This window comes from Bubalus bubalis, chromosome 8, assembly GCF_019923935.1.
Source record: "Bubalus bubalis isolate 160015118507 breed Murrah chromosome 8, NDDB_SH_1, whole genome shotgun sequence".
Lineage (NCBI taxonomy): Eukaryota > Metazoa > Chordata > Mammalia > Artiodactyla > Bovidae > Bubalus > Bubalus bubalis.
The window spans coordinates 76655979-77809411 of record NC_059164.1 but is presented as its reverse complement, the minus strand read 5'-3'; the positions used below and the strand labels follow the sequence as shown (position 1 = coordinate 77809411).

Genomic DNA, 1153433 nt, shown 5'->3' with positions numbered 1-1153433 from the left:
CACTAAGATTTGTGTAAAAAGACAAATCTTAAAAAGACTTGTGCATATTCTCTTGAGTAACTGTGTGCCTTTCAAGGTTAGACAGGCATAACATCTCTTTATTGTATGAAATCAGGACTGCAATGTAGGATATAGCATAGTACAATATAACAATGTAGGTTATAAAGCATAGGAGATTTGTTTAAGATCAAAAGATAGTAGGTTAAACAATTAGTACTGAATTTTAAAACTTCAGTGGAATAAACTAATATCTAGAAAAATACAAATCAACAACATTGACTCCGAAAGAAACAAAAATTTGAATTAAAAAAAAAAACAGGAAATCACCAAAGAACTGCCTTTATTGGTTTTACACATTTTTTCCAAATGCCAAGGTATGTTTAATCTCCATGTTATAGATTATAGAACCTATGCCTGCTCCATCCTATAGTGGAACCGCTAGCTCTATTCTCTAGGGCTTGAAATGGGGCTTGTCTGAACTGAGATGATCTGTACATATAAGTGCACATGGATTCCAAAGACTTAGGATGGAAAAAATGTAAAACATCTCAATAATTTTTATACTGATTTCATGTTGAAATGATAATAGTCTTTTATTTGAATAGGTTAAATATATGACAAAAATTGTTACCATTTCCTTTCACTTTTATAAATGTGGCTACTAGAGAACTTGAAGTTACATATGTGGTTTGCATTATATTTTTATTAGACAGTTCTGGTCTAGTAACCAACAGGGCATGCGACAAGTCACCATGGATAGCTACCATGAATGTACAAGCAATATGGAAAACGGTATTAGTGACATCTGGCATTTACTGCAATTTTACTGCGTACCAGTACTACATCCAATATTTTACATAAATGATCTCATCTCTGATCTCAAAATGACAACCAGGCAGGTAACTGCTGCATCTTTTAAAAGCATTACTGTGACCTTACCCAGGTGACATACCCAGCACGTGACAGAGCACATACTCTTCATCTTAATATCCATCCTCACCTTCATCCACCAGATGAGGGTTAGGAAGGATCGTGTGTAGTGTCATTTTCTTGAAGACAGAAGATTTCTTAAACTCTCTGCTATCGAACTTCGGGCCGGTTTTCTCATGGTCTGGGGTCAGTTCCTGGCCATGGCCAAGGAAGAGGCTGGATACCACTGCATCACCAGCTATTCGGAACATAACCCATGACATGTAACTCAGGCTGAAGAGAGAGGCAGGCAGGTCCACACTCAGGCTGCTGGGGGTTTGACCATTTGGATTTTATTTGCATTTCCTCTGTCCTCCTAGACAGGAACAGGCCTTTTCAAATGGGCTTAGCTCTCCAAATCCACTCAAAATGTCACAAAATTAAATGAATGGTTTCTTAGACACCATGGGGAGTAGAAACCCGATAGCAAAACACTAATGGTTTCCTTTGCAGGAAGCCCCTTTGAGGATAAAAGAATTCATCTAAGAGTCAGACCCCTTCCTGGCTGATGTGTCCGTCTGTCAGATGACAAGCCGTAGGGAGTCAATAGCACCCTCACCCCACTCCATCTGTGATCCCAGAGAACAAGAGAAGAGCCAGCCAGAGGGAAGCAAATCCCGATCCTGTGATTTCAATTACAGGGAGGTGAAAAATTATTTGATATCTGAGCTTGCTAAAGGCGCCCATTCCTTCTGCTCCAAAGATCTTTCCTGCTAAACTGAACAAAAGAGGAGAAAGAAGTTTCGATGCATATTGAGGGGAAGGGGTAGTGGAAAGAAAGCCAGCACAGCAGGCAGAGAGTTGATGACAATGCAGACAAAAGAATGAACTTCTTAAGATTCTTTCTAAGAAATGAAATTCACACGGCACCGGTTCTTTTATTGGAACATTTCTTGCCCTCTCCTTTGCTCTGTATCTCACACCAAGAATTAGATTTGGGTTTTTGAATCCACATTGGTAGCACAGATTTGGTTGTTACTCTCAAAGATAAAGTCACTTGACTCTCCACATCTGGGCAGTGCCAGACAACTTGTGGCAGGCCCTGGCAGGCGTCCACCTTGGTTTTCCTGGAAATGAAATCCAGCAGGGCTTTCGGCATAGCTCTCTTTTATACGTCGATGAAGAAACAAGCTCCTATTAATTGCATCCCTTGCTTAGAGAGACTTTTCAGTGGGCGGAGGCAACAGGTCTATGATTCTGATTACGGAGTCCCATGGACCAGCATTCACGCCTGCCTTGACTTCCACGTGTGTGATGGAGACCAGGGTATCTCAGCTCTCTGAGCCATAGTTTCCTCATAGGGCAAATGAAGGGAAGCAAAATTGATCTAATAGGGTTGTGTTGTGTGAGGCTGAAATACATAGAAATTCCTTGGCTCACCATAGGTACTTGGTACTTTGTATCTCTACAAATCAGCTCTTCCCTGTGTAAAGAGAAAATCATCCTCAATTAGGCTTTCTGAAGTTAAAAAATCTCTTGTTCTAAATATTTTATATTATCGCATATATGTGGAATCTAGAAAAATGGTGTATATGATCTTATTTGCAAAACAAATAGAGACACAGAAGTAGAGAGCAGACATATAGACATCAAGGGGTGTGGGGAGAACAAGGGTTTGAGATGAATTGGGAGATTTGGATTGATGTATACATACTATTAATACTATGTATAAAATAGATAACTAATGAGAATCTACTGTATAGATCAGGGAACTCTATTCAGTGCTCTGTGGTGACCTGAATAAGAAGGAAATCCAAAAAGGGGGGAATAAATGTAAGTAACAACATTGTAAAGAACTATACTCCAATAAAAATTAATTTAAAAAAATCATTTGTTCTATACAAGTTCAAATTTTAGCATCCAACAATGGTGAAAGAGATGTGCCTCCGCGCCCTGCTGCTGGTTTGGCACTTGTTAGCACTTTCTGTTAATGGCATCTCCAAGCCCTATGCACATACACTAAAAAAGTTATATCACTGTCTAGTGATCAAGGAGAAGAACCTCAGGTTATGTTTTAGCTGAGAAAAATCATGTCATTTTCACATCCCTGCCATGCCCATGTAGTTACCATAAACATGTTTCTGTGCAAAGCTGCTTAATGATAATAATAAACATGATGTAATTCGAAATCATAATATTTTAATATAGGAACACGTGAGGGAGAATTAGCCATGTAAAAATGCTGGTATGTTTCTTCTAAAAATCAAGTCACAGTACCTTAGAGTCACACATTATCAATGTAGTCTCTTCATCTAGACTGTAAACTTGCCAAAGGCAAGAACTCTTTCCAACATCTGTATATTTCCTTCAGCATCAGCTACTTTGCTTGGCCAATAGTGGTTTCCTGATGACCATTTGTTACTGGGCTGATTGATGGATTAATTAAAAACAACAACAACTTTTTGACTTGAGGCTACAGAGGCTGAAATAAAAAGGGCATGCTTCTCCTTATTTCCTGCAGACTGGCAACGCACCCTCATGTTAAGACTTTGGGTGCCATCTTTGTGCGACAGTCTCACCAAAGGACCCTCTTGCTCAGCACCCAAGAAGACCTGTTGCGAGCTGCGGACTGGAAACTAACCACCTCAGTCCAACCGCTTGCAAGTACAGACTCACCTCCTTGCCTGATTTCTCTACCAATGTGCATGAGCTTCTCATTTCAAGACTGCTGAGCAAAACTCAGACTCACATGAATCACTTGTAGGTTGACAACAGAGAAGCCCCAGGGTGGGAAGGGGAGTACTGGTCTCAGAGGTTGCCAGAAACATCAATAGATATATAGAAAGTCACTCAGTGTGTCCAACTTTTTGTGACCCTATGGACTATACAGTCCATGGAATTCTCCAGGCCAGAATACTGGAGTAGGTAGCCTTTCCCTTCTCCAGCAGATCTTCCTGACCCAGGAATTGAACCAGGGTCTCTTGACATTGCAGATGAATTGTTTACCACCTGAGCTACCAGGGGTAGGAAGTGGGGTGCTGGTCTCAGAGGTTGCCAAAAACATCAAGGAAGTTCCCAAATCTGAGTTGGTATGATGGGGAGGAAGTGGTGGCAAATTTTGAGTTTCAGGAATATGCATTTGGTTACAGGGCAGAGACTCCCCCCATTAAAGTGTAACAGAAACACTTGGCCTGTAATAACAACTGCTATTGAGCTGACTAGGCCTGGGTTCCATGAGCAGCATAGCAAACCCCGCACAGTGCTAAGTACATCTGAGGCAGCAGCAGGTCTATCTTTCCCTTTCATAAGGTCTGATGTGCCTGACAGAACTGGACATGGAACAACAGACTGGTTCCAAATAGGAAAAGGAGTACGTCAAGGCTGTATTGTATATTGTCACCCTGCTTATTTAACTTCTATGCAGAGTACATCATGAGAAACGCTGGGCTGGAGGAAGCACAAGTTGGAATCAAGATTGCCGGGAGAAATATCAATAACCTCAGATATGCAGATGACACCACCCTTATGGCAGAAAGTGAAGAGGAATTAAAAAGCCTCTTGATATTTGGCAAAACTAATACAGTTATGTAAAGTTTAAAAATAAAATAAAATTTAAAAAAAATAAATAAAAATAAAAATAAAATATTATCCAACCAAAAAAAAAAAGAAAAAGAAAAAAAAAAAAAGCCTCTTGATGAAAGTGAAAGAAGAGAGTGAAAATGTTGGCTTAAACCTCAACATTCAGAAAACTAAGATCACGATATCTGGTCCCATCACTTCATGGGAAATAGATGGTGAAACAGTGGAAACAGTGTCAGACTTTATATTTTGGGGCTCCAAAATCACTGCAGATGGTGACTGGAGCCATGAAATTAAAAGACGCTTGCTCCTTGGAAGGAAAGTTATGACCAACCTAGATAGCATATTCAAAAGCAGAGACACTACCTTGCCAACAAAGGTTCGTCTAGTCAAGGCTATGGTTTTTCCAGTAGTCATGTATGGATGTGAAATTTGGACTGTGAAGAAAGCTGAGTGCTGAAGAATTGGTGCTTTTGAACTGTGGTGTTGGAGAAGACTCTTGAGAGTCCCTTGGACTGCAAGAAGAGCCAACCAGTCCATTCTAAAGGAGATCAGTCCTGGGTGTTCTTTGGAAGGAATGATGCTAAAGCTGAAACTCCAGTGCTTTGGCCACCTCATGAGAAGAGATGCCTCATTGGAAGACTCTGATGCTGGGAGGGATTGGGGACAGGAGGAGAAGAGGACGACAGAGGATGAGATGGCTGGATGGCATCACCGACTCAATGGACGTGAGTTTGAGTGAACGCTGGGAGTTGGTGATGGACAGGGAGGCCTGGTGTGCTGCAATTCATGGGGTTGCAAAGAGTCGGACATGACTGAGCGACTGAACTGAACTGAACTGATGTTCCTGAAGTGAGTCCAGCGTGGCCCAGTTATTGAAGCGAGGCTCCCTAGAGACTATGATGGATGAAGATGGGTGGGAAGGGAGCTCAGAGGACTTACAGACATGTCGGCCTCCATCTGCATTCTTCCCCATAGCTCATAAGCGCACACCAGCCTGATTCCAACTGCCAGTGTCTGCCTGTCAGTGCCTGCCTGTCAGTGCCTAAGCTACTGGAGTCCGTGTTGCCCTCGCGGGAAGTAGATTGGAAAAAGAAAGAAAAGTGAAGTTGCTCAGTCATGTCTGACTCTTTGTGACCACGAGGACTATAGCCTACCAGGCTCCTCTGTCCATGGGATTTTCCAGGCTAGAATACTGGAGTGGGTTGCCATTTCCTTCTCCAGGAGATCTTCCTGACCCAGACATTGAAAACGGGTCTCCCGCATTATAGGCAAACGCTTTACCTTCTGAGCCACCAGGGAAGTCCATTGGCAGATGGGTATAAACCTCTGACAGGGTTTCTGCCATAAGCCAGACGAGGTCACCGCGGAACCACAGAGCAGGTAGGCTGGAAAGCCAGAGGTCAATTAACCCCTCTCACCCAGCAGCACTCCACCAATGACTGAAAGGAGCTGATGTAGAAATGCCCTAACCCTCTCTCTCAGGTGGGATAACTCTGAATCACATTATCTGCATCAGCTTCCAGAATTCCCCAGCCGGATTAAGCCTGATGTCTCCTGGGGTCACCTCCCAGGTAAGCTACTTGCACTCAAGTCCTTGATGTCAATTCTGCTCCAGCAGCTCAGCAGAATCCACCTTCACAGCTGACAAAGTTCACACAGCCATGTGGAACACAGAGGAAGAAGTAGAGGTCCTGTCTGTCTGTCACAGACCCTCCAAGATGACTATGTGCAACACATGAGGTGCTCAGAGCCAAGCAGTGGTGGGTCAGAAGCTCCCAGCCTTCCTTCCCATGTTTCGTGGGCAGAAAATATATAAGCACATAATGTGTGCTTAGTCACTTCAGTCATGTCCGACTCTCTGCTCATAATCATGTCTCATGGACCATGACATGCCAGGCTCCCCTGTCCATGGGATTCTCCAGGCAAGAATACTGGAGTGGGTTGCCATTTCCTTCTCCAAATACAATGTAATACCTTGTGACAGACACCAGGCCTTGGTAGTCCTCCAAAACTCATCACAGTCTCACACACTCATCCTTCCCCTGTTTCTAGTTCCTTACAAGAGAAGGAGAGTCCCATGGAAACTCTCTCCTTGACAAGGATGTACAGACAAAAATTACAGTCAGCCCAACAGCACTAAGGAAGACTCCATATTGGCACACAGGGTAGTGATACACCGAAAGATCAGTTCACTCGGGCAGCTGGAAAGGGCAGTGAGGTCTCAGCTGGGCTGCACAGAGGGAAGTCCTCAAAGGATCAGCATGGAGCAGTGAACCCGTGGACCTTAGGCATGCAAGCTTGCATGACAGAGTGTCTGGGTGGCTTCCTGGCTCTCAAGGGACTATCACTAGCCAGCTTGGTGGCATGGAGATACTGGAGGCCTTCAGAGTGTGTGGGGTAGTCAAATTCTGACCAGAACTAACTCTGGGCTTCATAAGTGGCCTAAAAATGGGATCAATTGGCCGGGAGATATTTATCATGCCCACCTGCCACTTTTTGGTGCTTATCTGACATGACTTTTCAACTTCCTTCCTTGTAAAAATTGACTACCTTTCAAATTCTCTCTTGGCCTTCACCACTCATGTTCATGTACACCAGACATTTTTCTGTCATCGTTTTCTGTGGGAAGTGGAGGAGCTAAAGTTCCCTTGTTTCGTAGGTGTGTCAGGATTTTTCTTCATGAGGAGAATATGTTTTACCTGATGCTTATATATTCCGGGCCTCCTCGTTGTAAGACATATAATAATCCTAATTCCACAGTGTATTCCAATCAACTAAGTTACAGTTTCTTTTTCATAAAGTCGTGAATTAAACAATTTCTGCAGGTATTGTGATATTACCATCTCTGCATGGAGTGTCTTCTCCCTGCTACTGGGTCCCAGCTTCTGCTACCTAGCCTGACCAGACCAGGTAATTGGTAAAACCTAAAGAAGGATCTCCACATAGTTCATTGCATTTCTTTTTTTTTTTAATATTTATTAACTTTATTTTTAATTCATTTTTAAAATTTTTATTGGAGTATAGTTGCTTTACAATGTGGTGTTAGTTTCTAGTGTAGAGCAAAGTGAATCAACTATATGCATACATATTTCCCATACAAGCAAAATGGCAAATGGAATAGTTGTTGGGAGGAAATGACTTATATTATAAAAGCAATGGTATTAATACATATATGTGGAATCTAAAAAAAAATTGGTAAAGAGATCTTATTTACAGAGCAGGAATAGAGACACAGAAATAGAGAACAAATGTATGGATCCTAAGGAGGGAATATATCCCCTCTTTTTTGTATTTCCTTTCCATTTCCGTGTGTGTGTGTGTGTGTGTTCAGTCGCTCAGTCATGTCTGACTCTTTGCCACCCCATGGGCTGTAGCCTGCCAGGCTCCTCTGTCCATGGGATTTTTCAGACAAGAATACTGGAGTAGGTTGCCATTTCCTACTCCAAGGGATCTTCCCGACCCATGGATCAAACACGCATCTCCTGCATCTCCTGCATTGCAGGCAGATTCTTTACCATTGAGCCACCTGAGAAGCCCCTTCCTTCTTCATTTAGGTCACCACAGAGCACTGTGGTGTTCCCTGTGCTATACAGGAGGTTCTCACTAGTTATCTATTTTATACATAGAGTCAATAATGTATATATGTCAATCCCAATCTCCCAATTCATCCCACCCCTCTTTCCCTGCTTGGTATCCATACATTTGTTCTCTATTTCTGTGTCTCTATTTCTGCTTTGTGCTGGGAAAGATTGAGGACAAGAGGAGAAGGGGGCAGCAGAGGATGAGATGGTTAGATATCACTGGCTAAATGGACATGAGTTTGAGCAGACTCCAGCAGATTGTGAAGGACAGGGAAGCCTGGAGTACTGCAGTTCAGGGGGTTGCAGAGTCGGACACAACTTAGCAACTGAAAAACAACAGCATATCAATTTTTTCAGGTTCTGCATATATGTGTTAATATCATTGCATTTCCAATATAAGTAATTTCCTTCCAACAACTATTTCACTTGTCATTTTGTTTGTGTGGAGTTAGAAATTTTCATACCAGCTGGGGGAAATAAAACAATATATAAATTATTAGCACAGCCATTCAAAACCTAGGAATTCGGAGGTGGGCTTCTCTAAATAGCTGGCAAGTGCTGTAGTGACAGAGGAGGGAAGGATGAAAAAGTCAGGGCTTGAGTCCCCACATCATGCAGAGGGAGAGAGTTTCAAAGAGCAGGCCAATTGGTTGATGTCCCCTGGAGCTCTTTTATCATTCTTTCTATCTCATCAGCTCTTCTAACCAATGAATACTCCTTCCTGGACTTATGATGCTGGAGATCTATCTGTCTTCCAGCAAGAAGGTTTAAACTGGAGTTGTGTGTGTTTAAAACCCCACTGACAAGCCTTCATTCATTTAAGTCCACCTGAAAGAGAAGTTCTCTATTGCCTCAAAGATATGAAGTCCCTGGGTTGATTGTGACTTCGACAGATGTATGACAAGTCAATGGCCTTGACTGAGAAATGTGTCAGCAGCCCCTTTATCCTCATTCATCTCATCATGTTAGAACCCAAATCAGCAGTGTGTGAGGCTGGGCCTGATTTCTCTTTCTATTTCTCAAAGCGAATTCCGGGCACAGTTTTTGGAGAATGTTGAGGGGATGTTATTCAGTTGCTGTCCCAGTTTGTTTCCTGGGACAGCAGTTTCGTTCTCTGACGGCTACTGAGTTGAAGACGAGTATGTGCTATTCTTGTAGACTACATTAAGAGCAGCCGCAAGCAGACAAGTCAGGTAAGTCTGAGGATCACTGGGGCTTGGGGTCCTATTGCTCTTTTTCTCAAACTCTGGAAGATAAATAAATTAGCACATTAATTTAAAAGTCACTAATTCTTGGGACTTCCCTAATGGTCCAGTGATTGAGAATCTGCCTTTCCACTGCAGGGGGCACGGGTTCAATCCTTGGTTGGGGAACTAAGATCTCACCAGCCTTACAGAGTGGCCTAAGTAAATAAATAAATAATCACTTAATTCTTAAAACAGTAATAAATTATGCAATTCTAGGATCGGCAAAGTGAATTAAGCTCTGCCTAAATTGCCTAAGAAAGGAGGTAAATTCACTTCTCAAGTTATTATTTTAGTGCAAAAAGTTCCAATTGGATCCACAGCATTTTACAAAGCTTAGAGTTACATTCTGCATTTTCATTCATAAACCTTTTGAAAGCACTCACCTACTTTCCAACAGCTTGTGGAACAACAACTGTAACTGCCAGTTCTGTGCACAGGTATGAACAACAAAGTGAATCAGTCATACATACACATATATCCATTCGTTTTTAGATTCTTTCTCCATACATGTCATTACAGTGTTGAGTAGAGTTCCCTGTGCTATACAGTACGTGCTTACTAGCTACCTACTTTATATGTAGTAGTTCATATATCTCAATCCAATCTCCCAATTTATTCCTTTCCTTCTTTCCCCCCAGTAACCATAAAATTGTTTGCTACATCTGCACAGATGTGATTTAAAATTAGTTTTTACCTGGATCTAGACGATATATAATTCTACCCTGTATACAAAGTGCATGAATTGAAATAGGCATATGTTTTCTGCAAACACTTTAGCAAAAACGAATCATTGATTCTGCACCTCAAATCTCTGTTGTAAAATTCCTGAAGAATTTCTGATGGCCTTGCCTCCTCACATGAAAGATATAGAGGTTATTGCTTAAATTAAGATTATTTTATTTATAAAACAAATAAATTTATTTATTACAATATCATTTATTACCATATCTAAAGTTACTTCATTGATTGTTGCCTGTCTAGAATCTCCAGAGTTTCAAAGATACATGCACCCCAGTGTTCATGGCAGCATTATTTGCAATAGCCAAAGTGTGGAAGCAACCTAAGTGTCCATTTACAGATAAATGAATAAAGAAGATGTGGCAAATAAACATACATACTGGAATATTACTCAGCTCTTAAAATACATGAAGTCTTGCAATTTGCAACAACATGGGTGGACCTAGATGATAACAAGGCAGACAGAAAAAGATAAACACTGATTTTCTTCAATTATATTTGGAATTAAAAAATAAAACAAATAAACAAATATAACAAAACAGAAGCAGGCTCATGAATAGAAAGACCTAGTGACTGCCAGAGTAGATGGGGGTGGAGAGATGGTAAAATAAGTGAAGGGGAACAAATACTATAAACCTAATCTTGACCTGCATTTAGAAATAAGAGGTAGGCAGAAGTGGCCTTATCACTTTTTGAATGCCAGGAAAAGGCTATTGAGATCATCTGTATTAGGGAAAATGGGATTGAAAATATTCAAGCCATGATTCCATGGTATGAGACTCTAAAATTTAAGTAGAAGCTGCTTAATACTTTGGAGTAGAATGTTACTCCAAAAAGCAATTATAAATAATCCAGATAAGAAGGAAAAACACTCTGAAAAAAACATAAAACTATAATAACTACATAAGGAAATCTCCCATGAGCTCAGATTTTTAGGTAATACGTTATAATGATGGGTTTGCCTTATAGAAAATATTCAAGCATCCCTTGAATGTTCTTTGAGGTCTGGGACTGATGTTATGACTTTGCAATTATTTATTTTCATAATTGTAGTTTCAAGTTGAAACAGCATCCAGGGTTTCAAAAACTCTCTTGTCTTAAATGATAATCCTGACCAAATTTCCTTGTCTTAAGAGTGTCCCCCCAGACTGCTCACTGACTCCTCATTCAATCCACACTAGATAAAAACTCAGCTCATATAAAATGAAAAACTTGGATACCTGGCTGATCTGTCAGCAAACCAAGCTCATGTTAGAAGTTTGAATTTTAAATAAAAGAAAAATGGAAAATGCTTCCATAATGTTTCAGTAATGAGAGCATCTATTCTTACAATGGAGGGTGGTGCCATGCCTCTGTGGCAGAGAATCACACTTACAAATAGATTCATGTGTTGTATTTGCCATGATGGATTTCACCAGGACTTTTTGGTTCATTCCGTTACCCCAGATTTTTCAGTAACTCATTTAGCTCATTAGTATGCCTTTTATACATACAAACACACACACACACAAATACATATATCAGATCAGATCAGATCAGTCGCTCAGTCGTGTCTGACTCTTTGCGACCCCATGAATCGCAGCACGCCAGGCCTCCCTGTCCATCACCAACTCCTGGAGTTCACCCAGACCCCCGTCCATCAAGTCAGTGATGCCATCCAGCCATCTCATCCTCTGTCATCCTCTTCTCCTCCTGCCCCCAATCCCTCCCAGCATCAGAGTCTTTTCAAATGAGTCAACTCTTCGCATGAGGTGGCCAAAATACTGGAGTTTCAGCTTTAGCATCATTCCTTCCAAAGAAATCCCAGGGCTGATCTCCTTCAGAATGGACTGGTTGGCTCTTCTTGCAGTCCAAGGGACTCTCAAGAGTCTTCTCCAACACCACAGTTCAAAAGCATCAATTCTTCGGCACTCAGCCTTCTTCACAGTGCAACTCTCTCATCCACACATGACCACAGGAAAAACCATAGCCTTGACTAGACGAAACTTTGTTGGCAAAGTAATGTCTCTGCTTTTCAATATGCTATCTAGGTTGGTCATAACTTTTCTTCCAAGGAGTAAGTGTCTTTTAATTTCATGGCTGCAGTCACCATCTGTAATGATTTTGGAGCCCCCAAAAATAAAGTCTGACACTGTTTCCACTGTTTCCCCATCTTTTTCCCATTAAGTGGTGGGACCGGATGCCATGATCTTCGTTTTCTGAATGTTGAGCTTTAAGCCAACTTTTTCACTCTCCACTTTCACTTTCATCAAGAGGCTTTTGAGTTCCTCTTCACTTTCTGCCATAAGGGTGGTGTCATCTGCATATCTGAGGTTATTGAGATTTCTCCCGGCAATCTTGATTCCAGCTTGTGTTTCTTCCAGTCCAGCGTTTCTCATGATGTACTCTGCATATAAGTTAAATAAGCAGGGTGACAATATACAGCCTTGACATACTCCTTTTCCTATTTGGAACCAGTCTGTTGTTCCATGTCCAGTTCTAACTGTTGCTTCCTGACCTGCATACACATTTCTCAAGAGGCAGATCAGGTGTTCTGGTATTCCCATCTCTTTCAGAATTTCCCACAGTTTATTGTGATCCACACAGTCAAAGGCTTTGGCATAGTCAATAAGGCAGAAATAGATGTTTTTCTGGAACTCTCTTGCTTTTTCTATGATCCAGCAGATGTTATATACACTTATATATATGATTATTAGCTATAGGCACTATGCTAAATCTCCAGAATTTATCTTCCATAAAGTTCTGTATCCTTTGACCATCATCTTCCCTAATTATATATACAAAATTGACTCAACCCCAAATCTCTCTCTATTTTCCTACCTTTGTGATCAGATTTTGATAGTGGGTGAGATTTGAGGGCCCTTTTTGCTTGAACTTAAAGTAGTTGGACACAGTGACTAAGACATGAAAGCAATTTAAATGTCCATCAATGATGAATGGATAAATAAAATGTGAGATACATGTCTCTTTATATATGAATTTACATATGAATATATGTGAATATAATTCAGGGTTTAAAGAAAGAAGAAATTCTTGCCATTTATGAAAACATGAGCAGACCTAGAGGCCATTATGTTAATAAAACAATACAGTAAGACAGATACTGTAAGATCTTACTTATATGTGGAACCTACAAGAGTTAAACTCATAGAAGCAGAGAGTAGAATGGTGGTTTCCAGAGGCTGAGAAGAGGGAGCAGTGGGGAAGTGAGGTCAAAAGGTACAAAGCTTTATATAAGATAAAGTCTGGAGATTTACAGCATAGTGCCTGTAGCTAATACTACTGTATTGCATATTTAAACTTATCCAAGAGGGTAGGTCTTTGCTAAGTGTTCTTGCCATACACACATACACATAGCACGTAGACACAAAAAGTTAATAAAAATAATAGTGAGGGGGAAGAAAACTGGAGGACGTTACGGCTATGTCTCTGTGATGGAGGAGAAATAGAGACTCAATCTAAAGAGAAAACATGATCCAAAAAATCCACTAGAACATGATTTTAAAACTGAGTTTCTGGAGGTCTATAATTTATTATTGTACATCTGGAAATTTCCCATAAAATCTGTTTCCTTAATGTTATATCATCTATGACCTACATTTTATATCATCTGTTACCTGAAGTAAATGTACCTGCTAATCATTTTGTAACTGAGTATTGCCACTATATTTCAGTGCCTACATTCCTTCTTCTATGTGCAAAATCTATTGACACAGAGTCATCACTTAAGTGATGTTATTTAAAAGACAATGCAATTGTTTTTAAACTGCGTCTTGCTGAGTCCCAGGAGTAAACGAGATCTACAATCTGTCCAGTCCCTTTTCCCTAGTCTGGCTCTATTAGCTACCTCCTGATTCCTACTCTAAAAAATCTATACTTGTAACTAGTGGCCTCATTATGTCTTTGGAGCATAGGTTTTCCCTGACTCATATCAGGGGCCCTCTTTCTTGATGGTGTTGATCAGAAATGAGAATGAGATGAGAAGAGAAATAAAGGCAGTGGTTTCTATTAGACTTTAGAGTGTCTAGCCAATTAATGGTTAGCCAAAGATCATAAAAAATAAAACACTATAATTTGAGTATTACATTTGGACTATTCCAGATAGATCTAACATCACTTCAAAACTCATTTCAAAGTACTAGAAGTTCTACTTTACATGGATAGAAGCAGTCTATGTTGTTAAAAACTAAGAAACAAAAAGGATGCATCACCTTTTTTTTTTTAATTTTATTTTATTTTTAAACTTTACAAATTTGTATTAGTTTTGCCATATGTCAAAATGAATCTGCCACAGGTACCTGCATCACCTTTTTAACTGAACAAAAATGATGAGCAAGGTAATGGCAATATACAATATACGTTTTGCTTCCAAGATCCCTTGTTACTCTGAACTTGTTTATAAAACAGAAACACAGTCACAGATGTAGAAAACAAAGTTATGGTTACCAGGTGAAAAAAAGGAGGAAGAATAAATTGGGAGATTGGATTTGACATATGAAAGTGAGAGTCACTCAGTCATGCCCAACTCTTTGCAACCCATGGGCTGTTGTCTGCCAGGCTCATCTGTCCATGGAATTCTCCAAGCAAGAATACTGGAGTGGGGAATTGTTCCTTTTTCCAGGGGATCTTCCCAACCCAGGCACTGAACCCAGGTCTCCTGCATTGCAGGCAGATTCTTTACGATCTGAGCCACCAGGGAAGCCCAGGGATTGACATACATACACTACTATACATAAAATGGGCTTCTGTGATGATTCAGTGGTAAAGAATCCTCCTACCAATGCAGGAGACCTGGGTTTGATCCCTGCGTCAGGAAGATCCCCTAGATTAGGAAATGGCAACCCACTCCAGTATTCTTGCCTGAGAAATCCCACGGACAGAGGAACCTGGCAGGCTACAGACCATGAAATAACAAAGAGTTGGACACGACTTAGCAACTGAACAACAGCAACAATATATAAAATAGATAAGTAATAAGGATATATTGTATAGCACAGAGAACTATACTTATCTATAATGACTTATATGGGAAAAGAATCTAAAAGAGTGTGTACACTTTGCTGTACAACAGAAACCAACACAACATTGTAAATCAATTATACTCCAATAAAACTTTTTTTTAAAAAGTATGTATGTGTTAACACCTCTATACTAAATGTATGACACAATGAGCTTACTTTCTAGTCTCCCTAAAATAGTCACATCAAAATATCTACCTAAGGATAAAGAAGGAAAAACAAAGCTAATATATCATGGTGCCAACTCTAGAAAAGTGACTTTGATGTGCCACTGCCTACAGAAATATGCAAACGTGCTAGGCCAAGGATACACTCAAAGTGTGGTCCAAGGACCAAAAGCATCTGCAGCACCTGGGAACTTGCTAGCAATAGAAATTCTCTTTCTGAGACATCCTGAATCCACATCTCTTTAAGTGTGAGGCTAACTCTCCATGCATTAGTATGGGAAGCAATGTTCTACATGAATGATAGTTGATACACATTAGCAGGTAAATAGAATTTGCATATGGTGGAGACCAAGCTCAGTTCGGTTCAGTTCAGTTCAGTTGCTCAGTCGTGTCCGACTCTTTGTGACCCCATGAATCACAGCACACCAGGCCTCCCTGTCCATCACCAACTCCCGGAGTTTACCCAAACTCATGTCCATCGAATCAGTAATGCCATCTAGCCATCTCATCCTCTGTTGTCCCCTTCTCCTCCTGCCCCCAATCCCTCCCAGCATCAGGGTCTTTTCCAATGAGTCAACTCTTCCCATGAGGTGGCCAAAGTATTGGAGTTTCAGCTTCAGCATCAGTCCTTCCAATGAACACCCAGGACTGATCTCCTTCAGAATGGACTGGTTGGATCTCCTTGCAGTCCAAGGGACTCTCAAGAGTCTTCCCCAACACCACTGTTCAAAAGCATCAATTCTTCAGTGCTCAGCTTTCTTCACAGTCCAACTTTCACATCCATACACGACCACTGGAAAAAACCATAGCCTTGACTAGACGGACCTTTGTTGGCAAAGTAATGTCTCTGCTTTTGAATATGCTATCTAGGTTGGTCATAACTTTCCTTCCAAGGAGTAAACGTCTTTTAATTTCATGGCTGCAATCACCATCTGCAGTGATTTTGGAGCCCCCAAAATAAAGTCTGACACCGTTTTCACTCTTTCCCCATCTCATGTGGTCACAATTCTGAATTTTAACTCAATGTATCAAGCAAGTTGTATAAGTCCATACTGCTTCTCTGCTGTTCCCTCTTTCCTCCCTGTTTGCTCACAGGACAGCATAGGACAGCAGCTTCTTTCCCTAGACTTTTGAAGGTTTAGAAGTCAAATTGAAGGGGAAGGAGAGAGTGGGACAAATAGAGAAAGTAGCATTGAAACATATATTACATACAAACATCTGTAAAACAGATAGCCAGAGGGAATTTTCTGTATGATGCAGGGAACTCAAACCCAGTGCTCCATGACTACCTAAAGGGGCGGGATGGAGTGGGAGGTGAAAGGGAGGTTCAAGAGGGAGTGGACATACCTATGCCTATGACTGATCTGTGTATGGCAGAAACTAACACAATGTTGTAAAGCAATTGTCTTCCAATTAAAAATAAATAATTTTTTTAAAAAATGAAGTCAAATTGAGGGCTGAGATGGAATAATGCTTATATTTCTCAGACTTCCCAACAGAATACATGACACATCAATAGATTTTTCCATGAATATCAATTGTATAAACTAAAATCTACCTCTGCAAAAAGAAATGGCAGATCTGCTATGCAGTCAACCATTTTGGAAAAAGTGAATCCAGGCCATGTTGGTTCTAAGATTTTTACACATTGTCATCTTCTCAGAAGCTACTGGACTCTGAACTGAAAAACACAAATAGATGGAAATTTTTCAATGAATGTATGTACATCTTCAAGGCTTTATTTTGCCATGCTGCATATGCATTACCAAAAATATTTCTAGTTTTCTTTCTAATGCCATTGACTGGTCTGGACTGGCTTAGAATTCAAGTTTGCATTTTAACAAATGCAAACAGATGTAGACACTGTTCTTTGTCCAGATCCCCTAATTCCTGGTACCAGTGTCGTGTGCACTCCTCCAGCTGCTTTGTGCTTCGATGCTAACAACTGACATCTGTAACGTGGAGGAAACTCTCCTTAAGCCGTCAGATCTGCTGTCTCTGTAGCTGGAAGTATTGATATAGTCTAGGAATTCGTGGTACCAGTAACTAACTGATGAGTAACCAGGAAAGCCCTCCACACTCAGGGCAGGACTCCCCTGTGTGCAATTTAGGGAATTTCCCTGTGGAAGCACACTAAGGATCAGGCTGAGATTGCACCCTGGCCTGGCACCCTCCAATCCCCTGTCCTGCTTCACCCACTTCCTTACTAGTGTCTCTTGGAAGTTAGTCCTTGATAAATTGGCATCATTGGTTTAGGACTGACTTCTGGGAAACCCAGTCTAAGATACTCAGGATGCCAAATCTCATCCAAATCCAACCAGCTGGAGAGATGAAAGAAAATAATTCAAATAGTATGTTGTATCCCTTTATCATCAAGACTTTTCTTTCCACACTACAGTTCCTTTTCTAAATACACAAAATGTTCTTAATGTTCTATAATATAGCTGGTGATATTTTCCTTTAGCTATAATTCTTCCCTGAAATGGGCAGTGCTCCCAGAATCTACCGACCTGTTGACTTTGGACAATTAACCAGAAATTTGAAATATCTTCCTATACTACATCATAAACGTTAGAAGCTGCATAACATGTATCTTTTATTACACAAACATAATTGGACATTTTTAAGTCTAGTATTAATCTTAGTATGTAGGAATGTATAAGCAAACATTATACTAAATCTTCACGTTTCTTCATATTTAGTGTTTTCTTCAAATTAATCAAAATCGGAAATATATATGACCTAAAGAAAGTCAACTATAATTAATTTTAACACTAGAACAACTATTAACCAAGAAAAATAATGCTGATAAAATTTAAATAAAATGGCATTTATCCTTTAAATAATCAATAAAAATGGGCATAGTCAGCACACCATAAATAATCAGACATTTTAAATAGAAGAAATTTGGGTCCTCCTGCATTCCTCTGTCATTGTTAGAATCAGAAATGTTTTTCTTTCTTGCCAAAAGCTGAAGTTTTTGGGCTCAGGCAATAATTGTAGCTTCTGATGCACATTCTGTAAACAATTGTTTACAGTATAAACAAATCATTGCTTATACTGTAGAAGACTATAAAAGATCCTCATGTGTAAGGCAATCTATTCCTGCTGCTGCTGCTAAGTCACTTCAGTCGTGTCCGACTCTGCGCGACCCCATAGACGGCAGCCCACCAGGCTCCTCCGTCCCTGGGATTCTCCAGGCAAGAACACTGGAGTGGGTTGCCATTTCCTTCTCCAAATCTATTCCTAACAGAACTGAAAGAAACTAGCACTTCTCTAGGAGTGCCTACCACATGCTACCACATACTTTTACAGGTCTTATTTCATTAACTGAGTTCTCACACTTTGAGGGAGAACACTGAGCAGACCCATCTTCAGTGATACCTAAGAGGACCAAGATGCCATGGTTTTCACAGAGTCAGTATGCACCACAAGTGCAACCGAAATCCTGCCATATTTTACACCCCAGGCCATTCTCTCTCATTCATGAAAACCTTACAAGTTTGGCACTATTGCATTTTAACTTTTAAGATAAAGAAAATGAAGCACAGAGGACCCAAGGTTGCACAACCAACCAGGAGGTGACAGAGCAAGAATTAGAATTCAGACTCTCTGCAGAGTTCACAGTATTAGCCAAGGTGTTTTCATTCCCAGTCAGGCTTTGGGTTCAAGATGGTGAACCAAGAACATGTACATACCTGTGCTCCATCCAATGAGTCCATTAAAATAATGTCTTTGTTGCATTAGAAGTCTTTATTGCTGTTTCCTTTTATAGCTATGGTAACTATTTTTTATAAAAACTTTAATAAGAAATAAGAATATTTTAACACAAAATCATAATGGAAACCACAAAAGGAAGAAAAATTAAGAACCATTAAAAGTTGTGGACTCCTGGAGATGGGGTTTGCACACACAGGCACAGAATGTTAACACCTATACTTCATTTTACATACTTCGAATTTTTGTTCCTGTGTGCAATTTCTATACATTTTTTCATTTATAGAAAAAGTAAAGGACGGAAATAAGGCAAGGAAATAGAAGGATGGGAAGAAGAAACATGCATAAATTTCCACACAATAGAGTATTTATGCACCGTCTAAAAGGTGGAGGCAGATTCATCGTCCTGGCATGGGGCAATCTTTAAAAAATATCAGTAAACAAAGAATAACCTAGGTGCAAAATAATATACATAATATAGAGTTACTTGTGTGTTACAAAATTGTCTATATGGGCATGTGCTTAGATACATGTGAAAAGAATGCACACCAAATCTAAGGTTTCCATGAGCTATAGAATTGGAACTGGAGAGAATCAACGAGGAGGATTTAACTCACTGCTTGTTAGATGTGAATATCTCTCTACTGTTTACCTCTGTCCTTCTAGACTACGATGTACAATAAATTTCATTTATATGGATAGTTATTTATAATGCTTAAAAATGAGTACAACACTGGGTGAGTTAGGTCTTCCCAGGAAGCAGACACTTCCTAAGATGCTAGTGGTCTGCTGGAGGATAAACTGGTGCGACATTAAAGGGGGGGCCAGGAAAACCGGTAGTAGGCCATGGGACACCAGGTCTTCCCAGTGACAGAGGAGGAGGAGGAAGAGGGTTTGAGTAAGGGTGCTTCAGTTCCCGAGAAACCAATGGCCACCCACTCCAGTACTCTTGTCTGGAAATCCCATGGACGGAAGAGCCTGGTAGGCTGCAGTCCATGGGGTGGCAAAGTGTAGATCTGATGACGTCATGGCCAGCTCAGTGAGAGCTTTGAAGCATAACCTGTCTGTGAGGCTACCTGGAAAGAGGTGGGCTCTCCTGGGAAGCCAAGGTAGGTCCCAAAGGTGCTAGCCTCTGGAGGCTGTCACCTATCTTGCAGCTGAACAGAAAGTTCTTTTTCTTTCTTTTTTTTTTTAATTGGGGTATAGTTGTATTACAATGTTGTGTTAGTTTCTGCTGTACAACGAAGAGAATCAGCTATATGTATATAAATATCCCCTCTCTCTTGGACCCACCCCCATCCCACCCATCTAGGTCCCCGCAGGGCACTGAGCTGGGCTCGCGGCATTATACAGCAAGTTCCCACCAGCTATCTGTTTACACATGGCAGTGCACATAGATCAAGCCCAACCTCTCAGCTCGTCTCACTCTCCCTCCCTTGTTCACATATCGGTTCCCTGCATCTGCATCTCTATGCCTGCCCTGCAAATAGGTCAGGGGACCCAAGCTGTGCACCATAAACACAAGTATTCCCTTGAAGCCCATTGTCAGAAGCTGCCTCCCACACAAGCAGACCGCCCAGGGCCAGCATCTAAGGAGGCCACACTCTCAGGTGTGTGCTGTACAGGTCAGCTCACCCCAGACTGCTCCCAGCTTGAGCCATGTTCTCTACAATGACAAAATTGAAACTGTTCATGAAAGAAAATGTTCTTTTCATGGCCTTACTTCCCAGGACTCCATGTGTCTCTCCATAAATGGACTTGAGAGGTGGGGAAAAGCCAAAGACTTTTCATACCTGAGGCAAAGGAACCTTTCCCTCTAATAAAAATCTTAAAGATTTAAAGCTAAAACTCTAGCAGCAGTGTGCTGCCATACACTCCGAGTTTTCCAAATAAAGATGATAAAAACTCATCAAGCTGCTTCTTGTGACCTGTCCCTCCCTCTTGCTCTAAAAGTTTATACCTGCATTTCTCTTTCTTCACATCTTAGTCAATAATAACAAATTTTGGCACATTTCCTCACTTCTATTACTCTCCACCTGTATCATTGACTTTTAACCATTTACATATATTTATGCATCAGCTTTTTTCCAATTATTGTTACATTATGTCAAACTTTATTGAAATATTTTCTCCCAGAAAAAAAAAAAAAAAGGAGAAAGAAAGAAAGAGGGAGAGAGAAAAAAAAGAAGGAAGGAGGGAAGGAAGATAGGAAGAAAAGCCATTCTCTTGCATTTAGTAGATAGGGCCTTAATCCTTGGTGGGATACCTTTTCTTGACTCTGCTTAGCAGTTCAAGTCCACAAGGAGTACTTCTTTAAGAGAACCAGAAGCATGCTCATTTTGGCCCACCAACAAAAAGAGCTTTCTCTTTCATAAAGACAAGCCCATGATTTAGTTTTACGTGCATGCATGAGTGCTAAGTCACTTCAGTCGTGTCTGACTCTTTGCAAATCTATGGTCTGTAGCCTGCCAGGCTCCTCTGTCCAAGGGATGCTCCAGACAAGAATACTGGAGTGGATTACCCCCAACCCAGGGGGGATCGAACCCATGTCTCCTGCAGCTCCGCATTGCAGGCAGATTCTTTACTGCTGAGCCACCAGGGAAGACCTTAGTTTTATGTACTCTGTTATGTGTCATCATAAATTCTAATGTTATTCTTTCTTTTCTACTTTAACTTGAAAGAGAATTAGAACCCACATTAACCAAAAGTGCTCAGATGATAGGGGAAAGAAAACCCTTATCATCCTGAAAAAAATATACACACTCTAAACTGTTGCCATTCATTTCATGCAGGTAGATGATATTCACATCTACATTATGGATCTTCTGGGTGAGATGGATGGGTTTTGAGCTAGAGTTCCTTCTTAAGGGTGATGTAACAAATGAATATTTCCCTTGAAAAAAATCAAAAAGGAAAGCATGTAATTTCCCAAAGTAACAGCACTTGGTCATTCAACAAATATTTATTGGGTCCTTACTATGTGCCAAGAAATATTTTATGAGCTAAGGATAAAGCAATAAAAAAAAAGGTGAAAAATTCTACTCTCATACCAAAGGCACAAATCCAAGAAAGCAAAAATTGAATGAAGTTGGACTTCATTAAAATTTAAAACTTCTGCTCTGTGAAAGACATTGTTAAGAATGAAAAGGAGAGCCACAGATTGGCAGGAAAATTTTGCAAAAAAATATCTTCTAAACAACTGTTATCCAAAATACACAAAGAACTCTTAAAATTCAGCAATAAGAAAATAAAAATCCAACTTTAAAAAATGGACAAAAGACCTGAACTGGCACCTCACCAAAGAAAATACACAGATGGCAAATAAGCACATGAAAAGATGCCCCACATCATATGACATCAGGAAAATGCAAATTAAAACAACAGTGAGATACCACTACACATCTATCAGAATGTACAAAATCCAAAAAACTGCCAACACCAAATGCTGGCAAGGATGTAGAGTAGCAGGAGCTCTCATTAATTGCTGGTGGAAATGCAAAATGGTACAGTTACTTTGGAAGACAGTTTGGCAGTGTCTTACAAAATTAAACATACTCTTACCATACGATCCAACAACTGCACCCCTTTGTATTTACCCAAATGAACTGAAAACATATGTCCACACAAAACCTATACATGAATATTTATAGCAGCATTATACATAATTGCCAAAACTTGGAAGCAACCAAGATGTCTTTCAATAGGTGAATGGATAAACAAACTGTACATAAAAAAGAAATGAGCTATCAAGTCAGGCTAAGACATGGAGGAAACTTAAATGCATATCCCTAAGTGAAATAAGCCAACTATAAAATCTATGTACTACATAATTCCAACTATATAACATTCCACAAAAGGCGAAACTATAAACAATAAAAATATCAGTGGTTACTAGGGGTTGGATTGGAGGGAAGGAAGGAGAGAAAAAAGAAGAGAAGGAGTGAGAGTAGAAGAGAGGGGAACAGGTTAAGGAGACTCTGAGAACTCTGTACTTGCCACTCAATATTTTTGTAAATCTAAAAAATAAACTCTATTGATTTTTTTTAAAGTCCTACTCTCTTGAAACTTATAGTCCAGTGGGGAAGGGGAAAGTGCAGGGTGTGTGGAACCAGTGAGGAAACAAAATAATGTAAATGAATGATATGAAATGGTAGAAGATGATAAGTGCTGTGGAAAATATAAGAAATGGAAGAGATAAAGGAAGTTCTGGGTTGGGGAGGAGCTGTATAGTGTAAAACAGAATGATGAAAGAAGAGTTCACTTGGTCGATGATATTTTAATACATTGAGGTGAGGAAGTAAAGCATAGGATATCAGAAAAAATAAAATTAGAATTTGGTCATTGTGACTAGAGTGAACTAGAATGGAGTGAAGGTCAGAGAAAGGGGAAGGGAAGTATGAGGCAAGACTTGCAGGGTGTTGGGATTTCCCTGGAAGTCCAGTGATGAAGATTTTACACTTCCAAGGCAGGGGATGCAGGTTCGATTCCTGGTCAGGGAACTAAGATCCTGTGTGCTGTACAGTACAGCCAAAAAATAAAAACTGTAAGGTGTTGAGAAAGTGAAAGTGAAGTCGCTCAGTCCTGTCTGACTCTTTGCAACCCCATGGACTGTAGCCTACCAGGTTTCTCTGTCCATGGGATTTTCCAGGCAAGGATACTGGAGTGGGTTGCTATTTCCTTCTCCAGGAGATCTTCCCAACCCAGCGATCGAACCCGGGTCTCTCGCATTGTAGGCAGATGCTTTACCATCTGAGCCACCAGGGAAGTCAAGCTGCTACTATAACTATGGTTTTACTCCAAGGGAAATGACTTGCCATAATGCCTTAAGTGAAGGAGTGACACGTTCTGACTTTTAACAGAATCACACCACTGCCACATTGAGAATAAGCATATGGAGTAAAAGGTTGAAGGACGATCCCAGTTAGGAGGCTTTATAATAATCCAAGAAAGAGGTATTGAAGGCTTGGACTAGGTTGCAGCAGCAGAGTGTCAGGGAGTGCTCATAGTCCAGATAGACAGGAATGAATAGCCCAGAGTCGCAGCACAAATTAACTTCAAAAGGCAGTTCCAGCTCTGGTAAAGAAGCCTCTAAGTGTACCCAAACTTTCTCACCAGGATTACTTATTCCATGCCTCTGAGAGATCACAGGTATCTCAAAAGGAGCATGGGCAGTGGAATCAGATAGGTCTGGACCAGGCGCTGTCTCCTCTGCTAACCAGTTTTGTGGTCATGATCAACTGACCTCTCGAACTTTGGTTTCCTTATCTAAAAACCATAGTGATATTTTACTCATAGAAATGATAAAGGGATAAGATAAATAGTATCTTGTAGGTACTTAAACAATAATTGTTTTCTCTAATGGAAAGATTCCTGTGCCAGTGTCTACTCCTGCCCCCAGAAGTAAGTTGTGACATCCTTGAAGCTGCAAGTCCAAACATAAAGGTAATGAAGGGGCCAACAAGCAGGACTCTCCCAAATCAAGGTTTAGTTGGCTACTACCACTGCATAGCATCCATGTGACAAGAACCAGGGACAACCTTAGTGTTGGGGTGTGTTGTCCATGTGATTCCAGAGAGCCTCCTCTTCAGTGAGTGCTTTTTGTTGAGGCATTGACAAGGAACACAAATATCCTTACTCTCTGCACCCAATCCAAGATGTCCATCCATGTGTCTTTTCAAAGGACTTCCTTATTATCCTCCTCAATATTGCTTTTTTTCCCAGATCACTTAGACAAGCCAGCATGGATTATATAATCAACCACAAGCCGAGAAGATCTATATATTTCCCAAATTTATAGTAACCATGTGTTGTGTGTGCTTCAATCATATCGGACTCTTTGCAACCCCATGGACTGTAGTTCACCAGGCTCCTCTGTCCAGGGATTCTCCAGGCAAGAATATTGGAGTGGAGAGCCAGGCCCTCCTCCAGAGAACCTTCCTGACCCAGGAATCAAACCTGAGTCTCTTACATCTCCTGCATTGGAAGGTGGGTTCTTTACCACTAGCGCCACTTGGGAAGCCCATAGTAACCACGCTAAGTCATTTCAGTCGTGTCCAACTCTGTGAGACCCCATAGACGGAGGCCCACCAGGCTCCGCTGTCCCTGGGATTCTCCAGGGAAGAACACTGGGGTGGGTTGCCATTTCCTTCTCCAGTGCATGAAAGTGAAAAGTGAAAGTGAAATTGCTCAGTCTTGTCCGACTCTTAGCGACCCCATGGACTGCAGCCCATCAGGAGTCTCTGTCCATGGGATTTTCCAGGCAAGAGTACTGGAGTGGGGTGCCATTGCCTTCTCCTTATAGTAGAGGCTTATTTAAGCTAGGTGATGCTGAGGAATAACCTCAAATTCTCAGTGGTTTGACACATAAGTGGCTTATTTCTTTTTGAGATGAAGCCCGCTGCAAACCCAGCCTAATCTTCAGGGCAACTGTCCTCCATCCTGTCCAAGTGGAAAGTGGTTCCACATCCTTCAGAAGCTGCAGCATCTGAAACACACAGCTTCCTTAATTATCATGGAAAACAAAGTGAGGGGAGGATATCACACTGGCAATGAAATGCTTCAGTCCAGAGGGTGACACTGACCCAGAACTAATCACAAAGCCCCATTCTACCATCAGAGATTGGGAAGGGCCATCTTCTCTGAGCTTTGAAGGAGAGAAGCAGAGCAACTCTGTGACCTGTGCTATAGCTATAATCTGATAGCTCTACCAACATTACTTCTAAATTTTACAGGAACTGTGGTTTCAAATAAAAGCAAGACTATTTAGTCACATATTTCCACTAAAAGAAAAATGACTGAGTGCTTATTGATTCAAACAAAGGTGTGAGTTCAAACACAATGTTGATGATGGAGGTTTAAGGTAATCACAATAGTTCTTACTCTGTAATTAAGAACAAGTTGCCTCTTTGGTTGGAGAAATATGACTCAGGACTAGAAAACTCTTAATAGTGAAATGACCTGAAGAGAAAGGCAATTGCCATTACTAGGATATTTGAGGTAGAATCTCTCTCAATCCACTTCCACCCTGGCACATGACTACATACTATGTTGCCGAACTTAATGGATGTTTTTATTCTTTCATTTGAATCAGCACATATTTGTGGAGTATTTGCATAGTGCTAGCTGTCTATGGGGGTCTCACAGAGTGGGACACGACTGAAGCAACTTAGCAGCAGCAGCAGACATGATACTAAGAGGCACACTATGAAACACAAAAGTCTAATTTCTGACTGCAGAACACAGATATACAAAGAATAGGTAGCAATGGAAGCTTCCATAGTGTACCTTGCAAAGTGGACAGCCCCAAGAAACTGACCTCGAAAAAAAGCTTTGAATGTAAGAGGTTTATTTCAGAGGTAGTTCTAGAATGAGTAGAGAAATGAATTATATTTCTATTACTGCCATAAAAAATTATCACAAATGTAGAGGCTTAAAACAACACTAATTTATTATTTTATAGTTATGTAGGTGAGTCTGACATGAGTCTCACTGGACTAAAATCAAGATGTCAGTAATCATTGTCTTCTCCAGATTCTAGAGGCCACCAATATTTCTTGGCTCATGACTCCCTTCTTCCACCTGAAGGAGACCATCTTCAAAGCCAAAAATTTTGCATCTCTCTGACCCTTCACCTATCATCATGTCTCTCTCACCACAATTGAGAAAGTTCCTCAACTTTCAAAGACCCAGGCCATGAGACTGAACCCATGTAAATAACCCAGAATAATTTCCCTGTCTCAAATTCCATAACTTTAATTCCATCTGCAAAGTCCCCTTTGCCACATAAGGTAACATATTCATAGATTTCAGAGACTAGAATATGAATGAATGTCTTTGGACTTTGCAGCCATTATTCTGTGCACTTGGGGAGTGTGGGAGGGAGATATTAAAGAGATGGAATTCCAAAGAGTGTGCATATACAATGGAATATTACACAGTCATAAAAAAGAAATCTTGCCATTTGCAGCAACATGGATGGACTTGGAGGGCATGATGTTAAAGTGAAATAAGTTAGACAGAGAAAAACAAATACTGTGTGATGTCACTTACATGTGGATTTGAAAATACAACAAACTAGTGAATATCACAAAAAAGAAGCAGACTCACAGGTATAGAGAACCAACTTGTGGTTACCAGTGGGAAGAGGGAAGGGGAGGGGCAATTTGGGGGCCAAAGAGAAAGGGGTACAAACTATTAGGTAGAAAGTGTGCTACAAAGACATATTACACAACATTGTGAATATAGTCAATATTTTAAATAACTATGAATGAGGCATAACCTTTAAAAATTGTGAATCACTACATTGCATAACTATAACATATAATACTGCCAATATTGGACAGCAAGGAGATCAAACCAGTCAATCTTATAGGAAATCAACCCTGAATATTCATTGGAAGGAATGAATGCTGATGCTGAAGCTGAAGCTCCAATATTTTGGCCATCTGATGTGAAGAGCCGACTCAATGGAAAAGACCCTAATGCTGGGAAAGATTTAGGGCATGAGGAGAAGAGGGAGACCGAGGATGAGATGATTGGATAGCACCATCAACTCGGTGGACATGAAACTGAGCAACTCCAGGAGAGAACAAAGGACAAGGAAACCTGGTGTGTTGCAGTCCATGGGGTCTCAAAGAGTCACACATGACTGAGTGACTGAACAACAGCAACATATAATATTTCCCAGCAACTAGACTCCAATAAAAAGAGATGGAGGGGTAAACTGGGAGGTTGGGATTGACATATACATACTACTACATATAAAATAGATAGCTAATAAGGACCTACCTATTAGCACAGGGAACTCTACTCAATACTCTGTTATAACCTATATGGAAAAAGAATCTAAACAAGAGTGGATATATGTATAACTGATTCACTTTGCTATATACCTGAAACTAACACAACCTTGTAAGTCAACTCTATTCCAATAAAATTTTTTTAAACAGAAATGCAAGCCTGTAGAATGCATGTGAATGAGCAAGTCACTACCATAAGCACTTGGGGCTCAGTCCTACTGGGGGCATCCAGAAGATGGTGTAGAACTCACCTCAGCATTCTCTCACTCTAAAGGTACAACTTAACAGCCTCAGGGCTACTCTGAGGGCATCTCCCAAAAGCCCTTGGGAGATACAGGTGCTTCCGGGAGGAAGCTGTCAGCACGGTATGCACAGGAACTGTGACTGCTGAAGAAATATGGTGAAGTGCCAAATAGCATCCCCAGAGAAAGCATTTAGCATTTGAAAGTCAATGTAAAACAATAGATAAAGCCTTTATAATCACTCTATTTCTTCACCGACTAGGAGTGGTTTAATGGGATCACATGACCAAGCACAGGAAAGCTGTGTTCATGTCTTTTATGTACCACGCAACATTGAATTATGGATTCAAACACTTGTCTGAGCTCCATTTCCAGTCTGAGAAGTTGGACCAGAGAAACTATAAAATTCCTTCCTGCTAGACATGCTGCTTTCTATGAGTTTTCAGGCCACTCACCCTGGTGATGGCTATGGCTTTCCTTAAACGTTTCATAAATGAAATCCACACCAAAGCAGGGGGGGGGCAGCTGCAAATAGGCAGTTTTTGCCAACTCAAATTTTAAATGTCAACACACAATTTACTTATTAAAAGTCACAGGAAACAAAAAAGAATGATTTAATGGAAGGGTGTAATTATAATGAATGTTGCCTGCAATTGACTTAGGATGCTAACCAAGGAAAACCGAGAACTGACTATCAGAGTTTAACCAACCACAGGGAAGTTGGGAAATTGATCAAGTATGTTAGACTACAAATGTTCTTGACCTTGGGAATAAGTTCTTAACCTTGGGAAAACTTATGAGTCAACACAAAATTTACTGGGAATTCTTGAGGTGAATTTGAAAATGCTCAGACAGACTCTGAATTTGCAAATTACTCTAGTTCAAGACTGAAGTTCACTCTCGGGAAAACAGAACTGTTTTGAATCAGTATGACGGGGTTGGGGGGAGAAGCATGTGGGAGAGCTGCCCTTCAGTCACTTGAATTGCTCTCAGCATATATGTTGCTAAACAACCAGATTCCATCTCCATCGTCATTCATACTCAAAACCTTGTAGTTCTCTGTATCAGTTGTCTTCTGTCTGTGTAAGTATTGATCTGGACATAGAATGTGGCATAATTTGCCTTTGACTCTGCTAAGCACATCTATACTATCCAGAGGAGAAGGCAGGATTTGGGGATGTCACCAGGCTGTACAGGTGACAGCTTAGTGTGTGTCCTCTAAGGAACTAGGCAAATGCTTTGTATTCAGGGTCACATCTTTTCTGTATTTTTCACCTTTATAGGAAGAAAAGTTCATCCAAGTTGAACAAATGCCATGAAATGAATATGTGGTATGCCTGAACCACTTGTTTTTAAATTTGGCCATCACGTTAATGTGGGCAGACACACACAGCACTGTAACTACATTCAGTTATAATGAGTGAGTGAGTGAGTGAAAGGCCCTCAGTCGTGTCTGACTCTTTGCAACCCCATGGACTATACAGTCCATGGAATGCTCCAGGCCAGAATACTGGAGTGGGTAGCCTTTCCCTTCTTCAGGGAATCTTCCCAACAAAGGGATCAAACCCAGGTCTCCTGCATTGCAGGCAGATTCTTTACAAGCTGAGCCACAAGGGAAGCCCCTTAATTGTAATAGTTTTAAAGTAATGACCTCATTTTTCACTTACCACATTTTCACATTTCTGGGTGAGCCTTCAGATGTTCCCCTACATTGCTTTTATACATTAAAATTGGATAGGCATTGATTTTAAATTATTTTAAATTATTCAATGTCTATTTAAGATAACAAAAAAAGAAAAGCATTTGTAACTAATTGCTGGAATAGGAGGCAGCCAAACAATTTATAGTGTGTTCAGTTTATTTTAACCTTTCAAAATAATAAGTTCTGGGACTTCCTTGAAGGTCCAGTGGTTAAGAATTCGCCTTGCAGTGCAGGGGACGCAGGTTTGATCCTAGGCTCTTCCCAGGTGACGCTACTGGTAAAGAACCTGCCTGCCAATGCGGGAGTTGTAAAAGATGCAGGTTCAATCCCTGGGTCAGGAAGATGCCCTGGAGGAGGACATGCAACCCACTCCAGTATTCTTGCCTGGAGAATCCCATGGACAGAGGAGCCTGGCAGGTTACAGTTCATAGGGTCACAAAGAGGTGGACATGACTGAAGCAACTTAGCATGCTTGCAGGCAGGGAAATAAGATCCCACATGCTGTGGAGCAACTAAGCATGTGTGCTGCGACTGCTGGGCCTGCTGGTCACAGCTAGAGAGTCCGTGCACCACAGTGAAAGATCCCCAGTTATGCAACAAGGATGGACGGGCTACAACTAAGACCTGGCACAGCCAAACAAATAAATAAATGATGATTATAAAGTGAAGATAATAAGACTGCGTGTAAGCTTGTCCTTATAAATGAATTGCTCTGGATGGTTTATTCAGCAGACTTGTATCTATTATCACATCCAGGACTCCTAACAATGCTCCCAAGTAGGAGGCAGGTGTAGGTTCATGTTGTATAGAAGGAAATTGAAGGTCAGAGTAACTAAGTCATTTGCTCAGGGCTCTTCACTTAGAGTTCAGAGGGTCCAGAGTCTAGCCCTATTCCCACCTCATCCTTACCATAAGAAGGACAGGCATCTGCTGGCTGCATTAGCCCCATAGGGCATGATGCAATGGACAAAATGTTTCCACATCTCAAACTCTCTGTCCTATGACATTTCTTTTTGACTCTTGAGGTGTCCAAATGCTCTCATGATAATCTGTTAGCAAAACCTACTCTCAAGGAGGATTTAAAATGTGTTGATATGACTATACAGCCTAGTGTTTTCTCTTCCACCAAAATCTCAATTTTAGTAGAGTTCTGGGGACTTGCCTGGCAGCCCAGTGGTTAAGATGCTGTACTTCCAATGCAAGCGGTGAGGGTTCAATCCCTAATTAGGGAACTAAGATACTATATGCCCCGCAGCAAAAAAAAAAAAAAAAGTGCCATTTTTTAACAATGTAGTTGAGCAATAAAATGTATGTATGTGTGTGTGTGTGTGTGTGTATATATATATATATATATTTAAATAGAGTTCTGGAGCTTAGGCTCTAGAAATAAAATTTTGGGGAGCTTTGAACTGAAAAAACTGTGGCAGAGGATTGAAGTTTTGTGAAAAGAAGTTGCGAGGTAGGAAAGAGGGAAGAAGACTCCTTCATAACACCAGCTCTGTTCGTTGGGCAATCAAGTCTTTCATGATTAAACCAGGCTTTTATTTTCTTTTTTCAAGGCTTCTCTACTCATGCTCCCCCTCAGTATTCCTTGTAATTTTAGAAGATTTCTTTGGAAGACTTTGTTATGAAATGGAAAATTGAGGCTTTCTTCCAAAACATGGTTTTTCAAAATTTGTTCTTTTAGAAATGAAGTGGTTTGTGTGGTTTACGTTTTCATCACTGTCTGAAACATATTTTCCAAAGTCAAGAGCCACACATGCCCGCTGGTGCCCTGCTGGCTTTGGCAGCCTGTGAAAGCATTTCTTTGGTGATTTTGGTCACCTAACACTTAGTTAACCTTGCAGACATAATATAATTATTCACAGGACTCTGCCTATGGATTTTTAAAGTAATGATGATGGTCCAAACTGTAGATTTTTAATTTTTTATTTGATTGTTATTGAAGTACTCTCTACTTGACTCCTTCATGTCACTGTTCCATTTATTCCTTGCACAAATAGAAAAAAAGCAACAAAAATTCCACTATGAAACAAAAACGGACTTACAGACATAGAGAACAGACTGTGGTTGCCAAAGGGAGAGGTAGAGAAGGGGAGGAGTGGGAATCAGAATTAACAGATGCAAACTGTTATACATGGGATGATAAAGAACAAGGTCCTATTGTACAGCACAGGGAACTATATTTGATATCCTATGATGAACCATAATGGAAAAGAATATGAAAAATGGTGTGTGTGTGTGTATATATATATGTATGTGTGTGTATATACATATAACTGAGACATTTTACTATACAACAGAAATTAAACACAACCTTGTAAATCAACTATACTTCAATAAAATTATTTTTAAAATTCCAAAGATAAAATAGACATTTAGTTACTCGGAGAGTATCTTTGCTATGCAGATACAGAGTAAATTCTTTGTGATGAAGACTCTACTCATGCTAGGAAAGAAATGCAGTAAAGGAAAGTGGAGTTTTGTTTGTGTGTGTTGAGTGGGGATTGGGGGTGGGTTGAGCAACCCCAAAGAAGATGAATAGAAGAGAAAAGACTCTGAGTGCTGAGCGTGTGATTCAGGCAGTAATTTTAGACAAGTCGTTGAACTCCACGAAGTCTCTGTTTTCTCAGCTGTAAAATGAGGGGTTGGGACAACAGTGTTTTAAGAACCCACCCAACACACTGTGCTTCCAGGAAACCCAGCCTACCAGCCACAGGAAGCAGGGAAAACAGTTAAGAAACTCCTGAAATTTCCACCCCAAAGTCTCAGGCTGAAAGCCAGCCCTCTGTTGAGGCCCGTGGGGAAGAGACTTCAATGGCTGGACCATCGACTTAATCTATAGCAGGGTCCAGAGTGGGGACCACAGACTTTCCCTATAACATATGCCCTTTTGAGGAAAATCTAAACCTAAACAAGTTTAGGGTCCTCTCCCAAACTAATCAATAAACACCATTACTTAGGGTTAATAGATTCATTTTGAATTGCTATCTGGGAAACAGACATGAAATAAATTTTTAGAGTTTCTTCCCAGAAATGACTCAGAAAGGAGGAATATCCAACAGTACTTGACTTCAATCCACTCTGTACTCAATCTGTACTTGACTACTTGGGCCAAAATTCACATACCAAACCCAATGGGACTCGTGGTATGAGGTTTGATCAATACATACTAGCACTGGACTTCATCAGATACCAGCGTTCACTGTGTCTGTAGAAGACTAGTTGGCTCCAAGTCTCAAGTTTAAAAAGATACCCAAGTATCCCAGCAAGAAAGAAAAACTAGCAAGGTCATGAATGACGACTCCACAGATGCCAGAACATTTGTACTGAGTCTAAAACCTTGCTGAGAGTAATCAGCATAAGAAAATCTACTTGAACCATTACACTCACGTGCTTGAAATTTCAACCTATAAAAATGTAGCTACATTTTCATTTACTCACTCTACTAAACACCTTATTCAAGGCAACCTCATTTATTCCAAATAGTTACTGCTGCTGCTGCTGCTGCTGCTGCTAAGTCACTTCAGTCGTGTCTGACTCTTGGCAACCCCTTGGACGGCAGCCTACCAGGCTCCTCCGTCCATGGGATTTTCCAGGCAAGAGTACTGAAGTGGGGTGCCATCGCCTTCTCTGCCAAATCGTTACTGCTGGCTACAATTGAATCATTAAGATAATCCAAGGTATCAGCTTGATCGTTTTTCTTCTTTTTCACTGACATTTGGTCCAGGGGTATTTTGTTGACCCAATGAATGTATAGGAGGGTCAATTCCAGCACCCACTGGTGGTCCTGAATGAGCAGTGATTTTGACAGGCAAGCAGTAGAGACAGCTAATTTAAACCCTAAATCCTAAAGAGGACCCAGTTTAGGGGTCATTAACCTGTAGAGCAAGGAAAGACTTCAGAGATTTGTAAAAACAAATGCAATAGTATGTGAGTATGGGCATATGTGCATTTTTTCTGAGATCATTCATAATTCTCAAAGGATTTTATGAGTTTAAGCAAATCTATGAAATCCATGTTTAAAAAAATTCTTAGTCTAGGAAGAACTTGGGAATAGGGAAAAAACTTCCAAACATAAGACACATTTGAAGTACCTGACAGAGGGTAAATCAACTGTGACATGCTGAAGTGACCCTATAGTCACATTGATTTGAGGAGAAATAATGTGGGATGGGAACTGGGATGCATGGCACCCCCAGGGGAGCGACACGTTGGTCTCAGGTTAAAATCTCAAGTACACCCCTAACATCAAGGTTGAGGTAAGTGATTTTTTCATCTAGCTGAGCAATCTTTAGAGAGCCAGGAGCTCAGAGGTAGAATGAAGAAATCTGTGAGAGCATCGGGTTCAGAGTTAAGAGGGTTGTTTTGTTTTCTGAATGACAAAAGAACTATTTAACAAAATACACATAGGCAGTATTCAGGGGCATCCACGGATTCATGGTCCAGGTAGCTGCCTTAATAAAAGACAAAGAAAGAAAAATACTCTGCTTTCCAGGGAAGAATGAAACTAACTTTGATCATAGACTGGGGATAGAATTAGAACAAACAGAAAATTTCACATGAGGATTTGGAGCTAGGGAAAGCATCAGTTGCTTTGATGATGAAGCATGAAACACTGAAATAGCCATGGAGACAGCTATGCTTATGTAGAGGTCAAGTTTGTGGGTCCAGGGTCAACCCTCACCCCACCACCCTCACTCCCCCAAGTGTCTACACATGGGTTGATGTGTACAATGGATAATTTTTTCCCTGAAATCCATGGGGAGAGGTCTGTATATGGATGCAAGAAAGGCAGAAGGGGGAAAGGATAATGTGAGATGACATAATATCTGTCTCTACTATGGACTATTTTGAGCACCTTGGAAAGGTGGATATCAGTCCATTTCTTTGAGAGAGATTTTGTGAGTTTTCAAGCATAAGCGGGGCCTTTTTTCCTCCCCTCCCCCAACTTGGCTGTGTCATGCAGTATTGCACCCAAGAGCTGCAAGGAAACAGTGGGACAGCTGCATGCCTGTGGAGAATAAGTTGGCAGCAACATGCCATTACTCTCATATTGAGACATGGTCAACCTTGCTGCTTCTTCCAATAATCGGCAGAAGCAATCCCACAAACCATCTAGAATTTCTAGAAGCTCATGAGAACATTTATGTCTGAGCCAAAGTGACCATTTCTCTAAAATTCTGAGAAATAGTAGGTGAAGATTTTGAGGAGGGGGCAGAAAGAACTTGCACTAAGAAGAAGGGGCTAACAATCTAGAAAATTCCAATATCAATGTATAAAATGAACCCTTAGACACCAAAAGGTGAGGAGGCCCTGGCTGAGATCCGCATGCACTTCCTTTCCACCCTCTTGTTCTCTTTTTTTGCTACCTCAACTACCCTTCTGCAGCATATTCCCCGCTTAGCCAGGTTCTAGATGTTTCTATGACCCACTGCTCTGAGCAGGATGGGCTGCACTAGCCACTCTTGGACTCCTGCAACTCTCTTTGCTTTGACAGCTGAGATCATCTGCTTTCCTCCCACTTACAACAGGCTTCCCAGCTCCTGCCCAAATCTTCCAGCTCTTTCTCTGGACAACCCCAAAATGTCCCACAAGATCATTCACAGCTTTTTAATTAGATATTTTGGCAAAAACTCTGTTTATGTAAGATGACACTTCTCTGTGGAGGAATTTCATCCTTGGTAAAGACTTGAGAAGGTCCTTTATTTTAGCTGTAGCCATTGAGTATGGTTATATTTTCTTCTAAATCATTTTACTGCATTTAATTTTGTCAAATGTTATTTCAGCTGTTGCCATCAGAAATAATTAGATCTCTGTGAGATTAATTCCTTCGTCGTCCAGCTGCTGCCAGGAATTATGTCAATCATTTGTGCTTATGATGTCATGGTTTGTTTCCATGGTAACACATATGCAGTCACAAGTGCCTCATTATCATTTCATTAGAGTGATGACATATTTATAGTATTCAGGAACAGCATATTGCCTTTTTAAATAATGTGTTCCTATGGCACACACAAATACCCTTCTTCCTGAATGTACATTTTATCCCTGTCTTTTGCATCATTTCCTATATATATACTGCACACTGTTTGCTTGTTTAGGAAGAAAATAAATAAAAGATTGCTTAAAAGAAGTAAGACAACATAAAAGTATTAAAACTAGTCAATCCAAGGGAGAAGAAACATTTACAATAAGAAATTCAAAGGACTATCAACTTATTATCAAAAAAAACAAGCTGTTTAAAACTTCCTACCTACCAGGATTTACCAACATGTTTATTGAAAATATTAATTCAAAAGTTGAGAGAATCAAATAATATTTTAAGTAATTTAGAGTAGTCACTCTTCATATTATAGCACTACTAATTATGAACCTGTAAAGAGACCCTCGAAATGTCGGCACTCTAATGACTTAAAACAAGTATAAAATTTTATTTCATTGAAGATGCAAGGAGCAATAAACAATGTTAAGTGACACATTTCAGATTGTTCTGTGAAGTGGTCTTTCTTCTTGCCACCACTATCCCCTTGCCTTTTCATAAATCCTATTCAGAAGTGAAACATTTATTCAGTTCAGGGAGATTCTCTCTGGAGGGGAAATAATTTTATCAGTAAGACTCCCTGGTGATGAGGCTGACTGGGGACTGCTGTTAATCAGCCTTTTTGACATGGTACCTTGAATAGCCCTTCCCATGATGCTCCATGATTCCACCTTAATCCTTTCCTTTTGAACTCACCATGACTCATACGTGTCTTTTTGTCCCTTTGTGTGTCTGAAGTTATCCCATTATTAACTTTAATTGGAAAGGTGCCTTTTGTTCCCCTAGTGGAGTCATACACTAACCACTGAACTCCCTAGGCTAAATTTCAGGGGTAGGAAAAACTTAATTTTTTTTAATAACTGAGGGGGATAAATAATGATAACTCAGATAACTTCATAGTGATTAATAGGAAGTTACTGAAAAGGAGCGTATATTTGTATACATTTCACTTTGTAAAAGTGTTTCCATTCAAAAGCTCTTATAAAAAGAAGAGAAAAAGACAGCAGGCTGGGGAAGTGGGTTCCACAGGGATGTTTGCACGAGGGTTCAAGGAGCTTCCTGGCAGACAAACGAACATGGAGAAAGAGAGGTGTAAATAGGAGCAAGGTTTCCTCATCAGTGAGGAGGAGTGATTAGAGAATGGATGGACCTCCCCTGCGAGGAGCCTATGCGTGAAAACAGAAAGAACTGTGTCCACTGGGTGTCTAGAAGACTTTGGAAGCATCAGGAAATCCTGCTTTCGACTTTGGTAGCACAAAGTTCATAAGTTCACCAGCCCCCCTGGGTGTACAGACACCAGTACCCTGGAGAGCAAGCATGAGTCACCAAAACTCAAACACCCACAAGCATCACCAAGAGCTGTGACACCTTTGTCAAGCATCCAAAGTCTAGTCCACGTAGCGGACATAAGCTTATTCACAGTGCTCAGAGACACAAATAGCCGATCTCAAAAAAACAGAAAGTAAATGGTGGCTTCAGTGTGATAGCTTAGAGGCTGCATTTGTGGGTACATCAACAGTATTATCAAAACTATAAAAATAGAAGGCTGGGGTCTTTGAGGATTATGTTAAAAGCCTACAATAGCAGTAGATGAGAGCCACAGAAATGCACTACTCTGCCCTATTATTTTGGCCCCTATTTAACTTCCAGAGTCTTGTGTTCTAAAAAAAAAAAAAAAATGGCTGCTCACTATACAGGAAGCAAACAGTTGGACTAGTACCCAGATCACACACACCAAAAAAGTCTGTGCTTAGATTTGTTCCCTTCATTATCCCAGAGATTACAGTGTTCATAATAAAATCAACAAATCAAATCATATTGACATGTTGAGCTTCAAGACTAAAAACAAGATTCATCTATTTTTGTTCTTTTCAAAGGTAATTTTAGTCTTATTTGGGGATTTGTTAATCTTACAAAGTATAGAAGGAAGCAAGTCTCTTTCAAGCAAGAGGAGAAATGGGTCACTCAAAAGAGAGGGCCATATAGACTCATCACGTTTTTAAAAATCTTACTAAAGTGACAATAAATCCTTTTATTGCTCTGTATGTAAATATACTTCTCTGTGAGAAAATGTCTGCTGGAGGGAGCAGGACATAAATTCTAGCCCCAGATATGCCTCCTTTGGGACCGTTGGCTAAGTTACCTGATTTCTCTAAACTTTAGCCCCCGTTGTATGCAAAATTACATTAATAACATTTGTCTCACCTCCTTCAGAGATGTATGGACGGCAATGATTCATGCAAAAAATGCTTTGTAAACAGTAAGGCATGTAGCAAAGATAAGATACTGCAATCTCAATCTCATTCCATCTGGCTTCCACCTCCACATGCCTTCTGAGAACTTTGTCATCTGAAATTTTTATGCCTCTCCCTCCCACTTTTGCTCCATCTCTGATATGGTCTTCAGAAAAGTGATGGCTCCTCTGAGACTTATGTGATGAAGCAATCTAGAAGTTTACAGACTTCAAATGGGATTGACTTAATATGTGACCACATCAACAAGTAATGCAGCTGCAACCCCACCTCTTCTGCAGAGTTCCCTTTCCTGGCATAGTTAAGAAGCTAGATATAGAAAAGGATAATTATCTCCTGATTCATTTTATCTATGTTGTTCTTTTGAAAATTCTTATTCCTTTTCATCCAGTCCCTTTATTTCTGCTTTCTCTCACTCCCAAGGCTCTCTTTCTAATTTTCATTCGGCATTTTTCCTAAGGTTCCTAAGACACCCTTGTAAGAATGAAAGGATGTGCAGTTTGGGGTCAGAGAGACCTGAACTTAAACTCTAGCTCTATTACTTACTAGCTGTGTGACCAAGAGGAAATTATTCATCCCTCTTTAGCCTTGACTCCTTCTCTATTAACTGTGATAATAACACCTACCATATAGAATCAAATATAATGTATATCTGCTTATATGGTAGTATAATATTATAATAATATAAATAATAAATACCTGCTGCACTTTAATTCCAGAGAAGGCAATGGCACCCCACTCAGTACTCTTGTCTGGAAAATCCCATGGATGGAGGAGCCTGGTGGGCTGCAGTCCATGGGGTTGCTAAGAGTCAGACACGACTGAGAGACTTCACTTTCACTTTTCACTTTCATGCACTGGAGAAGGAAATGGCAACCCACTCCAGTGTTCTTGCCTGGAGAATCCCAGGGACGGGGGAACCTGGAGGGCTGCCGTCTATGGGGTCGCACAGAGTCGGACACGACTGAAGCGACTTAGCAGCAGCAGCACTTTAATTCATCAAAACTTAGTAAACATCTATCAAGGACCAGACCTTACTCACACTTGGAAATGTGGTAACAAATGACAAATATAATAGGCATTAAGCACTAGTATCCACTTCTCTATTACTTCTCCCTTTTTATTACTAATAAAGGCTTCCAAAACCAAGGCCATGATTGGACTGTCAAGTTCTCATGGGATAATGGAATCTCCCTAAAGCCAAGCTCTTACAACACTACAAAATCATAGGCATCAAAAAGGAGACAAATCAACTTACCTATCCTTACTCCTTTGCCTGTACTTACATAAGACCAAGACTACTACAAATATTTCTTTTATGAAAATAGGGAAATAAACATTCTAGACCATGTGAACTAGTTTCTGAAGCCCATGCCAGAGAGGAGATTCAGGCAGGAACAGACTGCAGAAACCAGGAAAGAGAATGTTTTAATCCATTCAGGCTGCTGCTGCTAAGTCGCTTCAGTCGTGTCCAACTCTGTGCGACCCCATAGACGGCAGCCCTCCAGGCTCCCCCGTCCCTGGGATTCTCCAGGCAAGAACACTGGAGTGGGTTGCCATTTCCTTCTCCAATGCATGAAAGTGAAAAGTGAAAGTGAAGTCGCTCAGTCGTGTCTGACCCTCAGCAACTCCATGGACTGCAGCCTACCAGGCTCCTCCGTCCATGGGATTTTCCAGGCAAGAGTACTGGAGTGGGATGCCATTATAACCACCTATAATTGCTGACCCAAAAAAACATATAAGAAATTTAACATGCATCCCAACAAGAATCAAATTTTATTATATAATTATTTGTTTAATGATCTATGTAATGATCATTAATAGTGATTAATGAATCTCTATTGATTTGAATCAAGTCAGAGATTCAAAAATCAGTGATGAAATGAACAACAACAAAAAAGCTCATAAAAATGAAAAACAAGAGTTAATCAAGCTCAGTAAAGGAATTGAATTCTTTTAATCATCTCAGAAATGAACACTAAATTACAAGGTGCCTAAAGGAAAAGAGATCTGGATAAAAATGTGGTCCAGGACATTGATGAGGGGGATGCTAAGAAAACACATAATGAGGTGTTGTTTTTTTTTTTAAGATGAGAAAGAAAATTACAAAGATGATCCAACATATATTTAATTTGAATACACTTAATGCTGCAATCCAAAACAACTTTCTAAAAATGAAAGAATTGAATCTTCATACTGAAAATGCCTAGAGTATATTCATTGTTGTCAACTACAAAATGTATTGTACTAAAGTGTTTAAACTTTATTTTTTATTAAACAAAATTTAGATTTTTATTAAAAACAATCTGCAAGCACAAAAGGCCACTCACTTACAAAGGGCAGAAATTAGATGAATCTCAGACTTCTTGGCAGCAACATGTATGCAAAACAACACTGCAGAAAAATTTTTGAAAAATTCAAGATGGAAGCATAAACTCAATGATCTTACGTCCACTCAAGCTTTCCTTCAAGTGCCAAGGGTATGGAAAGTCAGTTTTAATCTGAAAGAACTCAGAGAATACTGCATTCATAGGCCCTTCCTGGCAAATCTACTTGGGAATTTAAACCAAGAGATGACTGGAGAAATTGGGGAAAAGTCTGGTAATAAGGACAAAATATATTGAATAGAGCTGAGACTTGAACAAAGATGGATGAAGAGTAGGAGATTTTTATATAAACATATGTTTTGAAAAAGTAGAAATAATTCAACTGAAAACTGGGAGAAGTAGGGAGACAGAGGCATATAGAAACAGTTTACTGACTGTGCTGCAAATAATAAGTGAAAGTCGGAGAACTGAAAGACTGCCTTCCTAAAAACCTAAGGGTGACCCTGCATACCAAGATAAGACCTTTTCAGAAGGAATAATTACTATTTGTCACTGATGTGTAATATTTTATTATTGTATTCTATGCTAACAATAGGCAATATTGTATTATTTCTCATTTTTTATATTTCTATTCACCTTGTATTACTTTATTATTTTTAAAAATGCCTCCACTACCTAAAACTGAGCCCCATTTGAGACCATAGAGATTATATACCATCCACCTGACCCTAGGGGTATTGGGTTAGACTCTGGAATTCTGGCAAATCAGTAGCCATGGAAATGACTCAGTCCAAAGGATCTGGGGCAGAGAAGCTAGATCAGGCAGGTATCAATGATAGCTTCAGGAAATGAAAGAGGCTGACCAGCTGTGTTCCTTAGCAATCTGTGATTTACTGCAAACTTAGTAGCATGACTCTACTCTGGTCAAGAGTAAAGACTTCAGAGAAAATGGAGAATATTATCCAGAGATAGATGCTACTTCAGTTCAGTTCAGTTCAGTCGCTCAGTTCATGTCCGACTCTGCGACCCCATCAATCTCAGCATGCCAGGCCTCCCTGTCCATCACCAACTCCCAGAGTTTACCCAAACTCATGTCCATCGAGTCAGTGATGCCATCCAGCCATCTTATCCTCTGTCGTCCCCTTCTCCTCTTGCCCCCAATCCCTCCCAGCCTCAGGGTCTTTTCCAATGAGTCAACTCTTTGTATGAGGTGGCCGAAGTACTGGAGTTTCAGCTTCAGCATCAGTCCTTCCAATGAACACCCAGGACTGATCTCCTTTAGGATGGACTGGTTGGATCTCCTTGCAGTCCAAGGGACTCTCAAGAGTCTTCTCCAACACCACAGTTCAAAAGCATCAATTCTTCGGCGCTCAGCTTTCTTCACAGTCCAACTCTTACATCCATACATGACGGATGTGAGATGCTACTTATACAACAGCAAATACGAACACTTTAAACAGTTAAACTCCCTCAAGTGCCTTTCTTTTCCTGGTACACCAATGTCATTCTCATAATCATTTCACTCTTCTCTGCTGAGTTCTTATGAAGTTCTTAAAGCCTGGAAAGACTCCAAAAAGAAAAGGAGTGATTTTCTCATGAAAATGACATCATGACCTCTATGACAGATCATAGGCTAAAAAGTTCAGGAGACATTCTGTTCCATGTGCTTATACTTACAAGACAAGTTAGATTACCTTGCAAACCAAGTTCTAGACTTTAGGGATAATCCCTGACAGCTGACCATTTTGAGGATCACAGAAAGACTAGGTTAAAATTCCAGTCATAAACTGGACTCTTTGTCACTATGGCTAATGAATTGTATCAGGTGGCTTCTTAACTATCTTATCACTGATGATTGATGATGATTGCTGTGTAAATGTGGTGGCATCAAACCCAGATACACCCCCTGCAGAGTTTATAAGGTCTTGTCTCTCCCCGAGGACACATCTGTCGTATCAGCAAGTGCCAGTGGAATAGGTACTTAGAACAAGGCTCTAATTTTGTTTGTGAGGAAACAACTCTGGAGCAGTAAGTTGTAGCCCAATAAGTAATAATTAACAGTAAGTATTCCAAGAGCTCTAGCAGAACAGGTTAGGAATTTCTTTGAGATTAAGAAAATAATAAGAGGAAAGGATACTGCAGAGTTACATATGGAATTGAGAAGGATCAAAACCTCAGTGAGAACTCAAGGAACCTCATCACAGCCAAGCACCTGGACCTTATAAGGACTGAAGCAGAACTCAGAGCAAAGTCCACCCAATATCCAGTTATGCTCTACTCATCAATCACAGGGTAATTAGCATAGGAATTAACTGATCAACACTATTGTGCTAGTTGTCATTGCTACAACTTGCTCATCAAAGATTCCATGGGGCAGCTCTCGCATCAATGCTTCCAGGCTTCAGCACATGAAAAATGACAATAATGATGAAAAAGATGATAATAATAATACCTGTAATTTTTTCATCTTGTACCACAGACTACATAATGTATTAAGTATTAGCCCCTTTCCCTGGTGGCTCAGATGGTAAAGAATCTGTCTGCAATGCAGGAGACTTGGGTTCAATTCCTCGGTCAGGAAGATCCCTTGCAGAAGGGAATGGCTACCCACTCCAGTATTCTTGCCTGGAGAATTCCATGGACAAAGGAGCATGGCAGGCTACAGATCCATGAACTCGCAGAGTTGGACTCAACTGAGCAATTCCACTTTCACTTACAGAAAGTGAAAGGCTTCCTAGGTAGTGCTTGTGAAAAAGAATCCACCTGCCAATGCAGAACATGTAAGAGACACAGGTTAGATCTCTGGGTAGGGAAGATCCCCTCGAGGACAGCATGGAAACCCACTCCAGTATTTTTGCTGGAGAATGGAAACCCACTCCAGTTCTGGGCATCCCATGGACAGAGCAGCCTGGTGAGCCACAGTCCACAGTATCACAAAGAGTCAGACACAACTGAAGTGATGTAACACACACAGAAAATAAAACCAAGATTTTAAGCTAGTTGATTACCCAGGTGATATGATTCCAAAGCTCATATTGTTCATGCTATAACACCTTTAGATCACAAGACCCTTTCATGGGCCCTTCCATGCCCTTCTGAACTGTGGAGCTCTGTGGAGCCTTTATGATGATTTGTGCTTAAGGACTCACCTATGGCCACTGTCCTGCACTGGTAGGTCTGAGCTGGCAGAGTCAGGGTTTAAGCCACTCAGTTCAGTTCAGTTCAGTCGCTCAGTCTTGTCCAACTCTTTGCGACCCCATGGAGTGCAGCATGCCAGGCTTTCCTGTCCAACACCAACTCCCAGAGCTTACTTAAACTCATGTCCATCAAGTTGGTGATGCCATCCAACGATTTCATCTTCCGTTTTCCCTTTCTCCTCCTGCCTTCAATCTTTTCCAGCATCAGGGTCTTTTCCAATGAGTCAGTTCTTCGCATCAGGCAGCCAAAGTATTGGAGTTTCAGCTTCAGCATCAGTCCTTCCAATGAACACCCAGGACTGATTTCCTTTAGGATGGACTGGTTGGATCTCCTTGCAGTCCAAGGGGCTCTCAAGATCCTTCTCCAACACCACAATTCAAAAGCATCAATTCTTCGGTGCTCAGCTTTGTTTATAGTCCAACTCTCACATATCCAAGCCATTCAGATGCTTCCATTTCTTGGGGTGTCTAACATACTTGCTCATAGGTTACTGATACCTCCCTCCCTACCTGCACTCAAGCCCAGTTCTCTGCTCCTTCTCAATACTGATCCTACACCTACATGTTACAATTTCCAGACTTAGAAAAAAATTTACCTCAAAAGGGTTGAATGCTTTAGGTCAATCTTAAATTGTGTAACCTTTAGGGAATTATAAAATATCTTTGTTCTTTTGATTTCAATGTTTGCTGTTTCATTCCCTCTAGGATATAATCAGGAAGCATGTGTGGGACACCAGATTACTAGGATCAAAGTTATTTTTCCTTATTATTTATTAATATGAACAACTGAACTAGGGCTATGGATATATATATATATATACACACACACACATATGTTTGTATTTTCTCCTTATTTGATTGTGTTCGTGGTTTTTTTTTTTCAGATTTGGACTATATTACTAAGGAAGACATTAGTAAGACATTTATGCAATAAATCATATATCCCTAAATTTAAGGGGCTTACTAGTAAAAGTTTATTTCTTGTTCATATCAGAGTCTGACATGGCTCTGGTGACTTTTGACACTGCTTACATCCAGAGGGTGATTCAGCAGCTCAGGCTGGTTGTATTTTATAATTCTGCCATCTTAGAGTCTTCCACTCCCAGCTGCACAGCCAAGAGAGGGTGTGTTATGTACAGTTACTCAACTGCCTCAGACTGGAAGTAGCGCATCACTTCCTTTCACATTCCCATTGGTTATAACACAGTCACTTGGTCCAACATAACTGCAAGGAAGGTTGAGAAGTGAAGTCCTATATACTCAAGAGGAAACGCTGGATGCATGAGCTTCATGTCTATCTCTGCCTTCAAATTCTATAGTCTCTGGCCCTTTAAATTCTAGATCCAATCTTGCTAATTCCACACATCCATTCACACAGGAGTTTCTCATGTCTCCACCGTCAAATATTGAGAATATAATTCTTGATCACCACCTCTACTGTGTTCATCATGGTCCCAGCCACCATCATTGATCCCATTGATGACGGCAATAGGTTCTGTACTGGCTGTGTTGTTTCCACCCTTGCCCCATACACTCTGTCCTCAAAACCAACCAGAGTAATGTTGAATATAAGTCAAATCAGGGATACCCCATTTCACTCAGAGTCAACATCACGTCAGGGTCAGCATCATTACCATGACCTACCAAGCTCTTCAAAATCTGCCCTCCCTTCATCTCTCCAACCTTATCACCTACACTTCTTCCCTTCATGCTCCTCTAGCAACCCAGTATGCTCCCACTGGAAGGTCTTGCACTGGCTGTTCCTCCCATCCAAAATGCCTTGCCCCTGGATACCAGCACAGCTAATCTCCTCTCCCCCTCCAATTCTTCATCCAACTGTCGCCCTCTCAATGGCAGCTCCCCTGGCACACTCTGCCCCCAATGCTGCTGCACTCCCCATTTCTGTTTCCTCACTTTATTTTTTCATGGTGTTTATCCTGTTCCAACATATTACATACCATATATTTATTTTGTCAATTGGCCCACAGTAGTCACTAGAATAAGTGCCATGAGCCTAGGGAATTTTGTTTGTTTGCTTCCCAAGTCCCTGGAATAGCATCTGGCACATAGCAAGAACTCAATCAATATTACCAAATAAACAAGTGAATGAATCCTGGTGTCCAATGGACCTAGTGATGGATCCCAGAATCTTCTTCAATATTTCTGCTAGAGGATGTGATGGAGGTAAATAAATCTCTTTGCCTGATATCCATGAATTCCCAAACTAAATATGTCAGCTAGAATTTTACTATCACTTTCATAAAATTCACTAAAATTTCTAAAATTCTCACTAAAATTCACTAAAATTTCATGAATTCACTAAAATTCATCAGTCATCCATGATTGTCACATTGCAAAAGTCATTTTGTAGGTTTCTGGAGTTTTCTCTTAATTTTTTTACAGGTTTCTCTTTGCCTGCCAGTATAGCATAATTAGGTATTAAGATGTTCAAGGCCAAGATTATGGCTTTCAACTTAACTGGTACATAAAGGGACTTAATATCATTCATTGCACATTAGTGCTGATTTTTCTTTTTTTACATAAACATTTAAACAATTCTCTTACCCTTTATTTCTAGGCAAATTCTCCTCTGCATATAGACCCAGGCCATCCAACCAGTCCATTCTGAAGGAGATCAGCCCTGGGATTTCTTTGGAGGGAATGATGCTGAAGCTGAAACTCCAGTACTTTGGCCACCTCATGCGAAGGGTTGACTCATTGGGAAAGACTCTGATGCTGGGAGGGATTGGGGGCAGGAGGAGATGGATGAGATGGCTGGATGGCATCACTGACTCGATGGACGTGAGTCTGAGTGAACTCCAGGAGTTGGTGATGGACAGGGAGGCCTGGTGTGCTGCGATTCATGGGGTCGCGAAGAGTCGGACACGACTGAGCGACTGAACTGAACTGAACTAAACATAAGAGGTAAGCTCAGGAAACTGGAATATTTTCTCACTCACCCAAGATCCCTTAAGGACAAGATTGGAGAATAGCTCTAGCCATACTGGGCTGCCAGAACCTAATAAATGAGCCTCCTTTTATCTGGAAGAAAGTCTGGAAAACAGACCAAAAGTTTTCAAGACCATTTCTGTCTCTTTTCCCAAGAGGCTGGGTCGCTGGTGTCTGGACACAAGCTGAGCATTACAGTCATTGTTTTACATAAGGAGTCCCTTTGATCTGGTTTAAAAACACAAACAGAAGGGCCTTTGCCCAATCTGAACTTGACATGTGTCCTTTGATTCTGTAAATAATCAAATTTGAACACAGTGTTATAACCACAACTGCAAAGTGTGGAATGAAGCAAGTTTTTATTATAAGAAGACAATTTGCATTTACTAAGCAATATTTTTCAACAATACATTCTTTTTTTCTGAACTTCTTAACATGTTCCTTCATCAGTACGATTTATTTCTTTTTTGTTTTCATTCCCATAATTCTCAACAATACAGGAAAATCTATTTAAAAGAATTCATTTTCCACAAAGAGACAAAAAAAATATTTTCAAAAGAAACCAAAAAACCAAAGTTATTCAGATCAGTTCAATCTGTGTCTTCTGGATAACTTGACTATTGAGGGTGGAATGATTAGTTTAAAGGTTTTTCATGGAGTCCAGAGGTTAGCACTGTCTGGATATCATCAGATATGTGAGACACTAGGCCCAGGGAGAGAAAAGCATTGCTTCTGTAGGAAGTTAAGAAAGTGTTTACTTTCAACCCTCTCAGTAAAGGAAATGCCAGCCAGCGAACCTACTTTCTGGGGGCTTTTGGTCTCTGGATTTGTAAGCCCCAGGGCCCAAGAGAGATTACAACTTTGGGCCCAAGTTCCCCAGAGCACCAAGGTCACTTCTAAACTTGCAGGGTGAAATGTATTTAAAGCCCTTCCCCAAAGGGAGTTGCAAAAGTTAGAAGTTGTTTCACTGTCAGGGTCAATTTAGATTCGAAAGAGTGCAGGAGATGGGGGTCTTTACCCAGGGGACTTCCTAGGAAAAACAGAATTGACCTATTTTTAAGGAGAATGAATTCCAGAACTCCTCCATCCTTGGGACCCACTCCACAACCACATCCGTTCTCTATTCTTCCAATGGAGGAGAGATTTTTCTGCAAATCACTTCTGCTAATAACAACTGTCACCCTCTGTACAAGGAACTGCCAGGGCCCCTGGCACCCTTAACCCACATCATTAACTCCAACCAGACAAATACTCTCACTGCATTCCAATGCCAAGAGTTTAAATCTCAAACATAATTATGCTTGGGGCCATGGCTGATTCATGTGTCAATGTTAGCTCCTACTATTTCTATTTTGATATTAACCTTTAAAATGTTTATGCCTTTCTAAAATGAGTGTTAGTCCAGAATAGTCATCTGACATAGCTTAGATGGAGACATTGCAGCTTTTTTTTTTTTTTTTAGCACCAGAAGTTCTGAAATGTAAAGAATTAGGCTTCCCCATAAAGGCTACAAAGTGTGAACCATGAAAGTTCAGTAAATAAGGAAACAGGACTTAACATGTTTCACCACAAAAAGATAGATCATAATTACAGAAAATATGATCCCAAATAACACAATAAATGATCACTGAACAGAGAAATAACCTAGAACCATATGGGCCTGTTACAAGTTAAATCATGCAGGAGACTTTATGGAGGTTCAGTTCAGTTTAATTAAGTCACTCAGTCATGTCGGACTCTCTGTGACCCCCTGAACTGCAGCACGCCAGGCCTCCCTGTCCATCACCAACTCCCTGAGTTTACCCAAATTCATGTCCATTGAGTTGGTGATACCATCCAACCATCTCATCCTCTGTCATCCCCTTCTCCTCCTGCCTTCAATCTTTCCCAAAGTCAGGGTCTTTTCCAATGAGTCAGCTCTTCATATCAAGTGGCCAAAGTATTGGAGTTTCAGCTTCAACATTGGTCCTTCCAATGAACATCCAGGATTGATCTCCTTTGGGATGGATTGGTTGTATCTCCTTGCAGTCCAAGGGACTCTTTAAAGTCTTCTCCAAAACCACAGTTCAAAAGCATCAATTTTTTGGCACTCAGCTTTATAGTCCAACTCTCACATCCATACAAGACCACAGGAAAAACCATAGCCTTGACTAGACGAACCTTTGTTGACAAAGTAATGTCTCTGCTTTTTAATATGCTGCATAGGTTGGTCATAACTTTCCTTCTAAGGAGTAAGTGTCTTTTAATTTCATGGCTGCAATCATCATCTGTAGTGATTTTGGAGCCCAAGAAAATAAAGTCAGCCACTGTTTTCCCATCTATTTGAAGTGATGGGACTGGATGCCATGATCTTAGTTTTCTGAATGTTGAGCTTTAAGCCAACTTTTTCAATCTCCTTTTTCACTTTTGTCAAGAGTCTCTTTAGTTCTTCTTCACTTTCTGCCATAAGGGTGGTGTCATCTGCATATCTGAGGTTATTGAGATTTCTCCCGGCAATCTTTACTCCAACTTGTGCTTCCTCCAGCCCAGCATTTCTCGTAATGTACTCTGCATATAAGTTAAATAAGCAGGGTGACAATATACAGCCTTGACATACTCCTTTTCCTATTTGGAACCAGTCTGTTGTTCCATGTCCAGTTCTAACCATTGCTTCCTGACCTGAATACAGATGTCTCAAGAGGCAGGTCAGGTGGTCTGGTATTCCCATCTCTTTCAGAATTTTCCACAGTTCATTGTGATCCACACAGTCAAAGACTTTGGCATAGTCAATAAAGCAGAAATAGATGTTTCTCTGGAACTCTCTTGCTTTTTTGATAATCCCACAAATGTTAGCCATTTGATCTGGTTCCTCTGCCTTTTCTAAAGCCAGCTTGAACATCTGGAAATTCACGGTTCATGTATTGTTGAAGCCTGGCTTGGAGAATTTTGAACATTACTTGTAAGTTTTTACATTACGTGTAAGGTGAGTGCAATTGTGCGGTAGTTTGAGCATTCTTTGGCATTGCTTTTCTTTGGGGTTGGAATGAAAACTGACCTTTTCCAGTCCTGTGGCCACTGCTGAGTTTTCCAAATTTGCTTGCATATTGAGTGCAGCACTTTCACAGCATCATCTTTCAGGATTTGAAATAGCTCAACTGGAATTCCATCACCTCCACTAGCTTTGTTCATAGTGATGCTTCCTAAGGTCCACTTGACTTCACATTCCAGGATGCCTGGCTCTAGGTGAGTGATTGCACCATCGTGATTATCTGGGTCATGAAGCTCTTTTTTGTACAGGTCTTCTGTGTATTCTTGCCACCTCTTCTTAATATCTTCTGCTTTTGTTAGGTCCATACCATTTCTGTCCTTTATTGAGCCCATCTTTCCAGGAAATATTCCCTTGGTATCTCTAATTTTCTTGAAGAGATCTCTAGTCTTTCCCATTCTATTGTTTTCCCCTGTTTCTTTGCATTGATCGCTGAGGAAGGCTTTCTTAACTCTCCTTGCTATTCTCTGGAACTCCGCATTCAAATCGGTATATCTTTCCTTTTCTCCTTTGTTTTCGCTTCTCTTCTTTTCACAGCTATTTGTAAGGCCTCCTCAGGCAGCCATTTTGCTTTTTTGCATTTCTTTTTCTTGGGGATGGTCATTGCTCCCTGTCTCCTGTACAATGTCATGAACCTCCATCCATAGTTCATCAGGAACTCTGTCTATCAGATCTAGTCCCTTGAATCTATTTCTCACTTCCATTGTAAAATCATAAGGGATTTGATTTAGGTCATACCTGAATGGTCTAGTGGTTTTCCCACTTTCTTCAATTTAAGTCTGAATTTGGCAATAAGGAATTCATGATCTGAACCACAGTCAGCTCCCAGTCTTGTTCTCACTGACTGTATAGAGCTTCTCCATCTTTGACTGCAAAGAATATAATCAATCTGATTTTGGTGTTGTCCATCTGGTGATGTCCATGTGTAGAGTCTTCTCTTGTGTTGTTGGAAGAGGGTATTTGCTATGACCAGTGTGTTCTCTTTGCAAAACTCTATTAGCCTTTGCCTTGCTTCATTCTGTACTCCAAGGCCAAATTTGCCTGTTATTCTAGGTGTTTCTTGACTTCCTACTTTTGCATTCCAGTCCCCGTAATGAAAAGGACATCTTTTTGGGTGTTAGTTCTAAAAGGTCTTGTAGGTCTTCATAGAAGCATTCAACTTCAGCTTCTTCAGCATTACTGGTCAAGGCATAGACTTGGATTACCGTGATACTGAATGGTTTGCCTTGGAAACGAACAGAGATTATGCTGTCATTTTTGAGATTGCATCCAAGTACTGCATTTCAGATTCTTCTGTTGACTATGATGGCTACCATTTTTTCTAATGGATTCTTGCCCACAGTAGTAGATATAATGGTCATCTGAGTTAAATTCACCCATTCCAGTCCATTTTAATTCACTGATTCCTACAATGTTGACATTCATTCTTGCCATCTCCTGTTTGACCACTTCCAATTTGCCTTGATTCATGGACCTAACATTCCAGGTTCCTATGCAATATTGCTCTTTACAGCATCAGACCTTGCTTCTATCATCAGTCACATCCACAACTGGGTGTTGTTTTTGCTTCAGCTCCATCCCTTCATTCTTTCTGGAGTCTTCTATGAAGAGGTAGAGGTCTTAATTCTTTACCCCATTTTGGAATTAAAAACTCATCTGAACAGCTTCAGTAGGTGTTGCTTTCTTACAAGAAAATATGTGACAATACTTCCCAAATGCTAAGTCACTTCAGTCGTGTCCGACTCTGTGCGACCCCATAGACAGCAGCCCACCAGGCTCCACCATCCCTGGGATTCTCCAGGCAAGAATACTGGAGTGGGTTGCCATTTCCTTCTCCAAACTTCCCAAATAGTAAAGACCAATCTAAATAAAAGTAAAAGAAGTCTACCCACCTCTGTTCTTTCAAGAGCTAACAAAATTTGAAGCCAGTGAAGGAATATCTCTTGCCAAGAAGGTAAATTACTATGTGCTTCTGGAAATTTTCATCAAGTTTCTGTTAAATCCTGCTGCTGCTGCTGCTGCTAAGTTGCTTCAGTCATGTCCGACTCTGTGCGACCCCATAGACGGCAGCCCATCAGGCTCCACCATCCCTGGGATTCTCCAGGCAAGAACACTGGAGTGGGTTGCCATTTCCTTCTCCATGTTAAATCCTAGGGACCCCAAATCAGCTTTGTGTTCCTGGGGATTTACTTCTATTTACATTAGAAAAACACAGTGGTCATCTGTGATACTCACCTTTTTGATCAGAAAAAGAAAACACACCATCACTGATCCTTTGAACATTTGATGGAACCCAATGCAACCCAAGTTCTAAATATATGCCTCATTTCCTTTTTAAAAATATTACATGTTCAGTACCAGAGAGCATCTTCTATGAAGGATACAGAGTGATCTCTTGAACTGTTGAAGGCATCAACCTCCCCTCTGGAATCTAGCTCTCCCCTGTGGCTCCTTAGGTGTATATACATGGAGAGTCCTTCTCTGTGACCTAAAGAGAAACTGGCATAATCTCTCTCTTTATTTTCATTGTTGATTGGCCAATCTGGATTCTAATCCCTGTTTGTCCATTAACCAACTGCATTCTGGAGCCTATGAAGTTTGCTTTTGTGGATGTCAGTTTCTGTCTCTCTGAGATAAGGAGATAGAGTCAGATGATCCTGAATAACTCCTTGGGAGCTGATGGTCTGTGGTTGTTTAGACAACTGTGTGCATGTGTAATTAATTAGTTCCTAATAAGGACATGGACCAAATTAATGGAATCCATGGTCAGTGAAGTCATCTCAGAGCTGCTGTAAAAGCATTTTTTAACAGTTTCCTGTGTAAGAAAGTAAGTAGAATGTTCATATCATCTTTCACATAGAAACTGATAATATGGAAATACATAAAATTCACAAATGATTACCTAGAAACTAATTCTGTTTTATAAATGTGGCTCAAATATTAAGTCATGGATTAGAAATGTATCCATTTGGCTAAAGGATTTATCCCATAATGAAGTAAAGATATCATGATGAGAAATAGTCATGTATTCCTTAGAATGAATAAGTTTATTAGTTCATTTTCTAAGAGAAAGTTTGGCAGGGAGGGGGAAAATAGACCTTTCTAGGTAAGAGAAAAGTCCATAGGAGCATAAAGTAGAATGACCTGGGACCAGCCTGACCTCTGCACAGTTTTTCTGAAGTTGGTTTTAATTATAGGAAAAAATCATAATTTCCTTTTGTTTCACTTTTCCTAAACTAAATGACTGTCCTGTCATTTTGTCACTAGCTCAGGGATATTAATATGCAACTTCTGATTCAAATACAGTCGAATTAACCCCAGGTTAAGGCTTGCGTGAGATTCTTAGCAAAATAACCTCTTACCCAATTAGCTGGCACATGTGAACTAATTAGAGCTTTACCCCTGCCACTAGGAAATTTGAAAACTTTGGTCCAAACATGGAAAATCTGATTTCATTTGCAGGACCTGAGATGCTGGCAATGAATGGAGGGAAAGAGATGGATTGATTCAAGTCAAATGAGAACGCTGGTGTGCCATGCTTCCATTACATCATCCATCAAGAGGGCTGAGCTGCAGACTTGACAGGTCACCTTCTCAGCATGATGAAATGGAAGAAGTGATTGGACAAAGAATTAATTGGTGCACATGTGCTTCGATATACCCTTAAATGTTTATGGAGTGTTTAGATGACATCAAGGTAGAAGCAAAGGTTTGTAGTCACATGGCTAAGCCATAGCAGAACTTGGTTGGTAGAAAAGTAATTGTGCTTTCAGACCATGAATTTTAAATCATTATAACTAGGCTCAAACACATCTTTATTAATCAAAATAGGAACCATTACAATCAAAACATTTTTGCCAATGGAAAATATGTTTATTTATTCCTGTAGCATAAAAATCCATGCTTTGGGATTTGACAAACTCTTGGAAAGCATTTTCTGCCTACTGCTGGTTGTAGAAGCATTTTCCCTGCAAAAAGTTGTCGAAATGCTTGAAGTGGTAGTCAGTTGGTGACAGATCAAGTGAATCAGGTGGGTGAGGCAAAACTTCATAGCCCAATTCATTCATCTTTTGAAGCACTGGTAGTGCAATGTGGGGTAGAGCATTGTCATGGAGAAGAATTGGGCCCTTTCTGATAACCAATGCCAGGTGTAGGAATTGCATTTTTTGGTACATCTCATTGGATTTACTGAGCATAATTCTCAGATGTAATGGCTTTGCTGGAATTCAGAAAGCTGTAGTGGATCAGATGGGCAGCAGACCACCAAACAGTGACCACAACCTCTTTTGGTGCAACTTGGGCTCTGGAAAGTGCTTTGTTTTATTTATTTATTTATTTATTTTTTGTATTTCTTTTTTTTTTTCTCTCTCTCTTTTTTTTTAATTTTATTTTATTTTTAAACTTTACATAACTGTATTAGTTTTGCCAAATATCAAAATGAATCCGCCTGGTCTAGTCACTGAGCTAATCATTGCCAGTTGCCATCTAAAATCCACTTTTCATTGCATGTGACAATCAAATTGAGAAATAGTTCACTGTTGTTACATAGAATAAGAGAATACAACACTTCAAAATGACAATTTTTTTTAATTTTTTGGTCAGCTCATGAGGCACCTACTTATTGAGCTTTTTCACCTTTCCAATTTGCTTCAAAAACCTAATGACCATAGAATGATCAATGTTAAATTATTTGGCAACTTCTTGTGTAGTTCCAGAAGAAGCAGATGATATTAAGAAGAGCTGGCAAGAATACACAGAAGAATACACTGTACAAAAAAGATCTTCACAACCCAGATAATCACGATGGTGTGATCACTCACCTAGAGCCAGACATCCTGGAATATGAAGGCAAGTGGGCCTTAGAAAGAATCACTACAAACAAAGCTAGTGGAGGTGATGGAATTCCAGTTGAGCTATTCCAAATCCTGAAAGATGATGCTGTGAAAGATGATGCTGTGAAAGTGCACTCAATATGCAAGCAAATGTGGAAAACTCAGCAGTGGCCACAGGACTGGAAAAGGTCAGTTTTCATTCCAATCCCAAAGAAAGGCAATGCAAAGAATGCTCAAACTACCCCACAATTGCACTCATCTCACACGTGAGTAAAGTAATGCTCAAAATTCTCCAAGCCAGGCTTCAGCAATATGTGAACCATGAACTTCCAGATGTTCAAGCTGGCTTTAGAAAAGGCAGAGGAACCAGAGATCAAATTGCCAATATCTTCTGGATCATCGAAAAAGCAAGAGAGTTCCAGAGAAACATCTATTTCTGCTTTATTGACTATGCCAAAGTCTTTGACTGTGTGGATCATAATGAACTGTGGAAAATTCTGAAAGAGATGGGAATACCAGACCACCTGACCTGCCTCTTGAGATATCTGTATTCAGGTCAGGAAGCAATGGTTAGAACTGGACATGGAACAACAGACTGGTTCCAAATAGGAAAAGGAGTATGTCAAGGCTGTATATTGTCACCCTGCTTATTTAACTTATATGCAGAGTATATAATGAGAAACGCTGGGCTGGAAGAAGCACAAGCTGGAATCAAGATTGCTGGGAGAAATATCAATAACCTCAGATATGCAGATGACACCACCCTTATGGCAGAAAGTGAAGAGGAACTAAAAAGCCTCTTGACAAAAGTGAAAAAGGAGATTGAAAAAGTTGGCTTAAAGCTCAACATTCAGAAAACTAAGATCTTGGCATCTGGTCCCATCACTTCACAGGAAAGAGATGGGGAAACAGTGGAAATAGTGTCAGACTTTATTTTGGGGGGCTCCAAAATCACTGCAGATGGTGACTGCAGCCATGAAATTAAAAGGCGCTTACTCCTAGGAAGGAAAGTTATGACCAACCTAGACAGCATATTAAAAAGCATAGACATTACTTTGCCAACAAAGGTTCGTCTAGTCAAGGCTCTGGTTTTTCCAGTGGTCATGTATGAATATGAGAGTTGGACTGTGAAGAAGGCTGAACGCCAAAGAATTGATGCTTTTGAACTGTGGTGTTGGAGAAGACTCTTGAGAGTCCCTTGGACTGCAAGGAGATCCAACCAGTCCGTCCTAAAGGAGATCAGTCCTGGGTGTTCATCGGAAGGACTGATGCTGAGGCTGAAACCCCAATACTTTGGCCACCTCATGCGAAGAGTTGACTCATTTGAAAAGACTCTGATGCTGGGAGGGATTGGAGGCAGGAGGAGAAGGGACAACAGAGGATGAGATGGCTGGATGGCATCACTGACTTGATGGACGTGAGTCTGAGTGAACTCTGGGAGTTGGTGATGGACAGGGAGGCCTGGCGTGCTGCGATTCATGGGGTTGCAAAGAGTCGGACACGACTGAGCGACTGAACTGAACTGAACTGTGTAGTTGTAAGAGGATCTGTTTTGATGATGGCTCTCCGTTGGTCATTGTCATCTTCCAATAGCCTGCCACTACACTCCTCACCTTCAAGGCTGTCATCTCCTGTGCAAGACTCCTTTGCAAGAACCACCACTACACTATACATTCATTAACAGTTCTTGGGCCAAATTCTTTGTTGATGTTTTGAGTTGTCTCAGCTGCTTTATGATTCATTTTAAACTAAAATAAGAAAATTGCTCAAATTTGCTTTTTGTCTAACATTGTTTCCCTAGTCTAAAATAAATACAAAATAAACAGCAAGCAATAAATCATTAGCAAAGAGAAATAAAGTGAGAAATGAGCATTAAAACAATCCATAACATAACTACATTTATTTAAGAAGTTATTCCAATATGAAATGGCAAATTTAAACAGTGAAAGAACTGTAATTACTTTTGCACCATCCTTTGACCTTTGGGGATGGAAAGGCTCTGAGCTTGTCATAAATAAAGATTATGGACAGTACATCAAGCTACACACTATAAGCACCAGAGTCCAGATATCTGGCCAAGAAGTTTCAGATCTGCCCTCTAATTCTGCCAGTCTATGTCTGACTTTGGGCAAGTTAACTTATAGTGCAAGTTTCATGTGATTATCCTGAGTCCATTGAGGCAATGAGTAAAAAGGCTTTTTCTTAGTTGTTTTTACTAATTTCATAACATGCATGTGTGTTACATAGGTTTCAAGCAATACAGAAGGTGTCAAAAGTAAAGCAAACATTACCCAAAACCTTATCATAGAGAAATGGTCAGTGTTAAAATTTGGTTAACATTCTGGGCCTATATGAACAGTTTCATTTTCTTATACTTTTTTAAATACTTATTTATCTATCTTTGGCTGCCCTGGGTCTTCATTGCTGCACATGGAATTTCTCTAGTTGCTCTGCATGGGCTCCAGGAGTTGCTCAGGAGTTCTCTAGTTGCTCTGCATAGGCTTCAGTTGTGGCTTGCTGGCTTTAGCGTGCAAGCTCAGTAGCGGCGGCACAAGGGCTTAGTTGGTTCACGGCATGTGGAATTTTCCTGGACCAAACCCCTGTCCCTTGCATTAATAAGCAGATTCTTAACCACTGGCCCACCAAGGAAGCCAGCAGCTTCATTTGTTATTCAGTGATTTAAGTTGTTAATTACTAATTCATTTCCCAGAGAAAAATGCAGCATTTGCCTTAATCTAAATTGTCTGGCTTTGTTGATCAACTTCAGAAAAGTGTTGCTAAATTGCTATCTCATATTTAGAGTAAAATCTGTTGCAATGCCTGGTGTGGTAGTTTTCAAGTAGCATCCCTGCCAATCATGAGGTTTCACAGAAATGCTTCCACAAATACTTGATCCAAATTTGACTTTTTAAACATTTTTCAATTATTTTTTTAGAACCTTCATTTTAAAAACCCAGCTTGGAGATTTACCTACCTGTTAACATTCAGGTAAGTGAACTGGATTTTCCTAAGATTGATGAATGATGTTACTTCTGTCATCACTGTTTACCTGAATGAAGAACATCCCAAGATTGAAGGTGAGCAGTTGAAACTTACAATTTTCATTACTAGTTTGTGTGAATCTAAATTCTCTCAACATTTTGCAGCCCCTCAAAATGTGACTATTTAAAGTCCTTTATGACTGCAACTTATAATCATAATATCCAAATATTAACTTTTTGTTTATTGCTATCTTTTTAAAATGATTTTATTTGTTTTTTGATGTGGACCATTTTTAAAGTGACAATATACAGCCTTGCCATACTCCTTTTCCTATTTGGAACCACTGTGTTGTTCCATGTCCAGTTTTAACTGTTGCTTCCTGGCCTGCAGGAAAAGGAGTACGTCAAGGCTGTATATTTTCACCCTGCTTATCTAACTTATATGCAGAGTACATCATGAGAAATGCTGGGCTGGATGGAGCACAAGCTGGAATCAAGATTGCTGGCAGAAATATCAATAACCTAAGATATGCAGATGACACTACCCTTATGGCAGAAAGTGAAGAAGAACTAAAAAGCCTCTTGATGAAAGTGAAAGAGGAGAGTGAAAAAGTTGGCTTAAAGCTCAACATTCAGAAAACAAAGATCATGGCATCTGGTCCCATCACTTCATGGCAAATAGAGGGAGAAACAGTGGAAACAGTGGCTGACTTTGTTTTCTTGGGTTCCAAAATCACTGCAGATGGTGACTGCACCCATGAAATTAAAAGATGCTTACTCCTTGGAAGGAAAGTTATGACCAACCTAGTATTAAAAAGCAGAGACATTACTTTATCAACAAAGGTCCATCTAGTCAAGGCTATGATTTTTCCAGTAGTCATGTGTGGATATGTGAGTTGGACTATAAAGAAAGCTGAGCACTAAAGAATGGATGTTTTTGAACTGTGGTGTTGGAGAAGATTCTTGAGAGTCCCTTGGACTGCAAGGAGATCCAATGAGTCCATTCTAAAGGAGATCAGTCCTGGGTGTTCTTTGCAAGGACTGATGCTGAAGCTGAAACTCCAATACTTTGGCCACCTCACACAAAGGAAGTGCTGACTCATTGGAAAAGGCCCTGATGCTGGGTAAGATTGAGGGCAGGAGGAGAAGGGGACGACAGAGGATGAGATGAATGGATGGCATCACCAACTCAATGGACATGAATTTAGGGAAACTCCGGGAGTTGGTGATGGACAGGGAGGCCTGGCATGCTGCAGTTCATGGGGTTGCAAAGAGTTGGACACAGTTGAGTGACTGAACTGAACTGAACTGATTTGTAAAGTCTTTATTCAATTCGTTACAATATAGTTTCTGCTTTTTTATGTTTTGATGTTTTGGCCACAAGACATGTGAGATCTTAGCTCTTCAACCTGGGGTCGAACTGCATCCCCTGCACTGGAAGGTGAACTCTTAACCGCTGAACTGCCAGGGAAGTTCCTGTTTATTGCTATCCTTGATAAATGTAATAATTCGGAAATGGTTTTAACTGTACTAAAATAAATGTGTGCTAATAAAAATTTGGCAAACATCCTTCTATATATGGCTCAAAGATAAAATGTTGGATAGATGGATGAGGGAATGATACCCCCATCATAAGCTATTTTTATGTATATGTAATATTTCATTTAATTCCCTTAAATTTAACACAAAAAAAGGGGGATCTAAAATAATTCTAAAGGAACCTCAGATAAATTTTTGAAAATGAAATGTATATGTTAATCTGTATATTTTAAAGAATTATACTATGTCAATACCCATGTGCTATCACCCAGGATAAGAAACTAAAAACTCTGTGGGGCTTCCTAGATCACTTTCCCATCACCACTATTAATTTGCAATAATCATTCCTTGTTTTACCTGGTAGTTTTACTGTATAAAGAAGCATCTCTAAATAATATTTGTTCAAGTTTGCCTGATGCATTCTAGGTGTGGAACTCATTCATATGTAAGCATCTTACTGTATTACCTTTTTCATTTCTCAGGTCTCCCGTACCTATTTAATCAGTTCCCTACATTAAACAATTTCTGTTAAAGCATCTAGTGTGGTTTCTGACTGATACCCTGCTACCTTCACCCACTTCTTTGAAGGATTTGAAACAGAATTAAAAGTGCTTCTTTTCTTCAAAGACTCAAAACTTAGTGAGGCAATAATACATATGCACAAACATCTATAATACAAATAGAAATTGATTGGTGCCATTAAAAAATCTATAAATAAAAAGCTTTAGAGATTTAGAGGAAGGAAAAAAGTGCTTCTGGCTAGGAGAAGCACATAGTCTTCATAAAGAAGGAAGGATTTTAAATCCTAAAGGGCAGTAAGTTCTTAAAAGGAACAAAAAGAGGAGGGAGCAGGAAGAGAAAAGCAAAAATGAAAACATAACAGGAAATAAGGTTTGGAAGTTAAGTATAGAGAAGAAAGAGAGTTTGGTCTCTACACCAGTGCTGTCCAATGGAAATATACTGTGAGCCACAAATCCAAGCCGCAAAAGTAGTTTTTAAATTCTCTAGTAGCCAAACTTAAAAAGTTAAATAAATAAATAAAGGAATTATAATGTGTTATTTAAATCAATATTTCTAAAATATTACCTCAATTGATAATTAACATAACAAATACTAATGAACTCTGTACATTCTTTCGCTGATAAATAAGTCTTCTATGTCCAGTGTGTTTTTACATTTAGAGCACATCTCAGTCTAGACTAGCCGCATTTCAAGTACTTATAACCACATGTGGCTTTTGGCTGCCATATTGGACAAGGTTGCTCTAAACAACAGGGAACCATGGAATATTTCTGAGCAAGGAACCACTGTAATCAGGGAAGTGCTTGGAATTTTTAGTGTGGAAAAACTGTTTATTCAGTAAGCGGACATTTATTGAGTACCTGATATCCAATAATACCAACATTAAGAGACTTACCATTTACTGCGTGCATAGCTGTGTTTAACAATCACTAAAAGCCTTTGGAATTTTTTTATAAAGAGAAATTAGATGCCCTGCTCTAACAGTGTCTTCTGATTTTTTTTAAAACATTCATTGAATTTTATAAATGTAGTGAGAAGCTTGTCAAATTTCTCAAAATAAATATGAAACCTTGAGTTTTCCAAAAAGTACTCTCCTTAGCATTAAGGTTATAAAGCTTCATTTTGGATTTATGCTTCCTGACTATTGTAGGATCTCTCTATCCTCCTACTAATCCCCTCCCCTAGGGATCTTTAATATGGTGATTACTGACATTCCTACTACAATGATAAAAATACAGGAAATGTCATTTTAATGATTGTGGGTTTTAGCCTTTCCAAGTTACAAGATTCAAATGAGAATTATTTACAAGTGGAGTGCATTTCCCCCTAGGAATTCATTTGGTTCACCTGGATTTATGGACTTAGTCTGTTTTCCATTTCATTTTATAAACGTTAAGCTAGCTATTAAGATAGGAAACACATACTGGTAATGCGTGGAGTGGGGGGAAAGCCAGCTTTGTCCATAACCAGCAATGTTCATGTCACTGATTTCATTTCATATTGGGAGATCAGTCACGAGATTCCATGTCTTATCTTTTCATATTTGCTGTTAATTACTCTACAACTGAGAAGGCAATGACACCCCACTCCAGTACTCTTGCCTGGAAAAGCCCATGGACAGAGGAGCCTGGTAGGCTGCAGTCCATGGGGTCGCTAAGAGTCAGACATGACTGAGCAATTTCACTTTCACTTTTCACTTTCATGCACTGGAGAAGGAAATGGCAACCCACTCCAGTGTTCTTGCCTGGAGAATCCCAGGGACGGGGGAGCCTGGTGGGCTGCCGTCTATGGGGTCACACAGAGTCGGACATGACTGAAGCGATTTAGCAGCAGCATTCTCCTACAAAAGGAATAGTTTGATAATTTTCCTCAAATCCTTTTTGGAATCAAGACAGGAATAAGCAATCCTCAGGCTTCCCTGGTGGCTCAAAGGTAAAGATACCGCCTGCCAATGCAGGAGACCCAGGTTCGATCTCTGGGTGGGGAAGATCCCCTGGAGAAGGAAATGGCAACCCATTCCAGTATTCTTGCCTAGGAAATCCCATGGACAGAGGAGCCTGGCAGGCTATAGTCCGTGAGGTCACAAAAAAGTTGGACATAACTTAGCAACTAAACTAAAAAAAACAAAACAAAACTCCAAACTTCTTTAAATATTAACAACAGAGTCACCCTCAGACTTTCAGTCTGTTTGAGGATTTGATAAATGTACTCTTTTCATGTTTGGGGTCAGGTCGCCTGATTGAAATAGGACTATGGAATCTGAGTTCTGGTGCAATTTCACTAACATAAGCTTTGCTAAATAACTCTGGACCTGGCCTTTATCCTTGGTGGCACAGAGAAGGGGAAGAGGAAAGGAGAATTGAAAATATTCTTAGATTGCTGAATGGTCCATATACATAAGTATCAGTTAATATCAAGTCTCTACTTTTAAGTACATTACAACCTGCCTGGGAGAAAATCATGTTTATGTGGGAGTGAGTAAGACACAGGAGGGAGACCTATTGGAGAGAGAGTATTATTGATAAGAGATTGAATAAATGCCTGTGAGAGAGCAGGATCAGCCTAAGGATAGTTGACCTTGGTACAAACTCAGCAATGGATATGATGCTGACAGAGTGTGGTGCTTCAAGGGTGACTTCTCTCTAGGTTTTCTCACTTTGGCAACTGGGTACCCATTCTCCAAGAAAGAATCATGGAGCACGAGTGAATTTTGAGTCTAGGAGTCAAGAGGGAGCATCCCATTGACATGATGGATTCAACCTTGTGCAAAGTGAGATGCCCAGGGGACTCACAGGAGGAGACCGCCACAGCCTACTGGATACATATGCCTAGAAATCAAGGAACATGTCTGGGTAGAAAACATACACTTTAAAATCAAGAACTGATAGAAGGGATGGAAGTAGCTAAGCACTCCTGCGAGGTACATGCAGAGCCAGGAGAAAATGGAGCAAGTGAAACGGAGCAGGACCCTATGGTCCTTTCCACCCACCTCCACCACAACCCCCAGTGCCCTCTGCCTGCCTTTTGTCTGTGGAAAACTTTAATGGATGAATAAGTTTAAGTAGAGAAATCAGAAAGACAGAAACAAAGGAAAACAGTCAGAGAAGACCAAATAATAATAATGTAGTTATTAAACATAGTCAAAGACTTTTAGTTCTTTCTCAAAGGCTATAGATAATATTCTGAGCCACAGCCTGTGACCTGTCTTATAGATAATAAAACACCAGGGTGCAGGAGTTAACTACATGATGACCAGACTGTGCCCACGATATCAATTCAGTTCAGTCACTCGGTCATGTCGGACTCTTTGTGACCCCATGAACTGCAGCACACCAGGCTTCCCAGTCCATCACCAACTCCCGGAGCTTGCTCAAACTCATGTCCATCGAGTCAGCGATGCCATCCAACCATCTCAACCTCTGTTGTCCCCTTCTCCTCCTGCCTTCAATCTTTCCCAGCATCAGGATCTTTTCCATTGAGTCAGTTCTTCGCATCTGGTGGCCAAAGCATTGGAGTTTCAGCTTCAGCATCAGTCCTTTCAGTGAATATTCAGGACTGATTTCCTTTAGGATTGACTGGTTGGATCTCCTTGCAATCCAAGGGACTCTCAAGAGTCTTCACCAACACCACAGTTCAAAAGTATCAGTTCTTCAATGTTCAGCTTTCTTTATGGTCCAACTCTCACATCCATACTGGAAAAGCCATAAATTTGACTATATGGACCTTTATTGGCAAAGTAATGTCTCCTTTTTAATATGCTGTCTAGGTTGGTCATAGCTTTTCTTCCAAGGAGCAAGAATCTTTTAATTTCATGGCTGCAGTCACTATCTTCAGTGATTTTGAAGCCCAAGAAAATAAAGTCTGTCATTGTTTCCATTGTTTCCCCATCTATTTGCCATGAAATGATGGGACTGGGTGCCATGATCTCAGTTTTTTGAATGTTGAGTCTTAAGCCAACATTTTCACTCTCCTCCTTCACTTTCATCTAGAGGCTCTTTACTTCTTCTTTGCTTTCTGCCATAAGGGTGGTGTCATCTGCATATCTGAGGTTATTGATATTTCTCCCAGCAATCTTGATTCCAGCTTGTGCTTAATCCAGCCCAGCATCTCATATGATATACCCTTCATATAAGTTAAGTAAGCAGGGTGACAATATACAGCCTTGACATACTCCTTTCCCAATTTGGAACCAGTCTGTTGTTCCATGCTCAGTTCTAACTGGTGCTTCTTGACCTGCATACAGATTTCTCAGGAAGCAGGTAAGGTGGTGTGGTATTCCCATCTCTTTAAGAATTTTCCACAGTTTGTTGTGATCCACATATCAAAGGCTTTAGCGTAGTCAGTGAAGCAGAAGTAGATGTTTTTCTGGAAGTCTCTTACTTTTTCTATGATCCAAAAGACATTGGCAATTTGATCTCTGGTTCCTCTGCCTTTTATAAATACAGCTTGAACATCTGGAAGTTCTCGGCTCATATACTGTTGAAGCCTAGCTTGGAGAATTTCGAGAATTACTTTGCTAGCATGTGAAATGAGTGCAATTGTGCTGTAGTTTGAATGCGCTTTGTTATTGCCTTTCTTTGGAATTGGAATGAAAACACCTTTTCCAGTCCTGTGGCCACTGCTGAGTTTTCCAAATTTGCTGGCTAATTGAGTACAGCACTTTCACAGCATCATCTTGTAGGATTTGAAATAGCTCAACTGGAATTCCATCACCTCTACTAGCTTTGTTTGTAGTGATGCTTCCTAAGGCCCGCTTGTCTTCACACTCTAGGATGTCTGACTCTAGGTGAGTGATCACACCACCATGGTTATCCAGATCATTAAGATCTGTTTTGTAGAGTACTTCTGTGTATTCTTGCCATGTCTTCTTAATATCTTCTGCTCTTGTTAGGTCCATACCGTTTCTGTCTTTTATTGTGCCCATCTTTGCATGAAATGTTTCCTTGGTATCTCTAATTTTCTTGAAGAGATCTCTAGTCTTTTCCATTCTATTCTTTTCCTCTATTTCTTTGCATTTATCACTTAAGAAGACTTTCTTATCTCTCTTTGCTGTTCTTTGGAACTCTGCATTAAGATGGATATATCTTTCCTTTTCTCCCTTACCCACGACATAAACTGTCACAATTCTGAGAACTGACTCAAAGAAATGGAAATAAAGGGAACCTGGATCTGAAGATTAACTGTACCTAAAACAACCAAGATGACACTGGTCAGAGACTACTGATTATAAATTTGTAGATGACTGTCAGAGCTGACTGTGCAGTTTCTGCATAGAGCCCCTCCTTCTGTCTATAAAAGCTCTTGCCCAACTGGTTGCCAGTGGGTGTTGGTGAGAGGGAAATCAGCCTTTGGACAGACATCCAACCTCCACCATGACCCCCAGTTGCCAGCATCTGAAATAAAACGAAGTTTCCTTTTCACCAACCTGGCCTGCTCATTGGATTTTGAGCAGCGAGCAGCCGGAACCCTTAAACCTTTCAGTAACACAAGGGCAAAACACTGGGAAACCAGCACTTGAAAAGGAAAGGAAGAGAAAGAAGAGCTCACAAAAGAATCTGAGAAGCTTGGTGCTGCCTCTTCCCCTGCCCACCCGCAGCTGGTTTATCTTCTTGCTGAGCTGACTTCTTGCCTCTCAGCCTCATTGTCTGAGAACCTACTCTGGTGTCAAGAGAACTGACTCAGCAAGCATAGATCATCTCACAGGTGCTAAGAACTTAAGGAACTCAAAGAAAGAATTCAGCTTCCTATCCTTCATAGATCAGTTCTGGCACATGTCCCACAGGCTTCATCCGAGGCTCACAGTACCCACTGCCCCAACCTGACCACTAATACACCTTTTATTAGCTTGTTCCTGTTCTGTTTCACTTTTCCCACGTCCTTGTTTGCACCTCCCAGGATCGCTTCCCAAATAAATAACCTGCATTTTCCATCCCCATCTTTCTGTCTTAGAGTCTTGGAAGGGAAAACTACGAGAGAAGGAGAGATCATATAGGTAGGGGAGCATCAATAGGGTCTTGCGTCCTAGAGGAGAAAGAGGAAGGATGGGGTTTCCTGAAGAAACTGACCAATGGTGCAAAATAGTGCAGAGACACAGAGTCCGAGAAGGATGAAAAATATGCTCTGAATTTAGCAGCTGGAAGGTGACTTTGACAGGAGCATTTTCAGTAAAGTGGTGGGAGTAGTAGGCAAATTGGGGGCACCTTTATGTGATTATGAATTCAAAAGAGGAGGAATCCATAAAAGGAGAATAAATGGTAGTGGCTAGAGGGGAACATGGGTGGGTGGGGAGAGTCTCGTTAAGTTGTTTAGGATGGTGCGGATGGAGTATGCCCAAGAATAGGGCAGTAGAAATGGTCCCAGTAGAGGAGCGTGGGTCATTAATAGAGTACAGAAGGCCCTTTGAGGGAGAGTGAAAGGCTGGAATCCAAAGTGGAAATCATCCATCTTGGACCTACCTTGTCTGCAAACACTGGACCAAATGATAGATGTACATGGAGAAACCTTATGGTAGGCAAGAAATAGAGAAAGTTCCTAACTTGACTTCTATTTTCTCAGTAAAGTAGGAAACCAGTCATCAGTCAATATCTATAGCAGAAATGATTAGAAAGGAAGCTTTGAAAACAGTGGTGAGGTTTGAAAAAGCATGTGTGGGAACTCTGTGCTACAGAATGTATAGATACACAGAAGGAAATACTAGGAAATACCAAGATCCTTGCAGGGCTAAAGACTGTGAAAGCCTGGTGGCCTCAATCCCTGAGGTTTGGTTCAGCAGCTCAGAAACAGACGCCTAGAATCTTTAAGAATGTACTTATTGAAATGAGCATAGAAGTATATGGTCATATTAGGCTTCTTCAGAGAAACAGAGCCAATAGCATATGCGTGTGTGTGTGTGTGTGTATTTCTGTGTGTATCAAAGGAGAGGAACCAAATTTTGCAGGGCAGGCAAATAGGCTAGAGACCCAGAGAAGAGTTGTTGCAGCTCCAGTCTACAGGCAATCTAGAAGCAGAATTCCTTCTTCTTCCGGAGTCCGCAGTCTTTTTCTTATAAGTCCTTCAACTGATTGGTGAGGCCCACCCACATTATGCAGGGTCATCTGCTCTACTCAGTCTGCTACTGTTTAATTGCTAAGTGCATCTAAAAAATACCTTCATAGTCAAAGGTAAGTATCATATGATATTGCTAATATGTGAAATCTAAAAAGAAAAAAGTACAAATGAATTAGACTCACAGACATAGAAAATAAATCTAGGGTTACCAAAGAAGAAAGTGGGAAGGGGTAAATTAGGAGTATGGGATTAAAATACACGTAGTACTATGTACAAAATAGATGACCAACAAGGACCTACTATATAGCACAGGGCATTATACTCAATATCTTGTTTTTTGTTTTTTTTTTTTAAATTTCTCATAAGGCAGACTATATTTATTTTTTTTTTGAGTCTTATATAGAAATTTTATTTTATTTTTTTTTATTTTTTTTTAAATTTTATTTTATTTTTAAACTTTACATAACTGTATCTTGTAATAACCTATTACGGAAAAAATCTAAAAATGAAAAAAAAAATATATATATATACAGTTGTTGTTGCTATTCATTCAGTAATTTGTGTCCGACTCTTTGCAAGCCCATGAACTGCCACACAAATGTCTTTCCTGACCTTCACTATCCCCCGAAGCTTGTTCAAATTCATGTCCATTGAATCAGTGATATCATCCAACCATCTCATCCTCTGCTGCCCCCTTCTTATTTTGCCTTCAATCCTTCCCAATATCAGGGTCTTTTCCAGTGAGCTGGCTGTTCACATCAGATGGCCAAAGTATTGGCGCTTCAGCTTCAGCTTCAGCATCAGTCCTTTCAATGAATATTCAGGGTTGATTTCCTTTAGGATTGACTGGCTTGCTATCCTTGCTGTCCGAGGGATTCTCAAGAGTCTTTTCCAGCATTACAATTCAAAAGCATCAATTCTTCGGTGCTCAGCTTTCTTTATGGGCTTCCCTGATGGCCCAGCTGATAAAGAATCTGCCTGCAATGTGGGAGACCTGGGTTCCATCCCTTGGTTGGGAAGATGCGATGGAGAAAGGAATGGCTACCCACTCCAGTATTCTGGCCTGGAGAACTCCGTGCACTGTATAGTCCATGTGGTCACAAAGAGTCAGATATGGCTGAGCGACTTCCCTGTCACTTTCATCTTTATTTATGGTCCATTTCTCACATCCATACATGACTACTGGAAAAATTATAGTTTTGATTATATGGACCTTTGTTGGCAAAGAGATGTCTCTGCTCTTTAATACATTGTCTAGGTTTGTCGTAGCTTTTCTTCCAAGGAGCAAGCGTCTTTTAATTTCATGGCTGCAGTCACTGTCCACAGTGATTTTGGAGCCCAAGAAAATAAAATCTGCCACTGTTTCCACTATTTTCCCATCTATTTGCCATGAAGCGATGGGACCAGATGCCATAACCTTAGTTTTTTCAATGTGGAGTTTTAAGCCAGCTTTTCACTCTCCTCTTTCACCCTCATCAAGAGAGTCTTTAGTTCCTCTTGGCTTTCTGCCATTAGAGTTGTATCATCTGGATATTTGAGGTTGTGGATATATATACACACTTATATGTAGATGTGTGTATAACTGAAGGCTTCCCCTTTGACTCAGCAGTAAAGAATCTGCCTGCAAAGCAGGAGCCATGGGAGATGCAGTTTCGATCCCTGGGTCAGAAAGATCCCTTCAAGGAGGGCATGCCCACACTCTCCAGTACTCTTGCCTGGAGAATCCTATGGACAGAGGAACCTGGCGGGTTACAGTCCATGGGGTTGCAGAGAGTCAGACACGACTAAAGTGACTTAGCACACTCAGGTGCACGTGTATAACTGAATCACTTTGCTGAAACTAACACAACATTGTAAATCAATTGTATTTCAATAAAAATTTTTAAAGAGAGATAACAGAAAACATTTTAAGTGATTAGAAAAAATACCTTCATAACAACATCTAGATTCATGTTTGACCAAACATCTGATTCTGTAGCCTAACCAAGTTGACACATAAAATTCACCATCACAGTGCTGGTAGTAAGAGAAAAAAAATTCAGAAAGTGAAAGTGAAGTTGCTCAGTCGTGTCCAACTCTTTGCGACCCCATGGATTGTAGCCCACAGAATTTTCCAGGCAACAGTACTGGAGTGGGTTGCCATTTCCTTCTCTAGGGGATCTTCCTGACCCAGGGATCAAACCCGGGTCTTCCACATTGCAGGCAAAGGCTTTATCTCTGAGCCACCAGGGGAGCCCCAGAGTGATTGAAATGACAGGTAAAAGCCTACACTGACTATAGGTGAAAGTGCAGCAGAAGACTGACACCCTGAGGGAAAAAACAAAGGGTTCAAGCAGTTTCTCAGAGTGGTCTGTGGGACCTCCACCAGAATCACCTAGGAGGTCTATGAGGTGCAGATTTCTAGGCACTTGTCCCATACCTAGGGGCAGGCTTTAGGGAACTGCATTTTTACATGCTCCTCAGTTGACTGTTACCATCATTAAAGTGTGAGGACTTCAGGATTAAAAGGGAATTGCTCCTAAATTTACCTAATAAGTGTGTTTGCAATAAAGGAATTTGGAGACTTTTAAAAATGAGACACTGTGTCCAAATTACAGGATGTTACTATTATGGGTTGATATGCAGTCCAGTTCCAGGATGGGGTGGTGGCTATGGGTGAAGTGAAGACTGAGTTCAATGTGGCTGCCTCGGTCACAGAAATCTGCTGCTAGGTGGTTGCTTAGGTCACGCACTGGCCATAGGAGTTGCCCTGGTTAAGGACAGGATTGAGGCTGGAGGATGGATGACCAATGCATTAGTAAAGAGAGAAGAGGAATCTAAAGGGATATATTGTAGCTACAAACACAGAAGCTGAGCTATGCCATCTTCTCTCCTGCACCCTTACTGTGCTTGATATGAGAAGGTGGGTGTCCCTGAAAAATTCCCTTGGGGAGAACGTGATGCAATGAAGAGTCAGCGGACAGAAAGGGAGTTTGTATGTCTCGGAACAGGGAGTGACAGAAGGTACCAAGGAGTGTTTGGAAGGGAGGAGGAAGTAGGAGAAGGGACTGGAAAAGGGAGTGTCTGGAGCATTCCTCCTCCTAAGTCTCTTCAGTCATGTCCGACTCTGTGCGACCCCATAGATGGCAGCCCACAAGGCTCCGCTGTCCCTGGGATTCTCCAGGCAAGAACACTGGAGTGGGTTGCCATTTCCTTCTCCAATGCATGAAAGTGAAAAGTGAAAGTGAAGTCACTCAGTCGTGTCCGACTCTTAGCGACCCCACGGACTGCAGCCTACCAGGCTCTTCCGCCCATGGGATTTTCCAGGCAAGAGTACTGGAGTGGGGTGCCATTTGGAGCATTAGGAGAAACTAAAAGGTCAGTGGGTCTTTGGGGCTGAGTATGACAGGATTGGGGGTCTGCAGGATTAACTGCAATTGCAGTTCCAAATGGAATTTGGAATTAAGAAAAGTCGGTGTCCTTGTAAACCCTCAGATTATTTTATTAAATGACAGTTATATCAAATTGGTCTTTGTTCTGGGTTCCAACTAGATGAAGCTATTTTGGTCCCTGGGGAAAGCCCTCTCCCAGATGTGCAAGTGAAGGTGCTGGTTAGTCCCCAGGACTGGTGGAGGGAGCATTGCAAGCTGGCTCCAAGAGGAAGGATAAGAGGAGAATTTCAGGGACTTCCCTGGTGATCCAGTAGTTAGGATTCCACACTTCCAATGTAGGGTTAGGGGAGCAGGTTAGATTCCTGGTCAGAGAACTAAGATCCCACATGCCGTGTGCTAAGGCCAAAAAATAAACAATAATAATAATTTTTTAAAAGAAAAGAATTTCAGATGGATAAGCAAAATAAAAAAGCATAAAAGTGAGAAAGAGCAAAGCATATTTAGACCTTGGGGCCAGATATTTGATTGTTGGCCCAGACCCTGCCATGCTTTGCCCTCATTAAATCTCCTTGTCCTCTTGGCTGGTGACTGCTGCCTGGCATAGGTGAGGTGATTCCCCCAGGACTGCATGTATACACAGAGTGCTTCAGGGCTATCCTCAGTATTCTGGGAAAGGGGGGGTAAAAGGGAGACCCCCTTTCTCTTCTGGTTTTACCTCCAAAGCCCGGAGAAGTTGAATGTGACTCTGGGGAGGCCATGCTGCCAGGACGCGGCCACATCCCCAGCAGGGACGTCTGATGGCTTTCCCAAAAGTCTTGGCTGTTTCTCAAAGCATGAGAACACCAGCGTGAGCTCATTTGAACCTGGCTGAAGGGAAATGAAGTGGAAAAGAATTTAGGAAAGTTTTCACTTCCCTTCTGCCCCAGAGACAGCAATGCTGGCATCATCAACTGTGAAAAAGAGAAATCCATTTGGGAATTATTATTCATATTCATCTCAACCAAAAAGACAGTGGAAAGGACTCATGTTGTTTTGACATTTAGTATAAAAAACTCAAAAATAGTTTTTAAAGAGTTTTCATAAATTCTTTAAATAATATATTACTATTTATTATTATTATTTTTTGTTTGTTTTCCTGTGAAGTAAAATATAAGGCACTGAATTTTAGTTCATTACACATCATCCTTTAGCTAGGATCACTTGGAACCCAGGAAAATGTTTTTAGCTTTCTCATACTGTGAAATCTGTGTTATAGGCACCTATTCAACACGCCTAAGGAACTTAGAAATGTGTGTATGTGTGTGTGCATGCACATGTGCACATATTTATACTTAAACAATTAGAGAAAATGTATTTCAACAATATTTATCATACAATTGAATGATACATTTCCTTCCAGGGACCTAAACCATACAATGACATAGGAATGTCACAATGCATCTGTGGCCCCTGGATGGACCCCAGCTCTTCACAAGGGCCGATGATGCTGACAACAGGGATATATGTATCAGTCAAAGTTTGTTAAATCAGATCATACATATGAAAGGAAGGTAATAAAGAAAGAATGTGTAAATAAATGGAAGCAGAATCAAGTGAAGATATGAGACAAGTATCTGCATAATTCTTTCCTTAAAAATAACTTTTGAAGTAGAAGGAATTTGTGAACTCAATCTGCACTAGTGGGATTATTCCAAATATAATTGCTCAGGCACTGTCTTGCTGCTACTGCTGCTAAGTCACTTCAGTCGTGTCCGACTCTGTGTGACCCCATAGACGACAGCCCACCAGGCTCCCCCGTCCCTGGGATTCTCCAGGCAAAAACACTGGAGTGGGTTGCCATTTCCTTCTCCAATGCATGAAAGTGAAAAGTGAAAGTGAAGTCGTTCAGTCATGTCCAACTCTTAGCGACCCCATGGACTGCAGCCTACCAGGCTCCTCCACCCATGGGATTTTCCAGGCAAGAGTACTGGAGTCGGGTGCCATTGCCTTCTCTGAGGCACTGTCTTAGGGGCTCCTTATTAAACACCCAGCCCCATAAAGTAAAGGAAGCACTGAATTTTAATTTAAAAATGGGCTATGTGGACAAGGAATCAGAGATGTGAGTTGTTACTAGCTATGCCAGCAACCATTCTGCAGGGCCTTGTAAATTCTCATTTATAAAAGAGACACAATGGTGTCCATTTGCCTCTGCTACAGGGTTGGTCTCAGAAATAAGAGGGATCTCTTTTAACTGCTGAAGCTCTCTGCAAGTGGAAGGGATTGCTATTATCCCATTATTGTTTGGAGTTGCAGAAAAAGGCAGTGTGCTTGAACTGAAAGGTGAAGCGGCAACCCTCCCAAGGATCTGAGCTGTTCTCGGCTTGGCCACCCTTTACCACTCCAGCAGCTAAATATAGAAGAAAAGACTCCAGTGCAGAAGGTGGAAGCAAATTGTTAGGCTCCTCTTCCAACTTCATCAAGATTCTTGGCTTCCTTCTTCATACCCATAGTTTGAATTATTAGGTAGCAGACATGCTGTCAAAAGACTGGGTAATTATCTGTCATTTTCCATGTCTGAAGGCAGCCTTCCACCTCTGCAGCTAGATGGATAATCTGTGCTTGCATTCCAAAAATTATTATATTTGGATTTTATGTGGGTGTGCATGATCCCTCAAGGGGGAAACCTCAAGAAACCTCTCTTTTCCCCACCACCTCCTCACAACCCAGCTCCCTGTGCACACACACAGAGTCCCACATTCACCTCCAATACACACATAGACACACACAGACACACACACTCCAAAGCAAGGTTCTGTGGACCAACAACTGACCTCAAAACTTTGGATATTTGTTCATTAATCTTTCAGCTATACATATATGCTTATAGTCTCATTTTCACATCATTCTCCAACTCAATCAGTGTTTGGTCATATGCAATCAGGTAGAAGAACAAAAGCCCAAATACTAATGGATCTTTTCCTTAAGCCATCATTTCTTTTTGCAAAATATTATGTTATTCCATAGAAAATATGATGGTAAAGCTTTAGAGTCGAAGATGTCTGTTAAAGAACAGTTCATTAAAGGCAAAAGTCGAAATGCTGATTCAATAGAGAATATGTTTTGACTTGCTTTTCCAGCTGTAGAAATAGATCCACAGTGATTTCTCTCTGCCTCTGGTCTAGGTCTCTTTGGGACCAGCAGCATACATTTTTAAGAAAATTAGTAGGGGCTGAAAGGAAAACTCTCCCTCACCCATTCTGAAATTCTATCCAGATAATAGGAATCAGGAAGAACAATCATGTATTTACTTAGAACAAATAATGAAGGTGTCCTCTCAACTGACTGTTGAAGGCTCACAGTGTGCTAGGCCCTGAAAAGACCCAGTTGAAAGACAAAGTCCCACATTGTCTAAGATGCATCATGGTGACTGCAGACAGCAGAGTATGGGCATGTCTCTGCTTGAGAGGACAGCAGAGGATGGGGATGGGGGAAAGGAATCTTGAAATCAGAAATTTTCCTGCAGACGCAAGATCTGCCGCTCTTACATGAAGGCATACATAAGAGCATGAGAGACTTGAGAAGTGGTGAAGAGTTCCACACGACTTGAGTATAACACTCCATTCTCTGGAGGTAGGCAGAGGTCATATCATAAAGACAGTGCATGTCACACAAGGACTTGAAACTTCCTCCTTAAGACAAGGGTTCTCAAAGCATGGTTCCTAGAGTAGCAGCACCACCTGGGATGTTGCTAGAAATGCAAAATTTAAAGGCCCATCCCAGAAGCACTGGCTCAGAAACTCTAAAGGCAGGACTCAACAATCTGTGTTTTAACAACCTTTCCAGGGAGTTCCCTAGTGGCCTAATGGTTAGGATTCTGAGCTTTCATTGCTGTGGTCTCAGTTCAATTCCTAGTTGGGGAACTGAGATCCTGCTAGTCACAAGGTACTACTGGGGAGAAAAAAAAAAAAAAAAAACCTCTCCAGTTGATTCTGATGTAATAATTTTAAGAAACACAGAGTCTGTAAAACTGGCTACACATTAGAGCTACTTGAAAAGATTTTTTTAACTGAAAAATCCCATATTTCACCTTCAACCAATTATTAACTGAGTAGGCAATGCTGGAATGGGGTCAGCTTCATGACTGGTGCAGGCATAAGGGGCCCCAGGCTCAGAAGGGCCAATGCTTATTTTAATATTCTATTATCTCAATTTTGAAATTCTTAATAATTTTTGAAGTAGGAGACCCACATTTTCATTTTTCACTGGGTCCCACAAACTGTGTAGCCAGTCCTGGGCTGGACCTTCAGTGTACTTTAAAGATTTCCCAGGTGTTCTTTTTTTTTTTTTTTTCCTTAGTTCTCTGACCTGGTTAGTCCTCTGACCAGGAGTCAAACCAGCACCCTCCTCAGCATTGGAAGGGTGGTCTTAACCACTGGACCACCAGGGAAGTCCCTCCTGGGTGATTCTAATAGTGGCCCAAAGTCCTGAGAACGGCCAGGTTAGGGAACACAGTAGAAATAATGCCATTCAACTTCAACTAGATACTTAACAAAATCGCAAGATGGCTTCACAGTCAAGATGGACAAGTGTTGAGTGAATCACATTATAGTTACACTGACTAAAAGTGAATTGATAATGAATTCAAAAAGTGACTAAAATAAACTAGTGAGAACTCAAGGAAGTCTTCCTGGGAAAGTTACAGAACTTTTTTCTATTCTGATAGAAGTGTTTATTGTAATTTAGATAAAGATATTAAAGTATTGCTTATTTGTTTATGGATGACACTATGCAGTACTATGGTTGATAGAATCAAAATACAACTCCCATCAGTAGAGTGCTGGAGCCAGCTCTCATGGGCTCATAGATTGGATTATGCATGTATCTTCCCAACAGTACTTTTGGTTACATCACAGCCTAGCCTGAGATCCACCATGATGGGAGTATTTATACAACAGAGTTTGACAAACACTCAACAGAGCCCATTGTTAACCCCTTACCTGGACACAACTGACTACCACTACTTTTTGCTCAGTCCTCATTTAATTCACAGTTGCATCATTATATAAGTCACTTATCATGAATCAAGGCAAATTGTAAGTGGTCAGACAAGAGATGGCAAGAGTGAATGTCGACATTCTGGGAATCAGCGAACTTAAATGGACTGGAATGGGTGAATTTAACTCAGATGACCATTATATCTACTACTGCGGGCAGGAATCCCTCAGAAGAAATGGAGTAGCCATCGTGGTCAACAAAAGAGTCCGAAATGCAGTACTTGGATGCAATCTCAAAAACAACAGAATGATCTCTGTTCGTTTCCAAGGCAAACCATTCAATATCACAGTAATCCAAGTCTATGCCCCAACCAGTAACACTGAAGAAGCTGAAGTTGAACAGCTCTATGAAGACCTACAAGACCTTTTAGAACTAACACCCAAAAAAGATGTCCTTTTCATTATAGGGGACTGGAATGCAAAAGTAGGAAGTCAAGAAACACCTGGAGTAACAGGCAAATTTGGCCTTGGAATACGGAATGATGCAGGGCAAAGACTAATAGAGTTTTGCCAAGAAAATGCACTGGTCATAACAAACACCCTCTTCCAACAACACAAGAGAAGACTCTATACTTGGACATCACCAGATGGTCAACACTGAAATCAGATTGATTAAATTCTTTGCAGCCAAAGATGGAGAAGCTCTATACGGTCAGGAAAAACAAGACTGGGAGCTGACTGTGGCTCAGACCATGAACTCCTTATTGCCAAATTCAGACTTAAATTGAAAAAAGTAGGGAAAACCACTAGACCATTCAGGTATGACCTAAATCAAATCCCTTATGATTATACAGTGGAAGTAAGAAATAGATTTAAGGGCCTAGATCTGATAGATAGAGTGCCTGATGAACTATGGAATGAGGTTCGTGACATTGTACAGGAGACAGGGATCAAGACCATCCCCATGGAAAAGAAATGCAAAAAAGCAAAATGGCTGTCTGGGGAGGCCTTACAAATAGCTGTGAAAAGAAGAGAAGTGAAAAGCAAAGGAGAAAAGGAAAGATATAAACATCTGAATGCAGAGTTCCAAAGAATAGCAAGAAGAGATAAGAGAGCCTTCTTCAGCAATCAATGCAAAGAAATAGAGGAAAACAAAAGAATGGGAAAGACTAGAGATCTCTTCAAGAAAATCAGATATACCAAAGGAACATTTCATGCAAAAATGGGCTCGATAAAGGACAGAAATGGTATGGACCTAACAGAAGCAGAAGATATTAAGAAGAGATGGCAAGAATACACAGAAGAACTGTACAAAAAAGATCTTCATGACCCAGATAATCACAGTGGTGCGGCCACTGACCTAGAGCCAGACATCCTGGAATGTGAAGTCAAGTGGGCCTTAGAAAGCATCACTATGAACAAAGCTAGTGGAGGTGATGGAATTCCAGTTGAGCTATTCCAAACCCTGAAAGATGATGCTGTGAAAGTGCTGCACTCAATGTGCCAGCACATTTGGAAAACTCAGCAGTGGCCACAGGACTGGAAAAGGTCAGTTTTCATTCCAATCCCAAAGAAAGGCAATGCCAAAGAATGCTCAAACTACCGCACAATTGCACTCATCTCACACGCTAGTAAAGTAATGCTCAAAATTCTCCAAGCCAGGCTTCAGCAGTACGTGAACTGTGAACTTCCTGATGTTCAAGGCGGTTTTAGAAAGGGCAGAGGAACCAGAGATCAAATTGCCAACATCCGCTGGATCATGGAAAAAGCAAGAGAGTTCCAGAAAAACATCTATTTCTGCTTTATTGACTATGCCAAAGCCTTTGACTGTGTGGATCACAATAAACTGTGGAAAATTCTAAAAGAGATGGGAATACCAGACCACCTGATCTGCCTCTTGAGAAATCTGTATGCAGGTCAGGAAGCAACAGTTAGAACTGGACATAGAACAACAGACTGGTTACAAATAGGAACAGGAGTACATCAAGGCTGTGTATTGTCACCCTGATTATTTAACTTATATGCAGAGTACATCATGAGAAACACTGGACTGGAAGAAGCACAAGCTAGAATCAAGATTGCTGGGAGAAATATCAATAACCTCACATACGCAGATGACACCACCCTTATGGCAGAAAGTGAAGAGGAACTAAAAAGCCTCTTGATGAAAATGAAAGTGGAGAGTGAAAAAGTTGGCTTAAAGCTCAACATTCAGAAAACTAAGATCATGGCATCTGGTCCCATCACTTCATGGGAAATAGATGGGGAAACAGTGGAAACAGTGTCAGACTTTATTTTTCTGGGCTCCAAAATCACTGCAGATGGTGACTGCAGCCATGAAATTAAAAGACGTTTACTCCTTGGAAGGAAAGTTATGACCAACCTAGACAGTATATTCAAAAGCAGACATTACTTCGCCAACAAAGGTTTGTCTGGTCAAGGCTATGGTTTTTCCTGTGGTCATGTATGGATGTGAGAGTTGGACTGTGAAGAAAGCTGAGTGCCGAAGAATTGATGCTTTTGAACTGTGGAGTTGGAGAAGGCGCTTGAGAGTCCCTTGGACTGGAAGGAGATCCAACCAGTCCATTGTGAAGGAGATCAGCCCTGGGATTTCTTTGGAAGGAATGATGCTAAAGCTGAAACTCCAATACTTTGGCCACCTCATGTGAAGAGTTGACTCATTGGAAAAGACTCTGATGCTGGGAGGGATTGGGGGCAAGAGGAGAAGGCGACGACAGAGGATGAGATGGCTAGATGGCATCACTGACTCGATGGAGGTGAGTCTGAGTGAACTCCGGGAGTTAGTGATGGACAGGGAGGCCTGGCATGCTGCGATTGATGGGGTCACAAAGAGTCAGACACGACTGAGCGACTGATCTGATCTGATCTGATGCAGAAGAATACTGATGGCAATTCAGGCTGAATGACTTTCCTAAGGTGAGTAAGTAAAGAGAACAAATGTCAACATAAACACTGTCTGCAAACATGATTTTTCCACAATATGTTCTATTGGTAAGGAAATCAGAATACAAAAGGCCTTTAACAGGCTTAAATAGAGTCCCTATACAATGAATCTTTAAAAAGGCTATAAATGAACTTATCAACAAAACAGAAATAGAGTTACAGATGTAGAAAATAAATTTATGGTTATTGGGGGGTATAGGGGGTGTGGGATGAATAGGGAGACTGGTATTGACATATACAAACTACTATGTATAAAATAGGTAACTAATAAGGACCTGCTGCACAGCACAGGGAACTCTATTCGATGGCATGTGATGGCCTATATGGGAAAAAAAAAATCTAGAACAGAGTGGATACATGTATACAGTTATACATGTATAACTGATTCACTTTGTTGTGCAGCAGAAACTAACACAACACTGTAATTCAACTATACTCCAATGAAAATTTTTTAAAAATATATAGTCCATATTCAACAAAATAAACACAACGCACAAGTATAAGGTTCTTGACTTGCAATTAAAAAAAAAACACACAACTGCACCAGTTGGCTTAAATATAAACTTACAAAAGGAGATTAGAGGGGTTAGTTGAGAATATACCTTGACTTGACAAAAAAAAATGTGCCGCTCATTTCAATGTGGCTTTCAACCTGGCTGACTCACTCATGAAATTATCATGTCCCAAGTGCCATGTAGCACCCAGGCATTAACAGTGGTCCTTCTCATATGTAATCATCTGTCCTCAACACTTCACACACAGCCAGTTTATTTTTTATCTATCCTCTGTGCTGTGTTCATTCCTTTGGCTTTTAAGCACTCTTTTTCAAGTGACTGGTCAATTCAAAGTTCAGACTCTCTTTTAGGCATGATTCTTCTCCAGTGGGGTTCTTCTCTACTTTTTCCTTTCACACAGCCTCAGAGAGCAAAGGAGAAGATTCTGGCCTTCATGCTGCTCTTGGTCACAAAGGTCTCCCTGATTCCCCAGGTCACTGGTCTCCTTTAACTGAAGTTTCCCAAGATGTGTCTGGTCTTTGAGATGTCCTGCTGACACCAACTGCTGGAGCCTGTAGCTCCCACCATGCCCTTTAGGAATTCAGTTCCTCCCTCAGCCTCCTCTTCCTGGGCCTTCCAGCTCACAGCTCTCTCAGCACTTCTGGGCTCTCCCTGCCCTAAACTGAACACACAAATCTGCTACCTCCCTAATCTTCTATGCTCTGGCTGTGAGTCATAAGAAAACTGTCACATTACCAGTCATTAGAAAAAATGCAAATTAAAATCACAGCATGATACTACTACACATCTAGTAGAATGGTTATAATTTAAAAGACACCATGCCAAGAGTTGGTGGGTATGCAGACTAACCAGAACTCTCCTACATGGCTGGTGGGAATGTACGATCATCACTTCCAAACATGAGCCAGCCTTTCCACTGCTAGATATTTACCAAAGAGAGATGAAAGCATAAGTCCATGCAAAGGACTGAACAGAGTGATGTCTCATCCAAGTCACCAAACACTCAAAGATTGGATGTGGCCTCCGGAAAATGACTGTGGGCCTGAGGTCATTTTTCACATGGACCCTGCCCAAGAGGACCCCTGTCACAGGATGAGGGAACATGGGGAGGCCAGGTGAGACGCAGCGTGGAAGGGGGTGCTGCCATGTCACAGGAGTAGTCCAAAGGTCCGTCAGGGAGATCTCTGAAGAAGCCAGGAGGTCTTCCTGGAGAAAATTCTCAGTTTTTAACAGCAACCAGGCCCAAAATACACAATGAGGAGAAGCCATACTCACTTTCCACACCAAAGCTTCTTGCCTGCAACCAGCTAATTAAAATCTAGTTCATAGGTTTTGAAATACACACCAGACTGGGCATCTTAATTTTCAAATGGAAAGTCCCAGGACCTTCTATGACCTAAAGCATAACAGAGAAGCCACAGGTCGTGCCGTAGAATGGGAAAAACCTTGGGACACAAAAAAACAAGTAAATATGTACTGAGAACATATCCCCAGAATAGCACCTCTTTAATGAATTGATTGTGCTTTAAAATGCCTCAGAATATAGAAAATACTTGAAAAAATCATAGTGCATCCATATGATAGACCAGTATAATTTTTATTATTTTGAAAATCATGACATAGCCTGAAAAAAATTCTAATAGTGTGTGAAAACAAGCAGAACTCAAAACTCTTTATTCCATAGTATATGATCCCAATTGTATAAAAACTTTTATAAATATCTATATATATATACAATATTATATATTAAAGTATAGCTTTAAAATATTATAAATATATAAAGAAATATTTTATATAAATATATATTTCACCAGTGGTTTTCTTTCAGTGGTGAGCTTGCTGATTACTTTTAATTTCTTATTCTTACTTTTTGCACTTTGAACATTTTCTACAATTAACCCCACAATGAATTTGGGGTTTTATTTTTGCAGGTGTAATGAAAGACTTCAGTGTGGCAGCCGAGTCTTTCCTCTGGGTCAGCTGTGCTCCCCTGGCTGACCCCTTATGGAGGGAATTTGGGGGATCCTTGAATATGCTGACCTCTCACCCACTGCAGAGTGTCAATGAAGCAACATGAGGTCCCACATGATCCAGTGATCAGGTGGCCTTCAGTGATGTGGAGTCAACAGGAAGTAGTGGAGATTTGGAAAATTCATGCAGTTCAGTACTGGGATCAAAAGAGCAAGAAAAGTTTTGGAAGCATTTTCTGTGTTTATCTGAAGCACAAATGTCTGTGATTTTCTAGGAGCTGGGAGATGTGACTTCCTGGACGGAAATAAATTTGGAACACATGTTAAGTGATGCCCAGTGAAACATCTTTCCTTACAAAAGGAAGTGATATTTTTTCTGAAAATTCTGTAGGGTTATAGTAGACTAAAAAATACAACAAAACATGCATCATCCTTCTGGTAGAAAAGGACATTAAAAAAGGATGATTAGTGAGGAAAGAACAATAATTGTTTATATTTGTAAAGCACTTTACAATTTTATGAAGTACTTATCTTTATAAGTCATTATTCAGTTCTTGAAGCAGTAGGAGCTGAATGAATGGGGGACTCAGACAAGTTGAGCAAATTTTAGTTCAAGGACACCCAACTAGAAAGAGGGTGGAGCCGAACTGGCTTAATTTGATCAGAAATATGAGATTTTGAAGGAACAAATATATTTTAAGGTCTAAGAAATATTATCAGAAGGTAGACCATCTTTCTTCTGAAAACACTACACTGTCTCCAATGTAGAGGAGAGCTTTGGTTGAAAATGTTTCCCACTTTTACAAGGAGCAAGTAGTCTATTTACACTATAAATAATTGCCATATTTCAGTTTGTATTTATCAAGTTTCAGGGTTTCTCCAATATATTGAGTTTAATTTCTTATCTGATCTATGTTAATTTCTTTTTACCAACTTGTAAAAATACTGGTGGCCTGCTGTATAGCACAGGGAACTGCATTCCACACTCTGTAATGGCCCATATGGGACACGGATCTAAAAGGGGTGGGCGTTTGGATGTGTATAACCGATTCACTGCGCTGTGCACCGGAAATGAACACAACAGTGTAAATCAAGTCAATAAAAACATTTTAAAAATAAGAAAAAGAAATTTCCCGCCTCATAGATTACTACGCCCTGGGTCACAACCTCTACAGATAAGATTACCAGATACAATCTGATCTCTAGAGGTAAGAGGAATCCCAGTTATATTTGAATTTGAGCTAAACAATGAATTTTTAAACTGATGGTATGTCCCACACAATATTTGAAATCTTATATTTTTATATGCTAAGTCCTGTAATTTTACCTAGAGACAGAGCCTGAATTTCAACCAGATAGTCTTATGCGATATTAAACTTTGGCAGCATTTAAATTCTTTCTCTGCTCTTTCAACTCATCGTTCCTTTGGAAGCAAAGTTTGAATCTTCGTGTTCCAGCCTGCTATCCTATTTCCTACTGGAGTTTCTTCCAGAAGAGTCCTGCGGTTCAGTCTTCCTGACAGGAGCACTTTGGGATACTATCCACACCTCTTGACTGGGATAATCCATAGACAGGAAAAAAACATAAAAACAAATTAGAAAACTTTTATTAACAAAATAATGCATGGAAGGATCCAGAGCAAGAGGATCAGAGTGAAAAGATTAATAAAAATTACTGCTGAAGGATATCAAGATGGTGGAGCAGCTGGAACTCCCCTGGTGGTTCAGCAGTTAAGACTCAGAGCTTCCATTGCAGGAGGCCTGGGTTCCATCACTACTCGGGGAACTAAGGTCCTACATGCTGTGGGATGTGGCCAACATTTTTAAAAATAAAGATAAATAAATAGGTTTTCTCTACTCCAAGATTTTTTTAAAAAGCAATTAAAAAAAAAAAAAGATGGTTAAGTATGAGGATGCAGAATTCAGAATTCACCTCTCCCCATATACTCATCAAAAATACATCTACAAATGGAATAACTCTCACTGAAAACTAATTGGAGACTGGGGGAAAGACTCCTGTACAATCAAGGATGTAAGAAAGTAAAACCAGGTAGGAAAGACAGAGAAGGAATCAGGTCAGGATTTGTACCTCTGGGAGGGGTCTCAGCAGAGATGGGAGATTACACAAGCAGAAATATTCACTGGGAAGTGAGATTCGAGCTACATATTGGGCACCCCAGCTGGGATTCAACACTGAGAAGACAGGTTCCCTAGGCTGGTTGGAGGGCTGGTGGAACTAACAGGAGGGCCCTGGAAAGCCTGGACTACACTTGCAAGGAGTATGCACACCTGCTCACTTACTCCCAAATAGGCAGAGAGGAAGGTCCAAAACTGGGTCACTGGCAAGTTTCCCATCACTGCAGCAAGAACGTGCACTAGCCTGAACTGAACAACCTCTCTGATCCTGGTTGCTCCACAGCTCAGCTCCAGACTGGAGTGAGACCTGCTGAGGCCTAGAAGAGAACTCAGCTGTAAGGTACAGAGGTGGCTCAGACCTGAAGTGGCAGCAGAGCAGGGAAGAGGCAGCCCTTACTGGGCTTGAACCGGCGGAGCATCAGAAGCAGTCCGGTCCCTGACTGCAGCTGAACTGCCACAGCCTGTAACCAACCCCATGCCAAGTGCCTGCAGCAGTCTTTCTTGGTCCATCCAGCACTGCTCCCCTCTGAGGCAAGGGTGCCAGTGCTGGGAAGGAGAAGAACACACACTTAGCTAGCTTAGACCAATCCTGAGGGCTTCTACTCGAGAACCTTAGAACCCACTCCCAACCCAAATAAGGCAGTGATGGCCAATGAGCAAAGGAGAAGCCCCAGCTCACACGTGGCTTTGGCCCCAGCCCCTTCCTCCCCAGGCCCAAAAGCCCCTTCTCATGCTACTAAAGGTGATCACTGCCAGCATGCCCTGGAGAAAGACATGACTTGTGTTCACGTCAAATCCAACTCTCCCACCAAAGGCACTGGTCACACACAGACTGTACAGGATGCTCTTACATAAGGACACCCCTTCAAGACCACAACAGGTAACTCACCTAATCTCACAAAACAAAGAAATTTAAGAAAGTGAGAAGACAGAGGAGTTTGTTTGTTGAAAGAACAAGAGAAAATTCCTGAAAAAAACAACTAATGAAACAGAAAAAAACAATTTTAACAGATGAAAAATTCAAACCCGTAGTAATAAGAATGTTAACTGAATTAGGGAAAAGAATACATGAACACAGAATCTTAGCAAAGAACTAGAAAGTATAAAAAAGAAACAGAACTAGAGAACATACTGTGTCCTCTGTGTGTGCTCAGCCACGTCCGACTCTTTACAACCCCATGGACTGTAGCCCACCAGGCTCCTCTGTCCATGGAATTTTTCAGGCAAGAATACTGGAGTGCATTGTCATTTCCTACTCCAGGGGATCTTTCCGACCCTGGGATCTCCTGCATTGGTAGGCAGATGCTTTTACCACAGCACCATCTGGGAAGCCCAAGGATACAGTACCTGAAGTGAAAACCACTAGAAGGTATTAATAGCAGACTAGGTGATACAGAAGAAGGCACAGGGAATCTGGAAGATGGAATAATAGAAATCATCCAATCAGAACAAAGAAAAACATTAATGAGAATGGTGTAAAAGTTCTTTAATATAACATGAAGTGTACCAACATTCAGATTATAAGAGTCCCAGAAGAAGAAGAAAGAGAAAAGGAGGTTGAAAGTATATTTGATGCAATTATGGCTGTAAACTTCCCAAACCTGAAGAAGGAAACATATCCAGGGACAGGAAGCACAGAGGATCCCAAACAAGAGGAATCCAAACAGGCCCACGCCAGGACATTCCATGAAAGTAAACAACTGGAAAAAAGCAAATGCAGAGGAGGCAGATGGAATCTCGGGTTTTCTTCATGGGCTGAATGTGAGGACATATGTAAAATTGCATCAGTGGTTCTACAGTTCAAGTCAAGTGAGATAGTCAAGAGACAGACATGGGGTCTCCATGTCTGTTGTTCTCTAGAAAACTGCAGGCTACGGAGAAGGGGCTGGGCAATTGACAAGGCTCTGGCTGGCAGGCCCTCAAAAACGCTTGCTCCATTTGAAAACAAATCTAGTTTCCCAGGCACATTCATACCAAATGGGAGGCATGGACACCACTGGGAAAACACTGTCTCTCTGCATTACAAATTTGGGGTTAGCATGAATCACTTCCTTTTCCCCCTGTTATTGTGTATATAATTTATTTTTTTATTGGAGTATAGTTGTTTTGGGTTTCCCAGTGGCTCAGTAGTAAAGAATCCACCTGCAATGCAGGAGGCACAGGACATGTGGGTTCAATCCCAGCATTGGGAAGATTCCCTGGAGGAGGGAACGGCAACCTACTCCAGTGTTTTTGCCTGGAGAATCCCATGGACAGAAGAGCCTGGAAGGTTACAGTCCAGAGGACTGCAAAGATTCAGACACTACTGAAGCAAATGAGCTCACATACTTGCTTTTCCATGTTGTGCTTGTTTCTGCTGTATAGCAAAGTGAATCAGCAATGTGTATACATATATCCCCTCTTTATTGGATTTCTTTCCCATTTAGGTCACCACAGAGCACTGAGTAGAATTCCCAGTGGATACAGTAGGTTCTCATTAGTTACCTATTTTATGCATAGTATCAACAGTGAATATATGCCAATCCCAGTCTCCCAATGAATCACTTCCCTTGCATTGCACTATCTCTGGGTAAATAGATAAATGGAGTGGAAGAGCCTGGGGCCTGAGTACCTCGCTTCCCAGACCGTGGACCATCTAGATGCTGCATGTCGAAGGCTCTGACAGATTGTCAACCTCTTTGCACCCCTTTACAGCACTCGTGCTGAGACAATTTCCTCATCTTAGGGGAAAGGGATGTTAACTTCAAGATGATGCATGGAGGAGGCTGGGAGAGTCCTATTAAATTCACCATCAGATGGATAACTTTTGGATCCTTTTGCCTCTGTAGTACAACTGCTTCTTTACAGCTCATTTTGTTGAGCTTGGAGGCTCTGCATCTGGTTTGGTCCAAATTCAGCTCATTTGATTTTCTGTTGTTCAAAGATTACATCTGCGAACTTGACATCCGCCCACCAAATGCTACTTCCAGCTCTGGGTCCTGCTAGAGACAGTGTTCCTCCTAACCAGAGCTGATGTTTTAATGGCGAGAGAAACAGGCATGGAGTATTCAACAAATCTATTCTTTGGCACCTCTTTTAGCCTTTATTAAGCCTAATGTGAATAAGTATAACATGAAGTCTTATAAATACAGAGGACAGGGAAAACTCTTGTTGGATTATAGCCAAGACTGCTTCCTTCTGTAATAGGACATTTAATTGCTCATTTATTGATTACACTGTGTGTGCCACAGTGGCCTAGCTTGCCAAGAAGATAACGTTATGTGAGTTTAGCCTTGTAAAAGAGAGCAAGGAGGGTTCAAGGAGTAATATACAAGGAAATTAAAGATATTTTCTTCAAAATCTTTCCCACCAAATGCCATTTTTCTCAATTTGGAAAACAATTTGTTTTAAACTATCTGATGTTTACCATGAATTAAACTTAGCCTTACAAGTTGGGTTTCTGGGCATGTGGTTATGGGTTTGACTATGGGTATGCATCTGTAGCATCTAATTCTTTGCTTTGATTGCTTGCCATTCTGGACACCCCTATAGATGCTTGTGGTATCTAAATAGTTCCTACTGACTTAAAGTGGAAATTGTCCTTTTAGAGCATTAAATTCCATTCAGTTCAGTTCAGTCGCTCAGTCATGTCCGACTCTTTGTGACCCCATGAATCGCAGCACACCAGGCCTCCCTGTCCATCACCAACTCCCGGAGCTCACTCAGACTCACATCCATCATGTCAGTGATGCCATCCAGCCATCTCATCCTCTCTCGTCCCCTTCTCCTCCTGCCCCCAATCCCTCCCAGCATCACAGTCTTTTCCAATGAGTCAACTCTTGGCATGAGGTGGCCAAAGTACTGGAGTTTCAGCTTTAGCATCATTCCTTCCAAAGAAATCCCAGGGCTGATCTCCTTCACAATGGACTGGTTGGATCTCCTTGCAGTCCAAGGGACTCTCAAGAGTCTTCTCCAACACCACAGTTCAAAAGCATCAATTCTTCGGCGCTCAGCCTTCTTCACAGTCCAACTCTCACATCCATACATGACCACAGGAAAAACCATAGCCTTGACTAGACGGAGCTTTGTTGGCAAATTAGCACTGGTGATTAAGAGATTCATAGGCTCTTGGTCAACTGACTTTAAGAAATCAGAGATACTCAAATTTCAGGACTATTAATAAATAAGATTAACCTCTATAAACAAATGTTCTCTTCCATAGTAAGTATTTGGAGCTTAATGATCATGTATTTATTATCCTGGTAGCTTTTAACCAACATTGAAATGATTTTGTTCAAAATGTTTGGGGCTATTTTAATACATAATTTATTTAATACAATGACACAAGCCTGTTCTCAAAAGGTATATTTTTATTCCTTCCTCAAGGCACAAAAGAAAGAGGGAGACTTGGCTGCTTTTTGCTCCAGAGACCAAAGGCGTGGACCACTGACATATAAGTTTGAAAAGACACATGGGCTTTTTGGGTATACATTTGGTTTTCATTTGCTTGAAATGGTTTTGTAGCCTAATAAAAAAAAAAGAATCTACATTTTTTTATAAGGAAGTTAACCGGCTATAGTTGAACAAAAAGACGGTTTTTCATTTTTCACTCAGTTATTTTAAGGGCATTACAGCAATAATATCCAACACTCCATCAGAGTGATAACAAAAAGCATTGAATTGACTTAGTATCTCTTTTACTCATTATCTAAAATACCAAAGGCCAACACCTACACATAGTCTCATGTCATATGTAAAAAAAAGAATCATTTTCTAGAAAGCAATGACTACTACAGTATAATGTGCCCATTCCTTATAACTAATATAATGAATATAAGTATAAGGTGGCCTTCTTTCCTTAACCAACACCTTAAACAGAAATAGCAAATGGCCATTGTTGCTTTCATGCATAAACTACCCCGATCAAATGGATGCTTGCTTAAGAATTTGGAATCTAGGGTACCTTCCACACAGAATAAACTTAAGAACCAATTTGAGTTCTTAAGAAGGGGCAGCCTACAGGTCTTGCCCACAACCTACACCTTCCAGGCTTATGTCAGTTCCTAAGAGCCAACAACTGCAGGTAACATAGGTCTAAATACTTGGACTAGACGTTAAGCTCCCTAAGTTACCAACAAATAAATACAATTAGAAGCATTTCCTTTTTTACTTGAATGGCTAGTGACTTTACCTTTAAAGCCATTAACACCAAAGTTTTGGGGTTTTTTTAATTTATTTTATTAAAGTGTAGTTGATATACAATGTGTCAATTTCTGCTGTACAGCAAAGTGATTCAGCTATAAATATATATATATATATCCTTTTTCATATTTTTCCATTATGACTTATTACAGAATATTGAATATATTTCCCTGTCCTATACAGTAGAACATTATTGCTTATCCATTCAATATTTAATAGTTTGCATCTGTTAATCCCAACATTGCTGGATCACAGAAAAAGCAAGGGAATTCCAAAAAAAAATCTACTTCTGCTTCATTGACTACACTAAAGTCTTTGACTGTGTGGATCACAGCAAACTGGAAAATTATTAAAGAGATGGGAACGTCAGACCACTTTTCCTGCCTCCTGAGAAACCTGTATGCAGGACAAGAAGCAACATTTAGAACTGAACATGGAACAATGAACTGGTTCAAAATTGGGAAAGGAGTACATCAAGACTGTATATTGTCACCCTGCTTATTTAACTTCCATGCAGAGGACATCATGTGAAATGCCAGGCTGGATGACTCACAGTCTGGAATCAAGACTGCTGGGAGAAATATCAACAACCTCAGACATGCAGATGATACCACTTTAATGGCAGAAAGTGAAGGGAAAATAAGAGCCTCTTGATGAAAGTGAAAAAGGAAAGTGAAAAAGCTGGCTTAAAACTCAGCATTCAAAAAACTAGGATCATGGCATCCAGTGCCATCACTTCATGGCAAATAGATAGGGAAAAAGTGAAAACAGTGACAGATTTTATTTTTGTGGGCTCTGAAATTACTATGGATGGCGACTGCAGCCATGAAATTAAAAGACACTTTCTCCTTAGAAGAAAAGCTATGAAAAACCTAGACAGTGTATTTAAAAGCAGAGACATCACTTTGCCAACAAAATTCTGTACAGTCAAAGCTATGGTTTTTCCAATAGTCATGCACAAATGTGAGAGTTGGCCCATAAAGAAGGCTGAGTAACTAAGAATTGATGCTTTTGAATTGTTGTACTGGAGAAGACTCTTGAGAGCCCTTGGACAGCAAGGTCAAACCAGTAAATCCTAAAGGAAATTAATACTGAATGTTCATTGGAAGGACTGATGCTGAAGCTGAGGCTCCAATAACTTTGGCCACCTAATGGCAAAAGCTGACTCACTGGAAAAGACCCTGATGCTGGGAAAGATTGAGGGCAAAAGGAGAAGGGAACAAAAGAGGATGAGATATTTGGATGGCATCACTGACTCAATGAACATGAGTTTCAGCAAACTTATGGAGATAGTGGAGCTTCCCTGGTAGCCCAGCTGGTAAAGAATCTGCCTGCAATGCAGTAGACACTGGTTTGATTCATGGGTCAGGAAGATCCCCTGGAGAAGGGACAGGCTAATCCACTCCAGTATTCTTGGGATTCCCTGGTGGCCCAGACAATAAAGAATCCACCTGTAATGAAGGAGACCTGGGTTCAATCCCTGGGTTGGGAAGATCCCCTGGAGGAAGGCATGGCAACCCACTCCAGTATTCTTGCCTGGAGAATTTCCATGGATAGAGAAACCTGGCGGGCTATAGTCCATGGGGTCACAAAGAGTTGAACATGACTGAGCAACTGAAAAACAACAATCCCAAAATCCCAGTCCATCTCTCCTCCACCCCACCTCCTCCTTGGAAATAGCAAGCCTATTCTCTGTATCTGTGAGTTTGTTCCATTATAAGTATTTCTTAATACATGAGCTCCAAATAAAACTCAGAACTTGGCATTCAGAGCCCCTTAATGCAGGTATTTAAAGGGCTCACCCCTTCTCTGCTCAATCAGACTTCATCCTTACAGATGTTTCTTTATTTGAAATAGAAAAGTTGGTGTTCAGGAGAAAGTAGATATATCAACATAGAACCATAGTGGCTTAATAACAAGAAAGTCATATTTTGCAGACCATGTGCATCTATCTAATTTGGGGGAATTGCAACAGTGTGAGTGCCTCTCCACCATCCCCTTCAGGCGAGACAACAGATTCTAACACCCTTGGAGAAAACTGTCCTACTTCCATAAAACAACAGCTATCAATGAGCACTTTGTGTGTGGTCAGGCACCCTGCCTACTGAGTCCAACCTCCACAGTGATACTGTAAGATAGCCAGTATTCCCATATTATAGGAAGACATTGAGGCTCAAAGAGGGCAAGTGACTTGCCAAGACCACATAGACTACAAAGCAGAGGATTTGTCATGCAAAGCAAAGTCAGAGAGAAAGACAAATATCATCTATTAACACATGCATATATATATGGAATCTGAAAAAAAATGGTATAGATGATCTTATTTGAAAAACAGAAATAGAGACACAGACATAGAGGACAAACAGATGGACCCCAAAAGGGAAGGGAGGGTGGGATGAATTGGGAGATTGGGATTGATAGTATGTATAAAATAAACAACTATTGAGAACCTACTGTACAGCTCAGGGAACTCTACTCAATGCTCTGTGGTGACCTAAATGGAAAGGAAATCCCTTAAAGAGGAGATACGTGTATACACATAGCTGATTCACTGTGCTGTACAGCAGAAACAAACACAACATGGTAAAGCAACTATACACCAATTAAAATGTTTTTAAAACCAGTCCACCTGAGAATGGCTCTAAATAACAATAGCAATCGTTCTCTGTGAATTTGATTCCTCTTCATGCCCGAGGAAAGGGGGACAACCCCACCTTTTATTGTCGGACCCCCCATTCCCTCTGAGACGATTTTTGTCTCCTACTAACTCTTGACCCTGCCCATGTGGCAGAAGAATAGGCCAGATGGAGCTGAGTGAGAACAGGAGTTGGGGAAGCAGACACATGAGGAGAATCTCCTCAGTCTTGGAATTCGCAAGACTACTTTGGGGAGCCCCAGGTGATTCCTCATGTGACATGATACCTTGAAATCTTCAACAGTGGTACCCAAGGAGTTCATACGCTCTCAGCCTCCTGGCCTTTTGTGAGGTTTTCTTTGAGCACAGTCCACTTGGATGACAGCTTGGGGGCTTCTGGTAGGTGCTGTCACCCACACATCTTGTGCACAACACTTTGAAATGCCAGGGTTTTTCAGGAATAGTCTCATTAACTACAAACCCTACTGGGCTTTGTGCTTCTGTGGTTTTTTTTTGGTTGTTTTTTTTTTTTTTTTTTTTTTTTTAACAAGGACCATCTTTATTGAATTCTTTACAATATTGATTCTGTTTCATGTTTTGGTTTTTTGGCCACAAGGCATGTGACATCTTAGCCCCCAGACCAAGAATCCAACCCACACCATCTGCATTGGAAAGCCAAGTCTCAACCTATTGGACTGCCTGGGACGTTCCCATGTTTCTGTTTTTATTTGGACACTATTATAATGCTACCTCTTCTTCTAAACTAGAAGGTAAGCTCTATGAGGGGCCAGTTACTGACTCTGTGTTCACACTGCATCCTCTGAACTGTACCTGACACCTCGGAGATGCTCACTACCTATTTTTGAATTCATGAATAGGTAAATGAATTTATCCCATTGATTAGCCCAGAGAGAAAGCAGGAGCCAAACTGCTTCTTCTATAAGAGGGTAATCGGTTGGATGAAGAAACAGCCCAGTGGTCAATTTTTTCTCATTTCCAACACATGGTCAGCAGGATGTTGTGCTTGTATAGTCACGAAGGGCACCAGGCAGAGGATGAGCCACCATTCCTTCTCCAGAACTCTTGTTTAGAGAGTCTGGAGCCTATGGTCAATGCTCTGACCTAGAAGCAAAACCCACCACACTTGCAGCTTGGGGGAACTGGCCAGAACTAATCATGTGACCCCACTCAAGCCTGAAGGGCCAGGACATGCAAACTACAAGACGGTTGAGAATATCTGGTGAATTACACAAAATGGAAAATAAATGAAACAGAAACTCACTAGGCATCAAAGTGCAGGATGGACATTCAGACAGAACACCATACCCGTGGACATGGAAGCAGGCAAAGATGTAAGAAGGTCAGATGGGCTGCACTTACCCCGGCTTTCTTTGTAAGCTGTGCAAAGGCAATGACGCCTCGTGGTAACAGCCCCACTATGGAGCCCAGCAACTGATACTCAAGAACAACTTGAAAGTATTAGCTGAGCGAATGAGCACATAAAACAAGTGAAGTCTGCAGATGGAGTAGAAACAGAGTAAAGTTGAAATGGTGTTGTTTCATGGGAGGCCCCGGGGGTCATGCATCAGCCACATCAGAGAGCTCATTTTCCCTGTCCCAGAGTCCAAAACTGTAGCCCCTCAAAATCACACACACACAAGGCTGCAGAAACCCAATATCCTGGATAACAATAGGCGGCAATCCCAAGTCCTGGGCTGGCTGCCAAGGGAAAACTGGCTGCCCATCTTGGAAGTTGCTCCACCTCCTGAGATGGGGGCTGGATTAGGTGCCCCCTCCCATCTCTTTCCAGCTTCAAGAAGCTGTGATTCTCTGACCCTGGTTTTGGCTCTAACACAGAGCTGTATTCTGTTGCTGAGGTCATTGTTTATCTTACCACATGGCTGTAGCAGCCTCATTTTATAAATGAAGGAACAAAGAACAAGAAAGTTCATGGAGAGTCCAATCTAACACCATAGTTTCATAACGAGGACAGGATTGGGGAAGTTAACCTGAAGTCTTATGCATTCTCTCTAAACATCAAATCACCACATGGAAGGTGCTTGTGAGAAGTCTGCACATGTGCCTCAGATCCAGAATTACACAGGTTATTCATTTGATGCACCAAGCCAGGCTTGATTTCAAGTTCAGCCAGGCTGCCTGAAAATTCCTTCTAAAGTTTTAGAAGGGAGAGACTACAGATCCACGCAGCAAATTCAGAGGCAGTTCAGTTGTGACAGAAAGCTCCCTCTGCTGGCTCAGAGTCCTTATTTTTTTGCCTGAGAAGAGTCCAATATACTCCACTTGGAGGTCTGTCTCTGCAGGCCTCTGGATCTTTAGGGTGGCAGTGTAATAGGGAAGAACAAACCTGACTCCATATTAGATCTGCTTCTTTTACTTCAACCTTTGCTTTCTGTTTCTTTTATTACAAGTTAATCACTAATATGATGTTGCCTGGGCTTCCCTGATAACTCAGTTGATAAAGAATCCACCTACAATGCAGGAGACCCTGGTTCAATTCCTGGATTCAGAAGATCCACTGGAGAAGGGATAGTCTACCCACTCCAGTATTCTTGGGCTTCCCTTGTCGCCCAGCTGGTAAAGAATCCTCCTGCAACGCAGGAGACCTGACTTCAATCCCCGGAGACCTGACTTCAATCCCCGGGTTGGGAAGATCCCTTGCAGAAGGGAAAGGCTACCCACTCCAGTATTCTGGCCTGGAGAATTCCATAAACTGTACAGTGCATGGGGTTGCAAAGAGTCAAACAGGACTGAGCAACTTTCACACTCACACTCACATAGCTATAAGCACACATAATGGCCTGTCTCAGGGAATGGCCTGCCCTCTGCTTGAATATTAAACTAAAATACCTTTGTTCAACTCTCAGGAAAATATCCTGACCCTGATCACCTGTGAATGGCTGCAGGAAAGAAGAAATTAACACATCCCCTCTCTGAGGCTAGTGAAACCAGGAGATATTTGCAAAATTTAGGGTCTCTTTATCTCCTCATCTCCCCCCTCTTTGTTTTATAAAAGAAACTAGCATCCAGGTCCAGGTAGAATGGGTGTTTGGAATATTAGTCTGCCATCTTCTCAGACTTCTGGCTTCCCAAATAAAGTTGCTATTCCTTGTCCCTACACTCTGTCTCCCAGTTTACTGGCCTGTCCTGCAATGAGCGGAAGGAGCTTAGACTCAGCAACAGCAAGTATCTGCTGGATTAGCAATCCCTGGAATGACAGGTAATGGATCAGACAGAAAAGCCAAAGGAGAAAGAAGAAGTAGACGTTGGCCAGGGAAAAATGCTACTGATGTTGCCTGAGCTGCTTCTAAAATAAAACTCTTTTTAAAAAAAGACATGATATATTTTTACAGATTTAACACTCAAATCATCTCTTCCATCCCACAACTCAGTCCAGTTGAGGTATTTTGAGCACAGATTATGTTCTCAAATAATTTTCTTATGAACTTATATTAATAGTAAATAAAAGCCCAAGATAAAGTTCATTTCGGGAATCTGTCAGCTTTACAATGTTTATCACAGTAGAGATAGTGATCCTGGCTCAGAGGTCTGGCGATGTCCAAGGGATTGGGAGGAAAACAATCTGTTTCAAAGTTGAACAGAAGACTTCCATCACCTGAACTGCTGTTTCAGCAGAGGTCAAAATCTGTCACACACAGCCACATACACACCCCACATACACACAGTTATATACACAACCCACATACATGTAGCCACATACATACCCCACACACACAGCCACATACACAATCCATACACACACAGACACATACACACACAGACACATTCATACCTCATATAAACACACACTCCACATACACACACACACCACATACTACACACACACCACAATATATTTATATTCACACCTATCATGCTCACATACTTGTACACACATGCATACCACACACACACACATACCACACATACACACATACTATATACACACACACCACAACACACTTAAATTCACACCCATCACTCATACACACTTGTACACACATGCACACCACACATACACACTCACACACAATTCAGCGCCTTTTTATTTTCCAAAGTTTTAAGTTAGCATTCTCCAATTAAAAGTTAGGCTTTAATCTGGTCATTTCTCCACACCCCATCTTTGCCCAAAGATTTTGAATTATGTCTTCTGAAAAATGTGTCACTTCTGAATAACTCACTTCTAAAGAGGTCACTCTAACCTCCACGATGGCTTGACAGGGGAGGAGGGTGCCAGAATCACTGGGGCTGGTGAAGTCAGTTTTGCAAGTAGGTGAAGAAGGGGAATAATGACTTGAGTAGAATTTCCAGAGTCCCCACAATATCTCACTCTCCTGCCTCTCCGGCTTTCTTCCTAATTTAAGCTGCACTTTTTTTACCTAAACTGATGTATCCCTTTTAAGTGTATTTTTATATTTAAAGCTGAGGAAGAAGATGGCAGAGGAGTAGGACGAGGACGGGGAGAACACTTTCTCCCCCACAAATTCATCAAAAGAGCATTTAAACGTCGAGTAAATTCCACAAAACAACTTCTGAATGCCGGCAGAGGACATCAGACACCCAGAAAAGCAACCCAACTCTTCGAAAGGAGATTTTTAATTTATGCTTCTTGGTATTTGATATCAATTTTGTACCTGTATTTTCTTTATAATTTTTGCGACACTGTTTTTGTTGGTTTGTTTGTTTTCTCTCTTTATTTTTCTTCTTCTTCTTTTTTAACATTGTATTTGTGAAATTCCAAACTCTACTCTAGATTTTTAATTTTTGCTTTTTGGTATTAGTTATCAATTTTGTACCTGTAGTTTCTTTATAATTTTCGCGGCCTTGTTTGTTTTTCTTTGTTCGTTTTTTCTCTTTCTTTTCCTTCTTCTTTTCATTAACATCGCATTTTTGAAATTCCAAACACTACTCTAGATTTTTAATTTTTGCTTTTATGTATTTGTTACCAATTTTGTACCTTTAAGAACCCAATCTTCAGGACCCGTTTTTCACTAGGGAACGAGATTACTGGCTTGACTGCTCTCTCTCCCTTTGGACTCTCCGTTTTCTCCACCAGGTCCCCTGTATCTCCTCCCTAACCCCTCTCTACTCTACCCAACTCTGTGAATTTCTGTGTGTTCCAGACGGTGGAGAACACTTAGGGAACTGATTACTGGCTGGATCTGTCTCCCTTCTTTTCATTTCCCCCTTTTATCCTTCTGGCCACCTCTGTCTCCTGCCTCCTTCTTCTCTTCTCTGTATAACTCCGTGAACATCTCTGAGCGGTCCAGTTGTGGAGTGCACATAAGGAAGTGACTACTGGCTAGCCCACTCTCTCCACTATTGATTCCACCTCATCTCATTTGGGTCACCTCTAACTCCCTCCTCCCTCTTCTCTTCTCCATGTAATGCTGTGAACCTCTCTGAGTGACCCTCACAGTAGAGAAACTTTTCATCTTTAACGTAGATGTTTTATCAATGGTGCTGTATAGAAGGAGAAGTTTTGAAACTACTGTAAAAATAAGACCGATAACTGGAAGTAGGAGGCTTAAGTCCAAACCCTGACTCCAGGGAACTCCTGACTCCAAGGAACATTAATTGACAGGAGCTCATCAAACACCTCCATACTGACACTGAAACCAAGCACCACACAAGGGCCAACAAGTTCCAGGGCAAGACATACCAAGTAAACTCTCCAGCAACAAAGGAACACAGCCCTGACTTCAAGATACAGGCTGCCCAAAGTCACCCCAAAACCATAGACATCTCATGACTCATTACTGGACATTTCATTACACTCCAGAGAGAAGAAATACAGTTCCATCCACCAGAACATCGACACAAGCTTCCCTAACCAGGAAACCTTGACAAGCCACCTGTGCAAACCCACACACAGTGAGGAAACGCCACAATAAAGAGAACTCCACAAACTGCCAGAATACAGAAAGGACACCCCAAACTCAGCAATTTAAACAAGATGAAGAGACAGAGGAATAGCCAGCAGATAAAGGAACAGGATAAATGCCCACCAAACCAAACAAAAGAGGAAGAGATAGGGAATCTACCTGATAAAGAATTCCAAATAATGATAGTGAAATTGATCCAAAATCTTGAAATTAAAATGGAATCACAGATAAATAGCCTGGAGGCAAGGATTGAGAAGATGCAAGGAAGGTTTAACAAGGACTTAGAAGAAATAAAAAAGAGTCAATATATAATGAATAATGCAATAAGTGAAATTAAAAACACTCTGGAGGCAACAAATAGTAGAATAACAGAGGCAGAAGATAGGATTAGTGAATTAGAAGATAGAATGGTAGAAATAAATGAATCAGAGAGGATAAAAGAAAAACGAATTAAAAGAAATGAGGACAAACTCAGAGACCTCCAGGACAATATTAAATGCTACAACATTCGAATCATAGGGGTCCCAGAAGAAGAAGACAAAAAGAAAGACCATGAGAAAATACTTGAGGAGATAATAGTTGAAAACTTCCCTAAAATGGGGAAGGAAATAATCACCCAAGTCCAAGAAACCCAGAGAGTCCCAAACAGGATAAACCCAAGGCGAAACACCCCAAGACACATAGTAATCAAATTAACAAAGATCAAACACAAAGAACAAATATTAAAAGCAGCAAGGGAAAAACAACAAATAACACACAAGGGAATTCCCATAAGGATAACAGCTGATCTTTCAAAAGAAACTCTTCAAGCCAGGAGGGAATGGCAAGACATACTTAAAATGATGAAAGAAAATAACCTACAGCCCAGATTATTGTACCCAGCAAGGATCTCATTCAAGTATGAAGGAGAAATCAAAAGCTTTTCAGACAAGCGAAAGCTGAGAGAATTCTGCACCACCAAACCAGCTCTCCAACAAATACTAAAGGATATTCTCTAGACAGGAAACACAAAAACAGTGTATAAATTCGAACCCAAAACAATAAAGTAAATGGCAATGGAATCATACTTATCAGTAATTACCTTAAACGTAAATGGGTTGAATGCCCCAACCAAAAGACAAAGGCTGGCTGAATGGATACAAAAACAAGACCCCTACATATGTTGTCTACAAGAGACCCACCTCAAAACAGGGGACACATACAGACTGAAAGTGAAGGGCTGGAAAAAGATTTTCCATGCAAATAGGGACCAAAAGAAAGCAGGAGTAGCAATACTCATATCAGATAAAATAGACTTTAAAACAAAGACTGTGAAAAGAGACAAAGATGGTCACTACATAATGATCAAAGGATCAATCCAAGAAGAAGATATAACAATTATAAATATATATGCACCCAACACGGGAGCACCGCAGTATGTAAGACAAATGCTAACAAGTATGAAAGGAGAAATTAACAATAACACAATAATAGTGGGAGACTTTAATACCCCATTCACACCTATGGATAGATCAACTAAACAGAAAATTAACAAGGAAACACAAACTTTAAACGATACAATAGACCAGTTAGACCTAATTGATATCTATAGGACATTTCATCCCAAAACAATGAATTTCACCTTTTTCTTAAGCACACATGGAACCTTCTCCAGGATAGATCACATCCTGGGCCATAAAGCTAGCCTTGGTAAATTCAAAAAAATAGAAATCATTCCAAGCATCTTTTCTGACCACAATGCAGTAAGATTAGATCTCAATTACAAGAGAAAAACTATTAAAAATTCCAACATATGGAGGCTGAACAACATGCTGCTGAATAACCAACAAATCACAGAAGAAATCAAAAAAGAAATCAAAATTTGCATAGAAACGAATGAAAATGAAAATACAACAACCCAAAACCTGTGGGACACGGTAAAAGCAGTCCTAAGGGGAAAGTTCATAGCAATACAGGCACACCTCAAGAAACAAGAAAAAAGTCAAATAAATAACCCAACTCTACACCTAAAGCAACTAGAAAAGGAAGAAATGAAGAACCCCAGGGTTAGTAGAAGGAAAGAAATCTTAAAACTTAAAGCAGAAATAAATGCAAAAGAAACAAAAGAGATCATAGCAAAAATCAACAAAACCAAAAGCTGGTTTTTTGAAAGGATAAATAAAATTGACAAACCATTAGCCAGACTCATCAAGAAACAAAGGGAGAAAAATCAAATCAATAAAATTAGAAATGAAAATGGAGAGATCACAACAGACAACACAGAAATACAAAGGATCATAAGAGAGTACTATCAACAATTATATGCCAATAAAATGGACAATGAGGAAGAAATGGACAAATTCTTGGAAAACTACAACTTTCCAAAACTCGACCAGGAAGAAATAGAAAATCTTAACAGACCCATCACAAGCACAGAAATTGAAACTGTAATCAAAAATCTTCCAGCAAACAAAAGCCCAGGTCCAGACGGCTTCACAGCTGAATTCTACCAAAAATTTAGAGAAGAGCTAACACCTATCCTACTCAAACTCTTCCAGAAAATTGCAGAGGATGGTAAACTTCCAAACTCATTCTATGAGGCCACCATCACCCTAATACCAAAACCTGAAAAAGATCCCACAAAAAAAGAAAACTACAGGCCAATATCACTGATGAACATAGATGCAAAAATCCTTAACAAAATTCTAGCAATCAGAATCCAACAACACATTAAAAAGATCATACACCATGACCAAGTGGGCTTTATCCCAGGGATGCAAGGATTCTTCAATATCCACAAATCAATCAATGTAATACACCACATTAACAAATTGAAAAATAAAAGCCATACAATTATCTCAATAGATGCAGAGAAAGCCTTTGACAAAATTCAACATCCATTTATGATCAAAACTCTCCAGAAAGCAGGAATAGAAGGAACATACCTCAACATAATAAAAGCTATATATGACAAACCCACAGCAAACATTATCCTCAATGGTGAAAAATTGAAAGCATTTCCTCTAAAGTCAGGAACAAGACAAGGGTGCCCACTTTCACCATTACTATTCAACATAGTTTTGGAAGTTTTGGCCACAGCAATCAGAGCAGAAAAAGAAATAAAAGGAATCCAAATTGGAAAAGAAGAAGTAAAACTCTCACTGTTCGCAGATGACATGATCCGCTACATAGAAAACCCTAAAGACTCCACCAGAAAATTACTAGAACTAATCAATGACTATAGTAAAGTTGCAGGATATAAAATCAACACACAGAAATCACTTGCATTCCTATACACTAATAATGAGAAAACAGAAAGAGAAATTAAGGAAACAATTCCATTCACCATTGCAATGGAAAGAATAAAATACTTAGGAATATATCTACCTAAAGAAACTAAAGACCTATAAAACACTGGTGAAAGAAATCAAAGAGGACACTAACAGATGGAGAAATATACCATGTTCATGGATTGTAAGAATCAATATAGTGAAAATGAGCATACTACCCAAAGCGATCTATAGATTCAATGCAATCCCTATCAAGCTATCAACAGCATTCTTCACAGAGCTAGAACAAATAATTTCACAATTTGTATGGAAATACAAAAAACCTCTAATAGCCAAAGCGATCTTGAGAAAGAAGAAGGGAACTGGAGGAATCAACCTACCTGACTTCAGGCTCTACTACAAAGCCACAGTTATCAAGACAGTATGGTACTGGCACAAAGACAGAAATATAGATCAATGGAACAAAATAGAAAGCCCAGAGATAAATCCATGCACATATGGACACCTTATCTTTGACAAAGGAGGCAAGAATATACAATGGATTAAAGACAATCTCTTTAACAAGTGGTGCTGGGAAATCTGGTCAACCACTTGTAAAAGAATAAAACTAGAACACTTTCTCACACCATACACAAAAATAAACTCAAAATGGATTAAAGATCTAAACGTAAGACCAGAAACTATAAAACTCCTAGAGGAGAACATAGGCAAAACACTCTCTGACATACATCACAGCAGGATCCTCTATGACCCACCTCCCAGAATATTGGAAATAAAAGCAAAAATAAACAAATGGGACCTAATTAACCTTAAAAGCTTCTGCACATCAAAGGAAACTATTAGCAAGGTGAAAAGACAGCCTTCAGAATGGGAGAAGATAATAGCAAATGAAGCAACTGACAAACAACTAATCTCGAGAATACACAAGCAACTCCTACAGCTCAACTCCAGAAAAATAAATGACCCAATCAAAAAATGGGCCAAAGAACTAAATAGACATTTCTCCAAAGAAGACATACAGATGGCTCACAAACACATGAAAAGATGCTCAACATCACTCATTATCAGAGAAATGCAAATCAAAACCACTATGAGGTACCATTTCACACCAGTCAGAATGGCTGCAATCCAAAAGTCTACAAGTAATAAATGCTGGAGAGGGTGTGGAGAAAAGGGAACCCTCTTCCACTGTTGGTGGGAATGCAAACTAGTACAGCCACCATGGAGAACAGTGTGGAGATTCCTTAAAAAACTGGAAATAGAACCGCCTTATGATCCAGCAATCCCACTGCTGGGCATAAACACTGAGGAAACCAGAAGGGAAAGAGACACGAGTACCCCAATGTTCATCGCAGCACTGTTTATAATAGCCAGGACATGGAAGCAACCTAGATGTCCATCAGCAGATGAATGGATAAGAAAGCTGTGGTACATATACACAGTGGAGTATTACTCAGCCATTAAAAAGAATACATTTGAATCAGTTCTAATGAGGTGGATGAAACTGGAGCCTATTATACAGAGTGAAGTAAGCCAGAAAGAAAAACACCAATACAGTATACTAACGCATATATATGGAATTTAGAAAGATGGTAACAATAACCCTGTGTACAAGACAGCAAAAGAGACACTGATGTATAGAACAGTCTTATGGACTCTGTGGGAGAGGGAGAGGGTGGGAAGATTTGGGAGAATGGCATTGAAACATGTAAAATATCATGTATGAAACGAGTTGCCAGTCCAGGTTCGATGCACGATACTGGATGCTTGGGGCTGGTGCACTGGGACGACCCAGAGGGATGGAATGGGGAGGGAGGAGGGAGGAGGGTTCAGGATGGGGAACACATGTATACCTGTGGCGGATTCATTTTGATATTTGGCAAAACTAATACAATTATGTAAAGTTTAAAAATAAAATAAAATTTAAAAAAAATTTAAATTAAATTAAAAATAAATAAATAAATAAAGCTGAGGAATTATTCATACCTAGAGCATTGAATCTTAAAGTTTGGGGCACTAAAAATCAGCTCAAGAGTTTGTTAAATGTACACACTCATATTTATAAAATAAATCACCAACAAGGACCTATTGTATAGCACAGGGAACTATACTCAATATTTTGTAATAACCTATAAGGGATAGAATATGAAAAGGAATATGAATATATATACTTATAACTGAATCACTGTGCTGGACGCCTGAAACTAACTCAATATTGTAAACCAATCATACTTTGATTAAAAATTTTAAAAATAAAATAACAATAGAAAGAAAATATTAAAAATTATAGTCTATTAAAATAAGAACCTGATCCAAGTCTTGGCTGGGGCCAGAGAGCCTCAGCTTCCCAAGCGCCCTGGATGATGTGGTTACAGGCAACCTGTGTGCTGTTGTCAAAAACAGAGCAAGAGTTAAAGCCCTGAGACTCTCTCTTAAAGGGCGGGGGCAGGAGGAGCAAGGGAACGAATGACCCTAAGATAGTGGGCATCTAATCCAAGGGGAAGCTGGGGAGGGAGCGACAACCCCAACCAAACGAGTGAAAAATTCTGGAAAAGAGAGCCATGAAATTGTTCACCAGAGCCCTGGGCCACCTTTTAGTCTTGCTGATCAAGGATGCGCTTTCATGTTGTTAATGATTAGCAGCAGCTCTTCCTTCTTCCCATTGTAGTGAGCACTGTGTCCTATGAGTTAGGTGTGTGCTAAGTTCCCAGCCACTGAATCCTCAGAGGAACGATGAATCCTGCCATCTCACAGACAGAAAAAATGAAGGTTCAGCCTCTTATCCGGGGTTAAGTACCTTTGCTCTGAGAACAAGCCTGTGCCATCTAAACGCCCTCGGTGGGGACTGCTTGGACGCCTGTGAATGGAGTCATCACAGAGTTTCCCCTGCTTTTACCACCAATGGGGGCTATTTCTGAAGAGTAAACCCGGTTTTAAACCACTGAACAATATCCCATGAGTGCCAAGGCATCCTTCTGAGGTTATCTTTAATCCCTCCTTTTAAAAATTAAGAATTCAAAACCCAGATGGGGCAAAAGACACAAAGTATCTGAGGCACCACTCTGCCCACTATGTCTTATAAAGGCTGAACCAAGAGCCAGCCCTGATATCAGGAAAGAATCTGAAATGCACACACACAGAAGACATGCATTTTCACAATTTCAGTGAGAGAATAGGCACATGTTTATAAACATAATTATTTACTTTTTATAACAAGAATGCTTATATATCAATATTTTCATTCTATTGTTTAGTTTTTTCCAATGAATACATTTGCTTATTTTGCTCACAAAAACCAGTTTTACAGTTAGAAGTTTTCAGAATCTATAAAATAGATTTGAATCATTTCTTCCCAAAAAACAATGACATTCTAAGCCAAATGGATAAGTTCCTACTCTGAATTCTTCATGAGCAATATATTGATTTAGCTCTGTCTTCAAGATTGAAGTTTTCAAAGTTGAAGGCATGCCTTTGCATAAGTAAATCAAGAAATATTCTGAGAAGCATCTACAGCCAGCACTAAAGAGTCTATTGTGAAATACATCGACTTCATAGTTGCTATTAAGAATCACTCCACTGTTTTGATCTTTCAATGGGGAAACTCATCCAGAAGTTTCTAAAAGAAGAGAGCAGAGGATGAAACACAAAAGTGTTGAAATACATTATTGTTCAAACTATTCCGTTTGATTTTTTTTTCTTTCATATGGAAAAACTTAGGCTCCTAATTCGGAGAAAGGGTATTAGTTTTCCGTCCTTCCCTAACCCATCTGCCTTCCTGTTAATTACACACTGAGAAGATTTTTGCTGTTTCTTCTAAGACTTTGTATTTGAGGCTTTGCAAGTGGGTGGGGATATCAGGCAAGAAGTTGACTAAATACCAGCCATGACACTAGTGGGCTACTGTTAACCATAGGTCCAGATTGTAGTGGGGCTTCCCAGGTGGCTAGTGGTAAAGAACCCGCCTGCCAATTCAGGAGACACAGGTTCAATCCCCAGGTTGGGAAGATCCCCTGGAGAAGGGCATGGCAACCCACTCCAGTATTCTTGCCTGGAGAATCCCCATGGACAGAGGAGCCTGGGGGGTTCCAGTCCAGAGGGTTGCACAGAGTCGGACATGACTGAAATGACTTAGCACAGATTATAGTGAGGACTTCATACTATAGTGAAGGGGTTGACAACATAGAGAACCTCTGTCTCAGATTCAAGTTTCATCTGACTGAATTCTTAGTGAAAATCTGCCACCCCATTTAAGCCACTATATCATTTAACCAAACTGTCTTTTCACAAGCTGTGAAGATCTTGAATTGACATACTTCTACATTTTTTCATAGTCTCCCTGTTGGGACTACATTACCTTTATAAATAACAAGACTATACCTAACTGAATCCTAGTTATAGTTTATTTATGAAAAACAGACTCTGTAATCAGAATTCCATGAGTTGGAATCCTAGCCCTGGCATTTCCTGGTTGGGTAACCTTGGGAAAGACACTTAGGGCCTCAGGGCCTTAGTTTTCTCATCTGTAAAAGCTATTATTGGGGTATTGTTGTGAGGCTCAAATAAGTTAATATAGAAAAAAGTCCTTAAATAGCCCCTAGAACAGAGGCAGCATCTATAAACAGAACTATGATTATTAATCTTTCCTGGATTGAAAGGCTATTCTATCAATAGAATGTCTGCCCATTTTGTGATCATAAACAATCAACCATAAGACAGGCCTGGCAAGAGTATAGGCCTTGTATATTTCTCTATTGATACTAATCTTACTTAAGTTGGTAGTGAAGAAGCAAATAATCATGTTAAAGTTATTCAGGAGAATAATCCTGCTACTACAAAAAGTTCTAATGGGCCTTTCCACTTAACCAAAGTACTATTACTCCAGGGGTAGCTGCTCCCAGGGAATTCTGAGGTTTAGGGGAGGAGTTCAGTTCAGTTCAGTTCAGTTGCTCAGTCGTGTCTGACTCTCCACCACCGCATGAATTGCAGCACGCCAGGCCTCCCTGTCCATCACTGACTCCCAGAGTTCACTCAAACTCACGTCCATAGAGTCGGTGATGCCATCCAGCCATCTCATCCTCTGTCATCCCCTTCTCCTCCTGCCCCCAATCCCTCCCTGCATCAGAGTCTTTTCCAATGAGTCAACTCTTCGCATGAGGTGGCCAAAGTACTGGAGTTTCAGCTTCAGCATCATTCCTTCCAAAGAACACCCAGGACTGATCTCCTTCAGAATGGACTGGAAGGAGTGGACCTGACATAATCTACACCCACTCCACATTCTTCTAGAGAGCTTCCTTCACTGCAGACATGAAAAACTAATCACCAGATTTCCTGAACACACTTGCAAGTAAGGTTTGGCAAATGCTTTGAGTTCCACCAATGAGACACACCCACACAGTTTGGAAGATGGCAGCCAAGATTTTCGAGCTCTGGCCCTTATTCTGCAGTGTCTGAAGCAGAGAACCAAGCACCTCCTCCTTGACGTTGTCAACATCGAAGACTCAACAATCAAAAATGTTGCTTTCTACTATAACTGAAAAAGACACATGTACCCCAATGTTCATTGCAGCACTATTCACAGTAGCCTGGACATGGAAGCAACCTAGATGTCCATGGACAGATGAATAGATAAGAAGTTGTGGCACATATACACAGTAGAAAATCGTGCGTTTGTCCTAAGTCACTTCAGTCATGTCCGACTCTTTACAATCCCATGGACTGTAGACCGCCAGGCTCCTCTATCCATGGGGATTCTCCACACAAGAATACTGGAGTGGATTACCACACCCTCCTTCGGGGTATCTTCCCAACCCAGGGATCAAACCCATGTCTCTTATGTCTCCTGCATTGGCAGGTGGGTTCTTTACCACTAGTGCCACCTAGGAAGCCCCAGTGGAATATTACTGAGTCATAAAAAATGCATTTCAGTCAGTTCTAATGAGATGAATGAACCTAGAGCCTATTTACAGAGTGAAGTAAGTCAGAAAGAAAAAATAAACATCGTATATTAACACATATATGTGGAATCTGGGCTTCCCTGGTAAAGAATGGTAAAGAAACAAATGGTAAAGAATCCACTTGCAATACAGGAGACCCAGGTTCAGTCCCTGAGTCAGGAAGATCCCTTGGGAATGGCTACCTACTCCAGTATTCTTGCCTGGAAAACCCCATGGACAGAAGAGCCTGGCGGGCTACAGTCCCTGCAGTCCCAAAGCTGCAGACATAGAGAACAGACTTATGGACACAGTGAGGGAAGGAGCGGGTGGGACAAATTGAGAGAGAAGCATGGAAACACATATATTACCACGTGTAAAATAGATAGCGGGTGGTGATTTGCTCTATGACTAAGGGAGCTCAAACCAAGACTCTGTGACAACTCAGAGGGGTGGGATAGGGTAGGAGGTGGGAGGGAGGTTCAAGAGGGAGGGTATATGTATTCCTATGGCTATACTTATGTATACCATATGTATACGTATGGCTGATTCATGTTGATGTATGGCAGAAACCAACACAATATTGTAAAGAAATTATCCTCCAATTAAAAATAAACAAAAATGTTGCTTCCTTCCTTGCTCCACTCAAAAGTTTCTTCTGTTTGTTCCCCAAGCCATGCACAGTCTAGGGCAATGGCTCTCAACCAGGGATTCCCCCAGGGGCATTTTTGATTGTCAGGAACAGCAATGGGGGTGAGAGGGAGCTGGAATATTACTGCCATCTAATGAATAGAGACCAGCGATGCTCACAAACATCCTACAAGAAGACATCCTTCTACAACGAGAATAATCCAAAAGGTTGAAAAACCACAGAACTACACAATATGCTCCATACATGCTCATGAAGTGGCTCTTCAGCTCCTTGAGTTGCTTGTATTTGACCCACGAGGAGAAGACATAACAAGTATGAAAGTGGGATTTGGTCAAGAGCATGAGAGCCTTGTAAGGAGCAGAAAAACTTACTGGGGTGTCTGTTTGTGGTTAGTTTATTGATCAGTCTGTTGGTCAATGGTATCTGTTTCTAATTTTTTATTCTAATTTTTGAATGCTATTATCAGTAGGGGGGATAAAGGAGTCTTAATTTGTTCTAAGAGAGGATCAATGGAGGATATTTCAACCTTCTTACTGATTTGTTGAAAGGTTCCCTAGACTCTCACTACTGAAGCTGTGGTCCTGAAACCAACATCATTGGTACCACCTGGGAGCATGTCAGAAATGAAGATGCCCCATTCCCTGCCTGGAGCTTTTGAATCAGAATGTGCCCCCAGGAGACTAGCATGCACTGTGAGATGCATTACAGGGACAACACCAGCAGGTGTGCATGGATTGCAGAGACAACTTTTAATTGGCAGGTCCCTAGATATTAAATTGCATGGTTTCATTCTTTAGCTCCTTAGCCAGTAAAAGGCAAAATTTCAAAATCAGACACATAAATCAGTGTAACTTCTGATCCACTTTGTTTTTATATCCGATTGCTACTTAAACACCAGTGGCCTAGAACACATCAATTATTTCTTTCTCCCTCTATTAAGTATTTAATGATCTGCAAATAAGCTCCCAAGAAGATGTCACTTAAAGGGACCCTATGGTCCTTTTGTAATGTGAGTCATTACACCCTTTGTTGTTTCAACTTGGTAAGACAGATGTTTAGAGACCAATGTTAGGTGTACTGTTCAGTAATGTAAAAGACCGTCCTGCAAGAGAAAGGTTACATCTGCCCCTCAGCAGAAATATTCCCAGCACCATCACCTACTCTACACACTCACACACACACTCACACACACACACACACACATCCTCAATACCACTCCTCACCTACCTGCCCAGTGAGATTTTGCAGGTGGTCCGTGGCAGCCCTCATAGCTCTTGGCTCCTTCAAGATCACACAGGCTGTGACTCCACAGGTCACCAAGTTACCTCTGCAAGGATTCATCAGGGATATCTTCCAAGGGGGTAAGATCACGCTAGAGGCAGATGGGTGATTTGCAAACTCTTTCGCAGAGGACTAGGGTTTCGTGGAGCTGTGTCATGGGTTGAAGGAAAACTAAGTGGTAGGGCTTACAGAACCTTCCGCTCCCACTCGAGCCAGAACACTTGTATTTGTAACTGTTCTAGAAATTGGAGTGTGCAAAATTTCTTTTGAAAAATGTATACTACTGCATATTAAAAAAATATGAATGACACTGGAGCAGATGATTGCTAAGATCTAGTCAAGATCCATCATTCTATAACCTAAAGAAACATAACTAGTTACAAATCATGAAAAAATGCTTACCCTCAACAATAATCAAAGGAAATTCCATTTTTCCCAATATCACCATAAAAATCTTTTTAAAAATAAACCATATCTCACCAAAGTGTGACTAAACATAATTCATACCATATGAGTGATGAGGCTATAAGATGATATAAAATTTTATGAGTATTTGACTATATGTGTCACCATTCATAAAAATATTCATATCCTTTTATAGAGAAATTCCACACCTTTAACTTTTTCCTAGAGAAATATTCAAAATTCATTTAAAAATTACATGTACTAACATATTTATTATAGTGCTATTTATTATATCAGAAAAACAGGAAACAATCTAAATTTCCAAAACAGTGCAATGATTTAAATATGGTTGTAATAACTATGTTGGAGAAGGAAATGGTAACCCACTCCAGTATTCTTAGCTGGAAAATTTCATAGACAGAGAGGCCTGGTGTACTACAGTCCATGGGGCACAAGAGTTAGACATGACCTAGCGACTAAACCATGCCCATAAGTGGCTCAGATGGTAAGGAATCTGCCTGCAATGCAGAAGACACAGGTTTGATCCCTGGGTCAGGAAGATTCCCTGGAAAAAAGGAATGCCTACCCACTCCAGTATTCCTGCAGAAGAATCCTGTGAACAGTGGAGTCTGGTAGGCTGCAGTCCATGGTGACGCAGAGTCAGACACAACCGAGTGACTAAACAGACACACACATAATAATTACATAACAACAAAATGTCTATGACATCATGTGAGGTTGAGAAAAACACAATACTGAAAATGTGCTAACTATACTTTCTAAAACTTCACTATGTATAGAAGGAACTAACTATTCACAGTAATTATACAGGTGATTAAATGATCATTCATCTTTTTTCTTCTCATTATTTTCTAAATTTTGTACAATTCAAGTATGTTATTGTTAAAATGAAAACAAGTCTTTTGCAAGGAATCTTAACAGATTTCAGTGACCACCATCAAAGAAAGACCACCATCTTTTAGCTTTCATGTAACACCACTGCCACTTAACATTAAAAACTAGTCCTTGCTCTCAGTTAACAAAGAATGCAGTGTGGTGAGGTAAGTGTGAACAGACATATGCATAGCAAGTGGGAGCCCCACAGTTGAGAGAACTCATTTTGACTGTTATAGTGAGTCTTAGAATATGTTATTTGCATATTGATGATGTGATAAACAAAAGTATTTCTACCAGCACTATTTCTTCCTTTGAGATCTTTGATTCCTTTTTTCAAAAGGCATAAGAGTGCTGGTCACAGGCTTAGTTTCATACAGAGATATGTATGTGAGCAATGGTCCCAGTCCTACTTCTGGGAACTTTTATGAGTATGAGAAATAGGGTCAAAAGAATGGGACTTTGGAAAGTATGGAATCACTGCACTGGGTCAAACTAGAAAGATAAAACAGAGGTGGAAGAAGGTATCCTCTAAGAGAGGAATAAACATGACCTGGCAGGAACAAAGATGGAGCCATGCTGAAGACCCTTGGAAACCTACTGGTCTCTGGTGCTCCTCCATCTGAACATGACATTTTAGCTTTATGATTATGAAATGGACCCTGGCCTGATTTCATACATTGAAGGTTTATTATTGCTTGCCATGAATTTGTTGGGAGATGAGAAGTGGGGAGGTATTTACCTTAACAAGTGTATCTAAAGACAGAAAAATTTTCAGACCTTAATCTAATGGATGATACCAGAACAGTAAACAGCTCCCCTGCTCCCTTGTTTGGACTTCTTCCTCATTGTTTATTTTCACAGCAGTGTGGTGCTTGATTTAATTAGAAGTATGGTATCTAATTACTCTCTAGGGTTAAAATGATCAAACCCAACTTACTATTTTAGGGTGTGAGATAGTAGTCTAAATTAATGTGTTTCTGGCTTTGTGCTAGGGTTATTAAGCTAGAAAAGATCATCTGTTTTAATCCCCATTAAAATGTATTAGATAGATGCTATTCATTCCATTTTACAGATTAGGAGACTGAGGCTCAAAGAGTTTAACTAACTTGGCCATAGGTCAGAGCTAGTAAGTAGCTGGCCATGACCTGGATGTAGGTTGTCAGTGAGCCAGATGCTTATGCTTCTTCCCACCATGTCAGGCACTATCTGTAGTCTATGTGGTCTCCACTGGGTTCCAAGAGGAAACAAGCGCACACAATACCTAGACTGATGAGAAGTCCCCAGTCCCTTGCTGACTGCAGTATCCCAGCAGTACTGGCTGACTCTACAAAGAAAAAGACGTGGGCAGAACAAGGCACGCTGCAGCTGGATCTTGCAACCTACAAGTAGGTGGATGATGCCCAATCTTCTCATGACTCTCAGGAGGTAAAAAGCATAAAACACCTCGCACACCCATCTTCCAGTCTTTAATATTGTTTCTCACCAAAGAAACCAGGAGTCCAAAATGATTCTGGGACACCTTACCTTACCACACAGCAAGGAAGCTCTTGTGATGACTAGGATCATGACAGAAGTCAACCTAAATAAGCCCCCACCTGGCAAAGATAACAACAACTGCAATGGGTTGAACACATGAAATATGTTTAAAATCCGTAATGATGCAACAATATAAACCTATTGGTCACCTCTGGCAGATGCTAAACTGGTCGAGAAAATTGGTAAACAAAAAGAAATCTACCATTTATCCTCTTTTCCATATGATCCAAACCTAAACAAGCCATGTGATGGATGAGGGGCACAGTGTCTCTACTGAAGTTCTTCAGCTAATAGAAAAAGAATTTGAGGATCACTACTTAGCAACTGCTCAGTAATAATGAATCCAACTGTGGTAATTTGCACCTAACCAAGCCTATTGTCACCCTGCTTGTTTAACTTCTATGCAGAGTACATCATGAGAAACACTGGGTTGGAGGAAGCACAATCTGGAATCAAGATTGCCGGGAGAAATATCAATAACCTCAGATATGCAGATGACACCACCCTTATGGCAGAAAGTGAAGAGGAACTAAAAAGCCTCTTGATGAAAGTAAAAGAGGAGAGTGAAAAAGTTGGCGTAAAGCTCAACATTCAGAAAATGAAGATCATGGCATCTGGTCCCATCACTTCATGGGAAATAGATGGGGAAACAGTGGAAACAGTGTCAGACTTTATTTTGGGGGCCTCCAAAATCACTGCAGATGGTGACTGCAGACATGAAATTAAAAGACACTTACTCCTTGGAAGGAAAGTTATGACCAACCTAGATAGCATATTCAAAAGCAGAGACATTACTTTGCCAACAAAGGTCCGTCTAATCAAGGCTATGGTTTTTCCTGTGGTCATGTATGGATGTGAGAGTTGGACTGTGAAGAAGGCTGAGCGCCGAAGAATTGATGCTTTTGAACTGTGGTGTTGGAGAAGACTCTTGAGAGTCCCTTGGACTGCAAGGAGATCCAACCAGTCCATTCTAAAGGAGATCGGTCCTGGGTGTTCTTTGGAAGGAATGATGCTGAAGCTGAAACTCCAGTACTTTGGCCACCTCATGCCAAGAATTGACTCATTGGAAAAGACTCTGATGCTGGGAGGGATTGGGGGCAGGAGGAGAAGGGGACGACAGAGGATGAGATGGCTGGATGGCATCACTGACTTGAAGGACATGAGTCTGAGTGAACTCTGGGAGTTGGTGATGGACAGGGAGGCCTGGCGTGCTGCAATTCTTGGGGTCACAAGGAGTGGGACATGGCTGAGCAACTGAACTGAACTGAAGCCTATAACTCTGAACTTCCAGTAGAAATTACAGGGGATAGGAAAACATGTGAAGTCAAGAGCAAAATCAAAACTGTGAGAAATTCTCCAGGATGAAAGAACCAGTTTATTCAACAACAACAGTAAGGACATACAGTTCATAAGAGATTTATCACAACATACGGACTCTAGCTTGATTGTGATTAAAACAAAGAATTTAAAATTTAAAAAGAAATCAGGAAACTGTTATCACTGACTAGACATTTGATATCCAGGAATATTAAGGAATTAATGTTTATTATCTGGGTAGAATAATAGTATTATGATTCTCTTACAGAGGTACACAACAAAATATTCAGATGAAATGAGAAGGTTTGGTCTGGATTTCGGTTCAAAATAACACTGAAGAAAGTGTAGCTGAAAAAAAGATTGCCCAGGTATTGATAATTACAACTGCAGAGGATTTACATGAATAAGTAATGGTCACTGTAATGTTTTCTCTGTATATGTTGGAAATTTTAATTTAAAAAAGTTTTAAAAGAGCTCAAGAACCCTTTTAAAATAGAGTCTTTTCCCCCTTCCAAACTTGGCAATAAATTCTTCTTACTGATCCTGCAAAAACAGAACATATGTAGTCTGGGACACACTTATGAATTTTCTTCAGCTTCAAAGATGACCTGTTCCATACAGGTCATTTCCACAAGGCAATCTTTGCAATGTCTGCCTTGTCTTCCTACGTATCTTTAAACTGACACTGATTTTTAGTGACACGGGCCGCTACAAATGACCAGATTTGGTGGTCTTGTCAGAAGAAGGGTCACCCATTTGGTTAAAATGTGCTTCTGGTCCTGGAGCTGCTGCCACGAGTTAGAAGAGCTGCTAGACTACGCAGAAAAGGCCTTAAGCGCCCCCGTGTGGTCAGTACAGGTGAAAACAAGTCGTGCCTTCCTGAATGCAAACAGGCGGCTAGATGTCTCCCAATATTTCTGTCCTAAAAAAGCAGTAGATACAGCCAGAGATCTTGTAAGAGAGCTCACTTTGTCAGGTCTGACACACTTTTAAATGTTCATCCAGATATCCCATCCTAATCGCAGTTAAAAATCAATTACTTCTCTTTGGAAGAGGCCAACAATGAAAAAGTCTTCAATCATGGTATTTCTAAAAGATTTGGATATTTTGGGTATTTACGGTGTTATGAGTCAGTTCCTGCAAATGTCTCAGGTGATTCCTACCTCTTTGGCATTTAAAAGAATGTCAGTACTTTTTCTCTTTTATAACATTATTTACAGGTCCAAATAGAGACGGCTTCCCCGGTGGCTCAGCAGTCAAGGATCTGCCTGCAGTGCTGGAGACTCGGGTTCCATCTCTGGGTGTGGAAGATCCCCTGGAGAAGGTAATGTCAACCCACTCCAGTATTCTTGCCTGGAGAATCCCACGGACAGAGGAGCCTGGCGGGCTACAGTCCATTGGGTCACAAAGAGTTGGACACAACTGAAGCGTCTGAACTTACACGTCAAATAAAGAAGAATCCTAAATAATCCTAAATAATAAAGGAGAGACATTACTTTGCCAACAAAGGTCTGTCTAGTCAAAGCTACAGTTTTTCCAGTAGTCATATATGGATGTGAGAGTTGGACTATAAAGAAAGCTGAGTGCAGAAGAATTGATGCTTTGAACTCTGGTGTTGGAGAAGACTCTTGAGAATCCCGTGGACTGCAAGGAGGTCCAACCAGTCCATTCTGAAAGAGATCAGCCCTGGGATTTCTTTGGAAGTAATGATGCTGAAGCTGAAACTCCAATACTTTGGCCACTGATGTGAAGAACTGACTCATTTGAAAAGACCCTGATGCTGGGAAAGATTGAAGGCAGGAGGAGAAGAGGATGACAGCGGATGAGATGGTTGGATGGCATCACCGACTCGATGGACATGAGTTTGAGTAAACTCCAGGAGCTGGTGATGGACAGGGAAGCCTGGCCCTGCTGCAGTCCATGGGTTGCAAACAGTCAGATACGAATGAGTGACTGAACTGAATTGAAAGGATCTGACTTCCTGAGAAGGCACTCCATCCGCATTAATGAATGGGACAGCCTCAGGGCAGCAGAAGGAGCCTGGGAGTCAGAAAGGGAAAGAGGGATTGACGCTCTGGACTCAGTCCCTGTGGCAGCTCCAGAGGGCCAATGTTTCTGTCTTTGTGGTCCAGAGGGGAGGTGACTCACCCAAGAACACTTGGCAGAGCAGATCTGCAAGCCCAGCCTGCCTCAACCAGTCATAGCCTTCCTGCCTCTGCTGCCTGTGAGGCCTTGGGCAGATAAGGACCACACTTGGCCTCCATTCTTTTTCTGCAAAATCAGGGCATTGGGCTACAGGATCATTCTGTTCAAAGGCTAAACCTTTATCATTTCTCTAATGATTGAAATGTAAATGTGCTCAGAATAAAATGTGCTTGAAAAAAATCTGCCTTTACACTTTACTGCCCAGCTCTGACACAAGCCTCTCTCCCTTAAACTGATGTCCTGCTTTGAGAGTAGATCACACCACTAACCAAAAAAAAGGGCACAGAGGCACAGCCCCAGTGCCCCATGTTGGTCAGTTCTGAAGCACCACCGCTGTATCAGGCTCCCCTGCCTCCGTTGTGACAGCATCGTATTTTAGCTAGTCCCTCTGTACAGCCCTCCTCCATTCACTCCCTGCAGTGCTGACCTCAAGGGCAACCCCTGAGAGACCTTTGCAGGCCCACAAACCCCCATCTCAGAGGGAGCTCCTCAAAGGCAGTACTGAGGGAAGGGAAGCCAGACCATAGGGTCCAAGGAGCCTGCTGTCCTCCTGGTCTATGTGAGACCTGTATCTCCCAGGCAGGGCCCTATATCTCTGAAGTGGTGGTTGTACTCTGGGGTAAGTTTCTCAAAACAATTAAATAGGACTGTGTTGTAAGGGATGTTGTACAGTGCCTGGCATAGGGAAAGAAACTCAATAACTTTTTTGTTCTTAATGCTATTAACATTAGGTGATGATGCCAACGATGATGATGAATGAAAGTGAGTGGCTTAATGGTCCACCTCATCGGACTCACTATCTCTGTTCTATCAAAGCTTGACTTAAACGGGTGATTTTCACACTGATGTGTAGCACAATCTCTGGGAAGGTAAAGGGGTGGGGAGGAGTTGCTTGTGACAGATGCAGATACTGGAGCCTAAATGCCTCTTTTGGTGGGTCTAGACAGCCAGGGTGAGAAACCTGCCTCTAGCACATGGTCTCCTTTGGCTGAGGCCACTCAACCCCACCTACAGACTCAACTGGCCTGAGTCTAACCCTGACCCCAGTCTGGAGGAGTCACACTGATATTCACACTGGACAACCATGGGCTCCATGCTAGAAAGTGGGCTTCCACGTGCTTCTATATAGATTGCAGGATACAGTACAGGGAAAAAGCATTTGTTGGCAGTGTAGGTAAGTATAAGGAGAGTTTACACGTTACTCGGGAGTTTATATGCTCATTCTCTGGGATCCAGGAATCCCTCTTTCAGGATATGCCCTAAGAGACTCTGATGAATCAGCTCTTAAGCACATCAGGAAATCTCAGAGTTATTTGCCATCATGGGAATTTTGAAGGTACTTAGAAGTCCATCACAAGGGAATAGATAAGGAAATAGGACACATGTACTTAGAAGCAATAAAGCAAATGTGACTAGAGCGACACAGATGTTTAAAGGAGGACTGAGTGAAAATAGGAAAGCAAGAGTTTTCGCAGAGTTTTAGTCATAGTTCCTAATAATTCAGACACACGTCGGACAGTGCAGAAGCAACCCTGAACTCTGCTCAGCCTGCTCCCTCCGTTAGAGAAGGTATATCCTCCAAGGACCCTCTGTGATAATGCCCTTGCCGCCCATCCATGCCTGTTGTTGGGGATTAGGCATGCTCAGTCCCTGGCCTAAGAGTTAACTAGTAAAAACAATACAGATCTGTTCAAATGTGCTTATTAAAAAGCATGCCACTCCCCAAGCACAATCAGGAGAAGCCTGGCTAAGAGGCGAAATAAATGACCAAACAGAAAAGCAAACAGCTCTAGATAATCTGGAGAAAGAAAGTGTAACAAAATGTGAAAAGCAGGTCAGGGCCCAGGATTGTCTCTTGTACCCCTCAGGGGCGCAGAGGGAACCCTTAAAATTATCCAGTTAAATTAGGTGCCCTTGCTTCTTGGTGACTTCTAGGGTCTTTGGGCTTCCTGGGTGTCATCAACTCCCTGATACCATAAGATCAGCTGATAAAAGCCTTTTGTCCAGTGGGACAGCCACAGGATTTGATAAAGATTAATACCAGGGACTTCCCTTGTGCTTCAGTGGTTAAGAATCCACCTTCCAAAGCAGAAGATGTGGGTTGGACCCCTGGTTGGGAAATTAAGATCCCAAATGCCTTCTAAGACCCAATGTAGCCAAATAAAGAAATAAAATTTATTAAAAAAAAAAAAAGACTAATACAAGAGAGTCCCTCTCATTGTTGTCTTGGGAGTTTTGTTTATGGCAATTCTTCACATGCTCTGGCCCTTGCCACAGATGAGACTGAATTTATAGATTTACAGTGTCAAGACCCAATAATGGGCCATGGCAACTGCCCCCTGGGGCCAGGAGGCCTGTTCTGTTGCCTCAGGAACAACCCACATTTGTGGACTTTTCAGGGCTGCTCTCCAGGCCTTTCCCAAGGTCTTACTGCTTTAGAACTTGCCTTACTCACTTCAATGTTCAAGCCAAAAACAAAATCTTGTGTTGAAATTGAGGCTCAGTTAATTCTTTTAAATTTTTCTTCTTTTTAAAAAGAAGACCTTCCTTATTTTTAAAATCATTTAGAAAGATGTACTTGAGATAATTTCTTCACACTTTTCTAGCCTCTCCTTGCAATAGCATTCATCACATTGTGGGCACTTAACAAAGAGTTATTCTCTGTTTATGCCTGATTTTGATTATTTTTCCATTTTCTATGTCTGTCTTCATTCACCTTTGCCAGTGAACCTCTTTCCCCAAAGCTATAATTTCACTACTCAGCCTTATCATCACTTGCTCCTGGCCTTCCTTTCACTCTCGAGGTAATCTGGAAATAATATAGTGTCTTGTTTAACTTTCTCTCCTACTATCCTGGTATGACATTTTCTGATACTTGGTGACACAACAGAAGGGTTGCCCATCATGCAATCTATGGTGTTGGATCTGGATAAATTTCATTACTTGGTGTTATCTGGCCCAACAGGACAATAAACACATATGAATAAGAAGGTTAAATCTGAAAAAGATAGCACATATCAGAATCTCTTAAAAACAAAATGATGTTCAGGTTGGAGGTATAAGAATCACTGAGGAGGAACCAATGTTAAAATTTCCTAAGTGCATGTATATGGTATGAGTCACTTTTTTCTAAATTTGTGAGAATTCCCATGTGTACTCAACTTCTTTTTTAAAAACATATTTATTTATTTACTATTTGGCTGGGCTGGACCTTAGCTGTGGCATGCAGGATTTCATAGTTGCAGCCTGTGAGATCTAGGTTCCCAACCAGGAATTGGACCTGGGCTGCCTGCACTGGGAGTGCAAAATATTAACCACTGAACCACCAGGGAAATTGCCTCAACAAGAATATCTCAATGCCTTGTGCCTTGCAGAATTAGCTTTTTCCTTTTGTTTTCTTTTCTTTCCTTTCACCTCCTAGAGCTGGGTGTTCCTATTGATTTGTCTATTAACTTATGTAACAAGGATTTTAATTAAGGTGATGTGGTTGGATTGTCCACACAAGACATAGATGCCCCTTGTAGATCAGTGGCTATTTGCATACCTATGGCTGTGGCTTAGCTGGTAAAGAATCCACCTGCGATGCAGGAGACCTGGGTTCAAACCCTGGGTTGGGAAGATCCCGTGGAGAAGGGAATGGCAATCCACTCCAGTTTTCTTGCCTGGAGAGTCCCAGGGACAGAGAAGCCTGGCAAGCTACAGTACATGGGGTCACAAAGAGTCAGACACGACTGAGCCACTTTCACTTTCAGTGACTTTCACTTTTCCCTCTAAAGCCCAAGAGGGTCTCCTGCCTGGCCCATACCCTGCTAACCTACCTGCACACTCAAGCCCACCCTTGCCTATCACCATCCTTACTCTTCCTTGGTTCTGACCCAGGCCAGGAGCATCTAGTCTCCTGAAAGTGTACCTGGTAGAAAGAGGGGAGAGGGAGGAAGAGAGGACATGACGAAAGGAGAGACAGAAGGGAAGCCCCGCCTTTCCTGTTCTCCAGCTCCCAGGGCTGCTGAATGGCAGCCCGAGGAAGAGAGGTGCAGGAGGAAGGCAAATGGGAATGAGAGATGCACCCCCAGAGGATTCCCTTGATCCCCAATCTCTGCAGCCCAATCTGCTTGCCCCTGACTTACACCTCTGGAGCCTGGCTCAGGCCCAACTCCCCACCAGAGTTTGGGTGTAGAAGAGCCCGCCCCTTTGCCAGGGGAAGTAGCCTCCAGCTCTCAGTGCCAATCTTCCAGCACTTTCTGCAAATGACCTTTTGGAACAAAGTGCTTTGTAAATAGGTACTACTTATATTCCACCTTGACTTTTGGTATGCATATTTTTATACTTCCATTCATATATGTATAGCTATTTGAGTCCATAAGTGCCTGTACTTGCATTTTAAGACAGGCTCCATCATTTTAACCATATTCCTGTTTTTAAAAACCAACTCTCAGGATTTCCCTGGTGGTTCAGTGGTTAAGAGTCCCAATTTCCAATGCAGGGGTTGCTGGTTGGATCCCTTCTCTGGGAACTAAGATCCCCTATGCAGCAGGTCCAAAAAATTATTTTAATTTTTTAAAAAACCAACTCTCTTTGCTATCCATATTTTTATAATAACATTTGGATAATTTTACTATTTAGTAAATAGTAAGAACGATTACTAAATAGTGCAATTACAAATGTTCAAATTACCATACATATATATATATAAAACAGTGATCTTCATGTATATGACATTTACATATAATAATTTATGTATGTTACACACAGTATATATATTTTTTATATATATAATATTAAACATCATCCCAAAAAAGGTACTAAAATGTAAACTATGGGAGTAGAATTATGGAGTATTTTTAAGTCTGTTCTACTTTTTATGGTTTCCAAAGTTCTTATTAATACACACACTACTTTTATAATTGGAAAAATAAACATAAATATTTTAATATATGAATGCCTGCTGCTGATGAAATCCTGGCTGAAACAAATAGAAAAAGGGTACTCTGAGAACAAAATTTTCCAAATTTGGATTTTCAAAACCAGAGTTATTATTACTATTACAATGTTTTTAAATATGACAGAAATCTAGAAACTGTCAGAGTAACAGAAACCTATAATTGAGACTAAAAAAAAAAAAAAGATCTCCTTCCAGGCATTATCTGTAGTAGGAAAAAAAATCTGGCCAATTCTTAGAAAAATAAACCCTTATCTAGATAGATCTCTCAAGTGACAGGAAGTGTTGCTTGGTGAAGTCTTACATTCTTGGTGAATTTCCTGATTTAAAGACACATGTGCATTTTCATCATTTCTGAAGCATATGTGATTCTAACTCAAAATCACAAGGGCTCCCATCCTACCTGGTTAAACCTATATGAAGCAGAGCTGTGTTCGCAGCAGATAGTGAAAATGAGAGTGGGCAGGAATGAATTAGGAGAGCTGGTCCTGGTCCAGCCATGGGACCAAGGACCCTGTCCCTGTAGCCTTGTCATTCACCCATCCAGAATCCCAGCTTCCTCACCTGAAAACTGAGTCCACCTAACTGACCACCTCAGTGCATTGCTGTGAGGCCCTGTTGCATGGGACCATCTGAAATGCTGACCTCTGATGTGGCTACAGCTTCTCTGTCCCTCTCCCTGAGAGGTGCACAGTTCTAGGGAAGAAGGCAGAGGCCCCGGGAGCAGACAATCCTCTCAACAAGCTACACGAAAATGTTTCAAAGCACAGAAACAAGAAGAGCCACAGAGGGTAACTATATCCGAGATAGGAGGGGCTTTGATGGACGCCAAAGAAGAGACTAGAGAAAGGAAAACTCTCCTTGAAGGAACATTTGTTGGTCTCTTTTCCCAAAGTCATGGGCAGTTGAAGGAATAAAATGACAGAATTTCACAAAGCAGTCCCTCTGAAGACCAGTGACGTGCTAGGGCAGGCCTTTGGTTTGGGGACAACCAGGACAGAGCAGTGGCCAGTAAGCCTCCCTGGTGAAGGTCTTAAAGAGGACTGCCCAGTTTCTCAGTCATGTCCGACTCTTTGTGACCCCATGGACTGTAGCCCACTCGTCCATGTAATTTTCCAGGCACGAATACTAAGTTCAGATCAGTCACTCAGTCATGTCTGACTCTTTGCAACCCCATGAACCGCAGCACGCCAGGCCTCTCTGTCCATCACCAACTCCCGGAGTTTACCCAAACTCGTGTCAGTGGGTGGTTATTTCCACCTCCAGGGATCTTCCCAACCCAGGGATCAAACCCACATCTCCTGGATTGGCAGGCCGATTCTTTACTACTGAGTCACCCAGTCAGTTCAGTCGCTCAGTCATGTCTGACTCTTTGCGACCCCGTGAATCGCAGCACGCCAGGCCTCCCTGTCCATCACCAACTCCTGGAGTTCACTCAGACTCACGTCCATCGAGTCAGTGATGCCATCCAGCCATCTCATCCTCTCTCGTCCCCTTCTCCTCCTGCCCCCAATCCCTCCCAGCATCACAGTCTTTTCCAATGAGTCAACTCTTCACATGAGGTGGCCAAAGTACTGGAGTTTCAGCTTTGGCATCGTTCCTTCCAAAGAAATCCCAGGGCTGTTCTCCTTCACAATGGACTGGTTGGATCTCCTTGCAGTCCAAGGGACTCTCAAGAGTCTTCTCCAACACCACAGCTCAAAAGCATCAATTCTTCGGCTTATGCATAAACTATTATACAGAAAATGGATAAATAACAAGCCCCTACTGTATAGCACAGGGAACAATAGTCAATGTTCTGGGATAAACCATAATGGAAAAGAATATGAAAAAGAATGTGTCTACATATATATGTGTGTGTATAACTGAATCACGTTGCTGTACAGCAGAAATTAACATAGCATTGTAAGTTAACTATACTTCAATAAAATGAGCTTAAAAATACAAAGGCCCACCCAGATCGTCCAGCCCAGCTCCTGTTTCCTCTCAGTGATTCAGAGGGGCCGTGGAACGTGATGAGAGCCTGCAGTTCAGGTACGGGTGAAGCTCCATAGTTGCTGTGCCTGGTTCGTCAGATGATCTACTAAAATACTGTGATAGGAAAGCAGCCGGTGGGGGATCCAGGATGTACGGGGTATTTTCCCAAGTGCAGAATGGGATCTGAGCAGAGAGAAATGTGAAACCCTTCCATACAGTACACATAGGGCCAGTCATTGCAGGGACATCGCCAAGCAAAGCGTTAAAAGGTTGCTGTTATGTCTACAGAGCAAGACGAATCCCCCAACAACCGAGACCCTACAGAGGGATCGTGTGCAGATTAGGGCCAAGCACACCAACAATCCTCTTTCAAAGGAAATGTAAAGTGCTCATAGACAAAATTGCCTCCCCACGTTTGCTGAATATCTAACCCAGATGGCTAATTGGTGAGCCCTTCCACAGTGCCTGTCTCTCTGCCCTTTTGACTTCCCTTTTGTTTATTTAAAGATGTCTTGAATAATCTTCCTAAGGAGGGGTTTTCTCTGTCAAAATCATCAGGATCAAGTAACAGTCTCACAGGCTAAGGATAGAATGACTGGGTTGAATAGATAACAAAACTTCAGCAAGGAAACCCAAAATGACTTTGGTAGACGATGATTCTGAATTCATTCTAAAGGAACTCTTATGGATTTTTCTCAATGCCTGTGACAAAGCAGTCTGGGATTTTTCTTCCTGTCTAGTTAAATGAAAAATAATTAATGCTCACACAAATGCTTACTTATTAATATGACAAATTTTATAGAAAACAAATGGCTACTTTGAGCCTGGCCCACAATATTTCTGAATCTTTCATGGGATTCTAAAATTTCAAGGAAAAAGAACTTATAAAATTTTCAGAAATGGGTGTCCACTGGTTCTAAAGGTGGTGATGGGGTCTGTTTTAGACAGTTTCTTGCTTTATCCTTGTCTCAGCCTTGTTCTCATAGAGATAAAAGGCAGATACACACAGTCTTTGCTTGGCATCACGAAATGATGCCAAGCTATAAAGTAAAAGATCTCTGGAAAGGCAAAAAATAAGGAAAAGGTACATTTCCATAGAAAGCAAACCAGTATTTTTTTCCTGTGAAGAAACTGGTCCTTTGGGCTAGGATGCCCAAATGCATTTTTGGAGTTGAAATGATTAATGCTCAGTTCATCTGTATTTTAATGGGGGGGGGGGTGCAGAGAGAGAAAGAAACTCCTAAACAATGTCTATAGAGTTTCCCTCTTTTGTCATGATTGTGTAGCATCTGAGATGAATATTAGAGGGATGAAAAATCAAATGGATGATAGAGAATATCCTTGAAGGTGAGACTAAGAAGATCTCATTTTACCTATGTCTGTAAAGCTTCCATTTCTGCCCACTGGACTATGTGTCTTAAAGCCGAGTGTGCCTTTGAGCCAGAGCCACTGGGCCACTTGGGTGACAGAGGTGACTGGGTCCAGCAAAGACCCAGGAAGGGTGCAGGGGCCAGAGCTCACAGCAGGATGAGCCTGCTGCCCTGGGAGCCCAATAACTGCAGTCAAGAAATGCTCTGAGCACTGGGAAGGGTCCCAACCCCAGGTGGCCTTGGAACTGTATTGGGTTGGCCAAAAACTTAATTTGGGCTTTTCTGTAACATCTTATGGACACTAGGTACAAGGAGCAGATGTCACTTTTAATGATTTTAGGGCTTTTCTAGACATAAGGAGGTCTATATAGTCAAAGTTATGGTTTTTCCAGTAGTCATGTATGGATGTGAGAGTTGGACCATAAAGAAGGCTGAACACCAAAGAATTGATGCTTTTGAACTGCAGTGTTGGTGAAGACTCTTGAGAGTCCCTTGGACTGCAAGGAGATCAAACCAGTCAACCCTAAAGGAAATCAGTCCTGAATATTCATTGGAAGGACTGATGTTGAAGCTGAAAGTTTGGCCACCTGATGTGAAGAACCGACTCATTTGAAAAGACACTGATGCTGGAAAGGATTGAAGGTGGGAGGAGAAGTGGATGACAGAGGATGAGATGGTTGGATGGCATCACTGACAAATGGACGTGAGTTTGAGTAGGCTCCGGGAGTTGGTGATGGACAGGGAAGCCTGGTGTCCTGCAGTCCATAGGGTCGCAAAGAGTCAGACACAACTGAACAACAACAATAAACACATAGGAGATATAAGAATCAGGCTCATAAAATCCTCTCCTGTAATGATGTATCTGGGAAAACAATCTAAAAGAGTGGATATATGTACTGATATATGTACAACTGATTCACTTTGCTGTACAGCAGAAAGTAACACAATATTGTAAGTCAACTATACTCCAATAAAATTTTTTTTAGAAACTCACGCCCCCCCCCAAAAAATGAATCCTCTCCTGAAAATATCTAACTATCTAAAGGCATGTTCTGCTAGTTTTTCCCAGAGCACAGAGGGCCTCATTCTTGATCTCCACCCTGAGCTCTTTTCAGGGGGTATTGAAGGTCAGCGGCTACAGCGGTTTGTGACTTAGTCCTTGTAGAGGCAGATGGCAAGTGCCAGTTTTTAGTTGGCAGCTGGCTGAAGTCACAGGCATTATGAATGAGACACAATATTAATTATCAGCTGCTGGAGCAGCATAATTCATGACAGCAATCCCTCCAGCCTGCATTTGGCGTCTCTATTATTTCTAGCTCAGCACCTGGATTGAGTTGCTTTCCAATCTGAATTTAAAATTTTCATTTCCTAGGCACCATAAACACTTTAGAGAAGCTGACATTTTCAGAGCAAATGAATGTATGTTCAAGTCCTTAGCAAAGCAGTTCTTTTATACTCTAGCAGACTTTTGGTAGCCAGACATTTTAGAGTGTATTTTGTTATGTCTATCTTGAAGTTGGAAACTTTTTTCTTTTGTATTTTCTGATATTTTTTATTGATAAGAAAATTTGTTCAATGTGATACATGCATGACTATTTGTTTATTATTGAAGTATAAGCTCCAGATCTTCATTGTATCTAAAGAATTTTTTTAAGAAAACAATGGCTTATGGCACTTGTGTTAGCTTTAGGTGTAGAGCAAAGGGATTCAGTTGCATATTATACTTTTTCTGATTCTTTTCCATTATAAGTTACTACAAGATATTGAACGTAGTTCACTGTGCTACACAGTAAATCCTTGTTGTTTATCTATTTTATATACAGTAGTGCATATGCGTTAATCCCACAATCCTAATTTATCCATTTCCACCTTGGTAAACATCAGTTTTTCTCTGTCTGTGAATCTGTTTTGTAAATAAACTCATTTGTATTTTGTTTTAGAGTCCACATAAAAGCGATATATTATTTGTCTTTCTCTGTCTGACTTACCTCACTTAGTATGATAGTTCCTAGGGTCCATCCATGTTGCGGCAAATAGCAATATTTCATTCTTTTTCCTGGCTGAGAAATATTCCATTGCATATACATACATATGTATATACATATACACACACATACATACACACATATGTATGTACGTACATACATATATACACACATATGTATACAATGTGTGTTTTATATGTATTTACATATATATGCATATATACTTATGTGTTTACATATATTTACATATTTATATTTACATGTTATATAAATATTACATATTATATGAATGTGTATTTACATATATACATGGTATATACAGGTACCACATCTTCTTTATCAATTCATCTGTTGCTGGACACCTAGGTCCCTTCCTTCATCTTTTCTGGATATGTACCCAGGAGTGAGATTGTTGAATCATGTGATAGCTCTATTTTTAGCTTCTTAAGGAACTCCCATACTGTTTTCCATAGCAGCTGTACCAATTTTATATTCCTACCAATAGTGTAGGAGGGTTCCCTTTTCTTCACATCATCTCCAGCATTTATTATTTGTAGACATTTTGGTGGTGGCCATTCTGATCCATGTGACATGATACCTCACTGTAGTTTTGATTTGCATTACTCTAATAATTACTAATGTTAAACATCTTTTTATGCAGATGTGATTTTTTTCAGGTGCAAGCAAATCCTTTCTAAAATATCTTCTTTCTCCTTGTTTTCTATGTAATGGCCTCAATTTAGGAATGGGATAAACTCAGCTGAATGAAGAAGATAATAGAGACCCAAGTTTCATTTGTTGTCGTCATTGTCATTGTTATTTTTCCGAGTTATCTCAAACTTTGCCACTCGAGAACGTTAAGTCCAGTACTTACAGAAGGAATAACTATTCCGTCTAGCTAATGCTCAACAGATGATTATACAATGGTTACAAAGCCAGATAAACATGAGGCAACTATGGATGGACCATTTGCCCTCACTCTCAGGAGACCAGTCAAGAACCAAGCCAGGATTAAAATAAATAAATTTATATTAAAAAAAAAAAAAAAAAGAAACTAGCAATGAAAAAAAAAAAAGAACCAAGCCAGGAACCGGAAGTCAGCTGCGTTACTGACCTGGATGATTGATGCTCAGAGTCCAGTGGAAACATCAACAGCCCCCCTGGGAATTCCATTCCCTATAAGCACTCTGCTTCCTGACTTTTACATGGGGAGTCCTGGTTGGCATTCCATTTTGTTTCAGTTGGCCTGTTTTTTTGTCTGTTTCCCTCTTCATTCATGTACCTTTCACAATCCAGCACTCTGCTTGGCTCCCACCCTACCACCCTTGATAAATACGGAAATAAAACCACCACTCCGCTGTAGTCAAGCCATCACCTCATTCAGCTCTCAGAAATACAAAAATGAATAGGATCCATTATTAGCATCTCCCATTTAATGTTCTTCCTGCAGAATTTTCATTAGGATTGTAACCTTGTTCTACTCTCACATTTTTTTTTCTTTTGAACTGATGTTCTATATTCTAGAAATCATGCAGAAGGAATACATATTCCCTACATCCAATACACATTGTGCAAAACACAAAGAGAAAGGGCACAGCAGAGAATGCAGACACCCTTTTAAGCAGAAATAAATTTACTTTCTGTTCTCAACTCACATTGTGCCCATTTGTCTTTTTTCATAGACCAAGACCACAAGAATCTTCAAAAGAAGAAGTGCCAAGAGGGCTAGAATCTCAGCAGATGTTGGCATTAATAATGGAGCAAATGAGAGCTGATGACAGAGACATCAAGTCTGAAAACAACACAAAGAATATAAATACTGTGAGACAGCTCCCCCAACCCTAACTCTGCCTATTGCCAAATATTTTCATTTCTTCCACATTATTCATGGTAGAGTACAGAACACGGAGCCATACATCACATCCAAAAATGCTCTGCTGGTGACCTTGTTTGTTTCAGTCCTTTTCATTGTCGATGTCTTTAGATAATAAATTGATGGTTATTAAAATCACAGAATATTTACTATGAGTTTATTTTACTTATTTACTATGAGCTTGTATCACCACTTTGAATCAAAAAAGGATTTAAGGTGTTTATAAAATGAGAAGGAAAAAGGGTAAACAAAGGCCAGAACTTTACCTAGAATCAGAACTGAAGTAGATCTTTAGGAATAAATGCCACTGTTGAGTTTTTGAATTATTTGCCATTAGCATTGACACTCAGCCCTATACAATTTATCTGCCCACAAAAATCTCAACCTCCCCACCCCCACTCCACACTCTACCCCATAAAGACACACAGGACAAGTGTCCCAAACCTGTGTGCTCTCCCCCACAGACACAGAAGATAATCCTTATTAAAACTGCTAGGATCCCTAACAATACCCACCCTGTTCAGGAACCTGTGTGGTTACGCAGTGCTATTCTCAAGGTCCTTTACTTGGCATGTCTGAATTATTGCCAGAATTACGACCAGGAGTTAAGGAAAGGCAAATAATTATTTTAGGATTCAAACAAAAATCAGAAGGAATTGGAATTTTCAAAATGGAACGCAGTTGAAATGCAAAATAATAAAGGGTCAAGTGATGCAAAATAAAGGGATCCAAAAGTCTGTGTGTGCATGCAAGCACATGTGTATAGCATATGAAGTCTATATAAATATAATTTATTCATATGTAATCCATATAAATGTATAATTTATTCCAAAAAGAAATAATCAACATGAAAATTCAAAGCAATCATATGTCAAAAAACAGAAAGTATGACAACCAGCAAGCCCTGATGGTTACTAGGCCTTATTTTGTGTCAGATACTGTTTTAAATGCTATCCATAGAGTGTCTTATTTCATATTCTTATTTTACAGATAAGGAAACTAAAGTTTGGTGAGGTTAAGTCACTTGCCCAGGGCTCACACAGAATGGCAAAATGTATCCAACCAGCTCTGCCTCCCAGGCAAGAGCTGACCATTACTGTGTGCTGCCTCCCAGTGGCCAGAGCTGGTAATTACCAAGCCTGAATTTAAAAAGTTGGCTTAAAGCTCAACATTCAGAAAACGAAGATCATGGCATCTGGTCCCATCACTTCATGGCAAATAGATGGGGAAACAGTGGCTGACTTTATTTTTTTGGCCTCCAAAATCACTGCAGATGGTGATTCCAGCCATGAAATTAAAAGACGCTTACTCCAATGGCACCCCACTCCAGTACTCTTGCCTGGAAAATCCCATGGACGGAGGAGCCTGGTAGGCTGCAGTCCATGGGGTCGCTAAGAGTCGGACATGACTGAGCGACTTCACTTTCACTTTTCTCTTTCATGCACTGGAGAAGGAAATGGCAACCCACTCCAGTATTCTTGCCTGGAGAATCCCAGGGACGGTGGAGCCTGATGGGCTGCCGTCTATGGGGTTGCAGAGAGTCGGAAATGACTGAAGCGACTTAGCATAGCATAGCATAGCACACTCCTTGGAAGGAAAGTTATGACCAACCTAGACAGCATATTAAAAACCAGAGACATTACTTTGTCAACAAAGGTCCATCTAGTTAAGGCTATGGTTTTTCCACTGGTCATGTATGGATGTGAGAGTTGGACTATAAAGAAAGCTGAGCACAGAATTGATGGTTTTGAACTGTGGTGTTGGAGAAGACTATTGAGAGTCCCTTGGACTGCAAGGAGATCCAACCAGTCCATCCTAAAGGAGATCAGTCCTGGGTGTTCTTTGGAAGGACTGATGTTGAAGCTGAAACTCCAGTACTTTGGCCACCTGATGCGAAGAGTTGACTCATTGGAAAAGACCCTGATGCTGGGAAAGATTGAGGGCAGGAGGAGAAAAGGACAACAGAGGATGAGATGGCTGGATGGCATCACTGACACAGTGGACATGACTTTGAGTGAACTCCGGGAGGTGGTGATGAACAGGGAGGCCTGGCGTGCTGCAATCCATTGGGTCGCAAGAGTCGGACATGACTGAGCGACTGAACTGAACTGATTTTCCTTAGTGAATATAGTTTTGAAAAAAATTACTTACAGTTGGGGGGTTGCGTATTTAAAGGAAGAAACCCATGCCAAATGTACACATACGTGTGTGCCATGCTGGGTCTGTGCTACAGGTGTGCATTGTGTTTGCTATACACCTCACTGGCAGATATAGTTGTCATCAAAGAAATAAAATACAGTGCTCCATTTGAAATTAATTTTAGTTTAGAATTCTATTCATTTTGCATGACTCCTTAAACCCTTCTGATGCTGTATCTGAGAGGTGAAGGAGCAAAAAAAAAAAAAAAAAAAAATTATTTCCTGGAATGAAATCTTTCAGATTAAAAGTATTTATCTCCTGGGATAATCCTAATGTCTAAACTGCAAAATCTTTCATATGAATGTCTATACCGCTTTCTTCTTAGGAAGATCCAAAGAGTCAGCCAAAACTATGGAAAGAGACTGAAAAGAATAGGTCACATCCAAAGAAGTCCTTTCAAAATACAATGATATGATAAGATAATGCCCCTAAAACCTGCATGGAGTTCATCAATGAAGAAAAACTGGGAGCGTAATTCAATTCCACACAGCAGAAATGCTCCCAGGATCAGAATCCACCACAGAATCTTTAGTATCTGATTACAAATGAGAAGAAGAGTACAAAGGATCAGAGGAGTTCTAGAGCCAAGCCTGGCAGTGGTGCATATGCCCCACCCATATTCCATGGCTGCAAGGACTTTCAGAGGAGGCTGAGAGATGTGTTTCCACTGTGTGCTCAGGAGAGAAAGGAAATAGGGTTTCATAAACATAGCAGCACTTTCCCAGTCACACACACACACACACACACAAAGGCAGACGAGAAGATTTAGCAATGCTCTATAGATAAAAGACTCATGTCCATACTATACAAAGAGTACATGTAAGTCAATAGAAAGATGGAGAAACATACTAAGAAAAACGGTCAAAAAGTATAAAGTAATTCAAAGCAAATCAAGTGTACAAATGACTTAACTGGCTGGTAGTGTATCTGGGGGCTTCCCAGGTGGCACTGGGGGTAAAGAACCAGCCTGTCAATGCAGGAGACATAAGAGACTGGGGTTCCATCCCTGGGTTGGGAAGATCCCCTGGGGGAGGGCATGGCAACCTACTCCAGTATTCTTCTCTGGAGGATTCCATGGACAGAGAAGCCTGGCAGAGTACAGTCCCTGGCATCACAAAGAGCTGGACACAACTGAACACACACACACACACAATGATTTGAGACAACTGGCGTGCAATTACCTGAATTAAGACATAGCCACAGGGCTGCAGGGCTTCACAAGGGCCCTGTCCCCAAACAGGAACAGCCAAAGTTCTCATTTTGGGCAAAGGAGGGGGAGTAACTGGAACACATCTTATACTCGAAATATTTCTACCCTACTTACAGGGTACTGTCACTTCCCTGGTGGCTCAGATGGTTAAACGTCTGTCTACAATGCGGGAGACCTGGGTTCAATCCCTGGGTAGGGAAGATGCCCTGAAGAAGGAAATGCCAACCCACTCCAGTACTATTGCCTGTAAAATCCCATGGACAGAGGAGCCTGGTAGGCTGCAGTCCATGGGGTCGCAAAGAGTCGGACACAACTGAGCAACTTCACTTTCACTTTACAGGGTACTATTTGAATTGATGTGAAATTCAGAAAACATAAAATTAACTGGCTTACATTCATAATGTTGTGTAACTACCAACTTTATCTAATTCTAAAACATTTTCATCACTGCAAATTGTTTAGGGCAGAACTGACATGATACTCCTTCATTTAGTAAACGTTTATCAAGTGTCTGTCATGTGTCAGGTACAGTTTGCCCATATTATTTTTCAGAGCAAAGAGATTATTTCGCATTTAAACATAAGCAAAACTTACCTAAAGGAGGTTAATTGGACCTGGAAATTTGGAGGAGGTCATTAACTATTTTAACAATGTTCTCAATGACTATGGGTTAAGTAGGTTTTCTAGTTCTTCTTCAATTTTAACTATTCTCTAAGTAAATAATTTTTTGGTATTTTGAAGTATCTTTTAATCAATTTATTCCAAAGACTCTCTTGGCTCCTCCAGAATCAGTCACATGGTGTTAGAAAAATAATAAACATGTGTTTTCTGAGCTGATTTAGAATTTAATGAGAGAAGACATCTCAACCTGATAGGGAGCATGGCTAACTTCTAAGCTTATTAAAATAGTATATAACTATTGTATATTTCCATATAATTAATCTTCTCCAAAGATGTTTTCTATCCTTCTTGGTCTTGTAACTCTTATGTTGTGCTTTCTGGTTTTATTGCTTCCCTCCAGAATTTTTTTTACTTGTCTTTTCTTACTATATGGACCACATTTATTCTCCACCATGGCCCCTCACTTGAAAGTGATTCAATTTGGTTTACTTTTTAGTATTGGTTGTATTTCCTATTTGACACCCAAAATTATATTGCTCTATTTTTCAATGGCATGCCATCTGACATGGCAGGCACTTGGTAAATGTCTATTCAACAAAGGAATAAGTATTAGAACAACTGCCTTGAATGGGCTTCCCCCAGTGGCTCAGTGGTAAAGAATCCACCTGTAATGCAGGGTTCGATCCTTGGGTTGGAAAGATCCCCTGGAGAGGGAAATGGCAACCCACTCCAGTATTCTTGGCTGGAAAATCCCATGGACAGAGGAGCCCGGCAGGCTGCAGTCCACGGGGGTCACAATGAATGCATGCCTTGAATGCATCTAGTGTGCAGCCATGACTATATCCCCCCATATCGCACCATCATTTTTATAATCCTATCTTTCCTTCCTTTAACTATTCCTCCACACTACAAGTTTCTGTTGTTTTCCTAAGAGACTTGATCATGACCACATCTTAAAAATCACCAGTGGCTCTCTAATGCCAAACTCTTCAGAGAACTTTGCCTGCTTTTCTAGCTTCACCTCCAGTTTTGTAGTGTCCACATGCCTGGACTCTGGCCAGAACCTCAGTCAGACTTCTGTACCTTTCCCATCCATGCCCTGTACACTTCTTGTCAAATCTCACACCCAAACCCCTCAGAGGTTACTTCCTCTCTGACTTCCTGCTCCCCACATCAAGAATTACTCCCTTTTTGTTTACACAATATTTTAAACATAATTTTCAAACATTCAGCACATTAATTATACTTCAATTGTTCACCTCCAGTCCAGACTAAGAACTCCTTAGAGCAAGGAGCAATTATTCATCTTTTGTACCAATAACTGTTATAACGCTAGGTACTTAATAGGACCAAGGTTCAACACTTTAGGACTTTAATAGGTGCTTGAGAAGGCCTAAGTTCAATTTCTAACACTAGACAATTTCTGCTGCAATGAGTTAAATCTACCTCTCTACACTAAATTGGAGTCCCAATCACAGCCATTTCCCCCTAGCAAATGTGTTTAGTAATAAAATCTCTCCCAGAGAAACATCCCATACTCTTAATTTTGCATTTCATTTCCATTGTCACAGGCCCCGACAATCAAATTTCACCTACTTAACATTGTGGCTGGAAATAAGTTTACTCACAAAATAGGGGTCGGCACAGTAGAAAAGGCCAGGCTGTGGAATCACAAAATCAAGTTCTTAACACTGGTTCCTACACTCAGCACAAGTTAATACCTCAGCTTTAAAACTCAAGTCCCAATTTTTAAAATGTCAATACATTATCTACTTTGCTAATTTGTTTTCGCTGCACATTAATAAAACACCTAGCACAATATGGTGGAGAAGGTAATGGCACCCCACTCCAGTACTCTTGCCTGGAAAATCCCATGGACAGAGGAGCCTGGTAGGCTGCAGTCCATGGGATCGCTAAGAGTCTGACAGGACTGATCGACTTCACTTTCACTTTTCACTTTCATGCATTGGAGATGGAAATGGCAACCCACTCCAGTGTTCTTGCCTGGAGAATCACAGGGACGGGGGAGCCTGGTGGGCTGCCGTCTATGTGGTCACACAGAGTCGGACACGACTGAAGTGACTTAGCAGCAGCACAATATGGACATGAAAATTTTCTTTTTAATTACAACTGTATCATGCAGCAGGCATGAAATTTCCCTGGGGCCGTTTCATGAGAGAGACATAATGGGATAATGCGCCTATCCCTTGCCACTTGCACAACAAGAATAGTATCCATAATCCAAATACTGGCCATGTGGGGGCTATTTATAAGTAAAATCGGAATTATTTTATATATTTTTCAATATATTCAAATTAACATTTAACCTTCCACATCTTAGGCGTGTAGTAGTATGATTGCTGTCTATCTTTTTACAGTGGTATTTCAAATTCATGGGACTCTTGTGATCAGACTTCACTTTGTTTCCTTCTATGTTAATGTACATAACCACCAGATTGCACCTAACAGATAGCAATCAGTATTTTTTTGTTAATAATGGCCATAATTTTGGAAATCTAAAATTATCTGTAAACAATGCCCAGGCTCAACACGTATCAAATGCTAAATCAATATAATGAAAAGCAAGCTTCAGAGGTTGCTCGATATTTAATGCAAGATGCAATGTAGCCATAGTCAAAGAGATGCGATTACCATTAGGGGAAATGGAGCCCTACTGAATCAAACAAATCAAAGTATTGTGATACAGCTACAAGCCTTACAGAGATGTATTTCTGTTCTAATTATAATGTAGCCAGTTTGATAAATAAGGTTGTCTCTTATGCTTTTTCTACTTTAGGTTATTTACTTTATAGATGAGACACACCATCAACTGATTAATAAGAGTTCTAAGTATTAATTTTACCATAGATTTTTTTTTCCAATTAAGATGGGGAGACACAGCCTTTGGTATAAATAACTTATTTCCATGACAATAAAGGATATCATTAGTGTTCGTTGTCAGTCGTGCAGTCCTTTGGTAAGGGGGTAGCTAGGGCCTCTTTGCTCTCAGTAAGTGCTCTGGGCTGATGGATAAATACACTAAACTTAACACCCTGGTTGTTGGCAGCCCTGACAAAACCACTATTGGCAGTCATTGTAATGGCTTTCAGGTTGTCTCCTGTCCCAAAAATTGTTAATGAGCGGCTGTTAATTTTGGAACTAGCCACTAGTTTCAAGGCACGCTCAGAAGGCTGGTCTGGGACCACATTAATGCGCTTAATCAGCATCGCAGCTCGCTCTCTCTCCCCGGGTCCTCCTAAGGTATCTAGAATAGACTGAAAATCCTTGACCGCAGATTCGCAAGCAAACAACTCCTTGTCCTTCATAAAGGCCTCCAGCTGTGGCAAAACCTGCTCTTTCCTCTCCTGCTCTGCTTGTTCCGTGAGCACTTTTTCTTTGAAGATAAAGTGGCAGCCTCCATAGCTGAGGGCAGAAACGTAGGTGATTAAAGTAGTAATGTCCAGGTTGACTCTTTTGCACACATCCACCTTGATTTCTGTAGGAAACGCGACACTTGCTAGGATGTTTTCTCGGTCTACCCGGGTCACCTGCAAAAGTTCAGGGCCCTCATCATCTGATTCACTCTCACTGGGCTGGAGCTCTTCAGGGTGATCTAACAGAGAATTCACTGCTACTATGTCCCCCCTCACTGATATGCCCATTTCTTTCAGCTTCTCAGCCATGGGGCTGGAGACACTATTGTAAAATGCAAAGATGATGTGAGGGTTGCTATACTGCACCGGCTGCTGGTGACTGGCCTGGAGGAAGTCTTCAGCCTGCTCAATAATGCTTTTGTCACCATACTGGCCCCTGCCCAGCCAAATATTATGCAGAGCTTCAGCCTTGCGGCCAATGGCTTTCACCCAAGTATGACCACCATTTGCAACAACATCTACCACAAGGGTCTGCTTCTCTCCAAAGGTGTCTGTGTAACCGAAGACATGGAGAACACTGACCACTTCCTCCAGGTTTTCTGCTGATTCCACGATGGCTCTGAGGTGTGTCAGGTTAGTGCTCTGCAAGTGGGACTCCTTAATAGCTACTTTCCCAGCTTCTACTTTCTGTAAGAATTTCAATTCCGCCTTCAACTTGCTGCACAGCTTGGCACCACCTTCGATGCCCCCTTTTCTTGATCTGGAAAGTGATTCTGCTCTCTTGATCAGTTCCTTGGCTATGGCGATGCGTTCACAGAGCATGGAGTGTGCTGACATGGTGACAGCATTATTCCTTTCCTAAGAAAACAAAACAAATCAACCGCAAGCATTTTTTCACTCAGGATTGTAAGATTTCAATCGGACAGCTAAGATTATGGAGGCCCTGAGATTATGAACCTGGGATTCTGGGTGTCTGGAATGACTTCCTCTTCTGAGAGATAAGGAAAGAAGACCGCTATACTTCCGAACTCCTTACCTACGCTGGTTTGCAAGACTCTTTACACTTTCATTTTTTCGGCTTGAAAGTCATGGGATCCACAATATAACCCAGGTTAGGATAAAAGGCAGCGGGCTGGCAACCTGCTACATAAGAAATTTCCTTATAAGCAGCCTTACTATTTGGCTGTCAAGAAATTTTAGAAGGCTCGGAAAGTCACGATAAAATGGTTAAAGTATCCGCATAGACTAGCTGGTTAAAAAATTGTCCAAAAAAAAAAATAAATAAATTATCCAAAACAAGAGACTCTCTCCTAAATTGAGCACTCTAAGCTTTTCATACTTGGGTCTCCTTCAACCTCCTACCTCGTGATTCCCAGGGGCATATGGTACACGCGCCAAGCAATCAAGACTGCCTGTTCCTGCCTGTGACGTCAACCCAGCCTATTTCTAAAGACCGAAGGAGCCCACCGACTTGCCTCCAGCTCCCATTCCACAAGAAAAGCCTGAAGATAAACTCTGCGGAGCAGCCCGTGGCGGCCCGAGCGGGCGGGCCTGAGGTCAGTGGGGCCTTCCAAGAGGGCGCACTCGACCCATTCGGGTCCACCTGCACGGCTGACCCCGCTGGGTGGGCTGGGGCTCCAAAAGCCCCCGCGACCACAGCCGGGTCTGCGGCGCGGGCGGAGAGGGGTTGGCGGCCCGGCGCCCACCACCCTCCTCGCGGGGCGGGGCCAGTTAAGTCCCCCCCGAGCCTCAGAAGGGGCGCCCCGTTCCCTCTCCCCTTCCCGGGTTCCTCACCGGCAGAGCCCAGAACTGCGAGCGCGAGCAGGGGACCACGTGCGCGCGAGGCCGGGACCCGCCGGGAAACCTCACCGGGCAGCCCCCACCCAACTCAGGCCTCCGCTGCTGCTCCGCCTGCGCAAGCCCTACCACCTCGGGCGCCTAACGCGTCACGTGGCCCCGCGCCGGGTGACGCCGAGTCCGCGATTCCCAGGCGGCAGCGCGGCCTCTAGAGCGGGGCTGACGCTAGCATGGCGGCCATGTTTGTTGATGGCACCGACTTTTCCTAACTGCCGCCGCGGAGCGAACCCAAGGACGCGCGGCTTCCTGGCTCCAGGGGAGGGGCAGGGGTGGAACTTTCAGGACCGCGCCTTTCCCACTGGCCACCGACCGCTCGATCCCCAGGGTGCCTGGTCGGCTGAACCTGCACCCTAGCATTTGATCTAATAGTTAAGACTTTGCCTGGGGCGGGAGTCAGTGCGTTTTGGTGGAGAAAATCTCACGGTGGCACCCAGCTCCCCTCCTCGGGCCAAGCACATCTCTTTGCCATCAAGCTCAAACCCCTAGAGTGCCAGACAACGGTTGTTGTAGGAAATGCTTGGCTCATTTTAACAGAAAACTGGCTGGAGAGGCTTGTCAGAGGTTACACAGCTGGTAAGTACTGGAGCTGAGAGTTCTGACTCCAAGCCAAAGCACTCACCACTGCATCATCATGGACTCTGCATAGTGTCATACACAGATCTTCTGCCTTTCTAAAGAAGACAAATGGTCAGTGGCTTCCGAAGGGCTGAGAAATTGACCTTAACCCTGCTACAGTGTCCAGAGTCACCCATAAAGTAGAAAGTGAAGTCTCTCAGTTGTGTCCAACTCTTTGCGACCCCATGGACTGTAGCCTACCAGGCTCTCCGTCCATGGGATTTTCCAGGCAAGAGTAGTGGAGTGGGTTGCCATTTCCTTCTTCATAGGATCTTCCCAACCCAGGGATCGAACTCGGTTCTCTTGCATTGTAGGCAAGACGCTTTACCGTCTGAGCCACCAGGGAAGTCTTTAAAGCCTCATTCTAAAAATTAGAGAACTTGAAGTTAAATTTTATCCTGTGCCTGCCTGCTCCTTTCAGTTCAGTTCAGTCGCTCAGTCGTGTCCGACTCTTTGCGACCCCATGAATTGCAGCACGCCAGGCCTCCCTGTCCATCACCAACTCCCGGAGCTCACTCAGACTCATATCTGTCGAGTCGGTGATACCATCCAGCCATCTCATCCTCTGTCATCCCCTTCTCCTCCTGCCTCCAATCCCTCCCAGCATCAGTCTTTTCCAGTGAGTCAACTCTTCGCATGAGGTGGCCAAAGTATTGGAGTTTCAGCTTTAGCATCATTCCTTCCAAAAGAACACCCAGGTCTGATCTCCTTTAGAATGGACTGGTTGGATCTCCTTGCAGTCCAAGGGACTCTCAAGAGTCTTCTCCAACACCACAGTTCAAAAGCATCAATTCTTTGGCGCTCGGCTTTCTTCACAGTCCAACTCTCACATCCATACATGACCACAGGAAAAACCATAGCCTTGACTAGACGGACCTTTGTTGGCAAAGTAATGTCTCTGCTTTTGAATATGCTGTCTAGGTTGGTCATAACTTTCCTTCCAAGGAGTAAGTGTCTTTTAATTTTATGGCTGCAATCACCATCTGCAGTGATTTTGGACCCCCCAAAAATAAGGAACAAACTCACAAAGCTAAAAAAAAAAAAAAAAAAGAAAAGACTGCACAGGAGACATGTCAGTACATTTTTGGAAGACCAAGAGCGGTGAAACTTACTCAATGCTTAACATATGGCAGGCATTGTTCTGAGTGCATTTCACATATTAATTTATTCAATCCTTTTAGCCTAAAAGATACACTTTATTTGAACCAGGAAGCCAAGCCTCTCTGCAGATGGAGTAGGTAGCATAGACAAAACTGCATCAAGTGATTCACAAAGCAGAACTCCCAGAAGGTTCTGGATACCAGGGGAGTAGTTGAGGCAGGACTGGAAATGGGCATTGCTTATGTTGTATATCCAACAGACACAGAAGTCCTCTCTCCAGTCCTGTGAAACTGGGACTGTTACCCATCCTTCCCCAGGCAGAAGTCTAGCATTTATGATGTTGAAGATAGGGGATTAGAAAGGTTCCAGACACATTACGAAGAATTCAAGTTACTATCCTGAATAGTAAAATGCTGTTGGCCCCTTTTCTGCCCCTCACAAAACAAAGGCACTCCTGTCCTACTCCCCTCATCACCCTCTCCCCCAAACCCTATTTTTCTCTGTAACAGAGCACATGAAAGACCACAGAGAAATGATTTATAGGTGATATTTGGCATCCCCCACTTGGTGGCTCAGACAGTAAAGAATCCACCTGCAAAGCAGGAGACCTGGGTTTGATTCCTGGGTTCGGAAGATGTCCTGGAGGGATGGCAACCCACTCCAGTATTCTCGCCTATAGAATCCCATGGACAGATTGGTGGGCTATGGTTGCAATGAGTCGGACATGACTGAGCAACTAATCACAGCATAGTAAGCAGGTTTGGGACTCACAAACAGCACTTACAAACATTTTTCTGTTTGGAATCTAAAGGAAACAGCAGGACAAATGTTTTAAGTATCTTTAAACTAACATTCTCAGGTGGCTCAGATGGTAAAGAATCTGCCTGCAATTCCGGAGACCTGGGTTTGATCCCTGGGGTGGGAAGATCCCCTGGAGAAGGGAATGGCTACCTACTCCAGTATTCTTGTCTGGAGAATTCCATGGACAGAAGAGCCTGGCAGGCTACAGTCCAGGGGGTGCCAAGAGTGGGACACAACTGAAGTGACTAACACTTTCACTCAGATGAATCAAGAGAATTTTTTTCTAAAGGGGAGGTAATGGAGTATAGGAAAGAGTTCTTCAAATTTAAAAGTGCTATCCCAAATCTTAAAAACATCAATAGAAAAGTAGGAAGTGTCTACTAAAAGTAGAAAAGTCTACTAAAAAGTAGAATTTAAAAAAACAGGTGAAAAATAACAGCAAAAACAAAATGATCTAGTATCCAATAAGAGATTCAATGTGGAGACAATTTTTTTTAGTCTAGAATTCTTAAACCCAGCCAGTCAAGAAAAGGGGAAGAGGATGAGATGGTTGGATGGCATCACCAACTCCATGGACGATTGTGAGCAAGCTTCAGGAGTTAGTGATAGACAGGGAAGCCTGGCATGCTGCAGTCCATGGGGTTGCAGAGTTGGACACAACTGAGCAAGAGAACTGAATCAAGAATCAGAATAGTTTCTACATACAACTAGCTTAGATTAGAGCAGGAAGAGAGGGTTCTTTCTTGGAATGGTGTGAAGGGTAGGGTGAGAATTGTTAAGATTACCTGATATCTGACCAAGAGGAAAACAGACTGAAGAAGGTTTTACAATCCTACTGGGGGGGGCGGGGCGGGGGGGGACTGGTAAGAATTAGTGAGCCACAGAAAAAAAAAAAAAAGCAAAAAAGTGAGGAAAAGCAATCACAGTACACTTGTGTGCTAAGTCACTTCAGTCATTTCCAACTCTTTGCGACCCTATGGACTATAGTATGCCAGGCTCCTATCCTTGGGATTCTCTAGGCAAGAATACTTAAGTGGATTGCCATGCCCTCCTCCAGGGGAGCTCCCCAACCCAGGGATGGAATCCATGTCTCCTGGGTTGGCAGGCAGGTTCTTTACCACTAAAGCCATCTGGGAAGCCCTCACAGTATACTTACATACCAATTAAAAAAAAACCGTTTAAGCTCAACATTGTGATCTAATTAAAGCAGAGGGGAATTGAGGGAGGTATAAGAGTTCAAAATTCTCATATTGCAGAAGAAAAATGTTTATATGGCAGTTAACTGCCGGGAGCTAGCGTGAGGAACTCTGCCCGTGGCAAAGGTCATGAGGAAGGAGGCTCAGCATACGCAAAGGCAGGATCAAGCCGCAGGAGTCCCCCTGGAAATTCTCGAGCATCTACCCCCAAAACCAGAGTCTGCCTACTTTACTGCTTTGTGCTCTCACCTACACCTCTGACTTTATGGGGGCTGTCCCCCACCACCTCTCTCTGAAAAAGAGTTAACTTACAGCTCCAGTGGATAAAGTTCCCGGGCGTGACAAGAGTGTTTCAACCTACAAACTCCTCTGAAGGTTATTCCGGCCACATGTGATTGTTCACAGCCTCCCAACCGTGAGAGGCATGAGATGTTCTAAACTGTCTAAATACAGATTCCTTTGAGCAGTTAAAAGATTGATTAGAAATTGTATTGGTGAAGGGTTTTTCACTTGTTGGGCCATATAGTTTGCTGCTAAGTTTCCATATCCCTTACCTACTGTGTCCCTGGCAGTGTATTGATTAATATAATTGGTGGTGATGGCACCCCACTCCAGTACTCTTGCCTGGAAAAATCCCATGGACAGAGGAGTCTGGTGGGCTGCAGTCCATGGGGTCACGAAGAGTCGGACACGACTGAGCGACTTCCCTTTCACTTTTCACTTTCATGCATTAGAGAAGGAAATGGCAACCCACTCCAGTGTTCTTGCCTGGAGAATCCCAGGGATTCCCGGGGGAGCCTGGTGGGCTGCTGTCTATGGGGGTCACACAGAGTCGGACACAACTGAAGTGACTTAGCATCAGCATCAGCATAGGAATGTAAGTAGTACCTTTACTGTTTGTAACCTTGGACCCTTGAGTTAATTCTTTTCTTGTTATAGCCCACCACACCTTTGCCCTATAGGAATGCAACTTTAATGCTTTTGGAGGGTGGTGCCTGACTTTAGAATAATCACCTTCAGCGAAAAATAAGTTTTCTAAAGAATGGATCTTAAAATGTTAACAGGCCTCTTGGCCAGAAGATGATGTGAATCACCTAAACTTCTGCATATGATAAGTTTGCAGGAAGAAAGCCTGGCTTCAATTAGGATCAAGGACTGCTGTCCTTGCTGACTCTACCCCTTCCCCCATTATCCTCTATGCACAACTTAAGGTATAAAAACTACTTTGGAAAATAAAGTGCGGGCCTTGTTCACCGAAACTTGGTCTCCCCATGTCGTTCTTTCTCTCATCTTCTGGCTGAATTCCTATCTGGGGCGTGAAGGCTCGTCAAGCCCACTAATTTTGCCTGGGCTTCTAAGATCTGACCAGGGAGGCCTTAGTGTCTCCTCTCCTTCGGGAGAACGGGAGGATACCCGTGGCCTACGTAGGTGACGTATATTCCTTATTTTGGAATTTTATTAGCTTTCCACGTAAACCAAGTTATTCAGCCTCTCTTCTCCACTGAATTTTCTCACTGAGCTATCCTTATTTAACCACTCTATATCTTTAATTCTATCGTATCCTGATCGCCAAAGCCATCTCCCCTTCGAATTCCCTGGATCCACCGGGGCTGGACCTTGGCAGTTAACCTTTTGGAGTCCAGAAACGACCATATAAGCCTACTGTTTTGAAATACAGGAGCACCTGATAGAGTACTTAAAAAGTGAGAAGTGATGAATGGATCAGGGACAAGGCCTTTGATCAGGGTTAGTTGTCCAACTTTAAGCTCATGCTTAGGAAGCTATCATTTGGTAGCCAAATATTGCTGGTTCTAGAAGGTCCTTTGGAGCAGAGTCATGGGAGGAGTATCAATTGAAGGACCTGTATGAAGTAATATGACATTAATACAGGAGGACCACTGGACTGGTTTCAGGAAATTAGGATTCTTAACCAAAGGACTTACTAATTCTTACATGTTCTCGGGAAGTCCACTGAATATTAGCTTGTGTTTCTTTACAACAGGGACTCAGAGCTTGCCTACATTTGTAATCAGGACTGAGAGCAGGCATTTTCAGCCATGAACATAATTGAGCAATAGATGAAAAATCCTCTGATCATACTTATCAGCTCATCAGTGCCCAGTAAATTAGCACTTGATAAAGATCCATATTACTTTTCTTCCTGATCCCCCTTTCCTTTTGAACTCCCTCCGACCCCCACGCATGTGAATTTTAAATACGTCCACATTTCACTGCTAATAATTGTTTTGCAAAAACTTGAATTCACAGTTCCGTGAGGAACTAGAAAAGAAAACAAGTGGAGGCAAATGTTTTAAGAGAAGATACCAAAAAAAAAAAAAAAAGGAAAATGTACATGAGCATTATGACACTTAAGATTTTAAAAGCTAGAATCCACAGGCTAGAAGACTGACGAGTTTGGAAAAGTGTAGGGATGCATGCAATCAGTTTCTAGACCAAAAACTTTTGAGTTTCCCAAGAACTGGGACAAAAGGGAACAACTTAAGGTCAGTGAAGAGAACAAACTGAGAACCAAGGGAGAAGTGTTCATGGAGAAGCTTCGGTTGAACTGGGCTTTGGACTTAATGGGGCAAGAAGCGGAGCTGAGACTCTGGACACAGATGTGCTTCAGCTCATTTTTCCTCCCCTTATTCCATACGATTTATTCTGTTAGCACTCCATAACAACCTCCATGTGCTTTTTGTCCTAAATAAAAATGCCTCTTCCCTTCTTTGAAGAATTTTGGCATTCCTCTGATTTCTTAATGTTGGACATTAGTGAACCTAAGCAAATTCTTTGGAGCTGAAACTAGCTGAAACTTAACCATTAACCTTGCCAGGCCTTTCACTTGCAGAATCGAGGTTAGACCTGAGAAAACCCTCTGAGATAATTACCATGTGCAGTCACTTCGGCCAGTCGAGGAGGAGAGGTGAGACCTAACTCCAAAACCATTCCTTTCAACCACTAAGTTCTCTTTTTAGCATGCTGGATTCATAATGTACTAAGAGCCAACAAGGGGAGGCTGTACTGTTAAATGAGGCTTAAGACAAACGTTCAGAAACAGGTCAAGTTGGCATCTCCCATCTCTCATCGTAACACTCCTGCCACTCTAGGGGTTACGGTGACAGTGGGGAGAACTGGGAATCCTGACAAAAATACTCCAAGATAAGTCTCTTTCCTAAGAAGGCTAAACTTAACCAAATCTTTTGAGATCTTTTGAGCCACATTTAAGTCACAGAAATCCCCATCTCTTTGTTGGTAAGAACAATGACATTCATAAACTATGTTCTGTGAGCAAGACTAATGACAGGATTTCTCTCATCCTACGATGCCTTAAAAAACAAAGCAAGCTTTAAGTGCTATGCCTTCACATATAATGGAAACAGGGTTCTGATATTCCATGATTAGCTTGCTGTTGGAAGTCTTAATGTGCAGTGAAGGTTCTGATTACAGAGGTTACATGAATGAGGGAGAGACTTAAGCCGTAATTTTGACATTTAAGTATTAGTATTTTATTTCCAGCACTCACGTTCATCCTTGAGTTAGAAAGATGTAGTAGACTCTAGGGGGCTCTTTTGAAATACATTTACGTACTTGTGATGGAAAAATCAACAGGAACTAGCACACCGTTTTTTATGTATCTACATGGTACGTCTCCTATAGGAGACTTTGGCTTAGCACTCTCGGCAGCTCCAGGGCAATCTCAAAGAACATCCTAGGTTTCACTGATCCGCACCTAATGGAGCCTGAAATACAGCTATGCTTCCTACCTTGCCTCAGAATCCATGAAAGTCTACAGATTCTCTCAGCTCCAAAAGCAGTGTTTACTGAAATCAGGATTTTGCTTTCCTGAAGCAGACAACATCTGACAGTAAAGAAGATGACAAGGTTTGACTTAACCCAAACTGTGTGAAGACTAAAGACCAATTTCACCATTCTGCTTTTCAATGTCATTTCCAGAAATCAACTGTGATGGAAAGCAGGAAATAACTATGTTAAAAGTTTACTAACTCCTAAAAAGCTGGAAGTTAATTTAAGAGTTTATTATGATTTATAAGTCTCATTTTAAAAACATCAGTCCATCAAACCATGTAGAAATAAGTATGCAAAAAGTCTGCAAAACAAAACATACTTTAAACATGTTTAAGTAGAGAAGTTATCTGAAATTCTGGATTTTCAGTCACTTCATTATTTGCATTATTATGCAATGGCAGCCAAATAATCCTTAACTTCAGTTGGGGTAAGCCTTCTAAATCCGGCTTCGTTGCAGATTCCAACTTCTATATTATCTTCTGTCATCTGCCCTTCAAAGCTTTCCTGATGAAGGAGGGGAAAAGGTCAATTTTCCAAACAGTTAATTATAAAATCACTACAAATCCAATCATTAGATATTGAACTAACCTTTAGGGTTAATATGGCTGTATGAATGGCATCTTCAAGTTCCAGATCTTCATTATATCTAAATAATTTTTTTTAAGAAAAACAATGACTTATGGCACTATTAAGATGATTCATGACAAAGAAAACACAATGATAGCAACAACATAAGATTTTTTAAACATCTAATAAGACACTCTTAAAAATATTAAGTTACAGATTAATTCTCCTAGTCTCCTCACTGAGCTGTCCCCAAAATAAGAAATTGACAATTATCGGGGGTGCATTCCTGACATCATGAAGAATGTAACCCTAACACGAGTTTACTTAAGAAATTTCCTTAAGTATAACTATTTTAATATGATCAGCGTGTGGTGGCAATATTATAACAATTTACAAAAATAAAGCCAAGAAATTAAACCTTTATTAAAATTTCATAACGTTTGGAAGACTCACCAATTAATACTTAAGAGGAAAAAGAAAGTACTTTAAGATCCTAAGATTATTTAAGCTTACCAAGTAATCCCAGGTCTAAGATTTTTAAGTAATCTTAGCATTAATATTATCTGACAATGTACTGAAAAGGTTCATTTGGTGGTTAAAATCAATTGCAGACTCCTGCCATCCAAAACATAGGACACTTTTTGGTGGGCTACAATAATGCTGAGTCTAGAATACAGCTGGAATTAAGTGCGGGCAGTCTGCTGTGCTAGGCAGAGGCAGATTTTTATGTATCATTCCACTTTTTATCAAGTACATACATCACGTCTTTTTTTAACTTATATCTGGCTGCACTGGGTCTTCGCAGCCGTGTGCGGGCTTTCTCTAGTTGAGGTGAGCAGGCACTACTGTCCTATTGAGGGGCACAGGCTCTAAGGCACACAGACTTCAGGAGTTGTAGCCCATGGGCTTAGTCGCTTTACAGCACATGGGATCCTCCCAGACCAGGGATCAAACCTGTGTCCCCTGCATTGGCAGAAGGATTCTTAACCACCGGACCACCAGGGAAGCCCCATATGGCACATCTTTAATCTATCATCAACACCAGGTATTTGGGTTCACTATATATATATATATTTTTATATTTATACACACACATATATATATATATTTTTTTTTTTTTTTTGGTAACTGTCAAAATGAAAATGATAGAGGAGCCTGGCGGACTACAGTCCATGTGGCCTCAAAGAATCAGTCACGACTGAGTAACTGAGCACACATACCAACTGTTATCATTTAAACCATTTAAAAGTTTTCTTCCCAAATTTTTTACTCCAAATCCAATGGTCTTTTTTTTTGAGATGGTAGAAGAAAATGAAGTAAAAAAAATAAAAAAACATTTAGGAAAACATGAGAATGTAGAAAGAGAAGTCCTTAAGAAATGAATATTACCACTTAATATGTTGAAGGCTGAGGAGCCCAAGTACAGACAAGTAAGTTTGTTCTATTAGTAGCTAGGCTAGAGTCATGCAACAAATTTGTTTATAGATTAATGATATTCAGAGAGCTGAAGACTGTAGAGTAAGTATGGTAATGAAGCTAGTTTTACAAATCTACCTTTTTTCAAGAAAAGTTTTCCCATTCACATAGTTCTTTCCCATTGCTGTGGCTTTCCAGGCAAAGTAAGCTCCCTAATCAGGAGAGGAAGAGGGGAAAAAAACAAAAACACACATTTTAAATCATTAATATAATTATTTATGACTCTGACATTTATTTCTCAGTTCCATAATTTGTCTCTAACTTATAAGGTTTTCAGAGTATTTATTGGAATGCAATGAGCTATGTCACAAAATAAATTAATGTGACAAAGAGGCAAGAAGAAACTTTTGGAGGTACAGCATCTTGATTGTGTTGATGATTTTCTCAGGTATTTAATACATCAAAACCCCATCAAATAGGTATAATTTACTGTACAAAATTTATGTGAAAAAAAGAAATGAGGTTAATTTAGAGCAAATAATCAAAAGTAATATTTTAACTTACTACGATTGAAAGGCTCTAAAAATCCTATCTATCTGAAAAACGGTGACCAGCTCTCCATTATCATTGGTGAACAAACTAAAAAGACAAAGCTTTGCACTAAAAATTTTCAAAGGTGTTGATATTTTTTAATCTAAAGTTATACGAAAACAGCTACATATCATATATGACTCATCTACTTAAAAAGTACATACGCACACATATACAGAAATTGAAAGCAACGGACCGTATTTTAAAAGAAAACAAGTGACTTTTAGCTATAAATAGGGGAAAGGGCAAAAGATGAAAGCTGGACCCCATGATGGTGGCTCTGCTACTCTCAGGAAAGGAAGATAAGGAGACTTGGCATCTAGCTTCAGAAGCTCACATATGGGGTAACAGACACTGCCAAAGTTCCGCAAATACTTAATTTTTCTGATTTAATTAACAACCTAAATATTTTTGCTTTTTCAGATTACAAAGCTAGAGTATAAGATGTGAATTGAGTAAACCTTGCATTACCTAATGATCTATAAACTATGAAAGATCAGTTTCTAGTAGTGAATCTTTTCTTCCGGGTCTCCTCACAGCAAACATGAGTGACAGACGTGAGACACACGTGGAGGAGTGGTGTCTTCTCCAGACACCTGCCAACCCAGACACCAATTTTCTGCTTTATACCAGACGACCCACTCATTTTGCAAAACATCAAAGTCATGACAGTAACATCAATTATTTGTGCAGAAGAGTCACTTCAAGTCAACCCCAAGATTAAACTAATTGCAAAGGCCACTGCCCACTCCCAGAAAGGTTTTAACTGAATTTAAAATTAAAATTAGCTTTAATCATAATTTTTAAAAGAATTCCACAGATTTACAGAGATTTGATAACAACTATTTCAACAAATCATTCTAAGTATGTGAAGTTAATCAGCATGCCAGAAGAACAGAGGGCAGAACCAAAGGAGGTTCCTTATCAGAAGATGAAGTTATCCACATTTTAAATGTACAAGTGGACATGTATTACTTCTAAAGCCCAAATGGAAGAGAAAATACTCTAATTTGTAAGGTTTTTATGGCTTCTATTTTTATTAGATATTCAAAGAGCACTTTAACAAACCCCTCAAATACATCTAATGGTACTTACAGATGGATCTGACTGAAATAAATATGGCCGTCCCTCATTCCAACCACAAATAAGTAAAGAAACTCCAAATGGGCGAACACCACTGAACAAAGAGAAATGAAAATTACTTGGCACCTTCATGGTGTTAAGTCAACTTAATGTAAGAAGTTATTAATACTCTCAAGTAAAGCAAGTTATCAGGTAACCGAATTAGACTTCTAAGTTCCTTAAAAAGCATTTAACACCTTTCTAAACAAATCAATTCAAAATGAATTTTCTTTATGGTACTGAGGAACAACAGTCAAATCATTTTGGTAAATAGACTGATACAAATATTGGGGTTAATAAGTGTGGGTAACACTTCACGTCCTAATAAAATAATAGATTTCAGCAAATGCAGCTTTTCCACTGGTTTTACATATCAGCAATTACCTCATCATTTTCACACCCAAACTCAAGAACACTGGAATTAAAATGAATACAGATGTGTCAGTTACTGCTTTCATCAAGTGCTTACAATCATTTCCAGCTAGAAGATAAATCTGGAAGCAGCAATGACTGCCTGCCCATAAAGAAATGTTTTAATCACTGTCAAAACGACTTTATCTAGAAGCTGCTTTCTGCTGTTACATGAACAGCAATAAAACATTCCCGCTTTCTCTTTAAGAAAATATTTCAAGTCCAGTTAAGATCAGAACTATTCATTCATAGTGGTTTTCATCACTGATTAAGGAAATACAGGAATACTAAGTCCTCTTTTTTTTTTTTTTTTTTTTCTGAAATATGTCTACTTTTACAAAGGTAAGATGATTTTTTTTTTTCCCCTAATGTATGACACATTTCAAATAATAAAATCAACTTACCCTGACTGGGTGTATTCCTGCATCACGGAAGCTACTCTCTGGACCAGCTGAGCTGTGGGAATGGGTTCTTGGTAAACGAGATAGTACTGTTGAGCTAGTTTTCGAGCTCTGTGCACAAGCACCCTGAAAAACAGAAAAGAAATAAGACTTAATTCAAATTCAGATGCTTTACATCCTCAAGACTCAGTCACCTTCTACAGGCATACAACTATAGCACAAGTTTGACATGCGTCTCTTTAATAGTAGCTCTCAGCTGTAAACCAGTCTTGTTCTTACATCCGATTACAGTTAACTTACAAGAAAATATAAGAGCGTCGCTGAAGAGCTAAACTACAGGAAATAGACAAGAATAAGACAAAAGGAAAACTATGGACTAGGGGTATCAACCAGTTTAACAGAGACAGCTTTAGTGCACAGGACAGCTTTATCTCCTGTCACGGCATCTTTAAGAGTATGCCCCCCTTACCCCAAGAGAAGGTACCTTAGCATTTTATATCTCACTCCAGGCAATACACTAATATGCACACACATGAACACACATACACACGTGTTAAGGCATCTCACTTTGCCTCAATTGTGTCCACAGACTGAACTTCAAAGAGTACCATGAAACTATTTATAATGCAAAAAATGTAAAATCTGTCAAAAGTATAACAATTAAATATATTGGCAAGACAAGCAGGATTTACCTCTACCTGCTCACGTACTACTGATCTGAGCTCCACACATTATCCCTCTGAGCAAGACTCCTGCCATGTCTGTTGATTCTGTGAGTGGTAGTGCACTGCAGCCTCCCTCCCTGCAGTGGCAACAGGTTCCACTGCAGTGAAGCCCGAGCATATGTCGGTGAACCTAGTGCTGTTGCCGACTCATGAAAGTGAAATTTTGGCTCTACCTATCTTGCTCCACATAATCAATAACCAAGTAGTAATAATCCTTTCAATTGTTGAATGACAAACATAGAAAACTGTCAATCTCTTTAAAGTTGCTGGTACCCTAATGGAACCAGATTACTCTCTTCCTGTGAATATTAAAGAAGAGACTACATAAACGTCTGGATCCTAACCGGCTGTCATAGTCTACAACTTCCAGTGGCCTTTTTGAGAATTCTGTCCTTTTGCTAAAAACAGAAATAAATACAATGAGGTTAACTCTGGATAGTATGCTTTCTTTTGCTGTCTGGTAAACTTTTCTAAAATAAAGTTTATTATAACATGTATTGCTGAGGCCTTGGATGGTAGAAGATAACAGAGGTGACAGGGGTAAGTACTGTATCCATCTCCTCTTTTAAAAAGTGAGGAGCACTGAGTTCTTCACCTTCAAGTAACCCCCAGTCTGCCTCATACTGGCAACTAACTAGCTTCAGCTGCTGTTGTTCAACCAAGCAAAAAGTAAGAAGGTAGGCGATTAAAGGAAAACATCCCTTGGTTTTTCTTCCCAAAGTATCAATTACAAGGCATTCATGTGATGGTTATACAAGGTACCTGTAATCTGGGCCCATGCCACTATACACCAAACCTATATGCTTGGTGATTGGTTCCACTTTGTGGACACTTCGCTCATCATACAGAATGGATTTCTGTTTCTTCTCAGTTGCCAAGACCACGCCATTTGCAGCTTAAAAAAAAGAAAAGAGACTTGAATGTTTAATCATTTAAACACTCTGTTTTAATAGTTTTCTAGTTACAGAAGCATTTCAGCCAAACTTCTTTATTTTCTTCTTATTTATAAAACCTTTTCTTCTGACTTTCTATATTAGAATCACCAAAGGAATGGTAAATCAGCTTTCCCTCAATGGTCATCTGTATTGCACAAGAAATCCCTGAGTTAAAGGTATTATGCAACTTTTCCTAAAGTATTCTAGGATACCTTAGAGTACATAAGTTTTAAAATTATGGAATTCTGCCTACTTGGCCTACTGTTCTTATAATTTGAAACTTAAAAACCAATGATACATTTTTGTTAAGGTATCCTTAAATTTTACAATTAACCTTTTCTAAGTTAAAAAATTTAATCATCTTCTTTGGTTCATTGCGTCTTTAAATATCAAAATACTGTAGATTAACAAATAGAACTGTTAAAAATTATGCTGCCACAACTATTTATTTTTACATTAATGGCCTATTAATCCCTAAAGAGCATTACAACTAATAATAGAAATCTGAAGTGAATGAAATATTTAATTACCTTTAATTCCCACTGAAGGAGCTCCTCCAGCTACAGCAGCCAAAGCATATTCTATCTGGACAAGTTTACCAGACGGGCTTAAAAAGAAACAAAGGTATTGCTAAATTTCACATTCTCAAATATTTATTATAGGAGCATCTCTGAGAAAAGGGCAGGCAAATAGGCCAAATCCACTAATTAAGCATCAAGGAATAGATGGGCTTTGAAAATTTATCAGAAGTTATATAGAAACCAAATTTATTAGGTGATTTGAACATATTCATAATGAAACACTAATCTCTTTCCTTTGGTTGATTTTTCTTGTCTGCCATTTAAAGCAGCATCATTATTCTTTCCTTTCACCACTCACCAATAGTTTCCTCATCTGTAAAATGGGGATAATAGTGTTACCTAGTTCAAAGGTTGTTGTGAAGATTAAATGAAATGATGCCTTTTGTTCCTGGCACAAAATTAGCACTAAGTAAACACCAAATAGTACTGTTATTAAGAACATGTATATGTCTGTTAAATACCAAATAACAGCATATATTCCATGTGGGTGGAGTTTAACATTTTATAAAGTAGACATGACCTAACACATAAGATCTAGATGTCAGTCACAACAAAATACAACAACAAAAAAACTATTTCAAGATGCTGTGAGCTGGTTATACTTAACATATCTGGTTCCATTGAGTTTGACAGTCAAATGCTAGGTCCAAACTGGCTTTTTAGGTCATATATTATTTCAATCTAGTTGTTGAGTGTTAGAACAAATACCATAAACATCACCAACCTTTCTATTTGATTGATAAAGTCTTTGAATGAAAATAATTTGCCCAGAGACACAAGCTAGGTCCACATATCCGGAAATGGCAACCCACTCCAGTCTTCTTGCCTGGAGAATCCCATGGACGTAGGAGCCTGGTGGGCTACAGTCCACAGGATCGCAAAGAGTCAGACACGACTGAGTGACTTCACTTCACTTCACTGAAAAGATAAATCTTCAGTTTCAGAAGGTCATTTGTTTCATCTTCATAGAATTATAGATACTGTCACTCAAGTCTCAACTCACACCACGCCATCGCGCTCCAGAGAACACGACTATCCTTAGAATTCAAAAAACCCCTCTGACAAGACAATCCCTGTTTGCAATGTACTTGACCACTGTCTGGTGAACTCCTTCCAAGTCATTCTCCAATCCTTAGTAGAACTGTCATTTTCTCAAGGAAAGCTGCCCTGACCACCCAGACTAGGCTGAATCCCACACACTCATACCTAAGTGTCCCATGCTTCCTCTTTGGCTCAGAGTCATCACACTTGAATTATTTTGTAACATTCACAAAGTGTAAGCTCTGTTCAATCAATACACCAAGACATAACCTATGACCAGGCTCATCTGACTGACAGAGAGACATACATCCACACCTATTTAAGGAATAAACCTAGGGGCAGCAGTCTAAAGACTGTTAAATGACAAAATTAGCTGATTTGAGCAGTGCAATTCCAAAGCACCAGGATCTCTATCAGAGATAACTGAAATAGCCCTCCAACTAGTTTTCTTATTTTCCACTCTTACTTCCATTCCCTGATCCAGAGTTACTTTTGTATCATAACATCTTCCACTTAAATCCTTTAATTTTTTTATTCATTTACAATAAAAGCTCTTTACTCTGGCCAATCTTTGGACCCAAGATTGGTCCAAACCCAGGATAACTCCCTGCTCACTATACTCTAACACATTGGACTTCTATCAATTCAGTCTTTCTCAACTTCAACACTTTCAAACATGCTTTTCCCTGTCTGCAACTCTCCCTACTTCTAAATTTTCAAATAGTTGGCTCCCTTTCATCTTCCAGTCCCCCGGAACAACCCCCAAGCATTGGTCTTTCCTGACCACCCAATCTAAAGTTACATTCCTTCTTTTGCCCTCTCTTTATAAAAATTCCTGAGTAAGGGAAAAACATTCTTCAGAGTGTATGAGTAGGCACCCATTTGTTTACCCACTGATTGTCAATGAAGTGAAAGTTAAAGTCGCTAAGTTCTGTCTGACTCTTTGCAACCCCATAGACTATATAGTCCATGGAATTCTCCAGGCCAGAATACTGGAGTAGGTAGCCTTTCCCTTCTCCAGGGGATCTTCCCAACCCAACCCGGTCTCCCGCATTGCAGGCAGCTTCTTTACCAGCTGAGCCACAAGGGAAGCCCAAGAATACTGGAATGGGTAATCTATCCCATTTCCAGCGGATCCTCCTGACCCAGGAATTGAACCCGGGTCTCCTGCATTGCAGGAGGATTCTTTACCAGCTGAGCTATGAGGGAAGCCCACTAGTTGTCAATATCCCCAACTAAATGTTATCCTCAGGAACACCTTTTCATCCTATAGTACAGTCTCTTACACGTCTACCATTAATAATTCTGATTACAACAGGCTAGAAACAATTTTTAAAATCCAAAACAGAATTGCACCATCATATTTTAAAAAAAACACAGGAGTGTGTTTAAACAAGGAAATTTACTCTATAGTAGATTCAGTCCCTGATAACATATGGTTGCTTCATGTTTCAGCTAGGATTAGGATAACACTTTCTTAAAGATAAAGGTCCAGGTTTTGTCTCCAAATACGAGCAGTAGCGACCTGTCAAACTTTGTTTCCTATCATTGTATATGAGGGGATCTTTTTTTTTAAAAGATAAATATTCTAGTATTTTAAGAAGACATTACACAGTAATGCAAAGTGTATTAATTTTGTCGTCAGAAAGAACTCAGTTTAAATATTAACCTATGACCAGGGAGGAGTTATTGAATTTGAGTTGTGGTCAGCTCATCTGTAAGATGTTTAGAAAACATGTATCACACAGGGTAGCCTAAAGAGATGAAGTAAGCTCCACCCACACAGAAAGTACTCAACAAGTTAGATGCCGCCTGTCTTTAGCTGTCAGATAATATTTTTAATTAAATAGCCCATTACTCATCTGTAGGAAAATGGCAAAATTGAATCCTTCTCCCGTCAGTAAAGCCTCTGGTGACGGTTTTCTTACACCGGGAACGATGATAGTGCATCTCTGATTTATTTTGAAAAATATGCTTACATAAATATTCTAAAGTTTAAAAGCCTACAATCTTTCTTTAAATAAACATATCCCCTTTCAAAAATAACAGCCCCAAAGCAAATACAGCCTATTTCGGAGCACACAAAGACAACGGGCTAGAAACATTACCACTTTCACTTTCAGTTCTTAAGCTTCCAGTAGGGGCACCGAAGAAATCGAAAGCGGGAAAAGGTTTCCAAAGACATCAGCGCCAAAGGGAAGCTAAGACTAGAACTGAACTGTAAAGTTGGGTCTTTCCAAGAAAAAGGAACCCCACAGAGCTGACCAAGATTCCGACTTCCAGAAGCTCCTGAATCACGACTACTTGAGTCAGGAAGGAAATCTTTTGAGTTCTGAACAGGAAATCTGGAAGCGGCTCATTCAAAATTGCCTTTTTCTCTAGTTCCAAAGCGAAAGAAAACCCCTGGGTGAGGGCCTCAACTTCCCACAGCGCCTAGATCTCCCAGGATACCCTGACTCGCGTTCCCACGGTCCCCAGGCACCAATGCTCCCCAGGCCGCGGGAAGGCCCCGCAAATGACTTGGCAAACTCGCATTTCCACCCCCATTTCCTACTAGGCCCTCAGGAAGCGCCAAGTCAGAGACCAGGAAGGTAAAAACCTGGTCGGCAGAGCTCCTGCTACCTCGGTTACGTGGAGGACCTCAGGAGTCCCTTCCGTACCTGAATGTAGTCAGCGAAAAGCTGTAACCACGCTCCGCCATCTTTACCCGAAGACCCAGCGCACATCCGCGCACCTGCGCACTGAGGCCAGTTTCGTTTCTTTTCCCCGCCCCGCGCGTTCCTTTCTAGATTTCTGATTGGAGGAAAGGCAGAGCCGCTCCAGAAGCATGCTGGGAGTTATAGTTCCAGGGGCGCGTTTGCCCGATTCTGTGTCTATGCGCATGCTCAAGGTGGGGGCGGGACCCAGAGGCCTGATGGGAGTGGCTTTCGGTCGAGGAACATGGCGCCTACCATGCTGGTGCTGATTGTTCCGCCGTTGCCCGTAGCCCGAGGACTTCTCCGGAACTGTTGGAAGCACCTGCAGCGGAAACTTCTGCAGAGCCGACCAGGTTTTCCCAGTCCTCCATGGGGTACGTAAAGAAGGCCTCCGTGGAGAAGGGTTTGGACTGGAGACCCCAGGCAGCGTGGTGAATTCTACTTGTATTTAGCCTACTCCGGTGTTCTGATGTTTGGCAGCGTGTAGGAGTCGTTGTCCGGACATTCACTTACTTAGGAACAAAGACAGCAGTTTTTGCTCCCCAGTCCCCTGCAAAAAGGAAAAGAAACGTCCTCTGACTGTCCCATTCCTACAGAGAATGGAGCCGAATTGCATTAACTTAGCATCAAGGGACACCGCTCTCTAGGTGTTCTTATCTTTTCTTTCCTGTCCAGTCCACCGCCTAAAGCAGTTTGCCTTCTATAGCATTTAAACTGTGTCAATTGACTCTTGATCCTCTATTTCCCCTGAAAACTAATTTTAAATGGAAATATCTTGGGTGTTAAAATTGTCCTGACTTTGACATTTACATTCTACTCGATTTCGAAGTTATCCTGAACATAATAATACTCAGGAGAGCCCACTAAATGTCAAGTGAAGTCGCTCAGTCGTGTCCGACCGTTTGCGACCCCATGGACCTGCGTCCATGGTATTTTCCAGGCAAGAATACTGGAGTGGGTTGCCATTTCCGTCTCCAGGGGATCTTCCCGACTCAGGGATCGAACCCGGGTCTCCCTCATTGTAGGCAGACGCTTTTACCGTCTCAGCCACCAGAAATGTCCCACTGAATATCAAAGTCAACATATATTTCGTAAGATAATCTCCACTACTATCCCTTTAGGTGTCTCCACTTTTCAACTGAAGAACTAGACTCAGAAAGGCCCCAAGGTCACACAGACCTTCCATAGCCTGTGCTGTTAACCACTGGTCTATGCTTAGCAATACTTTCAGGTATATTGAAAAGGAGTATCAGTTGTTAAGTGTTAAACAGCGTTGTATATTTTTAAGAGTTCCTAAAATCAAAAGAAATATTTACAGGCCTGAGGAATATAGCAAGGAGAGGGTAAAGAAATCTTTTTTTTTTTTAAGTTTTATTTTATTTTTAATTGAAGGATAATTACTTTACAATACTGTGTTGGTTTCTGCCATGCATCGACATGAATCGGCCATACGTACACATATGGTATACATAAGCATAGCCATAGGTATACATATGTCCTCTCCCTCTTGAACTTCCCTCCCACCTCACACTAATTTTTATAAACAGTTTAGAAAAACAAAAGTGAAACGTTGGTGCTCGCAAGAGTAAATTAGTATCCTAGAAAGAGTGATGAATTAGTTCTTTTCCTTAGAGTACTTTCCTTAGGGAACAAGACTAAATATTATGAGAACTAAGTGTCTTAAAGGGCCTATCAGATTATATGACTGAGGAGCTAACTCAGTTTGAATATAATAAAAAAAAGACAATCAGCATTTATATCTGTGCTGGTAAGAAGTGGATTTTGAAAGCTTCAAGCTTAAGATTTACTTGTAACTAGGTACTGCCCATCAAGTAGAATGTGGACAATTGAGTGAATTTTTTTTTTTTCTTTTTTGCCTTGGTTTGTTTATATTTGGTGCCTCTCACACTTTTATTCATGTTTACTACTAAACCCCTGAGTTCTGTATTTTAAGACAAGAAACTTTTGGTGGAATTTCACTGATTCATTTAAGCAAGTGCCATTAAGAAATATTCTGTTTTAAAATTATTTCAGGTATGAACTTTAAGTATATTTTAACAGCTAGTAAGGTTTCCTGTTAAATGTCTATTGAATGTAATGTTTTAAGTTACATAGGCCTGCTGATACATTACTTTTTGATTGTTAAAGAGAATGATACTTGGAAATGGTCATTTCAGAGCTAGAAACCATTCTGTATCTCCATGGTTTATTTTGTAGGACCAGCTTTAGCGGTCCAAGGTCCAGCTATATTTTCAGAACCAACAAATGATACCAGTGGAAGTACGGAGACGTCCAGCCTTTTGGATAGTATATTTTGGATGGCAGCTCCTAAAAACAGGCGCAGCATTGAAGTGAACCGGTGTAGGAGAAGAAACCCTCATAAGCTTATTAAAGTTAAGGTAATATGGTGATTTTTGTGGGTGTACTTTTTCTCATGTGCACCACTGCATAATCTCTTGATTTGTCCATATAACCTATGAGTAAATTATTTTTAGATCCTGTATGTCTACCTTTCCCTGGTCTAAATAAATACAATATTCTTGTTATATATGTATGCGTCTACTGTTCTGTAGGCTAAATACTCGGAACACAGTCAAGGAGGGAGTTCAGAGTCTGGACAGAGGACTGGGTTATAAAGAGTCTGTGACTTTTGTATTGTGAGCTGTGCCAGTCCTGAGCTGTGTGATTTTGAACTATATGTAAATAAACATTTTAACTATTGCAGAGCCTAAAATTAAAGTCAGAAGCAGTAAATCTATTCGATACGGGGTTTTATTAACCCTGACAGATTTATTCTCTTCTTTTCCTGAGTCCAATGAGATTCTGTGAAGTAAAATCCTTAGGTAAGTAGTAAAAATAGCTAATAAGTACCTATGATATATCTAAGTGCTTTACATGAATTATATTTTCAGAACAGCTCTCTGAAGTAAATATTGTTTTGATCAGTTTTAGGATGAAGAAACTGAGACAATAAGAATTCACCTATGATCCCAAACTTAAGTGGTAGAACCAGCATTTGAGCCCTGGTAGTGTCCTATTGAAGTCCTGTCTCTTGAAACTTTTTGTGTGTGTGTTCCTATCCTTGCTAAGTCACTTTAGTTGTGTCCGACTCTGTGCGACCCCATAGACGGCAGCCCACTGGGCTCTGCCGTCCCTGGAATTCTCCAGGCAAGAACACTGGAGTGGGTTGCCATTTCCTTCTCCGATGCATGAAAGTGAAAAGTCAAAGTGAAGTCGTTCAGTCGTGTCCAACACTCAGTGACCCCATGGACTGCAGCCTACCAGGCTCCTCTGTCCATGGGATTTTCCAGGCAAGAGTACTGGAGTGGGGTGCCATTGCCTTCTTCGGTTCCTATCCTTAGACAATTCTAAATCTCAGTGCTCCTTCTCCGTCTCCCCACACACCAGCACCCACCCACCATCTCCCATGGGTACACTTTCTTCATTGATCTAGTAACAAAAACTATGTGTTTATTACCTTTGATTTATTAATTTATGGTTTTAACAGCCATGATTTGAGTTCATGTTTATTCCATGGCATTCCCCAGGGCAGTGCAGATGGAACTCAAGGACAGAAAATTGACTTCCATAAGCCTCCACATTCAGTATTAAAACAAACCCTTAGAACATAAGCTCAAAAGTATTACTGAGTCATGGTTGGGACCACAGTTAAAATGTGGAACTGTAAAATACTTCATTAATTTAGACAGTTTTCTGTTAATATATAATTTGTTATGCTGAGGGCTTTGTTAGGAAAAGAGCACTTACTGACCATGAGTATTTTTTCAATTCCTCGAGTTGAATGTACAATCCAGTTTTCCACATATTTGGAGTAAGATGAGAAGTCGGTGGGTCAAATGATTTTCAAGGTTCTTTGTTCCTTTTAGGGTTTCCCTGGTAGCTTAGAAAGACTCTGCCTGCAATGCTGGAGGACCCAGGTTTGATCCCTGGGTTGGGAAGATCCCCTGGAGAAGGAATGGCAACCCACTCCAGTATTCTTGCCTGGAAAACCCAACGGGCAGAGGATCCACGGGATCACAAAGGGTTGGCCATGACTGAGAGACTAACACTTGTTTCTTTTAGAAAATGAAGTTCTTGTTGTCATCTGCCTCGTAAATGTTTGTATGTTAGTCTTCAGACATGTTTAGAGTTTCTTTGATGTTCCTGTTTACTATTTTTCTTTATATTTTAAATCTATCTTTAGAACCCATTGAAAGGACTTCTTTGGAGGTTAGAATTGTCTTATTAAAATTGGATAGATGTATAAAAACTCATTAAAATACCCTCAAATTGTAATATATCAAGAGTTTTACATTAAGAAATAATCAGTGTTCATTTATAGGAAGAAAAATCACACCCCATACCAATTATACATCATACAGGAATTTGATTGCACTGTGATAATCAGGGGAAGCCCACTTGTAATGTGTTTGTCATCTTGTTCTTCCCAGGATTGATTGAAAGGAAGAGTGAATTCCCTTTGCCTTGGTCTCTTAGTTAAGATGCTGGCTGTGTGGATCACCCATGAGCTCCTTACCAGATGTTTAGTTTTTGAGGCTGGGGGAATGGAGTACCATTTCACATAGTAAGACTGTTGTATTTAAGTAAAAATGTACCAGATTCAAAGTTGGTAAACCTGGATTCTAATTCCAGTTTTCCTGGAATTCAAATTGATTAATTCAAATCAATGTGTCCTTAGTTTCCTGATTAAAATGAGATTGAACTGGGTATTCTGTGACCTTGTGCAGGATGAATATTTCCAAAGAAGTTTAAATATAAGCCTCATCCTTGATGATGTGTGCATTTTGTTGCCTCTCATTAAATTTTCTTTGTTTCTTTCTTTTTAAAGAACAATATAGACTTTTGTCCTGAATGTGGTCACCTGAAACAGAAACATGTCCTCTGTGGCTATTGCTATGAGAAGGTGTGCAAGGAAACAGCAGAAATCAGAAGACAGATAGGGAAGCAAGAGGGGGGCCCTTTCAAGGCTCCTACTGTGGAGACGGTGGTGCTGTACTCGGGGGAGACGCCCTCCGAGCACGATCAAGGCAAGAGGATCATTGAGCGAGAGAGAAAGCGGCCATCCTGGTTCACCCAGAATTGACACCAAACATGTTTCAAGAAGATAGCTTCACATAAGACCTTTCTCCTGAAAAAGGAATATTCTTTGCTTTTACATTGGTTGTGTGCTTATTTTTAAATCATTGATGTAGCTTCAAACATCCTTTATAAGCAGTTAGTTTTTTGCAGGTAATTTGCATCAGGAGTAAAGTCTAAATGTTTCTGCAAAGGCTCATTGGATTTCTGTCTGTTTCTATTATACAGTGACGTTTCAGTAAAGATAACATTTTCAGGTCAGAGAGTTAAAACATAATTTAAAATTCATAGCCAAAATTAGGAGTCTGGGTTCTAATTTTATTTGTTTGCGACTGGTTTTTCTTACTCAAAAATACTTAAACGTATTCTTTTGTTTAAGTAACACCTGGAAATAGGTTATGTAAATTCTCAGTATCATTTTTTTAAGATTTTAGATGTAGCAGTAAGAAAAAGATTGTTCTGTTTCTTGTTTTTCTTTTGTCTTAGCAAATTAAAATTGCCTTTGTATGGCACTTTGTATGAGATACAGTATGTTGCTTTTTTCAGGTGGAACAGTTCTTGACATTTTACATTAAATCACGATAATATTCAGAATTCATTAGATGTTCATGAGATCTGTAATGAATAGTTTTGGGAGAGAGATTTTTTAAAGGAGATGTAAGTGAATTCAGTAGCACACAGAAAATGTACTGAAGGGGTTGCCCTTGCATTTTCCTTCTAATATGCCCTTTTAGTTTATTTCACATTTCATCATATTTATCTCTATAACAATGGCTTTTTTAGCAATGCAATTCCTGTTTCTCGCTCCTTCCCCCATTTCTGTGTCTACTCTGAGTCCAGAGGTTGGTGTTTCCTGCCTCATGGGAAAAAAAAATAATAGAAGTGAAATTGCTTATTAAAACACAAAGTAAAAAAATTATAGTTGAATGAAAAATCAGTAGGCAAAATAAGATAAAGCCCAGAGATATATTTAAAACAAAATGCATGCTGCGGTGTTCTGAATACTTACAAGAATTAGGCAGTGAATTCAACACTGAACTTGCTTTTGCTTGAAAAGGACATCCATACATGAGTCTCCACAAGTTGACACATGATCCAGAAGTGTACCTCTACCCTGGTATTGTAGACAAACGCCTGAGGTACATTTTGCCCCTGAAATGGCATGAGGGTTCTGTGATCCATGGTAACATGTTAACTTCCACATTAACATTCCTAAAAGCAAAATGACCAATTTCATGCAGTACAGTATGGACCAAAGGTACATTATTAGAGTGTGATTCAGTGAGAGCAAATCCTTAAATCTTCCAAAATACTGGAATCGCAGTAATTAGCTCTTTGAAGACTTAGCTGCACCTTCATGTATTTAAAAAAAAAAAAAAAAACCATTCTGAAGGAATTGGTTGAAGAAGGACTTATTCCGGCAATCCTCTGCAGATAATGATTTTTCCCTCTGACAAGCCTTAGAAGTGCCTAGTGTGAAACTTCAGGTATATATCTACTTGAGGGAGAATCATGATTCATGGTTTAGTCACTCAGTCGTGTCCAACTTTTTGTGACCCTGGCAGGACTGTAGCCTGCCAGGCTCCTCTGTTCATGGGATTTTTCCAGGCAAGAATACTGGATGGAGTGGGTTGCCATTTCCTTCTCCAGGGCATCTTCCCCACCCAGGGATTGAACCTGAGTCTCTTGCATTGCAGGCAGTTTCTTTATCAATTGATCTACCAGGAAAGCCCACATGATTCATGGAGGCTAAGGCTAATGAGGTACACACCTGAATCTTCTGCTACCTACTCAGCATCTCAGTTGACTCTCAGGTTGCAAAGTATGTCTGGGTACACATCTTCCATAAATGTGGCAGAAGGCTACAGAGCTGAACCTAGTGAGAACATGTGGTCAGGGCCACTTTTCTGTTTGCTATTCATGGGAGATGAGGATTACTAAATGCATCCCCAAATTAGCAAAACCAGATACCTAGTTCATGTCAGAAATCCATGACATAAAGGTGAGTGCCTATCACTTTTTGAAGAGGTTATCCCACAAAGTTATCTTTATAATAGATTATATCAATTTATACCTCCAGTTTTTACTATCAGAAACAAAAATCATGAGTGTGTAAAAGATTTGTTCATGTTTTGAACACTAGCAATGACTGTCATCCTTACTTGCCCCTTTCATTGAGATGAGACATTTTACTCCTGGAGGAAGGAATTGTGAGGAGGTGATGTCCTCTCTGAGCTTGGTGGCACTCTCCTCCATCTTCCTATTTTTTTTTTTTTTTTAGCTAGTTCCTAGCAGATAGCCAAGTTCTGAAAACCTAAGCATCTGACTTCATTGCATCTCCCTGCCAGTGTCCTTTGAGCCCTAAGCATCTCTTTCCTAAGCTGTTAACAATGAACTTGCAATTACTAGTTTGCAGTCTTCTCATATTTCTCATACATCTTAATAGTTTTTAAATTACAGAAATAATACTATAATTAGTGAAACAACACAGAGTATATAATGAAAAGTTAAGAATCATTTCTCTACCACCATGGAGTATATGCTTCTAAATGCCACACCGCCAAGAGGTGGTTTCTGAAACAGTTTTGATTGTATCACTCCCTGATAAAAACCAGGCTCCTAATGAAACCCTGTCTGGTATCCTCGTGATATGTCCCAGTCTTTGTGCCTACACAAAGCATGGTATGTATGTGCACATAGCACGGTACACACCCCGCCCTCAGGTGGTTGAAGTCATAAATAACCACATTGAGCAGAGCATGCATGCATCTTAGCATGCGTCACTCCTCCCACTGTCCGCTTTTGGCTCCACTCTGTGGTACACCACTGAGTCTCCCTCCCAGGCCCCATTTCTGATCCACCCACTTTCCCCAACCTCTAAAGAGAAAACAACTCCCCAGGTCCCCATCCTTGAGGCTCTCATACACTGTAGTGGCTTTAAACAGCAACTCTATCTTGACGCCTGCCAATTTGGTATTTCTTGCATGGACCTCTCCCCTGAACTCCAGATTCTTATTCAACTGTGAATTTGGCCTTCCAGTCAAATGTCTATCAGATGTCTTAACCCAGTGTCTTCACTCAGAATCTCTTCTCAGTAGGGTCCTACTGTTCCTCAGTCTTCTCCATCTCAGTTGATGCCAACTCTATTCTCCAAATGGTTCAATCATCCTTGACTCCTGAAGTCCCTCTTTCTGTGTGTGTCTCTCTGTCTCTCTCTCATAGCCAACCTATGAGCACAAATCCCACAAGTTCTACATTTAAAATATACTTAGATTCTGATCATTCATCACCACCTACACGTCTGCCATCATCTTGCCTAGAAAACCAAAGTGCCACACTAAAAGGTCTCCCTGCCACCACCTTGGTCTCTTATAGTCCATTCCCAATGCAGCACCCAGAATCCCTTCAAAGCACATCAAGTCATGTCCCTTCTCTCTTCAAATTCCTTTACTTAAAACCTTAATTCACTTCACCCTCTCCCTCCCCTCCCTCTGTGTCCATAGGTCTGTTCTCTATGTCTGTTTCTCCATTACTGCCCTGAAAATAAATTCATCACTACCGTCTTTCTGGATTTCATATATATGCATCAGTAAACGATATTTACATTTCTCTTTCTGACTTACTTCACTCTATAATAGGCTCTTGCTTCGTCCACCTGATTAGAACTGACTCAAATGCATTCCTTTTTATGGCTGAGCAGCATTCCATTGTATACCTATGGCTGATTCTTCTTAGTGTATGACAGAAAACCACAAAATTCTGTAAAGCAAATATCCTTCAATTAAAAAAATAAAGTGGCAAAAAAACCTTAACTCAGCTGAAATGTGTAGGTACATACATGAGGATTTTTGTCTTATGTTGATACACACACATATGTGTGTGTGTGTGTATGTATATATATATATATATATATATATATTCCTTGTGAGTTTTGGTAAAATCAAAAATATTTCAGGTTTACTATAGAATGACCTCTAAAGTTTTGATTAATCTTTTAAATATATGAATGACTTTTTCATAATTTGTGTGGTGTGACTTTTAAGATTTCCTGTTAAAGAAGTACAAAGAGCAGGGGTCTTTCATACATCCCTGGCGTGGGGATCACTTCAACATTCCCCTCAGAGAACTAATTCTTACCCCTACCCCCAGCCTCCCATATCCAGTTGTTATGTTTTAGAGACAGGAATAGTCCCTCAGCATTTCCAAATCTGTGTTTTGGGACTCTACTGTCTATGATTAGCGTTTCTTTTCCTGGCACACATACCAAAATAGATGCTCTGTCTTTAGCTGCAGCTGGTAAGAAGCAATGTCATCCCGTGGCCTATATCGGTGCCTAGCATCTTAATTTGTGCCTCTTGGAACAGAACGCTGTCTCTTCCCGGGCCTGGCTTCACTCATCTCGACAGCAGAGGGCAGCCGAGAGCACGTTCCTGGTGCTTTAGGGGCTAACCAGCCCACTTTTGCCCTGGCGACTTTTACTGCTTTGGAAACACTTTCCATGGTCGTGCCTCTTCCGTCACCCAGCTCCTGCTCCTCTGCTTTCCTGCTGACGTCCTGTGCCTTCCTCTTCGCCACGTTAGGGAAGTCGCTAGTGTTAAGGACGCTATTTGGAGCAAGGACGGGAGGAAAGCTAGAAGGACAACGTGTTCTGTTACTTACTCTCAGAAGCCAGCTTGACAGTTCAATCTGGAAATGCAATTCGGGATTTACCCGGCATCCCGAGCCGCCTCGCTAGGGGGCAGCAGGTCAACTGTACTGACATCTCCAGTGAAATAAAATCCCTAGGGTCCAGCAATGCTGAGAACCTGTCGTCTGTTGCTAGGAAAGCCGTCCGCATGTGGAGAGCAGACAGGATTTCTGCAGAGGGACAGGGCTTTCTGCAACATTGAGCCCAGGTGCTGGCTTCTTCCGCTGCCCTGAGCTTCAGCGACGCTCTTCCGTGGGGGCTCCCCTCCACCCTCTTTCCTTACCCCACACCCTTGCGGTGCACGCATCTTCTTGATCAAATTCTTTCCAAGAGCTTTCTGCAGGATAAAAGCTCAGAACGCCACTACTTTGTAGCTGTTTCTCCAACGTTCTCCAATATTAGCATCTCAGTGGCTAAAAAGAAGTACCATTGCCCTAATCCTGTAATTCTTAACCAGGGCCGATTCCCTCCTCGACCCCTGGAACGGGAAACGTCTAGGTGACATTTTTGGTTGTCATTACTTGGAATGGGGGAGGAGGAGAGTTACTGGTTTCTAGTGAGTAGACAGGGATGTCACTAAACAAGTCCCCATCAAACTCAATAAAACTAATTTTATTTTGAATAAAATATGTAAAAAGAAAATAGTTTTCCAGAAGTTTCACTTCCATTTGATCTTTTCCATACTTTAAACTCTCATGATGACCCTCAGGTCTAAGCTTCCAGTCTAATTTTCCTATTGATCACCAGACCTACATATCCAAATAACACCAGGGATTTCCATCAGGATGTTACCTCCCAGTCTAACAACTTCCAAATCTTTCCCTCAAAATTTGTTTCCCTGGTAACCTAGCTTGGATCATTTTTTCATCAAACATCTATTATGTCTCTTATTTCTTTCCAACTATAGCATACTTCTGCTCAGCTGATTGACATTTCCAGATTAGCTCACAGAAGGCTATTGATCACCCCTCTAGCCCATCCCCATCAGCCAAACATGTACTTGACCCAAATTTTCCCATCTTGATAAAAGTCATTGTCTCGTGAAAAGTTGTTCAAGCAAAACCCTAGTCATTCTTGATTTTTCTCTTCCCTTTTCATCAGACACACAATTCAAAAGCAACTCTTCTTGATTTTACCCCTAGGATGTATCTGAGACCTGGGGCAAATGGTTTGGAGCCAAAGGCCGGGATGCAGAGAATGATTATGGAGGGGCAAGAATGGGTCTGGGGAGACAGGCCAAGGAACTCTGGCAGTAATCTAGGTCAGAGATGATACAGCACAGGCCAGGATGGTGGCAGTGGACATAGAACAAGGGGAAGTTGAGATATATTTTAGAATCTCGGACTTAGTAATTACAGATCAAGGATGATTCCCAAGTTTCCAGCTTGGCAACACAGGAGATGGGATCAAGGAAGCATATGTGAGGTGAGGGCAGGTTATGGGGGAAACTGAAAATACGCTTTTTTGACATTTTATTTGGTATACTATTGTATATCCAAGCTGACATAGAGAGGCAGCTAATGGACATGTGAGTGTGTAAATTCAGAAATAGCAAATGGAATTTTGGGGGCAGGATCTCAGTTCCCCAACCAAGGACTGAACCCAGGCCATGGCAGTGAAAGCCCAGAATCCTAAGCACTAGGCTACCAGGGAACTCCCCCACATGGGATGTTTCTAAAGCCATGGAAATGAATGAGATTATTGAGGGCAAGTACTCAAGAGAGAGAAAGAGCCATAAACTGAGGACTTGCTGCCCTGCCACAGATCCCAAGAGAGGAAAGCATGTCAGGAAGAGGGAGCCAGCCGTTCAGTCAAATGTGCCTGAATGAAGATGGAAAAGAGCCCAACGACTGCAGCAAATGGAATTGGTTTGTGACACGACAAAAGTGATTTCATTTGTGTGTTGGTGGCAGAAGCCAGATTGGAGTGGGCTGAAGAGCAGGTGAACTGAGGAGGCGGAGGCAGAGTTCCTAGACAGTTCTTTCCAAAAGTCATCCTCTGCAGGGGAGTGCAGAAGTGAGACGATCACTAGAGGAGGGTAGGGGATGGAGGGGCCAATGGAGGGTAGGGGATGGAGGGGCCAATGTGTGTGTGTGTGTGTGTGTTGCAAACTGAGAGAGCAAATATGTATTTATGCTTATGAGAATTATCTAGTAAAAGAAACTGTTGGCAAAATGATGGAGAGAAGACAGCCAGCCATTCAAACAGATAGACAGGGATATCTTTAGTGAAGCGAGAGGACAGGTCCAAGGCTCACTTTTTTTAGAAGAGGGATGCATCCTCTAACCTAGCATCTGAAGGTTAAACCAGGAGGATGACCTGGGACAAGACTGTGCAAACTTCATATCAAGGAAATGGTTTTGCTCATTAAAAGTAATGAGTAGAACTATATACAAAATAGATAATCAACAAGGACCTACTGTATAGCACAGGGAACTCTGTTCAATATTTTGCAATAACCTATATGGGAAAAGAATCTGAAAAAGAACAGATGTATGTGTATAACTGAATCACTTTGCTGTATACCTGAAACTAATACAACATTGTAAATCAACTGTACACCAATATAAAATTTTTAAAAAATGAGTAGAGAGAGTTGTAGTATTTATGGGAAAGAACTTAAAATTGGTTTTGAAAAAGACACAATTTCAGCCTAACTCTTTTGAATCCCCAGGCTGTTAGCCAAATGTGTGATAACTTTCCTTTGGTTTTATTTTTATGCTTACAACCTTATCCCATGTTGTCAGATTAACAAAAATAATTTCTTCAATTTTTCCATGATTTTTTTTTCTTTGAAGCAAAGGGAGTTGGTGATGGACTGGGAGGCCTGGCATACTGCAGTCCATGGGGTCGCAAAGAGTCAGACACAACTGAGAGACTGAACCGAATGGAAAGCTTCAATCCATCTGGAATTAATTTTTAAAATGTATTTGTTTATATTTGGTGACTTTGAGTCTTCGTCACTACACGTGGGCTTTCTCTAGTTGCGGTGAGCGGGGACTACTCTCCATTTCAATGCACATGCTTCTCGTTGTGGTGGCTTCCCTTGTTGCAGAGCCCAGGCTCTAGGCACACAGGTTTCAGGAGCTGCAATACCTGGGCTCGGTTGTTGCAAGTTGTGGTTCCTAGACCTCGTGAGCTCCAGTAATTGTGATGCATGAATTTTAAGTTGCCTGAGGCATGTGGAATCCTCCCAGACCAGGGATCAAACCCATGTCCCCTGCATTGGTAGGCAGATTCTACTGTACCACTAAGGAAGTTCTGGAATTAATTTTGGTATGTGATATACGGACAGAATCTAACATGATTCTGTTTTTACCCTCAGGTGCATCACTGATTTCATCTTTAGAGAAATGTCTATTTGACTCCTTAGTCCATTTTGAATCAAATTGTTTGATTTTATTGTTGTTGTTGAATTGTGGGGGTTCTTTATATATTCTGGATATTAACCCCTTATAAAATATATGGTTGGCAGATATTTTCTCATGGGTTGCCTTTTCATTCTATGGATGGCATCCTTTAATGCACAAAGGATTAATACTGTTTAATGTTTACACACTTTTCTACTGTAAATTCTTCCATATGCTAGGATCTGTCTCAAGCTATTCCTTCCCATTTCTGTTCATGAACCAGGACAATGACATTTTAATTACTGCCACATTATAATGCATTTTACAGTGTGGTAAAGGAGGTATCTCCTCTTTACTCTTCTTTGTTTAAAAAAAAAAAAAAAATAGCTCTGTATTTGCCAGAGTGGACTTTATAATCATCTGGGCGAGTGTTATATTCATTAGGATTTTGCTTAGGACAATATTAACTCTAAAATTTAATGAATTTGACATATTTAGTCTTTCTACATAGCAACATTAGTATTTTTCTCTATTTGTTTCATCTTATTTCCTACCTGTAATTAAGATTATCTGGTTTTCCTCAGATAGATCCCATGCACTCTTTGCAAGGATCAGTGCCCTTGACCCAAAGCATTGGCAGCAAAGAGGGGATTGTATCCTTTTACTTAGATGGTGAGACCTCCACCTCCATCAGACACGTCCATTTACTAAAGTAGCTGGAGAAGCCAAAAGAAATCTGAGAAGCCTAATTCACTTTCATACTTTTCTGGAATAAGCCTAGAAGTCTGAGTCTCTGACTCTGCCCTCAGGACAGCCCCATCTACAATTTTCCTTTTCCCATTTTCCTGCCATTAGACTTAGATGAAGCAAGTAATTCCTTTTGGTCTGATATATTGATGATTTAATGTTATGCGTCATGTGCCATTGCAGAGGCTTAATGGTTATTTCTGCTGATACAATCTTCTAGAATATGAAGGCCAGGGACATCTAAGTGTATACTTTGAGCTAACCTAGGATGTGGTTTATAGGAGATAAAAATGAGCACTAGGAAAGATAAATTCTCAAAGCCTTTTAAAAAATATTATTTTCAGTTAACTCTATCATTCAGAAACCATATTAGTCTTTAGGGACTTCCCTGACCATCCAGGGGTTAAGACTTCACCTTCCAATGCAGGGGGTACAGGTTCCATCCCTGGTTGGGGAGCTAAGACCTCACATGCCTTAGGGCCAAAAACCCGCAACACATAAAACAGAATCAATATTGTAACAAATTCAATAAAGACTTTAAAAACAATATAATGAAATTTAAAAGATAAAATGCCTTAAAAAAAAACTAACAAAAACAGTATTAATCTTTATATTAAAATCAAAAGCATTTTGCTTCAATATGTTGGTGAACATTTACTGAATATATATTATATGTCAGGCACTTTGCATATGTTATAAATAATCTTTAAAATAACATTGAAGAACAAATATTAATTACCACAGCTATGGCCTATTGAGTGTGTACAACACATGAGGCCCAGTGCTGAATGTTTTACATAGATTATTGTATTTTTATATAGTATATATTGTTGTAAAATTCTGGGTTTTTTTCCTGTGATATTTCTTGTATCCGATCCAGAAAGCCAGATATTTTAATTTTTCAAAGATGGAAAAACAAAAAGGAACAAAAGAAAGCTTTTAAAAATCCTGGCCTTTAAGGGAGAAAGCAGAGAAATAAAGTCTTGGGGGAGGCACATGTTAGTAAATAGGACTCCTTGCCCCAAGCACTTGCTCAATGTCCTGAGCCAGAGAGTAGGAGAAAGTTCCCTGGGCCTTGCCTGTCCCACCCAGTCCCCAGTCACACTCTACCCTTGGAGGAGGGCTAGAGTCTTATTCTTTGGGTGCAGCCTCAGGGAGGCAGAAAGACTCCAGAGAAGAAGGGGCTGCATGGTATTTTTAGGTAGATGGGCCTTTTGCAGTATCATGGAGATGTGAAAAACTACAGAATGTCTGGTCCTGACAAGTCTTGCTTACAGGAGCCAAGGATGCTCCAGGTCGTGTGGATAGAAGACCAGGGGCTTCTCAGTGGACACAAAAACCCATATCTGCCCTGTCTCCTGTCTCTTGTCACCAGGTAAATCCTCCAAAATCTAAAGGGAAAAAAGGAAAGGCATCCTTGAGAAAGGTAGGGTGCTGCATATGTGTGTATGGTGGGAGCGAGTGGGACCCGTGACCCCTGAATTGGCAGCTGGGTCGGTCCCCTGATGGAATGCAGCCTCACTCTGTGAGGTAGACTCAGGTGCAGAAGTAATCCTGCCTGATGTCATACAGGGAAGGACTACAATTTGAGCCTAAACTGATTCTAAATCTGAAATCCTGGGGGTTTATTTGCAGCAACATGGATGCAACTAGAGATTATCAGACCTAGTGAAGTAAGTCAGAAAGAGAAGGACAAATGTCATACGAAATCACTTATATGTGGAATCAAAAATATGACACAAATGAATGTATCTATGAAACAGAAGCAGACTCTCAGACATAAAGAACAGACTTGTGTTTGCTCAGAGGGGAAGGCTGGGGGAGAGATGGAGTGGGAGCCTGGGATTAGCAGATGTAAGCTGTTATATATAGAATGGTTAAAAAACAAGGTCTTACTATATAGCACAGGAACTATATTCAATATCCTATGATAAACCATATGGAAAAATATAAAAAGAAGGTGTATATATGTGTGTGTCTGTGTGTAACTGAATTACTTTGCTGTACAGTTGAAATTAACACAACATTGTAAATCAACTACACTTCAAAAATAAAAAGAGAAAAAAGAGCAAAATCCTAGGGGCTTATCACTGTGATAGACCACCTTTGGGTTTACAGATGGTAAAAATGACATAAACTCACCTACAGCCTAGAGCTCACAGAGGGGAGCTGGGATCCAAGGTCGGCCTTGGCTCCTATTCCCTGAGCCTTAAGGCCTCCACAGGGTGGCCATGTGCTCATCTTAAGGCCTCTCTTTTTAATTCTATGGAGTAAATGTTGGCCAGTCTCCCAGATGGCATATGGATATACATAGTAGAATAGTTTATTTGAGCTTGAAATAACTTAGTCCAATGGCTTCATTTGGAGCTCAGGAAATTTAAGCCTAGACTTAACCCAAGATCACAAAGCCAATGAATGTTAGATGAGAGTCTAGAACTGTTTACCTGGACCATAATGCCAGCCACACTTGACTCTTTAAATGTTCATTTTTTAAGAAATAACATAAATACCAAGCATCATCAAAAATGGAGATAATGAGACATTGTCATTGTAACTTCTGGAGGTAATGATACTTCTTTCTCCATGGTTATGATACCAGTTTATACAAACAGTAGCAATTACCAGACCTGGTGATTTCCTTGTAACACTAGGGTTACCATGTTAAGAGTGCAGATGTAGAACATTTCCATCGTTTCAGAAAGGCCCATGGGACAGCACTGCTCTACAGAAAATCAATCAAGGAGTTAAATGAAGTTGATAGAGTTCACTCTAAACACTATCAATCTCCAAAATGTCCTTGGTATCAAAATGGTGGGGTTAACACATCCTGCACTCACCTCTGTATGTTATACAGAGGACAATATTAGTTAAATGAATGGCAACTTAATTTACAATTCCCCAGGCTTGCACGTAAAGATCCATCTCACTGTGACATCACCATCACTGAATACATTTTTTCACAGATGTATTTCTATTTTATGACGCTCTCTTCAAAAGAAGCAATTTTTGGACTTATAAATTTTATCCTCTTTTGCTTTTTCAATTTATTAATTCGAGTTTTGCCCTTATTTTTCAGAAATATCCATTCATCTAAACCATAATAAAACTAGTCACATCCAAGTATGTTTTTTTATCTGTTGTCTCAATCAAGGCTACGGTTTTTCCAGTGGTCATGTATGGATGTGAGAGTTGGACTGTAAAGAAAGCTGTTGCTGCTGCTAAGTCGCTTCAGTCGTGTCTGACTCTGTGTGACCCCATAGACGGCACCCCACCAGGCTCCCCCGTCCCTGGGATTCTCCAGGCAAGAACACTGGAGTAGGCTGCCATTTCCTTCTCCAATGCATGAAAGTGAAGTTGCTCAGTTGTGTCCGACTCCTATCGACCCCATGGACTGCAGCCTACCAGGCTCCTCCGTCCATAGGATTTGACAGGCAAGAGTACTGGAGTGGGTTGCCATTCCTTCTCTGAAAAGCTGAGTGCCGAAGAATTGATGCTTTTGAACTGTGGTGTTGGAGAAGGCTCTTGAGAGTCCCTTGGACTGCAAGGAGATCCAACCAGTCCATCCTAAAGGAGATCAGTCCTGGGTGTTCACTGGAAGGACTGATGCTGAAGCTGAAACTCCAATACTTTGGCTACCTCATGAGAAAAGTTGACTCATTGGAAAAGACTCTGATGCTGGGAGGGATTGGGGGCAGGAGGAGAAGGGGACGACAGAGGATGAGATGGCTGGATGGCATCACCGACTCGATGGACAAAAGTTTGGGTAAACTCCAGGAGTTGGTGATGGGCAGGGAGGCCTGGCATGCTGCAATTCATGGGGTCGCAAAAGAGTCAGACACAACTGAGCTACTGAACTGAACTGAGGAGTAATGCATTAAAACTTTCCATAACAATTGAGTTTTTGAAGTTTTCTCCTTGTATATTGAACATTAAAAGTTCCTTGTGATGATATGTTATTTTTCACATGGTAAGAAATAATACAGAGAGATCATGCATATAGTTTAACTCAATTCCCCCCAGTGGTAACATTTGTAAAACTGTAGTATAATATCACAACCAGAATATCAACAAACAATCCATGGATCTTATTCAGATTCTCCCAGTTTTACTTGTACTTGTGTATGTGACTGTGTATGTGTGTTTAGCTCTAAATAATTCTATCATAGTTAAGATACTGAACAAATCCATTACCACAAGGACCCCTCTCTTGATTTATATTTTTTCTGAGGAGTGCTTGAGTTCACATGCAACACTCTGGGGATATCTGGTTTGTGGGTTAAGGGGCAGGAGAATTCAGAAAGTGTATTTCTGAGGGGAAATAAAAGGATGTGGGTATAAGGGAAGAGAAAAAAGGAACTAAACTTCAGGCATAAACAAAGACTCAAGATTAGCCTGATATTTTGTTGCTGTTGTTCAGTAGCTACATCGTATCCAACTGTTTTCAATGCCATGGACTGCAGCACACTAGGCTTCCCTGTCCTTCACTGTCTCCCTGAGTTTGCTCAACCTCATGTCCATTGAGTCGGTGATGCTATCGAACCATCTCACCCTGTCACCCCCTTCTTCCCTTGCCCTCAATCTTCCCCAGAATCAGGGTCTTTTCCAAAGAGTTGGCCAAAGTATTAGAGCTTCAGTTTCAGCATCAGTCCTTCCAATGAATAATAGGGTTGATTTCCTTTAGGATTGACTGATTTGATCTTCTTGCATTCCTAGGGACTCCCAAGAGTCTCCTCCAGCACCGCAACTGGAAAGCCTGATACATAGATGCCAAAAGAGGCTTGGTTCACATTTTCAACATAACCTCAGTGCTAAACTTCATCTCTACCTACAGACCCAATAACCTTCTCTAAGCTAATATGTCCAAAAGACAACCCTTGATCTTTCTCCTCTGTCTGATCTTCTCTTCCTTCAGGCTTCCCTCTTTCAGTAAACACTAGCATTAATCATCTCCCATTCTTGGAGTTATCCTCTCCTACACATATCCAGTCTTTCAGCCAAACCTGTTGGCTTTACCTTCAAAGTACAGTATGAACCTGACCTTGTCTGTAGCCCCTCCTCCACCCCCATCCCGGCCCATTATCCTTCATTGTCTTATTGTGATGACTCATAACTTGTTTCCTGCTTTCTGCTGTTACCTCTATATTTAATTCTTCTCTCAGTTGGAGCAATTCTTTTGAAAAAAGGTCAGATTATGTTTCCTTTGCTCAAAACCCTCCCTTGGCATCCACATCTTATCAGAATGAAATGTAAGTTGCTATTTTGGGCCTCAAGTCCATTCCCAAGTCTGTCTATCAGCCACCTACTCTTTCAACCACTTTCCCCTTTGCTCTCTGTGCTCCAGATTTTGCATTCAGATTTTGTCCTTTCTGTTCATCAAACATGCCCAACCCTGCTCGGTCCAGGGCTCCTTGACGTGCACAGCTCCCTCTGCTTGGAAGGCTGCCTGAAGCTGTACAGCATATTCCTCAATTCATTCAGGCCTCTGCCCCAGGTCACCATCTAAGAGAGGTTTTCCTGACTACTGGGACCTCAGCTCCCTCTCTTCTGCAGGAGCCCTTTGCCTAGTGTCACCCTAGTATTACAAACATGCTTTTCATTGGTCTGTTATCCTTCTGTTACTTGCTTTTTAGCCAATTGAAAGCCAGGGTTTTTCCTATTATCTCTCTGTTGTTGCCCCTGGACCTCTCCTGGTATCTGCCACATAGAAGACAACTTAATGAACCTTGTTTGAATGGATGAATAAACGTCACTGTTTTATACCATGAACCACAGTAAATGTGAAATGATGCAAGAGAATGAAGCCTCACAATAGGTCAGCATACTAGCTATTTTTAAATTCTCTGATGGGTGTTGGAAAAATGAAAATTTCTGGATGATCAGCTGAAGCTACTGAGTGCCACTCGTCACAACTCTTGTCATAATCAACTCATTGAAGTAGGGGAGGCACACTGTTTATCTAACTGAATGAGTGTAAACCAGGAAGGTGAGGGCACAAATGTAAAGTTTGTGGGTTGAAGTTAATGCGGAAAAGTGTAGTATTAAGTAAACATAAGTGAGCAGTGACACATACTCTGCACTGACAGACCTATACACCGTTACAGGCAAGAGGAATTTCATCTCTTGCAAAAGAGAGAAAAGAATGAAATGGAGAAGGCTAGATTGGCACTATTTAAACCTATGCCTTTATGTTTTATCTCCTAATTGTGACCCAAGGTTATAAATCAAGGTAATAAAAACTGATAAATGCATTACCTTAATTTTCCCCCCAGGAGAGGTAAAGGCAGATGGAAGAAAGCATCGAAACAAAACCTCTCTGGCAGAGACTCCTCATTACTGTTCATTTTATTTCCTGGCATTCAAACACAAGAGTACAGTTTTTACTTGTCGTTGCAGAGGAGAGGGAGCCTGGGGTCAGATAATAACGGTGGAAGCCACAAGAGAGAAAGTTCCTTTTAGAGTGAGAAGTTAGAAGCGTTCTCAGTGACGCTGCAAATACTGTGCCCAGGTCCTTTGTGCTCACAACCCAAATCTGGGCTCCACGCTCGGCTCTAAGACAGAAATAAATATTCCTAACAACTTTACTTTCAGAGGTTTAGATGAAAGGGGCAGAAATTAACCAAAGTTGAAGGGAATTAATCTCTAGTTTAGCTGATTTCTTGCTCAATATCTACCTCCTGAGGTTCTACAGTCAAAAAGGAAGGCATTCTAGAGACTTAGCTTCTCCCCCTTTCTCTACTAAAGTGATAGAGAAATTTTTTTTAAAAAAAGAATAAGAATATATTCTCTACAGTATTTAAAAACGCTCCTCTATTTCCAGAGATCTCCAGAGTGTGCTGGTAAGTTACTTTTATCTCTCATGGGAAATAGGAGGCAAATGAGTAATACAGGTAATCTCTTAGAAGCCTTCAAAATAGGAAATTTGGCACTGCCCTGGAAGTCCAGTGGTTAAGATTCTGTGTTGCCACTGAACCCATTGAACCCACAGGGGGCAAGTGTTCAGTCCTTGGTTGGGGAACTAAGATTCCATATGCGTGGCAAAAAAAAGAAAAAAAGAAAATTTAATCTTCTATGAAGACAGAAATTTACTGCATAAAACTAACTTAAGAAAATAATTTCTGTCTTCAAAAGTGTCCAGAGCTTGCAATGAAGGGTAAAATCCACACCAGAGTTCTCCTTCCTTGTCCTGCCCTTGTTCCCTGAGTGAAGGTCATGGTAAAGATGGAGTAAGATGAGAAGAGGCAAATGAAGAAGCTGGGGCTTGAATAATGCACACGCTGGAGCATTCCCATGGGAGCAAGTGGGAGTGAACTGTGGCTCCCAGGTCTCTAAACAGGGATCACTCATTCATGGCCAGCAGGCTGATGGTGCTTTGAGAAGCAGGGCAGGGTGTGAACTCAATCCTGGCTCCTCCCTGTGCTTCTTAGTTCAGTGACCATGAGCCCTCAGTTACCTTGTCTGTCAATTACATAACTTTTTTAAACATTTTTTTTTATGGACCGTTTTTAAAGTCTTTATTGAATTTGCTACAATATTGCTTCTTTTTTTAATGTTGTTTTTTTTTTTTTTTACCTTGAGGCAAGTGGGATCTTAGCTCCCTGACCAGAATCAAAAATGCACCCCCTGCTTTGGAAGGTGAAATCTTAACCATTGGAATAAGAGGGATGTCCCTACATAAATTGTTAATTAAACAATGCATAAATGTACCTCCACTGGTACCTAGTGTATAGCAGGTGGTCCTAAAATGCCCATTTTCTTATCTCCTTATTACCTTTACTAAGAACAGGATGAAGGGCCCCGTACACTTGGCAAGGAGAATATACCCACAATAGATCATAAAGCACATTACTAGGTGTGCCATAAAAAGACACTAATAGAATTAGAGGAGGAGACACTAGCCAGAGGGGTCAAAGGAGCCTTCCAAAAGTAGTTTTCCAGAAATCACCTTGAGGCCCCTGTGCCTGGTCTCCTATTCACATCTACTTGCCAAATTCCAAGTTCAGCTTTCTTTTTTTTTTTTTTTGGCCTCACCATGTGGCATGTAGAACTTCTCTGATCAGGAATCAAACCCATGCCTCTTGCATTAGAAGCACAAAGTCTTAACCACTGGACCACCAAGAAAGTCTTCCGCTTTCATCTTGATCTGGCTCCACCTTTACTCCCCCAACCATTTCATTTATGGACTTTGGATTCTCTAACTACCCCATTCTCTGACTTTTCCCAGGAGGCAGTTTCCTGCTCCCAGCCCCCCACCCGGGAGACCAGCCTCACTGTGGGCAAGTGGCCCTGCTCTCACTTTTCCTCGTCTAACGGTTAGATCGAGGCAACTAGAAGTGCCAGGTTCAGCAGAACGAAACCTAGGCTTTCATTCCCATATCATGAATTTGCCTGTGTATTGGCTGCTGGGACCACATGGGTGTAAGCCCTGAAGTGTAAACGCCTTGTTAGGGATTTGAATGATTTTTATTTCCAAAACTAAATCTTAAAAATGTGATTTAACATCATCGTTGTCCTTTAAGTGCTTCTGATTTTAAAAGACATTCTATTAGCATCTGATACTATTAACTGAGGCATGAGCTTGCCTTCATCAGAGGCAGAAAAATGTCTTTGGAAGGAAATAATATCGTGACAACTCAAACATGCAAAACTGTATCAAATCAGCAATCTTTCAACTATTTCAATTTTAAATATTCTCACTACCTGTTGTTAATGAGTCTGACTCTTTGTGAGCCTGTGATGGCAACACCATGCCAATCTTCCCTGTCCTTCACTATCTCTTGGAGTTTGCTCAAACTCAAAACCTCCGAGGAAGATAAAGAAATAGAGGGTAACCTTGTCTTGAGAAGAAATTTAGATGCTCAGCTTTAGATGTGGTAGAGTAGAAAGGAAAAAACTGCCTGACTGATAAAAAAGAATGAAATTTTGCCATTTGCAACAGCATGGATGGACTTGGATGGTATCATGCTTAGTGAAATAAGTCAGGCAGAGAAAGACAAATACTGTATGATTACACTTATATTGTGATATCATATGTGGACTCTAAAAAGTAAAACAAACTAGTGAACGTAGCAAGAAAGAAATACACTCACAGGTAATAGAGAACAAACTAGTGGTTCACTACTGGGGAGAGGGAAGGGGGAAGGGGGAAGATAAGGGCAGGGGATTAAGAGGTGCAAACTACCATGTATAAAATAAATAAGCTACAGCACCGGGAATATAACGAATATCCTCTAATGCCTATAAATGGAGTATAATGTTTCAAAACTGTAAATCACTATGTTGAACACCTGAAACTTATATAATATTGTAAATCAACTATATTTTAATTAAAAAAAAACCTGCCCGGCTGAACAGTGTTAAATTATTTACTACACTGTGCTCCTGCAGTGGGAGTCTGTGAAATGCTGTGTTATTTTTAAGCCTAAATAACTTCAGTGATTACCATAAACACTTAGAAATTCTCTGTACCCAGTATCAAGAATATAACTTTCTAAATAAATCTCAATGCTGAGAATTAATTGTGCATTGAATTAAAAGCTATAGAGAAGCTTGTCTCTAGCACTATGTACTCCCACCTTCAGTTCTGTTCAGTCGCTCAGTCATGTCCAACTCTTTGTGACCCCATGGACGGTAGCACGCCATGCTTCCCTGTCCATCACCAACTCCCGGAGCTTACTCAAACTCATGTCTATCGAGCTGGTGATGCCATCAAACCATCTCATCCTCTACCATCCCCTTCACCTCCTGCCTTCAATCTCTCCCAACCATCAGGGTCTTTTCCAGTGAGTCAGTTCTTTGTATCATGTGGCCAAAGTATTGGAGCTTCAGCTTCAGCATCAGTCCTTACAATGAACATTCAGGACTGATTTCCTTTAGGATAGACTGGTTGGATCTCCTTGCAGTCCAAGGGACTCTCAAGAGTCTTCTCCAACACCACAGATCAAAAGCATCAATTCTTCAGCACTCACTTTCTTTATAGTCCAACTCTCACATCCATTCATGACTACTGGAAAAACCATAGCCTTGACTAGACAGACCTTTGTTGGCAAAGTAATGTCTCTGCTTTTTAATATGCTGTCTAGGTTTATCATAGCTTTTCTTCCAAGGAGCAAGTGTCTTTTAATTTTATGGCTGCAGTAACCATCTGCAGTGATTTTGGAGTCCAAGAAAATAAAGTCAGTCACTGTTTCCACTGTTTCCCCAACTCTTTGCCATGAAGTGATGGGACCAGATGCCATGATCTTAGTTTTTTGGGTGCTGAGTTTTAAGCCAACTTTTTCACTCTCCTCTTTCACTTTCACCAAGAGGCTTTTCAGTTCCTCTTCACTTTCCGCCATAAGGGTGGTGTCATCTGCATATCTGAGGTTATTGATATTTCTCCCAGCAATCTTGATTCCAGCTTGTGTTTCATCCAGCCTGGCATTTCACATGATGTACTCTCCTCCCACCTTCCTTTATCCTAAAATTGAATATATCCCAAATCTAGGTCTTGAATCCCTGGTCCTCTCACTAAAGCATGCTAACCTAGGATTTGCTTTATCTTTGTGGCTCCACCTTCAGACCAATCACCCTTCTGATCCGGATCAGGTTTTCCTATTGCTTTTTGGATTTGGACAGCTTACCACATTCAATGTCTACCAGTGAGAATCCTTTCCTAAAACTGCTGTTTCTTCATGGATGCTAAAATCTGCCCTCTTGCATAACACCAGAATCTTGACTCCTTTAGCATTTTAAGTAGAAAAGGAGGCACTGCTAATTTCCATCCACTTGGGAAATTCTCTCTCCCCTAAATCCCCTTTTTTCTGACCATTTCTAGGTCACACCACCAGAGGCCCCCAGAGAAAAGTTGTTGTTTAGTCCTAAGTCTTATCAGACTCTTTGTGACCCCATGGACTGTAGCCTGCCAGGCTCTACTGTCCATGGGATTTCCCAGGCAAGAATGCTGGAGTGGGTTGCCATTTCCTTTTCCAAGGAATCTGTCCCATCCAGGGATCGAATCCACATCTCCTGCATTGGCAGGCAGATTCTTTACTACTGAGCCACCAGGGAAGAACTTCCAGAGAAGAGTCATAGCCCAAACTTCTCCCTGAGTATTTAATGCCTAATTTTCAGTTCTCAAAGTATAAATAAATCTTAGAGACCTCATTTTCCCAGTAACTGCATATGATTTTGATGTCTTTTTCAAGAATTCTATTTTAAGAATTCTAAAATATACACTCGGGAATAAAAAGGCAAAAGTATTTGGGTGTGTTCCAGTAAAATATTCCCCACTATAAATTTTTGGAAGACTGAGTGCTTTCCCCTAAGTATCTTCATTTCAAAGCTCTTTTTGGTTTTCCAGGATTATTCCAATGTGGAGAAAAAGAATCAGTTCCTTTATGTCATATTTTGTTTAAGATCCAATATTTAGGTTTTTTTAAATCTCAAAGATTATATATGCTTTTCATTGTTTTCTATTTAAAGTTTACTTTTTTGGCCCTGTCTAGTTATGAACTGAACTAACATTATACGAGACTATGCACTTAAATGCTGAATTCAGCACTGGGATGAATTCCAGTAAATGAACACTTAAAACTCAGTAACTCTTAGTGTTAGATGGGAAAATGTTTTTTTAAAAAACACAGAGTTGTTAAATATATATATATATGCACAAGAAATCACAATCTAAACCCTAAGCTTTTTTTCTTTTCAACATTTTAAAATATATAAACAACTGATTGTAGGTGAATTCACTTGCTTTCATCAGTAGTAGCTGGGAATCATTTTCATTGTAAGTCAAAAAGAAGAGAACATCAAACACTGAATAAAAAAAAATGTTACTTTCGTGGCATCAAAGTTAGAAGAATTTAGGGGGGAGCTGGAGCATTGACACTTCAGTGATTTGGAGGGAAGAGGTCTTAAAGCTATTTTGAATATCAAAGAAGAAATTCCTAATAAATGTTACTTTATATTAACCCACATTTAACAAGGCTGGAGCTCCGGAAGAATGACACTGTAAGAAGATGCTGAAATTTGATTTTGATCAGCTACACACTTTCATGACTCAACTAAGACTATCTGTAGAATTAAATAGTCAAGCACATAATTTGTATTCCTAACAATTCACTCACAAGAGCACATTTCTATTGATAAGAAGCCTCCCCGGAAAGACAGTGGAATTGCCCCATGAATTATGAAGAGGCTTGTCTCCATGCGCAGCTCTTTGATAGTATCTGATGGGATCACTGCTCTGAGCACCTCCTAATGTATTTGCTACTGAATTAGTAATAGGTTTCCAACCTCAAGGCACTTTCCCCCACATTCAGCCTTTTATTGTGCAGCAGGCTGAGTTGAGATCTATAACTAACACAGCTTCCTTTTTCTTTATTTCTTTGCTTTTAAAGTGTCACCGAAAGATGCAACAAGAATATATAATATAATATCTACTTACAGTGCTTTAGCATGACAGGAAACGTTTTATTCTCCCCCAGAAATCTTACCTTGAATTTACTTTAACAACAACTAGGCTGATACAACCCTTTCACTGAACCTTGTCGTGTTCGGGTTCCTCTCCTGCCCCAGAGTTCATTTGCTTTTGAAAAATATCCAGATGAAATTTGAGAGAGAAAAGCTGGTTCTTTTGTCATTTAGAAGAAAAGTTCTGGCTAAAAACAGAACAGGCTTTTAGAGCCTTAGCATCAAATATGGTCATTAGGTAGTTCTCAGCCAACCCTGGAACAGTGCTGGAAAAGAACCCCATGGATCACCTTTGGCATTAATAGAATGTAAAAATACTTTCATCCACCTTGAGATTCTGGCTCAGGAACCACAGAATGCAGCTCAGGCATTCAACTGATGAATTTTATTTTTAAAAAGACATACAGGCTATTTCCATAAGAAAAGTTTGTTCTCCTCTCAAAAGGAAAGCTATGGGGTGACATTCTAGAACAAGGAAATATTGCTAATAGAATGGTTTGGACCAGGGTCCTCCGCCCATTGGGGTTCCCTGGTGGCTCAGATGGTAAAGAATCCGCCTGCAATGTGGGAGACCTGCGTTCGATCCCTGGGTCAGGAAGATCCCCTGGAGAAGGAAACGGCTACCCACTCCAGTATTCTTGTCTGGAGAATTCCATGGACAGAGGAGCCTGGCGGGCTACAGTTCCTGGGGTCGCAAAGAATCATACACAACTGAGCGACTTTCACTTTCCTCTGTTTATACAACTACTACTATTTATATCCAAATTAAAATTCACCTGTAAGGTGAGATACAGTCTCTTAGTGAACCTTATTTATTTACCTTTAACCTCCCTCTATTATTAAATCAACAAGCACATGTATTTAGTTTTATATTTAGGTATCCCCTATGCTGTAGGTTTGGCAATATAGACATTGTAACTAGAATCTATGCCATTTTCCCTTCTGTTCTATTTTTTCTTTCCTAGATTTAAAATACTGTTGGTTTCAGATTAGTGATCTGGAATATGTTTTTTTCTACTCTATCTAATTATGTCCCTGAACCTTCTATTACTCTGTGACTTACTGGAAAAGTTTTATAGAAAAAAATTTTTTAAAGGAGGAAGCGCTCTGTGCTAAGGGTTCAGCCACCATCACCTCTTTGTTTACTCCTGGGAAATTAGAGAAAAAGCAGATCACCCCTCAGGGTGGTAAACATCTGTGTCTTCAGGGAGTTTCTCTCTAATCCTGAGTATGATATTATTAGCAAAGTTGTGAACCTAACTAGCTGCCCAGGACTAGAGTGGACTAGTGAGTCCCAGGCCACCCGAACCTAGAGTAAATGCCTCTCGGGCTACTTCAATCTTGGTTTCAAGGAAGCGTGAAAAAGCAATGTCACTTCTCCAGAACACTGGCTCTCTCTTTTTCTATTAAATGTGTTTGCACCATAGGAAATGATATGAAAAATGTAAGAAAGTCTGGAGCTCTGAGGCCCTAAAATATTTTCCTTTGATGTTCAGCATAAGTTACCCAAAGGACATATTTCTTTTAGCCCTAAGTTTCTGAAACTGAGTGATCACCAGCCTCTTATGCATGGTCAGTCCTACGAAGAAATGAATTAGACTTCCTTACATTCATTTTATATTTCATATTTCTGTTTCCTTTTACTAAAGTTTACTTAGATCTCAGCAGGATGACTCTGATACACCTGATTGTGAAATTAATGAGAACAAAACTCAGGTTAATATTTTGAAACATCCCTCGAATAATGCAAGCTGTTTCCTTGAAAGCTTTCACTTTCTCTGTTACCCCTGGATGGGCTTCCTCGGCGAGAGCTTCATGCTGTTTGTAAAGTTCTCTGCAGGAACTCCACTCTCTTCCATCATTCCCAGTGTGTCTTTACTCTGGATGCTCTTCTGACTGTTTTTCCACGATCTCCTTGAGGCTTTTGCTCGTATTTTTGTTCCTTTTGGATCTACTTCCTCTTACATCCATATATCTAAATTAGAAATGTAAAATACCTGATCAAAATAATGCCCACGAGAGAGAAAAAAACATCTTTAATGAGAACTTTTGGAAAATATGGAAAAATCCAGAATCGGTTAGCACAAGTTATTTTTTTCTTTGTGTTTGTTCTGACTTATAAACTATGTTGATGTTTTATGTACCATTTAAGCCAGCTTAAATACATTTTAGGATGAGGTAAGAAAAAATATAGTATATAGTTATATGTATATATTGTCATTATATATAGTAAAAATATAGCATATAATTACAAGAGCAAACATTTACATAGTACTTGATACATGCCAGTTACTGACCTAAGAAATTTCTGTATAATAACTCTTCTACCTTGCTACTGCCTCATGGATTAAGTGCAATTATTATCCCTGTTTTTACAGATTAGGCAGTGGAGGCATAGAGTTTTCCATACCATGTGAATATCATCACATAACTAGTAACTGCAGAGCCAGGATTTAGACCTGAGTCATCTAGCTATGGCACTTACATTCTGACCACTGAGCCACACCCCTAATTCACAAATAAATTATTTGCTTAGTTAACATCTGAACTCCAACAGAAAGTTTTGGGTTTTTTTTTTACTTATCCTAATCCTCAACTAATAACAACATGCTTATCCCACTCCCAACTTCCTAATGATTGAACATTAAGATTTAGAACTTCCAGCCCTACAATCCTTCTTCTCTTACCCACACACTCTCATCCCCTCCTTCCATCTTTCAATACAGTTTCATACAATATTATGCATTTCATACAATTTTTGTTGTATTTTATTTTATTGTATTATTGTATTTCATACAATATTTGGTTAAAACTATGCTAGTTATTTTTCTTTCAATATTAGTTTTCTTGGTTTGGTTTGGAATATGTTTGGTTTTCCTGGGAGTTAATAATTAACTTGTTTTTTCATTTGCTTGAAATGTATACTATTGTTAAATATTTAACTATTGTTAAATCTTGCCAAAGCTCTAAAGCCTCTAGAATTCCTCAATACATTCACCAATCACCAGTTAGGAAATCTACCAAATCCAGGTTTCTTTTCCATCGTACTCCCAGGACCCTTTGTTCATCTGTCAGATCCTTTTGTGTCTCAGCACTGATGGTAACCTGGCTCTCCACTTCAGCCTCTTCCTGAAATTGCCCTCTCTCTACCATCTTGAATCCCCTCTCTTCATCAGATGACTTATCCTTCTGTACTAATTCATTTTAGGAAACATGGAGTTCAATTTCTGAGAAAGAATACAAGGAAGCAAATTGAGAGATATCACAGGTCTAAAAGTCTGTATTCTACTCTCGCACTTGATTGACATCATGGTTAAGGTAGAACTAGAAGTTGATAATAATGTTCCAGAGACTGGAAGGCTTCCAGCATTGCTGTTATTAAGCACAACAGGATTCCAATCCCTGATCCTTTACATAAGCCCATTGCATTTATTTGTTTCTAGGAAACTCATAACCTTCTCTTCACCTCTCGTGTTCTGAAATTTCACAGTAATGTGCTTCAGTATGGGCTATTTTGAAGGGGCCCTTGTGATTTAAAAAACCATGTCCTCCCATTCTGGAAACATGTTTTATTGTTTCTTTGCTAATGTGTTCCCATCTACTTTCTCTCTTTTCTGTTTTTGAATCTACTAACCATTTAATACACATCTTCAAGATTGATCCTCTGTCCTATTTATCTTCATCTCTCTATTTCTTTGTCTTTCCAGGAAATATACTAGACTTTACCCCCTGGGGGGGTGTTGATACAACGTTTTTATTTTCTAAGAAACATTTTTATTTCATGATTTTTCCTTTTTTAAATTTTTTTGAGAATTATAAAACACATGAGAATAAGTGTTGTTTTTGGTGGTGTTGTGCAGTTGCCCAGTCATTTCTAACTCTTTGTGACCCCATGGATTGCAGAACACCAGGCTTTCCTGTCCTTCACCATATCCCAAAGTCTGCTCAAAATAAGTGTATAAGTAATAAATGTGTATCTTATTGAATTACTATAAAAATAAGCCCCCATTAGCCACCAGTCTAGGTAAGAAATAGAACAATGCCAGCTGCCCAAATACCCATATCAGATCAGATCAGATCAGTCACACAGTCATGTCCGACTCTTTGCGACCCCATGAATCGCAGCACGCCAGGCCTCCCTGTCCATCACCAACTCCCGGAGTTCACTCAGACTCACGCCCATTGAGTCAGTGATGCCATCCAGCCATCTCATCCTCTATTGTCCCCTTCTCCTCCTGCCCCCAATCCCTCCCAGCATCAGAGTCTTTTCCAGTGAGTCAACTCTTCGCATGAGGTGGCCAAAGTACTGGAGTTTCAGCTTTAGCATCATTCCTTCCAAAGAAGTCCCAGGGCTGATCTCCTTCAGAATGGACTGGTTGGATCTCCTTGAAGTCCAAGGGACTCTCAAGAGTCTTCTCCAACACCACAGTTCAAAAGCATCAATTCTTCGGCGCTCAGCCTTCTTCACAGTCCAACTCTCACATCCATACATGACCACAGGAAAAACCATAGCCTTGACTAGATGGACCTTTGTTGGCAAAGTAATGTCTCTGTTTTTGAATATGCTATCTAGGTCATATTCTTGGTCATAACTTGGTCATATCTTGGTCATAACTTTCCTTCCAAGGAGTAAGCATCTTTTAATTTCATGGCTGCAGTCACCATCTGTAGTGATTTTGGAGCCCAGAAAAATAAAATCTGACACTGTTTCCACTGTTTCCCCATCTATTTCCCATGAAGTGATGGAACCGGATGCCATATGCCAAATACAATCCTTTCTCACTCCCTAAATATAACTTCTGTCTTGACCTTGGAAATGGCCATTCCTTCGCTTTGTTTACATTAATAATCACCACAAATAATGGGCCATCCCTGATGGCTAAGATGGTAAAGAATCTGCCTGCAATCCAGGAAACACAGGTTCAATCTCTGGGTCAGGAAGATCCCCTGGAGAAGGGAATGGCAACCCATTCCAGTTTTCTTCCCTGGAGAATTCCTTGGACAGAGGAGCCTGGCAGGCTACAGTTCATGGAGTCACAAAGAGTCAGACATGATGAGCAACTAACACTTTCACTTTTCATGCACTCTTAAAAACTACAGCTAAGTTTCCTTTTTTTAAAAAAAACCATGATTTAACTGGAATTATACTGTGTAAGCTATTTTTAATCTTTTGTTCAACATTATGTCTGAGAAATTCATCCATGTTGCATGTGAATTCATTTTTAGTCTTTACAGCCATCTATTGTATATATATGCTGTAATGTGTGAATCCTTTTGACTGTCGATGGATATTTATGTTAGACATATGCCTCTGAGTGGAATTTCTGGGTCATAGGGTGGGCATATCCTCACTTTAGTAAAGAAGAATAAAGTGTTTGCCCATATGTTCTCCCGATTCCCACCCCACTCAAAAGTGCGAGCCCTCCAGTTGCTCCTCACCAACTTTTAAACTTGTTTGCTTTCTAACTTTAGCCATTCTAGAAGTGGGAAATGGTAATTTAACAGCGATGTTTAGTCACTAAGTGGTGTCTGACTCTTTTGCACCCCCTTGGATTGCAACCCACCAGTCTCTTCTGTCCATAGGATTTCCCAGGCAAGACTACTGCAGTGGGTTGCCATTTCCATCTCCAGGGAGTCTTCCTGACCCAGGGATCCAACCCATGTCTCCTGCATTGGCTGGTGGATTCTTTGCCACCGAGTCACCAGGGAAGCCCTGTGGCTTTAATGTGTATTTTCTTGATCACAGATGAGATTGTGATTCATTGTTTTTTGTTCACTTCTAGGTTAAAATTCCAGAGAAGGCAATGGCACCCCACTCCAGAACTCTTGCCTGGAAAATCCCAAGGACAGAGGAACCTGGTAGGCTGCAGTCCATGGGGTCGCTAAGAGTCGGACACGACTGAGCGACTTCACTTTCACTTTTCACTTTCATGCATTGGAGAAGGAAATGGGCACCCACTCCAGTGTTCTTGCCTGGAGAATCCCAGGGAGGGGGGAACCTGGTGGCCTGACGTCTATGGGGTCACACAGATTCGGACATGACTGAAGTGACTTAGCAGCAGCATTCTTTCTCAACAAGGTGTCATTAAATTTTTGCTTAGGAGTCTTAAATACTATTTTAAAAAATTAATTCATAATAATTATTTTGATGCTATTGTCTATGATATCTTGTTAAAATTTTATTTTTTAATAAGACATTGCCAATATATGGTTTGCTATTATATATATTTTCTTCCTGAGCTGCTAGTATAAGGAATTGCAATTAATTTTTGTGTATTAGCCTTGTATCTAATAAATCTATTATTCATTCTAATAAATTTATAGATGACTTTGAATTTTCTACATGTCCAGCCATATCATTAAGTATGATATTAGCTCTAGGAATTTATAATATTTTTTTCAAACTAAGGAAGTTCTCTTCTACTTTTAATGTGCTAAAAGTGTTTATTATAACAAAATGTTGGATTTTACCAAATCCTTTTCATATAGACAATTTTATCATACTTATAAGCTTTGTCTTTTATTTGTGCTATTATTCTTTTCTATTGAATATAATGTACAATAGAATATTCAATATTTCTATCTAACAGAATATTTGAATATAATTCTATCATCTATACAATGTCTATTTTTCTCACTTATTCTATATCCTCTTGTCTCTCTTTTCTTAACTTTTATTGGATCAAAAATTGTTTCATTTTTTGGGCAGTATGGAGGACATGCACTCTTCCATTGTTTCTGCAGGTCTTCCTGAGATCACAGCATGAATCCTGACTCATCAGAGTTGAACATTACTTTTGTACTTTTACCAGCTTTCTGGGCACTACAAGGACATTAGAATACTTTAGTTCAGTTTATTCTCCTATCATCCAATTTTAATTCTGCTTACAATGTAAACTTGATAAAAATAACAGCCTACGGTCCATATTTGTTTTGATTAATCCATATATTTATTATTTTCATTTCTTTCTGCATCTTAAACTTTGTATCTGGAATAAGTTTTCTTCTGCTTGAAGAATATCCATTAGTTTTCTCTCTAGGTCAGTTCTGCTAGTGATAAGTTATTTCAGTTTTTGCTTGTTTGAAAATATATTTAATTCACCTTCATTTTGGAAGGATATTTTTGCTGCAAAATAGGATTCAGAACATTGAAGATATTATCCCATTAACTTTAGACGTCCTTGTTCCTCTGAAAGTAATTTTTCTGACAGCTTCTATTTTTTACCTTTTATTTTTCCTTCTCTCCCTACCACCCCACCCCCAGCTTCCTCCACCACCACACCCACCCCCCGACCTTGCCCATCACCACCTCCAGTGTTATTATTTTTAGCTGCAGATTTCTTTTTATTTTTCTAGCTTAGATTTTCTCTGGAATTTTTGAATTTGCAAATTGATGTTTTTCATTTGTCTTAGAAAGTTCAAAGCCATATGTACATTAGGACTTGTAACTATATTCCTGTATTTCTTATCCTCTCTTTTATGTTTTCCAAATCTTTATTTTTTGCTTTCTTCTGGGTATTTTTCTTCTGCCCTTTTATCCAAGTGACTAATTTCCTTTCAAACTTTTCTATCTTCTGTAAGCTCTAACTCTGAGTTCTTAATTTTAGTTATAGTTTAGATATTGTTCTGAAATTACATTCTTTTTAAAGATATATTATTTTTTGTTTTCTAGTTCTATGTCAATGGAACTAGAAAAATTCAACCCTGTGCCCTAGCTACTAATTCATATTAAGGGAGTTATTTTAAAATCTATGTATAATAATTGCAATGTCTGGAGCTATGGAGCTGTTTTCTGCTCTCTGTTGTTAGTGCTGGTTCACCTTCATATAGTTGTTGCTGTTCAATCACTCACTCAGGTCCAACTCTTCATGACCCCATGGACTGCAGCACACCAAGCCTTCCTGTCCTTCACCATCTCCCAGAGCTTGCTCAAACTCATGTCCATTGAGTCAGTGATGCCATCCAACCATCTCATCTTCTATCTGCTCTTCGCACCAGGTGGCCAAAGTATTGGAGTTTCAGCTTCAGCATCAGTTCTTCCAATGAATATTCAGGACTGATTTCCTTTAGGATGGACTGGTTGGATCTCCTTGTAGTCCAGGGGACTCTCAAGCGTCTTCCCCAGCACCACAGTTCAAAAACATCAATTCTTCGGTGCTCAGCCTTCTTTATGGTCCAATTCTCACATCCATACATGACTACTGGAAAAAACATAGTTTTGACTAGACGAACCTTTGTCAGCAAAGTAATGCCTCTGCTTTTTAATACACTGTCTAGGTTTGTCATAGTGTTTCTACCAAGGAACAAGTGTCATGCCTGCAGTCACCATCTGCAGTGATTTTGGAGACCAAGAAAATAAAATCTGTCACTGTTTGCATTGTTTCCCCATCTATTTGCCATGAAGTGATGAAACTGGATGCCATGATCTTTGTTATTTTCAATGTTGAGTTTTAAGTCAGCTTTTTCACTCTCCTCTTTTACTTTCATCAAGAGGCTCTTTAGTTCCTTTTCTCTTTCTGCCATAAGGATGATGTCATCTGTATATCTGAAGTTATTGATATTTTTCCCGGCAATCTTGATTCCAGCTTGTGCTTCATCCAGCCCAGCATTTTGCATGATGTTCTCTGCATATATGTTAAATAAGCAGAGTGACAATATACAGCCTTGACGTACTCCTTTCCCTATTTGGAACCAATCCGTTGTTCCATGTCCGGTTCTAACTTTTGCTTCTTGACCTGCATACAGATTTCTCAGAGGGCAGGTAAAGTGGTCTGGTATTCCTATCTCTTTTAAGTATTTTCCACAGTTTGTTGTGATCCACACAGTCAAAGGCTTGTATTGACCTCTATTGTGACTTCTTCCTTTATTTTTTTCCTAAGTGAAGGGGAATGTTCCAAGAATTGTATTGTGAAATTTGTAGAAGTAATTTGAAGCCTGGAGTCATATCATTTTCCTCCAAAGACAATTTTTATTTGTTTTTGCCATGTTCCTATAGGATCCTAGCAGTCTAAATTACATTATTTCATTTTCATAGTTCAACATTTCCTGGGCCACTCAGCTGATTTGAAGCAGGGATGCAGTGTGAATGAGAACTTTCTTCCTGTTCTCTCTCACTACTAGGGTACAATCTTTTAGGACCCAAACCCAGGACACAGGCAGTTTGCTCTTGGTCTTGAACCCTTACTTCTTCTTGAATTCTTTCTTCTCTTGGACTCCACAAGGCTGTGAAAAATGCTGATAAGATGGTCAACTACTTTTTCTAGATTGACAGTTTGCCCTGTGCAGAAATATATCCCAAATGATGGGCTCATCTTTCTAGTTTTCTGGGTTTAGTATTTTTGTTTATTTGGTTTTGGCTGCCTTCTCTGATACTCAACATAGTTATCTCTATCTTCTGGTCAGGCCTCTGATAACTTCAAGCAGATTAATTTTACTGTGGTAAACTATATATAACTTACATAAAACTTACTGTTTTAACCATGTTTAAGCATCCAGTTCAGTGGGATTAAGTTCATTCACATTGTTGTGAAACCATCACCACTCTCCATTTTCAGAATGTTATCATTCCATACTGAAACTCTGTACCCATTAAAAAGTATATTCCCATTCCCTCCTCCTTCACCATTTCACTTTCTGTCTCCGTGGATGTTACTATTTTTGGCATCTCATATAAGGGGAATCATATTTGTCCTTTTATGTCTGACATTGCATTTAGCATGGTATCTTCAAGTTTCATTCATGTTGCAGCATATATCAGAATTCCATTCCCTTTTATGCCTGAATAACGTTCCGTTGCATGTACACCACATTTTGCTCATCCATTCACCCATCCATGGACATTTCGGTTGTTTCTACCATAACAATTATGAGGTCTGCTGCTATGAACATGAGTGTGTAAATTACTCTTCGAGAACCTACTTTCAGTTCTTTTGGGAAAATACCCAGAAGTGGAATTGCTGGATCATGTAGTAGTTTTATGTGGAACTACTTACTACACATGGGAATTTGAGGAATTCCCATATTGCATCCCACAGTGACTATACCACTTTACATCTGCATTAATGATGCACAGGGATTTCAATTCCTCCACATCCTACAAGCACTTGTTTTCTGGTTTTGCTTTAAAAAAAATAATAGCCATTCTAACAGATGTGAAATGGAAGACCATTGTCATCCGCTTTTGCATTTCTCTAATGATTAATGATATTGAGCATCTTTTCAAGTGCTTATTGACCATTTGTATATCTTCTCTGGAGAAATGTCTGTTCAAGTCCTTTGCTCTTTTTTGAATTGGGCTGTTTGGTTTTTGTTGTTGCATTTTAGAAGTTCTTTATTCTGGTTACTAATTCCTTATTATATATATGACCTAGAAACATTTACTCCCATTTTGTGGTTTGCCCCCCCCCCCACCCCCAACGCCTTTTTTTTGGCTACACTGTGCTGCACATGGGATCTTAGTTTTCTGACCAGGGATCAAAACCACTGTGGCCCCTGCACTGAAAGTGTGGACTCTTAACCCTGTGGGTTGCCTTCTTACTCTATTAATTGTGTCCTTTGACACATAAACTTTTTTTTTTATTTGATGAAGTCCAATTTATCTATTTTTTCCCTTTGTTGCCTGTACTGTTGGTTCATAAGCAAGAAATCATTGCAAAATCCAGTGTTGTGATGTTTCTCCCCTATGGGTTCTTCTAAGAGTTTTATACTTTTAGCTCTTTAGATCTTTGACCCATTTGGGATATGGTGTAAAGCAAGGACCTAAAATAAAAGGTACATTTCTAAAAGAAATGAGTATTTCATTCTTTTCTATATGGATATTTAATTTTCCCAATATCATTTGTTGAAAGAACTGGGTCGTCCTTCCTTCATGCATGGCCCATGGTAACAGCCGCTGCCTGTGACCTTGTACAGAGCACTTAACTGTCCCAAGAAGTCATTTTCCATCATGGCTCATGTTACATTGCCCTCTGCTTATGTAATTCTCTTTCTGATTTTTCATATATGCCAAATTTAATGAAATTTTACATCCACTGTGCCTCTCTTAATATCAATTGTGCTGGTGTCACCGTAAGCAGATTTTCACTTAATCTTCCCGCTTGACTGTGACCCTCAGAACTACCTACTGCCGCACCTGTTGCCTCTGAGTTCTGTGCCACATGTGGTCTTTTCCTTCAAAGAGTACATTTCCCTTCTCATGCTAGGGTAGAAGTGGGGCCATCACCTGACTATGTAGGGATAGGAGTTAGAGCTATGGATCTATATTTTCCTTGAAAAGTCTCTTAATAAATCCCCCTGTGTTTAGTGGACTCCCCATTCATGCCTCCAGTTCATGGGTCTTTCTGGAGTTCTGTGACACAGTCTGCCTGCTTCTTGCCCTTCTTCAAACATACAGGATTTAACTTTCTCTCCTAGGTAGGTTGCCACTTTTTCTCCCCCTTTTTATCTTATGAAAATGTATTGATATCCCTCATCTGCTATCCTTTTCTTCCCCATTCTATTTTCCCATATGAGTTTATATGCTTTTACTCTATTGCTCCCATTTTGATGGCATCACAGGACAGAGTAGGGGTAGTGTGTGCTTAAGCTCTCAGGTTTAACCTGAAGCCCACTTTGTTCTCTCAGTAACACTAAGAATAATTATGCTAATTTTATATATGAAATTTCATGACATTCAATTAATAGAGGGTGAGGCTACACTTGGAACACATTTGTCTGGGTCGAGAAGATCCCTTGGAGAAGGAACTGGTAAACCACTCCAGTATTTTTGTCTGGAGAATGCCATGACAGAAGAGCCTGGCAGGCTACAGTCCATGAGGTCACACAGAGTCAGACAAAACTGAAGCAACTTAGCACGCAGAACATATGCTATCATGGTATACTGTGATATGCTTGCCCTAATAAGACACTTTCTCCTCTAAATAAGCAAAGATTGCATTTAAAGAGAATACATCCATTAATTTAATGCAGAACAGCCTTAGGCAAAATCAAGATGTTTTCATTTTTTTCCTGGTAAAGAAGAAAACTTTTCCCAAAGTCCTCAAGTAATTATGCACATCTCAGAAAAAAGTCTTTCAATTCACATGTGTTTTACACCTTCATTGCTGCATGTGAAAGTTATTACTCAAAACGATATCAATAATAGAAAGTACATATGTTTATTAAACTCAGGTATGCATCCCAATTTTTAAAGAGTTGATATCTTATGTAAGCGCTAATTATATTGCAACCTCTTTCTCTCTCTCTACCTACATAAACTACTACATGATTAGGTGGACTTTTTTCATTTATAAAGACTGATTATCTAAACTCTACCATCTTGGTTTTAGGGAGCAAAATCAAAGCTGGCAGTGCAATTGATGACTAATTTGCTTTTTACTCCACCAGGGGGAAAAAAAATGGTGGTCTCTTATTCTACACATTTCAAGGTAGGAAATAATAATAAACTACAGTGTGGATCACAACAAACTGTGGAAAATTCTTAAAGAGATTGGAATACCAGACCACCTGACCTGCCTCCTGAGAAATCTGTATGCAGGTCAAAAAGCAACAGTTAGGACTGGACATGAAACAACAGACTGTTTCCAAATCAGGAAAGGAGTACGTCAAGGCTGCATATTGTCATCCTGCTTATTTAACTTATATGCAGAGTACATCATGTGAAATGCCGGGCTGGATGAAGCACAAGCTGGAATCAAGATTGCCATGAGAAATATCAATAACCTCAGATATGCAGATGACACCACCCTTATGGCAGAAAGTGAAGAAGAACTAAAGAGCCTCTTGAAAGTGAAAGAGGAAAGTGAAAAAGTTGGCTTAAAGCTCAACATTCAGAAAACTAAGATCATGTCATCCGGTCCTATCACTCCATGGCAAATAGATGGGGAAACAATGCAAACAGTGAGAGACTATTTTTTTGTGGGGGGAGGGCTCCAAAATTACTACATATGGTGAGTGCAGCCATGAAATTAAAAGGCGCTTGCTCCTTGGAAGAAAAGATATAACCAACCTAGACAGCATATTAAAAAGAAGAAACATTACTTTGCCAACAAAGGTCTGTCTAGTCAAAGCTATGGTTTTTCCAATAATCATGTATGGATGTGAGAGTTGGACTATAAAGAAAGCTGAGTGCATGTTTTAATGCCATTCTCCCAAATCATCCCCACCCCCCACAGAGTCCAAAAGACTGTTCTATACATCTGTGTCTCTTTTGCTGTCTCGTATACAGGGTTGTTGTTACCATCTTTCTAAATTCCATATATATGCGTTAGTATACTGTACTGGTGTTTTTCTTTCTGGCTTACTTCACTCTGTATAATCGGCTCCAGTTTCATCCACCTCATTAGAACTGATTCAAATGTATTCTTTTTAATGGCTGAGTAATACTCCATTGTATATATGTACCACAGCTTTCTTACCCATTCATCTGCTGATGGACATCTAGGTTGCTTCCATGTCCTAGCTATTATAAACAGTGCTGTGATGAACATTGGGGTACACGTGTCTCTTTCAATTCTGGTTTCCTTGGTGTGTATGCCCAGCAGTGGGATTGCTGGGTCGTATGGCAGTTCTTTTTTTTTTTTTTTTTTTTAATATATCTTTATTTTTTTATTTTATTTTATTTTTAAACTTTACATAATTGTTATTAGTTTTGCCAAATATCAAAATGAATCCGCCACAGGTATACATGTGTTCCCCATCCTGAACCCTCCTCCCTCCTCCCTCCCCATACCATCCCTCTGGGTCATCCCAGTGCACCAGCCCCAAGCATCCAGTATCGTGCATTGAACCTGGACTGGCAACTCGTTTCATACATGATATTTTACATGTTTCAATGCCATTCTCCCAAATCTTCCCACCCTCTCCCTCTCCCACAGAGTTCATAAGACTGTTCTATACATCAGTGTCTCTTTTGCTGTCTCGTACACAGGGTTACTGTTACCATCTTTATGGCAGTTCTATTTCCAGTTTTTTAAGGAATCTCCACACTGTTCTCCATAGTGGCTGTACTAGTTTGCATTCCCACTAACAGTGTAAGAGAGTCCCCTTTTCTCCACACCCTCTCCAGCATTTATTGCTTGTAGACTTTTGGATCGCAGCCATTCTGACTGGCGTGAAATGGTACCTCATACTGGTTTTGATTTGCATTTCTCTGATAATGAGTGATGTGGAGCATCTTTTCATGTGTTTGTTAGCCATCTGTATGTCTTCTTTGGAGAAATGTCTATTTAGTTCTTTGGCCCATTTTTGATTGGGTCACTTATTTTTCTGGAATTGAGCTGCAGGAGTTGCTTGTATATTTTTGAGATTAGTTGTTTGTCAGTTGTTTCATTTGCTATTATTTTCTCCCATTCTGAAGGCTGTCTTTTCACCTTGCTTATAGCTTCTTTTGTTGTGCAGAAGCTTTTAATTTTATTTAAATCCCATTTGTTTATTTTTGCTTTTATTTCCAATATTCTGGGAGGTGGGTCATAGAGGATCCTTCTGTGTTGTATGTCGGAGAGTGTTTTGCCTATGTTCTCCTCTAAGAGTTTTATAATTTCTGGTCTTATGTTTAGATCTTTAATCCATTTTGAGTTTATTTTTGTGTATGGTGTTAGAATACAGGAAGCTTGGGGCTGGTACACTGGGATGACCCAGAGGGATGGTATGGGGAGGGAGGTGGGAGGGGGGTTCAGGATGGGGAACACGTGTACACCCATGGCGGATGCATGTTGATGTATGGCAAAACCAATATAATATTGTAAAGTAAAAAAAAATTTTTTTTTAATTAAAAAAAAAAAAAGAAAGCTGAGTGCAGAAGAATTGATGCTTTTGAACTGTGGTGTTGGAAGAGACTCTTGAGAGTCCTTTGGACTGCAAGGAGATCCAACCAGTCAATCCTAGAGGAAATCAGTCCTGAATGTTCATTAGAAGAACTGATGTTGAAAATGAAACTCCAATACTTTGGCCACCTGATGTGAAGAGCTGACTCATTGGAAAAGACCCTGATACTGGGAAAGATTGAGGGCAGGAGGCGAAGGGGATGACAGAGAATGAGATGGTTGGATGGCATCACCAACTCAATGGACATGAGTTTGAGTAGGGTCCAGGAGTTGGTGATGGACAAGGAAGCCTGGCATGCTGCAGTCCATGGGGTTGCAAAGAGTCAGACACTACAGAGCGACTGAACTGATAGTGTAGTTGTTGATTGCAAGGACTTTGGTATTTAGTGGAGCTTTGTTCAAATCCTGGGGCCCACTAGTTGTGCAGTCTTGGTGAATAATATATCTCTAAACACAGAGTTACCTTAGTTAGAAAATGTGGGCAATAAGAATAGAGTCTAAGCTACTCTCGCACATTCCTTGCTCCGCTGCTCTGAGGTAACACTGCTCTGTGTTAATCACTCTCTACTTTATCTAAAGTTTCCTGCCTATCCCTGAAAGATGTATTTTTAGATCTTCCCCATCATGATCTTCTTGCAGGACATTATGTTTCTGTGATTCATTCATGTGGCTACAATTTATTCACTTTCAGGGCTATATTCCTTGGTACAAATATATCCCAGTGTATTCTTCCAATCTGACGTTTATGGGCATCCTCACAGTTTCCACTCTTTCCTCCTATGAGCATTCTTATCCACTCCTGTATCAAACATGCAACGATGTTTCCAGGGTCCTTATAAGGAATGACTTTATGCATCAATGTTACATTAAAATGTATAAAGTACAAAATTAATTCTTCCTCCTTTCTTCACTCATCCTTAAGGAGGATGAACATTAATTGTCCATTTGTCATGGGATTTTAAAAGTAATTTCATGAGTTATTTTAGAGGGCAAGTCCCTAGATAGAAAGAATAATCAAATTTTAGAGCAAGAAGGAGCTTTAGAGATTGCTGGGGAGAATCTGCTCTGTCCATAGAGGAGGAGACCTAGGCTTAAAGATGTAAGCATTTACCCAAGTTCTGACCATGGATGTTTGGAGGTGGTTGAATTATCTGTTGATGAATCTTGAACTGAGGCAGAGGAATATTTTTCCTCATGGAAGACTAGCCGGGACAATAGCTCATACTTTCTTATGACTCTTTGACACAACTACCCATCTTCAGGCATCCTTACCTTTCTACCTGGAGTAGAAGAAGAGAAGCAACATAGCTTCCATCTGTGGTCACAAACATCTGGTCAGCCTCAAGATTTTCCAACCCATAATCCCACCCATACCCAATCAAAGTTGTTTCAAGTATTTACAGTGGACTTAATATGAAGAATTTATAATATATAAAGTGTATCTAGTACATGGTAAGTTCTATTATTTTTATTGATTTTTTCCTCTATTCTTTCACATTTCCCTTGGCCAGCAGAGCCTAAGCAACTGGGGTTCCAATGCATCCTCAAAAATTTCAGAAGGGAAATACACTTATCAACATGCAATAGATATCTATTGAGAGATCACAGAATCAAAAAAACCTATCCTAATGATGCTCCAAACCAAGTACATGTCTTGTCTTCCAATATCTACAACCTCTTATTTTTTACTGAAAAGTAAAATAAGCAATCTTGTTAATTCTTTCGGCAGATGCTTGTTCTACTTTTATCTTTGAAAAACAGTCAGTCTGACTAATGATCACAGAAAGAGAATATGATTTCTTTGATCACTTCTGGATAGAGAGGGAAACCAGCCCCCAGCTCTGCCTCTCCAAGCAGGATATGCTGTTCACAGTGCACAGGGGAGGAACTACACTTCTTTTTGTGCCTGTATTAGAGAATGAACAGGTGCCAAGCCGTGCACACATTAGCCGAATATAATAAACACAGTGCTGACTCAGCCTATGGTGCTGAGAGCAGCAGAATGAGGACAGGACCATTACGATGGATCTTACATTCAAAGAAGAGGAAGAAGAACAAGAATGTGAGGTTCTCTGCTACATTTTTCTTTTAGCTCTATAAATTTGAGTCTAATTTACTCACACATACATAACCCTATCATTAAACAATAGGAAAGCACATTTAAAAAACCCATTTCTTTAAAAGAATGATTTTTATTCTAGATCAGTCTTTCTGGTGGAACTCACCAAATCATTACTGTCAACAATGAAGGCATGTGATTGCCTCACATGAGGCCTCCTTCCGGAGAGACATTGGAAAAATGGAGCACAGAGTCTCATTGCTTCTGCCATGAGCCCCTTAAATTGACTGTGTTGATTGCTTTTTGGAAGCATGGGAAAGAAAAGAATGATTTAGGAAATAAAAGGGTTTGGCAGTGATGTTCCAGGGCCCTTTACAAACAAGAGCAGGCCACTTTGAGGGGCTGCTCACGCAACATGGTGACTTGTCAAGATCTTTGTTTCTCCCCCGCATAGTAGTGGCATGAGTCCTATTTCTTAGCACCTTTTGTTAAGATTGCCTGGCAGTCAGAGAAGAAAGAGAGAAAAAAAAAAAAGATTTTTCATCAGATAAAAATTATTACAGAATGCAACACTGAACATTGAAATTGAGAAGTTTTCTGAGCACACAGGGATTAATGAGAACTTTTCAAGTTTCCCAAGACGCATTATGAGTCTACTTAGGAAAAAAGAGTCATTAACATGAGCAAAAGAGGAAGAAATTATTTGGTACTCGTTGGAGACAAATAGATCTGGTATTTCACACAAATGTGTTCACTCTTTGCCTTCTTAATAGAGCAATGCCTAGGTCATTTTTAAAAGGAATAATTAAGATGGGTTAGAATCAAATTCTGGGAATAAAATATGAATGGTCCACCACTGTAGAGTGGGCAGGAAGGTGTGTGACATTTGTAATACTCTGCTTTTACTGCGGCTATTAGCTATACTTCCTGCTCCATTATTATAATCTAAGTTCCTTGAACACATTCTTATCTACCTTTGTATCCCTCTTAGCACAAGCGTTCTTCCTTGTACTGTGACGCCTCAATAATAATATAGTAATAATTGTGGCAACAAGTAGTTAATTAAATGAATGAATGACATATATCAACACAGTATTGTCAGGGAAAAAAAGTTCTTAACCCGTGCTGTTTTCATAAAGTAGATTTATTTACTGTTCATTACTGTTTCATTACTGGAACTTGTTTTAATGGGAAAAAAAGTTAACTCACAAAACACATTTAATTGTTAATTCCAGGCTTAGAAAAAGAAAGTGCAATAAGCAGGAAGACATTAAATAAAGAATATTGTAAATAGATTTCATAGCTAGCACTTGAAAAGGCACTTGTTTTCCAAAGCAGTTCACACTTTACCCTTCCATTAAGGACTTCACAACGGGGAGCTGTGGCATCTTTCTAACAAAGTCATCCTTGGTATTCAAGCCATTGTTGTCTAATAGCAAAGCCCTTAATCCTGCCGACCTATCTTCTAATCTTGAATGGCAATACAGTTAGTTTGTAAAGCTGGAAAGAAATCTTGCACAGTTGACTAATTATCTGGGACACCAGGGTAATTCTTAAAGGAAAGAGTGTTAATTCTCAGGCCCCTCTCAGTAAGCCTCTGTTGTTTTTCTTGCATCAAAGAAAAGAGTTCACGTATCACTATAGGGTAGAGTCTCTGAAGAAATTTTCCTTCTCAAAAGAAAAAAATGCCTTTGAAGAATTTAGGCTATATACAGTGCCATGAATGGTGTATTGCACAAAGTAATTATACCCCCAACATTATCACCTTTATAAAGAGTTTGAATATGTTTGGAATGAGGGTTACTGGTTTTTATTTTGTTTTGTTTTTAGTTACACTGAGTATTATTATGATTATTTCATGATTGAAGATAATCTTTGGATTTCACCATTTGGGCTTAATTTATTATCTTTTACATCCAAAGAACCAGTTAAAATTAAATTAGTAGGGACTTCCCTGGTGGTTCAGTGGTTAAGAATTCACTTGCAAAAGCAGGGGACACAGGTTTGATCCCTCATCGGGGAAGATCCCTCATGCCACGGGACAATTAAGCCCATGTGCCACAACTTCTGGACCCTAGAGCCCATGCTCTGCAACAAGAGAAGCCGCTGCAATGAGAAGCCCATGCACTGCATCAAAGATCCAGTGCAGCCAATAAATTAATAAATACATTTTAAAAAATTAAACTAGTAAAGCATAAGCCATTTCTATCTCAGTCCACCCCTGGTGGCTTAGTTGATAAAGAATCTGCCTGCAATGCAGGAAACCCAGGTTCAATCCCTGGGTTGGGAAGATCCCCTGGAGAAGGAAATGGTAATCCACTCCCGTATTTTTGCCTGGAGAATCCCATGGACAGAGGAGCCTGGTGGGCTACAGTCCATGGGGTCGCAAAGAGTCAGACATAACAGAGCCACTAAACAGCAACAGCAAGTCATTTCTATCTCAGTCCAGCCCTCAAGTTTGGTTAAATACAGAACCAAACCTGACAGTTAGGGATCAGAAACTCTGTCCCCAGCTACCAGGCAAGCCAGACACCTGTAAGGATTTGGCAATAGCAAAAATGGGGGGCTTCCCTGGTGGCTCAGAGGTTAAAGCATCTGCCTGCAATGCAGGAGACCTGGGTTCAATCCCTGGGTCAGGAAGATCCCCTGGAGAAGGAAATGGCAACCCACTCCAGTATTCTTGCCCAGAGAATCCCATGGACGGAGGAGCCTGGTGGGCGACAGTCCACGGGCCCACAAACAGTCGGACACCACTGAGAGACTTCACTTTCACTTTACACTTTCCAACCAAGTTTTAGCTAATTGCTAGTCATATTTGTTAGAGTATAATATTTTGTCTCATTTAACATGGCATTTTAATCAACCAGTCAATAATTAGTAGATATTCATTGAAATACTTTACTAGGCACTATAGAAAATACAAACCATAAAGACTAATTCCTGCCCTCAAGAAATTCATCTCCTGTTCTAGCCAATGCAAAACAAATTTAATACTTTGTACACTTCTGGTTCCAAATCAGATTAACAGTCTTTTGGAAACTGTAACCTGAAAAATGGTACAGATGAATCTATTTACAGGGTAGGAACAGAGACACAGAGGTGGAGAACAGTTAGGTGAACACGGTGGGAGTAGGGGAAGAAGAGGGTGGGAAGAATTGGGAGATTAGCATTGGCATATATATATATACACTGCTGCTGCTACTACTAAGTCTCTTCAGTCGTGTCCGACTCTGTGCGACCCCATAGACGGCAGGCCACTAGGTTCCTCTGTCCCTGGGATTCTCCAGGCAAGAACACTGGAGTGGGTTACCGTTTCCTTCTCCAATGTGTGAAAGTGAAGTCACTCAGTCGTGCCCAACTCTTAAGGACACCATGGACTGCAGCCTACCAGGCTCCTCCATCCATGGGATTTTCCAGGCAAGAGTACTGGAGTGGGGTGCCATTACCATGTGCAAATAGATAGCTAGTGGAAGTTACTGTATAGCACAGGGAGCTCAGCATGGTGCTGTGTGCTGATCTAGAGGGGTGGATGGTGGAGGGCAGGTCCTAGAGGGAGGGGATATATGTATACATATAGCTAATTTATGTTGCTGTACAACAGAAGCTAACACAACATTGTAAATCAATTATGCTCCAATAAAAAATGATTTTAATGGGAAAGAGAAGCTGGTTTTAGGTGACAGGGGAACATAAGCAGTTCAGTTCTGGATGCATTTATTTGAAGTGAGGGAGGTGGGGCCCTCTATATGACAATATCCCAGAAGCAGCTGATAAGAAAAGATTGGTGATCACAAGTGTATGTGAACTGGATATGTACTAATCGGGGTGAAGTGATCAAAGTGCAGGGGAAGTGCTTTCTTTCTCACTTGCTAAGTTCTGTAGCTGGTTCTATGAAATCAACTGACAACAGGCAGATGAAAAGGAGAAAAAGTATATACACTTATTAATTTTTAATATTACATGCAAGAGGCATTCCAGGGGGAGAAAGTGAATACGCAAAAAAGCTTTGAGAGTTTATATACTTGTCTCAATAGGAGACGGAGAGAAAGGATGTAGGCAATTTAGGGGAGAAGAAAGGATGATGAATGGGCCTTTAACAGAATAGATGGGAGATACAATAGTGTGTGACAAAGTGTGTCTGGGTATGGTGGCAACTTCTCATTCCTCTCCGGTGATTAGTCAATCTTCCCTAGCTGATGAAATTTCCAGGGAGGGCTTATGACAACTGAGCTCCTTTTGGAGCATCAGGTTTTAGGCAGGTGAAGGGAGTTCAGAAAAAGAAACCTCTCCCTTTGCAAAGATCATCTATAGCATGTTTCTAGATTCCATACATTTGTTTTAATACACATTTGTTCTCTTTCTGACTTATTTGCCTGTCTATGGACATCAAGAGGGAAAAGGGAAGAGGTGGGATGAATTGGGAGCTTGGGATTGACATATATACACTATTGATACTATGTATAAAATAGATAACTAATGAGAACCTAAAGTATAGCACAGGGAACTCTAGTAGATGCTCTAACCTAAATGAGAAGGAAATCCAACAAAGAGGGGATACATGTATACATACAACTGATTTGCTTTGCTATATATACGGTAGAAAGACTCTGATGCTGGGAGGGATTGGGGACAGGAGGAGAAGGGGACGACAGAGGATGAGATGGCTGGATGGCATCACTGACTCAATGGACGTGAGTCTGAGTGAACTCCGGGAGTTGGAGATGGATAGGGAGGCCTGGCGTGCTGTGATTCATGGGGTTGCAAAGAGTCGGACACGACTGAGCGACTGATCTGATCTGATCTGAGAAACTAGCACAACATTGTAAAGCAGCTCTACTCCAATAAAAATTAATTTAAAAAACAGAACGAAAGCCTCCCCATGCATTTGCTCTTTCTCAAGTGTCACCAGTTCAAAATAATCTATATACCAAAGTACCAAATTTTAGCGTGGCATGTCCTGAACTCCTTCCAAAGAAAATAAGAAAGCAAACAAGGACCTTGAGCAGCCAGGCACAGTGAGAGAAAAACAGCCCTCAAATAGGCTGCAGGGTAAGGCTGTGGCCAGGGGACAGGAAAGAAAAGAAGGCAGAGAAGTTAGAGAAAGAAGAGTTGCTTCCAAGCTGGACTCTCAATTTCCCTTGAGTTCTAATTAGTCACAGAGCCCTATGACTGTTGCCATAGTTATATAAATGGTGTTTGAGACATTCAGAAGATCAAAGGCCAAGAAGGTATCCAATTAACCTTAGCAATGAAACAAATAAAGGCTGTTGAACTAAAAGACCAAGGACTTGTCAGTTACTAACTATAGCTTTGCATCCTTCCCAGATGTTGGTTATTTCCAGGGGCAGAGGTACTAAGGAGACCATGATTAAAGATGCAATCTCTGAAAGGAATATTTACTTACAGATTATTCTCTAAGCTTCTGGTAACATGGCTATGTGGGAGCCTGGAGAAAGAGGCAGAAGAAGGAGTTCAGTACCAATTCATTTCAATTAGTAAATAAAGGATTCTTTCAAGTTTAAAGAATTCTTAGATGTTCCTTGCATGAACGTTTAGCACACTCAAACTATTGAAAGAAAAGAGCCTTCTCTGAGCGTAGGATGGCATTTTATTTTGGTGTCTATAAGCCACTAGTAATTTCAAGAAATTTACAACTCTTTCTTTAAATCTTCTAGCCTCTCATTTTCGAAGGAATAGTTCAATTTCTCAGTCTTCTTGCCTGCTTCTCCTGATTTAAAAAAAAAAAAAAAAAAACTAGGTCCCTATCAGAGTAAATATTTTCTGGGGCACTGTGGCATAATTTTGAGCAACTCAGATAAGTTAAGCCATGGCAAGCTGCAGAAAGTCATTTCAGAGGAATATGGAAATGAGAATCTGGCTAAATGCCACCACATTGCTGATGCTCCATTCAACTGTATGCGCTGCCTCTGTAGGTGATGTACACTGAGGGCCTGGCTACGTCTTTGTGCTTCACTGCTCGCTTTCAGTCCCTACTCGGTCTGCTTATCTCAGAGTACAAAACACCATGAGGATTTTACCAATTAGAAAACACTTTAATTAATCTGGAGGAAATGACAGTTTCCCAGATTGTATTTATCACTGTCAAAAGAATCAGGCAAAATATTATTTAAAAACTTTGACCCACCAATTAACATCTCTCTGAGAGAGAAAAGGACCCTTTCCGCTTTGTGCCAGTGCTCCAGTGTGGCTTTTTATGATGTTTTGAGGTTAAAAGTGAGGCTTTTGAAAAGAAGGGGCAAGGAAAGAAACTTCCGTTTTTAGCTACACACCCTGTGCTAGATGCTATTGTCGATGCCTCAGAAATGTCATTTCCCTTTATTCCATTTGTGGGGATCTTTAAGTACATTTGCAGTTGGCAGAAATTTCAATTTTCATCAGGGAAGTAATAAATGGAATTGAGGATGACCGGAAGGACAGGGTGGCATTGAAAAAGATATTTGGAACCAAGATATATTTGGCCGGCAGCAGAGAATTGATGAGTATGAGAGGCGCCTAGGTCAACATTAACAGTCATCTCTAAGAGCAAGTTTGTGCAATGAGGAAATACAATAGCAAAAGTTGGTTGGCTGGATCCTAATTAGGTAAGAGGAAACACAATTAAACCTGCATTAGAAAGGACAAGGAGGAACATCTCTGGCAGTCCAGTGGTTAAGACTTTGCCTTCCAAGGCAGGGGGTGAGGGTTTGATCTCTGGTCAGGGAGCTAAGGCTCAGCTGGTAAAGACTCCTCCTGCAGTGTGGGAGACCTGGGTTCAATCCCTGGGTTGGGAAGATCCCCTGGGGAAGGGAAAGGCTACCCACTGCAGTATGCTGGCCTGGAGAATTCCATGGATTAAGTCCATGGATTCGCAAACAGTCAGACAGGACTGAGAGACTTTCACTCACTCACTCACTTATTCAGGGAGCTAAGATCCCACATGACTCATGGCCCAAAATCCAAAAACATAAAGCAGAAGTAATATGGTAACAAATCCAACAAAGACTTAAAAAAAAATTTTAAAGATTCCATTATTACAAATCTTAAGTATTTGGCCTCAGGGTTTCCATCCCAACTGGGTCCCTGGTAGGGAAGGAAGGGCAGAGGAGCATTTTGAAGACAAGACAAGAAAAAGAGTCATGATTGTTTTAAATAATTGGAGGTCATTGGAGAAAAGAAAGTGAGCAGATATTCCAGACCCTGGAGGCTTATCCAGCCCAACTACCCCAACCCTCCCCTCCCTTATACACCCACCATGCTGACATTTGCTGTTCTAGAAAGTCATCATTTAGTGTGAACCATGCACCAGCTTTGCAGGTCTAGGAGGTAGGACACAGCTATGAACTGTAAGACTTTTGAGAAGCGAGGCGCTGTGGAAAGGTTTCTAGATTCCTTTGTGGAATTTGGCCACCCCAGGTGAATCCCATCTCTTGATACAGCTGTTGAAGACTCATGGACAAAATGCAGGGAAAAGGGAATGAGCTCAATTAAAATGTGTCAGGGAAATTATCTGTAAATGGTGAAAGGACACTTAGCTCCCTTAGACCAAGTTGGTGGGCAGAAGAAAGGTACTCCTCAAAGTGAATTTGGGATTAAATGTGTCAAATCCTTCCTAAAAGGGGACAGCCAAAGTGGATAAGGAAGCAGAGGAACTGTAACTAAGCAGGATCCTATGGAAATCAGTCCTGAATATTCACTGGAAGAATTGATGCTGAAACTGAAGCTCCAATACTTTGGCCACCTGATAAAAACACAAAAAAATAATAGAAGAAATTTTTAAGACTTCAAATTGATGAGGCTCTCAGAAGAGAGGTTTGTTTGCTTTGAAAACAAAGAAGCTTACATCTAAATGTCTTGGTGACATTTCAGATTTTTAATGATCGAGGATACAAGTAGTAAAACCAAATCAGCTTCAGGCTCTGTCTCCCATATTCTGTGTAATAGAATCATGCCAAAATAATGGAACAAAATCTACAGAATTTTGAGGGGAAAGGGAGTGGCCTGGAATTCTAAACAGAAACAATTTACCATTGCAGCACAAAGCTAAGTCACTTCAGTTGTGTCCGACTCGGTGTGATCCCATAGACGGCAGCCCACCAGACTCCCCCGTCCCTGGGATTCTCCACGCAAGAACACTGGAGTGGGTTGCCATTGCCTTCTCCAATTGCAGCAGGAGGAAATGATAAATGTATTCTGAGACATGCCATTATTTAGAAAGTGGAACATCCACATTTTATTTTTTGATTGGAGTATAATTGCTTTACAAAGTTGTGTTAGTTTCTGCTGTACAACAAAGCGAATCATCTATATGGATACATGTAATCCCTCCCTCTTGGACCTTCCTCCCACCCTCCCCCCATCTCAAATGCATGAAAAGGAGGTAAAGGAGGTGAACAATAGCAGTACAATGAAACAAAGTCCCCAGTGAATAATTATTGTTTGGATGATTGTATGTAACTCAAACATCAAAATGGTCTTGAAAGAGAAGCTACAGAGTGAAAAACCTGTTAACTTTCTAGTTTAAAAATCTGAGATCATGCTAACATAATCTGGGAGGCAGAGAAAAAAGAAAAAAATGTAAAGCAAGTTAAATTCCTCATAGGAGACACTGAGGCTTCACTGATAATATTGACAAGGCAGTAAGGTTTTACATTCTATTAATGAAAGATGCTCTTGTATAGACTATGAGTAGAATGTATAATTTCCAGATCAGTAGAAAGATAAAATAACAATACACCTCCCCCAAACTCCCACAAAACCACAGGAAAAGTAGAAAACAGAACAACAGAGAAGTATGACACACAACTGCATCAAGTGAGATAAAGTGTAAATGGGTTCAGATGTCAAATGACACTTGGAATATAAGATAGGAAAATTCTCTGTGCAATCACAGATAAACTACTTTGGCATGCATACTGTTCAAATTTTGTTGTTCTGTATAAAATAACTATGAATTGGCATGTAATTTAGAGCTATCTTAGGTCTTTTTTTAGAAAACAAAGCTGAAATTAGTGTGACCTTCTGCTTCTCTTTTCTTTTTCCATGAAATACACCTTGAACTGCCTGTCCTAGGACAATGTCCTTCTGAAAATATTTACCACTTCAAGACAATAATTTGCCAAATCAGGCACCTGTTAAATTGCAAAAACACTGTATAGAATATCAACTGTTATTGCACATGCAATGAACACTACTTACAGTCTTTCAAATATAAAATGCAAATATATAAAAATAATATATGATAAAAACTGATAAACAATCCTGGAGACTGTCAATTAGAATTATAACACATTAGAAGAAATGAACGAGTCTTTTGTTACAACTGATTGTACTCTAAGTTGGTTATTTGAAATGCAAGTTGAACTGTTCCATTTAAGAAAAAATGCACTCAGGCCAGCCCCAGAAGCTCATTTAACACACAGTTCACTGAGTCATGTCAATACATGAATGAACACAGGTTTCTGGATTTTTCTACAAGAGAACATGCTTGACTGGAGGCCAGCTGGAGAAGACTGCAGCTCTGGTGGGCTCCAGAGGGCAGGTCCTGAGAGTTCCCAAAGGCTTCTCAGGAGAGGCTGATTCTCTGCTGCAGTCTTTCCTCACCAAAAATGTTGATGCTCTGCTTTTCTCTTCCTTGTGCATGCATGCATATGTGCTAAGTCACAGTCTTGTCTGACTCTTTGCGACCCCCATGGACCATAGCCCACCAGGCTCCTCTGTCTTTGCGATTCTCCAGGCAAGAATACTGGAGAGGGCTGCCATGCTCTCCATTTTTCTCCCTCATCCCTGTCTAACTATTAGTGGCTTTTTCATGGCTCAAGATGGAAGCCACTTGTGATTGACTTCTCTTTCAATCTTTATATATATTTTAAAGATTTTTTGCTGATGTGAACCATTTTGAAAGTCTTTATTGAATTTGTTACAATATTTCTTCTTTTTTTATGTTCTTGTTTCTTGGCCGCAAGGTGTGTGGGTTCTTAGCTCCCAGACAGGGGATTGAACTTGCACCCCTTGCAGTGGAAGCTTCCAGTCTTAACCACTGGACCTCCAGGGAAGTCCCTGATCTTTATATCTTTAAAAGAAGAATAGAAGCATTCTGTTTTCTAAATGTTTATGAGGATGTTCACACATAGGTAATTCAGAATAGAATTCTGCCCAACTTTGTAATGTGTTCAAGTATACGAGGTTCATTTTTGAGAGCCCTTTCCACCTGGATGTGTAGAAAAGGAATTGAGACGCCAGCCTATCTTCAGGAAATTCAAGGGAATCCTGCATCAGGAGTTAGCCTGAATAAACATGTCTTCAAAGTAAACTTACTCAAAATGAAGCTAGATTTATGGCAAGGGACCCAGTAGCACACCTTCATGAAAACCAGGTCCTCTCCCAAGGCAGGCTCGGTTCCAGGAGAAGCCGGTCAAAATGCCATGCAGACCGGCTGCTGCGCCCTTCCTGTGGGAGGGCAGAGAAATCTCCAAGTGTCTTGCCAGCACTCTTCTGTACCTGTTTCCCAAACTCAGAAGAGATACATGCATATCCCACTCGAATCACAGTCACACTCTACAACATTGGCCCTCTTGCCAGCACCCAAGCTATTGTGTCCTTTCCCTTGAGCGTTCTTTCTATATGAATCATTTCCCTTTTGTAAGAGTCCCTATCACAGACTTGGTCACCCTTCACCTCTTCAATGTACTACATCAACATTGTACCACGTTCAGTGTTGCATTGTCTTCCTTCATACTGCGTCCTCTCTATGCTTTCTTTTTTTGGAGGAGGGGATGTGCCCTGAGACATGTGGGATCTTAGTTATCCAACTAGGGATCCAACCTACGCCCCTTGCATTGGCAACATGGAGCCTAACTCTTGGAATACCAGGGAAATCCTTGTCCCTGTCAAGCCATGTCACCTCTTTCCTCCTCTTTCATCGTAACACCTGATGGAGATAAATGTCTAAGGAAAAGATTCTAGCAATTTCTTTGTAAGAAAAGATTCTTACAAAGAGATTGCTGTATGACAGTCTCCAGGGCCATCCATGTCTCTGCAAATGGCAGAATTTTGTTCTTTTTTATGGCTGAGTTATATTCCAGTGTGTATATATGCCACGTCTTCTTTATCCATTCCTCTCTTGGTGGACATTTAGGTTGCTTCCTTGTTCCGGTTATTTTTAAGGAAATTAAAAAAAGAAAAAAGGGGATTATATATATGCAGCTGATTCACATTATTGTACAGCAGAAAATAACACAATGTTGTAAAGCATCTATACTCCAATAAAAATTAAAACAAAATAGATTGCTAACTCAAGATTGCTCTTTCTGCTTCTAAAGATAAAGGTTTTCCATTGCTGATGAGATGATCTCTTGATGCAGGTCTTCTTGACATTATCCTAATTGTTGTCTAAGTCATAGTGAAATTTGAGAACTATGCTAATCCTTGGATGGAGTTTGAAAACTGATGCATTCCTTTTATATTTTTAAAATGATATCTAAAACTTTTTCATGTTAAATAGTTTCAAAGGATGTGATTTCTGACATATTGTATGTTGACATTTTAAAATAAAACTGTTACATTGCTCTGATAAATATGGAGTACATTATAAGAAATAGACTAAAAACATGAGTTTTGATACCCAGCATTATTCATTTTAAAAATACTTGAACATTTCAACAGAAAATTTACATCAACCATTTCTCTCTTAAAATCACACTCCCCTCCCCCCACAGAATTCTGCCTTAATCTAATTTTTATGCTTAAAAATATATTTTCTTATGCCATCAGATTTCTTTGAAACAAAAATATGCTCATGAATTAAAATTTATTTTTAATATCCTGATTAAAAATCTCTAGAGTTAAAATTTCTATTTTAAGTGGAGCAGTTATTATAGATCAAAATGCCTTAATCATATAATGAATTTTGACAAATAATTTTTAAACATAAAAAAATTGTCTTAGGAAAGTAGCTTTTAATAAGATGGATTGAAGGGAGCTCATGAGACCTTTATTAAAGGTGACTTTCCTAAAAGATGTTTGTGATTGTCCCTTTGCTTGGACCCCTAGAGTCTCTATACTTTGAGCCACTGTACCTGAGCTGGATTCTAGATGGGTGAATCTTTTTTAAGGTACATGAAGGAAGTCTTGATAACGGATGCAGATGACATGGGTTCCATCCTTGGGTCGAGAAGATCCCTGGGAGAAGGGAACGGCTACCCAACCTCAGTACTCTTGCCTAGAGAATTCTATGGACAGAGGAATCTGGTGGGCTACAGTCCATGGGATTGCAGAGTTGGACACAAATGAACAACTAACACCCTGCCCCTGCACCCCACACACAAAGCTTACTTCTTAGTATGTCCTGTTTTCTGTCTCCTTCTGCTAGAGTAAGAGCTCCATGAAGATAAGGGTCTTATCTGTTTTGCTCACTGATGTGTGTCATTGCCTAGAATAGTGCCTGGCACATGGTATGCACAAACTAAGTTTCTGGTGAATGAATGAATGAGTGGGATATAGGTTAAAATCACACATAACTCATCATTTAAAGAAAAGTTTCATTGTCCTAAAAATAGGAAACACTGGTGGAAGATTTAGATTCTCACACAGCATGTGGCACTAAATTCAAGAAACTCAAAGAGCTGGCACCAGATGAGCAATAGTTTAATGTTCCCATCTCAGGTGCTCACATGGCGTACAGTTCAGCCCATCTTCCTCTACGTTAACTTAGAACAATTCATATGCAGCAACTTCCAGAATTACAGTAAAATAAAAAATCGCTCTAATTCCTCCAGTAATTGTATTAGACATCTACATATAGTAGATTTAATAGCATCACAATGCTGACCTTATTTTCAAATCAACAGATCAGCTTTCCAAGTTACTATGTGATACAGCCTCAAAATATACACTCAAGAATTGTTTGCAAGAATTTTGGTTAAACACGGGGTCTATTACTGGAAAAGTCTTGAAATTATTTAGTATCATGTGGCCAATCAAACTGATCCAAACAAACATTCTCTAAAATTAATATAATTTAGGTTAAAATATAAAATGGATTGGGCTTCCCTGGTAGGACTAGTGGTAAAGAACCTGCCTGCCAAAGCAGGAGACTTAAGACATGTGAGTTCAATCCCTAGGAAGAGAAGATTCTCCAGAGGAGGATATGACAACCCACTCAGGCTTTCTTGCCTGGAGAATCCCTTGGACAGAGGAGCCTGGTGGGCCACAGTCCATAGGGTCGCAAAGAGTCAGACACAACTGAAGTGACTTAGCACACATAAAATGGATTAATATACAACTGAAACTAATGCTACTTTTTTTTTTTTTATTAAACACCATCTTGGATGATTTAGTTTCACCAAGACAATGTTGATTATTAGTAATCATAATTTAATATGATATTTTATACTTGCTCTTAAAATTTTAGGTTCATGGTTATGAAAGAGCTGAAATCCTAGGGCATTCATACTTAATTTCACGTTTGTCATATAAACTGGATCCCAACAGTCTTCACCTGTCACCTGTCATGTTTTGGGACAAATTCCACAAATAAAAAGTTGAGTAACAGGGTTTACTGAGGAAAGGAAAAAGCTGACAAGACCAGATTAACACAAGGGAAGACGTGGGATATTTCACCTTCCCACGAGGAAAGGAAAGCCAGAGCAGCCAGTTTGGGCCCCAGTGGAAGGACCTTGCCTAGGCAGGTCCTCCTCTTTACATGGCAAGTATGGGATGCAGTCCCCTCAATGGGGATAATCAAGCCAGCACTGGGCATGCCGGTGCCTGCTGTCAGCAGGAGTGGATCTGCAAAGCTCAGCTCAGGCCCTGCTGTTGGGGGAAAGGAGCTGCCAGCCACAGGAGAGAAGAGAACACCCCTGATTCCTGCTCATTCATTGCCCAGGCAACCCAGTGTGTATATACCACAGCTCTTCTCAGTGCATCACAATGTTCGTTGTATTTTAAGTAACAGTATAATAAAAATAATATAAATCAATAATAGATATCTGTTACTTTCCTTTAATGGGTTCTATATAACACTCAAGTTTTTAAAATGTTGCCCAATAAGCAATGTCATTTAAAATAGCCTCACCCACCAAGATATTTTAGTTTAGTATTAGCAAATAATTTAAGAGACCTGACCACCATACAACACCAAATAGAACCTTGCATTCTTGGGACTGGGGGTGAGAGTACAGTAGAAGTAAGTTCTGCCTACTTCCTCCTTCAAGGCTGTGCTGTTTTCCTTGAAGAGTTCTTCTGGGGGCTTTAAGGTTTTCCAAAGATCAAACGAATGCCACTCAAGGACCTTGTCAGATAGGAATTAATTCACCTCTAACTCCATGTTCAAACATAGCCATCTTACAGTGCAGTCAGTCAAGAACTTTTTTCCCTTGTCACAAGAATTGCCATCAGCTTAACTAAAGACTAGACTTGTGTATATCATCTGCTGCATACACCTTGCACCAAACAAGGGTAATGAAATCAATGAATCTGGCAGTCTCTGAATTAAGGATTTTCTTTAAAAATTGATAACTCATCAAAAGTGCTATCTATTTACCTGACAAATGAAAATCCTAAAGGGTAATTTTATCACTTTGGTTTTCCCACTAGGTATGTTAAAAGACCATTTCAATTTCCACTAGGTAGTATACTTTTAAAGTCAAGATGACCAGTTGCTAGACCAATTAGTAAAAAGTGTTGACTCTTGACTTCCAGGAATTAGTACAACTACTGCATTTCCTGAAGGAATAGTTACTGTATCTTCTCCATTGGGGGCATATTTCTGGTTGTTCATTATTTTGATACTGCCACATCAATGAAAATCTTGTGCAATTAGCCAGAGTTCATCTGAAGTCTGTATACCTTTCTCAGGAAGCTTTATTGAAAGCTACACTTTATGATTCTGTTGCATTTTATAAGCATGAACTTTTTGATGAAGGATTTCCTTCCATCATCCTTTTGTCTGGTTAGTGTGTTTTACAATGACATGTGACTGAGTGATTGAAAGTCGCTCAGTCATGTCCAACTGTTTGTGACTGTGAACTATACAGTCCATGGAATTCTCTAGGCCAGAGTACTGAAGTGGGTAGCCTTTCCCTTCTCCAGGGGATCTTCCAATCCAAGGATCAAACCCAGATCTCCCGCACTGCAGGTGGATTCTTTACCAGCTGAGCCACAAGGGAACACCTTGTGGTTCACTCCAGAATACTGGAGTGGGTAGCCTATCCGTTCCCCAGCAGATCTTCCTAACCCAGGAATCAAACCGTGGTCTCCTGCATTGCAGGCAGATTCTTTACCAACTGAGCTATCAGGGAAGTCCCTAGAATGACATACTACAACTGAAAATGCAACCTAGCTGGCAGATTTTCTCTCGCCTTCTGGCAGAGAAGTCAACCTCAGCTCCTTCATATCCTCTCAACTCTGTGGTTGAGCATTGATCAAGGAAAGAACTCATTTTATTCGTAAAGCCCTTTGGCAGTTTACAAAGCACTTTCCCCTATAATTCAATTTGTTCTTTCCAATAGCCCTGGAAAGAATCCATTGTCATTTCTATTGAAAGGATGTAGTTAATCAAGACTTAGGGAAGTAGAAGCTTACCCTGGTAATGAGTGACAAATGAGGAATCAATGGCTTCTGATGGCCAATCCTGTGCACTTACCTTGTGTCATTTTACCTTGTGATACAACCAAGGCATAAAGTGAAGCACAAGCTTCCTACCAGCTGCTCTCCAGACACACTGGCTCATGCCTTTGATGACTCCCAGTTGGCAGAAGTCTGAAATATGCTTCAGATACACTACCATGCAGTAATGTCATAAACAAGATGATTATTGCTCTACTTAGAAAACATGTTGGAGTGAAAAATAAGGCCATTATTTAAACATACCCTGAAGGTTTATAGTGTTTGAAAAATCTATTTTAAAAAATCATTTATTTTTTTTTTATTACTAATTTATTCCAGTACTATTCAAGTCCTCCCTGAAGGATTTCTGGTGGAGAAGAAGATTGATTTACAAAGCCCCAATAAATCACATGCAAATTCATATTAAATATTGTCAATACAGTTTCTAATATACCGCAGTTTTGTAGCCCTTGGGCCATAACTACCCTCTACCAGTAGGCGGAAGATGAAAGGAAGCAAAATGAATGTCCTTAAAACCCAGCGGCTCACAGCAGGGTTTGAAGTAGGATGAGGCAAGTGATGCACTGGCCTTGGGCTCAAAGTTTAAGGGATGCTAAAAGACTCAGTAATGAAGAAAAATAATACTTAAATGCAATCTTGTGAAAAATCAAATGAATGCAAAACATCTGTGATGAATAAATATTAAAACTTTAAATAAATCCAGAATCAGCATTTCTGGTTTTCCCTTTGGCTGCAGGCTTCATTACTGCTTGACACTTGGTGAGTCAACGTACATTACTAACCCTATCTTCATTTACAATTTTGACATTTCATTCATGATGGATTTTTTTTGGTACACATTTTTGAGTTTTCAAAAATAATGTTTTAAGGACTTCCCTGGTGCTTCAGTGGTTAAAACTCTGCACTTTCAATCCAGGGGGCATGGGTTTTGATCCCTGGTTGGGGAACTAAGACTCTACATGCCATGGGGTGCAGCCAAAAATATATATAATAATGCATTGAAATTTTATTTATAATTTTGCACCCAAGGCAGGTGCTTACTTACCTTCCTCTGATCCTGCCTTTCAATATTTAAACACTTTCTCTCCCTGGATACCAACATCAGTAGTAACCTTTGGGCTGTGCAGGTCATCACGAGCATGGAGATGTTACCACCACCCCCAGCACTTTCAGCACCCCTCTTCTCACCAGAGCCCTCATTACAATCGAATCTATGTTCTGTTAGATACACAAAGTTGAGGAAAGCAAACAATCAGCACGCACATAACAAATACCCAGCCACAGATTCCCCGTGAACCACAGACAGCTTAACACAAACCTGAAGTTTCTCCTTGCTCAGCACGTATTTCTAAGACTTCATGGATGAAAATGCAAACACACTATAGACTAAGCACCTTAACTTACCTGCAGCTCTGCATACACAACAAAAAGGCCTTAAAAAAAACCAGCTGAAGTTCTACCCTTTAGAATCTCTCAGGAATACCCAACACAAACAGTGTCTCACAAAGCAAACATCTCACAGGAGAATCTCACCAGGACCTGTTATGAGCATGGCGGAGCCGTCAAGCTCGGGCCACACAGACTAACTATTATTTTTGTCTTGCTTGCCTGTTTTCCTTTGTTTCTGCATTTTCTCACTTCTCTGATTAAGTTTGCTCTTTAAAATGTGGGGAAGGTCGAGGAGGCTAAAGCTTTTCCACAAACAAGAACCAGGTGAGGGATACAGAGGGTGTCTGTCCCTGGGAAGACTCCATGGGGTCCCACTCGGTTTCAAAGATGAACGGTAGGCCAGACAAGGAGAGGGGTCTTACCACACCTGATTGCTGGACCTGAGTGACTGCAGAACACTCACTTGTCTGGGTCCAGGTGGATGGGATCTTGAGGGACTTGCTTCTTGCACTCCCCAGCCTTTTCAGACAACACTCCTTCCCACTGTTATGATCATGGGATAGCAGTGGGTATGGGAGGATGAGGTAGCATTTTGACAGATGTGCTGAAGAAAGGATAGCAAGAACACAAGACACTAGGAGGCCAAGGAGTCATGGCCCTGTCAGCTCAGACCCTGCAGCTCAGACCAGCTGCAAGGGGACTGTGCTGGAGATTTGCACCATTGGGCTGGGCAGGCTTGGGGTCAGTTAGTCTCCAGTGACTGCCAATAAAAAGGAGACCAAGACAGCAGGCTATGGTTTTTCCAGTGGTCATGTATGGATGTGAGAGTTGAACTATAAACAAAGCTAAGCACCGAAGAAGTGATGCTTTTGAACCATGGTGTTGGCGAAGACTCTTGAGAGTCCCTTGGACTGCAAGGAGATCCAACCAGTCCATCCTGAAGGAGATCAGTCCTAGGTGTTCGAAGGACCAACACCCAGGAAGGGACTGGAAGAACTGATGCTGAGGCTGAGACTCCAATACTTTGGCCACCTGAGGCGAAGAGCTGACTCATTTGAAAAGACCCTGAAGCTGGGAGAGATTGAAGACTGGAGGAGAAGGGGATGGCAGAGAATGAGATGGTTGAATGGCATCACCGACTCAATGGACATGAGTTTGGGTGAACTCCAGGAGTTGGTGATAGACAGGGAAGCCTGGCGTGCTGCTGTTCATGGGGTCACAAAGAGTTGGACACGACTGAGTGACTGAATTGAACTGAAGACACCAGGAAACATGAGAGTCTGGATAGGGAGACACAGGGTCAGCTTGTGCAGCTGCTTCATTTCTTTCCCACGGCAACTTGTAAGGCGGGAATTGTTATCCCTAAATTACAGAGAAGAAAGCAAATTCAGGAAGGTTTATCAGTTTGTCAAAAGGCATGCACTGATTAAAGAGGTAGAGGTGAGACCCAAATATAGTCTGTTTGATCTCAAAGATCATGGTCTTTTTACCATATGACAAAGCCTTCGAAACTTCTACCTCAAACACTTTCTTAAAATACAAACAGATTCTTAAAGCAGTGAAGCCATTTGAAAACAGAATTACTGTCAGCAAAGAACAACAACAAAAAATCAAGTTCCAAACTAGCAAAAGGTCAGTAAGACTCAATGACCTCAAATTAGACTGATACCATGAAGTAAAAGATACATGAGGTTTAACAATGCTTTGAATTCACACTGACCTTGTTTTCAACAATGGAAAGACACCAATTCAAAAATACTAACTCAAGATGCTTAGAGGAAGTAAAAATACTATTATGACATCCTTGAAGGCTTTCCTCTATAGTCTATATTTTACACACAATTTTGCTATAAAAGATTTTAAAGCTTTGCTCTTTTTTTTTTTTTGCAAATACATTTCATTGCCATTAGGCACCAAATATATAAACCAGAAACCGGTTTAGGTTTTGGACTGAAAAATCAGATATTTTAGGGATTTATAGTGAAGTTTCCAAAATCTAATTCTGTATAACAGAATTAACATTTTATGATTCGGGCATAAATGAGATTCCATTTTTTTTTCAACTATCAGTCAGGAAGACAAATTAAAATGGGTAATGTTATAATAAAGACATGAACAGAGCCTGTGGCAGCCATGAGAATGCCTCTCACAACCTCTAAGTACCAGAAGTCCAGTTGACCAAGAGTCCAGCTGCTTGCTCGGCAATTCATTGCCCTGTTTAAGTCAAAGCCATGCTTCTTCCCATGGGACGTTTTCAGGAAGCAAATGAGCACAGCAGGGATATGAAAGTAAGCCCAACTGGGGAAGAAATGGGAATCCCTACCCCTACACATAGTCTTGCTTCTTTATGTTGGTTGCACCGGAGTCTGGACAGAATCCCATTCAGTCTTCCTTCCCTCTCTCCTCTTCGACAGCCTTGCAATGTAATCTGATAACTCTCCCAGCTTTTCCAGTCCCCTCTCCATTTTCTGTCTATTTTATCACAAGATGAAATCTTCACAAGTTTAATCCTGTCTTGGTGTCTACATCTCAAAGGACTTGGACAAACAGAGAGCATATAAACGTGAGCAGAAACTAAGGTAACTTTTTTTTTTTTCTGCATTGATATCTAAGGTTTTAGAACTCAATATATAGTTCCTCCTGCATCATAGGTACTCCATCAAATTTGTCAAAAGTACAAATGAATGAATATTGAGATAAAAATCATATGAAGTATATGGCTTTTAATTGCTACTGATCCTTATGGAGGTCTAACAGTGTTTTATTAATAGGGAATAGTAAACGTGTCTAATGAAATCTTAGTTTTAAAAAATGTTTCTTGTACCAGCTGGAAATCAAATACATATAAGATATTAGATTAAAAAGTGTTTCAGCTCACTGCTTGAGTATTAATAATAAAAAAGAAGGAACAACTACTTCTATTCTCTTACTTTTCCTGGTCACTTGGAGTATTATCATGTCATATATAGGAGGCTTGGAAATCACCTTTCATTTCCCAAAATAGCATGAAAACATCAAATCTATGTTACCGCCAACTGAGTGGGTGCCTTGGAAACCAAGCTGGAGACTTTGCTCTCCAGTAATGATCCTTTTATTCTCATTGGCAATTCTAGGATGCTCTCAAATCCAAATGTTATCTCAATTTAGCCTAAGCAGAAAATAAAAGTCCCTTGAGAGCTTATCTTATGGTTTTTAATAAAGTGCTTTCTCACTTTCATAGAAGCTAGACAAAGTTAATTAGCTTGGATAGGAGAAGTCTTTCTCTGTCCTCTTTCCCCTCCAAGCACTAATTAATATTAATGAGTAAAGGATAAAATTACTGAGTACTCAGTATAATTGTGCTAGTGGATCATTTCCATGGGATGATTCTGAAATCCAGATAAATAGTAAATGTGGACCATTAACCAGAAGAGGGTTGGAAGTCCTTCATATCAATTTCACCAAAAAGCCAAAGAGGGCCCTCCCCACCTTGAGGGATGGATTTAAGAAGATTAGTGTCTAGGAGCTGATTGATTTACTAACACTAAAGTTCCCCTTTTCCTTTCCTTCTTACTGCTTGCTTTGATTTTTTTTTTTTTTTTTTCATTTGGCAGGGAGAAGTGGTGGGATTTGATATTCTGCCATGCAGATTGTTTTAACTCTTTCAGACACAAAGCTTTCAGGCCTTTATCCCAATACTTCAGGAGGCCAGGAAGACAAAAGACAGCACTACATTTTTTCGGTTCTTCAAAGGAGGATGTCAAAGAATGTTATCAGATGGAAAACTGCTTTGGAAATTTAGTTGTCACATCAAAATTTTTAAAATATGGGGCCTAAGTTCTTTGGGCTGCTGCTGTGGTCATCTTCTGCCAAGGTCTCAAGCTGATTTAAGAAGTTTTCAGCATATTAATTCAGCTTGCCCTGCCTTGAGACAAAGGAACCCACAGTCTCTAGGGAATTACACCACCCAGTTGTAAACCTCGACTTGCTACTTCTGGTATCTCAGGCACTGAACTATGACCCAGAAAAGTTTCATAAGGGTTAAACATTATCACTCTCTGGCCAAATATTTAAATAAGGCATTTTGTAGAAGTGCAAAATCTGAAAAATGAGAAATGCTGTAAGAAAACAAAGAGATAGGTCTCTTCTAAAGAGAAATCTATCATGTTAGAATTAAAGCAATAACAATTTGTAGTGAAATGTATACGTACTCATAAAAGCTATAATTGTATTTAGTAAGAAGCTTTATAAAGAGAGGGAAGCTCTTGTATGGATATACACCCTTAGAGGGCTTGTGTCTCTTTTTTGGTCAAAAAGATAAATAGAAATATTATATGGTTCACTGACAGAGGAAAAAGATTTTCAATTATTCTTACAATCAATTAAGAATATGGCCAGAACTCATTCAAATGGTGATGTAACAGCAGGACCTCATGGGGTCTTCCTGGGATAGGTCTTCCCCCATAGCTTCTGCTTTAGCTCCTCTCTGAAGTACCTTGGTGGAGGTAATGAAGATAATGGTGACCTCCCTCAAAAAATGCCATGATGTACTGCCACACTCAGTGCTCCCAACCCTGCAGCAGGCCATCACCGACCCACGCCTCCACAGGAGGCTCCTGGACACCCACAGGCAAGTCTGGGGCAGTCTCCTGTGGGGTCACTGCTCCTTTCTCCTGGTCCTGGTGTGCACAAGATTCTGTTGTGCCCCCCGAGAGCCTATTTCCCAGTCCTGTGTAAGTTCTGGCAGCCCTATGGTCAGGTTAATGGCGACCTCCTCCAAAAGGGCTTATGCCATACTCAAGCTGCTGCACCCAGAGCCGTTGTGCCTGCATCAGACCACCACCGACCAGTACCTCCCCAGGAGACACCCAAACACCGTTTTGTCTCAGTCTCTGTGGGGTCCCTGGGTCCAGGTGCGCAGAAGGTGTTTTTGAGCTCTCTGAGCATCTCTGGCGGGAATGGGGTTTGATTCTAAACATGATTTCGCCCCTCCTGCCATCTTTCTAGGGCTTCTCCTTTGCCCTTGGACATGGGGTATTTCCTCACTGCTGGTCCAATGAAGCCCAGCCGCTGCTCCTGACCTTGGACATGGGATATCTCCCCTCTGCCACTTGCTGATCCAGTGCCCCGCAGCCACTGCTCACCACTCCAGCAATGTTTACTCCTTGGGAGATAAGTTATGACCAACCTAGACAGCATATTAAAAAGCAGAGACATTACTTTGCCAACAAAGGTCCATCTGGTCAAGGCTATGGTTTTTCCAGTAGTCATGTATGGATGTGAGAGTTGGACTGTGAAGAAAGCTGAGCACCGAAGAATTGATGCTTTTGAACTGTGGTGTTGGAGAAGACTCTTGAGAGTCCCTTGGACTGCAAGGAGATCCAACCAGTCTACCCTAAAGGAAATCAGTCCTGAATGTTCATTGGAAGGACTGATGTTGAAGTTGAAACTCCAGTACTTTGGCCACCTGATGTGAAGAGCTGACTCATTTGAAAAGACCCTGATGCTCGAAAGATTGAAGGCAGGAGGAGAAGGGGATGACAGAAGATGAGATGGTTGGATGGCATCACCGACTCGATGGACATGAGTTTGAGCAAGCTCAGGGAGTTGGTGATGGACAGGGAAGCCTGGTGTGCTGCAGTCCATGGGGTCGTAAAGAGTCAGACACAACTGAGCAACTGAAGTGAACTGAAATACCTTGGTAATAGTATTTGATGCACATTTGCTGAGTTGTTTTGCAGATATAAAAAAACCTCCCCCTCTCCAACAAATGGAAGCTGTTAACTATTAACACTTGATGACAATGAACACATAGCCCTAGGCCTCCTGGAGCCTAGGGACAGTTGTGATATCACCCGGATACATCACCACCAAGCAATTAGAGAATTGTACACAAGTTGATCACAGACCCTGCGACCCCCTTCCCTCACTTGGCTTTTATTTTATTTTTTAAAATTAATTAATTATTTTTGGCTGTGTCTGGTCTCAGCTGCAGCATGAGGGATCTTTCATTGTGGCATGCTGGTTTCTCTTTAGTTGTGGCTCCAGGTTGCATGGGCTCAGTAGTTGCAGCTCCTGGGATCTCTAGTTGTGGTGCACAGTTTCCAGAGTGAGTGGCCTCTGAAGTTGCAGCGCTGAGGCTTTGTTGCCCCAAGGCAGGTGAGATCTTAGTTCTCTGACCAGGGATCGAACCGGCAACTTTGGAAAGTGACTCTTTACCACTGAACCACCAGGGAAGTCCCTGTGAACTGTCTTTGCTAGCAATTTAGGATGTTTGCTGCTTTGACAGTTTGTCTTGTCCTGTACTTTTTACAAAAGGTTTTATTTAGAACAAGTGGGTCAGGGAGTTAATACTTTGAATTTCTAATAATTCCCCTGGGGTCAAGATTAACAGAATAAATAACCAGCAAAAGAGAATAATTTCAGGAGCTCTAGAATTTTTTCATGTCCTATTACCCTTTAGTCCACGATTACAAACAAGATATAAAAAGTGATTATTTCTGAGAGAGAATATTAAATTCATAAAAAAAGTGAAAGTGAAGTGAAAGTCACTTAGTCATGTCTGACTCTTTGCAACCCTATGAACTGTAGCCCACTGAGCTCCTCTGTCCATGGGAATTCTCCAGGAAAGGATACTGGAGCAGGTTGCCATGCCTTCCTCCAGGGGATCTTCCCAAACCAGGATCGAGCCTGAGTCTCCTGAATTATAGGCAAATTCTTTACCTTCTGAGTCACCAGAGAAGCCCCCAAATCCATATAAGTCAATGATGAAAAGTATCCACTTTAAAAAATAAGAATATGGCAGTCCAGTGGGCAAGACTCCATGCTCCCAGTGCAGAGGGCACAGGTTCAATCCCTGGTCAGGGAACTAAGATCCCATATGCCACATGGTGCAGCCAGAAATGAAAACAAACAAACAAAATAATATGAAAAGCCCTTCATCTGCCTTCACTTTTTGGTTTGTGTTGAAATTCCCTTCCTTCCTATTGTTTCCCTGTTGAAGCCGTACACTCATTGAGGGAACTAAATGAAACCTAACCCAGTAGATCCATGTGTTTCACTCTCCTAACCATTGCTAATCTGACTTGGCCCTTGGTCCTCCAGTAAAATGACTGTGTCAGAAGTTATCATGCTCTCACTGCCAGGTCCAGGGCTTTCCATTCTGAGTGTGTCCATCTGAAACTTGGCTCTAGTGGACTCTTGGATGGCCTCTTAAAAATGATAAAAGTCTATCTTTTCTTGGTTTTAGCAATACTACTTTCCCAGGCTTCCCAAACTACCTTTGCGACAAATACTTTTATATAAGAATTTCAACTCCAAGACCCAAATTTTTAATGAAAGGAAGTCCTTGTCTGAAAGTAAGGAAAGGTGTGTGAGTGTGTGTGTGTGTGTGTGTGTAGGTAGGCACTTGTCAGTGTCAGACCAGCTATCTCAACTATTCCTCTCCCTTTCCAAAGTAAGGGAACCTAAGGGACAGGAAAAGGTCTGTTGTTTTTCAAGAAGGTCTAGAAACTAATGGGCCTGTAATTCCTAAAAGACAAGAACTTTAATGGTTGGTATTATAGTTCAGTTCAGTCGCTCAGTCATGCCTGACTCTTTGGGACTCCATGGACTGCAGCACGCCACGCTTCCCTGTCTGTCACCAACTCCTGGAGCTTGCTCAAACTTATGTCCATCGCGTCGGTGATGCCATCCAGCCATCTCATCCTCTGTCACCCTCTTCTCCTCCTGCCTTCAATATTTCCCAGCATCTACATATGTAGTTATTCATCCCCAATAATCCTCATCCTTCTTCTCCATATTCTGTCCCTCCCTAAACAATCTGCATAAGAATCTGAGGGCATCAGAGAAGCATAAATAAACAAAATTAGGAATGAAAGATGGAAGAGGGGAATAATTCCACAAACAAATTAATGCCAACACACTTTAAAATGTTCAGTTCAGTTCAGTCTCTCAGTTGTGTCAGACTCTTTGTGACTGCAGGGACGGCAGCACGCCAGGCCTCCCCGTCCATCACCAACTCCTGGCGCTCACTCAAACTCATGTCCATCGAGTCAGTGATGCCATCCAACCATCTTATCCTCTGTTGTCTGTTTCTCCTCCTGCTTTCACTCTTTCCCAGCATCAGGGTCTTTTCCAATGAGTCAGTTCTTCACATCAGGTGGCTAAGGTATTGGAGTTTCAGCTTCAGCATCAATCCTTCCAAAGAATATTCAGGACTGATTTCCCTTAGGATGGACTGGTTGAATCTCCTTGCAGTCCAAGGGACTCTCGAGAGTCTTCTCCAACACCACAGTTCAAAAGCATCAATTCTTCAGTGTTCAGCTTTCTTTATAGTCCAACTCTCATACCCATTCATGACTACTGGAAAAACCATAGCTTTGACTATACAGACCTTTGCTGGCAAAGTAATGTCTCTGCTTTTTAATATGCTATCTAGGTTGGTCATAACTTTTCTTCCAAGGAGTAAGTGTCTTTTTATTTCATGGCTGCAGTTACCATCTCTAGTGATTTTGGAGCCCAAAAAGATAAAGTCTGCCACTGTTTCCACTGTTTCTCCATCTATTTGCCACAAAGTGATGGGACCGGATGCCATGATCTTCATTTTCTGAATGTTGAGCTTTAAGCCAACTTTTTCACTCTCCTCTTTCACTTTCATCAAGAGGCTCTTTAGTTCTTCTTCACTTTCTGCCATAAGGGTGGTATCATCTGCATATCTGAGGTTATTGATATTTCTCCTGGCAATCTTGATTCCAGCTTGTGCTTCATCCAGGCTGGCGTTTCGCATGATGTGCTCTGTATATAAGTTAAATAAACAGGGTGACAATATACAACCTTGACATATCCTTTTCCGATTTTGAAAATGCAGACAAAATAAACAAATTCCTTGAGTAATATAGCTTAACCAAACAAACTCAAGGTGAAATAGAAAGCCTGAATATTTCTACAACCACTAAAAGTAATGTCTTTCTATACATACTTCAAACTCAGATGGTCTTACGGTCAAGTTCTACAAAATCTTCAAGAAACAGATCTCTTCAATCTTATACAACTTTGTAGTGAATCAAAAGAGGGAATATTTATTTACCAACAATTTTGATACCAAGTCCAGAAAATAGCACAATGAGAAAGAAAAATTTATGATCTAATATCATTTATAAATGCAAAAATTATTATAGATGCAAAAATCCTAAGTGACTAGTAGTAAATAGAATCTGCGTCGCTTCAGTCGTGTCCGACTCTGTGCGACCCCATAGACCGCAGCCCCCCAGGCTCCCCCGTCCCTGGGATTCTCCAGGCAAGAACACTGGAGTGGGTTGCCATTTCCTTCTCCAATTCATGAAAGTGAAAAGTGAAAGTGAAGTCGCTCAGTCGTGCCTGACTCCTAGCGACCCCATGGACTGCGGAGCCTACCAGGCTCCTCCGTCCATGGGATTTTCCAGGCAAGAGTACTGGAGTGGGTTGCCATTGTCTTCTCTGAATAGAATCTAGTGGTGTACATAAATAATACAACATAATCAAGTGAGGTAAATGACTCTAAGAAATGCAAGGATACCACTAAGAAGTGATTTCATGGACTATTACTCAGCCATAAAAATGAAAGATATAATGCCATTTACAGCAACATGGATAGACCTAGAGATCATCATATTAAGTCAGAGAAAAACATATCATATAAAAGATTTAGGGATTAGTGGTACATACTACTGTATATAAAACAGATAAACAAGCACCTAGTGTATAGCATGGGAAACTATATTCAATATCTTGTAATAATCTATAATAGAAAGCTACCTAAAAAAGAATACACACATATATATAAAACTGTACATCTGAAACATAAATCAACTCTACTTCAATTTAAACAAAAAAAGACCCCAGGGTCTATATTTCAAAACATTGGAAACAATCCAGATATCCACCACCAAGGGTATGAAAAAAATTGTTATAGAATAGTCACATAAAAGAGTGAAAATGAACATTTTGCAGCTAAATGAGATAAAGTGAGTGAATCAGCAATAAGTATTCAACTTAAACTGATGAGCAATGTAAATCAAATTACAGAGTACTATATTAAGTATTTGGAGAAGGAAATGGCAACCCACTCTAGTATTCTCGCCTGGAAAATCCCATGGATGGAGGAGCCTGGTAGGCTACAGTCCACAGGGTCGCAAAGAGCCGGACACAACTGAGCGACTTCACTTTCACTTTATATTAAGTATTATAACATGTTTTAAGGCTCAAAAACAAGTAAAGGTGAACAGCATCATGCTTAAAGATCTATGCATACATGAAAAAACTGTAAAGATTTCAGGATACTGGTTACAGTATCTTGATACAGGATACAGTAACTTTTCAGGATACTGGTGAGGGAGGCAAGAAGTGGGAGAGTGAAAAATCACATAGGTAACTTCAATGGTACCTGGGAAGGTCTTAGTTCATAACATGAATACTGGACCCACAGGTATTTATTTTATTATTAATATTATGCTTGTATAGCTTAAGTCAGAGAAGGCAATGGCACCCCACTCCAGTACTCTTGCCTGGAAAATTCCATGGGCAGAGGAGCCTGGTAGGCTGCTGTCCATGGGGTTGCTAAGAGTCGGACATGACTGAGCGACTTTACTTCCACTTTTCACTTGGATGCATTGGAGAAGGAAATGGCAACCCACTCCAGTGTTCTTGCCTTGAGAATCCCAGGGACGGGGGAGCCTGGTGGGCTGCTGTCTATGGGCTCACACAGAGTCGGACACGACTGAAGCAACTTAGCAGCAGCAGCAGCACAGCTTAAGTAAATGTTATCAAATTCAACTATTATATGATAAAAGTAAGTCAGTGAGAGAAAACTTTTTTTTTTAAAGAAAGGTGCCTGACTTGGAAAAGAATTGACTAATTTTTAGTTCTAAAGTATTTTGAAAAAATATTAAACACTTGAAAATTAAATTTAAATTTGCATTGTGTAAAGACAGATTTCTCGCTTTACTTAATGATTTTGCCTCTGAAGCTCTCAGTGTATATCAAGGTGAGTGAGAATTCGCAGGAGTGGATTCTTTCTGAGGCAGTATTACAGCTCTCTGAGCACTTTCACAGGGTTAGAAGTAGACGATGACTTCTTTTTGAGAGTATTAAATTGGCTGTGCTAAAACTATGGAAAACAATCTTCTATGTTCTTTTTTCTGAAGCATTGATGCTTGAGGGACATAATTATCATTCCCCTTGAGCTTCCCACTTCTTAAAATAAAGTTTTCTTTCAATAAAGATTTACCTGTTGGCCCAGATCTGTCAAATCTGGTTTAATATCCTTTTTGAATTTCTGTGAATAATACCAGCATACAAATTCATTTTTTTGCCATGATTATTATATGCACCAATGAGTCTAACAGATTAAGTGTGAAGTTCATATAAACTGTATCATCACTGAGATTTTTTTGAAAGTTATATTTCTGTGTGTTGGGTAGCAAAAGAAAAAAGCTACATGATCTGACATAAAATGTAACAATATAATTTAGATTATTAGCTATATCCTTCATAGATTTTGACACATTTTTTTCTAAATATGTTCAGTATTTTTATTTAAACCATCTGGCATCCCAGTTCCCAGCCTTACTCTTCTTTAGCCCCTATTTCCTTACCTAGATATTTAAAATACAGTTTTATCTTATTTATTGATATTATATTTGTATCATTGAGCCTCTTTTGAGATTTTAAGAAAGGAAGGAAACCTGAAACTTTACAGAGTCCTCCTCTTAAGTAGCATGGATTAAAACATGCTCTCCATACAACATTAGAGAAATGTAAAGAACACTTGAAAATTGAAGGTAACTGTACTGTACTGTGGGCTTTGCAGGTGTCACTGGTGGTAAAGAACCCGCCTACCAATGCAGGAGACATAAGAGATGTGGGTTCAACCCTGGGTTGGGAAGATCCCCTAGGGGAGGGCATGGCAACTCACTCCAGTATTCTTGCTTGGAGAATCCCATGAACAGAGAAGCCTGGCAGACTACTGTCCATGGGGTCACAGAGAGACACGATTGAAGCAACTTAGCATACACACATGTACTGTACTGTGTTAGTCTGAATAAGCAAGTAAGAAAGTAGTTGCTGTAGCCAAATCCCTGAAGCTTAGCACAACAGAGGTTTAGGTCTAGATCTGCACTGGACCCAAAGTCCAGGGCAGATCTTCTGGCTGGATAGCTCTCCTCAGGAATTTGGGCTTTTCCCAAGCATTCTGGAGACCTTCACTTCTAGCCATACAGAGGAGGAAAGAGAGTGAGCATGGGGAAGAGGGTGTTGGCCATTTCATGGCTTGGGCTGATGTTCCAATGGGTAGTCACAAGGTTACAACTTATGAGGGGTGGGGAAGGGATGCTTGCCTGAAATGTAGTTGGTTTTGTGTCCAGGAAGGAGAGAAGAACTCAATATTGGTGACCATGTCATGAGGACACACTTAAGCACTTCTGTGGAGGAGTCCCATGATGAGAAAATGAGGCATCCTGCTGGCAACCAGTCCTGACTTGTCACTGAGGCATGAGAGAGAATCATCTTGAAAGCAAATTCTCCAGCCTCGGGCTAGCTTTCAAATTACTGCAGCTCTGGGGGACAGCTTGACTATAACCTCATGAGACCTTGAGTCCGAACAGCTGCAACTTAGCCACGCCTGAATTATGGACACACTGAAACTGTAACATAATAAATGGTTATTGTTTAAGCCCCTGAAGTTTGGGTTATTTGTTGTGCAACAACAAGTAACAAATACAAAGTTAAAGCAAACAAACCTGAATGAAAGGATACATTAAACCTACTACAATGGCCACTAGCTTATCAGGAAAATGCAAACAAAAATGTGTTGTGGATGGATGTTCTTAATGTCAGTTGATGTAGATTTCAAGTCAAAAACTACAAACACCATTATCCCCTTCATATCTGAATCTGGAAAGGAGATCTAAACACCAGCTAAGTGGGGCTTAGTCCATGGTATATTGCATCATTGTCCAAGATAGGAAAATGTAACTGGAGAGAAAGAGCTGGTATTCAAATTTTCTCAGGCCTAGAAGGCTTGCTTCCTGCTGCTGCAGGGTGTTGAGTGACATATGCTCAAAGAAACTTCGGTAATATATATACTACTTGTGCAGGAGACATAAGAGATACGGGTTCAATCCCCGGGTGGGGAAGATACCCTGGAGGAGGGGATGGCAACCCACTCCAGTATTCTTGCCTGGAGAATCCCATGGACAGAGGAACCTGGCGGGCCAAAACTAATAGGGACCCAAAGATACTGACACGATTGAAGTGACTTAGCATGCACACACATGCTACTTGTTACTGGTGGTGTTTGTTTAGTTGCTAAGTCATGTATAACTCTTGTGACCCCATGGACTGTAGCCTGCCAGGCTCCTCTGTCCATAGGATTTCCCAGGCAAGAATACTGGAGTGGGTGGGTTACCATTTTCTTCTCTAGCTACTCGTTATTAGTCAGGATTAAACTGGATGGTTTCTCTTTTATAAAAACTGAAATGTACAAGGAAGCTGTAACTGTGAAGTTTGATGTGCCTAATAATATTTTGAAAAAGTATATAAAGCACAATTAGAAATACAAGGAGAACTGACAAAAAATGCAGTATTAGTGATAAACTTTGCCCAATTCAAAAGGCATTTGGAACAATCTAAAAATAGTTGGCTTGGAATGACTTACTGTTCCAACAGTTTATTAAAGGAAAGCAGCCAGCAATTGGCCATTGGCCCTCCTGAGCTTGGACCAAGACCTCGTGTTTCGGGGTCCTCTCTTCCCTGGGAGGGTGAGTCTGCTTTGTATAGACAGCTGTCTGGGCCCAAAGGTAGGTGTCTGCAAGCAACTTCAGCAGAAGAGATTTTTGGAGTTCGCCCAGCTAAGCATGAGAGAGTGCCTTCCCTTAACCACTGTTACACAGTATCTTTCCTTGTTTCCCCCTTTGGCAACTGTTTTGGTTCAATTCTTCTGTTTGGGTGAACTTGATCACCTTGCTTTAAGCATCTCAGCCAACTCCTTCTTCTGCACATCAGTGGTATTCTATAAAAATGAGTAATTATACAAAGTAATTTATGTTTGTGTGTGCATCAAGAAATTAGGGGAGGAAAGGATAAAGTTATGTCTAAATATAGAGAACTCCATAAAATATTGTCCAGGCTGAAAGTGAGTAATTTGCTCAGTTGTGTCCGACTGCGAATTTTCTAGGCCAGAATACTGGAGTGGGTAGCCTTTCACTTCTCCAGGGGATCTTCCTAATCCAGGGATTGAACCCAGCTCTCCTGCATTGCAGGTGGATTCTTTACCAGCTGAACCACAAGGGAAGCCCAAGAATACTGGAGTGGGTCGCCTATCCCTTCTTCAGCAGATCTTCCCAACCCAGGAATCAGATCAGGGTCTCCTGCATTGCAGACAGTTTCTTTACCAACTGAGTTACAGGGAAGCCTGTCTAGGATGAAAAACAACTGGGAAATCCAGATGATGAACAGATGGATTGTTCATTATACTAGCCTGCCAACACTTTTTATAGGTTTGAAATTTTTTACATAAAAGTGTGTGTGGGGGGGATGTAATTCTACATATTAAAATAAAAATCATCCAAGATATGGAGGAGTGTGGAGAAGTGAAGGTAGAGTTTAAACCAAGATTGACCTTGAACTGATAATTGTTAAAGCTCTGTGTTGGGTACATGAAAGTGCAAGTGAAAGTTGCTCAGTCGTCTCTGGCTCTTTGTAACCCCATGGTCTATACAGTCCAGAGTTCTCCAGACCAGAATACTAGAGTGGGTAGTCCTTCCCTTCTCCAGGGGATCTTCCCAACCCAGGGACTGAACCCAAGTCTCCTGCATTGCAGGCGGATTCTTTATCAGCTGAGCCACAAGGGAAGCCCAAGAATACTGGAATGGGTAGCCTATCCCTTCTCTGGAGGATCTTCCCAACCCAGGAATTGAACCAGGGTCTCCTGCATTGCAGGCAGATTCTTTACCAACTGAACTATGATAGTATCCTCTCTGTGCCTATATATGTTTGAGATTTTCCACAGTAAAACCTTAAAGGAAAAACAATTTGTTGACTGAGTATAGTAGAATTCCACATCAGTAAAAGCAAGCAAAGATACAAAGAAAGCAAATATGTTTGAAAGATTATGTATGAAGAAGGGCTAGCACATACCATGCTGTTAACACTGGTTATCTGAAAGGGATGGGTGAAGTGTCAGGGAGAGGATTAGCTTGTACATATTTTTGTAGCTATTTTTTAAAATATTTGGTTTTATTTATTTTTTCATTTGGCTGTACCAGGTCTTAGTTGCAGCATCTGGGATCTTTACTTGCATCATGTGGGATCTTTAATTGTGGCATATGGGACCTAGTTCCCTGACCAGGGATGGAACTCGGGCCCCCTGCATTGGGAGCTAGGAGTCTTAGCCACTGGATGACCAGGGAAGTCTCAACTTTGTTATACACATTTATTTATGTACATATATATATATATATAATTATATAATATATATAAATGTACTGTTTGACATTATACAACATGCATGTACTATTGTTATAATTTTCAAAGCTCAAAAAAGAATCAAAACATGGTACCATAAAGGGAAAGTCTATTTCTGAATGCTTGCAGGGTTTTAGATGATGTGAATATATGACAAGGCCTGGGAATTTGGGGAACTGTGGCAAACATGAATGAACTGGCTCAATTAAGAAGATATCCACTGTGTACATTAAAACAAACATCTCCAGTTTTCAACTCTGGACAGATGCTTTCTTGATATACCCAACACAGGTAACTTAACAAACAGTGTGACAGCCTTACCAAGCTGGAAGGGCTTCTCTTACACACCCTCTAAAAAGAATTCATTTGCAATCTCTGTCACTTATATTCATGGACCAGCAATCAGTTCTTGCTGAAAGCTCATAGCTTTTAACATACTAAATTCAACCTTTGGCATTTTCCAAATATATGGCATTGGAGACTTTAATAATAATAATGGCAATATACATATATTATATATATATTTCACATTAGTAGAATAAAGGAGACAATCCATTCAAAAATTTCTATGAATGTGGAGATGTCAACTTTTTGACTGTGTGCAGTGACCACCCAGCATCAGAACCATTTTCACATGTTTGGAGAATCCTGTACCTTGTGAGTACTGGCGTGACGTGAAGGTGAAAGTTGCTCAGTTGTGTCCCACTCTTTGTGACCCCATGGACTGCAGCCTCCCAGACACCTCTGTCCAAGAATACTGGAGTGGGTTGCCATGCTTTCCTCCAGGGGATCTTTTCAACCCAGGTCTCCCACATCGCAGGTGGATTCTTCACCATCTGAGCCACAAGGGAAACCCAAGAAGACTGGAGTGAGTAGCCTATCCCTTCTCCAGGTGATCTTCCTGGCTCAGGAATTGAACTGTGGTCTCCTGCATTGCAGGCAGATTCCTTACCAGCTGAGCTACCAGGGAAGCAGCTTCTCTGGCATCCAGGACACGAGTACACATCCTAGGATTAACCAACCACACTGACACCAGGTTTAAATCCAAATTAAGTAGGCAAAGCTAAGAAGTAGGGGCAGTGATGGTATCACGTCCCAGCTCTGGGGCTGCAGGGAAGCTGTGCTGGGGAAATCAGCTGGGTCACCTAGCATTCAACAGTGATCTCGTTGCACTGAGTCATAGAATGATTTGGTTGGTCTTCCTGGAGATGCCTCTCCCCCTCAACTTCATGAGGATTTTGCAGGCTTGGTTCCCCTCTCCCGGGCATGATCTGTGCTACACAGGAGCAGTTAGACTTAGTTTTACTTGGAACTGAGATCCTGGAGTCATAGAGGCTGAAAAAGTATTTGTAAAATTAATCATTCATCCTGATTTTAAAATAAATGCCTAAACGGAAAATTTAAGAAACCAAAATAAAAAGTGACTTGTTTAATGCAATAAATATCTACCACTCTATTGTAATTAATAGGGAAATACTGAAAACATTCCTATTAAAGTCAGGACAAAACTAAGCCTGATGTCACTGAGTTCTCAACATGTTTGAGAGGGATTAATTAATGCAATAAGAAACTGGAGGGTGAACAATGTAAATATGAAAAAAGAGGAGAAAATTATTACTACATGCAGATGATATGATTTTTATCTGAAAAAGTCAGAAAAAATAGCTAAAAAAATTAGCAAGTTCAAAAGTAAATATTGAAGTCAGTGAATTTTCCTATATATTAGTAGTCACTCAGTTCAGTTCAGTCACTCAGTCGTGTCCGATTATTTAAGACCCCATAGACTGCAGCACACCACACTTCCCTGTCCATCACCAACTCCCCGAGCTTACTCAAACTCATATCCATCGAGTCGGTGATGCCATCCAACCATCTCATCCTCTGTCTTCCCCTTCTCCTCCTGCTTCAATCTTTCCCAGCATCAGGGTCTTTTCTAATGAGTCAGTTCTTCTCATCAGGTGGCCAAAGTACTGGAGTTTCAGCTTCAACATCAGTCCTACCAATGAACACCCAGGACTGATTTCCTTTAGGATGGACTAGTTGGATCTCCTTGCAGTCCAAGGGACTCTCAAGAGTCTTCTCCAACACCACAGATCAAAAGGATCAGGGACCAGAAATACTTGGACATGGCCGGGCCACCAGGAAAACAAGCTGGGGGTTGCACCACCACACAAACTTGGGCAGTCCCTCGACGCCTGGGACGCTGGCTCCAGGCCACTCCTGGAGCCTCCCATGACCCGGCCCCTACTCCAGGCCCAGCATGCCACAGCCCCGCCGCCTGCAGTGGAGGGGACCCATAGTAGTCACTAGTTCGTGCTGCTGCTGCTAAGTCACTTCAGTCGTGTCCGACTCTGTACAACCCCAAAGACGGCAGCCCACCAGGCTCCCCTGTCCCTGGGATTCTCCAGGCAAGAACACTGGGGTGGGTTGCCATTGCCTTCTCCAATGCATGAAAGTGAAAAGTGAAAGTGAAGTCGCTCAGTCATGTCTGACTCTTAGCGACCCCATGGACTGCAGCCTACCAGGCTCCTCTGCCCATGGGATTTTCCAGGCAAGAGGACTGGAGTGGGGTGCCATTGCCTTCTCCGAGTTAGAGCTAGTAGTTACTAGTTCATGCTAAAATAGAAAAAAAAAAAAAAAAAAAACAACTTCAAATAATTCCTAGGGGGGGAAAAAGGCTAATAAGAAATATGTAAATCCATATTAAAATTTATAAATATTTATTGGAAAATGATGTAAACAATTATTGATAATTATTTATTGAGGAATGCATTGAAGAGACATATCATATTCCTGAGCATAAAAACTCAATACTGCGAGCATGTCACTTCTTCATAATCTGTATTTTTAATTCCACTCAAAACATATGTCTAATGAATTATTTTTAGAGAATCTGACAAAATTATACCCGTGAATGAGGACCCTAAAAGAGTCAAGAGAATTCTTTGCAAATATTACATAGAACAGGGCCTTGCTCTGTGAGTCATTAGATCATCTTAAAAAGGGAAGAAAAGTAAACAAGGTGAGACGGCTGCAGGATTAAACAGAAAAACAATAGGATAGCAAGTCCAGAAGCAGAATCAAGTACACAAAAGAATGTGGAAGTAAAAGTGGTGACAAAGAGGGATTCTGCTTCTAGACTAACATGGCAAATTATGACATAATAATTTGTCAAATGCAGCTAAAACTATGCTTATATAAAACTTAAATATACATGTGAGAAAAGAAGAAAGACTAGAAAACAATGATCTAAGTATTCATCTAAAGAAATTAGTAAAAAGAACATCAAAGACTGAAATGCAGACTGAAAAAATTTAATAATACAGCAAAGACTGAAAAAAATTAATAATACAGCTAAATGTAAAAAGTAATGACATAGTAGTATATTAACAATAATAATAAAATGGAGAGAACCAATAATACCAAAGGTTGATTTAAAAAGAAATACTACTAATCTCCATAAACTCCTGGCAAGCTGATCAAGAACCAAAAACCAATGATATTTACTTATATCGAGAATGAAAAAGGGACATCACTGTATATCTTGCAGACAGTAAAATGATAAAAAGAGAATATTGTAAATCAAGAGAGTAATCCCCATTTTATATTAAAAAGCCAGCCAAATTTTGTTACTATAACCTGATAAAAAAAAATCTTAGTATATATAATAACATGTAGAAAAGATAATACATTGCAAATGTGGATTTAGCTGGGGTAAGTAAGGCTGATTTAACATTACATATATCAAAATCATTATATTAATTTACAGTATAAATGACCAAATTAACAAAAATAAGAAAAATTTACTTAACAATAAGAGTGGAGAAAGCATTTGACAAAACCCATCTACTCATTGGGGGAAAAACTCTCAGTGAGTTAAGGAGAGAAGAGAATTAACTCCTTAACTTGGAATGCTTACAAAAAAAAACCTGTAGCAGATCTCTGAATGGTACACTGTTAAAATGTTAGAAGGTTTCTAATACTGGGAACCAGATAAATATTTCTGCCCACTTTATTTCTATTCAATATTATATTAGAGGTCCTAGACAGTGAAATAAAACAAGAGACAGAAATAAAAGGAAAAAGATTAAGAAGCTAGAAGTAAAATTCTCACTATTCTCAGATGATTGTATGTAATGACCTAAAAGAATCTGCTGATAACCCATTATAATTAACAAATAAATCAGCAAGATCTATGGAAACCAAATTAAGAATATCTACAGAGACAATTAGAAATTGGCAAATTTTTAAAATATGCCATTAAAATGATATCAAAACATCTGATACACAGGAATAAACATAACAAAAGGTATTCAAAAGTCCTTCACAGTATCTAAAACATTGTTGAGGCTAGTAAAGACTTAAAAAGGAAGAATATACACTTCCAACATGGTAAAAATTTCAGCATACCCTAAAATTGATGGAAGATTCAATGCAACACCAATCAAAATTCAAGCATTTTGAGAGAAGCAAAATAAGATGATTTTGTAATTTACATGGAAATGGAAGGAACCACCTTATAGTCATGGCAATCTTGAAAAATAAAGAGACCTTCCACTATTGAATATCAGGACCTATAAACCTACAGTAATTAAGATAGTGTGGGAATGATCTAAGGACTGACCGATGGACAAATCTTTCAGAAATGTCCAGAAAGAACACTTAATTGGCATTAATTTATGACTGATACTACAGAATAGTGCAAAAAGAATGTTCTGTTTAATAGTGTTCCTTTGTCAGTTAAACGTCTGTTTGGAGTGGAGTGAAATTTGACACTTTACCTTGCACAACTATTAACTGCTGATGGATGGTATATCTAAATGTGTTAGCTTCTCTAGAATATAACATAAGAGAATATCTTCATGATGGTAAGAGTAAGGGAGGAGGAAAAGACTTCTTTAAAGGGCTGCAAAAAGGAGCCAACCATGAGGGAAAAAATACAATTATGAGAATGTAGTGGTTTAATCGGAGAAGGCAATGGCACCCCACTCCAGTACTCTTGCCTGGAAAATCCCATGGATGGAGGAGCCTGGTGGGCTGCAGTCCATGGGGTCGCCAAGAGTCAGACATGACTGAGCGACTTCACTTTCACTTTTCACTTTCATGCATTGGAGAAGGAAATGGCAACCCACTCCAGTGTTCTTGCCTGGAGAATCCCAGGGACGGGGGAGCCTGGTGGGTTGCTATCTATGGGGTCACACAGAGTTGGACACGACTGAAGTGACTTAGCAGCAGCAGCAGCAGTGGTTTAATGGTATTTATTCAAATTCAGTTCACCTGGAATCCATGAATATTAACTAACTTTACATGGCAAAGATGTGATTGATTTGAAGATTTCAGGATGGGATCATCGTGCATTAGGGTGGGCCCTGAGTCCAGTGAGCTATGAGGGACCCGGGTTCAATCCCTGGGTTGGAAAGATCTCCTGGAGAAGGAAATGGCAACCCACTCCAGTATTTCTGCCTGGAGAATTCCATGGATGGAGGAGCCTGATAGGCTACAGTCCATGGGGTCGCAAAGCGTCGGACATGACTGAGCAACTTCACTTTCTTTCTTTCACTCTGAGTCCAATGATGGGAAATAAAGAAGACGAGGAACAGACATGGAGGCACAGAAGAGAGCACTTTGTAGAGACAGAGACAGTTACACAAGGGATAATGTTAATATCCCTCATAGCTCAGTCAGTAAAGAATCTGCCTGCAATGCAGGAGACCTTGGTTTGATCCCTGGGTTGGGAACATCCCCTGGAGGACGGAATGGCAACCCACTCCAGTATTCCTGGCTGGAGAATCCCATGGACAAAGGAGCCTGGCAGGCTACAATCCATGGGGTTGCAAGAGTTGGACTCGACTTAGCAATTAAACCACCACAATATTAATATGGAGTCAGAAATTGAAATGATATGTCTACAAGGAAAGTCAAAGAAAGCAAGGAACACCCGGAGTCACCAGAAACGGAATAGATTCTTCCTCAGAATCTTCAGAAGGAACCCACCTTGCCTGCACTTTGACTTTGGCCTTAATGGCCTTCAGAACTGTGAGAGAGAAAAAAAAATCTGCTGTTTCAAGCCACCAAGTCTGTGGTAGTTTGTCACATCAGACCTAGGAAACATATAAAGGGTGACAAAACTGTCACAGCATATACTAAGATATTGTGACATATATATATACATAAACACAAGGGATTTTTTTTCCAGAATGCATAAAAGTTCCAATAAACCAATAAGAAAAAGACACGGAATCCACTAAAACAGTGGGCAATAGAATTAAACATACACTTTACAAAAAACTATATCCAATGGCCAATACATCTATGAAAGTGTTCTCAACTTTATTAGTCATAAAATAAGTGAAAACTATAGCTAAATAAGTCAATACATTCACCAAAAGAGCTAAGATAAAAAGAGTAACAATAATAAATACTGCTGAAGATACTGAATACCTGAAATTCTCATGCTGAAAGTAATGCAAATTTGTATATCACCTTAAAACTGATTGGCAAAATTTTACAACATGGTCCAGCAATTTCATTCTTATGTACATGTATACTTAACAGAAACTTGTGTGTATATATATATATATATATTTTTTTTTTAATGTACAAGAATGTTTACAGTAGCAATCTAGCCCAAAGTTGGAAACAACCCAAATGTCCACCAATGGTAGAAGAGATAAATTGTGAAATATTCAAATAATAAAATACTATACAACAAAATATACATTAGCACAACTTGAATTTCACAAGTATAACTTGAAGTCGAAGAGAGCACATCACAAGAGAGTATGTGGGTTCATCTGTACATATAGCAGTAACCTTTGGTGGGGAAGAAACATGGTGACTAAGAAAAAGCCTGGCAGTGGGTGTCCTAGGTGCTGGCCGCGTTCTGGTTCTTGAGCTACTGAGGTATTTTCATGAATGTGTTCACTTAGACAACTCATTGGACTGCATTTATATGATTTATGCAGTCTCTTTGTGTATTATACTTTAATAGAAAATAATTAAAGAAAGTAGAAAAGCAATTTATCAACAGATTAAGTTATAACATCTGGTTAAGTTCTGGAAGAAAAGTTTGGATACTATTTCATAGAGTATTGTAAAAATAAATGCCAATAAATCAGATAATTAAATGTAGGTGTGGGATGATTTAAAGCCCATGAAGAAAACCTAGAACACATAACCCTGGGGGAGGAGGAAGAGGCATGGAAAGCAACTTGACATATGACCCTTAATGCACAACACTGCAAAAACAGAAAGATGTTAATGATTATATATAAAACTATGCAAATAAAAACAATAAACTGGGAAAATATTTATAATACATAAGAGAGCCAAAGAAGGGCATCCCTGGTGGTCAAGTGGGTAAAACTTCACCTTTCAATGCAGGGGGTGTGAGTTTGATCCCTGGTGGGGGAGCTAAGATCCCACATGCCTTGCATCCAAAAGAACCTCAGAACATAAAACAGAAATAATATTATATAACAAATGCAATAAAGACTTTAAAAATTATCTACATCAAAAAAAATCTTAAAAAAAAAAGATATTAAAACAGAGAGGCGGAGGTGGGGGTGAGACTGTGATCTCCCAAGAGCCCTTGCGGTTGGCTTCATCGCGAGAGTGTGGTTCATGCCGTGGTACCCACCCAGTGGACTCTGCGGTTCTGGTTTTCTGAGACGCTGGCATCCACCAGCGCAACCCTGGCATCCTCTGCTGCTTGCCTCCATCAGATCCACGCTTGCTGCCCTACACACCCCAAGCCTTGGGAGCATCCTTTGGGCTCCTGTTTGCCTTCCTCTGCCTGCCAGGACCAGGACCCGGACCGCAGGCAGCCCCCACGTTGTTCAAAGGAGATTTCCTGCTGGCGGGGCCCCTTTGAAGGGGCTGGAAGTCGACTTGGGGCGGGAATGCAAAGCCCAGAGGCTACTCTCCAGGTGAAGGACTCAGGAGTCAGCTGTGGTCTCTTGGGAAACGTTGAGACACCCCGCAGCTGTCAGGAGGAATAACAGGCCCAAGGATGCTAGTTACCAGGATTTCAGCTGCATTTCTTCAGCGTCAGCACCGGCTCCCTCCTTACTCTGTGGCTCAGGACAGACTTCACCCAGGGAGTTAAAGCCTTGTATGCAGGTAACATCTGGTTTCCCATTCTCTCATATGTTGGAGAATTATAAATACTACCTCCACCTTGACACTGGAAGTAGCCTTATATGAAAGTGGTCATTAGAGAACACAAATTTCCAAAATATCAAACACCAGGAAAATCTCTGAGCTAGTTTTAAACCTGCATCTGCTGATTTGATCCTGTGCTTTTTCTCACGTACTTTATTTACTTAATGCCTGTTTACTGTTGGGTTGTAGAGATAGCCTGAATAGCTTTCAGCATTTTATGAAGTCAGTGCCTCTTTTTACATGTGTACAATATAATACATACATGTGGGATTCTTGTAGAATATACACACATTTTTCTGTGTGTGTGGCATGTATATTGTATATATAATTCACACTTTTATCTGAAGCTTGGCTTGCAGTTAAAATACATATATGCACACCTGGAGTTTTTCATAAGGAAATTAAGAACATAGTAGACTGATTTATTTCTGATCACTTGGCTTATTATGTGTGTTGGAGTTACCATAGAAACATGGAGACACAGGCTCACACCACTCAGATTCCCAGGATATCGTGGGTGCTCAGAGTATTTGTAACTTGAGACCAATTCATAAAATTGCTGTGGTGGAAACGAGACCAGTTTTGTCTGCCACGTCATAGTGATGTGCATTAGTCCATCAGGACAATGCTCTGTTCTAATTACCAAATTGAAAAAAAAAATATGATTAGAAAGCTAGGGATTGGAAAGTCCTAAGGTTAACAATAGGACTGCTGGATAAAGCATCCTTTTTAAAAAATTCTGCAGATGTATTTATTAAATTAATTGAAGAGATATGTAGCCACTATGAATCCATCCTCACTTTCTACTACTACTACTACTAAGTCGTTTCAGTCGTGTCTGACTCTGTGCGACCCCATAGACGGCAGCCCACCAGGCTCCCCTGTCCCTGGGATTCTCCAGGCAAGAATACTGGAGTGGGTTGCCATTTCCTTCTCCAATGCATGAAAGAGAAAAGTGAAAGTGAAGTCGCTCAGTCGTGTCTGACTCTTCGGGACCCCATGGACTGCAGCCTACCAGGCTCCTCTGTCCATGGGATTTTCCAGGCAAGAGAACTGGAGTGGGGTGCCATTGCCTTCTCCTCACTTTCTAACTTGCTTAAATACCGCATTGACTCATTCTTATCTGTTTCCACTTGTCTTGACAACCTTGCAGTTGCATTGCTCTGTTGAAAGATACTTCTGGAACACAACGCGAGTTCCCAGATATTTTTTCTATGAGTTAAATATTTTTTAGGCAAACAAGGCACCAGCAAGCAGCAGCATTTCTTCTCAAAATTACACTGTACAAGAAAAAAAAAAGTTTTTCCTGAATCTGCTTCCTCCAGACAGTCATCTTTGTGATGGGCAGGTTACTCTGTGCTTCAATTACTTCCTAACAAATGATCTAACCTTTTATTCAATCACCCCCTACCTTTTGAGTTCAAGGCCTTCAACACTAAATGATAGGTGAATACTCACCTTCGGGAGAGATCACGTTGCTGTACAGAAGAAACTAACACAACATTGTAAAGCAATTATCCTCCAACTAAAATAATTATCCTCTAAAGTAATAAAATTTATAAAAAGAGAGAGTCCAAGAATTAAAATACTCACTGCCAAGTCGCTTCAGCTGTGTCCGACTCTGTGTGACCCCATGGACTGCAGCCTACCAGGCTTCTCTGTCCATGAGATTCTCCAGGCAAGAACACTGGAGTGGGTTGCCATTTCCTTCTCCAAAATACTCACTAAAAAGGTATAAATAGGAGGGATTCTTTTTTAAGAGATTCATACAAGTGAATAACAATTTCAAAAAGTTCACTGGGGAGAAGCACAAGCTGGAATCAAGATTGCCAGGAGAAATATCAATAACCTCAGATATGCAGATGACCCCACCCGTATGGCAGAAAGTGAAGAGGAACTAAAAAGCTTCTTGATGAAAGTGAAAGTGGAGAGTGAAAAAGTTGGCTTAAAGCTCAACATTCAGAAAACGAAGATCATGGCATCCGGTCCCATCACTTCATGGGAAATAGATGGGGAAACAGTGGAAACAGTGTCAGACTTTATTTTTTTGGGTTCCAAAATCATTGCAGATGGTGACTGCAACCATGAAATTAAAAGACGCTTACTCCTTGGAAGGAAAGTTATGACCAACCTAGATAGCATATTCAAAAGCAGAGACATTACCTTGCCAACAAAGGTCTGTCTAGTCAAGGCTATGGTTTTTCCAGTGGTCATGTATGGATGTGAGAGTTGGACTGTGAAGAAGGCTGAGCGCCAATGAATTGATGCTTTTGAACTGTGGTGTTGGAGAAGACTCTTGAGAGTCCCTTGGACTTCAAGGAGATCCAACCAGTCCATTCTGAAGGAGATCAGCCCTGGGATTTCTTTGGAAGGAATGATGCTAAAGCTGAAACTCCAGTACTTTGGCCACCTCATGTGAAGAGTTGACTCATTGGAAAAGACTCTGATGCTGGGAGGGATTGGGGGCAGGAGGAGAAGGGGACGACAGAGGATGAGATGGCTGGATGGCATCACTGACTCAATGGACGTGAGTCTGAGTGAACTCCGGGAGTTGGTGATGGACAGGGAGGCCTGGCGTGCTGCGATTCATGGGGTCGCAAAGAGTCGGACACGACTGAGCGACGGAACTGAACTGAACTGGGGAGGTGGAATTTTGTGTACAGTAAATTTCCTACTATAAATAAGATAGAAGTGTTCAAAACGTATGAAATAAGACACATCACTTGTGAAATGATCACGTTTATTTGTTCTTCAACCAAAAATCACAAGCCTAGTATTCAAATCAAGAAGTAGAAACTCATCTTTATGCAGCAGGGTGACCTCTCTCCACCTAACAGCCAAGGTTGGGTTGTGACTGAAGACGACAGAGACCAGATCTGGGAGCTGCGCTGGTTCTCCTCTGATGGTTCTCCTCCCTAAAGGGCAGGCAGAGTCTGTGGACCAAGGGATTGTGTCTGTGTGGTGCTCACTCAGGGCCTATCTGAAGCCCACTTCCTGGTTTGACGACCCTGCAGAGCTTCCCTCTGGGGTCCACGTGCCTTTTTTTCAGAATCTTTCCTCCCTCAGATGGGCATATAGCAGGCATGTGTCACATCTAAGCCAGAAGGGGGTTCAAGGTGGCTGTCATGAAGGCTGCACAGAACCTGAACTACGTGTGAGTGCCCTTCAGAGTGTGGGACACAGCCGGAAGTGGGAAGAGAAGGGGAGCGGGCTTGAGAGTATCTCCTCATTCTGGTTCAGAACGTTCCAGAATTTAATTCCCACTTGCTTCTCAGTTCCTCAGGCATATTTGTTCATCAGAAGGATGGGAACATATTTTACATAAGAGTTATCTTGATTTATGACTAAAATGTTTAGACACATACATTTGAGTTTCCCTTTGAACTTTGCCTTGTCCCTTATACATTACATGTGGGCAGACAGCTACCGAAAGCCCAGGGGGCAGAATGAGCTTGAGGCTAGAATTAGGGGTGCCTCTTCCATTGTCATGAGAGAGAGTTAAACAGCTATGGGTGTAAGTCAGGAAACTGTAGGTGTCAAGATAGAACTGGAGAGAGGACCTGTCTGGCATATTCTTTTCTGTTCAAGAGTTGAGAATTTTCCCTGTGGTTGAAGAAAGTGTGTAGGATAGGGTATTTGAAGAGTGATGAAGATTTGAATCGTGTTAAGAAAAGAAGCAGCTTAACTAGGGAGATGGCTTTCTCGCCTTTATCCTCCCTTAAAAATGTCACAAATATTTTTTCATATCATACATAATCTTTCTAAATTATCATTTTCAACTTCTGCACAGTAGTCCATTTTAAGAATGTGCCATCTTTTAACAAATCTACTTTTTTAGATATTGACTTTATCATTTTTTATTACAAAAAAATACTCCATTCAGCATCACCAGAGATAAGTAGTTAAATATTTCTTAGATATGTTTCCTACAAGGGAAATTTGGGGATCAAAGGATAAAACTTGGAACACATTGTCAATTTGCCTTCTACAAAATCTGAACCAACGTATCCTCCTATTCTATGCTATTAAGAAAGTGAAAAAAATGAAAGTGTTATTTGCTCAGTCATACCTGACTCTTTGCAACCCCATGGACTTTAGCCCATCAGGCTCCTCTTTCTATGGAATTCTCCAGGCAAAAATACTGGAGTGGGTAGCCATTCCCTTATCCAGGGAATCTTCCTGACCCAGGTATAGAATCCAGGTCTCCTGCATTGCAGGCAGATTCTTCACCATCTGAGTCACCAGAGAGAGTGTCAATTTATTACTCCCATCAGCAAAATCAAGTATTTTTCTTTTTACTGCACCATTAATATCAGCAAATATCTTAGGCAAAATGAATCATTATTAGTCTTAAATTTGATTATTTTAGATTGCTAGTAAGGTGAACATTTTTCATATTTTTTAGTCACTTGCAATTCTTTCATAATTAGATTATTTTTTAATGGATCACTCCTTTTTCTCATTGATTTGTAATTATTCTTTAAATATGGATTTCTCCATCATATGGGTGACCAAAAATTTGCCCAGTTTTTCTTACTATTTGCATTTTGCATTTATGCTTAACTTAAAACAATTCAGGTTGCGGGATGAAATTTGAAGGAACAAGAAGGCTTCTTGAGACTTATTTTTTCAAAAAGATAGTGAGAACATAAACTTTTCCCCCCAGATTTTAGGAAATTATGCTCTTCAGGGAAAAAAAAAGCATAGATTCCAAAATTAATCTTTGTGTGCATATTTCTAATTATAAGAGTGCTATTTAAGACACATTGCTTGTCTTCTCCACTTGACGAAGGCAACTGTTGACTATAAGTCACTTCTGAGAGCCAAAGAAAAAGAGGAGCGTGGCTTCCCAGGCAGGCTCTGCCAGCACGTTGGCAATGTATGCTCCCACTATTCCCCAGGAGAGAAAATGTGCTCTTCAATATGAAGAGAAACCAGATTGTCACAGATGGGCTTTATGTCCAAGAGGAAGCTCGGAAATCTGGATGTTTTTGAGACATGGCCAGAAAAGATGTCATGTGGATATTCTCCCAAATCTCTCTGATCCCCTATCTAGGCTTCTATTTTATACATTGTGTGTATGTAAGTATACACGTATGTGCAGAAAACATGGGAGTCCATCTATTTTGCTAGTCTGTCACTAGAGAGAGATTAAATTATGTATGGAGTCAGATATTAGGGGAAAAAAATGGGACCTTGTAGGGAACTCTGTTTTAATCCTGCAGTTAGATTTTCAAATAGCCCCTGTCCACCTCTTCACTGACATCAGTAACATTATCCCCCCTTACTTTATAGGATCAAGGAGACTCTTGGGTCCATATATGATAAGTATGATGAAGATAAAAATTATTAGCATACATTGAACACTTGTTTGTGCTATGTAGATACAGTGCTAAGTGTATTTATTTTTTTAATCATTGATCATAGACTTTTGCTCAGGACATCGTTATTATTCTCAGTTTCAAATGAAGGAAACTGAGAGAAAGGTTAAAAAACATACTCAAATACACATGAGCTACTTTGCTGGAAATAATTAGAAAAAGAACAATCTAGGCTTTGGGGCTATATCATACAGTTTGTAGCTCAGACAATAAAGAATCTGCCCACAATAGAGGAGACGGAGGTTCAATCCCTCGGTCAGGAAGATCCCCTGGAGAAGGGAGTGGCAACCCACTCCAGTATTCTTGCCTGGGAAATTCCATGGACAGAAGAGTATGGTGGGCTATAGTCCAGAGGGTTGCAAAGAGTCAGACACAACTGAAGCAGCTTAGTATGCATGCAAGGTGGTACAGTATAGTAGAATTTGAGAAGTTTTTACCTTGGGATGAATAAACCTTAACTTTAGAAGAGTATTCTTACATCGTCATAAAAGAATTGACAGACTGTACTTAAGGGCTACATCTCTGGGACTACTGAAAGATAGCAAGAAGTCATAAAATCAGGAAAAGTGTAAGAGAAAAATATTTTTAATGTTTATGGTCTCTATAGTTAATAACAAATGTTAAAAGTTGAATAGCAGCCCTTTGGGCTTGGCTGAATGGTTTGTGTGGGAAAGTTTGACAGTAAGAGTTAGCAAAAAGCTATATTGCTGTCTACAAAGGTGAGGAGAAAAACTATTTCAGTTTCTAAGGGAATCTGAGTGGGAGGAAGTAAGAAATAGAGGAATGAGACGAGTCAGTGAGATGGGGCAAACTCCTGTGACAGGATGCCCAAAAAGAATTTTAACAACAAGACTGTTAAATGTTGATTCAGGAAATGTTTTCAGTGTCATCTCCCCAACCTCCCCTCCACGCTCCTGCTACCCAACACACACACACAACCTACTCCTAGCATCCAGAAAAAATTTTGTGAGTAGTTTTTTTTTTTTTTTTTTTTTAACCTTTCTCTCTCTTTTTTTCCTTTTGGAGTATGTGATGAACAGCATCACATCTGTGTTAACAAATTGCATTATGAAAACACATGGAAAAAGTTGTCCATGGCCAGAGACAAATATGAGGATATAAGAGTACCAGTAATTTGAAGAACTCTTGAAAAGGGTTTTTAAGAAAAAGTTCTGCGAAGAACTGACTCATTGGAAAAGACCCTGATGCTGGGAAAAATTGAAGGCAGGAGAAGGGGATGACAGAGGATGAGATTGTTGGATGGCATCACTGACTTGATGGACATGAGTTTGAGCAAGCTCCGGGGTTGGTGATGGACAGGGAAGCCAGGCGTGCTGCAGTCCATGGGGTTGCAAAGTCGGACATGACTGAGTGACTGAACTGAACTAAACTGAAAAGGCTTTGTACTTTCTTAGAGTGTGGAATTAGAGTCTGAGCCAATTATGAAGATAATCAAGAATGATAATGAAGAAAGATTATAGGTGACATCTAGGTCATAAGTCATTGAATATTTAGGTGAAGATTTTGTTTTTGTTGTGCAGTCACGAAGTCATGTTCAACTCTTTGCGACCCGATAGACTATAACTGACTGGTCTCCTCTATCCATGGAGCTCTCCAGAAAAGAATACTGGAGTGAGTAGCCATTCCCTTCTCCAGGAGATCTTTCCAACCTAGAGATTGATCCTAGATCTCCTGCATTGCAGGCAGATTCGATGATGCTGTCAAACCATCTCATCCTCTGCTGCCTGCTTCTCCCTTTGCCTTCAGTCTTTCCCAGCATCAGCGAGTCTTTTCCATTGAGTTTCAGCTCTTCACATCAGGTGGTCAGAGTACTGGAGCTTCAGCTTCAGCAACAGACTTTCCAATGAATATTCAACATTGATTTCCTTTAGGATTGAACTGGTTTGGGTGAAGATTAGGGCAGTGAAAAATGATGCACACAGGTGGTGCTAGTGGTAAAGAACCTGCCTGCCAATGCAGGAGATATAAGAGATGCAGGTTCAATCCCTGGGTCTGGAAGATCCCTTGGAAGAGGGCATAGCAATCCATTCCAGTATTCTTGCCTGGAGAATCCCACAGACAGAGGAGCCTGGTGTGCTACAGTCCACAGGGTTGCAAAGAGTCGGACATGACTGAAGCAACTTACACACACACACAATTTGCAGTAAAGCAAAACAAATTTATAACCCTCTCTTTGTAGGTAAACAGGAATGATATTTATTTTTTTAACTGTACAGCATGTGAGAACTTAGTTCCCCAACCAGGGATTGAACCCATGCCTCTTGCATTGGAAGCACAGAGTCTTTAACCACTGGACCACCAGGGAAGTTGCTACTTTGGAATTCTTTAACAAACTATCTGCTTACAGCACACTTTGAAAACCAGAGTTCTCTATGACAGGGTTTTGAGAAGCCCTTAGGTCTTACAGTTACTGGCAGGCACCACTGAAAATTGGACTTAGGATCTTATTGTAAGAGAGTGTTGCAGAGGATCCTTGATAGGTCACCTATGTCAGATTTCTGATAAGAAAACAGTGGGACCCTGGGACCTGGTGACGGGATATTTGGTTGATTGATCTGAAAGTCCCAGGCCTGCCACTTTCTCTTCCTTGTTGGAAGAGAGGTGCCTCCCTCAGGTCTTGCAAAGGTTCACCTGACACAAGAGCCTAAAAGATGTTGCAAATCCTTCATCTTTTGTCCTTGTCTCCATCCAGATAAATGAGGGTCAAGTACTGATGATTACTGTCTATATTCCAGAAGGAAATAGGTTTCACACTGAAGGAATTGAGGACCTGGCTAATGTATGCTAGCAAGATCTGAGCTTTTGCAGTTAAGATATAGGAAGAAATAACCAGAGAATATTTATTTTATGGAGGCAAATGTGAGGGAATGCAAATGTATTATTATATGTGGAGTATCAAATATCTTACTTTAGATGTTCTGGAGGTTTACTTTGTAGCCTTATATGTAATCCATTTTTATAAATATTGCATGGCTGCTTAAATAAAGCACATCTGTGTAATTTTTGAAGCATTTGCTATATGTCTCCTAATTGAGTTTTTTTCCCATGATATTATTCTAACCGTATGTACTTTAAATTTTCCTGGTCCATCTGACATTGACTGGTGGAGGCATGCTAAACTCTCCTTGAAAAGATATTAGGAACACATGTGTTTAATGTTTGCTAACATTTTGATATAAGGCTATTCTCCACATTTTGACTTCTTTTAATTTAAAAATTAAAAAAAAAAGTTTTGGTTGCAGTACATGGCATGTGGGATCTTAATTCCCTGACCAGGCATTGAACCCATACCCCTGTATTAGAAGCATGGTGTCTTAACCACTGGACCACCAGGGAAGTCCCATGATTTTTAAAACTTCTTATAGATGTTTAATATCAATAGAAAATTATTCATTATGCATTGTTTTGCTTTGTTGGTATTTTTTTTAACTAATAAATCATTTACTTTATTCACCAATATGTTATCTGTAACTGCATTCTAGACAACACGTATCACACTTAGCATCATCAAAGAGAATGCTTTTTTGGCCCCTACTCTTTTTTTTTTCTTTTTAATTTATGTTTTTATTGAAGGATAATTGCTTTACAGAATTTTGTTGTTTTCTGTCAAACCTCGACATGAGTCAGCCATAGGTATACATATATCCCCTCTTTGAACCTCCCTCCCATCTCTCTCTCCATCCCACCCTTCCAGGTTGATACAGAGCCCTGTTTGAGTTTCCTGAGCTGTACAGCAAATTCCTGTTGGCTATCTATTTTACATATGGTAATGTAAGTTTCCATGTTACTCTTTCCATACATCTCACCCTCTCCTCCCCACTCCCTGTTTCCACAAGTCTATTCTCTATGTCTGTTTCTCCATTGCTGCCCTGTAAATAAGTTGTTCAGTACCATTCTTCTAGATTCCATATATGTGTTAGAATATGGTATTTATTTGATATTAATATGATATTACTATTTCTGACTCACTTCACTCTGTATAATAGATTATAGGTTCATCCATCTCATCAGAACTGACGCAAATGCATTCCTTTTTATGGCTGAGTAACATTCCATTGTGTATATGTACCACAACTTCTTTATCCATTCATCTGTCGATGGACCTCTAGGTTGCTTCCTTGTTCTAGCTATTGTAAATAGTGCTTCAGTGAACAATGGGATACATGTGTCTTTTTCAATTTTGGTTTCCTCGGGGTATATGCCTAGAAGTGGGATTCCTGGGTCATATGGTGGTTTTATTCCTAGTTTTTTAAGGCATCTCCATACTGTCTTCCATAGGCTGTATCAATTTACATGCCCACCAAAAATGCAAGAGTGTTCCCTTTTCTCCACACCCTCTCCAGCATTTGTTGTTTGTATACTTTTTGATGAGCCATTCTGACCAGTGTGAGGTGATATCTCATTGTAGTTTTGATTCGCATTTCTCTAATGATGAGATGTGTTGAGCATCTTTTCATGTGTTTGTTAGCCATCTGTATGTCTTCTTTGGAGAAATGTCTGTTTAAGTCTTTTCCCCATTTTTTGATTGGGTTGTTTGTTTTTCTGGCATTGAGTTGTATGAGCTACTTGTATATTTTGGAAATTAATCCTTTGTCAGTTGTTTCGTTTGCTATTATTTTCTGAGGGTTGTCTTTTTACCTTGCTTATAGTTTCCTTTGCCGGGTAAAAGCTTTTAAGTTTAATCAGGTCCCACTTGTTTACTTTTGTTTTTGTTTCTGTTACTCTAGGAGGTGGGCCATTGAGGATCTTTCTTTGATTTATGTCATCAAGTGTTCTGCCTATGTTTTCCTCTAAGAGTTTCAGTTTCTGGTCTTACATTTAAGTCCTTAATCCATTTTGAGTTTATCTTTGTGTGTGGTGTTAGGAAGTGTTCTAATGTCATTCTTTTACATGTAGCTGTCCAGTTTTCCCAGCACCATTTATTGAAGAGGCTGTTTTTGCCCCATTGTATATTCTTGCCTCCTTTGTCAAAAATAAGGTACCCATAGGCTCATGGATTTATTTCTGGGCTTTCTATATTGTTCCATTGGTCTATATTTCTGTTTTTGTGCCAGTACCATACTGTCTTGATGACTGTAGCTTTGTAGCATAATCTGAAGTCAGGAAGGTTTATTCCTCCAGCTCCATTCTTCTTTCTCAAGACTGCTTTGGCTATTTGGGGTCTTTTGTGTTTCCATATGAATTGTGAAATTTTTTGCTCTAGTTCTGTGAAAAATGCCATTGGTAATTTGATAGGGATCACATTGAATCTGTAGATTGCATTTGGTAGTATAGTCATTTTCACAATATTGATTCTTCCTACCCAGGAACATGGAATATATCTCCATCTGTTTATGTCATCTTTGGTTTCTTTCACTAGTGTCTTATAATTTTCTGTGTACAGTTCTTTTGTCTCCTTAGGTAAGTTTATTCCTAGGTATTTAATTCTTTTTGTTGCAGTGGTGAATGGGATTGATTCCTTAATTTCTCTTTCTGATTTTTCATTGTAAGTGTATAGAAATGCAAGTGATTTCTGTGTATTGATTTTGTATCCTGCAGCTTTGTTGGTATTTTTAAAGCTTGAATTTTGTCTTTTAACAGGGTTGCAAATGCTATTTTAATGTATTCACTTGCTTATTCTAATTTGTCTACTGTTCATTTTTCATTTCTTTATGTTAGCATTTTGAGGCTTTTAATATATGCATATATAATTTATGTGTGTGATTTAGTCTGTTGTATTTTGTTTATGAAGAATTTTAATGGGGAAATTGAGCATATCTGTTTTTCAATGGGGTAACTTCTGTCAGCCCAAAACAGTGTGCTTGACCTCAACTCTGTCAATTGCTTTATGCTATTAAAAATATGACCTATTAATTGTTTGCTTCTATCTTCTGAATTGAAGAAATGATTGAAAGTTTGTTTTAAATTCTACTATTTATATATAAAAAGTGATGTTTTAAAGTCTACATTTAAGTAGTTGAATGAATCCCTATTTTAAATTTTACTATAATTGGTCAAAAATTTTTTGATTACCTATATACTTGTCTAGTCAAGGCTATGGTTTTTCCAGTAGTCACGTGTGGATGTGAGAGTTGGACTGTGAAGAAAGCTGAGTGCCGAAGAATTGATGCTTTTGAAGTGTGGTATTGGAGAAGACTCTTAAGAGTCCCTTGGGCTGCAAGGAGATCCAACCAGTCCATTCTGAAGAGATCAGCCCTGGATTTCTTTGGAAGGAATGATGCTAAAGCTGAAACTCCAGTACTTTGGCCACCTCATGCAAAGAGTTGACTCATTGGAAAAGACTGAAGCTGGGAGGGATTGGGGGCAGGAGAAGAAGAGGACGACAGAGGGTGAGATGGCTGGATGGCATCACTGGCTCAATGGACATGAGTCTGAGTGAACTCCGGGAGTTGGTGATGGACAGGGAGGCCTGGCGTGCTGCGATTCATGGGGTCGCAAAGAGTCAGACACGACTGAGCGACTGAACTGAACTGAACTGAGTTTAAAGAGGGACACTAAGTAATTAATACATCATATCATTAAGAGCTAGATTTAGTCTGAGATCTTTCCCTTGAAAGTCTGTCTCTCTTGATTCTAAAAAAAATGAGAAAACAAAAACAAAATAAAAAATGATGCAGGCAATGGCAGGAGGTGGCATAAATTCCACAGAGGACAAGCAGATTATATTCCCTAAGCATAACCCATCATGAGAAATAATTGGGCTGGATGAGGCACAAGCTGTAATCAAGATTCCCAGGAGAAATATCAATAACCTCAGATATGCAGATGACACCACACTTATGACAAAAAGCAAAGAAGAATTAGGAGCCTCTTGATGAAAATGAAAGAGGAGAGTGAAAAAGTTGGATTAAAACTCAACATTCAGAAAACTGAGATCATGGCATCTGGTCCCATCACTTCATGGCAAATAAGTGGGGAAACAGTGGCTGACTTTATTTTTTTAGGAGGGGTTCCAAAATCACTGCAGCCATGGTGACTGCAGCCATGAAATTAAAAGATGCTTGCTCCTTGGAAGAAAAGTTGTGACCAACCTAGATAGCATATTAAAAAGTAGAGACATTACTTTGCCAACAAAGGTCCATCTAGTCAAAGAACTTCCCTGATGGCTCAAACGGTAAAGCGTCTGCCTGCAAGGCAGAAGACCTGGGTTCAATCCCTGGGTCAGGAAGATCCCCTGGAGAAGGAAATGGCAACCCACTTCAGTACTCTTGCCTGGAAAATCCCATGGACAGAGGAGCCTGGTAGGCTACAGTCCATGGGGTCGCAAAGAGTCGGACACGACTGAGTGACTTCACTTTCACTTTCAGTCAAAGCTATGATTTTTCCAGTAGTCATGTATGGATGTGAGAGTTGGACTATAAAGAAAGCTGAGTGCTGAAGAATGGATGCTTTTGAACTCTACTGTTGGAGAAGACTCCTAAGAGTCCCTTGGACTGCAAGGAGATCCAACCAGTCTATCCTAAAGGAAATCAGGCCTGAATATTCATTGGAAGGACTGATGCTGAAGCTGAAATTCCAATACTTTGGTGACCTGATGTGAAGAACTGACTCATTTGAAGACCCTGATGCTGGGAAATATTGAAGGCCGAAGAGAAGAGGATGACAGAGGATGAGATGGTTGGATGGCATCACTGATGTGATGGACATGAGTTTGAGTAGGCTCCGGCAGATGATGATGGACAGGGAAGCCTAGTGTGCTGCAGTCCATGGGGTCGCAGAGAGTCGGACACAACTGAGCGACTGAACTGAACTGAAGTATAACCCTAACAATTTTTAAGGTAAATAATATAAATAACTCAAGTTTATACATAAAGGAAAATTTAATGTAAATAATTTTAAGAACTCAGAACAAGTAAATGGTAAAATCACATTAAAAAAATTTTTTTTTGGCTACACCACATAGCATGTAGGACCAGGGATCAAACTCACATCCCCTGCATTGCAAGTGCTGAGTTTTAACCACTGAACCACCAAGGGAAGTCCATAGAATCATATTTTAAAACCATATTGTTTGAAAATCCAAACTCTTCACCACTACCCTCCTTTCCTAAATAGAGATGTTACACTTCTGAGGACAGGGCACCCAGTAACATTTGGTTTTAGTTTTTCTGTCTGGCTGTGTTTCAATGCCTAATCCATGCTATCATTAGTGAAAAATCCTTCTGGAGCATGATAAATTGTGATAAACATTCATATTTCATAATGGCCTGCCACTTTGTGCTCTTTAATAAGTTTTAAATATATGCTATGCTAAGTCACTTCAGTCGTGTCCAACTCTGTGTGATCCCATAGATGGCAGCCCACCAGGCTCCCCCGTTCCTGGGATTCTCCAGGCAAGAACACTGGAGTGGGTTGCCACTTCCTTCTCCATGGAGGAAAACAACAGAATGGTAAAGACTAGAGATCTCTTCAAGAAAATTAGAGATACCAAGGGAACATTTCATGCAAAGATGGGCTCGATAAAGGACAGAAATGGTATGGACCTCACAGAAGCAGAAGATATTAAGAAGAGGTGGCAAGAATACACAGAAGAACTGTACAAAAAAGATCTTCATGACCCAGATAATCACGATGGTGTGATCACTCACCTAGAGCCAGACATCCTGGAATGTGAAGTCAAGTGGGCCTTAGAAAGCATCACTACAAACAAAGCTAGTAGAGGTGATGGAATTCCAGTGGAGCTATTTCAAATCCTGAAAGATGATGCTGTGGAAGTGCTGCACTCAATATGCCAGCAAATTTGGAAAACTCAGCAGTGGCCACAGGACTGGAAAAGGTCAGTTTTCATTCCAATCCCAAAGAAAGGCAATGCCAAAGAATGCTCAAACTGCCGCACAATTGCACTCATCTCGCACGCTAGTAAAGTAATGCTCAAAATTCTCCAAGCCAGGCTTCAGCAATATGTGAACTGTGAACTTCCTGATGTTCAAGCTGGTTTTAGAAAAGGCAGAACCAGAGATCAAATTGCCAACATCCGCTGAATCATGGAAAAAGCAAGAGAGTTCCAGAAAAACATCTATTTCTGCTTTATTGACTATGCCAAAGCCTTAAACTGTGGAAAATTCTTCAAGTGATGGGAATACCAGACCACCTGATCTGCCTCTTGAGAAATTTGTATGCAGGTCAGGAAGCAACAGTTAGAACTGGACATGGAACAACAGACTGGTTCCAAATAGGAAAAGGAGTTCGTCAAGGCTGTATATTGTCACCCTGCTTATTTAACTTATATACAGAGTACATCATGAGAAATGCTGGACTGGAAGAAGCACAAGCTGGAATCAAGATTGCCGGGAGAAATATCAATAACCTCAGATATGCATATGACACCACCCTTATGGCAGAAAGTGAAGAAGAACTAAAGAGCCTCTTGATGAAAGTGAAAGAGGAGAGTGAAAAAGTTGGCTTAAAGCTCAACATTCAGAAAACTAAGATCATGGCATCCGGTCCCATCACTTCATGGGAAATAGATGGGGAAACAGTAGAAACAGTGTCAGACTTTATTTTTTGGGGCTCCAAAATCACTGCAGATGGTGACTGCAGCCATGAAATTAAAAGACGCTTACTCCTTGGAAGAAAAGTTATGACCAACCTAGATAGCATATTCAAAAGCAGAAATATTACTTTGCCAACAAAGGTTCATCTAGTCAAGGCTATGGTTTTTCCTGTGGTCATGTATGGATGTGAGAGTTGGACTGTGAATAAGGCTGAGCGCCAAAGAATTGATGCTTTTGAACTGTGGTGTTGGAGAAGACTCTTGAGAGTTCCTTGGACTGCAAGGAGATCCAACCAATCCATTCTGAAGGAGATCAGCCCTGGGATTTCTTTGGAAGGAATGATGCTAAAGCTGAAACTCCAGTACTTTGGCCACCTGATGCGAAGAGTTGACTCATTGGAAAAGATTCTGATGCTGGGACGGATTGGGGTCAGGAGGCCAAGGGCATGACAGAGAATGAGATGGCTGGATGGCATCACTGACTCGATGGGCGTGAGTCTGAGTGAACTCCGGGAGTTGGTGATGGACAGGGAGGCCTGGCATGCTGCAATTCATGGGGTCGCAAAGAGTCAGACACGACTGAGCGACTGAACTGAACTGAACTGAAATATATATATATTTAGCTGCTCTGGGTCTTATTTGCAGCATGTAGAATCTGTATTTTGTTGCAGCATGCAAACTCCTAGTTACGGCATGTGTAATCTAGTTCCCTGACCAGGGATTGAACCTGTGTGCCCTGTACTGGCAGTGCAGAGTCTTAGCCACTGGACAAGGGAAATGAAAGTAGCTCAGTTGTGTCCAACTCTGCGATCCTATGGACTGTAGCCTAACAGGCTTCTCTGTCCATGGAATTCTCCAGGCAAGAATACTGGTGTGGGTTGCCATTCCCTTCTCCAGGGCATCTTCCTGGCCCAGAGATCGAACCCAGGTCTCCCAGATTGTGGGCAGATTCTTTACTATCTGAGCCACCAGGGAAGCCTCCGGATCACCAGGGAAGTCCCTTTAATAAGTATTTTGATGGAAAAGTGGGCGAGGGCAAATTAGTCAACTGCCATTCTAACCTGACACTTCTGTAATCAAAACATTATAAACTTGAAGTCACAGTGAGGATTCCCAGGTGGCACAGTGGTAAAGAATCCATCTGCCAACATAGGAGACGCAGGTTTGATCCCTGGGTTAGGAAGATTCCCTGGAGCAGGAAATGGCAACCCACTCCAGTATTCTTGCCTGAGAAATCCCATGAACAGAGGCTACAGTCCACAGGGTTGCAAAGAGTCGGAATGACTGAGCAGGAGCATATTTAGATTACAAATTTTGTTATTTGACTTCCAGACTTTAAAATCTTTATGGTTCTCCATTACTTACAGACTTAATTCTAAAATCTGGAGCAAGGAATGTTTGGCCTTTTACAATCAGTCCCCAATCTTTCTTGCCAGTTATCCCGGAATCAACTCTCTCTTTTTTCCAGTTAATTTGAACTATTCAAATGTAACAGTTTTCAAGTACATTCTTCCTTCAGTCCCTATACTATTCTTGCTTCTTAGGATGCACTTCCCCATTTGTTCATTCAATGAACTCTTGTTCTTCTTTTAAAGCCTTCTTAGTGGAGGCCTCCAATTTGCCTGGCCATAATTAGCAAGCTTTCTCAGATTATAGACAGCACACCTCCATCTTAGCACTTACATCATATTGTACTTAAATATTTAACTTGACCACAAATTTGTATGCTCTCTAAGTATTATTCATCTTTAAAATGAAGCTCAGCAAAGAGTAAATATTGAATTAATTAATAACATTTAAATATACTCAAGAAATAGAAAAATAGCCAGTTAGAGAATACAAACAAACAAGAGGCATACAGATTGAAAAAGACAAAACTTCCTCAATTCACAGACAACATAATTGTCTACATTGAAAATTCCAAGAGATCTACACAAAAGCTCCTTGAACTAATAAGTGAGTTTAGCAAAATCACAGGATACAAGGTAACTATATCCCCCAAAAACTCATATTTTTCTCCATTCTAGCAATGAACAAGTCTGTGTCAATCATGTTTTCTATTTTCTATATTTCATGATGTCTTGACACCTTAGGGGACTTTAGGGGAGAGATTGCCCCTCCCAGGGCTAGCTAATTTCTACAGGCAGAAAACAACTTTCCCATGAGCACATCTTTCATATACAAACCAATTCTGAGTCCATACTCCCAGTCATCTCCTATATCTAACTCTCACACATCAAGCCAGTATCTTTCCTGCTCCACGTCACCGCTGGACCAAGTACAGAGTAACTCGGTCCCCCTAGCCCAGAGTCCACTGAAATTATTCACACCATCAAATCCGAAATTTGTTTAAATTTGCCTGCTCTGATTCCTCTACGCTTTCCTGCAAAGGACAATATAGAAACTCTCTCTGGGCTGTGCCCTCCCCTTGCCCTTGTGCCCCTGTGCTTCCCCACATGGCTTCTCATGGCTCTTGTTTCTAGGGATCTGTGAGTATAAACTTCCGTGAAAATCAGTGTTGTCTCTGCATATCTCCATGTCCCTAACTGATTAAAATAAACAGATACATTTTAATACAAGGTGAAATTCAAAATTAAAATTAGTGCCTTTTACAGGAATACCAAATAAAATAAATGCTTAGGTAACAAAATATGTGTAGAATCTGAGTGCTGAAAACTTCAAATTCTGATGAGGTCATAGAACCTAAGCAAATTCAGAAATATATTAATTTTATGGATTAGAATAAGAAGTGGGAAAATCATTAAAATATCAGTTTTTCTGAAATTTATCTATAAATTTAACATAGTCACAATCAAGACCCCAGTAGGAATTTTTTTTGTAGATACTGACAAACTAAATCTAAAATTTATAACACACGAATACATTTGTATGATAGTAAAGCACAGAATTGAGAATAGCCAAAACATTTTGAAAAGAAGAACAAAATTGGAGGACTCACACTATCTGATTTTAAGACAGTATAAATCTATATAATTAAGATAGTGCAGTGTTGGCAAAAGGATATATAGATCAGTGGTATAGAATAGAGATTCCAGAAAGAGATCAATACAAATTTGGTCATTTTATTTTTGAAAATTTTCAAAGGCAATTCAATTAAGAAAAGGTAGTCCTTTCAATAAATAATGCTGAAATAATTGGACATTTTATGTAAAACACACACACACACACAAAACCCATGACTTCACCATAAAAATAAACAAATAATGGACCAAAGACCTAATTGTAAAATTGAAAATTGTAAAACAAAACAAAAACTCTTTGTAAACTTGAGTTATTCAAAGAGTTTTCAGGTATGATGCTAAAAGCTTACTTCATCAAAGAAAAAAGTTCATCAATTTAACTCCATTAACCTTAGAATCTTTGCTCTGTGAAAGATACTACCAAGGGAATGAAAAGGCATACCATTTCCCTGGGAGGAAGTATTCAGAGGTCACAAGTCTGACAAAAAACTTGTACCTAAAAAGGACAAAACACTTTCAAAAGTCACAATATGGAAGGAAATAATCCACTTAAAAGTGGGCAAAAGTTTTAAATAAACATTTCACCAAAAATGGAAAATAAACTTTATGTGGCTGCTTATCCTCACTAGTCATTAAGAAAATACAAATTGAAATCACAAAAAGGTTCTACTCTACCTACACAACTGTCTGCATTTCAATCAGACAGAAAGTTTCTTGAATATACTACAAATGTTACTACCTATCTTCTGACCTTGCCACATTCATCTGGGATACCCTGCCTTCCTTCACTGCCAGCTCCTACTGATTCTTTAATACTCGAGTTGGACACCATTGATTCCAAGAAGTCTTCTGTTAGAACTTTAGCTTCATCCCCTTCACTTGGGTCTGGATTAGGGCCTTGATGGCCCTCCATGTGATCCATCACTTCATGCGTCAAATATATAGTACTAACTGGTTTAATGGTGACGCGACTGTAGCCATGAATTTAAAAGACGCTTGCTTCTTGAAAGAAAATCTATGACAAACCTAGACAGCATATTAAAAAGCAAAGACAGCACTTTGCCCACAAAGGTCTGTATCATCAAAGCTGTGGTTTTTCCAGTGGTCATGGGCAGATGTGAGAGTTGGACCATAAAGAAAGCTGAATGCTGAAGATGCTTTTGAATTGTGGTGCTGGAGAAGACTCTTGAGAATTCCTTGGACAGGAAGGAGATCAAACCAGTCAATCCTAAAGGAAATCAACCCTGAATATTCATTGGAAGGACTGATGCTGAAGCTGAAGCTGAAGCTACAATCTTTTGGCTACCTGATGTGAAGAGACAACTTATTAGAAGAGCCAACTCATTGGTGAAGACCCTGATGCTCAAAAGATTGTCAGGAGAAGGGGGTGACAGAGGATGAGATGGTTGGATGGCATCACCAACTCAATGGACGTGAGTTTGAACAAACTCCAGGAGATAGTGAGGGGCAGGGAAGCCTGGCATGCTACAGTCTATGGGTTGCAAAGAGTCAGACATGACTTAGCAACTGAACAACAACTGGTTTAATTAGATATTTTAATATTCTCAACTCTGATCTCCATTAAGTCAGAGATTCCATCTCTTTAATATCTCCAGAAATTAGCATATTTTAAAAATTGTTGAGTGAGTGAATAAATTTACATGAGAAAAGTTCTGTGTTCCTTCATGTAATCTCAGCCTCTGCTTGACCTCCCTGTCCTAAATCGACCCAAGATTTTCTTAACTGCCAAGACAGCCACTGACATTTTTCAGTCATGTGGAGGTATACTCACCCTTCAAAATTAAAATCCTTTTTTCCCTCATCGGAAAAGGTCTGCTTTCTCTGGGAACTTGCTCAGCTGACCAAGTCAGAAACCTGCCTTCTGAATTATTATCCTAAGCCTTTGGACCAGGGGAATCTTCAAATGCTAATTTTATATCATTGGCTAGAGTTAGTCCTGCAGAGACAGACTGTGTCAGACTTGGGAGCATTAGCACAACTCCAACAATACCACGTTTTTACTACTGACATTATGATGTAGGTCTGTTCCTTAAGGTGAAGCCCTTGGTCACCCCAAGTCATAGCTTCTTCAGCATTGTAGGCACCACTTGCTCTGTTTGCTTGTCTTTCCCTACATGTAGCCTGAGATGGGCAGGCATGCCAACCCCTCCCTGCATCCTGCTGGACCCTGAATTACAAAAGATGGAAACACAAGATTGCACCAGCATCATGATAGTACACAGAGTATGTATCAGTTCAGTTCAGTTCAGTCGCTCAGTCGTGTCCGACTCTTTGCGACCCCATGAATTGCAGCATTCCAGGCCTCCCTGTCCATCACCAACTCCCGGAGTTCACTCAAACTCAGGTCCAACGAGTCGGTGATGCCTCATCTCATCCTCTGTCATCCCCTTCTCCTCCTGCCCCCAGTCCCTCCCAGCATCAGAGTCTTTTCCAATGAGTCGACTCTTCGCATCAGGTGGCCAAAGTACTGGAGTTCCAGCTTTAGCATCAGTCCTTCCAAAGAACACCCAGGACTGATCTCCTTTAGAATGGACTGGTTGGATCTCCTTGAAGTCCAAGGGACTCTCAAGAGTCTTCTCCAACACCACAGTTCAAAAGCATCAATTCTTCGGTGCTCAGTTTTCTTCACAGTCCAACTCTTACATCCATACATGACCACTGGAAAAACCATAGCCTTGACTAGACGAACCTTTGTTGGCAAAGTAATATCTTTTCTTTGTAATATGCTATCTAGGTTGGTCATAACTTTTCCTTCCAAGGAGTAAGCGTCTTTTAATTTCATGGCTGCAATCACCATCTGCCGTGATTTTGGAGCCCAAAAAGATAAAGTCTGACACTGTTTCTACTGTTTCCCCTTCTATTTGCCATGAAGTGATGGGACTGGATGCCATGATCTTAGTTTTCTGAATGTTGAGCTTTAAGGCAACTTTTTCGCTCTCCTTTTTCACTTTCATCAAGAGTCTTTTCAGTTCCTCTTCACTTTCTGCCATAAGGGTGGTGTCATCTGCATATCTGAGTTTATTGATATTTCTCCCGGCAATCTTGATTCCTGCTTGTGCTTCTTTCAGCCCAGCATTTTTCATGATGTACTCTGCATATAAGTTAAATAAGACTTCTCCAAATACCCACATTATCTTATACCATTATGTGAGATTAGTATTGTTGGGGACATTGGGACTGTGACATTATTATTGTATTTTAACAGTTTTTGGAGTGTATTAGAGGCTTGGTAAATGTGACTAATAAATGGACGATTTTAAAATCCATGGCAAGTCGAGATTTCTCCACCAAATATGCCTCATTTAAGATTAGGGTAGCTGATTCAGCTTACTTTAGATTTGAGGTTTTCTGGGGGAAGTAAGATGGTAAGGAAATTATAGAGCCCCATGTAGCCTTGTTTTTCACGTCCATAAAGTAAGATGATGCTATTCCCAGACCATGAGAAATAAACAAGATCGTGTGAAATGAGAGATAAACAGGACAAAATACAAGCGTGTGTATGTTGCCACTGGACTTGGCGTGTAGAAGGTGCTTGACAAGGACTTTATCTATTCAACACGTGAAAATGGGAAACTTTATGTACTTTAGCCTTCAGTATAAGAAAAGAAGCTCTTCACTTCTTATAAAGCACAAATAAAGCACATCTCAGGATTGTTGCATCAGTAACTTTTATGAGAGACATAACTTGTCAATTTATCTCCTTGACAGAGAGAACAGAGAGAAGGAACTCTGAGCCAAGTTGATGCTTCATCACTGAAAGCAATGAGGTGAACATCCTGGTAATTAGTGGAGGCAAAGAATTATCCTCTTTTTTTAATTTGGGAAGAATGGTTTACTGGTTTTCTCCAAAATCTTGTCATTGGTTCTCTCTTTTAAAAAAAAATGATATAATTTTTAAAGGTTACTTTCTCTTTATAGTTATTATGAAATATTGGCTTTTATTAATTAAAGGGATTATTCTTTATTATGGTTTGGTGATCCTGTGCTAATTTAGAAATTGTGGATGCTGGTTTATGCAGAGTTCTTGTTTTTATGTAAGCTCTGTTTGGAAACATCACACAGTTGGTTGATATTGCTGTTTACTGCTGCAGCCTACATTAGTTTGTTCTTGGAGGGTTTTTTTCACCTAGGAGTAATTGAATAATTAAGTCAGTTGAGTCAATAATAACTGAACTGTAAAAGTCTTTTGGAGAAATGTATGTCCAGCTTTCTGCATGGATCTTAGCTGAGATTTGAAAATCTCAGCTTTTATCTCATCTGACTGGGAGATCTAAGGGCAACTGGCAAAGAGAGGGGCTGTCCATCAGGGAAGGGGGAGACCTGGCAGCCCCATCTCCAGGGGAATGAGGAAAGTCAAGTCCTGATGAATATGTGTGTGTCTCCTTGGAGAAAGGGGGACAGCTGGTGAAGCTGCCTTCATTATCTTCCAAGGCTTCCAGTTCTGGAAAGTTCTGGCTTTGAAAGAGAACTCAAAACCAAGAGTTGAGTTGTGAGAAGCAGCCCATCTCACAGTCTGGGACTTGGATTTCTGTCCTCTGGTGTTCAGTCAGGAGTCTGGAGTCAGGGCCTGCCTTTTGTTTAGCTTAGGGAGGATTACATTCAACACATGGGAAGAAAAAAAAAAGAAGATAACTTCTCAGAATGTGAACAACATCTAATGTAAACGATGCTGAGCTGGGAATGGGAGAAATAGAAAAGCTTTGTGAAGAATGCAGTTGGGTCAGAAAGTCAGAGTCTGGAGATTATGTCCTTCTAGTTCCAGCATTCTGACTGCGTGCAGTTCAATGTAAAACCCAGTTTGAAAGCTAGTCTTGCCCAACAATAGATTTTCCCGGGAAGAGGGCTATTTTCATCCTTTGCATTTGTAATTACCATGTTTGTTTTGTGTGTTTGCCATGCGGGTACAAGAAGGTGCCCAGGTAGGTGTGAGTGCTCACAATGATACAAAACAGGAAAGTGTGTAAGAACGAGGCCAGGAACACCTGTCATAGGGTGCCCGCTGGGGTGTCTGTACCACGTCCTTTCTGAACGCACTGTTTGCACACACACAAAAGGGTTGGGGCTGGATATGCCCAGTACGCGTGCCGAGTGTTGGAAGGATGGGGCCGGCGGTAACAAGAATCAATATATATTTACGGCAGGGGCGGGGGAGAGGGGTGCGCGGAGGCTGCAGGGCGGGGCAGCGTTAATGAGAGCAAGCCCGGCTTGTGGTTGGTTCCGGAGTCTGGTACCCACAGAGGAGCAGGCAGGGAGGGAGGGGATGCGGGCGGGAGGATAAAGCGATGAAGTGCGCTGCGTTACCGCGCATGAGGGGCGGTTGTTGGAGCAGGAATCCAGTGCGTCTCTGACCCAGCGGGCCCTCTCCTAGCGCACACACTCATCAAATCGCACGCGCCCCTCCACCGCGGCGGTGGCCGCCGCTCTCCCCCGGCACCCAGAGCGTTACGAGAGCGGGTGGGTGCCACGGTCATCACCACCGGCAGGTCCCCGGGGTCCGGCGCACCATGCAGGGCAGGAGCGCCCCCCGTCTCTAACCTGCGCGCGGATGGGAGCATGATCTGTGCCCAGGCCGGAGCTGCCAAGGTAAGCGGGCTCCGGGCGGGGACTCTGCCTACCGCCCCTTCCCCCGCCCTCCTCTGGGTGGCTTCCCAGCGGCTCCGGAGGCCCCGTCAGCGCGCCCTCCCTCCCCAGGGTCCGGGATCCACCCTCCTCCCCACCCTCTTGCTTCTCCCGCGAGGTTCAATTGTCAGCCTGGGGAGCGCCGCCACCCGGGCCGGGCAGGCATCCCCGGGTGACGACCCCGGTTTGGGTACAACTGGCACACCGGGCCCTCCTGCAGGGCACAGAGAGAAACAAAGAAGCCCCCAAGCGGGTTCGTGGCGCCTCCCCCGGCCCCCGGCGCCCTCCCAGTGGTGAGGAGGTATCAGGGGAGGGGGCGGAGAGACCTACGTAATCCCCGTTACCAGCCCACACCCACCCCTTATGAACTAGAGCTCTGGATTTGGGTTTGCCTCGGGCTCCCTTTTAGACAATTGTGTCCCAAGCAATGCCCAGGGTTAGCCAGCGAGCGCCTGCAGCCCCGCAAGCGCTTGCTCGTGCTCGCTCAGGGGGAGCGTGGCAGGTGCGGCCCTTGCTCCCCTGGGTGGTGGCAGGCGGGGAGGATGCGCGCTGTGGGTGCTGCTTCAGCGCCTCCCTGTCCCAGGCTGCTCTGCCTGGCCTGCCACCCGAGTTTTAGCGGGAGCAGCCCGTCATGTCGCCTACCGTATTGCGACCTGCACACGGGCGGGGAGGGCGCCGCCGGGAAAAACGCGTCCGGTCCATTTTTGGCTGGAGGTGCAGTTGCTCCTACCCCTACATTCCTAGTTCGTGACAATGCAGCAAAATCCGAGGGCTCAAACCCCCGTGCCTCCCATGCCTTCTGATGGCCCTGCCTTTTTGATGTCGCGGCCCCTTGGCCGAGTCGCGGAGTGTTGGGTGCGTGGTCTGCCTGCCTGTCTTGCATACAGAAGCTGGGCATCATAAGTTCTTCCTGGCGAATTTCAGCGCGTGGGGGGAGCTGGCAGGGACACAGGCTGCAGAGCTGCCCGGCTTCCTGTGATTCCGGGCACAGCGCACCCCAGTCTGCATTGGGCTGACACCAGACAGCATGTGGGGATTTTCCTAGTTGCTGAAGATATTATTTGACGTTGCTGTAGTTTTGTGCTTACTTCTCTTGGGATCTGCAATGGTGCAATTCTCCTCTTGTTTTTATCTTTTTTTCTCTTTGAAAAGATAAGGCTGTGTTCAGCAGAAATGGATACAGGAAGAGCAGCATAGTTCAAAGACTAAGGGAGGCATCTTCTCTCTTTTCCTGGAATCTTAAGGCGATTTAGGAGGGCAGATGCCCTACCCGAAAAGGCCAGCCTTTAAAGACCCCGGCAGTGTCGTGGTCCAAGGCGTCTCAAAGCAGGTGGCCAGATCTGCGTTTCTCCTCAGCGGACTCGCTCCGGCTGTGGCTATTACGGTAATTCGTTCTAGATCGGGGATTCATTTTGAAAATGTGTGTTTTCCACTAAGAAGGGATTAGAGTCCACATGTCTACCCTGGTATGGTGTGTGTGCCTGTTTGGTAGAGAAATATAATGTGTAGAATTCCCTCTTGCCCCCTTCCTTTGCTTGCCCCCTTCCTCTGCTTGCTACCTCCGCCGGAGTGTGGCATTGGGACAATATAGCATTGTTTTAATTCCTAGACCTACCTACAGGCATATTGGACTTAAGAGTTTATGCTTAATAAACTGTGTTCTGACTAATTCTGGGATCCCAGGCTAGTACAAGTTGGCAGCTCTGTGGAATGACTGTTGTTTTTGTCTGGGGTAGTTATTTCATAAAGGCAAATTGCCTAAGTTTGTTCAGATTGTGACGTTATTGACTGGATAAGGAGACTACATCCTGAGCTGAAACAGCCTATCACCGCATCAGTGTTGAGGGACTGCAGCTGCTGTGATGTGTGTATGTAGCATCACTTGGTTCCTTTCACACTTCTGGCTTTGAAAGATGGGTGTTTTCAAAGACTGCTTTAAGATTTACCTACTGTGGTACTTGCATCAGTATTACTGTTATTATGGGAAATGCTAAAAGGCCAGATGTGATCACGGGAAGGCAAGTCTCAGGCATCTCCTTCCTTATCTGTAATGTAAGTTGGACTAGCTGGTTTCTGTCCTTCTATCCAGTTCCAGTATTGTGTGATAATGGTGGAGAAGTAAGAAAAGTTACTAAATTTAGCAAGGCTAATTATAGCCCCAAACTATATGCACCAGGGATTGATGATAGAATTTATGGTTTATTTTTACACCTGCATTGTTTTTAACCCCAGCGTCTGCATATTTCCCATAAAAGAAATTAGCCAAAGACTCAAACAGGTCATTTTCTGTCCACTATATCAAGAGATTTAATAGGGATGGGGGATAGAGAAGAATGTTGGATTAACTGGATAACAGACTTTTCTCCTTGTTGTGGCTTAATTAGCAGTTCCTGCCCTGTCTTTTGTAGCTGATTTCCGATGATTGATTCTGTTTGTTTGCTCTTAATGAAAGGCTCAGGATAACTGTTTAATTCTACATAGCAATTATTAGTAGCCTGCCACTTACTTTCCCCAATCGTATTTGGTATTGCTCATAAAACTTATTAGGACTGTTGCCTGTTATAAAAATAAGGCAACAATTATTCTAAACAGGCACGCAAAGTGTTTTCAAGTTCTTATAGTAATTTTTACAGTTTAGGGATTGTTGAGATATTTGGTTATTGATTTATGCTGATCCACACAATTTTCCCCTGTGGTGTGCTCTTTTTTTTTTTTTTTTTTTAAGTTACAATCCAAATAACATCCTGGAATAATTATACCTGCCAAGCATAATGAATCACTGCCCGTCTTGTTTTCCCACAGCCTTTTCGTCCATGCCGCTAAGGCAGCACTTATCATATTGCAGTTACCTAAGTTGTGAATGGGCGCAGTCCCCCAGTCTCACTCCTTGAGGACAAGGGCATTGTTAGCTTCTTTTGTCTCATCTCTCTAACACCTCAGACTTTGCCCTGAACATGGTGTGTTCTCAGGAATATTGACTGTGGACCTCAGATCAGAAAAAAAAAAAACGCCCTCTACTTGTTTAGGCAGGAGGTAGGTGGGAATTCTTCCCTTCATGAGTCAGATAGGCAAATCAGAGGTTATGTAAGACACTGAAGGGAACCAGTGATCTGGGACTCAAATCCAGGCAGAGAGAGGCTCCAGCCCCACCCATGTAGACTGCAAGTTCAGATCCTGGAGGTTTGGGTTCTTTTTTTTCACTTGGATGACCTGGATTGTGCATGTTGAGAAAATCAAGGTGATCACTGCCCTGTTCTAGCTGTGGCCTTAGAAGGAAACATGTCCAGTACAAGCACTCTGTGCGCCCTTACCTGCACTTAGAAAGGGGAGCATCCCTCAGCCCTCCTTCTCTCCACCTCTTGGTCTCACCGCCCAGAGCTTGCTAGGATGACAGACTCATCCAGGGGAAACCACTGACCAGACCCATTGTTTGTTCAAATCACTTTTAACCACCATCAGCTGAGCTTCTGAAACAAGCCAGCAGTTAGCCCACAGACAACCCTCTTTCCTGCCCCTCTCACCCTGATGGGATCTCCCAACAGAGAGACCCCTGCTTCTCTCCCATCACTTCCTTCCTGTCCATCCTAGAAAACAGCATAGGTTATGGTTAGGAAATCCGGAATTTCAGTGCCCACGTACCATTTCTATAATCCAGTCCTGGGTATGTTTGCTGTTCAAGGACTTGTAGAGAACACAGTGTGAAATGTTCAGGGGTGTGTTTATCAAATCACTTTTCCTCTCTGAGGTTAAGTTTCTTCTTCCTCAAAAGGAGGGAGTTGAAGCAAGTAATCCCAAAGGATTAACAGCATGATTCTGTGATTGTTTTTCTTGGTTTATGCGATTTTACCAGTTGAAGGGTGAAAAATATTAATGAGAATTTAACTTCGCAATATAGAGAGTAGAGATACTTAAGGCCATGTGGGTCAGTCTCTGGGTTATCTAATAATCCCTTTAAGTTCTCTGTTAACACTGTTCTCTGTAAATACAGTAATTCTTTCTTATTTGTAAAACTGAATTTACTATATTGAAGGGAAAAGTTTGTGGCAGTTTCTGATCCCAGTGAGGAGGGCAGTGGGCCAGATATTTATAGAGTTTTAGGGATTAATGGTCAAAGGTTCCAAGAGCTACTATGAAGCATTTTTAGTTTGGTCATTGAGTGTGTCTTCCAGCTGAGTAACTCTTACACTCAAAAGTATTTCCTAAGATTCATAACAATGTACCTTTCCATTTCTGTCTGCTTCTCATTTTGCTCTTTTTGTTTGTTTTTGCCTCTTCTTTTTAACTACACTGATGTCCTGTCACATCCATAAAACATGCCTGTTAGAAGCACTTCCCACCCACTCCCACTCTACCCCACCAAATACAAGTGTCAGAGCCTCATAACTTTCCTCCTTGTCTCAGCCTTTTCATTTTTCATGAGCATTGCTTCTCAAGTGAAGACGCAAGGATGGATAGAGGCAAACCAGCTCGCCTGCTGATTTTGCTTATGGTACACATTTATGTCTCACAGACTTTCTGACCACCGACATTTGTGTCTTAAAGCCTCCTTAAATACTTGAAGAAACCATGTCCTAGATAGGAGATTTATTGGTTTGGCCAAAAAGTTTGGGTTTTCCTGCAAGATGGTATGGGAAAACCCAAACAAACTTTTTGGCCAAACCAATATATATCTCATCCCATAATGTTTGGTCATGTGGGTATTGGTAAGTGGCTGTCATGTTCTGTGACTTGAGAACTGTAGGGAAAATGATAAGTAGCCAACGTGGGATGACAGTAATGTCATCAACTCATTGGCAAGATGTCACAGGGACCACTGAGCTCCCAGGTCACTGGAGGAAGCATCTGGATTCCATGGCAGTAAGTGATGTGTGCTGCTCACAGGATGCTTTTCCTGACTTATTGGCCCCAAGTTTGATGCACAAAGAGGACTGAAAAATGAGAGTTCATGGTACACATGGGCTCTCCTGGTGTTATCAGGCATCTATTGCATTGCAGTATTTTGGGGCAAATTCAGTGGATGGAACTTAAACTGATATTGGGGGTGGGGGAAGGTGGGGAGATCTGGGAAAGGATGCCATCTGGGCCTGTGATGACGAATGCTATCATGGAGACTTCATGCGGGGTCCCTTTTATATATTTAGTAGAGCAGATTTTCCCTTTCACACTCTCTAGATCTATTTGTATTGCACAGATGTCAGGGAAATATCATGAGTGTGAAAGGAAAAAAAAAAAAAAGACTAAAATTCACATCCATGGCCAGGGATTGTAATTCAATCACTTTGTCCTTAAATTGACACCCATTTAACTTGCACAAACGTTTCCTGCTTTTGCTTTGGGGGGTTTAAGTCACAGCAGTTTCAGAAACAGAAATCTCAGTCCTACATATTGGAACTCAGAGATTTAGGTTAAAGGGAAAAACCGTGGGGAGATACATTAGACCTGGCTTGCTTACTGTCAGGACCAGAGCTAATGGACCCACCAGCCATTTGTCATCTTCCTTCCTGTAATCCACTGATCAGCCAAAAAGCTGCAGGACACAATCAATGGGTTTTTAATCCTTAAAAGGACTTTTCTTTTTCCTTACTGTTATCCCTAATGCCCTTTGCCATCAAAGCTTTTTAAAATATTTATATTTATTTATTTGGCTGCGCCAGGTCTTAGTTGCCGCGGGATCTTTGATTTTCATTGTGGCACGTGGGATCTTTAGTTGTGACGTGCAGACTCAGATGCTGCCTGTGGGATCTAGTTCTCCAACCTGGGATTGAACCTGGGCCCCCTGCATTGGGAGTGCAGAGTCTTAGCCACTGGACCACCAAAGAAATCCACCGTTGCCATTAGAACTTAAAACTACTTAATGAACAAACTTCCCCTTCTCTTCCTATCACATTTTTGTGGAAGTGAGTTTTTCAAAGTTGAGAAAAAAAATAATTGAGGGTTTTGCTGGCATTTTCTCCCCACCCCACCCCTCAGTGCCGCCTCTGTCCACAACCAGACACAGCACCTGCAGGTAGAGGGGACGATAGTTACAGACGCAGTTGGCACACAAGTGTGCTGTTAACATATTACGTTTTATAGATCCTTCCTGACTCCAGACTCCCCACCATGGATGATCTCTTTCCTCTTCTGTAACATAGCTTGAAAAGTTTTCTACACTGGGTTTCTTCACTCTCTCTGTCTTAGCCTGTAAAGACATATTTTAATGTATAATATTTGATTCAGACAGATGACACGTTTAGCACATATGTAGATGATGAATCAAAAACAAATACCCGCCATGCAGCAGAGCACTGTCAGTTCCTTTGAGACTCTCTGGTGCCCTGGCCTCATCTCTCTCTTGGCCTCTCTAGACAGCATCCTATCCAGGCTTCTGTCCCCTTCCTTCTGCTCTTCCCATGATGATCACCAGTGCTCTTTGCCCTGTACTCCTGTGTGGTCAGTTCTCCATCCCAGTGTTGTGATCTCCCAACATCTCACACCCAGGACCATTCCCTCTTTCTCATGCCCCTGGCTTCTAGGATGCTGGATTCTCCTGGTGTTTGTTTGTTTGTTTGTTTGTTTGTTTTTACTGTCTCCTTGGGTCTGCTTTCTTAGGCTCTCTTGATGGCCCCTGAGTTTTTATCCCTGCTGATGTACTGATTTTTGACCCGTACGTGATGGAATTCTCCAGAAAGGGCCTGGCTGTCAGGTCTCTTCTTACCTATGTGTTCCTTCCTTCAGTCTCAATACTGCCTTCTTGCTGATGATCTCGTTTATTTCCCCAGTCCTGACTCATTCCCAGAATGCCAGACTTACATATGCCACCAGCAGCACCACCCCTTGAATGCCACACAAAAGTTAAATCTACAGGTGCAAAACACAACTCTGGATTTTCACGCCTCAAACCCGCTTATACCCTCCCCGCCCCAGGAGTGATCTCTGTAAGGGACAACTGTCTTTCCAGTTGCTCAGGCCAAATGCCTTTGAGTCCCCGATTTCTCCCTCTCACCCCAGTCTAGCTTTCAGCAAGTCACTGTTCCTTTGCTTCACCTGCTCCATCCAGCACCACCACTCCTATCTAATCTACCATGATCACTTGCCTTTTGCACTTGACCACTAACCAGTTTCCTGCATTTCTTGTCCAAATCTCTTCTCTTACAGAAGTCCAAGTGATACTGACTAAATATCTGCTAGGTGTCAGGCATTGTTTTAGGTGCTGGCATGTAGCGTAAGCACAACACACAGCAATCACAAATCCTGTTTCAGTAAGTCCCCTGCATATGAACCTTCAAGTTAGATACTTTCAAAGATGCGAACATGTGTTCACATGTTCAATTACGTAAGTTAGTTAACGTATCTGGCATACATTGTTACGTGCACGCATCCTCTACACGTGGTTGTGCTTTTATGTACTTCACTGTACAGTATCCTATAGAGTACAGTATCTTTATTTCAAGCTCGAGATGTCCGGCAGCAAGCATAAAAGCAGCAGTGATGTATTGTACAGCCAGTTGTGTTAACTGAGTGCCTAGGCTAACTTTGTTGGATTTTCGAACAAATTGGACTTAAAATGCACTCTTGGAGTGGATCTCAATTGTATGTAGGGGACTTACTGTATTTCTTTGCCTACAATCCCCCTGCTTGCAATGAAATTCAGACCCCTTTCTTAGCTTCCCTGATAGCTCTGTTGGTAAAGAATCTGCCTGCAACGCAGGAGACACTGGTTCAATTCCAGGGTCGGGAAGATCTGCTGAAGAAGGGATAGGCTACCCACTCCAGTATTTGTGGACTTCCCTTGTGGCTCAGCTGGTAAAGAATCCACCTGCAATGTAGGAGACCTGGGCTCGATGCCTCGGTTGGGAACATCCCCTAGAGGAGGGAAAGGCTACCCACTCCAGTATTCTGGCCTAGAGAATTCCATGGACTGTATGTATAGTCCATGGGGTTGCAAAGAGTCAGACACAACTGAGTGACTTTCACTTTCACTTCTTGGCCTCCCACTCCTGCCTCACTCTCTTCTTGTCCTGTACATCGGGTCCCAGTCCCCAATCTCCTCATTCTTCCTAGAATATGTGGGGTACATTCTCATCTCACATGCTGTTCCTTCAACCTGGGAGATGTCTCCCAGTTCCCTAAGCTTGCCCCCTGTGTTAATGAAACAGCAAACTTTCCAAAAGGCTTTCCCTGACCATCTGTTTACACTGTGCTCTCTTCCATCAACTTGCCCTCTATTCTTACACCCCTTAGGACCACCTGCTTTGTTGTACATATTTTTTTAACTTATGTGTCTACTGTCCATCTCCCCTTCTAACTTACGAACTTAGATCAAGGACCCATCTCTTTGCCAGTGCCTGGAACCATGCCTGGAACATAGTGGACACTCTTTATAGGATACAAATCTCTTTATGATACGCTGGGTTGGAGTTTGGATGGTATTCTTAGGTGTCTGGATCCTCTGAGAACACTCCTTTTCTTCCCTGTTTCCCCCACTCTTCAATGTGGGGGTTGGGGTCTTTATTACTGGGCATCTGGTTGGCATGGGGTCTCCGTGTCATTTATCCTGGCTGGCACTCTCTGACCGAGCTCCAGCTTGTCTTTGCTTCCCCCTCAGCATCCAGACAAGCAGCTGCAGGTCACTCAGTTATTGTTGAATCTATGTTGTTCGCCAGGTCCGTTCTGCATTGTTCCTGTTGTTGCCAGGACTTTATAAAACTGCTCTCTGCTCTCCCGTCTCTGTCTTCTCTGGGCCACGTGACTTTGTCATCTTCAGTGTGAGCCTGTCATTCCTGTGTTCAAAACCCTGCAAGCCGCCAAATTCTATGCAACAAAGAACCAGCTACCCAGGCTAGCCTCATTGGTGTATGGGCTGTGGCCTGCTCTATGCCTGATATACCCCTTGACCTCAGGATAGACAAATGGACTTTTTTCCCCATTTCTCCAAACATGCTCTGTGCTTTCCTATATTTATGTACTTTTTCCATACATACTTTTTCTACTCTTAGATTCTCTACCCTTCTATAAATCTGCCCATTTTTAAGATCTATCCTAAATCTCAGCTTGTAACAGAAGCCATCACTCCATTTCCCAATAGATATGACTCTCCCCCACTGAGCTTCTGTGTAATGAGCATCATTTTACGTGTGTTACTAATGCTCCTACCTTTCAGCCTCCCTACTAAAAGATGACTCCTCAAGGTTAAGGACTGTGTCACCCTTATTTTTGTATCCTTATTTTGACATTTTTCCAGTATTGGCCACTGGAGGTACCATCAGATCAGATCAGATCAGATAAGTCGCTCAGTCGTGTCCGACTCTTTGCGACCCCATGAATCGCAGCACACCAGGCCTCCCTGTCCATCACCAACTCCCGGAGTTCACTCAGACTCATGTCCATTGAGTCAGTGATGCCATCCAGCCATATCATCCTCTGTCGTCCCCTTCTCCTCTTGCCCCCAATCCCTCCCAGCATCAGAGTCTTTTCCAATGAGTCAACTCTTTGCATGAGGTGGCCAAAGTACTGGAGTTTCAGCTTTAGCATCATTCCTTCCAAAGAAATCCCAGGGCTGATCTCCTTCAGAATGGACTGGTTGGATCTCCTTGCAGTCCAAGGGACTCTCAAGAGTCTTCTCCAACACCACAGTTCAAAAGCATCAATTCTTCGGTGCTCAGCCTTCTTCACAGTCCAATTCTCACATCCATACGTGACTACAGGAAAAACCATAGCCTTGACTAGACAAACCTTTGTTGGCAAAGTAATGTCTCTGCTTTTGAATATGCTATCTAGGTTGGTCATAACTTTCCTTCCAAGGAGTAAGCGTCTTTTAATTTCATGGCTGCAGTCACCATCTGCAGTGATTTTGGAGCCCAGAAAAATAAAGTCTGACACTGTTTCCACTGTTTCCCCATCTATTTCCCATGAAGTGATGGGACCGGATGCCATGATCTTCGTTTTCTGAATGTTGAGCTTTAAGCCAACTTTTTCACTCTCCACTTTCATTTTCATCAAGAGGCTTTTTAGTTCCTCTTCACTTTCTGCCATAAGGGTGGTGTAATCTGCATATCTGAGGTTATTGATATTTCTCCTGGCAATCTTGATTCCAGCTTGTGCTTCTTCCAGTACAGCGTTTCTCATGATGTACTCTGCATAGAAGTTAAATAAACAGGGTGACAATATACAGCCTCGACGTACTCCTTTTCCTATTTGGAACCAGTCTGTTGTCCCATGTCCAGTTCTAACTGTTGCTTCCTGACCTGCATACAAATTTCTCAAGCGGCAGGTCAGGTGGTCTGGTATTCCCATCTTTTTCAGAATTTTCCACAGTTTATTGTGATCCTGAATGTTAAATGAATGATGTGAGAAGGTCTGTATTTTATTTATTTTTATAATTTTATTTATTTATTTCTGGCTGTGCTGGGTCTTCCTTGCTTTTCTCTAGTTGCAGTGAGCAGGGTTCTCATTGCAGTGGTTTTTGTTGTTGGGAAGCATAGGCTCTAGGGCACTCAGACTTCAGTAGTTGTGGCAAGTAGTCTTGTAGTTGTAACTCCCAGGATCCAGAGCGCAGGCTCAGTAGTTGTTTAGCTGCTCCAAGGCATGTGGGATCCTCCCAGATCAGGGATCAAACCAGGTATCTCCTGCATTGTCAGGCAGACTCTTCACCCCTGAGCCATCAGGAAGCCCGTCTGTATTTTATTGCTTCTAGAGTGGCATTATGCACAATGTGTGCATCCATGAACTGTGTGTCATAACGGTAAGTATTGACAGAAAGGTGGGAGAGGTGAACTTCATGGGAGGGGAATTTCTATCTGCTTTGTTCACTGATTCTCCTAAGTGCCAAGAACAGTGCTCAGAAACAGAACACAGTAACTGCTCAGAAGACAACATGTTTATGTTCCTGCACTGGGTTCTCTTTCTGCTTATGTGGTCCATTCATTTTGCAAATGTAGATACCTGAGCAAATCTGGACTTTTGACTTTGGTGGGCTACTCTTGGGGATCTTGCTTAAACCTGGTGTCTGCTTGAAACAATGAGAGGTTCTCTGTTACAGAACCACTCCAATGAGAGAAATAATTGGCAGTGAAGTTATCCACTCCTAATTTAAACAGGGGTCCTATTGGTGATGCTGCTCCCATCTTTACTGAACTTTCAACGGCAACCAAGCACGATTTTTGGTGAGGTATTGCCACAGGAACTTTTCGAGCATTTGCCACCCTTTTGTTGCAAGCGAGTAAAATTTATTTTTCTTAGAAACATGCATTCACATCATGATGTGACATCCTTGAGAGAAATAGTTGAAGATCACAAATTGTTATTTTCCTCTTTTTCCCAGAATAGAGGAAAAAATATCACCATATGCATAGTGAGTGTTAAGGAGGCGTTCAGGCTTCTGACGAGAAATTTGACCAAGGGACTGTTGGACCACAAACCAAAATTTAAAAATTCATTGTATGTATGTATATGCACATTTCTATATTCAAATACATAGAAATATATTTAAGATATAGAAATATATGCATATATATTTTAAAATCCTTGTTAACTGTTTTCAAGTAATTTTCAATTGCTTATTCCCTCAGAAGACATTTCTTGAGTTTCTATTTTATGACAAGTCTTTATGTTGTGTGCGCTTTCTCTATCCAGACATAAATCTGCTTACAGCTTAGGATGAAAATGTGCAAAAGACAAAGCAGAGTTAAGTCCCTGCAGTGGAGAAACATCTAGTTTGAGAGACAAACTGAAAAAGTTGTGCCCTTTAAGAGTGATAATTTTATTTTTCACACTCTTAATGGAGAATCTATTACACACCCTGCAGTTGGTTGGGGACTGGGTTACTATGGTGAATAGGTACACAGCCACATTCTTAGAGTGAGGTCCTCAAATTTACAGTGTTGCTTCCTGTTCATTAAACAGACGTCACCCTTGTCAGGGACTTAGAACTTACTTACTGTGATATTCTTCAATTAAGCTTAATTTTATCAAAATTGAATGTTACTATCCTAGATCTTAGGCACCTTAGGGTCAAGGCACTAAGTCTTACATGAGAACTCACTGCTGTAGGAACGTGCTCCTCCTTACTTGAGGTTTTGCCACAAAATTTTTTCCACTGATCCAGAGAATCTTCTAGAGCAAGAAGCACTATTTTTTTTTTTTTTTTAATCAGACTCACCACCTGCTCAGGACACAGAGGCTCCCAAGAGCAGGTGAAGTGAATGGCCTGGCTTGGTGCACAAAAGTGTCTGAAATTCACAGACTACCCTGGACATCAGGCCCCAGCCTGCTTGCCTGCCTTATGCTGTGAAATAGTGATGCCATAGCTCTTCAGATGGGGTGGAATTCTGGTCAAGAGGGGAGAGGAGGCAAGAAGACCAAAGGCCAAACCCTTCTTTCTAGAGATCTGTGTCTTGCTCCAGGTTAGATGGTATAGATCATGCTAACCTAGCATATTTTTTAGTTTCTTGGAAAAAGCATTGAATGAATCTTCTCAGCTAGATAAAGTTAAGGATTTATGGCAAGAGAAATAAATCTATCCCGGGTGGCTCAGGGGTAAAGCATTCACCTGCCAATGAAGGAACCTCGGGTTCGATCGCTGGGTAGGGAAGATCCCTGGGAGAAAGAAATGGCAACCTACTCCAGCATTCTTGCCTGGAGAATCCCATGGACAGAGGAGCCTAGCTGCCCACAGTCCTTGGGGTCACAAAGTCAAACTCAACTTAGTAACTGAACAGCAACAGCAATAAAACCAACATTGGTATCTCTAGGTATGGGAGTGATTGGGGAGGGTAGGAATTGGGTTGAAGAAGGGTCAAGGTCACTTTCACTGTAGTTCTGTGGTCAGGACCCCTCTCTTTTTCCAGGGTTCATTTATCTCTACTGAATAATGTCATTGATGGGCTATTTTTATAGAAACATTAAGCTTTAGGGTAGGAAGTTTTTCTTCATTGTTAGAATTCTCACCTTTGAAATTTCATTTTAGAGGCGAAAGAGGGTGAATGACTTTGTTTTTTACATTTGGCTCATCTTGTTATGAATTTGCAAATGGCTTTTGAGGGATCCAGATATTTTATTTTTCAAATCTATTTTTTTTCCAAAGTGCTATTAGCAGGTTCAACTCATGACTTCAGGCATTTTCCAGGCAATGAGCTCAGTGAGATTTGAAAATTAGCTAAGCCATTTATAGATTCATAGAATGCTGGCTGGGGAAGGAACCTCAGCCACGTCCCACTTAACCCCCTAATATTCCATGTACAAAACCACCATCTCCCAGTGTCACAGTTGTTAAACCTGGGGTGGGAAGCTGTCTCTGGGCTCCTGGCTCAGTGCTCTGCAGCTCCTTTGCTAGCTCTTTTAGGGCAGGGCAGGAAACGTGGATATCTTTGGGGTCCAGGCAGATGTGGGTTTCAGAGTCGGAGGCAGGTAAGGGGACTGTACTGGAAACCAGTACTGCCAGGGCAAGTTCTTGTGCCCAATGCACAGTGAGGCCAAACAAACAAATGTTGGAGTTGGCAGCAGAGAAAGGTTTATTGCAGGGCCATGCCCTAAAAAGCCCCATGCTCCCCAAAGTGTTTCTGCAAGGCATTTTTAAAAGCCAGGTGTGGGAAGGGGATCACAAGGTAGGTGGTCAGCTTGTGCACAGTTCTCTGATTGGCTGATGGTGATGGAACAGGGTGGTGTGGGAGAGGTTAACATTATCGGTTCTTAGGCTCCAGGAAGCCTGGGGCTATGTGCTCATTATCATCCACTATTAATAGTTCAGTTCAGTTCAGTTCAGTTCAGTCGCTCAATAGTGTCCGACTCTTTGCAACCCCATGGACTGCAGCACACCAGGCCTCCCTGTCCATCACCAGCTCCTGGAGTTTACTCAAATTCATATCCATTGAGTCGGTGATGCCATCCAACCACCTCATACTCTGTGGTCTCCTTCTCCTCCTGCCTTCAATCTTTCCCAGCATCAGGATCTTTTCAAACGAGTCAGCTCTTCACATCAGCTGGCCAAAGTATTGGAGTTTCAGCTTCAACATCAGTCCTTCCAATGTACATTCAGGACTAATTTCCTTTGGGCTCCAAAATCACTGCAGATGGTGACTCCAGCCATGCAATTAAAAGATGCTTGCTCCTTGGAAGAAAAGTTATGACCAACCTAGACAGCATATTAAAAAGCAGAGACATTACTTTGCCAACAAGGGTCCGTCTAGTCAAGGCTATGGTTTTTCCTGTGGTCATGTATGGATGTGAGAGTTGGACTATATAGAAAGCTGAGAGCCAAAGAATTGATGCTTTTGAACTGTGGTGTTGGAGAAGACTCTTGAGAGTCCCTTGGACTGCAAGGGGACTCAACCAGTCCATCCTAGAGCTTCCATTTGGTGGGGGGTTTTCATATCTGCAAAACAACTCAGGAAATGTGCATCAGATACTGTTGTCTATTCTGTAGTACTTCAGAGAAGAGCTAAAGCAGAGAATAAGAGGGAAGACCCCAAAGGATCCTGCTTGGTTAGAGTGCTGGTCGTTAGTCAGCTTCAAGCTAGTGTTGACACTGGGATGGTGATCCAGTGTTGCTAGTTCATCTGATTTTTCCAAGAAAACCAAAATACTCAATATTTAAGAGAAATTCTATAATTTTAAGATGTTTTTTCATTAATTCAATCTAATGATTTTATAATACTCAATGGGCTCAACCAGGCAAAACTGTAAATATCTAGTTTGTAACTTCTGATCTAGGAAAACTGTGCTTTGAGGATTACTTAGATGGAAAGAAAGGACCATGATCATGGCTTCAAATACTTAAAATCTGAAAGGTGGCAGAGGTACTTGTTCCAAGTCTGGAACAAAAACTAGTGGGCAGAGAATTTTGGTTCAGTAATAAAAATTTTCTCTTAACTCAGAATTTTTTAAGAGGAGTGAGGTATTAGTGTGCCAGGGTGCCACTGAGTAGAGGTCACTGAGCTCTGTGTTGGGATGCTGGATAGTGGCCTGGGGTACTGGCAGTTTCCGTGGCTCCTTGGTGATAAGCTCCAGGGTTGTTCTCTAACTGGCTTTGCAGTCATCCTGGGAGCCTCCCACTGCCTCAGTATGCCCTGGGAAATGGGCCAAAAGCTTTCAGGGCAAATCCAGTGAGATGAAAGTTATGTGTATATAGTTTGCCCTCAGTCTTTCTTTTTCAAATAAAACCCCATCATTTCGATTCCTTCTTCCACCAAGGGATTCCTTTCTATCTTCCCCTCTAATGGCTCTGTTCTCTCCTATCCATAAAACACTGTGCAAGCCTTCGTCACCTTCTGCATCCCCACCCACCACTAGGAAAATTCGTCTTTTCTCAATTTTTGGCTATACCACTTAAAATTTTTGTTTTCTTTTAAATACAGCACGTATGTATCATTATTTAAAGCAAGAGTCTACAGACTAGGGCTGACTTGCCTCCAGTTTTTGTACAGTTTTTATTAGAACACAGTCACAGCCATCATTTACATGTTCTCTATGGCTATTTTCTCTACAGCAGAACCAAGAAGTGGAGACAAAGACCATAACCCTGAAAAGTCTAAAATATTTACTAACTGGCCCTTTAAGAATGTTTATTGACCCTTGATCTATATGAAAATGATTATACCAGATAGATAATCTGAAAAAAAAATGTGCAAAGGATAAAGTAACAACAATTTGCAATGACCAGATAAAATAACCATTGGCTTTTTAGTGTATTTTAATGCATATATACGTTATAAAATTAAAATCACACTAGAAACACAATTTCTTGTTTAACAACATGCATTTTCTTGATATACAACTTTTAATACTCTATTTCTATGTTATTTTAATCAGCTATATAATAATCTCTGTAATACTCCAGGTATATATCTATTATGCAATTTTTTTTTTTTTTTTTTTTTTTGCTGTTTGGCTTGCAGGATTGTAGTTCCCCGACTCCTGGGATGTTGGCAGTGAAAGAACAGAGTCCTAACCATTGGACTGGGAAGTTATAATATGGGATAGTCCCCATATTATGCGTTTGCGTGGCTGCGTGCTTAGTCCCTTCAGTTGTGTCCAACTCTTTATGACTCTATGGACTATAGCCTGCCAGGCTCCTCTGTCCATGGGATTCTCCAGGCAAGAATACTGGAGTGGGTTGGCATGCCCTCCTTCAGAGGATCTTCCTGACCCAGGGACTGAATCTGAGTCTCCTGCATTGCAGGCAGATTCTTCACCCACTGAATCATCTGGGAAGCCCCATATTATACATTAATTTTTATTGTGGTATTTGAGGTATATTTTAAATACAAAATTTTATTTAATCCTTTTAAGTGCTTATGTGGCAAATATTAATTTTACAAACGAGACATGAAGTGTTTCTGTGACTTGGCTAACTTATACAGGTAGGCTATCTGACAACCAAGCCTGTATTTTCAACCATCCAACTATTACTGAGCATTGAAGTTAATTTTATTCTTTTGTTTTTATTCTGGGGAGAGATGCCAATTAGAAATATTGCATTAATGAATATCAATATACATAAACCATTAACTGCATTTCACATTATTTCCATAGAACTCATTCCCCAAAGCAGAATTAATAAATCTAGAGATTCATTGAGGTTCCTCAGACACCCCAAAGAGTCAATGTTCAGAAAATTTGTAACAACATATGCTAACAGCCTGTGAGGGTGCCACCCTCCAAATATTCAGTACCAAGTACTATGCTTTATCCAGTCTATTTTTGTTCTTTTGTCACAGGAAGAGGGATCCTGGAGGCTGACTCTTTGTAGGTAGTTGTGACCAAGTGACTCCTCTGAGAATGACTTCTGGGAAAGATGTTCCCTGGATAAGAAAGGACAGGCTGGGTGGGCACAAGTCTTTTGCCCTTTGCCCTTACACTTCTTCTAGCAATCTTGGGACCAAGCACAGGAAGCTGCAGGCTGGGAATGGCAGGTGCGAGGAAAGGTGGATCCTTGTGGGTACCTTGTGGGAAAAATACCCCAGATTAATGAAGCCTCTGTTGCTGGGTTTCTTGATACTCAAGTAGATGCAATCCTATCCATTACCAGTGAAGGTAAAAAGGAGCAGCGAGGCTGTTTCTGTAAATTCTTTTTACCTGTATTTTGCCAATACCTCTTCCCCAGGCAAGGTTTTAGTGCTTCTTTTTCCAATTTGTATGAATCTTTATATATTATTATAGATATTAAGATACAGATATTTGAGATTGTTGTGTCTTTTAATTTTATTTATGTGACTTGCCTGTTAAGGTGATGTCTCCATCTAAAGATACACATTGTCTTCACAATTAATAACAGGGACAAACTTCTATTTCCCAATAACCTGTCACTTAATTGTTTTATCATCCATTGTTTCCTTCTCAGAATCTGTTATCCTTGGGAACTGCAAATCTGTGGCTTTCCAATGATCTAATTCCTTCCATGTTTATCAGCTGCCATTCTTCTGTGAAAAGAGCTTTCCCTGTTTTTCTGCTCTCTTCTTTTGGGAGGAATTACTGTGTCCTGATCGTCAAGAAGCAACAATTAAAACTGGACATGGAACAACAGACTGGTTCCAAATCGGGAAAGGAGTATGTCAAGGCTGTATATTGTCACCCTGCTTATTTAACTTATATGCAGAATATATCATGTGAAATGCCAGGCTGGATGAAGCACAAGCTGGAATCAAGAATCCTGTGAAAATATCAATAACCTCAGATATGCAGATAACACCACCCTTATGGCAGAAAGTGAAGAAAAACTAAAGAGCCTCTTGATGAAAGTGAAAGAGGAGAGTGAAAAAGTTGACATAAAACTCAACATTCAGAAAACTAAGATCATGGCATCCAGTCCCATCACTTCATGGCAAATAGATGGGGAAACAATGGAAACAGTGATAGACTTTATTTTTGGGGGCTCCAAAATCACTGCAGATCGTGACTGAAGCCATGCAATTAAAAGATGCTTGCTCCTTGGAAGAAAAGCTACCACCAACCTAGACAGCATATAAAAAGCACAGGCATTACGTTACCAACTAAAGTCCGTCTAGTCACAGCTATGATTTTTCCAGTAGTCCTGTGTGGATGTGAGAATTGGACTATAAGGAAAGCTAAGCACCAAAGAACTGATGTTTTTCAACTGTGGTGTTGGAGAAGATTCTTCAGAGTCCCTTTGATTGCAAGGAGATCCAACCAGTCCATCCTAAAGCAAATCAGTCCTGAATATTCATTGGAAGGACTCATACTGAAGCTGAAATTCCAATACTTTGGCCAGCTGATGCAAAGAACTGACTCATTGGAAAAGACCCTGATGCTGGGAAAGATTGAAGGCAAGAGGAGAAGGGGACGACATCTGAGATGTTGGGTGGCATCACTGAGGATGATGGTTGGATGGCATCACTGACTCAATGGACATGAATTTGAGTAAACTCCTGGAGTTGGTGATGGACAGGGAAGCCTGGCATGCTGCGGTACATGGGGTAGCAAAGATTCGGACATGATTGAGCGATTGAACTGAACTGAACTGTGTCCTTATAAATTTTTATTGATTCAGTGTGATATAATCAATTACAGTTGTGATTCTTTTTCATGTTCAAATTAACCCACTTTTGGCCAGGGGGAGCTTTTATGTTATTTCTTTTTTTTTTTTTAATTTTATTTTTTAACTTTACAGTATTGTATTGGTTTTGCCAAATATCAAAATGAATCCGCCACAGGTATACATGTGTTCCCCATCCTGAACCCTCCTCCCTCCTCCCTCCCCGTACCATCCCTCTGGGTCGTCCCAGTGCACCAGCCCCAAGCATCCAGTATCATGCATTGAACCTGGACTGGCGACTCGTTTTATATATAATATTATACATGTTTCAATGCCATTCTCCCAAATCCTCCCACCCTCTCCCTCTCCCACAGAGTCCAAAAGACTGTTCTATACATCAGTGTCTCTTTTGCTGTCTCGTATACAGGGTTATTGTTACCATCTTTCTAAATTCCATATATATGCATTAGTATACTATATTGGTGTTTTTCTTTCTGGCTTACTTCACTCTGTATAATATGTTATTTCTAACACAAGAAATTGAATGGTTACATGTCTTAAGTTTCTACCCTTTCTTCCCTCCATCCCTTCTTTCCTTTCTTTCTCTCTGGCTGTGGGTGGGAATTGTTTATAAAATTGGGTAAAACGGCAATGGCACCCCACTCCAGTACTCTTTCCTGGAAAATCCCATGGACGGAGGAGCCTGGTAGGCTGCAGTCCATGGTTTCGCTAAGAGACCTACACGACTGAGTGACTTCACTTTCACTTTCACTTTCATGTATTGTAGAAGGAAATGGTAACCCACTCCGGTGTTTTTGCCTGGAGAATCCCAGGGACGGGGGAGCCTGGTGGGTTGCCATCTATGGGGTCGCACAGAGTCAGACACGACTGAAGTGACTTAGCAGCAGCAGCAGAGCAATATGAAGTAATAGTGGTAAAAGGAGGTCTTGCCCTTGTCTTTAATTAAATTGGATTTAGTTTTCCACTATTAGATAGTAGAGGCTGTTTATTTCAGTTTAAAAAAAAGTTAGTGTTACTCTATTCCTAGTTTAGAATTATGTTATAAATATTGAATTAAAGGGGGAATTTGCTGAATTAACCAGTATGTTTTCTCCTTTAACCTAATGAAATGATCAATTACATTCATAGGTTTCTTAGTAATTAAACTATCTTTATGGTCTTCAAATGCACTAAACTCAAACATTGTTTATTATTTTTTGAATTCTGCACTGATTCAGTATGCTCAGTTTTATATATACATACATGTAATAAATATATTTACTGTATTATATATATATACACACAGTAAACTATATATATAACTACATATAGATGAATGAATGGGATTAGTTTGCATCTTTATTATACTATGTATTTGAAATTTATGAAAGTGAATCAGGAAACTGTTAAGTTCCCTTGAAAAATGTATATGATGTCAGGATTATTATTACCTAGAATTCAGAAAGCTTTATCTGTAAATCTCGTGGGCTTTAGGCCATTTTCGGGGTCAGTCTGATAAGTTAATTCATTCAACTCATGGCTATTGCACTATTTATGTTACTGAACCAAGCTGGGATCTGCTTGCCTGTGCACAGTAAAGCCAATCAACTGACAGCTGGGTTGTGGTGAAGGAAAGTGCAGTGTTTATTGCAGGGTAGCAAGCAAAGAGTACAGATAGCTAGAGTTTAAAAGGCCTCGACTCCCCAAGGCTTTCACGGATAAGTTTTTAAAGACAAAGTTGGGGGAGGGGTGGTGTATGATCAGCCTGTGGGTATTCTGATTGGTTGGTGGTGAGCTAATTGGAAGTCAGCATCTTCGGCCCTCTGCTTCCAGCAGGTCTGGGGTCTACTTGCCTGTGGAAGCATTCAGTTAACTTTTTCCACCTGGTGGGGATTTTAGTATCTGCAAAACAGCCCAAAGGACATGGCTCCGAATATTATCTGTAGCCCATGTTGTTGTTCAGTTGGTAAGTCATGTCTGACTCTTTGCAACTCCATGGGCTGCAGCACGCCAGGTTTCTCTGTCCTTCACTATCTCATGGAGTTGGCCCAAACTCATATCCATTGAGTCAGTAATGCTATCTAACCATCTCATCCTCTGTCATCCCCGCTTCTCCTGCCCTCATTTTTCCCAACATTAAGGTCTTTCCCAATAAGCTGGCTCTTCCATCAGGTGGCCAAAGAATTGGAACTTTAGCTTCAGTATCAGTCCTTCCAGTGAACATTCAGGGTTGATTTCCTTTAGGATTGACTGGTTGGATCTCATTGCTGTCCAAGGGATTCTTAAAGGTCTTCTCCATCGCCACAATTAAAAAGCATCAATTTTTTGGCACTCAGCATTCTTTATAGTCCAACTCTCACAACCGTACATGACTACTGGAAAAACCATAGCTTTGACTATATGGACCTTTGTCAGCAAGGTGATGTCTCTGCTTTTTAATATGCTACCTAGATTTGTCATAGCTTTTCTTCCAAGGAGTAAGCATCTTTTAATTTCATGGCTGCAGTCACCATCTGCAGTGATTTTGGACCCCAAGAAAATAAAATCTGCCACTATTTCCACTTTTTTCCCCATCTATTTGCCATGGAGTGATGGGACTGTATGCCATTATCTTGGTTTTTGGAATGTTGAGTTTTAAGTCAGCTTTTCACTCTCCTATTTCACCCTCATCAAGAGGCTCTTTAATTCTTCTTTGCTTTCTGCCATAGGATGCTGTCATCTGCATATCTGAGGTTGTTGATATTTCTCTCTGCAGTCTTGATTCCAGCTTAGGCATTCAGCCTGGCATTTTGCATGATGTACTCCACATAGAAGTTAGATAAGCAGGGTGACAGTATACAGCCTTGACATACTCCTTTCCCAATTTTAAACCAGTGCATTGTTCCATGTCTGGTTCTAACTGTTGCTTTTTTGTCCTGCATAAAGGGGACAGATAATGTGGACTGGTATTCCCATCTCTTTAAGAATTTTCCACAGTTTGTTGTGATCTACACAGTCAAAGGCTTTAGTGTAGTCAATGAAGCAGTAGATTTTTTTTTTGGAATTCCCTTGCTTTTTCTGTGATCCAACAGATGTTGGCAATTTGATCTCTTGTTCCTCTGCCTTTTCTAAATCTAGCTTGTACATCTGGAAGTTCTTGGTTCACATACTCTTGGAGCCTAACTTGAAGGATTTTGAGCATTACTTTGCTAGTATGTGAAATAAGCACAATTGTACAGTACTTTGAACATTCTTTGGCATTGCCTTTCTTTGAGATTGGAATGAAAACTGACCTTTTCCAGTCCTGTGGCCACTGCTGAGTTTTCCAAATATGCTGGCATATTTGGTGCAGCACTTGCACAGCATCATCTTTTAGGATTTGAAATAGCTCAGCTCGAATTCCATCATCTCCACTAGCTTTGTTTGTAGTGATGCTTCCTAAAGCCCACTTGACTTCCATTCCAGGATGTCTGGCTCTAGGTGAGTGATCACACCATCATGGTTATCTGGGTCATTAAGACCTTTTTTGTATAGTTCTTCTGTGTATTCTTGCCATCTCTTCTTAATATCTTCTGCTTCTGTTAGGTCCTTGCCATTTCTGAGGAGAAACCCTGAGCCTCTGAGAAGGAACTAAAATCTTTGTCTTTGTTTAATGGCTGAACAGTTATTATTTTGTCTTACTTGACTGGTTTCCTTTCTTTATGCATTTTCTCACTTCTCTGATTAAAGTTACCCTTTGGAATCTAGGGGTGGCCTAGGAAGATAAAGTTCTTCTACAGAGAAGTGACAGATGGAGGACGCTGGGGGTGAGGTCCATTCCGGGAAAATCTCATAGGGTCCTGCTTGGTTACAAATAGAGTTTCTACTTCCACTTGAGATAAATAAGTTCTTTTCCTAACAAATGGTCTGTTTGCCAAAATTCAAACCATTGTCTATTATTCTTTGGTAAGTTTTAAGTTGCCTGCTTATCTATGGTCTTATTTCCTTTGGGTTTCTTAAATTTTATATTTCCCTCCCTCCCTCTCTCACCCTTCTCTCTTTCTCTCTCTCCCTCTGTTCCTCATTCTGTTTTAAAAATAAGATTGGTTAGAAATTTGTCTATTTTATTTTTTAACCCAAGAACTAGTGGTGGCATTCATTTTGTTTAGCACTTTTTTATAGCTAATGTTTTCATCTGTGTATCTATTTTTAATAATGTGAGTTAATTATTTTTATATAATTATTTTTAATATTTGTGAGTCTCTTTTGCTGTTCTGTTTATGCTGTCTTGGATAAAAAGCTAACTTGTTTATTTCTGTCTCGTCATGTTAGTAATTCTAAGCCAGTCATCCTTTCCTGCTGAGCCCAGATTTGTTCTAAGAATTCTCAACATGGCCCATACACTGTTAAATGTAGGGTAGAGGGTTCTGCTCTGTCTGCCTTTGGAAAACACAACTGGTTGCAAGTCTTCTCTACTGTGTTCAATAAGCGAGTGAGCGCTCAGTCGTGTCCGACTCTTTGTGACCCCAGGGACTGTAGCCGCCAGGCTCCTCTGTCCCTAGGATTTTCCAGGCAAGAATATTGGAGTGGGTTGCCATTTCCTTTTCAAGGATACCTTCTCAACCCAGAAATTGAACCCAAGTCTCCTGTGTCTCCTGCACTTATTCTTTACCCACTGTTCAAGCTCACTCAAATTATGGTCTGTTATAGCCCATGTTTCCCATTCTGAAATTTTACAGTAAATTTATTCATATATATATATATATATATATATATATATATATATATACACACACACACACATTCTTTTTCATATTCTTTTCCCATATAGTTTATTACAAGATATTGAATACAGTTCCCTGTGCTGTGAGTACAGGGATATCTGTCCTGTTTATCTGTTTTATAGATAGTAGTCTGTATCTGCTAATCCCAAACTCCTAAATTATTCCTCTCCCACCCCCTTTCCCCTCTGGTAACCATAAGTTTGTTTTCTATGCTGTGAGTCTGTTTCTGTTTTGTAAATAAGTTCATTTATATCATTTTAGAGTCCACATATAAGTGATATCGTATTTGTCTTTCCCTTGTTATGATAACCTCTAGGTCTGACTGATTTCATTTCATATGATAACCCCTAGGTCTATCTAGAATAAATGTATTCTTAAATATGAAAAGAATGAGTTTCTTATTCATAGATTTGGAAGGAAAATATGTTTAAGCAAGGTTTTAACGTGGCTATTTTCTGATTTCTGGGGGATATTTTTCTCTTACTTTCTTTCATAAATAGGTTTTGGACTGTAACTATCATTTTTGTATAATAATTGCCTCAAGACTCTTGATATTATTTTGTGATCGTTTACTTTTGAAGATCATCGATAAGTTTGAGGATAGCCTAAATTTAAATTCTTTGTAGATAATATTTTAAAAAATTCTTGCTTGTATACTTTTAGGATTAAAAAAAATAGAATTAGAATATTTCATCAAGATATTTAGGAATGTAGGTTTTCTATTGCTATTGTTTTGATTGGACTTTACTGGAAACATGTCAAAATCTTCTGATTTGTATCAGAAGAAGTCAGCACAGGACAATTTTCATCTGTATATTTTTGTGACTTGGCTCTGCTCCTTTGTCATTTATCTCAGGAATTTTGTTATAGGCTGCTATTTGTCAACCAATATCTCCTCTCTCCTTTTTTCTTACTCATAGAACTCTGATTTAATTTTGGAATGGTCTCAGTTTAAAAGCTCTATTTCCTAGTCTTCATTGCAAAAGGTAGTCATATATCATACTTGAGGCCAGTGAGATATATTTGGAAGTCATTGGGTGGGGGCTTCTCGGAAAGCTCTTTAAGGGGAGCTGACTCATCTGGCATGCTGCATTTGCTCTCTCTTCCTCCATATTCAATCTGGAATGTGGTTATGATGGCTGGAGTGCCAGCAGCCATATTTTAAGCTGGGGAAGAAAGTGACACACTAAAAATGGTAGAGCAAGGGCTAAAAGAGTCTGAGTTCCTGGTAGGGTAGCTGCCCTATCCAGCCGAGATCTGTCATTTCTATACTTCTTGCTACAGGAGGGAAAGATAAGCTTGTCTCTTTGCTAAGCCACCATTAGTGGCTTGTTTTGGTCAATGTCTTTGAACAAAAATCCTTCTGTGATAAACAAATACTTCTTTCCCTAAGGTAAACTGTATATGGTTATCATCTTTTCATGCATTGCTTTTTCTTTTGACCCTCTCTTTTGTTTCCCTGAGTTAGGAAGATCCCCTGGAGGAGGGAATGGCTACCCTCTCCAGTATTCTTGCCTGGAGAATCCCATGGACAGAGGAGCCTGGCGGGCTGCGGTCCATGAGGTCGCAAAGGGCCAGACACAACTGAGTGACTAACACTTTTTTGTTTTCTTAGAGAGCTTTTTATTTCTTTTCTGCATCTCTAATTTGAATTTCCAGAATACTGTATTTCTATATCTATTATTACTATTATAGTCCTTACTCCCTTTTTATTTTATATATTTTTTGGCCTTGCCACATAGCACATGGAATCTTAGTTCCTCTACAAGGGATCAAAACCACAGCCCCTGCATTCGAAATATGAAGTCTTAACCCCTGGACTGCTAAGGAAGTTCGCATATTTCTATTACTGACTTTTAGTTTTTCCGACTATATTTTTGTTGTTGTTTCAACTTGGATTTCATTCAATTTCTTATCTCTGAATTTTAAGTTTCCTCTGAAATTAAGTTTCTTAAGTTTATTTGAAACTCCAATACTTTGTCCACCTCATGCGAAGAGTTGACTCATTGGAAAAGACTCTGATGCTGGGAGGGATTGGGGGCAGGAGGAAAAGGGGATGACAGAGGATGAGATGGCTGGATGGCATCACTGACTCGATGGATGTGAGTTTGAGTGAACTCCGGGGGTTGGTGATGGACAGGGAGGCCTGGCGTGCTGCGATTCACGGGGTCGCAAAGAGTCAGACTCGACTGAGCAACTGAACTGAACTGAACTGAAGTTCATTTTCACCTCATTTCTCATCTTGTCTCAAAAAGCATTTTGTTCATTTACTGCATTTATTCAAAATGCAAAATACACTCTGAAAAGTGAAAGTGTTAATTGCTCAGTGGTCTCTGACTCTTTGTGACCCCATGGATTGTAGCATCTATCCATAGAATTCTCCAGGCAAGAATACTGGAGTGGGCTGTCATGCCCTTCTCCAGGGGCTCTTCCCCACCCAGGGATGGAACCTGGGTCTCCCACGCTACAGGCAGATTCCTTACCTTCTGAACCATCAGGGAAGCCCCCAAAATGCACCCTAGACTTCCCTTTTATTTGCTGCCATTGTTGTTGTTGTTTAGTCACTAAGCTGTTTGCTCCTCTCAAAGTATGCTTTTCTCTGGATCTTTATTGCCCTACTATTCTTATGTCCTGTTTTACACTTTTGTTTTTCAGTTTATTCAACTTTGGACAGTAGAACCATCCAGGCTGGTGTTTACCAAATGATGTTTACATAGGGGCCTCTGTTCCTGTCTGTTCTCCTTGGTTCTGTGTTCTGATAGAATCAGAAGAGTCCCAGTCTTAACTAGGCATGCTGAGATACCTGTTCCAGCCAGATTTTAGTGCCTTCTTGGTATTTACGTACTGGGGCTTATCTGATGGGGCTTACTTTGAACAAGTAGCTTCCCAGAGTTGCCATATATGGTTCTCCAGTCACTGGCAGGGGGTTTGTTCTTGAAGGGCTTGTCCTCTCCCTAAGAGATGCTGACTCCCATCCTGAGCCTTGGTGATCCTGTAACCAGATGAGGCCAATACTGAAGCCCAATTCAGCTGCTTGCCATTCAAAGGCCAATACTTGGGAGAAAAGTGTCAGTGGGGAAAGTTTTTTGTTCAGGTCAGCAACCTGGGGAAATGGTGGACTGAGGTCCTAAGAACCATCTCCAAGTTTCTGGTTAGGAGACAAGGGTTTTAACGGAGCCTGAGGGAGGGGGCTACAGGGTTCATGACTAGCTCACCCATGATTCTCAGATTGGTTGGCATCAAGGCAAAGTTTCAAACGTTGCTCATCTTCCAGTTTCAACCAGTCTGCATCTACATTATTGTGGTCAGCAGCTTTCATCTGGTGGGGGATGATCTGCTTTCTGTAAAAACAGTTTGGGAGTTGTGTCATACCTTTATCTGTATCTTTCATGGAACTAGAAGTTCAGTGACTCTGCTATATGGCTGGTTGATAATCTAAATTGTAACCAGTTTCTGACAAGTTTCTACATATTCACATTTCCTTATCATTAGTTCTTGAGACAGCCTTTTGAGATTCAGGGGAGTCTTGGGAGACTAAAACTTTTCTACAAAGAAGAGGCAGGTAGAGGACATGGGGGATTGAGGCTGTCTGTCTGTCCTTGGAAGGCTACATAGGGTCATGCTAGATTACCCTCCCTTGTTGAGGAACTGCTGTCCCCTCCCTGTGACCTGTGACACCAGGTTCAGAGAACCCCTGTAGCCGAATTCCACTCATCCACCCAGTGTTACTTCCCACTGCTCTCCAAAATGAATGCTCACCTCATTATAGTTTCTTCATGTCCATGCTGTACTTAATCCTCAACCCTTAGATTATGTTCATGATGTTTTTACCTGTTTGGAATGCTTTTTGCAAGCAAGTTAGATTTTTCTCCAAGCTAGAGCTCACCTGCGTAATGATGATTCCTCAGCTGGGTAAACTATGGTGAGGAACCTCATCTCCCAAAGGATGTACAGAAAGAGTACTCAGGGAAGAGCGCCAGTAAAAACAGATGACCCAGGGAAACAATTCCTCCAGCACTGGAGGAGGCAGACACGTTCTCAGGTAGGGTGTGGCTCTTGCTTCATTTCTGAAATGGGATGGTATGCTACAGGTAGAAGCCCCCTCTCACTCCCCTGTTTTCTTCAGAGTTACCCCCTTGCAGATCACAGTTTTGTAATCCAGCTTATCCACGCTGCTCTAAGAGATATTTCTGCCAGGGAGCTGAAAATATTGGTGTCCTCAATTCCCGGGGCTGTACTTTCAGGACCATTACCCTCAATGAAAGTCCACAGTCACCTCTGTTTTGGTGGTGGCCAAATCTAGCCCAGGATTGTCCTGACCTAAGTCTGATCCCACTGAGATTTCAAGGCATTTTGTCTGAGAAATCCTCTTATCGCTTCAAGTTTAATATGTCTAAAGCCAAATTTATGACCTCCTTATAATAACATTGTAATTCTCCTAACCCTTAATACTTGACCCATGTCCAAGTCAACACGTTGGAGCTAAGCCCCAGACACAAGAAGTACCACCTTCTGCATGCCATTGAGATTGTTTCAGAATTTCACTTTCCATCCTTTCCATTCTCATTGCTGCCACTATTGTGCAGGATTTAATTACTTCATGTCTGAATCATCAGAGGAGCATTTCTGTTCATCTCCTTCCTCATGTCTCTTCACCGCTTCCCTTCCACAGGCAGATCAATTTCAGGTTGATCTTTTGTTAGGCAGAACCTCAATGATGCTACTACTTTGCAGAGGAAATGCTGTCTCCTCCCTTTGACCTGTGGGATCTGGTTCAGAGGCCTTTCATAGTTGATTTCCACTTATCCACCAAGTGTTACTTGCCACTGCTTTCCAAAATAAATACTTAAAAATAAAATGAATATTCATCTTGTTAGTCTATTCCGTACATCCCTTCTGTACTTGTCATCAGCTCTTAGATTTTACTTTGATTTATTTTTCTAGTGGAATGTTTTCTGCATTCTTTATCACCAAATTAGACCTTACTCCTATTCAGAGACCCAGCTTAAATTCAGTTGTCAGATTGGACTGACTGATACTTTAAAAAAAAAAAAAAAGTGATTCTGGTCATTATAAACTGGATAAGAGAGACATACATATTTAGAAATTATTTCTGTGGATTTCTGTATGACTCTGGGGCTTCCCTGGTAGCTCTGCTGGTAGAGAATCTGCCTGCAATGCAAGAGACCCTGGTTTGATCCCTGGGTCAGGAAGATCCCCTGGAGAAGGGATAGCTACCCACTCCAGTATTCTTGGACTTTTCTGGTGGCTCAGATGTTAAAGAATCCACTTGCAATGTGGGAAACCTGGGTTCAATCCCTGGGTTGGGAAGATCCCCTGTAGAAAGGGACACTACCCATTTCAGTATTCTTGCCTGGAGAATTCCAGGCTACAGTTCATAGGATCACAAAGAGTTGGACACAACTGAGCAACTTTCACATCACTCTCATGTATCTTATTTGTGCTATGCCTAAAAAGAATGTGCAGTAAATAGACCTTTCTCCCCCTAGCTATAAGTCAGAATAATAACCATCCGACTTTGGAAGGTAATGTAAGAAGATGTTCTTCTCTGCAGATGAAATTGTGCTGCTCAGGTTGGTAAAACCCAATTGTACAGGAACTTTTGAAATGTGAAGTCACCATTTTATATTTTATACTTTCTTGGCACATGTCTTCAATGGTTGAATCTGTGTTTAAGATTATATATCTCTTTATTAAAAACATAAATTTCTGGGGACTTCCCTGGTAGTCCAGTGGTTAAGACTTTGCACTTCTACTACAGGAAGCACTGGATGGAACTCTGGTTGGAGAACTAGGATCCCACATGCTGCATGGCAGGGCCAGGGAAAAGCAAGCTCCAAACCAAATAAAACCCCCACACATCTCTGAGTTTTTTGCTTCTGCTTTTTGTTTGTGGGTTTTGTTGTTTTAGTTTTGGTTCTTAACACAGGTGCACTGCCTGTAAATTAATCACAAAGACCCAGGTGGCTTTTCTTCTGGAAGGTGGGAGTTTAGGGTCACTTTGGTGGATTTCATCTATCATATCCTTCCCCCCATGTTTCTCTGTCCTGAATTGCTGCTGTAGGAAGCCTAACTTTTCTCTCCGCATATGTACCTGCCTACACGATATATTTGGGTTTCCCAGGTGGTGCTAGTGGTTAAAAAAACCTGCCAATGCCAGAGACATGGGTTTGATCCCTAAGTCAGGAAGATCCCCTGGAGGAGGGCATAACAACCAGTATTACCTGGAGAATCCCATGGACAGAGGAGCCTGGCAGGCCACAGTCCATAGGGTTGAAAAGAGTGGGACATGACTGAAGCAGCTTAGCATGCAGGCAGGCACAGTATATATTTACCACCCCCACAGAAGCATCGTCTTCCTGATTTATGTCTGTAACATTTGCTTTTAAGTAAATCAGATAATTCAGACAGTGGTCTGTCCATTAGTAAAAGACTATCCTCTCTCTTAGACCAAGTGACCCATTGTTAGGACAGCATTTTCAGAAGCACTTCCCATAAAACTGCTTTAGGATAAAAGCAGAGCTTATTCAAGGGGAAAAGATGGGGCTGGGGAGGGGGATTTCTAAGATCAATAAAAGGCAGTGTGAACAAAAAGAAACATGTTTCTATGCTGCAGGACTTCTCAGTACTTTTGGCAGCCTCATGCAGGCTCTGCCATGGATTGTGCCCCTGGGAGGGGCCCAGTGAGGTGACCCCAGTGGGGACTAGATCGACGTTCCAGAAGTACCTCGCATGAAGCTCTTTTTCTTAGAAGAGTATCTTTCAGAAATAGTGTGTAATGGAAAGCACAGGGTCAAACCTCAGCCTGGGCTGTTGCAATTCCTGTCATCAAAGGCAAATTGGAGCTTTAGCTTCTAGTTTGGCTCAGAAGTGCTCAAAAGACCCTCTTCACAGCATATGTGTGTTAAAACTGGCAAGTTAGTCCTTTGGACAGATCATACCGGGAGAACCCATTTCTTGTGTAGGCATTCCTGCTTTCCTATGTTATTACTGTCACATTTTCTTTTCTCTAACACTCAGTATCTCAGCTTAGAGGAGGGACCTCACAGTATTGAAATATGGACCTCTTTTGAGGAGGATTTTGTTCTGTTGGTGCTGTGAGCTTGAAGGAGGGACCCAGTGGGACTGGACTAGACTTCCCAGGAGGGAGGACTAATTGGTTACTGATGGTTCACTGACGGGAGAACGGTCAGGCTGCGTCTTCAAGTATTGGAAAAACCACAAACTGGATTCAGCTGCTGCAGAGGTGAAGCACTGATGCTACAGGTGAAAACAATTGCTAGGGTACTATGGACCCAGAACAGGAAGAAGAGGGGTGGAGCTAGTTCCTTCTTCCTCTTTTAGCTTCTGTCTTCCAGTCTGGTACCTCCTATAGGCCAAACCTGGGCAGGCCATAGGCTGCAAAGTAGAAATGAAGGGGACAGCCCCAGCTTTAGCATCACAGAGTTTAGACTAGAGGGAATGGACTCAGAAGAGAACTCAAAAACTGGCAGAGCACAATGGTGACCTAGCGAACTTTTCCCTCATTGCTCATGTGACAGGTGAAAATGCAGAACTTGTTGTAGTTTTGGTTAGCATTTTTTCTTATGGGCTGAGGTTGAATACCTTTTAACTTTTAAAATAGGTTTTCCTTTCTGTGAACTATCTTTTGATATCCTTTTTCCATCTTGTTTTCCTTTGCTTGTTGTTTTTGTTTCTTAGGCATGAAAAGAAATTAGACTTTTGAATATATTTGGAAATATTTTTTCCCAGTTTGTCATTTGACTTTTGATATATGATGGCTTTTCCATATATGTGTTTTTATTTTCACAGTGTTGAGTTTTATCAGCATTTTCTTTTGTGACTTCAGGGTTTTTGTTCACCTGTAGAAGGGCCTTTCCAACTGTGAGATGATAAAAAATGTTCTTCCTTTTTTTTTCCCCCTATAATGGGAAAAAAGTTCTATAATGGCTTTGGTTTTAAAATTTAAATATTTGATCAATTTGGAATTATTCCTATTATTATGAGATACCAATTCCCATGTGTTTCCTTCTTCCTGATTTACCATCCAGGTGTCCCAACACCATTTATTGAACAATCCATATTTTCTCCATCAATTTGAAAATTCCCCTTTATTATAATTCTTATATGGTTAAAACATATTTTTGGTCTATTTCTAAACTTTCTGATCTGTTGTGTTCCTGTGGCTGTTCATGTACTAGCACCATACTGTTTTAATTACTCTAGCTTCATATTATGGTTAAATATCTCCAACAGCATTTCTTCCTCACTAGTTTCCCCTTTAGAATCATGTTTGTTCTTGATTTTTCTTTCTCCCATAGGAATGTTAGAGTCAACTTGTCTAATTTTAAAGCCTATTGGTAGTTTCATTGAGATCATATAACAATATAGATTAAGAAAGTGCTGAAACTGTTGAGTTTTTCTATTTGAGAACATGCTATTTCATTTATGTGGTCAAATACACTGGAATTCGATCCCATTGACTGCAAGAAACCCAGCATTTGTCTGTCATCAAATATTTCTGGGAATGTCTAAAATGACAAATGTTTCCACAGATATACTCTGAACTTCATTGCCACCTCAGCTAGGCGTCTGTCTCTCATGTACTTCTCAACCATCTGCAGTTAGCATTGCTCTATCTCAAGACCAAGTATTTTCAACCTGAGCTAAATATTTCCCTGGGCATAATGGCATTCCAAGCAGTAACAGGAACAATGATTCTAGATTCTCAGTTTCCATATGTTTGCTTCCCTGAAATTAATCATCCTGAAAATATACCAATGGACTGTAGGTTCTCTCTTCCAACTTCTCCTTCCACTCTTCCTCATTTACACATTGTTAATGAAAAGCATGGGTCTCACCTATCCTAAATCTTACTATGTGCATTGACTTGGGGGTGGAAAAGCATCTGGGGAGCAACCAAGGGGGCACATGAAAATCCTAGGGCTTCTTGAGAAAGTGAATGGCTGTAGTGACTGATCACAAATCAAGTGTTTCCAATTCTTGGCTTTCATTAAAGCTGAAAAAAGACTTAAAATAACTATTTAAATTAATTTTGTTGATGATTACTATGTTTTTGTTTTGTATGTAGCTTGTAAAGAGTTAAAGAAAATAAAGGAAGTTAGCATAATAAAGATCCTTGCATTTGTACCTACTTCTATATATGAACAGTTGTGTGAAATACTTAAAGTGTAAAATTGATGATAAATTGTCTCACGTTAGTTAATGCAAAACCTTCATCTGTGTATATATAAACTCATTTCTTTTATTTAAGTATAGTTAATTTGCAATATTGTGTTAGTTTCAGGTATACAGCAAAGTGATTTAGATATATATAGATATATATATATATATATTTTTTTTTTTTCAGGTTATTTTACATTATAGGCCATTACATGGTATTGAATATGGTTCCCTGTGCTATACAGTAGGACCTTGTTGTTTATCAATTCTATATATAGTAGTGCTACTGCTAAGTCACTTCAGTCGTGTCCGACTCTGTGCAACCCCATGGACGGCAGCCCACCAGGCCCCGCCGTCCCTGGGAGTCTCCAGGCAAGAAAACTGGAGTGGGTTGCCATTTCCTCCTCCAATGCATGAAAGTGAAAAGTGAAAGTGAAGTTGCTCAGTCGTGTCCGACTCTTAGCAACCCCATGGACTTCAGCCTACCAGGCTCCTCTGTCCATGGGATTTTCCAGGCAAGAGTACTGGAGTGGGGTGCCATTGCCTTCTCCCATATATAGTACTATGTATCTGTTAACATCCCAAGTTGCTAGTTTAGCCCTTTCTGCCCCTTTCCCCTTTGGTAATCATAAGTTTGTTTTCTATGTCTGTGAATCTGCTGTTGATTTGTATATAATTTCATTTTTATTATTTTTAAAATTCCACACTTCAGCCCCTTCAGAGCAGTCAGTGGGAAGTATGGGACTTGAGGAACGGCTTCACTTCCCCCTTCATCACCTTGGATGATGCTGACATGTAAGCACCTGGGACATGACTGCCCACTCTGTCTTTCCCCTTGGCAGCTACACACTTCTCCAGTAATCTTAAGATGAGTGACCTGGTTTTGGACTTTCTACTCCTCTGTGGCTCTCTTGCTCCTCTCTGGTTACCTCAGACTTTCTTTGTCAGGTCATACGCCTCTCAGTATAGTTATGAAGTGCACAGCTGTGAAGCAGCTGTTAAAGTGGACAAATGTGAAGGGAGGTCAAGAGCATGAACTCTGCATCCATTTTTAGCTGTGGGCCTTTGGAAAATTTTAAAACTTGTTTCTTCCTCTGTAAAATTGGAATGATTCTGGCACTCATCTAGCGTTATTATTGGCTTAAATGAGAAAATATATGTAATGTGGTTAACACTGTGACTGGCCCTTTAATAGCTATTAGTAATTGTTCACTATTACTAACAGGTTCTCATTCTGCCCTCAAATTAACCTACACACAGTTGTCCTGGAGCTTCTTGGACACAGGCTGAGAAGAGGAGAAAGTGTCAGATTCAGTGGGAGACTTGGTGCTCTCTGAAGAGCTCTGAAGCTTATGTCATGGGTTTCATCTTTTATCTCCTAATAAATTAAGATTTTTATCTACTGCACCTTGAGGTTTATTTTCTAGTTCCTAATTTGAAAAGAGCTATTAATGCACTCAAGCATACATATCCTCACTCACCCCTACACACTCAAAAAACAATGACCTGCTAACTGATTGGACATGTGAATCAGAATTTGAAAAGGTGACCAGTATTTCTTAGCAAATTTATATCTTTCTAAAAAATTTCTGTAGCTTAAAACACACACACACACACACACACACACACACACACACACACCACAAAGCATACATGAGTTTGGGAGATGCAGTGTTTGGCTGAGAGTGGTGATTGATCCTGGGCTGGCCCAGTTCTGTTTTAAAGTTTAGTTTTTGATTTTTTGTTACTTTATAACTCAAAGAAAGATGCTCCTGAATTTTAAAAATTAGGAATTTGAAAAATTTCCCAGCTGTCTAACCAAAGTACAACTCATTAATTTAAATATTGTAGACCTCTACCCCCTTTCTGGAGAAGGAAAGGGCAGCCCACTCCAGTGTTCTTGCCTGGAGAATCCCAGGGAGGGGGGAGCCTGGTGGGCTGCCGTCTATGGGGTCGCACAGAGTCGGACATGACTGAAGCGACTTAGCACCCCCTTTCTGATTAGGTATTCACAACCTTGCCTTGCAAGCCTGGTTAATCTACAAAGTAGGAGAGGAGCACGTAAGGGACACATGGAGACCTTCTGTCACTGGAAGTGTTCCAGGACACTCTGAGGGCCAGTTTATTTACTCTCATTAACTCTGAGAGGGCACCATCCTAGGGCTACATATGTATGGTGTGTGGCTCATCTTTTCTTTTTTTTTTAAAGGAAGTCCTTGATGCCCAAAACTCAGACTGTGGGTACTGGTGCTGAATCAAATCTCAGAGACAAGAGTTTTGGGTGAACTAGAAAAGAATAGCTTCGTTGCTTTGCCAGTCAAAGGGAGACACTGCAGGCGCTTGACTCTCAAAACTGTGTGTCCCTATTGGTTCAAGGGTGGGGGTGCTGATAAGAATTAGGATGTGTGCAGGGCCTGCACTCGTAATGTGGTCTCAGGTAGGTCTTCTGAGGAAATTTTTGGTTCCTTTAGTCTGACCTCAGGTGGTCTTCTCTGGAATGAAGAATGATAACATCCTCCATTTGTTGGGAGGTTTTATTTCTGAAGAAGAGCTCAAAGATTTTGTAGTCTGTATCCCTTGAGGCAGAGCCAGGACCCTGCCCCAAGTCTACCCTATTGTTTCTTGGCTGCTCCTTCTTTGTCTCTGCATCCCCTCCTTTTCCTGATTAGCAACTGTTCAAATCTACCATTTGGAACTCAAGGAAAGTCATGGAGGCTGGAGTCTGTTCTCTACCAGCAAGAAATGGGGGACGCAGAAAGATTTCTGTGCCCAGGAGCCCCATAATGTCTTGCTCAGGATTACATTCAATCCTTAAGTCTTCTTCCTGTGACATCAATCAGTTCAATCACTCAGTATGACTCTTTGTGACCCCCTGGACTGCAGCACTCCAGGCTTCCCTGTCCATCACCAGCTCACGGAGCTTACGCAAACTCATGTCCATTGAGTAGGTGATGCCATCCAACCTTCTCATCCTCTGTCATCCCCTTCTCCTCGCGCCTTAATCTTTCCCAGCATCAGGGTCTTTTCCAATGAGTCAGTTCTTTGCATCAGGTGGCCAAAGTATTGGAGTTTCAGCTTTAGCATCAGTCCTTCCAATGAATATTCAGGACTGATTTTCTTTAGGATTGCCTGTGACAAAGACTCTGACAATATCTCAGACTTTCCTTGGTTTTGATTTGATGACCTTGACAGTTTTGAAGAAGACTGGTCAAGTATTTGTAGCCTGTCCCTCATGATTATTAGCCTGGGGTTATGTGTTTTGAGGTGGAGGTAAAGCACTATTTTCATCACATCATATCAAACGTACATGCTATCAATGTGACTAGTTTGTCAGTGTTGATGTTGACCTTGATCATCTGCCAGAGGTGGTGCTTGCCAGGTTTCTCCACTGTAAAGTTCCTCTTTTTTCCCCTTTCCACACAGTGCTTTTTGGAAAGAAGTCATTATTTACAGCTCACAGGCAAGGAGTGGGGAGTATGCTTGACTTTCCTTGGGGGCAGAGTACCTACATAAATTATTTAGAATTCTTCTCCATAGATTTGTTCCTTCTCCTCTACTTATTAGTTTATTCAATCATTTATTTATGTTAGTATGGACTCATGAATATTTTATACTTTAAGTTATATTCCAGCAATACATTATTTTGTTTCTCAAATTTTCCCAGCTTTGGCTATTGGGAACTCTTTCAGTTGACTCCTATGTCCTTTTGACAAGCCCATCATTGTTTGTGGTTTTTGTTTTTTGTTTTTTTTTTGAGCACTTTCTTTCTTCCTAGCACTAAAAAAGATACCCAGGCTTGTCTTAAATCTTTCTTGTTTCAGTCCTAGAATCAGCCATTTTTCCAAGGAGCTCTGCAATTTGCTGAAACTTTGTGCACTGGTGCCAAATTGAATCTTGGAAACAGAGTTTGGGGTGAAGTAGAAAATAGCTTTATTGCTTTGCCAGGGAAAGGGGGACACAGTGGGCTAATGCACTCAAAACTGTGTGTCCCCACCTCAGGGGATTTGGTGAGGAGTTTTACAGGAATGGTTCAAGGGAAGGGCTGCTGATGAGGAGAAGAAGTGAAGTTGCTCAGTCGTGACTCTTTGCGACCCCATGGACTGCAGCCTACCAGGCTCCTCTGTCCATGGGATTTTCCAGGCAAGAGTACTAGAGTGGGTTGCTATTTCCTTCTTCAGGAGATCTTCCTGACCCAGGGATCGAACTCAGGTCTCTTGCATTGTAGGAGACCCTTTACCATCTGAGACACCAGGGAAGTCAGATAAGGATCAGGGTGTGTGCATTTCTTTGATCAGGTCTCAGTTGGTCTCATGATGAGTCTTATCAAATCTCTTGAGAAATTTGTATGCAGGTCAGGAAGCAACAGTTAGAACTGGACATGGGACAACAGACTGGTTCCAAATAGGAAAAGGAGTTCGTCAAGGCTGTATATTGTCACCCTGCTTATTTAACTTATATGCAGAGTACATCATGAGAAACGCTGGGCTGGAAGAAGCACAAGCTGGAATCAAGATTGCTGGGAGAAATATCAATAACCTCAGATATGCAGATGACCCCACCCTTATGGCAGAAAGTGAAGAGGAACTAAAAGCCTCTTGATGAAAGTGAAAGATGAGAGTGAAAAAATTGGCTTAAAACTCAACATTCAGAAAACGAATATCATGGCATCTGGTCCCATCACTTCATGGGAAATAGATGGGGAAACAGTGGAAACAGTGTCAGACTTTATTTTTTTGGGCTCCCAAATCACCACAGATGGTGACTGCAGCCATGAAATTAAAAGACGCTTACTCCTTGGAAGAAAAGTTATGACCAACCTAGATAGCATATTGAAAAGCAGAGATATTACTTTGCCAACAAAGGTCTATCTAGTCAAGTCTATGGTTTTTCCTGTGGTCATGTATGGATGTGAGAGTTGGACTGTGAAGAAAGTTGAGTGCTGAAGAATTGATGCTTTTGAACTGTGGTGTTGGAGAAGACTCTTGAGAGTCCCTTGGACTGCAAGGAGATCAGCCCTGGGATTTCTTTGGAAGGAATGATGCTAAAGCTGAAACTCCAGTACTTTGGCCACCTCATGCGAAGAGTTGACTCATTGGAAAAGACTCTGATTCTGGAGGGATTGGGGGCAGGAGGAGAAGGGGACAATAGAGGATGAGATGGCTGGATGGCATCACTGACTCGATGGACGTGAGTCTGAGTGAACTCCGGGAGTTGGTGATGGACAGGGAGGCCTGGCGTGCTGCGATTCATGGGGTCGCAAAGAGTCAGACACGACTGAGCAACTGAACTAAACTGACTGAACTGAGTCTTATCAAGGCCTTATATACTTTACCAGGCCCATTCCCACAACATACATCTTGAAACTAACAATAGAAAGGTCTTACCAGACCCACTCATACAACATAAGTCTTAAGGAGATTAGTCAGAAGTTTCCTGTTAAGGAGAAACATGTCCTTAAGCAAGATATATTGTTATTATATAATCATTAGTACAGAACTTAAGGAAAAAGCATACCCTTGAGCCAGATGGTTGTTCTGTTGTGTAATCATTAGCTCTGAGCTTAAAGAAAGTTAGTCTTAAAGATTATTGTCCTAACAACTCAGAGTTTAAGAAAAAACATCTTATGTGACTAAGACAAAGCACTGTAGAAAAAAATGTTTGTCCCTTGCCTCCTCCTCAGGAGCCCCAGACCCCTTTCTCCTCCTTGAGGGACCCCTTATAAACCTACCTAATAATTAACTCTCTCACCAACCCAGGGATCAAAACTGGGTCTCCTGCAGGCGGATTCTTTACCACCTGAGTTCTGTAAAACTGTACCTCAAAGGTACTATTATGTGTATTCCTTGAGGCAAAACCAGAATCCTGTCCAAAGGCTGCACAATTGTTTCTTGACTGCTCCTTCCTTGTCTCTTCACATCTCCTCCCTTTCCTGAGTAGCTACTGTTTGAACCTGTCCTTTGGAACTGATGGTTTCATGGAGGCTGAAACCTGTTCCATTCCAACAAGAAACTGGGGACACAGAAAAGCTTCTGTGCCCAAGTTTCAGTGCTTCATTTTAGTTTCTTTTATTGGACAATGAAATTAGACACTAAAATCTGGGCCTTGGGTTTTATGGCATTTTTTGTATGTTCAATACCCAGGCAATTCAATCTTATTTAATAAAATTACCAATATTTTACTTACTTGGTTTGCAAGAAGTGCAAACTGAAGGTGCCTTCTTTCTAAGAATAGATGGATGGATGACATGAATTTAGACATAAATAATCTGCACATATGTCCTTTTATTTCTTGGCTTTATTTTTTAACATTTGAATCTTTATATGAGCTTTATTTTTGTGCATGGCATAAAGTAGGTATTCTACGTTTTTCCAAAATAAATTACTAGTTTATCCTCAATAGGATTAATTTTACACTTTTAAAGTAATTTTTTTTTTTTTTTTTTTTTTTTTTGGTCTTTAATTCTTGAGATATGGACTGATGGGATTATGGGTTAAACTGTGAACTCAATCTGATCTCAAGGGACACTGGAGAATGTGTCACTGGTAAAATCAATTGTTTTGTTCCCTCCTTTTTTCTTAGTGAACAGTTTCTAAATGCAGTGGATGCATATCTTCCTGCTGTGGGTGTCTCATCTTGTTTTAGCCACTGGGAGCTCTTTCAGTTGACTCCTCTGGAATTCCCTTCATGGAGAAGTCTGTTCTAAATTATTGCCACATTATAACTTCAAACTCTGTTGCTCAAGTATTATCAAGGTGTGACTGTGAGAAAGAGGACACATAAAACACAGGTGTATGAAAGATCTATGGTCTATCTGAAACCGACCTGGGACCCTCTGCTACAGCGCTGCAGTGCTTGTACCTAGGCAAATGTCTCCTCGAACAACAAAATACAAAGAAACTATACTGGACTAAAAATAACTGCCTGCATGCAGCAGTTTGGCAAATTCTGTATTGAAAGATGCAAAAAGACCAAAAAACCCCCACTACCACTTCTGAAGAACCAAGAGCAAAAGCTAGATGTTGGGAGCAAAAGCATAGTACTGAACATGCCCCCTGCACTCAACACCCCAAAAGGGTGGGCAGAACACCCAAGCCATCCTTCTGACCTGACCCCTGGGCACACCCCAACCCTCACCCCATGTACGGAGCCAGCTTATCCCCCACTTTGGGGAGCAAGCAAGAGGGCCTGTTATTTGTTTTCCATCCCTTCTGCAGCTGGAGCAGTAACCCCAGTAAAGCCTTGCCTGAAGTTCTTGTCTGACCTATAGTCAATTTCTGTTGATTTGGGGGAAGGCCAAGAACCCTGGTCAGTATCATATCCAACGCTGTTACCCCCAGGGGAGAACAGAGCAAAATAAAACTAAGCAGAAGTGAACTCAGGTCTTCTGCTTTTCATCCTTTGTCTTGAGTTGAATTTTGTTTCATCCTTGCACTGGGGGCTGCTATGAGAGCTAGCCTCACTGAAACATGCTTGGGTTCGTTGTTTGGTGACTTTAGGATGGAAGATGGAGTTCTCTCCATCACCACCCTGTATCTCCTTTCTGCTTGCCTTAGGAAGAATTCTTAACAGTCTTGTGAGCCAACAGAAGGTGGCTCAGACAGTAAAGCGTCTGCCTACAATGCAGGAGACCGGGGTTCGATCCCTGGGTAGGGAAGATCCTCCGGAGAAGGAAATGGCAACCCACTCCAGTATTCTTGCCTGGAAAATCCGGTGAACAGAGGATCCCGGTAGGCTACAGTCTATGGGGTTGCAAAGAGTCAGACACGACTGAGCGACTTCACTCACTTCACTAGGAAGAATTCTTATCAGTCTTGTGAGCCAACAGAAACTTCCCGAGGGTGGTTTGTGAATCATTTTTATTTTACTGATCACATGGAATTTTCCCTCTTTGGTTTGGCTGATAGGAAGCTCAGAGCCAAATTTGTGGCTCAAATATGGCAAAATAGTTGCAAGCTTCTGACTGAATTTTACTATCCTGCTGCCAAATTTTGCTTTGTCCTTATTTCCTTTTCCATTCAGTTTTTTACAATGTTGGATTTCGGGTTTCTCTACCTTGGCATCATTGACATCATGGACTTCGTGAGCCTGTTTTGTGGGGATGTGCCCTCCAGTTTGTTGGGGGTTTAGCAGTATTCCTGACCTTTGTCCACTAGTAGTAGCCCCCCACCCCCACCCCTGGTTGTAACAAGCAAAAATTTCTCCAGGTAGTTCCAGATGTTCCTTGGAGAGCAAAATCGCCCCTTCGTTGAGAACCATTGGATCATATGTGTTTATGTCATCTTTAAGGGGATCTTCCAACCCAAGGGTCAAATCCATGTTTCTTATGTCTCCTGAATTGGCAGATGAGTTCTTTACCACTAACACCTCGGAAGCTCATTCTTGGCCATAAGACAATATGTAAAATGTTAATTAATAAATAAATAATCATTAAATGGGTGGGAAAAATTGGGGAATGGAGTATTTATATATGGACCGAGAAATTAAGAGGAGCCTTGTGGGCTACAGTCCATGGGGTCTCAAGAGTTGGACACGACTCAATGACTACACCACCACCAAATGCCTCCCACATCATTGCAGCAGCTCTGACCCATTCACCTGGCAGTTGTAGAGCAGAATTTGGTGTTTTTAAAGAGAAGCTTCTGAAGCAGAGAAATAGGGGGCATGTAATGGACCAGTTCCTGTGGGTCAGGTCACTCCACTTGTTTGCAAAACAGGAAGACAAGTGGGACTGATCAGCAGCCCTCAGTGGCAGAGCACTGACCAAGCCCCATGTCTACACACTGTGAGGGGAAAACCAAGGGAGAGAACATGAGTTGATCATAAAGATGGTCAGATCAAATTGGGACACAGAACTGGGTTATTTGGCACTCTGGGCGGGGGCTTATTGCTTCTAAAGACTATTTTAAGGCTTCTTGATGTGCTAGTACAATTGTGTACCCCTTGAGGAACTTGCCTCTGGCCAGCAGTGGGTAATGGAAATTTTGTACTTTTAAAATTTTTCATGAAAGACCATTAAAGTTGTCTATCATCCAAGGAAACCTTTACTAAGCTTTCAAAGCCAGAACTCCAGAATAATAGGTAGTGCCCAGATGAACATATTAATATGCCTGTTCTGATTTTTCTCATGGTTCAGTTCAGTTCAGTCGCTCAGTCGAGTCCAACTCTGTGACCCATGGCCACAGCACACCAGGCCTCCTGTCCATCACCAACTCCCGGAGTCCGCCCAAACCCATGTCCATCAAGTCGGTGATGCCATCCAACCATCTCATCCTCTGTCATCCCCTTCTCCTCCTGCCCTCAATCTTTCCTAGCATCAGGGTCTTTTCAAATAAGTCAGCTCTTCGCATCAGGTGGTCAAAGTATTGGGGTTTCAGCTTCAAAATCAGTCCTACCAATGAACACCCAGGACTGATTTTGAGAGGATGCACTGGTTGGATCTCCTTGCAGTCCAAGCGACTCTCAAGAGTCTTCTCCAACACCACAGTTCAAAAGCATCAATTCTTTGGTGCTCAGCTTTCTTTATAGTCCAACTCTCACATCCATACATGACTACTGGAAAAACCCTAGTCTTGACTAGACAGACCTTTGTTGACAAAGTAATGTCTTTGCTTTTGAATATGCTATCTAGGTTGGTCATAACTTTCCTTCCAAGGAGTAAGGGACTTTTAATTTCATGTCTGCAATCACCATCTGCAGTGATTTTGGAGCCCAGAAAAATAAAGTCAGCCACTGTTTCCCCATCCTATTTACCATGAAGTGATGGGATGAGATGCCATGATCTTAGTTTTCTGGATGTTGAGCTTTAAGCCAACTTTGTCACTCTCCTCTTTCACTTCCATCAAGAGGCTGTTTAGTTCTTCTTCACTTTCTGCCATAAGGGTGGTGTCATCTGCATATCTGAGGTTATTGATATTTCTCCTGGCAATCTTGATTCCAGCTGTGCTTCCTCCAGCCCAGTGTTTCTCATGATGTACTCTGCATATAAGTTAAATAAGCAGGGTGACAATATACAGCCTTGACGTACTCCTTTTCCTATTTGGAACCAGTCTGTTGTTCCATGTCCAGTTCTAACCGTTGCTTCCTGACCTGCATACAGATATCTCAAGAGGCAGGTCAGGTGGTCTGGTATTCCCATCTCTTTCAGAATTTCCCACAGTTTATTGTGATCCACACAGTCAAAGGCTTTGGCATAGTCAATAAAGCAGAAATAGATGTTTTTCTGGAACTCTCTTGCTTTTTCCATGATCCAGCGTATGTTGGCAATTTGATCTCTGGTTCCTCTGTCTTTTCTAAAACCAGCTTGAACAACTGGAGGTTCACAGTTCACGTATTGCTGAAGCCTGGCTTGGAGAATTTTGAGCATTACTTTACTAGCGTGTGAGATGAGTGCAATTGTGCTGTAGTTTGAGCATTCTTTGGCATCGCCTTTCTTTGGGATAGGAATAAAATTACCATTTCTCATGGTAATGCAGATTTAATCATGTAGGAATGTTATGTGTGTGTGTATTGTAACAACATTTCAGGCTAAAAGATCTTTCATCAGAGTAAATAATCGAGGTTTACATGATTTCTACCTGTTGAGAGTGACATAGAGTGTCATTTTGACTTTCAGGTACATTCATTTGCAAAAGCAGCACAGTGTAGTTTTCCTTTTGTCATGTGGAGCAGTTGAAAGTGCAGAGAAACTTTTAAAAGTACTTTGAAAAGCAGGGCTATAAAACTCGATTTCACATTCTTTGTGACTTGGATGTCCAGTAACTTGCTGACACTTATTTCTGGACTTTTTTTTTATCAAGGGTAAGCAAAGAGTTGTTCAGGAAACAATGAGCTTCTTTAATTTAAACTCCAGTCTTGTCTTCATTTTTTTGTTTGAAAGTGAGTGGTTACCCTCTACCTCCTGACTCTAGGGTTTTCCAGTGGTGGATGGTGCTTGATGAAGCTGTATCAGGATTCTAATATTAGGGGAATTTGGATTGAGACTATACCAGCCAATGGCCACAGTAATTTTATCAAAATAGTGTTTTGGTTGATTGTACCATCTTGTTTTAGTCTTCCCTATTTAACAGCAAGCAGTGTTTTCCTGTGCTCTCTCTGCATTTCTATAACTAGCACTGTGCCAGATGCATTATAGGTATTTAATATGATTTGGGTCAATTTGCATTTAGTGTTATGGACAATATGCAAAGGTTATCCCCAAGGCATAGCAGTTCAGTTCAGTCGCTCAGTCGTGTCCGACTCTTTGCAACCCCATGGACTGCAGCATGCCAGGCCTCCCTGTCCATCACTAACTCCCAGAGTTTACTCAAACTCATGTCCATTGAGTTGGTGATGCCATCCAACCATCTCATCCTCTGTCATCCCCTTCTCCTCTCGTCTTTCCTAGTATCAGCGTCTTTTCAAATGAGTCAGCTATTCGCATCAAATGGTCAAAGTATTGGAGTTTCAACTTCAACATTAGTCCTTCCAATGAACATTCAGGACTGATTTCCTTTAGGATGGACTGGTTGCATCTCCATGCAGTCCATGGGACTCTCAAGAGTCTTCTCCAACACCCCAGTTCAAAAGCATCAATTCTTTGGCACTCAGCTTTCTTTATAGTCCAGCTCTCACATCCATACATGACTACTGCAAAAACCACAGCCTTGACTAGACGGACCTTTGTTGGCAAAGTAATGTCTCTGTTTTTTAATATGCTGTCTAGGTTGATCATAACTTTTCTTCCAAGGAATAAGCGTCTTTTTATTTCATGGCTGCAATCACCATCTGCAGTGATTTTGGAGCCCACCCCCCCCCCCCCCCCGCCAAAATAAAGTCTGCCACTGTTTCCACTGTTTCTCCATCTATTTGCCATGAAGTGATGAGACTGGATGCCATGATCTTCGTTTTCTGAATGTTGAGCTTTAAGCCAATTTTTTCACTCTCCTTTTTCACATAATAGTTGTTCCTGATTCTCAATACAGTTTTGTATTGCATGGCAATTTGAGTCCTGGAAATGGGCTGTGAAATATTTAGTATGTTTAGTCAAGAGTGCCTCTGGAGCTGAAGTGGTTGTCAGGGTTGTTCTGTGGGACCAGAATGGTTGGGCCTTTATATACTTGTCTTTGGATATGGGTCACCACTGGAGGTCATGACCTTGAATGAGGCAGCTCTCTACCACAGAGACTGACCCTGGAAGGGCTGAAGGCACCACTGAGGTTGAGTGTGGATAGCACTCCCAACAGCTGGGTCACATCAGCATGCATATCTCTTTGTCAGTCACATGCCACATGCCAGGTGCTCCCCGGATATTATCTCATCTTCCCTATTATCCCTAATTTAATATTTTCATCAATTTACAGATGTGGAAACTGAAGTTCAGAGAGGTTAACTTGCTTGCCTAAGAATGGATCGGTAGATAGGCAGATAAACAGTGTTGAATATTTAAATTCAGTTTCAAGTTTAAAGCCTGTGTGCTTTGTATTTCCTTTGGGAATGGATCAACCAAGTTAGAAGAGGAGCATGAATTGAGAGTCAGAAAACAAGTGTTGGCTGACTCTGCTAACTCAAAGCAGGACCTCAATTGTCAAGCACCTTAATAAATGTGAATGAGTTTCAAAGCACACGAATTACTCAGTCTTGTTAAAATGCAGATTCTGATCCAGTAGGTCCCAGTGGGGCCTGAGATTCTGCATTTCTAACAAGCACTCAGATGATGCCAAAGCTGCTGGCATCTGAGGTCTCAGATCTTAAGTTTCCTCTGGCTCTGAAACTCAGTGGGTGTCAAACATGTAGGGACAGCCCTTCCTTGCATAAGAATTCCAGTTGGTAAATTTTGAAGAAATTAAGGAAATAGAAAATTACCATTATAACACCCCGATAACAGTTGTTTCATGTGAGATCTGTGGATGGATGCTGAAATTAGACCATAAAAGTGTGAAGAGGAACAGGATATTTATATAGTATTGAAGCATCTCCCCCAAGGATTTATTGATCACAGAGGAAAAAGGTAAGTTTGTTGGGTTTCCTTTTCTCCTCTTCCTCCTTGTCTGGTAGAAGCAAAGATTTGAAACCACAGACCACTTGTAGCTACATACTAGAGCTTAAGCAGGAAACAGGCAGTTAAAAAATAACACAAATCAGGGAAAGGACCGCCAAAGAAGCACACAGACTTTTCTATACTTCTCTTTTTATACTCTGTTTCCTCCCTGTGGAGCCTGATTGGCTATGCCCTATGCAGAGAGGGGATGTATTGTCCCTGGGGTCTGATTGGTTTGACCCTATGCAAATAGGGGATTATACTAGCATTCACCCAATTAGTTGCACCAAGGACCAATCAGAGGAAAACAACAGAATGGGAAAGACTAGAGATTGCTTCAAGAAAATTAGAGATACCAAGGGAACATTTCATGCAAAGATGGGCTCAATAAAGGACAGAAATGGTATGGGCCTAACAGAAGCAGAAAATATTAAGAAGAGGTGGCAAGAAGACACAGAAGAACTGTACAAAAAAGATCTTCATGACCAAGATAGTGGAGGTGATGGAATTCTAGTTGAGCTATTTCAAATCCTGAAAGATGATGCTGTGAAAGTGCTGCACTCAATATGCCAGCAAATTTGGAAAACTCAGCAGTGGCCACAGGACTGGAAAAGGTCAGTTTTCATTCCAATCCCAAAGAAAGGCAGTGCCAAAGAATGCTCAAACTACCGCACAATTGCACTCATCTCACACGCTAGTAAAGTAAATTCTCCAAGCCAGGCTTCAGCAATATGTGAATGTGAACTTCCAGATGTTCAAGCTGGTTTTAGAAAAGGCAGAGGAACCAGAGATCAAATTGCCAACATCTTCTGGATCATGGAAAAAGCAAGAGAGTTCCAGAAAAACATCTATTTCTGCTTTATTGACTATGCCAAAGCCTTTGACTGTGTGGATCACAATAAACTGTGGGAAATTCTGAAAGAGATGGGAATACCAGACCACCTGGCCTGCCTCTTGAGAAACCTGTATGCAGGTCAGGAAGCAACGGTTAGAACTGGACATGGAACAACAGACTGGTTCCAAATAGGAAAAGGAGTACGTCAAGGCTGTATATTGTCACCCTGCTTGTTTAACTTATATGCAGAGTACATCATGAGAAATGCTGGGCTAGAAGCACAAGCTGGAATCAAGATTTCCGGGAGAAATATCAATAACCTCAGATATGCAGATGACACCACTCTTATGGCAGAAAGTGAAGAGGAACTAAACAACCTCTTGATGAAAGTGAAAGAGGAGAGTGACAAAGTTGGCTTAAAGCTCAGCATTCAGAAAACTAAGATCATGGCATCTAGTCCCATCACTTCATGGGAAATAGATGGGGAAACAATGTCAGACTTTATTTTTTTGGGCTCCAAAATCACTGCAGATGGTGATTGCAGCCATGAAATTAAAAGATGCTTACTCTTGGAAGGAAAGTTATGACCAACGTAGATAGCATATGGAAAAGCAGAGACATTACTTTGCCAACAAAGGTCTGTCTTCAAGGCTATGGTTTTTCCAGTGGTCATGTATGGATGTGAGAGTTGGATTGTGAAGAAAGCTGAGCGCCAAAGAATTGATGCGTTTGAACTGTGGTGTTGGAGAAGACTCTTGAGAGTCCCTTGGACTGCAAGGAGATCCAACCAGTCCATTCTAAAGGAGATCAGTCCTGGGTGTTCATTGGAAGGACTGATGCTAAAGCTGAAACTCCAGTACTTTGGCCACCTCATGTGAAAAGTTGACTCATTGGAAAAGACTCTGATGCTGGGAGCGATTGGTGGCAGGAGGAGAAGGGGATGACAGAGGATGGCGTCACCGACTCGATGGACGTGAGTTTGAGTGAACTCCAGGATTTGGTGATGGACAGGGAGGCCTGGCGTCTTGTGATTCATGGGGTCAAAGAATCAGACATGACTGAGCAACTGAACTGAACTGAACTGAGAACCAATCAGGGAAAGGGGTGTGCTTTGGGCATGTTTCCTTGCCGGAGGTTCTCACTCTGGTCCTTCACCTCCCCTTTCATGGGCCTATTTTTTTTTTTTTTTTTTTTAAACCTGCTGAGTGATTGTGCCATCTTGGACTCTCTTTTATGTTCTAACTACCTGACAAGTTTATACCCGATTTCATCTTAACCAAGTGTCCAAGTTGATATCACCACTAGTAAGATATAGAATGCACTGAGAGGCACACGTCACTAATGAGTATACTTACGCAAAACAGGGAACCTCGGTCTAATCATGAGGAAGTATTTGACCCAAATTGAAGGATGTTCTACAAGATAACTGACAAGAGTTCTGTAAAAGTATCAAGGTCATGAAAGGCAACGGAATGTTGGAGAATTGCTACAGATTAGTGGACATGACCGGAGAAGGCAATGGCACCCCACTCCAGTACTCTTGCCTGGAAAATCCCATGGATAGAGGAGCCTAGTAGGCTGCAGTCCATGGGGTCGCGAAGAGTCGGACACGACTGAGTGACTTCACTTTCACTTTTCACTTTCATGCACTGGAGAAGGAAATGGCAACCCACTCCAGTGTTCTTGCCTGGAGAATCCCAGGGGCGGGGGAGCCTGGTGGGCTGCCATCTCTGGGGTCGCACAGAGTCAGACACGACTGAAGCGACATAACAGCAGCAGCAGCAGCATACCTCTTCTCGCTGCCTCCCCACCCTACCCTAGAACTCAGTTTGAAATCATTGTGGCAATTTTAGGTATCTTCGTAACATTACTGACTCTGGAGATTTTTACAGTCAAAAATAATGATAACAAGCATTTATTTTGTTTACTGCAAACCAGGTACTGTGCTAAATGCCCTAAATACCTCATCTCATTATTCTTCCTAATAACCCTCTTATTGTGAATTTACAGGAAAGAAAATATTTAGAGAAGTAAAATAGCTCGCTCAAGTTCACAGAATAATTTGTGATGCCAGGATTTAAATTGAGGTTATTTAAGGTCAGGACCTAAGTTTTAAGTTACATTGTCTGCAACACTGCTTTAAAATATTAACAATTGATTTCAGATAGATTTATTTTTAACATGGAAGAGTATCGTCATTGAACCAACATTTTAAAGGTGAGAGCAGCAGAATGATCAAGAAATCAGTCAGTAGCTTTTGATCCTCAGCCCAGTACAGGCAAAGCAGAGAATCCCTAGAAGATGGGTGTCTTGAGCAACCCCTCAAAATCGTGGCCTTGAGCCACTGAGCTTAGGAGGGTAGGATGGGAGACGAAGGACTTTGATACTTGTCCCTGAGCATCTCCCATAGACCTCTGTAGCCTCTCTCCCATCTTCACTTGATGGACGGCTGGCTAGATAATTGGTTGTGGACCCTGGCTGACTCCCACCTGGGCAGACGTCAAGAGGTCTGCAGTGACTCTGCATATGTACAATAAATACAGAGAGGGACTTACCTACCAGTTCGGTGGTTGAGACTGTGCTTGCGCTGCAGGGAATGAGGGTTCGATCCCTATGCACAAAACTAAGATTCCCACATGCTTGCTGCATGGCCAAAAAGTTTAAAAAAAAATTAAAAATATAGTTGTACAGAAAAGAAGAAGAAAGTATGGTTCTTGTGCTCTTCCCAGACTTTCTCTAAGCACTCCCAGCTCTGACTGCACAAATGTCCCCATGGTTCCAAGCAGAGGCTGAAGGAGCGAGATTGAGGGACTGAAAGATCTCAGTAGTTTGAGCAGAATCCCTAACTCACCACAGAATCCTATATCTTTTCACCTCCAGGTGACACTCAGGGAGGATAACATTTATCTTAGATTTGGGGGATTTATAGGACAAAGTTTATATTATTTAGTACTGTGTTTAGCACACAGAATGATTTATACTTTCATTTGATAAATATGAGCAAATAATAAGAAATTTTAACTGAAGTTATCTGAAAGGAAATAGCAGGGCAGATTGGTGGGATATGGAGTGTTCAGAGAAAACACATAAAATAGAATTAATTGAAACAGAAGAGACATTTAAACACAACCCAGCTAGCAACCTCAAGGAAAGTTGAGGGGGATATTGTGCTAAGAAAGTAGACAGCTATGAAAAAGGAAATTGAAAATTTGGTTGCTGAGAGTCCTACCAATATTGGCAACAAATACCAATTAAACACTGCTAAAAATTGAAGTGGGAATTTTGAAACTAATTTGAGGAACGTTCACAGAACGTAGGGTGAAAATATAAATAAATAAAAATTATAAAAGATAAGTGAGAGGATAGACTTAGTGTATCTGACATATGTTTATTCCCCTCATCCACTCTAACATACAGCAGATGGAGAAGTGGTAATATTTAAAGATACATGAAAGAGAATTTATCTGCACTAAAGAAAGATCTGAGGTTTCTGCTGAAAAAGTCCTCCCAAGCCTCTGTAGGGTACTGAAAAAAGACAGGCACATATATGTATCCTAACAATGTTTCAATTTCACGGGTAAAGAGAAGAATCCTATAAACATTTAAATTTTTTAAAATGGAAGAGACCAGCAGTGTTGTCAGTTTGCCATGCTGCCTGATGACAAAAGGAGGTTCACCAGGATTGTGGACCTAGAGTACTGCGTAGAGACAAACCAGGATTTATACCGCACAAAAGAAATACACCCGGGACATGTCAGCACCTAGGAAATAGTCTGTCAGTGGCACTATTTCTGGAAAAAATATTCATTAAAAGCCATCGGAATGCTGAACCAATGAAAGGGAAAGTGCATGCAAGAAACAGTTATAAGCACTGAAACTGGTGATTTCATTGATAAGCCAAAATATGTTTTGAACCATATATTTGTGGAATTTTAATATAACTGTGAACAAAAAAATCCTTATATAAGACACATAAATTAACATCATAATAACAATCTGGAACTGAGGTTCCAAATGATTTTTAAAAATTATGTAGTGGAGAGACAAATATTTAATATTTACTTTTTTGAGAGCTTTAGATTACTCTTTACTGTTATTTTCATAGACTCTGATTCTTGTTTTATGGATCAATTCTCTTATGTAAAGGCATACATTATCTTTTTTGCCCGATGTTGTTAGTTTTCTTCTGCTCCTTTATGTGTTTCTTCCAAATTCTTTTAACCTACCTGTTTGTTTTGATCTCTGTGTTTCTCTGGATCAAATATCTGGTCATCCTTGGCCATCTGGTCATATTTAAGAATAAGGATTAGTCCATCAATTGGTGGGCTTCACTTCATTGGAAGACCGCCTCTAACCCTCCCATATGTAGCTGTTTCCCTTGAGCTGGTCATTTTCTCCCGGAGAAGTAGCCTCCAGACTTCCTCCTGTGACAGAATTTGACTGTAGAGTTCTGGGAGCCGAGACAGGCAGGCTCAGCATCCTCTAGTTCAGCAGTGCACCTCTCCCCGCCTCTGTGTCTAGTGCCTCGAAATTTAGAGCTGCTTTTCAAAAATTTCCTCTGAAAATAAACTATTTATTGCTGCGGTGGGGGAGAGACCAAATTTCCCTGTATGCACTTTCTCCTATTTTTGTCCCCTTGTTGGTCTCACCCTTTCAGTTCTAGAACTTTTTTTGATTCTGTGATGTGAATTGGCTTTTTCCCTGCTGATTGCCTTTTCTTTGGGCTTGTTCTTTGCTTCTTGCCTTTTAATTTAAGTCACATCTCTATACCATCCATTGTTCCAAAAAAAAAATGTGGATTATCTCTCATTCATTGTGATTATCTCTTGTATGTTTTTGTGGCTTTATGGCTTTTAAGTCTTCTACTGCCTTCTCATCAGCTTGGAAGAAAGGGGCAGAGCTAAAACAGTGCCTTCATTCCCTGTTTATGCATATCAATGAACTTAGGGGAAATGTTTCCACAAAAAAGCTATCCCCTACAGAGGAAAGTCTCCTTGGGATTTTATTTTTTTATTTTTTCTTTATTATTGGTTTTGCCATATATCAACATGAATCCATCCTTGGGATTTTAAATCTGTACATTATTTTGAGAAGAAAAGATTTCTTTTTACTATCCAGTTTTCCCGTCTGGGAACATTGATGAACCTACATTCAGTTCAAGTGTCCTCTGCAGCATCTTGCAGTTTTCTGTGTATGGGTCGTGCTGATCAAAGGATGGTAGGGAGTGAAAAGACTCTGAAGAGGCTTTGAAGAAGGACAAAGGTTCCTGACCTGACTCTGCTGAGAGCTGTGTCATCTGACAGTTTACTCAGTTGTCCTGACCTCATTTTCTGCTGGTCCCAGTGGGACATAACAGCGACCTGGTGGAGTTGTTGTGAGAATTAGAAGGAGCCTGTGTGAAAAGCATACAGAATTGAGATAAAAAGCAATAATTATTATTTACTATTTTATTAACATAATATACTTCCAGGTCCATGTGCACTTATTCTACATTTTTTGTTGTTACAGTAAATGGAAAGTTTGTGTTTAATATGTTGTGTTTTTTGATTGTTATTGAAAAGCAATTTCTCTTTGGAGGATTAGCTTTAATCCTGATATGTTACTTGACTTCCGTATCCATTCTGGTTGCATTTTTTAAAGCAATTCTTGGATTTGCATTATAATGAGGAAATTTCCAGAAAGCTCTCCATTTGAGTGCAGGCAGGTAGAAGTGTTAAGCTGTGCTGGGGTGTTTCTTAACTGAGGCTCCATAAAGGTCCGGTCATGGTCCTTCCAAAGGTCTCTGTTCTCTTACAGCTACTGTCATTGGTAGGTTCTCAGATATATTTTTGCAGAGTAATGTTTCTTACATAGTGAAACAATATTTTGTGAAATTGTTAGGACTTATCTTTTTACAATTATATAAGCTTTGAAATATAGAAAGAAGATATTTAACCTCAGAACTGGAACACTAGAACACCTCTGACCCACGAGTGGACCTGTCCCTGACCGGGATTCTTGGACTCCTTAATCAATAGAAACTGGAAAGAGATCAGATGAAAAAGTCAGCCAAGGCTTTACTGGGACTCTTGTTGCAGCACAAACAAGAAACAGGTGCCCTTGCTTGCTTCCTAATGTGAGGGGGTGTTGAGCTTGTCTCTTAAATGGAGTGAAGATAGGGGCCGATCCATGGGTCCAACTGAGGGGTGGCTTGGGTGGTCTGCTCACCCCCTTGGTGGGGCTATGTGCAAGAATCATGTGCAGAGCTTTTGTTCTGGACATCTCAGAAGTGGCAGCTGGGTTTTTGGTCTCTTTGTATCTTGTTCTTAATTTGTCCCAACTGGTGATGTACACAGTTACTTTTAGTCCCTTTTAGTTTCTTTATATTCTGTTGCTGGAGGAGACATATGTCCAAGTGCAAGCAAGAAACAAAGGGTTCCAGGCCCCAGCCTGTCACACCTGCCACCACTCTGGGTCTGGGGTTTGGATTTTGCATGTCCTTTCAAGGAGTACAGACTGCAAACCCGAGACTGTGGCTGAAGTCCTTAGTGAGCCTGCCTTTTGCTTTCAAACCTTGCAGTACATCTATGTTACCTAACAGCCCCCCGGGTGCCTGACTAGTAACATAACCTTCAAATTAACTAACCTGTGCTTCACTTTGCCTAATGAGATAACATACAGGAAAGTTCCTAAAAAGTATGGAAGTACATATCACTATAAATGTCCTTGTGAAGATGCACTATATTGCAGTCAGATTTAACAGCTCTTTCGAATGTCCTCAAAAACATAAAATTGTTTAAAATAAACAATAAAGACCACACCACGGAGATTAGGGTCCATGGCAACTGGAAACGGGAAGAGCAAAGAGGACTTTGGGGATCAAAAAAGCTTTAGAACTCAGAGACATTTTTTGTATAAAAAACAACATGTAAAGAAGAACACATAGAAAGTATAGGGTAAAATTAGAGTACAGGGACAACAATTCTATGTTATAAGAATCTAACTTTATCAAAAATGACCAGGCAATTTTATGGAAATTAACTTTTATTTTTGCCAAAGAATTGTAAATATATGTTATTTAAACATGTGAAGATCAATTTATATATGCTGGTTGATAGATTTATTTGGTATGTATTCCTATATTCATTGAATATTAAATTAATGTTTTGCTGTTGATCTATGATAATTATATTTACTGCAAGATAATAAAAATTGGCAGGCATTTATCATGGAATACAGCAAACACCTATTTTATGAAGTGGACTTGGTAGAAACCCTTGCAGTCGCCAGCTTGCTGTGCCTACATAGATCCTTCCAGCCTGTGTGCCCACTGTCATCACACAGGTGTAATGTTTGATAAATTTATGAATGAGTAGAAAAGGCATCTGCTCAATAAAGGCTTTTATTCATGGATGAAGCCACTTGAACTGGCAAGAAACAACATTTCATTTGTCGCTTTCTCATTTAAGTGTTTAAAACAATAAATCCAGAATAAACTGTATGACAGCTAGACAAGAAGAAAATTAGCAGCTGCAGATAAGTAAAAGAACATTTAATTAGAGAAAGTAAATTATACCAATTCTGAGCTCTGATGAAAAGGATAGATGATTAGAGAAGTTTTTTTAATTACTTTTTAACAAAGTTATAAAAGAAATGTGATATCAAAAGTCTAATACATGAAAAACTATCATATAAAGATGAAATTATTCATTCCAACACTCTTTTGGTGTACCTCCCTTCAGCCTGAAGCCAGACTCTGAGGCTTAGTCATTCTCATAGCCCCAGCATCTCTTAGGTATCTGGGCAAGATCAGGTCTCGATAGATGTTCACTGAATCAAGTGAATGAATTATGGGATGCCTCAAGCCATTCTTTCTTCTCTCATTTTTTTTATTGGCCATTATTAACCAATGGTTATTTCTTCTATCTTTGGAAAGATACCTATGGAAAGATATGGGAAAATGAAACTAGGGAATAAAATTTATAATAAATATGAATTTTCCACAGATGATGAAATAAAAGTAACAGATATTTCAGCAGTGATACAACTGTAATGTCACGGAGATATATAAAACTTGTCTATTTCTGTGTTTGGTTCTGTTAGTACCAAAAAAGATAAACTGACATTGTAAACCGTCACCAGTGGGGAAATATATTAACAAGTACTAACAACATCATGGTTCATTCTTAAAAACCTTTTGTGACAGACTGTAATACAGTCATCAGATACCTTTGGCTCTCCATCTGCCTTGCATGGGATAGGATTGTACTTCCCGGCCTGTGGAAATTAGGTTTGGTCATGTGATTTACACTGGCCAGAAGGACGAGTGGAAGTGATCTGCATTCTACCTAGGGTGAATTTAGGAGGCTATTCACCGCATTCTCTTTCTTTGTTCTTTCTCTCTCATTCTTTGTTCGAGAAAGCACGTTTCACTCTGAAGCTACCATCAGTGTCTATTTCTGATAAACAGACCTCCCTTGCCAACCCAGATGTGGCATGTAATGTGATTTAGAAAGGACACTTTGGTTGGATTTAGCCAGTGAGACCTGGGGTTGTGATTTGTTCCCACAGTGTAATTTAGCCTATCCTCAGTGATACACATTCATTTACAACTGATGTACACATACATAGGCAAAGGGCATTGTGCTAGCCATAGTGGAAGCCCATACTAGTAAGATATGCATCTTATTTCAGAGACGTTTACCTTCAAACAGGACAGGCAGATGCACAAAAACATACTGGTCAGCCTATATAAGCACAATAAGTACATTTACAAGATAGATTAAAAGTTGTGGGAGGTGTTGCTTTACCAGTTTCAGCACCACCCCTTATGGTTAGTTTACTTTTGTACATGGTTCCTTTTAAAAAATTTTCAAACTCCCCAATATGAATGTCCCATCTGGTTCCTCCTAGAACCCTTTATTTACACACTCAACAAGAGGTTCTCAGACTGCATTGTGCAGGCATCAGAATCACTTGGAATGTTTCTTAAAGCAAGGATTGCTGGCATAACCCTCAAATATTTGTGATTCAGTAGGTCTAGGAAGAGCCAGAGAACTTGTATTTTTTAACATGTTTTCAGATGATGCTTGCAGGGGCCACACTTTGAGAACCATTGCACTAAAATTTGTTCCATTGTGTGAATCTGACAGTTTATATCCATTTTCCTTTATCAAGTAACTCTGACATTTATATCCTTTTAACTAAATTACACTAAAATTAGTTTCCTTCAAAAATTTTCCTAAAGGTAGAGCTTGGGTCCATGTGTATGCACATTTTTTTGGCCTGTATTGCCAGATTGTCCATCAGAAGCTTTTTATAAGTTTATAATTCTACCAAAATATACACTATTAAAAGTCAACATTTCCATGTAACTTTGCAAATATAGTAGAGTATTTTATCATTCATTAAAATCCCTGCCAGTTGATAGATGAGAAAATGAAGCTGTTGTTTTACTTCAAGCTATTTTGGTAAGCAGTGAGATTAAACGTTGAAAGGACTGATGCTGAAGCTAAAACTCCAAAACTTTGGCCACCTGATGTGAAGAACTGACTCATTGGAAAAGACCTTGATGCTGGGAAAGATTGAAGGCAGGAGGAGAAGGGGATGACAGAGGATGAGATGGCTGGATGGCATTACTGACTCAATACATGAGTCTGAGTAAACTCTGGAAGTTGGTGATGGACCGGGAGGCCTGGCGTGCTGCAGCCCATGGGGTCGCAAAGAGTCAGACATGACTGAGCGACTGAACTGAACTGAGATTAAACAGTTTTGCATATACTTTTGTGAATCTGCTCTTACTGGTGGCATCTTCATGACCTTTGCCCATTTTTCTACACATCAATTTGTTGTTTTATAATTTCAGCTACTCTTTATTTGTAAAGAATACCAACCTTTTATACATGTTTTCAATATTTCACCTTATTTCTTCTTTGCCTTTAAATTTCTATGATTATTTTTCAGACAAAGAATTTTTTCCTTCTATAGTCAGACTTCTCAACTCTTCACTTTATGGTGCTGGGTTTTAGCTTTATGGTTAGAAAACAAAAGCCATGTTTACGCCCAACCAGATATAACTATCTCTGCGGCTTTTTAAAAAATAATTTTATTTATGTATTTATTTGTGGCTGTGCTGGGTCTTCACTGCTGCTTGGGCTTTTACCTGGTTGTAGGAAGTGAGGGCTACTCTCTAGTTGTGTTGGGCAAGCTTCTCATTGTGGTGGCTTCTTTTGTCGTGGAGCATGGGCTATAGGGCACAGGCTCAATAAAACGGGCTTAGCTGCTCTGCAGCATGTGGGATCCTCCTGGATCAGAGATCGAACCTGTCGCCTGCACTGGCAGGCTGATTTTTTTTACCACTGAGCCATTAGGGAAGCCCCTCTGTTTTTTAATTAATACTTTCATTGATTTCTTTTTTGTGTTTTAGTGTTTAGACCTTTAAAAATTTTATGAAGTATAGTTGATTATCAGTGTTCTGTGTATTTAGACTTTATCTTGATAAGATAGTTTTCCCTTCATAAATGTCCTAGAACCGCTTGTTGGGTAATTGATTCATGCTCCATCGTTTGAAAATGCCATTTTTATCAATTACAGTTAACACATTTAACAGTGTATTAGGGTTTGCTCTTAGCATTTTTTTGTTCCATGAGTCTATTGGCCCTTGTCCCACTTTTAATTTTACCAACATTTTAAATGCTTTTAATGCATCTCATTAATTTTGTCTCTCCCTCCTCCCCCACCACCAAACATCTTTAGCAACTATAATGACTTCCAAAGAAAATGTTATTTTGTCTCATCTCAGGCCAGTAAAATTGTGTCACATTTCACCTCAAGAGAAAATTCTTCCTTTCATGAGTTTCAGCTCTTCAACTACTTTGGCCTATATATAGTACAGCCCTTTTGTCCATTGATTTCTTTTATTTTAGTTACCTTATTGAATTGATTTACCTTATTTAGTTTTTGTAACTTATCTCTCCCTCATTTGTATAGCTGAATTATCCTTCTGAATCACCAACTTTCTTGAGGGGATGTGGCCTCCAGGTGTGTGTTTCCCCTGGACCCGCAGGGTAGGGAGTGATGCAAGGCTGGAGGGGCTGCTGGGACCTTTGAAAGCTCAGGGCCCAGGGCAGGGGTCTCTCTTGCCAGGTCCATGTGGAGCTGTGTGTCCTAACTGATTGAGAGAGAGAATCGGGAAGGAAGAGTGATAAAATAATTTGATATATTGTCACTTTTCCAAAAAGTGCTGTTACTTACTGGTTTCTATGATACTGCTTTTTTTAGATTACCTTATTTATTTTTTTTTAATGCTATTGATACAATTATTTTCTCTTTATTCTGTTTAATGGAATTCATATTGATAATGGTTTAGACTTAGCCTGAAAATGACACGAGCTGAAGGAGAGAAGACTGGCTAGATATTGTCAGATGGGCTGAAGGCCAACCTGGGTGCTTGGAGGCAAGAATAGTTGGCATGTGTTTTTCCCTGGGCTTCTCCTTGGTTCACTCTGCTCAGCTAAGCACAACCTAGTTATTTATTTTTTAAAGCACGTCCTATTTATGATCAACCTCTCCACCCAGATACTCCCTGGCCCTTTTTCCTGCTTGTCTATCCCTTGATAGACTATATGTTTTCCTAATTATTTCATTTATTGGCGCTGTCACCAACTATTTTCTGTCCTCCACCAGAATGGAAGCTGCATGAGTCTTGGGTGTTTTATTTATTTCCTTCTCTGTGTATCCTCACCATTGAAAATAGCACATTTTAAGTGGGCTCAAAAATATTTAACTAAGTGAGTGAAAGCCTGGACCCTTTCCTGCCAGAGAAGTCCTTCATTTTATATACACACACACAGACACACACACACCCTTCATCAGACTGAGACTTAACTTTAAGGACTCAGCTAATTGACCAGCTCTTACAGAAAGCTCTCTCTGTTAATTTCCTCCTTCAGGCGGGCTTCCTCTCCTCAGATAGCCTGTCGTAACTGTGTGAGCAATAGTGCAGTGTACTCATCTGCTCCCTACCTGCCTCACCCTGTGTGACTGTCTCTGAAGCCTCTAGATCCTTGGTTATTACAATGCTTGGTTCATAGGTCTGGTCACCATCTGTTCAATGAACTAATGCAAAAATTTGTAAAGTTCTTAAATCAGAACCATCACCAGTGGATAAATGATACAAGGAGATATCTTTTTATCCTGTTTTGGCTAAGAAAGCTATTTCAAAGAAAGCTTTCAGATAATGCAAACTTGTGAGGTAGTAAGGGCCCCGTTCCTAGAAGTATTCAAGCATTGGCTGGAGATCAGCTGTCAGTAGGCATCGTGGAGATGATTACTACCTTCATTCTCTTGGCAGGTGAGGTCCCTGTGTCACTAAGATCCAGTGTTTCTGTTATTCCTGGCTAATTAAGCTTATGCTTTTAATTTTTCCTTTCATTTTTATCCTCGACCTAGTTCCCTTTATTCATTTCTTTACAGAGTTCGTTTGTCATGTTGCTTGCATGCTTACGTGTCCTCTTAATGATGAGTGCAGCTACCATCCATCTCCTGATAATTCCTTGGGAAATGCTGTTGCCTTTCATCTGCTTGCTCCTTTCAGAGACCATTTGTCTTTATTTAATATGCAAATATGATGGAAGCATCTGTCACTTGCTCTGTGATCTCCTTTTTCATAAATGATGCAAGGAGAAAAAATGATTCCACATTATTAAACACCCCAAACAGTTGGATGTCCATTTCAGTGAACGTCAAGATTTATCAATTAGGATATTTACCTCTTTGTTGAATTGCTTTTTGCTAGTTTCTGTTTGTTTCATTTTGTTTTACAAAACAAATTAAAATTTTAAAATGTAAAAAATAAATCTAAGGTAATTTTAAACATGTATTTATGTGTATTGGCTTCCTGGGGCTGCCATAACAAATTACCACAAACTTGGTGGTGTAAATGACAGAAATTTATTCTCAAGGTCTGGAGGCCAAAAGTCTGAAGTCAAGGGGTTACAAAGCTGTGTCCCCTCCCAAGTCTCTGGATAAAGTCAATTCCTCCACTCACTTGTGGAGGAATGATCTCCTTGCATCATGTATCCACTGGTGATGGTTCTGATTTAAGAACTTTACAAATTTTTGCATTAGTTCATTGAACAGATGGTGACCAGACCTATGAACCAAGCATTGTAATAACCAATTACAAAGTCAGTTCCTCTTCTCACTTCTGGTGACTCGAGGAGTTCCTTAACTGGTTGCTACATGGGTCCCATCTCTGTCTCCTCCTCTTTCCTCTGTCTCTTTTCCATGTATCTCTTCTAAGGATACTTGTCACTGGATTGTGGCCCACTTGGATAATCCAGAATGTTCTTCTCATCTCAAGACCCATAACTTAATTAATTACATGTGCATACTTTCCCCAAATATGGCCACACTCATAGTTCCCGTGAATTTGGATGTGGACATATCCCCACCATGGAGGCTACCATTCATGCCATTACAGGCAGTAAACCAGGAGATCTTGTAGGCAGAAAAGGAAACTGAGTAGGATTTCACTGGTGACCCTGGGGATGCCACTTACTACTGAGCTGTTGTTTACTCACTAAGTTGTGCTCTACTCTTTTGTACCCCATGGATTGTAGCCTGCCAGGCCCCTCCCCTCATGGATATTCCCAGGCAAGAATAGTGGAGTGGGTTACCATTTCCTTCTTCAGGGGATCTTCCCAACCCAGGAATTGAACCCATGTCTCCTGCATTTTTAGGCAGATTCTTTACCTCTCAGCCACCAGGGAAGCCCACTACTGAGTTAATATATTACATATATGTTAATATATGTATCATGAGGTTACAAAATTAGAAAACATTGTCAAGGAAACTGTGCTTTTGAGGATGTGTGTGTATGTATGTGAATGATCAAAGCATCTTCTGACATCCAGCCTTCTTTCATTCATCACAGGTTATTCATCCAACTCAGTTATCCATAAAGGTGTAAGAGGTTTATTCTGTGATGTTTAGATCACTTTGAGAATATCAGAGTGTTTTTATTTTTGCTCTTTGTGCATTTGAAAGGGATGTGGATTTCCTATATAGAATTTTTTTTGCATTTCTTTGGGGTTTTTAATCCATATACAAACGTTGTAAATCTAGTTTGTTTACTGAACTTTTTTTGGTAGTGATTTCCCTGTCAGTCAATCATGTCAGCTGTTATGAAAACATACTATGAGCTGTATATTCAGACAAGTAAGTTAGAGGCTATGTCTATCAATCAGTTGTGTCAGAGGTAAGAAACCATGTTATAAGCCACTGCCATGTGTTGAAACTCTGGGTTCCAAAATGAATCTTCCCTTCTAATTCCTTGCCCATTCATCTATTTACTCAATTTTTTAACCACTGTCTATGAGTACCCACATGGTTCAAAGCACAGCTACAGTCACTGGGTCTCAAAGATGAAAGGGACACAGTTTCAGGCCTTATATTCTGGTGAAGATTGATGAGGAATCAGATGGTTTTAATATGCTAAGTGTTAAGCTAGAAGCTGCCCAAGATACAACATTATCTAGTGTGAAAGAAATACCTACTCAAACTGCAAGTCAAAGGTGGTTGAGGGAAGGTTGCCTGGAGAAGTTGACCCCTGAGCCAAATCTTTATTATTATTGATACTTTTAGCAAGGATGACAATTACATTTAAAAAAAAATTTCCCTTTGCTAAAAATATGCTAATAATTGTTTAATTCACATTGCAGATTGTATGTTTCAGGTTACATTTTATAGTTTATTATAGATAATAAGTTACTTGAGAGAAAGTGTAGTAGAAACCTTTGCCCATTAGAGAGTAATAAAAGGAATTAAGGTGAATGACCTTAATCATTCTATAGTCATTATGGTTGTTGAGTGGAGGTGTTCATTTGAATTCTTTTTTTAAATTGAAGTATTGTTGAGTTACAATATTAGTTACAGGTGTACAGCATAGTGGGTCAATACTTTTTTATAGATTGTACTCAGAGTTATTACAAGATATTGGCTATATTCCCTGTTCTACACAATATATCCTTGTAGCTTATATTCTATTTGCATCTCTTAATCCCCTATTTTGCCCTTCCACTCTTTGGTCTCCCCATTGGTAGCCACTAGTTTGTTCTTCATATCTGTGGGTCTACTTCTTTTTTGTTATATTTTATTATATCAATTCATTTTATTTTTTAGATTCCACATATGAGTGATAACATAGAGTATTTGTCTCTCTTATTTCTTACTTCTCTGAGCATTGTACCGTCCACGTCCATCCATGTTGTTGCAGATGGCAAAATTTCATTCTTTCATGTTTAGCAGTATTCTGTTGTATGTTTATACATGTATATACATAGAGTATATATCACAGCTTATTTACCCATCCATCTGTTGATGGATGCTTAGGTTGCTTCCATGTCATAGCTATTGTAAATCATACTGCTATGAACATTGGAATGCATGTATGTTTTCATTTTCTTCAGATATATACCCAGACTTCTTAATCTTAGAGAAGACTAGAAGTAATCAGATGTCAGGCTGGGTAGTGGGGCCAGGAAAGACAACCGAGAAGCGTGTCTGGTCAAGAGTGATGACAGGAGCACCTGCAGAATTCAGAAATGGCTTGATAGGAATGCCAGAGATTCTGGGCAGCCACTAACGGATGCTAGGCAGGCAAGAGGCATGATCAGAGAGGGATGTTTCAGAAAGATCCTATGTGATCACATTCTAATAGGATGGTGGGTTAGTTTCCTAGGGCTTCTATAACAAATTCAGTGTCTTAAAACAATAGGAATTTACTCTCTCACAGCTCTGGAAGCCAGAAATATTATGTCAAGATGTGGGTAGGACCATGCTCCTTCCAAAGGCTTTAGGGATGAATCCTTCTGTATTGTTGTCCAGCTTCTGGGGCCCGTAGGCATTCCTTGGTTTATGGCAGCATCACCCCAGTCTCTGCTTCTGTTTTCATATGGGTCTCTGAGGCGTTTCCCGAAGGATAGTAATTACTGGATTAAGAAGCCACTATAAATCCAGGTTGATTTCATCTGGAGATCCTTAGTTAATTCATCTACTAAGACCCTATTTCAAAATAAGGTCACAGTGTGAGGTTCCAAATAGACATAAATTTGGGGGATACATGAATCAATCCATCACAGGTGGGAATAGAGATTGGAAGAGATTCTGATAATCAGATTCCAGAGGGTCCTGCAAAAATATAGAGCAGCACCTATAAGGGGAAGGAATGAGAGCATGGATAGGCAGGTTTCAATAAGAATGTGTTTAGGTAGAGTGCAGGAAGACAGTTTAAAAAGAAGGATGTGTGCTTATGTAAAAGACTGTAAAAATACAATCTTACAAAATTTCCTTTTACACATCTAGGTGCTTTCTATCATTTAAGTCCTAGTTCATGTGCCACTTTCTTTAATAATATTTTTTATCCTTCTCCTTATGGCGAGCACTGTGCTAAGAGTGTTGCTAGCATTAGCTCATTTAATTCTTTTATAAAAATTAATTTTTATCAGAATATACCTGCTTTACAATGTTAGTTTCTACTGTACAGCAAAATGAATCAACTATACATATACATACATCCCTTCCCTTTTGGACTTCCTTCCCATTCAGGTCACCACAGTGCATTAAGTAGAGTTCTCTGTGCTAAACAGTATGTCCTTATTATTTATCCATTTTACACATAGTATCAATAGTGTATATATGTCAGTCCCAATCTCTCATTTCCTCCCAGTCCCTTCCCCGCTTGGTGTCCACATGTTTGTTCTCTACATCTGTCTCTATTTCTGCTTTGCAAATGAGATCTTTTATACCATTTTTCTCGATTTCACATATATGTGTTACTATACAATATTTGTTTTTCTCTTTTTGACTCACTTTCTAGGTCTATTCAAATATTTGTCAGAAACAGGCACTGTTGTGCTCATTCCCCATCTCTTTTTAAAGGTGAAAACATTGTCTTGGAGAGGTCGGGTGACTCGTTAGAAAAGAAATACTGTAACTGGGATTTAAACCAGGCAGCCACACTCCAGAGCCAGGGCTCCCAAATACTCACACATCACATTCCCCCACTGCCACCTCCACCAGTAAAGTTAGTCTTTCTTTCTTTGAACCTACTTACCGTGTGGTCTATATTTCTCTTTGGGCCTTTGTAAATTTCTAACTAGCTTATTTTTATTTATAGAATTGTGTACATGTCTTGAGAGCAAGATTTGGACCCTTTTCACTCTTGCCTGGTGCCTCCAGTATCTTACACTTTGCATCGCACAAAGATCATATCCATAAGTGTTCACTGAATAAGGGAAGAGCCTCGTGTGAAGCCAAAACACAATTATATGTCCAGCCTATCTAAGAGATAGATGAGGAAATGTACAATTATTGAACAGTGAGTTGTGTGTCAGGTAGAGGTGTGCATAAAGACCTTTGTATGCTGCTCAGGGGGCACTTAGCTCAGACTTATTGGGAAGAGAGGGTAGGTTCCTGGGACTGAAGCCCAAGCTGCTCCTGAGTAGGTAGGTATAAGTAGCCCAGGAGGATTCCAGATAGAGAAAGTACGGTCTATTTGGAGTCCTGCATGTGGCTTAGTTTAGCTAGAGGTAGGGATAAGATGATGGTGGCCAGAGATCAGCTTAGGCAGGTGGGCAGTGGCAAGACTATCAGAACCTTTTCTGTTATGCTGAGGAGTTACAGAGGGTTATCAGAGCAAAGGCACGTCAAAGTAACTGAAACCCCACTCAAAAATCAGTGAATTCTTTGTTTCAAACAGCAGTTTTATGTAAATCTATTTTAGGAAGATTTATATGAAAAGATGAGAATGTACATAGTCAAAATTTGTTCTGCTCGCTGAGTAACAGGCCAATGAATTAGAGATGAGGAGTTTAGGCAAGGAATGCGACTTTATTTGGAAAGCCAGAAGACCAAGAAGATGGCAGACTAATGTCTCAAAATAACCATTCTTGGGGGGTCTAGATGCCAGGTTCTTTCACTGAACAGAGAAGGGGGGGAGGTGAGAAGTAGACAGGTCATAAGTCTTATAAATATCTCCTGAAATGGCCAGCCTCAGAGAAGAGATGTGTTGATTTCTTCTTTCTTGTAGAATATTCAGGCAGAGGAGCAGGGTTCCCTGAGGCAGGCTATTAAATATGGACAGTACCCTTTTAGTGAACAAAAGCAATGGGAGGCATCAGGTAAAGAAACAGGTCCAGCATGGAGTCAGAGTCAGATTGTGTTCTTCCCTGTAACAGGGACACTTAACTAGGTCTTTCCAGTGTCCAACCACTCTTGTGAAGTCCTGTCTTTCTAATTTGCAACTTGTAGTGATTTCATCTTGGGACCTTATATTCTTTTCTGCCATGACCTTGCATGCCTGTTCATTTCATCAGACATGTCTATATAAGGCTTTAGCTTAACTGAAGGGTATGGGATTTGGCTTTTTCTTACTGAGCTTCTAGGTCTCAGGAAAGTCAAGGATTGTAGATAAATATCAATATCTGTGTCTCTGAACATTTAAAATATAATTATGTTGTTTGTCTATCCAGAGAACATAGAAATCACTGACTGTGAAAAGGATGTGGAAGGCAAAGAATGACAACAGCACAAACTTTATATGAAAATTTGAAAAAAAAAAAAAAAAAAAGAAAATTTGATGTTAACCCAAGTAATATGTTGTGGTACATATAAGTAACACTGTGTCTATCATATTAGAAGCATCCAATTAGTTAATGTTTGTCATTTTTTCTCATTTCCTTATGTGAGTAAAAGCTGGGAGACATGGTAGCAGGATTCCTACCTTGTTATATTATTACTGTCCAAATACTACTAATTTTTATGGGACTGTAAGAAGTGTGACAAATGATATTGTTGCTGCATAAATGCAAATTACTATATATAAAGTGGGAATGGAGAGAGGAAAGGGTCAAGATTGACCTATGATGGGGTCTCGGGGGAGCAGCATTTGGGAGGAGGGAACTTAATGATTTGGCTTGTGGCTTGGTGAGCTTGCAACTCTGTGCAGATATCTTAGGGGTGGCTGGGTCTTACATCCTAAACCCCCTGCATTATAGGAGCTGCTTGAATAATAGGAGGTCTGCATTCTAAAGGAATGAATTTTAGAGTTGGGAGGCAGTGTTGGGAATTACCTAGTTGGGAAGACCTTCTTAAACAAAAAAACAAAAGATATACCTTTAAGAGAAACACTTGGCAAATTTGACTTAATATTGAAAGCTTCTGTTGAAGAGAGCCTAACAAAAATAAAATACAAAGGAAGCAGATCTGGGAGAAACTACTTGCAGTATGTATGGATATAATTGTCATAGTATTTATGTGCTAATGAATAGGGATAAGGGATAAGTTTTTATCTAATGAACAGGCTATTCTCAGAGGAAATAAAAATAATCAAGGAACATATACTCAATTTCACCTGCAATTAGCAAAATGCAAGTTAAACAACAACAGATATTATTTGACTATCGATTGCTGAAATAAACAATTTAAGGAGGGCAGGAAATTTGTTATCACTACAGAAAAATACAACCAAACTGAGAATAAATTGAAATGGTTACTTCTGAGGGCAAAGGGGGCTGGTTGCTAGGGAAACTCTATTTTTATCTGTAATGTTTAAATTGTCTTACTAGGAGAATGTGTTCATGCATTTCTTGTCTATTTAAAATTAATAAAGAAATCATTATCTCCCCTCATTTTGTGTTATTGGATAATTACAAGGAATCATTGTTACTTTCACAGCAGAAAAATTAGGACTTACATTACCAATGTATCTTTCCATCACATTTTGATGGTGAGTGAGATGAAATCTGGAAATAAAGGAAATGCTAGTTTAGAGGGGGAAATATAGTGTCTAGCACAGGATTTCTCAAGAGGAAGACTATTATTTATTTTAGACCAGGCATTTCTATGTTGTTGGAGGCTGTCCTATGCAACGTAGGATGTTCAGCAGTGTCCCTGGCTTCTACCTGTTACCAAACCAAACTTGGGTCTGCTTAACTGTGCAGTAAAAGCAATCTACTGCTACTGGCCTGTGGTGAAGGAAAATGCAGTGTGTATTGCAAGCACCAAGCAAGGAGTCCAGGCAGTTAATGTTCAAAAGACAAAACTCCCTGACAGATTTCTGGGAAGAGTTTTTTAAAGCAAGATGAGGAAGGGCAGTTGCAGGGTGTGTGATAAGTTTGTGCAGTTCTCTATTGGTTCTTGGTGAGGTAAGGGGGTGAGTGAGGTGTCACAGGGGTTAACATTATCAGTTTTCAGGCTCCAGTTGGTCTGAGGGCTATGTGTTCATGGTCATCATGTAGTTAACTTCTTCCATCTGCTGGGGGTTTTATAATAGTATCTGTAAAACCAACTCAGGAATGTGAATCAGATACTATTATCTATGTCCTTCAGGGAGGAATTAAAAATCATGTGACTGCCATATGGCTGATTTACTGTTTAAATTGTTATGAGTTATTCTGGCCTGTCTGCTATTTTTTGTTACTACATATTTGTATGTTTCAGTCATTAATTTTTGAGCCAGCCTTCTGTGATTCTGGGGAGGCCTGGGAGACTAAAACTTTTCTACAAACAAGAGGCAGGAAGAAGACATATGACAGTCTGTCCCGGGAAGGTCCCATAGGGTCCTGCTCGGTTGCATACCCACCTCCAATTTGAGACAACCAAAAATGTCTCCTGACATTGGCAGATCTCCCTTGGATGACACACCCTTCCCTTCAGTAAGAACCACTGGTCTAGGGAAAGCCCCAGGAAAAGAACATAAGCATCCCACTCAGCCCAGGTCTACTTCTGCAAGAAAAAAATATAATGGACTTAATTTTTATATACAGTACTTTTCTATTGCCTAAAATGACAGCTACTGTATATTCCTTGACAAAATTATATTTAGTGCTTTTTAAAAATCTTTGTACTGTAGATACAGTCCCCACACCCAAGTAAAGGAAACTCTCCACTTTCCGAGGCTCAGCGGGTTTTGACCCTCCAGAGTAGCTCACAGCTGTGCAAGTGCAGAAAGGAAGTAGTTGTTTTGTCTGAGCATCATCAGCACCACTGTATAGACTGTCATTCCAGTGGATATACTTGCCTTCTAGCCATATATGCATTAGGGATTTGGTTGTAACAGAAACCCACACAAACTAATTTAAGCCCAAAGATGGGGTCAGTCACCATAAGATTATAGCTTGTGTATAGCTCCTCAAGGGAGAGGGCACAGGCAGAGATCAGAGAGCTGGAAAACAAAGTCAGAATGATGGCGGGGGAACTTGTCAGTATTATGGATTATGTGTGGTTTGTCCAAAGGGAAGAGAAGGTGTTAAGTCGTGGATCATCCAGGCCTAGAGGCTGGATGGGGAGTGAGAGCAGGGTGGGGAAGAAGCTATTGAGCAGATACCAGCAGCCAACGAGAAATGAAAGTTGTTCCACTGATCATGGTGTCAGTGGGGACAGAGCAAGTATGTGGATCCCAAAGAAATCAGACAATGGGTTCAGCTGGAAATAGGGCTGGATCTGTGCATGTGCAGGGCAAAGGTCCTTTTACACACAAAGAGGAAAGAAGAATATTCCTGCAAAAGATTAGGCAGCAAAGGGAACAAAGAATCCACCTGCAATGCGGGAGCCTTGGGTTTGATCCCTGGGTGGCAAGATCCCCTGGAGAAGGGAAAGGCCACCCACTCCAGTATTCTGGCCTGGAGAATTCCATGGACTGTGTAGTCCATGGGGTCGCAAAGAGTTGGATATGACTGAGCGACTTTCACTTTACTTTTTTCACTTTAACTTGGAAAAAGTGATACCTGACAGTAATAACCTGAAGTCGTGGTTTGCAGTCACGCCCACTTCGACTTTCTTGTATGGGATGAAAATTATGACTCTATAACCAAGGAGTTCTAAAACTATCCTGAGTTATGAGAAAAGTAATTCAGTCAGTGTTGAGCTGCTCAAAGTCATGAGTCACACGCATGCACGCATGCACACACACGCATGTTTAAGTTCTGGTCTCATTTTTCAAATCATATTTCTTTAGCTCATGCACAAGCTTGAGTGAACATTTAAAATTTAAGCATTATGCTTTCAGTAAACCCACTGTGCACCAGCCAGACCCCATGGAGAGTACACTTATGAGCCTCAGTCGAACAACCTAGTGGGAAATGGCAGTATCATAAAATATAAGTCAACACAATGGACTACAACAGAAATATGAGAAACACTGGAAGGAAAACGGAGGGACCTTTATGTAGCTCCTATCCTAGAAAAATCTTCAGTTCTGAAATTGTAAGAATTTCCTGTGAATAATAAGCTATCAGACTTAAAAGTGTTTAATACAGTCTTCTTCAAAGTCTCTTACCCTTCTTCCTGTTGTCAGCTACATTTCAGGAAATCATTTCCAGGAAGATGGCTCTTGTAGATAATAAAAGTAAAATGCTTTCAGGGTATTTCATCTGACAGCTTTTGAGATTAATGTTACTTGTGTGCTGTGAGCCTTAAAGTCTGATGAGTTGAATATTTGAGCAGATACAAGATTTTTACAGTTACAGAGTGCTACTCATATCCATTTTATATGAAAAATAAAAAAAACTACAGCGTTTAGTATCTTCACTATGGGCTTTAGAGACTTTTAGGATTTTTTATGAATAAATCCTTTCATATATGCCTGTGTTTGAAAGCAAACACATATATACACATTTATAGGCAGGGTCAAATCATACTTACTATTAATTAAACTGTTATTATAGGCACTTGAATATAATGTGTTCCTTAAGGTTCAATATTACTTTTATAAACATGTTTTAGGTTTGAGGAAAATAATCAAAAGAGACATGAGATGCTTAGGGTTCAGCCCTTCTTACCCTATTCCGTTCACCCAGAACTCAGAATCTTCTTAATTGGCACAGATCCCTATAGGGAACCAATGTGACAATTAGAAAGCTGCCCTCGTTATAAGAGGCTCAAAGGGATACATGATGTTGGGAAATACTCCTATTTTCTCAGTTGCATTGTAAGCAGTCGTTGGTCACAGCATGAAGAGACTCTGTAGAAAGCCATGTGTGCAGTTAAAAGGATGCCTTTTAACTCAGGATGGAACAGATGAGCAGCTCGAAGACACAAACAACTAGACCATTTCAACCTGGGCTGTTTGCTCTTGTTAAATCCCTAGCTGGGCCTTGAAGCACCCACTGTTTTGGTTTCCTAACCCTGATTCCTTCCAAGGTAGTGATTTATATTCTGTATTCGCAAAAGTCTCAGGTTCTAAAGGAGAGTTCAGACCTCCCACCCCTTATAACCAAAGGTTCCCTGGTTTTCTATTTTATATGTTTCAGTTTTGTGTAAAAATTTATCTGAAACTAGGGTTCTCTGGGGAAAAAATAAAGACAGCAAACCCTAGATTTCAGATGTAAATGACTGCCATGAGAACATTCCAGCCATACCTGGGCCACCTCAGAGTGGTCCTAAGGTTGGTGGTAAATGAGGCATGGAGCAGAGGTTCTTTCTTTAGTGAAGAAAGCAGTAAATCTTGGAACTCAAGGAGAAGAAACTAGTCTTCTTGTGGACAGTCAGACGTAAAGTCCTGATAGGATTGTCACTGTCTTGGCACCAGTGACCATATGTTGCCTTCGAGAGGATGTCCACTCCTAACCATGTATTAGGAAGACACTCTGGTAAGAGTTACCCAGGGTCTGGTTGATTCAGTATAAGCCATGACCAGCTACCTAATTCCCTGTTACTTTAAAAGAATCCCGTTAAGTGGTATTGGAAGTAGGACCGTAAAGATGGCGCAAATGTCCTTCTGCTTAGGGAGGGGGTTCGTATCCTAGTGCCTGGAACAGCTGCAGTGTCTAAGGCATCATCTTTGCCACTGAAGGATCCATGGAAATCTCTTTTTGAAGAAGCTGAAACCATGTTAATTTGGTTTCCTGAATCATGTGTAGATGGTCTCAGAGCAGTGCCCCCTCCTGTCCCAGTCCCCAAACACCCCAAACACTCTCTCTTCCTTAGCTTCTGAAACTGTTCTGTTCCTCACTCCAAACTGTGTCTTTGCTCTGCGTACTTTTGACATGACTGAGAGATGATCCCTAATTCCTGTTCTGCTTTCTCAATCTTCTCCAGTGTCAGACTGGACCAAGAAATAACTTTGCAACCCAGTCTTGAATCAGGGGTCTTGCTTCTTAGGTGCTGGAATAAGTCTTCAGTCTTTTTGCTCATAGCAAAACAGATATTCAGCTCACAATAATAAAAACACCTCCAGAGAATTTTGTTTCCTTATTCCCGGATGCACAAAAGTTTTATTTCAACCAATTGGTTGATACATGGGGAACACTGTCAAAGTGTCTCTTCTGGGCTGTCCATAGATAGCAAGCAAAATAGAATGACTTGAAATAGTTGACATTTGCTCTATTCTCAAAGCAACTCAAATGAAATACACTTTATTTCCTGTGATCATCTCATGTTGCTCCATTTAAATTTTTTATTATATAATATTTAGTAAAAAGAAATAAGTATTTTATGTATATATAAATGATGAGTTATAGTAATGAAACAAACCCATCTCAAAACTTAAGAATTAGAACACTGAAACTGTTACCAAATTCAGGTTTGGTTGCTTCTGCTTGAAAGCCAATACTTGAGAGATATGTATTCGTAGGACAGGAAAGTTTGTTTTATTCAGGAAACCAGCAACCTGGGGAGAAGGTAGACTCGTGTACACAAGTCGACTCCCTACTGTCGATTAGGGGACAAGAGCTTTTAAAAGGGAGTTCAGGAAGTGTATACGCAGAGGGAGGGGGTTATGTGCAGAACAGCACAGTTAGCTCCGACAGTCTCCTTGAAATTAATCATGCAGTGGTCTCATCGATGTCATCTTAATTGTTTTAAGTACAGATAACCTTCAGTTCCAGGGTCAGTGTATTCGCATTTTCTTGAGAACAGTTCTAGGAATTGTGTCAGGTGAAGCAGCTTATATCATAGCTACAGTTTGGTCATCATGTTCAGTTCAGCTCAGTTGTGTCCGACTCTTTGTCACCCCATGGACTACAGCACACCAGACTTCCCTGTCCATCTCCAACTCCTGAAGCTTACTCAAACTCATGTCCATCAAGTCAGTGATGCCATCCAGCCATCTTATCCTCTGTTGTCCCCTTCTCCTCCTGCCTTCAGTCTTTCCCAGCATCAGGGTCTTTTCCAATGAGTCAGTTCTTCACATCAGATGGCCAAAGTATTGGAGCTTCAGCTTCAGCATCAGTCTTTCCAGTGAATATTCAGGACTGATTTCCTGTAGGATGGACTGGTTGGATATCATTGCAGTCCAAGAGACTCTCAAGAGTCTTCTCCAATACCACAGTTCAAAAACATCAATTTTCAGCACTCAGCTTTCTTTATAGTCCAGCTCTCACAGCCATACCTGACTACTGGAAAAAACAAAGCTTTGACTAGACGGACCTTTGCTGGCAAAGTAATGTCTCTGCTTTTTAGGATGCTGTCTAGGTTGGTCATAACTTTTCTTCCAAGGAATGAGCATCTTTTAATTTCCTGGCTGCAGTCACCATCTGCAGTGATTTTAGAGCCCCAAAACCTAGATATTGGTATTGTTAACTACATGGTCATCATGTAGTTAACTGTTATCACCAGATGGGGTTTCAGTATCTGCAAACACAAAGGACATGGGTTAGAATATTATCTAGAGCCCTGGGGAAGGAGCTAAAGGTCTTTGGTTTTGCCTAATGACTGAACTGTTGTTGTTTGGTGTGATTGCTTGCCTTTGCTTCTGCATTTTCTCACTATCTGATCAAGCTTATTTTTTGGCTAAAGTTTTTCTACAGACAAAAGGCAGCTGGAAGACACTGGGAGGTCTGTCCTGGGAAGGCCTTAGAGGGTCTTGCTTCATTATACAGCTACACATGTGCTCCCCTTGCCCATCCTCCTGATTTCCTGATATTATTTCCCCAATATTTTATTAGGAAAATGTCCAAATGCACAGGAAGCTTTAAAGCATTTTAGTGTGAATATCCCCATTTTTAAAGTTAAAATTTCTTCTGAAATGTTAAAGACCGAGTTTCAGTAACAAAATAGTCTTATCAGTGCTGGTTGATACCTATTCAAGTAGGTAGGAGATTTCTTCACCTTGTAGGTTGTGAATTTTCAGATGAAAGGCCATTTATAAACATAACAAATCACTTCCAAAATGCTGCTGATTTGAAGGCAAGCAGAGTAAATCTCCTAACATTTGCCAGGTCTCCTCCGTGGTGTTAGATGCATTATTTTGGGAAAAGCATGAAGCCTTTTTTATGCTCTTATGCCCTTTTATGAAGAACTCATGGGGGCACTGGGGTGGCATTTTATTCATTTCTTTTCCATAAACTACCCATTTTATAAATTCAACTTTTCATAAAGGGTTTTTGATATTCTAGTCCTCACAGTCATTCCTTCTTTGAACAGTCTCTGAGTTCTGCTGCCTTTTCAATATCTAATTATGTCTCAAGTTTTATCTTTTTCCTTACCCCGCCAGAGCACATTACCTCTTAATATTCATAGTGGCTAATGGCCTGCTCACATTTGAGTAACCTTTTAGATGATTTTTCTCAGGGAGCCACATCATATTTTCTTGGCATGATGCTTACCTATTTTGCAAGTACTCCTCGAGGAGGAAAAATGGATTACCTGCTAGAGATGGTATTTGCAGACAGGGTGGCAAAATGGGCAATTCCTGATACATGATGGTGAACCTTCTGCACCCCAGTTTCAATTCTGGAGTCCATTGCTGTGTGCACAGTGCTTTGTGGGAAGACTGTTGGGAGACCTCAGTGTCTCTTTTTGCCCTGCCATATTTTTTTAGGAAAGAGACAGGCTACAGTCAGAAGAATTATACACTGGAGTTGTAGTAGGGGGCTGTGAAGAAGCAAAGTAATTTTGCATCTTGGGGCCCTTTTTCAGTGTGCACCTGTGATGCTCTAAAATAGGGATTCTTCTTCTGGGGTCTGGGGACCTCTTGTTGGGAATTTGCATTTTAAACAAGCTCTCCTGGCTCTCCTTTATTGTACATTGAAGTTTAAGAACCACTTCTTTAGTGGTTTAGGGTTCGAAGTTTCCTGAAATTGTATGCAAATATCCTGATGATTTGCATGTGAACATTTTTCCATGATAGTTAAAATGTTGGGAATTACTCCTGTAGAAAACTGAACTCTTGAGTCCTGAAGAAATTAATACTACTCTTTTATGATTTAGGATTGAGTGGCTTGGCTTTTGTAGTAAATGGCACCCAAAGAAGTTTAATGGCTCAGAGAATTTGGCAGAAACAAGCCCCAAGACTTGGTCCTCTAGTCCATAGGTGATGAGGATTTTCACAGTTATTCTGCCAGTTCTTAGTTCTGATCTTGTTACCTCTCATTTCAAAAATTCCCCGTGCTTTCTGCTACCTAGTCAAGGCTGTGGTTTTTCCAGTGGTCATGTATTGATGTGAGAGTTGGACTGTGAAGAAGGCTGAGTGCCGAAGAATTGATGCTTTTGAACTGTGGTGTTGGAGAAGACTCCTGAGAGTCCCTTGGACTGCAAGGAGATCCAACCAGTCCATTCTAAAGGAGATCAGCCCTGAGTGTTCTTTGGAAGGAGTGATGTTGAAGCTGAAACTCCAGTACTTTGGCCACCTCATGCGAAGAGTTGACTCATTGGAAAAGACTCTGATGCTGGGAGGGATTGGGGGCAGGAGGAGAAGGGGACGACAGAGGATGAGATGGCTGGATGGCATCACTGACTCGAGGGACGTGAGTTTGAGTGAACTCCGGGAGTTGGTGATGGACAGGGAGGCCTGGCGTGCTGCAATTCATGGGGTCGCAGAGTTAGACACGACTGAGTGACTGAACTGAACTGAACGGAACTGAATGATTTTTGTAGCTGATTCAAACAGCAGTTGAAGCTGGGCTGGTCCCTAAGCAAGTTGTTCAGTATATTCCTCCCAGCCGTCCTCCATGTGCTGTCATCCAGCCAGGGTGAACCACTCATCTTTGTATCCCCATGTATTGCAGAGTCAGACAGTCCTAAGCTCCAGCCATGGCACTGCCTTGTGTCAGCTGTATGATTCCAGGCAAGTAACTTAATCACACTGAGTCTCAATTTCATCCTTAATAACATGAGAATTATTGGGCTTCTCAGGTGGGGCAGTAGTAAAGAATCTGCCTGCTAATGCAGGAGACACAAGAGATGTGGGTCCGATCCCTGGATCAGGAAGATCCTCTGGAGTAGGAAAAGGCTACCTACTCCAGTATTTTTGCCTGGAAAATCCCATGGATGGAGGAGCCGGCAGACGATAGTCCATGGTGTTGTAAAGAGTCAGACATGCCTGAGTGATTAAGAACAGTACAATGTGAGAATAATTGCCTCAACCTCAGGAAATCTTGGTAGCCCAGTGGGTAAATAACCTGCCTGCCAATGCAGGAGATGTAGGAGACACGGGTTCCATCTCAGGGTTGGGAAGATCCCCTGGAGAAGAAAGTGGGAACCCACTCTGGTAGTCTTTCCTGGGAAATTCCACAGACAGAGGAGCCTGGTGGGCCTACAGTCCATGGGACTGCAAGGAGTCGGACATGCCTTAGCGACTAAGCAAACAGCATAGCAAATCTTTGGGGGAATTAAACTCATCAGTGCAAACGTGGAGCTTAGCATGCTGTCTGGCACCAACACTGGCACTGCTGCTCCTGTCTCCCCACTTCTCTACTCCCTGCCTATTCATCTCCTTGAAGTCTTCTTGGATCTTCCCATGACTTCCTCCTGTAGGAGGCACTCTTCTCCTCTCATTAGTACTGGTAACATTTTCTTCTTTTTTTTCTTTGGTCTTGGCCACTCCCTACTTTGTGTGACTTTTATACCTGTCTTATCTCCCTTGCTGCCTGTGGACAAGAATCTTGTCTGATTATCCCCAGGGACACAGCCAAAAGCCTTCTTGCACACAGAAGTACTCAACGGGAAGTTGTATTTTTTTTTTTTATTTTTATTGGAGTATAGTTGATTTACAATGTTATTTTCTTCTATACAGCACAGTGAATCAGTTATACATACATACATATACACACACACATACCTCCACTCTTTTTTTTAAGATTCTTTCCCCCATATAGGTCATTACAGAGTATTGAATAGAGTTTCCTGCGCTTTAATAGTAGGTTCTTATTAGTTATCTGGTTTATATTTAGTATTATGTATGTGTCAATCCTAATCTCCCAGTTTATACCTTTTCCCCTTGGTAACCATAAGATTGCTTCCTATATCTGTAACTCTATTTCTGTTTTGTAAATAAGTTTATTTCAACCATTTTTTAGATTCCACATATAAGCAATATTATACTATATTTGTCTTTGACTTATTTCACTCAGTATGACAATCTCTAGGTCCATCCATGTTGCTCCAAATGGCATTATTTCATTCTTTTTCATGGCTGAATAATATTTCGTTGCATATATGTACCACATCTTCTTTATAGATTCCTGTGTCGATGGACATTTAGGTGGAAGTTGGTTTTAATACTAGTCGTAACAGATGGGAATTTAGTGTGTCTATCATATTGCTCAGGAATTTGCTAAAGGAGGGACTTTATAACAGAAGACATTATCAAATATCAAATGATTCTCCAGTTTGACCTCCAGACAGCTTTTTCCAGTCATCTGCTTTATATTAAAGTTTTTGTTTACTGAATAGCTGTTTGGTGTTTATTGTGCACTAGTCACTCTGAAGATTTACATCATCTAATCCTCACAGTAGTCCTTTGATGTGGGTTCTCTTACACCAAATTTAAAAGCGAGAATGTGAAAGCTTAAAGGGGTAAGGAAGAGGTGCCCTGGTTCCCAGAGTTGGAGATTGTACAGCTGTTGACTGAAAAAGAAAAGCACAACCTCAAAGCTGAGAATTAGGTTTTATTTGGTAGGCTTTCTGTGAACTTAAGCCCAGGAGGCAGCCTCTCAGATAGCACTATGGGACTGCTCCAAAGAGGTAAGGGAGGAGCCGGGATATATGGGAGTTTTTGCAAATGAAAAACAGAAAGTCAGAATATCAAAGGATTACCATTAATTAACGAAAAACCTGACATCGCAAGTTAATGAATTTAGCACTTTTCTATGTATGGGAAGATGCAAGAGTCTGGGCTTTCTGAAGTCATTCCTCTGATATGCATCTCAGCTATCCCTGACCAGTATCCTGTTTGTCTCCTCCTGAATCCCATCAGGGGCAGCTGCAATGGCTGGTGGCTTGATGGCTGCAACATCCTTTGTTTACTGATATGGCAGGCGACATTCTTGGTCCACACAGCCATAGGGAGCTCATGCTTTGAACTGCTGCACCACTCTGCCCCAGCCTTGTCCTGGGCCACTCAGAAAAATCTTAGAAAGGTCCTTTGTACATTCTTTAGACAGGACACAGTGAAGTAGAAAGCTCAGCTGAAAAGCTGGTGTTTTCAGAACTCTTCCTGAAAATATCTTCTTCCTGGAGGATAATACCTGACTTAAATTAATGAAACTCTGAACATAATATTGTCTAGAGGATAAAGCCCCAGAAAATAGCAACCACTTTCTTGGAAGTGCCAGGCCTTTCACAAATATCACCAAGATAAAAGAAAGCATTTTCTCCAGAATAATTCATCCACTTTTCTCCTGCAGTGAGAAACCATCAAAATTGTTGACATTCAAGAGATATTCTTTCTTTCCCCGGGAAATAATAAATGAAAAATAGCCATCCTAGGATGCTGGAGAGAGTGGCTGACAGCTCCACCCAAGGGCTCCAGTTTGAATAAAATTGTACTATTGGTGAGACATCAGAAGTGAAGCTGAGATCTACTGCAGTGAGAGCAAAGGAGATTGTTAACATCATGTCTTACTCCCAGTCTTAGAGCTCCGAGTACAATATTAATGCCAGCCTTAGCTTGAATTATTTATACCTTGTTTCCATAGAAGTTCCTTGTGTGTAAGAGCCTAGGTGTGGTATTCAAATTGAACAGTTTTTACATTTTATTAGTACCTGAACCAGAGAAGGCAATGGCACCCCACTCCAGTACTCTTGCCTAGAAAATCCCATGGACAGAGGAGCCTGGTAGGCTGCAGTCCATGGGGTCGCTAAGAGTCGGGCATGACTGAGCAACTTCACTTTCACTTTTTACTTTCATGCATTGGAGAAGGAAATGGCAACCCACTCCAGTGTTCTTGCCTGGAGAATCCCAGGGACGGGGGAGCCTGGTGGGCTGCCGTCTATGGGGTCGCACAGAGTCAGACACGACTGAGGTGACTTAGCAGCAGCAGCAGTACCTGAACCTCTTAATGTGGTTATGTTCACTCATTAAAATGAAGACTGACGTGAAGTGAAGGTTGCTCAGTCATGTCTGACTCTTTGCGACCCCATGGACTATACAGTCCATGGAATTCTCCATGCCAGAATACTGGAGTGGGTGGCCTTTCCCTTCTCCAGGGGATCTTCTAAACCCAAGGATCAAATTCAGGTCTCCCGCATTACAGGTGGATTCTTTACTAGCTGAGCCACAAGGAAATGAAAACTGGGAGGTTATTATATATGGTTTTTTGTTTGTTTGGCTAAGAGATCAAATAAATACAAATGCAAAAATGATATTTCCAGTTTTAAGAACAGATGAGTACCAAAAAATTTTGGTTTTAATATATTTGTTATTGTATATTGTCCATATTAAATACTGCAGTGAAGGCTATGATTCCCTTATTTGTATCTTGGAGAAGCTAGGTCCAAGTTTTCTTAGTCGGAAGCTTTGGAGTTCTATAAAAGCACCTAACCAAGAGTTCATTAGCCAGAGCATGGCTGAACTTTACTTATCACCATCCAGACCAATCCTAAAAGGTTTGCTAAAGCACAAGGGATGTTAGGAGTAGTTTTTCATTTGTGACATGAGTAAAGGTCCAATTTAACCTAGAAAGTTTTACAGGCACTTTTGCTAGCAGAGGGTAATATAATCAAAGACTGGGGATATGACCAGTGTGCAGAACAGGTATATGACTGTGTGCACTTGTGGGTGATGAGCATTTGCTTCTAACTGAAAGGAGCTTTCCTGCCACTGTACCATGGCCCCTGCTACAAGCCCCTCTAGATCCGTCCCCTCTTATGGTTAGAGGCCATCCAAAGAATCCAAAGGTTTTGAGTATCCAAATCGACTTAGGCTCATTTGCACCAAGAACAGTCTTCTTTTTGTATATTTTTCAGTCATTTAAGCCTAACTTTGGCTGTAACTGTCAAGGGTACCTCCCCAGGCATCCCTGAAGTGCCTGTATGACGTCCCTGTCAGTTGTGTACAGTTCTCAGTTATAAAATGAAAGCAACTCTCACTGCATCTTTATTTTAATGCAGGTTTTTGCCAAATATTTATCAAGCATCTACCAGGCTCCGTGCCTTGTAAGGGTAGGAGCTGGGTTGTGAAGCAAAGGGTGTAAGATGTGGTATTTGTGTGTGATGCTCACCTGTCATTTACATTTGACCTCACTGCTCCAGTTACAGTTGAGGTCACAGTAAAACTGACCTCCTAAACCTTTCCCCTGTGAAAATAGCTTCTGTCACAAGCTCTCCGTCTTGCAGATCTGGATGGATCCTGTAGATCCATCAGGCTGGAGACTAGATACCTACTTCTCCTGCCTTGTTCATGCACTCCTGCTCCTGACACCAAACATAGATACCCGAACATCCCTGCCCCTCAGCACGGTCCCTGCCATACAGTGTTGGTTTATTATTAAGAAAAATAATTTACATATTGTAGGCAGCATGATTTAGTGTCAGTGGTATGCTAGTAAATGTTTAAAACCTGACTGTTCTTATAAAATGAAATATGTTCTTATAAAAATGAAACATTTTTTTAAAATTTTACTGATATAAAGGATATGTAGGCCTTTTATAAAGGATATGCATTTTACACACAGTGAAATATAGTCTTTTATGTCAGTTCTATAAAGTCAATTGATTTTCATAGCATGTTTATGTTTATTTTTGTCAATTTTTTTGTATCCATAGTCAACCTGTGGTTACAACTGACAGATGAATGAGCATTGTTTGATATTTTCATTTACTTTAACTAGAAAGACAAAAGTGAAACAGTGAAGATACATGTTAGACCCTCATTCATTCTTCCAAGGTGAATTGGATAAATCTTTTTTAATACTGGGAGAATTTGTGCTATTAAAATGTAGCCAGTATAGAAATGACACACTTCAATGTGCGTTAGTAACCTCTTCACCATTATTTTCTAAATAATAGAGAATTAAAAAAAAACAAAAGTCCTGGTTTGTAGCATTTACCAATTCCCAGGGTGTAAATTCTCCCATCATGGCTGATTTCCAGCTACCAGTGTGATCCCACTGCACAAGCAGCTGGGGAGAAGCGCACAGTGTTGGACCATTAGTCAGAATTTCTACCATATAGACTCAGTACACACAAACTACCTAATAGCATAAAGGAGTAAAATAATTAGGATGTGATGAATATTCAGTATTTATTACCTATTTCTTTAATATAGCTGATTTAATTTTATGTACTTTACTTTTTCATAATGATTTCATGGTTTTAGTTAACAACTGACATGCAGTCTTCTCTTACAAGCCAGTATGAGCTGGCTCCAGTAAGCCAGAATGGCATATGAGTTAGGTTCTATATTGAGTCCTCACACGTTTGCAGAACAGGAAGGGTCTACTCTAATTGGTAGGTCCTGGGTAAGGGACAGTTGCCAGGGCTTCTCTGCCCAAAGGTCAAGAGTAAGATCATCCTCAGAGAGTTCCTCTGGGAATTTCATGCTTTGAGATCCACTCTGTCTAGAATGAGAGGGTCCTGTTAGAACACACCTTGTTTGACTACTTTCTAATGTCTATAGATGATGTATTTGCTTACTTTAAAAATAGGTCTAACAGTTTGTGTTCATTATCCATTTCTGCTTTGCATATAACCTAAAATTTAGTAACTTAAAATAAATACTTACCTTCTCATCCAGTTTCTGAGAGTCAGATGTCTGAGGGAGGCTTAAATGAGAGGTTCTGGCTCAGTTTCTCATGAGGTTGCAGTAGAGATGTCAGGTCAAGGCTGCAGTATCTGAAGCCCTTGCTGGTCCCAGAAGAGCTGCTTCTGAGATGACTCATCACAGGGCTGCTTCCCTTGCCGTGCAGACCTTTCCATAGGGCTGCTTGGGTATCCTCACAATATAGCCACTGCTTCTGCCAGAGCCAGAGATCCCAGATAAACAAGGCAGGAGGCCCTGAATATTTCCATGACCAGGTCTGAAGTCACACACCATCACTTCAGCTTCATTCTGTTCATTAGAAGTGAGTCACAACGTTCAGCCCACTCAAAGAAAGAGAAATTAAGCCATACCTTGTGAAGAGAGCGTGAAAGAATTTATGAACTTATTTCCAACTGCCACATACCATAGTTTTAGATAACTTCAGTTCATTTTGTTATTCTAATTTATGCTTTCAAACTTTACAATTTTATTTACTTTTTAATAGCTCATTGTGTTTTGTTTTTAGTTCATTGTGGGTTTGTTGTTGTTGTTATTTTTATAGACATTATGGACTTAAAAAAATATTCACAACCTAAAAGTTGGGAGTTGTGTTTTATTCAGTGGGAATTTTTAGGACTTAAACCTGGGGGGCAGCATCTCAGGTAACCTTGAGAGAACTGCTCTGAGGTGGTGAGGGGTGGGGGGCAGGTTATATAGAAGTTTTGCAACAAAGGGTAGGTAGTCACAATATGAAAAGATGACTTTTTTAAAGAAAACCAGATATCCAAAATTAAGGAATTACACACTTTTCTAAGTATGGGAAGTTGCAAGAGTCTGGGCTCACTGAAATCATTCCTTTGATATGCACACCTCAGCTATCTAGGGTCAGTATCCTGAGTTTTCACACCCTGAGTTTTCCGAAGTCTCACTGTAGGGAGTGGCTGTAGTCTGATGGTTGCTGTATGGCAGGTATTCTTTTGCTTCCTGAGTTCCCATCAGGTCTCAACAGCTTACTTTGGAGGACTGCAGTCACTGATGACTGTGACATTGTTTACTGATATGGCAGGAAATATTTCATTTCTCAGCACTGTTATCCTTTATTCATCCTAAAGACTTGTTTGTGACTTTTGTCGCTGATATTATTCATTGATGTTGTTTATCTGAAACATTTGTTGATTTTAGGATTGAATTCAGAGTTTTCATTTGTACTTTGCCTTTTCTATTTTAACTATTATAATCTTTTAATAATTGGATTTATTTTTAACTTCCTATGCTTTCCTTGTTTATTAGCCTACTTTCTTGATTTGAAACTTAGAACTATTTTATGTTTTAACTGTTGCAAACTGACCCAATTTAACCAAACATGTTCTTATGACAATTCTCAGGTCTTTGATAATTATGGCATTATTTAGACATTTTGAGGTGAGTGGGAGCTATGGTTTCCCCACAACTGAAACTGTTGAGTGTTGTTTGGGAGATTCCAAAGAGCTCCAGTACCATACTCCTTTATGTCTCAGCACAGAAAAGATTTCAGCAAGAGGCAAAGTGATAAGAGGTGATTTGTTAGAATAGGACACTTGTGAGGACTACAAGTGGGTGGGCAGGGGGGGGTGCTGTGCCCTGAAAACTTACTGGGTTACAGTTTTATAATCAAAGGAAAAATGGGGAGGGGGAGGAGAACTTCTTTGACTTTCTTGAGTAGACGTGATATTTTCATCATTAGCTCCTCCTCCAGGTTGAGCTCGGGAGTTTTCTGTCTTCATCGTCAAGCTGGGTCCACAAATGATTGTTTTTCATGTGTGCAGAGAGCATGTCCTCAGGATCATTAACTTGCTGAGCTCACTGGGCAGGATGTGGGTCTCCTGCCACCATTGTTTTATTGTTTGGGGCATGTCTCATGCTTCTGCTGAATGGTTTTGTTGCTAAGCGAGCCTGCTTGGTTTTTGTGGTTAAGCAAACCTGCTCTCTTGAACAATCATTATCCTACTGGGGTCTTTCATATTTTTTCTACTTACAGTTGCCTAGCTGGATTAACTATTTAATCACCTACTTTGTCCCTTTACTTTGTCCCTATCATACATAGCCACACTAAAGAGTGATATGTTAGGACAAAAGAAGTCTTTGACCGCATTTGGCCATATCCTTGGTGGTAAAGATTCCCTAGAGGAGGAAATGGCAACCCACTCCAGTATTCTTGCCTGGAGAATCCCTTGGACAGAGGAGCCTGGTGGGCTACAGTCCATAGGGTTGCAAAGAGTCAGACAGGACTGAGCAAGCAGGCACAGACACAACACAGCCATGTCTTGTCTATAAACTAAATGAAGATTCCACCTGCTGCCATTTCAGCATTCTGCCACACACTTTATAGGAAAGATAGGGGAAGCACACTGACTGAAACCGCCCACCTTGGCCAGGCACCATAGTAATAACTATCTGTGTGAGTTATTTTATGACAGAAGGTTCCAGTAAGGAACACAGAACTAATAAATCACCACCAACCATAAGAGTTCAGGAAAGGTCAAAAGGAGATGCCACATGTCCTACCGCCTCCCAGAATCCTCACTGGCATCTGTCTTGGCTGAACAATGCATGTGCCACCAGGAAGGACGTTGAGTCAGAAGGATTGACTAAAGACAACCTGGAAACTAACCACATTACCGTAAAACCCGCGACTGCGAGCCAGGTGGCAGTGCAGCTCTCCTGGGTTGGCTGATGGTGAGGTACCGGGTGGTGTCACAGAGGTTAACATTATCAGTCCCTGGGCTCCAGGAGGCCTGGGGCTATGTACTCCTGGCCATCAAGTAATTAATATCTTCCATTTGTTGGAGAGGGGAGGTTTTTTTACCTCTACAAAACAACTCAGGAAATGTACATTATTATCTAGGTACTTCAGGCTCAGAGGTTAAAGCATCTGCCTCCAATGCGGGAGACCCAGGTTTGATCGCTGGGTCGGGAAGATCCCCTGGAGAAGGAAATGGCAACCCACTCCAGTATTTTTGCCTGGAGAATCCCATGGATAGGGGAGCCTGGTAGGCTACAGTCCACGGGGTCACAAAGAGTCGGACACGACTGAGCGACTTCACTTTCTACTTCATTTTCACTTTCAGTGGCAAATAGATGGGGAAACAATGGAAACAGTGAGAGACTTTATTTTCTTGGGCTCCAAAATCACTGCAGATGGTAACTGCAGCCATGAAATTAAAAGATGTTTGCTCCTTGGAAGAAAAGCTATGTAAACCTAGATAGCATATTAAAAAGCAGAGATATTACTTTGCCAATAAAGGTATGTCTAGTCAAAGCTATGGTTTTTCTAGTCATGTATGGATGTGAGAGTTGGACCATAAAGAAGGCTGAACCCCAAAGAATTGATGCTTTTGAACTGTGGTGTTGGAGAAGACTCTTGAAAGTCTGTTGGACAGCAAGGGTATCAAACCAGTCAATCCTAAAGGAAATCAATCCTGAATATTCATTGGAAGGACTGATGCTGAAGCTCCAATAGTTTTGGCCACCTGATGTGAAGAGCTGACTCATTGGAAAAGACCCTGATGCTGGGAAAGACTGAAGGCAGAAGGAGAAGGGGAGGACAGAGGAAGAGATGGTTAGATGGCATCACCGACTCAATGGACATGAGTTTGAGCAAGCTCTGGGAGATGGTGAAGGACACAGAACCCTGGCATGCTGCAGTCCATGAGTCAGACATGACTGAGCAACTGAACAACAGCAAAGTATTTCCGAGAGGAGGATATGGGGGAAGGCTTGCCTCCCAATCCAAGACCCCATGGAATCCTCCTTGGCAACAACTTTCTTTGAGGCTCCTCTTGAAGAACAACTTTTTAACAAGAAAAGGAATAAAGATTTAGATAAAAGGAGATTAATTGTGAACTTGACAGAGGTACCCACAGGGTCCTGCTCAGTTACAATAACATAAAATTTAAAGTCTTAAATTTATTTTTACCTTATATATTAATCATTTATATTATTCTCTTTATTGGGTTCTTTGTGCCTTTAACTTCTCAGTCACTTTTTTATTTAGCACATTTTTAGATTTCACATTTCCTTAATAAAGGATTTAACTACCTTTTATTTTTACTATGAGGTTGTTTTTTGTAATCATAGGCAGTGAGCATGGAGAGCGTAGTCCACGCTATAAACTGTAGTAATTTAAATATTTCTTCTTTTCTGTCTCTGTGTCTGGCTTTAGAATCTCCTTAGTGGATTTAATAAAGAGAATTAAACAGATTCTCCCACTACTGCCGCCCTCTATTTCATCCTATTTAACCGTAGAGAGTTGCAGATTTAAACATTTGTAGGCCAATAAAGATTCTCCCTTTGTCAAACACTTATTTGAATCATTGAAGTTTTATTATTTGTCATGTTTCACACCTTTTATTGTCTAAATTCTGTAATGTATGTAGTCAGGGTTCTCCAGAGAGACAGAACCAATAGGCTATATATAGATAGATGTAAGGGGAGATTTATTATAGGATTTGGCTCACACAGTTAAGAAGGCTGAGAACTTCTGTTATACAATCTGCCATCTGAAAGCCAGTGGTATGATTCAGCCCAAATCTGAGGGCCTGAGAACAAGGAGCTCCAATGTGTGAGGGCAAGAGAAGATGAAAGTCAGTTCACAGAGAGAGCAAGAATTCACCCTTCTCTGCCTTTTTGTTCTATACAGAGACCCAAGGGTTGCCTTATACCCAACCCCTTTGGTGTGGGCAGGTGTCTTTACTCAGTCTGATATTCAAATGCTGGTCTCCTCCAGAAACACATTTACAGACACCACCCAGAAACAATGATTTACCAGTGATATGGGCATCCCTTATCCCAATCAAGTTGACACATAATTAACCATCCCAGTCACCAAATTACAGGTAACTATACACTCAGGGAAAGAATACTGTCTTGGTCAGAATGGACTATATTCTGCTGCAGTAAACCCCAGAACCTCAGAATGTCAGTGGTATCTCCTTTTTGCTGAGTCCCTTTGATGCTGCTGGTCTTTTGACCAAAGGAAAAGAGAGTTCTGTGGAGGGTCTCATGCTAAACATTACATGCTCTTGCTGGAAATGACATGTGTTAGTCCTCACAACTCATTGACCCTAGGAGCCTCCTGCCCCCAGCCACAGGTGGGCCAGACAGAGCCATCTTGGCAGGTGTCTGGAAGCTGGAGAATTGGAGATGCTTGGCAAAGGCACAATGTCTACCTCGAACACCCTCCTATGGTGTCATTAGGGTTAAAAACAACTTGCAAAAATTCATTAGTGAATAGTAATTACAATGGCATATCAGTGCCGGCAGTACTGGCAAAAGGAGAAGAGGGTGGCAGAGGAGGAGACAGTTAGATAGCATTACCGACTCAATAGACATGAATTTGAGCAAACTCTGGAGATAGTGAAGAACAGGGAAGTCTGGCATGCTGCAGTTCATGGGGGTTGCAAAGAGTCAGACACAGCTTAGCAACTGAACAACAAAACTGGTGCTTTTATTTATTTATTTTTATTGGCTGCACTGTGTGGCGTGTAGGATCTTAGTTGCCTAACCAGGGATGGAAACTGCGCCTTCTGTGTTGGAAGAGCGAAGTCTTAACCACTGAACCATTGGGAAGTCCCAGTACTGGTGGTTTTAAACTGTCTACCTTTAATCTACTCTCTGAATTAATAAAAACTGTCTCCTCTGTCAAACATCCGAAATGGTGCCCACAGTGTGATGAGCCCTCAGCTAACCACACCACTCATGTCCCCTCCCACTGGGTGAGTTAAATACTTCCAAAGAGTCAGTTGTATATTCTTCCAAACTTGTTTATGCCAGTTATGCTTATTTTTTATAATTATATAATTCAGTTAAATAGTACATAATATTATAAAATATGAGGGCAGAAAGAAGCATGGATAGATCTCTTAAAAAACTGCTACTGACATATGTAAAGGCTACATCAGTGCTAATCAGATTTTAATATACATACAAATCACCCAGACATGGTGTTAGAAGGCAGATCTGATTCTGCAGGTCTGGGTGGGGCCTGAGACCTTGCATTTCCAACTGGCTCCCAGCTGACGGTGATACTGCTAGTCCACAGATGACCCTGTTAAAAGAAAATTCTGAGACAGTTACAAAAGCTGATTGGAACTTCATTAAAATCCAGAAGGATATGGCTTCCAGGTTGCTCTGTTTGTGCTTGACATTTTCTACAATCTTGCTCCACTTTAAGGAAGCTGGACATGGGGAGCATGCATGGAAGTGAAACCATTAGGCTGTGTTTTGGGGAGCTCAGAAGAGCACCAATCTTTTATGTTTCAGCATAGAAAGAATTCAGCAAGAGACAAATTGATAGATAAGAAGTGACTTATTAGAATAGGATGCTTGTGAGGCTTACAAGAGGGCCAGCTTGAGAGTGCTGCACCAAGAACTTAGTGGACTATAGTTTAATAATCAAAGAAAAAGTAGGGAGGGGGGAAGACTGCTTTCTTCCTCACTTTTGAGTAGACATCATGCTTCCATCATCACCTCTTCCTCCGTGTTGGCAGGGAGTTTTCTTGTCCCTCCATGGTCGAGCTGGAATGTCATTGGCACTATGGAAAAATTATTTCAGGTTTCAGTACAATGAGGTTCTTTCACTTTGAAATGTCACCTTCCCATAAATTATTGTTTTTTTATGTGTGCAGAGAGTGTGTCCTAAGGGTCATTAACTTACTAAGCTCCCTGGGCAGGATGTGGGTCTCATGCCACCGGTGTTTTATTGTTTTGGGGCATAACTCATTCTTGTGCTGCATGGCTTGTTGCTAAGCGAGCCTGCTTGGTTTTGTGGTTAAGCGAACCTGTTTTCTAAAGTGATCATTAACTTACAGAGGTCTTCCATATTTTTTCTTACAGTTCCCTAGTGGGATTAACTATTTAATTACCTACTTTGTCCCTTTACTCAGTTCAGTTCAGTCGCATAGTCGTGTCCGACTCTTTGCGACCCCATGAATCACGGCACGCCAGGCCTCCCTGTCCATCACCAACTCCCGGAGTTCACTCAGACTCATGTCCATCGAGTCAGTGACGCCATCCAGCCATCTCATCCTCTATTGTCCCCTTCTCCTCCTGCCCCCAATCCCTCCCAGCATCAGAGTCTTCTCCAATGAGTCAGCTCTTCTCATGAGGTGGCCAAAGTACTGGAGTTTCAGCTTTAGCATCATTCCTTCCAAAGAAATCCCAGGGTTGATCTCCTTCAGAATGGACTGGTTGGATCTCCTTGCAGAATCCAAGGGACTCTCAAGAGTCTTCTCCAACACCACAGTTCAAAAGCATCAATTCTTCAGCACTCAGCCTTCTTCACAGTCCAACTCTCACATCCATACATGACCACAGGAAAAACCATAGCCTTGACTAGACGGACCTTTTTTGGCAAAGTAATGTCTCTGCTTTTGAATATGCCATCTAGGTTGGTCATAACTTTCTGTCCGCCTCAGAAGTTGCATGAGAGTTGCAACAGAGTTGCTCAGGGTTGTAACCTGTGTCACAAAGGTTGTGTGAACCCCACTCTGGAGAAATAGTCAAAGAAAAGACCTTGACCCAGTTATGAAAAAGTAGATATTTGCTGTTAGGAATGAAAGTTTCTGGTGCTTTTTTATTGTTTTTAAGTAATTCCCTACTCAAAGCACTTTTTCCACTGACAGTTATATTGGAGAAGAAGGCTAGTTCCATAGAGTTTGTGGTTTTACAAGGCTAGTTCCATATTACAGGAATTTTTAGGACTTCAGGCCCTGGAGGCAGCATCTCAAGAAACCCTGAAAGAATTCCAAGGAGGCAAGGTGGGGAACCAGATTATATAAAAGTTTTGCAACAATGGGCAGGTAGTCTGAATGTCAAAAAATTATTGTTAATCATAGAAAACCGTATACCCCAAGTTAAGGAAGTTAGCAGTTTTCTGTATATGGGAAGATAGTGAGTCTGGACTCGCTGAAATCACTCCTTTGATGTGCACCTGCACCTCAGCTCTTATCAGGCCCAGTATCCTTTGTTTTTCACATCCTGAGTTTCCTCAGGGCTCACCTTGGGGGATGGCTGCTGTCTAAAGCTGCTCCATGGCAGGTATTCTTCGCCTTCGTGAGTTCCTTCAGGGCTCATCAGCGCCTGTTGGAGTGCTGCAACTGCTGATGATTGTGACATCCTTTGTTTACTGATATGGCAGGCAATATTCCATTTCTGTTTAGCAGTGAAAGTCACTAACACTTTTTGCAATTAACCAGGCTCCAAGCAGATGCATCTGAAAATTTCAGCCAAGGGCTACCTCATTGCTAAGTTTCTAGGATACCTTTTATATAGCATATGATAGCAGACCTGCAGCATATCTTGAACCTTGGAGTGTTTTATATATTGCTTTGTTTTCTAATGCAGGGAAGATTATTAACTGTGGTAGATATTCAACACTTCAGAATTATACTGGGGAGAGAAGCAGCTGAGCTAAGTGGATTCAAAGTAAATAATCCTCTTCACTCTGATATTGCCTTCACTCAACCATGGTCATTGGTGAGGAAATATATTTTATAGTCATAGTGGGAAAGGGGAGGGAGAATTTCTTCATGGTATGATTAAATCCTGATAAGCTTGAGTGATTTTCAAAAGAATAATGACAATGAAATATATTAGTGTGGGGGAGTCATGGGTTGAGAATTATTTCTCATAAAGTATCCAGTTGGTCAGTGATGTATTTATAACAAGAATAATTTCGGTTCCTCATCTTCTAGAGACTGTCCAAGGACCAGAGAGCTTGCAGCTGTAGGATAAATTGAGAAATGGCTCCTCTAACAGCCATCCCAACTGGGGAAGTCTCATGGTTTACAAATAAACCCATCTGTACACACAGCCTTTTCCCACAATGCTTACCCTCCATATTCTAAACTCTGCTCTACCTTGTTTAATTCCGTTAAGTTTGTAAAGGAGTATTCTACACAAACTATTTATTTATTCCTGATCTAGGTCCAGTCTTGGTTTTTGACTGCTGATAGGTTCACTGGGTGAATTAACATTAAATCTCAAACTGGAGTCTATCTCAAGTATCATTCTTTATTTTTTAAATTTTTATTGGAGTTGCTTTACAGTGTTGTGCTAGTTTCTACTGTACAGCAAAGTGAATCAGCTATATTATATCCCCTCTGTTTTTGGACTTTCTTCCCATTTAGGTCACCATGGAGCTCTGAGTAGAGTCCTCTGAGCCTTACGGTATGTTCTTATTAATTATCTGTTTTATACATAGTATCAAAAGTGTATATATGTCGATCCCAGTCTCCTATTCTTCTTGAGACCAGACTGGAATAAAACATTTCCCTTTCCATGTGCATGCTGAGTAGGACCTCCATGCAAGTACCTACCAGGCAAGACTGGAGGAGGGGGAGGAGGTGGGAAATGGGCGATTGATGTCAGGGGTGACCTAGCTGTCAGCTCTTGACTCCATCTGTCCATCCATTCCTAGCTTTGACTAACATTTACATTTGTGCCAGAAAGTTCATCTGGGTTTTTCCATAAGGTCTTACAGAAAAACCTGAATGAACTTGAACAATAATGGAACAATATATTCCATTTTCTATGTATTTTTAGCATTATGGGTTTCTAACTTACTGTCGGTATATAGCACATGCTGTGATTTTTGTCCATGCCTCGCAGGCCACTTGCTTAATCATCGTCTATACTTAATCTGCACTGAGTCTATCCAGTGCCTCACAAGCCACTTACTATGCCTTATATTGCTTATGCATGCCATCATTTTATTTGCTTTTCTTGTCTCTGTAGCTGAGTTGAATAATTTCAAAAGATACAGCAGATTCACATAATGCAGTAAAATAGGAGGACTGATGGGAAAATACAATGTGAAAAACGCATTTTTTATGGCTTAGCCTAAAATTGCTGCGGCTTTAACAAATGGTACATTACTGAAGATTCTTTTTAAAGAAGTTCTTCAACTAATTCTCCTGATTGTACATTATTCATTTTAAGAAATTGGAAAATACAGAAAAGTATAAAAAAGAAATGAAAATCATCCTTGATACCCCCACCTTGTGTTCATCAATGGCAACATTTTGGTGTGCTATATTTTTTTAGTCTTATTTTAGTAGACATCTTTCCTTAACTGTTAAGATTTTACATGTTTTTCTGTATTTTGGCTTTCCCCTAGATATTACAACATACAACATACACATCTTCCTGCCATTAATTCATTTAATGGTGCAAATAGATCTTAGAGTTTGTAACTCAGTGAATCATGTCCTTCTTTTTGGATTTATTGAGTGTTTCTATAATGTATGTAGCCCTGCCTGAATGGATTTATGCATAAGGCTTTTTCCTCTCATACTATTTACGAAGAATGGTGGTAGGATAACTATTTGAAAAGAACTAACATTTTTAAGGCTTTAGACATATGGAAAAACTAGATTCCATTAGGATTGTTTCCGCTTGTATACCCATGGTTCCTGAAGCTAGAAAGGTTGGATTGAGGATATAGTCTAATTTCTGCATTTATTGGGAATTTAGTCTTGTGTTAAGTGCTGACCTAACATGAGATTTTCTGTCTTTAAGAATTTGGGGTACTCTGTCATTCTCCGATTAGAAGCAGTATATGCTGCTGCTAAGTCGCTTCAGTCGTGTCTGACTCTGTGCGACCCCATAGACGGCAGCCCACCAGGCTCCCCCGTCCCTGGGACTCTCCAGGCAAGAACACTGGAGTGGGTTGCCATTTCCTACTCCAATGCATGAAAGTGAAAAATGGAAGTGAAGTCACGCAGTCGTGTACAACTCTTCGCGACCCCATGGACTGCAGCCTACCAGGCTCCTCCATCCATGGGATTTTCCAAGCAAGAGTACTGGAGTGGGGTGCCATTGCCTTCTCCGGAAGCAGTATATAAAACACTAATAATCCCCATGTGTGTGCTCACCTCCCCCTCTTTCCCTTGTTTCCACAAGACCTCACCAAATTTCAGAGATGCTGTCTTTCCTTGATTAGCTCCCCTCTCTTTAATTCCTTGTGGCAACCCAGCTCTGTGCATACAGCCAGGCAAATGTCTCAACAGGAGCAGAGGTGGTGTTTTAACCTATTATTACTTTCCATGAGCCAAAAGGTGGGCTGTGGCAGCAAACGTTAAGCCCTCTGCTAGCTCCTGTGAGGCAGGTTCTGAGAGAGTTTGATCTGAAGGAGACACTGAAGAGGAGGCAAGCCTATTGTTTGATGAGCAAGAGTTTTTTTCTCACAGAAATTTGTAAATCTCTCTATTCCCATTGCTGTTGCAACAGGTATAATTTGTTTTCTAGACAGAGGGACACCTAGATGATAAAACTGACTTGAAAACTATAGGGAACTGTCACTTGTTACTAATTCTACATATCTTGAAAGAAAAAGAATCGTTAATGATGTGATTATTACTGCGGTTACAGGCTTATAAGGGGGGCAGTTAACTTGGGTCACCCGAAACAGCGTGGCTGTGTTCTGTGCTTTATGTGAGAAAGCTGCACAGTCCAGGGTGAGCTCTGTTACCTTCCACGTGTTTCCTAAGAGAACTCTCAGCTTGATCACACACAGAAAGGCACCTCCACTAGGAAAGACCGGCGGGGCTGCTGGTGTACTTGGTACTTGAACCCAGGTTCCCGGGTGGAGCCAGGTCCTTCCCTCCTCTGCTTCAGAGGGCAAATCTCATGGGATGTGTTGCTTCTCAGGCTGGCACCATCAGTGTTAAGATAAATGGAAATCCTTTCTAATGACATGACTGACTGTCTTCCTTCCTCCCTGATTCTATTAGAAGATAGTCCTTTTTGTTTGTTCTTAATTTTGACATTTTGTAGGACTTCAGTTTTTTTGGTATTTAAAATTTTTTTGTTATTTTAATTCAAAAAATAGAATGTCTCTTCACCCGATTTTATGTTTTTTAAATTAATTTTTTATTGGATTATAGTTGATTTACAGAGTTCTGTTTTAGGTGTACAGCAGAAAGAATCAGTCATACGTATACATATATCCATTCTTGATTCTTTTCTCACATAGGTCATTACAGAGTATTGAGTAGAGTTTCCTGTCCTATACAAAAGTTTCTTATTAATAATAGTTATCTATTTTACATATAGTCGTGTGTAGAGTCAATTCTAATCTCCCAACTTATCCCTCCCCCTACTTCCCTCCTGGTAACCATAAGTTTGATTTTATCTTGACCCAAATGTGTCTTACTATTTCTAAGACAATTATTTTATTAAATATCTAGGGTTTAGACAGGATTGTTCACATTCAGTTGTTTTGCTTTGTAGGGAGTGAACTGCACTTTGGTGACAAACAGCCCCTGAGTGACAACCTAATCCAGCATTTGTGTTGTCCAAGGCTGGGGCTGTCGCATTTCCCAGCTATTTGGCTCTGACTCTCAGAAGGTAATTGTTTGTGCATGAAATCTCCTGCCTCCTTGGTTCAACACCCTCAGAGATGCAGCTGCCTGCTCCAGGGTCAGAGCCATCCTGAGTCGGAGATGTAACTGGGCTCAGATTGAGATGCTAGGAGTGTGAGTTCAGTGGCTTCTTTTACCATACATCTTAGCTAATAAGTCACTTCTGTTGGTTTTTAATTAAGTTTTAGAGTTAAACTGCATACCTTTATTTACTGAAAATTTAAGCCCTTGGTGGGTTTAAAACCCTAAAGAATAGTTTGTGATAAGAAAAAAAATAAATTACATATAAGAATTTTATTTTTCCTCTCCACTTGAGCTGTTTTTTTTTTCCAAGCATGTGTGCGTGCATGTTCGTGTGTCTGTATGTTCATTTCATAAAAGCCCTCATTCATTATAGGATTGTTGTTTAGTTGCTAAGTTGTGTCTGACTCTTGCAATCCTGTGGACTGTAGGCCCCCAGGCTCCTCTGTCTGTAAGGATTTCCCAGGCAAGAATACAGAAGTGGGTTGCCATTTCCTTCTACTGGAGATCTTCTGATCCAGAGATCAAACCTGTGTCTCCTGCTTGGCAGGTGGATTCTTTGCCACTGAGACACATGGGAAGCCTCATTATAGGATACCAGTGAGCTATTTTGAGGACAGGTTCATCTATCTTGAACCCACTCACATAGTCCAGTTAATTCTTAAATAAAAGGAAAATGTATTATTAATTGGAACATAAAGACATCCCCTCCCTAGTCCTAGTGTACCTTTATAAGGTGGTATAGTCAAAAGGACAACTGTTAGAAAAATATTTCTTATTCTGTGTACATTCAAGGAAACTAGGAAGGAAGAGAAAGGAAGAAAGAAAAAAGAATTTTTTTTTCTTTTGGGGGTATCAGCAAGGCTCACTGTCTTACCATGTGAGGCACTCATTAAGTGAGAGGGAAGCAGAAAGCTCCTTCCTCCTTAAACACATTTTCTGTATAATGACCTCATATGAATTAGAGAAAGGCACTGCTTCCTTAGAACTCTCTGTGGCATTTGCGGATGGCCAGTACTGCAGCCATGACATTAAAAGACAGTTGCTCCTTGGAAGAAAAGCTATGACCGACCTAGACAGCATATTAAAAAGCAGAGACATCACTTTGCCGACAAAGGTTCATCTAGTCAAAGCTATGGTTTTTCCAGTAGTCATGTATGGTTGTGAGAGTTGGACTATAAAGAAAGCTAAGTGCCAAAGAATTGATACTTTTGAACTGTGGTGTTGGAGAAGACTCTTGAGAGTCCCTTGGACTGCAAAGAGATCCAACCAGTCCATCCTAAATGAAATCAGTCCTGGATATTCATTGGAAGGACTGATGCTGAAGCTGAAACTGCAATACTTTGGCTACCTGATATGAAGAGCTGACTCATTTGAAAAGGCCCCGATACTGGGAAAGATTGAAGGTAGGAGGAGAAGGGGATGACAGAGGATGAGATGGTTGGATGGAATTACCAACTTGGACATGAGTTTGAGCAGGCTCCAGGAGTTGGTGATGGCAGGGAAGCCTGGCGTGCTGCAGTCCATGGGGTTGCAGAGAGTCGGACATAACTGAATGACTGAACTCAACTGAGTACTTATATGCTACAAAGCTGTGATATCTGCTGAGTGAATGGCTCCCCTGAAGGTATACATGGGCATCTGGACAGCTGCGGGCAGTGACCCTGCAGAGAGGGCAGAGGGGTCATGACCCAGGTGGTTGCTATGAGTCTTCTCTCTTATCTTCCCCAGCCCTGAGCCCTTTCCTGATTTCCTAAATCTATGTAAGGCTCTGTCCAGTGAAAAAACTGGTGGGACATATGCTCATCATCAGGGCTGGTGGTTATAGGGAGATGATGGAACAGGATGGGGGGTTGGGGACCCTATTATCAGGGCATCCCCTTCCAAGACTGGCTCCATAATTTATGAGGCCCAGTGAGACATGAAAATGTGGCATACCTTGTGAAAAAATTATTCAGAATTTCAAGGTGGTGATAACAGAGTGGGGTTCTTCCAAGTGCAGGTACGGGTCTCATTGCCCATGAGACTTACCCTGGACCCTAGTGGGCCCTTTCAGCTGTCAGTATCTTGTGCAGTCTGAGCAGAAAAACCCACATCTTCATGGCTCTGCCTCTGACCCTCAACACACACACACATACACACACACACAACAACAACTTCCCAGGATCACTTTGGACCACAGACAATTGTAGAATGGAACCATACTTTTCCATTATTCTTATTATGAAGACCCAACTGTGTATTGTCTTTCTAAAGGTTCTAACGGTGTGCTTCCTATTTTGTGTCTCTTCAATAATGCTACATGCATTCCTTTCCCAAGTCCAAAGCCTTGAATGGCTTCATAGTGTCTATAGAACGAAGTCCAAACATTCTACCTCAATGCTCAGAATTCTCTAGGCCTTCATTCCATTCTTCCTCTCTCTACTCCTTTATCCAGAGAAGCTAAACTGCCTCTCACTCAGGGATCATCCTCTGTGATTCCCTTCGGATATTTGGAATATTCTGTCATGCCTGCCTGTCCTTATTGCCCCCTTTGGCTCACAGATTTTTTTCAGCTTACACTGTGTATCTCTGTCCAGATAGTTGCTGCAGTAATGGTCTTCAAAGTCTTTCACACAAGTCCTACCTAAAATTATTTTTTTTAAAGTGTAGCTTTATGCACTTTTAAGTTGACATTCAAAAAATGTTCTTTATTAAGTCTAAACAGTTGCAAAGTATGCTGTGCTGTGCTTAGTAGCTCAGTTATATCCGACTCTTTGCAACCCCGTGGATGGTAGCCCTCCAGGCTTCTCTGTCCATGGGGATTCTCCAGGCAAGAATACTAGAGTGGGTCGCCATGCCCTCCTCCAGGGGTTCGTCCCAACCCAGGGATCGAACCCGGGTCTCCCACACTGCAAGCGGATTCTTTACCAGCTGAGCCACCATACCATTTCTAATTTTAGTATTGAGATTTTACAATAAAACTCTTTATTTTTTAAATATGTACCCAGTGGAATCTAAATATTATAGTACTTCAGTAGTCACCAGCATGATTGATTAAATACTCGTAAAGCTTTCCTTTAACAGTTGGACATTTGCATTACACTTTGTCCCCTGGAACTAATAGTTCTAATTTCAGTGACTTCATTGAGTTTTATTCTAATATAAATATATTATTATGCAAGCAACTCTTATTCATCATTGTGTCATATTTTGTTGCAACAAAACTATGTACATGAGTAGGAATTAAGTTTTTAAATTCCTTATGAACATTTAAGTTTTTCTATGTGTTAAAAATATGAGTCTTCATATTGTTGCAATTATGATTAGTACACAATAGATCACAACATAAATATAAGTCTTTAGCAAGAAAAATATAAAATTTTATTAGAATTGTATCTCTTAGTAGGAAGGGGCATTTATCTCTCCCATGTTCATCTACCCATGGATGAATATTATTTACTGCTAGACTAAGACAGTATTTAGTATCAATCCTGTGTATTTAAAAAAAGTCCATATTTAAAAGTCATGAGAACGGTTTTCAGCTTTAATTCTGTTCAGTTGTGGAGACATGGTTATAATAATAATCTGTGAATGAAATGGAGAAGACGTCACTTGATGTCACTCAGTTTTTTAAAACTCATTCTGGGGTCCATGGCAAAAATCACAAAAATCATTTTTAAAAAAATGATTTGAATATAGTTGGTTTACAATGTTGTGTTAGTTTCAAGTGTACAGCAGAGTGAATCGGTTATACATATATTCATTCTTATTCAGGTTCTTTTCCCATATATGTCATTACAGAGTATTGAGTAGAGTACCTTGTATGATACAGTAGCTTCTTATTAGTTGTCTATTTATATATAAAGGTGGTTCTAATAACTGGATTAGGTTCTCCTTCTATTTGTTTCTATAGGTATAGAAACCAACTGACTTTTAAAAGGACTGGATTGGCCCAGTCATCAGAGTCATTTATTTCCCCTCTTTCTGGAATGTGTAACAAAAAAGGCTTTCCTAAATGAGTATTAGTTATACCTGTCACTCACTTCAGAGGCACCTTCTATGACTTGATCTGTGTAGTTAGAAAATGTAGGATTGAAGTATTTTGAATTTAATGTGCCTCTGATAATGTGATACAATATTTTTTAATCCTACATTTTTAATGTTTTTCTCAAACTTCAGAGTTGCCAATTTTAGCTCACTTATGTTGTTCTAGGAAAAATGACATACAAGAGGATGGTCAGGTCTCAGGTCTCGAGTGAGTCCCTGGGACGGCCCACCGTGTGAGAGTCTTTGGCTTTGGGCAGGAAAAGAATTCAAGAGTGAAACACAGTAAAGTGAAAGCAGGTTTATTTACAGAGGTACATACTCTGAAGACAGAGGGTAGGCCTTCTCGGAAGGTGAGAGAGGTGGCTTCAGGGCGTGGGATAGGCTCTGAAAGTGAGAGTGGCCCTGAGATGTGGGTGTGGTTAGTTTTGAGGGGCTGGGTGATTTCGTAGGCTAACAAGTGGGAGGATTATTCCAACTGCTTTGGGGAAGTGGTGGGGATTTCCAGGAACTGGGTCACTGCCCAATTTTGGCCTCTTAGGCTCAGTCTTGGTACTATCGTAGTGCCTGCGCATGTGCCATTTAGATGCTAAAGTGTTACAGTCAGCATCTGATGGGGCTTAAGGTCTACAGGAAGTCAAATCTCCCACCATCTTGCACTTAGCAGGTTCTAACTGGTTTTGTCGAGTCATTAGTTCCATGAACTTGGGCAAACTTCAGGAGATGATGAGGGACAGAGAGACCTGGCGTGTTGCAGTCCATGGGATCAGAAAGAGCGGGACATGACTCAACAACTAAACAACAACAGCAACAACATTAGTTCCCTGTGCTGTTTTTAATGGTTATGTGACTCTTTTCATGGTTGCACCCTGCCTCCTTGCTTCCTGTTTAATTGGTGAAATAGTCACTTTTAACCAAATGTACAAATCAATTAGTCAAACCAGATTTACTCTGTGTCAGAAAATTTTATTTTTCTGTTTTTTTCTTTTAGATTCACAGTGTGTGTTAACACATGTTGCTGAGACAGCCATCTCACTTCTGAATTCTCCTTCTGAGATAATTACATAGATAAGACCCTGAGCTTTGCCACACATCTCTTGTTGATGAAATAAAGCCCTCTACCATCAATATTTTGTACAGTGCTGTTTGCTTTGCTCTTGTGGGAGTCTCCCTCAGGAGCCATGTACTACTTGCCATCAGTTGGAAAATAGGAGAGGAAGGGTCTTTATTACCAGTTAGTCTTCCCATTCGATAGTATATCTTATTACCTAGCCTGGCACTATGAGCTAAAATGCTCATTTCTGACCCTGTGTTTCCATGCTTTGCCCTTAACAAAAATTATTATAAAACTTTGCCCAAAGCACCTTGATTGAAAAAAAAAGCTTCAGGAGATGTTCACATTAGCCTTTGTTTTCCAGAAGATTTTATGTCCACAGTCAGTGTAGGATTCATGATGAGGGACAGATAGACCTTCAGTTTTTTTGAAATGTGGAAAAGAGTGCACTGGTGAAAGGGGAAGTGTGTGCAAATCCATTTTGAAAACTGAGAACATGAAGTGACAGCCTTACTCTAGGCTGATTCTTTTCTTTCTTCTGGGTTGCTTTATAAGGATAAATCCCCAGGAAGTAGATTACTAGACTTTTTTAGACAAGAGCTTTTTTGTTGCTTGCAAAAATAAAGTCATTTCAAATGGGTGACTATGTGGTCATCAGTAATGTAATGTTCTATGCATTGCTCCACAGTGTTGCAAGAGTTGGTATATTTTAATGTTAAAATCTTCAGGAAATTACCCCTACTTTATTAAGTTATATGTATTTAATATCTGACTCTCACGTAGTAATAGCTTGTATTCATAATTTGAGCTGTATATTGCTGAAAAAAGCAAAAATTGAATTATAAAACAAATCTCTTTGCCTTACTCAAAGGATTTATTTTGAAATAATTGCAAATGAAATTTTATTTAACAAGAATACCGACGGGGCTATTTAACTCAGGGGTATGAATAATTCCTGCATTTCTTGGCAGATTATGTTTAGAAAAAGTTTACCTATCCTTGCACCACAATAGATATTTTTGCTTGCTTCAATAGGAGGTGTCAAAGCAGCAGATTTTGTTGTTCTGTCATTGTGTAAGTTCATTCTTATGATGAAGAAATCATTGACAAAGGCTTGAAACTAAAGATTATTTTGAATGAATCATGCATGCATAGTTTATTGAATAAACAAGTCATCTAAGCAGTGAGATCACTCCATTTTTTAAATCAAATTTCCAGTCAATTTTGTTTAAGAAACCGTAACTCATTTTCTTTGTGAATCAGTTTGTCCAGAACTGTATTGTTTGCAAGATGGCAGTTAAAGGGAGCAAGGCATTATCAGAATCCAAGACAACAGAAAAAAAAAACCTTACACTCACTTATTCATTATACAAATATTTATTGAGTACCTTGACTCTTCTGATAACCAATTGTACAAGATAGGCATAGCCTTGCCTGGATGGAACTTACAGCCCAGCTGGGGCTGTCAAAGAAAAACAAAGGTGGCCACTAGTTAAAGGCAGTGAGACAGATTTTACTCAGTGTGAGTGCAGTAGGGGAGAGAGACTGCAGTGTAACCTTAACTCAGTTCTGCCAAAACAAAAGGAAGAAGGCCTTTGAAACCTGGGGCTGCTTAAAGAAAGGTAATAAGGATGTTAAGGGGCGGGGGGGGGTGAGGGGAGTTAGGCTGATGATTAGGTTCCCTGGGTTTGTTGGGTGATGGTTTTCTGGAGGAGAAATAACCTCATATCTTTGCATGTGTGCATGTGAAGTTGCTCAGTGGTGTCCAACTCTTTGCGACCCCATGGACTGTAGCCTACCAGGCTTCTCTGTCCATGGGATTTTCCAGGCAATAGTACTGAAGTGGATTGCCATTTCCTTCTCCAGAGGATCTTCCCGACCCAGGGATCAAACCCGGGTCTCCCGCATCATAGACAGATGCTTTACCGTCTGAGCCTGCAAATAGGAGCAAGGCAGTCATAGAAGTTAGGGTCTTACTCTTCCACAGAAGTTGGGAGACAGGAGTATCTCCCAGGTGTCCGCATCTGAGAGGTGGCTTCTAGGACCTCTAGGAGACATTTATGGGTGGTAGAAGATTTACATCTAGAAGAGGCAGGGGAAAGATTTATAATAGCAAACTCTCTAAGTGCCTTAGGCTAGAACAAACAGTTAATTCTGCAGCATTGAGTTTTCTCAGGCAGCATCATCATAGAAACACAACCTTGAGCTGATAGGAACTGTGCTAGTGTTTGTTCAGATCTCTTAGTGTTTGTGTGTGGGAGAGGATGTGGGGGGAGTGAATAAAATTATGCTGGGTGTTGCACTTCTTATAGGCCAAGGTTGAGTCCAAGTGGAGAACTGGGTTCAGGAATCTAATAACTAAAGTTTGGTCAAGAAAAGCGTCTTTGTCAGGATACAGCCAATTAAAACAAGGCTGATCATGTCAGTGCCCAGAAGGCTGTGCAAGTTGTACACTGCACAACTCTAGAGGTGCCATTTACTTCATAGTCTTCGTGAAAGACTACCTACCCATGAGTTGTGCAATGCATAGCCTACAGAACTGCATGCAAGAATCCTATGACCACAACTACTTTAGATGGTAAAAGAAATTCCCAGTTGGTTCTCTGTAGTTCCATCTTGGCCAGTGAGTAAGTTTCCTTCTATCTTATCCCGACCCATGATATGTAACTCCCTCATTCTCATTTTGGGGAGAGTAAGTCTGTTGGACTGTTTGTGATCAAAAGTTGCTGGGTAGTGGATGCATATACTGAGCAGAGCTCAGCCCCAACTTCTTTTCATCCTGTCCTTTGGTCCTACAGGGAGAAAGTTTTTATTTACTTTCCCATCCAGGACATCCTTCTGCTTGGAGACTAAAATCTCTATAAGCAGACATCATCTGACACCTACAGCTGGGCCTCCTTCCTGTCTTCTTTTACCCTTTGCACTGGGGGGAACAAATTAAAGAACACAGGAAATACACAGACAAATACATCTAGATGAGCCTCTGCCAGGAACACTTAATGGAAAAGATTTAAAGGTTCTGATGGGAACGTAAAGGAGCTCTGGAAACAAGATACCAGGGACACATCAGCCAGGCTGCAGCAGAGACACAGGAATCTTCCAGGAGGCATCAGCACTTCCCTAAACAAGGGTAGGTAGGCAAAAGGGAGGAAGACAGTGCAAAGGGAGGGCTGGATGAAAAAGCTTGCCATGCTTGTTGTTTGTCTTCCTTTATTCTTCTTGCCATTGAATCAGTCACATTTTCTTTATGGTTTTATCCCCTCTCCCAGGAAGTAATGTGTTTTGTTTCAGTTCATTTATTGGTTAACTTTACATTTTTAAGAGGCATAGTTCACTTTACAAACACTAAAACTCATTAATCTCTCCATTGTCCTCTAACAACACAAAAGCTTTAAAATGCCCAGTTCCTCCTCCCTTGTCTCCCATATTTGGCACTGCTTTTATTTCCTTCTTTTCATAAACGTTCAGTTCTGGTCATTTATCATTATTTTTACAGTCATTTCACATTTAGATGAACCAAAGTGTTCGCCAGTTTCTTTGATTGGTATGGTGTCTTAAATCCAGTTCACTTCTAGACTCAATATCCTGTATGCTAGAATAGTCTGTAAACTAGAGTGGGAGATGCTCTCAGTCTTTGTTATATCTGAAAGTTAACCCTTGCTCTTGAATTACAGACTTGCTAAGTATCTAATTCTAGGCTAGCTGCTCTATTTTTCCTTGGCACTTTGCATATATTATTACATTGTCTTCTGGAGTCTTTTGTTGCTTAGGGAAATAATGTGCTTTTGTCTAATTTGCACTTTAGAGAGTTTTTCCTTTTCCTTTTGGTGATTTTTTAAAGTATTTTTCTCTGTATATTCTGTAGATTATCTTGTACCAAGGGTCCCCAACCTCTGGGGTCTAATGCCTGATGATCTGAAGAAAAGCTGATGTAATAATAATAGAAATAAAGTGCACAATAGATGTTATGCCCTTGAATCATCCTGAAACCATTTCCCCACCCTCCAGGCCCTGGTCCATGGAAAAATTGTCTTCCATGAAACTGGTCCCTGGTGCCAAAAAGGTTGGGGACCACTGCCTTATGCTGACTGGGACTCACTGTGCTGCTGCAAATCTTAGGAATTATATTGTTCTTCATATATGGAAACTTCTCCACTGTCAGTCCTTCAAACATCACCACTCTCCCATTTTTAGTCTAAGTTTTTAGAACTCCTGTTAAGACACGGTGGACATTTTTCATTCTTCACTATTATTTAAACCCAATTTTCCATATCTTTGCTTTTTACTTCTGCTTTCTGGGTGATTTTCTCATATCTATCTTCTAATAGGCTAATTCTCTGAGTTCTCTTCAGCCTGTGTGTTGATTTATATGTTTTCATGACTATGTATTTCATATGTAGACTTTCTTTGTCTCTTTGGCAAATCAGCTTGTTCTTTTTCAGTAGGATCCTATTATTGTCTTATGAGGCTTCCCTCTTGGCTCAGAGGTGATGTGTGCCTTCCTTTATCTCTTTGAACAATTTAAAGTGATGTACTTCATTTGTTAAAAAACAATATTCAACCAAGTAAATTTGAAAATATAGTTGGCTTTATTTAATGATTTGTGAATTGGGCAACATTCTACCTAGCAAGCAGAGGACACTCCAAGGAAGAGTTCAAAATGGGAAACTTTATGGAAAGAGGATGGGGCAAGTGAATTATTAGCAAAAGAAAAGAGAGGGTTATTTGGGGCCAGGTCATCTCTTTTTTAAGGGAAGGGAATTGCAAAGGTTTTATCATACAGACATCCTCTTCTTCCTCTGGGGGATGGAGAAGGCCCCTGTGGCAGGTTACCTCATTGGTGTTAACCAGAAAATCCAACTGCTGATTAAGATTACATTTCAGAGGCAAGTCAAAACTGCAATTAGGTTAGGTATTAAATTTAGGTTTAGTATTATGGGTTTTTAGCACAAGTGATGACATTTTAGGCCCGTGGTTTTTCTCTTTAACAATTCCCCTCTTTGAACAAATCGCTCAACCTGAAGGATATGATCAAAATTTAAGACATTATTAGTGCCACTCTCAGCTAAGGTTCTCACAGAGTTGTTGATCTTTCAGGTACCCAGAGGTCATGATGTTTTTTGCTTAATTTCTATGATGTTCACTGGTTACAGTTTTAGATTCACTATCTTTGACAGTCATTCTCTCTGTTGTTTTTCTGATGTTCCAGTTTTAGGGAGATATTTGCTTGATGGTTAGCAGCTGCAAACATACATTTAAAGGTTTTGAAATAAAATAATGCAGCAGGAGGGTTATTATGATTTTAATAAACAGGATAATTTACCTCTCTTTTTTGATTCTTCTGGATGGTCTAAGAGTTAAATTGACATGAGATAGGTTAACAAGGGAAAATTAAGCAAAAATTTAACAACATGTGTAAATGGAAAGGTGCAAGAAATCTGGATACCTCACCAAAACAGCTGAAACCCTCACCTTAAATGCCATCTTCAGCTAAAGACTGACGCAATTGGCGTAGTAGTTGGGAACCTCAAAGGGGAAAGAGGCAGTTGACATGGAAATGAAAAGCAAATGTTTGGTTTAAACAAAGAAGTATTTGCTGGGCCATGCAGAGACAATGGGACACCTAGGAGTTTGACAGACTTTGCTAGTTCCCTCTTGTCTACACACCTAGTCTGTACTATAAATATCTACAAAAATAGCTCCCCTCCTGGAACAGGTCCTCCATCTGCATTCTTTTAGGCACTTGGGGGGAAAGGTTCTTCTTGAGTTTTTTGGGCCTTGTTTTTAGCTTGAAATAATCCACATATCAAAGAGACATTTTGGGGTGGCAATTTTGTTCCCATACAGAATAACTTCATAACCACAGTCCCCAGGACCAAACCAATCAAAGAAAGACCATTTTGAAGGGGTTTCCTTTTCAAGCCAAGTGGCTTGGTGAGTGATCTTGTGTAATTGTTTCAGTTTCCCCAGGTGTGTTAATCCAGATAGAGCAGGCTACCCTATTATTAAGAACAGCTTTGGCCAGAGAGTCCCATGATTTTTGCTGGCCAGCTTATGTTGTGGCTGTGGATTCTACAATACTGTCAAGAGTTAAGAATCAAGATCACATTCTCATTGTATTCATTCCTAATCAGGGAAACATGGCCCTGTCAAAGGAGGTGACACCTGAATAGTGAACACCTCTTGGTAGGTCCTTTCTAGAACAGGGAGGCGCATAGTTAGATAACCTGAGAGGCATTGTCTAGTTATGTGACAGTTATTTAGGTATTCATAGGCCCAAGGATAATGATAACTGTACAGACAATGGCTTATTAGGGCACAAACCATTTCCACAAAGATGGCACTGCTGATGGATTCATTCACAAAAATTTGTTGTATCTGCCCGTTCAAGTAAGGAGTCAGTTAGACTTTATCCTAACCCAAAGTAAGTGAAGTCACTCGGTCGTGTCTGACTCTTTGCAACCCCATGGACTGTAGCCTACCAGGCTCCTTCGTCTATGGGATTTTCCAGGCAAGAGTACTGGAGTGGGTTGCTATTTCCTTCTCCAGGGGATCTTCCTGACCCAGGGATCGAACCTGGGTCTCCCGCATTGTAGGCAGGTGCTTTACCATCTGAGCCACCAGGGAAGTCACCAACTCAAAGTAAAGTTGTTATAAATTCCAGAGGTTATCCTCCTGAGCATGCCTCAGAGGTATGGATGATGATGTTAGTTTTCCAGGTCAATGCCGAAGTAAAGAAAGAAAAGAAAATAAGTTTCATGTTAAAACTGAAGTATGAAGTCTTGATCTGTCATCTTGGGTGGAAGCAGGCTACCTCAGTGTCAACTTCTTCTTTTCCTGGTCAATTGTACTTGGAGGCCTCCAACTGTGCAGGACCAAGTGTCAGGTGGAGTCCTCTTTAGTTATGAAATGTATACTCAAGGCTCAATACTTTCTAGTTTTTCAGCAGGATCAGTGAATAGGGCTTGAGGGATGTCTTTTTTCTTAGTGATTCTAAATCAGAAGGATGGGATAAAATTGGAAATATTAATTTTGTGAATTTTAACCAGATATTTGAAGAAACTAGAAGAATTCAGGATCCAGGCAGGTTTACAGGTATATAACAAAACCTCAAAGACAATTAATAGGACTAGAATCTAACATCTACAAAGGTACAAACATAACTCTTCTCTCCACAATTACCTCCATGTTTTTACTAGAGATAATCACAGTAAAACTGATTTTTTAATATTTAAGTTCAGATCAGTCGCTCAGTCATGTCTGACTGTTTGCGACCCCATGAATCGCAGCACACCAGGCCTCCCTGTCCATCACCAACTCCCGGAGTTCACTCAGACTCACGTCCATCGAGTCAATGATGCCATCCAGCCATCTCATCCTCTGTCGTCCCCTTCTCCTCCTGCCCCCAATCCCTCCCAGCATCAGAGTCTTTTCCAATGAGTCAACTCCTCGCATGAGGTGGCCAAAGTACTGGAGTTTCAGCTTCAGCATCATTCCTTCCAAAGAAATCCCAGGGCTGATCTCCTTCAGAATGGACTGGTTGGATCTCCTTGCAGTCCAAGGGACTCTCAAGAGTCTTCTCCAACACCACAGTTCAAAAGCATCAATTCTTCGGTGCTCAGCCTTCTTCACAGTCCAACTCTCACATCCATACATGACCACAGGAAAAACCATAGCCTTGACTAGATGGACCTTTTTTGGCAAAGTAATGTGTCTGCTTTTGAATATGCTATCTAGGTTGGTCATAACTTTCCTTCCAAGGAGTAAGCTTCCACCTTGAGTCATCCTAAATGCACTGTGGCAGATGAAAGATGGCAAAAACCAAAATAGGATTTGCCAGGAAGCTGGGGAAAACCAAGTGGCTGTCTTGGGTTTCCCATAGCCCCTAACTGATTGTTTAATTTGCAGCCATTGTGTGCCTGCCTTAATTTCTCTGATTCAGTAGCAGACTGTTTCCATGTTACAAGGACATTAGGACAGCAAAAGTCTGGCAATGAGGGGCCATTCTTTGCAGAGGCAAAAAATGTCAACTTCATCCACATGTGCTGCAATCTTTAGAGATTCTGTTGCTACTGTCTCTCTGCATGAAAGTCAGCCAGGGCATTTCCCTGACACTCAGGTGCAGCCCTTTTAGTCTGAGCCTCAATTTTGATGACAGCAATCTCAAGAAGTAAAAGAATAGCAGTAAGAAAATCTGTATACTTGTTTTTCATTTTTGATTGGGGTCCCAGAGGACATAAGAAAAATGTCTTTGTTTCCATAACATCACTAAATCATAGACAACCCCAAAGGCACGTCGGTTGTCAGTATAAATCTGAACAATTTGTCTTCTGATAACTTGTATGGCTTGGGTAAGGGCATGCAGTTTTGCTTGGGTTGATTTAACTTGTGGGAAATTTCCCCTTTTGAGTAGGTCATGTTGGGTAGTAACAGCATAACCAGCTTGAAAATTCCCTTTTTTATTTCTACAGTATGACCCATAGTAAACAAGATTAAATCAGGATTGGCTAAAGGGTGTCTTGTAAATCAGGATGTAGTGTCACAGAATAGAATCTTATTACCTTGCAGTCATGGGGCTTGCCTTTTACCAGGGAGAGGTTGTAACATAGCAGGATTTAGGAATGTTGCAGTGTTGAAGATACAGATTAGAAGGTGAAAGCAGAAGGGTCTCAGAGGAGGTTGATCGCTATTGGAGAAAAGTTGAGTCAATTCAGAGTTAAGACTTTCGACAGCATAAAGAATTTGTAAACAAATGTCATTTCCTAGGAATAGTTCTGCTGAGGCTTCTCCTAAATTTGCAGTTGTAGCAATATCCTTAGATAGTCTTAAGACAGCTGGAATAGGCATGAGCCACTGAACCGAGCACAATACTGTAATAGGCAGCGTTTATGGGGGACTATGTTTATGGCCATCTTTATCACCATGCTCTTGCATGGGCACTCCCAGGGCTTGGGTATCTTTTTCATCCACAAATAACGGTTCTTGGAGTACTTGTTTTAGTCTTATAAAAGTCTGCTAATGTTTATCTTCCTAAGGGAAGGGTACAGGGGCTGAAACTTTAGTAAGTTCGTAGAAGCTAATAGGAAACTATAAAGAAGAATTAGGAACCCATATTCTGCAATAACCATCCAGATCTAGAAATCCATGAGATTGTCACTAGATATGGGTCTAGGAAATTCTTGGGTTGATACAGTTCTTTTTGGAGATAGCTGGATTTCTTTAGCACTTAGATGATGACCTAGGTAATAAACAGTGTCACGACTGAGCGACTTCACTTTCAATTTTCACTTTCATGCATTGGAGAAGGAAATGGCAACCCACTCCAGTGTTCTTGCCTGGAGAATCCCAGGGACGGGGAAGCCTGGTGGGCTGCCATCTATGGGGTCGCACAGAGTCGGACACGACTGAAGCGACTTAGCAGCAGCAGCAGCAGAGATAATATTAATTTTTCCTTAAAGACTTAGTGACATTTTACAGCTAACTGTTGCATTAAATAAATGGAATCTTTTCTGGACACCTTTTGGGTTACTGAGCACAGCATGGGATTGTCTACAAATTGTGTAAAGGCTGATTTCCCAGGGACTGGAGGGTGCTCACATCTTAGAGGAGCACATGGGACAAATAAGAAGGGGCCTCAGTGAGTGACTGAGTCATGTGTGTCCAGGTATATTGTTAATCTTTCCAAGTAAAGGGAAATAGATATTAAGTATTGGGTTCTACAGAGATGCCCAAAAATGCTGAACAAAGATTTACAGCAGTGAACCCTTTTGAGTCAGGCAGAACTTGTGATAGAAGGCTCTCCAGGTTTAGAACAACTAGAAAATGTGGGCATAACTATCTTATTAATAGCTCTCAGTTTCTGGTCAAATCTCCATTCCTATCTATTAGGTTTCTGGACCAGCAAGATCAGTGTGTTACAGGGACTAGTGCAGGTAATGATTAGTCCCTGAATGATTGTCTTACACTGTGGGTATGAGGCCTTATGTGGCCTCGGGCTTTCATGGATATTGAGGTAATTGAGGAAGAGTTCAGTCTTATATATGTGAATATAGGTTCTGAAATTTTTAAAAAACTTTTTATTTTATATTGGAGTATTGTTGATTAACAATGTGTTAGTTTCAGGTGTATAGCAAAGTGATTCAGTTATATTTATATGTATACATGTATCTATTCTTTTTCTAATTATTTTCCTTTTTAGGTTGTTACATAATGTTGAGCAGAGTTCCCTGTGCTATACAGTAGGTACTTGTTGATTTTCTATTTTAAATGTAGCAGTGTGTACATGTCAATCCCTAACTCCCTTACTATTCCTGCCCCCACCCTTACCCTCAGTAACCGTAAGTTCATTCTCTAGGTCTGTGAGTCTGTTTCTGTTTTGTAAATAAGTTTATTTGTATCATTTTTAAAAGATTTGGCATATAAGCAATATCATATGGTATTTATCTTTGTCTGATTTACTTCACTTACGGTGATAATATCTAGATCCATCCATGTTCCTACAAATGGCATTATTTCATTCTTTTTATGGCTAAGTAATATTCCATCATATATATATGTACCACATCTTCTTTATCTGTTTCTCTGTTGATGGACATTTATGTTGCTTCTGTGTCTTGGTTATTGTAAAGTGTTGCAGTAAATATTGTATGTATCCTTTCAGATATAGGTTCTGAATTTTTTACTCTCCCAATATCAGTGTTATAAGTAGCCTACAAATTTTTAGGCACCTCAGCTAAATCAGGGGACTTTTGTTGAAATCCTTCTTCTTCTATATCAAGGACAGACAGCAAGGAATATAAAAGAGCAGGTTCAAGTTGGTCAAGGGAATTCTAAAGTGAGGTCTCCATCAAAGGTAAGACACATCAGTCCTTTTAATTTAGACAGGAGACCTTTGCCTAATAGATTGTCTGGGGCTATTTCACATAGAAAGAAGGACTTTTTTTTTTTACTAAACAATCCCAAAGTCATTTGTATTGGTTGAGATACAAATTCTGTCTTAAAGTTATTAGATACCCCCAGTACGGAAACCGCCTTTTTACTCTCAAAGATTTATTGTATTTTGTTGTTCTCTGAGGGTGGGGTGGAAAGTGTAGCTCCAGTATCAACTAGAATTTGACAAAGTGATTAATTTTAATTTTGATTTCCCCTTGTCTATTTAAGGAAATTACTGGTAATAGTTTCCCAGAGATCCCCTCAGGGCCCTGTCAACTGTGGAAGGGGCCCACATGCAGGTAGATATGAGGGCATAAGAGGAGTTTGCATAGGACCTTTGAGGACAGCCTCTTTTCCAGTGACCCAGTTGATTGCAATTGAGACATCGATCTTTGGACCAGTGTTTGATGATGGCCCCTGAGGGATGCAGTGAAGGAGGCCTGGGTGTTATTTTGGGTCTCTGGCTTTGGTATCTGTTTTAGCTGTAGAGCTGTTAGCCTGGTGGATTTTTGTTTATAATCTTGCTCCAGGGTCCTTTAAAAATGCTCAAATGTAGTCACGAGCTTTGTCAGGCCCATAGCCTCCCATCCTATTTTCTGCCTTTTTATTGATCTCCTAATCTCAGGAGACAATCCATTTACAAGGAGGGCATCTAGAGCAGCCTGGGTAACCTTATTTATTTTTTTGGAACCCAGGATGCCAAAAGCAGAGGGCTTCTAAGGAACTTTTAAAGTCGGTCAGATTCATCTTTTTTTTGTTTGTTTGCATGTTTGAATAATAGATGGTCAGTGAAGTCAGGGAAGACTCTAAGAATAGCTTGTAAAAGCTACTTGCTATTTTTTGAGCCCTTTCCAGTTGAGAATCTCGAATATTATTCTCCTGGTTTTGCCATCTAGCTTTCTGCATTCATTGTGTAGGGGGGCTTCCCCAGGTCCTACCAGCGTGTGCACACATTGATAAAGATCTGGCAACCTAGGCTCATAAGCCGTGATAACAACTCTAAATTCTTCAAAAATTTTGAGGGTTCCTCCCTAGGTTTAGGAAGCTCTTTTTTAAAATTTATTTATTTGGATGCTCTGGGTCTCAGTTGTGGTACTCGAGATCTTTGATATTCATTGCGAACTCTTAGTTGTGGCATATGGGATCTAGTTCCCTGGCCAGGGGTGGAATGTGGTCCCCCCGCATTGGGACGGTGGAGTCTTAGCTACTGGCCTACCAGGGAAGTCCTAGGAAATTCTTTAACTGTGCTCTTAGTTCAGTCTTTGACCAAGGTGTGAAAAATACATGAGGAGCTTTGTCTGTAACCTCAGGTAGTTTTTTGGTTTAAATGCCAACTGTCTAATAGTCTCTTTGAAGTAGAAACAGAGTTCAGACAGAGAATTAGTAAAATGTGCATACTCTGATGAGAAGGAAGGGGAAGGAGCCGAAACAGTCATATCAGTCCTATCGTCTTTTGTATTAGCTACCTCTTGCATCTTTCATTTTTCATTAGCCTTTTGTAATGAGTCTTTTAATGAAGCCATTTTGGAAAATAGAAGGTTTTTGTAAGCCTCTGCATACCAATTAAAGCAGGAATCCCATTTTATTTGTCTAGTTTGGTATTCCTTGCTCTCAAGTACATTTCTTAGATAAACAATCCTATTTAATTGAAACATTTCCCAAGATGACTATTGTAAATCTAGGTTTTTAGTAAAATCGTGCCCTCTTGTTAGATATATGCAACTTCCAGGGCCACAGTTGTTAAACATAAAATAACCAGTTGAATCAGCAAACCTCAAAGTATGGGGACTGCAGACTGATTCCAAACAAATGGAGACCTGCAGCTGCCACCAAGAGTTCCCAATGACCTGGAATTTGGAAGAAGGATTCCCAACAAGGGGAACTATAGCAATTCCCAACATGCAATCTGGGGGTAGAATTAAGGCCTGGAATTTTCCATTCAAGGAAATTGTGGTCTAAAAAATCAGTTAGATCTGATGCTTGAATGCAAAATGAGCAGAGATCAACTGAGAGAAACTCACCAACAGCCCTTGGAAATAGCAAGAAAGACAGTGTACTTGAGGTGGGATTCAAGGGCACCCTGCCTTGATTCAGTCTGATTCAGTCTTGATCCTACTATTGAGCTGTTAAAAAACAAAATTTAAATATATTTGAAGATCTACTTGATTTTGTTTAACAATTGACAGTATCCCATATAGCGGCTGTGGAGGGGTACAGAATGGAAGATGGTTTATGGACAGGAAGCTGGGGTAAGGTAGTCATTAGCAAAGGGAAAGAAAGGGTTTTGTGGGGCCAGATCATCTTTTATCATGCAGAAACCCTTCTCTTCCTCTGGGGGATGGACAGGACCCACCTGATGGCTTACCTCACTGGTGCTGATCAGAAGATTCCAAACTGGTTGATTAAGAGTACCTTTCTGGGGAAAGCTGAACTAGTTAGGTGAGGTGTCACATGTAGGTGTGCTATCAGCGAGCCCCAGTGCTGCCATTTGGAGCCCGTGGTTTTTCATGTTAACCAAGTTAGAGGTTCTCTCAGATTGTTATGCTCTTTCTGGTTTTAGGTTTAAAGTCTCCCCCCGCCTTTTTTCTTTTAACTGATGACTGTCTCTGACAGAGCATACCATGTTTCTGGGCCACCACTGTGTCGCAGTGGGTTAGTCATGCTTACTATCCAGACCACATGCCATTCTCTGGTTCAGGGTGATTTTTTAATGGTAGTTTTTGGCTGTGTGTATTAATTTTTGATCACCTGTGTAGTAATTTTTGACAGCCCATGTCTGTTGGTGGGTTAGGTCTGGGGCATGTTTCTCTTACATAATTCCCATCACTCTTGGCCTCTTTGTTGCTTCTGTTTCCCTGGGCTGGTGTTTCTTCTCTACTTAAGCACAAGTCAGCTCTCCATGGCATCCAGCTTCTAGCATGGAACTGGGGGTCTGGACTCATCAAAAGCCATGTTCCCCACGGTTAAGACCAGCATCCAGCTCTGAATCACCGTGCTTTCCTTTGCATCCAGCTCTGAAACATCTGTGCCTACCTTTGGCTTCAGCTTTAGCCAGACTGCTCTGGCTTTTAGTTTTCTCTTCATTCTTAACATCTCTTTTGGTATTGAACTTGGATATAGACACAGATGTACAGTCTACCCTTGAACAAGGACTTCCCAGTTGGCGCTAGTGGTAAAGAACCCACCTGTCAATGCAGGAGACACAAGAAATGCAGATTCAGTCTCTGGGTTGGGAAGATCCCCTGGAAGAAGGCACGGCAACCTACTCCAGAGTCCATGAGATCACAAAGAATCAGACAGGACTGAAGCAACTTAACATGACACTTACATGACTTAACATGACAAGTGACTTAACAACTCGAGCGATATGGTGTTGACTCTACACAGTCAAAAATCCGCATATAACATATAGGTGGCCCTCCATATCTGTGGTTCAGCATCCAAGGATTCAACCAGTGAGGACTGTGTCATGTTGTAATATTTACTATTGGAAAAAGTTTACATTTAAGTGGGCCTGGGCTGTTCAAACCTATGTTCTTCAAAGGTCAGCTGTATTTGAAGCAGGTAGGAAAGCATCAAGAGTGGGAGGCAGGGACCTTTCACGTCAGCTCAACTGGCCCTGTTTCATGAAGTCTCAAGTAGTTTTATGAAGCTAGCATAACGTTGACATCAAAGCCACCAAGCCTTCCTGATAAACTTGCCTATGATCCTATGGTGATGAATGGTGTCTGGGTGGCATTGGGCCCACTGGCCCTCTGAAGATGATGCTTCCCCGTCACTCCTGTGACTCAGAAGCAGAAGACCCCTCCCAGGCAGATGTCCTCAGTCAGTGACCACGGCTGTGTGACATTCTGCAGACACAAGAGGCATCACTTTGCTTCCAGAGTAGCACCTTCTGGATTCCAGTTCTCTATTTCAGGCTGATGTGTTTTTCTTTCTCAGGGATATGTCAGCTCTCCTGTCTGCTCTGTGAAGCTCTGTAATATCTGTTAGAGAACTTCTCCCTATCTCTCCTGCCTTTTACTGATTGGAATTAGCAAGAAGGAGCCCCCACCTCATTTTTTTCCTCTGTGAGAGAAGTTTCAGGTGGAGGGTGGGTTTGCAACCAGGATACAACTGGCAAAACTTTGAGAGAGACGTGGAGGAGTGAAGCCCAGAGTATGTGTTTCTACAAGTCTGCTGAGAAAGGAAGAGAATAAACTAATTATTAGGGTGAGAGGAACATAGGAGAGGAGCCAATGTGTTTGAATGCTTATGAGAAGAAGCCAAAGTAAAATGAGGCCGGGTTTCCAGGAAAGTAAGGAGTAATTAGGGCTTCCCTGGTGGCTGAGATGGTAAAGAATGTGGAAGGCCTGCATGTGGAAGGCCTGGGTTCGATCCCTGGGTTGAGAAGATCCCCTAGAAGAGGGCATGGCAACCCACTCCAGTATTCTTGCCTGGAGAATCCCATGGACAGAGGAGCCTGGCAGGCTACAGTCCATAGGGTCACAATGAGTCAGACATGGCTGAGTGACTATCACTTTCACACTTTCAGGAATAAGGAATATCACAGAGTCACAGAGGAGAACCAGGAGTGGTGTTTTGCGATGGGGTCATCTGACATCCAGAGGCCCATGGCTTCTCCATTTAAGGTGATCTAGTGGAGGACTTCCCTCTTGCTCAGACAGTAAAGAATCTGCCTGTAGAATCTGAGCCACCAATAAAAGGTGGCCACCAATAAAGGCCTGCAATAAAATTTAAAAAAAAAAAAGAAGAAGCTTACCCATATTTAAATATAAGCACTTCTTCACATCTGTCCTCAGTTCTCACCACAAGGGCCATTGATTCCAGATGTTTCCTGAATGATCAGCATTTTCAGGCTATTAAATAAATGATCAGGCTATTAAATAAAATTCCTCAGGATAACTTTTACCTGGCTTCTTACAGATTAGCAGTATGTTTTTTTAATTAAGGCAGGCAAATCCTAGTTTTTCAAATCATATCATAGATTCTTTCTTTATAATTGTTTTTCATATTATGAAATGTTTACTATTTTTTTCCTACTACAATTAATAAAAAATAAAATTTTAATGTATCTAGCTGCTAGGTTAATTATTTTTAGCATTGTATTCTTTTCACTTTAAAAAATTTTAATAACTACATCTAATGAAATTATTGGAGTTATTTTGGATTTTTATAATACATGAGATTCATTTAATTGTCCTTCAGAAGCAAATCATATACACACAATTATAGAAGGAATGCAAAAGCTATTATCATGCTCTTCTCTTCTCAAATAACTGGTAATTTTAGCTGCAAATTACATTTCACTAGAACAAAGTAAGTAATGAGAATGATTTATTATCTTGTTTATATAAGTTACTATAAAAAAGACAAGTATTAGATTTTTTATCATTTTGACCTTACTGGAATTTTTAGTAATCTAACTTAAAAGTTGCATCTTTCACTTTATTTCTAGTCATATTTATAATACTCTTTGAAATGTGCATTAGCACATCAGTTTCAAATTTTAGAATGAGGTCAGACTTTTTTGAATCAAAAAAGTCTAATTTGGATATTTGGTTTGATAAAAAGAACTGACTTTACCATTTATATTATATGGTAGATATTTTCTACAAATAGAAATTATTAGATCTGTAGCTCCAGGATTATGACAAAAGTATATTTAAAACACAGAATGATAGAAAATAATTTTATTAAAATATTTACTGGTAAAAGTGCAATGAAATTAATAATATATAAATTTCCCTATCTTTTCATGAGTTAATTGATATACCTCTTAGTGAAAGTGTAATCCGGATTACCTGATAAATCTTGGTAAATCTTTTGTGTATACTTCCCAGAAAATGAACAACACTGAACAAATCTTTTCCAAGTCAAGTGTTCAGTTTTTTACTTTTTCCAAACTGAAGCAGAAACTAATTGATTTGTTGGCGTATGATCATTAAAAATAATTTTGAAGAAGAATGATGATGGGACTTAGAGTATAAACCTTGGAAGTAGTTCAAAGACTTGTGTAATATTGCTATAATAAAGTCATTTCCACTCATATCTATTTATATTACTAATATACCTTATTCCTTAATTCTGTAGTAATAATAATAATAATTTTTAAAAGGAATTGCATTAACTTGGAAGCCTAAATCATTCTAGCAATGTCATATTAGTCATGAATACATGAGCTACTTGAAATGACCCTATTTGTATGATTGAGAGATGCATTTCTAATAATGTTTTAATGTCAATAATTTTTAAAATCACTTTGTATTACATTTATTTGGATCAAAACTGTATCTTATTTGTTATTGTTTGTTAGAAGCATGCTTTCTTTTTAAAAATTTTTATTGGGATATAGTTGATTTACAATGCTATGTTAGTTAAAGGTGTACAGCAAAGTGAATCAGTTATATGTATACATATATCCACTTTTTTAAAAAAATTGTTATCCCATATAGGCCATTACAGAGTACTGAGTAGAGTTTCCTGTGCTATACAGTAGGTCCTTAGTAGTTACCTATTTTATATATAGCAGTATGTATATGTCAATCACAATCTCCCAATTTATCCCTCCCCTCCTTATCCCTTGGTAATTATAAGTTTGTTTTCTACATCTGTGACTCTACTTCTGTTTTGTTGCTAAGTTCATTTGTACCCTTTTTGTAGATTCCACATGTAAGAGATATCATATAATATCTGTCTTTCTGTGTCTGACTTCACTTAGTAATGACAATCTCCAGATCCATCCATATTGCTGCAAATGGTATTATTTTGCTCTTTTTATGGTTGAGTTATACTTAAAGCTCAGCATTCAGAAAACTAAGATCATGGCATCTGGTCCCATCACTTCATGGCAAATAGATGGGGCAACAGTGGAAACAGTGGCTGACTTTATTTTTCTGGGCTCCAAAATCACTGCAGCTATGAAATTAAAAGATGCTTACTCCTTGGAAGGAAAATTATGACCAACTTAGTATATTAACAAGCAGAGACATTACTTTGCCAACAAAGGCCCGTCTAGTCAAGGCTATGGTTTTTCCAGTAGTCATGTATGGATGTGAAAATTGGACCGTGAGGAAAGCTGAGTGCCGAAAAATTGATGCTTTTGAACTGTGGTGTTGGAGAAGACTCTTGAGAGTTCCTTGGACTGCAAGGAGATCCAACCAGTCTATTCTAAAGGAGATCAGTCCTGGGTGCTCTTTGGAAGGAATGATGCTAAAGCTGAAACTCCAGTACTTTGGCCACCTCATGCTAAGAGTTGACTCACTGGAAAAGACTCAGTTGCTGGGAGGCATTGGGGGCAGGAGGAGAAGGGGACAATAGAGGATGAGATGGCTGGATGGCATCACCGACTCGTTGGACGTGAGTCTGAGTGAACTCCGGGAGTTGGTGATGGACAGGGAGGCCTGGCGTGCTGCAATTTATGGGGTTGCAAAGAATCAGACACGGCTGAGCAACTGAACTGAACTGAACTGAATGATATAGTGATTTTCCCTACTTTCTTCAATTTAAGTCTGAATTTGACAGTAAGGTGTTCATAATCTGAGCCACAGTCAGCTCCCGGTCTTGCTTTTGCTAACTGTTTTTCGACTTCTCTACCTTTAGCTGCAAAGAATATAATCAATCTGATTTTGGTGTTGACCATCTGATGATATCCATGTGTAGAGTTTTCTCTTGTGTTTCTGCAAGAGGTTGTTTGCTATGACCAGTGCGTTCTTTTGGCAAAACTCTGTTAGTCTTTGCCCTGCTTCGTTTTGTACTCCAAGGCCAAATTTGCCTGTTACTCCTGGTATCTCTTGACTTCCTACTTTGTATTCCAGTCCCCGATAATGAAAAGGACATCTTTTTTGGGTGCTAGTTCTAGAAGGTCTTGTAGGTCTTCAATAGAATCATTCAACTTCAGCTTCTTCAGCATTACTGGTCAGGGCATCAACTTAAATTACAGTGATATTGAATGGTTTACCTTGGAAATGAACAGAGATTATTCTGTCTTTTTTGAGATTGCATCCAAGTGAGAGAGACTAGCTGTGGGTCAAACTGGGTCTTGCTCTGCTCTGGTGGGCAGGGCTATGCTCAGTAAATCTTTAATCCAGTTTTCTGCTGGTGGGTGGAGCTGTGTTCCCTCCCTGTAGTTTGGCCTGAGGCCAAACTATGGTAGGGGTAATGGCAGTAATGGGCTTCCCTGGTAGCTCAGATGGTAAAGCGTCTGTCTGCAATGCAGGAGACCTGGGTTCGATCCCTGAGTTGGGAAGATCCCCTGGAGAAGGAAATGGCAGCCCACTCCAGTATCCTTGCCTGGAAAATCCTATGGATGGCAGAGCCTGGTAGGCTACTGTCCATGGGGTCGCAAAAAGTCAGACACGACTGAGCGACTTCACTTCTTCACTTCAATGGCAGTACTGGTGACCTCCTTCAAAAGTACTTATGCCAGCACACTGCAGCTCCCAGGACTGTTGTAGTCAGTGCCCCTGACCCTGTGGCAGGCCACTGTCAACCCACATCTCTGCCGGAGGCTCCTGGACACTCACAGGCAAGACTGGGTCAGCCTCTTGTGTTGTCACTGCTCCTTTCTCCTGGGTCCTGTGCACACAAGTTTTTGTTGCGCCTTCCAAGAGTCTGTTTCCCTGGGGGTTCTAAGTCCTTTTGCTGGATTTCCAGGTTGAGAAATCTGTTGTGGGCCCTAAAACTTTTGCAATGGGGGAGAACTTTTTTGGTGTAAGTGTTCTCCAGTTTGTGGGTTGTCTGTCTGCTTGGTGGCTCTACAGTGGCCCTAATGGTGACCTCCTCCAAGAGGACTTATGCCACGTGCTGCACATCCCAAGTCTGCTTCAGCCAGAGCCCCTGTCCCCACAGCAGATCACTGCTGACCCGTGCCTCCTCAGGAAAGACTCAAACACATAAAGGCACGTCTGACTCAGTTTCTTGTTGGGGTTCACTGCTCCATTACCTGGGTCCTGGTGCACACAAGATTTTGTTTGCACCCTCTGAGCATCTCTGGGAGGTCTGAGGTTTGATTCTAAATGTGATTTTGCCCCTCCTACCATCTTGTTGGGGCTCCTCCTTTGCCTTTGAATGCAGGGCATCTTCTTTTGGCAGATACATTCTACCAAAACAGAGATAGGAGAACAAGATTCTCCTATTGATGGTTGTTCAACAGCTAGTGGTGATCTTGGTGTTCTCTCAGGAGAAGATTAGTGCACTTCCTTCTACTCTTCCATCTTTTTGTAAGGCCAAGACCTAATTTGTGTTAACCTCTGCTGTACAGCAAAGCAACTCAGTCATGCATATTTATATTGTTTTTCACATTCTTTCCATTATGGCTTATCACAGGATATTGGATCTAGTTTCCTGTGCTATACAGTAAGACCTTGTTGTTTATCCATACTAATTATACTAGTTTGCATCTGCTAATCCCAGACTCCCAATCCTTCCCCACCCTTACACCTTAGCAACCACAAATCTGTTCTATAAGTCCATGAGTCTGTAAGTCCATGAGTTCATTGATAAGTTCGTTTGTGTCAAATTTTATGTCCACATTTAAGTGATATCATATTGTATTTGTCTTCCTCTTTCTGACTTACTATGCTTAATATGATCATCTCTAGGTCCATTCGTGTTGCTGCAAAACACATTATTTCATTCTCTTTTATGGCTAAATAATATTCCATTGTATATTTATATACACCCCATCTTCTTTATCCATTCATCTGTTGTTGAACATTTAGGGTGCTTCTGTGTTGGCTGTTGTAAATAAGTGCTGCTCTGGACATAAGGGTGCATGTGTCTTTCTGAATTCAGGTTTTGTCTGGGTGGGTGCCCAGAAGTGGGAGTGCTGGATCGTATGGCAACTCTATTTTTAGGTTTTTGAGGAATCTTCATACTGTTTTCCATAATGGCTGCACCAATTAACATTCCCAGCAATGTAAGAGGGTTCCCTTTACTCCCTACCCTCTCCTGCATTTATTATTTGTAAACTTGTTAATGATGGCTATTTAGGTTGGTGTGAGGTGGTACCTCATTATATTTTTGACTTGGCATTTCTCTAATAATCAGTGATGTTGAGTATCTTTTCATGTTCTATTGGCCATCTGTGTGTATTTTATGGAGAAATGTCTATTTAGGTCGTCTGCCCATTTTTTGATTGGGAGGCTTTGTTTTTGAGTTACATGAGCTGTTTGTGTATTTTGGAAATTAAGCCTTTGTAGGTCTCATCATTTGAAATATTTTCTCTGAATATTTTTGTTGTCTTTATGTTTATGGTTTCCTTTGATGTACAGAAGCTTGTAAGTTTGATTAGGTCCCATTTATTCATTTTTGCTTTTATTTCTATTGCTTTGGGAGACTGACTTAAAACATTAGTATGATTTATGTCAGAGAATGTTTTGCCTGTATTCTCTTCTCAGAGTTTTATGGTGTCCTGCCTTATATTTAAGTATTTAAGCCATTTTGAGTTTATTTTATATATGGTATTAGGGTGTGTTCTAACTTCTTTGATGTACATGTAGCTGTCCAAATTTTCTGACAACACTTGCTGAAGACTGTCTTTTTTCCATTGTATATTCTTGCCTTCTTTGCAAAGTTTAATTGTCTATAGGTGTGTGGATTTATTTCTACACTCTCTATTCTGTTTCATTGATATATATGTGTTTTGTGCCAATTCCATGCTGTTTTGATTACTGTAGCTTTGTAGTATTGTCTGAAGTCTGCCATCCACTATGTTCTTCTTTCTAAGGATTGCTTTGATAATTCTGGGTCTCTTACAGCTCCATATAAATTTTAGGATTATTTGTTCTTGTTTTGTGAAAAATGTCATGGGATCTCATTAAATCTGTAAATTGCTTTGTGTAGTATGGCCATTTTTAACAATATTAATTCTTTCAATTCAAGAACATGAGATAGCTTTCCATTTATTTTCATCATCTTCAATTTCTTTATCAATGTTTTATAGTTCTGGTAAGGTTTATTCCTTAGTATTTTTGATGCCATTTTAAAAGGGATTGTTTATTTACATTCCCTTTCTCATATTTCATCGTTAGTGTAAAGAAATGGATGGTGAATTTTATCAAGTGCTTTTACTGCATCTATTGAGATGATCATGTGGTTTTGTCTTTTGTTGAAGTGGTGTATTACATTGATTGATTTGCATATATTAAACCATCCTTGTGACCCTGGGATGATTACATAGTTTTTAAAAGATGCAGATAGTGGTTATGTGATCAGAATGTTTAAAGAAAGCAAAAGATGTATAATAAAGCCCACATGGAAATAACCCTCTCATGGTTATGTTAGTGTAATGATAAACATGGTAAGTATATAGCACATATCTCAGCCAGTATGTAAGTGAAAACTTCCCAGAGTCACTGATAACTGACCTGGGACTAGAAAAAAGTGAGGAGTAGTCAACCAAAGTGGATGATGAGGAATAGAGAGTAGGACCCTTTAGGGAAGCTGAAGGTGCCTATTAAGGTGTGTACTGTATAAAGTTTATTCAGCAGCATCCTATGCATGATCATTGAGATATTTTTCAGTGTTTTGTAATTATAGTAAGACTGCAGTGGATACCCTCATGCATCTGTGTTTTCATATTCTGGAAGTGAATCTTCAGTTTACTTTCCTAGAGGTGGTATTGCCACATGGAAGACCAATGTATCCTGAAAACCATTTGCTCAGACAAAGGCTCACAAGAAATAATTGCTACTTTTTCAGGAATTTGGGGAGCCTGGTTTTAAACCGTTGATAACTTGAAATCTGAAGTAACAGGCAAATTTAGCCTTGGAGTACAGAATGAAGCAGGGCAAAGGCTAATAGAGTTTTGCCAAGAGGACGCACTGCTCAGAGCAAACACCCTCTTTCAACAACACAAGAGAAGACTCTACACATGAACATCACCAGATGGTCAATACCAAAATCAGATTGATTATATTCTTTGCAGCCAAAGTTGAAGAAGCTCTATACAGTCAGCAAAAACAAGACCAGGAGCTGACTATGGCTCAGATCATGAACACCTTATTGCCGAATTCAAACTTAAATTGAAGAAAGTAGGGAAAATCAGTAGACCATTCAGGCATGACCTAAATAAATCCCTTACGATTATACAGTGGAAGTGACAAATAGACTCAAGGGATTAGATATGATAGACAGAGTGCCTGAAGAACTATGGACAGAGGTTCATGACATTCTACCAGAGGCAGTGATCAAGACCATCCTCAAGAAAAGGAAATGCAAAAAGGCAAAATGGTTGTCCTAGGAGGACTTACAAATAGCTGAGAAAAGAAGAGAAGCTAAAGGCAAAGGAGAAAAGGAAAGATATACCCATTTGAATGCAGAGTTCCAAAGAATAGCAAGGAGAGATAAGAAAGCTTTCCTCAGTGATCAATGCAAAGAAATAGAGGAAAACAATAGAATGGGAAAGACTAGAGATCACTTCAACAAAATTAGAGATACCAAGGGACCTTTTCATGCAAAGATGGGCACAATAAAGGACAGAAATGGTATGGATCTAACAGAAGAGAAGATATTAAGAAGAGGTGGCAAGAATACACAGAAGAACTATACAAAAAGAATCTTCATGACCCAGATAATCACAATGGTGTGATCACTCACCTAAAGCCAGACATCCTGAAATGCAAGTCAAGTGGGCCTTAGGGAGCATCATGATAAACAAAGCTAGTGGGGGTGATGGAATTCCAGTTAAGCCATTTCAAATCCTGAAAGATAATGCTGTGAAAGTGCTGCACTCAATATGCCAGCACATTTTTAAAACTCAGCAGTGGCCACAGAACTGGAAAAGTTCAGTTTTCATTCTAATCCCAAAGACAGGCAATGCCGAACAATGCTCAAACTACCTCACAATTGCACTCATCTCACACACTAGGAAAGTAATGCTCAAAATTCTCCAAGCCAGGCTTCAACAGTACATGAACCATGAAATTCCAGAAGTTCAAGCTGGATTTAGAAAAGGCAGAGGAACCAGAGATCAAACTGCCAACATCTGTTGGATCATCGAAAAATCAAGAGAGCTCCAGAAAAACATCTACTTCTACTTTATTGACTACGCCAAAGCCTTTGACTGTGTGGATCACAAAAAGCTGTGGAAAATTCTTCAAGAAATGGGAATACTGGACCACCTGATCTGCCTCCTGAGAAATCTGTATGCAGGTCAAGAAACAACAGTTAGAACTGGACATGGAACAACAAACTGGTTTGAAATAGGGAAAGGAGTATGTCAAGGCTGCATATTGTCACCCTGATTATTTAACTTATATTCAGAGTACATCATGAGAAATGCTGGGCTGGATGAAGCACTAGGTGGAATCAAGATTGCAGGGAGAAATATCAATAACCTCGGATATGCAGATGACACCACACTATGGCAGAAAGCAAAGCAAAACTAAAGAGCCTCTTGATGAAAGTGAAAGAGGAGAATGAAAAAGTTGGTTTAAAGCTCAACATTCAGAAAATGAAGATCTGGTCCCATCACTTCATGGCAAATAGATAGGGAAACAGTGGAAACAGTGACAGACTTTATTTTGGGGGGCTCCAAAATCACTGCAGATCATGACTGCAGCCATGAAATTAAAAGACACTTACTCCTTGGAAGAAAAGCTATGACCACCCTAGACAGCATTAAAAGCCAGAGACATTAGTTTGCCAACACAGTTCCATCTAGTCAAAGCTATGGTTTTTCCAGTAGTCATGTATGGATGTGAGAGTTGGACTATAAAGAAAGCTGAGTGCCAAAGAATTGATGCTTTTGGACTGTGGTGTTGGAGAAGACTCTTGAGAGTCCCTTGGACTGCAAGGAGATCCAGTCAGTCCATCCTAAGGGAATCAGTCCTGAATATTCATTGGAAGGACTGATTTTGAAGCTGAAACTCCAGTACTTTGGCCACATACTGAGAAGAACTAACTCATTTGAAAAGACCCTGATGCTGGGAAAGATTGAAGGCAGGAGGAAAAGGGGACAGCAGAGGATGAGATGGTTAGATGTCATCACTGACTCAATGGACATGAGTTTGAGTAAACTCTGGGAGTTTGTAATGGACAGGGAGGCCTGGCGTGCTGTGGTACATGGGGTCACAAGAGTTGGACATGACTGAGTGACTGAGCTGAAGTGAACTTGAAATCAACATAATTGGAGAATTTACAGTCCAGAAATCAGGAAAGACCACATGCCACTCCAGAAAGCTAGTTTGTTAGCATACCACTTGGGTAAAAGAATTAAATTCCCCTCTGTTAATGGATTATGTTTCTTTAAACATATTTCTGGGTTCATTTTCTATATCTTGATTTAGAATTTTTCATCATTTACCTTAAGAATGCACAGACTCTGATTTTTGAGGAAGGAGCCTGACATAATTGTTGTTTTAGGAAACTACCTTGTACCTCCTGAATTAGAGAAATTTTGCAATAAGTGTTAATTCTTTGAGTTTATGAAATAATTTTCTGGTGAACAAAAAACACTTTAAAGTTGTTTTGAATTTCTTCCATATTTACAAGTCTCAGGAAAAGAAAAGTCTTTATGTTAGAACAGAAGTCATATTTTCAGAAAAATTAATGTTTTCATGAGGAGTTTAGAATTTATTTTACTAGCCCTTTAGATACCTTTTAAAAAATTAATCGCTTTTCATATTATTAACATTGTTTTTTCCCTCTGATTTTTCTTTTCTCAGTTTGTGTATTCTTGTATGTGTGTGTGATATTCACATATATATGCACACACATGTATTTATTTGGCTAGCATTTTCAGTCTTTCATATATATTTTTAAGTTTTTTTGGTTTTTCTAAATATATTTTATATACATATGTATAAAATTAAGGAGAATAAAGTAGACAAACAAGATGAGTGATATGAAAGGAGATTATAGCTACCCCTGATAGGGATAACAGCTTTTAAAGAATAAAAGAAAGCTATCTAAAAGTCTAGATATCATAAATAAATAACATATACCTGAAATAATATATTCAAGTATATTTCCTGAATAATGTATATTCAAAACACTAGACCAACTTGGAGTTGGGCTGTTTAATTTTCCTCCCTACATTTTCCTTTGTATTATTCTGTTATTTTTGTTGGTGCATCATCAGAGTCCCATCAGGAAATGATGCAAACTCAAAGTGGTTAGTTTGAGGAGAGTTTAGTAAAGGGACTGAAGAAAACCACTTCATGGCTGGTTGAGCATGGGAGCTAATCTGGAAGGAGAAGGGAAGGGAAGTTGCTCAGTTGTGTCCGACCCTCAGCGACCCCATGGACTGCAGCCTTCCAGGCGCCTCCATCCATGGGATTTTCCAGGCAAGAGTACTGGAGTGGGGTGCCATTGCCTTCTCCGAATCTGGAAGGAGAAGCAGTTATGAATTCAGAGCCCAGTAGAGAGGGTCTCCTGAGGGGTCTGGGGCCTCAAACAGTGAGGGGCCTTAGGGACACCCTTTAGCCTCTCATTTCTCCCTTCCTTCTGCTTCTGCTGTGCTCACAGCTGGCTAAACTCAGCTGGACCACAGAAGGTGAAGGAGAACATTAGTGCCTCCCCTGGGTCAGGAAAAGGAGATGGGACCAGAGAAGCAAACAGAATATCCCTTACATTGGTGGTCCTCCTCAATTCATTCTTCCTGGTCTCTTTGGGTTGACTTTGCTCCCTTTTATTTTTTTTGCCCCTAATTTTTAAAAATGTGAGTATTGAATGCTCAGTTCATTGTTTTACTTTTTTTTTAATCACAAAAATAATTAAACTATGCAGTATTTAATTACCAGTCCTGTATAGGAACAGACTAATCAGAATTGGAGGATTGGTAATCTCAGGGCAGTGGTGCTATTCACCAATCCACTTAAAAGTGTTCTCGTGTCTTAACAGTCAGATGGCTGAACCAGTGAGTGCTGACTGGCAATTCTATTTATGCTGCAGATTCTCCTCTTGAAAACGATTCTGTTTGTGTTCCTTTTCATTGTCATTAATTTCTAAAGTCTGTAATTGTAATTTAAAATTATTTTCTCACCAAAAAGCTATTTGGGTCCTTAGTTTTAAACTGGTTGAGTTATTCTTAAAATTCAAATTTAGATTATTAATATCTAGTGTGGTTTCTGGAGGAGGAGAAGGCAACCCACTCCAGCACTCTTGCCTGGAAAATCCCATGGGTGGAGGAGCCTGGTAGGCTACAGTCTATGGGGTCACAAAGAGTCGGACACTACTGAGCGACGTCACTTCACTCACTTCATACTTTATCACTGGAGAAGGAAATGGCAACCCACTCCAGTATTCTTGCCTGGAGAATCGCATGGACAGAGGAGCCTGGCAGGCCATGGTCCATGGGGTCGCAGAGAGTCGGAAATGACTGATGTGACTAAGCACGCAGTGTAGTTTCTTTGTGGTCAGAAAATGTCATCCATCTTGTGCTAAATTTTGTAATTTATCCAGTGTTTGTTTATGATCCTTGTATAATACTTTTTATAAATGATCCACAGATATTGGAAAATAAAATCTCCTCTTTGCTTATCACGATCTTGAAAGCTTTCCTCTTGATCTTGCTGGTCTTTGCTGACTCAAGAGGACTTGTAGGGATGGTATGGGAGATTCACGCAGAGGAAGGGGTCAGGAAGAAACCACTGTAGTTTCTTTGAAATACCTGACCCCCATGAAGGAGAAATGTTTTCCCGGTGTTTTATGGGAGTAGACTCAGGCCCTCTGAGTCAGAGAGCAGACTTGGAAGACGCATGGATGAATCTGACTGTCACTTTGTGCGATCTTGGTTTTATGAGATGAAATTTGAGTATGGTGAGATGAAACCGATTTTTGAAACCTGAAAGATCTCGGCTGTGTCAGCAAGCAGCCCCTCCAGCTTAGTCGTCAGCACTGTTGCCGTTTTCTGTTTCCCGGGCCATAATAAGCTGAAGACATCGCCTGAGACTGCTCTCCAGATGTTTTGTCAGCCCAGAGGCCAAGGTCTCAGCACACATCCTGCTTGCCTTTAGCAGAGTGACAGACGTTACTCACTTGTCACATCCTTAAAGCATTCCTGGACTAAAAGATCCTTGGACTAGCTCTCAAGGGAATGCTGCTGCTGCTGCTAAGTCACTTCAGTCATGTCCGACTCTGTGCAGCCCCATAGATGGCAGCCCACCAGGCTCTCCCATCCCTGGGATTCTCTAGGCAAGAATACTGGAGTGGGTTGCCATTTCCTTCTCCAATTAGAGTCCATTGTGGCACCTTTGAAACAGTCCTGCTCTGATTACACTGTCTTGTGTCCCACCCCTAGACCACACACATATTTAATGACATCAGCTTATTACCAATTATATTACCAAACTGGCCTCTGATCTAATAAAATGAAATTTTAAAATCTACTAGAGAAATTTGAGACTCTCTTTTATCTTTTCTCCCTATTTTGCTTCATAGACAATTTATGCCTGAAATCTGATCCTGAATCCAGTACTATAAATTATAATTGAGTCTCAGATTTGTGAAATTTATTCTTGGCTACAGCTAAATGAAGTCCCTCCCTGGGAATGCAGATAAGAAATAAGAAACATGTTTCTTCCTAGTTTAAAATGCATGAGTTCTGTTAAATAGGGTGGGCATTGGATTATGGTTGAATGTCTATATCAAATTAGATCTATTGCAGCTTCTTTCCATTTGTGGGTGAATCTCAGTGTCCTAGACAGGAAGGTATGTCTTATTCCCTCTAGAATCATGGCTTGCAAGGAAGAGAACCTATTTAAATGATGACAAAAGAAGTAGAGAAGAAGCAGTGTTGTAAAATGATAGAACAGACAGATTCACTTGCAAAATTGAGAGGGGCTTAGGTTTCTCTCCAGTTTTCTTTCTGGACTGTATTCCTTTACTTGTCCATGTCTTTACGTGGCCTGAGCTTTGGATGATCTCGTGGAAATAACATCTACCACCCACGTGTCTTGGAATCAGCAGGAAAGGATCTCTTGTTGGTCACTGTCTAGCCAGTTAGCTCCAGTAGTTGCCACATCCACCTCTGCATTGGCCCAGGAGTGCTGTTATCTAGGGCAAGCCTGGATTATAGTACTTGCTCTCGTGAAGCTAGAGGGGGAAGAAGTTTCCAGAAGAGGAAAGTCTGAGCTGGAAGGAAAGGCAAGGAGGCTTGTGTGGTGGTCAGGAGCAGAGGGGCAGAGCACAACCAAGTCCTAGAAGCAGTTTTAGCCTCCCCTTTGGAAAAGGCCATGAAAATGACCCCAAAAAGTCCATGTCAAAAAGGATTGTGAAGCTTTTAGAACAGAATTTTGTAGGTGAAAACTGATAGTTCATCTTGTATTTTTAACTTAAAAAATCAATTCCACAATGCTGGACCATTCAACTTATTTTAGATCATGATTGAATTCTTGTTTCTGAGTAGCAACATGATCTGAGAGAACAGTGAGAGAAGTCAGGAGGTGCTCGTTCTTTCTCATGCAGCAGTGCTGGGTCACCTTGAGAACTTGCTTTTAACTTCTCTGGGGCTTAGGTTATTTTGGCAACAAGAGGATAAGATGTATCATGGATTTGAAAATGACAGTGATTCAGTATAGTATGCCTGGGTGGATGGCCTTATCCTAGAAGCACCTGGGGACTGACATGTTGGAGTGGAGAAAGAGGAGGTGGGAAGGGGGTGTGGCTGGGCTCAGACGAAAGCCTGGCTGCTTGTGCCTGTGCCGCACTACACACATCTCAGTGTCCTGGGAGGCATGGCAAGCCTGGACTTGGTCTGTATTTATATCCATGGGCATTTTACTGATGGACTGTTGAAGCCTTAGTCATTCTCTGGATTGATGGTGCTTGATGAGGAAAGTTAAAGGTGAAAAAAAATGTCATCTTTATTAGTTGGGAGCAAATCCCCAGGAGGTTTGGGAGGTGTAGAGGGAAAGCTTCTTCTGGGCAGAGGACATTGATACAGCATCAATCAGTCAGGCAGCCATCCAGGGCAGTGCTGCTCAGGAAACTGAGGCGGACTCTGGCGCCAACTCCCTGGCATTGGGCCACACTTCAGAGGTTAAGGCCTCCATACATCACTACCACAAGCCCCAGGTCCTACACTTCTGGGGCCCCAAGGTCACTTACTCTTCTGACCAACTGGCTACAAATTCTGGAGTTCTTATTACCTTCCAGTTCAGTAATTCTCCAGAATGACTCAGAACACAGGAAAGTGCTATCTTTAAAATTGCAATTTTATCACAGCAAAGGATGCAAATCAGAACCAGCCCAAGGAAGAGACACAGAACCAGGTCTGAGATGGTACCTGGTACCACATTAGAGGATTAGGGAGAGTCTTTGGTTTCTGGTGCTGAGTATTCAGGTCATTTTATATTTTGATCTCTGTAGCCCAAGGATGATGTATATACAGGTCAATCAAAGAAGATACCTGAGTTGAAGTCTATTGGTCCTTCCTAACTGGTCAGAACCATGACTTTTTAATCACCGTAATCTCTGTGTCTCTTGAAGCCTCTCACGTCAAGCCTCATGCATAATAAATGTTCAGTAAATATTTGCTACATGCAATGTCTGGAGAACTAGCTTTTAATAGTTCTAGTTGACTGCATTTTATTATCATACATGGTGATGTCAAATAACTTTTGTAGAGATGATTATGGAGTATAGATCCTTGCTGTTTGAAATGTGATCCTTGGACCAGATCGTGTCCTCATCTGGGAGGTTATAGTAATGTGGAGTCTCAGGCCTCACCCAGACTTACAGAATCAGAGTCTGCCTTTTAAGTCTGTGGGAAATTCAGTATTTTTCAAAGTTCCCCAGGAAAACCAGTAGGGTAGAGTACTGTAAGTTAGGAGGAAGCAGTCCTGATCCATTTGGACAATCTGGGTTTTTTTTTGCTCTGGGAATGAAACTGTTAGGTGGCGTTTCAGGGGACTGATGGTGTTTCAGAGGACTCTGAAGAGCTCTGATCCTTTATCCTTTAGCACAGAAAGAATTTAGTGAGAGGCAGTGATAAGTGATGCATTAGAATAGGACACTTGTGAGGCTTATAAGCAGTAGGACAAGAGGGTGCTATGCCATGTGCTTAGTGGGCTACATTTTTATAATCAGAGGAAAAATTCTCAAATAGACATCATGCTTCCATCATCAGTTCCTCCTCCAGGTTGGGCAGAGAAGTGTTCTTGTCTCTACATGGTCAAGCCAGGACTGTGGATGTTGTTTCAGTTCTCTGTACAGTGAGCACCTTTCTATAAATTATTTTTGTGTGCAGAGAGCATGTCCTAGAGATCATTAGCTTGCTGAGCTCACTGGGCAAGATGCGAGTCTCATGCCACCATTGTTTCATTGTTCTGGGCCATGTCACATGCTTCTGCTGCATGGTATTGTTGCTCAGCAAGCCTGCTTGGTTTTGTGGTTAAGCAAACCTGCTTTCTTGAGTGATCATTAACTTACTGGGGTCTCCCATATTTTTTCTACTCACAATCCCCTAGTGAAATTAGCTATTTAATCCCCTACTTTGTCTCCTTATGCTGTTCCTATCAGAAATCAGACGCCACCATTGTGAACCAACTCACCTTTCTTTCTGATTCCATCTCTTTATCTTACATGTCTTATAAAATTATGGTACATTTATGTCTGGATGGTGCTTTGTGTAAGTGTTTGCACTGGGGGCATGTTTAGTATAAAATCAGCTATTTTCCTAACGTGGACTTTGAAGAAGATGGTTGAAGTGGTTTGAAGAACAGCACAAGAAAATTACAGTGCCTCTTTCTGGGGCCATGGAGAAGGAAGTGGCACCCCACTCCAATACTCTTGTCTGGAGAATCCCATGGACGAAGGAGCCTGGTGGGCTACAGTCCATGGGGTCGTTAAGAGTCGGACACGACTGAGAGACTTCCCTTTTACTTTTCACTTTCATGCATTGGAGAAGGAAATGTCAACCCACTCCAGTATTCTTGCCTAGAGAATCCCAGGGACAGAGGAGTCTGGTGGGCTGCCATCTATGGGGTCACATAGAATCGGACATGACTGAAGCAACTTGGCAGTTTCTGGGATCAAATATTTTAATTTTTTTTTTTTTTTTTTGGCTGCTGCTATTTCTGAATTAGAATCTGGAGAAATTGTTTTTCTTCTACAAAAAGCCAACTTCAGTAGGGGGCAGCTTGCACAGATGCTTCAGTTTATAAAACTAATCTGGAAACCTGATCTGTGTGAGGTTTGTGACCTTTACTTTATCTTCCCATAGCCATGGAAAGACCTTCATGGCCACCTTGACTTCTGTGTCTCCTTTGCAGGTTCTTCCTCCTTCCCCTCTACTCATAGAGGTGCCCTTGGGCTCTAGCCTTGACTTCCTCTCTTCTCTCCACTCACCACCCCAGTGATCCCATCTTTTCTTAGGACTTTCAGTTTCACCTATGTACTGCTGACTTGCAAAGTTTTATTCCCATTTCATGCCTCCCCCCTGAATGCCAGACTTGTTTTTATTGGTCTACCTGGATGTCTAATAAGCATTTTCAAACATAAAATGTCCAAAATGAAATTCTTGTTTTTCCTCTCAAACCCTGCTCCATTCCCTTTTCCATCTCAGTTCATGGCAGATCCATCCTTACAGTTTGCTCATGTCAAAAAATGGAGTCATCCATTTCTTGCATTCATACTGCATGTCCAGTCCATCAGCTGACACTTGGCTTCTGTCTTCAAGGCATGTCTAGAATCAGCAACTTTTCACCACCATCCTAGTTCAAACCACCAATATTTCTCACTGGAATTATTGCCAAGTCTCCTAGTTTGTCTCCTTCCTGTTGTTCTTGGTCACCTTCAGGGTGTTCATAGCATCACAGTCTGAGGGAGCCCATTACAACTTCTCTGCTCAAATCCCTTCCATGGCTTCCTGTCTCTTAGGAGCCAAGTCAGAGTCCTTACTGATTCATGAGCTGCCTGAATGTCTCCCTCCCTCCCTCCTGTCTCCATCTGTGTCTCCGACCTTCCTCCCCAGTCTCTGGTCAAGCTTTCCTCCAGCGCAGCGAGCTGGCATGCTTCCTCCTCTGGGCTTTTGCTCTTGCCATGACTTTTGCCTGAAAAGTGTGGCCCCTAGACAGTCACCTGTCTCCCTCCCTCCTTCCTTCCCATTTATCTTCTTCCATCGCTCCTTCTAGGATTCAGCCCTATCACAGCACCCCTACCCCAGCTGCTACCACAGTCCCTATCTCATGTCTGTGCTCACTTCTTCCCCAGAACTCACATCACTTCCTACAACACTAGATAACTCCAGTTTTGTTCATTAACTGTCTTCTCACTCTAGAATGTAAGTGCCATGATGATTTAAAAAAAAAAATGAGTTTCTACTGTTTGATTTACTTTTGTATTCCTAGCATGTAGAAAAGGCATGCAAAATGAATGAATGGAAGTATTTGCTGTTCTAAAGAAGACTGAGCCCCATTTAATGTAAAATATCATGTGTGGGTCACCCAGTATTTACCAGACCCAACACCAGTGATGTGGGTCAGTAAAACATTAGTCATGCATCTATGAGCTAGGGACAGCACCATGTGACAAGGTACATGGATAAGAAGTGTTTCTGGAATCACTGGACAGCAGGATGTGGGCAGGAGTGGCTGGAATAATCCTGAAAGGAAAAAGAGGTGTGGCCAGCCTATGGAGGGTGAGTTTATAGTACTGGCACATTTGGATTTTACTCTAAGGCAATGATGGACTTAATGATTTAAGCAAAGAAATAACATGATTATGTTGATGGCAGGTAAATACTTTTAGTGGAAGTGCAGGAGGATGAGGGAGAATGAAGGTCAACTGCTGAGAAGCTACAGCTTTGTCCGGGGCCTGGTAGTGGAATAAGGATGACCAAGGCACACAAAAGAGACATGAAAGGGTGATGGGCCTATTTTTAATACCCAGAGTCACAAATAGGAAATAAGTCATAGGCACCAGTAATATGAGAAATTAAACTTACAATGATATACTGTTTCACATCCATCCCATTAAAAACAAAGAAGGCTGACAGAGCAAGTTTGGAAGATGATAGGAATGTGGGAGCTATGCAGATGATGGGAGGATAAACTGGTTCTGCCGCTCTGGTGAGCACCAACGCTCCACCTGCGAAAGTGGGGATGAGTTGTCTTCCTGTTCAGATGAACCCATGCTGCTGCTGCTGCTAAGTCACTTCAGTCATGTCCGACTCTTTGCGACCTCATGGACTGCAGCCCACCAGGCTCCTCCAACCATGGGATTTTCCAAGCAAGAGTACTGGAGTGGGTTGCCATTGCCTTCTCCGAAATGAACCCATACCCGTGTATATCCTCGGGAACCTCTCGTACATGTGCATAATGAGTTGGAGGTAAGAAAGTGACATTGCTTGTAATAGCAAAAGAGAAAAAAAGGAAGCAAGCTAAATGCTTGTTGAAAGGAGACTAGATAAATACATTTTGGAATATGCATTAATGAGGAATTCTAGAATGATTAAACTGGAAATTGAGAGCTATTTGTTAATATAGGTAAATATTCCAAATATAAAATTGTTATTTCTAGAGCATGAAGAACTTTTTTTCTTACTAATGTGAAATCATTCATGCTACCAAAAAGCTTAGTTAAAAGCCATGCATAATAATAGAAAATTCTGTCAGTTTTTCTATGAGATCAATACAGAATACACAGGACTCCCCTGGGGGTGCAGTGGCTAAGACTCTGTGCTCCCAATGCTGGGGGCCTGTGTTCGATCCCAGGTTGGGGAAGTAGGTCCTACATGCCACAACTAAGAGTTTGCATGCTACAACTGAGAGTTAGCCCAGCCAAAAAAGAAAGAAAGAAATATTTTTGAAAAATACAGAATACTCATAGGATTCAATGATTACCAGTAGAATACACCTCTGCTTTGCATTTTAAAGTTATTCTTAGATGCTGATATGAAAAGTCAAAATGCCACTAAATAGCATATTTTTCTTTGTAAAAATATAATATTTAATAAATAATAAAAATAGCATGGTTTGTGTGGATTTAGGGAATATGGGAGTTATAGTAGAGTTTGGAATAAAAATTAAAAAGCTATAAGCACTGACCCTGGTTCTGTTTTTGTTATTATTGTAACTTTGCTCATGTCACTTCAACTCTCTAGGATTTCTGCTGTTTATCATTTGTTGTCATTTGAGGACTGGCATGCCTGCCCTGACTCTGACAGTGTGATGGTGAGCCTTTTCCCTTCAGGAAAGGGCTTGTACATTGCAAATGCCTCTCTACTTTTCCCTGTTAATTCATTCCCCAAATGCTGTTGGCTTTTTTTTTTTTAATCTCACTGAAGTAATAGATTTCAAAATAACATTGTCACTCAGTTGAAAGCTTGAATATACTCTGTATGGACCAAAACAAATCAAAACAATTTATGTCTGTGTTACTCTGGGTCCTCTGAGCAGCAGGTGCCAAGGTGGGAGGAGCCAGGAGGACTGGGCCTGGTGTGTGTGTGTGGTGGGGGGGTGATCTGGAAGGCAAAGTTGAGGGGGCCTCACAGGTACAATGCGATTCTCAGTATCATCCATCAGGGCACCTTTCCTTTCCCAGGAATGGGCCTACCCGGGCATCCCTACCATACTCAGCCTTTGGTGGGAGCCACCTATAGAGGTGAGGCCTTGGGATGGTGTGAAGGTCATGGGTTCCACCTCTAGCTGTCAGAGATATGAGAGCTATGTTTTCATGGCTGCCACAGCCATGAAACAGTGTCACGAAAACTGCCTATGATCACATTTTATGTTTGAGGACCATAATTGCTCTTATTCATAACAAAATGACATTAAAAATATATTCATCTAGGTGTTAAAAGATTGAACTTAATGTCTATTTCAAATGAATGGCCAATGGTTCAACTTTATGTTAAATATATTCCTATAACTGTCAACAACAATATAAAGTTTATTGACCACCATTTCTAGTGATTATTTAACATTGATTTGAATTTCTGGCTAATGAAGTAAGATATAGAGCAAAAGTTCTGATGCTACTATAAAAGTGAGAACAAAATGATAAATATTTTTAGGGATATGATTGTAAGCCTGTAAAATATAAGAGAAATAGCTAGTTAATTGAATTATAAAGACAGTTTACAAAGTTAATATTCAGAATATAGAATTAAAAAGTCATGTGTAAAAGCCTCCTGGTAAAGAATCCACCTGACAATGAAGGTGATGTGGGTTCGTTCCATGTGTTGGGAAGATCCCATGGAGGAGGAAATAGCAATCCACTCCAGTAATCTTGCTTGGAAAAATCCTATGGACAGAGGAACTTGGAGGGCTACATGGGGTCGAAAAGAGTTGGACACTACTAAGCAACTGAGCGTGCACCTTCATAGTGATAATAAAACATAAAATATCCACATATACTCATAAAAACCAAAGAGAGTATATCAATAAAACTCCAAAACTTTACTGAGAAACACAAGAGACTTGTTTAATCTGCCAACACCCCATATTCTTTCATGAGAAAACTAAATATTGTGAAGTTGTTGATCTGTTTCATGTTAATCCATATACTGGTCATGATGTTATAATTAAAATATACTCAATTTTTCTTTTAATTAAAATATTTTATTAATTTAAATTAATAACATTATTCCAAACTATTGTGAAAGAATCAATAGGCCAAGAGAGGTGCATTTTATGTGGGTAAAAGAGGAAGAATGAAGCGAGGTGAGCATTTCCATATTTAAAGCTTCAATAATAAATAAAATGTGGCCTCAACTTCAGAAAAAGCAATAGGCCCATGAAACTGCATAACTCAGTAGATTCGAACACATGGCAAATGTGATACATGATAAGGAGCAATAGGTATCAGCAAGGAAGAGGGATGTGATTCACATGCTCCCATGTATGTTACAAAGAGCCGAGGTTTTCTTCACATAGAGCCATAGCATGCTGCATGTGGGCAGCCGGGAGGAAATGGGAGGCTTTCTAAGGTTAAAGCATTAGAAAGAATCAGAAAGAAGAGTTTTGACCACTTGAAATTGGAAGTCTTCCATTAATATCTGAATACACAAAATTAAAAGGTAAATAATTCCCTGGATAATATTTGCAACATAGAAGTTGTACAAAAGCTAAATGTTTTAGGGTGCACAGAACTTATATTCTTAAGTTAAAAATAACAACTAGCTTCAGTAGATGAGCACTCAAAGAGCAAGATCAGACAGTTAATAAAAGGGCCATAAAAATGGTAAGAGAAGGCTGAAACTGCCATCAGGAGGTAGAACCATGAGGACTCCCAGTGTTGGTGAGTGTGTGTGGACAGCAGCACTCACGTGACTTGTTAGCTGGCCTGTCAGTTGGAGAGACCTTTGTGTAAGGCCACATGCCAATACATATCCATAGACTTTAACTCAGCTACACACACTCAGGCCATAGTTTTTCCTGCAGAAATAAAGCAAAATGCAGAAAAGATTTTTTGTGCATGCAAAATGTTTGTTCCATCATTATTAAGTAGCAGAAATATAAAAACCACCTAAGTGTCCAAAATAGAGGACGAGGAACTAAGTTATAGTATGTTTATCAAAGTTATCCATTTAGATTTATTTATGAGAAAATCTTAACAGCATTGGAAACACTTATATTTTGTTGAAAAATTAGAATGTAAAATGATATAGACTGTATGTCTTAAAAGGGAAAAACATGAATGCAAAGAATATACCAAATTGGTTAGTGGTGTTAAATTCAGGATCATGGGGGTCTTTTTTCCTTCTATTTTCTGCTTTTTATAGCATTCAAATTTTCCACAATAAAAATGACTTGTATAATTTTTAAAAAAAGAAGAACTAGCAATATTGTGTTGAAACCAGATGTGAAATGGCTGTAATTTAAACTCAAGAGGAATTGAATTCTTATTCCTTTTCTGGCAAATAAACTGCATTTCCAGTCTTCATTGTTCTCACCTTCCTCAAAATGAAGTCTTTGCAACCAGCTGACACTAGACAGGAACTCAGTTTTTACTGTATAAAGATGATTTATAATATAGTGGCATTAATGAGACTCATTATAAAATCCATTACCACGGAAGACATTTCTCAAAAGACAAAATTCAAAACATCTGTTAAGAAAGAGGCTGGGACCATCAAAACAATAACTGATTCAGGCGAAAATAATTGATGCTACAGGAAGCAGGTGAAAGTTTAAGGCATAATAATGTATTAACATAATCTCAAAGTATCTCTTCATGAGATACTTACAATTGCAAAGGATAAAGTAGTAATTTTATAGTGGAGAAATCTGGCAGAGATCACCTATCAAAGTTGACATCACGAGAAATGAAACTAGTGACAGCGTCTGCATTGGATATGGTACACAGAGAGCAAGCATGCCTTCCATGGTATTTCCAGCCAAAGCGCTTAACCTGAATTCAGACCACAAGGAAGCATCACACAAACTCAAAGTGAGGGCCATTCTTCAAAATCCCCAGCCTGTACCCTGGAAAACCAGCAGCGTCATGAAAGACAAAGAAAAGCAAAGGAACGTAACACATGCTCTGGTATCCTGGATTTTCCTTTGCCATGAGGGACCTTATAGAAAAAAAAAAGTGAACTCTGAATAAAGTCTGAGGTTAGATAATAGAACTATGTCCATGTCAATTTCCTAATTTTTATAATTGTCTTGTAGTTATATAAGGGAATTTCATATTTTTAGGCAATACATACTGAAGTTTTTAGGAGTAAAGGTACATCCTGTCTGCAGATTCCTTTTTTAAAGAAGTAATTTTTAATTTTTATTTATTTATTTCTGCTGTGTGGCACGTGGAATTTTAGTTCCCTGACTGGGGATTGGAAGTGTGGAGGCTTAACCACTGGACTGCCAGGGAAGTTCCCAGATTACTTTTGAGTGGTTCAGAAATAATTAGATATGCACACATGTGTGTGTGTATAATTATAGAGAGAAAGGAAATACAAATATAGCAAAATATTAATATTTGGAGAATTCCTTGTAATATTCTTGTAACTTTTCCAAAAGTTTGAGCAGAAAGTGGCCAGGTGTTTGCCTGCTCAGCCAAGGGTTAATATATCATTAGGACTCAGCTGGAGTATAGAGGCTCCTGTATCTTACACTTGATCCACTTTTTTCTCACTGAGTTCTCTCTGTCCTATTAAACAATAGATGCCATGTATTCTAGTGCTAGTAAGACTTTTGTCTCTATCTTTCCACTTATACCTGTTGACAGGGCTGTGGAGTGGTTACAATTATAATCTTCATGTATAAGTAAATAAACTATCATTTAGAAAGGTTAAGTAACTTGATCAAGATCCCAGAGCCAGAAATGGCAGAATGAGTTGAACTTGGGCTCCTCTACCTCCCTCTGCTCATCTGTCTATTCCATAACCAGGAATCATCTGTCTCTCCTATTACAACCCTTTCAATGCAACTCTGTGGGGGGGGGGGAGGGCGGGAGCAGTGTTTACCCATCTAAAAGCATCTGTGTGGTCCCTGCCCATGTGAATTTCCAAAACTGATTTACACTAGGATGTGCTACCGCACTTGGCTCAGCATCCCACTACTAAAATCATGTTAAAATCTTGCCCCCAAACCCCTTAAACTATTGAATTTTGGATAGGGAAAATGAAGCAGTGACCTATTCCATTAAGACTGTAGATCTGAGATCCTTTCAGCTCTTTGGCTTGACATGAGCAGTCTCTAACACACTCCAACTCTATTTTGTCAGAAGCCCCTCCTGGCCATGGTAGACAGTGAAGAGACCAGATGCTAACCTCCCCTGGCAGGTCTCCTCCCACTCGCTCCCTCCCTGTTCCAGCTGCCTTGATGTGAGGACTGCTCTTCACTCTGAAGTGTAAATGCCTCCAGGAGGACCCAGTTTAAGTCTGTTAACCTCCAATATTGTTATGGAGTTAGTGCCCTAATTCAGACTTGCTGTCTGCCAGCTGAGAGATTGAAAAGGACTCAAGACAGCAGATTCAAGGGGGAGAAGTAGCCCTTGGGTGGTGCTAGAGGTTTACTTACCCTGGTTTTCTATGCTTTGACATAAAAACCTGGTGAAAAATAAGAATTTAACTAGCAGTGCATAGCAGCAACACAGCAGTACAGCTGCAGAATTGAGTCCAGTCTTCCTCTTATGAGCAGAGAATGTTTCCTTGTGGGAAAGGAAAATGTTTCCTTGTGGAGGAGGAGATACCCTAGGGGTCCTGACCTGACAACTATTGGAAGAAATTTGACCTGGGAGTTGACAGAAACCGGGGGGAAAATGACCATAAAGAGTTTGGAATTTCAGTGAATGAGAAAAACCAGTAGACATAAAAAAGAAAAAGTAGAGGACTTGGTTGTTTGGGATGGTTTAAATGGGACACGGGCTTCCCTGATGGCTCAGTTGGTAAAGAACCTGCTTGCATTGCAGGAGACCCAGATTCGATCTTTGGCTCAGGAAGATTCCCTGGAGAGGGGAATGGCAACCCTTTCCAGTATTCTTGCCTGAAGAATTCCATGGACAGAGGAGCCTGGTGGGCTACAGCCCATGGGGTCACAAGGAATTGGATATAACTGAGTGACTAACACAAAAATGGGACACAGTAGAAAAGAAAGATGCCTCAGATTATTGCCACCTGGCAAGTCTATATTTGTACTGAAATTTCTCCCTGACTCATGAAATATAAGACTTTTCTTTCAAAGAAGGTCAGTTTAGGGATGTGCCAAGTGCTGGTTGGCATAGAAGAACCAGGATGACTCACCTCCCACTGAGCAGTGGGGTTCAGTTTAGAAGAGGGGTTGAAATGGAAGCTAGGAGTGTATTGCATTAGTCTGATTTGCTAGTTTTGTCGAGAAGCACATATCCACACAACTTTCTTTTGCTGCTTGGGCTGTGAACAAACATGTACAGGGTCTCAGTGAGTTTCTCCACAAAGGTTTATTTCTTACTCATCCCACGTTTAGGTTGTTGGTCAACCACAGTTTGCCTTCACTTTATGGGTTGAGTTCAGATGGGCTGCCTGTGTCTTCTTTCTTCTAAAATGTAGGCTGAAGGGGTAGCGCAGTCTAGAACTAGAACACTCTGTTCTTGGGGAAGGGGCAGCAAGAGCAAGAGGGTTGGTGTAAACCCATGATGTCTCTTAGAAGGCCCATGATGCTCAGAGGTAAACATTATATTTTTCTGTATATAAAAGCATATTATATGGGCAAGTCCAAAGTCTGTGAGGTGAGGGTATATACTCTCCTCATAGGCACTTCAGGCAAGTCCCATGGTGGGAGGGACGCGTGATGCCCCTGAAGAGCATGGAATGACTGATGTCTGGATTATGATGATAATGGGCCGTGTAATAGTGAATGGCCCTACTGTCACAGCCAGTTCTCCTTATATTGTTAAGTTACACATCTACTTGTATTTATTTATTGTGACAGAAAACATGAGACTTCCAGATCAGAAAACAGACTGATTACCATAGCAATCTCATTATCATTTCCCAGTCTCCCATGGGGTGAAGTGATGAGAGCTAAATATTCCCTGTACATACAGGGGTTTATGCCACAGGAGAGAAACCCTGAAGTTATGACTATCAGGGCTTATATAGGAGCTGAAGGCACATCTGGGTCTCTTCCCCTCTAGAGAGAGTGTGGAATATAAAGAAATCTTCTCTGGGGAGAGGAGGCAGAAGACTCTGGGTTTACAACCTCTGGCACGTAAACAGATGTCTCCAAAGGAGATACGACTATATCTTTCCAGAGGTCTCTATCCTTGCAGTGGCCACCAAAAATCCTTTCAGCCTAGGTGCCAGTGCCCTTTGCTCAGAAACATCAGAAACATGAAAATGTTCATAGAGCATTTTTCCTGGCCCTTGTGTATTTTAACTTTCTAACTTTTGTTGCTTAGTTTTAGCAGACCCGAGCTTTCAGCGTTGTGGAAGTGAGTCTCCCTTGGTTCACAGTTCTTGGAGGATAAATGGTCCCCTTTGGCTAATATACTGAGACCAGATCCAAAATCTAACACTCCTTCTCCCTTCCCAGCTGGTTGATGTTACGATGTTTCATATTACATCTGGAAACTTTTTACGTGTTTGAACACATCATTCTGGAAACAGAACAGTTACTGAAGAAACCATAACTTGGATATTATCATTTTTCTTGCCTCATAAGTCCTTATTACATTACCTTATTATCAAATGATTTATTTACATTTTAGCCCCCAGGACTTTTGAGATGCTATTGTGGAAAAGACAAGAGTTGGCTACACACAGTCAGGTATCTGGGTCAGTGTGTGCCCACAGATTTTTTATCTTTAATGGACTACATATTCAAAGAAAAGCTGCTATTGTTTGTTTTTCAATATCTGAGAAATTCTTTAATGTGGAGTCTGATGAGCAAGTAAGGAGGAGCAAGCATGCCTTCTCAGCCTGCAGCTTGTGCTAGACAAACAAGGTTCATTAGAGGCATTATAAATCCAGTGCAGTACAGCCTCTCCAGTAACCTCCAGCCACAGTCCTCATCAAATTCTCACCATCTCCTCTGTCCTCACCCTGTTTATGCTGTCTTTACGTCTTGCCTGGATTCTCATAAGATTTTGCAGTTTCCTCCCTTACCCTCCCTTCAGTGTGTTCTTAAACCAGCACCCAGAGACACGCTGCTCATGACCAGCCAGGTGGTGTCACTCCCTCCTCAGCTCTTTAGCCACTCCTCACCTCACTCTGTGTGGCTACAAGTCCTTCCACTGAACTAGGAAACTTACCACCAGCTAGCCCTTAATCACATATTCAGCTCTTTCCTGATATTTTCCCCTCTCTTCTTTTTGCTCTGGCCACAGTGACTTCCTTGCTGTTTCTCTGCAGAGCCAAACACTCTCTACCTTAGGACCTTTGCACTTTCTGTTTCCTTTGCCTGAAATATTCCTTCCCCAGACATCTCACTGGACACTCCCTTGTCTTCCTTCTGTTATTGACTCAAAATCTCTTCATTTTTGAGAAACCCAGTCTAAAATGTCCCTTCCTACCTACATCTTAGCACTTCATTTCTCATTTCTTTCTTCTTAAAATATCCTACTATCTACTATGTATCTTATTTATTGTGTTCTTTTGTTGTTCTCTCCCTCAAACATGAGCTCCACAGCCAGAGCTTGCAGTCTGTGGTTCACTAGCATTTGCCTCATCTCCAGGGCCAACCCCCTGCCAGATCCACAGTTTCCAAGTGTGGGCCACACCTGTCCCTGCAAGGCCCAGCCACAGCGTGCATGCCTCGGAGGACCTGGGCAAGGGTACTGCTCCATTACAGGAAGAGGTAGATCCCATCCCCCAGGCTCCTCCCTGGACAGGGGGCCCCACGGAGAACCACTGCCCCTGTTCAAGCCCTGTTTCTTCAGGGGAAGGATATTTGAGCCCTCCCTCGAGAGGGGTATGGGTGCAATTCTGCCATCCCTTTTGGTCGACTCCAGACCAGCAAACATATTAATACTTGATAAGACATGATAATAAAACACAATAATACTGTAACCAGACAGAGCCAGTATCAAACTCAAGGTCAGCTGCTCGCCACTCGAAATGCTAATATTTAAGAGAAAAGTGTTGGTGGAAAAACAAAAAGTTGCTTTATCAGGAGACCAGCAACCTGGGAAGATGGTGGACTAATGTCCTAAGACCATCTCCAAGTTACTGGTAAGGAGACAAAGGTTTTAAAGGCCATGAGAGGGTGGGGCTGAGGGTGCATGATCAGCTTGTGCACAGTTCTCAGATCGGTTGGCATCAAGGTGGAATTTCAAACATCGCTCATCTTCTGGTTTCAACCAGTTGGGTCTACATGCTTGCAGTCAGTGATATTCACCTGGCGGGGAATCTGCTTCCTCTAAAAACAACTTAGGAATTTATATCTTTCAGGGAACTGGGAGTTCAGTAACTCTGCTATGTGGCTGATTGATAGTCTAAATTATTACCAGTTTCCTTGCCCATCAAGGATTTTTTTTTTCCCTACATCTTCACATTTCTTTATCATTAACTCTTGAGTCAGCCTTTTGAGACTGAGGGGAGGTTTGCAAGTCTAAAGCAAAAACCGTTACTTCAAAGGACAGAGACCCAGGGACTTACGTGTGGTTTCAATATCTGAGGATGGGATATTAGGCTGATAAAAAGATTCTGAAAGACAAGAAAGAGTAGAGGGCCATCATTCTTTAAAAATGCAAAATAGGGAAGGTATCCTTTGGTCTAATCCCATGATAATTTTAGAAACATCTCAAATTCTTAAGAAAGAAAACATGGATACAAACTTTGTGTGACCTACATAAAGGAAGCAATGAATATTAATTTTAAAAATCAAAGTGGGAATTTAATAATAAAGAAACAGATCATGCTCCTGGATGGGATAACTTAATGCAAAAACCTTCTCACATTCATTTGTTAGTTCAATTTAATCCAACCAACAATATCCATGTGATGTTTATGTTCTAGAAAGTAGCAATTGAGTGTTAGTACTGACTTCTATTGAATGTTGGGTGGGGAGTGTGGCCAGAAGTCCCCAGGGCCAGGCTCTGAATCCTGGCTCTGCACCTTACTCTTTGGGTGACGTTGAGCACATGGCATAACCTGCCCCTGCCTCAGTTTCCTCATCTGTAAAATGTAGACAATACTAACACTGCCTTGTGGGGTCATTGTGAGGACTGAGTGAGTTACTATATGTAAAGTACTTCAAATGATGCCTGGCATGTAGGAAACTATATAAATGCTGTGCGTGCTAAGTCACTTCAGTCGTGTCCAACTCTGTGACCCTATGGACTGTAGCCCCCCAGGCTTCTCTGTCCATCAGATTCTCCAGGCAAGAATACTGGGGTAGGTTGCCATTTCCTCCTCCAGAGGGTCTTCCCGACCCAGGGATTGAACCTGCGTCTATCACGTCTTCTGCATCGGCAGGCAGGTTCTTTACCGTTAGCGCCACCTGGGAAGCCCACGTAAGTGCTAGATGTTAGCTTTAATAATATCACTGTGTTTTCCAGTGCTGAAGTGACGAATGGTCAGTACATGTTGAGTGACTCTGAGCCTGACTGCTATAGGCACCTCACTGACTGCCTCAGGGTACAAGCAGACCCCACCTCTCAAAGGCAACTGGTGACAGGCTTTGAAAATAGAGGCAGAAATGCAGTTCACCAGCCTTTTGGTTTTTCTTCTGCCACTTGGAGCATGAAAAGCACTGGACAGGACAAAGTCTGTTTGCACACCCGTGATGGGCGAGTTAAATAAGCTGTTGAATCCAGAGCAAGCAAGGCCCTAGCTGCTGAGGGCAGAGTTAAGCCCATATGTTTTGCATAATTCTGTCTCATCATCATACTGCTTTTGGTACAAGGAAAATGTTTTGATAGTCTGTCACTAAAATCTGTTTTTAATGAAAACATCCTGGGATCAGCTATTATTCTTATAAGACAGCTTTGTTGTGGAGTCAGTCAAGTATGGAGTTCTATTCTAAGTGTTTCCCCATCATAGACTTCCTACGATGCAGCATAAAGGTCAGGGAAGAGCAGAAGGCCCGAGCTGAGCAGGAGGAACTCACAGCTCAGGGAGGGAGGGGGTTGGCGGGGAGAGACCTAGATCTTGGTCGTGAACACTAACCCTAGAGGAGGACTGGCCGGGGGCTGCCCCAACCCTGCCCTCACTACCTTGGATATAGGTCTCAGCTTTGCTCCTTATCCTAGCACTGCCCCTCTGCTGGCCCAGAGTTGGGGTCTGAGGAATAAGACACTAGAAGGAGGAGGCTGCACCTCCATTTCTGTTGCCTGGTCATGGAGTTGAAACTGCCCCTCAGATGGACATCTTTGGAAACTGTTTTCCTTAGAACCAGCATGAGCATCAGGTTGGGAAGAAAATGTCAAATGGGAAGTCCTGATACTAATAATGCATTATTAGTAGTAGAGATTTAGTCAGGGGTATGCTGCAGAACTGGAGAAATATATGAATACATGAAAATTCTAAACATATTAAAATAAGATGAGTATTAAGAAAATGAATAGCTCACTGGCAATGCCAAGTCCATGCTCTTCAAGTAAAGCCTGAACTGTTTTTCAGAGCCTTTATTTATTTTTTTTTTCTTTAATTTAAGAGAGATGATCTCTAAGAATAGAGGTGGGGGGACTTCCTTTCAGGACAGTGGTGAAGACTTCGCCTTCCAACACAGGGGATGCAGGTTCAGTCCCTGGTCAGAGAGCTAAGGTCACATATAGCTCAGGCCAGAACACCCAAAACATAAAACAGAAGCAATATTGTAACAAATTCAATAAAGACTTTAAAAATGGTCCACGTAAAAAAAAGAAAAAAGAATAGAGGGGCCTAAGAAATTGGTATTGTAAGTCATTAATGACCAAAAATGATGTATTGGCTCATTAAAAGATCTCCTCCCAGGGGAACAAATTCTATGATAATATACCCTTAACACTGCATACATGCTAAGTCACATCAGTTGTGTCCGACTCTCTGCAACCCTGTGAACTGTAGCCAACCAGGCTCCTCTGTCCATGGGATTCCCAGGCAAGAATACTGGAGTGGGTTGCTGTGCCCTCCTCCAGGTAATCTTCCCAACCCAGGAACTGAACCTGCATCTCTTATGTCTCTTGCATTGGCAGGCAGGTTCTTTACCGCTAGCGCCACCTGCGAAGCCCACCCTTAAGGTTAGTTAGTTAGTTAATTCAGTCACTCAGTCGTGTCAGACTCTCTGCAGCCCCATGAATTGCAGCACGCCAGGCCTCCCTGTCCATCACCAACTCCCAGAGTTCACTCAAACCCATGTCCATCAGGGCGGTGATGCCATCCAGCAATCTCATCCGCTGTCGTCCCCTTCTCCTTCTGCCCCCAATCCCTCCCAGCATCAGGATCTTTTCCAATGAGTCAACTCTTCGCATGAGGTGGCCAAAGTATTGGAGTTTCAGCTTCAGCATCAGTCCTTCCAATGAACACCCAGGACTGATCTCCTTTAGGATGGACTGGTTGGATCTCCTTGCAGTCCAAGGGGCTCTCAAGAGTCTTCTCCAACACCACAGTTCAAAAGCATCAATTCTTTGGCACTCAGCTTTCTTCACAGTCCAACTCTCACATCCATACGTGACCACAGGAAAAACCATAGCCTTATTTGATAGTAAATCTTACCTCTCCTGAGAATTTAACTGGGATCCAGACAAAGGACTGAAAAAGATGAGCTTGAGAGGAAACAAAACTAGTCAGATGGTAAAAAAAAAACAGTAGTGCTAATAATGGATTCATGGTCACAAAGTTGGACCTCAAGATTGTCATGCTGAGTGAAGTAAGTCAGGCAGAGAAGGAGAAATATCATATGACATCCCTTATATGCGGAATCTAAAATGATACAATTGAACTTATTTATGAAACAGAAACAGACTCACAGAGAATGAACTTAGGGTTGCCGGGAGAGAAGAATGGGAGGAAGAGATAGGGAGTTTGGGATCGACATGTATACTCTGCTATACTTAATATGGATAACCATCAAGGTCCTGCTGTATAGCAGGAAATTCTGTTCAGTGTTATGTGGCAGTCTGGATGGGAGGGGAGTTGAGGGGAGAGTGGATACATGTATATGTGTATTCACCATACCAGGTGGCTTCCCTGGTAGCTCAGCTGGTAAAGAATCTGCCTGCAATGCAGGAGACCCTGGTTCGATTCCTGGGTCAGGAAGATCTGCTGGAGAAGGGATAGGCTACCCACTCCAGTATTCTTAGGCTTCCCTGGTGGTTCAGCTGGTAAAGAATCTGTCCACAATACGGGAGACCTGGGTTCGATACCTAGGTTGGAAAGTCCCCTGGAGAAGGAGACAGCTACCCACTCCAGTATTCTGGCCTAGAGAATTCCATGGACTGTATATTCCATGGAATTGCAAAGAGCTGACACGACTGAGTGACTTTCACTTCACAAAAGAAGGGTATTAGATTTTCTTGAGGGCTTGGGGCTACTGAAATGAAAACTGTAGAGATTTAAATGTCCCTACAACTTGGCATCCCTCCTTAGAATTCAGCAGATCCTAGATGTCAATTATCCATACTGAGGACAACTTAAGATGATTGATAGTCATGATGGCGGGATAATTGTAGTAGCTGAACAGGTTTCTGAGGATATGAGATACATCCACTTAAAGGCAGTGTAAATTCTCTTCCACTAGTACAAACCTCCTTTGAAGGCCAGCAACTCTGGGTCTCCTTTCCCATGATACCCACCTTCAGGCCAGTGGGACCTGTGGGGACCTGACCACCCAGGAGGTGGCACCTTGGTTAGACTTTGCTCCAACAGCTCCTCAGAACTGAAGAACCCACTGCCAATCAGAATGTCTGGCTTTCTTCAGGGGTGAGATTTTGGGTGACTTTTCATTGTATTATCTGCATGGCTTGGCTTTTTAGACAGCAAATGTACACTCTATAATTCCAAAACTGTTTTAAAATTCTGTCATCTTCTGTCATCTCACTTTTATCCATTCTGCCTCAATAATCTCCACTTATCAAATGCTGGTGGGAATGCAAACTAGTACAGCCACTGTGGAGAACAGTGTGGAGATTCCTTAAAAAACTGGAAATAGAACTGCCTTATGATCCAGCAATCCCACTGCTGGGCATACATACTGAGGAAACCAGAATTGAAAGAGACACGTGTACCCCAATGTTCATCACAGCACTGTTTATAATAGCCAGGACATGGAAGCAACCTAGATGTCCATCAACAGATGAATGGATAAGAAAGCTGTGGTACATATACACAATGGAGTATTACTGAGCCATTAAAAAGAATACATTTGACTCAGTTCTAATGAGGTGGATGAAACTGGAGCCTATTATACAGAGTGAAGTAAGCCAGAAAGAAAAACACCAATACAGTATACTAACGCATATATATGGAATTTAGAAAGATGGTAACACTAACCTTGTATACGAGACAGCAAAAGAGACACCGATGTATAGAACAGTCTTTTGGACTCTGTGGGAGAGGGAGAGGGTGGGATGATTTGGGAGAATGGCATTGAAACATGTATAATATCATATATGGAAGGAGTCGTCAGTCCAGGTTCGATGCACGATACTGGATGCTTGGGGCTGGTGCACTGGGACGACCCAGAGAGATGGTATGGGGAGGGAGGAGGGAGGAGTGTTCAGGATGGGGAACACATGTATGCCTGTGGCGGATTCATTTTGATATTAGGCAAAACCAATACAATATTGTAAAGTTTAAAAATAAAATAAAATTTTTTAAAAATGCAGACTGATTGGAAACATGAGAAAAACCAAACTAAATTTATTTTAGCACACAATAAATCACCTGTGGCTTGAAGGCCAATGTCATGCTTTCTGAATTGGGTTTTTAATCATAGCTCATTGTGATTAGAGCAGGGTTAATATTGGTCCTGGAATAATATCTTATCTGGCTTATTTGATTTTTAATGATGGTGCCTTCTACCCAGGTGGCAGTAGCAGTGACACAGTGTCCCCTCCTTCCCACATTTCACAGCTTTTGCTGCCTTCAGCCTTGACCATTAGAAGGGCGCTGTTGGAGATATTTTAACAGGGTGCTAGCGTGGATGCACTTCATTGATTATACTAAAGTCTTTGACTGTGTAGATCACAACAAACTGTGGAAAATTCTTAAAGAGATGGGTGTACCACCACCACCTTACCTGTCTCCTGAGAAACCTGTATATGAGTCAAGAAGCAACAGTTAGAACTGGACATGGAACAATGGACTGGTTCAAAATTGGGAAAAGAGTATGACAGGGCTGTATATTGTCATCCTACTTATTTAACTTATATGCAAAGTACATCATGTGAAATGCTAGGCGGAATGAATCACAAGCAGGAATCAAGATTTCCTGGAGAAATATCAACAACCTCAGATATGCAGATGATACCACTTTAAGGGCAGAAAGTGAAGAACTGGACCTCTTGATGAGGGTGAAAGAAGAGAGTGAAAAAAGCTGGCTTGAACCTCAACATTCAAAAATCTAAGATCATGGCATCTGTTCCCATCACTTCATGGCAAAGAGAAGGGGAAGAAGTGGAAGCAGTAACAGATTTTATTTTCTTGGACTCCAAAATCACTGCAGGTGGTAACTGCAGCCATGAAACTAAAAAACGCTTACTCCTTGGAAGGAAAGCTATAACAAACCTAGACAGTGTATTAAAAAGCAGAGACATCGCTTTGCTGACAAAGGTCTGTATAGTCAAAGCTATGATTTGTCCAGTAGCCATGTATGGACATGAGAGTTGGACCATAAAGAAGGCTGAGCACCGAAGATTTGACATTTTCAAGCTATGGTGCTGAAGAAGACTCTTGAGAGTCCCTTGGACAGCAAGGAGATCAAACCAGTCAATCCTAAAGGAAATTACCATGAATATTCATTTGAAGGACTGATGCTGAAGCTCCAATACCTTGGCCACCTGATGTGAAGAGTTGATTCATTTGCAAAGACCCTGTTGCTGGGAAAGATTGAGGGCAGAAGGTGAAGGGGGCTGCAGAGGATGAGATGGTTCGATAGCATCGCCGACTCAATGGACATGAATTTGAGCAAACTCTGGGACATAGTGGAGGACAGAGGAGCCTGGAGTGCTGTAGTCCATGGGGTTGCAAAGAGTCAGGCATGACTTAGCAACTGAACAACAACACATCTACTGAACAGAGTGGATACCAGGAGCTTGGAGAGCTGACACAGGGACCAGTGAAGGAACAGCTTGTCAGACACTGTCCTTGCTGTGCTGCCCATGCCCTCCTGCTGGGGCATCTACTGTAGGCACTGGTGCCAGGGTCTTCGGAGTTGTCTTTCTCACTAGACTTTCCTGCAGCCCTGTGCCCTGGGCTCCAAGAGTGTTCCCCATGGGTTTCAGCCCTTGGAGAGCAATAGAAGAAGTGGTTAAAGCTGCCTTTAAATCATGGGTACCTTTGAAGAAAGAATTGTGTAACCTCAGGTTATTTACAAGGTACAACTTTGTTGATCCCTAATACTGTCAACTGTCATTTCTCATGGGGTTTCCTGTGCTTGAATTCTTTGCGCTTATTCCTAGAAAGAGACCCTGTGGATCTGTGAAACTTAGTCTGAAAGCAGAGGGTAGAGACATATGTGGTTACTTTCATGTAGACAGGTCACTTGGTGCCCGTTTCATTCCTTAATGTCCTTCAGCTCCAGCTTATTCTCATGGAAAAGGATTCTGTCTAGGTCCTCTTTGATAAGGTGGCACAGGATTTGGGGATCAAAGGATGGATCCTTTTCTGTCTCATTCACTTTGTTTCTAAAGTCTCCACTTCTGCTCACCTCCTTGTTTGACAAAGTCAAGTTTTGCAGTTAAACAGTAAACTGTAAGAAAACAATTTACAGTAAACCGTAAAGTGAAATACTCCAGTATCCCCAGGCTAAGTACTAAATACCTAACATCTAATTTGAATGGTCTTTTTTCTTTTTTTGTTCTGCCGTCTCTTCTAATGTGTGTGTGTTTGATTAATTGGACCAGAATTTGGCTTAGGGCAGATGCAACAAAAGGCTCCTTTTACATCTTCTAAAGTCTAGACTGTGAGTTCAAGGGCATAGACAGTCCCCGATCATTTGTTCATTCATTTGTCCAATTCTCATTACATGTAGAGAACACTCCTTGTACTGCCCCAGCCCTGAGAAAGCTGGATCAACTCTGCAATACACTCATTATACAAATGATGTACCTAGTTCTTTAAAATTGTTTTCAAAACTACTAAAATAAATACAGAGTTCTGTTCCAGGGGCATCTGTTCTGACTAGAGGTGGGCAGGGGGTGGTCCCAGAATGAGTGAAAACTAAAGGTGGAGAACAAAGGCCTGAGGGAAGCATGTTTTAGATGAGGGAACATCATATGCAGCTTCCAGAAAAGGAAAAGGGAGTGCCTTGGAAGGCTGTGAAACTCCCTGAGTGGCCAGCAGGAGTGGGGATATCATTTGTGGTGGGGAGAGAGGCAGGGCCAGATCCATTTGGCCTATTTGTCTGAAGAAGTCTCAAATTGGTATTTAGAACTTTAGCCTAAAAGAAGTGTGAAGTCACTAAAGCAAGAAAGTAATACAACTGGTCAGATGTTCCCTTTTTGAGAAGCATTCTGCCTGTTGTAGAGCAGGTCTTTAAGGTGAGGATGGAGACCAGTTAGGATCAACTGAAATTCAGGAGGAAAGGGAGACTTGCACCATGATGGAAGAGGTGGAAATGGTGGGAAACAGATATCTAGAACAGCTAAGAGGAAGGAGTGAATGAATTGGTCACTTGGTTGGATGCAGAGGATGGGCTTGGGGAGAAAAAGAACCAGAGGTGGATACCCAGGTTCCCCCATGGGAGATCTGGTGGATGAGGAAGACTTACAGAGTCAGGGCTGAGGATAAATAACTCCTTTGCACTGTGTTTGGGGGGCTCTGAGAAATTCCAGTTGATGCTAGGTTTGAACTTCAGATGAGAGTGCTAAGCTGTCAAAGAAATGTGGATGTTGTCAATTTTCAGAGAGTAATAAAGTCCTTTGGTTAGAATATGAGCCCTCATATAACTATAGGAGAGTCTGGGGACCTCCAACATGGGAAAGCCTGCAGATGGAACTGAGCTGGGTCAGCCTGAGGAGTGGTCATGTCCAGGAGAGGGGCCTAGCTCCTACAGAGCTGAGGAGCACTCAGCCTGAGCTTGGCATACAGCAGGATCTTAGGACATGGAGGCTGAACTCTCTTTCCTATTCAAATCTGCTTGGACCAGGGATGGGAAGATAATCCATGCACCCAGAGTGCAAGCTTCTGACTCGCTTCTTGCACGAACACATTTGTCAGGTTTCACTAGGATTTTGGAAAGCTGACATCCCATACTGCTTTCTTCTGAAATAAGACCATACCGGTTACTCTCACCACAACTTTCCCTTCAGAGGAAGATGAGTGTAGAAAATGAGGATGAAAAACTAGTGAACCAAAGTGATAGCCAGATTAAGAAGACCCTCATAGAATATCAGCCACAGTTTTCCTGGCATCTCTCTGTTCAAATTCTAATTGTTGACATGGTTTCTCTATTTAAAGTGGTGATGGTGTGGTGCATGGCTACCATTTGGGGTGATACACTTCAAGGGAATAGGGCTTCCTCTTGAGTCTTTCACATCTGAGTAAATGTCAGCAGTTTAACTATAGATCTGGTTGCTTTGTGGTTGCAAGGATTTTACAAGTGGAGCATATCTGAGGATGCTTGTAAATAGTTTTCTCAGATAGCTGGGGGGGGGAACAGAACTCTCCCTCCCTGTAGGGCTCCCACACCAAATCTTTGTTTCCTGAAAGATTCTCACCCCTTAAACTTTAAAAATCCAGCATAAAATAATGCTGCTTGCTGTAATTGGTCCATTTTTTTTTTCTCCAAAATGAGTATAATCCGGGACTTGCCTGGCAGTCCAGTGGTTGAGACTTCACCTTTCAATGCAAGGGATATGGGTTCGATCCCTGGTCGAGGAGCTAAGATCCCACAGGTGTTGCAGACAAAAACCTAAAACGTTAAAAAGAAGCAATATTGGAACGAATTCAATAAAGACTTTAAAAAAAAATAGCCCACATAAAAAAAACTTTTTAAAAATGAGTATGAGCCTCATGTAATCTTTCCTTGTATGTGTCAGTTGCCCAAACCAGGTCTCTTGGTGGGGATGGGGCACAACATTCTTCATGGGGGGAATGTCACTGATTTTGTTTGCTTGGGATACACGCTGAGTTAACCTCGTTGGACTTTCCCCAGGAATTGATGCGCATACACGTGGTGGGTCATTATGCTGCTGCACCTGTGTAGTGTGAAGGTCAGTGTGTTTTTCTGATTATAAGAACCCATCCATGTCATTCCATTATAAACCACTCCACTCATAATGGAATGTGCCTCAGCCCAGAGCCCTTTGTGGTTGCCCCAGCCCAGGAATTCTCTCCAGTGCAGCCCTGACATTTAAGATCCATCACCCACCCCTCCCCCACTGCCTGCATCTCCCCCTCACCCCAAATTTGACTGTGCTCCATTTTGAGATGATGTTCTTTGCATGTTGCGTTCTTCTTGTGTGATGTGAATGTACGGTTGTCACAAGTGAATTTGTACCTGGAAGCGAACACTCTCTGATGCTGCTTCTGAAATGACAGCTCAGAGCTCTGCTGGGGTGTGGGTAAATACTTTGCAGTTGATACAGGCATGGAGAAGCATGCCTGGAGACCAGAGCAATGATTTCTCCTGCTGATTCTGAGTGGAACCAGCCACTGGGAGGTTACCAGCTCATTGCAGTGGGCCTCAAGCTGCTGGTGGCTCTCCCAGAGGATCCTTCTTCCAGATCCCCTCAAACTTCCCTCTAAGTCCTATGCTGCTAGGATTGCACAGTTTTATGACTTGAGGGAGCAGCCCTGGCTTGTAAAAATCACAGCTCATATTTACTTATTTGCACATATGCACGGTGCATCAGCATTTATGTTGCATACTTTTGTGAGTTCCTCTCTACTCACGACAATCTGAAGAGGTAGATATGACCATTGATGTACTAGAGAACTGGGCCAAAGAGGGCTCGGTCACTGCTCTAAGTCTCCCAGTGGGTAAGTGAGGAGCAGGGATTCAAACGCATCCAGGCTTTCTGAGCTAGCCTCCTTGTCCATGGGCCCTGGTGCTGCTCTGAGAGCATGCACTCAGCCAATCTTGAAATGAGGCTTTTGTTTACAAATAATAAAAGTTTACATCTGCACAGTGCCTCACAAATGTACTAAGCATATTCAAGTGCAGATTCAACTAATCCCTGAAATAACCGTTCAGCGAGGATAAGAACGCATGGGGATGTTCCTTAAGTGTCCCGGTGGTGCCCAGCCTGTACGAGGATGAGCAGGCCTCAAGCTCAGCCCTTCTCTTCCATCCCACCCCAGGGCACCACTTCCAGAGCACCCAGAGGGGTGCTTTCTTATTGAGTGAGTTTTGAGGAATGCATTTAGAGAATGAGCATTTTGTGTGTTATATTCAGGAAGCATTAAATTGGGACCTAGTTGTGTGCTGCTAAATGTCCAGGGGCAGTCAGAGTGTGGTGACTTTAAATGTCCTTTTCTTATGGCACATCCCAGTCTGTTGTGCTGTCAGAGTTGGTTTCTCGAAGTTCACCCGGTTACTCCCACCCCTAGTCTTCCCCATCTGGGGAACACTTGAATTTTGCTAAAAGAACATTTTTCCCAATGCATGGCACTCTCATCTGCTTATACCCTGCTGGGACTTCTGAATTTTCTCTTTGGATATAAAGATATATTCAGAAGCCTTTAAAAAATATCAAGTAGTTCCTTTGGGTGCATTTAACATTTTGGTAGAATGTCCCCCCTTTTCTCTTTCCAAGACTAACATCCTTGTAAAGTGGGGACTTCCCTGTCCTAGGGAATCTCAGCTCCTGTGCATTTTCAGATACAAACTGTTCCTTAAAATAAAACTCTCTGAATCTAGTAGCACAGTTAAGTGGGCACACACATCATCTCAGGGGATTTTATTCAGTGATCCAGGAAACACAACAGTTGAGCATCCTCCCCTAACATTTATGTGAGTGACCGCTCCCTGATTAAAAAGGAAGAGAAGACAGCGATCACAGCTGATTCTCCCAAAGGACATAATTTATGAAATGCAAACGTAACCACAACCTCTTGCATGACAATGACACTGGAAACCCGAGGGGACAGAATCAGCTGCTTTATTCCCAGTTTCCATTGCAAGTCATTGTAAAACTTCCTGTCCCCAACTCTGTAGGATAAAGGAAATCTTCTGGCCCTATAACTTTTGCCTTTGTTGATTAAATCTTCAAAATAAAAAATGATTCCAAGGTTTTCTACACCTTCCTAATATGTTCCAAGAAGATCTACCATGTTGCAAAATGAGTGTGCAGCATTACTAGCTGTTAAAAAGGTCTAATAGGCACCCCTGGCTGAGAACTGCTACAACTGGTGGAACTAAGTGTTTATGAACAAGACAATGGAGAAGGAATCTACAAGGCAGATCATTGTGCTACAAAGAGGGTCTTCTTGCTCAAAGATAGGTTTCCTGAAACCTCTCAAAGCTCCATTTTGGAAAAACAAACAAACCTTATGGCTTGTGTGTTACAATGATTAGCATCTCTGTGTTTCTTGGGTCCCTGAGGACATAGACGCTGATTGTTCATGAGAAAAGTAAAGCCTGGAAGAGAAGAGGAAGAAGAATCAGGCTGGAAGTGCAGCCTGACAGTCTCTTCCAGACCAGTGAGCTCTCAGGAGCAATGCCTGCCTGTTTTGAGACACCCATATTGGGTAGGGTTAGCCAGGCCAGTCCATGGGGTCGCTAAGAGTCGGACACGACTGAGCGACTTCACTTTCACTTTTCACTTTCATGCATTGGAGAAGGAAATGGCAACCCACTCCAGTGTTCTTGCCTGGAGAATCCCAGGGACGGGGGAGCCTGGTGGGCTGCCGTCTGTGGGGTCGCACAGAGTCGGACACGACTGAAGCGACTTAGCAGCAGCAGCAGCAGCCAGGCCTTGGTAGCCTCATGTCACTCAGAGCACCCTCAGAAGACCACATCTCAAAGGCTGAGGTGGACCTGAAGGAGTTGGGGGTTGTTAGCTGACGCCCTCCCGGAAGCTGGGCAGTGGAGTCCTTTCTTAAAGGGCTCTCTGAGAAGCTCATCTGCCACACTCTCCAGGGACTTCAGAAAATCAGTTTTTCTGGGCTTTTCAGAATTTGATCAGAAGCAGCTGGAGACAGGGAGACAGTGCTAAGATGTGATCCTTTGCCGGAATTCACAGCCTAATGTAGTGGGAGGGAGGGGAGTGGAAGAAAGAGAGCAAACTCCGGCTTATTAGGTTTCTCTCTGGGTCAGGGCGTGTGCTAGGTGAAGAGACTTAGAAGAATAGGCCTTTAAGATTCCAGGGATCTCAAAACTTCTCACACAGAAAGTGAGGCCCAGAGAGACTGTGCCCAGGATCTCCCAGAGATGGCAGGGCCCCGGGATGCCCAGGACTCAGCTCCACTCAACTTCCTGTCTGTTCCTGACCACACACCCCATAGACCTGTGTCTGCTCACAACTTCTGTTAAGTTATGGAGTGTTCCTGGTCTGTTGCTTCTTCTTGACCCCAGACTATATGATAAAGGAATGCTATGGCTCCCTGACATTTTGTGTTCTTGTTATATATTTCAAACTGAAAGTGGGCCCAAGACTTCCTATACCTTATCCCCACCCCTTTGTGTCCACGCAGGGTGAGCTCCATGTCTAGAACGAATTAGAAAACCGAGGTGTGAATCCTTGGGTGTCTGAAGTGCACAGCTGGCTCCCCTAAATTTCCACTATAGCTCTGTCTGGCTTTTCAGTTACAGTGTCATCCAGGCATAAATGGAAAATGTCATCAGAAGCCTCAGTTCCACCCTACAATTTGTCATCTTGACACCAATAGAAAGTCGGCATACCGTTATTTCTCTACACTTATTGATTTGGAAACTCAATTAAAAAGCTGACTGCTATCCTCTTCCTCCTCCTCCGATTCTCTTCTTTCCCCTCTTCCTCTTGCTCCTCCTTCCCTCTCTCTCCTCTCCTCTTTACTCTCCTTCTTCTCCCCCACCAAATAGTCTTCGGTTTCTAGAGTCCTAAGCCACGGTACTGCAGTGACTCTGTAGCTAAATCTCCCTGCATGTGAAGCCACAAGCTTTCGACTTTACCAAGTTAGGGACCACCATGGTCTCCCCTCTAGCCTTTCTCCAGTCACTGCCTTGAACTCAGTCCTCCTGGACTGGGAGAGAGAAATATTGTGATCCACATTGCTAACGGGTGAGCTGAGTCATGCCCTTGGCAGAGTCAAGGAACTATGTCAAGGAGACCAGTAGTCTTGAGTGAGTCTGGAAGGGGTCTGACCTGACAAGGGATGTCTTCTTCAGGGTCTGCTTGCCTCTGCCCAACAGGTGATGGGTGCTCCCCTAACCTTGAACTAGGATCATCTGGGGTGCCTTGGGTCTGCCTGAACCTGAGGGGAGAGCTCTGCCACCAGTATTTTCTCATTAGAAAGCAGCAGCCTCAGCACAGAGGTAAGACTGCCCTGCTGACTTGCTCACAGCCTGCCCCAATGATAGTTCTGAGCGTCATCCTGATGCAGCAGCCCCAGAGGACCAGGCCACACAGGCTCAATCGTTTCTGTTAACTACCCCCAGCAGGACCGGAGCTGCAAGCCCAGAGCAAGGCTGGGACAGTGAACAACTTCTCCGTCTGCTCTATAGAAGGTGTCTTGTTTTGAATACATAATCTGTCCTGTTCTTTCAAAGTAAGTGCTTTTATAAAAGGTCTGGACTGTCCTTTAAACATCTTTCTTTTTTTTCCCTCACTTAACAGGAAATGTATTTCTATCCTTTTGTGGACTTAACTTTAGGAAGGGAGCTTGGTGGAGGGAGGATGCTTTTGTGTGAAATTCAAAGATTGGTTTAAACTAGGGCATGCACATGGCATAGCTATTTTGTGCAGACAGCAGGTGGCAAAAACATGCATGTGTGGCTAGCTGTTTGGAGCTTTGCTTATTTGAAGTAGTGTATGATAAGTGGTTTTGTTTGAGCAAAGGACTACCAGCTTTATTTGCAGCCACAGAGGAGATGCCCTTCTTGCTGGGTAGTGCTAGATTTAGAGCCAGAATTTTCTTTTTCAGCAAGAACTAGAAGTTCCCCAGCGTTGCTTTTTATCCCCTCATGCCCATTTGTGTGCAGAATTCTTAGAGAACGCAGCATTGCTGATGTCCTGCTACACTCTCCGTACAGCACCGTGTGTCAGCAGATATGGGTCCTGGGTCTGTTTACTCAGCTCTGCTTTCTAAATGAAAGTTCTTGTTTTACACGGCTTCAGACAAGAAGTCAGGATTTTCATGATCACAGCTAAACATACACCATGAGTGAATGTGTATTTGCCTTTCTCTCTTGCAGATTTTTTTTTAGCAAAGTAGAAGCAGGATTTAGGATTTATTTTATTCTCCTTCAAATTTTTGGATAGGAATTATCCTGAGTTACCCAAAGCAGCCTCGAGAACCCCTAGAAATTGGACATCAGACTCTGGCATAAGGGCCCTATAACACAAGCTCATCCTGGGTTTGATGTTTCAGATCAAGGCATGGATCCGTCATTTATTATTCACTGGGCACCTATTAATTATGCACCTGCTATTAACCAGATAACGGCCGATGTGTGAGAGAGACAACCAAGAGAAGACAGACGAACCCCTGCCCTCATGAAGAATTCATTCTGGTTGAGGGAAGGGCCTTGTCAGAAGGTGAACATCACAAATAAGTTTGTAACATGTTGTCAGGAATGGAGAGGGGCTAAGAAGAAAGAGCAGGGTAAGCATGTGTGGGGAAGAGAGGGCCTGGAAACACCATGTTCACCTTCTCTGCTGCTGCATCCCACTTCTGGGTTCAATCTCTGAAAACCCATGCTGTTTCTGAACTTGTGTAAAAATACAGTCCCATGGTTACTACCACCTCTACACTCCCTAAAGACGTTATTTTATTTAGCTGCTAGTGGCTTTTGTTGGATATGATTTTGTTGATGACCTGTAAAAAAAAAAAAATAGGCAATTTTACAGAAAAATTGGTTTCTTTTGGGAAAAAAAGCAAAAGTTCTTGTAGCCCTGAGCTCCAGTTCTGCTTGGCAGTAGGTGGCAAGAACTGAATGTGGTCTCTGTTAGGACCTTCTGATTGTCAATGTTCCCACTTAGCTCACCTCCTACTGGCCTCTAAAGGCAGCCATGGTTCCAGCCCTTCACAAGTTCAGAGCAGTGATGTTTCCTGTATCAGAACCCTTCCTAACTAGATGGGCCCATGGAGCTTTCTCCTCCTTCCTTCCCCTTCAATCACTTTAGATAGGCTCAATGCTCTCTGCCAGCTACAAGGGGCTGTCAAGGTGCTGCCAAACTTTCACAGTTCCAGGCTAAGTTGGAGAAGCCATCTAGTTGAAGAATGAACCCTGTCCTTTTGCAGTCCCAGATTGCTTTCACATGACCCAGAAGAGCAAGCGACTCAATGCAGTTCACAACACCTAGTATATTTTCATTCTGGTTAGTTACAGGTTCTAAATAACTCAGATGTTCTTGGAGCTATAGTTTCATTACAGTTCCACCTATTTAAAATGAAAGCCCATTCTCTGGTTATTTCATCCTTTGTCCCTTAGACAAATCCATCAACCAAATCTTCCCCTGACATGAAGAACAAAATGTATTAGCCAAAGCATATGTTCCAATTACTGTTTATTTCATTTCTGTTTGACTTTTCACAGTACCATGCCATTCATCACCTGACAGGTAGGGGTGTGACCACAATGATTGTAAGAGGCGGTGTCCCCTGAGCTAGACAGGGCACGTGCCACGGGATCCTTGGCTCATGGGATCCTCCCAAGAAACTCAATGTTCAGCAGCACCCTTCTCCTTGTCCCAGCTGGTCAATCAGTGTTGACCTAGAATTCACTCACTTACACAGAATATTCCCAAAGGTATGTAACTATCATAACCATATGCTTGTAAGCCCTCTAATCAGTGTTTAAATTTGCTTAAACAAATAACCTTTCCCTACTCCATAGTAGATAATAGAGCTTTACTGGGCAATGCCTTCCATCTGTTCTTTTTCTCCTGTCAGAAGGATACCTCTGACTGTCCTCTGCAATTTTTTGCCCCACCCAATATTCCCATTGCTAGGGGGCAGTCTGATCCTCACTCATCAGGGCTGTGCTCATTCTTCTGAAGGTGGATCTCCTCATGGCCATTCTATGGCTACAGTTGCCTAGGATCCCCAGCAGCTTTAGCATCAGCTGGGAGCTTAGAAATGTTATACTGTCAAGCCCACTCCAGAAATGCTAAATTAATATATGCTTTTTAATAAGATTCCTGGGAAATTCACATAGACCTTCAAGTAGATAAAGCATATACTTTCACCACAGCCATTGGCTCTATCCACTTTGACTAACAGCCTCTTGCAAGAAAAACTCCTTCAACCCTGAATGGATATTCTCTGATCACTGGTTGTGAGTTCCCCAGTCAAACACAGACCCTCACATTTTGTGATCTTAATTTCTGGTAGTTATTATATTCAGGTAAATGCCACCATATCATTAACAGTGGGCCATGGTATAAAGTATCCTTGGGAACTAAGTCATTCATCTGAAACATCTAAATGGTCATTAAGGGAAAAGTAATCTTGCAGTATAGTTTAACAGTGGAGGTAGGATGTGGAAAATCCAATTAAAGTCATTAAAATACAGCTGTTAAATTAAATAGATTGTTATTTCCAGGCAGGCAAGACAGAAAAGTGGTTAAGCACTGACACGGGAATCAGGGACCAGCCTGGTTAGGGTCCAGCTTTGCTCCCAGCTTTGTGACCTTGGAGACGTTACTGAGCTCAGTCATTCACAAATCCACCTGCTCAAAATAACCATCTGTAGAGCTTGGAAATAAATTCACAACTGCTCTGGATCCATCAATAGAGTCTCTGCTTTAGGTTTTTTGTAAGACCGAGGCATCTGCATTTTTAAAAACCCTCAGGTTGTTTTGATATCTGAATGAGTTTGGGAACCAGTAGCAGCTTCATGGAGCTTGTAACTGAAACCATTAGGTGGCATTCCAGGGAGCTCTGAAGAGCTCCAGTCCTTTATGTCTGAAAGAATTTAGTGAGAAGCAAAGTGATAAGTGATTTATTAGAATAGGATGCTTGTGAGGCTTACAAGTAGGTGGGCAAGAAGGGGCCATGCCCTGAGAACTTACTGGGCTACAGTTTTATAATCAAAGGAAAAGTGGGGAGGGAGAGAATACCTTTATCATTCTTGAGTGGATGTCATGCTTTCATTGTTGACTTCTCCTCTGGGTTGGACAGTGGAGTTTTTTTGTCCCTACATGGTCAGGATAGGTCCACAAATTATTGTTTTTTTGTATGTGCAGAGAGCATGTCCTGACTTACTGGGTTCACTAGGCAGGATATGGGTCTCATGCCACGACTGTTCTATTGTTTTGGAGCACGCCTCATGCTTCCGTTGCATGGTTTTGTCACTAAGCAAGCCTGTTTGGTTTTGTGGTTAAGCAAACCTTTTTTGAGTAATCATTAACTTACAGGGGTCTCTCATATCTTTTCTACTTACAATCTGCTAGTGGGATTAACTATTTAATCACCTACTTTGTCCCTTTACTCTGTCCCTATCATAACCCCTTTGTTCTCAAATGAGGATAACAATGGAACAGTCTTGTGGATTTAATGGTAACATGAAGGGAAAGGTCCTGTCTCGTGCCTGAGACAGTAGTTGCTCAACATCAACAGTGATGATAACAATGATGATGGCGATGCTGATGATAATGAAGGTGGTGGTGGTAACTGATAATGCTAACGATGCAGGCTCCATTTACACATCAATTGGTATACACAGACCTACATTCTTTATTAGCTTTAATTTATAATGGGCCTCTGTATAAAGTGAAAGTGGAAATGAAAGTCCCTCAGTCGTGTCCGACTCTTTGTGACCCCATGGACTATACAGTCCATGGAATTCTTCAGGCCAGAATACTGGAGTGGGTAGACTTTCCCTTCTCCAGGGGATCTTCCCAACCCAGGAATCGAACCTGGGTCTCCTGCATTGCAAGTGGATTCTTTACCAGCTGAGCTACCAGGGAAGCCAGGCCTCTGTATAGAGGCCTATTAACATAAATTGCCAGATTAAATATGATTATTTTATTATGACTGCTGGTAGTTCTGCATCAAGCTTTGCTCCACACTTACAATAACACTGTTTTACATTTGTTTATTACTTTCAATTTTCCAAGTGCTTTAAAATCCACAACATTCCCTCCAATCTTAAGAGGTGGACAGAGCTATCACAGGAACTTGCCCACACTTGATAACTGAGGAAGCAGACTGAGAGAAGCAAGGGACTTCCTTAGAGCTGCCCCCTGAGCAACCTGGAAGAGGGCTCAAGTCTTTGCGCCCAGGATCTATGTAGAAAAACTTCTGTCTTTCAACCAAAAGCTCATATTAAGGGGGAGTTTCCTGGAAAATCTTGATTGACTATAAATAAGTCTCCACAGGTTAGATTAACAATTGTCTGGGAAATATCTTTGTTTCCTGAGTCAGTCTCAAATTTCATCTTATCTTTAGGTCTTTTCAAATCTGAGGAGACCAGTCACAGAGGATCCTTCTTTCACAGGAAAATCAATGACCACTCAGGGTAAAATAGCATAGTGAAGTAAAATAGCATAAGTGAAGGATAACACAATTTAGGTATTTGTTAGAAGTATGACATGGTCTACCAATCTTATATTGTAGCACATGTATCTGCACCTTTTCATGAATTCTCTCAAGCACTCTCACTGGAAAGTTGTGTCAAAGAGTTCAACAGAATATACTAGAAAGCACAGGATACAATCTGCTGACATCATATTCACAGGAACTCAATAAAAACTTCCTTGCCTTCTCCACCATTTTCTTCAGCAAAGGTTCAGACCTCCAGCTACCTTGGAACATGCTGTGTGAAAGTGTGCGAGGAGCCAGGCCCCTGTCAGCTCTACTTCCATTAAATCATTTCTCTCCTCCTTGACACTGGCCCTCCCTCCACCAGAAACGGTCACTCTCTACTTCCTTGAAAACCACAGAACCAGTTGTAACTGTTAGCTGTTTAAATTTGTCTTCATCAAAGTCACTTATAGCCCTAAGACCCTGAGGTGTTACTAGAATGAGGGTATTGAGTTACTTTCTCTGGGACCACTTTCCTCAGTGGGCTACCCAATGTCATCTCTGTGCACTCCATTCAGTAACCCACTTCCTTCTTCTTTATTGCAGACATGTATGGAAAAGTTCGATTACAAGTCAAGAATGGGAAACACAATGTCCTAGGGAATCAATACAATGAATTAACAATTAGAATCCCAGCTCTATATTATTAAAAATTAGGGCATCTGAAAGCTGAATGTGTGCCCAGTGGGATCCAAGTTGCTAACCCATTTGTTTTGATTCCTCATCTAGAATCGTCAGTTCAGTTCAGTTCGGTCACTCAGTCATGTCCAACTCTTTGTGACCCCATGAATCGCAGCACACCAGGCCTCCCTGCCCATCGCCAACTCCCAGAGTTCACTCAAACTCATGTGCATTGAGTCGGTGATGCCATCCATCCATTTCATCCTCTGTCATCCCCTTCTCCTCCTGCCCCCAATCCCTCCCAGCATCAGGGTCTTTTCCAATGAGTCAGCTCTTCGCATGATGTGACCAAAGTATTGCAGTTTCAGCCTCAGCATCAGTCCTTCCAATAAACACCCAGGACTGATCTCCTTTGGGATGGACTGGTAGGATCTCCTTGCGGTCCAAGGGACTCTCAAGAGTCTTCTCCAGCACCACAGTTCAAAAGCATCAATTCTTTGGCACTCAGCTTTCTTCACAGTCCAACTCTCACATCCATACATGACCACTGGAAAAACCATAGCCTTAACTAGACGGACCTTTGTTGGCAAAGTAATATCTCTGCTTTTTAATATGCTATCTAGGTTGGTCATAATTTTCCTTCCAAGGAGTAAGCATCTTTTGATTTCATGGCTGCAATCACCATCTGCAATGATTTTGGAGGCCCCAAAAATAAAGTCTGACACTGTTTCCCCATCTATTTGCCATGAAGAGATGGGACCAGATGCCATGATCTTCGTTTTCTGAATGTTGAGCTTTAAGCCAACTTTTTCACTCTCCTCTTTCACCTTCATCAAGAGGCTTTTTAGTTCCTCTTCACTTTCTGCCATAAGGGTGGTGTCATCTGCGTATCTGAGGTTATTGATATTTCTCCCGGCAATCTTGATTCCAGCTTGTGCTTCTTCCAGCCCAGCATTTCTCATGATGTAGTCTGCATATAAGTTAAATAAGCAAGGTGACAATATACAGCCTTGACGTACTCCTTTTCCTATTTAGAACCAGTCTGTTGTTCCATGTCCAGTTCTAACTGATGCTTCCTGACCTACATATAGGTTTCTCAAGAGGCAGGTCAGGTGGTCTGGTATTCCCATCTCTTTCAGAATTTTCCACAGTTTATTGTGATCCACACAGTCAAAGGCTTTCGTATAGTCAATAAAACAGAAATAGATGTTTTTCTGGAACTCTCTTGCCTTTTCAATGATCCAGCAGATGTTGGCAATTTGATCTCTGGTTCCTCTGCCTTTTCTAAAACCAGCTTGAACATCTGGAAGTTCATGGTTCATGTATTGCTGATGCATGGCTTGGAGAATTTTGAGCATCGCTTTATTAGCGTGTGAGATGAGTGCAATTGTGTGGTAGTTTGAGCATTCTTGGAGATTGCCTTTCTTTGGGATTGGAATGAAAACTGACCTTTTCCAGTCCTGTGGCCACTGCTGAGTTTTCCACATTTGCTGGCATATTGAGTGCAGCACTTTCACAGCATCATCTTTCAGGATTTGAAATTCCATCACCTCCACTAGCTTTGTTCGTAGTGATGCTTTCTAAGGCCCACTTGACTTCACATTCCAGGATGTCTGGCTCTAGGTCAGTGATCACACCATCGTGATTATCTGAGTCATGAAGATCTTTTTGTATAGTTCTTCTGTGTATCCTTGCCACCTCTTCTTAATATCTTCTGCTTCTGTTTAGTCCATACCATTTCTGTCCTTTATCGAGCCCATCTTCGCATGAGATGTTCCCTTGTTATCTCTAATTTTCTTGAAGAGGTCTCTAGTCTTTCCCATTCTGTTGTTTTGCTCTATTTCTTTGCACTGATCACTGAGGAAGGCTTTCTTATCTCTCCTTGTTATTCTTTGGAACTCTGCATTCAAATGGGAATATCTTTCCTTTTCTCCTTTGCTTTTCACTTCTCTTCTTTTCACAGCTATTTGTAAGGCCACCTCAGACAGCCGTTTTGCGTTTTTGCATTTCTTTTCCATTGGGATGGTCTTGATCCCTGTCTCCTGTACAATGTCATGAACCTCCGTCCATAGTTCATCAGGCCATCTATCAGATCTAGTCCCTTAAATCTATTTCTCACTTCCACTGTGTAAGGGATTTGATTTAGGTCATACCTGAATGGTCTAGTGGTTTTCCCTACTTTCTTCAATGTAAGTCTGAATTTGACAGTAAGGAGTTCATGATCTGAGCCACAGTCAGCTCCCAGTCTTGTTTTTGCTGACTGTATAGAGCTTCTCCATCTTTGGCTGCAAATAATATAATCAATCTGATTTCAGTGTTGACCATCTGGTGATGTCCATGTGTAGAGTCTTCTCTTGTGTTGTTGGAAGAGCATGTTTACTATGACCAGTGCGTTCTCTTGGCAAAACTCTATTAGCCTTTGCCCTGTTTCATTCCGTACTCCAAAGCCAAATTTGCCTGTTACTCCAGGTGTTTCTTGACTTCCTACTTTTGCATTCCAGTCCCCTATAATGAAAAGGACATCTTTTTGGGGTGTTAGTTCTAAAAGGTCTTGTAGGTCTTCATAGAACCATTCAACTTCAGCTTCTTCAGCGTTACTGGTTGGGGCATAGGCTTGGATTACTGTGATTTTGAATGGTTTGCCTTGAAAACAAACAGAGATCATTCTGTCATTTTTGAGATTGCATCCAAGTATTGCATTTCAGACTCTTTTGTTGACCATGATGGCTACTCCATCTCTTCTAAGGGATTCCTGCCCACAGTAATAGATATAATGGTCATCTGAGTTAAATTCACCCATTCCAGTCTATTTCAGCTCACTGATTCCTAGAATGTCGATGTTCACTCTTGCCATCTCTTGTTTGACCACTTCCTATTTGCCTTGATTCATGGACCTAACATTCCAGGTTCCTATGCAATATTGCTCTTTACAGCATCGGACCTTGCTTCTGTCACCGGTCACATCCACAACTGGGTATTGTTTTTGCTTCGGCTCCATCCCTTCATTCTTTCTGGAGTTATTTCTCCACTGATCTCCCCTAGCATATTGGGCACCTACCGACCTGGGGAGTTCCTCTTTCAGTATCCTATCATTTTGCCTTTTCATACTGTTCATGGGGTTCTCAAGGCAAGAATACAGACCTCTCCACCATGACCCGTCCGTCTTGGCTGGCTCCACACGGCATGGCTTAGTTTCTTTGAGTTAGACAAGGCTGTGGTGCATGTGATCAGATTGGCTAGTTTTCTGTGATCATGAATCCTACTTCCAAGCAAAAAGATTAGAAATAAAAACCGTTAAGGAATCAAGTACTGTTTCAGATACTGCACTACGTTGTTTTGAGAACTTCAATCACTATTGCCTATAGCAAGATTTATTCCACAAATATGTTCTGTTTAACATATTGTTTATTCATAAATATTTGTGGCCCGTTTACTCTGGACCAGATGCTGTGCTAAGTGCAGGTGATAAAATGGTGAGCAAAGCCAGCCGTGACTTTCTAGACTTTCAGTCCAGTGAAAGGAGAAACCCATTCAAATTGTAGCCAATATAGATATTACGAAGGCAAAGAACGTAGCTCTGTGAGCATAGGTAAGTGGGGAGCTTTACCTGGACTGGGATTTAGGAAGTATCCCTGAGGAAAGGATGCTTACTTGGACATGGAAACATGAACTGTAGTTGATTAGCTAAGAGAGAACAATTTATCTTCCTTATTCTAAAAATTGATGTCACCTGCTACCAAGAAAATATGATCTCATTATCTAATATGAAGAGGTATAAAAATAAGACAAGCCAGTACTTTCTAGTTGATCTTTTCTAGAACCATCTTTTTAATTTTCAAAATGTATTCCTCCTTACCTTGCACATCAGCCCCAATTATTAGATAGATAGATTTTTACTCTTCTCTGGGAAATTGCTCTTCAAGTTCTTGCACACTCTGGGTCCATAATATAGTAGGCCCTCACTGATATTTTGAGGGTTTTCAAGAAAAAGAATAATGACTTTATTTGCTTTATTATGCTACCCAAAATAGTGAATGTGAAGGGTGAGTTTATTGTGTCATAAAGCTATGTGTGGAGTAAGAGACCTACAGAGCACTGTAAAAAGGAAGAATTACAGTTCAAACCTAGTAAGAATGTAGTAGAGTAAAAGATGAGCACCAAAGTAATTCTCCCTTATTAATAATATCACAAATACTGGAATAATTAATAAGTAATACATTAGCCTAATGTCTACCAAGAGAGTGATTAGTTCAGTAAGAGACACTGCACTAAAAGCAACATTTCCTAGGAAGATTATCCTCCTCTTTATCTCCCTTCTCTGTGTGGCCCCAAAAGGAAAGAAATGTATATAGATAATATATATTCCCTTCCCCACCCCCACATAAAGGAAAGAAATGTGTATAGACAAAGTATTGTGAATCACTTGTTTGGTTCCATTTAGACTGAAGTGACTTAGCAGATACTTCATTTCGATCTGAGTCTGGTGGGCTGGTGGCTCAGACAGTAAATAATCTGCCTGTAATGCAGGAGACCTAGGTTTGATCCCTGGGTCAGGAAGCGGAAATGGCAACCCACTGCAGTATTCTTGCCTGGAGAACTCCATAGACAGAGGAGACCAGTGGGCTACAGTCCACGGGATCGCAAAGAGTCAGACACTGAGTGACTAACACTTTCACTTTCAACCTTAGTCTAAACATTTTAGTATAATTGATAGAGGAGTCAGGAAACTAAAAGGAAAAATGTCCACTCTTTTCTCCTTCCCAATTAACAATTTGTGTTACAGTGATTACTGCTAGGTATTTGCTTTCTCTTTCTATCATTCATGCAATCTGTGAGCCTTAACTGATTTCTGCTTTAAGGGCTGTGGAGCATCTAAGGGAACAGGACACAGATGTTTACATGAAGACATATATATATATTAACACTCCAAGATGAGGAATCAATAATTGTCCATAAAAGGCTTCTGTGTTCACATAAACAGGGAAACCTGGACAACCCTAGGTCAAACAAACTATATCTGATTTCTTAGCTGAAGGGACTCTCAGAATGTTTGGTATGTGATGAGAGGGAGATTCAGAAATGCAGCATTTGTATGGCATTTTTTAAACATATCATCTACTAACATGAGTCCTTGGGTACACTCCGGGGATGTTCTCCTAAGCAGTTGAGCAGGACTCTGCCTTATGGGTAAGGAGGCTGATATTAGCAGGGCAGGTTAGAGCCCTAAGCGAGAGGCATGGCGTCCAGGTCAGAGTTCTGACTCTGAGAGGGGCGTAGCAACAAGCCTCTAGTGGTAAGTTGGTGGGAAAACAAGACATCTAAAACACGGTCATCTAGACCAAGCCAACTAAATGAAGATTTACTTTATTTGCATTATTAATTTTAGTGATATTAATTATTAATAGTAAAAGCACTATGTTGAAGGTCAGTAAGTTCCAGGAATTTAAGCATGGTGAATAAATATAACTATAGGCTCTTTCTTCAGATTTTTTAGGTTTATATCCTTGTTTTACCACGACTGACTTACATGACTGAGGTAAATGACTTTGCCTCTTTAAAACTCAATTTTTTCATATCACCATGAGAATAATAATAACAGTATGAACTACAAAGAACATTGTGACATTTAAATGAGATAACATGGATGAAGCACTTAGCCTAATACCTGGCATATGGCAAGATTTCATTCAGAGCTCATTACTTATTAAATGCTCGTTAGTCCTCCCAATCCTATGAGGCAGATATTGTTTTCTCCATCTATGAGTAATGTAATTGGTTCTCAGAAAGCTTAATAAGATGCCAGTATCCCAGCTATAAAAAGCCGTGGGGCTAGCATTCAAACTCAGGTTCATTTAACTTCAAATCCCATGTCCCCATGTCTTTTCTAGTATAATGTTTTAATATGAAGCTCAGAGGGCATACAGCTACTGAGACTAATTATAGACTTTATTTTCAGGTAGATCTTGGTCAGGAATAGCTCAAAAACAGGACTAAACTAGCATAATTGAATAGGAATATAGACAGGCAGTTCAGACTCAGGCTTTTTTTTTTTTTTTTTTTTTTTTTTGATGTATTGGCCCAGAAAATCTAGAAACACTCCATTTGTCTAATAGGAGTCAAGTGTGATTGAAAATATCCTATTTGCTTGTTAAACAACCTATGCTCATAGACTTATCATTGGCATTGGTCTAACTTGTTGGCAAAAAGATTTGTGTGTGCGTGTGTTGGAACTGGCAGAGGCAAAGTTTGTGAACTAGGCAGCAGTTAAATTGTTGAGGGTAGAGAGTGGCTTCTGTAGGGTGAAAGCTAGGATAGAAAATCCATGCATCTAGCCATGGGAGATGCAGTCCAGATTTAAGCCAGCTCACCTCTTAATAAAATATGAAGGATCACTTGCTCCTCAAGTGATCATTAGGAAAGAGCTGGAACTCGAGTGGGAAAACAAATCAAAAAATAGTTCCATTGTTTTTATATGAATAATGTTTAAGAGATAATTTAGAAGATTACAAAACATGCGGGAAAGCAAGGAAATGTGATAAATCAACAAAAAAATCTATTGGTAGAAGCAGGTCCATAGATTAACCAGATATGAGAACTAAAGAGAAGGATTTTAAAACATCTATTGTGAATACCTTCAGGTATTTTCTGAAAAAGATGGCTACAGTGGATGAGTAGATGAAGAATTTCAGCAGAGAAATCGGAACCATAAGAAAAAGAACCACATAGAAATTCTAGAGTAAAATTACCTGAAATAGATTAGATGGGTATTTTAATCTGTTTGGGCTACTACAACAAAATACCGTAGAATGAGTGCCTTATAAACAGAAATATATGGCTCACAGTTTTGGAGGCTGGGAAGTTCAAGACCAAGACATGGTCAGATTTGATGTCCTGTGAGAGCCCACTTCCTGATTCTTAGGCAGCCATGTTTTACCATATATGGTGGTAACCACATATGGTAGAAATCTCTCTTGGGCCTCTTTTGTAAAGGCACTAATTTCATTTATGAGAGCTTCACCCTTATGATCTAATTGCCTCCCAAAGGCCTCATTTAATACCATCCTACTGAGGACTGTTTTTTAGCATATGAATTTTGGGGAACACAACATTCAGTCTGTGGCAGTGGGCCTAACGGAAGAACAGAAACTGTGACAGAAAAGATCAGTGAACCTGAAGACTGGTTAGTAAGTGTTCAAACTAAGACACAGAGAAAACTATTGTGAGACACTTTACGGATCATCAATTACCTGTCAAGTGGCCTAACATACATGTATTTGGAATCCCAAATTGAAAAGAAAGAGAAAGAAAATGGGCCAGAATATATATTTGAAGAAATAACACCTGGAAATTTTCAGATACTATGGAAAAATTTCAATCTACAAATCCAAGATTTCAGTGAACTCCAAATTGTAAAGGAACCTAAGCACATCACAGTCAAATTTCTGAAAACCAAAGATAGAGGAAAATATCATGCAAGCATCCACAGGAGAAAAATGACATTACATACAGGGGAACAATGACCAAAAATATCACGGCTGATTTTTTATCAAGAATAAAGTCAGAAGGCAATGAAAAGAGATCTCAAGTTGGGAAAGGTTGTGTGGAGGAAGAATATACCATGCTCTAAGGCAAATAACAAAGGGCATGACCTAGTGAAGGGTCAGGAAAGGCTTCCTCAAGGAAGTATCATCTGAGCCAAGAGCTGAAGGATGAGATGTTAAGTAGGAGAAGAGTAGAAAAGATGTTCTGGGTATGTGCAAAATTCCTGTGGCAAGAAGAAACTTGCTACATGGTAAAACTGAAAGGTTCAAAGTAGGTGAAACACAGATATCAAGTGAAAGATAGGAGCCTAGCTTTACAGGTTACAATGTGGACTTCTGCTTTCACTCTAAGAAAAAGGGGGAAATTTCAAAGAATTTTCAGCAGCAGGGACTATTTAAACAGATTTGTGTTATGAAAAACTCTTTAATCTCTGGATAAAGTAGAAGCACACCGGTGTAGCTGAGAGGAGAATAGAGGGGCATAGGAGTGATTCCAGTGAGACATGGTGGTGACATGGACTTGGGTGGTATCGGTGAAGATGAAGAGAGGTGAGGGTCCGACTCGCGAGAATATCCTCCTGACACCTACACCAACTTGTCTGTGGGAAAGTATAAAGATGATGAATTTCAGGAGACAGAGACATTCATGTGGATATATAGGCAGGGAACTCAGAAGATAGGTTTGGGCTAGAGATGAATATTTGAGAGTTATTGGCATTGAGAAGGTAGATTGTCTTGGTTGTAGATAAAATTGTCTTTTCTGCTTAAAAACCTTTTGTCTGGAGTACCAACTTTGCTGCTGGGCTCTGCATAGCATCCCAGGTATGGTCTCTGGATGGGGCAGAAGGAGCAGCCTTTATTTGAATGGCTTCTGGTTACACAGCTGTTGGTCTGCATCTGTTTGCTGCCCTCTATTGACCCTTGAAAGCTCTGCCCCAGGGGCAAGGCAGTTTAACCCCTTGTGTCCTGGCTGCTTCTCGTGGGGCCTCAGGACGTGACAGCTCTATGACTCTTGGAATATGTGGCACAGGTTACAACTTCCACCTACTTGAAGCCTTCAGTTAAACAGGAGGGATAACCACACCAGCAGCCAGAAAGTGTTTTCTTTCATGCCAGGGCTATACTTTTTTTTTTTTTAACAAGTGGCTGTTGGCAAATTAATACTCAGATTTAATGAGTTTTGGCCATATCAGTTATATCTTTATTGTGATGGTGAGGAGCCCATCACTAGTGCTTCTGTCTTTTAACAAGTAACTGGCAGATTTTTATTTTTCAGTGTTATTTGCTTATTCCTTGCCTAGACAAATTAACCAGTAAAAATCTACAAATCTAAGAAATTGATAAATGTTTGGAGCTACAAGAAAGTTAGAAAATAATAGCTATCAGTCGTTGAGTAATATCTACACATCACCTATTCTATTTTATGTGATTTAACATTCACAGCAACCAATAAGGTATCGATATCATCATTTCACCCATGAGAAAATAGATTGGGGTATGTCATGAACCTTTTCCAGGAACCCATAACTACGGAGGTGGAGGAGACTCAAGTGGACTTCAGACTCAGTCTTTGTGGGGTCCTGTTTCATATGTTATGATGTTTCCAAATGAATCTATACTTGACTCCTGAACAATGTGGAGGTTGGGGTGCAGTCAAAAACTTGTAGTTATCTCTCTATTTCTGAGGGTTCCTCCACATCTACGATTAGGTTCCTCTGTGTCTACGGTTACCCACCTGGGATTCATCCGACCATGGATCATGGAATACTTACTATTAAACAAAATCCGCGTATAAATGGGGATGCACAGTTCAAATCCATGTTGTCCAAAGATCAGTTGTATAATTATTTAGCAGTTGTTTTATCAGAACTACATTATGAAAATATAAGACCTCGTTTTCTTCTCCAAGGAGTTGTCAATCTAGTAATGAGGTTAAGGTGCATTCTACAGGGAAACAGACCATTAAAAATAATTACTTTATAGTTAAAAATGTGATTTCTGGCTTTGTTTCCTTTGCACAGCTTCTCTAAGTAGAGCAAAAAGACTGGATAAATAACTGCTTGCAGTCCTGGGAAATAAGCAGGGCCAATATCTTTGTTTTTAGTTTACATTGACCTTCTCCCCATCTCCCCACCCCAGTTCCTCCTGCCATACATTCACATCCACACCCCCAATTCAGCCTCTTACACAGTTTGACCTTGGCTAGAGGGAATCACCCCCACAGTCACATTCTATGTTTGCTGAAAAAAGCAGGTTATCCCAAACCTGCAAAAGTCTTTTGATGCATAAGTTGCACTTAAAAGACTAGATACCCAAAGTACAAGAGTGGTTATTGAGGACTGGTAGGATGCTGAATACCTTTTCTCATCTGCATGTCCTGATACTACTTACCTATGTAACAAACAGAAAACAGTACAATTTAATTTCTACATTCTAAAGAGAGAATAATTATTTTTTCCCTCAGAGAGGAAATTGCAATTTCACTAAAGCATCTAAAAACAAAAAGATCTCTGCCTCTTCAAAGAGACAAACAGGTGTGGATTTTCATTAATTTACTAATAAACACAAAGAATTATAGAAAATTGCAAATATTATTGTCAGGACTAGTACTATAGAGGACATCATCTATTGCTAAAATACTTTGAACTCTGTTACCCATAATGAAAACATAGGAAGAAATACTAGGGAAGGAGGGAGGAAGAGAAAGAGGCTCTAGGATTTATTTTATTCTTTCTAGTATTATATTTTTTAAAGTTTAAGCTCATATTTCTCTATACTTTGCATTTCTTTTTCATTATTAACCACTCATAAAATACAAAGACATGATAAAATGCATAAATCTAACAATTTTGCTCTTTGCTTTTCTTAGGACATCTGTCTTCAGTAAGAAATATTTACTATTATTAAGAAATGAATGTATCTACTGTCTGCTTTCCCTTCATGAAATTTATAAAGGTAATTAGACTAAATGACTTAGTATATTAAATTCATCCCTCCATTTTTTCTTATTTACCGTGAAAACATGAGCACGTAGAAGAAAAATTATATCATTCATATAATAAAGAAACTGGGAAAACAAAGTGGACAGAAAGTAAGTCAGGTTACAGTGAGTTATTTATGGTAACAAACAGCCCCTCCAAATCTCAGTGACTTAAACAAATATTGCGTTTACTCACTCAGTTACTAGTCCATGATTCTGCTCTGCACACGGTAGTCACTATAGGTGCTGGGTGATAGACAGCCACCATCTCCAGTGTTGCCACCTGCCATCTCAGAGGGAGGGAGAGCTCAGAAAGGTTCTGCAGAGTCATTTAAACACCTCAACATGAAAGTGGTAAACTTGCTGCATGGTTATTGGTCCAGTGGCCCTCCTAAACACAAGGGGACCAGAAATGACACCTTATCATGTGCCTGGACAGCTGAGGGAAGACGTACTTGGAGAAGGGCACAGATTTTATCATGGAAAGGAAGCACATGAGATAGAAACCCTAATATCAGATAACATGTGTTGAAATACACATAATTGCTAATATCCTACTTTGACCTACAAAAGTGGCAATCTCATAAACTCACACTAATAAGATTAAAACACCTTGTCTTTTATTCTAACACAAAGTCTGACACTGAACATGTGATTTCCCTATACCAATTCTCCAATTCTCCGATACCAACTGGGTGTCCAAAAGTTTGATTCAATTCAACACTAACTCCTAGAGAATTGTAAACTCTACAACTTAAGGCTTCAGTCCCACCTCACTGCCCCCACCTTAAATCCCACTGGCAAATGGAGTTCCCAGGCTACCCTACAGCAGACCAACTATAAGTTCTGCCCCTTGGGATTCCCACAACTTCTCTTCTCCTGGAATTTGATGATTTGATAGAATGACTTACAGAACTCCGGAAAACACTGTACCTGTTACTACAGTTTATCATAAAGGATATAAAGTGGACATCTAGAGGTACATAGGATGAAGTTCTGAAAGTCCCTAAGCATAGGAGCCTTGGTCTCTGTGGAATTGGGGTGCACCACTATCCTGGCATGTGGGTGTATTCATCATCTTGGAAGTTCCTTTAAATACTGCCATTTAGGGTTTTATTTATTTATTTATTTTCTTAATTGAAGTATAGTTCCTTTACAGTGTTATGTTAGTTTCTGCTGTACAACAAAGTGAATCAGCTATATGCGTACATATATTCCCTCCTTCATTTAGGGGTTTTTATGGAGGCTTCATTATATAGACATAAATGATTGAATCACTGGTCAACTCCAGCCCCTCTCACTTCACTGCAGTTTGAAACTTTCAACTCTTTAATCACATCTTTGGTTTTTTTGGCTGACCAGCCCTCATACCGAAGGGATCCACTGAGAGTTACTTCAATAGCATAAATTCAGGTGTGGTCAAAGGGAAGGGTGGGGGTCATTGTGAATAACAAAAGCACTCCCATCATGCAGGAAATTCCAAGGGTTTTAGTTGCTCTGTGCCAGGAATGAGGAACTATGGGCAGAGGTTCATGACACTGTACAGGAGGCAGTGATCAAGACCAGCCCCAAGAAAAGGAATTGCAAAAAGTCAAAATGGTTGTCTGAGGAGGCCTTAGAAATAGCCTCGCATCTTGCTGTGGATGCCGTTTCCTTCAGGAGGCTTCGTCTGAGACTCCAGACCTGGACACCCATTTACTGCTCTCTCTTGGCACTTCCCTACAATACACAATATTTTAAGGTTCCAAGAAGTAAACATTTGGAACATATTTGGGTTGGGAAGACACTTTCATTACAGGAGTGGATGAAACTAGAGAAGATACTTGGAGAGCTAAAAAAATAGAAAGGGCAAGATCAGCCATCTATGAATGCAACAAATCTAAAGAATAACCAGTACATAGAACGCTGGGGCATTTCTCAAGCACTTATCAGTTTAGTGGCTCAGTCGTGTCCAACTCTTTGCAACCCCATGAATGGCAGCACGCCAGGCCTCCCTGTCCATCACCAACTCCTAGAGTTCACTCAGACTCACGTCCATCGAGTCAGTGATGCCATCCAGCCATCTCATCCTCTGTCGTCCCCTTCTCCTCTTGCCCCCAATCCCTCCCAGCATCAGAGTCTTTTCCAATGAGGCAACTCTTCACATGAGGTGGCCAAAGTACTGGACTTTCAGCTTTAGCATCATTCCTTCCAAAGAAATCCCAGGGCTGATCTCCTTCAGAATGGACTGGTTGGATCTCCTTGCAGTCCAAGGGACTCTCAAGAGTCTTCTCCAACACCACAGTTCAAAAGCATCAATTCTTCGGTGCTCAGCCTTCTTCACAGTCCAACTCTCACATCCATACATGACTACTAGAAAAACCATAGCCTTGATTAGATGGACCTTTGTTGGCAAAGTAATATCTCTGCTTTTGAATATGCTATCTAGGTTGGTCATAACTTTTCTTCCAAGGAGTAAGTGTCTTTTAATTTCATGGCTGCAGTCACCATCTGCAATGATTTTGGAGCCCAAAAAAATAAAGTCTGACACTGTTTCCACTGTTTCCCCATCTATTTCCCATGAAGTGATGGGACCGGATGCCATGATGTTCATTTTCTGAATGTTGAGCTTTAAGCCAACTTTTTCACTCTCCACTTTCACTTTCATCAAGAGGCTTTTGAGTTCCTCTTCACTTTCTGCCATAAGGGTGGTGTCATCTGCATATCTGAGGTTATTGACATTTCTCCCGGCAATCTTGATTCCAGCTTGTGTTTCTTCCAGTCCAACGTTTCTCATGATGTACTCTGCCTATAAGTTAAATAAGCAGGGTGACAATATACAGCCTTGACGTACTCCTTTTCCTATTTGGAACCAGTCTGTTGTTCCATGTCCAGTTCTAACTGTTGCTTCCTGACCTGCATACAGATTTCTCAAGTGGCAGGCAGGTGGTCTGGTATTCCCATCTCTTTCAGAATTTTCCACAGTTTGTTGTGATCCACACAGTCAAAGGCTGTGGCATAGTCAATAAAGCAGAAATAGATGTTTTTCTGGAACTCTCTTGCTTTTTCCATGATCCAGCGGATGTTACCCCTCGTCCAAGGTAAGGAGCAGCGGCTGCGCTTTGCTGGAACAGCCGTGAAGAGATACCCCACACCCAAGGTAAGAGAAGCCCAAGTAAGACAACTGAGACCTAGTGCAGGCAAATAGATGATTTTAAAATTTAAATATTTTTTCAAAAAGAGAGGCATGCCATAAAAATAAGAAATCTAAGATCACATTTGAAGATGTCCAGTTGTTGAACTAAAAAACTGCAGTGATTCAACTGAAATATCATTAGAATTTAAAAATTAAATAATATGTATCAGGACACAAAATCAGTATAATAGATATCAACAGATTTCATATAAACCAGGAATATCAAGTTGGAAAATGTGAGGGAAAGAAAATTCTATTTATAAAGTACCTAGAGATAGCTTTAAAAAGAAGTATGTGGAAATTCTGAAGAAAAATATAAAATCTCACTAAGGGACATAAGATTGAGATATATTAGAGCTCTGCCAGTTGGCTGGGGTGAAAACATGAACTTTATGTAACTTCAGTTTTCCACTGAAATTTTTCACTATAACTTTCAGTTTTCATTTATACAGGTTGGCTTCAAATCTAAAGTCTAAAGGAGATAGATTAATGTGAATATAACACATATAAATGGTATGTATTTCATTAAACAAGTCCAGAAATTATCTAGAAGAATAAATGGAACCACATAACCAAGAAACTTGGGGGAAAAAAGTGTACTTGTTCAGTTTAACATTAATATGTTATAAAGTAATTGAGATGGTGTGGTTTTACTATAGTCATATAATGGAAGACCAGTGGAACCATATACATAGCCCAGAAATTGACCCTAATAAAAATTTGTAAATAATAGTAGTGGAAACAAATCTGAATATAAAACATATTACACAACAAATTACTTTGAAAAACCCCTAAATATACTTTTATTCCTTTAGCCATACACCAGTCCCTAGTAGATTTGAGTTAAATTTAAATGTGACATCATAAGTCAAAAGAAAATATGGATGAATATTGTCTTGAGTTGGATGTGTGATTTCAAGCATAAAATAACAATGATAACAATGGAAGATAAATCCAAATATTTGCCAATATAAAATTTTAAACTCTCTGTAACTTGAAAAAAAAACACAAAAATGAAAAAACAAGTACATATTGATAAATTTTGTCATATTTATTAAAAGGGATGAATATCCCCTGATAGTTCAGTTGGTAAAGAATCCACCTGCAATGCAAGAGACCCAGTTTCATTCCTGGGTTGGGAAGATCTGCCTGAGAAAGGATAGGCTACCCATGCCAGTATTTTTGGGCTTCCCTTATGGCTCAGCTGGTAAAGAATTTGCCTGCAATGTGGGAGACCTGGGTTGGGAAGATCCTCTGGAGAAGGGAAAGACTATCCACTCCAGTATTCTGGCCTGGCGAATTCCATGGGCTGTATAATCCATGGTTTTGCAGAGTTGGACATGACTGAGTGACTTTTACTTTCACATCCTAAACATAGGAGAGAAGTAGTAAAAAGTGCTTTGTGACAATAAGAAAAGCAGTAAAATCCTATTTCAAAAATAGGAAAGACATAAATCATCTCCCCATTGCTTATTCATCTGATATATATTTATCCAGCACCTATGATGTCCCAGACACTGTGATGGGTGTGAGTCATACATGTGAAAGATTATTAAACCAGTGAGAATATATTTAGCCTTACTAAGAAACAAAACAAAAATTAATGAAAAAATACTCTGCCATTTTGCCTACCAAACTGAACATTTTAAACAATACTACTCAGTGCCACTGAAGATATACTAGGTCGGGCACTCAAAAAATGCAGAGGAAGTGTACATGAGCCGAGTTCCTGTGCTTTAGCTGGCTGTTTAGCAGATCATATCAAGACTATGCTGAATCTTCAGAGAATAACTAAACAGGACAGATACTGGTACAAAGAATAAGCATTAGCTGTTTATTTGCTGTGTATTTACAATAGTGAAAAATTAGAAATATCTTACAGAATCCAGCAAAAAGATTACTTAAAGTACTGAAAGTAACATAATATGAAATGATAATAATATATAACCCTTATAAAACAGACCTCCTAAGAATATTTAATAAGACACTTCCCTGGTGGTCCAGTGGTTGGTAGACCAACCTTCCACTGTAGGGACACAGGTTTGATCCCTGGTCAGGGAATTAAGATTTAGCATACCTCTTGGTTTGGCCAAAAAGTTAAAAAAAAAAAAAATTAAGATTTAATAAAATAAAAATTGTTTCTGACATGATATAGAAGTCTAGCACAATATTATTGCTATATGCAACATAGTAATTTTCTAAAGATTCTTTTATGTGGGCCATTTAAAAAGTCTTTATTGAATTTGTTACAAAGTTGCTTCTGTTTTACATTGTAGAATCTTAGCCCCCTAATCCGTATTGAACCTGTACCTGCTGCATTGGAAGAGGAAGTCTTAACCACTGCACCACCAGGGAAGTCCCTGTAGCACAGTATTTTTGGCTTAAAAAGCACTTATACTTGCACTGAAAATAGTTGGGAAGGACATTTCTGATGTATCAGTAGTGCTTACCTTGGGGTGATGGGACTTGAGGTGGTTTTTTGTTTCTCTCTGTTTGCTTTTGTTTTGTATATTCATAACTAGCATTGTTTTTTCTATCATAAAGACTGTCAATATGGAAAAAATAGTGTTAAGTTTTTGAAAAGGCAAGAGGAGGAAGTAATGTAGATGCGAGAAGCATCTGCCCAAATGATGGAGCTGCCTTACAGCCTGGTTGGTCATTAATTCATCCCTACAGAGAAGGCAATGGCACCCCACTCCAGTACTCTTGCCTGGAAAGTCCCATGGATGGAGGAGCCTGGTGGGCTGCAGTCCATGGGGTGGGTCGCTAAGAGTCGGACAGGACTGAGAGACTTCAGTTTCACTTTTTCACTTTCATGCATTGGAGAAGGAAATGGCAACCCACTCCAGTGTTCTTGCCTGGAGAATCCCAGGGATGGGGGAGCCTGGTGGGCTGCCGTCTATGGGGTCACACAGAGTCGAACACGACTGCAGTGACTTAGCAGCAGCAACTTGATTACTCACAGTCTCTCTGGCCCCTCACTCTCTCCCTCGGATGCAAACATACACACACACACACACACACACACACACACCCCATGCCACCCTCCTGCAGCAGATCTAGTCATTGTTCTTTCACTGGATAGGCAGCTTTGCTGCTGCTGCTGCTGCTGCTAAGTCGCTTCAGTCGTGTCCGACTCTTAGTCAAATACTTTGCAGCATTTTTGCCAATATTCTGCTAATTGATCCATGGAGCTGTTTCCTCTAGTGATTTATAGCATTTTTGTGGTGTCAGCTTCTATTGAATTTCCTTAGTGGATTTTTGTCGTTACAATTGTTTCATAAATTGAGAGCTGTTGTAGTGAATGGCATTCGATACTGGTGCTGGGAGGAAACAAAGGCAATTTTCAAGAACTGATTGTGCAGAACACCCCGTGTCAAAGGGCTCACTCTAGTTCCAGCTGATGGAGGCCCCGTGGTGAGAAGTGACCCTTTATTTATCTTGTTGTCTGTAAGGATAGCAGAAACAGTGGGAAATTGTGTTACATAAAAACCATGTGGTGGACAGTTGGTTTGGGATCCATCTAACAGATTGACTGACTGCCTGGTCTGTTCTTCAGAAGTGTCTACAGGCCAGCAACATTGATCTCCACGTCAGAACTCATAAATCCTCGTACGTGCGGCTCCCCCAGAGAATTCCCCTTCTGTCTCAGCAAGTGCCTAGAGACCCTGGTGATGCTGATCCCAGTTTGTCATTGATTTTAAAAATTTAATCCTCTCACATAGTGGCTTATAGAATTTAAGTAGACGTTAAATTTTTTAAAAAAAATTCTATGTTGTCACATGCTATTTGAAATAAAATGTAAGCAGAAATTCACCTGATTATTTTTTAAAGGTTGTGATAAAGTAGCCCTTTCTCCTATACTAAGGAGAATTCCATCGTCTTTATGTCATCATCAATTATGAATCCCAATAAAATGTGGTTGGGTGGTTGGATCATACTATTTATTTTTATACAGCTAGGTGCCTTAAGCCAAACCTAGTCTTCTGGGATCAGGCCAAGAATGTGGGGAACATGTGGGAATGTCAGAACCTCTCCCAAGAACATGCCTATCCACTAACATATTTATTCCACATTTGAAGTAGACTTCAAACTGAAGCCAATTAATATTTGATAGTATATGCAGAATTAGCTCAGCTTTGCTGTCTCCTGAGGAGTGATTCCTATCTTTGGCACTTGCTCTGGTGTTCTGTTTTCTGTTTTGCTTTTCCTAAAGTGCAGTCAAGTAACCTGAGACACACAGGATGCACTTAACCCTCAGAATAGAAAGTTTGTTCAGCTGAAGCACCGATATCTCTTATCCTGCTTTGTCAGGTTCTCTTTGTCTCAGAAGACATCAGTTACTCTTCTCCGTGTCCGCCAGAAGCTTCATTTGGAGTTTCTCTTGGGCTCTCAGGATGCTCTGGGCTCTTTCTTCTCCTCCTCTTCTATCTGGCCCATCTTCCCTCTCCATATAACGTAGGAAAAAATTTTATATTTGTAAAAGAAAAACCAAGCCATTAATTAATTAAAATGTGATGATGAGTAAGTTTCCATCATCTCCTTCGCATCCTCCTACTCAGATGATAGATGACCCAGAACTCGCTTTCTTGAGACAACTGAAAGGATCAGAAAAACCTCCCTGCCTTGTATGGTGGAAAAACTACCCATGCGCCTCTCTAAACCACTTGTGCACCAGACCCTACCCTCCACCTCCTACTGATAGCACCACACAGCACCCCCTCCCTCTCTGTGATTTCGCCCTCAGCTCTCTCCTCCACATCTCCTCATCTCATCACCAATGTCCCTTGCGTCTCCCACCCATCTCCTCCTCTTCCTCATGGCAGAACTTCCTCAGTCAGGGGTCCGGACTGTCTCCAGTTCCCTTCCAGTTCTCTGCTCAAGCATCCTTAACTCGAGCTCTCGTTAGTCACCATTGGCCCCTAATTTGGAAAATCCATCGGTCAGCTTTCAGTTCTCACCTTCCTGCACTTGACATGGTTGACATGTCACAAAAGTCTGCTCTCTCCACTTCCAGGATAACATCCCTTCCTGGATTTTTTTCTGAATTTACCGATTACATCTTGAGCTTTTACCCTGACTCCCCCGAAACCTTGAACTATGGGCTGCCTCAGGGCACATAGCTTGGCCCCTTCATCCTATCTATACACACACCTCCTGCTTTGTGGTCTCATCCACTCTTATGAAAAACATTTGTGGTCTAGTGGCTTCCGCATTTATATGTCCACTGCAGACCTTTTCCCTGAACTCCAAGCTTGAATTCAACTCCTGCTTGAGATCTCCAGTAGGATGCCTAATACACACCTCATGTTCAAGTTGTCCAGCCAACATCCTCATCTGCTCACTAACCCCCTCTGCTCACAGTCGCCCTGGTGTCAGCTGATGGCACATTCTGTCCTTCCTGTTTCTCATGCCCAAAACTATAGCGTCATCCTTGCCTCATTCTTTCCTGCACCTCATATCCAAACCTCTGTCCTCAAAAATATGTTATTTCTCAGTGTGTCCACAGCTTCCCACTCTGGCCATCAGCTTTTCTCCCCTGATTACTGCAGCAGCTTCTAACTGCCCTACCTGCGTCCACCCTTGGCACATATGGCAACAAATCCACCACCATATGGCTTTTCCAACCTGATCTGGAGCATGTCACTTCTCTGGTAGAGCCTCCCATGGCTCCAGAGCCAGTTCAGTGCCCAAGCAGGCCCTACATGATCCAGTCCCCTTTCCTTGGTCACTGTGCTCCAGCCGCATGGGCCTCCTGCTGTCCCTCTTGCACTCCAGGCACTCCTGCCTGGGGGTTTCTTCTTTGGTCCCCGCTCTGTGCCAGATGCTCTTTCCCCTAATGTCCAGGCAGTTTCCTTCCTCTCCTCCTCAGACACCACCTCCAGGAGGTCTTCCCTGACCACCCCATGTAAAATTGAAGCTACCCCCACTCCCTAACACCTTTTCCTTCTTGTCTTTCTCCACAGCCCTTATCCCTTTAAATACAGTCTGTAGTGTATTTAAATGCCTCACTTACAGTTTCTCCCCCTTTAGAATTTAAGCTCTCTGAGGGCAGAGGTGTTTGTCTATTATTTGATGCATTATCTAGTGTGCCTAGCACAACAGGTACAAATAAAAGCAGTTGCATGAATGAATAAATCCAATGGTTGTCAGTGATTAAGAACAAAGACACAGGTGTAAATGCAAATATTATACCATTGAGTTGGGTCTAGGCTACATTTCCTACTCATTTTATCTCATATGCAGCCTTTAGGGTGGGCTCAAGGGACAGGTATTTGATTTGAGTTATAAATAAGGCCACTTCCTTTCCAGCCAAGGTGACGCTGTGATAGTGAACTAAGTTTCATTTTCATGAGCTCATTTTGAATAGCAGGACAGTCTTGGGCTTTTGTATTGCCATTTTTTTTTCTTTCTTTCATTTTAAATTACTACTTAATGTATAATAAGAAATTATACATTTCCAGTTCCCATCTCAGAGCCTTCACCTGTGCTCTGCTTCTGCCTAGAAAAGCATCTCCTTCTTGGTTCACTTCATTCATTTGCTCTCAAATCTCAGATGATGTATCACCTCTGCAGAGTGGTCTCTGCCATTATCTTCAAGGTAACCCTCATCTTGAGTCTCTTAGTGCAGCTGATCTTCCTCCTTCGTGGCATATTGCAATTCTTTTTTAAAAGTATTTTTATTTATTTGGTTGCACCGGGTCTTAGTTGCAACATGTGAACACTCAGTTGTGGCATGTGGGATCTTAGTTCCCTGACTGGGGATCAAATCCAGTCCCCATGCATTGCGGGTACAGAGTTTTAACCACTGACCACCAGGGAAGTCCCTGCAATTCTTAAGGATATTTTTATGTGTGTGTTTCTTTCCTTGACTGTCTTGCCTAAGCTGTAAGGTGCCTGAGGACAGGGCCGTACCTGTTGTAAACGCAGCAGCTGGGAGACAGTCACAGTGAATGCTCACTGGGCACTTTCCTGTGATCAAGGATCACCAGCACTCCCTCCACTGGGTGTGCAGAGCCCATCTGGGATGCAGAAGGGAAGAAGATCAGAGAGAGATAGGAGTGCATCAGATACAGAAGGGGAGTGGTGAGTGCGAGAAGTCTGGCTCCTGCCATGAGTCTATCCCAGATACTGGGTCAGGACCAGGAATCCTTTCATTACTCACACACACACTCATGTCCAGGGCACATATCTAGCTGACACCAGTGCAGCAGAGCCCACCCGTGCTTTCTCTTTCATTGGCGAATTATAGTTTATAGTGACTGGAGGTACAAGGAGACACGTTTCACAAATTTAACCAAGTCATATAAGAGCATACTCAAAAGTCTTTCAGGAGAAGGTGCAACGAGTTATGCGAATTCTAGCAAAATGAGAAAGCCAGCACTCTCTCTCTGGGTCATCATTTCGGTCCATGTGAGGTAATGTAATTATTTTGCATAAAATGTTATCCATGTTAATAAGTGAGTTATTATTGTTTTAATGAGTTAATATGTATACTTAAATATTTTTCAGTTTCAATTTCATTTCTAATATGACAAATATTGATAGGTATAACCCATATAAATAAAAGTCCTTTGAGTTCCTCAATAATATTTGACAATGTAAAGCAATCTTGAAACCAAAATATTTAGAGCTACAGGAATACCAATTTAAGAGTAATAGGTATTGTTTAATAATATGAATGTCCCACAGCCTCTAACCTATAAAGTCCTAAGACCTCTACGACCCTGAATTGGAACAAGAAGAGAAGTAAGAGCTCAACTTTGCTGGGAAAGGGTACTTTATTGTGCAGTAGTCTATTTTATTTATGCTTTCTGAGAGACACATTTGACAAGTTAATGAAGTCTTCTTTTCCTTTTATCCAAGCACTGCCCTGTTCAAATTCTCCCCAAAATAGAGGCTACTTCTGGGTCAGCAGTAGAACAACCACCCACCCCTTCCTGGTGCTCAGACACAGTGGCTGCCCTTTGAGTAAAGGATGAGAGGAGTGCAGGAGGGGGTATGTCTCTGGGGTCTGGGGTCCCCAGCAGCAGGGGCTGTCATGTGTTTGAGATCTGTGACTTCTCTAAAGCAGAGTCCCAAGACTTGGAGCCTTTCTTTTGGGTCTGTAGACTCTCCTCGTCACAGGTCATCTTATTCTAAGAAGTGGGAGGACTATTTCCCTGAGGATCTGAAATAATTTTCATTCTATTCTGAATAGAACAATAACTTTATAAGACAAATTCACAAGCACTATTCCACTGTCTTCCCACCTGTAAAGTCATAGTATTTACGTTTTGATGTTGCAGATGAGGAAATTGAGGAGGTTATAGATTACAAATCTAGCAAGCAGTAGAGCAAAGCCATTAGCAGGATTTATCATTCAGAATCTTAAAGAGCTCTGATCTTATTCATTTTTGTGTTTTATTCACATCTGTCTGCTTTGTATATGGGTTTTTCTTCTTGTTTTAAGGCTCTGATTTTTACTTAAATTTACTAAACTAAGTTATATGAACTTAATATAACTTTTGTTATAAAATGAGCTGGCTCTTTTTAAAAAGAGCAAGCCTTATCAATAACTGGGAATTGCTAGAAAAATATTTATAGACCTAACATAATTAATTCCTTGAACCTTCAAGGCAAAGGCAGGGGATGGGGGGTTAGGAAAGGGAAATAGGGCATTGTGAGAGCTTCCTGGTATTAGATGCTAGACAAACTGAATCAGAGTCTCACCTGTGGAGCTTTGAAAAACTGGGGTGCCCAGGACATGTGTGTGCCAAGTCGCTTCAGTTGTGTCCAACTCTTTGCTGGATTGTAGCCTTCAAGTTTCCTCTGTCCATGGGATTCTCTAGGCAAGAATACTGGAGGGGATTGCCATGCCATCCTCCAGGGAATCTTCCCAACACAGGGATCAAACATCTTTTACGTCTCTTGCATTGGTAGGTGGGCTTTTTACCATTAGTGCCACCAGGGAAGCCCCCAGGCCACACTACCAGCCAATTAAGTCCAAATCCCTGGGGATGGGAACCAGGCATGAGCTACTTCTTGTTGTTGTTCAGTTGCTAAGTCGTTTCCAAGTCTTTGTGACCCGATAGACTACAGCATGCCAGGCTTCCCTGTCCTTCACCATCTCCCAGAGATTGCTCAAACTCTTGTCCGCTGAGTCAGTGATGCCATCCAACCATCTCATCCTCTGTCGTTCCCTTCTCCTCCTGCCTTGGGCTACCAAGTGCTTCCTGAGTGATGACCAGTGGACTGAAAAATCAAGAACCAGCCCTGAAAGATCAGTGGGAATTCCTGAAGTTCTTGAATCATATGCTGCTTGGATTCTAACTATTTATGGGAGTTCAGTCAGGAATGAAGTTGCTCAGAGTCACAAAAATGAAAGGATTCAGAGTGGTCTGAGGGGAAGAAAAGCAAATAACAGCAAGCTTTCATCTCTGTACTCCCAGGAAAATGCTTAGACATGGAAGAATAGGTCATACTGAAGGCATGAGGAATCCAAGTTGAGCAAAGGTCAGTGGTCTAAATGGGAGTATTGGGCAGAAGTCTCTTAGCCTATACTTACACCTTACAAATGAATGAGAGAGCACAGAGATGGGATCACAGAGGTCTTGAACCTGTGTCCAAAAGTGAAAGGACAGACCAGGGGCAAGTACATCATTGTCTTTGGTTCCAAGGGAGAACGCTGAGGGTTGAGGAGTCATGGAAGGTAGGTAGAGAGGCAAATTGAACAGAGATAGGATGAGACATCAGCACAGTCCCAACAAGATGCACTGGGGCTGCGTGCAGCAGAAAACATGAAGCCCAGTGTTGATGCTGCCAAGAGTGACCTGTCCTGCAGTGATGGGGAGCCCTTAGGATGCCCCCCTTTAGTCTGCAGCTAGGTTGGGTTCTCTGAAGAGTGTGGCACAGCAGGAAGCATGGCTGTGGCATTCTCTGATCTTGCTTCCTTTCTCCTGATTATTTAGTTGATCATAGTTCAGTTTATACTCTGGAGAAAATAAAGTCAGTTTCATTTTATATTGTATATGATTTATACATTGATGTATTTCATTATATTTATAATTATTTAAAAGAATATTTCACAAAAATGCTGACAAATCATAAACTCTCAAAAATTGTCACTCTTGTTTTTTTCGTTACTACTCCTATTGGCAGATACACAGAGTTTCTGTTTGCCACTCTTAAAATGTTTTGTATCCAGTAGGAATCCAGACTGCCACCTCTAAAAGAAATATCTCTCACCTAGAATCCTCACCTAGAATCACACCATTTAGCTCTGCTGGAAGGTTGTGGTTACAGTTAGAAAGCAATGGAGAGGGTTCAGGAAGTTCCATGATGCTCCATAAATGCCTGCCGTGAAGCACCCTGAACTTCCCAGGGTGGTCCTTTAAGGTCTCCATACTAACTAAATGGGAAAATCAATAGATCTGCAAAGGATTTACAACCACGATGGCAGTAACAACACTCCTTTATGCACCCACTCAAAAGTTATTGAGTGATTTGCTGTGGCCCGGGCTTCAGGGAGATACAGTAGTGAACAAAACAGTCCTGACTCTCAGGAAATGTGACTTATAATGGAAGAAGATGAACAATGAACAAATGGATGCATATTTGTTGGTCACTGGTGCTAAGTGCTGTGAAGAGAGTGCAGAGGAAAGTGAACATGAGAAAAGAATGCTAATTGCTTCAAGGCAATTAGGGATGAGTAGATGAGCAGGCGATGAGTGATGTTGGAACAGAGGCCTGAGGGAAGGGAGATGGAGAGGTGGAGGAAGAGCACCTTCTTCCCCTGGAGGAAGAGCACCCTGGCCAACGGAGCACAAAGGGTAGAGGCCCTGTGGCACCACTTTGATCAGTGGACTGGAGGAATAGTTGAGGTTGTGGCTGCTGGAGCTGAAGGAGGAGGAGGAGAAAGATGGGAGCTGAGGTCAGGGAAGTAGGGCAGGAGGATGGATCAGGGAGGTCTTAAAGGTTTTGAATTTAGACTGTGTGAGAAGGAAACTATGGAGGGCTTGGCATACGATTTATATTTTTTATATTTATATTTTTTAAAGATTGCTCTGGCTGTTGAGTGGGGAATAGAATATTGGTGGAGGGAAAGAGACCCATCAGTCTGGAGGAGACTCTGGCAGCTGAAGTTAGGAAGACCACAGTGAGGGCGGGTGAGAAGTTGTCAGAGGCAGGGCCTATTTTGAAGCGAGCATTGTTGGGTTTAGGCCAAGTTGATGTGAGGTGTGAGCAGGAGAGGTAAGGATGTCTCCACGTGTACAGACTGAGTACCTGGAATAGTGGGGTCACCATCTCCTGAGATAGGGAAGAGCAGGCCAGGGGCTGGGCTGACCAGAGCTTGTTTAGACTTGCTGTGTTTGAAATGCCATTAGATGTTCATGGAGATGCAGCTGGTTGGAAGGAGAAACCCACCAGCATTAGTCATATGATTTTACTCACTCTCCCCATGTCTTTTCTCATCAGGAGCGTTATATCAACATCTTTTTCTTAGGGTTTAGCATCTTCTCCTAGAGTTTCTCTTGAACCACCAGGACTGCTTTGTTAATGAGGGGAGGAGCAGGATTAGTGGACAGACTGTGTAGCAAAGGCTGATAGATGCTGGAGTCAAAGATCTCCTGAAAATTAGATGCGTTGAGGTGACACAGTCAGAATTTGGCGGGCAGAGCAGGGAGGGAGGAACAAGGTGCCCCTATGAATTTGGGGGAAAAAAACAACGGGGAATTCTGGTAGTATTTCTCTTGTTTGATATTTTTTTCTGGGAACATTATAATAAAGTTTTCCAAATCTTATTCTTGAAGATAAAATATGTATTTGGAGTAAATAACATTTTTGCTGGGAAAGGAAATACACAGACTAGATAGAAGTCTAGGAGTTACAAGCGTGAGGTCCAAAGCTCCACTTTGCTGCCCTTTGTCTCTGGACCCCAGGCAAGTCCCCCATCAAAGCCCAGCTTCTCCTCTGATGGGGACTATGATCTGTCTCTCTGGCCACTGCCATTAAGAGGATTATGTGGCATGACAGCTGAGGAAGCCTCTTGTAATTTGACAAATGTTATGCAAAAACTTGCTATTATTATTAATCCACCTCTTCTATCAGAATTGTTTTTCTAGAAGTTTGTGTCATCCCATTATCACCCACCCTTCCTGGAGAATGTATAATGGCATGTTCTTCCCTATCTGGGATCAGATCAGATCAGTCGCTCAGTCGTGTCCGACTCGTTGCGACCCCATGAACTGCAGCACGCCAGGCCTCCCTGTCCATCACCAACTCCCGGAGTTCACTCAGACTCACATCCATCGAGTCAGTGATGCCATTGAGCCATCTCATCCTCTGTCATCCCCTTCTCCTCTTGCCCCCAATCCCCCCCAGCATCAGAGTCTTTTCCAATGAGTTAACTCTTCGAATCAGGTGGCCAAAGTACTGGACTTTCAGCTTTAGCATCATTCCTTCCAAAGAAATCCCAGGGCTGATCTCCTTCAGAATGGACTGGTTGGATCTCCTTGCAGTCCAAGAGACTCTCAAGAGTCTTCTCCAACACCACAGTTCAAAAGCATCAGTTCTTCGGTGCTCAGCCTTCTTCACAGTCCAACTCTCACATCCATACATGACCACTGGAAAAACCATAGCCTTGACTAGACGAACCTTTGTTGGCAAAGTAATGTCTCTGCTTTTCAATATGCTATCTAGGTTGGTCATAACTTTCCTTCCAAGGAGTAAGCGTCTTTTAATTTCATGGCTGCAGTCACCATCTGCAGTGATTTTGGAGCCCAGAAAAATAAAGTCTGACACTGTTTCCACTGTTTCCCCATCAATTTCCCATGAAGTGATGGGACCGGATGCCATGATCTTCGTTTTCTGAATGTTGAGCTTTAAGCCAACTTTTTCACTCTTCTCTTTCACTTTCATCAAGAGGCTTTTGAGTTCCTCTTCACTTTCTACCATAAGGGTGGTGTCATCTGCATATCTGAGGTTATTGATATTTCTCTCGGCAATCTTGATTCCAGCTTCTGTTTCTTCCAGTCCAGCGTTCCTCATGATGTACTCTGCATATAAGTTAAATAAACAGGGTGACAATATACAGCCTTGACGTACTCCTTTTCCTATTTGGAACCAGTCTGTTGTTCCATGTCCAGTTCTAACTGTTGCTTCCTGCCCTGCATACAAATTTCTCAAGAGGCAGATCAGGTGGTCTGGTATTCCCATCTCTTTCAGAATTTTCCACAGTTTGTTGTGATCCACACAGTCAAAGGCTTTGGCATAGTCAATAAAGCAGAAATAGATGCTTTTCTGGAACTCTCTTGCTTTTTCCATGATCCAGCAGATGTTGGCACTTTGATCTCTGGTACCTCTGCCTTTTCTAAAACCAGCTTGAACATCAGGAAGTTCACGGTTCACATATTGCTGAAGCCTGGCTTGGAGAATTTTGAACATTACTTTACTAGCGTGTGAGATGAGTGCAATTGTGCGGTAGTTTGAGCATTCTTTGGCATTGCCTTTCTTTGGGATTGGAATGAAAACTGACCTTTTCCAGTCCTGTGGCCACTGCTGAGTTTTCCAAATTTGTCGGCAGATTGAGTGCGGCACTTTCACAGCATCATCTTTCAGGATTTGGAATGGCTCAACTGGAATTCTATCACCTCCACTAGCTTTGTTCGTAGTGATGCTTTCTAAGGCCCACTTGACTTCACATTCCAGGATGTCTGGCTCTAGGTCAGTGATCACACCATCGTGATTATCTGAGTCATGAAGATCTTTTTTGTACAGTTCTTCTGTGTATTCTTGCCATCTCTTCTTAATATCTTCTGCTTCTGTTAGGTCCATACCATTTCTGTCCTTTATCGAGCCCATCTTTGCATGAAATGTTCCTTTTGTATCTTTGATTTTCTTGAAGAGATCCCTAGTCTTTCCCATTCTGTTGTTTTCCTCTATTCCTTTGCATTGATCACTGAAGAAGGCTTTCTTATCTCTTTTTGCTATTCTTTGGAACTCTGCATTCAGATGTTTATATCTTTCCTTTTCTCCTTTGCTTTTCACTTCTCTGTAGTAAATTCCAAAGATAAACTCCTCTGCCCACATTTGAGGCTCCCCAAACCCAGCCCCAGCCTGCCTCTCCTGCCTTATCCTCGCCTTCCAATTAGGTCAGTATTCTGGTGTGCTGGGCTTGACTGGATGCAGGCTTCATATGGGCAGGACCTTCTGGTCTCTTTAGTTCACTGGTTTGTCCCATTTTCCACAACAGTTCTGGCTGGTAGCAGGCATTCAGCAAATACTGTCCAGTGAAGGAATGCAGTGCAGACTCCTAGGACTTGCTAATGCTGTTCCTGTATAAATAGTAGCACCCCCCAACACGGTGGGCATTCTGGCCCCTTTCTTAGCCTTCCCTGATGTTCTCACTTGCCAGGAGGTCTAGAATGGAAGAGAAAGAGGACCTGGAGACAGATATTAAACCTGTTGGTGGATCAGGTGTGTACAGGATTGGCCTGGCCCACAGGTGGACAGGAGAAGTGGCTGGGATGGTCATAATGTCCAGAGCTCATACTGACAAGTGGCAGGCCCCTGCCAGCAGAGTGTCCGTGAAACCCAACAAGAAGTATCCAGTGTATGAGGCAGCAGAGGGAGTCTTGGATGCAGCATTTGGGGAGACTGGGTGTTGACATGGTGGAGACCTGAGAGCTGATGGTAGGACTGAACTGCAGGGGTAGTTTCCTGTCCAAATAGAATGGCAGGACAAGGCAGGGACCCAGTTGCAGAGGATAAAGGAGAGACATGAGGTTTCCATCAAGATAAGATGTAAGAATACTCAATAGTGAAGCTGAAACTTCAACACTTTGGCCATCTGATGTGAAGTACTGACTCATTTGAAAAAACCCTGATGCTGGGAAAGATTGAAGGTGGGAGGAAAAGGGGATGACAGAGGATGAGATGGTTGGATGGCATCACCGACTCAATGGACATGGGTTTAAGTAAGTTCTTGGAGTGGTAATGGACAGGGAAGCCTGGTGTGCTGCAGTCCATGGGGTCGCAAAGAGTCGGACACGACTGAGTGAGCTGAACGTGTACCATTGTCAAGAGCCCACCAGGGCCTGTTACCTTACCTCAGTTCTCTTCAATTCTTACAACCATCTGGGATAGTTGTCCAGCTGATGAAACTGAAGCTCAGAGGAAGGAAACATTAGGCCTTTCTGGCTGAGCATAGCTGACTTATGACTGCATCACTAATCACTGATACAGCCACTGCTTTGCATAGGAGTGTCCTGATCCAAAGCAGGTGCTCTCTCCTCCAGATCATGTGGTCCCAGGGAACCAGCCACAGTCACAGGGAGCCAAGGTAGAGATAAGTTACTAGAACAACCAAAGCCCAGCTAATAACCAAGTCACAAGGTCACAGCAGAATAGAAGCAAATTGGATTTCATGCTGCATCACCAAAGTTCCCCACTAAGGACGAAGCATAGGGGTGGTCCGGAGCCTCAGAAGAAGCTCAGGGTACCACCAGCAGTAAGAGGGGTGCTGGAGTACAGAGCTGGGCAGGTTGCTGATCTTGGACAACACCCTCCTCCACCCAGCCCTCTCCACACCACCCTGTGCTCTTCTCTGACTTTACCATGGATGCAGGAAACATCTCCCAGGGAGTTATGGTTGCTCTGCATTCAGCTCAACTCCTCTGTTAGTACAAGGTAAACTTGGGAAGTTTGTATCAAAAATGCTATATTGCCAGCATCTCCACCTTCCCAAAGTCTAGTCCTCAATCTTGAGCATCACGTGCTTTAGGGCACTCTCCAGAACTAAAATGAATTCTCTGGTGTGGCAGTGAGATTTTGTTTCTCTAAATTAGGAACAACTTTAAGTGCATTATATAACCCAACTTTAAACCCAGAGGGAAAAAGTCTAACACACATTAAAGGAGAAGCCTCTTGGTGCCAGCTGGCCAAAACATATTGCTGCATCCCCCATGTCCTCAGATGCTCGGGTACTTTCCAGATTTCCGTCATCTCTCTTTGAAAGCAACATGCACATCCACACGGGTGACCACGAGACCACAACAGGGAAAACCTTCAAGACAATGGCAGCAGTCCTACAGCCAGCCTTTCTGGGGCTTGCAAGTGGGTGGTGGGAGGGAGGATGTTTCTGAGAGAGCATTTTCTGGGCAGAGAGGAGTGAAATGACTCAGAGAAATCCTCAGTGGTTGGCTGCCACTGTTGCTGTAAAACTAGCTCCTTCCAGTCCTGTGGGAAGCAGCCTTATGTAAGGCTAAGCCAATGCAGGTTTGTCACTTCTCTAACACCTGGCTCTTTAATCCCCATCCCACTCCAGCTTTGGCTGTAGCAACCAGCCAGAGGAGGAGGAGGTCAAGTCTTATTTTGTTGGATCAGCTGAAGTTTGGAGGGTCTTCCCACGTGGCTCGGATGGTAAGGAATCTGCCTGCAATGCAGGAGACCTGGGTTCAATCCCTGGGTCAGGAATATCACCTGGAGAAGGGAATGACTACCCACTCCACTATTCTTAGAGAGAGCCAGTGATTTGTTTAGGATCACACAGCAGGTGGAAGAGTATTTAGGCCCAAGTCAGTCTGACTTCAGAAGCATTTTGCCCCAATACCTAGCCTTTATACTAACTGGGAAGGACATTCCCTTGTTCTGCCGTCTTGAATGCAGGCAGCAAGATTGACTGAGGACCATACAGACACGGCCCCTGGATCAGCCCCTTCTTGGAGGTGAGGCTTTCCATAGAATGCAGGGAAGACCAGAGGACAGAGAGGCGGCCAGAGGCAAGAGGGAGCCTGGATGATTGGTGGAGGAGGATGTCTATGTTACACATGTATTTTCCAGCCTCTCTAAAGACTTTCAGATCAACCTTTGTTTCTGTTCAATTATCTCTCCATCTCATAGCCCATAGTCAGTCAATAGTTTCTACGTCTCTCCATCTCAGTCAGTAGTTTTTGCATCACTTCGGTGAGAGAGAAACAAAGTAATAGCAAGCCTATTCATACCAGACAAACAAAAGGAGAGTCACTAAACCAGTTTTAATATTAATGGCACCTGTGATATCACCATATTGGTTTTTTAAATTAATTTTTATTGGAGTGCAGTTGTTTTACCATGTTGTCTTAGTTTCTGCTGCTGCTACTGCTGCTAAGTCACTTCAGTCATGTCCGGCTCTGTGCGACCCCATAGATGGCCTCCTACCAGGCTCCTCTGTCCCTGGGATTCTCCAGGCAAAAACTCTGGAGTGGGTTGCCATTTCTTTCTCCAATGCATGAAAGTGAAAAGTGAAAGTGAAGTCGCTCAGTTGTGTCTGACTCTTAGTGACCTCATGGACTGCAGCCTACCAGGCTCCTCTGTCCATGGGATTTTCCAGGCAAGAGTTCTGGAGTGGGGTGCCATTGCCTTCTCCGGTCTTAGTTTCTACTGTATAGCAAAATGAATCAGCTCTGCATATACATACATATTGTTTTTATGCATTTTTAAAATCCCAAATCTATAAATGAAATAATGCTTTTGACTTGAACATTTTCACTGATACATGGTCATGCCAGCTTAATAGCATTACTTATAATGGAGAAAAATTCAGTTCAGTTCAGTCACTTAGTCGTGTCCAACTCTTTGTGACCTCATGCCTCTAGGCCTCCGTGTCCATCACCAACTCCCGGAGTTTACCCAAACCCATGTCCATTGAGTCAGTGATGCCATCCAACCATCTCATCCTCTGTCATTAGAGCAATCTAAATTTCTAAAAATAGAAGTAGTGTGATGATTATTATAAATATATGTTAAAATATAACTTTGAAATTTACATGATGTATTTTTAATAAGAAGGGGAAATTCTTATATATTGTAACAGCTAAATGTAAAAACCAGAATGCAAAAATGTGTGTTCTCAACTATCTAACAAAATGCATAAATAGAAAAGGAAGGACATAATGGCAAATGACCATTCTGGTATTCTCTGTGTGGCAAAGTTAAGGGGGCATGAATTTAAAATTTTTTTAATTTTAATCTTTGCATATTTTTCAAACTTTTTAAAAAGTTCTTTAAAAATTTTTTTTAAATTAAAAAAAAAATTTTTTTGCCACATCCCTTGGCATATGGGACCTTAATTCCCCCACTAAAGACCAAATTCACGCACCTTGTATTGGAAGATGGAGTCTTAACCACTGGATCGCCGGGGTTAAGTCCCACCATGTATCTTTTTTATACTCAAAAGTCCGAACTCAGAATTTCCTCAAGTGCTTGGAATTTGCAGAATGTGGCTCAGCTTTCCTTGATGCCCAGGAAAGGCTGTGGCCGTGTCTGCCCAATGGCAAGGGCGAGGTGTTGTGGTCCTTACAAGACACACCCACATGTTTGACTTTGAGCATGTCAGCAGCACAGCTATTGACACCACGGGGCAGTTCCAGCTAAAAGAACTGCTGGAGACAGTCTCCACTGTCATCCACCACCGGTGCTGTCAGGTCCAGAGCAAACTTTCCCATGTTACTTTCACTTGACAGCTAAGGTTTGTGGCCCCTCTGACCACTCTAGGTCCAGAAATGAGGCCAGATGTGAACTAAAGCTGCTGAATCCATTTAGGAACAAACTGTTCCAAGGTTCTTCCTGGCACCTCTCAAGACACTGCAGCCCTCAGGGTGTAGTTGGCAGCCTCAGTAGCTCTGCTTCTGGCTGGAAACTGCCTCCTTCTCCATCCTTTGCTTCACCAAGTCTGACCCATGCCTTTAAGGCACTTAATGTACAGTTGTTGCTAAAATATCCCAATAGCCAGCTCCTCTTTGCAGCTTTCTGTGATCACCACCCATTAGAGATAGTGATGAATGCTTCTGGGGGGATTAAAAATACAGCTACCTGAACCCTATCCCAGTCTGCTGAATCAGAATCTCCATGAAGGTGGGTCATTTGTTTTATTTTTAATTTTGCTCATACAGTCAGCTTTTTCTGCCTCACTTGTCTTGACTTGAGTCCAGGGATCATGTCTCAAACAGCTAGCACACACTAACCAGACTACATATTCAGTGGACATTGTTAAAGAGAATTGAATTATATACAATTGAAGCAAGGGCACAGTGCAGTCCTGGTACTTAAGTCCTTGCCAAAAATGCCACAATAACTTTTGTTTGTTTATTTCTGACACTTCCTAATGGGCAGATGGAAACATGTTAATTATAGAGATTGCTTTTCATCATCTTTCAGATGGTTTTTGCATCCTGTGAAGCAGAGGCTGTGTGGAACTAGCCTTTTTGTTGTGTGTGGCTGGTATTCTCTAGGGATAGTGCTGCAGAGGCGGCCAAGAGGAGAAATGGTTCAGGTATAGTCAGAAAGAGCCAATCACTGAAATGGTTTGCAAGGCTTTCCAATCATCACCAGTCCCAGCAAGGATCCTTCTCATACCTCCTCCCCTGCATAGGTAAAAATGAAAATTGCTTCCCAGATTTTGTTGGTATCTCAAGATGGGGGAAGTGTTTTCTTAGCTACATGAGGAGCTGCATGGGGTTTGGCTCTGGCCATCCTTCTTCAATGTGTTGATAATGTGTCCACTGAGGGACTTTCCTGTTGGTGGACCAGTGGTTAAGGCTCTACACTTCCACTGCAGGGGGCATGGGTTCAATCCCTGGTTGGGGAATTAATGTCCCACATGCTGCATGGCATGACCAAAAAAATCCCACAAATATACAGTTGTGTGGTTTTTTTTAATCCAGTTTAAAAATATGTCCACTGAAGCACATATGAAATAGAGTCATTAGTTCAGTTCAGTTGCTCAGTCATGTCTGACGTTTTGCGACCCCATGAACTGCAGCATGCCAGGCTTCCCTGTCCATCACCAACTTCCAGAGTCCACCCAAACCCATGTCCATTGAGTCGGTGATGCCACCCAACCATCTCATCCTCTGTCGTCCCCTTCTCCTACTGCCCTCAATCTTTCCCAGCATCAGGGTCTTTTCAAATGAGTCAGCTCTTCGCATCAGGTAGCCAAAGTATTGGAGTTTCAGCTTCAAAATCAGTCCTACCAATGAACACCCAGGACTGATCTCCTTTAGGATGGACTTGTTGGATCTCCTTGCAGTCCAAGGGACTCTCAAGAGTCTTCTCCAACACCACAGTTCAAAAGCATCAATTCTTCGGTGCTCAGCTTTCTTTATAGTCCAACTCTCACATCCATACATGACCACTGGAAAAACCATAGCCTTGACTAGACAGACCTTTGTTGACAAAGTAATGTCTCTGCTTTTTAATATGCTGTCTAGGTTGGTCATAACTTTTCTTCCAAGCAGTAAGCATCTTTTAATTTCATGGCTGCAATCACCATCTGCAGTGATTTTGGAGCCCCCAAAAATTAAGTCTGACACTGTTTCCACTGTCTCCCCATCTATTTCCCGTGAAGTGATGGGACCAGATGACATGATCTTCGTTTTCTGAATGCTGAGCTTTAAGCCAACTTTTTCACTCTCCACTTTCACTTTCATCAAGAGGCTTTTTAGTTCCTCTTCACTTTCTGCCATAAGAGTGGTGTCATCTGCATATCTGAGGTTATTGATATTTCTCCAGGCAATCTTGATTCCAGCTTGTGTTTCTTCCAGCCCAGCATTTCTCATGATAATCCCTGCATATAAGTTAAATAAGCAGGGTGACAATATACAGTCTTGATGTACTCCTTTTCCTGTTTGGAACCAGTCTGTTGTTCCATGTCCAGTTCTAACTGTTGCTTCCTGACCTGCATATAGGTTTCTCAAGAGGCAGGTCAGGTGGTCTGGTCTCTTTCCCATCTCTTTCAGAATTTTCCACAGTTTATTGTGATCCACACAGTCAAAGGCTTTGGCATAGTCAATAAAGCAGAAATAGATGTTTTTCTGGAAAAATTAGAGTCATTAGAAAGTAGTAATGCAGTGTTTTTCTAAGAAAACTCAAACTGGGTAAGACTTAAAGTACATGTCCTAGATTCTTTATATTATGGTTGGGTAAGCACCATCTTTCTTGTCAGGAATACCCACCCAACTCCAGCCCTGAATTTGTATTCTTCTCAGTAACTCTTACTTTGGCAGTTGAGTGTGAAATATTCATAGACTATCTTGGACTGTTGTTTTTAATACGAGTGTGACCTGGTTTTCCAGGGAAGATATAAACCATAGCTTTTACTCTAATTCATATTCCAGTATTTGACATGTGCATTGGCTGACTTAATGACTAAATAAATGAAGTTTGTCTGGGAAAGGCACTCTTAGCAGTTTAAAGCCATTCTGACATGTGGCTTTAACGACCTTGGAATAATTTTATTAAAGCAAGAGTAAAATGCTGGCCTTTGACTGTGGGTCTTAATTAACCTACCAAATTGGAGTCTGTCATCTTCCCAGGACTAGTGTGGATGAGACTGGTTGTCTGCAAAGAATAAAACTAACATCTTGAAAGTATATGCACTTAAGACTCATTAGCATGTACCTGTGCCTCTTGCTTCCTCAGAACTAATGTTTCATCTTGAACAGCCTTTCAAAAACCTGAATTACTTCATTTTCTCATTTTCCTTTTAATTCTGCTGTCTCTTGGGTCTTTGCACAAAAGCTTCACGAGCAGTTTGAAGGGCAACCCAGGCAGATGACAGACTGTCTGTCGCTGCCGCCCCACCAAGTGAAGGCTGTGTCTGCCGCTCCCGCATCCCTGGAAGGATACAAAACTTTCATCTCTGATGTTTTCTGCCTACACGGTAAAATGGAAAATTAGCGATGTTATCTGAATAATTAATTCCAGCCTCAAATGAAAAAAAAAAGTTGAACTATCTAGATTGTTCAGGCTTCTGAATTTCTATTTGTCTGAGTGTAGGAGGCTTTTCTTGTGAGTAATGAAGTGGCAGTGAGGGCCCTGAATATATTACTCTATCATTGAGACTCAAAACTTCTAGGCATCAGCCTCAGAGTGAAAACTGTCTTACCCAATTGATAATCATCTAGTTTGCTTCCTGGGGATGGCTACAGAGAGTCAAATTAACTTGTATAAAATTGTATGTAAACCCATACCGTACTATTGAGCAAAGATTTCCCCATGGTCAGGAATCAGTGGAATACTCCCTGGAATTTGTCATTTCACTGTGGCAGCTGTAGCTTCTGTGGATCCAGGCACTGGTGACAGTCCCAGGCATACAAACGAAAACTACAACTATGAAAAAACCGCTCCCTTCTTCTACCCTGTAAAATGAAAAATACTCTAAATCCCAGCAGACTACAGCTCTTTCCCATGTGTTCATATTGATGGAGCTTAGAGCTGCCTCAACTGAAGCAACTTAGAACAATCAAAAAAATTAATCAATGTGACCGATTAATGTCAGAAGGGACTTTTTCTGTAAAGTCTGTTCGAGAATTTCAGTAGCAAGTGTGGTGTGAGTGTGTTTACATGGTAGTTGCTGTATTTCTTTTCTCCACTGGTTGATTTTCCTTCCTCTCACTTCAGCCGTGCCAATCATTTTATCCTAAATCGCTGAAGATAGGCCTCATTCTTTTTTAATAGGCCTGGCTCTTTCTCATTTCCTTCTTCTTCCAAAGATAACTCTTCATTTAAACCATCTCTGCTGGCCTTCCTCTTATAGCCTGGGTGCTGAGATGGTACCCAGTGGGTAAGAGAATGAGTGACAGTTGAGGACCACAGGCGAGAAATATCACAGGAGTGACCACAAGGATGACAGGAAAGAAACCTGGGAAGGAACATATCACCCAGGATGTGAGCTGGTCTCTGCCTCTCAAGGGAGGCAGAGGATGGATATGAAACAGAGAGAGAGAGACCAGATGTGTTTCATTTATATTGCCAAATCATAAATAGTTTACTGTTCATTCCTGCTCTAAGTTGTCTTCCAAAAGTGGCTTTATTGTTGCTGTTCAGTTGCTAAGTCATATCCAACTCTTTGCAACCCCATGAACTGTAACATGCCAGGCTTCCCTCGCCCTCACCGTCTCCTGGAATTTGCGCAAACTCATGAGTCAGTGGTGCTATCTAACCATCTCATCCTCTGCCACCCCCTTTTCCTCCTGCCCTCAATCTTTCCCCGCAACAGGGTCTTTTCCAGTGAGTCAGCTCCTCACATCAGGTGGCCCAAGTATTGGAGCCTCAGCTTCAGCATCAGTCCTTCCAATGAATATTCAGGGTTAATTTCCTTTAGGATTGACTGATTTGATCTCCTTGCACTCCAAGGGACTCTCAAGAGTCTTCTCCATCACCACGATTATTAACAATTGAATTTATATCAGCTCTGGATGTGTTCTTCCCAGGCATGTTGATAAGAGAAGCAAAATACCGCTTCTGGTTCTGTTCCTCTGTGTCCTGGTGACAGGCGGCCATGACTAGGTTCACAGCCCTAGTGATTGGCTCCTTTGTTAGAGCTAAAGTCCAAGATGAGGCCTTCCTATCAGAGTCCTGAAAGGTGATCTGAAAAAGCAGTGTGGACAGTCTCCTATACCCCTGAGGTGACAGCTGTATAACGTCCATCTACCTTTCTGGTAACTTCCCTTAATAGCTTGGCAGAGACTTCTGTCAAATTACTCCTGAAGGAAGTTGTTCAGTAGCATTTCACAACATTTGTGAAAGCGCAGTGGAGGTGAGCCCACTACTGTATCTTCTCCTGTCTCCAGAAGGGCTCACTCTCCCCAAAGGAAACACCCCTCTTCTTACCTTGGTGCATTTGGCCTTTAAGTCAGTCTTGTCTCTACTTCAGTTCCATCCTTCCCCACTGCTCCTGTCTCTGACACACAGGTCTGCTTCCTGTCCCCTGAATATGTGTGGGCAGTCTTTAAAGCACTCATGCCTTTGTATATGTTTATTTTGCCTAAATTAAACTTTCTCCCCTTCTCCCTGAAGTCTTAATTTCCTTCCTCATTAGACAAAACAAATAGTTCTCGTCCTGTCCTTTGATCCTTCTAGACTTATTTTTCACCCTGTACTGAAATTATTGCTTATGCATCTTTCTTACCACAAGATAGTAACCAGCCCAAAGATTACAAATACAATATGTTCCAGGAAGTCTAATTTGCTCTGTATTGATGTGTTGGGCAAGCTTTGCAAATGAAGAGTGAGAAAATCTTGAAATGTACTTCTCTTGATTAGTTCTGATGAGCAAATTATTCTGGAGCACATGCTGCTAAATGAGGCAGTGTTTTCCAACAATAAAATTAGGCACAAGTACCATGTGTCGTAGGATGCACCACATGGTACATGACACTCCTGTGCTCTGGGATGCATGTGAGATCCAAGTAGAAGCAGGCCACACAGAATACTTCTGTGGTCTCCGTAGCCGTGCCTTCAGATTGCTCTTCATTTACACACCCCCTCAAGGACCCAGGATGTACCTTGTCCGTTTCCCTCTCTTCCTCTCACAGTGAGATTCAGCACCTGCTTTGCAGATGGTACCGAGGGTTTAGACTTCAGGGACCATCTGACTGGTGGAGCTTCTCTATCCCTGTGGACTTGACTTTCAGAGTTGCTGTAGCACAGGCTTCCCCAGACACAGCAGGTTTCTTGCTCTCCTCCTCATTGCTATAGAATGATGCTTCTAAGTTGAGCAAATTGTATTATTTCCTAGATCAAATCTCTCCTGTGGCTCACCATCCTCCAAGGGAGGAGGTTGTTTGTCTTGGTGTGACGTGGAGACCTGCCTGCCGCTCTTCCAGCCATGCTGCCTGACTCTCTGGCCAGGGCCTGGGAGAAGCTCTGCTGAACCTAGAAGCACACCAGCCTTTTCTGCAAAGCTGTGTCTTTACACACTGAGTTCCTTCTGCCTGGATTGCAGTTCTCTCTGTCCTTGCCTGGCTGGTGACATTCCTACTGCTCCTTCCAAAGACAGCATTCCTGTTCCCCGCTGGAAAGTCCTTCCCAGCATCCATCTCCCTTCCACGGGGGTCCCTGCCCACCACTCCCTTGTCATTGTGTCATAGTTGACTGCTTAAATGTCTGCCTCCTGTGCAAAACTCTTGGAGGAGAGGAGTACTGTTTCATTTCTCTCTCTCATTTCATCTCATCTCCATTCTCAATACTGAACACAGCTTCTAGTATATAGTAATGACTCAATAAGCATGTAGTCTTTGGGATCAAGGAAAGAAGAAGAAAACCAAGAGCAGAGTTTACTGAAAAATCCACCCATCTGGCCAGGTCCAACCTTCCAGGGGTGGAAGATTTTAAAAGAGAGTATCTATACAGCACTCTGAAGCTTTACAGTAATCACTTACTTTGGAGTATTAACTCCAGTATGTGTGCAAACTTAGTCCCTCATTTGAAACCCTACTGAAATGTCCTTACATCTATATTCATTGCCTGGCTGTGTTGCCTATTAGCTGCCACATCTAATCAGGATCATGAAAATGAGGGAAACCTCCTCACATTTTCCACAAGGCTGATGTCCCTCCTGAGAGAGGAAGGCCCTGAGTTCCCTCATGGCTCTGTCATGCACCTGCTGCAGTCAGGAGTGGCTGCTGCCCTTCTGGGGACCTCTGCTTCCTAGTGGGAAGGACAGGACCTCCCACAACTCACTCTAGGGTTCTGGGTGACTCAGTCCTATGGTCAGATTTGGGAGACAGGACTGTAGCCAAGCAGGGGCCCTGGGTGTGTGTGTGATGTCATTGACTCAAATGTCACTGGCTCAGCTGCCCTCTGGAGTCAGGAGCAGAGATGCAGAGTCAGGATGTTCCCCGTAGCTGCCTGGTGCTGGATTCTGAGAAGATCGGACATGCAGACATTCTGCTCCCCTACGCTTCCACCAGGGGCCTCCTGAGGGGTCAGCAGGGTCCCTCGGAGCTTGTATGGCCCAACCTGCCCTGACTGGGAGATAAAGCATTTGTTTTTCTCCTGCAAGCATCAATAGGTAAAGAAGGAGCTTTACCAACATCTGTTAGTATGGGACCCTCCTGAGGAAGAAAAAGACCTATTTAACATTGGAAAGATGGCAAGAATACACAGAAGAACTGTACAAAAAAGATCTTCACGACCCAGATAATCATGATGGTGTGATCACTCACCTAGAGCCAGGCATCCTGGAACGTGAAGTCATGTGGGCCTTAGAAAGCTTCACTATGAACAAAGCTAGTCGAGGTGATGGAATTCCAGTGGAGCTATTTCAAATCCTGAAAGATGATGCTGTGAAAGTGCTGCACTCAATATGCCAGCACATTTGGAAAACTCAGCAGTGGCCACAGGACTGGAAAAGGTCAATTTTCATTCCAATCCCAAAGAAAGGCAATGCCAAAGAATGCTCAAACTACCGCACAATTGCACTCATCTCACACACTAGTAAAGTAATGCTCAAAATTCTCCAAGCCAGGCTTCAGCAATATGTGGACCGTGAACTTCCTGATGTTCAAGCTGGTTTTAGAAAAGGCAGAGGAACCAGAGATCAAAGTGCCAACATCTGCTGGATCATGGAAAAAGCAAGAGAGTTCCAGAAAAACATCTATTTCTGCTTCATTGACTATGCCAAAGCCTTTGACTGTGTGGATCACAACAAACTGTGGAAAATTCTGAAAGAGATGGGAATACCAGACCACCTGATCTGCCTCTCGAGAAATTTGTATGCAGGGCAGGAAGCAACAGTTAGAACTGGACATGGAACAACAGACTGGTTCCAAATAGGAAAAGGAGTACGTCAAGGCTGTGTAATGTCACTCTGCTTATTTAACTTATATGCAGAGTACATCATGAGAAACGCTGGACTGGAAGAAACACAAGCTGGAATCAAGATTGCCAGGAGAAATATCAATAACCTCAGATATGCAGATGACACCACCCTTATGGCAGAAAGTGAAGAGGAAGTAAAAAGCCTCTTTTTGAAAGTGAAAGAGGAGAGTGAAAAAGTTGGCTTAAAGCTCAACATTCAGAAAACGAAGATCATGGCATCTGGTCCCATCACTTCATGGGAAATAGATGGGGAAACAGTGGAAACAGTGTCAGACTTTATTTTTGGGTGCTCCAAAATCACTGCAGATGGTGACTGCAGCCATGAAATTAAAAGACACTTACTCCTTGGAAGAAAAGTTATGACCCACCTAGATAGCATATTCAAAAGCAGAGATATTACTTTGCCAACAAAGGTTCGTCTAGTCAAGGCTATGGTTTTTCCTGTGGTCATGTATGGATGTGAGAATTGGACTGTGAAGAAGGCTGAGCACCGAAGAATTGATGCTTTTGAACTGTGGTGTTGGAGAAGACTCTTGAGAGTCCCTTGGACTGCAAGGAGATCCAACCAGTCCATTCTGAAGGAGATCAGCCCTGGGATTTCTTTGGAAGGAATGATGCTAAAGCTGAAACTCCAGTACTTTGGCCACCTGATGCAAAGAGTTGACTCATTGGAAAAGACTCTGATGCTGGGAGGGATTGGGGGCAAGAGGAGAAGGGGACGACAGAGGATGAGATGGCTGGATGGCATCACTGACTCAATGGACGTGAGTCTGAGTGAACTCAGGGAGTTGGTGATGGACAGGGAGGCCTGGCGTGCTGTGATTCATGGGGTCGCAAAGAGTCGGACATGACTGAGTGACTGAACTGAACTGAACTGAACTTTGGAAAAGAAAAGACAGGAATGTTTTTCATATCTGGGCATGACCATTCATGTTCTGTCTCTGTCATTTGTCTGTCTGTCTCTCTCTGTTCACACACACACACACACAGACACACACACACAGAGGAATACCACTTTCAATGAACTTTCCCTTCAACGTAGAACAGAATGAAGCACTAGAGATCAGGGATTTCTTGCAAACAACACAGGAAGCTTCCCTGCCCTTCCCCAAACTATCTCTTAACTTCCTTTCTCCCCATCCACTGTTTCACTCATACAAACCTCCCAGATTTTGACAGCTTGGTTCTTGGATGCCTCCAAACATAAACCTCCATAGAGACACAAAGCTTCATCAAGAAATTCCAGACTTGACTGAAGCAGTGAAGGGCACACACCCAACGAAGCACGGCGAAGCATCCCAGTCACCCATCTTAGGCACAAGCAGAGAGAAGGCATCTGGCCCACAAACAAACCCTTTCCTCCCCAGTCAGTGGGGCCCCAGAGAAGTGAGGATGGGACTGTTAACTCTAATCATTGTCTTATTGGACTTCATTGTCAGTGATAAGGCTTTGTGTGTTCCTAAAAGAATGGGTTGACCTTCATTTTAACCAGTTAAAATCCCAGCTTCCTATGTGGATATTCCCTGGCTTGGCTTGACTTGCTTATTAAAATCTTCTCTGCCTTGTGTTCCCTTTCAGCCAAAAACGTATGGGATTCTATTTCTTCTTTCAAGAAAAAGAGCCCACACAATTTAGTTTATGTAACTCTGTGATATTTTTCTGCACAATGGCCAGCATAAAAGATGGAGTTTTCAACACATGGCTATGAGGCTAAAAACATTTTGGAGGCACAGTTTCAGGGATGGGTGCCCAGCTGCTGAAGAGCTGGACAAAGATGACGCTATTGCAGCCACCTCCCACTCTTCCTCCTCAGACACACCCAGCCATCTGGTGGGGTCAGGGCCACCTCAGCCCCTCACACCCGCCTCTGTCCCACAGCCTCACTCACAACAACAGAGGTAGGAATGTACCGGCAGGACTCAGGTCTTGGGATATGAAATGGAAGAAGGGACCTCCCTGGGGGCCATATTTTGTCTCATTCTCAAGCCTCCCTTCTGACCAGTGTCATTTGAAAACCAATAATACGGGGGATTATGGGCACAAAGTTGTGTGCTTGAGACGAAAGAGGCACTGAGTTAAGTTCCTGAGAGCAGGGAAGAGAGCATCACATCATGGCTTCGAGACAGAGGAGGCAGGTATGTCCCAGTCTTCGTCACCTACATGCCCATTCATTCATTCACTGAGCATTCACTGCATCCCTACCCAGCACTACCTTAGTTGGAAATGCAGACCTAAAGGGACTGGGCAGGGACCACACTGTCTTGGTGCCTACATCCTAGTGAGTGAAGTGAAAGTGAAAGTCGCTCAGTCGTGTCCGACTCTTTGAGACTCCATGGACTATGCAGTCCACGGAATTCTTCAGGCCAGAATACTGGAGTGGGTAGCCTTTCCCTTCTCCAGGGGATCTTCCCAACCCAGGGATCGAACTCAGGTCTCCCACATTGCAGGCGGATTCTTTACTAGCTGAGCCACGAGGAAAGCTTCTACATCCTAGTCGAGGGACACTAATAAGAAGTAAGTTAACAAGATAGTTGCAGAGAGAACATGTCTGTAAGGCTCTGGTTTACTCACATTATCAAGGAAAATAATAAACAGTCTATAATAGGAATGGAAAAGAGTTTTATTTGAGCCAAACTGAGGACAGCCTCTAGACAACTCTGAGGAACTGCTCCGGAGAAGCATGGCTTTAAGCATAGTTTTCTGTCTCGTCAGAACAAAGAACATCAAACAAGTCAGGGTACATTCCTTCAGAGTGTTCAGAAAAACAGACCAGCACGTACATAGCCAGTCAGTATGACCTTAGCACCTGGGAAGGGACTCTTATAATGGAAGGAGTACCAGCAATGGCGTCCCAGGAAGGAAGGCATTTAATCTTTACTTTTAAGATAGACATTCTTTATTTCTGGTCAGTGAACATTTTTCTTTAATAATTAAAGCAGATGTACAATGTAAGTTTGATAGGCCACAAACAGGCTGTTCTAGTTAGCATGAAATTTAAGTTAACTCATGTACAAGCCAGAATGATTTCCTCATACCTCAATACATGAAAGTTTATTTTATCAGCATCAAGGCCAGAGAGCGAGATGGAAGATAAAGAACAGACACCGAGTTGAGAGCAAGAGGTCTGGGGCCTCAGGAGTGCAATAAGCCAAGGGGACTTTTAAATGTGGTCAAAGCACATAGCAGAACCCATCCATTCAGCCCTTAATATACTCTGTATTATGACCTCAGCTTTCATCAAAGACTTGTCCAAGCAATCTGCCACTACATTTGTGATTTTAAGAAAAGATATTCTTTTATGATATTGTTTACCATATCATGCAGTGTTTCCTATATAAAGTTGAATATGAGCATCTTACAACTTAGAGGGGAAAAAATATTCCCATATTCTGATTGTGAGAATTACATTTTCCTTTATCATTTTGACTGCCAAGAATCTCAGAGGAGAATCTAAGTCTCAATTACCACAACTATATATTCCCATGTTATAATTTGAAGAGAGTGCATCTGAGTGATCGAAGTGCCAACTTATAATCACATTGCTGTTGTTCAGTTGCTAAGTCGTGTCTAATACTTTGTGACTCCATGGACTGCAGCATGCCAATCTCCTCTATCCTCTGCTATCTGCCAGAGTTTGCTCAAATTCATGTCCATTGCATTGGTGTTGCTATCTAACCATCTCATCCTCTGCTGCTCCCCTCTTCTTTTGCCTTCTATCTTTCCCAGCATCAGTGCCTTTTCCAATGACTCAGCTCTTCACATCAGGTGGCCAAAGTATTGGAGCTTCAACTTCAGCAACAGTCCTTTCAGTGAATATTCAGGGTTGCTTTCCTTCAGGTTTGGCTGTGGTTTGCCCTCCTCACAGTCACATAGAATGGCTCAAATCCCTACTTCCTGCTGCAAGAGGTGTGACTTTGGCATTGTTTATTAACTATTAAATATCTGAGCTGGGTTTCTCACCAACATGGAAAGAGGGATACTTGCTAGGATTTTAATGAGATAATGTACCAAGTTCCAACCATAGAGTAAATGTTCCTAATATTATTATCCTTTCTTATTGTTACTTCCCAATTTCTGCCTGGCTTATATTTCTCTATTTCCATCTACATTTCTTTTGTTGTAAATTTTCTCAAATCCACTGCAGAAAGAGATATTATATAATTTTTTTGAGTTCCATTACCCGCCTGATGGCATAACAAGAGCTGTGGATAGGATAAAAAAGCTTCAGGCATCTACTTGCTCAAAATCAAATCTGTTCATGAACTCAAAAAACTCTCATGTTCTTTCTTCCTGCTAAATAATGCCAGTTTCTATAACCTCAACTTGTATACTCTAATGAAGTTTCCTTCAGGGCCTGTGTTTTCCAGTCACAGCTTTTGATTTGAGTGTAGAGGCATTTATTAAGAATCACTTTCTCTATTCTAGATGTCTTTTGTCCACTTTCTTTTCATTTCTGAAACAGCGCTCACTCACAGCTTTATATTCCAAAACAGAAAAGCTATTAATGACTCTGTCAGTTAGAAATTGACACAGCCAAATCTTTTGTCTCCCTATGCTCTTTAAAAAACCAAAAAAAAAGATGTACATAGTAACTTGTTCCTTCCCTAGAAGTGATGTTTTTTGCTTTTAAAATTCTGTCTCCTCCTGGAAGGTTTTGTTTTTGCTATTGTTCTATGATGCATACTAAACAGATTAAACACACATGGCCTATTCCAAGATTTAAAAAAATAACTGAAGAATATAATTTAATTCAAAACATTTCAACACTGATGAATTATTTAAGTCAGAAAGCAAAACAAGTAAACATCATTGTCAGATCTGTGACAAATGGGAAATAAGCCAACAGATGGAATCGCACTCCCTGTGAATCAGGACATGATGTGATCAGATTGTTTTTAGTGCTCACTCATTGGACCTCTTTTCAAGGGTCAATTAAAATATGTGCTTAGCATAGCCCATAACTAGAGCTATAATTAGAAAATTACAATGTTACTGAACCAATAATTAAAAAATTGTAGTGTAACTGAAATTGTTACTAATATTCTATGGTTTCCTTATCTGTGTCTATTGCCTATCAACAATGTAAGAGAAGATAAGTGACATTTGAATTACTTGATGGAATAGGAAAAAAACTGGGATACAGTTAGTAATATGGTTAACTTCTCTGCATCTGTTGAGTGAAGGAACTAAGAGAAAGAAGGGGAAGATTTGCCTTAGAGATGAGGAAGAATTGTGAAGTTATAAATATTGGAGTTGCTGTTAGGGAAAGAGTGGTCTTTTATCCAGGGCTATTTAAAAACAGGACAGATGCTCATCTCTCTCCCACAGTTCAGATGTGAGCAGAGAGTGATTAAACTGCTTCTTCTAGCTGGATGCGTCTATAGTTTAAACTAGAACACGTGTGAAAGTCTTGGGGGAACATGGCCACAAAGAAATGACATGTTGGAAATCAGCCATCCACCTGCTCTATTCCAGAAGCAGCTGTGTGAGTCTTTAACAAAAACACCTGTTTAGGAAGTGATGGCGTAGAGTCTGATATTAGCCTTCTTCCTACGTAACTGTTTGTCTCTGTATTTTTCATTCCCTGCACCATCTACTACTAACATCACATCTTTCTGTATTTTATATATTAGTCATTTTAAGCTCTTTGTGGAATAAGAAGGGACTTCATTGAGTAAAATTCTATTAAAGTTTTTAGCCCTTTTGTGTGTGTGTGTGCCAGATGTCATGCAATTTCCAGGAGATATAAAGAGCGGTAAACACTGGCCTCAGGGACTTCATAGCTTAGGGCACAACACGGGTCAACTAGAGATAACACAGTGAGAATCCTTGCAGGGAAAATGAGATTCCTGTGGGATCACAGAGTAGAAAGCCCCTCTCTCTTGGGAATGGGGAAGGCTATAAGGAGAGGTTACAGCTGAGCTGGTGCTGAAGCATAACCTCAAAGCAGAATGTAAATCCTTCCAACAAGCATGAGTGAGGAGGATGTGGACAAAGCTGGGGTGAGGTGACGGAGTGCAGTCTTTGAAGAGCAGCATTGAAGCTGTCCTTCTAATACCAGGAAAATGCCATTAATTCCAATCTAGTAAATTAATGAGAGACATCTTCCTTGAATAACATTTCTTTCTGTGCTTTTGTTCCCACCATGTGGATGGTGTAAACTGGTGTAATTTGACAGTGTCAGGAGACTTGCCTGGTTTCTGGGCAATTCTAATAAAAAATACCACAGCAGAAGTCTTCAATGAAAGCAAAGCACTCTATAATCTTCCTTGAGCCCTGACTGATAGGACATAGATAAAAATCTCTCAGCCTCAACATGGATGCAAAAAATATTCCATTCAAGCAGTAACCTGACAAATAAAGGGAAGTTTGTTTTGTTTTTTTATTTTTACCCACAAAGCAAAAGGAAGATTTATCCAAAGACTGGTAGATAGGACACCTTTCCAAACATGCTGGCCTGTTCAGTGTTCGCAGTGTCAGTTTTCTAAGAGGAAACCTGGAAGGTCATAACTAGGATGAGCTGAAAGTCTGCTGTTCAATGAATTTTACGTGTGAGGATCTGAGGACACATGTGAGGACCCTTGGCCAGTACAAGAGGCTCGCTGACTACCTGGGACCTCCATTTCAGTGGTGCTTTCTTACTAAAACAACGCTAGTAGTGTTTCAGTTCAGTTCAGTTCAGTCGCTCAGTTGTGTCCGACTCTTTGCAACCCCATGAATTGCAGCACGCCAGGCCTCCCTGTCCATCATGGACTCCTGGAGTTCACCCAAACTCATGTCCATCGAGTCGGTGATGCCATGCAGACATCTCATCCTCTGTCGTCCCCTTCTCCTCCTGCCCCCAACCCCTCCCAGCATCAGGGTCTTTTCCAATGAGTCAACTCTTCGCATGAGGTGGCCAAAGTATTGATGTTTATTTATTGAGCACTTACTATAGTAAGAGCTTTATTTGCATTTATCTCATAAAATTTTGACAGCAACCCATTTATAGATGGGGAAACAGAGGACTAGAGAGATCCAGTAAGTTGTCCAGGGATACACAGCTTGGAAACTGGAAGGTGATGCTCCAGAATTGCCCGTTGTTTGGTCTGACTCATAATTATATACTTGATTATCTCATTTAATTCCAAGTAGTCATTTTGTGTTTTTTTTTAATTAGACTGTAATTACTTTACAATGTTGTGTTAGTTTCTGCTGAACAACAGAGTGAATCAGCTGTATATATACATATATCCCCTTCCTCTCGAACCGCCCTCCCAGCCCTCCATCCCACCCCTCCAGGTCATCACAGAGCACCGAGCTGAGCTCCCTGTGTTACACATCAGCTTCTCACTAGCTACTTTACATGTGGCAGTGAATATGTCGGTGCTACTCTCTCAATTTGTTCAAACCTCCATGAAAACACTATAAGATTCAATCGGTGCACAGAAAGTACATGTAAACTGAAGAAAGGTTACACACCAGTAGCAGCCTTCCTTATTTTGGAGGCTTTACAAAGGTCTCTGAGCAAAGTCCCCTGTACAATGATCAGGTTCCTGTGATCCTCCTGGACTGTCTGGAAGAGCCAGGGTGCCTGTGAGGTGGGCTGTTCATGAGCTGTTCCCAAGCTCAAGTCTGTGCCTGTGTTCCTGAGAAGTGGACTGGTTTCCAGGCAACACCATGGTCCATCTATTTTCATACTGTTGCAGTGACAAACATTAGAAAGAAAGAAAAAAAAAGACATATGGTACCAATGGTGTGATAAGATGCTTTCTGAAGCCTGGCTTCTCTGCCAATAGTAATTCCATGGTTACCACCAGTGGGGCTAGAAAAAGTCCCAACAAGAGACTCAGATGATGAATAAATAGGCCTGACATATGGCCATTAAGGCCCAAGATTCCAAATACCAACACTGTGCTTAATCAGGTTAATAGGCTTTTTACAAGTGCCCTGATCTTTGAAGATGGAAAAAGTATGGACCCAAATTACTGCTAAATAGACATATCATCTCAAGAGTAGACTGGTGCCGAGTCTGGTCCTCCTGGCTGGTTAACAGAAACTCAATATCTTGCATTTGATGGATGTGTATAATAAGTTACAGTCCTGGGATCTAAACTGCATGATGTAACAGATTTTAAGACCTTAATCTTCTCTTCTTAAAAACAAAAGTGCTATTAGTTGTACAACAGCAGGTTCTTTTATAGGCAGGAACCCCCAAAATGTACATTTAAATCCCAATTGTAGTATACTTTGATGAAATAAAAATCACCCCTGCTTGTTTCAGAAAAGAATCCTCATTCCAATTCTACAGGATGCCTTTCCCCCTGTTTTCAAAGCCATCTGTAGCAAAATAGTCATGTTATTGGTCTGTATCAGCTCAGCTAGTTTGAAATGCTCCAAGTTGTAAACAATAAAAAAAAATGCATTTTTTTTTCTCATCAAATACAATATTTTCTACAGTATTAGCTCTAAGGGAGACATGGTCTTCTGAGGTTGGATTTTGGTGAAAACCGCAGTGTTTGAAGATTACTAGGATATCTGAGATCCTTACGAGGCATTTCAGGTGGTACAGTGACCTGCTGTAGAATGAGAGTTGTAAATGAAAGACAGTGACCCCCTCCTCCAGCAGGGACTGCCTCTGATTCTGGGTTGTGTGTAGGGTCTCAAATGCCACAGAGATCACTAAAATGTGCTGTGATAATAACCATCATTTACCGTAAAGAAGGGTAAAGTTGGATCCAATTGAATTTAGCCAGAGAACTCAAGAGATGGCCCTTTGGGGGCCGTCACACCACTGGGTCATTCTGTAGACATTCCTGGCCTTCTGATACCTAGCAGGCTGGAGGGGGCTGAGGGAGGCAGAGACCCCAGCAGAACAAGGAAAGGCGTGGCCCCTTGGTGAGTGTGTATTTCGTTCTTGCCTTCGCCACCTGAACCCAGAGCTACCACTTTGGCCCCGAGGAAAATGCTCTGTGTCTATTCCAAATCTTCCTAAAAGGGCTGCTCTCTCCCTGCTGGCTTCCCCCAACCCATCTTCCCTTCCCTGTGAAGACCGTGACTGTCTGTGGAGCCAGCATCTCCCGCCCCTGCTGACTGACTGTTTGCCCCCACAGAATCTGTACCAGAACAGGTTCTTAGGCCTGGCCGCCATGGCATCTCCATCGAGAAACTCCCAGAATCGACGCCGGTGCAAGGAGCCGCTCCGCCACAGCTACAATCCAGGCCAGTACCACAGTGTGGCCATCAGGACTGGCCCCCATGGTGCCGTCACCATCCCCCGCTCCACCAGCGACACCGACCTGGTCACCTCGGACAGCCGCTCCACACTCATGGTCAGCAGTTCCTACTACTCCATAGGGCACTCGCAGGACCTGGTGATCCACTGGGACATCAAGGAGGAAGTGGATGCTGGGGACTGGATCGGCATGTACCTCATCGGTGAGTAGAACAGCACTTAGTGCAGAAATAATGGTCAGAGCACGCTGGTTCAGGCGTTCAACAAGTATGTAATGCATAGTTCACTTTAAAAGATGCTTTACTGTTTCAGTAAACGGGATCATTTCATTAAAGTGCATGATTCACAACCGAATGTGTTATATGCCACATTCTAACACACAGAAGACCACGCACAAAGGCATCACTTCCCACTTCTATTCAGTGGCAGAGAATTGGGAGGTAGCAGGGCAGGATGTAGCTGAACACAAATGTCATCACCATTGCAACTATACATTTGCTCTTCTACTTATGAGTGAGTGAATATGAGAAGCTTGATTTTAAAGTGAAAGTGTCATTCCCTCAGTCGTGTCTGACTCTTTGTGACCCCATGGACTGTAGCCTGCCAGGCTCCTTTGTCCATGGAATTCTCCAGGCAAGAATACTAGAGTGGAGAGTCATTTCCTTCTCCAGGGGATCTTCCTGATGCAGCGATCATATTCAGGTCTCTTGCATTGCAGGCAGATTCTTTACCATCTGAGCCACTAGGGAAGCCCTGTTTTTAAATCCATTTGTTTATAAGTCCAGAGCAATATAATATATGCAACCAAGATATGCACTTATATGTTGAGTAATTTCAGTTTAGTTTTCAACATTCAGTTTAGTTCAGTCACTCAGTCATGTCTGACTCTTTATGACCCCATGGACTGCAGCATGCCAGGCTTCCCTGTCCATCACCAACTCCTGGAGCTTGCTCAAACTCATGTCCATTGGGGCATTGATTGCATCCAACCATCTCATCCTCTGTCATCCCCTTCTCCTTCTGCCTTCAATCTTTCCCAGAATCAAGGTCTTTTCCAATGAGTCAGTTCTTCACATCAGGTGGCCAATGTATTGGAGCTTCAGCTTCAGCATCAGTCCTTCCAATGAATATTCAGGGTTGATTTCCTTTAGGATTGACTGGTTGGATCTCCTTGCATTCCAAGGGACTCTCAAGAGTCTTCTCCAAGACCACAGTTCAAAGCATGAATTCTTCAGCACTCAGCTTTCTTTATGGTCCAACTCTCACATCCATACATGCCTACAGGAAAAACCATAGCTTGACTGTATGGACCTTTGTTGGCAAAGTAATGTCTCTGCTTTTTAATGTGCTCTCTAGGTTAGTCATAGCTTCTCTTCCAAGGAGCACACATCTTTTAATTTCATGGCTGCAGTCACCATCTGCAGTGATTTTGGAGCCCAAGAAAATAAAGTCTGTCACTGTTTCCATTGTTTCCCCATCTATTTGACCAGAAGTGATGGGACTGGATGTCATGATCTTTTTTTTTTTTTTTTTTTTTTTTTGAGTGTTTCCATGGGGCTCTAGTGAGCTGCAGTAAAGGATTAACTTTTCCTTTTAGACTAGCTTGCACCCTTCAGTTTTTCCACATTCTCCTTTCTGCCCATCTCTACTTTAATTATGATGGTTACTTGTTTAACACCTTAGACAATTAGGTTGTTGACCCCAGATCTATATATTTTTTTTATTTGTTCTTGAGTAACTGGTTTAGTCACAAAGTCCTGTCCGACCCTTGCAACCCCATGGACTAGGACCTTCTAGGCTCTGCCCATGAGATTTTCCAGGCAAGAATACTGGAGTGGGTTGCCATTCCCTTCTCCAGGGGATCTTCCTGACCCAGGAATCAAAGCTGGGTCTCCTGCATTGCAGGCAGATTCTTTGCTGACTGTGCTATGAGGGAAGCCCTCTTGAGTAATAATTATCAAGGATTATAATTGTACAGTATTGAGAAGTATTAGAACAAAATGCAGTTATTGGAAGACAATTGCTTTACAATATTGTGTTGGCCTCTGCCACACATGAACACAAATCAGCCACCGGTATACATATGTCCTATCCCTCCTGAACCCCCTCCCATTTCCCACCCTAACCCACCCCTCTAGTTTGTCACAGAACACTGGATTGAGCCCCCTGTTTATAAATTGATATAGTCACTATGGAGAACAGTATGGAGATTTCTTAAAAAACTAGGAATAGAACTACCATGCGTACGTGTATGCTAAGTCCCTTCAGTCATGTCCAACTCTTTGCAACCCTATAAACTGTAGCCCACCAGGCTCCTCTGTCTGTTCTCCAGGCAAGAATACTGAGCGGGTTGCCATGCCCTTCTCCAGGAAATCTGCCTCACCCAGGGATCAAACCGACATCTCTTACATCTCCTGCATTGGCAGGCAGGCTCTTTACCACTAGCACCATGTGAGAAGCCCTAGAACTATTATATGACCCAATAATCCCACTGCTAGATATATACTCTGAGAAAACCATAATTAAGAGAGACACACGTACCCCACTGTTCACTACAGCACTACTTACAATAGCTCGGACATGGAAGCAACCTAGATATCCATCGACAGATGAATGGATACAGAAATTGTGGTACATATATACAATGGAATATTACTCAGCTATTAAAAAAAAACACACACACACATTCCAGTCTGTCCTAATAAGGTGGATGAACCCAGATCTGGTTTTGAATCAGCTCTTCACAGCTGTACCTTCCTGCAGTGATGTCAATGGCATTTATTTCTCAAGTCAAGGAATAGTTGGAGTAGGAGCATGGCAGAAGAGAGAGGTGGAAACCTTCATCCATGGGAAGAGATGAAAGAATCTGGAGTTCAGCCCTAGATCAAGGCTGAGGTGTAGATCTGGGGTAGTTGTCCCTGAGAGTGGAAGAATTCACTCAGGGACTGTATGTAGAAATAAAGCACCAGAAGGTCCCTATCAGAAAGAGGGAGAGGCAGAGGAGGAACTCAGAAAGAAGGTGGAGGTTCGATGGAGAGGTAGAAGAACTTGGCAACCACATCATAGAAGATGAGAGAGGGGGTGTTTGAGGAAGGGAGAGTCAGCAGTATCGAGTGTCCCGCAACTCCATGAATGAACAGAATCTGGTGTTAACATGACATTTCGACTGAGACAAAAGTAAACACAGCGCATCCTCTTGAGAATCTCAGTTTGACAGTTTGTTCTTCCCACAGTAGAACACATATATAACTGTGAAGTGATTTAATGCAAAATGCCAACACTTTCGGTGGCATAGCATTTCAAAAACAACTTCCACATCCAAAATTATCTGTGAATCTTAAAAGTTCATTATTTGTGAGTCCTTAGTAACTCATCTGCCAGATTCACAGTGCCTTGCCAAAGAGCAAATCATAGAGCTCAAGTGATTTCATCTAATCTGTCATTCCACAATTGAGGAAATGCCAAGTTAGTGGTTCCCAAGGCCACACAGCTGCCTACCCTGGCGGCAGACCCCCACACTGACCACGGAGACATCTTGGGACATTTGGGGGTAACTTAACCTACAGGCCATTCCACATCAGTGGGTAATCTAACTGTCCATGTGAGGCCAGATTTGTGGCCTCTCAACTCTGACCTCCAGAGCTCTCTAGACAAATGTGACTTTTCTTCTGCCAAAGTAATCTGGATTTGAAAGGGGACATGTGGCCCTGCTCACTGATGCTGCCACCAAGTCATCAGTGTTGTCTTTAGCCAGGAAGCCAGCCATAGCACAATAATAGAAGCATTATTGTTACTTTCACCATGAAATCACATTTGGTTGCCCTCATTTATGGGGTGGTTCCTGAACTCAAGAGTGTGATGAAGGATTCTCTCCCCTATGACACAGAATAGGGAAAGATATGGGGTTTCAGTGTCAGCTTGACCTGGCTATGGAGGAAAAACATAACTTTCTTCTCAGGATCATTGCATGGAATTGATGAGATACTGTGCACTTACTGCCTGTTGATCATTAAATTGCACCTTGATTTAACTTGTCAGGTAGCTCTAGTCTCTGGATGCATCATGGCAAATTACTCTAATTCCCAGGATTCGCTGAGCCTAGCCATGGTTGTTAAACATGTGCTCAATTGTTTCAGTTGTACATTATAAAATGTAAAAATGTCTTACCAAACCCAGAGGAACCTGGGAAGAGACTTTCATTGTCATTAAATGGGTAGAAGCTTATGATTTGGTCATAGAGACAGATACAGTTTTCATCACTATTCCCAGGAAATAAGTTTCACATGACTTTGACAAGTGAAAGCTAATTGTTTGTGAGTCCTATACTTAGGGTTAAAGATTGAGCAATGCCCATGGCTTCCTCCCACTGAGAAAACAGTAGTATATATTTGGATTAGGATACATCAACTGAAGGATACTGTTAAAACCTCTAACCATTAGAATGCTAAGTTAATTAGAGTGGATCAATTCAAGTATTTTCCACTTCTTCATTTTACATCCCAATATGTTAAAAAGCTGAATATCTTAAAACCCTCTTTCGGATGATCAATTTCTAAAAATACCCATTCCTTTGACTCTGTTGGAAGGAACCCTTATTAAAACTGCTGAAATATGAAATAAGTATGCAATTACCATTATGAAAATATAACTGAATAGGTAAAGTAGGTATCATATGCTTATAATTTGCAAAACTAACCTTCTTATTAACTTGAGGCTTCCCTGGTGGCTCAGATGGTAAAGAATCTGCCTGCAATGCAGGAAACCTGGGTTCAATCCCTGAGTCGAGAAGATACCCCGGAGAAGGGAATGGCTATCCACTCCAGTATTCTCACCTGGAGAATTTTGTGGACAGAGGAGCCTGGTAGACTACAGTCCATGGGGTCGCAAAGAGTTGGACATGACTGAGTGATCTTATTAACTTAGCATTTTAATAAATCATGTCATTATTATATCATGTTATATACCATGCTATCCTTATACCATGCTAGAATCTGCTCAATACTTTAAATCATGATGAAACTAAAGTATAATCATGCATTTACATTTCAACAAATTAAGAGATGATAACTCAGATTGAAGGCAGGAGAAGGGGACGACAGAGGATGAGATGGTTGGATGGCATCACCAACTTGATGGACATGAGTTTGAGCAAGCTCCAGGAGTTGGTGATGGACAGGAAAGCCTGGCGTGCTGCAGTCAATGGGGTCTCAAAGAGTCAGACATGACTGAGTGACTGAACTGAACTGACTGAACTCGGAGTGAAATTAAGATTAAAAATTTTCTAAAATGGCATCTTTGAAGCATTTCCATAGACTGGTGCCTGAGGACATATATTCTCTTCCAATACCTTTTGGTTGCTTTATCTGTGTGAGGTTAGAGATTATGGCCTGGATCAAACTGATTTTTTCTAATTTTTGAGGGCTTCTTCTGTGACCTATCCATGCTCAATGTTTATAAACATTGTAAAACAAGGACACAATACTTATATGTACATGTTTCAGTTCATAGGGCACCTCACAAAGCAAGGATTCCTTCTCTCTCCCATGTGTACATATGTATATTTAACTTCAGTTACATAAATTCCACTGGGCTTCCCAGGTAGCATGGTGGTGAAGATAACACCTGCTAATGCAGGAGACGCAAGAGACGTGGGTTCGATCCCTGGATTAGGAAGATCCCCTAGAGTAGGAAGTGGCAACTTGCTCCAGTATACTTGCCTGGAAAATTCCATGGACAGAGGAGCTGGGTGTGCTAGTCAATGGGGTCACAAAAAGTCGGACACAACTGAGCAAGTAAGCACACATGCACATAAATTCAATTACCTATTGTATATTCTATTTTCTCTCTTCCGTATTTTGAGTGGAGTATGTCAAAATCGGTAACAAAAATTTTTTGTTTTAATTTTGACTCCTGTATCTCTGCCTTTGCTTCTATAAGTTTTATACTTTGCAGATTTAATGCTGATTACTAAGTGCATGGATTTTCATGATGTTTACATCTATTTCCTCTACAATTTCTTATAGGTTATTGTTACCGATCTGGCTCTGTCCACTGTGCTTTTCTTTGTCTTGAATTTTGCCTTTTTTTTTTTTTAACTATTTAAGGCTGCTAGTCTCTCAGTTTTCTTCTGCTTCATATTTCTTTGATCTGTCTTTTCTTTATTTGCACTCTTTATCTTCTTTTTTAAGTGTAGCTCTTTCTGTGTGCTTTTTATTTCTTAACTCAAGGTCTCTTGACCTTTAAGTTGCTAGAATAGCATATTTACATTTATTACACTTACTGTTCTATTAGGACTTATTTTTGCCATCTTTCTTTAGGTACTTTACTATATTTTCTGTTTCTTTGATTCTTCTTTTCTTCTTCCCATTAGATCTGTTGATTTTGAAGTTATGCATTTTTAGTGCTCTTATGGTGACTCCAGTACTCTTGCCTGGAAAATCCCATGGACGGAGGAGCCTGGCGGGCTGCAGTCCATGGGGTCGCGAAGAGTCGGACACGACTGAGCGACTTCACTTTCACTTTTCACTTTCATGCATTGGAGAAGGCAATGGCACCCCACTCCAGTACTTTTGCCTGGAAAATCCCATGGACGGAGGAGCCTGGTAGGCTGCAGTCCATGGGGTCGTGAAGAGTCGGACACGACTGAGCGACTTCACTTTCACTTTTCACTTTCATGCATTGGAGAAGGAAATGGCAACCCACTCCAGTGTTCTTGCCTGGAGAATCCCAGGGACGAGGGAGCCTGGTGGGCTGCCATCTATGGGGTCGCACAGAGTCGGACATGACTGAAGCGGCTTAGCAGAGCAGAGAGAGATGGTGACTCTTTTAATTATAAACCAGTAAGTCTCAATCAAGGGTAATTTTGCCTCCAGTGGACATTTGGCAATATCTGAAGACATTTTGGGATATCACATTGTAGGGGGTGTTTCTGGAATCTGCAAAGTAGAATCCAGGGATGCTACAAAACAGGATATAAAGCACAGGACATCCCCCGCTACAATAAAGAAAATAGAGTTAGCCAGCTGAAAATATCACCAGTGCCAAGGTTGAGGAACCCTGTCTAGATCACTGTGCTTGCAACCACTGGCTTTTTAACCTTGTGAATATCTCTTCCAGTAGACTAGTAGTTCACCCAGCATGCTTTCAGATTCCTTTGGTCTTCCAGGACTTTCATTTTCCAGATGTGAACACTGTCCCTTTTATCCTCAATATCCATTAGTCTTTCTTCTGTATTTTGAACTTTTTCTTGAAGAGTTTCTCAATCAGATCTTCCAGCTTCCTAATTCATTTTTTTCACCAAAAATCATAAATCATAGTAGGATAATGCAATGATGGATAAAGGCCAAATGTAATGGCCATATGGATAGCACCCATATCCTATACATCAGTTTCATTGTATCTCAGTTATCATTCCATGAGGCCATAGTTCTAGGGTTCAAAAACAGTGGAAAATTTTGCCTACATTGCCCCACTTTGCTGCTGCTACTGCTAAGTTGCTTCAGTCGTGTCCGACTCTGTGCGACCCCATAGACGGCAGCCCACCAGGCTCCCCCGTCCCTGGGATTCTCCAGGCAAGAACACTGGAGTGGGTTGCCATTTCCTTCTCCAATGCATGAAAGTGAAAAGTGAAAGTGAAGTCACTCAGTCGTGTCCGACCCTCAGCGACCCCATGGACTGCAGCCCACCAGGCTCCTCTGTCCATGGGATTTTCCAGGCAAGAGTACTGGAGTGGGGTGCCGTTGCCTTCTCCTGCCCCACTTTAGGCTCACAATATATATTAAAGGTTTGAGAAGCTTTGTGTAAGCAGCGTGCTTTATTTGGTTTAACCCAGCATTTTTTATATTTCTTGAGTAAGAAACCCTTTCTTGTTTTCAATATTTGTCTGTGAGATATTCCACTGTGGAAAACCAAACAATAGCAGTTATAGGAAGCTATAGAATAAGTATGGAAACCCAGTCTTTGCCCTTAAGAAAAATCTAATGTGCTGAGCCTTAAAATGTAAAGTTTTAAGATGAAAGCCAAAATTGTCTCTTTGACTAGACATCTGCACACAGAAACTCCCAGAATGCTTCCTATGGACATCAGCTCTTGAAGCACTTTTTCTTTTATAGAGTTTTCTTTTTTAAGTTTTTCTTTTTATATTCTTTATATTTTAAGTTTTTTTTTTATAGCAGGTAATCTATTAGAATATAGAAGAGCTGAAGGGGGGACTTCCCTTGAAGCCCAGTGGTCAAGACTCTGTGCTTCCAATGCAGGGAGCATGGATTCAGTCCATGGCTGAGCAACTAAGATTCCACATACCACATGGCACAGCCAAAAAAAGAGTTGAAGCTATGTTTCCCAGTTTTGGTACAACCAGTTAGAATACTGTTTTAAAGAAACAATCTGAAGGAAAAGCTACAGAAAAAAAGAGCAGCATTTATTTTTAAGGCCTCCCCCATCCTTTATCCCCAGATTCCCTTCCTGGAACAAGAGAATGCAAGAACTATAATCTTCGCTTGGTAGCGTGAAAGGCAAGTAGAGTCTCCCCAGATCTCCTGGCCTACTATTTAGTAAACCCATAGTCTAGTGATAGTGGGAGGACCTTGGAGACTTTTCCAAGGTTGGTTATCAGAAGGGGTGAGTTCCTCGGGGAAATGGAAGCTACTCTGTATTTTTTCTGGTAGGCTTAGGTAGTGGATCAACTTCCCTTTATTCTGTGCTCACTTGCCCATTCTGTTCTCAACAGCAATATATACTCTTCTTTTATAGATTAGAATGTGGGAAGCATGGCTACAGTTTTCATTTGGAAGACAAAGCATTTTGAAGACAAATGCAGTCCTTGTTTATTAGATGTGTTTCTTTCTGTGAGCTTCACTGGAACTTTCTGATTCAAAATTTTAATTACTTGCGAGGGTCTTTTTTCTGTAATAAATTGTGGAGCAGGAGGTATGATGCTTCATACTAGAAGAAATAAGTATCAACCAGCAAATGCAGTCTTTTTTGAGAAACCTGATATACCTCTATATGTTTTGTACAAAATGAGTGATGAGAAAAAATTCAATAGCACTAGCCTAAGCTAATGTTTCAGACTATTATTAATGGTTTTGCACATTAAGTATCAGGGAGCTTTGCCATAAAGGGCTCTATTTTTAGCCCAGACTATAAATACAAATAGCTACTTGTTAGATGCCTGACACTGTTCTTAGACCATTACCTCTATTAGCTCATTTATTCCTCACAACGGACTTTGAGGTTGGAATTAATATTATCCCCCTTTTGTGGTGAGGAAGCAAGGACACAGAGGGATTAAATATAATGCCTAAGCTCACAATATCCACACAGTCAAAGGCTTTGGCATTGTCAATAAAGCAGAAATAGATGTTTTTCTGGAACGCTCTTGCTTTTTCCCTGATTCAGCAGATGTTGGCAATCTGATCTCTGGTTCCTCTGCCTTTTCTAAAACCAGCTTGAACATCTGGAAGTTCATGGTTCACGTATTGCTGAAGCCTGGCTTGGAGAATTTTGAACATTACTTTACTAGCGTGTGAGATGAGTGCAGTTGTGAGGTACTTTGAACATTCTTTGGCATTGCCTTTCTTTGGGATTGGAATGAAAACTGGCCTTTTCCAGTCCTGTGGCCACTGCTGAGTTTTCCAAATTTGCTGGCAGATTGAGTGTGCAGCACTTTCACAGCATCATCTTTCAGGATTTGAAATAGCTCCACTGGAATTCCATCACCTCCACTAGCTTTGTTCGTAGTGATGCTTTCTAAGGCCCACTTGACTTCACATTCCAGGATGTCTGGCTCTAGGTGAGTGATCACACCATCGTGATTATCTGGGTCATGAAGATCTTTTTTGTACAGTTCTTCTGTGTATTCTTGCCACCTCTTCTTAATATCTTCTGCTTCTGTTAGGTCCATACCATTTCTGTCCTTTATCGAGCCCACCTTTGCATGAAATGTTCCCTTGGTATCTCTAATTTTCTTGAAGAGATCTCTAGTCTTTCCTATTCTGTTGTTTTCCTCTATTTCTTTGCATTCCATCGCTGAGGAAGGCTTTCTTGCCTCTCCTTGCTATTCTTTGGAACTCTGCATTCAGATGCTTATATCTTTCCTTTTCTCCTTTGCTTTTTGCTTCTCTTCTTTTCACAGCTATTTGTAAGGCCTCCTCAGACAGCCATTTTGCTTTTTGCATTTCTTTTCCATGGGGATGATCATGATCCCTGTCTCCTGTACAATGTCACGAACCTCAGTCCATAGTTCATCAGGCACTCTATCTATCAGATCTAGGCCCTTAAATCTATTTCTCACTTCCACTGTATAATCATAAGGGATTTGATTTAGGTCATACTTGAATGGCCTAGTGGTTTTCTAAACTGTGGAAACTTCTGAAAGAGATGGGAATACCAGACCACCTGACCTGCCTCTTGAGAAACCTATATGCAGGTCAGGAAGCAACAGTTAGAACTGGACATGGAACAACAGACTGGTTCCAAATAGGAAAAGGAGTACGTCAAGGCTGTGTATTGTCACCCTGCTTGTTTAACTTATATGCAAGAGTACATCATGAGAAACGCTGGGCTTGAAGAAGCACAAGCTGGAATCAAGATTGCTGGGAGAAATATCAATAACCTCAGATATGCAGATGACACCTCTTATGACAGAAAGTGAGGAGGAGCTGAAGAGCCTCTTGATGAAAGTGAAAGAGGAGAGTGAAAAGGTTGACTTAAAGCTCAACATTCAGAAAACTAAGATCATGGCATCTAGTCCCATCACTTCATGGGAAATAGATGGGGAAACAGTGGAAGCAGTGTCAGACTTTAATTTTGGGAGCTCCAAAATCACTGCAGATGGTGACTGCAGCCATGAAATTAAAAGACACTTACTCCTTGGAAGGAAAGTTATGACCTACCTAGATAGCATATTCAAAAGCAGAGACATTACTTTGCCAACAAAGGTCTGTCTAGTCAAGGCTATGGTTTTTCCAGTGGTCATGTATGGATGTGAGAGTTGAACTGTGAAGAAAGCTGAGGGTAGAAGAATTGCTGCTTTTGAACTGTGGATGTTGGAGAAGACTCTTGAGAGTCCCTTGGACTGCAAGGAGATCCAGCCAGTCCATTCTGAAGGAGATCAGCCCTGGGATTTCTTTGGAAGGACTGATGCTGAAGATGAAACTCCAGTACTTTGGCCACCTCATGTGAAGAGTTGACTCATTGGAAAAGACCCTGATGCTGGAAGGGATTGGGGGCAGTAGGAGAAGGGGACGACAGAGGATGAGATGACTGAATGGCATCACCGACTCGATGGATGTGAGTCTGAGTGAACTCCAGGAGTTGATGATGGACAGGGAGGCCTGGCGTGCTGCGATTCATGGGGTCACAAAAAGTCGGACATAACTGAGCGACTGAACTGAACTGAATTGAAGCTCACGTAGCTAGTAACGGTCAAAATACTTGCCTCAAGGTGGCTGTAGATATCCCTGTAATCAAATAAACAGCTCCACAAAGACTTGCACCCCAACGAAGGATGCAGAAAAAAGAACCTCGGTTGGTTGTAGGAAACCAGGGGGGCTGCCATTCCTCAGTGTGGTGGAGGGCATGGCTTGGCCTCCACCATCCCAGTCCTCTTTTCTTCTCCAGAGCCTCCTCTAGTGTAGACTCTGGTCCCTAAAAGTTACATTCCCCAGACTCCTGTGCAACCATTTTCCAGGTGCAAACTTGCTCCCTTCATCTAGATGCACCTGTGCCCCTTTGGGAAGGCAGAAGTGAGCTGGGTGGTTCCTCCTGATGTTAGGTCTGTGGCGGCCACAAGCATGGCTCTGAGGAATTAAGCTTTTCTGTCACAGTGCCCTAGCATCCCCACACTCACTTCCTGGGTGTCAGCAGGCAGCCATGTAGTAGTGGCAATAACCTACTCAGCTTGCCACTGGCTGGTCACTCTCATTGCAGGTGGAGAGGCAGTTGCTGCGGCTGTGCCTTGGATCCATCTTTCTAATACCTAAATCTCCGCATTAAATCCCTTACTGCGTAAAATATCTGGTCTGATTCTGTTTTCCTGCATCTGATTCTAACAGTACACCTGGATTCCCAAGCAAAGACTAGTAACTTCTAACAGTTGGCGGTACATACCTTGGAGAAGCGAGCTGACCGCTCAGCACAGATGGTCCGGGCAAGGATACAGACTACTCTGTTCTCTTGTGTGATACTTGCTATGAAGTGTTACAGTTACTGTAAGGGAATGGGATGCTCATCAGGATCAATTGGCAATCTCTTAATATGTGTTTAACCTGTACAATGGAATGTAAAATGTGTGTTATTCTCTGCAGCCTTTTCTGATTTTCCCACCACTCACCCCCATCCTTTTTTCATTTGTTCCCTTGTGGTTAGATATTTAGCCCATTCTAATACCCACAGCCTTCTAAAGAAATTGCCTGTGTTCTTGAAAAAAAAAAAATTCCTCAAATCTATTAGGAACTTCCTGAGAACATAGGCTCTGTCTTGTTCAGCAGTATGTCCCCAGGGTGTAGCATGGTAAGTGGAGCAAATACTCAATACACATTTACCTAGTGCATGAAGGAACACTCCCTTTCTAGGTGTTATTCTATGTGGGTACCTGACCATAACTATTAAAGTGACTATTCTGGTGATCAGAGTGGATAAATTCAGGAAAATACCTCTCCTTGGAGAATTGCCATAATGAGGCAAATTCTGTCCAGGTACTGAAGACCCAGGGAACTAGGGAAATATTATGCCTTTTTGTTTTTGTTTTTGCTGAAATGAGACAATTACTGTAAAAGATGTATTATGCAATCATCTTAGTAACCCAAACAGGGCTGTGAGCATACACTGTGATTACAAAGACAGACAAATTTTGCAAACAAGTGATTTTCCAAGAGATACAAACAGTTCCTGATATTAATGAGGCAGAGACGATGCTGCTCTGCCTGATTGTCTTTGCCAAGGAAGAGGCAGCTGAAAATGTGCAGTCGACTTTGCGGGTCACAAGCACGTTTACCGGTGATCTCATGTAATCCTCCCCAGCGAGGCCCCGGTTACCACCTGCCCCCTTGTGGATGAGGACCTGCAGCTGTAGGCATGACACTATTGGTAAATGACACACAGGTCCTGGAACTGGGTCCCTTAGCCACAAGCTCTTCTCTCTTTTCACTTCATCCCTGTTTCCCCATTCTGGCCAGATGCACAGAGTGAACCTCAGTTTGCCAAAAGGGCCACCATGACCTAGCCCCTCTCTGCAGAATCTGAGTTCTGGGTCTGCTCTCAGAAGCCCCCAAGTTCTGGTTGTTTCCCCAGCCACTGTGATGGATTTAATCTCAAAGATTAAAGTCGCAGATATCTTGGTGCATGTGTGCATGCTAAGTCACACAGTCATGTCCTATTCTTTGTGATGCTATGGACTGTAACCCAACAGGCTCCTCTGTCCATGGGATTCTCCAGGCAAGAACACTGGGGTGGATTGCCATGCCCTCCTCTAGGGAATCTTCCTGACCTAGGATTGAACCCACCTCTCCTGTAGCTCCTGCATTGCAGACAAATTATTTATTGCTGAGTTACTGGAGAAGCCCCGATATCTTGGCAGGCAAGGGGAAATAATGTAGTGGTTAACTATGGCTTTTGTCATTTTACTGGAAGCACAAACAGTGACATAAAGTGTTACCTCTTTCCTAAAGAGTATAAAAATGAGATTATTTATTCATAATAGTCAGCAACAGTAATGTTATCAAAACCTTACTATGTACCAGGCAATCTTCTAAATGTTTAAAATGAATTAATACTTAGTCCTCATAAAAATATTAGGTATAGATCTTATCATTAGCTTTCTTTGAAACATGAAAATAATGAGTCACAAAATGGTTCAGTACCTTCCAAATATCAAGTAAGCCAGAAAATGATAGAGCTGATATTTGAGCATGTGTAAGCTAGGGTCTAAATTCTTAACTAGTGTTCTATGCTGCCTTTCAGTGACTATCATGGACAAGTGGATACACTGTAAAGTCATCCACCATGATTCACAAACTTGTCCTCTTGAATGAGAGCACGACTTGTGACTTACTTCTAACCAATAGAACATGGCAAAGGTGATGGAATGTCACTCCCATGATGATGCTGCATTGCAGAAGACACTGTCTTAGTGGCTGGAGCAATAGACTCCTCGGTTGATTTCAAATAAGCAAGTTGATATGATGTGAACCAGCTATGGAGCAGGGCCACATAGAAGCAAATTATAGATAGCCTCTATGGGATTACAGCCTCAGTACTACAACTAAAGGAACTGAATTCTGCCAGCACTGTTTTATCTTGGAAGAGACAATAAGCCTCAGAGGTGTTCAATGGACACCTGCTGCTGCTGCTGCTAAGGCGCTTCAGTCGTGTCCGACTCTGTGCAACCCCATAGACGGCAGCCCAGCAGGCTCCCCCGTCCCTGGGATTCTCCAGGCAAGAACACTGGAGTGGGTTGCCATTTCCTCCTCCAATGCATGAAAGAGAAAAGTGAAAATGAAGTCGCTCAGTTGTGTCCAACTCTTTGAGACCCCATGGACTGCAGCCTACCAGGCTCCTCCGTCCATGGGATTTTCCAGGCAAGAGTACTGGAGTGGGGTGCCACTGCCTTCTCCACCTAGGTAGCAGCTTATTAGTCCCTGAGCAAGGAACCAGGTTAGACTGTGCTCAAACTTCTGACCCAAAGAAACTGTGAAATAAAAATGTGTTTTTTTAAAGCCATTGTTTGTTGTAATTTCTTATGCAGCAAAAGAAAACAAATACAGCAATGTAGATATGATATTTACCTTTTCTAGAGCTACATTTGTCCTCTATTGTTCCCATGACCATACAAGCTATTGTTGTTGCTTTTGTTATTTTTTATTGTTATTGTTATGTTATCATCATCATAATGATGTTAAAACAGTAAGTCATTAAACAGTATTGTAACAGAGGAAAAAAAAAAAAAACATGGATTTCTCACAGCTTCAGATCCATTTAGCTTGGATGGTTACTTTCTGGTAAAGTGGAAACTGCAAAGGCCCCATAGAAGATTAAGGTAAAATTCATATCACTGTTTTTGTGCTGAGAACATAATGTCTGGAACCAAGGAAGAAGCAATTGGTTATGTCTTTATGGATCTGTCCTCTCCAAGGATGCTGCCTTGCTCTCTGGACACCAGCTTTAAGAAGGACATTGATGGGTTACAATATGACATCAGAAGAAGGGCAGGAGGGAAAAAGAGCACAGTCCCCCCACCCTCAGCTCCTCTCAGTGCTTCCACGAGCAGACTCTGCCCTGCTCCAGACTTGGATACCACATGGAGACCTTACTCCATCCTCCATCTCTACCCCGGTGGCTCTTTCTCATCCTTCATCTCTCCTTCAACCTCCTGTTGCCCTCCCTTCCTGTAGCTTCTTGTCAGAGCACTCTGTTCTTTTCCTTCCTCTCCCCTTTTGCAAGTTGTAATAATGCATTTATTTCTTTACTCAGTGTAAAATCTGTGTCTTCAATTGTTTGCAAGTTTTAGTTCAGAAAGGTTTTGCTCAGCACTGTGGCCCCTGCACTTTCCCAGCATGGCAGATGGGTGGATCTCAATAAGTATCTGTTGAATGAACAGATGAATACATGAGTGCATGAAGGATGGATGGATGGATGGATAAATTCATGGATGGGTCCCAGAAGAGATGATATAAGATTGAGCCCATGGGAACTGGGCCCCAAAGAAAAAGTGTGCTCAGATGTCTTCTTTATGCCTCATTCTTAGACCCAAATAGGGACCAGTTAATGAAAGCATTATGAGGAAGATTTTTGCACTGAGATTCTATACATGGAAGGGAAATGAACTGCCAGAGAAGCAATGATTTCTCTGTTTCTGGAGCGTTCAAGAACCAGCCAGATGTGACAAAGAATCTTCCTGCCAATGTCAGAGACACGGGTTCGATCCTTGGGTCACAAAGATCCCCTGGAGTAGGAAATGACAACCCACTTCAGTATTTTCCACTTATCTGGAAAATTCTGCGGACACAGGAGGCTGGTGGGCTATAGTCCATGTGGTCTCAAAGAATTGGACATGACTCAGCAACTGAGCATGAGCACAGATGATCACTTGCCGGGAGTGCTGAGGGGTAGGAAGGAGATTTCTGGATTAAAAAGGGGTTGATCCAGATGGTACCTGAGAACACCTCTTACTCTCTGTTTCTGTAACTCCAGGTGCTTTTTCTTCTGTTGAGCTGGAGGTGGCATTAATATCTTTTGCTCTTTTATTTTTTTCTAAAAATTCTGTTAGCTAATATGTTTCTCTAATATGTTTTCTCTACTCTGCTTTCTCCCTTTCCTGGGAATATAGATGAGGTCTTGTCGGAAAACTTCCTGGACTATAAGAACCGTGGAGTCAATGGCTCTCATCGGGGCCAGATCATTTGGAAGATTGATGCCAGCTCTTACTTTGTAGAACGTGAGTACTTTTCCCATTCCTGTTGCTCGGGATGAAGCAGAACGCAGCTGCTTTTGTTCTTTGCTGTGCTGCATGGCCTTCTTTTAGAAATGTGTCATAGAATAAATGTTAGACCCAATCATTGACTGTACGGTCCTAGTCTACACTGGAAGTTTGGTAGAAGAGTCCTTCCTTATGACACACCCATTTTCTTTTGAATTTTAACTAAATGAGAAATAAGACATAATTTAAGGTCTAAATACAGTATCAGATATGAACACAACTTGCAATTTTTTATCTTTTTAGAGTCAAGAAAATAAGTGTTAGGATACATGAAATCTCAGGATACATGAAATCTCATGACTGTTTCTTCATTCTGCATGAACCAATGTGAAAAGGGGGGATTTGTGTGTAAATTAATTTAGTACTGGTCCCATTCCTTTCAAAGCTATTCTCCAGGATTTCTGTGACATAGAACATTTCCTCCATGTTCAGTTCAAAAAACAAACTATTCAACATAACTGTCTTCATCAATTGTATAAAGATACACTTTAAATAAAATCATCTCTATAAAATATATAAAATATTATTACTGAGTGAAAGTGTATTCAAACTTGATGAAGTTGTAATGTCTTGGAATAAGTATGTGACTTACCATGTCATATTCAAAATAATTAAAAGTTGAACACTTTAGAAAACTGACATTTTTTCAAGTACAAACTTGGAAAAATCTCACTTCCCAGTATACCTCCTGGACTGACAACATCTCAGTCTTTTTGGAAAATGGATGAATTTCCATTTTGCAAATATATCATATGAATGACCGATGTACTAGGAATGAAGTTTTCTGCACAAGTGTAGCATAATTTGTCAAAAAGTAAAAATTTATCAAGACAAAGCTTAATTGAGTTTGCAAATAATTGGAATATTGACTCAGGGCACACACATAAATCAGATAAATTAAAATGTAATAATAAATTATAGCTTTAGGAGTCAGTGCATTAAGACTGCATAAATTATGCCATAAGAATTTATATTTTTAATGTAAAGTAATTTGCATTTTCAAAATTGTTTTATAGAACAAGTGCCAAATTAAGGAACAGGAAGAGACTGGATGTACAAAATGTTCTAATATGGCTATCAAAGCATATGCAAATCAAAAATCTTCTTGCTATAATATAAAAATACAAAATCCAGGCCATATAAAAATGCAGAATCCCAAGCCATTATCCAGAAGGACAGAGAAGTTTTTGTTACAAATCAAAAATAAGACTCTTTGAAGTCTCTAAGTAGCAATAAACACATTAATCTCATTGGCAAATTATTGCTTCTTAAAATAAAAATAATTTTATAAACTTTGAAAATTGGCTAGATTTTAAATCTTGAAGTATAACAGAAGGGCACTTTACCTGGAAATTAAATTAGAATAATAAAATAACAAAGCTTTGTTTTGTCCATTTTTCTCTTTATTTTTTCCTTTTAGTGTTTACTTTTATGAGAGTGGAGGTATATGACTGATTACCTGGAATCTATTTTAATAACACATGTCTTTTGGAGTTATGATTCAGTTTAGAATTAGCTAATTGCTATTATATAGGGCTTCCCTGGTGGCTCAGCGGTAAAGAAAAGATTCTGCCTGCAATGAAGGAGACTCGGGTTTGACCCCTGGGTCAGGAAGATTCCCCTGGAGGAGGAAAGTGCAACCCATGCCAGTATTTTTACCTGGGAAATCCCATGAATAGAAGTCTGGTGGGCTACAGTTCTTGGGTCACTAAAGAATCAGACATGACTGAGCAACTAAACAACATTAATTTATGTGGTTTTTTTGAAGGCCTGATTAAATCAGATTTTTAAAGTACTAATAAATTAGAAACATTCAAAACACATATTATCTGTACTCTCCAAGGAGTTAAATGCATGATAAAGTACAAAAGAAAATAACTCCTGACTTCTTTCCTATTCTGTGACATAATTTATTCCTAGAGGGTACCTAGCTGTGTGACTATAGTAATAATTGTAATATGAGAAGTAAAAAGACGCAAATGTTAGCACTGACAAAAGAAAGACTTAGTGGAATTTTAGCTTTACCTATCCTGTGGCTCAGATCATGAACTCCTTATTGCAAATTCAGACTTAAATTGAAGAATTTAGGTAAGACCTAAATCAAATCTCTTACGATTATACAGTGGAAGTGACAAATAGATTCAAGGGATTAGATCTGATAGACAGAGTGCCTGAAGAACTATGGATGGAGGTTCATAACATTGTACAGGAGGCAGTGATCAGAACCACCCCCAAGAAGAAGAAATGCAAAAAGGCAAAATGGTTGTCTGAGGAGGCCTTACAAATAGCTGAGAAAAGAAGAGAAGCAAAAGGCAAAGGAGAAAAGGAAAGATGCGCACATCTGAATGCAGAATTCCAAAGAATAGCAAAGAGAGATAAGAAAGCCTTTCTCACTGATCAGTGCAAAGAAATAGAGGAAAACAATAGAATGGGAAATATCTCTTCAAGAAATTTAGAGATACCAAGGGAACATTTCATGCAAAGATGGGCTCAATAAGGAAAGAAACAGTATGGACCTAACAGAAGCAGAAGATATTAAGAAGAGGTGGCAAAAATACACAGAAGACTATACAAAAGTTATACTATATATAATAATCCTATATATACTATATATAATGAGCTATATGAGTATAATGAGTATAGCTATACTATATATATATATTACACTATATATAATATATATAATGAACCAAGGCGAGCGGTGGCTGCGTGGCACTGGAGCGGCCCTCTGGAGATACCCCACATCCAAGGTCAGAGAAACCCAGTAAGATGGTAGGCACTGGAGCAGCTGTGAGGAGATAACCCACGTGCAAGGGCAAAGAAGCCCCAGCAAGATGGTAGGAAGGGCGAATTCTTGTTTAGAATCAAACCCCATTCCCACCAGAGATGCTCAGAGGGCTCAAACAAACCTTGTGCACACCAGGACCCAGGGACCCCACAGAGACTGAGACAGAACTGTGTTTGAGCGTCTCCTGTGGAGGTACGGGTCAGCAGTGAACTGCCACAGGGAAGGGCTCTGGGTGCAGCAGACCTGGGTGTGGCATAATCCCTCTTGGAGGAGGTCACCATTAACCCCACTGTACAGCAGCCAGAACTTACAGAAGACTGGGAGATAGATTCTTGGAGGGCACAACAGAACCTTGTGCACCAGGACCAAGGAGAAAGGAGCAGTGACCCACAAGAGACTGTCCCGGACTTGCATGTGGGTGTCCGAGAGTCTCAGGTAGAGGCGTGGGTCGGTGGTGGCCTGCTGCAAGGTTGGGGGCACTGAGTGTAGCAGTTCATGCATGGGATCTTTTGAGGTAGGTCACCATTATCTTCATTACCTACACCATAGTTTAGTTCAGTTCAGTTCAGTTGCTGAGTTGTGTCCAACTCTTTGCAACCCCATGAATCGCAGCACGCCAGGCCTCCCTGTCCATCACCAACTCCTGGAGTTCACTCAAACTCATGTTCATCGAGTCGGTGATGCCATCCAGCCATCTCATCCTCTGTCGTCCCCTTCTCCTCCCGCCCCCAATCCCTCCCCAGGGTCTTTTCCAGTGAGTCAACTCTTTGCATGAGTGGCCAAAGTATTGGAGCTTCAGCTTCAGCATCAGTCCTTCCAATAAACATCCAGGACTGATCTCCTTTAAGATGGACTGGTTGGATCCCCTTGCAGTCCAAGGGACTCTCAAGAGTCTTCTCCAACACCACAGATCAAAAGCATCAATTCTTCTACCCTCAGCTTTCTTCACAATCCAACTCTCACATCCATACATGACCACAGGAAAAACCATAGCCTTGACTAGACGGACCTTTGTTGGCAAAGTAATGTCTCTGCCTTTGAATATGGTATCTAGGTGGGTCATAACTTTCTTTCCAAGGAGTAAGCGTCTTTTAATTTCATGGCTGCAATCACCATCTGCAGTGATTTTGGAGCCCAAAAAATAAAGTCTGACACTGTTTCCACTGTTTCCCCATCTATTTCCCATGAAGTGATGGGACCAGATGTCATGATCTTTGTTTTCTGAATGTTGAGCTTTAAGCCAACTTTTTCACTCTCCTCTTTCACTTTCAAAAAGAGGCTTTTTACTTCCTCTTCACTTTCTGCCATAAGTGTGGTGTCATCTGCATATCTGAGGTTATTGATATTTCTCCCAGAAATCTTGATTCCAGCTTGTGCTTCCCCCAGCCCAACATTTCTCATGATGTACCCTGCATATAAGTTAAATAAGCAGGGTGACAACCTTGACGTGCTCCTTTTCCTATTTGGAACCAGTCTGTTGTTCCATGTCCAGTTCTAACTGTTGCTTCCTGACCTGCATATAGGTTTCTCAAGAGGCAGGTCAGGTGGTCTGGTATTCTCATCTCTTTCACAATTTTCCACAGTTGCTTGTGATCCACACAGTCAAAGGCTGTGACATAGTCAGTAAAGCAGAAATAGATGTTTTTCTGGAATTCTATTGCTTTTTCCCTGATCCAGCAGATGTTGGCAATTTGATCTCTGGTTCCTCTGCCTTTTCTAAAACCAGCTTGAACATCTGGAAGTTCACGGTTCACATATTGCTGAAGCCTGGCTTGGAGAATTTTGAGCATTACTTTACTAGCATGTGAGATGAGTGCAGTTGTGAGGTACTTTGAGCTTTCTTTGGCATTGCCTTTCTTAGGGATTGGAATGAAAACTGACCTTTTCCAGTCCTGTGGCCACTGCTGAGTTTTCCAAATTTGCTGGCAGATTGAGTGCAGCACTTTCACAGCATCATCTTTCAGGATTTGAAATAGATCCACTGGAATTCCATCACCTCCACTAGCTTTGTTCATAGTGATGCTTTCTAAGGCCGACTTGACTTCACATTCCAGGATGTCTGGCTCTAGGTGAGTGATCACACCATCGTGATTATCTGGGTCATAAAGATCTTTTTTGTACAGTTCTTCTGTGTATTCTTGCCACCTCTTCTTAATATCTTCTGCTTCTGTTAGGTCCATACCATTTCTGTCCTTTATTGAGCCCATCTTTGCATGAAATGTTCCCTTGGTATCTCTAATTTTCTTGAAGAGATCTCTAGTCTTTCCTATTCTGTTGTTTTCCTTTATTTCTTTGCATTCCATCACTGAGGAAGGCTTTCTTACCTCTCCTTGTTATTCTTTGGAACTCTGCATTCAGATGCTTATATCTTTCCTTTTCTCCTTTGCTTTTCACTTCTCTTCTTTTCACAGCTATTTGTAAGGCCTCCTCAGACAGCCATCTTGCTTTTTTGCATTTCTTCTCCACGGGGATGGTCTTGATCCCTGTCTCCCATACAATGTCATGAACCTCTGTCCATAGTTCATCAGGCACTCTGTCTATCAGATCTACACCCTTAAATCTATTTCTCATTTCCACTGTATAATAATAAGGGATTTGATTTAGGTCATACTTGAATGGTCTAGTGGTTTTCCCTACTTTCTTCAATTTAAGACAGAATGTGGTCCAGTGGAGAAGGGAATGGCAAAGTACTTCAGTATTCTTGCCTTGAGAACCCCATGAACAGTATGAAAAGGCAAAATGATAGGATACTGAAAGAGGAACTCCCCAGGTCGGTAAGTGCCCAATATGCTACTGGAGATCAGTGGAGAAATAACTCCAGAAAGAATGAAGGGATGGAGCCAAAGCAAAAATGCCCAGTTGTGGATGTGACTGGTGATAGAAGCAAGGTCCAAAGCCTGTAAAGAGCAATATTGCATAGGAACATGGAATGTTAGGTCCATGAATCAAGGCAAATTGGAAGTGGTCAAACAGGTGATGGCAAGAGTGAATGTTGACATTCTAGGAATCAGTGAACTAAAATGGACTGGAATGGGTGAATTTAACTCAGATGACCATTATAGCTACTACTGTGGGCAGGAATACCTTAGGAGAAATGGAGTACCCATCATAGTCAACAAGAGCCCGAAATGCAGTACTTGGATGCAATCTCAAAACGACAGAATGATCTCTGTTCATTTCCAAGGCAAACCATTCAATATCACAGTAATCCAAGCCTATGCCCCAACCAGTAATGCTGAAGAAGCTGAAGTTGAATGGTTCTATGAAGACCTACAAGACCTTTTAGAACTAACACCCAAAAAGATGTTCTTTTCATTATAGGGGACTGGAATGCAAAAGTAGGAAGTCAAGAAACACTCTTATGGCAAATTTGGCCTTGGAGTATGGGATGAAGCAGGGCAAAGGCTAATATAGTTGTGCCAAGAGAACGCACTAGTCATAGCAAACACCCTCTTCCAACAACACAAGAGAAGACTCTACACATGGACATCACCAGAATGTGAACACCAAAATCAGATTGATTATATTCTTTGCAGCCAAAGATGGAGAAGCTCTATACAGTCAGCAAAAACAAGACCAGGAGCTGACTGTGGCTCAGATCATGAACTCCACCATAGTTTGGCCCCAGGTAAATAGCAGTAAAGTAATGCTCAAAATTCTCCAAACCAGGCTTCAGCAATACGTGAACCATGAACTTCCAGATGTTCAAGCTGGTTTTAGAAAAGGCAGAGGAACCAGAGGTCAAATTGCCAACATCTGCTGGATCAGGGAAAAAGCAATAGAATTCCAGAAAATATCTATTTCTGCTTTATTGACTATGCCAAAGCCTTTGACTGTGTGGATCACAAGCAACTGTGGAAAATTGTGAAAGAGATGAGAATACCAGACCACCTGGCCTGCCTCTTGAAAAACCTGTATGCAGGTCAGGAAGCAATAGTTAGAACTGGACATGGAACAACAGACTGGTTCCCAATAGGAAAAGGAGTTCGTCAAGGCTGTATATTGTCACCCTACTTATTTAACTTATATGGCGAGTATATCATAAGAAACGCTGGGCTGGAGAAAGCACAAGCTGGAATCAAGATTGCCGGGAGAAATATCAATAACCTCAGATATGCAGATGACACCACTCTTATGGCAGAAAGTGAAGAGGAAGTAAAAAGCCTCTTTTTGAAAGTGAAAGAGGAGAGTGAAAAAGTTGGCTTAAAGCTCAACATTCAGAAAACTAAGATCATGACATCTGGTCCCATCACTTCATGGGAAATAGATGGGGAAACAGTGTAAATAGTGTCAGACTTTATTTTTCTGGGCTCAAAAATCACTGCAGATGGTGATTGCAGCCATGAAATTAAAAGACGCTTACTCCTTGGAAGGAAAGTTATGACCCACCTAGATAGCATATTCAAAAGCAGAGACATTACTTTACCAACAACAGTCTGTCTAGTCAAGGCTATGGTTTTTCCAGTGGTCATGTATGGATGTGAGAGTTGGATTGTGAAGAAAGCTGAGGGTAGAAGAATTGATGCTTTTGAACTGTGGTGTTGGAGAAGACTCTTGAGAGTCCCTTGGACTGCAGGGAGATCCAACCAGTCCATCCTAAAGGAGACCAGACCTGGGTGTTCATTGGAAGAACTGATGCTGAAGCTGAATACTTTGGCCACCTCATGTGAAGAGTTGACTCATTGGAAAAGACTCTGATGCTGGGAGGGATTGGGGGCAGGAGGAGAAGGGGACGACAGAGGATGAGATGGCTGGATGGCATCACCGACTCGATGGACATGAGTTTGAGTGAACTCCGGGAGTTGGTGATGGACAGGGAGGCCTGGCGTGCTGTGATTCATGGGGTCGCAAAGAGTCTGACACAACTGAGCGCCTGAACTTACTTACTTAAATAGAAGGGAGAGAACACAGCTCCACCCATCACCAGAAAATTGGATTCAAGATTTACTGAGTATGGCCCTGCCCATCAAAACAAGACCCAGTTTCCCCCTCTGTCAGTCTGTCCCATTAGGAAGCTTTCATAAGCCTCTTATCCTTCATCAGACAGTCTGAAAACCACAATCACAGAAAACTAACCAATCTAATCACATGAGCCACAGCCTTGTCTAACTCAATATAATGACTCAGATAACCACAATGATGTAACCACTCACCTAGATCTAGACATCCTGGAGTGCAAAGTCTAGTGGGTCTTAGGAAGCTTCACTGTGAACAAAGCTAGTGAAGGTGATAGAATTCCAACTGAGCTATTTCAAATCCTAAAAGATGATGCTGTGAAAGTGCTGCACTCAGTATACCAACAAATTTGGAAAACTCAACAGTGACCATGGAACTGGAAAAGCTCAGTTTTAATTCCAGTGTTGAAGAAGGGCAAGGCCAAAGGATGTTCAGACTACCACACAATTGCACTCATCTCACATGCTAGCAAAGTAATGCTCAAAATTCTGCAAGCTAGGCTTCAACAGTACATGAATTGAGAACTTCCAGATGTTCAAGCTGGATTTAGAAGAGGCAGAAGAACCAGAGTTCAAACTGCCAGCATCAGTTGGATCATAGAAAAAAGCAAGAGAATTCCAGAAAAAATGTCTACTTCTTCTTTATTGATTATGCTAAATCCTTTGACTGTGTGGATCACAAACAAACTGTGGAAAATTCTTAAAGAGACAGGAATAGCAGACCACCTTACCTGCTTCCTGAGAAACCTGTATGCAGGTCAAGAAGCAACAGTTAGAACTGGACACGGAACAACGAATGGATTCCAAATGGGAAAGGAGTACAACAAGGTTGTATATTGTCACCCTGCTTATTTAACTTATACACAGAGTACATCATGCAAAATGCCAGGCTGGATGAAGCACAAACTGGAATCAAGATTGCTGGAGAAATATCAATAACTTCAGATATGCAGATGACACCACTCTCCTATCAGTTCATGGCAAATAGATGGGGAAACACTAGAGACAGTGACAGACTTTATTTTTTTGAACTCCAAAATCACTCCAGATTGTGACTGCAGCCATGAAATTAAAAGATTCTTGCTCCATGGAAGAAAAGCTATGACCAACCTAAATAGCATATTAAAAAGCAGAGACATTACTTGGCAACAAAGGTCCATCTAGTCAAAGCTGTTGTTTTTCTGGTAGTCATGTATGGATGTTAGATTTGGATTATAAAGAAGGCTGAGCACCAAAAGTTTGATGCATTAAACTGTGGTGTTGGGGAAGGCTCTTAACAGTCCCTTGGATTGCAAAGAGAAACCAGTCAAACCTAAAGGAAATCAACCCTGAATATTCATTGGAAAGACTGATGCTGAAGCTGAAGCTGAAACTTCAGTACTTTGGCCACCTTATGTGAAGAGCCGACTCATTAGAAAAGACCTGCTGCTGGGAAAGATTGAAGGCAGGAGGAGAAGGGGATGACAGAAGATGAGATGGTTGGATGGTATCATCGACTCAATGGACATGAGTTTGAAAAAGCTCCAGGAGATGGTGAAGGACAGGGAAGCATGGTGTGCTGCAGACCATGGGTTCTCAACGAGTCTGACACCACTGAGCAACTGAACAACAAAAACTATCCTGACAAAATCTTACAATGTTGTATTATTATAGTAACTCAAATGTTATTTTTAAATTATTTTTTAGTTATTTCACCCTGTTGAGTCTTAGTTATGGTACTTGGGATCTTGGTTGCATCATGTGGGATCTTTCATTAAGGCCTGCAGTCTCTAGTTGTAGCATACAGGCTCAGGGGTGTGCAGCCTTCAGTAGCTGCATCATACATGCTTAGCTGCTCCACAGCATATGGGAACTTAGTTCCAGACCAGGGATGGAACCCGCATCCTCTTCACTGCAAAGAGGACCACTGGGGAAGTCCCTCAAATGTTATCTTTGTAATGTGTGCAATCTGGCTCAGCAGGCCAGTCCCAAGCCTTCAGGAGGAGCTCCCACAGTCCTTGTTGACCATGTGCTCCCAAAACAAATGTATAGTTACCAGGGGAGTAAGCGGGATGAGGGATAAATTGGGAGATTGGGACTGACTCACTCACGTGTCTGACTCTTTGTGACTCCATGGACAATATACAGTCCATGGAATTCTTCTGGCCAGAATACTGGAGTGGGTAGCCTTTTCCTTCTCCAGGAGATCTTCCCAACCCAGGGATCAAACCCAGGTCTACCGCATTGCCAGATTCTTTACCAGCTGAGCCACAAGTGAAGCCCGACATATACACACTTCTATATAGAAAGTGAAAGTGAAAGTGAAGTTGCTCAGTTGTGTCCGACTCTTTGTGACCCCATGGACACCAGGCTCCTCCGTCCATGGGATTTTCTAGGCAAGAGTACTGGAGTGGGTTGCCTTTTCCTTCTCCAGGGAACTTCCTGACCAAGGGATCGAACCCAGGTCTCCCATTTTGTAGACAGATGCCTTACCGTCTGAGCCACCAGGGAAGTCTACTATATATATATACTATATATATATACTATATATAAAATAGACAACTAATAAGAACCTATTGTGTAGTACAGGGAACTCATCTCAATACTGTATAATGACCTATATGGGAAAAGAATCTTAAAAAGATTGGACATATGTATATATATAATTGATTCACCTTGCTGTGCATCAGAAACTAACGCAACATTGTTAACCAACTATACTCCAATAAAAATTAATTAAAAAAAAAGAAGCCCTTCAGAAGTCCTTCTTGTCTTGCCAAGAGGAGGTGATTTCACAGGGAAGGTATCTTTGTTTTGATCTCTCCCCAGACCAGTTATATGTAGCTCCCTGTTCATCGTTGCTTCCCTTGGGTAGCAGGAAGAATAGCATAGTAGGCTTGGAAGGACCACAGATTATGGCCAAAAGAATTTTTCCCAAAGGGACTTCCTTTCTCCACCCATCTTTGGGTCAAGTCACATGATTATGGTCATGATTGCTGCCTTCTCACAGCTGTCCAGGCCTAAACCAGAAATCTGCAGTCATTTTTGACTGCTCGGTTTTGCTTCAGTTTCCTGTTCCCCCTCAGTACCACCAGTCACCAGGTCCTGCCTTGCCTCCAGCTCACACCTTCACATTCAGCCTTCTCTGTCTCTGCACTCACTTTCGGATTCACATCCTGACTGCTGCTTGCTCTGATTTCATCACTCTCTGCATTTGTCAGAAGAGTGAATATCAAAACCCCCTTTCAGAACATTATTTCCAAATCCTCTTTCATAATTTCCTCCTCCCAAATTAAAGAATAAACAACACAGTGTTCCTTGATTACACATAATAGAAATCTAAGCACCTAGCCCTGCTCTGAGGTTTTTGGGTTTTTTTTTTTTCAATTTTTTTGTATTTGAGTAGAGTTGATTAACAAAGTTTTTAACAACACTCCCTTAAGCATGGTGAGATGAAATTTACACAGGTCAGGGGTGGAGTTTGCCTCCCCTCGCCACCCTTCAGCAGGTGGCTTTAAGTGAGAGGCTTGTGGGCTCAATGGCCCTGTACTCTGAGATTTTGACCCTTCTCCTATAAAATGAAGTTAATGCACAGTCTCCACAATGACCCCATGAAGACTGAGAAAGCACACCTGAGGGGGGCCAGGCACATGTTTAGTATAGCCAGGTAGGCAGTCTAATAAGAAAGCTTTGAATGAGAGGTTGTGGTGCTTTTCTCTTTGGGGAATGGACATGGTGGTGCTTGTTGACAACTGTGAATTGAGTGGCTTATTTTGAGGGTTTCCTCTGGGGAAATCCTTTGCAGCCAGAGTTGGGGATCGAAGGACACCAAAGGAAAAGGAAGGGCTCCAGGAGAACTAGCTGACTCCCCCTTGTTAGAATTTCTGGCCAGTGCCAGCAATACAGCAGAACCAGAACAAGCCCTGCTGGAGCCAGAAGGTTCCCTAGATCTGCCCAGTTTAGCCACAGGGATTCCGCCAGGTCAACAATCCAGATGGTTCAGATGACATGTTGTTATAGCTTTTTATTTGAATCTGGATGTATTTCCACCGGGACCGCTCTGTGTTTTAGAACTGATATGGCTAAGAACTGCACTATGGGCTGCCATTTTCAGTCACTGTTTTCTTCTTTCCAAGGAGCTGTCTCCTTTCATATTGCAATAAATATTTGAATCATATGCTCTAAGAAAGTCTACTCCTTTGTAGGCAGAACTAGAAGACACATCTACCTTTCTTTCTTTCTTTTTCCCAATCTATATAACCTTATGGTGATCATGCTGCTTCACAGGTGTTCTTTTAGAAGCAGTGTGGCTCCATAAATATCTACATGATGCTGGGCATTTGATTATTATGCCACCTTATTTTGGGGCTTCCCAGGTGGCAGAGTGGTTAAAAAATCTGCTGCCAATGCAGGAGATGCAGGTTCCATCTCTGGGTCAGGAAGATCCCCTAGAGTAGGAAATGGCAACCCACTCCAGTGTTCTTCCCTAGAAAATTCCATGAACAGAGGAGCATGGCAGGCTACAGTCCATGGGGTCACAAAGAGTCAAACACGACTGAGCACGCATGGACTAGATTTTTATTACATAATTCCATGGAAGTCATAACTACCCCCATCGCTCATCCAGGTTCACACTATCCTAAAGGGAAACCATGTTCAAAATTGCACTTTACACAATCATGAAGTAATTTCAATATAGGTTATGACCATATTTGTATTTCTTAAATCTTGAGAAAAGAATATGCAGTTCACAGCAACACTCCTAAAATGCATTTCCTCTTTCACCTGTGTCCTTTAACCACACAGTCCTGCTGGTGTTCCCTCCCCCACTGAACTCTGTAAGCTTGGCTCACACTCAAGCTGATTTTCTTTCCTTCCTTGCTTCTTGCATGTTTTGCTTTAAAAAACTAAATGAATCATCTTACTAGAGAGAAGCCTCTGGAGTGGTAGAAAAGGAGCCCAGGCCACCAAAAACACAATCACTCACTCTTTAGCAGATCAGAGTGAAATGGTTGGAAATATTCATACACTAATAATGTCCGGGCTGCCAGAGGCCAACCTAAAGGTGCAGCAGTTCAGATTGAAAGGGGCCAATGAGGCAATGGAGTATGGCAGTGCAGGGGCAGGGATCCATATGGGAAGATGGGACATAGGAGTGAGGGGACACGCATAGCAGGCTTATCCTCAGCCCACCCAAGGTGAGAAGCCAAACTGTGTGCAGTCATCTCTTACCACATCAAATAGTCCATTACACCCGCAGGCATCAAAATTCATCTTCCGTCCATAGATTAAATATCTCACCATTAAAGAGTGACTAAGCATTGTTACAGAAAACAGCTACAAAAGATACAATCAAATCATTCAATTCAGATTTGCAACAACATATAAATGGTTCTGAGGAGAAGGCAATGGCACACCACTCCAGTACTCTTGCCTGGAAAATCCCATGGATGGGTGCAGTCCATGGGGTCGCTAAGAATCGGACACGACTGAGCGACTTCACTTTCACTTTTCACTTTCATGCATTGGAGAAGGAAATGGCAACCCACTCCAGTGTTCTTGCCTGGAGAATCCCAGTGACGGGGGAGCCTGGTGGGCTGCCATCTATGGGGTCGCACAGAGTCGGACACGACTGAAGTGACTTAGCAGCTTAACAGCAGATGGTTCTGACTTCTAACTGGTTACCTGTCAGACTCTCCCAGTGAAATGAAAGCTCTTAAATAAATGGCCAGGGCTCTAGGAACCCAAAATGAGGCTTTTCTAGATTAACTTGAGTTGCTATTTCAGTAAGAGCTCGTACAGCCTCACCCACCTCTCTGAATCCTACAGTGCTGGAGGCATGCTGTGGACTGGAATGGTATCAAGGGACTCCAATCTATAGGTGAAGGCTTGGTCCCTGCCCTCCGAGGTTCTTACTTTCCAGGAGTGGGGACAAAAACATACTTCTTACTGTGTCCTATATCAGTGAAGGAGACCTCCCAGCCTGGCTTTGGGGCCCATGGTTAATCAGCACCCACAGATAAAAGGAGCCAGTGGGTGGACTTGGCCAGTGGAAAGGAAGGACTGGCTTTGGCAGCCAAGTGGTAGAGAGCTCATTCTAGCACCTGCAAAGGCATGAAGGCATGGGGAGGTGAAAGTTGAAGGTGAAGTTCTGAGAAACAGGAGAAGGAGGAGGAAGGAGTTGAAGGTAGAGCTGGAGGAAGAGACATCATCAAGTCAGGAAGATTAAGTATGACCACAAATTCTTTGACATTTCTTTCATCAAGAGGCTAGGTCCATGTCTCCTTCTCTTGGGCCTGGGAGTCTCTATGACCCTGTGCTGGCTTTTATGTTGAAATGATGCTATGACCATTGGGATGCATGTGTCTGTTGAATTACTGTCTACTTTTTTCAATTCTTCTGCTCATTTTTTTAAACTTTTATTTATTTTTAATTGAAGGATAATTGCTTTACAATATTGTGTGGGTTCCTGCCATACATAAACATGTATCAGCCATTGGTATATATATGTTCCCTCCCTCTCTTTTGCTCATTTTTAAAACAAGTTGTTTGGGGTTTTTTTGATGTTAAGTTGTATGAACTGTTTATATGTATTAGATATTACCTTTTTCAGTCATATTATTTGCAAATATTTTCCCCCATTCAGTAGGATGTCTTTTTGTTTTGTCAATGGTTTCCTTTGCTGTGCAACCTAATTAAGTTTAATTAGGTCCCATTTGTTTATTTTTGCTTTTGTTTCCATTATTCTAGGAGACGGATCAAAAAAATATTGCTGTGATTTTCGTTGGTGAACACCTATGTTTTCCTTTAGGGTGGTTTTATAGTATCTGATCTTCCATTTAGGTCTTTAATCCATTTTGAGTTTATTTTTATATATGATGTTAGAGAATGTTCTAATTTTATTCTTTTACATGTAGTTGTCCAGTTATCCCAGCAACATTTATTGAAGAGACTGTCTTTCTCTTGTATATTCTCACCACCTTTGTCATAGATTAATTGACCATAGGAGCATGGGTTTATTTCTGGTGTTTCTATCCTATTCCATTGATCCATAGGTCTGTTGTTGTGCCAGTACCATACTGTTTTGATTACTGTAACCTTGTGGTATGATCTGAATATAGCCTTTTATTTTATGCTGCTAAGAGTACCATGAGGTGAGTGCTATCACCATTGCATTTGAGGACAAAACTTAGTCTGAGACATGGTAACTGATGTGGCAAGTGGTGGAGCTGGGATTTGAACCAGCCTTATCTGCTTGTGCTCATCAGCCCCAGGGGAGGATCTATGGGGATAGATAGAGATGAGGATGGAGACAGATGGGGATAGATGAGGATCTATGGGGATAGATGGGGATAGATGAGGATCTATGGGGATCTACTGGAGATGTGGGACATAGAGGGATGCTTGGTGAACTGAGGTCCATGAGGAGTTGGAAGGAACAGGATGCAGAGAACTGTTAAGGAGTCCAGCCTTCCCTGGAAGCCCTTGACCTACTATGGACTCTGGTCAGAAGTGTGGGTGGGCAGGCTGGGGACCAAAGAGAGAGAAGGAAAAAATGCTTTGTGTTGACCATTCTATAGGGACTCCATTCTATAGTGACTCTTTTCTGAATCAGAAAGGAAATAAGGAGAAACAAGAAGAACCCAGGAGTGATTTTTACCTATACAGACATGGTAGGGTCAAATTAGAACTTTACAAAACAGATTCTTTTTGTCCCTCTCAAAGCCACTCTATACACAGAATGCATCTCTTTAAATCACAGACACAAGGATGTAGAAACAACCAGGGCTGCAGAGGCCTTTCCACATCTCTGCCTCCAGAGAGGGTTTCAGTAAGATAAGGAGAGCATATTAGAGAGAAGTAGGTCAGAAAGAGAAAAATTAATATTGTATATTAATGTGTATATGTGGAATCTAGAAAAATGGTACAATTGAACCTATATTGTACACAAAGAAGAAGCAGACACAGATGTAGAGAACAAACATATGGATACCAAGGAGGCAGAAAAGGGATGGGATGAATTGGAAGATTGTGTTTGACATATATACCCTATTGACACTATGTATAAAATAGATAGCTAATGAGAACCTAGTGTATAGCACAGGGAACTCTGCTCAATGCTCTGTGGTGACCTAAATGGAAAGGCAATCTAAAAAAGAGTGGCTATACGTATATGTATGACTGATTCACCTTGCTGTACAGCTTCTGTAAGGCAACTATACTCGAATAAAAAATTTTAAAAATCTCCTTGAGACAGGAACAATAGCTTTCTCATAAAAGCCTGTGGCAGATCAGGGCAGACAGAGGCCAAATTGGCAGAAGAGTATGTGGGGCAGACAGGGAAACTGACCTAACTAAGACTCTGTGTCTGGACCTGCAGCCAGGTGTCTGAAGGACATGGCAAGCTCATTACCATAATGTCCAATTAGACACAGCAGATGGGCACAAGGTGACTCCAGCATCCCAGAAAGGTGCCTGTGCTTGTCCCTGGGGAATCTGTGCATGGCTCACAAGATGTCATCTCTGGGCTGTCATTTGGGTTAAGGCTGTTGTCCTGAATAGAGGAATAAGAACAATAACAGCAGCAACTAAGTATCTCTGAGCTTTCCCAATGTGCATGGCACCATGCTGAGTGCCTCAGACATCTTGTTCCATTTATCCTTCATGAAAATCCTAGGTGGCAGCTGTTATTTTTCCCTTTTTTGATAAGGAATCTGAGGTACAGGAATATAATGCAGTTGATCCAAGAGTCACTAGTAACAAACAAGTAGTGGGGCCAGGACTTGAACCCAGATAGTCTGACCTCCGAACCTGCTCTTTAGCCACCATGATGTCCTGATAAGACTAAAGTTGGCCAGAAAGGCTGCCACTAAAGTGGAGGTTCACTGTAGAGTTCCGGTCCTTTGGAGGGTAGGATGTTGGGTAATACACTAGATAGAACTCTGAAGTTGGAGTCCATGCTGGGGCTTTACCTCCCAGAGTGATTGGTGGGGAAATTGTCTGGGCATCACGGTAGGAACCAAGTTATCACTGGGCTGAGCAAATCCTTGACTAGAGGAAGGAAAGTTGAGATGGTTAACATATGGCTTTCCTCCCCTCCAGATGATTCTGAGTGGGGAGCTCCATAGACCCCACCATAAAAGCTATAGAGAAAGTCAAACTGGAAGACAGAGCCTATCCAAGATTTCAACCACTTCCTCCCACATAAATTCAGAATCTCCTCCATTTCAATGTATTTGTTATGTGTGTGTGAATCCAATTTGTGTACTCATTTTTTTAAATATTACTTACTCCCTATAGAAACATGAGAAAACTATCAAATGTCATCCATAGTTTTGGCAAAAATAACATTTTTAAAGATTTGTTTTTGTTGTTATTGCTGGTAGCATCTCCATTTGGAGGGGCTTAGTAAATATTTTTTCGTTTTATTTATTGGAATATAATTGCTTTACAATGTTCTGTTAGTTTCTGCTCTATGATGAAGTAAATCAACTATATGTATACTTATATCTCCTTCCTCTTGAGCCTCCCTCCCACCCACACCCATCTCACCCATCTAGGTCATCACAGAGTACTGAGTTGAGCTTCCTGAGCTTTTATAGCCGGTCTCCACTAGCTGTCTATTTTACACTTGGTAGTGTATGTATAGGGCTTCCCTGGAGGCTCAGTGGTAAAGAATGTGCCTGCTAAGTAGGAGACGGGGTTCGATCCCTGGGTCGGGAAAATCCCCCGGAGGAGGAAATGGCTACCCACTGCAGTATTCTTGCCTGGAGAATCCCATGGACAGAGGAGCCTGGTGGGCTGTAGCTTTTGGGGTCACAAAAGAGTTGGACATGACTTAGCAACTAAACAGCAGCAGTGGCGGCAGTGTACGATGATCCTCATCTCCCGACTTGTCCTACTCCCCTCTCACACCCTGTGCCTGCATGTCCATTCTCTCTGTCTTTGTCTCTATTCCTGCCCTGCAAATTGGTCATCTGTACCGTTTTTCTAGATTCTACATACATGCATTAATATACAATATTTGTTCAGTTAATGAATGAATGAAGTAAGCTAGAGCTCAAAATGTCTGTGCAGGAAGCAGAAGACTTGTGCTCAAGGGCAACGGCCATCATGTCTTATCTTTCCTACTAAGGGCCCCTGAGCCATCGAGATAGAGACAGGGAAACAGAGATGGAGAGTGGAAGCCAGGTGGCCCCTGGTCAGATACCACAAAGAGAACAGAGTCGACTGACCTACCCAGCTTCTTGGAATAGGGAGGCGGCAGAGAGGTACCACCTTTCAAAGCAGAGAACTCTGCTCTGTAGTGAACACAGCCTGGTCCACACTAGAAATTTGACTAAACGCTGCAGCACCTCCTCCCTTGATTGAGGGTAGGGGAGTGGATGCTAGAAGAACAGTGGGAAGGGGGATTTCCCCCTTTTCCACATCATTCTGAGCTTATACCTCTCTCTATTGACCCCCTGAGCCTTTCAGCCAAGTCTATAGTCATGCACAGCCGTAGGGTTCTTTGAGAGGATGGAGACCCACAGAAGGCAGGGAGATCCTGCCCATATACCACGTGTGCCTTCCAAGACACTTCCAAGACACTGCCACCATGTACCAGCCTGGGGCCAGTTCAGAGGTTACCCTCAGGACTTCTCTGACATTAGCCAATATAGGTCTCTAGTCAACTCTAAGGCCATTTTCAAATAACGCCAGCTATACTGTCCATACCAGCTTTGGACAGCTAGGAAAGAGTTCAGAATCCAAATATTATGTTAAAAGTACAGACTCCCTCACAAAATCTCATGTATCACAATTGCCCCAAATTCCAGAGTTGATACAGTACTCAAGAACACTGCTGCTGCTGCTAAGTCACTTCAGTCGCGTCCGACTCTGTGTGACCCCATAGACGGCCGCCCACCAGGCTGCCCCGTCCCTGGGATTCTCCAGGCAAGAACACTGGAGTGGATTGCCATTTCCTTCTCCAATGCATGACAGTGAAAGTGAAGTCACTCAGTTGTGTCTGACTCTTAGCGACCCCATGGACTGCAGCCCACTAGGCTCCTCCGTCCATGGGATTTTCCAGGCAAGAGTACTGGAGTGGGGTGCCATCGCCTTCTCCCAAGAACACTGCAAACCCCACAAAATCTAGAAGATGAAACCAGTGCCTCAATCCATGGTGGCAACTGCTAGTCTACGCCCTGTTTCCCTCTTTCCAAGCAAACCCAGAGTCTGCAGCATCTGGCCCATTGCTAATGACAGCTGTTACCTGATGGAAGAGGGCAGACAAAAAGGAAAAAGGAGCTAATTGTCTTTAACCTTTGCCAGAATGAATGCTAGTATCTCCCAGGTTGCTCAAGGCTAACGAGTCTATAATCCAAACCAGAGAACTTATATTATAAGCAGAGAATTTTATCTTATGCCTCCCACCTCCTTGGGGAAAAGGACAGCACCCTCACCCTCTACCAGAGAAGGACATACAGGAAACACTCCTATTTTTATACAAAATCTATCCATTTGAGCCCATAGACTTAAAGTGTTTTCATGGGACTCCTACTCCTTATATTTAAAATCTGTCAGTCTCTTTTTCTCTCTCTACATGAATAGTTAGCCCTGACAAAAAGAAACTTACTTTACACTCTGAGTTTTCTGTAACAGAGAACACAAATTTCTAGTGAAAACTAAGCCTTTAAGGCCTGAGCCTTTAACAAAGGAAAAGAGAAGTAGTAAAGGGACAGAAAAAATATGAAATACTTTTCAGAAGGGTAAGAATAGATTATGTCAAACCTAAAAACAAAAACAAACAATAATAGAAGGAAAAAACAATAATCAGATCAGATCAGATCAGTCTCTCAGTCGTGTCTGACTCTTTGCAACCCCATGAATCGCAGGACGCCAGGCCTCCCTGTCCATCACCAACTCCCGGAGTTCACTCAGACTCACGTCCATCGAGTCAGTGATGCCATCCAGCCATCTCATCCTCTGTCGTCCCCTTCTCCTCCTGCCCTCAATCCCTCCTAGCATCAGAGTCTTTTCCAATGAGTCAACTCTTCACATGAGGTGGCCAAAGTATTGGAGTTTCAGCTTCAGCATCATTCCTTCCAAAGAAATCCCAGGGCTGATCTCCTTCAGAATAGACTGGTTGGATCTCCTTTCAGTCCAAGGGACTCTCAAGAGTCTTCTCCAACACCACAGTTCAAAAGCATCAATACTTCTACCCTCAGCTTTCTTCACAGTCCAACTCTCACATCCATACATGACCACTGGAAAAACCATAGCCTTGACCAGACGGACCTTTGTTGGCAAAGTAATGTCTCTGCTTTTCAATATGCTATCCAGGTTGGTCATAACTTTCCTTCCAAGGAGTAAGCGTCTTTTAATTTCATGGCTGCAGTTACTATCTGCAGTGATTTTGGAGCCCCAAAAAATAAAGTCAGCCACTGTTTCCACTGTTTCCCCATCAAGCATAGGTTAATGCAAAGCTTCCAGGATAGTCCAAGGTCTCAGTGGGCACGCAGCTAAACTGAGTGCACGATGAAAAGAATTTCATAATGCCTGGTTCCTGCGCCTAAAGGAAGTGTAGAAGGGAGTGAGTAGTAGAGTAAGTACCATACAAACAAGAGCCTGAATTTGATGTGTGGAGGGTCTGCTATTACCTCTCCCACCTCCACACACTTTCCTCCAGGACAGTTCTTGGTCATCTGGTATAGACTCATCTCTGAACCTACCCAGAAAGAGATGCTGAACTTTCCAGTTCAGGCAAGTCAAACGGATGCTGGACAAATAGAGAGGGAGCCTCTGCCAGCTGAACAAAGGCAGCACTGTTAACCTGCCTTGATAGTCCCCTGGTTTTACAGGATGGCATCTGTGCCTCATCCATCACTTGCTTCTCTGACAGCCTGACACTAACTTGCCCTGACAGAGCATCTCATGTCTGCTGACTCTTCCCAGTTGACCTCCACAAATTGGCCAAATAGTCAAGATCAATGTCTCTACTCAGAAATGGATTTTTCCCAAGAGACAACAATCGCAGTAGACTCCAAAGCTGCAAATTTCTTTTCCCATGAAACCCACACCAATGGAGTGCAGTGTCCCTTTTTCAGGAAAGGAACTTGCTTACTGTGAAGGCTGCTTTTTTGGTATCAGGGATCCCTTAGAGGGACCCAGCATCCAGGTACTGTATCCCAGGTTAGAATTGTTGACCTAAAACAGACTGTCAGATATTGCTCCAGCTAAGGTCATTTATTCAGGATTAGCAGAGAATTGCAACCATGGTTCAGGGTCTGCAATCACGATGAGCCACTTGCAAGTCCTCTCACAGAAAGGGAAGGAGACCACTTATATAGAGAGGATAAGGAAGTTGGGAGGGCTGTGGTAAACAGAGAGGTCATGGCTTTTCGTTGGCTGAATCCTTGCCAGGAAAGAAGAGGAGTCTTTCTTCCTCCCGCTGATTCTGCTATCAGCACAGGGCATGAGTGCTCCCCCTTCTGGTCTCCCAACTCTATTTAATTTAGGTTTCTGTTTATTAATTTTTAGCAGAATCAACTGCAACTGAGAAACGCAGCAGCCAGTTCCATATGCAGCATGCCAGATGGCCTGGCATTTTCATATATGCTTTGAATTACCACGTCTGATGTGCCAGGAAGCCAAAATGGTGGGTGGGTTCTCCTGAGGCCCAGAATGCAGCTTTGAGTGCTCCTAGGCTGTGAAATTCTCCCCACAGAAAACCATGGTCATTCAGCCCATCTGCAGCTGACCAAGTTAGTCCCAACTGAGCAGCCAGTTGGGAAAAACTTAAATGATGTCTCCTAGATTCCAACGGAAACGGGTAGGGGTTGGTGGGGGTGGGGTGGGAAAGAGTGGTACCCTGAGAGGAAAGGGGGGAATTCAGGTAAGAACAGCTTTTTCCACTATGATGGTCTCCTGTATTTCTTGCCAAGGAAGCATACCCCTGAGGATTTCACCTTGTTGTGCAGCTTGTTCACAAGATTAAAATATGGTTGTCTGTGTTACATATCTGTATGAGTGGTGTCCCTGGATTTGGTAACACTTCAGACCTGTTATTAAGGTCACAGGAATATCTGGTGACCACATATCAGAAATTATTTTCTGCCTCATGCCGCCATTGCTAAGATCTGTGCATGGTCAAGGGTATACCCCTTTTAGCCCAAATGGTTACTGTACCCCTCCCAACCTCCAGAATAGCCCTGGGCTTGAATTCTGCCCTGCTTCACCATGAAATTGCATTGTATCTCATGCCCCAATATCATAAAACATGTACATCAATTAGATCTTCTAAAATACCCATGTTACATTCATCTGTGGCTGTCTCACATCCATCCAGTTTTGAAAGGTGATATTCAAAATCCCCCTGACTGTAAAGGATTCATTTGAAAGATTACATCCCTCCCTCCACCCCCATGCTTTCAAAAACTCTACCCTTCATACATCAGACCTATGCCTCTGAGGATATGAGGATATCAGTATATCCTCACACTCCTTGGCACCACTAATCTGCATAAAGTACCTAAGAAAATGACATACTTCCCAGAAAGACCTCTGGAACACCTCTGGCAGGTCAAGAGCTGACTCAGGACATACGTCATCATCATAGGATATGGGGAAGGGTCTCCACATGGCCCTCACCCTTCATGCTTCTGGCCCATGCCCTTTTGGCCTTCTGGAGCTCTTCAGTATGTTGTCTGTCATTCTACAGCCTTCTGGTTTGTGTCCTATCTCAATTTCAGGGAACTCACTCCTCCACCAGCTGACCAGCCATGACCCTCCCTTTCAGTTGGACTGAAATACAAAGACCCACCCTAGTAATCCAGGATTAGGGACAAAAATATGTGACAGAGAAGGCACTTGACTTTGTGGTCTGTACTTGGCCTTGGAGGATCTGTTGGGACCCCTACCTGACCCTGAATGCTCCCAGGAGGCTCAGAGCCTGCTCAGCTCACTCCATCTAGGATGGAAGACTCCTAACAGTGCCTGCAGCTGTGTGATCCTCTTTTTCCATTTTACATGGTCTCCTCAATACCAAGAAACAGAACATTTTGGCTCACTCTTCCAATGTTTTCAGGATTAAGCAAATGTCTGAGGGGAAATCAGCTGGATACTTGAGGCCTCCAGAGTTCTTCACTCTGGCCCCACATGGCCACAGTCACTCTGGTGACTTCCCTGCCACCAGGGCAAAGGGGCTGTAGGTAATCAGCTCATCTCACCAGTACTCTCCCATCTGGAATTTGTAGTCCTTGTTGCTTCCATTATTCTTCAGTTCTTTGACCATTCTGTTTTAAAATCAGCTTATCTAGTTAGCAGCAGAAGCATTGATCTGCTACAATTACTGTATCCTACCAGGGAAAGGAAGGCTCTAATTGCCTTTTAGCAAACACTCTATGTGCAATGATCCCAGAGAACAGAAGCACTGTCTAGGGGGTGATAATAACCAGCTCTGAAATAGGAAACAAAAGGCTTTTATGGATGATTTTTTTTAGCTTGAATTTGGCCTTCTGATACCCAAAATAAGTATTTCTTTATAGTATCATTTCACATAATGATTTATTTTAATCATTCTCCCACATTTTCTGTGTCAACATATTTAAAGCATTAACATAGGGTTTATGCTACTGTTCTAAGTAGGAAATTGGTCAAATAATATACAGCTCTTCCTATAAAAAAGTATATAGCAGTTAACTCAAAGAAGTTACAATTAACCATTTTTTCATTCAAATAATCATAATTTATTAGAGAAACATGATTGTATCAGAAGACAATTTTTATGTTATGCAAATGTGGAGTGCTTAAAGATGCAAACATCTTCTGGGTTTAATACAAATTTATGACTTTATTTTCTTCAGTTATTTTCAAATTTTGTACAAAGGTAATACGCCAAAGAATTGATGCTTTTGAACCATGGTGTTGGAGAGGACTCTTGAGAGTCCCTTGGACTGCAAGGAGATCCAACCAGTCCATTCTAAAGGAGATCAGTCCTGGGTGTTCTTTGGAAGGAATGATGCTAAAGTGGAAACTCCAGTACTTTGGCCACCTCATGTGAAGGGTTGACTCATTGAAAAAGACTCTGATGCTGGGAGGGATTGGGGGCAAGAGGAGAAGGGGATGACAGAGGATGAGATGGCTGGATTGTATCACTAACTCTATGGACGTGAGTCTGAGTGAACTCCGGGAATTGGTGATGGACAGGGAGGCATGGTGTGCTGCAATTCATGGGGTCGCAAAGAGTTGGACATGACTGAGCGACTGAACTGAACTGAACTGAATACAATCAGTCCATAATACAGCATTATAGGTCATTTCTGGAAGTGCAGGCCCAAGTAAGATTGTATCTCTACCAAATTACAAAATATTGACAAATCGATATCATATTCTCTAATACAGTAAGATTATTTCTTTCTGTAAGTGTCATATATTACTTTAATGAGAATTTTACTTAAAAAGTATCATCTGAGAACCAAATAAAAACACCATGTCTTTCAGAGCTGTTTATAGGAGAATGAAGTTTTTTCGTACAATTTAATATGGCTTATCAGATCAGATCAGTCACTGGGTCATGTCCAACTCTTTGCGACCCCATGAATCACAGCACGCCAGGCCTCCCTGTCCATCACCAACTCCCGGAGTTCACCCAGACTCACGTCCATCGAGTCAGTGATGCCATCCAGCCATCTCATCCTCTGTCGTCCCCTTCTCCTCTTGCCCCCAATCCCTCCCAGCATCAGAGTCTTTCCCAATGAGTCAACTCTTCGCATGAGGTGGCCAAAGTGCTGGACTTTCAGCTTTAGCATCATTCCTTCCAAAGAAATCCCAGGGCTGATCTCCTTCAGAATGGACTGGTTGGATCTCCTTGCAGTCCAAGGGACTCTCAAGAGTCTTCTCCAACACCACAGTTCAAAAGCATCAATTCTTCCGCGCTCAGCCTTCTTCACAGTCCAACTCTCACATCCATACATGACCACTGGAAAAACCATAGCCTTGACTAGACGAACCTTTGTTGGCAAAGTAATGTCTGCTTTTGAATATGCTATCTAGGTTGGTCATAACTTTCCTTCCAAGGAGTAAGCGTCTTTTAATTTCATGGCTGCAGTCACCATCTGCAGTGATTTTGGAGCCCAGAAAAACAAAGTCTGACACTGTTTCCACTGTTTCCCCATCTATTTCCCATGAAGTGATGGGACCGGATGCCATGATGTTCGTTTTCTGAATGTTGAGCTTTAAGCCAACTTTTTCACTCTCCACTTTCACTTTCATCAAGAGGCTTTTGAGTTCCTCTTCACTTTCTGCCATAAGGGTGGTATCATCTGCATATCTGAGGTTATTGATATTTCTCCCAGAAATCTTGATTCCAGCTTGTGTTTCTTCCAGTCCAGCGTTTTTCATGATGTACTCTGCATATAAGTTAAATAAACAGGGTGACAATATACAGCCTTGATGTACTCCTTTTCCTATTGGGAACCAGTCTGTTGTTCCATGTCCAGTTCTAACTGTTGCTTCCTGACCTGCATACAGATTTCTCAAGAGGCAGATCAGATGGTCTGGTATTCCCATCTCTTTCAGAATTTTCCACAGTTTATTGTGATCCACACAGTCAAAGGCTTTGGCATTGTCAATAAAGCAGAAATAGATGCTTTTCTGGAACTCTCTTGCTTTTTCCATGATCCAGCAGATGTTGGCAAATTGATCTCTGGTTCCTGTGCCTTTTCTAAAACCAGCTTGAACATCTGGAAGTTCACGGTTCACATATTGCTGAAGCCTGGCTTGGAGAATTTTGAGCATTACTTTACTAGCATGTGAGATGGCTTATACACTTATATAATGTTCTTCTTTGGAATGAGTTCTTGCATGCAAGTTTCTGACATTAGATGTAACAGGACAAGAGTGTGTAAAAGACAACTGCTTTATGTTGTTGTTAGTCTAAAATGAGAGGCCACTGAATGAAGGCTTTAAAATTCTTAGAGATCCAACAGGCAATATCAATTTTAAATTAAAATAACTTTTCCAATGTTACATCTTTACACATTAGTAGGATCTGCAGTGCTAGATGCCTTGTCAGCATATACTAATGGCATTAGTGTAGTGCAGTATACTATACTGTATAGTGTATTACATAGTATATTGTATCGTATAGCCCTTCCCCCTTCCTTTTAATAAAAAATAAATTTTCTCTAAGCTGCTCATTTCTTAAAATCCATTTAATTCATATTTTAAAATAAATCAAGTACAAGTGAACATATTGCCATGTAAGACAGACTGGGAAGACCTCAGGTTTTATACCATTAATGTTGATTATTTCTTTGAAAGAACTGCTCTTGCTATTTCCTCTTACTGAAGCTAAATGTTCTTCAGACTCAAAATTTAATTTATATCTCATTATTCCACTGCTTCTTGATCTTTTTGAGCATTTGAAGATATTGTACTTTCTATTACTCCTTCTAGATAACTACTGAGACTGATTCTTTCCTGGTGATTATAGCTTAAGTTAAAATTGCCTTTCCTGGATTTTGAGGATGTGGTTTACATCTGTCTCATGTCTGTTTTGTGAATGAGATATTAGTACAGTTAAGTTCATTCTTCTCACTAAAGAATGTTACTGCATAGATAACTTGGTTCCTTCTGCACAAATAAGTGATTCACAATGGAAGACATTCTGCTAATGCACTAATCCATATGTTTGTGTAGTTCATCAACTGATCACACTTCGTTCATGAGAGTTGGGCATTTCTGCACTGCAGATGTGGTGACATATGGATAGCTAAAACCTTGTCATGAAGCTCAAATATTTGTGGTGCTTCAACCTGTGCAATGTCTAGACAGCAATAGGAATAATCTCCTTATTCTTAAAGGACATTTTTACCAGTTGTAGAGTTCTCTACTGACAGTTATATTGTTTCAGCACTTTGCAGCTGTCATTCCTCAGTCTCCCTTTATTTCAGTTTCTATTGAGAAGTCATCTGTCAGTCTGATTGTTGCTGCTGTGAGGGTAATCTGCTTTCTTCACTGGCTGATGAAGTAATCTTTTTTTCTTCTTTTTCGAACTTTTGCAGTGATATCTGGATGCTGTGGTCGTTCTGGATTCATAGGGCTTTTTGTGTCTATGAAAAGTGAAAGTGAAGGCCACTCAGTCATGTCCAACTTTTTATGACCCCATGGACTATACAGTCCATGGAATTCTCCAGGCCAGAATACTGGAGTGGGTAGCCCTTTTCTTCTCCAGGGGATCTTCCCAATCCAGGGATCAAACCCAGGTCTCCAATATTGCAGGCAGATTCTTTACCAGCTGAGCCACTAGGGAAGCCCAAGAATACTGGAGTGGGTAGCCCTTTTCTTCTCCAGGGGATCTTCCCAACCCAGGGATCGAACCCAGGTCTCCAACATTGCAGGCAGATTCTTTACCAGCTGAGCCACTAGGGAAGCCCAAGAATACTGGAGTGGGTAGCGTAGCCCTTCTCCAGCAGATCTTCCTGACCCAGGAATCGAACCAGGGTCTCTGCATTGCAGGCGGATTCTTTACTAACTGAGCTATGAGGGAAGCTTTTGTATCTATAGCTTGATATCTTTCATAACTTTTGGAGAATTTTTTAAATTAATTTATTTATTTTAATTGGAGGCTAATTACTTTACAATATTGTGGAGGTTTTTGCCAGCCCCAGGTGTAGCATCAATGTCTCTCCTCTCTCTTTTTGGATTCCAGTTTACAGGCATTTTAGACTATATCCTGGTTTCTCATATGTTTCTTATTTGATTCTATATTTTATATCCTTTTTCTATGCATACCTTATTCTGGTTTTTTTTTATGACCTATGCTCCGGTTTCCAAATTTTCTCTTGTATTTTGTTTAATCTACTTTAAACCTGAGTTTAAACACTGAGTACACTATTTCAAAATTGTAGTTTTATTGATCCAGAATTTTCTGTTTGGTTATTTTTCATAGACTTCATTCTTTGGAACATATTTTCAATCTTATCTTCTATTTTTTTGAATGCATTAAGTATATGATCATTAAAGCTGTGTATGATAACTCCAATATCTGAAAACCCCATGAGTCTGTTTATAGCACTTTCTGTTTTTATTGGTATTTTTTTACCAATAGAAAAGTACTCATCATGTGCCTGATCGATTTTAATTGAAAACTAGACAGTAAGCTAAAACTTGTAGAGAGAATTTGAGGCTTAGGATGATTTGTTTTCCTCCTGTGGGGATTTGCATTTCCTTCAAGGCTGTATCTAGCAATTCAGAATAACCTCAATTGAATTTTAAAGATCTGAAATGATTTGAGGGGCCAGGGCTGGTATATTTCTCAACAGTCTATCTGTTCTCCTATTCAAGGTTCCAATTTGGATCATGAGGACTTACCAGGCTCTGAACTCTAAAGTTTTTATTCCCTTTTAGCCCTGAAAGTCTGTCAGAAGTTCTTTTCACCTTTCCAGCCTCTCAGTGCATTTTTCTGGAATCAACATAGCCCCCCACAGGGATACAGCAACCCCAAATCCTGGGCTCATCTCCAAGTTTTTTTCTTCTGTATCTTATCTTCAATTTACCATTGTCTTGCTAGTTCTCTGATGTCCTCAGGTTAGGATTTCCATTTTTAGGAGGAAAAAGTTTATTGGACTCCCAATAAAATTTGAGTTTAAGGTAAAGAATGGATAACTTTTATAGTTTCTGTCCCATGTAATAATTGGAACAGACTTATACTGAGAACTTATTCTCTGTTTATCTGACACTCACACTTAGGTGGATATCCAGTGTTTTATCTGACAACCCTACTTCAGGCAGATTTATTTCCATATTTTTCCAGCTTGCCTAGATGTTCTCTGAATTAACTAGAACATCATTGCTGGAAGTGAAATTTCACTTTTGCTAACTGGTCAACAATCTTATGTTATTAAAAACATTTTTAAAGACATATCACCAAATGAAAATTAACAGTTTCTTAAATCCTAGCTGCCATGAACTACATGTGTGAACTTGTATAAGTGGCCTTACATTTTTGGCCTCATTTTCCTTAAATGTAAAATAGGAGTGATAGATAACATTTATTGAGGCCTTGTTATATGCCAAGCATTATACTAAGTATGTTTTAAAAGGGTTAATAATAATTGCTTCTACTTCATAGGGATTTTTGTGAGAGCCAAATTAGAAAATAATATTCTAATGAGTGGTCTGGTGCATTTTCAAAGCTAATTAACTATTAAGACCAATTTGTTATAAATTTTAAACTAAATTGAACATTATGCAAATACTAGGGCTACTAGTATCATTGCGTGCTGATGTTTCAAGTGCTACAACAGGCCTGCGTGCGTGCGCGCTAAGTCGCTTCAGTCATGTCCAACTCTTTGTGACCCTATGGACTGTAGCCTGCCAGGCTCCTCTGTCCAGGCTAGATTACTGGAGTGGGTTGCCGCGCCCTCCTCCAGGCCTACTAATCTCTAGAAAGTAGAGAGGAAGAAAAGCAATAGTTTTATTCTTTCTTTAAGTGATACTGTAAGTGAAAGTCTGTACTTTTTAAATACATGCCTCCCAATAAAAACTATAGTTGTAAGCGCCCATATTTGTAGAGGTAGAAACTTCAGTTTTATTCCACTCTGTGATGAGCTAGTCACTCCTGCCCAACTCTGAAAGTAAATCATATGCCAGGCAAAAATAGCCAAAATGTTATAAGGTGATCAATTTCACATGCACCATTAACCTATAAGAGTTTAGGATGTCATATTCCTCTGAAAGGGTAAGAACTACACCCTTTGAGTGGAGCATGGACTGGATTTTGACTCCCTGCTCACTGCTTGACTAGACAGCTTTATGTAGGACATGCCTGAACAACTATACATGACAATCCTGTTGAACATAAATCGATATACAGTGAGGAAGGGCAACGTGTATGTGTTGGCTGCTTTGCACATACTAGGTTTCACATGTTATTTCATTTGCTCTGTGCAACAGCCATACACGAAACAATGCATACAAAGCTGGCAATGGTCTCACCATTCTACATTGAGACTAAGGCTCAGAGAGTCTATATAACTCATTCTGTTAATGATGGGCAAGTCAAGAATTGGACTTGCGTGTATTTGATCCCACATTCCTACTCTTTCCTTAGATCACTTTTCCTTCCTAGACTTCTGCTACTCCGTACATAATGAATCAAATAAACAACAAAATGGTTATAACAGAGATGCCTTGTGTTCAAACTTTGAGGGCATTTTAAAATTATTGTTATTTTTAACTAGAAAAGCAGAGAAAGATAGAACTTCAACCCCCTTAGATGAAGTATCTGAAAAAACAACCAACAACCCTCTAATATTTCTTGGCCTTTGCACCCTGACGCTTTCATTAGAGGCAGCAACAGTATAACAATGTCTTTATGCTTGAATCTGTTCTAAAAGTCATGTAATATTCAGTTTCAGTTCAGTTCAGTCCCTCAGTCATGTCTGACTCTTTGCAACCCCATGAACTGCAGCATGCCAGGCCTCCCTGTCCATCACCAACTCCAGGAGTTTACCCAAACTCATGTCCATTGAGTCGGTGATGCCATCCAACCATCTCATCCTCTGTCGTCCCCTTCTCCTCACCCCCTCAATCTTTCCCCGCATCAGGGTCTTTTCAAATGAGTCAGCTCTTCGCATCAGGTGGCCAAAGTATTAGAGTTTCAGCTTCAGCATCAGTCCTTTCAATGAACACCCAGGACTGATTTCCTTCAGGATGGACTGGTTGGATCTCCTTGCAGTCCAAGGGACTCTCAAGAGTCTTCTCCAGCACCACAGTTCAAAAATTAGGCCATAGGAAATTATCTATGAAGCATTAGGACCACTAGAATGTAATAGAGCACAACTGCACACAGCCCTTAGCACATGGCTATTGCTGCCAGCAGTTACCCACTCCACACATGCCCTGTTATCAGGCAACAGTTAGTGCCAGACCATTAATGGTCACTCAACCATTGCTCCGTGCCAGGCCCCTCCCCTAAGTGCTGCTGCTGCTGCTGCTAAGTCACTTCAGTCATGAGCGACTCTGTGCGACCCCATAGACAGCAGCCCACCAGGCTCCCCCGTCCCTGGGATTCTCCAGGAAAGAACACTGGAGTGGGTTGCCATTTCCTTCTCCAATGCATGAAAGTGAAAAGTGAAAGTGAAGTCGCTCAGCCGTGTCCGACTCTTAGCGACCCCATGGACTGGAGCCCACCAGGCTCCTCTGTCCATGGGATTTTCCAGGCAAGAGTACTGGAGTGGGGTGCCATTGTGAGCAGCTCGCAATGTTGTTGTTTAATCGCTTAGTCATGTCTGACTCTTCACAACCCCATGTACTGGAGCCCGCCAGGCTCCTCTGTCCATGGGATTTCCCAGGCAAGAAAACTGGAGTGAGTTGCCATTTCCTTCTCCAGAGGATCTTCCCAACCCAGGGATCAAACCCACGTCTCCTGCATTGCAGGTGGATTCTTTGCCACTGAACCACCTGGGAAGTCCCGTTTGTCAGTGAGCAACCATTAATAGTCCTTCTCAGCCATTGGTTGGAACTGCAGTGGCCCTCCCCAATGCAAGCTGCTGTCAGTGAGCAGCCATTAGTGGCTCACTTAGCCAATGGTCGGTGGAGTGGTGGTCATCAGACAGAGAGTGAGGCAGGAGGTGGGGGGTGAGGTAAGAGATGGAGACTTGGATTACAGGTGAACTGAGAGGCCCAGGGAACAGGCTGGGGGCTGTGTCCTGCAAAATTCCAGAGCCCTGGCCAAGGCTGTCCACTGGCCTTGGTCCAAGCCTTGAGACAGCACTGAACCTCTCCCTCATCCTTGTCTCTGTGACCTAATGGCAGCAGCAGTCTGCCTGTGAAGTCGGTGAGACTTGGCCCTGGCTATTTGTGCAGCCTGAGGAGCCTGAGGGCCAGATGAGTTCTGGGTGCCTGGCTCCCTCAGTGATGACAGCTGGCACAGTCTGGGGACCTGGCCCTGAGGGAGCCTCCAGCTGAGATCTGCCTCTTCTTAGCCAGGATCTGGACCTCAAAAGGTGAAAGTTGTGCCTGGGGACCCTGACCTTTCTTGTCATAACAGAGAATTTGTTTGGTGGAGGTTTGCAGGGACATTGTTACATGACCGTGACCTGATCTCAAGAGCAAAGGATCTGACACCAAGAAGTGTGCAACAATTCACCGTACCCTCCCTCACCTTTCCTAGAAAAGGGCTTTGCTGAAAGCTTTCAGGGAGTTTGGGGTTTTAAAGGCACAAGTCACCATCTTCTTGCATGGCCCTCAATAAAGCCTTCTCTGCTCCAAACCCTGATGTTTTGGTAATGATTAGCTTCACTGTGCAGAGATGGCAATGGCACCCCACTCCAGTACTCTTGCCTGGCAAATCCCATGGACGGAGGAGCCTGTTAGGCTGCAGTCCATGGGGTCACTAGGAGTCAGACACGACTGAGCAACTTCACTTTCACTTTTCACTTTCATGCATTGGAGAAGGAAATGGCAACCCACTCCAGTGTTCTTTCCTGGAGAATCCTGCTGGGAGCCGGCGAGAGACATTCCACTCGTGACAAAGGTCATGAGGAAGGGGGCTCGGCATACGCAAAGGCGGGATCGAGCCTCGGGAGTGCCCCCGGATATTCTCGAGCATCTACCCCCCAAAAAACCAGAGTCTGCCTACTTTATTGCTTTGTGCTCTCACCTCTGACTTTACTGGGGGCTGTCCCCCACCACCATCTCTCTCTCTCTGTCAAAGAGTTAACTTACAGCTTCAATTAATAAAGTTCCTGGGCAATTAGGAGTGTTTAAATCCAAACCCCTCAGATGGCTCTCTAACTCGCCTGACAAGTTTACCCGGACACCTACAGCTATGCATACGATTGTTTACAGTCTCCCAGCCTCCAGAGGCACGGGAAGCTTAAGATATTCAAATAGCTTAGAGCCTCTCAGAGAATTAGAAACTGTCAGAATAAAGCTAGTAAAAGATTTCATTGATGAGCCAATGTTTGTTGCCAAGTTTTCACATCCCCTGAATTGTATCCTTGAATGTGCATTAATTAATATAGTTGGTATGTAGAAAAAATAAGTAGTGGCCTTGGTGTTAGTAACTTTAGACCCTTAAGGTAGTAAATTCTTTCCTTTGTAAACCCATTACACATCCACCCTATAGGAACGTAATCTTATCTTCGGAAGATGGCGCCAAACCTTAGAATAATTACTCTTAGAGAAAATAAGTCTTTGTTGATAAGTCCTTGTCAAGAGTCATAAAATGTTAATAGGCCTCTGGCCAGAAGATGATGTAAATCACCTAAACCATTTGTATACGATAAATCTGCAGGAAAGAAACCCTGGTTTTTGATAAGCATCAAAGACTGCTGATTTTGCATCCCCTATTGTCCTCTATGTGTAACTTAGGGTATAAAAGCCCCTGTTGAAAATAAAGCTATGGGCCTTGCTCACCAACGCTTGGTCTCCCCATGTCATTCTTCCCTTTAACTTCTAGCTGAGTGTCCATCTGGAGCGTGGATGTCCTCTGCGACCATTTATTTGCCTGGGCTTCTAAGACCCACTCGAGAAGGTGTCTAAGGTGGGGCACCTTCCGCTATTCGAGAGGGCGCCTGCGGCCTCCGTGGTCAGAGCTAACCTGGTGTCACGGGTTATATTGATTTTCCGCGTAAACCAAGCCACTCAGCTTCTTTTCTCCACTGAATTTTCCTACTGAGCTATCCTCATTCTATTCCTCTTTATTATATCTAATTAACATTTGAATAGGCCGCCTAGCCGTCTCTCCTTCGAAGATCCTGGATCAGCCGGGGCTGGACCCCGGCAGAATCCCAGGGACAGGGGAGCCTGGTGGACTGACGTCTATGAGGTCGCACAGAGTCGGACACGACTGAAGCGACTTAGCAGCAGCAGCAGCTTCACTGTGTGTCCGGCACATGGACTGGCATTTCGGTAATGAGGGCAGTGTAGCTGCTCTTGGGTTAAGGAAGGCAGTGGAGTCAATCAAATGAAACCAATATTTCATCAGTCATTTTTCAACAGCCATTTCTTGAGAATCGCTGCATTACGTGTCACTGGAAATATAAAGATAAATAGTGCCTAGTCTCCTCCTGGAAAAATTCAGTGTGGGGCTAATCAAACAGACCAGTTGAATATAACAGTCACCAAAGAAGCATGGAAGTTTGCAAGACAAAGTGATATTCTAAAATCCATACCATAAATCATCTGTATATGATATTGTTCATGTGTTTTAACAATTGTAGGTAACTTCTCTATAGAGCCCATCTCAAATTGTTATTCAGTCACTCAGTCATGTCTGACTCTTTGAGACCCCATGGACTGCAGCACACCTGTGTCCTTCACTATCTCCTGAAGTTTGTTCAGACTCATGTCCATTGAGTTGATGATGCCATCCAACCATCTCATCCTCTGTCACCTCCTTCTCCTCCTGCCCTCAATTTTCTCAGCATCAGGTTGTTTTCCAGAGAGCCAGCTCTTTGCATCAGGTGGCCAAAGTATTAGAGCTTCAGCATCAGTCCTTCCAATGAGTATTCAGGGTTGATTCCCTTTAGGATTGACTGTTTTAATCTCCTTGCTGTCCAAGGGACTCTCAAGAATCTTCTCCAGCATCACAGTTTGAAAGCATCAGTTCTTTGGTGCTCAGCCTTTTTTATGGTCCAGCTCTCACATCCAAAAAACAATTGAGTATCTCTTTCAAGTTTGAATAGGAAATTGTTTAAACAGCAGGAGCTATTTAGGTTAAATAAAAGGAAAATCCATTAGTAAATTAAGTTGCTGAACAGTGGAATCTTAAAACGCTTAAGAAAAAAAAAAATTTGCCAGTAGTTTTTCAGAAAACAATCATAATACTTTGAAGGTTTCCATGAATTCTTGGCTCTAAACATGCACTGACCCTCTCACCTAGAAATAGGATTCAATAAAAGATTGTATATAATTTCCCTGACCTTTTTATGTGAAAGCATTGGAATAATTTACTTTGAAAGGAAAGCTAGTAGTGCCTTTCTGGGATACCTGCTATATAAAATTTTCCTCCACACAACTAAACTTGAAGTGAAGCCATTTGGCTCCTCCATGCCCATCTCTCTGGCATTTACAGGCAGAGTAACTCATATTCTGAACTACAGTGACTCAGTGTGGTGACCTGGTTCACTGCTCAGGGTGCCTCCATGATCCCTTGTCATTGTGGTTCAGTCACTCAGTCATGTCTGACTCTTTGCAACCCCATGGACTGCAGCACACCAGGCTTCCCTGTCCCTCACCATCTCCTGCAGTTTGCTCAAACTCATGTCCATCGAGTCAGTGATGCCATCCAACCATCCCATCCTCTGTTGTCCCCTTCTCCTGCCTTCAATTGGAGTCTTTTCCAAAGAGTTGGCTTTTCACATCCGGTGGCCAAAATATTGGAATTTCAGCATCAGTCCTTCCAATGAATATTCAGGATTGATTTCCTTTAGGAGTGACTGATTTGATCTCCTTACAGTCCAAGGGACGCTCTTGGACTCTCTTCGAACCACAGTTCGAAGAGATCAATTCTTTGGTGCTCAGCCTTTTTTTATTGTCCAGCTCTCACATCTATCTGTCCATGACTACTGGAAAAACCATAGCTTTGACTATATGGACCTTTGTAGGCAAAGTAAAGTCTCTGCTTTTTAATACACTGTCTAGGTTTGTCATTGCTTTCCTTCCAAGGAGAAAGCATCTTTTAATTTCATGGCTTCAGTCACCATCCACAGTGATTTTGGAGCCCAAGAAAATACCTGCCTCTCAGGCTAAAACAGTAATATTGACTTAGCCAAAAAGTTTGTTCAGGTTTTTCTGTAATCAGGATGTATAGACCTATAGATCTCTGTATGTAGACCTTATGTGGGGTGCCTTGGAGAATATGGAACTAAGTTAAAAGATTGTCCACCAAGAGCTTAAAAGGCAATCAACAGATATGCAAAATCACTGCACTGCAAGGATGAAGAAGAAAGGAAATTTAAAATATTGATATTTTAAAGTAAAGTAAGAATATGTCTACAAAAGGTAAGCATTTGGCAGTGGGAAATCTTAACTGCGGTTCAATGGATTAAAAAAAAAAACTAAATTCAATGGCTAATTAAAAGTTGATTAAAATCTTTTAGAATAAAAATGAGATGCTATTTTAAACTTATATTTAATTGATAATATTCAATGTTAGCAAGGATTAAAGAGTTGATCAGAGTTACATTTTCTGGTCGAAGTATACAGTGCTTTGTAGAAAGCAATTTGGCCACAGAAAGGGAGAATCCTTATATAGTCCTATCTTCTAAAGAAAAATATTGCAATTCTCATATGCTTTATATGATATATTGAAACTTTTCTATATCATCTAGGTTTAGGTTCAGCTACATATGCTAGAAACCCCCAAATAACAATGGCAAAGAGCATAAATGTGATCTGCAAGGGAGGCTACAAAACGTTCTGTAGCTGGGCATTACCACCCAAAATAAAACTGAAATTTAATCATTAAGGATGAAAAGGAGAATGAGTGTTGGTAGATAAGAAGCAATTTTGGCTCCATTATCATAGAGAACAAATTTGAACTTAAAAATAATTTTCAAAAAGGCATTAATTTTAAGGGAAAATCCCAAATTTCCAAGATGAGGAAAATATTTTCAAGTTACAAATTGATTCAGATTCCATAGAACAAGGAATGTTATCTACAAAGCTTTGAACTGATGGTTGATGTTCAATCGCTAAATCATGTCTGACTCCTTGAGACCTCATGGGCTGATACACACCAGGCTCCCCTGTCCTTTACTATCTCCCAGAGTTTGCTCAAACTCATGTCCTTTGAGTGGGCGATGCCATCCAACCGTCTCATCCTCTGTCACCTCCTTCTCCTCTGGCCCTCAGTCTTTCCCAGCATCAGGTCCTTAGATGGTTGAACATGCTTTATTAGCAATTTACTTTAAAAAGCGAAAGGTGTTATTATATACAGCGTATACACTCAAGTATGCAAAACACACTCTTAAAAGTGTTTTTTATACTTTGCTTCATTGTCCATATTTTCCATAATGAACATATTAAAATGAATGCTAAGAAAATTGTAGACATTATTTTTAAATACATTATAATTGAAGACAAATTCCCAGATTTGAGAAACAAGAACTCAAATTGGGAGAGTCCGCATGTTGTTCCAGACAAAATTAATATAAGGGACTAAGACAAAGCCCAATAAATTTTTCAAATTTAAAGAGAAAAAAACCCTATTGACAGTTAATTGGGAAAAGCAGGTCACCTTCCAATGAACCAAACTCAAGTTGGCCACAGATTTTGTCCTCTGCAAAACAAAATGCTAAAAAGTTATGGAGTTTCCACATTATTATCTAGTGATCATCATCAGAAAATATGCCTCTCTTCTGTGTATTTCATAATTTCTCAAAGTCTTCCTTCAAATTACCAACATACTAATCACAATGAATTCAATAAGAGAAAATTATAGAAGAAACAGACTGGTAGTGATCACCAAATCACCTAAAATCTTAAAACTGAGGGTTTAAAAGCAATAACTTCTAATGGGATAGGATGAATGCTGAAAAGTCTAAATGATAGATTTACCTTGGGTTAAAAAACACTAAGACCAAAACAAATTTTGATGATGCACATTCAGAAAAAAGTTGGACCGTGAGGCCACAAGTAAAGCAAGGCTGTCAGGGGTGGCTGCCTGGGTGGGAGGAATTGGGTGGCAGTTCCTGGGGGTGTCCTCTCTGGCCCTGGCCTTTTCTCCCAGGGTTACAGCCTACTTCTCAGTCCCATTTTATTTTTGTCTTTCAGCTGAAACTAAGATCTGCTTCAAATACTACCATGGAGTGAGTGGAGCCTTGCGAGCCACCACCCCCAGCGTCACCGTCAAAAACTCAGCAGCTCCTGTAAGTCCTGTGTCCTCCTCTTTTGTCCTCCTCTTAGAACTAACTCTGGTGCTTCTTTACTTTGCTATTCTGTTCTTATGTTTTAATGTATGTGTGCTGGGGTTGGGGAATCTCCACACAAATATGGAGATATATTGATAGATTCTGAAAATATCTATATTGATACATATAATGATAGATTCAGACAGACAGAAGCACATCTCAAAATCATGCAGTGAAATGAGACCCCAAAGAAACTTATCAGAATGCATACATCCCACTTTTTGTTAGAGAAATATCAGGCTTCACTAGATAACCAGATGTTTCTAATAGACTCACACATAATTGGGCTTCCCAGGTGGCATTAGTGGAAAAGAACCCACCTGCCAACAGAGGAGACATAAGAGAGGCAGGTTCGATCCCTGGCTTGGGAAGGTCCCCTTGAGGAGGATGTGGCAACATACTCCAGTATTCTTGCCTGGAGAATCCCATGGACAGAGGAGCCTGGCAGGCTACAGTCTGTAGGGTCGTAAAGAGTCAGACACAACTGAAGTGATTTAGCACACACGCGTAATTGCAGTGAATAAAAGTCTCTCTTAGGAATACATCTTTAAAATTCAACGATGTTAAATATTTAAATTACTGTATGTTTAAATTTTTTAGGCTTAAGGTAAATTTCTGGAATAGAATTTAAAGTTTTAGACTGATTTTAGTCATAGAATTAGAAAATGATAGGCCTAGAAAAGACTAGAATCTCTGGTCCTTTTCTTCTTTTCTTTATATAAATGAGGAAAGTGTGATTTTACCGAGGAATTTAAGTGATATACCTAGGGTCACACAGTTAGCTAGCTGCAGATTGGAGATTTAAATCACACTGTTTCCTACTTGGTGGCTCTGTTGAGTACTATGGTGATAAATGCTATCTTTTCCTAAATTACAGTCTGGTTTTATCTTTGTGTTGCTTCTTACCTTAGTTCTCAATTCATCAGATGAGGCTAACTGAAATCTTACAAATGGCATCCCTTTTCCTTTCATATAAATTAAAAATGACAGACTGGGGAAAGTTGAACAGAAACCACTGAGGACTTTGTAAGTAGAGTATCACTTTTACTTACTAGTGTAAGTAAAAAAAGATTTGAGGGTTTTTTCCCCTATGTAAAAAGAAAGAGAAATTGAATGAGAAATGAAATAAGAATGATTTAGAAAGAACCTCAGCTCCAAAAGACACCATTTGCTGTTTCACAAATCATTTTTTCCATATGCTAAAGATGACTGTTTTGAGTCCTCAGTGGGGGCAGTAAGACAAACAGGCTTGGGAACCAGGAGCCTGTCTGCCTCCATCCTGACAGGTGAAGCAGAACTGGACTTGGGCTGGGGCAGAAGGAGGCTGGGGGTGGACAGGACTTTCCAGGGCTTCCCATGAGGGGACACGCAGCAGGCAGGGTAGGGAGAAGAGAGGAGGGACCAGCTACACTGTTCACTGGCTCTACCATTTCTCCCTGCACTCACCCTGTCTACTTATATGTGATGTTTGTCACTTTATGGAGTGGGTCAGAAATCTTAAGTGCAATAATCTGAGGACATATCCCCAGAGTGGTGAGCCCAACTTCCAGGTCCATCTGTAAGGACCATCCCCCAAAGAGGGGAGCCAATTGTCCAGGCAGGAGGAGCAACAGAATAGAAGCAGTGAAACTGGAGCTGAATATCGAGGTGGACAAAGCAAGAAGGCTTTGAACACACAACAGAGAAAGAAGAGGCTGAAGGCAGAGTCTAGCTGATTCAGGAAGAGCCCTCCCCTCAGGCTTGGCCGGTTTTCACCACAGCACAGCGAGTCAAGTGATGGGGCAGCTTCTCCCAGATGCCTGAATTCCTCAGCCAAGATGGGCCTTGCCCAGGGCCTTGGCCTGCTGGCTCAAGGCTGGAATGAGACAGGAGAGCTCCTCACCTGCTCAGGTGGGCTGCTATGGGTGTGTCCAGCCCTGGAATTCCAGTGAATTCTTATCTTCTGGGAAGTCCTTTTTGGAGGAAGCTCTCTGGGGCATTTGGCTTCTCTGAACTCAGCCTACTGGAAACTCCAGTTTTAACCTGCTCCTCAGACTAATGCAAAATGTGATCTACATCGTCAGAGAGGTATACAACCTAAGCCTAAAAAAATACAAGGTGCCAGGTACCTGGAAAACTGCCTAAGGTGACACTGAGGAAAAGCCCTCTTTGAGATGAGATCAGTTTGTCACCTGGCTTAGGCTTTCCAGGGGATGTGACATCAGAATCAAGGGCTTAGGTCTGAGGAGAGGAAACAGCAGGTTGTTTGACAGGCATGTTAAGGAGCTGGCCTGCTTCTGAGTCAGCACTGGCCCCACCGCGTTATCCCATGTCTGCTCCCGTGGCTTATGCTTAAAATGCAGACATCTGGAAACACTCTGACATGTTACTGTTCTTCTCTTATCTTCTCCAAGGTGACTTTCTTGTATAAACAGTAGACACTTGGGTTGACACTTTAATGTACTTTCCATACACAACTTTTGTTTCTTTTCTTAATCCAAGAGCCTGACCTCCAAGCCCATATGATGCCAGGAGTGGAGCGTAATCTTCCCACTGCCTCATTAGTGATGAGTCCTATGGCAGAAGGGAGGATGTACTTTCCTGCAAGACAACCTTTTAACATGCAGTTGGGTTTTGTGATAGTTAAACTTCTGGTGGCCTTTATTATTCTGTACCATGGTGCATTCTTCAAAGGCGATTTACTTGTATTGTTCTAATTGATTCATGGCATATTGGTGAGACAGTTGGGAAGGGTCTTTTTGGTTAAGTGACCATTGGCTATGTGGTTGTGGAGCTGAATTTAATCTAGCCTTTGCTTCCTGAACTCAGTTTAGTTTTTGAACTTTGCCTTTGCATTTGGTCTGTGGACTTAAGCTCACTGTTTCTAAAGGGAAGTGCTATTCAATTTTTCCAAAATCAGCTTGCCATTTTTAAACTGAGGATTGCTAGTGCCACCCTGATCTCTTATGAAGAGTTGTTTCTGTATGGCCATTCTATCATGTCCCAGTGGCTTGGTGGCTGGAAGTCCAAATCAAGGTGTTCACAGGATTGGTTTCTTTTGATGCCTCTCTTCTTGGCTTGCAGACTTCTGTCTTCTCATTGTGTACAAAAATGGCCTTTTCTCTATGTGCCTGAATCCTTGGCATCTCTTCTTGTTCTTGTAAGGACACCAGTCCTATTGGATCAGGACCCAACTCTAAAGCCCTCATTTAACATTAATTACCTCTCTAAAGGCACAGTCTCCAAATACAGGGAGTTAGGATTTAAACAAATGAATTTGGTGGGGGGAACACAAGTCAGTCCATAACAGAGACCCACTGTCTCCTTGGGCTGACTTGACAAAGTCTACCCCAGCCATCTGCTGCACAGTCCCTGTGTTCCAGCAGTAATAGTCCATCTGTCTATCTGGTAACTGTGATTATACACACACACACACAAAGGATTTGATTCTTATTTTCTGGGACTCTTTAATGAAACAACACTGGTGAAGACCCCTGATCTAAAAGAACCATTCCTGTCTCCCCTAGTCATACGCGCGCATACACACACACACACACACACACACACACACACTCGCTTCCCAGGTGGCTCTAGTGGTAAAAAAAAAAAAAAAAAACAGCCGCCAATGCAAGAGATGTAAGAGATGCTGATTCAGTCCCTGGTTCAGGAAGATCCCCAGGAGGAAGGCATGGCAACCCTCTCCAGTATTCTTGCCTGGAGAATCCCATGGACAGAGGAGCCTGGTAGGCTACAGTCCACAGGCTCACAAAGAATCAGACACAACTGAAGCAGCTTAGCACACATGCAGGCATATACACATATATGTATATATTCAGTTACATATATTGTTTTTCTTTACATCAACTTGATTGTTTCTATACAATCCAATAAACCAACTTTATACTCATCCATTATAATACTAACCATGAAATGCTAGAGATTTTTAGAACTACAATGAAGACCAAAATAAGTATAAAAGGTATCACCATTTTTAACATTAAAAAAATACACAAATAGTATATCCTCCTTGGAAATACTTATAAACAAAGAGGAAAATATCACTTGTAATTCCACCACTCAAAAGAGCCTCAGGAACTTGTCGAAAGGAAGGGCTTTTGATTGCCTCTGGCCTTGGAGCCGGCTTTTGGAGTAAGGTTAACAAGTGTCCTGGGGAGAGGGTGGCCAGCCAGCCCCGGGCTCCATGGGCCTCAGAGCCAGTCAGCACTGGAGCTTTTACACAGAAAGTGCCTGATAAATGGCCGTCAGGTTGACGAAAGTCTAGCCAAACATTCTGGTTTTCAAATTCTAAATGGCCTTTCTATAAAAAGTTTGCTTTTTTTTTTTTTTAACATTTCACTGAGGGATAAGAAATCTCAAATTACAAACATGCTGACTCCAGATTTGCACCTTTCAACTCAAGTGTTCAACTCAGCGGTCACACTCTGGGAAAAGCACTCCTTCAGGGAAAGAGTCTGAGAGAAAGTAAGTAAATTAAACCTGACCCACAAGCAGAGTGATGAAGGCAGTGTGTCGAGCACCAGTAGGTCAGAGATACCTGGGATTGGCAAGGAGGGTCCAAGTTCTCCCCTACTTCAAGCAGGAAAATAGCCCCCAGCCACACTGGTTGAGATGCTGGCCAGAGAGAGAAGCACAGCCCAGGTGGTCTCCTCCTCACACCCAGAGGGCTGCCTTCCACTGGCCACTTCCACACCAGCCACTTTTCAGACATAATTAAAAGTTCCATGGTTATCCTGTACAACAAATTGACATCAGGGCTTTTGCCTTTCTTGGTCTATGCAGAAAGCAAAGTTCAGGTTGATTAACAGGCAGATTAACTCGACTCTTTTAATTTCTTTGGTTCAAAACACATGATCTGTAAGACTGACCCGAGGAGCCGAGCCCTCAAATGTGCTTACTCCAAGGTTTGTTGCTGCCCCTACCCCTCACAATAATTAATCTTGGGTCTAGTAGATCATTAGGTCTGACCCCTTTCAACCACCTGAACTGAGCCCAGGATTTAAGGTTGCCCATTGGGCTGCCTGGGGAGGAAGACAGAGTCCCCACTTTTAGATTAGGGTTCTTCTCCAGGGCTTTTTCATTAAGCAGTCCCAAAACTCAGAAGCCAATCCTTACATCTTAATCACAGAGATAAATCTTTTTTCTCCTTTGGAGTTTGTCTGTGTTGCTCTTAACAGAGGGAGCAGAAGCCCTTAAATGAGTCAAGTCCTCAGGCATGTGAGGGTGTAAAGGCTCTGTCTGTGCTCAGCCAAGGGTAAGTCAGAATTATTAGGCAGCGCTAGGATTGAGAGCAGAGTCTGACCCCTAGAGTTTTCTTATACCTCCCCCAGGGCTGTGGACAGTTTCCCTGCCCACGTTCTTGACCACAACTAACTTTGACGAAAATGGCTGCTCTGTCAGAACCTAAAGAGGACTGCATTCCAGAGGAGGTTAGTATAATCTTAGCACTAATACTTCAGTTTAGGGGTTCAGGTATTTGTGCACCCAAATAGATGCATGTGCACATAGCCACTACCGGGTTATTTTAAAGACTCCCTGAGTTTCATTGGAGCCTCTCTAATTTTTCAGCCAACTGTATGGTTTGTGTGTGTTACACTTGCAAATGACAAAAAAAAAAATCTTGCTTGCTTAAAATTGTCAACATTAACCTAATATTTTTTTCTTAAACTATTTGAAACTATTATTCTTTTTTCTTTCTAGACCCTTTCTAGCAATTGTAAGTTTCTTTAATTGCCTTTTTCTAAAGGCTTAGCCGAAATGAGGTGATTTTGCTTTCTTAGGGCATAATGACTACTGGTGAGGAGAAATAAGGAGGTTTTCTCAACTGGGAGACTAACATTTCAAAGAGTTGTGTATAACCTGAAACAACCATGTGGTTTATGGGTAGAGTTCTCTCAGATAACCTGCCTTAGGAAGATTCTGCATTGTGCCCTCAGATGTCCCAAATTTGCCTTTTTGAAACACTTCGAGCTGAAAAGAAAGGTATGGATAACCTCCATTCCAGATGCAGGACTTGGGGGTAATTATTGTTTATTTGGAGGGAGGGATGCGCGAGCACAAATACACTGTCCACTTCATTGAACATTAGTTCACTTTGTTGAACTAATAGGAGCAAGAAGTGATGATCACACTGAAATCAAATAAAACTGGATTCAAATCTCTGCTGTCTGACTTACTAGCTGTGGGCATTTGAAGGGCAGGAAAGGCGCTTTTTCAAGCCAACAGCATACCCAACCCCAACAGTTATTTGGCATTTTTTTGCCTTATTCCTTTGCACACTCAATTCCTACTCTTAAAATCTTTTCTTGAATAATGTAGGGAAATAATGGAATAAAGTAATGTATAGTATCATTTTCTCATATTTTTTCTTCTTACTTGGGCTGCACAAATTAAAATGGGACTAACACTTTTCTCATTCATTTAACAAGAGTTTGTTGCCAAATATTAGAGAAAATACCCCACTGCTCTGTATTTCCTAAACAGTAAAACAGAGATGCCAGGAAATGAATTTATACTCCTGACCATCAGAATAACTCATGTAGAATTAAGGTCCAAATGTGGTAGTTATGGGTCCTGAGTTTTATCCTCTACAAGTTTAATCCTGAATAAAGGCATGAACAAAAATCAGTGACCACTGTTCTTATTATCCATAATTGTACTATAAAATGCAGCTAAGAGATAATTCTGTTGTATTTCTTGATGGCTTCCATATTCATATTAAAGAGACAATCTCTCCCACATTCTGGCCTCTCAGTTCCTATGGCCAACCTTCCTCAGCCATTGACTCCCACGGTTCTAGTCTAGGTCTTCCCAACATGAGTGGTTACATCACTTCCAAATTCTCAGATCCCAGTATACCACTCTTAGACCATCCTCTCCCCACTTTGCAGCTCACTGGCCTGCCCCAAGTCTGTTGATCTTAACTACATAATCACACACATGTTTCACCTCCCTCTTTAGCCTTATCACTGACCCATTCATCTCTTTGTCACTCTCACCTGGCAAAGTCCAGCCGTGGTTAAACCCAATTTTGCCCACCCTTGTTCTAGGAAGTAAAAGAATTTTTATAACCACAAATCTCAAGAGCCCTTTAGCACTCCCAAGGAGCACTCAACTTTTCCCACATTCAAAGAAGGCTATTTCATATTTTCTTATTTTTCCTCAAATCTATAGCACCTGCCCCCTCTCCACCATGATGACCTGCTTTCCTTCGCTGAGAAAATAGAGGCCATCAGACCCCAATCAGCTTGCCTGCACACGGCCCACTGCGCTAGCCTACCTGAATGCGGGCTCACAAGCTCTGTTCCTTCTCATTCTCACTGTCCCGGGTCAAACTGTCAATTTATACATAGGATGCTAGCTCATCTTGCCTTCTAAGAAACTCTGATCCTGAGATTAGTATCTGTCTCCTGCATAGCCAATTCTCCTCTCTGTTGGAACTTTCTCAGCTCATCACATAATGTTTCTGCTCAAAATTGGCTTTCTGTTCAACATTCTTTCCATAACCTTCCAGTCCTAGGTGGCCTGCCCCCGCCTACTGCTGCCCCCTCCTTTTCCATCTATTTCTAGTATCACTGGTTGTCTTTCCCACCCTTGAGTTCAGCAAGCCAGTCTGCTCTTAGGGCCTTTGTTCTTCATGTGAGGAACATGTCCCCCAGATATTGAAATGGCTTACTGCATCTTTTCATTTAGGATTTTTCTCAACGTCACCTTCTCAGTGGTCTCTGTAAGCACCCAATGTAAGACAGTCTCCACACACGTACAGGCACTCTCCAGGCTCCATCATGCTTTGTTTTCACTCGTGGTGCTCATGGTGCAGTTTCTGTGTGTTTAATCCCCCTATTAAAGTATAACCTCTAAGATCAAGGATGCATTTGCCTGTCCTATTCAGAGCTGGTTCCCAGCACCAGCTAGAATAATACCTGGCATGTGGCAGGCCATCCATAAAACACTTGTACCCAATAGGTATGGTTTGAGGCCCTGGCTTGGCCTTTTAACTTGGTGGCCTTTAACTTCTCTGAGGGAGGCTCCATTTCTGAATCTACAGCAGTATAGAGGGATGATAAAAATAGGATCTGTTTCATTGGACTGTTAGAAGGTTATGTGAGGATGAGATGAAGTGATGCCAGGGATGTTCTCAGCACTGGCCCAGCATGTAGTGAGGATACAGTAAGAATTGATTGGTATTATGAGTCTCATGAGCAAATCCTGTTTCTCTGTGGGTCTCCTCCAGCTCTCTGGTTGCAAAAATACATAGATTTCAGTATCAGTATCATATAGAGAAGCTGAATGCATATTTGGACAATATACAGAAAAATTAAAAGTGCCAAAAATAATGAGTTTGTACCTGTAAGAATGGGTTTAATCCCTTCATTCAGGGTATTTTAAGAGGAAATCACTGTCCCATAAAAAGTACCTGTGGGATGGATGGAGAATAGTTCAAAATGGTGGCTGAACTGTGGATTGTAGTTTAATAAATATTTGTGAGAGAAGAACTAGACCAGAAGTACTTCAGTTTACTTCTTGTGCCCAAATGAGTCTGTTGCTTAGAGACATTGTCTTAGAAGATCACAATGTAGGCAACCAGAGAGTGGGCCTGGGCTTCCCACACAGCCCCTGGAAAGGCAGAGAGGAGAGATAACAGGTTCTTGATGCTGACCAGTATTTAATGAAAGAGTAAGAACTCCCCTCCAGATATGAGATAAAGGGAGGTGCCCACTCATCACATCATTCAGCAAGTTGTAGGGAGGAGGAACCTCCACGATGTATCTAGGCGAGGGCAGCTGTTGCTGCCATGGGGGTGTGAGGGCCCTGACGTGGCAGAGTACCTGGGCATCTGTGGACCTAAGTGGGCTTTTCTTAGTTTTTCATGGAAGATCTGTGTGCCGTGTCATGGGACAGCAGACATTGCCCTAGAGAGAGACACACATTTTGCTTAGAACCTAAACACATTTTTATATTTTAAAGTACACCTTAGAAATTTTAAAGCAAGTCATTGAGGAGATAGTTTGTATGAAAGTAAAATCAATGTATAGGCATCTTTTCAGGAGCATCATTCATTTTTCAAGGAGTAAATATTGTCACAGTCTCACCACACACTCTTGTAGCTGAGCCATGCGCATCCCTCCCCGGGTGAGCCCTCACATTGCCTGTCTGTTTAGTCAGAGGGAGTGGGTGGCTGCAAAGAGCTCTGTGCAAAATGCAGCCCTTGTCTTCCACTGATCAGACTGTCTGACCCAGATGGAAAGGCAGCTGACATACTTCCTATGATTTAATTTACCCAAAACTTTGCAGTACATTATTTTTTTTAATTGGAGGATAATTGCTTTACAATGTTGTGTTGGTTTCTGCTGTACAACAACGTGAATCAGTCATAATTGTGTGTGTGTGTGTGTATATATATATATATATATATATATATATATATCCCCTCTGTCTTGCTCCTCTCTCCATCCACATCCCACCCCTCTAGGTCATCACAAATATCGTATATTAACACATATATATGGAATCCAGAAAAACAGTACTGATGAACCTATTTACAGGGAAAAAATGGAGGTGCAGATGTAGAGAATGCACTTGTGGACATAGCAGAGGAAGGGGAGGGTAGGATAAATTGAAAATGTGGTATTGACATAAATACACTATCACGTGCAATACATTAATTTAATAGCTATTTTTAATAAGTAGAATTAAAGCAGGTTTTTTTTTCCCCCTTCAGCCACATAGATTTAGATACAAAGACCAAACTCTTGTCATTCTTCCATCCTTATCTGGACTTACTGGCGATAAATGACAAAAACTAGGTCTGAAGGACAGTGATTTTGAGGAATTTTATAGTCTGTAAGAAAGTGATTCTAAATTCAGAGTACAAAGAAAGAGATCAGCCAAAGGAACTCCTCTCTTTTCCTCAACACCCTCTTCTAATCAGTCACCAAGTTCTACCCCTTTACTATCTAATGGTACAAGCCTCTCCTCTCCCCTCTGTCCTAATCATATTGTCAAAACTCTCATCTGCTGCCTCCAGATTAGTTCTCTGCCTCTGTCTTGTGCTTTCTAAACTCAGGCTTCTCAGCCTGGGGCCCACCATGGACTTGATGACAAAAACTTGGCCTCTGTGCACCAGTGACAAATTGAATCTCAGAGAAAGAGTTTTGGATGAAGGAGAAAAGATTAGCTTTATTGCTTTGCCAGGCAGAGAAGATCACAGCAGGCTCATGCCCCTCAAAAACTGTGTGTTCCAACTGAGGAGGATTTAGTGAGGAGTTTTAGAGTAATAGTTCAAAGGGTGGGGTTGCTGTTAAGATTAGGGTAAGTGCAGGGCCTGCACTCCTTTGATCTAGTATCAAGTAATCTCTTGATGAGCTTCTCTGGTTCCATTAGTCTGGCCTCAGGTAGTCTTTTCTAGAATGAAGAATGCTGACAATCTTCCATTTGTTGAGGGTTTTAATTCTGTAAAGAGCTCAAAGATCTTGTTATGAGTATCCCTTGAGGCAGAACCAAGACCATGCTCTAAGGCTGCACTATTGTTTCATGCAGCCATGCATGAAATTGTTTCATGTTGTTTCATGAAACAATAGGCCTTCCCTAGTGGCTCAGCTGGTAAAGAATCCGCCTGCAATGTGGGGGACCTGGGTTCCATCCTTGGCTGCTCCTGTTCCCTGTTGAGCCTCATAGCCATCAAAAATTAATTAAAATATCCCAAACATGACATGAGTTGGACGAAGCTCAAGCTGGAATCAAGATTGCCAGGAAAAATATCAATAACCTCAGATATGCAGGGACCTCCCTCCTGGCTCAACTGTTAAAGAATCTGCCTGCAATGTGGGAGACCTGGGTTTGATCCCTAGGTTGAGAAGGTACCCTGGAGAAGGAAACAGCTACCCACTCCAGTGTTCTGGTCTGGAGAATTCCATGGACTGTATAGTCCATGGGGTCGCAAAGAGTCGGACAGGACTGAGCGACTTTCACTTCACTTCAGATATGCAGATGACACCACCCTTACGGCAGAAAATGAAGGGGAACTAAAGAGCATTTTGATGAAGGTGAAAGAAGAAAGTGAAAAGCTAGCTTAAAACTCAACATTCAGAAAACTAAGATCATGGCAATCAGTCCCATTACTTCATGGGAAATAGATGGGGAAACAATGGAAACAGAGACAGACTTTATTTTCTTGGGCTTCAAAATCACTGCCGATGGTGACTGCAGCCATGAAATTTAAAAATGCTTGCTCCTTGGAAGAAGAGTTGTGACAAACCTAGACAACATATTAAAAAACAGAATCATTTTGCCCACAAAGGTCTGTGTAGTCAAAGCTATGATTTTTCCAGTAGTCATGTATGGATGTGAGAGTTGAACTATAAAGAAAGCTGAGCACTGAAGAATTGATGCTTTCGAAATGTGGTGCTGAGAAGACTCTTGAGAGTCCCTTACAGCAAGAAGATCAAACCAGTCAATCCTAAAGGAAATCAGTCCTGAATATTCAATGGAGGGACTGATGCTGAAGCTGAAGCCCCAGTACTTTGGCCACATGATGAGAAGAGCCGACTCATTGGAAAAGACCCTGAGGCTGGGAAAGATTGAGGGCAGGAGGAGAAGGGGGTGACAGAGGATGAGATGGTTGGATGGATGGCATCATCGACTCAATGGACAAGAGTTTGAGCAAACTCCAGGAGATGGTGAAGGACAGGGAAGCCTGGTGTGCTGCAGTCCATGGGGTCACAAAGAGTCACACACAACTGAGCAACTGAACAACAACAATACATGACAAAACCAGCCCACGTTTCTTGTCCCCTGCAGATTCTCATGGCCACCTCAAATTCTAGCTCAGGGATGTGGCAGGACTTGTGGCTCCCCAAACATCAGGCTGCTGTGCTTCTGCTTGCCTTTGCTACTGCAGTTCCCTCTGCCTGTGGCATCCTCCCCCATCCTCCCCATCCACCCACCCCCACCCTCCCCATCCACCCTCCCCAACCCTCCCCTGCCTCATTTCCTCCTGTCCAGAGATATCCTGTTCAAAGGTCTTCAGCTTCCAGAGAAAGCCTTGGTCATGCCGCCTCCTGTGAAGTATTGAATCAATCAATTGTCGGAGATTAATTTGTTAACAGAGGATGCCAAGCTCCCCCATGACTCTCCAGGGCCTCAGTAGTGATGATGGTGGGCAAACCTCTCCCTGTAACACTCACATCAGCCGCTGACACCCTCTCTAACTGCACTTCTCCCCTTGTGCACTTTTGTGGCACCCTCTCCAACTTCCGTACCCCTGGCTTTTTTATTATATTCTGGAAAGGTTTGACTTTAGTAAAAGTATGACCTGTCAGTGCTTCAGCACACAAAACAGTTGCAGTTACAGAAGGAACATGGGGTCATAAAAGTATTGTTATTTAAAGGGAGGTTATCATTTCAAGGAGACTAGGGAGATAAGTCTTACACATATGATACAAAATAATTATTCTGTGCTATATTATAAGAATTATCCACACACATGTATATACAAAAAGTTGGGAAACAGAATAAACTCATCTTTAGACAGGTTAGCTATATTTCCAAATAATTATATTATTTGGAATTATATATATTATATATATTTCCAATTAATATATTTTTCTTTACCTCCAAACACCTTTCCAAGGGTTTTAAATTTAACACAATGAACTCAATAGCTCAATTAATCATGAGCTGCCAGTTTCTTGCCCCTACTAAGTGTCCTTTACAAACTAAAGTCTGTAAACACAAGGAATATTGTGCATTCTTGCCCGTGTGTGGATATGTGTGTGTATACACATGCACATGCCCTGGCTTGATCCACAAAGCGTTTTTAGGCTTATAAAATAGAGGAGCATGTACTTTTAGCCAGTGAAGGGTAGGACTCAGGTAAGTGTGCCTATGACAATTGCAAGCACATGTTTTACAGGGGCTGTGGTGGGGATTGATCTCTAAGTGTTCAAATAGTTCTTGCTACAAAAGGAACAAGGCTGGTTGTATTGTTCACAGGTTCCAGGGTGATGAAAATTGAGCACAGTCACTCAGGAGAAACATAACTATTGTCAGTTCTAAGATCAGGCAGATGTTTCTCTCAAGGCAAAAGAATGTGTTGAAAATGAGCTCTGGATGACCAAGGAAACAAACTGAGGAAGGTTGTCTTAGTTTTCTGTTCAGCTTAGTTCAGTTCAGATGCTCAATTGTTTCTGACTCTTTGCCACCCCATGGACTGCAGCACACCAGGCTTCCCTGTCCATCACCAACTCCTGGAGCTTGCTCAAAGTCATGTCCAGCAAGTCAGTGATGCCCTCCAACCATCTCATCCTCTTTTTGTCTCCTTCTTCAATCTTTCCCAGCATCAGGGTCTTTTCCAATGAGTCAGTTCTTTGCATCAGGTGGCCAAAGTATTGGAGTTTCAGCTTCATCAGTCCTCCCAATGAATATTCAGGACTGATTTCCTTTAGGATTGACTGGTTTGATCTCCTTGCTGTAAGGGACTCTCAAGAGTCTTCTCCAACACCACAGTTCAAAAGCATCAATTCTTTGGAGCTCAGCTTTCTTTATGATCCATATCTCACATCTATACATGACTACTTGAAAAACCATAGCTTTGACTGACAGACTTCGGCCAGCAAAGTAATGTCTCTGCTTTTTAATATACTGTCTAGGTTTTTCATAGTTCTTCTTCCAAGGAGCAAGCATCTTTTAATTTCATGGCTGCAGTCACCATCTGCAGTGATTTTGGAGCCCAAGAAAATAAAGTCTGTCACTATTTCCATTGTTTCCCCATCTATTTGCCATGAAGTGACAGGGCTTGATGCCATGATCTTAGTTTTCTGAATATTGAGTTTTAAGCCAGCTTTTCCACTCTTCTCTTTAACTTTCATCAAGAGGCTCTTTAGTTCCTCTTCACTCTCTGCCATAAGGGTGATATCATCTGCATGTCTGAGGTTATTGATATTTCTCCCAGCAATCTTGATTCCAGCTTGTGCTTCATCCAGCCTGGCATTTAGCATGATGTACTCTCCATATAAGTTAAATAAACAGGGTGACAATATACAGCACTTCCCCACGCTGGCACTGCTCAGTACCAAACTGTTTCAGCTGGAAAAGAGTTCTCCTCACTACAAAAGGGAAAGCAGGCTGAACAGCTGCTTTCTCCCAGGCTTTGAGGGCACTACACACAAAGATCTCTCTTGGCTTTCACTGCACCCAAACCACCAACGTCAAGATGGCTAGGAACAAGGAAGAAAAGCAGGATCTACCAATAGCTGCCATAAGGTGGGAGTAATTGTGGTTCACAATGACCAGCTCTATAAGCAAACCCAGTAGCTTTTCCCAGTGAAGAAGAAACCAATGACCAGCACAGCTGTTGTGGAATTCCTGCAGATTTTAGCAGCTTTTACCCCACAGGTATTCTTGTTTGCTCGGAGAAGGCGATGGCACCCCACTCCAGTACTCTTGCCTGGAAAATCCCATGGACGGAGGAGCCTGGTGGGCTGTAGTCCATGGGGTTGCTAAGAGTCGGACACAACTGAGCGACTTCACTCTCACTTTTCACTTTTCACTTTCATGCACTGGAGAAGGAAATGGCAACCCACTCCAGTGTTCTTGCCTGGAGAATCCCAGGGAGGGGGGAGCCTGGTGGGCTGCCGTCTGTGGGGTCGCACAGAGTCGGACACCACTGAAGTGACTTAGCAGCATTCTTGTTTGCTCATGCAAGCTACCTAAGTCCCTCCCTGCCCCTGCCAGAGCCTGGGAACCACAACAGGAGCTAGCCCAGTCCTCTGAGGATGCACAAGTGCAAGATGCCATCCTCCACACCCATGGCTGACCATCATCATCACACATACACTTGGGGCTAGCTCCTCCAGCTGTGCCCCTGCATGCTACCAGCCTAACCTTTGTCATCAGCCTGCACTGTGTGTGCACACCCGGGGAGACTGTGCAGCCACAGGACAGCACGACTAGCAGCCACAGCCTCCAGCACTGCAGCTGCTTGTGGGCCCAAATCAGGCTCTGTCTTCTGTTACTGGTGTGCACCAACTCTATCTGACATAGTCCCGGAAGTGTTAGCCAGGCAGAAAAGATAAATTAGAAGCATACAAATTGAAAAGAAGTAAAATCGTCTTGTTTGCGATGGTATGATCTTATAATGTATAGAAAACCCTAAAGACTACACAAAGAAACTGTTCAGACTAACCAATTAATTCAGTAAAGTTGCAGGCTTTTGGAGTAAAACTTACACAGTTAGCTCTTGGGTCTCCAGCTTGCTGACTGCAGATCTTGGGATTTGTCAGCCTCCCTAAATATGTGACCCAATTCCATGTGTGTGTGTGTGTATATATATACACACACATACACACACACACACATAAATACACATGCACACATTATACGAAATGAAAGAGCCCATTCACAAAAGGCCATGTAGGATTTCATTTATATGAAATATCTGGAATATATAAATTCACAGAGATAGAAGTAAAATTAGAGATTTCCTGGGGCTATGGGAGGAGAGGCGAGTGGGGTGAAACTGCTTGATGCATATAGGATATAGGGTCTTATTTTCAATTATTAAAATGCTTAGAAACCAGATAGTGAATGTGCTAAAACCACTGCATTGTTCATCAAATGATCAGTTTCATGTTATGTGAATTTCACCTCATAAACTATTTTTAATAAAACAGAAAGAAGTAAAAATTATTACATACATACATACATGCCAGAGCAAACATTAAAAATTCAAAAGCTTCCAGATAGCCAGGTCAGGTCAGTGTCACATTTCATCAAATCTAAGGTGATTTTAAGGATTTTAAGGCCAATCATTGATTTTCACACCACCAGGCTAGAAAAAGCTTTCCAGTTACAAATAGGATGCTTTGGTGGATAGCCACAACCTGATTGCTGAGCCCTAAAATGGAAAGCACTAGTGTGTTAGGATTGATGCACGCAGTCCCAGAGAGGAGGGCCAGGAAGATGCTGTGTTTCTCAACAGGGTGGCAGTTTCTCAGCTTTAGTTGCTCCCTGCTAGATACTCTGATACTTTAAAAATCTGAAACCCACATTTTGTGTAAACCTTCTGATTTTTAAAAATATGTTGAAAACTAATATTTTGAAAACTCAAATATAGTATGAGCCAAAGAAAATATGTCACCAGGCCATACAGCCTGCAGACTCACTGGTGCCCCAGCAGATGCCTTTTGTCAGATTTGAATCACACAAGAGTGATAAGCCCACAGAGTAGAGTGAAGGCGCCTCGCAGATTGAGGGACCAGCTGATTAGATGACAGTCCTCTAGGCAAGGAAGTAAGATCTGCAGAAAAGTGGATTGTTTGTCTTTAATAGAAGGTACAGGTTTGAATGCTGGAGGTGGGGGCTCCAGGGGCTAAGGCATTACAGAACCCACTTCTGGGGCTTGGAACTGCAATCAAGCCAGTTTTTGAGATAAGAGTTGGAGACATCTTTCCTTTACCATTTGAAAGAGGAAGACCCTTGATACTGATACTTCCCAGGTGTGGTCCCCCAGCAGCAAAAGCCTTACCTGAAACTTGAAGTACAGGCTCTCAGGCCTTCCCTAGGCCTACAGAATTAGACCTTCCATGGTGGGGCCCAGCAGTCTGTCTTGTATCAAGCCCTGTAGTGACTCTGAAGCAGCTCATGATAGTGAACTTCTGCCCTAGAGCAAACAGAGTGACTCAGTCATTTTTTAGAATTTGATAGCGCTTGTCATGTGCCCACTTTCAGAGTAGTCTGTAGATACAGAAACTGTGTTCAAAAGAATAGCTAAAGAATCTAAAAGTCATCAGGGAAAATCTGCTATCTGATTACTCCTAGCTAGCATTCTCCTTCCCAGTATTTCTTACCCTTTTTAGGAAGCCAAATGCCTCACCTCTCAAACATAGCAGTCCTTCGCCCCAATCAGATTTGTTCTTGTTGTTAGTATCTGTCCCCAAAAGTAGTCAGTATAAAGAAAATCATCTCTAATCAACACATTGTGTCCAATTCACACAATGAAAACTAGGAGAAATGCCTCATTTTTCCAACCCCTCTCTTTTTCCCCATTGTGATTAGCAGAAGAGCCCTGAAATTGGGACGTCTGGATCTTGCCCTCAAGGTAATAAGGAAAACAGAAGGGATGAGGACTCTGGAAGCTGACTTGGTGACTGCAGGATCAGAAGGCAGAGATGAGCAGTAAGAATATGAACCAAATGTGAACAGAATATGAGCAAAAGAGAGCCAGTAGCCAGGCTGGGTCTGAAAAAATGACCCCAAGATTCCTCCCACTTGAATTTTGGGAAGTCATTGATCTGAGCTCAGCTTTCAAGTTTGTAAACTGCAGTGAGGATCATGAAGAATGTCTAATTCGCAATCTGTTAAAAGAGTGTGTCCACAAGAACTGGCTTTGTGCTTGGCACACCATCAGCTCTCATCCCTGTCACTTGTCTTCTTGCCCCTTGGAGGGGCCGTCTAAGTCTTTCATCACAGGTGTCCTGCAGGTTGGGGAAATTGCCTGAGGGTGCCGTTGACTGTTGGAATTTTATGTTTCATTCTTTTAGCCCCTTAAGATGGCTTTGTTCTTTGAGTTTACAGAACTTTCTGTAAACTTTCAGGACTTCAGATAAACTACATCTAACCACCTAGTCGTCATATTGTGAGGATTCCATGAAAGAAACGTTCTCAAAAGTGCTCTGTAAACATCTGTGAGGTGTGTTTATTTATCGGTTGTTCATTGGAACATTTCAGAGATTTGGAGGTAGAAATGGAACTTAGGCTTTTGATTGGATTGATTTTTGTTTTTTAAGGTGGCTTGGAGGTGTATCAGCTTATTTAATAGACTTTATCTTGGATGCAAAAGATATTGAACACAGGAACCACTGATTTCTGATCTAAAATGGAATCCCTGATTCCGTACTCTTGGTTACTGACATGCCATGGCTTGAAGATTTTATTAGTTATAATGTGATGCTAATTTGCAACTGATCTTTAGATTCACATTATCAACTATGGAGTCAGAGTTATCTTGGTAAGGTGAATATATAAAGGCTCAATGAAAGTCATGAATTTTATCCCCTGGTGTTACTGATGGGTTAATTGTTCTGTAACTAAACACAAAGCTAATCAACAATTTGGGCTCAAAGAAGTCATTATATTAGTTTGGAATAATCGTGGCTATGTAAATAGAGTTAACATGCTAGAATCAAGCATAACGTGTTCACACCCCTTTGGAAATGCCATGTGTGTTACAGGGAGCTTCTCCCACTTTTACCAAAGGAAGTTAACCCAGATCTGGGGCACTTGGAGAAGCAACTCAGAGTGGCCTTTCACATGCAAGAGAGTTCTTTGAAAACTCCTGATTACCTTCAAAATGCATCTATATTCTGTATTCAACTTTAACTTTCCTCATGTTTGCTTTTAAAATAGATTTACCCAAAATTCTGAGTAAAAGTGGTGCTCGAGGACAGGCACCCTTTCCCCCTGGCACACTTATCTACCCCTGGGAATAAGATCACACCTGTCTGAGAAGCCTCTGTGTTCTTAGAGACTGGAAGATGAAGCATATAGGTTAAAGAGCACATTATGATGGGGTAATTGAGACACATGTGTTTTTAGCAGACCACCTCATCTTCATGCAGAGGTATCGTGAAAGGAAAGCTAGGATTTGAATGGTGTTGTAGGGATCTAATGAGAAGGGAGGCTGGTCAACTGAGCCATGTGTCTTCATGCTTCTGAAATGGAAGTTCCCCTGCAAGGGTATGAAGACTTTATCGTCACTCTGTTTTTTTACTGAATTTCACTTTTGGGCTTTACAACAGTATGTGCATTCATACTTATAACTTCAAAAAGCAGATGTAAAGAGGACATGAGAATGGGAGTAGGAGAGATACATGTGAATTAATCCCAAAGGTCTTAATTCAATTCCAGGAGCCTTCTTGATAACCCTACACAATCTTCTGCTGGCCACCAACAGATTTGGCTTTTTAAAAAATAAAATTATGTATATTTTTTAATTGCAGCAAAGTGTTTCACTAATGAATACATTGTAATTTATTTAGCATTCCCTTATCCATTAACTTTTCATTTCCCCTCCAATCTTTTGCTCTATATAAACAAAGCCACAATAAATTTCCTTTTATACATAGTATTTAACACACGACTAATTTTGTGATAAATTCATAGACATGAAATGAATGGTCATTTGCCAGCTGTCTTGGGGATGTGTGTGTATCAATTAACACTCCCATCAATAATGAGAAGGAGAAGGCAATGGCAACCCACTCCAGTACTCTTGGCTGGAAAATCCCATGGACAGAGGAGCCTGGAAGGCTGCAGTCCATGGTCGCTAAGAGTCAGACATGACTGAGTGACTTCACTTTCATTTTTCACTTTCATGCACTGGAGAAGGAAATGGCAACCCACTCCAGTGTTCTTGCCTGAAGAATCCCAGGGACAGGGGAGCCTGGTGGGCTGCCATTTATGGTGTTGCACAGAGTCGGTCACGAGAAGCGACTTAGCAGCAGCAGCAGCAGCAATAATGAGTGGGACTGCCTGTGTCTTCACACTTTGGGCCACTGTATCAGTTAAGAGCAAATTGGATACCAAACCAGTTACTTAGAGTTTCATATGAATAATTGTTAAACAGATTTTTTAAAAATCTGTTAAGAGAATTAAAACAAGAACCCACTCCAGTATTCTTGCCTGGAGAATTCCATGAACAGAGGAACCTGGTGGGCTACATACAGTCCATGTGGTTGCAAAGAGTTGGACATGACTGAGTGACTAACACTTTCACTTTCAAGGTAACGGTAAAGTAGTAAGTGCAAAAGAAAAGCTGCCATCTCTAAGGCTGGAGGAGTAAGTGAAGAGATTGAAATAAAACTTAGAAGCTTAAAGAAAGGACCTTACAGTACTGAAATGCAGACCTCTTTGGAGGAGGATTTTATTCAACAGTGCTGCAAGCTTAGAGGAGGGACCCCACGGACCCAGACCGGACTTCTGAGGTTACTGATGCCGCTTCACTGAGAGGGGAAAGGTCAGACTGACTTTTCAATGTTGGAAGAGTATTGGGAAAAACCCACAAACTGGATTTAGCTGCTGCAATGGTGAAGCACTGAAGCCCCGGGTGAAAACAGTTGCTGGGGTAATGCGGACCAGAACAGGAAGCAGAGAGGGCAGAGCTAGTCTCTTTTCCTTCTTTCCATCTTCCTCTTCCCCTCTTGTACCTCCTGTTGGCAGAGGCTGTGCAGGCACCATGTGGCAAAGCCCAGATGCTGTGAGCATTCTCCACTCCAGCATCACAGGGCTTAGAAGGGTGGGAATTGAGTCAAAAGACAGCTCAAAACCTGGCAGATCACCCCTGTGAGTTCTCAGGCTTTTTGCTTATTACCAATGTGACAGGTGAAAACTCAGTTTTTAGTTTTGATTAGCATTTTTTCTTCTTGTAGTCAAGGTCAAATACTTCTTAATTTTTAGAGTTGATTCTCCTTTCTATTAATATAAACTATCGTTTGATATGCTTTGTTCAAACTTGCTTTCTTTTGGTTGTTGTTTTTGTTTCTTAGACAAGAAAGAAAGTAGACTTTTGAATATGTGAGTTGAAAATACTTATTGTGGTGGATTCATGTTGATGTATGGCAAAACCAATACAATATTGTAAAGTAAAAAAAAATAAAATAAATTTTAAAATTAAAAAAAAAAAGAAAATACTTATCCAGGTTTGTCATTTATATTTTGATATATGGTGGCTTTTCCAAGTATGCATTTTTATGTTTACAGAGTTGAGCTTATCAGTGTTTTCTTTCTTTTTTTTAATTTTATTTTATTCTTAAACTTTACAATATTGTATTAGTTTTGCCAAATATCGAAATGAATCCACCACAGGTATACCTGTGTTCCCCATCCTGAACCCTCCTCCCTCCTCCCTCCCCATACCCTCCCTCTGGGTCATCCCAGTGCACCAGCCCCAAGCATCCAGTATCGTGCATCGAACCTAGACTGGTGACTCATTTCATACATGATATTATACATGTTTCAATGCCATTCTCCCAAATCTCCCCACCCTCTCCCTCTCCCACAGAGTCCATAAGACTGATCTATACATCAGTGTCTCTTTTGCTGTCTCGTACACAGGGTTATTGTTACCATCTTTCTAAATTCCATATATATGCATTAGTATACTGTATTGGTGTTTTTCTTTCTGGCTTACTTCACTCTGTATAATAGGTTCCAGTTTCATCCACCTCATTAGAACTGATTCAAATGTATTCTTTCTAATGGCTGAGTAATACTCCATTGTGTATATGTACCACAGCTTTTTTATCCATTCATCTGCTGATGGACATCTAGGTTGCTTCCATGTCCTGGCTATTATAAACAGTGCTGTGATGAACATTGGGGTACACGTGTCTCTTTCCCTTCTCGTTTCCTCAGTGTGTATGCCCAGCAGTGGGATTGCTGGGTCGTATGGCAGTTCTATTTCCAGTTTTTTAAGGAATCTCCACACTGTTCTCCATAGTGGCTGTACTAGTTTGCATTCCCACCAACAGTGTAAGAGGGTTCCCTTTTCTCCACACCCTCTCCAGCATTTATTGCTTGTAGACTTTTGGATCACAGCCATTCTGACTGGCGTGAAATGGTACCTCATAGTGGCTTTGATTTGCATTTCTCTGATAATGTGTGATGTTGAGCGTCTTTTCATGTGTTTGTTAGCCATCTGTATGTCTTCTTTGGAGAAATGTCTATTTAGTTCTTTGGCCCATTTTTTGATTGGGTCATTTATTTTTCTGGAGTTGAGCTGTAGGAGTTGCTTGTATATTTTTGAGATTAGTTGTTTGTCAGTTGCTTCATTTGCTATAATTTTCTCCCATTCTGAAGGCTGCCTTTTCACCTTGCTAATAGTTTCCTTGTTGTGCAGAAGCTTTTAAGGTTAATTAGGTCCCATTTGTTTATTTTTGCTTTTATTTCCAATATTCTGGGAGGTGGGTCATAGAGGATCCTGCTGTGATGTATATCAGAGAGTGTTTTGCCTATGTTCTCCTCTAGGAGTTTTATAGTTTCTGTTCTTACGTTGAGATCTTTAATCCATTTTGAGTTGATTTTTGTGTATGGTGTTAGAAAGTGCTATAGTTTCATTCTTTTATAAGTGGTTGACCAGTTTTCCCAGCACCACTTGTTAAAGAGATTGTCTTTAATCCATTGTATATTCTTGCCTCCTTTGTCAAAGATAAGGTGTCCATATGTGCGTGGATTTATCTCTGGGCTTTCTATTTTGTTCCATTGATCTATATTTCTGTCTTTGTGCCGGTACCATACTGTCTTGATAACTGTGGCTTTGTAATAGAGCCTGAAGTCAAGGTAGGTTGATTCCTCCAGTTCCATTCTTCTTTCTCAAGATAGCTTTGGCTATTCAAGGTTTTTTGTATTTCCATACAAATTGTGAAATTATTTGTTCTAGCTCTGTGAAGAATACCGTTGGTAGCTTGATAGGGATTGCATTGAATCTATAAATTGCTTTGGGTAGTATACTCATTTTCACTATATTGATTCTTCCAATCCATGAACATGGTATATTTCTCCATCTATTAGTGTCCTCTTTGATTTCTTTCACCAGTGTTTTATAGTTTTCTATATATAGGTCTTTAGTTTCTTTAGGTAGATATATTCCTAAGTATTTTATTCTTTCCGTTGCAATGGTGAATGGAATTGTTTCCTTAATTTCTCTTTCTGTTTTCTCAGTATTAGTGTATAGGAATGCAAGGGATTTCTGTGTGTTGATTTTATATCCTGCAACTTTACTATAATCATTGATTAGTTCTAGTAATTTTCTGGTGGAGTCTTTAGGGTTTTCTATGTAGAGGATCATGTCATCTGCAAATAGTGAGAGTTTTACTTCTTCTTTTCCAATCTGAATTCCATTTATTTCTTTTTCTGTTCTGATTGCTGTGGCCAAAACTTCCAAAACTATGTTGAATAGTAATGGTGAAAGTGGGCACCCTTGTCTTGTTCCTGACTTTAGAGGAAATGCTTTCAATTTTTCACCATTGAGGATAATGTTTGCTGTGGGTTTGTCATATATAGCTTTGATTATGTTGAGGTATGTTCCTTCTATTCCTGCTTTCTGGAGAGTTTTGTTCATAAATGGATGTTGAATTTTGTCAAAGGCTTTCTCTGCATCTATTGAGATAATCATATGGTTTTTATTTTTCAATTTGTTAATGTGGTGTATTACATTGATTGATTTGCGGATATTGAAGAATCCTTGCATCCCTGGGATAAAGCCCACTTGGTCATGGTGTATGATCTTTTTAATGTGTTGTTGGATTCTGATTGCTAGAATTTTGTTAAGGATTTTTGCATCTATGTTCATCAGTGATATTGGCCTGTAGTTTTCTTTTTTTGTGGCATCTTTGTCAGGTTTTGGTATTAGGGTGGTGGTGGCCTCATAGAATGAGTTTGGAAGTTTACCTTCCTCTGCAATTTTCTGGAAGTGTTTGAGCAGGATAGGTGTTAGCTCTTCTCTAAATTTTTGGTAGAATTCAGCTGTGAAACCATCTGGACCTGGGCTTTTGTTTGCTGGAAGATTTTTGATTACAGTTTCAATTTCTGTGCTTGTGATGGGTCTGTTAAGATTTTCTATTTCTTTCTGGTCAAGTTTTGGAAAGTTGTACTTTTCTAAGAATTTGTCCATTTCCTCCACGTTGTCCATTTTATTGGCATATAATTGTTGATAGTAGTCTCTTATGATCCTTTGTATTTCTGTGTTGTCTGTTGTGATCTCTCCATTTTCATTTCTAATTTTATTGATTTGATTTTTCTCCCTTTGTTTCTTGATGAGTCTGGCTAATGGTTTGTCAATTTTATTTATCCTTTCAAAGAACCAGCTTTTGGCTTTGTTGATTTTTGCTATGGTCTCTTTTGTTTCTTTTGCATTTATTTCTGCCCTAATTTTTAAGATTTCTTTCCTTCTATTAACCCTAGGGTTCTTCATTTCTTCCTTTTCTAGTTGCTTTAGGTGTAGGGTTAGGTTATTTACTTGACTCTTTTCTTATTTCTTGAGGTATGCCTGTATTGCTATGAACTTTCCCCTTAGGACTGCTTTTAAATTGTCCCATAGGTTTTGGGTTGTTGTGTTTTCATTTTCATTAGTTTCTATGCAAATTTTGATTTCTTTTTTGATTTCTTCTGTGATTTGTTGGTTATTCAGCAGCGTGTTGTTCAGCCTCCATCTGTTGGAATTTTTAATAGTTTTTCTCCTGTAATTGAGATCTAATCTTACTGCATTGTGGTCAGAAAAGATGCTTGGAATGATTTCTATTTTTTTTTAATTTACCAAGGCTAGATTTATGGCACAGGATGTGATCTATCCTGGAGAAGGTTCCATGTGCGCTTGAGGAGAAGGTTCCATGTGCGCTTTAGAAAAAGGTGAAATTCATTGTTTTGGGATGAAATGTCCTATAGATTTCAATTAGGTCTAACTGGTCTATTGTATCGTTTAAAGTTTGTGTTTCCTTGTTAATTTTCTGTTTAGTTGATCTATCCATAGGTGTGAGTGGGGTATTATAGTCTCCCACTATTATTGTGTTATTGTTAATTTCTCCTTTCATACTTGTTAGCATTTGTCTTACATATTGCAGCGCTCCCGTGTTGGGTGCATATATATTTATAATTGTTATATCTTCTTCTTGGATTGATCCTTTGATCATTATGTAGTGACCATCTTTGTCTCTTTTCACAGCCTTTGTTTTAAAGTCTATTTTATCTGATATAAGTATTGCTACTCCTGCTTTCTTTTGGTCCCTATTTGCATGGAAAATCTTTTTCCAGCCCTTCACTTTCAGTTGTATGTGTCCCCTGTTTTGAGGTGGGTCTCTTGTAGACAACATATGTAGGGGTCTTGTTTTTGTATCCATTCAGCCAGTCTTTGTCTTTTGGTTGGGGCATTCAACCCATTTACGTTTAACGTAATTACTGATAAGTATGATCCCGTTGCCATTTACTTTATTGTTTTGGGTTCGATTTTATACACCGTTTTTGTGTTTCCTGTCTAGAGAATATCCTTTAGTATTTGTTGGAGAGCTGGTTTGGTGGTGCTGAATTCTCTCAGCTTTTGCTTGTCTGAAAAGCTTTTGATTTCTCCTTCATATTTGAATGAGATCCTTGCTGGGTACAATAATCTGGGCTGTAGGTTATTTTCTTTCATCACTTTAAGTATGTCTTGCCATTCCCTCCTGGCCTGAAGAGTTTCTATGGAAAGATCAGCTGTTATCCTTATGGGAATTCCCTTGTGTGTTATTTGTTGCTTTTCCTTGCTGCTTTTAATATTTGTTCTTTGTGTTTGATCTTTGTTAATTTGATTAATATGTGTCTTGGGGTGTTTCGCCTTGGGTTTATCCTGTTTGGGACTCCGGGTTTCTTGGACTTGGGTGATTATTTCCTTCCCCATTTTAGGGAAGTTTTCAACTATTATCTCTTCAAGTATTTTCTCATGGTCTTTCTTTTTGTCTTCTTCTTCTGGGACCCCTATGATTCGAATGTTGTAGCGTTTAATATTGTCCTGGAGGTCTCTGAGATTGTCCTCATTTCTTTTAATTCGTTTTTCTTTTATCCTCTCTGATTCATTTATTTCTGCCATTCTATCTTCTAATTCACTAATCCTATCTTCTGCCTCTGTTATTCTACTATTTGTTGCCTCCAGAGTGTTTTTAATTTCATTTATTGCATTATTCATTATATATTGACTCTCTTTTATTTCTTCTAGGTCCTTGTTAAACCTTTCTTGCATCTTCTCAATCTTTGTCTCCAGGCTATTTATCTGTGATTCCATTTTGATTTCAAGATTTTGGATCAATTTCACTATCATTATTCAGAATTCTTTATCAGGTAGATTCCCTATCTCTTCCTCTTTTGTTTGGTTTGGTGGGCATTTATCCTGTTCCTTTATCTGCTGGGTATTCCTCTGTCTCTTCATCTTGTTTAAATTGCTGAGTTTGGGGTGTTCTTTCTGTATTCTGGCAGTTTGTGGAGTTCTCTTTATTGTGGCGTTTCCTCGCTCTGTGTGGGTTTGTACAGGTGGCTTGTCAAGGTTTCTTGGTTAGGGAAGCTTGTGTCGGTGTTCTGGTGGATGGAGCTGTATTTCTTCTCTCTGGAGTGCAATGAAATGTCCAGTAATGAGTTATGGGATGTCTATGGTTTTGGGGTGACTTTGGGCTGCCTGTATCTTGGAGCTCTGGGCTGTGTTCCTTGTTGCTGGAGAATTTGCTTGGTATGTCTTGCCCTGAAACTTGTTGGCCCTTGTGTGGTGCTTGGTTTCAGTGCAGGTATGGAGGCATTTGATGAGCGCCTGTCAATTAATGTTCCTTAGAGTCAGGAGTTCCCTAGAGTCAGGGTTTGGACTTAAGCCTCCTGCTTCCAGTTATCGGTCTTATTTTTACAGTAGTTTCAAAGTTTCTCCTTCTATACAGCACCATTGATAAAACATCTACGTTAAAGATGAAAAGTTTCTCTACTGTGAGGGTCACCCAGAGAGGTTCACAGCATTACATGGAGAAGAGAAGAGGGAGGAGGAAGTTAGAGGTAACCCGAATGAGATGAGGTGGAATCAATAGAGGAGAGAGTGGGCTAGCCAGTAATCTCTTCCTTATGTGCACTCCACAACTGGACCGCTCAGAGTTGTTCACAGAGTTATACAGAGAAGAGAAGAAGGAGGAAGGTGATAGAGATGGCCAGGAGGATAAAAGGGGGGAATGAAAAGGAGGGAGACAGATCCAGCCAGTAATCAGTTCCCTAAGTGTTCTCCACCGTCTGGAACACACAAAAATTCACCGAGTTGGGTAGAGTAGAGAGGAGTTAGGGAGGAGATACAGGGGACCTGGTGGAGAAAATGGAGAGTCCAAAGGGAGAGAGACCAGTCAAGCCAGTAATCTCGCTCGCTAGTGAAAAATCGGCACTGAAGATTGGGTTCTTAAAGGTACAAAATTGGTAACAAATACATAAAAGCAAAAATTAAAAATCTAGAGTAGAGTTTGGAATTTCAAAAATACGATGTTAAAGAAAAGAAGAAGGAAAAGAAAGAGAGAAAAAACTAACAAAAACAAGCAAGGTCGCAAAAATTATAAAGAAAATACAGGTACAGAATTGATAACTAATACCAAAAAGCAAAAGTTAAAAATCTAGAGTAGAGTTTGGAATTGCAAAAATACAATGTTAAAAAAAAGGAGAAGAAAAAGAAAGAGAGAGGAAAAAAAACAAACAAGAACAAACAAAGTCGCTTAAATTATAAAGAAAATACAGGTACAAACTTGATAACAAATACCAAAAAGCATAAATTAAAAATCTAGAGTAGAGTTTGGAATTTCAGATATACAATGTTATTTAAAAGAAGAAGAGAAAGAAACAGAGAAAAAGAAAAAGAAAAAAGAAAAAAGGGTCACAGAAATTATAAAAAAAAAAAAAAAAAAAAAAAACTATAGGTACAAAATTGATAACAAATACCAAAAAGCTAAAGTTAAAAATCTAGAGTAGAGTTTGGAATTTCAAAAATACAATGTTAAAGAAAAGAAGGAAAAAGAAAAAAAAAAAAGTCAAAAAAATTATAAAAAATATATATATGAAGTTTGCTTTTAAAAAAAATAGGATCTTTTTTTTTTTTGCAAAGTAATCGGTTATAAAAGTGAAAATTAAAGGAATAATAGAGGACTTAAAAATTTTTTTTTAAATTAAAAAAAAATAAAAGAAAGAATGATCATAAAAATAGTAAAAATATATCTAGGCCTTTCTCTGGTTTTGTTGTGAGTATTGTGGGTTCAGTTCATTTTTGGCTAGTTCCTTGGTCCGACTTATATTTCTCAAGATCTATAGGCCCCTTCCTATGTAGTTGGTATTAACCACAGGGTTTTAATCTATTGCCTGTAGCTTCCAAGGCGGTTCCCTCTGTTATAGCTTCTTCTGTTTGCTGGGCTTTTCAGTGTCTGGTTTCTGCCCTGACACAAAGGGGACGGTGGAGGACACTTTTTTTTTTTTTTTTTTTTTTTAGGCTCACTTGTTCAGTCGCGCTGAGGGGAGGTAGGGAGGGATGCTGCAAACAAATAACACTGGCGTGTGCTCGCAGTACCTCAGCCCCACTGGGTCTGCTCCCCGTTCACTGCGCATGTAGCCTCCCTGCCCACACTGCTCAGGCTCTAGGTTGCTCCGCCGGGAATCATCTGTGGCCGGCCCTGGGCTGCCTGCACTTCCCAGGTCCAAGCCGCTCAGGTTCAGGCACTCGGGTAGTCCTCAGAGGCGCAGACTCTCGGTTGGGCCTGCGTTTTGTGCCCTTCCCAGATCCGAGCAGCTCAAGTGATGAGGTGTTTGGCACGCGCGATTGCTGTGACTTATCGCCTCCCCGCCGCTCGGTTATCTAGGAGTGCAACCGGCGCACCTTCTCAGGCAGATGTTGACCGTCCAGACCCCCAAGAAGTTTTAGTTAGCAAAGAAGCCTGCTTACAGTTTTATAGATAATGTCTCTCTGGGGCTGCGATTGTCCCCTTCCGGCTCTGGCTGCCTGTCACCGGAGGGGGATGGTCTGCCGCCGGCTATCTCTGTTCAGTCCTTTGTTCTGTGCGCGGGCCTGGCGGTGTCTTAGGTTAGGGCTGGCTTTTCGCGTGGTAGATATCCCACAGTCTGGTTTGCTAGCCCAAATTATTTCGCTCAGATAGCGCTCGGGGTATTCAGGCCAGATCCTTGTGATGCAGCCCGCGCCGCACCTCCCTGCCCAGCCCCCGCTTGCTAATGGCGGATGCAGGCGTCTGCACTGCTTCTCCGCTGGGGGAGTTAGCGTAGGGCTCGCAATGTGCAGGTTTTAATTGTTTATTTATTTTTCCTCCCTGTTATGTTGCCCTCTGTGCTTCCAAGGCTTGGCACAGATTCGGCAGTGAGAAAGTTTCCTGGTGTTTGGAAACTTCTCTCTTTTTAAGACTCCCTTCCCGGGACGGAACTCCGTCCCTCCCTCTTTTGTCTCTTTTTTTGTCTTTTATATTTTTTTCCTACCTCCTTTCGAAGACTTGGGTTGCTTTTCTGGGTGCCTGATGTCCTCTGCCGGCATTCGAAGTTGTTTTGTGGAATTTACTCGGCGTTTAAATGTTCTTTTGATGAATTTGTGGGGGAGAAAGTGTTCTCCCCGTCCTACTCCTCCGCCATCTTAGCTCCTCCCCTATCAGTGTTTTCTTTTGTGACTTCAGGGCTTTTCTTCACCGGCAGGAAAAACTCTTCAAGTTTGAGATCATAAAAATATTCTTCTATCTTTTTCCCCAATGCCTTTAGGATTTTGATTTTAACATTTAAATATTTGATCAATTTGGAATTTTTTTCTATTATATAATATGAGGCATTACTCCGAATGCATCTCCATCTTCCAGACTTACCATCCAGATGTCCCATTTTCTTCACTGATTTGAAAATTCACCTTTGTTATATTTCCTACTTTTTTGGGTCTATTTCTGTACCTTCTATTTTGTTGCTATAACTATTCATGTACCAGCATCACACTTTTAATTACACTAGCTTCATAATATGGTTAAGTATCTTTTACAGCATTTCTTCTTCATTATTTTCCCTTTTTATTATTGAATCTTGTTTGTTCTTGGTTTTTCTTTCTCACATAGGAAAATTTGAGTTAGCTTTTCCAATTTCAAATGCTCTTGGTAGTTGCACTGCGATCACATAATGATACAGATTAACTAAGAACGTACTGAAATTGTTACCATTTTCAAGTTTTTCTATTTAAGAATATGGTATAGCTTTTGGTTTGTTTTTCTACTTCTGCATTTTTCTTCAATATATTCCAGGGTGCTTACACTGCCTTTTCTTCTCCTTCTTTGCGGTCACATGCATCTTGACTTGGTGTCTTCCCATACCCCAGTTTTCCCTCCAGTGCATATAGCAGCCATACTTCATTATTGTGTTCAGAGTTATCGATATCTTGTGGTTTTATTAAGGATGGAGTTTGCCTTTTGTTTTTCTTCCTGTTGCTTTTGCGTGATTGGTTCATGAGAGAATAGCAGGAACAGCATTTTCCTCTTATTTAAAACTCAGATGCTATTTCATTTACATGTTCAAGCACTCTGGGATGCTACCATGTTGACTGCAAGAAATCCAGCTTTTATCACTAAATATTTCTAGGAATCTTTGGAATGCTAAACAGTTCACAGATATACTCTGAATATCATTGCCACCTCATCTAGGCATGTCTCTCAAGTACTTCTCAACCACCTGCAGTTAGCATTGCTCTATCTCAAGTCAGGTATCACCCTTTCATCTGTCTCAACTGCTTTCAACAGGGGGTAAATATTTCCCTGGGGGTACATGATGATATTCCCAGGGGTAATAAGAACAATTATTTCAGGTTCTCAGTTTCCATATGTTTGAGTTGAGTAGTTGAGTTCAGTCGCTCAGTCGTGTCTGACTCTTTGCAACCCCATGAATTCTCAGGCAGATCAATTTCAGGAAAGCAAACATATGTGAAGAAAGCTGAGCGCTGAAGAATTGATGCTTTTGAACTGTGGTGTTGGAGAGGACTCTTGAGAGTCCCCTGGAGTGCAAGGAGATCCAACCAGTCCATCCTAAAGGAGATCAGTCCTGGGTGTTCTTTGGAAGGAATGATGCTAAAGTAGGTTCTTTCTTCCAATTTCTCCTTCCACTCTTCCTCTTTCATATGTCGTTAAGAAAAGGCATGTGTATGTCCCATCCATTCTAGATCATACTATGTGTATTGGCTTGAGGATGGAAAAGCATTTAGGAGCAACCAAGTGGGGACTTCAGAATACTACAGTAGTGCTGGCGTTGAGAAAGTGAATGGCTGCAGTGATTGGTCACAACGGCTTTGCAACTTCAGTTCAGTTCAGTCCAGTTCAGTCGCTCAGTCGTGTCTGACTCTTTGCAACCCCATGAATCGCAGCACGCCAGGCCTCCCTGTCCATCACCAACTCCCGGAGTTCACACAGACTCACGTCCATCGAGTCAGTGATGCCATCCAGCCATCTCATCCTCTGTTGTCCCCTTCTCCTCCTGCCCCCAATCCCTCCCAGCATCAGAGTCTTTTCCAATGAGTCAACTCTTCGCATCAGTTGGCCAAAGTACTGGAGTTTCAGCTTTAGCATCATTCCTTCCAAAGAAATCCCAGGGCTGATCTCCTTCAGAATGGACTGGTTGGATCTCCTTGCAGTCCAAGGGACTCGCAAGAGTCTTCTCCAACACCACAGTTCAAAAGCATCAATTCTTCGGCGCTCAGCTTTCTTCACAGTCCAACTCTCACATCCATACATGACCACAGGAGAAAACATAGCCTTGACTAGATGGACCTTTGTTGGCAAAGTAATGTCTCTGCTTTTGAATATGCTATCTAGGTTGGTCATAACTTTCCTTCCAAGGAGTAAGCATCTTTTAATTTCATGGCTGCAGTCACCCTTAGGTAGTTCCAATTCTTGGCTTTCATAAATGCTGAAAGAAGATTTAAAGAGGTTGTGCATGGAGAGGCAATTTTAATTAATTTGTATTGATTGATTACTATGTTTTTGTGTTACATGTAGCTTGTAAAGGATTAAAGTAAATAAAAGATGTTACTATAATTGCACCTACTGTATAAACAGTTCTCTCAAACACTTATGTAACAAGGAAAAAATTGATAAATTCTCTCACTCTAATAATGAAAAATGTTCATCTATGTAGATGAAAACTAATTTCCTTTATTGAAGTATATTTAATTTACAATATTGCATAAGTTTCAGGTATACAGCAAAGTGACTCATTATTTTTTCAGATTATTTTCCATTGTAGGTTATTATAAGATATCGAATGTAGTTCCCTGACCTAAATAATAAATCCTTGTTGCTTGTATTTTATGTATAATAATTTCTATATGTTAATCTTTACTCCTAATTCATTCCTTCCCTCCCTCTCTTTACCCTTTTTTAACCATAAATTTTCTGTGTCTGTGAGTCTGTTTCTATTTTGAATAACTATTACTTTGTATTTTTTATTTTTCACATATAAGTGATATTATATAATATTTGTCATTCTCTGTCTGACTTACTTCACTTAGTATGATATTCTTTGTTTTTCTTCTTGGTGCCCTTAGACTCCCTTCTTCATATTTAACTTTTGTCTTTTTAATTATGATATGACTTTGTATAGGTTTTTTTAGGTTCCTGTACCTGGATATCTGTTTCCTTCTTTAGATTTGGGAAATTTTCAGCCATACTTTCCTCAAATACATTTTCTGTTCCTTTCTCTCTTTCTTCTCCTTCTGGAACCCCTATTATGTGTAGGTTGGCACACTTCATATTATCCCATAGATCTTGCTTGTCACTTTTATTTTTTGGTTTGTCTTTCTGTCTGCTCTTCTGATTGGGTGATGTCCCTTATTCTGTCTTCCTGTTCATTTTTCTGCATTGTTTAGTGAACTACTCATTGCTTTTATATCAGTTTTTATCTTGGCAGTTGAGTTATCTAATGTTGATTGGTTCCTCTTTACAGTTTCTGGTTCATTGTTACAGTGATCTGACAATAATAATGTTTATTAATTCCTTTAGCATTTTAGGGACTTCCCTTGTGGCTCAGACAGTAAAAGCATCTGCCTACAATGCGGGAGACCCGGGTTCGATCCCTGGGTGGGGAAGATCCCCTGGAGAAGGAAATGGCAACCCACTCCAGTACTCTTGCCTGGAAAATCCCATGGATGGAGGAGCCTGGGAGGCTACAGTCCATGGGGTCACAAAGAGTCGGACACGACTGAGTGACTTCACTTTCTTTCACTTTCAGCATTTTTATTACTTCCTTTTTGAAGTTGGGGTCTGGTAGCCTGAATAAGTATTTCTATTTTTTGTTCTTTCAGGGGATTTTTCTTATTCTTTTAATTGGGAGTTTCTTAATTTCTCTGTCTCTATGAATTTAGGAGAAAATTATCCATTGTGGTCTTGAAGGGCTCTTTTTATGTGGGAGCATCCTTGTGTAGACTGTGTGAGTCCAGTATTTTTGGTGCAAAGGCTGTTTTCTCAGTTTGCTGTCCATTATAGTGGGTGTGATTGGTATGGTATCCAGAGCCTGCACTGGATGTTGGGCAGGGCCGCCTGTTTGCTCCATGGTTGTCACAGTCTTGTCAGGAGGCAAGGTCCTCTCCCCAGTTGTTGGAGTAGAAGGCCTATGGGTTGGGTTTCATAAAGTTCCATTTCTCTTGTGTCCTCATTCCCCAAGGAGCTGAACACGGAATCCACGAGGCTTATGTGGTCACAGGGAACCTATGCACTGGCTGTGCAGGCATCCGCAGTTTTGCCCATAAGTAACCCAAGGTCACATACCTTTTTCTATTGTGTTCATCACAGACCCTAGTGCTAGACTGGTGGTGGGGGCCAGAGCACTGTGACTGCAGGAATCAAGGTGGTTGTGCTGCTTCCTGGGACCTCGTCTGCCTCCTTGGTAGGGCTCTCCCCAGCCTTGTTCACTCCAGATATGGCTCCAAGCTGCCATGTGAGGAGTTTTCCTGTCAGGAAAGGAACTCCTGCATACTCCTCCCCAGGGGCAGCCCACCAGGAACACTGAGCCCATTATCAGTCCTCCCATAACGCTGGAGCCACAGTTTGCTGTGAGCACACTGACCATGGGTCTTCATCTGTTGACCTGTGCCCACCTGTGCCCCAACTGGCACCATGCTGAAAATGGTGGGCCCACATCATGTATCAAGCACACTAACAGTGGCAGCCTGGACCACACTCCAGGCTGTCTCTGTGCCCCTAGACTGAGTCCTCTCCAGGGTTCCTCCTCCCAAGTTTAAGTGCCTGGCCACTGTGTGTAATAGTAGCCCTGCTGAGCATGCATTTTCTTTTTGGAGGTACAGAGATAATTTCTGTACAAAATAAACACTGATACCATGCACTGTGTCTGAGAGGCAACATCACAACCATGTGCCCAGTGGGTGGAATAACAGAAGGGAGTCAGACAGACTGAAAAGCCAAAAAAATGTGCAGACCAGAGAAAATAAGCACTTCCCCGATGGACTGTTTTGGCTGAGTTTCCACACTGTTTTCATAGTCAGTAAATGGTAGTGTCTCTTTGTGAGTACAACAGATTTCTTAACTTCAGACAAGCCTCTGGAGGTCATCTTGAACAAAAAGTTGAGTCACAAACAACTTTCCCAAACACCTTTACTTCCTGGAAAATGTTTATCACAGCTACTACTGCCTCCCTCTTTGTATCATCAGTCTGGCACAGAGATGACTTGATAAATAATGTTAGCAAAAAGCCAAGAGTTAGGGAGAATTTTGTGGAGTTTGCAATGTGTTTCTCCCTTCTGAGCTTGGTAGTTTTTGAAAAATATGCATTATCTTTTTGTCTGCATACCTGTTTCAATCCAGTATACATGAAGAACCTTTTTGCAAATACCCTGAATCCCCAACAGAAAAATCTTTAAATATGAGGATCAAAATATGTATGCACTAAGTAAGAAAGAACGAATACTATTCTTTGTTATCCTTGCATGTTTAAGTTCATTTAGCCTAGGAAGACATGCAGTTTAATCCTACACCTTATAAAAAATATAAATTGGAATGCATACACTCTAGACTTATATCTACAAGGCTCCATTAAAAGTAGAGTTTCTATTGTGCTCTCAAGGAACTTAGAAGATGAACTTCTGAGATGAAACAAGCTAGATGTTGACATCTTTAAACTGGAATTGGAAGCAGTCAGTTGTAAATGTCCCATCTAGGCAAGTATAGCACCAGAAGGGGGTGTGGCCAGTCTGCCCACATCACCATGGCCTTTGTCCAGGCGTAGGTTTGAAAATGAAGAAAAGTCTTCAACATGAAGAAATTTTGAATCCTGATTAGACCCATGCATATTGGCTACTTTGAGAGCTAGAAGAGTGGTCCAGCCTGAGGTTGCAGTCTCTGCTCTGTTTGCTGACCTCTTCTGCTCTGGGTCAGCCAGGCAAAGAGAAAGACAAACACAAACTGGGAAAGAGCAAGATGTGTGAAGAGGGCTGATACCTCAGACCAAGCAGTGTTCCAACTCACCCCATTCCGTATGTCACGCATGTTGGTTCCATCTGCTGGGCAGCCCAGAATCCCTGAGATGCATCTTGTATGTGGGCCTAACAGCAGACATACTGGGAAGATTAGCGTATGAGCTGCAGCCAAGCATCGAAGTCCACCAGGGGCACCTGCTAAACAAAGAGGTGTTCTAATAATTATTTTGGACTCTCCTTGGGCCGAAACTATGAGCCTTAGTGATGCCCAGTCATTACTCTTAGTCTCAAATAAAGTAAATTGACAGTCACATCCAATCACAGCTCTTTCAGCATCAAGAGTACTGACAGGCAGAGAGAGATTAAGCCCACACAACCTAGAAACAAAGAGACTTTGAGTGAGAGGTCACTGAGTTTTCTGTTTTTCCCTTCTTCAGTATAGCTTATCTTCTAAAAAGTGGACCTGGTAGAGATTTGCTTTATATTCAGATTTTTTTTTTTTGGTATTATTTTCTCCAAATATGTAACATATGCAAAGGTAACTCTGCCTTTGAATATATACTCAGAATCATTTCAGGGTAAAACTTGCCTAGAAGAGAATGGAAACAACTCTAGCTCCTTTGATTAATCCATTAACAGATTAGTGTTGAGCAATGATGGAAAATAAAACAGTTTAGCAACCTGATTTACAAATACCTAATAGATGAAGATGGGCTTCCCTTGCAGCTCAGCTGGTGAAGAATCTGCCTGCAATGCGGGAGACCTGGGTGTGATCCCTGGGTTGGGAAGATCCCCTGAAGAAGGGAAAGGCTACCCACTCTGGTATTCTGGCCTGGAGAATTCCATGGACTGTATAGTCCATGGGGTCCCAAAGAGTCAGACACAACTGAGTGACTTTCACTCTCACTAGATGAAGATGACCCATGTAACAGCTGTGTTCTGAAACTTCCCAGGAAGGCAGTTAAATAAAGAGACCTCAGAGTAGCTTCTTAATGTCATGCTCAGCTCCTCCCTAATAAACAAAATTTCCTGGGAATCTCTAGATAGTAGTACAGATCAGAAGAAATGGAGATAAGGCAGTTTTAACTATACTTTGCTAATAGAAACACTTTGTAATTACAACAGTAAACATCTATTGACCTCTCAATTTTACCGCCTCAGGGTCTGCTTTAATAAATACCTTTTTGCAAATTTGAATATGAAAAGGCATTATTTACATAGGTAGTTATAAAGGACCTCTGATATTACACTAATTATGTTTGCTGGTTTCCATTTCTCTGAGAAGTACCACCTCATCCTCACTAGCATTTCCCCTTCTATTACTGGAAAAGACATTAGGTTGCTAAAAGCTTATTCTAATTGATAGTAGCCTAATGAAATCATTATACTTCTGTGTTTGTATTCTGTAGTTACAGAAAGAACTGTGATTAAGCATGTTTGTACTGGAGTGTATCTATTTCAATGCTTCTTTTGCTTGTCTCCCATTTTCCTTCTTACAGATTTTTAAAAGCATTGGTTCTGATGAGACCGTGCAAGGGCAAGGAAGTCGAAGGCTGATCAGCTTTTCTCTCTCAGGTATGTTTTGCTCATCTGAAGGCCTTTGTGGAAAAAATAAGAATGTCAGTCAGCAATCAGGAGACATCTTCAGTTTGACTCTTACCTACAAGTTACTCAACCTCTTGCCTCAATTTCTCCATCTGTAAAACAAAATTTTAAAATATATTTTAAAATTCCCCTTGACCTTATAAATATTCTGGAGAGGTCAATAAGGAATAGGTGCATTCTTTAGATGAGATGAAATGATGAGAAGCTACTGTCTACTTTTCCTCCATTGCTAAATAGCAGTAATTGAGAACTTATAAGGTGGAGGTAGGGAAAATCTGAGACAAGAAGCAGCTAGCAGACCTTTATCTAAATAAAATCTCACATGAAATCCAGTTGGAAAAACAGATAAAAACTGAACTGCTCAAAACAATGCATCTGTGCAAAGAGCAGGGAAATCCAAATGAAGCCTGTAATTTTGTTAATCATATCTAGTTAATAGTTAAGAGTCATTTAATTTTTTTTTAGTTTTCATCATGTACCATAGTTCTGGAACATGTTAGTAGGGAAATTGGCTAAATCTTCTTTAAATCTAAAATAACTTCAAAATTAAAAATATAAAGAAAAACAGAGTTGCTCTAGCAAAAATGATATAGAAAGTTCAGAGCCCCATTCACTTAATTTTACTCAAAGTGGTCTTTGCAAAGACACAATGGCACGAAGCTTTAGAACTCTATCAAGCCCAGTTTGAAAACTATTGCTTTAGCTCATTGTCAAACCAACAAATGGTTTGCAGGCCATTAATGTCAGAGATCTGAGATCAAAGAAATGAATGAGTGTTCATGAGTGTCCTTGGAAAATAAACAGTCAACCAGGGCTTTTCATGTCTAAGTGAGCCCCCAGTAAAGCAAACATGTGTCTAAAAATCCACTGATAAGTGATAATAACAAGATTAATATACAAAAAGTCAGTCACTTTCCTATCTACCACAATGAACAAATGGCATTTAAATTAAAAGCACATATCTATTTCTATTTAGCATCTCCCCAAATGAAGTACTTAGGTATAAATCTAACAAAATATGTATAAGCTATTTATAAGGAAAACTGCAAAACTCTAATGAATTAAATCAAAGAGCTAAATAAATGGAGATATATTCCATGTTCATGAATAGGAAGACTTAATAGTGTAAGGATGTCAGTTCTTCCCAAACTGATCTGTAGAATAGTGCAGTCTCAACCAAAACTCCATCAAGTCATTTTGTGAAAACTGACAAATTGATTTCTAAAATTTATAAGGAAAGGCAAAAGACCCAGAACAACCAACACAGTGTTGAAGGGGAATATCAAAGTTGGAGGATCGATGCTTCCCAACTTCAAGACTAACAATAAAACTGCAGTAATCAAGACAGTGTGGTACTTGTGAGGAAAAAAAAAGAAAAATAGATAAGTGGAATAGACTAGAGTACCCAGAAATAGTCCCCTATATAGTCAGCTGATCTTTGAAAGGTGAGCAAAGGCAATACAGTTGAGCAAAATAGTCCCTTCCACAAGTGGTCCTGAAATAGCTGGACATCCACATGCAAAAGAAAAAAAAAAAAAAGAATCTAGACACAGACCTTTATGCCCTTTAAAAAATTAACTCAAAATGGATCACAGACCTAAATGTAAACCACAAAACTATATAACTCCTAGAAGATAACATAGGAGAAAGCCTAAATGACCTTGGGTAGAGTAGTGCTTTTTTAGATACAACACCAAAGGCAAAATGTAAGATGGACTTAATTAAAATTAAAAACTTCTGCTCTGTAAAAGACAATGTCAAGGACATGAGAACACAAGCCACAGACTCAGAGAAAATATTTGAAAAAGACACATCTAGTAAAGTACAGTTAATCCAAAATATACAAAGAACTCTTAAAACTCAACAATATGAAAACAACCCAATTGAAAAATGGGCCAGAGATCTTCTGATCTTATCAGATATTTCACCAAAGAACCTATCACATCAGTCACTCAGTCGTGTCCGACTCTTTGCGACCCCATGAATCGCAGCACGCCAGGCCTCCCTCTCCATCACCAACTCCCGGAGTTCACTGAGACTCACATCCATCGAGTCAGTGATGCCATCCAGCCATCTCATCCTCTGTCATCCCCTTCTCCTCCTGCCCCCAATCCCTCCCAGCATCAGAGTCTTTTCCAATGAGTCAACTCTTCGCATGAGGTGGCCAAAGTACTGGACTTTCAGCTTTAGCATCATTCCTTCCAAAGATATCCCAGGGCTGAACTCCTTCAGAATGGACTGGTTGGATCTCCTTGCAGTCCAAGGGACTCTCAAGGGTCTTCTCCAACACCACAGTTCAAAAGCATCAATTGCTTGGTGCTCGGCTTTCTTCACAGTCCAACTCTCACATCCATACGTGACCGCAAGCCTTGACTAGACGGACCTTTGTTGGCAAAGAAATATCTCTGCTTTTGAATATGCTATCTAGGTTGGTCATAACGTTCCTTCCAAGGAGTAAGCATCTTTTAATTTCATGGCTGTAGTCACCATCTGCAGTGATTTTGGAGCACCCAAAAATAAAGTCTGATGCTGTTTCCACTGCTTCCCCATCTATTTGCCATGAAGTGATGGGACCAGATGCCATGATCTTCGTTTTCTGAATGTTGAGCTTTGAGCCAACTTTTTCACTCTCCTCTTTCACTTTCATCAAGAGGCTTTTTGTTCCTCTTTAATTTCTGCCATAAGGGTGGTGTCATCTGCATATCTAAGGTACAATAATCTCAGATAACCTCAGCAATCTTGATTCCAACCTGTGCTTCTTCCAGCCCAGCGTTTCTCATGATGTATTCTGCATATAAGTTAAATAAGCAGGATGACAATATACAGCCTTCAGTTCAGTTCAGTCACTCAGTCGTGTCCGACTCTTTGTGACCCCATGAATCACGGCACGCCAGACCTCCCTCTCCATCACCAACTCCCGGAGTTCACCCAGACTCACGCCCATTGAGTCAGTGATGCCATTTAGCCATCTCATCCTCTGTCATCTCCTTCTCATCCTGCCCCCAGTCCCTCCCAGCATCAGAGTCTTTTCCAATGAGTCAACTCTTCGCATCAGTTGGCCAAAGTACTGGAGTTTCAGCTTTAGCATCATACCTTCCAAAGAAATCCCAAGGCTGATCTCCTTCAGAATGGACTGGTTGGATCTCCTTGCAGTCCAAGGGACTCTCAAGAGTCTTCTCCAACACCACAGTTCAAAAGCATCAATTCTTCGGCACTCAGCCTTCTTCACAGTCCAACTCTCACATCCATACATGACCGCAGGAAAAACCATAGCCTTGACTAGACGAACCTTTGTTGGCAAAGTAATGTCTCTGGTTTTGAATATGCTATCTAGGTTGGTCATAACTTTCCTTCCAAGGAGTAAGCATCTTTTAATTTCATGGCTGCAGTCACCATCTGCAGTGATTTTGGAGCCCCAAAAAATAAAGTCTGACACTGTTTCCACTGTTTCCCCATTAATTTCCTATGAAGTGATGGGACCAGATGCCATGATCTTCGTTTTCTGAATGTTGAGCTTTAAGCCAACTTTTTCACTTTCACTTTCATCAAGAGGCTCTTTAGTTCCTCTTCACTTTCTGCCATAAGTGTGGTGTCATCTGCATATCTGAGGCTATTGATATTTCTCCCAGCAATCTTGATTCCAGCTTGTGCTTCTTCCCGCCCAGCGTTTCTCATGATGTACTCTGCATATAAGTTAAATAAGCAGGGTGACAATATACAGCCTTGACGTACTCCTTTTCCTATTTGGAACCAGTCTGTTGTTCCATGTCCAGTTGCTTCCTGACCTGCATACAAATTTCTCAAGAGGCAGGTCAGGTGGTCTGGTATTCCCATCTCTTTTAGAATTTTCCACAGTTTGTTATGATCTACACAGTCAAAGGCTTTGGCATAGTCAATAAAGCAGAAATAGATGTTTTTCTGGAACTCTCTTGCTTTTTCGATGATCCAGCAGATGTTGGCAATTTGATCTCTGGTTCTTCTGCCTTTTCTAAAACCAGCTTGAACATCTGGAAGTTCACGGTTCACGTACTGCTGAAGCCTGGCTTGGAGAATTTTGAGCATTACTTTACTAGCGTGTGAGATGAGTGCAATTGTGCAGTAGTTTGAGCATTCTTTGGCATTGCCTTTCTTTGGGATTGAAATGAAAACTGACCTTTTCCAGTCCTGTGGCCACTGCTGAGTTTTCCACATTTGCTGTCATATTGAGTGCAGCATTTTCACAGCATCATCTTTCAGGATTTGAAATAGCTCAACTGCCATTCCATCACTTGCACTAGCTTTGTTCATAGTGATGGTTTCTAAGGCCCACTTGACTTTGCATTCCAGGAAATCTGGCTCTAAGTGAGTGATCATACCACCGTGATTATCTGGGTCGTGAAGATCTTTTTTGTACAGTTCTTCTGTGTATTTTTGCCACCTCTTCTTAATATCTTCTGCTTCTGTTAGGTCCATACCATTTCTGTCCTTTATTGAGCCCATCTTTGCATGAAATGTTCCGTTGGTATCTCTAATTTTCTTGAAGAGATCACTAGTCTTTCCCATTCTGTTGTTTTCCTCTATTTCTTTGCATTGATCACTGAGAAAGGCTTTCTTATCTCTTCTTGCTATTGTTTGGAACTCTGCATTCAGATGCTTATATCTTTCCTTTTCTCCTTTGATTTTCACTTCTCTTCTTTTCACAGCTATTTGTAAGGCCTCCCTAGACAGACATTTTGCTTTTTTGCATTTCTTTTCCATGGGGATGGTCTTGATCCCTGTCTTCTGTACAGTGTCACAGACCTCAGTCCATAGTTCATCAGGTACTCTATCTATCCGATCTAGTCCCTTAAATCTATTTCTCACTTCCACCGTATAATCATAAGGGATTTGATTTAGGTCATACCTGAATGGTCTAGTGGTTTTTCCCCACTTTTTTCAATTTAAGTCTGAATTTGGCAATAAGGAGTTCATGATCTGAGCCACAGTCAGCTCCCGGTCTTGTTTTTGCTGACTGTATAGAGCTTCTCCATCTTTGGATGCAAAGAATATAATTAATCTGATTTCGGTGTTAACCATCTGGTGATGTCCATGTGTAGAGTCTTCTCTTGTTGGAAGAGAGTGTTTGCTATGACCAGTGCATTCTCTTGGCAAAACTCTATTAGCCTTTGCCCTGCTTCATTCCGTATTCCAAGGCCAAATTTGCCTGTTACTCCAGGTGTTTCTTGACTTCCTACTTTTGCATTCCAGTCCCCTATAATGAAAAGGACATCTTTTTTGGGTGTTAGTTCTAAAAGGTCTTGTAGGTCTTCATAGAACTGTTCAACTTCAGCTTCTTCAGCATTACTGGTTGGGGCATAGACTTGGATTACTGTGATATTGAATGGTTTGCCTTGGAAACGAACAGAGATCATTCTGTCATATTTGAGATTGCATCCAAGTACTGCATTTCGGACTCTTTTGTTGACCATGATGGCTACTCCATTTCTTCTAAGGGATTCCTGCCCGCAGTAGTAGATATAATGGTCATCTGAGTTAAATTCACCCATTCCAGTTCATTTTAGTTCACTGATTCCTAGAATGTCAACGCTCACTCTTGCCATCTCCTGTTTGACCACTCCCAATTTGCCTTGATTCATGGACCTAACATTCCATGTTCCTCTGCAATATTGTTCTTTATAGCATCGGACCTTGCTTCTATCACCAGTGACATCCACAACTGGGTATTGTTTTTGCTTTGGCTCCATCCCTTCATTCTTTCTGGAGTTATTTCTCCATTGATCTCCAGTAGCATATTGGGCACCTACTGACCTGGGAAGTTCCTCTTTCAGTATCCTATGATTTTGCCTTTTTCATACTGTTCATGGGGTTCTCAAGCCAAAAATACTGAAGTGGTTTGCCACTCCCTTCTCCAATGGACCACATTCTGTCAGACCTCTCCACCATGACCCACTCGTCTTGGGTGGCCCCACAGGGCATAGCTTGGTTTCATTGAGTTAGACAAGGCTGTGGTCCTAGTGTGATTAGATTGACTAATTTTCTGTGATTATGGTTTCAGTGTGTCTGCCCTCTGATGCCCTTTTGCAACACCTACCATCTTTCTTGGGTTTCTCTTACCTTGGACCTGGGGTATCTCTTCACGGCTGCTCCAGCAAAGCACAGCTGCTGCTCCTTACCTCTTTAGTTCTTCTTCACTTTCTGCCATAAGGGTGGTGTCATCTGCATATCTGAGGTTATTGATATTTCTCCCAGCAATCTTGATTCCAGCTTGTGCTTCATCTAGCCCAGCGTTTCTCTTTATATATATATATATATATATATATATATATATATATATGAGAAGGAAATGGCAACCCACTCCAGTGTTCTTGCCTGGAGAATCCCAGGGATGGGGGAGCCTGGTGGGCTACTGTCTATGGGGTCGCCCAGAGTCGGACACGACTGAAGCGACTTAGCAGCAGTAGCAGCATATATATATATATATATATATTTTTTTTTTAATTGGAGGCTACTTACTTTACAATATTATATTGGTTTTGCCATACATCAACATGAATTCACCACGGGTGTGCATGTGTTCCCATCCTGAACCCCCCTCCCACCTCCCTCCCCAGGCCATCCCTCTGGGTCATCCCAGTGCACCAGCCCCAAGCACCCTGTATCATGCATCGAACCTGGACTGGTGATTCATTTCACATATGATAATTTACATGTTTCAATGCCATTCTCCCAAATCATCCCACCCTCACCCTCTCCCATAGAGTCCAAAAGACTGTTCTATACATCTGTGTCTCTTTTGCTGTCTTGCATACAGGGTTATCATTACCATCTTTCTAAATTCCATATATATGCATTAGTATACCGTATTGGTGTTTTTCTTTCTGGCTTACTTCACTCCGTGTAATAGGCTCCAGTTTCATCCACCTCTTAGAACTAATTCAAATGTATTCTTTTTAATGGCTGAGTAATATTCCGTTGTGTATATGTACCACAGCTTTCTTATCCATTCGTCTGGTGATGGACATCTAGGTTGCTTCCATGTCCTGGCTATTATAAACAGTGCTGCAATGAACATTGAGGTACACGTATCTCTTTCAATTCTGGTTTCCTCCGTGTGTATGCCTAGCAGTGGGATTACTGGGTCATATAGCAGTTCTATTTCCAGTTTTTTAAGGAATCTCCACACTGTTCTCCATAGTGGCTGTACTAGTTTGCATTCCCACCAACAGTGTAAGAGCGTTCCCTTTTCTCCACACCCTCTCCAGCATTTATTGCTTGTAGACTTTTGGATCGCAGCCATTCTGACTGGTGTGAAATGGTACTTCATTATGGTTTTGATTTGCATTTCTCTGATAATGAGTGATGTTGAGCATCTTTTCATGTGTTTGTTAGCCATCTGTATGTCTTCTTTGGAGAAATGTCTATTTAGTTCTTTGGCCCATTTTTTGATTGGGTCTTTTATTTTTCTGGAATTGAGTTGCAGGAGTTGCTTATATATTTTTGAGATTAATTCTTTGTCCATTGCTTTGTTTGCTATTATTTTCTTCCATTCTGAAGGCTGTCTTTTCACCTTGCTTATAGTTTCCTTTGTTGTGCAGAAGCTTTTTAGTTTTAATTAGGTCCCATTTGTTTATTTTTGCTTTTATTTCCAATATTCTGGGAAATAGGTCATAGAAGATCCTGCTGTGGTTTATATCAGAGAGTGTTTTGCCTATGTTCTCCTCTAGGAGTTCAATAATTTCTGGTCTTACATTTAGATCTTTAATCCATTTTGAGTTTATTTTTGTGTATGGTGTTAGAAAGTGTTCTAGTTTCATTCTTTTACAAGTGGGTGACCAGTTTTCCCAGCTCCATTTGTTAAAGAGATTGTCTTTTCTCCATTGTATACTCTTGCCTCCTTTGTCGAAGATAAGGTTTCCATAGATGCATGGATTTATCTCTGGGCTTTCTATTTTGTTCCATTGATCTATATTTCTGTCTTTGTGCCAGTACCATACTGTCTTGATGACTGTGGCTTTGTAGTAGAGCCTGAGGTCAGGCAGGTTGATTCCTCCAGTTCCATTCTTCTTTCTCAAGATAGCTTTGGCTACTCGAGGTTTTTTGTATTTCCATAAAAATTGTGAAATTATTTGTTCTAGCTTTCTGAAAAATACCATTGGTAGCTTGATAGGGATTGCATTGAATCTATAGATTGCTTTGGGTAATATACTCATTTTCACTATATTGAGTCTTCTGATCCATGAACATGGTATATTTCTCCATCTATTTGTGTCCTTTTTGATTTCTTGCACCAGTGTTTTATAGATTTCTATATATGGGTCTTTTGTTTCTTTAGGTAGATATATTCCTAAGTATTTTATTCTTTTTGTTGCAATGGTGAATGAAATTTTTCCTTAATTCCTCTTTTTGTTTTCTCATTGTTAGTATATAGGAATGCAAGAGATTTTTGTGTGTTGGTTTTATATCCTGCAACTGTACTATATTCATTGATTAGCTCTAGTAATTTTCTGGTGGAGTCTTTAGAGTTTTCTATGTAGAGGATCATGTCATCTGCAAACAGTGAGAATTTTACTTCTTCTTTTCCAATCTGAATTCCATTTATTTCTTTTTCTGTTCTGATTGCTGTGGCCAAAACTATGTTGAATAGTAGTGGTGAGAGTGGGCACCCTTGTCTTGTTCCTGATTTTAGGGGAAATGCTTTCAATTTTTCACCATTGAGGATAATGTTTGCTGTGGGTTTGTCATATATAGCTTTTATTATGTTGAGGTATGTTCCTTCTATTCCTGCTTTCTGGAGAGTTTTGATCATAAATGGATGTTGAATTTTGTCAAAGGCTTTCTCTGCATCTATTGAGATAATCATATGGTTTTTATTTTTCAATTTGTTAATGTGGTGTATTACATTGATTGATTTGTGGATATTGAAGAATCCTTGCATCCCTGGGATAAAGCCCACTTGATCATGATGTATGATCTTTATAATATGTTGTTGGATTTTGTTTGCTAGAATTCTGTTAAGGATTTTTGCATCTATGTTCATCAATGATATTGGCCTGTAGTTTTCTTTTTTTGTGGCATCTTTGTCAGGTTTTGGTATTAGGGTGATGGTGGCCACATAGAATGAGTTTGAAAGTTTACCTTCCTTTGCAGTTTTCTGGAAGAGTTTGAGTAGGATAGGTGTTAGCTCTTCTCTAAATTTTTGGTAGAATTCAGCTGTGAAGCTGTCTGGTCCTGCAGCCCAGCGTTTCTCATGATGTACTCTGCATATAAGTTAAATAAGCAGGGTGACAATATACAGCCTTGACACACTCCTTTTCCTATTTGGAACCAGTCTGTTGTTCCATGTCCATTTCTAACTGTTACTTCCTGACCTGCATACAGATTTCTCAAGAGGCAGGTCAGGTAGTCTGGTATTCCCATCTCTTTCAGAATTTTCCACAGTTTATTGTGATCCACACAGTCCAAGGCTTTGGCATAGTCAGTAAAGCAGAAATAGATGTTTTTTCTAAAACTCTCTTGCTTTTTCGATGATCCAGCAGATATCATTAGGGAAATGCAAATTAAAAAGAGATACTACTATGTACTTATTGGAATGACCAAAATCCAGAACACTAAAAACACTAAATGCTGGCAAAGATGTGGAGCAAAAGGAACTCACATTTATTGCTGGTAGGAAAGCAAATGGTACAGACACTCTGAAATGCATTTTGGTAGTTTCTTTAAAAACTAAACATACTCTTACTACATGACCCCATGATCACATTGCTTGGAAATTACCCCCAAAAACCTGACACAGATGTCTATAGCAGTTTTTTTTTATGATTGCCAAAACTTGGAAGCAATCAAGATGTCTTTCAGTAGGTGAATGGATAAATAAACTGTGTTACATTCAGATAATGGAATATTATTCAGTGCTAAAAAGAAATGAGCTATCAGGCCATGAAAAGACATGAGGAATCTTGAATGTATATTACTCATTGAAAAAGGCCAATCTGGAAAGGCTTCATGCTATGTGAATCCAACTATGTCACATTCTAGAAAAGGTAAAACTATGAAGATGATAGAAACATCAGTGGTTCTAGGGGACGAGAGATGAATAGGTGGGGCACAGGATTTTTAGGGCAGTGAAAATACTCTGTTTGAGAGAGTAATGATGGATACATGTAATAATGCATTTGCCAATGCCATTGAATGTATAGTGCCAAAAGTGAATCCTAGTGTAAATTATTGATTTGGGGAAGAAAGGTAAAGTGTCTCTCATCAAAGTGACACTGTGATGATGATGTGTCAGTCTAGGCTCATCAATTGTAACCAATGTACCAATCTGGTAGATGTTGAGAATGGGGGTGGTGGGCTATGCATGTGTGAAGCAGGCAGTATAGGGGAAATCTATGTATTTCCTTTTGATTTTGCTATTAATCTACAACTACTCTAAAAGAAAGTAAGTCTTTAAAAAGCCCACATTCATCAATAGAATGTGTCTCAGTTTTTTTTTTTTTTTTTTAAGAAAAAAACTCAATAATTTGTATTACTAGGACAGAAACAGAGAAGGCAATGGCACCCCACTCCAGTACTCTTGCCTGGAAAATCCCATGGACGGAGGAGCCTGGTGGGCTGTAGTCCATGGGGTTGCTAGGAGTCGGACACGACTGAGCAACTTCACTTTCACTTTTCACTTTCATGCACTGGAGAAGGAAATGGCAACCCACTCCAGTGTTCTTGCCTAGAGAATCCCAGGGACAGGGGAGCCTAGTGGGCTGCCATCTATGGGGTCACACAGAGTCGGACATGACTGAAGTGACTTAACAGTAGCAGCAGCAGCAGCAGGACAGAAAACTAACAACTCCTGATTTGTTATTCTTGTATTCCCATTGAAATGCTTGATAACTAACAATTATTTATACAAGCCTTCAGAAATAGTAGAAACCAGGAAAACTACTCTCTGTAAGAAATTAAGAATTTTCACCAACCTGAGCTCACTAAAATCCTAAAGTCTACAAGGGATGCCATTCAGGATAGACAGCATGGAACTGCGGAAAGAGACAAAATCTCCATTCATTGGTTCCCATTTTTGGCTCTGCCATGCAGACATGGACTCATAGACTGACCAGAGGAAATGAAACCACCTCACTACCATCACCAGTTTGGTTCAAAAAGCTACTTTCTAAGGATCAGGATTGGTTCATTTCCTATGGTCCCCAATATATAGGGGACCAATATATATGGGCTTCCCTAGTAGCTCAGATGGTAAAGCGTCTGCCTACAATGCCTGGAGAAGGAAATGGCAACCCACTCCAGTATTCTTGCCTGGAGAATCTCATGGATGGAGGAGCCTGGTAGGCTACAGTCCATGGGGTCACAAAGAGTCGGACATGACTGAGTGACTTCACTTCACTTCACTTCTTTCCTATGGTCCCCAATATATCATTTTTCTTTTTTTTTTTTTAAACTTTGCATAATTGTATTTGTTTTGCCAAATATCAAAATGAATCCGCCACAGGTATACATGTGTTCCCCATCCTGAACCCTCCTCCCTCCTCCCTCCCCATTCCATCCCTCTGGGTCGTCCCAGTGCACCAGCCCCAAGCATCCAGGATCGTGCATCGAACCTGGACTGGCAACTCGTTTCATACATGCTATTTTACATGTTTCAATGCCATTCTCCCAAATCTTCCCACCCTCTCCCTCTCTCACAGAGTCCATAAGACTGTTCTATACATCAGTGTCTCTTTTGCTGTCTCGTACACAGAGTTATTGTTACCATCTTTCTAAATTCCATATATATGCGTTAGTATACTGTATTGGTGTTTTTCTTTCTGGCTTACTTCACTCTGTATAATAGGCTCCAGTTTCATTTTTCTTACAGTTATCTCAAGGCAAAAATTGCCAACAATGAAATGTGGCCGGAGGTATAAAATGAGCAACTAAAGAAGCATGCCTGGAATGGTAGTGGAGATATAATACTTTGTAATTGAGTATGTCTGTGTTTAACTCACTGTCAAGGAAAAGTAAATACTGCTTAAAGTATCATGATAAATGTCATGCCTCAAAGAAAGCTTAAAAGGTCATCAAATCTATAACTAAGCAAAACCTACAGATTATCAAAGAAGTTAACTAGATGCTAGTCATCTCCAGGTATAAAAGTAGGGATGAGGATTCCAACAGCAGCCCATTGTACAACCAAACTAACTAAAGATGGACAATACCAGGGCTACACACAACCTACTCACGGTCCTAAAAAATGTATGGAGAATGGGGAAAAAAAGTTGAAGGACATAACACTCAAGAGGAAAAAGGAAGTATTTTGTCACAAATATCCAGTGAGGAGAAGTAAAGGATATGTCACTCGTCTGCTTGTACACTCTATAAAACACAGGAAAGTGCAAAGTCTATCAGATAAGAAGTCTAGGATGAAGAAAAATGATAAGGGAGGTCTTTGAAGCTAAAAGAAAGTCAATGTATTTGTTTCCTATTGCTGCTGTAACAAATTACCGTGAAGTTAGTGGCTTGAAACAACACACATGTATTCAGACAGTTCTGGAGATCAGAAATCCAAAATGAATCTTAAGGGATGAAAATCAAGGTATCAACAGGCAAGGCTGGTTCCCTTCTGGGATCTCCTAGGAAGAATATGCTCATCTCTGAGATTCTAAAGTCTGTTATGCATGTTTTTGGCTCACGGCTGTATCACTCCAGTCTCTGCTTCTGCTGTCACATCACTTTCTCCTCATCTTGCTCCTCCTTTCTCCACTTTATAAGGACTCATAGAATTACACTGAATCTCTCCATCTCAATCAAGATTTTTCAGCATGTCTGCAAAGTCCCTTCTACTGTGTAAGGTGACATATTCACAGGTTCCAGGAATTAGATCATGGTCATCTGTGTGAGACCATTTTTCTGTCTATTATAGTCAAGGAAAGATTTAAAATAAATTCTGAAAGGTACAGTCATTGAATTCAAAGTGAGCTTTGAGAGATTTTAGAAAGCAGCGAAGAGTATACTCACCACTACATTATTAGAATTGGGTAGACCAACTTGAGATTCTCTCATCGAAAACATAGAAGGGTCAGACTTTAAAAAGATAAGGAAGTAAAAAGATGGATGACAAATACAGAGCAATACATGGATAATTCTGATGAAGAGATCAGAACAAATAATAATAGCAGAAAGATTTTTTTGAGCTGGATATAATTTTACATCTTTAAATTTGACTATCATGTACTAGGAAAAAAGTATGTGCAGAGAGCAACGTCTAGACAAATGCCTTTTTTTAAACAAATTTTCAAATGCAAACAGAGTAGCCATCTGAGTGGAAAAAGCATGATGCAAAAGAATAAACCTCATGTTAATTTCAGATTTGTCTTATAATACAGAACACTAAAATCATGAACAAAGGCTACAGAGCTTTAAGGGTAGCATATTTTAGCTGAAGATTTCTGTGCATACCAGATTGTCATTTATATGAGAAGGCAAGAGAAACACATTTTCAGGTTTTCAAGGGCTCAAAGAATTTCACCCTTGCATCTTATCTGAGAGTAATATGTGAATATCCACTCCAGTATACAGAGAGATTAAAAAAAAAAAAAAACCTCAAAAACTGGAGATACTGCATATAATTGGACTGCTTTTATTTTTAGGATATAAAATGAGAAATAAGCAGAAAGATAGATCATGGAAAATTTCAAGAATACAGTAGACATGGCAAGCAAGATTGTTGATGCAAATATTTTACTTTTCAAATCTGCTTATATATTCAGTTTTTACCACTTCTTGGTGGTAATAAATTTCCTATGTAACTATTATCCCTTTAATTTTCAAAGAATTAACACTGCAACCTCAACAAATTACAAATGCAAATAAAGGGTTTTTTCCCACAGGTATTGGAGACAATTTAAACATTCAAAATTACCACAGAGTCAAATAATGAAATACCATATACTCTTAAGAATTATATATACAAAATGTTCTAAAAGACATGGGACCAGACATTTTATTATATAATGCAGGCAAAAGAAAAAATTTAGAACAAGTGTTTATATATACAGTATGGTCTCAACTATGCAAATTACTGAAAGACAATAAAGAAAAAGTCTAGCAATGGCTGCCACTAGGCAGTACAATTTGAAATAACTTTAAAATTCTGTTTCTGTTCCTTCTGTATTTAAAAATGTTATAATAAGTGTGTATCATGTTTATCATCAGAAAAAAAAACTAATACAGGAAAAATGGAGTAAAATTAAATATTCTCCCATTAATGTATCATTTACTTTTGGAAAATCATAAAACTCTATGTGTTGTTATACACATCCGTTCCAACAATCTCAGAGTTGAAGAAATTGAGACCCAAAAAGTTACATCAATTTTCTAAAGTTATAAAATTCAACAGTGAGTGTTCCAGACTAAAATCTGAATATACTGACTCCCAGCTGAGCGCTATTTAAACTCCTAATTGACTCCTTAATACAGCAGTTTTCAAACATTTTACTCTGTGAAACACATATTTTAATAAGTATACAAATTGAATTTAAACTATAAAAGCTCACTGGAGGACATGAAATGAGGCATGAAAATATGAAGAAATATATGCTCCTGAGTATAAAGTTCCCATTTCTCCCAAAATTAATTATAAATTTAATACAATTCTGATCAAAATTCCAATTCTTTGGAGGCAGCTTTTTAAAAAATTAATAAGATTAATCTGGAAGAATAAATGTGTGAGTAGTAAAGAAAGATGTTTTCTTTTGGACAAAAAACAAGAACAAAGAAGCATGACTGGACTTATCAGGTATCAAACATGATAAAGACATATTATGCAGATTTAGATAAGTTGTTTGATGGAAGAGAATTTTTTCAAAAGACTTATTTATACATAAGGATTTAACCCATGCCAAAGTTGGAATTTTTATACAAAGGTAGTATCACATATTGGTTAAAAACACAGACTTTGGAGTCAAAGAGGCAGGTTCAAATTTTATTTCTGACCTTGACCAACTATAAAAAACCTGTTCAAGTTACTTAACTCAGAAGCCTGTATATTTTCTTCCTCAAACCAGTGATATAATAACTACTTTGTAGAGTTTGTAGCTAGGATTAAATCAGATTATGTATTTGAAGGGCATAGAATGGGCCCCAGAATTTAGTAACTAATCAATAAATGGCCGGCAGTAGTGGTGGAGGTGATGAAGGCGATGATAGTCATATTATTTTATGGTGAATAAATCTATATGTCTATCACATTCTCAGCCATTGTCCCCAATACCACCTCCCAGAAATGATGATTCACTAGGAGAACTCATGAGTATTGTCATACTCATGACTAAAAAACATTGAAAAGAGAAAAAGCAAATTGCAAAGGAAAAAGGTACCTGGGATGAAATCTGGAAGAAAGCAGGTGCAAATTTCCATGAGTCCTCTCCCACTGGAGTCATACAGCTTGGGTTCATTTTCCCCAGCAACAAGTTGTGATAAAAATATGAATTATTATCTATCAAAAATTTTTTTAGTCACTCAGTCATGTCTGACTTTTTGCGACCCCATGGACTGTAGCCCACCAGGCTCCTCTGTCTATGGAATTCTCTAGGCAACAATACTGGAGTGGGTTGCCATTCTCTTCTCCAGGGGATTGTCCTGATCCAGGGATCAAACCCAGGTCTCCCACACTACAGGCAGATTCTTTACCTTCTGAGCCACCAGGGAAACAAGGAGGCTCAATAAAGATTCAGAATCCAAGGTTTTCACTGGGGGCTGCTCATATGGCCAAATTCCTCCTAGGACTTACTAAAATTCCAGACTCCCAGAGGAAAGCAGGTGTTCAGTGTAAACAAGGTAGTTTGCACAAACACTTGGGGCACAGAGATGAGATGAGTTCTTATCAGTTCTGAGGTGTGAGAACCCCCCGACACTACCGAAAGATCAACCCTACAAACAGACCTTTCTAAGGAGAAAAGATTCAGGCTGTCACACATTTCTATGGGTGATACCTGAGTTTTACAAATTTCTGTGATGTTTATATTTTCTAATGTTTATTCCACCTCACAGCAATATATTATAATGCAAGAGTGGAAGAACAGTTTTGTTACAGATTGCTTTGAATCAATTCAAAGTATCGTTTAACTAAATTCACATGAAAGCTTCTGTACTTTTTTCCATCAGTGACAAATTCCTCCAAAGACCTAACAACTTATACCATACTTGAGAATCAATCCGATGTATTTTTACCTTTTTCTTTCACTTATATGGTTGGATGGCATCACTGACTCAATGGACATGAGTTTGAGCAAACTCCAGGAGCTAGTGATGGACAGGGAAGCCTGGCGTGCTGCAGTCCATGGGGTCGCCAAGAGTTGAACATGACTGAGCTGAACTTCTGTACTTTTTTCCATCAGTGACAAATTTCTCCAAACACCTCATAACTTATACCATACTTGAGAATCAATCCAATGTATTTTTAACTGTTTTTTTTTATTTATGTATAAGTAGGAACAATTTTTTGGAAAATACTTTAATAATACAAAATTTTTAATGATGTTTTTGATATTATAAATTTATTTCCAATAAATATAAGATGATTTCAGATTGTTGGCAGAACAGCCATAAACCACTATCACCTCTCTGTCCCCTCTACACACAGCATGAAATTTTACATGATCAGATACTTTCAATTACAGGGAACGGCTCAGTTTTCAAAGCCTTTCCTCCTGACAGCATGGTCTGTCCTCAGAACTCTCCTCACTGAAGTACATTAGCTTCATGGAGGCCATGATTTTTTTCTTTCCTCCAGTGCCCCTGCTCTTCACTCTTTTAATCTTCATCTTTCTCTTTTTTCTCCTAATTCTCTCTGTCTTTACTCAGTGAAGATCCTATTTACTGTGAGACTAGAGCCCTTGTTTTTCTGTCTCTACTTTGAAGAATTTTAACCTGGACTCACTGAATTTTCCAAGATGGATTTCCTCCCTCACTGTGCACCCAGGTTTCCTGAGGTAACCCTCAGCCTCATCCCAACCTGCCTGAAGAGCACCAGAAGTCCAAATCAGAAAGGGTCAACAGTCCTCTCTTGAAAAGCATAGTGACCACAATGCCAGTATTGATTTATTACATGCAGTTCTTACCAAACCAATTTAATATACGTCAGTAAATGTTCCATGTAATGGGTTCTGGAGACACATCAGTCCATATTTTGTAATGAGGTAAAAAATGGTGGTTCAAGATTAAAAATTTTTTCCGTTTTTCAAATGGACTCTTTTCCTTGTATAAAACCTAATATAATCTTTTGGGCCTTCCCTGATGGCTCAGACAGTAAAGAATCTGCCTGCAATGCGGGAGACCTGGGTTCAATCCCGGAGTCAGAAAGATCCCCTGGAGAAAGGAATGGCTACCCACTCCAGTATTCTTGCCTGGAGAATTCCACAAACAGAAAATCTTTAACCTTACTAAAACACGTAAAATTGAAATATCCTCTATTTTATAGATTTCCAGGCCATGGGGTTGAAGAAAGGGATGTTTTTCAACCCAGACCCTTACCTGAAGATTTCTATTCAGCCTGGGAAGCACAGCATATTTCCTGCCCTCCCCCACCATGGACAGGAGAGGCGATCCAAAATCATTGGCAACACTGTGAACCCCATCTGGCAAGCTGAGGTGAGTGCCCGGGCCCTGAAAATCGGGCTTAAGTGACAAAGCGAAGTGACTGACCATGAAGCCCACGTGCTACTCCCTCCCTTCTTGGAGCCCCAAACTCTTCTGCTTAGTTCATGGTTCTCTTGGTCCTAGAGTGGGGCCATGTTCTCCTTGGGTTGTAACTCCTAGGGATTTTTTTTTAAGTGGGTGAAGTGGAGTTTTTTTAATATTTATTTTATTTTAATTTTTATTGGATTATAGTTGATTTACAATGTTGTGTTATAGCAAAGTGAATCAAGTATATAGCAAGAATATAGCAAAGTGAATCAGTTATACATATATCCACACTTTTTTAGATTCTTTTTCCATACAGGCCATTAGAGTATTGAGTAGAGTTCCCTGTGGTAAACAGTAAGTCCTTATTAGTTATCTATTTTACAGCTCAGATGATAAAGCGTCTGCCTGCAATGCGGGAGACCCAGGTTTGATCCCTAGGTCGGGAAGATCCCCTGGAGAAGGAAATGGCAACCCACTCTAGTATTCATGCCTGGAAAATCCCGTAGACCAAGGAGCCTGGTGGGCTACAGTCCATGGCATCACAAAGAGTTGGATAGGAATGAACGACTTCACTTTCACTTTCAATGTGTATATGTCAGTCCCAATCTCCCAGTTTATGCCTCTGCCCTTACCCCCTGGTAACCATAAATTTGTTTTCTACGTCTATGACTCTGCTTCTGTTTTGTAGGTAAGCTCATTCATCCATGTTGCTGCAAATGCCTTTATTTCTTTCTTTTTTATGGCTGAGTAATACTATATTATATGCATGTAACACATTTTCTTTATTCATTCCTCTGTCGATGGGCATTTAAGTTGTTTCCATGTCTTGGTGGGTACTGGAACCAGTACCCCAACATACGAGGGGGCGACTGTAATAGCCTCTTCATCTGATTCTGAGCCTGCAAGCAGAGCTCCCTCTCTCTGCTTTTCTGTGGGAGCAGGAAGAAATGCACTCTCACACACTTCCCACACGTGTGGCCCTTGAGTGAGAGTTACAAATTTAAACTGTGTCCGTCTGGACCAGTTCCAGAGATTCTCACACTGTCAGGTTCCTGGGACAGGTAAAACAATAAGCCCTAGAATAACATTGGGGTTTCATACTATTTGATTTAAATAGGTATAAATTTAAATAGATTTAAATCATTCACACCATCTTCCTGGTTTGCTTGGTGCTAGGCAACTTGCTGGAGCTTTTGAATAGTTTGATGAATAGTCTGATGAAGGTGATTTTCTTCTACATGTGTCTCCTCCGCCAGCTGGGAGCAAGGAGGTTCCTCAACAAGGCCTCATCTGGCTCAGCCTCACAGTGACTAAGTCTTGTCCTAGAGAACTAGCAGAAAGTTGCCACCCCCATTGACTGCCTAGCTCCCTTCTTTAGCTTGAGGGAATAATCTGCAAACTGCGTGGCTTAAGGAACAGGGAGGCTTAGGACATGAAAGTGCTGCAATATAATGTAGGAGTTAAAAGTACAGCTTTGCAGTGACACAGACCTTGGTTCAAATCCCAGCTTGGCTAGTTATTAGTTGAGTAACTTTGAGAAATCAGTTATCCTCGATCTGAGCATCAGATTATCCTTATCAGGCTGGTGCTGATGGTCCTAGGCACTCACTTTGGGCAGTATTCTTCTTTTATTCTTCACAATAGATCATCTCTGATGCAGAACTTTCAAGCATCCTTGACAATAAAGTGTAAATATCTGAGGACAAAGATTTTCCATTTTCTGCTTCCTAGGCTTAATTAGGCTTTATAAGGGCTTCCCAAGTGGCTCAGTGGTAAAGAATCCACCTGCCAACATAGGAGACACAAGAGACTTGGGTTTGAGTCTGGGGTTGGGAAGATCCCCCGAAGCTGGAAATGGCAACCCACTCCAGTATTCTTGCCTGGAAAATTCCATGGACAGAGGAACCCGGTAGGCTACAATCCAGGGGGTTGCAAAAGTAGGACATGTCTGAGCACCACACATGCTTTGCAGAAGGTGCCATAAGGGAGATAGAGTTGTATTTGAGCTTCTTACTACTTTGGTTCAACAGACTGAAAGCACGCATAGTACCACTAGTATGGAGTCATGAATCTTAAATTATTTGTTCCTACATTCCTGGCTATTCTTTGCAGTTATTTATGGACTTCTCACTGCATTCCTGGGAATACAAGATGCTACAGAAATTTACAGCACATGAAAAGAAAAAAGCCTCTTTCTTCTGAAGAATTTTAGAGAAGCTTGTACTAAGACCTTTAGCCATAAAGGTATTATTATAAGTCTCAAAGAGCATTTATAAAATCCAGCACCATCAGAATATGTTTTGGCTAAAAATGTCAACTAGATTCACTTTAGGTTCTGAAACAATTTCTGAATCTTTGGTTCAGATTTATTTTGCTCTCCAAGGACACTGCAAACTCTCACTCTTCCTCTGCTTCTTGACCTACTCGGGTCTTTCCAGCATGCTGTGGTGAAGGTTTGCATCCCAAAATAAGTTCTACCATGTGTCTCCCTCACAAGGCTCAGACTGAGCTTGTTTCACTTGCTTTCCCAAGTTAACCAGAAGAGTAACTGGCTGAGCTGTGATTTAAAACAGTGTGGTTTGTGTTACTGCAAAGCTGTATTTTCAAAGCCCCTAAATGAGCCTAGAGTGCCCAGTGTTCAAATGTGGATGTCTCAGCCCCAGTGGAGAATATCCGAGGCCTTCGATGACCCAGCGTTTTTTACCACTTGTGTCAGTTAGGGATGCCTCTGGCTCTGAACTAGAGAAAGCCTGGCCAGCTGTGACATTTCTCACAAACAGGAAGTCCAGAGGGAGGTGTTCAGGCAGTGCAACCACTGAGCACAGCCCCCAGGGACCCAAGCTTTCTGGGTATTCCTGCTATACCTCAGCAGATGGCTCTCCTCTTCCTGTCTGAGAGCTTCAAACCCAAGTTCCAGGTAGGAACAAAGCAAAAAAAAAAAAAAAGAAAGAAAGAAACTTTCTTCTTGAAAGGCTTTCAATTTTTATCCTATAGGAGAAGCCCTTTTCAGCAAAAGCCCTATTAACTGTCACAGGACCTCACCTGTTTGGGAAGATCTGATGTTTCACTTCCCCGACTCCAACAGGGAGGGCAGGGGAAGAGGCGGTGAACATGGGTGCTGAATAAATGGGTTTATAGTGTCCGCAATGTGCTTCAGTTGTACTTCCAGCACCTTTCACCTCCGACACTATACTGAAGTCACTCTCGGTGGCTGCTTTCACGTGGCTGCATAAATTGTGTCTTTGCTTACATCTGCCTAAAATGGACATCCTCAACTAATGCTACCAGTGATTCCTGCTTATCCATAGATTCTCAGCTAAAATACCACCTCCTGCCTGGTACCCTCTCCTAGGCCTCAGAAGGAAGGTGCTCCATCCTCTGCTCCTTTGTCCAGACTTCTACCAGAGTATCTTTTATTTGCACAGCTGTCTTCCTCGTGAGACTTTAAGCTCCTCAAGGAAAGAAATCCTGTCCAATTTATCTTGATACCTCCAGTTCCCAGAGCCTAATCCTGGTAGTTTCTATAGGGCTTACTATGCGAAGCCATGTTCTAAATGTGTTATATAATTAACTCATTTCATCCTCATAACAACCCTCTAAGATATGTACTATTGTTATCCCCATTGAAAGATGAAGAAACCAAGACACAGAGAAGTTAGTGATTTTCCTAAGATCATACAGCTGGTAAATGACAGAACCAGAATTTGAACCAGTTCAGAGCCTGATATTGATCAGTTTTGTGCATAGGTGGTTGTGAATAAATTCTGGAGAAAGTATCTATAGCTTGTATCAGATACTCAGAATGACCATTATATCCTCTTATTTTAGGTGAAAAAAATCAGTAGACATAGACAGCATTGTGTGATAAGGCCAAACTCAATTATCAAAAGCTTAAATTGTTCTTTCCAGCTAATTGTATGAATGCCTACTTCTGTAGAATAAGTTTAAAGGATAAATGAATTTTTTAATATGGGGAAAGCAAGGTGAAGTTCTCATGGTTGATTATTGATTCATTTAAGAAATATTTATTGTGCATCTACTCTGTAATAGAAGTTGAAGTGGCAGGAAGGACACAAAAACAATTCATAGATAAGACCCCACAGGCACATGGAAGGAAACAATACAGTGAAATAAATGTCCTAATCAAGGTGTGGACAGAATGCTGCAAAGCACTGAGGGAAGACCTCACAGAGGGTGCACTCTTGGACTTGGGTCTTGACAAGTAGTAGGACATTTTGGGGGAGAGGGAGGGCATTTCAGGTGCATATGCAAAGGTACCAAGGCATCCACAGACACTTAGGGGGCAGTTCAGAAATGTCTCATGGGTGTAGCTTCTGGTGTGCATGACGTGAGATGGCAGCTGAGCTGGGTTTACTTTAATCACACACATTGCGTGGTTTCCTGATTTCCTTACAAGTGAAAGCTAATGTTGGCTTCTGGGTCTCACATTGCAACCCATGGTGAATGAAATGAAGATTCCTTGCTCCTGCTGGATTTATGCAAGCCAGTAAATCTCTACGCAAGAAGGTAAATGAGGACCAAGTGTCCTACTTTCTGTATTTGCTGATTAACATTCCAGCGATGTTCAGTGAGAAATAATTGATGTTGCTCGCAGTTAAGAGCAAGAATACCCTTTAACATGTAGTTTAAATGCTAAATTTATTTCTGTGATTAATGTTTCATTAAAGTCTTATGTGATTTTTTCAAATTTATGCAAGTTCAAACTTGAAACATATTTTTACTGATTAAATATGCTAGCTAAATCTTAGAAAAATTAAAGTTACAATCAGAATTTTTAAATGAGGGGAAATAGAGAGAAATAGATATTAAATGTAATGCAGACTAAAAAAATTAAAAAGACTTCCAAGTTGATTGATTTATCTCCTCCTTTTTTATTATTACTGTAATTAGAAACTTCTTTTCACCCTGGGAACACTCTTCTTGATTTTAGGTCTGTTTACTTTCCAGGATGGATATAATGAGCATTTATAAGATTATAACTTCACAGAGAAGTTAAACAGAAACAGCAGCAACTAAAGAGTTTTGGGTTATCTGTTCAGCATGCTTATATACAGAGTATACTTCTACCTCTAAATAAAACAGGGAATTCCTAAAAGTGGAGTTTCAGAAATATCAAGCAGGTTGAGCAGATATTAAAATTGGGCCTGGGGCCCTGGTGTATATTCATCTCTACCCAGTCTCTCTGCTTCTCTCAGAGCTGGGCTAATTAATCCGCTTACTACTCCAGTCTGGTCACAAGCTGAGAGGATTAGAAGACAAGTAACCTTAAGGCTTTCCTGGTGGTTCAGATGGTAAAGTGTCTGCCTACAATGTGGGAGACCCGGGTTTGATCCCTGGGTTGGGAAGATCCTCTGGAGAAGGCAATGGCACCCCACTCCAGTACTCTTGCCTGGAAAATCCCATGGACGGAAGAGCATGGTAGGCTATAGTCCATGGGGTCACAAAGAGTTGGACATGACTGAGCTACTTCACTTTCACTTTCTTTCTTTTTAACCTGAAGGAAACACCATCTCATAACATGATGTGTCTGATGGAGTAGAGCTGCCTTAGACTGCTGTGCTCCAGGAAGGCCTCTCTGAGTTGCTGTCATGTGAACTGAGAAGCCAGACATATGAAGAGCTGGTTGGATGTGCATCTCAGACAGAAGAAGCAGCCAATGTGAAGTCTTGGGTGTAACAAGCTTGCATGTCTAAACAGCAGGAAGGTCACTGTGGCAGGAGGATGTCAAGTATGGAAGGGATAGGGTCAGGTATAAGATAAAGTGTGAGAGAGAGGCAGGGAGGTGATTGGGATTTGATTGTAAATGTGGTAAGAAGCCATTGGAGGAGGGAAGCATGTGATTAAAATTTTATAAAAATTATCCTGCTTTTATATGCAGAATGGATTACAAAGAGACTGAGATGAAAGCAGTTGATTTCGCTTCTGGCTCTCATGGAGCAGCATGTGACACACTAACACAAAACAATGAGAAAAGCCAGTTAAAAGACAAAAATTAAAAAGTGATGATGACCTATGAGAATGGTTAAAACAACTAGAACTCATATGGTTAAGATCCTAGAGAGAAAGGAATTTGAGTGAGCCAACTTTCTGCTACTACTTTTTAAAAGAGGAGTAAGGTAGGCAAAAGGAGAAGGCAATGGCACCCCACTCCAGTACTCTTGCCTGGAAAATCCCATGGACAGAGGAGCATGGTAGGCTGCAGTCCATGGGGTCACTAACAGTCGGACACGACTGAAGTGACTTAGCAGCAGCAGCAAGGTAGGCAAGAAGCTACTGAAGGTTCAAGAGGAGTTTGATGTAATCTCATGGTACTGAAAAGACAAAGTAGGAGTTCTGGATCCTCCAAGGAGGAGGTGACCTAGAAAACCCCAGATTCTCAGTTGGACTTCTGGCTGGCTAAGTGTATGATCTGTGTGTGCTCAGTTGCTCAGTCATGTCTGACTCTTTGCAACTCTATGGACTGGAACCCACTAGGCACCTCTGTCATGGAGATTCTCCAGGCAGGAATACTGAAGTGGGTTGCCATGCCTCCCTCCAAGGGATCTTCCCAAGCCAGGGATTGAACCCAGGTCTCCCTCATTGCAGATGGATTCTTTACTGACTGGGCCACTAGTGAAGCCCAAGAATACTGGAGAGGGTCGCCCATCCCTTCTCCAGGGGATCTTTCTGACCCAGGAATTGAACCAGGGTCTCCTGCATTGCACACGTATTCTTTTACCAGCTGAACTAGCAGGGAAGCCCATAAGTATATGATCCGGGCCAACCGATGGTAGAAAGCTTGAAGACAGCTCAAACAACTCAATCAGTCTCTGATTAAAAAAAAAAAATCTGACCCCAGTAACGATAAAAACAGACACATGGAGGCTTATTATTGGAGTTTTTTAAATGTAAATTTTAAATACTTTGTATATGTTTTCAAACTTAAAAAGCTAGACATAGACAATAAAAAGATAAATATAAAATGTTCACTACCTTGAAAATTAAGCACAAAAAAAAAAAACTCCTTAAAAATCTATGAGTCAAAGAAGAAATCACCAAAAAACAGGATGGGGAACACATATATACCTAGGGCAGATTCATTTTGATATATGGCAAAACCAATACAATATTGTAAAGTTAAAAAATAAAATTAAAAAAAATATTTTGAACTTATTAAGTTATAATGAGCATATGACATATCTAAACTTGCAGGATGCAGCTAAATTAGAAAAGAGCTAAATATCAGTGTTCTGAGTTCACATATGAATAAGCTACAAAATTAAGAGCAAATCAAACAAAAAGAGAGCAGAGGGAAGTATACTAGTATAATGAAGATAAATGCAAAAATCACTGAATTAGAAGACAAATGTGTAATATAGAAATTAACAAAAATCAAAATGTAGTGTTCTTATACTTATTAAAAAATAAGTGTATATTATAGTGTTCATGCTAATAAATTTGAATGGAAAATTCCTAGAGCAACATATCTTACTAAACTTACACAACAATAAATAGAAATGCTGAATAGTCTATTAAGGAACTTGAGTATGTAATTTAAAAACCTTTCCACAAGGAAATTTCTAAGACCAGAATTGTCACTGTTGAAATCTCCCAGACGTTTAATAAAATAACAATTATCTTGTACAAATTCTTCCAAAGAAAAGAAATTTGTTTTGTGAGGCAAACTTGTTTTATACAACCAACAAAACTTTGATACCAAAATCTTACAAGGTCAATACAAGAAAGGCAAATTTCATTCCAAACTGTCTCATGAAAATCTGTGCAGTTATCCTAAACAAAACATTGGATAATTGAACCCAGGGACATAAAAAGGCTAATACTTGACCAAGAGCTCAGTTGATGGAGCTGTTTTTCTCTGGCACCCGTGTTGCCATCATTAGCTGAACTCCAGCTGAACAAGAAAGGGAGTAACTAGTTCTCTCTGTTATGATTTGTACTAGGCTTCCTACAAATCTGACAATGGTAAAACACCCAGGAAGCAATTAGACACAAAACTTGCTCACAGGAGTGTGCCACCATTACCAGAAGCTCACATAATTTGTTAGTTTATGAACTTCCCTCCAGTGTCTGGTATATATCTGCATAGGACTTCAAAAAGATCTGCAATTCCTGATCCCTGCTGTTGATTTCTTGTTCAGAGTCATGAAGCTGTATGCTCTCCACCATGTGTAACAATTATACCAAATGATATTTAGTTAGGAAAACTGCATATGGATAATGTGCTTAACATCTCCCATAGTGGTAAGTATTTCATTATCTAACAAAACAACAAAAATCTTCCTTTTACTGGTAATTGTGAGTATCAGATTTTTTTGTGTGAAGTATCTAACTGCAAATAGAAAAGCAGTGCATAGATGCACAGTTTGGCATTATAAGAGGTTTTGGGGCTTTTTTTTTTTTTTTTTGGTCTTTAATCCTCCTTTCATGATTATTTTTATCTTTATTAGGAAATAACTTTATACATAAATATAATTTATTACAAACAAGTGGAAAAACTGCATTTATTTAAAACTGTTTATGTTATGACAGTTTTGTGTATTGGTAGTCACTCAATCATGTCCAACTCTTGTGACCCCATGGAGTGTAGCCCACCAGCCTCCTCTGTCCACAGGATTCTCCAGGCAAAAATACTAGAGTGGGTAGCCATTCACTTCTCGAGGGAATCTTCCCAACCCAGGGATTGAACTCTGGTCTCCTGCATTGCAAGGCAGATTCTTTACCATCTGAGCCACCAAGGAAGCCCAATTTGTTCTTTTTGCTGCAAGTACCATTCAATTGTATGGCTATGCCACATATTGTTTATACACTTACCTGCTAATAGACTTTCAGATTGTTTCCAGATATTGACTGTTGTGAACAAAGCTGCTATGGATATGCAGGTACAAGTCTTCCTTGTCTCAAGAAATTCCTAGAAGTGGAATGGCTAGATCATTTTAGTGGGTGAAAACTGCCCAAAAGTTTTCAGTGTGGTTGTACCAGTTCATATTCCCACCAATAGTGTTTGAGAGTTCCAGTTATTCTGTGTCCTCATAAACACTTGGCATTCTTTCTTAATTTTAGCTATTCTAGTAGATGATAAATGGTAACTTAATGTGGTTTTACTTTGCATTTCTGTGATGATTAATGGAATTGAGCATCTTTTCATCTGCTTATTGGCCATTTGTACATTTTCTTTTGAGAGGTATTTAGAGATATCTAACTTAGGTTTGAGAGTTCTTTATATACTCTGATTCAAGTTCTTTGCCATGTATCTATTTTACAAATATTTTCTCCCAGTCTGTGGCTTACATTTTTATTAGTACTATATTTTAAAGATGAAATGTTTTATATTTTTATGATGCCTAGTTTATCAGGTAATTTTTTTTGATTCATGCTTTCTGCATTCTATCTAAATCTACCCAAGTTAACAAAGATAACTATTAAGTTTTCTTCTAGGAGTTCTATAGTTTTCATTCAGTTCAGTCTCTCAGTCATGTCCAACTCTTTGTGAACCCATGGACTGCAGCACAACAGGCTTCCCTGTCCAACACCAACTCCCAGAGCTTGCTCAAACTCATGTCCATTGAGTCAGGGATGCCATCCAACCATCTCATCATCTGTCATCCCCTTTTCCTCCTGCCTTCAATCTTTCCCAGCATCTGGGTCTTTTCCAGAGTCAGTTCTTCACATCAGGTGGCCAGAGCATTGGAGCTTCAGCCTGAGCATCAGTCCCTCCAATGAATACTCAGGACTGATTTCCTTTAGGGTTGACTGGTTGGATCTCCTTGCAGTCCAAGGGACTCTCAAGAGTCTTCTCCAACACCCCAGTTCAAAAGCATCAATTCTTTGGCACTCAGCTTTCCTTACAGTCCAACTCTCACATCCACACATGACTACTGGAAAAACCATAGCTTTGACTATATGGACTTTGGTCAGTAAAGTAATGTCTCTGCGTTTTAATATGCTGTCTAAGTTTGTCCTAGCTTTTCTTCCAAGGAGCAAGTGTCCTTTGATTTCATGGCTGCAGTCACCATCTTCAGTGATTTTGGAGCCCAAGAAAATAGTCGGTCACTATTTGCATTGATTCCCCATCTATTTGCCATGAAGTGATAGGACTGGATGCCATGATCTTAGTTTTTTGAATGTTGAGTTTTAAGCCAGCTTTTTCACTCTCCTCTTTCACTTTCATCAAGAGGTTCTTCATTTTCTCTTTGCTTTATGCCAAAAAGTGGTGTCATCTGCGTATCCTAGGTTATAGATATTTCTCCCTGCAATCTTGATTCCAGCTTGTGTTTCATCCAGCACAGCATTTTGCATGATCCACTCTGCATATAAGTTAAAAACAGCCTAAATGTACTCCTTTCCCAATTTTGAACCAGGCCATTGTTCCATGTCACGTTCTAACTGTTGCTTCTTGACCTGCATACAGATTTCTCAGGAGGTGGGTAAGGTGGTCTGGTATTCCCATCTCTTTAAGAATTTTCCACAGTTTGTTGTGTTCCACACAGTCAAAAGCTTTGGTGTAGTCAATAAAGCAGAAGTAGATGTTTTTCTGGAATTCTCTTGCTTTTTCTGTGATCCAATGGATGTTGGCTTTTTTGATCTCTGGTTCCTCTGCCTTTTCTAGCTCCAGCTTGAACATCTGGAAGTTCTCAGTTCACGTATTGTTGAAGCCTAGCTTGGAGAATTTTGAGCATTACTTTGCTAGCGTGTGAGATGAGTGAAACTGTGCAGTAATTTGAACATCCTTTGGCATTTCCTTTCTTTGGGATTGGAATGAAAACTGACCTTTTCCAGTTCTGTGGCCACTGCTGAGTTTTCTAAATGTGCTGGCATATTGAGTGTAGCACTTTCACAGCATCATCTTTTAGGATTTGAAATAGCTCAACTGGAATTCCATCACCTCCACTAGCTTTGTTCATAGTGCTGCTTCCTACAACCCACTTGACTTTTTCACTCTAGGATATCTGGCTCTAGGTAAGTGATCACACCATCGTGGTTATCTAGGTCATTAAGATCTCTTTACATGGATCACTCATTTATGGTGTTTGTGTCAGGAAACCAAAGTAATAAAAGATGATTACTTTATTGAAAAAAAAAAGATCTTTTTTGTATAGTTGTTCTGTGTATTCTTGCCACCTTTTCTTAATATCTTCTGCTTCTGTTAGGTCCATACAATTTCTGTCCTTTATTGTGTCCATCTTTGCATGATATGTTCCCTTGGTATCTCTAATTTTCTTGAAGAGATCTCTAGTCTTTCCCATTCTATTGATTTCTTCTATTTCTTTGCACTGATCACTGAGAAAGGCTTTCTTATCTCTCCTTGTATTCTTTGGAACTCTGCATTCAGATGGGTATATCTTTCCTTTTCTCCTTTGCCTCTCACTTCTCTTCTTTTCTCAGCTATTTGTAAGGCCTCCTCTGACAACCATTCTGCCTTTTTGCATTTCTTTTTCATGGGGATGGTTTTGGTCACTGCCTCGTGTACAGTGTTAGGAACATCCATCCATCCATAGTTCTTCAGGACTCTGTATGTCAGATCTAATCCCTTAAATCTATCTGTCACCACTACTGTATAATCGTAATGGATTTGATCTAGTTCATAACTGAATGATCTAGTGGTTTTCCCTACTTTCTTCAATTTAAGTCTGAATTTGGCAATAAGGAGATCATGATCTAAGCCACAGTCAGCTCCCAGTCTTATTTTTGCTAACTGTATATTGTCCATCTTTGGCTGCAAAGAATATAATCAGTCTGATTTCCGTATTGACCATCTGGTGATGTCCATATGTAGAGTCTTCTCTTGTGTTGTTGGAAGAGGGTGCTTGCTATGATCAGTGTGTTCTCTTGGCAAAACTCTATTAGCCTTTGCCTTGCTTCATTTTGTACTCCATGGTCAAACTTGCCTGTTATTCCAGGTATCTCTTGACTTCCTACTTTTGTATTCCAGTCTCCTATGATGAAAAGGACATCTTTTGGGTTGTTAGTTCTAGCAGGTCTTGTAGGTCATCATAGAACCATTCAACATCAGCTTCTTTGTCATTATTGGTTGGAGCATAGACTTGGATTACTGTGATTTTGAATGGTTTTCCTTGGAAATGAACAGAGATCATTCTGTCGTTTTTGAGACTGCATCCAAGTACTGCATTTCAGACTTTAGTTGACTCTAAGGGCTATACCATTTCTTCCAAGGAATTCTTGCCCACAGTAGTAGATATAATGGTCATCTGAGTTAAATTTGTCCATTCTGGTCCATTTTAATTCACTGATTCCTAAAATGTTGATGTTCACTCATCATCTCCTGTTTGACCACTTCCAGTTTGTCTTGATTCATGGACCTAACATTCCAGGTTCCTCTGAAATATTGTTCTTTACAGCATTGGACTTTACTTCCATCACCAGTCACATCCACAGCTGGGCGTTGTTTCTGCTTTCGCTCAGCCTCTTCTTTCTTTCTGAAACTATTTCTTCACTCTTCTCCAGCAGAATATTGGACACCTACCAACCTGGGGAGTTCATCTTTCAGTGTCCTATCTTTTTACCTTTTAATACTGTTCCTGGGGTTCTCAAGGCAAGAATACTGAAGTGGTTTGCCATTCCCTTCTCCAGTGGGCACACTTTGTCAGAACTCTCCACCATTACCTGTCCATCTTGGGTGGCCCTACACAGCATGGCTCATAGTTTCATTCAGTTAGACAAGGCTGTGGTCCAAGTGATCAGTTTGGTTAGTTTTCAGTTGTACAGTTTTAGCTTTTTAAAATATGCTTCTAGGATCAATTTCCAGTTAATTTTTGTATATGGTGTGAAGTAAAGATTGATCTTCATTTCTTCCATATGGATGTTGAGTAGTTCCACTACCTTTTGCTGAAAAGACTTTCCTGCTTCCTGTACTGTGTTGGTACCCATATCACATTTCAGTTGAACAAATAGTTGTGGGTCTGTTTCTGGGCTCTCTATTTCATACCATTGAGGAATCTGTCTTTCTTTCATCTTTGTTGACTGTCTTGATTACTGTATCTTTCTGGTAAATCTTGAAACCACTAGAAAAAGTCTCTCAACTTTGTTCTTTATTTTATATATATATATATATATATATATATAATTTTGCATTTATATAATTTTATATTATAAATTAATTTATAATTTAAATTATAAATTTTATATTATGTATATATAATTTTATTTATTTTTGGCTCTTCTGGGTATTTGTTGCTGTGTAGGCTTTTTCTCTAGTTGCAGCGAGCAGGGTTTACTCTCTAGTTGTAGTGTGAGGGCTTCTCATTGTGGTGGCTTCTCTTGTTGCAGAGCACAGGCTCTAGGGCCTGTGGGCTTTAGTAGTTGTGGCACGTGGGCTCTAGAACACAGGTTCAATAGTTGTGATGCACAGGTTTGATTGCTTTGTGGCATACAGGATATTCCAGGGCCAGGGATTGAAACTGTGTATACTGCATTGGCAGGTGTTTTCTTTATCACTGAGCCACCAGCGAAGCCCTTATTCTTCATTTTAAAAATTGTTTCAGCAACTTCCAGTAAGAAGCTTAGAAGTTGACCATCCATCCTAACAAGTGAAAATCTGAACAGACTGAAAAGTCAACCTAGATTTGAAAGAGAGGGGAGGACACAGAGTGAACTGGGATAACCAAGATCAGAGAGACAGAATGCCAAATACAGGGTGTCATGACTTACCAGAGCAGAGACTCTTGGCAGAAACCTACCACATGAACCAATGATGAATTGTTGAAGGTCCAATATGCACAATTCGGACAGTTTAAAAACTCCAAAAGAATCCAGCTGTAGGGTGGACCCCACAGCATTGTAATATTTATCTCCAGGAGCTCGACCAGGTTCTCACAGTAAATATCAGAGAAAAAATTCCCCTCATTCTTCCAGCAAGGGGAGGGGACAAGGAAGCATTTTCAAAGTACATCAGAGCCCTCTGCTCTTAGCAAGGCCTGTACTCATAAAATTATTTAACCAGAGCCTAACCTGCTGGAGTATTATCAGATCCTAACTGACATGGGAGAAGAGAAATACTCACCTTCAGCCTACTCTAGCCATCCTGTCCCACCTAATGGGGGAAAATATAGAGAAACACTTAAGAAGTTCACATTTCAGAGGTGACAATTTTGCAGGGTACAAAATTTTAGATTATATGTGTGTGTGTGTGTGTGTGTTTTTCTCTTAGCCACTTTTCACATTTCATTCCATTCTCTCTTTGTTTGCTTTGTTTGTGAAAGTGAAGTCGCTCAGTCATGTCCAACTCTTTGGAACCCCATGGACTATAACCTACCAGGCTCCTCTGTCCATGGGATTTTCCAGGCAAGAGTACTGGAGTGGTTTGCCATTTCCTTCTCCAGAAGTGGCAACCTTCTGTTTGTGAGGAGAAGACAAATATGCTTCTAATCTTTGTCCCTCTGTAAGTAAGATGGTTTTTTCTTCTTGCTTCTTTCAGATCTTTTTGTATTTGATTTTCTGTAGTTTGAAAATAATATGTCTAGTGGTAACTTTCAGACATTTGTCTTGCTTGGTGTTCCCCAAACTTCCTAAATTTGTAGTTCAGTGTCTGACATTAATTTGGGCAAATTTTAATCATTGTAATTTTCTTTATTTCTTCTGTTCTTTTTTCTCCTTCTGGTATTCCCACTATATATATGTTATTCCTATTGTAGTTGCCCCACAGTCCTTGGATGTTTTGTTCTCTTCCTTTCAGCCTTTGTTTTCCCAGTTTTTTATTTTGAGAATCAGAATTTTACTGATATATCTCTAGCTCAGTTTTTTTTTTTTCCTCAGCTGTGTCCAGTCCACAAATCAGCCCATCAAAAGTATTTTTCATTTTGGTAACAGTTTTTTTTTTTAAATCTCTATCCTTTCTTTTTGGCTCTTTCTTAGGTTTCTCATCCCTCTGCTCACATTGCCCATTTGTTCTTTCATGTTGTCCATTAGAGCCCTTCCTATATTAATCACATTTCTAAATTCTTGGTCTAGCACTTATGACATCCCTAAACTCCAATACTTTGTCCACCTGCTGCAAAGAGCTGACTCATTTGAAAAGACCCTGATGCTGGGAAAGATTGAGAGCGGGAGGAGAAGGGGACAACAGAGGATAAGATCATTGGATGGCATCACCGACTCAATGGACATGGGTTTGGGTGGACTCCAGGAGTTGGTGATGGACAGGGAGGCCTGGCGTGCTGTGGTTCATGGGGTTGCAGAGAGTCAGACACAACCGAGCAACTGAACTGAACTGAACCATGTCTGGTTCTGATGCTTGGTGTGTATCTTCAATTTTTTTTTTTTTTTGCTTTTTGATGTGGCTTATAGTTTTGCCTTAATAGCCAGATACAACATACCAAAGAAAAGAAACAGCAGTAAATAGAACTTTAGTAATATGGTGGTAAGGTGTGAGAGGATGTTTACAGTCCTATGAGTAGATCTCAGTTTTTTAGTGGGCCTAAGCATCTTTTTCAGCTTGATAGAGAATCTTTACAATTGTAAAGTTCTATAGTTGACAATATAATAGTTGATAATCTCAAAGGTTTCCCCCACTAAGGGCAGGAACAAGGCAACAATGTAACCTCTCACCTCTCTTTTTCAACATAGTACTGGAAATCCTTGCTAATGGAATAAAGCAAGAAAAAGAAATAAAAGGTATATATATTGGGAAGGAAGATTTAAAACTTTTTCACAGATTATATGATTGTCTATGTAGAAAATCCAAAAGAATCAACAAAAAACTCCTAGAACTAATAACTGATTATAACATGATTGCAGGGTACAGAGCCAATATAGAAAGTCAGTTGCATTTATATATATGAACAAATGAAACTTGAAATTAGAAGCACATGAAATACTTAGATATAAACCTATCAAAATATGTACAAGATCTGTATAACCACAAAACTGAAGAATGAAATCAAAGAAGAACTAAATAAATTTAGATATATTCCATGTTCATGGATAGGAAGATATAGAGATGTCTGTTCTTCCCAACCTGATCTATAGATTCAATGCAATCCCAATCAAAATCCTAGCAAGTTATTTTTATGACTTGCTATGACTTGCTGACAAACTAATTCTAGAGTTTGTATAGAGAGGCTAAAGACCCATAATAGCCAACACAGTATTGAAGGAGCAGAGCAAAATTTTAGGACTGATGCCACCCATCTTCAAACCTTACTGTAAAGCTACAGTTATCAATACAGTGTGGTATTGCCAATACATACATGCATGCATACATACATACATATATACAAGTAAATCAATGGAACAGAATAGAGAGCCCAGAAATAGACTCCCATATGGTCAACTGGTCTTTGACAAAGGAGCAAAAGGCAGTACAATGGAAAATAGAAAATCTCCTTAATAAATGGAGCCAAAACAACTTGACATTCAGATGCAAAAAAAAAAAAAAATGAATCTAGCTATAGACCTTACACTCTTCACAAAAATAAACTCAATATGGATCACAGACTTGAGTGTGAGATGAAAAGCTATTAAACTCCTAGCAAATAAAATAGGAGGAAACCTAGATGACCTTGGAGAGAATGATGCCTTTTTAGATACAACATCAGAAACACAATTTGTGAAAGAAATAACTTACAAGCTGGACTTCATTAAAATGAAAACTTCTGCTCTGTGAAAGACAATATCAACAGAATTAGAGGAAAAGCCACAAACTGGGAGACAGCATTTACATGAGAATTATAAACATCTGATAAAGGCATGTTATCCAAAATATACAAAGAACTGTTAAAATTCAACAATAAGAGACCAAATATCCAAATTCTAAAATGTGCCAAAGATCTTAACAGACTACCAAAAAACAGACAGATGGCAAATAATCATTTGAAAAGATGCTCCACGTCATATATCATCAGGGAAATGCAAACAAACACAATAATGAGATACCACTACACACCTGTTAGAATGCTCAAAATCTAGAACACTGACAACAGCAAATTCTGATGAGGATGTGGAGCAATAGGGACTCATACATTGCTGGCAGTAATGCAAAACTGGTACACCCACTTTGGAAGACAGTTTGGCAATTTCTTGAAAACTAAACATACTTTGTACCATATGATCCAACAATCAAGCTCCTTGTTATTTACCCAAAGGATTTGAAAACTTAGGTCCACACTAAAGCCTGCACATGAGTATTTATAGAAGCTTTACTCTCATCATTGCCCAAATTTGGAAGCAACCAATATGTCCTTCAGCAGTTGAATGGATAAATGTTATAAAACTCGTTGTCCATTGTCCATCCAGACATTCAGTTCAGTTCAGTTCACTCAGTCATGTCTGACTCTTTGCTACCCCATGAACCACAGCATGCCAGGCCTCCCTGTCCATTACCAACTCCTAGGGTCCATCTAAACCCATGTCCATTGAGTCGATGATGCCATCCAACCATCTCATCCTCTGTCATCCCCTTCTCTTCCTGCTGTCAATCTTTCCCAGCATCAGGGTCTTTTCCAATGAGTCAGCTCTTCACATCAGGTGATGTGAAGTATTGGAGTTTCAGCTTCAACATCAGTCCTTCCACTGAACACCCAGGACTGATCTCCTTTAGGATGGACTGATTGGATCTCCTTGCAGTCCAAGGGACTCTCGAGAGTCTTCTCCAACACCACAGTTCAAAAGCATCAATTCTTCGGCACTCAGCTTTCTTTATAGTCCAACTCTCACATCCATGCATGACCACTGGAAAAACCATGGCCTTGACTAGACGGACCTTTGCTGGCAAAGTAACGTCTCTGCTTTTTAATATGCTGTCTAGGTTGGTCATAACTTTTCTTCCAAGGAGTAAGTGTCTTTTAATTTCATTGCTGCAATCACCATCTTTATTATGAGCTATCAAGCCATGAAAAGACATGGTGGAAACTTAAATGCATATTAAGTGAAGAAGCCAGTCTTAAAAGGCAGACTGTATAATTGCAACTATATGACATTCTAGACAGGACAAAACTATGGAGAGAGTGGAAAGATCATTTGTTTCCAGGGCTTTATAGAGGAGAAAGATGAATAGGAAAAGCACAGAGGGCTTTGGGAAAGTGGGAATTCTCTGTATGATATTATAATGATGGATGTAAGTCATCATGCATTTGTGTAAACTATTAAAATATACAGCAGCTAGAATTAACCCTAAGATAAACTCTTGACTTTGAATAATTGTAATATAGATTACATTTTATGATATGCTGTGTAATGCTGGATGATGCCTTGAATATTATAAATGCCATGTAGAAAACGTGCATTTTGTTATGTTGCTTCAAAAAACATTGAATTCAGCTCACACTGTCATGCATTTGGTTAAGCTCATGCACACGGATTAAGCTCACACTGTCATGCATTTGATAAGCAGTACCTCAGATCAGAGTTTGGTTCTTTAAGCCCTAAACCCAAGCTGAGTTCATTTGTCCTCTGCACTTATGATTCTGGGATTGACCAGAAACTTGGGCCAGGTTTATAAACAAAATTTGTCTCTCTTCTTTCTAGAGTTCCTCTTTCATTCTCTGGTAATGCTGGTTGCCCCAGGCTCCTTTGCCTGGTTCTTCCAGCCAGAAAGATGGTAGAATTTGTATTGGAGTTTTAGCTGCTCAGTACCACTGTTGAGTGACTATAGCTATTGATACATTCAGGTCAAAGACACCGAATAAGGAAAACTTATTCTATGCCAGTCTCTTGTTTCAGTGAACAAGTATCCATAATTCAACTATTAACAAACAGTTATTTCACATTTTTCTAGATCTTGTCAGTATTTGGATTATTTTTATATACGTAGCAGTGGTTTTCTGTATTGTTCTTTGTAAATGTTTTATTAAAGTGTAAGCTTAAAGTCCGTATGAGCCACCACATTGACAACATAAGGAAAAATATGTTTATTATAGTAGATCCAGAAAAAGTCATTAATAAAATTTGATATTCATTACTGATTTTTAACAACTCTTAGAAAACTAGAGAATAGAAGGGAACTTCTTCAATATGATTTTAAAAAGGAGGAATAATAATAAACTCTACAGCATACATCATACTTGATAAAATATTGAAATACATTTCCTTGAAATTGAGAACACGACAAGGATGAACCCTTTAGCCCCTCCTATTTAATATTGTACTAGCAATCCCAGCCAATACAATAAGGAAAAAGACCATCAGAATTGGAAAGAAAGACTGTGCTTATTCTCAGATAACATTGTATAAGTAAACAGTGTAAAAGACTCAACAAACTATTCAAATTAATATATGAATTTAGTGAAGTCACTAAATAAATAAAAGTCAATGTAAGGTATATTTCTATAGGCAAATAGAAATTTTAAACAACTTAAAGATACCATTTAGAATTGCATCAAAAAGCATTAAATACCTTGGACTAAATCTAACAAAAATGTGGACGATCTCTATATTAAACACTACATCATTTCTAAGAGAAGTTAAATGCAGACTAAATAAAAGGAGAGATATTATATGTTCAAGGCTTAGAAAATTAAAGTGTTAAGGTGTTAGTTTTTCCTCAGATCTGTAAATTCGATGACACATCAATCAAAATTGTAAGAGATATTTTTAATGTTAACTGGCAAGCTAATTCTAAAAATCTTTATAGAAATGAAAGAGACCAAGAAGAGGCAAGAGAATCTGGTAGAAGAAGAAAAGCAGAAGGACTTCTATTACAAGATATCATGATAAATATAAACCCATAGGAATTAAGATGGTATGGCATTCAGGACTTTTTGTGAAGGTGGTCCATGGAAGATTCCATGCTTCCACTGCAGGGGGCATGGGTTCGATTCCTGGTTGGGGAACTAAGATCCCACAGGCCTCATTGTGCATTGGCACCAACAGACAAGTAGCTAACGGAATAGATTACAACCCAGAAGTAGATGCACATGCATATTGTTATTGTTTTATGACAGTGGTAATATTAATACAGTAAGGAAAGATGGCCTATTCAAAACTTGGTGTTGGGTCAGTTTGCTGACCATGTAAAGAACAAATGAACCTTAAATGCAGTCTCACAAGATACACAAAAGTTCATTCCAAAGAGATTATAAATCTAGATATGAAATGATAGCAATAAAGCTTCCAATTCATAACAAAATATGTGAGAATGCTTCATGACCTTGTGGAAGCCAAAAAATTCTTAAGTTGAACACAGAAAGCATTAACCATAAAATAAAAGATTGATCAGTTGGATGATATTAAAATTCAGAATGTTCATCAAAACTCTATATTGAAAGCAAACCTCGAAAAATATTGAGCTATATCTGGATAGCAAAGAATTGGTATCTAAAATGCACAGACTATCCCTACAGATCCAGAAGAAAAGGACCAAAATTAACAGAAATATAGACCAAAGACTTGGACAGGCACTTCACAAAGGAGAATGTCCAAATGCCAATAAATACATTAAAAGAGTGCTCAACTTAAATAGTTATCCAGGACTAAAAATTAAAAGTACTGTGTGATACCACTGCAAATCCACCAGAATGGCTAAAATGAAGAAGATCAATATCTGATGCTTGTGAGATGTTAAATAAGACTTTCACAGTACTGACACATGTGAGGGTTGTGGGGGTGTGAGTGGAGAAAGGCGATCAGTTAGGAAGCAATTGAAGGAGCTAAGTGGGAGACGATGAATCTTGGACCAGAATAGTGGTGGTGAACATGGAGAAGTATAGCTGTAACTATAATTAGTTGTTGTGACTCACTTTTGTCTACTGGGTCCCTTCAATACCCCCAGCTACAGTGCACCTAAAGGAGGGCTCTGTCATGTGAGAGGAACATCAAACAGTACAGGGAGAGCAGGGTAGCTTCTAGTGCTGGGGTTGACTGTGAGTCAGAAACCAACAACAAAGACATTCCCTACAGTTAACCAAACCACAGGCCACTGCCCTGACAACCTGAGTCATACATGAGCATACACTCACAAGGGTCAGGCTTAAGAGTATTCTTTTATATACCAAATAATAATAGATTATTTACTAGTTATCATGTTCAGTCAACCCCATCTCATCATGAGTAAGTAAGAATGAGACCTACTGGGTGGGGAAATTACAAAAACCTGATTGAGTAGAGCAGGCAGACCAGCTTAGGTTAAAAACATCCCCTCTAGAGATAAGTACAGGTGCCTGGCTGAAGCCCTTGAGCCCCACAAAGTAAGCACAATAGCTTAGTGATTACTGTAATAAGCCAGCCCTAATGAGTTGTAACCAAACTAACTGATTTAAAATAGATTAACTTTAGTCCTGATGGATTAAAAATTAAGTAATTTAATAAGAAATTAAATTGCACTTGACCTGGACAAGGTAAGCAAGATTATAAACCAAAAATTCACTTTTATGGAAGAAAAGCATTCTTCAAAATGCAAAGCTGGCACCAGTGGCTAGAATGCAAGAAGCCCTAACTAGCAGCCCTGCCCAGGACAATAGTTTAAAAAGACGACTCTTGAAGTTCCTTGATATAGACAACCACCATCTAAACACCAAATCAGTCCTTTCTTTAGCTAAACTCTAATAAAAGGGACTCATGAATGGAACACCAACTTAAAAACTCCAGTGGTACTGCCTCTAGATCCCAGGTGATGCCCAAGGCTCATCCACTAAACCTAGGACTCAAACAATTTGATGTCCACTGGCTAAAGTATTCCTTGTATTTGTCTGTTAGCATCATTTTGCAGCCTCCGAAAAAAATAAGATGGAAGTGGAGGTTTTGAGAGGAGCTGTAAAACCAAATGCCTCATAATTTCTCATGGAGAAATAGAGTGAACTGGATGAGGGGTTGGCTTAGGACACCCATCCATGGGACCAGTGGTGTGCCAGAGCCAGCACATGTGGGCTCCCAGGAGCCACCATGCACATCTCTTCCTGACTGCACATAATGAAGTGAGGTCAGCCATGGTGTACATATTAACACCAAGAAAAATGCAAACACTACAAATCAGAGCTGGAATCAGGTAGTCTCTTTCATAGATTGAAATTTATTAAGCTAAAGACCAACACCAGCAGCAACGTTATATTTTGGCTGATAGGAAAAATCAAAGGTAAGGCTAGAGTCAGGCAGAATCTATCAAAGTGGATTTCTGAGCATGCAGCCTTGAGAAAAATAGAAATCAACAATAGATGAGTCAAAGACATGGGTTTAGGAACCAGGATCAGTTGGTTCCTAAAAGGAACAGGCAGGCAGGTGGAAGAAAAACCCATGGAATTTCAGAAATGGTATGCAGTCGTCCTTGGCCTATCTGTACAAACTGGCCACATTTAAAAAATGAAAAAGAAATAGCCAATAGGGACTAAGTCATATTAATAGAAATGGCCAAATTCTTTGGACTCTCTTTCCTTACTGAGCAGAAAGTCCACTTCAGCAAGGCCCATTTCTGACTGATTCCTTTCTTCTGGGGCTCTACTAGGTCCCCATCTTTTTCTCTATCAGACTTGTATTGCAGGAAGTAATGCTGTGCCCAGTGAAAAAATCTCAAGTTATAACAGGCTTTAATTTATTTTGCTTTCTCAGCCTTTTTTAAGTACTTTGGATAATTAGCCTAGAATAAAGTTAATAAAGGAATACAAACAAAAGTCAATATAAACAACAGCATCTTAAGTTAAAAATATCAAAGGAAAATTAATAGAGTTCTTGTCATTTTATCAATGACTTATTTTGAAATCTTGTAATGACTGAATTACTGTGTTTAAGCTATTGATTTCATGTATTACAAAATTATTATTATAGTAATTCCATGATTAATTAGCTAATCTCACATTTTCTGAGATTTTATTTTTGTAAAAGTTTATGGTTAATATTTAGGCTGTATCCAACTTTGGCTAAAAGAATATTTTATTTAAGGGAGGCACTTAGTGGGTATGGCTATAACTTAGTATATCTGTCAGAGAGACATACAGAAGAAATACAGTGCAAGTCCAGTGACTTACAGGGTAAGTGAAAGGGGTAATTATCCAGCCCATACATAGTGTGGAACAGTAGATGGTAGATTCATAATGATGGAGTCAGCAGTAAGGTTTCAAACCCAGCTAAAATAACCAAGAAAATATTTGAGAAACAGATATTTTATATGCCTGCCAAACCACACACTATAGATAGATAGATGGGTAGATACACAGTCTGCTTAGTTGAGTTGCCTCAATTCAGTGGTGTGATATCATAATCATTTGTTAATCTTCCAGCCTCTGCATTCAGCCATGGTCAACTATCTCTTAAAGATGTCTTGGCCATATGCTATAACTTTCTGATCACTTTTAGTTGTAGATAATCCAATCAAGTCTAGTTTCGTGCTCAGTTTAAATCTCTTTTCCTCCTATTCATCATAGACCAGGATTCTGGTTTGAGGGTCTGGGACTGAAAGGAGACATACTCTGTTCTTTTCTCCCTTCCCCCCATTCCAACACCTTCAAGAGAAATGAAATCACTGTAGGTGTCTGGGGATCCCCTCATCTTTTCCTACAGGCATAATGGCTCAATTGTTGGGAACTATGATTGGGAAAGGGGGAGATAGAGATTTTCTCAATTTATGGGCTTCTAGATGGTAGAGGGAAGAGTAGGGGTTCTGGCCTCAACTTTTAGCCCATCTCTATACATGAACCGTGAACTTCCTGATGTTCAAGCTGGTTTTAGAAAAGGCAGAGGAACCAGAGATCAAATTGCTAATATCCGCTGGATCATGGAAAAACCAAGAGAGTTCCAGAAAAACATCTATTTCTGCTTTATTGACTATGCCAAAGCCTTTGACTGTGTGGATCACAATAAACTGTGGAAAATTCTGAAAGAGATGGGAATACCAGACCACCTGTCCTGCCTCTTGAGAAATCTGTATGCAGGTCAGGAAGCAACAGTTTAGAACTGGACATGGAACAACAGACTGGTTCCAAATAGGAAAAGGAGTACGTCAAGGCTGTATATTGTCACCCTGCTTATTTAATTTCTATGCAGAGTGCATCATGAAAAATGCTGGACTGGAAGAAGCACAAGCTGGAATCAAGATTGCTGGGAGAAATATCAATAATCTCAGATATGCAGATGGCACCACCCTTATGGCAGAAAGTGAAGAGGAACTCAAAAGCCTCTTGATGAAAGTGAAAGTGGAGAGTGAAAAAGTTGGCTTAAAGCTCAACATTCAGAAAATGAAGATCATGGCATCTGGTCACATCATTTCATGGCAAATAGATGGGGAAACAGTGGAAAGTGTCAGACTTTACTTTTTGGGCTCCAAAATCACTGCAGATGGTGACTGCAGCCATGAAATTAAAAGATGCTTACTCCTTGGAAGGAAAGTTATGACCAACCTAGATAGCATATTCTAAAGCAGAGACATTACTTTGCCAACAAAGGTCCGTCTAGTCAAGGCTATGGTTTTTCCTGCGGTCATGTATGGATGTGAGAGTTGGACTGTGAAGAAGGCTGAGCGCCGAAGAATTGATACTTTTGAACTGTGGTGTTGGAGAAGACTCTTGAGAGTCCCTTGGACTGCAAGGAGATCCAACCAGTCCATTCTGTGGGAGATCAGCCCTGGGATTTCTTTGGAGGGAATGATGCTGAAGCTGAAACTCCAGTACTTTGGCCACCTCATGTGAAGAGTTGACTCATTGGAAAAGACTGTGATGCTGGGAGGGATTGGGGGCAGGAGGAGAAGGGGACTACAGAGGATGAGATGGCTGGATGGCATCACTGACTTGATGGACGTGAGTCTGAGTGAACTCTGGGAGTTGGTGATGGACAGGGAGGCCTGGCGTGCTGGGATTCATGGGGTCTCAAAGAGTCGGACATGACTGAGCGACTGAACTGGAACTGGATAGGTGTGGATCACTTAGTGACCTAACATTTTCTATGAGCACAGAAATGCCAAATCTGAGGTCACATAGCATCCTGTAAGTTCAATTCAGTTCAGTCACTCAGTCATGTCCGACTCTCTGCAACCCCATGAACCACAGCATGCAGGCCTCCCTGTCCATCACCAACTCCTGGAGTCCACCCAAACCCATGTCCGTTGAGTCACTGATGCCATTCAACAATCTCATCTTGTGTCACCCCCTTCTCCTCCTGCCCTTAATCTTTCCCAGCATCAGAGTCTCTTCAACTGAGTCATCTCTTTGCATCAGGTGGCCAAAGTATTGGAGTTTCAGCTTCAATATCAGTCCTACCAGTGAACAGTCATGACTGATCTCCTTTAGGATGGACTGATTGGATCTCCTTGCAGTTCAAGGGACTCTCAAGAGTCTTCTCCAATACCACAGTTCAGAATCATCAATTCTTTGGCACTCAGCTTTCTTTATAGTACAACTCTCACATCCATACATGACCACTGAAAAAACCATAGCCTTGACTAGACGGACCTTTGTTGACAAAGTAATGTCTCTGCTTTTCAATATGCTATCTAGGTTGGTCATAACTTTCCTTCCAAGGAGTAAGCATCTTTTAATTTCATGGCTGCAATCACCATCTGCAGTGATTTTGGAGCCCAGAAAAAACAAAGTTAGCCGCTGTTTCCCTATCTATTTGCCATGAAGTGATGGGACCGGATGCCATGATCTTAATTTTCTGAATGTTGAGCTTTAAGCCAACTTTTTCACTCTCCACTTTCACTTTCAAGGCATTCTTTAGTTCTTCTTTACTTTCTGCCATAAGGGTGGTGTCATCTACATATCTGAGGTTATTGATATTTCTCCCAGCAATCTTGATTCCAGCTTGTGCTTCTTCCAGTCCAGTGTTTCTCATGATGTACTCTGCATAGAAATTAAATAAGCAGGGTGACAATATACAGCTTTGATGTACTCCTTTTCCAATTTAGAACCAGTCTGTTGTTCCATGTCCAGTTCTAAACTGTTGCTTCCTGACCTGCATACAGATTTCTCAAGAGGCAGGACAGGTGGTCTGGTATTCCCATCTCTTTCAGAATTTTCCACAGTTTATTGTGATCCACACAGTCAAAGGCTTTGGCATAGTCAATAAAGCAGAAATAGATGTTTTTCTGGAACTCTCTTGGTTTTTCCATGATCCAGCAGATATTAGCAATTTGATCTCTGGTTCCTCTGCCTTTTCTAAAACCAGCTTGAACATCTTGGAAGTTCACTGTTCACGTATTGCTGAAGCCTGGCTTGGAGAATTTTAAGCATTACTTTACTAGCGTGTGACATGAGTGCAATTGTGTGGTAGTTTGAGCATTCTTTGGCATTGCCTTTCTTTGGGATTGGAATGAAAACTGACCTTTTCCAGTCCTGTGGCCACTGCTGAGTTTTCCACATTTGCTGGCATATTGAGTGCAGCACTTTCACAGCATCATCTTTCAGGATTTGAAATAGCTCAACTGGAATTCTATCACCTCCACTAGCTTTGTTCGTAGTGGTGCTTCCTAAGGCCCACTTGACTTCACATAGCATCCTATATACTCTTTCAAATATTTTTTTTACCTTTTTTTTCAGTTGAGAATGCTTAAGTTTTATTCTCTTAGAAAGTTTCAATTATACAAAAGTATTGCTGTGATCATCATATTCTACATTAGATTCTAAGATTTAGTTATAACTGTAAGTTTGTACCCCGGCAGCCTCTCCCAACTTCCCCTCTCTCTCTCTCAGACCCTGGCAATTACCATTCAACTCTCTATGAATTCAACTCTTGTTTTTTTAATTCCACATATGTCATGCGCTATTTGTCTTTGGCTCATTTTGCTTAACATAATGCCCTCCAGGTTCATCCACGTTGTTGCAAATGGCAGGATTTCATTCTATTTTATGGCTGAATAATATTCTACTGTATACACACACACGTATAGATCATCTCCTTTGTCTATTTGTCAATGGACACTTAGGTTGTTTTCATACATTGGCTATTATGAATAATGCTTCAGTGAACATGGTAATTTAGATATCTCTTTGAGTTATTGATTTTCCTTTGGATATATACCCAGAAATAGGATTGTTGAATTACATGAAAGTTCCACTTTTAGTTTCTTAAGGAACCTGTATGCTGTTTTCCACAGTACTTGTACCAGTTTATATACTCGCCAACAATGTACAAGGATTACATTTTCTCCACATCCTTACAAACATTTGTTATTGCTTATCTTTTTAATAGACATCTTAACAGGCACAAGGTGATATCTACTTATTCCTTTGTATTTCATGATGATTAGTGATGCAGAATACCTTTTCATGTCCCTGTTGATCATTTGTATGCCTTTGGAAAAATGTCTATTCGGGTTCATTGGCCATTGTTTAATTGGTTGGATTTTTGTTTTTGAGGTTTATGAGTTCTTTATATATTTTGTATATTAACCCAAAGGAAGAAGTAAAAGATCACAAATTTATAAGAGCAGCCTTTATGATTCAAAGCAATTAGATCTCCTGCAGATACAAGGCTTGCTTCCCAGCAGGATTCTGGCACATCTTTCCCAGAATAGAGTCAGGCTGCACACTGCTTGGAGGCAGGTCTCCTACACCCAGAATCCAGGAGCATCACCTCCTAATATGAAACCCTGTTGCTAGTGAGAGAGAAAAAAATATTGCTCTTGATTCAGTGATTGCTCTGCTAGTGAAATTGTTTTTCCATCTTTTGTTGACTTTAGGCAACACTATTTTTAAGTTCATTTTTTAAACTCAATGAATAGTGCTGCCTGAATTGAAAGTCATATAGCATGCATAGCTCTAAAGAGTAGCTGCAGTTTGCATGCTCCATTTACTCCCTTCATGCTTTCCTTCTCCTTTGTAAACTTTTGCACAGGAAACACCAAGCCTAGTCCATTTAACTTTCATTAGTAATTAATAATAGTGTTGACTGAATGGCACCAGGAAGCCTCTTGTGAATGGAGTTGGTATTTTATTTTCCCCTTATGTCTACAAGAGAAGAGAGGCAAAATTAGATGCCCCTTTAACTGCATATCATAACCCATTTCACACAACAATTAGGACCACTCCTTCCCCGCATCACCGGGCATCCAATCATGGCTTCAAGTTATTATTCCTGCCCTACTCCTCAGCATCCTCCTACCTCTTCAAATGTAACATGACCCAAAACAAGTTAACCATTGCTACCACTTTTCAATTCTCAACCTTTCCCAAATTCCATAAGTTTGTAAGTGGACATAAATGAATCAACAGTACTTGTGCTCTCTCAGACTGGGATCTTCTTTTCTCATACCTGTACCTAAATGTGTAAGTGAAAATACTTTCCAAATCATGCTGAATATGTCTCTGAAACTTCTCACAACTATTTCTTCCTTTTTGATTATGGTATCCTTTCTCACATTGATGTCCTTATTGCCGTGGTTACATCAAGGCAGCAATGGGTCCCATTTGTTACTCAGCTACAATTCGTCCTTTCTATCTGTGGCACTATCTTCCCTTTCTACCCAAGACCAGCCGTTGTCCTGGATGATCAGTTTCCACATGAATGACCTATCAGACATCCTATTTCCTCAACCTCCTCAAACTCATTGACCTTATTTCCATTCCAGTCATCCATTCCAGTGCTTATACAAAAGAGCATGTGAAAACATCACAAGCTCTCCAGGTCTCTCTTTACAATCTAATATTCTTCCATACCCAACCCCTATTTCTATTCATTGCTTTGAGAAATCCAGTCACTCAGCCCCTCTCTTCCAGCTATTCATCCTCCCACATGCCATCAATCTTGCAAACCCAGTCCTGGAAACCTGTGCCCTCTTCTTTCCCACATGCCATAGCTCTCACTGATGTTTAGCCTGTCCACATATGTGCTGCCTTTTCCTCCTTGCCTGCCAGGATTCCTCCTCATTTCTCAATTGTCTCACCTGATCTGTCTGCCTTCTGGCTTGACCATATATGAAATAAGGTAATAAATTTGAAAGAAATTAGAGAATCAGGAGAAGGAGATGCTAGAAGACAGGGCAGGTAGAGTCTGGTTATAGAGAGGGAAGGATGCAGTTTCATCTAACAGGACATGGACCTTCTTTTCCCAGTCTACAGTGGAAGAAGCTAAGGTTCAGTGAGGTCATGCATAAAAAAGTCAAGAACTGAGATGTGCACATGTAGAAAAAAAGCCAAGTCCACCTCACTCCACAAGTTCTTCAAGGGCTCAAAGAAGGAGCCAGGTCAGCAGCCAGACAGAATTCATCACCCTGGCCAAAGGCTCATGGGCACAAGTAGTTTGCTCAGGAATAGACAGGTTTTACATTTTTAGAGGTGCTCAGTGGTTCTTAAAAGAACCTGACCTGTGTGTGTGTGTGTGTTAGTCACTCAGTCGTGTTCAACCCTTTGCGACCCCACGAACTGTAGCCCACCAGGCTTCTCTGTCCATGGAATTCTCCAGTCAAGAATACTGGAGTGGATTGCCATCCCCTTCTCCAGAGGATCTTCAGTGGTTAAAGGGGACAATCAAGAATTACCATTTATGGGGGGAGGGGAAGGCAGTATTGCTGCGTTAGTGTAGGTCAGAAGCAGGATTCTCTAAAAATTCTGCAGCCATTTATTTACAGACATTCTAAACAGTTATATTTAAAAATTTTTAAACAGTTAATACACTAAAAATATAAAGTGACCTGTATAATGTTCTGTAATAACCCATATGGAGAAAGAATCTGAAAAAGAATAGATATATGTATAACTGATTCGCTTTTGCTGGACACCTGAAACTAACACAACATTGCATCTTAACTATACTCCAGTAACAATTTAAAACAGAGACCTAGCCTAGCTGAGGGTTTATATAGACTCCAGTAAACCATGGCATGGAAGTAAGGGCATAGTGGGGAAGGTCTGACGCCATTGATGAAGGGGTGGATATGGGAAGAGAGGCTGAGAAGGAAGACTTTGTGAAGGGAGGAAAGGACTCAGGATTTGCTGCCAAGTTTCAGAGTATGTCTTGGTAAGCTGACTTCCATGTCCCATATAGGCTACTAGAGCCAGAAATACTCTTGTTTTTTTTTAAGTGATTATGCTTTTCAATATAAAAATAATTCATGCTCATCAGAGGAAAAATGGCACGGGGGCAAAATCTTACTAGGTAAAGCAACTGCTATTAAAATTTGTTGTGATTCTTTCCAGTCTTTTTTCTATTCATTTCACTCACATTATTGTGATCATGAGTTATATGTTTCCTGCTTTTGTCACTTAGCATTGGAAAACAAACATTTTCTATCTTGTCATTTAATGTGTCATAATTGTAATTGCATATTTAGTATAATCATATATTATTGTGATTTAGAAAATTATAAACTATTCTATCATCTACATCTACTGCAATGCACTTGAGTCTATGGTCGAGCATTAGGAGGTCCATTATAGTACACTTCAGAATAGAATTACTGGGCAGAAGATATGGAAGTTTTGGGACATGAGATAGTTAGGCAGCCTGGATGCTCATGCAGTCAGGCCAGCTTGGAGGAGAATCCAGTTCCTGAGTTTCATCCTCAAGCTTAGCGTGTCTGTAAATCCAGTTTTGTCGGTGCCATAAATTATTGATTCTTGGGAATTACATAGATGTTTTGGGTACTTTTTTTAGTTAATTTTTAAAAGTTTTATTGGAGTATAGTTGATTTTCAATATTGTGTTAGTTTCAGGTGTTACAGCAAAGTGATTCAGTTATGCATATAAATGTATTCATTCTTTTTTATATTCTTTTCTCATATTGAATAGAATTCCCACAGGTCCTTGTTGGTTATCTTTTTTTTTTTTTTTTGGCCACACTGCATGTGGGATCTTAGTTCTGTGACCAGGGATTGAACCCGGGGCCCACAGAAATGAAAGTACCAAGTCCTTTCCACTGGACAACAAGGGAATTCCCTGGTTATCTGTCTTATGTACAGTAGTGTCTGTATGTTCATTCCAAGCTCCTGATACTTCCCTCCCTCCACCATACATTTCCTATTTGGTAACCATAAGTTTGTTTTTGATATCTGTAAGTCTGTTTCAGAACAGACTTATTTTGTAAATAAGTTCATTTGTATCACTTCAATACAATATTGTAAAGTAAAAAAAAAAAATAAAAACTAGATAATTAAGAAAATAAAATAAATAAATAAAACTAAAAAAAATTAGATTCCACATATGAGTGATATCATATGAATTATATAGATGTTAACTAAAACTAATTTGTAATGGAAATTAGAAGCACCACATGGTGGGCATGGAAGTCATTATTGCTGTTTGCCAAATATTTTTGTTCTGTATCTCCCAGACACATGGTAACATCACACCTCCTGTTCTCTGTGGGTGGCTGGGGTGTGTGTCTAGCTGTGATGAAGACTCGGGTTTGAAAGTGAGCACTTATTTGCAACAGAAAGACCCTCAAGAGTTCTCTTTCCTTCTGTCACTGTGGCTGGTAATGTTTGAGAGCGTGTCCACTCCATCAGCCTGGCTCTCTGAGTGACTAATGAGCACTTTCCTTTGCCAGCCACAGAGCCAGTGTGAGCAAGGAACAAAGCTTTGCTGCTGTAAGTCACTGAGACTTGGAATTTGGTCATTACTGCACTGTGCCTCAGCCCATCCTGACTGATATTAACATTGGCATACCTGATATACTAATATTTAACCTCTAAAATTAAAAATCAACTAAAGTAAAAAAGATTACTGTTAGGAATTAATCAGAATGGAAGAAAATAAATATATTTCAGCTGTTTCACAACCCTTGATCAAGGATACTGTAATGTGTCATCAAGACCTTCCCCACCCCAGATAGGGCTGAACTGGGCAAAGAAAGCATTTACCTCTTTCTCCTTTTCTACAGTTTCTAGCCAAGACATCCATCTTCTGACGTTCACAGTCCTCCTTCAATTGTTGCTGCTCTTATTTTAAAAGCCCTACAGTATGCTGAATAAAAAATGAATAGTGTAGAATAAAATGAAAAAGATCTGCTTTCTCCCCCTCTCCCACCCCCAGGAGCCCACATACCCTCAAGGCCTTTTCTCTGCAATTCAAAGTAAAAATGGGTTCCCACTCTTCACATTTTTCTTCACATCTTGCCTTTTTTTCACTTAATATGTCACATGTCATTTCATGTCAGAGAATATTTATTTACCTATTTCTTTTTAATGCCAGCAGAGTTCTGCATTTCAAAGATTTACCATCCTTCATTTAGCTGGCTTCCTATTGCTAGATATTTTTTACATTTTTCCAGCCTTTTATGATGGTTAATAATGCTCATTGAACATCCTTATAAAAAACATAATTTTGAACACTCATGCAAGTTAATCCAGAAGGAAAAGTCCTAGAAGTATAATTCTGGGTTAAAGGGAATTTGTAATTTAAATGCCAATAAATATTATCACAAACTGAAGAACGATTATACCAAATAAATTTTTGCACTGTTAAGAAAGTTCTAGGAACCACAACAGATTTCCCAATGTGGGGATCTAGCAAAGGGACTGAGAACCCCCAGGGACTGTGACTTCGGAGGCCAGTGGGATTTGATTACATAGCTTCCACAGGATTGGGGAAACAGACTCTTGGAGGGCACAAACAAAACCTTGTGTGCACCAAGACCCAGGAGAAAGGAGCAGTGACCCCACAAGAGATTGACCCAGACTTACCTGTGAGTGTCTGGGAGTCTCTAGCAGAGGTATGGGTTGGCAGTGGCCTGCTACAGGGTCAGGGGCACTGAGTGCAGCAGTGCATGAAGGGTACCTTCTGAAGGAGGTTGCCATTATCTTCATTACCTCCACCATAGTTTGGTCTCAGGTCAAACAACAGGGAGGGAACACAGCGCTGCCCAAGGACAGAAAATTGGACTAAAGATTTACTGAGCATTTTCCCATCCATCAGAACAAGACCCAAGTTCCCCCACAGTCAGTTTCTCCATCCAGGAAGCTTCCATAAGCCTCTTATCCTTATCCATCAGAGGGCAGACAGAATGAAAACCACAATCACAAAAAAACTAGTCAAACTGATAACATGGACCACAGCCTTGTCTAACTCAATGAAACTATGAAACATGCCACGTAGGGCCACCCAAGACAGATGGGTCATGGTGGAGAGTTCTGACAAAATGTGGTCCACAGGAGAAGACAATGGCAGAATACTTCCATATTCTTGCCTTGAGAACCCCATGAACAGTATGAAAAGGCAAATGGATATGACACTGAAAGATGAACTCCTGGCCCATGTCAGTAGGTGCCCAATATGCTACAGGAGAAGAGTGGAGAAATAATACCAGAAAGAATGAATAGACAGAGCCAAAGCGAAAACAATGCCCAGTTGTGGATGTGACTGGTGATGAAAGTAAAGTCCGATGCAGTAAAGAACAATATTGCATAGGAACCTGGAATGTTAGGTCCATGAATCAAGGTAAATTGGAAGTGGTCAAACAAGAGATGGCAAGAGTGAACACTGACATTTTAGGAATCATGAACTAAAATGGACTGGAATGGGCAAATTTAACTCAAGATGACCATTATATCTACTACTATGGGCAAGAATCCTTTAAAAGAAATGGAGTAGCCCTCATAGTCAACAAAAGAGTCCAAAATGCAGTACTTGGGTGCAATCTCAAAAATGACAGAATGATCTCTGTTCATTTCCAAGGCAAACCATTCAAAATCACAGTAATCCAAGTCTCTGTCCCAACCAGTAGTGCTGAAGAAGCTGAACAGTTCTATGAAGACCTACAAGACCTTCTAGAACTAACACCCAAAAAAGATGTCCTTTTCATCATAGGGGACTAGAATGCAAAAGTAGGGAGTCAAAAGATACGTGGAATAACAGGCAAATTTGGCCTTGGAGAACAAAATGAAGCAGGGCAAAGGCTAATGGAGTTTTGCCAAGAAAACACACTGGTCATAGCAAACACCCTCTTCCAACAACACAAGAGAAGACTCTAAACATAGACATCACCAGATGGTCAATACCGAAATCAGATTGATTATATTCTTTGCAGCCAAAGATGGAGAAGCTCTATACAGTCAGCAAAATTTAGACCAGGAGCCGTCTGTGGCTCAGATCATGAACTCCTTATTGCAAAAGTCAGACTTAAATTGAAGAAAGTGGGGAAAACCACCAGACCTTTCAGGTATTACCTAAAATTAAGTCCCTTACAATTATACAGTGAAAGTGACAAATAGATTCAAGGGATTAGATCTGATAGACAGAGTGCCTGAAGGACTATGGATGGAGGTTAATGACATTATACAGGAGGCAGTGATCAAGAACATCCCCAAGAAAAAGAAATGCAAAAAAGCAAAATGGTTTTCTGAGGAGGCCTTACAAACAACTGAGAAAAGAAGGGAAGCAAAAGACAAAGGAGAAAAGGAAAGATAAAGCCATTTGAATGCAGAGTTCAGAAAAATCACATAGAGAGATAAAAAAGCCTTCCTCAGTGATAAATGTTAAGAAATAAAGGGAAACAATAAAATGGGAAAGACTAGAGCTCTCTTCAAGAAAATTAGAGATACCAAGGGAATATTTCATGCAAAGATGGGCTCAATAAAGGACAGAGATGGTATGAACCTAACAGAAGCAGAAGATATTAAGAAGAGATGGCAAGAATACACAGAGGAACTATACAAAAAAGATCTTCATGACCCAAATAATCACAATGGTGTGATCACTCATCTAAAGCCAGACATTCTGGAATGCAAAGTCAAGTGGGCCTTAGGAAGCATCACTACAAACAAAGCTAGTGGAGGTGATGGAATTCCAGCTGAACTATTTCAAATCCTAAAGGATGATGCTGTGAAAGTGCTGCACGCAATATGCCAGCGAATTTGGAAAACTCAGCAGTGGCCACAGGACTGGAAAAGGTCAGTTTTCATTCCAATCCCAAAGAAAGGCAATGCCAAAGAATGGTCAAGCTACTGCACAATTGCACTCATCTCACATGCTAGTAAAGTAATGCTCAAAATTCTCCAAGCCAGGCTTCAGCAATATGTGAACCGTGAACTTCCAGATGTTCAAGCTGGTTTTAGAAAAGGCAGAGGAACCAGAGATCAAATTGCCAACATCGGCTGGATCATTGAAAAAGCAAGAGAGTTCTAGAAAAGTATCTACTTCTGCTTTATTGACTATGCCAAAGCCTTTGACTGTGTGGATCACAACAGACTGTGGAAAGTTCTTAAAGAGATGGGAATACCAGACCACCTGACCTGCCTCCTGAGAAATCTGTTTGTAGGTCAAGAAGCAACAGTTAGAACTGGACATGGAACAACAAACTGGTTTCAAATAGGAAAAGGAGTAAGTCAGGGTTGTATACTGTCACCCTGCTTATTTAACAGATATGCAGAGTACATCATACAAAATGCTGGGCTGGATGAAGCACAAGCTGGAATCAAGATTGCCAGGAGAAATATCAATAACCTCAGATATGCAGATGACACCACCCTTACGGCAGAAAGCGAACAAGAACTAAAGAGCCTCTTGATGAAAGTGAAAGAGGAAAGTGAAAAAGTTGACTTAAAACTCAACATTCAGAAAACTAAGATCATGGCATCCAGTTCAATCACTTCATGGCAAATACATGGGGAAACAATGGGAACAGTGGCAGACTTTATTTTGGGGGGCTCCAAAATCACTGCAGATGGTGACTGCAGCCTTGAAATTAAAAGATGCTTGCTCCTTGGAAGAAAAGCTATGACCAACCTAAACAATGTATTAAAAAAGCAGAGACATTACTTTGTCAGTAAAGGTCCATCTAGTCAAAACTATGGTTTTTCCAGTAGTCATGTATGGATGTGAAAGTTGGACCATAAAGAAAGCTGAGCACCAAAGAATTGATAACTTTTGAACTGTGGTGTTGGAGAAGACTCTTGAGAGTCCCTTGGACTGCAAGGAGATCCAACTGGTCCATCATAAATGAAATCAGTCTTGAATATTCATTGGAAGGACTGATGTTGAAGCTGAAACTCCAACACTTTGGCCACCTGATGTTAAGAACTAACTTATTGGAAAAGAGCCTGATGCTGGGAAGGATTGAAGTCAGGAGGAGAAGGGGACGACAGAGGATGAAATGGTTGGCTGGCATCAGCAATATGATGGACATGAGTTCAAGCAAGCTTCTGGAGTTGGTGATGGACAGGGAAGCCTGGCGTGCTGAAGTCCATGGTGTCGTAAAGAGTCAGACATGACTGAGCAACTGAACTGAACTGAAATATTGCCAATTTCCTTTCCAAGGGTCGAATCAATGTGCATGTCCATCAACACAGAGTGAGAGTTCTTGTCTCTTCCCACTGACCAGAGGCAGTGTATGAACAAACTTTAAAAAATCTCTGCCATTATAATCATGAAAAAAAAATGTTATGGTGTTGATTCCAAGTGCATTTCCTTAATTGTAGGTGAGTTTTGCTTGTTCTTTCTGAAGCTATGTTGGTAACTTCAGTCAAGTATGGTGAGGCCTGGGTAGCATTCTTTCCCTTTATGGTTGATTTTATTATTTGAATGTCAGAGAATAACCTTATTTTTAGGGAATTCCATTGCAGTCCAGTGATTAGGACTCGGAGATTCCATGGCCCTGGGCACAGGTTTGATCCCTGGTCAGAGAACTAATATCCCGCAATCCAAATGGCCAAAAAGGAAAGAAAAGAACCTTATTCTTAAGCACTGAGGAGGTATCTCATTGTGGCAATTATTCACTTCTGGAATAAACAGAGTTTACAGCATTTCTAAAACCTTGAGATAGGTGGATACACTTAGGTTGGCAAGTAGAGAGAGAGAGAAAGATTGCTGTGGGGGTGTTTGACAATGACATCATTCAAAGCAGATGGACTGGGGATTGGCCACCCCTCACACCTCACAGGTAATTGATGTCATGTGTTTTTTCATTGTAGCAATTCAGCTTTGTGTCCTTGCCCACTGATGTGCTGGAAATTGAAGTGAAGGACAAGTTTGCCAAGAGCCGCCCCATCATCAAGCGCTTTTTGGGAAAGCTGTCAATGCCTGTTCAAAGACTCCTGGAAAGACATGCCATAGGGTAAACCTTGACCAAGAGCTCTGAATCACTAGGCATCAGCCAGCAGGCCAGGCCCAAGAAAGGCAACAATACAGCCTCATAGAGACTCAAACTGAAATACTGGTGCTGTATTTCCTTGGCTTCTCCCATTACTATGTTGTTCAAGCTATAAGATTTTATTAAACAGACCCTTCTTTTTCCCCTAGTTTGTTTACCTCTGATTACTTATGCAGAACAGTAAAAATTTCTAAGATGCTAGTGAAAGAAGGCCTTGCTGCAGCATTTTTTTTCTGTACAGATAGAAATTAAAATTTGTTTTACCACGAAGGATATCATTTCATTCACATGCCTGTCTTGTGTGTAGGATTTAATCATTTGTGACATTTCCATAAAAAGATGAAATACTGGGTTACTAGACTAGAGTGCCTTAAAAAATGCTAGTATTTATAGAAAATGCTAGATAAGATGTGTAAAATTTTAAAAGCATGAATCCTTATGGATTAACCACAATTATGCTGCTCACACAGTTGTATATGACCTGCATTTTGTATCTTCTATATTCATGTCCATTCAATGTTTTGGGGACTTTCCTGGTGATCCAGTGGTTTAGATTCCACACTCCCAATGCAGGGGGCCCAGGTTTAATCCCTGATCAGGGAACTAATATCCCGCGTGCCATGCAATGTGGTCAAAAAATAAAGTAAATAAATAAATAATACTCAGAATTCTCATTAACCTCTGACCAGATAAAAATCCTTGCACATAATATGCATTTCTATAGGTAATAGCAACTATATTTGAAAACTATATTTGAAAAGCTGTATGTGGTTCTCTGGTCATGGATATGGCTCAGTGCAACACTTAGAATGATACAAGGACATGTAATCAGAGCCTTATAGCAGAGAGCTGACATTTACGAGGCTACAGTTATGTGTCAAACAAGATGTTTGCATTTTCCACTAAAACAAGAATATACATAAAGAATATAAAGCTCTCCATGGCACATAGGGACTAAATGATTCCAAACTGTTCATTTTTAAAATAGCAAACTGTATGCCTTTTAAAATAAAGGCTGCTCGGAAGGTGCCCTTGATTCCTTTGCCTGTAACATCCCAGCCCTCAGCCATCTGCCTTTTACTGTCTCTCTCCTCAAGTCCTCTACTCTCACCCGCCTCAGCTTCATATTGGAAATATCACCGCTGCCTGGAACTCTTTACGTAAAGAACTCTTTGCCAGTCTCATGCCCCCAACTGGTATAAGCTATTTAAAGGCAGGGGTATGCATTACATGCTATGTTTCACCTGCAGCACTTTTTTACATTGCAGGGGCTCACAAAATATTTGTTGATAAAGTGGTCTCACTATCTAATATTGTCTTTAGGCCTCCTCTGATTCCAACTAGGTTTGAGGTTCAGGATCTCTTTCTTATGGTCATAGTAGACCTACCTCATAATATTGACCAAAGCCCTTGTCAATATTTTAGCTCATTCTAATTTTCCTGCATGTAATGCTTTATTTAATGAACTTCCTAGAAACTCCAAATATGAAACCAGGGCTTACCAAAGAGAAATGCTAAATCAGTGGACCCCTGGGATATATGTTGTTTCACAGTGCTGGTGTTTTCTAGGAAAAAACATTGGAACACTATTAGCCAGTGATTTACCTTTTTATTTGAATGTCACAAATGAATAAATGGGATGAATACATAATTATCTAAGTAACAACTGGTTTTGGAATATGTCTTTGTTATTACTGGGTAGAATGGATTTGTTCATTTCTGAATATCCCAGAGTAGTCACTCTTCCTATTTAGGCCAAGGGAAGGTACCTTGTATTCTGCTGAATCTGCATTGTTGATGAAACTATAATAGCAAACTATCAGATTGATTTCTCTCTGGATAATTGTCTTCCTAGTAATTAAAAATTGCCTTGGGTGAGCAAAGGGAGTGGTGCCAGGGTCCAGGGTGGAGTTTCAGAGTCTCTCTGTGGGACCCTGGAGTTGGTGTAATTGGAAGTCACAGGCCAGTGGACCCAAGCCCACAAGTCTTGCTTTGCTCAGCTCTGCAGCAGGTCTCTTTCTGAAGCACTCCACAGGGTCTCTGGGAATCAGGGTTACATCCTTCCATAGATAGATAGATAGCAGTAATTAGCTAGCTAGCTAGATTATTACAAGACAAGCATCTGCTGCTGGCCCTGTCCATAATTAAGGGCTTATTTGGAAAATGTCAGCCTGCATAGGAAAAGCAAGCAAAGGATATCCATGTCTTTTTTTTTCTTCTTCTTCTTTTCTCTGAAACACAAGTTGGCAAACTCTCTGTAAGGGGCCAGATAGTAAATATTTCAGGCTGTGTAGGCCATATGGCTTCCGTCCCAACTACTCAGCTCGGCAACTGTAGCATGAAAGCGGCCCAGACAAGAAGTAAACTGACAAGCATGACTGTGTTCCAGTAAAACTTTTATTTGCGGAAACAAATTTGAATTTCGTATCATTGTTACATGTCACAAAATGTTACTCTTCTACTGTGCTTTTTCTAACCATTTAGAAATGTAGAAAGCCCATAGCATTATGAAAACAAGTGATGGGCCAGATTTGGCCCATGGACTGTAGTTTACTGATCCCTGCCTTAGATTATTCGATAAGGATTTTATTGAAGTTTTCATTGCTGTTGAGCAAGTGTACTTTCCCATCTTTTCCTTAGGACCATCTTGTATAGTCCTGAGCAGACATCACCTCCTAATATCAGGGCCTCCCTGGGCTTGGGCGCCTCACCTACTGGCATAGTGTGTGGTCTTTAGGAGAACAGGTATTTACCAGATCTGTGATGGTGCTTATTTCCTTCTAGGGACAGGGTGGTCAGCTACACCCTTGGCCGTAGGCTTCCAACAGATCACGTGAGTGGACAGCTGCAATTCCGATTTGAGATCACTTCCTCCATCCACCCAGGTATTTCGGCATGTATTTCATGTGTTGTCCTAGCCTAGTGTCATAGATGGTTCCTTTCTCCAAAATATAATAACCATGATTCTCTCCAGACATGTCCTAGGTTTTGTGGTTCTCTACCTGTCTTCTCCATTTGAGGCCCAGAAGCCAGTGATCTGTTCTGCAAGCCAGGTTGCTATCCTCCTTTTTATTTTTATTTTTTGGTGGTGCCACATGACTCATGGGATCTCAGTTCCCTGACCAGGGATTGAACCCGGACCCCTACAGTGGAAGCACGGAGCCCTAACCACTGAACTGCCAGGGAAGTCCCTTTTGTCCCCTTGATTGGCAGGCTCCTCTTTGTTCCAGTGACCTGAAGGTAGAGGGTTAGACAGTGGAGTGGGGATTGACAAAGAGGTCAACATAGGTATGGAGCCATGTCTAACTTAACATTTTACTCCCAATACCCTGGTGGCTCAGAGAGTAAAGAATCTGCCTGCAATGTGAGAGACCTGGGTTCAATCCCTGGGTCGGGAAGATCCCTTGGAGAAGGGAATGGCTACCCACTCCAGTATTCTTGCCTGGAGAATTCGATGGATAGAGGAGCCTGGTGGGCTATACAGTCCATGGGGTCCCAAAGAGTCAGACATGACTGACAACTAACACAACCCACACCCACACAGGACTTAATCAATAAATGTTGAATCATTGCATACATGAATGAATGAATGAATGTGATACATGTCACACTGTCAAACTGTGATTACTCAGTGGATTTTTACAATCTCACAGGAAAAATGAATATTGTAAATTGGACAGAAAACTTTTGAATCATCCTGTGTTCAATTTTTCAAGCCAAAACGTATTTCCAAATAAGATTGACAAGATGCCTCATAATCCCACTCCGACTCTTCTCTGGCAGCCCCCTCACAGGTAGAGATCATGCCGAGAGTTGTGAGTTGCCACTTTATTGGCAACACATTTATGAGTTGCCAGTAAAGCTAATAAGGCTTTTGAGAAGCAGGGTCTGGAGTTTATCACTGCACCTTTGTCAAACAAAAGTTGCGCATTTCTGTGCCCAGTCTACAAAGCAGATTGTAAGGAAACACTTGACTGTTTCATCCTTTCACATCCAGCCATTCCTCATCCTGAAAATAAAATTGATTCTTCCTTTAGTGTAGCAGTGAGAATAGCTTTACAGTGCACCAGAGAGATTGCTTTTCTTCAATGAGTGGATAGCACAAGGGCTTGAATTGGGAATCCACATCTGGCAGGGATCCAGTAGAGCAACTGGGGGATGGCAGAGGTGAACCATGGTTGCTGCTCCGTGAATGGGTGCTTGGTATGCAGACCTGGTTTACTTTCCCACTTCATTATTCTCCAGATGTTGGGAGGCTTCCGCTCTGAGCCACTGAATGACTGTGGTTGCCCCCTTTCCTTCTCTCTGGTCACCTAAGAACCCCATTCTGCCACACTGGGGGACTCAGCCATAGGAAACACTCTGAACTAGTATAATTAGCCCTGCCTGAAGCCAACAAGGAACTGTAAACCCCACCTCTCATCCCTGAGGTCTTCCGAATAACAGACATTATTAAGCACCTACTTTGTGCCCAGAATAGGGGTAGCACTAGGATTTGGGCATTTTGACCAAAAACTGAAGTCCCTTGAAACAGAATTGTCAAATACATTGTGATTGCATAAGGAGAACCATTTCTTACAGAATGGGTTTTAGCAGAGCTTTGGTCCATGGGAAACACTCATCAACCCCTCCATGCAATATCCTAAGGCAGAAATCCCTAAGATGCTCACACATCCTCGGGAGTAGACTAACACTGCAGTGACATTTTCTTCTTGTCCACAGATGATGAGGAGATTTCCCTGAGTACCGAGCCTGAGTCGGCGGAAATTCAGGACAGCCCCATGACTAACCTGGTGGCAAGCAGCTGTGGGGAGCCCCCGGATGCACCAGAGCCCTCAGGGACCCCAAAGCCTGAGCAGCCGAGCCAGGGCAGCACTGTGGGCCCTCCAGAGATCGAGGGCCTGGAGCTTACCAGTCTGGTTGAGGCAGCGGCAGGTACCACCGAGGCAGGAGATGATGATGGCACAGTCTCTGTGGGGCCTGAGGGGGCTGGGGAGCTGCTGGCCCCTGAGCCAGAGGACACAGAGCCCGCCCTAAGTGCAGAAGAACTGGCCGAGCGGCTGGACCTGGGAGGGGAGGCGGCCCTCCCGGGGCTGCTGGAGGACGGTCAAGCCCCGAGCAGCCCTGGGGAGCCGGTGGCTGAGGAAGGGGCCACAGAGAGTCGGGCTGGGGGACAGGAGGAGGAGAAGGAGCAGGTGGAGGAGGAAGAGGGGGACGTGTCTGCCCTGGGGCAGGGGGAGGACAGGCTGCACCTGCGGGCCTCGGTGAAGAGGAAAACCAGGCCGTGCTCCCTGCCTGTGTCCGAGCTGGAGACGGTGATCGCGTCCGCCTGCGGTGAGCCGGAGACGCCGCGGACCCACTACATCCGCATCCACACGCTGCTTCACAGCCTGCCCTCGGCGCAGGGCGGCAGCGCGGACGACGACGACGACGGTGCCGAGGAGGAGGCCACCCTCAAGGATGCCTCGGAGAAGGATGCGCTCAGTGAGATGGACACGGTCGCCGCGGAGCCTCCTCCCCTGGAAGAGGATGGAGAGGCCCCCGAGGGGGCCACTCCAGGCACAGCTCCCCTCGGCCACTCGGGCTTGGCCAACGGCTCAGCCCCGGATGGCGACGCGCTCCCCAGCACGGGCAGCGAGAGCGACTCCAGCCCGCGGCAGGGTGGAGACCACAGCTGCTGCGACGCATCCTGCTGCAGCCCCTCCTGCTACAGCTCCTCGTGCTACAGCAGCTCCTGCTACAGCGCCTCCTGCTACAGCCCCTCCTGCTACAACGGCAGTAGGTTTGCCAGCCACACCCGCTTCTCCTCGGTGGACAGTGCCAAGATCTCCGAGAGCACGGTCTTCTCCTCGCAGGACGACGAGGAGGAGGAGAACAGCGCCTTCGAGTCAGTGCCCGACTCAGTGCAGAGCCCAGAGCTGGACCAGGAGTCGGCCAACGGTGCAGGGCCATGGCAAGACGAGCTGGCCGCCCCCGATGGGAGCATGGCCAGAACCATGGAAGGTCTGGAGTCCCCCGTGGCAGGGCCGAGCAGTCGGAGAGAAGGTTAGACCTCACACCCCATCAGAGTGAGAATAGGACCACCACGAGGGGGACGCAGGTCTCACCAACATGGTTTAAAACCAAGAGGGAGAGGATCAGTCCCAAATAAGGGTGCTGCGGTGGCCACGTGTGCCTGTCTTGTACTTATATGTGTGCATGTGTATATGTGTATGTCAGTATTCCAGACTGTGGGTAGCTGACACCCCACCACCGCTCAGATACACCTCAGGAATGACAACTAGTTGGATGTGAGCGTGTACTTGTATGTGTGCCTCTCTGTTTTAACTAATCACTGATTATAGGGTACATATTACCCTCCAGTCTTGACAGCAGCAAGAGCATCAAAGCCAGTATCAAATGATATGAGCAACATTAAGTGGGTAATATGTCAATATCTGCTGACTCCCCACAACTTACGAAGATTAGCAATAAATGTTAATATAAGTGGAAGAACATTGATCTTACCTGTTTTAGAATTTAACCTGTGTACATATGAATATGTATAGCCTACATATATGTGTCATAATTTCTGTCTACTTGATTCTGTTATTGTTGTTGGTTTTGTTTTGTGTTGTTTTGTGGGATTGGGGAGCTATTTTGGCTAATGCAAAGGAAGGATACCATGAATGTGTAAATCACTTTGTCTCGAGTAAGATTCTAATCCAACAGGTGCCCTTTTTAGTCTAAAAATGTATTCTGTGTCCTAAACAAAGACCTCTCTTCTTAGTCATGCCTGTGGAAGCACATATAAAGTTAACTTGCATTTCCTAATCCAGAATTGGGAACCACCTGCCAGTCAAGTGACAGTGACATTGAGGGAAATAACTTAAAAGTCACATGGTAATATGAAATATTTCAGCTGTTTTAAAAGCGAAAAATATAGATTCTGCTATTTTGCTGTTCTAATTTGTTTAAATTAGCCTCCAAACAACATGCAGTGGTATTGTCTCTAGATTGTAAGCTCATCAAGGGCCAGAATTCATATCTTCTTTATGTCTGCTAAGCAAATGCCTGGCACCTGCAAATTTTTATAGGAACATACGTGAGTGTAAAAGAAATAATCTTAAGTACTTAAAAGTACCCAGTTCTACATTTTGGAGAAAGAAGGGGTGAGGGAAAGTGGCACATAGGATAAGGAGAAGCCCAAGGAAACTGGTAACAAAGAAACACAGGAAGAAAACCAGAGTGCCATACAGTAAACTATAGTGACATACCACACAATATGGAAGAGCGCCCGTGAGTATGAGAATAGGGTGGACAACCCTTTCTTTAATAGGGAGGTGTTGAGTCTCCTCTTTGTTCTAGGTCAGATGCTATGTGTGGAAGGCACTCAATAATTACAATAGAATTAAAAATAAGTATATCATAAGGCAATTTGGGGATATACCCATATGAGGGCACAACTGGGAGCTACCAGAGATGTTTCAGACCAAAGTTGGGAAAACTTTTTTCATAAAGGTCCAGATACTACACATTTTAAGCTTTGTAGGTCAAGACGCAAAACCAAAGCAACTCTTCTCATCAAAGGGGTGTTTTTTAAGAAAGAAAAAAACATTTTTACCTTTAGAAGTATAATAACCATCTTTACCCCAGAGCCACAGAGCTGAATTTATAGTCTGTCAGTCTGTTGTAGCCAATGGGTATATTTGGACCCATGTCTCTCCAATGATAGGAGACAGTCCACACATGGGTAATTGAAACTTGACTCAGTATACATTGATATTTAAAAAAAGATATTACCCATGCCTTTGAAGGTCTAACAGTCCAGCAGTGGGGAACCCATCCCCTTTACCAAAGGATGAAAAAGCTTTTCAGGGCCAGAGTGGAAGTCTATGTTTCTAAAGAAATTTCCAGATTCCTGAAATTTTTTGCAGATTGTAAACTCCAAAAAAGTTAAGAACATATGCTTCACTATAGTGATTACTAGGAGCAAAACAGGGATTCCTGGGAAGGACTGTTGATCTCCTGAAGGCTGTACCTATGCTGGCACATGACTGCTACAGCCAGTTCTTCTCTCGCTTGGTAGGGAGTCCCCGGGGTTAATGAAGTCAAAGTGGTGCATCTGTCCCCACTCACCACCACTCAGCACCCACTCAGAAGAAACACGTATGCCTGATTACACGCACATGTGCCCTCTTCTCCCCTCACTGTGACTTTGCAGATTGCAAATTCTTTCCTGAGGTTATCTGAGGAAGGTGTACTATACCCACAGCCACGCAGGTGCATCTGCAGCAGTTTGTGGAGATGTCTTCTTCATCTACTTTGTGTTTCTTTTCCCTCCACATGTGCCTCTTTTTTCAGCTTCAACATAAAATGGTTTTTAAAAACCTTCAGATCAAATGAAAAAAAAAAAAAAGTAACATAATGCAATTATGGGCAGCTTCCCAGGTGGCTCAGGGGTAAAGAATCTGCCTGCCAAGCAGGAGAGGTGGGTTCGATCCCTGGGTTGGAAACATCCCCTGGAGAAGGAAATGGCAATCCACTCCAGTATTCTTGCTTGGAAAATCCCACGGACAGAGGAGCCCAGCAGGCTACAGTCGATGGTGTCACAAAGAGTCGGACACGACTGAGGGACTAAACAACAACAATAATAATGTGATCATGAGCTCAACCCTGGCATCAGGCTCCCCTGGGTTTATCTTCAGTCTCCCCACTTCCCAGCCATGACACCTTAGCCAAGTTACCTAACTGCTCCAAACCTCATGTGTAAACTGGGTGCAAAGTGGAACATACCCTAAAGGGGTTGGAAGGATTAACTGAGATGATTCCTACGAAGTGCTCAGCCTCTGAGTGAGGGTTCTTCCAGGTAGATGAGCAGCAAGACTCCCTTTTAAATTGGAATACATTTCCTTCTCAGAAGTTCTAGCAGGTCTGACCCTTGCTTTGTATTTGAGGTGAGGGGGATGGTGCGGAGCTGCGGCCTCGTGCAGAACAGAAGTGGCTTGCTTCCTCTTGCTTCCATTCCGTTGGCTGAGATGCATCAGTCACATCATTGCATTTGCTTGGGGTTCACGGGAAGGTGGGGTCAGCTCCATTAACCCGGCAAGCAACACTATTATGTTTCCACTAGCTTGGAGGAGTAATTAACCTGATTGGTTGAATTAATTACAACAAGGTAAGTCTCTCTTTTTTTTTTAACAAACTAAATTTAAAACACAGCAGCTGGTGACATAACAACTGTACCATTGTTTTTCTCTTTTTTTTTTTTTTTTTTTCAGTTTCTGACATTAAGCACATATAAATACGAACATAAGTGTTATATCCACTAAACACAGAGCCCAGCTTTGGAACAGGAGTCAGTTTGCAAGGAGCTATATGCTGGCATGAGGGAAGGGCACCGTCCTTGACTTTCCTTAGTCTCTGAGGACCCCAGGGGTGTGAGTCACACACCAGAGATTGCACAAGAAATGATGTTATATATTTAACATTTAAAAGGACCCTTTGTTCCTGAATACATTCCTGTTTTTGTTTTCCAGTTAGCTCAAGGAGTTAAATGGCTAAATTCATGTAATTTCCTTCCTAATTAACTTCTGCTTATGTTTTTAAGTCAGTTCTATAGATCTAGAACAGAAAGAAATAATCATCCTTTCCATGTATGGACACTCTGAGAAATATTTTTGAAATTTGAGCTCCCACAAAGATCTTAAACACTGGTTTTCACAGTTTGTCTCTTTCGGACCACGGAATAATGGAACACTTGATATTTGCATCAGCCGTGGAAGGACAAAAGAAGGAGAAGCCAGAGCTTTGTCCTTTGGCCAATAGGGACTATTGTGAGAAATCCAGGATGGGGTACAATGGGGGTTACCAGTCTGAGGGCTGGCTCATGGCCTCAACTTTTCTAGCTCCTCACTGATCAAGAGCAATTGACTCTGATTATGTGACCCAAACGGCTGGTACTGGAGGCCCCTCTACATGCAGTGTTACCAAGACCTGAAGACATCATGAAATAGGAACTCCATTGTAAAACACTATTCGGTTCATCATAGGTCTGCCTGACAGTAATATTAGCTGTGTCTATCATAATTGGGCCATGCATTTTGTGGATATGTTTATTTCTAAAATTTCTCCATGTCCGTCTGCTTCCCTCTATCCCACTTCCATGTTTCAAGTTCTCCTGTCTCAGTGTTCCTGCCTCTTACCTACTTCCTTCGTCTCTTGTCTTTTCTCTTTCCAGAACACCCTGGTTTGTCTGCTTCTTCCTCAGAATAACTTAAAACAATCACAAAATCCCATAGGTCCTTGGCTCCCCACCCCAGGCCCTAGGTTTCATGCAATAAGAATTTATCTTCTTGGCCCGTCAGTTCCTTAACCCCATCTTGAAATGGCAGCAGCTAAGAGTCTCATTCCAAACACAAAATCTGAAAGACAACCTCTTGGCAGCCCTCAGATGAAATCTATCGGAAAAAGGAGCTATCATTTTGCACAGTCCCAAAAATGTATGGGACCTTATAAATGCTGTTCTTCCCTCCAACAGGCCTGTTTCTTTTCCTGGGCTAATCTCAGGCTCTGCTCATTTTCTTCTAGGTCCCTTTCTGATGCCACCTTCCCCTCAAGAAAATTCAGGTCCCCAATCCTACCTGTTTGTCTGGTATGGTACAGATCAGAACCATGAAATGTTTGACTATTTGAGTTAAAAAAAAAAAAAAAAAAGTTCCCTCTCTTCACTCATTCATGAATGGTTCTGAATGTCACAAACTGACAAAGAACCAAAAAATCAATTGCCCACTCTTTGGGGTTTTTTCTTGCAGTGATTTTGTTTTACAGACATGCTTTTTTGATGACGTTGCCACAGCAATGAATGAATCTGAATATCTTGACTATCTTGTCCGTAGGTGAATGTCCTATACTCCATAATTCCCAGCCAGTAAGCCAGCTTCCTTCCTTGAGGCCTGAACATCATCACTACCCAACAATCGATGAGCCTCTTCCACCAAGTAAGCTTTAGTTTTGAAAACCTGTGTCTTAATTCTTCCTATCAAATCTAAGCAGGTCAGTATGAACTTTGTATATAAACATCCAAACTCTTCCCCCACTCTGTACCTTACAGTGTGATCAAAAACCATTACGGCGCCTACCATAAAAATTGTTTGGTTGGTTTTTTTGTCAGATGGTTTCAGGACGTGATCTCAAATAGATAACCCAGTATTTTCAGTAGCCCTCAACTTCTGAAATGGAGAGCATTTCTTCACAAGACTTGACTAGTCCTTGCAAACTGTTCATGACCCTTATTTCACAAATTTTACTATTTTATATTCAAAAGTTTTCAGTTCAAGATGGGGTAATCCTGTTATTCTCCATGGGACCATTTATGGTTCAAGCATCTCCACATAATAAAACATTTCAACTTGCATTTTCCTTACTCTAAATTGTACCCATATGTGACAGACGCAAATTTTTTCTACAGTTCTTAGAGGTTTCCAGGCAAAACATCATCTTTAGGGGTAGAATTCAAGCACATTCTCCTGGTAACTGTAATGAGTAATTAATAATTATCTAGCTGATTATTTTAACTTGGGAAAATCACTTAATCTCTCAGAGACTCAGTTTTCTTATTTGTAAAATTTTAATGTTTTCGTCTGCTAAGTGCTAGATTTGGACTAGTCTCTAGATGTTGTCCCAATGTAATTTGCCCTTATAATATTCCATTATTATGTTTGTAAGAAGGAACTGACACCCCAGCTATTATATATTCACTTAGCATCACATATGTTCATGAATTCTAGAACATCCCTGTTTTGGTTTCAACTCATTTTTCAAACAAAGATAACCTTTAAAATTTGATAAATTTTACAACTGCAGAATCTTTCTAGGATGCAAGGAATCAGTGTTTCTTTACATTTTTTTGCCTGTGCTTACATTAACCCATTAGAGTTTTGAAAGAAGAAAGACTTATTCTTTAATTCATCTTTTGTTGACAATATGATATATTTAACATCTACACCAGTCTTCTCCTATTCAGTTGTAATTTATCAATGATAAAACAATGTTTTTAATATGTGGACCAATTTAAAGGAACACTATATTTGTTGGAAGAGACCAAGATAGGCATTATGTCCTTTACCTTTTGATGCCTGATTTCTTTGTTTATACACTGATTTATGGATATTCCATAAATGTCACTAGAGATACTTCTGACTTAGAAAAATACCTATAACATTTTCTCTCCAAGAAAGGAACATTTCCTCCACATCAAAAAACCTATCAGTGAGTGTGCACATGAATTGACCTTCAATCCATGCAAGAGTAATAACTAGTTATACATACAGATATTATAAATGAGTATAATATATTCTGTTTTAAAGAATTGCTTTATATATGTTGCTTTTGATAGTGAAAATAAATTTCTTCCAGACAAGTTTCAATTTTCTGTCCATGTAACACTGGAAAATATTAGAAAAGTTGGTAGTGAAGCTAACAGCTAAATTTTCTTAAATAATTTCACGTGGTACGTGAATGAATTCATCCCTGATAGTTATTCATTGGATAAATATTTATTGAACACTTATCCTGTGTGAGGCATTATTTTAGGTAAGGCAAACAGGTGAAGATCCCTGCCCTCAAGGAGCTTACAGTCTAGACTGGCAGAGACAGATAATAAAGAATAAAAAGAATAAATGAAGAAATAATGCAGCACATTAGAAGGTATTAAGTGCTGTGAAAAAGCAAAAGCAGAACAGGGGAAGGAAAATCTGGAGTGTATACTGATGGCCGATTTGCCATTTTAAATAGGGTGATCGGGTACACTTTATTGACAAGGCAACATTTGAAGCTAGACTTAAAGATGGTAAGAGAGTTATCCACCCAAGTATTGGGAAGGAAGAACTTTCTGAGCTAATAGAACAGCCTGCCTGGTGGGCTTGAGAAACAGCAAGAAGGTCAGTGTGTCTGGAGCAGATTTAGGAAGTGAGGAAGCAGCAGGTAAAGAGATCTATCAGGGGCCCAGATCACTCACGTAGGACTTTGTAGACCACTTAAGGGTTTGGCTTTTACTCTGGATGAAAGGAGAACATTGTAGTTTTCTGAGCAGAGACTTGACATTGTCTGACTTAGGACTTAAAAGTTCTTCTGTGTTGACATTAAATTGTGAGGAAAAAAAAAAAAATAGCCTGAGACCCAGCATAAGGTTCTTGCAGGTGAAAAACAGTGGTGGCTTGGGCCAGCAGGGAGCAGAGGAGGTGAAGAGAGGTGATCAGATTCTGGACAGATATTTTGTGGATAGATTTACTGACAGATTGGGTATGATGTATGAAATAAAGAGAAGGGTCAAGAATGACCCCAAGAGTTTTAACCTGGATTTAACTGAGACAGAAAGGGAAGGCTGCAGATAGAGCAGGTTTGGGTGGGGAAGAGCTGAAATTTGGTTTTGATCGTGTTATATTTGAAATGTCATCCAGGTATTGATGTCAAGAAGGCAGTGAGATGTGACAGAAGTTCAAGAGAAAGGCCCAGACTATAAACATGATATTGTACTTGTTAATGTGAAAGTAAAATTTATAGGTTTTATAAATATAATAATTAAACTAGGATACATTATTAGGCTCTACATTGTCCTTAGACTTCATGGAAAATATGTAGTATAATATATGACAGATCCCTCAGTCACAAATGAATGGACGCACATGAATGACTACTGTCCCAAGGTCATCCATTAAGGTATCCTTTTCAGGAGTCTGTTTTGGTATCTCAAAGCCAAGTGAATTGGACATGCTGAGGCTGAAGTTCCATTCAGAAATTTTCTCTTAATGCAATATGGTTTACACAGTATTTGAAAGTAAATTCTTTTACAAAGCAACCAAGAAAACCCACTTATAATCTTTAATTATGCTTAGCTATTATTTTCTGAATATTTATGAGAGGTTTAATTAGCCCTCTGCCTTCCACATGTTTAATATATTAACAAGAGGGCCTGTCTGGCTTCACATTCTTTGCTGTGAGCGATTTGGAAATACGGAAACTCATAGAAATGATCATTATCATTGCACCATACTTCAGTCCTTTTCCTTGGAGAATCCATGAGACTGGAGTCTTGTCTTTGAAGGAATCCTTCCTTTACTATGGAGCATCTGGAGGGCAGGGGTGTGTGTTAGTCAGCAATGTGTCCTCAGGATCTGGCCGGATCTCCAGTTCATAGTGAGTAAAAGGAGGTGCTTGTTCAAGTGAATGAAGTAGCATGATACTCCTCAAAGGTTAACACTCATTCTTTGTTGGATGACAGTCACGTTGGGTTTAAAAAAAAAAAAAAAAAAAGCCCAATTGCTGCTAGTTTGGGGATCACTGAAATTTTTTAATGTTTGGCTTGCAATTAATTACCCAGTAGTTACACAAATACACAATTCCATCAATGAGCTAATTAACATTTACAACTAACAGTTGACAGCTGAATCATCTAGTAGTCAAATTTAATCAAAACCTTCTAGAATATATTTATACAGCCTGACTATATATTTTTTCAATTTGTCTTATAAGCCGAATTTGATATTTTCTGATATTTTAGATTTCCTTGGGCATTATTTGGCAGTCCCTCAGGTAAATGTCAAACATAAGCCATAATGTTCACAAACAGATAAACCATGTACACATCAAACCATAACTAAACCAAATGTATTTTTTCATTTTAAAAACAATTGAGAGTTGCTATGTCATTACCTGAATGATACCTTTTCAACAGAATTGTTAAATATCTGACCTACTCCCAAAAGCTATGGCTTTTCTCATTTAAAAGGCTGAATAGCTTTCCTCATTTGCAGTCATTTTTGCATTTTATTCTTTAGTGTAACTCATTTTTCAGCATAACTTTATCATGAAGCTGTTATTTCCACCATATTTTTACATGTGGACTCTAAAAGCTTTGCCCATCTCTGGTACAGCAGACATTAAGCGCATCTTCGTTAAGCTCAGGTGTGTACATGTGAGTCCCAGCTCTCTCCGTTTTAAGGATTTTTTTCATCCTATCACCCCAGTCCGGCCCCTACGTATATCATGGACTGTATCATCTGCGCTTCTACCTTTTAGTTGGTTGCTGTTGTTATAAATTTGAGAAGTAAAGAATTTATCTTTATCTTGGGCTCCCTCTACTGTTTGGGATGGTTATTTATCAACAAAGAGGTACTTAAAAAGCTCGATGCTAGTTAATAGTCATGATTGGTTTTGTTTTGGTCAAGAAATATTTGGCAGCCACAGATAGGTTGGACATAAACTGTGAATCACAACTTATCAAAGGATGATTTGAGTTTAGTTTCTAAGGGTCAAATCTTTCCATTCTTTCTCTCAAGAGGCAATCAATTAAGTCTGTGACATATTAGAGGTTATAGGAAGCTGCATCTACATGCAGTATTTTAGAACTGTAGTCAAACCTGGGTTTAAGAGGAGCCATTATTCCCTCCTAACCAGCCATCCTCCATCAGATTTAACAAAGGAAGGACTTTTTTCAGCATCAGAGTGTCAGCTTTCGCTGGAGGATATTCCTATCTTCCAGCTGTCACTTGGTAGCCAAGAAAATTGACAAGATGAAATTTTTTAAAGAAGGAAATAAATATTTGACTTTGTCTTTAGAAATTGTTAGAATTTTAACATAGGTCATATTCGAGGAACCCCAGTTACCGTCTCAAATGGTCCGGCAAAGAATCGGAGTCCTGTGGGCTCTTTCCTGGCACACCAACTCCATGCCAATGCCTCAGAGGTCACGCAGGTGCTCTGGGCAGTTCTTGGTCTTCAGCAAGTCACCAGCAGTGAATTCTACCTGCAGAAGACCTGGAAGTGCTTATCTGTTTCACATGGATCCGTAGTCTGTCCTTGATTTTTCTTTTTGCCTTTTTATCACGCGCCAGACTGGGAAGCTCGCATTGACAGCCACGGGCGGGTCTTTTATGTGGACCACGTGAACCGCACAACCACCTGGCAGCGCCCCACAGCCGCAGCCACCCCGGACGGGATGCGGAGATCTGGGTCCGTCCAGCAGATGGAGCAGCTCAACAGGCGGTGGGTGACCAGCATGCAGTGAGCCCCTAGAAACCACCAAACGGGAAGGGCGATTAATGAAATTCCCTCTTAGACTTTTCTGCTCAGATTGTATGAGGAAACTGCAAAGTAATTAACCACCTCATAGTTAGTACTTGGAAAGCTAAATTTATAATTCAGCAGCAGGACATAAGCTAAGCCTGAGTGTCATTTAAAGATGGGGAGTCCTCTGTACACCTTGATGACCCAGGCTCAAACCCAGGTGTTCTTACCCAGGGGCTCATGGACCACCCCCCACCCAGGTGTTCACTGAGGGTGTCAATGTTCCAGGAACCGTTCAGAAACTGTAAGCGAATTATACATGGATGCACATTTTTCTGCCAGACATTCATATCTGTCATAAGAATCTCAAACAGGTCTGGAACACAGTTTGGAAACAGTTTGAAAACATTCCAAGGATAGGTTTAACAGAATACTAAAAGCTGCCTGGAAAAAAAGCTGTCTCATAAATTGCTATATTCATGCCTACTCCAGTCCCATAATTGCTACATACTCAGAAATATACATTCTTAAACAGCTTTCATCATAGAAAATGAAATATTTAAAAATACTTTTTGAGAATTGTTTTGTCTAAAACGTAGGCCCTTTACTAGTTTTTAGTACGTAAAGATGTCATTTTGTTTTCAACATGCAAACAAAACCCTCAATAGCGTCTGTCCCATGTTGTAAGCTAGTACAAGCATCATACTCAACATCTTGCTCCTTTAAGATCAGGGCAGTGGCTCTTGGATACTTTTAGTAGCCAGGAGTGCAAACTGCAGGCTCAATTTCGTTTATAACCACCTGATGTCTTGCTAGTGTGAAGTAAAGGAGAAAGGTGGAGAAGGACGAGAAAGAATAAATAATTGGACTTGGGGGACACAGCTCTGGATAACAAACATCCCTTGAAAGTTAACTCTATACTACAGAAAAAAATGGACAATTTAATACTATTAAAAATAAACAGAAAAAAAAAGTTGAACTTCTAGTTACTGCTGTTGTAGACAGCATGCGTTAGTCGCTCAGTCATGTCCGACTCTTTGTGACCCCATGGACTGCTCTGTCCATAGGATTCTCAAAGCAAGAATATTGGAGTGAGTTGCCATTTTCTTCTCCATGTTGTAGGCAGAGGAGGATGCTTTAGGTGAAAATCAAGAGGATTCTTTTATCACATGAGCATTTGGAAGACACTTGCTTTCCATTTTTCCCCATCAATATCTGAGTGTCATTAATAAGAACCATAAAGCATTTTCATTGGCAGCATATTTCTCTAGTTATTCCCACAGAAAGAAATCATATTACAAGGAAGAACATATTGTATATAAATGTACCAAAAGCCATGGGAGTGTCCTTTCATGGTGTTTGCAACTAAAAATGCAGGGAACACAGCAAGCTCATTTTACATAGAGATCGTGTTCAGATGCCACAGGCAGAAATAGCCTCAAGATCTGTCTTGCCAGACAGAGAAGTTGAACGTATTTATCAGACTAAGAAACAGGGAGAGTACCATCAGGTTGTATCTATGAGAGGTCCAGTTGAAACACTAAAACAAAACAGAAGCAGAGGTAAACACCTTGACTCATGACATAAAAATACTTGGAAGTTTGTTCACGATGTTCAGATTGTATAATATAAAAATGAAGCCAAATCCATCCTTAACCAGGCCTCTAGAGAAGTGTACAGGCTTTGGTGTATAAAGGCCTGTGCCCTCCAGTGGAGCTGAACATGCTTAAAAAGGCCAGACTTTGATGAACAGGAAGCTATATTTGCTGCATCCATTTGGACAGATAAAGAAACCGAGCAATTTGAGAAAGTGCTTATTTCTTGTGAAAAATCCTACCTAGGGAAACTTAGATAACCTTGAGATAAGTATCCAGGCCCTTCAATGCTTATTTTAGCCTATTGCCCTCCAGCACTTACAGTTTTTCAGTGATTCGGCCTGATAACAGCAGCCACACGAAGTATACTGTCAGTCTTGTATCCGTTGCAGATGTGACCACACATAGCGGGCATTTGTTTGATGACCTACAGTTATCAGGAGAAATTGACACCCATCACTGTCTCAGAGCAAAATGGAAATACTTCTCAGTGTTGCAAGAAGGAGTTTCTTTTGACTTCTGGCAGGGTGATTGTGAAAGGCAAATGTTTTGTGCAAAGAGATGTGCACTGCAAAATAAGGAGTTGATGAAGTAGCATGAGGTGACCACGTGCCCTCAGCCACTCCCCAAGTGGCCTTGGTGGCTTTGCCCCATGCTCCTACTGCAAGGGAGTCCCTCGTTACCTGCCTTTCACCTGGCACCTGTCTCCATCCTACAAAGATCCAAACCTAATGTTGTTTGGTTCCTGAAACCTCCCCAGAGCCCTCTGCACAGAGCCGGTGGCTCCCTCCTCTGCAGCCCTGTTACTGATGGGGCACCGTGCCCGCCACTCATACTGTCCTTACCTTCTTTCTCACTCTTCTCTGTCCCTCCTCACAGTGGCTGGATGGGGCCAGAGTTTACCAGGACTCAGTACAAGGCAATTTCCCAAGTTAATTCCTGCAGTTTCAGAATATCCCAAATCAACTAACTCTACCTTCTTCACAAATACTTCTCAAACAAACCAAAAATATAAATACGTAGTCTGATTTTAGATAGTCAACTCAAGTTTGATGTTTTAGTTATCTGGATAAAATTATACTATGGAGAAATGGAAGTCTTAAATATGAAAAAAAAAGATCTTGTAATTTTATACTCCAAGGATTAGCTTTTTTAAAAGATTAAACTGTCTTCGAGTTTTCAAGTTCCATATGCACAGTCTTGTATATTTAAAATGATGATATAGTTTTATATTCATTTTTCACTTACTACATTATTAGCATTTTCATATTGCTACATAGTCTTAAAGTTATCACTTAAGTGATAGTTTCCAATGAATGAATGTTAATTTAGTTAATTTGTCATATTGTTGGATATTTATTTTTATCACTATTTTGGGCAAGACCCAAGGGCATGTAAAATGTTAGGATTGTTTTAGCATGTTTCCTTTGGGTTATATTCCCAAAATTTGATATCAGTGTTTGAGTATTTTTTAAAGTGATTCTGCAGATTCACTCTGCCAGCAATGGTACCCTCCCTTCCTTATCATCTTTTGGTGGGTTTTTACTGACTTAAGCAATTCTCCTGGTGTTTTGGTGCATCTTACATTTCACTTCTTGGAGGGAGGGTCTACTTCTGCTTCCATGAGCTCTTCTTTTACCAATTTTAGCTCCGCCTGTGAGAATTGTCTGTTCCTATAAGCTTAGTTTGTTTGGTTTTTGTATAGTTTGTTTTGGCTTGGCTCCTGAAGGGTTTTGTTTTGTTTTGCTTTGTTTTCCTTCTGGTTTGGTTTTGTGTGTGTTCCTCTGTGTGTCCATTTACAAATTAGGCATTCCAGCTGACTTTCTTATCAGTTTCCATAAACTCTATGCAATATAAATATTTAACCTTTTACTGAAAAAAATAAAATGTGAGGGGGTTATTGAAGGACTCTTCTTGATGAAACAGAAGAGAACCAGCTCTCTGACACTCTCTTTCATCTTCAGATCAAAGAGGGCCTCTGAGGCTACAGCCCTGCCCTCGCTGGGTGATCCTCCATGAGTTGCTCTGTGGCCTGCTTCTCCAGGACTGTCCCTTCTCCAGCAAAGGCCAGGGGTGGTGTCTGGCACTTGGGTTTTGAGGCTGCTGACCTAGTAAGGTATGGGATACTACAGGTCCAACCAAGGACATGTGGAGCAGGTTGTGAAATTTCAGACATTTTAATCATATAAAGTTATATTGATTCATTAGAATTCTCTTCTGCGGTCACTGCACTTTGGGAAGGAAAAGAGAGGCCACAGCATGAGGTTTGTCTAAGCCCTGTTGCAGATGTCTGTTGCTGAGGAACAAACCACCCCAGACTTGGCGGTGTAAACACCAGTAACTGATGATTAGCGCCATTGTTGTCATATCATCGCCCTCTCTCATGCTTGTCATGGTGGGCTGAGTTCAGTGAGCCCTCTCAGGGTATCTCATGGCTGCCGTCAGAGGGTGGCTGGGCCGGACAGGCACATATCTAGAGGTGGACACGGGCTGTTGGCTGGGACCCCAGCTGTGACTGTTACTCCAAGCACCTGCATGTGGACTTTCCATGTTGCCTGGACTTCCTCACAGCATGGCTCCTGTATTCCATCACAAGTTGTCACTTTCATTATTGTCTATGCATCCAGGAAACCACAAGACCTTCCCAGCTTGAAGGGGAGGGGACATTGATTCAACCTCTTAATATTAACAGTAGAATGATAAGATTCTGGAAGACCCTGTGGACTAAAAAATATAGTTGAGTCACTTTTGGACAGAATGTGGTCCACTGGAGAAGGGAATAGCAGACCACTTCAGTATTCTTACCTTGAGAACCCCATGAACAGTATGAAAAGGCAAAATGATAGGATACTGAAAGAGGAACTCCCTGGGTCAGTAGGTGCCCAATATGCTACTGGAGATCAGTGGAGAAATAACTCCAGAAAGAATGAAGGGATGGAGCCAAAGCAAAAACAATACCCAGTTGTGGATGTCACTGGTGATAGAAGCAAGATCCGATACTGTAAAGAGCAATATTGCATAGGAACTTGGAATGTCAGGTCCATGAATCAAGGCAAATTGGAAGTGGTCAAACAGGAGACGTTTACATTCTAGGAATCAGTGAACTAAAATGGACTGGAATGGGTGAATTTAACTCAGATGACCATTATATCTACTACTGCGGGCAGGAATCCCTCAGAAGAAATGGAGTAGCCATCATGCTCAACAAAAGAGTCTGAAATGCAGTACTTGGATGCAATCTCAAAAAAGACAGTATGATCTCTGTTCGTTTCCAAGGCAAACCATTCAATATCACAGTAATCCAAGTCTATGCCCCAAACAGTAATGCTGAAGAAGCTGAAGTTGAACGGTTTTATGAAGACCTACAAGACCTTTTAGAACTAACACCCAAAAAAGATGTCCTTTTCATTATAGGGGACTGGAATGCAAAAGTAGGAAGTCAAGAAACACCTGGAGTAACAGGCAAATTTGGCCTTGGAGTACAGAATGAAGCAGGGCAAAGACTAATAGAGTTTTGCCAAGAGAACGCACTGGTCATAGCAAACACCCTCTTCCAACAACACAAGAGAAGACTCTACACATGGACATCACCAGATGGTCAACATCAAAATCAGATTGATTATATTCTTTGCAGCCAAAGATGGAGAAGCTCTATACAGTCAGCAAAAACAAGACCGGGAGCTGACTGTGGCTCAGATCATGAACTCCTTATTGCCAAATTCAGACTGAAATTGAAGAAAGTGGGCAAAACCACTAGACCATTTAAGTATGACCTAAATCAAATCCCTTATGACTATACAGTGGAAGTAAGAAATAGATTTAAGGGACTAGATCTGATAGACAGAGTGCCTGATGAACTATGGACTGAGGTTCTTAACATTGTATAGGAGACAGGGATCAAGACCATCCCCGTGGAGAAGAAATGCAAAAAAGCAAGATGGCTGTCTGAGGAGGCCTTAGAAATAGCTGTGAAAAGAAGAGAAGTGAAAAGCAAAGGAGAAAAGGAAAGATATAAGCATCTGAATGCAGAGTTTCAAAGAATAGCAAGAAGAGGTAAGAAAGCCTTCCTCAGCAATCAATGCAAAGAAATAGAGGAAGACAACAGAATGGGAAAGACTAGAGATCTCTTCAAGAAAATTAGAGATACCAAGGGAACATTTCATGCAAAGATGGGCTCAATAAACGACAGAAATGGTATGGACCTAACAGAAGCAGAAGATATTAAGAAGAAGTGGCAAGAATACACAGAAGAACTGTACAAAAAAGATCTTCACGACCCAGATAATCACGATGGTGTGATCATTCACCTAGAGCTGGCATCCTGGAATGTGAAGTTAAGTGGGCTGTAGAAAGCATCACTATGAACAAAGCTAGTGGAGGTGATGGAATTCCAGTTGAACTATTCCAAATCCTGAAAGATGATGCTGTGAAAGTGCTGCACTCAATATGCCAGCAAATTTGGAAAACTCAGCAGTGGCCACAGGACTGGAAAAGGTCAGTTTTCATTCCAATCCCAAAGAAAGGCAATGCCAAAGAATGCTCAAGCTACCGCACAACTGCACTCATCTCACATGCTAGTAAAGTAATGCTCAAAATTCTCCAAGCCAGGCTTCAGCAATATGTGAACCGTGAACTTCCAGATGTTCAAGCTGGTTTTAGAAAAGGCAGAGGAACCAGAGATCAATTTGCCAACATCCGTGGATCATCAGAAAAGCAAGAGAGTTCCAGAAAAACATCTATTTCTGCTTTATTGACTATGCTAAAGCCTTTGACTGTGTGGATCACAATAAACTGTGGAAAATTCTGAAAGAGATGGGAATACCAGACCACCTGACCGGCCTATATGAGAAACCTGTAGGCAGGTCAGGAAGCAACAGTTAGAACTGGACATGGAACAACAGACTGGTTCCAAATAGGAAAAGGAGTACAACATTAAAGCTGTATATTGTCACCCTGCTTATTTAACTTCTATGCAGAGTACATCATGAGAAACGCTGGGCTGCAAAAAGCACAAGCTGGAATCAAGATTGCCGGGAGAAATATAAATAACCTCAGATATGCAGATGACACCACCCTTATGGCAGAAAATGAAGAGGAACTAAAAAGCCTCTTGATGAAAGTGAAAGAGGAGAGTGAAAAAGTTGGCTTAAAGCTCAACATTCAGAAAACTAAGATCATGGCATCTGGTCCCATCAGTTCATGGGAAATAGATGGGGAAACAGGGGAAACAGTGTTAGACTTTATTTTGGGGGGCCTCAAAATCACTGCAGATGGTGATTGCAGCCATGAAATTAAAAGACACTTACTCCTTGGAAGGAAAGTTATGACCAACCTAGATAGCATATTCAAAAGCAGAGACATTACTTTGCCAACAAAGGTCCGTCTAGTCAAGGTTATGGTTTTTCCAGTGGTCATGTATGGATGTGAGAGTTGGACTGTGAAGAAAGCTGAGTGCCGAAGAATTGATGCTTTTGAACTGTGGTGTTGGAGAAGACTCTTGCGAGTCCCTTGGACTGCAAGGAGATCCAACCAGTCCATTCTGAAGGAGATGAGTCCTGGGTGTTCTTTGGAAGGAATGATGCTAAAGCTGAAACTCCAGTACTTTGGCCACCTCATGCAAAGAGTTAACTCATTGTAAAAGACTCTGATGCTGGGAGGGATTGGGGGCAGGAAGAGAAGTGGACGACAGAGGATGAGATGGCTGGATGGCATCACTGACTCAATGGACGTGAGTTTGAGTGAACTCCGGGAGTTGGTGATGGACAGGGAGGCCTGGCGTGCTGCAATTCATGGGGTCGCAAAGAGTCGGACACGACTGAGCGACTAAACTGAACTGATTGGAAAATGCAGCCTGCCTTGAGCCACTTAGGGGATCCTCTGACAGCAGGTCCTTTGGTCTTTGACAGGCCTCACTCCTCCCCCAGGTCAAGGTTACACCCTTGGGCAGCTTCTCACTGGCTCATTGAGTAATCCCCCCACCCCTGCCCAAGGCTGCATTACTTGAGTCCCAGCAAGAATTCAGGAACATCACAGACAAGGAGCCTGCACCTTCCCTACATCCTCCCTGCCACAGACATGTGGGGGCTAAACACACATAAGCCTTTCTCTTTCTCTGCTTTTTGCTCATTCTTGTCCTTCCACATTTTCTCGTAAGAGGCCCTCTCAGGAATGCCTCCCACTAACTGCTGCAGGCAAAGCCATCATTCTGCAGGGTGTCAGGAAGGAGTGGCTGAGTCTCCTTAGCTAAAATAAAACCTCAGACCAGTGAATATGTAGATAATACCATCTGAATGTAGATAATATCATCTGAAGATTTGTTACAAGTGCAGATTTCAATTTTGCTCCAGTTTCTGTAATTATAATAATCACCCAGATTATCACTCTGGCAGGTAGTCTGGAAACCACACTAGAAAACAAAACTCCTTTTTATTTTATTTATGTATTATTTTTGGCCAAGCAGCATGAAGGATCTTCGTTCCCCGGACAGGGATTAAACCCCTGCCCCCAGCAGTGGAAACGTAGAGTCTTAAGACCACTGGATCACCAGGCAAGTCCCCAGAACTCCTCTTTAAAGGTCAAAGAAAGGTCACTGGTCTTCGGAATGCCATGACAGAAGACCCTGTGTGTGTGACAACATCTCCCATGCCCCTACCTTGGATTGCACTGACTACTCGCGACTCTGCAGATGCTGGTCCCTCTTCTCTTCACGCTTCTTCCTACACTGCCACATCTCTTCTCCAAGCACATGACCCACATAGCAATGCTCCCCTGACTATGGTCATTGTGTGACATCTGGAACCTCCAGGTCAACCTGTCCAAATCCATGCTAAAATCTTCCTGCCAACCTGCCCATCCCACCTGGTCTTCCTCATGGCTGGTGCCTCCACCCACCTGCTCTAAGCGGAAGCCCTCCTTCCCTCTTCTCCAGCTTCCATATCCAGGCCTCAAATCCTGTTAAGTCTACATGTAAAGTTATTACAGTTTGGCTGCTAAAGATCTCTTAAGTTCTGTCCCTTCTCTCGTTCCTACTGTGCCAGGAGGAAAAGGGAGGCAGAATTCCTGTCCTGTGCACCAGTGGGCTGAGAGACATCAGGCAAAGTCAAGGTCACACAGGATGGAGGAAGGAAGCAAAGCAAAGAGGAACAAGACAGCTGGACACCTGCATACAAAACACAGTGAGGCTTAGGCAGGCAGGTATACTTTAGGTATAGTTCAGTTTAGGCAGGTGTAGTTCAGGCAGGCAGGGAGGTTTAGGTAGGCAGGCGTAGGTGATCTTAGTATCCCTACAATATGTGGGTGTTCCCCTTGCCCAGCAGCATCCTAAGAGACCAGCATGATACACCACACCTGTCTGGGTCCAGGCTTCAGCATCTCCAGCCTGGACCGATGCGGTAGTTCTCAGCTGCTCTCCCTGACTCCAGGCTTTTCTCCTCCCCTGCACTCCACATAGGTGGGGTCAGTGTAGAGCTGAATCTGCCTCTTTCTCAGCAGCTGTCCAGTCCCTACAGCAGCAGTTCTCAAAGTTAATCCCTGGACCAGCAGCAGCGGCTGCATCACCTAGGAACTAGTTAGAAATGCACGTTCTTGCCTCCCATCACTCCATCCCCAGACCTACTGAGTCAGAGAGACTCTGGGGGTGAAGCCTGGCAGCCTGTTTTCACCAGCCCTGTAAGTGATTCTGATGTAGCTCTGGGCCTAGAGAACAATGTTCCAACCAGTGCTGGCCCCTCCTAGGTGCTTTCTGCCACTGTGCTGGTTCCCTGGCCCTGCCCAGTGCCTACACATCCTGGTGCCACCACCAAGCTTCTCAGAGTTCTCTCAGGTGAAGCCTTTGGCATGTTTTATTTCCTCTGTGTACCTTTCCTCCAAGCTCCCTGATAAGTCCATACACTGGCTTCAGAATATATGTGCCTTGGGTGTTTCCTTGTCCCTGTTCATAACTCTAATACATGTAGGGCATCATGTTCATATCACCAGAGTCATGGGCTACATGCCTTTCCCTTTTTTGCTGTGTCCTGACTGTGAGTGTTCAGAGAGTGAGGTCATATTCCAGTCTTCTCTTTGGTCTGAAAGTCCAGCACAGAGCAGGCCCCATTGGAAGAGTCAGTGAATATTTAGTAAGTACCCAGTTAGGTGACTGATTGGCCTACTCACTCATTCTCCAACTTGGAAAGAAAACTCAAAGGAACCTTCATATAAGCTGAAAGCATTTATTTGTCTGGCAATGTTTTTTGTTGTTGTTGTTTAAAAATGTTATTTATTAAAAAAATGTTATTTATTGAAGTATGGTTGATTTATGATATTGAGTTAATTTCTGCTGTACAGCAAAGTGATTCAGCTCTACATATATATATATATTCTTTTGCATTATGGCTTATCACAGGATATTGAATATAGTTCCCCCTGCTATACAGTAGACCCTTGTTGTTCATCAATTCTGTATATATTAGTTTGCATCTTTTAGTGTATAATCTTTGCACACTCCTTCCTAGTCATACCAGTTAACTGTCAAATAAAAACGAGTAGAACTTTTAGTTTGTAGACTTATCACAATCAAAGAGAGGTGATTTGACATCTTAGTTGTAATATTTTTAAGTTCCTTCCCACACCATTATTTTAGACTCAGTCCAATTTCGTTTAATGCAGGGCAGAGGCGTTTTTTATAATGATTTTTTGTGTGTTGATTTTTTTTTTAAGTCACCATACTCATCATAGCTTACAAAACAAAATGAAGTCAAATCACCTAGAGATACTTGTCTTGCAAATGAAGTATCTTGGGAAAATTTTGAGCACTTCTCTCCTGACATTTCTTGACATCCAAGACAATTCTTTACGGATTTCCCCACTTACCTGACTCAGAGCATCAGCCCCTCAACAAGCCAACAAACCAAAGTTAACTCCTGTCTTTTCACTTTCTGATGCAAAGGTATCAAAACATTCAGCGAACCATTGCTACAGAGAGGCCTGAAGAAGATTCTGGTAGCCAAATTTGTGATCCAGTTCCAGCAGGAGGCGGTGGAGGAGGTGGGAGTGACTCAGAGGCTGAATCTTCGAGCTTAGGTAAGGCCAGTGGATACCCATGGGATGGAAGGTGGATAAGGGAGAGCAGGGAGGTGGGCAAAATCCAGGAGGAGAAAGATGCTTGGTGCCAGCAGGGTAAAAACAGACAGAAGTGTCTCACCAGGAATGTAAACGAAAAGTGGATTCACAGTGAAGAGAACCTGTACTTGTGCATCAAGGTGATTTTTTTCAGTGTCTTAATCATTTCTTGTTGTGTAAATTTATTTATTGGTGTCCTAAGGATGTTTTCCACTTGTAAGTAAAAGATCCAGTAAGAATTCAAGGTCTCCTTCCAAGGATCCACGTGACAACAATAGGAATAAGACTTGTTTGTATTTAGAATAAAATATCAGTACAGTCCCCCCTGAGAGAGGAACCTGGCAGTAAAGAGGTTTTCCATTGGTCTTATGATTTTAAATACACCACCACCCAGGAAAATTTTTTACCAAATACCATCAGCATCCACTAGGGGGTCTGGTGTTCATTTCTTTGAATCTGCCTGAATGGAACTCAGATGTAAATATTCAAAAAGCCTGAGATTGGCTTCTTTTTTGTTTGTTTTTAACTGAAGTATAGTGGACTCACAATGTTGTGTTAGTTTCAGGTGTACAGCAAAGTGATTCCATTTCAAACATATGTATTCTTTTTCATATTCTTTTTCATAATTGACTGTTGTAAGATATTGAATATAATTCCCTGTACTGTACAGTAGATCCCTGTTATATATTATGTTATATTTTATTATATTATATATGTGTTTAGTTGCTCAGTCGTGTCCAACTCTTTGTGACCCTATGGACTGTAGCTGGCCAGGCTCCTCTGTCCATGGAATTCTCCAGGCAAGAATACTGGAGTGGGTTGCCATGCCCATCTCCAGGAGATCTTCCCAACCCAGGGATCGAACCCAGGTCTCCCACATTGCAGGCAGATTCTTTACTGTCTGAGCCACCAGGGAAGCATCTATATAGTGATTAACCCAAAACTCCTAATTTAGCCCTCCCCTGCTCCTTGCCCCTTTGGTCACCATAAAGTTGTCTTCAATGAAAATATTGGTTTCTATTTCTTATACCTGTAATAGCGTAAGATTATCACAGCAACATCCTGATAATCCAAATCTCTTAAATTGGGTAAATGATGGCAGATGACAGGTACAGAACAGTCTGAGAAAACAGCCACGTGTTTCGTGTCCTGCAGGTCTCAGGTCTCTCTGAAAAGCAGAAGAGTGGATACTTTCATGGCCTTTTTTAAATACACATATATAGTTCCACCAACAATTTTAATTGCCTCCATTCTAATAATTTTATCAGATATATTAACTAAACGGACTAGTTAAGGTTTTTCTATTATTAATTCCTTTGACTGCTGAGAGAGATTTGGTAAGGTGGTGGAATAATTGGAAATATGAGGGAAAAGGAAGAGAAAATTCCTTTTTGGGTTTGGTATTGGATCTGTTGGCATTTGCTGTATAACAAATTATCCCAAAGCTTAGTATCTGAAGCTCACAGCCATGCATTAACCTCCCCCTGCCCCAGTTCTGCAGGTGGGCAGTTTGAGCTGACCTCTGCCAGGTACTTCCTCAGGGCACAGGGCTCACCCATGCCTCCTTGGTCAGCTGTGGAATAGGCTGCAGGCTGGCTGGCCTGAAGTGGCCTCAGCCAAGGTGGCTTGTCCCTGCTCCCCATGGCTTTTCATCTTGTACAGGCTGTTCTCATGATGAGGGAGAGAAAGTAAGTGGGGACCTACAGGCCTCTCAAAACCCTGGCTCAGAACCTCTGGCAAATTTTGTTGGTTAAAGCAAAACTCAAGGCCAGCTTGATTTAACGTGGGGAGAGGCTACAAAGTCTCAGAGTGATGGGGATGAAGGGAGAGGAAAGATTGTGATCCTTTCTGCAAACAAACTGACATAGCTATGGTGAGCAACTTGTAAAGAAAATAAGAAAAAATCATTGGGATAAAAGGGACGAGTTATTCAAGGACTTGATCCAACTGAAGTTACACTGGAGTACTCTGGGAAATAATGAGTCTCAACTGAGACACAGTGCTGGGACACCTGGCCATCACTGTGGCACTGGTTGGCTCACCATTCAGAACAACAGTCCTCTCCAGCAATGCCGGTGAAGGCTTGCAGGCTGCTAGTGCCACAAAAGAGAAGTCCTCTAATTGAAGCGATCTTTTCCCAATGCATTCAGTTAATTTGTTTCACTTCTTCCAGATCTGAGAAGAGATGGGTCACTTTCTCCAGTGAATTCACAAAAAATCACCTTGCTGCTACAGTCTCCAGCGGTCAAATTCATCACCAACCCTGAGTTCTTCACTGTACTGCATGCCAACTATGTGAGTGTTCCCACACACAGAGGGGGCCTGGCCTGGCTTCTGGCAAGACCCGAAACACAACTTTGCAAAGTCATTGGACAGATTAAAGAGGATAGCATTCTAACTCAGGCAAAGGGGTAGGATGGGGTGGGGTGAGGGGTGGGGACAGGGAAGAGGAACAGAAAAAAGATGGTTCCTTTCTATTCTCTGTGAGTTTCCCCAAAAGGAGAAAAGCTAGATTTAGGAATGCTATATCTTCTTTGGGTTTTTGTTAGATTCAAATGGGCTAATGTCAGTGAAAGTATTTGGAAACAAAGGTGCATTTTTATTATAGTTAAAATTTTTAAGAGACAAAATTAGGAAATTGACAGATTCCCTTCAACCTGAATCATTTTATAAAATCACTTTCATTAAAGAAAGTTTAAAACAGATAATAGGTTTCCTTTTCATATAATTAGTTTATCAAATAACCTGCTTATAGTTAATTTAATGTGATTTTTACATATTTAGCTTTCTCTCTCTCTCTCTTTTTTTTTTTTGGTATCGTCAAGAAAGCAATGACATGATATTGGCATGCATGCTTGGTCTGACTCTTCGCGACCCCATGGACTGTAGCCTACCAGGCTCCTCTGTCCATGGGATTTTCCAGGCAAGAGTACTGGAGTAGGTTGCCATTTCCTTCTCCAGGGTATCTTCCTGACCCAGGGATCGAACCTGGGTCTCCTGCATTGTAGGCAGATGCTTTTACCATCTGAGCCACCAGGGAAGTCCACCTGGGAAGCCCCCCTGATATCCTGATATTACTGTAGTCATTGCTTTTTTCATTTGACATGTGTTTTCTGTGGTTCAGGCACAGATCTAGGTGCTAGATGTAAAGACAGATTAGGGTGATACCTGATCAGCAGAAGCTCCCCGTTTTGTTGGGCAGCAGACATGCAAAAATGAGTCTAATGTGATAGAACAAAGCTGTCCTCTAGGAGGAACAAAGTGCACTGGAAACACACGTGATGCTCTGGACACTCAGGGAGAGTGAGGAGACTGAGTCCTGAAAGTTGAAAGTTGACAGGGCAGAGGTTCCAGGCAGTGGGAGAAAGGACTCAGCCTGGGACTGGGTCTAGTGGGGCTGGAGTGTGGTGACAGGCAGAGGTGGGAATAGAGGGTGGAGAAGAGCAGCAAATTACCTGGTACATCATGGAAAGGAGCCTGGATCTACCTCAGTAGGCAACCAGAACCAGCTGCAGTCTCAGACATTATCATCAGTTACACAATCCAGCTGTTTGAGAGGTTATTTTCTCAGGTAGAATTGTGGGAGAGGGACTGAGAGGTTAAGACCAGAGCCTGGTTCAAGTGCTTGAGTGAGCAATAATCCAGGGCTTCCCTAAGAAAGGGTCTGGGAGCAGGGAAAAACAACTCAGCCTAGGAGATATTTCTGCAGGGAATCAATCATGAGGGGGGATGGAGGGTGAGGACCCAAGAAAGTCTGAGTCCTTTCTGCTTTGCCCCCCTGAGTTAGGTGTCCCCATTCAACAGTAGTTTGATTAGGTGATGGGAGCTGTGGCAGGGGAGGAGGGACTAGTTTTTGAGCAGGTTATATTTAGGAAGCCTCTTGGGCATCTAGTGATTAGATCAAGAGCTGCTGCCCAGTGGTACAGGGGTGAGTCACGGAGGACAAGAAAGCTAGATAGTGGTGCTCTCTGAGCTGTTCCCCAGCCTGCTCTGGCTACTCACAGTCTTTCCCTGAACCACACACACCCATCAGCCCCAGGTAGCATAAAATGGTTATGTGGCACAACTAGAAACTCCTGAAGCTTTCTTCATTTCTTCTCATCTTCCAACCCCTACTAACAGTCACGTTTGTACATAGAAAGGAGTCGCAGACCTTTGAAGATCAGCCCTAAAATTCATACCGGAGTGGGTTGCCATTTCCTTTTCCACCTAAAATTCACAGGAAACTTTAACTAATACACCCTGTTATATAGATGGATAAGAGGAGCAATCCCCTGGAGCAGGGAAAGGCTACCCACTCCAGTATTCTGGCCTGGAGAATTCCATGGACTGTATAGTCCATGAGGTTGCAAAGAGTTGGACACAACTGAGCAACTTTCACTTTCACTTTCAACACTTTGAAGAAGACCAAGGATGAATCTGTGCTGTCAGAGGAGGAACCAGGGAGGAGAGGGAGGAGATGCTCAGAGAGTCAGAAGGAGATTCAGGGGAGCAGAACCAGGCTGGGGCAGAGTGGGTTGGGGAGGGAGGAGGGGGAGGGGAACTTGAGATGCAGGGGAGTTGGACAGTGTCCTAGGATGCTGGAAGAGTGGTAGAGTTCAGATTGTGAGGAGATCCATGTGTGTTCGCGGTGGGCAGGTATTTACTTCTGGAGCAAGATCTCTGCTTCCAAGGCCTCCTCCTCAATGCTCACAATAAATCCCTGTGTAGCAACCACATCGCATCCCATTAAGGTGCTCAAAGTATGCTTGGTCTGTGTTTCTCCTAATCCCCACATCCTTCCCCATCTGCCTGGACGCCATCTCAGAGTGCCTACCGAGTCTTCACCAGTAGCACCTGCTTGAAGCACATGATCCTCAAAGTCCGGCGGGATGCACGCAACTTCGAACGCTACCAGCACAACAGAGACTTGGTGAATTTCATCAACATGTTCGCGGACACGCGGCTGGAATTGCCCCGGGGCTGGGAGATCAAAACGGACCAGCAGGGAAAGGTGAGCATGACTGCTGCTGGGGCCTTACATCAGAAGGTGAAGACCCATGAACAGGTGAGGAGGGAGGTTGATGATGAGATCAGAGCCTGTTCCTGAGACGTGCTATTGGCCACCAGGCAGAAGGGAGGGTAACTATCCGCATTGGGATTTCTGTCTCTTGATGTTTAGAATGTTTCCAAATGTCCCTGACTTCTGCCCACCGATGCTAACATCACCTCCACCAAGTTGTGACATTGCTGTGTTCCCTGGGTGGGGAGGAGGGTTGGGGGACAGTATCACACCCAGTTGAGAACTACAGGCTCCATATTTCTTAATTTAGATTTGGAACGTGAAACCAGATTCTATTCAATGACCTTTCTATTGTTTTGCCTCCTTAGTTCCCTCTCAGAGGATTAAATTATTAGTTAAATGGGAGTGACATTATTAAATTATTCATTGTAATTTCCCTAATAAGCCTTCAGTTCTCATTAAAACAGGGTGAATTGGGCCAATGAAGTGTTACTGGCTTGCATTTTGCTTTTGTGTGGCATTAACCAAAACTAGTCTTTCCCAGGGATGCTGTAGAAGCCTAGCTGAGTCAGCTAAAGCAAGAATGCTCTTTCTTAATCACCATCAATCACTTTCATGTATTTATAGGACAGGTCAAACAGGCTACCGAGGAATCGTCCCTGCATAATCTTCTATAAACTTTAGTAGAGAGACTCCTTCCCTCTTCTAGTGTCAAAAGAATCAGGAGTGTTGCCAGCAAACATGTGTCTCAACAGGAAACTGCATCATGCAGCTCTCTTCGTCTGTGATTATGACCATGTAAAACCACAGTTCCCTAAAGTCGGCTGATGGGGCTTCACAGTGCCCTGGGAACCAGAAACCCCCCTCTCACACTTTGTCATGTCCCAGTACCTGAACCCTCTGAAACATGGGAGGAAAGATTGTGTCCTCTAATTGATGCAAGTCCACCAGTACAGTGAATCTCTATGACCAGCTCTGCAGTCAGGGATGAACTTGGCAGGGGGTGCCTTGTGTGGTGGAAAAACCACCATAGACAGAATCTACTCTTATTTACCAGATGTGGCCTCCACTAGGAGAATGACAGTGAAACATGGTGTGGGAAACATGCTTTCTATACAAAAGAAACAGAACAGTTTCCAGAAACTAGACCACCTTCTGGTTTCTCACCAGCCAACATGCTTCTCACTTTGTCAACACGTTCAGAGTCAACAGCCTTCACTTTTACTGTGCACCATGTAGGAAGAGGAGGGCTGGTCTGAGCTGTTTGGTGCCTTTGAATGCACATCATCCCCACAAGGAAGACCAAATGGCATCTGACTCACCTGTCATCTTGAAAACCTGGAGAGGGTGGACACAGCCTCTGCCCAACATCAATAGGGATTTTGTGCACCTCAGGTTGGCTCCAGGGTTGAGCTGTGGAGGATGGTTGTCGTCCAGGAGGTGGTGGGGCTCAGGCAATAGGACAGGTGACAGCCTGTCGGGGACAGGTGTGAGATGGAGGTGGCCTCTACTAAGGAATATGCACATAACAACAAAGTAATACGAGGCCTCTGAAGACCTGCTTTGTGAAGGAAACAGAATCTTTGTCTTGAGAAAAAGCATATCTTTTAGTATAATTTTCTTCAGAAAATAGAAATAAACATTTTAAAGATATCTGTTTATCATCTACACAATGGCACAAGAACGCATGCCTTATATTGAGCAAGAAGAACCCACACATAGAAAACAAGCCAGAGGAAAGCAGACAGAAGAAAACAGAACCAGCGCAGGATCTAGCAATCCTACTCTGGGTATTGATTCAAAAGAACTGAACTCAAAATCTCTGAGATATCTGTACTACTGTGGTTTAATCAAATAGCAAAGATATGGAAGCAACCTAAATGTCTCTTGATGGATGAGTGGATAAAGAAAAGGTGGTATATACATACAAGGGAGTATTATTTAACCTTAAAAAAGAAGAGGATTCTGACATACTACAACATGGATGAACCTGGAAGACATTGTGTTAAATGAAATTAGCTAGTCACAGGACAAAGACTGCATTATTCCATTTATATGAGAGATCTAAAACAGTCAAACTTATAGAAACAGTAAAATCGTGGTTGCCGAGGGATGGGGGCAGGAGGAAGTAGGGAGTTTCTGTTCAACAGGAATAGAGTTTTAGTTATGCTAGTTAAGTTCTAGAGATCAGCTATCCAATATTGTGCCTATAGTTAACAGTACTGTACTTTATGCACTTTAAATTTTTTCTTTTATTTTTTTACACTTTAACATTCGTTTGAAAGGAAACCTCGTTAAGTGTTCTTACTACAGTTAAAAACTAGAAAAGGATGTGGGCTAGATAAATGGTTTAAGATTTCATGGAACAACGAAATGTAACAGCATAGGGATAAAAGAGAGGAGAAATGACACTATGTAAAATCGAATCCTGGTTATAGAATATGAACATGGAAGCAGCCCCCAAAGCACAGAGAAGGTACCATTTTGCAACCAGTGAAGGATAAAGTGAAAAAAATATATGAAAACCAGAAAAAAATGTATCTCACTTTCTCAGCAAGAACCAATTTAATATCACAAACTCCCTTAAGACCCCTTGCCTGTGTGCTTCTTTGTAGAGTTTACATGTTTGTTCTATGTACTGTTTTGTCTGTTTCTCCTGGCAGAATTTTAAGCTCTTTGAGAGCAGGGGTCTTTGTGTTGCTCATTGATGAAACTTCTGAGGGCCTAGAATAGTGTCTGGCACATAGCTGGCCCTCACTAAGTCTCTGTTGGATGAAAGGCTTATAGATATTCTTGAAGAAGAAATTAATAGATACAGTAGCAATAAGTAAATATTAACTATAAATATTAAATTATTAATTAAATATTGAAAATAAAGCTTTGATCTACAACAGATTGTTCAGATGGGCAGATTAATTGGACTCACTGAGTTACAGTAAAATTAATTAAAATAAATGCTACTCTAGAATGTCTTTACATCGAGACTTTAAAAATCTTATCAATATACAGCCACGATAATGTGAAAGTCATTTACAAAAGAATTAAAAATCAGACAAACCTCAAACTTCCCATCCATAAAACCAAACTGTAGAAATCCACAGAACAATGACTACAGGTTATTGATGAGAAAGATGGCAGCTCAATAATCCTATTTCCAGAAAACATTGTTATTGAAGTGTGAAGACAGTAGGGAAAAATCCTCATGTGCAAGACTTCAGGGCTCACCCTACTGTTTTGCCTGCCCTAAGAAAACACCAAAAGCCATTCTCCAGATGGCTCACAAATGTCAGAAGGGAAAATCAAAAATGGGAAAATCATAGCATTAAAAATCTTTGGTGATGGGTATTTTAATCAATCAAATGCACAAATATAAATGTAAATAATTGCTTTAAAATTATAATGCTTTGTATTGAAAAAGCTCAATAAAGTATGGGAAAATATGTATAATAAAAATGGAATACTTGTATAAGAACAATTTGGATCAGTATCCCTGGACCAGAATTAAAAAGATGAGGAAACAGAGAGTCGACTGGCAACACAGCCCCCCAGCCTCTTACGGGGTGAGATGCAAGAGCCTATCCTTAAGGAAGAAATCAGGCCTTACTGGAGACATTCAAGCAAAGATTGGACAACTACTTTTCCAGAACAGAAAGGAAACTCATGCATCAAAAAAGGTGACTAATAATGTACCAAAAGAATATGGCTGCACAAATACTAGAGTCTAATCAGATAAAACATTTTAAGGAATTTCTTGGAACCTACAGTAAATTTATAGAAACCTGCTTTTTAGACTGTGTTAAAGACTTTACAAGAAAAGAAGTAAAACCTGAAGAGACCACCTGTTCAGAACATTGCTTACAGAAGTATTTAAAAATGACTCAACAAACATCTATGAGATTTTAGGAATATCATATTCAGCAGAATGAAGCCCTGGTTGCCAAAACAGGACTCCTTGGCCAGCCATGATCGAGAAGTCCTAATGGGTGGACTTTTGATGAAAGATTGCCAACAGCTATTGCACTGGAAATGAGGATTCACCTGATAGAATCCCCTGAAAGTAGTAGCCACCATGTTAAACCTGGCAAATGGAAACCACTGGAGAAACATTGATATATACGGGAATAGTCAAAATAGAAGGTCTTATTGTTCAATGAAAATAAGATGCAACACTTGTTGAGGCCTTAAGATTCAGCAGCTTGGTCACTTGATTAGAAAAATAAACCATTTTTTATTCAATAGTGACTGTTAATTTTAAAGCAAAATATGTGTTCAATCATGTATGAGATAGAAAACATTTTATTACTAAAAATAGTATAAATGAAAATCATTGGGGAAAAAAAAATGAGGAAACAAAAAGTGGGTGGGTGAGAGGGCAGGGAAAGTGGGTACTAAGTTCCTAGTTGGGTGTAAGGGGAGCCAAGTGGATAATTTGAAAAACAAAAGCTAAATATAGTTGCTTGACAAACTTAAAAGGTAATCATTGTACCATTTAAAGCAAGATTTTTCTCTCTTGAATTCCTACAAAAGATAAAATCAAACAAAATACAGTGTTTGTATCAAAAACACACAAAAGAATCCACAAGGAAGCAAAGAAAATTAGAATATTAAAAATAAAATGACAACAGTAAAGCCAAGCATAACAGTTGTGGCAGCAAGTGGAAATAGGATAAACTTGTTACTCCTTACACTTAGTACTCCACATAGGGAATGGTATCTCCTTACCAAAAGGAGCTACTATCAGATTTGATACCAAACAAATACAGCTTTAAAAAAGACATACCTAAGAGATAATTTAAAATGTTTAATAGTAAAAGAATAAATATTAATATAGTATGAAAACAATAACAGAAAAATCAGTGTTGGTGTATTAATATCATACAAAGGAGAGTTGAAATCTAAATCCTAAAAATGGGGTCAAAGAAAGATTTTATATTCATCAATGGCACAGTTTAAATTACAATAATCATATATACATTATGAGCCAAAGAACAAGATACATATTATATAAAGAAAAATAAAAGAACTGCAAAGGAAATGAAGAAATGCAAAAGGTAGGCAAATGTGTTTTATATCCATCAGTTCAATAGATTAAATAGACAAAATAAGATTTGAATACTTTCCTGTTAATGGAACATATATTAACTCTTTCATTTAAAATAAAGCTTACATTAACCTTAATTGCATACAATTTTTATCTGAGATACCTAAAATAGTCATATTAATAGAAACAGAAAGTAGAATAGAGGTTACCAGGAACTTGGGGGTGAGGCAGAGGAGAGAATGAGGACTTATTTCTTTTAATGGGACCATAGTTTCAGTTTTGGAAAGTGAAAAAGTTTAGGAAATAAATAGTGGTGATGACCGCACAACAATGAGAATGCACTTAATGCCTCTAAATTGTGCATTTAAAAAATAACTAAGATGGCAGATTTTATATGATTTTTAATAAAAATATACTTTTATTTATTTTTAATTGAGGTATAATTGAAATATAATATTAGTTTCAGGTATACAGCATGCTGCTGCTGCTGCTGCTAAGTCGCTTCAGTCGTGTCTGACTCTGTGCGACCCCATAGACAGCAGCCCACCAGGCTCCCTGTCCCTGGGGTTCTCCAGGCAAGAACACTGGAGTGGGTTGCCATTTCCTTCTCCAATGCATGAAAGTGAAAAGTGAGAGTGAAGTCACTCAGTCCTGTCCGACTCTTAGCGACCCCATGGACTGTAGCCCACCAGGCTCCTCCATGCATGGGATTTTCCAGGCAAAAGTACTGGAGTGGGGTGCCATTGCCTTCTCCGGTATACAGCATAGTGATGCAATATTTTTATAGATTATACTCCATCTACCATTATCATAAAATAGCAGCTATATTTCTCTGTGTCATACAATATATCCTTGTTGATTATTCATTTTATACATAGTAGATTATTTCTTTTAATCCCATTCCCCTATCTTGCCATTCCCTCCTTCCTTATCACCACTGGCAACCAAAACAAAAGCATATATGTTTTCTGTGTCTGAGAGTCTATGTCTGCTTATATTCATTAATTAGTTTTATTTTTTAGATTCCATATATAAGTGATAACATACATCACATATATAACAGTATTTTTTTCTCTCTCTGACTTACCTCACTAAGGATAATAACCTCTGTATCCATCCATGTTGTTGCAAATGTCAGAATTTCTTTCTTTTTTATGGCTGAGTAGTATTCCAGTGTGTGTGTGTGTGTGTGCGCTCGCGCATATGCGTGATGTGTGTATACCACATCTCCTTTATCCATGCATCTATTGACAGACACTTAGGCTGTTTCCATATCTTACCTATTGTAAATAATGCTGCTGTGAACATTGGGGTGCATGTATCTTTTGAATTAATATTTTCAATTTTCTTTGGATATATGCCCAGGACTGGAATTGCTGGATCATATGATAGTTCTATTTTTAGTTTTTTGAGGAACCTCCATTCTGTTTTCACAGTAGCTGTACCAATTTATGTTCCTATCAACAATATACTAGGGTCCTCTTTTCTCCATGTCCTCACCATAATTTGTTGTTTGTAGACTTTTTGTGGAGAAGGAAATGGCAATCCACTCCAGTATTCTTGCCTGGGAAATCCCAAGGACAGAGAAGCCTGGTGGGCTACAATCCAGGGCATTGCAAAGAATCTGACGTGACTGAAGCAACTCAGCACAGCACAGACTCTTTGACATTAGCCATTCTGACCGGAGTGAGGTGACATGTCTCATTATGGTTTTGACTTACACTTTTCTGGTGATTAACAGTGTTGAGCTTATTGACCATCCATATATCTTTTTTGGAAAAACATCTACTCTGATCTTATGCCCATTTTTTAATCAGATTCATTGAGCTGTATGAACTATTTATATATTTTGGATATTAAGCTCTTATCAGTCATATCATTTGCAAATATTTTCTCCCACTCAGTAGGCTGTCTTTTTATTTTATCAATGGTTTCCTTTGCTGTGCAGTAGCTTTTAAGTTTAATTCAGTTCAGTTCAGTCGCTCAGTCGTGTCCGACTCTTTGGGACCCCATGAATCGCAGCATTCCAGGCCTCCCTGTCCATCACCAACTCCCAGAGTTCATTCAAACTCATGTCCATCGAGTCGGTGATGCCATCCAGCCATCTAATCCTCTGTTGTCCCCTTCTCATCTTGCCCCCAATCCCTCCCAGCATCAAGGTCTTTTCCAATGTGTCAACTCTTTGCATGGGGTGGCCAAAGTATTGGAGTTTCAGCTTTAGCATCAGTCCTTCCAATGAACACCCAGGACTGATCTCCTTTAGGATGGACTGGTTGGATCTCCTTGCAGTCCAAGGGACTGTCAAGAGTCTTCTCCATCACCACAGTTCAAAAGCATCAATTCTTCAGTGCTCAGCTTTCTTCACAGTCCAACTCTCACATCTATACATGACCACTGGAAAAACCATAGCCTTGACTAGACGGACCTTTGTTGGCAAAGTAATGTCTCTGCTTTTGAATTACAACTTCACATTGTACCAAAATAATTTTCAGAAACAATTCACCAAAAATAAAGCTAGTAAAATATAATTAAGCATTTAACTGATCTATAACTAGAGACAAATAGTGGAAAGATTTATATACATAGGAGTAAAAAAAAATGCTGTGTATTAGAAAACAAAGCAAATAAAAATCAAAAGCAATTTGAAGGCACATGAGTAAGCACATTTAAAATAAAGAAAACCTTAACATCCCAACAACAAAAAAGGGAACAAGCAAAGTACAAAGACAGTACTCCAGTGAAGAAATTGAACAGTAAACCTAAGAGAAAATGTTTGGCTTCCCTTATAATTTATCATTATTTGCCATTCAGCATTTCTAAGAGTTCTTTCCAGTACTCAGCATTAGTAAAGTCCATAAAAAGAGTTCATGAACTTTTGGTAAGATGATAAATCTGTACTGTTCTCATGAAGATAGTTTGTTGATATGGATCAATAAATGTATAATGTTTTCCTAACTTTTAACCCAGTAATTAAGTCAACTTTTAGGAATTTATACTAAAAGTTACCACATATACATATATATAACCCATTTAACTTTAATTTATAAACTTTAAAAGACATATAATTGAATAATAAAAATCTGCTTTTACTGTATATTAATTTAGCTTGTATTTGTATGTTTAAAATCCCATGTAAGCATGTTAATGTTGGGTTTTTTCACTCACATTTCATACTTATATGAATTCTTTACTAATATTTTTTAATGTCATTGTCATCATTTTTTGAGAATCTAACGTAATGTTTCAGGGGACATCATTTCAGTCCCCTGCATGTTGTTGGACATACAGCCCTTTTTGAGTCTGTGTGGGATGCTATCCTGGGAAATTTTATTACCAGCCACAGATACCAACTCACATGATACTCAGAAAGTTGTTATTTGCCTTTGTCCTGTGGGGAGTATTTTGATCTCCATTATGAAACAACTCCCTGTATGACATTTTATAGAGATCTTTAAAAGACTCATATACAATAACATCTAATACTCAAAATTATAAGCTCATGTTCACCCAAGAATAATTTCTAAATCTGTATATAATTTCTTGGACTACTTATGTCAGATGACACCTAAACATATCTAAAATGAGCACTGATTGAGGTAAATTAGGCAAAGATATTGATACCAAATATTACCTTTTGTTCAAAAGAGAATATTTGAAAGATTTTTTTCTAGTACAGAAGTCTTTATTAAAAAAAATAAGTATTCCTTTTTTGTGAAGGGTAACTAATTTTAGATTTAAAGAATGTCATTTGTTATATATTGGAACATACACACTAATCAGACATGCCTCAAGGCTTTGTGTACAGAAGTATTTATTGAAGCACTATTTTAAACCAGTAAAAAAAAAAAAAAAAAAATTAAGTGTCCCATGATAGAGGTTACCAAAGCTAATTGTTATGTATCTTGCAAATAGCAGTGAATAGAAGAGAAGTGAAGGGCAAAGGAGAAAAGGAAATATATACCCATTTGAATGCAGAGTTCCAAAGAATAGCAAGGAGAGATAAGAAAGGCTTCCTCAGTGATCAATGCAAAGAAATAGAGGAAAATAATAGAATGGGAAAGACTAGAGATCTCTTCAAGAAAATTAGAGATACCAAGGGAATATTTCATGCAAAGATGGGCAAAATAAAAGACAGAGATGGTATGGACCTAACAGAAGCATAAGATATTGAGAAGAGGTGGCAAGAATACACAGAGGAACTATACAAAAAAGATCTTCACAACCCAGATAATCATGATGGTGTGATCACCAACCTAGAGCCAGACATCCTGGAATGCAAAGTCAAGTGGGCCTTTGGAAGCATCACTACAGACAAAGCTAGTGGAGGTGATGGAATTCCAGTTGAGCTATTTCAAATCCTAAAAGATGATGCTGTGAAAGTGCTGCACTCAATATGCCAGCAAATTTGGAAAACTCAGCAGTGGCCACAGAACTGGAAAAGATCAGTTTTCATTCTAATCCCAAAGGAAGGCAATGCCAAAGAATGCTCAAACTACTGCAAAATTGCACTCATATCACACACTAGTAAAGTAATGCTCAAAATTCTTCAAGCCAAGCTTCAACAATACGTGAACCATGAACTTCCAGATGTTCAAGCTGGTTTTAGAAAAGGCGGAGGAACCAGAGATCAAATTGCCAACTTCCACTGGATCATCGGAAAAGCAAGAGAGTTCCAGAAAAACTTCTGCTTTATTGACTATGCCAAAGCCTTTGACTGTGTGGATCACCACAAACTGTGAAAAATTCTGAAAGAGATGGGAATACCAAACCACCTGACCTGCCTCTTGAGATATCTGTATGCAGGTCAGGAAGCAACAGTTAAAACTGGACATGGAACAGACTGGTTTCAAATAGGAAAAGGAGTACGTCAAGGCTGTATATTGTCACCCTGCTTATTTAAATTATATTCAGAGTACATCATGAGAAACGCTGGGCTGAAGGAAGCACAAGCTGGAATCAAGATTGCCGGAAGAAATATCAATAACCTCAGATATGCAGATGACACCACCCTTATGGCAGAAAACAAAGAAGAACTAAAAAGCCTCTTGATGAAAGTGAAAGAGGAGAGTGAAAAAGTTGGTTTAAAACTCAACATTCAGAAAACTAAGATCATGGCATCTGGTCCCATCACTTCATGGCAAATAGATGGGGAAACAGTAGAAATAATGACAGACTATTTTTTTGAGCTCCAAAATCACTGCAGATGGTGACTGCAGCCATGAAATTGAAAGATGCTTAGCTCCTTGAAAGAAAAGTTATGACCAACCTAGAGAGCATTTTAAAAAGCAAAGATGTTGCTTTGCCAACAAAGGTCTGTCTAGTCAAAGCTATGGTTTTTCCAATAGTCATGTATGGATGTGAGAGTTGGACTGTAAGGAAAGCTGAGTGCTGAAGAATTGATGCTTTTGAACTGTGGTATTGAAGACTCTTGAGAGTCCCTTGGACTGCAAGGAGATCCAACCAGTTCCTAAAGGAAATCAGTCCTGAATATTCATTGGAAGGACTGATGCTGAAACTGAAACTCCAATACTTTGGCCACCTGCTGCAAAGAACTGACTCATTTAAAAAGACCCTGATGCTGGGAAAGATTGAAGGCAGGAGGAGAAGGGGACGACAGAGGATGAGATGGTTGGATGGCATCACCGACTCAATGGACATGAGTTTGAGTAAACTCCAGGAGTTGGTGATGGACAGGGAGGCCTGGCGTGCTGTGATTCATGGGGTCACAAAGAGTCAGACACAACTGAGTGACTGAACTAACTGAACCGATCCATCAAACTGAACACCATATACTCAATAAAATTCTGTGTTAAAAGGATATTTAATAACTTAGAGAAATGCTCATAAAATAATAGGTGAAAAAATCTTATATAACAAAATTGTAGGTGCTGATGTTAGGAAAATACATGTATTTTTGCATAGAAGAGAAAACAAAAAAAATCACGAAAACATTTTGTTGATTACCTTTAGACTGTAATATTTGGTATGATTTTTAGTTATCTTCTTTGTACATTTTTATCCTTTTTAAGTTATTTCTCAATGAAACTATATTAATTCTATAATCAAAAAAGGGCATTTATTTTAAAAATAAACTAAATGCTCTCCAAATGATTAATTACTAGAATGACTTATCCTTCAAAGGATCTGTTTCTCTTATATTCCATGGTAAGATGTTACAATTGCTCCTCTGTAACTCACACCCGATAAAGTGTTGATCAGTGACTGGGGGCTTCACTGAACTCCTGAGCGTGCAAAAGCAGAGGCATCTCCCATCTAGTTCTGAGTAGATGAAAAGGAGGGGCAAGGGGGCGGGCGGACATCTTGGGATCCGGAGAGTGGCCGGGCAGGCCGAGCAGAGGGCCGCGGACACCAGGTCTCTTCTCAGAGCAATGGGCTGCGAAGACTGAGCTGCCGCCATGATTGGAGGCTTATTCATCTATAATCACAAGGGGGAGGTGCTCATCTCCCAGGTCTACCGAGATGACATCGGGAGGAACGCAGTGGACGCCTTTCAGGTCAATGTTATCCACGCCCGGCAGCAGGTGCGCAGCCCCGTCACCAACATCACTCGCACCAGTTTCTTCCATGTTAAACGGTCCAACATCTGGCTGGCAGCTGTCACCAAGCAGAATGTCAATGCTGCCATGGTCTTCGAATTCCTCTGTAAGATGTGTGATGTAATGGCTGCCTACTTTGGCAAGATCAGCGAAGAGAACATCAAGAACAATTTTGTGCTCATATATGAACTGCTGGACGAAATCCTAGATTTTGGCTACCCACAGAACTCGGAGACAGGTGCACTGAAAACCTTCATCACCCAGCAGGGGATCAAAAGCCAGCATCAGACAAAAGAAGAGCAGTCTCAGATCACCAGCCAGGTGACTGGGCAGATTGGCTGGCGGCGGGAGGGCATCAAGTATCGCCGGAATGAGCTCTTCCTGGATGTGCTGGAGAGTGCAAACCTCCTCATGTCCCCGCAAGGGCAGGTCCTGAGCGCCCATGTGTCAGGCCGGGTAGTGATGAAGAGCTATCTGAGTGGCATGCCTGAGTGCAAGTTTGGAATGAATGACAAGATCGTCATTGAGAAGCAAGGCAAAGGCACAGCTGATGAAACAAGCAAGAGCAGGAAGCAATCAATTGCCATTGATGACTGCACCTTCCACCAGTGTGTGCGACTCAGCAAGTTTGATTCTGAAAGCAGCATCAGCTTTATCCCACCAGATGGAGAATTTGAACTCATGAGGTATCGCACCACCAAGGACATCATCCTTCCTTTTCGCGTGATCCCACTAGTTCGAGAAGTGGGACGCACCAAGCTGGAGGTCAAGGTGGTCATTAAGTCCAACTTCAAACCCTCACTACTGGCTCAGAAGATTGAGGTGCGGATCCCAACCCCACTGAACACTAGTGGGGTGCAGGTAATCTGCATGAAGGGGAAGGCCAAGTATAAGGCCAGTGAGACCGCCATCGTGTGGAAGATCAAGCGCATGGCAGGCATGAAGGAATCGCAAATCAGCGCTGAGATTGACCTGCTGCCCACCAACGACAAGAAGAAATGGGCTCGACCCCCCATTTCAATGAACTTTGAGGTGCCATTCGCACCTTCTGGTCTCAAGGTGCGCTACTTGAAGGTGTTTGAACCGAAGCTGAACCGCAGCGACCACGATGTCATCAAATGGGTGCGCTACATTGGCCGCAGCGGCATTTATGAGACCCGCTGCTAGCTGCCTGGTGGCCGCTAGCCCACCTCCCCACCCACCCTCTTCTACAGGTCTGGGTGCCCTTGGCCAACACACATCAGTGTCTCCTCCCTCCTGCTTTGCTGCCTGCCCTTTGCACTAGCCCCCGAGTCTAGGTCTGGACCAACCACATTGCAAGTGGGACTGGTGGAGCAGTCCCTGGACTCCCTGAACAGGGTGGTTTCAGAGGCTCCTGCTCCACCATCCATCTGCCTGCCCTAGCCCACTGCCAGGCTCCTGAGTTCTGTGACCAAAGCCAAGTGGGCTCCTTCTCCTCCCCTCTCCTATGGCCACATCTCTGGAGTGGGAGGGTTGGCTGCCCCTCACCTCGGAGCTCCCCCAAAGGCCAGTAACGGATCCCCAGCCCTCAATTCCTACTCTGCTTTGGGGTAGTGTGAGCTTCATTTTGTACACGTGTGACTTCATCCAGTTATAAACCTAATAAACTCTGTAGAACGGAAAAAAATAAATAAATAAATAAAAAGAAAAGGAAGGGCAAACATAAACCTGATGACTGAGCCCTGGAGTGCTCCTGGGTATCAGTCATTTTACTTGGCTGATTCTCACATGTATGTTCTTTCCTGGTCTGTCTGTAGTCTTTCTTCGTGGACCACAACAGTCGAGCTACCACTTTTATTGACCCCCGAATCCCTCTTCAGAATGGTCGTCTTCCCAACCATCTGACTCATCGACAGCATCTCCAGAGGCTCCGAAGTTACAGTGCTGGAGAGGTAACACCTCCTCTGCCCTTGGCCTCCCATTCACAGGACCACAGGGTCAGCCTGTCCTGGTGGGACCAGGATCTAGAGTTGCCTTTTCCCCCAGGGGCTGGGCCAAATCCATATGCTCTTTAGTAGGGAGGCTGATGACTCGAGGCACCCACTTCGTGTCCTGGACCCATCCTCAGATTGCTGTCCTCCTGCCTTTCCTTTTTTCCTACACAGTCACGTTACTGAAAAATCCATCTAGTTTAAAGAAAACTGAAAATATAGCATCAAGACATCCCTATACTTATGGCTGATACGGTGTTTCCTCAGCCCACTGGTCGCGTGTGAATTCTTAAACGATGGTAGAACTACTAGGCAGCATATGACTGTTTTAAACTTCTCCCTCTCCCTAGATTTTGGACAAGACTTCATTCATGGACTGAAAACTGGGGAAATGAACTGGGCCACATGAATACTCTGTTCCCACCCTACCATCTGCCCTTCTCTGCTTTATACGTTCTTTCACTCAACATGATTGATTACCTTCTGCTGGGCCATGAAAGGCTGCCCCCTTTCTTAAGCATCAGGTTCCTTGCCTTTCTGAATTCCTTTTTCTATACCCCATATCCTTTCCTGTTCTCCCTTCTTGAACCGAAATTCAAAACATAGCTTTTTTTCCATTGCTAATTAGTTCCCTACAATAATATGAGCAAATCTCTTTTTTATGTTCTGACTGACATTTCCCAAGTATCTATACCTTCTTTTCATGGAAACCACCAGGGTCTCAGATGATACAGGCTCTGAGAACCATTTCCAATAAAGCAGCTTGTAGAGTTAGATTATAAAGAGGTAAAAAAAAAATGGAAAAAGTACTGTAGAAAGAAAAAAAACATATATATGGTCCCACAGAGAATCATTCCAGGGAGAGCCAAAGTGGACATCTCTAGAGGCAGAAAATAACCATTCACCTGTCAGCCTCTAGAGAGCAACCATGAGTCTCAAGGGAAGAGCTTATTTTATTGAAAGCTTAGTATAAAAGAAAAAAACCTTTACTAGTTTTTCAGGACACTCATCTGTATACACTGAGAAATGTAACTATTTCTAACCAGGGGCACTCACAGTTTAAGGCCAGTGTGATAAATTGAATTTTTCTTTCATGGAGTCATCTTAAGTATCATTGTTTTAGGGTACTATTGAAAGCATGTTAACTCTTACTGCATATACATAAAATGTGCATGTGACCATGCATGAGGGAGTATTATACACTCTACAGGGGTTTTGTGGGTGTCAGGACCCTCCAGATTCCAGGCACTCAACAGTTGACACATTCACAGGCTACAGAAAGCCATGCCCCAACTTCTCAGCTCAGCACATATAGTCCCTCTCCCTTTTATAACACTTCAGAAACCACAAGATGTATTGTCTTGATATGATAATGGGTAAATTCAGAACTCTGCATCAACTTGAATATGCCATTTTAATCTATTTTAAATGTCCAAGCTCTTTAATATTATTAAGGTGAATTTCAATATTAACATAGAGCATCATAGCATATGATAAAAGAAGCTCAGTACTGCCAGACAGATTCAGATTCACCACGGTCAATTTAAAAAAAAGTCAATTACTCAATGAAACCCCTAAACATGTAAATCTATCACATATATATGAAGTTAACCTGAAAATATAAATTTTAAAACCTTCCTATTGAAAGAACAAGATTAAGCTCATGAGCATCACTTTACCTGTTCCAAAACATTTCCTTGATGTTATTGACTAGTCCAAACACAGCCACACTGAATATCAATGTTAATAACAAAGTGCCATCTGCATCAGCCAAGAAAGACTAACACGTGATGAGAAAAGGGTGTCAGCCATCTGTATACTTCCTAATTCATTCACTCTCCGATTAACTGTCCATCAGGTTTTTAAGCCACTGTCGTCCCTCTGCCCAACCTTTCTCTGTTGGTAGCTTTGCAGTGACACAATGGAGAACCAAGAGGGAAGCTGGGAGGCAGAGAATACCTGATCCAGAGGCAGCACGCCAGGGAAAACAGGGACTCGGCCTCTATGAAAGCAAATACCTGATTCCTCCTACTGTGAGAACACAGCCTAGGGTATGAGGAGTCAGGAAGACCTCAGTGTAAAAACAGAGGGGGGCGGGGGGTGGAAATGTTCCTTGTATTTGCTCTAATATGATTTTGTTTCACAAATATTGATGAAGTACAGGGTTTGCTCTGAGCACTGTGAAGTGCAAAGACGTGTGAGATACGACCCCTGCCCTGGAGAAGTGTGTACTCTATTTCTGAAGCCAGGCCAGAAACATACACAGAGTTAAGTAACAAAAGAAATTAGAATATGGCTGAGTGCCAAGAGAGATGTTAGGACAAATGCCACAGAAGTTCAAAGGAGGCCAAGAAAATGTTTGTTTTAAAAGAAAGTGCTTGACCTAGACCTAGAGAAGTTGGTAAAACCTAGCAAGTACAAAGGCAGAGAAAGGGCAGCCCCTACAGAGAGCATAGCTGAAGGATAAGGAGCCGAGATGGGGTTGAGAAAGGTCTGAAGAAAGACAGGGAATAAATAGTTCAGTGTGACCAGAATAGTAAGTTTCCACTTGGTTTTTGTTTCGAAATTTGGAAAGCTTTGAATGCCACATGAAAGAGTTAGGAATTTTATAAAAAGTCCTTGGAATGAATTTGAGAAGAATAATATGATGATTTATATATTAAAATGGGCTTTTAGAGATCAGTTCACCCACTGTTTCACAAAAGGGGAAGATTATTAGGAATTTGGGGTGACAGTTCTCTGAAGTGTAGAATCATTTCTTGTCATTGCAGGATCTTTTCTCCTGGTCCCATTCATTAAATTTCAGGAGTGTCAGTTACTATGACAACAGAAACAAAAACCAAACCACCCTTGTGCTTAGTAGCTCAGTCGTGTCCGACTCTTTGTGACCCCATGGACTGTAGCCCACCAGGCTTGCTCCTCTGTCCATGGGATTCTCCAGACAAGAATACTGTAGTGGGTTGCCATGTCCTCCTCCAGCAGATCTTTCCGACTCAGGGATTGAACCCTGGTCTCCTGCATTGCAGGTGGATTCTTTACCTGCTGAGCCAGAGAAGCATCTCCATTAAGCATCTCCAAACACTCCTAGGTGGTAATTTCACTCTGGTTAATCATCATATTTCACAATCAAGTAAACTGAAGTATCAAGAACTCAAGTCACCCAGTGAGTTCAGAACTGCAGTTCAGATTTCTCAATTCCCAGTCCAGTGTAAACTCATATTTTTAAAGGAGACAGGGACAGCCAAGAAGAGATGGGATTGTGGCACAGGACGATGTGAGAAAGGCCATGAGAGGCCACTGCCACAGACCATATAGGTAATGAGGCCCTAAGTTGGGGTGACAAAGAAACAACACAACCTCAGGGGAGTCAAGGGGTGTGGAGGAGGGAGACTTGAGACTTGGGTCAGCAGATTGAAGTCCCATCTCTGGCCTCTCTGCAGAGGTGCTCTGGGTCATTGCACCTTCCTTCCCTTTCCGTGGTCTCAGTTTCCCCATCTGTAAACAGAGACAAGGAACTGAGATGGCCACTAAAGTCCCCTTCAGCTCTATGATTCTCAGCATCTGTGAGGCTAGACACACAGTCCCATGAATGGCTCCCAGATAAGATAAGCAGTAAAGCCAGGTGGGGAGTCTGGCAAGTGTGCCTTTATATAAATCAATGATGAGGATGGAAACAGCAGGAGAGCCAATTAGAAATGACAGCTAAACAGTCAGAAAGATGAGACTTAGGAATATCAATGAAGTATTTCCATAATCCATGATTTTTCTGTGTCACCTCTCATGGGCAATAGGGAATTCACTCTAGATGTTTCTTAGACCTCAGCTTTGGGAATCAATATTCACCTTCGTGAGCCATTTCTTGAGTGTTGTTCAGGGGTTGATTTTTTTTATCCATTGTACTTAAGGACAGAATTAAAATCAGTTTACAAAGTCAAGATCCTAGATGGTAAAAATTCCCCTCAAAACCCCAACAATAGGTTATTAGTAGAGGCACTGCTCAACGTCTTTTTAGCCTTTACCTCACCTGAAAATTGTTGAGGCAGTTTCCTAAAAGCAGTTAATATGAGGAATATAGGATTCTATGCATAAAAAGATCATTCTTTGACTTTTTTTAATTAATTTTTACTGGAGTATAGCTCATGATTTGACTCTTTCACATGCATTTTAATACAGTGGCACATCCATCTGCAATATATTTAAGTGCCAACAAAACAGGCTTTATCACTTCCATAGTGTCCAGATGGAATTGGGCATGGATAAGTGGAAAAGAGCGGATCAAGATCCATGTCTCTATCAATAAGGAAATCACTGGAGGTCAGCTTTGCTTGTTTATATTGCAATTTGCAATGTAAATTACCATTAATAAGGAAGGATAACAGACCGCACAATGTTTGTTTCTTTCACCATCTTATCTTGGTCAAGTAAGAGAAGTCATTAGTCATAGAACATTTCTGGAAGGGTACATATAAAAATGCTTAACAGTAATTGCCTCAAGTAAAGGACAGGAGTCTGATAGGAAAGAGAAATTGACTTTTCACTCTCAAAGCAGAAGTCACTGTGAATCATACTTTGCAGTGAGCTGCTTTTATGGCAAAAGTCACTGTGTCAACTCTAATGACAGAGGCCATCATGCTGGAAACTGGCCTTTGGGGAGGGTAACTTTTGCACAGCTTCTTAAAATTGGGAATTTACCTCTTGATTCCATGTAACCTATACTTGATTACAAGTTTGTTTGGAAGTTTGTAAAGTTCAGATAACCTGTGAAAGTACACTTTTGAATTAAAAATGGTATCTAACGAGAATAGAAAATATAGGCACAGATGGAAAAGAAATCAAAAGGCTGGTATAGCTCTCCATCTGGAGAAAATTCCTGGTACACAATGAAGTAAAACAGTTGAATTGTATTGTCTATGCTTCTGTATCTTCCTTTACCATTATAGCGCATTGTAGATAGTTTCCATGCCATTAAAATTCTTCTATACTTTATTCTATGGATTGCCATAATTTAATTCAAACCTTTCTCTTGTACATTATGTTTGTTGCCCACTTTTTGCCATTAGAAATATGTTGAAAAACCTCATAGATCACTCATTTCTGTATAGTTCTGCAAACTTTGTTAATGATCTACTTTTAGAATACAAAAAAATCTAGAGATGAACATAAATTCATCACTTGGGCTTTTCCTCTGAACTTACAATTTTTATCACCAGGTCTCCAGCATTTTTGAGACAGCATTAGCTGATGATGAACCCAAATTCAGTCTAAAACCTGAAGTTTTCGATCACAGATTTTTAAAAAAAAAAACACCAGTTTACATTTCCAAATTGTAACACAGAAGAGAAGCTTGTTTTCCAGTTGCTGGAAACTATTTTCTGAGCATATCTATTCTGTTTTGTCCGGAAAGCTAAATGTTTGAAGTTTGTGTATTTGCAATTATGATTAAAGCTATCTCAACATCAAAAGGAAAAGAAATCTAAAAAGCAGTCATGTGGGGCTCTCTTCTCCCTCCCTCCCCTGGCCCTGTGTCTCTCCTCGCCCCTCTTTCTCCTTCTCTCCCACCTTCTCCCGCTCCCTCCCCACCCTCTCCCTCCCTCCTTCTCCTTTCTCCCCCCTTTCTCCTCTCCGCCCTCTCTTTCTATATCTCTCTCTGTGTGCTTGCATACACAGGCACCCCTACCTGAGAAACTCAGTGACCCAAAAAGTGTCCAAAAGTGTCAAATTCTGGGAATTTCAGGGAGTCATATAATCTTGGTTTTAAATGGAAAATTCATTCTTTTCGGTATTTTAAGTAGTTAGGAAAGCAAATGTTAGCATCATATTTGCAGTGAGATCCAAATTAGTCACTCAGCTGATGGCAGGCTTCCCTCGATGGGCCACTTGTTACCACTTTGGGGCCACCTTTGCGATAGTGATAGTAAAGGACAGGAGAGCCGAGGTCATGCTGCAGTCCATGGGGTCACAAAGAGTTGGACACAACTTAGCAACTGAACAACAACTGAACCACAAGGGTCCCAGCACATACCAAGTTCTATGAAATCTTAGACTATTAGAGTCCTTTTTAGCTCTGCCTAAAATTGTTTCCATCCCTGTAAATTCCTAGGCCCTAGTTGGAGAAGCACGTTTCTATTTAATGCTATCATCCTCCAGTTCTCTCATCTGGAGTCCATCCAGTACCACTCTACAGTCACCTCCTTTTTCCTCAGCCGATGTTGCCATGGCTCAGGACTCCACAAGCCTCACCACTCCCCAGTATTGTTTCCTCTGTCTCGCTTATAGTCACGGTGATGCATATCCCTCAGCCAGTCAACTGCCTTCAGAGTAGCTGACCTTCCTCTGGTTCTGCAGTCTTTCAGTCTGGCTTGGTTTTGCAGTAAGCAGGTAACCTTAGAAGCAGGAACCATTTTTCCCTAAAGCATTTCTACAACACATGAATTCCTTACAACCCACCCCCCGCCCCACCCCCGTGAAGAGAAGTGAGCCTCTTCCTGCTTCAAAGCCTTGTTTTTCTCCAGGCAAAGTTCAGTGCACAGCCAAGCCTTCTTGAGTTCCATTCTCAGGTCTACCTGCTTTCCCAATTTCTTTCTGTAATTCATCTCTTAGACAGCCTTCAGCTGTTTTTGAGATTCCTGTCTTTACAGCATTGCAGATATTTTCAGCACACATTACAGCAGACTGACACAACCCCTGGAAGGAAAAGAGAGATTTCAGTCCTAGGAAGCTTTTACATATTTATTAATCCATGGAAAGAGAAAAATATGAGACTAAATATGGCGTATCAGCCATCAGCAAGCCTTTCTTTCATGACTTTGCATTGTAACCGTTTAACCAGAAAGTGCTGTTACAGAAATTCCAGCATCTAAATCTTGGTAGCTGGCTACACCCTCTGAAGAGAGCTGGGTGTTGATGGCATCAAAATGAGAAGTCAGCCAGAGTGACACATAATCTATTCCCCTTGTCCCTCAAGTGAGACAAGGGCAAGAAGAAGGATCAGGAGAGGAAAAAGATGAATCTGCATCCCTCCTATTCCAGAGGAGCAGTTCAAAGACTGCCACATACAGAGAGTGAACTGGTAGCGCATCTCATCTGAAGGATGTTATTCTTGTCTGTGTGAAATATGAAAGTAGAACCTAAAGGAAGACCAGCAATTACCATTTCTGTAATTAGGAAGCCCTACATAATCTGCCTTGAAGATTGTCACCTGCAACATCACACAGGGCCTAGTCTTAAGTGACCACTTTTAGATGAACCTGACCTTTCTGGGGTTTATGCCATAGGAGCTCATCACCTCTCCTGAATTCTGTGTGTGTGAATTCTGGTCTTGGAGAATTTTATTTCTTCTTTTTGTCTGGATATTTGAGCTCTTTATGAATATCTTCCAATGTCATCTTCAAAATTCTTAAATATTTTAAAGCCTAGTTTGACTTCTTTGTCACATATCATAGAGAGAGTCATCTACACCCATTGCCATATATCTGGTGAAAGTACTCCAGTTTGGAAACTCTGTGGTGCCTCCATTCAAATAGCTTACCCTGCAAGGGTCCTTCCAGGAGCAAAATATATATGGAATCATGGTAGAAACTCACTGTTATGCTCTAGAACCTAGGGAATTTATAAAAATTTAAAATCAAGCTAAATTAAAGTTAATCATCACAAATATCAGTTTTAAGCTAAGCAAATTCTCTGGCCCATGAAGTTTTGTCAAAATGTCCAACCCAAAAGACTGGTTGCAGGCCAGTAGTATGGGGAATCTAAAAACAATTCTTGACAGTCAAGCATTAGTTAGTATTATGATTCTATCTCTTACAGTTAAAAATTTTGGAAAAACTTATTTTCTCTGATCCTCAAATTCCCCATTTGTAAACTGGGGTGAATAATGCTTATCTTGCCAAATTTTGTGAGGATATGAGACTGTATAAAGAGTATGCTGCTGCTGCTAAGTCGCTTCAGTCGTGTCTGACTCTGTGTGACCCCTGAGACGGCAGCCCACCAGGCTCCCCTGTCCCTGGCATTCTCCAGGCAAGAACACTGGAGTGGGTTGCCATTTCCTTCTCCAGTGCATGAAAGTGAAAAGTGAAAGTGAAGTCGCTCAGTCGTGTCCGACTCTGAGCGACCCCATAGACTGCAGCCTACCAGGCTCTTCCATCCATGGAATTTTCCAGGAAAGAGTACTGGAGTGGGGTGCCATTGCCTTCTCCTAAAGACTGTATAAAGAGTAACCAGTATAATAAATGTGAGAAAAGACGCTAAACAAAGAATGGCCTTTCGAGTATAATAAATACTGTTTAAGACAGCCAGCCCAGGCCACATTTGGTTATGAAGTTCAGTGCTGCCTCTTAGAGATGAAGATCATAGACCTACTTTACTGATAATATTCCCTTTAACATATTTCTGATGAGAAATATTTCTTAGCCTATTGGGTGTATTAATGAGATGAACATTCATGGCATTTGGCATAGTCACTTTCTTAAAAACCACAACACCAACCATCCTACTGAGACATTTTTTTCAAACATGTTAATTTTCCATCATTTTTGGAATTATAACTTCATTCCGCCTTTCATTTAGGTGATGTTAGGGACTTTTTGCCACTCATATTGAAAAATTAGTATTCAAAGATCATCCAAAATGGATGAGGCTTTTAACACTTACAATTTTATTTTGAAATTAGGCCTCAGAAGTCTCTAGAAACAGAGGAGCCTCTTTACTGGCCAGGCCAGGACACAGCCTAGTAGCTGCTATTCGAAGCCAACACCAACATGACTCATTGCCACTGGGTATGTATCACGCTTGTAAACCCCTGGATAGCCAACACCTGTTTTTCTTATTGTGACTCCTTTAATATTCAGGACTCTGTGTTTCCTTTCTAGTATTGTCTACTCCCCTACCGCTGGTTCCCATCTTCCTCTTACACCTCTTGCCTTTCCCTCTTCCTCACTATGTCCTTCTCTCTTCCCTTCTGTTTCTCTCCCCTCTTCCCATCTGTTTCTCTCCCCTCTTCCAGACCCTCATTCCCCTCCTTTTTTATTCTATTCAGTGGTTTGTTAGCTGGGTCCCCGGATAGCATAGCATAGATAAGGTGACGGATGTGGTTGCTTTTACATGCAGTTTCTAATTTAGACCTCTATTCCCGTGTGTGTATGAGGATAAGCTAGAAGAGGTTCCATTCCTAACTTCAGCTACCTCTTTCCAAAACACTTATATCAAGATGTGAAAGCGTCTACATGGATTTGGACATTTTCATTATCCCTATTGGGAAATTCAACCAATGGCAGAAGTCATAAGTGCAAGTGCTCAGAAAAAGATTTCTTTGAATTTGCCATAATAATGCTGGCAGAATTATGAGAGAAGTTAGAAGGAGTAGAGTAGAACTCCACTCATGAAAGACCTATTTTATTCTCTTCCATCTGTTCACAAGGGGGGGGTGAGTTAACACCGAGATAAATTCCTACAATATTAAAGATAATTAACTTAGATCTGGTTCGCTTTGGGTTTGACCATTTAAAAATAGCCAGGCTATTATGTCACAGAAAAAAAAAGCCCAAGAGCTTACATTTTTTTTGATGAGTATGCTCCCTGCCCTTCAGACTCTCCTCCATTAATCTTGGTATCAAGCTGCCATTTTCCAATCATTAGTGAAATCATCTCTGGGCTGGAGACTCAACCACAACTTGCACTTTTGTCTGTTTCAGCATATAACGACAAGATTGTGGCATTTCTTCGCCAGCCAAACATTTTTGAAATGCTGCAAGAGCGCCAGCCAAGCTTGGCAAGAAACCACACACTCAGGTAGGGGCTTGTCTACCACTCTCTAATTCCAGGTCTCTCCCACTGGTTTTCCAGGTGGAACAACCTCTGGGAGAGACGGCAGACACTTATGATGTGTTTTATTCATGCATTTAAATTATAACCTAAATACTTAAAATGAAGGATCCAGGAGTTCTGTTGCAATCAGAGATGGCTATCATGTCAGCTTACCAATTATTCACATGATGTTAAAATGCTTTCCATTGATTTGGAGGGAAGCACAGAAAAGGAGCAAAATAACTTTCATCAAAGATTATTTATGTAAAGCACCACGTGAATTATTTTATTTAAAGAATGTAATTGTTTAAATGTGTACTGGATATTAGATGACTATATTCATAAATGAACAAACAAAAAGGTTTCATAAGTGTTTTAACTACTTAAATCTTATTGTTCATTAGGGTCATTTTTGAATGAGTGTCTCTGAAACTCTGAGTCACTTCATTTGGAAGGGAAAACAACCCAAAGTGATAAAAAATTATCCTCTGAAGTTAAATCCTACATTCTCACCAAGGTATTAGAGTATGTCTCTCCTTCAGTTTACTACCCAACATTTCGAAAGCTAGAGATGCACGGTAGTTAACTGTGTTCACTTGAAGTTTGAATACTTGCTCTAGCACACAGGGGCCAGCGATGGAGGCATGTCCCTTAATCCTCTACCCTCAGTCTCTTCTTCACTGAAACCAGGTCACAATGTGGGCTCCACTGAGATGCTTCTCTGGACCAGGTAACATGGGCAGGGAGGCAGCTGGTGACCCCCTCTGACTCCAGCTCCCATCTGGTGGTCTTTTGAGTCTGGTGGACAACTGTAATCCTCTACTTTGACCTCCTCAATGAGTCACCAACACCTCAAAATAATCTCTTTGCTATTCAAATCTTTATTAATCCTGCAAGGATGGATCACTCACTGTTCTTTCCCATCCATCACCACCCACTGACACCTGCTTTCCCTCTAACTTACATAAGTTAGAGCCTCCATCCTCCCAAATGCCCATCTCAACTCCTCCCTCTTTCTTCAGCTTCACATCTAAACACTTACCTCCTCAGTTTCTTCCAACCCTTCTTTTCTCTCCTCCCTGCATGGCCTATGCTTGGATCGTCATCATTTCTCTGCTGGACCTTGCAGGGATCTCTTAGCAGATATCCGCTTTCACTCTACTATAAACAGCGTTACCTCCTTAGATCCCATGCCACCCATGCCCTTCAATAAAGCTTCCCATGGAGTATCCTTAGGGCTAGCTGCCACAAGGGCAGTCTTCTGCAGAACCTCAGAGCAGCTCAGTGTTAGCCACCAGAGTTCTTGGCCTTCCCCAATCAACAGAAATTGACTAGAGGCCAGACAAGAAATTCAGGCAAGGTCATATTGGTACCTGCTGCAGCAGAGGGGAGCAAAAAGGAACAACAGGTCACCTTGCTTGCTCACTCCTCTGGGTGTGGGGGGACTGGTTTCTTATGTAGGGGGAGGGGAGGGTGTATCCAGGGGTCGGTCCAGAGGGGTGGCTTGGGTGTTTTGCACCTCCCTTTATTTGGTGTTTTGGGCAGAGGGCATGCTCAGTTACCCAGCTTTTGTTTCTGACCCTCTACTTTTGCTTCAGGCTCTTCAAAAGTGGCAGTTGGGTTTTTTGGTCTCTGTATCTGTTGTCCAGAATTTGTCCCAACTGCCCACACACACAGTTATTTCTAGTCCCATACAGTTACATTCTCTTCTGTTGTTCAAGGAGAGGTATGTCCAGGGGCAAGCACTGCAGCACGACCACAAAGGGATCCAAGTCCCAGGCCTGTCTCACTGGAAGCCTCTCTGGAATTTAGTCCTCAAGGAAATATGCCACATAATAGCAGGTGGAGGGGCAGTGGTAGATATGTGACTCTATCCTTACTGTCACTAAGGGGGCCAGCTGGGATCTTGTTTCAGGCTGGGCTGCTGCCCCTCACCCTCCCTGGGCCCTGATCGGCCCTGCCTTGGCTAATCCTGCTGTGGCTGCCCTAGCCAGGCCACTGAGCAGTTCAGGCCAGATTTGTGATTTGGGGACTCATGCCCACTTTATGAGGGTTTCAGAGACAAGTGAAAGAGGCTGTCCAAGTAGATCTTCTGCAGTTTTTTCTTCCTCTCCATTACGACAAGACCTTAGTTTCATGGGAGAGGGGGTGGAAATCTGGGTATAGTTTGAGAACTTGTGAAAAATGCATCAACTAATAAAATTGGTTTATTTACATGGGGCCCTTGGGGGGAATTCTTTGTGGGGAGCACTTCAGTTCCTTGTGAAACTCTGAGCTCCTTTACCAAAAAGGGACTGGTTTTGACGGAACCTTTCTTATACCAGAGGTCATGCTAAGGCAAGATGTAAGCCCTCTCGTAAGAGTGGAATTCTTTGCATCTAGTTCCACTAGATGCACTGTGGGTGAGTAGATGAACTGTGTTGAGACACTCCTACATCTTTTCTCTCCAGAATTTCAAAATGCATTAACAAATGCTTCCATTTTCATCACTCAGTACAAACAATACAAACAAAATACAAACAAACACAATACAAACCAAATAATGCCAAAAAACAAAAACTTCTCACCCTTCTCATGGCTCCTGTTGTGTATATAGTAAAGTCAAAATTTCTAAGCACAATTTCCATAGTCCCCTAAGTCAGGCTCTAATCTAACTCTCCATCCTGGGCTAGTTTTTTCTTCCTTCTGATGTCTTTCACCTCCCTCAAAGGGCCTGTATTTTATCCTACCCCCACCCTTCCTAGAATGGCTTTTCTCTTAAGGGCATTTCAGCCCATTTTAAAGGCTCAAATCAAATGCAAAGATTCAGTGATCTAGGCAAACTTTAGTATTTATTTTGCCTTGCTTTACTAGCATTTGTTTTTGTACTTCTAAGATATTTTTCCTTTACCCGTTGTATTCTACCACTACTGATGTCTGCCTACAATACCATAAGCTCCTTAAGGCAGGATCTATATCTTTGTCTTTGTACCACTCTCCTGTCAGAGCCTGACCCTCTACTTTGAAGACAGGAAACAATGATCACTTTCAGATTGAACTAAAGATCTTTATCTTGAATGAGTGTGACTTCCATTTATTTTCAACTCTGCCCAAGTTTTATTACTGTGCCATGGAAGGCAGGGCCATATTTGGTTAATTCTTGGGCTGCTCTCTGACTCACACTGCATAATAATTTAAGAGAATCTCCAAGGGATTTTCAGAGGCATTGTACTACCTGAAAACTTCCTGATACATCACTGCTCTTGAACATTTTTTACCTTACTGACTCTACCACTAAGTAAGGAATTCGCTGCTTGCTTGTGGGAGAACTGTCAGCTCCCCAAAGGCACTAGAGTCTTATTTAAATCATTTTAAAAGCAATAAAAACAATATTCTGTGAAAATAAAGACTGGAGTATATTTCCCAAGGGAAGTGAAGAGTTTCAGCATTTATATAGTAAACACAATGTGATTTTGTCACATTATAACAAAATCTAAGAAACCTTGAAGGTTCTGTTGCAGTGTTTGTACAATTACACTTTTCCAGATATAGGGGACATGAAATTAGGGAATGTTGGAATTAGAAAAAGTTTGGAAATTAATGTAGAAACTAATATCCTTCTTAAGGTTAAGGATGCTTCTGAGAATCTGAGGAAAGCTCTTATAGACTCTTCCAAATATAGAAATGTGAATCTTTGCATAAAATTTCAAACAGTTAATGGACCCTGAAGGACCTGTAGAGTCCAGATTGGAAATCCAAATAGCTCCTCAAAAATTGAAAACTCAAAGTGACATCAGAAACTCGCCATGAAATCAAAAAGGCAAAAGGAGAGCAAACGCCCGCTCTTCAAGGGGTCAGGCTTCAAGGATACAAAAAACGGGGCACTACTCACTGTGACTGGGCCTTTGCCTGCCCCCCTAGCTGTGGTGTGAGGGTGAGTTAACTTGATTTTAAAGGTCCACGAGTTAAAAGGAAAACCTCCTCTCCCCATGATGCTGCCCAAAGGAAGAGCTTACTGCTTCCTCTGTGGTCCTCATGAGGGGCCCATGATCCCTGCTTGGTCATTGCTATTCTCAGGGAGCCGTGGACCCACTGTCCTGGATTCACAAAGCCAGTTGCTGGGTTAGACGATAGAGGACGAGTTCTCAGAAAACCGAGTTCAGCAGACAGAAGTGAATCATAAGGAAACCACACGGGAAGAGGGAAGACGCAATGGTAGCCATCCTCATTCATTCTTTCTTTCTTCAATGAGTGCTTTTATTGGGCAGGTATTCTGAATCAGGATGGCGCTAGGGCTTCATACCCAGTAGTGAAGCAAAACAGACATTGATCTCATGGGACTTATAATCTATTGAGAAAGACAAATGATAGACAGTTGTGACATTTTTAAGCCAAATAGATAGCTAAAGATTGTATTATGGGCCACAGAGGACATGATCAGAATTCAGAGATAATGAAAGAGGGGTGTCAAGGATTTCATTGTAGATATTGAGTTTTGAGATCTTTGAGGCCACAAATGAAGATGTCAGGATGTCAAAGAAGCAGGTGGCTCTACTGACCAGAGCTCTGACGGGAGCTTTGCACTGGAGAGTTACTGATGGGATGCAGGCTGGAGAGGCAGATGGCATTCTCACCCTCGGAGACCTCCCCACACCTAGGCCCAGAGCCTTTGGGCTGGACCCAGGGGCATTTGGAGGCCCCTTAGACTAGTATGTCTGCCTGAGATTTTCACAAACATGACAGAGAGTGTCATGTCCTCTGAAGAACCACCAAAACTCTCAGAAAACTCTGCTTGGATTTCTGACATGTGGATGTGGTTTGAGTGTGGGGAGCAGTGGTAGAACTACTGCAGGGAATGCTGCTTCCCCTGCCTGAGGAAGGCACCCGGCTGCCCTCGTGGACTTGACTCTCTTTGGTCTTCTTTTCCCCAGGAATCCTGGAATCCTGGAAATAAAGAGTGTCCCCTAAAATGTTCTCTCCCTTTTTCCCCAGGCAGGGAGACCAGGGGCATACCCAGATATGGGTCTGTTGGGGTAGCAGAGTGATTTGTCCCAGGGATATTGCCATTGGGAGAACACATCAATTTGACAGTCCTTCATGGGACTGAAGTCAGTAAACCAGAGGAGCAGGGTCCACAAGAGTCCTCCAGAGAAGAGGGCTGTTAGGCAGTGTCAGGATTTGAGGATAGCACTCGGGCGCATGAAATCAAGGACACGGAGACACAGAAGGAGAAGCAACTGCTGGAGGAGGTGTGGTTCTCACACCCCTGGCCGGGCTTTCACCTGGTCCAATTTCCAAATCTCCCATCAGAGAAGCTCCTATGAGCACCCCTGGGTTTTGGAAATAACATTTACCACTACGGTGCTCTACTGATGGACCACAGGCGTTTCTCTGTTTAATTCTATTTTGTTGAAGCCAAAAAGTTTCTCTTGTCTCCTTAAAAAGTACCCACACCAAAAGGTCAATTTCATTATATTTTTACCTGAAAGCAGGCAAGTTATGATGAAGATTTGGATTCACATTATTATAATCAGAGAGAGAAAAAAGTTATATCTGCAGTATTTTTATTAATCTTTTTTTAATCGCCCATTAGAGGAAACTGACTAAAAGGTATACCAGATCACTCTTTATTAATTTCTTACAAGTACATGTGACTCTAAAAGCATCTCAAAATTTTAAACAAAAAAAGTGAAATTAATAAAATATCAATCCTTAAGTCTTCCCAGATTTCTGCTGTATCTCTTCAAGAAAGAGAAAAAACATCTGACTTCTTTGAAGCATGATTACAAGGGATGATTGTTGGCCATAGTGTTTGAAATTTTTGAATATTTGAATGTTAGGAAAACACATTACAAAGTTTATTTGATCAAAAGGAAAAATCCTATTTATCTATAGACTTATTGGAATAACTGCCAGATTGGAGTTGAAGGTTATAAAAAAGTCAGAATGCATGTGTTGTAATTAAACAGAGACAAATTGATGCCTGTGCTTGGATTGATGTGGGAGATCTCCTGTATTCTGGGGCTAGACCCTCTCTGGACTCAGTATGGACTTAATTCATTTTCCATCAGGCATAAGGTTTCTCAAGAGACATCCCCTGACTCTTTCCTCCCATGGCTTCTAAAACACCGTGAGCCCACAGCGGCCCTTCCCAGCTCCACTCCCAGCTGTGTGGCTCTCTAGGGACCCACCAGTGTTGTGCTCCTCAGCTTCTGTCCCCATGTGAGTCTGAGAAATACAGTTCCTAGACGAGCATCCTGGGAACCTATAATACGAACCCAACCTACCTCAGAACAATCTGGACATTAGAACATCACTGTTCAGCCCTACTGAAGGTGAAAAGGGGGTTGGAAAGGGATTCACTCCTTAGTTTTTATGTCCGTGCATAATTCTTATTTTCTTTCCCACATTTATCCTAGGGAGAAAATCCATTACATTCGGACTGAGGGTAATCATGGGCTTGAAAAGTTGTCCTGTGATGCAGATCTAGTCATTTTGCTGAGGTAAGGGGCTGAGCCTGAAACAGTTCTGGAAAAGCAACTGGAGAACCTGCTCTGGGTGGTTCTCCACCACAGCCTGGACTAAAACACCCACTGTTTGTTCTAGAGGAGTCTAGTGGCTGTGACTGAAGTAGGGCACCTGCCTTACACCTGCTGTTCATTTCCTTCTTTACATGTACGACTGGGGTATCCTAAGCTACATGTGCTCCTTAATGGAGACCTTGTTGTGGGACTAATTAGGGTTTAAAATAATAGGGAGAGTTTGCATGCGAGGATGTGCCCATCTAAGTGAATCTAAGCGCTTTTGTTGTCTCATGAGAATTATACCTACTCTTACAGCAATTCGTGAACATTCTCTCATGGACAGAGAACTAACTTAATTTTTTTTTTTCTACTTTGCAGTCTCTTTGAGGAAGAGATTATGTCCTATGTCCCCCTGCAGGCTGCCTTCCACCCTGGGTACAGCTTCTCTCCCCGCTGCTCACCCTGCTCCTCCCCTCAGAACTCCCCAGGTAACGTGAGGTTTTGGCTCCCTGTCTCCTGCCAGTGGCGACCTGTGTTTCCACTAAATGAAGCTGCCCCCTCTCCCTTATTTCCTCTCAATTTTCTGATCGTACACACACTAAGTTGGGTGTTGACACATTGCCACCTGTTTTAGTAATGCCCCCAAGCTATTACGTGTTTTGCATTTTTAAATGATTTGGAAACATTTATTGTGAAACTAATATTTCATGATCGGAGAAGGCGATGGCACCCCACTCCAGTACTCTTGCCTGGAAAATCCCATGGACGGAGGAGCCTGGTAGGCTGCAGTCCGTGGGGTCGCTCAGAGTCGGACACGACTGAGCGACTTCACTTTCATTTTTCACCTTCATGCATTGGAGAAGGAAATGGCAACCTACTCCAGTATTCTTGCCTGGAGAATGCCAGGGAAGGGAAGGGGGAGCCTGGTGGGCTGCTGTCTACGGGGTCGCACAGAGTCGGACACGACTGAAGCGACTTAGCAGCAGCAGCAGCAGCAATATTTCATGATATGAAAATTATAATGAAATTCATGCTTAATTGTCTATCAATAAGATTTATTGAAACCCAGTGACACCTGTTTATATATTTTTTTCTCATTTAAATTAATTTATTTATTTTAATTGGAGGCTAATTACTTTACAGTATTGTGGTGGTTTTTGCCATACATTGACATGAATGTTTATATATTTTTTGCGGCAACTTTCATGCTACAAACAGCAGAGCTGAGTAGTAGTAACAGACACCACAGGACCCCCAACATCTAAAATATTTGCTATCTGGCTCTTCACCAACAAAGTCTGTGGGCCCCTGCTCTAAATTGCTGGTTTTTTCTAAAGCATATTCTCAAAGCGTTTAAAATGGAAGAGCTCTTTCTAGGACATTCTGCCTTATGAATCAGAATGTTATTAGTTACCAATTTGAGTATTTTTTTGTTAAGCTGTAAAGGAGTTGCTAGGTTCCATACTAACTAGGGAACACCTTTATATCCCCATGAAGATGTCTAAGAATTTTTAAATATGATATGAAATCGTTCCCCTAAAGTTTTCTTAGAATGAATTTACTCATGATACTCTTTGTGGATATTTTCCATTCCAAATGAGGAAGTGTAAATTGAACTGTTTAGCAAAAAGAGAAGCTATTATTTCCTGGGTTCATCAAGATAATTAGCTTAAGACAAATTAATACTCCCAAACAAGATCCAGATATTGAAAAAATTTCCCCTATTGTCTTGATTTGCAGTGTCATGTTGTCATGGATGTTTGTGGTAAACTCAAATTTATTTTTATAACTTTAAAATTTAGTAAAGGAAGTTAGTTTTGAAAAATCTAGTAACTTCCTATCTCATAACCTCTAAAGTCAGAGTTCAAACTTTGCTTTTGAAGCCAGGGGGGAAATGGAGAAGAGAAACCGAATTTAGCAATATGCTCTGTCCCCCAGAAGGGATGTCTCACTCAGCTTGTGTCACTCAATACTGCCATAGGTCTAGAACATCTCAGTTCAGTTCAATTGCTCAGTCATGTCCGACTCTTTGTGAACCCAGGGACTGCAGCGTGCCAGGCTTCCCTGTCCATCACCAATGCCCAGAGTTTACTCAAACTCACGTCCATCAAGTCGGTGATGCCATCCAATCATCTCGTCCTCTGTCGTCCCCTTCTCCTCCTGCCTTCAGTCTTTCCCAGCATCAGGGTCTTTTCCAAGGAGTCAGTTCTTAAAACTGGAATACCTTTTCTTTGGTGCACCCCCATCAAGTCATTCAGAACTATCTCCCAGAGGTAGTTTTGCTAATCCTAAAATCTGTTTTTAAGTCAGTATCTCTTTGTTATCCCTTCTTCCACAAGTGTATCAGTGGCATTGTTGAGGAAATGTTCCATGAGTGCTCCCTCTGACATACAGTATAACTAAGATGACATGCTTGGGAAAAGGAGGACCGGGAGCTTTGTCAGAGGCAGCATCAGCACAATCAGTTGTTTCTGGTGTGCACGGGATGACTTACTTCTGGAGAGAAGAGCATTCCCATTTAGGGGACTTGTGTGTCTGCATGATGTTTGGTCCCAGTCTGAAAATGTGTCCATGTGTATGCATTCTAAGTCGTGTCTGACTTTGCAACCTCATGGACTGTAGCCAGCCAGGTTCCTCTGTCCATGAGATTCTCTAGATAAGAATACTGAAGTGGGTTGCCATGCCCTCCTTTAGGGGATCTTCCTGACCCAGGGATCAAACCCATGTCTCTTAGGTCTCCTGCATTGGCAGGTGGGTTCTTACCACACAGCCACCTGGGAAGCCCCAATGTGTCTACACTTAGGTCCAAACTTCTGACACTAGAGTATGGTTTCGACATCATTACATGGTGAAGATACCATCTTGCAAATAGAAAAACTAAGGGAGTATAAAGAGTTATTCGCTAAATGAGAATTATTTAGGTAAGTTTTTTTTTTTTTTAAGGAATCAGCATTCCTAATAGCTGTCTGGTGTCACACATTACTGACACCATGAACTCAATCATCCAATTTATGTATCAAAGTCCTTAATTCTTTACTCTCCTAGCTTTGATCACAGGATCTCAGAGTGTGTAATCCAAATATTTGATGCTAAATTTTACAATTCCCACATTTCTAGACCTGTATGACTTTTACCTGAGGCAACAGAGATAGCGACTCATGCATGCCAAAGCACCTCATGAGGCATAAATTATTACAGAAATGTATAGCAGTGACCATGGGCATAGTGGTAGTACCAGCAGTGAGAAAGTCATCTTATAAAATACACTGAAATCTGCTAGAAGGAAATTATACTTGCACCTGCAGACTTGTACTCTAGTTTTACCTACATTCTGAAACCTGGCATTTCAGCAAAGACACTTTCCTCTTCAAGTGGTGGCTCGGTTCCTGCTCATAAGTCACCTCTTCAGTTGGCTTTGGTGACACCAGTGTAGGCATTTCATCCATGTCTTCGGCCACCTCTGCAGACTCATCCTTCCCTTCCTACCATCCTCAAGACCCAGTGCCAGGTTTTATTCTCCTCTCTTTCAAACTATGTCTCTTTCCAATCAAATAGTCAAAGGTACCACCATCAAAGACCAAGCTTGTGATCTCCCCACAAATCTGTGCTTCTTCCATTTGTCCCCATCTCAGTGAATGTCACCAAAGTCCATTCCATTATAATGTCTGAAACTCACCTTTACTTACTACCTATATCCAGTTCATTGCCTCCTAAACACATCTCCAATCTGTCCTATTCTCATCCCCACTGACACCACCCTAGTCCAGTTTAGGTGGGCTAAATCCATTCTGGACCTCTATGGTTTTCTCTGTCTACTGCAGAAAGACTGAGGTTTCTATAACTCTAGATACATCATCTTGGCTCCTACACACTAACTTTCTGTTGTGTTTAACATTAAACAAAATCATTCAATTATTTAAAAGAGAATACCTTATCCTATTTGTACTGTATCCTATTTGACCTGTCTCCTGCCCACCTCCCAAGCTTTGTTTTACATCATTCTGGTCCTCACTCCCTGTGCTCCAGATAAACTGGAGCACCACTTTCCATCCTGCCTCAGTACCTTTGCACATGCTGGTGTTCTACCTAGAATCTTCTCCCAGCTCATCTCTTCTCTTAGCTAAACAGAAGCCTTTCCTAACTCACTCAAATTCATGCCTACTTATTCTTCACATGTTTCCCAGGGAAGCCTTCCTGAACTTGGCTAGAGTGTCCTGTGATCTCAGAGAACTGAGTTCTCTTCCTTCATGGGTAACAATTGTCTCAACCTGTAATTATATTCTCATTTCTGTGAGTTTGATGGTGTCAGTCTTCTCCAGATTATAAATTCAATATCTGGAACATAAACTAAACATTAGTTGTTGCAGGAGCAAACTGTGATCCTAGCCATCTGGGAAACTTGCAAAAGAATGTTATCTTTTCCAGTCCTTTTTTCATTGAAAGGTATATAAAGATAATAAGGCATTTACAAAGCATTCTAAGTGATACAAAAGCTCCTTCTATAAAGAGTAAGGAATTATTATTAATAATAATATTCTTAATAATTTTTCTTTTATGGTACATGATAATCTAATATAAACCCCTAAATACCCTGTGCTCTAATAGGTATGTTTATATAAGCATCAAGGTCAATATAGTTAGAGCAGTACAATATCCACATACATTACAATCGTGGTTGCTCCATTGTAGTTACATTCACTTATAGCAACTTATAAGAGCCTAATTTGATTTATGTCATTTTCAAATATTTAGGTAAATTAAGCCAATAAATATGCTCCTCCAGGTATTTTGAAGAGAGATACAATTTGAAATGGAGTGAAAGATATAAGTACGTATTGTCATCAGAATTTATTTTTCTCTGCATCATATTATTTCTGGTTATTATCAAAGTGACTGAGGGAGTGATAGGGAAACTTCCTGAAGGAGAAAAATATGAAGACTTAGGATTGTGCCTCTGGTTAGGATTAGGATCCTAACCAGACTCTGGAAGACTTAGGATTGTCCTCCCACTACCATTGCTCTCTGCATATTTGTTCTTCAGTGAAAAGTGACGACCTTCAGCCCATGTGCTTCTCTGCAGGTTTACAGAGAGCCGGTGCAAGAGCCCCTTCACCCTACAGGAGAGACTTTGAGGCCAAGCTCCGCAATTTCTACCGAAAACTGGAAGCCAAAGGATTTGGTCAGGGTCCAGGGAAAATTAAGTGAGTGATTTAATTGAGTTCCCCTGAGCTTGGCACTGAATTCAGTTGGAAGATGTTTCTATCATTTTCTCGTCTATAACTTGGTAATATTTGTCTGGAAATCGGATACCATGGTATGACATCAGTCATGGTCATAAAATTGAGGAAAGAAAAAGTTAGGAAGTTGGAAAGAAGAAGGGAGGTTAAGAAATTGGAAGGGAGCCAGGAAGAGAAGGTAAGGAGAGAGAGGAAGAACAGTCGATTTCAGACAAAACCATGTATAAAATCAATGGCAGGCCTTCTCAGAAAACAAGGAATCTTGAACTAAATAAAAACTCTTATGTTTCCCTTTACATATTTTTGGGACAAATTTAACTACTCATTAGTCAAAAAGCTTTGATTTGGGGATCTAAGTAAGAAGTTGTTTCTCCCCGCTATATGATTACTATTTTCATCTTGAAAAGCTGAACCCAAATTCAGGTATTCAACTTAAGAGATTCTTCTTAGAATTGATTTAAAAAAAAAATATCCTGACAGTAGTATAATATGGATGGAATGTGTCCCATTATAAACTGGTACATGCTGTCCTGGTACTTTTATCATTTTGAAAAGAGTGTCAGAGTAAGTGCATGGTTGAACTGATGGAATCGGTACCTTGATGAAGAGCCTAGGGAGTGATACTGTCAGCCTGGGCCCCCACATCTCACCTAGAACATTCCCAAACATTGGAGCCCAAGCCCTGGCTACCTGCCCATATGGCTTCTCATTTCTAGGCTCATCATTCGTCGAGACCACCTGTTGGAGGGAACCTTCAATCAGGTGATGGCCTATTCCCGGAAGGAGCTCCAGCGAAACAAGCTCTACATCACCTTTGTTGGAGAGGAGGGGTGAGCCTCCAGCACTTTCACGTAGACACCTCAGTGTGGGTAGACCAGAGCCCCCAGGTCTTGGGCGATTTTCCTCAAGGAGCAGCGCGGCTCTAAGCCTTTGCCCCAAGGTGGTTCTGATCATATCCTCCCAGGAGGCCTTTCTCTCCAGGTGTTGCCAATCTTTGAATTTCATGTTCTCCAAAAGCCTAAGATGATTGGCATGTTCTAGAATCTGAGGTCACATGCTCAAAGTATAAGCCCAAAATATAGACCAATCTACTAGATCTTTACTTTTTCAGGATATACCCCAAAAGGTATCCCCTTGGTGTACCCATCCCTCTGAGTATCTGATCAAAGAACTCTTTCCCCAAGAGTGCACACATATGACTGGTGGTGGTGGTAGTGGTTGAGTTGCTAAGTCTTGCAACCCCATGGATGTAGCCTGCCGGGCTCCTCTAACATGGGGTTTACCAGGCAAGAATATTAGAGTGGGTTGCCATTTCCTGCTCCAGGGGATCTTCCCAACCCAGGGGTCAAACCCAGGTCTTCTGCATTGCAGGTGGTCTCCAGCCTTGTGGGCAGATTCTTTAATGACTGAGCCACCAGGGAAGCACATATATGACTGCTTACCAAATTTTTCATGTACGTTCAGTGATTTCATAGCAAACCATCTCAACCGTAGAAAGCAAGCCCACCCAGGAGGGCATAGCAGGACAAACTTAGCAGAAAGTGTTTTCAATTCATGCGCATGCACCATCACAGGAAAGTCTTTTCTGTCTCACACGACAAAGTCCAGCTGTGGACCAGCTATGTGTTTTATCCAGTAGGTGTGATGTAATTCAGGAAGAAGTTTAAGGAACACTGCCATAAATGTTTAAGAACATCATCCTCAAATCAATCACTGCATCCTCATTTTCTTCAGCAAATTAGGCTTCCCTTGGGATCCATTGTAACGCGCAGAGGCTGCCCTCTACTTTCCCGGCACTGAGTCTGAAAGGGCAAGCCAGGTCCTGCATAGGGACAGGTCCCCCACCTCCCTCATGTAATGAGCTTCCCGGACCTCTGCTTCCTTTGCAGCCTGGACTACAGTGGTCCTTCGAGAGAATTCTTCTTCCTTCTGTCTCAGGAGCTCTTTAACCCTTACTACGGACTCTTCGAGTACTCTGCCAATGACACCTACACCGTGCAGATCAGCCCCATGTCTGCCTTTGTAGAAAACCATCTTGAATGGTAAGAGCTGGAATTTTCACTTTCTCATATTGGGAAGTTCTGGTCTTTCAGTCAGAAGGCAGTGGTATTCCTTGAGGATCATTGTGTTTGAAGCACTGGCCCGATGTCATGAGGGGTGATGAGAGTAAACAACAAAGCATTGGAAACAAAATTCTCTCCTAGTTTTCACCCAGAATACAAAATGAATCACTAAAGATGCTGCAAATTTCCTATCAACTGCACACTGATGTAAGATACTACAGTTTTTCTTCTGAGGAAACACTGAGGTAAGTAGATATAGGTCCTGAGTGCTGATAATTCTACTAAAATCCTAAGCGTTCCCAGGGAGGGCTTCTTGAAGATATTCATGGGTTTGAGATTCTCTGATCTTGGACTGATGGCTTTTGCACTGTGGCCATCAGCTTCTGCATCTTGCTATAAAATAAGGCTGTTGGGTTAGATGATCTCTCAGCATCCTTCTGACTTAAAAGTGCAACATGTCTGGTCCTCTCATCTTGAGGCAATTACCACTTAAACTGAAATGAGTAAGAAGATCAGTATCGGTCAGTTCTGTGCACTTCTGTGGCTGAGATTCCTCAGATATGGGTGGAAGTCTCCAGAAAACTGCATGGGACAACTAGGATGCATGCACTTTCCTGTTTTGTCACCCCCACACGCGACTTGAAAAGTACCCTTTATTTCACTACAGGAGATCCTGTCATCAGGAGGGAAATGGGTCCCGGAAACTGCTGACATGGTTCTTATCTGACATAACTTACTGATGATGTGTCCTGGGGCTTCTGGTGAAGGGAGCTTCTGGGGTAACACCTAGCCACTGGGCTTACAGCCCAAATCCCCATAATTTGATTTCATAATATCAGAACAACACACCTCTGCTAAGGCTGCCAGCTACAGCCCACAACTTCTCTCTCCAAACACTCTCACCTCTGAGTTCTTCTTTTTCTTTAATTTTTTAAAGTTTATTTTATTGAAGTATAATTGATTTAGATTGTTGTGCTAATGTCTACTTTACAATAAAGTGATTCAGTTATACATGTATATATATTTTTTTCATATTCTTTTCCATTATGGTTTATCTTAGGATATTGAATGTAGTTCCCGGTGCAATATAATAAGACCTTGTTGTTTATCCATTCTGTATATAATAGTTTGCATCTGCTAATCCCAACTTCCCAAGCCATCCCTCCTCCCCTACTCTCCCACTTGGCAACCATTAAGTCTGTTCTCTTATGTCTGAGTCTGTTTCTGTTTCAAAGATAAGTTCATTTGTGTTGTATTTTAGATTCTCCATTTAAGTGATATCATATGGTATTTGTCTTTCTCTTTCTGACTTACTTCATTTAGTGTGATACTCTCTAGGTCCATCCAGCTTGCAACAAATGGCATCCTCCCTTTCTTTCTTTTTTGTGGCTGAGTAGTGTTCCATTGTGTATGCACCACATCTTCTTTATCTGTTCACCTATTGATGGACATTTAGGTTGTTTCCATGTAATGGTGATTGTAAACAGTGTGGCTATGAACATAAGGATTCATGTATCTTTTTAAACATAAGGGTACATACATCTTTTTTAATTATACTTTCATCCAGATATATGCCCAGGAATGGGGTTGCTGGATCATATGGTAACTCTGTTTTTAGTATTTTGAGGAACCTTCATACTGTTCTCCATAGTGGCTGCATCAGTTTACATTCCCACCAACAGTGTAGGAGGGTTCCCTTTTCACCACACTCCCTCCAGCATTTATTATTTGTAGACTTTTAAATGATGGCCATTCTGATCTGTGTAAGGTGGTACCTCATTGTAGTTTTGACTTGCGTTTCTATAACACTTATCAATGTTGAGCATCCTTTTACTTGCCTTCTGGCCATCTGTATGTCTTCTTTGGAGAAATGTCTCTCTAGATCTTCTACCCATTTTTTTATTGCATTGTTTGCTTTTTTGTTATTGAGTTGCATGAGCTGTTTGTACATTTTGGAAATTAAGCCCTTATCAGCCGCATCATTTGAAAATATTTTCTCCTAATCCATAGATTGTCTTTTGTTTTGTTTATGGTTTCCTTTGCTGTGCAAAAGCTTGTAAGTTTGATTAGGTCCCATTTGTTTATTTTTCCTTTTATTTATCTTGCCTTGGGAGACTGACGTAAGAAAACATTGGTCAATTTATCTCAGGGAATGTTTTGCCTATGCTCTCTTTTAGGAGTTTTATAGTGTCAAATGTTATATTTGCGTCTTCAAGCCATTTTGAGTTTATTTTTGTGTATGGTGTGAAGGAGTGATCTAACTTCACTGATTTGTATGAGTCAGCTCTTGAGCTGAGCAAAGCATGTGCCTGCTCAGGGCATGTGCTTCAAGTGTTTGGCACAAGTGAAGAAGCAAATGTTGTTGCTTTTTGCCTTTGTTGTTCCTTTTCATGTAACTTATCAAATAAGTGGATGATGTAGCTTGGGAGGCAGAAACACTGCTGATGGTGTGGGCAGAGCAGCAAGTCACTACAGTGAAGATTTAGGGCTAAGATTCCGGTAGTCATTCCGGTAGTCACATTGTCTGACTCTCTCAGACAATGGAGAGTTCCATACCCCCATGAAACAAGAATATATGTGGGACTTCCCTGGGTCCAGTGGTTAAGAATCCTCCTGCTCATGCAGGGCACACAGGTTTGATCCTTGGTCTAGGAAGATTCCACATGCCTCAGGGCGACTAAGCCTATGCACAAAACTACTGAAGCCCAGGAGCTCTGGAGCCCACAAACCACAGCTGCTGGGCCCGTGTGCTGCAGCTACTGAAGCCTGCGCACCCAGAGCTCATTGTTTTGCCACAAGAGAAGCCCCACAATGAGAAATGCACACAGCACAACTAGAAAGCAGCCGCCACTCACACCTAGAAAAAAGCCTACACACATCAGTGGAGACCCAGCACAGCCAAAAATAAATAAATCAATCAATAATTTTTAAAGACTATATAGGTATGCAGATTACACTTCATATAATCCCCCAATTCTCTCAGTCTATGTGCATGAAATTTAAGATGGTGTCTTAGAGGTCATGAATTAGAGTTAGCAATCACTAAGGAAATGCTTTCACAAACATGACAGCATATAGGACTCTGCTGGGTGTTGTGGGGATACATTGATTAACTGAACAGTTGTAAATCAAGTACATGCTGTGTGTTGGGAGAATACAAAAGCGAAGTGAATGCGATTTCTTCCCTCAAAGGGAGAGAGCACATGAGTAAATCTGTAATTCCACTATAGTATCTTAAATGCCAAGTTATACATATATAATACGTGTGTGTGTGTAAGTCTGAGATGCCTGGGAATTGTATTAAATCATGAAGGAAAGTGTCTCACTCAACCCAAGGTAGGGGATGGTGCAGTGGGGAATAAAACCAGGGAACCTCATAAAAAAGGAATAATTGTGCCGTCTTTTTTTTTTTTATGAAAAGGAGTGGATATATGTGCCAATCTTTACTGATAGTTGAGTAGGAGAATCAACAGAGCAGAGGATAAAAGTGTTTTGAGGAGCCAATATTGGAAACAAGAATTGAAAGGTGTGAGAGGAAATGGAGCCTTTGGCAAGCAGTGTAGACAGATCAGAACAGAGAATGGCTTTTGGGGTTGTGAGAATGAGGCTGGAGACAAAGAGAGAGGCAGATGGTCACATCACATAAAGAGAATACTGTCACTGGGTTTGTGTTTTTAAAAAAGTAAATCTTGCCATAGCGTGGGGAAAATTTTAAGGACAAAAGGCTGGAAAGAGCTGAGACCAGCTCCAGAGCGGTTGATACATCACAGGGAGAAACAGAATTCAAACTGAGGCAGAGGTGGGGTCTGAGAAAAGAGGGGACTAACCTTAAGAACATCTCAGAGGGAGAAGAGACTCAGCTAGTTGTTTTACTGTTTGACTGTTGAGGTGAGAGGGAGAGAGAAATATAGAAAAAGTCTAAGGTTTCTGGTTGCACCATGGGATGGGTTGGGATGGTCACTGTGATGAGAATTACATGAAATAAACAATACTTAGAGGAAAGAGGAGGAATTCACTCTTTGACAGGTAGAAATTGCAGGTTCCATTATTAATACAGGTGGGCATATTAGTACATACCTGGAATATTGCCTTGGAAATCTGGGCTGGAAACTGAGATTGGCAAATACTAACACAGTCATGAAATTAAAAGACGCTTGCTCCTTGGAAGAAAAGCTATGAGAAACATAGACAGCATATTAAAAAGCAGAGACATTACATTGCTGACAAAGGTCTGTATAGTCAAAGCTATATTTTTACAGTAGTCATGTATGGATGTGAGAGTTGGACGTAAAGAAGGCTGAGCATTGAAGAATTGATGTTTTTGAACTGTGGTGTTGGAGAAGACTCTTGAGAGTCCCCTGGACTGCAAGGAGATCAAACCAGTCAATCCTAAAGGAAATCAATCCTGAATATTCATTGGAAGGATTGATGCTAAAGCTGAAGCTCCAATACTTTGGCCACCTGATGCGAAGATCTGACTCATTGGAAAAGACCCTGCTGCTGGGAAAGATTGAGGGCAGGAGGAGAATGGCATCACTGACTCAACAGACATGAGTCTGAGCAAGCTCCGGGAGTTGGTGAAGAACAGGGAAGCCTAGCGTGCTACAGTCCGTGGTGTCACAAAGAGTAGGACACGACTGAGCATCTGAACAGCAAAAACAACAGAGGCAGACTGGCTCAGGAGGAGGGAGGAGAGGAGGAGATGGGAGCTCGCAGAGGTGGAGGATACTGATGAGTCTGGGGTGGCCAGAGCCCCAGGTCCCTGGGGGAAGCTGAGAATGAGTGGCCAGGGTGCTCCAGCTTGGGAGGAGTAGGACAGGGATGGAGGTGCTCCAGTGAAGACCTGCTTGTGGGGAAGAAGGCAGTCCAAGAAGGCAGAAGCTGGAGGGGGCATACAGAGGCTAGAAACGGGTCCCCAGGGATTCAGAGCACAGGATTGGGAGGACAGAGCTTAGGACATCAGGGGATGATCACAGGAGCTGTGTTTGGATTGTGACAGAGGTTCATGAGGTTAAGTGCCCTAGTGGTGTGAAGGGGACCAAGTGTTCTGGAGGAAACCTTGGGGCCAAGCACAGGAGTGACATAGGGAAGGCTACAGACAAAGGCCTGATGGAATACACAGGAGACTCATTAGCCTTCTGGCCAACTCATTACCACTTGAGAGTGGCCTCAACAGATGCCTTGCCAGCTGCCTGGACCCTGTTCTCAGGCAGGCTCTGTTGTCTCTGAACATCTCCGGCTGGATGAGGCCATGTCGATGCATCAGTTACACCTGGAGGAAGGAAACCGCGGAGATGTTGCAAGAATTAGCAAAGCTCTCTGGATGGATCCTTTATAAAAGTCAAAGTGTGAAAAAGCCTGGGCCAGAGTGCTAGTTACCTGCTGTCTTTGCAAAGGAAAGGACTTCAGGACTTTCACCCACTGCTGTTCCTGCATTGAAAATATTTGCTGCGTAGCCCAGAAGCAAAATGGCAGGGAGCTTTCGGAGCAACTAGCAATCTGAACAGAGCTCAGGTAGGTGAGAGTTCACATGGAATGGTGAGTTGTTACGAAGTGATCTGGGACCTCCTCTCTGCTCTGAGGCTCTGACTCTGAACCTCAGTCTCCTAAGCCCCTGACTGACAAAAAAGCCCAAATGCAAAGCCAGTACTGGTCCCAGATTGAACCATGACCCTCACACAGGGTGGGGCTCAGGTTTCATTAGTGCCTCAGAGGTCCTAGGGGAGACAGGAGGTCACAACCAGTGGACAGAACTTGAGCCACTGGGGCCGAGTCTGCTTTAGCTTTGAAAAGGAAGCCCTGCTGGGCTGTGGGCGTTTGAACCAGACGGTAGCGCTGCAGTTATTCCTTCTGGATATTTTCCAGTGAGCCGTTCTGCACCCCAGGGTGAGGTGCTGGGCCATTTTGACAAAAGTGCACCCAGGAAGGGTCAACACCCAAATGAAGTCACTCCAGGCCTTGCACAAAGTGTGGCAGCAAGTGGGTGCTGAGACCCCTGCCTGGGGCTTTGTCACTGTGACTGCGGCAGTGGGGGCGGGGGCGGGACGTGCCACTGAGGAAACCTGAACCTGAGTTCTCAGATGTTGGGCCAGCCAGGTGGTGCTGACCCATCGGCCGGGTGGGCGGGGCTGTGGCTGATCCCAGATGTAGGCGCCTGGCCTTCTTCCTTTGCTCACTCCCCAGGTCACATGGTCCACATGGGCGGTGAGGAAGATGACACTTACTATGACCAACACATCACTCATGAGAAAACAGAGACCAAAAGATTACAGGGCTGCTCACAGTCAGAGCCTTGACCTTGTAAAGCTAGAAATTGTCCCTAACACAGGATGGGCGAGGACAGGAGTCTGCCTGTAAGGGAAGGGACTCCCGCCCCCTGCCCTCTCTTCCCTCCGCAGACAGGCCTGTAGGCCAGAAATAAACAGAGAGAAAATCGATCAGCTTTACAGGATTAAACATCACCCTGGATGGAAACATTGCTTGGGTGTGGCTGGAAGAGGGCTCTTTGCATGGGTCATTTTTTAAATTATTATTCAAGTTCTTTATCTTTTCACTGGCCTTCCTCTGTGTCTCACACTCTGTTTTGTCTGTGTCCCCCTAGAGAGTAAGCTCCATGAAAGCAGAGATGGATCTGTCTTATTTAACCCTAGCACAGGCCTGGCACTTAAGGTGTTCAAAAGAACAGTTCATTGGGGTACATGAACAGAAGTTTGGGTGCATGAATAAGGCTTGTTCCACAAGCCACATGAGCCACTTCCTTCTACCAGAGCCATTAAGACAGAGGTCTCGTATAAACCAGGGGCAGTTAACTGCTCAAAGGTCACACTTTCATTTCTCATCTGTGGTTGTAAATCCCTTACAATGTTGGCGACAAACACACATGTCCCCTGGGAGCTTTGTACTCAGCTCTGCACGATGCCCGTACTCTGCTTATTACTGACACAAGGTCGCCCTACACACACTGCCCCTGCACCGTCGGCCTCTGCCAGTCACCTCCAGGCCAGGCAGTATCCCAGAGATGGGCAAAGGGGCCTCTGACCCCAGGTCCTTCCCCTGCTGGCTCCTCCCTGACGGTAGCTACTTAAAATTCTCTGCTTCCTGCTTTCTGTGTGTGGGCTTTGCATATGCTGGGATGCAGCCTGGAAATCAAAAGGAGGTTTCTACCTCCTTCCCTTTGTTTCTAGTGAAGTGCTGAGAGATACTATCATGAATAAATATGGTGAAGATTCTATACACACATAATAAGTAAACTGAAAAAAAAATCTATTTTTTTGACCTTCAGCCTAAAAGGACTTTCCATAATTGTTTCATTACTTGTTTGTATTACCCAGTTAGGTTGTATGAACCCTGCTTTGGCCCTAGATCCGGAGGCTCTCTGCAGTGGCACAGGAGGAGGGTTCTTCTTCCCCTTCCCCTTGGTTAGAGCAGCCAAATAACAAAACTGAAGCCGAGACTGATACAGCACAAGCTTTATTAAATAACCAAAGAATGGTGAAGCACTGACTAAGTTCACCAATCAACAACTCACCCACCAGATGGGAGGGATTTAATTTTTAGGAGTAAAGACAAAGGGAGAAGAAATAAGGCTAATGATGAAGAGACCTCTGCTTTAGTCTACTGGGGAAGGAGCAAGGCTTTTTCAAGGGAGTGTGATGCCCCACCTCAGCCTTTTTTGATACTTAATATCCAGTTGTGGTCAAAGGTAGGTGTGTCATTTAATATGCTAATATAGTAAATATCAGTGTCTGATGAGATTCAGGGTCTGTCAGATGAGGTCAGATTCATTGCCATCTTGTTTCCATCTGGTTCTTTCTGGTGTTTTTATTTGTAGCTATCTTTCTTATCTCTGGACCCTCTAACTTAAAGGTTTACATTAAGTCCTGCTAAAGGGGGGGATTGATGGGTTTTGAGCAGAAACCTGGAGTAACTCTAGCAACATTTGTACCACAGAATTTCCAAGTTGATAGGGACATTGTTAAAATTCCAAGGCTAGCACTCATGCCAAGTAAGAGAGAGGAGGTAGAGCTGGAACCCCATTGGGCCTCCCATAGGAACTGTGGTCACATAGAGACACACCCCTGCCCACCCTCAATCAGGTAGGAAAAGGCCAGGAAATAGCACAACGTCCTTCTTCCACCCACCAGTCCCACTGGCCAAGCCAACCATAGACCAGAGAGCAAGGAATCTCCAACTATTGCAGCAAGAATGGCCTATCCCCAGGGTCACAGAGTGGGACAGAAAATGGTGGGAAACCCATGAGGGGTGCATGACAGGGATTAAAAATACCTGAAAGAGCCTGTACAATTCAGGACTTTCAGTTCATCCACTAAAAATATTACCATTTCCTTAACTGTATGTGTCTTTGATCCAGAAATCTTAAAGTAATATTCCAAATTCCTTATCTTTATTCTTTGATTATGATCTCTATTTGCATATTAATGAGGTACTCATGCTGATCTTTTTATCCTTTTAATCATCATTGTATGCTGATTTTATGTCTCTCAAGATACAGAAGTGAATATAAAGCTAAACAATAAAACATTCATTGAAAATTTGTTAAACATGCCAAGCACTATTCTAGACACTTCCAACAGCCCTATAACCCAGGGCTATAGGAGAAACCCAGGCTATAGAAGAAAATAAGGTGCAAACATTAGCAAACTCAGAGATAATCACAAACCAGGCTGGGGTTGGAACCCAGAAAACCTGACTGCAGTAGGTTCTAGCCCCCTCTATTTCCGCTCTGGGCAAATTGCAATACAGTGTGATAAATGCTATCTGTACTTCTATTATAGCACTTAGCACGTTACATAGGTATCAGTATTAGGTATAAGGAGCTTTAAAAATGAGTGAGAATAGTTGGCTGGCAGAGATGGGGAAAGGAAACTTCCAGGGAGAGGGCCTGAAATTCACAGAAGGATGGCAGGTGAACAAACAGGTGTCAGTTGTGTTTGACTGAAAAACAGAGAAAAGAAAAGCTGTAAAGGCTTCTTGCACCAGATAGGGAAGCGCATTTAATGGCATCTAGGGACTTTGGGCTTTAGCCAGGCTTCAGCAATACGTGAACTGTGAACTTCCTGATGTTCAAGCTGGTTTTAGAAAAGGCAGAGGAACCAGAGATCAAATTGCCAACATCTGCTGGATCATCAAAAAAGCAAGAGAGTTCCAGAAAAACATCTATTTCTGCTTCGACTATGCCACAGCCTTTGACTGTGTGGATCACAATAAACTGTGGAAAATTCTGAAAGAGATGAGAATACCAGACCACCTGACCTGCCTCTTGAGAAACCTATATGCAGGTCAGGAAGCAACAGTTAGAACTGGACATGGAACAACAGACTGGTTCCAAATAGGAAAAGGAGTTCGTCAAGGCTGTATATTGTCACCCTGTTTATTTAACTTCTATGCAGAGTACATCATGAGAAACGCTGGACTGGAAGAAACACAAGCTGGAATCAAGATTGCCGGGAGAAATATCAATAACCTCAGATATGCAGATGACACCACCCTTATGGCAGAAAGTCAAGAGGAACTAAAAAGCTTCTTGATGAAAGTGAAAGAGTAGAGTGAAAAAGTTGGCTTAAAGCTCAACATTCAGAAAACTAAGATCATGGCATCTGGTCTCATCAGTTCATGGGAAATAGATGGGGAAACAGTGGAAACTGTGTCAGACTTAATTTTTTTGGGCTCCAAAATCACTGCAGATGGGGATTGCAGCCATGAAATTAAAAGATGCTTACTCCTTGGAAGGAAAATTATGACCAACCTAGATAACATATTCAAAAGCAGAGACATTACTTTGCCAACAAAGGTCCGTTTAGTCAAGTCTATGGTTTTTCCAATGGTCATGTATGGATGTGAGAGTTGGACTGTGAAGAAAGCTGAGCACCGAAGAACTGATGCTTTTGAACTGTGGTGTTGGAGAAGACTCTTGAGAGTCCCTTGGACTGCAAGGATATCCAACCAGTCCATCCTAATGGAGATCAGTCCTGGGTGTTCATTGGAAGGACTGATGCTGAAGCTGAAACTCCAGTACTTTGGCCACCTCATGCGAAGAGTTGACTCATTGGAAAAGACTCTGATGCTGGGAGGGATTGGGAGCAGGAGGAGAAGGGGACGACAGAGGATGAGATGGCTGGATGGCATCACCGACTCAATGGGCATGAGTTTGGGTAAACTCCGGGAGTTGGTGATGGACAGGGAAGCCTGGCGTGCTGTGATTCATGGGGTCGCAAAGAGTTGGACACGACTGAGTGACTGAACTGAACTGAACTGAGGGACTTTGGGTTTTATCATGAAAATGTCAGTCTATTTTTTTAGGGGAAAGAATGTCTTGAGTAAGTCTGTATTCTAGAAAGTCAACTCTGGTTATAGATAGATGAATTGGAGTGGAAGTTGAAGGTGTCAGATTTAAGTGGCAGTTCTTTGAAATAATTGTTTGAAAAGAGGATAAAGAATCAAACTAGGGTGGAAGCAGTGGGAATGAAAAGTTATTTCAGAAGAATGAAAAAATGAGCAATATTTAGTGGTGGACTATAGACAGTGGGTTCGGAGAAGGCAATGGCAACCCACTCCAGTACTCTTGCCTGGAAAAGCCCATGAATGGAGGAGCCTGGAAGGCTACAGTCCATGAGGTCGCTAGGAGTTGGACAGGACTGACCGACTTCATTTTCACTTTTCACTTTCATTCATTGGAGAAGGAAATGACAACCCACTCCAGTATTCTTGCCTGGAGAATGCCAGGGACGGGGGAGCCTGGTGGGCTGCCGTCTATGGGGTCGCACAGAGTCAGACACGACCGAAGCGACTTAGCAGCAGCAGCAGCAGCATAGACAGTGGGTGGAGAAGGAAATGGCAGCCCACTCCAGTTCTTGCCTGGAGAATTCCATGGACAAGGGAGCCTGGCAGGCTACAGTCCATGGGGTCACAAGAGTCTGACACAACTTAGCGACTAAACCACGACCACCACCATAGACAGTAAGGGTGTTCATTATATTAAATGTCCCACTTGCATAAAATGATGCATACAAAATGCCAGGTAAAAAGTTCTCATCTATTTTGAATGGAGGTATAAGAAACAAAACTGTAAATGTGGAAAGCTCCAAACTTACTTTTATGTCTAATCAATTATGAATAGTACACAATGCATGTATTTTCAGATCTTTATGCCTGGATAGGAAAGATTCACGTTTCAGCTGAAACATCTCCTCTAAGTGCCGTCCCTGAGCACTCAATTTAAAACAGCCCAGCCAGTTATAACTCTCCAGCTTAACATCTTAACTCATTATATCAGCAGAACTTACCACTCTCTAAAATAAAGTATATTTTAGATTTATATTGTACACTTGTAACTCCTTACTATTTGTCTTACTATTTATTGCTTACTAACTCCTTACTATTTATTTGAGAGAACGAGGTCTTGCTTTCCTAGTTACAAACTTTGCACTCAATAAATATGTGTGGAAGGAAGAAAAGAAACAAAGGACAGGAGGGAGAGAAGGAAGAAGGGAGGATGAATGGGTGAGTAGATGAGTGGATGGGTGGGTGGATGGATGGATGGGTAGATAGATGGATGGGTGAATGGATGATGGATGGGTGGATAGATAAATGGATGGATGGGTGGGTGGATAGATGGGTAGGTGGGTGAATGGATGGGTAGAGGGGTGGGTGGGTAGGTGGATCGATGGATGGATAGAAGGAATAATATTCAATTCAAACTCCTTGGTTGTGAGAGTTTCGATCTCATTTCAATTTTTAGTTCAGAATATTTGGGATTCAGAAAAATGGAGATCATTGTTGAGTGTCAGTTAAGTTTCTACTCATTGTTCTCTCTGAAATCACCACTGAAAATTCTTTATCTGTCTCAGTGATTCTGAATACCACTTTTCCCAGAGCAAATCTAAGACGCACTGAACAAATGAAAAAGGTGAACTCTTTTGAGTAAGAGTGCCAGAGTGTCGACATGCACTGTTCGTTAATGTATCGTTTTAAGAAGTCGTTGTGATATGAGTCACTCTTTACGTAATTGTCAGTGTGAGCAGAACTTTCAGAAGCCAGAGTTAGAGATCTGATGTTGTTTACTCAGTTTCTGTGCAACCACCAGGAGGTCCGAGTGTTCATTTCATGTTAGTGACGGTGACAAATTTAGCCTATCAGCATCATAACCAGAAATCCCGGGCCCTCTCAAGCCAGAATTTCCGAGGACCTCTGCTAACTGCGAAGCAGGCTTCTCCCTGTCCTTCTGCCCCTGCTATGCCCTCTCCCTTTCCAAGCAGACACAACCTGGGTGGCAGAAATCTGTTTTCACGTCTTTAGCAAGAGGAGGTGGAGGCGGGAGGGAGGCCTCTTGGAGCATGTTTAGAGTTTGGCCAAGTGGGTATTAAGTGTAATTGTAGAGTTTTATGGAACTTAAGAAGTCCTGGATAACACACTTTAAATATCCCTTGCTACATCTTCAGAGTCTGAATTAGTAGGTAGAAACCACAGTATCATGAGATTCCATTGAATGTGTCCTGGCCCTTCAACCCTCAAAGGCCCCTCCTGAAAGAATAGCTCAGTGTGTCTTGTTCATTTGAGTCATGGGTCAGATAAGCTCCCCCACCCCAACACCATCCCAACAGCAGCCCCTGTGTTCCTTCTTAGGCACCCACAAGAGCTTCTCTGGTCCCATTCCTGGCTGAATCCCAGCAGCCTTCCTAGCATTGCCCTAAAGAAACTCAGTGCACACGTTAGTTGAGAAGTCACCATAAAATATGCATGTCTGATTGTGACTGTGTCCGCTTCTTAACCCACTTTTCTTAAGAACTTGTGAGAAACCTCTAGTAAAGCTTTCAGAACTATTAAGGAGAACTCCCTTTCCACACTTGCATTATGCAGAAAAAGACCTAAGGCTGTGTGAGATTTATATGACAAAGATGGCACTTTAATTCAGTTGGAAAAGAAAGGACTACTCAGTTAATGATGGCAGCACAGCTGACTGTGCAACCAAAAAAGGAAAAAAAAATAGGCTAAATTCCTCTCTAGTATAAAGCACATGTAAAAATATGACAGTAAAGTGTCTTCAATAAACTCTAGAGGACTTTCTGTATATTCTAGAACAAACATTTTTGGGAATAGAAAACAAACTTCAGAAACTTTGAATAGTAGAGACTTTTTCAGTCAAGATTTGAACCCTAGAATCTGTAAGAGAAAAGAAAGATATATTTAAATGTATAAAAATGAAAATAGTTTTTATGGCAAAAAAAAACACCATAAAGGCAAAAGGTAAGTTTTGATTTTGAAAAATAATCTTTGTAAATCAGAAAAATCAGAGATTGAAAATCTGTAATATATAGATTTCAAAGAGCTCTTCTAATGCGAAAAGAAGTGAGAAATAACACTAGAAAAATCAGCAAAGTGAAAAAAACTGTTTAGAGAAGAAAAAATCCAAATAATCCACAAACCCATAAAATGAATTTCAACTTTATCAATGGACAAATAAAATGACAATGATGTATCACTTTATAACAATAAAATTAGCAAAAATTAAAAAGAATTGTATCTTTTCAAGGGGATATGGGTGAAAGATTATTCTCTTGCATTTCCAGTAGAAACATGACTTTTGGTAGCCTTTTTTTCAAAGCACAATCAATGATATATACTATAACTTTTAAACCCATATACCCTTTGGCCCGTGATTCTATCTCATAGAAATAAAAGCACTGCTATAAGGACTCATAAGAGTTAATATTTATTGAGCCCTCATTATGGACCAGGTTTCTTTGTAAAGGCTTTGCATGAACTGCACATGCTGTTCTGATCCGCCTACTTCATAAATGAGGAAACTGATAACCATACAGGTTCAGTACTTGTCCAGGGTAACACAACTGGTAAATGGAAGAACCAGGAGTCCAACCTAGGCACACGGTTCTCCAGTGTAAACTTCTAAAAGCTATCCTATCTTCCCTAACAAAACATACCAGGATGCATGTGAAGACATACATCTGCTTCACAAACAGCTGTTTGTGAAGACACGAATGTAAAAGCATCCCAAGTATCTATCAGCAGAGACCAGTTAACTTCATCACAGCAGCTCCACACTGCACAGTGACATGAGGTGTTAAAGGGCTGAGTCAGATCTTACCAAATGATGGAGAGGGATTTCTTTAAGATATTGTTGAGGAAAGAAAAGCCAAAAAGTATGAACAACACAATTTAAAAGCTGAAAAATAATGACACAAAACCTGTATGTATATAAATATAGATAGATATGTAAATACAAATAAATTAGTGTATGATCCGTTGGATCATAGAAAAAGCAAGAGAATTCCAGAAAAACATCTACTTCTGCTTCATTGACTACGCTAAAGCCTTTGACTGTGTGGATCACTACAAACTGGAAAATTCTTCAAGAGATGGAAATACCAGACCACCTTACCTGCCTCCTAAGAAACCTATATGGAGGTCAAGAAGCAACAGTTAGAACTGGACATGGAACAACAGACTGGTTCCAAATTGGGAAAGGAGTACATCAAGGCTGTATATTGTCACCCTGATTATTTAACTTATATGCAGAGTACATCATGTGAAACACTAGGCTGGATGGAGCACAAGCTGGAATCAAGATTGCTGGGAGAAATATCAATAACCTCAATATGCAGATGACACCACCCTTATCCAGAAAGCAAAGAGGAACTAAAGAGCCTCTTGATGAAAATGAAAGAGGAAGATGAAAAAGCTGGCTTAAAACTCATCATTCAAAAAATGAAAATCATGACATCCAGTTCCATCATTTCATGGCAAATAGATGGGGAAACAATGAAAACAGTGACAGACTTTATTTTCTTGGGCTCCAAAATCACTGCAGATGGTGACTGCAGCCATGAAATTAAAAGACACTTCCTCCTTGGAAGAAAAGCTATGACAAACCTAGATGGCATATTAAAAAGCAGAGACATTACTTTACTGACCGAAGTCCATATAGTCAAAGCTATGGTTTTTCCTGTAGTCATGTATGGATGTGAGAGTTGGACCATAAAGAGGCTGAGGATCGAAGAACTGATACTTTTCAACTGTGGTATTGGAGAAGACTCTTGAATGGTCCCTTGGAATGTAAGGAGATCAAACTAGTCAATCCTAAAGGAAATCTCCTGAATATTCATTGGAAGAACTGATGCTGAAACTTCAATACTTTGGCCACCCAATGCAAAGAGCTAACTCAGAAAAGACCCTGATGCTGGGAAGGATTGAAGGCAGGAGGAAACAGGGACAACAGAGTATGAGATGGTTGGATGGCATCACCAACTCAATGGACATGAGTTTGAGCAAGCTCCAGGAGATGGTGAAGGACAGGGAAGCCTGGCGTGCTACAGCCCATTGGGTCACAAAGAGTTGGACACTGAGTGACTGAACAGCAGCAAAGAATATGATTAAATGATTTAGATGAAAAATATGGAAGCATACATCTTAGTCAACATGGGTCCCAGGAGATGAGATGAGGAGAGAACCGCCAACAGAGCTGACTGCTCAAGAAGACAAAACCAATGATTATTTTTAAAAGCATCCATGAGCATATTAATGAATTGACATAAAAATTATAAGCGTGTGTAAACTTTTAAAAATCCTTAGCAATTAAAATTGCATTTGGTTCAAATGGCTTAGCTAAGTTTTAGAGAGAAACAGTTGTCTGAGACATGAATTCCTAAATGCTCCCTCCTATTTCTGAGGGCCCAGTGCGGGATGGTGAGCCTCTGGTGTATTAGAAATGCCACATGACTGCACTGCAACCTCACTCACTCCACCTCTGGTATCTTCCATTCTCCATCCCATTTTGCCAGCCCCCTCCCTTTACTCGATCTTCCCTGGTAGCTGGGACAATCAAGGATCCACCGGCAATGCAGGAGACAAGGTTCCACCCCTGGGTCAGGAAGATCCCCTGGAGAAGGAAATGGCAACCCACTCCAGTATTCTTGCCTGAAGAATTCTACGGACAGAGGAGCCTGGTGGGCTACAGTCCATGGGGTTGCAAAGAGTCAGACACAACTTAGTGACTAAACAACAACATATACATTTATATCCTGCACCTCTGTAAAGATAAAGCATTTTTCTATCACCTCAGAAATCTTCTCGTGGTCCGTCCCGGTCTATCCTTGACCCTTCTCAACTCTGTTAAACCTCTGAATAAATCTCTTCAGCACCTATTTTCTTTGTATGTTCTAGAAATTCATAGAAATGAAATTATATATTAGTACTCTTTAGGAGTGATTCTCTCACTTGCTTTCATCATTTGCCTCCTGGACTCAATCAGAAGCAAAACTTGGCGCCAAGTCACACCCCTCAGGAATCAGGATTCCCATGGCTTTTCTGGGTGGTTGGAGGCGAGGAGTGTTCAGGCAGGTGGTTCTGTCACCTGCCCAGCAGCAGGCTACCCCACCTCTCCCTGCAGGCCTGCATGTGCGGGAGGACAGATACCACGCCTCAGTCTTCCCACAGATGAGGAGGGAACAATTACAGAGCAAACCACTGGCAGGAATGCCAGGACAAAGCTGAACCCACTATTAGCTGTGGAGATGGGAGACTAGCTTAGGGCCAAACCCTGAACTCAGCGGGCAGGAATGTGCACCCAGCAGAGGGAATGCAGACCACGACGGGTGTGGCATGGGAGCAGGGAAGTGTCGTTCTGCAAGTACGGGGGACTGCAAAGAGTCAAGACTCCACTTCCCAAAGGCTAACTCCAGAGCAGCTCCACAGCAAGGACGAACTTCTTGTTCCCACCTGCACCCCCACCCCCACCCCGTTTGTACATTCTAAAGGGAGCTCTGCATGGTTTCGTGTGTCTTAGCCATCCATAGCCTGGTCACTGCTCTTTCTGGAAGCTCAGCTGGGTGGGGCAGGTCGAAGGGTGCAAGATTTTGAGGAAACAATGTAAGAAGAGAGGGAAAGATTTTAATTATAAGAGAGGACAGAAATTGATGAGACAGGAGCCCTGGGGAAGCAGGAGGGAAGGTACTTGTGTTTAGTCACTCAGTCATGTCTGACTCTTTGTGACCCCATGGACTACAGCCCCCCAGGCTCCTCTGTCCATGGGATTTTTCAGGCAAGAAATACTGGAGTGGGTTGCCATTTCCCCTCCAAGAGGGAAGGAGATCTATGGCAAAAGTGAAAAGAGAAACCCTGAAACCTGAGCAGCCCTTCTTCCTCTGGACTGGAGGGAAGCCCCTGGCAAGTGTGACCACTTACAGGCTGGTGACACAAGAAGGAAATTAGCTTAGGAAAAACAGGAAGAAGCCCCCTTCTATGTAATGGAGCGGGAGAAGGCATGGATGCAGGTCGTTGGGCTGAGAGGAGGACAGGCAGGACACTTCACATCCTCTGCTTTTGGAAGAGATAGGTTTTTGAACTCCGTCCTTCTGTGGTACCCGTGCATAGAGTGCATTGACTGATGCCTAAGGCAAAACTTCACGTCTGACTCTGAGACCTTTTTTTGCTCATGGGATCTTAGTTCTCTTACCAGGGATTGAACCATGCCCTCAGCAGTGAAAGTGTGAAATCCTAAACACTGGAGCACCAGGGAGTTCCCCAGAACTTTTTTTTTTCTATCTTAAAAAAAAGGTGGGGGGATGAGGGACTTGGAGTCTGTGGGTCTCAAACTTTAGTCAGTAACCTCGGAACTTGTTTTAAAAGCAGATTCCCAGAACCCACCCCACAAAGAGTCTATTCTCTGGGCACTTGTATTTGAACAAGCATCTCAGAGACCCTGATGCCAAAGGAAGGATTGCCACCCTTGGGAAAACATTGCCATAGATGCTGGCAGCTTCATGCGCCCCCCCCCAACCCCCCACCCCACCCAGAAAGTGTCAGAAAAAGAAAGCTAGATATTGGTGCAGTTTTCACACAAAGACATGAAATCACCCCAGGCAGAAATGACAGATTTTCACTTCATTTACCAGTATGTGAGAAGTTAGAAAACATGAAGATCCAAAAAGGAAGGCAGTAATACTGGGTAAAGCATGGAAACAGGCATGGTGTGGGAATCTCATATTTAATGCACTCAAATAATGAGGTTGAGAAAGGATAATTATTTTTAATTAATCAAAGTTATGAGCATAAGGAAAGAGGAATATCTTTGAGATGGCTTTTTAAAATATAATAGAAGTTAGCAATTATGAAGTGCTTTTTCATCTTCAAAGAACCTATTAACATTAAATTACTCTTTTCTAAAATTCTCCCTCAAGGTAGGTAAGCGAAATTGAACCTTATTATCCCTTATTTGAAGATGGGAAGAGAAAAGGGGAGAGGCCAGGACATGCTATGTAGACCTAACATTGAAAGGATTTCAAAAAAAGAAAAGAAAAACAAGTTCCCACTGCAAAGACTGTGGAGATCTGGGTTTTCAGGCTATGATTTCCCCATTAGCTCTCCTGTATGCTTAGATGTTTGGAAAAGAAGTCACAGCACATTTTGTGTAAGTAACCGCTGGTGAAGGCATGGGAGAAGCTTCTGTGCTGCGCTAAGATGGGAGATGTCATTTCCTATTTTTCTAATGTCCCTGGTTTATTAGGATTTAAACTGAGGAAAGCTTTTAAGAGAATCAAAGTTAATTATTATTTGACCAGACTGTTTACATTACCTTACTTTAGCATCCTAACATGTAGCATGGGGATTAAAAATTATGCTTTGATTACGTGACTCAGACTGTTTTATGAATACATTATGACCTTATTAAATAAATGGAAATGGTTGATGCCCATCTTAAAAATTTGCTTTGAGGACAAAGGAAATGAAAGTAGTCTCTAGTAACAATACAACCCCAAGGATAGATACAACATGTGGTCAATATCACGGCTGAAAAATTCTTAGGCTTGACTCTAATTATAAAAATCTAAAATATTGGAAGTATTGGATAAGTCACTGAAAGATGCACTTTCCATGAGATGTGTTCATTTTCTGACTTATTTAAATAGAATTAACAGAGTCAGCAACATCTCATCTTCAAAAGACTTTCTATCAGAAGAGGTTTTTAAAATATAAGTTATATAAAGGTTTATTTTCTGTTTAACCTCAATTTCATTAAAGGATATATATATATTCAGAGCAGTGGGAAGGGTGAAGAGTTTGATTGCAACAGAAATGGGGATGACTAGAGGGCCAGGGCCGGAGAGGGCAGTGGCACCCCACTCCAGTACTCTTGCCTGGAAAATCCCATGGATGGGGGAGCCTGGGAGGCCGCAGTCCATGGGGTCGATAGGAGTCGGACATGACTGAGCGACTTCCCTTTCACTTTTCACTTCCATGCATTGGAGAAGGAAATGGCAACCCACTCCAGTGTTATTGCCTGGAGAATCCCAGGGACGGGGGAGCCTGGTGGGCTGCCGTCTATGGGGTCGCACAGAGTCAGACACGACTGAAGCGACTTAGCAGTAGTGGCAGTGCTGGTGGTGGTAGAAGTAGAAGTAGAAGTAGAAGTAGAGGGCCAGGGCCAGTGTCAACCACCTGGAAAGGATTTCCTAAATTAAGAATAGTAAAGCTATCTGGGAAAAGTGTTGAAAGGAACATTTGCACAGATGGACCAGAGACAAAAGTTCAACCATAATCAAGTTGAGAACAGGAACAAATTACCCAAATGGACATAGGGTCTGAGAAGGGTCATAATTGGTGAAGACATGTAAATCTAACGATCAGTAATATGTATGTGAAAGATACATGGAAATCATTCTAGATTTCTAAGAAAGTGTGTGACATAATCCAGAAACAAACCCTCAGGCACAGGCTGGGAACAGAGTAGACAGATGCCTTGGGACCTGTGTGGGCACAGACAAGACGGGCTTCCAGTTTTCAGATGATGAGTAGCAAACGTGGACTCCAAGATTGGCTTTCCCTACTACCCAGTCTTCTAGGGACTTTCTCCTTATTTTCTAATCTCAAAGAATATCAATTAATTCTATTACATAAAGAAAATACAATCAGTTGATAAATCTTCAAAACCACAAAGCTGAATAGAACATAGTTGCAAGCTCTGACATCATGTTGATTTATTATATTGTGTGTCCTTCCCATCCTTCTCCTTCACCAATACAATTAATTTAGAGCCAATTACATAAATAGCTTCAAGTATTCCCGGTATCTGGTTGCACCAGTACTTCCAGTATAGCATGAGGACGTGATTTGTCAAAGCCATTACTATTTCGCCAGTCATGTAGAAAGTACAAAATGTCACTTTAGCTGAGACTTAGGTAGTCGTTCAGTAATTCTAATACTTTCCTGAACCATAATGTCACTAGGCTGTATGCTCTTGTCTGTTGTACTCCAAGGACCCCAGCAGCTAGACAGTGCCTCACAAATGGCCTATTGAAACCATTTTCATGGATTTGTTAAAAGATTGAATGGATGGATGGGTGGATGAAAAACCTAAAAGTTGCTTAAGTTATATCCAGTTGATTATTTTTTTAACCTGATTCAGTTTTCATGTAATACTGTGCATTATATAATGAAGCATAGACAAGGAAATGGTATGACAGTTCAGGGGCCAATAGGGCACTGTGAGTTTTGCCTGGAGCACAGTGACACCACTATTCCTTTATTCTCTGGGCTGTGCAGCTCAGATAATCAAGGCCTTTTAAACCTTTACCTTCCTATTTTAATCAGTTGGATGAGGATATAGCAGATCTCAGAATGTTTTAGTTATCCAGGCAAGCAGCATGTTTTGTTCAATTTTTCAATATAATTTTGGGCATGGAAGCAAACTCTTTGTCTCATTGAAAATCAGAGTCTCCTCTTGCATGAAATTAAATATATGACTTTAGGGATTCAGCTTCGGAGAAGGCAATGGCACCCCACTTCTTGCCTGGAAATGGCATGGATGGAGGAGCCTGGTAGGCTGCAGTCCATGGAGTCGCTGAGGGTTGGACACGACTGAGCGACTTCACTTTCACTTTTTACTTTCATGCATTGGAGAAGGAGATGGCAACCCACTCCAGTGTTCTTGCCTGGAGAATCCCAGGGACGGGGGAGCCTGGTGGGCTGCCGTCTATTGGGTCACATAGAGTCAGACACGACTGAAGTAACTTAGCAGCAGCAGGGATTCAGCTTACAAACGCCACAATAATATGTTTAATAATCATTCCAGAAGACTAAGGAATAGGGGTATCCTCTTTATAGTACCCTGCACTGAGTACTGTATTGCCTTCCCAGACTTGCCACAGCAAATTTTCACACACTGAGAATTCTCCATTCTGGAAGTCCAAAATCAAAGTGTCAGCAAGCGGCTTCCCTAGGACTCAGTGGCACAGAATCCACCTGCCAATCCAATGCAGGAGACACGGGTTCGATCCCTGGTCCAGGAAGATCCCATATGCTGGGGAGCAACAAGGCCCGCATGCTACAACCATTGAGCCTTTGCTCTAGAGCCTGGGATCCACAACTACTGAGTCTGTGTGCTCTGAAGCAAATTTTCACACTCTGAGAATTCTCCATTCTGGAAGTCCAAAATCAAAGTGTCAGCAAGCGGCTTCCCTAGGACTCAGTGGCACAGAATCCACCTGCCAATCCAATGCAGGAGACACGGGTTCGATCCCTGGTCCAGGAAGATCCCATATGCCGGGGAGCAACAAGGCCCGCATGCTACAACCATTGAGCCTTTGCTCTAGAGCCTGGGATCCACAACTACTGAGTCCGTGTGCTCTGAAGCCCACGTGCTGCTGAAGCCCATGTGCCCTACAGCCCATGCTCTGCAACAAGAGAAGCCACCACAGCTAGAGAATAGCTCTCATAGCAATAAAGACCCAGCACAGCCAAAAATAAACTAATAAATTAAAATTTTGTCAAAATGTCAGCAAGGACTTGTTCCCTCTCAAGACTCTAAGGGGAGAATTCTCCCTGACTTCATTCAGCTTCTGCTGGCTCCAAGCGTTCCTTGACTTATAGGAGCACCATTTTAGTCTCTGTTTCTATATCTTCTCTTCTGTCTCTTATAAGGACCTTTGTCAGTGGATTTAGGGCCCACCTGGACAATCTAAGATGATCTCAGCTTGAGATCCTTAATTATATCTGCAAGGACCCTTTTTCCAAATAAGGTCATGTTCACAGGTTCAGGGTTGAAGAAATGGATGCATCTTTGGGGGCACATTCAACCCACTACAGATAATCTGCACAATCTATGTCTGGAAGAACTTTCTCTGAGAGGGAGTCACCCACTTGGCCCACCATATTGCCACACTGAGGAACAAGCAGCTCTGATCTTACTCCTTTGCCTTCCCACAGGACTGATACTGATGGGGGCACTTGGCAGGGACCAAGGCTAGACATTCATTTCAGTTGCTAATTAGCGATCAGAAGGTCATATCCTGTCATTATCTTGTGTTGGCATCTTTTTCATGACAGATGAAGAAAACTTCAGATTTTCTCAGCTAATTTGCAATGCTGTTTCCACACAAAGGGAAGCTAGGAGAGCCAAACATAAATCAAGCAATATTTAAACAGTTTGAGAGGGCATGAGGGAGGCAATCCTTTATCCATTCCTTGAAATATCATCCGAATTAAAGGTATAAAGAATAGACCTAACTTCCTACTGTACAGCACAGGGAACTATATTCAATAATATTATGTAATAACCTATAAGGAAAAAGAATCTAGAAAAGAATATATGCATACATACATATATGTGTGCAACTGAATCAATGTGCTATACACCTGAAACTTACACAATATTGTAAATCAACTATACGTCAATTAAAGTTTTTTAAAAAAAGACAAAACAAATACATACTAGTTTGGATTTAACAACAACAGAAAAAATAATAGACCTAAGTTTCCTAACCCCAGTGGCCTTGACCTACATTCCACTCCAGCCACCTGCTCCCACAATGGCCTTCCCAAGCTCATTATCACCCAAAACTGTGCCATATCTGAAACTGAAACTATAAAATCCCTACATCAATCATTCCACAGTCAGTGCTCCCACCTCCTCCCCTTACCACAGCTGCTCACCAAGTTCATTTGCACCTCAAATTCACCATCCGCTGCCCATCTGGCATGGCTTCCTTCACCCCAGGCCTCCTGCGTGCCTCCTGTCCCTGAACACAATTCCCTCTCCCCTCCGTGCTTACACTCCATCTGATGGGCTAAACGCCACATTGGAGCAATATGTAACTCACTCTTCCACGTTCGGGGCCGGAGCTGTTTCCTGCGCCTCTAGTATCGGATCAAAGGAGGTGACCCTGAGAGACAGTACAATCCTAAATCATACTCTCTGACCTCGGCAGGTTCTACAGCCAAGCTCACCAGTCCTTTGATGCATCTTTCGTTCCCTGTCTTGAAAGCCTCAACCAACCAGATTCCTTCACTTTGAGAAGATGACTTCAGATCTTGCAGACATGGAAGCACTGAGGAGGACCACCTCAATTTCCCACCACAATTACAAATACCCCCAACCCTGGCACTGTCCCTGCATTGCCCTCCTCCAGTTCCAGGCAGATCCCTCCACTGAGCCTCTGGACCCATTTGTCCCCAACTCCTCCACACCCTGCTCCTGGAGTTTTATCCTTCTCCTCCATCTTTATACTTTACCCTCTCCCCCTGCTTACAGCTCCTTTCCCTCATCCTCTACTTCACCTACTAAAATCTGACTTAAGTATTCAGCACTGAAATCGCTCTTTCTTTGAGCAGTAGACACCCACTGGTCACAAACTTAGGGGACTATTATCCCTCCCTACCTTAATGGAAACATCACTGCAGTAGATATGAACTCCTACCTAGAATTCTCTGGAAGTCTGCTCCCTTAGATCCTGAGACACCAAGAACTTCTAGTTTTCCTTTTATCGCTACTATATGTAAATATTTATAACTTTATCAGTAGTCAACATCCATTGTAAAAAACTTAATGGACATGAGGAAATATTCCACACAGAAATAAGTGCTATTAATATTTTGACTTAAGTCCTTCCATGCTATTTTATTAGATGGATAGATGGATAGTTGGATGAATGGATAGATGGATGGACAAGTGAACAGACAGACACATAGATGGAAAGACATAATTTTACATAATATACTGCAGAGTACATCATGCAAAATGCCAAGCTGGATGAATCAGAAGCCGGAGTCAAGATTGCCAGGAGAACAACCTCAGATATAGAATTGCTAAGTCACTTTAGTCGTGTCTGACTCTGTGCGACCCCATAGACGGCAGCCCACCAGGCTCCCCCGTCCCTGGGATTCTCCAGGCAAGAACACTGGAGTGGGTTGCCATTTCCTTCTCCAATGCATGAAAGTGAAAAGTGAAAGTCATGTCACTCAGTTGTGTCCGACTCTTAGCGACCCCATGGACTGCAGCCTACCAGGCTCCTCCGTCCATAGGATTTTCCAGGCAAGAGTACTGATATAGAATAGCATTTAGCAATATGAGAATAGCAACGTCAGATATGCAAATGATATCACTCTAATGGCATAAAGTGAAGAGGAACTAAAGAGCCTCTTGATGAAGGTGAAAGAGAAAAGTGAAAAAGTAGGCTTAAAACTCAACATTGAAAAAACAAATATCGTGGCATCCGGTGCCATCACTTCATGGTGAATAGAAGGGGAAAAAGTGGAAACAGTGACAGATTTTATTTTCTTGGGCTCCAAAATCACTGTGGACAGTGGCTGCAGCCATGAAATTAAAAGATGCTTGTTCCTTGGAAGGCAAGCTATGACAAACCTTGACAGCATATTAAAAATCAGAGATATTATTTTGCCAACAAAGATCTGTATAGTCAAAGCTACAATTTTCCCAGTAGCCATGTATGGATATGAGAGTTGAACCATAAAGAAGGCTGAGGCCTGAAGAATTGATGCTTTTGAATTGTGGTGCTGGAGAAGACCCTAGAGAGTCCCCTGGACTACATAGAGATCAAACCAGTCAATCCTAAAGGAAATCAACCCTGAATATTAACCGGAAGGGCTGATGCTGAAGCTGAAGTTCCAACATTTTGACCACCTGATGTAAATAACTGACTCATTGAAAAGACCCTGATGCTGGGAAATATTAAAGGCAAAAGGAGAAGAGGACAGCAGAGGATGAGATGGTTAGATAGCTTCACTGACTCAGTGGACTTGAATCTGAGCAAACTCTGGGAGATAGCGAGAACAGGAGAGTGTGGTGTGCTGCATTCCAAGGGGTCACAAAGAGTCAAACTTCACTTAGCAACTGAACAACAACAGCAACAAACAGCAGTTAAATCAAAGTTTGCTGTTTTATAAACTTTATTCTGTGTCCAAACTATGAATTTTAAATCTGTGTGTTTATCCTGATTTCTCTGTTGAGTTTCAAACTCTTACTTAACATCGTCACTTGATCCTCCTCCAAGTTAACATCTAATCTCTCCCAGGAGCCACTTCCTGTCATCCTTCTCTTTCTACTCAAATAAAGCTTCTTGTCTTATCAATTTTCCCTTCAAGATGTTCCTCACAATTATCTGGACGTACTGTAATGCCCTCCAATGTGTCCCATTTTCAAATCTATCCCTCACATGGCTGCAGGTAGATTTCTGTAAAATGCCAAACCCTTGCTTAACCCCATCCTCTAACAGTTTAAAAGCTGAACAGGTTGGCCTGGAAAATAAGACCTCCCAGGATCTCCCGCTTCCTCTTTCTTCAGCATAATCTTGCCCCTTCTTCCTCTTTCTGTTCTAGTCATCTTGAATGTCTTGCTGTCCTAAACACATTCTGTTCTGTGCCTGCCTCTTTCTTTATATGATCTTATTTTCTTGGAAAGCCCTTCCTTGCCTTCTGAAGCAGCCTTCTACTCATTCTTCAAAGGTCACCTCAGTCACCACCTCCTCTGGGAAGCCTGCCTGGATTTAATCCCTCCCAAGTCAACTAAGTCTCCCTTCTCTGGATTTGCACACATTCTGTGCACTCTTCTACAGCACGTGTTATTTACATGGTAATGAAATGCTGCATTGTTAGTTCTCTCCACCTTCCTGACATGTACACTTTTTGGAATGAACGTTTGCCTTCATATCTTTGCATGCACCTGGCACATAGGAGGCACTCAGTAAATTTGTTGGAATTAAAAATGCATTTAAAAGCAATCCAAGCCTTCTTTGATGTCACACCCTCCACATATCACTTTGGTTCACTGCTCCACTTTAAAGAAGCATTCCTACAAAGAGTTATCTGTGCTAACTTGCTCTGCTTTCTCTTCTGCCATTCGGTCCAGCTTTTCTTCCCCTTTCCTGCTCTCATCGAGGTTACCTAATCCAGTGGGCGACTCTCAGACCTCCTATTATGTGATCTCAGAGGCATTTGACAGTCAGTCTCTGCCTCCTTCCTGAACAGGCTCCACAGTCCTAGGTTCTTCTCATTACTCATCGCCTGTTCCTGCTCAGTTTACTTTATCATCACTCCTCATCTTACAGATCCCTGGATGTTTCATTGTTTAAGGTTCAACCCTTGGTCCACTGCTCCATTTGCATGCACTTCCAAGGTGGTCTCATCCAACTTCATGAATTCATGTCGCTCCATCCATCGCTACCCTGATTGCTCCACATTAACATCCACAGCCTGGCCCTGTTCCTAGAAATCCTGACTAATTGGTAAAACTGCCCACTCAACAGCTCCACCCCAATATTTAATAGGCATCACAAACTTAATAGGTCTAAGTTTAGACCTATTAAAGAACTCTCCGGTTTCTCTTCTACACCTTCTCTTCTCTGGTGTTTCCCATCTCAGTATGGTACCACCATCTGCACAATCGCTCTGGCCCAACACCATGGACTGTCTTTGATGCCTGTCTTTTTCTCACATCTCTCATCCAAGCCATCAGCACATCCTCTCGGCCCTGTCATGAAAATATATCCCCAAAGTGACCTCATCACCTCCACCCCCACCACCCCAGTCTACACTGCCATCACCTCCCACCTGGATGACTGCAGGAGCCTCCAAACTGGCCTCTCTTCTCCCATGCTTGACAGCCTCACCTCTCTTCATGCAGGATCCAGAGGGGTTATTCCCAGCATAAGTCAGTTCATCCTGTGGACCCTATGGGAAACCTGTGATGGATTCCCATCACACTCTGGATGGACTCCACAGTCCTTCCCATGCCTGCCCAAATCTGCATGTTCTGCGGCCTGGGGAATCTCTACAGATTCATGTTCTCCCATCCTCTCTTTCTCTCTCCAGCATCCAGTCCTTGTGCCCTCTTTACAGTTATTCAGACAAACCATACATGTTCCCACCCCAGGCATTGTTTCCCCCTAGCTTGTACTGCTCCTTCTCCTGAGGGCTCACTCAGGTCAGACATCATTGCCTCAGAAAGGATGACATAATCTGGTACACTTGGAAGGAGTTATCCTCCCCTCCTGTCCTTTTCCCAAGAGAGTTGTAGACCTAGAACCCAAGTTCTAGGTCAGATCAGATCAGTCGCTCAGTCATTTGCAACCCCATGAATTGCAGCATGCCAGGCCTCCCTGTCCATCACCAACTCCCGGAGTTCACTCAGACTTAAGTCCATTGAGTCAGTGATGCCATCCAGCCATCTCATCCTCTGTCGTCCCCTTCTCCTCCTGCCCCCAATCCCTCCCAGCATCAGAGTCTTTTCCAATGAGTCAACTCTTTGCATGAGGTGGCCAAAGTACTGGAGTTTCAGCTTTAGCATCATTCCTTCCAAAGAAATCCCAGGGCTGATCTCCTTCAGAATGGACTGGTTGGATCTTCTTGCAGTCCAAGGGACTCTCAAGAGTCTTCTCCAACACCACAGTTCAAAGGCATCAATTCTTTGGCGCTCAGCCTTCTTCACAGTCCAACTCTCACATCCATACATGACCACTGGAAAAACCATAGCCTTGACTAGACGAACCTTTGTTGGCAAAGTAATGTCTCTGCTTTTGAATATGCTCTCTAGGTTGGTCATAACTTTCCTTCCAAGGAGTAAGCGTCTTTTAATTTCATGGCTGCAGTCACCATCTGTAGTGATTTTGGAGCCCAGAAAAATAAAGTCTGACACTGTTTCCCCATCTATTTCCCATGAAGTGATGGGACCAGATGCCATGATCTTCGTTTTCTGAATGTTGAGCTTTAAGCCAACTTTTTCACTCTCCACTTTCACTTTCATCAAGAGGCTTTTGAGTTCCTCTTCACTTTCTGCCATAAGGGTGGTGTCATCTGCATATCTGAGTTCTAGGTGGGAGTCTAAAATGATGTTTGGAGGACTTCCCTGGAGGTGCAGCAGTTAGGACTCCATGCTTCTGCTGCAGAGAGCATTGCTTCCATCCCTGCTTGGGGAACTAAGATCTCTCAAGCTGTGCAGTGTATCCAAAAATAAAAATATCAAAAAAAGAAAATATCAATAAAATGATGTTTAGTGGAGTAGGAAGGCACACTTAAGAGATCCAGGGAGTGATGAAAACTGCTCAGAGTGGAGCACAAAGCCTGGGGATTGAGACCTTCATTGCCTCAGAGAGCCCAGGAGAGGCAAGCGGTGCCATGTGTCACAAAGGGGACTGTGATCACCTATTAGGATATCCTGCCCTGAAGAGGGTGGTTTTGTCCCATACCCCTCAGCAGACATCTGGCAACATCTGGGGGCAGTTTTGGTGATCACAACTTTGAGGGGATGGATGGCACTGGAATCTAGTGGCAGAGGCCAGGGGTTGTGCGAAACACCCTGCAGGGCACTGGGCAGTAAATGTCGACTGTGCTACAGTCGAGGAACTGGCTCTGTTCTTTTGAGAACCTCTGGGATCTCTTAAAGGACTTTAACCCCTGCAAATCTTGGTCCGTTGCCAGGGAGCAGTGATGGGGGAAGAACCCAAAAGGAACAGGAATGGAAAACATGACTGCTGTGAAGAGAACCTTCTGGAACTCAGCCATCAGTCTGCAGGAGGTAGACCATGCACAGTGTGGGCGTAGTTGCAGAGTCATAGCTTGGGAGGCAGCCATTGTGGTGGTGCCTAGGGGGCATTCAGGCCCGGGGCAGTTTTAGCAGCCCTCAGGTTTCATTCAGTAACAACAAAATACTTTTGAGCCCCTGGGATTTGCCGGTGCAGTGCTGGTTCTGACAGTTGTTTGTGCTCCAGAAGATGATGTGGTGTTTGGAAGAGACCACCAGAGTCTGCAGACTGTGTGCCAGCTTTTGAGCAGACCTCAGAGTCCTGCCAGCTGTTCTTATATCTGCCCCAGCCCCTCACCTCTTCCTCAAGGGAAGCAAGAACCAAGCACGCTATCACCAAGTGTCCAGCTCTTTCCAGTTCCCTAATACATTGGGTTGGTCAAAAAGTTCGTTCAGGTTTTCCATAAGATCTTGTGGAAAAACCTGAACAAACCCTTTGGCCAACCCAAAACTATCTGATGCCCTTTCCAGGCAGGAAGGCCAGGAGATGGGGCCAGCTTTGAAGCTGGTACAGGAAGTATCTCTGATGCTGAGTCATGCAAAGAGAGATTGATAGCTTACAGGTCAAGAAAACCCTAAAAGGGTCACCGGAACCTAGAGACACTGTGGGATAATTGTTACAGGGCAAAGATTAATGCCAGAGGTTCAAACCAGAAAGACCATAGCAGAACCTTTCAGACTTGAATTGTTGCCTGGGCACTGTTTTGAGGGTGTCATTCCCTTTTTATATCGCTTTCATATAAGAGGATTAATGAGAAGCCTTTTAAAAGGGTTTTGCTGCACTATCCAGAATGTCCTTCCAGAGTAATTTGGTATTTCTATAAAATTTTATTGAAGTATAGTTGATTTATACTGTTGTGTAATTAGGCCTTTTATTTTCTTCACTTGGCAAACCGTACTACTTCCCCTTCCATAAATCTGATCTGTGAACAAGAAATTCCTCTCCCAAACATCCTGAATTCTTTGCCATTATGCAAACTGCTTTTGTTTAAACAATCAGTTGAAAAGTACACCGTGAAATCATTACATCCTACCTCCTGCTAAAACATGTTTCCACACAAAGTTTTGTTAGAGAGACAGACAGAGGAGAGAAAGGGAGGGAGAGACCTGCTAGTTCAGCTTCTGGGGGTAAAACATTCATCACATCCATCCATTGACTCAGTGACCTCAAATCTCTGCAGTTTGATCTTTCTGTACATCTTTCTGAATAGAGACCTACTCCAGATTTAAGAAATGTGAATAATTCGCTTCATTGAGCAGACTTCAAACGGTGCTTCAAAAATTTTCAGTAGGTTTGTACTGAAAAGTACAAAGCAAAAGTTTGCAGTCCTGCAACAGCAGGAACGTGCAGGCTAGTCCTCTGGTCCAATCCGTATTCTCATCCTTCAGTCAGGCCTGGATGTGTAGTCTAGGGTCCTGAGCCTGGGAAAGGGATCAGACATGCCATCTCTGAATGAACACCCAAGTAGGCTGACTCTCCTAGTGGGAAGTCTTTCAGCAGTTGCCCTGTACTGTAGATGCTAGTATGATCCCATATGCGGATGAGTAAACTGAGGCTCGGGGATGGTAAGCAGCTTCCCCAAAGTCACACAGGTCAGAAGTGTTAAACCGAGACAGCCTGATACCAGAACTTTCAACTTTGTCCTCACCACCACACTGCCTTTCTTGGATTGCTGGCAAACTGCCCAAAGAGTAATGAATCAACAGTAATTCACTCAAGGGGAGAGTCATGTCTTTGCTGGGCCTTTTAAGCCATGTGAGAAGATGTGCTAGAAATGGGTGAAACTCCATTGCCTTTGAACACTCACTACAGTGTACAAAACTCAGATGGAAGTGAGATAAACCCTTGCCAGTAACATTGGTTGCTTTCAGATCTGCTGCCATGATCTCCCTCAGCATTGTTAGGAAAGCTCAGAGTGGCTGCAGTTGCTTATCAGAGGTAACTCAAGTTCATCTCCCAGATGTCTGGTGAGGTGCTGATGAGACTGCTTAAAGAGTGACATCTGCCCATTTCAGAGTTTCTCCCGTGGTCCCAGAGTTGACTGGCTGTATGCTGTCCCTGCTCCAATACCTGTGAGCAGACGGGTAAAGATGAAAACCAGTTAGGTGTGCATCAGAATGGGAGGGGCTAAACCAAGCACAGGACATTCATAAGAATGAAATACTTTGGAGTTCATTTAAATTGGATGATGTAAACCTGTGTTTGCAGATATGTGAGGCTCTCTAGGCTGGGCTGTGGTGTGAAATGAAGCTTTAGAGAAACAAGAGTGGGAAGGAGACTCCATTTTCAAAAGCATGTGTGTGGTCACCACTGATACTCTCGGGGAAGGACCCACCAGGGTCAAGGATGTTGCTTCAGGAGATGGAGTTGATGCATTTTTATTGATATTGTCTATGTTGCTTATATTTTCCTTTGTACTAAAAAATACCCAATTCTATTATTTTTCTTTGACAAGAAGGTAAGGATTGGTGATACCAAAAATGAAAACTTGCAGTGTATTGAAAACCAAGGATTTGAAAAGAACTTCATGTTTCTGCAAGCCACAGGGTGGGTGGGGTTGGGTTCAGAAATCAAGCTGTGAGCTGCCCATGTTCCTGCCCTGAAGAAAGACAGACCAGGCCTTCTCACAAGACCCGTGTTTGACTGACTATCGGTAGAGGAGTTTTTTCCTATTAAATATGGGGTTGGTGGTATTTTGCTATACGATCATCTAATTGTGATGTCTTAGGTCCAAATGGGTTTCTGTGAAATCATCTCTGATCAGTAAATAAATAGAAAAAAATGGCTCGTGTGTTTCTTTAAGTCAGTAACACACCTTAAGGTGATGGCAAATCAGAATGTCCTAGGGAGTTTTCATGTGACACCAAGAGGGAGCTAGAGGAAAACATTCTCTTCCTCCATCCCCCGCCTTGAGGATTACTGATGGAGAGAGGCCTCATTTCTGACCCTCCAGGGTGTCGTATTCTTCAGGCAGTTAGGATGGAGGAAAGGCTGAGCCCCACCATCTAGTACCAGGGGACGGTCACAGTGAGACCCAGCCTGGCATAGCTGGCATGTGGATTTAGACATGCCTGGGACCTGCAGTTGGGGGACAGCCTTGTCTCCTCATGTCCTCCACGTCATATGTGTGTGTATCTGCTGATTTACCTGATAGCTGAGGCCTGTCCAGTGAAGAGAAGCGGTATAGTGCCCATCACTGGAATCAGACCCTGTGGGCACATCCCACATGCTTAGGAAGGAGTGGGGGCCAACAGGAGGCACACTGCAAGCAGGACATCTGGGGTTTCAGAAGTGATGTGATCCAAGAGAAGCAGAAGAGCCACCCAACAAGTGGCCAGCAGCACTGAGGTTCAGATGTGAATGCGTGGGGTTAGGTGCCCCTTAGTGCTCCATGACTTTTTCAGCCTCAGGATGAAAGGAGAGGGAGTGGCCCCGTAAAACCCTCAGGGGCCCAGCAACTCTGCCGTGAGGCCCCTCCAACCCGAGCAGGTCGACACAGGGGAGCTGTTTCCCTACTGGCCCTACAGAAATGAGCCCAGGCCACTCTGAAGAGCACGTCTTGGGCAGCAGCCTGGGGGCCGGTGGCAGCGGTGCCAGAGCCTGCAGCTCAGTAACCATCCTTGGGGGTGTGCTGAGCTCAGTGTGCCTTTAGGAATGGCAGCCCATGACAAAGGAGGAGCGGTACCACACCAGGAGCAGGACTGGCCTGCAGCCTCAGAGAAGACCCCCCATGGGTCCCCTGAGAGGAAGGGGTGGCTACGGCCCTGCAGGTTCACATGGATGGTGGAAGGGGGCTCTTGAACTGGAGACCCTGGGGCCTGGATAAATAAAATAACACATGCCCTCCATGCACTGGGGAGGAAGAGGCTGCTCCTTCTGTAGGGACTCACTTTCATTGATTCTTAGAACTCTTAATTTGTGCCTAGTAACTTAGATCAAAACAGAACTTTGGGGGTATTTTTTGCTTAAATTATCTGGATAGTTTCTCTAATAATCAATCTAAAGTCTAAAGAAAAGGACTTTCTTTCCATCTCCTAATTCCTACACATTACCAACCTGTGTTGACACCAGACACAATCAATCTCCCGACAAGTAGTTGTCCAGGCTGGGTGAGACAAAGGAGATGTACAAGCCCTGAAAGATGTTTTCTTGTTCGTGAGATTGTCAAGGCAATTCATCAACCTGGAATGGTTTGCCATTCCAATCTCTGCCTTCTAAGCTGTTGTTTGGATTTGAATTGTACAGTCCCTGCAGTGTGCTTATACAAACACGTCCCAGATCATAGTTCATCGCTGTGGAATATATTTTACTGTATATACTTGACTGGCTGCAAGCCATCCTGTCTGTGTTTATATAAAGCCAAACCACATTATCATAGATTGCTTGCACAGCTATGAAAAAATATCGAGGACCTACTAGTTGCCCCCATCAGCCTGTGAAACCAATATAATTTTGTCTTTAGAAATTCCATCTATGCCCAACCCCATTCAAAGCAGGTAAACAATTCTCAATGGGTGGTCTGTGTTGCAGCCCCCTTTGCTAAAAACAGCCCCATCTGCCTCCCTCCATCTGATCCCAGCCCCTGGTTGAGAGGCGAGCCATGGTGATCCTGGCTGTAAAGTCCTGAACCCAGCTCTGAGCTCTCCTCACCAGACCCTACTTTCAGGTTTGGTCCATGGTAGGCATCCAACCTGAGTTGGACAATCAGGAAATTATGCTGGAAATCTGAACCTAGGTCAATGAAAGTCAAGTTGGTCACTCTGGAGGCTTGAACTCCAAGCTGAAAAACATTAGCAGTGTTGGCAGTGGGAGAGAAGAAAGAAGCAGATGTCCACAGAAAGGAACAAAAGGGAGACTTCGGATGAGGGTGGAGTCACCCCAGTATCTGAGCTCAACTGCATTCCTGACCCTGGATTTCTTGAGACACCACCAGAACTTTGTAACAAATTCCCCCTTCTAATGATCATAAGGAGGTGTTGGAAGCTAGCATAAAATAATAATAGCTATCACTTGAAGAATGCTGTTTTCCAGAAAAGGTAATGAAGAATAGGTGGTTAACTGTTGGCACAAGGTCACACAGTGGGCAGCCCAGCCCCTGGACCAGAGGATGAATTTTGCTGCCCTGTGGCTTCTCAAAATGGGCACAAAGGAAAAGACTTGGTCTGGCAACAGTCAGACATGGGTCAGTGTCCTCGCTGTGCCACTTCCCCAGTGCTAATTATTGACCTGTGATTTCTGGTGGAATGAAGACAGCCACAGTCATAAATAGAGCTGTTAGAAGAATCAGTGAGATAACATGATCTGTGTTGGTCTGATAGGCATTCCATAAAAGTTATTTTTAATATGTTTCCCATTTTTCACTTGTAGCAAACTACAGTGACTAGAACTGATAGAACATTGTGAAGGATGGTGATAACCAACATTCCTTCTATATCTTTATTGTCCTTCTATATCTTTATCTATATGATGCTGAGATCAATATCCTTTATAATGTAAGGAAACATTTTTCTACTCTTGGTTTACTATGAAATTTTTATTTTTCTTCAAGGAAATTAATGGTGGATCTTTTCAAGAAATTTTTAGCTTCTAACCAAAAAAAAAAGAAAGGAAAGAAAAAACCATATGATTTTTGTCTTTTGATGTTAAAATTAATTTCAATGATGGAATGCCTAGTAATAAACTGTCCTTAGTTTCCTAGAATCAAGCATCCTAAATCATTTGGCATTATTCAGGGAATGGACTGGTACTTTTTCTTGTGTTTTACTTATGATTTTTTAGCGTGTGAGTTCAGTATCTTTAGTTTTCTTTCCTTTGCTCTTTTCCAGATTGTATTTTGTGATTATGGTAGTTCATAATGATGAATTAAGTTTTCTACCATTTTCTGGTTTCTGGAGCTATTTAAATATTTGGGGTGAAAATACCCCAACTATAAGGATATCCTATAGATATAGGATATATATATATATATATATATATATATCCTAGATCTATATATATATCTGTATCTATATATATCCTAGATCTATATATATCTAGGATATATATATCCTAGATCTATATATAGATATCTATATCTATATATATCCTAGATCTCTCTCTATATATATATATCTCTCTATATATATATATCTATATATATAGAGAGAGAGATCTAGGATATATATAGATATAGATATCTATATATAGATCTAGGATATATATATCCTATATATCCTGTATCTATATATATCATATAGATATAAGGATATCCCTATAGATATAGGATATCCTTATAGTTGGGATATTTTCACCCCAGATATTTAATATAGGATATATCCTTATAAGGATATAGTCCTTTTTCCTCAAAGTTTTGAGACATAGTTTATACTATGGTTATTTGTCTATTTACATTCTTACTTTTTCTTAAATAGATTAGAATAATGTATATTTTGCTGGAGAATTTACAGTTTATTGAGATTGTCCATTTTTTAACATTGAGTTGAAAGTATTTTCATGTAATATTTTTATCTGCTCCATTTCTGTAGACACTTTCTGCCCGCTGAGATTACCATTTCTCTTTATTAGGCCTTCCGGAGCCACCTCTAAGGGAGGCAGGTTCTTGGCAGGCATTTGCTCTCTTCCCACATTGGGCGGTGTTGCCAATTCCCACGCATGGCCACAGCCCCACATCATGTTAGGAGCATCAGCTGTGATGCCCCAGAGTCCATTAGAGTGGATAAGCCTGCATGGGCTAGGAGTGAACAGTGCTTTTAGACGCAGGACTGTAGCCGCCAGGTTGGAGACCCGTCAGTTATTGGGAAATGAGGAAAGGCCACCAGGGGATGCAATACAGATGGCACAGTCTGGCCTCAAGGACTATAAGCGGTTCATCTGGTCCATGGGCCTCCGCATCCACAGTGCCCCGATAGCACCTGTACTCAGGTTCTGCTCACTTATTGTCTCTCCAGAGCCAATGATATTTGCATGTTATTTCATGCAAAAAGAATGGAGGAGCCTGGTGGGCTATAGTCCATAAGGTTGCAAAGAGTTAGACACGACTGAGCAACTTCACTTTCATGCAAAAAGAATAGACTACTTTAAAGATGGCTATGTGAAGTGTTATTTATGATTGCACTTATTACAGGATCTTATGATCTATTCATTTAAACCCTTTTCATAGCAGTTACACAGTACAAAGTCTTTTTAGTCTAAGAGCCTCATGAAAGGTTGTGGAGATGGGTTAGTTGGAAATTCCAACAGAGGATCTGAGAAAAGTCACAGCTAAGACTGTGTTTAGGTGAAAATCTAGTCAGATAGGAAGAGACAGAAAAGACCCCCTTAGGTCTCTGAACATAGGTACCAGAGATGGGCAGTACCCAGGGTGAGGGAGCCAGTGGGCTTGACCAGACAGAGGGAAGCTGATTTAGGATCAGGGCAACAATGGGACCCAGCTCTTAGGAGCTGCAGCATGCAGCTAGGCAGGTTGCCTGCAAAAAAATGCCAGAAAACTATTTGCTCCAACAAGGATTTAAATCAGTGAAGGCCCTTATATCTGGAGGTGGCCAGGTCTATGCAACCAGTTCCTCCCAGCAGAGACCTTGTTCTTCATGTGTGGCCATGTAGGCTCCATGTAGGTCCTGTGGCCATGACCACTTACCACACTGGGATCCCACATACCTCACCTCTCTGACCATGAGCATGATCGCCATATGTGAGTCACGTTCAATTCCCCCACCTTCCAGCATAGGGTCAGGCACACATGAGACCTTCGGGTGGTATCTATAGAATGCTTGAATGGGTAAGAATGCATGGTCCAAAAAACTTTCCATATCCTTGGGTTCAGATCCTCAGGTTCAATGCTGGCTGTTTGTCTGAATTCCCCTTCATCAGCTCTTTTTCTTCTCTTGGGTCCTTATACAGTCAGGTCTGAGAAGAGGATTCCAGTAAAATGACTCTATTCAGTTACTTGAGGAGGTATGTTCATTTCGTACATACCAAGTTCATAGCCATTGTTCATGGTAAAGAATAAAAAGAATGGGTGCCTCTCTTGTGTCATCACTTGGCAAGTTTTTGAAGTGGCTTAAGATGAATACTACAAAGAAACACATCAACTAACAATACATGGCTCTGCCTTATCTGCGTTCTAGGTTCAGGTTCAGTGGTCGAATCCTAGGCCTGGCTCTGATCCATCAGTACCTTCTGGATGCTTTCTTCACAAGACCCTTCTATAAGGCGCTCCTGAGACTGTAAGTGTCCCCCCAGCCCTGCCTGCAGGACCAGAGGCACCAACCTCCCTGACTCCTCTGGCCCTTTTGTCACTGTTTTCCCTACTCATTCCTGTTAGGTTTATGGTGGTTTACTTTTATGAGTGCTTAAGCTAGCACATAAACCTTTTAGTCCAGTAAAAAGACATTTGGAGATTTTATATAAGCATAAGAGAACATCATATACCAGATATAAATCAGTTTATATAAATAATTATAGTAGCATTACAAGCATTGTATGAAACTATTAAGTAGAGCTGATCTGTCCCTGTATGTAAATCATTATGCTGTGCACTCTAAACTTATACAGTGCTGTCTGTCAATTATATCTCAATAAAGGCAGAATAGGATAAAAGAAAAAAATTGATGTATAACTTGGTTATTTTTAAATGATACTCTTCTCCAATGGCCATGGAGAGTCCTTGAGTCAATAATTGTTTTGTGTTTGTTATTTTAAACATTTTAATACTTTCTTTTCCAATTACTGAATAAACTAAAGGTTCATGGATGTATTCAAAAGTATCAAATCACTAAAATACACCTGTGTTACTTTAGCCTAGAGTGATATAACCATATTTTGGCATGAGGTCTGAGTAGGTGTTTACTGAAACAATCTGTTTGCCTTTCTCCCTTTGAATGGACCCAGACCCTGTGATTTGAGTGACCTGGAATATCTAGATGAGGAATTCCACCAGAGCTTGCAATGGATGAAGGACAACAATATCACAGACATCCTCGACCTCACGTTCACAGTTAATGAAGAGGTTTTTGGCCAGGTTTGTGAGATGCGGGGCTTGGAAAAGACATTTTGAGTCTCGTTATGGAAAAATTGCATGATATGAAATTTACCATCCTAACCAGGTTTACAGTTCATTCAGTGTGGTTAAGTAGATTCATGTGTTATACAACCCATCTCCAGAAGGTCTGCATCTTGAAAAACTGAAACCATGTCCATTAAATAATAGCTCCCTATTTTCCCCCCTTCCCAGTCCCTGGAACCACCCCACTTTTCTTTCCAAGAACTTGTCTGCTCTAAGTATCTCATATTCAGTGGAATCATACAGTGTTTGTCTTTTTGTGATCAGCTTATTTCACTCAGCATAGTATCTTCAGGGTCCATCCATGTTTTACCATGTGACAGGACTGCCTTCTTTTCTAGGGCTGAATAATATTCCATAGCATGTAAATACCATATTTTGTTTAGCTATTCATCAGTTGATGGACACCTAGGTTGCCTCCACCTTTTGAGTATTGTGGATAATGCTGGTATGAACATAGATATGCAAATCTCTGTTCAAGTCCCTGCTTTAAATTCTTTGGGATATATACTCAGAAGTGGGATTGTTGGATCATATAGTAGTGGGATTTTGTGTTTAAAAACAAGGACTGTCATTCATTCAAAATATAATTCTTTGGAAAAAAAAAAAACAAAATATAATTCTTTGAGAACTACTGCCTTTATTAAGGGAAGGTAATGGCACCCCACTCCAGTACTCTTGCCTGGAAAATCCTATGGATGGAGAAGCCTGGTAGGCTGCAGTCCATGGGATCGCTGAGGGTCGGATACGACTGAGCGACCTCACTTTTACTTTTGACTTTCATGCATTGGAGAAGGAAATGGCAACCCAGTCCAGTGTTCTTGCCTGGAGAATCCCAGGGATGGGGGAGCCTGGTGGGCTGCCGTCTATGGGGTCGCACAGAGTCGGACACGACTGAAGCGACTTAGCAGCAGCAGCAGCAGCCTTTATTAAAATTACTCATGTCTTCTTTTCTCATTTTGACATGGATCTAGTTTATTGAGTTTTTTGAAAATCAAATGTGACAGTGGATCAGAAAGCATTTTTGTAAAATGTGCAATATATCTGTAAGATATTTCTCCTATCTGTGCAGCTACAACAATACTTTTTATCTCTAGCATCCAGATATTTACTCCTCCAAAATGTATCACAATAGTATTTTATATGAGAAGCTTCCCATTTTTTTTCTTCCAGTGTTTATATAACGTTGAATCATCTGGCTTATAGTTTTATCAGACCAGCCTGATAGCCTGAGCAGATTTAACAATTAAGGTTTTTTGAACATCATTTGCAAGAGATTCAAAAGCCTATGACGTGTAATTTTTGTAATGGAATGCTGTAAGAAGTAAGCTGGGATACTTTATAAGTACCTTCATGACTGGGCAGGGTGCTGAATCTATGGGTGAGAGTTACCCACTGAACCTTGCAGACCACCCAACACCCGCATCTCAATCAAGAATCTTGTTCAGGTCCTGGAAAATGTTAGTGTTTTGATGCATTATCTTTGCATAAAAATACCTCTGAAGAATACTCTTTTCCACATTTGAGAAAAAAATTATTTTTTCTTACATCCTTAGAGAGTGTATTTAAATATATTCAAGAATATGTGATTCACTTAACTGTCCTCCCCCATGTACTAGATGAGCGTGTAAGATACACTATCTTTTCTGCATGACTACTTTTAGCCCATCCTTTACATTTTCCCTATAGTAGGGTTAATTTGTAAAACAAACAAACAAACAAAAAAACACAATTATTTAGCAAAATAGATTAAGACAAATGGGTATCCATCTTAAAAAACTTAAGTTAGATCCCAAACCTAACTCATTATGCTTAAATTAATTTCACATTGGTGAAAAAGCTGAGCGCTTAAAAGAACAATAAAAAGATGAAAATGAAAGAATTTTTCTTTTTAACTTGCAGTAAGAAATACTGTTGTAGATGTGACAAAGTCATGAAAGAAAAGATAGACATAGTCAACTAAAATTACTTTTTTAATACCTTATGTCAAACTACACCATAAACAAAGTAAAAATGGCATAATATTTGCTACATTGTAACATATAGCACCAGAGAAGACAATGGCACCCCACTCCAGTACTCTTGCCTGGAAAATCCCATGGAAGGAGGAGCCTGGTAGGCTGCAGTCCATGGGGTCACTAAGAGTTGGGCATGACTGAGCGACTTCCCTTTCACTTTTCACTTTCATGCATTGGAGAAGGAAATGGCAACCCACTCCAGTGTTCTTGCCTGGAGAATCCCAGGGACAGAGGAGCCTACTGGGCTGCCGTCTATGGGGTTGCACAGAGTCGGACACGACTGAAGCGACTTAGCAGCAGCAGCAGCAGCAGCAACATATAGCACAGACAAAAGTCTATGTCTTTCAATATAAGAAGAGATCCTGCAGATCAATGAGAAATGAACAACAACACAATAGAAAATTAACAAAGAATATAAATAGATAGTTCCCAGGAAAGGAAATATTCAACATCATTCACAATTTTTTTTAAATATAAATTTAAATAGAATGAAATACCATTTTCCCTCATGAGAACATCAAGAATCAGAAAACTTCAGTTCAGTTCAGCTCAGTTGCTCAGTCGTGTCTGACTCGTTGCGACCCCATGAATCACAGCACACCAGGCCTCCCTGTCTATCACCAACTCCCCGAGTTCACCCAAACTCATGTCCATCAAGTTAGTGATGCCATCCAGCCATCTCATCCTCTGTCGTCCCCTTTTCCTCCTGCCCCCAATCCCTCCCAGCATCAGAGTCTTTTCCAGTGAGTCAATTCTTTGCATCAGATAGCCAAAGTATTGGAGTTTCAGCTTCACACAGTCCTTCCAATGAATACCCAGGACTGATCTCCTTTAGGATAGACTGGTTGGATCTCCTTGCAGTCTAAGGGACTCTCAAGAGTCTTCTCCAACACCACAGTTCAAAAGCATCAATTCTTTGGCACTCAGCTTTCTTCACAGTCCAACTCTCACATCCATACATGACCACTGGAAAAACCATAGCCTTGACTAGACTGACCTTTGTTGGCAAAGTAATGTCTCTGCTTTTGAATATGCTATCTAGGTTGGCCATAACTTTCCTTCCAAGGAGTAAGCATCTTTTAATTTCATGGCTGCAGTCACCATCTGCAGTGATTTTGGAGCCCCAAAAAATAAAGTCTGACACTGTTTCCCCATCTATTTGCCATGAAGTGATGGGACCAGATGCCATGATCTTCGTTTTCTGAATGTTGAGCTTTAAGCCAACTTTTTCACTCTCCTCTTTCATTCTCATCACTTCCTCTTCACTTTCTGCCATAAACGTGGTATCATCTGCATATCTAAGGTTATTGATATTTCTCCCAGTAATCTTGAATCCAGCTTCTGCTTCCTCCAGCCCAGTGTTTCTCATGACGTACTCTGCATATAAGTTAAATAAGCAGGGTGACAATATACAGCCTTGACATACTCCTTTTCCTATTTGGAACCAGTCTGTTGTTCCATGTCCAGTTCTAACTGTTGCTTCCTAACCTGCATATAGGTTTCTCAAAAGGCAGGTCAGGTGGTCTGGTATTCCCAGCTCTTTCAAAATTTTCCACAGTTTATTGTGATCCACACAGTCAAAGGCTTTGGCATAGTCAATAAAGCAGAAATAGATGTTTTTCTGGAACTCTCTTGCTTTTTCCATGATCCAGCGGATGTTGGCAATTTGATCTCTGGTTCCTCTGCCTTTTCTAAAACCAGCTTGAACATCAGGAAGTTCACTGTTCACATACTGCTGAAGTCTGGCTTGGAGAATTTTGAGCATTACTTTACTAGCATGTGAGATGAGTGCAATTGTGCGGTAGCTTGAGCATTCTTTGGCATTGCCTTTCTTTGGGATTGGAATGAAAACTGACCTTTTCCAGTCCTGTGGCCACTGCTGAATTTTCCAAAATTGCTGGCAGATTGAGTGCAGCACTTTCACAGCATCATCTTTCAGGATTTGAAATAGCTCAACTGGAATTCCATTACCTCCACTAGTTTTATTTGTACTGATGCTTTCTAGGCCCACTTGACTTCACATTCCAGGATGTCTGGCTCTAGGTGAGTGATCACACCATCGTGATTATCTGGGTCATGAAGCTCTTTTTTGTACAGTTCTTCTGTGTATTCTTGCCACCTCTTCTTAATATCTTCTACTTCTGTTAGGTCCATACCATTTCTATCCTTTATCCAGCCCATCTTTGCATGAAATATTTCCTTGGTGTCTCTAATTTTCTTGAAGAGATCTCTAGTCTTTCCCATTCTGTTGTTTTCCTCTATTTCTTTGCATTGATCACTGAGGAAGGCTTTCTTATCTCTCCTTGCTATTCTTCGGAACTCTGTATTCAGATGCTTATATCTTTCCTTTTCTCCTTTGCTTTTCGCTTCTTTTCTTTTCACAGCTATTTGTAAGGCCTTCTCAGACAGCCATTTTGCTTTTTTGCATTTCTTTTCCATGGGGATGGTCTTGATCCCTGTTTCCTGTACAATGTCATGAACCTCCATTCATAGTTCATCAGGCACTCTGTCTATCAGATCTAGTCCCTTAAATCTATTTCTCACTTCCACTGTATAATCATAAGGGATTTGATTTAGGTCATACCTGAATGGTCTAGTGGTTCTCCCCACTTTCTTCAATTTCAGTCTGAATTTGGCAATAAGGAGTTCATGATCTGAGCCACAGTCAGCTCCCAGTCTTGTTTTTGCTGACTGTATAGAGCTTCTCCATCTTTGGCTGCAAAGAATATAATCAATCTGATTTTGGTGTCAACCATCTGGTGATTTCCATGTGAATAGTCTTCTCTTATGTTGTTGAAAGAGGGTGTTTGCTATGATCAGTGTGCTCTCTTCGCAAAACTCTATTAACCTTTGCCCTGCTTCATTCTGTACTCCAAGGCCAAATTTGCCTGTTACTCCAGGTGTTTCTTGACTTCCTACTTTTGCATTCCAGTCCCCTATAATGAAAAGGACATCTTTTTAGGGTGTTAGTTCTAAAAGGTCTTGTAGGTCTTCATAGAACCGTTCAGCTTCTTCAGTGTTACTGGTTGGGGCATAGGCTTGGATTACTGTGATATTGAATGGTTTGCCTTGGAAATGAACAGAGACCATTCTGTCATTTTTGAGATTGCATCCAAGTACTGCATTTCAGACACTTTTGTTGACTATGATGGCTATTCCATTTCTCCTAAGGGATTCCTGCCCACAGTAGTAGATATAATGGTCATCTGAGTTAAATTCACCCATTCCAGTCCATTTTATCCATTTTAGTTCGCTGATTCCTAGAATGTCGATGTTTACTCTTGCCATCTCCTCTTTGACCACTTCCAATTTGCCTTGATTCATGGACCTGACATTCCAGGTTCCTATGCAATATTGCTCCTTATGGCCTCACACCTTGCTTCTGTCACCAGTTGCATCCACAACTGGGTATTATTTTTGCTTTGGCTCCATCCCTTCATTCTTTCAGGAGTTATTTCTCCACTGATCTCCAGTAGCATATTGGGCACCTACTGACCTGGGGAGTTCCCCTTTCAGTGTCCTATCATTTTGCCTTTTCATACAGTTCATGGGGTTCTCAAGGCAAGAATACTGAAGTGGTTTGCCATTCCCTTCTCCAGTGGATACATTCTGTCAGACCTCTCCACCATGACCCGCCGGTCTTGGGTGGCCCTAGGGGCATGGCTTAGTTTCATTGAGTTAGACAAGGCTGTGATCCGTGTGATCAGATTGGCTAGTTTTCTGTGATTATGGTTTCAGTGTGTCTGCCCTGTGATGCCCTCTCGCAACACCTACCGTCTTACTTGGGTTTCTCTTACCTTGGACGTAGGGTATCTCTTCATGGCTGCTCCAGCAAAGCGCAGCCGCTGCTCCTTACCTTGAACAAGGGATATCTCCTCACAGCCAACCTTCCTGACCTTGAATGTGGAATAGCTAGCTCCTCTCGGCCCTTCTGCACCCGCGCAGCTGCCACTCCTTGGATGTGTGGTAGCTCCTCTTGGCCACCGCCCCGACCTTGGGCGAGGGGTAGCACCTCTCCGATGCCCTGTGCAGTCCATCGCAGCCAGAGCACTTCTGTGCGGTCCAAGGAGTAAGCGTCATTTAATTTCATGGCTGCAATTACCATCTGCAGTGATTTTCAGATCAGATCAGATCAGTTGCTCAGTCATGTCTGACTCCTTGTGACCCCATGAATCGCAGCACGGCAGGCCTCCCTGTCCATCACCAGCTCCCGGAGTTCACTCAGACTCACGTCCATCGAGTCAGTGATGCCATCCAGCCATCTCATCCTCTGTCGTCCCCTTCTCCTCTTGCCCCCAATCCCTCCCAGCATCAGAGTCTTTTCCAATGAGTCAACTCTTCGCATGAGGTGGCCAAAGTACTGGAGTTTCAGCTTCAGCATCATTCCTTCCAAAGAAATCCCAGGGCTGATCTTCAGAATGGACTGGTTGGATCTCCTTGCAGTCCAAGGGACTCTCAAGAGTCTTCTCCAGCACCACAGTTCAAAAGCATCAATTCTTCGGCGCTCAGCCTTCTTCACAGTCCAACTCTCACATCCATACATGACCACTGGAAAAACCATAGCCTTGACTAGATGAACTTTTGTTGGCAAAGTAATGTCTCTGCTTTTGAATATGCTATCTAGGTTGGTCATAACTTTCCTTCCAAGGAGTAAGCATCTTTTAATTTCATGGCTGCAGTCACCATCTGTAGTGATTTTGGAGCCCAGAAAAATAAAGTCTAACACTGTTTCCACTGGAGCCCCCCAAAATAAAGTCTGACACTGTTTCCACTGTTTCCCCCATCTATTTCCCATGAAGTGATGGGACCAGATGCCATGGTCTTAGTTTTCTGAATGTTGAGCTTTAAGCCAACTTTTTCACTCTCCTCTTTCACTCTTATCAAGAGGCTCTTTAGTTCTTCACTTTCTGCCATAAGGGTGGTGTCATCTGCATATCTGAGGTTATTGACTGCTTCATGTCCAGTTCTAACTGTTGCTTCCTGACCTGCATATAGGTTTCTCAAGAGGCAGGTCAGGTGGTCTGGTATTCCCATGTCTTTCAGAATTTTACACAGTTTACTGTGACCCACACAGTCAAAGGCTTTGGCATAGTCAATAAAGCAGAAATAGTTGTTTTTCTGGAACTCTCTTGCTTTCTCAATGATCCAGCAGATGTTGGCAATTTGATCTCTGATTCCTCTGCCTTTTCTAAAACCAGCTTGAACATCTGGAAGTTCACAGTTCAGAAAGCTTAGCCATATTCTATTTTGGAGATGGTGGAGAGAAACAGGCACTCTGCACAAGAGTGTAGGTGGAAGGAAGAAGAAATTTGTTTCACTGTCTATGAAAGGCACCCTATGATACCTATCGTCATTCTAAATGCACCTGCCTTTGACTCAGCATCTCCATCTAGAAATTTGACCTACAAATATGTTCACATCTAATTGAAATGACTAACGGATAGCAATCTTCATTGCAGCATTGTTGATCACCACAAAAAAAATCTGAACCGATATTAATGTTCAGCAGTATAACACTGATGAAATAAATTATAATTCATTCACACAATGAAATAGTAGACTAGTACGATATGTGGTCTGATACCCCAGCCCATCCATTTACATATAAATCATAAGCAATAAGACAGGTAGTATAACAATAACAAAGAAAGAATAAGACAGGTCTAAACTGGTATAATCCTGAAGGAAATCAACCCTTGAAAGACTGATGCTGAAGCTGAAGCTCCAATACTTTGGCCACCTGATGTGAAGAGCCGACCATTGGAAAAAACTCTGATGCTGGGAAAAGAGAAGGGGGCAGAAGAGGATGAGATGGTTAGATAGCATCACTGACTCAATGGACAGGAATCTGAGCAAACTCCAGGAGATGGTGGAGGACAGAGGAGCCTGGCATGCTGCAGTCCATGGAGTTGCAAAAAGTCAGACACAACTTAGTGACTGAATAACAACAACAAACCAGTATAAAACAATGGCCAATGTGTATCTTTAACTAAAAAAAGAAAAAAGCTTTGGTGTGTATGTGACCATGATAATGAACAGTGTATATAATATGCTACTGTTTGGGGAGAGAAACTTGTCTTTCACTGTATGGCTTTTTATAGCACTTGAATTGTTTTTTTCCATGGACACATGTTATCTACTCAAAAGAAATCAAGTAAACTACAAATGACTAAATACATTAAAATTAGAGGAAAAAATAACATTGAAAATAAAAAGAGCAATCCTTCATGTGTGTATAAGGGAGAAACTGAACAACTTAGAGAAAGTTGAAAACATTCCCAGTGATAAAAATAGGGATGTGTTATAGATCTAGAAAATGTATTTCTGTTTAAGCTTAAACTGATCCTGTATCTTTTCAAATGAGATCGCTAAGAGTGATGATTTTGGTTTTAGAAAACTGAGTCATAGCCAGACAGACAGATGTACCTGAAAGACACCACAGGCTTTTCCTCAGTGTGTTAGTTAAGATTAAGTTCAACTGCTAATGAAGAAACTCAATGACCCTGCTTAAATTAACAGTTTATTTTTCTCTTACATAAAAATGTGGAGGCAGGCAACCCAAGGCTTCAATTCCTACAATGGCCCCCTTCACCCACAACCTGATAAATATGGCGCCCCCAACCAGCACATCCGTGTCTGAAGTTGCAGGACAAAGGAGAAACAGCCCTGCTCTTTAAAGAGGCCTCATGAAAGTGCCATATAACACCCCCACTTGTACATTATTGGCCAGAATTTAGTTATGTCACATACTTAGAGTCAGGAAATAGTCTCTAACTGGGCAGGTAAAAACCAGAGGCTCCAAAGGATATGGATCTTAGGTGGTAACTATTATGTTATAATTGACCAATATTTCATATTTACCAAAGTCACCCAAGTGATCAAATAAAGTAATAAGCAGACTTCTATAAACTATTTTGTTTGGGTACTTTGCCCACGAGTGCCAAATATGTACATATATTTTTAATCTATAACTAAGTACATCTATGGGCTTCCCTAGTGGCTCAGTGGTAAAGAATTTGCCTGTCAATGCAGGAGACACAGGTTTGATATCTGGGTCAGGAATATCCCCTGGAGAAGGAAATAGCAACCCACTCCAGTATTCTTGCCTGGAGAATCCCATGGACAGAGGAGCCTGGAGGGGTATAGTCCACGGGGTTGCAAAAGAGTTGGACATGACTTAGCAACTAAACAATAACAGGAATGATTATGCCTCATTTTTCTTATATTAATCACACTGACCAGTGAGGTGAACCCCTTAAGCAAATTTAAGATAACTGATGCTTCCCCCTTCAAACACCAACACTTTTTGATAACAGTGTCTAATATATGTTACCTGCCTTCTTGCCTTTCAAAACAGTAAAGCACAAATCATAACTTTTCTTGTTAGCTTGTCCTAACAAACATGCATCTCCATACTAAGCGGCAACATCATTCTCTCCTTTCTCAAGGTCGAGGTGTCACCCTTCAGCCCCTGTTATACCTACTGCAGAAACACTCTCCCACCCTCCTTTTATTTTTTGCCAATGATCTGCTGTTGATAGGGAAGATTTTTTTGTTAAGAATGTGATGTAATTGGGACTTGGGTATAGTTAAGGACATTCTAGTCCACTTAGGGGTAACCAGGGGCATTTTTCTTTTATTTCAGTTAGGCCTCTTAAGTTTAAGAAACATGCTTCCTCTTTATGTAATAAAACTGTAGCTTTTCTAAGGTACTGATGTATCTACTTTAGAACAAGCAGAGCCTTTCTAGTAACTTCCAGGAAAGGAGAAAGAACCAAGGAGGTAAAGATGCTGAACTAGTGTAAAGAGAACTTTTTACAAATAGTTCATCCTCTTAAAACTGATCTGTTTCACTGCAAGGTAAAGCAAGTCAACAATCATCATGATCTTTGTTTCCCCACAAGGTAACGGAGAGGGAGTTAAAATCTGGAGGTGCCAACACGCAGGTCACAGAGAAGAACAAGAAGGAGTACATCGAGAGGATGGTGAGGTGGCGGGTGGAGCGCGGCGTGGTGCAGCAGACCGAGGCACTGGTGCGGGGCTTCTACGAGGTGAGACCTGGCCCGGCAGGGTCTTGTTAGGAGAAGGGAGAGGAAGAACGAGGCAGGAAGAGGGCTCAGCTCTACTCACCAGCATGCAGGGAGGACCCCCTGAGGGTGTTGGGAGAGGGGTCAGAGTTCTCTGGGAAACCCAGCTCTGTGGTCTCACAAAACCCGCATCAGTGTGGCCCTGCTGAGCTATTTGTGAAAACACGTGGCCCATCCTGCCAAGACGCATGTGTGTTGCATCCCCTTTTATTCGGTGAGATAAAAATGAGTGAAGTGAAGGCACTGGAGGGAATTATCCACTCTGGCTAAATTTTTTATTTTCTTACAGGCAGATCTCTGAAATATTGCAGGTTTAGTTCCAGACCTCAGCAATAAAGCCATTAGCGCAATAAAGCGAGTCACATCAGTTGTTTAGCTTCTCAGTGCAATAAAAGTTCTGCTCATACTATACTGTAGTCTATTAAGTGTGCCACAGTATTATGTCTAAAAAACCAATGTACACACCTTATTTTAAAAATACTTTATTACTAAAAAAACCACCCATCATCTCATGATCTTGGGTTGCTGCAAACCTACAATTTGTGAAAAATGGCGTATCTGCAGAGTGCAATAAAGCAGAACACAATCAAAGGAGATATGTCTGTGGTGTCACTTTGTGCAACATAATCCATGCAGAGGTGCTAAATCAGGACAGTGACTTACAAAATAAGCTGCATGAAATCACATGTGAAACTTTTGAAAATTATAAAACACTATAGAATTTAAATAATCTGTCATTCAATAAAAAAGTTTTTTAAAAAGCATCAGAGATCAATAATAATTTTTTAAAAAAGAGGACACCGACAGCTGCTAGGCTTCCTGTTTACCAAAACTTGACATAGTTAGATTTTTCCAGTTTAGAAACAAGGGCTTGGGTGTTTGAAGGTATTCTTTGCTGCTCTGCTGGAGATCGGAGTGGGTGACTGGCTGGTCCACCAGTGTGATTAAAGGAGGTGTCTGCTGTAGGTGTTCAGTGGTACCACATACATTCAGCAACAAGACGTAAAGCCAGAGCTCAGAACCCTCTAATCAAGCAGGTCCTCCCAGATCTTTGAAGGAGGGAGGGAAGAAGTGACAGGGAGAAGGGAAGAAAAAGACAATTGTTTTAATATATAAAGTCCATTCTCAGGAAATAAGTCCTAGTTTGTATGTGGAAGAGAGGATTCCTTTTAAGTGAAGTGATAGCGCTAATAGCTACTGACTCACTCCAAAGCAAATTGGACGTTTTGCCTTTAAAATGTAGTGTTACTGGGAAACTTAAATGTGACTACAGAAAGGCAAGTCAGTCTGGTTCATAACATCATTCCAAGAGGGAATATCAGAGGTAACGAAAAGCAGGGGGCCTTTTTTGAGTTCCCAGTTCATTAAAGCGTTGTGCTTCAGAATGTCATGATTTTGAACTTAAACGTGATAACACTGGGAGAGGGGGAAAAGGTTGTGAACAGTGGTGAGCTTCCCAGCTTAGCCCACAGAAGTGGTAATGATGAGTGTAACCTCTCAATAACATTGGATCTGTAGGCTAAAGCTTACTATGGATTTCAGGTGGTGGACTCAAGGCTGGTCTCCGTGTTTGATGCCAGGGAGCTGGAGCTGGTGATCGCTGGCACGGCAGAGATCGACCTGGCCGACTGGCGGAACAACGCCGAGTACCGGGGAGGTGAGCGAGCGGGGCTTGTGACGGCTCAGCTCCCACAGACACAAGCTATAACTTCTTAAAAAACATTATTGATTTGAAATTGACATAACAAAATTAACCATTTCTTTCCTATGTTACATTTTATCATTTTATTTTTATTGAAATATAGTTGATCTGCAATGGTCTGTTAGTTTCAGGTACACAGCAAAGTGTTTCAGTCATATGTATATAAATTATATATTCGTTTTTCATATCCTCCTCCAATACAGGTTAATATAAGATATTGAGTATATAGTTAAAATTAACCATTTTAAATCCACAAACAATAAATGCTAGAGAGGGTATGGAGACACGGGAACCCTCCTACACTGTTGGAGGGAATCCAGCTTGGTATAGCCACTGTGGAGAACAGTATGGAGGTTCCCTAAAAGAGCTAAAAATAGAGTTACCATATAATCCTACAATTCTACTCCTGGGCATATATCCAGAGAAAAACATGGTCCAAAAAGATACAAGCACCTCAGTATTCATTGTAACACTGCTTACAATAGCCAAAACATGGAAGCAACCTAGATGTCCATCAACAGTGAAATGGATAAAGATGTGTTACATAGAGACAATGGAATATTACTCAGCCATTAAAAAGAATGAAATAATGCCATTTGCAGCAACATGGATGGACCTAGAAATTGTCATGCTGAGTGAAGTAAGTCAGACAGAGAAGGAGAAATATCACATAACATCCCTTATATGCGGAATCTAAAAAGAAATACAAATGAACTTATTTACAAAAAAGAAACAGACTCACAGACTTAGAGGACGAATTTATGGTTGTCAAGTGGGGAAGAATGGGGAGAAGAGATGGTTAGAAAGTTTGGGATCAACATGTACACTCTGCTATATTTAAAATGGATAACCAACAAAGACCTACTATACAGCGCAGGGAGCTCTTCTCAGTGTTATGTGGCTGCCTGGATGGGAAGGGAGTTTGAGGGGAATGTATACATGTATATGTGGCCTGGATGGGAAGGGAGTTTGAGGGAGAATGTATACATGTATATGCGGCCTGGATGGGAAGGGAGTTTGAGGGAGAATGTATACATGTATATGTTTGGCTGAGTCCCTTACTTATCCACCTGAAACTATCACAATATTGTTAATCGGCTACCCCCCAATATAAAGTAAAAAGTTAAAAAAATAATAACCATTTTAAAGGGAACAGTGCAGCAGCATTTAGTGCACTGTAGATGTGGTACAACCCTCCCCTCTCAGTGGTTTCAAAACATTTTATTTGTCCCCAAGGGAAACCCAAGACCTGTGAAGCAGTTGCTCCCCATTCCTCTCCCTACTCCCCACCCCCAGCAGCCATCAGTCTATGCGGATGTACCCATGCTGGATATTTCATATAAATAGAATTATACTGTTTGGCCTTTGGTGTCTGGCTTCTTTCACTTAGTAAGGTTTGTTTGTGTTATAGTATGACTCAGTGTTTCATTCCTTTTTATGGCTGAATAATATTCATATATATATTCTATATGTTCAGTTCAGTTCAGTCCCTCAGTAGTGTCTGACTCTTTGCGATCCCATGGACCACAGCACCCCAGGCCTCCCTGTCCATCACCAACTCCTGGAGTTTACCCAAACTCATGTCCATCGAGTTGGTGATGCCCCAACCATCTCATCCTCTGTCGTCCCCTTCTCCTCCCGCCTTCAATCCCTCCCAGCATCAGGGTCTCTTCACATGAGTCAGCTCTTCGCATCAAGTGGCCAAAGTATTGGAGCTTCAGCTTTAACATCAGTCCTTCCAGTGAACACTCAGGACTGATCTCCTTTAGGATGGACTGGTTGGATCTCCTTGCAGTCTAACGGACTCTCTCTCAAGAATCTTTTCCAACACCACATTTCAAAACCATTAATTATTTGACGCTCAACTTTCTTTATAGTCCAACTCTCACATCCATACATGACCACAGGAAAACCATAGCCTTGACTAGATGGACCTTTGTTGGCAAAGTAATGTCTCTGCTTTTTAATATGCTATCTAGGTTGGTTATAACTTTCCTTCCAAGGAGTAAGTGTCTTTTAATTTCATGACAGCAATCGCCATCTGCAGTGATTTGGGAGGCCCCAAAAATAGAGTCAGCCACTGTTTCCCCATCTATTTGCTATGAAGTGGCGGGACTGGATGCTATGATCTTTGTTTTCTGAATTTTGAGTTTTAAGCCAACTTTTTCACTCTACTCTTTCACTTTCATCAAGAGGCTTTTTAGTTCCTCTTCACTTTCTGCCATAAGGGTGGTGTCATCTGCATATCTGAGGTTATTGATATTTCTCCCGGCAATCTTGATTCCAGCTTGTGCTTCATCCAGCCCAGCATTTCTCATGATGTACTCTGCATAGAAGTTAAATAAGCAGGGTGACAATATACAGCCTTGACGTACTCCTTTTCCTATTTGGAACCAGTCTGTTGTTCCATGTCCAATTCTAACTGTTGCTTCCTGACCTGCATACAGATTTCTCAAGAGGCAGGTCAGGTGGTCTTTCCCATCTCTTGAAGAATTTTCCACAGTTTATTGTGACCCACACAGTCAAACGCTTTGACATCGTCAATAAAGTAGAAATAGATGTTTTTCTGGAACTCTTTTGCTTTTTTGATGATCCAACTGATGCTGGCAATTTGATCTCTGGTTCCTCTGCCTTTTCTAAAACCAGCTTGAATATCTGGAAGTTCACGGTTCACATATTACTGAAGCCTGGTTTGGAGAATTTTGAGCATTACTTTACTAGCGTGTGAGATGAGTATGTAGTGACAATATAAATATAAAATAATATCACTTTTGAAGACTACAAAAAACTTGGTCTTATTTTCAGTACACGTGCAGAGTACGTTCTAGTCCATGCCTTCTCCCCTCCACCTACTGCCCTCCGTTTCCAACCTAGACTTTCCTTCAGGCGACAGTAACCCCCAGGTCATCTTTAGCGTAACTCAGTGTAGGTGTGTACCAGGGAACACCACTAACCACAGGCCAGCTCTGGAGCTAGGTCATGTGCTGCTGGGAAAGTGTGTTCTGCTTCCTGTAGAACTGAAGCCCTCCTCACCTCCATCCTGATTTGTTGTAACAGTTCTGTCATCTCTCCAAATCTAATGTCTAATTCCTCCTAACTCTTCACCTTCACACTGCCAAACCAGTCTTCCTGAAACATTCTTTTCATCAGGCCATTTACCAATTCACAAAACAAGCAAGCTCCTTATCACTTAGAGAAGAGATCTTTGAAAGATTTTTTATGCTCAAAACCCTTTCTTCACATAAAATATTGCAGGAAAACTCCTATCAAAACAATAGAGGGTGCGCCAGGAGCCCACCTTCTCAGCCCCTCTATTCTCCTCGATACACTCAGCCATGTAGGAGGAAACCTCTGTGGAACCTAGGCCCTTCCTGGCTTGGAAGGAAAGCCACCAACCTAAGGTGTCAGGTAACAGTGTCTCTGCCTAGCTATCAAGGCCTCTAAGCCCCCAGTAAGGTCCCTTCAGTCCTCACCAGCAACCGCTCTCTGCTGGTCTAGTCAGCTTGCTGTTCCCTGCATATTTATTCTTCATTCTCATCATTGTAGCCCCTCCTCCACTCACACAAGCCTTCACATGCTTAACTCACACCTCTGAGGTGAGTTACATCTTCCATTTGATGAAGCTTTCCTTCTTTCTGCCCCAGCCCAGCCTTCTTTCTTCATCTTTGAGTCCTTCTTGCACTTGCAGTCTATCATTTTCCTTCAGCGACTACCCCAAGCCTGGTTTCTGTACTGTCCTGTGAGGCCCCATACTCCTTCCATGGGCCCAACTCCTCTCAGGCCAGGGCTGGCCAGAGCACAGCAGCTCTAAGGGCACCATGGGCTACAGGGAGAGCCCAGCATCCTCCGTTCACCAAGACTGACATTCACCTTTCTTAAGTCCTAGATGCTCCCACAGTATGTGGTTACCAAGAGCTAAGACATCAGAACAAAGACAATATGAGGAAATGAACCCCAAAGATCTCTGCCAGACCTCACAACTCATTGTGTACATTTATCTCAGGCAGGAAAGTGACTCCTAGGAGCCCAGTTGTTTAAATAGAAAGCAGACATCTCTGAGGACATCCCTGAGAACATAAAACCTTTTTGTAAAATGCCTCTTTTCTCAATTGGCTTTTGTTTTCAAACTTGACTCCGTTACACAAGTTGTTTCAGACCTACCTGAAGGCCACCACTAGAGAAATGAGCAGATCTAGAGCAGCTGTTGAGTTCTTAGCACGTCTGATGTGTATTTCATCTCCCCCCACCCCTCCTCCCCTCTCCGCATTCCTCTCCGTTGCCCTCCTGCTTCCGCTCAGGTTATCATGATGGGCATCTTGTGATCCGCTGGTTCTGGGCCGCGGTGGAGCGTTTCAACAATGAGCAGAGACTCAGATTACTGCAGTTCGTCACAGGAACATCAAGTGTGCCCTACGAAGGCTTTGCAGCCCTGCGAGGAAGCAACGGGCTTCGGCGTTTCTGCATAGAGAAATGGGGAAAAATTACATCTCTTCCCAGGTATGGAGCTCCCACCCCCGCTTCAGGAAACTTGCTGAAGAAGGCCAAGTCCACTGTATTACTTGAGCTTGAGCGATCATCCGTTGGGATGGAATTCTTTCCTACTGCCCAGTGTATTGTTCTGAGTCATCAGTGAAAGGTGTGGGGGAGAAGTTTCAGGGAAGTCCATTCAGGTCATACTCCTAGTCATTTTTTGATGATTGATGGTGTTGGGGCTATTGGTTTCATGGTCCATGGCTCAGTCATATGTGGCCCAGTTTAATTTAAAGAGGAATGTCTTGCCTGGAGGAAGGGGGATGCCCAGAGGCTGGAAGCCCAAAGTGGCCCTTCCAGCACTGAGTCTGCAGTTTTGTTGTTTCTGACCAAGGTTCTTGGACTCTTTAATCTATAGAGATTATACAGAGACTAGAAATCTATAGAAAGAGACTAGGTGAGAAATTCAGGCAGAGGCTCCTCCAACTGCAGCCTAAGGGAGAACAAACAGCAGGTCCCTTTGCTCACTCCACCGGGGGAGTGAGCTGGTCCCTTAAATGGCGTGAGGTGGGAGCTGATGGGTGGCTCAGGCTGGAGCAGTGGCTTAGGTGGTCTGCCCACCCCGTTGATAGTGCTGTGTGCCATCCCCCACTTTTGCTCTCAGCACCTCAGAAATGGCAATTGGGTTTTGGCCTTTTGTATCTTATTGTTCATATTAAACCCCTGGCTGCGCATTATGGGCAGTTATTTTTAGTTTCTTTGTGTTCTGTTGCTCAAGGAGATGTTCGTCCAGGTGCAAGTATTGAAGTGAATGGTGCCAGGTCCCAGCCTGTCTCACTAGGGCATATCACTTGATACACAGGGAATTATGTACATATTGTGTTTTTCTACTAGTTTTAAAACATGTGCAGACAAAACCGTATGTATCTTGGGTCTCTAGAGTAGCTTCTATACAGTAAGCTATCGAGGAAATTATTGTGTGATAATGCAGAAAAGGAGGCACTAGAGCTCCAAGCAGTTTAACAGAATCTTTTCCCTGCGCCATGAGTTTTCATCCCAACACATCTTCTGTGCTTTCTGTGCCGCTTTGGATGGCATATTCTCCTGCTTGGTGAAATAAGGAGCACTAAAGAGAGGCTTCTGTGTAGCTACTAAAGTCATAAATCCCGCTCAGCAAATAGAAGAAAAGATCGATCCACATTACTCTCCTCTACCGTGATGTTTTCTAATTGTAAGAGAAGATTCATATTTAATTCAGCTCTGTTTCTACATGGCCTCTGAGATGCTTTGCTAATCCCTTTTGTGGCAGGATTTATTGAACTATAATTTTTATCTAGCTCTCCTACTCTTTATAGCATCCTGGAGATAATTCATGTGAGCATAGGAGGCCCAGGAAACAGAGCACATGCCCCGCTGGTTAATAACAGCCCGAAGTCTTGGGCGCTTTTCAGCTCTGTCTTCACCCAATTAGATCAGCAGACCCTCAGTGCTCATTTGCATGGTTCTGCTGACAGCTGAACCTCCTGAATGAAGTCTGGCAAGAAAATCAGGCTCAAAAGGCAAGATTTCCATTTGTTGGGTTTAATGATAGGTTTGAAGGATGAGGTTCTTTGGAAGCATTTTGTTCTTACTTTAAAGACGTGAGTTTGAGTCACATTTGGTGATATCCTACTCCCAGAGCAAGCACCTCAGTGTGTATGTGGATGCGGATAAGGGGGCGTGGCTGAGCTACACAATGCACCTGCCCAGAGGGGCTGAGTCCAGGGAGGAACAGAACCAGATGGTGCATAGTTACAACCCCAGTTGGAATCAGAGGAGAGCAAAGAAGAGACAGTAAAAGCATGGATGCTATGAGGTTGTAGGACAGAGGCCTAATCCTGACTGAATTGACAGGAGAAGATGTCACAGAGAAGCTGGCATTCAGGTGAGCCATGAGGGGCAAGGAAGGGCAGAGGGGATTCCAGGCTGGAGCAACAGCAAGAGCAAGGCCTGGAGGTGGAAAGGTCAGCTATGTTCAGGAAGGAGCGCCAAGCAAGCATGGAGGACAAGGTGTCTAACGTGACATTTGCAGGGGACATCGTTGAGAGAGCAAGTTTGGTGGGCCACAGAGAGAAGACCCCATTGAGAAGTCTGTACTATTATTTAGGAAATAGAAGTCGTTGCTTTTGTCACTGAGGTCAGAAATTGAGTCTAATTACATATATGCTCTGGTAAGCTTTGAAATTTGTATTAATCCTATTAACCCACACAGAGAACTAACAGAGTGGGCATCAGCTTATGAAAAGGAAATGGCAGCCCACTCTAGTACTCTTGCCTGGAAAATCCCAAGGACAGAGGAGTCTGACAGGCTACAGTCTATGGGGTCTCAAAAGAGTCAGACATGACTGTGCAACAAGAACAACACTGACCTTCTGAACAGGCTCTGCACATCTGCGCTAAGGCATCCCTAAAAAAGTTGCTGTGCTTCTAGCCCCAGAGAGGGTTCCTGGGGGAAGCAAGGACTTCATCCTGGGCCAGAAGAGCCCCAGGAAGAGCTGAGAGGCCTCCAAGAGGACAGTGAGGATGACCCTCTGAGTATGAACCCCCAACTAGTCTCCCTTGTATCTTCGGAAGATTCAAGAACCTAGAAAGTGTCACCTAGGGTGGAGAGAAAGAAACAGCCTCTGAATTTCAAGAATGGTAGTTCAGAAAGACCTGGCTAGGCCATGTGGCAGGTGTCAAAAGCCCAGGCAAGCAGGAGAGCCACGCACCCATGGGGTGATCCAGCTCTCCAGAGACTGTGAGCCTCGTGTGCACTGCCCACATTCAGGAGAGATGGTCTAGGCTGCCTTCTCCTCAGACCTTCCCTCTAGAAAGACAGCTGGCCTCCTAGGTGAGGGAGCCAAATAGCATCACACAAAGCCATGCATCAGTCCAAGTCCTTGCCTTCTAGAGTGTGGGGGGTTAGAACAAAGACTCTGGGGGCAGGGTTTATAGTTTGGTTACAGAGCCTGGCGAGAAAACTTCATAAATCACCTTCACTAGAGCATAGCAGGGGTGGGATGGTCACTGGGGCTAAGGTCAAGGAGCTGGCAGGCCAGGGCTCCGAACAGTCAGCCATGTGAACTCAGAAGCTACACAGTATGGTGGGAAGACCTGAAGTGGAAAACATTTAAGCCAATTACCAGAAATGTTAACCAATGTGTTCCTCAGGGGGTCAGAAGGTATGGAAGGTAGATCTAGATCACTGTGGTCAAACGTGTTTAACACAGAGAGAGTCTAAGCAGGCATACTCCTGAGTATGTATCTGAAATGCTAGTTCTTCAGAACAGTTGGTGTTTAGTCACTAAGTCGTGTCTGACTCTTTTGCAAACCCTTGGACTGTAGCCCACCAGGCTCCTCTGTCCATGGGATTTTCCAGGCAAGAATACTGGAATGCGTTGCCATTTCCTCTGCAGGGGATCTTCCTGACCCAGGGATTGAGCCCACGTCTCCTGCATTGGCAGGCAGATTCTTTACCATTGAGCCACTATACCTCATCCTTATTATCTATAGGTAGTACTGTCTATTTTCTACCCTGTCCTATTTGTTAAAATAAAATGCCAAACAAAACTTGTAGTTTGAAGAAAAATGGCATGAGATTCAGGGGAGCAGAAATTTTTTATCAAAAAACTGAAAGTAATGATCTAGAATCAGCAATGGGGAGTGAAAAAAGTGTTCATCCATCCACAGCCCAGAATGCAGCCAGGTGAACAATGGCTGTCTCCACTCATGAGGGCTGAGAATGCTAAGGCTTGTAGGCCAGACCAAAAGACGGGAGTTTCCTTACTGTGAAACTTGGTAAGGAAAAGCGTAGAAGGAAAGAAGACTTGGGAGCTAGTCAGGGTAGACACAGCACAGGCAGTGTGGAAATAGAGTAAAGGAGAGGAGGAAAGCTTAGGGGGTTACATTTCAAGTATGGACGAGAAAAACAGAATTGTGAGTCCAGAGCAGGCGAACTGGACTAAAATTCTAATATGAACATGTTTCACTGCAGAGGTAAACTGAGCCCAAGCCCAGGATGGAGGTGGAGACTCGGTTAAGTTAGTATCGGCTTACTCTATAGTGATGGTTTGTAAGGGTGGAGGCAGGGAAGGTGATTTTGTCCCCCAGGGCACATTTAGCAATGTCTGGAGACATTTTTGATTGTTGGGTAGGGATTCTGCTGGCCTCTATCAGGGAGAGGCCAAGGATGCTGCTGAACACCTATAAGACATGGGACAGCCCCTCCTGGTGAAAAGTCATCAAGCTCCAAGTATCAGTGGTGCCTGAAGCCCTGCTCTCTAGGCTGACGGGCTACAAAGGAGGCATGAAGGAGCCATTGGGAGTCCCTGTGAGAAACTGACAGCCACTGAGAAATTGTCCAGAAGTGAAGGGAGAGAGATGTTCATAGGAAGAGCTGTCAAATGTTTCAATGAGCTTGGGGAGGTGGGCATAGAGAATGCACCTCTGAATGGGGGAATCAAGAGGTTATTGACAAATTTGGAAAAGAGTAGATTCAGCAGTGATAGAGTGAGAACCTGCCTGGTTACTGAAGCTGTAATTGGGAAGTGGAAGAAGATGACATGAAAAGGAGACACAAGGACATCCCTGGCAGTCTAGTGGTTAAGACTTCATACTTTCACTGCAGGGGACATGAGTTTGATCCCTGGTCAGGGAACTAAGGTCCCGAAAGCCAGGTGGTGTGGCCAGAAAGGAAAAAAAAAAAAAGACACAACTTAAGTAACTGACCTCACAACTGGCTATACAGCCAGCTACAGTGGGTAGTGATGCTGCCCCTTTTTGTTATAATATTTACTCTTAACCAACCTTAAAGTGGTCTCTACTGCAGAGAAGCAAGACTGACTTTGGCCCTATCTTGGTTCACATTTTGATCAAAAACTTGGAAAACATTGAGGAGACAGGGAGATGAATTGTGTTGATGACACAGATTAGAAGTATCACAGATAATACTGTGATGGATTGCAATCCAAATCCAGCATGATCTCAAAATGCTGGAACCCCAGAATAATACTGACAGAGTGCAGTTTGACCCAGCACAACTGATCAGACCCAGTGGAGTTCCAAAATGTCAGCTGCACAAACACGAGATGAGGACAGTTCATTTGCCAGCAGGCAGGTGGAAAAAGCCAAGAGTCTGAAGTCCTCACAAAGGGGACACAGTTCCTAAAATCATGATTGCAACTGTGTTTGCATTATTAAGAAACTCTGCTGCTTAAATGATGATTCATGGTTTACGAAAGGCACTTGTGTGTACTCCATTCTCACACCAACCCTCTGATGTGCATGAAGCATGTACTATTACCCCATTTACAAGTGAGGAAACTGAGGCCCACAAAGACTCATTGACTTTCCCAAGGTTGTAAAACTAGTCAGTGACTGGACTGCGATCAGAATAGAGGCCTTCCAAAGTCTGGTTCTGTGCTGTCTCCAAGCCCCACCTCACCTTGAGAGCACAGGATCTAGTGCCCAGGGAATGATGTACTCAGGTCCTCGGGGCTGTCAGACCACATGGAGGGGAACGAGGACTTAGGAATGCAGAATCCAATCGTGATTTGATAATGTTTATTCATTCTAGATTACTGACTAAGATGTATCAATATTTAAGAGCTAACCAAGGCTATAGATGAATACAGTAAGAGCAGCTCTTGTTCAGACTAGGTCTTGAAGAGGTGCCATTTGCTAAAGTTTCAGTTTATTTCCAGAAATTAACTTCTATAGAATCAATCTGATCCCAACTGTTTTGTAAATAGATGATTTTTTTTTCTGTATTATTTCCACTCATGAGTGATAGTTAAAATTACCAGATTAAGAAAACCAAGAAGATTCTATCTGCCCGTATCCTGCCCCTGGCTTTTGGAATTCAGCCAGTTCCAAAAGTACACTTGGCATTTTTCTGTCCCTCTTAACTTAGTTGGGCTTCCCTGGTGGCTCAGTTGGTAAAGAATCTGCCTACAGTGTTGGAGACCCAGGTTTGAGCCCTGGGTTGGGAAGATCCCCTGGAGAATGGAATGGCTACCCACTCCAGTATTCTTGCCTGGGAAATCCCATGGACAGAGGCGCCTGGGCAGAGGGCTACAGTCCATGGGTCACAAGAATCAGATCCGACTTAGCAACTAAAGCACCACTACCACCACCAATTAAGTTGGTTAGCAGGGTGTAGTCCTGGTCCACACACTGGCACGTGGCAAGGGAAGCCATTCTTCATCTAGGCCAGACACTGGCCCACAGAGATGGGCCTGCAGGATGAAGAACATGACAACATAAGCAGAACCCAGGCAGGTGGCACTGGGATGCTGCTGGCCCCCAGGAAGGATTATCCCACAAATGCAGCTGTTCTTGGAAATGCAGCATCTTTGCTCCAGGTTACGCAAGCCCCACCGTGAACTGTAAAGGAGTCAGACCATCTACAGGACACACCTGCCTTGATGGAGTATTGGATCTCAGAGCTCCATGGTGTCCATTGGCACCTCTAAGTCAATACACAGGGTTTACAGAAGCCCAGAATTCAGAGTTGGGCAGGGAGACTTGGGAATATGACTGTAATACTAATGTTTTCTGCCTCCTTCACTGACCACGTTCAGCTTCATCTCTTAATTGTAGAATGCCACTGGTTTGCTAGTACAGTGTTGGTATAGTGTGGTTTGCTTCCAAATGCAGACTCCCCCAGTTCTAGGTATTCTAGTCCCGTAACTGTTCTATTCACATCTGGAAGGCTGTGGTTCTTTGCAGCGTGTGCATGGTGGTGCTAAAACACAGTTCCACTCCCTTTTGATTCGCTTTTTGATTCACAGATTCAGACTGATCACAGAAGTAGCCAAGCCAGTTGTATCACTGAAACAAACACCTTGACCAGCCTTTTCTCCCCCATTCAGGGCACACACGTGCTTCAATCGATTGGATCTTCCACCTTATCCCTCGTACTCCATGTTGTATGAAAAGCTGTTAACGGCAGTAGAAGAAACCAGCACCTTTGGACTTGAGTGAGAAACTGGCAACTTCCCTGACATTTTCCTGGCCAGTGACATCATCCTTTCCCTTTCCCTGAATCAACTCTCCTTTGATTTTGGTATTCTGTGATTTTCATTTTCAAACCAAATCAGGATTGACGAGCTGTGCATGAAGAATTGCCTTCTTCTAAGATCTAACCTTCAGGCTTATCTCCTCTACTTTCAATGAACTGCTAGCCTGTATGCAATATTTAAAAAACAGCTGTCTCAAGGTCTGTGTATATCTCCACATACCTCCATTACTAACAATGAAATATGAATGAAAGTTATGCTACACTTGACCAAATGGTAATAAATGTTTACTTCCATTTCTATGATTTAAGGGGAAATTTGAGCATTAAGCATTCCAAGCTTTTCTACACCCATGTCTTCTGAGCAGAACCACCATTTTTTTTTTTTTTATAATTTCTAACAACCAACTTCAGAATAGGAGCTGATCAACTCTTTCTTTTCTTCCCATTCTAATTTTCCCTGGGCATCCAATCCATCCAAAAACAGCAGTGGCTAAACCGAAATTTTGATATATTCAACTCATGATTTGTATGTGGCATCAGCCCCATCAGCTGGAACTAGCCTAGACATATGGTGCAAATATCATACTTTCCCACCAATAATAACAGCAAGAAAAACACCTCCTGCTGATGCAATGCAGGGCATCCCAGTGGCTGTGGGGATTATGGTTCGACTTGAGTTCAGAGAAGTCTGGGGGTGGGAACACACCCCCTGTGAACACCCACCACCCAAGAAGCACAAACTTGTGCACACGTCCAAAAAGGAGATCGCATTATGTAGCATAAACAACGAGGCTTCTACCCCCTGATGTTGTATAGAAGTGCTGAAGCAAACAGGAGAAAGGGGGAAAGGACATCACGACGGTTTAGAAGGACATATTCAGTTGCTCTGAATACCTGGGTTCTGTACTGTTTTATTTTGCTTTGTTTGATCACAGGTCTCTTTCCCAGAGGAAAAAAAAAATGTCTTGATAATCTCATGACTTCCGTTCAAGCCAAGTAATTACTTGTTTGGCAAACAAACTTTTATTTCAACTTTGATAGCATTTTTATTTTTCATGTTTACTTTTCAGTTTTTCTTCACCATGGTGTTCAAATTCCTTCACATCTGATTGTCCACAGGGACCACACTAAACCAGAAGCTGCAGAGAGCGATGGTGCTTGTTAGGGATCAAGGGCAAAATAATACATCTCCTTCCTCCATAGCAATCCTCCTGGAGCAGAGACCTAACCCCCCAAAGGCATACCGATTTGTGTCAAATAGGGATCCAGTTTCTTCTAGCATTCAGTAAAGAGATGTCTCAGTAAATGTAGTGTTTCAGAGTAATAGTTGCAGGCTCCAGAGACAGCCTGACCTCTTGATTACTTTTGGAAGAAACCCGAACATGATGGTCATTTGCTATTTTTCTAATGTTGTTATCCATGTCGTCTGAAATATGTTGTAAATGAAAGTGTTTTTCTTCACTGGGAAAAGAAATGTTGAAATGTTACATTGTTGTCCTTCAATATATATTAAACAAGGGGAAAACGTGAGAAACATGGGCAAGTTAATTTCATCTGGAACCATGTCTTGTATTCATGTTGGTTTGTGTCCGGACAATGCATCAATTGTGTTCCCTGCCCTCCTTAAGGAAACATTCCTTTAGTAGGAATTCGAATGCTCAGCACCCCTTGCTGCTGTGTACCTGTGGTCCATCAAGGAATATGTATGTTACAGAAATCTGGCCTTCTGTTGTTGTCTATAAAGAATATTTACTGACATAGGATGATGGAATGTGTAAGTTACATAATGCAGAATCTGAGGGATCTGTATAATTCAGGACATGTCTCAGCATCTGGAAAGTCATGGATTCCAGTGGAGCTATTATTTATGAAATCAGGACATAAGGATAATGCAACTCATTTCACCATCATATATAGAATAGCATCTTTAGTAAAAGGAGCATCTTTCACTTTTAGAACTTGGTGTTAGATATATGTAAATACTTGTTAATTCAAGCATTCAGTTCTTTTTTTTAGGACTCATATGTTAGGCTTTGGTAAGAGAGAAAGCTGTTCCAAAATGGAGCCTGTTCCCAGGAATCTTCACAATTTACACAAATATCTGATTAAGCCGTTAATAGATTAACTGATGTCTATTCTCCCCAATACAGAAGGAACAAGGTATGCTAGAAGATATATGGAGATAGAAAACTTAGACATGAGTGGTTTTCAACTAATTTCTCCTTATTCCTACTGCCCTGCCCAATGCCATGGTTCAGATATATCCCAGAAGCATTACAGGAACAGTATTTCATAAGAGTACGAAATTCCAGAAAGAAATACTGATGTCAGGGTCCCTGAAAAATGTGAAGTGTGCTTAATAGGGTCTCAGTTTCCCTTACAGCCTTGCACAGACTCCCTGAGGAAGGAAGACAAAGACGACAGACAGTTGTTATGGAAAGATCTTTATTTCTCTTTGTTCCACATTATGTTTCGTTACTTAATATATGTATAACATAATATATATATGTAATTACATGTATAACAAAACAGCTATATGACTCAATTATGCTCTTAATTTTACCATATGGAGGTGCAAACGACCCCAAATCATATAATTCATAATGAGCAAGATAGATCTCACCCATTTGTTACCATGTATAATTATTTTTAAAGTATTTGTTTTCTCCATAGAGGCACATTATAAAATTAACCACTTTTAAACCACGCTTTCCCTAAAACAAGATCTTTTAAAGCTATTTTTAGTAAGAGTATATTACCTTTAATTGGGGGACAAAAAAAAGTAAATAAGAGAATACTTACGTGTCAATTTGAAAAATGCTTCAAAAATAATATGAAGTATTATAATAATTTTGTGTATATTCCATTTTATTCTATTATATGAAAATGATAATCTAAAAATAGAAATGGACTCTGCAGAGTCAAGAGAAGTACTATGAAGCTGCTGGTTTCTTTGTAATTCCTATGTCTATAAGTTGACCGTGGTTGGGAAAATTTTTAACTACCATCACAATTGTCATTCAAAGAGAAAATTAAGAAAAAGAGGTATACGATTTGTTGGCAGGCTTTAAACATACAGAATCTCGATCTTTTTCTCTTCTAACACATGATCATATGTCATTTAACAGTAAGTGCATTTGTATGACCAGCCCACAAGCTGGACCTTCCAGAACAGTTCTGATGTTAGATCTGTGGCACCATCGGTCCATGTGTCAAACCACGTGTCCCAAATTTGGGTTCAGAAAATTTCTCAGTTGCCACAAATGTTTTCCCAGTCAAGGTAAAACACTTTCAAATGAAAATAGTTAGAACTTTACATAACAATGTGGTGCTTTATGATTCTTATTACTATTATGTACTTCAGTGTTCATTCTTAAAACTACTGCAATACTATATCATCAAAGTCTGGGATGGATGTTCCAACCATCATAAGGTCCAAAAGAGAACGTGTTATTTTCCTGTTAGTGACATGTAGTCCCTTTGTTCTAGTATAAAAAAAAAAAAAGGTGCCTAGAGGTAGTATTTAGAGTAAATATCATTCCATTAGCCTACTTCCTGCAGCTTCCAATTTACCTAAAGAAATGTCTATAATGATTTTGTTCAAGTCTTTGTTCTAGACAATAGCAGGAGAAGTCCTTGTTCTTGGGCTGCTTTTGCTTCCATCGACAAGAGAAATGTCACGTAATACTCAGGCCGAGCTTTCTCTTCCATCCTACCACCTTCAAGGAATGTCAATAAACACTTTGGTATGGCATTGTGTGTGCTCCTTATTGCAGACAGAAGGCTAGGGTCACGCACAACAATTTGTACCATGCCTCTGCTCTCGTTGAGTATAGGCAATAAAACCACACAGAAGACAACAGCTGCTGTGGTAAGTACTCCCCTGGGAAAATTATTTATCAGAAAAGCATAATAATGTGCTCACAAGCCGTGAATAAAGGGACAGGTTTTGTAACAAGTTCCTGGTGTATGCCATTTAGAATAGCACACAAAGTGTGAAATTAAGGAGTGACCTTTCTGTCGAACCAGGCATCCACTGGCTTATTGATTCCCTACCTGATGAGATGCTTCTACCAAAGCTTCAGGCCACAGCCTGATACCTGGTGTGACCCCAGGACAAAGTTTAGCTATAGACAAAAATGTGTCCAGTGGCATATACCATGACTCCCAGTGCCACAGTGATGTTCTCTTCTTATCTCCTTCCAAATTTCTAAAAGAAAACCATTTGACTCTCACTAGGTGGCCAGAAGTTGATTTATTCTTTGAGGAAAATATATTTTATTCTTAGAAAAAAGTATGGGTAGAATTAAGGAAAAACCTGAGAGATCTCGTATTGTTTTTATACCCATGCTGGGTTTATGTTAGACTCATTCAAACTGACGGAGAAGGCAATGGCACCCCATGTACTCCAGTACTCTTGCCCGGAAAATACCATGGACGGAGGAGCCTGGTAGGCTGCAGTCCATAGGGTAGCTAAGAGTCACACACGACTGAGCGACTTGACTTTCACTTTTCACTTTCATGCATTGGAAAAGGAAATGGCAACCCACTCCAGTGTTCTTGCCTGGAAAATCCCATGGATGGAGGAGCCTGGGGGGCTGCCGTCTATGGGGTCACATAGAGTCAGACACGACTGAAGCGACTTAGCAGCAGCAGCATTCAAACTGAAAATAATTTTTCTCTTAAGAAAAAAAGTTAGCCTAGACCATCATTGACAAAGAGGGGTAGATGATTTTATTTTGTCTTTCAATCTTATCATTATTCTGAAATCAAGATTAAATTTCAGATCTCCTGATTTCTATGACCATACCTTTCGAGTACACTGTGCTGATAATTTATGAATTATATACTGTAAAAAAAGAAAAAACTTGACACACAAAGCTTATACTCAAGATGTGGTTTAAATATAGAGGACTCTTCTCTAACAGAATAAATGGAGTTATAGAGAGTTAGGATCACCTTTATCAGCGCAGTAGGAATCACGTTTTGGAGAAGGCAATGGCACCCCACTCCAGTACTCTTGCCTGGAAAATCCCACGGACAGAGGAGCCTGGTAGGCTGCAGTCCATGGGGTAGCTAAGAGTCAGACACGACTGAGCGACTTCACTTTCACTTTTCACTTTCATGTATTGGAGAAGAAAATGGCAACCCACTCCAGTGTTCTTGCCTGGAGAGTCCCAGTGATGGCGGAGCCTGGTGGGCTGCCGTCTATGGGGTCGCACAGAGTCAGACACGACTGAAGCGACTTAGCAGCAGCAGCAGGAATCACATTTATAGCTGGGAACAGACACTTAGATACTTTTGTCTGTCTAGTTTATCTTGGAAACAAGGAATAGGAGACCAGAAGAGGTGACCTGCTCAAGCCACTAAGCTTTATCTTGGGAACAGAAGTTATGCCCTGTCACAAAATATCCCTTGGGGTCCTGTGCTCCTGAAGCTAACATAACTCTTCAGAAATTTGCCAGGAAAACAGAAGAAACAGAACCAAAATCTACCATAGTGGATGTCAGGAATCCACAGCCAATGAGTATTCACCTGCTGTATGAGTTTGCTGGGGCTGCCATAACAAAGGATTACAATCAAGTGGCTTAAACATGGTTAGAAGTCCAAGAGCAAGGTGATGGTGGGGTGGTTCCTTCTGAGGCTGAGAGAGAGATTTTGTCCCATCCCTCTCTTCCAGATTCCAGTGGTTTGCTGGCAGTCTTTGTGTTCCTTGGCTTGGAGATCTCTGCCTTCATCCTCGGGTGATGTTCTCCCCTTCTGTGTGTGTCTGTATTTTAATTTCCCTTTTATATAAGGATACCAGCCATATTGGCTTACAACCCACCCTGTGATCTCATATTTTAAACTTGATTACGTTTATAAAGACCCTAACTCCAAATAAGGTCACATTCTGAGGTACCAGAAGTTAGGACCCCAGTCAGCTCCTTTGGAGGACACAATTCAATCTATATCATCCTCCCACCTCCACATTGCTGTCATCAGTCCCAACAGTAATAGTAATAATAAAGGCTAGCATATTTAGAACCATGTGATTCACCATCAGTTTACTAAAGGCTTTTTAATTGCAATGATAATCATGGAAGAAACAAAATTGTTACCTATAAATTACTATTTAAAATAGTTTAATATAATCAACTATACTCCAGTTTAAATTTTTTTCATAAAAATGAATGATTAAATTCTATTGGTCCCTTTCAGCTAAATACTTATTGTGTTTGCTTTTCACAGAAGTAAACATTAAAACATTTTTATGGTCCTTTTGCAGTATTTAAATAGGAGTACCTTATCTATAACATATAATAAAATAGCTTAATATAGTAAATCAATGATTAATATTACAGAAAATTCCCTGGTGGTCCAGTGGTTAAGACTCTGAACTTTCACTGCTGAGGGCCTGGATTCAATCCCTGGTTGGGGAGCTAAAATCCTACAAGCTGCAAGACGTAGCCAATAATTAAATAAACATCAAATATCCACTTTTTTTAAGAAAATTAATATCATAGTATTTGTTTAATCAATGGATTATGAAGAAGATGGGATCCCAATAAATTTTTCACTACTTAAAAAAAAACCCAACTGGTACTTTTCATGTATTATCCTAGCTATAGTATAGGATCCTATACTATCCTAGCTTTTCATATTATTATCCTAGTAAATGTATAGCCAATATTTGAACAAGGAACCTGACTTCCGAGTCTAAGTACTCAACCACCAGTACCCACTGCTTTCATTCCTTTAAGCATTTTTTGAATACTTATTACACCCTGGGCCCTGTTCTCAGGAGTCTTTGCCCTCAGGGAGTCCATGGTCCAGCCTATGACACTGCATTCTTCCCCCTTGTTTGAAATTTGGGCCCTGTTTTTAATATGCACAGCCCCTGTCCCACTCACCACCCCAGCTTTTGTGTAAGATGGGATGTCATTGTAAAATAGTGATAATAAATAAGCAAAATGCTATGGGGAAAGTGAACAGGAGCCATTGGCTGTTTTCTGCTGGAGAGAAAAGACAGACAAAGATGTGTTTATAATTGAGACAAGACTTGAGCATGTATAAAATTGGGGACAGTGACTTAAATTTATCACCAAGAGGGAAACATGTTGTTTTTACCGAAACAGTAAACAGAGAAGGACCTAGAAGTGAGTAAATCAGCTTTAAAACCTTCTCATCTTGAAGACCTAGGAGAACATAGCTACCAAGAAATTTTTTTTAAGTGTCTAGAACCTCTGAGTACCAAAACTTGTTTCATTAGGCATCTCCCAGGATGCCCAAGAACTTGCATTTCTTTTCATTTTATTCCAAGGAGTTTACATTACAGTTTTCTTTTTGCCATTATAGTTATGTGATTTCTATTTTCTTTTTTGTGTTGAAGAATAGTTGATTTACAATATTGTGCTGCCTATTACTTTTTAAGTGTAATAAAAATTGGGTCATGACTTTTACCCAAACTTTTATATTTGTCCATGAAAAAAGCTTCTCTTCTTTCAAGCTTATTCAGTACAATAGGGAGTATCTCTTTTCTAAGATTATAGTAGATATCATAAAATGGCCTCAACTCCTCACTTATAGCCACACCCTTTACTACACCTGTAACTCTGCTATCACCTCCTGCAGGGAGCCAAGCATTCCAAACTCTAACCCACCTGTTTTGGCCAGCTTACTGCAAACAGAGGCTTATAAAGCACTTGCAGAATTGAGCTTGACCTCTCTTTTTCTCTCTTGTTGCTCTCCTGTCCTGAGGAGTGTATGCCTGGTATAAGAGGAGGATGAGAGACACAGGGAGCACAGCTGAGACCAGGCTAGACAACCAACAACCAGTCAAGTATTTGGGCAAACTCAGCCAAGATCATGAAAGCCACCTAGCCAAACTCCAGCTGAGACATGATTATATGCCAGTGGTATTTTATGATTATTGTACATCATTATGATGGTAACAGACAACTAATTCAAAGATCATTAGGCATCCTTTCTTTACTGGGATAACTTGAAACCAAGTACTGAAAGTTTGGTTTAACCTTTCGAGTGAGTCCACTATGCCTGGTGGCCACTGTTTAATTCGAATTAATAATAATCCTGAAGCAAGAAAAGAAATCAGCATATTTATATGAGCTCATAAACAAAAAAATATAAAAAATGTGAGGAACCCCACAGCCAGATAGAACAAACAAGGAGAACTTGAAATGATACTGCAATCTAAAAGGTGTTAAGTAATTACTTCTAAATGTTCAGACAGACTGAGAAAGTATAGAATATATAAATGAAGGACAGAAAATCATAAACTTTGAGAAGCCAGGTAAGAAAAGAATAATACTGTGCCTTTTTCTGTTTTTTTTTTTTTTTTTAAGCATTTACCTTGTAGGAAAATGTGTATCACCTCACAATATTTGACAGATATTGCTTCTAAACTAAGTGAATCTATATTCTTCATATGTTTATAAAATGTAGTTTTATCATAATTGTATGATAAAAGCAAATATTGCTCAGTTAATGTTTTAAAAATATTGATTTGGTTGTGCTGGGTCTTAGTTGCAGCATGTGGGATCTAGTTCTCTGATCAGGGGTCGAACCTGGGCCCCCTGCATTGGGAGTAAGGAGTCTTAGCTGCTGGACCACCAGGGAAATCCCAGTTGATTTTTATTTTGTAGATTAAACTATTAGGTTGAGATAAGAACTCTGAACTTCTACCCTGTGAGTGCTGAGCCCCAAAAAGTTGACGTGTAAGTGCTTATTCAATGTCATTCAAATCTGTTTTTGTTATAAGAAGTAGAGTTTGTTTCCTTGGTCTAGAAACACACACACACACACATAAATGTGATTTGATTTGTTAATTATTGTTATTTGTTTTGGTCCATTTTAGAAATAATTTATAAATCAAAATTCTTTGAATTTGTAATTCAGTAAGCTTCATTTATTTTGAGTCTGTGTATTATGCATATATAAGTTAATGATGGTTGGGTCTCCTTGGTGGCTTATTTATTTTACAAATATGTAATGACCTTCTTATTCCCCAACAATATTTACCTGCAATTTTGTTCTCTTCATTTTTAAGAGTTCTTAAGGATTTTATGGATAATCCATATCCTACCTATTGTGTGGATACCCATAAAATCTTTTATCCAGAAAATATGTGTTCTTCCCAAGTACAAAAGACTGTTCCTAAATAAAGACTACAAACAACTCAATGAATGCCAAAGAAGTCATACTCCTACATTCTTTGAACACAATGCAATGCAATTAGAAGACAATAGTTTTAAAAGTTATTTATTATAGGATACTGATGCTGGGAGGGATTGGGGGCAGGAGGAGAAGGGGACAACAGAGGATGAGATGGCTGGATGGCATCACTGACTTGATGGATGTGAGTCTGAGTGAACTCCGGGAGTTGGTGATGGACAGGGAGGCCTGGCGTGCTGCGATTCATGGGGTCACAAAGAGTCGGACATGACTGAGAGACTGAACTGAACTGAATAAAAAAAAGACTAGATAGCCACAAATCATGGATATCACTAATATATCTCTTACATTTTATATCCAACTGGTTCATGAATATCTCTATTCAGTGGGCTGATGAACAGATCAAACTGTATCAGTTAAGGTTTTAATCAGGGAAGCAGTCACTCTGAGTGATACAGAATAAGGACTTTATTATAGGGATGGACCTTACACAGCTCTTGGAGCTGGTAAATAAATCTCTGGAAGCTTTTACAGCCAACGGTTGGTCTGAATCAGGAAGAGAAGCCAGATCTGCAGCAGGGGAGGAAAAGGAAGCTCACAGGGATGAACTGAAACACGTGAGAACAAACTGGAAGCCACAGCAAGAACACTGGTCCTTGGCAAAAGTATTAGTCCCTCTTGTGATGGAATTACCCACATACCTGATCCAAGACTCAGAGAAATGGCAGAAAGATTCCTTCTCTCAAGCTCTTCATCTAATCCACCAGCAGTTCCAGCGGGACCTACCCGGAAAGAATATCCATTTCTTTTCACCAGTTCCATTGCCACCTCCCTTAGTCCAGCCCACAGTGATTTCCCATTTGTATTATTGTCATAGTCCCCTTTCTGGATCCAATTCAGCACCCTACAGTCTATTCGCCACCCTGTAGCCAGAATAAGCCTTATAAAATATGTGTTAAATCACATCACCCTCCAGTTCAAGCCCTCCAATGGTTTCTCATCAGTATATAAATGCCTACATGATATGCTTCTGGCTACCTTGCTTACCTCTTACCTCTCTCTCCCAGCCACACACCCAAACACGTTTTCACCTGAGAGCCTTTGCAGTCATGATTTGCTCTGCTTGAAATGCTCTCCTCCTTCATGTCTGCAATGTACTCTTTCTCTCTCCATTAGGTCTCTCCACATCTATCATCTTCTCAGAGAGACTTTTATACTCAACATTTCTGAAGCAGAGTGCCCAATCCCTCCCAATCTCATTTTCTTGTTTCATGCTTTTTCATACTTCTCTCAACCTTATATCTCTGTTTATTGTATCTCCTCCATAAGAATGGAAGCTGCAGGAAAACTTGTTTTGCTTACCCTTATAGCACCAAAGCCTGAAACAGTTCTGGCTAAATATCAATGTAATGAATTCATTCAGTTAATTAATTAATTAATCACTGGATATTTTCTTGAATAAATGAATGAATTCATACAGGGAGTAAAAAATTAATAAGACTTTCAGTTTCCAGTTCCTCATGTAAGGAGCTTATTAGTCATCACTTCATCCTGATGACTCAGAAAAAGCAAAGGCAGGCTGAAAATTTAACACTTCTTGGATCCATGAGAGAAAGAAAGACACGAAGCCAACTGTGGCCCCAAGATTGGAAAGACAGTCGGGCAAATATCGGGAGTAGTGATTGATCAGAGAAAAGACTCAGAAATTGCCACAGGAGCCAGTGCTGAAGGAGGAAACTCAATGTGAACAAGTCTGAGAGTTAAAAACTCCAGGAGGATTTAGTCATAGTGAGGTCCCCAGGGTCTTGTGAGACTTCCTTCCAGGAGTTTAACCAGGTTCCCACAGTAATTATCAGAGAAAAACACCCTCAAGCTTCTGGCAGGGGGAGGAGAAAAGGAACCATTTTGAAACATGCCAGAGCACTTTGTTCTTTTTAACAAGTCCAGCCTACAGGGGAAACTAGCCAAACAGACCCTAACCCGCTGGGGTATTACCAGAGCCTAACTGACTTCAGAAAAGGGAAATACCAAACTCCAGCACACTCTGGTAATACTCTCCCACTTAAGGAGGGAGGGAAAAAAAATGGAGCAACACTTGTGAAATTCACAGTCCAGAGGCAAAGGCTCAGTAAAAGACTGAGACCTGATCATGGGCCTGTAGAGTGCTTCCCCTCCCCCCTCACCATCATGTGACTAAAGGCCGATTTACAGCACTTCCTTCTACACAGCGCCTCATTTCTTGTTATTAAGAAAAGCATTACTAGGCTTACCAAGAGGAAAACAACAGCAACACTATTTGAAAAGACAAAGCAAGCATTAGAACCAGACATAGCAAGGGTGTTGAAATTACCAGAATGGGAATTAAAAAACACTATGACTATTATACTGAGGGTCTAATGGATAAAGTAGACAGCACACAAGAACAGATGAGCAATGTGAGAAGAGAGTAGAATTCCTAAGAATGAGAAAGAAATGCTGAGAAAGATAAAACACAATGTAACAGAAACGAGGAATGGGCTTATTAGTAGACTAGACATGGCTGAGGAAAGAATCTCTGAAGTTGAGGATCTCTCAGTAGTAACCCTGAAAACTGAAAAACAAAGAGAACAAAGACCAAAAAATACTAAACAATATCCAAGATCTTTGGGACAACTCAAAAAGATATAATGTGTATATAATGGGAATACCAGAAACAGAGGGGAAAAGCAACAGAAGACATACGTGAAACAGTGATGACTGAAAATTTCCCCCAATTTCATATTAGTCCAGACCACAGATCCAAGAGGTTCAGAGAATCAAAGCAGGGGAAATGCAAAAAACAAAAACAACTGCTTTGGCATATCATTGTGAAATTACAGAAATTCAAAGATAAAAGATCCTGCAAGTAGCCTAGGAGGGGTGGGAGGAGACCTTACCTATAGAGGAACAAAGACAGTAATTATGTCCAACTTCTCAGAAATTAAGAGAGTGGAGTGAAATGTCTGAAATGTTAAGAGAAAAAAAAATCCACTAACCTAGAATTCTGTACACTGCAAATTATCCTTCAAAAGTGAGAGGGGGACTTCTCTGGTGGTCCAGGGATTAAAACTCCACTTTCCAATGCAGGAAGTGTGGATTCAGTCCCTCACTGGGGAGCTGAGATCCTTCATGCCACAGAGTGAGGTCAAAGAAAAAGAAAAAAATGGAGGAAAAAAAATTCTCAGAGAAAACAGGAAACTTACCACCGGTAGACGGCCTTGAAAGAAATGTTAAATGAAATACTTAAGATGAAAGGAAAATAATATAGGTCAGGAACTCAGAACTATATAAAGATAGGACAAATGAACAAATGAAGGGTGAATAAGTGAAAGTTAAAGCCAAGTCCACAGAGGAACAGGGCTGCTTCTGCTTCACAGCTGGGGCCACAGTCACCAGGCCAGCCAGTGTGCACCAGCCTGCCTTCTTTAGTCTCCTTAGTCTTGGGCTGCACTGAGGTCTCACAGCCTCCCTCCTAGATCCTGGGAAGTGTGGTCTGGGAACCGTCTACTCCACCATATTGCTAATATCACCAATACCACACTATCTTGATTGTTGTCACTTTATATTAACTGTTTAAGTCTTAAAATCAGGTAGTGTCAGTCCTCTGACTTTGTTGCTTTCCTGCAATATTGTGTTAGCTATTCTCAGTCTTATGCATCTCCATATGAACTTTAAATCTGTTAGTCTGTCAATATCCACAAGATAATTCATTGGGATTTTTATTGGGATTATGTTTTTATCTACAGATCAAGACAATGTATTCTGAGGCCTCAAGAAAGTACAGGTAAAATTTTTTAAACACTGCCTAGAATACCTTACTACTACTAAGTTACTTCAGTCGTGTCCGACTCTGTGCAACCCCATAGATGGCAGCCCACCAGGCTCCCCCGTCCCTGGGATTCTCCAGGCAAGAACACTGGAGTGGGTTGCCATTTCCTTCTCCAATGCATGAAAGTGAAAAGTGAAAGTGAAGTCGCTCAGTCGTGCCCGACTCTTAGTGACCCCACGGACTGCAGCCTACCAGGCTCCTCCACCCGAGGGATTTTCCAGGCAAGAGTACTGGAGTGGGGTGCCACTGCCTTCTCCATAGAATACCTTAGGGATTTAATAAATATAATTTCTGGCTAAACAACCTTATCTGCATAGCAAACAGAATTTAGGAATGAAAGCATTCCTATGTCGGGCCATTTCACAACAATTACTTCTGTGTTTCCAGAGTCTTTGCAGACTATAAAAGGCTGACCTTGACTTTCATTTCCCAAGAGGAGATCATCAGAAATTATTTTGTATGCATGCTAATTAATCTAATTAATCTTGTTTTCTATCTGTGTCCTCAGACCTCAGAACTGTAAATTGTAGAAACTAATCCTAGAGTCCATTATATGATTGTTTTTTTTCTCCTTTTATTTTCTAGAGCTCATGTGGTTATTTCCTCTAGGCATCTTCTTCATGAGTGTTTAAAGGAGAAGTTAGGAGACAGGATCTAGGCTCCTATGCTGCTGATTCTTCCTGAGACGGGGAGGTTCTTTTGATGATGCTGTTGCCTCTTGCTCAAAGCTTTCCATCAATCTATTATGTATTTTGCAGAATAATAATAATTCAAAACTTTTGAATTGAATTCAAAAATTCAATTACAGTCAGTAAAATACCAGTTATATTACATTTTCAACCAATCTGAAATGGATCCACATCTTCTGTCTTGAGCTGACATGTCCCTTTTAGAGTTTACTCTATAAAACATAGAATTACAGACAATTTCATTCAGTTCATGAATATATTTCTTTTGCTTTTCATTACCTTATCTACACGTATTAAGATGTTTAATTTTTTTTTTTTAATTGGTCAACTATTTTATTTTTCAGACATTTATTTTATTTTACTTTATTGAAATATAGTTGATTTACAATGTGTTAATTTCTGCTATACAACAAACTGATTCAGTTATACATACACATATGTTCTTCTTCATATTCCAAGGTGTTTAATTTTCTTAATCAATGAACACCTCAGAATTCATATAGAAAGTTTTCATTTGGGAATTGATTTGCCCCTTTACCAATATTCAAAGCATGTTCAATTCAGTTCAGTTCAGTCGCTCAGTCGTGTCTGCCTCTTTGTGACCCCATGGACTGCAGTACATCAGGCTTCCCTGTCTGTCAACAACTCCCAGAGCTTGCTCAAACTCAGGTCCATCGAGTCAGTGATGCCATTCAACCATCTCATCCTCTGCCGTCCCCTTCTCCTCCCACCTTCAATCTTTCCCAGCATCAGGGTCTTTTTAAAGGAGTCAGTTCGTAGCATCAGATGGTGAAAGTACTGGAGTTTCAGCTTCAGCATTAGTCCTTCCAGTGAATACTCAGGACTGATCTCCTTTAGGATGTACTGGCTGGATCTCCTTGCAGTCCAAGGGACCCTCAAGAGTCTTCTCCAGCACCACAGTTCAAAAGCATCAATTCTTCGGTGCTCAGCTTTCTTTATAGTCCAACTCTTACATCTCTACATGACTACTGGAAAAACCATAGCTTTGACTAGATGGACCTTTGTTGGCAAAGTAATGTCTCTGCTTTTGAATATGCTGTCTAGGCTGGTCATAACTTTTCTTCCAAGGAACAATCGTCTTTTAATTTCATGGCTGCAGTCACCATCTACAGTGATTTTGGAGCCCCCCAAAAATAAAGTCTGTCACTGTTTCCATTGTTTCCCCATCTATTTGCCATGAAGTGATGGGGCCAGATGCCATGATCTTCATTTTTTGAATGTTGAGTTTTAAGTCAACTTTTCCGCTCTCCTCTTTCACTTTCATCAAGACACTCTTCAGTGCCTCTTGGCTTTCTGCCATAGGGTGGTGTTATATGCATATCTGAGGTTATTGATATTTCTCCCTGCAATCTTGATTGCAACTTCTGCTTCATTCAGCCTGGCATTTTGCATGATGTACTCTGCATATAAGTTAAATAAGCAGGGTGACAATATACAGCCTTGATGTACTCCTTTCCCATTTTGGTTATTCCCTGTCCAGTTCTAACTGCTGCTTCTTGACCTGCATACAGATTTCTCAGGGGGCAGGTAAGGTGGTCTGGTATTCCCATCTATTGAAGAATTTTCCACAGTTTGTTGTGATCCACACAGTTAAAGGCTTTGTCATAGCCTATAAAGCAGAAGTAGATGTTTTTCTAGAACTCTTGCTTTTTCTATGATCCAGTGGATGTTGGCAGTTTGATCTCTGGTTCCTCTGCCTTTTCTAAATCCAGCTTGAACATCTGGAAGTTCTCAGTTCACGTATTGTTGAAGCCTCGCTTGGAGAATTTTGAGCATTACTTTGCTAGTGTGTGAGATGAGTGCAATTTGTGCAGTAGTTTGAACATTCTTTGGCATTGCCTTTCTTTGGGATTGAAATGAAAACTGACCTTTTCCTGTTCTGTGGACAAGAAAACTGCAGAGTTTTCCAAATCTGCTGACATATTGCATACAGCACTTTAACAGCATCATCTTTTAGAACTTGAACTAGCTCAGCTGGAATTTCGCTGGCTGATGATTTCATTAGATTCCACAACATTGACCAAACAGCTGTTGAATGACATTGTGACATTGTGCTTCATTTCTGTTCTCTCAGATCCATGTGCTTTCAAATCTCTCAGATCCTCAAATGTGTGTGAGTTTATCTGCTCTCCAAAGTTATCTTATATAATTTATATAACTCTGGCAGAATAACTGTGATTCTCTCAAATGTAGACTTTATTTAGAAAGGCTAAAGAGAAGAGATGATCCTGTGAGGTGATTCTTCTTCAGCTAAATACTGAAAAATGGTCATACATTTGACCGAAATGCTATATAATTTTGGCACCCATATGAGAAGTACAAGTCAATCTTTCTTTGATAGGAGGTGTCAAAGGTTACTTATTTGAAATGCTGATCTCAAAGGCATATGCATCCTCAAAGAGCTTAGATCTATATAACCTACATGTAATTTCCCAGACAGTGCTATGGTATTTTAAAAATAACCAAAGTTTAGACATACAACAAGCTTTAATTTGAAGTAGAAGAAAGAGAATGTGACTTAATCCCCCATCAGTAGATGGAAAGACAGGGAGCATCCAGGTATGTATGAACTCTGTTTAAAATAACTATATTTCATGCCTGGATGGCTCAACTATGGAATATTTATTTTAAAAACAAGGCTTAAAAATTTTCACTCAAGTATAGAATCAATATATAACCAAAGACATTTAGAAAATACAAAATATAAAAGAAAATTACTCAACGATAGATAACTCATAAAGAATCACTATTTGAGTGTAATAACATCACCTGTTTTCAATGCAATTTAAAATACATACTATATAATAGAAAAAATTTTGAATCATTCTTTTTTTATAGCTGTCATTGCAAGACAGCTATATTGATTTGCATTCTAAGTGTATAATTTTCTATTTTCCTAGAGAGGACAGAGATCATTTATTTCTGTATCTCAGTATGTGTACAGAGAAGGCAATGGCACCCCACTCCAGTACTCTTGCCTGGAAAATCCCATGGACAGAGGAGCCTGGTGGGCTGCAGTCCATGGGGTCGCTAAGAGTCGGACACAACTGAGCGACTTGACTTTCACTTTTCACTTTCATGCGTTGGAGAAGGAAATGGCAACCCACTCCAGTGTTCTTGCCTGGAAAATCTCAGGGATGGGGGAGCCTGGTGGGCTGCCATCTCTGGGGTCACACAGAGTCAGACACAACTGAAGTGACTTAGCAGCAGCAGCAGTATGTGTAAAGTGGACCTCCATAAATACTGGTAAATAAATGTGGTTGAACTGAATATGCAACACTCTGAATGTCTCCCTGTAGGAAATAATTAATGAATTGCCATTGCAAGGAGGAGAAGGGGACGACAGAGGATGAGATGGCTGGATGGCATCACCAACTCTATGGACATGAGTTTGACCAAGCTCCAGGCGTTGGTGATGGACAGGGAAGCCTGGCGTGCGGCAGTCCATAGGGTTGCAAAGAGTTGGACACGACTGAGTGACTGAACTGAACTGACCTGCAAGACAATAGTGCGGTATTATTCAGTTCAGTTCAGTCACTCAGTTGTGTCCGACTCTTTTCGACCCCATGGACTGTAGCACGTCAGGCTTCCCTGTCTATCATCAATGCCCGGAGCTTGCTTAAACTCAGGTCCAAGTCGGTGATGCCATTCAACCATCTTATCCTCTGTCTTCCCCTTCTCCTCCCGCCTTCAATCTTTCCCAGTATCAGGGTCTTTTCCAATGAGTCAACTCTTCGCATGAGGTGGCCAAAGTATTGAAGTTTCAGCTTTAGCATGAGTCCTTCCAATGAACACCCAGGACTGATCTCCATTAGGATGGACTGGTTGGATCTCCCTGCAGTCCAAGGGACCCTCAAGAGTCTTCTTCAACACCACAGTTCAAAAGCATCAATTCTTCGGTGCTCAGCTTTCTTCACAGTCCAACTCTCACATCCACACATGACCATTGGAAAAACCATAGCCTTGACTAGATGGACCTTTGTTGGCAAAGTAATGTCTCTGCTTTTCAATATGCTATCTAGGTTGGTCATAACTTTCCTTCCAAGGAGTAAGCGTCTTTTAATTTCATGGCTACAGTCACCATCTGCATTGAGTTTGGAGCCCAGAAAAATAAAGTCTGACACTGTTTCCACTGTTTCCCCATCTATTTGCCATGAAGTGGTGGGACCGGATGCCATGATCTTCGTTTTCTGAATGTTGAGCTTTAAGCCAACTTTTTCACTCTCCTCTTTCACTTTCATCAAGAGGCTTTTAGTTCCTCTTCACTTTCTGCCATAAGGGTGGTGTCATCTGCATATCTGAGGTTACTGATATTTCTCCAGGCAATCTTGATTCCAGCTTGTGCTTCTTCCAGCCCAGCATTTCTCATGATGTACTCTGCATAGAAGTTAAATAAGCAGGGTGACAATATACAGCCTTGATGTACTCCTTTTCCTATTTGGAACCAGTCTGTTGTTCCATGTCCAATTATGTTAAAATGTTTTGCTAATTTACTGGCAAAAATTGAGCCCCAATTGTTAATTTATATTTCTTTGATTTCTAGCAAATTTGAACATTTCATATGAGTTTGCTGTATTTATCCCTTTAAAAATTACATTTTATTTTCTTGGATCTCTTTCTAACATAGTGTTGCCATACTGCTTATTGGTTTATATGTTATTTATATACTAGGGTGTAATTTTTATTTAAGTGGATAAATTTAATAAACTCATATGAAATGTTCAAATTTGCTAGAAATCAAAGAAATATAAATTGATTAGTGGGGTTCCATTTTTTTTGCCAGTAAAACTTTTCCCAATTTGTCTGCCTTTTTGTTTTGTATATAATTTTTAAAATATATGCAAGAATTTGAATTTTTAGGTAGTCAAATAGTTTCCTTTGAGGTTTTTTCCCATGGCTTTAGAAATTATTTCTCCTATAGAAATCAGTTAATCATTATATACAATTTATTTCCAGATTGTAGTCCTTTTATATTTAAGTAATTTATTTTATAATCAATTTAATTAATGATTTATATTTTTGGACCTGTTTCATTTTTTTATATAGAATAAATCAAAACTATGCATCTATTATACTGAGCTGTCTTATTTCATAATATATTTTAGTGTCTATTAGAACCATTCTCATCTTACAAATCTTCTTTTCCAAAATTTTCCTAGCTATTCACATTTGAAAATTCTTCACGATAAACTTTAGGATAATTTTAATAAATTCCAAAATAAATCATTTGGTGATTTATTAGAATTTTGTGAAATATGTTGATTGATTAACAAAGAATTACAGAATCTAAACTCTTCATTGAAAAACATGCTATGTATTTCTATTTGTCTTCTTTTATGTGTCGTAGAATAATTATGTTCTATATAGCTATAAAGTAAAATGTATGCTTTATGCTTTTTTGTTAGGGTTGTTTCTGCATGTTTTATTTTTCCTTCTATTGCAAGTAGAAAATTCCCTATGTCCTCATTCCTTATATTGTTTTTATTTATGAAAGCTGGTATTTATTTTTATAATCACCTTTTTCTAATTTTCGTATTTTCCAGTTGCTTCTTCTGGGTGGTCTAGAAATGCCCTTGAACTGTGTATATTCAACAATGTTACCTTTTCCTTTGGACCATCTTCAGGCTTCCTTTCCAACAAGAACCAGTCTGGTCTTCCTGCAACATTGAGTAGGAGTCACAAGAGCAGGTGTCATCAGTGTGCCCCTGACCTCCATTACAGTGCTCCTGCACGTTTTGAGACATGTCTTATTAACTTTAGGGTATTCTTTTTTATTTGAGGTTGCTCAATTAAAAAAATAACTAACCATGAATGGGTATTGAATGTTATAAAATATTTTCCAGTATTTATTAAGTTAATAGAATTTCTTTCCTCCTCTAATCTGAACATGGAGTGAAGCACCCTGAATTGTCCTGGGATAAAATCTACTCTGATATGATGTATATTTTCATATATTGCTTAAATTAATTTTGTTTAATATTTTTGAGGCCATGTTCTTCCATCGGTTTGAAAATTTCTGTAAAACAGAAGTTTTTCTAAAAAATAAAGGGTAATTTAAATAATGCATATATCCATGCAAGCCAGAGTAAAACTAGGTTATTTCATCAGCCCAGCAAATCTTGTTTTGCTTCTTTTCAATCTCTTCCACCCTGAAATCAACCCCTCTTTTGATTTCTATCACCATAAATGAGGTTTCCAAGCATTTGCGATTTTATAGAGCTTTCAGTTGTGGTCTTAGTTGTATGCCAAACCAATAGGTGATGTTTGGTTTCTTGCTTAATTCCACTATGGTCACAGAACATAGTATTCTGTAGAACTTCAGTTCTTCGAAATTGTTGAAATGTGCTTCATGATCCAGTACATAATAAATGTTCTTGCACCAAAAGGATGTATAGCCTGCAGTGTTTTATTTACATCGATTATGTTGTTTGTTCATTGTGTTGTTCAAACTGCTAAAAATGTTTCTTTGTTTTTTATGTGCTTGTCCTATCACATAGAGTGTGCTAAAAATCTCAGGTTCTGATTATATTTATTTCTCCTTTTAGTTCTGTCATTTTGCTTTGTATATGTCAATGCTATATTTTTAAGACCATACAAATTTAGAATTTTTATAACTTACTCACAGATTGATCCTTTCATCATTAAGAAATGTTACCCTTTATCTCTAGTAATGCCTCTTGCCTTAAAAACTACTTTATCTAATATATGCATAACTACACCAACTTTCTATTAGCTCCTATTTATATGGCATAAATCTTTCTATCCTTTTAATTTCAACCTTTCTGTAACTTCCTAGTTAAGGTGTCTTATTGAAGCACAAACAACTATATCCTGTCTACAACCTTTGTCTTTTAATCTAGGGTATATCAAATTCCATTCAAGTTTGCAGTAACTGCAGTTTTAAAAAAACAACTTCAGTTTGCTTAAACATATCATCTTACTACGTGTTTTCTATTTGTCTTTTCTTACTTTATGATCCTTTGCTTTCTGTTCTTACTTCTTTTGAGTTTTTTTATTATCCCATTCCCTCCCCGCAATGAATTTGTTTTTCATTCTTTTTCTATTATTTTCATTGCTAATCTAGAGATTATAATATTAATTCTTGATTTAGTAAAGCCAGGTACTTTCATGAATTCCCACTCAATGCTAGAACTTTAGCATATTTTCATTCCATCTCTTTTTTTGTGCTATTTACTCCCTCTCTTCTTTTGTGCTATTATCGTATATATTTTAATTCTATATCTATAAATATTTAAATTTAGAAGACATCATTTTTATTGTTATATACAGTTCCTATTTATATCTAGCCACATATTAATCCCTTTATTCATCTGCATCCCTACAGACATTCTCACAATTTTATCTGGGATTATTTTTCTAGCTACGTAAAGAACTCCTTTTTTCAAATTTCCTTTAATGTAGGTCAGCTGATGATCTTAGTGTTTGTTATAAAAATGGCTGTATTTTACTTTCAATTTTGAAGAACATTTTTACTGGATAGTATATAATCTATATTGGCAGCTAATTTCTTTAAGCATTTTGAAGATATCTGAAGATAGTTATTCTCCATTGTTTGAGAATAAGCTCTTGATCTTACTGTTGCTCTTTTGCAGATAATATATATCTATAATTTATATATTATAGATATATATATCTCCTTTCTATAATATATAATATATATATTATATATATAATATATATTTCCTTTCTCTATTTTTTCAAGATTTTTGTCTTCAATTCTTAGTAGTTGACTATGATCTGCTTAGGTATGATTTTCTTTTCTTGAAACACTGCTTGATATTTATAAAGTTTCTTGATTCTATGAGTTGTTGTCTTTCATTAGGTTTGAAGAATTCCTGGCCACTATATTTTAAAATATTACTTCTTTTTTCTCTTCCCTCTCTTTCTGATACTTCAGTTATACATATGTTAGAACATCTTAACACATAGTACCTTATGTACTTTAGTCTCTTTTCTGAACATTATTTCCTATCTCTCACGTTTCATTTTGCATATTTTTTTTATCTATTAAGATCCCTAATCAGGTCCACTAACTCTTTCTTAAGCTTCATAAAATCTGTTATTAAACCCATCTATTCAGCCGTAGTTTTAGTTCGTGGGGTTTTCCCCCAGTTCTAAAAAGCCCATTTTATTCTCTGGATTTCTCAGTTCTGTGCTGAAATTCTCTATCTTGTCATTTAATTTCTTGAAGATATTAAACACAATTATTTAAAATATGTCTTTAAAATTCATATCTGCATCTTCTTGTTTATTGCTTTTTCTATTTTCTATCTTTTTCTCTCAGTTTCTAAGATAATTCTTCTTGTGTGCCCCCCTTTTAAATTAAGTGCCCGACATTGTGTATAAATATTGTAGAGATAATGTTGACCTTGGGTGATGGTGTTTTCCTCCAGAGGGGATTTTCTATTGCGTTTTAAAGCTGTTCTTCAGTCCTTGAGAGAGCTTGTCTATTTCCCTTTACCAGTTCTCCTAAGAGGTAGCACTTTGGGGTGCCAACTACAAGTCTAGAGTGTCTACCAGCTCCTCCTTCTTAGCAGATCCCTAAACTCCAGTTTTTTGTCTCTCCAGCCTGATGAGATGCCTAAAGCCCTGCTTATTTTCTCACCCTTCCAGTCATTGCTTTGGAATTATCAAATGCTTCATGGGAGAGGGGTGCCATTCTGGGCCACCCTTCTTGCCAGGATCTCAGTGGTTCAAGTTCTTGCTGCTTTTGAAACTCTCTGATGTTTCAAGTAGAGGACTATCTGATTTAAAAATTTTTCCCAACTTTGTCAGTGAGAGTATTGATCACACATAGACTAACTCATCATTGCCAGAAGCAAAACTCTGAGTAATTACATGATCTAATTTAGATTTTTTAAAAGATCACTCTGGTTGCCTCAAAAATAAGAGATGTGGAATTGAGGAGGAAGAGGGATGGTAGCAGATAGCCTAGTTAGGGAGCTATCACAATAATCCAGACAAGGGAGAATGGTAGTTGTGGTCATGTGGAAATAGAGAGGAGTGATCAGATTCTGGATATGTTTTGAAGGTAAAGCCAAGAGGATTTACTTATAAAATGGATGAGGAGTATGAGAGAAAGAGAGGAGTCAATGTTGACCCCAAGGTTTTTGGCTTGAACCACTTACTTTGCCAACAAAGGTCCATCTAGTCAAGGCTATGGTTTTTCCAATAGTCGTGTATGGATGTGAGAGTTGGACTGTGAAGAAAGCTGAGCGCTGAAGAATTGATGCTTTTGAACTGTGGTGTTGGAGAAGACTCTTGAGAGTCCCTTGGACTGCAAGGAGATCCAACCAGTCCATCCTAAAGGAGACCAGTCCTGGGTGTTCTTTGGAAGGACTGATGCTAAAGCTGAAACTCCAGTACTTTGGCCACCTCATGCGAAGAGTTGACTCATTGGAAAAGACTGATGCTGGGAGGGATTGGGGGCAGGAGGAGAAGGGGACGACAGAGGAGATGGCTGGATGGCATCACCGACTCGATGGACGTGAGTCTGAGTGAACTCCAGGAGTTGGTGATGGACAGGGAGGCCTGGCGTGCTGCAATTCATGGGGTCGCAAAGAGCTGGACACGACTGAGCGACTGAACTGAACTGGAAGGATGGAAATGCCATTTACTGAGGTGGGGAAACTTGCTGGGGCTGCATTTATGAAGGATGATCAGGAGATGAGTTCTGCTCGTTAAATCTGAGATGCTAATCTGGCATCCAATTGGTGATGCCAAGTGTATACTTCAATGTATGAGTTTGAAGTTCAGAGAATGGTTGGAAGCTGGAGATAAAAATTTTGTAGTCATGAGCATACGGATGTAATTAAAACCACAAGACCGGATGAGAGCACCTTGAAAGTTAAATATAGAGAAGACTGTAGGGCTGGTATGCGGGCTTAAAAATATTTATCCATCTCTTGCCTTCACGTCCTCCTCTCAGTGTGGGAAGGCACCAGATGCCCCAGGCAACTTCCACGTGCTGTACAGCAGCCCTGATCTGAGTCTCATCACCTCTCCTGACCAGCCCAAGGGAAGGGATCGTGAAGCTCTGGCTGGTAGCTCCTACGCATTTTCATTAATGTAGGGCTCAGATTTGCAACACTCAGATGCTCAGCAGGTGCGTAACTGGCTGACGCAGCCGGTCCTCCAGTCAGAAGGGTGGTGCTGTGGGTCGCCTGCAGATTGCCGGGGCGGGCTGCCGGGCCCCCCGCCAGGCTGCACCTTCTCCCCCTCAGCTGCAGAGGGCGCGCGCGAGGCACGCGGCGCTCAGGAACCCACGGGAGCTCAGAGAGGGGCAGGGGAGAGGCGGGGCCGAACGTGGGGCGGGGCCAGGCGGCCTGGAGGCAGCCGGCCGCAGTCTGTGCGCAGCTCCGGGCAGAGCTGGTGGCATCCTCGCGCCGGCTCGAGGCAGCTGGAGGCGGGGCCGTTACCCGCCGGGAGCTCCGAGCGAGTCGTGTGGCAGGCAAGAAAAGCACGCCCGAGCGCCATGATTCCTCTCGAGAAGCCGGGCAGCGGCGGCTCTTCTCCGGCTGCCGCCTCCGGCTCGGGTCGGGCTGGCCGGGGTCTGAGCACGCCGCGCCGGCCGCCGCCCCCGACCCAGGCCCGCGGGCTGCTGACGGAGATCCGCACCGCCGTGCGCACCGAGCCCTTTCAGGACGCCTACACCCTGACCCCCGGCCGGGAGTTGGGCAGGTGAGGCTGGCGGGCGCGCGCAGATAAGTGCGGGAAGCTGGCGGCGTGGGGGCAGATAGCGCGCCGGGACCGGGTACAGACGTGGGTGCGGGCGGCGATTAGGGCGGCGGGGCCCCCTGGCCACGAGTCCACGCGCGGCGTCCCCCAAAGCCGTGGTAGCGGCCTTGAGAAAGGCTCCCCCCAGAACCTTGACCCCTCCGTCTGTTTGCTGCGGGCGTCTCAGCCTCTGTGGTCCCTTGTGCGGTAACTTAACGAGGCGGCGTGGGAACCACGCTGCGAACCTTTCCCCGCGGCAGCGAGTCTGAAGTCAGCACAGGTGTGGAGTCAGCTTTGGTTTTGCCTGTGGGTTCCTGCTTCTCCCTCTGTGGCTGTGACAGACGAGCGCAGAACCCCGAGCGTGACAGCTTCTTTCGCACCAGCCCTGGGCCAGTTTCCGTCAGCCGCTTTCTGCTGACTTCAGTTGCGATTTCTTGGGTTTGTGCTGTTTGCGTTCTGAAATATTTAGGTCCGTGTGCTTTTTTAAGTTCAGATCGGTTTCACTTGTGGACTCGGGGCCCTTGTCTGACTCTACGCCGTGATACAGCCCTTGCTTTTCTTCCCCATCTCGTTGTTTTGTAGGGGTAGGGAGTGCTTAGAATTTGGTCTGTTTTTAAAATCGCAAAAGGTGAAGGCTGTTTGGATACTCTACGTCTTGTATGTTGAAGAGGGGTCACAGAGTGATAGGTTTTGTTGTTTAGTCGTAAAGTTATGTCCGACTCTTTTGCGACCCCATGGACTGTAGCCCACCAGGCTCCTCTTGTCCATGAGATTTCCCAGGCAAGAAAACTGGAGTAGGGTATTGCCATTTCCTTCTGCAGGGGATCTTCCCGACCAGGGATTGAACCAGCATCTCCGTGCAGGCGGATTTTGCTTGCTTGCTTGCTTTTTTTTTTTTTTTTTTACTGCTGACCGACGAGGGAACAGTAGAGGTTTGGGGACCGACTTTTTCTCTAAGAACAGAGAAGAAAGACAATTTCTGAAGAAATTGTCAGAAGCACTGGCTTTGGGGTCAGACCCGAGCTCAGATCCCCACTCTGCTTGCTCTGTGCGCCTTTGGACGGTGACTTAGTCTCCCCAGCCTCACGTTTCCCACCCATAAAATCAGTCAGTGTAGTGACAGTACCTCCCTCATGGGGGTGTCCAGAAGGTGCAGGGGCTGTACAGGTCAAACCACTGGTCCTGGCACACAGCATTTGATAAGTGTTAGCAGCTGTTGCAGACATTTATCAAGGTTGCAAAATCTCACCATGTTGTAATGGGGAATGGGCCTGACAGTTACCACAGCCTTCATTTGAGGGTCTTGGAAAAAGGTCTTATAACAGTGATTACAACGTTAAAAACAAGCCGCCTTACAAATATTAAGGTAACCTTTAGAAATCGTTTTTTGGCAAAGAAACTGACCTTAAAAGTGTCTTATTTATTCCACATGGGAAAAGGAAAAACGTCTTCCAGGGCCAAGCTTTACTTCACTCTGCTAGGCACTAATTAACTGGATCTGTGTGCACTTTATGACAAAAGACGACAGCTACTGACTCATCTAGGTATTCTAATTGGTGAAAATTCCAGACATTCTGAAGTAACTGATTTCTTGAGGAAGGAAAACCAGGACTCTCCATTGTTTGGTTGGCTGGCTTCATTCCGCAGAAGGGAAAACACATTACACAACTGAAAATCTTCAGGTGGCAAGCACTGTCTTGTAGACTCGTAATAGATGACTTAATCGTAAAACAATTGATTTACTCCCTACCAGGTGTTGTGACAATCCCTCCGGGAACCAAGGAGGTTAAATCAACTTTCATTTTAATCTCTATTATAAAATTAGTTTGTCTATAAAGTTGTGTTCCTTTGCTTGAAGCCACTCCAGTACTCTTGCCTGGAAAATCCCATGGGCGGAGGAGCCTGGTGGGCTGCAGTCCATGGGGTCGCAAAGAGTCAGACACGACTGAGTGACTTTACTTTCACTTTTCACTTTCATGCATTGGAGAAGGAAATGGCAACCCACTCCAGTGTTCTTGCCTGGAGAATCCCAGGGACGGGGGAGCCTTGTGGGCTGACGTCTATGGGGTCGCACACAGTCGGACACAACTGAAGCGACTTAGCAGCAGCATGACATCTTTTACATATCTTATATGAATTTCTTTACATAAGCAATAACTGCTGAAGCACAGAACAATAAAATTAGATAGGTACTTGATACAAGAGCCTAAAACTGAAAAAGAAAATGAATGTATTTGTTTCTTTTTGGTTCCCTTTTCTTCATGGAGAAGTATAACGCAGTGGTTAAGAACATGGACTTAGGAGTCAGTCAATCTGTGATGGAGTCTTGGCTCTTTACTTACTGGATTCCCTGGTAGCTCAGACGGTAAAGCCTTTACCCGCAATGAGGGAGACCTGGGTTCTATCCCTGGGTCAGGAAGATCCCCTGGAGAAGAAAATGGCAACCCACTCCAGTATTCTTGCCTAGAATATTCCATGGATGGAGGAGCCTGGTGGGCTGTAGTCCATGGGGTCACAAAGAGTCGGACACGACTGAGCTACTTCACTTTATATATACTTGAGTGAGTTACCTAATCTCTGATTACCTCACAGAGTTGTTGAGAGAATTAAATAAATTAACAGCATATCTGTAGCATAAAAGCTGTGCTTGACTTAGGGCATGCACTCAGAAACTGTAATGCGTTGGGTAGCTAAGTGAATGGTATTTTACATGTAACCAAAATGCAAAAACAGGAAAACCTGCACAACTTCCAAATGTGTTTCTATCTGTTGCAGAAGTAGAGAACCTCATTGCAAAAGCCCAGGGAACTGTTTGGACGTCCCAGGAAGTGAAAGTTCTGTTTTGTATTAGAAGCAGTTGCTGTTTAAGGTTTATCGATTTTGCCTGAATGTTGTAGTTTTGACAGAATGAAGTGTGTTTTTGTGTAATTCTTTCAGTTGTAAGAAAAGTAGCCTCTTTTCGTAGGTGTTCACTCTGGTTGCATTTCTCATATAAGGAATTGATCTCATGCTGATGTAGAACTTTAAAATTACTCATGTTATACTTGAATGATGTGGTATGAAAAACAAAGGTCTATTCATTTTGTTCTCTGGCCTTTCATTTAGTGAAAATGTTGAGGTGTGAAGAGCAACTGTTCAAAGAAATCAAGTTTTTGCAGGCATTCCCATGATTTTATAGAAATATAAAGCTTTCAGTGAAATGGTTGTTTGGAGAAGACATTTTAAATGATCAGTATTGATTCCCTACTAATGAGAGGATGTAATGTTGATTATTTTAAGAAATACCACATTCTTTCATGTCTCCAGCAGAGTCCATAGCAGCCTAAATGTGGGTAAATATATGATGTAAAATTTTCTTTTATTGCTTGAAACTTGACTTGTTATTCCTGAGGCTTGTTACCTTTCTTTTGAGTCAGGACATGTGCCAATGTAAACCACAGTAACGATTCAAGGTACAGGAGACATGACCTTGGGTTCCAAGAATTTTTTCAAAGAGTTGACGTCCATGGAGCTTTTATTGATAGTGTAGGAACAAAAAAATGTTTCTAGAAATTTTAAATTATACTAATTTCACATCAAATGATTTGCCTAGTCTTCAACATTTTTTTATATATTCATAAATTTCATCTTAAGAAAAAAGATATTTTTAAAGCCAAAAGAATATCTTGTTTTTTATACTATTATATACTGATGGTTGAATTTCCCTGTGAGCAGAAAAGGTACAAAATCCAAGTTCTCTGTTGAAATGGGTACTTCATACATGGGGGCTTTACAATTTTATAGGGGCTTTCACATACATTATCTCATTTACTTGGTATCACAAGCAGATTTGGAAAGTCCTGTTTTTCTGATGAGAAAATCAAGATACCAGTAGATTGAGTCATATGAGAGACAGCTGAGCTGGGACTCCTTGCAATCACTTCCATTATGCCGCAGATGTTTCTCAAAAAAAAAAAAGCTGTAGTCTATCTTGTGGCTAAAGCAATTTGCCATCGTTTTTGTAAGAGGACATGTTAATGGGTTCCAAATTGGAGCAAGCACTGCCAAGCTTCAGTGTCATGTGGTTCCCTCCCCGGTTGTGTTACCCACCTGGGTCCCTGGACTCTTTAATCAATAGAAATTGATAAGAGGCCAGATGAGAATTCTGGGAGAGCCTTTTCTGGGACTTGGGCTGTATGTAGCACACAAGAGTGAAAACAAGAACCAGATGCCCTTGCTCATGCCCCTGGGTGGGAGGGGAAGGGGGCAAGCTGGTCCCTTGGATGGGGTAAGGTTAGGGCCCGATGGGTGGGTTTGGCTGGAGGGGGGCTTCAGTGGTCCGCCCACCCCCTTGGTGTGCAGGCGCCTGCTTTTTCTCCCGGCACCTCAGAAATGGCTGTCAGTTTGTGGCCTTTTTCTAGCTTTTTGTTCATAATTGACCCCACCTGCGCATGCATGAAGTTATTTTTGAGCCCCTTATAGTTCCTTTGTATTCTGTTGCTTAGGGAGATGTTTGTACAGGTGCAGGCACTCAGGTGAAGGGTCCCAGATCCCAGCCTGTCGCAGCTGGGCCTCATGGTGGGTAGGGACATCCTATCTCATTCTCCTCAAAGCGGTTGGGAGTAACAGGAACAAGGAAGGATTTTTACCAGAAAATAAGAGGATGTACAAACTGAAGAGGGTGCCCAGGTGGAGGTGTTTTAGAAGGTGGATCTCCTTTACCTAGATTCATGTCTGTAGGTAATGGCTTCAGGATGAGGACCTTACAACTACTTGAGCATATGGTCATAAATTGTAAGTCATAATTTCTTTAGAAATAAAGATCCTTGTTAAATAATACTATCCATGTAAAAATTGTGCCTTGTTTTAGGAAAACTATTAAGATTTCTTGGCAGTTTATCATCAGTTTGAAAGATATTTACAGTTTCGGGTAATCTGATATTTTTGGATGGATAAAGACAACTAGCCGTGTTTGCGGTTCAGCATCAGACATTGCTAGGAAGTATGGCTCCTGCTCTAAGGCATGTGCTTCCTTAGGTCAACTTTTAATTTTGAAAAGTTGGAGCTTATGTTAAAAGTAAAAATTTAAATATATAAACCTTCCAATATAAAATCAAAGTTTAAAAATATGTAAACTTAAAGATTTAGTGAATTTCCGCCACTTTACAAACCTAACAAAATTTTATAAAATCCGATTATTGAACCAAATGCATTAGAAAGTTAGGTAGCTATAATCATTGGTTTGCCTGTTCAGGAAAGGAAGGAGGAACTCAATTTGTATAGTAAATTTATGCATCAAATAGAGAGTTCAAATTAAGGTGCCTCCAAAACTCTTCAGTTCTGTGTGATTTTTTTTATAAATTTTCATAGATCTGAAATTAATGCCCCAGACAATAAAAATAGCTGCTGTTACTGATTGCAGAGCATTTCCTGAATGGACACATTGGAAATGTCATTTTCTTTTGTCTTCACTACCCTGCAGGGTTAGTGCCATCAACCTCATTTTGTAGGTGAGGAATCTTAAGACTCAAAAAAGTTGAACAAATTGCCCAAATTTCAAACCAAGTCTGGCTTTTGGCTCTAGCTGTTCTTGTCTCTCATGCTGACTTATCTGATGGACTTGCTGATTTTTACACTTAGGATCAACAGATGGTTTAGTTTTTGTTCTTTCAGAGGTAAGGAAGACAGATCTGATCTAGGTCATTCTTGAACAGAACCTCTTTGCACCTAAGGCTGTACCCCAGTGCTATTAAGCAAATATTGGACTTGGCATGTTGAGCACACAAGGCTCTTTGGTAGGCTCTGGAAATTGTTCCCAAATCTAACAAATCAGTCACTACTCCTTTTATGGGCAAAGTGACATGCCACATGGGAAAATCTTGTGGGGAAAACAACATTTGAGCTGAGCCTGAAAGAATGGATGGAATTTCAGTAGCAGTAGTAATGCAAGACACTCCAGCCATTGGCAATGAAACAAGCACTGTGCAGAAGAATTCAATGAAAAAGAGAACAGCAAGTAGCCCCATGTGGCTAAAATATTAGACCTTATGAGGCTGAGTTTGCTAAATAGAACTTCTGTTTAGCAAAATAACAAGAACAGTGTATGTATCTAGGGTGTTATCTGATGTTGTATTTGAGCACCTGCCATATGCCAGGCACTACACATGGAGATGCAAAGATGAAGAGGCCAGGTCTCTGAAACTCATAGTGGGGCCAGGAAGACAGTCATAGCCAAAAAATTGTAACATGTCAGAAGAACTTAAATAATAGGATACACGTGGAAACAAAGCCCTTCACTGTAATCTAGAATCAAACCTAGAACCTTGGAACTCACTTTTATTTTGCTTCCTCTATATACACTCAAATCAGCACCTCCACTTTTTTATCTTTGCCCGAGCCTTATGTATTTTAATGTGTGTTCATCTCTGTGTGGTAGCCCAACACTGGTTATATTTGGAATCAATCTATTAGTAAATAAAATTCTCTTTACAGAGAAAGGCACCTCAAACTTCTCCCATTTGAAGCCTAACACATACCCCCCTCCCTCCACCCTCTGCACATCTGTTACCATTCTTCTGATTTTTCCTCTCAGTGGATGGTACCACGTTACCCAGGACCCAGGGCAAAGATCTCCAAGTCCTCTTCCGCCTTTCCCTTCTGCCCTCATCTCTGCCGAAGCTCAGTCTGTCTTGACCTTGAATGCCTTGTAAATACTTCCTCTCTTCCCAGCCTCTGCTGCTGCTACTTTCGTTCAGACCCCTTACTTTGAGCTGTTTTCTTGGCTTCCCTAGTTTCTAGTTAACACTTGGCAATACACTCAGAATTGGCTTTTTAAAACATTTATTTTAGCTTTTTAAAACTTTCACTAAGGTAAAAGTCTCATAGGTGCCCATTCTTACCTTGAGAAATAAAGCACCAGCTACTTAGCCTGTCATACCTAAGTCTACCTACCTATGTTCACTGAGCCTTCCTAAGCTTTTCCAGTTGCGCACTGGTAATACAGAAATCAGTAGAAACCCAGTCCTTGTTCCGAGGAAGCTTAGACTGGTGGGTCTGACTCAAATGTCTCTTCCTGTTGTTATCTTTGTTTATCCTTCCTGTCTGACTACCCTGGAGTGTGTTATCATTGTTATTTTGAAACATACTCATTCCTAATATCTCCCCCTGCCACCCCCACTCCCTGCCAAATGATTAATGAAAATCCGAGTTTTCAGTTTAGTGTGTAATAGTGAACTATAGATGTTTGTGAAATGCGTGATGAGCTCTGGAAACTGAAACATCCTGATAATCTAGGAAGAATTTTGGCTAAGTCAGCTAAGGAAGTAAACGTGAAACAGACATCTTACGTCCTTTGAACCTCATCAGCCTCAAGTCCCTGCATATAACTACGACCCCGAGAGTCAGAGAAACATCATTTATTTCATGCTTTGGAGAGGCCTCAATAACTTAAAGGGTTGAGATGCAATCACAGTTTTGACCATGAAGTTGTGGTAAAGCAGGCATACCAGAGCACTGCAGGGTGTGGAATTTAGGGAAACCGTGACTGGCTAATTCTTAGTGTGTTCACTCGACCCCCGCACCTTGAAGACTGAGTCTCACGCTTCTGTTTGCCTCGTGGCTCTAGAGAAAGAACAGTTCCGCGAAACCTGGCTTCATCTTCTGACTCCCTGAGTAGTTTTAAGGGTTCCCCTCCATCGCCCCAGTCATCCTGAGATGAAGGCAGGGCTGGTGTCCTGGGACCTACTGTCCTGCTGTCTGCTTCAGTGGCGTGCAGTATCAGAACGGTGGAAGAGTTTTCTTCAGCGTGGATTAGGGCACTAGTTGGTCACCCACTGCTGGCTGCCTGTTTTGATGAGGCTCATTAGCTATATAGAATGATCTGTACATTTTTAAATGATTGAAAAGTCAAAAGACGAGTCATTTAATGACATGGAAACTATGCGAAATTCACATTTCAGTGCTGGTAAAGTTGTGTTTTGTTTTTTTTAAACCCTGCCTCGCCTATTCATTGGCCTGTTGTCTGCAGCTGCTTTGACTGTACAGCAGACTTGAATGGTAGTGATAAATCAGCGGGCCAGCAAAACCTGAAAGTATCTGCTATCTGGCCCTTCACAGAAAGGTTGACTGGCTCCCAGGATAGCGCAGGATATGGGGAGAGAAAGGGTAAGCCTACAGCTGAATGCTTCCTCAAAAACAAGGGTGGTGTCAAGATTAGTGACTGGTGTGCGAACTACTATGGGGACCCAAAGAAATGGATGCCTAGCGGGCGACCCAGGCTAAGTATAGAGGTCTCCTCTAGTTTCTTCTGGCCTCTGAATTAAGCAACGGCTTTTTTATAACAAGGGTTCCCAGAGTTTATAGGTTAGGGATTCATTCATCTGTTGCATCTTCGGAAATACAGCGATACATTCAGGACAGGTATGTAAGCAGCAGTATTTTACTATAATTTTACACAGGACTGTATTGCCTAGAGTGTTAGGTGTGGTAACAGTAAATACCTGTGTGTTTGCTGTGGGAGTTCTTTGAGGCCAATTCAACCCAGGCATTTTAATTTAATAGCAGCATGTTTGTTGTCAATTATATGTTGGTCAGTTTTTTACAAATTAGATTTTCTCTTTTTCCTCTTTTGAAACTTCAGAAATATAGGTATAAAAAAAAATCAAATGATTAATGATTTTTTTTCTCTTCCTTAAAGAAATCCAAAGATCATTAGGAACCTTTTAAAACTCAATGGAGATGTTATTAGCCTAATGATTTTGTGGGGCTAAATAAAAAGAGGCATTAGCCTGTGATGCATAATTTATTGTTGAATCTTTCTAGTGACCTGAGGAAGTGTGTCATCTCACATTCCTGTTGAGCGCAGAGAGCCTTGTTCTGAATTAGGGTGTTGTTAGGTAGATTGCCACCTAATTCATCAGCTGTAGGGCTGTGCCTAAGGATTTTTCATGTAACATTTTTATTGCTGATGGTAACAAAAATTCAGAGGGGATGAACATCATATTTGTGGTTAACAGTAGCAAAGAAGGAAGGATCAGTCCTCAAAATTACATTGGTAGTCTAGAATGCTGGGCCCAAACCTAGAAAGTAGAATTTAACAGCAAATTAAAGCCTTGCATTGAAATATTTTAAAGTATATTTCCAAAACATAGTATCAAGACACTGGCTTGAAAGAATCCAAGAGGAGAAGGTTTTATTTTTGAAATATGAAAAACCTGTCAAGTTTTTCTCACAAGGCATATTAATTTGTATCGGGCCAACCTCAGCAAAATAATAATCATGAAGCACTTTGAGCAGTTGCTTCAGGTTTGGTTGACGCATTTTACCAGCAAAGACCCTAAGGGGATGAGGAATGATTGGAAAAGGGAGTAGCAATTAACAGATCACGTCAGCTGTGTCCAGTACCTGATGGACTGTCAGGTTGGTCCTTCTGTATTGCTCAGCAAAAGATATGGACAACAGCTCTTCTCTTGAAGCCAGGTTTAGGCTTGTAATGAAAACCTTACTAAAATAATGTGTGCCCACAAGAGGAAAAGACTACCTCACAGTTTGAAAGAAAGACATTGGCTTTGGCATTTGGCAGTAGATTAAAAAAAAAAAATTTTATTTCTAAGTTGCCTTCCAGCTTGAGTATTGGGTGTTTATGGGTGATAATTATTACAGGTCAGTGATTTGTTTGCTTCATAATATTTTATTGAGTATGTGGCAAGTACCATGCTAAGCAGTTGACATGTATTCTTTAATTCTCACAACAACCCTGTGAAATAGATTCTGTTTGTGTTCTCCTTTATAGATTAAGAAAATGAGATTTTTTCTTAAGTTAGAGCTTAATTTGCCCAAGGTTATGCATTGAGTGAGTGGATGGAGCCATTCTTTGGGATTCATGCCCAAATCTAATTCCAGACCTTATTCCATAATCAATATGCTGTGCTGATCCCCTGTGTGACTTATTAGTATAATAACGTGGCACAGAGTCGGACACGACTGAAGCAGCTTAGCAGCAGCAGCAGAGGGTATCAAAGAAGGCTTGTTATATCGTCTTTATAGAAAAGCTAGACATTTCCAGCTGATGCTGTAGTTGAAATGATGTCATACAAATGAGGTCCCTACCTTTAAATAACTTTGGGAGGTGATTGGGTCTTTTTAGAGTCAATTAGTGACAGTGAAATCCATTATTTTAGGAATTTTGATACCAGCCATAAGTCAGATGGCTTTTTTTAAGATTCAGAGTATTTTATGTATAAATGTGTAAAAATTAAGTTATTTTTATATATATATATATATAAAATGCTGCAAAGAAATATTGGCTTAAATATTTGGTTATCCTCTATTTAGAAGAATGAATCTTGCAGATTTGCCCATTACATTTTATTTATAGAGAGGTGTTTCCCAAGTTATATTGCTACTTGAGTGTTTGCATATGACCTAAATTTAAAAATCCACTGATGACTGTTTGGAAATTACATTAAAATTTATCACCTCTGAAAAGTCAGCTTTAACAGTGACTGTGTTTTGCTTAATTCTAGAGGGAAATTTGCAGTGGTGAGGAAATGCATAAAGAAAGATTCTGGAAAAGAATTTGCTGCCAAGTTCATGAGAAAAAGAAGAAAAGGCCAAGATTGTCGGATGGAAATAGTTCATGAAATCGCTGTACTCGAGCTAGCCCAGGACAATCCGTGGGTCATTAATTTACATGAAGTCTACGAGACACCATCGGAAATGATCTTAGTTCTGGAATAGTAAGTATTGTCCTCCTTACTGAGTTTGTTTGCTAGTCCACACTCCTTTATGCATTCCACTCATCCGTGATAATCTGGCAAGCCCTGCTTCTCTGGAAATCTGAAGATTTTCCAAAACTTTTTTGTGTATTTATCGACATATCCCAGATTTGCAAGGATACATATATGTTGTGTTTTTCGTCTTCATTCTGTAATGAAATTCTTTTAAAAATAAAGTTCTCTTATGTTCTTATTAGAGGCCTTCTTAAGGAGGTAACTGGTACAATATTAAAACAAAAGGCATTTGATATAATTTCTTATATGTTCATATGGTCTAAGTTAATAATCCTTTCAGAAATAATTGTTGGGATTCATACCATGCTTTCAATTTGGGTAAGTAGGTGGGACAGCAGAGTAAAGAGTTTTGGAACATGAAGGACAGTTTTTCTTCTTAAGAAGTCCTGTCAGACATAGAGAACAAACAGATGGACTCCAAGGGGGAAAGAGTGGAGTGGGCTGAACTGGGAGATTGGGATTGACATAAATACAGTACTATGTGTAAAATAGATATCTGTATCAACCTAGAGGGGTGGGATGGGGAGGGAGACGAGAGGGGGTTTCAAAAGGGAAGGGATGAAAAAAAAAAAAAAAAAGGGAAGGGATGTATGTATACCTATGGCTGATTCATGTTGAGGTTTGACAGAAAACAGCAAAATTCTGTAAAGTGATACTTCTCCCTCTATAAACTTTTAAACTTACATAAGTTTATAGAAGGAGAAGTCTGGATGGCTTCTAAAAAAGTCTAAAATAGTGTCATCCTCTTGATAATATAATTCAAGAGCATTGTGTTTATATATTTCTTTAATTCAATAATTTCACTTGTAGGAATCCTTCCAAAGAAAAAAATTTTAAATGTGAACAACAAAAAGCGTGAACATGTTTTCCACTGTGAATTTTTCATTATAATAGAAATGGCCACAAATGAGTGAATGGTTAAGAAATGTAGTCTCTGTGGATTATATCTCAATGAAGTTGTTTTTCATTTTCAAAAAACCTTGGTTTAGAGGTTTCTGGTCTTCAGTTTTTTCTGGAGAGGGTTGGTTAGAATTGGAAATTGATCCGAAAGGGACTGTCTGAAATGTGATGCTCTAATCATCATCTTGTCTCTCTCCCGATCTCACAGAACCCGCTCTTAACCTTCCCTCCTGTCTCCCCTTGGTCCTCCATCATCTCCTGCCTTCACTTCCCTTACATTCCCTTCACTTCTGGGGTAGTTCCTGCAGCTAATCCCTCACCAGTGCTTCATATTATGCTTTTCTTCTTCTTGCTCTTCCTCTGCAATCCATTCTGCCAGTTTAAAACACGGGACCTAAGCTGTTGTCCCTCCTCCTTCCCATTCTTGGGAGGATTTGCATAGCCTTCCATCTGCTTATTACAGGAGGAAGAGTTCCCTCCTCAACTGGGCTCTTGGTGTAGTTTTGTAATTCTTTACCTAATCTCTCCTCCCCGTCTTTTAACATCCCCAGCAGGAGGGCAGGAGCTTATGAAATCCTTGGTCATATGTGCTGTCACCGACTTTCCACTTGTTAGATACCAAGCCTCTCTTCTTTTACTGAGAAAATAAAGGCCATCAGATGCACACTGCTCAGCATCACCCACTCTTTACACTCTCACTGCCTTTCCTCTGTTCCCAGGAAGAGAGTCCATTCCTTAACTCCAAGCCTACAACTTTGACTTCTGTTCCTTAATCCTCTTCTGCCTTTCCTAGGACCTGTGTTGTGTGTTTTACTCACTTTTCTAACCTCTCTGAGAGTCCCTCCCCCCTCAGGTGATTCTTTTCCATCCATCTTCCAATAATTCAGTCACTTCTCTCCTAAAATTCCTGGTCCTCAGCTTGGACTCTCTTGAACTATTGTCCTGCCCTTCTCTTCTGAATTTACAGCTTTCCTCACCTTCTAGTCAATTTTGTTCTACTTCACTGAACCATCCATTTGTTGAGCTGCCAATACTCCATCACTTTTCAATCTGATGCCACCTGCTCCTCTAAAACTTCCATGAGGTCATCAGCCCTGTTTGCAGGAATCGATCTCCTCGTTTTAGTGTTCATTCTGCTGCTTACGCTCTTTAAACACTCGATGTTATACCATCTTCACTTGAAATTATGTTCTTCCTTAGCTTTCATGGCTTTTTTTTTATCTTAGAGCCGTCCCCCTTCTTCTACTATGTAAGTGCTCCCCACAGTTCATTAGTATTACTCTTTGTCATGCGTTTATGACCTGCACATTTACCCTGGCTGATAACTCTGTGGCTTCAGCTATTATTTACATGTTTCCAAATCTTTGTCTCCAACATGAGACCTTCCCTAAGCTCCAGCTGCCTAGCGCGTATCCCTTAATCCACCCACACGTTGTGACCAGTGCAGGATCCGTGTGTGTGCACCCCTGCACTGCTGTTCTTCTAATGCCTGTGTTTTGTTCCCCGTCTCCACTGGTGTCCCTATTTATTTCATCACTCAAATATAAACCTTGGCTCTGCCCTTGATTGCTTTATCTCCTTTAATGCTCTTGTGTAATGAATCACCAAGTCTTCCACTTACCCCTCTCCCCTGCCGGGGCCTGTTCCTTTGTGCTTGCTGTTTTTCCCCTGTGTTGGGTCCTCACTGCCTCTTCTGTGGACTTTCCCTGTAGCTGCTTCGCTGATCCCCCTGGCTTCAATCCTAGAGCGTCCCTCAGGCTCCCATTGGGCAGGTAACCAACACATAGATGTGGGGACACTATTCCCTTGCTTAGAAGCTTTTGGTGGCTTCTGTTGCTTTCATGGTCACGATTCTAGAACCATGAAACCATATGGTTTGGCCAAAATGTTTTGTGTTATGCATTTTGCTTGAATAGGAAGTCTTAGAATTAGACTTTAGACACTGAGGTCTTGTTGCTATGGAAGCAGACAGGTTTATGAGTACTGTGTTACTCACTCCACCTGCCCTGTGCACTGAATACTAATGGGTGCTGGTGATAGGAAAGTAAAAACAGCATAACCCCTTCACTCCAAAAGATGTTTAGTGAAGGAGATAGTTTTTTTAATTTTCTCCAGCTTTACAAGATATAATTGAGATAAAACATGTAAGTTTGAGGTCTGCAGTGTTTTGATGTACTTATATCTTGCAATGTTAGAGCATTAGCTAACACCTGCATCACATAATTACTATTTCTTTTTTGTGGTGAGAACATTTAAGATCTATTCTCTTAGCAACTTTTAAGTATATAATACAGTATTATTAACTATAATAATTATAGTTACACATTAGATCCCCAGAGCTTCTAACTAGAAGTTTATACTCTGACCAACAGCTCCCCTATTCCCCACCCCCTAGTCCCTGGTAACCACCATTCTAATCTCTGTTTCTGTGAGTTTGGCTTTTTTAGATTTCACATATAAGTGATATACAGTATCTGTCCTTCTCTGTGTGACTTGCTTCACTTAGCATAATGCCCCAAGTTTCATCCACATTGTTGCGAATGTAGAATGTCTGTCTTTCTCACGGCTGAATAATAGTCCATTGTATATATACTGCATCTTCTTTATCTATTCATGTTTTGACAGACACTTTATGTTGTTTCTGTATCTTGGCTATTGTCAATAAGGCACGGGAGTGTAGATATCTCTCTGAGATCCTGTTTTCATTTCTTTTGGATGCATACCCAAGAGTGGAATTGCTGGATCATATGGCAGCCCTACTTTTAATTTTTGGAGGAACCTTCATACTGTTTTCCAGAGTGGCTGCACCAATTTATGCTCCCATCAGCAGTGCACAAGGGCTCGCTTTCTTCCACATCCTTGCCAACACTTGTTGTCTCTTGTCTTTTTGATGATAGCCATCTTAACAGATGTGAGTTAGCTCACTGTGGTTTTGATTTGCATTTCCCCAGCTGTTAGTGATGTTGCAGACCTTTGCATGTGGTCTGTTGGCCATTTGTACATCTTCTTTGTGAGCATGTCTATTGTTCCTCTGCCAATTTTTAAAAAATTGGAGAATTTGGTTTTTTGCTATTCAGTTGTATGAGATCTTTATATATTTTGGATACTAATCTCTTATCAGATATATTTTGCAGATATTTTCTCACACTTCATAGTTGCCTTTTCATTTTGTAATGATTTTCTAAGCTCTGCAGAAGCTTTCTAATTTGATGTCATCCCAGTTGTTTATTTTTGCTTTTGTTGTCAAATCCAAAAATATCATTGCCAAGACTGATTTTAAGGAACTTACCCCCAATGTTTAGGACTTTTATGGTTTCAGGTCTTACATTCAAGTCTTTGATCCATTTTGAGTTGACTTTTGTGTATGCATAAGATTCATTCATTTGCATGTGAATATTGAGTTTTCCAAACACCGTTCATTGAAGAGACTGTTCTTGCCCTGTTTTGTACTCCTGGCTCCTTCATAAATAAAGTGATGATATGTGCATGTTTTTTATTTCTTGGCACTCTGTTCTGTTCCATTGATCTGTGTATCTATTTCTAAGCCAATACCATACTGTTTTGATTACTGTAGTTTTGTAATATATTTGAAACTGGGAAGATGCCTCCAGGTTTGTTCTTTCTCAAGATTGGTTTGGCTTTTTGGAGTCTTTCGTGGTTCCACACAAATTTTGGGATTGTTTTTTTTTTTTTCTGTTTGAAAAATGCCACTGAAATTTTGATAGGAATTGCATTGAATCTGTAGATCATTTTGGGTAGCATAGATATTTAATGATATTAATTCTTCCAGATCATGAGCAGACTATCCTTCCATTTATTTGTGTCTTCTTTAGTTTTTTTCCACCAGCGTCTTAGTTTTCCATGTACAGATGTTTGATTTCTTGGTTAAAAATAGTCCTAAGAATTATTCTTTTTGATGTTACTGAAAATGGGATTGTTTTGTTGATTTCTCTTTCTGATAGTTCATTGTTAGTATATAAAAGGAACACATTGACTTCAGTATACTGATTTTGAATGCTGCAACTGAATTTATTTACAAATTTTAGAACAAGATTTTTATGTGTGAGAAAAATATCAGAATAATAATTCAACCTAAGATCACACGACAAGTAGTAGAGCTAAGATTTAGCGCAAGAGTATGTGAGTCCAAAGCCTTTAGCCATGAGCTGTGCACCTTTACTCCAAGGGAGAGGCTCAGGAGTGCCCTTGGAGGAAACATTTAGCATTATATACTAGCCATCATTGCCTTACCCAGGACTTTTCAGGTTGTTTGGACCACATCCCATGCTTTTCTGTCTGACTTCTGTCTCATCTACTGCTAGCACTCCAACCTCGCCTTCCATTCTGGGCACGCTTTTCTCAGTTCTTTAAGGTGTCACTGCACTGTCACCTGCCTTACATTGCTTATGATGAAGTCGGCGTTGATTCTTAATTCCCCTGTACATGTGCCTTTTTAAAGATTTTTCTCTTTCACACTGGTTTTCAGCAATTTGTGCAAAATGTGCCTTGATTTTCTTTGTTTATCTTGCTTGGGGTTTATTGAGCTATGTGGATCTTTTAGTTTTTAACAGATTTGGGGATTTTTCAGCCATTATTTTTAAGAGATATTTTTCTTCCCCCATTTATCTTGTTCCTTCAATTACAGTGTGTTAAACTGTTCGATCCCTGGATTCAGAAGATCCCCTGGAGGAGGGCATGGCAGCCCACTCCAGTATTCTTGCCTGGAGAAGCCCCATGGACAGAGGTGCCTGGCAGGCTACAGTCCATGGGGGGTTGCAAAGAGTCAGACACAACTGAGCAACTAAGCACAAACTGTTCCATATTGTCGCTCAAATCCCTTTGTTGTTGATTTCCTTTAGGATTGACTGGTTTGATCTCCTTGCAGTCCAAAGGACTGTCAAGAGTCTTCTCCAGCACCACAGTTTGAAAGCGTCAATTCTTTGGTGCTCAGTGTTCTTTGTGGTCCAACTCGCACATCTGTATATGACTGCTGGAAAAACCATAGCTTTGACTATACAGACCTTTGTCTGCAAAGTAATGTTCTGTAATATTCTATCTAGGTTTCTCATAACTCAGGTCCCTAGGTCTTGTTTATTATTTTCTCCACCCCACCACCCATACTTTAGACAGATGGCTTCCATTTCTGTCTCCAGATTTGCTGGTTCTTCTGTAGGGTCTGATCTGCTCTAAAGCCGGGTGAAATCTTCACTATAAGTGTTTCTGTTTTTATCTCTAGCAGTTCCATTTGGATCTTTTCATACTTTCTATCTCCTTGTTATGTTCATATTTTACTTTAAATCCCTGGGTGTATATATAATACCTGTTTTAAAGTCCTTACCTAGCAATTCCATCATCTCTGGGTCTGTTTTTATTTTCCTGTTAGTTGTAAGTTGTGGCATTTTCAGATGTCTAGTAATTTTTGGAAGGATGCCAGATGTTTAGAATGGCATAGTGCTTGGGTGGATTTTATGATCTTCCACTAAAAGAATGCTGGTGTTTGTTTTGGCAGGTAGTTAAGTTACTTGTGGATCAGCCTTATTAGTTCAGGTCTAGGAGAACTTTAGCCTTTAATAAGACTATAATATGGCATCCGGGGGGGTCTGCTGAATGCCCCAGGTGCTTGGCATGGTTTTTCTACTAAAAATGGGCAACATTCAAATATCTTCTGTCCTCTGTGAATGCTAAGAATTGTTCAGCTTATGATTTCCTGGCAGTTTTTTGCCTGACCTCACAGTTTTACCCAGTGAATGTGCATATAAGTATCTTGTCTAAGAGTCTGGGATATGACTGAACAGATGTCTACAGATCTCTCTCTGTGTAGAACCCTCCTCCCTGATACTCTGCTTATGAGATCCAGCTGCCTTAGCCTTGCCCAACTCCCTACCTTCTCACTTTAGCAAGGCTGCCTGCCATATTCTGCTTGGGTTCCTCCCCTGCCCTGTACCACATTCCATAAATTACCTCCAAGCAGGAAGTAAAATGAAAGTAGCTCAGTTATGTCCAACTCTTTGTGACCCCATGAACTATACAGTCCATGGAATTCTCTAGGCCAGAATACTGGAGTGGGTAGCCTCTCCCTTCTCCAGGGGATCTTCCCAACCTAGGTCTCCCACATTGCAGGCGGATTCTTTACCAACTGAGCTATAAACTGAGCATGGAGCTCAGCTTCTTTGTGCCCCCACCTCAGGGATAATGGTCTTAACTGCCTGTTGTTCTTATGTCTGAAAATAGTTGATTCATGTACTTGGCTCATTGTTTATGGCTAGAGGGCAAGTTCCATAGCATTTGGCTGCAAGGGGAAGTAGCTACTTATCCTTCTGGAGTATATCCTGTATTTTCACACCACCCTTATACGTATCCACGCTTCCTAGTATGGACTCTGGGGGGTTATTTGTTTTTTTGGGTTTTTTTGAGTCTTTATTGAGTTTGTTGCAGTATTGCTTCCGTTTTAAGTTTTGGGTTTTTGGCCTTGAGACATATGGGATCTTAGCTCCCCAACCAGGGATCCAACCCACATCCCCTGCATTGGAAAGGGAGGTCTCAACCACTGGATCACCAGGGAAGTCCCCTCACTCTTGGCCATTTCATCTAGTGGATTCCTGTTCATTCTTGAAGACTGAGAATAAGTATCATCTTTCTAATATTTTTTTCCTTCCAATTAATTGCTCACTTGCTAAATTATCAATAACTTGATGTGTAATTTCATACCTATATATACTTATGCATTTGTTGTTATTTAGTCGATAAGTGGTGTCCAACTCTTTGCAACCCCGTGGACTGTAGCCCACCAGGCTGCTCTGTTCATGGGACTTCCCAGGCAAGAATACTGGATTAGGTTGTCATTTCCTCCTCCAGGGGATCTTCCATATTCTTAAAAATATCTTTCATTTTTTTCTTCCCCACTAGTATAAGAAATCTCATACATACTTATTCATAATTTATCTCTTTATCCCTAGCACATAGCACAGGGCCTCTAATATATTTGAATGATATTTGTTAAATTTGAATAGTGAGGGAGTAAAGATCCATACTGGGCCTCTAAGCAGGATAGAAATGGAAATGCTAGTTTAGATAGAAAAAGGACTGTTTGGTGTGAGGTTGGGAGCTATGAGCTCACTAAGGGTTACTCTTACCTTCTAAATGTCATATGACTATGAATAATGTAAACAAAGAGATACTTATAATTTTCTGAGGACCACTAGAAAGTTGAGACTCATAGATCTTAATATTTTCTATAAAAATAGTTTTAGTAAAATTTTTTGAAAAATCCTTCAGTTAATCATTCTGTGAAAAATATTTGGATAAAAAGTTATATGAATTAAACTTAGTTTCTGAATAATTTAAAGTCATGGAAAATAAGCACTACTAGAGTACTACAATAAAACTGAAAATTTTGCTGTAGTGAAAGATGGGCCCAGCAAAATTCTTCCTGCTGTTCTAGCTTCTGTGTGAATGAAGGTGCTTTGTGCAAAGCAGTTGTTAACATTTTTGTATTTTCTGTTGCCACACTCGACAGATGCTTTTACCATCTCAGGTTGTTCCATAGTAAAACTTCACTTGGTTCCATTAGTTAAAATGACAGTTGGTTAATGGGTCAGGCTTAAATGTAAACAGGGTAAAATGACTTGGTGATTGTACATTGTACCTAGAGGGGTATGTAAGCCGTACTGATCACTAAAGGCTAGCTTATATAGCTTCTTTACAGTAGTCTCTGTTTGAAGTGTTGGATTGGCCAAAAAGTTCTTTCAAGTCTTTTTTGTTTGTTTGTTTTTTCCTTTTTCCCCATAAGATCCTGTGGCAAAACCCATTGACCAACCCAATATAGCCTTCAGAATTTTTAGAAAACTAATTTTGCCCTTCATATCTTGTGTTTGGGAAAACAGAGGAAACCCTTTTGTTAAAGCAAGAATGAGTGAATAGCTAGTGGAAAAGACTAATAATAAATTGTTCTTAATCTTAGGTAAAGAGATCCTTGAATTTATGTAAATCAAGCTGTATTCAGTTTTATTGTGGATGGTAGTGTTGAGCTGAGGGGCCCAGAGGACAGAAAATTGAGATTGAGAAACTCTCTGGCAACCAAAAGACAGTTCTGTCTCAGCTGAGGAGCAGAGGCCATCCTGAGTGTACTCTGCAGATTGTAGACTGTATGTGCAGAGAGCCTGTGCCCTGACTGTACATCGCGCCCTAGTACGTCTGTAGCTGCTGGAGACCGGGTGGACTCAGCTCTTCTTATCTCCCTGTTCACAGCAGACAGCACTGTCAGGCTGTCATGAATTTACTATTTTTGTGTGTGTGTGCGCTGTAAATGCTCACTATTTCCTTTCTTTCAAATTAAATAGTACTTTTAACTTTGCCTGAATATGTCATGGCCATTTTACAGTTAATTACATAAAAATTGTTTTGATGCTTTCACATATAGTTTTCTCATACTGTAATTAAAATATAACAAGAGAGGCAGTTGTATAGGTTTAACCAAAATGAAAATCTAAACCAGTCAATGAGTTATTTTCTTTCACTCTTATCACCTGCAGTTCTTATCACCTGATTTTTGTGAAAATTTTTGTTTCCTTATCTAGACACAATTTGGAGAATAGGTTGCCCTAACAAAAAAGAAAGAAAAGGACCAAGTTACCTTATGAAAAGGAAATGAATGAGCAGCTTTTGTTTGACAGAAGCATGGCTGCCTGGTGTTATATATTTCACATTAATTCTGTAGCAACTTCATGGACGCAACCCAGTCTTTTTTTTTTTTAAACACAGGAAAATTTGAAGTGTGACATGAGTTGTCATTTATGGTAAGGAAAAATTGTTTAAATATGGAACTTCTGCTGAAAGGAAAGGAAAAATTATAAATGATTTTTTTATTAGCAAAATTATTCAGAGGGAAAAACCAGAAACTGAGTTGCTTTGGCCAGAGGGTGGGAGAAACTAGAGTCCATGCTGCTCTTCTGTGAGCCTGAGTCAGCCACCGCAGCCTCAGCAGCACAGTCCCTTCACTCCAGCACTTTTCTCCCAGTATCCAAGTTGAAGACTGCGGGCACAGGAGCAGACCAGAACATTCATGCACCTTCTCATCACGACATTGTCTATAATCATGAATAATTAGACAGAAAAAAAACCCTAAATGTCCTTCAAAGGGGAACAGCTAAGTAAATTATGAGGTTTTTAAAATTATTTTATTGAGGCATACTTTACATAGTATATAATTCCCAGGCTTCAAGTGTGTAATTCAGTGGGTTTTAGTAAGTTTACCAAGTTGTACAACCATCACAATAAACCTGTTTTGAAACATTTGTATGTTTTCAGTAGCATCCTTATGCGCATTACACCCCCCTGCCCAGGCAGCTATTTCTGTGCTCTCTTTCTCTATAAATTTGCCTTTTGGGACGTTTCATATAAAAACTATGGTTTATCTATTCACAAGGTTGCAGAAATGAAAAATCATGAGGTAGATAGATAAAAAAACCATCATGGAAAAAACACATAAGCCATGTTTAATTTAAAAAAAGTAAGAATCAGTAGAATGTGTCTTGTGTTACCATTTATGTGTTCTTTAAAAATGCACGAAACTAATACTTTTGTCTGCATTTTAAGTGTGGTTTTTAAAAACAAAACTGGAAGTGTGGAGTATGCCCAGGTGCTAAGAGCGTGCCTCCAGGTGTGGCTCTTGCATTGGGGAATGGCTTGTCAGTGGGGGTATTTGCTTTATTTTCATTATTTGCATTTTTCGCAAAAATAATGTTTTTATGTATTCTGTGACCAAAAATTCTTGAAATATTTTTACTTGAAACTTTGTTAATGTATTTTACCACTTAGGTTTAGTTCTTAAAGTTCTTAAGCTGTTTTTATTTAGCTTTAGAAATGCTAAAATGAGCTCATATTAAAGATTTTACTGTTTATTTTAAAAAGTGGATTTCAGCATGTAAATAGACAAAAGTTTACACACATTCAAATTAATAGTCTATCTAAATAAGAATTCCTAGTGTGTATAAATATTAGAAACAAAAAGACTCAACTACTTTCAGTGAGTCCTTTTCCTCTTAAATTGTGCTTCTCCTCTTTTCTAGTGCGGCTGGAGGTGAAATCTTTGACCAGTGTGTTGCAGACAGAGATGAAGCCTTCACGGAAAAAGATGTTCAGAGACTCATGAGGCAGATTTTAGAAGGTGTTTGCTTCCTACACGCTCATGATGTCGTTCATCTTGATTTGAAGGTAAGAAAACTGAATCACTTTCCAGTTTTAAGGCTGCTGGAAAATCATACCCCAGATGTGAAGTGTTTCACAGTGATTTATTCAAACATTTGTCAGGTCTGCGTGTGTCATTGGGTTACCAGGAAGTAAGAGTTAAATCTTTATTCTTATCCTCTAGCCAGTTTTACAGGGAGAATATGCACACGTGTGTACCTGGGAAGATAAATAGTGACATGTTGCCCTAGAAATGGAGCTTCAGCAATATTTCTGGGTGGGTGCAGGCTTCCTGGTGGAGACAGGGCTTGAAATGCTGGTGGTGGTGGTTTAGTTGCTCAGTCATGTCTGACTCTGTGGACTTCCTGGTGATGCCAATCCTGGAGATCCAGGCGCCACCCACAATTACTGCTGGATGGCACACTCTGACACCTTACACACACGATGCTGTACACACGCCATACTGCAGGAGTGTCAAAAGTGGGCGGTTACACTGCAGTAGACCATGGGAGTGCTTGTGGGACATTTTTTGAAGGCAGGTGTGGACACGTGTGCACCCACGTGTAGTCCCAGGAGGCTGATGCTGCAGTGGCCTTAGAGATCATCTGGTGAAACCCTGAGAGCATGCACCAGGCAGCTAGAGCTCTTGTTTTTTCCCCTGAATGTATCGTGTGCATTAGAAATTCAAAAATCCTCTCTGCAAGACATAGCCACCCATGTTTCCCAAGGGAACACTTGCCAGGAAGGGATGGTCTTTGCAGTCCAGACTTCAGTGAACTCAGACTTTTAAGAAGCCTCAGTATCAGATGTGCAAAAAAAAATTCCCCAAAGTTGTGTTTGTGCTGAGCCTTCTCTCATGTTTGGTTTTACACACTCAACTTTGTAAAATCATACATTTAATTTTGTGACATTTTGCTAGTTTTATGATGTAGAAAGGACCTCCATGAACAGAACCCCAATTTAAATAATATCACACCTTTAGGAAATGAGCTCTCGATTTATGACAGCTCCACCTGTGACATTATCCAGACTAGAAACTAATTAAGTAGCGAGTCAGACAGGTTGCCGACACCGTGTGTCATGCATCTTTGATGTTACTTGAAAGCAGTCAAGGGTGAATATTAAGTTCTTGACTACAGGTTCGACTGTGTATTTACACAAGGAAATTATATCCCTTTCTCCCCAATACACTCAGTATAAATTGTATTCCTTTCTCCCCAGTATACTCGGTGTAGAATACTTTCCAGATTTAATAGAGGCTTTGATGATGGGCCTTTGATGTTGGAAACAGGACTCTTCCATGTTTCCCAGACCCAGAGGAGCTTGAAGACAAGGGGGCCCGGAGGGTTCTCAGCCTCTCTCCTGCCCTCTCGCTCTTCACACATGTAGTCCAGCTCGGCTCCTAGTGAACTGTGGAGGGAAAGGTCAGAGGTGGGGTTGGAAAGGCAACCATGCAGACGGGAATGATTTCTACCAAAAGGTCATTCCCAAGTTGGCTTCCATGACCCTTGTGAGTCTGGACGAAGAGTGTCTACTGTCCTTTTAACAGCCATCTGCCCAGTGACGGTGTGTTTATAATGTTGACTCTCAGTCTTGATAAGAGCTTGAAAGACTAAGCTACAGAGCTAAATGTATATTTGGTGTGTGCTAAGTTACTTCAGTCATGTCTGACTCTTTGTAACCCCATGACTGTAGCCCACCAGGCTCCTCTGTCCATGGGATTCTCCAGGCAAGAATACTGGAGTGGGTTGCCGTTTCCTTCTCCAGGGGATCTTCCTGACAGGGATCAAACCCTCATCTCTTATGTCTCCTGCATTGGCAGGCGGGTTCTTTACCACTTGCGCCACCTGGGAAGCCCTGTAAAAAACGATAACCCCAATATATATGGTAACTTTGAGTCATTAGACCATTTTTATTGCCCATGATGATGAAAATGGGCCATTCTTGTCCCAGAGACAGAAGTTAGTTAGTTAGGCAACTATTAGATTTGCCCCTGTGAAAAGAGATAATTGCAAGAATGGGAAATACACTCTTCAGTAGGTAAGAACCCGGGCAGTCAGTTTGCCCAAAGACTGATTCACTGAAGACCCTCCGCCAGATGCAGGCAGACCTCAGAGAAGTCGCAGGTTTGCTTCCAGACACCACAGTAAAGTGAATATCTCAATAAAGAAAGTTTCACTATCTTTCCCAGTGCCAAGGTTATTGATCACGGATCAGCACAACAAATATAATGAAAATGTGTGAGGTATTTCAAGGATTACCAAAATGTTCAGAGTCAGGACAAAGCTCAAGTCTCAAAATCATTTCAGTAATGTGAGCTGGTCCTGGGCGTAGTGGCCTGCTTTTACATCAGCCAGGAGGAGGACTGACCAGAAGGGCCACAAATATCAGTCTTAAAACCCAAGGTTGGGGCTTCCCTAGTGGTCCAGAGGTTTAGGCTCTGCACTTCCAATACAGGGGACGAAGGCTTGAGGCTTGATCCTTGGTCGAGGTACTAAAATCCCACAAATTTCCAAAAAATAAAAGTCAAAAAATAACCAAGGCTCTTTGTGTTCCAGTGGTCTTATATTGGTCAGATCGTTCACCGTTCTGTACTAGGTGTTCAGTCATTAAACCTGCCCCCACTGCCATGTGTATGATAGGAAGGAGAGGAGCAGCCTCGGCATTAGAAGCTGAAACTTCCATTTGAGATTTAAATTGATTACTGAAAGTTTAGGCATCAGCGTTTTACTTGAAAGATTGGTATCATGTAACATTTCTAAACAGTTCCTCCAATTTATTTAGGCAGGATTATTAACCTGTTTCTGTATTTTGACCTGGGTTTTAGAGCATAAAAAGTCAATTAAACTTTCATTGCCTGATAAAATGTTGCTCAAAATTTTGTCCATGGTATCGTAAGCTTTATTGAGCAGATTAGCCTCAACTTTACAATGGTCTTTATCCAGTGGTGACTCTCAGTAAATGGTAAATAGACAATGTGCAGAGGTGAAGATATCCAGGTAAAGAAAAGGATTCCCACTTGAAGCTGAGAAATAAGATTTTGGGAAGGTGTCTCTATTCCCGTTGTCTGAGGATGGTTTGTATGTTTCCTGTGTATTCCACTCCCATTACCCCTCAGTGGACCTTCTTCCTTTCTTTCTTTCTACTCGGGATGAGTGCATCTTAAATTAGAATTAAGTATTGTGAGCCACAGCGTTGATCGTGAACTGGATTCTACAAAAAGGAGAACTGACTGAGCTGTGAATTTTAAGGTCCTTATCTTTGTTTTTAGCACTTATTTTCACTTATGGAAGTGGATTTATTTCTCCATCAGAGACTGATGGAGACTAGAGTCTTTTATTTAGAGGAGTAAGTTCTACTTTAAAAATGTACTGGTGGTCAAACCAGGGCACAGTTGGTCGAGAGGACACAAAAAACATAACTGAAATTCCATGAAATGGCTGTGATTTTATTATGAGATGTGTGTTTTCTCTAGTAATCTCTTTCAAGGGTTTAAGGTCTCTCACTTTGGCAGATCACGGACACTTGTGACTAAGCCTCGATTTCAACTACTACAGTAACATTCTAATAATTTGGTCACACAAATACAGAATTTATTGCATTACCACTCGACCAGCAAGCTTTTGAATAACAACTAAAGAAAGCAGTTCCCAGGGAATATAAAGGGTAAACCAACTGTAAGGGAAAAACATTTAAGGGAATAAATGGCATTTACAGACATCCCCAGAATGAGCATGTCATATTAATCACAAATGGCCCTTCAGATCCAGTGATTAGCAGTACTTCTCTTGGCGTTTTTGGTGTACTGGGAAGGGTGAAGCATGCGCAGTGATGAACATATATTCAGAGCCAAACACCTCTCATCTAATTTGCCTGAAAAATGACATTTGATTATAAGTAGTATTTCTTTATTGTAATAAAATTACAGTTGCTTTGAGAAGTCGGGGACTTACAATCACAGTGCTGTATAGGATTTTTTTTCCCTGAAAAATTAGCTAGAAGCTAAGTAACAAAGAGAATGTGGCTTTATAAGGAGGTTTATGTTACCAAAACCTCATTGAAAAGAGAAATTGATTCTAACACTGGTCAGTTAAGCTTCTCAATCTTTGGGGGCAGGAGAGCGCTTTATCTGGTTTGGGTGTTTATAACCATTGAGCATGCCTCTGCAATGGAGCCTTCTGTAGTGACAGCAGTTTGTTGTTTTAGCTTTTTATTCAGTTTCAGGTGTTGACTGTAGCCAAATTTTTTGTAATTTAAAAAACAAAACAGGTGTTTATACAAAATTAGAGATAATACTGGCCACAGTATGGTTTTTTCAATATAGGCAGAAAAGCCGTAGTTATTCTATGAATTTGTTTTCAGAATAAACTCTCATTCCATTAATTGCATAGTGGTAATAATTAGCACATTGAGTAAGAGACACTCAGAATTCTCTGACCATTTCTTGGGGTGTCATTTGAATCTTTTTCCCCCTCTTAAAAAGTTTATGGCTACACCATCAATCCAGTGCCACTGGCTGCGTGGTGCCGAACTGAAATGGGCTCCAAGTGTGAAGTCCACACCAGAGCTCCGAGACTTGGTGTGAAAAAAAAAGTAAAATATTTCAATAATTTTGCATATTAGTTACCTGTTGAAGGTATGGACTTTTAGATAAATTGAGTTAAATGAATATATTTAATTTCACCCATTTAGTTTTTGTAATATGGGTGCGAGGTAATTTTAGGCTGCATTCTGTGACTCACATGACCTTTCTGTAATGGGGCAGCACTGGTTTCAAGGGCATCAGGAGGTGTTTAAGCCAAAACAACCGGTACTATATCTCTCAGCCTCTCCATTCATCTTTCTGCCTACTGTAAGCTAGTTTTTTCTCCCACAACTTTACCAAAAGTTACCTTCCCCGAGTTCCTTCATGGTCCTCGTTCTTCCTCTTGTCCTGTTTGATGGAGCGATTCTTCATGGCTCCCCTCCTCTGATGTTACACCTGGGTTCTCACTCTCAGACCAGCTTCTCCTCCTCCTTGATTCTCGTTGTGTCCCCTAAACCTAGTTATCAGCAAGCCCTCATCCTGGCCCACTGCTCTAATGCCACATACACACTTCCTCTTGTTTGTGTCATGCTTAATCTTTCCCGTGTGCTCTTGGCCCCAAAGCCCTGTCCTTGGCCTTGCTCTCTCTCCAGATTGAATTTCCAGCTGTCCTGGGTGGTCCTGAGAAAACTAAGTGATGGTCCTGTCTGTGGACCTGACGGATCAGTCAGCGAATGACAAGAGCTCCCTCTTTCTGTTCTGCATGTCATCAGTCTCAATGGCCTGTGCATTTTGCCTCTAACGTGTGAGATTTCTTCTCTTTCATTCCATGCTTCATCACACCTGCCTCAGTCTCTCTCCCTCTGGAGGCCTTTAAAAACAGGCTACAGGCGCGTGTTTAGAAGGCTGTTCCTGGCCACAGGCATGCATCTGGCAGCCCCTGCACGCACCGTGCTGTGGGATGGCTCCCTGTTGCCCTTTGGCCATACTTCCCTGGATGCCCTCTTGTCCCTCCCCTCGCTCTGCCTCCTGCCAGGCACTCCCAAACGGCCCACAGAGCCCTGCAGGCCCTGTCCCCAACCCCATTTCCTTCCAGCCTCACACTTGCCTCTCACCTCTGTGTTTGTCTGCAGCTTGCAGTTCTTCCTTTTGCCTCCCCCAACCCCGAGATTCTCCACCATGACTGGCTCCTTCTTAACATTTGTCTCCCTTCAAATACTGCTTCCTCCAAGAAACCTTCCCTGACTGTCCTAGAAACAGCATCCATACTCATACGCACTTGCGAGGCATGCTGTCACCCTTTACCCACTCTGGGTTTCCGGTACAGCTAAAAATTACCTGGAGTTGTACTATCTATTGGTACTTATTTGACCCGGTTGGAAGGGGGAACACATCTTGTTTTCTGCCATTTCCCCTGGTCACAGCTCACTAGGCAGTCCATGAAACTTGGCTGAGTCAATGGAGAAGTCCTTTTTCCCCTTCAGGGTCTGCTCCCTGGCCTCCTCTGGAACTCTCCAAGGTAGAATCCCTTCCTCTTGTTCATTTGGTGCCCAAGCACTTTGTGGACTGCAGTACTTAACGATGCACAGCAGAGCCAGTTGACCTGACAGGCCCATCTGTTTCTCTTCTGACTATGAACTCGGGACAGTAAGGGCTTATTGTTCATAGTCATGTTACCACCTAGCCCGACACGAAGTAGAGACCCTCTCAGGGCTTTTTTGTAGAGTTCCCTTTCTTCATTTACTCAGTGAATACCAGTGCCTGTCTGCGAGGGCGGGGCCCTGAACCTGGTGATGCCTCCGTGACCAGGGCTGTGGCTCTGGTTCCCACCAAGCTGTAGACTCTTCCCACTCGCCGCTTCTGAATCCAAACTGTGATAGACCTAGAGCACTTTCATAGTAGAAAAGGGTAGGCAGGATGGTTGGGTCAACAATAAGACACCTTTTCCTTAAATTTTTGTTGTTGTTTGTTTTTAAATGCCTTTTAAGAGTTTTTTTTTGGCCATGGGGCACCTGGAATCTTAGTTCCCTGACCAGGGCTCAAGGCCGCACCGCTTGCACTGGAAACGCGGAGTCTTAACCACTGGCCCGCCAGGGACGCCCTGCAACCCCTTTTAAAGAGAGGGCCCATCTGACCCCAGCTTCCTGCGTCGTAGCACAGCCCTTCACGACACTGCTTTCCTCCCGTGCTAGGTCCTCTCACCAAGTTGATAGGCAAAGCAGAACAGAGAAGAGTGCTGTATGTGGGGGACAGGCGGTGTACAGAGATGCTGTTGTGAGAGAGCAGCGCAGGTGTGAGGGGCTGGCAGTGTCCCAGAGCCTCACTCTGCCTGATTGCGGGAAGCAGCTGCGTGAGGAGTCTGGGGAGCCGGGCCAGAGCTCGCCCTGCCAGGGGCTTCTGGACCTGTGAGCAGTGGGGAGGTTATTGTAGGAGCTGGGGACAGCTACTGAAAGGGTGTGGGCATGGCACAGAGGACAGAAGACCCTGCTGGCTGCAGTCCGGGCAGTTTTCTGTACAACTAAGCAAACAGTGATGGTAGCTGGAGTTAGCAGCCTGTGGTGGGAGAGAAGGCAAAGTCTGGAAATGCCTGCATCTGGGATTTAAAGTCAGTAGGATATGGTGACAGAATAGCTAGAAGGCAGAGCAGTGGGAGGGAGGAGAGACGGAGCTGCTTCTCAGTGTTGTGTCCCAGCGGCTACGAAGAGCATCAACTGAGATGCCCACAGAGGGCTGGGGGAGTCTGACTTGGGAGGAAAATAGGAGTGAGTCTGACTGGAGCTTGTAGACTTTGAGGCGCCTCTGCGACATCAGAGGGGAGAGATTAGGTAGGAGTTGGTTGAAGAGATCTGAGCCAGAGATGGGGATGGTGACTCCTGAGCGGCGGGCGACCGTTCCACCTGTCGTGCGGGTGGGTGCTGTGTGGCGGGAGTGGGGTGACGGGACGAAGGAGCCTCCAGGTCAGGCTGCGGGGACCTGGCGATTAGCGGGCGGGTGACGGGAGACCGACAACAGAGGGGATAGCAGCAGCCGAGAGTTAGGAGGAGAGCCAGGAGAAAAGGAGTTCACAAGCAGAAGGAGCAGTAGAATCAGGTGCCACTGAGATGGTACGCAGAAGAGAGCCCCAGCCCTCTAGTGACCCTGCAGATGAGAAGATGGAAGTCGGATGGAGCAACCGGGTGTGAGTGGAAGGGAAGGTGGGTGACCATCAGTACCACCCTCGAGAGCACAGGTGTGATGGGGGAAATAGGAAATTACCGTTAGAGCAGTTTGTCTTGTATAAGCCTTTGCAGAGGAGACCCACGCACTGTGCCTGGAGTGAGGGGCGAGGATAAATTTGTCAGGCAGTGCGGAACGGGGCTTCCCAAGCAGAGGCAAGGCCAGAGCTGTGTACCATGTGTGTTGTTTAGGGACTACAGCCCGATCGATTGGGAACAGATTCCCCACAGAAGCCCCTGGAGAGGGGCGTGGCAACTCACTCCAGTATTCTTGCCTGGAGAATCCCGTGGACAGAGGAGCCTGGCAGGTACAGCCCATGGGGTCGCCAAGAGTTAGACATGACTAAGTATGCACACTTTTCAATTTATCTTTGGAAATATTCTTAATAACAAAAGACAGTAAATGCAGACCCTTTATGAAGCAAATATAAACTCTTTCACATCTCATACTTTATTTTAAAAAATTCTAATGAATCTTACATTCTAGTCCATAATATATCTGCTTGACTTTTCGCGCCAAAGTGTCTTCTTCAAATGAGTGAAAATGGCTCCAGGAATATGAAGCTTATTGATCTGTGGATTTGGGTCGTGCTCACCATCACCATGTGCATCCACCCGCTACCCCCACTCCATTGGAGTTTTGTGTGTTGGTGAAGAACGGCAGCTGGACAACATAGGGAGAATATCGTGATCAGACTTCCATTATGGGAAGATTATTGTATGAGAAGGATGGGCTGAAGGTAGGGAAAACTAGAGACGCAGGGTCGTGTCCAAGTAGGAAATAATGAAATCCCAAACTTTAAGCGGAGGAGATGCTGAGGTCTAGGAACTAGAATGAGCATGACTGGTGACTTCATTCGATCTGACAGTGGTAGAAAATGGAGACAGAATTTTATGATGATTCCCACTGTTTGACTTGGGCACTGAGACGGGAATCTGTAACCCGAGGTGTTGACTGCATTGAAGGCCTTGCCCCGAGGCAGAAGCCGAAGGTGTGGCACATTTCAGCCAGATGAAAAGATCTGATTTTAATTGGTGCTGTGAGTCTGGAGAGGACTGAAACTTTGCTGGTAGATAAAATTGCTGAGAAATAGAATGCAGAGTGTCAGGAGAATGTCAGTCAGCAAGAGATCTTGAGCAACACCAATACTTAAAAGGAGGACAAAGAAATCCCAAGAAAAGGATCTACAGAGGGGGATCCATAGAAGGAGGGATATATCCAAGAGGGACTGTAAGGATGTACACAAGCTCCTGATTGTCCAGCGGTGAGTGCCTGCAAAATAGTGCCTGCAGGACACCCGGACTTGGTGGGCCTTCGACTATTAAAGATAATGTGCCCTGTGAGAGCAGACTGAGCCGAGGGGGCAAATCCTGATTCAACTGGATTGAGAAGTGGTCATAGGTCTAGTGACCTTGGTTTCAACAGCTGAGCTTTGAGGGAGGGAGTGGATTGGGTAGAAAGAAATTCAGGGTCATAGGGGAGGGTTGTTTTTTTTTAAATAAGTGGTTTGGTTTTTAAGATAGGAATAGATGCATATTTATGTACTGAGGAGGAGCTAGCATCAGAGAAGAGATGGTACGAAGCCTCCTGCCTTACACATAGGAAGTGTGCTGTAAGCAGAGCTGTTTAATGAATGACTGTCCACTGGTAAATTTCTCACTCTGTTCCACAGGTGAAATCTGTATGTTTTACAGGCTGCCTGTTCTTTTTGCTCTTCTTACACAATCATGATTTATTAATTTGGGGGTATCATTTTTTAGCCTCAGAATATTCTGCTGACAAGTGAATCTCCACTGGGTGACATTAAGATAGTGGATTTTGGTCTTTCAAGAATAATGAAGAAGAGCGAAGAACTCCGAGAGATCATGGGCACTCCTGAGTATGTGGGTGAGTATTTGTCAGAGTGGGGTGTGTCTTCTGTTTAGGGACAGGCATCGCCTTCACCGGGGAGCTCACATGTGGTATGATTAGTGGTGGGGCCAGCTATCCACTGTGTTGAAATTCTGCTGTCAGAGAACCCTTCCTTTGAGTTAAAAAACGGAAAACTTTAAAGAGTATGATACCAAATTGGTGCTTCATTCTAAATGGAGTGGGCTTCCCTTGTGGCTCAGCTGGTAAAGAATCTACCTGCAATGAAGGAGACCTGGGTTCGATCCCTGGGTTGGGAAGATCCCCTGGAGAAGGGAACAGCAATCCACTCCAGTATACTGGTCTGGAGAATTCCATGGAATGTGTAGTCCATGGGGTCGAAGAGAGACAAGACTGAGTGACTTTCACTTCACTTAGCAGCATAGGATATCAGGTTATCTGAGGGTGGAAGGATATTGAACAAGTAAAGGACCTGTTAGGAACTTCAAGTTGGTAACAAACATCGTGAAAGTCATTGCAAGGCCTGTGATTGCACATGTGTGGGAAATACCGGGTATTCTGCTACGTAGATACAGAGGGGAAAGGTCCTGGCAGAAAGAAAAAGGAGAGAGCTGTTCAGGTCATGAACCATGGCTTCTAGGTTGGTAGATAAAGTAAACTGACTTTTTTTTGATAGACAGGTAGAACACAGAAGGATTAGTGGTTTGAATGAGGTTTAAAAAAGAGACTTCTATAGAAGAGCAAAGCAGTGAAATAATTTAAAGGTTGTGACCGGAGATTACCGTTTTATTTAAAATCTGAGTAGAAACGGCTCTTTCTGATGGCAAGACCTTGGGTGATGGCAGCCCTGGGAGGAGGAGGATGGCTTTTGTGGCCTCAGGTGAGAGCTGAAGATGAGAGAGAAGACTGTGGCCCTGTCTAGGGGGAAAGGTTTGCCTGCAGGCAGAGGTGTGAAGAGGACAGGAAGTCTCCTCCTAGAAGGTCTGGAGGCTTGGCAAAAAATAGAATGAGAAAGGAGAGTGGTATGTAGAAAGGAAAAAAGGATTCCAGGGCATCCAGAAAGCCCCAGGGCACAGTTAGGGTTGAGAAAAACAAAGCTATAGGGCTTTTTTTTTAATAGATAGCACAAAAAATAACTTGAAATTTTAAATTGCTTTCTAAAGTCCCAATTTGAAACTGCAGACCCTTTATTAGGTAATAAAAGATATCACAGGCAGAAAAACACCATTCAGATATTGGTTTTGGGGTTTTTTTGGTGGACTAGAACACTTAATTTCCTGTATGCTGATTGATAACGCCTCCTGAGCACAGTGTAAGGGATAGGAATGTGGCTTAATGTGCTGCTTCAGGGCGAGTAGCCTGATGTGTTAGCCAGTAGTGGGTGGCCTTGTAAACAGGAAGAAACACAGACAACGCAGACTGAAGGGCTATGGACTAAGACGCCAGCAGGAAGTACTGCGCTGAATGAGTTTTGGGCTTTGTTTGCTTGTTTTCCAATGTTTTCTGCTCTGTGGTAAATTCTCTATTTTCTATCGAGAGCTTTTTTCCCTCCAAAAAAATAAAACTTTATTATAAAAAAATAGTATAAGCCCAATTGGGAAAAACTGAAAATAATTCAGGATATAATACAGAAAAGCGTGAGGGCTTTCCTGTCTGCCTTCCGCTGGCCTGCCTTTTAAAGGGGAGTTGAAGCCGCCTCTGCCCCAGTGTGTGCTGCTCCACGCTGGTGAGCTGTGTGACCTCGGTCCCCAAGCCTCTTGGTGCTACACATCTCTGTCCATGAAACAAGGCTGTGCAAGTCCTGCCTCATTGGATCTGCTCAGTGATGCTCTTCTGTCAGTGTGGAGCACATCATAAACACTCAAAAAAGTAACCAATACCTCCTCCCCCTCTACCCACCATCTACTGGTCTCTTGGCTGTTTTACTTTTTCCCGTCCAGTAATTTGGATTTTATGCATTTGATTTTAAATTTCCTAGTAGTTTCTTTTGAAACTTTTAAGTAATATTCATAATCTGTTTCTCAGCTTGACGTCTTCAGATAGGAGTTGAGGAAATCAGCCCTCCCCACTTCTCCCCCTTATATCCTCCCCCTCCCCCACTTCCTCCCCTCATATTCGGGGGCAGGTTTGACCCCAACTACTAATGCATGTGTGACTTTGAGTGTTTTGGTTTTCCCTGAAACATTTTCATTCCCTTTTTTATTGTAATTACCACAGTTTTTTAGTCTTTGATCTGTTTTTAAATGGATTCAGTACTTAACTGTCTTTGCATAGCCTGGCCTTCCTATCTGTATACTCGTGAAAAAGAAATCATCTTTGGGTTGACTGGCTTGTATCAGTGAGTAGTTTCCGAGGAGGAGTCTCCTGAATTTCCCCTGTGGCCTCGCACACTTGGGGCTGCCCTTCTGTTGCCTTGTCTGGATGGCAGCGGTCTAGTTAGATGGTAGCAGAGCAGACTGCTCTCTCAGCCCCGTGGAGTTGTCCTTGTTTTCTGTGCCTGATGCCATGTCATCCGACGCCCAGGCTGTCTTCTACCCTCGTTGACTGACGTTGAGTTAACGGGCATTTTAAAAGCTCACTCCAGGCTCGGCTTAGAGTAGATCAGAGGCAGGTCCAAAAGGGGTCTGGGGGGACATACTACAGACTCAAGGCTTGATTTAAAAGCAGGAACCTGTTAGAGCTGATTGATACTTGATTAGATAGAGGGTGTGGGAAGAGGAGGGAAGAAAGTAAAAGTTATCACTTTATATGGTAGTATTTATGTATGCAAGTATTTTTTTTTAATTGCTAGGATCCAGCATTGAAGGTTAGAAGTAAAAAAGGAATTAAGTTAATTACAAATGTCTAGTTAGACTTTACACTAATTCATATTAATTTGATTTATACTGTGAACTTATTTTATTTTAGCCCAAACCTTGATAATGTCATATAGTTTTGAGTATTTAAATTTTTATCTCTAACAGCAAATTTTACATTTTTCCACAAAACTAAATATTTTCTTTTGTTTCTGCTACTAGCTCCTGAAGTTCTCAGTTATGATCCTATCAGCACGGCAACAGATATGTGGTAAGAATCATTGATGAAAAACTGATCAAATCAGTTTTAAGAAATGAATCTGATACTGATTTTTCTTACCTCTTCATTCTGATTTAGGAGCATTGGAGTGTTAGCATATGTCATGCTGACAGGAATATCGCCTTTCCTGGGCGATGATAAACAGGAAACTTTCCTCAACATCTCACAGATGAATTTAAGTTATTCTGAGGAAGAATTTGATGTTGTGTCTGAGTCAGCTGTTGACTTCATCAAGACACTTTTAGTTAAGAAACCTGAGTAAGTATTAGTCAATACTGATCTTTATCAATTTTTGAGCCATCTACTCTGAACAAAAGCAGATTAACAACTGAAACCCCAAAATGAAGACATGAAAACGTAGACATAAAACTAGATTAAAATCTTTGACTTTTTACGTCTGTTGAAATAAAAGTGGCAGAAATGAAAATGTTTTCAGAAAATGTGAATCACACCTCAGTGTAACAGATATTTTCCATCTGTTCTTGGTCTTTCAAGGGGGCTTTTCAGAGATAACTTGCTTAAAATACTATTTTTCAACATTATGGGGAATGGTTTTGCAAGCAAATACTAAAACTTCGTTTAATTCAGGAACTACAGTAAGATTTTTATCAGCTCTTCATATGTTGCAAAATATAATCCCTTAGGCTCTGACTTATGATTGAAGTTTTAAGCCATCTTAAGTGTAAACTGTGTATCCCTATCCAGAGATCGCGCCACTGCAGAGGAGTGTCTGAAACACCCATGGCTGACTCAGAGCGGTGTTCAGGAGCCTGCTTTCAAGGTCAGAGGGGCCTTAGAAGAAGCACATGCCCTCCAGGAAGCAGATCCTGTGTCTGAAAGTAATTCAGATACTCAGAAGCCAGAAACCGAGGAATCCATCGTAACAGAGGAGCTAATTGTAGTTACTTCATATACTTTAGGACAATGCAGACAGTCTGAAAAAGAGAAAATGGAGCAAAAGGCCATTTCCAAACGATTTAAATTTGAGGAACCTTTGCTACAAGACATTCCAGGAGACTTTATCTACTGAGCAGTATTTCCCTTTAGAACTTTAAGATTTCTACATTGGAAACATTATTTATGGACTTCTGGCCAAATGGTACATGGACTGAAAGTGGATAGCCAGGTATCAGTGATAGAAACTTAAAATAACTTTGTCAAACTTGTGGAGTGAGAGAAATCAAGCTGGATTTATCAAGTGGCCAACGAGGAGGCTTAACGGGTGAAGTTACCTTTTTCAATGTTTTTTTTAAGAAGGGAGATGTTTGAACCTTTTATTTCTGCATCCTGCTTCTCCAGAATGAGAATTTGTATGCAAAGACATCTGTATTCACTTTCTGTAAAAATCCAAGTAAAAGTGCCAAAATTAACACCTGTGTAAATCTGTTTTGCATTATTCATATGTATATCTGCATATATATATGTTGATACCTTTACTAAAATTGATACTTTTTCACTTTGGGTTTTTTTAGAGGGAGTAAGATTTTAATTTAAGTATTTTCTAAATTTTTGAGACCTAGAATAAATCCACTAGTTTAAAAATGTCTTATTTATATATTACTGCTTTATGTTGATTTAATTTGGCTTCTGTTGTCTGTTTTTTCCTCTAATGCTTGTCACCCCATCAGTGAAAAACCCTGGCTAATTTGTTTTTCTTCAACATCACTAGTAAGAGTGGTGTGATTTTTCACCTCTGAAATGGTTCTGGTTTTCAAGGCCAAGGTTAATTCATCCTGTGATATTCCACCAGTGTTAGCCTGCGGCTCCTTCGTCACACCTTCCTTCATAGACGCGTCCCTGCGTAGGTCTGTCACTTTGGTCTCTTAGAGAGTTACCTCTTACATGATCGGATCAACACAATGGTGCTTTGGTCAGTGAGAAGATGGTATAATGCTGTTTTTGTTAATAAAATCCCTAGGTGTCAGGATAAGAAATAACAAAGCATATTCATGCTGACCATTGAGCCTCTACTTCTGCTGAGTTGTATTAGCCCCCAAACTATATTGGGAAAATTTACAAAAAGCCAGAATATTTATAAACCTTTACTTTGTTCATAAGCAATTTGACTTTGGAGACTTTGTCATTAGGGAGGTGCCCTTCCTTGTCCCCAAAAGACTTAGAATATACTCAGTAGCATTTATTTAGGGTTGAATACTTTTGAGTTGTATCTGGGCCCCACAGTGAACAGTAAATTCCTATTTTAAAAAATGCAAATGTAAAAGTGGATGCTGTATAACTTAAAGCAACTAAATATCCTTCTTACATGGAACAGTCTGAGAGTCTTTATCTTGTATTAGGTCCTAGTATCGGGTTAATACAACCTGTCTGTGACCTGTATGCCGTGTGTACACACGTGTGCTCTGTACTGTGAACTACTCAGGCCAGTCCCTACACAGTCTGCTAGGGAATCATACAATGCTCTCTTCCCAGTCTGGTTGCTCAGCTGTCAGCATCAGGATGATGGGGGCACCAAGCCATCTGTTTTTAGGTCTGTGCAGTGTACCAGGCTGGACTTGGACATGCCTGGTCTCCGTGGGCTCCCAGTCCTGCCACGTGAGCATCGCAGCCTCTGTTGTTCCAATACCATCAGATGAAACTGATTAGGTAGTTCGAACCCTCAGGTTGCACTGTTTTCTCACTAAATTGGCATATTGATTTGTACGGTTTCCTAGAAATGAGCGTTTCTAAACAAGCTCTAGAAAGAGGAAGAGGAAATGCTGCAGTGGCAGTTTTTAGTGAAAACGCACAGCCGCAATGCTAAGTCTCAGGTAAGTCTTGAGAAGAGGTAAAATATAATTTTAGTCAAATTTTTATATCTCCAACAAAAATAGGTGAGGAAAAAAAAAATACCCAGTATTTGAACAATGCAGTTTTATACTTGATGGATTTGTTCAGTTTTAAAATCAGAATCATGTGGACCACAGTTTATAGACTTTTTCCAAACAGTTTTAAAATTGTATTCATAATGAATACATTTAATTGCTGTACTTGTAAAAGAGAAAAGATGTATTTTCTTTTAGCTGGACACTTTGCCACTTGCAGTACACTACTATCCTTAGCTGTTTTTGTGCCTTTTTTTTTTTTTAATTCGCATATTTTTACTTTAGCATATAAGGGTAAGTTTCTTTGATCTTTCTGATAGGTCTGATGCATTTAAAAGGTCAGGTTTATACAATGCTTTTATTATTTTTAAAGCCCAGTACCAATTATTTTATTGGGTTGCAGAAACCTGAACGGATCTGAATGTATGTCAAGCTTCATTCAGTTCAACAAGAACATCCTCAACCCCCTCCAGCTCCCTAGATCACGCCTGCCTGTGATGGAAGCAATAGTGTCAAGTCAACCGTTTGAATTTGTAGGGCATTTTGCTAATATTTTTCTTAAATATTTGCTTTTGTGTCTTGAAGTGAGAAATTGTACAGCTTCTTTAGAAGCACTTTTTGGTTTCTGTAATATAAATAGAGCATTCAGAGTCTTCACAATTTTGGACCAAACCTTTCCATTACTTTATTTACCAAATAGCTCTGCACTTATCTAAAGCTGTTCATGTTAATTTTTTCTTTTCACTAGTTTACAAAGGACTAAACTATACTATTGAGTTATCTATGCAGTTTAGAAATCCAGTTTTAATTATAGTAAAATTCAACATTATATTTTAGCTTGATGAATTGTTTATGAATTATGCAAAATGTACAAATGGTTTCAGTCAATCGGGAAACTGTGTCCTAATGTTCCATTTTGTTTTCACCTGAAAAGTAGAATATGGCTTTTTCCAGTAGTTACAGAGAAAGGTCAGATGCTAATTGTGGTATATCTTAAGCTTTTCCTATGGACTTCAGTTTGGAAGAAAGTATAGAAGAGGTCACTACGAGAATGCTGGACAAGAGGTGAGCGCTGTGTGGCTCTGTCCGTGGAGGCCTGAGCCAACAATGCTCCCTGGATACCGACATGGATCATTCCAAGGTACCAACAAACCAATCCTGAATACATTTTAAGATCACACTTGTAGGACTTTGAATTAGACTGATAAAAAAAGATAGTCAAAGCTGTTAAAGATCATCTAGCACTTGACCTTCAATTCGTTACAGAACTAAAAGAGCTGGATTAAAAATGTTAATCTCAAGAGCCTTAGCTATTTTATTGTAGGAAGGGGGATATAATTTACAGGTAATGAAAATGTACAGCTCTAAATCCATAGCAGCCTCTCTTGAGCTTGACAAATGAATATATTTGTATAGAGGGAAATGATACGGCATGTCCCCCGGTGTGGCTTTGACCCTGGTGACTGAGGCTCATTCACATAGGGAGCTGACTCAGCCGTGTGCTTCTTGTTGCCATGTGGTGCTGTTTGCACACACCACAGTTTATGTAAAACCGTATTTCTGTTAGTGGACCCCAGGTCTGTTTCAGGTTTTATCTAACATGAATAAAACTGCTATAGATATTCTTGCCTGGGAATTTTTTATGGACACGTTTTCATTCTTTTTAGATGAAATAGAATTTCTAGGCCACAGGATAGATGGCTGTGTATCCATCTTTTTGAGAAAATGACCATTTCCAAAGTGATTGTTCATTTCCATTCCTGCCAACAAAATATGAGAGTTCTGGTTGCTTCAATTTAGTGTTGGCCATCTTTTATTTTGGCCGTTCTCATGGGTATGTAGTGGTGTCTCAAGGTGGTCTAATTTGCATTTCCATGATGACTAATGAACAAATATTTCACATTTGAACCAGTTTTTTGTCCTTTTTAATTGGATAGTGACTTGTGATAATCTTTTAAGATATGGGCCCTGGGTGTAAGTCCTTTGTAAGATTTATGGTAGGCATTTTTTCCTGCCATAAGTTGTCTGTTTTCTCACGTGTCTTGTGATGAGAAGGTGCTTTTAACTTCAGTGAAGTCCAATTCATCGATTTTTGTTTTATGGTTAATACTTTGTATCCTCTGTAATAAGTCTTTACCAACCCCAAAGTCAGGAATATCTTTTTAAGCTTTACAGTTTTAACTTTTGTGTTCAGGTCCATGATCCACTTTGAATTTAAAAACTTTCCCCTTTGTTATTAGGTAGGGGTCAGAAATGGCAACCCACTCCAATATTCTTGCCTGGAGAATTCCATGGACAGAGGAGCCTGGCAGGCTACAGTCCATGGGGTCACAAAGAGTCAGACATGATTGTGCAACTAACATACAGGAGTCAAATATCTTTGTTTTCCATATGAATATTTAGTTTATTCCAGCAGCATTTGTCACAGCAATTTTCCTTTACTCATTGAATTGTTTTGGTGTCACTGTCTAAAACCTTCAGACCATAATGTCTGTGGATCTACTTATGCACACTCTTCTGTTTCATTAATCTGCCTATCTTTTTGTCAGAACTTTATAAGTCCTGATGTCCAGTACAACAGGACTTCCAGTTCCTTCTAAGATTGTTCAAAAATGCAAAGGAACTAGAAAAAACAACATAGTGTGTATTCCTACTTATTTCACTTTAATTTTTCTCAACATTGTTTAATATTTTTCAGTGTAGAGACCTTGTACATCCTTTGCTAACTTTATTCCTGCATATGTCGTAATTTGAAGATATTGTCAGTTTTGGTTTTTGATACTCCTAATCCTCCAGTGGTAAATTTTAACTCATTGTGCTTAATCAGACCTACATTATAAATTATTCAAGTAAAAATGAGTGTACCTTTCTTCCAAAACTCTTCATTTAAAGTCTTAAAGTTTTGTTCGTAAGACTGGAAGGAATTCTGCTGACATTCATAGTACCAAAATTAGGAAGGAATAACACTCCCTCCTGTAATTCTCTCAAAGCAGAGATGAAGTGATAGAATCTCAGAATGTGTGATTTGCCTGAGATCTTACAGCTGCTGATAAAACAAGGATAGAGTCATTGTGCTTTCTAGGGCTTTTACTGCAGTGGAGTCTACCTCTGGCTACATCTTAGATATGTTCACAAAATAATGATATCTAAAAATTATTTCAGTGTAGCTAGATTGTGGATGGATCTTTTTTTAATAACGAGGATAAGTATCCTGAGATTAGGCGGGTACAAAGGTTGGCGCCCTATGCCCTGTGGCGCGTTTGATAAATGAAGCTTTCTTGGGACACAGCCCGTTCATTTACATTTGTCTGCAGCTGCTTTCACAGGACAACTCCAGGGCTGAGTAGCTGCAGCAGACATCCTAAAGCCTGATCAACCTAAAATAGATACTATCTGGCCCCTTTCCGAATAAGTCTGTCAACCCCTGGGCTATTGTCATCTAAACATATTTTAAACAGGAGATTTTCCTATTTCAAACCAGTACTGACACAGTCCGTTGGGGAGCAGTTTATTTTACATGACAGAAGAATCTAAGTACTTTGCATTCCTTCTTATAGTTTTTATTAAAATAAGTGAGTTTTTATCTACTAAAACTAAACTATTTTTACTAAATATGTTACCATCAATAGTATGACTTTTTACATACAAATGCTTAGTGTTGATATACTGTGATGGGTTTTCATGAGAATTAGTATCATGTTAGTTCTCTAACATGATATATTATCAAGTGACCAGCTTTCTAATAAATTGTGAGAGAAATATACCTAGAAGAAAAAAAATCAAGATACTTAGGAAGAGATATGTTTAATCCTCAGAGAGTAGAAATCACTCAGGAGGGAAGGATTATCCGTCATCCATGCCCCCTTCAAAACAACATATTCTGTGTCCTCATCCTACATCTTTAAAAGCTTTGTGTTTTGAAATAATTACAGACTTACAGGGAGTTGGCAAGATAGTACAGACACATCTTATGTAGCTGTAGTTCAATAACAAAACCCTTTTATCACATGTAGTTTCCTGTAACCACAATTTATATATATAACTCTTCAATATTAACAAAAAGGGGTTGGTATCAACATTTTACCAGTTTGGGTAAAGTATTATATCAATGTTATATGTTTTATTTCCACTATCAAACAACTGAGAAAACTCAAAGAGAAGGACAGTTTATCATATTTACCTGTTCAGTTCAGTTGCTCAGTCATGTTCAACTCTTTGCAACCCCATGAACCGCAGCACACCGGGCCTCCCTCTCCATCTCCAACTCCCGAAGTCCACCCAAACCCATGTCCATTGAGTCAGTGATGCCATCCAACCGTCTCATCCTCTGTCGTCCCTTTCTCCTCCTGCCCTCGATCTTTCCCAGCATCAGGGTCTTTTCAAATGAGTCAGTTCTTCCCATCAGGTGGCCAGAGTACTGGAGTTTCAGCTTCAACATCAGTCCTTCCAATGAACACCCAGGACTGATTTCCTTTAGGATGGACTGGTGGATCTCCTTGCAGTCCAAGGGACTCTCAAGAGTCTTTCAACACCACAGTTCAAAAGCATCAATTCTTCTGCATTTTTGCTCAATTGTTCCTCCTTCCTGATGTTCTAAGACTTTTTTTTTTAAGCATTTCCTTTCTATTTCAAGAACTTCCCTTAGTCACTCTTTTAAGGTAGGTCTAGTCAGCAGATTTGTTTTTGCTTTCCATCATCTGGCATGTCTTTATTTTTCCTTCATTCCTGAAGGATAATTATATCAGATACAGAATTCAGAGTTGACAGTTCTTTTAGCATTTGAAGAATTCTGTGCCCTTTTTCTGTCCTCCACGGTTTCTGAGGAGACATCTCTCACCTGGATTATCTTCCCAGGGTAGGTACGGTGGTATTTCTGTCTTGCTGCTCTCAAGCATTTTTCTTTGCCTTTGTTTTTCAGAAGTTTGTCTTATTGTAGATTTCTTTAGGATTACGTTGTTTGGGTTTCACCCAGTTTTGTAAATGTATAGGTTTATGTCTTTTGCCACATTTGGAAACTTGTCAGCCATTAATTCTTTCAGATGCTTTTTCATCCCCACCCTTATCTTCTCTCCTGGGATTCCAGTGACATGAATGCTGGATTTTTTTATTATAGACTCACATGTACTATTTTTGGACTATTCTCTTGGTTCAGATTGGGTAATTTCTAAGTTCCTGATCCTTTCCTTCTTTTTGAGATTTTCCTTGTTCTTGGTATACAAAAATACAATTTTCTCATTATACTGGACACTTGGTTTTATGTTAAAAGACTCTGGATCTTGTTTCAATCTTCTGTTTTAGCACATCTTCTCTGACACCATGCTGGTGGGCAACGTGGGGTATGTATGCACACTGCCTCCTCGCTGCTGCCCATTGTAGGGTGAAGGTCCAGGTTCACCACTTGGCCTTCTCTGACACCCTGGCAGGGGTTAAGGTACCTCTTTATTGTCTAAAGAACATGGGCCTCATTGACACCATGAGAATGGTGGGCAGGTGTCGAAGTGTGGGCTGGCTCCCTGTGTGGCCTCCACTGATGCCACAGGGGTGGAGAGAGGATATCACAGCGCGGGGATGGTGTCCTAGCTCCCCACTGAGCCTTCTCTGCCACCACCCCTGCAGAGGACCAGGGCAGCCTCATGAGAGCTGAGTAAGGAAGAAAGTCTGGGCTCTCCACCTGGCCCCAGCTGACAGGGGAAGGCTGGGGCCCTGTTTTTATCCATGGTGTCTGGCAATTACCGTGTGGAAGTTCTTTGGCTTGAGAAAGCCAGCTTTTCTTGGCTTCAGTTATCTCTGCCATCGGTGTTGTGAGGCTGCTGGTTTTACCAGCACCTAGTCTGGGAAAAATGAGGTAAAAGAAAACACAGGAACTCATTGCTATGTTACTATTTGGGTCCAAAGTCCTTAGCCAGTCTGCTGCCTTTTCATTTTTCAGGTTGTTTCTGTTGCTTTGATAAATAGCCCGGGTTTTAGCTGTGCTTAATGGGAAGAACAGAGAAAAGGTCTCTATCTTGTCCCTTCTAGGGGGTTTTGCTTCTTAGAGTTGACAGTGGTTCTGTGTATTTTAGGTCTGAGAAAATTAGTGAATACACCTCAGATTATGAAAGCCAGGTCTGTGGAAGGAGGAAGTCTCCAGTGAATGAGTGTGAGTGTGTACACGTACACACACACAGTAACACTAGCCCAGTGGTAGTTTAAAAGTTCTTGGGATTCCTTTTTTGCCAGAAGGATATATACCACTAAGGATGTTGAGGCAGAAAGTCACTAAAAATATTTTAACAAATGAGTCATATAGAGAAGAAATATTTCAAAAGTATTTTAAAGATTTTTTTTCTTTGCAGTTTTATTTTTTAATTATGTAAAAATAAAACAGCATGGTTTCAAAGTCTCAACTATAAGACAAGGTACTTTGTGGAAATTACAGTTCCATCCCTGTTTCCTGCTTACACACCCTTGCTGTTTACTTCCCCAAAGGTAACTACTGGTACTGACTTTAGTTATTCTTCCATTGTTTCTTTTTTGAAAGTAGAAGCTAATATATACATACATATAAACATGCATATATAAAATTCCTTTGCATGAGTACAGACTCCTCAATTATAAGGAAATCCCAAAACTGATGTAACCCATTCTCTGTTGATGGATAGTTGGGTTACATTCAGGTTGTTTACAGTTTTTGCTATTACAAGAATGTTGCATTAAATAATCTATACATAGATGGCATTTTTGTATCTTTTTTGCCAGCGTATCTTTGGGATAGAATCTTAGTACAGTGGGATTGCTGCAGGAGGAACACTGCCTCACCTGTAAGACTGGTAACCGATAGGTATTTATTCATATCTATTCATATCTTTAATATGGACAAGCTGAAAACACCAGAGTCCATAGCCTAAGGCTGCTTGCCTTCAGAAAGCCCTAAAGCTGCTGTTAAGAGAACATTTCTCTGGCCTTTCCACTGGGAAGAGGAGGGAGGCCACTGTTTGCCAAGTGCTGGTAGCTTCATGTGGATGTAATTTAGTTTCATCTTTGCTGAATACAACTTTACCAAAACTGGGAGTGATAGAACCTTGTCTCAGCGGGTATTATTAAATCCCTGGACTGGTGAATGGTTGGAAGGAAGACAGGTAGGGGGAAGCCAAATCTAGAAAAATGGGATAAATGACAGTAAAATCTGTGACTTCTGAAAGTCATACAGGTCTTATCAGTATAATTTGGTACATTCTCCTAACAGTAGAATCATATACTTACTCCAAAATCTGATGGCTATAAGCTGCATGTAAAATGCTAACACTGGTCACCTTACCTGTCCAGAGCTTGCTTTTACTGTATCTTCAGCTAACCGGCCAAAGGGCAGATCATCTTTCTGGAGTATAGCTCAATTTCCCTGCTGAGACCTTTTTTCATGTTCTTTCTGTCTGTAAGGCAGTCTCCATCATATCTGAAATCTTAGACCTCAAGGCCCATAGATAACTGGTCTCTCTCTCCTACTACGTCATTTTCGCACTACTGCTTGGAACTCTGCTGGTCCAGTATCATGGAAACTGCTGTGAGCAGAGACCAGGCAGCATCTTATTTAGTAAATGCCAGTGGGAGTCCTCCTGCCACTTGTTGGCTGTGATTGCTCGTCTGCTGTTTTCATAAGTCTGTGATTCTTACAATGCTAGTGAAGCCCTTTCTCCAGTGCTGGCTTGGAGCATTTGCTCAGTTGGTAAAAAGTCACCTTTGCCTCTGATGATGATGTGTATTATCCAAGATGTCTTCAGGGTCATTGCTGGGAGACCATGGCTGAGGCACAGTGATTGCTAGATACACAAGTAGTGGGCTGCACATACACAGCACCAATTCAAGAAAAGAAAGGACAGTGTCTACTTCAGTGACTGCATTTCTGGCCTGTTCAAAATCAGCCATGCAGGCATTAAGAAGTAAATACACTGAAATATGCTTAACTGGAAAAAGTACCCAAGATGGTGACTCAAATAGAAATTAAGGATCTTTTTACTACATAATACTAGAGGAAAGCCTCTTAATCCAAATTTTACACAAAAATTGTTACTTGCTTTTCCTTCAGAACAGATGATCCACTTGGGTTTTCTACGGTTTGGCCACACCAAGAAAAAAATCCAGCAAACACTGAAAGGAAGTAAAAGCTGTTAGAGAACAGAACGGCACATAAATTGTCAAAGAACAGAGCAGCGCAAAAAAGACTCCACAGGTCGTAATATTTATCAACACACACACTGGAAAAAGTGCCCTCAGGGAAAGACTTCTCCACTTAATATTCTATTCAAAGAGTATTTTTTAAAGAAACAAACTACAGAACAACGATGAAAGGCCTCATACTCTACCAGCACATTTACGCATAACCTTTTTGAAGTTTCCCTTCAATGAATATTAAGAGCGCAGGAAAAGAGCTGATGAACATCCCTGATTATAACTACATTAAGCTTAATAATACTGAGGAGTTTAAATTGGCCTTTCCAAAGCAAAAGTGGCAGATTTCTGGGATTTATAGGCTCTGGTGCTCAGAAGATCTTGTCCCCCTGCAAGACTAAGAAAACCTACAGGTAAGATTCTCTAAAATGTGGTTGTTTTAAGCTTTTGAAATGTTTGGGTTAAAGCAGTTATTTTGTGAATCTTCATTTAGGCAGACAGTTGGTGACTAAAACAAGAAAATAAAACAATGAAGAAGAAAAACTCATAAGTACTTGAGAGTGACCAACAAGCTACTTAACATAAATTTAGGGTACAGCGACCAGACAGAAGTGCTTGTCTGTCTCCCTTGGCATTCTGATGTTAACACTTAAAAACGTCAGTGCTAGAAAACTTCATTGAAAACTTTTTTTTTGGCGGGGGGTGGGTTGGTGAGAGATGAGAAATCAACATTATTAATACTGATTCCCTTTATTCTATACTTCTGTACAGAGGACTTTCAAATTCTTATAAATTATAGTAAGTTTCTGATTAAAAACTTCAGTAGGGTTCACTGTGGTTAAATTAGAATGATACAGAGATCACCATATGGCTGCACCTGCAGCCCCGGGGGACGCGTGGTGACCAGGGAGGCCAGGAGCAGAGGGAGCTGATCATTTTCACTCCTTTTTCCCCTCGTCGTTGTCCCTGCTGAGCTTGAACAGGGGAATCTGCTGACCATCCTTGAGCTCTAAGAAGACCTCCTGAAGGTTCCACCTGAGAAAAACCAAAAGTATAGTCTCTCATCAATGAAACACCGAGGCAAGAGACATGGTTTAAAAGGAAATAAACAGTTGTTTGGAATTTCTTAAATTTTTTAAACTGTTTTATGTTAGCAGTATGTTAACAATGTTTTAACCTTTTATTCCAGGCTATCTTTATTTAAATCGCCATCAAGGCAAGTTTCACAATGAATGGCTGAAATCAGAGAAGGAGCACCTCATTCCTGGTTTCCTAATTCCCCTCGACCTTCAGCTCCTCCTCTAATCCCAGGCTCAGGGGTCAGCAAGGCCAGGCAGGGACTGCCTTTTGTCCCCAGGAATTAAAATACATCCTGGCTAAACAGCAGACATCTCAGAGAGAGGCTTCCCGTGGGGGAAGTGACTGACTTAGCTCCTGGCAACCAGACAAGAAAAGCCAATTAATGGGGTGGAGGGAGAGCTTACATAAAGAATGTGATGAATAACTCTGGAACAGGAACCCAGGCCTTTATTCACTTGTAACAACAGAGGCAGCAGTGTTGGAAACTGTGACACAGCATGGCAGACCTAGACCACACCAACTAAAGCTCCTCAAATTCAGTAGTTTGCATTGGATAAAATGTCCGGACTGAGCTAAGAGCAAAAGCACTGGCATGCATGTTGTCCTGGCTGTGAAACTTCTGAAGCTTTGTAAAACTAATTCTTAGTGCCGCAATCATACAACTGCAGTTGAAAAGGGAAATCAAGATTGTTTCCAGAAGAAGGTTCTCCTCCTGCTCCCCACCCACTTCCCCATCATACCTCTTAAAGGGGGCATCTCTGGATGAGCTGACATAGAGATGGCCCTCTGACTTTGGTCCAGAGACAGGGATCTTCAGCTGTGGGGTATAAAGAGACATATAAGTGGATACAATGCTATCCTCTCAGAGATGGCTATAATGTGAGAAGAGCATAAGGCCCCTCTCAGGTGATGGGAACAGTCTATATCTAGGTAGGGGCTTGAGTTGCATGCTGCTGCTGCTGCTAAGTCGCTTCAGTCGTGTCTGACCCTGTGCGACCCCATGGACTGCAGCCTACCAGGCTTCTCCATCCATGGGATTCTCCAGGCAAGAACACTGGAGTGGGTTGCCATTTCGTTCTCCAATGCATGAAAGTGGAAAGTGAAAGTGAAGTCGCTCAGTCGTGTCTGACTCTTAGCAACCCCATGGACTGCATAGGGGGATGCATTTGTTAAAGTTCATCAGATCCTGAGAGTAAATTTTACCTCAAAAAAAGCAACCATAAACTCTGATTAATTATATACAGCTTATGAATTTAAAGGTGAAGTGTATGGCTATTTGGAAATAATAAGATAGGTTCATGAACAAACAGAGGTAGGCAAATAGGTACAGGATAAAGCACACTGAGCAAAATATTACAGAATCCAGGTAGCAGATACATGAGTTCCACAGCATAAATTCTTTCATCTTTTCCATATACTTGAAACTTTTCATAATAGAAAAACAAAAAATAAGTCCACTGTTTGTTTAAAAAGGTAACTATTAGTAGCAAATTGGTCCATACTCTGATCTGGACTGTAAAGGAGTTAGAAAAAGAACAAAGCCCAAAGTCAGTGAAAGGAAATAATAAAAATCAGAGGAAATTAATAGATTAAAAAAACAACAGAAAAGATAAATATAATCTAGAGCTGGGAAAAGATAAAAATCAACAAACCTCTAGCCAGACTCAAGAAAAAAGGAGTAGACCCGAATGAGAAATGAAAGAGGAAGAGCCACAACTCTTAGTACAGACAGATACAGACTCATAGAAGACTACGAATTATATGCCAACAAACTGGACTAATCCAATATAAAATCAACTAGACAACAATTAAAAGTTTTTTTAAACCACTATTTTTAGCAGAATACTTGAATACAAATTGCTTTTGTAGTTAGGGGGAGAATTCCAATAAAACTGTTCCTGTTAAAGTTACAACAAGAACAAAAATAAACTAGGTCAGATCAGCTCACTCTTATCCTCCAAATATTCCAGGCCTTCTGCTTGTCGCAGAATCAAGCGCACACCTCCCAAGATGACGTCACAGCCCTTTCACTGCCTCACTCAGCCCATTCTCCCAGCCACACCTCCGCTGAGAACACACTGGCAGAGGGAACCACAGCCATAAACTATAAACTCCCTCCAAGTCTTCTCTGTATTCCTCTAACAGACAGAAGGAAAAAAATGCTTTTTATATTCAGTTGAGTTTTATCAGTTGAACTATATAAAAGTGAAATACAGCTGAAAAAATGGACTGGCATTGCATGGAAGCTTTTATATTTAAAATTGGAGTTTAAAGAGTTTTTAGATTTGAATGAGCACCGATTAGCTGTAGGTATATTTCAAGTTCAAAACTGAAATACTGGCAAACCACCACTGATCATTTCTCGACAACCTTCAGTTCAAGATGGTGACCTGAGCACAAACAGCTTTTCCCTTGCCACATCAATTCCCCGAAAGGGAGAAAACTTATGTGGAAGTTAATTAGTCCACAGTGCTTTTTTTTAAAGGTGCTACGTAACACCTAGTGGCAGTTTCACATAGTGGATTTTCCCATCTCACATCTTTTCCTCCAGCTTGTTCCAAGACTCTTTCCAGATTACAGCAGCCCCTCCTCAACCCAGTAGGCACCCAGCCTACAGTTCGCAGGGGGAGCAGGTTACCTTTGCATCAGCGATGTCCACGAAGTTGTACTTGTCGGTGAGTCGGAGGTAGTGAACGTTGAGAGGAGTGCCCAGAGCTTCCAGTGCCTCAGGGTGGCTGTGCAGCTGCTCCAGGGCCAGCTGGTAATAAGAAGCTCTGGAAAATGTTTCTAAGTGGAAAACAGAGGGGTTACATGTATTTCCTTTACTGAACTTGTAGAAAGTTAAATGACACAATTCATGTACAGCATGGAAAATAGAAACAAACATGAAATCAACAGGTGGAATTATTATTAAGGTCTCATTTTGGAGACACTAAAACATAGGAAGTCAGCATCTGTAGGGGCATGGCAGGTGACCTTGAGCAAGGTATTGATCCTTCTGTGTCAAGTTCATTTCTTATTTCCTCACCTCATTCACTGCCTTTCTCCTTCACGTAAGGCGTCTGCTCAGACCTTCTCTAACTTTCTTTCTATTTCTATGTCCTGTGATATCTGAAGCAGAGTTGGGGCCAGAATCTAACTTGACTTCCGAACATTACTCCTTCCACTAAGAGGAAGGTCCTGATAAACCAAAATATAGAGAGACTGCACCACCAAAAACAAAACCCTTAGGCCAAGTAATAGGACTTGATAGCATGAAATAGCATGAAAATGCTAACTTGTCAAGTTTACAGATTTATGCCAACATTTCATGTAGATAAACTGCTCTCAGCCTCAGGTATCCTTGGCCCAAAGACTACTGGTAACTCCAGGAAGCACTTCCCTGAAAGCATCAGGTACGACAAGCCTCCCCAGGGAGAGACCAAAGGAAGCTAAGCTTCTCAAGTATGGTTGTCAGTGTGGCAACAAGAAAGACTTGTAGGCCAGATCACAGTAATGGACAGGAAAGGCGGCTTGAGCCTGGAGAGGTCAAGGAGAATGCCCTTCCAGGATGGCCTCCCAGGAGAGGGCTGCAGGCGTGAACGAGGTCGCAGCCATGACAAGTGGAGGAGCAGAGGCGGCATCCAGACCACCTTCCCTGAGCAATTCCTCCGTATCCCACAAGTTGTGAGACTGATTTAATTTTTACAACAACCTCACACGGAGGCCCTAAATATTACCCCTCATCACATAGATAACTCAGGCCCAGGAAGAAATCAGACTCCCCCATAAGGTCACACAGCTAGGCCAGAGTTGGGAGTTGTGATTCAACCCAGGCAGTTGGTCGCAGAGCCCACTGGACTATCACTATCAGCTGACCCCAGCTCCCTCAGAAGGAAAGGCTGCCAGGCCCTCAACCTGAAAATGTATTCATTTTTGTCACGTTCTGCCTCCGTTGCTCTGGCAAAGGGGCAGTGGTGCTGAGCTATTCCAGTCTGAATTATCCCTGGGAATGCTCATCTCTGACCACCTCTAGATCCAGAGATCTCTGGGTCAGCCCTGAAGGAAGGTGGGGAAGAACGGGTGGAGGGGGCTGAGGCTATCTGCCTGGCTGTGGGTGATGCTCACATCAGGGCAGGAAGTAACAGGGTGAGGAGCCAAGCCAGGCAGGCATAAAAGATCTTCAAAGAAAGTCAGTCTTTCTGCTGCTGCTTCACAACCAGTAGCACTGAAATGCCCTTAAATGTCTTGGCTGCTCCCGATGATCGTGGTCTATCTTTACAAATTCAAATTTAGGTGCAGTGGGGCTGGAAGCCGCATCTGTCAGGATTTTGCCAGCCTAGACTCTGCTTTTGCAGAGTCTTCTGCTCCTGCCCCAGTCCCCAGCTCAAGGTGTCCTGTCTGCCACTAACTGAACAGCAGAGAATGGCAGGGTGAACAGTCTGAGGACACTGGAGAAAGCCAGTTTTCCACACCTGGGAACCATCTGGTAGCCCCCTTTCCTTTGTTCTTTACATAATCTCAGAAATCTTGATGGATCCCCTGTGTGTGCACAGGGGTGAAAGCCCATCTTGCTTTTTCAAGGCTTCTTACGCAAATGAGTCCTGTTCCTTTTATTTGTTCTTGTGGCTCCTGGGAAAACTGGGATTACAGGATGAGAAGGAAGCTATAGCCAATGGAATGGTGTACTGGCTGCTCAAAATAGCCCTTTCCTTCTTTCTCTAATCTGCTGAAAGCATCTGAAGTATTTCCTTTGATGGAGGAAGGGGCCAAGAGAACTAGGAGGCGGCCTTGCCGTGGGCGCTTCACCGGATACTTACTCTGGACCAGGTAGTACAGGATGGCGCAGCTCCCACTAGCTGCCACTCCGGCGAAAAAGACCTGTTTCCCCAGAGGCATTGGCATCCTGCTTCCTAGAGACTTAGGAACAAAAGATGTGAATTTATGGTGGGATTCAGGTTCGTGCCAAGGGTTCTGCCTGGATCGGGCCCCATGGGGAAGGGAAAGCTAAGGAGAAAGCCAGCAAGGAGGCAAGGCCGCCTTCCCTTTCAGAAGGCCAGGGCCAGTTGTGGAGCCCAAGTGAAAGTGCCCTCCGGAGGGTGGCCTGCATCCAGGACCGGGGCCACAGGGGCAAGGGCTGAGCACAGAGCAGGCATTCAGCCCTGCAGTCCTGATGGACAGAATGTGGCCCACGTGCCAAGTCCCGCACAGCTAGGAAGCACAACCACTTTGTCTCACGCCGGCTGGTAAACAGGAAGCTTCTCCCTTTGTGGCAATAGCTGGTCTTGTAAGCCTACAAGTGGGCCAGAGCAGTCACTGGCTGCTTTCTTTCATATTTCGAGAAATGCCACCACCCCCCACCCCACCCCCCCCGGATAAGGAAACTGGCCATGACTTTCGGGCTGAATGAAGAGATGGAGAGGAGCCAGCTCAGCAAGTTCAGTGCACCAAACCCATTGCACTGGACTCAGATCAGCAAGTGTCTCCGCTAACCAACCTGAGTCAAGATGAACACATTCCCACTGTCTGTTCCTCCACCTTCTAGGCGATGGAGAGTAAGAACAGCTGCCTGCCTATCATTTCTGCAACCTGAAGGTAAATGAATCCTGAAGGTTCAGAAGAAGGCCTGTTGGAGAAAGTTCCTCATGTAGATACTCTTTCTGGGAACTGGTCATTAAATACACCCTCTGACAGGGCTAAAGTTGACCAGTTCTACACAGAAGTATCAAACTCAGGGTTTAGATATATTGAATTAAAAAAGTTTCAGATCATCCCTATATTGTTTACTCATATACTGTTTTATTCAACTAAGGAAAGGGTACCAAAACTCCAAATCAGTGTCCTCCAATGCTGTGGGAGTCTCTGCTATGCTCTCTGGTAGGTAAGGATATTTCTCAAAGTGGAGGGTAAACTCAATTACAGTAGTGCGATCTGGGAAAAAAACATTTAGTCTCATGATGAAAACAGGCAGAGCATCTCCAAAGAATGCATTAGTCAGATCTTGCTTAACGTGAAGGAGAGCTCAACAGGGTGTGGCGGTGAGCAGGAGTCATGCACAGCTTCCTACACGGCTGTCGTTTCTCAAGCGAACATGAGACGGGAGAAAAAGTCTTAAGCAATTCAGAGAAGAGCCACCACAACCCTGACGTGGTCTTGCAGCCAGCCACAAGTGAACAGTGAGGACCAGGGGAATCCACGACTATTTGGGGAGAGACATCCATCTACTGTCTAACTTGAGGACACCAGGAGGCATTAGATGCGGAGCTAGGCCCCAGAACAGTCATTACCTTTGCCACTTCGTAGCCCAGTTTCCTTGAAAACCATCTAAGGAAGGTTGCCCTGCAATCAGACAAAAACTTTACATTAGAAGAACTTTTTCAGGGAATTTCCTGGTGGTCCAGTGGGTAAGCCTCTGGGCTCTCACTGCCAAGAGCCTGAGTTCAATCCCTGGTCAGGGAACTAAAATCCGACAAGCTGCTTAGTGCAGTGAATGAATTAATGGATACATAATCACTTTCTCAAATACAATTTTCTTTGGTTGATAGTTTTACACAGCTAAGACTTATTACCAGTCTAAGCTTTGGAGAAGTTAAGTTCTAAAATGAGCCTTATCTGGGTTTCCCCTCTTTCTCTTTTGCTATATTAAGAAGAAAAAACAAAGCCTGCTGGTTTCCTGTCAGCATACTGTGCATGTTCTCCTGCAGCAAACCAGAAACTGGTGCGGGAAGAGAGGGTGTTCAACCTCAGCACACAGAATGCGGCCAGTCTGCAGCTACTGACACGGGATGCTTAGCCATGTAAGCTGTGCTCCATGGATTAAAACAGCTTTTCAGGGTTAAAAGGAAACAGCAATATAGTGAGTGTCTATGTCGCCTTTAATGGTGCTGCTAACAGCTACTACTCATATCTCTTACTATTTATTATGTGCCTGGTGATATTCTAAAGTGAAAGGAAAATGAAGTCGCTCAGTCGTTTGCGACCCCATAGACTGTAGCCTACCAGGCTCCTCTGTCCATGGAATTTTCCAGGCAATAGTACTAAGATTGCCATTTCCTTCTCCAGGGGATCTTCCCAACCCAGGGATCGAATCTGGGTCTCCTGCATTGTAGACAGACGCTTTACCGTCTGAGCCAGCACTGCACATATATGAATCCACTGACCTCTCACTACAACCCCAGGAAGTAGAGAACAAACTACTGTTAAAGCTGAGGCACGAAAGGATTAAGTAAAATGCCCAAAATCTCACAAATAAGTGTGTGAGTGGTAGCCCTGGGATTCAGGCCCAAGTAGTCCAGCTCCAGGGGCTGTGTCTTCACCTACCACAGTCCACTGACTAAGGTATCTGTCATTTCAGAAATACTGAGATGTGGGGGGAAAAAAATACATCTCGGCATTATAATATATTCGTAACATTCAGTGCAAAAGCCTTGTCAAGTGTGCTTTCCCTGCTATTTTTCAGACAAGAGCATGGCGTGAATTCACACCTTTGTTCTTCCTTTAGCTTAGCAAACAGGTGTTGAGGGCCTGCCCTGGCCAGACTGATGGAGCTGGGGATATGGACAATTCCCTCCAGTTACAACACGGGCCATGGAGCACAAATGCACAGGCAGGCACACCCCTCTACCCCCACCCCCACACATTCAGGGCGCCCCTCACAGGGTAAACAGCCTGGACTCATACATTTATCGGGTGGGCTTCCGGTAGTAGGAAGTCCTATGCAGTACCTTGTTCTAATTTGCACAAAGGCCCCTGTGGGTGAACAGCCCAGTTAGTGTGACCCAACACATGAGCAGGAGAGGAAGTAGCACCCAGGAAGTGGTCCGCCCTGCTTTCACAGAGGAAACCGACACAGAGCAGAGAGAGATGAAGGGGTGGGAAGAGGGCTTCAGGTTCAGAGAAATGACAAGCAGAGGGAGGGCAGAGTGGCAGAACCAGAGCTGCAGAAGTACAGAAAGGGAACCATGGGAAATGGGTCTAGAAATGGAGGCATTTGCTCAGAGAAGCATCTACCCTGTGTGGCTGGGTCGACTCTGCAAGAAAGGGCTGCAGAAAGGAGAGGGATGGGATAGGGCACGACCAGCCAGGTAACTTCTGCAACAGCCCAGCCTACAGCTCAGACCAGAGTGGTAAGAATCCATTAAGAGGACGGTTTCTTAAAATATTTAGGACAGTTCTTACATATTTGCTAATTTATACACCAACTTCTTCTAAAAAGAATGATGGGGCTAACAAGGATATTACATGTCAGAAGAGAAGTAAACAGATGGATAAGGAAATGACAAATGGAAAACAATTTTAAGAAGAAAAAGCTGGGGTAAAGTTAGTACCCCAAACTATACACTGTCATGCACTAGCCGTTTCCTCAAGGTGGCCACAGTCTTGACATCAAGTTTCCTATCTGCTCAGCAGAAAAGGGAGCCTAAGTAGCTACAAGGTCCAGAGCGTCCATTGAGGAACACCACCCTCCTAATACCATACCTGCTATCTCTCCCACGCGTATTCAGAAAGGCAATCTCTCAAGTGGGTGGTGTTACAAACAGCACCCCTAGATCTTTTTATAAAATATCATAATCAAAACCACAATCGCAGTCCAAGAAAAAAAAGCATAAATAGAATCTCACAAGTGACCCAAATAGTGAGGTCTTAGTGGGGAGCTCTACTGGGCTACTCTGACTCCGTGGAGCGCTAAGGCAGTCAGGATCCACCTGGTCTCCAGAGAGCCACTGAGTGTGTCCAAGCAAGGAGAAGGGATTGGGATGGGAGAAAGGGGGGGCTCAGTCCTTTTCAACCAGCTTCAGGTTCCCTGCCCCATCGGCTAACTTTTGAATAAAGTATTCAGCAACCCCTAATCTCACAAAAAATTTCAAAAAAGCTCTGTAAAACTAGAGACAGACTTTAGGCTACCTCCAGGAAGGTGACATTTTATATATAAGGGTTTGATAAGAATTGAAAATTTTTTAACAAAGTGAAAATCTCCCAAGAAACTCAAATTCAATTACTCTTCTTATTGGTTAGTCATTAAGTTGTGTCTTACTCTTTGCAACCGCAGGACGGTAGCCCGTCAGACTCCTCTGTCCATGGGAATTCTCTAGGCAAGAACACTGGAGTGGGTTGCCATTTCCTTCTCCAGGGGATCTTCTCGACCCAGGGATCGAACCCACATCTCCCGCATTGGCAGGTGAATTCTTTATCACCGAGTCACCAGGAAGCCCTCAGTTAGCCTACTACATAGCCAAGAAGAATTTTTTTTTTTTTTTTTTTTTTTTGCTTTACAATTAACCAAGAGGAAAGGGTTATAACTCATTTTGAAGACTAAGGGATGGTTAGCCACAGAAAGGTGGAACAAAATACAGGCAAGATGTCTCCAGAAAGCAGTCCTAATAGTTCTGCTCTGACACACAAAGGGTACTTGGGCCCAGTGGTTTCAAAATACTGACCCCCTTTCTAGAATCAAAAGACGATCTGTTAGACAGCTGCGAGAGCCGGCATAGGGTTGGAGACTACCTCTTGGCTGCTCCCCTCAAGCCCCTGCAGATGAAGGAGGTCTGCAGAAGTTTCACCAGCAGGGTGGACAGAAGAACCCCTGAGGGTTCAAGCCACAGAAAAATACCTGAGCTGGAAGGAGGGAAGCAGTCTCATGGTGCAATCTCAACCTCTGCACATCAGAATCCCCTGAGGACAGCTTAGGGTCACATAGCTCTTACATAGCAGAGCTATGACGTCCGTCTGTCTGACCCTGCAAGCCATGGTCCTTCCACTGAGTGACAAAACACACGTTACAGATCATAGATTTCAGAATAATCAGATTCTCACACAGGTGGTACATGCTGTCCAAAAGCCACTCTAAAGTTCACGTGTCAATATATCCCCAAGTCATCATTTCAAGGGTCAAGACAGAGAGAACACTGACTCAGAAAATACTGGACGGAGGAAAGGCAGGTCTTCCCATCTGTTGAATGACACTGTCTACAATACTGCCACTCTTAGAGGACTACACATCCTTCCAGCCTTTAGAAAATCAAACCATGAGGGGAAGAGAGGGCAGAGGAGGGGAGGACATCCGACTTAAGAAAACAGACATGAAAAAATTAAGGCAGTAAGAAATAAAGTGAAAGAACAAGGAAGGACTAGACCAAAAAAGACCAAAAATAGACAAAAAATAAAATATAAGAAGTGTGACTAGCAAAAAAGAAAATTGGGGCTAAATTTTAAAAGAATGAAATGTAGTGTTTTGAGGTAAGGGAGACAAAAGAGGCTAAAAACAAAAACCAAAAATATAGCAGCATGCAAATACATGTGATTAAAAGATGTTTTAAATTAAAAGACAATAAATATTCTCCCCCAAAATAAATAAAAGTTAAGTGATGGATTTGTTAGAGGGAATCCATTTACAGTGTTTACATTATGTATATTAGATCATCACAGTTGTATATTTTAAATATTTGACAATTTTATGTCAATTATACCTCAATAAAAATGAGAAATGAAAAAAAAAAAAAAAAGGTGATCATGTTAAAATGAGACCAGGAAGGTGGAGCTCTAGTCCATTTTGACTAATATACTCATAAGAAGAGGAAGAGACATCAGGGATGCAGGTGCGCAGAGAAAACCACGTGAAGAGGCAGCAAGGGGACCACCTGCGAGCCAAGGAGAGGCCTCAGAAGGAACCACCCACCTACACCTTGGTCTTGGTCCTCCCAGCCTCCAGAACTCTGACAATATAAATTTCTGTTGTTTAAACCCCTTCCCTGAATTAAAAGACTACGAAGGTAAGCATTTTAAAAATTAAGCTTTCTAACCAGGTTTGGCTCTGGAGTCTTAGAATAACCAAGTGTTTCTAGAAGAAAACTTTCTGTTCTGAACTCAGGATAATCATGAGGAAAGCACCTGGCAGGAGGCAACTTTCCCCCAGGTAAAGGTGAGTTAGGAATGCTGATAAAAGGCTGCCCAGTGTTGATAATAGATCCAAGTACCTGGTAGTGATTCCAGGAAAACAGTGACTACCTGGAAGAGATCCTGGTGCCAATAAAAAGGACTGTGCTCAGTCGCTCAGTTGTTTCTGACCTGTGACACCATGGACTACAGCCCGCCAGGCTCCTCTGTCCATGAAGTTTTCCAGGCAAGGATACTGCAGTGGGTTGCCATTTCCTACTCCAACAGATCTTCTTGACCCAGGGACTGAACCTGCGTCTCCTGCACTGGCAGGTGAATTCTTTACCACTGAGCCACCTAGAAAGCTCCTTAACATTTTTTTTTTTTTTTTTAAATAATGAAATATAGGATGAAAACAAAATGTAGCTTAAGAGGGCACCAGGCGACCTGACATGAATTTTTAAATCCCATTTAAAACACCTATAAAGACACACACAAGAAAAGACAGAAAGCAGAGCCTACTTCAGACAGTAACATATTACTAAAATCTGGGAGAAAGTTCCACTAACTAGTGTGAAGGAAGACACAGTTCAGTGGCCAACCGTAGCCCCACCTACCTCTGAAGGGTAAGAACACAGCTGCCAGGAAGTGCGTGGGAAGAAGGCGCAGCCCTTCACCTCTCTCCACCCCCAGCCCAGGGTTCCTGGGTTTGCAGCAATCAGCAAACAGGCAGCCAGCCCCACACTGGGTGAGCCCTGACAGCCACGATCCCTTCCCCATCCAGAAGTTCTTCTATATCCATTCAGAGGCTACAATCCTAGTCAGTAAAACTTCACAGCAAGTAGAGAAAGGACTGGCACTGGCAACAATTTACTCCAAGAAATAAAACAATATGAAGAAGAGCATTGATTTGGACACATCCTTAGTTATTGAAAGACACTGCCTGTAAGAACCAAGTAAGATGGGCTTCCCTGTTGGCTCAGACAGTAAACAATCTGCGTGCAATATAAGAGACCTGGGTTCAACCCCTGGGTTGGGAAGATCCCCTGGAGGAGGGCAAGGCAACCCATTCCGATATTCTTGCCTGGAGAATCCCCAGGGGCAGAGGAGCCTGGTAGGCTACAGTTCATGGGGTCACAAAAAGTCAGACACGACTGAGTGACTAAGAACACACAAGATGGGAATAAAGAGACATCGTGCTAAGAAGGAAACAGAAGAAACTCAGGTAAGATTCCAAGGAAACTTGAAAATGCAACAGCACACCTGACATTGAAATGAAGTCGCTCAGTCGTGTCCGACTCTTTGTGACCCCATGGACTGTAGCCCACCAGGCTCCTCAATCCATGGAATTTTCCGGGCAAGAGTACTGGAGTGGGTTGCCATTTCCTTCTCCAGGGGATCTTCCCGACCCAGGGATTGAACCCAGGTCTCCTGCATTGCAGGCATACGCTTTACCGTCTGAGCCACACTGACATTAGCACTGGAGAAAAACAGCAGAATTAACATGACCAGAAAAGCTGAATTCATAATGAGGAAGTTACATTCAAGTCTTCCCTTGAAGACTGGCCCAGTGGCCCAGTGGTTAAGACTCCATCTTCCAATGCATGGGGCGCACGTTTGATCCTTGGTTGATCACAGAACTAAGATCTCACATGTTACGTGGTGTGGCCAAAAGTTAACAAAAGTTTTCCCATAATGTACAATAAAAGAGCAAAAATAGAGTAAATGACAAATGCCAATTTCAGAACTAAGATCTAACAAACCTGATCATCATAACTGCTGTTAAATTGAAGACGAGACAAAACAGAATTATACTAGAAGAAAACAAAAAGAAAAAAGACAAAAATGTACACCATCTTCCAGATCTATTCACCAACCCTCACTGGCAAAAACTTTTTATTACAGGGGGAGAAAAAAAATCCCAGTACCCTAAAACGGTATACCCATAAATGACAATAAATTTCCCAAGACAAAAGAATAATAACAATAAATTCCTGGGAAGCACTGAGTGTAATCCAAGACCTCTAAAACCAGGAGTTCCCTGGCAATTCAGTGATTAGGACTCAGCGCTTTCACTGCTAGGGGCGCTGGTCAAGGAACTAAGATCCCACAAGTCATGTGGTATGGCCAAAAAACAAACAAACAAACAAACAAAAACTTTATAGCCAATCAAACTCTGTGAAGACAGAGGAAGTCATTATGTATTTGGAAAGAACCCAGATGTTACATAATCCACATTGCCTTCCTGAAACATTAGTTAAAGATATATTACATTTTATCAAAAAACAAATACAAATTATCTAGGGAAAAAAGTGTATTAGGAAAGACAGCATGCAATTAATTAGATTTAATTAGATCTAGATGAACTCCGGGAGTTGGTGATGGACAGGGAGGCCTGGTGTGCTGCGATTCATGGGGTCACAAAGAGTCGGACATGACTGAGCAACTGAACTAACTAGATCTAGATTTAATTAGATCCAATTAATTAGATCTAAAAAATTATTGTTTATGCTGTTACAAAATGAATTAAAACATCTAAAACTTTTAAAAATATATATACAATATTCAAATTTATAACATGGCCTAAAATTCCACATAATATATATATAACATAAGTAAAATCATGCTGAAGCCCCCAATCATCATAACTTATTCCATGGTGCAGCCTGCAAGGCTCCTCTCTCCATAGAATTTTCCAGGCAAAAATACTAGAGTGGGTTGCCTTTCCCTTCTCCAGGGGATCTTCCCAATCTAGAGATCGAACCCAGGTCTCCTGCATTACAGGCAGATTCTTTATCAACTGAGCCAGACTGGAGTACAAGTACTATTACTTTTCTTGATGTTGATACAGAAGTTAACAGGATTAAAAGCATATGCAAATTCACAAAAGGAAGTAAAAGTCTGAGCCCTAAGAACAATATCATGTCAATTAAAATAATAAATGTGAAGGGTTTAGACTCTCATATTGTGGTAAACAGGCTCCCAGGATGCCCTCAGTGAACCACACCTCCTGGTATTCACACCTTGATACGAATCTGGCCTGGCTCTAGGACTCCTTCGGCCAACAGAATGAGGCCGAACTGACCCTGTGGCAGTTCTATGCCTCAGCTTTAAGGAGGCCTGGCAGCTTTCACTTCAGCACTGTTGGGGGTCCCAAGCCATTATATAAAAAGTATGGTTACTCTGCCCTGCTGTAGAGATCCCATAAAAAGAATAAGTGAAGACACCACTGGTAAGGGTGAGGACTGAGACTAGATAGTAGGTAGACAGATAAACAGTATGCCCCAAAGTCCCAAGAACTATCCCTGCACCAAGGCACTAATAACCACGTGAATGAGCCTTCGTGGACATTCTAGTCCTAGTGAGCCACCAGATGACTGCAGTACCACCTGAATAACCATGGAACAAAAGAACTATCCAGCTATTCCAACTATAAATCAGGAGAGTTAACAAAACAGTTCTATCTTAAAGCCACTACGAGTTGCCCCGCATCCGACATCAGGGGCAGCAACGAGAGGAGTTACCCCACGTCCAAGGTCAGGGGCGGCGGGCAGGAGGAGCTACCTCAAGCCTGAGGCCAGGGGCAGCAGCCAGGAGGACCAACCCCACACCTGAGGCCAGGGGCAGTGGCCGGGAGGACCAACCCTACCTCCAAGGAGCCGTGGCTGCACAGGCACAGGAGGGCCTAGAGGAGCTATCCCACGTTGAAGGTCAGGAAGGGCGTAGGTGAGAAGATACCCCTCGTCCAAGGTAAGGAGCAGTGGCTGTGCTTTGCTGGAGCAGCCGTGAAGAGACACCCCACGCCCAAGGTAAGAGAAACCCAAGTAAGACGGTAGGTGTTGCAAGAGGGCATCAGAGGGCAAACACACTGAAACCATACTCACAGAAAACTAGTCAATCTAATCACATTAGGACCACAGCCTTGTCTAACTCAATGAAACTAAGCCATGCCCGTGGGGCAACCCAAGACAGGCGGGTCATGGTGGAGAGATCTGACAGAATGTGGTCCACTGGAGAAGGGAATGGCAAACCACTTCAGTATTCTTGCCTTGAGAACCCCACGAACAGTATGAAAAGGCAAAATGATAGGAAAACTCCCCAGGTCAGTAGGTGCCCAATATGCTACTGGAGATCAGTGGAGAAATAACTCCAGAAAGAATGAAGGGATGGAGCCAAAGCAAAAAGAATACCCAGCTGTGGATGTGACTGGTGATAGAAGCAAGGTCTCATGCTGTAAAGAGCAATATTGCATAGGAACCTGGAATGTCAGGTCCATGAATGAAGGCAAATTGGAAGTGGTCAAACAAGAGATGGCAAGAGTGAACGTCGACATTCTAGGAATCAGCGAACTGAAATGGACTGGAATGGGTGAATTGAACTCAGATGACCATTATATCTACTACTGCGGGCAGGAATCCCTCAGAAGAAATGGAGTGGCCATCATGGTCAACAGAAGAGTCCGAAATGCAGTACTTGGATGCAATCTCAAAAACGACAGAATGATCTCTGTTCGTTTCCAAGGCAAACCATTCAGTATCACAGTAATCCAAGTCTATGCCCCAACCAGTAATGCTGAAGAAGCTGAAGTTGAACAGTTCTATGAAGACCTACAAGACCTTTTAGAACTAACACCCAAAAAAGATGTCCTTTTCATTATAGGGGACTGGAATGCAAAAGTAGGAAGTCAAGAAACACCTGGAGTAACAGGCAAATTTGGCTTTGGAATACGGAATGAAGCAGGGCAAAGACTAATAGAGTTTTGCCAAGAAAATGCACTGGTCATAACAAACAGCCTCTTCCAACAACACAAGAGAAGACTCTATACATGGACATCACCAGATGGTCAACACCGAAATCAGATTGATTATATTCTTTGCAGCCAAAGATGGAGAAGCTCTGTACAGTCAGCAAAAACAAGACCGGGAGCTGACTGTGGCTCAGACCATGAACTCCTTATTGCCAAATTCAGACTTAAATTGAAGAAAGTAGGGAAAACCACTAGACCATTCAGGTATGACCTAAATCAAATCCCTTATGATTATACAGTGGAAGTGAGAAATATATTTAAGGGCCTAGATCTGATAGATAGAGTGCCTGATGAACTATGGAATGAGGTTCATGACATTCATTGTACAGGAGACAGGGATCAAGACCATTCCCATAGAAAAGAAATGCAAAAAAGCAAAATGGCTGTCTGGGGAGGCCTTACAAATAGCTGTGAAAAGAAGAGACGTGAAAAGCAAAGGAGAAAAGGAAAGATATAAACATCTGAATGCAGAGTTCCAAAGAATAGCAACAAGAGATAAGAAAGCCTTCTTCAGCAATCAATGCAAAGAAATAGAGGAAAGTCTTTCCCAAAGAATGGGAAAGATTAGAGATCTCTTCAAGAAAATCAGAGATACCAAAGGAACATTTCATGCAAAGATGAGCTCGATAAAGGACAGAAATGGTATGCACCTAACAGAAGCAGAAGATATTAAGAAGAGATGGCAAGAATACACAGAAGAACTGTACAAAAAAGATCTTCACAACCCAGATAATCACGATGGTGTGATCACTGACCTAGAGCCAGACATCCTGGAATGTGAAGTCAAGTGGGCCTTAGAAAGCATCACTACGAACAAAGCTAGTGGAGGTGATGGAATTCCAGTTGAGCTATTCCAAATCCTGAAAGATGATGCTGTGAAAGTGCTGCACTCAATATGCCAGCCAATTTGGAAAACTCAGCAGTGGCCACAGGACTGGAAAAGGTCAGTTTTCATTCCAATCCCAAAGAAAGGCAATGGCAAAGAATGCTCAAACTACCGCACAATTGCACTCATCTCACACTCTAGTAAAGTCATGCTCAAAATTCTCCAAGCCAGGCAATATGTGAACCGTGAACTTCCTGATGTTCAAGCTGGTTTTAGAAAAGACAGAGGAACCAGAGATCAAATTGCAAACATCCGCTGGATCATGGAAAAAGCAAGAGAGTTCCAGAAAAACATCTATTTCTGCTTTATTGACTATGCCAAAGCCTTTGACTGTGTGGATCACAATAAACTGTGGAAAATTCTGAAAGAGATGGGAATACCAGACCACCTGACCTGCCTCTTGAGAAATTTGTATGCAGGTCAGGAAGCAACAGCTAGAACTGGACATGGAACAACAGACTGGTTCCAAATAGGAAAAGGAGTTCGTCAAGGCTGTATATTGTCACCCTGTTTATTTAACTTCTATGCAGAGTACATCATGAGAAACGCTGGACTGGAAGAAACACAAGCTGGAATCAAGATTGCCGGGAGAAATATCAATAACCTCAGATATGCAGATGACACCACCCTTATGGCAGAAAGTCAAGAGGAACTAAAAAGCCTCTTGATGAAAGTGAAAGAGGAGAGTGAAAAAGTTGGCTTAAAGCTCAACATTCAGAAAACGAAGATCATGGCATCCGGTCCCACCACTTCATGGGAAATAGATGGGGAAACAGTGGAAACAGTGTCAGACTTTATTTTTCTGGGCTCCAAAATCACTACAGATGGTGACTGCAGCCATGAAATTAAAAGACGCTTACTCCTTGGAAGGAAAATTATGACCAACCTAGATAGCATATTCAAAAGCAGAGACATTACTTTGCCAACAAAGGTTCGTCTAGTCAAGGCTATGGTTTTTCCAGTGGTCATGTATGGATGTGAGAGCTGGACTGTGAAGAAGGCTGAGCACCGAAAAATTGATGCTTTTGAAGTATGGTGTTGGAGAAAACTCTTGAGAGTCTCTTGGACTGCAAGGAGATCCAACCAGTCCATTCTGAAGGAGATCAGCCCTGGGATTTCTTTGGAAGGAATGACGCTAAAGCTGAAACTCCAGTACTTTGGCCACCTCGTGCAAAGAGTTGACTCATTGGAAAAGACTCTGATGCTGGGAGGGATTGGGGGCAGGAGGAGAAGGGGACGACAGAGGATGAGATGGCTGGATGACATCACTGACTCGATGGACGTGAGTCTCAGTGAACTCCAGGAGTTGGTGATGGACAGGGAGGCCTGGCGTGCTGCGATTCATAGGGTCGCAAAGAGTTGGACACGACTGAGCGACTGATCTGATCTGATCTGAAAGCCACTGAGTTTTGAGATGGTTTGTTATGCAGCAGTAGAGAACCAAAACATCTTTTAAAAGCTTTTCTAAAAGGATTTTTAAAAAATCAACTCTTTCAAATTTACATTATTTTTAAGAGCAACGATCTAAAATGCAATGAAAGGCTTAAAAACAGAAGACTTGGCATATTCATACAAATACAAAGCAGAGTGGAAACAAAGAGTCAGTTCAAGGCAAAAAGCACTACTTGGGATAAAAGTAGACAAAAATACAATAGTTATAAAAATTAGTGGCAAACAACACTAAAATATACTGCCAAAAACAACTAAAGATAAAATTTAAAAAACCGAAAACCACCATAGTAGGAGACCAACATGTCATTTGCCATCTTTAACAAATCCAATTAACAAAAAAGCTATCAAGAACAGGGAATTTGCATAATTTTTTTGAACCTTGCAAGCTCAATGTGTGTGTGTATCGATACATATTTGAACATACTGAGACTTTGCAGTGTCTTAACAGGCGGCATTCCTTCCATAAGGCTTTGTGGGACTGATGCAAACATTCTCCTGTTTTCACTGCCCAACCCTATGACAACTTCTTGGAGAATAAATCTGTATAGCTCATGAGAGGGCAAAACAAATATAGATCAGTAATTAGATGTTTTAAACCAATTAATTTGAGCCATTGTGGAAATTCATCTCATACTATTACAAGTGGCTATTATCCTTAATTTTGAAGATAAAATGGTAAAATTTTGAAACTGAGTTTTAAATAAGAATATGGAAGAACATAAATCAGCTTAATACCATTTTCATTAAGAATAAAACAAACTAAAAATGTTAACAGTGGTTATCCATTCAATCAACAAATATTTGTCATCCCCAATACCAAGCACCATATTGTGCACTGGAAAGATAGTAGAAAGCAAGACAGTTGTTTGTGGATTTTACACTGTAGTGGGAGGAGATATACAATAAACAATAAGACTATTTTAGTTAGTGATGAATACTTTTGGAAAAAATAGTGTCAAGAGAATGAGAAGACAAGCCACAGACTAGGAGGAAATATTTGCAAAAGACATATCTGATAAAAGACTTTTATCTAAAATATACAAAGAATCATAAAACTCATTAAGAAAATGAATTAATTAAAAATGGGCAAAATTTTTGAACAGTTCAACAAAAAGAAATTCAGATGACATAAGCATTCAAAAGACAATGTCAAATGTTACTAGGAAATTACAAATTAAAACAACAATGAGATATCATTATGTATCTATTAGAACTACTAAAATCCAAAACATTGACAACACTAAATGCTGGATGTGGAACAACCACTGCTGATGGGAGTGTACATCCACCTTGGAGGACAGTTTGACAGTTCCTTACAAAACTATGCTACTCACTTACTTACATACGTACAACATAAACGTGACATGCTAGAGAATGAAAATGGGAAAGAGCAACTTCAGCTGTGGAGTGAGGGAAGGCCTCTCTGCCAAGTTCAGAGTTGAGACTGAAGGAGTAATCTGAAAACCAAGGGAAGGGCTAAGGCCCTAAAGCACCCACCACCTTGGTTTGTTCAAACCAGCAGGAAGCAGACTAGTGTGGAAACAAGGGTGGGCAGGGTCTTTACCACATAAAGCTTTGTAGGGTATGGTATTGAGTTTGAATTTTATTCCAAGTATAATGAGAAACTGCTGAAGATTTCTATCAGGTTTTGTTTTGGGGGGTGTACTTTTTAGACTTCTCTAGAAGGGGAAAGAAGGAAGGAGAAAGTCTAATTACAAGCCTATTGCAGCAGTCCACACTGAAGATGATGGCAACTGGTAGAAGACGAGCTGGTAGCAATGGAGATGCAAAGAAGGCAGCAGATGTCTGATAGGAAGCAAAATAACAAGGGTGAAGGACAAGGCATGTAGCAGACTGACTTCACAGAATTTATCATTACACGTAAACCTCTTCACAAATACCTTGAGCATTCAAAACTACCATGCAGTTAGAATTTAGAAATGATAAAAAAGAGTCTTGGGAGAAAGCTTTACACAGTAAACTAGGATTCCTAAAATGTGAACATCGACATTTTAAGAATCCGTGAACAAAAATGGATGGGAATGGGCAAATTTAATTCAGATGACCATTATATCCACTACTGTGGGCAAGAATCCCTTAGAAGGAATACAGAAGCTCTCACAGAAAACAAGAGTCTGAAATGCAGCACTTGGATGCAATCTCAAAAACGACAGAATGATCTTGGTTCGTTTCTAAGGCAAACCATTAACATCACAGTAATCCAAGGCTATGTCCCAACCTCTAATGCTGAAGAAGCTGAAGTTGAACAATTCTATGAAGACCTACAAGACCTCCTAGAACTAACACCAAAAAAAGATGTCCATTTCATCATAGGGGACTGGAATGCAAAAGTAGGAAGTCAAGAGATAACTGGAATAACAGGCAAGTTTGGCCTTGGAGTACAAAATGAAGCAGTACAAAGGTTAACAGAGTTTTGCCAAGAGAACACACTGGTCATAGCAAACACCCTCTTCCAACAAGACAAGAGACAACTCTACATGTGGACATTACCAGATGGTCAGTACCAAAATCAGACTGATTGTATTCTTTGCAACCAAAGATGGAGAAACTCTGTACAGTCAGCAAAAAAATAAAATAAAAGACCTGGAGCTGACTGTGGCTCAGATCACTAGCTCCTTACTGAAAAATTCAGGCTCGAAATGAAGAAAGTATGGAAAACCACTAGGCCACTCACGTATGGCCTAAATTAAATCCCTTATGATTATAAAAGGGCTTCCCTTGTAGCTCAGTCAGTAAAGAATCTGCCTGCAGTGCAGGAGACCCAGGTTCAATCCATGGGTTGGGAAGATCCCCTGGAGAAGGAAATGGCAACCCACTCCAGTATCCTTGCCTGGAAAATCTCATGGACACAGGAGCCTGGTGGGCTGCAGTCCATGGGGTCACAAAGAGTTGGGCACAACTGAGGAACACTTACTTACTTTAAAATTATACAGTGGAGGTGACGAATAGATTCAAGGGACTAGATCTGGTACACAGAGTGCCTGAAGAACTATGGACAGAGGTTTGCAACACTGTACAGGAGGTAATGACCAAAACCATACCCAAAAAAAGGAAATGCAAGAAGGCAAGGTGGTTGTCTGAGGAGGCCTTACAAATAGCTAAGAAAAGAGAAGCAAAAAGCAAAGGAGAAAGGGAAAGATATACCCAAATGAATGCAGAGTTACAAAAAACAGCAAGGAGAGATAAGAAAGCCTTCTTAAGTGACCAATGCAAAGAAAGAGAGGAAAACAACAGAATGGGAAAGACTAGAGATCTCTTCAAGAAAATTGGAGCTACCAAGGGAACATTTCAAACAAAGATGGGCACAATAAAGGACAAAAATGGCAACAACCTAACAGAAGCAGAGGATTTTAAAAAGAGGTGGTAAGAATACACAGAAGAACTGTACAAAAAAGCTCTTAATGATCTAGATAACCATGATGGTGTGGTCACTCACCTAGAGCCAGACATCCTGGAGTGTGAAGTCAAGTGCACCTTAAGAAGCACTACTACGAACAAAGCTAATGGGGGTGATGAAATTCCAGATGAGCTATTTCAAATCTTAAAAGATGATGCTGTTAAAAGATGATGCTGCACTCATTATGCCAGCAAATTTGGAAAACTCAGTGGTGCCCACAGGACTGGAAAAGGTCTGTTTCCATTCCAATCCCAAAGAAAGGCAATGCCAAAGAATGTTCAAATTACTGTACAATTACACTCATTTCACATGCCAGCATAATTATGCTCAAAATTCTCCAACCTAGGCTTCAACAGTACATGAACCAAGAACTTCCAGATGTACAAGCTGGATTTAGAAAAAGCAGAGGAACCAGAGATGAAATTGCCAACATATGCTGGATCACAGAAAAAGCAAGGGAATTCCAAAAAAACATCTACTTCTGCTTCATTGACTATGCTGAAGCCTTTGATGGTGTGGATCACAACAAACTGTGGAATATTTTTAATGAGATGGAAATAACAAACCACCTTTCCTGCCTCCAGAGAAACCTGTATGCAGGACAAGAAGCAACAGTTAGAACCAGATATGGAACAACGAACTGCTTAAAAATCGAGAAAGGAGTTCATCAAGGATATATATTGTCACCCTGCTTATTTAACTTATATGTAGAGTACACCACATGAAATGTTGGGCTGGATGAATCACAAGCTGGAATCAAGACTGCAGGGAGAAATATCAACAACCTCAGATATGCAGATGATACCACTTTAAAGATAGAAAGTGAACAGGAACTAAAGAACCTTGTGATGAAGGTCAAAGAGGAGAGTGAAAAAGCTGGCTTAAAACTCAACAGTCAAAAAACTAAGATCATGGCATCTGGTCCTATCACTTCATGGCAAATAGATGGGGAAAATGTAGAAAGTGTCAGATTTCATTTTCTTGGGCTCCAAAATCACCGTGGATGGTGACTGCAGCCACAAAATTAAGACGCTTGCTGCTTGGAAGAATAGTTATGAAAAACCTAGACAGTGTATTAAAAGCCAGACACATCACTTTGCCAACAAAGGTCCACATAGCCAAAGCTAAGGTTTTTTCAGTAGTCATATATGGATATGAGAGTTGGGCCATAAAGAAGGCTAACTGCCAAAGATTTGACGCTTTCAATCTGTGGTGCTGGAGAAGACTCTTAAGAGTTCCTTGGACAACAAGGAGATCAAACCAGTTAATCCTAAAGGAAATCAACCCTGAGTATTCATTGGAAGGACTGATGCTGAAGCTGAAGCTCCAATACTTTGGCCACCTGATGTGAAGAGCCAACTCACTGGAAAAGCCCTGATGCTGGGAAAGATAGAGGGCAAGGGGAGAAGGGGAGACAGAGGATAAGATGGTTGGATGGCATCACTGACTCAATGGACATGTGTTTGAACAAACTCAGGGAGATGGTGAAGGACAGAGAAGCCTGGCATGCTGCAGTTCATGGGGTCTCAGAGTCGTACACAACTTAGCAACTGAACAACAAGGATTCCTAAATCTGACTTGTGATGTCTCATCTGTTTGAACAAAATACATTTCAAGACCATTCTACCAAAGATTTGAAAACACAGCAAGATAACTGAGTATTTTCCAGCATCCAAAACTTCAAATAATAGACTGATTCATAACTATTTTGCAAGTATGAGTAAGGCAAACCCTATAAAACATTTACTTCAGCATTTCTATTAAAACCTCCCATTTTATAAAAAGAAAAGTAAAATAGTTTGTTATGGGGGATTAGATGATTTCGAATCTGGGAGTCTGTGGTCTCCTCTATTATCCCTGAAGTCCTCCGCTTATTTGCACAAACTCAGTTCTCTGTTTTCCTGTTGCCTCTCTGGCCAGGCCCCTTCAGTTTCTCGCATCATCTTTCGTCCTCTCGCCATCCTATATTCTCCCTTATTCTGTGTTATGGACAGAACTTGCCCTCCCACGGCCCACCCACCACATTCATATGTTAAAGCCTTAATACTCAGAATGTAATTGTATTTGAAAATAAGGTCTTTAAAGAGGTAATTAGGGCTTCCTTGATAGCTCAGTTGGTAAAGAATCTGCTTGCAGTGCAGGAGACCCCAGTTTGATTCCTGGGTCAGGAAGATCGGCTGGAAAAGGGATAGGCTACCCACTCCAGTACTTTGGGGCTTCCCTTGTGGCTCAGCTGGTAAAGAATCCACCTACAATGCAGGAGACCTGGGTTTGATCGCTAGTTAGGAAGATCCCCTGGAGAAGGGAAAGGCTACCCACTCCAGTATTCTGGCCTGAAGAATTCCATGGACTGTACAGTCCATGGGGTCGCCAAGAGTTGGACACAACTGAAAGACTTTCACTTTCTTTTTCACTTCAAAGAGGTAATTAAGTTAAAATGAGGTCTTTAGGGTAAGCGCTAATCCAATAATGACTGGTGTCCTTATAAGATGAAATTTGTACAGGGACACGTAGGCAAACGGAGGAAGGACCGAGTGAAGACAAATGGAGAAGGTGGCCATCTACAAGCAAAGGAGAGAGGCCTCAGAAGAAACCAAAATTGGTTACACCTCTAGAACTGTGAGGAAATCAATTTCTATTGTTTAAGCCACCCAGGCTGTTGTGTTTTGTCATGGTGGTCATAACAAACTAACATACACCATTTCCCCTCTTTCACCAAATTTCATTCTCATCAAAATCTTCACCTAAGATGTTATTCAGTGACTTGAGTCTGAGTCTACTAAGATTCCTAAATTTCTATCTCTAGGCCAGGCATCCCTGGGGGCTTAAACTAAATCTCTCTTCAACACTTATCCATATCTCCAAGTGAGCTCCTTTCCCTCCTCTCCTTTCCATGCCAGCTCTCCCTTACCTGAATTCCCTACTGCAGTGGATGGAACCGACGCAGGCAGTTCCTGCAGATAAGTAAGGCATCCAGGAGTCATCTTCATAAAAACAAAAATAGCTACCACATATTTACTAAACATGTGAGAGCTTTACACACATCTCCTCAAAGAAACCAGAACACTCATACACTGCTGCTAGAGTATAACCACCATGGACAACTATTTGACAGTATCTATTAAAGTGTACAGGTACGTACCCAATAACTCAGAAATCCCACTCCAAGATACACAGAAAAACATACACACATACATCAAAAAGCACATACAAGAATGTTCATAGCCATATTATTTATAATAGGCCCCAAATAAGAATGGAGAATAAAACAGCAATGAAAATGAACAAGTGAGAATAAACCTTAGAAACACTATATTGAGCAAGAGAAGTCTGGATCCTCAATATTGCACACTGAATAATTCTCAGCACATAAAATGTTTTTCCTCCCCAAACAGTGCATGTGTGTGTGTGTGTGTGTACACACACACACGGTAAAAAAACACACAACATACGATGACATCAGCAATAAGGCACAGTAACAGACCCCAGCCTCCATCTCCCAACAAAGAACAATTAGCCAGCTATCCATAAAAGAAAATAGCTCCTGGGGAGTTCATGGAGTCACCTAAGAACCATCAGCAACATAGTAGAACAAAAAGCCTGAGAATAACTGCACAAAAAAGGTAAAAAGATTGATTTGCCTTTACCAGCCCATCCCCAGGCCTGCACTACTCAGTGCTAAGAGGGAAGGAACTTCCCCATGGGAGAGAGTTCTCCTTACCAGGAAAAGGGAAGCAGGTGAGCAACCAGCTTTCCCAGCCTTCCAGGGCACTGCACATAGGACCTGCTGCAGTTTCACCCCACCAGAGACTAGCAAAGCTGGCCTGTATAGAGAGGGCTCAGAAAGGGAGGAAGGGCCGGGGCTTCAGCCATGCGGCAGGAGTAACACAGTTCCCAGTGGCCTGATCTGCAGAAGATCCCAGAAGCCTTCACCTCTGAGGACAACAACAGGCCTTGTGGACACTGCAGATCTGGCATCTTCATCCCTGAGGACCTCACTGTGGACCCCAGCAGATGGCTCCAGGCAGGACCCCGGTAGCTTTCACAGCTGACAAAACCAGTAGCCAGTACAGCCACTGTGGACCCCCTGCAGACTTCACCACTGAGATTCTCACCCATAGGTTTTTTCATATTCACAGTCAACAGGGCCCATGTCCCTCCCTATTCCTTCCCCCAACCTCCTGCTTGAGCCCAGGATCCTCACCAGCAGCCAACTCTGGCTGCCACTGCTGCATGAGAGCAAGGCACCAGCCTGCCCCATGGCTAGTCCTGGCAGCCACACACATGCACATCAACAGGTGAGGCCCACATAAGACTCTGACTCCCGTCACGGGTCTGCACAGCTTCACATGCTGGCAGCTAGCCCCTGCAGGCCACTGGCCCCAGTTTCTGTCACAAGCCTCCAAAGCCATGTACATGCCTGTGGCAAGGCCCTGAAGCCACACAAGTGTATGCTGACAGCCTGGGTCCCCACAGCTGCTCAGGCACCCAGAGCAGGCCCAACTCCTGTCACTGGCCTGCACTCACATGTGCCCAAGATTGACTCAGAAGCCACACCCCTATACTCAACCACCTTGATTCCAGATGTTGTTTAGTCACAAAGTCGGGTCCAACTCTCTGCCACCACATGAACTGCAGCCCGCCAGGCTCCACTGTCCACAGGATTTCCCAGGCAAGAATACTAGAGTGGGTTGCCATTTCCTTCTCCAGGGATCTTCCTAACCCAGGGATCAAACCCACAGCTTCTGCATTGGCAGGAGGATTCTTTATCACTGAGCCACCAGGGAAGCCCAGATTCCAGATACTGGCTCCCAAAGTTACGCATGCCCCTGTGGCTATGTCCTACAGATTTATAAGTAAACTCTAACAGCCAGGTCTCCTAGAGCTGGCCCCAGACACTGCTACTCTGGCCTTGCCATTGCACATGTATCTGCAGCCAATCCTGCCCACACAGGCACCTGTAGCAGCCCTCACACTCAAGCATGTACATCACACCAACCCTGGCCACACCAGGCCACCACCACCACTGCCTGTCCTGGTACCTAACTGCTGGACCTACAGGCACTGCTGAGGACCTCGGGAACCTTTGCAACCACAGTGGACCGCCTCTGGCTCTCAGCAAGGGTCACACAGTTGTCAGTGCAGTAGACTGACTGCTTGAACTGACAAGATACCACATACCAGGGGGCCTAGAGATGCCGTTCATTTGGCACCTTGCACCACTGGACCTAAGTTTACAGTGCAGTCCAGTGGGCCTCTACCTGGAGGTGAAGGTCTTTCCTTAGTGAAGTCAGTCCATAAAGTCTATGAATACAGAGATTCATACACTTTGAATACAGAGATACCTATTCAAGGCTACAACTGTCAGAAAGAAACAAGGAAAAATGAACCAAACACACACACACAAAAATAGTAAAATTCCAGTAACTGACCTCCCCCCAAAATGGAGATATATAAATTACCTAACAAGGAATTCAGAAAACTATTATAAAGATGGTCAGCGAACTACAAGAGATCACACATAAACAATTTAATGCCATCAGGAAAATCATACAAGAACAAAATAAGATGTATAACAAAGAGATAGAAAAACTAAAAAAGTACCAAACAAATTTTGGAGCTGATCAATACAATCACTGAACTAAAGAATTCAATGAGAGCTTCAACAGCAGACTAGATCAAACAGAAAAAACAATTAACTCAAAGACAGGTCATTTGAAAGTATCCAGTGAGAGGCATGAAAATAAAAATGAAGAAAAGGAATGAAGAAAGCCTACAGAACTTATGGGACATCATGACAAAAAATAAACAGTGTATTATGGGATTCCCCAGAGAAGAGACAGAGAAAGGGCTGAAAGCTTGTTTACAGATACAACGGTGGAGAACTTTCCAAATTTGGACATCTGAGTTCTTGAAGCTCAGAGGTCTCTAAAAGATTCAATCAAAAGATACCTTATCCATGATACATTATAATAAAGTGTTAAAAAAGTTAAAAATAGAATTACCAAAATATCCAGTAACTCCATTTCCGGGTATATATCCAAAGAAATGAAAAAGACATATATGTACACCCATGTTTAATGCATCCTTATCACTATAGCCAAGACAGGAAAACAACCTAAGTACTTGTCCACAGATGAATGGATAAAGAAGATATGGTAGGCATGCATGTATGTGTACATACCATAAACATACAGTGGAATATATTTAGCCATGAGAAAGGAAACCCAACCATTTGTGACAACATGGATGGACCTTGAGGACATTATGCTAAGTGAGATAAACCAAAGACAAAGGCAAATACAATATGTCATCACTGATATCTGGAATCTAAAAAAGCCAAACTCTAAACAATAGAGAGGAAATTGGTGGTAACCAGGGAATTTAGGATTGCAGAATAGGACAGACTACATTGCTTAAGGGCACAAACATACAACAAGTAGCAAAAAGTCCTAGATATCTAATGAATAGTCTAGTAAATATAGTTAACACTATTGTATCATAATGAAACTTGCTAAGAGGCTAGATCTTAATTATCTACCTACTTAAAGAAATGATAATTATGTGATGTAACAAAGGTGCTAAACAGTGCTACAAAGACAATCATTATAATATAAAAATAAATACAATCAATATGTTGTATACCTTAAATTTACAGAATGTTGTATGTCAAGTATACTTTAAAAAAAAGATAACAACTGTTGGTAAGGGTGTAGAAAAACTGAAACTTTTATATACTGTTTATGAAAGTGTAAAAAGTAAAGTTGTTGGGGAAAATAGTTTGGAAGTTCCTCCAAATGTTAAACATAGAATTACCAAATAACCCAGCAACTACTCTCCTAGGTGTATACCTAAAAGAACTGAAAACAGGCATTCAAACAAAACTTACACAAGTTTAAACTGGGAAAAAATAATTCCTATACCCTAACTACACAAGAAATAGTATCCAGAAAATAAATCTTACAAACCAATTTAAAAAAAAAAAAAAAAAAAAAGGCAAACAACCCAAAAGAAAAAATGAGCAAGAAACACAGACATCTCACAGAGGACTTAAGGAGAGTTAACAGTTGAAAAAGTGTTTAATCTCATTAGTTTTCAGAAAATGTAAATTAAGACCACAGACTAATACTGTATATCCATTAGAAATGCAAAAATCAAGAAACAAGAAATGTCAAGTGTTAGCAAGGATTCAGATTATGGGAATACTCATATACTGCTGATGGAATGTAAACTGGTACAACCACTTTGAATCACAACTTTGGATATCATATAAAATTCAGCATGCACATATGCTAAAACTCAATAATAGCAGCACTGCTCAAAATAGCAAAAAACTGGAAACAATTCAAATGCTCACAGAAAGACAAATAAACATATGGTGTATTAGCAGAAACGCATATTAGACAATAATAAAAATGAATGACTTACCATTAAAGGCACCATTAGAAACAAGAGTAGCAAAAAAAAAAAAAAAAAAAGCAAAAATACTTAACATTTTTGTAAGGCCTCAAAAATAAGCCAAACTAGATTATACATGCATGCATGCATGTACACTCAGTCATGTCCAACTCTTTGCAACCTCATGGACTGTAGCCGCCAGGCTGCTCCGTCCATGGGATTTCCCAGGCAAGATACTGAACTGGGCTGCTATTTCCTCCTCCAGGGATCTTCCCGACCCAGGGATCAAACCCGCACCTCTTGTGTCTCCTGCATTGGCAGGTAGATTCTTTACCACTGGTGCCACCTGGGAAGCCAAACTATGTATTTGTAATATATATAATATATAGCTCACAAATTTGTAATTTTTAAAACTTATTTTAAAAAGGCAAAGAAATTGTAAAATTGAAGATAGTAATATTTCTGGTGGGAAAGTTAGAGGGTAGAATGGTAGTGGAGTTTTGTAAAACTTGACCTCAACTATCTTAAGACCTCTAGTTGGACCTGAGAATTAAACTGACTTCAGACAGATTAAAAGAAGAAAACATTATATTAGAACTATGACACTATAAAAGAAGAAAACACATTATTTTTTCATGTACATGTAAGCGTCCACAAGAAAATGAAGACTCCTCAAACTGGCAAAACCTAAGTGCTCATATATTAGGTGAACAAAGAGAAACAACTGTGAGAAAAGAGTAGAGACAGGAGTTATTTTTACAAGGTTTGTTTGTACAGAATACTCCGTCTCAACCCCTGGCTCCACTGATAAAAAATGTTTCCTCTTGGTATGGTATGGAAGGCATCTTTCACTTGAGGAGAGTTTTATCTTTTGCTTTAGGAAGAATGGGGTGGGGTGGGGCAGGGGGAGGGGGCTGTGGTCAGAGCATTCTTCTTGCACCTGCCATTTTTTTAAGTGCATTTAGCTCAAAATAATCCTTATGCCAAAGTTGTATATTTTGCCATTCCTTCAATAGTATTCGTTCTCACATTGTTCTTACTCTGGGTGATCAGCTCACAAAAATCCATAACTTATAAATGTAGATTCTTTGCCATGTCTTGAGTAATACATATTTTTAAAATAAAAAAAATTTTAATATAAAATAATTATATATTAGCTCTATGCCAAAAACACAGTAAATGTCCAAGAAATATTATTTTTATTGTGAGGGGAAAGTATTTAAGTAAAAGTATAATAGAATTCAATCATATATACGCTGCATGGTCTCAATAAAACAGGACTTATTTTTATGGATAAAGAATAACTTGAGGAAATAAATCGAAATGCTCACAATGACTCCTTCTAGAAAATGAGAGGCAGAGTAAATAAATAATGTCTTTCTGGATCTTTATGCTTAATATCATTTACAAATCTTCTGCATTAAGCATGCTTAAATTACTAAGAGTGACAGCAGAACCAAATAGAACAGTCAATGAATATAATGTCTGACACATATTATGCAATTAATCTGTCACAATAATAAATTTAAATATCTCATGCATTCAGTATTATCCAAATACTAAATGGTTTTGCTTTGCCGTTTTATTCTAGCAATGTGACGAAACACCAACACAGGATATATTCTAAAGGTCCCACACAGTTCCACATGCTACTCTACAAAGCTTATTTAATCCTCACTCTGTATCTCAAAAGACATTGCAGAAACACAGAAGCAGGGCTAAATACCCACTCCATTCTTCATTTGGTCTTTGTGGACCTTTATCACCCCAGTTGTAAGCCCAAACAGTACTCTTAAGAAGAATAATGGAGCTTATACCATAAAAGCAATGTGCACTCTATAAAGGGCAAGACAGCTTTGAGTTAACTCTTATCCTCCTACATTTACATATCTTGGGGGCATACTCAGGTCTTTGTAATCCCAGTAACTATTAGAGTTTTTAAAATAAAACAAGAGGATCAATAATGGCTTCTTAAACAGAATTTTTAAATGTCCTCCTCTTCCTCCATCCAATAATAGTTCTGACACTTCTGTTTTATAGATTATAAATCTTCAGTGATTAAGATGGTCTTTGATAAAAACCAAAACTATTCTTAGAATTCAGCTGAGTGAACCTTTCTTCTGCTTTATGTGTTGTACTTTCCTAGAAAACTGTTAACCTGCAAGGAGAAACTGTGCTACTTGTCTTGGATTCAATATAATACAATGTGTGGCAAGTGGTAAGCATTTAATACATAACCAAAATTCTTTCTTTCTTGTTCCAAAAAGTGAAAGGGCTTTATAAAGCTCGATAGCTTTAAGGAAATGTTGGAGTAATCACCCTAAATGTATAAAATTGCTGATGATCAAATTGCTGTGGGTAATTTGATAATAAGCCACTCCTTGCGTTATAAAACAAAGAATGAACATAGCAACGTGCTTTGTCCATGATTTCAGCCTGACGTAATCCTAAAATTGGAGAGTGTGATTTGTGACACATGGACCTGAGTCAAGGACAAGTTTCCCTTAATGAACAGGCTTTATTGAATTAGTCATCGAGGGAGTAAATGTGCACAACCCAGTATCAGGGCTTATCTTCAAGACTTACAAGGGCAGACTTCCCGTGACCACTCTAACGCTCTGCTCTTCAGCCCACACTGTGCTCTCTCCATAGCTGAACCACGGCACAAGTATCAGGTACGTTAACACTGGTGACAAACTGATAACATGTCTTGGTTGAAAGCAATTTTAAAAGTTAGAGGTCATTAGTCAATTTTTTTTCCAACAAATATTACAGATATTTTTTCACAGATACCCTCTATACCAGAATAGCCCTTCATGTTTTTTTCTTCTCCAACACACATAATATATGACATTTACAAGTGCAAATACCCTACCAGGCTATAGAATAAATAAGTACATTCACTATATTTTAACACCATCTCTTTCTCCCCTCTCAAGGAAGCAAGAAACAATAAGATTACATGTAAACCCCCCCTAATTCGTATTGTAAAAGTAATTAAAAATTTTAATTCAATTCTTAGATGTAACAAATTACCTGCTAAATACCTGACAACCAACTACTGCATTTAAGAGGATAATGGGATTCCCTGGTAGTCCAGCTGGAAAAGAATCCGCCTGCAATGCAGGAGACCCCAGTTGGATTCCTGGGTTGGGAAGATCCTGTGGAGGAGAGTAAGACAACCCACTTCTGTATTCTTCCCTGGAGAATCCCCACGGACAGAGGAGCCTGGCAGGGTACAGTCCATGGGGTCACAAAGAGTCAGACACGACTGAGCAACTAAGCACACACACATGCAATGTCACACAGAAGGGGTACACTCTGGGGATGAAAAGTGCTACTGGTACACAGTTCAAGAAGATTCACAGGAAAAAAATGTTATCAAGGAATCCTATAATGAATCTGAACAAAGTCAAATGTTATAAACATCTGAATAAAATCATTAATGCACTGCTCAACAGATCTCTGAAAATTACTACCTACGAATACTGACTGATTCTAGCTCTCACTTCTGGGAATCCTATACTTGCCTATTCATGTACAAATAAGAAATTTCTAAAAGAAATAAAACATTAGCAGTAAAGGGAACGCTCTTGCACTGTTGGTGGGAAGGTAAATTGATACAGCCACTATGGAAGACAGCATGGAGATTCCTTAAAAAACTAGGAATAAAACCACCATATGACCCAGCAATCCCACTCCTAGGCATATTATACCCTGAGGAAAACAAAATTGAAAAAGACACATGTATCCCATTGTTCACTGCAGCACTGTTTACAGTAGCTAGAACATGGAAGCAACCTAGATGTCCATCAACAGAGGAGTGGATAAAGAAGTTGTGGTACATATACACAACGGAATATTACTTGGCCATAAAAAGCAATGCATTTGAGTTAGTTCTGATGAGGTGGATGAACCTAGAACCTATTATACAGAGTGAAGTCAGTCAGAAAGAGAAAGATAAATATCATATTCTAACACATATATACAGAATCTAGAAGAATGGTACTGAAGAACTTATTCACAGGGCAGCAATGGAGAAACAGACACAGAGAATAGACTTATGAACATGGGGAGAGGGTGAGAAGTATGGAAAGAGTAACATGGAAGCTTACATTACCATGTTTAAAATAGATAGCCAATGAGAATTTGCTGTATGGCTCAGGAAACTCAAACAGGGGCTCTGCATCAACCTAGAGGGGTGGAATGGGGAGGGAGATGGGAGGGAGTTTCAAGAGGGAGGGGACATATGTATACTTATGGCTGATTCATGTTGAGGTTTGACAGAAAACAACAAAATTCTGTAAAGCAATTATCCTTCAATAAAAAATAAATTGAAAAAAAAAACCATTAGCAGTGTATCATTTGAAGATGGTATAATTAATATTTACTCTGTTGCTGAAATTTCTTAAACAGAGAGGTTGCTCCTCCATCTACCTAATTAAACCCGATTATTTAAATGACAGATTAAAATTTTGGATCTAATCCTTACTCATTCACTATTGTGGGGAAAACTTAAAACCACTAAAAAGAGATGAGAGTACTTTCATGATTATCAAATTCTTGGTAGTAAATTATGTCTTTGTTTCTTTCATTAGTAATTCAATCCTAAGTAAGACTTATAACCTAGAAAAATAAGATTTAGACTAAAGAATTATTTGGTTATTTAAAAAACACATATGGTGATAAACTGTACCTTTTTCCCATGAAAAGTGAAAAACTGCAACCAAATAGTATTAAAAGCTAAGGATAGACGCTATCTACACCCCTCCATATGTTTTACAGGATTTAGGTTGTCACTTGTACTCTCATTCAAACTGATTTAAAACATTAATGAATTTTCCTATTTTCAGTACAATGGTGAACTAGGTTTTGCGCATAAATCTTCCTGTTACAAAGAACTTAATGACCTGTAAAAGTATTTAAAAACATTTTTTTGAAAGCACTGAAAAATAATAAGACAGTAAAAAAATTATCAAGTCAGAAAAGTAAGAGGGGATTTCAAAAAATAGTGATGGAAAAACTAAATATTTACATTCAAAGAAAAAAAAATAAAGCTGGACACTTACCTTACAAAAACTAACTCAAAATGGATCAAAGACCTAAATGTAAGAGCTAAAAGTATAAAACTCTTCATAGACAACATAGAGAGAAAGTTCCATGACACTGAATTTGACAATGATTTCTTGGATATGACACTAAAAACATAGGCAACAAAAGGAAAAAAAAAATAGATAAACAGGACTAAATCAAAATTTTAAACTTTTGTGGATAAAAGAATACTATCAACAGAATAAAAAGGCAACCCACAGAACTGAAAAAATATTTGCAAATTACATACCTGATAAAGAATTCATATCTGGAAGCAACTCCTAATACTAAATTAAAATTGGGCAAATTAAAAAATGGGCTAAGGGACTTCCCTGGTGGTCCAGTGGTTGGGAGTCTGCCTGTCAATGCAGGGGACAAGAGCTCAATACCTGGTCCAGGAAGATTTCACATGCCATGGAGCAACTGAGTCTGTTGCTACTGAAGCCCATGCACCCTAGAGACCATGCTCTGCAATAAGAAAAGCCACTGCAATGAGAAGCCCGTGGACTGCACTAGAGAGAATCCCTGCTCACCACAAGTAGACAAAGCCCATGCAGCAACAAAGACCCCGCACAGCCAAACATAAACAAACAAAAAAAATGTAACGGGCTAAGGACTTGAATAGACACTTCTCCAAAGAAGACACACAACTAGCCAATAAGCATAAGAGAAGATGCTCAACATCACTAATCACTGGGGAAATGCAAATTAAAATCACAATAAGATACCACTTCACCCCCATTAAAAGTTATTAAAAACAAAACAAAACAGGAAACAAGTATTGATGAGGATGTGGAGAAACTGGAACCCTTGCATGCTCCTAATGAAAATGTAAAATGGTGCAGCTGTTGTGGAAAATAGTACATTGATTCCTCAAAAAATTAAAAATAGAATTACTATATGATCCAGCAATTCCACCCATGGGTATATACCCAAAAGAAATGAGAGCAAGGATTCAAACAGATACTAGTACACCCATGTTCATAGCAACATTATAAACAACAGCCAAAAGGTAGAAACAAGCAAAGTTTCCAATCGGTAGATGAGCTGATAATCAAAATGTGGTATGAGTACACACAAACATACACACAGACAGAGGAATATTATTCAGCCTTAAAAAGGAATGAGATTCTGGTACATGTTATAACATGAACCTTATTGACATTATGCTAAGTGAAACAAGCCAAACACAAAAATACAACTACTACATGATTCTACTAATATGAGGTACTTAGAATAATCAAACTCATACAAAGTAGAACAGCAGTTACCAGGTGCTGAGGTGAGTGAGATAAGGAGAATATTGTATAATGGGTTCAGTATGAGATGATGAAAAAGTTCAGGAGACAGATAGTGCTGATGTTTGTACAACAATGGGAATATATTATACGTAATGCCACTGAACTATACATTTAAAAACAGTTAAAATGGTAAATTTTATGTTATATATTTTACCTTATATATTTTACATTATGTATATTTTACCACAATTTTCCTTTAAGTGAAATGGGAATGAAAATTCAGCATGGAAAGCAAATTCTAAAGCCACATTTCCTCTGAAAGGTCCTTGCTGATCTTGAAAAATTAGAACGTTTGTTTTTATTGATTCTCAGGGTGACTGATACAGAAATAAAACTGAGGGCCTAAGCCTCTCTCATAAGAAGCTGGAATTCCAAAGAGATACAACCTTAAGTGAGAATAATCTGAAGCAGATAACAACTTTGGATCACACTGCTTTTCTCAAACTGTAAACCTGGGTTATAATGTATCCTGGATTGCAATACTCCCAAAGTGTCTGTCAAAAGCAAATGTAAATTTCCTAAGTATATACTCTATGGCCCAGAAAATATTCTTAACTTTTCAAATGTAGTATCCAAGGCCCAAATAAGGATAATGGAATACACAGGAAACTAAAAAGGAGTAAGAATTATCTGAAACAACAAAAAGGAAAAGGGGGTCAGGAAATAACTTAAGAAATCAGAATTATCAGATGTAGACCAAAAAACAATTTTGTTTTCTGTGATAGGATAAATAAAAGACAACTCTGAACTTTTAGAAGAGAACTGAAAAGTAACAGTGACAGTCACTCAGACTCTTTGCAACCCCATGGACTGCAGCCTGCCAGGCTCCTCTGTCCATGGAATTCTCCAGGCCAAAATACTGTAGCGGGTAGCTGTTCCCTTCTCCAGGGAATCTTTCCAACACAGGGATCGAATCCAGGTCTCCCACGTTGCAGTGGATTCTTTACCATCTGAGCCACCAGGGAAGCCCAGCAGAGAAGTGAAAACCATAAATGGTGACATAGATTTGAAAAAACAAAAACTGAGGCATCAAAACTCGAATAACCCCAATTAAGAACTGAATGGACAGGCTTAAAAGCAGATTGCTGTATGCTCAGTCATGTCCGACTCTTTACAACCCTTTGGACTGTAGCCTGCCAGGCTTCTCTTCCATGTGATTCGTCAGGCAAGAAGACCAAAGAGGATTGCCATTTCCTCCGCCAGGGGATCTTCCGGACCAAGAGATCTAACCCACATCTCCTGTGTCTCCTACACTGCAGGTGGATTCTTTACTGCTGAGCCACTGAGGAAGCCAAAAGCAGATTAGATGCAGCTTAAAAGATACTTAATAAATGGAAAGATAGGACAAAAGCCTAGAGGTATGCAAGACCTGGCCTGAACCAGTTTGTGAAAGTCAATTACATCCAAGTCTTTCTAACTCTGCATCAGTGAAGTCATGTTGGTTGTCTGAAACTTCCATGTTTATACTGCAAAAATCAACAAATGCTACAAATCAGGACTTTATTTTCCCCTGGAGAACCAGTTCACCAGCAAAACACTGGAAGCAACCATACAAGATTCAACACAAAGAGACAACAAGATCACAAATGCATGACAGAGGTTGAGATATGTGAAGAATATATGAGAAACTCTAATATATATTTAACTGGAGTTTCAAAGAAACTGAAGAAATTAAAGAACATGAGAATGGCAAAAGTAACATCTGATGAGAAAATGGGTACGATTTTTCCAGAACTAATGAAATCATAGGTTTAAAGAAGCCCAGTGAATCCACTACAGGATAAATAAAAAGAAATCTGCAGTGAAGACTGACCACTATAACCATTTACTTTTGAATCTATGAGTTCTTCTCTTTAAAAATTATAAATGCCATCAGAATTCAAACAGGTGGGGATTTATTTTCATTAATTTTACCTAGAACACAATGAGGCCTACACTTTGGACCTACCAATTCAGAAACCTGTCAGCCCACAGAAGTTTTCTTCTACTTTTATTTTTTGCTTTTGTTACATTTATTCTGATTTCTCCCTTAGAAATACCACACTCATCAGTTATTTTTCCTCTATCTGCCCTCAGTATTCATCATCTTTACCCTCATCATCTCACTTCCTGTCACCATTTTCTCCTTATTCTGGACAATCTCAAATACTCACTATAGGATTGATTCTGTTTTCTGTAGCATCAGCTCTGCTATTTACAACTGCCATTGCAGATTTTTATCCTGCTACTGCATTTTCAGGCTTTTTGGTTTATTTTTAATCTTCTTTCCAGTTCCTCCTAAAATCTTATTTTTTCTTATGCCTTTTTGTCTTGATTTTATAGAGGTCATATTTTTGCTTCCTTGCTGGGAATAAAATCTTACATTTCCACAAATATCTTCTGTATATCATCATAAATCATATTCATAATTATTAAGTCTTTCCTCATCATCTTTGGGCAATGGTTCCCTTCTTTGATGCTATATATTTCTTTCATAATTTCCATAAAGATTATTATCTTTGCAAAAAGAATATACACAATTTTTAAAATGGCAGAGTATGTAGATCATCCTTGATTCTCTCCATTCTTGCCACTATCCACTGGATGGTGAAATTTTGCTCACATCTTAACTTGGTCACGTTGTTAAGTTCAGTCCATAATGGTTCAGTTCAGCAAGCAATGCAACTATGCTCAACTGATTTAGATCTTCTATCATTCTCTCTTCTCATATTATGAGGAGAATTTATTACTATTACATCAGGAATGTGCTGTAGTTTGTCTTTTAACAGAAAAAAATAAGTGCTAATCTGAAATCCTAAGAGCACAACTGTTGCAGGGTTCCTCTTACCACCACTTCTACAGCTGCACTGCATCCCTGGAATGGAATATCCTAACAGTTTCCTTTCATTCTCTTCCACACTGCATATTGGAATTTTTAGCCTATGAACAGATGCACGGAGAACAGTGTTAAAGGTAGGTGTGGAGGTGCTAAGAGTCAGGAGAAATAGAGCAAATCTCTAGTCAAGTTAACTGGCTTGTAATACATCATGAAATACAAAATGTGAAGAAAACAGTAGGCTTCAGTCATTCATGGTCTCATTAGTGTGAATAAACAATGGGAATAGATTAAAACCCTTGTCTAACTTCTTCCCCTCATCTAATTTTATTCTCCAATATTAGAAGTCAAAGCATAAATATACCACTCGGGCTTTCTCAGTCTACTCCAACTTCAATGTAATAAGTAGTTAGGGGAAATGCCTCTAAAACTAAGTGGTTTACTGCTACTTAACTCTTTGGTGTTGTTCTGGAACTACCTGAGTATTTTAATGGGAAGCTGGAAGAAAACATATTACGCGTAGCTAGCCTAAAGTCAATATTTTAAACAAGTACATTTTTAAAAACAAAAAGAAACTGGTAATCTCTGTGTTTCAACATACAGTCAACTAAAATATCATGTTGACAGGTGCTGACTTATAGAGAAGGAGTAAAATAACTATAATTCCTTCACAACAAGATGAGCATCAAGACTTAAAAGGACTGTATACATTTTTAATGATCCATGATTTTATACATGGTGATGTAAACACTGACGTCTTCTCCATATCACTTAAAAGTGTGACAATCTTCTTTTTGTCCCTTTTTACATATCATGATGAAAATTTCATTAATGAAGTCAAGCTGAGCTATTTCTTACATGAGAGTGCTCCCCCACACACTTAGTGTCTAATGGATTTCCCCTAGTTAACAGCTAACATTTAATGAACCCTTCCTATGTGCCAGGTACTTCACTAAATGCTTTACATAATTAACTCATTTTTGTTTAGGAATACTATTATTATCATGAACATTTTAAAGATAGGAAACACAAAAGGGACACAAAAGTCAAATAATTTGCCAAGATTTTCATTCCACTCACTACGGCTACATCACACAATTACACCAAGTGTAGTGGCTTGAAAAACAATTTTATCACAAATGAAGTCTGTAGATCAGAGGTTTGGACAGAGCACAAAAGTAATGTACACTGTCTGAGGCTACAACTAAGAAGACTCGACAACTTGGGATGCTTCAATGGCTGGGGGTGGGAGTCATGTGGGAAATTTTCACTTGTGTATGTGACTGTTCTGCTACTGTGGTCTAGCATCTTAGCTGGAGCTGTCACCTGGAGCGCGTACATATGGCCTCTCTTGTGTCCTGTGCTTTCTCTGCAGCACGGCAGCTTCAGCACGTAGGACACCTTGAACAGCAGCACTGGGATCCAAGGGCAAGTGTCCTAGAAACAAGGCAAAGAATAAACTGTCTTTTCTGACCCAGCTTCAGACATCACTCAGCACTTTTGCGACATTCCATTAGTCATAGGCAAATCTCAAGCCTGTGCAGATTCAAGAGGAGAGGATAGAGACCCCTCCCCTCAAGGGAGGAGTATCAGCGTCATAGACTAGAAAGAGCAGGGGGCTGGAAATGCAGCCATATTTGGAAAATACAATATACCACCATCTGAGAGCAGAGATTCCCAGTGTTATGTTCTTAATGACCATACTCAACTGCAAGATTACAAACCGGCACTCTTTATGGCACTAACAATCGCGCTCTTGACCCAGTCCAAAAGACTGTGTATATGCAATGCCAGAATTCCAGAAAAACATCTACTTCTGCTTCACTGACTACGCTAAGGCCTTTACTGTATGGATAACAATTAATTGTGGAAAATTCTTAAAAGAGATGGCATACCAGACCACCTTACCTACCTCCTCAGGGAGGTAGGTAGATTTGTATATGCAGGTCAAGGAGCAATAGTTAGAACCGGACATGGAACAACAGACTGGTTCAAAATTGAGAAAGGAGTTCATCAAGGCTGTATATTGTCACTCTGCTTATTTAACTTACATGCAGGGTATGTCATGAGAAATGCCAGGCTGGATGACTCACAAGCTGGAATCAACACTGCAGGAAGAAACATCAAGAACCTAAAACATGCAGATGATACCCCTCTAATGGCAAAAAGCAAAGAGGAACTAAAGAGCTTCTTGATGAGGGTGAAAAAGGAGAGTAGAAAAGCTGGCTTAAAACTAAACATTCAGAAAACTAAGATCATAGCATCCGGTCCCATCACTTCATAGCAAAAAGATGGGGAAAAACTGAAAACAACAGAAGATTTTATTTTCTTGGGCTCCAAAATCACTGTGGATGGTGACTGCAGCCATGAAGCCATGAAATTAAAAGATGCTTGCTCCTTGGAAGGAGAGCTATGACAAACCTAGACAGCATATTACAAAGCAGAAACATTACTTTGCCGACAAAGGTCCATAAAATCAAAGCTATGGTTTTTCCAGTAAACCATATCACATCATCCACAGATGTGAGAGTTGGACCATAAAGAAGGCTGAGCACCAAAGAATTGATGCTTTCAAACTGTGGTACTGGAGAAGACTCTTGAGAGTCCCTTGAACTTCAAGGAGAACAAACTAGTCAATCTTAAATGAAATCAATCCTGAATATTCACTGGAAGGACTGATGCTAAAGTTTCAATACTTTGGCTGCTGCTGCTGCGTCGCTTCAGTCGTCTCCGACCCTGTGCGACCCCATAGACGGCAGCCCACCAGGCTCCCCTGTCCCTGGGATTCTCCAGGCAAGAACACTGGAGTGGGTTGCCATTTCCTCCTCCAATGCATGCAAGTAAAAAGTGAAAGTACCTGATGCTAAAAGCCCACACATTGGAGAAGATTTTGATACTAGGAAAGATGGAGAGCAGGAGGAGAAGGGGGTGAAAGAGGAGGATGAGACGATTGGATGGCATCATTGACACAACGGACATGAGTTTGAGCAAAGTCCAGGGGATAGTAAAGGACAGGGAAGCCTGGCATGCTGCTGCTCACGGGATTGCAAAGAGTTGGACATGACTTAGCGACTGAACAACAACAACGATGCCATTCACAATTTGGAATGGGCAAAGGGACCAAGAGGAGAAGGAGTTCTGAAGAGGGTTCTTTAGGCTACATTCCCTTCAAGTCCATTCCCCTCTGGAAGCCATCAGTGAAGACAGGATTCTCTACACCACCAAGAAAACAAAGTGTCTCTTATAATCTCTCCACCATGATAGTATTTTGTGGTACTCAATTCCATCATAAAAATCATTTTAACTGTTTCTGAAAGACAGAAAGGGATGCCCCATGGACATCCTACTGTCATAGACTCGACCTCTGGTCTGCACACCATCTCTGATGTCGAATACGACAAACCTAACCCAAATCACACCTTGATTTCTGAGGTCACAGTAAAACTTCCACAAGATCCACATTATTTACAAATAAATCAACAAATATTTCATATTCAGATGGGAATCTGCATGTCTAAGAGCAAGTTTCCAGAACTTTTTGGAAAGTAGAGGAACTGGAGGAGCCATTCAAAGCAAATAATCTCTTTTTTAATCTTACCACTGATTCCTCTGACAATTTCAAGGGGTTTGGAAAAACTAGAGCAGAACTGCGAGACTGGAGAATCAGACTATTCAGAGACTCTCCAATGTTAAATCTTTCAGAATCAGATCCCTGGCACAAAGCCAGGTGAACAAAAGGTGCAAACTGACTCACTGGACTAAAATCCCACCCTTCAACAGCTGCCAGGAAGAATATTGTTTTAAAATGGTATGGTTATTATTTGGGCTGTGAACAAACACCTTCCCATTAACAGCCTCTCAGATTATTATTCTGCAAAATCTTGGTGTTACCAAGGAATTTCGTGAAATCTGTTGGGGTTTCCTTTGTTTTGTTAAAAATAATAAAATTATCATTGACTCCAATAAACTGTTGGTTGCTACAAAGGGAAAAACCAAGAATGCCTTCTACCTCATCTGGTTTACACACTAGGTAAAAGCATGAAAACACTGTGGCAACATTAGCATAACTAGTTAAGTGTTACTGATTTGAAAATACTGTATAGTAGCAATTTTTAAAAAAACAAAAACTGGTTTACTCGTTTAAGCTTTCATTTTGAATACAATTTCAATTAACACAAACAACTTGGGCTGGCCTATTAAAACAACCAAAGAGAAGAGGAGACGTTTAATGAATAAACTCTCTGGTAAACACTTTGTCTACATGGATTTTTCCAGAGGTACTGTGTTCTGGCTACGTGAGACTGCCTTTGTTTCTTTCAATAAATCAAAGAAAGGAAAAAGGTGGGAAGGGGAAAGTGACAATCACACTTAATCCAGGCTGCCATATGTCACTTTTTGTCCTTTGCTGGTTCATTGATTATTCATGAATTCACTACCTGAAAAGTGCTATATTTATCTTTACAGCCACAAAGCTGTCAATTCAGTTCCAAGTATGCCTGCCTTTGTTTTCAATGAAATGCACAGTCTGGGTAACGGTCTTTTGCACATGACACTGCCCTAGGCCATAAAACAAGTATTAAAAAATTGACATAATATAGGTGAAATTTCAGTGTTGATACTGGCCTGAGCCTTATTATTATTTTGTAATGACTGTTTTATCAAAAGAAACATGAAGTAGTCTTGGCTTTTAAAGCCTTCGGCCTCTAAGGATTTCCAGAGAGGCCCTAAACCCTACTCCCTCCTCTATTTTGTTATCAATGGTCTTACTGTTCCCATTTCTTTTCTTCTTTTATACCTGCTTGTTTCTGGTATAGCAGAGGTATAGTATCCTCTGCTATTAAGTTACCTGCTCAAAGCTACCTAAATTCCAACCACTGCTTTCCGGGGATGCATTACCTCACTCTAGTTCAGAATCTGCCTCAAGGTTTCCTTTTCCCACATACAGTCACTGCCTTGAAGAATTCCACAGGTCATTTAAATTTCAACTTGTTTGCCAGCACCTAGGGAAGACATACTTTTAAAAAAGCAAAGAGATACTCAGCTTTCAACACTACCTACCAGGCAAGAAGACAGGGAAAACAAGCTTGCCTAAAGACATTTTAAATGTTTCCCTGGTTGGCTTCAAGCTTAAAACCACCACCACAAATCCATCACCTTTGTCCTGGAGAAGAAAGGTCAGAGGGAGAAAATAGATTACAAATATACCTGCATCCTAAAAATTCTGTGATTGGCTTAAAGGATAAAAAAGCGAACTGGAATCTCCACCAAATTACTGTCATTTCAAAGTTTTATGATAATAAAGCCAAAAAGGTAAACTCAATTTATTTTTCCCTAGGTGTGCTCAACAACAATTTTGACATGAAAGTTCAAACATGTGATAAATGTTAACAGTAAGTGACAGGGCAAAGACCTTATCCAAAGAGAAAAAAGCCCTTCATAAATAGTTTCAATATATCATGCATTCTTCCATGTTTTATTTCAATTAATCTTTTGAGGATCCCCAAACCTAAAAGTCTCTGATTCAAGAATGTGATTAAGATCTGAAACTCCGTTAACAGGAAAATGAGGCAGAGGGAGACTTAGTATTTTAGAACTCCATTATGATGTAAGACTAAGTCATCAAATTCCTCCCATGATTAACATATGAGATCAATGTTCATGTCTAAGAAAGCAAAAGGAAAAAGGATTCAAACTAAAAACAAGCTTTAGTCTTTTCATGTTTTAAAAAGTAATTTAACTGCTGAGATTTTCATGTGCTTAATTGTTTTATAGGATTATCTACCTTTAGAAGCCCCTAACCTGTCTGCTCTTTACCAAATGCATTACTACTTGTTCAGTCATCCAGGATTCAAACCTGGGCCTCCTCTGTCACCTAGCTTTCATTAGTCAGGATTAAGTTCGACCACATATGACAAGAGCAAAAACAGACAACAGATAAAGCCAATGGCTTACACAAGGTAATTGCATTCTCACGAAAAAAGAAGCCCAGATGCAGCTGGGCCAGTGTGTACAGGTTCACAGCGCCAGGCTTTTTCCCTCTTGATGCTGTGTCATTCTCAAAACATGTCCCCACCTTTAAGGCCCAGGGTAGCTGCTTGGGTGCCTGCTATCACATGCCTATAATAGCCAGTAGGAAAGAGCAGAAGCAGGGTTCAATCCTTCTAATAACACTTTCTAGAAGTTGCACACAGCACTTCTTTCATCTCACTAAACTGAATTTAGTGATATGGTCACATCTAGCTACAAAAAAAACTTGATTTTCAATCCTTTCATTGGGCAACAACAGTATGTCCAACTGAAAATCTGGGTTCTATTTTACAAAGAAAATGTTTTCCAGGATGAGCACAGTCAGTCTTAGGGATACTTCTTACTCCACACATCAGTCCTCTCAGCTCTTCTCCACTATTTAGCTAAGTCAATCCTATCAGCATGGTTGTAATTCGCTTCATCATCATCTCTGCCTGAACGATAACATCTTGACTGAGTTCCTTGAGCCAAATGAAAATGAGGGGAAAACAGAGAGACTGGCTGCAGTCTGGTGTTTGTGCATTTGTGGATAGTCTTGCTGAGCTTTAGTGGTCAGAGATGAAGAGATGAGGGTCCTGAGAAGGAAATCTGTCCATATGTCAGGAAACACTTCTCAGTGGAAAGAATAAAAAAAAAAAAAAAAAAAAAAAAACAGAGAAAAAATATTAACAACATTCTATACTCAACACAAATATTTTTCACAAATGAAAGCAAAATAAAAACTTTTGCAGATAAATAAAAGCTGATAGAATTCACTGAAAACAGACATGCACTATGAGAAATTTTTTAATTGAAACATTTGAAATATACTGATGAAAGTAATCAAAGATAACAGATGGAAATATGTATCATGTTCTTGGATTGGAAGAATCAATATTGTGAAAATGACCATACTACCCAAAGCATTTTACAGATTCAGGGCAATGTCTATCAAACTACTAATGGCATTTTCCACAGAATTAGAACAAAAAATTTTACAATTTGTATGGAAACACAAAAGACCCTCAAGAGCCAAAGCTATCTTGAGAAAGAAAAAGAGCTGGAGGAATCAGGCTCCCAGACTTCGGGCTGTACTACAAAGCTATAGTAATCAAGATAGTATGGTACTGACACAAAAACAGAAATATAGATGAATGGAATAAGATAGAAAGCCTACAGATAAACCCACATATCTATGGTCACCTAATCTTTGACAAAAGAAACAAGAATATACAATGGAGAAAAGACAGTCTCTTCAATAAGTGGAGCTAGGAATACAAGAAAGCTACATGTAAAAAGAATGAAATTAGAGCACTCCCTAAAACCATACACACTCCAGTATTCTTGCCTGGAGAATTCCATGGACAGAAGAGCCTGGTGAGCTATAGTCCGTGGGGTCGCAAAGAGGCAGACATGACTAAGTGACTAACACTTAAACCTGCTATCTCCTGCATTAGGAGGCAAATTCTTTACCAAAGGAAAGGAAGCCCAAAGGAAGCCATAAATAAGACAAAAAGACAACCGCAGAATGTAAGAAAATATCTGCAAATAAAGCAACTGACAAGGAATTAATCTCCAAAATATACAAACAGCTCATATAGATCAATATCAAAAAAAACCAAACAACCCAATCAAAAAAATGGGCAGAAGACTAAATTGACATTTTTCCAAAGAAGACTTCCATACGGCAAAAAAGCACATGAAATGATGCTCAACATCGCTGCTGAAAGTGAAAGTCGCTCAGTCGTGTCCGACTCTTTGTGACACCGTGGACTATACAGTTCATGGAATTCTCCAGGCCAGAATACTGGAGTGGGTAGCCTTTCCCTTCTCCAGGGAATCTTCCCAACCCAGGGATAGAACCCAGGTCTTCTGCATTGCAGGCATATTCTTTACCAGCTGAACCACCAGGGAAACCCAAGAATACTGGAGTGGGTAGCCTATCCCTTCGTCAGTGGATCTTTCTGACTCAAGAATCAAACCAGGGTCTCCTGCATTACAGGCAGACTCTTCACCAGCTGAGCTACCATGGAAGCCCAATATCACTATTAGAGAAATGCAAATGAAAACTACAATGAGGTATCACTTCACACAGGTCTGAATGGTCATCACCAAAAATTTCATAAACAATAAATATTGGAGACGGTGTGGAGAAAATGGAACTCTACACTGTTGGTTGGAATGTAAACTGGTACAACCACTATGGAGAACAGTATGGAGGTTCCTCAAAAAACTAAACACAGAACTACCATATGACTCAGCAATCCCACTCCTGGGCATACTCCTGGAGAAAAATACAATTTAAAAGATACATGATGTACGTCCCACCCCCAGTGTTCATTGCAGTACTATTTACAATAGCCAGGACATGGAAGTAACCCAAATCTCTATCAGCAGAGGAATGGATAAAGAAAATGTGGTACATTTATACAGTGGAATATTAGTCAGCCACAAAAAGGAACGAAATGGTGCCATAAGATGTGGATAGACCTAGAAACAGTCATACAGTATGAAGTAAGTCAGAAAGAGAAAAACAAATATTGTATATTAATGCATATATGTGGAATCTAGAAAAATGGCATAGATGAACTTATTTGCAAAGCAGAAATAGAGACACAGAGAACAAATGTATGAGTACCAAGAGGGGAAGGGGGAGTTGGTAAGGATGGGAGATTGGGATATATACACTACTAATGAAATAACTTTAGTCAGCTTTCATTCCAATCCCAAAGAAAGGGAATGCCAAAGAATGCTCAAACTACCGCACAACTGTACTCATCTCACACGCTGGTAAAGTAATGTTTAAAATTCTCCAAGCCAGGCTTCAGCAGTACGTGAACCGTGAACTTCCAGATGTTCAAGCTGGTTTTAGAAAAGGCAGAGGAACCAGAGATCAAATTGCAAATATCCACTGGATCATCGAAAAAGCAAGAGAGTTCCAGAAAAACATCTATTTCTGCTTTATTGACTATGCCAAAGCCTTTGACTGTGTGGATCACAATAAACTGTGCAAAATTCTGAAAGAGATGGGAATACCAGACTACCTTACCTGCCTCTTGAGAAACCTATATGCAGGTCAGGAAGCAACAGTTAGAACTGGACATGGAACAACAGACTGGTTCCAAATACGAAAAGGAGTTCATCAAGGCTGTATATTGTCACCCTGCTTATTTAACTTATATGCAGAGTACATCATGAGAAACGCTGGACTAGAGGAAGCACAGCTGGAATCAAGATTGCCTGGAGAAATATCAATAACCTCAGATATGCAGATGACACCACCCTTATGGCAGAAAGTAAAGAGGAACTAAAAAGCCTCTTGATGAAAGTGAAAGAGTAGAGTGAAAAAGTTGGCTTAAAGCTCAACATTCAGAAAACGAAGATCACGGCATCTGGTCCCATCACTTCATGGGAAAGAGATGGGGGAACAGTGGAAACAGTGTCAGACTTTATTTTTTTGGGCTCCAAAATCACTGCAGATAGTGACTGCAGCCATGAAATTAAAAGACGCTTACTCCTTGGAAGGAAAGTTATGACCAACCTAGATAGCATATTCAAAAGCAGAGACATTACTTTGCCAACAAAGGTCCGTCTAGTCATGGTTTTTCCAGTGGTCATGTATGGATGTGAGAGTTGGACTGTGAAGAAAGCTGAGTGCTGAAGAATTGATGCTTTTAAACTGTGGTGCTGGAGAAGACTCTTGAGAGTCCCTTGGACTGCAAGGAGATCCAACCAGTCCATCCTAAAGGAGATCAGTCCTGGAAGTTCATTGGAAGGACTGATGCTGAAGCTGAAACTCCAATACTCTGGCCACCTCATGCGAAGAGTTGTCTCATTGGAAAAGACCCTGATGCTGGGAGGGATTGGGGGCAAGAGGAGAAGGGGACGGCAGAGGATGAGATTGCTGGATGGCATCACCGACTCAATGGACTCGAGTCTGGGTAAACTCTGGGAGTTGGTGATGGACAGGGAGGCCTGGCATGCTGCGATTCTTGGGGTCACAAAGAGTCGGACACAACTGAGCGACTGAACTGAACTAAATGAAATAACTAATAAGAATGAACTATATAGCACAGGGAATTCTACTCAAAGCTCTGTGGTGACCCAAATGGGAAGGAAATCCAAGGAAGACAGGATATATGAATACATGTGGCTGATTCAGTTTGCTGTACAGCAGAAACTAACAACATTATAAAGCAACTATACTTCAGCAAAAATATATGACATATAACATCGTGTAAATTTAAGGTGTACAATTTATATTGTAATACAATTGCCTTTGTAGCAATAATCACCTTTATCACATTATATAACTATTTTCTTTTAGTGGTTGGAATAACTGAGTTTGTTTCTTAGCAAGTTTGATGATTGTAACAATATTATCTGTAGTCTCTGTACTATGCATTAATTCTCTACCACTTATTTAACTACTTGGTAGCAAGTCTGTCCTCTTAAACATCTTTCCTATCCATCCACCTACGATCCTCTGGTAACCAACATTTTACTCTGTTTCTATGAGTTTGTTTTTTTCCGATTCTTCATATAAAAGATATACAGTATTTGTCTTTCTCTGACTTATCTCATGAGAAATATTAAAGTTCTTCTAGCAGAAGAAAAATACCAAATGGAAACTTGTAACTACAAAAAAGCCAGAGAGGCCTACAATGTAATACACATGGCAAAATGCTAAGGACATTTTTCTCTCAATTTTAATCTTTTTAAAGGTTAATTGAAATGACATCAGCAAGATGGCACAAGAGTTTTCTACTGCCATTTCCCCAAAGACCAACTGACTAGGACAATCACCTACCGAGAAGGCAGCTTTTGTAGAACTCCGGAGTCCAGCAGAGAAGCTCCAGGACACTATGGGAGCAAAATAAAACAGGGATTAGATGTAGAAGTAAAAGGACCACGTTACCCGTTCCCCCACGGTGGTGCAGCTCAGGATCTCTCGCCAGCAATTTTTCCCACCATGGAATGTTTGAGGGCATGCGAGTGAGTACTCAGCTTCCCCAGCTGGACAGCATACTGCCAAAAGGACCCACTTCTTTCCTGCCCCATCTAGGGGTACTGAGGTGAATGTACAACTGAGGGGCAGGGAGGGGCTGCCAGAGCCCGAGATGTGTCAAAGTAACATGGATCCTACTAACCATTTCGAAGACAGCATCAAGTCCACAGCTGAACTGCTGGGGAGGCCTCACCTTCAGTAACCTCAACGATCTGTGCACCTCACTCACACACACTCTCCCACCCAGTGGCAGGCTTCCCCCTGCTCCACACTTTCATGAGGGATGTGTTCAACACTCTGCATGCAACTAAAATTGTGTATAAAAAGATGTAAATACAATGGAATAATATTAAGCCATTAAAAAAAACACACACAAGGAAATCCTATCATTTGCAACAACCTGGATGAAACTGGAGGACATTATGCTAAGTGAGATAACCCAGAGAAATAAAAAGAAATATTGCATAATCTCAAATACTGGACAATCTTAAAAGAAAGCTGAACTCACAGAAACAGAGTGGTAGGGTGGTTGCCGGAGACTGGGGAAATGGAGAGAGGTTAAAGGGTACAAACTTTCAGTTATTAGATGAAAAAGTCCTGAGAATCTAAGTACAGCATGACTACCGCAAAAACAGCACAATGAAAGTACAGAATGGTGATTATATTCTGTATTAGATAACTGAAATTTGCTGAGAGTAGATATTAAAGGTTGTCACACACACACACACACCCCCACACACACAATCACTAAGGTAATGGTTAAGTTGATTCTGGAAATACTTTCACAATCTATATCAATATCAAATCATCACGTTGCACACTTTAAATATAGTTTTGTAAATTATACCTCAAAAGCTGGAAAAAACTAACTGGCTCTTTAAAGAAAGTTCAATAATTAGGTATGTGGTTTATAACAAGTAGAAGTAAAATGTGATACAATAACATAAGATGAGGATGCAGAATTGAAGTATACTGTGTAAGATTCCTGTGTGAAATAGTATATCACTTAAAGATAAATTAATAATTAGCTATATAAACTCTAGAGTAACTACTAAAAAGTAAAACAAAAGGTACAGCTAATAAGCCAATAATGGAGATAGAATGGAATCACAAAAAAATACTGTTAATCCAAAAGAAACAAGGAAAACATGAAGAAAGAGGAATAAAGATGAGACATTTAGAAAACAGAGAACAAGATGGGAAACTTTAAATTGATCATGTTGATAATAAATGCAAATTGTCTAAACATTATGCTTAAATGTCAGAGATCATCCTAATGGAAAAAAGAAAAAAAGCAAGACTCAACAACATACCATCTGCAGAATTAGCTGATCAACAACACTCACCAAAGTCTCTAAGGCCTATAAAAATTTAAAATATCTTCTTCCTTATACCTGGGAAATTACTTGATGGAGAAGGAAGGAGGGCCCAAAAGGGGCTAAGAAATCTTCACAGTGAGTCAAGAAATTTTGCATCAATAAAAAATTTCCCTTCCAGACAAGGAACAAGACCTGGAAGTGATATATAGATTCAAGGCATTAGCTCTGATAGAGTGCATGAAGAACTGTAGATGAGGGTTCGTGACACTGTGCAGGAGGCAGTGATCAAGACCATCCCCAAGAAAAAGTAACGCAAAAAGGCACAATGGTGGTCTGAGGAGGCCTTACAAATACCTGAGAAAAGAAGAGAAGCGAAAGACAAATGAGAAAAGGAAAGAAATACCCATCTGAATGCAGAGTTCCAAAGGAATAGAAACGAGAGAAAAGAAAGCCCTCATCAGTGATCAATGCAAAGAAATAGAGGAAAACAATAAAATGGAAAAGCCTAGAGATCACTTCAAGAAAATTAGAGATACCAAGGAAACATTTCATGCAAAGATGGGCTCAATAAAGAACAGAAATGGTATGGACCTAACAGAAGTAGAAGATATTAAGAAGAGGTGGCAAGAGTACACAGAAGAACTGTACAAAAAATGATCTTAATGACCCAGATAACCACGATGGTGTGATCACTCACCTAGAGCCAGACATCCTGGAATACTAAGTCAAGTGGGCCTCAGGAAGCATCACTACAAACAAAGCTAATGGAGGTGATGGAATTCCAGTTGAGCTATTTCAAATCTAAAAGATGATGCTGTGAAAATGCTACACTCAATATGCCAGCAAATGTGGAAAACTCAGCAGTGGCCACAGGACTGGAAAAGGTCAGTTTTCATTCCAATCCCAAAGAAAGGTAATGCCAAAGAATGCTCAAACTACCGCACAATTTTACTCATCTCACATGCCAGTAAATTAATGCTCAAAATTCACCAAGCCAGGCTTCAACAGTATGTGAACTGCGAACTTCCAGATGTTCAAGCTGGATTTAGAAAAGTCAGAGACCCAGAGACCAAATTCCCAACATCTGCTGGATCATTGAAAACGCAAGGGAGTTCCATAAAAACATCTACTTCTGCTTTATTAACTATACCAAAGCCTTTGACTATGCGGACCACAACAAACTGGAAAATTCTTCAAGAAATGGGAATAACAGACCACCTTACCTGCCTCCTGAGAAATCTGTGTGCAGGTCAAGAAGCAACAGTTAAAACTGGACAAGGAACGATGGACTGGTTCCAAATTGGGAAAGGAGTATGTCAAGGCTGTATATTGTCACCCTGCTTATTTAACTTCTATGCAGAGTCAGTCAGTCAGTCCAGTCGCGTCCGACTCTTTGGGACCCCATGGACTGCAGCACTCCAGGACTCCCTGTCCATCACCAACTCCCAGAGCTTGCTCAAACTCATGTCCATCTAGTTGGTGATGCCATGAAACCATCTCATCCTCTGTTGTCCCCTTCTCGCCCTGCCTTCAATCTTTCTCAGCATCAGGGTCTTTTCCAGTGAGTCAGTTCTTTGCATCAGGTGGCCAAAGTATTGGAGTTTCAGCTTCAGCATTAGTCCTTCCAATGAATATTCAGGACTGACTTCCTTTAGGATGAACTGGTTGAATCTCCTTGCAGTCCAAGGGACTCTCAAGAGTCTTCTCCAACAACACAGTTCAAAAGCATCAATTCTTTGGCACTCAGCTTTCTTTATAATCCAACTCAGACATTCATACAAAACTATGGGAAAAACCATAGCTTTAACTAGACAGACTTTTGGAGGCAAAGTATGTCTCTGCTTTTTAATATGCTGTCTAGGTTGGTCATAACTTTTCTTCCAAGGAGTAAGCATCTTTTGATGGCTGCAGTCACTATCTGCAGTGATTTTGGAACCCAAGAAAAGAAAGTCTCTGTTTCCACTGTTTCCCCATCTATTTGCCATGAAGTGATGGAATCAGATGCCCTGATCTTAATTTTCTGAATGCTGAGTTTTAACCCAACTTTTTCGCTGTCCTCTTTCATTGTCATCAAGAGGCTGTTTAGTTCTTCCTCGCTTTCTGCCTTAAGGGTGGTATCATCTGCATATCTGAAGTTATTCATATTTCACCCAGCAATCTTGATTCCAGCTTCTGCTTCATCCAGCCCACCATTTCTCATGATACACTCTGCATATAATTTAAATAAGCAGGGTGACAATATACAGCCTTGCTACTAATGCTGCTAAGTCACTTCAGTCATGTCCAACTCTGTACAACCCCATAATGGCAGCCCACCAGGCTCCCCCGTCCCTGGGATTCTCCAGGCAAGAACACTGGAATGGGTTGCCATTTCCTTCTCCAATACATGAAAGTGAAAAATGAAAGCAAAGTTGCTCAGTTGTGTCCAACTCTTAGCAACTCCATGGACTGTAGCCTACCAGGCTCCTCCATCCATGGGATTTTCCAGGCAAGAGTACTGGAGTGGTGGCCACAGCTTTGACGTACTCATTTTCCTATTTGGAACCAGTCTACTGTTCCATGTCCAGCTCTGTTGCTTCCTGACCTGCATACAGATTTCTCAAGAGGGAGGTCAGATGGTCTGGTATTCCCATCTCTTTCAGAATTTTCCACAGTTTGTGGTGATCCACACAGTCAAAGGCTTTGGCATAGTCAATAAAGCAGAAATAGATGTTTTTCTGGAACTCTCTTGCTTTTCTGATGATCCACGGATGTTGGCAATTTGATCTCTGTTTCCTCGGCCTTTTCTAAAACCAGCTTGAACATCTGGAATTTGGCAGTTCACATACTGTTGAAGCCTGGCTTGGAGAATTTTGAGCATTACTTTACTAGCGTGTGAGATGGCTGAAATTGTATGGTAGTTTGAGCATTCTTTGGCATTGCCTTTCTTTGGGATTGGAATGAAAACTGACCTTTTCCAGTCCTGTGGCCACTGCTGAGTTTTCCAAACGTGCTGGCATATTGCGTGCAGCACTTTCACAGCATCATCTTTTAGGATTTGAAATAGCTCAACTGGAATTCTATCACTTCCACTAGCTTTGTTCGTAGTGATGCTTCCTGAGGCCCACTTGACTTCGTATTCCAGGATGTCTGGCTCTAAATGAGTGATCACACACCATCATGATTATCTGGGTTGTGAAGATCTTTTTTGTACAGTTCTTCTGTGTACTCTTGCCACCTCTTCTTAATATCTTCTGCTTCTGTTAAGTCCATACTATTTCTGTCCTTTATCGAACCCATCTTTGTATGAAATGTTCCCTTGGTACCTCTAATTTTCTTGAAGAGATCTCTAGTCTTTCCCATTATATTGTTTTCCTCTATTTCTTTGCATTGATCACTAAGGAAGGTTTTCTTATCTCTCCTTGCATTCTTTGGAACTCTGCATTCAAAAAGGTATATCTTTCCTTTTCTCCTTTGCTCTTAGCTTCTCTTCTTTTCACAGCTATTTGTAACAGACAGCCATTTTGCTTTTTTGCAACTCTTTTTCTTGATCCCTGTCTCCTGTACAATGTCACGAACCTCATTCCATAGTTCATCAGGCACTCTGTCTATCAGATCTAATCCCTTGAATCTATTTCTCACTTCCACTGTATAATCATAAGGGATTTGATTTAGATCATACCTGAATGGTCTAGTGGTTCTTCCCTACTTTCTTCAATATAAGTCTGAATTTGGCAAAAAGGAGTTCATGATCTGAACCACAGTCGGCTCCCAGTCTTGTTTTTGCTGACTGTATAGAGCTTCACCATCTTTGGCTGCAAAGACTATAATCAATCTGATTTCGGTATTGACCATCTGGTGATGTCCATGTGTAGAGTCTTCTCTTGTGTTGGCTGGAGCGGCAGCTGCACAGCACTGAAGCGGCTGTGAGGAGAAACCCCAAGTTCAAGGGCAGAGAGGCCCCAGCAAGAGGGTAGGAGGGGCAAACTCACATTTAGAATCAAACCTCATTACCACCAGAGATACTCAGAGGGCTCAAACAAACTTTGTGCACACCAGTAGCCAGGGATCCCACAGAGACTGAGACAGAACTGTGTTTGAGTATCTCCTGTGGAGGTATGAGTCAGCAGTGGACTGCCACAGGGGCAAGGCTCTGGGTGCAGCAGACTTGGGTATGGCATAAGCCCTGTTGGAGGATGTCGTCATTAACCCCACCACAGAGCTGCCAGAACTTACACAGGACTGGGAAATATACTCGTGGAGGGCACAAACAGAACCTTGTGCGCACCAGGACCCAGGAGAAAGGAGCAGTGACCCCACAAAAGACTGACCCAGACTTGCCTATGCAGAATGTGCATCATGCAAAATGCCAGTCTAGATGAAGGATAAGCTGGAATCAAGAGTGCCAGGAGAAATATCAATAACCTCAGATATGCAGTTGACACCACTCTTTTGGCAGAAAGCAAAGAACTAAACAGCCTCTTGATGAAAGTGAAACAGGACAGTGAAAAAGTTGACTTAAAACTCAACATTCAAAAAACTAAGATCATGGCATCCAGTCCCATTACTTCATGGCAAATAAATGGGGAAACGATGGAAACAGTGAGAGACTTTATTTTCTTGGGGTCCAAAATCACTGCAGATGGTGACTGCAGCCATCAAATTAAAAGACACTTGCTCCTTGGAAGAAAAGTTATGACCAACTTCAGTTCAGTCGCTCAGTCGTGCCCAACTCTTTGCGACCCCATGAATCGCAACACACCAGGCCTCCCTGTCCATCACAAACTCCCGGAGTTCACTCAGACTCACGTCCATCGAGTCAGTGATGCCATCCAGCCATCTCATCCTCTGGCATCCCCTTCTCCTCCTGCCCTCAATCCCTCCCAGCATCAGAGTCTTTTCCAATGAGTCAGCTCTTCGCATGAGGTGGCCAAAGTACTGGAGTTTCAGCTTCAGCATCATTCCCTCCAAAGAAATCCCAGGGCTGATCTCCTTCAGAACAGACTGGTTGGATCTCCTTGCAGTCCAGGGGACTCTCAAGAGTCTTCTCCAACACCACAGTTCAAAAGCATCAATTCTTTGGCACCCAGCCTTCTTCACAGTCCAACTCTAGACGGCATATTAAAAAGCAGAGACATTATTTTGCCACCAAAGGTCCATCTAGTCAGAGTTATGGTTTTTCCAGAATAAAGAAAGCTGAATGCCAAAGAATTGATGCTTTTGAACTGTGTTGTTGGAGAAGACTCTTGAGAGTCCCTTGGACTGCAAGGAGATTCAACCAGCTCATCCTAAAGGAAGTCAGTCCTGAATATTCATTGGAAGGACTAATGCTGAAGCTGAAACTCCAATACTTTGGCCACCTGATGCAAAGAACTGACTCACTGGAAAAGACCCTGATGCTGAGAAAGATTGAAGGCAGGGCGAGAAGGGGACAACAGAGGATGAGATGGTTTCATGGCATCGCCAACTAGATGGACATGAGTTTGAGCAAGCTCTGGGAGTTGGTGATGGACAGGGAAGCCTGGTGTGCTGCAGTCCATGAGGTTGCAAAGAATCAGACATGACTGAGCAACTGAACTGAAATGAACAAATTTCCCTGCCAGGCAATGAACAAATGCAAGTGTCAGAATTATGCATTCTGCCTTTCCGTAACACAGAATGGAATGTGACGAGAAGACAGACATTTCGGGTAAATTCAAGCCTCCCGGCCACATGGAAAATAAGATTAATTTGAAAAGGCCATTAGAGTTAGTTGTCCTAACTAATTCATATCACACTGACCCACTAAGGCTCCTGCAAAATTAAGCCCCCAACACCAGTTAATTCTACAATAGTCACCGGGCAATAAGAAAGAAGTTTGTGCTGTATCAAGGATTAAATCATTTGTAGGAGCCAGTAAATGTGTTGGCATCTATTAGCCAACATCTTGACAAGTTAGGCTATCAAATATGCACTTTAGCCTGCTGAGCAAGTCAGCCCAATAAAATAGGTAACCAGGCAATGACCCAGAATTTTCCTCCTCTGTCAAGTAGAAGCAAAATATAGATTTCACTGTCTCTTTCATAAATAGGAAGCTATACGCAAGTACATGTGTAGCCATACACATAATTTCCCCAATAAGCATTACAAGGTAACAAAAAAAAAAATTCTTAAGAGTTAGAATAGGGCAGTTAGAAACACTGGGTCAGCATCTGACCTTGAATTCCTGGAAAGTAGCAAACAATAGCAGAACAGTTTCAAAATTTTATGTAGCCTCTTAATACGGATTGTGGTTTGTAAAGCCAATGAGCAAATATTGGGAAGGTGTATCTGAAGGACAGTCAGAGCTGAGTGGGAGCAGACAGTCTTATACTGGGTTGTTTTATCCAAGGATCTAGATGAGAAACATGGAGCCAGGATTCATAAGGGAAATCAAGGCAGCCAATGAAATAATCAGGTCATGAGTGAAGTGGGAAAGCCAAGTGGAGGACTTTTTCTGAGGAGCAGTACAAATGCTTGTATGAGTTTTCTATGGCTACTGTAACAAATTACCACAAACTCAGGGGCTTAAAACAACACAGATTTGGACTTCACTGGTGGTCCAGTGGTTAATAATTTGCCTGCCAATACAGGGAACGTGGGTTTGATCCCTGGTCTGGGAAGATCTCACATGCCTCAGGGCAGCCAGAACCATGTGCCACAACTACTGAAGCCCAGGAGTCCAGAGCCTGTGCTCCCCAACAAGAGAAACCACAGCAACAAGAAGCCCGTGCACCACAACCAAGAGTAGCCCCCTCTCCCTGTAACTAGAGAGTGCCTATGTGCAGCAATGAAGGCCCAGCACAGCCAAAAAATCAATACATAAACATTTAAAAAAATAAAACACAGATTTATTATCTTACGTTCTGCTCATTAGAAGTCTAACAGACCTCACAGGGCTACGATCAGGGTGTCAGTAGGATGTACCTTTTCTGGGGGCTTTACAGAAGAATTTCTTTCTTTGACTTTCCATCTTGTAGATGTCATCCACCTTCCTTGACTCATGGTCCCTTCCTCCATCTTCAAAGGAGCCTGGTCCTTCTCATGTGGCGCTCTCTCTGGTTCTTTCTTTTGATTCTCCTCTTCCACTTTTAGGGACCCATGATTACACTGGGATCACCAAATTAATCCAGAATAATCTCCATGTTTTGAGGTCAGCTGAATAGTAATTTTAACTCCCCTTACCATGTAACTCAGATGGTAAAGAGTCTGCCTGCAATGCAGGAGACTGGGGTTCGATCCCTGGGTTGGGAAGATCCCCTGGAGAAGAAAATGGCAACCCACTCCAGTATTCTTGCCTGGGAAATCCCATGGATGGAGGAGGCTGGTGGGCTACAGTCCACGGGGTCACAAAGAGTTGGACACGACTGAGCGACTAACACTTTCACTTCGCTTCACCACATAATGTAATATAATCAACAGCTCCAAGGTTTGAAAGTGAACACACTAGGGTGGGGGGTAATGGAGGGGACAGCAACATTATTCTGCCTACCATAGTGCTGCTAGCAGCTTTCCACAGGGATTGCTCCACTGATTTCCATGAATAAAGCAAGTCTACGCTACTGTAGATCTTCAGGAAGGTGTGGACAAGGTGGCCAAGAAAGCATTAATAGTACCGCAGACTGGACCAGAATAGAGTAGCTGGGAAGCTTAGTGCCACTAAGAAGCACAAAGACACAAAAAATAGCGGGTGGAGGTGGGAGAAGGATCAGGGTTTGAGCCAAAGACATGGCACTGGCTGTAAGATCTTACTTGGGCAAGTCACTTAACTTCCGCATCCTACTTTCCTCATCCATAAAATGAAAAAGTTGATCTACATAAATAATCCTCTACAGTCTCTTCAAAGTGCTACAATGTAATGTATTAGGGGAGAAAGGAAAAAAGACCAAAAGTTTACTCTCTTTAAATTTAAAACCAGGGCTTAGTATTTCATCTTCCCATGGAAATGGAGAGTAGAAAAGTAGACTTTTTTATTTTGAGGACAAATAAATAACATCTTGAAAACACTAAGTATGTGGGAAAATCTGACTCTCTAAACTATTATTTATTAAACTTTTGACTAATCCATGTAAATTTAAAAAGTCAAGAGATGACATATTCTGATGATCCTAATCACTTTGCCGACAAAGGTCCATCTAGTCAAAGCTACGGTTTTCCCAATAGTCGTGTAGAGATGTGAGAGTTGGACCATAAAGGCTGAGCGCTGAAGAATTCATTCTTTCAAGCTGTGGTGTTGGAGAAGACTCTTGAGAGTCCCTTGGAGAGCAAGATCAAACCAGTCAATCCTTAAAGGAAATAAACCCTGAATATTCATTGGAAGGACTGATGCTGAAGCTGAGGCTCCAATACTTTGGCCACCTGATGGGAAGAGCTGACTCATTAGAAAAGACCCTGATGCTAAGAAAGACTGAAGGCAGGAGGAGGAGGAGATGACAGAGGACAAGATGGTTGGATGGCATCACTGACTCAATGAACATGAGTTTGAGCAAGCTCCAGGAGATGATGAAGGACAGCAAAGCCTGGCACACTGCAGTCCAGGGGGTTGCAGAGTTGGACACGACTGAGCAACTGAACAACAACAATAATTAAAATATATAAAATGATAATATTATACCATCAGGAAAAAAACGAAAATTTTAGAAGGTTAACCAATCTTTAGTTTTGGGGAGGAAAGATTGGGAACCATGTAGGAACCCGTTCCTAGGAAGTAGAAAGTGTCATTCAGGACAAATCATGAGTTATAAAACTGGTAACCAACAGATTAATAAACACCAAGAACAACAAACACTTAAATGTAAAAAAATGAATTAAATGTCTGTGATTTAAGAATACTAATTTTAAAAAAATAAAGTATGAAATATACTATGTAGTTAATCCTTAATACACAAGAATATTGTTCATGGTATTTGAATATTTATTGATTGTAGCAATTCTCAGCTATTCAATATAACTCAATCTCCAGAAACAGTACCTAGGCTTCTTACCAGAAAGAACTGATTATAATCATTAACATCCTACACAAATGTACCAGAGGAACACAGAAAAGTATAAAGAATTATAGTCAACCTAAAAGTTAAGGAGTATCTCCTCTAAGATAATAATCCAGATATATACTTTTGGTCTCAATTAACTCTTACATAAATATTAGAAAGGTAGGCTTTGGAAATTCAGAAATAAATATCTGGGTAATTTACACAGAAAGAAGAGAGCTACAGGTTTTGTAAATGACTGCCTGTTCTAAATGATAACTATGTTAAAAAAACAAAACAAAACAAAACAAATGTATATGGAACCAACATTTTAAGGACATCACAGATGAAATCAAGACAAATATTTATGTTCATGGAAGGAAAGCTGCGGTTCTGGGGATAATGAAGTAAACATTTGGAAGCCTAAGCCCTAGTCTCCATATCTCTAAAGGTCCAGGTTTGCTCATTTGTAAAATAAAAAGATTCTAGTATTTGAGAGGATAACAGTTATTTTTCACATTTACTGATGACAAATATTAAGAAGCAGGTGTATACTGTCATATGAAAGCCTTATGATAGATAAGGGAATAACTTTACATTAGACAGCATTGTTAAATATTACAACTTGCTATCAAAAAAAGCCTATAAATTACCTTTTAGTTTAGTAGCAAACTTGGTTTTTAGAACAGTTTTAGGTTCACAGGAAAACAGAGCAGAAGAGAGCTCCCATCTATCCCCAGTCCCATACATATAGCCTCTCCTACTATCAATATCCTGAGCCAGAGGGTCACATTTATTACAATCAATAAGCCTACAGTGACACATCATCTAAAGTCCATAGTTTACATCAGGGTTCACTCTTGGAGTTACCATTCCATGGGTTTTGACAAATGTATAACCACATGTAGCCACAATTATAGTATCATATAGAACAATGTCACTGCCCTAAAGTCCTCTTGACTTTGCCCCTTCATCCCTCCCTTGCCACCAACCCATGGCAACCACTGATCTTTCTACTCAAATTACCCTTTTTAAAGGTCAAAGGCTTACCTAGGACAATGCTTCCCTATGAAGAACTAAAGAGCCTGTTGATGAAGGTGAAAGAGGAGATTTAAAAAGCGGGCTTAAAACATATCATTCAAAAAACTAAGATCATGGCATCCGGTCTCAACACTTTATGGCAAACAGATGGGGGGAAAGTGGAAACAGTGGCAGATTTTGTTTTCTTGGGCTCCAAAAATCACTGCAGACAGTGACCGCAGCCATGAAATTAAAAGATGCTTGCCCCTCGGAAGAAAAGCTAAGACAAAACTAAACAGCGTATTAAAAAGCAGACACATCACTTTGTTGACAAAGGTCCATCTAGTCAAAGGTATGGTTTTTCCAGTAGTCATGTATGGATATGAGAGTTAGACTACAAAGAAAACTGAGCACCAAACAACCGGTGCTTTTGAGCTGTGGTGCTGGAGAAGACTCTTGAGAGTCCCTTGGACTGCAAGAAGATCCAACCAGTCCATCCTAAAGGAAATCAGTCCTGAATATTCATTGAAAGGACTGATGCTGAAGCTGAAACTCCAATACTTTGGCCACCTGATGCGAAGAGCTGACTCATTTGAAAAGACCCTGATGCTGGGAAAGATTGAGGGCAGGAGGAGAATCGGGCAACAGAGATGGTTGGATGGCATCCCAGACTCAATGGACATGAGTCTGAGCAAACTCCGGGAGATAGTGAAGGACAGGGAAGCCTGGCGTGCTGCAGCCCACAGGGCACAAAGAGTCAGATGTGACTTAGCAACTGAGCACCAGGACAATGCAACCTAAAGGAGGAACAACTCCCTATATGGCCATTCGACATCCTAACCTATCTTTACTCATTCTCATTGCATCACTGAGCAATGGATATGAGAATGAAAATACTTCCCTCAAGAAATGTAATATCAGTAAGTCATTGGTACATTAGTTATAACAAACTCTGATATTATACTCATCTAAACTTCAAAGAATTTTAGAGAATGTGGTACAACGTGACTATCTGAAAGCAAGCAAGCAGTATTTTGTCCTTACCATTTTTTCCTAATTATCTTTAATATTTATGCCATTTTTGATTAGCTTTATTTTTCAACAGATGCTATAGGTATAGCTAAAATAAAAGAAACTGGTGCTTCCTGCTCCTGATAGTATAATAAAAAGCCTTCATCATAAGGCCCTATGAGCTTTTGCTTCCCTGCTTTTTGTCAAGAAATTCATAGACCAAAACTCCAGCTTTTACATTTTTTTAATAGCAGTGGTCAAAATACTGGAAATTAACAGCTATCAAAAAGCAGAATCTGGCAATGTACACTTATGAGACATATTTTACAGTTAAGAAAAACCATGGTGGCCACTCCTCAGAGCTCTTCCCTGACACAAGCCTGGCTTACAGCTGTTTCACACGCCCTAACCCTAGACTCTGAACCACAGTCAGGCAGGTATGGGAGACCCAAACCATCCTGGCTAACTGGGTGAGGCCCCTTGTCACCTAGAGCACATTTTCACTTGCCAAAACAGCTTGTTTCCAGTCAGACAGGAGTAGAGCTGATGAGAGATAAGGCTGAAAAGATCATCATCTCTTGTGCGTTTCCAACTAGAGTGCACTGCCAAGAGGCCAGTTTTCAGATGAAAAAATGTTATTGTGGATTTTCAAGCCATTTTCTATGTATCACATACCATGGCTAGGATCATTTTGGCTTCTCATATTATCTAAACCCAGTACACTTTAATATGAAATTTTGTTGTTCAAGGTAGGCAACATAAGATCCTTTTAAAAATCGAACCTAGCAAATGTGACTAGAAAGGGTGGGGGCTCAAATGTGGCTTCTGGATGCTAGTAACATTCTACTTCCTGATTTGGGTGCTCATTACACAATGTGCAGAGGTGCATATTATTTTCAGTATTAATGAAATACTTCAATAAACAAGCTCAAACCAAAATCAAACATTCACCAGTAGAAAACTAGAGTAATGGGTATGAAACAGGTAATTCACAAAAACTCAAAAGGGCAGTAAACTTTGAAAAGATGTCCCATCCCCTTGAACTTCAGAACCCTTTCCCTACTGCCCTCAGACACACCTCTATCATCCTCAATTACTCAACCTTTTCTCAGACGTTCCTGCTTGGGACACAACCCTGGCTGCACATACAATCACCTGGGAGTTTCAAAAAATTACCCAAGCCTGAGCTCCACCTCAGACTATTTGAGTCAGAATCTCCGGGGGCTGGGACCCAGGAAATGGTATGTTTACAAGCCCTCCCTGGTGATTTAGGTGTGCAGCCAGGGTTGAAAGTCACTGCCAACTGAAACCTGGCTTTCCCTGCAGCCCTCTGCAGTCTGACTGCCTTAATGCTCATAATCCTCTTCCCATTAAGCTGGAGACAAGGAGGGTGATCTTATTTCTCATCGCCACTTCCAAATTCATATCTCACTGGTCTCTAAAAGCTTCCAGCTTTCAACCTCACATTATCAGACCACACCATTCCTAATTCTGTTGTGGTCATCAACATGACACCCCCAACCTCACTCCTGAACAATTTTAGCTCGTGGCTGTGATACTCTCTCCAACACTGTTGTTATCAAACTGCATGATAAAAGAAATCAACAAATACCTCGAGACAAAAGAAAATGGAAAAATAACATACCAAAACTTATGGGATACAGCAAAAGCAATTCTAACAGGGAAGTTCATCATAAGGATAAATGCCTACATGAAGAAACAAGATAAATCTCAAATAAACAAGCTTATTTACACCTCAAGGAACTAAAAAGAGAAGAACAAATGAAACCCATACTTTATAGAAGGAAAGAAATAAAGGTCAGAGTAAAACAAAATAAATGAAATAAAGACTAAAAAGACTAGGAAAAGATCAATGAACTAAGAGCTGGTTCTCTGAAAAGATAAACAAAATGGACAAACCTTTAGCTCGACTTATCAAGAAAAAAAGGACTCAAAGTCCAAAATGAAAGAAGAAACATTATGATTGATACCACAGAAATACAAAGGATCATAAGAGACTACTATGAACAATTTATATGCCAAGAAATCTGACAACCTAGAAGAAATGGATAAATTCCTAGAAATAAAATGCATGATGATTTAAATATCTGCACAGATGATCCCTGACGGTCTCCTTTCCTCTCAGAATCTGGTCCTCACTTGACCGTAGCGACTCATTCCCATAATCATACCCTAGAACCTGTCATTACCAATAATTTGACCCCCTCCACCATCTCAATTTCTAGCATCCTACTCTTCAGCCACCCATTATTTTTTCAATTCACCTCCTCGAAAATCTTTTTTAAAACTCCAGTTCTACAATCCATCGATCCTACCACCTTTTCACTGTTCTTCACCAACCTAGAGTCCATGGCCCATCACTATACCCCGCTCTTTTGAACACCTTGTCAAACCCTCAACTACCTTGTCCCCTCTTCCCCTATAATCATCACTAGGCAAACCCCAAACCTAGATAAATCCTACCGCCACATCATCCACACAGGTGAGTTTTTTAACTCTGCTGACTGACCTCACTATACACCTATGATCAGAGACAAGCAGGCCAAGGTGTGGCCTTGTAATCCCAGACCATTTCTCTATTCTCCTGAATGACTGCTACTGTTGTCCAGTCACTAAGTTGTGTCGAACTCTTTGCAACCCCATGGACTGCAGTACACCAAGCCTCCCTGTCCCTCACTATCTCACAGAGATTGCCCAAGTTCACGTCCATTGAATTGGTGATGCTATCCAACCATTTTATCCTCTGCAATCCTCTTCTCCTTTTGCCTTAAATCTTTCACAGCATCAGGGTCTTTTCCAATGAGTCGGCTGAATAACTATGTCACACTTTTTCCTCTCCTCACTCTCCTTCATTTCAGTACTACACCACATTCAATGAGAAAATAAAAAGCAATCGAATTTATTAGTTTACCCATATTTGTGCCAAAGGACTCTTACCTTCCCTTTGCCACCGGGATGAATGGTCCACGCTCCCACTGTTAATAAAATCAGTCCCTCCACGGTATGCTAGATCCCTCTTTCATCTATTCAACTCATTCCAGCAATTCTCCCTTCTCTCATGCATGATCAGTTCCCCGCATTTTATATATCACTCATATCAGCATGAAACATGCTGAAGTATCTCTTATCTTTGAAAAAACTTTCTTATCTTCTTCCAGCAATAGTCCCATTTCTCTACTCTGCTTTTGGAGAGAAATTCTTCAAAGGAGATGTCTATTTTTGCTATCTCCAAAACCTGTCTTCCCATTCTCTGAGGGGATACCAACCTAGTCTTGATCGCCTCACTACTCCACAGAAAAACCTCCTGTGAAAGTCTTTACTGACCTCCATGTTGCTAAAACCAAAGATCAGGTCTCAGCACTCACCTTACTTGATCTATTGGAGCATATCTGATATCACCAACCAGTCCTTTTTTAAAACACTTCATACTAGGCTTCAAAGACAATACTGCTCTGGTTCTCCTCCTCCTACCTGGGCACTCATTTTCAGTCTCTCCTGTTCCTAAACTTCATCTTTCTGACCTCTGAACACCGATCTGGCCCAGGGCTCTTCCTGGACATCTCCACATTCATCCCTCCAATCTCATGGCTTAATCCTCTCCTCAGTGTTGACATCCTTACTTCTAGCTATTACAGACTCTACTGCAGACCCTATTGACTTCTATTGCAGACTCATGTATCTAGGCGCCTCGTCAACATCTTAACCAAAATGCTGAGGAAGCATCTAGAACTTGCCAGTTCAAAAATCAAACTCCTGAATTCTCCCTCCTCCCCAAACCTACTTCTCCCACTGATCCTTTTCAATGAATGGCAACTCTAGCCTTCCAGTTTTCATAGCCAAAAGCTCTGCACTGACACTTATTCTCTCACAGCCCACATCTAATATATTAGCATACCTCACTGACTCGGCTTATAAATATTATAAATAATACATGTATCAGTTCTGTCGCTCAGTCGTGTCTGACTCTTTGCAACCCCATGAATCGCAGCACGCCAGGCCTCCCTGTCCATCACAAACTCCCGGAGTTCACCCAGACTCACGTCCATCAAGTCAGTGATGCCATCCAGCCATCTCATCCTCTGTCGTCCCCTTCTCCTCTTGCCCCCAATCTCTCCCAGCATCAGAGTCTTTTCCAATGAGTCAACTCTTCACATGAGGTGGCCAAAGTACTGGAGTTTCAGCTTTAGCATCATTCCTTCCAAAGAAATCCCAGGGCTGATCTCCTTCAGAATGGACTGGGTGGATCTCCTTGCAGTCCAAGGGACTCTCAAGAGTCTTCTCCAACACCACACTTCAAAAGCATCAATTCTTCGACGCTCAGCCTTCTTCACAGTCCAACTCTCACATCCATACATGACCACAGGAAAAACCATAGCCTTGACTAGACGAACCTTTGTTGGCAAAGTAATGTCCCTGCTTTTGAATATGCTATCTAGGTTGGTCATAACTTTCCTTCCAAGGAGTAAGCGTCTTTTAATTTCATGGCTGCAGTCACCATCTGCAGTGATTTTGGAGCCCAAGAAAATAAAGTCTGACACTGTTTCCACTGTTTCCCCATCTATTTCCCATGAAGTGACGGGACCGGATGCCATGATCTTTGTTTTCTGAATGTTGAGCTTTAAGCCAACTTTTTCACTCTCCACTTTCACTTTCATCAAGAGGCTTTTTAGTTCCTCTTCACTTTCTGCCATAAGGGTGGTGTCATCTGCATATCTGAGATTATTGATATTTCTCTCGGCAATCTTGATTCCAGCTTGTGTTTCTTCCAGCCCAGCGTTTCTCATGATGTACTCTGCATATAAGTTAAATAAGCAGGGTGACAATATACAGCCTTGACATACTCCTTTTCCTATTTGGAACCAGTCTGTTGTTCCATGTCCAGTTCTAACTGTTGCTTCCTGACCTGCATACAAATTTCTCAAGAGGCAGATCAGATGGTATGGTATTCCCATCTCTTTCAGAATTTTCCACAGTTTATTGTGATCCACACAGTCAAAGGCTTTGGCATAGTCAATAAAGCAGAAATAGATGTTTTTCTGGAACTCTCTTGCTTTTTCCATGAACCAGCGGATGTTGGCAAGTCTGTATAAATAATACATCCAGACTGTGAACACTTTTCATCACCTTCATCAATTTACCACTATCTAGCTTGAATTGTAACAATGACATCCTAATTAGTCTCCCTGCTTCCTTCTTTAGCCTCTCTTACAATCTCCTCTCAACACAATACTCTATGATCCTTTTAAAGCCTAAATGAGACGATGTCATCCTCTGTTCAAAACCTTCACATTTCAGATGGCAATCACACTCAAGGTAAAAGACAAAGTCTCTATAATTGTCTATGAGGCTCACTATTCATTCTCTTGCCTCACGTCCTGCTACTCCCTTACTTACTCTATTCCAGCTGCCCTGGCTTCCCTGTGGGTCTGTGAACAGGTCACACCCAAGGGTCTTCTCATTCGTTATCCCCTCTGCCTGGAATGTTCCTCTGGTTATCCACAAGGTACTTGCTCTCTTCTTTCTCTCCACAGCATAGCACCATCTAAGATACTATGCATTTTCTCATCTATTCATTTATATCTCCCTTCACTAGGATATGGAGAAGGCAATGGCAGCCCACTCCAGTACTCTTGCCTGGAAAATCCCATGGACGGAGGAGCCTGGTGGGCTGCAGTCCATGGGATTGCTAAGAGTCGGACACGACTGAGTGACTTCACTTTCACTTTTCACTTTCATGCATTGGAGAAGGAAATGGCAACCCACTCCAGTGTTCTTGTCTGGAGAATCCCAGGGACAGAGGAGCCTAGTGGGCTATCGTCTATGGAGTCGCACAGAGTCAGACACGACTGAAGCAACTTAGCAGCAGCAGCAGCAGTCACTAAAATATAAGCACACAGAACTTAGCCAGTACTCAGTTCATCAGTTGGGTGAATGAATGGTGTTTAGGCTCATTAATAATTAGTAAAGCGAAAATTAGAACAGTATGAAAAACCATTACATACCAATCATATGCCAAGAATTTAAGTCTGATAAAACCAAGAATGGTTAGAATATGAAACAGAAACTATTATATACCAGTGGCAGGAGTATAAATTAATGCAAGTATTTTAGAGAACAATTTGGCAATATCTAGTAAATCTAAATATGCATATACTCTTCAACCTAACAACACCACTTCTACATATGTATCTCTTAGACTCTAGGGCCCAGAGCAACTCTCTCGCAAGTACACAAGGAGACCCCTGCAAGAATACTCAGTTCCATTTACTCAGTTGTTTGCAACCTAAATGCCTACCAACAGAAATATATAAATTATAATAAATACATATAAGGGAGTACAATCTCACAACTAAAACAAATTACCAACCTACAAATATCAACATGCTAAAATACAATGCTGAACAAATAAAAAACATGCAGAATGATATGTTTTATAGTATGAAGCTGTTTTTTTTGGAGGGAGGGGCGGTGTGTGTACTTTTAATACTAATATTTTTAGGATTAGCTTTTTTAACAGAATGACGTTTTCAAGCATTCTTAAACTTTAGTTTTAATATTCACAATGTTTAAGTTCAAATTAACAAATATTAGAGCCTACATGAAAAAAGAATGAAACAAGATTACCTTTTTTTATATAATTAGCTAAATTACTTTCAAGAGTAAGAAGTTAATACTAGTATTTAAAAACTTAAATTTCCAATGTTACTGTTTCAAGCATACGTATATTACTTTAGGCCAGAGGACTACCCATTAGCCTTTCTTGTCAGAGAGCAATTAATCTCTTGAACTTTTCCTCTGCATCAGCTTTCTCAGTAAATAAATTTGGATGAGCCAGAGAACTGTCCTGGTACTCGATAGCGTAGGGATGCTGCTGGGTCTACTTATTTCTCATTACTCAGTGGATCAGCCACCACTGACACTGGTCCTGAGGCTGCAGTAGAATGCTTTTCTTCACTTTGTTCCACTGACTTTTTGACTTCTTTACTTGATCTGAATGTTTGCTGAAGAAAAGAATCACTTTCAATGACTTCAATTTCTTTGACTCTTTTTACATGTTCCACCAGGATGGCTTGGTCCTCCTCCTTTCTTCTCCTTGCTTCTTCATTTCTTTCTTTGGGTTTCAATAATTGAAAACATGGAAAACGAAGCTATCTTGTGCTTGACTATGAGTGAGTGCATGTGTGCGTGCTCAGTCGTGTCTGACTCTGCGACCCCAAGGACTGTAACCCACTTGGTTCCTCTGTTCATGGAACTTTCCAAGCAAGAACAGTGAAGTCGGTTGTCATTTCCTACTCCAGGGGATCTTCCTGACCCAGGGATCCAACCCGCCTCTCCTGCACTGGCAGGTGGATTCTTTATCACCATGCCACCTGGGAAGTCCATGTCACTGTATTTATACATAATAATATACATCAGGACTGTGCTTACCTCTGAGGAGGAAGGAAGAAGAGAGAAAAATAGATTCGGGGAGGAATATACAGGGTACTTCAACTGTATCCATTTTGTTTCTTAAAAAAATAAAAGCCTATTCCATATGGGAAAATAGCAGAATTTGACAGAAGTAAATGATAGCTATATAAATATTTATGTCATTCTCTAAATTCTTCTGTAACCTTAATCCATAATTTTAATGGAACATATTACATCCTAAGAAAGCTTATATGATTAAAATTTCACATTTTCCCAACTTTATAAATACCAACAGCCAGCTTCTTCTAACTGAAATGAATGTTAAGGCTGCCAGGGCTTTTTGAAAATTCTGAAATTCCATGAGAAGAGAGCTAGCTGGCAGCCAGCACACCCAAGTACTCCACCTCAGCTTCCTTTTCTTACAAAGAACTTCGAGTGGCATATTTCTATTTAAATATTAATCATCTGTAAACACTGCCACATAAATACACCCCTAGGGAGGGAGAGCTGTGAAGTGGAAAGACAATTTGAAGCAGATACAGCAACAGGCACCAGGATTCCTGTGAGCTTCTAAAATCACCAGTTGGTACAAATGACTGACATAAAGGTAGATAACTGCTCTTACGCTTAGGGCCTTAGCCTTCTGAATTACAGTTGGACCAGTGAGATCTCTTCTGTTTTCTCAGACCTTTTACCAAAACTAGAAAGTACCTATATAACTTGAACTCAGGAGAAAAATTCTCCTTAAGATTGCTTATTGAGGCTTTCCTGGTGGCTCAGATTGTACAGAATCCACCTGCAATGCAGGAGACCCAGGTTTCATCCCTGGGTTGGGAAGATCTCCTGGAGATGAGAACGGCTACCCATTCCAGTATTCTTGCCCAAAGAATTCCAAGGACAGAGGAGCCTGGCAGGCTATAGTCCATGGGGTCGCAAAGAGTCAGGCACAACTGAGTGACTAACACTTAGAATAATACAGGATAAAAATCCAGGAACATTAAAACATATTCTTTAGGAAAATTAATGTTTGGATGATAAAAACCAAATTTGTGGGATCACATATAATACGAAAAACAAATGTTTTAACCCTTAGATAAATCAGACAGGTTAATTTCACTGACATTAACACCACCAACTTGCTCTTATAAGCAAGATTGTTCTCAAAAATCTCAAACACGAAAACTGATACATAATATGCAGATACAGAGGCATAAATCCAGCTGGCTGGTATAAACGACAAACCTCTTGATGCTATGGTTTCCTTAATATAGTATCCCGGAAAGATAATAAACACCTGCCACCCACTAACATTTATACAGAAACTTTGAGAATCACAAGACAAAAGACAATGCAAAACGTGCTTTATTAACCAGAGTGAAGACACAGAGTTGATTCACTAGGCAGCCATGAGCCAAAAACGATGAGTCAACTAGCACAAGAACAACTCTATTATTCTAATTATTCGTATAAATTGTGTCAGTGGCTATGTGATGTGAATCATCAATAGCTTACCATACTTGTGATTTGTACTTGGTTGGGTTCTTAGTTTCCAAGGACACTAATCTAAACTAGAATGTGTTTTTAAAAGCCCATTATCAGTGATTACTGATTAAATAATCTGCACAAGTAGATATTGTTTGGAGGACACACCAAGCACACAAATGTTCCATCCCTATAAGGACTAATATATACATCCTGAAAAGCATCTGAACATTTGAAAGTCACAAGCCCTCACCACCAGCTTATATTAGCATACACATTTTTGCAACTCTCTACCAGAAAGTTTCAAATTCCCAGGGCTTGGCTTTACCATCTAGAGCTTGGGAAAACTCACAACAGGGTGGGTTAGGAAAGCTACAATTATATCTTGACTGTGTTCATCAAATTACAGGAATGGGAGGTAAAGACATTAATTGAGACACTCATAAAAGAACACACCCTTAAAGGTGAATCCTGCACTCTGACACACTAGGATCAAATGCAGAAGTCACACTCTATCACTTGGTGAATTTTCCAGGAAGCAAAACAACGGGAAGTGCATATACGAGAGGAGACATTCAATGCACCTTTCTGCATACAACCAAGGTACTTATTACAATTTAATTAAAAGTTTTTACATCCAGGAGAAATGAAGCATAAGCTGGAATCAAGATTTCCGGAAGAAATATCAATAAACCTCAGATACGCAGATGATCCCACCCTTATGGCAGAAAGTGAAGAACTAAAGACCCTCTTGATGAAAGTGAAAGAAGAGAGTGAAAAGCTAGCTTAAAACTCAACATTCAGAAAACTAAGATCATGGCATCCAGTCCCATCACTTCATGGCAAACAGATGGGGAAACGATGGAAACAATGACAGACTTTATTTTGGGGGGCTCCAAAATCACTGCAGATGGTGACTGCAGCCAGGAAATTAAAAGATGCTTGCTCCTTCGAAGAAAAGTTGTGACCAACCTAGACAGCATATTAAAAAGCAGAGACATTACTTTGCCAACAAAGGTCCGTCTAGTCAAAGGTATGGTTTTTCCAGTAGTCATGTATGGATATGAGAGTTAGACTACAAAGAAAACTGAGCACCAAACAACCGGTGCTTTTGAGCTGTGGTGTTGGAGAAGACTCTTGAGAGTCCCTTGGACTGCAAGAAGATCCAACCAGTCCATCCTAAAGGAAATCAGTCCTGAATATTCACTGGAAGGACTGATGCTGAAGCTCAAACTCCGATACTTTGGCCGCCTGATGCGAAGAACTGACTCATTTGAAAACACCCTGATGCTGGGAAAGATTGAAGGCAGGAGGAACAGGGGATGACAGAGGATGAGATGGTTGAATGGCAACACTGACTAGATGGACATGAGTTTGAGTAAGCTCTGAGAGTTGGTGATGGACAGAGAAGCCTGGCGTGTAGTCCATGGGGTCACAAAGAGTAGGACACAACTGAGTGACTGAACTGAACTGAACAAGTAATACCACAGCTACGTAGAATGCTGTTAACATCCCAATACCTAATTAGCATATCATAGACACTATCACTTCAGAATGAGAGCTGTCTTAAAAGTCATGGCCAAAGGCATTTGAGAAATAAGTTGAAAGAGAAATTAGGCAGGAGATGGGATATTCCTAGGGCATGATTAGAGTCAGCCTACCTTTTCAAATATACAAATACCAGGGCATGGGACTATTTTAAGTACATTTTTGGTCTGCCCTTTTGATTCATCATCTCGAAGATCTATATTAAGTATATAAGTCTATTTATATATTCAACATAACTTTTTATTAAAAAAACAATTTGTCATTTTATTTTACTAATGCTCATTGGTGTAAGAGGTGCTCTGAAAGATGCAGCTTTTTTAAAATTTCTCCTTCATTTTTTAAAATTTATTTTTAATTGAGGGATAATTGCTTTACAATATTGACTTTATTTCTGCCCTACATCAATATGAATTAGCCATAGGTGTACACATACATGTCCCTTCCCTCTTGAAACCTCCCTCCCACCTCCACTCTTTCCCACCTCCCTAGGCTGTTACAGAGCCCTGGTTTCAAGCACCTGAAGGGCAAGGGAAACTTAACTTCTACCTCTTTAGTGTATCCCACTAAACAAAAATCAAGACTATGCCAGCAAATCCAGGATGCTCTATGACTTTGATGGATCTTATCCAAATTAGACTTTAAATATTCAGCATCACCTGGTATTAAATTTATTCTTTAAATTGAAGAAAGTATGGATCACAACAAGTAATATAAAACCTCAAATCAATAATAATATTCCAACATTAGTGTGAATTAAAGCTTTTGGAATTGTCTGAAAATGCTAATTTTGTGTATATATGAAATTTCCCATTTTAAAAAAAAGCCTCTGCTGCTGCTGCTAGCCTTATTTGTCTCATGGAAAAATTCATTAGACTCACAGTCTAACTAATTCCGGCCTCAGATTGCAAATATAATTTCTAGTAACAGAGAAAAATACTAGCAGAGAAGAATGATAAACCTTCCAAAAATGTAGGATGATCCCTGTACGTAAATGGGGAAGGGGGGTAGGGGGGACTTAAATTTATAGTTTAATACTCAAGCTCATAGTGATCTTTTATTATAACAGTTTCATTTTTTAAATGGGATGGCAATGTTCTTTACAGTTTGCAAATGTACCAAGTTAAGAAAATGAAGCTATAGCAACACTAGCCTCTGCACGCAGAACACATACCTCTCCACTGGGTGCTCTGAAAAGAAGCATTAATTCTTCTCAGGTTATCGGAGACTCAGGGGTCCCCTGCCTCAAAGAAATTACAATATGGACCAACATATCATTTTGTCAACAGCACTAATGAGATTATGCCAATATATCCTGACTACCTTACCAGTTTTCATTTCTAAATGAGAAAGCTACAAACAAAATCAAAAACTTCTGTAGACGTAGAGCAATATATGACTTTGAAGAATCCTTTTCAGAGAGAATTAAAATACGTCTTTACCACTAAATTATTTTTAAATAAACTGTGAAAACTCTTTTAGTAACTAACAAATAAAAGTACTTACTAGCGAAAAAAATTTCATTTTTTATATTCAGTTCAGTTCAGTCGCTCAGTCGTGTCCGACTCTTTGCGACCCCATGAAAAGAAAACCTCTTTTACACAAATGTTTAGCATATTTTGATTCAGAAGCTAAAAAGTTATCACCACTATTAATACCAGTTGATATAACTGATATGACTATATGGAAAGATAATACAAAGAATTACTTAAAACCATTACCAGAAAATCAATGAGTTTAATCAAGTGTGATGTAAATGATAATCATAAAAATCAACACTTGTTATACTCAATTACAAAAAATTTTCAAAACAATATTCCATTTGCAATTAGAAAAATAAATATATTGAAACTTTCAAAATTTAACCAGGAATGAACATAACTTTTACAAACCTCTTGGGTTAAAAACAAGGTTTGAAACAATAGAAAAAGAACCCCAAAAAAGTGATAGCTTCAACTATTTACAATTAAGACTTTCTACAATGAAAATTAAAACATTATACTTTTGTCATCTTTAAAAATATATTATACTGCTATTGGGTCACACAAAAACTTGAAGCATCTGAATTTTCAAAGCCAAAGTCACTTTCTGTACCGTGTGCTGGCTAAAAGAGCCCCTAAAGATTAAACTCTAATCTTTAAAGAGTTCACAAATTTATAAGTATATCCTCAAGCCCAAAATTAATCAATAATCAAAGGACATATGCAAATACAAATGAAATGGAGAAGAAGGACAATCTCATATTGACTATTTACTGGGCATTATAAAGCTGGGTGGTTCTTTTCTTACTGAAGTTGAACACAAGAAAAGCTCACAAAGCATAAATGTTCAGCTCAGTAAATTAGAACAAAACAAACACCCATGTACCCCTCATGCAGGTCTAGAAACAGAGCACTGCTAGTATCTGGGCAGCGAGGAAGAGACTGCCTCCCAGTCATAACCCCCTTCTTCCTCTTCAAGCGAAACTACCATGGCTTCGAAACACCGGTATCATATAGTGTGTACTCTTTAGCATGTGGGTTCTTTGGGTTAACGTCTTGTTTTTCAGATACATCCATTTTGTTGTGTGAGCTGAGTTTGTTCATTTTCATTTACAGTATTATATTCCTAGGCAGGAACATATAATAATGTACTTGCCTGCTATATTATGATGTACGTTTCTCACACGTCCCCAGTATGAAGCTAGACCAAACAGGGCTGCTATAAACATTCGTGTACACACAACTTGGTTGCACACATGAAACCATTTCTGTGGCAAGTGGAACAGCAGGGTCATAAAGTATGCACACATTCAGCTTCAATACTGCCAACCAGGTTACCAAAATGGTTGAACCAATTTATATATACCAAGAGTGTATGAGAATTTCCTTGCCCATATTACTACAAACTCTCTATTGTTAGTCTTTTTAATTAAGTGTTCTGGTAGGTGAAAAGTACATATATGCCATTATGGTTTTAATTTGCATTTCTCTAATGACTGTGGTCTTGAGCACCTTTTCTTATTTTTACTGGACATTTTGGACTTCTTTTTGGTGAACTGCCTGCTCAAGTCTCTCATTTTTCTATTGGGTTGCCTTTTTCTCATGGGTCTGCAGCAACCCCACTGCCACTCTGCTGCCACCCCTCACCTCCAAGGAATAATAACTCCAAAAGTGATGATACTACCAGACTTAAGCACTCCTGCATGCAAACACTAGTCTATGTCATCTCACTAACCCTAACTGTGTATGGTCGGTTCTGTAACTATCCCTATTTTAGAGATGAGGCAAAAACACACAACCAAGAAATGAGAGAGAGAGAGAGAGCGAGCGAGCGTGTGCACGCCAGCAGGCCAGGGTTCAAGTCCAAGTCTGCTCTCCCAAACCAGGCGTCCCTCACTGCTCTCTGGCTGCCCTTGCCATCTGCTCACATGGTCTCACTGCTCACCCAGGAAGCCTGCTAGCTGCTGAGCACATTCCCAGGCCTATTCCCTCAGCATTGTAAATCCTATTATGCCTTTATTCATTCCACAAACTCTGTGAAAGGAAAATCAAAATGAAGTCAACACTGATAAGAGAGCTCTCTAAACTGGATCCAAAAGGCCACTGAGGAAGTGAAACGTCACATCTCAACACAGATGGGAGAACCCTTTGTCAGAGTGCTGCCAGTAACTTCTCCCACTCTGTGGCTTACCTTCTTACTCTCTTAAAGGTGATTTTTGATTGACAGAAATTATTCATTTTAGTAAAATCCAATTTATAATTTTCTTTTTGTACTTAATCATTTTTGTGTCCTATTTAAGAAAGCTTTGCATACTCTAAGGCCACATATTTTCCTGTACTGTCTCCTAACAGATTTACTGTTTTGCCTTTCACAAATAGATCTATGATCCACTGGGAATTTGAGTGTAGTCTGAGATAGGGGTTTCGGTTCACTTTGTTCCATGTAAATATGCATGATGCTCGAGCACCATTTACTAAAATACCACATTTACACTGTTCTGCGTGCCACCTTTCCCACAAATCAATTGTCTATATATGTGTATGCTTGTTTCTGGATTCTTTATTCTATTCCACTGATCTACTGAAACAAGAGTATTGTATATCCTTGCACCAACAGAACAGTCTTTATTAATCTAGCTTAATTTTAATTTAAAATCTTGAGATCTATCAAATTGTTCTTTTGTTCTTGAAGAGTGTCTTGGCTTTTCTCAGCTTTTTGCATTTTCATATAAATGTATCTCTTTTAATGACTGTCACAACCCTTTAGGTAACTAAAGCTTATCAACCCACTTTAAAAACATGGCAAAGCAAACCTGGAAAACTGATATAACTTGACTGAGGTCATAAAACTTCACAGCCCAGATCTGAACCCAGGAATGTGCTTGTGCTAAGTCCACACCTACAATATCCTGCATGCCTATAAACTTACACATGTGAAAATGTTAAACCTAAAAACAGACACAAGTAAAAATAACAACGAATTATTATTTTACTACCTACTGGATTTCCTGTAAGTAATGTTAAGATAACTAAATCTAACAATGCTGGCAAGTAAATTTATTATGAAATTGGTACAATAGTACCAATTTTGCCAACAGAAGTAAAAACAACTATTAATACAATCCTTTTAGAGTTCTAAGAAACTAAATGTGGTAACTGCTAATAAAGGTACAAGAGAAGTTGATATCCTGAAGCATTGATTTAGTTACTTTCTGCTTAAAGCCCAACTGTTTTAAAATGTGGGTCATGCCTTACTCCCGTTCTAGTGCATTAAGAAGATGAAATGAATAGATCTTTGGTAGGTAAAGGAGAGAAAAGATTCATGGACAATTCCCAAATACCCTTGAGCAAAGGGTACTCAAAGAATTAATAGTCTATGAACTAATACAATACCTCTTTAGCAACTACGCACTGTGGTTAAGTGCTTGACATAAATTATCTCATCTCGTCCTACCAACTCTAGCAGGTATTACTGCTGCCCCAAACTACAAATGAAAAAAATAGGAATGGGAAAGAAAGTACTGAGTATCAGATCTTAACTGAACGTTTCAGTTGCTAAGCTCTTTCTACCATAACAAACTGCTAATATCTATGTGATATTTATTTGACAACTGAGCTGAAAAACTAGATTTTCCACTGGGGAATATACAAGTGACCCTAAAACAACAGCCAGGCAGCTGTCAGGATTTCACTGTAATTCAATGTAGCAAGTCACATGGGAGCCTTTTGACATTATTGCCCCTAGCAAAGTCACCTTTGAAAACAATATCCATTTGTTTGCCTGGGTTTTTCTACCTCTTTTTACCCTTAAAGTTTGGCACTGTAAACTTAAAAAAAAAAGTTTAGATCTTTAATATATGTTAGAAACAATACAATAGCTCACCCTACACTTTTTACAATCCCACTACAGTGACTAGTAAATTAAAACTAGTATGACATGGATAAACAACAAGTTCCAACTGTGTAGCATAGGGAATTATATTCAATATCCTGTGATAAACCATTATGGAAAAGAATATGAAAATATATATATATATATATATGTACCCACACGTATAACTGAGTTACTTTCCTGTACAGCAGAAATTAAACACAACACTGTAAATCAACTATACTTGAGTAAAATAAGAAAAAAGTAGGAGCAGAGGGTAAGATGGTTAGGTAGCATTACCAAGTCAATGGGCATGAATCTGAGCAAACTCCAGGAGATAACAGAGGACAAAGGAGCCTGGCGGGCTGCAGTCCAGAGAGTCAGACACAACTTAGTGACTGAATAACAACAAAATGTGTGTGTGTGCGTGTGTGTACAGTAGAATAATACATAGCCATAAAAAATGAAATTTTGCCATTTGCAACAATATGGATGGAGCGAGAGGGTATTATGCTTAGTGAAATAAGTCAGACAGAGAAAGACAAATACTGTGTGATATCACTTGTATGTGGAATCTAAAAAACACAACAGATGTGAATATAGATAAAGAAGAAACAGACTCACAGAAGTAGAGGAAAGACTAGTGGTTACCAGTGGGGAGAGGAAAGGTGGAAGGGGCAAGATAGAAGTAGAGGATTAAGAGGTACAGACTGGGACTTTTCTGGTGTTTGAACGGCTAAGGCTCCATGCTCCCAGCGCAGGGTGTGCGGGTTCAATCCCTGGTCAGGGAACTAGATCCCACATTCCGCAACTAAGAGTTTGCATTCTGCAACCAAAAAGATTCCACATGCTGCAATGCAGATCAGAGATCCTGTGTGCTGCAACCAAGAGTCAGCACAGCAAAATAAATGTTTTTTAAAAAGAGGTACAAACTACCAAGTATAAAATAAGCTACAGTGATACACTGCTCAACACAGAGAATATAGCTAATGCATTATGATAACTACAAATGAAATATAATCTTTAAAAATTCTGAATCTCTATCTTGTACATCTGAAACTGATATATCATAAACTATACTTCAATAAAAATAATTCAAATTTTTCTAATTACTTGGAAACAAAACTAGCATTAAAGACTCGTGAAAGGGTAAGAGATCACTATGATACATCTCAATAAACTGGGGAGAAGAGAATAATTTCCTTATATACACAAGCATGGGAAATACAAGTAGGAAAGATATGAACCTGCTTTACTCTGTACTCTTCAGACCACATCAATAATACTGGGCAATGCACTTAAGAGGACACCATATCAAATAGAGTAACAATTTTTACCTAACAGTAAGATTTATTATGTAGAGTCCTGGAAATTACTTATAAAAATAGGCTCTATTTCACTGAGTCTGAAGATGGGGCCTAGAAATCTGACTTTTTTTTTTTTAAGTTTCTATAAAACAGGCAGAAAACAACAAAATGGCAATAAGCACATACCTATCAACATTACTTTAAATGAAATGGACTAAATTCTCCAATCAAAAGGGATAAGGTGGCTATACAAATAAAAAAACAAGCCCCAACTATGTGATGCATGTAAGAGACAAACTTCAGCTTTAGTTATACAAATAGGCTCAAAATGCAGGGATATTCCATGCAAATGGAAACCAAAAGAGAGCCTAGGAAGCTATATTTATTTCAGAGGGAGATAGCCTTTAACTCAAAAGTTCAAAAAAGAAACAAAGAAGGTTATCAGATAATGATAAATGGGTCAAATTCATCAAGAGGATATACTGATCACACATAAACATACGTACACACACACCTAACAATGTACCACATATATATCTTAAGCAGATACAAAGGAAGAAACAGACAACAATGCAATAACAGTAGGGGACTCCCAGTGCCCCACTTTCAACAATGGATAGGTCACTCAGAAACCAATAAGGAAACCTTGTTCTTGAACTGTATGTTAAACCAAATGGGTCTAACAGACAAATATAGAACATCCCACTCCAAAGCAGAAGCATACACAAAACATACTCCAACACAGATCATATGTGCAGTCACAAAACAAGCCTTAGCAAGCTTAAGAAACTGAAAGCACACCAAGTATCTTTTCTGACCTATATGATACCACTGACAGAAGGAAAATTGGAAAATCCAAAAACGTGAAAATCAAACAACATAACCCTGAACAACCAATAGGTTAATGGAGGAGTCAAAAAGGTAATTTTAAAAATCTTGCAACAAATGAAAAAGAAAACATAACATTCCAGAATTCGTGGGATGCAACAAACGCAGTCTTAAGAGGGAAGTTTATAGCTTTAAATGCCTACATTAAGAAAAAGAAAAATATCAAATAAACAACTTAAACTTCAACAAACTAGAAAGAGAAGATCGACTAAGTCCAAAGTTAGCTGAAAGAAATAACAATGATTGACAGCAGAAATAAATAAAATTGGGACTAGAAAAGCAATAGAAAAATCAACAAAATAAGAGCTGGTTTTGATAAAATAAACAAAATTCAAAATCCTTTAGCCAGATAAACTAAAAGAGAGAAGACTCAAATAAACGAAATCAGAAGTGAAAGAGAAGACATCACATATGATACCACATAAAACAAAGAATCAGAAGAGATTACTATAAGCAATTGTTGCCAACAAACTGGGATAACCCAGATGAAATGGATGAATTCCTAGAAGCATAAACCCTATCAAAAAGGAAACATGAAGAAATGGACATCTGAACAGACCCATCATGGAGTAAGGAGACTGACTCAGTGATGGAAAAACTCCTAACGACCACACTAGCATGTGTTTAGTTGCTCACTCGTGTCTGACTCCTTGTGACCCCATGGACTGGCAGGTCCATGTGGAGCCTGGCAGGCTCCTCTGTCCCTGGAATTTTCCAGGCAAGAATACTGGAGTGGGTAGCCATTCCCTTTTCCAGGGGATCTTCTCAACTTAGGGATTCTCTAGTAAATTCTACAAACATCTGAAAATGAGTTAACAACAATCCTTCTCAAACTCTTGCAAAAAAAACAAAAAGGAGATAAACTCATTTTACCAGACTAGCATTACCCTGATATCAAAGCCACATACAGACACAGATAATACAACAAAAGAAAACTACAGGCCAACATATCTGATGAATACAGATATAAAAACACTCAGCAAAGTACAAGCAAATTCAACAGCATATTTAAAGTCACCATGATCAACTGAAATTTATTCCTGGGATGCAAGAATGGTTCAACATCTGCAAATCAACAAATGTGATTTAACACAATCAAAGTTTAAAATCATATTATTTCTACAGATGCAGAAAAATGATTTAACAAAAATTCCATATGCTTTCATGATAAAAACTTCCAACACAGAGAGTAGAAAAGAAATGTACATCAATATAATAAAAGCCAGACAACAGTTAATATCATACTCAATGGTGAAATGCTTGAAGTCTTTCCTCTAAGATCAGGAATAAGTCAAGAATGCCCATTCTTACCATTCCTATTCAAAATAATATTCAAAGTGTTAACCAAAGCAATTAGGCAAGAAAAGAAAATAAAAGGCATTCAAATCAGAAAGAAAGAAAAGTGTCTCTGTCTTGATGACATGATCTGCTATGTAAAACATCCTAATGACTATACCAAAAAGTTAATCAATAAATTCAGTAAAATTATAGGACATAAAACCAACATACAGAAACCAAAGCATTTCTATTCATTCCCTATAAAATATCTGAAAAAGAAATAACGAAAACAAACCCCTTTATAATAACACTGAAAAAATTAAAATACTTAAAAATATATTAGCCAAGAAGGTGAAAAATCTGTATTCTAAAAACCATAAGACACTAAATAAATGGGATAAATAAGTTGAAGACACAAATAAATGGGATTATAGCTCATATTCATAAACTGGAAGACAATATTGTTAAAAAAAAAAAAAAATAGCCATACTACCCAAAGCTATCTATCAGATCAGATCAGATCAGTCGCTCAGTCGTCTCCAACTCTTTGCAACCCAATGAATTGCAGCACGCCAGGCCTCCCTGTCCATCACCAACTCCTGGAGTTCACTCAGACTCACGTCCATCGAGTCAGTGATGCCATCCAGCCATCTCATCCTCTGTCGTCCCCTTCTCCTCTTGCCCCCAATGCCTCCCAGCATCAGAGTCTTTTCCAATGAGTCAACTCTTCGCATGAGGTGCCCAAGTACTGGAGTTTCACCTTTAGCATCAGTCCTTCCAAAGAAATCCCAGGGCTGATCTCCTTCAGAATGGACTGGGTGGATCTCCTTGCAGCCCAAGGGACTCTCAAGAGTCTTCTCCAACACCACACTTCAAAAGCATCAATTCCTTGCGCTCAACCTTCTTCACAGTCCAACTCTCAAATCCATACATGACCACAGGAAAAACTATAGCCTTGACTAGACGAACCTTTGTTGGCAAAGTAATGTCTCTGCTTTTGAATATGCTATCTAGGTTGGTCACAATTTTCCTTCCAAGGAGTAAGTGTCTTTTAATTTCATGGCTGCAGTCACCATCTGCAGTGATTTTGGAGCCCAGAAAAACAAAGTCTGACACTGTTTCCACTGTTTCCCCATCTATTTCCCATGCAGTGATGGGACCAGATGCCATGATCTTCGTTTTCTGAATGTTGAGCTTTAAGCCAACTTTTTCACTCTACTCTTTCACTTTCATCAAGAGGCTTTTTAGTTCCTCTTGACTTTCTGCCATAAGGGTGGTGTCATCTGCATATCTGAGGTTATTGATATTTCTCCCAGCAATCTTGATTCCAGCTTGTGCTTCTTCCAGCCCAGCGTTTCTTATGATGTACTCTGCATAGAAGTTAAATAAACAGGGTGACAATATACAGCCTTGACGAACTCCTTTTCCTATTTGGAACCAGTCTGTTGTTCCATGTCCAGTTCTAACTGTTACTTCCTGACTTGCATACAAATTTATCAAGAGGCAGGACAGGTGGTCTGGTATTCCCATCTCTTTCAGAATTTTCCACAGTTTATTGTGATCCACACAGTCAAAGGCTTTGGCATAGTCAATAAAGCAGAAATAGATGTTTTTCTGGAACTCTCTTGCTTTTTCCATGATCCAGCGGATGTTTGCAATTTGATCTCTGGTTCCTCCACCTTTTCTAAAATCAGCTTGAACATCAGGAAGTTCACGGTTCACATATTGCTGAAGCCTGGCTTGGAGAATTTTGAGCATTACTTTACTAGCGTGTGAGATGAGTGCAATTGTGCAGTAGTTTGAGCATTCTTTGGCATTGCCTTTCTTTGGGATTGGAATGAAAACTGACCTTTTCCAGTCCTGTGGCCACTGCTGAGTTTTCCAAATTGGCTGGCATATTGAGTGCAGCACTTTCACAGCATCATCTTTCAGGATTTGAAAGAGCTCAACTGGAATTCCATCACCTCCACTAGCTTTGTTCGTAGTGATGCTTTCTAAGGCCCACTTGACTTCACATTCCAGGATGTCTGGCTCTAAATGAGTGATCACACCATCGTGATTATCTGGGTCGTGAAGATCTTTTTTGTACAGTTCTTCTGTGTATTCTTGCCATCTCTTTTTAATATCTTCTGCTTCTGTTAGGTCCATACCATTTCTGTCCTTTATCAAGCCCATCTTTGCATGAAATGTTCCTTTGGTATCTCTGATTTTCTTGAAGAGATCCCTAGTCTTTCCCATTCTGTTGTTTTCCTCTATTTCTTTGCATTGATCGCTGAGGAAGGCTTTCTTATCTCTTGTTGCTATTCTTTGGAACTCTGCATTCAGATGTTTATATCTTTCCTTTTCTCCTTTGCTTTTCGCTTCTCTTCTTTTCACAGCTATTTCTAAGGCCTCCCCAGACAGCCACTTTGCTTTTTTGCATTTCTTTTCCATGGGGATGGTCTTGATCCCTGTCTCCTGTACAATGAATGTCACGAACCTCATTCCATAGTTCATCAGGCACTCTATCTATCAGATTTAGGCCCTTAAATCTATTTCTCACTTCCACTGTATAATCATAAGGGATTTGATTTAGGTCATACCTGAATGGTCTAGTGGTTTTCCCTACTTTCTTCAATTTCAGTTTGAATTTGGCAATAAGGAGTTCATGGTCTGAGCCACAGTCAGCTCCCGGTCTTGTTTTTGCTGACTGTATAGAGCTTCTCCATCTTTGGCTGCAAAGAATATAATCAATCTGATTTCGGTGTTGACCATCTGGTGATGTCCATGTATAGCGTCTTCTCTTGTGTTGTTGGAAGAGGGTGTGTGTTATGACCAGTGCATTTTCTTGGCAAAACTCTATTAGTCTTTGCCCTGCTTCATTCTGTACTCCAAGGCCAAATTTGCCTGTTACTCCAGGTGTTTCTTGACTTCCTACTTTTGCATTCCAGTCCCCTATAATGAAAAGGACATCTTTTTTGGGTGTTAGTTCTAAAAGGTCTTGTAGGTCTTCATAGAACTGTTCAACTTCAGCTTCTTCAGCATTACTGGTTGGGGCATAGACTTGGATTACTGTGATACTGAATGGTTTGCCTTGGAAACGAACAGAGATCATTCTGTCGTTTTTGAGATTGCATCCAAGTACTGCATTTCGGACTCTTCTGTTGACCATGATGGCCACTCCATTTCTTCTGAGGGATTCCTGCCCGCAGTAGTAGATATAATGGTCATCTGAGTTCAATTCACCCATTCCAGTCCATTTCAGTTCGCTGATTCCTAGAATGTCGACATTCACTCTTGCCATCTCTTGTTTGACCACTTCCAATTTGCCTTCATTCATGGACCTGACATTCCAGGTTCCTATGCAATATTGCTCTTTACAGCATGAGACCTTGCTTCTATCACCAGTCACATCCACAGCTGGGTATTCTTTTTGCTTTGGCTCCATCCCTTCATTCTTTCTGGAGTTATTTCTCCACTGATCTCCAGTAGCATATTGGGCACCTACTGACCTGGGGAGTTTCTCTTTCAGTATCCTATCATTTTGCCTTTTCATACTGTTCATGGGGTTCTCAAGGCAAGAATACTGAAGTGGTTTGCCATTCCCTTCTCCAGTGGACCACATTCTGTCAGATCTCTCCACCATGACCCGCCTGTCTTGGGTTGCCCCACGGGCATGGCTTAGTTTCATTGAGTTAGACAAGGTTGTGGTCCTAGTGTGATTAGATTGACTAGTTTTCTGTGAGTATGGTTTCAGTGTGTTTGCCCTCTGATGCCCTCTTGCAACACCTACCGTCTTACTTGGGTTTCTCTTACCTTGGGCGTGGGGTGTCTCTTCACGGCTGCTCCAGCAAAGCGCAGCCACTGCTCCTTACCTTGGACGAGGGGTATCTCCTCACCACCGCCCTTTCTGACCTTCAACATGGGATAGCTCCTCTAGGCCCTCCTGCGCCCACGCAGCCACGGCTTCTTGGATGTGAGGTTGGTCCTCCCGGCCACCGCCCCTGGCCTCGGGCATGGGGTTGCTCCTCCAGGCCACCGCCCTTGGCCTCGGGCGTGGGGGCGTGGGGGCGTGGGGTAGTTCCTCCCGCCTGCCGCCCCTGGCCTCGGGGGGCATGGGGCATCTCCTCCCGGCCGCGGCCCCTGACCTGGGACGCGGGGTAACTCCTCTCGTCGCCACCCCTGACCTTGGACGCGAACTCCTCTGGTCGCCGCTCCTCTCGGCTGCCCCCCCGACCTCGGACGCGGGGCAGCTCCTCTAGGCCGTTCCTGCACCATCGCAGTCTGGTACTCTCGACCGCTGCCCCGACCTCGGACGTGGGGTAACTCCTCTTGGCCGCCACCCTTCGGGCATGGGGTCCTCCCGGCTTCTGCCCCTGACCTCAGAGCCATCTACAGATTTAATGCAATCCCTACAAAAATCTCAACTGCATTTTTTTTACAGAAGTAGAAAATAGTTGTAAAATTTGTATGGAACCATGAAAGACTCAAATAGCCCAAAAAATCCTGAGAAGAAAAAAAAAATCATACTTCCTGATTTTTACCTATATCACAAAGCTATAACAATCAAAACAGTATGATACTGGCATTAAAAACTGACATATAGATCAATGAAACAGAATTGAGAGCCCAGAAATAAACCCATGTATATGTGGTCAACCAATGTTTGACAAAGTAGTCAAAAATATTCAATTGAGAAAAGCCAATCTCTACAATAAATACTGCTGGGGAAATTGGATATTTACATGCAAAAGAATGAAATGAAACCCTTACACCACTCACAAAATGAACTCAGAAATGGATTATTAAAGATGTAAATGTAAGACCTTAAACATAAAACTCCTAGAAGAAAGCAAGATTAAAAGATCCTTGACATTTTCTTGGCAATGACTTTTTCAGATATGGCACCAAAAGAATCAACAAATGAGACTACATCAAATTAAAAAGCTTTTGCACAGCAAAAGAATCAACAAAATGAAAAGGCAATCTACAGAGTAGGAGAAAATATTTGCAAATCATGTATTTCATAAGGGCTAATATCAAAAATATATAACTCATAAAATTCAATAACAAAAAGCAAATAACCTGATTAAAAATGAACAAAGGACCTGAATGGACATTTTTCCAGAGAAGACATACAAATGACCAACAAGCACAAGAAAAGATACTCAACATCACTAATTATCAGAAAAATGCAAATCAAAACCTCAATGAGATACCACCCCACACCTCAAAAAAACAAGAGATAAGTGTTGAGAAGAACGTGAGAAAAGGAAACCCCTCTGTATTTTTGACAGGAATATAAATCAGTATAGCACTATGGAAAACAGTTGGAGAAGGCAATGGCACCCCACTCCAGTACTCTTGCCTGGAAAATCCCATGGACGGAGGAGCCTGGAAGGCTACAGTCCATGGGGTTGCTGAGGGTCGGACACGACTGAGCGACTTCACTTTCACTTTTCACTTTCATGCACTGGAGAAGGAAATGGCAACCCACTCCAGTGTTCTTGCCTGGAGAATCCCAGGGACGGGGAGCCTAGTGGGCTGCCGTCTATGGGGTCGCACAGAGTCGGACACGACTGAAGTGACTTAGCAGCATGGAAAACAGTATTGATATTCCTCAAAAAATTAAAAATAAAACTGCCATATGATCCAGCAATCCCACTTCTGGTTATACATCCAAAAGAAATGAAATCACTATGTCAAAGAGACTTCCATACTCCCTGTGTTCATTACAGCATTATTCACAGTAATGAAGACACAGAAATAACCAAAGTGTCCACTGATAGATAAATGGATAAAAATGGATATATACACATACACTAGAATATCATTCAGTCATTTTTAAAAAATGAAGGAAATTCTGCTATTTGGGACACATCAATGAAACCTGATAGCTGAACAAGTTAGAGAAAAACATTTTCTCTATGATACCACTTATATATGGAATGTATAGCACAAACTCATTGAAACAGAGAATGGTGTTTGCCAAGGGCTTGGCACTGAGGAAATGGGAAGAGGCTGGTCAAGAAACAAAAATCTCCCATTATGAGATGAATTAATTCTGGGGATCTAATGTACAGTGTAGTGACTACAGTTAATACTATTATATAACTGACAGTTGCCATGAGAGTAAATCTTAAATGTTCTCACCACATACTCACACACAAGTGGTAATTATGTGAGGTGACAGACTTATTAACTAACTGTACTGTAGCAATCATTTCAAAATACATACATGTACCAAATAATCACTTTGCACATCTTTAACTTACATAATGTTATGCATCATTATCCTCGAGAAATCTGAAAAAAGAGCAAGATCTTTAAAAAGAAACATTAATATAAAATGACAAATTAACATCTTTGTAAAAGGTGAAATACAAATGAAATTTTAAAATACACCATGTATTATTTGTCCTGTTCAAAAGTCTTTCATAATAAATATTCCAGATGTAGAAAAATTCCACTCATTTTGCATTGACATTGGTCAAATACAAAGTGTATCAAAAAAGAATCCCTCAGGTGAAGTATTGGGGCACATGTTACCTCTATAATCGCCTGTAATTTAATAATAAACTATTTTGCTTACTCTGGTTTTGGCTTGGCTTTGAAATACTGCTTTTAGTATTCAGATTTTATATTAAGTTCTTATTTCATACTGGAGAATTCCATAAAAAATTCATACCTTCATTTCCTTAGTATTCAGGGGGAAAAAAAAAAAAACCTACAGTTTATCAGTGAATATTCTGAACTTGAAAACACCATCAAATATTATTGGGTAATATTTATATATACAACATTGAGATCTCATAGCAAGGTTAACAATACTACACAAAATACTAAATTGTAACTGCCAATTTACCAATTTAGTTTGCTCCCAAACTTGTAAATTTCTTGGAACACCACTCATAGGATTTACAATTAATATAAACTTATTTTACTCCTAAGAATACCTGTTAGCAGCAGATAGAAGATGAAAACATATTTATAAGATGGCAAAAACTATGAGTAAGACCAGCTTATTAATCATGATTCTGCTTTTCTCCCAGATGCTTTCTCAGTTCCCAGACCTGTACTTTCTACTAAGTATGTCAGCATGCCCCATTCTTGCTTTCCCCTTGATGCCAGTGGAACTCTTAAAACAAATGGTAACCAATAGTATTGATTGTTAAACTGTAATTCTCAGGGAATTTTAAATTCCTTTTTCCTGTTTCCCTGACTATTTAAATGGTTTTCCTCAGCTTTTGGAATTTTAATAAACGTAAAATTTCCTGAGAAGTGCTAGGAATGCCTTCCCACATGGAAATCCTATTTTATCCAGAGATCATTGCTGTGAGTCTCCAGAATCTGTCCCAAAGTGAACAGCATCCGTTGGGAGTTACTAATCAGCAATATTCACCCAATCTTCCTATTTCATCTCCCTTGTATCCCAATTTCCAGAGATATCTAGTATTGCCTAGTTTTTGAGCTTTTTGAGGATTTACAAGGTAAATCTGATCTGCCAATTTAGGGTTCATGAGTCTTGCATGTCTAGATAATTGCCATTCTTGTTTAAGCTTTTCAGTTTTGGGTGTCTAGATAAATTGCCACTCATTCTTGTTTAGGCTTTTCAGTTTTTCAAACTGTACTGCTCATCTCCTTGCCTGATGTTCTGTCCTTTGGATCTTTACTATAGTTTCAGTAGGGTTTCAATAGGGAGCTAGATCAGAAGTTAATTTACCATCTTAATCCAATAAGAATCTTCACTTTTAACTCGTGTCTTAAGTGACTGTGTTGCATGCAGTCTCAAAACACACTTTCAAACACTAAACCGGAGGACAGTCAGTAGAAAGTACCCAGAATAATGAGCAATACTTGAAGCTAAGGAGATTTACAAAGGAGAATATGCTGGGAGCCACAACAGCTACTTCAATAGCTAATGGGGGAAGAGAAGTTAGGCTTGTTCTCTATGCCTCCAGGGAAAGCTAGAACCAGTGTGGGAAAACTGCAGGCCAGAGATCTCGACAAGACAGAGAACTTAAACTCTCCCAAAAAGGAATGAACTGCCCCAGGAAGCCAGAAATGCAAGAACAGGCTGTGCTATTACCGCTTACTCGGGGTACCACCAACAGCATCTAAGCCCCAGGTGGTTGTGTGGTCCAACCGGTGGCTGTGGCAAGACTCAAATACATGAAAATCAAAGTTAATGGATAATTAAAGGCGAGAAGAATGACTTTACAAAGAGAGTCATTTTAGGCACACTGAAAGTTCTCAAATACAAAGCATTGTCTACACTTCAAATATACCAGGGTAATGACTGCCTGGTCCTAAACTTTCTTTTCTCAATCAGAATATAATCTTTTTCTACACAGAATCTGAACTCAGATGTGCTTTTATCCTGAGATTTGAGTGGAAAAGTGACCAAGTGATGAGTCCCCATTAGCCACAAATTTTAATATATTCCTAAGCCATCACTTCTTTACTTAAAATGCATGTTGGCTTAAAAACAGGTCCCCCTGCTTTTTTCTGCTCCCCTAGTCCAAACAAGGAACAAAGAAGACACCAGAGAAGATGGAGCATAGAGACCAAGGGAAAAGTGGCATAATGTGAGGCTGTAGCAGTAAGCAGAGAAGCCAGATCACAGGGAGGGGCTGGAAGGGTGGACTGTTGGTCAAACTAAATATTTCTGGCTTATCCTAAGCATAATGGTAAATAATAGAAAAGTTTCAAGTACAAGTTTGACATGATCACATTTTATATTTTTTAAAATAGTTTTTGTGTGAAAAATAAAGTTAGAAATATCACCTTTTGTTGTTGTTTAGTTGCTAAGTCATGTCCGACTCTTTACAACTCCACGGACTGTAGCCCACCAGGCTCCTATGTCCATGGGATTTCCTAGGCAAAAACACTGGAGTGGATTGCCACTTCCTTTTCCAGAGGATCTTTCCAACCCAGGGATCAAACTTGCACCTCCTGCACTGGCTGCTGCTGCTAAGTTGCTTCAGTCGTGTTCCCATAGATGGCAGCCCGCCAGGCTCCCCCGTCCCTGGGATTCTTCAGGCAAGAACACTGGAGTGGGTTGCCATTTCCTTCTCCAGTGCATGAAAGTGAAAAGTGAAAGTGAAGTCGTTCAGTCATATCCGACTCTTAGTGACCCCATGGACTGCAGCCCACCAGGCTCCTCTGTCCATGGGATTTTCCAGGTAAGAGTACTGGAGTGGGGTGCCATTGCCTTCTCCGCCTGCATTGGCAGGCAGATTCTTTATCACATTTAGGCAGACCAGTTAGGAAGTGGAATCTAGGTGAGAGATAAAGGTAGTTTGTACTTGGATGACAGAAGTAGAAATGAAGTAACCAGGTCTGAGAAAGTCTACCTAAAAGGTAGAATTAAGAGAATGTTGAGAGGTCTTCAAGATGATTCCCAGTATCCTGCGTGAGCATCCGGATAAATGGTGGTACCAATTCCCAGGGAAGTACATACTACCAGATACAAGTCAGGAATCCCTTTTTGAGTGAGTTAGGTTTGAAAACCTGAATCACCTAACTGTGAATGTCTCAGAGGCTCCACTTCATCATTTCTCACTAAACATCTCCATTAAAGCTTCAAACTCAGGATCCTGGCGATCAAAATCTCCATCTTTCTTCTGCATCTGCTCCATTTGCTGATTAATTCATGCTATCAACTGTGAGGGATGTTATACATGGGGTTCTACCCGCAATCAAGAACACTGGAATATAGAACACCTGACGTGCGTCTCTGATAAACGTCTACCAGATCACAGGGAGGGGCTGGAAGGGAGGATTCACAGACTCACCCATAATACTGCAGGTATTCCTTCCACAGAGGTTAACCTTAAAGACTTAACTCCTAATTCTACAAACACTTAAAACTATCTGAAAACAAATACAAAAGAATTAAAGGATGCTTTCATCCATAGATTGCTTTGCTAGGAGTAAGACAGCTTTTGGAATAGATCCAAAGAAAGTGGATTCTAGAGTTAAATGTCAATTCTTAATTAACTGTCCTGTTTTCCTGAAGTAAAAACTTCTAGTTAGTTATTTAGCAGCAATCTGTGTGTCCTGTTATGGCCCAACACTGCCCCCTGTTGGAAGGCATCACAGGCAAAATGATCTTATTCCTAATGAAGTTTGTGAAAAAGTTTTGAGTTTCTGAAAGAAAATGAAAAGGGATTATGTTTATTTTATCCTTTTTAGTCCATCGCATTTGAGTAAAAATCACTGGTAAAGAGAAAAGAAAGGGAAATCACCTTACTGCTTCCCACAGTAAAAAGCACAAAATGACATTTACTTTTTGGTTACCTGGGTAACAGAAAAGTGACCCTGAAGAGAGCAGAAGGGAGTTTTTGAGGTGAGGTGTACCCTGACTACAGTAGCAGTTACACAAATCTATACATGTATTACCACTTACAGAACTAAACCAAAAGGTAAAATAGGCATGTACTGCATGATAAAGGACAGGACAGAATAACAGGATAAAAATACTCAGCACCACGTGTTTATAGAAAGGAAGAAAAATCCTAAAGTTAGAATGCAAAAACATTCACATAAAATTCAAATTTTGCTGTTTATACCTCAATTTGAGCTATAGAAAGGTCCTGATCTGACACAAGCATGTTGAAATATTTAATATGGACTTGGAAACATTTCTAAAGGTTAATGGTGTACACCAGCAGTAAAATCACTTTATCCCTAGCAAAAACAAGTCTGATGAAAGCTAACAATCTATTACTAAAAACTAGGAGTTAATATTCACCTTTCTCTGGTAACCTCAAAAGAAGAATTTTATGAAAATTTTATGAGTGTGTTTAGTCTTACTCAAAAAGCTGGAGCATAAACAGTCCAGGCTGGATACTCAGCATCCATGTAATCTAGGTATTTTTGATGACAGGGAAATCCCATACAAATCTAAGTTACATTCAAGTTCCAAGAGTCTGGAGCACCCATACCCACCCGGGGACCTTTCAAGTGCATCTGCAGTTGCCAAATGAAATAAGATACCAAGAGCCCACACAACAGATGACCCGCTGAGAGAGCCCAGATGACCAACTGACCCAAACTGAGAGCAAAAGCCACGTTAACACCTTTGTTCCTTCCATCTCTCCTGATAATACGCTTGCTGTTTACCATGGGGTATGGGCTGTAACAGTGATGAGGAAATATTAAACAGGGAGTTTACGAAAGATGTTAGAATTGGAGCGGAAGGGGAAGAGACAGTCTGGCAAGCATGAGATCTTAGTTTTCTAAGGTTTGGCTGAGTCATACCTCTGTCTGTTTGTCTACACTTCCCCACTGATCACAGAGAGGCCAGTTATTGAGAGGGATCCCAGTACCCACAACAACACAACACTTTCAACTTCAGGGGAGTAGTTGAAAAAATAATGGTATAGTAATAACAGAATAATATTGGTCATTTTCCCACTCTTCACTAATTAATGACATGGATATCTTTGCACTAAACTTGCCTGTCAGAAGCAGCAGTATTCACAACATACCAGAGTAACTGCCAAAGTACCCAATAAGATACTCAGCATAACAGAACAATCCAGACCTCTGCAATGATGCAAGTCTGCAAAATCACTGCCATCTTACCATCTGCCATGACAAGTAATTTCCCCAAAAGATTGAAAACACAGAAAACAAACACTGAAATCAAACAACAGCAAAAAAAAAAAGGGGGGGGGGGGGCAGGAGATTAGATCATAAACAAGTTTGGGATCTGGGAACCTATCCAGGTAAACTTATTTAATCTTAATTCTAGCACATAATTTTAAAACTCCAAGATTTCCAAAACCTAAGACTAAAATTCCCACATACCTTCAACCAGGAGATGGCTCTTTGAATTCATATTTTTAGAAAGGTAAATGTGATCATTAATACATGCCTAAGTTACACAATTCTTTTAAGCCTCATATTTTATGTGAATGACAAAAAAACACTGAAGCAAACTGATAGTTCCTCAAAAAATCAAACCAAGAATTACCCTGTGCTGTGCTTAGTCATTCAGTCACGTCCGACTCTTTGCGACCCTATGGACTGTAGCCCACCAGGCTCCTCTGTCCATGGGGATTCTCCAGGCAAGAATACTAGAGTGGGTTGCCATGCCCTCCTCCAGGGGTCTTCCCAACCCAGGGATCGAACCCAGGTCTTCTGCATTGCAGGTGGATTCTTTACTATCTGAGCCACCAGGGAAGCCCAAGAATACTGGAATAGGTAGCCAATCCCTTCTCCAGGGAGTCTTCCCAACCCAAGAATCAAACAAGGGTCTCCTGCATTGCAGGCAGATTACTTACCAGCTGCGCTACTGGGGAAGCCCAGTATCCTATGGCCCAGGAATTCCACTTAACGGTATACACTCAAGAGAACTCAAACAATAACTGTGTACCAATGTTTATAGACGCACTATTCATAATAGCCAAAAGATGGAAACAACCCACACATCCATGAACTAATGAATGGATAAACAAAATGTGATATATGCATACAATGGACTATTATTTAGCCTTAAAAAGGAAGAAAATTCTGCAATATGCCACAAGGATGAATCTGAAAGACATGATACAAAGCAAAATAAATCAGACACAAAGAGAAATACTGTATTCTAGAGACAAAGTGGAAAGATGGCTACCAGGGCTGGAGAGAGGGGGAACTGGGGCATTATTATGTAACAGGTTATACAGAATTGCAGTTCAGGAAGATAAAGGTTCTGGAGAGGATGGTGATAAGAGTTCCACAACAAAATGAATGCACTTAATGTCGCTGAATAGTACACTTAAATGGTTAGAATGCTAAATTTCATGTTATGGACATTTTACCACAATTAAAAAAAAAAAAAAAAGCAAATACTAGAGCAAGAAACACACAGTCCTCCCGACAAATCAGGCCATATGGAAATAATGAAGCCTCAGGTATTGCATGTAAATTAGAATTTTACATAGGAGCCATTTTCTAGGGAGCTATGATATATAGTTTTCCTCAATTACTCAAAAGGTTCAGAGACCCTAAAAATACCTGAATTACCACTACCTTTAAATCAATGAAATGAGCCAAATAATGTTAATAGGATTTTACAAAACTACTATTCCCAGCATGTCACAACCAATACAGAACCAGCATAGTTACACTCAAGCTCTGCACATATAAAATCTTCAAATAAACTTCTGCGGGCATGTGTTAAGTACCTGTATTTGACAACCAACTGTCCAGCACAGTTCTCAAAAATCTAATGCACTATACTAAACATGAAGATGAGAATAAGAAAATAACTAAGTGTTATAGAAAGCTTAAAGAACAAAGCTGAAGCAGATTTTAGCATGCTTTTCAAGGCAGAAAGACAGGGAGGCACAAGAGTCTGAAACAAGGAACACTCTACAGGCACACTTCGAGATGTTGTGGGTTCCGCTCCAGACTGTCACAATTAAGTGAATATTGCAATAAAGTGAGTTACATGAATTTTCTGTTTTCCCAGGGCATGTGATAGTTATGTTCACACTATACCACAGTCTATTAAGTGTGCAACAACAGTATTATACCTAAAACCAATATATATAATTTAAAAATAATTTACTGCTAAAAAAAAAAGCTAACCATCATGTGGGCTTTCAGAGTCACATCTTTATGCTGGTGAAGGGTTTTTCTCTGATGTTGGAGGCTACTGACTGATCAGGTGGTGCTGGTGGTAAAGAACCTGCCTGCCGATGCAGCAGACATGTAAGAGACATAGGTTCAATCCTTGGGTTGGGAAGATCCCCTGGAGGAGGGCATGGCAACCCACTCCAGTATTTTGCCTGGAGAATCCCATGGACAGAGGAGCCCGGCGGGCTACAGTTCATAGATCACAAAGAGTTGGACATGACTGAAGCAACACACACACACTCTGACTGATCAGTGTATGAATGCTGAAGGTTGAGGTGGATGCATCAATTTCTTAAAGTATTGAAGTTTGAATGCATCCACTGACTTTTCCTTTCCTAAATGGTTTCTCTGTAGCAAGTAATGCTGTTACACAGCATTTTACCCACAGGAGAACTTCTTTCAAAATTGGAGTTAAGCTCTCAGACACTGTCACCATTGTATCAAATAAGTTGATGTAATATTCTAAATACTTTGTTGTCATTTCAACAATCTTCACATAATCTTCATTGGGAGTAGGTACTATCTAAAGAAATCACTTTCTTTGCTCATTCATAAGAAGCCATTCCTCATCCATTAAAGTTATATCATGAGATCACAGCAATTCAGTCACATCTTTATAGACTCCACTACTAATTCTAGCTCTCTTGCTGTTCCCACCACATCTGCAATTATGTCCTCCACCAAGTCTTGAACTCCTCACAGTTATCCATGAGGGTTGGAATCAACTTCTTCCAAAGTGAAAGTGAAAGTCGCCCAGTCGTGTCCAACTCTTTGTGACCCCATAGACTTAGCCTGCCAAGCTCCTCTGTCCCTGGGGAGTCTCCAGGCAAGAATACTGTAGTGGGTTGCCATGCCCTCCTCTAGGGGGTCTTCTCAACCCAGGGATCAAGCCCAGGTCTCCCACATTGCAGGCGGATTCTTTACCAGCTGAGCTACTCAGGAAGCCTGACGGTGTAATACCTGCTTTCACTTGAACACTTAGAGGCCACTGCAGGGTTATCAATTAGTCTAATTTCAATATTACATTTCAGGGACTATGGAAGCCCAAGGAGAGAGGGAGAAACAGAGTAACAGTCAGTTGGTGGAGCAGTCAGAACACACAAGTTTCTCAATTAATTTCACTGTCTTATATGGGCACAGTTCATGCACCCCAAAACAATTACAATGGCAACATCAAGGATCACAGTTGACAGATCACCATAACAAATTAATAATAATGACAAAGTTTGAAATATTGTGAGAATTACCACAATGTAACATAGAGACACAAAGTGAGCAAATGTTGTGGGGAAATGGCACCAATAGAGTTGTTTGATGCAGATTTGCATCAGAGACCTTCAACTTGTAAAAAAACACAATAATCAAAGCACAATAAAATAAGGCTTGCCAGTCAAGCTAAACATAGTACCAGCAACTCAGACAAACCAGGTAACTAACATGTCAGTTTCTGTAATTCCTATCATTTAAGAACAGTATCCCAAACGACCACCCAGGAGCCTTTTAAGGAAAACATTCACAGTACTGACCACATAAAAACGTAAAGCATTAAAATAGTAAAATACAGAAAAAAATTAACAAGTAGTCTGAAAATATCTGTCCCATATCTAACAGCTAAGGGGCTAATATCTCTACAGAAAAACCTCCTACAAATCAATAAGGAAAAGGCAAAATTAGCAGGGAATAGAAAAATTATATAAACTGTTTTCCATTGCTTCATCTTTCAAATCTTAAAATGCTGCTCACAGGGTCTTCGCATCAATTTTCCTGAGCCTGGTCTTTCACGCTTAGTAATTCACCCTGAATTACTCCCACAGATCTGTATAACATGGTCTCCAGGAAAAGTCAAAATTAAGCTCATGTGTTTCCCATTTAAAGGAACTATTGTATAATCCTGAAGACTGTCATACAGCTGATGAAAGACCTGACCTAGAATATATAAAGCACTCTTACAACTCAATGGTAAACAACAGCTTAGTTTTTAAATGGGCAAAGGAATGAATAGACATTTCTCCAAAGAAGATATACACGTGGCCAAGAGCACACAAAAAGATGCTCAACATTAGCCATCAGGGAAATACAAATCAAAACCACAACGAAACAATGCTTCACACCCACTAGGACAGCTAGAATTATAAGCAAAATTAAAAAGATAATAAGCGTTGGCAAGGATGTGAAGAAATTAGAACCTTTATACACTGCTTATAGGAATATAAAATGGTGCAGCTGCTTTAAATTCGGAGAAGGCAATGGCACCCCACTCCAGTACTCTTGCCTGGAAAATCCCATGGGCGGAGGAGCCTGGTAGGCTGCAGTCCATGGAGTCGTGAAGAGTCGGACACCACTGTGCGACTTCACTTTGACTTTTCACTTTCATGCATTGGAGAAGGAAATGGCAACCCACTCCAACTTGCCTGGAGAATCCCAGGGACGGGGGAGCCTGGTGGGCTGCCGTCTATGGGGTCGCACAGAGTCGGACACGACTGAAGCGACTTAGCAGCAGCAGCAGCAGCAGCTGCTTTAAATAAAAAAAAAAAGTCTGGTAGTTCTTCAAAATGTTAAATGTAGAATTACCATATGACCCAGGAATCCTACTCTTACATACATAGCCAAGAGAAATGAAATCATTATGCTCACACACAAAAAAATGTGTACACCAACGTTCATAGCAGCATTATTTAGGATAACCAAAACAACTAAAACACCCATCAACAGGACCAATGGATAAGTAACTGGTGGTTTATCCACACAGTGAAACAATATTTAGCAATAAAAAGGAATGAAGTGCTGATACACCTTCAACATGTTAAGCGAAAGAAGACCACATGGTTTATTATTTATCAGCCTATTCTAGAATTGTCCAGAATTGACAAATATATTTATATATTCAGCAGATTAGTAGTTCCTTAGAGCTAAAAGTGGGGTAGGGTAAGAAGGAACTCAAGGGAGACTGCTAATGGGTACAAGGTTTCTTTCAGGGGCGATTAAAATGTTTTAAAACCGTGGTTGTCGGTTGTACAACTTTGTGAAAGCACTAAAAAGCAATGTGTATTTAAAAATTCCATGGTGTGTGAACTATATTTCAATCAAGCTGTTATTTTTCAAAAGGACTGCAGGTTGGGCTTTTTCTCCCCAATTTTAACTTCATTTTCCCCCCAGTTCCTAAAACAGTGTCTGGCAATAACCACGAAATCACTAAATTCTGACTGAATGGAAAAGTAAATTTCTAAATGTGGGTAAACCATTATAAAACACTATCATAGCCAAAGAGATGAAATTACTGCAGGATGGCATGACAGGGGCATACAGCACATATGTGTACGTGTGTTTCCCATGAAAGGAGATGAGACTGAAAAATTCAGCATAAACAAGACTTTGAAGTGTCTTCAATCCACCCAAAGGAATTTGTACTATCCTGAATCAATGGGAAGGCCAGTAAGGTTTTAAGTAGAGGATTAACAGTCAGATCTGTGTTTTAAATGTGTAAGTTCAAGTAGAGAGTTGTTTATATCCAAAGGTGAAGGACAGCAATGCCCCTCAGGTGAGAATAAAGAGGAATGCGGGGAAGAGACCAGGAAAAGTAGCAAAATATAATACTTGTGGGTTTTTTAAATTACAGCCCTTTCCACACACGCACAGACTGACAAATATGCATACGCACGCTTATACAAACACCCGAAAATCACTTAGACGCTGAAAATCACTTCTATGGTCAGCCCCCTTATGGAGCACAGCTGTGATGGAGACGAATTATGACCACCGAGCCAGAATATTCTTTTACACAATCATCTAGGCAGGGCCTCTCTCAAACTGTTGTAACCTGGGACCACCGACAAAGTGCACAGATCCACCTCTTCACAAATGTGCTCCTGGAAATGCTCACCAAGGACCACGGGGCAAGGTCAAGATTAGCCCACCACGGGTCCCCCAATCACGCAGCTCCAGGAGGTCGCAACCCAGCAACAACAAGGAGGTGGCCCCTGACGTGCTGCCCTAGAAACAGTTCGCCTCTAGCGCAAAAGCGGTCTCCAGAACGACGGGAACAAATGCTTTTGGAGTAGGACTGACCCGACTCTTTTCTCCCGCGTAGACGCTAACCTGTCAGGCGTAGAAACACCTAGCCACCGAGAGCGTGACAGGCCCTTCCGGAAGTGGAGCGTGAGGGAGTGGGTGGGGCAAACGCCGGCGGGTGGACACGCCCCGCGAGGAGCAGTCGAGACTTCCGACGTCACCTCCTCTAGGGGCTAGAGCAGTCAGGACGCAGTAGAGCCGTTGAATGATTGCAAAATCGCGGCGCCAAAGCGGAGGTATCTCAGGCTGAAATTGGTTCGGCTGCCCGACTTCTCAGAAGCTTGTCGAGCGCGAGAAGGGCATTTGTCTTCTCAAGTCTCAGCTATTTGTTTTGTGCACACCATTAGGCCCCAACATACTGTCAGTCCATCAGCGGTTGCCCAGAAAATTTAAAACCACTGGTTCCTATTGCTCCTCGCAGGGATCTGGCGCTTCGATTGACCTCCAAGGATGCGAAACCACGGGCCATCTGAGCCCCGCTCTGGCACTGAAGTCCATCTTGCCGATTCGACTGAGGAACTTAACGCTAATTTTTTTATTCATTAAATATTTATTAAATTCTTACTGTGCTCCAGGGAATGGATTGTTAAGAAAAAATGTAATGGTCTCGGTTCTCATGGAGTTTAGTAGCAAAGTGCATTAGTATTGCTGCTGCTGCTAAGTCACTTCAGTCGTGTCCGACTCTGTGTGACCCCATAGACGGCAGCTCACCAGGCTCCCCCGTCCCTGGGATTCTCCAGGCAAGAACACTGGAGTGGGTTGCCATTTCCTTCTCCAATGCATGAAAGTGAAAAGTGAAAGTGAAGTCGCTCAGTCGTGTCCGACCCTCAGCGACCCCATGGACTGCAGCCTACCAGGCTCCTCCGTCCATGGGATTTTCCAGGCAGGAGTACTGGAGTGGGGTGCTATTGCCTTCTCCAGCATTACTACTAGTAATTACTTAATAAATCTATCAGACTCGTCTGGCAGTATGTAAGTGTTCAATAAATGCTAGTTATTATTATTTTCATCTTGATTATTTCATTGTCATCATCGCTACTGTTAACGTCACCCTTTAATGACAAGTTTGAAGTTCAAGTGTTACCTACCACCCAGGCCCTTGGATTCTTTAATAAAAAGAAACTGATAAAGGCCAGAGAGAAACAGAGCAGACCATACGGAAAAGAGAATTAGTAAGCTCAAAGACAGAAACCTAGAAATGATACAAGTAGAAGAGAAAATTAATATTAAAAAGAAAGAAGAAAAAAATGGGGACATTTTGACACAGCTACTTTGAGAAAACAATTGAGCAGGCCATTACATCTTATCACAAAAGTTAAGTGTAAACTAGACAATATTTACCTCAAAGACTAATAAAATTAGCATTAGGTAGGTTGGAATGAATGTCTTTTCTTCCTTATCTTACATACTGTCATCATGAAACTGAGTCCTGACTAGTTTGTTTACAAGAAATTTTACAGTAAAACTTTCAGTTTTAAACCTGGAAAAGTTATTTGTAATCTTTACCAAAACATCATCCTTAATCCAAAGTCTATGCTTCCTCTATATGTTTTTTAATGGGGAATTGCATAGATCTACTATAGTTTTGGAGAAAGCAATGGCACCCCACTCCAGTACTCTTGCCTGGAAAATCCCATGGACGGAGGAGCCTGGTAGGCTGCAGACCATGGGGTCTCGAAGAGTCAGACACGACTGAGCGACTTCACTTTCACTTTTCCCTTTCATGCATTAGAGAAGGAAATGGCAACCCACTCCAGTGTTCTTGCCTGGAGAATCCCAGGGACAGGGGAGCCTGGTGGGCCACCATCCATGGGGTCGCACAGAGTCGGACACGACTGAAGCGACTTAGCAGCAGCAACTATAGTTTTATATATAAAACTTGTATCTGTTATAAAAAATTGTACCTGCTCAAATATGTTGGTTGTTGAAAATGGGGACATTTTATAATGATAACGAGGTTAGATCATCAAGAAAATTTAACAATTCTAAACTTGTATGCTTTTGAGCTGTGGTGTTGGAGAAGACTCTTGAGAGTCCCTTGGACTGCAAGGAGATCCAACCAGTCCATCCTGAAGGAAACCAGTCCTGAATATTCATTGGAAGGACTGATGTTAAAGCTGAAACCCCAATACTTTGGCCACCTGATGAGAAGAACTGACCCATTGGAAAAGACCCTAGCACTGGGAAAGATTGAAGGCAGGAGGAGAAGGGGACGACAGAGGATGAGATGGCAGGATGGCATCACCAACTCAATGGACATGAGTTTGGGTAGGCTCCAGGAGTTGGTGATGGACAGGGAGGCCTGGCCTGCTGCAGTCCGTGGGGTCACAAAGAGTCAGACACGACTGAGCAACTGAACTGAACTGAAACATGTATGCAACATGTATCAGAGGTTTGATATATGTTAAATAAAAACTCCAAGGAGAATTAGAAAAATCAACAACTACAGTGAGTGATTATAACATTCATCTCTCAGTAATCAGAATTAGATAAAAACCTCGATAATAGATCCATGCAATTTCCCATTTAAAAAAATATATAGAAGACTAGAAAAAGATTATCAACCAACTTGCCCAATTTATAGAACCCTTGACCTATTAACCACCTTGACCTAATATCTCCTAGAACACTGCACTCAATAACTATAGAATACATATTTTTTTAAATGTCTACGCTTTGTTCACCAAGATAAACCATATACTAGTCTATAAAACAAATTCAATAAATTTTAAAAGACTGAAATCAGGCTTTATACTTTCTAATAATAATGAAATTAAGTTAGAAATAAGTAACAGGAAAATATTTGAAAAATCCCTAAATAGTTGGAGATATTTACGGGACAATGTAGAACTTTAAATACTTGTTTTCAAAGAGAAGAAAGGTGAAAATCTGAGTTTCCACCTTAAAAAGCTAGAAAAAGTGATCAGCATCATGGCATTATGAGATGGCTCTCCTTTGATCTACAACCAGAAAACATCCATAACTCAACAGAGGTGTCCCTCCCCAACACATCAGGCTGGCCAGAGAATGCCACACACTTGTACACTTAAAGGTGGGTAGATGGAACACATGGAAGAAGTGGAACCAGGGAAACAAAAAGGCAAGAATTCTGGAGTGGGTTGCCACTTTCTTCTCCAGAGATCTTCCCCACTCAGGGATCAAACCCATGTCTCCTGCATAGGCAGATGGATTCTTTGCCACTGGACCACCTGGGAAGCGGGACAGATGGGATAAAGGACGAAAAAGTGCTCTTTGTCAAATTATGCGGCTTAGGTAAGAGAAACCAAAAACCTGTGCTATAGCGCCACCTACTGGGGAACCAAGAGAATAGCCCCTAATTATTAATCTATTTAATCATTATTGTTTCAGTCCTCAAGTCATGTTCCACTCTATTGCAACCCCATGGACTGTAGTCCACCACGCTCTTCTGTCCCTGGGATTTTCCAGGCAAGAGTACTGGAGTGCATTGCCATATCCTTCTCCAGGGAATCCTTCTGACCCAGGGATCGAACCCACGTCTCCTGCATTAGCAGCTGGATTCTTTAACACATTCAGTTCAGTTCAGGTCAGTCGCTCAGTCGTGTCCGACTCTTTGTGACCCCATGAATCGCAGCACGCCAGGCCTCCCTGTCCATCACCAACTCCTGGAGTTCACCCAGACTCACGTCCATCGAGTCAGTGATGCCATCCAGCCATCTCATCCTCTGTCGTCCCCTTCTCCTCCTGCCCCCAATCCCTCCCAGCATCAGAGTCTTTTCCAATGAGTCAACTCTTCACATGAGGTGGCCAAAGTACTGGAGTTTCAGCTTTAGCATCATTCCTTCCAAAGAACACCCAGGGCTGATCTCCTTTAGAATGGACTGGTTGGATCTCCTTGCAGTCCAAGGGACTCTCAAGAGTCTTCTCCAACACCACAGTTCAAAAGCATCAATTCTTCGGCGCTCAGCCTTCTTCACAGTCCAACTCTCACATCCATACATGACCACAGGAAAAACCATAGCCTTGACTAGACGAACCTTTGTTGGCAAAGTAATGTCTCTGCTTTTGAACATGCTATCTAGGTAGGTCATAACTTTCCTTCCAAGGAGTAAGTGTCTTTTAATTTCATGGCTGCAGTCACCATCTGCAGTGATTTTGGAGCCCCCCAAAATAAAGTCTGATACTATTTCCACTGTTTCCCCATCTATTTCCCATGAAGTGATGGGACCAGATGCCATTTTCTTAATTTTCTGAATGTTGAGCTTTAAGCCAACTTTTTCACTCTCCACTTTCACTTTCATCAAGAGGCTCTTTAGTTCTTCTTGACTTTCTGCCATAAGGGTGGTGTCATCTGCATATCTGAGGTTATTGATATTTGTCCCAGCAATCTTGATTCCAGCTTGTGCTTCTTCCAGCCCAGTGTTTCTCATGATGTACTCTGCATATAAGTTAAATAAGCAGGGTGACAATATACAGCCTTGACGAACTCCTTTTCCTATTTGGAACCAGTCTGTTGTTCCATGTCCAGTTCTAACTGTGGCTTCCTGACCTGCATATAGGTTTCTCAAGAGGTAGGTCAGGTGGTCTGGTATTCCCATCTCTTTCAGAATTTTCCACAGTTTATTGTGATCCACACAGTCAAAGGCTTTGGCATAGTCAATAAAGCAGAAATAGATGTTTTTCTGGAACTCTTTTGCTTTTTCCATGATCCAGCGGATGTTGGCAATTTGATCTCTGGTACCTCTGCCTTTTCTAAAACCAGCTTGAACATCTGGAAGTTCACGGTTCACATATTGCTGAAGTCTGGCTTGGAGAATTTTGAGCATGACTTTACTAGCGTGTGAGATAAGTGCAATTGTGCGGTAGTTTGAGCATTCTTTGGCATTGCCTTTCTTTGGGATTGGAATGAAAACTGACCTTTTCCAGTCCTGCAGCCACTGCTGAGTCTTCCAAATTTGCTGGCATATTACGATCACGTAAAAATAAACTGGCTGAGGAACAACTCATCAAGCACCATGAAAAACCGCAGTAACATGGAATATTGTGAGCTACCTCATAGAGTATTCAAAATAATTGTTATGTAGAAATTCAAGCTACAAGAAAACTCAGAAATGCAGTTCCGTGAACTCAGGAAACAATCAACGAGCATAAGGAATGCTTTACCAAAGAAGTTGAAACTCTAAAAAAGCACCAAACAGAAATAATTCTGGAGCCAAATAACTGAATAAGTGAGATTAAGAACACAATAGAAAGCACTGGAAATAGAGCAGACCATATGGAAAAGAGAGTTAGCCGGCTCTAAGGTAGAAACCTAGAAATGATGCAGGTAGAAAGGAAGAGAAATGTAAGATAAAAAAGAGATAGAAATTCTATGGAACTATCCAACTCTATTAGGAATGGAAATATTAGGTAATGGGTATCCCAGGAGAAGAGAGGGAGAAAGGAATAATTTGAAGAAATAACAGCTGACAACATCTCAAACATAGGGGAGGAACTGGATATACCAGTCTACGAAGCTAATAGGACATATAATTACCCCCAGTACAAAAAAAAACACTTCTCCAATACACATTATATTAAACTGCTAAAAGTTAATGATAAATAAAAAATTTTAAAGGCACCCAGGGAAAAATGATGACAACCTACAAATGAGTCCCATTAGGCAATCAGCAGATTTCTCAGCAGAAATTCAACAGGACAGAAGAGAGTGGAATAACACACTCAAAATATCAAAAAATAAAACAGTCATCCCAAAGTACTCTATCCAGCAAAGTTATCATTAAAGATATGAAGGATAAAGGCTTTCCCAGCCAAACAAAGGCCAAGGGAATTTATCAAACTAAATTTGCCTTAAAAGAAATGTTGAAAGGAGCTCTTCTATTTGAAACAAAAAGGCAAAAGTACACAAAACTTTGAGTAAGGTGGAAAACATGCAGAAAGAATCAGAAAATTAGAGCTGTATATCAGAATAGGTAAACAGTTACAGTGTAAAGGTTAAAAGAGAAAAAGGAGTAAAAATATCTATAGTTACTTCAACTTGGTAACGAACTCACACTATAGAAAGGGAAAAATTGAGACAACAAAAGCATAAAAGGGGAAGAAAAAATGGATGGAAGTCGTACAGGAAAGTGAAGATAAGGTACCATCAACAGAAGAAAAACTGTTTTATTTATAAGAAGTTTCATATAAACTTCATGGCAACCAGAGAACATAAATCTGGACCAGAGGCATGATGCATTAGATAAAGAGAAAATTGAGGGCTTCCCAGGAGAAATATCAGCAACCTCAGATATGCAGATGATACCACTAATGGCAGAAAGGGAAGAGGAACTAAAGAGACTCGTGATGATGACCGTGAAAAGCAAGACTGAAAAAGTTGGCTTAAAACTCAACATTCAAAAAACTAAGATCAGAGCATCCAGTTCCATCACTCCATGGCAAATAGATGGGGAGAAATGGAAACAGTGACAGATTTTCTTTTCTTGGGCTCCAAAATCACTGCAGACAGTGACTGCTACCACGAAATAAAAGACACTTGATTCTTGGAAGAAAAACTATGACAAACCAAGACAGCATATTAAAAAGCAGAGACATCATTTTGCTAACAAAGGTCCATATAGTCAAAGCTATGGTTTTTCCAGTAGCCATATACAGATGTGAGAGTTGGACCATAAAGAAGTCCGAGCCCCAAAGAATTGATGCTTTCAAACTGTGGTGCTGGAGAAGACTTTTGTCTTCTCCATGAGAAGACAAATCCATGTCCATGAGAGTCCCATGGACAGCAAGGACATCAAACCAGTCAATCCTAAAGAAAATCAACCCTGAATATTCATTGGAAGGACTGATGCTGAAGCTTCAATACTTTGGCCACCTGATGTGAAGAGCTGACTTACTGGAAAAGACTGTGATGCTGGGAGAGATTGAGAGCAAGTGGAGAAGGGAGCGATAGAGCGGTTGGATGGCATCACTGAGGCAATGGACAAACTCTGGGAGATGGTGAAGGACAGTGAAGCCTGGAGTGCTGCAGTTCATGGGGTCACAAAGAGTCAGGCATGATTACCAACTGAACAATAACAACAACCGGTGGCTCAGTGGTAAAGAAGCCTCCTGCCAATGCAGTAGATACAGGTTTGATCCCTGATCTGGGAGGATCCCACATGCCACGGGACAATCAAGCCCATACATCACAACTATTGAGCCTGGGCTCTAGAGCCTGGGAACTGAGACTACAGATGCCTGTGCACCTGAGAGCCCATGCTCCACAAAAAGAGAAGTCACTGCAATGAACCCCACGCACTGCAACCAGAGCATAGGCCCCGCCTGCCACAATAGTAAGAAAAGCCCACACAGCAATGACGACCCACCACAGCCAAAAATAAAAGTAATTTTTTTTTAAATAGAAAATTTGAGAAAAACATCACAGAAAAACCACCAACTAAAATGGAAGACAGAAACACAAGGAAAAAGAAACACCGGAGATACAGAGCAAAAAGCAAGCAAAGATAAACTGGCATCCTAAATCCTCATGTATCTATAATCACCTAAATGCAAATGGATTGAATATACCAAGCAAAAGAAACAGATGGATTAAAAAATAAAACCAAGTGATGTGCTGCCTCCATTAGGCTCATCCTAGTTCTAGAGACAAACATAAGCTCAAAGTGAAGAAATGAAAGATGATACTCCAAGCAAATAGCAGCCAAAAGAAAACTGGTATAGCCATACTTAGATCAAACAAAGTAGACTTCAAGCTAGAACAGGTAACAAGAGATAAAGACGGGCATTATATAATAATAAAGAGAACAATTCCTCAAGAAGACATAACAGTTATTAATGTATATGCACCTAACCTAAAAGGATAGGCCTCCCAGGTGGATCAATGGTAAAGACTCCATCTGCCAATGCAGGAGACACAGGTTCAACCCTTGGATCGGGAAGATCCCCTGGAGAAAGAAATGGCAACCCACTCCAGTATTCTTGCCTGGGAAATCCCAGGGACAGAGGAGCCTGGCGGGCTACAGTCCATGGGGTCACAAAAGAGTCAGACATGACTTAGCAACTAAACAACAACAAGCATAAGAGTACCAACATATACATCAAAAGGGAGAAATCGATAGTAACACAGTAATAGTAGGGAACTTTAATGTCCCACTTACACCAATGGATAGGTCATCCAGACAGAAAATCAGAAAGGAAAGACCAACTTTAATTAAATAATAGGCCAAATAAGCTTGACAGATTTATTTAGAACCTTTTATCTGATTGTAACTGAATACACACTCTTCTCAGGTACACATGGAACACTCTTAAAGAAATAATAGTGTATTTACAGGGTACAGAATGAATATACAAAAATCTGTTGTATTTATATACACTAACGACAAGCTAGCAGAAAGGGAAATAAAGAAAACAATCCCATTTACAGTCTCAACAAAAAGAATAAAATATCTAGGAATAAATTTAGCTAAGGAGGTTAAAGAACTGTACACTGAAAATATCAGTTATTGCTGAAAGAAATTGAAAAAGATACAAAGAGATGGAAATATATTCCGTGTTCATGGACTGAAAGAATTAACATTGTTAAAATGTCCATATTACCTAAAGCAATCTACTTAAATGTAATCACTATCAAAATTCCAAAGACGTTTTTCACAGAAATAGAACCAAAATATCATAAAATTTATATGGAACCATGAAAGACCCTGAATATATATATAGCTAAAGTAATACTGAGGAAAAAGAACAAAGCTGGAGGTATCATGCTCTCTGCTTTTGAATTTTGCTACAAAGCTATAGTAATTAAAATAGTACCTTACCTGCCTCCTGAGAAACCTGTATGCAGACCAAGAAGCAACAGTTAGAACCAGACATGAAACAACAGAGTGGTTCAAGATTGGGAAAGGAGTATGTCAAGGCTGTATACTGTCACCCTGCTTATTTAATTTCTATGCAGAGTACATCATGTGAAATGCCAGGCTGGATGAAGCACAAGCTTGAATCAAGATTGCCAGGAGAAATATCAATAACCTCAGATATGCAGATGAACTACTCTTTATGGCAGAAAGTGAAGAGCTAAAAATCCTGTTGATGAAGGTGAAAGAGGAGAGTGAAAAAGCTGGCTTAAACCTCAACATTCAGAAAACTAAGATCATGGCATCTGGTCCCATCTCTTCATGGCAAATAGATGGGGAAAGAATGGAAACAATGACAGACTTTATTTTCTTGGGCTCCAAAATCACTCCAGATGGTGACTGCAGCCATGAAACTAAAAGATGCTTTCTCCTTGGAAGACAAGCTATGACAAATCTAGACAGCATATTAAAAAGCAGAGACATTACTTTGCCAACAAAGGTCCATCTAGTCAAAGCTATGCTTTTTCCAGTAGTCATGTATGGATGTAAGAGTTGGACCATAAAGAAAGCTGAGTGCCAAAGAATTGATGCTTTTGAACTGTGGTGTTGGAAAAGACTCTTGAGAGTCCCTTGGACTGCAAGGAGATCCAGTCAGTCCATCCTAAAGGAAATCTGTCCTGAATATTCATTGGAAGGACTGATGCTGAAGCTGAAGCTCCAATACTTTGGCCACCTGATGCAAAGAGCTGATTCATTTGAAAAGACCCTGATGCTGGGAAAGACTGAAGGCAGGAGGAGAAGGGGATTACAGAGGATGAGATGGTTGGATGGCATCACCAACTCAATGGACATGAGTTTGAGCTAGCTCTGGGAGATGGTGAAGGACAGGGAAGGCTGGCACACTGCAGTCCATGGGGTTGCAAACAGCTGGACACGACTGAGCAACTGAACAACAACAACAAATCTATAGTAATCAAAACAGTACTGTGTTATCAGAAAAACAGACACATGGATCAGTGGGACAGAATTGAGAGCCCAGAAATAAACCCACATGTGTTTGGTCAATTCATTTATAAGAAAGGAGCATAGAACATACGAGGGAGAAAGAATAGTCTCTTTAATAAATGGTGCTGAGAATATGGGAAAGGAATGAAACTAGACTATTATCTCATACCATACCAAAAAATCAACTCAAAATGGATAAAAGACTTGAGTGTAAGAACTAAAACCATAAAACTCCTAGAGGAAAACATAGGCAGTAATCACTTTGACTTAGGTCTTAGGAGTATCATTCTAGATATGTCCCCTCAGGCAAGGGAAACAATGGCAAAAACAAACAAATGGAACTACATCAAACTAAAAAGCTTCTGTACAGCAAAGGAAACCATGAACGAGAGGAAAAGACAACCTACTGAGTGGAAGAAGCTATTTGCAAAGCATATATCTGATAAGGGGTTAATACCCAATTACAGGGTGCTGCTGCTGCTAAGTCGCTTCAGTTATGTCCAACTCTGTGCGACCCCATAGACGGCAGCCCACCAGGCTCCCCTGTCCCTGGGATTCTCCAGGCAAGAACACTGGAGTGGGTAGAAGGGTTCAATTCCTGGTAGGGGAACTAAGATCCTGCCTAGCACACATGGCCAAAAAAGACAGGTAGAATTTAGGCAAAGGAAGGGTAGAATATTTCTACCTATACAGGAAGTATTGTGAGACAAAGCAGGGAGATAAAAGGAACACCTAATTTCTGAAATTATATAAACATTACATGGATTGGCAAGTAATGCAGGCTGAAGTTTTAAAAACTTTTATTTTGCAATAACTATAGATTCACAGAAAGTTTGAAAAAAATGTAAAGGGAGGGCCTCTGCACCCTTCACCCAGTTTTGGCCAGTGGTAACATTTGCTATTGTGCAATAGCAAATCCAGGAAATGGACATTATTATAATCCACAGTTTATTCAGATTATACCAGTTTTACACACACTCGTTTGTGTGTGTGCATGTTTGTACTTTGAAGCAATTTTATCACATATTTAGACTGATGTTACCACTACCCCAGTCAAGACACAGAACAGTTGCATCACAAGGATTCCTGGCGCTACCTTTTCAGGTTGTTGTTCAGTCGCCCAGTCGTGTCAGCATGGACTGCAGCACACCAGGTCTCCCTGTCCCTCACCACCTCCCAGAGTTTGCCCAACTTTACGTTCATTGCATTGGTGATGTCATCAAGCCATCTCATCCTCTGATGATCTCTTCTACTTCTGCCCTCAATCTTTCCCAGCATCAGAAACAAAAGAAAGTGAAGTCACTCAGTCATATCCGATTCTTTGCAACCCCTTGGACTGTAGCCCACAAGGCTCCCCTGGTCCATGGGATTTTCCAGGCCAGAGTACTGGAGTGGGTTGCCATTTCCTTCTCCAGAGGATCTTCCAAACCCAGGGATCAAACCTGGGTCTCCCACATTGCAGGCAGATGCTTTACCATCTGAGCCACCAGGGAAACTTTTCCCAGCATCAGGGACTTTTCCAATTAGTTGTCTGTTCACATCAGATTACCAAAATACTGGAGCTTCAGCTTCAGCATCAGTCCTTCCAGTAAATACTCAGGGTTGATCTCCCTAAGATTGACTAGTTTGATCTCCTTGCTGTCCAAGGGACTTTCAGGAGTCTTCACCAGCACCACAGTTTGAAGGCATCAATTCTTTGGCGTTCTGCCTTCTTTATAGTCCAGCTCTCACAACTGTACATGACCACTGGGAAGACCGCAGCCTTGACTATACGAACCTTTGTTAGCAGAGTAAGGTCTCTGCCTTTCAACACACTGTCTAGGTTTGTCATTGCTTTCTTGCCAAGAATAGCTTTCCTGCTTTTCATAGCCACAGTCAATTCCTGTCTTTCCTGCTCCACACTCTCTGTAACCTCTGGCAATCACTAACCTGTTCTCTATCTCTATAACTTTGTGGCAAGAGTGCTGTCTTTTCAATTAAAATATAGCTTTGCTGTTGCTGCTGTTTAGTAGCTAAGTCATGTCTGACTCTTTACTACCCCATGGACTGTAGCCCACCAGGCTCCTCTGTCGCTGGGATTTTCCAGACAAGAATACTGGAGTGGGTTGCCACTTCATTCTCTAGGGATTGGAGAAGTTCTTCCCAACCCAGGGACTGAAGTTGCGTCTCCTGCTTGGCAGGTGGAGTCTTTACCACTGAGCCACCTGGGAAGCACAAAATATAGCTTTAATCATACCTGATGTTATTTTGCAAGAAACTTAGTAGCATCTTCACCTTGGACTTAAAACTTCATCAGTAATCTTTTCATTTAGTAGTCAGATTTTATTCTAAGTCAGTCAGTTTATAGTCGGTCAATTTATACTAAGGTTATTGCAAACGAACTGTCTTTAAATTTCTATCCTCCAGTTCTTCTTGCCTTTTACTCTGAAAGATGATTTTATCAAATACTCTACAAAATACCTGTGACCATCAGGTGTGAGTGACTTTACTCATTAGCTGTGAATGGCTTCCAGCTTTGTTTTAAAAACTTTCTTCAGTACATCTTCACTGAGCCTTTCTTCCCCTTCTATGGAACAGGTGTTTTTATTCATCTGTTTATTGTGGAGACTTTCTCTGAAAGTATTCCCTCCTTCTCTAAGATAGTTATCCACACACACCTTTCCCTCTTTAACTGCTTCTTTTATGTGCATGAGTGTTTTTAACCCTATTACAAATCAATGTTGAGTATCCAGGTCAGAATAAGTTCTCAGCCACAAAGGAATTGCAGCCTAGCAAGGGAGATACAACCTATGCTAAGGGCTGAAATTCAGCCAGGGCACACCAGTGCAACCCTACTGGTTGCCAGATACCAAAATACTTCTGTTCTAATTGATAAAAAGCTGATGCTATGGACCCCATGCCTTGTCAACCCAAAACCACAACCTTTGGCACAACCAGGTCCTACCTCTGAGACCCACCAGACACCCCTATGATCCAGCAAACAAAGATCTGGAGTTTTAGACAGCTCTGCAATGATATTTTGAATATTGCTCCACCCTCTATCACTAAATACAATAAAGTATGATAAAATGCTATTATATATTGATGATTTAAATGAAGTGTTAAAAAAACTCAGAGAACGGAGTACATATTGGGATGGGACTAAGAAAGACAAGAGAGCATCCAGGAAAAGTTTACAGACTTCCAAACTCTCAATTAATAGTAGTAATCCCATGAACTTCCCTGGCAGTCGTGGTTAAGACTCTGTGCCTCCACTGCAAGGTGTGCGGGTTGAATCCCTGGTTGGGGAACAAGATCCCTCATGCCTTGCATCACAGCCAAAAAGTAAGGGGAAAAAAAATTCATTCATTCATTCATTCATTTAAAATATAGTAATAATAAATGCCATTTATTAAGTGCTTACTCTATCATAGGCCCTGTGCCAAATACCTTTAACAAATATTCACTTCATTTATTCCTCATAAAATCATAGGACATATACAATTACAATTCCACTTGACAGATGAGCAGTATTGATCTTCAGTCAGTTCACAGTGGTACAGCTGAACCAGTCATTCAAAGTCACCTGTTTTGATGGGTCACAGTGTTTGTTGCGATCAGTCAGCACTTGAACTCTATCAGTTACTAAGATTTTTGAATATCACCCCTACAAATAAGAAAACTGACCCTGGAAGATAAACCAGCTGCACAAGATCACATAATAAATAACAGAACTGGAGTTTCAATCCAAGACTGAGGAACTCTTAAGTTCATGAATACAGCTTTTTAAAAAATTCATAATATAATAATATGCTTAATAAATTGATATAACATATATTAATATAATATATATTATAACATAAACATAATAAAAACTTGGGTTGGTCCAAAAGCTTGTTCAGGTTTTCCCTATGGGTACAATAAAACTGGAAAGAACTTTTGGGCCAACCCAATAATATGTTTCCTTTCTTTGTATCTTCTGGGAAAATGACAGTGATGCTATATGTTTTTAATCTCCCTAAAGCTTCCCATAAAAACAGAAAAATAGGGTAGGAAAGCCAAAACTCAACAACAAACCAGGTGGCTGGGTATTCTCACAAACTCTCAAATTTGAGTAGGTAGGAATCAAACTCCAACAGTGGAAAATCTCACATGGTGTCAGCAGCAACACAAGGAGGTCTTCCGAAAGCTGGAGAGCCCCCCAAACGACCACAGATATTCTTGGAAATGCTCCCAGGGCCAATCTGAGGAGCTTTGCAGACTCCAAGTCCCAAGTAAGAGCAGAAGGGCTGGAGTAGTGTGAGCCCCATGAACTCTCAACTCTAAGTGACCAAAGCTTTCTTCCAGGGCAAAGCCCACCTTAAGGAGAGACTGCGGAAACAGAATTGAGCAGAGCAAACTGAGCAGGTTGGGCTTCCCAGATGGCGCTAGTGATAAAGAACCCGCCTGCCACAATGCATGAGACGTATGAGATGAAGGTTCGATCTCTGGGTGGGGAAGATCCCCTGACAGAGGTTACGGCAACCCACTCCAGTATTCTTGCCTGGAAAATCCCATAGACGGAGGAGGCTGGCAGGCTACATTCCATGGGGTCACAAAGAGTCAACCACAACTGAAGCGACTTGGCACGCAAATTGATCAGGTCAGGAACAGAAAGAAGAAAGGAAGCAGAAGGAGTACTTTACAACAGCAGCAGCAGAGGGCGCTCTAGAACTGAGAGGTTAAAAAAAAGATATTAACCTTCACTGAAAAGTTGCTCAGTCGTTTCCCACTCTTTGCAACCCGATGGACTATACAGTCCATGGAATTCTCCAGGCCAGAATACTGGAGTGGGTAGTTGGTTCCTTCTCCAGAGGATCTTCCCAATCCAGGGATCGAGCCCAGGTCTTCCACAATGCAGGCAGATTCTTAACCGTCTGAACCACCAGGGAAGCCAAGTACTCATTTCACTTAAACACGGGCAAGCAAATAGATCACATAACTGAAACTCATAAAAGTTACTATGAGAAAAAAAGGAATAAGCAGAATAACATCCCTACAGACAATAAAGGCACACTAAAAAACATGCCCACAAACGGATGAAAACATAATCTTATATTCCAAAGTAAGCCAAAAAATGAAATATTCCCCAAAGTTTTCTGAATCTGATTTAAAACAGTGGCAACAGCAATAAGCTGAGATTCAGGAACCTCAAGCAATCTCCCAAGACTTTCAGGAAACCACACTTTGACCTGCCATAATCAAATTACTAAAAACCAAAAGAGAAGAGAAAATCTTAAAAACAAGGAGAGCAGGAAAAGGACACATGCGTAAGAAATATGGCTGGTTTCTCTTCAGAAACAACAGAGGCAAGAAGGAAATGAAATAGTCCTAGTGTGGTGAAAGGGAAGAAACTGTCAACCTAGAATTCTCAATTTGTATTTTAAAACTTCCTACACTCTTGGGGAAAGGAATTTATAAAATTAAAAAGAATGACAATGAAATCACTATATATTGAAATCTATGAGATGCATGTAAAGCAGTGATCAGAGAAAAATTCATTGTACTAAACACTGTTAATCAAAAGTTTTATTAAATTAATTAAACTTCCAGGTCAAAAACAAGGAAAATATAATAAACAAACCAAAAAAAAAAAAAGCAATAGGAGGAATAATGAAGATAAAAGCAGAAATGAGTGAGAATAGTAAAGCAGCAGGCATAAATCTAAATCCTATTTTTAATAGCTTTATTGAAATGTAATTAACTATAATTCACTCATTTAAAGTGTACTATTCAATGGCTTTTATATATTCACAGACTTGTGTAACCATGACCACAATCAATTTTAGAACATTTCATCACCTCAAAATGAAACCTCACATCCCTTAACTGTCACTTCCCCAATGTCCCCACCTACCCTCACAGCCCCAGGCAACCAGTAATCAACTTCTGTCTCTGCTGTGGTTGTTGCTCAGTCACTGAGTCCTATCCAACTCTGTGATCCCACGGACTGCAGCATGCCAGGCTTCCCTGTCCTTCACTATCTCCTGAAGTTTGCTCCAATTCATATCCATTGAGTTGGTGATGCTGCCTAACCATCTCATCCTCTGCCACCCCCTTCTTCTTTTGCCTTCAATCTTTCCCAGCATTAGGGTTTTTTCCAATGAGTCAGCTCTTCACATCAGGTAGTCAAAATATTGAAGCTGAAGCTTCAGCAGCAGTGTCCGCAGATATGCCTATTTGTGCCATGTCATAATAGAGTCATACAAAATGCTGCCTTGGCCACTGGCTTCTTTCACTTAGCAGAACATTTTCAGCCTTCGTTGTGAAAATGGTTTATATATTGTATAGATTAAAAGAGAAATACTCAGAAGCAGAAATAAAATTATGCATATGGATGTTAACTGTGTTAATTGCATTCTGTATAATAAAAATTAGAAAATTGCCAAAATGTCTAACGGTAAAAAAATAATTAAGTTGACCTAGCATACCCTTAAGACAGAATATTTACATTGCCATTTAAAAATGTTATAAATATGAAATGAAATATGCACAAAGCCACTTATTTTGACACTATGTGTATTAGTAAAGACTGGGTTTAACTGAATATCCTATTAATTGGAGAATAGTCAGACAAATTATGATTTTCAATGGAGTTCTGTGAATCTCTAAAACGAAATAATGAATATCTCTTCACATGGCCATGGAGTGATTTCCAGGATATAGTGTCAAAAAAAAACCAAACTTCTATGAGTTAGAAGGATATGGATAATATGCTGTATTTTGTATAGAAAATAGGGGAGGGGAGAAAGATTAATATGCTTTTGCTAATTTTTTTTTAAATAGATGAAAAAAATCTAATCATTTTATAGGAAGTGAGTGAGGAACAGAGGAAAGGAAACAGGGATGGGAGCCAGACCACTCCAGATTTTCTAATTTTTATTTTGGAAACAAGTATTATTTCACATAATTAAAAAACAAAATTAAATTTATAAAACCTGTTCAAAGCAAAAATTAAACAAATGAACTTAACTCTGGATAAAGTTATTGGTATAACCACTTTTAGAAAAATTATTATGGCTTTAAAGCCCTGTATGGGCTCAGTAGTAAAGAATCTGCCTGCCAGTGCAGGAGACTTGGGCTCAATCCCTGGATCAGGAAGATCCCCTGGAGAAGGAAATAGCAACCCACTCTAGTATTCTTGCTGGGAAATCCTATGGACAGAGGAACCTCATGGGATACAGTCCATGAGATCCCCAAAGAGTCAGACATGGCTTAGTGACTAAACAACAATAACAATTTTGACTGTACACTTAAGGAAAAAAAAAACCTGCAAAGATATCTTAAATTGAATTCAACTGGTTTGTTTTTGTATTAATATTGTTACTTTGAAGGTATTACAATGGTTTATATGTAATATCAAATGTCTGTGTTTGTTGGGTAAAAAATCAAGTAAGTAATGACATTAGTGTTGTTGAAAACCAATTTTTTCACAATAAGAAAATGAGATGCAAAAATAAAATCAAAGAATGAAAAATTTGATACCCTTTATTTGAATTAAAAATACTGCTATAAGTGCAGGGTTTATTCATTTTCCTTTTCCTAAATAAATGCATATTTCCTAACCCTGACCACTAAAAAGGCCTAGAGATAATGACACTCCACTAGCAATGAACCCCTCCAGTGCTTATACTGTGGTTGCATAATATTATTCCTTCTTAAAAGAAACCAGACATTTGGAAGAAACACCTGACACCAGATATGGGACAGAAAGTATGAAAAATGTACTTGGGTTGTTTCATGAAGTATGAAAGCTGGGGCACTATCAAAAACTACTGGAGCCATGCTAGAACTTGAGCTCTTAACCAGAAATGTGTTCCCTTTGACCAACATCACCTCATTCCTCAACTCCAGCCCCTGGCGACCACCATTCTACTCTGTTTCTATGAGTTCAGCTTTTTTTAGATTCCATAAGGTGAGACTATGCAGTATTTGTCTTTCTGTGACTGACTTGTTTCACTTATCATGATGCCTTTAAGATCTGTCTATTTAGTTGCAAATGGCAAGATACACTTTTATTTTATGACTGAACAAATTGTATATATATAATAACTGTGTCCGTGTTTTTTCTTTATTCTTTTATCCATCAATGGACACTTAGACTGTTTCCATGTCTTGGCTACAGTGAATTATATGAGAGGCCTATGTTTAATTTTTTGAGAAACTTCCATACTATTTTCCATAATACCACACCAATTTACGTTTCCATCAACAATTCACAACGGTTCTCTTTTCTCCACATCGTCACCAACACTGGTTATCTCTCTTTTTTTTTTTTTTTTTATTTTACTTTTGTTTTGACTGCACTGGCTGTTCGTTGCTGTACAGTCTTTGTCTAGTTGCGGCGAGCAGGGGCTACTTCGCTGTAGCACCGGCTTCTCTTTGCGGTGGCTTCTCTTGCTGCGGAGAACAGATTCAAGGCGCGCCAGGCTTCAGTAGCTGCGGCTTGCGGGCTCTAGAGCGTGGATTCAGTAGTTGTGGCACATGGGCCCAGTTTCTCTGCTGCTGCTGCTGCTGCTGCTAAGTCACTTCAGTCGTGTCCGACTCTGTGCGACCCCATAAATGGCAGCCCACCAGGCTCCGCCGTCCCTGGGATTCTCCAGGCAAGAACACTGGAGTGGGTTGCCATTTCCTTCTCCAGTGCATGAAAGTGAAAAGTGAAAGTGAAGTCGCTCAGTCATGTCCGAATCTTCGCAACCCCATGGACTGCAGCCTACCAGGCTCCTCCACCGATGGGATTTTCCAGGCAAGAGTACTCTGAGGCATGTGAAATCTTCTCAGACCCGTGAACCCGTGTCCCCTGCATTAACAGGAGGATTCTTATCCACTGAACCACCAGGGAAGCCCATTTGTTATCTCTTTTCAATAACAGCAATTTAGCAGGAGTGACTGATATCTCACTGTGGTTTCGATTTCCATTTCCTAATGATTAGTGACCCTGAGTACCTTTTCATGTACTTTCTGGCCATTTCTGTGTCTTCTCCAGAAACATGTCTATTCAAGTCCTTTGCCCATTTTTGGATTGGATTATCATTATTTTTTTGCTTTTGCATTGTATAGTTTCTTATATATTTTGGATATTAACTTCTTATCAGATATACTGTTTTTAAATATTTTCTCTCATTCTGAAGTTGCCTTTTCATTTGTCGATTGTTTTTTTGTTTTTGTTTTTGTTTTTGCTGTGCAAGTGGTACTTAAGAAAACAAATTCACTGATCCCTTTAGTGGCTGTTAGGGCACCAATATAGTATTCAGAAAATAGATTAGTAACAAATAAGCATTCACCGGCATTTTCTCAACATATATTTCAGTTGAAGAAAGGAAATTCTTCTGAATAGAGAATTCCAACTAATGAACACAAGGAGAATGACAGGTTTATAAAATCACCTGGAGCAAGATAAGCAGTTGGACATAGAGGGTCAGAGCTCAAGAGAGCAATGATCCCTGGAGGTACACCCTTGGAAGTCATTAGGATATGATGTATGACAAAACCCTTGGGAATCTGTGGGACTCCAGGAAAAGACTGGAAGAGAACCAAGAGTGTAATTACCTGTATGAAGGAATGGGTGGAAGAATCCTCTGGAGGAAGGATAACTAGTGAGAATAACTGAGTTGAATTAGTCAGGGATGTATGAAGAGAAACACACAAGAACAAACTAGCGATACAAAAGTCAAGTGGGAAGGGAAAACCCTTTCCCTTTAAGGAAATGATCTGGAAATTTTATGAGTCACCTATTCCCAACTGAAACTTAATCTCATGACTACATCTGGGCTGCCAAGAAGACTAGATAACATGGTCTGTTCTGGGCAGAGTGTGCCCAGCTAAAATTTGGGGCACCAAAAGCAGGAGAATGGATATTGAGATTGATGAGTAGTTTGTACCCCAGTATTCAATTTAGAGCCAGTTATGATTACGGAGCAGACATCTACTCCAAACAATTAAAAAAACAGTGGTAGAGAAGTCCAGGTTCCCAATGCAAGTGATAGGAGGTAGATGCATTTCTCAGTGTGGCTCAAATCAAAATCTGAGTTTGGAAAGACAGAGTAAAAGAAGTGAACAAAGTCATGAAACTCGTGAAGAATTTAATACTTTACTTCCTCCTGATATCCGAGAATTGAAGAGCAACCTTGAAACTTAAAGGTCGGAATTAGAGTAGTGGGTGAGGGTGAAGGGTGAGGCAGTTGGAAGAACAGCACCAGAGGAGATTTGCCACAATCTGGTCTGGCAGATTGGGGGTACACCGTCAAGGATTTGAAAGCAGAGGGAAGATCTGGGCATCTCCTGTAATTAGGCATCTCCTGAAGTCAGCACCCTCGCTAGACCCAAAGCGGGAGTAGAAGTTAGGGGCTGGAGGTGTGAGACAAAACAGAGATAGCTAATGCTGGTTTGTCTAAGAGGCATCATCTCAAAGCTAGTGTATGAACATTTAGTGTTTCTACCTGCCCCAAACTCATCCTCCATGCTTTTGATACTGTTCCTGTTTTTTGAGAGAGCCCCCTGCCCCTACTCAAACCACATTCTTTGTGTGGAACATAGGACCTCAATCCTCCCAAATTGAATCACTGCTTTCCTCTAGGATAGTGACTGATACAGAGATAGGTGTGGCATCTTCTCCAAACCAAGGACTTGATGAGGCTCTGAAAGTAAAGCAGGGACTCTCTGCCACAATCTTGAACTTGGGAGGATATGGAAAAAAATGCCTTCTGTGGCCCTTAAGGAGATCTTGTCTAACAACTGAGCCAACAAGGAGTAGTTGACTGATGTAGACAGAGAAACCAGGTTCTGGAATGTTACTCATAGAATTGAGTCCAGCTGTGCCTGGAGCCAATGCTACCCTCAGAATTTTGTTACTGTCACAAGCCAATACATGCTCTTTTTGTTTAAGCCATGTTTAAGTTTTCTCCCACTTTCAACACAAGCACATCTAATACTGCCAGACAATTTAAATACATTATTTCATGTAATTTCACAATGTGGTTTGCAGGTATTACTATTCCCATTTTATACAAGTGAGGTGACTAAAGCTTAGAAAAATTTGGAAACTTGCACAAGATGCATAGTTCATTCAACCAAGTTTCAAACTCATATCTAGTTTCAAATTTTCTGTAACAATACAGTAGAGTCCCTCTTACTCATGTGATCAGCACATTAATGATCAGTTAACCAAAAGAGTAAAGGCAGAGAATTAGCTTTAAGCAACATGCACATACTCAGTGACCAATTTCTGGAAGATTTCAGAGATCTTGCTTTAGTTTAGTTATGACTTTCTAGTGTTAAATCACCTTTACATTCTTGATCTTATTTCACTATATTTAGTCACTGCATAATTCTGTTTGCTGGTATTTTAGCTGGATTTCTGCATCTATTTTTAAGAAATGGGCTTACAATTTTTCTTTCTCATATTTGTATGGTTTTCATATCAAGATTTGGAGAAGGAAATGGCAACCCACTCCAGTATTCTTGCCTGGAGAATCCTGTGGACGGAGGAGCCTGATGGGCTGCTGCCTATGGGGTTGCGCAGAGTCGGACACGACTGAATCGACTTAGCATGCATAGCATGCACTTATCTCATATATTTTAAGACACATAAGTGTATATTTGTTTGCCAATATTTTCTTTAGGTTCAAGACATTTGTTTGAGTGTATGGCTGATGACTAGAGTTTTGTAACATCTTTCTTACATGAATCACACCAGGCATTGTGAAAAATTTGCTTTTAGCAATTTGAGTGCAGGACCCTACTTTTTTTCCTTCCAATAGACTACAATTGCTTGCCTACGTGTAATTCAACAGCAGGTTTTTCAAAGACTCACTCCTATCATGTCTTTCAAAGCATTCAACTTAAATCTTAGCTATAACAGGTCCTTTTTAAAAAATTTTTTTTAATTTTTTATTTTCTATCATGTGTGCATGCATGCATGTTCAGTCATGTCCAACTCTTGGTGACTCCACAGACTGTAGCCTGCCAGGCTCCCCTTTCCATGTGATTTCCCAAGCAAGAATACTGGAGTGGGTTGCCATTTCCTTCTCCAATTTTCTATTGGCGTATAGCAAATTAACTATATTATGATAATTTCAGGTGAACAGTGAAGAGATTCAGCCATGCATATATACATGTATCCATTCTCTCCCAAACTCCCCTCCCATCCAGGCTGCCATGTAACAATGAGCAGAGCCCCATATGCTATACACTAAGTCCTCGTTGGTTATCCATTTTAAGTATAGCAGTGTGTATGTGTCCATCCCAAACTCCCTTACTCTCCCTTCCCCCATCCTTCACCCTGGCAACCATAAGTTAATTCTCTAAGTCTTGAGTCCCTTTTAACAGCTCATTTTTGCATTAATTCTTTGGTTGACATATTTACTTAAATTATAATGACTAATATAACTGGCGTTGGCATATACACACTGTGGTAGCTTTGTGTTGGAGAAGGCAATGGCACCCCACTCCAATACTCTTGCCTGGAAAATCCCATGGACGGAGGAGCCTGGTGCGCTGTAGTCCATGGGGTCACTAAGAGTTGGACACGACTGAGTGACTTCACTTTCACTTTTCACTTTCAGGCATTGGAGAAGGAAATGGCAACCCACTCCAGTGTTTTTGCCTGGAGAATCCCAGGGACGGGGGACCCTGGTGGGCTGCTGTCTATGGGGTCGCACAGAGTTGGACACGACTGAAGCGACTTAGCAGCAGCAGCAGCAGCTTTGTGTGGCTGCCGTAACTATCACAAACTGAGTGGTTGAGAACCACACAGATTTGTTGTCTCACAGATGTGCAAGCTAGAGTCTGAAATCAAGGTATCAGCAGGCCCATGTTTCCTATGAAACTTGAAGAGGAAATATTGTTCCTTGCCTATCTCTACTTTCAAATAATTGGCTGGAAATCTTTGGTGTTCTTGACTTGTAGACCTAGTACTCCAGTTCTCTGTCTTTACATGGCCATCTTCTTTCTGTGTATGTCTGTCCAAATTTCCCCCTTTCATAAGAACATCAATGATATCTACTTAGAGTCTACTCTGAGGACTCTGATGTCGAGAATCCATCTCCAAATAAGGTCACATCCTGAGGTACTAAGAGTTAGGACGTCAGCAGGTCGTTTTGAGGGGACACAATTCAACCCTCAACAGTCCACCCGCTACACTGATGCTTGGTAAATTTACTGTTCGGCTGGTGGGAACAAAAGTGGGTGTGCCATACCACAGCTGCGAGTGTTTAGCATTGGTAAGTACATTTTGCAGGGAGAAAAGAAAATGTGGGTCGGTAAAAGGAGTCAATAAAGAAATTCCAGTGTAGGTTATGGCGGAAGATGCAGGGGATGGAGAGGTAAATTGATCGGGTGGAAGTTGACCCATTTTTTCTGTGTAGGCCACTTTAGCCACTGCTTTCTTTTACAAACTGGAGGTAGGTTTTCCTAAGCGGTATCTCCTGGGAAGGGAGGAGTCCCTCCAGATCTTAAAGTTGATGCAGATGGACATGAGGATTTTTTCTGATACAATAGAAAATATAGTAATCCCTTCAAAAATTTAGAATATATAGACATATTTATACATATTCAAAATTTACATTCAAAATTCTAGAATATGTAGATATATTTCTGGTGTTCTGAAACTTCCCCTGCCTGTGTATAAATAAGGTCACATTTGCATTTACTCTCCATTTTTTTCTAGTTGACCATTCCTGTCTACACATGCAAGATCCTGTGCAGTGCCCCCGTCTTCAGGTGGTATCTCAGAGGATTTCATAAAGAAGCCAAGGCATGCGGGATACTGCACTCTCCTGTTTCTGCCTGAGATTCTTCTAAAACTACAATGTCCTCCAAGTAATGCCATCTAGGACTGTTTCTTTAACGTGTTTTCCCAGTACCTTATACCAGTGCTCATACAGCATGTGCTCAATAAATAATTACAGAATGATGAACCCCTCTATGCCCTTAAGTGGCAGAGACAGTAAGAGCCTCCAGACATTCCCTTTAGTACCCCATACTTTCTAGCCAGTTATAGAGTTAGATGGAGCCATAAGACTAATTCTAACCAAGGAGCAATACAAAGCCTTAAAATTGCACTCAGACGGCTTGGGGCAAGGGAATTGGAGCTTGATTCTGCATTTCTGCTAAGAGACCATAAGTAGAAATCAGAATCTCTTGGGTCTTAAGATCAAATAGGGCTTGATATTTGGATGGAGCAAAACACAGGGAGAAAAATACCTCTCACTTGCAGACTTTCTGCAATAAAGTCAAATGAATTTATAAGCAACTCGCTGATTCTGTGAGGGAGATCCTGAAATGGTTCTGACTGGCAAGGAATAATAAATGGAACCTAGGTGAACAGTTCCTATTATAAGATTTTGAGATAAACATACATGTGTGCATGCTACGTTGCTTCAGTCGTGTCTGACTCTGTGCGACCCTATGGACTGAAGCCCACCAGGCTCCTCCATCCATGGAATTCTCCAGGCAAGAACCAGGGGAACTTCCTGGATCAAGGATCAAACCTGTATCTCTTATATAAGTCTCCTGCATTGCAGACGGGTTCTTTACCACTAGTGCCACCTGGGAAGCCCTGAGAAATACATATATGATCTTAATTTTGGACTGGGATTTTTACAAACTCTTTGGAGGTGACTGTCACCAAGGACCTCTCTCCAGCAATTCTCCTGCCCTAAGATGTACTGTTGAAACCTCACTCCTCCTCAGATGGTACTTGAAACCAGCCAAACCTCAGGCTGGGATTTGAACCCACAGGATGGGACTCAGACACAGCTGCACTGCAGATTGGGACTTAAATCCACAATCCCTGACTCAGAAGGGGACTTGAACGCACTCTTTTAATTAAAACTGCTCACCTGGTGTCAGGACTTACTGATAGTCAGGTCCTTTGGTCTCGAACCTGAGACCAAAAAGAATTCACTGTGGGGCTAAGTGACAGGAAAGAGTGAGCTTATTAGCATAGGATGTTTGTAAGACATACAATAAGCAGGCAAGGGAGCGCAGCCCTGAGAACAACTAGGGCTGTGTTTTTATAACCAAGGAAAAAGTGGGGAGGAGAGAAAACCACCTTCTTTTTCATTCCTGGGTAGATGTCAAGGCTTACATGATTAGTTCCTCCTTTAATCCTATATGGTCTAAACAGAACTGTCATGGCACTATTTAAATCATGTATTTATTAGCAGAAGAGTGGTAACATATATTAAAATGCGGTAATTCATCTCAGGTTTTGGTGTAATGCCCCTTTTGCTTAGTTTCTTTCCCCTTTCACCTACATTCTTGGCTTGGCTATATATAGGAATGCAGTTTTTCTCAGGGCCCATTATCTTAGAGACCTCACAAGGTCAAATGCAGGTATTGTATCCATTTTTCTGTGGTAGTGACCTAAGTTAAGTCTGTTTAGTTTCAAAATGTTCTGATTGTTGCTTAGCTTCCAGGCATTTTCTGGTTGGTGTCTAGCTGATGGTATTCTCCTGAAGTCTCTGTCTTCCCCTGGTGGCATAGGATCCTTCTTCAGAGGATCCCTCTGCCTCTCTAGGCGGCTTTATTGGACTGGACCCAAAAGGACCGTCTCTTCTGCATGGCTTACACCTGACCATGGGAAGCACGAATGCATCCTATAAATGGACCCTCTATGCACGCTGACCAGTGCCAGCCAAGCAGCACACTGCGGGCTCTGCTTCCCCAGCCGGCTGCAGCGTGTCTTTCCCAGCTGAGAGTAGATGACAGTCCAGAGGGTTCTTCAAGTATACTTATCAAGGTCTCCAAGTGGTCTTCTGGAAGCCTGGAGGAATGATGCTGGCTGCAGTTTTCCTCAAATGGGGAGAAGGGGAATTCACAGCACAGCAAGAACTGATCAGAGATTTCATTACCAAATCATCCCTCCCCTTTGATTCCTTCTTATCTCCTTGGAGATCTGGTCCTAGAATTTCACATCTAGTGTATCTTGATTTCTTAATCAAAATCTATACAAAATCTGTCACTCGTAGGGGGAGGGGGGAATAGCAAACAGACTATCAGAGAAGTGGAGGTGGAGCCCTAACACAGCCCCTTGTTTAATGCCGTCTGAATGGGGGCTTCCTGCTACTTGTGGCCCGAGGCAGCCTGTTACTGTTCCCCACCTCCAACCTCCACAAACGCCTTCAGGTTGGAGAAGGTGACTTTTTATAATGGGAAGTTCTCATAAAAGTAGAAAATGAACATAAAATCAAACTACACAAGGATTAAGATAAACAACACATTCATGACACATTACTACAAGAAAGGGCTTTGGCAGTATCAACTACAATTGGCACTTGCCTCGGGCACTTGCCATCCACCTCTACCAGGATTAAATCATGTGCTGCTGCAGCTGCTAACCTCCAACACTCCCTGAACGAGTCCAGAATGGAGAGCAGAAACGAAGCACTCTGTGTTCTGGGAAAACTGGCAGGGCAGGTCCTCAAATAGATATTCGTGGGAGCTGATTTTATGAGCCCAATTCTTATATCTCCTCATATCTAGAAAAGCACTAAAATCCTTCATGTGTAACAATTGTTTCTTGTGACTAGAAGTTTCCCAAGATCAGCAGAAATTTTCTACAAAAAAATATGTGCTTGATTGCAAGTGTACTCCCCCTTTACCAAAATCACATATACACTGTCCTCCCTGCCCTCTACCTCTTTGGAGCAGTTTCTCAGAGCTATCTGAGGTGCTGTCTCCCAGGCCCCAGTCCTCATACTGCCTCAAATAAAATTTGACTTGCAACTCGCACATTTTGCGGTTTTTTAGTCAGTAGCAGCCTCATCCTTACACCCTACACTTGAGGACACGTGTGGCCCCTTTCACAGACTTGCCCAAAGTTTCTCTGGGTGAGCTAGTCTGACTCAGCGAGTGACAATCTTGTGGCTTTTGCCTAGCCAGCATCTCTTCTCCTGATGGCAGAACACAGCATTTCCTTATGGGGAACCACCACTTCTCCATGCAGTTTATTTAAAATTATCTCACATTCAGACCCCAGAGTTTTGGCTTATGATCTAGGCCTTGCCTGTGAAACTACAGCACCCTTCTCATGGCAGTTAACGTTTTTGTTTTTTTTTTCAAGAAAGGGCATATCATGGCTCAAGTAGCAAGAGTAGGAGTAGATGAATGGAAGAGACAGATAATAAACAATAAGCAGAATAAATAAATAAATAATCGAGTATATTAGAAGATGATAAATGTTATGAGAAGAAATAAGCAAATTAAGGAATTAGGAGCAGGGAGATGATAATTTTGAGTAAGGTGGTAGGGATAGTTCTCACTGAGATAGAATTTAAGCAAAGATCAGGAAATGGGAATTAGTCATGCATTCCAGAGCAGGACAACCCAATGTAAAGGCCCTATGGCAGAAGCCTGCCTGCCTTTTCAAGGAATGGCAAGAAGGCCAGAGTAACTGAATTAGCCAAAGAGGGTTGTATTTTTTTGAGATCACTGAAGCACTAGGAAAGGATCCTCTAGGGCCTTGAGGGGTTTGGCTTTTACTCTGAATTAAATGGGAAACCACTGGAAGGTTTGGGAAGAGGAGGTACGTAATCTTTTATTTTTTTCAAGGTCACTCTGGCTACTGTGTGAGGATAAACTGCAGGAAAGCCAGGAAGAAGACCTCAGTGACTCAGGTCAGAGATGAACGAGATATGGTAAGAAGTAGTCAGACTGTATATGCTAGGAGGGTCCACCCAACAATTTCCTGGCCCACAGATGTGGGATGTGAGAGAAAGATAAGTCAAAGTTAACATTAAGTTTTTGGCCTGAACAGCTGGAAAGATGGAGTTGGTAAAGTATGGGAAGAGGGAATTTGTGAGGAAAAATCAGGGGCACAGATCTGTGCATGTTAAGATGGAAATGTATTTCAGACATCCAAGGAGAAATATTAAGTGGACTGTGAAAGAGAAGAGTATGGCGCTTAGGAGACAGGGGAATTTAAATGCAAGATAAAGACTTGTTTTCTCTCTTCTCACTTGGTTAAGCAGGTTTGTCAGGTCAAAGGATAAAGTGTGGGTGGGTTTGATCTCTGGGTCAGAAAGATTCCCTGGAGGAGGGCATGACAACCCACTCCAGTATTCTTGCCTCGATAATCCCATGGACAGAGAAGCCTGGCGGGCTACGGGCCATAGGGTTGCAAAGAGTCAGACACAACACAGGGTAAAGTGTGAAAACTGTTTGTCGAGGGAAATGCCAGTCAACCTACACGTCGCAGTCCTGATTATGGAAAGAATAGGACACATCAAGAATCTGTCTGCCTATCCAGACAACAACTGCACTGTCAGAATCTGTCCGAGGTAATTATTTTGGAACTCCGGAGTCTGCTGAAGGCTTTCAACTTCCAGGAGAAGATTTGGACAGCAAATTGTGGTTAATTTCAGCCAATTTCAACTGTTAGCACAGAAGCAGCTCCCCATCCTCCATCCCCAGCTGCATGGCAGACAGCTGTGCACATGCTCCTGGAATGGCTTATATAGAGCTTGCAGGAGGCAGGAGCCTGTCCTCTGAATATCTGCCTCTGAGCACAGATTACTACTCATGATCACAGAGGTGCAATCAAAGAGGGGGGCAGCCACAGTTGCACCTCCCTTCGTTGGTGCAAATCCTTCCTCCCCAACTGAAGTGACCTACAGAGGATTAAAAGGGCCCTTCCCCCACCACCTCCCCTTCCTCATTTGCTTTTTCCCCCTTTGGGAGCCAGACATTAAAGACTAGGACATAAAAAACAACTGTATGTAAGTGGTGAATTGGAAAGTGACCACACATACCCAGGAAAAGTCTCACAAAAGACCAGAGAAAACCTCAAATGTACATATTAGGCTGATCCTCATCACACAAGTAACCTACAACAATCAATAAAAACAAAAACAACAGAAATCAGTAGACCCTGGGGAAAGGGAAGATTTGATTTCCAGCATTACCACATTATTAGATTCAAATGATCAGCGTTACACACACACACACACACACACACAAAATCACAAAGCATACAGAGAAAGTATAGCCCATTCAAAGAAAAGAAATGAACAGAAACTGTCCCTGAAAAAGATCTAATGGCAGATATACTAGACAAATCTTTAAAACAACTGTCTGACAGATGCTCAAAGAACTAGAGAGATATGTGGGAAATGTCAAGAAAACAATGTGTGAGCAAAATGGAAATACATAGAAAGCCTAAGATGAAGTAGAAAAGAAATTCTGGAATTGAAAAGTACAGTAACTGAAATGAAAAATCAACAAGAAGGATTCAAAGGCAGATTTGAGCAGACTGAAGAAACAATCAGTAACTTAATAGGACAATTAAAGTTATCAGCTATGAGGAACAGAACGAAAATAAATGAAAAATGAACATAGCCTAAGGGACCTACAGGACATCAAGCAGAACAATATGCGCCTGTGAGAGACCAAAAAGAACAGAAGGGGGCAAAGAGAATATTTGCAGAAACAGTGACCGAAACATGCCCAAACGTGGTCAAATACATGAACATAAACATCCAGTAAATTTGACCAACTCCAAATAAGATGAACTCACATATCCATACCAAGATACATATAGTCAAACTTACAAAAGCCAAAGAAATGATCTTAAAAGAAGCAGAGAGAGGAGAAAATCATCACATACAAGTATACTCAAAAAGATTATCAGCAAATTTCTCTTCCGAAAACTTGGAGGCCAGAAGTGGGCTGATATATCCAAAGTGCTAAAAGGAAAGCATATCAATAAGAATCCTAAATGTGGCAAAACTATCCTTCAAAGTTGAGGGGAAAATTAAGATAATCCCAGATAAACAAAAATTGAGGGAGTTTGTAACCATTAGATCTGCCCTGCAAGAAATGCTCAAGGGACTCCTGCAAGGTGAAATGAGAACACTCAATAGTAACTCGAAACTGTATGGAGAAATCATGGTTTCAGTAAAGGTACATGAGCAATTATAAAAGCTATATCATTGCAACAATGGTTTGTAACTGCACTTTTTGTTTTCTACATGATTTAAAATAATTATTCGTTTATGTTTTGGGGCACACAATGTGTAAGATGTAAATGTGCAACATCAACAGCCAAAGGAGGCGGGGAAAGAACTATAAAGGAACAGAGTTTTTGCATGTTATTGAAGTGAAGCTAGAGTAAATTAAAATTATAATGCTATAACTTTAGGATGTTAAATATAATCTTCTTTGGTGGCCACAAAGAAAATAGCTATAGAATATACACAAAAGGAAATGAGATAGAAATGTAATCATTTTACTATCAACTAAACACATAAGAAGATATTAATGCAGGAAATGAGAGACAAAAAAGGTATATAGAAAACAACTAGCATGTGACAGAAGAGCTTTGCTGTCAGTAATTACTTTAAATGTAAATAGATCAAATTCTCCAGTCAAAAGACTCATACTGGCAGAATAAATAAAACACATGATGCAACTCTATGCTGTCTGTAAGAGATGCACTTGAGATCCAAAGACACAAACATGGAGAAAGAGAAAGGATGGGAAAAGATAATCCATGAAAACAGTAACCCAAAGAGAGCAGATATGGCTATAATAATACCAGACAAAATCGACTTTAAATCCAAAAAGATGTGACAAGCACATTATATATTCATAAAAGATTCACTCAAGAAAGAAGATTTAACAAGTATAGACATATACACACTTTAATATAGAATATCAAAATATATGAAGCAAAAATTGACAAAATTGAAAGAAGAAATAGTTCTACAATAGTAGTTGAAGACTTCAATGCCCCACTCATAATAATGGCTAAAAAAAAAAAAAAAGACAGAATATAAGAAAGGAAATAGAGGACTTAATACAGTAAACCAACTGATCTAACAGACATACACACAGCGCTCTACAACGGACTACACCTTCTTCTCAAATGCACCTTGGACATTTTTCAGGATAGATCACATGTTAGGCTGCAAATTAAGTCTCAATAGGTTTGAAAACATAGATATCATACAAAGTACCTTCTCTGACCACAACGGATGGAATTAGAAATCAATAACAAGAAGAAACCTGGAAAATTCACAAAGTTGTAGAAATTAAACAATATACATACAAACACCCAATGGATCAAAGAAGAAAATATAAGAGAAATTAGCAAATACTCAGAGATAAATAAAAATGAAGACATGGCATACCGTAACTTATGGGACTTATCAAAAGCAGTGCTAAGGGGAAAATTTATAGCTATAAATGCTTACGTTAAAAAATAAGAAAGATTTCAAATCAACAACCTAAGGAACTTGAAAAAGAAGAACAAACTCAAAGCTAGAAGAGAGGAGACAATAAAGATTAGATCACAGATAAATGAAAAGAATATAAATGAAAAGAATATAAAAACAATAGAGAAAATCAATGACACCAAAAGTTGGTTCTTTGACAAGATCAGCAAAATTGGCAAACCTTTAGTTACATGGACTAAGAAAACAAAGAAGACTCAAACTATGAAAATCAGATAAGAAAGTAGTGCCAACACTACTGATGCTACAGAAATAAAAAGGATTGTAAGAGAATAGTATAAACAACTGTACAACAAATTGGAGAACCTACATGAAATGACAAATTCTAGAAACACAGAACCTATCAAGACTAACTCATGAAGAAACAGAAAATTTGAAATGTAGCTACAACTGGTAAGGAGATTGAATCTGTAATAAATACTTTCCACAAATAAAAGTCCTGGACCTGATGGCTTCACAGTGAAGCTATCATTTAAAGAATACTAATACTTCTCTAATTTTCCAGAAAAAAAATAATAAATGAAGAGAAGGAAATACTCCCTACCTCATTCTATGAGGCTACCATTACCCTGACACCAAAGACAGATAAAGACATCCTAAAAAAGGAAAACTACAGATCAATATCCCTTATAAACATTGATGAGAAATGCTCACCAAAATACTAGGAAATATAATTCAGCAGCATATTAGAAGGATTATTCACAATAACTAAGGACCGTTCAACATATGAAAATCAATCAATATAATGAGTCATACCAATAGAATGAAGCGGAAAAAGCACATGATCGCTCCAATTGATGTAGAAAAAGCATTTGACAAAATTCAACACCTTTTCATGATAAAAAACACTCAATACACTAGAGTAAAATGAAACTACCTCACCATAGTAAAAGTCATTTATGACAAACTGTCAGTGAACATCACAGTCAATGGTGAAAGACTCAAAGCTTTTCCTATAAGACAAGGAACAAGGCAAGAATAGCCACTTTTGCCACTTCTATTTGATACAATACTGAAATTCTAGCCAGTGCAATTAAGTAAGAAAAAAAAAAAAAAGGTCATCCAAATTGGAAAAAAAAGAAGTAAAAGTGCATCTGTTCATGGATGATATGATCTAATATATAGAAAGGCCCAATCCATCATGGAAAAAAAACAAAACTACTAGAACTAATAAATTTTCATCAAAGTAACAAGTCATAAAGCCAACACACAAAAATTAGTTGCATTTTTGTACACTGACAATGAACTATCTGAAAAGAAATTACAAAAACAATTCTATATATAACAGCATCAAACAGAATAAAATACCTAGGCATTAAGTAAGGAGGTGAAAGGCTCATACAATGAAAAATACAAAACAATGCTGAAAGAAATTAAAGAAGACATAAATAAATGGATGTACATTCCATGTCCATGAAGTAAAAGACAATATTGTCAAAATGTCAATAAAATTCAACTAATCTATAGATTCAAAGCAATCCATATGAAAATTTCAACAATTTTTTTTGCAGAAATAGAAAAAACCACCCTAAAATTCATGTGGAATTTCAAAGGACCCCAAATTGCCAAAACAATCTTGAAAAAGAGCTAAAGTGGAGGACTTCACCCCTGATTTCCTGATTTTAAAACTTATCATAAAGCTACACTAATCAAAAAAGTGTGGTATTAGCATAAACACAGAGACATTGACCAATGGAATAGAATAGGGCATCCAAAAATAAACCCCAAATGTAGTCAAATTATTTTTGCAAGGGAGCCAACACCATTCAATGGGGGAAAGTACAATCTGTTCAGTAAATGTTGCTAGAAAAACTGGATATCCACATTGAAAAAAAATAAAGTTGGACCCCTACCTGACATAGACAAAATTAACTCAAAAACAGATAAAGGACCTAAATGTAAGACATAAACTTCTACATGGATTTAGCAATGATTTCTTGGATATGACACCAAAGGCACAGGTAACAAAAGGAAAAATAGGCAAATTGGACTTCATGAAATTAAGACAAATTGTGCATCAAAAGTAAAAAGAGTAAAAAGGCAACCCATAGAATGGGAGAAAACATTTGCAAATCATATATCTGATAAAACATTAATACCCAGAATATATAGAGAACTCCTAAAACTCAACAACAAAAACCAAACAACCTGATTCAAAATGAACAAAACAGATTTTTCTCCAAAGAAGAGATCCAAATCATTAGGGAAATGCAAATCAAAACTGAATTGAGATACCACCTCACATCCATTAGGCTAGCTACTGCTGAAACGAACAAACAGAATATGAGTGTTTGCGACGACATGGAGAAATTAGGACTTTGTGCATTATTGGTGAAAATGTAAAATGGTATAGTCACTATGGAAAACTGGTGTTTCCTCAAGTAATTAAAGATAAAATTACTATAAAGTTATGAAGTGAAGTCGCTCAGTCGTGTCCGACTCTTTGCGACCCCATGGACTATAGCTTACCAGGCTTCTCAGACTATGGGATTTTCCAGGCAAGAGTACCGAAGTGGGTTGCCATTTCCTTCTCCAGGGGATCTTCCCGACCCAGGGATCAAACCCGGGTCTCCCGCATTGTAGGCAGAAGCTTTATCCTCTGAGCCACCTATGATCCAGCAATTCCATTTGTGGGCATATACCCCAAAGAATTGAAAGCAGGGTCTCAAAGAGATATTTGTATACCCATGTTCATAGCAGCATTATTTGTAATAACTAACCCAACAAAGCAAGTCGTGTGCATCAGTGGATAAACAGATAAGCAAAATGTAAATATACATTCAATGGAATATTGTTCAGTCTTAAAAAGGAAGGACATTGTGTGATATGTTACAACATGGATGACTCTTGGGGTCATTATGCTAAATGAAATAAGCCAGTCAGAAAAAGATACATAATGTATGATTCCACATATACGAGATACACCAGTCAAAATCATAAACACAGAAAGTAGAATGGTGCTTACCAGGACTTGGGGGCAAGAAATAACCAAGGAGTCATTGTTTTATGGGTATAGAGCTTCAGTTTCACAAGATGAAAGCAGTTATGGATAGTGGTGTTTTTGCACAACTAAGTAAATGTATTTGATACCACTGAACTGTATACACTTTAAAAATCGTTAAGATCGAAATGTTATGTTACAGGTATTTCAACATACACACGGAGGAGAAAAAAATGCCTCCCTGGTTATTCCACCAGGGCCGGAGCTACTAACCCAAAAAAGATCCAGCGGGTTCCCGTGGCGGGAGTGGGGCAGAGGAGGGGGCTCCGATGCCCCCAACTAGAGATGGGGCACACGGTGCACAGCCCCAGACACTCTGCGGGCCCGGAGCACGAGCTTAGGGCTCCCCGCTCCCCTGCGGATGCGCGCCCTCAGCCCACTGGCGCCGCCAAGCAAGGCGCAAGGGACAGGGCAGGAGCTGGGCCGAAGACTGCCGCCTGGACAAGTTCACAGCCAGTTCTGCGGCTCGGGTAACCTAGCAGAGTGCTGGGGCTGCGCCCTCGGGGGAGGAGGCGTAGGCGGGATCCCTTCCCCACACACTCCCCACCCCGCCCGGTTTCTCCTCCTTCCTCCGCTCGCCTCTCCCCGTCCCTCCGACTCGGCAGCCAATCCCAGCGCGCTCCTGCAGTGTTCGTAGGGCGGGTGGTGGCGCGGAGCCCGGAGGTGGCTCAGAGAGCTTCAGCTTTGTGCCCAGCGGCAGGTAAGGCGTGCGGGGGGATTGGGGTCAGGCTTTTCTGAAACCCTCCAGAAGGAGCTTAAAAACCAAGGCGCGCGGGAGACCCAGCTCCTGACCAGCCACCGGCCCAGAACTCTCGGCGCCGCCCGCCTCGCCCGGACCGGCAGGGAGCGGGGGCAAGCGAGACTCGGTTGGCCGGCGATCGCTACGGGCTCCTTGGGGAGGGCCTGAGTCAAATAAACAAAGGCCGAGTATTAAGAACATTTCATCCCTATTTCATTTATAAAATGGTGATGGTTTCGGGTTTTATGTAGAGGTATTCAGCTAGTGTTTCGGGCGATGCGGCGTAGTGGGGCGGCAGGGTGAGCGAACGGCTGTGCTCGGCATCTCCAGCGGGGGTGAGAACTCGGCCGGCTGGGACTCCAGGGTCCCGCCGGCCTGGGGTTCTGCTCCTTGGTATGAATCCTCCTCAGGTCACTTAACCTCTCCTGACTTAGCTTTCCTCTTTGGAAACTGGAAACTCTTAGCATTTCAGACGTTGTTCTGCGGGTTATATGATTTAAGTGCACTCTAGAAAAACTAAGGCTGAGCTCCCAGCAACACAAGGTTATCTCGACACAAATGTTTAGAAGTACTGATACCCTGAATTGTCCTACAAAGGAACTAGGGTGGTTTGCAACAAAATCATGTAGAGGCGTAGCAAGTCAGCAGAAAATAAATGTAACCAGATATGGGGAGCAAAGATAATGTAAGAGAGAAAGTAAGTCCAGGGGAAAAAATAAAGTGTGAACTTGCTGTGAAAATGGAAATGTTCTATATTTAATTAATTTACATTTAAATAGTGTATGTCTGTTTGTTAAACAGTATGGAGGTTCCTCAGAAAACTAAAAATAGAATTACCATAGGATCCAGCCATCCCACTCCTGGACCTGAGAAAACTATAATTCTAAAAGAAACACACACCCCAATGTTCATAACAGCACTATTCACAACAGCCAAACATGGAAACAAGATAAATGTCCAGTGACAGATGAATGGCTAAATAAGATGAGATACATATAAACAGTGGAGTATTAACTCAGCCACAAAAACGGAAACACGCATGCAACTAGAGATTATCATACTAAGTGAAGTAAGTCAGAATGAGAAATACCATATGATATGACTAATATGTGGAATCTAAAATGTAGCACAAATGAACCTCTCTACAAAACAGAAATAGACTCACAGACATAGAGTACAGACTTATGGTTGCCAAGGGGGAGAGGGGGAAGGGATAGGGATGGACTGGGAGTTTGGGGTTGGTAGATGCAAAATATTACATTTAGAATGGGTAAACAACAAGGTCCTAATGTATAGCACAGGGAACTATATCCAATCTCCTGGATAAGCTATAATGGAAAAGAATATTTTTAAAAGAATATTTAATATGTGTATAACTGAGTCACTTTGCTGTACAGCAGAGATTGGCACATTGTAAATCTGCTATACTTCAATTTAAAAAAATAGTGTGTGTCTAATGGCTACCTTGGGGCTTCCCTGATGGCTCAAGCGGTAAAGAATCTGCCTGCAATGCAGGAGCCACAGGAGATGCAGGTTTGATCCCTGGGTCAGGAAGATTCCCTGGAGAAGGAAATGGCAACCCACTCCAGTGTGCTTGCCTGGAGAATCTCATGGACAGAGGAGCTTGGCGGTCTATAGTCCATGGGGTTGTGGAGAGACATGACTGAAACAAATTAGCCTACAGTGGCTACCATATAGGACAGCACAGATCTATATTGCTTTTGTGCTGAGTCTCAAATTTGCCTCTAGGAAAGTAAACTTGGTCAGTTGCATAAGTACATGTCATTTGAAAGTAAAGAATACTTCATTCATTCCTCAAATATGAATGACCTTGAAGGAAGTAGAGTCATTCCTTATAATTGGTTGTAAAGACAATTTTCTGGTTTTCATTATTAAAGCACCCTGATATATTGCCATGTGAAATTCTATGCACTCAAGGAACTGGGGTTGGGAGGGATGGAATCAGTGAATATGGCATAATAGCTTCTGTTTAGAGTTTTAAATAATTATATAAATGTTAACTAACCTTTATTGCAAAATTTATTTTTATTTATTTATTTATTTTTTTTTTTTTAGCAAAATTTATTTTATTAACTTTTTTGGACTGCGCTGGGTCTTCGTTGCTTAGTTGCAACGTGGCATGTGGAATCTTGGTTCCCTGACCAGGGATCAAACCTACATCCCATGCATTGAAAGGTGGATTCTTAACCACTGGACCACCAGGGAAGTCCCGCAAAATTTAAAATATATAGATAACCATAAAGAAATCACTAAAAATTCTACCACTCAGAGACATCTTTACAATTAATATTTTGATGTGTGTTTTTCCAGACTTTTGCCCCATGTAGTCATTTTATTTTCCTTGTTAGGCCCCAAAGTATCAGCTCCCTTCAAGAAAGGAAAATTCAGCCTAGGGGGTAAAGGTCATTTTTACCTTAACTCTTGGACCTCTCAGGCCAGCACCTGGCCCTGTCTGAGAAGGTCACCATCTCCCCAATCCTTCCCCCATTCTTTGTTGAGTCAGTGTGAGCACAGGTTGGAAAAGAATTTCCAGACATAGAGCATTTCAGAAGGGAATGAGTTTATTAAGAGCAAAGAGCAGAGATAATGTGAGCACAGTGGGCTGACCTCCTGACAGACCAGGGAAAGCCAACAATTTTCATGAGTTAATAGCCAATTTTTATAGCCTCAAGATGAAAAAAATTCCTGCTGAAAGGTTGGTGTTGATTGATTGGGACGCTATAGTGTGTTTACAGGAGTGGGCATCTTTGCCTAATTGGGAGTCAGGAAGCTTGTCAGTGATATCAGGGGCTTTGGGCAACAGTTACAAAGGGGCTCAATCAGCTTTGGAGGTGACTTGGGTTCTGGGCTCCACTTCTGAGGCCTTGGTGCAAGGCACCTGGGACCTGGGGCAGGACTCAACATACTTCTGCCAGTGGCCTGGCTTGAGAGCAGTGGTTATAGGCATCTGAGAGCATTTTAGAGAGGAGGAAAGTCGCAGCTGTGGGTCGTTCTGCAGGAGGAGTAATCAACCTCGGAACTGTTGATATTTGGGCCTGGATAACTCCTTGTTGTGGGAGGCTGTCCCATGCATTAGAAGATGGTTAGCAGCATGCTGGCTCACTTCCCACTTCTCGTTCTAACAATCAGAAATGTTGATTGAGACCATTGGGTTAACGGAAATTGCCATATTATTCATGGTATGCTCTAGAGAGGTTCATATTCCAGTCTGTGCTTAGAAGAAAGACTAAGATGGAAAGAGAGGCATAGTTTAAGCCAAGGAAGCTGTTTAGTCCTAGCTGTACCATTCATTTACGGTGAGATTTTGGTGGGCAAGTATATTGGTTAGAATGGAAACAGGAAAAAAAAAACACAAAAATGCAAGACATTTTTGAAGGGACTCTATAGAAGAGGGGGTAGGTTTCGCGGAACCAACAAATGACAGTGAGGCACCCAGGTAAGAGGGTTGGTGGGGTGCCATCCCCACCCCGGTCTGAAGGGGCAGGGAAGGGACTGTGGCTCCAGAGCTTGGAGGTGAGTGTGGGGGTGGAGCTCCCAAGGAGGGCTCGCCCTCCAGGGCTGCAGGGGGACCTTGGCAGAAGTCAGCCACTGCTGGACCACCAACTTGGTGGGACAGGACAAGTCGGGGATAAGTTCACCAGCCTCTCCTTTTGTCCAAACCCCGTACTGCTCAGCCACATGACTGGCTACTCAATCAAGAGACGAGGTGTTGGGGCAAAGTATAGTGACTTTTTGGAAACCCAGCAGACAGAGAAGATGGTAACCTAGTGTCCCAAGGAACCGTCTTACCCCTGAGTTAGAATTCAGGCTTCAAAGGGGGCAGGGGTGTAGCTAGTTGTTGCAGAAGTCTTGGTGCGGACCAGACCAGGAAGGGAATGTGATAATCCTTTGCTCTTGCAGCTGTCCCTGTAGGTCTGCTGTCAACCTCCAACAGGACCAGTGTGATCCTCTGTTGTGCAACTTTTTTATCTTTATATAAATGAAAACTATTAGGCCTTGAAAGATCAAGCCTGGGAGGCAAAGCCTTGAGAATGTGCTGCCTTGCATATTTCAGGCCAGAGGCAACATTGTTTTGCAAAGAGGTAAGATCCAGAGTGACCAAGCAGGGAGTCAGGTTTGTTCTGTGTTACACCTTTCCCCTCCTCTGATCTCCCTCTCTGGCCAGTGCCAAGTGGAAGCTGGAGGGTGAAGCAGGCAGGAGACGCAGTATAGGGAGATCAGCCAGTTCCTGAGGTGGGAGGAGGAGGGCAGATGGAGAACCACCAGCAGCAAGTGATTTAAAGTCTTCCTGTCTCTGCAGATGAAAGTTGGAGGGCTCTAACTTCTTAAGGGTTGCTGTGGGAATAAAAGGCGATAGGCAAAAATGTTTTTGAAAAAGAAAACACAATCACATGTAGCCTCTGCTGCTTTTGATCTCTGGCTGTTTTAAGTGGTAATGTCAAGTCATGTTGTTTTAGCTAAGGCAGGATTTTTTTCTTTCCAGTTTTATTGAGGTATAATTGACAAAAACATTCTAAGATACTTAAAGTGTATATAGTGTGATGATTTGATATACAGATAACATTATGAAAGTATTCTCTCCATGGAGTGAACTAATACACATTTACTGGTTTTGGTGAGAACATTTAGGTTCTGCTCTTAGCAAATTTCAATCATACATGACTGTTATCAACTGTAGTTACCATGTTTTACATTAGATCCTCAGACCTTATTCATGTTGTAGCTAAAAATTTTGTACCTTTTTACCTATCTCTCCCTATTTCCCCTACACTGGGTACCAGTTTTCTAATAGATTCCATTCATTAAGTGATGGAATCACTTATAAGTGATACCATGCATTAGTTGTCTTTCTCTGCCTGGCTTATTTCACTTAGCATGGTGCTGTCTGAATTCACCTATATTGTCACAAATAACAATATTTTCTTCCCTTTTTAAGGCTGAATAATATTCCATATAGAGTTATCCCTCACTCTCTGTGGGGCATTGGTTCCAGGAGCCCCTGTGGATACCAAAATTTTTGGGTCCTCAAGTCCCTTGTATAAAATGGTGCAATATAATGAATATAGTCAGTTTCCTTATCTGTGCATTACACATCCTTAGGTATGCAGGGCTGACTCTATATGAATCACAGTTTTATCCTTTCATTGTCTGCACTTAGGTCTTGGCTATTGTAAATAATGCTGCAGTGAACATGGGAGTACATATATATCTCTTTGAGATAATAATTTTGTTTCCTTTGGATGTATACCCAGAAGTGGGATTGCTGGATCATCAGATCAGATCAGATCAGTCGCTCAGTCGTGTCCAACTCTTTGCGACCCCATGAATTGCAGCACGCCAGGCCTCCCTGTCCATCACCAACTCCCGGAGTTCACCCAGACTCACGTCCATCGAGTCAGTGATGCCATCCAGCCATCTCATCCTCTGTCGTCCCCTTCTCCTCCTGCCCCCAATCCCTCCCAGCATCAGAGTCTTTTCCAATGAGTCAACTCTTCACATGAGGTGGCCAAAGTACTGGAGTTTCAGCTTCAGCATCATTCCTTCCAAAGAAATCCCAGGGCTGATCTCCTTCAGAATGGACTGGTTGGATCTCCTTGCAGTCCAAGGGACTCTCAAGAGTCTTCTCCAACACCACAGTTCAAAAGCATCAATTCTTTGGCGCTCAGCCTTCTTCACAGTCCAACTCTCACATCCATACATGACCACAGGAAAAACCATAGCCTTGACTAGATGGACCTTTGTTGGCAAAGTAATGTCTCTGCTTTTGAATATGCTATCTAGGTTGGTCATAACTTTCCTTCCAAGGAGTAAGCAATTTTAGACATAAATAAATAGTTAGAAACCAGAGTTACACAGATTCTTCCCTGGTGGAAGATTTATATTCCTTTGTCCCAGCCCCAACACACTTGTCATTTGTGCTGTGCTCGGATGTTCCAGCAGTTCATGGTTTCCAAAAGCACTTGGCCAGAAAGAACTAATCTCAGCAATAGGGGACCAAGGTTTTGACCTGGACTTTCTTGGGTATCAGTGCCTAACAGCATGTATGGGCCCTGGAATGTCCTTCTCTCAACCCACCTTTAAAATTGAGTTACACTCAGATTGTATTGCTTGCAATTATTTGAGTGAATAAGCTGCTCTTTTAAAGGACGGATATACCCTTGTTAGCAAATTGTTTCTGTTTTGTTTTGCTTTCCCCAGATCCTGTGGGAAAGCAGTAAAGTTCATATGTTTTATAGACTTTTTATAGGAAAGCTTTTCTGGAAGTTCTTATTAGAAAGGGAAGGCAAGCTTTAAGCAGGTTATTTATGCCAAAGTGTTGACTTTTTTCAATTAACTTTCTAGTGAACCACTGCAGCCTGAGCTGTCATTTGTAATTATGCAGTAATTCAAAAACTAATTTGAGATTCTTTTTCTGTTTTCTTTAAGTGGCTTCTCCTACAGAGGCATACCATATATTTCTGGGTGGGAAGGCTGAATGATTAATCGTAATTTAATTTATCAATTTGATGCAGTCACAAGCACAGTCCCTGTGGAATTTTTTTTCTTAACTTGACAAAGCTGTTCTAAATTTAATCTAGAAGTCTGAGTGAGCAAGAATAGATAAGAATATGGAACAATTTAATGGGAGAACTTGAACCAGCAGAAAGCAGAATATGTTGTAAAGCACCAGTCCTATAAATAATATAGTATAGGTATGGAAATCGGGGTCAATAATGATGTGAAAGAAAGAATGACCATATTCATAAGAATTTAAATATGAGCCACTGGGGGAAAGAATGAATCTTTATGAGAATAAATAAATTTATGAGAATAAATGATATGAGAACAATTTACCTATTTGGGGAGATTACAGTAGTCTTCTCTTATGCTATATACCAAACAACTTAGATTGATTAAAACCCTCTGTGGTGTTGGAGAAGACTCTTGAGAGTCCCTTGGACTGCAAGGAGATCCAACCAGTCCATTCTGAAGGAGATCAGCCCTGGGATTTCTTTGGAAGGAATGATGCTGAAGCTGAAACTCCAGTACTTTGGCCACCTCATGTGAAGAGTTGACTCATTGGAAAAGACTCTGATGCTGGGAGGGATTGGGGGCAGGAGGAGAAGGGGACGACAGAGGATGAGATGGCTGGATGGCATCACTGACTCGATGGACGTGAGTCTGAGTGAACTCCGGGAGTTGGTGATGGACAGGGAGGCCTGGCGTGCTGCGATTCATGGGGTCGCAAAGTGTCAGACACGACTGAGTGACTGAACTGAACTGAAACATGTAAATAAAGGGGGAAAAAGTTAAAAATCTAAAAGAAAAAATGTATATATAAGTCTTTCTAAACATAATGCTAAAAGTCAGAAACTTAAAGGCTTTAAGCTTTTAAATATTAAAATGTTTTCAATATTCTTAAAATATTAAACCCTTGAAATAAAAATCAAACAAAAGTAAATCTTGCACCCCAGTGATTTTTGCAGCACTATTTACAATAGCTAAGATATAGAAGCAGCCTAAACAGGGGAAAGGATAAAAAAGATGTGGTACATATATCCAATGGAATATTACTCAACCATAAAAAAGAACAAAATAGTGCCATTTGCAGCAACATGCGTGGACCTAGAGATTATGATACTAAGTGAAGTAAGTCAGAGAAAGAGAAATATAATATGGTATCACTCATATGTGTAATCTAATTTTAAAAAGGATGTTGCTGTTCAGTCAGTAAGTTGTCTGACTCTGCGACCCCATGGATTGCAGCACACCAGGCTTACCTGTCTTCCACCATCTCCTGGAGTTTGCTCAAAACTTATGTCAACTGAGTCAGTGATACCATCAAACCATCTCATCTTTCATATTAAAAAGGATACAAATAAACTTATTTATAAAACAGAAACAGACTCACAAATTTCTAAAACAAACTTATAATTACCAAAGGGAAAATGTTGGGGGGAAGGGATAAATTAGGAGTCTGGGATTAACATACATAACATACACTCACTACTATAAGATAGATAACAACAAGGACCTATTGTATAGCACAGGGAACTCTACTCAATATTCTGTAATAATGTACAAGGGTAAAGAATCTGAAAAAGAATGCATATCTGTGTGTCTATAACTGATACACTTTGCTGCACCCCTGAAACTAACACAACAACGTAGATCAACTATGCTCCAAGAAAAATAAAAGAGAACAAAAAATAAAGTAAATCTTCTTGTTATAGAGTTAGGTCTTAGATCTTTTAGAATATGTTAAAATATAGAATAAAGTCCTCCTTGGGTTCTGTTCATACTGTAATGGTCTTGGCAGGACAGTGGGGAAAATGGGCAGGGCAGGTGTTAAAAGGTGGCCTGGAGTTGCTGCCTCCCCCAACAGTGCCATCTTATTACAAAGGAAGTTGAGACTTGGAGGAGGAGGAGAATGGAAAGAATCTGTCCACGATACTCCTGCTGAATGTGCTTTGTAAATGATAATACAGTTCATCCTTGGTGGTAGATTGCTGGTGCCTAGGGTGGTAGGATTTCCAGGTGGAGTTCTTTCTCATGTATGTGTAGCTCTGCAAATTGTTTCTGTTTTGTTTTGCTTTCCCCAGATCCTGTGGGAAAGCAGTAAAGTTCATATGTTTTATAGACTTTTTATTGGAAAGCTTTTCTGGAAGTTCTTATTAGAAAGGGAAGGCAAGCTATAGTATTTCTACAAGAACAAAGGATTTACCCTTTGGCGTCCACCTGAAACCATCACAACTTTTAATCAGCTATACTTCAATATAAAATAAAGAGTTAAAGAAAAAAAGAGGACAAAGGACTCAGGGCAATTTACTGATTTCTCCTGAATGTGGTTTGGGGTCTAGAGACAGAAATAGAAAGCAATGGTTATTACAAAATATTGAATATAGTTCTCTATGCTATACAGTACGTCTTTATTTATCTGTTTCATATATAGGAGTGTGTATATGTTAATCCCAAACTGCTAATTTATCCCTCACCCTATTTCCCCTTTGGTAACTGTAAGTTTGTTTTCTGTGTCTGTGAGTCTATTTCTGAGGGGTTTTTTTTTTCTGTTTTGTAAATAAGTTCACATATCATTTTTTAGATTCCACATATAAATGATATTATATGGTATTTATTTTTCTCTGACTTATTTCACTTAATATGATAATTATTAACTCTGGGTCCATTCATGTTGCTGCAAATGGCATTATTTCAATTCTTTTTATGGCTGAGTATTATTCCATTGTATATTTCCTCATCTTCTTTATCCATTCCTCTGTCGATGAATATTTAGGTTCCTTCCATGTTTTGGCTATTACATATAAATTTTGTGTGTATATGTGTGATATATATAATTGAATCACTTTGCTGTGCACCTTAAACTAACAACATTGTAAGTTAACTGTTAAATCTTGAAAAAAAATTTGTAATTAAAAAAAAGGGGGAAGCAGCAGAATTGCTAGGTCAGAGTTCATTTGCTTACATTTGGAATTTTAATGGATGTTGCTAAACTGCTGTCTGTGGAGATACCTATCTATAGTTCCCCAGTGATGTTAAGGAATTCACTGGTGGTCTAGTGGTTAGGACTCCGCACTTTCACTGCTGGGGTCCTGGGTTCAATCTCTGGTTGGGGAACTAAGATCCTACAAGCTGCAAAACATGGCAAAAAAAAAATCAAAGATATTTGACTAACACTCTGTGGCAAACGTTCTGAATTCTTTGTCAGTCTGATAGAGCATCTGGGTAAAGTCATTTCACAACTGAGGTTGAGCACTGTTTCAGGAGTCACCAGATTTTCCTATTTGGGGAATCAGTGAGCATTATAGAACTAGAAGAGACGTTAGAGATGAAGTCCAGCCGTTCAGCCTACAAATGGGGAACCTGTTTGACCGGGGTCACTTGAGCAGTCCTTGACTGAAGCCAGATCAAACCCTGTATCTCCTGTTTATTATAGCAGCTCTCTGGCTGAGTGTCAGACAGCCCTGGAAAGGCCTCTGGAGCATTCTGGGTTTGGCTCCAGAGCCAGGAAGCTGAAAGTTATAGCTCAGAACCACAACACGATGACTGTGAGGCCAAGTGCTTTAACCTACCCTGAACTTCAGGTCCCTCGTAGGTAACGTGGAGTTGATATTATTAGCCTTTTTGTCAGTTTTCAAAGATTAGGTTCATGTAGATAAAGTAGCTGACCCAGTCCTCTCACAACTGTTATCCACCTCCTTGTGTTTGTTATCTGACTTCCCCACGCACATGTAAGCCCCAAGGGACACTCACACTAACATTCTCAACCGTATAAGTAACTTGCCATAGAGTGATGGAGAGGAATCTGTGAGGGGCAGGCTCCTCTGGGAGCCCCTGTAGTCTAGACCATTGCCCAGAACACATCCTTGACTTAGTTCTGGCTTTTTCTGGCTTTGCCATCAGTGTCTTGGTTATTCTTTGGAGGTATTTTATGAACAAGAAGACATCACGCCCATACTGACTCCCGAGGACCTGAGAAGAAAGCTCACCCTCTTTATCACTCACTCTCTGCTTTTTAGGGTCTGATTTCTAACAAGTTCCTCTGTTCAGATTTTCCAGGAAACTTAAAAAGCTTCCGTATGGCCAGAAGAGAGACAACATGTGTACTGACCAGCTTGGGTCATGAGACCCACTGTCAAAAGCAGGAAGAAGGAACAGGAAGGGAGGAGGGAAGGGAATTACTGAAAACCAGTTATTTTCAACACATAGCCTGGGGTGTTGATGGCTGAAGATTGCCAGGAGTCAAGGCTTTTAAAGATGGGTATTATTTTTGCTGTTGCTAGTCAGTTCGTTTCACTACGCGTAACCCTCTCATATTCTGAAAGAGAATAAAATCAAATGCAGGACTGGTCCAAGGACAGGGGCTACCTCAGCCTCCCTTTCTGGAGGCCCTGGAGGGCTCTCCTTCCCCTTCTCGGCTCTTCAGGAGCATCCTTTTTGTTGGCATCCCGGACAACCCCTCACCCCAGATGGAAGGGCTGGAGAGGCTTCCTTAGTCCCTTCTCCATCACTTCTGTCCCCCCACCCTCACTCACCATCCTAGTTAAAATCAAGTGAAAATTCTAACTGCTCTGAAAATGAATGAGAAAGTTCACTCTTTGGGACCCATCCATTCTGCTCTCAATTCTAGTGATTCTCCAAGAGTGGTTCTCTGACCGTCTGAGCACGGTCTCCTAGATGCCTGTTGAAAATGCACACTCTTAGCCTCCCTCCCCTGTAGAAGCTCTGGGGGCGCAACCCAGAAAAGCGCATTTCCAACAGGCAGCCCCAGGAGTCCATTAAAGTTTGGAACCCCCAAATTTTGGAACCCCACTATTCTGTACAAGTTCCTTATTTCTTTCCCTTCTCTCTCTTGTTTCCCCTCATCTTCTCTTTTTCTTTCCTTATTCCTTGTGACTCTTGCTCCCCTGTTTCCTCCCTTCTTCCTCCTCCTTAATGCCAAGGCTTCAGAGCAGCCCACTGAACTATTTTTTTTTTTAACTTTTATTGGAGTATAGTTCATTTACAATATTGTAGTAGTTGCAGGTGTACAGCAAAGTGAATCAATTACAATATATATACACATATATCCACTCTTTTTTAGATTCTTTTCTCATATAAGTCACTACAGAATATTGAGTATAGAGTTTCCTGTGCTATACAGTAGGTCCTTAGTAGTTAGCTATCTTATACATAGTAGTGTATATGCATCAGTCCTGATTTTTTAACATATTTAAGTCCCTGGGAAACTCAGCGAGGAGGGAAAAAAGAAGGTATATATTTCTTACTGCCTTGTTTGTCCCCATAAAAGAAGGGTAGACAGGAAGCTACCCTCTCCAAGCCCCAACCTTGGGAAATGCATCATTGTTTTAAGCACACAGAGGCATCCCTTCCAATATAGGAGAAAACCTTAGAGGTTGGCAGTATCCTTTAGAGAAACAGTACTGGTATGATGTCCCAGGGGCCCAGCGAGTACCTGCCTCAGAACAGACACCTGGGTCCCCTCACTGGAGGGCAAGGTTTGAAGGCATTTGAGGGAGATGGAGACAATTGGACAGGAAGTGGGGGAGAAGGGGTGGTGATCAAGGAGAGTGTCTGCGCAGAGTTGGGGGCAAGTGCCACCAAGGTCCTGAACTTCTGCTTTTGTTTTCACAGCTTCTACAGAAAGAGACCAAGATGAACACAGAGGTGAGTTCTCTAAGAGGACCTATTTAAGGATCCTTTTCTTGCAACATGCCTTATTTTTCCTTCACAGAGCGTCTTTCCCCCCAGAGCTTTTGGAAACATCAGCACAAACTTAAAAACATGTCCCCTGCATCCTGCCATGCACGTGGCTCTGGGTGATATGGGAAAAATTAGGCCCTTCTGAGCTCTTATCTGTGTCTGTCCAGCTTCAGTTAGATTAGAATTTATCTTCCTCAGTTAATCCTGAAACAACACTCATGTGCTGGGGTGGAGTGGGCTACAATGGAGCATGGCAGCCGCTGGGCCCTAGTGTTATTCTGGGGACAATTAACTCTGCTTAGAAGGACCTTCCTCTGCATCACCTCCCCTGTATTCTCGCTTCCACTGAACCTGTTCTTCAGTCCAGTGAGGTGCCTTGTTTGTTTGTACCTTTGTTTTTTTCCTGACCAATCAGCCCTTTCTGCTTTCACTGCCTTCAGTTCCAGCTAGACCCTGGGGTCTTCTCCCCTACCACTGCTGTGCTCATGCCCCAGCTCCTTTCCCCTTGTCTTCCTGTTCCTGCATGGCCAGCCCAGAGGCCATGCCAAGAGGAGGGTGGTCTTGGGTGACTGGCACAGTTTCATGCTATTTGCAGCTGACAAACTTCTCAAAACCCTCATCAGGGTACTCAGCATGCCCACCAGGCCCCCTCATGGCTGCCAGCAGTGGTTGGGGCTACATGCATCCTCATTCACTCTGAGTGGGAGAAAGAGATGGATTCCTGCAGCTCTCCCAGAAGAGTGGGAGCCTCCTTTCTTAAAGTTCCACCAAGTGCCTTTTTAGGCCTCATTGGCCAGATCTGGGTCACATGCCCATTCCTGGACCAATTACTGTGTCAGAGGAGCCAGGATTTTCTCAGCTAGAGCATCTTCTCCTCTACCCCAGAGCTGGATCTGGGAAGAAGGAAGGGGAATGGACTTCAGGAAAGGACCCACTGCATCCCATCCCAGACATTTCTTGTGAATGTGAGTCGATTGAAAAAAATGCAAAGTTGAGAATTACGTTTTATGGGCAGACTTACTGAGAACTTAAGCCTGGGCTACGGCCTCTCTTATAGCTCTGAGGGACTGCTCTAAAGAGGTAAGGGACGTGCCAAGGATATATAGAAGTTTTTGCAAACAAACACACAGAAAAACAGGTAGTTGGAAGGTGATCAAAAGATTACTATTAATGAAAGGAAAACAACTATCTCAAATTAATGAATTTATCACTTTTGTGTGTATGAGAAGATGCAAGAGTCTAGGCTTATTGAAATCATTTTTTTGATATGCACCTTAGCTACCCCAGACCAGTGTCCTACTCCTTCCCATCTCGAGTCCCCTGAGGGTGCGCCGTTGCGGGTAGCTGCAGAGGCTGCTGGCTTGGAGCCTCAACATCCTTTGTTTACTGGCGTGACAAGCAACACTGTCCACACTCAGAACTGAAGACTCTGCTGCCTGTTCAGATTCTGTACCACCTCTCTGAATTCCTCTTTGACCAGCTGCATTGTTCAACTTGTTTCTACTGGTTCTTTCCCATCAGCATTTCCAACTGCTTTAGTTTTTACTTTTTCAGAACGAAACAACACCTGAGGTCTTCTCAAGCTACTGTAATCCTCTTTTCTCATCCATCCCCTTCAGAGGGAGGGTTGTTGACATGCTCAACCTGCTGTAGTCTTTTCCTAGCATTATACTGAAATTCATCTTTAAAAAGTAGTTTTTTAATATAATTCTAAAAGAAACATGTACCTCTATGTTCATAGCAGTACTGTTCACAATAGTCACAATACGGAAGCAACCTAAATGTCCATCGACAGATGAATGGAGAAAGAAGATGTGGTGCATGCATCCGATGGAACACTACTCAGCCGCAAGAAGAAGGAAATAATGCCATTTGCAGCAACACAGACACAACCAAAGATTATCATACTGAAGTGAAGTAAATCAGAAAGAGAAAGACACATACTGTATCACTTGTATGTGGAATCTAAAATATGGCACAAATAAGCCTATCTACAAAACAGAAAGAGACTCATTGACATAGAGAGCATACTTCTGGTTGCCAAGGGCGAAGTGGGGAGGGAGAGATGGACTGGGAGTTTGGGGTTGGTTGATGCAAACTATTACATTTAGAATGGATAAACAACAAGGTCCTAATGTATAGCACTGGGAACTATATCCAATCTCCGGTGATAAACCATAATAGAAAAGAGAATGTATATATGTATAAAACAAAAAGCAAGTTTTTAAACAAAATTCATTTTTGTAGTAGTGTCCATAAACAGACCTAGAACAAAACTCAAAAGCTACAAAATGTTATAGTCAAAAGTGAGTGTCCTCACTACCTCATCACCCCAGCCTCCCCTACCCCAGGGTTGACCTCTGTTAACCATTTTCTGGTGCCTCTGCCCTCTTATCCGAAGGCCCCATGACTCGTTCTAATTCTCATGGTCTTGGAAATTGTGCAAAAAGAGTAGAAACTTTGCACTCATATTAAGCTCACGGAGCCTGGCTCAGTAATAATTCTGTTAATCGTCAACTACCCCTTCTGTTCTGTAATTTTGACTTTCCTTCTTTGGTGGCTTTTCTCTCTTAACCTTTTAAAAATATTCCCAGACCATGGGACCCCCTCTAACTAGTCTGCCTCCTCTTCTGCCTTAAACACCCTATGGCTGCCTTCTGTGACCCCCTTCTCACTTCATTTCCTGTCTGATCCCTGGGCAGCCTGACCTGGTCCTCACTGCTCCGGTAAAACATCTCAGAGCTCTCTCTCTCTCTCTGGAAGTGATACTTCCCTTTGTGAATTGCCATGGCCCTTTAATGATCACTTCTTTTGTGACCTTCCATTCTCTGACTTGGGTAGAGCTGTCTGCGTGCCTCCTTCATCTTAGCATCCTCACGGCATCTGACCTGGTGCCTCAAACACCACGTGTTCTCACTGAGTGGCAGTTGACTCAACAATGGGATGATTCAGAGACTGTCTAGTCATCGTGTACAGCAATCCAGAGCTTGCGTGGATTAGTGAAAATGCAGAGGAAGAGAAACCTGCAGTGACTTGAGGCTGGCTGGAGCGGGGAGGGAGAAGCAGGCTCTCAGCTGCAGTCAGCCCTTTGGTTTCAGAGGATTTGTCCAAGGCAGCAAAGACTCCCAGGATTTCCAGGACGTCACACTGGGTGCCTGATAGAATTTGCAGAGCCCCTGGCCTTTGCCCGGAAGTTCAGACCACAGTGGTCAAGTGAGGCTGGTGGTTGGAGTCTAGCACAGAACATGAGGGTCTAGGTCAGGGTGGGACGGCCGGGTGGAAATGCCCAGTTGGCATTCCTTCCTGGGTCTAGAGCTTGGAGGGGAGGGCAGCTCACCGTGCACGGTGTTGGAACCTTCAGCACAACGGTGGTCGTGGAAACCTTAAGAATGAGAGGCACCCCTCCCCTACTTGGGGAATACGTGGAGGAGAGATCAGGGGGACAGGATTGAACATGGGGGAATGTGCACCACCAGGGTGCAGGATGAAGAGGGAAAGCGGTGACGGGTGAAAAGGAAATCTCTCTGTGAGGTGAGGGAAGACAGGGAAGGAGTGAATTTTAAGAAGGTCCCCTCAAGTATCAAACAGGAGTGAGGTCCAGGAGAATGCCACCTAGGGAAAGCCCTTGAATTTGGCGAAGATCTGAGATGATCTATAATGAGGCAGAGAGGTTTGGTAGTGAAACCCAGATTACAGCTGAACTGGAAGGGTGAGTGAGGAGAGCAGACGCAGCCTGGAGTTGTGGGGTGTCGGCTGATTTGGGGGCAGTGGGCACCACCAGGGGCAGAGCGTCCTGGAGGGCGGACAGCAGAGGACACCCAGCTCTGTGGAAGGGAGCAGGGTGTAAGCCCAACTCTGTACAAACTGTAGAGTTCTCATCTACTCAGAGCATTCCTCGGATTTTCATATCTATCTTAAGTGTTTGTATTTTGGATAACACACATTCACATGATTCAAAATTTTAAAGAATTTCATACACACACACAAAAACTTTATCCTGAGAAGTCCTCTTCTCTCCCAGATACTCTATTCTCATGGTCCAAAGCAACTACCCTTACTGGTTTCTTGTCTGTCCTTCCAGAGAGATTCAAAACATATACAAGTATTGTTTTTCCTTCAGCCATTGCCCCGCCCTCCTTTTTTTTTTTTTTTAACATACACTAGAGCACATACCTTACACTGGTCTGTATTTTGCTTTTCTCACCCAACAATGTATCTTGGACATCAGTCCCTTCCAGTACATAAAAAACTTTCTTGTTCTTTTTTTATAGCTATGTAGCATTCCATTTTCAAAGTATACCATAATTATTTAACCAGCCTGCTATTGATAACATATACTTTATATTCAGTCTTTTGCTGTTACAAGCAAGGCTGCAATAAACCTGAGTCATTTCACTTATGTATGTGTTTTAAAAATGAATTCCCCCCATGCCCAACAAAGAGTATTTGCATGTTAAATGTTTCCAAGCTGTTCTCCACAAAGGTTGCCTGTTCTCCTCACCCTCCAGCAACATATGAACATGCCTGTTTTCCTATGCCAGCCAATGTATGGTCAAACTTACTGATTCTTGTAAATGAGTGAAAAACATTGGGTTGTCCTTCCTGACTGTTTACAATCGTCATACCCCCTCCTGGAGTGGGAACCTGGCACTTGCCCACATACCTTCCACTTTGAAGTTCTACAGTAATTTTACATTTTCTTCTACCCTCCTTATCTCAAAACAAAATTTTTTTTTCTGAGTTGGCAGAGCATGTGTTCTTAATCCCGGAATCCCATCATCTAATCTCGAGCTGCAAACACTTAGCTTCTCTGCATCCAAGACAGGGAGAGCTGGCTCACTTTGTGACGATAAGTTGGTCCCCAATTAGTTTTTGAGTCACTTTGCTGTTCTGTCTGTCTCTTTTCTGCATCTTGAAACTATTCCTGTTCCTTTGTTCCTTAAAATGGCACCTCTACAGGGCTAAATAAATAAATGGCAACCCACTCCAGTGTTCTTGCCTGGAGAATCCCAGGGATGGGGGAGCCTGGTGGGCTGCCGTCTGTGGGGTCGCACAGAGTCGGACACAACTGAAGCGACTTAGCAGCAGCAGCAGCGCAGGGCTGAATATATAGTGCATTTTATCAAAAGTTCAAGACAGCAGGGCACAGCAAGACAACTGAAATGGAATTTTAGACATTCTAGAAACCTGTTGCCCACCCCTCCGCTGGGCATATCTCACCATCTCCTTTCTCTGCATACTTCAGCCTCCTGATAATCTACATGCACGTTCCCCTTTCTATTCTTTCCTCCCATTTCCTCTGCTTTCTGCAGGTTCTCACCCTGAAAGTTTTAGCTACTAAATTGCAGAGGAGTTTAGCCATCTCTTTGACTTTTTTTTTTTTTAAGCATTGTCCCACTCTTTGTGACCCCTATATAGTCTATGGAATTCTCCATGCCAGAATACTGGAGTGGGTAGCCTTTTCCTTCTCCAGAAGATCTTCCCAACCCAGGGATCGAACCCAGGTATCCCGCATTGCAGACAGATTCGTTACTAACTGAGCCCAATGTTTAGTCTCCTTATATTTGGAGATTTTTCAGTTATTGTTCTGTGACTGATTTCTAGTTTAATTCCATTGTGGTCTCAGATCAGACATTGTATGATTTCTGTGTTTTGAAACTTGTGGAGGTGTATTTTATAACCCGTCTGTCTTGGTGAATGTTTTGTGTATGCTTGAGAAGAATGCATCCTGCTGCTATTGGGTGAAGCAGACTACAGATGCCAGTTTTGTCCAGTTGATTGATAGTGTTGAGTGCGAATGTGTCCTTCCTGATTTTTCTGCCTGTTCGATCTGTCCATTTCTGTTAGAGGGGTATTGGAGTGTGATGCAGCTGATTTTGGATTCATCTATTTCTCTTTGCAGTTCTATCAGATTTCACCTAATGTAGTTTGGTGCCCTTTTGTTAGGTGCACACGTGTTGGACCTTGTTATGTAATGCCCTTCTTGCAATTAACATAACTACTCCTGCTGTCTTTTGTTTATAGTGTTAGCATGATATATTTGTCTCCATCCATTTACTTTTAATCCATATGTGTCTTTATATTTAAAGTGGATTCTTGTAGGCAACATAGAGTTGAGTCTTGATTTTTGGTCCACTCCAACAATCTTTCTTTTAATTGATGCATTTAGACCATTAACATTCAAAGTGATTACTGATATAGGTGGATTAATATTTGTTATTGTTGGCAACCCACTCCAGTATTCTTGCCTGGAAAATCCCATGGACAGAGGAGCTAGTAGGCTACAGTCCACGGGGTCGCAAAGAGTCGGACACGACTGAGCGACTTCACTCTATTCATTGACTTTGTTCTTTGGTCCTGTTTTTGTCTTCCACTCTTCTTCTGCCTTTTGTGATGTAAGCTGAGTATTTTATATAGTTCCATATTCTCTTTTTTCTTAGCATATTGATTATACTTCGTTTTTTAAACTTTTTTATTGGTTGTGCCAGAGCATGCAATATACATTTACAACTAATTCAAATCCACTTTCAAATAATACCTGTACCACTTCACAGGTAGTCTGAGTACTGTAAAATAACAATCATCCCACTCCGTCTTCTTGTCCTGTGGATCCGTGCTGTCATTCATTTCACTAAGAGTCGGACATGACTGAGCGACTTCACTTTCACTTTCCATTTTCATGCATTGGAGAAGGAAATGGCAACCCGATCCAGTGTTCTTGCCTGGAAAATCCCAGGGTCGGTGGAGCCTGATGGGCTGCCGTCATGGGGTCGCACAGAGTCGGACATGACTGAAGCGACTTAGCAATAGCAATAGCAATATGCATTTACATAAACATAAATATATACATAAGCATAAATAATCCAATACTTTGTTGCTGTTATTATTTTATTTAGATCAACTAAGAATAAGAAAAATAAAGTTTGCATTTTACTTTCACTTAATCCATCTTCCTTTCTTTAGGTAGATCTGAGTTTCTCACCTATAATATTTTTCTTCTCTCTAAAGAAATTCTTTTAATATTTCTTGCAAGCTAGGTCTACTACAAATTCCCTCAAATTTTCATTTGTCTGAGAAAGTCTTTATTTCTCCTTCACTTTGGAAGGATAACTTCACAGGGTACAGAATTCTAGGTTGGTAAGTTTTTTCCTCTTGACACATGAAATATTTCATTCCACTCTCCTTCCTTGTATGGTTGTTGAGGAGAAGTTGGATATAATTTTTATCTTTGTTCTGTAGGTAAGGTTTTTTCCCCTCTGGCTTCTTTCAGGATTTTTTTTCTTTATCTTTGCTTTTCTGTAATCTGAAAATTATATGCCTAAACATCATTTTTTGGGGACAGGGCATTTATCCTGTTTGGCATTCTCTGAACTTCCTAGATCTGTGGTTTGGTGTCTGACGTTAGTTTAGGGAAATTCTTATTCATTATTATTTCAAATATATCTTGTGTTCTTTTCTCTCTTCCTTCTCTTTCCGGTGTCCTCATTACATGTGTGTTACACCATTTGTAGTGACCCACAGTCCTTGGATATTCTCTTCCTTTTTTCAGTCTCTGTTCTCTTTGCTTTTCAAGTTTTGGGGGGTTACTATTGAGATATCCTCAGTTTTAAGGATTCTTTCCAGTGCCGTGTCTAGTCTACTAGTAAGCCCATAAAAGGCATTCTTCATTTCTGTTACATTGTGTTTGATCTCTAGCATTTCTTTTTTATTCTGTCTCAGGATGTCTCTCAATTTCTTATATTGCCCATCTGTTCTTAGATGTTTTCTACTTTATCCATTAGATTCTTATCATAGTAATCATGCTGCTGCTGCTGCTAAGTCACTTCAGTCGTGTCCGACTCTGTGCGACCCCATAGACGGCAGCCCACCAGGCTCCCCTGTCCTTCTCCAGGCAAGAACACTGGAGTGGGTTGCCATTTCCTTCTCCAGTGCATGAAAGTGAAAATTGAAAGTGAAGTCGCTCAGTCGTGTCCGACTCTTCGCGACCCCATGGACTGCAGCCTACCAGGCTCCTCCATCCATGGGATTTTCCAGGCAAAAGTACTGGAGTGGGGTGCCATTGCCTTCTAGGATAGTAATCATAGTTGTTTTACATTCCCAGTCTTGGTAATTTCAACACTCCTGTTATGCTGGTTTTGATGCTTCTCTCTTTCTTCAGATTGTGTTTTTGTCTTGTTATGGCTTGTTGTTTTTTCTTGATCTCCAGACATGATGTATCATATAAAAGAAACTGCTTTAAATGGTGGGGAGGTGTAGGGGGAGGGGACACATTCTACAGTCCCATGATCAAGTCTCAGTCTTCTGGTGAGCCTATGGCTCTACGCTATGAACCACAGAAGTATTTTTCAGTTTATTTTTCTTCCCCTCTTAGGTGGGGGAGTATGGCTAGAGTGGGCCAGAGTTGGGTGTTTCCTTTCTCCCAAATGGAATTCTAGAGTAGCCTGGAGTTTTGTACAGTTGACCCTTGAACAGTACCATGGTTAGAGGTGCTGACTGTCTGTATAGTTGAAAATCTGCCTATAACTCATAGTCTACCCTCCATACACACAATTCCTATCCACAATTCTGCATCCACAGATTCAACCAGCCACGATTGTCTAGTACAGTGATAATTTAGAATTGAAAAAAATCCACATATAAGCACTGTTCAAACCCATGTTGTTCAAGGGTCAACTGTTTTTCCTACCCTGCAGTCCGTTAGGGTCTAATAATACCCCAGCAGGTTAGGGTCTGGTTAACTAGTTTCCTGTAAGGGCAGTCTCCTTAGGAAATACAAAGCACTGGTGATTTCAAGAGTGATGCTTTTACCCAGTCTTGTTGGAAACATGAGAGGAAACATCTCCAGTATTTACTGTGAGAACCTGGTCAAGCTCCTGGAGGTAAATGTCACAAAACTGAGAGGGTCTTCCTGCGACTGGGTCCCTCTGGAGTTTCTAGGTCTCAGAGTTGTCCGCACTGAGCCCCCAGTCACTGTCTGTTACAGTTCAGGCTTTCCTACCGCTTCCTGCTGTGGTTTCCACTCTTGAGTCTCTGCTCCACCAAGTTATTCTCTGCGTTAGTCCCTCGGTTTCTCCCGTTGTGGGGGCAGCATTTTGCCTCATGTTCTCACCTCTCTTAAGGATCCTAGAAGGGTTTGTTTTAGTTAGTTTTTCAGTCTGGTTTTAGCTGTTTATTTGTCCAGGTAGAGCGGCAGCTTTCAAGCTCCTTACGTGTGAAGTGGGAAACCAGAAGCCTTCATCTCTTTGATTTGCAGTTTCCTTTCAGAACATGCCTTGATGCCTCATGTTACATGAACAGACACAGGTGAAATGGTCTAGCAAAGTCATTTTTCTCAAAGATGAAGTTCTTTCCCAACGAGGAACTCAGTTGTTAATATGTCAGCATTTTCGCCCATATCTTGTCCCTTGGTATCAGTTTTGCAAGGAAATGTTGTCTAAACGAAATTTGAAAGCACTTTCAGTCAGACACTAACCCTAACCCAAGCCAGGTTTACAAGTGTGTGTGTATCATTAATTATTAAAATGGAAAAAGTGACTTGGCTTCTTACAGATAAGGAAGTTATGTCTTAACCTCATGCCTCTTTTAAAGCTAATAGAAACCTAGGATCCTCCTTATTTTCTGTAATGTAATTTAGTAGTTAATTTAGTAGTTAATCTTAATCTACTAAACTACTTAATCTATTTAAACTACTAAATCTGTAATTTAGTAGTTAATCTTAGGAATACCATAAATATTCAGCCTCATAAGGAGATTGCTTGTTTCCTTTTCCGAGTGATAGAAGAAACAAATATTTGATCAGTCTCATAAGGAAATTGCTTGTTTCCTTTTCTGAGTGAAAGAAGAAGCAAATATTTGATCAGACGTGTATTTTGGCTGTTCAGTACAGATTTCTCTAAAGACTGTCTTTCTGCTTCTTTGTGTATGAGACTGTCAAAAATAAAAATTAAAAGCTAGACTTGTAACCCAGAAGCACTAACTGGGCTAAACGGCCTATTGTCAGTTGGGCATTGTGGCCACAAGCTTAGAACTACATTTCCCAAAGTTCCATTTCATGTGCGAACTTGGCCAGTGAGAGGCGCTCCAGGGAGATTTGGAGGCTAAAGAAAGAAACTTATTCAGAGGGCATAGTTGCTCTTCCAAGCTTCAGGCTGCAGATGCTTTCCTGAGGTCTTGGCTTCCAGGCAAACTCTTGAGAATCACTTGCTTGATTGCAGTAGGAGATGGTCAGTGATGGTTTCTCTGGCTTTACCTCCCCAGTGGTTGCAATGGTGATGTAAACCTCTGATTCCCCATGTTAAAACTCTGTGCTTAGAACACATTACTGAATCCTGACTGGTACCTTGAGCAGTTTATAAGTTATGTAACAACAGCAGTACAAAGTCAGGGAGACAGGAAGTGGAAGTATACTTTTGTAAGGTTCTTATGTTTGAAATGATATAATGTTATCTCAGTCATGACTTAGCGACTGAACAACTCTCATGAACACAGATGCAAACATTTAAAATAAGATTTTAGCAAATAGAATCAACAGTATATGTAAAGGATAATACATTATGACCAAGTGAGGTTTATCCTAGGAATGAAAGGTGTCATTGTATCAATGGACTTTAAGAAGAAAAATATTATATGACCATCTCAATAGACACAGAAAAGGCACTTGACAAAGTTAGACCATTTATGGTTTTAAAATGTAAACAAAATATGAATAAATGGAAATATCCACATCCTGATAAAGGATATCTACAAAAAAATCTACAGCCAAGATCATTCTTCATGGTGAAAGAACAAATTTTATCCCCAAAGATTAAAAGCTAAGCAAGATTGTCCTCTCTTACTGCTCCTGTTCAAACTCATACCACCCAGGGCAGTCAGGCAAGAAAAATGAGTAAAGCACATACAGATTAGAAATAAAATCATTTCTAGTCATATCTCACTCTATGGTCTATGTGGAGAATTTAATAGAATTACAAAAAAAGCTGCTAGAAGTAATAAGTGAGTTCAGCAAGATTGCAAGATGCCAAGTCAGTATACAGAAATCAGTTGTATGTCTATATACGCACAATGAGCAATTGGAAATGGAAGGTAAAGCATAATTTCATTTATAAATAAAATTTATAACAGCACTAAAAATCATAAAAATTTAAGTATAGATTTAACAAAATGGGTACAGAATCTATCTACTGAAAATGACAGAATGAAAGAAATCAAGGACCTAAATAAATGTAAATATATGACATATTCATGGATTAGAAGATTCATTTTACTGAAGATCTTGGGGTTTTTTCCTCAAACTTATCCATAAATTCAATATAATCCCACTCAAAATTCTGGCAGGAATTTTTATTTTATTTCATTTTATTTATTTAGTAATTGATTCTAAAATTTATATGTAAAGGGAGGAGAACTAGAATTTTGAAAAAGAAAATGAATTCACAGTAATGGACTTCCATACTTACCATAAAACTATAGTAATCAAGACAGCTTCCACCAAGGTACAAAGGCATTTCAATAGAACAAGGTTGGTCTTTCTCAATACTTGATATTAGGACAATTGGATAGTGTATTCAAATAAAACAAAACAAAAAAGCTTGATGGCTTCCAGAGAGGATGACCTGTGAGCTGGGTTTAAAGACCCAGTATATTTAAAGACAGGCCTGGCATACCCCTGCCTAGTTGTAGATAGTTGATACAGCCTGCGGAATAATCAGACCTCACCAGTGGAAATTTGTAGATGGCAAGTAAACACATGAAACGGTGCTCAACATCGGTAGTCATTGCTGCTGCTGCTGCTGCTGCTAAGTCACTTCAGTCGTGTCCAACTCTGTGCGACCCCATAGACAGCAGCCCATGAGGCTCCCCCGTCCCTGGCATTCTCCAGGCAAGAACACTGGAGTGGGTTGCCATTTCCTTCAATGCAGGAAAGTGAAAAGTGAAAGTGAAGACTCTGAATCATATCCGACTCTTAGCGACCCCATGGACTGCAGCCTATCAGGCTCCTCCGTCCATGGGATTTTCCAGGCAAGAGTACTGGAGTGGGGTGCCATTGCCTCCTCCGCATTAGTCATTATGGAACTGCAAATAGAAACCTCAATTAGAGACCACAACACACCTATTATAATGGCTAAAATGAAAAGAGGAGAAGACCTGATGATACCAGGTGCTGGCGAGAATGCAGAACCACTGGACCTCTCAGACATCAGTGACAGAATGCAAAACAGTATAAACGCATTGTTTTAAGTGGAAGCCAGACCCAAAAGACTGCATATTGTGATTTCACTTATATGATATTCTAGAAAAGGCAAAACTACTGGGATGGCAGACAAGTCGATGGTTGCCTGGCAGGGGAAACAGTTGACTGCAAAGGGGTACAGGTAATTTTGGAGGGGATGATAGAACTGTTCTGTATCTTGATTGTGGTAGGTATGTAAGTGTGTGTTGGTCAGAACCCATAGAACTGTACACGAAATGGGTGATCTTCATTATATGCAAAAAAAAAAAAAATCTAACTGATAGCATCAGGAAAGCCTTCATATGGTTTAAGATGCCCAAGTCTTGAAAGCTTTGAAGGCATCCCCCTGTGGATGGTAGGGAGAAGCTCCTTCCAGGCAAAGAGAACAGGATTTGCAAAGACTGGGAGGGAGCAAACAGTTCTGTGTGTTCTTGGGAGGTCGGAAGCATAAAGTTATAAAGTGGAGGAGGTGACTGAAAGGCAGTGCTGGAGAAGCAGGCTGGAGCTGGGTTGTGGAAGGACTCGTGTTTGGTAGAAAACATGGACTTGGATTTTTTTTTCCCCTTCAATTGTTTTCTTACAAACTGTCTCATGATTTAGGCTGCTGTACAGTGCCACAGAAATTCTCTTGAAGTTTGGAGTCTAGAAGTCTGAGATCAGGCTGAGATATGGGGGGCCCCCTTTGTGGGCTGCAGACTGCTGACTCCTCATCATGTCCTCACGTGGGCGGAGAGAAGGAAGAGGAGTCAGGCTGTCTTGTGACTCTTGGAAAAGTAACAACCCCATTCGTGGGGGCTCCTCCCGCATGACTTCATCTCACCCTAATTACCCAGAGGCCCCACCTCCTACTACCATCATACTGGGGGACAGGGATCCCAATATGCCTTTTGAGGGATACAGTCATTCAGTCTGTAACAGCTGGGAAAATGAAGAGCTTTAATCAGGGGAAGGACTTAAGTTTTCATCTGAAGCATCTGCTCTGGCAGGCCGGAGTACCACCCATGGGAAGGGTGAGACCAGGAGGGGATTTATCAGATCATTAGGCAGGAGGCAAAGAAGTCCTGGGCCAAGACTAGAGCAGTAGATGCAGGAAGGGGTCAGGGGGGCCAAACTCTGTAGGAAATGGTGACATTGAGATGACAAAGGTGAAGGAAAGGGGAATCTAAGGGGGACATTCGAGTTTCTGTGCTTGGAGGCATCCAAGAAGAACTGGGTTTGAGGTTTATATATAGAGAGAATTTTTATCAGTTTGGATTATAGTAAGTTGCTATATAACTTGAAAAACTTGAGTTGATTTTTCATTCTAATACTGTATGCATTGTACCCAAATAATGAGTAAGCTGTCACAGTAGGGTGAGAGTGACATTAGTTGGAACACAGAAAGCCAGGGTGGTGAGGAGTCTGAATAAGGTGACTGTGTACCCACGTGCCCTGTCCCCCCGAATCTCACTGAGCATTGTCACTTCTGTATGACTCTCCGCTGCATCAGATTTGTGCGTCCACTGGAGGAGAGATTTAGGGAGGACAGAGGTACCAGACTAGGGCTGGGTACAGCTTCAAGATGAAGATCTTTCATTAGGGGGGAGGTAGCCGTAGAAGTGGGTGGAGAGCCAAGTGTGCAAGGAGCCTTTTCCATGGATAACACAGGTCAGAGCAGCCACAGAAATATTGTGGGGGAAGCTGACTTCTCTCCAACCCTGCATTTCAGGGAGTCTCATTCCCCTTCCCCTGCTGTGGGTTCTGTGATCTGTGTTGGCTCCTGGCTTGCTTGTCTGGTCCCTGACTGGTCCTGCCCACATGTCTGTTTTGCTGTTCTATGCTATCTGCCCAGACTGTTTTATTTTAGGGGGTGTTCTTTTAGATTTTAATAAATGTTTGTTGGATTTTAAATTTTGTCAGAATGAAAAATATTTGGTCTTTTCAGTTGATATTGTACTCAAGCCAAACAAGCTCAGCATCTATACATGGCAGCGAGGGACTGAAATACTCAAACATTGTAAGTATGATCCTGGACCATTTTTAAACCCCACCTCGATCTCGTGTGTTTCAGCCCGAGAGGAAGTTTGGCGTGGTGGTGGTTGGCGTCGGCAGAGCCGGCTCTGTACGGATGCGGGACCTGCGGAATCCACACGCTTCCTCAGCGTTCCTGAACCTGATTGGCTTCGTTTCCAGGTGGCTTTGCTTTGTGCCCTGTAATTCCCTGGGAGCTGGGTGCAATGGATTAGGGTTCTCCAAACCCCAGAGAGAGCAAGCCAGCTCTGGGGTCATTCCAGGGAACTGTGCAGGGTCAGCCCCACAAGATCTCAGACGGGCCTGGGAACTAAAAAGTGCTGGCCCTGCAACTGGGATGTGCAGTGAGTCATCCTATAGGGGACCGCAAAGGCAGAGGCAGGGAGGGTGAGCACAGGGCCTGACGGTGACAGGAGGGGCACAGTGAACACACGTGGGTTGGCCTGAAAGAAGCTTTAGGTGTGTTCCATCAGTTAACTATGACAGCCTTCCCAGGGCCCTGGGCTTTGTAAGCCTGACCAGTTATTTGACATCAATGCCAATATCAACCTACTTGACAGATCCAGAAGCTGAACTGCAGAGGTTAAGTAATTTGCCTGATGTCTCACAGCTGGAGAAATTGAAGAGCTGGACAACAGTGCACGTCTATCCGATTCCAAAGCCTGGCTTTTAAACACCATGTGTTCATTTCCCCTTTGATAATTCTGAACCCTGCTTTCAAGGATTATCATTTATGTCCTGTAACTCAGCCAAAACCTAACTTTAACTGCATTTCTTCTTCCCTTATTCACCCTCAGCTCCTCCTTGACCCCCACCACTTCCACACACACTACTTACAAAACTCACACCATGGAACATCAGTTATCAGCAGTCATTGTGAACCTGAGGTAGGCCTTGTGTGAGCCCAGGCATTGGGGCAGAGAGCAAGTCAGGCAGGTCTCTGCTTTTTAGTGCTTTAGAGAAATCACCTAAATGTCAGTACTTAGATGAGCTTAAGTAACCATCATGATGGTCCATGTAGAAGTTCTTTCATATTTTAATTTATGGGACCTGCCTTCTTCCAGTTTACCTGTCTCAGAACCTAGCCCTTCCTTAAGGACTTAAAGTGAATTTAGGGCACAGAGGCAACCCAGAAGTGCTGGCAACCTGCCCTTGGTCAGTCTTCCCCTCGCAGGAGAAGTCTAAGGGAGCAGCACAGATGGGAGACTTGATACCATGATTAGCAGCACTGTTCCTCCCCCTGCTCCCCTGCCTGCATTTGGGATCTCAAGAACAAGGGCTCTGGGCTGAAGGGGGGCTTCTGCTTCCCCATCAGCCCTCCTCTGCTAGCTGGTGCTATGCCTCACCTACCCAGGTCCCATAGCATGGCCAGCTCATCTTCCCTTCCTCTCGCTTTACCACCCCCCTGCTGTTATCACACTGTCCCCTCGCCACATGATCTGTTCCTCACAACCTACTTGCTAAGACCTGTCACCTCCCCAGAAATCCTCTTCTGAAACCCTGAACTGGATGTTTCTTGCCTTCCTGGAATCTCCCTCTTGTACCCCAGGCACAGCATTCCTCTGGTTATTTTTATTTGGCCATGCTGCATGGCGTGTGGGATCTTAGTTCCTCAACAGGGCATCAAACCCGTGCCTCCTGCATTGGAAGCACAGAGTTTTAGCCACTGAACCACCAGGGAAGACCCCACCTCCTGTTATTCTTGTGTTGTAGTTATGTAGTCTCTTCCTCCCTCTACCAGACCAAGCTTGCTAGAAGCTGAAGACTTTAGTTCATTCCCCACTGTTGCAGAATCCAGTAATCGAGAAACCAAGCACCACACTTGAAGAATTGGAAAACTCAGGTTTATTATGCCAGTGAGCCCGAAAGAGTCAACACTACAAGCTCTGAACCCCGAATAAGGGGGTTACAGAGTTTTTATAGACAGACTATAGTGGGCAAATCTAGCTGCTAATAGGGTGGTTTAAGGGGTTTCGTGAGTGTGGGAACAGCAGTCAAGATGGGGAGGAGGATGCTTGACCTTTACATGGACAGGCATGATTAAGCAGGTTTGCAGGGTTGGGCAACTGCAAACAGCAGGACAAGGGTGAGTGAGATAAGCTCCAGTTCCTAGTGTTGTAAGTCTTTCCGAGACTACGTGACCTATGTGATCCAGACTTTGCAAGGAGCAAGCTGAGTTACAGAGGCAGAACGAGCAGGAGGTTATGTAAAATTTTAACTTTTCCTCTTCACCACATCTTCCCTACTGGGAAGGCACAGGGAGGCAAGCAAGAGGCATTGGTCAGACCAAGCACTGCAGATGGGGTGGCCCCCACAGGAAAGAACCTACCAGAATGTTCTTCAGCAGCCAAACTCCCCCAGCTGCCCTCTGGCTGCTGCCACTCAAGGGAGCTCTGTGCTGCCCCCAAGCCTCCTGCCAGCTGCCCTGTTTCCTCTGTGACAACCTTGGTTGGAGGATTGCTTCTCGGCCCCAGGGCAGCGTGCAGCCAGCACTCTCAGCTGTTCTAAAGCAGGGCTCCTTCTTACTGTGTGGGAGTCAGAAGGCTCAGGCTCCTGTCCTGCCCCTACTACAGTTAGCTGTGGAGCCCCTGCCTGTCTGGGCTTTGTCAGCTTGGCTATAAAGGAGGCAGTGACGCCTGCCTTCTGCTTGATGGACACAAGGCCGTGATGTACATGAAGGAGCTCAAAGCCACACAGCACTGGGCCCCTCAGAAGTGTTAGTGTCTTGGATCTGGATTAGGTTTGACAGTCCTAGTATCTGGCCAAGTGCTTGGAGCTGGCAGTGACCATAGAGATTACTTCTTATGAGATAACAGGAGATCCGTTCTTTTTATTTTAGAGATGACGTAAATTCAAAGGCTCCCGCATCATACAGGCTGTTAGCGGTGGTATCGGCACTCAATGCCAGTTCCCCAATTTCTTACTCTGTGCTGGAGGCTCTGTTTCTTACTCTGTGCTGGAAGTGCCGTGGAAATGAGATGGAAGAAATTGCTCTCTTCATTTCCAAAAACTGATCACCAGGACATTGTTGGGAGCTGGGGAGCAGGATGGCACTCATTTATTCTCAGCCGATGTTCTGCCTGCTTTGAGTTCCACTTGTCTATTCTTCTCAAACAGACGAGAGCTGGGGAGCATTGATGAGGTGCCGCAAATTTCTCTGGAAGATGCTCTTTCCAGTCAAGAGGTCGAGGTTGCCTTTATCTGCAGTGAGAGCTCCAGCCACGAGGACTACATCAGGTGGGTGTCAAGTCCTCACCCTGCACAGTAGTACAGGACAAGGAAAATGCCTGGGCTGACATCTTACACAGGGGTCTTAATAAGCAGTGGGATGGACCCAGGACTTTAAAAAATTATCATCAGAATGTTAACTCTCACTATGGGTTATAAAGGTATAAGGACATGAAAAATATAGTAGAACTAATATTTAGTTCACCATCATTTAAAACATTAGACATTAAGAATTAAAGTACCTTATTTCATTGTAAAAATTCTATTGAGAGTAGTTTGACTAGTGCCTACCTTCCTAGAATCTGCCTACAATGTGGGAGACCTGGGTTCGGTCCCTGGGTTGGGAAGATCTCCTGGAGAAGGGAAAGGCTACCACTCCAGTATTCTGGCCTGGAGAATTCCATGGACAGAGGAGCCTGGCAGGCTATAGTCCACTGGCCACAGAGTCAGACACGACTGAGCGACCAACATTTGCCTTCTTCTCAGCGTATAACTTAGGATATGGAGCCAATGTCTTTTTTGTGCCTTGGAGAAATGCCATAGTTCTTTCAGCTTCCAACATTTTATCCTTTGTACTTTAAACAATATGAAATCTCTCTGAGAATATCTCTAGGAGTTCTTTAATAGGAAGTGTTTTTTGCCATGAGATGATTAAGGAAATAGTGGTGGCCTAAGATTGGGGAGGTCGCATTATATTCATAGAGTAAGAGAAATGAGATGTCTCCCCAACACATACCCTACCCCCTGCCCCACCTTGGAATGCAAAGCCTAGAGCTCTCCAGGCATTTGGTGGCATGGAGCCTGGAAGGAAGAGCCCCATGGAAGACCTGGCAGCTAACAAGGCAGTGCCACCTGCCCCTAGAGCTCAGCTTTCCGTTTAGGCCCTGACATTAAACTACAGCTACTTCCACAGTGTGATTGCCCAGAAGTCAGCTGCTCTCTCTTTATCACACTCACTCTAAATGTGGACAGAGCACCTTTATGTGGATCCCCCTAACCTTCTTTGGCACCAGAGAAGACCTGAACGAAGTAATTATATAATTCCCATACTTATCAATGTTTGTCCCCTAGAATATCTGGAGCATAAAAGCCGCACTTCTGAGCACAGCACTCTAGGTCCTTCCCTTACATCAGACTCTCAGCTCCTTTTAGGATCTTGTTTCTCTCTCTCTCCCCTCCCCTGCCACACAGAAACGCTGAAATTCACACCATGTCTCAATGGACAAAGCCCCATAAATGCCCAAGCCCCTGCCTATGCTGCTCATCGTGAAACACCCTCATCCCCTGGCACCTGGAAAATGCCTGTTTACACTTTAAGACTCAGTTCAGAGCCTTAGTGAAATGTTTTCCAATTGCCTCAGACAGAGCTGGCTGCCACGAGTTTTGTAGTCTTTATTGATAGCTGTCATGTGGTAATGGAGCTACTAGAGGTGATAGAATTCCAGTTGAGCGATTTCAAATCCTAAAACATGATGCTGTGAAAGTGCTGCACTCAATATGCCAGCAAATTTGGAAAACTCAGTGGCCATAGGACTAGAAAAGGTGAGTTTTCATTCCAACCCCAAAGAAAGGCAATGCCGAAGAATGTTCAGACTACCACACAATTGCACTCATCTCACACGCTAGTAAAGTAATGCTCAAAATTCTCCAAGCCAGACTTCAACAGTACATGAACTGTGAACTTCCAGATGTTCAAGCTGAATTTAGAAAAGGCAGAGGAACCAGAGATCAAATTGCCAATATCCATTGGATCATCGAAAAAGTGAGAAAATTCCAGAAAAACATCTATTTCTGCTTTATTGACTATGCCAAAGCCTTTGACTGTGTGGATCACAGCAAACTGTGGGAAATTCTTAATGAGATGGGAATACCAGACCACCTGACCTGCTTCCTGAGAAATCTGATGCATGTCAAGAAGCAACAGTTAGAACTGGATATGGAACAACAGACTGATTCCAAATAGGAAAAGGAGTACGTCAAGGCTGTATAATGTCACCCTGCTTATTTAACTTATATGCAGAGTACATCGTGAGAAATGCTGGACTGGGTGAAGCATAAGCTAGAATCAAGATTGCCGGAAGAAATATCAATAACCTCAGATATGCAGATGACACCACCTTATGAAAGCTCAACATTCAGAAAACTAAGATCATTGCATCTGGTCCCATCATTTCATGGCAAATAGATGGGGAAACAGTGGAAACAGTAACAGACTTTATTTTTGGAGGGCTCCAAAATCACTGCAGATGGTGATTGCAGCCATGAAATTAAAAGACTCTTGCTCCTTGGAAGAAAAGTTATGATGAACCTAGACAGCATATTAAGAAGCAGAGACATTACTGTGCCAACAAAGGTCCATCTAGTCAAAGCTATGGTTTTTCCAGTAGTCTTGTATGAATGTGAGAGTTGGACAATAAAGAAAGCTGAGTGCCAAAGAACTGATGCTTTTGAACTGTGGTGTTGGAGGAGACTCTTGAGAGTCCCTTGGACTGCAAGGAGATCCAACCAGTCCATCCTAAAGGAAATCAGTCCTCAATATTCAGTGGAAGGACTGATGCTGAAGCTGAAACTCTAATACTTTGGCCACCTGATGCAAAGAACTAACTCATTTGAAAAGACCCTGATGCTGGGAAAGATTGAAGGCAGGGGGAGAAGGGGACGACAGAGGATGAGATGGTTGGTTGGCGTCACTGACTTCATGGACATGAGTTTGAGTAAGTTCCAGGAGTTGGTGATGGACAGAGAGGCCTGGCATGCTGCAGTCCATGGGTGCAAAGAGCTGGACATGACTGAGCAACTTCCAGTCGCTGCCCAAGGACTGCAGCACACCAGGCCTCCCTGTCCATCACCAACTCCCACAGTTGGGAACTGACTGTGGTAATGGACAATTTACCTATTGACACGGCTGTATTTCTTCTCCAGAATAACTGGTAAATATTACCTGGTTGGATATGTCAGTGAACGAATGGGTGAATGTTCAAGTGAGCACATAACTAGAAAGCCTTTCTCTTACTGCTTAATAGAAAATGGCATGAGATCATCCCCTGGCCCTGACTCTCATCTGCATTCTGTCATGACACATTTACCTGGAGACTTGTGTGCATTTTTCAGTCTGTCATGCATGGTACTTAAGCAAAGCTTAATTGAAGTGCATTTTATCTGTATTTGTCCCTCTTTTCCAAAGGCAATTCCTGAATGCTGGAAAGCATGTCCTTGTGGAATACCCCATGACACTGTCTTGGGTGGCAGCTAAGGACCTGTGGGAGTTGGCCGAGCAGAAAGGTGATGTATGTTCTGTGCGTCTGGAGCGCACGCCCTCTTACTAAGAATTCCTGCCTCTAAGACTTCTATGGTACCAACTTTATGCTTTATAAACAACCCTGTGTCAGATATGTTACTGGCCCAGGGGCTCCCAGCCCAGCCTGCATACTGTAGGCACATAAAGCGCGGGGGTGGGGGTGTGTTTGTGGAGGAACAACAGGGCAGAGGGATGGGTGGGAATTGGCAGACTTTTGTTCAAGACTTACCAGCTCCTTTTACTCTAATGAAAAATATGAATTAGCTTCCACTTATGCTAATATTATATTATCTTGCTTTTATTCATGTGATACTTGTATTGCTAATGGGAAAATGCCTAGATTAGGGTAATTGATTGTCTGATGTGCACAGTTTATAGTTTTTGTTGTTTCTCAAGAGGAGCACCGTTTATTAATACTGGGAACTTGGAAACTCTTCTAAGCATATGTTATTTTGTTTAATTCTCTTAGAAATCCTTGGAGGTAGGTATTTTCTCTAGCTTATGTATAGGAATCCATGGCTCAGAGAAGTCAAAAATTTTCTACCAGAAATGGAGCATAACCTTCAAAAATTGTATGCCTGTAATGAGGGTCGGACACGACTGAGCGACTTCACTTTTACTTTCCACTTTCATGCATTGGAGAAGGAAATGGCAACCCACTCCAGTGTTCTTGCCTGGAGAATCCCAGGGATGGGGGAGCCTGGTGGGCTGCCATCTATGGGGTCGCACAGAGTTGGACATGACTGAAGCGACTTAGCAGCAGCAGCAGCAGCAGCAACTTATATAATATTGTACATCTACTATACTTTTTAAAAAAGTTTTGTACCAGGTCACAAAGCTAGTAATGTGACCACTAAATGAGAGGTGGAGATTTGATTTCAATCCTTTTGGGCTCTGAAGTCCACATTTTTCCCTCTGAGCCTTGCTGAACACCACAACTAGAGAGACGCCCACATGCCACCACTAAGACCTGATGTAGTCAAATATAAAGAAATATTTTTTAAAAGGCATATAGTCCAATGGAATAGAATAGAAAGCCCAGAAACAAACCCTTGTGTATAGATGGTCAAGCGATCTTTGACAGGGGTCTTTGAGATCACACAATGGGGGGAATGGACAGTCTCTTTAACAGAAAGTGTTGGGAGAGATGGATAGCCACATGCAAAAGAATGAAGTTGTACCTTTACCTTATACCATTTTAACTCATACAGCCCTAAATGTAAGGTGTAAAATTATAAAACTCCTGGAAGAAAATGTAGGGAAAAGCTTCTGGACATTGGCCATGGCAGTGATTTTTTTCTGGATGTGACACCCAAAGTACAGGCAACAAAAGCAAAAGTAGACACGGGATTTTGCACTAAACTAAAAAAACCTTCTGCACAACAAAGGAGACGTCAGCAGGTGACAAGGCAACCTACGGAATGGGAGAAGGTGTTTGCACATCAGGTACCTGATAAGGGTTAATATCCAGATGATATAAAGAGCTCTTAACATTCAACAACAACAATAAATAACCTGACTTTAAAATACACAAAGAACCTGAATAGGTACTTCTCCAAAGAAGATTTACAAATGGCCAACAAGCATACCAAAAAGATGCTCACTGTCACTAATGATTATCACATGGGAGAAAGGCCTTAAGAGTACACTAAATGTGGGAAATATTTTACGAGCAAATCTGTTTGAACACTGGAGAATTCACACTAGAGAAAGGCATAGATGTACAGGGCATTTGCAATTTCCTTGTTCAGTGTAGGGTCACTGGAGGAAACTGAGGGACCATCGGTCTGAATTGAACCTCACTTCCAAGTGCTTCTGAGAGCAGCCTGAATTTTTTCCTTACTCAAATTAGAGATTAGAGAGTATTGAGGCACTATTGAAGGGCGTGTATTTCTCACGTCTAAAAGAACCATATTTTGTGATGTCCACAATTCTTTGAGCTAATGTTGCTGTTTTTAAGACCATTGGGTCCAGGGAAACCATAATTGGTACAGAAACTTACATGGCAGCTGGTAAAGAATCCACCTGCCAATGCAGGAGACGCAAGATGCGATCCCTGGGTCGGGAAGATCTCCTGGAGAAGGAAATGGCAACTCGCTCCAGTATTCTTGCCTGGAAAATTCCATAGACAGAGGATCCTGGTGGGCTACAGTCCATGGGGCCACAGAGAGTTGGACACGACTGAGCAACTGAGCACACATCACTAATGATTAAAGGAATGCAAAGCAAAACCACATTGAAATATCTCCTCAAACCCATGAAGATAGCCACTATTAAAAAAAAAACAAAACGAAACTGGGACTTCCCTTTTGGTCCAGTAGTTAAGACTCCAAGCTTCTATGCAGGGGGCACAGGTTTGATCCCTGGCAAGGGAACTAAGATCCCACATGCCACATGCCACACAGTATGGCCAAAACAAAACAAAAAAATGAAACAAAACAACAAATGCTGGTAAGAGTGTGGAGAAATTAATTAGAGCCCTTGTGCCCTATTGGTGGGAATATAATATGGTTCAGCCACTCTGGAAAGCTGTATGGAGGTTTCTGAAAAATTTATAAATAGAATTACCATATGATCCAGCAATCCCAGTTCTGGGTATAAACTGAAAAGACTTTAAAGGATTTGGAAGAGATATTTGCACACTCTGGTTCATAGCACATTATTCACAATAACCAAGAAGTGGAAACAACTCAGATGTCCATTGATGAATGAATGGATAAAGAAAATGTGATGAATATATACAATGGAATATTATTCAGCCTTAAGAAAGAAGTGAATCTTGTCACAAGCTGCAACATGGAATAATCTTGAGAGTATTATGGTAAGTAATATAAGCTAGTCACAAAGAGATTATATGAAGTATCTAGAATATATTATATAAGTAATATAAGCTAGTCACAAAGAGATTATATGAAGTATCTAGAATATATTATATAAGTAATATAAGCTAGTCACAAAGATTATATGAAGTATCTAGAACGAATTTAACTAAATTCATAGAAACAGAAAATAGAAGGATGGCTGCTAGGGAGTGGTGTGGAGGGATAGAGGGAGTTATTTTATTTGGGTACAAAATTTCAGTTTTGCAATGAAAAACTTCTAAAGATCTTTTGTACAACAGTGTCCTTATAGTTAATATTACTGGACTATAGACTGAAAATTGGTTAATAGGGTAAATTTTATATTATATGTTTTACTACAATTTTTTTAAAAACTAAATAAATTTAGAAGAATCAGAGCAATCAAAATTGAAGAGAGGATTTGACCTCGAGTGGAATGTTGATGCACAATAATTAGAAAGCCCCAAATGCAACATCATTAATTTAACAATTTGGGCAAATCAAAATACGTATCAACGAATAGTAAAAAGTTCAGATCTTTTGTAAACCTCATTTTACAGAAATACATAAAAAAATTATTTTGTACAGGAGTGTTCATGCCAACATTTTAAGAGCAAAAATTGGCACACAAATTCAGTATCCAAAAGACAATGGTTAATGATTAATTATGGTATTTTCATCTGATGAATACTATTCAGGCTCTAAAAGTCATAGATTCTTACTGTCATAAAAAAGGTACATGATACATGATTAAATACAAAACAGTTTACAGAACTACATGTAGTATCACCTTAAAACAAATACAGATGTGTGGACAATTTGTTTTGATAGTGGTTATTTCTTGGTAGTGGTATTTTGGATGATTTTATTTACTTTCTATTTTTCTTTATGTTTCATGTTTCTTTATTTTTCATGTTTCATGAGCATAATTTGTTTTAGTAATATGAAATAATGCATTTTTTAAAATTGTTAAGAAGGTGCTTAATTGTATATACAGTATAGCCCCCCAAAACAAAAACAAATTTTAAAAAGTTACACATAATTTGGACAAATCACTAGAGAAATTTAAATATTTAATGTAAAGGGAAAAAAAATTAAGATATATTAAAAGCTGTCCATAGAAAGAGAAAATAAATTTATGTTGTATTGCTTCTGCTGGTAGGGGGTAGAATTATAGAGATGGAGATCTCATCTTCATACAAGAAAGAGTTTTCTAAGAATCATAACTGTTCCAACATATTTACCCAGGATGCCATAGAAAATAGTTTCAGCATTGGGTGTCATATAGTTGACTACTGCTTGGTTAAGGGTACTCTGCATTTAAAATATCACAAATAGAATGGAAAATCATATTTTTGTTTTCATGGGCACACATAAAATGAATCTCTAGCCCCATCTGTTACCTCATCAATCAGAGGGGATAGCTTGCCAAGTCTGACATATTTAAATAACAAGTGAGATGAGCTTTCCTAGCACTTGTGTCGGTGGTTAAACTAGTTACAAATCACGAACCCTATGACACAAGAATTTCTGAGAAGTACGTTTTATTTCTTCTACAAAAGGAGCTCTGAACAGGCGAACACCAAAGCCACTGAAGAAATTGAAGAAATTGAATCTGGTGTTCATCTGATTATCTGAGTTTTTGTAATTTGAGATAGAATTTCCTTGTGACAAATTCAGAGATTTTAAGTGCAGAGTTAAATGAATTGGGACAGAGTATATACCCATGTAATGATTACTCCAGTCAAGATACAGAACATTTTTATTATTCCAGAAAGTTCCCTAGTGCCCATGTCCTCTTGGTCATATATACCCACAGTAACATAGATGATCTACTACCAAACTGCGTTTCCGATTATCTCTCAGCTAGCATCTGAGATCTTTCCTGTATTACTTAAACATCAGTGTCAACATCATGTCACATATAAGGGAGGCGGAAAAAAAGCAAATGAAACAAAACGGCAACAGTGATTAACTAGTTACTCAAGGGAAAAAAAAACAAATGAAACAAAAGGCAACAATGATTAACTGGTAGCATTCTGAGTGGTTTCATTTTTTTCTTTATGCTCTTTCACATGTTCTCAATTTTCTACAATAATATAAATTTACATTTATACTTTAAAACTAAAAATAATTTTGTTTCTACCGTATGATCACAATCATGAAAAATAATTCACAGCAGAATGACAAAAGGGAAATAAACCAATATCTTAGTAGTGGTTCTTTCTGGTAAATAGGATCTTGATATTTTTACTTCTCATTTTCCTCCCAAATTTAAAAACACTTATTATTCCTAAGATAGACAAAACACCCTATTTTAAAAGATGAGGCCAAAAATAAATAAATAAATAAATAAAAGATGAGGCCAAAATGGTTCTTGAGAATTTCATAAATTACTAGTTATTTTAGAAAGCTGCTGAAATATGTGTGAGAAAATGAATGAGTTGAGACTTCAAGTCCGTGAATTGCAAGCTGCCCTTTCATTTTCTCCTAAGAAGTTCTGATTTCATAATCCATGACTGTTTCTGGCTTGCTCTCATATTTTTGTTGCTGTAACTATTTGTTTTGTTGAAGATTATTTATTTGAAATAATGACAGACTTCCAGAAGGGCAGTAAATATAGTACAGTCCAGAGAACTACTTTTTCCTGAATCATATAAGAGTTGCCCAGCTGATCCCCTAATAATTTCATGTGTATATCCTACAAATAACACAGTTGATGATAACTGCCTTTTTCACTCCATCTTTGTCATGACAGGGAAAGTCTTGCATGAGGAGCATGTTGAACTCTTGATGGAGGAGTTTGCATTCCTGAAGAAAGAAGTGGTGGGGAAGGACCTGCTGAAAGGGTCTCTCCTCTTCACAGGTCAGTCCTTGATGGGATCACAGGTCATGTGTCCCTGGTGAGGCAGGGCGGGGTGAGGTGGGGAGGCTGAGTTCTTTCCTAGCTCTCTAGGATGTGAGCTTGGATTCATTTCTGCCAAAGAGTCTCTGCAGGCTGATTTAATTTTCCCAAATAGCCACAGACAATAAAAATATCTATTTTGCTTCTTTCCTCAAATGAGATTTGATTGCTTGGTGGGCCTTGGGTAAAATATGTGTTAGAAATCTGAAGCACATTTATACTTTTGGCCCAGTCGATTAGGCAGAAGCTTCTCTCATGAAATCCTGATGAATTGGAGATTATATTCTACAGGTTAAAAATGAAAGCTCTCTTTTAAAAAGGACTGAGAAAAAGGTTCCTTGGAGAAGAGAATATTTTTATACTTCTCTATGCAGCAAATAGAATATGCATAGCCCCTTCCTTCCTCCAACAAGTTATCAGAACATTAGCTGCAGCCAAAATATCTGATCTACTATATATTCAGCCATGTATGTTGGTCTTTCTACCTCCATTAGCAGTAGAAAATGAACAAGCTGGAGCCTCCAGCTCTGCAGTCTCCTTTGGGCGGACTCCTTAGATTTGTCTGTACCCTAAGGCATTAGCCGTAGAAAATGAGCAAGCTGGAGCTTCCAGCTCTGCAGTCTCCTCTGGGCAGACTCCTTAGATTTGTCTGTACCCTAAGGCATTAGCATTAGGAAATGAACAAGCTGGAGCCTCCAGCTCTGCACCGTAAAGCCTCTGGGCCACCTTTCCCGAGGACTTGCATTACTGGAAGGAAAGTGTGACATTGTTAAGTGCGAAAACCATTCATCTCTTCACGAGTTTCCAGAAAATACAATGGAATCTCATTTCAGAATCCATCTTCATCCTTTATTTTATTCCTTTTTGTATGTTTTAAACTCTTTATTTTATATTGGAGTATAGCCATTTAACAATGTGTGATAGTTTCAGGGGGACAGCAAAGGAACTCAGTCATACATACACATGTAATCCATTCTCCCCCAAACTCCCCTCCCATCCAGGCTGCCATAACGTTGAGCAGAGTTCCCAGTGCTGTACAGTAGGACTTTGTTGGTTATTCATTTTAAATATAGCAGACTGTACATGTCGATCCCAAACACCCTAACTATCTCATCCCTGCTCTCTTCCTCACTGTAGAAGTTCATTCTCCAAGGCTGTGATCCATCTTCATCCTTTAAAATGACCATCTAATGAGTATTTGGCAACAAATAATAACCATTAATCTGCACAAGGAATTGTGCTAAGTATGTGACATGCATTATTTCATGTTAATTCATAGGATACTCCCATAAAGTGGGTATTCATTACCCCTATCGTACAGATGTTTTTAAATGAAGCTCAGAGGAGGGTAGCTTCACAAAGTTGACCCAAAAGTTATGACTCTGGGGCTCAGATTTGTGACGGCTGTTCAGTCCTCTGCGAAGATCAGGAGCAGACAGTGAGCAGCCCAGAGGGAGCTGTGTTTCCTGTGTAAGTTTGACACTTAGGTCCTAGTGATTTCAAACCATGTAGTCTGTGAAACTTACAGTCTTGGTTTGCTATTATTTACCTTTTTATTTGATTTGCTTGTGATCTTCTTTAGAACATACTCATAATTATGAGTTGTTTTAAGTCAGTATCAAGTTACAAGAAATCTGTGGTTTAAAGATCAGTGTAACAGATATGATATCTTTTAAATTGAAGTTATGTTTAAAATTTGGGAACAGAGGGGAGCAACATCTTGACCAGGTTTCTCACCCAGATCCTCTTTGGAATGTACTGTTGTGCCTGAGATGATAGATATTGAAGTCTAAGAAAACACCACTGTATCAATTTTCTTGATATTGATGTAGTCTATAGGTATTACTGTTTTCTTCACAGCTATCACGATTCCTTTGCCCTCTTGTAATTTACACAGCTATATATTTATAGGAACATAGGCTTGCAGGACTAAAATATATTAATTCTTCTTTTACTTCAAGTTACTAAGAGAATATATATGTATATGCGTGTACCACATATGTGTGTGTGTGTGTGTGTGTGTGTGTATACACACGCATACACATGCAACATATACACGTTAGAAGCCTGAAACATTTTTATTTCCCTGTGGGCCAGATAACCTGCAATTTCCAATGAAATATTTTATTTTACCAGCAAACTGAATTTCAGAAACAGGAGCAAAGGGAGACATTTTTCTGAAAGTCTCTATGGGAATCATCTCGCATACCCCCACTAGGAGGCAAGGTTGTGTGTTCTGATCCCCAGCCACATCTGTTGGCTCCCTGTCACCCCCCAATTGTCAGCCTTTCCCCTCCAGTCCCCGCCTTGTCTGTGATTCCCCACAGCTGCCCCATTGGAAGAAGAGCGGTTTGGCTTCCCTGCGTTCAGTGGCATCTCTCGCCTGACCTGGCTGGTCTCCCTCTTCGGGGAGCTTTCTCTTGTATCTGCCACTTTGGAAGAGCGAAAAGAAGACCAGTATATGAAGATGACCGTGTGCTTGGAGACAGAGAACAAAAGGTAGGTCGGGAAAAGCTGTGAGGAGGGGGCAATATAAGGACATCCTTGTGTGTTCATGAGGGAGAATTTGGGGAGACCCAGGGACCTAGACCCCCCACCCCCGACTCCAGAAGAGCCATCTGCTTCTGCAGTGGGACAGGTGCTGAAGTCTCACTTATGCTGCTTCACGCCTTCCTCCTAGTCGCCCCATAAGGTTAAGAGAAGCATACAGATCTGATATGTTAGATATGTTTAGATCAGAAGAGCCCCCGAATGGCTCACAATTAAACAATCTGGAAGTCAGAGGCCTTACAGAGGAGGAACACTCTAGTAATGAAGATGCCCCCGGGAGCTCCCTTGGACTTGAGGGATCCAATTCTAATTTTCCCTATGGGAGCCCTAGAGAAGGAAATGGCAACCCACTCCAGTATTCTTGCCTGGAGAATTTCATGGACAGAGGAGCCTGGTGAGCTACAGTCCCTGGGGTCGCAAAGAGTCAGACATGACTGAGCGACTCAGACACAACACACAGATATGAGCGGGTTGCCTAAAACACACAGTGAACAATATCAGATATAGGAGCAGAAGTCCAGTTACATCTGTGACCTGCATTCATTCCAACATTTTATTGTGAAAGTTGTAGGCACTGGTGAAGTTGAAAGAACTCTGCAGTGAGCCTCTGTAGAGCTACCACCTAGATCTTGCCATTAATATTGTACTCAGCTTGCCTGTATCATGCCCAGCTCTTTATCAGCTTTATCACATCATACTGTTGTAATGTTCCCCAAATACTGATTCTTTATTCTCCATACCAATCTTTTTTTTTTTTTTTTTTTCATTTAAAAATGTTCAAGAGACTTTAAAATAGTACAAAGATGTTCAGGTTGACTATAAGATCATACTGAGGTGGTGTCTGTTGGTTCCTCCATTGCTAAAGCCTCCATTTGATCCTGGTTCATTACACACCCTGATAATTCTTCCATTTGGGTAGTAGTAATACTCTTTGATTCCCAGCATCTTCCATAAATGGCTGCACGTCCATAAATGACAGAAAACACAATGCCAGAAATAATCACTAAATGTTTGCAGATTTTACTTGAATATCCTTAATGTGTTGTTTTTCGAAACCAAGTCCTCTTGGCCCATTTGGGAAACCAACATCATGATGGGTCCCATCTGGTACGAAATGCAGCTCTTTCACCAGCAGACCACCGTTCAAGATAAAAAGCTTCATAACAAGTCTTTAAAACATTAGGAGCCTCTGCGAGTTGTTTGCAGGCACAATTCCTTAAGTTAGAGCCGCCTTCCAACAACATAGTGGAACAGAGCAGAGCTGCAGCAGGGGATGAGGAGGCGGGGAGGCATAGCCTTGAAAGGTCACAGTAAAAGGACCAGTGAGACCAGGGTCATTGCCTGAAGCCCTGTTGCACAAAGTGCTAGTATTTGCTAACGTTTACTGAGTTCTCGCCAATGTGCCAGGGCCTAGCACTTTTACAAGAATTTTCTCATATAATGTTTATACCAACTGTCTGGAATGGGCATTATGATCACCTGGGAAATCATGATCACCCAAGGCTCAGAGAGGTTAAGAAACTCGCCAAGGGCACACAGCTAATAAATGATTATGTGAGAATCATGCTCAAGCAGCCTGTCTGCGGTCCTCGAATGATCACGCCTTCTCCTCCACAATGCACAGGAAGGGCACAAAAAAGGAATATCATCAGGCCTTATCTTTACCTCATCCTTACCTATCAGTGAAGTAGGTATCATTAGCCTCAGGCCCCAGATCATCCAGGAAAACCCAGTGCAACTCACTTCCAAGCCTGTGTTCTTTCCATTGTACTAGCAGTTTTCAAACTTTGTAAAAATAAGCATTCAAACGTTTTTTCAACCCAAACCTCTATAGAAGAAGTGCACGTTTCAGTCCTCTTGTTGAAGCTGGTTGGTAGGACTGGGACCAGAGCCAGGTGCACCCCCCACCCCCTCGTCCTGTTAGAAGAACACTTGGAAATTGCCACCTCTGCTGTGCTTGAGACATGTGCTGACTAGAGGAATGTGGCTGTGGGTATACACCTTCCTATGGAAGGTGAGAAGTAAGAAGCATTTTTGCAGGTAGTCAGAGCTCAGGCTGGTGAATGCAGATATTTGCAACCGGAGGTTTCCAGAGAGGACCAGAGGAACCATCTGAGTCCAAGCTTGTGGTTTGGGTTGGGATGCCTAGAGCTAAGAGCTGTCCAAGCCCAGAACATGGATGGACCCAGGGCCACCTTTAGCTCCACTCTAATTGACAGTAAAGTCCCAACAGCTGATGTCCTCACTTTTAAATATGTGTACAGGGAGACTCCCCCTGATGGTTCACAGTTAAGACTCCCTGCTTCCAATGCAGGGGGTGGAGGTTCAATCCCTGGTCAGGGAACTAAGATCCATATGCTGCATGGTGCAGCCAAAATTATATACACACACACACACACACACACATATATGAACAGGAAACAGCATAACCAAGTTTTGAGTAGGTGGGACCACAAAAGGAGGAAGTTTCTCTGTCCACATCTCTCGTGATGTTTCCCTGCATGTGTGGGTGTTGGCATGGTTCCCCCTTTATGTACTTCACATATTTTTCTCTTAAACATTTTACTTACTCTCTAGTGTAGGTCTCGGTAAGCTGAAGGGAGGGTTCGTTTACCCTGAGCTTCCTGCAGCACTCAAAACAATCTTAAATGATCCATTTGGGCCCCTTTCTTGCAACCTCACACCTTATATCTGTTTGGGTTTTTTTGTTTTGTTTTTTTTTTTTTTTGGCCATGCCGCACAGCATGTAGGATTTTAGTTCCCTGAGTTTCCCAACCAGGGGTCGAACCCATGTCCCCTGCATTGGAAGTACAGAGTCTTAACCCCTGGGCCACCAGAGAAGTCCCCCCATACCTATATATTTAGCTTTATTATGTCCCATCCCTCTAGAGGCAGAGAACAAACAGAAGGTAGTTCGGCTTTGTCCTTAGCAACAGTGGTCTAAACTGCCCATCCTGGGCCTGCCTGACTGCAGCCTCGGGGGAGGGGGAAGGAATCCGAGGAGTGGTAATGGGAGACAAGACCCTGATGCCTGCTCAGGATTGAACCCTTTCCCTGTTCATATCACAGCCGTCCAACCAGATTGCCTTGTCCTTGACCCTGACTCAACCCTGTAGGAGAAGTAAGGACGGGAAGGCAAAGAGAAGTAGCCAGAGCAAGTCCTCTTAAGACTTCCTGAAACTCTGTTCCCAGAAGAAGGAAGGAAAACTTATGTGTATATGTGTGAAAAGTTTGAATGCAGGCTATCCACATTAAATTAAAATTGGAAACAGCTTGAATATTTGGCAATAATAAAATAGTAAATGAATTATATAATCAGTTGTCCATGATATGCAGATGAAAATAAACATCATAGCAGTATCTGTAGGATGATATTTTTAAATAAACATAGTCAAAAATTAGTTAAACCTTAGGGTTTATATGCCACATACATATAGACAAATATTTGAAAGGATTGTCTCAAACTGAAAAGGTTTTTATTTAGGCGAAAGAATTATGGATTTTTTTTCTTTTTCTTGTAAAAGTCTTTAAATCAATGCTGTATTGTTTTTAGAATACTTTTTAAAGCAGATTTTGTATTTTTGCTGTCATATTCTTCAGTGAAACTTCTTTAGATCAAAGGCCTAATTGGTCTGTCCCATTAGGACTGGAGATTTTTGTGAGTGCTGACCTTGGCCTTGACCTGGGGGGCACATGTGAAATGGAAGCAGATGCTTTGCGAGCAGGCAGAGAGTGTCTAGTCTTTTCTGGCATGTGCGGGGGATCACAGACCTCTTTGAAAATGGGATGAAAGCACTCTAAGAATTCTTTCCCATAAAAATGCACATACAGTTGGAAACAACAGTTTGCTCCAGAACCTCAGGTCTGCATCCTCAGGGCTCAGGGTAGAGAGTCCTGAATAATGAACTGATATTCACACCAAAATCATTGCACAGATTCCCCTGCCTGGTGGCAAAACTGAACAAAAGGACCGTTGGTCGGTAGAGTTGCCAACAGTCACCGTGGCCTCTGGGAGGCTGGTGGAGGTCGGGATGCAGCAGCTGCAGGAGAGATGGGCGCACAGGAGGATCTAGCAGGGGGTGCTCAGGTGCCAGCAAGCATCCATGTGCCCTCAGTGAAATTAACACTGTGCCTCTCGCCTCCGCAGCCCGCTGACCTGGATTGAAGAGAAAGCACCTGGCCTAAAGCGAAACAGACGCTTAAGCTTCCATTTCAGATCTGGGTCCCTAGAGAATATGCCCAACGTAGGCATCAATAAGAATATTTTCCTGAAAGATCAGAATATATTTGTCCAGAAACTCCTGGGCCAGTTCTCGGAAGAGGAGCTGGCTGCTGAGAAGAAACGCATCCTGCACTGCCTGTGGCTCGCAGGAGAGATCCAGAAACACTGCTGCTCGAAGCAGTGAGGGGAAGGGGCAGTGCTGCTCTGCTCAGCAAAACCGGAGCCTGATCTTTATCGAGAGTTGACCTTTCTCTCTATTCTTACCATTAAACATGTCTTGGGTAAACAGGATTTGCTTATTGTCACCAGCTATGTTGGGGCCTCCAGTGGGGGCTCCCACGGGAATGGAAAAAACAGCCAACCTTGGTTGAGCAGTGCTAAATGCTTTAAGATGCCTGGTTTCACTCAGGCTTCCCAATGGCCCTGCCAGATGAGTGTTATCAGATATGTTTTCCTTAGTATCTTCGAAAACCTTATTTGAAGTCACCCAGATAGTAAACGGTAGAACCAGCCTTTAAATCCCACTCGTACACTAAATCACCAAGAAACAGTGCCTTGAACCCTCTTCCCTGCCTTGGAAAAGTCTTAGTCACTCAGTCGTGTCTGACTCTTAGAGACCCCATAGACTGTAGCCCACCAGGCTCCTCTATTCATGGAATTTTCCTAGCAAGATCACTGAAGTGGGTTGCCATGCTCTCCTCCAGGGGATCTTCCTGACCCAGGGATCAAACCCGGGTATCCCGCATTGCAGGCAGATTCTTTACCATCTGAGCCACCAGGAAAGCCTTCTTTCCACCCACGCACCCCCACTCCTGCCCCGCCAAACTGGGTGATCATGCCTAGTGCTGGGGATCCCAAAAATGAGTAAGATGTAGCCATTGCCTTCAAAAACTCAATGTCCAGAGGGAAGCAAGTCACATAAACTAGTCATTGCCGGAGGTCCAGAGTGCTCCTGGCCATCTGGAGAAAGGTTCGGGGAAGATGTCCATGCCAGGTCCTGATGATGAAGAGGTCAACTGTGTGAAGGTCAGAGGAGGGCATTGTGGCTGGGAGCAGGGTGAACAGAAGGGAGTGAGGAACAGCCTAGCCAGTGCCCTGGGGCACTGGGTCTGGAAGTGGGAGTCCCAGGGAGGGAGATCTGATGGTGGGGGCCCTGTAGACCAGGTGAAGGGCTGGGGAGTTATTAGGCTGTGCAGAGGCACCAAACGGTGCTACTTAAAGCATGGGGGCGAGGGTGTGCATGGTTAGGTTTCTGGTTTAGTAGAGAACTAGGAAGGCTGCCTAGAGAGGAGACTGGAGACCCAGGAGGAGGTGGCCAGGGGAGCCACGCATGTTTGTAGCTGCAGCCCTTGGCTCCTCTGGACTCATGTCCAGTTCTGTCTGCTGACCTTGAGGCAGAGTGGAGTCCCAAGAAGCTGCTCTTTCGTTTCACTGGTGGCCCTGTTGCATCTTCTAAGTTGGTGTTAGAGTCTTGCTTCTGTCAATGTCTCTCTCAGTTTGTTTCTGCTCCTTACTTGCCTTTGTGAGCTTTAACTATTTTGGAATCTGTGAGATGGAGGCAAACTCCATTTTCTACCTCTGTTTCTATCACTCCATCACCTTAGTTGGTAAAGCAGGCAAATATATTAAATCTGAAAAAAAAAATCCTTTAAGGTTATTCTTTCATTTGCCACATAAAATAATTTGTAATAAATATTGGCCCACTGGTTCTCTTGTTTTATTATCCACATCAAATGTTGCTCAAGGCCAGGAAATACGGTATCTGTTTTTGTATGCTCAGCTGCATCTAGCATGAGGTAAGTGTTACAGATTCGATGACCAAAATACAGTGCTGTAGTCTCTCCCATTTGGGCTTCTTAACTCGACTGTTTCAAAATATCGGCCCTATTTGATACTGGCAGTAGGGTGGGTATCAAAGAAAACCAGAGCTGGACAGTAAAGTGGTATAAGAAGATTTTATTCAGGACGGTTGCAAAAGGGGAAGAGAGACCTCAGTACAGAACAGGACTCAATTCTGCACAGAGTGTGTGTAAGTGGGGATTTATAGCCATGAGCAGGTCAGTGGATGAAAAATCACTGAGAGGAAACATCAGGTGTGGGGGGGTTTCAACTACTCTGACTTGAGATGATTCTTGCCAAAGTCAGGCTGGCAAGATCAGATATGAAGGGTGAAGGATGAGGAATCTGATCAGCTATTGAGGAATTTATTAGGATTCTTGCTAAAACCGGGCAATGGAAAGACAGATGGGGAAGCCAGAAGGTTGAGGTCTAGTTGAGCAGAGGGTTCAGAGCCGCCTTACTAAACCTGGTCTAGAAAACAGTCTTTGTCATGGGCTATGTGATTACTAATTGATATTGATAACCACTGACCTCCAGCTTGTTTTGTGTTTGGTCAAGAGATCCAAAATGAAAACATTCATTGTACTAACTGGAAGGAACTGCAGAGAGAGAAGGAAGAGGAGACAGGAGAAAACAGGCGAGAGAGAAGACAGAGCAGCGGTCTTACTCTTCTGTTTACAGCTGCCCTTGCCTTCTGGGGCATCCGGAACCATCCTGGTTTCCCACCCCACCGCGGCTGCTCCCCACTGATGCCTTTCCCAAATACTCCTTTCTCCGAAGGCTACACTCAGCCCTCCAACACAGCTCCTCACAGAAGAAGCCACATGTAGAATCTGAAAAATAGGACAGGGACTTCCTTGGTGGTCCAGTGGCTAGGACTTCATGCTCCCAAGACAGGGGGCCTGGGTTCGATCCCTGAGCAGGGAACTAGATCCCACATGCTGTAACTAAAAGTTCTTGTGTGCCACAACTAAGATCTGGCACAGCCAAATTTTTTTTTTTTTTTTTTTTAAATAAAAGCTTGTGTAGGGAGATTTTCTAAATGAGAAGTCAGGCAGTGCTTCCTGAAAGAATATGCTGAAGCCTGGAGGTTGAAAAGGACTCGCCGCAGGCACAGGCAAGCAAGGGAGAGCAGGACATTCCAGGCAGAAGGAAGAACATGTGCAAAACCTGTGTCCAGCCAGGCCTGAGGCCAGCTCTGCCCTGGACGGAATAGGTTCAGGTATCTGAAGTTCCTTTTGTTAATTCCAAGTGGCTTTAAGCCTAGCTTTTCTTTTCTTTTTTTAAGGTGTGGGATGAGAATGATCTGCTAACATTGGAAAGTCTCTTTGGCTGACATTTAACCATATGAATTATTATTGACTAAGCAAGCAAGATGCCGCAGGCCTGTGCTAAGAGTTTTACCTCCCCCAGTTCACTTACTCGTCATTTCCACACAAGGACTTTTCATTCAAGATTTTAACAAAGGATAAAACAGACTCAGAATTTAAGCCACATGGCCAGGTTCCCTCATCTAAGTCAGCAATGCACAGCCTGCAGGCCACATCTGGGGTTCACTGAGTGTGTAAAGATTGGTCGGAACACAGTCACGTTCGTTGATGTAGCGGCACAGTTGCTTTCATGCTGCAACAACAGAGTCGAGTCATTGTGACAGTAGTTGTATGACCCATGAAGTTGAAAATATTCACCGTCTGGCCCTTTACGGCAAAGATTTGCCGACTGCTGTTCTGGGTGAGGGAGCCCAGTGTTCAGCTCTAGGTCCCTCTCGCTGCACTTTTCTGTTCGGTCCCCATGTACCCACTCATGTCAAGGTAAAAGGTAAAGCCACTGTCATAAAGTCCAAACTACAGTCTGGAAATCAAGTGGGCAATTAGAACACACTTCCCACAGTTCACTGTAACTTCCTGGTTCCAGTATGCGTCCAAGATTCATTCGTTTGTATTTAGCTATGTTTGAGATGGCATTACTGACTCCATGGACATGAACTTGGGCCAACTCCGGGACATGGTGAGGGACAGGGAAGCCTGCTGTGCTGTATTCCATGGGGTCATGAAGAGTTGGCCACAACTTGGTGACTGAACAACAACGACGTTTGAGAGGTCTGCACTGTGTGAAGACTGCTGGTACTGGGCTCCAGGAAGACTGAAGTGATGAAGACTCAGCCTCTGGATGCTGACAGCTTACAAGGGAAGGGTTCATGCCAGCTTGAGAGTTTCATGTCCTAGGACAGGCAGCCTGAAGCCAAGGGACCCCGGAGGAGGGAGCACTTGTGTGTGAGAATTCTGGGAGGAAGCAGCATTGGGGTTGAGCCCAATAACAAAGTAGAGAACAAGGAACGTTAGAGGAAAGTTAGCCATGCAATTTGATAGCACAGAAGAGCATGGTGGGAGACCAGGCCAAGAGGCAGGAAGGGGCTGAACCTGGAAGACTCCAGGGTGAGAGAGGGTGGAAGCTCAGGAGAGTGGCAGAAGGCTGGCTGCAGCCCCAGGTACTTCACTAAAGGGAGCTGCAACCTTGGTTTAAAAAAAAGGTCAATGTCTCTGGGGTTCTGTTTCCACATCTTAAGAGAAGGGATAGGAAACCAGATCATCTTCATTCCTTGCAGGAGGACTATGAGCAAGAAAGTAACATGAGTCAAGCTGCATCTCGGGCTGATGAAACCTGAGGAGAAAGGGAGTGGGACCCATGTGTTCTCCCCAGGCAGGTGACTGAAAGAGAGTTTAGCCTGGGAGAGAAAGAAGCTTTCACATGATGACAGCTGAGTTATAGTAAAGAAACAGAAGCGATACATTGAACCATAACTAAGTATCTTCCATAAAAAAAAAGTAAACCCCAAGAACTCTTTCCTGAATCTTAATCAACAGAACTGACCTTCACAGAAAGGTAATTTGGGACATTTCTATGGAGATTGGAGGGGCCTCTGAAAGAATGAGAACATCACCGACTCGATGGACATGAGTTTGAGCAAGCTCAGGAGTTGCTGATGGATAATGAAGCCTGGCGTGTTACAGTCCATGGACTGTACAGTCCATGGACAGTCAGACACGACTGAGCTACTGAACTGAATGAGAAACTGTGGAGATCAGATGTAAGAGGCTGCAACTAGGGCCCAGGAATGAGGTTAAAGCGTCTGCCTCCAATGCGGGAAACCCGGGTTCGATCCCTGGGTTGGGAAGATCCCCCTGGAGAAGGAAATGGTAACCCACTCCAGTATTCTTGCCTGGAGAATCCCATGGACGGAGAAGCCTGGTAGGCTAAAGTCCACGGGGTCGCAAAGAGTCAGACACGACTGAGCGACTTCACTTTCACTTTCTTTATCTTAGGATCTAGAAAGTTTGGGCTCAGCATGAGGTAGGAGGAAAACTTAGGCAAGAAGGCAGAGTCTCTGAGAAGAGGGCACAGCTACAGAAAAGCATGTCAGAAAGTGTGTTCACTGCCTAATCCTTGTACCTCCTTCCTGAACCTATGGCAGATTTTTTTCACATGGATTAAAAAAGCTCCCATGGCAGTGGCCACCTGTACCCTGTATGAGAACTGCAGCCAGAGTCAAGAACCCTCTTAATGGTACTTTCTTTGCGAGGTAGTCAGTCCATATCTCATTCTTTCCACTTGGGGGCGTGAGAGATTTATCCAACCAATGCTAACCCACCTCTAGTCTGCAGCCTGCCTAGCTCAACTTGTTGCTGTGCTGCCCTAGGTGGAGGACTGGTTTTCAGCAGCTCACAGAGGAGGGGAGGATGTTACAGGTGTTGAAGATCTCCAGGGACCTTGGACTCCTGTTCACATCAGTGAACTTGACTCAGATTTCCAGGAGAAACTAAAACTTAAAACTGAGATGCTTGCCTGAATTACAGAGTGGGTAATCTCATCCTTGAAAAAAGGGAGTACAAAACAGTTCTATGAAGAAGCGATAGTTTCAAAGAAAGGACCAGGCTGAGCTGAGCTGAAAGCCCATAGGGAGCAAAGGACCAGGAAGGGCAGCCCACCGCCAGCTGTGGTGCCCCCACCATGAAAGTGCCTTCAGAAGGAGGCTGTCAAGGTTGGACGGAAGGGACAGGGGTTTGTCAGCCACCCAAGAGCGACTTCTTGGGCTAGCTACTTTGGATGTGGGAGAAGCTGGAATCCATCACAAATAATTAACAAAACGCTTGGCAAGGAGGGGGGATGGGTAGGTGGCCTGGTGAGAGAATGATGTCCAGGAAGAGAGGCAGGGAGGGCTGGCCTCTTCAGCTTGACAGTTGGGGAAAAAAGAGAAAGCCATGGGACTCCAGTGTCAAAATCTGCATTTACAGAAAGACAGTGCTGAACCCACTCTCTGCTTTTCTGTGTGCCAGGGAGAGAGGGGGGAAGAAAGACTGCAGGGCAGCTCCACTTGGCAGGCCTTCTGCCTTGCACATGTGTGCTCGGTGTCCAGCTCTTTGCAACCTCATGGACTATAGCCCGCCAGGCTCCTCTGTCCGTGGAATTCTCCAGGCAAGAACACTGGAGTGGGAAGTGGTGCTCATATTTAAATAGCTTGTCAAAATATTGAAATCGATGTGACACATCCATGCAGGCTGAGAAGGATGAGTTGGTTTTTAAGTTCCAGAAATCGAAAGTATAAGCAGTTACATGATGAAAAACTTCCCTTCATTCCTGTCTGCATCTACCCATTTTCTCCTGTCTGCTGTCATGAAGGTGACAGATGTTGAAATTAGCCCCTACCATTTTAACCACCTAAAAGTGTATGGTTCCATGGGATGAAGTACATTTGCATTGTTGTGCAACCATCACCTTTATCCAGTTCCAAAACATCCGAAAAAGTAACTCTGTACCCATTAAGGAGTCATGCTTCAGTCCTCCCTTCCCTGTTTCCTGGTGTTGGGCTGCACTCCAGAGGCCTGCAAGCCTCATAACTGCCCAACCACAAGGCTGAAAAAAGAACCCAGAGACAGCAACAGACATCAGTGCCTTTTTGGACAGGGGACCTCACTCATCTGAAGCAAAGGGTCCTATAGGAACTCCCTACCATGCACAGCCAGCGGCGGGTCAGACATGACAATAATTTTCACTACCTGGAGAAGGAGACTGCCATTTATAGGGGGAATGAAATGGTTGGCTCATCAGTTACCATGGAAACCATTGGCTGGGACAAGGGGCAAGCACATAATCCGGCACATAAAAGTTACTGATTAAGCTGTATAATTAGGAGGATTGGATAGTCCTGTGAGTGAAGTTGGGCCTGGTCAATCAGGGAGTGTATAGGGAGCAAGAAAACAGCCATCTTGAGTGGCCTGACCATACACTCCACCACTATACACTTGCCTGACCCTTATAATTTTGGCCCATCCCTCTCCCGTAATATCTCTGAGGTCAGGTAGGTAGAGGGTCACTGCAACCAAATACCAAAATGCAATACAGACAAAAGCAGCTAGAGAGTATCAAGAGAAAGAGACCTGGTATGCTAAAAATATTAATAGTGATTCACGAAGATGTGAGCAAACTTTGGAAGCAGGCGCTTATCGGTGCAATTTTGCATGGAAGTCCAGAGGAGGATGACAGCAGCGTCTCACTATCGACCCAGCAATGAGACTCAGTTCACGGCAAGGCCACCCCTGCCACCCAGGCCACAAACAGATCCCTCTGCTCAGACTAGGGATGAACTGTAAGACATTTAACAGGCACAGTGCAGGGGAGATCATGACCATTAAGCAAAATACAAGCAGTGACAGCATCCTGAGATAACACCACCCTGCCTGTGGCTTTTGTCCCAGCCTGCAATACCATACTGCCCACCCACCCCAGTCCCTATAGCTAGTGTTGAATTCAGGACAGCTGGTATAACCAGAGATCACAAGGATGATATAAGAGTGCTCAGGTAGGGCTGGGTAGAAGACAGGTGAGATCAGTAAGCCCCTTCTGAATCCTATTCCCTACCGGGCAGCAAACCCAAATCACGAGGGACTTACCTGTCATTTCCAGGCCATTTTACAAGGTGTTCCCTTGGGGGTAGGTCCTGTGGTCAAGGCAAAAGCGAGGTACTCTCCTGACCCATGATTGGCAATGGTCCTTCTGGGGCCACAGTTGAACTTGGATGGTGTTGACTAGTTGCCTCTGGGTTAACATGACTGAGTCACAGGGACAACTGTTCCTGGAGTGTTCGAGATTGTAGTGTTAGTCACTCAGTCGTGTCCAACTCGTTGTGACCCCATGGACTGTAGCTCACCAGGCTCCTTTGTCCATGGAATTCTCCAGGCAAGAATACTAAGAGGTAGGTAGCCATTCCCCTCTCCAGGGGATATTCCCAACCCAGGGTCAAACGTGGGTCTCCTGCATCACAGGCAGAGTCTTTACTGTCTGAGCCACCCTTGAGTTAGCCTCCTTGCCCACAAGTTGAAAGAGGGTTTTGTTCTCTATTAAATAGTCTGTTCATCCTTTCATTAGCCTGGCAGCAGTGGGGTCATAAGGCAGGTGGAAATACCAGCATATATTATTTTTATCAGCACATTCCTGAGCTTTGTGGTCAGAAAACTGTGTTCCTTGGTCACTATTGATGTCCACGGAGGTCCTGTACATCACACATAGCTGCTCTAGACCCCCAACAGTGGTTTTTGCATTGCACAATGCTTGTGTGGACCTTCTGTAATGTCTTGCACCTGTTGTAAGGCACTGTAGAAGCATATAGCTGGCCCATCCTGCCATATCGTTGCCTGCCCCCTTCCATAGCTGGGACCAGAAGTCAAAGAATACTCTTATTATTTTGCCATTGCCTCAGGCCCCAACCAAACCCTTCTGGGTGACTGGCCATGTCCAGTTCACAAGCCTGTCCCTGAGTTAACATCCCTAAAGCATGTGTCTGTAATTGCTTAGGGGTGGTGGGTTGGGGGTAGGCTTGTCTTACCCAAACAGGTAACACCCAAGTAGCTGATAGATAATCCAAGTCCTTGTGTTTTGTCTGTATGCACCAGCCATCCTGGACAGTCAGAAGGTCCATGAGCTGAGGGCTGTTACTTTTAAACTGGAAAGAGACTTAGACTTACAGGTCTCACATGTTAGCGGATGGTCACATCAGGATTTCCCCCACAATCCTCTGTTTCCCATCCTTATTTACCGACATCTTGGCACCCAACGGAGGTTTCCTCAGCTTCCTGGCTGGTTGCACCCTGAAGGCCTGCAAGTCTTGTATTGGCTCAACCTTAAGACCATAGGAAGAGCCCAGGAACAAATGACAGATACATCAACAGCTTACTGGACAGGGGGTCTTACATGACAGAATCAAAATGTCCTGGAGCGATAATCACCGTGTGCAGCAGATGACAGGCAGGGCACAGCAGCCACTTTGCTATGCGGGAGAGGCTGCCATTCATAGGGGGAATTGACGTCACGTTGGCTTATCAGTTACCAGGGAAACCAGGGCCGGGCAGGGGGCAAGCACATAAGCAGTTACTAATTAAGCCCTATAATTAAGAGGATTGTATAGTCCTCTGAGTGCAGCAGGGCCCAGTCAAGCAGGGGATGTACAGGGAGCAAGCAAACAGCCATCTTCAGTGGCCTGAACATTACACCTGGCAACCACTAATCTCCTTTCTTTCTCTATGGATTTGCCTACTCTTCAGTTCAGTTCAGTTGCTCAGTCATGTCTGACTCTTTGCAGCCCCATGGATTGCAGCACACCAGGCTTCCCTGTCCATCACCAACTCCCGGCGCTTACTCAAACTCATGTCCATTGAGGCGGTGATGCCATCCAACCATCTCATCCTCTGTCATCCCCTTTTCCTCCCGCCTTCAACCTTTTCCCAGCATCAGGGTCTTTTCCAATGGGTCAGTTCTTCGCATCAGGTGGCCAAAGTATTGGAGTTTCAGCTTCAGCATCTGTCCTTCCACTGAATATTCAGGACTGATTTCCTTTAGGATGGACTGGTTGGATCTCCTTGCAGTCCAAGGGATTCTCAAGAGTCTTCTGCAACACCACAGTTGAAAAACATCGATTCTTTGGCACTCAGCTTTCTTTATAGTCCAATTCTCACATCCGTACATGACTACTGGAAAAACCATAGCTTTGACTAGATGGACCTTTATTGTCAAATTAATGTCTCTGGTTTTTAATATGCTGTCTAGGGTGGTCACAGCTTTTCTTTCAAGGAGTAAGCGTCTTTTAATTTCATGGCTGCAGTCACCATCTGCAGTGATTTTGGAGCCCCCAAAAATAAAGTCTGTCACTGTTTCCACCGTTTCCCCATCTATTTGCCATGAAGAGATGTGACTGGTTGCCATGATCTTAGTTTTCTGAATGTTGAGTTTTAAGTCAGCTTTTTCCACTCTCCTTTTTCACCTTTATCAAGAGGCTCTTTAGTTCTTCTTCACTTTCTGCCATAAGGGTGGTGTCATCTGCATATCTGAGGTTATTGATATCTCTCCCGGTGATCTTGATTCCAGCTTGTGCTTCATGAAGCTCAGCATTTTGCATGATGTATTCTGCATATAAGTTAAATAAGCAGGGTGACATTATACAGCCTTGACATACTCCTTTTCCTATTTGGAACCAGTCTGTTGTTCCATGTCCAGTTCTAACTGTTGCTTCTTGACTTGCATACAGATTTCTCAAGAGGCAGGTCAGATTGTCTGGTATTCCCATCTCTTTCAGAATTTTCCACAGTTTGTTGTGATCCATACACTCAAAGGCTTTGGTGTAATCAATAAAGCAGAAATAGATGGTTTTTCTGGAACTCTCTTGCTTTTTCAATGATCCAACGGATGTTGGCAAGTTCACCTCTGGTTCCTCTGCCTTTTCTAAATCCAGCTTGAACATCTGGAAGTTCACAGTTCTTAACATTGCATATAAATTAACATTTTATAAGCACATAAGATAACATTGCATATAACTTACATGCAATATAAGCATACAAGTTAACATTGCCTACTCTTAACATTGCATATAAATGGAATCATACAATGTATGGCCTATTGTGGGGCTTCCCCGGTAGCTCAGCTGGTAAAGAATCCGCCTGCAATGCGGGAGACCTGGGTTCGATCCCTGGGTTGGGAAAATTCCCTGGAGGAGGGCATGGCAACCCGCTCCTGTATTCTTGCCCAGAAAATCCCCATGGACAAAGCTGCCTGGTGGGCTACAGTCCATGGGGTCACAGAGAGTCAGACACAACTGAGAGACTAAGCACAGCACAGCATGATCAATTGTGCCTGGCTTCTTTCACTTAGCATAATGTTTAAATTAGTGTCTTCTGTGTCCAACCACAGTCAAACAAAAATGAATTCTGCCACATGTTATTCTGTCCCTCTAAAAAAAAAATACACAGAAATGGTAGCATATTATTTACACCGGGAAATTACTGTTGGGTTCTTTGTGACAGCGGCTGGTTCTCCTACTTCAGAATCCTGTGGTGGCTCTGTGTTCTCGGAATGGCAAGCACTTCCAGCTAAAGATTCTAAGCATCTTTGTTGAATCAGCCCTTGGTTACGTGCTCAGAGCACACTGCCTGCTCTCTGATTGGGTCAGGCTGCTGGGACTGATTGTCCCACTGCCCAATGAGGCAGCAAAACTGCAGCCCAAGCCCGCCCCCCACCTCAAGGTGTGTCATAGAGGCTCCTACACACCTGGGCCTGACCTCCCAAGACTCAAACAATAGTGGGAAAACACTTGGGTTGGTTCCTCTGTTGAAAGAATGGTTACTTTAGAGTGGTAAGAAATTCCAAGTGAAGAAACAGTTTCGGGGGCTCTGACTCACATTTCCTTGGCAACAGTTTCTGGATTTCAACATGTTTGATAGACCAATTTCACTGATCTTTAAAATACCCAGTAGGTGTAGGGAGAGACAATCACTCCTGGCTCTGGATAGAGGCCTGAAAGAGGAGGAGTTTGAGACATCAAAAGTGAATCTGGAAGGGGGGCTTTTTCAAAGCCCAGGATGAGTATCATCACAATCATTATCAAATAGCACACATCTCCTAGGCAACTAGTAACCGTGGACTTAGGAAATCTGGGTCTATGGAAGAACGATGAAGGAGTGACAAATCTAGAACTTGTTTCTTCAATGCACAAGTGACTGGATGAACAGGTTCATAATGGGATGTGCAGACTAGCTAGCAAGATGGAAAACAGCATAAATAAAAATAATATAAGATTGTATTTTCTCAATGACGATTGATTGGTATTGCCAAGATGTTTTTGTAGGAGTGTCAGAGGAATGGTTGTATTTAAATTGAAGAAGGGTCGTATTAATAAAGGGTGGTTAACGTTGAAGCCCAAGATTTGGATCTAGCATTTGCAGGGACCTCCAGCTTATCCATTTTGTGGAAGGTGGTCCTTCAAGGAAAGGAATATAGAAATTAGGTGTGTAAGCGAATATTTATTTAAAACAATAAAAGAACCCACAAACTACAAATTTCTGGATTCATGATTATTCAAGTATATTCCCTATTGATTGATTCCCATAGAACATATAGGTTCTCTCCCCTCATATAAAAAAATCATTTAATTTTGGCTCTGCTGGGTCTGTTTCTGCACGGGCTTTCTCTAATTGTGGAGCACAAGCTCCAGGCCATGAGGGCTTCAGTAGTTGCAGTACATGGGCTCAGTAGTTGTAGATCCTAGGATCTAGGGCACAGTCTCAATAGTCATGGTGCACGGGCTTAGTGGCTCCGAGACATGTGGGATCTTCCTGAACCAGGGATTGAACCTGTGTCCCCTGCATTGGCAGATGGATTCTTTACCACCGATCCACCAGTGAAGCCCCCTCCCCTCATTTTTATTCTTTATCCTTGTTCTGGTATAACTCTTTATTTCAAAATGCCTTTCTTCTAAGTCATTTGTTCTATTTTCCCTCTGCTTTACTACAGATGCTATTTCATTCTTCAACTCATTCACTGAATTCTTCAACTCCAGAATTTTTGTTTGGCCCTTTTTTTATATATTTTCAATGTCTTTCATAAGTAACTCATTTTGTTCATGTATCTTTTCCCTAATATCATTGAGCTTTTTTTTGGCTGTGCTGGGTCTGTTGCTTTTGAACAGGCTTTCTCTGTTTCAGCGAGCAAGGGCTACTCTTCACTGCAGCGCGTGGGCTTCTCATTGTGGTGGCTTCTCTTGTGGAGCACAGACTCTAGGCACATGGGCTTCAGTAGTTGTGGTTTCTGGGCTCTAGAGCGCAAGCTCAGTAGTTGTGGCACATAGGCTTAGTTGCTCTGCAGCATGTGGAATCTTCCTGGACCAGGGGTCAAACTCGTGTTCCCTGCATTGGCCAGTGGGTTCCCATCCACTGCACCACCAGGGAAGACCCACTGAGCTGTTTTAATTCTTTTTGTAGCTTACTGAGTTTCTTCAGTACCGCTATTTTGAATTCTTTATCAGATAGATTGCAGTGTGCTGGGACTTTGGGCTCAGCTCTTGGAGAATTGTTGATACCTTTTGGTGATGGCGTATTTCCTCGACTTTTAAAGTTCTTTGTGTTTCTGTATTGCTGCTTCAGCGTTTAAAGTCTCTTTACTGGTTATCCTTGATGAGGTACTTTTCTTCGGTGTTGCTTCTTCAGGGATCCTAGGTTTATAAGGGGTAGACTTGCTCCACTCTCGTTCTCTCTTGGGGTGGAATTCTTCCTTCTGTGTTTCCTCTTGTTCTCATAACTCACCACGCTGGCTGCAGGGAACCTCTCTTTTGTCTTCCAGAAGGTGGCACTATAGCTTCAGTTTTTTGATTCTCACTTGTCCACAGACCCTGGTCCATCTTTCTGAGAGTATTCCGATTACCTAACCTAGTCTCTGGAGAAGGCAGTGGCACCCCACTCCAGTACTCTTGCCTGGAAAATCCCATGGACAGAGGAGCCTGGTAGGCTGCAGTCCATGGGGTCACTAAGAGTCGGACACGACTGAGCGACTTCCCTTTCACTTTTCACTTTCATGCACTTAAATGGCAACCCACTCCAGTGTTCTTGCCTGGAAAATCCCAGGGATGGGGGAGCCTGGTGGGCTGCCGTCTATGGGGTTGCACAGAGTCAGACACGACTGAAGCGACTTAGCAGCAGCAGCAGCAGCAACCTAGTCTCACTGCCACACTTGGGAGCACACAGGAGGAGCTGGCTGCAGAGTTGAGGGCAGGGGCTAGGGGGAGATATGGGTGGGTTTAGCACTTGGAGCTTTGAGACGCCAGCGGGGCCAGGGGGAGATCTTCCAGTGGATACTCCCCAGAGGCTTGTGGGTGGTCCTGCTGAAGTCCTGAAGCAGCCAGCAGGACCCGCGCATGTTTAAAGCCCACAGATGTTATCACGCGCTTCCTTTCTTCTCCCTTCCCCATCATGGAGGTCCCGCCTCAGAAAAGCCAGTGCTGCTGGGGAGAAATAAGGTCCTCCAAGCATAACCTGCCCAGCAGGAGGAGCCAGGCAGTCACTCACCATTTTCACTTTACCTGTCCTCCATCAAGAGGCTGCTTTCAAACTACTCTGCCTGAGACCTTGCTGCTGCTGCAGCTGCAGGAAGCCCAGCCTTCTACATCTTTGCCGTGGGGAAGAGGCTCCCTTGGCAAGTGCTACCCTTTCCTCTGCATCCAAACTCTACCCCACACTGATGCATGACACAGATCTCCCCTCAGGCAGACTTTTTTTAGTTGCTCAGTCATGTCTGACTTTTTGCGACCCCATGGACTGTAGCCCTCCAGGCTCCTCTGTCCATGGAACTCTCCAGGCAAGAATACTGGAGTGGGTTGCCATTCCTTTCTCCAGGGATCTTCCCAACACAGCGATCAAACCTGGGTCTCCTGCCTTGCAGGCAGATTCTTTACCATCTGAGCCACCCTGGCCCTCCTCAAATTCTTTATTGCCCATGAGCAACCACCTAGTTCTGTACTAACCAGCTCCCCTCTTACCCAATCCCAGGGCATAGGAGTGGGGGTGGCTTGCCAACTCCTTTGGATTCCATGACTGAGATCTGATATGTAAGAACTTCCTGGATATCCAGGTACAATGTGATGTGCAGAGGAACTTCTGTTTGGTTAAGGATATCCAAATAGTTGTTAATTAAAAGGGAGAGAAAAAAGAGATGCTCCACACCACCTAGAACACTGGTTATAAAAACCTCTCTGAGAACTGCTTGCTTGCAGCATTGAGAACAGTGTTATATCAGTGAATGAAGCTTATAACCTTTCTCCAGTGCATAGAGAGATGAGTTTAAGAACAATTATAATACAGATGTTTCTAAAACTGCTATTTGCTTGCTGAGTTGAGAACAGTTTCTGTCAGTAAGCGGCAGTTCTAGGCATCAACAACGCATATACAGAAGTGTTTAAATACACTGGTCTTAAAGAAATTTCTCAGAACACTAACACTTGCTGCATTGAGAGCAGCGTTGTATCGGTGAACGGACGTTATGCGCATTCTGCTCTGCATGTACAGACATGTTGGGAATGCTTGTAATACACATTTTTCTAAGAAACTACTTGCTGCTGCATTGAGTACAGTGTTATATGTGTGAATGGAACAGGTTTTGCGATGCATGTGAAGTGTTAAGATTACCTGTAATACAGATGTTCCTAAGTACATTTTTTTTCTGGCTGCTTTGACCACAGAGTTGTAACAGTCAATGGAAGTGGCAAAAACATTTCTCAATGCATTGAGAGAAGTATTTGAGAACATTTGCAAAAAAAAAAAAGTGTTTTTAAGAATGGTACTTGCTTTATTTATTTATTGAGAACAGTGCACACTGGTGGATGGGAGTGACTCCATCTACAAGGCATGAAGAGGTGTGTTTAAGAACATTTATACCACTATGGAGGACAGTATGGAGGTTCCTTTAAAAACTAAAAATAGAACTATTATATGCTCCAGCAATCCCATTCCTGGGCATATATCCAGAGAAAACCATAATTTGAAAATATACATGTGCCCTATTTGTTCACAGCAGCACTATTTATAATAGCCAAAACGTGAAAGCAACCTAAGTATCCATCAACAGATGAATAAAGATGTGGTACATCTATACAATGGAATATTACTCAGCCATAAAAAGAATGAAATAATGCCATTTGCAACAACATGGATGGACCTAGAGATTATCATACTAAGTGAAGTAAGCCAGACAAAAACAAATATCATATGATAACACACATGTAGAATCTAGAAAAATTATGCAAATGAAACATATATAAAACAGAAATAGATCCACTCATAGTCATAGAAAACAAACCTGTGGTTACCGAAGTAGGGGCAGAGATAAATTAAGAGTTGAGGATTAACATTTACACACAATGCATATATAAAATGGATAAACAACAAGGACCTACTGTATAACACAGGGAACTACACTCAGTATTTTGTAATAACCTATAAGGGAAGACAAGCTAGAAAAAATAGATATATATGTATGTATAAGTGAATCACTTTGCTGTACACCTGAAACATACAACATTATCATCTATACTTCAGTTTTTAAAGAAGCATCTAAGGCAATAATAGCTATCAAAAAAAAAAAAGGAACACTTGTAATAAAGATGTTTCTAAGACTGTACTTGCGGCTACATTGAGAACAATGTTAAAACAGTGAATGGGAGTGGTACCCATGTGGCAACGCATGTAGAGAAATTTAAAAGCACATTTGTAATAAAGCTGTGTCTGATAACAATCCTTATTTGCTGTCTTGAGAACAGTATTATATCATTTAATGGAATTTATACCTATTCAGTAACTCATGTAAAAAAGTGTTTAATAGCTATAATAAAGTAAATAGATGTCACTGTGAATGCTATTTGCTGGCTGCATAGAGAGCTGTGTTATGTGTCAGTGAATGGAAGAGGCACCCGCCCTGCAGCACATGTTGAGAAGTGAAATAACACTGATGAGAAGACATTTCTAAGAATGCTACCCGATGCTGCACCGAAAACATTGCTTATACAAAAGAAAGGACCTGTCACCCACTCTGCAATTCACATAGAGAAGTGTTTAAGGACAATTGTAATAAAAACGATTTCAAGAAACACTTGCTTGCTGTGTTTAGAACAGTTTTATGTCAGGCAAAGGAGCTTATACCAGTTCTATAAAGCTTGTACAAAAGTGTTTTAAACACTGTAATAGGATCATTTCTGAAACACTACTTATTAACACATTCTGTGTGGAGAAAAGTGATATATCCCTGGAGGGAGGGGCACTCCTTTTGCAAGGCATGTAGAGAGGTTTTGAGAACCCTTGTAATAAAGGTGTTTCTAAGGATGCTACTTGCTTGCCAAGTTAACAGTGTTTCCTGGGTGATAGAAGTGGCACTGTTTCTGCAATGCATGTCACGAAGTGTTTAAAACTACATGAAATAAAGATATGTCTAAAAACAATGGTTGGTAGGTGACTTGAGAGCAATATTACATCAGTGATTGATGTTATGCCCATTCATTAAGGCATGGATGGAATTAAGAACAATTTTGGAAAGATTCTTCTAAGCTCACAATTTGCTTTCCGCATTGACAAAAGTCATATCAGGAAGTGAATGTTATAAAAAAGAATGTATATATGTATATAAGTGAATCACTTCTATACAGCAGAAATTAGTACAACACTAAATCAACTATACTTCAATTTTTTTAATAAATAAATGAAATAATTAATTACAACTAAAAAAAGAAAACAAATGTTATACACATTCCACAATGTACGAATTGAAGTTTTTACAGACACTTGTCATAAAGATGTTTCCAAAAACACTACTGCATGCTGTACTGAAAACAGTGTGCTGCCGATGAAGACACTGTACCCATTCTCAAAGGCAGTCCAGGAGTCTTTCTCAACACCAGTTAAAAAGATGTTTCTAAGAATCCTACTTGCATGCTGCCTTACAACACTGTTTTATCAGTGCATCAACTTAAAAAAAAATGTACAACATAAGAGTTGTGAGTTTAAGGGAATTCTCTGGTGGTCCAGTGGTTAAAACTCTGCACTTCCAATGCAAGGAGTGAGAGTTCAATCCCTGGTCAGAGAAGTAAGATCCCCATGCTGTGCTGCCAAGGGAAAAAAAAAATAGAGTGTGCGTTTAAGTTTTATTCAGGGAACTTACTGGAGACAGACCAGGAGACAGCCTCCCAGTAGTTCTGGGGGAACTGCTCTGAACAGCTATGGAGGGAAGCTAGTTTATATGTGATTTTTGGCTATGGGACACTTAGAGTCTAGCATGTGTGTGCATGTTAAGACGCTTCAATCATGTCTGACTCTTTGTGACCCTATGGACTGTAGCCTGCTAGGCTCTTCTGTCCATGGGATTTTCCAGGGAAGAATACTGGAGTGGGTTCCCATGCCCTCCTCTAGGAATCTTCCCAACCCAGGGATCAAACCCCGATCTCTAATGTCTCCTGCATTGGTAGGTGGGTTCTTTACTACTGGTGCCACCTGGGAAGCCCACAGTCCAGCATATATCTTGCTAAAAGATTACTGCTAGTCACAAAGAACAGACATCTCAAGTGAATTATTTTAGTGCTTTTCTATATATGGAAAGATACAAAAATCTGGGTTCCTTAAAATTCTTCCTGAGATCTAACTATCTAAGAGAGCTGCTTGCCCAAAGCACAGAGAATCTTGTGATGGTCTTAATTTTCTCTTGGAGTGCACTGTCAGTCAGCAACTGAAGCCAGTTAAAATCCTAATAGAATTGAATGGTGAGTGAAAACACTCTGTGATTTTCCAAGTGAATGGAAGTGGCACCCATCTGCAATGTATTTAGAGAAACGTTTAAAGACACTTGTTATAAAGATGCTTCAGAGAACTACTTATTCGCTGCATTAACAACAGTGTTATATCACTGACTGGAAGTTATAACCATCTGTAATTCATGTAGAGAAGTGTTTAAGAAAACTTGTAATCTAGCTGTTTCTAAGAATGCTGCTTACTGCTGCAATGAGAAAAGTGATAGTCATTTAATGAAAGTTATACTCATTCTGCAAAGAATGTACAGATCTGTTTAAGAACACATAATAAACATGTTTCTAGTGCTCACTTCAGCAGCACATATACTAAAACTGGAACGATACAGAAAAGATTAGCATGGCCCCTGTGCAAGGATGATACACAAATTCGTGAAGCATTCCATATTTTTAAAATTGATACAGCCACTATGGAAGACGGTATGGAGATTCCTCAAAAACTAGGAATAAAACCACCATACGACCCAGCAATCCCACTCCTAGGCATATACCCTGAGGAAACCAACATTGAAAAAGACACATGTATCCCGTTGTTCACTGCAGCACTATTTACAATAGCTAGAACATGGTGGCTGCATGGCGTTGAGCGAGCAGCCATGAGGAGATACCCTACATCCAAGGGCAAAGAAGAAGCCCCAGCAAGACGGTAGAAGGGGCAAATTCGTGTTTAGAATCAAACCCCATTCCCACCAGAGACACTCAGAGGGCTCAAACAAACCTCGTGTGCACCAGGACCCAGAGACCCCACAGAGGCTGAGACAGAACTGTGTTTGAGTGTCTCCTGTGGAAGTAAGGGTCAGCAGTGGACTGCCACAGGGACAGGGGTTCTGGGTGCAGCAGACTGGGTATGGCATAAGCCCTCTTGGAGGAGGTCACCATTAACCCCACCATAGAGCTACCAGAACTTACATAGAACTGGGAAGTAGATTCTTGGAGGGCACAAACAGAACCTTTGCACTAGGACCCAGCAGAAATGAGCAGGGACCCCACAAGAGATTGACCCGGCTTGCCTGTGAGTGTCCAGGAGTCTCCAGCAGAGGTGTGGGTCGGTGGTGGCCTGCTGCAGGGTTGGGGGCACTGAGTGTAGCAGTACATTCATGGGATCTTTTGAAGGAGGTCACCATTATCTTCATTACCTCCACCATATTTTGGCCCCAGGTAAATAGCACAGAGGGAACACAGCTCCACCCATCAACAGAAAATTGGATTAAAGATTTACGGCCCACTCATCAGAACAAGACCCAATTTCCCCCTCAGTCAGTCTCTCCCATTAGGAAGCTTCCATAAGCCTCTTATCCTTCTCCATCAGAGGGCAGACAGACTGAAAACTACAATCACAGAAAACTAAAAATCTAAATCACATTGATCACAGCCTTGTCTAACTCAATGAAACTATAAGCCATGCCGTGTAGGGCCACCCAAGACAGATGAGTCATGGTGGAGAGTTCTGACAAAATGTGGTCCACTGGAGAAGGGAATGGCAAACCACTTCAGTATTCTTGCCTTGAGAACCCCATGAATGGTATGAAAAAGCAAAAAGATAGGACACTGAAAGATGAACTCCCCAGGTCAGTAGGTGACCAATATGCTACTGGAGATCAGTGGAGAAATAACTCCAGAAAGAATGACGAGATGGAGCCAAAGTAAAAACAATACCCAGCTGTGGATGTGACTGGTATGGAAGCAAGGTCCGATGCTGTAAAGAGCAATATTGCATAGGAACCTGGAATGTCAGGTCCATGAATCAAGGCAAATTGGAAGTGGTCAAACAGGAGATGGCAAGAGTGAACATCGACATTTTAGGAATCAGCAAACTAAAATGGACTGGAATGGATGAATTTAACCCAGATGACCATTATATCTACTACTGTGGGCAAGAATCCCTTAGAAAAAATGGAGTAGCCATCATAGTCAACAAAAGAGTCTGAAATGCAATCTCAAAAGCAACAGAATGACCTCTGTTCGTTTCCAAGGCAAACCTTCAATATCACGGTAATCCAAGTCTATGCCCCGACCAGTAATGCTGAAGAAGCTGAAGTTGAACGGTTCTATGGAGACCTACAAGAACTTCTAGAACTAACACCCAAAAAAGATGTCCTTTCCATTACAGGGGACTGGAATGCAAAAGTAGGAAGTCAAGAGATACCTGGATGCTGCTGCGGCTGCTAAGTCACTTCAGTCGTGTCCGACTCTGTGCGACCCCACAGACGGCAGCCCCAGGTTTCTCAGTCCCTGGGATTCTCTAGGCAAGAATACTGGAGTTGGTTGCCATTTCCTTCTCCAATGCATGCATGCATGCAAAGTAACTTCAATTGTGTCTGACTCTGTGCAACCCCATAGACAGCAGCCCACCAGGCTCCTCTGTCCCCAGGACTCTCTAGGCAAGAATACTGGAATGGGTTGCCATTTCCTTCTCCAAGAGTAACAGGCAAATTTGGCCTTGGAGTACAGAATGAAGCAGGGCAAAGGCTAATAGAGTTTTGCCAGGAGAACGCACTACTCATAGCAAACACCCTCTTAAAACAACACAAGAGAAGACTCTACACATAGACATCACCAGATGCTCAACACCGAAATCAGACTGATTATATTCTTTCAGCCAAAGGTGAAGAAGCTCTATACAGTCAGGAGAAACAAGACAGGGAGCTGATTGTGGCTCAGATCATGAACTCCTTATTGCCAAATTCAGACTTAAATTGAAGAAAGTAGGGAAAAGCACTAGACCATTCAGATATGACCTAAGCAAATCCCTTACAGTTATAAAGTGGAAATGAGAAATAGATTTAAGGGACTAGATCTGACAGACAGAGTGCCTGATGAACTATGGACAGAGGTTTGTGACACTGTACAGGAAACAGGGATCAAGACCATCCCCAAGAAAAAGAAATGCAAATAAGCAAAATGGCTGTCTGAGGAGGCCTTACAAATAGCTGTGAAAGAAGAGAATCAAAAAGCAAAGGAGAAAAAGAAAGATATATCCATTTGTATGCAGAGTTCCAAAGAATAGCAAGGAGAAATATGAAAGCTTTCCTCCATGATCAGTGCAAAGAAATAGAGGAAAACAATACAATGGGAAAGACTAGAGATCTCTTCAAGAAAATTAGAGATACCAAGGGAACATTTCATGCAAAGATGGGCTCGATAAAGGACAGAAATGGTATGGACCTAACAGAAGCAGAAGATTTTAAAAAGAGGTGGCAATACACAAAACTATCCAAAAAAGATCTTCACGACCCAGATAATCACGATGGTGTGATCACTCACCTAGAGCCAGACATCCTGGAATGTGAGGTCAAGTGGGCCTTAGGAAACATCACTACGAACAAAGCTAGTGGAGGTGATGGAATTCCAGTTGAGCTACTTCAAATCCTAAAAGATGATGCTGTGAAAGTGCTGCACTCAATATGCTAGCAAATTTGGAAAATGCAGCAGTGGCCACAGGACTGGAAAAGGTCAGTTTTCATTTCAATCCCAAGGAAAGGCAATGCCAAAGAATGTTCAAACTATCACACAACTGTACTCATCTCACACGCTAGTAAATACTAAAAATTCGCCAAGCCAGGCTTCAACAATATGTGAACTATGAAATTCCAGATGTTCAAGCTGGATTTAGAAAAGGCAGAGGAATCAGAGATCAAATTGCCAACATCCGTTGGATCATTGAAAAGGCAAGAGAGTTCCAGAAAAACATCTATTTCTGCTTTATTGACTATGCCAAAGCCTTTGACTGTGTGGATCACAATAAACTGTGGAAAATTCTGAAAGAGATGGGAATACCAGAACACCAGACTTGCCTCCTGAGAAATCTGTATGCAGGTCAGGAAGCAACAGTTAGAACTGGACATGGAACAACAGACTGGTTCTAAATAGGAAAAGGAGTACGTCAGGGCTGTATATTGTCACCCTGCTTATTTAACTTAAATGCAGAGTACATCATGAGAAACGCTGGGCTGGAAGAAGCACAAGCTGGAATAAAGATTGTCGGGAGAAATATCAATAACCTCAGATATGCAGATGACACCACCCTTATGGCAGAAAGTGAAGAAGAACTAAAGAGCCTCTTGATGAAAGTGAAACAGGAGAGTGAAAAAGTTCGTTTAAAGCTCAACATTCAGAAAACTAAGATCATGGCATCTGGTCCCTTCACTTCATGGGAAATAGATGGGGAAACACTGGAAACAGTGACAGACTTTATTTTGGGGGGCTCCAAAATCACTGCAGATGGTGACTGCAGCCATGAGAAGGAAAATTATGACCAACCTAGACAGCATATTAAAAACCAGAGACATTACTGTGCCAACAAAGGTCCGTCTAGTCAAGGCTATGGTTTTTCCAGTAGTCATGTATGGATGTGAGAGTTGGACTATAAAGAAAGCTGACCACGGAAGAATTGATGCTTTTGAACTGTGGTGTTAGAGAAGACTCTTGAGAGTCTCTTTGATTGCAAGGAGATCCAACCAGTCCATCCTAAAGGAAATCAGTCCTGAATGTTCATTGGAAGGACAGATGTTGAAGCTGAAACACCAATACTTTGGCCACCTCACGTGAAGAGCTGACTCATTGGAAAAGACCCTGATGCTGGGAAAGACTAAAGGCAGGAGGAGAAGGGGATGACACAGGATGATATGGTTGGATGGCATCACTGCCTCAATGGACATGAGTTTGAGTAAACTCTGGGAGTTGGTGATGGACAGAGAGGCCTGGCATGCTGCAGTCCATGGGGTCAAAAAGAGTCAGACATAACTGAGTGACTGAACTGAGAACATGGAAGCATGTCGATAGATGTCCATCGACAGATGAATGGATAAAGAAGTTGTGGTACATATACACAATGGAATATTACTCAGCCATAAAAAGGAATGCATTTGAGTCAGTTCTCATGAGGTGGATGAACCTAGAACCTATTATACAGAGTGAAATAAGTCGGAAAAGAAAGATAAATATCGTATCCTAATGCATATATATGGAATCTAGAAAAATGGTACTGAAGAATTTATTTACAGGGCAGCAGTGGAGAAACAGACATAGAGAATAGACTTAGGGACATGGGGAGAGGGGAGGAGAGAATGAGATGTATGGAAAGAGTAACATGGAAACTTACATTACCATATGTAAAACAGATAGCCAAAGAGAAATTGCTGTATGACTCAGAAAACTCAAACAGGGGTGCTGTATCAATCTAGAGGGGTGGGATGGGGCAGGAGATGGGAGGGAGGTTCAAAAGGGAAGGGATATATGTATACCTATGACTGATTCATGTTGAGGTGTGACAGAAAACAACAAAATTCTATAAAGCAATTATCCTTAAATAAAATAATAAATAAATAAATAAATACATTTCTAAGAATGCTACTTGCTTGCTGCCCTGAGAACAGTATTATAGCATTTAATGGAAATTATGGTCATTTGGAAAGCATGTTAAAATGTTACAAAACACTTGTACAAAAGATGCTTCAAAGAACACTGCTTGCTCTTTGCATTGACCAGTGAGGTTTAACAGTGAATGGGAGACATATATTCGGCAATGCATTGTAGATTAATGTTTATGAACACTTGTAATAAAGGCATTTCAAAGAAAAGGCTCACAGAGAATAGATTTGTAGTTCACCAGTGGGGAGGGGGATAGAGGGTGGATTAGAAGATGCAAAATATTGTATATAGGATGGATAAACAAGGTCCTCCTGTATAGCACAGGGAAATATATTCAATAACCTGTGATAAGCCATAGTGGAAAATAATATGAAGAGGAATATATATATACAACTGAATCACTTTACTGTTCAGCAGAAATTAACACATTATAAATCAACTACACTTCAATACAATTTTTAAAAAATAAAAAACAAACCAAAAATGTTTTTCTAGGAACACTACTTGCATGCTGCATTGAGAACATGGTTTTATCAGTGAAAGGGCAGCACCTACTCTGTAACTGCATGTACAGAATTTTTAAGAACACTTGAAATAGAGACTTCTAATAACGCTATCTGCCTGTTACATTGAGAATAGTGTTACATCATTGATGGAAATGGTAGCCATTCTGACAAGCATTTAGAGCATGTTGTTTAAGAATCCTTGTAATAAAAAATGTTTTCTAAGAGTGATACACTGCTACTGGTCTGTTAGGAACCAGGCTTGTTAGGAACCAGGCCATACAGCAAGAGGTGAGCAGCAGGCAAACAAGCGAAGCTTCATTTGTATTTACAGCTGCTCCCTATTGCTCACTGATTCTTCATGCTACTGCTGCTGCTGCTGCTAAGTCACTTCAGTCCTGTCCGACTCTGTGCGACCCCATAGACGGCAGCCCACCAGGCTCCACAGTCCCTGGAATTCTCCAGGCAAGAACACTGGAGTGGGTTGCCATTTCCTTCTCCAGTGCATGAAAGTGAAAAGTGAAAGTGAAGTCGCTCAGTCGTGTCCGACTCTTCATGACCCCATGGACTGCAGCCCATCAGGCTCCTCCGTCCATGGGATTCTCCAGGCAAGAGTCCTGGAGTGGGGTGCCATTGCCCTCTCCGGATTCTTCATATGGTGAGTTATATAATTATTTCATTATATATCACAATGTAATAATAACAGGGCTTCCCTTGTAGCTCAGACGGTAAAGAATCTGCCTTCATTGTAGGAGACCTGGGTTCGATCCCTGAATTGGGAAGATCCCTTGGAGAAGGGAATGGCAACTCACTCCAGTATTCTTGCCTGGAGAATTCCATGAACAGAGAAGCCTGGCGGGCTACAGCCCATGGGCTTACAAAGAGTCAGACGTGACTAAGCGACTCACACACACACACACACACAATAATAATAGAAATACAATGCACAGTAAATGCAATGTGCTTGAATCATCCTAAAACCATCCCCCGCCCACCTGGTCTGTGGGAAAATTGTCTTCCATGAGACCGGTCCCTGGTGACAAAAAGGCTAGGGGCTGTTGCTTTAAGCTGATCTGCATGGCATTAGAGAAGTGTTTCAGTCAGTTCAGTCGTTCAGTCATGTCCCAACTATTTGCGAACCCATGAACTACAGCACGCCAGGCCTCCCTGTCCATCACCAACTCCAGGAGTTTACTCAAACTCATGTCCATCGAGTCGGTGATGCCATCCAGCCATCTCATCCTCTGTCGTCCCCTTCTCCTCCTGCCTTCAATCCCTCCCAGCATCAGGGTCTTTTCCAATAAGTCAGCTCTTCGCATCAGGCGGCCAAAGTGTTGGAGTTTCAGCTTCAACATCAGTCCTTCTGGTTAATATTCAGAACTGATTTCCTTTAGGATGGACTGGTTGGATCTCCTTGACCTGAGAAGTGTTTAAGAATACTTAAAAATGTTTCTAACCATTTGCTTGCTGCATTGAGAACAGGATTATATATGAATAAAAGTGGCCCCTATTGTGCAATGCATGTAGAGAAGTGTTTAAGGACATATAATAAAGATGTTTCTAAAAATTCTACTTGCTTGCTGTGCTGAGAACAGAGTTATCTCTGTGAATGGAAGTGGTATTCGTTCTGCAGTGAAAGGAGACACCTATTAAGATCACTAGGTATAATGCTGGAGAGCGTGTGGAGAAAGGGAACCCTCCTACACTTGGGGGAATGCAAATTGGTGCAGCTACTATGGAGAACAGTATGGAGATTCCTTAAAAAACTAAAAACAGAGTTACTATACAATCCAGCAACCTGGGCATATATCCAGAAAAGAGGAAAACTATAAGTAAAAAAACTACATGCACCCCTATGTTCACTGCAGCACTATTTATAATAGCCCAAACAGGAAGCAACCTACATGTCCATCAACAGATGAGTGGTTAAAGAAGATGTGATATACGTACAATGGACTATTTGCTTAGCCATAAAAAATCAAATAATGCCACCTGCAGCAAGGGTGGACCTAAAGATTATTACACTAAGTGAAGTAAGTCAGACAGAGAAATACAAATATTATATGATGTCAATTACATGTGGAATCCAAAAAATGATACAAATGAACTTATTTACAAAACAGAAACAGACTCACAGACATAGGAAACAAACTATGATTACCAAAAGGGGAGAGGAGGGGGGTGGGGGAAGAATTAATTAGAAACATGGATTAGGAATGTGTATCTGTTAATCTCATGTTCCTAATTATATGTAATAGATTTTATTTATATATTAGATATTATTATATCTATGTACTATATCTATTATCTATATAATGGATAACCAACAAGGACTTACTGTATAGCACAGGGAACTATATCCAATATCTTGTAATAACCTACAATGGAAAATATCTGAAGAAGGATATATATAGAAGAATATGTATATCTGAATCACTTTGCTGTACACCTGAAATTAACACAATATTGTAAATCAACTTAGTTCAATAAAAAAATAAACTTAAAAAATCCCTAATTATAAAGACTTATCTAGAACTTCTTGTACTTGCTGTATTGAGAACAGTTTCATTCAGTGAGTGGAAGTTATACCTATTTTGTAATGCATGTACTTACATGTTTAGGAAAAACTGTAATAAAGATTTTCTAAGAATGCACCTTGCTTGCTGAATACAGTGTTATATCAGTTTTACCCACTCTAAGAGTTTTCTTTTTATTTATTTTATTTTTTGGCTGTGTATGGCTTCCCAGGTGGTGCTAGTGGTAAAGAACTCGCCTGTTAATGCAGGAGACATAAGAGATGCGGGTTCAATCCCTGGGTGGGGAAGATCCCCTGGAGAAGGGAATGGTAACCCACTCCAGTATTCCTGCCTAGAGACTCCCCATGGACAGAAGAGCCTGGTGGGCTACAGTCCAGAGGGTCACAAAGAGTCGGACACAGCTGAAGCAACTTAGCGTGCACACACAGGTCTTCCTTGCTGTCAGTGGGCTTTCTCCAGTGGCAGTGAGTGGGGTCTGCTCCCTAGTTGTGGTGCATGGGCTTCTCATCATGATGGCTTCTCTTTTTGTGGAGCATAGACTCTAGGGTGCACGGGCTGCAGTAGCTTCAGCATCCAGGCTCAGTAGTTGTAATGCACTGGTTTAGTTGCCCTGAGACACGTGGAATCTTCCTTGACCAGGGGACATGCATCAAGCCCATGTCCCCTGCACTGGCAGGCAGATTCTTAACCCCTGAACCACCAAGGAAGTCCTACCCATTCTGTACATGTATGGTAGTGTGTAGAGATGTTTCCCTAAAAGTACTAGTAGCTTGTGCTGTGCTGCAAAGTGTTGTTATCAGTGAATGAAAGTTATACCTGTTTTAAATTATTTTTAGTTGACAAATAATATTATATGAGTTTCAGTTGTACAATATTATTTGATATTTGTATATATATTGTGAAATGATCACAACTCTAGTTACCATCCATTGCCACACATGGTTCTATTTTTTCTTACGATGAGAACTTTTAAGATCTACTCTTAGCAACTTTCAGACCCACACTACGGGATTATTAACTATAGTCACCGTGCTGTACATTACATTCCAGTAGTTATTCACAACCGGAAGATTGCACCTTCGGACTCCCATCACCCATTTCTCCTCCCATCCCCTACCTCTGGCAACCAATCTGTTCCTTATATCTACGAACTTGGGTTTGTTTGTTTTAGATTCCACATATAAGTAAGATCATAGGTATTTGTCCCTCTTTGTCTGACTTATTTCACTTAGTGTAATGCCCTCAAAGCCCATCCACGTTAACACAAATGGCAAAGATTTCCTTCTTTTTTTAAATTCACTTTGTAATGCATGTAGAGAAGTAATACCCTAGTTAAAAAGATGTTTCCAAGAGTAGTACTTACTTATTACATTGAGAACAGTGTTATGTCTGTGATTAGACTTAGGTAGGGCTTCCCTGGTAGCTCAGCTGGTAAAGAATCTGCCTGCAATGCAGAAGACCCCAGTTTAATTCCTAGGTCGGGAAGATCCCCTGGAGAAGGGATAGGCTACCCACTCCACTATTCTTGGGCTTCCCTGGTGGCTATTCTGTAATGACTGTACAGAAGTGTTTAAGAGCTCTAGTAATAAAGATATTCCTAAGAAGGAATTGCTTGCTGTGTTATTGCTTGCTTGCTGTGTTAAGAAGTCTTATACCAGCGAATGGAAGTTACACCTACTCTGCAATGCACACATAGAAGTTTTTAAGGACACTCATAATGGATTGCCATTTTCATTTTAGAAGTTTTATTCAAAACTTACATCTCCCAATCTCCTTTATATGATTTTTTTTTTTTTTTTTTTTTTTTTTTTTTTGCCACATTTCATGTGAAACTTCCCTGACCAGGGGTTGAATCCTGCCACCTTGGAGAAAGTGAAAGTGAAGTCGCTCAGTCGTGTCCGACTCTTTCTTTGCGACCCCATGGACTATAGCCTACCAGGCTCTTCAGTGCATGGAATTTTCCAGGCAAGAGTACTGGAGTGGGTTGCCATTTGAAGCATGGAATCTTAACCACTGGACCACCAGGGAAGTCTATCTTATATAATTTTTATTTTTTAAAAGAATTTAATTTATTTATTTTTGGCTGTGCTGGGTCTTTGTTGCGGCACTGGCTTTTCTCTAGTTGCAGCACACAGGCTTCTCTTTGTGGTGGCTTCTCTTATTGCAGAGCTCAGGCTCTTGGGCGCTTGGGCTTCAGTAGCTGCAGCATGTGGGCTCAGGAATTGTGGCTCCCAGCCTCTAGAGCACGGGCTCAATAGTTGTGGTGCACAGGCTTAGTTGCTCTGTGGCATGGGGGATCTTCCCAGATCAGGGATTGAACCCATGTCTCCTGTATTGGCAGGCGGATTATTTACCACTGACCCACCAGGGAAGCCCCTATCTTACATCATTTTTAAAACAAACTAACCAACTGCTTGGAATAGTTATGTCTGAAGAAAAAGCAAAATTAGTATTAAGAAAACTTGAACAAAATAATTTTGCTCACTATAAATTTGAGGAATAATATATATTACTTCTTTAATTCATTAATCTAAAAAAAGTTTTCTTTTTTTTTAGGAAAAGGGCTGGGAAAAAAAAATGGAAACTGGAAAAAAAAAAAAAAATGAACAACTCCTGAGTTGTCTCTTATGTTTGAGCTTTTGGAGAGTCATTGGTTAAGAATGTGAAAATGTGGCTTCCTACATCTGCCATCTGTCTGTGATTATCGCTTTGGCAAGCTGTCAACACTCTAGGCAAGCCTGGGTTTACAAGCTATGCTCTAGGAGTAAGCTGTTTTTAAAGAAAAACTGTAATTATAATAATTTATAATATAGGCAATCATTTAACAAAAGTATGATTTGAGGCCTACAAAAAGGCTTATTTTTTCATGTATACTGATGACAGAAATATCAGCCAAATTAAAGAAAACGACAGCCATTGTTATTTATTGCTCACCACCTAGGTGCATACAGTAGAAAAGAGAAAACCACGAATTCATGTGAGAGAGGACTGAAGTGGGGAAGTGAAGCTTAAGTAGAAATTAAGACCTACTAAACAGGTCTTCTTCTAACCCTGAAATGCTACAATTCTGTGGAAGGGAATAATAAACACAAATCATAAATGTCTATTCTGGTCTTTTGCCCAATTTTAAACTGGATTACTTTTTAAATTTTTACTTTTGCTATTGAGTTCTACAAGTTCTTTATATATTTTGGTTTATTAACCCCTTATCAGATATACCTTTTGTAAATATTTTTCCCCATTGAATAAGTTGTCTCCACTTTGTTTATGGTTTCTTTTGCTGTTCAGGTCAGGTCAGTTCAGTTCAGTTGCTCAGTCATGTCCAACTCTTTGCGACCCCATGGATTGCAGCACACCAGGCCTCCCTGTCCATCACCAACTCCCAGAGCCTACTCAAACTCATGTCCATTGAGTCGGTGATGCCGTCCAACCATCTCATCCTGTCATCCCCTTCTCCTCCCGCCTTCAATCTTTCCCAGCATCAGGGTCTTTTCAAATGAGTCAGTTCTTCACATCAGGTGGCCAAAGTATTGGAGTTTCAGCTTCAGCATCAGTCCTTCCAATGAACATCCAGGACTGATTTCCTTTAGGATGGACTGGTTGGATCTCCCTGCAGTCCAGGGCACTCTCAAGAATCTTCTCCAACTTTTTCATTTGATGTAGTCTCACTTTTTGATTTTTTGTTTCTTATGCTTTAGATGTGATTTCCTAAATACCTTTACCAAAACCCATGTCTGGAATTTTGTTTCGTTTTTAAACTTTTTATTTTATATTGGTATAGCCAGTTAACAATGTTTCATAGCTTCAGGTGGACAACAAAAGGGCTCAGCCATACATAGTAAGGAGTTTTTTTCCCCCTCTGTTTTCTTCCAGGAGTTTCATGGGCTTCAGGACTCACATTTAAGTCTTTAATCCTATCAAGTTAATTTTTTTGTGAATGGTGTCAGTTAGAAGTCGTTTCACTCATTAACATGTGAATATTTCCAACATCAAGACTCTCTTTTCTCCACTGAGTATTCTTGACCCCCTTATCAATTATTAGTTTACTATATATGCCTAGGTTTATTTCTGATCTCTCAATTACATTCCATTGGCCTATTTTTTTTTTTACACCAATACCATATGTTTTTATGACCAAAGGTTCATAGTATAGCTTAAAATTAAGAAGTGTAATGCCTTCTGCTTTGTTCTTTGTCAGGATTCATTTGGCTAATTGGGCCTTTTTGGTTTCATATAAATTTTAGGACAATTTTTCTATTTCTGTAAAAAAAAAAGTCATTGGACTCTTAATAGAGATTGCATATATAGATGGCTTTTAGTAGTTGACATTTTAATAATATTAATTATTCTAGAGATTTCCCTGGTGGTCCAGTGGTTAAGAATCTGCCATCCAGTGCAAGGGACATGGGTTCCATCCCTGCTGGGGAACTAAGACCCCATATGCTCCAGGGCAACTAAGCCCACATGCACTACAACAACTACTGAGCCCACACATTCTAGAGCCTGTGTGCCATAGCTACTAGGCCTGTGCACTGCAACTACTAAAGCCCGCTCACTCTGGAGCCCATGTGTGCTCTGCAACCAGAGAAGCCAGCATACTGCAACTAGAGAGAAGCCCCCATGTACTGCAAGGAAGAACCAGCATGCTTCAGTGAACACCCAGCACAACCAAAATAAAAATAATTTTTAAAAAAAGACTTTAGAGATGAGAAATTCTTTTTTTTTTTCCTTTTTACTTCTAGACTAGTTTAATATAAAAGGATCTAACTCAGGAACAGCCAGATGAAAGAGACACACAGGGCAAAGGTACAGGGAAAGGTTGAGGAGCTTCATTAAACCTCCATGTGTTCCTTAACCCAGAAGCTCTCCAAACCCTGGCCTTCTGGGTTTTTATGGAGGCTTTATTACCTAGATATGATTGTTTAAGTCACTAGTCATTGGCTATTTTGTTTTGTTTATTTTTTCATTGGAGTATAACCACTCATCTGAATGCAATTTACAAATAGTACTGTAAGAAGCATGACATCCGGTCCCATTATTTCATGGCAAATAGATGGGGAAACAGCTACAGGCTTCATTTTCTTGGATTCCAAAATCACTGCAGATGGTGACTGCAGCCACGAAATTAAAAGACACTTGCTCCTTAGAAGAAAAGCTATGACAAACCTAGACAGGATATTAAAAAGCAGAGACATCACTTTGCTGACAAAGGTTAGTATTCCAGTAGTCATGTACAGATATGAGAGTTGGACCATGAGGAAGACTGAGCACCAAAGAATTGATGCTTTCCAACTGTGGTGCTGGAGAAGACTGTTGAGAGTCCCTTGAACAGCAAGGAGATCAAACTGGTCAATTTCAAAGCAAATCAACCCTGAATATTCATTGGAAGGACTGATTCTGAAGCTCCAATACTTTGGCCACCTAATGCAAAGCACCAACTCATTGGAAAAGACCCTGATGCTGGGAAATATTGAGCACAAGAGGAGAAAGGGACAATAGAGGATAAAATGGCTGGATGGCATCATCAACTTAATGGACATGAGTTTGAGCAAACTCCGGGAGATAGGGAAGGCCAGGGAAGACTGGCATGCTGCAGTCTATGGGGTTGCCAAGAGTTGGACATGACTTAGTGACTGGATAACAATTTTAAGAAACACATTTATTACAAGTATTTTTAAACACTTCATTCCTTGCATTACATTTGTGTACAAGTCTTATTAAACACTTCAGTATATGTGTTACAAAATGGGTACATTTGTTCACTGAAAGAACACTGGTGAACACAGCTTGCAAATGGCTTGTAAGAACTCTCTTACTACAAAATCATTACAGACAACAAATAATAAAAGAACAATAAGCGAATACAACACTATGAACAATTCTACATACATAAATTCAATAGCTTAGATAAAACGGACTGATTTCTTTAAAGTCACAAACTACCAAAATTCACCCAAGGTAAGTAGATAAACCTGAGTAGTCTGTATCTATTAAAGAAACTGAATTCACAGGTTAAAACCTTTCAAAAAAGAACTTTCCAGGCCAGAAGTTTCCACTGGTGAACTCTATTAAACATTTAAAGAAAAACTAATAATTCTACACAATATATCTTCCAAAAAATAAAAGAGGAGGGAATGCTTCCCAAAAAAGTTTATAAAGTCAACAACAATGATACCAAAACCAGACAAAGGCAGTACAAGAAAACAGGAGACCAATATCCTTCATTAACACAGACACAAAAATCTTCAACAACATACTAGCAAGTTAAACCCAGGAGTATACAAAAAAGAATAATACACCAAGACTAAATGGGATTTACCCCTGGAATGCAAGGCTGGTTCAATATTCCAAAAATCAACCAATGTTAACCACTAAAGAAGAAAATAATCATGATCATATAACTTGATGCAGAAAAGTGAAGGTGAAAGTCACTCAGTTGTGTCTGACTCTTTGCAACCCCATGGGCTTAGTCCATGGAATTCTCCAGGCCAGATTACTGGAGTGGGTATCCTTTCCCTTCTCCAGGGGATCTTCCCAACCCAGGGATTGAACCCAGGTCTTCTACATTGCAGGCGGATTCCTTACCAGCTGAGCCACCAGGAAAGCCCAAGAATACTGGAGTGGGTACCCTATCCCTTCTCCAGCAGATCTTCCCAACCCAGGAATTGAACCAGGGTCTCCTGCATCACAGGCGGACTCTTTACCAACTTAGCTATGAGGGCATGATGCAGAAAAAACATCTGGCAAAACCCTACACACATTCATTATAAAAACTGTCAGAAAACTAATCAAAAAAATGAGTTTCCTTAATTTTATAAAAAGACTTAGAAAAGCTCTGCATTTAACATTTTACTTAATAGTGAAACACTGAAACCAAAAGTTGGAACAAAGCAAAGATGCCCACTCTCGCTATGCCTAAGCAACACAGAACTGGAAATTCAAGTCAGTGCAATAAGCCAAGAAAAAGAAAAAAGGCAACCAGATTCTGAAAGGAGAAAGGAAATTGTTTCTGTTCACAGATGACGAGATTATTTATGTAGATAACAGAGTGGAATCTACCAAAAATCTTTTAAAATTTAAAGTGAGTTTTGTAAAGTTTCAAGATGAACATACGAAAATCAATTGATTTCCATGTGTTAGCAATAAACAACTGGAAACTGAAACAAACAAAAGTCTATAACAGCTTCAAGATAATGAAACATGTATAAATCCAGCAAAACAGGTACTGGTTTTATACACTGAAAAACTATTTATTTCACTCATGAAAGAAATCAAAGAAGGCCAAAGAACTTTCCTCAAATTGTTCTATAGGTTTAAGACAATTCCAACTGAAATTCCAAAAGAGTATTTCATAGACAAGTTGATTCTAAAGTGTCTTTGGAAAGTCAAAGGAAATAAAATAGCCAAAACAATTTTTAAAAGAACAAAATGAGAGGACTCACACTACTTGATATTGAGCATTACTCTAAAATTCAAGTTAATCAAGTTTAAATAGTATTTTTAAGGGAAAAGACACTAGAGATAAACGGAACAGAATAGAGTCCAGAAACTGCACCACAAAGATAGCTAGCTGACTTTTTACTAAGGTTCAAAGGCAATTCAGTAGAGAAAGGATGGCGTTTTCAAACAATAGTGCCAGAAAATTTGGGCATCCATAAGCAAATAAATGAATTTAACCTAAACCTTCCACTTCAAACAAAAGTTAACTAAAAATGAATTCTAGATATAAATGTAAACTGTACAACTATAGAAGAAAACAGATAAAATATTTATAACTTGGAGTCACCTGACATCAGAGGCATGATTCAAAAGAGAAAAAAAATGAGGGAAAAAAACTGGTAAACTAGACTTCATCAAAAATTAATATATTCTGTGGCAGATTCATTTTGATATATGGCAAAACCAATACAATATTGTAAAGTTAAATAAAATAAAATTTAAAAAGAAAATTAATATATTGACTTTGAAAAAATACACTGGTAAGAGAATAAAAAGATAACCTACGCACTGGGAGAAAATATTTACCAATCACATAACTAACAAAGGACTCTTATATAAAATACATAAAGAATTTTCAAAATTCAACAATAAGAAGACTAACAATTCATTTTTTTAAATGAGCAAAAAATTTGAATAGATACTGCACCAGAGAGAATACACAGATGTAAATAAGCCTGTGAAAAGATGGTTAACATTGTAAGACATTTGAAGAACACAAATTAAAGTCACAGTGAGTAGGACTTCCCTGGTGGTCCAGTGGTTAACAATCCACCTTGCGATGCAGGGAACATGGATTTGATCCCTGGTCAGGGAACTAAGATCCCATATACCACAGGGCTACTAAGCCTGTTCACTGCAACTACTGAGCCCATGCACCACAACTTGAGAGCCCCTGCACAATGAAAGATCCTGCATGACGCAACAAAGGATCCCATGTGCTATAACTAAGACCTGACACAGCCAAACACCCATACCTGCTACATACCCCCTAGGGCAGTTAAATGCTCAAAATACTAAGTGCTGGCAAGGATACAGACTATCTGCCATCTGGTACATGTTTAACTTACATGTGTGGCTCTCCTCTCTAGTGATGTAAGTGTAACCTGGAAGGGTTAATTTTGACTCCATACTGGATCTACTTCTGTGACTTTATCATTTTGCCGCTTTTGTTATCATAGGCATACATAATGGCCTGCCTCAGGGAGCCCTGCCTGTCCCCCAGCCCACAGCCTGACCCTTGGGCTAGGGTGCCTTTGTTTAGCTCACAGGGAGATAGCCTGGCCCTGCCCACCTGTGAAGGACTGTGACACCCTTGAGTTCTTCATGTTGGGAAACGGCGCCCCTCATCTGCTGCTTACAGGCATGCTCAGAAATTCACATTTTGGGGGCCAGAACTGCAGATAGCTATGGCATCTCTGTTTACTGATATGACAGGAAATATTCCATTTCACCCTACCAGTGAAATGAATGTAAGGACGTGAAACGGACACATCCCCCTGCCTGAGGCTTGCCACTTTAGGAGGTATTTGCAATAATTAAATGGCCTTTTTGCTTTGTTTCCTCAACTCCTCCCCATCTCTGATCCATAAAAGAACCTGGCATCCAGGCCCTGACAAGATGGTTATTTCCAGATCTTAGTCTGCCATCTCCTCATCAGCTGGCTTTCCAAATAAAGTTGTATTCCTTGCCTCAACACCTTCTCTCTCGAATTTACTGGCCTATCGTGTGGCAAGTAGAGTGAGCTTGGACTCTAACAAGCACTATGGAAAACAATTCTACACTTTCTTACAAAGTTAAACATACACTTAAGTGTATAACCTTGTAATCCTATGTCTCACCCAAGAGAGATGAAAAGCTCTGTTCACACAAAACCTCTATAGGAAGTCTATTCATAATCACCTAAACCTGGAAACAACTCAAATGTTCAACAAGTAAATGGGTAAACTGTGGACTATCTATGGCATGGAATGTTGTGCAACAAGAGAAATAGCAGCAACCTAGATGAATCTCCAAGACATGTTGAATGAGAGAGGCTAGCCCCAAAAGGTTATATATAGTCCAGATCCATTTATATGACCTTCTGGAGAAGGCAAAACTATAGGGACACAGAAAAACCAGAGGAGCAGGGACACATATGACCACAATGGGATGAAATAAGGGGATGTCTTGATTTTGGTTGAGGTGAAAGGGTCTAAACATGTGTTAAAATCTACACTGAAAGAGTCCATTTTCCTGCATGTTAATTTAAAAAATACATTTTATGGGGTGACTGGCCAGGGAAGTACTTACTCAATAAACTTCTGACTTGGAAGACTAATTCCAGGTGGATAGTACAGCAAGAGAAAAGGCCCTAAGGCAAGGAGCATGCCTGGGGATTTGAGAAACAGACGACACCATGTGGCCAGCACCCCAGTGAGAGGATGAAACACCCCCTGGCCTTGTGGGTGTCTGGGACAGTTCAAATGGGAAAGCAATGCGGGAATGCACCTGGCTCCTCACAGGGCAGTGGAACTTGAGAGAGGGATAGTGCAAGAGATAAGGCCAGTGGGGGTGCAGGTGGACACAGCAATACTAGAGCCCCAGGGGCCACAGTAAGGACTTTGGCTTTACTGAGAGGTGGGGAAATGTTGGAGCTCTTTGCTCTAGAAGTAAAAGATACCATGTGACCTGTTTTTAAGACTTCTGAGGATAGACCTTAAAGGAGCAAGGGTGGAAACAGGAAGACTGGGAGCCTGGTTGGGAGATGTGAGCTTAACTCAGGCAGGAGGCAATGCCTCTGCATTGAAAGTTCTCTTCCTCCCACTTCGCTACCCCTGGGCCCTTTCTCCAGATGCCCTAGCACACCCTTTAGTGCCCCAGACCAAACGCAGACTCCTAGCAGGCAAGAAACCTGTCTCTACTCCTCAGGTCAGAGACCTGGAGGCTAGAAGCTGAATCAGGCACTGTGCAAAGCACTTGCCATCCAGGCTCTATAAGAACCCCAGAAACAAAGCCCCATTCAGGTCCCCACTCTATAGGGGAAAGCCTGAGGCCTCTGGCCCAGGCTCACTCAGCTATGATGCCCTTGTTAAAAAAAAATTAATAAACATAAACTTCAGTTAAATAGAGCTGGGAGATCAGAAGGGGGAGCTCTCACACTCTACAATAGCAGATTGTTGTAGATTGTTGGGAAGAAGATTCTTCTCAATGCTGCCAACAACTCAGCCAATTAAAAGCCCTGCCAACTTCCCTTCTCCTGCCTCCTTCCCTTGTCACAGGGGGACTTGCCTGCAGCTCACTGTGGTTGCAGACCCTGAATTGCAATTCTCTGCTGATCTCAAATAAACCCAATTTTGCTGGAGAAGTAACTGGCAGTCTGTTTTAGGTCAACATTTTTGGTGGCTTTTACAGGGATCTAAAGAAGACCTCTGATGGGCTGGTAAGTAAATGGGTGGTGTGCCTACCTGAGCCCATTGCTGCTGATTTTCTCACTGATCTTGGAATTTGAAGGTACTTCTTTCTCCTGTATCTGAGCCTCTGCCCTCTTTGCATTTTGAAGCTCTCCAGGCTTTACCTGGGATCTGTTTCCAGGTTTTGTCCTTTCTGGTTAAGGCCTTGTTCTGTACCCAAGTACTCATTTGGAACTTCAGTCTGATTTTGAAGTCAGACTGTTCCAACTGGAACTGGCTAGGCTTCAGCCCATTCCTTTGAGCACAGAGGCTATTTCACTGGGATTGTGCCAGTTCAGCCTTCAGGCCATTCCTTTGGAACAGACAGAGGTCGTTCTATTGGAACTCTGCTGAGAAGCCTTCAGCCTGGCTCCTCTAGGACCAATCTCTTCCTTTAGAACTGGCTGGGTATTAGGTCTGCAGGCTGTTAGAGACATCTGAACTGTTCAGGCAAACTGTTTAAGCTACAAGCTGCTTGAGCTGTTGAGGGTTTTAAAAAATTATTCTTACTCTAGAAAAAACTTCTGAGAAATGGGATTCCAGTTATCTAAATATTTTGAGGGCACTCTATGTAAGGACTCTGGCTGATTTTGTGCTTAAAAATTGTAACCCTTCCTCATAAGAATTTCTAGTTAGACACATCAACCTAAGGCAATATAGAATATCATATGGCCATTATGGGGAACTTTAGAAATCGCCAAACTTACTTTTCTTAAAACTGAATGGGACTCTCAGAGCCCTAAAATTTCTAAAACTGAATGGAATACCTATTTTGATTGGTATTTTGAGGTTTCCAAACATTATCAGCAGCCTAAAATTGACTAAAATTGATCTAAAATAAGACTAAGGCAAACAAATGATTAAAAAGTTAGAATGGCTCCCCGAGCCTCAGGCTATGCCTCCAGGGCCATCCTGTCTCCCCTCCCTCAGCCCCTTGAGCTCAGGCCCCAGCTCCAGGGCCATCCTGAATCCCCTCCCTCAGCCCCTTGTGCTCAGGCCCCAGCTCCAGGGCCATCCTGAATCCCCTCCCTCAGCCCCTTGTGCTCAGGCCCCAGCTCCAGGGCCATCCTGAATGCCCTCCCTCAGCCCCTTGTGCTCAGGCCCCAGCTCCAGGGCCATCCTGAATCCCCTCCCTCAGCCGCTTGTGCCCAGGTGCCAGCTCCAAGGCCATCCTGTCTCCCCTCCTTCAGCGCCTTGTGCCCAGGCCCCAGCTCCAGGGCCATCCTGAATCCCCTCCCTCAGCCCCTTGAGCTCAGGCCCCAGCTCCAGGGCCATCCTGAATCCCCTCCCTCAGCCCCTTGTGCTCAGGCCCCAGCTCCAGGGCCATCCTGAATGCCCTCCCTCAGCCCCTTGTGCTCAGGCCCCAGCTCCAGGGCCATCCTGAATCCCCTCCCTCAGCCGCTTGTGCCCAGGTGCCAGCTCCAAGGCCATCCTGTCTCCCCTCCTTCAGCGCCTTGTGCCCAGGCCCCAGCTCCAGGGCCATCCTGAATCCCCTCCCTCAGCCCCTTGAGCTCAGGCCCCAGCTCCAGGGCCATCCTGAATCCCCTCCCTCAGCCCCTTGAGCTCAGGCCCCAGCTCCAGGGCCATCCTGAATCCTCTCCCTCAGCCCCTTGTGCCCAGCCCCAGGTCCAGGGCCATCCTGTCTCCCCTACCTCAGCCCCTTGTGCTCAGGCCCCAGCTCCAGGGCCATCCTGAATCCCCTCCCTTAGCCGCTTGTGCCCAGGCCCCAGGTCCAGGCCATCCTGTCTCCCCTCCCTCAGCCCCTTGGGCCCAGGCCCCAGTCAGGGTCATCTTCCTGCTTCTCTCCTAGGCCACCCACACCTGCTCCTGACCCTCAGTGCCCCAATACAAATTCTCCCACTGAACTTCCCCTTTTCTCTAAATTCTTCCCACTCCCTTTTCCTTTGAACTTACCAGAACCTGTCCCTTTAAAATTAAGCTGCCTGAGGATCCAGAGGATAAATGCTCTATTTTATATATTGCCTGGACTAAAGCTGAATTGTGAGCCACAGTCAAAGATTTTTTCTCAAGTAACTGGAGAGCCTCATAGATTTGTGGAGGAATTTAATACAGTCCTTCAAACTCAGCAACTTGTTTTCTTTGACTGAATCAGCTAGTTCATAGCTCGTCGCGAAGGCTAGGCCCAGCATTGGATGAAAACTGCTACTTGGGAATATCCTAAAATGTCTTTAGAATTACAACTGGGAGCCCTCCTAACTTATATGATCAGGCTCAGGCAATCACTAAGTGGCTTTATGGGGCAATTCCTACAGCTTTTCCAAAGCCTGCTGATTGGAATAAAATGCAAGCTTATACACAATACCCTAATGAATCTGTTCATGACTATTCCAATTGACTTCAGATCGTTTTTAAAGAAAATCCTGGTCTTCTTTCAGATGTTAATCCTACACAAGCAGGTTTTAACTCCATGTTTATTAGTGGGCTGAAGCAGGACCACTCCCTTTTAGCAATAAGGACCAAGATGGAAGGGGAAATGTTCATTCCAGATTTAATTAATCCGGCAAACCAGCTCTCTCACACTCTAGAGGAGTCAGCTAAAATGGAAACAGCTAAAATCCTTTATCTTCAACTTGAGCAAATGAAGCCTCCTAAATTAAACAAAAACCCTCCTGGTTTCTGCTATTATTGCAAAGATCCAGGACTCTGGGAAAGAGATTGTTACAAATTTAAGTGCTTCAGGCACCTTCAGTCTTTTAACCAGCCTTTTCAACATCCTCCCAATTCTCAAGGATTGGGCTCCAAAGAACTCCAGAGGCTCTTAACTGGCTTAGAGAAACATTTCTCCAGACTGGGGTCAATCTCTTCCAGTCCTGACACTGGAGCCACCCCACTACTATAAAGCAGCCCCTGCCTTAGAGTAAACAGTTCAAATAGCAGGGATCTCGAAGGAATCTATTCCATGTTGTTTTAGGCCCTTTGAGAAATATACTCTTTTCTCCTTAGTTCTTCCCCCTCTATCCATTTATTAGGGCAAGACTTTTTAGAGAAGTATCATGCCAGAATTTCTTTCTCCTATGGTTGTTTGGACTGTGAAGAAAGCTGAGCGCTGAAGAATTGATGCTTTTGAACTGTGGTGTTGGAGAAGACTCTGAGAGTCCCTTGGACTGCAAGGAAATCCAACCAGTCCATTCTAAAGGAGATCAGCCCTAGGTGTTCTTTGGAAGGAATGATGCTAAAGCTGAAACTCCAGTACTTTGGCCACCTCATGTGAAGAGTTGACTCATTGGAAAAGACTCTGATGCTGGGAGGGATTGGGGGCAGGAGGAGAAGGGGACGACAGAGGATGAGATGGCTGGATGGTATCACTGACTCGATGGACGTGAGTCTGAGTGAACTCCGGGAGTTGGTGACGGACAGGGAGGCCTGGCGTGCTGCAATTCATGGGGTCACAAAGAGTCAGACACGACTGAGCGACTGAACTGACTGACTGACTGAGCATCTACATGAAAGACTGAAACATTAGTAGTCTGAAGTGAAAGTGAAAGTGAAGTCACTCAGTCATGTCTAACTCTTTGCAACCTCATGGACTGTAGCCTACCATGCTCCTCCATTCATGGGATTTTCCAGGCAACAGTACTGCAGTGGGTTGCCATTTCCTTCACCGACTCGATAGATCTAAGTTTAAGCTAACTCTGGGAGTTGGTGATAGACAGGGAGGCCTGGCGTGCTGCGATTCATGGGGTTGCAAAGGGTTGGACACGACTGAGCGACTGAACTGAACTGAATTGAAAGGGGGAAATGATTCCAGAATTTGGCAGTACTCATCAAAGTAATCAACAAGGTGAATTAAATGACTCTTCAATATCTCTGCTCCATCTCTGATGATACTAGAGCTGATTCTGGAAGCACAGATTATCTGTCCCTATTGAATCAGCTACCATTATGGGCAAAATCTCCAGCTGATATTGGCAAAATTCACAGATGTCCCCCACCAAGATTCAAACAAATCTCTCAAAACCTCTTCCCAGAATCGACACCATATACGTAAAGAAGCCATTCCAAGCATAAAGGCCATAACAGAAGATACAAAGCTCAAGGCCTCATTATCCCTTGTATTAGCTCCTATAACACTCCCATTTTATAGGTGAGGAAACCTAAAAGCCAAGGGCATAGGTTTGTCCGGACATCAAAGTATTAAGCAACACTGTTAACCCTTGACACCCTGTTGCTTTTCTCATGAGTTAGTAACAGCCATTACTACAGAAGGTAAATGCTTTATTGTAATTGATTTATGCAGTACATTTCTGTAACATTCCAATTGAAGCAACTAAATACCTTTCTGCTTTCACTGAAGAAAAACTATTCTCCTGGACAGTAATACCTCAGGGTTTCACTGAGTCGCCTTATTTCTCAAAAATCCTGAAAGCTGATCTGATGATACAAAGTTTCCAAGAGGTTAAACTTTGATACAATATGTAAACGATTTTCTTCTCTTCTCTCTTTCTCAAACCTCCTGGCAGAAGTCATCATCCACCTCCTAAAGTGTTTAGCCTTAAAGGGACATAAGGTGGTGAAGAGAAACAGCAATCTGTCCCAAACCTAGGTTCATTATTTAGGGCATCTGATATCAGAACAAGTACTACATTTAGATCCAGATAAGACTTCCTGGTATCCTAAGTTTCTCTAAACCCAAAACGAACCACCAACCGTGAGGTTTTCTTGGGTTAGTTGATTATAGACAAAATTGAGTTCCAAATTTCTCTTATGGCCAAACCTCTGTATGTTTTACCAAAGCAAAACCACAACCCAATTTTAAGGTAAGAACCAAATGACATAGCTTTTAAGGACTTAAAGGAGAGTTTGATGAACCCACTTGCCTGTGGGCATCCCAATAACCAGATTCCCTTTTTGTATATGAAAAGGAAGGGACTGCCCATGGGATACTCTCCCCAAAACATGGGGACCACCATCAACTCATAGGCCACTATAGCCAGCAACCGGACCCTGTCACACAGAAATACCCCTCTTCCCTAAAGCCACCACGGCCACTGTCGTTATTGTTAAGGCTGCTGAGAAAATCACTGTGGGACCTCCTTTCCATACCTCATGCAATAGCCCTCACGAATTCTCATCACACTCATTTCTCAGCCAGTCAGATCACCTCCTATGGAGTCCTTTTGTTAGCTGCTCTTCACATAACTCTTTTACACTGTAGTAATCTAAACCCTGCTACTCTGTCACCAATGAAGTACCTCACAACGGCTTAACCTTGACAGACCACATCCTGACTCCTCATAATGATCTGTAGGAAATTTCATTGGGAAACACTGACTTTTCATGTTTACTGATGGTTCTTATTTAAAAGGAGACAATGGGAGACACTGTGTTGAATATGTTATCTCAGCTTCTTTTGATGTTGTTGAGGCAGCATCTTTACCTATGGCTACAGACAGAGGAGAGTGGTAGGCTACAGTCCATGGGGTCACAAACAATCACACGCAACTTCACTTTCACTTTGGCCCAACAGGCTGAACAATGTGCTCTTACACAGGCTCATACTTCGGCCAAGGGCAAACCGCCAATATTTATATTGATAATAGATACGTTTTTGGAGTAGCTTATGATTTTGGAATGTTGTGGGAGCAATGTGGTTTCCCATACTCCAGCAGAAATAAAATTTAAAATGGCCCCAATGTTTAGGAATTATTGGATGCAACACTTTTATTCATCCTTGAATTATTAGTAAGATCCAGGCTATTCTAAACTTGGCTCTCTGGAAGCTAAGGTAAATCACCTTGCTAAAATTTCTGCAAGGAATTCTGTCTTTAAAGGAACAGCAGCTAAACTTCTGTCTTGGTCCAAAGGGATATTCCCCTGAATGAGAACTTTAAAGCTCAAGAAGCCCCAAAATTGGCCTGAGGAAAAGAGAAACAAGATTGGAAATTCAATGACAGTTGGTTTGATAAAAAGAGAAAGCTCTGGTTCAGACCAAATAATTACCCAGTCCTACAAGAGACTGAAATTCCCACTCCTCACCACTGTACATGCATTAAACCACTGGTAAAGAATCTGCCTGCAATGCAGGAGACCTAGGTTCAATCCCTGGGTTGGGATGATTCCATGGAGACGGGAAAGGCTACCCACTCCAGTATTCTGGCCTGGAGAATTCCATGGACTATATAGTCCATAGGGTCGCAAAGAGTCAGACACAACTGAGTGACTTTCACTTTCTTTCACACTGACAAAATGATAGGCTTCATGAGTCAATATTGTTGGGGAAACATTAACAAAGCCCCAGAAAGTACCTACCTCACTGTCCCCTTTGTCTAAAGTATACCCAGGGAAGACTGTTGGTACTGCTCCTGGAAATTTTAAATTGCTGATGGATCATTTGAGTTCTGGCAGATGGATTTCATGCAACTTCCTTCAGATCTAGGTATGTGTTAGTCATGGTCTGTACGTTGGCACACTGGGCTGAAGCTTCCCTTATAGATAGGTTGCTACCCTGTTCTATGACTAAAGTACTTTTGGAAAAGATTTATCCCTACCTGGGGAACTTCTTGTAAATTTCATAATGATCGAGGAATCCATTTCACTATCCAGGTGCTTCAACAAGTCTGCACAGTTTGGCCAGTTTTACAACACTTTTATTGAACTTACAACCCTCAATTCTCTGGTCTGGTCAAACACACAAACAGCATTCAGTTCAGTTCAGTCGCTCAGTAGTATCCGACTCTTTGTGACCCCATGAACTGCAGCATGCCAGGCTTCCCTGTCCATCACCAATTCCCGGAGTTTACCCAAACTCACGTCCATTGAGTCGGTGATGCCATCCAACCATCTCATCCTCTGTCGTCCCCTTCTCCTCCTGCCCTCAATCTTTCCTACTGTCAGGGTCTTTTCCAATGAGTCAGCTCTTTGCATCAGGTGGCCAAAATATTGGAGTTTCAGCTTCACCATCAGTCCTTCCAATGAACACCCAGGACTGATCTCCTTTAGAATGGACTGGTTGGATCTCCTTGCAGACCAGGGTACTCTCAAGAGTCTTCTCCAACACCACAGTTCAAAAGCATCAATTCTTCGGCACTCAGCTTTCTTTATAGTCCAACTCTCAAATCCATACATGACTAGTGGAAAAACCATAGCCTTGACTAGACGGATCTTCGTTGGCAAAGTAATGTCTCTGCTTTTTAATATGCTGTCTAGGTTGGCCATAACTTTCCTTCCAAGGAGTAAGCATCTTTTAATTTCATGGCCGCAATCACCATCTGCAGTGATTTTGGAGTCCCCCAAAATAAAGTCAGCCACTGTTTCCACTATTTCCCCATCTATTTGCCATGAAGTGATGGGACCAGATGCCATGATCTTAGTTTTCTGAATGTTGAGCTTTAAGCCTACCTTTCACTCTCCTCTTTCACTTTCATCAAGAGGCTCTTTAGTTCTTCTTCACTTTCTGCCATAAGGGTGATGTCATCTGCATATCTGAGGTTATTGATATTTCTCCTGGCAATCTTGATTCCAGCTTGTGCTTCATCCAGCCCAGCATTTCTCATGAAGTACTCTGCATATAAGTTAAATAAGCAGGGTGACAATATACAGCCTTGACATACTCCTTTTCCTATTTGGAACCAGTCTGTAGTCCCATGTCCAGTTCTAACTGTGGCTTCCTGACCTGCATATAGGTTTCTCAAGAGGCAGGTCAGGTGGTCTGGTATTCACATCTCTTTCAGAATTTTCCACAGTTTGTGGTGATCCACACAGTCAAAGGCTTTGGCATAGTCAATAAAGCAGATGTTTTTCTGGAACTTTCTCGCTTTTTTGATGACCCAGCAGATGTTGGCAATTTGATCTCTGGTTCCTCTGCCTTTTCTAAATCCAGCTTGAACATCTGGAAGTTCATAGTTCATATACTGTTGAAGCCTGGCTTGGAGAATTTTGAGCACTAGTTTGCTAGCGTGTGATATGAGTGCAATTATGCTTTAGTTTGAGCGTTTTTTGGCATTGCCTTTCTTTGGGATTGGAATGAAAACTGACCTTTTCCAGTCCTTTGGCCACTGCTGCGTTTTCCAAATTTGCTGGCATATTGAGCGCAGCACCTTCACAGCATCATCTTTTAGGATTTGAAATAGCTCAACTGGAATTCCATCACCTCCACTAGCTTTGTTCGTCGTGATGCTTCCTAAGGCCCACTTGACCTCACACTCCAGGATGTCTGGCTCTAAGTGAGTGATCACACCATTGTGATTATCTGGGTCGTGAAAATCTTTTTTGTATAGTTCTTCTGTGTATTCTTGCCACCTCTTTTTAAAATCTTCTGCTTCTGTTAGGTCCATACCATTTCTGTCCTTTATTGTGCCCCATTCCTTGAAGAGCTCTCTGGTCTTTCCCATTCTGTTGTTTTCCTCTATTTCTTTGCATTGATCACAGAGGAAGGCTTTCTTATTTCACCTTGCTATTCTTTGGAACTCTGCATTCAAATGGTCTACCTTTCCTTTTCTCCTTTGCCATTCTCTTCTCTTCTTTTCACAGCTATTTGTAAAGTTTTCTCAAACAACCATTTAGCCTTTTTGCATTTGTTTTTCTTGGGGATGGAGCTAGAGCAACTGTGAGGAGATACCCCACGTCCAAGAGCAGAGAAGCCTTAGCAAGATGGTAGGCGCTGGAACGGCGGCTGCATGGCGCTGGAACAAAGGAGAAGGGCAAAGGAGAAGCCCCAACAAGATGGCAAGAGGGGCAAAATCACGTTTAGAATCAAACCCTGTACCCACCAGAGACGCTCCAAGGGCTCAAACATACCTTGTGCACACCAGGACCCAGAGACCCCACAGAGACTGAGACAGAACTGTTTTGAGTGTCTCCTGAGGAGGTATGGGTCATTGGTGGCCTGCCACAAGGGCAGGGGCTCTGGGTGTAGCATACCTAGCTATGGTATAAGTCCACTTGGAGGAGGTTGCCATTAACCCCACCATAGAGCCACCAGAACTTACACAGGACTGGGGAGACAGACTCTTGGAGGGCACAAACAGAACTTTGTATGCATCAGGACCCAGGAGAAAGGAGAAGTGACCCCACAAAAGACTGACCCAGACTTGCCTGTGAGTGTCCAGGAGTCTCTGGCAGAGGTGTGGGTCGGCAGTGACCTGTTCAGGGTTGGGGCACTGAGTGTAGCAGTGTGTGCATGGGACCTTTTGAAGGAGGTCACCATTATCTTTATTACCTCCACCATATTTTGGCCTCAGGTCAAATAACAGGGAGGGAACACAGCCCTGCCCATCAGCAGAAAATTGGATTAAAGATTTACTGAGCATGGTCCCGCCCATCAGAACAAGACTCAGCTTCCCCCTCAGTCAGTCTCTCCCATTAGGAAGCTTCCATAAGCCTCTTATCCTTCTCCATCAGAGGGCAGACAGACTGAAAACTACAATCACAGAAAACCAACTAATCTAATCACACGGACCACAGCCTTGTCTAACTCAGTGAAACTATGAGCCATGCCGTGTAGGGCCACCCAAAACAGACGGGTCATGATGGAGAGTTCTGACAAAATGTGGTCCACTGGAGAAGGGAATGGCAAACCACTTCAGTATTCTTGCCTTGAGAACCCTATGAACAGTATGAAAAGGCAAAAAGATAGGACACTGAAAGATGAACTCTCCAGGTCGGTAGGTGCCCAATATGCTACTGGAGATCAGTGGCTAAATAACTCCAGAAAGAATGAAGAGGCGGAGCCAAAGCAAAAACAATACCCAGTTGTGGATGTGACTGATGATGGAAGTAAAGTCTGATGCTGTAAAGAGCAACATTACATAGGAACCTGGAATGTCAGGTCCATGAATCAAGGCAAATTGGAAGTGGTCAAACAGGAGATGGCAAGAGTGAATATTGACATTTTAGGAATCAGCAAACTAAAATGGACTAGAATGGGTGAATTTAACTCAGATGACCATTATATCTACTACTGTGGGCAAGAATCCCTTAGAAAAAATGGAGTAGCCATCATAGTCAACAAAAGAGTCCAAAATGCAGTACTTAGATGCAATCTCAAAAGCAACAGAATGATCTCTGTTCATTTCCAAGGCAAACCTTCAATATCAGAGTAATCCAAGTCTATGCCCCGACCAGTAATGCTGAAGAAGCTGAAGTTGAACGGTTCTGTGAAGACCTACAAGAACTTCTAGAACTAACGCCCAAAAAAGATGTCCTTTCCATTCTAGGGGATTAGAATGCAAACGTAGGAAGTCAAGAAACACTTGGAGTAACAGGCAAATTTGGCCTTGGAGTACAGAATGAATCAGGGCAAAGGCTAAGAGAGAGACTGCATTGGTCATAGTAAACACTCTCTTCTGACAACACAAGAGAAGACTCTACACATGGACATCACCAGATGGTCAATACCAAAATCAGACTGATTGTATTATTTGCAGCCAAAGATGGAGAAGCTCTATTATAGTCAGCAAAAGTAAGACTGGGAGCTGACTGTGTCTCAGATTATGAACTCCTTATTGCCAAATTCAGACTTAAATTGAAGAAAGTAAGGAAAACTACTAGACCATTCAGGTATAACCTAAACAGCATTATTAAGATTCAATTGGCAAAACTTGTAGAGACCCTCCAAATACCTTTTTCAAAAGCATTGCTGTTGGTGTTTCTAAATCGTAGACCCACCTCATTTAGAGCTCTCATACCCTTTGAGAAAATCACAGGATGTGCTGTGCACTGGCCTCTTGCCTCTTTTGACCCCCCAACTAAAAAAAGCAGAGGTACTCCAATACTACAAAGGCCTAATTGTTTCTTTTAAAAATAACCATGTTTTAGGACTTCCCTGGTCATCCAGTAGTTAAGAATCTGCTTTCCAATGCAGGGGACACAGTCCCCTAGTTGGGGAACTAAGATCCCACATATCATGGGTCAACTAAGCCGTGCACTGCAACGACTGAGCCTGTGCATTCTATAGCCTGAGTGCCACAACTGGAGAGAAGCCCACATGCCCCAACAAAAGATCCTGCATGCCACAACTAAGACCTGAAGCAACCAAATAAATAAATATTTTACGGAAAAAAAAAAAACAAAACAAAATCACGTTTTGGTAAAACAATCTTTTTCACAGTGCACTCTTAGGAGAGAAAGACCTTGATCATCGTATCTTGCAACCTGGAACTTTCATCTGTTGGAAAAGACGCCATGAGAAGGACGCTGCTATCAGTACTGCTAACCCCCCTGTGCTGCACAACTCCAAGGAATACAACTCTTATTTTCATATGATACACCTAAGGAAAGCACCAAACCCTGTCTAGACCTTCAAAACATCTGGTGACCTGAAAGCAGATTTCCCTGAATTGAAGCAGATGACAGCTGCTGAGACAGCTTTCCAAAGATATGTAGACCAGGCCTGTTGGAAATTTGTCACCAAACCTTTGATGACATAATGTTAAAGAACATAATGACGTATGTTCTTTAACATCTAGGATCTTGGTAACATATGGACTTTTGATAAAAAGTGCCTAAGAGTTCTCCCTCCTACCCCTCGTTTCTTAAATATGACCTCAACAGATCTCCAATCTGTGCATTTTCTCCCTGATGTGGGACACTACACCCAGGAAAAGCCTTTCCTTTCATAGAAGGTCAATAAGACCCTGAAACTAGAAAACCTGACTCAGATTAGTGATGCTTTCAGAAAAAGATCTTGATTGAAAGGGGGAAATGTTAAAAAAAAAAACAGAAACCTCAAGAGTTGGAAGACCAGAAGGGCGAGCACTCATGCTCTATAATGATAGCAAGAGCCCAACAGAAAGACAGACCTCCACTTCTTTCCTGACAAGGACTCAGCCAATGAAAAGCCATGGACTCATGTTTACTATAGGCCTCCCAAATTCCTTTTTCCCCCTCTATAAAAGTCTTCCTCTTCATTTTTGCTGGGGACTTGCACACAGCTTGCCATGGTTACAGACTGATTCTGTGCTGATTCTGAATAAACCCATTTTTGTTGGAGAAATAACTGGAAGTCTATTTGCTAGGTCAACATCCCCCACCCTCAATGACACCCCAAAGCTGACCTCTGGGCAGAACCAGGCACCGTGCTCCTCAGTCACCCACACCAGCAGCACATTCAGAAAATACACCTTCATTTGTTCCACATGCTAATTTCATTACATCTTGAACTGGGTATAGGTGGGGGAGAGGTGGTTCACAGATAGGGCTCCCACATGGAAGGGGTAAGGACTTGGGGCAGCAGCACATCTTCTGCCTGGAAACAGTCAGGGGCCAAAAACACCAATAGAGTCTGGCTCAAATGACCCCCTCCATTTCCAGAGTAGAGGTGGGGTTGATAGGATCAGGCATTTCTCTGCTCTGGGGGAAGGTACTCAAGGTCCAGGAGTCTGAAGATGTCTTCCTCTGAGGCCACGTGGAAAACCGTCTTCTGCAACAAAATGCAGGCTTTAGGGCCTGGGGGCTGTTCCCTCCACTTCAGCAGATTCCCCGAGAAAGGTATGGGGAGGAGGCTAGAAATGCTGGCAGAGCCCAGCCCTATGGTAGATGCCTCTTGAGAGCCCTGTGGGTTTCAGGGTTGAGGGACCTGGGGCTGATTCAGACTGTGGGCCAAAGAGAAAGCCGTCTCCTACCCCCCAGGCCTCCCATCACAGCAACACACCTGCTCCGGATCAAACAGACCATGGCTGTTCAGACAGAGGCCCCTCTCCTTCCTGCTGAAGCGGCGTAGCTCCCGCTCAAAATGCTGAGGAAAAAGTGACCACGTCTCAGCAGGGCCACCAGTCCCAGATCCCAGGGTCAGCCCCAGCAGCACACTCCCTACCTTGGAGCCAGTCCAGCCAAGCAGGGCAAAGGGGAACTGGCTGATAGGGGCAACCACCAGGTCCACCCGCACAGCCTTCCAGGCGAAGCAGGGCTTCTGGGCGCCACCTACAGCAGCCCCTGGGGGTTGCGGCAGGCGGAAAATGCAGAAACTCCTCTCAAAGGCATCCATGGTGTGGCTCTGCTGGGTCAGGTCGCCCTGCTGGCTGTGCTGGTGCTGGTGGTACAGGACAAGGCCCTGGAGGAGAACAGACATGTCTGGGCACTGCCAAGTGGGACTGAGAAACCAGGAGCTGGAATCCCAGCAGGACTCTCAGCAGGGGAAGTGGGAAGCCCCTCACCTGCTTCTTCAGGTAGCACATCACTCTGGGCAGCAGCCCTGCCTCCTGGCCCTCCTGCGGGTGGGTGATGAGGAAGTCCACGTCGTGGCCCTGCAATTTCCCCCTGAGGGGGCCAGTCTGACTCACAGATTCCATGTTCTCCCAAAACGCCTCCGTGAGGGAAGGCCCACCTCAGTGGTCCCACCTCAGACGTCTCCCTGGAGGAGGGCCTGGAGCTGAGCCGGACAGCGTGTCGAGTCCCCTTACCTCCGGAAGCCTCCGGCCAGCGTAACAGTAGCCCCAGGAAGGGCCTGCCTCACAGCTGCCTCCACCACTTGCTGCAGGGCCTCAACATCTGATTGCAGGATCGGGGCACTCAGGTCCTGGTGGTGCTGGAGTCCTGTGGACAGTACAGCTCTCCTCACTGGCCCAACCCAGCCCTCTCCAGCTATCTACCACCACCCCTCCTCTCTCTTAAATATTAAACTTTTATTTTGAAATAATTGTATATCCACATATAGTTGAAGGAAATAACAGAGGTCCTCTGTGCCCTCAGTAACATCTTGCAGAACTATTGTACACCACACCAGAATTCTGACATTGACACAATCAAGATACAGACTATCCTTTTCAACATCTCTGTTCTCCTATCCATAAAATGGGACTAGGAGGTATTAGATGTGAAGAGGATGACTCTGCCACTTAAGAACACCTCACCTGAACCCAAATCCATCTCCTCACCTGTCAGAGAAATCATTGTACCTTCCACACACTGTTAGGAGGGGACTAAGTGTGGGAGTTAGGGCCATTGGCACAGTGCGAGCTCAGTAAGCACTGCTGGCCATTCCTTGGGGAGAGGTGAACAAGTGGAACCAACAGATGTCACTACGGAAGTCACTACATAACGCTCTACTGGACACACGGCTCTCTGGTCTCACTTCCTGCTGACCAAACATAGACAGCTCTCCCAGGACCCCCAGGTGGCCTCCCTTCCCCCAGCCCCTGGGAAGGTGTTCAAAGAGGCAACGAGTGCTGGGCTGTGGGGCTCCTTCAGAAGAGCCCCCAACCCAGGCCATGTGGAGAGATGGAGAATCCACTCAACACCTGCTACATGCTGGTCCCACGCTGAAGAGCTCACAGAATCCCATGCTTTAGAGAGAACGTAACTGAAGCTCAGAGAAATCAAAACTCAGGGCCACGGTCTCCTACCTAGTAAGTGGCAGAGATGGAACTCAAATTCAGGCCTAGTCAGCTCTCAAGTTCATGTTCTTTCCATTGCATAGTGCTACCTCCCACTAGCAGGCTCCTCACTGAACCTCTCCCCACTGAGCATCAGCCAGCAGGCCAGGGCACCAAGCACCGCACTGTAAGTGTGTCCAGGGCCTGGGCTTCTCTGACCTGCTCTCCCTTCCATGAAATCAGGAGTAAAGCATCCATGCCTGGTTCAGGTCCAAGTCTAGCCAGGAGGCAGCTACTGTGACCATTATCATTCACTGAAAATGGCTTGCAATGGGTCCTGACTCCACTGGTTCAGGAAGCCACCAAATACAGATGCCTGTTTTCACACTCACCTTGCTCCCTGCCACACAGGCAGCCATGAGCACACGCCATGCATCAGAAGTAAGAGTTCTGTGGTGTGGGAGGCTTTCAGGCCCTGGTGCTTTGGGGAAGCCCAGAGCTCTGCCCTCTCTCAGAAAGCTCACCTGCTTTCTGCTGCTGGGTTAGTCTCTGGGACTCCACTCGGAGGTCGTCCAGCGTCCGGAGCCCTTTTCGGTACCACTGGTCAGCAGTCCTTACCCCGACCCCAAAGATCTGAGTGAAGAGCTGTTTAAAGGATGAGTACAGTGTGGTCAGGAGCAAAGCCCTTGCAGCAAGACGAGGATGGTGACACTGGCGTATGCAAGGCATGTCCTAGGACAGCACCCCGTGGCGCTGCACAAATGACCTCATTAAGTCACCATGTGGTCTGGCAGGTGGCATCCCTACTCACATTTTTCATGTTTAAATAATCTGCTCAGGCCACACAGTGGGTGCACAGGCAGGACTCAAACCCTGAGCCTGGCCCTGACACAAACATCACGGGGGATGGCAGGGAAGGATCAGGCCCCTCCTTGAAAAGGATCTCTCCTCAGAACTTGTACAGTTCTAGCCCATGATTCCAACATCACCAAAGGAGTCATCCTAACAGTCTGTCCACTCACTGGGAAAACCATACTGCTCCTACCCAACAGTAGCTGGGACTTATTACTGTGGCTCTGCCTCTTAAAACAGCAAAAACGGGCAGTTAACAGCTAAGGGTTCAGGATCTGGAAGGAATAGCTGGGGGCCGGCTATGGCTCTGTTCCAGGAACAAACACAGCAAGTGCCACTGGCTGGCCATGGGTCAGCAGAGGTGTCCAGGCCAGTGGAAACTATGCTGCCGGAGCCGACCTCTTATAGGGTGGCCGCCTGCCCTTGCACAGGTCTTCCACACACAGGGTGGGCCCTAGAAACTCACTGTTTCTTCCCTGACAATAGCTCATTAGTCAGGGGTGGGCACCTGCCCTAGGCCAGCCACTTAAGAGTCCCTCCTCAGGAACTTTTGGAGCTGAAACAAAAGGGCAACCTTGCAGTGGTACAGGCTGCAGTACACGCCAGGGGCACCTTCGTGGGGACGCTGCTGGCATGCACAGGAGGAAGAACAGCCGGGTGGCGCTCATGTCCCTGAGTCCTACTTCCTGCAGTCTGGGCTGTGTTGATCCCCTGAACCAACAGCATGAACTGGATCACTTTCACCAACAGACTCCTGAGAGGAAAGATGCTGAGAATAACCTAATCGTGTTTGTAACAATAAACCTCTCATTGTTCGTGTACTTCTCTCCCGGCCTGGACACCTTCTGGGACTCGGGGTACCCAGGAAGAGACAGATGGCTCTGCCCCTTCTTGGCACTCTCTACCCATCAACTCCTGTGTTGCTCCCACACCCCTGAGCCCCCATGCTTCATCCATGGCTCCTCTACCTCTCTGAAGCTCCCCACCTCACTGATGCTCACATCCTGGGTGACCTTCCACGGCACCTGACACACCCTGCTAGGGAAGCCCCAATTCCATGACCAGTGGCTGGGCTGACAACCTCGTCACAAAACTGGGGTGTCTGAGAAGCATGACTGAGCATCCACGGACCAGAAGTGGGTGGGAACAGAGAGAAGGTGCGCTGTGGACACAGGCAAGACAACACCAACAAATGAGCATGTGAGATCACAAAAGAGAGAGACAGTACTAGGATGAGCAGCCCCTCAGAGTTAATCCTCCCTGTGGCACCCAGGGAAAGGTTCTGTTTTGTTCAGGGTGCTCTGTTTAAGATGCCAGGGCATGTAATATCCTGGAGAATATGCCATCAATAGTAAAATAAGAACTGATGCTGCTGAGTGATCTAGAAAATTCCCTGTGCTCAAAACAACTTTCTTGCCCATCTGTTTGGCTGCCTCATGCATATCAGGTGTCCTCAGTAAGACCCTCTCTGAGCCCAGGGTGGGCCCTGCCACCCCCTCTTGCTGCCTGACATGGTGGTAACCTTGCTGTGGCTCTGAGGGAACACCGTGGAGCTGCGGGCCCTTGCTCAGGGCTGCCCTGTGTACCTTCATGGTCTGGTACCTCTCCGAGAGACGGACTCTCTCCACCTCATCACACACTCCGTGTTCTAGCAGTTCCTGTGGGAGAAGACATAGCCTCACTGTAAAGAAGAGGGCTGGGGGGCCCAAGGCCTCGGCAGAACTCCCAACACCCAGAATTGGGGTCTTTGTGGGGCCAGGATCCCAGGGAACTTGTAATGAACAACATACCCAGGGATCCTCCAAGCCCCTTGGGCGAGGAACAAGGGCCACCTCTCAGATAAACAACAAGCCTCGGGGTATGTCAACAACTGCTTTTTTAAAACATAGATGGAATTCAATAAGACTTCTTTTAAAAGCAGGGGATGTAGGTTCAGTCAGGGAACTAAGATCTCACGTGCCATGCAGCCAAAAAATAAAACAAATTTTCTTAAAAACAACACACAGAAGTGAATTCAAAAGTATTTTTTCTGTCATGATAAATTTGCTCAGTGGTAACGTACAAAAGGACAACTTCACATTTTAAAAAGAAGTGCTCATGCTCAGGGGTCCTCTCCCACCATCCCTCACAGTCTGGGCCAATGCCCACGATGCCAGCTATTAGCCTGCCAGACTCCTGGCAGCTCCCTTGGCTGAAACCTTTCAATCAGCCTCAGGCAGGTGGTGCAGACCCAATTTACACATGAGGAATGTGGGTGAATAGGGTGGTCTGCTGCTGCCTGGGCACCATCAGTGGCCACAGCTGGGCTCTGAGCCACCCAGTCACCTGCCCTCACCAGGCTCCCAGGCTTCCTCGCCACCCCCCATTCACATTCACAGCTCTGCCCTTCTACATGCAGTGAGCACAAACCTGGACAACCCTGCAGGAGTGTTCTCCGAAGTGGGGCAGGCCCTGCAGCTGGCTCAGGGCTGTGACCGGGCTGGGGAGGGCCTTGAGCACCGAGGCCGCTCTGTAGAAGGCGATCTGGCGGCCTTCACTGCCATCGAAGCCAGCAGCCTCTGCCAGCGTCTCCAGAGCCTCCTGCAGGGAAGGGTCCTTGGTGAGAGGCAGGGATGGCGGAGTGCATTACCCTAACCCTCCCTCCGAGGCTGGGACATGGGAGGGCCTGGCTCCCTCCCAGGGAGGCAGGGGAGCCACAGCTCACCGAGAGACTGGCATTATGGTGCACGAGGGGTGTGGGACGCTGGCAGGCATAGGGCAGCATCCATGCTGGGCTTGGCATCTTCTTTTTGGGCACAGCCACCTAGGGATGGGCAATGCACAGGCTGCTTTGAGGCTGCAGGGTTGGCAGAGGACCAGGCAGCCCTCCAAAGTCCCACCTCTCCTGGTAGGGGGGTCACCTAGGACTCTCAGGACAGGAGCCAACTCAGAGAGGGCAGAACTGCTCAAGGCACAGGGCAGAGGCCGGAGCAGCAGTAGCGGTACAATGCCACTTCTTACAGGGCACGTGTTCTGTCACTTCCTCTCAACTAAGCGGGCCTGACGTGCCTATCACCCTCACGTCACAGATGGGGACTCTGAGACCTTGTGGCTCATGGGCAGAGCCAGGATTTGAATGCAGGCAGCCCTGTTCTGAGCCCACACCTGAACCCCTCCACTGTGCTCACCCAGGAAGCACTGGGACCTTCCCCATGGCGGTCTGGATGGGGCCCTCACTGCCCAACTCATGGGAAGGACACTGAGGCACTGCTGCCATGTCACCTGGCCCAGCTGAGGTCTGGCCAGCACTGGGGCTTCCTCAGTGGCTCTACCCTAAGCCTCCACCCGGCTCACCTCCAGGCGGTGCCGGCATTCCACAGGCACAGGCTGCCCAGCTGCCATGCTCTCTGTGAACCAACTTATGTCTAAAAGAGCTGGGCGGGTACAACCTGGGGGAAGAGCCGATGTCTTGTGCTCCTGCCAGCAGACAGCCTCCTCCGCTGACGTCCCCTCCATCACCACGTGTGTCACCTCTGGGCTGGGTGGAGGGAAGAGATTGTGAGGTCTGGAACCCTGTCCCAGGCCTGCCATTCTTCCTGCTCCATTCTACATCTCCAAGCCTTCACCAATACTATCCCCTCTGCCTGGTGAGCATCTGTTCACTCCAGATTTTCAGCCCCTCCTCCTGGCAGCCAAACATCTCCATCACTCCAGCATCTGCTGAGCTGTGGTTCTCTGCTCTAGCTAGGATCATAAGCCCAACCCTTTTTTGGTGTTAATTTATCTGTCTTCTTCTCCCCCAAACCCAGAGAAAGGAGAGGCCAGGGGCCTGGGGTCCAGGAAGCAGGGCGGGTGGGGGTGGGTGGGTCTTACTTCCAAGTGCTGGAGACAGACTACTTGCTTGGAACTTCAGCTCTGCCCCACACTTGCTCTGTGCCCTTGGGCACATCATTTATCTCTGTACTTTTGACTTCCAACTCTGCAAAGCATAGATATTAATATATCTACTTTGTAGGCTTGCAGATTAAATGAGCTAATAATAAGCAAAAGGGCTTAGACAGTGCCCAGTACACTCTAGGCTGCTGTCATCATCCTGAGTGGGCCTGCAACAACCCTGGGTATGGTTAACTAAGTTTCAGGAGGACTGGCCCCTGGTTCACTTTGCTCTCTCAACTTCAAAAACGATGGAGACCCTCCTCCCTTACTCTTAGCATTGCTTCTGTGACCATTTTGTTTGGTTTAATTCTACTCTTGGAAGTCTCACTTAAATCACTCTCAGCTCTGAGGAAAGAGATCTGTTTAGCTAACAGGGCAAGATGAATTCACCTAACGAAACGTTACTAACCCAACATACACCCGCATGACTTTTACAAAGCCTCTGGCATGTTCTCTCCTTGTCCTACAGAAACACTCCTGGCCATAACTGCTAACACCCTTTTACAAAAAAGGAAATAAACGAAAGCCATATGACCATGAAGTGCCAGGGTTAACTTTGAATACAAAAACCTCAGGTGCCCCTCCGCCCCAGGGTCAGCTGCGTGGGAGTCTTTTCAGATCTCAATATCCTCAGCTGTAAGGTAACACCGTGTATACAAGTGGCTGCTGCTAAGTCACTTCCGTCGTGTCCGACTCTGTGCGACCCCATAGACGGCAGCCCACCAGGCTCCCCCGTCCCTGGGATTCTCCAGGCAAGAACACTGGAGTGAATTGCCATTTCCTTCTCCAATGCATGAAAGTGAAAAGTGAAAGCGAAGTCGCTCAGTCGTATCCGACTCTTAGCGACCCCGTGGACTGCAGCCCACCAGGCTCCTCCGTCCATAGGATTTTCCAGGCAAGAGTACTGGAGTGGGGTGCCATTGCCTTCTCCCATACAAGTGGCTGGTCAGCTGCAAAATTCCTAGCGGGGTTATTTTGTGCTCAGGCCATCATGCCACGCAGCAGCGCCCCCCGGCCGCCCCGGCGCGACGGCGCGGTGATACAGATATGGGCGTGCCACATTCCTCGGTGAGGCGAGGCCTTTGGCCAGCACCCGCCCCGCGCCCCTCGGAAAGAAAGCCCTGGAAAGGCGGCCCCGGGTAGGTGACCCCGCCTAGCGGCAGCTTCGCCACAACCGCGCACCTGTAGGCATTCAGGACGCGGAAACCCTTGGAGACAGCCAGGCGTGTGAGAAAAGCCTGGCGGCTGCGGCCCATGTGTGGTTCGGCCAGGTAGATAGTGACGCCCGGGAAGCGCGCCGAGGAGGAGGGGGCGGCGCTGGGGGACGCGACCCGCGCTCGCCGTCGTTTCGGTAGCATTAGGGCCCCGGCCACCCGCGGCGCCCAGCGAAAGCAGCGGAAGCTTGGACAGAAGGCAGAAGAAAAGCGGGCGGAAGGTGGACAGAAGCCGGAAGCCACAACGGGCGGAAGCCGACTGGAACGGGAAGTGGCACCCGGCTCCACTTAACGAGGCAGGCCCCGCCCCCTGCAAGTTAAGTCTCCGGGTGGTTCTCTCCGCCTGGGTCGTTCGGAGCGTGGTGGAGGTCGGCTTTAGAGGCCCCGCCTCTATGCAAATAGAACCGGAGCACACACCTTTTATTTAAATTACCCTCGTAGAAAGTCCCCTCCCGTTCCTGGGACCACCCGGGAGGAGGGACTAGGGTTGGGGGTGGGAGCTGAGAGGGAGGAGATGGGAGGTAAGGGAGACTTCCTCGACGTGGGTCAGGGGGTTTTGTCCTCGGAGGGTGGAGGTGAAGTCGCGGTAGTGGTGTCTGGGGGTTGTCCTGAGCGCAAGGGTGGGGAAAGGGGGTTAGTGGTTGGTCGGCGGCTGGTAGGAGTGGAATAGTTCTCAGCAGCGGAATATCCACTCCACCGCCTTCCCTTCGCCTCCTCCGACTGGATCTGGCCGGGCAGATGGGCCGCGGAAACCTGCCGGCGAGGGGTCCTTGGACCGCGCGGGCCCCGGCAAACGCGCTAGCTTGAAGCGTGCTGGTGGAGTGGTCTCTTCAAACCCCGAGAAAGGTTTTTCAGTCTTTTTTCAATCAAACGACGTTAGGACGACTGGCCGGCCATTTGGAAAAGTAGAAGTTGGCTCACGCTTAACACCAAAATAAAATCCAGATGGATCAAACATTCAAATCTAAGAAAGAAACAACACAAAAAATGTGCTGGGGAGTCGGTGAATGTTTTTTCAGCCCTAAGTATCACAATAAACCTGGAGACACGAAAGGGAAAATATGATAAGCTTTATATATTTTAAATTATTTAAAAATTAAAAGGCAAACGGGGGGGAATACTGTGACACATTTTGAATTTAATTCCTGTAATTAAGAAATTGTTCACAGATAAATAAGGAAAATAAAATGAGCAAGAACACCAGTAGGCAATTTACAGAAGAAAGGCTTCTCAAAAACATACCAGGGACTTCCCTGGTGGTCCAGTGGCTAAGATTCCGCCTTTCCACTGCAGAGGGTGTGGGTTACATCCTTGGTGGGATAAGATTCCCCTATGTACCACAGCCAAACAATTATTTTTTTTCCCCTTTTAAAAACAAAACAAAAAAAATACATAACTAGATTGCCTGACGGGTCCAATCACCACACAAGGGCAAATTTAAATGAATACTTTTACCTGTCACATTAACCAATGTTTACAAATTGATCACACATGAGGGAATTGGAAGTTTGTAGGAGGGACTTTTTGGAAGCCAGTTTAGCAACCATACCCAACAAAATGAAAACAGAAATCTCACCCCACAATTCTTTTTCTAAGATTGGTATTGCACTGAATCTCTAGATCAGGTTGGGAAAGCAGACATCTTGACAACATTGAGTGTTCTGTGTGTCTCTCCTGTTTTCAGGCACTATGTTTTTAATCTCTTTGTTATACCTTGTGATGTCCTTCATCTCCCTCCCCCACTCCCCACACCCCACAGCCCTTCACTAGTCAGTGGGCACAGGGCTGAGGGAGGCAGGTGCCTGAGACCAGGTCCCCTCTGGGCCTCCCCGCCAGTTCCCAGTTGGCCCTCCTGGGCCCAGCACACACACATTGTGAAGCTGGGAGGCCTGGGATGCAGACCCTCTCTCATTTCCCATGCTTATTTCTCCTGCCACGTGGGAAGGGGGAGCTCCCAGCTTCTTTGTAAGGGGTTACTCCCCCATCTGCGGGTGCTGCCTTTCCTCAGGGAGCAGTAGCCTATCCCCAGAAACCACTCCTGTTCCTTTTAATGGCCTCTGGCTCCATTTTGGGTACCTGAGTTCTCTCCTGGGGAGGCAGAGGCAACTTTTAATGACCCATCATACCTGAATACTTAAAACACTGGGTGGCTTGCAAAAATGAGGACCAGTGCACAAGGCAATGGCCTTGACGGTGGCCCTTTTCCTCTTCTCCCCTTCCTGGATCACTAGGTCACTGTCCAACCAGCTGAGAAGTGGAGACCTCAGCCCTCTCTTTCCAGTAAACCTGGCTTGGAGTTCCCAGATGTCTAAGTCTCATGCTGCCCACACTGAGACCAGCCCCCAGAAAAGTCAGGGGCTGCACAGGCCCTCTCAGCTGCCCTGAGGGTTGCAGTCCGCCCCCTGCTCTGCAGTGTCGTATCTCATGCTGTGTTTTGGATTAGTTTTACCCAGATGTATGAGCTTGCATTTTTCCAAGATGAATCTCATTTAGCTATTTCCTGTTTCCACTTCCAGTTCAGAAAATGCCCCTGGGGGAGATTTTTTAGGCCTCATGACCTTCGCAAAGCCTCCCCACGGAGCACCTTCTTTGATGTTCACTTTAGTGCTGTTGGCGCCTATCCTTGGCCTGTTGGGGCCTGGACTCTGCCCTGGCTCTGAGGCCCAACCCGCCCCCTGCCGGTTCCCGTCCCCTGCCGGCTACTTGCCAGCAGCATTCCAGAGGGCGTGTGGTCAGACTGCTGATGCTGCTGCTGGACCGGAGCTCCTGCGGGCCACTGGCCCAAAGCTCTGGCCTCAAGTGCTGGCCCTGTACTTCCTTCAGCTACTCACCGCATCTCTGTGGGTTTGGGCTACCTGGTCCACTCAGGCTGACAGAACAAAATACCGCCTACAGGGCAGCTTAAACGAAAGAAACATTTCTCATTGTTCTAGAGGCCAGCAATCTAGGATCAAGGTGTGGCAAGGCAGGTTTCATTCTGAGGCCTTCCCTCCTGGTTTGTAGGCGGCCACCATCTCTCTGTGTGCCCATGCAATCTCTTTGTGTGCTCGTGGAGAGAGAGAAAGAGAGATCTCTTCCTCTCCCTTAAGGTCACCAGTCATATCAAATTAGGACCGCACCCCATGACCTCATTTAACTTTATTAGTCTTAAAAGCCCTTTCTCCAAATGCAGTCACTTTGAGGGTTAGAGCTTCAATAGATGAATTGGCGGGAACACAATTCAGCCCACAGCTCCCAGTGTATTTGGTCCTGTGGCTGCTATAACAAATAAGCACAAACTGGGTAGCTTAAGACAACAGAAATGCATTCTCTAGCAGTTCTGAAGACCAGAATTCTAAGCCATGTTCCCGCTGAAAGCTCTAGGGCAGCGGTCCCCATCCTTTTGGCACCAGGAACCAGTTTCGTGGAAGACAGTGTTTCCACAGACCGGCCCGCGGTGGCGGGGGTGGGGGAATGGTTTCTGGATGATTCAAGCCTATTACATTTGTTGTGCACTTTGTTTCTATTATTGTTACATCAGCTCCACTTCAGATCATCAGGCATTAGGTTCTGGAAATTGGGGACCCCTGCTCTAGATGACTATCCTTCCCACCTCTTATATCTTCTTGTGGCTCCCAGCATTCCTCGGCTTGGGGCTGCATCCCTCTAAACTCTGGCCCATCTCCAGTGGCTGTCTTCCCTCTGTCCCTTCCCCTTTGCTTACATTTTTTAAGGTTTTTAAATTTTTTATATTTAAAACCATCTTTGGCTGTAGGCAGGATCTGGAGTTGGAAGACCAGACCAAGGGGTGGAGAAGCATCCCTGACTCCCTCCCTCTATGGGGAATTGGCCTGAGAATGATGGAGAAGAGATGTCCTTAAAATGAAGGTTCTTTGAGTTCATTAGGGGCTTTCCAGATGGTGCTAGTAGTAAAGAACCCACCTTCCAATCCGGGAGAAGTTAAAGATGCAGGTTCGATCCCTGGATCGGGAAGATCTTCTGGAGGAGGGCATGCCAACCCACTCCAGTATTCTTGCCTGGAGAATCCCATGGACTGAGGAGCCTGGAGAGCTATGGTCCATAGGGTCGCAGAGTCAGACCCAACTGAAGAAACTTAGCACACATGCACTTTGAGTTCATTGGTCCAACCAACTCTGACTCAACATGAGTCAGGAAGAATTACAAGAAGAGGGGTATTTACTGGGCACTTAGGAATAAGAGCAAGGAGCTGAGTGGCCAGACAGAGTGAACAGGGGTGGGACAGGAAGGGAGGCCCATCAGCAACTGACAGGACTGACTTCTACGTAGAACTTGGAGCACAGGGGAATATGATCCCACTCAGCTTTCACAAGACCACCCTGCCCCCGCTGCTGTCTGGAGAGCAAACTGAGGGGCAAGACAGGAAGCCAGGAGACCCCTCTGATCCAGGTGGGGTGGACGCGGAGTGACTGGACCAGGCTGAAGCGTGTGAGTAGAACAGACCAACCTGGTCAGCGGGTCAGATCTGACAGTCAGAGACAAAGAGGAGAGACTTGCTCCATGTCCTGAGATGGGATAGCCTGTGGGGAGCTCTGGAGTGGGGCTGCAGACCAGGTCCTCTAAAATTCAGTAGAAACAGAGGTGAGGATTCCAGTCTGACAGCTGTGGCCAGCACCCCAGGAGGGGCGAGGTCTATAGCTACAAATTAGGGATTGCTGGGGGCCAGGAGGTCACCAGATATAGAAGACATGCAAGCACTGAACCCCGGATTCCCCCAAATTAGAGGTTAGAGACTGTCCCCCAGGGCAAGGGGTGGGGCAGGGGGAACTGGGTAAGGTGGTGTCAAATGGAAGTCAAATGGTGTCAAATGGCAAGTGTCATTCACAGCACACATTCACTTTGTGCACACTTAGCACACATGCACTTTCCATCACAGCAGAAGGTATGAGCGATTCTATCAGATGCCTGGAGGGTCACCTGAGATGAAGACCGAGGAGTGACTAGGTGCCTGGGGTTGACCCAATTCTGGTGGTGATGGCAGGTTGGTCCTGCCCTCGTCTCTTCTCAGATGCCCTTCATCATCCATCCTCTTCAGGGTGGTGTGTGGTTTCTGTCACCAGTTATTTAGGTCACTTAATCAACCTAAGCCCCAGTCTGCTCATCTGTTCAGTTCAGTTCAGTTCAGTTGCTCAGTCGTGTCTGACTCTTTGCAACCCCATGAATCGCAGCACACCAGGCCTCCCTGTCCATCACCAACTCCCAGAGTTCACTCAGACTCTCGTCCATCGAGTCAGTGATGCCATCCAGCCATCTCATCCTCTGTCATCCCCTTCTCCTCTTGCCCCCAATCCCTCCCAGCATCAGAGTCTTTTCCAATGAGTCAACTCTTCGCATGAGGTGACCAAAGTACTGGAGTTTCAGCTTTAGCATCATTCCTTCCAAAGAAATCCCAGGGCTGATCTCCTTCAGAATGGACTGGTTGAATCTCCTTGTAGTCCAAGGGATTCTCAAGAGTCTTCTCCAACACCACAGTTCAAAAGCATCAATTCTTCGGCGCTCAGCCTTCTTCATAGTCCAACTCTCACATCCATACATGACCACAGGAAAAACCATAGCCTTGACTAGACGGACCTTTGTTGGCAAAGTAATGTCTCTGCTTTTGAATATGCTATCTAGGTTGGTCATAACTTGCTCATCTGTAAGCGGGAGTAACAAGGTGCCCTTCTTCCCAGGGCTGATGTTCAGACTGAATGCAGACTGATAGATTTAAGAAACATTGGTCAATCACAGCACATGGGCCTCATTTGGATCCCAATTCTAAGTAAAGTGTAAAAACTGAAACATAGGGGACTTCCCTGGACGTCTAGTTGTTAAGACTTCCCCTTTCAGTGCAGGGGGCGCGGGTTTGATCCCTCATTGGGGAGCTAAGATTTCACATGCCTTGCAGCCAAAAAAAAAAAAAAAAAAACAAACATAAAACAGAAGCAATATTGTAACAAATTCAATACAGACTTTATAAATGATCTATATCAAAAAAAAAGTATGCTGCAATCAGAAAATATATACCCTGCTTGATATTAACATTGTATATTAAAAGAAATGTGGTTGAGAGTAATCACATGTAGCATTGGTTATGTTAGAGCAGGAGAGAGAGAGAGAACAAGAGGCAGGCAGGAAGAGTTCTTTCTTTCATAAGTACACAGTAAAATATTTCCTGGTGAAATCACATGATGTCTGGGATATGCTTCAAAATTAAGGTGGGGGAAAGGGGAGGACTCAGATGAAACAAGATGGGCCTGGAGTTGAGAATTTTGATGCCGGAGGTAGGCGAGATCATCTCTCCACTTCTGCATGTGTTTGAAATTTCAATAATAAAATATTTTTTAAGCACATGCGCTTATACAGGATGAGATCAGTGCTCTGCCAGGTGCAGATCTAAGCCCTTTACACGTGTCAGCTCATTCAGGCCCAGGACATTCTTGTCCGCAGACGACATCCATGTCCCCATCTTGCTGGGGAGAAGAGAGAGACACAGAGAGGTCAAGTGACTTGCCAGAGTTTGCACAGCTAGTGAAAAATAGCACTGGGATGCTGTCTTGGAAAAACACTCCTGTGTTCTCCTTTACTCTCACATGACACTTCTGACACTTGCCATGGATTTTCTGCACCCAGCAATTCTCCAGCACCAGTTGGGTGTCCTAAGTTTAACTCAGTTCTGACACTGACCAGGGTTAGTGCAGAACCCCTCCCCCACCCCCCCACACACACAATTCAGATGCCAATCTTAGATCCAGGTTGTCACTTTGATCTTGAGTGGCCTGGTCTACAGTGACTTGAAGTGGGGGTTTTGGTTCCTAGCCAGAGATTGAGGTCAAGTCATGGCGGTGAGAGCACCGAATCCTAGCCACTAGACCTAGTGACAAGGCTCTGGCTCTTTAGCTTTGCAGAAAAGAACTGCCACAAAGACAGAAAGTAGTGAAACAAGTAAAGTGTTTACTAGGAGGGAAAGAGTACAGCATGTGTGGATAGACACACATGCATGCTGAGACATTTGCACCCTCATGGTGGTTTGAATCACTTTTAGGGGCATTTCTTCCAGGTTTCTTTTGTCTGGTTTTGATTTGCCTGGTTCTGTGGCCATATTTGGTATATCTCAGGGTCTGCTCATGTGTGCATGCTCATCCCTTAGCCAAGATGGAGTCTAGTGAAGAGGCTCATGGGTGGTTGACATCACTTACTATGAGGTGTCATGCCCTCCCTTTTTGACCTCCAAGGAGTCTTTCTGCACATGTGTATTCAGAGAGGTCTCCTCAACTTTGAGAAGGAGGAATATGTGGTCTTCTATCTCTTATCTGGGCAGAGCTCAGCCTTCTCCATCATCCTGCTTTTATGCAGTTTCTGCTATTATGGAGCTTCTGTCCACAGGGGAGAAGCTGTCCAGCCTGGGGCCCATCTATCTCCTCCCTCAACCTGTGCTTCTGAATGATCGGCTATTAGTTGGAGTTCCCACCATCCCCTCCTTCAGTTTGGTAATTTGTTACAACAGCTCACAGGACTCGAGACTACTAAATTCCCAGCTTATCACAAAGGATATTGAAGGATATGAATGAACAGCCAGATGAAGAAATAGGTAGGTTGGGGTCCAGAAGTGTCCTGAGCACAGGAGATTCTGTCTCCATGTAGCTGGGGTGAGCCCCCTCATATGAATGTGTTCACCAACCAGAAGCTCTCTGAACCCCATCTAGGTATTTTTATATAGGGGCCTTCATCACATGAGCATGATCAATCAATAACTCAATCTCCAGCCCACTCCTCTACCCAGATGATAGGGGGCAGGACCAAAAGTGCCAAGCTCCTAATCATGGCTTGGCCTCTCTGGTGACCAGCCCTGATCCTGAAGCCATCCAGGAAGCCACTCAGAGTCACTGAATTAGAACAAAAAGATCCTTCTTTCTGCCAGTAAATTCCAAGGCATTATGAGCTCTGTGTCATGAACTGGGTTCAAAGATGAAATATTTGAACAAGAAACGCTCCTAGTGTTCTTATCACTCAGGAAATTCCAAGGGATTTAGGAACTCTGCACCAGGAACCCAGGGCAGAGACCAATACATATTTTTTCTATCATTTCACAGATGTGACCCGGAGAGCCTTAGCTCCATCACAGAGCTCCTGATCTTTGTGCTTCCAAAACTCCCACATGAATCTATGTCACAAACCTACTTGTTCTCTCTGGAGGATCAGATGGTTTGAAATTCAGTAAAACATATCATAGTTTGTTATTTTGCCTACTTGTGTTTTCTAGTTTTTATACAATGAGCACACACCACTTGCATGATAAAGAGATTTGTAATAAGAAGAGGTTTTGATAGACACAAAGCCAGCAGCAGTGAGGCCAGGTGCTCTGGGTGGGAGAGCCCAGGGCTCCCACCCACTAGGGTGCAAGGGTTGCAGGGGAGTTACCCTGAGACTTCCCCATCCTCACCCCTGTTTCTGATGGCCCACAGCTGGCAGGACTTCAGACCTGGCCACGAGGTGAGCAGGACTGCTGGGTGTCCAGCCCAGGACATGCACTTGGGGCCCACTGAAGCCCTGCCCTGTGAGGGGCACAGACTAATTCTGGGGTGTGGCATCTCGAGGGGCAGGGGTAGGGCGATCCCTGAGGCTTGGTGAGAGTGCCAGGTGCAGGAACAGCTGCCTAGAACTGAGAAAGTGGAACAATGAGTGTGAACAACTTCTTCAAGGAGCTTGGTTATTAAGAGGAAGGTCAGGGTCAAGAGGGCAGCTATGAGTTCCAGCACTAAGAACTCTGGGCACAATAGGGGCTTTGGGGACATTCTGGCTCTTCATGCTAATGGCAGGAGCTGTGGAGCTGGGGACATGGCTGCTGAGGGTCCTCTTCCTCCTACAGAGCTTGTCACTACTTCTTGTTTTTGTTGGCTGGGCTTCTGGCTCAGGTCTGCAGACAAACATGCAAGAATGTGACTACCTTACACACAAAAAGGTTATAAAATGGCTAATACTATGATGTGTTTCTTATTCTTATACTTTCTTGGGGTTTCAGCTTTTACACCTTCTTCTACCAGATAGTACTTTTTTAAAAAAAAAACACCTTTCTAAGATCTTGATAATCTTATCAGACACAAAAGTGAAAATAATGTCATCTGTAGCAAAGACTTTGTTGTTCCTCAGTGTCTATTGTCTCATTCTTATTTAGTAACAGAACTCCTGACATTTAGCTGGCACATGATAATCAGAAAAAGACTACACGTTTTGGCTTCCCTTGTAGCTGGGTGTGGCCCATGACTGAGATCTGGCCAAGGCCAATGGAATGAACTTGGAGCTTTGTGTGAGCTTCTAGAAAAAGTTCTTAAAGGAAGAAACTGTGCTCTACTATTTCTTTTTGCTGGCTGGGATGATGCAATGATGGCTGGATCTCAAGCAGCTGCTTTGTACCATGACATGGAAGCCAGATGCAGAAAATGGAGGCGTGACAACAGGAAAAGAAAGGGACTCTGGACTGGTCTTCATCTTGAAGACAGGATTACATCAATTATCGAGGCCTATTTGGTGTTTACCCACTGCCGTGCTCCTCACCAGTGCCAGTACTACCCTCTTTCCCTACTCAGTTCTGAGTAGTTCCAGGACTGTTGTCTGTCTCACAAGATCCTGTTAAGGTATTTATCCTACATTTAGCCATTTAACAGATATTTACTCAGGGCCTCTGCATGCCAGAGAGCTGTTGTAGTAAACCTCACAGCCCCCGATCCCCTGGTCTTGTGAAACTGGCAGTGCTGGTAGGGAGAACAATAATAAACATCTAGATAAGTGTTAGCTACTGCTGAGTAGCCAGCCACCCGACTCAGCAGATTAAAACAATCACATTTATTAGCTCACCTGTCTGCCGGCTGTCTGGGCAACTCTTCCCATCTGAGCCCAGCTTGGCTGCTCTTGCTGGTCTCCCTCTTGTGTCCAGCCTGTGGCAGCCTGTCTTGCATGGTCCCAGCTTGGCCCCCTGAGGTCTTGTCCTCAGCAGGACAGCCCAGGTGTGCTCACACAGTTCTGGAAGTTTGGAGGAGAGGAGACGGGATGCCACAAGCATTTTTTTCAAGCCTCTCCTTGGACTGAGTTTGTCCCTGCCTGACTGACCAAAGTCATGTAGTCAGAGTGGGAGGTTCCTACAAAGTTGCAGGGCACAGGGCAAAGGAAGGCTGCTTAGCTGGAGCCATTAGCACCATCAGTATAGCCTAATGGGTCAATGTGTCAGAAATAAAGTAGCCATGTGGGAAGCTGGATAAAGGCCCAAAGGTATGATGTCTAAGGGAAGGGCACTGCATGCAGAAAGAATAGCAATACATACCCCACGGCAGGACGTGCTCATGGTGTTGGTGGGATTTCCTCCCACTAAATCAGGAATGTGTTGTATTGGTCTGGGGAGGAGGGCAGGGGAGGCTTTCTCAGGGGCTAAAGCAGTATCTCATTCCCGAGTGTCCCTGTGGACAGGTTGGACATCCCAGGCTCCTCACCTCCAGAGCCACAGGCTCCTTGCACCTTGAGGTCACAGTGTACCTCAGGGCAGGAGAGTCTGTCCTCGATGTGGGGGAGGGTTGCAGATGTGGGGTCACATGCTTGTTTATAAGGCTGGCATCCAGCTTCCCAAGAAGATGAGCCCAGGGCCTATCCAGCCCTGGAATCCTCTCATGGCTCCTTGGGAGGTGGCTGGCACACGGCCAATCCCTCCAGCAGCTGATTGGAATAAGGCACAGGGTAGAGTCCCATTGCCTGGTCTGAGACCCCTCTGGCAAATGCATCGAGCTGAAGTCCAGACAAGTTCTTGGGTGTGGAGGGGTGCTGAGCTGCAGAGGGACTCAGAGGCCCTCCATCCTACCAGGCACCTGTGGGATGATAGCCTGTCGGGGCTCAGCTGCTTTAGGGGATGTATTGGTCAGGGTTCCCCCTAGAAACAGAACCCACAGGATACATATACAGAGTGTGTGTGCTAAGTCGCTTTAGTCGTGATCGATTCTGCAACATTATGGACGGTAGCACACCAGGCTCCACTGTCCATGCAGATTCTCCAGGCAAGAATACTGGAGTGGGTTGCTGTGCCCTCCTCCAAGGACATATACAGAGAGAGACTTACAATGAAAGATTGGGTCACATGATTAGGGAGGCTTTAGTCTGCTATCTGTGAGCTGGAAGCCCAGGAGAGCTGGTGGTGCAGTTCAGCGCAAACCCAAAGGCTCAAGAACCAGGAGAGCCGATGTCCAAAGGCAGGAGATGGATGTCACAGTTCAAGCAGAGACTGGGGCCGCCCACCCTGGGGAGGGCCATCTGCTATTCTCAGTCCACTGATTTAGTTCGGCGACTCTCCTTCGGAAGTAGCCTCACAGACACATCCAGGAATAAAGATTCACCAGTGATCTGGACTTCTCTTTCCTGATAGCTCAGTTGGTAAAGAATCCACCTGCAATGCAGGAAACCCTGATTCAATTCCTGGGTTGGGAACATCCCCTGGAGAAGGGAAAGGCTACCCACTCCAGTATTCTGGCCTAGAGGAGTCCATGGACTATAGACTCGAAAAAAGAGTCAGAGAGTCAGACTCTCAGTCAAAGAGTCAGACATGACTGAGCGACTTTCACTGTCACTAACCCAATCAGCGAACACACAAAGTTAGCCATCATAGTGAGTTTCTGTTCTTTGTAACAAGTGATCCTGAATGACAGCGTTTGATTACCCGGTACTGCCTCCACCAGGAGGGTTTTAATCTTTGGGAATTTGATATCGGAAAAGTAGTCCTCAGTGTATTTTAATTTGCATTTGCATATTTTTTTGTGTGAGGTCAACATGTTTGCATGTGTTTACTGGCCACTTATGTTTCTTCTTTTGTGAACTGCCTATGTCTCGGGGCTCACTCGTGAAAATGGTAGCAAGGTTGGACTTCCCTCGCGGTCCAGTGGTTAAGACTCTACACTTCCACTCCAGAGGGTGCAAGTTTGATCCCTTGTTGAGGAACTAAGATCTCAAATGCAGCTCAGCCAAAATAATAATAATAAAGGAAACAAGGTCAAATTAGCTTTAAAAGTGTAAAAAAAAAAAAAAAAAATGGGGCTTCCCTAGTGGCTCAGTGGTAAAGAATCCACCTATCAGTCCATGAATTAGATCCCTGATCCAGGAAGATCCCACATACTGCACAACAACTAAGCCCATGCACCACAACTACTGAGCCTGTGCTCTAGAGCCTGAAAGCTGTAACTACTGAGCCCCTGTGCTGCAGTTACTGAAGCCCACACACCCTAGAGCCTGTGCTCCACGACAGGAGAAACCACCACAACGAGAAGCCCGAGTGTCACAAATGGGGGCCAGAGAGTAACCCCCACGCACCACAACTAGGAAAAAGCTCACGCAGCAACGAAGACCCAGCACAGCCAAAAAAATAAAAAATAAATAAGTAAAGAATGGCTTCCCTTTATTGAAGAATTAGTACTTTTCAGTCCCAGCTTTCTAGATTTATTTCAATGAATCCTTGTGCCCTTTTCACAAGGGAGTGATAGAATTAATATTATCCCACTGTACAGAGGAGAGAAACTGAGGCTTGGAGAGAAACTCTGAGGCCACGGACAGTTCCTAAAATGTTTTTCTTTCTGATCTCGGGGTTGCAGGTATATTTCCAGTGTTTTGTCTGCCTTTTAACTTCACTTTCAGGATATTTTGAACAGAACTCTAGAGCTTTTATGCAACCAAAATTCTCCACCACCTACAGTTTCTACTTGGAAAGACTTCCCCCACGAAAATATAAGCACAGATTCCTATGTTTTCTTTTGCTACTTTGATGGTGTCTTTGTCAACATCTGCGTCTTTAATCCATTGGGAGTCAATTTAGATGAAGGTGGGAGGAACGATTCACATACTTTTTTCCACTAGAGCCCGTTTGGAACCGAACAGGCCTGGCTGATGGTCACATGACACCCTCGCCCTCATCCCAGTCTGCGGGCTGCAGAATTACTCAGGCACTGAAGGCCCCCCCGCCTCCCGCCCCCTCAGCTCCTCAGCCCCCCTGCGGCTGTGGTGACCCCCCAGTCTCCCGGAGGCTGAGTCCTGTGGTGAGTGGAAGGAATTCTGGTGAACTCTGCTCACTCAGCAGTCTGGGCCTGGGGAGCTGGGTGGGGGCACAGGACTGTGGAAAATCACATGTGGTTTTCAAGTTGTCGGAAACCAAGAAAATCATTCGGCCAGTTGTGCGGACGACTAGACACTGTCTGGGAGACCCCGGGTCCCCTGGCTCTGGGAACCACCCTCCTGGTGAGCCTGAGCAGATTTATCCCCTGGTAACATCCAGACTGCAGACAGAGGGCGTTTCCAGGCCCCCACCCGGCTCCGCCCACCCCCCCAAGAGGGAGGAGCAGAGAGACTGGGTGGACCTGGGTCCTTCTTCCTTGGTCCCTGGAGGCAGGACTCCAGGAGACTGGGAGGGCCTGGTGCTTGATCCTGGTGCCTAAGGTCCAGACACCATGCTTCCTGAGCCATCCAGTTTCACGCCTCCCTGGCCCCCGTCATTCTGGCCAGCTGGCCTGTGTCTGGGCTGCTGCCTCGGGGACCCAAACCTCCTGGTGCTCTGAGGCTGCCCCAGTTAGAACTGGGACATACTGGTCCTTTTGGCAGGTGAGTTTCCCAACTCTGCCCAGGCTGAGGCACTAGGGTGGCTCCTGGTGATGCTCAGGTCTCAGCAGGATGGGCTGGTGGCCCTGTGGCCTTGTGGCCTGGTGCCAGAGACTATGTAAACTGAAGGGAAAGAGCATTCAGTCTGGCCTCACAGACATACCCTCACTGATGAGGACGCGTCTCTTCTCCCTGAGCCCGAGTTTTCTCACATGAATACAGGGAAAGCTGCTGCACGTGCGCCACAAGAATTGAAATCCAGTCCACTGTCCACGTGCTGGGGCCCAAGACATGGGTTACCGATGTGAGGAGTCTGAGCCTGGAGAAGCAGAACCTCTCCCACAAGGACCTCCCTTCCCTTTCACTCACCGGGCAGAGCTCCATATCCCTGGGGGTCAATGTTCACCCCTGTGCCCTCTGTTCCGGGGAGTCTAGTCACTCACATCCTGATCCCTCTGACCTGAACGTCTTCAGAGGAAGGCTACCTCCACAATTGTTGGGTCTCCGGGCCACACTCAGGCCTGGACCTTGTTGAAAGCTCTGTGGAGACCTGCCCAGTGAACACATGAGCTGCAGTCAGGGACACACACCCACAGTCACGTGCTCAGATTGCTGGGGACCCAGAGTGGAGGGGCTGGTGCTGTGGTGGGGTGGGGACTGGGAGGTGGCGGGTGATGAGATCACAGACCTTCTGGCCACAGTGACTTGGGATGAGGCAGTTCTGCTGCTGACATGGCTAGTGGTCCTGGCAGGATGGCCTGGGGACATTTTTTCAGGCACTCAGGAAGCTGAGACGTGGTGCCCCTTGGGGCAGAGACTCTGCTGAGACTGTTAGAATAGACCCACGGCTTGGGGCATCCTCCTCTAGGGACTCCTAACTTCCCTGGATGTGGAGAGTGGCTTGGATGGAGCCACTCCATTGTCTCCCCATCTCGTGGGGAGGGTGTGGTCACCAGGTTTGTAGGACAGGAACTCTGAGGTCTTGTGGTGGGGGGAATGGGGTCAAGGTCACCTGGGATCCACCCCAGGAAGGAACTGATCCTCATTCTTCCCGAGGCTCCGGCCAGACTTGCCTCGAGGTCCAAATTGTCTGATGTGCAAAGACAGATGCTAATCTTGCTAGACATGGACTGTCTGAATGGGAGACCCTTCCAATCAGGGTTGGGGAGCTGCTAGTGGTCATGGAGTCACCCCCTCAACTTTCAGCCTGAGAAAATCAAGTTATTCAAGGTCATAGTTTTAATAGTGGCTTCTGAGATGAGCTGGAGGAAGCAAGAAAGCCCTCTTACCCTGCCCCAGGTCCATCCTGGGTCCCTCTTCTCACCCAGGAAGCTGTCGCATCTGAAAGATTAACAAGGCAAGCCCGCCCTACAGTGATTTCCCTACCCCTGTACGAATGACCCTACCATAGTGGGAAGAGGGTGGGTTCCATTCCTTCCCATCTCTGCTCCATCTCCTCACCCCCTCCCAATGTGGGGGCTTCTGGCTCCCCACCCCGCTGGGGGCATTACTGAAAGGGGCCAAATGGCCCTGGTGCCCCAACATGACAGCTTTGCCTACATGTCCACCCCCTCCTGCCCTTCACTGCAACGCACAGGGCCTCCTCATTACACCATTCCTCCCAGATGGACCTTGCTACACACCTCTGGAGTGTCCCTGCTCCTGACCCAAGGTGGCAGCACCCTGCACCCCATCCCAGTCTCTCTCCTGGGGCCCTCCCAGCCTGGCAGGCAGCCCTCCTACAATGGCCTTTCTCAATGGCTCTCAGAGGTGAGCTCTTGGCCCATGAGCTAAACAGGACCCACCCCAGTCTGGTCAGAGCTTGAGAGCACAGGCCACACCCCTTCCTCTCCCCACCATGGCATCTGTGGGCTCCACCAGCCTGACCCTCACAAGGCTGCAGGAAAACTCCACGCATACCATCTCCCTCCCTCCCCAGCCCATGTCAGCTGCCCCCAGAATGCCCCTTCCCCACTCTGGAAGCAGCAAGGATAGGTCCACCAGGGTGAGACGTCACTTTGCCTCTGCCTGTCAAGTCCAGTCCTGTTGTGGCCCCTAGGGCAGGCCTCACTGTGCCCGAGGGAAAGGCCCAGACTTCTCCATAGGAAGCTGGAGGTGGGGGGTAGTGGGGGGCCCAAGATGGCCGGCAGACTCCCAGACTAGCTCAGGAGAATCCTTGAACCTGGATACAGATGCCCCACCCGCTGGCAAGGGGTGCTGGACCCCAGGAGGGTGAGTGGCAGCCACAGGAGACATCAAGCCTCCCACCTCTTGGCCTGCCTCTTCCTGGCCTGGGCTGCTGCCCTTGGGGAGTTTGGTTTAGATGACAGGGCTCCTCAGCAGACAGGCGTCTCCTCACGGGCCCAGGTCTGCGCAACTTCCTGAGTGCAGGTCTGAAAGCTGAGTGGAGTCCCAGCCCTGCTCCCTGAGGGGAGATACAGGCCTGGCACAGACAGCAGTCACCACCCCGCTCACCTGCCCAGACCTTCGAGGGAGGCGGGGAGGGCCCCCAGCCCCCTGCCTCCCCACTCCAGGGCCCAGCTTCCCACAAGCCCTTGCTCATGTTCCTGTTGGTGACTCACTGTGGCTGAGGAAAAGTTTCTCTTTATTTTTTAATTTTCTTATGGCTTCTATTTTCCCTGGCAGAGGATGTGGAGCTCAAATCTGATCCATGTGTGAGCCAGCTGAACTTGGGAGCTGTTCCCAGGGAAGTGACGTTCTAGAGCTGCCCCCTCCCCTGAGCCTCGGGCCTCCCTACTGGACACACTCAACTGGGGGCCACAGAACAAATTCCAAGACAGAAGTTTCGAGAACGATGATTCAGAGGCTCGCAGAGGACATTTATGGGTAAGAGCTTGCTCCATCCTACTCTGCCAGGACAGCAGGGCAGGGTCAGCACAGGGACAAGGAGGCCTGACTAGGGGTGGGGGTGAGGCGTGCTCCGAGAGCCCAGGTGGGTGGCCTTGGTCTTCTCAGGGAAGCGACAGGAGCTGGGAGTGAAGGGAGGGCCTTGGAAGAAAGAGGTGAGAGAAGGCAGAGCCCCCTGGGTCCTGCCCCTGCCCCCAGTTCGGGGCTGAGCCAGCAGCTCCCACAGCGCTCCTCGGCTGCCTCCTGTTCATCATCTCAGGGCCTCCTGAGACAGACAACCTTGATTCAGGGCTGAGTGCTGCTAAACTTGTCCCATAGGCTCCAGGTGTACTTTTCTTGCTTCCTTATCCCATCAAGGAGGAATGTTGCGGGAGCTCTGGCCTTGGGTGTCATACCCATCTGAGGCCAGCCAACACTTGCCCTTTGAGAAGCCACGTGGAAATACCAGGCACGCATGGCAGCACATGGCACCCATGGCAGACATTACTAATCGATCTGGGATTGTCTGACTACCCCATCTTTGTACCACAACCCCACACCCCCCCCCTCCCCCCCCCAGTCAATGCGATAGATGGAGGCACAGGAAACAGTTTTAAAAAACTAGGATCTGGTAAGAGGAAAGAGAGGAATACCTGTTTGTCCTTGTTGGGATGTCAGCTTTTGGGAAAACAGTGTATCCCTAGAGGTCAAGCAATGTTCACCAAGGAAACAGTAAAAGAAACTATAGGGGAAGAGGTCTGCCCGAAAACATCTGTGGCTCCTATTCGGGTGGTGAGTGATCTGTTCCCATGGCAGGTTCCAGCACACAGCTTTGCACCCACCAACTCTCTCAGCTGGGGCACGTCCTCAGGGGTAGTGTCTAATCTGCTGCCTCCTGCCTCCTTTCTGGGGTTCTTAATCTGGGGTCCCTCCCTCTGCTGCTGGGAGTGCAGGAGAGGGCAAGAACGCCCTGAACTTGTATAGAAATTGCTGTGTCCGGGCTGAGTCCCTCCATGCCCCTGACAGCCCATTCCTATGAATGACACATACAATTTAATAAAATGTGAAAGGCATCTCCTCCCTCCTTGCTCCATCTCTGACTCCCCTCCAAACTTGTCCTTGTATGTCAGTATCGTCGGAAGGGAGAGGCAATCTTAAATGGGGGATCCTACTTCCAACAGAGCAGTTAGCCCGTCCTCAGGGCAGTTGTGCACCTGTCCCTGGCTACAGTGAATTCCCAAAGTGTGGTGTCTCCCTGAGGGCCAGCCTAGGAACGGGCTCTCATGGACCTAGGGGGTTAGCTGAATGTCTGATTGAAGACTCCAGAGACAGGAAAGGATGGGTTGGGACTCTCCTGCGGGTCTGTAGAGGGGGTAAGGTCCCCGAGGCCAGAGTCCATAGCTTAGCTCTGCTCTCAGGGTTCCCGCTCACCTCCAGCAGGCTCTGGGGCATCCCTGGGGCACCGCCTCCAGTTCCCATCTGGCTTGGAGGTGGTATTGCAGACAGAGCTGTGCAGGGGCGTCGGAGCCCTGCCACTAGCACCCTCAGGACCTCACAATCCCTCCAGCCCTCCTTCCCCTGGGCCTTCCTTCCTAGGCGCGGGGCCCAGGTCCGGGACACCGCCCGCAGTTCCCACTTCGGGAAGTGCCAAGCGCGCGCGGCGCCTGGACTGCTCAGCCCCCCCGCAGCCCCTCCGTCCACGCCCGGCTCCTCCTCCTCCTCCTCCTTCCCCCCGGGTGGGGGGAGCCGGCTCCGGAAGCCCCGGCGCCCCCGCCCCGGCCGCCACTGGCGCTTTGGAGAAGGCGGTCCGCGCGGGAGCGCGCCACGCGGGACCTGAGCTCCCAGCCGCCGCCAGCGCCTTGGAACCCCCTGACCATCCCTGAGCCCCCACCGACCCCTGAGTCACTGCCTGGCCCGGAGCAGCCCCGCGCCGCAAGCCGGAGTCCCCTACCCACCCCTGATCCTCCCACCCGCCCCTCCCCGGATCACCCCCCACCCCTCCCCGAGCAACCCCCGCCTACCCCCCGCCTCTCCGGAGTCCCCTGCCCGCCCCTCCCAGGACCCCCCTCCCCGCACCTCTCCCCCGGAGCCCCCTCCCCAGCGCCCCTGCCTCCCAGTGTGTGCTGTGACCATGGCGGCCCTGCTCGGGGCGCCCCTGCTCGGCTGCCTCCTGGTGCTGCTAGCGCTGTGCCCCGGGGGGCGCCCGCAGACGGTGCTGACCGACGACGAGATCGAGGAGTTCCTCGAGGGCTTCCTGTCCGAGCTGGAGTCCGAGCCCCGGGAGGACGACGTGGAGGCCCCACCGCCCCCTGAACCCACCCTTCCCGCCCGCAAACCCCAGACAGGGGGCAAGCCGGGGGCGCGTCCGGGGGTGGCCGAAGAGGGTAAGAGCTTTGGGTAGGGGTGGCCCTTGGCGTGATGGGGGGCCGCCCGGACAGCCCTGCACCACAGGTGAGAATGGCGGGCCTCGGTAGGGTTTGGCCGATGTCCAGTCTGCCCAGCGTTAGGAATGGATCCGAAAGGCACAAGAGAGCCCAGATGTCTGGCGGGACAGTGTGCCAGGCAGAGGTCAGCGCTGGCTGGTAGCCCTCTGAGGTTGGGGACACATCCAGCAGGTCCGCTGCCCAGTGGATTGGGTCCTCCCAGTCCCTGTTGCACAGCCGGCAAACCCCTGGAGGGACTAGACTCGAGCTAACAGGGGACTCGGCAGCCCCCTCCCCAGGGTAGTGTGAAGGTGAAGGGCCCTGCTGTCTCAATGGGGCCACTCAGCCTGATTGTGGCACACACTGTGCCACACCACTGCCAGAGACCCAGCCTCCAGCCTCCCCTGGGAAGGATCCCCAGCACTCTGCTGCCTGGCCTCCTACTCCAGGAGTACAGAGGCAGGGAAGGGCTGCAGAAGACCTCCTGTCTCCTCAAGGCTTCCAGGAGCAGTGGGCAGTGGTCCGGGGTTATTGTGAGGATTAAATGAGGTGATACATCACCAAAGCATTTAGCCTAGTGCCTCTTATATAATCAGTTGTCAATAAATCTTAGCTGTTTATCATGACCTTCTGGAAGGTGGGCAAGGGTCTTTTTGATCTCTCTCCCAGGAGACTTCCAAGGCACCATCCATCATTCCTGAGGTCAGCAGCCCCTCCCCTTTGTCCTGCTCTAGATCTTTCCTGGCTCCTCCCCCACCCCGGGGGATGGGTTCTGGGACCCATCTCAGCACCCCTCTCCATTCCAGGATTGCTGTCCCGGCCTCTTGCTTGCTGCTGGGGCAGCTCTATTTCTCCTGGCTGTGTGCATTTTGTAGATTTTCCTGTATTTCAGTCACGTGGCCCCCACAACTCCATTATATTTTCAGCGGCATTTGCTCAGGGTCCTGGAAGATTCCTACAGGCAACCCCAGGCCCTGCCCTTGCTCCCTCCCTCCCCCAGACTCTGAGATGGGCAGGCAGCTGCAGTACTTGCCTGTCCCTCTGTCCTCTGCATGGCCCTAGGATACCCTGTGGTTATGGCTTCCAACCTGCCCCAGGCTCCTTAGTCCTGGACGGGGGATCGTGCATGCGTATCCCTTTTCTGTGAAGCTTTTCTAGCTCCAGGGGGGCCCCAGGCCCATGCCCTTTACTTTGTGTGAGAGGAATGAGACTGCCTCCCCCTTCAGACTGGGTGCTCCTTCAGGCCTGGTGGCTTAGTCACCCTCTGCTCTTTCCATGACCAGCACAGAATAGTGAGCCCTGACTGGCCAAGGGGCCATGTGGAGAAAGAGTGGATTGTGAGGTGCTCCTTGGACAGATGGGAGGGTGAGGGCCTGCTCCTGAGAAGCTGAGCCAACCAGGCCAAGGTGTGGTGGTGATAGCATGTCTCACAGACAGAAAGCCTGGGTTCCAACCCCAGCTCTTCCATGACCACAAGTGGCTTAACCTCTCAGTTTCCTTAATTTGGGAAACACAGAACTACCAACAGCCCCTTTGCCCACCTTGCGTGGGATACCTAGGGCATAGAGGGGGCTCTTCATTGATTTGACCTGAATCTGCATCTTGAACAGTGCCTCCGGGAAAAGCCAAAGACAAAGGGAAGAAAGGGAAGAAGGACAAAAGCCCCAAGGCGACCAAGCAGCCCCCGGAGGGGTCCTCTAGGCCTCCCAAGAAACCCAAGGAGAAGCCACCCAAGGAGAAACCTCCCAAAGCCACCAAGAAGCCCAAGGAAAAGCCACCCAAAGCCACCAAGAAGCCCAAGGAGAAGCAGCCCAAGGAGAAGCCCCCCAAGGAGAAGCCCCCCAAGGCCACCAAGAAGCCCAAGGAGAAGCCCCCCAAGGCCACCAAGAGGCCTCTAGCTGGGAAGAAGCTCTCCATCCCAACCCCCTCTGAAAGCCCGCAATGGCCACTGCCCCCACTCCTCAGCCCTGACCACGAGGAACTACCCCAGGAGGGAGGTGTGTACTGGGCTCTTCTGGGGTTCAGCGGCTCTGACCTTCTGGGCTGCAGAGGGGTGGTGGTGAGGGTGGGTCCCTGAGTCCCTGCCTCTTGCAGACCCTCAGACCAGATGGGTGCTGGGGCCTCATTGTTGTCATGAACACAGCAATTCAGCTGAGGCTCCCACAGTACCACTCCTTCCCTGGGGAGGGAGTGTTTGGTGGCCTCGTGGGTGGGGCTAGCTCTCCACAGTCCTGGGCTCTGACCCTTGAGCCCCCCAAGAGCCATCTGCCGTGTGTCACTGGGCTGTGAGCCTGCAGGGTACCCCCCTGCTGGGGCAGCAGATCCTCCCAGACAGCGGTGCCTGGATTCCCCAGAAAACTATCCAGCTCTCTGTCCCTCCAGAAGTGCCAGCAGGGTGCTAAGGGCCCGAGCAGCCCAGGCCTCCCTGGGAGTGAGCTGTTCAGAGGGTGTCAGCAGGGCCCAGGTCTTGTGGAGCCTTGCTGTGGAGCCAGCGGTCAGGGTAGGCCTCCCATCCACACGCCCCTGGGGTCTGTGTTGCAGGTGGACCCCTCCCAGATCCCTGGGGGGGTCCAGGAGAAGAGACCGACGTGGAGCACCAGCCTGGTGAGTGGGCACCAGCCACCTGGCCTCAAGGGACCAATCACCCTGGCCTGCTGGGTTTCCAGGGTGGGGCTAGGTGGGGGCATCGGGGAGTATCTTCCACGAGGTGGCCACAAGCACTCTCCCCCAGAGCCGGAGGAGGAGACGGAGCAGCCCACGCTGGACTACAACGACCAGATAGAGCGGGAAGACTACGAGGACTGTGAGTAGGGTCCACCGTCAGGGAGGCCCACCTGCCCTGCCTCCCCAGCTAGATCCCGACCCCTGGCCCAGGTTTATGATAGTCCACTCGGAGGCCCCACCTTCCCTGACCTTGGCCCGGCTCAGAGCCCACCCTCTGCCCTAGTTGAATACATCCGCCGCCAGAAGCAGCCCAGGCCGCCCCCCAGCAGGAGAAGGCCAGAGAGGCTGTGGCCTGAGCGCCCTGAGGAGAAGGCTGAGCCGCCTGGGCGGGGCTTTGAGGCCCCAGAGAAGAAGATCGGTAGGATGTGGGCAGACTTGGGGTGGGGGTGCCAGGAGAGGGGGCTCTGGCCCACCCCTGCCTCCCACCTCCACAGAGCCGCCACCTCTGAAGCCCCTGCCACCCCCGCTGCTCCCCGACTATGAGGACGGCTACGTGATCCCCAACTACGATGACAGTGAGTGCCCAGGGCCCCCCGCCCACCACAGCTGCATCCCAAAGCCAAGCCGCCTGTATCTCCAGCTTGGTGGCAGTGACCTTACCAACCCCACTGCCCCCGCCACCCCCTCCAAGCTGCCTGCCCTCATCTGATTTCTTCCGTCAGGCTGGGTCTTCCTGGCTCCTGAACTTAGCTCTTCCCTGCTGCCCTCTGTTCTGGCTTATTCTTCCTCAGCTCCGTGGGCATCACTCTCTGACCCTCCTGAGCTTCGGTCCTAGCCACCCCTCACCCCTCTGGACTTTCTTCCCTTCAAAGCTGCCGCCTTCCTCTCCCTCCTGCACGGTCCCTTTGGACTCCATTCCCTTCCTCGTCTTGCCCACTGGGCTCCTGTGAACCTGGCTAGGAGCTCCTGGGGTGGGGTCCTGGGACCAGCCTCAGGCCTTCTCATCAGGACTCTCCCTCCCCACAGTGGACTATTACTTCCGGCCTCCCAAGCCCCAGAAGCCCGACACTGGCCTGGAAACAGATGAAGAGAAGGAAGAGCTGAGTGAGTGGACCCAGACTGTCCCCACCCCTGGGCCAGCCCCCAGTGCAGGCCTGACTCCCACAACACCTGCCTCCTGAACTCCGGGGCTAAGCCAACAGGACCCTCCCACCTTCCATCCTTCAGAGAAACCCAAAAAGGAGGGCAGCAGCCCCAAGGAGGAGGAGACGGATGACAAATGGACTGTGGAGAAGGGCAAGGACCCCAAAGGTGTGTCTCTGGGGGCTGGGGGCTGAGCCTGCACAGCATGGGTCCTTGTGAGAGGCCAGCCAGACTCCCAGATGCTCTGGGACCCTTATCACCGCCTCCTCCCTTTGTTGCCCCCCAGGGCCCCGGAAGGGTGAGGAGTCGGAGGAGGAGTGGGCTCCAGTAGAGAAAATCAGTGAGTGAGGGGTGTAGAGGCTAGGGTGTGTAAGGACAGGGTGGGTTGGAGGGGTTGCAGGATGGATATGGGGACGGGGGGTGTGGTGGGGGCTGTGGGTATGTGTGGGGGCTGTAGGGTGGGTATGAGGGCTGTGGGGCGGGGCAACAGCAGCTGGGTAAGCATGATGGGAGAAGTGACCCATCCAAGGCCACATGCGAGTCCCAAACCCAGATTTCCTGCTGGCACTCTAGGCCTCCAGAACTCTCTCCTGCTCTTAAAGTCCTGTGGTGCAAAAGGGAGAGACCCTGGAGTGTCTGCCCTGGGCCTGACCCCAGGGACAGAGCTCTGGGCACAAGGCAGGTGTGCAGATGGCCCTGATACAGACAATGCCTGTGACGGGTCAGGCCCTGGGGTGGCCGTCCCTGTGATTTCATGTAGGCCTCATGGCCCCTTGGCACCTGGCATCCTCAGCACATTCCCCGGAGGTGGAAGCTGAGGCCCAAGGAGGGGAAGTATGGGCTGGGGTGGAGCTGCCCCAACTGGCACCTCCTGACGGAGGGGAAGTGGGTACTGGGCTCCTCCATTCTGGGTTTGGTGAAGGGAGGGACCAATGGAGGGATGGAGCCAATGGGCCACTAGCCTGGGGTGCCGTGTCTCCAGAGTGCCCCCCCATCGGGATGGAGTCGCACCGCATTGAGGACAACCAGATCCGGGCCTCCTCCATGCTGCGCCACGGCCTGGGTGCACAGCGAGGCCGGCTCAACATGCAGGTGGGTGTCAGGATGGGCCCTTCTCCCTGCTGCTTAGGGGCCCCCTGCACGCTCAGCCTCCCTGCTGTCCCTGACAGGCTGGCGACACTGAGGATGACTACTACGATGGGGCGTGGTGTGCTGAGGATGACTCCCAGACCCAGTGGATCGAGGTGGACACGAGAAGGACCACCAAGTTCACAGGCGTCATCACCCAGGGCCGTGACTCCAGCATCCAGTACGTCTTCCGGGCTCACAGGCACTCGGTAGGGATGGGTGGCTCCAGACATGGCTCTGAGTCCCGTTCAGAACCATCTGGTGGGTTCTCCAGGGCCCCCACCCCCTCTCCTTGGTTATGGCCTGTCAGCTCCCTGAGTCCAGATAAGCAAAGCAACCACCCACAGCCGTGCAGCAGGCATGGCAGCCTCTCTAGACCCCCAGCAAGCCCCACATGTGCTAGCTCTGGGTTCTTGGGCCCAGAAGAGAGGGCTCGGGCCACCTGAAGGCCTGGGCCTTAGCCTGGGGTGGGGAGAGCAGCCTTGCCCTGACCACCATCTGCCCCCCAGTGACGACTTTGTGACCTCCTTCTTCGTGGGCTTCAGCAACGACAGCCAGACGTGGGTGATGTACACCAATGGCTACGAGGAAATGGTGGGCACCTGAGCTCTTGGCTCTACCCTCCTCGTCTGGGCCACAGGTGGGTCTCCGCCGGGGTTGGGGGCTGCTCTTAGGCCTGCCTCTTCCCAGACCTTCCACGGGAACGTGGACAAGGACACGCCTGTGCTGAGCGAGCTCCCGGAGCCGGTAGTGGCCCGTTTCATCCGCATCTACCCACTCACCTGGAACGGCAGCCTGTGCATGCGCCTGGAGGTGCTGGGGTGCCCCGTGTCCCGTGAGTGCCTGGGGCTGGCAGGGGCACAGACGGGTGGCTGGGGCAACCTGGGGTGGGCTGGCAGGTGGACTGCTCAAGGTCCTGCCTGCCTGCCTTCCCCGCAGCTGTCCACAGCTACTACGTGCAGAACGAGGTGGTGACCACCGATGACCTGGACTTCCGGCACCACAACTACAAAGACATGCGGCAGGTGGGGTGCTTGTCCTGAGACTGGGGTCCTGTCCAGGCGCTGGGCTCAGGGCTAACAGGTGCTTCCCCACAGAACAGACAGGGCCATGGGAGAAGCATGGTCACTGGGGGTGGGTTGGGGGCAGGGTGGGGGCAGTGTAACTCCCTGTCTTTTCTGGCACCCAGCTGATGAAGGTGGTGAATGAGCAGTGCCCCACGATCACCCGCACATACAGCCTGGGGAAGAGCTCGCGAGGACTCAAGATCTATGCCATGGAGATCTCGGACAATCCCGGGGATCACGAGCTGGGTGAGGGCCCCCGCAGCCCCCAGGACCCCCTGGAAGCCTGGTCCTCCCGAAGCCCAACAGATAGAGGCAAGGCCCGGTATTGCAGCTGAGCCTGCACTATTGATGTTGCCAGCTCACCACCTCCCACCTGTGTCTTTGGAGCCCCTCCTGGGCCCTGCAAGCCTCAGCCACTCCCAGTCTCCTGGGAATGAGGCCGGTTTGGGTCCTTCCTCAGATCCCCTGGGCCTCAGGCCTCAGGAGGCTGGCTGGTTGCTGAGGTTCCTACCCTCACAGGGGAGCCCGAGTTCCGCTACACAGCTGGTATCCATGGCAATGAGGTGCTGGGCCGAGAGCTGCTGCTCCTACTCATGCAATACCTGTGCCGCGAATACCGCGATGGGAACCCACGCGTGCGCAGCCTGGTGCACGACACGCGCATCCACCTAGTGCCCTCGCTGAACCCTGACGGCTACGAGGTGGCAGCGCAGATGGTGGGTGGAGGGAAGGGGGTCAGGGTGGAGCCTGGGTGGGGCAGGGCTGGGAATGGGCTGCTGATGCTGACCCCCTCTCTCCCGGCTTCCCCAGGGCTCAGAGTTTGGGAACTGGGCACTGGGTTTGTGGACCGAGGAGGGCTTTGACATCTATGAGGACTTCCCGGATCTCAACTCGGTGCTCTGGGGAGCTGAGGAAAGGAAATGGGTCCCCTACCGGGTGCCCAACAATAACCTGCCCATCCCTGAACGCTACCTCTCTCCAGATGCCACGGTGAGGCCACAGCCTGGCCAATAGGGCCTGGGGGCAAGTCCCGGTAGAGCTTGGGACTTGGGGGTGGGTTGAGGGAGACTGAGCTCAGGTGCTGAGACTGCAGGGGCTCCGAGGGACCAAGGGGATGTGAGTACTGCTGAGGGGTCTGTATGGCAGATGATGGAGGCTGTGGACCAGACCTCTCCCCTGGCCACCCCCAGGTATCCACGGAGGTCCGGGCCATCATTGCCTGGATGGAGAAGAACCCCTTCGTGCTGGGGGCAAACCTGAACGGTGGCGAGCGGCTTGTGTCCTACCCCTATGATATGGCCCGCACACCCAGCCAGGAGCAGCTTCTGGCTGCGGCCATGGCAGCCGCCCGGGGAGAGGATGAAGAAGAGGCATCTGAGGCCCAGGAGACCCCAGACCACGCCATCTTCCGCTGGCTGGCCATCTCCTTCGCCTCTACCCACCTCACCATGACTGAGCCCTACAGGGGAGGGTGCCAAGCACAGGACTACACTGGCGGCATGGGCATCGTCAATGGGGCCAAGTGGAAACCCCGCTCTGGGAGTGAGTTGGCCTGGGAGGGTCTGTGGTGGGGCATTTGGCATGGGCAGGGGTGACTGCGGCTCTGTCTGCCCCGCCCAGCTATCAACGACTTCAGCTACCTGCACACCAACTGCCTGGAGCTCTCCATCTTCCTGGGCTGTGATAAGTTCCCTCATGAGAGCGAGCTGCCCCGAGAGTGGGAGAACAACAAAGAAGCTCTGCTCACCTTCATGGAGCAGGTGTGGGGGCCACCGCGGGGACTGGCGGAGGGGTGGGGCAGCATTTGGGGAGAGGCTGGTGAAGGGCTGGGGGACCTCCTGGACAGTACAGGGAAACAGCCTGGGGGGAGGCCATGTAGACACCACCTTGCCTCCTCCCTGCAGGTTCACCGCGGCATCAAGGGGGTTGTGACAGACGAGCAAGGCATCCCGATAGCCAATGCCACCATCTCCGTGAGTGGCATTAACCACGGAGTGAAGACAGGTACACAAGTGTACAACTATACCCCACTTCTCAGGATGGGGGACCAAACCTATGCATGCCCTTGGCAAAACAAGCCTGGCCTGCCCTGCCCAGGAAGTCCCTGCTCCTCTGGATCTCGACCAGAGGGAGGGCTGGAGGGGCTGCAGGTTTCTCAGACAGAGCTGGGGCCTGGGAGGGAGGGGGCACTCCTAGGTAGCCAAACCCATCCTCCCTCTGCAGCCAGTGGTGGCGATTACTGGCGTATCCTGAACCCTGGTGAGTACCGCGTGACGGCCCACGCGGAGGGCTACACCCCAAGCTCGAAGACCTGCAACGTGGATTATGACATTGGGGCCACTCAGTGCAATTTCATCTTGGCTCGCTCCAACTGGAAGCGCATCCGTGAGATCATGGCCATGAATGGGAACCGGCCCATCCCACACATCGACCCATCGCGCCCCATGACCCCCCAGCAGAGGCGCATGCAACGCCGCCGCCTGCAGTATCGGCTGCGCATGCGCGAACAGATGCGGCTCCGACGCCTCAATGCCACCACGAGCCCGGCCACTACCCCCACATCGCCCACATCGCCCCCTCCCACTCCAACACTGCTCCCCACTGCCGACCTTGCCCCCTCCCCAGCCCCAAGTTCTACACTGGGGCCCTGGCAGTTTCTACCAGAGACCACAGTCAATTGGGAGGAATCGGAAACGGAGACGGAGACGGAGACGGAGACCTACACGGAGGTGGTGACGGAGTTTGGGACAGAGCTGGGGCCTGAGGAGGAGGAAGGGGAGGAGGAGGAAGGAGAGATGGTCACGGGCCCAGACTTCCCCTTCACCACAGTTGAGACCTACACAGTGAACTTTGGGGACTTCTGAGAACAGGTCTGCCAACGCACGAGCTCGCACCAGTAGTCACACTGCCCTGGCCAGTTCCTCGGCCATCAGCACAGGGAAGGCCCCCTGGTGTGGGTTCTGCCAGGAGGGGGCATGAATGTGATGGAGACCTAAGAGCCAGGGTCACCTGCTGCTCCGCTGCAGGACTGGGATGGGGCTGGACGAGCAAGCCCCAGGGCAGACTTCTCAACCACTTGCCCAGGCCACACCAATAAACCAAGCTCACTGGCAGATGTATCACTGACCACTTGCCATCCTGACCAGCCGGGAGAGGGGAGGAGTAGGGAGGCTCCTTCCACAGGAGTGCCCCGGCCCCACACAGGGACTGCCCAGCTCAACACCAGTGAATAGTTAGGCTTTATTTACAGAGCCAAAGCTGTCGTGGTGCTGACGCCACAGGGAAAGAATGGCCAGGGCTGCTCTGGACAAGGCTGCCTTTGTGAGTCAGGGACCCAGACCCAGGCCTCCCAGGTCCTCGTCCTCTGCCCCAAAGCCTGAGAAGCTGATGGGCTGGCAGGCCAGGCTGCGCAGGTTCACGAGACAGGCGGTCTGGGTGGTGCTGAAGTCTGGGACAGCCACCAACAACACTGTCTGGTCTTCGGGGCCTGCAAAGAAGCCAGGTGGGAGCCCATCTTAGGTTCTGGGTGAGCCCGGTCTCAAAGGGAAGTCACAGGAGGTAAACAGGAACCCTCCCCCACCCCCTGCCATCAGCACCATGGAGCGCTGACCACAGAAGCTCCTTGAGGCCAGAAATGAAAAGGGCCAAGAACACCGTAAAGGTCCAAAGCTAGAGCCACACTGCCCAGGATGAGCTCTGGGCAAGGACAATTTCAGCCCTTGCAGAGCCTGGCCTGTCCACCCCACGGGGGCCTGGACACCCAACACAGGCCTTCTCTGTGAGCCTTGGGAGAGCATGTCCCTCGTGACAGCCCAGGCCTGGGGCCCCCAGAAGACAAAACTTACCTTGGATGATTTTGGAGCCAAAGCTGGGGGTGTTGCCACAAAAGTAGACGTGAGGGCACTCCGGAAAGATAAATGGGTCGGTTTTATAGAAAGGGTAACAACCTGGAGGAGGACGAGGTACAGTTGAGAGTGGGACTTCTCAACCTCACACAGGAGACATCTGCACGTTCGGGATGGGGCTGTCCCATGTAGGACGTGGGGCTCCATCCCATACACAAGACCCTGCAGCCGTCACAACAAAAATCCCTCCAGACTTGGCCCCGTGACCCCAGAAGCAGGGCAGTGTGTTGTGCTGCTGCCGCCTCTGTCCTCGGTGGGCAGAGGGCAGGGTGCAGGACTCTTGACTGGCTCAAGCTCCCAACATGCTCCCACAGCCTTCAGCCCTAAGCAGGGCCTTGGCCATAAACAGAGATAAAGACTCCAGAGTAGCTCCCAAAACAAAGGTCACGCTTTGGGGCTTTTCCTCAGACAGGTCATAGCAAGGCTGGTGGGTGCAAATCCACGCTGGGAACACTCTGAGCATCAGTGGAGCCCCTTTGGTCTTCCCCGACCCTTTGCTCCCACCTCACGTGTCTAAGTCCCGTTACCTAGGGTGTCAGGGGCTGTGGGGCTGATGTGCCGGACTTGCAGCGTCCACTCCAGGATCTCCAAGTGATCCTCCATGCTGCTGTATCGGAAGATGTCACTCACGTTCTGTCCTGACGTCCCCAGGAATCTGCAAGTCAAGGCTCGGCTGACCCCACCCTGGGGGGGCCATCATCTGTGCTCCTCCCACAACAGCTGGCCTGGCGCCCTCATAGCAGGTTCCCAAACCCCACTTGAAAAAGAGCCCGATCCCAGGTGGGCTTTCTTGCACCCCTGGGCCCCATCCTCCCCTCTTGCTGTCACCAAGGCAAAAGGCCAGGGATCAGGCTGGAGTGGGGCTACCTGACTCCATCGATGGTGGCCTGGTAGGGGTTGGTGACCAGCTGGAGTGTGGAGTAGGCAGTGGCCAGAGGGAACATGCAGGGGTGCAGGGGCTGCTGGGGGAGCGTGTAGTTTGTTGGGTCAAATTCGCCCGGCATCACATCCACGGGCACGGAGGCCTGGAGGGCACAGGGGCAGGGGAGCCTGTGGGGCCCAGTGCCCTCCACAGTCACCCTGCTGGAGTCCGCTCCCCCTGCCCGCCTTTCAGTGCCCATCTGCACCGCCAAACACTCCTGGTCGCAGGCGCTGGCCTGACCCGGCTCACTCACGCTCAGCTGCAGAAGGATTTCATCTAGCATCTTGACAGCCTCCACACTGGCAGCCTGGGTTTTCTTGGTCAAGTACTTGGCCTGGGAGTAGAAGTACATACACAGGCTGTCAGGTCTCAAGGGAGACTTAGATCAAAGGGACACCCAGAGCCCCTGCCAGGAGGCTGAGAGCGGAGCAAAGCCTGACTTATGGAGGGACAGTAAGAGTTCTGGGCCTCTGTCCCCACGCTACCCTCAGGAGGGAGGTTTGAGAACGAGGCTGGGTCCCAAAGCACCAGAGATTCCTGGGTCATCAGATCTGCAAGACCCCATCCCCAACCCTCCGTGGGGAAAGAGAGGCTTGAATGCAGGCAGGCGGGCACCATACCTTGTTGATGGAGTCTCTGCTCTGCGTGTTGTGGCTGAGGAGGTTCCCGGCAAGGATGACCCGGGAGACGTGGGCGGCGCTGCACTGCTCCCCTTCATCCCCAAGCTGCCCTGTCACCACGTCCACCAGCAGCTGGGTGCCCAGCAGGCTCTCGCCCCCGCCTCCACCCAGGCCCAGACCAGACACCAGCAGCACAAACCTGCCAGAGAAGTCGGGGTCCTCTTGGGTGCTGGGAAAGTAAGGGGATGTCCCAAGAGGGCTGTTTGGAGCTACTGGTGGGGCTCCTCACCATCACAAGGAAGCAGGGGGGATAGAGGCAGCAACTGTGACTCCCCTGGACTACTGCCCGGACCCTGGGCCCCAGCTCCTCACCTGTCTGTGTCGAGGGGGTGTGCAGGCTTCTGAGGGGCAAGCCCTGCAAAGCAGTGGTCCTCCACCAGGAACTTTCCATCATCTCCCGCAGAGCCCAGCACAGCCAGGACCGTTCCTGGGGAGGAGCAGGATCAGGTCTGGGAGGAGCCTCCGGGAGGCTACCACCCAACATGCTACCATAGTCTAACCCTCTCCCTGAACCCAAACTCATTGCTCCGGGAATGCGAGTGTGAGCCAGCACCCAGATGCACAGGCCACCCCACCTCTCTACTCCCTACCTGTGACCAGCTTTGACACATCAATGGTGCCCTCCAGTTTGATACGCTGCAATTCATCTTCCAAGATCAGTTCATCATCTGGGTGGATGTATTTGCTCCGAGGAGGCTGGGGGAGCAGGTTGTGCTGGAATTCAAAGATGGCAGTGGTCATGAGGCCAGGGCCCAGCAAGGCTCCAGTGCTGGATCAGTGAGATGGCCCTGCAGCCAGCAACCCTATGGCAGAGGCCCAGCCCTGATTCTCTGGATCCAAGGCAGGTAGCCCCATCGTGCCCTCTGGGATGGGAACATTGTTCTGGGGATGGCGTGTGTGAGCCAGCTGGCCTTACCTCTTCGCTGACCTCCCGTAGGATGGAGGGCTGGAGTGGCATGGCCTTGAAGAGGGTCCCCACCACACAGCACTTCTCCCCGGGCTGCAGTTCACACAGCTTCTTCACTAGGACTCCACTGCCTGGGGTACAAAGAGAATGTGCTCAGAGACCAGGTGGCCCTCCTCTGCCCCATGAAGCACGGGCCCAGTCCTCACTGAGCACTGTGGCCCTGGGGCCCTGTTCTCCACCAAGAGGGAGAGAACATCAAATGCAAGGACCCCCTGGACCTAAAGGATCGGCCCCAGGAGGACAGAGGGGCTCTGGATGCCGGGTGTCCTTGCAGGAGAGGCAGACATGCAGAGAAGGCAGCGTGAAGATGGTGCAGGGGCAGAGACCAGAGGGATGCGGCCACAGGCCAGCAGTGAGGGGTCAGTCACCAGAGGCTAGAAGGGCCAAAGAAGGATCAGAGGGAGCGTGATGCTGCCGACACCTGGATTTCGGACCCCTGGCCTCCAGAGCTGGAAGTGAATACATTTCTGCTGTTTGAAGGCACACAGTTTTGGCCTTGTTGTTTATGACAGCAGCCATGGGACGCTAATGCAGAGTTCCCTCACTTATACCTAAAGTATAACACTGATTTTTAGAAAGAGGTATGCCAAGTCTCAACACAGCCCTGCTTGGACAACACTATAATTTCCTTTGCAAGTTTATTTTATCGACCCCACAAGTGCCTTGTCTTCTGAAAAGAGATACCCTAAATTCAAACTTCATATACCCATCCACCCCGTTCTGTTCTTTGTAAAGTCAGACAGCCCTGTTCACTCTGAGCTCCTGAGATCCCAGAGAGAACAAACAGGAAGCGTCAGGGATGAGGAGCAAGACAGGCGTGGGAGAGCCATGGAATTGCAGGGGTCACTTGGGTGGGCAAGAGGGAGGAGCCAAGGCCCCAAAGGCCTGAGAGTTTGTTAGGACTTAGACCCTAAGCCTGGAGGAAATGCTAACAGGGTTATGGGATGATGTGGACTTGGGACCAGCCCTTTCGTTAGCTGGGTTCTCCAAAACAAGCCCTTCTTGCCCTAACCCTAACCAATAACATTCCACAGATCTACACCCTGGGGAGCAAAGGAGAGTAATTCAGAGTAAGATAGGGAGGGCGGCACAATGCCGCCATTCTAGATAGAATGCCAGACACCAACGGGAACAACCCATCTCAAAGCCGTGATATCCACCGAGCCTTCACTCAGCCCCAGGGAGCTGTGCCCAGCCCTGAGCCTGGAGCTCTTTTACCCCCGACAACACATCACTGGAGATATTACACACTACCTGGCTGAGGAAACTGAGGCACAGAGAGATTAAGTAACATGTCCAAGGCTACACAGCTGAGATCCAACATGCACGTCTGAGCACCAGGCAGAACTGCACACCCCTGTGCTGACGGGAGGACATCCATCCATTCCAGCCTGTGGGCACCAGGCCAGGCTCCAGCACAGAGAGTGAACCCGAAGGCCCATCCTTGCTCTCACTGAGCTTCCGGTGCAGAGGGAGAGGCAACAGCAGGAGATGAGGGATCCACTGCTGGGACAAGTGCCACGAACAGACGGGAGCGAAGGCAGTAGATGCCAAGAAGGCCCTCCTGGCCCAGGAAGCCTCTCAAGGCACAGGACTTTTAAACTGAGGTCGTGAAGGAAGCCTGGGGATGGAGCATGCCAGACGCAGAGAGAGCTGACAGCAAGAAAGGGCTTGAGGTGTTCAGGAAACTTGTGAGTAGAGACGAACTCTGCCAGAGGCTGAGCTCTGGGGAGGAAACCCGGCCACATGGAGAAGCCACGTGGTGAGTGAGGGATGCTGCCCCACTGTCCTTCATCCAGTCAAGGCCCCACTTATCATGGGCTCCTGTCCGAATTCCTGGCCCTACTCTGTGAGCAGAATAAAACGGCTGTTTCCTGTTACTGGGCAGCTTTGTGAGAAGAGAGACCTGGTACCACAGCAGGTTAAAAGGTGACATTGACCTTGGCTCGAGGAGAATGTCTTTGAGGACGTCAAGGAAAATGAGAGAAAGGCCAGAGGAAGGAGACCCTTCTTATGTGGCGGAGAAAAGGTGAATGATACTTCTGCCTGAAGTAAAAAAAACGGAAAACATCTTTAATATGATGATGTAGCTAGGAGACTGGGTCACGTATTCTCCTGACTGCCTATAATATTAATAAAACCAGAGCTTCCCAGGTGGTGCAGTGGTGAAGAATCTGCCTATCAATGCAGGAGATGCAGGAGATGTGGGTTCCCTGGGTCAGGAAGATCCCCTGGAGTGGGAAATGGCAACGCACTCCAGTATTCTTGCCTGGAAAATCCCATGGACAGAGGAACCTGGTGGGCTACAGTCCATAGGGTCACACAAAGTCAGACACAACTAAAGTCACTTAGCACACATGCACACAACCCAGCTAACCTGACGGGATAGAATGGACCTGGGAGCCAGAGCTTTACAAAGCTTTTCAAGTGCTTCCAATGTGCAACCTGGGCTGAGACCCACAATGCCTGGTGCCAGGTGGCGGTTGGGGGTGGGGGGAAGGCAATAAAAATGAGTAAGACACAATTTTACCTACAAAGTTTCTGTTTAAAGGCACAACAGATTAATTCAAAACTACATGGAAAGCCACTCTTTTTTGTTTTTTTTTGCTCACCAAGTGGCATGTGGGATTCCAATTCCTCTACCAGGGATGGATTCCAATTCCTCTTCCATGCCTCCTGCATTGGAAGCGTGGAGTCTTAACCACTGGACCAGCAGGGAAGTCCCAGAAGCCACTCATAAATATTAAGAACGGGGTGATGCAGCATCACCTGAAAGTTGAATGTGGTGCGGGGTGGGGAGGGTGGGAGTCCTGCTTCACCCGGAATAACTTAAAGCAGGAGAGATCACCAAGGAAGAACCAGGAAGAAAGAAGAAGGTCTGCACTGTCCAGGTCACTTGATTAGGAAAGAGAGACGACCTCAAGGGGCAGGAAATACATACCCAACAAACCTGGAAGCATTTCCCCAACCTCATTACTTACCCCAGCGCTGCTGGGCCCGGCTCACCACGAAAGGCCTCATCTGGATAAGACGGGTGGCATAAATGTGAGCATACTGCCGGCTAAAGCTGCGCTCTCCCAGCCGGAAGGGCTGCGAGGAGTTGGTGTAAGTCACCACAGGCACCCTGGCAAAAGTGGCATTGCTGGCTGATGGCGGAGACAGCAACGTGTGGGCCCTCTGGGCAGCCTGCTCAGAAAACATGGCCCTGCTCGATGTGTCCAAGCCAAGGAGGAGGTGGTCCCTGTGAAAACACAAATGCAGTCCTGCAACCCCAGCCCACATGCACAGCAGATGGCCAGAACAGCACCTGGAACTTACTGTGTTGTCTACCAATGTCTCACCCAGGAACCTGCATCCAAAAAGGGAGATGGAGCAAGTTAGGGAATGCATCTCCCACCTAGAGCTCTCGAAACCCGGCTCAAGTGTCCACTGCCCATTCCACACATCTACCTGGATGACTATCAGGGCTTCAAACTCCACACGCCCCACATGAGGGGATTCCTCATCTGCCCCCATCCAGCTCCCTGGCACCTGCCCCATTTCAGGGCGTGAAGACAGCCTTATTATTATACAAGCCTACCATAAAATAATAAGCTTATGATTAAATAACAAAACATACGTCAGTCACTCCTCTGCTCAAAACCCTCCAAACGGCCCCCGTTTCATGGAATAAAACCCCAGGTTCCTACAGTGGCCTATGAGATCTGCCCCACTGGTCCTGCCCTCCTGCCCACCCCGCCCCCACAACCAGGAGAACTGCTCTCCTCCCTCCCATACAAGTATGGTCCACTGCCGCCTCTCCTTCAGGTGTGCTCAAACCTTCTCCTGCATCCCTCCCCTGGCATGTCTGCTCCTCCAATGTTTATTGTTTTTCATAGCATTTACCTTTCAACAAACAATAGCTTTTAAGCTTATTGTCTGCCTCCTCTGAGTAGAATAAGAGCTCTAGGAGACCAGAGGTAGCAGCATTTAAGCCCACTTTTCAAAAGCAGCCCCGAGCCTGAGTGAGATGTGCCAAGAACGTCAAATCCACAGCAGGTTCCAAGATCAATACGTGGAGCAGCTCAGTCTATACAGACGTGAAGGGATGATAACAGTTCGCATGTAATGGGTTAAATAGTATGTGGTACTAAAACCGGTATCTAACCCCACCGCGTTTTTTTACAGCTCTAAGTGGCTTAAATTCTGTCCCTATCGAACAGATACTGGGCCGGGACTGTATCTGAATTAACTTTCTGCCCCAAAGTGCAGAGCAGTGGCAGCACTCCGGCCGCAATCTGCACTCCGGCCGCAATCTCAAAGGAGCCGCTCGGTCTGAAGCCCCAGACCACGGCCCCAGCACGCACCCTGGGGCCGTCTTGGGGGATACAGCAAAGACCCTGCTCAGACTTCCCTCGCGAGATGCCGCTTAACCCGCCGCCACGCGTGGACACCAAGAGAGCTAGCCCACCCAGTCTCCACGAGGTCCAGGGAAGCAAGACCCTACTCACCTCTCCGCACGCCACGGCCCCGCCCCCTGCCGCGCGCCATCTCCCGCCAATCCGCGCGTCTTGCCCCGCCCACAGAGGCATCCCACCAATCACCGCGCGCTCCACCATGCTTATCACTGCGGGACCCGCCCGCCGCCGCGCACCTCCTCCCGCCACTCCGCGCACCTCGCCCCACCCTTGCTGTATCTCATTAGTCACCGAGCGGTTTATTATGCTAATCACTGCGGGGCCCGCCCACCGTCTCGCCCCGCCCCCCCGCCAATCCGCACGTTCACTGCGCAAGCCAAGACACGTACTCCGCCCCTTAGCCCTGCGCGTGCGCAGGGTTACGCCCCACGGGTTGCTGGGCAACGAGGGGGGGGGAGGGGGGCCAGTGGCTAGGGACCCGTGCGCATGCTTGTGCGCACTGTCGTACAGACCCCGGCCCTTCGTCCGACTAGTCACCTCGCATTCTCGAGAACTGGCGCTCTTTGCGCCACCACAGGACCCCTCTGGGTGCCCGCCTCTGCCGTGGGCACTGCTGACAACAGGGTGGGCGGACTGAGGCCAATGGTTGCAGCGATTACTCCGCCGCAGGCCCGAGGAGTAGGTGGGGCACTGGGATACTGGAAGTCGGGAGAGGGCTTAGAGTTACGGTCAGGACTAGGGAAACTGGCTGTCTAAGGCCCTACGCACAGGGTTAACAGGCCTCCCAGCCTCCGCCCAACACTGCTCAGTCTCTGTTGTCCTCACTGCCCCTCATCTTTCTCACTCCTGCCTACCCACCAAGACTTTCCCATGCCATCCCCCACTTCATGGGGGCTCTTTTCTGCATCTCCACCAATACACAGAATTCCTAAACGAGCCCTAGTGGCCCTTCCTCATGAAGTTTCCTATTGGCTTCAACCAGAGCCGGGATTCAGTCTCAGGCCTTTCTGGTTCACTCTGCATCTGTTTCCCAAGTACCGGTCTTGTCTTTGGAACAAAGTAGGAAATGGCAACCCACTCCAGTGTTCTTGCCTGGAGAATCCCAGGGACGGGGGAGCCTGGTGGGCTGCTGTCTATGGGGTCGCACAGAGTCGGACAAGACTGAAGCGACTTAGCAGCAGCAGCAGCAGCGGGTAATAAAGATAACACATAAAAGCCCTTTCTGTGGACCTGACACTGTTTTAAATTAATTCAACTAATCCTCAAATAACGCTTTGAAAATGCGCAAACTGAGGCACAGGTCACATGGCAGGATTCACCATGTGAGTAACAACCAGGATTCACCCCCAGGCAGCCTGACTCTTTGCCCTAACATGTATGTGTTCTGGCCCTCCTCTTGTGCAGGTCAGCTGAACTTCCCATCTAATTACCCATTACTTCATTTTGCCCCTGTCATTTAATTAGGCATTTGTCAAACATCCAATTAGACTGAACTGGATAAGTTTGCCCTCAGAGGATGTGTGGAAACCTAGTCTCGTTCACTTACCGCAGTGCTTGGCATGTAGAGACTCCCAGATTTTCTTATATTTATAAGGTATAAATAAATATAAATAGATGAGCACTTTTTGGGTGCATAGTATATACTAAGTGTCTTAAGGGTAAGGCAGGTCCTAGAATTTCCATTTTACAGAAAGATTCACAGTTGCACAAGGTCACACAGCCAGGTAACCCAGACCAAAATTGGAACCAACCTGCCTGATTATCTTGCTCAGACATGAAGCTGGGTAGCCTCTCCACTGAGCTCTGCTCCTGGAAGGCCTGTGTCAGGCACACAGTTGGGGCAGCTAAGGGGGTCTGGGAGAGACCCTGAGACAACAGCCACAGTAGGAATGATGGTGGCTGGGAAAGGGGGGATGGACAAGTGGGTATAGTTCCATGGGTGGCTTGCACTTCCCAACTGTCTTCCCCTGGCTGTCTGCAAGGATGGAAGGGCTAAAGTATTGACTTTTTAGGCCTCCCTGGCAGTTATTGGTGATGGTGAGATCAGACCTGGCAGAGACATAGGGGAAGTCTGGCAAGGATGGTTGGGGTGGGGGGTGTGCTGCGTGCGGAGGCAGGTTGGGCTTCTGAGAAATCTGGTTTTGTGATAAAAAGGAAAAGCACAGGCCTGGAGGGGAGGGGAGTTTGGGGGGAGACTGGGTATATGTATTTGTTTGGCTGAGTCCCTTTGCTGTTCATCTGAACCAATCACAACATTGTTAATCAGCTGTGCCCCAATACAAAATAAAAGTTTAAAAAAGAAGAGACATCAGAGAGCTTTCTCTCTCCTTACCACATGAACACCAAGAGGTCATCTGAGCACACAGTACTTTCTCTATAAACAGGGAAGTCTTCATAGAACCCAAGTGTGCTGGCATCCTGATCTGACTTCTAGCTTCCAAAACTATGAGAAAATAAATTTCTCTTGGGTTAAAAAAAAAAAAAAAAAGAAGGAGGAGGAGAACCACAGCCTACTCCCTTTCCTCCTTCTTTCTGTAATGAATAGAGTTCCTGGCAGTGTCCTACCAAAGATGCCAACCCGTATACCACTTAGCTACTGGATCAGGACCAGCAATTGCTAACTTATTTCACTTTAACAAAGGAACCCTTATTTGTTTTCTCCACTTTGAGTTTTCTGAACGTGAAACCAAGCATGTTCTTAAATGAATTATGTAAGGACTTCCCTGGTTGTCCACTGGCTAAGACTCTGCACTCCAATGCAGGGGGCCCGGATTCCATTCCCTGGTCTGGTAACTAGAACCCACATGCCACAACTAAGATTTTGCATACAATGACTAAAGATCCTGCATGCTACAGCAAAGATCAAAGATCCATTGTACCACAGCTAAGACCCAGTGTAATCAAATAAATGAAAAAAAATTTTAATGGAGTATGTAGGTACATAAAAGAGCAGAAGTCTCCTTAAAGGCTTAACAGAAACAGTGTCTTTGGGATTGGGCCTCTCAAAGTAAGTCTCGTTTCCACTGAAAGCAAGGCCTGGGTGGAATGACATTATAGGGACAGGGCTTTCTGTGATGCTCATTAGTGTGTTTTTATTTTTTAAAATGTTTTTAATTGTGGTGAAACATAATATAAAACAGCATTTTAGCCATTATGAAGCATGCAGTTTATTTGATGTTTTTGTTTTTCTGTCGCTTAGTCATGTCCGACTCTGCAACCCCATAGACTGCAGCACGCCAGGCCTCCCTGTCCTTCACTATCTCCTGGAGTTTGCTCAAACTCATGTACATTGAGTTGATAATGCCATCCAAGTTTATTGGCATAAGTATATGTCATTAAGTATATGCAACCATCACCACTGTCCGTCTCCAGGTTTTTCTTGATCCCAAACTGAATCTCTGTATCCATTAAACAATAACTCTCCATTCCCTCAACCCCAGCCCGTGTTAATCTCTAATCTACTTTCTGTCTTTGTGAATTTGCCTATTCCTCATATAAGTGGAAATTAACAATATTTGTCTTTTTTGTAGCTGGCTTATTTCAATTAAAATACCTTCATGGTATATCATGTTGTAGAACCTGTCAGAATTTCATCCCTTTTATGGACAAATAATACTTCAATGGCACCCCACTCCAGTACTCTTGCCTGGAAAATCCCATAGATGGAGGAGCTTGGAAGGCTGCAGTCCATGGGGTCGCTGAGAGTCGGACACGACTGAGCGACTTCACTTTCACTTTTCACTTTCATGCATTGGAGAAGGAAATGGCAACCCACTCCAGTGTTCTTGCCTGGAGAATCCCAGGGACGGGGGAGCCTGGTGGGCTGCCGACTATGGGGTCGCACAGAGTCGGACACGACTGAAGTGACTTAGCAGTAGCAGCAGCATGTGTATAACACATTTTGTTTATTTATCCGTTGATAGACATTGATTTGGGTTGTTTTCATCTTTTGGCTATTGTGAGCAATGCTGCTAGGAACAGGGGCATACAAATATCTGTTTTAGGTCCTGCTTTCAATTCCTTTTGGTATATGTCCAGAAGTAGAATAATTGGATTAAATGGTAATTCTGTTTAGTTTTCTGAGGAACCATCATACTATTTTCCACAGCAGCTCTACCACTTTGCAATCATACTAAGAATACACAAGAGTTCCAGTTTCTCCAGTTTTTCTATATCCTTACCAACACTTGTTTTCTGGCTTTTTTGGATAGCAGACTTTTTCTCCTTGGAAGAAAAGCTGTGACCAACGTATACAGTGTATTAATAAGCAGAGAAATTATTGCTGACAAAGATCCATGTAGTCAAAGCTATGGTTTTTCCAGTAGTCATGAGAGTTAGATCAGAAGCTGAAGCTCCAATACTTTGGCCACCTGATGAAAAGAACTGACTCATCAGAAAAGACCATGATGCTGGGAAAGATTGAAGGCATGGGGAGAAGGGGATGACAGAGGACAAGATGGTTGGATGACATCACTGACTCGATGGACATGAGTTTGAGTAAGCTCCGGGAGATGGTAAAGGACAGGGAAGCCTGATGTGCTGCAGTCCATGGGGTCACAAAGAGCTGGACACTACTGAGCGACTGAATAACAACAACAAGAAGCCATCCTAACGGATGTGACATGGTATCTCCTTGTGGTCTTGATTTGCATTTCCCTATTGATTAGTGACATTGCACATTTTTTCATGTGCTTGTTGGCTGATTCATGTCGATGTATGGCAAAAAAAATCACAGTATTGTAATTATTCTTCAATTAAAATAAATTAATTTTTAAAAAAGAAATTTTCATTCCTGTATCTTCCATTTTTTAAATTGAGTTGTGTTTTTGTTGAGTTTTAGGATTTCTTTATATATTCCAGATGTGAATTCCTTATTAAATATGTGATTTGCAAATGTTTTCTTCCATTCCGTGGGTGGCCTTTTACTCTGTTGATGGTGTCCTTGGATGCACAAAAGGACTCAGCAGTGTGAGTAGACACTAGAAATCAAGCAAGCAAAATCAGTAACTATTTGAACACTATACGAACATTCTTAGTTTCCTTATGGAGAAGGAAATGGCAACCCACTCTGGTACTCTTGCCTGGAAAATCCCCTGGATGGAGATGTCTGGTAGGCTACAGTCCATGCGGTTGCAAAGAGTCCGACACGACTGAGCAACTTCACTTTCACTTTCTTTCAGTTTCCTATATGGCCTAAGACAAAGATTGAATTTGTTGACAGTGATTCTTGAGTTTCTAAAAGTTGTTTCTTCCATAGGCCCAATGATAAGTTTGTAAATTAGCATGAAATGAAGACAAGTTATCACCATTGTTTGAAACATTTTTTTTATGTGATTAGTATGAAGTGGAGCAGAACTGGATACACACCTGGCAGACTGGGTGGCCCTCAGCTTCCCCAGGAAGACAGGAGTGTCACTTAGAGGCCACAGTAGGAGGCAGGCTGGTTTGATGTCTAAGCCCTGTGGCAGGGTGTGTAGGACGGAGCCACATCACTGGTCAGGGCAGCTTGGGAGCCATAGTGGAGCAGAATGAGCAGGAGGAAGAGTCAAAGCAAAGGTCAAGGTGCAGTGGACCAGGGCCAGTAAGCCTGGAGGTAGAGGACCCAGACAGGGAAATCTTGGAGATGAGGTAGGGGACTCTGAAAACCAGGATGCTTTCAGCCATTCTTTGGTCATGAGAAACCTGGCTCAAGACATGGTGGACATAAGACCAAGATGGTGGCCATCCTCATGGCTGTGGGATAATATACCCTGAAGGGGACTGAGGCTTGAAAGACTTCAGCACTTGAAAAGTGCTGAAGTCGGGCAGAGTCAGCTGCAGTTCAGTGTATCATGTGGTCATGGCCAACTTAAACCTAAGGTAGTTGATTACCTGGATATCAGGGATACACAGCATTGGTGGGAGGTTGGAGGACAGGTTTGCAAGCAGACAGGGCCCACAGGAGAGCCATAGAGCTGGGAGCACTGCAACCGTCTCCTATCTGGAATTCTCTGATCTGATGCCAGCCCTGGGATGGATAGCCTCCAGAGTTCCCTCTTCCCTTGGATTTACTCGCTCACAAAACAGTCTGGGAGAGGTAGTCTAGCTGGCTGGCAAGTGCCCGCTGCCTGCTGTGTAGAAGAGGTCTGAGCCCCCACGTCTCTGTAGGGTTGGTTACTAGGAACTACCCGCATCAGAGCCACACAGTCTGAGAGAAGTTACTCCCCATGGGAAACAGTGCTTTGGGAACATGGACAAGCACTGACCTGGTAGATGATCCCTGTCCACTGCAGGGCACCTCCTTACAGTATGGAAGCAGAAAGCTGTGAGCATCTGTGGGGAGGGTCCAGGGGTCAGGTTAGACCGGCAGCTGGAGTTGGAGCTGTGGAAGTCCCTCGAGGGGTGACATGGGTGAGAGCAAGATGAGGCTGGCTTGGAAGGAGGCATTCTGAATGGGGGTGTGGGGAATGTGCAGGGGAGACTATAAGGCTGGTCTACTTTCCAGAATCAGGCCTGAAGTGGGGACCTGGGTCCTGATCACAAGTCATGGGAACCAGCTGGAGGCAGATTAAGCACAAGCTAGGTCTCATCACAGGGGAAAGCCCCACGGGACAATGGACAGGATGGGCGGCCCCCCTCCTGTCTGTCACTTGGCCTCAGGGCTTGTGTCTCTGCCCCTGTCCGATCCCATACCTTTCTCTCCCCCACAGACCGTCTGCCTCTGGTCTGTGTCCCTCTGGGAACAATAGCCACCCCAGTCCAGTTGCCTGGGTGGAGGCAAAGTCCCCATCTCCTAAGGGGGCCACAGCAGGTAGAGGCTCTGGATATAACCCAGCGGGACCTCAGTGTGGCTCAGGCTAGGCAGTGCCTGGAGAGGGCAGGTGGACTGACCGGGACACTTCACTGGGGCCTGGGGTGGCTCTGGGGAGGGCAGCCTAGTAGGGGAGGGGGAGGAAGTGGAGCATTAAGGAGGGGGTCCCAGGAGGAAGATGGGGGAAGTGTTGCTGACGGCAGAGCAGGGCAGGCAGGGGTGATAAGGTTCTATTTTGGACCTGGGTGTCTCAGCACGTCAGCAGAGCATCTTGTGAGGACAGGCAGGGCCGAGACAAATTGGCAGGTGGGAAGTCAGAGCCTGTTCCAGAGCCCTGGGGTGGGGCAGACAGGCACTGAAGGGCAGCAGGTGGCAGAGCTGGGGGTGCAGGAAGCAGAAGAGCTTTCCCCTCTCCCCAAAGCCACAATGCCTGCCTCTTTCCTCTGTGCCCTCACCTGCAGCCAAAGCCTTGCTGGAGAGAAACCAGAGACCCCGCCCCGCATGTACCCACAGAGTCTACAGAGCCTCCTGGTCTCAGGCTCCAGAGTCTGGAGACTCATAGTATCACCTTAACTGTTCATGAAACATTCCCTGAGCACCTGCTACATGCCACACTTGGTGCTCTGGGTGGGATAACTCTCATCTGCCCTTGTGGTGCTGAAGTTGGGAAGCTGGGCCGATCTCAGGGTGGGCTGGATGAACTCTAGGTGGAGCATGGCCCAGACCCGCATCGGGAGAGGGCTTCCTAGGGACGTGACACCTGTGCTGGGGCCTGAAGCCCAAAGAGGCCAGATGCGGGATCTGTGAGGGGCTGGGCACAGCACGGATGATGGCCAGAGCTGTTCCAACACCTTCTGGCTCAGTTCCCTCCAGCCTGGACTCTGGGCACCTCTGTGTCCTGTGTCCCCCATCAGAGGAGCCGATCAGAGGAACTGGGGGGTCCAAACATCTCAGTTCAAACTCCAGCCTTGGGTGGGTTGGCCAAGGGTCAGATCTCCCTCTCATGTGATCTTTATCCTGGGCTTTATCTCAACACAGTGACTTCTGGGTTCCAAGAAAGTGAGGACAGAACCACAGGCTGCTTGAGGCCAACAAACCATAAGCCAGCCCAGATTTCTGATTGGAGAAAATAACTTGGTCTCCTGATAGGAGCAGCTCTGCCCGAACATGACATTCAGAAGGCCTTGACTGTGGTGTGATCGCTCCACTGTGGTGAGCGGATGAGCTATGTGGCTGCTAGGGGCTCTGTCATCTCAAGGCAGACAGCAACTCCTCCAACTTACCGCCCTTTCAAGGCTCTCTCTGTCCCTCCTCTCATTGCTGCTAGGAAATTGTCATCTGTGCAGACAGCACCTGTGGACTGTCTGGGGTACCAGTCTACCCCAAGCCATCTGCATGTTCCTCCAGCTGCACATTTAACCAGAAAAACAAAGTCAAGGGCTGTAGTGGCCCCTCATTTGCTGCTTACCAGCACAGCCCAGAAATACACATGTGGGGAGGTCAGTCACAGATAAATGTAGCGTCTTTGCTGATATGACAGGAGATATTCCATTTCACACCACCCTTGAAATGACTGTACAGAAGCAAAACAAACACATCCTCCTACCTGAGGCTTGCCGTTCTAGGGCAAGTAAGGATTGAATAGTCTTTTTACTTTGTTTCCTCACCTCCCCCCATCTCAGATCCATAAAAGAACCTGGCATCCAGGCCCCCCAAAAATGGCTAGTTTGAGGCACTAGCCTGCCATATTGGAGAAGGCAATGGCACCCCACTCCAGTACTCTTGCCTGGAAAATCCCATGGATGGAGGAGCCTGGTAGGCTGTAGTCCATGGGGTCGCTAAGAGTTGGACATGACTGAGCGACTTCCCTTTCACTTTTCACTTTCATGCATTGGAGAAGGAAATGGCAACCCACTCCAGTGTTCTTGCCTGGAGAATCCCAGGGATGGGGGAGCCTGGTGGGCTTCCATCTATGGGGTCAAACAGAGTCGGACACGACTGAAGTGACTTAGCAGCAGCGGCAACAGCCTGCCATATTCTCAGCCAGCCAGCTGAGACTGAATAAAGTCCCCTCCTTGTCCCCAAACCTCATTTTGGATTTATTGGCCTATTGTGTGGCAAACAGAGAGAGCCTGGACTCTGTAACATATTTAGACCTATTATTGACTAGTCTCTCCAGGATCACTGTATTCTTGTCACAGTGAAATCAGAGCAAAGCGCCAACACCACCATCTCTCAGATCCTCTCTCAGCCTGCTGGGAGAGGCCTGGAGCAGAGGATGGGCAAGGTGGGCTGGGGACCGTGACAGCCATCAGACCCTGTCAGCTAATCCTCCGGACAGGCCACATCTTCTGCAGAAGCAGACAGATCACAGATTTCTCATGCCAGAGCTGGTCTTTATCTGTGGTGTTAAAATAGCTAAAGAAAGAAAGAATGTGAACACTGCCTCCAAGATGGAGTGGGGGCAGGGCAGGGACCGAGGCCCGGATTGGGGGCTGAACAGCCTCAGGATAAATTTAGAAAATACAGTGAACAGAGGCCTGGATCCACACTGCCCACCCAGCCAGGCTGGCGAGGCCACTCTGCCCCCAACTCCCACCCCATCCACCTCCACCCCCACCATCCAGGCCGAGGCTCTGGTGGCATGGGACCAAGCTGAGGAGATAATTCAAACAAAACATCTTGCCAATCCAGAAAACCTCTCTACCAAAGTCACAAGAAAGGACAATATGGTCCTGAGCAACCACTGAGCCCAGCCCTGTGCTCATCACAGAGACATCAGAGCAGGAAGTAGTCCCTCACCTTTCAAGGCAGTTCAACCCATCCGTCCCCCAGAGAAACAGAAACCAGCCCTGTCACATAGCTCACCCCCACCCACCCCCGGCCCCACTGGGACTAGGGGGGAGCACCTTTGTTTGCTGATTGCCTTATCTGGAGGAAAGGCAAACTTTCATCTCTTTACAACTGGAAGTACGCTTACAAGTCGGCCCTGGTAGTCAGGCTCCTGCGTCCCAGGATAACTGGGCAAGGAAGGTGCTACTCTCTTCAGAGAGATGTCCCCAGGTCCTTGGGAAATATTTCAGGGTTGTCAGACTGGCGAGAGGCTGATTTAGCTTTTAAACAGATTTACACACACACACACACAAAAGGAAGGGAAAGAACTTACAGGTTTTCTAAAGGAAATGCTCTAAGAAGAGGGAGGAGAAAAGTGCTTACTTTCTCTGCATCAGGGAGTATTAACATCTTCTCATTTTTAACTTGCATTTGCCTCTACAGCCATCTCTGCGTGCACTCAAAACACAGGGGACTGAGCAGCACAGTGGGCTGGCCCTGGCTCCAGGCCCTCCTGCGGGTCTCACCGAGGACTCTAGCCTGAGAGATGGCTACTCAGTTAGCTCTGAGGAACTGCTTGGAAGAGGAAAGGGAGAGGCCAGTTTATATGTGATTTTTTTTTTTTTTTTTTTTTTGCTAGAAAACACCTGCAGTCAAGCATACATCATGGTAAAAGAGTACTGCTAGTCACAAAGAACAGACATCTCATGGTAATGATTTTAGGGTTTTTCCATGTATGGGAAGAGATGACTCTGGGGTCATTGGAATCCTTCCTGAGATATGCATCTAACTATCTAGGGGCCTGCTTATCCAAAGCACAGAGTGCTTCCTTCTGTTTCCATCCAGATGGTGGGTGACTGCTGTGGGTTGTGAGTTAACCCTTGTAGAACTGGGTGGTGAATGACACTTTTTTTTCTTTGTTCACACATCTATGATTTTTTGGTCTGTTTCAGAGTCTCTCACAACTTTTCCTTGTAGAGGCTTGAATTATTAAATCATCCCTTACTTCTTTTTTTTAATATTTATTTTTATTTATTTGGTTGCACCGGGTCTTCGTTGCAGCATGCTGTATCTTTAGCTGGGGCATCTGGGCTCTAGTTCCCTGACAAGGGATCAAACCCAGGCCCCATACATTGGGAGCACTGAGTCTTAGCCATTAGATTACCAGGGAAGTCCCCATCCCCCACTTCTTGAAATCAGTTTGATGAAAAATCAGAACTCATGAGCTAAACTCATAACACCTGCTTGATCTTATTCACACATCTTCACAGCAAGCATGCTGGGAGGGAGAGTTTGCTTGCTCCCTGATGAAGATTCAAGCAGTGCCACAACTTCTGTGATCACAAATAAGCAATAGAGAACACCACTGATAACTTTATATCTGAAGTCTCAATGTAGGAATTAAACTTGCCAAGTCCCAGGTAAACATCAAAATTGAACACCTCTCGGGTGAGTTGCTTTTCCTCGTTTGCCTTCTGGAGGGACTGTGGTCAGCTCTCCCTTCTCCCTCACCTCCTCCCACCTCCCCAACCTGTAGTGGGGGCGGGGTACTGCATCAGGGCTTGGAGGTGGGAAGGCGTCAGGTGAAGAAGGCTTTCCTGTGTTCTAGGTCTTGCCCTCCCCTCTGCACCCTCCTGCCCTCTCCTCTCCCCCTCTCTGCTGCTGACACTCTGGAGGTTGCCCTGCTGCCCTTCCTGTTCCTATGATGAGGATGGGTGCCCCCAGCTCCTGGTTTCTGCAGGTGAGGTGGGGGACGAACACGCACAATTCCCTCCAGAGAAACCCTCTCCTCTCTCCAGCAGCCTCATCTTTTCATCCGGAGGCATGAGGCCAGTTTCAGAGTACTTTCCTTAGCGCCTGTGTGTGCTCCAGCCCCTCCGTTGGTGTCAGGGCGCCTCACTTGTGTTTTCACATGGGTCCCTCAGTGCCTTTCACACAGGGCCCAGCACACCACATGCGTGTGCAGAGAGGCCCACCTGAGCCTGGGTGCAAAGATGGGGGCTGTGAGGGGGAGGGGGTTCCCAAGAGGGCAGAGTCCCTGGGCCGTTGGCAGATGTTTGCTGAGCAGAGAAACGTCATGTAGCTCATTCTGGGCCTGGTGGAGATGAGCATAAAGGCCCCATTTCCTCTCCTAGAGGAGTGGCCTTGGGTGCCATGCCCACCCTCGCAGGCCTCAGTGTCCTCATCTGTAACCTGGGCACATCAGGGTTCATAGGTCACAGGGCAGTGTGGGGTGCATGCAGGGGGCTGGCAAGGGCCAGGCTGGTTCTCACAGCAATCTCTGCATTGGCCCTTCAGCTCACCTAGGCGCCCCCACCCCATCTGCCACAGACAGGCCACCACTGAGATCTAATTCGGAAATAGCGTTTATTGAGGTGTCCCCACAGGCCTGGCCCTAAGTCCCAGTCGCTGGCACCTCGGGCTCACTCCTCCTTCTCGTCCCCATGGGTGATGATGTAGCACAGGGACTTATAGTCGATGTTCCCTGCCAGGTCCATGGGTGTCAGGGCGAACATTTGCTCCACCTGCGGAGGCGCTGGTCAGAGTGATCTGACAGAGGCCTGTGACCTTCGCCCTGCCCCTGGGGCCATGCACTGCCCCTCAGCTTTTCAGGCAGAGGTTGGGGCAGCAGTGAGGGGTGCGGTGGGTCACAGGGCCCACCCTGCCCACAGAGCCGCCCTCCCTCCGGTGTTGCTAAGATGCTGTTGTTCAGATGCTCAGGTTGACTGCACTCTCACCCCTGAACCTCTGCACACAGAGCTCGCACACCTCCTCTGACTCCACGTCCTTCACCCTCCAGATTCCAACAGATGCAGCACCTCCTCCAGTAAGCTGGGCTCTAAGCCCACAAGGACAGTGGGTCACTGAGGCCCCCACCCCCTGGACCCTGTGGGGTGGAGCCCTGTGAAGGGGCCCAGGAGGAATGATTGAAGGAGCCCGGAATCCTCACCTCAGCTGGAGAGAACTTGTCTGCCTGGGTCAGGAGAAGCTGCTTGAACCTGAGGGAATAAGTGGGGAGCAGTGGGGAGAGCCTGGTGGGGCTGGCTGCACGGGCAGGGGATGGAGAATCTCACAGCCCAGATGGTCAGCTCCCCCCAAAAGCAGAGAGGACCCCAAAGGACAGGTGGCCACCCTCACAAGGGGACCCCTCCCTCCCTGCTTCTGGCACAGTGCCCCCAGCCACTCACTCCATTGTCCCACTTACTCATCCTTGTTCACCACGCCTTTGCCACTGGGGTCAAAGAGGCGGAAGGCGCTCAGGATGGCCTCTTCAGGGTCTGTCCCTGGGAGGCCAAGGGAGCCAGGTGAGCACCCACACCGCCAGCTTCCCAGCCCCACCGAGGAGGAACCCAGAGTGTGGGAGGGAACCTTCCAGATCACAGAAAGCCGGGAGGGGGTGCCCGATACAAAGTGCTCCTTTGGGCTCAGAGACGCTGGGATTGGCTGTCTTTCTGAAATGCCAGGCTTGGCCAGGAGGTTGGGATTGGGGATTTGGGAGTGAAAGCGAAGGCATACTTCCCAGCCCTGAGTCTTGGGGTGATCGGTGCTCATGGAATGCAGAGGTGGGCCCCACATCCTCTGGGTGGGCAAGGGCCAGATGGGGTCTGGACTGGCTCTGGGTGGGATTCAGGCCGGGTCCAGGTGGAGTGCACACTTGCTGCCCAGCCAGGGACTCCAGACCTGCCCCTGGCTCACCATTGAGCTTCTCCCCAAACAGTGTGAGGAAGACAGTGAAGTTGATGGGCCCCTTCCCTTCCTGTAGCATGGCATCCAGCTCCTCTTCTGGAACATTCACCTTCCCTGTGGGGGTGTTAGATGGACACAGGGCCCTTGAGTGTCCCTGAGTAGGGCTGGGCTGCCCCTGCCCTATCCTAGCCACCGAGGGTAGAGAACGCTCACTGAGTGGGGGAAGTGAAGTGGAAGGAACGTGTTCTAGGGGTGGGTGGGTGGTGTGAGCCAGGACAGGAGTACAGGCCGGGCCAGGCAGCAGCTCTGAGCCGGGTCCCTGGTGTGAGAGGGGCTGGGCCAGGCAGGAGACGGGTGCCCTCACCGAGCTGGGAGTAGGTCTCTCTAAGGTCCGACTTGCAGATGATGCCGTCACGGTTCTGGTCGATGCAGCTGAAGGCCTGTGAGGTGGAGGGGCCACAGTCTCCAGTGGGAGCAGCCCGCACCCCAGGCAAGGCAGGAGGTGAGGGGGTCCTGGGTGGTGGGAGGAGCAAGGACAGGGGCCAAGACCCCTGATCTACGGGGAGGAAGGGATGTATTGGGGGCATGGTCCCCAGATGGGGCCCAGGCTAGTGGGAGTGGGGCACTCACTTCCTTGAACTCCTGGATCTGGGCTTGCTCGAACATGGAAAAGACGTTGGAAGAGCCTCGCTGGGCCTGCTTGGTGGCCGCAGCCTTGCCCCGGGTCCCTGCCTTCCTGCTGGCCTGCAACACCACAGGTGGGGATGGGTCCTCTCCCTAGCTCCCCAAAGACTCCCTGCCATGGACAACCGCAGAACATTCCCGGGAGAGCCGGGGCCCAGGGTCCTGCTTCTCTCCCTGGAGACCACCTCTCTGGGCCCAGCACAGGCACAGAAGTACCGGCTCCACACCCCCAGCCCAGAGGACAGCACCTTGGAGGCTGCCGACCTGGAGTCCCCCACTTGCCACTCACCATCCTCTCTCTCTGCAGCGGCCTGGTTGCCTCGAGGGGCCCACAGCCCCCTTTATGTCTCAGCCTTATCACCTGGAACGCCAAATAAGGACAGGAGGAGAGGATAGGCCCAAACTTGGCAGCCTCTGCTTGGGCTGGGGGAAGACAGGGCCCCTGAGCAGATTCCAGCCACGTTCCCAGCGACCTTCAGGCCCCCGACAGACGTGTGACATGCAGTGTCTGCCCGTCTTGGCACTGCGAAATGCACTGCCTCCTGAGAGCAGAGCAGGCTTGCAGCTCTCGCCACTCCAGGGCTGAATGAGGGGCCCCTGTTACCCTCACCAGACTGTCCTTCTGCAGTTCCAGCCCAGGCCACAGGGACAGCTGGGGTGGGGCTGGCCTGAGGCCTCCACTGGGCTTGGGAAGGCAGTCAGAGGCTCTGAGGATGGTCTCCGGTCTGAGACCCCCCCAGGGATTCCCCGAGGTGAGGACATTTGGCCCTGGCCTCTCGACCCTCTGACCAGGGGCAAAAGGTAGCCCTGAGCTGATGGCTACCCCAACCAGAACTTGCATGTGATGCTGCTGGAGCACGGAGCACTGCCTGGACCCCAAGCATCCCCTGTGACCCCCATGGAAGTGGGTCCCAAGCCCTTCTTGTGGAGCTCCACTACAGAGTGAGGGGCCTGGGCGCCCTCCACTGTGCCAGAGCAGCAGCCTCTCAGCTGCCTGTGGGCCCAGGGCAGAGAGGGGCTGGGGGGCTGGAGACCTGCCAGAGCAGGAAGAGTGGGCGGTTGGCGGCTCCCCTGAACCCAGAACAGGAGAGGGCCCATGGCTGTCCCTCTGCCCACTGAGGCGAGGATGCAGGGAGGCCAGCCAGGAGAGCAGGGTTCTCATCCATCAGACCCAAGGTCTCTTTTGTGTAACAAGTATCTTGTAACACCACTTTTACTCTCCTGAAATGAAATTCATAGGCTATACCTATAACCTACCTCCATAGAGAATTTTAAACAATCAATACAGGGCCCTGAATCACAACATAAAGTACACCTAGAAAATAATTTATGGTAACATGAGATCCAACAGGTGAATGCTGGGACATGAGTACATTAGTACTGATAATGATGTCATCAAAGGCTCGCACAGACTTCCAATGCATAATTTAGACTTGAGAGAACCAAAAAGATCAGAAGTAATTCCACATGTGGCATACCATAAAATGGGACAGCATCTCAAGGAGGGCATGAAAACTCAAAATCACAACTTTGGGTTAAGTACTGAATGAAACAACATAGTCATTCCAGATTTGCTGGTTTCTCTCATTGAAAAGTGAGTGTAATACACACTACGCATGTGTGCTCAGTCACTTCAGTCGTGTCCGACTGTGTGACCCTATGGACTGTAGCCCACCAGGCCCCTCTGTCCATGGGATTCTCCAAGCAAGAAGACTGCAGTGGGTTGCCATGCCCTCCTTCAGCAGATCTTCCTGACCCAGGGATTGAACCCATGTCTCCTGCATTGCAGGTGAATTTTTTTAACCACTGAGCCACAGGGGAAGCCCTACTATGTATAAGATAATCTACAAAGACCTACTGTATAGCAAAGGGAACTCTACTCAGGATTCTGTAATAACTGAGAGGGGAAAATAATCTGAAAAAGAATGGATATATGTATATGTATAACTGAACCACTTTTCTGTATACCTAAAACTAACACAACATTGTAAATCAACAATGTGCTAAGTCTCTTTAGTCATGTCCAACTACTCCAACATAAAATAAAAATTAAATTAAAAAAGATAACAACATCCAAAAACCTGAAAAAAAAAGTGAGTGTATGTTGCTGCTGCTGCTGCTGCTAAGTCGATTCAGTTGTGTCCGACTCTGTGCGAGCCCATAGACGGCAGCCCACCAGGCTCCCCCGTCCCTGGGATTCTCCAGGCAAGAACACTGGAGTGGGTTGCCATTTCCTTCTCCAATGCATGAAAGTGAAAAGTGAAAGTGAAGTCGCTCAGTCGTGTCCGACCCTCAGCGACCCCATGGACTGCAGCCTTCCAAGCTCTTCTGTCCATGGGATTTGCCAGGCAAGAGTACTGGAGTGGGGTGCCATTGCCTTCTCCGGAGTGTATGTTAAAATCTTACAAATACATGTTCATATGTAACTGGGTTTGTGTGTAAGAAGGTCTTAGCCCTGAGGCTTGGCTGATGTGAAACAGGCATTTCTTTCAGGAGTAAACTTGAAAGGATCACAGAAATCATGTGACTTCTTTTAAAAAAAATATTTATTTGGCTGCACTGGGTCTTAACTGCAGCCCACAGGATCTTCTGTTGCAGCATGAAAACTCTTAGTTGTGGCATGGGGGATCTAGTTCCCAGACCAGGGATGGAACCCGGGCCCCCTTCACTGGGAGTGCGGAGTCTTAGCCACTGGACCACCAGGGAAGTCCCCACGTGACTTCTTGTAATTCTGTCTCCGACACCTTCCATCACTGTCACAACCTAAGTGGCTCCAGGGACTCCCTGCTGAGACCGATCTGCAGCAGGACCAGTCCCCGGAGATCAGCCCTGTTCCCCCTTCTTAGAGTAGCCCCACTCCCTCCAGGATTTCACCTGGAAGCTCTCAGAGACCTCAGAGCTGCTGAGTGATTACAGACAGGTGGAACCACACCCTGAATCCCACAGGCTGGTGGGCAGAGGCCTGGTCAAGTCCAGGACCCCTGACCACACCCACGCACACCATGCCATGCCATTCCTGTTCCTTCATCCTTGTGTGTTACTCTTCATAGTCCCCAGCATGGCTCACCAGAGAGGATGGCAAATTTCAAGACACACCTTGGCCTGCAGAGTGTCTGTGTGCACAGGAGCACGTCTGTATGTGTGCTGTCCCTCAGTCTCATACACAGAGCTCAAAGAACAGTGGACAAGGTCATGTTCTAAACTTTTAAAACTTTTAATTAAAAAAAAAAAAAAACCCACACAGTTCCAGGTTGGGCATGGATATGCTGGTGTGGTACATGGAAGTCTGCTAAGAAGAAAGAGGCCTAGCTTGTCCCTTGGGGGGTGTGTTGTGTGCTGCTGGGCTTTCTGAGTGCCCAGGGCCATGGGAGCCAGGGACTCGATCCCAGAGATGTTCCCAGGCCTGTCTGTGGGTGGGGGGACTCCTCCTTTTCCTGGGCCCCTCTGGGCAGAGGCTTTGGGGACTCTGTCTCCTGCATTTCCTGTGAGGGTCCATTCCAGAACCACAGACCACTCAGGGATGGCAGGATGGGAGGGAAAAGGCTGCCATCTCCAGGCCTCGGGGTACCTACAGGCTCTACTGTGGAGCTTGTCCCTTCCATTTCCCGGGCCTGAGTGATCAGCAGCTCCCCGGGGCCCCTGTGGAATCCAGGTCTAGGTCTGGCCAGGTGAGGAGGGCTGCCTCCCCACGCAGGCTGAGCTCATGGGGAAGCCAGGCCATAGTAGGGTCCAGAGGGCACCCCCTTCTCAGAGCCAGGGTTGAGCCAGGCTGAAAGCTCCAAGAGACAAGCAGTGCAGAAATGCAACAAAATCCTGAGTGAATAACTCCCTTCTGGGTCCTTGATTCCAGCAAGAAAGGCGAGGTACTTTGAGGGTTCTCCATTCCTGTTCATTTCTGCTCCCGACCCAGTCAGGGCCCTAGGGCTAGCTCACCAACTGACCCTGAGAGAAAAGGCCTGCCTGGGCCCTCCGCAACCTCTCCAGAGGCTTTCCCCCATCTTCTGGAGGTGACAGCTGGGATGGGAGGCATCCAAGGTCCTCAGAAGGAGAAGCCTCTCGATTGGGCCAGGTTGGGGGGACTTGTAAGGAGAGTGTCCCCTGGAGCCCAGTTCCAGTAGCCGACCACAGCTTCCTTCCTGCCTTGCAGCCTTTCTTCTTACTGGCCCAGCATGCAGGCCTTCTTACAGGCCACCGCGGAGATCAAGGCCGCGCCCCGGCCGCTGCCCTCCTCCGACTCAATGAAGGTGATTTCACAGCTGGGCGTCAGCCTGCGCACGATGGCGTGGAACCGCTCCTTGAAGCTGTGTAGAGGGGAAGCTTGGCTGCCGGTACCGCGCTGAATGCACGGCAGGGGGTAAAACAAGGGAACCCTCCTCCAGTGTCTGGGGTCCAAGGGAGTACGGAGAGTTTAAGAATTCTCGGGACCTCGGAGAGCTTCCCTCTCTGCCTGAGTATCATAGATGGAGACCAACGCCCGGGTTCTCCCCTAACGTTGCAAACTCACAAGGGGCAGGTTGGACCAGGGTTGGACCGGCAGAAGGCCGCGCGGGCTCACCTGGGGTGCAGCTTGTACACGGAGCCGTCCACGCCCACGGTGATGCGCATCACGTCCTCGCTGCGGCTCTCGCGCATCCGGTTGATGACGCCCGCCAGTCCCGCGGCGCACATGTGCGCGGCGCGCGTGGACACGCTTTCGCAGGCTCGGCGCACGATGTCACAGTCAGTGGCCGAGGGTCGCAGCCCTAGAGTGCTCAGGATATTGTAGATCTGCTTGCGGTCACCGGAATCGCTGCGGGGAGGGGATGAGAGGACATTGCGGGAGGGTCTCTTGGTCTGGGACCAGCCAGATCCCCACCGCGGCGGTCTCTGCCCCTTCCCCTGCCCACTTCTCCCAGGCAGAGAGCTTGGGTCTACGAGTCCCGAGGGGAGAGGGTCTGACTCCGCCGGGACCAGCAGCAATTTGGTCATTACTCGTCTCTCTAAGCCCAGGGTCTCAGCCCTAAAGTGGACAACTGCCGCGCCTCTGGACTGTTGTGTGGATGAAATGAGACTAGGCCCACGGCGGGTGGGGGAGCCGCAGAGGGGAGGTGTGGTCTCCGTCGATTGTCCTGAGGGAAGTTCCTTCGGGAGCCGGAAGCCACACCCGCCCCAGGTGCCCCATCCCTGGACCTTAGCCGGTCCTGAGCCCCTACGCCCTGAGCCTTGCCCTCTGAGCCCGGCTCCCAGCACACGTCCCAGGACCTCACCGCTACCCTGGGACCCAGATTCGGGTCCCGGCCCCGCCCTCTGCCCCCTGAGCTCCGCCCAGGTCCGACCCATACTTGGAGCCCCCCCCCCCCCCCGACTTCTGCGTCTGGGTCCTGGAACCTCTGCGTGCACACCGCCGCCCGTACCCTACCCCTATCCCCCAAGCGCCCCGCGTACCTCTCCACCTGAGACACGAAGCGTGTCTCGAAGGCGCCGCGCGTGCGCAGCTGCTCCGAGGCCTCTCCGTGGAAGAGCAGATTCTCGTCCACAAGCTTCAGCAGCACAAGCCGCACCAGCTCACCCATGTACTTGCCACCGATGAGTTTCTCGTACCTGGGCAGAGGAGGACAGCCGAGTCATTCCCCGCAGGGAGGTCCCCACGAGCAGACGGAGATCGGCCACCGCCCCATCACAGCCAAAAGGAGGCCATGTGGGACGCTGTGACACTGGGTTCAAGCCCATTTCGGTATTAATCCACCTGGGCTTTTGAGAACGCTCCATGGTGGGGCCACAGTTCAGTCCTTCTAAGACCTTCCTCCCAAAGGACCCTGAGCTGAGCCCACTTCGATCTCCCCGCATTTATGTGATAGGAGCTCTTCTCATCACCCAGAGACAGTTGGGGAAGCTCAGGCTCAGAGGGGCTAGTGGCCAGCCTGGAGCAGGCCTCTGCCCACTTGCTAGGGCTCCTAGGGTCCCTGTGCGCCTAGAATCCACCGAGTTGGCACATCAGCCCTAGAGTCTGTAGGCCTCCAGTGTTTTCCTCTTTTATTGAATACTACCGACCTCCCCGAGGTTTAGGAGAGCCAGAGAAGAAGCTCAGGTGCCTGGTGCAGAGTAGGCAGTTGATAAAGGAAAGCCCTGACAAGCTCTGAACCTGCAACATCCTCCAGATTACGCCAATTCATTCTGGTAACTTGTTCAGAGCCGTACTTTGGGGATCTCTTGATTAAGCCCAGTCAGCCTTGCTGGGGGCTTCTCAGTCTTCCTGTGCCAGCGGTCACCTGCTGGAACGGGGGAAGTCCCTGCTCATCTGTCCATAGGCCCTCTTTTTAAAGACTAATCTTGGCATCTCTATTTCCGGTTCACAGAGGGGCACACGTGTCTGAGCTGAAGGAAGAAACGAGCCAGCTTATGAAGAGATTGTCAGTTTGCTTTCCCCCAGAACTGTTTAAAAACAAGCCCATTAGCTGCGGGCCGGCCCCATCTGCCGCATGGTCGGGGGAGGGGCGGTCCTTACAGCTGCTGGCCGGGGTTCAGGGAGTTCTCATCCACCACGCGGTCGTACTCCAGCAGGAACTCGTCCAGCTCGCCTGAGTCCCCGAAGGCGCCCCACTCGGTGTTGACACACATGCGGCCCTCGTCCCCTTCCACCAGCTCCACGTTCTGCATCTCCTCCATGTAGCAAGCGTTGCAGCCCGTGCCTATGGGAAGTGGCATCGTTGGATCCCACTTGGGATGCCAGCTGTCCTGGGTGCATCGCCCCTGCAGGAAGCCCTGTGTGGCCCTGTCTTCCCAGCTTCTTTGAGCCCTCAACCCTCACCACTCCCTCCATCTCTCTGCAGCAAAGGAAAACCAGCTGTCCCAGGAGCTGGAAGGTCTGGGTTTGCTGTGTGACCTCAGGTAGATAAGCCCACCTCCCTGGGTGGTTCTTCTTCCCCAAAAGGGGTTGGTAACACCTACTCCCCCTGTTACCTGGAGTTGAGAGAAGTGAGGGAAAGAATATATGTTAAAGTGCTTTGCCAATTACAGATGGGTGTGGAATGTTATGATTTTGTCTTGTCTGTGCATCCCTCTTGTTTTCTGGCACTTTCTAAACATCTATTTGAACTCTGTCTCAGCCTCTGTTCTTTTTTGAGGGGGGCCACCCAGAGGTCAGGCTTCCCAGGTGGCTCAGTGGTAAAGAATCCATCTGCCAATGCAGGAGATGCAGGAAGTGTGGGTCCAGTTCCTGGGTTGGGAGGATCCCTTGGAAGAGGAAATAGCAACCCACTCCAGTATTTTTGCCTGGAGAATTCCATGGACAGAGGCGCCTGGCAGGCTACGGTCCATAGTGTCGCAAAGAGTTGGACACGACTAAGAGGATGAGCACGCACGCACACACCCAGTGGTGACTGAGGCAGCGTGTGGGCCCTTGGGAGCAGCACACAGGTCACTGCAGGTGGGCCTGGCCATGGAATTTATAATCTGCAGGGTCCCATGCAAAGTGAAAACATGGAGTCCTTTGTTCATAAATTGAGTTTCAAAATAGTGATAGCAGAGCATCAATCTGAACGTGACTGCACACCCCTCAAGCTGTGAGGGACAGCCACTCAGTCATACCAACCTCATACCAGCAGTGGAGCTACCTGGGATCCAGGCCCAGTGATGCTGGGCCTTCCAAGATTTTGTGGGGAAAAAAATACAGAAATCCAGACTTTGACGTGATTTCTCCCAATTTTTAGGTTTTGGTAATTATCATAAACATGTGTTTAACCGCAGAGCAGAGACACCAAGACTGTTGCAGGGCGAATGTGATCACTGGCTCCTCTACCATCTCTGCTCCAGAGGCGAGCCTGAGGCCATCGGCCACAGAGCCCAGGTGGAGGTGTGCTGGGGAACTGACCCAGGCAGTTCTCTCTCCTCTCAGGGACGAGAGAGCCAGGGCCCCTGGGGCTTCTGTTTAGGGGTGGACTTAACTTTCAGCTGGAAGGTGAGGGTGGAAGGAAGAAAAGTGAGAAACTAGAGGAGAGGCAGAGTCGACCAGGCTGCCCCTTGGGACATGTTCATACAGTTGCAGAGAGATGGTAAGAACATGAATACAGAACCCCTCAGGGCTGACTCTGAAGGGGCCGTGGAAGCAAACAAACTTAACGCTGCCTTTCTGGGTAACCAGGGCCCAGAGAGTCCAGGGAAATACCCACACACCTGTGTCTTCACGCATTGCAGTAAACATTGTAAAGGCCTTGGGAACTTCTGGGAAAGCCCCACGGTTGGTGGGAAGGGCCCACTGGGGCCCACATTGTCCCCTTTCCTGGTACCTGCCTTCATTTCCGGCAGGGTGGCTGGCTGCCCTGGGGTGCGGTAAGACTGTCCAGGAAGGGATGACGCCACCCAGGTTTATCCTCTTCCACTTGGACAAATCTGTCCAGGTTGGTCAATTTACCACATGAGGTGATTTAATTAAATCCTGACGGGCCAGGTGGACATGCATGCAGCTGGTGTGCCATCTGAGGTAGTGACTTGCAAGTGTTGAAATGCTTCCTACCAATAAATAGCACGTGCATTCGGGACACCCATGCTGCTCACAAGACCACCCTGGGCTCCAGCACCTTGGGTGGCCGTGACGGAGGCGCAGAGGCACTGTGTAGTCTGCTGTAGATGAGAAGCCTCAGCTCTGTCTTTGGGTGGCTAGGGCCCCTGGGTCGGGCAGGGCGTGCATCCTTACCCACAATCATGCCAACCTCACACCGGCGGTCTTCATAGTAGCAGGAGATCATCGTGGCCACAGTGTCATTCACCATTGCCACCACGTCCATCTCAAAGTCCTGCCAAGAGGTGGAGAGACAGCGGTGATAAGGCTGGTTGGGGGTGGGGGTCTCAGCTTAGTGGGCTCCGAGCCGTTCCAGCCAGGCGCAGGAGGCAGAGACCCCTTCCTGAGGGGACACCCAGCAGGCCCTCGCTAGCATCCTGGCCTAAGGCGGGGGGAGGAGGGTCCAGGGCAGTCACAGGGGCAGGTGGAGGTGCCACTTACACCTCTCCGCTTGATGGCATCTCGCAGGAGCCCCACAATGTTGTTGCCTTCTGCTCCCGAGGCCTTGAAGCCCTTGGTCCAGTTGAGAAGGATGCCCTGAGGGGAGAGGAGGGTCTCAGTGACTGCTGGATGCTGGGGGTAGGTGTGCAGGTATGGAAGCTAACTCAGACCACAGGGATGTGCACCCACTGTATTTATTTATTTTAAACTTTTGGCCACGTGGCTCAGCATGTGAGTTCTTAGTTCCCCGACCAGGAATCAAACCTATGCCTCCTGCATTGGAAGAATGGGATCTTAACCACTGGATCTCCAGAGAAGTACAATGTGAACCCACTTTAAAGCTGAGGAAACTGAGGCTCAAAGCAGCCATATAACTTTGAAAAGTGTTGAAGACAATTCTCCATCTATATCTCAAATTTCTGCAGAGTTAGGTTCCAGCCAATTTAAGGATGCCTGTATAGTTAAGCTTAGAGTCATCATCCCTGAGTGAGGAGGAGGTCCAGAGGGGAACAGCCAATGTAAGTTCAGGGCTCCTCTCCTGTGTGCAGCTTTTGTCTGTGAAGGTCCCATCCGGCCCCCAATGTCCAGTGGGGACTAGGGATTGGAAAACCAACATAAGATGTTGCTCCCACAGCTGCCTCTGCCAGGAGTACTGACTTTGGCTTTCTCTCTGACCCAGAGGTCTCATGTGTTATGTATAATTGTGTGTATGTATGTATATATAATTCACATACACATGTATATACATTAGTATAATTAATGTGTGTAGATGAGTATGTATCATTTATCTGTGAATGTGTGTGTATATATATATGATCACATGCATATACGCATGTAGGTATGATTGACATGTGTAAATATGCAGGTGTAATTTACATGTGTATATGTACATATACTTGATGTGTATAATTTACATGTATATATGAATGTATAATTGACATGTGTAGATATATACAAAAAATAACTGACCTGTGTGTGTATATATGTTTGTATAATATATTTATGTATAAAAATTTGCATGTACAACTTATATGTTTATATATGTATATTCAGCATGAGTGCATGCATGTGTGTAATTTAAACACATGCATGTATAATTTATGTGCACACATGTGATTCACATGCATAACTTATGCACATATATACACATAATTTACATGTGTCTGTGTGTGTGTATAATTTACATATATGTGTGTATGTGTGGAGGCATGTGTAACTGACAGGCTAACTTACCTGCCAGAAAGCAGGGTAAAGCTGCAGCCCTGGGACATTGCCGCCTCCCCAGCAGAAGGTACAGCATAGTGATGACACGCTGGTGTGTTGGAGCCTGGCTGCCTGAGTTTGAACCCCAGCGCTGCCACTTCCCACTGTGGGCAAGTTGCTATGCCTCAGTTTCCTACTCTGTAATGGGGGTGTTATGCATACCTCATAGGGTTGCAAGGAGGCTTGAGGCAAATAGTAAGAATCAGCTAATATTATGATTATTTCCCAGAGTCTCACAGGAGGTAAGTGATGGAGCTTGTTTGAGTCCAAGTCTCTTTCCCAACGTGGGATGCTGCATTTGAAAGCAGCCCAGGGCAGAGCTCATGGGCCCTTTTCTCTGGGGTGCCTGTCCACCCATCCATCCACCTCTCCCCTGCCCACCTCACACCTAGCCCCACCTTGTCAATGTCTTCATGCCTCACGGGAAAGGAGAAGGTGAAGCCCAAGGGCAGCTTCTTATGCTTCATCTGATGCTTATCCAGGAAGTCAGAAATGCACTCAGAGATGTAGTCAAAGAGCTGGAAGACAACACCAAGGTGGCCATCAGCTGCAGAAGGCAAGCCTTGTGCCAGGGTGCTTCTCAGCCCTTGCTGAACCATAGGCCCCTGGAAAGCATGGCCTCTGGACCTGCCCTCAGTCCCCTGCTTCTTATCACCACTGCTTGTTGGGACTCAAGCAAGCCCTGTGCACGACCCCCATGCCAGAGTTCCACTGATAGCGGTCCTCAGGACAGGCAATGCCAGGACAATGGGGTTGGTCCCCAGCGCAGCTGTGCTCTGCCAGTCTGGCCCTCCCAGCTGGACCCAGCAGCATCCAGCCTCAGACTTTGGACAGAGGTGTATCCCTGGCTATAACTATGGTTTCTAGCTTCAACACCCAAAGTGTTCTTTGCTGCCTCCAAGTGTCCTGGCCACCCAACTCCTGGACCTGCGAGGACTGGCCACCACCCCACTCACATAGGCCTGTCCACAGAGCTGGGCGTTACTGAGTGCCTGCTGATCGATTAAGCTCCCCAGTGGGTTCCAGGCCCAGGGAGGCAGCAACACTATCCTGCTTCCTGGATGCACGCCCGGTCCTGCAGCATTCCAAGGAAATTGGCTCTTAAAACCCTGTGCCTCAAGGAAATTGGCTCTGGCTCCATCCATCTCCCCTAGGGCTCATTCTACTTCTGTGGTCCTTCTTGAGTCTTCCCCATGGGCAGATATTATCATTGCAGTCATGGCCCCTGGCATCTATGTTGGTGGAGGGTGAGGGAAGGTCATGTGGGAAGGAAGTAGAATGCATTCATGGACTGTGAACCTGTTGGACTAGAGTGTTCTCTTGACTGTCCTACCATGTTTCTGATCCTTCCAGGAAACTGGGCAGTGGTGCAACTTGCTGGGGCCATGCCCCATGGCCATCCACCTGGGCCTCTCAGCTGCTTCTCTTTCCTGTAGCAGGGCCCCCTGAAGTTGGGCCCACAGCCACCTGCCCTTGATGAACAGGTAGGCCCTAACACCAGGACTAGCCAAGCTCCAAGATCCTGGATGGTCTTGACCCTGGTCCCTGCACTCCCTCTCCCACCCAGCCCCTTGTTCCCTAGCCCAGGGTGCTCACCATCTCAGCAGTACCCGTCATGGCATCCTCGGGGATGGAGTACATCTGGTGTGTGGTCTTCACACTCCACTGTCCCGCCTCGCCTTCTCCCACCTTCACCAGCATCACCCGGAAGTTGGTGCCACCCAGGTCCAGGGAGAGGAAGTCCCCAACCTCTGCAGCCACAGACAAAAGTACATCAGTCTCATGGGCACCGCCTGGCAGGACCCCCGAGACTGGAGAAGAGGAGGTAAAGGCATGGTGGGGGCACCAGAGGGGCCCCTGGTACCGGACCCCAGAGTAAACTGTGGAAAGGGTCAAAGGTGAACTGGGTAAGTCAGCAGGAATTCCTTGCCTTGGACTGAACTCCCCCCAAGCCCAGAGCCCACCTGAAGATCTAGGAAAATGGTCCAGACTCGGGATTGGGCTGAGAGTCCCCCAAATGACTATAGGAAACCATTTTTCTCCTTGTGAAATGAAAAAAAACAGTTTCTCTGAGGTCAGAATGAGCCTGAAGGCCCCAGGGCTGAGCCAATGGAGCCAAGAGTAAGAACAGGCCAGTGTCTGGGGCCCAGCATGCTGGGGCTGCTAGGAACAGTCAGGGCTGTTAAGAAGGGCCTAGGGCACTTCTTCCTGCTGGAGCCAGGGGACAGCTGCCTCTGGTTGAGGACCTGCTGGCTCCCATGTGGGTTCCATCCCAGCCCTGTCCTGGACCACGGTACCTGAGCCCTCTGGGGTGGAGCGCACGTAGGTGGGCAGCATCTTCACACTGGCCTCCTTGTGGGTCTCCAGCCTCAGGCCTCGGTCCATCTCCTTCTGCATCCGCCTCATCACCTTCTTCAAGTCCTCCTCCTGCAGCTGGAACTCTGCCAGGATCTGTTCCGCCTGCCCAGGGAGGGGTGGAGAGCAGTTGGGTGGGAGAGGAGCTGTGCAGAGTTAGGGAGGGGGAACCTGCAGAGTGGGTATTTCTCACCCACACTGAGGGTCTTCTTTTGTCCCCTCACCCTGAGTCTAGGATGACCCATCATTTCAAACTACTGCAGTTAAAAGCAGTTGGAAAATTAAGACAGTGGAGTTCCAACACCCCTTCTAAACAAATGCAGCCTGGGGGTGAGGGGCAGAGGGCAGATGAGGCACCCACTTTGTACCCCTGATCCAGGTCAGGGGAAGAGGGAGGTGCTAACCAGGAGAGTGGGTGAGACACAGGCTGGAAGAGCCTGTCTGGAAGGCGATGGGCAGCTGGCCATTATTGTCTAAAAGATCCAATCATTCTACCTCTAGGAGTTTATGCTAAGGGAGTAAATGGGCCAGTGGTGCAAATTTTCATTAAGTGTTAGTCAAGGCACCAGTTAGAGGTGACACAGTTAGTTAGAGGTGTCTGTTGGACTAAAGCATGGTGTCCACAGCCTGGAAGTTGCTGAGGCCATTAGAGGGAGGAAGGGTCCCTATATATAAAAGATAGATTCAATGTCACCATTCCTGTGAGTATGGACAGCCTGGGCAAGGGTCTCCTCCCACACTCTTTGAAGGAGTGGCCGCTCACTCACCCCTTCATGGTGGCACAAGGTTGGGTGTAAACACAGTACCCATGTCCATGAATCCCCATAAAGCAGAGACCCTGCTCTGACCTTGCATGTGGACAGTGGTATGGCAGCCCTTCCTTCTTTGCACAATAGCATGTATTCATGCAGAAAAGGCCATTTTTACTCCCTGGATATTCGGACCAAAAAACAAAGGGCAGATACTCGAATAAAAACCACAGATCCACTCTTCAAAAACCTCAGCCTCTTTTGCTGGCAGTTTTCCATGTGAGCTCGGGGGTGGAGATGCTCTGAATTCCAATAAGGAGATGACACAGCTATTTGCCCCTTCTTCCTCAGTTTTGATAGCCCACATTTTGTTGGGAGACTGGGGGGCAATCACCTTAAAGGAAGACAGCCCCTCACCAGGCTGAGGCGACATCCCATGATTGGGCTAAGCCAAGCCCAGTTATCCTGTCCTGTTTTTGCTGGTGATTTGGTTTACAGTTGGGCATGTGGCCCAGTTCTGGCCAATGATGGGTGAAGGGAAGCCTGTTTTTAGCAGGAGGAGGGCCCTCTGGGGAAGGTCAGTGCCCTGCCAACTTTGTATACACAACTGTATAAGAGTGTGATAACCGGCACTGTAGCAGCTATCCTGAACCATGAGGAGACAAGGCTGAAGAGAAAAGGCTATTAGCATATTATAGATGGCAGTGAAGAGAGGCAGAGTGAGCCGAGCCCTGATGACGTCACTGACATGCTGAGTCAGCCCCGGACCCACACACCTCCCTGTGCCGCGTGTGGAAGCAAGCACTCATCACTTAAGGCCATGGTTAGTCAGGTGTTTCATTTCCTGAAGCCCAAAGCATTCTTAATGGGTACAGATCCTTACTTAGGAACCAGTTCTCTTACCAAGACCCCCTTGTTTAAAACTTAAACCCACGGAAGGTCACACAGGAATGGAGCTGATAAAGTCTACAACAAAGCACAGAGAATCAAACACCAGTGTTTGCTAAGCTATTCCGCAGCTCTGGGAATGGGGTGGGGTGCACCTTGCCCCAAGGCTCTTCTTACAGGACACAACCCTGGAGAGGCCCCCATGCTCTGTGAAACCATCCAGGCTGTCCTCAGAGGCCCACGCCTACAGCTTGGACCCCTCTCTCTCTCACACACACACTTCCAAACATAAAACATGCCAAGAAGGAATAGTAACATTAACATTCGCTAAATCCTTGCAGTATGCCAGGCGCTGAGCTGAATATACTACACAAGCTTCCTCATATCCCTGGCACAAGGGGAGGTGTTAGCATTTGCTCATCTTTTAGATGGTAGCCACAGGCAGCCAACACACAGCATGGGTCCAACACCCAAGGCCAGGTACATAAGGGCTGCCTGGCATCTTTCCCCAAATAGGACTGTGCGACATCACAGACTCTTATCAAAAGTAATGCTAATCCTGCAGAGGTCCAGCCCTCGGGCCCCGCTGGGTTTCATCCCGTCTCCTTACATCATGGCAGTCTGACCCATAGCCGTAAGCCTGGACCCATGAGGGGTTGTGACCCAATGGCTTCACTCTGTGTCCAAACCCATGTGGGCACATGTTTGGAAAGGGGCTGGAAGGTTCCGTGGCTGCAGACCAACACTGCAGGCCACAGACTGACATGGGCCTCCAGCTGACCTCCCCTCTGGCCGTGGGGAGCATCCTCCAAGATGGGTACAAACCCCTTCCTTGAGTGAGTATCTGCAGGTACCACACTTAGTCACCCTGCAACCCTGAGAGGAGGTGCTCCTAACTGCACAGTCCCCTCAACTCTCAAGGCTGTGTGTCCAGGAGGGTATGGGTGGGGTTCAAGTCACAGGGAAGAGGTCTGCCTCAGAGACCCCCTGCGAACATCCCCAGGAGCAGGCGCTGTGCACCAGATCCTGCCCAGGGTATCGCCTGCTTAATCCCCTGGGACCCAGGCATTTTATTACCCCTACTTCCTTTCCAAGGCCACAGATCTAGACAGCTCAGAGCTGGCTTTGAACCCGGGTGCTGGCTCTGAGTCCACCTCCCCTCCCCACCCCACTGGGATGCCCAGCCCTTCCCAGAGCCCAGGCTGGGTGTCCATGCATCCTGGCTTAAAGGTCTTGTTGAGCAGCCTAGGGACTGCGGGGAGTTGCCTGAGGAACCCCAAGAAGCCACCTGTCCCCCAGGTCAGAGACAGAGCCTGTCCCCCACTCTCACCCCACAGCTGCACCCCTGCTTGCTCACCAAGAGGTCACAGGACACAGCATCAAGGCTCACAGCTACACCCGAATATTGTGTGTGTGTGGGGGGGTCTCCTGCCTGAGCAACTCTTCTATGCCCCAGGCAGGGCCACCGCCGCCATCTGGCAGTGCCATGGCCCCCAGGATCCCGGCTTCTGGTGTCCCGGCCCTCTGGCTCTCCTGGGTGCTCCCATCTTGGCTGTCCTGGGATTCTCAAGGCAGGTCTGGGGTTGGCAGGTTGGGGAACTGTTTCCCCAGGAGTATGTGGCAGCTGGCCCAGGATCACCCTCTGTGTGTACACAGCCATCCAGTGGCTGCAGCTGGACACACATGGGGCTCACACTGCCCTCCTGGGCAATGGATGGGCTCTAAATCTCACAGGGTGTCCAGCATTTGCCCAGGGGTCCCATGCCCTGGGCCTCTGGGGCCCTCCCAGTGCTATGCTGGGATGGGAGACACTTTCACACCTTCACGTGTCTCATCCGTCAAAAGGAAGCCCTGCAGCATGTCCTGCCTTCTTTCTTGAGCCAGGGAAGTGGGGTCCCAAAGTGCCAAGTACGGCATAAAGAGAGCAGTTGTCCTCAACCAAGTTCCACAGACCCAGCCCCCATCATCTCTGCCCACCAACTTGGCTCCTCCCACTTTGCTTCCAACCTGTACATCCAATGGCTTTGTCCAGACCTGTGGCCTTAAGGACTATATGCATACTGATGGCTGCACACTAGGACGGGAGGTCCCACAGACCGAGAGGCATGGGTAGGGCTGGGGGAATCCACCTGGTCTTGGCATGTCAGGGTGTCTGTTAGTCAAGGAGAGATTGATGCCAAGTAGCGGTTGGATTTGTGAGGCCAGTGCACAGCGGACAGTCTGGCACTGTCAGCCCAGGAGCAAGTCCCCAAGAAGACACTGTCCACGGAGAAACCCCTCCTAGAGAGGCTGGACAGTGGAGGGATCGGCTGCCACCTAGCTTCCATGCCTCCTTCCAGGGGGTCCAGCTCCTTCCCCACTTCTGCTGTCCCAGCCGTGGCCCCAGGGACCACTCACCTGGCTTTGCAGTGACCCTTACCAGGTTCAAAGCTGTCTGGGCCCGGATCCTTGTGGCTTCCATCACCACTTCTCTGAGAGGCCAAGAGGTAGGTTTGGGGGGAGGTGGAGACTCTCCTTCCTGCTGAAGCACAGGGGTGGCCTGTAGCCTGGAAGTCAGGGGCCTACCTGTGCAGGTATGGGCCATGGAGGAGAGAGCTGCCCACTCAGGTTGCCCGGGCCTTCTTCAGAGAGCATTCAGCAGGCAGCTGCTAAGATACTCTGCCTACTGCCACAGGTCAGATAGGGCCAAAAGGACAAAGGAGGCCTGCGTGGGGTCATGAGTGACAGGGCTATGGAGTGGTGGCCCATGCCTGCAGCCCAGGGATAGACATTTGTTGCCCAGAGTTTCTGGAGAGGGAACAGAACCAGTCCATGTTCCCTTCAGTCCTTGGACGTCCAGGGTGGACAGTCTTCACGCTGCCCAGGTCAGGAAAGCACATCGAAGAGCTGGCAGGCTGGAAGGGGCTGCTGAGGGCCTGACCCTGTGCCAGATGAAGAATCTGAACCTGGTCTTGGTCTTGAGCCACGGGGACCCCTGGCCAATTTTCCCCTGAGGCCTGTACTGCAGTTGGGAGGGGAGAGGCAGGCTGGTGGCAGGGAGGCCTGGCCTGAGGACCTGAGCAAGGAAGACTCCTTGTGAAACTGGGGTGCAGAAGGTGAGACCTCTTGAGACTCTTGGCTCCTCTCCTGAGCCCTCAAACCCTGCCATTTGCCCAATCAGGCTGGTGGGTTGAATGAGGGGTTGGGGGGTGTGCCTAAGACATCATTTGGGTCATTGAGAGCCAGGCTCAGGCCTGGGCTGAAGCAGGGGTAGGGGCTGGGGGTGAGGGTTGATGGTAGTTGGGGGCTGGGGGTGGGGCCAGGAGGTGGGAAGGGGAGGGGTGGGGCAAGTGTGGGGGAGTAGATGGAGGCAGGGCACCACTCTGATGACTGGCCCCATCCTTACCTCAGGGCCATGCCCCCTCCTCCCTGCCCAAGTAGAAAATGCTTGTTTTCATCAAAGGTCTTCAACCGTAAATCATCAAAACCTGCCTCAAAAGGTGGCGAAGGTCATTCTTTGGTTTGGGGTCTGCAAAGTCCAGGCCAGTGCTCACTTTGAGAACCATCCCTCCTCCCCACTCCCAGCTCCCTGCCTGGGAGTGAAGTTGTCTAGTGGGACCTGCCTGCAGCTGCCAAGCACTGCTAAAATTAGCAAGAGCTCACAGTGGGCCGGGTGGCTGGATAGAATGCCAGGCTCTCCAGCCAATGGCCAGTGTGGTCATCCCCAAGGAAGCTCTTGACATGATTGATCTCTTTCCCAAAATAGAGCAAAAAGGGCTTCACCAGACCCACATGTGACAGATCACTGTCCCACCAGACCCTGGCTCTGTGCCTCTGTCTTCACAGAGGGGGCAGGACTCATCCCTGGGTTTGGAGTCCCCACACTGGCCTTCTGGACTGGCCAGACCAAGGAGCAGCTGCCCTTCTATTGGTCCAGGCTCACAGCACCTGAGAGGAGGATCAGAATCCCCCAGCCCTGTCCTCTGGGAGGCTGGAGAGGACAGGGCTGGGCAGAGGTCAGTGGGTCCCTTTCTGGTTTGCTGGACTTCTGGGGCCCTCTCTGGCTTTCAATTTGACCAGTGAGCATCCTTCCCCAGACCCCTTTCCCGGGCCTCCTCCTTGCACCTGTGAGGGCAGGAAGGAAGGAGGCCAACACCCCCACTTGGCCACACTAGTTAATCCTCCAGAGCCAGACTCTCATGTCTCAGCCAGCTCTCCTGTGCTCCCACCACAGGAGCTGTGCCCTGTCTCATCACTTCCCTTTCAGGTGAGGGAGTGACACCAGAGGGTCAGCACTGGGTTGGAGTTGAGTAACTGTAGCAAGTGACAGACCTGTCCAGGGAAGAGAGGCCAGGAGAGGAAGGACATCAAAGATAATGGCTCCTGAGCAATGCCCAGGACACAGAGTGGTCGGTATTGCAAGGGTTGTCCTGAGGATGTTGGATAAATGTGGTCTCTGCTTAGACTTTCTCAAAAATAAAAACAACTGGACTGCCCAGCAATGGGCCAGAATGTCTCAGCAGATAGTGAGCTCCTGACTTTATGGGAGAGAGAGATGTGGGCTATTAGAGAGAAGGAGCTGAAGGACTTCTATTGTCCTAGTCAGTGTCCTCATCCTTTGGTTGCTCAAGGAGCTGATTGATAGGCATGGTTTAATATTCTTTTTAATTTATCTCTAGGAAATAATCTAGCAAATTCAGTGATGGATATTCCAGGTTACTCTTTATAGGATCAAAAAATGAGACATAATCCACACATCCAACTTTAGGAAAGTGGTTAAATAAACTATGCTACATTTATATGCGAAATGATAAGATCGATCTGCCTCTGTTGGCATGGAAAGATGTTAATGACATTTTGTTTAAAGAGAATGTGGGACTTCCCTGGCGGTCCAGGGGCTAAGACGCCATGCTCCCAATGCGGGGGGCCTGGATTTGATCCCTCACTAGCGAACTAGATACCATATGCCACAGCTAAGAGTCCTAATGCCACAGTGAAGATCAAGGATCCTATATGCCCCAGCTAAGACCCAGCAAGGCCAAATAAATAATTTTTTTTTTTAAGAGAGAACACAGTGGCTACCCTCTGAAAGGTCCTCCAATGAGCCTCACATCTGGCATTCAAGCCGCTGTGTAGGCTCCACCCGTGCTGAATAGGTCTAGCCTATGTAACTAATAAGCTATTGCAGAAATGATGGACTGTGAAATGTGAGGCTAGGCCATCAAAGACAATGAAGCTTCCACTTTTCTCTATTGGTTTCTTCACTCTATGGGAAGCCAGCACCAGGTTGTGAGGACACTCAGGTTCTATCAGGAGGTAGATAGTTTTTCTACTGAGAAAAACTGAGGCCACCTGCTAATGGGCATCTCCAACTTGCCAGGCAGGTGAGTGAACCACCTTGGGAGCAGATCCAACAGCCCCAGTTGAGCCTTCAGATGATGCAGCCCCAGGCAACATCCTGACTGCAACCTCAGGAGACATGCTGAGCCAGAACCTCCCAGCTGAGCCACTCCTGGATTCCTGGCCCACAGAAATGGAGTGAGGTCAAGTTTTGTTGTTTCAAGCCACTAAGTGTTGAGGTAATTTTTTACATAGGAATAGATGACAAATACAGAGGAGAAACAGTTTAAAAATATAACACAATCCATTTTTCTCATATATATATATATATATATATTTAAATCTCTCTTTTTTTTTTTTGGCCACATCACACAGCATGCGGATCCTAATTCCCCAGCCAGGGATTGAATCTGTGCCTCCTGCAGTGGGGGCTTGGAGTCTTAACCACTGGATCATCAGGGAAGACCTTGTCATATATATGTATATGTGATATACACATGGGAGGAAATATAGAAAAATAATAATAGTAGTTATCATGATCATGGAAATATGAGTGACTTTCTTTTCCTCTTTGCTTATCTATATGTCCTGTGTTTTCTGCAATGGATTTGTACTAATGAAGTAGTATTTAAAAATCAACTTAAAAACAAAAAGGTTGGGCCTTATCTGCTATCTTTGCACAGAGGCTCTGAGACCCAGACTCTGAAGGATGGAGGCTCAAAGTTAAATGGGTCAAATTACCAGACTCCATATTCCGTGGGAAAGAAAGTGAGGCTGGAAGCTGGAGAATCCCTCCTGCAAGCCCCTTCCCCACTGGCCTGCCAGCCCTCCACACCAGCTGGGCAACAGCGTGGGTACTCCCTGACCTGGTACAACAGGGCCTGCCGGTCAGTATGGTGTTGCAAGTGTTTGCTCACAGCAGGGTCGACTGGAGGCTGGCTTCGCCCTTGTGTAAGGGCAGTCCAGGGGCCTGGTGATGAGAGGGTATCAGGTAGTGTGGCCGTGTCAGAGACAGAGAAAGGGGGAGATGAGCCAAGAGACAGCAGAGTGGGCTGGGGCCCCGGTAACCACCGCTGGGGAGTACCCAGTGCCTTCCGCAGGCCGGCTGCTGCGCTAGATGCTTACGTGGATCACAACTGGCCGCCAAGTTCAGGCAGTCATTTTAAATGTGGGGACGCGGGGGCCCCTGGGAGTGAAGGGATTTCTGATACACAGCAGCCATCAGTGACTTAGCCAGGATTCACCCCCAGCTCAGCCTGACTCCGGGTGTGCTGGAAGATTAGTCTGACTAGATGGGGAGGGTCCCTCCAGGGTCAAGCACATGCTGGGAGTCCGGAAGTAGCTCTGGAGCTGCTTCCATGATGGAGATGTTCAGAGACCTCAGCTTCAGCCAGGGGAGGTGGGGAGGAGTGAGGGGGTGACGGGGCGGGGGGAGCCACAGCGGCCACAGAGGTCTGTCCAGCACAGTGCTTGCCTCTGACAGCAGGTGGACCTGGAGGCCTGGGGCCAGATGTTGGGGTGAAACCTAAAGGCTGGGGCCATGGGAGGGATGGGGGCAGAGAGTGGGGGAGGAACAGGGTGTGTCCTGCACATCAGCCAGCTGCAGGATCGTTCAGGACCCAAAGGAGGCAGGATAATGCTGGGGTAACATGGGAGCAAACACAATTCTGCTCTGTAGATCCATTTCCTGTTTGGTATTGGTTACAGCAATTAAACCTGCCCTAATTAACACTCAGAATGAAAGCACCAATGACCCGAACAGAGCTTCGGAAGGGATTGAATCACACATTTATTTAAGATTTATTGAACGTCTAATTTGTCTGAGGTTATGAAAATGACTAGTTTTTAGTTCTCAAGGACCTTACACTCTGGCAGAAGAGACAACCAAATAGCAGATGCTAACTGATACTGGCAGAGCTGCAGAGTCTTGAGGGAACATGAGAGAGACTGGGAGGGTTCTCTGGAGAACAGGGTTTTTCAGGACCTCTTCCTGCAGTCCTTGATGTATGAGCAGGAAATGGCCAGCAGAGAAGCACATTCTAGATTGAGGGGCCAGCAGAACAAAGTCAGAGGCGTTTGGAGAAATACATATATTTATAGTGACTTGAAATAATGCACTCAAAGGGTACACAAAGGAAATTAGGCTGTTGTAAATGGCATTTGGGCTAAAGAGGAAATCTGAGTTGGGTCACCCCCCCCTTTATAAATGTATAACCATGAGTATACCAAATGTAAAAAGTACAGATAATAGCTAAAGCACCATGGTGGATTCATGTTGATGTATGGCAAAATCAATACACTATTGTAAAGTAATTAGCCTCCAATTAAAATAAATAAATTTATATTTTAAAAAAATAGCTAAAGCAAAACTGAAAGGAACCCTTAATTCACTTACAAAAAAAATAAATGAAAAATCAACGAGCAAAGCATTCCTCTAAAGGTATTAAAAAAAACCCCAACAAATAGAATATAAAGTAAACCTAAGAATAAAGGAATCAATAATGATAAAAGTAGAAACAAATTGTACAGAAAACACGCAAATATGGCTGTACTTATGGCTGATTCTTGTTGATCTATGACAGAAAACCACAAAATTCTGTAAAGCAATTATCCTTCAATTAAAAATTAAAAAAAAAAAAAACAACCAATAGCAAACTTGAGGGATTTCCCTGGTGGTCCAGTGGCTAAGACTTCATGCTCCCAATGCAGAGGGCCTAGGTTTGATCTCTGTTTAGGGAACTAGATCCCACATGCCACAACTGAAGATTGAAAATCCCACAACTGGGACTTCTCTGGTGGTCCAGTGGTTAAGAGTCCACCTGCCAATGCAGGAGACATGGGTTCAATCCCTGGTCCGGGAGGATCCCTTATGTTGTGGGGCAGCTGAGCCTGTGAGCAGCAACTACTGAAGCCTGAGCGTTCTAGAGCCTGTGCTCTGCAACAAGAGAAGCCACTGCAACGAGAAGCCCGTAGCACTGCAACGAGAGAGTGGCCCCTGCTTGCCACAACTAGAGAAAACGCTCTCCCAGCAGCGAAGACCCCATGGACTGTAGCCCACCAGGCTCCTCCGTCCAGGGATTCTCCAGGCAAGAATACTGGAGTGGTTTGCCATTCCCTTTTCCAGGAGATCTTGACCCAGGAAATCTTGACCCAGGGATCAAACCTGGGTCTCCTGTTTTGCAGGAAGATTCTTTACCATCTGAGCCACCAGGGAAGCCCAAAGAAGACCCAGCGCAGTCAAAAATAGACAAATTTTAAAAATTTTTAAGAAAATCCCACAACTAAGACCTGGTACAGCCAAATGAATAAATAAATATTTTAAAATTATATCTATAAAAACAAAACAGTAAACTTGATTAAAAAGGTGAATTTCATTGCATGTATTTTATATCAACATTAAAAAAAGAAGAGTGACAGATGAAGTAGAAGAGTCAGGGGTCCCAATTGCAGATGGAAAGAGACAGGGGCCCCTGGAGAGAGCTGCCTCATCCTCAAGCCTCCCTGGGCAGTGGTCTCTCCCTTGTATGAACCATGACCCTGGAAGTCCTTGTTCCAGCTCCCTCATGGCACTTGGAACAGGAAGAGGGAGCTGGTGGACACTTGCTACCTACCTGATCTCAGATAAGTGATTCATTCAAAATTTCAGTTTCTGTGCCTATAAAAAAGTCCTGAGCCTTGGCCCTGGTCAGGTGGGTGGACTGCTCCTGGGCAGTGCCCTGGACATGTGTGCTCTTAGGGGTGGGGGCAAACATTGTTTCTTGCCACCCACAGCTGGTTCCCCTTCATTCTTACTCAAAGAGCCTCCGTTTGTACCCAATGCACCCAGTACTGGGGGTTGGACCTGCCTTGCCTCACCTCCTTCCTCGTCTGGAAACAACAGGAGGGAGGCAGCTAGGGAACATGTGGCAGTGGAAGCCCCACAGCTCTTGCATTTGGAGCATCACTGGATCTGTTGGTACCCCATACAGCCATGAAGGGGAGGACAAGACAACCCGCGGGGTTGACCCAGAGTCTGACATCAGGGTGTCGTTGTATGGGGGTGGGAGCCACCTCTGGACTATTTTTTATGTGAGATAATGAGCCTATCAATGAATTCAGTGTTAGCTGGGTGTCTGGTACAGCCTAATGGACCATAATTTCCACATGAGGACTAACAAGTTATTCTGCTTTTCTTCATGTGAGCAAGCCCAAAGAGGGGGAAGCAAGGGACAGTGGGGCACATGTTGGTAATCACCCTCAACAGAGTGGCTCAGGAAAGACCACAGGAGGTGAGGCAGGAACTGGACTTCACTCCCTTCAAGGTTATGGAAACCCAGCTGGAAAATGTTTAACAACCGGCTCTCCAGGGGAAAAGACCCGAGTGAAGGAAGTGAGCAGAGACGGGCTACAGCCACTGCCCCCAGCCTCCCTAGGACCTGTCCTCTGACATAGCTAGGCCACCTCGCAGAGGCTGTGGTTCGGGCAGGGACAGTGTGACCACAGCATGAGGGGCTCTGCCACACGTTCTCCTATCACTCTGGCCCTACCACCTGCAGATGGAGTCGGGGCTCTGTCCCACCCTCTGACTTTCGCCAGGTCTAACGACGCCACTGGTCAAGCTAGGTCTGCTGCTGCTCCCCACATGGATTCCCTGCATAGTTGAACTATACTCATAAGCTTTGCAGTCACTTTGAAAACATCTTAGGGAACTAATTTACAACAGCTAGAGCATACATTCCTTGTTTTAAATGAAAGGCAAATGATGCCCATCCAAAAACTCCATCCAATTATCCAGATATCACTAAAACTCTCTGCATATATAGCAATCCACCAGTGACTTTTGCATAATATGGAACATTCAAAACACCAATTACCTAATTATTTAACTCTTAAAGAGCTCAGTGGTGGCTGTAATTGTATGGAGTACACAGCAATTCTGTTCATGTCACAACCTATCACGTTGTAGATGTTGGAGGCTGCCATGATCCCCTTGTACAGGTGCTGTGCCTGCCCCCACCTGCTCCAGTTGGCTGCCAATAGCTCAGCTGGGCCCTTCTCCTAAGACTCGCCTTCAATCTACTAAGTCATCCTGCCCAGAAATACCAGGGAGGTTATGTGCCTCCAGGGTTGGCGGAGAAAATACAGTATGTCATGCAATATTCAGGACATATATTAAAATTTTATTTGCTGTTTATCTGAAATTCAAATATAACTGGGCATTTTTTTTTATTTGCTAAATTTTTATTTGCTGAATCTGGGAGGCCCTTCCCTCCAACCAGGGCCCCCAACCAATGACTGCCCAGTATAGAAGGGCAAAGTCTACCTGGCCTCAGGAGAGACGACTCACACATGAGGCCATTCATGCCCCAGAGCTCCCCATGGGATTAGACTGTGGCTTGACTTCTGCTAAATGTGAATCTGCCTCCATCCTTGTCTTACCACGTCCCCCATGCACCCGGCCTCACCCTATGAATTCTCCTGCTCTCTGTCACAGTATGGTCCCAAGAGACCTAAACCATCTGGTCTACACAGACCAGAACATTATATCAGCTCACCACATTGACGACATCATGCTAGTTGGACACAAGAGGCGAGTATCATGGATGCCTCGTGGTGAGGCACATCTCGGAAAGCCTCAGGGGCTGCCACCTCCGTGAAATTTGCAGGGGCCCAGTGGTCTGGGACGTGCCAGGGACAATTGCTTTAAAGTGAGTAACAAACGATCGTGCCTTGTTTCTCTTATTGCTAAGAAAGGTATGTAGTGCTTAATAAGCCTCTTCAGATTTTGGAAGCAGCATATTCTGCACTTGGCAATACTGTTCCAACCTATTTATTGGATGAAACAGAAGGCTGATAGGTTAAGTGGAGCCAGAGAAAGAAAGTGCTCTGCAGCCAGTCGGCCACAGTCAGCCCTGACTCGTAGGCCATGTGACCTGGCAGCTGTGATACTTGAGGTGTTACACTGTGTGGAGTGTGATAAATCCCAAAAGGAGTGTCACAGACTGGACCCCAGGCTCTGGACCAAGGTCCCACCACCTGCAGCAAAGAACCAAATACCACTTGAAAGGCAGCTCCTGGTCTGTCTCTGGGCCCCGATAGAGACAGAACATCTAACCACAGGACATTGAGTGACCGATCATGTGGCCAGAACTGCCAATCCTGAGCTGGGTGATGTCAGAGCTGCTAAGTCATCAGATCGGGCAGACGACACAGCCATCCATCATAAGACGGAAGGAGGGTGTCTGCAATCAGGCTCAAGCAGAGGCAGGAGGCTCAGACCCACCTCCAGTCACTACCACTCCTCACGAATGCCCCCGTGCCCCCCTCAGCTCACACAGATGGCTTTCCCTCTGTCTGGCTGCCGGAGAGGTCAAAACCCACCCACTTGGTCCACAGACAGGTCAGCTTGGCCTGTTGGTGCAAGCTGGAAATGGGCATTTGCCAGGCAGCAGTCCCACTCAAGGGTGGCTGTGGAAGACAGAAATGGGGAGAAAGGCTCTCAAGAGTCAGAGTTTGGGGCAGGCACCCAGTAACTCCCCTTGTGAAGAGAGAGAAATGGCCCACAGGTCAAGGTACCCATAGACCATGGACAGGAGGGAACAGCTTAGCTGGAAGGAGTGAGATTAGAGGACTGGGAACAGGAATGGGGCGGGGAGGAGGAGTGTAGAGAAATCGAGCTGCCTGAGAACAAGTCGGCGGAGTTCCAGCCTATGAGAAACCACCTGCTAGAGAAAAGGCACTGAACAAGCACGCGGAGGGCTGGCTGGTAGCTTCACGTTGGTAGCTTCTCAGCGTTAACACAATGCCCTCACAAACCATTAACCATGGCGGCGGATGTGGAAGCTGTGTCTACGCCCCAAAGCATAGGCTCCGTCTTGCCAAGGCCAGCCTAGCTTTTGCCGTTGTCAAATGTATGACCTGCCAGTGTCAGAGACCAACCTTAAACCTCTGGGGTGATACTGTTCCTCCAGGGCACCAACTGGCCACAACCTGGTCCAAGTTGATCACACAGAACCGCTCCACTCTAGAAGGGGCAGCCATTCATCTGCTCTTCCAGGCACGTCTGCCTTTCCTACCTTCAGTGTCTCAGCCAGTGCCACCAACCAAGGAACCTCGAATCTACTGATCCGAGGTCCCCCACAACACGACCGCAGAGGAAGGACCTGCTTCTTGGCAAAGGAGGCTTGGCAGTGAGCACACGATCAGGACACACGAGTCCTCCCACCTAGCAGCTGCCCCTGCTGATAGAGCAGTCAAACAACCTCCTGAAGGCACAGCTGAGCTGCCAGCTTGAAGATGCTCGCCCCCCCGTAGACGGGACCAGTGTCCTCCAGGGTGCAGAGTCCACTCTAACAGCCACTGGCTGATGCTGTGTCCCTAAAAGGTAAGATACATGGTCTGGGAACCAGGGGCTCTTCATCATTCCTCACGACTGATGTGAGGGGATTCGTTCTTTCTGTACCTGCAACCTTAGGTTTTGTGGGCCCAGGGGTCCTGTTTCTCAGAGGAGGGATGCTTGCACAAGAGCTACAGGAAGAGCCCCACAGAATTTAAGGTTATGACTGCAACCTGGTCAGCCCTGCTCCTGGGGCCAGTAGCCAGGCAGGACACCTATAAGAGCCAAGTCCCAGGAGCTGGGCTGGGTACAGTGAATGCACTAGGTCTAGGGCAGCCAGAGTGTGGCTGCAGATTTCAGGCTGCAAGGCTACAATTTGGGATGTCTTCTGAGGGTCTGGCTCTGTGCTGATGTCATGGGAGGCTCTGTGCAGGGGAAGCCCACCTGGAATTGCGCTGATTTGGCTCACTCTGGATGCAGTAGGGAAAGTGAACTGACTCGCAAGGCGAGAACCTGGAGTGGGACAGCCAGCAGAGGCAGGTGGAGGGGGGAGGACAGGAGAGCAGAAAGGCTGCTGGGGGCCAGTTGGCCACAGGAGAACACACGCAACGATGTACTTTGCAAGACAGACAGGTGGTCTTGGGCCAAAGCCAAGAGAATGCCGGTGAGTGGCTTGATAAGGGGAGCTGGGCGGCCTGGAGACCACACTGCAGTAAGGACAGGCATGGATGAGGGCCCGAGGGCATGCCCAGAACAGGACCCTAGTCCTGTGTACCCGCACCAGCTCTCTGACTCCAGAAGGCAGCTGATTCTAGTGCCTTAGGGAGCCAGCGCCTTGGGAAATCCAGTGGGTGCGCTGCCCGAGCAGAGCCCCAAGTCCTTCCTGGGAATCACGTGTAGCAGAACTCACGGAGAAGAGTTCTCCTTTCGCTCTGATTGCAACACTGTAAGGCTGTGAGCCTGGAGTTTCTGTGGCTGCATCCCCGCCCAGTGGAAAATGCACATTGTCCGGAGGGGAAAGTGACACCAGCCCCAGACAGAAGTGGACAGAGGACCCTCGGTCACGGTTGGACCTCAGATCCTGCTCCCCTCCCCTCCCCTCCCCTCAGCACATGGAACTTGGTCCCATCAGCCAGTCCATCCCTTCTTTGCTTCCCCTGCTTCCATTGAATTTGCATTGCTTATGGCCAGAGAGCCTGACGAACCCCTGGACAATCATCTATCAGAGTAGCTGTGAACTGCACTGTTCAGGGTGGTAGTCACTGACTACATATGGCTTTTTGTCACTTGACACATGGCAAGTCCAAATTGGGAGAAGCTGTATGTGGAAGATACACATGGCTTTGAAAGGCAATACAAACCACAGCGTGTAAAATATTTCATTAACAATTTTTATGCGGCTTGCTTGTTTCACTGATAATGTTCAGGGTTTTTGTTTGGTTCTGTTTTGTTTTCGACCATGCTGCACAGCATGGATGCTGCGTGACCTTAGTTTCCTGACCACGGATCGAACCTGAGTCCTCAATAGTGTAGTGGAGTCCTGACCACTGGACCGCCAGGGAAGTCCCAATAATATTCTGTTTCTGTGTGTTAGTCTCTCAGTTGTGTCTGACTCTTTGCAACCCCATGGACTGTAGCCCACCCAGCTCCTCTGTCCATGGAATTCTCCAGGCAAGAATACTGGGGTGGGTAGCCATTTCCTTCTCCAGGGGATCTTCCCAACCCAGGGATCAAACCCAGGTATCCTGCATTGCAGGCAGATTCTTTACCATCTGAACCACCAGGGAAGCCCTTAATATTCTGTTTATAGTGGGTTAAATAAAGCTTTATGATAATTAATCTACCTGTTTCTTTTTACTTTTGTAACATGGCTACTAGAAAACACTGCATTTCCCCTGGACAGTGATGTGTGGAGTTGCGCCTGCATCAGAGAGAAGGCTGACACCTTGAGAGCCACCTTCGGACACAAGCAGAGCACATGGCTGTGCACAAGGGGAAAAGCAGTCAGCTCCTGGGTTGCTGTCCCTTCATCCTCACAGACAGGAAGTGTCAAGTCCAAGTACCCCTCCCCTAGGAAAGGGATTCTCTCCAGCACTAGGATTCTTTCCTGTCACCCAACATGTCCCCTCCTGGATGTCCTTCCTGCCTCCAAGCCCTCACAGACACATCCTGTCTGGGCTGGCTTCCTCCACAGGTCCCTATGCAGTATCCCTTCTTGCCAGCCTTCCTGGCCAACCCACCTGGAAAGGAATGGAAAGGAAGGCCAGGACTTATACCTCATCCCAAACCCTCTAAGATGCCCACAAGCCACCCTTTCTGGTCCTCAGTCCCTTCCTTCCACTGTTAGTAGACCCCTAGCCCCTCCCCTAGCCTGGCCCCTCCTGCCCTCCAGTGGGCCATGCGGACACTGGTACCAATTCCCAAATGCAAGGAAAATGCAGGCTGTGACCTTGCATGGGTATGGGTTTGGGAAGCCTCCTCCTTTGCCCTCCTCAGGGGTTGCCCATGAGGGGAAATAGCTCTGTGTGGTCTATTTTATTTTGACTAAAAGTGTCAGAATTTGATTAAAAGTGTGTGTGTGAGAGTGTGTGTGTGTGTGTGTGTGTGTGTGTGTGTGTGTGTGTGTGTGTTGGGATGGGGGAGGTGATGTACAGCTGAAAAGAAAAAGTCCTCGAAGCCAGTGAGCCAAAGTGTAAGGCAGGCAGGCAGGGCTGTGCTCATCACTGAGGTGGGGGTGGGGCAGCGTGGGAGGCAGAGCCACAGCCCCCAGGACATTCTAGTCCTTGGAATCTGTGAAACATGACCTTACATGGCAAAAGGGAGGTGGCAGATGTTTAAGAACCCTGAGATGGGGAAATGGTCCTGGATTATTTCATGGGCCCAATAACATCATAAGCATCCTTGTAAGTGGGAGGCAGGAATGTCAGAGAAGATGTAATGACAGACACAGAGGCTGGAGGGAGCAGCTGCCAGCTTTGAAGATGGAAGAAGGGACCATGAGCCAAGGAATGCACATGGACTCAGAAGCCAGAAAAGCCAAGAACATGGACTCTCCTCTAGAACCCTCAGAAGAACCGGCTCTGCTGACACATTGTTTTTAGTCCAGAAGACCCATTTCAGACTCTGACCTCCAGAACCGTCAGTTGATAAATTTGCTTTGTTTTAAGCCACTATTTGTTATCATTTCTTACAGAAGCTATAAGAAATCCATGCAGAGAGGGACCAGCAGTTATATTATTTCAACTGTATGAATATGTGCTCAGTCGTGTATGACTTTTTGCAACCCCATGGACTGTAGCCTGTCAGGCTCCTCTGTGCATGGGATTCTCCAGGCAAGAATAGTAGAGTGGGTTGCCATTTTCCACTGCAGAGGTTCTTCCTGACCCAGTGACTGAACCCACATCTCTTATGTCTCCTGCATTGGCAGGTGGATTCTTTACCACTGTGCCACCTGGGAATCCCTTTTGCTGCTAAGTCGTTTCAGTCGTGTCCGACTCTATGCGACCCCATAGACGGCAGCCCACCAGGCTCCCCAGTCCCTGGGATTCTCCAGGCAAGAACACTGGAGTGGGTTGCCATTTCCTTCTCCAACGCATGAAAGTGAAAAGTCAAAGTGAAGTCGCTCAGTCGTGTCCAACTCTTCACAACCCCATGGACTGCAGCCTACCAGGCTCCTCTGTCCATGGGATTTTCCAGGCAAGAGTATTGGAGTGGGGTGCCATCGCCTTCTCCAGGGAATCCCTTTTAGCAACTACTAAATGCATAAAAGTGTCCACATTAATAAATATAAATCTGAGCAATTGTGCTTCCCAGACATGCTATGAGGGATGAACAGTGTTGTGGGGTGGGAAGGGATCACCCTACCACATGTGTCCCCGGCTGGTGCCCACCTTTATGAGGACTGCCAAGCCTCAGAGTCCCCCTGGAGGAGGACTGTACACAGCAGCAGGTGGTCACTGGCCCAGAGCGTGGCAGAGAATCTGTGAGGCCTGGCATCCAGGCTGAACGGGTCCAGGCTTTCTTGGAAGTCCAGAGGTCTGGCTATATCTCGGCTCTGCAGGTTCCCACCTGTGTGACCTTGGGCATGACCTCTGAGGGGGCCCAATTCATCACAGGCAAATACAGGTATAGAGGTGCACCCCATCTCATGGAGCAGTTTGAGCATAAACTGGCTGGACTACAAAGGAGCAGACCTGGCCACCAGCACCTGTTGGACCAAGGCACCACGTGTGGGCATGTGGACCCCACTGGACCCAGGCGTCTCAGAGAGAGGGTGTCGGCCACTCTCTCATGTCCCCCTGACACATCCTTCCTTGCCTGAGGTCTTGTGGTGACTTACAAGCATTTGCTTGTACTATGGGATGAGAGGTAGGCCTGTGACAGACCTGGTCAAGCAGGTTGCAGGCAGGTGCCCTCTCTTAGGTGCAGAGGTGGTGAATGTACACCCACAGAGGGAGCTGGATGACACAGGGGGAGGGGCTGGCATCCTGCTCTGCAATGCTGCTCCTCTTCCATAAGCTCCTCCTGGGCAGACTCGGGCTCAGTCATTGGAAAACCCGAGTCCTGCTTGATGGTATTTTTTTCACACTACTATTATAATTCCCAAGTGATTTGCTTCTATCAGTGATGATGTGATTGTGTGTGTGTGTGTGTGAATAGGGAAACATCCACTATTTCTTTGTAATGGACTGAAATCACCGCACAGTAGTGGGCCCCTTGTGGGCTATTTTAAAAGACATCTATCACCATTATCATTGACTTTTGCTTTACAAATGTATGCATTGGCTTTTTTCATAGTATGTTTAAGGAACATCCTGCCTGCAGGTGAGCCTGAGGGGATTACATGGGCCAGGGCCAGGGGAAGAAAGCAGGTGCTCTCCCCCAGCACACCAGCCTTGATGTTTTTCCCTGTGTGCATGGCCCACAGCCCCATCAGCTGACACAATGCTGCCCTGGAACCTCTGGAGGAAGGGGGACCTTGGCCAAATCCAGGAGCCATGCGGGTCATATACATATGTATTTGATGTATATGACATGGGTTTCATGTGAGCCTGTGGATGGGAAAATGATGTCCCAGGACATAGAGTGAGGATACTGTATCTTCTGGAAGAGGGTATGTCATGGTGTGGCATCACCTTCCTCCTGCCTGTCTACTTGTGGGACTTCTCTGCCTTCTACTCACAGTCGGAAGCTGTCCTGGAAAGGTCAGCGCTTGGTTACCTAGCATGAGGGGCTCCTCTACTCATGCCTTTGAGAGGAACACACTTAGGGGCTCACACCCCCACAGCAGCCCTGGCAGGCCATAGTACCAGAGGAGAAACTGAGGTCTGGAGGGATTTCAAAGTCACCAAGCCCACCCTGCTAGGGAAGGGAAGAGCAGGTTTGAACCCACAGCCCTACCAGGCACAGGCTGGGAGCAGAGGGCAGTCCTTGGAGGTGGGGCCAGCCTCCTTCCCTGCTGGGTGCCCAGACTGGTTCTTCTCTTCTGGAAGTGCTAACCAAAGGAGTTCTTTATTTCCTCCCACCCCTCCCCTCCCCTGGGGATGAAGGATGGATCTGCTGGGTCTTCATGGGCAGGAAGCACATCCACCCAGGCCTGTCCCCACTCTCTTGTGGGGGGTCAGCAGAGCTCCCCCCTGGGCAGGATGGCCGGCAGAGTGGGCCTCCACAGGCCCTGCATGAAGGACCAGGGCGCGTGGGGAGCTAGCTCACCACTCCCCAGCATCTATGTGGTTTGCCCAGGGCTTAGGGGTCTGCCAAGCTGTGCTAGGCATGGTCAACTGGATGACCAGCAGGCGTCTACAGGCATTCATTGGACATAAGGCTGTGGTCCTGACTGCACATCCCCAGGCAGGCTGTGCTAGGCCCCTTGGAGGGGTGGGAGCCCAGGAGGCAATGTAGTCAGTGTCCATGCTGGAGCAGGGAGCAGCGCCTTCCTTCATAGAGTGGGGTGGGTGTGGGGATGCTTCCTCCACCCAGAGCCCTGGGGCTCTCAGACAGCATAACTTCAAAAGCTCCTGGTTCCCCCAGTCTCCATCAGATCACCCTCTGGCCAAACCTCACAGAAGTCTCCACATCCAGCCCATGTGGCACACGCTGCTATTAATCCATTTTAAGGACCAGGCAGGTGAGGCCCAGAGCCACCCAGATCTCACCATGCCTCGAGGAAGCTGACTCCAGAGCCCGGGCAGGCTCTGCCCTCGCCAGCAGCTGCCTTTGGGCTCACGAAGTCACTGCCTAAGAACAAATTCGCTCACTGAACCCAGGTCTCCATCACTCACCCCTGTGACTTCAGCAACTCACAGGGCTTCTCTGCCTGCAGAGCCTTCTTTCTGTGACATTAGGGGCAGGACAGCCTCTGAGCACCATCCCCCAGAACAGCCAGTGGTTGAGCATCGGGCAGACCTGGCCGGTGGGGACCTGGGACCAAGGACCTGTCACTGGGGCCCTTCCCCTCTGTGAGACTGTGGCTTGGGCCCAGCACTGGGTGGTGGTGGTAGGGAGGTGGTACTTGGAGCACTCCTCCCCTGCCCCTGCCCCCACCTGGGCAGGTGTTAGCAAAGGGAGCAGAGCAGAGGTGGACTAAGATGCATGAGGAGCATGGGAAGGGATTGGGGATCAAGAGTAAGGCAGGACGACTGCAGGGGGGCCTGAGGAATTGGGGTCCAGGGCGTGCTAGCTGGCCACCTGGAAAGGTGGGCTCTCTGGTATGGCTAGCCCCCACACCTGGGCCCTCGTCCCCCTTACCCCGCAGGATCGCTCTTGGTCCAGGAACACCCTCCAAACTTCGTGGCCTCTGGAGCCCCGCTCCTTCCAGTGCCCCTTCCCAGTTACCTCCCTGCAGTCTAGCTTATGGCTGGTGCAGTTCCCACTGAATCCAGCTGCTGGTGGGACCCCCAGCATCCAGCTCAAGGAGCCTGTGGGAAGATTCAGAGCTGGAGCACCCTGGCCCACCCCAGCCCTCAGGAGGACAGCCAGGACCTCTGGCATCGATGGACGGAGGAGGATGAGCCAGAGTGGCCTTTTCAGGGGTCAGGGAGAGGCCTGGACCAGAAGCTCAACTCTCTTGGAAAGGAGAGTTCAAGACCAAAGAGAGGAAATGTGGACACTTGTCCAAAAAGCAAAAAAAGACACCCCCCCCCAAAAAAAGCCATCATCTGAGTCAGGGGGAAGTGGTCCCTTTTCTGGGGTAGAAGGTACATCTCTTTCCAGATCAAAACCCCGCTTTTTATGAAACATGCCAGATGGGTTTAAACCTCACTGAGAAAGGGGAGGCTAGAGCTAGTGCTCTAGCTATACGTGAAGCGTGAGTGACTGCAGCGAGGGATTCCTTGAGCAGAAGTAAACAAACAGAAATGGATCCTCACCAGGCACGTGTACTTACTGGAACTTAGTCCCATAAAACAGGCTTCTGCAAATAGCTCGATGGCCTGTACACAAACTGGTCGCCAGGAAACGGCTGCTCTTTCAGAAATAAAGGGATAGAATACATGGCCCAAGAGAAGAGGTGGCAGCGGTCAGAGCACCAGGGGCCTTGGCTGACGCCAAGCAGCTTCCCCAGAGGCCCTCAGAGGCTGAGAAGGGAAGGGGCCTGGGACAGGAGGGTGTGGGCCCAGGGACACCCCAGGCCTGAGTACAGCAGGGGTGTAGAGGAGGGGCCAAGGGGATTCCAGTCTGGGAGGGACCTGGGCAGGGGCAGACCCAGACCTGAGGGGGGGGTGTGGAAAGGAGGGGGTTTGGGGAGGAAAAGGGGGCCTCTTTTCACTGTGTGTCCAGCCAGAGAAAGAGAGAGAGACAGAGACAGTGAGAGACACACAGAGATGACGAGACAGAGAGACAGGAGATGGAGAGAGACAGAAAAACAGAGAGAAAGAGAGACAGAGGAAGAGACAGACAGACAGACATGCACGCACACAGAACTGTATTGTCCTTAGGATCAGTATCTACCTGAGAAGGGAAGGGAGATGAAGGTGGAGGGGAGGGGCCGGGCCTGCCCCTCTAACATAGGATTGGGGGAGCATTCCAGAACCTTCCCTGGAGGGCCTCCCTTCACCACAAGTCTCATCTCTCTTGCTGCAGAGTGGTTTCAGGGCAGCTCTGCAGAAACTGAGGGAGGAGGCCGAGAGCACTCTGTGCCTCTCTCTCTCTTCCTCTCTCTTCCCCTGTCTCTCTCACCCCGTCTGCCCTCCGGTCCTGCTCTTGCAGGAGCAGGCATGGGCCTCGCCGGGTCCATACTGCCTCTCACTTCTGGGTCCCCTTGGCCTGCTCCCGACCCCAGAAACCCCAGACAACAATGCCTCTCTGGAGCAGGGAGATGTTCGGAATTCTAATTCTGTTTCGGAAGCGCCTGGACCCTGGGGCCTGGGATGCAGGCGGCTTGCTCAGCTCTCCTGGAGCAGTCTCTGCTTCATAGTCCGCCAGCCCAGCCCGGCTGCGGGACTGCAGGGACAGCGTGTCACATGCTCAGAGCCAGCAGCTCCTGCTTGAGAGGGGCCCAGGGCAGGCAGGCATGGCCCCAGCCCCCACTGCTGAATCCACAGCTTACTGGGTCACAAGAACCCTGCCGCCCCATGCTCAGGGTCTTATTACCACTCTGTTCAGTGGAGCCATCTGCTCCTCCCCACTCTGGCCCCTCTGCCAACACATCTGCTTGGGGGCCACCTGGACCTTTGTGTCCTCCTGAGCATCTGGCAGTAGTAGGGCCTCCAGCCAGCTCAGGGGGCAGGGGCCCAGATAGGCTGGGACAAGTCCTGCGGGGAAACTGGGAGAGCGTGACTGCCGAGTGATGCACCCTCACCCCATCTCTGAGCCTTCTGCTTCAGCAGCAAAGTGCCCAGGGCAGCTGTGGAGGCTGAATGAAGAGAGGTCCGCCCCCTCCCCGGCTCTACCCCCATTCCCAGGGCTATAGCCTGAATCGTGTTCTCCCAAACCCATATGCCAAAGCCCTAACCCCCAGTGTATAGTATCAGGGTGTGGGCCCTTTGGGAAATGATCAGAGTTAGGTGAGGTCATGAGTGGAGCCCCCACAAGAGGAAGAAACCAGCATGCTCTCTCTTACCTCTGCATCCCCCCGCCACTGTGTGAAGACCCAGCAATAAAGAAGCTGTCTGCAAGCCAAGAAGTGAGCCTGCCCCAGAAGCTGACCATGCTGGCACCCTGATGTCAGACTTCTGTCTTCAGAACTGTGAGGAAGCAATGTCTGTTGGTTAAGTCACCTGGTCCACGGTATTTTGTTTTGGCCCCTGGGCAGACTAAAACACCTGGAGGGTCACCTCCCCAGTTTTCCTCCTGAAAAGTGCTCCCCAAATCCACCACACACAACCAACTATATGGGCTATGGAGCCCCCATCCCTCCTACCCACCAGCAGAGGGGCACAGATGAGAGAGGGTAAAGAATAGACCAGAAACTTCCAAGGGGGCTCCAAGAACCCAATCTGAGGCCACTCAGAAGTGGCGGCCATCAAGAGATAGAACTCGATAGCAACCTGAATGTCCACTGACACATGACCAGGTAAAGAAGATGTGGCGTGTGTGTGCTCACTCGCTCAGTTGTGTCTGACTCTTTGCAACCCCATGGACTGTAGCCCACCAGGCTCCTCTGTCCACGGGCTTATCCTGGCAAAAATACTGGAGTGGGTTGCCATTTCCTCCTCCAGGGGATCTTCTTGACCCAGGGGTCAAATCCGAGTCTCTTGCGGCTTCTGCGTTTGCAGGCAGATTCTTTATCACTGGGCCACCTGGGAAGCCCTAAAGAAGATGTGGTACATATACAATGGAATACTACTCAGCCATAAAAAAGATTAAAAATAATGCCACTTTGTAGCAACAAGGATAGACCTAGAGATTATCACACTAAGTGAAGTAAATCAAACAAAGACAAATATCATATATATCACTTATATGTGGAATCTAAAAAAATAATACAAATGAACTAACTTACAAAACAAAAATAGACTCACTGGCATAGAAAACAAACATATGGTTACCAAAGAGGAAAAGAGAGGGAGGGAGGGAGGGGTAAATCAGGAAATGGGGATTAACAGATACACACTACTATATAAAAAATAAAAACAAGGATCTACTGTATAGCATCAGAAACTATATTTAATATCTTGTAATAACCTATAATGGAAAAGAACATGAAAAAGGATATATATATATTCAGTCCAAGGAATTCTCCAGGCCAGAATACTGGAATGGGTAGCCTTTCCCTTCTCCAGGGGATCCTCCCAACCCAGAGACTGAACCCAGGTCTCCCATATCACAGGTGGATTCTTTACCAGCTGAGTCACAAGGGAAGCCTATATAGATATATAGATATATAGATATATAGATATATAGATATCTGAATCACTTTGCTGTATACCTGAACTAATACAAATCAAAAAGTTCTTTTAAAAAAAGAAAAAGATATTTTTAACCTATCTATAGATGATGAAACTATAGAGAAAAAGATAGAGCTCCATGCCAAGGGAGTTGAGGTTCCAAGGCCACAGGCTGGAGATGAGGGGAAGCGGCATCATAGGAGCAGGCCTGCTCCCAAGGAGCTCTAGAAGAACTATGTATGAAGCTGCCATCCCCCCGGGGAAGCCACTGAAAATGGTACTGAGGCCACACACTCCTGCAAATTATAGAGGAAGACCCCAGGTGATCTGAGATGTCAGCATAGGCAAGAGGCACCAGGGAAACAGAAAGAGCAAAATCAGCCACACTTGAGGTCCCTCCAATGCAACCAGAATGCTCTCCTTCTGGAAGCCGGCAGTGGATACAGCCCCAGCCAACCTGCTGGGGACAATTTTGAAATTGCTCACTGCTCCAGGCCAAATGGCTTGTTTTGGGGATAGCATTTCCCGGGGGTGCAGGGCTGGACCTGGGCGGGCCTGGCAGCAAAACCTGGAAACCCTTAGGATGGCCCTGAAACCAAGCTGAAGCTTCCCGGCTCCCAGACAAGAAGTGGGCCCTCTGGGCAGCCGGGACAGACCAGAGGGGTGTGCACATCGCCAACAGCCCCCGCCTCCCTCGTCTGGCCCTGGCAGCCTGCTGACTGGCGCGTAAGGGCAGCCAGCACAGGCCTGAGACAAGTGAACAAATCAGCAGTACTTGGGCCCTCTTTCTTTGGAAATTCGGCATTTTGCTCATCAGAATTTTTTGCATTGATGTTTGATTCTTTAGAATTTGCACTAAAATATTCATCTTGATGATTGATGTTTCTGGTGCCCCCTTAAAGCATGGGCCAGAGGAGGGGCCTCCCTCTCCTCTTGGCCCTGACAAGGCTGTCAGTGACCCACATCCCCCCACTGCTCTGGAGCGAACCAGCACCCCACGCATGTGGGATTTACCATGGGGAGCATTGTGTCCCCAAGACAAACAAGAAAGGGGTATGGGCCAGCCCCTGTCTGATGTGGTGGACTCCCCACAGCAGGCCACAGGCCCCACCTCTCACTGCCACCGTGCCAACTCTCTGCTTGAGCCGAAGACCCCATCTCCCTTCTCTCCAGCTGGCCCCCATGGCCCCTCCACGTAGGATTTCTCATCCAAACTCCAGCCAGAGCCCCAGTGACCAGCAGATGCGGGCTTCCTGCTGCCTGCAGCTTGTGGGCGCCCTGACGTGGGCTGGTTGTTTTTCTCCTAACATCATTAGCTCTGCCAGGAGCAGAACCAGTCCAGTGTTTATGCTGACCTCGTCATTTCACAGAAGAAGGAAAAGAAAAGACATGTGAGGGGGAAACCATGCCAAAGGCACTGGATCCTGGCCCTCTCCCCCATTTCCCCCACCCCGCCTGGCTGAGGGGAGCAGGCAGGCACTCCCCTCCACCCTGTCACCAGTTCTGGATCCTTTCCTCACTGCTTGGGCACAGAGCTGGCTCACAGGATGTCTGGATTTTTCTTTGTTTTGGAAAAAGTAACTGCTCTCCACTTCTTACCAGGAGCAATGGTTCTTAGGCTTAAGTGATTCTTGCGGGGAGGTGCAGACATCTGAGAGCTCTCACGATGTCTGTTGAGTCTTGCCTCATGGCTAGGTAGTTGGTTCTGCCACTAAGGTCCCACATCCCCCCACCCCCCTCCCCAGCTGGGGTTTTAAATTCCCCAGACCCTCTACCCAACAGGGGTCACTTCCCAGGCCGCCTGGCAGTCCAGCCCTGTGACAGGTCACAGGGCTGGACTCCAGAGCAGCAGGGAGAGGACTCAGAGTGCCCAACCAAGTCAGTGCCCCACAATTCACTCCCAGCAGATTGTCCCTAAAGCACCTGCGCGTACACTCAGCTACGGAGGCACAAACACTTGGTCAAGTTAAACAAACCACTGAATGCAAGAACATGGAAGAAACTCTTCTAGAAAACTGAATGTGGCAGAGAGCTACCTTTTCCTTCTTGGAGATCTCCATCCTGGCTCTGTCATCCAGCATTTGTACCGCAGCCAGCCCAGGGGAGCTGGGACCCCTCAGCGTTCCTCGACAGGCTTCCAAGATGAAATATCCCCAGCCTTCTCCCAACCAAGGGTCACGGCGGGCCCAGGTATCTGGTTGAGTATGGTCCACCTTCTGGCTGGTTTCTGGCTTGATGTTCAATCACAGAGTTTCCTCCTTTTCATTGTTCTTCAGCTTTCTCTCCTGGGTCATAGTCAGGACCTTTCCCCACTGAGGCCTTGTCAAGCTAGGTATGGTCGGGGGAGGACCATTGCTGGGCTCCCAGGGCTGGTCAGCTTTCTCTTCGGGCTGTGCTGAGCTGTGACGGCGTGGTGCTCTCTAAACAGACTCAGCAGAAAAGGTCCTCCTTCCTCCGGTGTCTGGGGGACAGCCTTTGAGTCATGAGGCTGCAGACGACTGTGCGTCTCTCACACACCAACCTGCTTCCCTGAGGCTCAGTCACCGCCCAACACTTCCTGCTCCGACCAGGTGTGGAGTGGGGAATTCTCCTGCCAGGGCTTTCTGCGCTCCTGCGAGGGCCCACGCTGTCATGGCAACCAGGAGCAGGCCTCTGTGCTCACGCCCTCTGGCCTCTGCAGGGCTGACCATCCTGTCATTAGAGCTGCCATGCAGAAAACTGGGGCTGATGGCAAAAGGCCTCCATCTTGACATCACCATAGCGACAGCCCGATCGCCTTATCGCTGTAGACTTTGCCACCTGTCCAGTTCCCAGGGGAGACGCAGAGGGTCTTCCAAACTCATGTCCTAAGGGGGAGAGGTCCCCGGGGTCTGGGAACCAGAGGAGAGGGGACGGGTGGCTTACCACTGGCATGGCCACACGTGCTCAGACCACTCTCAAGCTTGGTCACTGCCTTCCCTGCCTACCATCTGGAAATCTGAGCTCCACTAGTATCCAGCAGAGGGAGCAAGGAGGAGTGGCCAGGGAGAACTCTCCAAATGGATCCACTGTAACATTTTTAAGCCACTTATGTACTGATGGTCATCTGGGTAGTTTCAGTTTTCCTCCATTGCAAATCTTGGTCTTTTAACCAGAGTCAACACATGCATGTGATTCTTCTGGATGGTTCCTAGAGGCTGAATTGCTAGGTCAGACGCTGGGCACATTTTAGGATTGCTCGCAGAGGACTACATTACCCCCTCAAATGGCTTCACCAATTAATCTTTCCACATTTATTGGGAGTTTGGTTCCATGCTGGCCAATCCATGAGTTGATGAATCTTTATAACTTTTACTTATCTGTTGTGTTTCATTATCATTTGAATTGCAAAGTGCTGGACACCTTTTCATATGTTTATATGTTTATTGCATTTCTTTTTCTAAGGATGATTTGTTTTTATTACTTAACTATTTTGTTATTAAATTGACTGCTACTTTTCAGTTTGTATTAACTATTTTTATATTCCATCCATAATTACTAATAATCCTTTGTTTTGTTAAATATGCTATAATACCTGTGAGTATGGTTTCAGTGTGTTTGCTCTGTGATGCCCTCTTGCAACACCTACCGTCTTACTTGGGTTTCTCTTACCTTGGGCGTGGGGTATCTCTTCACGGCTGCTCCAGCAAAGCGCAGCCATTGCTCCTTACCTTGGACGAGGGGTATCTCCTCACCGCCGCCCTTCCTGACCTTCAATGTGGGATAGCTCCTCTAGGCCCTCCTGCACCCGTGCAGCCACGGCTCCTTGGACGTGGGGTTGGTCCTCCCGGCCACCGCCCCTGGCCTCGGTCATGCGGTTGCTCCTCCCTGCTGCCACCCTTGGCCTGGGGCTTAGGGGCGTGGGGTAGCTCCTCCCACCCGTGGTGTTGGAGAAGACTCTTGAGAGTCCCATGGACTGCAAGGAGATCCAACCAGTCCATTCTGAAGGAGATCAGCCCTGGAATTTCTTTGGAGAGAATGATGCTAAAGCTGAAACTCCAGTACTTTGGCCACCTGATGTGAAGAGTTGACTCATTGGAAAAGACTCTGATGCTGGGAGGGATTGGGGGCAGGAGGAGAAGGGGACGACAGAGGATGAGATGGCTGGATGGCATCACTGACTCAATGGACATGAGTCTCAGTGAACTCCAGGAGTTGGTGATGGACAGGGAGGCCTGGTGTGCTGCGATTCATGGGGTCGCAAAGAGTCGGACACGACTGAGCAACTGATCTGATCTTATCTGATAATACCTGTCCCCCATCTATTGCTAAGCATATGGATTGATCACTGATGTCTTTCATCACACAGTATTTCTTTTTTTATGAATCTTATTCTTTGCTTTATTTTGTGAAGCTCTTGTCTTATTAAGAAAAGCATTTTCCACTCAAATTAGAAAAATGTTGTTCCACATTTCCTTCTAATATTTTCCCGATTTGTTTATGTTCAGCACTTTTTGTCCCTCTAATTAGTGCATAATTTGAGGGTAGGAGTCTAATGAGTTTGAGCAGGCTCCAGGAGTTGGTGATGGACAGGGAAGCCTGGCGTGCTACAGTCCATGGGGTTGCAAAGAGTCTGACATGACTGAGCGACTGAACTGAACTGAATTGAACTGAGTCTAATACTCATTGGCTAGACTTTTCCCACTGACTTGTGCTGTTGACTGCACCACAGTTTGTGCTCCATTGTTATATTTCTCTGTTGTGAGGGGACGGTTCAGCTCTGGTCACCTTGCAGGTGTACGCATAGGCTAAGTCTGAAGCACAGCTAGCCTAAGCACTTTGTGGTGTCCCAGGAAGTGAAGCTGGACGTGGGAGGAGCTGTGCCAAGGCCACATCACGAGGCTCTCCTCTCCACCTGCCCAGGAAGCATCCAGTAGGGTTTCCCCTCCTCTCTGATTCTGAGATGTGAGGCTTTCTGCCCCAGCCCCTCAGCATGTAGCTGTCATCTTGACTGGGCTCCCATCCAGAGGTAATGCCTTGGGGTGACCTGAGGAGCAGGCATCCTGCCTCTTTGGTTGAGTATCATCCTTTCCAGTACATGGGACAAGGATGGAAAGCAGCACCTTTGGGTGCTCTTCTTTTTCTTTCCTTCTTTTTCTCTTTTAAGTTGCTGCCCATGTCAGTAACAAATTGTATGAATGTAAAAATGACTCTTAGAACTCTGCCTGTCCTGCCTTAGCCCCAGAGTTGCCTATGAACTAGACATCTCTCTGTCCATTCCTGTGGATACCACACTCTTTCAGTCAGCATAACTTTTTAGCTTTTTCTTATATCTTTTGGAACAAACATCTCCCTTTTTTTCCCTACAAAATTTTTTTTTTTACCATAAGCCTCTTATCTTTCATATAAACCTTAAAATCTTCTCATCCCATTTCACTAAAATAATGCTGCTGATAATTGCACTGGAGAGGCATTGAATTTGTGGATTAGGAGATTTTAGAGAACTGACATCTTTATAATGTCAAGTCTTCTCATTCAGAATTTGGTACATGCCACATTTGCTTAGGTCTTCTTTTATGCTCTTCAGCTTTATTATTTTTCTCTTACAGATAAATAAATTTATTAGATTTATTCCTAAAGAAAGGAAATATATTTAATAGGAGAAGGAGAAATTGTCATTATAACTGCTATTGATTAAAACGTTTATGATTGACAAAGTACTTTTGTATTCATTATGTCATTTGATCAGATAATCTTGACGCAGTGGTATTATTTTCACCACTTTTTTCCCCCATCACTTACAGATAAGTTCACTGAGACTGGGGAAGTTCAAGAATTGGGCTGGAAAGAACTGTGATGCTCACCATCCCCCAAGGACAAGAGAGAAGGCAATCCTCTTGCAGAGCCCTGCCCGCCCTGGCCACAGTTGATATGTTACCTAATCCAAGGGCAGCCACATGCTGCACACTGGTCAGAGTCTTGGGGGTGGCCCCACAGGAGACATTTACTCAACAGGGACTACTTGAAACAACAGGTTGTAATTTGGAGGTCTCAAAAGGGCAAATCTCTGAGCATTCAAGTCTTCAAAGTAAAGTCCTGCATCCTCAAGTATCTGTGGAGCAGGAGGGGAGGGAGCGGCTCCCTTTGCTTCCCCTCTCCCCCACCCAGGTCCGGGTGTTTCAGCCCTTCACTCTGCTAAACCCCCACCACCTGTGCCTCTCACCAATTTAAACCTTTCCACCTTGGTTGCTGCTGCTGCTGCTGCTGCTAAGTCGCTTCAGTCGTGTCCAACTCTGTGCGACCCCATAGACGGCAGCCCACCAGGCTCCTCTGTCCCTGGGATTCTCCAGGCAAGAATACTGGAGTGGGTTGCCATTTCCTTCTCCAATGCATGAAAGTGAAAAGTGAAAGTGAAGTCGCTCAGTCATGTCAGACTCTTAGCGACCCCATGGACTGCAGCCTACCAGGCTCCTCCATCCATGGGGTTCTCCAGGCAAGAGTGCTGGAGTGGGGTGCCATTGCCTTCTCCATCCACCTTGGTTAGTATCTCCCATTTTTTGTCCTTCTCCTGCTCTCTTTCTGTCATTCTAGTGGAGTTCATATAAACATACTTATTTCATCTTCTATGTTTAACCAGAAATTTGTACCTACAGTTTGAGGTTCACTGACCTTTTTCATCTGAGCAAATCCCATTGCTTCTCCAAAGCCTTAAACACAAAGTCTTGGACTGTGCCCTGGTTAGATAGCCTACCCTGTGGTCTGCATTGATTGCCTGAGGCTTGGGTTAGGTGCCCAACTGTAGACCAATCTCTGAGGCAGTAGGGAAGGCCTTGCATTGATTGGCTCAGACTTTCTGGCACCCACGTGCTAGCAGGGACGCAGAGCTTCAGAGGGTGGAAAGATTGGGGAAGGGGAGGGGACATAAGCCCCCTGCACGGGGCTCGCAGTCCTCTCAGTAGCTTGTGGTTTTAGATTCTTCATAGTGCCTTTTCCTTTGTGATGTCTCCCATTCTCCTTTCTGCTCTCAGAGGTCCTGGGGACCAGGCTGGTGCAAGGCCCAGACTCCTCTTTTGTGGTGGCCGGCTCTGTCCCTCTTGCTCCACCTCCGTCTGCCTCCCTGCCTTCCTTCCTATTCTGCAGAATTTCTCCCACTTTTTTGTGCAGGTCAGCGCCATAGTGGTAAAGGTGCCTCAGGTCAAGTCACTAGTCTAAATGACTGTGTATCCAGCGTGGGCTCTGTATCCATCCCTAAATGCAGAGCAGGGGAGCAGTGCCTGGAGTTGCAAATACAGATCCTGGCAAGGCAATTCTGAGGGGGCCTGTCCCTCTATTCAGGGAACTCCCAGCTGGGTCCTGTCTTCCTTGGCTGTGATCACTTCCTGCCCACTGCCTCCAGGTAAACCTTCTCATAGTGTACCCCATCCCCTCCTGCTCTGACATCTTCTGTTCCCTTTGGGCTGGTGGCAGCTCTATGTCTGGGTCTGTCTTCCCTGTGGCCTGGAGAACCTGGTGGAAGCACAGGACAGGTAGGTAAGCGGTCACGGGAGTGAGCAGCATCCCTGGAGACTGAGTCTGCTAGTTGACCCTGGTGGATAGCATCAGGTCCATGCTCCTTAGACTTGGTAAGCTACTAAGAAAAAATTCTCCTCTGCCCTCTTTGGTTCTCCAGCTGGGCCAAACAATTACACTGACAGTAACAACAGAAATGCATACAGGTTTTATTTAAAATTTTAGTTGCATATAGGAGCCTTCACAGGAGAATAAAGACCCAAAGAAGTGATGAGAAAAAAAAGCGTTTATACTTTTATCTTTCTTTTAAAAAAGCAATAAATTTGTGAAGAATTGAAAGGACAATGGTGTTGGGTAGGGAGAGTAAATTGCAGAGAAGTGACTAAAGAAGATGAGTGTTGGTTCAAAATAATATGTCAAAGCAGCATATTTAAGATGACATGCTCTGAACTCTTTTAGAAGCCTGACTACATTGATGGCCCCTTTCAAGGCCCCTTTCCTGGGTAATCTGTGGAGGCTGGTGTTAGGCTTACAGTGAACACAGCCCTATTGCCCTAGCCTTGACTGGCCAGACACGGGGGTATGGGGACTGAGGCCACTGAATGGCTGGGTTTCCCCCCGGGCTGGGCCTCCTGGGGTATGCCCCTAGCCTGCCTTTTATTTTTTTTTTTAAATATTTACTTGTTTATTTGTTTGGCTGTGTCGGGTCTTATTTGTGGTATGCGGGATCTTTGTTGAGTCATGCAGACTCTCCAGTTGTGGCACAAACGCTCAGTAGTTGAAGTACATGGGCTTAGTTGCTCTGTGGCCTGTGGGATCTTAGTTCCCCACCCAGAGGTCAAACCCATTTCCCCTGCTTTGCAAGGTGGATTCTTAACCACTGCACCACCAGGAACGTCCCTCTGCCAGCTATCATCTGGCATCCTAGAGGCTTCTGCTGTCCAGCTAAATTGAGTACCTTCTGTGAGCTGAGCAAAGCCTCAAAAGTGGGTAGCAGTCTGCCTTGCCCAGCAGGGGCTAATTTAGAGACTCTCAGCCATTTGTCATGGACAGCCTTGTTCCAGTTCTGTCTGCAGGGCCCAGCACTGCAGGGGGCCCGTGCCACCCCTGCCTGTGTGCATGCTGCATGTATGACGTCAGCACCCCTGCCCTACAATCTTTCCTAGCCCCATAATTTCAGACTTACAGGACAGCTGCAAGAACAGTACAGCAAACCCCTGGATACTCTTCATCCTGACTCTTCTCTTTTTCATCCTGTCTCTTTGAATTTATCATATTTACCTTTAAATATATTATGGGTTTCCCAGGTGGCTGAGCGGTAAAGAATCCACCTCCAAAGCAGGAGACTCAGGTTTAATCCCTGGGCCAGGAAGATGCCCTGGAGAAGGAAATGGCAACCCACTCCAGTATTCTTGCCTGGAAAATCCCATGGACAGAGGAGCCTGGTGGGCTCCAGTCCATGAGGTTGCAAAAGAGTCAGACACAAATCAGTGACTAAACAACAACTTACATTTCCTTAAAAAGAAAAAAAAAAAAAGAATTCACTTACATAACTATAACACCATGATACCATGATCAAAATCACTAAATTTAAACAGATAAAATACCATTTTGCAATCTATAGCCCTTCCTTAGATTTCAGCTTACTGTCAAATCTCCACTTCCTATAGCCTGCAGGATCCCTATAACCTACCATGATCTCTTCTCCTTTTTTGTCATGAATGATAACAATACACATAATCATCATTGTTAAACATCTATATGACCAGAGCTTGGAATATAAATCTTATCATTCCTAGCAATGTGCCTATGGGAAGGACATTTTTCCAGTTTTACAAATGAGAGAAAGAGACACACACACTCAGAGGGGTTAATGGTTTGTTCACTTCTGTGGTTTTGTGGTTTGTGGCTAGGATTGAATCCAAGTTGAATAACTTCTGGGGTGATGAAGTGGAAGGTGGATCTTACTTTTCATTAAGACAGATGAACGTGGGGAATTGGTAACCACATAGACCAAGAGAGGCTATCTGGGGTGATGGCGGCTGAGCAAGGCCAGAGACGGGGGAGAGAGCTGTTAGAGCTGTATGAGAGAATTTGTTCCTCGTTTTGGTGTTGACACATTTCTCTTACCAGCAATTTCCTTAACCTGAATCTCAGTTTGTATATCTGTAAGGTGGTAATAGTATCTTCCTGTTTGTGTGAAGATTAAATGAGGTCACATATGAAAAGTGCTTGGTGTAAGGGAAAGTTCAGGACGACTAATACTATGTTTCAAGTGAATACATTTAAATCTATTCCAACCAAACACTATCCGCTTGATTCCTCCTTTTGTTTGACGGTCAGTGGCCAAAAAAAAAAAAACGGACTCAGAATTTTCTTAGGAAATGGCTCTCACATGCCCCCTACAGGGCAACTGTGTCAGTGCAGTCAGGATGGGTTACACACGGTTCAGCGTCCTGTCTTTTTGAGACACTGGCCTGGCATTGGCCTCTCTGTTTCTGAGGTTTTGTACCAAAATGTAGGGGATGGGAAAAAGCCCTTCTGCACACCCCTGCACTTGAAAATACCCAGGGTCGATAAGGAGGGTGCTGAGTGAAAAGGCAGGTGGTGGGAACTTCCTTTAGTCAGCAGAATAGTGCATTTGGCAATGTCCCAAGACGTTTTTGGTTGCCAAATGGCCATTGGGGTACCACTTGCATCTAGTGGGGGGAAAGGCCTGAAATGCTGCCTACGATGCATGGACTGCCCGAACAACAAAGAATTATCCTTAAATCCAAAATATCAACAGTGACAAGACTGAGACACTCTGATTTAGAGTCATGTTTTGAGGGATGCTGTTGGTTTTTCAAACATACCACCTCTTTCCCATCATTTCAGATCTGGCTGCTTCTAGCATGATGGTTGTGTAACCTTCCTGCCAATTTCCAAAGATCAAGGTCCTTTTAGCTGTGTCTGTCCTGCAAGATGCTTTCTGATAACATACCATTTAACAAACAAGAAGATAAAAGATGTACTACCCTCAGAGATCCGCTGGATCATCGAAAAAGTGAGAAAATTCCAGAAAAACAATCTATTTTTGCTTTATTGACTATGCCAAAGACTTTGACTGTGTGGATCACAACAAACTGTGGAAAATTCTTATAGAGATGGGAATACCAGAACACCTGATCTGCCTCCTGAGAAATCTGTATGCAGGTCAGGAAGCAACAGTTAGAACTGGACATGGAACAACAGACTGGTTCCAAATAGGAAAAGGAGTACATCAAGGCTGTATATTGTCACTCTACTTATTTAACTTATATGCAGAGTACATCATGAGAAATGCTGGACTGGATGAAGCACAAGCTGGAATCAAGATTGCCAGAAGTATCAATAACCTCAGATATGCAGATGACACCACCCTTATGGCAGAAAGTGAAGAGGAACTAAAGAGCCTCTTGATGAAAGTGAAAGAGGAGAGTGAAAAAGTTGGCTTAAAGATCAACATTCAGAAAACTAAGATCATGGCATCCGGTCCCGTCACTTCATGGCAGATAGATGGGGAAACGGTGGAAACAGTGGCTGACTTTATTTTTTGGGGCTCCAAAATCACTGCAGATGGTGATTGCAGCCATGAAATTAAAAGATGCTTACTCTTTGGAAGGAAAGTTATGACCAACCTAGACAACATATTAAAAAGCAGAGACATTACTTGGCTAACAAAGGTCCGTCTAGTCAAGGCTATGGTTTTTTCAGTGGTCATGTATGGATGTGAGAGTTGGACTATAAAGAAAGCTGAGCGCCAAAGAATTGATGCTTTTGAACTGTGGTATTGGAGAAGACTCTTGAGAGTCCCTTGGACTGCAAGGAAATCCAACCAGTCCATCCTAAAGGAGATCAGTCCTGGGTGTTCATTGGAAGGACTGATGTTGAGGCTGAAATTCCAATACTTTGGCCACCTTATGCAAAGAGCTGACCCATTGGAAAAGACCCTGATGCTGGGAAAGATTGAGGGCAGGAGGAGAAGGGGACGACAGAGGATGAGATGGCTGGATGGCATCACCGACTCAACAGACATGGGTTTGGGTGGACTTCAGGAGTTGGTGATGGACAGGGAGGCCTGGCGTGCTGCAGTTCATGGGGTCGCAGAGTTGGACACAACTGAGCGACTGAACTGAACTGAACCTCAGAGAACTGAGCCTCATTCACCCCTATCCACTGAAAAAGCATTATTCCAACATTTCAAACAAAATGAGGTTTTCCAAGTCATGGTATGCCAAGTGCTCCCTCAGTTTGGAGCCGAATTTCTGCTCCTTTTGAAGTGAAATGGCTCTGCTACTCTGAGGTTAGCAGTTGGCTCCCAGATCAGTGGTTGGGCAGCTGATTTCACAGGTAGTTGTTAGGCCCTGGAGAACTGAGGCCTGCAGGCTCGTGCTCAGAGGGTCCTGTGTCCAGAAATTTACTCTTATGCAGGCAGGATGCAGGTGTGGGAAGGGCAAGAGAGGGTTCAATTAACTGAAAATGAGATGCAAGCCTTCACCTCCCGGCAGGTGCCCTGCCTTTCACTCAAAAAGCAGATCTGATTTACAAAACACTTTTCTAGAAGGCAGTTCGCGCATAAATCAAAGTCCCTGGTG

General features: G+C 42.3%; 13 protein-coding genes, 1 long non-coding RNA gene, 3 other non-coding genes and 1 pseudogene across 42 annotated transcripts; 9 read left to right on the top strand and 9 right to left on the bottom strand.

Annotated features, from left to right (window-relative positions):
• Positions 1–132316: 132316 nt before the first annotated feature.
• On the bottom strand, positions 132317–135059 carry C8H7orf25 (chromosome 8 C7orf25 homolog). Of its 3 annotated transcripts, none has more exons than XM_006046322.4 (2): positions 134897–135059; positions 132317–133960 (listed from the first exon to the last, which is right to left on the bottom strand). In XM_006046322.4, exon 2 carries the CDS (start codon positions 133937–133939, stop codon positions 132674–132676), a length of 1266 nt encoding a protein of 421 aa, XP_006046384.1. In that variant the 5' UTR covers positions 133940–133960; positions 134897–135059; the 3' UTR covers positions 132317–132673. The 3 variants fall into 3 exon arrangements, with proteins under 3 accessions (XP_006046384.1, XP_006046383.1, XP_006046382.1); XM_006046321.4 differs by lacking the exon at positions 134897–135059 and adding an exon at positions 134578–134801; XM_006046320.4 differs by lacking the exon at positions 134897–135059 and adding an exon at positions 134465–134486.
• Positions 135060–142697: 7638 nt separating this feature from the next.
• On the bottom strand, positions 142698–153067 carry PSMA2 (proteasome 20S subunit alpha 2). The gene is made up of 8 exons (XM_006046319.3): positions 152933–153067; positions 149181–149257; positions 148478–148610; positions 146994–147116; positions 146152–146233; positions 144604–144677; positions 143071–143128; positions 142698–142986 (listed from the first exon to the last, which is right to left on the bottom strand). The coding sequence occupies exons 1-8, from the start codon at positions 152971–152973 to the stop codon at positions 142870–142872; spliced, it is 705 nt and encodes a 234-aa protein (XP_006046381.1). The 5' UTR covers positions 152974–153067; the 3' UTR covers positions 142698–142869.
• A 106-nt stretch (positions 153068–153173) lies between these two features.
• On the top strand, positions 153174–158589 carry MRPL32 (mitochondrial ribosomal protein L32). The gene is made up of 3 exons (XM_006046318.4): positions 153174–153342; positions 155186–155367; positions 157818–158589. The coding sequence occupies exons 1-3, from the start codon at positions 153213–153215 to the stop codon at positions 158070–158072; spliced, it is 567 nt and encodes a 188-aa protein (XP_006046380.1). The 5' UTR covers positions 153174–153212; the 3' UTR covers positions 158073–158589.
• A 101193-nt stretch (positions 158590–259782) lies between these two features.
• HECW1 (HECT, C2 and WW domain containing E3 ubiquitin protein ligase 1) lies at positions 259783–750379 on the top strand. 3 transcript variants are annotated; one of them, XM_025291385.3, is made up of 29 exons: positions 359520–359684; positions 411603–411660; positions 471149–471473; positions 487598–487705; positions 525239–525333; positions 561844–561919; positions 579393–579562; positions 616329–616471; positions 619292–619392; positions 621230–622552; positions 627385–627486; positions 632380–632530; positions 643073–643206; positions 645419–645540; positions 648053–648238; positions 661624–661758; positions 670466–670571; positions 671487–671583; positions 677997–678080; positions 678480–678589; positions 683182–683302; positions 684055–684168; positions 685228–685380; positions 722372–722470; positions 723135–723264; positions 733229–733375; positions 734954–735068; positions 739412–739610; positions 746477–750379. In XM_025291385.3, the coding sequence occupies exons 2-29, from the start codon at positions 411634–411636 to the stop codon at positions 746586–746588; spliced, it is 4785 nt and encodes a 1594-aa protein (XP_025147170.1). In that variant the 5' UTR covers positions 359520–359684; positions 411603–411633; the 3' UTR covers positions 746589–750379. The 3 variants fall into 3 exon arrangements, with proteins under 3 accessions (XP_025147168.1, XP_025147170.1, XP_044802745.1); XM_025291383.3 differs by lacking the exons at positions 359520–359684; positions 411603–411660 and adding an exon at positions 259783–260319; XM_044946810.2 differs by lacking the exon at positions 411603–411660 and having other exon boundaries at positions 359522–359684.
• On the top strand, positions 290918–294177 carry LOC123334770. The gene is made up of 3 exons (XR_006552893.2): positions 290918–291128; positions 293483–293565; positions 293996–294177. It is a non-coding gene; the product is annotated as an uncharacterized LOC123334770 (long non-coding RNA).
• Positions 364617–364689, bottom strand: TRNAC-ACA. The gene has a single exon. It is a non-coding gene; the product is annotated as a tRNA-Cys (tRNA).
• On the bottom strand, positions 646212–646285 carry TRNAC-ACA. The gene has a single exon. It is a non-coding gene; the product is annotated as a tRNA-Cys (tRNA).
• LOC112586524 lies at positions 649795–652583 on the top strand (annotated as a pseudogene).
• On the top strand, positions 659583–661412 carry LOC102397470 (AP-2 complex subunit mu-like). Its single transcript, XM_044946811.1, has one exon. The coding sequence runs from the start codon at positions 659705–659707 to the stop codon at positions 661010–661012; it is 1308 nt and encodes a 435-aa protein (XP_044802746.1). The 5' UTR covers positions 659583–659704; the 3' UTR covers positions 661013–661412.
• A 20283-nt stretch (positions 750380–770662) lies between the features above and the next one.
• On the top strand, positions 770663–807002 carry STK17A (serine/threonine kinase 17a). Its single transcript, XM_006049305.3, has 7 exons — positions 770663–771057; positions 781596–781808; positions 792830–792974; positions 802449–802575; positions 805575–805623; positions 805711–805890; positions 806338–807002. Exons 1-7 carry the CDS (start codon positions 770852–770854, stop codon positions 806660–806662), a joined length of 1245 nt encoding a protein of 414 aa, XP_006049367.1. The 5' UTR covers positions 770663–770851; the 3' UTR covers positions 806663–807002.
• Positions 807003–817333: 10331 nt separating this feature from the next.
• On the bottom strand, positions 817334–916114 carry LOC102398106 (cytochrome c oxidase assembly factor 1 homolog). Of its 12 annotated transcripts, XM_044946807.1 has the most exons (9): positions 916021–916114; positions 866515–866567; positions 857025–857135; positions 823946–823997; positions 823156–823284; positions 822479–822578; positions 820318–820466; positions 818420–818496; positions 817334–817634 (listed from the first exon to the last, which is right to left on the bottom strand). In XM_044946807.1, exons 6-9 carry the CDS (start codon positions 822561–822563, stop codon positions 817538–817540), a joined length of 408 nt encoding a protein of 135 aa, XP_044802742.1. In that variant the 5' UTR covers positions 822564–822578; positions 823156–823284; positions 823946–823997; positions 857025–857135; positions 866515–866567; positions 916021–916114; the 3' UTR covers positions 817334–817537. The 12 variants fall into 12 exon arrangements, with proteins under 12 accessions (XP_044802742.1, XP_044802741.1, XP_006049368.1 ...); XM_044946806.1 differs by lacking the exon at positions 823156–823284; XM_006049306.3 differs by lacking the exon at positions 823156–823284 and having other exon boundaries at positions 857038–857135.
• Positions 916115–950652: 34538 nt separating this feature from the next.
• On the top strand, positions 950653–996615 carry BLVRA (biliverdin reductase A). 2 transcript variants are annotated; one of them, XM_006049316.3, is made up of 8 exons: positions 950653–950781; positions 962974–963006; positions 977322–977443; positions 980399–980518; positions 983694–983791; positions 989406–989513; positions 991880–992051; positions 996250–996615. In XM_006049316.3, the coding sequence occupies exons 2-8, from the start codon at positions 962995–962997 to the stop codon at positions 996506–996508; spliced, it is 891 nt and encodes a 296-aa protein (XP_006049378.1). In that variant the 5' UTR covers positions 950653–950781; positions 962974–962994; the 3' UTR covers positions 996509–996615. The 2 variants fall into 2 exon arrangements, with proteins under 2 accessions (XP_006049378.1, XP_006049377.1); XM_006049315.4 differs by lacking the exon at positions 950653–950781 and adding an exon at positions 954813–954923.
• An 18490-nt stretch (positions 996616–1015105) lies between these two features.
• Positions 1015106–1015212, top strand: LOC112586725. Its single transcript, XR_003111211.1, has one exon. It is a non-coding gene; the product is annotated as a U6 spliceosomal RNA (small nuclear RNA).
• A 31031-nt stretch (positions 1015213–1046243) lies between these two features.
• POLM (DNA polymerase mu) lies at positions 1046244–1058392 on the bottom strand. Of its 7 annotated transcripts, none has more exons than XM_044946799.1 (12): positions 1058331–1058392; positions 1054827–1055373; positions 1052614–1052797; positions 1051985–1052083; positions 1051690–1051860; positions 1050867–1050938; positions 1048953–1049073; positions 1047517–1047649; positions 1047271–1047373; positions 1046931–1047167; positions 1046769–1046852; positions 1046244–1046537 (listed from the first exon to the last, which is right to left on the bottom strand). In XM_044946799.1, exons 3-12 carry the CDS (start codon positions 1052773–1052775, stop codon positions 1046451–1046453), a joined length of 1269 nt encoding a protein of 422 aa, XP_044802734.1. In that variant the 5' UTR covers positions 1052776–1052797; positions 1054827–1055373; positions 1058331–1058392; the 3' UTR covers positions 1046244–1046450. The 7 variants fall into 7 exon arrangements, with proteins under 7 accessions (XP_044802734.1, XP_044802735.1, XP_025147157.1 ...); XM_044946800.1 differs by lacking the exon at positions 1058331–1058392 and adding an exon at positions 1055652–1056126; XM_025291372.2 differs by lacking the exons at positions 1054827–1055373; positions 1058331–1058392 and adding an exon at positions 1054378–1054800 and having other exon boundaries at positions 1046244–1046534.
• Positions 1058393–1070687: 12295 nt separating this feature from the next.
• On the top strand, positions 1070688–1082414 carry AEBP1 (AE binding protein 1). The gene is made up of 22 exons (XM_006049553.3): positions 1070688–1070870; positions 1072467–1073254; positions 1074904–1075290; positions 1075835–1075897; positions 1076025–1076096; positions 1076241–1076375; positions 1076452–1076532; positions 1076984–1077061; positions 1077185–1077268; positions 1077387–1077440; positions 1078083–1078192; positions 1078270–1078409; positions 1078738–1078822; positions 1078919–1079063; positions 1079168–1079253; positions 1079418–1079541; positions 1079815–1080011; positions 1080106–1080285; positions 1080486–1080837; positions 1080916–1081055; positions 1081200–1081299; positions 1081519–1082414. Exons 2-22 carry the CDS (start codon positions 1073002–1073004, stop codon positions 1082157–1082159), a joined length of 3507 nt encoding a protein of 1168 aa, XP_006049615.2. The 5' UTR covers positions 1070688–1070870; positions 1072467–1073001; the 3' UTR covers positions 1082160–1082414.
• Positions 1082415–1082516: 102 nt separating this feature from the next.
• On the bottom strand, positions 1082517–1090338 carry POLD2 (DNA polymerase delta 2, accessory subunit). 4 transcript variants are annotated; one of them, XM_044946801.1, is made up of 11 exons: positions 1090260–1090338; positions 1088751–1089010; positions 1085719–1085840; positions 1085393–1085516; positions 1085115–1085229; positions 1084743–1084971; positions 1084376–1084456; positions 1084068–1084225; positions 1083728–1083855; positions 1083141–1083242; positions 1082517–1082782 (listed from the first exon to the last, which is right to left on the bottom strand). In XM_044946801.1, exons 2-11 carry the CDS (start codon positions 1088968–1088970, stop codon positions 1082622–1082624), a joined length of 1440 nt encoding a protein of 479 aa, XP_044802736.1. In that variant the 5' UTR covers positions 1088971–1089010; positions 1090260–1090338; the 3' UTR covers positions 1082517–1082621. The 4 variants fall into 4 exon arrangements, with proteins under 4 accessions (XP_044802736.1, XP_006049612.1, XP_044802738.1 ...); XM_006049550.3 differs by having other exon boundaries at positions 1084743–1084941; positions 1090260–1090337; XM_044946803.1 differs by lacking the exon at positions 1090260–1090338 and adding an exon at positions 1090116–1090254.
• An 11798-nt stretch (positions 1090339–1102136) lies between these two features.
• On the bottom strand, positions 1102137–1105887 carry MYL7 (myosin light chain 7). The gene is made up of 7 exons (XM_025291366.2): positions 1104449–1105887; positions 1104106–1104219; positions 1103840–1103915; positions 1103485–1103589; positions 1102994–1103072; positions 1102739–1102787; positions 1102137–1102313 (listed from the first exon to the last, which is right to left on the bottom strand). The coding sequence occupies exons 1-7, from the start codon at positions 1104449–1104451 to the stop codon at positions 1102212–1102214; spliced, it is 528 nt and encodes a 175-aa protein (XP_025147151.1). The 5' UTR covers positions 1104452–1105887; the 3' UTR covers positions 1102137–1102211.
• A 1462-nt stretch (positions 1105888–1107349) lies between these two features.
• Positions 1107350–1143888, bottom strand: GCK (glucokinase). Its single transcript, XM_025291365.2, has 10 exons — positions 1143387–1143888; positions 1116697–1116859; positions 1115996–1116150; positions 1114798–1114917; positions 1113137–1113232; positions 1112831–1112930; positions 1110644–1110827; positions 1109584–1109739; positions 1108715–1108948; positions 1107350–1108460 (listed from the first exon to the last, which is right to left on the bottom strand). Exons 1-10 carry the CDS (start codon positions 1143429–1143431, stop codon positions 1108316–1108318), a joined length of 1398 nt encoding a protein of 465 aa, XP_025147150.1. The 5' UTR covers positions 1143432–1143888; the 3' UTR covers positions 1107350–1108315.
• Positions 1143889–1153433: the final 9545 nt, after the last annotated feature.

What these genes read in the sequence shown, in the direction of transcription:
- C8H7orf25 (XM_006046322.4), bottom strand. Translation starts at nt 133,939, where the DNA reads ATGTCAGCACACTCCATGCTCTGTGAACGCATCGCCATAGCCAAGGAA.
- PSMA2 (XM_006046319.3), bottom strand. Translation starts at nt 152,973, where the DNA reads ATGGCGGAGCGTGGTTACAGCTTTTCGCTGACTACATTCAG. An exon ending in TTTTCGCTGACTACATTCAG is followed by an intron (nt 149,258 to 152,932) that starts GTACGGAAGGGA and finishes TTTCTTTTTAAG; the next exon opens with CCCGTCTGGTAAACTTGTCC. An exon ending in AAAACTTTTCTTGAAAAAAG is followed by an intron (nt 143,129 to 144,603) that starts GTAGATTTGTAA and finishes AAAATTATTTAG; the next exon opens with ATATAATGAAGATCTGGAAC.
- MRPL32 (XM_006046318.4), top strand. Translation starts at nt 153,213, where the DNA reads ATGGCGCCTACCATGCTGGTGCTGATTGTTCCGCCGTTGCCCGTAGCC. An exon ending in TTTTCCCAGTCCTCCATGGG is followed by an intron (nt 153,343 to 155,185) that starts GTACGTAAAGAA and finishes TTTATTTTGTAG; the next exon opens with GACCAGCTTTAGCGGTCCAA. An exon ending in ATAAGCTTATTAAAGTTAAG is followed by an intron (nt 155,368 to 157,817) that starts GTAATATGGTGA and finishes TTCTTTTTAAAG; the next exon opens with AACAATATAGACTTTTGTCC.
- HECW1 (XM_025291383.3), top strand. Translation starts at nt 260,290, where the DNA reads ATGATCTGTGCCCAGGCCGGAGCTGCCAAG. An exon ending in CTGGAAAGACATGCCATAGG is followed by an intron (nt 616,472 to 619,291) that starts GTAAACCTTGAC and finishes ATTTCCTTCTAG; the next exon opens with GGACAGGGTGGTCAGCTACA. An exon ending in CAGGGTCCAGGGAAAATTAA is followed by an intron (nt 683,303 to 684,054) that starts GTGAGTGATTTA and finishes TCTCATTTCTAG; the next exon opens with GCTCATCATTCGTCGAGACC.
- LOC102397470 (XM_044946811.1), top strand. Translation starts at nt 659,705, where the DNA reads ATGATTGGAGGCTTATTCATCTATAATCACAAGGGGGAGGTGCTCATC.
- STK17A (XM_006049305.3), top strand. Translation starts at nt 770,852, where the DNA reads ATGATTCCTCTCGAGAAGCCGGGCAGCGGCGGCTCTTCTCCGGCTGCC. An exon ending in TCGTTCATCTTGATTTGAAG is followed by an intron (nt 792,975 to 802,448) that starts GTAAGAAAACTG and finishes ATCATTTTTTAG; the next exon opens with CCTCAGAATATTCTGCTGAC. An exon ending in CTTTTAGTTAAGAAACCTGA is followed by an intron (nt 805,891 to 806,337) that starts GTAAGTATTAGT and finishes ATCCCTATCCAG; the next exon opens with AGATCGCGCCACTGCAGAGG.
- LOC102398106 (XM_006049306.3), bottom strand. An exon ending in TGGGCTACGAAGTGGCAAAG is followed by an intron (nt 822,579 to 823,945) that starts GTAATGACTGTT and finishes TTTGTTCCTAAG; the next exon opens with TCTCTAGGAAGCAGGATGCC. An exon ending in TGGACATCGCTGATGCAAAG is followed by an intron (nt 818,497 to 820,317) that starts GTAACCTGCTCC and finishes TATACCCCACAG; the next exon opens with CTGAAGATCCCTGTCTCTGG.
- BLVRA (XM_006049315.4), top strand. Translation starts at nt 954,873, where the DNA reads ATGTGCTGCCTTGCATATTTCAGGCCAGAGGCAACATTGTTTTGCAAA. An exon ending in CAACATTGTTTTGCAAAGAG is followed by an intron (nt 954,924 to 962,973) that starts GTAAGATCCAGA and finishes TTGTTTTCACAG; the next exon opens with CTTCTACAGAAAGAGACCAA. An exon ending in AGACCAAGATGAACACAGAG is followed by an intron (nt 963,007 to 977,321) that starts GTGAGTTCTCTA and finishes CGTGTGTTTCAG; the next exon opens with CCCGAGAGGAAGTTTGGCGT.
- POLM (XM_025291371.2), bottom strand. Translation starts at nt 1,054,553, where the DNA reads ATGCTACCGAAACGACGGCGAGCGCGGGTCGCGTCCCCCAGCGCCGCC. An exon ending in ACTCCTGCAGGGTTGTCCAG is followed by an intron (nt 1,050,939 to 1,051,689) that starts GTTTGTGCTCAC and finishes CTTCTCCCACAG; the next exon opens with GAACTGCTAGAACACGGAGT. An exon ending in TTGGCTGGACTGGCTCCAAG is followed by an intron (nt 1,046,853 to 1,046,930) that starts GTAGGGAGTGTG and finishes CTTTTTCCTCAG; the next exon opens with CATTTTGAGCGGGAGCTACG.
- AEBP1 (XM_006049553.3), top strand. Translation starts at nt 1,073,002, where the DNA reads ATGGCGGCCCTGCTCGGGGCGCCCCTGCTCGGCTGCCTCCTGGTGCTG. An exon ending in CGACGTGGAGCACCAGCCTG is followed by an intron (nt 1,075,898 to 1,076,024) that starts GTGAGTGGGCAC and finishes ACTCTCCCCCAG; the next exon opens with AGCCGGAGGAGGAGACGGAG. An exon ending in CCAATGGCTACGAGGAAATG is followed by an intron (nt 1,078,823 to 1,078,918) that starts GTGGGCACCTGA and finishes GCCTCTTCCCAG; the next exon opens with ACCTTCCACGGGAACGTGGA.
- POLD2 (XM_044946801.1), bottom strand. Translation starts at nt 1,088,970, where the DNA reads ATGTTTTCTGAGCAGGCTGCCCAGAGGGCCCACACGTTGCTGTCTCCG. An exon ending in CCGGGCCCAGCAGCGCTGGG is followed by an intron (nt 1,085,841 to 1,088,750) that starts GTAAGTAATGAG and finishes TTTGTACCCCAG; the next exon opens with GCAGTGGAGTCCTAGTGAAG. An exon ending in CACCCCCTCGACACAGACAG is followed by an intron (nt 1,084,972 to 1,085,114) that starts GTGAGGAGCTGG and finishes TTACTTTCCCAG; the next exon opens with CACCCAAGAGGACCCCGACT.
- MYL7 (XM_025291366.2), bottom strand. An exon ending in GGCGTGGTGAACAAGGATGA is followed by an intron (nt 1,102,788 to 1,102,993) that starts GTAAGTGGGACA and finishes TTATTCCCTCAG; the next exon opens with GTTCAAGCAGCTTCTCCTGA. An exon ending in ACAAGTTCTCTCCAGCTGAG is followed by an intron (nt 1,102,314 to 1,102,738) that starts GTGAGGATTCCG and finishes GCGCCTCCGCAG; the next exon opens with GTGGAGCAAATGTTCGCCCT.
- GCK (XM_025291365.2), bottom strand. Translation starts at nt 1,143,431, where the DNA reads ATGCTGGATGACAGAGCCAGGATGGAGATCTCCAAGAAGGAAAAG. An exon ending in ATGCCATCAAGCGGAGAGGT is followed by an intron (nt 1,112,931 to 1,113,136) that starts GTAAGTGGCACC and finishes ACCTCTTGGCAG; the next exon opens with GACTTTGAGATGGACGTGGT. An exon ending in GTGTACAAGCTGCACCCCAG is followed by an intron (nt 1,108,461 to 1,108,714) that starts GTGAGCCCGCGC and finishes CCCTCTACACAG; the next exon opens with CTTCAAGGAGCGGTTCCACG.